General features: G+C 41.8%; 8 protein-coding genes and 1 pseudogene across 24 annotated transcripts; 7 read left to right on the top strand and 2 right to left on the bottom strand.

The window, feature by feature from the left end:
* Positions 1-72,596: 72,596 nt before the first annotated feature.
* DYNLL2 (dynein light chain LC8-type 2) lies at positions 72,597-81,854 on the bottom strand. Of its 2 annotated transcripts, none has more exons than XM_020991896.2 (3): positions 81,505-81,854; positions 77,289-77,427; positions 72,597-74,659 (listed from the first exon to the last, which is right to left on the bottom strand). In XM_020991896.2, exons 2-3 carry the CDS (start codon positions 77,418-77,420, stop codon positions 74,522-74,524), a joined length of 270 nt encoding a protein of 89 aa, XP_020847555.1. In that variant the 5' UTR covers positions 77,421-77,427; positions 81,505-81,854; the 3' UTR covers positions 72,597-74,521. The 2 variants fall into 2 exon arrangements, with proteins under 2 accessions (XP_020847555.1, XP_078012216.1); XM_078156090.1 differs by lacking the exon at positions 81,505-81,854 and adding an exon at positions 80,281-80,303.
* Positions 81,855-147,906: 66,052 nt separating this feature from the next.
* SRSF1 (serine and arginine rich splicing factor 1) lies at positions 147,907-152,356 on the top strand. 2 transcript variants are annotated; one of them, XR_002325559.2, is made up of 5 exons: positions 147,907-148,564; positions 149,118-149,305; positions 149,830-150,002; positions 150,221-150,907; positions 151,840-152,356. XR_002325559.2 is itself a non-coding variant. In XM_020991897.2 (4 exons), exons 1-4 carry the CDS (start codon positions 148,371-148,373, stop codon positions 150,413-150,415), a joined length of 750 nt encoding a protein of 249 aa, XP_020847556.1. In that variant the 5' UTR covers positions 147,907-148,370; the 3' UTR covers positions 150,416-152,356. The 2 variants fall into 2 exon arrangements, 1 of the variants encoding a protein (XP_020847556.1); XM_020991897.2 differs by having other exon boundaries at positions 150,221-152,356.
* A 23,778-nt stretch (positions 152,357-176,134) lies between these two features.
* On the top strand, positions 176,135-191,597 carry VEZF1 (vascular endothelial zinc finger 1). Of its 5 annotated transcripts, none has more exons than XR_013487243.1 (7): positions 176,135-176,362; positions 181,320-182,014; positions 182,805-182,868; positions 183,756-183,957; positions 185,666-185,791; positions 188,129-188,441; positions 188,741-188,827. XR_013487243.1 is itself a non-coding variant. In XM_020991898.2 (7 exons), exons 1-7 carry the CDS (start codon positions 176,330-176,332, stop codon positions 189,166-189,168), a joined length of 1,593 nt encoding a protein of 530 aa, XP_020847557.1. In that variant the 5' UTR covers positions 176,149-176,329; the 3' UTR covers positions 189,169-191,597. The 5 variants fall into 5 exon arrangements, 4 of the variants coding, with proteins under 4 accessions (XP_020847557.1, XP_020847558.1, XP_020847559.1 ...); XM_020991898.2 differs by having other exon boundaries at positions 176,149-176,362; positions 188,129-188,173; positions 188,741-191,597; XM_020991899.2 differs by having other exon boundaries at positions 176,152-176,362; positions 183,774-183,957; positions 188,129-188,173; positions 188,741-191,597.
* Positions 191,598-204,692: 13,095 nt separating this feature from the next.
* On the top strand, positions 204,693-205,018 carry LOC110212077 (small ribosomal subunit protein eS27 pseudogene; annotated as a pseudogene).
* A 4,052-nt stretch (positions 205,019-209,070) lies between these two features.
* On the top strand, positions 209,071-295,323 carry LOC110211875 (uncharacterized). Its single transcript, XM_020991437.2, has 5 exons — positions 209,071-209,139; positions 209,391-209,582; positions 209,708-209,959; positions 242,450-242,501; positions 295,039-295,323. Exons 1-5 carry the CDS (start codon positions 209,071-209,073, stop codon positions 295,194-295,196), a joined length of 723 nt encoding a protein of 240 aa, XP_020847096.1. The 3' UTR covers positions 295,197-295,323.
* A 16-nt stretch (positions 295,324-295,339) lies between these two features.
* Positions 295,340-329,353, top strand: CUEDC1 (CUE domain containing 1). 3 transcript variants are annotated; one of them, XM_020991904.2, is made up of 10 exons: positions 295,340-295,689; positions 302,324-302,451; positions 311,410-311,536; positions 312,573-312,759; positions 313,149-313,232; positions 316,631-316,717; positions 318,289-318,382; positions 319,313-319,371; positions 320,850-320,920; positions 326,199-329,353. In XM_020991904.2, the coding sequence occupies exons 1-9, from the start codon at positions 295,393-295,395 to the stop codon at positions 320,915-320,917; spliced, it is 1,131 nt and encodes a 376-aa protein (XP_020847563.1). In that variant the 5' UTR covers positions 295,340-295,392; the 3' UTR covers positions 320,918-320,920; positions 326,199-329,353. The 3 variants fall into 3 exon arrangements, with proteins under 3 accessions (XP_020847563.1, XP_020847564.1, XP_020847565.1); XM_020991905.2 differs by lacking the exon at positions 326,199-329,353 and adding an exon at positions 321,319-322,177; XM_020991906.2 differs by lacking the exon at positions 326,199-329,353 and adding an exon at positions 321,226-321,249.
* A 21,395-nt stretch (positions 329,354-350,748) lies between these two features.
* Positions 350,749-355,107, top strand: MRPS23 (mitochondrial ribosomal protein S23). The gene is made up of 5 exons (XM_020991969.2): positions 350,749-351,030; positions 352,203-352,373; positions 353,788-353,865; positions 354,098-354,224; positions 354,608-355,107. The coding sequence occupies exons 1-5, from the start codon at positions 350,987-350,989 to the stop codon at positions 354,629-354,631; spliced, it is 444 nt and encodes a 147-aa protein (XP_020847628.1). The 5' UTR covers positions 350,749-350,986; the 3' UTR covers positions 354,632-355,107.
* A 109,795-nt stretch (positions 355,108-464,902) lies between these two features.
* Positions 464,903-466,547, top strand: CCDC182 (coiled-coil domain containing 182). Its single transcript, XM_020991966.1, has one exon. The coding sequence runs from the start codon at positions 465,766-465,768 to the stop codon at positions 466,228-466,230; it is 465 nt and encodes a 154-aa protein (XP_020847625.1). The 5' UTR covers positions 464,903-465,765; the 3' UTR covers positions 466,231-466,547.
* Positions 466,548-541,950: 75,403 nt separating this feature from the next.
* MSI2 (musashi RNA binding protein 2) lies at positions 541,951-1,081,600 on the bottom strand. Of its 9 annotated transcripts, none has more exons than XM_020991907.2 (15): positions 1,081,504-1,081,599; positions 1,081,176-1,081,216; positions 1,080,763-1,080,844; positions 1,079,909-1,079,993; positions 1,075,849-1,075,890; positions 902,549-902,641; positions 742,104-742,152; positions 651,692-651,774; positions 622,976-623,090; positions 612,632-612,706; positions 589,715-589,738; positions 587,031-587,150; positions 552,775-552,983; positions 551,088-551,160; positions 541,951-547,378 (listed from the first exon to the last, which is right to left on the bottom strand). In XM_020991907.2, exons 1-14 carry the CDS (start codon positions 1,081,563-1,081,565, stop codon positions 551,119-551,121), a joined length of 1,122 nt encoding a protein of 373 aa, XP_020847566.1. In that variant the 5' UTR covers positions 1,081,566-1,081,599; the 3' UTR covers positions 541,951-547,378; positions 551,088-551,118. The 9 variants fall into 9 exon arrangements, with proteins under 9 accessions (XP_020847566.1, XP_020847570.1, XP_020847571.1 ...); XM_020991911.2 differs by having other exon boundaries at positions 552,775-552,929; XM_020991912.2 differs by having other exon boundaries at positions 587,088-587,150.
* Positions 1,081,601-1,153,433: the final 71,833 nt, after the last annotated feature.

Here is a 1,153,433-nt window from a genome sequence, read left to right as displayed (position 1 = left end):
ATGTATTGCCTGAGGGAAGACAGGGAATTTTGAAGTATCACCTTTATCTATTGATTCAGTTTTACCTTTGGATTCAACCCAAAGCCTTTGTCTCCGTCCTTACTTGGCATACATTAAGAATTTTATGCTTATCAAGTCCAAAAGATATTTTGATATCATTAGAGAAAAATTCCATGATATATAGAAATTGTTTAATACATTTTGGTGGGACTATGTAACTTGATGTTATCTATGTGGTTAATGAGATGCTTTGAAATAGTTTCCTCTGTAACTTTGAAGCCATGTTCAGTTATACCTAGCAAAGACTATAATGGATTTAAGGCTGGACAAAATCATAAGGGACACATAAAACAAGTCCCTGAAAGATTCCACACTTCATATCAACTCTTCTCAACGTTGTTTTGGGGCATATTTTAAAGAAAAAAGTTGTCCATATAGACTTCAAATATTCAAATGTCCTCACTATACTCGGGTCTGTTTTACATATTTTCAGGCTATGAGTATGGAGCTGAGTCATGGTTTTGCCTAAATCAATAAAAATGATATAAATATCTTGGTGCTTTCAGGTAGCTATTTAATAATTACTAGATCAATGATAAGTTGCTCTTTACAGAGCTGGGACTTTTTGGTCCACTCTTTTACTTCCCAGCCAATATATTTCTTTTTTGTAGTTGTAAGGGGTGAATGTATATATTGTCCATGTAGGTAATGTGTGTCCACATTGGTCCATCTAGTGTGGCTCACAGAGAAGCATGAATAGATATCTCTAAGTTCTCTTCCATTCACTCTTCTCCAAGGGAGACTTTAATTCCTGCCAGAAAAGCAAACAGGAGGTTAGAGCCAGAAGCTGGAGCACTTTTCTCCTCAGAGAAACTGTAATTGGCTAGAACTATATCTATCTGCCCCTATAAATATTGTTGGTCTAGGGAAAATGTTTTGGTTCAAGCTGAGCTCCTGATCAGTATCTCTCAACAGGGAAGGAGTGGACCAAGGTATATAGCCAAGACTTGATTCACTTCCCACCAAAGGCCAATTCCACAATGAACATACATAGCAAATAGCAAATAAACTCATTTATCTAAGCCAATAACAAACAGAAATCAGAGAAGGTATACAAATGAAAATATAAACAAGAAAATACACAAAGTAAATGAGAATAAGATGTCTCAGCTCCACTATGAGAGAGAGTCCCAGATCTCACCCAAAGAGAAACTTCCTGATGTTGTGTCACTTCCTGTACATGTCAGATTTTCTGCAAAGCCTTTCTCTCCTTGCAGAGACCCGAGGGAAGTCAGGAGCTGCACAGCTTCTCTCTCAAGCTGAAAGCCAGAAGACCAGGATCTCTCTTCCCTCGAGCTCTCATCAACTCCACTCCTTGCTGTGCTAAAGGACCATTTAATATTCAGTATTAAAGTAGTAGTTAAAGTAAAGTTGCCACCAATAAGAAGAATCCTATGCAAATGAAATTTGAGGCATAGATTACATAGTTATTTGTAGATGTTTTGAAGCTATGCAGACTGTGACTGCTTTGTATAAATTACATAAACACACAATTGGACTTTATTTAGAGGTGTCTCTGGTGTTATCATCTCTTAGTAGTTAGCATTTGATGCCTTCTGTTGAGAAAGGTGGGTTTAGGCATCTAAAAGAAAACCGGCAATATGATTTGCTAACAATTTGTGAGCCACTGGGAAACGTTTGAGTGAACAGTTATAAATTTTATCTAATCTTAATGCTTTCTCGTTTTACAGAAAAGCTAGAGCTTCAGTCACCTCCCTTGCCATAACCATTCTGTTTTTCATTATGTTGATGGTATGCAAGCTTTCTGTTTCACGTTGGATCCAACTTGCATTTTTGTGGGATTGGACTTTTTGTGACCACATAGGTGACTAGAAATGTTCCATGTCCTACTTCTTTGGAATTTCTTCATCTCCTTTGATTTCTTTGCTTCTCAAGCCTCTGTGGTAAAGGTTTTTTTAAGCAATATTGAATTTTTCATTTTGTTTTTTTTTTCACTGCTCTAATTCCTTGTATCTCCTTAACCTTTTGACTTTTGCTTTCAATTGCCAATTAAGGGAATCTGAAAATTTTAATATATTCTTTTTTCCCCAGTTCCATTCTATGTATTTCTTTTTTATTGTTGTTGCTTTTGTTTTGTTTTGTTTGGGGAAGATCTGGAATTCAGGTTTTCTACTTCACATTCCATCTAGACATTGACATAATCTACAATGCCTTTTGACAGGTCTTCTATAGCTTTCTGGAGTTGCTTTTGTCATAGCCAAGTCAACAAGTCTACTAGCATTTATTAAGCACTTTTAGTGTTCCAGGCATTGTGATAAGTGCTGGGAATACAAAAATAAGCATAAAGCAGTCCCTCACCTCAAGGAGCTTACATTCAAATTGGAGAAGACAAAACACAAAAGGGATCTGAAAGAGGAGAGGGTGGTATTTGATACTTACCTGTTCTTCAGAGTATTCTTAGTATTATCTTTCCTCTTATGGTTATTACCATGGAAATGGCTACCAATTATTATTATGTGTAGCTCCTAAAGTTTTTTACACTTTCTATCAAATATCATGGGAGAATTTGTTCATGACGCTCTTAGCAAATGCCAGTTTTTTTAAAATCACTTTTTGGGGGGCTGTTCTTGGTCTGCTAGTTGCATTTATGCTATTAAATTCAATTAAACTGGATTCCATTGTAGAAGAGATTTACAAAGCAGGGAGTCTGCTACTTAGACAAAAACTGATGAAAATCTTCCAGGTTATATGGCAAAAAGAGGTTATCACCCAGGAGATCAAGGATATCTATCACTATAAAGACAAAGGAAATAGGCTGTTCTATTACAATCACGGGGTGGTCTCTCTCTTAGTCATTGCTGGCAAGATTCTTGCCAGAGTCCTCCTTAATCAGCTGATCTTTTATCTAGAAGATGTTCACCTACCCGAGAGCCAGTGTGGTTTCAGAAAGGGCCAAGGAATGTTCAATATGGTTTTGTTTACTGCCCAACTCCAGGAAGAATGCCAAGTGTAGAACAGAGATCTATAAACAATGCTTGTCAGTCTGAACCCAAAGCCTTTGATACTGTCAGTTGTAAAAGCTTGTGTAAGATCATGGGAAAATTTGGTTGCCCAGAGAAGCTCATCAGTATTGTATGCCAGTTTCATGATGGCATGTTTGCATGGGTTCTGGAAAATGAATGATGTTCTCACACTTTCCCAGTCCCCATGGAGTGAAGGAGGGCTATGTGCTTGTTCCCATGCTTTTCAGCATGATGTTTTCAGTGATGTTGTCAGATGCCTTCAACAAGGAAAAAATAGCATCAAGGTCAACTACCGCAGTGATCGTAAATTATTTAACTTGAAAGGCTATAAGCCAAGACCAAAGTGTAGGGAGAATTGGTGTGCAAGTTTTTTGTTCACAGATGATTATGCACTCAATGCAACCTTTAAGGCTGAGATGCAACAAAGTATGGATTGGTTCTCTGTCACTTGTGCTAATTTTGGCCTAACAATTAACACAAAGAAAACACCAAAACAGACAGTTTCTCCACCAGCCAGCAACACACTAGTCACATGTGGGACTATCAGTTACAGCAAATGGAGAAATTTTGAATGCGGTGGATAAGTTCACTCACCTTGGCAGTATACTTTCCATGGATGTACACATAGATGATGAGACTGATGCATGCATTGCCAGAGCTAGCTCAGTGTTTGGGAGGTTCCAAAGGAAAGCATGGGAGAGAAGAGGTATTGGGCTGCCTACCAAACTGAAGGTCTACAGAGCCACTCTGCTGACTTCATTGTCATATGCCTGTGAAACCTGGACAGTCTAACAGCACCATGCCAGAAAACTGAACCTTTCATTTGAATTGTCTTAGGAAGCTTCTAAAGGTCACCTATCAAGATAAGGTACCCAACACAAAGGTACTTTCTCAAGCTAAACTGCTACCCATTAAAATTCTACTGCAGAGAGCTCATTCTCCTCCTCATTTACTTTATTTTTCTTTTTTTTGATGCCTAGACATGACCAAGTATAATGTCTTGGGTGGGGTCACAAGCCATAGTGTATTATTATTATTGATAGTACTCAAAATTTGAAATTGATCCAAATAAGCCCAGGTAATGGCTCATGAGTTACCATCAGCTGAATTTACCCTGAACTAAATTCTGCATCCCTGAAATATCTACCCGTTGCTCCTAATTCTTCCTTTGAGGTCAAACAGAGCAAGTCTAATGCTCTTTCACATAATTATCCTTCAAATGCCAGAAGACAGTTATCTTAACCCCCAATGTATCCAAAGTCTTCTCTTTTTTAAAATAAACATTCACTGTTCCTTCAACAAATCTTTATATGGAATGGTTTCAAATCCCCTAACAATCCTTGTTACTTTGGATGTGCTCCAGATTGTCAATATCCTTTTGAAAATGTGACATTCAGAGCTGAACATAAAATTCTAGGTGTGATCTGACCAAGTTAGAGTACAATGAGGCTATGTAACCTCTCTCATTCTGGATACTTTACTTCAATTAAAACATCCTGATGCTGTTTTTGCCTTTTTTTATATTTTGGCTGCCATATCACATTGATGGTCTTACAGCTTAATAACACTCCTCGCCTTTTTCATATGAGCTAATGTTTTCCTTCTGTTGATTATCTCCATTTTATCTTGTCTATAAGTTGTTTGTGTAAGGTTGTTTGCATTTTGTCTCTGCTATTATACTTCAAGCTCTTTATAGGTAGGTATGTCTTTGGCCTTTGGTATCTCAGTGCTTAGCACAGTGCCTGGTACATAGTAGGTGCTTAATAAGTGTTTATTGAGTGACCTACAGAACTTCTGTTTAGCCATTTTCCCCCCATTTTATACTCTGTGATTGATTTTTCTGAACATAAGTGTTAACTTACATTTAAACTCTATATGAGCCAACAATGCCATATGGCTGTCAGATAAGATCCTTATGCTACAGAGAGAGTAATAATGTAGTAGTGTACCAGGAAGTGGTATTCCTTCTGTACCCTATTTGTAGTAAAACCACTTCAGATGTATTGTGTTCAGTTCTGAGAGTCACATTTTAGGCAGGACATTGATAACCTGGAGAGTATCAAGAAAGGGGCAACCAGGATAATGAAGGACCTCAAGACCATGCCATCTAAAGATTAAAGGACTAGGACTGTTTATCCTGAATAATAGAAGATTTAGGGAAGTATGACAGTTGTCTTCAAATATTTGAAGGGCTGCTATTAGGAAAAGAGTATGATATTTGTTCTTCTTGGCCAGATGTTGCAACCAGTCTGTCAAGGAAGCCCTGAAAAGCTCTTCTTTTCCTCCCTGCCTCCCCAATCTGGATTTAGAACTTGGTGGGACTAATGCTATGTAGGAATTGAACTAAATTGTAGACCAGATTCCCTCTCATTCCCAGAGACCAAAGCAGAGTAGGAAGAGTTATGTTCTCAAGGTGTTGGAGTGAAATGTTTGTATGTTTTTTCTTGCTATACCTCTGAAGCAAATATTCCTGTATAAAAGTCAATCTGACTGTCAATTGTTTAAATGGAATTGGGATGCTTGGACACCTCAAACTAGGAGAACATAGCCCATGGGGACTTAAGCCTATGGAAGAGGCAAGGGAACCACTTCCAACTCCCTAAGTTTACCAGAGCATGTGGGAGGAGAGATGACATGTAACACATCTGGCCTTCAGGCCAATGGTGGGGCCAAAGGATCACTGTTAGACATTTTTGTTCTCTACTTTCCAAACATATGATTATTGACTTTGGAATCCTGACATCATTCTTAGAGGTCAACTTTTTCATTCTTCTTCCTTTACCTAACCTTGATTCTAATTTCTGCACATGTCTTTTAAAAATTTAGTTGTTTGATAAGCTTTATCTACAACCACAATCTCCTTAGACAATTCCCCTTTTTATTTCTCATTGAAAATGATTTATGTTTGTATCTGAATAGTTTCCCAATCCTCTGAGTCCCATTTCCCTTGCAGAATCTTAAGCCATGGGATTCCAACCCCCCCCCAGTTCCTCCTCCTCCCCTCTCCTGTCACCTACTGAGACCTGGGACTTAGAAGAGAATTTCCCCAAGACAGCCAGCTCCTTAGTAAGGCACCAAGCATCTGTTCAAAATGCCTTCATCCTAGGGAGAAAAAAGGGAAGGGATAAGAAGAAAGGAATTGCTTGAGAATAGAAAAATCAGGCTACAGAACCAGGAGAGAAATGCTCCAGGGTAAACAACCTGTGAGCATGTGTGTGCAAGTACATGGTGTGTATAGTATGTGTAAAAGACAAAGAGACAGAGAAAAATTGTGTAAGAAAGACAATTATTTGTATTATGATGAACATGTACTGACAGACAAAATGCTATCTGAGAAAAATACAGAGAACTATGTGGCTTTGTGTGAGAAAAAAAGGGCCATTTGAATGAGAGTGAAGTGTGTGAGGGAGACAAAGAAATGCAGAAAGTTTCTGTGTGTCTTGTGTATGTAAGTATGAAATAGAGACAGAGAGAGAGAGACAGAGACAGAGACAGAGACAGAGAGACCAAAAGAAAGAGAGGGAGACACGTATGAGAGAGGTCATTAGAAAATACTGCTTATGAGAGATAGAAAAAGAGAGTTTTCTGTATTGCATATGAGACGCAGGGTCTGATTAGCAATGTATAAAACCTAGCATGAAAGGTCTGGTACTCAACCCTGATCATCACTGATCTTGATTCACAGCTACTGCCACCATAGTTAGTTGAGGTGAGGCAAAAACTAACAAATATGGAGGACCATAGCACCTCAGTGAAGAAGGATTCAACCTCGGTTGGTCCAGGCATATCTCCTCCTATGTAAACCATGCTAGCAATGCAAGGGACCCATACTGAAATGCAGATTCAAAGGCAGAAGTTGGCAGAGGTTTGTTAGAGATATACAGGAAGAGATGAACCGGTAGGCAAAACCCTTCTCCTTTGAGAGGTAAAGGACTAATGGGGTAGAGGCCTGATGTAACACTTCCATTAGAAGATAAATGAGATAATATTTGTAAAGTGTTTAGCGTAGTGCTTGGCACATAGTAGGCCCTATATAAATGATTATTCCCTTCTCCTTTCCTATAACCAGAGAGGCAGACCCACTTTCTGCAGTGAATTCAATGGCTATACACATGTTGGATACATTAGTGAAGAGAATGTAGCCTTGATTCTATGGAAGTCAAAATCTCTTGAAATACCATGAAGAAAAGGAGACAGGGCCAAGGAAGGAAGTCACCCACCTTGAAAATAATAACAATGACCTCATCATTGATTCCTTATGGATTTGTAACACCTGGGTTCATAGAAACCCATTTGCAGGTGGTGGTGATTAAAGATGATTGGTGGTGGATTGAGGATGTGGACTACATTGTCATCCTGGACACTGGATGTCAAGTTACCATCATATTTCAGTTGTTCAATCACCTTTACAGTGTTTGAAAGGGCTAAGACTTGAAAGACTAAGTGACAAAGACTACCTAAATCTGGAACATATTAATGTGTGCCTGAAGTTACCCCAAGGAAGTTGTTGGCATCAACAGGAAGGTAGATACTGTGGTTCTGGTAAATCCAGATCTGACAGCTCTCAATGAAATGTACTATTGATTAAAACCAATTCCAGCCTGTTGAAAATTCTAGCAGGATGTTGCAAGAAATGAGTTGGGACACAAGACCTGCACACTTTGACCATTGATTAAGCCTTTCTAGAAGCCTACTGGAAAATAGAGGTAAATGGTGGCAATATACATCATGAGAACACTTTTTTCCAAACTTGAGAGTGGATCCTAAAGTGTTTGACTTTGGTGATGCCCCAGTACCTAAAGAATGGATGGCTCAGTTGAGGCAAAAGAACACATACAATCTTACTACATGTGTGGGAAGTAGGATATATCCAAGGAACAACCCACAGAATTCATCCCATTGAGTTCCAACAATTCCAGAAACAATCTTTATCTGTTATGGAAGACTTCAGAAACCATCTCAAACACAATTGGTCAATGGAAGCATCAGAGGGCCCAGCCATCAGTATGTATCATCTATAGGAGAAGTACTGAAGAACAGAAAGATATGAATGTGTTTAGTTTAGTGGACTTTGAACAGAAGAACTAAAGTGGGCCAGTGCACTATGCCATGGGTTCAAGATGCCCTGGACCAGCTAGATAGACAGCCAGTGGTTCTCAGCCTTGGGTTCAGGCAGTGGATAGTAACATATCCCTACGGCTGAGGAAGACAAAGAGAAGACAGCTTTCCACATGCCCAGCTGGATTTTTAACAATTTGTATATACGTCCAGGTTTTTTTCAGGAGTGTCTGCCACTTTTCAATAGCTGATGAAAAAGGAGGCAGATATAAATTATATGGATGACCTCACTGGGTTGTCAAAAACATTGGAAGAACCTGAAGAAAGACTGATGAAAGTGTTGGATCAGCTAGAGAAAGCTGGTCTGAAGTTTCCCATTGACAAATGCCACTTCTGCAGTTTGTACCATGTAAGCTGTGTGTATGTGTGTTGCCCATGTGTTATATTATGTTCATATAGAACTGTCAAAATGCAGCTCACAAGGAGGCACATCTAAGGGATCTCACCTGTCCATCTCCAAAGAGACTTTCATTCTTGCCTGGATGAAAGCAGAAGATTGGAGCCATGAAACTGGCCTGCTCTTCTCTTCTCAGAGAGGGGATAGTGGACTAGAACTATATCTATCTGTGTCCCCTTAAATATTGCTAGTGTAGGGGAAATCAATTTTAGGTTCAAACTACTTTCTTGATTGCTATCACTTGATGGGAAAGAAGTGCCCCAAGCTATATTTAAAGGTTTGATTCCCTTCCCACTAACTGCTAGTTGCATAAACACTATCACAAGCATAGAATAGTGAATAAACCCATTAATCCAAGCCAACACAAACAGAAATCAGAGGAGATATACATATTAGAATATGCCAGATAATATACAGAGTGAATGAATTCTTCTATTAGGACCATCTCAACTCACATGAGAGTTCCCTGTCCCACCCAAGGGGAAATTCCCCTAAGTCCCAGTTCAACAAGCTGGAAATAGGTGTATGCTCAAGGGACCAGCTCCTCTAGGTATTGGTTTCTTCCCAAAGTATTTTTCCCTTTAGGCGCCTCCCACTGAAGAGATCCCAAAACCACATGTTTTCTTGAAGCCAGAAGACCAAATCTCCTCTCCTAAGCCCTTTACCAACTTTACCCCTCACATAGGCACAGAGCCTCAAGTAATAATTCTTTCCACCAGTGAGAAAGATGCTATACAAATCTCAGGCTTGAATCTTGGGATGCAACTATAACAACATTGTAAAAATAAACAACTCTAAAAGGCTTAAGAACTATGATCATCACAATGACCAGCCATGATTCCAGAGGACTTATGATGAAGAATGCTAGAACATGTTCTCATGCCACCTGACAGAGAGATGATGGGTTACATATACAGAATGAGACACACGTTTTTGAATATGTCCAAAATTTGTTTTCTTTGACTATGGACATTTGGTAACAAGAGTTATGTTTTTCTTTCTTTCTTTTTTTCAGGGAGTAAGGAAAGTGGGAGTAAACAAAATTATTAGTTATTAATTGAAAACATTTTAGTCTTTAAAAAAAGCACTAAAAATTATTTTATGGCTCTCCATTGCTTCAAGGAAGAGGCAAGACAAAATAAACATGCACACAAATGGCTTAAAATACGGTTTTCAATTCTTTTTAAGAGAGAGAGAAACGATTGACATTTATCTCAGAGGACTTTGGGAAAAGAAATTATCCACCAGTTATACAAAGGCTGTTTGAATCAGATACTGGCTCTGAAAGTGGCGTTCCCAATAAAGGAGTCATTGTGTACTAATACCCAGCAAACCTTGCTTCAAATAATGGGGAACCTCAGTTCAAACAAGGACTGAACCCACAGGCAAGTTCTTTCTTGCTTAGAACTGCAGCTAACGGGACTGTAAAAATACAGAAATAATCCATAAACATGGAAGTACTGACAAGGGTGCAGAAATAATCTATAGGCATGGAAATACTAACATCCAAGCTGGCCTTCCTATAAAACCAGGTTCACAGAAGCAGACCTATAGCTATAATGACAAACCTATACCATCTACTAGCTTAGGCATAAAGGCAGAGAAGTCATCAGAACACAAAATAGCCAGACCTTTTCAACCTGTAGCCAGATTAGCTTATGATGTTACATGTGAATCAGAAGTAGCTACACATATAGCCAGGTGGCAATACTAGAGATTGTTCATGTAAAAGTTCCTTACATATCATTGTTAATTTTATTAACGTGCATGTTAATTGCTGCATGTTTGATTTATGCTTCTGCTTTATTATTTTTCTGTTATTTTTATTTGCTTATGTATTTATAGTAGCTCCTTTCTCCAAAACCCTGCGAGTTTTTGTTGTGTACAGTGGGAAGAAGAAATCAAGGAATGACCCTTCTCTCTAAGCCAAGAACCAGTGGAACATACTGGTAAGATTATAGAGTGGTCAGAGGTAGCTTCCCCACAACCTTTTCTGGTAAGGGTACTTAACTCCAAGCTCACTTATCCATTAAGCTGGTGCACAATCTTTTTCAACCTCTGGCCTCTAAGATAGAGCAGTTTGGAAGCAGGGGGAGGGGAGAAGCTGACCAACTTCCCCATCAAAGGCAACTCAGGCAGCTGTTTCCTTACAAACAAGCTATTTTTCCATTGCTCACTACTGTTACCTTTATGAACCTATTTAGCTTACTTTTCATAAAAGAAAATCAGGAAGCCTCCAAATCCTTGACAATAGTGGGTAGAGATTCAGGAAGAGATTTTGATCCTTTGTAGAGAGATAGAAGACTTAATACCAATTCAAGGAGACTGAGGCATGAGGGGAAAGAGTGGGCACTGATCCAACACAGAAGTCCCACAATCAAGAGAGGCATATTGATTTCACACCACCTGTGCAAGCACAAATTTCTGTTAACAGGAAAGCCAAAAGCAAAGAGAATAACATAGACACAGACATAGACACAGATATAGACATAGACATAAACATAGACACAGATACACCCCTAGACCTAACTGAGGTAAAATCAAGCCAGGCCCTGACAGGACCAGCCTCATAAAAGGATGATCATGTTACACATGGTGCACCTATCCCTAGAAGCTCCTACAAGAGAAGCAAAACCCTACAAGCAGCAACTGTTGCAGCAAAATCCCTTACATGTGGGGGCAAAACACAACGTTACAACTGTATTGAGAAAGACAGAACTATATGTGAGAGGTGAAAAAAAAAACAACTTAGTTGAGACACAGAAAGAACCTCGTATGTGAAAAATACAAGGAAACAAGCAGAGAGGAAACTTAATATGTGTTTAAGTGTAAGTTGTATGAAAGACAGAAATACTTGGACACAAAGAATGAACTGTGTAAGACACAAAGAAACATAGGCAGAGAGAAGAGAAATAGAAGGAAGGAAGAAAAGGGAAAGGAGAGAGGAAAGAGAAAAAGAGAGAAGAGAGAAAGGAACAGGAGGAGAGAAGAGGAAGAGAGAACGAAAGAGAGAGAGAGAGAGAGAGAGAGAGAGAGAGAGAGAGAGAGAGAGAGAGAGAGAGAGAACTTTTTGTTTGAAATTGTAAGTTATTGTATTGTTGTGTCTTTGCAAAGCAGATAGATCTGGGTCTCTTCCTCCAGCACTGTCATCTTCCTTTAGACACAACCACGATTATCATCCCTCTGCATCTATTCAGGCTTATTCCTACCAAAGCCATGTAAATGCCACCCCTGCCCCTTCAATATCACTCCTCCCTACTCTTCTCCCCACTCCAGCCAACCTTCTCAGCTTCTTTGTTGAGAAAATTAAAAGTCACCCAAAGGAAAAGGGTCTCTGGATCCATTAGGCTCCAGCCTAGGATGGAATCCAGGATTTAATAATAATAATTGACACTTTGGATAAGGCTTTGAATTTATCAAAACACTTTACATATACAATAGAAATAAAGACCTGAGTAATCAGAAAAGGTAGGAAAATGAAAAATACTCATTTCCACATGATGCCATGAGCCTACGGTATATGCCCTCAGTGGAGGAGAGAGAGTGCTTGGAGCATAAAGGCAGCATTCGGGAAGAAGATCATCCTGAACTACAGAGCAGTCCTAAGTCAGAGCCAAGAGCTGCAAGACCAGACAGCAGGACTCTAAAATTAAAGGTAGTAGCAAAGACAGAGGTGGCAGATGCTAGGGATGAGGGCTGAAGAGGTCCTAAGTGAGGGAGGACCAGGAACAAAGGCTCGGACAACAAGACCCTTGAGGGAAACAGGTGACGGAAGAGATACAAAGCCTGCCTTCACCAAAGTGACCAGCTCCATTCATGACTGGAACTTTCAATGTTGGTTTTATAAGTTTGCTTATAAGCGGACAGAAACTAATCCTCTGCAAAGAGAGAGGTTCTAGATGCAGCCATTTCTTTGCTAATTAGGCTCAAATATGAATCTAATCTCTGTCTTTATCTGATTTGTCACAAGTATGCTTTAGGTTCAAATGTTTGTTGGTGACCTTGGTTTCTTGCTGGTGAACTAAATACACTAGGGCTAAAAATAAGTCAAATTTAGGTGTCCCCTTGGGAAACCATGGATGAGGACAGGAATCAAAAAGTTAATTATTGAGAATCCTGATATTAGAATAACAGTAGCTAGCATGTATGTTTTGTTTTAAGGTTTGCAAAGCATTTTATAATTCATTTACTCAATGAGGAATTTAAGCACCTTTTGTGTGCAAAGCATTGTGTCAGCTACTGGAAATACAAAAATTAATCATTCAATTTAAAAAATGTATTGTCTACTATAAACCAAAAAAGAAGCATTGTGGTATAATGAATGGATAGATAATTACATCTAGCATTTATAAAGTGCCCTAAGGTTTGCAAAGCTCTTTACATAAGTTCTCTCAATTGATCCTCACAACCACTCCGTGAGGTAGGGGATATTATGAACCCCATTTTACAGATGGGGAAACTGAGGCTGAGAGAGATTAATTGACTTGCCTACAGTCACACAGCTAGTAATCGTTTGAGGCAGGATTTTAACTCAGATCTCCCGACTCTGTTAGGCACTCTATCCATTGACACTTTATTATTAGAGAACAGTGTCTGTGGTTTGAATCCAGTCAGATTATCAAGAGTAGAGACAACCAGAAACTCCACTTGACACTTGTGTGAAATATTCACTATCTCGTTTGACCCCCACAATAACCCTGGGAGGCAATGCAGATAGTATTATCCTCTTTCATCAGATGAGGAAACTGAGGCTCAGACGAAGTAAGTAGATGGTCTATAGTCACACAACTATTAAATGTCAGAAGCAAGATTCACATTTAGGGTGCTCCTGACACCAAGCTTAGCAGGTATGAGGAGCAAATAGTACATCAATGTTGGTTCTATAAGTGTTATATAAATGTTAGCTACTATTTGTCTACCCCATATTGCTACACTTTCCCAGGCTTCCTTCCTATACCAGCAGCCTCCCTGGCTCCCTGGATCTCTTAATCACACAGGCTTTGTTCTAAGAGAGACTCCAGGGGAAATGGTCCTGTACTAAATTGGAGGCACCGAAGTGAGATTGTCTCCTAAGAGCAAAGGTGCATTGGGAGTTATTAGAACAAAGTTTCTACCTGGAAGCAACAACAGAGAAATTGCAAAATTCCCACTTTGAGACTTATGACCCAAGGAAAATGCTTAGAAATTCACTTCAGATATTGGAAGAAAAGAGCCCCATAAGCTTTGTGGATAGAATGTTCGACTTGGAGTCAGGACCATACAAATCCTGCCTCGGACACTTACTAGCTGTGTGACCCTGGGCAAGTTACTTAACCTCTTTCAAACCTACTTTCTTTATTTATAAAATGGGGATAATAGTAGCACCTACTTCACAGGGTCATTGTAAGAATCAAATGAGAAAACACATGTATAGTACTTTGCAAACCTTAAAGTGCTACATAAATGGTAGCTGTTGTTATTTAGTTGTGACTGACTGTGACCTCATTTGGGATTTTCTTGGCAAAGGTACTGGAGTAGCTTGCCATCTCTTTCTCCAGTTCATTTTACAGATGAAGAAGCTAAGGCAAACGAGATTAAGTGACTTGCCTAGGGCCACACAGCTATTAAGTGTGTGAGGGCAGTTTTGAACTCAGAAAGATGAGTCTTCCTGACTCCAGGCTCACCACTCCATCCACAATGCCACCTAGCTGACCCAGTACTACTACTACTGCTACTGCTGCTGCTACTGCTACTGCTGCTGCTACTGCTACTACTGCTGCTGCTGCTGCTGCTACTTCTGCTACTGCTGCTGCTTCTTGCTGCTGCTACTACTACTACTACTACTACTACTACTACTACTACTACTACTACTACTATCATTACTACCACTACTACTTTATTGGAAGTGAAATGATAAATAAACAAATATTCTGAGACTCCATCCATTCTGTAAACAAGGGAATCCTGACACCTGCAGCAGCTTTCTTGAACTACTCATTCATTCAACAAGCACCTACTATGTATGAATCACTGTGCTAAACGCTGAGAACTATATAGCAGGCCTGTGCTCCTGTGTGGACACAGGAATTTATACTGTCTCTCTTGTTCTTACTCCCAGAGGAGGGGGGGCTTTTAGGGAAATCAGGCATTAGAAGAGTAAGCTGGGATCTAGTCCAGCCCTATCCCAAGCCCTAGTAACTCCAGGGCCTGGAAAAAGGTCTAGGGAACATTGTATATAGTAGTAGCAATATTGTTTTAAGAATGACATTGAGGGGCAGCTAGGCGGTGCAGTAGATAGGGCACTGGCCCTGAAGTCAGGAGGACCTGAGTTCAAATCTGGCCTAAGACCAAGCACTTGACACTTACTAGCTGTGTGACCCTGGGCAAGTCACTTAACCTCAATTGCCTTAAAAAAAAAAGTTTAAAAAATGACATTGAGAAAATAGGTTATTTTGTCTATTATAAATACCAAAATTAACTATAAAGGACATGTAAAGAAAGATGCTATCTAAATCCAGACAAAGAACTGATCAATAGAAGCATGTATAGAATAATTTTACATATATATCTATTTGTGTCTAATGGTAGTCATCTTTAAGGTTGGGAAGGAGGGAAGAAAAAAATAGTTTTACATGATAATTTTGTTATATATTTGAAAGGAATAGCAAGTTGTGCATAGTAGATTTGCACACGTACAATCATCTTTTTATTGTACTGTGTTATGGAAATGCTTGTTTTATTCCATAAATTAAAAATAAAAAATTTTGAAAGTTAATTCAAGGGTCCAGCCAATGAATGCGGGTTTTGTTCCCAAGGAAGCAGTGGTTACATTCTGCAGATCCTGCAGATACAACAGAGGCTGTATGAGAGGGGAACGGAAATGAAGATTTGGCTCACCCCTAAAAAGGCCTGCTCCTTTCCATTCATAGGGCAGAGAAATGCTGTCCAGGGTTCTAGCCAGTAGACATCTTAAATACAAGTAAATACCAGTGGCTTCCACAGTAGGAACAACAGCCAAGAGACATGTAAAATCAGTATCATCAACTAAGACTTAGGTCGACCATGTACCCTGTACCATATAACAACAAAATATCTTCAGAAGTCCTGACTTTTATCACATTGGTAAGAGCAAGAGGTGTCATGTCTAGACCCCTACCCTCAAGCATCAAGAAGCCCTGGGTTCCAAGAAACTCACCATCTGACAGATACTGGATGTGTAACCCTGGATACCCTGAACGCAGATTCTTAGTACAATTTGGTCTTCAAAGCTATTCACACTTCCTACTTAAGTCAAACCACAGAATCCCCATGAAGTCTGGGGATTGGCATAACTCTTCTTCAACTTCAAACAAAAAGCCCTACTCCAATGACTCATCACAGCATAGAGGAGAGCCTGGCTTGTCGAAAACTCTTATGAGCAGAGGACAAGCTTTGACATTTTCTCCCAAGCTGATAAGACTTTGAGGAAAGGACCAGTGAGGAACTATCATCTAAAGACCAGATTGGCAAATTTTGGAGAGATTCATCACAAATCATTGGTTGGTCAACAGGATGACTTTTTGGTCATCTCAATTCATTAATATTTCTACCAATGTGTGAACGGGTGTTACCTCATCTGTCACTCCTGTGCCTCTCTGGTTACTGTCCTTCCAAAACAGGAAATGCCACAATTCTGGACAGAATTTAGTCTTACCACTTTCTGGTCATAGCTTATTCTGTACTGGTATATATTGTTGGGCAGTGGCTTAACTCAGTATATCCCTTACTTAATGCATGACATTACTATTTTTAGTTTATGTCAAAATAATCCACCCACAGTGAACTAATTTAATTTTTAACTTCTCTGGGGCAATATATTTTATTTCACAGGCTAATCCAGTAGAATGTGAGATTCTTCATTTCAGGAACTGTTTCATTTGTGTCTTTGGGTTTCAGCAACTAGGGGCAGGTCCAGCACCTAGTATGTACTTGAGAAATGTGTGATAAATTGAATTTTAACTACTGTAGTCTATGGCCAAAGAGACAATTGGACATACTATATTCTGAAAAGAGGCAGTGGCATGGTATAGTAAGAGGAGACGGGGTTTGGAATGAAGGGGAAGGCTCAACATTTAGTGGGTACTTAAGAAATGTGTGATGAATTATTTTTTATCTATTATGTCCTGTATCCAAAGAGAAAACTGGACAGACCCTACTCTCAGAAGAGGCAGGATAGCATAGTGGAAAGGAGAGGGGATTTGGAATAAAGAAAAGCTTGGGTGACTCAAAAAAAATTAATTCAAAAAGAAAAAAGGAAAAAAGTCCTTGTCCCTTGCAAACAGGGGAAGGAGAGAATAATAAAATGTTTTGCTATCCAGAGTTTTTTCATCCATAGTAGCCAATGTGAGTGTAAAACTAACGGGCTTGATATCCAATCCAATCCAACAAGCATTAAGTATCTACTGTGTACATAACATTGTGGTAGGCAGTAGGAGATACAAAGACAAAGTGTTAATAACACTCTGCCCTCAAAGAGCTTATGTTCTACAGGAGGGATAGAACATATAAACATATGATCATATACATGATTACTTGAGAAGGGAGAGAGCACCAACAACTGAGAATCGAGAAAAGCTTCCCAAAGGAGGCAACACATGTTATGAGCCTTGAGAGAAGCATGGGATTTTGAAAGGAAGAGATGAGGAGAGATTACATTTCAGGCATGAAGAATAGCCTACATAAAAGCCCACAGTTGGGAGATGTAATTGCCAACATCAGGAACAGCAAGACTTGTTTGGCTACAGCACAGAGTATGGGAAAAGCAACAAATAAGCCTGGGAAAGTAAGTTAGAACCAGATTGCGAAGGGCTTTAAATGCTAAACTGAGAAGTTTATATTTTATCTTAGATGTAATTGGGAGGTACTAAAGATTCCTGAGCAGGATAGCAGAGTAGAGAGATGATGTTTTAGAAACATAGACTTGTTGAAGAACTATATATAAGGAATTAAGGTCTTCAGAATTCTAAGGGAAACCACCTGGGCAAGCAAAGGCCATTTCATGTTAAATGTGAATTTCTAACATTTAAAAACATTCTCAAACACTCCAAGAAAGAAAATGTTACCTCAAATACAATCTAAAAAAAAAAATGGAGAGGCAGTGGTGCCTAGCAGACCTGGCCTCTAACCCAGAAAGACATATTCAAGTCCCACCTATAATACATGCTGGGTGTGTGACTCTGGGCAAGTCATTTACCCTCTCTCAGATCGAAGAGGTTACCCATCTGTATCAGTAGAGGGAGTTTCCTTGAAAGGAGTTCCCTATGGCCAAGAAAACATAGATTCACAGCAAAAAGAAAAATGGCAATCAAACATTTCCTCAGATCAAAAGTTCAGAAATTTTAAGAAGAATGGATTTCACTACAACTCCTTGATGTGCTGATCAAAAGGGAATTCAAATTGTTAGAGCTGGAAGAATCCCAATCTATGGAGAAGTTAGTCCAAACATCTCATTTGAGAGAAGATGAACATAAAAATGGGAGAAGGTAAGTAATTGTATATCTAGGTGTGATGAGATTCACTCTTTATTTCCCCAAGCAAAGGTAACCTCATCAGCAGGAATATTGATGCTGAGTGTTGGACTGCTCTGAATGGGTACCAGATGGCACTGACTTCAAAGTGTCCTGGGTGTTCTGGGAAATCTATAGGCAAATTGTAAATTGAAGAAGTCTGGCAAAGTGTTCTAGAACAGTAATTCATAAAATGCAGCCCAGGCACTGGTCTCACGACTGATTAATGTTGACAGTGTGACAGCATCTACACTTTTGTTTCTGGAACAAATTAATTTACTGATGGCATTGAATTAAAACTAGATGTCATCTCTTTACTATTATATCCAAAGCGTTGCCAGTTTCCCTATTCATTTTGGTCAGGGTTTTGTGCAGTGAGAAGGGGAAATAGGTGAGTTAAATTATCTGCAATGTCATAGAATGTTAGAACTGGAAATGACCTCAGTGGTCACCTAGTCCAACCTTCCCCAACCAAGAATACCTTCGTAGCACCAACCTGACAACAGGGGCAATATCTCCCACAGGTATGGTGTCCAACATAGGCCATACCCCCCCCCTTCACTCAGTATGTTCTGATTCACTCAATCTGCCCTCCAATATGTTTGGGAGTTTTCCTATAATGGAGAGACTAGCCACAGCTACAATCACTCTCTGTTCCTCTCTCTCTCTCTCCTTCTTCCCCTGGGGGGTATATACTCTTACCACTTACCATTGCAGCTCCTGAGCCCCCACTGGTGTGCTTACCATTTATACAAAATTGGTCACAATAACACCATTGACTCTTCAGCTTGAAATATTTACTTAACAATAAGGTAGAAGCAAAAATAATCATTACTTTTACTCATTAGAAGGCAAGTATAGGAATAATCTGAACATTTATACTCAGTAGAAGTCAAAAGCAGAAATAATAGTAATATTTACTCAGTACTAAGCAAGAACAGGGCAATTAAAATATATCAATCTATCCATAAACTGTCCCAACAATGCACACATTGTCCTTGGAAAACAAATAACAACTGAGAAATTATAAATAAAATAATTTTGTGGGGACTAGGAAGGGGTCATATCAGGAGAATTGGGATCAAACCTCACAGAAAGGTGGATTTTTTGAGTTTTACATCATAAGGTAGAGTTGAGTCCCTGCAATCAATCAATATTTATTAAGTGCTTACTTTGTGTTCAAATGCTGTGCCAAGCAGTGAAGATACAAAGACAAAAGGGAAACTTCCCTCTCTGAAGGTACTAACATTCTATTAGAGAAAACAATATGTACAAATATAAGGATATACAAAATGTATGCAAATTGAATATGAGGTAATTTGGGTAGCAGTCAATGGCAGCTAGGGAGATCATAAAGACCTCATGTAGAAGGTGGCATTTGAGCTGAGCTTGGAAGAAACTAGATTCTAAGATGCATAAAGGAGGAAAAAATGCAACATTATAATGAGGGAAAGCCAGTACAAAAACATAGAGATAGGATATGGAACATCACATAGAAATAACAGCATGACCATACATCTAGTATGTGTCAGCGGCAGGACTTCCTCACTCCAAGACTGGCCTTCTGTCCACTACCCATGCTACTTCTGTCCACTATATCTCACTATATCTCACAGATGTAGCTTACACAGAGTATGCACTTAATAAATGTTTGTTGAATTGAATTAACAATCATTTCATGAATGCATGAAGGCAGCATATTATAATGGAATGAAAGCTGAATGCAGAATCAGAAGACCTGTGAATGCTAAGCCTGCCATTTCCAATGTCATAGAGTTTGAGCAAGTCTCTTAACTCCTCTGAGCCTCTGATTTCTCATCATGTGTAAAGCACTGTACAAATTTAACCTATTATTTCTCATTTCTCCACCTAAACTATAAACACCTTAAGTGGAAGGACCATATCTCATACTTCCTTATTCCCGACCTCCACCATCCCCCCTCCTCAGTGGCTAGCACAGCACTGGGTACATGGTGCATACTCAGTACATATGAAAATCATAGAAGCTCCGGCTTGGTAAAGACACTTAAAGTCATCTAGTCCTACTCCAATCTGAAGTATGAATTCCTTCTGCAACATTTTTAGAAGTAAATGGGTTTTTTCCCAAGTAAACTGCAGTACCAGAAAGGCAATAGAACAATGATAGTACCCTGAAAAAAAGATCTGACAGCAAGCATTTGATAAAGACTGATAAAATAAATCAAAAGTACAAAAAAAACCCATATAGTACCATTCTTAATACCAAAACTCCCACGTAGAGATGTCCTAAAATGTAGAAATCCCACCTCTTTCCTTGTTTAACAGGTAGTACTATGGGTGATTTACTTTAAATTTTTCTGGGTTTGCATTCTAAATAATAAATACTGGTTATTGTGCATAGTTATAAGAACCAGACTAACTCTGACATGAAGGTCACCAACTTTAATCCTTCACAAAAATATTATACATAAGAAGTCAGATTGCAATATTACAGCAAGTGAGACTGCTAATATAAGATACATAGGGCAATGATCTACCTCTATCCAGATGGGCTTGTCATCACAGGGCATTCCAAAACCAGTTGATTCCTAAAAGTGTTTGCCATCAACAAAAGCTTGAAAGTATCTGTCCTAATAGATGGGGTCAGGGGAATATACTGTATTACTACCAGTCTTTTTTTTTTTCAGGTTAAATATTTTATTTACTTACAAATGAGCATCTAGTGAATCAAAAGGTATGAGGAAGGTTGGTTTCATATGAACCCCCAAATTATTTTTTGGGCATTTCCTTCTACTTGGTCATTAAATCAACAGGTTTAAACATTAAGTCAGTATAAATACAAAATAAACACAATTTATGTTAGCAAAGCATAAATGTCCGCTTAATTTTTTATAAAAGAGATAATGTAAGTGAAGAACTGATTAAAGATTTAATCATTACCACCAAAAGCAGAAATATATTATTGTGTGGTACTAATTTATCTCTGTGAAGTCACAGATACAACCCCTGCCTTCAGGCTATCCACTTGAGCAAAAATAAAGAGACAATAGAGAAAAGTTTTGCCCGTCTTGTTAAACATCTTGAGGTTTGTCTGCTCAAAAAAATAAAGCATTTCCAATATACAGTTTACTTATCATTTATCACATTAAAACAGAAGAGTTTTAATGTGTTATATACAAAAGCCACATTACAAAACGCCAGTTGATTGCAGTTTTCCACAAGTTATCAGTAGTAGTCTTACCTTCCATTTGGCACACGTTTTTATGAAACTGTCCATCGAAGCCCTCCTTGTGATGAACACCAGAAGCCAACTGTTTTTCCATTTTTTCCTTCCTCTTCTTCTTCTCTTCTACAGAATGCAGATTTAAAATTCCTTGAGATGAAGACTCTCTGTCTTCTTTCTGCAGCTTCTACAAGTTTTAATCTTCCATCTTCTACATCTAGCAGGTCCTGGGGCCCATCTCCCATGAAGGGCAGGCACAGCCCCACGTCCACTCTGTGTGGTGCCCACCCCACCCGCCCTCCACTTAGAAGGATGGGGTGGGTTACTACAAGTCTTAAATGGAGCTGTTTGCAACAACTCAATGAGGAACAGGGCAGCCACCAAGTGCAGTAAACATGATTTGTGAAACATAATTAGCAACCTCCATTTGAAAATCTCCAGTGATCAGGAATCTCTAGCAGCCCACCCCATTTCTCTACAACTCTATTCATCATAAAGTTCTTGCTTAAACTCCATTCTTTCGGTAGACATGTGTAGGTATGCCCTCCAATGATATTGGAAAACATCTATGCTTGTGGATCTTGTATGATTCTTGTGCACATCCTCCCATAAATCCTCCACAGAGGAGCCATCCTAACATTCTAGAGGCCTTCCTCTCATTTTCCAATGGAGCAACATGAGCCATTGATCCATTATCCTTACTTTCAACATGTGACCAACCTACCTTTTTTTTTTCAGTCCTACATCTTTCTAATGGCATCCTTTGCACCACTTCTGCACAATTCTGCATTTGTAGTGTGTTGCAGGTGACTCGTTCCCATCATGGCCCTCTTTCCACTGCACTTTGGTTGACCCTTAACTTTGATTCTCTGGAGATTATGGTATTCTGTATCTTAAACACCAGAAGAATAGCACTAAAAAAAGATGAGCTTTCATTTCCAGGAGAAGCTTGGAGTTATTAAAAGTACAGAACTAATTTGCAAAAATCATCCAGCCTATTTATCTTCCAGTTCTGAATTCCATTCACCATCTTTCTGCAACATCTTTCAAGATGTATGTACTTGATAGACTGGTTCTATGGGTTAGATAGACAACTGTATTTCATAGCCTGGGCAATAGACATTCTTCATCCATTTTATCTTTTTTCTTCACTATGGATAGTTAGAATTCATTTTTGAGTGATTACATATCTCATTTAGGAAACTGTCCTATAGACAATAGCAAGCCACTGAAGATTTTTGAGCAGGGAGATGACATGCTCAGATGTGTGCTTTACGAAGAGTATTTTGAGGGGCAGCTAGGTGGCACAGTGCATACAGCTCCAGCCTTGGAGTCAGGAGGACCTGAGTTCAAATTTGACCTCAGACACTTGACATTTAACTAGCTGTGTGACCCCAGGAAAGTCACTTAACCACACTTGACTCAGCAAAAAGCAAAAAAAAAAAAGAGTATTTTGAAAGCTATGCAGGGAATAAGAGCCTAGAAGCAGGAAAACCAAATAGAAGGCATTGCAGCAGTATATATGAAAGGTAGTAAAGGATTGAATTAGTGAGATAGCTTGTGAGTAGATAGGAAATGACAGAAACAAGAAATGCTATAGAGGTAGAATTAACAGGATTTAAATATTAATTAGATATGGGAGGTGAGAGAGAATGAAATCAATAACAACTCTGGGGCTGTGAACCTTAATGACTGAGAAGATGGTGGTGTCATCAATGGTGTAAGGGAAGTTTGGAAGAGGACAAAATTTAGGAGGAAAGATGATTTTTATTTGAACATGTTGAACTTAAGATGCTTCTAGGACATCAAGGGGTAGAATGTCCAGTTGGCAGTTAGTGATGCAGGGCTGGAACTCAAGATGGAGAGATAAGCTCAATATGTACATTTGGAAACCACCTACAGAAAAAGTATAACTGAAACCATGGGAGCTGATGAGATCACCAAGAGATAGGGTGTAGAGAGAGATAAAAGGGGGGAAAGCATTGATAGTATTCATACAAAGGAAAGGTAACAAAAAATATATCAGTTAACTATTAACCCATATACCTACTCACTCATCCACATAAGAGCTACTAGAATGCTTCACATATGAGATTAGTTTTACAAATCAAGGGTATCTTTGATGAAAAATGGAGAATGGAGAAGGCAGACTTTTATAGTTTATTCAGCAATAGAGCACATCTTTATAATCATACAACTGACCAACAGTTTTGGAAAACACAAAATCCCACTGTTTATTATTTGTTGATTATACCCCTTCAAAAAAAAGCATTTACAAACTGCAGTTCTTATAAGGATCTCCTCCTAAAGTCAAGAATATTACAGGAATAAACATTCATGCTGATAATCCTATTGTTTGAAGAAACCAGCATTTTCCACTTTTAAGAGAGACAGTATCACCTAGCAGAAAGAACATGGGATTTGGAATTAGAGGTGAGGAATTTGAATCTTGGCTCTACTACTTAACTATGTGACCTTGGACAAATCACTTAACTTCTCTGGGTCTGAGTTCCCTCATTTGTGAAATAAGAGGTTGGACTAAATGAACTAAACTAAGTTCCCATTCAATTCAAAATCCTGCGATTCTGTGAAACTGAAAGAATATTTGCCTTTCTCCAATTGCTTGGCTTGTCTCCTGATCTCCATAATTCCTCATGATCACTTAATAGCAGTTCATCAATAACATGTCCAAGTTCGTTCAGTACCTGAGAAAGTAGTTTATAGGACTGGTTGAAAAAGTCAGATCCTGGTCCTGCTCTTTATTATCTGTATGTTCTCCACCAAATTAAACCCTCTCAGTGTACCTGTATCCTCATCTGTAAAATAAGGGGTTGCCAAGAAAGTTGTTCCTAGAGGAAAAAAGACATACATACATACCTACATACACATATATATATTACTCCTCAAACATTACTTGTGATAGCAAAGACTAGGTGACTTCCCAATGATCGGGAAACAATCAAACAAATTATGGTATATGAATGAAATGGAATATAATTGGGTGACAAGAAATGAAGACTATGATTTGAAAGTAATGTCAGAAATTTTCTATGACATCATTTGGAGTGAAAAAAAAAACAGAACCAAAATAATATTATACACATTTACGACAATTATATAATTAAGGACAACAACACCAAATCCTTCAAGTTTAGTTCACAAAAAGTAGAGTCAAAAACATTATGAAAAAAACAATAGATAAAATGTATTGCTGTATTTAAGTTAATACAGAAATCTTTGGTGTAAGGATTAATAATTGGCAAATGGCAGAAGTGGATAGACTCGTGTACAATCATTTACAGTTTCTTTTTTGTTTAATTTGGTTCATTTTTTAACTTTTTTTTCTTATCTCTTATTTCTATATCTGAATACCTATACTTGTTGATGAAAAAATAAAATAAAATTTATCTTAGAAATAAATAAAATGAGGTTAAAAGGCTTGGACCAATTGTTCTCTAAGGTCCCTTCTAGTTCTCAAAACCCTAGTTGTTGTTGTTTAGTCATTTTTCAGTTGTGTCTGACTCTTCATGGCTCCATTTGGGGTTTTCTTGACAAAGATACTGGAGTTATTTGCCATTTCCTTCTCCAGTTCATTTAACAGATGAGGAAACTGAGACAAACAGAGTTGAGTGACTTGCTTAGGGTCATAAGGCTAGTAAGTGACTGATGCAAGATTTGAACTCAGGAAGAAGAGCCTTCCTAATTCCAAGCCTGGCACTCTACCCACTGTGCCACCTAGCTGCCCAAAACCCTAGTTAGAAAACCAATTAACTAATGCTGATTATGCCACTAACTCATATGATGACCTTGAACAAGTTATTCCTGGGACTCATTTTCTCCTCTGAAAATAAAGAGGTTGATCTAGATGATTTTGTAAAGTCCTTTCCAGCACTAATATTCTACTATCATTCCAGGGAAGATGATCTATTTTATTTGTTGAGGTTGAGCTCCATGTCAACACCATGGATAGAGAGAGCTCCATATGATGAATATGATAAAGATGGAAGGATGAAAGAAAAGAGGAGTCCCATGGAGTGGAAACACAAAAAATCAGATGCTCCTACCAGGCAGAAGCTGGCATACTAAGGAAAAAGTGATAAAGCACAGACAACGGATCCCCAAAGGACAAAGCTGACCCAAAGAAAATTGAGAACTCTCCAGGAAAGATCTTGGTGACCTAGAAAGGGAGTAGCAGAGGAAAATACAGGCAAAATTATAGAAGCAGTTAAAGGAAAAAATGAAGAAAGCACTAAGAAGTTCTGCTATTGTGGCAATATGGAAGATCCCTAGGCTGGAAACCAGGAAACCTGGGATGTAACCTCAGTTCTTCCACTAACTGAGGGCATAACCTTGGAAGAGTCACATTAGACCTCAGTTTCCTCGTGTTTGAAATGGATAGAACTATTGCTGTCCTATATGATGGGGATATCATGAGGATATAATTAGAAAATAGCTAAGAAAGAACTTTAAAATTATATGAAAGTATAGGTTCCCTTATTATTATGTTGAAAGTTGGGAACAAGATGGTGGTTAGATATTAGGAAAGGAGAGGTAGAGAGGGACTGAAGGAATTTGATAGGGCTTTTAGAGAAAATAAATGAGAAATCAGTAAATAGGTTCTTTAGTAAGAGTTTTAACAAAGCACAGTAAGTAAGTTAGTGTGGAAAATGAAGAAGGAGAGGATAAAAGATACTAAGAATAATTCAGTCCTGGAAGAATTAGCAGAAATTGGATCACAATATGTGGACAAAGGGATGAAAATCAATTCCATGCATCAAGGTTAATGGGATGAGACTTTTTCTTCTAGAGAAAGAAAGACTGAGGTGTGACAATCTCTATGTTCAATATGATTTCTGTCTCTATTGGGCTTGTATGAAAAGGAAAGAGATAAAAAACAATGGATCTAAATCAATTCACTTATTCAACAAAGATTTTAAATACCTATTGTGTGTAAGACTCTATGTCAGGTAGTCCATACAAAGATGAATAATTCAATTTTCAAAAAAAATTGTCTATTACATACAAAAGCTGAGGCAGCATGGCATGGTAGATAAAGGGTTGGCCTTGATATCAGGAAGATGTGGGACCAAGTTCTGCCCTCAAAACATGGTAGTGTGTGACTGTGGGCAAATCATGTAACTTCTCAGTGCCCCCAAGCAATTCTCTAAGACTATAAGTTACAGATGGGATGCAAATCTTCATCAGAACAGGTAGCAGCCATGTTAGCATCTCCCCATAATAATGAAATCACAGGTAGGTCTGGACTATAATCAAAAGTATAAATAATTGTACTGGGTACTGGAGATATAAAGATAAAAAATAAGAGATAATTACTGGTCTCATTGAGCTTACAATATACGAGGGAAGGTAAGGCAAGGTAGTACAATGGAAACACTCCTGAATTTGGAGTCTGAAAAATGTGGGGTCAAATCCCAGCTCCGCCACTTAACATCCATGTAACCTGGGGCAAATAATTCATTTCTCTGGGACTTAGTTTGACTATCTGAAAGATGGGTGGGTTGAACTAGATAATCTCCAAGATCCCTTCTATTGCTAAGTCTATAATCCTATGAACTACAATATGAAGCAGCACTTGAAGGGGGCACGTGTGTATCCGTGTTCACCTCACTCTGCTTAGACTTTAAGTTTGCGTCCACTCTTCCCATGTACTCTGTATATTTCTGGAAAAATTCATCCCATGTTGGGGGGAAAGGAGGAGGAATGTTTTATAACTACTATCTTTGTTATGCTGTCTGAGTAAATGCCTTTGCAAAATATTAATTGAGGGGGCAGCTAGGTGGCACAGTGAATACAGCACTGACCGTGAAGTCAGGAGAACCTGAGTTCAAATCTAGCCTCAGACCAAACACTTGATATTTATTAGCTGTGTGATCCTGGGCAAGACACTTAACACCAATTGCCAAAAAATTTTTTTAAAAAATTTAAATATGAATTGAATCTATAGGGTGATTGTTAATGAGAACAAGACTAGTGAGGGCTCATGAACATAGGAGCGAAGACTTATAGAGTTATCCCCTAGAACCTGAGGTAACGGAACCCTCTAGGGACCTAATGGGTGAATGTGAGTGACAAGCAGAAGGAAGCCTTCTTATGGCCTATTGTATATTACATTTATCTGTTTGTATCTTGGGTTCTTTGAGGGGACAGACTATTTTTGCCTTGCTGTTGTATCCCCAGCACAGCACCTGGCACATAGTAAGCATTTAATAAATGCTTGGTAATTTGTTGACTTTTGCTTCAAAAGCATCTTTGCTTCCACCGCTATGTCAAATAGTTAGTACAGGCATCATCCTTATTTTTCAGATAGGGAAACTAACCCTGAGATGAGATGATACTTGCCCAGAATCATACAGCTAAGAAGTGTGAGAGTAAGGAATAAAGATACTCTGAGTAGGTAAGACCTAAGGAAAAGTCAGAAATTACCCTTCCCATATTTGAAAAACATTTTAAGGTTGAATTAGAACAGATATTAGCTTTTCTGTTTTCAAGTTCCCCTAGTTCCTCACCTTTACCCCCAAGTCCCCAAGACAGTTTACAAATGTGTCTGTCACTTCTATTATCTCTGCTACCACCGGGTACCTGGCCAGCTGTTTGACTTCTCAGGGTGAGAATCGGGTTCCTCCAATTCCTTACCCTGGCCCCCATTCCCCTAAGATGGGTTCCAAGTATGTTTGCTATTTCTACTATTCCAACTACAGTCTGGGCATCTGGCCAGCTGTCTAATTTCTCGAGATGAGTTTGTCCAGGGACATTAAATCAATTGCCTTTTTCTCCACATCTATTTTGGCTTCTCTAAATGGTCTGCTTACTAGGTCCCTGACATTCACCTTAGGAAGAGGAAGTCTGGTCCTCTGGTTTACAGAGGGTACTATGTTTATTTCTTCCAGCCCTATAACATTATAACCCAAATTTAAAATGAGTGAAAACTGCTTTCTTGGGAACTAATTATGGTAGATCCCAAAGAGATCAAAGACATGAAAAAACTGCAGCACTTTTCGTTGGAGCAAAGAAGCAGAGACAAAACAGGTGTCCAATAGGTGGGGGAGTGGTGGGGAAAACTGTGATATTTGAACATAATGGAATGTTATTGTGCCATGAGGGGTGACAAAGAAGAATTCTGAAAATTTCACAAAGACTACTATGAACTGATTAAGAGTGAAATGAGCAGAACCAGGAGAACAATTTACGTGATGAGAACAGAAGGAAAATAAATTTGAATGACTTTGGAACATTGGTCAGCCCACTAACCAATCATGACTTTAGAAAACTGATGAATAAGGCTTCCTGCCTCTTGTCAGCAGAGATGATGGACTTGAACTGCAGAATGAAACATTTTCAGACACGGCCAAAAAATTGCTATGTTTTGCTTGAGCACTTAACACAGTGCCTGGCATGTAGTAGGTGCTTAATTACTTGTTAAAGAGGAAGGTTTCTATTTGGGGGGAGCAGTGAGTTAGTGTGTGATGATGGAGAAATGAAAAAAAATAAGGAAAAGAGCATTCATAAAACATTTTAAAATGTATAGAAGAAAAGAAAAAGAAGTTTAGAGGGAGATGTTAAAAAAAACAATTTTGTTACTACCCTTTTCACTTTGAAAACAGAAATTCATGGTTTCATATACAATCCTTTTCATTGTTTGTATATTGAAATATTTGTTGATGATTAAGTTCATAATAAAAAATTTTAATTAAAAACATTTTTTAAGAAATCTAATTACACTATCTTTCTACTCCCTACCAGGAGTTCTCAGGCTTCAGCTTTGACAATAAATTTACCATGTCTTTCTCCTGGAAAGATAGTCCATACTGGTTCAATTAGCTCAAAGCAGGAGAGAAGGGCAAATGAATTCCCATTCCGCGTTAAGTGGAGAGATATTTATACGTTAAGTCTAATGGGACTCCACTGCCTCTCTTAGTGTCTCCCCTGTTTTTGTTTCTATAAGCTTTTCTTGCCCCGTATGTCATTGAGAAGAAGCTGCTGTAATGGTGAAAGAGTTGGCCTTAGAGACAGGAAGACCTGGGTTCAAGTTCTGTCCCAGACACATAGTAGCCAAGTAACTACAGGCAAATTACTTAATCTCCAAGAGCCCCAGGCAACTTTCCCTATAGGATTATAGATTTTTCAATTCAATTCAATAAACATTTTTTAAGTGCCTACTATGTGTGAAGCACTATGCTAAGCCCTGGGGATACAAAAAGAGGTAAAAGAGATTTAAAGCTGGGAGGAACCTCAGAGGAGATCTAATCCAACCCCCTCATTTTACAGATATGGAAACTGAGGCACAGAGAAGCTAAGTGACCTAGGATAGTAGGATTATATATTTTTTATTTATTTTGCTTTTTAGTGAGGCAATCTGGGTTAAGTGACTTGCCTAGGGTCACACAGCTAGTAAGTGTCAAGTGTCTGAAGCTGGATTTGAACTCAGGTCCTCCTGACTCCAAGGCCAGAGCTCTATCAAAACAGGCCACTTAGCTGCCCCAAGATTACATATTTAGAGCTGAGAGGGGCCTCAGAAGTCATCTGGTCTAACCCCCTAATTTTACAAATGAGGAAAGTGAGGCTCAGAAAAGTTAAGTGACTTTCCCAAGGTGGAACAGATAATAAGGAGCAGATTTATCTAAGATTATAAATTTTGGCTTAGTCACCAATCTGTATCAGTGGAGAGAGTTTTCATACCAGAAGATTCCCTTAGAAGGATGAAATCATAGATCCCAACAGAAGAAAAAAATTATGTAATAGAGCCTTCTGCAAAACCAATTTCCCACCCCTCATAGCCAGGCCTGTTTATCTTATTTTTACCAATATTTTTTCTTTTACATCACCTTCCTTCCCAAACATATCGTTTTCCCCTCCACCACCTAGTAAACCATACCTTGTCATAAAGATTTTTTAAAAAACAGGGGAAACAAACACAATTCAGCAAAACAAATTGAACATATTAACCAGGCATGTTTTAGGCAAAGATTCTCCACTAAACTCCTCCATGCTTCTCCACTGAAACTTAGCACTTGCCCCTTTGTGCTGACTCCTGCACACTGAATAACTCTTGTGTCCTCACCAGTTTTATGGGACTCTGCCTGTCACCCAGACAACGGTCCCACTTCCAATTCAGATATTCTATCCTAGGCTGTGTGGGCCTCTGACCTGTCTTAATCTGATCTCAAGTTCAGACTGGCCTCCTGCTCTGGGCCACATCCCTTATCTTTCTCATGATTTGAAGGCATTTCTCCCCTTCTAGCTGAAGAAGCCATTCTCCAATCTTGTTTTCTAGGATATCATTGGAGATGAGCAAAGAGGTGCTTGATCAGCTTCTGATTTGACGTTCCCATTCAGCCACATTTATTTTCTTTACTCCTTCACTCTGTCAGCCAGATGGAGCTCCAACTCAGCTCTCCCAGCTGGCTAGTGATTCTTTTAACTGGGCTTGATCGAGTGGATCAGGTCCCAGATACGGTTGTGAGAATATACAGAGCCTGTTGGAGGAGGGTCAGTGTCCTACGTATGTATCTCTCTGTACTAGGCAGGCTCATGCCCACTTCTATCCTGATATGCCCCAGGTGAAACAACAGGCACTAAATTGGTCCTCAAAGAATTCAGAAAAAAATGCAGGAAGGCTAGCAGGAACTGATGCAGGATGAAGTAAGCAAAACAAAGACAACAGCATACACAATGATTATAATAATAGAAACCAAAAAAGCACACAATAAAATGATGAAAAACATTGATTTCAGTGTAATGAATAATCTTGGCTTCAGGAGGTGAGGAAGTATCTCCCTCTTTTACCAGATAGGTGGGGGGACTATGGGTGTTGCACATGCTGTCTGACAATCACTTCATTGGTTAATGTTCACTGGTTAGCCTTGTTTAATTGTTTTTCTCTCCTACAAGGAAGGGTTTATTTGGCTTACAAGAGAAGAGGGGGAATATGGTATAGCCAGAAACAACTATAATATGAAAAAAGGCATCAGCAAAACTTTTTTTCAATTGGCTTTTGAAAGCTAAAGGGGAAAAAAAGTGTTTATATGTAAAAGGAAAGAAAATTACCATGCTTCACACAGAAAACTCATCTTATCCAACTTATTCAAACCAACAGACATTTATTAAGCACCAGCTGTATGCAAAACCCTGTGCTAGACATGAGAGATACAAAGACAAAAGAGAAAACAGTCCTTACCCTCAAGAAGCTTGTTTCCTACTGGAGTGATATTTTGTTATTGTTGTTATTGTTGTTGAGTTGTTTCAGTCATGTATGACTCTTTGTGACACCACTTGGGTTTTGGTTTTTGCTTTTGGCAGAGATACTAGAGAGTGGTTTTGTTGTGCACAACTAATTCAGCTCGCCACTACAGCCAGGATCCCATACTAACTTTGAAGGGATAAGACCAGCTTAACCTTCTATCTTGAATACGCATTGATGAGGCGGGAGACAAGATGGAAGCAACTCCGTTTATTTTTAGCAAAGCACTTACTTAGATAGTAAAATAACAGGAACTCTTTCTCAAGTGACAATGACGTATAGCCCATGCTGCGCTCAAGGACAGTGCATGCACGTCCTGTGCACTTATCTGACTCCAATCCCAGAATAGACTGCTAATGACCATACGATAACTAGGGGAGTTAAAGATTGTTACAGATCCATACAATGGAGCACCGAACCAGGCGACCTTTGCTGAAAGATCAGCACCCGAGACGGGCCTTCACTCATCAGTGAGACTCTTGAACAGCCTGTGGCCCTCTACATCCTTATAGATCCCTAACAGTTCCCCCTTTTTTGTTTTTGTTGGAGATGTAGCATATGAAGCTCAGTCCCAAAGGCCTTTATCTGATTAGCTATGCACCTGAGCAAACACAGTCCAAAACACAGCATGGCCAGCAATAGCGAACACAGTGGCAACAAAGACTATAGAGACATAATCCAATGTCCAAGGTTATCAAAAGGGTTATGGAGTTTATCTAGCCAATCAAGTATATGTTGGGCAGTTTTATCTGGCATCAAATCTTCATCAGCTGCCCTTGCAATATCTTTAGCAATTTCATATAAGTCATCAATATCCACTGCAATAGTAGAATTTCCAAACAGCCCATTTAGATGCCTACGTATTCTTTGCCAATCCCATTGGGATTTATTGTATTTAACATTGGTAACGCAAATGAATTTATACCTATAATCACATTTCAAATGTGTTCTATATTCTAAAATATCCAATTCATCATCTATTGCGATAATGGTTTCCTTCATTCCCTCACTTATATGGTAAAATTCATCATCTATCCTTTTGTGTTTGAAAACCCTTTGATACATTGTGAGCTAAATGATTCATAAAATCAGCTTGAACCATTTCATTTCTTGAGATAGATATAGGTTGAGATAAAGATACAGAAGCAGTTATGATAGCTATAAGTGAAACAATTCCTAATGCTACACATGAAATACATCTCTTTTTCCTAGCAGCCGCTAATTGATTACTTTGGTCTATCATTCCAAAAATACGATTAGAACGTGACTCATACCAATCTTTGCTTTTCACAGGCACCAAGGCAAACTTTTGTTGTGTAATAACAAAAATAATTTGGTCTCTAATCTTGGTTCCTATACACTCAGATAGCCTGCAATTAATACAAGTGACATTATATCCCCCTGAATCCACAGCAGTTATATTAACATTCTGTGCTCTTCCCCACATAAATGCATGATTACCAGTCAAACAAGCTCGCATTGTCATTTATCATGGAGGTCCCTTGCAAATTGTGATGTTTATGGGCCTAAGGCTGCCCACGCCTTCCACAACTGATTTTCAACCCCTCTGTCATGAAGGGAAACCCACTGAGGACATGGAAACCCACCAAAAGTCCAAGTATGGTTGTTTTTCTCCCTAGTATAATTGTGCCAGGATTGTAACGTAAAATTCTTTTGTAACACAACACAATGACATTCTGAAGTATGATAAGATAACCAAGGAGGATACCCTAAGCTCTTGCTAATCGGTGTCACATGATAGCATGGCTTTGAATTACTTGGACGTCTGATAGGTATGTCATTAACACACTGTGACCCCAAGATGCCCGTGTAAGTAACCTTATAAAATTGAGAAACAACAACAGTATAAGGAGGGGGTGCTGTGTTATTAAACACATACCCATCAAAACGGGTGGTGACATTAAATAATTGTAAACACGTGGAGTCTTTGGTGTCATTGCCTTTTGTAACACAAATAGGTGGCACCAAAGCCACACCAGTAAAGTTCATTTTTACAGTGTGTTGAGACCGGTTCTTAGGTGATATGAAATGAAATTCCTTGCCAAAACCTGTGGAGGCATTTCCTTGCAGAATGACCTCAGGTATTGTCTCTCCCCATGTAACTAGTCTGGGCCATGGTGGTTTTGTCACAAAGGCCCATCGTGTTGTATTTCCTGTCTCTGCTGCTGCTGTATTCTGTATCCCTGCTGACGATAACGACAAGAGGCACAGCTTGGTTAAAAGTTCTTGTAGTGCCTTCTTCTTTTCTTTCGGCTCCTTCAATTTCCTGGCCGGCCTGTGTTTTCTCTTCTGCTTGCCTTGTCCCTTCTGAATGGATAATGCGGACATCCTTCGTTCTGACCCAGAGTTCTCCATCACCTGTGAAAATAAGAACAAACCCTTGCCCCCAGGTTAGCACTTGCCCTGGACCCTGCCAGACACGTCAACGTCTCTCCACATAACTTTCATATTATGTTTAGGAGAAAGGAATCTGTTTGATTTAGTGGTGTCACTAGTACTGTTGTCATTTCCTGCCAGATATTTCATTGCAGGAGAGAGGTTACAACTATCGAATTTTAAATAATTTATAGTGTAGAGTGCAGTGTTCAATTGATGCCAAGGGGATCCCTTAGCTCCCCTTTTTTGTTTTTGGAGCACCATTTTCAAGGTACGATTGGCACGTTCAACTATGGCCTGACCACGAGGATTATAGGGAAGGCCAGTAGTGTGACTAATAGAGAACTCAGTACAAAACTTTTTAAAACCTTGCGAAATATATGCAGGACCATTATCAGTCTTTAAGCATTGAGGTGGGCCAGTGAAGGAAAAACAATGAAGCAAATGATTAACAACATTGCAAACAGCCTCACCGCTTGAGCAGTAGCAAAAATAAAGCCTGAATAAGTATCAATAGAAACATGAACATATTTTTGTCTTCCAAAAGGAGAATAATGAGTAACATCCATTTGCCATAAGGTGTTAGGTGTAAGTCCCTTGGGGTTATGGACATCAACATGGAAAGGGGGTTGAAAAGGCACACAAGTAGCACAGCGCTTAACAATTTCACATGCTTGTGATTTTGCTATGCCATATAAAGTTCTTAAAGACCTAGCAGATAAATGTAACTTATTATGACTATTCCTTGCTATTTCCACATTCATTGTTAAAGACCTATCAACAATATCATTACCTTCAAAAATTGGTTCTGGGGCAAGAGTGTGGGAACGAACACGCAAAACATAAAATTTTCTGTCCTATTCTGTATAAGTTGTATATCATTAAGCTGCTGACATATATTGTTACCAGTATTTTTTATTACAGCAGTCTCTAGATGTTTTAGAATTCCTTCAACATATTTACTATCTGTGATAATATTCATTGGCTCCTCATATTTTTGAAATGCACAATAGACAGCATATAATTCATTCTGTTGTGTGGATATAAAGGGTGTTTCAATCACATGTAACTCCTTTCTTTTAGGGCATCAGATAGAGGCCTTATTCATCTTTGTGGCATTAGTAAAAACATTAATCCCGTGTACGGGTTTACCTGCTGTAAGCGTGGGTTGTATTCAAGGCCAATTCTCAAAGATTACATGATACTTAAAGGGTTTTCCACACACGTTTCAAATTGATATTCACTTGCCAGTTAGGCATTGTTTGTATTGCTGTTTCAATCATTTGTTGAGAAAATGAAAGGTGTATAACTTCCGGATGTGTACCACATAATGTTAAACACATGTTGTCAATTTTATGTATTAAGTCCCCTATTAGGACCATATAATTACTTAAAGTATTTTTTGGCTGAGATGGTAAATATACCCATTCTAAAAGCCTTTGTTTCTGATGTATCACTGCTGTTGGAGAATTTGGGGTGTTAAATATAGAAGCCTCCACACTTTCATGCCTATCAATCCTGTTTGTGTGTGCTCCAACTACTTGTTCCTGAATATACAGCAATGTGTGTTTCACCTCAGGGGTCAGTATTTGGGGTGAATCTAATTGAGGATCACCTCTAAGGCAATCATATAAAGGTATCAATTCATAATTTGGAATGCCTATCTGTGACTGAAGCCACTGTATATCTCCTATAAGTTTCTGAAAATCATTAAGTGTTTTCAACTTTTGTAGGTTTTTGGAGGATGTAGACTATTTTTTCTTGAAGAATCTGGTGACCTAAATATTGATATGGAGGATGTTTTTGAATTTTTTCTGGGGCTATTTGAAGCCCATGACTTTGCAACAAATTTTGTATTTTTAACAAGATTTCTTCCAACACTTCAGGATTGGGATGAGCACATAAAATGTCATCCATGTAATGTATCATTTTTAGCTTTTTGTAATGGAATAGTAAAAAAGCAATCTTTTAAATCAATAACTATCAAAGGCTAGGAAGTCATAAAGCATCGTTAATTTTCCTGACTTCTTTGCAATAATAAAAACAGGTGAATTTTAAGGAACCCAAACAAGTTCATTGGATTTCATTTTGTATTTTGTCAGTTTTATGGATAGAAAAAGCACAAACAGTGGGCGGGAGAAAATAACAGCTCTCAGTAAATGTAAAATATCGCGCCCACAAATTAAGGGGAAATGAATTGAGTTTTAGCTATCTGTTATCCTAGTAGTTTAACTTCATCTTAAAATAATTGATTAGTGGTGATTTATTAGGCAAGCTAAAAGTAATTAATATCCATAAAAGTCATGTGGAAATTATTAAAAATTATCAAGGAATCTTGATTAATTTGTAACATTTTGGTGGTATACCTGCAGACTGCAGAACAATACACCCAAAGTAAGCAAAGGGTGACACCCTCTGTACCCTTTCAGGGGTAATTATAAATCTATGAGACTGAAAGGCTTGTTGACTGAAAAGCTTGTTAAAACTTGGGCATTAATAAGGAAAGTTTGGTAGTAGTAGGACAACTGCAAAGTTTATCATCCATACAATAAATTATTTTTGTCTGGGAATATTTCTAACAAGTTTAATAGTGTTATGAACAAAATTTTGGCACATGGTAAGAAACATTCCTCCTTAAAGGATCATAATAGGGAAAATGGGAAATACTGATTTAATGAGAACCATACCCAAATTCAACTCAAAACAAAGTTAATTATAGTTCTAAGAGTCTTTTACCTCAAGCAGTAAGTTTCACTGATTATGGCTTAAAGCCAGATACAGTTAATTATTTTCATAGAAGTGTAATAATCAATAAAGATTTACTAGGACTCACATATATAAGAAATTTTACTTAACATCCTTTCTTTCCCACATTTAAACTTGTCTTGGTGAAAAAGCCAATTATTAGAAATCATTTATATAAAGTTGCAATTTCTCAGTAAGCTAAATGAATTGTTTAGGAACTCAATAACATAAACAAATTCTTCTCTCAGAGCAGACGACCTTGACACAGTTGGTAGGAGCTTTTGGCAAGCTTACAAAGTTAAGGGAATTGCCTTGTGCCCCTCCTTTTCACTCAGAAGTAATTAAGAATTCTAGGTCTTAGCTTTAAAACAGTGACTTCAAATAACTTAGTTAACAATTTTGGTAATTTTCATGAGTGATAGTTAAATTATTTTAGCTCTAAGCTGTTCTTTTAATCATAGGTAAAGATAGAAATACCTGATTTTCTAAATGATAGTTATAAAATATCATAGAACAAGATTAATCGGACTTGATAAAATAATTTAGCTGAATTTACACAGTTATCTCACTACCTTTCAGTTTCTTTTAGTTCACATTTTAATAACATCTAAATTATTAAAAATTGCTTGATATAACACATAAAAGTGTACCAATTTGTAATGAGACTAGATTTTTAAAACTTGAAACATGCATATTACTAATGTGAATGAACTAAATTATCTTTAGATTGTGTTCCAATACTTAAAAACTTTTCTTTTTGATTTGAAGAGGAAAACTCCTCCTTCTCCTTCTTTTCTCCCCGACCCCAACCTGGCCAGGGTTGGAATTCGAGAGAAAGGAAGAGAATATTTTCAACATAATCTTTCAATCTTACACCCAAAGCTTTGGCCAGAGCTTTAGAATGCAAAAAAGAAAGAGAATTTTTTCTCCAAAAGTTTCCAAATCTTTTACTCTCAAATCATCTATTCCTGCTATTCATGCAAACAGATTATATTATTCTTTCTATCCATACTTTTCTTATTCCTGTATGCTTAAACTTTCTTGCCTTTTATCAAATTATATAACCTATATAATGAAGTACTTTTTCTCCCATTCTCTCCCCCATCCACCGGTTCCCAGGAAATGCAGCTGGTATTAGGGAGGGGGAAGGGAAGAAAGTCACTAACAGCATTTCAGCACAGACCATCATTCACACAGACACAGACAAACATAGAACAAAATGACAGGGAGAATCCAAAAGCGAGAAACTTGTCAGAAATTCCCTACACAAATGAAATGATACTATTTTTATTTTATTTTATCTTTTCTTTTCATGGTATTCTAAAACCAGGCAAAATCTTTCTTAAGGTTTTGGTTTTTATAAAAGGAAACTTTTTCACTTTGTAATGCATCACAATGTCCACAATATAGAGCTGTGACTACACGTTTCTTTTCTACTTCCCCTTGGGGATTTTTGAAATTCCTCACGGCGGAATTTTTAAAATTCCTCATGGCACATGGCAGGGGCTTCCTTTGTTCTCACAGCTCCTACAAGCCCATTTTTATAAGATTATAGTTAGTGAAAGTACCCAGAGGAACTGATTTTGGGCCTTTGGTGTTATAAAATTCTGTCAATTATTCTCCCACTATTTTCCATTGTTCTAAATCTAAGTTCCCTTCTCTGGGGTGCCATGGAGATTTTATATCAATAATATCTAGAAACTCTCTTATTTTCTTAGGAGTTACCAAGCACCCCTGTTCCCTAATCACTTTATATATTACTCTAACATTCTGTTCCTTATCTGAGAGTTTACCTAGATTTTGCCTCATGATAAGACTTTACCTTACCTCTCCGTAGTTTTGTGCCACTAGAATACGATTTGGAGACCTCTCACAAGGAGGCTGCCTGGCTTCCCAAAGACCTCGGCATCCTGACCATGGGGTGATTTCTCCGCCTTTTTTCCCGCCGGCCCTTCACTTTTCAGGCTAAAAGGAGTCCCACGTTGTGGATCGTGGGTTGTTTTCTCAGCTTCCTCCGCTGCCTGCCCTTCAGTCTTCAGACTACAAAAGGGGGCCCCAGGTTGGGTGCCAGTTTGCTGTGCACAACTAATTCAGCTCTCCACTACAGCCAGGATCCTATACTAACTTTGAAGGGATAAGACCAGCTTAACCTTCTATCTTGAATACGCATTGATGAGGCGGGAGACAAGATGGAAGCAACTCCGTTTATTTTTAGCAAAGCACTTACTTAGATAGTAAAATAACAGGAACTCTTTCTCAAGTGACAATGACGTATAGCCCATGCTGTGCTCAAGGACAGTGCATGCACGTCCTGTGCACTTATCTGACTCCAATCCCAGAATAGACTGCTAATGACCATACCATAACTAGGGGAGTTAAAAGATTGTTACAGATCCATACAATGGAGCACCGAACCCAGGCGACCTTTGCTCAAAGATCAGCACCTGAGAGGGGCCTTCACCCATCAGTGAGACCTCTTGAACAGCCTGTGGCCCTCTACATCCTCATAGATCCCTAACATGGTTTGCCATTTCCTTCTCCAGTTCATTTTACAGATGAAGGAACTGAGGCAAACAGGGTAAAGTAACTTGCCCAGGGTCACACAGCTAATAAGTGTCTGAGGCCAGATTTGAACTCAGGAAGACGAGTCTTCCTGGTTCCAAGCCCAGTGCTCTATTCACTGTGCCACCTAGTGGCCTGGAGTGATGTAACAGGCATATTAAGTCTTGATTCCTAACCTCCTCTCTGGAATGTCTGCCAGGCCTATCTCTGTGCTATCTCCTCCTCTTCCACCCAACTCTTTTCTTCTCTCTTAAATTTCCATAACTGCCAGGATTCACCTCTCCTCTCTATCTGCTCTGTCCCAGAGGACCAAAACGGAGAGGCTAATTTAGGCTTGATGTTGGGGGAAAACTTCCTAACAATAGAGCTGTTCCAAAGTAGAATGGGCCTCTTCAAGAGGTGGTGGTTTCCCCCTTCTTGAAGGTCTTAAAGAGGGGCAGCTAGGTGGTGCAGTGGATAGAGTACCAGCTCTGGATTCAGGAGAACTTGAGTTCAAATCTAGCCTCAGACACATAACACTTACTAGCTGTGTGACCCTGGGCAAGTCACTTAACCCTATTGCCTAGCCAAAAAAAAAAAAGGTTGAGGGTCTTCAAGAGGAGGCTGGATGGTTACATGTTGGGTATATTATCATGGATATTCCTTTTGCATATGATTTGGACTAAATGGCTCTTAGATTCTGTGATTCTCAGGCTATGAGATATCTTCTTCTATTGATGTTGCCTAGGAGGACACTAAAGAAGGCTCTTCAGCCCATCCAGACAAAACAGAATGGAAGTAAATGGAGACTTCAGTGGGAGGGCTTGGCCCTAGACATAAAGGAAGAATTTCCTTACAGGATGGGGTAGGTATGAAACACTAGAGAAGGAGACTGAGGGAGGATTTGGAGTGTTTGGGTTGGGGGGGGTGGACTTTAAAACCAAAACCAGGAATGACCAGCCTATGTGCAATCAATCAACATTTATTAAGCGCCTACTATGTGCCAGGCACCTACTAAGTGCTGGGGATTAAAAAAGAGGCAAAAGGGGCAGCTAGGTGGTGCAGTGGATAGAGCACCAGCCCTAAAGTCAGAAGGACCTGAATTTAAATCTGGCATTAGAAACATAACACTCACTAGCTGTGTTACTCTGGGCAAGTCACTTAACCCCAATTGCCTCACCAAAAAAAAAAATAAAATAAAAAATACAAAAGAGGCAAAAGACAGTTCCTGTCTTCAAGGAGCTTACAATTTAAGGGGGGAGACAATATGCAAACAAATATATACACAGCAAGCTATGTGCAGCTTAAATATGAAATAATTAACATAGGAAAGGCTCTAGAGCAGGGGTGGGGAAGTTGAGGCCTCGAAGCCGCATATGGTCCTCTAGGTCCTCAAGTGCAGCCCTTAGACTGAATCCAAACTTCACAGAACATTTGAAGTTTGGATTCAGTCAAAGGGCTGCACTTGAGGACCTAGAGGGCCACAGGTGGCTTTAAGGCCTCAGGTTCCCCACCCCTTCACTAGAGTTAAGAGAGGTTGGGAAGGCTTCCAGTAAAAGATAGGATTTTAATTGGGACTTAAAGGAAGTGGGAGGGGGGGACAGGTCAGTAGGTAGAGCTGAGAAGGGAGAGTATTCTAGGCATGGGGGACAGCCAGAGAAAATGCCTAGAGCCAAGAGACTGAGTATAAGTTGACTCTGGTATAGTCCTACCTGGAGGCTAGAAGGAAGCCATTCTAAGATAATGGCTTTCTATCTAATGCAGCCCCTAAGATGAAGCATCATCCTACCCTTCTAGTGACCATACCTCACATACCTCACCAGGACTCTCTGTCCTTGCTCTCAAAGCAAATGGGGGGGGAGGGGGAACAACCTTACTTCTGGAGCCAGGAGATCTGAGTTTAGATCCTAGTTCTAATACTTATTAGTTGCATGATTTGAGAGTCAGGTAAAGGCTAAATTTCCACAGAGAAAGAGAATAATGCAGAGATTTAAAGAACAGCAGCTCCAGGAAGTAGTACACTGCAGGTGGGCTTGGGCTTAGCCAATGAAAAAGCAAGCTGATGGTTCCAAAAAGACCCCAAAATCAGGATAAGGGTCGAGCCAGCTCAGACCAGTTAGGGTCAACCTGAGGACACCTGAAAAATGTTAGTGCACCTGCTTAATGAACTTCATTACTATTATCTGACACACCCCTAATAAAATTAGAGCCTCATTAACGAGTCGTGGACGTATAACCAAGGGAGGGGGAACGTACTTGAGCATATCAATGAGAAACTTGTAAGGAAAGGTGTAACCTGGGAAGGGATGGACCAATCCACGCCTGGGAGGTTTCAAATTTGACTGTATAAAAGTATTTGCACTTTAACACTCAGGGCTCTTTCCTTCTGAAGAGGGGTGGAGCCCGCTTCTGGCCAGAAACGTCTAAATCCTCTGGACTTTCTCTGTAATAAACTTTCTTGATACTAAATTTTTGGGGTCAAGCACATTTCTAACACATGACCTTGACTGAGTCATTAAGCCTCGGTTTCCTCATATGTAAATGGGAAATACTAATGCTTATACTACCTAAATCACAGATTTGTGTTGAGGAAATCATTTTGAAAACCTTAAAGTTGCTATAGAAATCAGGCACAGTAGTTCAGGCCTATAGTCCCTCTATGGGAACATATGGAAGCTGGTAGACATCTTGAGCTTAGGAGTCCTGAGTCACAGTAGACTAACCCCATCATGTGTCTGAACTAAGTCTGGCACCAATATGGTCAGCCTGAGCCTGCAGAAGCAAAGGGCCACTAGATTACCTAAGGAGGGGGGAAATGGCCCAGATCCAAAACAGAGCAGGTCAAAGCTTCCAATGTATTTCCAGCCTGAGCAAGATAGGGAAACTCAGATTCTGTGTGTGTATATAGTATATAGTATATGGTATATGGTATATATTACATATTATATCTGTATATATGTAAACATATACACAATATATATATGTACATATGCATATATGAAGGGAATGTATATTTACATAACATAAATATGTAATACAGAACAGTATTTTGCCATTTCGGTAGTAGGGCCCTTTAAGCCATGGAAAGCAAAAGTTGGTGCTTAATCTTGCCCCAGACCTCTTTCCTCCTAAATCTAAACAATAGTGAAATGTACTCTTGCATAGCTCAGCATAGCCCGTACTTCCAACGCAAATGGATAAGAAAGCCTGCAATATAATTGCTTTAGATAATTATGTTTATACCAGAGACCAGGACACCTGGTCTGGTTTGTGTGATCTCTGATCCGTAATAATGGGGTGCTTGGGCGCTTGTGCTTGTACTTGTGCCCCAATTTCTCCCTAGTCTCAGAAACACCGTCTCTAACAACCATTCCCCAGCCCAAGGACACTGTGCCTAGCAGTTATTCATGCATGGGTCTCAGCATGACCCTTATCTCTCTCCCTGGTACAGCTACACAGAGCTTGGCTGCTCAGGCTTCAGCCCTCAGATCATGTCTCTGGAAGCCTCCCAATTCCTCAGTAAGTTCCTGTGTTGTGAGAAAGCTTTCCCTTGTTGCAGAGCATTCTCTCATCAAGACAGAGGGAGAGGGGTGTCCTTGACCAGCCCAAGAACTCTTCCTCTTGCCAGACTTCAAAGATCCATTCCCCCTCCCTGTCCTGTATACTCCCTGTACTTTCCCATCCATAGCCCCCAAAGACACCTGCATCTTTGGATTACCTCATCAGTGTTCCTCACATTTCTTTCCCATGCTCTTTTCTATACAAACCCTAGCTCGACCCCTGATGGGTGCTGCTTGATTTGGATGTGCATACCCCTGGCAGCCACGCGCTAATAAATCCACATCTTAAATTACATCTGGATCTCACTCGCTGATTTCTCGGCACCACAAATATAAAATAAGTGCATGCATATATTTGTATATACATATCTATATAGAGATATACATATGTTTATGGATGCTTGTGTACATGTACTATGTATATATGTGATTTATACATACACATGTATACATGCACACAGAATGCTACATAAATGTGAATATTAGTTATCCTTTCCTTCTGTTTACACTCAACTCACTTTCACCCACGTACCCAGCAAATCTTAATCCAAATCCACCCTCTTTTTCTGAAGCTAAAATCTCCATCCTCATCTCCCTCTCAGGGGTCCCTTCTTTCCTTGCCTATGCTCCTCTTCCTTTAGGTACAGGCCTTTCCAAAGACTCACGGACCTCTTGGTATAATGTTTCCCTTACTCTCTATGTCTCCAGCAATTTCTAGAGCCTTTCTCTTCCTTCCTACAACTCTTCTAAACTTTTTTCTTTCCTCCTCATCCCCACACCCCATCCCTCCTCTGGCAAGTGCCTCCTTCACACTGGAGCCCTCCTTTCCTCCCTAGAGACTCCCTTCTCTCCAGATTGCTATCCCACAAATCAGTGTACCATCCCACCACACTTTCTTTGCTTCCTACTCCCCTCCCCTTCTTTCCATTGACTACCTACCCCACCTATATCCCTCAAATAAATTGGGCCCATTAGCCAAATAAAGTCTTAGCCTCTTCTTGAGGAAAGGGATTACCCAGGAAGACCAAAGATTCCTTTTTTTTTTTTTAGCTAGGCAATAGGGTTAAGTGACTTGCCCAGGGTCACACTAGCTAGTAAGTGCCAAGTGTCTGAGGTCGGATTTGAACTCAGGTCCTCCTGACTCCAGGGCTGGTGCCCTCTAGAGCAGGAGTGGGGAACCTAAGGCCTCGAAGCCACATGTAGCCCTCTAGGTACTCAAGCGCAACCCTTTGATTGAATCCAAACTTCCACTTCGCCGCCTAGCTGACCCCAGGGATTCTTAACCTTATAGCCTTTGATGTATTTGAGAGGGTTTATAAACTTGAGGGTGAGGGAATTAGGAGGTTTTTTTTCAATTTTATCAATATAAATTATTTTATTCTAAATATAAATTTATTTTATTTCAATATAATTGGTTTCCTTTGTAATCCTCTATTTTATTTTGTGAATTTAAAACCATTATTCTTAGAAGATGTCCACAGGTTTCACCAGACTAACAAAGGAGTGCATAATTCAGATTAAGAAACTTTGCCATAGAGGTATTTCTGGTAAATTTTTTTTTAAACCCTGAACTGGAAACCAAGAGGTCTGAATTCTAGCCTTGACTCTGATGCTGACTTGCTAAGGCACCTTTAGTAAGTAATTTATATAGAGCCTCTTGATTTTAAAAATGGGGGTGATAATAATACCTGTCCTAATTACCACACAAGACTATTCTGAGAATAGAGACAATGCATGTGAAAGTATTTCAAAAGTATATAATGCTATGCAAATGGAGGGTTATTATAACATCTAGCATAAATCCCCACTGAACCAACCCTAACACTGTCCCCAAGGGGGTGAAGGATATGAGTAGGGAAGAAGCCGGGAAGCTTAATAAGAGCCAATGCTCCCCGAGGGCATGCACACTTTTAATGACAGCCCTGGGTAGAGCACTGTAACAATCTCCCATAACAAGGCTCAGAGGAACCACTTGACAAGTTTTCTTCCTCTTGGCCCTAGGGAACAGAAAGGGACATCACTGGGGGACAGTGTCTGGATGCAGCCAGAAGGAGCAGATGAGGTGCCATTAGGAAAAATATTAGTCTGTTGAGTATCCAATCTCAAAGCAACCTAAAAAGCCCACCCCCATCCCTGCCTTTGTTCTCCAAACAAGAGAATTCTGAACGGTCTCTCTTTACTTTTATAGTGGGAAAGTACAGCTTCTTTTGATCTAACCCAAATCTCTTTTTGTGCTACTACAGCATCTCTGTCCTTGTTATTCCCATGGGCTGTTAGAGCTAGAAAGCACCTTGACAATATCTCAGTTAATCAACAAACATTTGTTAGCATTTACTATCTATAAAATGAGGAGAATAAAAGCGCCTACCTCACAAGGTTATTGTGAGAAGCAAATGAGATGGCATATGTAAAGCATTTTGTGTCTTAATGAATTATATGTTAGATATACTACTGTTGCTGCTGCTGTTACTACTACTACTACTACTACCACTATTACTACTTCTACTACTATTACTACTTCTACTACTACTTCTGCTACTATTACTACTTCTAGGGGTGGCTAGGTGGCACAGTGGATAGAGCACCGGCCCTGAAGTCAGGAGGACCTGAGTTCAAATTTGCCCTCAGACCAAACACTTGGCACTTACTAGCTGTGTGGCACTTAGTAAGTGACAACAAGCAAGTCACTTAACCCCAATTGCCTAAAAATTTTTTTAAAAATTAAAAAAAATACTATTACTACTTCTACTACTACTACTACTACTACTACTACTATATACAAGGTGGTAGAAATATAGATACAAAGAATGAAAAAAATTCCTACCTTCACAGAGCTTACATTCTAATGGAGGAGACAAAAGTACACATATAATTATACACAGAATACATATAAGGAAAATAAATATATGGCAGTTTGGGAGAGAGGATACTAGCAGCTGAGGGTCAGGAAAGATTTCAGAATGCTTGAAATGTGTATCTTGAAGGAAGAGAGGGATTCTATGAGATGGAGGAGGAGAAGTGAGTGCATTTCAGGAACGGGGAAAGCTACTCCAGAGGCATAGAGATGGGAAATGGAGTATTATGGGTGAGGAACAGATACGTAGCCAGTTTGGCAAGATCACAGAGTTCAGGAGGGGAAGAAATATTTGAAGCTAGAAAGACTGAGACCAGGTTGTATAGGACTTTAAAAGCTATAAACAAAGGTGTTTCTATTTTAACCTAAAGGCAACAGCTTTCACCAAAGGAAGAAAAAAATAGTAAGATTATAATGTTTTTTCTCATGTCACCTTTTTCAGCTATGTGGCTCTTCATTAAATCTTTCCCAAACTTCCTTCTCAGTTCATATTATTCTTCTACCCTGCCTTGACAGACCTTGACAACCTCTTAACTGGTGAGGCTACCTCCTTGTCCTTATTCAAATCTTTTTGATTATTCCTCCTTTCTTAAAGCCTTCCCAGAACCACTGTTTCTGATGGAGGAACTACTCTGGACTAGAGAAAGCTTATGAGAAAGTCAAGCCAGGACAAACCTGCCTTCATCCATACTCAATTCTTTCTTACTCTTCTTCCTATGAATGTGATATATAACCCACCGATCTAGGCAACTTCTCAACATCCTGGCTAATCATCTAAAAGATGATGAAGATGATGAGGATGAGGATGAGGATGAAGATGATGATGATGACTAGTACTATATAGCATTTTAAGGTCTGCAAAGCACTTTTATTAATCTCTCATTTTATCCTCACAGCAACCCTGGGAGGTAGGTCCCCATTTTATAAATGAGCAAACAGACAGGCAGAGGTTAGGTGACTTGCCCAGAGTCATAGGGTTAGTGTCTGAGGCAGGATTTAAACTCAAGCCTTCCAGACTCCGGGGGAGATTACTCTATCATCTCCACCACCCAGCTGCCAAACGCCAGTCTTGTCTGTAACCCTTTTCAGTTTCCAAAGTACTTTGTCCTCGGTTTCCACTACTATCCCTCATACCTGACAAATTCCCTTTATAAGAAATTCCAAGAAGGGCCCAAGTTGTTCGGTTTTGGAAGAATTTTATTCTAGTAAGCCCATTGTTAGAAACCCTTTTGCTAGTGTTCAAGATGTGGAGATGAAACAGAGATGCTGCCCCACCTGTCTTCAGGGGAAAAACAAATGAAAAGTGCACTGAGAACAGTAGGGAAGAGGGAGGGGTGTCGAATATACATCCTCTTATCTCCTTTAATCCTTCAAATGCCTACCTCTTCTGTGTGTGTGTGTGTGTGTGTGTGTGTGTGTGTGTGTGTGTGTGTGCACTTGGTAGTTAGTGCAGTGATTTAGTTTAGGTGATTGGAATGTTTCAAGTGAGAAAGGGAGGGGGGAGCTGATGGCTAATTGCTCCTTGATGGTAGGACAAAAAACCCGAAAGCTCAGCTAGAGTACAGCACTCCTCTCCCAGCTGACAATGCAAATATCACCAAGAGTAATTATTACCTTGTCAAGGAGCTGAGGAAGCATCTGCTTGAGAACTCTAATAGTCCTCTAATTGGTCTTCTGGGCACCAGTTTTTCCTTTCTCCAATCCATCCTCCACACTGCTGTCCAGGTAATCTTCCAAATGGCCCCTAGGATGATGGCACTCTTCTACTCAAAAACGCTCAATCACTCACCACTGCCTACCAAATCAAGTTCAAACACCTGATGTTGGCATTTTATTCACTCCTGAATCAGACTCCTAGCTGCCCAGAATTATCCCTTTTATCTTCTCTCTGTGCTAGCCAAACTTTTCATCCCCTATTCTCAAGCAGTCCTTAAGCATCTCCCTGTCCTCCCTGCCTGTAATAGCCTCTCCCTCACCCCATCGCCCTCTCCATTTGTGGAAGCCCCTCTCTTTCACTAAAACCCGGCTTGAATTGGAATTCCCCAAATGAAAAGTGATCAAAGAATATGAACAGGAAGTTTTCAGAAAAAGAAATCAAAGCTATCAATAGTCATGTGAAAAAAATACTGTAAATCTACTAACAACTTTAGCAAAGTTGCAGGATACAAAATAAACCCACTTAAATCATCAGCAGTTCCATGTATTACCAACAAAGTCCAACAGCAAGAGATGGAAAGAGAAATTCCATTTAAAATAACTGTAGACATTATAAAATACTTGGGAATCTACCTGCCAAGACAAACCCAGGAACTATGCGAACACAACTATAAAACACTTTTCACACAAATAAAGTCAAATCTAAGCAACTGGAAAAAATATTAATTGCTCATGGGTAGGCTGAGCCAGTATATTTAAAATGACCTTTCTACCTAAATTAATCTATTTATTCAGTGCCATACCAAACTATCAAAAAAATATTTTATAGAGCTAGAAAAAATAATAACAAAATTCATCTGGAAGAACAAAAGCTCAAGGATATCAAGGGAATCAATGGAAAAAAATGGACAAAGGTCGCCTAGCCATACCAGATCTCAAACTGTATTACAAAATGGTAATTAACAAAACAATCTGCTACTGACTAAAAAATAGAGTCAGTGGAATCGATTAGGTACACATCACATTACACTAAATGACCGTAGTAGTCTAGTATATGATGAACCCAAAGATCCAAGCTTTTGGAACAAAATTTTATTATTTGACAAAAACTGCTAGGAAAACTGGGAAATGGCATGGCAGAAACTAGGTAAAGATCAACATCTCACACCATATACCAAGATGAGGTCAAAATGGGTAGATGATTTACACATAAAGGGTGATAACATAAGCAAATTAAGAGAGCATCGAATAGTTTATCTGTCAGATTTATGGATAAGTGAAGAATTTAAGACCCAATGAAGATATAGAGAGCATTACAAAATGTAAAATAGATAATTTTAATTATATAAAATCAAAAAGTTTTTGCATACTATTTTTCACTTTCATTCTAGTCTTCTTGTACAAAATGACAGAAATGTTTTTAGATAATTGCACATGTATAACCTATATCTGATTGCTTGCTATCTCAGAGAGGTGGGGAGGGAAGAAGGGAGAGAAGAAGGAAGGGATAGAATTTGGAACTCAAAACTTTAAGTAAAAAATGTTAAAAAAAAATTAAAGCCCAAAAAACCCTTCTAAATCACTAATAATTAGAGAAATTAACATCAAAACAGCTCTGAGGTATCACTTCACAGCCATCAGAGTGGCTAACAGAACAGAAAAGGAAAATGACAAATGCTAGAGGAGATATAAGAAAATAGGTACAGTAATGTCTTGTTGGTAAAGCTATGAACTAGTACAGCTATTCTAGAGATCAATTTGGAGCTATGCCCAAATTGTGCATATTTGACCCAGCAATACCTCTACTAGGTCTATATCCCAAGGAGATCAAAGGAAAAGGGATATATACATACAAAAATATTTATAGCAATATATATATATATATGTATATATATATATATATATAGTAGAAATTGAGGGGATGCCCATCAATTGGGAATGGCTAACCAAGTTATGGCATATCAATGTGATGGAATACCATTGTGCTCTAAGAAATGATGAAAGGTGGGGCAGCTAGGTGGTGAAGTGTATAGAGCACTGGCCCTGAAGTGAGGAGGACCTGAGTTCAAATCTGACCTCAGACCAAACACTTGACACTTACTAGCTATGTGACCTTGGGCAAGTCACTTACCCCAATTGCCTTAAAAAAAGAAAAGAAAAGAAAAGAAAAGAAAAGAAAAGAAAAGAAAAGAAAAGAAAAGAAAAGAAAAGAAAAGAAAAGAAAAGAAAAGAAAAGAAAAGAAATGATGAAAGGGATGGTTTCAGAAAAACCTGGGAAGACTTGTATGAACTGATGTAAAGGGAGCAGAATCAGGAGAACAATCTATACAGTTAACAGCAATATTATAAAGATCATCAATTGTGAAAGATTTGCTGACACTGATCAATACTGTGATCCATCACAGCTCCCAAGCACTCATGAAACAAAACATTCTCCACTTCCAGAAAGAGAACTGGTGGTCTCAGAATGAAGGTGGAAGAATATTTTTTTATTTCCTTTATTTTCTTTACCACTTTAAAAAAAAATATGGCTGCTGGGGAAATGCTTTGCATGGCTTCATATGTACAATGGATCATATTTCTTGCCTTCTCAATGTGTGGGAGAGAGGTGGAAGAAGGGAGAGAATTTGGAAGGGGAAAAAAAAGACCTAACTTTGATGCCAATGCTTCCATGAATCCTTTTCTGACCCAACTACCTCCAGGTGAGAGGAATTACCCCCTTCTCAATTTTCTCCTAGCTTTTTGTTAGACTTTCTTTAGCCCCTGTTATATTCTTTTTCTGTATCATGCTTTTGTAGATGTCAATCCCATTTGGTATAATATAAGCTACCTGAAGACAGAAGCTGAGTTATTTTTCTTTTTTATATCCTTAGCACCTAATATGGTAGTTGCACATGGAAGGTACTTGTTAATTGAATTAAATCAATTCCCTTTAGAAAATGTGTTAGTAGGGACATAATTTGCAATTTTGAACCCACAGCTGAGACACTTTCCTTGCCCCCTACCTCCTACCTAATCTCAAGCATTTTCTTCTTGGGGATCAGCTCACTTAATTCTGACAGGTGCCTGAATCTCCACTTCAAACTAGCTCTATGGTTTTATACAAGCCCCAGAGGGTGTGACCAAGTCCCTAGACCAATTCAAAAAGATTTCGTGATATGCCTAGAGACAGCATAGGCCTTATTCTCACCTAGTACCCAATCTAAATTTGTTCTCACCTAATAAAGGTATCAGGGAATAGTAAATTATCACTTTCTTTAATCACTAGGGGGAGTTTGATTGATTTATCTAATCTGACACTTCCTCCCCACCATAATCCTATGATCCTATTAATCTAGATTCATCTGGAGTAGAACCAGGGGTGTCCTGCAGCCAGCTCCAATCCACTTGTGAGAGCTGATAGTTAAATTTTCAGCATGAGCTTTTATACCTTGAAAATTGGCAAAGCTCCAAATCAGGACTTAACCAATGGTTTTGTTGATTGTCTAGCCAGAAGAAAGTAATGGAGAAAAGCGTTAATAATAGATTAAATTTAGAGAGCCAGTTGTTAACTTTTACCTGCATGTGCCTGGGTAGAATCAGCCTTACCAATTGACAAAGGCCAAATTGACCCTGAGGTACTTACAGCTCAGTGACAAAGGTAGACTTTCTAGGGGCAGGAGCTATATATAGATGCCTACAAGAAAGGCATAAGAGATGTCCATAAAATGATGATGATTATGATAAAAATAGCTAGCATTTATATAGTGCTTTAAGGTTTACAAAGCGTAAAATTTTATCTCATTTTATCTTCATAATCTTGAGAGATAGATTGCTATTGTTATTCCCATTTAGCAGATGAGGAAATTCAAAAAGACAGAGGTTATGTGGCTTGCCCAGAGTCACACAGCTGGTAAGTGTTATGTGTCTGAGGCTGAATTTGAACTCAGGTCCTCCTGACTCCAGGCCCAGTGCTCTATCCACTGTGCAACTTAGCTTAAGAGCAATAGTGGGGGGCAGCTAGGTGGTGCAGTGGATAGAGCACAGGCCCTGGATTCACTGCAAGCTAGAAGGAGGCCACGGCATGGAGATAAGAGAAAGCACAGGAAGAATGGGAAATGGATTTGTCTCGAGGGACAGCTCTCTGGGTAGGGGTGCAATTTGTTTGGAAACAAAAGTGATATAAAAACAAAATAGATCAATAAAATTGAAATTCAAAAATTTTTAAAAGAAAATGGGGATGGAGAACAATCCTGTTCGACAAGAATGTAGAACAGATGAAAGTATATGAAATAAGGTTGGATAGGGCAGCTAGGTGGTGCAGTGGGTGGAGTAGTCAGGAGGACCTTCATTCAAATCTGCCCTTTGGACACTTGCTAGCTGTGTGACCTTAGGCAAGTTGCGTAACCACATTGCCTCCAATAAATAAACCAACAAATGGTGGCCTTTAATGCAAGATCAGAACCTTGTTCTTTCTTTATCAGGCAACAGGAAGCCTCCAAATAGAATTTTTGAGTAGAGGATTGATGTGATCAGATACTAAGAAAGCTACCTTGTCCCCCTTTAGCAGAGGGTGGGGGAAACATAACTCACATAACTCATCTAACCACATTTGCTCATTCGGCTTTTCAATAAACATTGCATCAAAGAAAGGCCCAGTCCACTGAGAACCACTCACACAGACGATGCAATCTAGGTGCTCTGATTTAGGAGAGGGGAAATCACATGGCAGTGGTTAGCAGCTTTAAATAACTTATAGTTGACAGTTTATGAATAGCTTCCCTTCCTGAGCATTGATGTCATGTGAATACATGGACCGATATTATTCATAGCATCATAGTATCACAGATATAGAACTAGAAGTGACCCCAGAAGCCAATTATATTGCTCATCAACATTTCCAATTATTCAAAAGACACATTACATGCCTTACTATGCTTCAGATGCTGTGCTTCCCCTTTAGGGAAAAGATCTACTTTTTTTTTTTAAGATTCACAAAAGCTTTTAATGCTTCCACCCTCAGCCTTCTCCTAGAGGAAGAATAGAATCTATATCATCATTTGGCCATTTCTATCCACCTGCTACTGTTGCACTGCTTGTGTATGAGATATTTATTATGCTGGCTACAATACACTACTGGAGTATGGCTCAGCTTGGCCCTCTAACCTACTACAGTAATGAATATGGGGAATGCTGGCTCACTTGCTCCCTCCATGCCCCTCCCCCAACAAGTGTGCACCGGTACTGGTTGATGTGTTTACAGCCTGACCACCTGATACCTTCAAGGACTATTGACATCCAGTCATGACAGTAGAGCAGGGCTGTTTATCTCCTCTCTCCGTTACCGGTTCTCTTTTCTGCCTTCTATTGCAGCCTCATCACTGCCTCTAATCACTGTGGCTGCTTCTGATCCTTTTGTTCTCTTACCTCTTTTCATTGCTTTTCTTCCCCCCTCCTGTTGTCATTTCTCAATACAAAAAGACTGGCCTTTTGTAATCCTCACAGCCAATAAGAGCACGCCCTTTCTCCCTCTTACCAAAAAGAACCAATCACAATCCCTTGAACGTAATCTCTAGGTCTTCAGTTCTTCTCAGCTGTGTTCACTGGTTGCTGGGGGACTTAAGAGCTGCAGCCTTGTCACCAAAACAGTGATATGTTTGCCAGCTACATCTGGGCTAGATTTATTCCATTAGCTATAAGCTGAATAACAAGGTGGTGGTTGTTTTTTTACTGTGATGCTAATTAGAATCATTTACGTAAACTCCGTTCCATCTATGATAAAATGCCATGAAGCACAATGATAATTATGTTTGTCATTAAATAGGAGCCAAATTGACTTATTCATAAACTCCATTTGGCCTCATATGTAGATATACTCAATCTGCACAGATCACTGTATATACATACATACATGTGTGTGTGTCATTGACATCTACCTACTCCTGCAAAGAATTGTCTGCCCATAAAGCAATATCCTGGACTATGTCCAGAATGTTGAAATAACTGGAAACTGTGCTATTTGTTGAAGAAACAGATAAACAGAATAAAACAGAATAAGAAAAAAAACTATCTGTCTTTAGCCTGGAAAAAATAAGACAGTGTGTGTCAAGAATGTCTGTACTCCAGAATTATGCAGGATCTCATCTGAGGAAGGGACTGATCAGGGCTGTTCTTCTCAGACCCTGGCAGCTGGGAGCAAAGAGTGGTTGTTACAGAAAGGTGATTTAGGTCTGAGGTAAAAGAAAACTTGCTAACTGTTAGAGCCGTCCAAAAATGCAATGAGTTGTCTGAGAACCTAGTAGCTTCCCTATCAATGGAAGCCTTCAACAAAATGCTACACGGCAATTCGCTGGGCATGTTACAGAGATTGGGATGTTTTCTGTACAGGTATAGGTATAGATGGCATCTGAGATTCTTTCCAACTCTGTAATTGACTTGGTTTTATCTTGTTTTTATCTTAGTTTTATCTTAGTTTTTATCTCTTTGAAAAATCCCAACTTTGGGTTGAACTAAATGGGACCATCAGTTAAGGAGGGAAAAGCAGAGAGAACCAAGGGGATCATTTTTCCCCCTTGAGGACGGATGAGGTGGCAGCAACAACTATCCCAATTTTCCGGAGTCACCTGAATCTGGGCTATTGGGAAGACATTTTCTAGATCTGTTGAAAAGATGAAAACTCAAGATTAAAAAAACCAAAGATCAGCAGGGATTGCTAACTCAATCTCATATAGGACATTCCCTCATAACTCATCCTCGGGGGCAGCTAGATGGCACCATAGATAAAGCACCGGCCCTGAAGTCAGGATCCGGCCTCTGACCAAACATTTGACACTTACTAGCTGTATGACCCTGGGCAAGTCACTTAACCCCAATTGCCTTAAAAAAAAAAACTCAACCTCAATAACATCCTTATAAATCAAGTAGTTAGAAAAAGTCACTATCCCTATTATACAGATGTGGAAAATAAGGCTCAGAGTGATTCAATGACTTGCTCAAGGTAACAGTGGTTTATTAGCCTAAAACCCAAGCCTTCTGATAGTATTCAGTTCCCTGAGCCTCATTGCCTACTAGACTGAAAGTTCCTCGAGGAAAGGCGTCATATCTTGGTCAGATTTGTACACACACACACAAACATACACATACATACATACACATAGTTTCTAGCAAACACTGGATCCTCCATAAATGTTTGTTGAGTGAAAGAAAGGTGAATAAATGAATGAATATCTTCCATTTCCCTTGCTAATAGTCCCCGCATAAAGGTTAGCATGACTAGTTCCCAGGAATCTGGACTCAGGAAACAACTCCATACAGACAGCCAACAGAGAAGAAAATTAAAAACTAACCCTGACCACAGTAATGTGTAATGGTTACACTTTACCACAGCCAAATTCAATGAAGAATGTACCCTGAGAGTTATTTGCCAGTGTTTGTCTTTTTTTTCCAAAGTGTGTACAACCAGTAATGGCCTGAGTCCCAGGTCATTCTGCCCTAGTCACTCTTAAGAATGGGCCCAGTCAACTTGGAGCAGGATTTCCCACTCTGCCCTCAGCTCCGAGTCACAATTCTCTCTATCTTCACTCCCCACCCCACCCCACCCCAGGTAGGTGGGGAGACCAGAATAAGGGTCACTAACCTCCAGACAGTTGGCTGAAAAAACAAAAGACATTTCATTCCACCTCTTGCCTTCCAGAAGGACCACCATCAAAGATGGCAGGCTAGTTACCACATTACTAAGGCTCCCAAACCTTCCAGTGAATTACATTTCAAAGATGAATCATTCCCCCTGCCAGTTCCACCTTAGCCTCCTCTACTGAAGGTGAGCACATCTGCTCTTCTTCAGGCTTCATTAGATGCTAAAAACAACTATTTTTCATCCAATCCAAAGATATTCCCTCATAATCAGATTTGGGGAATAATCAGATGTGTTTCTTTTCACTCCTCAGGGACTGGAATTCTGCATATGGATAAACAGGTATGAAGAACAGTGACTCATATTTATACTGTGTTTCAAGATGTTCCAAGTGCTTTACTCACAACAACCTTGTGACGGCATCAATGCAAATAATATTATCTCAGTCTTAAGGACAAACAATCGGAGTCTCTAAGAAGCTGCTGGCCCACAATTACACGACCAGTCAATGTCCGAGACAAGATTTGAAACCAGGTCTCCTCTGTCTCAAAATAACTTTGTTGTTTCCTCCTGAGTCTGTTCAGGAATGTGATGTGTATTCATTTTCCTCTGGAGGGTTTGTGACAAATCTGTTCAAATGAATTCCCTTTGATCTGTGAAACAACTATTTGGAAGAGGATTTGAAAGAAGTCCTTAGCCTTTAATGACCCATTGTTCTTCTGTACCAGACTGGTAAAGGTGATTTCACTATTCTTTACTCATGAGAATTTAGGGAACTGATCGAAAGAAAAAGCAACTGATTGGGGGGGGCGGATTTTTGAGATAAATATATCAAAGGTTGACACCCAGAAATTCCAAAGAACTGATTCAAATTCAAAAGGACAATGCCTTATTTCTAGTGGATAAAAGATAAAGAGATGTGAATAGACAATTGACAAAGAAAGAAACAAACTTCAAATGATCGTTTTTAACAAAGGTCTACCTCAGTAATAATCAAAGAAATGCAAATTAAAACAACTTTGAGGTACTACCACCTCAAATCCATCAAACTTGCAAACTATAAAAATTTTAAAACTCAGTGCTGATGGAATGATAGCAAAGCAGGTGCATTGATACGCTGCTGATGGTAATGCAAATTAGCCAGCTCTTTTTGCAAATCAACCTGGTAATACATAACAAGTCATAAAACTGATCATGCCTTTGACTCAATAATACCATTGCCAGAATGCTACCCAAAGGAAATCTTTTAAAATCTACATGTGCAAACACATTTACAATAGCATTGCAATATGGAAAAAAATTTAAAACAATCTAAATGTCCAGAGTTTGGGAAATGGCCTCTCCAATTGCAGTATACTAATATAATGGAATATAATACCACCACTAACAAATGTAAAGAATATAAAGAAATACGAAATGACTCATAGGAAATGCAAAACAAAAAGACAGAACCAGTCAGTGAACAAGCATTTACTAAGTACCTATTCTGGGGGCAGCTAGGTGGCACAGTGAGTATAGCACCAGCCCTAGAGTCAGAGGACTTGAGTTCAGATCCAACCTCAAACACTTACTGGCCATGTGACCCTGGGCAAGTCACTTAACCCCAATTGCCTCAAAAAACAAACAGTACCTATTTTGTGCTAAGCATTGAGAATGCAAAGAAAAGTGAAAAATAGTTCTTGCTCTCAAGGAGCCAGTTGAATGGGAGAGATAACATGAAAAACAACTATGCACAAGCAAGTTATATGCAGGATAAATTTGAGATAATCAACAAAGGAAAGGCACTGAGATTAAGAAAGAATGGGAGAAGCTTCTTGTAGAAGGTAGGACTTTACTTTGACCCAGCAGTAGCACTTCTAGGGCTGTATCCCAAAGAGATCATACAAATGGGAAAAGGACCCACATGTACAAAAATATTTATAGCAGCTCTTTTTTGTGGTGGCAAAGAATTGGAAATTGAGGGGATGTCTATCAATTGCAGAATGGCTGAGCAAGTTCTGGTATATGAAAGTAATGGAATACTATTGTGCTATAAGAAATGATGAACAGGCTGACTTCAGTAAAACCTGGAAAAACTCGTATGGTCTGATGCTGAGTGAAGTGAGCAGAACCAAGAGAATGTTGCACACAATAACAGCCACGTTGTGTGACGACTAATATTGATAAACTTAACTCTTCCCAGCAATACAAGGATCTAAGACATCTCTAAAGGCCTCGTGATGGAAAATGCTATCCACATCCAAAGAAAGAACTATGGAATTTGAATGCAGATGGAAGCATACTATTTGCTATTTTTTTTCTCTTCTGTTGAGTTTTGTTTCCTCTTTCTGGTGGTCCCTCCTATTGGTTCTAATTCTTACTTATGATATCACTAATGTGAAAATATGTTTAAAAAGAATGTATATGTACAGCCTATAGCAGATTAGGAGCCATCTTGGGGAGGGTGGTGTGGAAGAAGGGGGAGAAAAATTTTAAACTCAAAAGCATATGGAAGTGATTGTTGATAAATCAAAATAAATTAATAAAAAATAAAAAAAGAAGGTAGGACTTTATCTGAGACTTGACCAGTCAGTCAACAAAGAGGAAGGAGAACTGCATAAATATGACCACATATACATGTAGAAGAAGGATATAAGTGCACAGAAAGGAAATAAAGGAATAAACAGAAAGGAAACCCAAAGAGAAGGAGGGGCACATAAAGAGGGACAGTGAAGAAGTGATCACTGACTATCAAAAAGGTAGCTTATGGATGCAAACAATTTATGGAACAAAAAAAAGTATTGTATTTTGAAAATGATGAGTGTAAGTTTTTCATATCAATTTATTTATTGGGTTCTGTTTTTTAATAAAATTAAAAATTACATAGGCTCTAAACCAGGCCTGCATGACATATGGCCTGCGGGGTGCTTGCGACCCACAAAAAGATTTCAGGCAGCCTATGAAAAATGTAGAGGATGTAAAAGAAAGCAAAGATGTAACAAGTGCTTTGTCCATGCCTGGCTTAACCCATCTTCCACTAGTCACTTTTGTGATGGTCATATAACTTAGCAAGTAGGTTGCCACTGCGCACACTCTCCTGTTTGTCATATGACCCACGGCAACCAACCATCATCAGTTTAGTGGAAAGAGCTCTGGATATGGAGTCCGAGAGCCTGGATTCAAAGTCTGACTCAGCTACCTTTGCCACCTTGAACAAGTCATATTACCTTCCTAGGTAATTTCATTTTTCCGTATCTGCAGCATGAGGGCATTTCTTTACAGGCAAAGTTCAGCCTTGGTCTTTGGCCTCAGCAGCTCTGTCCTCTCTCCCTTGCTTTGGGGGATGACCGTAAACAAGTCACGTTTCTCCTCTGAAAAAGGAGGAAACTGGACTAGATTATCTCTAAGGTCAGCTACAACAAAAACTTCAAAGAACAAATCCTTTTTCTGTGAAGTTTGGATTCAGTCAAAGGGCCACACTTCAGAACCTAGAGGGCCACATGTGGCCTCGAGGACACAGGTTCTCCACCCCTGGCTGAGGAATGATTTGAACTCAGATCTTCCTGACTCCAGGCCCAGCACTCTGTCCACTGTGCCACCTAGCTGACCTAAATCCAAATTAACTTTGGTCAAGGTGGGATTGACTAGTTGACTTGCACTCTATGCAGAGCTCGGTTCTAGGAGTGGGGGAGATGCCAGAGAAATAGAAGACATAATTTCCACTCCTTTGGAATTTACATTGACAGTGGGAAGAGCTCACAGGCATGAAATAATTAAGAATAATTCAAAGTATAGTGCAGGTATGTTCCCTTTTAAGTAAATTCAACATATAGAACTGCAAATTTTACAAAACTAATACATTAAGGTGAGTTAATCATGTTACAAATTACTTCCTTTCAGGAATTTTCCTGGTGTATTCAAGTATTTATAGAGACAATAAGAGTGGCAGTGGAGCAAATACTGAGACAGAAAGAGAAACTCAAAGTGTCTGAGGCTGGAGCCCATCAAAGATCAATCAAGAAAGAAAAAAAAACAATCTGGAAAAGAAAAATGGAAGCCGACAAGAAAGTATGATTTGAATTGTGAAAATCCACTCCGTGCACAACTTTTCAGGAAAAATTGGTTTGATGCAGCCCTGAAGTAATAAGGGCAAATTAAATTATAGCATGATACAAATGACCACCTAAGTAATCAGAATTAAACAAAGCAAGACTTCTTGGAAGAGAATGTGTCTTGTAGAAAGTTATAGATATAGTTTAGCTCACACCTGTTGATCAGGACATGCTCCAAAACCAAGCTAAAACCCATTTCATGATCCCAAGTCAGTGAATGTCAGGAGGATGGGCAACCCATTATGTTGGGCCCAGGGCCAGGGAAACAGGGCCACTGAGGGCTACTTAAAATCACAGAATCTCAGAATTAAAAGAACCTCATCTATTCCAACCCATTTCTGACCAAGAATTCCTTCTGCAACATTCCCAACAAGTAGTCATTTGGCCTTTACTTGAAGACTTCTATCACCCATTCTACTTTCAGATACCTCCAGTTATTCACAAGTTTTTCCTCATATCCAGCCAAAATCTATCTGCAACTTTCACTCATTACTCTTAATTCTTCCCTCTGAGAAGTACAGAATATACCTAATTCATCATCCACAGAGCAATCCTTCAAATACTCAAGGAGAGTTATCACTTTTCCTCTAAGCCTTCTCTTTTCAAGACTAGTCATGAATGGTTTTTTTTCTGCAAATAGTATTTTTTTCCCAATTACACGTAAAGAGGGGCAGCTAGGTGGCGCAGTGGATAGAGCACCAGCCCTGAAGTCAAGAGGACCTGAGTTCAAATCCGGCCTCAGACCAAACACTTGGCATTTCCTAGCTGTGTGACCCTGGGCAAGTCACTTAACCCCAATTGCCTAAAAGTAATAATAATATAATAATAATAATAATAATATAATAATAATAATAATAAATAATAATAACTTTTCAGGGGCAGCTAGGTGGCACAGCGAATAGAGCTCTGGCCTTGGAGTCAGGAGGCCCTGAGTTCAAATCCAGCCTCAGACATCTAACACTTACTAGCTGTGTGACCCTGGGCAAGTCACTTAACCCCAATTGCCTAAGCAAAAAAAAAAAAAGAGTTACTAACAATTACACGTAAAGAAAATTTTCAACATTCTTTTTTTTTTAAATAAGATTTTGAGTTCCAAATTTGTCTCCCTCTTTCCCTCTTCTCCCCTCTCCTTAAGACAGCAAACAATCTGATATAGGTTATACATGTGCAACATGATCAATACTTTTTGACAGATCTGAATCTGGCATGATCCTGGGGCTCTTCAACATCCTGGTCACTTTTCTTCCTCTAAATCCCCTCCAATTTGTGAATGTCCTTCCTAAAATTCAACACCCACAACAAAACACAAAGTTCCATGTAGTCTGACACAGGCCTCCTTCATTCTGGACACTATCCTTCTCTTAACACAAACTAAAATGAACTGTTTTATCTACTATATCACATTGTTGATTAATATTGAGCTTGTTACCCATTAAAACACTCTGATTCCAAATACGTTGTTCTTTCTATCACACAGCATTGTCTCCTGATTAAGGGTATCCCAAAGTCTTAGTGCCATATTAAGCTAATAAAACTTAAAACAGTGCAAGACCTTTGGAATACCCTGTACTTACATAATCTACCTCACAGGCATGTGAGGGAAGGACCTTTTAAACTTAAAGTAATAACTAGCATTAGTGTATTAGCTGTTTGCTGGCATTAGCCATGTCTTCCCGATTCTGAACTTGTGAAATTTATTTTTTGGAACCAACTGTAAGACATTACTTTCATCCCAGAATCTCTTAGTCATCTGCTCATTCTATTCTTACCAAGGAGCCTCCAAGATGGCAAGGCTGAAAAAGTACTACATTTGGAATCAGGAGATCTGGGTTTGAATCCTAGTTCTGATACTTATTAGCCATCTGACCCTGAGCCAGTCACTTAACGTCTTCTACTTCAGTTAATTCATCTGTGTACTGAGGATTTAGAGTTGGCAGAGATCATCTTGTCCAACCCCATAATTTCATAGATGAGGCCCAAAGAGATTAAGCAACTGATCTAGGGTTGAAGAGCTAGTGACTAGGAAAGTTAAGATTAAACCCAGGCCTTCTGACTACAAATTCAATGTTACTTCTATCATACAACACTGTCTCATAACATCCCAAAGCTGCTTTAAGTGATTAAAGCTTAGAAGAGCACTAGGCCTTTTGGGATAGCCTATGTTAATGAAATTTATATCACAGGCTTGTGAGGTAAGCATTTTTTAAAGTTAAAGTGATAGCTGGCATTTAAGCAAAAAACAATACCCTCACAAAGTAAAATGAAACATTGGGCAGCTAGGTGGTGAAGTAGATAAAGCATGGAGCCTTGGAGTCAGGAAGACTTGAATTCAAATCCAGCCTCAAACACTTACTAGCTATGTGACCCTGGGAAAGTCACTTAACCCTGTTTGCCTCAGTTTCATCATCTGTAAAAATGACCTGAAGAAGTAAATGACAAACCATTCCAGTATCTCTGCCAAGAAAACCCCCAAAGGGATCACAAAGAGTCAGACATAGCTGAACAACAAAAATATATTATTATTCTCCAGAGCAGCATCACCCGACCCTTCAAACTGCTCCCCCTAACCCCCAGTCACCTCTTGAGTATCCTTTAAACAATTCCTGTAGTTCACTCCCCCCTCTATGAAATAGAGAAGAACTTCAAGATCACCCTCACCCTGATCAGTCTGGACAAGAAACCCCCTTGGCTCCTCTCTCTATCCGTTCAGCATCACTTCCCATAGTGCCATAGTTCTGACATTCACATAGCACTTCAAGGTTTGCAGAGTAATTCATTTACATTACCGCTTTTTTGTCTTCAAAACAACACTCTGAAATACAATCACTACAATGATCATCATTCCCATTTTACAGATAAAGAAACTCAGTTCTGAAGTGAAATGATTTGCCCATGGTCACGAAGCTAGGATTTGTGTTTGGGTCTCTTCTGACTACAAGTCCAACACTATTTCTACCATATCATGCTGCCTCTCGTCTATCCTTGTCCTATGTTGTGAAGTCAACTTAAATCCTGGTTTCATTTTTCTGCTCAGGTAACTGTGCCTTGTCAACATTTGGCTGAGTCCGTGGGTCCGTCTGAAGCTGTAAGCTCCCAAAGGACAGGGGGCTTTGTCCAGCATGATACCAAGTACAAATAAGTAGTTTATTAATTCTTTCCCATGGCAACAATAGAGGGCTCCCTCAAAAAGTGACTGGCCAGGAGCCAGGGATGGGTTGAGGCAGCACAGGGTAATGGAAAGATGCAGTTTCTTTATCTGTAACTCAGTTTCTTTATCTGTAAAATGGGCATAATGAAAATTGTAGTGATTGTATTTTAGAGTGTTGTTTTGAAGACAAAAAGAGGTAATGTAAATGAATTACTCTGTAAACCTTAAAGTGCTATATGAATGTCAGCACCACGGCACTGTGGGAGGTGATGCTGAATGGATAGCGAGAGAAGCCAAGGGGGTTTCTTATCCAGGCTGGTCAGAGTGAGGGTGATCTTGAAGTCTGTCTTTCTTTCATAGAGGGGGGAGTGAATTACAGGAATTGTTTAAAGGATACCCAAGAGGTGACTGGGATTTGGGTGTAGGGGTTCGAAGGGTCAGATGACACTGCTCTGGAGAATAGTAATATATTTTTGTTGTTGTTGTTCAGTCAGACTAGGAGGTAAGAGATCACATTTGAGTCCTGGTTCTAAATTTACAAGCTATTTGTGTGCTAACATGTCACAGTTTTTCTGAGCTTCATTTTCACCTGAAGACTAGGGATGGAAAGGCAACGTGGCAGCTGGCCTCCGAGTAAAGAAAACCTGGGTTCGAGTCCCATTTCTGACATAGACTGGCTGTGGGACCCTGGACAAGTCATTCAATCTCCCAGTGGCCCAGGAAACTAACACCCAAAGATTTTAAGTTGCAAAGACATGCCCATTTGCATTGGTAAAGCGGGTTTCCTCACTGGAAGTTGCTGACACCAATGAAATCATAGATCTAGTAGCACCCCCACCAGTGCCCAGATAATTACACTTTAGAAGGTGGTTGCAAGAAAAGTGTTTTGTAAACCTTGAAACATAAAAATGTGAGCTGTTATTCCCTTGCTTGCTCCTTGTCTATGATTCTGTCTCACCATTCTCCCCCTTGTGGACATTAGAGGATATTTCCCCATTGCTAGGCTCAACATACAGAGTTTGTCACTAAAGCAGCCCCAAATTCAAATTCAAGGGAAAGGAAACTCCAAACTTACGCACACGTGCACGCACACACACACACACACACACACACACACACGTGTGTGTGCATATATATGTGTGTTTATAAATGCATGTATGTATATGTGTGTATATATGTATATATGTGTGTATGTGTGTGTATATATGTATATATGTGTATGTGTGTGTATGTGTGTGTATAAAATCTCCCAGCTCCACTACCTAAATTAAAGTACTCTCTTCTTGCTGCTACAGTCCCAGTTCTCCGAGTCAGGGAAATCCCCAAATGCAACAAGGAAGGGCTAAGTTTCTAACCATGATACTGGGGTGAACAGACTGTCTTGGAGGTAAGGCCACACAGGTCAAGTATCTGTGTGCATAAGGGCATGTTGACAAATTGTGCTCTTTTTCCATGACCATTCCTTAGAAGTTTTGTCCATTTACTGTAATAATGAATGTGGCTTAACTCATCATTTATCCAATCTTCTCAATTCTGTCTCCATATCTCTTGACTGTTTCCTTTTCTCCATTTCTAGGGCCACAAACCTCAGGCCCTCATCGCCTCTTTCCTATATATATTGAATTAGCCTCTTAAATCAGTCTCGCTGTTTCTAGTTTCTCTCTGCTTCAACCTGTTCTCCACAGAGATATCAGAAGACTCCTTCAAGGCCAAAAGATTCCTCCTAAGGTACAGGTCTGACTGTGACTCTCTATTGCCCTCTACGATATAATTCCAAATTCCCTTTCTGTCTTATTTCACCTTCCTACTTTTTAAGAATTCTAAGGTCCAGCCACCTTGGACTATTTATTCCCCAAACTCTGTCTTTCAATAATTGCCTCCCCATATTTACACAAGCAATTCCCCATCCCTCAAATATACTCCTTCATCTTAGCTTCTTAGAATCCTTATGGCCCTTCAAGGCTAAACCTAAGTGCCACTTCCTCTGTGAAGTCTTCCCTGATCCTTCCAGTTTTTAGAGTTTTCTCTCTCCTAATTTTCTTGGGCTCTACTTTCATGTATCTCCTAGCAGAACATAAACTTATTGAAGACAGGTACTGCTTAGTTTTTGTCTAAAACTCTCTCTCTCTCCATATAGATAGATAGATAGATAGATAGATAGATAGATAGATAGATAGATAGATAGATAGATATAGATATATAATGTCTGAGAGAGGATTTGAACCCAGGTCTTCCTGACTCCAAACCCAGTTCCATATCCACTAGGCTTCCCTGCTTCCTCACATTGTCACATGGAAAGAAGAATAAAGGGTCTAGAGCTTCTACCATTAATACCCTTGTGTTGGGCAGAGTAGAGTGGAGAGGGTATCCATGAATGTGCACTAAATGCTTCCACAACGGTTCCTCTTCTCTTTTGCACACACACCTCATCGCCAGTCTTCTCTCTCTTCTCCCTCCTCCACCTGGTCCTTCTTACACTGCATTACTCATGTTGGCTACTAGGTGGCACTGCTATTCTATAAGGATTGAACATCTGGCCCTCCTGTGTTGCATAACTGGCTCCGTGGTACTCAGCAGATATGCTTTCCTGTACTTTCTCCCCACTTGCCCACCTGCCTCCTGTACACATACCTGTCTTCCTTTTCTCCCACCTACTTTACTGACCTTTCAGACCTTTCTGTCTTAACTCTGTGTCCAACCTTTTCCCCAATCCAATCCACCCCACATATCATTAGCAGACTCCTTTACTTGAACATCTATAGATCACTTCCCTCTCAAGAACAGATCTAGCTCCCTATTGCTTGCCCATGGTATAAACTGTTTTGATCCTACTTGCTTGATCTAAATTCCTACAGTATTTCAAGCCTTTCCATACACTAGCCTGGCATTTTGTCACATACTATTGATTAATGCTAATTGTTTCCTGTGTTGCTTATCTCCCCGACTACTCTGTAAACTCCTTGAACACAAGGGTTGTACTTAAACAGCATCTGCCGTTGGTGATTTGATGTGGAAAGAACACCAAACAAAGGGTCAGGAGACCTGCGTTGCCACTTATTGGCTTACCCCCTAGTCCTGACAAGTCACTTAACCTTTGCTTCTCAATTTCCTTCACTATAAAATGGTAATAACTTATATTAGCTACATTGCAAGATTGTTGTGAAATCAAATGAAATCACTGATACATACATATTTAATATATATAAACATTTTATAACCAAAAACATCATATAAGGATGAGTTGTTATTGTTACTATTAGGGTAGGGGTTTGATGATTACTTCAACTAAAATATTTTTAAGTACTTGTTTCAAGAAGGCACATTGGTGGGATAATACGAAAATCAAAATGGCATGGCCCCTGCCCTCAAGGACCTTGCTGTCTTACTAGTGGGGGAGGGGGGAGCAGAATTTTACACATGCAAAGGCAAGTGTAATTCAAGATAGAGTGTGATGACATGACTAATGTGGAAATGTTTTACATGATTGCACATGTATAACCTGTATCAGATTGCTTGCCATCTGGGGGAGGGGGGGAATTGGTACTCAAAATCTTACCCAAAAAAATGAATGTTGAAAAATTGTCTTTACATATAATTGGGAAAAATAAAATACTATTTATATTAGGGGGAAATGATTGTGATAGCAAAGGAAAGATCTAGCCAAAGGACTTGGGAAAATTTGAAGATGGAGGTTCACTTTCAGCTGGATTGGGGAGAAGTGCCAAGGCAGGCTTCTTGGAGCATGTGGCACCTGAACAGGATCTTTAAAAAAGTCAATTTCAAGGAGTAGAAATGAGGAAGGAGCAGATTCCAAACATGTGGTATGGCACGCACCAATACATGAAGGCAGGAGAAGGATGTGATCACAAAAAGCTAATAGACTGATTTTTCTAGAACATAGAGTGCTAGAAAAGGAGTCTCGTAAAATAAAAGTAGGAAGATATAGTGGGTAGGGCATTGCACCCATTGGAGACTTGGGTTCAAATCATAACTCAGAAACTTTAAGTTGTGTGACTCCGGACAAGTAAGTCACTTAACTTCTCAATGCCTCAGTTTCCTTATCAGTCCAATGACGGTGTTATGAATAACACAGAAATATATCTTGCATAACTTCACATGTATAATTGTGTATCATATTGCCTGCCTTCTCAATGGTTGGGGGAGAGACTGAAGGAGGGAGAGAATTTGGAACTCAAAATAAAAAATATTTTAAAAAGGAAAGTTGAAAAAAAATGAAGGTGTTAGATTTGTTAACCTCTAAGGTCCCTTTCAATTCTAAGTCTATGATGGAGCCAGACTGTAGAGATCTTTAAATGCCAGCCTGAGGAGCTTGCAGTTTATCCCACAGTCGACAGGGAGCCACCAAAGAATATTAAGCAGATTAATTATTTTGTCAGCTATGTAGAAGGTAGATTAGAGAAGAGAGACTAAAGGCTCTAGGGGAATTGAATGACTTTTAGCTACAGGTGGGGAGAAAAGGGTATGAGGGAGCAAACTCAACCACTGTAATCCACCTGATCAGGAACAGTCCCCCCCTACATAGAGAGCTCATCAACTAGTCCCTTTCTCCCCAAAAGGACCACATTTTGGCCCTCTATATTTGACTGTTTGGGACTGCAATTGTATCCCCTGTGAGTTTCAGATAGCAGACCGCTGAAGTCGCATAACAATATTCAGTGATGAATCTTGCTTATTACTATCATTCCTGTTCCTTTTTTAGATCACATTAAAATTGTATTTCAAATATGGAGGAGCCTCAGTTTCCTTATCTGTAAAGTGGGAATAACAATAACAACAAGAACAACAAAAACAATAATAATAATACCTAGTTCACAGGGTGGTTGTGAGACTCAAGTGAGATCATGTATGTAAAGTAGCACTATATAAGAATACGGATAGGACCTGTGGTTTTTTTTGTTTGTTTGTTTGGTTGGTTTTTTAGGGTTTTTTTGTATAGGGAGCTACTAGATAAGGGAATTCCTTCTATTAATGCAATTCAGCACCTTCCCTACAACTTGTAGGCTTACAAAATTGTCTGGGGCAGAGAAGGTAAAGGATTTGTCCAGGGTCACACAGCGAATATATGTCAGAGATAGAATATGAACCCAAGGTCTTCCTGACTGTGAGTTCAGCCCCCACGTAAAAGTCAGATTTTTTTAAAATTGCCATTATCCTCACAAAATGCACAATACAATCATAACACAACTTAAAGCTTTTTTGTTGTTGTTGATATATTGTTGGCTGAGCTCAGGTGGATGTCTCCCAAGTAGGGTCTTTTGATTCCATTCCTGCATCTTAGCCATTTTATGGCTTCATCCAGAGGTGAAGCACTTTGTTACATTTGACAAATCCAATGATGTGTATCTATTAGCAGTCTTTATTATAGCTCAGTGATGTCTGCTTGTTCCAAAAGTACCTTTGAAGGTTTGGTTTTTTGTTTTTTTAACAGTTTGTCTTGTGTTCTACAAGTGTCTATCAATCCTTTTCACCCTGTCCCTGATACACACTGTCTGTATGACCCTGGAAAAGTTCCTTAACTTCTCAGTACCCCAGGAAATCCTTGTGTGTGTATATGTACATGTGTGTGTGTATGTATATATATATATATGTATATGTATATGTATATATATATGTATATATATATATGTATATATGTATATGTGTGTGTATATATATATATATATATATATATATATATATATATATATATATATATATTATATATATATAATATATATATATACCAATGACAATATGTTATCTGATGCCAGGGCCCTGGACCCTAATGGAAGGAGGATGTGATCCAGAACAAAGCCAGAGGCAGGAGGAAGAACAGTACAAATGGCCCACAGTTCAAGTCCAATTCCCAAGATCCAATCATCTTAGCCATTCTCCACTCAGGCCTGACAACATGACAGCCCTAGGAGTTAAAGGATTATATGATTTAGAGTTGAAAGTTACCTTAGATGGTTTTAGTACATTTCCCTCATTTTATGGGTAATTAAGCTGACAACCAGAGAGGTGAAATTATTTGCCGAAGGTCACACAGGTAATAAATGACTGAATCAGAATTCAAACTCAGAACCTCTGCTTCCCAAACCAGTGTTTTTCCTACTTTATAATAGGAAGGGCAGCATGGACTAGTGGTTAGCAGTCTGGGGCCTAGAGTCAGAAAGGAGGTAGGCTCAAATTCTCTCTACCCTTCTCATCTCATAGAATGGTTTGGGTCTTGGGGGTTGGACTTAAGTGTGGGCTATTTATATACTTCTTCCTTCTGCCTCCATGGGCTAGCTTTGCTCTGGACCACATTCTCCTTCCATTAGGGTCCAGGGCCCTGGCGTCAGATAACATATTACCATTGATCTACATATATACAAGGATTTCCTGGGCACTGAGAAGTTAAGGGAGTTATCCAGAGGCACACAGCTACTATACATCAGGGAGAGGAAAAAAAGGATTGATGGACACTCTTAGAACATGGGACAAAAGAGTCCTTGGAAGTCATCTACTCTAGCCCCATCATTTTACAGACAAGGAAACTATTAGTTCTGCGACCATGGGCATGTTACATAACTTTTCTAAGCCTTAGGCAATTCGCTAAGACCTATCTATTAACTTATGGACCGTAACTTTGGAAATCACAGAACTTTGACATACATCAGGATAAGGGCCCCAGGGAAGGCAAGGTGCCTATTGCCCGTCCTCTAGATAGCATTTTAAACAACCCTGTCTAAATCTACCTGTGAAGGGCAGCTAGGTGGCGCAGTGGATAGAGTACCAGCCCTGGATTCAGAAGGACCTAAGTTCAAATTTGACCTCAGACACATAACACTTACTACCTGTATGACCCTGGGCAAGTCACTTAACCCCATTGCCTAGGAAAAAAACAAAAACAAAAATGAACAAACAAGTAAATAAATAAATCTACCTGTGCTGGGCAGGTTTCCAAAGGAGTCAGTCCAGTACAACTGCAAGGTGCCTCTCTTGACATGGCTAATAAGAGATTTTCGTGGTTAGGAGACAGAAGCTCTAGGCCTGGCTTCTTTTTTCACTGTTGTTTTGTTGATTAGTTGTGCCTGACTCTTCGTGACCCTATTAGGGGTTTTCTTGGCAAAGATACTGAAGTGGTTTGCCATTTCCTTTTCCAGAGAATTTTACAGATGGGGAAACTGAGGCAAACAGGGGTAAGTGACTTGCCCAGGGACACACAGCTAGCAAGTATCTGAGATAGGATTTGAACTCAGGTCCTCCTGATTCGAGGGCCAGGACTCTATCTACTATACCTCCTAGTTTACCGTTCCTTTAAGTTGGAACTAAAATTTCATCTTCTACAGGAAGCCTTTTCTAACCCTTCTTAATCCTAGTGCCTTCCCTCTCTTCTTTCCTACTTATCCTACATATAGCTTGTTTCAATAAACTTGTTTGATTGTGAGCCCCTTGAGGACAGGGATTGTTTTTTGCTTCTTTTTGTATCCCCAACCCTTAGCACAGTGCCTAGCACACAGTAGGCTCTTGATAGATGTTGATTGATTGACTCTGCTACTAACTATGTAGCCATATGATACCAAGTCAGGGCCACTGGATTATTTGATCTTCATTTCCCTCATTAGCCTACTTTGTGGCTGCTATGAACATCAAAGAGATAATAGAATTAAAAGAGTCTTGAAGTTAAATGCACTATACCAACCTCAGGTACTGTTGTTTTGCAACTAGGGCCCAAGGAGACTGAGGTTAGAAAGTATTTAAGGATCTTATACATACAACCATCCCCAAGCAAGAGGGGAAAAAAGTCTTGGGGACAGGAATGGGCAGGTAGAAAGACTAGCATGGCCTTTAAGTGCAGTCAGGAGACCATTCTGACCTAAGAAAGAACAAAGAATCAGAGGATGCGGGTTTCCAGTCCCAGCTCTGCCATTTATTCCCTTGGACAAGTCACTTCACAGTTTCCTCATCCTCATTTGCAAGACAAGGAGGTAGAACTAGCTGATTTCTTAGATGCCATTGAGCTCTAAATCTGGACCTTTTCTAATGATGGTTCTTAGATAGTGGGTCAAGATACCCAGGGGGAGAAGTCAGAGGATCACGAGATCTTAGATTTAGAGTTCAAGGGACCTCAAAAGCCTTCTAGCCCAACCCCTTCATTTTACAAATGTGGAAACTGAGACCCAGGGAAATTAAGTGACTTACCTAAAGTCACCAGGGTAATAAGAATCCAAGGTGGGGTTTGAATCACTTTCCCCAGAGGCTGATAAAAGCAAGGGATGAACCCCCTAGATCTGGGAGGGAGGACCTTTCCTGTTAAGCTGTGGAATACAGTGGGTGGGGCCAGTGCCCCTCTCTAACACTAAAGAGCAGAAAGAGGCCATGATGCTAACCATTTATTGTGCTGCTTCCATCAAGTTATAAGCTACAATACTTCCTTCCTTGGGAAATGGGGAGAAATAATTAACTCCAACAGACACAGAGAAAGAAGATACCAGGATTACGGAACCTGCCTGGGCAAAATCTGCATTGTGACTTCCCACTCACCCCCAATTCCAAAAGAGAAAAGTCATTAAGCCAGAAAAATCAATGCTTCCCCTCCCCTCCCCATGGCCAGATGTCTCCCCACAACTGCCACCTTAAATGACTCCCCCACCTCTGAGGTCCTAGTTAAAGACAAGCATAGAGAGCACACAGAAAAAAGCTGCAGGGTAGAAAAATAACAGAAGAAACATGGTACAACTGAGTGGCCCCAAGGAGAAAGAACACAAAAGTGCACATGACAGCATGTTACCTACTTTTTTTTCCCAGGTTAAGGCCACTTCCTCCAGAAAGTCCTCCAAGGTTAGCCTGTCATTCTTCAGTCTCTACCTACTGAGGTTCTTGCCTCTTCTCAACCAAGTAGAATAGAGGGATTCATACAGTAAGAATTTCCAAGCTGTCCAGTTTCCTCTCTAAAACTACACACACACACACACACACACACACACACCCCTTTCCCAGGGTAGGAGATAGAGATGTGTACTGTCCACCTCACTAAAAAAGAATGAGAAACCTCCTTGGGTCTGAGTCTGTTTCTTCTCCAAGATCCCACTCCAAAGGACTTCTTTCCTTCCCCCAATCCACGCTTCCCACCCCCACCCCCCACTGGATATGTAACAACCTCCTTGCCATTGCTAGAAAGGATGCTATGTCTCCATAGTGGGTGTGGAAAGAAAAGTCCCTCCAGAATTATCTTTAATAGAGAGCAGGTTCAGGTAGCTACAGCCATTCCCAGAAAACCTGAAGAGGTCTAAATTACACATACACACACGCACACACACAAACCCACGTAGCAAGCAAAACCAAGCTACAGATACAACTGGCCAGAAAGAGCAGTCTAGGGACAAGTCTTCATATACCATGTAGCACTCCTGACCCTTTTCCTTTTTTTTTTTCTTTTGAGGGAAAGCACAAGAGAGCAGGAAGCCTATCTCCTCTCCCCAACTTCGTCTCTTAAGAATGGTCTCTACAAAGCAGGGAAAGGTGCACTGGACTGCAGTGAGGATTATTAAACAGAAGGGAAGCTTGGGTAGAAGTACTGGAGCCAATTAGGATGGATATGGATTATAATCTCACCCACAAGCAAACGAAAAAGAGCATTCAGGTGGGGGGTGGGGAGAGATGAAGAGATCATAGAGAAGAGTAAAAGTCATTTTATGTAGGAAATGGAAGCTGGGTGTTCCCCAAAGTCCCTGGCTTTTATTCCACCCGTTTTTGATCCCTAGAAGTCATAAAAGTCACTTCCAAATCAGGACTCCCATTCCCTTCATAGGGATGCTTTGAGTACCCCTCAGAGGGGTCCTTCTCAGAGCCAAAACTGCAGTGCAGGGTAGTCAGATGCTAAGGGAACCAGACCCTCTTGACTAAAGAAAACACCTAGTGGAATGGCAAGAAGGATGGTTGGATAAGAAAAAGTACCTTTAATCCAAAGGGTGGCTGAGAGCAAGCTTTGCCTCTTCTTCCCTTCTTTACCTCCACCTCCCTTATACCTGGCATAATCAAACCAAAGGCCAGTAGGACAGGAATTCCTAATTTCCACTGAGAACCCACTTTCTTTAACTTCCCCACTCACCCACTGGGCCTTTAGAAACCACCATAGATAGAGCTTCCAGTCTCAACTTGCAATTTGCATTTTACAGCAGATTGGACCTTAGACACAGGTGGGGCACTGGAAATGCATCCCAAAACTCACCTCCCTAACACCAAGCATCTAAGCTTAAGAATGAATCTACTGTCCAGACGACCACCCCCACCCCCAACAACTAAACCCATTGCTAGGCACTGCATCTGTAACCTAGTAACCAGACTGATCCATCAACTGGTTATCCTACCTCCCCTTCCTCAAAGAATAGTGGGAACAAATCCTTCAACTGGAATCTGGCCAACTCCCTCACCCACTCCATCCCCCAAAGAACACAAAACAAGTTTGAAGTGCATCAATCAACTTTTAATGTCCAAGAGAGGAATGGAGGCAGAGCAAGGGGGATGAGGAGGGGGGGGGCAGCCACCCCTGCTCCAGGAGAATAAAGACAAAAAAAAGAGATAAACACAAATCCAGACACTTTCAATTGGCCTTACAAGTCAAGGCAGTAGGGAGAGAGAGACAACACAAACTCAAACATTTATTTTAAAAAAAATCTAATATCCAAGCAACTTATCACAGACAGCACATCCTTCACTGCCCAGTTTATAATACAAAGAACATCCTATCACTGCCCAGCTCCCCCTCCCCCCAATTTCAGGTTTCTTCTAGTATTGTAAAGAAAGGTGGAAAGCACAGAACACTGGGGGAAGGATAGCCCATTCTGCCAGGACTTAAGCTTGAAAAAAGGAGCTTCACTCATCCCTAATTCCCCAACATCTACCCCACCCCCATAACGGTATTTTGGACGAGACACAGGAAAATCAGCAGTTCAAGGTATTAGCTTTCCCACTCACCTCAATTTCACAATATTGCCCTCTTTAAGCCTCTATCCCCTAAGCTGAAGCCCTCTCTCCCATCAGGATTCCCCTGCTTCCTTCATGACTTTCTCCCCCCTTCATTGATGCTGCAAGATGAGTTCCCATAGGAGCTCCCCAAAAATCACTTAACACATCCACCAAAGTCACCAGCTCTGCTCCCCCAGCCCGGAAACACTGTCACGCACTCTACCAGAGGCTCCATATTCCACCAAGTCATACCTTCTCTAGCCTACAACTGAGAACCTGCTCCAAGGATGACAGAGGCTAAGATTTCTCTGGTCACACAATAGTTCCTGGGCATCCTTTTGTCTCCACCAGAGAGCAGCTGTGTCTCCTGCACTAGGTAGTTGAAGAACTAAAGTGATACTGCGGCCAGATCACTCAGCTGCCCCACAATCACCTTTACCTGTGCCCCTCTACAAATAACAGCACATACACACTCATTCTTAGTCTCTCTCTCAGACTCCTTCTCAAATACAGAAAGGAGGAAGGTTCAGACCCAATGTCACTGGAAATTCCCTGGCCCATCAGCTAAGAGGGAGGCTAACCTAAGGGGACTCTTCCAAGGACGTGGAGAAAGAGTTAATGAGTTGGATGTGGCCAGGTTGGGGATATGGAATGAGAGAAAATGGAATAATCTTGCCCCTAGCATCCTCCCAATCTGAGCACCAGCAGGAAAAAAAATAACCTAATGCACCAAATCCACAAAGACACACACACACATACACACCTCTTAGACACTCCCTTAAGCACTAATGAAGACAGCAAGACAAGTCTCTGCCCCCCACCCCCACCCCACCCCACAACAAATAGTTTCCAGGGCCTCTCTAGAGGATTCTCATCCCCTGCCCAACTCACAATCCAAAAACACTTGGATTCACATCATGGGGGAACAAATCTCCCCTTTACTTGAGCCCTCCCCCCCATCCCAACCCTAACACATTATCCCCATCCCCCTAGCTTTCCTCAAGCCTTCCAAAGAAGGCATCCACCACTGGGAAGGATTAAGTTGAGCACTCCAAAATTCTGGGGGTTCTCTGCTTCTCCTTTTAAGCTTTTTGTAGGGGGATGGGAGAATTTGTTTTGTGATATTTCCTAGTGCAATACAACCAAAGGGGAGGGGGTGTTTTTTTTTTTAAATTAAACAACAGAAAGCAGCCTTCTTCCCCAGGCAACTAAACAGAAGTAGGGGTTTTTTTTGTGGTTTTTTTTGTTTTTTTTTTTACTGCAACATATACACATGAAGTCGAGTATACAATCCATGCAGTAGCACAGCCATTGGAGAGGAAATCCTGGTGCCAGCCTTCAGTGCGTATAACAGTCCCAGCTCTGCCTGCTACCACCGCTGCCTGCCTCCACCACCGCAGCCACCGCCACCACTGCACCACCTAGCCGGACTTGAAGAGGAGGATTGCAACTTGACCCAAGTAAAAATAGATGAAGTGCTTTGTCTCATGTGTGACGTAGCTGCCAAAATTTCGGCCCACAATACAATGCCACGTGGGGTTATATTTCTTGTCGAATTCCTAAAAGGAAATAAGAGTTAGGGTGAAGGTTAGGGAGGGTCTAAGGGGTGAGATCAGGGAAATCTCTCATCAACAGTGGGGATATTTAGCTGGTACCTTACATGACTCCCTATCTACCACCACCTTCCTCACCCCACCCCCACACAATGACTTCAGCTCTAGAAGCTATGAGAGCTCAGGTTCTAAGGCTAACTAGGTTCTTCCTCCACCCTTCATTAATAATGAATCACACCACAGGCTAATTATTCCAGCCCCTTGGGCCTCAGCCACTTTAGAGGTAAGCACTGGTCATCTTTCTCTTTCTCTACCCCAAACCCTAGTTCCCCATAGCTCACATTTGGGGAATCTGGGAGGCCAAATAATCTCCCCAAATCATAAAGCACTACAGAGAATACTTGGGCCTTTACTGCCTTCCAGACCACTAAGTCATCATGGCCTCAAGTGAGATGGAAGGGAGGAAAGTATTCCACCAACACCTGGAGACTTGGCTCTCTCTAGGTTGTTTGGTTAAAGTGAACCCCTATGAATCAACTTAAATTCTGCAGAATATAAATATTCTATTCTAAGAAAATGTAATCTCCCTGACCGTAGTCACTTTTGTTTTTGTCCTCGTATCCTTAGTATCTAACTCAATTATCTTGTACTTGGTGCAAATTCTTTTGAATTTATTCTTCTTTCAGGTCCAGAATCATGTATAAGAGCCTAGGAAGTCACAAAAATTTAATGATGAAATTCGAATTCATCTCTTCCATGGACTAAATTAAGGAGATGTCAGCAAGGTACACAATCTTCTATCTCCTCACCCCAGTAAGCTGTTTCAATTCTATCAATGTCCTACAGAAGCAGCTTTAGGACCCATGGGAACAAGGTGTGTGCAGGTGTGTGAGGTCTTTACACCACAACTTGAAATTCTGCTCAAGTGACCCAACTGAGGTGGGCAAATTTCCCCACTGACTATATAGTTCAATCAACTACATTTAAGAGGCAGTGGTATAAAAGAGGCATGTAATTAGGTGGTACAGTGGATAGTGCTATATGTGGAGTGAGGAAGATCAGAGTTCAAATGTGGCTTTAGACAATTTACTAGTGGTGTGACCCTAAGCAAGTCAACTTAACCTCACTCAGCCTGTTTCCTCATCATGAACAGCACCTATTTGACAGGGTTCTTTTGAGAATCAAAGATAATATTTGTAAAGAGTTTTGTGACCAGCTATGTAAATATCAGGTATTCTCCTTGTTATCATATAAAGAATACTAGAATGAGGACCTCTAGAGACCTGGATTCTGCCACTAACAAGCTCTGGCAGCTTTGACGGAAATTACTTCTCTGGGTCTCGGTTTCCTCACCCATGAAATTCAGAGGCTGGATGGATGATTACCATGTCCATGCTGGAAGAAATTTTAGGGATCATCTGGTTCAACCTTCTCATTTTACAAGAGGAAGAAACTGAGCCTTAGAGGTCAAACCCCATGCCCAAAGTCACACTGCAAGTTAGTGGCTAAGCCATGAGATCAGAGCCCAAGTCTCCCTACCTCCAAGCCTATAGCTCTAGCAGATCCAGAATTGGTCTCTAATGTTCCTTCCAGTTCTGAAATACTATAATTCTAAGAGATGGCCCATTCCCATATCACACTGGGCCACTTCCCAACTGAGATGTGATATTCTGATCAGAACCTCCACAAAGCATTTTCCCCCACTGGCTTCTGTCATGATTTTAGAGGTTATGTTTTCACTTTAGACTGTTCAGTAATTGACCTTAAGATTCCAATACTGACTGCCTCTCAAATCAAGCACTTAATGATCTCCAAAACACACTTACAGAGCCACTTTAAAGGAATCCTATGATTTGTATTCCAAATACAAAACAAAAAGTAGTAAGGAATAATATAACTTCTCAGACTCTGGAGAACAAGAGGTAACTGAGTGTAGGAGAAGATCAAAGGATTTAGAGCCAGAAGTGGGTTCTAGTCACTTTCCCCCTTTGTCAAAGGGGGGAATCTCTCCTTTGTTTATCTGCAATGTAAACTCTCATGCAGAGGAAGTGTGAGAGGAGAAGACGCCTTTGAAGTCAGGAACAGTCCCGTCTCTGATACATACTGGCTGTGTGACCCTGGGCGAGGTTATGTTGGTAGTTACCAATCTGCATTGATTTGATGTTTTGTTTTTCAGTCATGTCTGACGCTTCATGACCTCATTTGAGGTTTTCTTGGCAGAGATACTGGAGTGGTTTGCCATTTCTTCTCCAGCTCATTTTACAGATGAGGAAACTGAGGCAAAAAGGGTTAAGTGACTTGCCTAGGGTCACAAATCTAGGAAGTGTCAAGATGCCAGATTTGAACTCAGAGAGATGAGTCTTCCTGACTCCAGGCCCAGCATTCTATCCACTTTGCAACTAGCTGTACCACTCATTTTTGCATTAGTAGAGGCATTTCCTTATACAAGTGAAAATACAGATTTGGTGTTTTCCTGCCCTCTGTCCCCCTCCCCCTTCCCAAATCCTATATATGATTCTCTAAACAGGCAAGATATATACACAAATTAATGTGGCTGAGCTCTCTAGTGCTCTTCTCCTCAAGTTGCTGGGTCAGCCACCCCATTCCTCAGCTCACCCCTCTTCCCATGCTGTACCTTCTTGATATAGGCAGCAATGTCTTTCTCTATGTTGTACTTCTCCATAGCCTGTGTTGCACAGTCAACCGCATCCTGCTGCATGTCCTCAGACATGTCTGCGTTCTTGATCACTGCTTTCCGGTCAGACATGGCGGCACTACAGCAAAAAACACATGTGGCAGTCAGTACGGCTCCTCACTCCACAGCTCTGGGGTCTGAGGGCCCACTGGGTGAAGAACCTACACGTTCTGGGGACAGGAGAAAATGGCAGCCCACATTGATGAAGGGCTATAAAGTTCTCCCAAACTCAGGTACCGATTAGAGACTGACCAATTCAAAGGAGGAAAGGTATGAGAAACACAATCAACTTTGTAAGTCTGGTAATCAGAAAATACAAAACAAACAGAAGTCATGAATATAAACTCCCCTGACATGGGAGAGCAAGAGGCAACGGGTGTATGGGAGGAGACTAAAGGATTAAGAAGCAGAAATGGGTGTTCTAGTTCTGGCTCTGTCACTGCCTAACTGACAATGGACAACTGACCTGATCACCTCTCTGGGACTCAGTTTCCTCATCTGTAAAATGAAGGTGTTGGACTGGATTCTAAGATCTTTTTCCAACTCTAAATGTTATCGTTCATATTTTAGAGCGTAAGGGACTTGGAGAACTCAGACTCAGGACCGCATGTCAGCCTCCCACTCAGACCTTGTACTTTGAATTCTTCTTTGACCCTCCTCCACCCTCCTCTGCAAAGTATGTGTCTCGCTCCAGTATGGTCCAGTGGTTTAGTGCCTTAGTCTCAACTCCACCACTTATTGCCCATATGACTTTGGGCAAGTTGGTGTCTCTTGAGTCTCAGTTTCTACATCCACCAAGGGATCTAATGTGACAATCCTCTTCTCCTCCCCAGAAGGCATACTAAATACTTGAAATATTTTGTCTCAATAAAAACCTAAGAAAACAATGTGGTACATATGTGGATGATCCATGATACCTCTGATGTAGATAGTACCTTCATAGGTGGCATATCAATAGGAAAAACTATTTTAATGTTCCTTGTTTCCCATCCCTGTCAAAAAACCTCTGGTACCATCCTAGTGCAGTCACAGATCCAGAGTTTACCCCTGACTCAGACATAAAAGAAAAACCACCAAAAGAGAGCATTCAGGTTTGTCTGCTTATGGAATAACAGTACAAGGAGAAGGAAGGATATTCAGGTAAACTCCACCCCCCACGTTTCCCCACCTCCAAAAATATTACACCTAACATCAAGCCATGGAGATCCCACTCCTGGAGCTTCCCCCTTGGCCTGATATCCAAACTGCTGGATATGGGTAGTTTCTCATCCTATCCTCATTCTACCTTGGGCATGCAGGGATGACCTAGACAGTAAGAACTATATTAATCTCCTCAAAATCAGAAGACAGAAAGTTCAATGACTTCTGGGCATATCTTGTCTATCCCCTTCCCACACCTTATCTCACAGAATGCCAGGATTTGCCTATAGCAAATAATCCTTCACTTGGTATTGTAAAAAAGGATACAATTGCTACAACTTCATATGTAGTGAATGATACTAAAGCACATGAAGTAGAGCACTTCTACCTGGAAGTGAGGTGACTCAGGAAATAGGAGTTAAAAAAAATAGGAGTGCCCCCACTCCCAAGAAGTTGGCATTGTTTGGAAGGCACAACACAGTTGTAAGAAAGGGCCAGGAGGGGAAGCTAGGTGGTGCAGTGGATAGAGCACCAGCCCTGGAGTCAGGAGGAGCTAAGTTCAAATCTGGCTGCAGACACATGATATTCACTAGCTTTATGACCCTGGGCAAGTCATTTAACCCTGAGTGTTTCACCAAAAAAAAAGAAACGGCCAGGAGACAAGGCTTCCATTCTGAATCTGGCTGTCTCAGAACATTCTTTCCTTCCTCCCATACAAGCCCAGCCAGGCCTGCCTCCTCCATCCCATCCTCATCATGACCTTGAGTAAATTGCTGGGACTCCCTTTATTTTATTTGAACCTTCCCATTTCCCAGATCAGCTAGATACACAGAATACTGTAACCATAACTATTCTAAAGAAAGTTAAGTTCCCATTGTCCTCATTCCTGATTCATAGGAAAGATGCACAGCAGGCAGATAAAGACAGCACTTGGGAATAAGATTTGGTTTTAAACTTCACTGGTATTGCCTGGTAGTCTTTCTGCTGCTCATTTTAATTTATTTATTCAGAGTTACTATAAGGAGTGACTGTTTACAAAGCCTAAAAGGGGAGGGTGAAGGAAAAGGGTTGGGGGTGGCCCCAGGAAACACAAGTGCAAATTTAGCTGTTTTATCTAGCAATTTGACTTGCTCCTCGGCCTCATCCCCAAAGTCCAAAGGAACAACTTTGTTACATTAATTAAAACCCAGCCTATTCTCCAGAAAAGAGCCAGCCAGTTGCATAATGTCAGTCTTGTGACCACAATGCTACAATTATTCCCCCTCCCCACTCTCCCCTCCCCTTGCCCATGCCCCCTATACCCAAGCCAGTTCAGTCCAACACGCCCAGGAAAGGAGAGAAAAGCCCTCAAGGATTACCTCTCCCAATGGGAGAAAGACCCTGTCTTCAAAATGGAAAAGGGACTAGAGGACTCAAGAGTAAACTAGGAAGAGTTGAGTCACTAGATACTTTTTAACAGAACAGATAGGAGCAAGGGCTGCAGGCCCGCTCTATTTAACTCTCACCCTCCATTTTGCATCAGGTAGAGATGGAATTTGAAGAGACTGTCAGAGCTTCCCAGATCCCTCAATAATACCTACTTCTCCCTAACCTCTAGGGCCTCCCTCTCCCACCGCCCTGCTGGCTAGGGATCTTGTCCCTTTTCCCTACTGTTTCTTTCTTCCCCAAGGGTTTGATCTCCAAAAGGGGATCGCTGAAGGGCAAGTGAGGTTCACAAGTAAAAACGAAAATCCTCTTTTCTTTTCAGTCTGCCTGCCTGCCTCTGTCTCTCCTCCTTCCCCCTTATACAAACCCTGCCAGGTCTGCAGGGCCTGGTCCACTGAGCCTCTCACCCCACCCCCATAGGCCTGGAGCTGGGCCGGGAGTGACTGGTCGTCCTCTCCGCAGGAAGGACACCCCGGAGGGGGGCAGCATCGGAAGCCGCGTCACGCCTGGTGCCCTCTCCACCCCATCCCCCTCCTCCCTCCTTCCTAGGGCCCCCAAACATCAGAGAACAAGAATCCTACTGGAGTAGGCGGGGAAACACCTCTGCAGTCTGGTCCCCCCCACGGGACATATCTAAAGGGGCATACTAACTCCGAGAGTTCAGCCTCCCCCAGGGCATAGGCTGGGACTGCCTACAAGTAGTCCAAGACTAAGGGAGGGTTTAAATCGGGTCCAAACCCAGGGAGGTCAAAATCACAACCCACCTCCCACCAGAAGAGGCTGGGGCTGCCTTGGAGCAATCCAAGGCGGGGGGGGGGGGGGGGAAGAAAGGGGGGAAACCCGAGGACATCGGAATCCCACCCTCCCTTCCCCACCAGACAGACCCTGGAGGCTAAGGGCGAGTCTAAAGGGGGTCCAAACCCAAGAAAGTGGGAATTCCCCCCTCCACCGCAGGGCAGAGACTGGGGCAGCCTCGGTGTAGGTCAAGGCTAAGGAAGGAGCACAGAGTTGCAAGCTGCACTCAACTGATCCTTCCCCTCCAGGGGGGAGGCGAGCAATATAGGGTTGAAGTCCAAACTTGCTCCATATCCTGAGAGAGGCAATCAAGGCCTCGGACTCCTTCTTCCAGCCCCAGCCCCTTTTCATCCTCCCCCCACCCCCCTCCTTTGCTGGATAATAAAGGTGGGGCTAGGAGGCATTGTGGGAAGCAGCAGCAGGAGCCGCAGAGGGCAGAGCAGCTAGGCAGCCTCCAAACTGGCCCAAGAAGCCATCTCCGGGCCCTGGAGATGGAGGAGGTGGAGGAGGTGGGGGAGGTGGAAAAGGAGCGCGGAGAAGACTAAGGCCAGAGGAGCCCAGGGCCTCATCCCCTACCCTGAGGCCACCACTGTCCTTCCCCTCTCCTCCTACCTCCTCCCACCTCCACCCGGCGCCCCAGGCAGCCAGCTTCAAGTCCCCACCCACCAGGCCGCCAAAGTGGATGGGTTCCCTCCCCCAGATCTTCCTCGGGGTCCCCTCCCCCATGCACGCAAAATGCCGAGCACACACTTACCCTCCCCCTCTCCCGGGCACAACCCCTGCCCCAGCCGCTCACCTTCACGGTGACAAGTCCTCGAACGCAGTCCCCTCGAGGGAGCAAAAATCAAAGGTGGTTGGCAAGGGAGACGATGCGGGGGAGGGGATGGGGGCGGGGGGAGGGGGATGGGGGCGGTGTCCCCTTTGCTGCTCCTGCAGCTGCAGCCGCCGCAGGTCGCTCAGCTCCACTGCCCCGCGGCCCCGGCCCCGGCCCCGTGCGCGTAGCCTTACTTCCTAGCTCGCTTCCTTCTTTCCCTCCCGCGCCCGCTCTCGCTCCCTCTTTCTCTCCCAGTGGGTAGGCTGCTCCCACGCGAGCACAGCTCCCCTCAGCTCTTCTCTGCTCTGCTGCTGAGCCCCGTCTGGCGCGCGGCCCCCCCTGAAATACAGCCCCGCCCCTGCCCCGCGCCCCTCCCCACGCGCCGTCGCCGGGCCTCCCCATTGGCTGCGCCAGCCCGGCCCCGCACTGCGGGCTTCTCCCCCGCGCCGCTCTCGCCCCACATCTTGTTTCCTCCCACAATGCCCCTGGGCAGAAGGAGGGATTGGGATGGGGAGGGCTGGTTTAAGGAGGGGCTGGGGGTGGGGAGGGAGAGATACCTTATAGAGGGGGAAGGTGGAAAGAGATCTTTGGTCATTTAGAAAGAAGGGCAGACAACATATGGAGAGGATGGATGGAGGTGCCAGCCCTGTTAAGAAATAAGCCCTAGCCTAACCCTAGAGAGGAATGGATTGGAGACCCCAACTGCGGGGGGGGGGGGGCACAGAGACACACCACACCTGTGGAAAAGGAGAGTCGAGTACAGCCCCACTGAGAGGGATAGAGGCATAAACAATCAAGAGTCTCCTTTTCCCCTCCACATCATTGGAAGGCCCATTCTGGCCCCCCACTCCTGCCTTTTTTTTCTTTGAGCCTAAGGTAGGGACAGGGAACTTGATAACCCGTTGTCCCCTAAGCTGCACAATGTCCGCTGGTCATCCGGGAGAAACTGCTCACAGCTATTATTTGTCTGGGCTATGTAAGTTTGGTTTCGGGGATCCCAAGCTCTTCTTCCCGGACCATTTTATTCTTTCAGCAACGATGCCTCTTCCCAGAAGCAAAGTAAGCTGTTTTGAGCCAATGAATCAAACACACCAGGAAGAAAATGGTCAAAGCTTTTGGCTGTGAAGTTAGCTGAGGAGGTTGAGTGGGAGGGATGACAAGGCTGAATAGTGTGGCTGCCTAGAGCTGAAGCAACTCTAGTGGCAAAGATAGGGTGTGTACCCAGGGTGCTCAAAGGGAAGAGCTAGAAATGTCTTTTTTCTTTTCTTAGGTCTGTTTCATCCAGTGAGTATGCCCCTAGAGTGATGGGTAGGGGAGGTTTCTTTCCAAGCATGAGATCATGTCCATTCCTGTCTGCCAGCTAATTTCCAAACTAGGAGAATGAGATTCAACCCTTGAGTATAAGATGTATATAAGAATAATGTATTTGATTTGATAATTTCCCAATCCTATATATGTCTTTTAAAATACATCATATGAGTATATGTATGTATGTATATATGTGTATATTTTTGTTTCCCTCATTAGATTGTGAGCTCCTTGAGGGCAAGGCCTGTTTTTGCCTTTCTTTATATTCCAGCACTTAATATTAATTCCTGGCACATAGTAGGAGCTTAATAAATGCTTCTTCTTGACTTGTTCTTTACAGAACATGGGTTTTTGTTGGAGATTTCTGTGGAGGTACCTCCACGTGGCATGCCCACTGGCACCAAAAAAAAAAGGATAAAAAAAACAAAGGGGAATGGGGGAGGGGGGCAATCCATACCACCAGGACCACTTTCCTTCTGCCAGGAGCAATTGATGGTGTCTAGAGGCAGAAGCACATGGCAGAGGTACAGAGGTGCTTGCACAAGGCTTGGAAAAAGAGAAATCCTGAGAGTAGACTTCCCCAGCTCAATAAACAGAAGCAACCAGGGCACTTATGGATTTCCTGTAGAAGGATATAACTAAGACAGTCAAGTGCATGCCTAATTAGACTAAGAGGTTAAATGTTCATGAACCCCAAACTCCCATGTGGAAGAAGGAGCAATCTGAATTCCCTGGGCAGCATGACTCGAGAATCTAGACTTCTAGCCAGAGAAGAGAGATTTCCTGGGCAGCATTGTGGGTGATGGAGTTCTGTTCTAGAGCAAAGGTTCCTAACTTTTTGGGTGTCATTTTTGGTTTGGCATATTCTAGTGAAACCTATAGATGCCTTCTCAGAGTAATATTTTTATTTTAAAAATTTTATGTAAATAATATTTTTTCCAATTACATATATAGTTTTCAATATTCATCTTTAATAAGATTTTGAGCTCCATATTTTTCTCCCTCCCTTCTTTCCTCCCTCCCCAAGATGGCAAGCAATTTGATATAGGAGAATAATATTTTTAAATACAAACTAAAATACATAGGATTATAAAGGAAACCAATTATATTGAAATATAGTTATGAGCTAAAAAAAAAAAAGTTCATGGACTCCAGGTTAAGAACTTCTATTCTAGAGAGAAAAGGGGATTTCCTGAGGCAGCATGCTACTTGGAGAGAAAAGAGGAGCATTTGCGTAGGTCCTACACAACATCCTACTTGAAGAGCAAAGCCTGTGCGTCATTTGGACAATGTAGTTACAGTGGTGAGAAGGTTGCTTGCAGCAGAGCCCAAAATGTGATGAACCACAGGTAGATGCTTCAGATCTAGGGGAAAACCATGTAGGATTCTGTGAGAAGGAGGAATGCACCAAAATGTCAAAGGGTTGCCCTGATAGCAACCCCAAATTCCATTCCTTTCTATGGTATGTTCATATACTATATGAATGCCCCCATTAGAACTTGAGCTCCTTGAGAGAAGAGACTATCTTGCTTTTCTATTTGAATCCCCAGCACTTAACATACAGTACTTTGCAAACAGTAAGCATTTAATAAATGCTTTTTCATTCCTTCAGTATTTTTTTATAGGCCTCTCGGAGTCTTTTAAATCTTCTGTATTTTGTGTGAGCTGTTCTCTAACCTCAAAGTATATGGGGGAGGGGAGACAAGACAGGGGGACTGGAAAGGTGGAAAGGATGTTTTATCAATCAATCTGACAGTGGGAAAATCCATAAGTGGAATCCCACCCTGGATGCAATAGCCAGTCATGCAGGTTGTCTGCAACACAACCATGCCTATTCTTATCCTCCTACATTCCCCTCAGTATGCCCTCTTCCTCTACTGGGCAAGCCCCCACTTCTGAACTACTCATCAGTCCCTCAGGGCTCCCAAGTTTCCACGACAGCAGCTTCATAGGTGCCACCACCTGTAATTCTGCTACCCCCTCCCACCCTTCCCACCTCATGGCTGTAAAAAGTGTCCCCTTGAGGGTAGACTCTGAGTTGGGGGCAAAAACTGATGACTAAGAGCTCTACCTCTTCCCTTACCATTTTTGGTGGGACACAGTGAGTTACACAGGATAAGCAGGAATGGCTGGGTTGTGATCTGCATCAAAGATAATTATATTCTCTTTAAAAAACAAACCACCCCTTTTCCAAACTTCCTTATCACCATGGAAGGCACCCACCATCCTTCCAGTCGCCCAGGCACCCAAGCATCTAGATCATAGACTGCTAGGTGGCATAGTGGATAGAGTGTTGGACTTGGAGTCGAGAGGACCTGAGTTCAAATTTGACCTCAGACTCTTACTAGGTGTGTGCCCCAGAGGAAGTCACTTTACTGCTTTCAGCCTCAGTTTCTTTATCTATAAAATGGGTTATAAGGATCAAATAAGGTGAGAAAACACATAAAGTACCTTACAAACTTTGAAAGGGCTATTATACATAAATAAATGTTAGCTATCATCATTATCATAATAATTGTATCTAATTAGTTGAGAAATCTTATTCTATCTCTACATCTTTCACATCTACTCCTTTTACTCTACTTATAAAGCTGTCGCCCAAGTTCAGGCTTTCATCATCTTTTGTCTGGGCTACTGTGCTTGATTAGCCTCTCTCTTCAAGTCTTTCTCCTCTCCAATTCATCCTCCATACCTTGCCAAAGTGATTTTCCCAATATTTAGGTATAACCATGTCACTCCCCTACTAAATAAATTCCATTAACTCCCTGTTGACTCTAGGATCAAAAATTATTTCATCTCTATCTCATCTTTTTCAATTTCTTTGTGTGTGTTTTAATGTACATAATTATTAATATAGTCATAATGCATACGTGTTATAAAGAAGTCAAGAAAAACATTGGGATCACATCTTCAAAAAAAATGTTATATAGCTACTCCGAGTGCCTAAATGGGAGCTAGGGACCCCTTTTGGCCGTGTATGGGAAAACCTAGACATGAGTTATATTTATTTGTATCTGAGTATTTATTATCATTGTTCTATCATTTTTGGTGTCTGACTCTTTGTGACCTCATTTGAGATTTTCTTGGCAAGGATACTAAAATAGTTTGCCATTGCCTTTTCCAGCTCATTTTACAGGAGGAAACTGAGGCAAATAAAGTTAAGTGACTTGCCCAGGGTCACACAGCTAGTATCTGAGGTCAGATTTGAACTTGTGTTCCTGACTTCAGGTGTGGTGCTCTATCTACTGTGCCACCTGGTACATTAGGTTATTTTCTTACAATTCCCAAAAGGTCAGCAAGTAAAAAAAAAAAAGAAAAAAAAAAGAAAAAGAAAGTAACTTTCATTTGATCAAGCCCCCAGGATCTGGCCCAGTCTGTGTGAAGCCGGAATCTTTGGGAAGCCCTGGACTATAAATTACAGGGATTATTAGTCAGCTGATTCTTTGAGAAAAGCAAGGGTTGGCGGGGAGGGGGCGAAGTGGAGGAAGCAAAGGACAGCAGAGAAGGGTGCAGAAAACTTGATGGAAAAAGGCCTTAATATATCTCCTATACCATCTCTCTATTGCTACCCCTCCGGAACCTCAATTGAGAAAGCAAGCATGATCCAGTCTTAACAAGCTTGGCTCTGAGAAATAAAAACAAATCAACAAATACTATTGAGTATAAAGTGCTATGTTGTCCAAGATAGAGTCACTTCTCTTCCACTCAAAGACCCCAGGATGCATAATACCACACTGTATCCCTAGCCTCAATCCAAGAGCCTATAATGGGGGAAACATGGGGGAGGGGGGGGACGGGACTCAGAGAGAGAAAGAGAGAGAGGGAGCCTAGTAACCTAGTGCTGTCTTCCCCCCTCCACTCTTATCAGATCCTATATTAATCTTAATCGTACATTGAAGTATGAATGTATTTGTCTGGGGACTGTTCTGGGGTTGGTGAAGAACCATTCCCCAGGAACTCCTAGAGACGGAGAAACAAGTGTCTGGTGTGCCTGAGGGTCACCAGAGCAGCACAGTATAAGGGACAGAGGATTTGGCAATCAGAGTACCTGGGCTGAACTCTTAACTCTCTGTGAACAGGAGCAAGTTACTTCTGCCTCTCTGGGTTTCGATTTCCTCATCAGGACTAAATGATCTCCAGGATTCTTTTCCAGCGTAAATAGTATGATATTATCACAAGCCCAGTATCTGAAGACAACGCTGTCAGAAAAAAAGACCTCCATTCCAGCTGATTCCTTTTATTACCTTTCTTTACTACTCCTTTTCTCTTCCTCTTCTTTCTTCCTACAAACTCCTAAATGGTAAAGAGCTAGTGTCCCTCTCTAACCCTTGAAAACAAGCATAGGGAAAAAAAACTGTAAAAATTCAGTTTGGCTATGTGTGAAAATATTATTACAGTCATTTATATGACATATTCCTTATTTGTTCTGGCTAGGGAAGCCAGGTGGTACAGCAGATAGAGTGCCAGGCCTGAAGTTAAGAAGAGTCATTTTCCTGAGTGCAAATCTGGCCTCAGACACTTACTAGCTGTGTGGCCCTAGGCAAGTCACTTAACTCTGCCTCAATTTTTCATCTGTAAAATGAGCTGGAGAAGAAAATGGCAAACCATTCCAGTATCTTTGCCAAAAAAACAAACAAACCCAAATTGGGTCAGGAAAAGTCAGACACAACTGAAAAACGACTCAACCGCAGCAAAAACCAAGCATCACAAAAGCAATCATGCATCTTGTTAATATGAATCCAGTGTTACTTCTTTGTAAATTTATGTTTGATTATAATTATGCTTAGTTTTCTGTTGCTTATATGGTATCATCATCATCTATGCACAACTTGGGAAAAAAATTAGAGAAATATTTGTGATAGTCTTTGGCCAGTAGGAAGCAGAAAGTGAAGACTGGGAAGAGCTTGGCCTTTCCCTTCATGGCCTTCCCCAATAACTTCTTCACTTAGCTCTGAGCTCTCCCAGAGCTGTATCCAGATGCCTCCGATGGCAGCCAACAAAATGAGCTATTTAACATAACCCTTCTCACCCAGATAAATCATTGCCCATCTTGAGGAAAGTCCAATCCCGATTTCTTAGTGATTTTTCCTCACCCTGCATGCTTTACTGCCATTCCACCCACCTAACTAGAGGTATCCTTATCTCTAGCCTTTCCTGGAATTGCTTGCTCATCCAGAAAACTTTGCTGTGCTGTAAGCCGTATCCTTAATTCTATTGGCTCTTGCTTTGTTTCCAGGGCACCAGTGGCAGGTGAAGGGGATGAAGAAAATGGTGGAATGTCTAAATGTACAGTTATTCCTTCTACATCAAGGGGGCTGGAGCATGGCACCCCCATGATCTGGAAAAACTGCATAAAAATTTTTGGCCCTTCATATCAGAGAAGAAATCTGAATTTTTTCTTTTTCTTTTGTGGGGTGTTTACAATACCTTACTGTAAAATTTGGGCTAAGTATTTGGTCATAGACCATATGTAAATCAATGTTAAAGAAAAATACTGTATGAAAAAGAACTTTTTCTACGTTGTCTGCTGAGAAATCCATTTTCCTTTTTAAAGATCTTAGCTACTAGGTGGCACCATGGATAAAGTGCTGGTCTTGGAATCCAGAAAAACTGAGTCCAAATCCCAATTCAGACACATTATCTCTATGAGGCTGGACAGTTCACTTGACTGCTCTGTGACTCAGTTTCCTTATTTGTAAAATGAAGGGGAATTGGACTAGATGTAAAGCAAGGTTTTTACAGCTCAAAATTTATGATTCTATGATCCCTGACCAAGTTACCATTAATACATACATGATACAGTGAAAAGAATACTGAATTTGGAAGTGGAGAACCTGAATTTGAAACTTGACTCTGAAACTTATTACTTATATGACCCTGGGCAAAGCATTTAATTTCTCTGGGCTTCAGTTTCTTTCTCTACAATAAGGCAGTAAGACTAAGTGGCTCCTAAAGTCCCTTTTAGGTTTCAAAACCTATGATCTTCAATGCTTTCCACAATTTTTGGTATTTTGGGGAGATGACAAAATATGGGAAAAAATGGTGGGCCATCTGGTAATCCTTTGGGATTATGAGATTTAAAGTCAGAAGACCTAGATTTGAATCATTACTTTGCAACCAACTAGCAATAGAAATTTCTCTAGGTTTCAGTTTCTTACATGTACAATGAGGAAATTATGGTCTCTTTCGGTTCCATGCTCAAGATTGGACAGGAGCAATGAAGATAGTACAGCCCTCTACTCAAAGTAGCTCATCCTTTCTCCATTGTGCAGAGAGGGTGATAGTATGAATATTTGTGGTTTGCTGTGACAATGTGAAATAGGAGTAGAATCATATAATAATCTTAGAGCTAGAAGGAATGACAGAGGCCCTCTAGCCCAGCCTTGCCTGAAGACTGAATTCTCCAGATCTCACCAACAGTTCTGTCTTAGAAGCAGGCCATCTTGGGCCAAGCAAGAATGAATCTTGAGGCCTTGTCCTGATGAGTTGGCTTTGCTCTGCCTAGTGGCCACAGATTGTATCCCTATGACCTTGGCTAGAAATCTCTCTTATACTTCAGTGGTGTCATATTGACACAAAAACAGATCCCTGGGCTGCATATTGACTTAAAACCCCACAAATTAACATTATCTGTGTTGTGTTGTATTTTATTTTTGTTAAACATTTCCCAATTACATTTTAATTTTGCATGCTGACCATATGCAGTGAGTTTGATGCTTCTGTTATAGATCACAAGGATATTAGCCAAGTGGGAGAACTGGGATAGGAGAGGAGATATGAGACACGTTGATCAAAAAGCATGATGGTTTTGATTTTGCTTTGTTTTCTAAGAATCTCTTGTGTGACCATCCAAGGGTACATCCTAATTCATAGCTAATGAAAAAAAAAATAGGCAGAGCAGTATGATATGAAAATGGTGGCCCTCCTACGGTAAGGAAAATAAAAGATTAACAAATATCAATAACATTTTTTCCCCATAGGATCATAGGTTTAGAAACAGAAAGAACCTCAGAGGTCATCTAGTCCAATTCCCTCATTTTATAGTTACAAAAAGTGAAGTTCAAAGAAGTTAAATGACTTTCCTAAGGTTAACAGGTAAGGGAGGCAGCATGGTACAGTAGGCAGCTCACTGGATTAAGAATCAGACAGCCTGGGTTCATGTCTCTGCTCTGTCATTTACTCTGTGTGCCTTGGATGAGCAGCTCCTTGTGCCTCAGTTTCCTTATCTGTAAAAGTGGTTGTGGGGTTGGGAATGGACTTACTGTCCTCTAAGGTCTTTTGCAGCTCTTATTCTATGAGTTTGTGATCCTATTAGGGATAGTATTCAAACCTGTCTTCAGACTCCAAATCCAGGACACTTTCTGCCATATTGCCCATTTCCTTCCCAAAACACCAAGATGATGACCACCCACCTCAGAACCAGAGAAGTAAACAGTGTCTCTGATAGATGCAGTGACTGCAGGCTGGTTTGCCGTGGAGTAGGGGTAGTTTTGACTAGGGCTATTCTCTTAGAATTGTCCTTTCTCCTAGGCTTCCCTCTCAGGTGCACAGACAGGTCACTGCCCTCTGGGTAATCTCTTCAGAATAAGAAGCAATGATCTCACTATGAAAGAATAGCAAGGCCCAGTAAGTAAAGCCAAACTTCATACAGAGACAGGGCAGAAAGAATCCTTTGGGAGTTGAGATGTTGCTCTCATCTGTCCTTTGAAGGACAATCTGGGCAAGTTCCCAGCCCCCAGCCATATGCCACATGGCCTGGGAGAGCCACACCTTGCTCCCACTAATAGCTCATATTCATCTACCTTTGGGTTCCAGGGTGAATGGACAAAGAGGTAGATGCAAAGCTATTGTAAAATTAGCATAGCAATTTGCAAGGCAGCCACACTGCACTCAGGAGCTTCTTCACGTGACTTCTTTAGTTTTTGGTCATTCTCCAGATCTTCTTTTTGGGAATCCATCCCCAGTTCAAGCCATTGAGCAAAATTTTGTGTAATCCCGGGCCACTCCTCTGTCTTCTTTCCATCATAGCCAATTACTCCTAAGAAAAGGCAAAAGAGCTAGTCCTCCTCCAGACACTCCAGGCACAGGCCCCATTATTCAAACGGGAAGATATCTATCTAAAGGCCTTGAAAGACATAAGAACTCTGATCAATGTAATGACCAACAATGATTCCAGAGAACTACAGATAGAGAATTTTACCTATCTCCTGACAGAAGGGTGAGAGGCTAAATATGCAGAATAAGACATATATTTTTTGGATATGGGCAATGTAGGGATTTGTTTTGCTTGACTATGACTTTGTAACAAGGATTTTCTTTTTTTTTTCTAGGTGAGGGAGAAGGTGAGAGGAAGAGAAAATAAATGCTTGCTAATTTAAAAAATATAATTTAATTTAAAAGAGACTATTTTGAAGAAAGACAAAAAAAACCTTGCATCTTTGGAGAAAAGGATCAGAATTCGAAGAGGAAAAGGGCCTATTGGAGGTGATGACTGTTTGTTTAGTCAATGTTTATACAATACCAAGAGATTTGATGTAAAAACTGCTAATAAAGTGTCATCTTCTTTTCAGACTTACTGTCACACAGACCAAGAAGCTAGGAATAAGGGAACTATAAAGAGTAGAATTAGAATTAGATCTAGGAGAGAGCTAAAGCCAGAGGAAAAAATACTGTTATGGACTCAGGGAAAGGATTTGCGATTAGAAGTCCACAAATCGAGAGTTTTACTACCTGCTAGACTGCTAACTGACTCTGTGATCCTGGGCCATTCACCTAATGTGAACTTCACTTTCTATATCTGTAAATGAAGATAATAAGCCTTATAGTCTCTAGCTAAGGAAGTCATTGTGAGGATTAAATCAGTTTTGAAGGAAACACATAATTTTACATGATTGCTCATATATAATGTATATCAAATTGCTTACCTTCTTAGGGAGGGAAGAAGAAAGGGAGGGAGGAAGAAAATTTGGAACTCAAAATTTTATGAAAAATGAATGTTTAAAATTGTCTTTACACGTAATTGGAAAAAATAAAAATATTATTAAAAAAGAAGCACATCAATGTAAGGGGTCTTTTAAAATTATTACTATATTGAACAGAAGGCAAAATAAAAAAGAGGCTGAAGGTGGTATTAAGTTAGCAGAGAAATGGCAAAAATCCAAAGAATCTTGCCTTCCTCTTCCAATTTGAGTTCACCATCCATGTCAGAATATCTTTTGGGGTAGATCTCGTGGCATAATAGATTAAGGAGTCGTCTTGTTTAATCTCTTTTTAAAAAATTTTTTTAATCTCTTTTTTTGTTAATTTTTGTACGGCATTTAAAAAAAATTCTGAACGTAACAAACATCAACTAAAACAAGTACTTCCACATGTACAATTGAGCAGAAAGAGGGGGTTATACATGAAACTGTGAATATCCATTATGTACAGCTTGCTTTTCAAGTATATAATAAATTCAATATGTTACTTTCAAAGCTGTCCTACTTGTCTGTTATTGCCTCTGGCTTGCTTCTCTCCCTTCTGTGCATTTCAAAAGCATGTGTCTATGACCCTCTTTTATTTCCTTTTCTTCCTCTTTTTTTGGGGCCGGCCTATCTCTAGCTATCTCTTCCCTCCCTATCAACCCTGAAAAGAGAAAAAAGACAAATAAAACATTTGCAACAAAAATGAATGGTCAAACAAAACAAATCCCGCCATGGGTAGTGTCTGAAAATGTATGTCTTATTTTGCAATTTAAATCCATGATCTCTCTGTCAGGTAGTGGGCAGCAAGTCTCAATCATTGGTTTTCTATGACAGTTGTTGGTCACTGAACTGAGTTCTTAAGTCTTTCAAAGTTATTTGTCTTTACAGCATTGTTGTTAGTATATAAATTGTTTTCCTGGTTCTGCTCACCTCACTCTACAATTCATCTCTTTCATCATTTATTATGACACAATAATATTACATTACATTCACATACCATAATTTTTTCAGTTCTCTAATTTATGAAATTCCCTCATTTTAAATATGACTTGCCTGAAGCCACAATGGTAAGAATAGAAGAGATGAGATGAGAACCCAGGTCCCTCTGATTCTAAATTATTCCATTCATACTTTAAACTTTATAATCAACCAACAGTTAAGTGGCTATTATGTGAGACTATGGAGAAAGAAGGGTCAACAATGGAGTTCTGAGCAGAAAGAAGTATATTTTCATAGGATCTCTCCTCAAACTCCTTTACACCCCCACACACACACCCCTTAAAAGTGAAAGTTGGGGCAGCTAGGTGGTGCTAAGTAGATAGAGCACTGGCCCTGGAGTCAGGAGGACCTGGGTTCAAATACAGTCTCAGACCAAACACTTGACACTTACTAGCTGTGTGACCCTGGACAAGTCACTTAACCCCAATTGCCTCACCAAACAAAAAAAAAGTGAAAGTTGACATTTATCAACACCTTTACCTCTAAAATTAATCCCTCTAGACAAACAAGGCTGAATCTTGGGGGTCTGGTGAGTTAACTTTCTTCTGTTCTACAGCCAAAAATCTGTGCCCCTATGGCACTGGCCAGCCATCTGACAAGTGTGTTGCTAATCATAAGTATGATCAAATGTAGATAGCTCAGGGTCAGCCCACTAGTGACCAGGGCTGGAAATAGATCTTAGAGAGTAGAGCTCATGTCCTAGCTAAGAGTGAGCATATGGGGAACAGTAATTTCAAGACTTTGTTGGCATTGAGTCATCCAGCTGAAGCCTGTCAGGTCCTTTAAGCTCTTACAGATTTCCACAATATCCTATCCTGTTTCTGGGGTCATATCATGTTTCTAAATAGAGAAACCAAGATGAATGATCTGTTTGGTATCTGAATTGACCAAAGTGGGTAAGAATGGTTACTGAGAGTTCTACAAGAATAGAGAGCCCCAGAAAAGGATCTCCAAATCAGGAGCATCCCCTGCCTAGCAGTACATGGAAAAAGTCCTATAGGATTTTACAGTGGGGGGGAGAGACATGAGTGGCACCCTGATGTAAAGACATGGAGTCAAGAGACCTAGCTCTGCCTTTGTGACCTTGGGCAAATCATTCCCCTCTTGGGGCCTCAGTTTTTTTATCTGGAAAATGGGGAAGTTGATCTATGATCTCTAAAGTCCCATCTACCTCAAAAACGGCCTCTCCATCAGAATTAAAACTCAGAATTGAATGCGTTGGAGAGCTCCTGAAATTGAGTGGAGGAAAGGAAAGGAGAAGCTGCTTTTAAAAGCCTGAGATAACTTGGAGGCGTTCCCTGAGCTCTACCCCTGCGGTTCTGTGCAGCGGGGAGAAAGGCTGAAGAGAGCCAGGCAGATAAACAGCCTGGTCGAACCTCAGGCAATGTTTCCTTGGCTAGAAAAGCAGACGGAGTTAATGTGCAAGAGATTTCTCCACCCAGTTCTTTCCATCTAAGGATCCTCTGGAAAAGCTGCATTATAATCGATAGCCTCATAAATAAATAAGGATTCAATGCACCCTGTCTCCAGTCTAAAACTTCCTCAGGAAAACTGAGCCTCGACCTACTATTACTCATCCATGTCTTGAGTCATCTTGAATTCTAAGGCCATAGAACTCAGGTGGGCAGGAATCATCTGAGATTATTTTGTTCATTCCTCATCTGGTGCGGGATAGTACAAAAACTACTCCTGAAGAGTGGCTTGAAGTGGAGATATATGTTAGGTTCTTGCCTTTCTTACCTGACTTCCTTCTCCCAGACCATTGCCATTGATGTAACAAGCTATAGTCAGCGATTTTGTTTTGGCCTATTTTACAACTTCCACTTACAATCCCTCCCCTTACTACCATCACCATTAAGCTTTCCTGCCCAGTTCAGTCAACTGAGATTGAGCGCTGTCTTGAAGGAGACTAACTAGCTTTAAGGTCTGACCCTAAACTTCCAATCTGTTCTATTCTGCCTATTTTACTCTCAGCCACTTTTCAATTATTTGTTGATGAGTATACAGCAACAACTACAGTACAAAGATGCAGCAGAAAACTAGGGTTCTGTTAGTAGAACCCTAGTAACAGTTCCATAATTTCCTTGTCTAAAGACTTATCTAATTATATTGAGCCAGTTATTTCATCATTCAGCCTCAGTTTTCTTATCTTATGACAGATTTCCACAATATCCTATCCTGTTTCTGGGGTCATATCATGTTTCTAAATAGAGAAACCAAGATAAATAATCTGTTTGGTATCTGAATTGATCAAGGTGGGTAAGAATGGTTACTGAGAGTTCTACAAGGGTAGAGAGCCCCAGAAAAGGATCTCCAAATCAGGAACATCCCCTGCCTAGCAGTACATGGAAAAAGCCCTATAGGATTTTACAGTGGGGGGGGGGACAGGAGTGGCCCCCTGATGTAAAGACAAGGAGTCAGGAGACCTAGCTCTGCCTTTGTGACCTTGGGCAAATCATTTCCCCTCTTGGGGCTTTAGTTTTTTTCATCTGGAAAATGAGGAAGTTGGTCTATGTTAAATGAGGGAAATATTTAATTTTGCTCATTTCATGAGACTTTTGTGAAGATCAAATGTGCTCTTGGTGGGAAAACACTTAGAAAACCTTTAAATATTATAGAACTGTAAGTTATTATTGTTACTGTTCCAAGAGGCTTCCTTCTCCCTTATGTACAATCTTGGTCCTTCTGCCACCACCAGTCTGTGCCTAGACAAAATGTAATTACAAAGATAAATCTGTTGTCAAAATATTTACTATACCTCTCAAAGCCACATAGAAACAATATTTGTCTTACCTAATATTTCCGATTATCCACAACAGTGTTCACTTCCTCTAACTCAGATCATTGCAAAGTAATGTTTTCTTTTTTATTTGTTTCTCATTTTAATTTTTTTCTCAAATACATGTAAAAACATTAACATTCATTTTTCTTTTTTCTTTAATATTTTATTTCCCCCAATTACATGTAAAAACAATTTTTAATATTCATTTTTAGAATTTTGAGTTCCAAATTCTCTCCTTCCCTCTGTGCCCCCCTCATTGAGAAGGCAAGCAATTTGATATGGATTATACATGTGTAGTCACACAAAACATACCTTCATATTAGTCATGTTTTAAGAGAAAACAGACCAAAAAAAAAAGATCCAAGAAAAATAAAGAAAGTAACTCTGTATTCAAACTCCAACAATTCTTTGTCTGGGCATGGATAGCATTATTCATCATAAGTCCTTCAGAGCTGTCTTGGCTCATTGTATTGCTGAGAATAAGTCATTCACAGTTGATCTTCATACGACGTTGCTATTATTATGTACAATGTTCTCCTGGTTCTGCTCATTTCATTTTGCATCAGTTAATGTAAGTAGAAATAATGTTTCCAAGGGGGATCTTGAGCACAGTGATATAGTCCTACAAGCCATGCACTTTTTCAGAAAGCTGTCCGATAGCCAGAGAAACTAACTCTGGCAAAGGCTTCATGGAGACAGCATGCAAGCTGTTGGGGCTCTCAAAAAGGAAGGCTTGGGAGGTAGAACAAAAGCCTCCTACGATCTTCAGGAAGAAACCTAATTTGGAATCTTCCAGCGTTTTCCCTTGCGGCAGGCATCCCTTCCAGCCCCACCCCCACATGACACATAGTTACAGGGGACTTCTCTGACCAGAGCCCCTTGACCAGGTTGGGGAAAAACAGAGGTATAGTCAAAACAGTCAGACAGTGAGCTTTCAAAGAGACTATGTCACATTTTTGTGTTCTCTCAGCCCAATCCTAGGGCTAGATATCTGTTATTCAATCATTTCAGTCAAGGCTGACTCTTCATGATCCCATTTGAGGCTATTTTGGTAAAGACACTAGAGTGATTTGCCATTTCCTTCTCCAGCTCATTTTATAGATGAGGAAACTAAGGCAAACAGGGTTGTGACTTGTCCAGAGTCACCTAGCTAGGAAGTATCTGAGGCCATATTTGAACCCAGGTCTTCCTGACTCCAGCCCCAGAGTTCTATCCATAGTGCCACCTAACTACCATCTGTGTTACCTAGTTGCCTTCTAGACTCTAACATCTTTAGATCCTGCCTATAGGGCAACCGGGCTGCAGAAGTATTTCTGAAACCCTGGTGTACTGCTCCATGTGGATAGGAGTTCCACAAGAATATTTTTATACCAGTGATATTTTCTCCTTCAAACAATTAAATATGGAAAGAAAAAAGAAAGTGAGCCTTGCTACTAGGAAAGTGGTTTAAAAAAGCAAAAAGTAACCTGATTTCTGAGTCCTTATTTAGGATAGGTGGGTTGGCAGCACATTTTCATGGATTAGCAAAAGTTTGATACTCTCCAGTTTGCATTTACTGCATGTGGTGTAACTGAAAGAAGTCTGGATTAGCAGTTAAGAGACTTTGGTTTTGTCACTAGCTGAGTAATAGTGGGTAAGTCACAGGCAACGCAGTATAGTGCTAGAGTTACAAGTTGTTGTTCGGTTGTTTTTCAATTGTGTCCGACTCTTTATGACCCCTTCTGGGGTTTTCTTGGCAAAGATAGAGTAGTTTGCAATTTCCTTCTCCAGCTCATTTTACAAATGAGAAAACTGAGGCAAATAAGGTTAAGTGACTTGCCCAGGGTTACACAGCCAAGAAGTGCTTGAGGCTGGATTTGAACTCAGAAAGATGAATCTTCCTGACTCCAAGCCACCTAGGTTTAAATCTCACCTCTGATACTGACTACCTCTGTAACTTTGTATAAGACACTTAATCCCTCCTCCTCCCTCAGTTCCCTCATTTACAAAATCTACAGATTGGCCTAAATGACCACTGAGTTTTCTTCCATCTCTGTATATTGTTAGAGATAACTATATTTTGTATGCTGTATTATAATATTATATACCTTATATATAATATTATGACACAGTAAATATATAATAAATTATATTATATTATATTATATAGCTATTATGGCTGTATTATTTGCTATAAAAATGCTAGTTGCTATTATTTATTATTATATCTGATACTTTTACTAGGTGATATCTGAGGCCCCTAATAGCTCCAAATCTGTGATTCTAGATGGACTCTGAGATCCCTTTCAGCTCTGGAGTCATGATTCTATGATCTTTTGGTATCTTACTTTCCTCATCTATAAAATGATGGGGGGGGGGGAAGGTGGAGAGGCATTCTGTATAATCTTTCAGTTCTTTTCCAACTCTAAAAACCTTATGACTCCATCTACATCTCTGTTTCTAAGAGAACCCAGAGGTCATGAAAAGTGCAAAGAAATTTGGACCCCAGAAAAAGGACCTCAAGGACCTGTAAGATGTTAGTACCCCCAATTTTTTTTTGCTTTTTGGTGAGGCAATGGGGTTAAGTGACTTTCCCAAGGTCACACAGCTAGTAAGTGTTAGGTTGTCTGAGGCTGGATTTGAACTCAGGTCCTTCTGACTCCAAGGCCAGAGCTCTATTCACTGCACCACCTAGCTGCCCCTAGTACCCCCATTTTAAAGGCTGGGTCGCTGAAGCCCAGTATGATGAAGTATAGTAGGCCAGGCATCATAAACTAAAGATGTCTATAAGCAGGGGCTGGTATTTCCTGTTCTCCCCTCAACATAGCGACAAGGCTGGCTATGAGCAAACAGGTTGTATCTGCCACTGCAGGAAAGCCCACAGCATGTACAGCAGACGGTGTTTCCTTGGCAGGCGGAGGGCAGCCAAAAGAAACTGAGACTCCCCACCTTCTGCCTTGAACACTGGGGATACTGAGAAGAGAAGTAGGAGGGGGATATGACAATTTCATTACTAAGGAAAAGCTCAGTAAGCTTCCCAGAATGGGATATGCGTTAGGTACCAGCACCAGGGGGCAGAGTGAATCCAGCCATCTCATAGATGAAGAGGCAGATGTGAATGCAGTAGAGAGATTGCTGAACTAGGAGTCAGGATGCCTGAGTGCCTGCCCTAGCTCTGCCACAGACTTGATATCAAATCAACAGGAAACAGCATGAGACAGGAGAAAGAATGCTGGATTTAGAATCAAAAGACTTTGATTGAAGTCCCAGCTCTGCTGTTTGTATATTACCTGTGTGTGACCTTGAATAATGAATCAATCAAGAAGCATTTAGTTAAGTGCTTACTATGTGCCAAACTAGAGGCAGCCTAATGGAGAGAATGCCAGGCCTGGAGTCAGGAAGATTCATCTTCGTGAGCTCACATCTGGCCTCAGACACTTACTAGCTGTATGACCCTGAACAAGTCACTTAACACTGTTTGCCTCAGTTTCCTCATCTGTAAAATGAGCTGGAGAAGGAAATAACAAACTGCTCCAAGTAAATCCCAAATGGGGGTCACAATTAGTCTGACACAACAGAAAACTACAGCTGAACATGTAAGGCTTGAGGTAAGGATGAGGGATAAGAAGAGAAAGAAAAACCAGCCCCTGCCCTCAAAGACATACATCACTTAACCTTAGTTTTCTCTTCTGTAAAATAAGGGCATCGGACCAGATGAGATGGATGCATCTTGATATAATTAGTCAATAAAGATTTAGCAAACACCTACCACGTTCCAGGCACTGGGCTGCATAAACAGTGGCAAAAGACAAACCTCTGTGTGCCTCAATTTCCTTATCTGTAAAATCAAGGGTTTGAAGGAGATAGTCTCTGAGGTCCTTTTCGGCCCTACTCTCAGATTCTATGATTTTAGTTCTAAGGGGCTTTCTAGTTCTAAATCCCACAATTCACTAGAGGATCTACTTCTCCCATACCTGGACCTTAGTTTCCTCTTCTGTAAAAGGAAGGGGTTGGACTAGAATAGGGATTCTTAATTTTTACATGTGTCATGGACCCCTCTGGCAGTCTGGTGAAGCCTTTGGGGCCCTTCTCAGAATAATGTTTTTGTTTTTAAAAATTTTTTAATAGAAGGAAATACTAAATATCTATTAAGAGGTTAGTGAAAATAAAGATGCATTTTTTTAAATCCAAATTCACAGATCCCTTGAGACCTACCCATGGATCCTTTGGAGGTCCATCCACACCAGGTTAAAAATCCCTGAACTAAAAGATCTCTGAAATCTTTTTTTTCTTTTTAGGTAATTGGGGTTAAGTGACTTGCCCAGGGTCACATAGCTAGTAAATGTCAAGTGTCTGGTCTGAGACCATATTTGAACTCAGGTCCTCCTGACTCCAGGGCCGGTGCTCTATCCACTGGGTCACCTAGCTGCTCCTGGAGCTTACTTTACAATGGCAAAAGACAACACATAAAAGAGAACTGAAAAGGGCAAGGGACAGAAAGTATTTTGAAGAAAATGGACAAAACCTATGTGCTATGGAGTTTGGGAGAAACATCTTCCCAGAAAAAGTGATTGCAGAAGTCAAAGAAATTGGGCTACATTGCGGTCTTATAAGTTATTCTTAGCGGTCTCTTGGTGACCCCGTGTAGGGTTTTCTTAGCAAAGATACTGGAACGGTTTGCCACTTTCTTCTCCAGTTCACTTTATAGATGAGGAAACTGAGGCAAAACTGGGTTAAGTGATTTGCCCAGGGTCACACAGCTGTCTGAGTGTCTGAGGCCAGATTTGAACTCATGTCTTCCTGATTCCAGGCCAGGCACTCTATCCATTGTGCCCACTTGGCTGCCCCAAAAGGGAGCTATAGGGCTGTGTAAATGAACCCTCAATCTGCATTTAATTCAACTGGATAAACCCATAGATTCTCTTTAGGAGGTCCTCTTGCTCCACAGGGATATTCTGATAGGATTAACTACAAAGAAACACCTCAGGCAAGGTGAGTTTATCTCTTGATTTATTGACCTTCAGCCAAAGAGACCAAGATGGGGAGGAATAATGCTCCAGGGGGATTTTAGAATCTCAGGATAGAGGAATTCCCCAAGGATACCACAGCAGAGAAAGTCTAAAGATAGTGGCCTCAGGTGAGTCAGCAGTAGCGCCTGTAGAGAGATGAAGACATCTTTGGCTTGGCCATCCTCCTTAAACTGGAGGTTCAGAGAGGGACCAGCTGAACAGAAGGTAAGGCCTCAGAGGAGAGAGTACTTCCAATGTGAAAAGTAGTCCAGAGTAAGCTTTTTTTGGGGGGTGGGGTAGAGAACGTCCCAAGAATATGTCAGTATTAAAGCCTGACGGGGGAGGAGGGGAATGAAGCCTTTGCATAGGTTGTGCCCAGAGCCTTGAATGCTCTCCCTCCACCTGTTAGAATCCTGGGCCTGTTAGAATCCTGGGCTTCTTTGCAACCACACTCCCATCTTGAGGAATTTCTTCCCCCTTCCCCACTCCAGCATTAGTATTCCTCTCCGGAATCTTTCCCCTGAAACCTTCCCCCCTAATCTTTCTGATTACTGTAGAGGGCAACACCCCCTTTCCCATCCCTCAGGCTCACAACCTAGTAGTCATCCTCACTATTTGTCACTCTCCCTCCACCACCACCACATCTAATCCATTGTCAAGGCCTATTTCACCTGTGCAAATACTCCTCTTTCTCTCTTCTGAAACTGCCACCACTCTGGTGCTTACCCTCATCACCTCACTCCTAGAGTACTGCAACAAGTCTGCTAGTGGGCCTGCCTGCTCCAAGTCTGTCCTCACTCCAGTCTATCCTCCATTCAGCCACCAAAGTGACCTTCTTAAATCACAAGTGCAACCACATCAGTCCCCACCCCTCTACCCCCCAACTCCAGTGGGCTTCCAATCGCTTCCAGGATCAAAAACAAAAGAATTTGCAAGTGTATAGAAATCTCTAATGATTGGCTTTTTACACCAGGCCAAATTTAAGTTTGAGATGTAAATCCTGGAAAAGTTTTCCCTAAACTGTGATTAGCAGAACTTGCTGTTTGAGCTAAAAGCTCATAGGAATTTATTTTGAGTTATCTGATGGATCATAATCCATCAATAATCAGTAATCCACCATCTGAGAGAAATGCCAAAGCTACTCAGAAAAGGTGATATGGGTGGGAAGTCAACATTGGGAAAAGCTGAGAGGACAATTTTAGCCTCAGTCTAAGATGGGATCCTCTTGGCTCAATTTCCCCATTATGTTCCTTTGAAAAGGAATGTTACCCATCAGGCTATTCCTGAGTCTGGCTATGAGGTAGATTTGATAGAGCATGGTTGGAAAACTGAATTATCTCAATCCAAGTAGAGCTAAAGATGTTTTATCCTCTCATATTTGGGCCCTAAATCTCTAGTCCCTGTTTTATATCTGGGCCCTGCAGTCTTTTCTGTCAGATTTGTGTCTTCCAGACTATGGACCATTCACCTACAGTTAGTTGGTAGGAAACAGCAAGTACCAGCCAACGTCCCCACATGGTTCCCTGGATGCATCCTGTGCTCAGTTCCAGTCAACCTCCTCTTTGGGACCCCCTCGAGGCAGGGACAGCTCTATGCCTCTTGCCAGCAGGAAGCAGTTTCAGAATCTGAGAACTTCGCCCCTCACTCCAAAAGAATTTGGGTCCCATTTGTTTGAGGGGGGAATGATGGGGTTGGAATCTGGGCTCCAGAAAGGAAAAACCCTGGACTTTCCCACAAGGCCAAATCTCTGGCATTCGCCTGAGGCTATAATCCTTCCCTCCAGGTCTTGCCTCCCTATGGCCCCAGGCCACTTCCCACCCTTGGTAATTCTATTACCTCATAGACTACTTTGCCACTCCTAGATCCCTCCCACAGTCTTTCTGTGTATAAGGTCCATCTCGTCTCCATTAAGATGCTTAGATTCTTATAATCTAGCCAATAGCCCACAGATGCTCAGATTCCTTAAGAGTCTAGCTAATATGGTGAATCTTCAATATACCTTGTTTTTGGCTAAAAGAAGGCTTAGGTCAAATTCTTTCAGGCAGGACCTGTGTGCTGTGATTTTGGGGTCCCAGCACCCCTAAACCTCTAAACCACATCATCTCCACTGAGATACTTCCCAACCTTTTTTCTTTCTCTTTAAACCTGTGCCCTTCCCTCCTAGCCTTCACCTTGAGCTGACCTCCCCTCCTCCTTTACAGAATGATAGAGGCCATCAGGTTCCAATTCTTCATCTTCTCTCTCCCCAAATCAAACCCAGAGAGGCAATGTATTATAAAGGAAAGGGTGCTGCTTTTAGGGTCAGAGGACTGAGTCTGAATATTTTGTTGCTGTTGTTCAGTCATTTCAGATTCTTCATGACCCTATTTGGGGTTTTTCTTGGCAAAGATTCCTTCTCCTGCTCATTTTACAGATGAGGAAACTGAGGCAAACAGGGTTAAGGTAGTCACACAGACAGTAAGTCTCTGAAGCCAGATTTGAACTCAAGTCTTCTTGACTCATGCCTGGTGCTCTATCCACTGAGCCACCTATCTGCCTGAGTCCAAATATAGACTGCCATTTATAACCTCTGTGACTTTAGGCAAGGTCTCAGTTTCCTCATCTGTAAAATGAAGGAGGTGGTTTCATTGCAAATGTTCATGCAAACTATTTATGCCTGACCTGTGATAGAATAGGGCCCATATTGGTCTAATTAGCCACAGTGGACACAACATACATTGACTATGACATAGTGATGTCATTTTTAGTCCTTTTCGACCATAAAGGACAACAACCAAGGTCCAGTCAAAATCTTTGATCCTACTTATGCCCTTCTACTTCCCTCCTGGCTCAAAGGCAGAAGTTCTTTCCTTGTCTGAGGAAACAACTCCATCTCTTCCAGGACTTTGCTCCCTCATTTACTTCCTCCTCTCTTTTCCTCCAGACTTCTGTCTCTTACATTGGGCCCTTTTTTAAATGCAAATAGTTCTCCTTCATATTGAAAATACTTTCATTTTGCTGCTGTCCATTTTCTAAGCCTTGAGATTCACTAAATCTCAGGGCCCAGAAAGAAAGGTTTAGAAATATTTTGACTCTCACAGCAAACCATAAACCAGAAATCTAATACTTCAAGATTTCTGATGCCCTGAGATAGGTGCTCAGAGATAGCTTTGTACAGAGCCCTTATTACAGGAAGATAGTCTCAATCCCTAGGTTTTCTAGTCTTACATAAACTTGCATTACATGGTTCAAATTTAAGTTATATTTCAAATGAGCAGGTATCTCTCCATTTGGTTCCTGTTCCACAAAGGAGCTAAAATATTAGCAGCCTTGACATTCTTACTATTAGTGAAACAAGAAAGAAAGTAGCCAAGTAGAAAGATAATTCTCAAGTATGCCTATCACCCAGATTTCAATACGTATCTGAATGAATAGCCTGAAGAGCTTGTCTGATAGTATTTATGTTTGGGACAAATGGGACAATAGACAATAAACTCAGCCTCCTTTTCATAGGAAGATTACTTTTAAGAAATTGCAATTGCAAAATTACTTTTACTGACCCATAAGAGCACATGTTTTCTTGCCTTTTTTTCTTAGCTCACAACTTAGTCAAATAAAATTAAGAATTAATTTTTAGAACACAGAGTCCCTTCAAACAGGCAAAAAAATCATGTAGATATTTATTTATTGGCAAAATCCTCAACAGTCTTCATATTTGTAACATAAAAATAACCACAATACTAGTATTATAAATGTGATAAATGAACTTGCTTTTCCGAAGTTTCTGAAAATAGTGTCATTGATGATATTGCTATGAAGTTCTTCCATTTTTTCAATAGAAACATGTTACTATATGGCAGCAAACCTTGGAATATCATTGTCTTAGAAGTCCTGAGCTCCCCTGGAAACTTTTGAAAACTCTAGGGATATGGTGACTCAGTACTTGGGTCTTTTGGGGATGACAAGCTTCCTGGTGGCCTAGCACTCAAAGTTTTTGTTACCTTGCTATGCCACAGAAAATTCAGTGTTTTCCTTGTCACCTTGTGACAATGTGGGGGGGCACATAAGGGGCAAGGTACTACATCAATCAATTAAAAGTAGAAACAACCTCCAAGTGACACTGTGTAACCTTAAGACTTATGGGGAATGGTAGGAGATGGGTTGGCCTCTTCCAACATGAGCATCATGAAGACCACTTTCATGTGGCAGATAGAGCCTGAGGGGACTCCATTAGGCAGGCTTACTCATGGGCCTCTGGTTGCCATTTCAACTTTGTTTCCTTTCCTGGGGAGGTGACTGAGCATCAGCCTTGAGGAGCATATATTTATTCTTGGAAAAGGCCCAGTGAGTCCCAGATGTCCAGAAGTTCTGGGTCCCATAAGTGGAACTCTCTGGTGCCAAAGGAAGCTTCTGATTTGGAGAAGACAGCCATCAAGACCAAAACTGACCCAAGCTGCTGGCCCCTATTACCAGCAGACATCCACTAATTGTTTTCTGCAAGACTCATGAAATGTAGCCATGATTATTGAGTGGTCTCCACAGATTGTTTTATGTTCTGATGAAGTTTATTAGCTTCCCAGGAGAGACTGTAACAGCAGTTATAAGTTACTGGATCCTGTTTTTAAAAGTCTTTCTGTCAATATATACTTTAAGTCTTTTGTGTTTTAACATCTCCTTTGTATATAGTAAATAAATAGCTGCCCCATACCTGATTTATATTATTCTGCTTATATGTGATATCTATTGAATATCTTTCTATTCCACTTTTTGGGGAGGCCCCAGACATGAGCCAAAACCTAAACTTTAAATAATTTATCCTTGGGGCACTGGGCTTGGGGTTTAACAAGCTGAAGAGTGTGAGAAAAGGGAGTCTAGTCCCACCTCTCCTTAGAGAGGAAGTTCCCCTGGCCTAAATTCTGCTGGACCATTTAATGCCAGGTCCAGGGCAGAGGATCACCTTAGGAAGAGGGAGTGAACAGAGTGCCTGAGCCACTGTGGCCCCAGCATCTTTAGCTGGGGGAAAGGGATAAATAGGAGGCAGTTGTTACCCTCTCAAACACCAAAGGATTCTGCACAAGTAAATAAGTAAAAGCATGGATTTGAAAAGCTTTCCTAACAGTACATGACCCCATTGCTCCCTGGTACTACTGTTCACTTTTATCTTTTTCTTCCAGATTGAGCAAACTGTACTTACTGCTTTCATTTCCTTAGTGTCCACTTTCTCCTTAGCTCCTTGCCATCTGGCTTCCATCTTGTCCCTTTGCCTGAAACTGTTCTCTCCAAGGTCACAAGTGCCTTTCTAACGGCAAATTCAATTTCCTTTTCTTAAAAGAGGAAATGGAAAGAACATAGAACCTGGAATTGAAAGCACTTAGGTTCAAATCCTGCCTCAGACATTTACTAGCAAGTCATTTACAAGGAAGGAAGGAAGGAAAAAAGGAGGGGAAAAGGGAGGGAGGGAGAAAGAAGGAAGGAAGGAAAGAAGAGAGTAAAAATAAAAGGAGGGGGAAGGAGGGGAGGAAGGAAGGAAGGAAGGAAGGAAGAAAGAAAGAAAGAAAGAAAGAAAGAAAGAAAGAAAGAAAGAAAGAAAGAAAGAAAGAAAGAAGGGAGGGAGGGAGGAAAGAAGGGAGGGAGGGAGGAAAGAAGAAGAGGAAGGAAGGAAGGGAGAGATGGGGGATGGGAGGAGGGAGGAAGGAAAGAAAAAAGGAAGGGAGAAAGGAAGGAAACTGCTGAACTAAGAGCTGGTAGCTACTGTCTTCTTGCTGAGTAGAAGCTCTAATGAAAACCCTTGGCAGACCTTTAACAAAACTAATCTACCAGCAGGGTTGTAATTACTCCAGTTGTGTTTTGTTATAATTAGCAGCCAATTCTGCAATGGCAAATTTGCCAACAACAGGAGCAGAGAAAAAGAGAGTTGAGCTGGCAGCTCTTAGAACGAGAGTGAAGGGCTATTCCATTCCCAGCCACTGTCTCTTTTCTCATCATGCCTTTGCATTGGGCTCAGTGAAAGCATGAGAATTGTGTACAAATTCCACTTTTCTCCCCTACTTCTGAAAGTGCTGTCTGCACAGTCATCTCAAAGCTGAGCACAACTTGATGGAGATGGTGGACTTTGGAGTCCAGAGCACCTAGCTTCAAATCCACATGTTTACTAGCTATGTGATCTTGCGCAAGTCACTACTTCTGTGCATCTCACTTTTTTTCAACTATAAAATGGAGATGCCAATAACATCTCCTTCAAAGGATTATTGCAAAAATCAAATGAGATGATGTATGTAAAGTATTTTGCAATTCATATCCTTATGAATGTGAGTTATTGCTAGCCTTTGATTAGGCTCCTTTAAGGGGTGGGGAATTTGTGCTTATGCATTTGGTCCTTTTAGAAACCCCATATTTCTATGGACCAGACAAGGCATTCTCATAAAATAATAGATTTGTAGTGGGAGGACCAGGTTCAACTCCCATTTCTGCTACTTGCTACCTATGTGATCTTGGTCAAGTTTCATCATCTCTCTGGACTCAATTCCTTATCTGTAAAAATGAATTTTTGAACCTCTTGGAATAGAAAGCCTCTAAGGTTCCTTCCAGCTCTAAATCCCATGTTCCCAAGTGTCTCACCAATATGAACCTTGCAGGGGAAGATTAAGATCTTTCGAAACCCCTATATATCAAGACTTTAGAGGGCCCTCCTGGATAGTTCATAATAAAAAAGAAAACTAAGGAATCCACATCCAGCAAATTGGCAAAGATATCAAAGGATGGAAATAGTAATTGTTGGAAGGGCTGCAGGAAAACAAGCACAATACACTGTTGGTGGAGCTGTGAATTGGTCCAACCATAGAAAAACAATATGGAATCATCTTTTTTTTAAAAGTGACTAAAATACTACTTTTTGTCCCAGAGATTTTACTGAAAGGAATATATTTCAAGGAGGTCAAAGACAGACAACAAGTTTACATATATGCCAAAAATATTCATTACAGTACTGCTTGTCAACAGAACTGAAAGCAAAATAGATGACCATTAATTGAGTGAGGTCTGAAACTGTGGCATGAATGTCAGGGAATATTACCAGGAGAAGTGGAAGAATTCAGAGAGGAATGTGAAAATTCATATACACTTAAACAGAGTGAAGTTAGCAAAACCAGTAAAAAATTGACACAGTGACTATGAAGTAAATGGAAAGAACAATGCAAGGAAACTGAACTTTGTGTGATTAGAATTGTAATGGGGATGATAAAGGGAACCCTGATCCATTTTGATCTGTTCCCCCAATCAACCTGATGACATTACAGGTTGTGAACTTTTGTTGGAATGGCACCTTACCAGGGAAGTAGATATCCACACTAGACATTTGCTGAGAAGATAAAGGGAACTTCTTTAATTGGTCCTCATTGATTGGGCTGATTCCAAAATAACTGAAGACAGGAGAGAAGGGCTCTTGCTGGAGGAACCTTCCCCATAGCCTTTAAGAGTGAGCTATGAAACAACCTGTTCCTTTCTCCTGCTCTTTTTCTGTGCTTTCTCTTCCTTGGACTTTTTTGGACTTGGAGGGCAGCAAAGAGTGAGGCAAAGATTTCTCCTTCCCTTTCTCCCCCAGGAGCTGAAAATAATGATTCTCAGGAGAAACACGGCTAGATTCCATATTTACCTAGGCACTCTGAAAGGGAAGTTCCTGGATTTCCAATTCCTGACTCCCTTCTTCTGCCCTTCTGTTTCCTGATTCATAGGACTGAATCCTGAGAATGTAAATTTCCAACCAGTAAGTAGCTTTCAGAGCTATTCAGCTTGTCTGTGATTATTTCTGATCTCTCTTCTGTTCTTCTCTGTGCATTTTTTAAAATAATGTTCAAATGAACTTCTTTTCTTTCAATATAGGTTCATTATGAATGGAAAATATTTGTTCAAGAGTCCCACAAAATGTTTTTACTTTTAGGGAGGAGTTAAATTAGTCTAATGGGTTATTTGAGAATTTTGTGTCCTCATATTTGCTCTTGTACTCCTATGGGTCCATTATGCTTATACATTTTTCTTTTGATGTGGTGCATGAAACTGAGGTCGTCACATACCAGATACCTTTATTGTACACTGAGTGCCTATGCAGGAGTTGAGGACTGTTTTACTCACCTAAACATGAACCATAATTTTGCTTTGTTCTGATTTCCCCAGCGTTCTACTCTGAGGTGGGGACAATGAGCTAGAGAAAAAATTGATTCCTTGGTAGGTCAGGCCTTCAGTACTGGACCCGGGTCAATGAGAACTCAGAGTCCTTCTGGGCCGCAAGTGAAAGGCTGACTAAGCTTGGCCCTGGAGAAGAGTTGAGAAAATGAAGAGTGTAAGCAAATCATGATACAATAATGTAATAGAATATTATCTACCATAAGAAATTATGAAAGGGAGAGTTTCAGAGAAACCTGAGAAGAATTATGTGAACTGATACAGAGTGAAGTAAAGAGAATGAGGAGAATACTTTATACAATTACAACAATACTGTATAGAAAAACAAACTTGGAAGACTTGATAACTTTGATCAATATAGTGACCAATTATATTGAAACATGTTACTCACCACTTGACAAGATAGACTCAAGATGCAGAATAATGCATACATTTTGGGACACATATGGTGTCCCACATACATTTCCACATACATACATTTCCACATATGGCGGAAATTTGTTTTGACTATGCATATTTGCTACAAGCCTTTTTCCTTTTCACAATGGGGTGGTAAAGAAGGAAGGAATAGGGATAGAGTAACAAAAAAATAAGAAACAAAATAAAGGTGTCAAAAAAATTTACAAAAGAGAACAAAAAGAATCATAGATAAGCAGAAGAGCTTTGAAAGCTATAGACTGAATTTATTATATAATTAAAAGGAAAAGCAAGCAGCACATAGTAGAGATCTGCAGTTTCATGTACAATACTATTTTTCTGTTCTTCTATGCACATGGGAATCCCCATTTTATTTAGTCTTTATTAAGTTCAGAATTCATATAACTAAAAAAAATGAAGAGGTAGAGGACTATGGGTATGGAAGACTGCATTTGCTGCCAGATTTGACTAATGCGATGGTTATTTTTGCTGAACTATTTTTTCTTCTTTTTTTAATCATTGCTATAAGGGAAGGTTAACTGAGGGGAGAGAGGGAAGGGGCATAGCTGGAAATAAATGTCCTGTAAAAAAACAAAAGTCATCAATAAAAAATTATTATGCTACAATTTTTAAAATAAAACATTAAAATTTTGTTATAATATAATGATATTAAATATTATTCTATTTTGTATCATATATAATAACACAAAATATCATTATAACATTGAAAGGTCATAAGAGATAGAACTGGAAAGGGCCTTCAAGAGAGTCTTGACCAACGTCCTCATTCTGCTAATGAAGAAACTGAAATTTAGAAAGAGGGGAAGGGAGCAAGTATTTAACAAGTATCTGCTAGGTAGCTAGAGTACCAGACCTGGAGTCTGGAAGACTCATCTTCCTGAGTTCAAATCTGGCCTCAAAACACTTATTAGCTGTGTGACCCTAGGCAAGTCACTTAACCCTCTTTGCCTCAGTTTCCTCCTCTGTAAAATAAGCTAGAAAAGGAAATAGCAAACCACTGCAGTAACTTTGCCAAGAAAATCCCAAATGGAGTCACAGAGAGTCAGGCGCAACTGAGATGATCAGACAACAACAACGACAAAAGTGCCAAGCTCTGTGCTGAGCCCTCTGTAGATGCTACATCATCTGATCCTCACAACAAACCATAGTAAGTGCTATTATGACCCCCATTTTACAATTGGGACAATTGAGGCGGGCAGAGATGAAGGAACGTTTCCAGTGTCACACAGATATTAATGTCTTCCTGACTCCAGATCCAGAGCTCTATCTAGGTCACAGACATAGTTCGTAGCAGAACCTAAGTTCAAAACTGGGTCTTTGAGTGGCTAGGTGGCGTGATGGATAGAGCACCGGCCCTGAAGTCAGGAGGACCTGAGTTTCAAATCCGGCCTCAGACCAAACACTTGACACTTACTAGCTGTGTGACCCTGGGCAAGTCACTTAACCCCAACTGCCTAAAAAAACAACCGGGTCTTCTCATTACACTGTGCCATTGCTAATAAGAAGTCAGTTTATTTTTCTATATTTATAAATTATCTACTTTTTTCTATTTTAAGACTGAAACATCGAAATGAGTCATTAACATTGTTCTTTTTAAATTTTTCTATATTCTTTTTTTTTTTGTATTTTGCTAGGCGATGGGGTTAAGTGACGTGCCCAGGGTCACACAGCTAGTGAGTGTTAAGTGTCTGAGGATGGATTTGAACTCAGGTCCTCCTGACTCCAGGGCTGGTGCTCTATCCACTGCGCCACCTAGCTGCCCCTTTTTTAAATTTTTCTATCATAACATGGCCTTGTAAGGTTGTAAAATATTACTACTGGATTTCTACTGTATTTAGAAAAAAAATGAAAACTATTGATTATAAATGGATCGAAATGACAAATATAAAATCAAAGGACTTTGAGAAAAACTTACAATCACTAAACAACATAAAAAATTCTGCCAAAAATAATTCATTTCCCCAAATAATGAAAAAATTCTATTAATAATAATGAGAGGAGACTCAATCAGTCAATAATCATTCATTTCAAATTCATGTTGTATATACCTCGGTTGTACATAGTGGTTTGTATGTTGTCTCCACTGATAGACTCTGAGTTCATTGACAGCAGGGCCGGGCTTCTGCCTTCCTGTGTTTCCCCATAGCTCTTAGCACAAAGCCTGGGGCAGAGTCCGTACTATTGACTGACTGAGAGTTCATTAAAGAATGAGCATTTATTAAGCTCTTACTATTTGCAAAACACTGGGGAGACAAATAGAAAATCAAGATAATCCTTGGGACTTGTGGCCAGAAGCAAAATATGTGATTGAAGAAAATAAGGACTACAGATCCAAATAGGCTATTTAGGTGATCAAATCCCCTAGAAAATTGCCCAGTTCTCCTCTTATGGAGCACAGGAATGGACAAAGCCTAAGAATGCTTGCCATAATGCCAAAGTCCATTTCTTACATGTGCGTCTCCCAACAAGTCTTATAAGACCTTACAAAACCACTGGTAAGATATGATTTTAGGGAACATTGGGAGGACTCACAAGATCAAAAATTTTGAATTGTTAATTTATATCTTCCCCTGCCAACCTGCCAAAATCTTACATTCCACCCTTTGACACTCATTTCCTTGGGTTCTGAAGGAATCCCCAATAATAGTGAAAATATCCCTGGGTCAACAGCCAGCTAAGTAAGAGAAGAATGGCTTCATTCTTCCCTCCCTTCAGGCTTCCCTCCTTAAACCACCCTTCCAGAGGGTGAGAGGGAAGGGGAAGGCCTAAAATTTACTACCTGACCCTTCCTGGTCCTTCTCTGTTACCTCCCAGTCACCCCAGACTATTTGGCCACTCCTAGATCTCATCCAGATCTTCCCAGAGGCTTTCTGTACAAAAGGTCCATCTTGCCTCCATTAAAATGCTCATATTCCTTAAGAGTCTGGCCCACTCATCAATACAAGTGTTACAATAGCTCAGATTCTTAAAATTTTGCCCACCTCAATCAGTGTTTTAATAAACCTTGTCTCTGGCCGAAAGAAGGCTTGAATCAGATTCATTGGAGGCAGGACTTGTGTAATTTGCCCTTCAGTTTTGGGTTCCTAGAACCTCTAAGACCTCAACAGCACAGGACCACCCAGCGTGGCATGCCCGAATCAAAGAAAGGTCTGTGCTCTATGAGCAAAGTAGAATCTTGGTAGCACCAACAAAATGTGAGATGTACAAATCTAGAGACATCTCCAAATGTTTCCAAATGTTCAAAAGGACTATTAGTGCCTAACCTGTGATAGTGCTTTCTGAGCTCTTATTGGACTGATCAGCCACAGTTAAACACATTGTACCTTGACCCTAACATCATAATGTCATATGTTTTTTTTGTTTTGTTTTGGTGAGGCAGTTGGAGTCACACAGCTAGTAAGTGTCACGTGTCTGAAAAGCAGATTCAGAATTTTTTTTTTTGGCTAGGCAATGGAGTTAAGTGACTTACCCATGGTCACACAGCTAGTAAGTGTCAAGTGTCTGAGGCTAGATTTGAACTCAGGTCCTCCTGACTCCAGGGTCAGTGCTCTATCCCCTGTGTCACCTAGCTGCCCTTTAATGTTCACATTGAAAATTTAAGAATCAGCCAGCAGGCTAGAGCTGGCTCCAGCACACCCTTGTGGTAAGCTTTGCAGAATTCCCTAAATGTCACTCCTTTTGCCCCTGTCTTCTTCACATGGCCTTGCTTTTCCTGGGGTTAGGGTAGCAACCACAAAATGGGTTTTATAATATATTTATGAGGGACTCAGTTGAGCTTCTAGGGCTGGGATATTCAAAGGGTGTTCTGAGAATTGTATAGCATTTACCCTTGCAATCCCATGTCTGTGTCTTTTGATTCTTCCCAGGCCAGGATTCTTCCAAGTAAAGAATAGTAGTGTGCCATCAAGTAATCAACAAGGATTTGTTGTTGTTGTTCAGTCCTTTAGTTAGTGTCTGACTCTTTGTGACCCCTTTGGGGTTTTCTTGGCAAAGATACTGGAGTGGTTGTTTACAAGAAACACATCTGAAGCAGAAGGATCCACATAGAGTAAAGGTAAAAGGCTGGAGTAGAATATATTACATGCTTCAGCTGAAGTAAAAAAATCAGGGTTAGCAATCCTGATCTCAGACAAAGCAAAAGCAAAAATAGATCTAATTACAAGAGATAAGGAAGGAAATTACATCCTGCTAAAAGTTATCATAGGCAATAAGGTAATATCATTACTAGACGTATATATGCACCAAGTGGTATAGCATCCACATTCTTAGAGGAGACGTTAAGGGAGTTACAGAGAGAAATAAATAACAAAACTATACTAATGGGACCTCAACCTCCCCCTCTTAGAACTAGATAAATCTAAGCATAAAATAAACAAGAAAGAAATTAAGGAAATGAATACAATTTTAGAAAAGTTGGATATGGTTGACTTCTGGAGAAAATTGAATGGGATAGAAAGGAATATATCTATTTCGTGGTGGTATATTGCACCTACACAAAAATTGACCACGTATTAGGGCACAAAACCTCACAATCCAATGCAGAAAGACAGATATATTAAATACACCCTTTTCAGATCATGATGCAATAAAAATTACATATAATACAGGGCCATGGAAAGATAGACTAAAAATTAATTGGAAATATCTGAGGTCAGATTTGAATTCAAGAAGAAGAGTCTTCATGACTCTAGACCCACCTAGCTGTTCTTATTATGTATCAGGCACTGTGCTAAAAGCATGAGCAAAACCATTGCTTTAAGGGAAAAATGTAATGAAGCAAACTAAAAAGGGCAAGAAAAATGTAGAGTAATACTCAAAAAATCTCCCATTTGAAATTATTTATCAGTATGATTTTCTACTCTTAATTTAAATCCTTCCTAACTTCCTGCCCAAAGCTGTCCGGGCCTGAAAGCAGGAAGATGGAACCATGATTTGGCAAGGCCCTTTAGAATCCCCAAATTCAGTGATTCTATGAGACGAAACAAGACAGACCAATCAAACCAGGGTCACTCAAGTTTTCCTTTCTCATTCACCTTGGGCCCTCTCCTGCCTTCTGAGAACAACACTGCATGGTGCCTTTATTAAAAGCATGAATTTTCTCTTTGCCTTTTGTCTCTGGACTCCTTTGTCCACTTGCTTCATTCATTCAACTAACATTTACAGAGAGCCTACTATGTGCAAGGCAAGTGGGCTAAGACACCCACTTGTTTCCTTTGCTTCTGTTTCTAGGAGTCTAATTGTAATTAAACTGCAGGGTAAAGTTAATAAGGGGATGAGAAGCCAGCTAGCAGTTTTCTGTCTCACTAGGCAATGATTGTAGTAATTTTCTAGGATGAAGGCTCCAATGCATTAGCCCAGGCTGACTGGGTGTTACTAACCTATGCTCTCTCCACACCCTGTCTGAGCAATAATGAGAAGAGGCTTTTCACAAGGCAAGTGAGCATGAAAAAAGACATTATAGAAAAGAAGGGGGGGGGAGCCAAGAAAACTCCCTTGGGGTGAAGAATTAGACAGCAATTAGACGCAGAAATTAAGAGGAAAAGGAAAAAATGTTTTCAAATGAAGCTGGTCAATCACCTATGGCTTGACAGGGACCTTAGAGCTGTGTTTTCTACCAATGGAGATAAGACTGTGATTAATTACGCAGGGATTCTTTTTTTTATTTTTGGAAAATTTTTATATTTTATTTTCCAATTAAAATGTAAAAAACAATTTTTAACATTCATTTTAAAAAAAATTTTGACTTCCAAATAATCTCTCTCCTTCCCTTTTCCTCTGCTTGAGAAGGTAAGCAATTTGATATGGATTATACAAGTATACTCATGCAAAGCATTTCCATATTATTTCCAAAACATATTCCATGTTGCAAAAGAAAACACAGACCCCCCCCAAAAAAAAACAAAACAAGAAAAATAAAGACAGTTTTTTAAAAAAGTCTGCATTCAGACTCCATCAGTTCTTTCTTTGGAAATGGATATAATTTTCATAATTATAAATTATATAGTCCTACGGAATTGTCTTGGATAATTGTGTTGCTGAGAATAGCTAAGTCATTCAGATCATCGTGCAATACAATATTGCTGTTACCTTATACAGTGTTCTTCTGGTTCTGCTCACTCACTTTGTATTAGTTCATATACTCCTCAGGTTTTTCTGAAAGCACCCTGCTTATAGTACAGTAGTATTCCATCACAATCATATACCACAACTTGCTCAGCCATTCCCCAATTGATGGGTATCCCTTCAATTTCCAATTCTTTGCCACCATAAAAAGAGCTGCTAGAAATATTTTTATATGTAAAGGTCCTTTTTCTTTTTCTTCGATCTCTTTGGAATACAGACCTAGTAGAGGTATTGCTGGGTCAGAGGGTATGCACAGTTTTTAGTCCTTTGAGTATAGTTGAAAATTAAGCACAGATTCTTTACCTTTTTTGTAAATACAATTTTGTAAATACTTTTTTTTGTAAATACCTTTTTTAAAATACAATTTTGAGAGGGGGTCCACAGGCTTCACTAAACTGCCCACTGGTCTCCCACTATATCTCTCTGCCATATACCCCTCCCCAGGTGCCTCTTATTGGTTCTTTTTCTCCCAGTTTCCCTCCCCTCTCTGGGGGATTAGGAGGGGGAAATAGGCACTGAGATCTTTAAAGGCTTGAAATAAATGATCCTATGAGCCATCTCCTTTTCTGGGGGGTCCTTGGCTGCCTTGACTCCACTGTCCATTATACTGTACTGAGGAGCAAAGCAAGCTACTTGGCACCAATCCCAAGAGCCATAGGGAGGTGAGGTGAGACTGAGACTGGAGTTAGCCTAGCTAGGGGTCAGTTTGTTTTTAACTCCACCTCTCCCGCATCCCCTGAAGCTGTTCTGTCCTCAGTTATTTATTGCTCAGGTGCCCAGTGGGGCACAGCAGGATAGCCCTGGTTTGTAAAAATTCAGTATTGTGTGTTTTTAAAAAAAAAAAGCCTTTTTTTGTGAAGCCTGTGGACCCCCTTTCAAAATTGTGTTTTAAAGTGAATAAAATAAAATACTTAGAATTACAAAGAAAACCAATTCTAAGGGGCAGCTAGGTAAGTGCAGTGGATAGAGAGCCGACTCTGAATTAGGAGGACCTGAGTTCAAATATGGCCTCAGACACTTAGCAGCAGTGTGACACTGGGCAAGTCACTTAACCCCAATTGCCTCCCCCCAAAAAATGCTTTTAAAAAAGAAAATAAAACAAATTATAGTAAAATAACAGAAATCAAAATACTAAAAAAAAAGTTCAAAAACCCCAGATTAATAACTCCTTAAACCATCTACATTCTGCTCTCACATTCTCCCTTTAATCAACAATATCTTCTTGTATACCCACTCTGCCCCCCTCCACACCTACCCTGCTTTCTGCTACACCATGAGTTCTTAACCTTGGGTTCCTAGATCCTTTGGGGCTCAGATTTCAAGAGATAAGTTTAAAGGGGTCTGTGATGGTTGATGGGAAAAAAATTATATTTTTTTTTCACTTTAGTTCCTTTAGTAATTCTATATATTTTATTTTATATCTTTAAAAACATTATTCTGAAAAGGGTGCCATAGGCTTGACCAGACTGCCAAAGGGGTCTATCACACACACACACACACACACACACACACACACACACACACACACACACACACAAAGATAAAAGATTAAGAATCCTTCCTTATTTACTAGCTGTGTGACCCTGGGCAAGTCACTTAACCCCAACTGCCTAAAACAAAAAAAAAAATCCCTCCTTACACCATGTAACTAAGGCACGTGGAATTGTCTAACGGAGCAAGGAGTAAGAGGTAAAGGCCTCCCTTAGCTAGCTCCCAGTGTCATGGGTACAGAATTCTTCTTTTCTGGGGAAAAAAACAAAGGTTCTCAGCCCTTTGCAATTTTCTATCCGCATTTTCTCTCTCTTTCCTTGAGAAATTCCTACTTTAATCACTGTCTCTTAGGGATAGAGGCCTTCAACTGCCCATTGGTCATTTCTATCTGGATTTTGCAGTGTGAGCTAAGCATTCCTTACAGGAAACTCATCATCCTGTCCTCCAAAATCTTCTCATCCTCCTGACTCCTCTATTTTCGTGAATGGCACCAGGTTCCTCAGAGCCATTTTTAAAAACTCCTTCTCTCCCACAGCTTATATCCAATCTGTCACCAAGTCCTGTCTAATCCTGGTGACATTGCCTACTACCTAATTCCCAAATTACTCCCTTACTCTCATCTCTCCCCCTTGTGATACCTTTCCCCCAGACTAATCTCTTTTAGCTGACATTTCTTTTTTTGTTTGTTTGTTTTTGGTTAGGCAATGGGGTTAAGTGACTTGCCCAGGGTCACACAGCTAGTAAGTGTTATGTGTCTGAGGCCAGATTTGAACCTAGGTCCTCCTGACTCCAGGACTGGTGCTCTATCCACTGTGCCACCTCGCCGCTTCTCCCCCAGACTAATTTCAAAATGGACAGCTAGGTGGCACAGTTGTGGCACGGTGCTGGGCCTGGAGTCAGGAAGACTCCTCTTCAAATCTAGCCTCAGATACTTCCTAGTAGTGTGACCTTAGACAAGTCAATTTTATACTATTTTTTACTTTTTTAAAAAATATTTTTTATTTTCTACTATTAAATCCCTTCCCTTCTACTCTTGTCCTATTTCTGCTTGTTTGCCCTTCATTTTTAAAGAGGACAAATGATATCATAAGGATGAAGGATGGTATCTTGATTTGTGTGTGAATTGGATTTAAGTAAGGCAGAGTTGCATAAAATCCTCAGCTTTACTCTCTCTTCCAAAGTCATCAAAGTCCAATGACAAGACAAAAAATCAAGAGAACTGCTGAAGGCCAAGGACCTGTTGCTTCTCTTGCCAAACCCCATTTCTTGATTACTCCTACGCACATACTCCTAAATGGAGCTGGAAAAAGTCACACAACCGAACAGAATGAATATATTACAAATTTGTTACCTAACCTCCCTGGGCCCTCACTAGAACAAGGTTATCTTTTTACTTCTTTCTAATTGATTTTCCCACTCCCCATAGAGGCTATTCCAAACCTAGCCTCTCATTCAAGGCCTTTTGCAGGCTGGCTCCTACCTACCTTTCTAGCCCTTTTTCTTTTTTTTAGACAATTGGGGTTAAGTGACTTGCCCAGGGTCACACAGCTAGTAAGTGTCAAGTGTTTGGTCTCAGGCCGGATTTGAACTCAGCTCCTCCTGACTTCAGGGCTAGTGCTCTATCCACTGCACCACCTAGCCCTTTTTCTTTACCACAGATCTTCCACTCCAGTTGTACTAGTCTGCTCTGTGTCCCCAGATCTGCTTCAGTCACTCTCACCTTCCTGCTCCTGGTTGCCCATTTGCCTACCTATGAAGCTCTCCTTTAAAAAATAACAGGTGCCTTAATTATATGTTGTATATAGGCAACAACAGGGATCTGAAGTGCAGTATTAACCCTTGCCTTCAGCAAATTCTTCAAATTCCTTCTAAAACAACTTAAGGGTAATTTTGTTCCTTTGTTTGCCAGCAAAGATTATGTGCTGATTCTCAAGGTAAATAATAATGCCTCCTATTTCTATAGTGCTTTAAGATTGACAAAGTACTTTGTATAGCAGAGGGGAGTATATTTTTAATATTTTTTTGTACATAATACTTGTTTTTCATCAAAACACGTGGACCTGAAGTCCCACTGAGCATTACAAAAGCACTTTGTTCCAGCCTACATTTGCCCACATCACAGACAACTCCATTCTGGGTCACTGGAAACTGGAATTTTAAACAGAGTAAAAACTGAATTTGAGCAGCAAAGATATTAACCCTAGAAACCTTCAAAACCAAACTGAACCCACCCCATAGCACCATGGTTTTGGGGAAAATATATGTATGTGTGTTCATATATGCTGTAATATATATATATATATATATATATATATATATATATATATATATATATATATATATATATATATATATATATATATATATACTTCAATATGTGTGACATTACAAATGTAATATTTGTGTATATATATCTACTGAATAAAATATATTATATGCATAATATAAAATTTTGTTAAAGAATACCTTGTCTTCTCTCTTGGCACTCTTTGATGCTGCCAATGAGATTTTTCTGATCCTCCCTTTGCCAGCAAGAGGACCACTACTGGACTGATTCTTTGTTCCTGAATTCCTCTAAAAGTATGTGTAAGTGACGCTCTCTCATGCTCAAAATATAAGCATATGAAAGGATCCTGATAAGGAAGAGTCTAGGATCAATAAAATGTCAATCAAGCTTTGGAAATACATGGGGAAAGGATGGATTCAACCTGGTTTTATATAAAGGGGCATAATTAGACAAGTCACAGCAGACTCAGATGGGTGACTCTGGGAAAAGATGATAGAGGATAAAGGAAAATAAAGATGCTTTAGAAAAATGGAAGAGGCAATGTGCACTGGATTAATGGAGGGCAAAATCAGATCAGAAAGGGCATAAAGTTTTATTTCATTTGATCCTTACAACTGAAACCAGTGTCAAAGGGCCCCGCAGACTCTGGACTCGGCCAGACAGGGTTCAATCCTGGGGTTATGCTAAAAAGCCTGTCTCTTTTGGCTCGTTGTCCCCACCCAGAGTTTACTCTGGGAAAATCTCCTAATACAGTTTATGTTTTGCTCACATCTTGCTAGGTTTCCACAAATGTGGGTAACAGGTAGTATAAGCACTCAAGGTGACAAATGATAATCAGTCATAGATCAGTCTGAATTTCAACCTGAAGACAATGCAGAAGGTACACCGCACTCACAGAAGCCTACAAACAGATACAGAGCCAATGAATAAATAAATGAATGGAAAAGCATTTATTATTTACTTCCTATGTTCTGAACACTGTCTTAAGCAGTGGGGATACAGATAGAAAAGTTAATCAATCTCTGCTCTTAAGAGGTTCATATACTAATTGCAGGAGACAACATTAATTGGAGGTTTCACCTGCATGTGAAATGGAAAAACCCACTGTTCCTGTTTCTTTTTTTTCTTTTTTTTTTTATTTTGAGAGAGTCGGGGTTAAGTGACTTGCCCAGGGTCACACAGCTAGTAAGTGTCTGAGGCCAGATTTGAACTCAGGAAGAGGAGTCTTCCTGATTCCAGGCCCAGCACTATCCACTGTGTCACCTAGCTGTTATTATGTGATTCCATCCTTATATTATATCCTGATTCCAGGGCTGGTGCTCTATCTGCTGTGCTGCCTAAATGCTCCCTGTTCCTGATATTGAACCTGTAAAAGGCCTTAACTTTAAAAGGCTAAGGTCTCCCACTGCATCCTGGGCTATCTCCAGTCATCCTGATCTATATCTGGCCACTGGACCCAGATGGCTCCAGAGGAGAAAGTGAGGCTGGTGACCTTGCATAGCTCTGCCTCACTTAAATCCAATTCACTTGCATGTCTTGGCATCACCTCCCTGATGTCATGATGCTCTTCGAGAATGCAGGGCAAACGGCAGCAGCAAGCAATTGAACTATTTGACAGTGTCCAAAACTTGGTTAATCAGAACTTTCTTTCCCAGGTTTTCAGTAGCTGAAGCTGCAAAGCTTGCCCAAGCAGTGGCCAGATTGCATCTCCACAAAGATTGTTTCCCTGAATGATGGCTGTAGGAACCACGCTAGAAGCAGGACCACTGGAGGAGCGGGGAGTTCTACTGATCCTAGGGCTCTTGGGCGCACCTGATCATTAGCGACAATTTGCCAGCAATTGCAATTGAATGACAGAGCCCCTTTCTGCTTGGGGTCTGCTCTCCAGAAAAATGACTTTAGGGGCTAAGCTGGAAGCAATGGATACAGTTCTCCTTCCTCTCTGATGGGCCTTATTTTTCTACTAGGGTTCTAGCATCATTATGACTCAGTGTCACTCCCTGGTTAGGAATCCTCTTGGAATGAATTAAACTTGGGTTTGCCAGCTGTATGACACTGACATCCCTATGAATCCCTAGCTCTCCTGCAGTATCTTACATAGTCCCTCCCAATTCATGATGCTCCCTGGTGGTTTGGACTGACCCAAGAAGTCAAATGAACTTCAAGGCTGCTAAGTAGGTAACTCTCTCTCCATTAATCTTGCACAATAACCTTGAGAAGGAGATGCTAATATTATCCCCATTTTACAGACGAAAAAACTATGAAGTTCAGATTTAGAGAGGTTAAACAATTTGCTCAGGATTGTCTAACTAGTATCTGGGTAGCATTTGAACCCAGCTCAAAGGATTTGATATCTATCCACTGTGCCATGCCTTTTAATATCTCTGGGCCATAGTCTCTTTGTCTGTAAAATGGAGTGGTTGGACAATATGATCGCTTTCAGCTCCAACCTTCTATATCTTAAAAAAAAAAAGTCTGAAGAGACCAAAATAAAGTGTGTATGAGGAGCCCCATATAGCAGTTATTAGAAAAAGCTTAAAAATTGAAAGAAAGGGGGCAGCTAGGTGGCACAGTGGATACAGTGAGGGCCCTGGAGTCAGGAGGACCTGAGTTCAAATGTGGTCTCAGACCAGATACTTGATACTTGATAGCTGTGTAACCCTGGGCAAGTCACTTAACCCTAATTGCCTTGCCAAAAAAAAAAAGTTGAAAGAAAGAAAAAAACAAGAAGGGAAGGGATGGTACTAAAGGTAACAGACCTTCCCAGTGAACAAAAAGACAAGCTTAGTCACAGGAAGGGTGTCAAATGAGTTATGAGAAGGGAAATTTTTACCTGAAACAGAGGAGGGGAACTGGGACGCAGAGAAGAAAGGCCAGTGACTTCTCAATGATCTCAAAAATAGCCATGAAATAATTATGAGTTGGATTGGGAGATAAATTAACAGGATTATCCAGCAAAGAAAATCTGAATAAGGTAAGAATCAGGCTAAAGCTTTGGCTGACCTAGGAGTAAAACCTAGAGTAATAGCTTTAAAGTAGGGGTTCTTAACTTTTTTTCTGTACCATGGACCCCTTTGGCAGACTAGTGAAGCCTGTGGGCCCCTTCTTAAGAATGAAGTTGGAAAATAATTTAAGGCAGTACTCAATTTCATTCTTTTTCTTTTTTGAAGGCAATTAGGATTAAGTGACTTGCCCAGGGTCACACAGCTAGTAAGTATCAAGTGTCTGGTCTGAGGTCAGATTTGAATATTTGAACATTTGGAATGCTCTCCATCCTCAACTCCACCTGCTGACTTCCCTGGCTTCCCTTAAGTCCCATTTAAAACCCCATCTTTTACTAGAAGCCTTTTCCAACTGCTCTTAATTCTACTGCCTTCCCTCTGTCAATTATTTCTTGTTTATTATATATAGGGCTTGCTTTACAAATATATTTGTTTGCATTTTCTCTCCCCCATTAGATTGTAAGTTCCTTGGGGGCTTGAGAGGGAGGAGAATCAGTCAGTCAATAAACATTCTTTCCAATTTATCTTGTATATATATCCTTTTCTGTACATAGTTGTTTGCATGTTGTTTCCTGAATTAGAGCTCCTTGAGAGCAGGGGCTATTTTTTGCCTTTCTTTAGATCCCCAGCGCTTAGCTCAGCACCTGGTACATAGTAGGTTTTTAATAAATATTGATTGATTGATTGGTTAAGTTCCATCAAACTACTCTGTGTACCCTGAAGTATAGGAAAATAGATTTGCAACCCAAATTACCCTCAAAATTCAATTTGTAGAAACAGAGAGAAGTGAGAGAGGGAGGGCTTTGGTTCCAAGGATTCAAGTCTTTAGAGGCGAAAAGCCTGACGCCCAGGCTCTTTTGAATATAACATATCAACAAGCAGAGGTCTTAACTGTTTTCTCAGAATTTGTCAGTAAAACCTGATACAGTTTTAAAAAAAAAAACAGAAGAAAACATGACCCTCATGGAAAGGTTTTGTCATCTTGTCAGTTTTTCCCCCGGTTAAATCAAGTCTCTCACTTTAGAAAAAAAATAGAACCAAGGGGCAGACAAGATCCAATCATCAATTCAGTTCAAAAGAAAGCTTTTTTACTGAGCAAGGGTGTGTCTGTTTCCATGCTGTTGACAAATTGAGGGGAAACATTCTTGTCATGCAAGCAATGCAAAAAGCTGTATATAGACAACAGCCTTGTTTCAGCCTTTTCCTCACTGTCACATTTATTACAATTGTCAAGTAAGTAATAAAACTGACTGTGATTTTATTTCTTTTCTTTTCCCTGGACAACCCCTGGGGATCCTGATGTGACTACTGACCAAAAGGTTAGAAACAAAAGAAAGAAAAACCAAAGACAAGGGTGAAAATGGGAATAGAGATCACACTGAACCTGTGGTTTTTTTTTTAATTATATCATTTTGGAAATATTTTATTTTTCCTCAATTACATGTAAAAACATTTTTAACATTAATTTTTAAAATTTTTGAGTTCTAAATTCTCTTTTTCCCTCTTTCCCCTTCCTCCTCCCTGAGACAGCAAGCAATTTGATATAGGGAACTTATTATTTCAGTGACATGAGGAAGCAAGAATTCGTAAAGTGCCTAATATGTGCCAGGCAATGTATTAAGCACTCTACAAATATTATCTCATTTGATCCTCACAACAACCCTGGGAGGTAGATATTAATATTATTCTCATTTTACAGTTGAGGAACCTAAGGCAGACAAAAGCCAAGTGACTTACCCAGGTCATACAGCTAGTAAATGTCTGAGGCTGGATTTCAACTTCCTGACTTCCACCCCAGAACCTGATCCACTATGCTGCCTAGCTACTTAGGGAACTCTATAATGAGAAAATATCCTCTAATAATGAAAATTAACCTCCTTCTCCATGATTTATAATCTTAGACAGAAGCCTAGAAGACAGAGTAAGTAACTTGCCTTGGGTCACACAAAAGAATTTGAACCCAGGTCTTCCTGAGTCCAAGGCTGGACCTCTACACATTCTGCCAAAGGAAAGTCATAGATAATTCAGGAAAAGAAAAAGTTGTCTTTTAGGAAGAATTTATGACCAAAGAAGAGGTAGAGAACATTATGAAATGCAAAATGGATGATTTTGATTACATTAAATTGAAAAATTTTTGCATGAACAAAGCCAATAAAACCAAGATTAGAAGGGAAGCAGAAAGCTGGGAAACAATTTTTATAGCCAATGTCTCTGATAAAGGTCTCATTTCTAAAACATATAGAGAACTGAGTCAAATTTATAAGATATAAATAATTGCCCAATTGATAAATGGTGAAAGGATATGAACAGGCAGTTTTCAGATGAAGAAATTAAAGCTATCTATAGTCATATAAAAAATGCTCTAAATCACTATTGATTAGAGAAATACAAATTGAAACGACTTTGAGGTACCACATCACACATTTCAGATTGACTAACATGACAAAACAGGAAAATGATAAATGTTGGAGAAGATGTGGGAAAACTGGAACACTAATGCCTTGTTGGTGGAGTTGTGAATGGATCCAACCATTTGGAGAGCAATTTGGAACTATGCCCAAAGGGCTATAAAACTGCGCATACCTTTTGACCCAGCAATACCACTTCTAGGTCTATGTCCCAAAAAGATCATAAAAACAGGAAAAGGACGTACATGTACAAAAATAGTTATAGCAGCTCTTTTTGTGGTGGCCAAGAATTGGAAATTGAGGGGATGCCCATCAATTGGAGAATGGCTGAACAAGTTGTGGTATATGAATGTAATGGAATACTATTGTGCTATGAGAAATGATGAGCAGGCAGACTTCAGAAAAACCTGGAAAGACATATATAAACTCATGCAGAGTGAAATGGCAGAACCAGGAGAACATCGTACACAGTAACACCCACATTGTGCGATGACTGACTTTGATAGACTTAGCTCTTCTCAGCAATGCAAGGATTTAAGACAACTCTAAAAGACTCATGATGGAAAATGCTATCCACATCCAGAGAAAGAACTTTGGAGTCTAAATGCAGATAGAAGCATGCTATTTGCTGTCCTTTTCTTTTTTCTTTTTCTTTTGCGAGGCAATCAGGGTTAAGTGACTTGCCCAGGGTCACACAGCTAGTGAATATCAGCTCCTCCTGACTCCCGGGCCGGTGCTTTATCCACTGTATCATCCAGTTGTCCCTCTCTTTTTCTTTTGTTATTTTATTTTGTTTCTTCGTTCTTGTGGTTCCTCCCATTAGCTCTAATTCTTCTTCACAACATGACTAATGTGAAAATATATTTAATATGGATGTATAAGTAGAACCTGTATCAATTTGCATGCCATCTTGGGGAGGAGGGAGAAAAGGGAAGGGAGAAATTTAAAACTCAAAATCTTATGGAAGTGAATGTTGAAAACCAAAAATAAATAAATTAATTATAAAAAGTTGCCCCTTGGGATTTATGTCTATAAAGTAATGATTCCTAAAAACAGTAACACCACCATAGCAAGAATTAGGCACCCAACTGAGTGCTATCTTTCCAATGTTTCCTGATTACACAATCAAGATATCTTGTCAAAGAAATTCTGTTTCCTGATTTGTTCATTTATTTTCAAAAGTATAAAAATTCAGCCATATAGAAGTTCTACAGTTAACTGACCACCTGTATTTTTAAAAAAATCATGGTCATATGGGGCAGCTAGGTGGCACAGTGGATAGAGCACCGGCCCTGGATTCAGGAGGACCTGAGTTCAAATTCGGCCTCAGACACATAACATTTACTAGCTGTGTGACCCTGGGCAAGTCACTTAACTCCATTGCCTAGCCAAAAAACAAAAACAAACAAACAAAAAAATCATGGTCATAGTAATGAAAAGTTCAGCAGAACATTTGAAATCCTAGAAAATCTGGGATATGTGGTTGTCACACTTTGGGCAGGAGGTACAAAACACTTACTCGAATAATAACTTTTCTGTAATTCTTTGGAAATTGCCTTCAGAGTCCATTTATGAGCTAGAGGGGAAAAAATCAGGCTCACTATTTTAGAGTCTTATCTTGCCTAAGCAGCTTTCATGAAGGCAAAATGGGACAATTTGCACATGGTTATTTTGGAAAACCATTACATCATAAGTCTTCAGTTATTTTTAAAAAAGCACTCTCCAAAAAGTTTTTTAAAATTTAAGAAAAATAACATATGGCATCACTTCCCAAAAGATAGCTACCAAGGTCAGAAGAGCAGACATAGGGGCAGGTAGGATAGAGCACTGGCCCTGAAGTCAGGAGGACCTGAGTTCAAATTCGGCCTCAGACCAAACACTTGACACTTACTAGCTGTGTGACTGGGCAAGTCACTTAACCTCAATTGCCTAAAAAAAAAAAAAAGCAGACACAGGGCTAGAATTGGAGTCAGAAAGACCTTAGTTCAAATTTTACCTTTGACAGTAGCTGGGTGACCACAGGTAAATAACATTAACCCACTCAAACTTATTTTCTCTTACCTCTAAAATGGGGGAAATAAAGCCTGCAGTGGCTAACTCATAGGTTCATTTTAAGGTCCAAATTACATTAAGGTACATAGACTGTTTCTCTCTCTCTCTCTCTTCTCTCTCTCTCTCTCTCTCTCTCTCTCTCTCTCTCTCTCTCTCTCTCTCTCTCTCTCTCTCTCTTTTTAGCAAAGGGGATTAAATGACTTGCCCAGAGTCACACAGCTGGAAAGTGGCAGAGGTCAAATTTGAACTCAGATCCTCCTGACTCTGGGGCCATTGCTCTAGCCACTGCACCACTTACCTGCCCCCTTAGTGCAGTTCTTATACCTGCACTGAGATATAAATGCACTAAGATTTTGGGGACATCCTGTCTCCAACTAAGAGATTAAGTGACTTGCCTTGGCGCACACAGCCAGTATGTGTCAGGGGAAGAATCTGAACCCAGGTCTTCCTGAGTCCAAGGCTGGACCTCTACACATTCTGCCAAAGGAAGAGTGTAGATCATTCCATAAAATGAAAAGTTGGCCCTTAGGAGTTATGACTATAAAGTAGTGATTCCTAAAAATACTACCAAAAAGGTCTTAATGCCATTTGAAGCTTCAATAGTTTGCAACTACAGGATGTCTCAAAAGTACAGTTCTTAACCCTTCATTAAGACTTAAATGAAGGGACAACGAGGTGGCACAGTGGATAGAGTGCTGCTACTGGCATCAGGAAGACTCCTCTTCCTTAATTCACATGCAGCCTCAGGCACTTATTGGCTGTGTAACCCTGGGCAAGGCACTTGACCCTGTTTGCCGCAGTTTCCTCATCTGTAAAATGAACTGGAGAAAGAAATTGCAAACCACTCCAGTATCTTTGCCAAGAAAACCCCAAAAGGGTCACAAAGAATAGAACATGACTGGAAACCAAACAACAACCTACAGATTGATCAGCAAGCATTTTTTTTTTGGCAAGGCAATCAAGGTTAAGTGACTTGCCCAAGGTCACACAGCTAGTGAGTATCATGTGTCTGAGGCTGGATTTGAACTCAGGTCCTCCTGACTCCAAGGGTGGTGCTCTATCCACTGCACCATCTAGCTGCCCCATCAGCAAGCATTTATTATGCACCTACTACAGGCCAGTTATCATGATAGGCACTGGCAGACCTTTCTTTCAAGGAGTTCACATGCCATCAGAGTGATACAACATAATTCAAGCATAGATTTGAAATAGATACACAGTGATTTAGGGAAAGAAAACACTAACAACTAGTAGAATCAGGGAAGACCCTTGAAATTTGTGCCAAGCCTTGAATAGAGATGGGGATTCCAAGGAGCAACAGCAATGCTTTAGGAACATGACTTTGGAAGCTGTGTGAAAGATGGGATCAGAAAGGCATGGAACAGGAGAGAGGAAGACCACTAAAGAGGATAATACATTAGTCCAGGCCAGAGGTGATAAGGGACTGGACTAGGGTGGTAGCCATGTGAGTGAAGTGTTATAGGGTCTCTTAAACTGTGGAGGGGTTCATTTCAGGTGCCTCACTTGTGGTTTCCTCTGTTCTAAGAGGTAGCATGGCATGGTGGATAGAAAGCTGACCTTGAAGTCAGAAGGGCCTGGGTTCGAATCCCGTCTCTGATACATACTGGTTGAATAGTCCTAAAGATGTGAAGCACTTCTCAGTGTTACGGGCAACTCTCTAAGACTATAAGGGGCAGTGAAAGGACCAACCTGCATTAAATTAGAAGGTATTTCTTCATGTTCCTTATGTGTACTAAAAAATCCTAGGTCCAGCCCCTAACTCTATGACCCTTCTTATGAAGCCTGCCTCTTAGGACAGATAGATGGTAGTGCAGTGGACAGAGGTTCGAATCTAGATTCTGATACTTACTACCTGTGTGATCCTGGATAAGATACTTAACCTCTATCTGCCTAAATTTACTCATATGTAAAATGGGGATAAGGGTAGCTAGGTGGCAGTGGATAGAGCACCAGCCCTGAAGGCAGGAGGAGCTGAGTTCAAATTTGGCCTCAGACCAAACACTTGACACTTACTAGCTATGTGACCCTGGGCAAGTCACTTAACCTCAATTGCCTAAAAAAGAAATTAAAATAAAATGGGGATAATAATAGCACCTGCCTCCCAGGGTGGTTTTGAGGATAATCTTTCTAAAGCACTTTGTAAACCTTAAAGAGCTACATGAAAGCTAATTAACACTATATTGACTGGGCTTGACCCTGTTTCACTTATGCTTAGGTAACTGAGTTCTTCATTCAAACCTCAACTTGTTTCTTCTTTTTCTCTTCAGTTTGATAAATATGCAGTTCTGACCACTGATTCCACCATATGAAATAGTCCTGGCTTCCCACTAATTTGGGATTGAGTCACATCTTCATTTGACAGTAAGTACATCCTTTGAGATCTTCTTTTGCCCAGCCCTTGACTAATTTGATTTCTGTGTTAATGTGAAATTAACATTCACATCCCAAAGCAAAGGTTTGGAATCCTTGGAGAGTATTCAGGCCCTGGAGTAACCCAGTGTTCAGGGAGGAAACAACTTTTTGCTATACTTCAATGAGGACAAGAAAAGCCACATCCTTAACTCCTGGAAACTACTCCAGAGGCTTGGCACTGTGAACTCTTCCTGGAGGCCTTTTAACTTTCCTAAAACATTAATTTACCATAACAAAGACATACTCATAAAAGTGATAAAGATTCTATTAAAAAAAAACACAGTGATGTCACTGGAGCATAGCACTGGCAGTAATTATGTATATAATGTACAACATATCCATTATGCATGTATATATTATACAATTTACCAGACAGGTGTGGTTTCCAGAAGAAATAAATTTTGGGGGGAGGTAGATGAATTGCATGATAGGATAGATAGGCAGGACTTTAGAGGTTCACTTGCCTAGGCAAACCAATTAACTAAGGACTTTCTGCAAATTCTATTTACTGTTGCAACAAGTGAGACAAGATCTTTTCAAATGAAGAAGCTTAAAAGTAAATTCATCAGAGTAATGCTGATAATATTTAACTTTCTTGCTCCTAGATATTCTTAAATGTACAAAGAGAAAAAACAATATTTGCCTTTTCAACCTCCTTTGAAAAGATACAGGCAATGGGATATAGAAATCTATCCTCCCTACAGGAAAATAGAAGGGGAAGGGCATAAGAGAAGGGGGCAGGGGAGATAGAAGGGAGGGAAGATTAGGGGAAGGGGTATTCCGAATGCATGCAGTCTTGGGGTGGGGGGAGGGATGAGATGGGGAGAAAATTTGAAACTCAAAATCTTGGGGAAGTGAATGTTAAAAATCTAAAATTAAATTAATTAATAAATAAAAAAACCAAATACAATCTCATTCAATCTTCACAGAGAAAAAAAAGAAAAGATAAACTTCACACAACACTATAGCAGTCTTTAGCATACTTTTTCAGCATAAATGCATTAAAAAAGATAACAGAATCAGATGGCAATTTAGCAAATAAAGAAAATATACAATTCCTTTGATCAATCAACATTTATTAAGCACCTACTAAGTGGTAGGCACTGTTGAAAATGCTAAACTCTTTAAAAAGTACTTTCACATGAACATTATAAAACACTTTTTATACAAATAAAGGTAGATTTAGATAACTGGAGAAATATTAATTGTTCATGGGTTAGCAGAGACAATATAATAAAAATGACAATTCTACCTAAACTAATATGCTTGTTCAATGCCATCTCGATGTATGCATAGCATGGTTTTATATATATTTATATATCTGTGTCAATTTGTGACCTTCTCTAGTGTAGAGTAGGGAAGGAGACAGTTTGGAACTTAAAATGTAACAAAAATTAAATTAAATGAAAGAGAAGTGCTTCCTTAAATTAGGAAATATTAAACATTAATTCAACCCCTGATTTTGAAGGAAAGAAAGTTTTTAAAAAAAGGAAAGAAAGAAAGAACAAAGAAAGGGAATTGAGATAAAGGTTAGTAGTAACTAGGAATATAAAAACCTGATATTGAAAATCTTTTTTTTTTGTAATAAATCATTGCAGTACAGTTTTCTGGCAGAAACACATGCTGTTGTTAATAAGACAACAGATATAAATAGAAAAGAGAGAGAAGAACCAGACAGTGCAGAAGATATTTCTAATAGAAGATTGCAAAGAAGTATGTGAGATAATTTATTTAGGACTGAATTTTGAAATTAAAAAAAAATCCTCATTCTAATCATTGCATCTACCTAATAGTAGCAGTGTGACTAATGTTTCCATAGAAACATCCTGTCCATTTAACCTCCCACATCTTCCAAATAATAGTCAGTTGGAGAATACTAAGTAATATTTATTTGAATATTTGCTTTCTCCAAAGCCCTATACCAGGTGCTGAGGGAAGCTGGAAGAAATAAAAGCAAGTCCCCATTTCCATGAATGTTTCAATCCCTTTGAGGAGAGAGGACAAATATTAAAGGGAATGAAAAGATAAACGATATTTACATATATGAGTTGTGGCTCAGGATATCAGGCCTAAACTCAATCCCTGTTCAATCCCTGTAGTCCTTCAATATTTACTCAATAATGTTTTGACTCCTACTCCTGGTCGAGTGATTGGAAATATCTGAAATCCAGGTCACATCTCTCTAAGGGTCTTGCTTCCTGCTCCCCATATAAGCAGGAAGGTTTATGAAACTATGTAATAATGGTAGCAATAATAATGGCTAGTATTTATATAGTGCTTTACAAATATTATTTTATCCTCACAAAAACCCTGGGAGGTAGGTGCGATTATTATCCCCGTTTTACAGATGAGAGAACTGAGGTAAACAGAGGCTAAGTGGTTTGCCCAGGGTAATTAAGATATAGCTATATAAGTATCTGAGGCTAGATTTGAACTCAGCTGTTCTTGACTCCAGGAACTCTATCTATAGTCCCAGGGCTCTATCCTCTACACACCTAGCTGCCTCAACTGAAAAAAACAAAACAAAACAAAAAACAAAACCCAAAACAAACAGGTTTGTTCAAAACAGAAATAAAATAGCAGGCCCTTCATTCAGGGTTCAACACCACTGGCCTGGAGACCACAGACCAGGCACTTCTTCACAGTTCGACACTTCATGAATGGACTCAGTGAAGAGGCGATGTCATTCTGTAGCTCAACTCTGCTTAATTTTGGAATTTACTTGCCTCCTTCTGCAGGCCCTACTTCAGCTGTATCAGCAAAGAGAAGAAAGTCACCATAGAGAAACAAAGGTGAGCTCCAAAGAGAGTCCATTCACCAAGTGCTTGACCAAGTACCTAAACTAACAATTTGGAGAAAAGCATCCAACTGCCTAGACTGGCCTAGATTGCATTCTGCAATTAAAAACCAAGCCCATACTCCCATGAGATGCTGAGCTTCGCTTAAATCTGATGAGTGTAACTCCTGGGAATTTTGAGCCTGACTGAACTCCCTTCACCCTCTCCTTGCTTTTTTGGGAGGATGGCTTGCTGTGTGCACAGGGGAGAACAGCATTTCCAACTTGAGAAGAATGGGTCATTTTGCCCTTGTCGCAATCCTTACCTGGTACCACTTCCTCCTGCCCCCATCTCCTTGATGATGGCTGGGCATTACCTTAGGGAGAGTTACTCCTTCCCCTGAAGAAAGAAAAGGAGAAGCTGAGGTCAACTGCTACAGCTGCTCCTGAGGACAGATGATGTGGCATGTTACCCACCTCCTGACAAAGCAATATGGTGGATAATTGATAATAACTGAGAAAACAATCGAAGCTATATGATTTATTGGCAAAACAGGCATGATAAAGGAATGAATGGACTCCCCAGTCAGTTCAATGACCCTAAATACAAAGTGAGAGATTTTTATGTATTAAAAACAATTAATCAAATAAGACCAATTAATTAAAAGAAAACAATAAACCAGAATACAAAATTAGGTAATCTGATTTCTAATTGGAGGGCAGATTAAAGACTCTCCAAATTGGAAGGGGGACAGTGAACAAGTACAATTCCCTGAAATCAGAAAAAGAGGTATCCTCCTTCCCCCCCAAATGTCTGAATTCAATTAAAGGAACACAGAAACAATAACTGATTGACCAGTACAAGGCTGGGTTTCAGAGAAGACATATGACTTAAGTTATGTAATTGTGAGAACACTCCTTGCGTCAATCCTTGGATCTAACTGGATTTCTGGTCAGCATAACTTACCCAGGTCCTTAGTTAAAGGTCTCTAAGCAACAAGTGGAAGTGGTCTAGCTGTCCAGCTATGACAAGCTGGGCATAGCAATTTAGCTATTATATAGCTATTACATAGCTATTATACAGCATATTACATGTATATAGCTATTATATAGTATGTTGTATAGCAAATAGCAATAACATCTTCTCACAATTCCTATAATTGAATAAAGTTTTCTCACAAGACAAAAATTGGACTAGACCTGTAATTAAATAGAAACGGAACTGAGTTAGAGCTAGAACTGAGTCACAAGATGAAGTCAATGTGGTTCATTTAATTCTTACAAAGGTGATAGACTCAAGGTGAAAAAGAGACACAGATTTTTGGTCATGGCCAACTGTAGATTCGCTTTGCTTCATTTTTTAAAAATTCCATTATAAAATATTTTTCTACATTTCATTGAAAAAAACACTTAATATATAAATATAGTCAAACAAAACAATTTCCCATACTGGCCATATCCAAAAGTGTGTGTCTCATTCTGCATATTAGTCCATCACCCCTCGGTCAGGAGGTGAGTAGCATGCATCATCATCAGTTCTCTGAAATCATGGTTGCTCACTGCATTGATTAGAGTTCTTAAATCTATCAAATTTCTTTCTTTTAAAATGATGCTGTTAAGATTCTCTGATAAAGGTCTCATTTCTCAAATACATAGGAAAATGAATCAAATTTATAAAAATAAGAGCCGATTCTCAACTGATAAATGGTCAAAGGATATGAATAGGCAGTGTTCAGAAGAAGGAATCAAAACTACCTATGGTCATATGAAAATGTTTGAAATTACTGATAATTAGAAAAATGCAAGCTAATATAACTCTGAGGTACCATTTCACACTTATCAGATTGACTAACATGACAGAAAAGGAAAAAGACAAATGCTAGAGAGGGTGGGAAAAAACAAGGACACTAATGTACAGTTGATGGAGTTTGAACTGGTTCAACTATTCCGGAGAATAATTTGGAACTTTGCCCAAAGGTTTATAAAATGTGCATACGCTTTGATCCAGCAATACCATTGCTAGGTCTGTATCTCAAAGAGATTAAAGGTAAAGGAAAAAGACCCACATGTAAAAAAAATTTATAACAGCTCTTTTTGTAGTAGCAAAGAATTGGAAATTGAGGGGATGTCCATCAATTGGAGAATGGCTGAACAAGTTGTGGCATAGGATTATGACAGAATACTATTGTGCTGTAAGAAATTATGAAAGGAATGGCTTCAGAAAAACCTGGGAAGACTTATAGGAATGATGCAAAGTGAAATGGTCAGAACCAGGAGAACATTTTACAAGATAACAGCAATATTGTAATAATAATCAACTATGACAGACTTAGCTACTCTGATCAATACAATGATCCATAACAATTCTGAAAGACTCATGATGAAAAATGCTATCCACCTCCAGAGAGAGAACTAACAAACTCTGAGTGCAGATTTGTTTTTCATTTAAGGTAGTTGGTGTTAAATGACTTTCCAGAGTCACATAGCTAGTAAATGTCTAAGGCCAGATTTGAACTCAGATCCTCCTGACTCCAGGGCCAGGGTTCCACCTATTATGCCACCTAGCTGACTCTTGAGTGCAGACTGAAGCATTTTTTCACTTTTTTTCTTGCTTTTTTTTTTTGTAATATGGCTAATATGGCAATATGTTTTTCATGACTTCACATGTATAATGGGTATCATATTACTTGCCTTCTAATTGCATGGGGCTAGAGAAAGAAAAAGAATTTAGAACTGAAAATAAAAAAAATTTAAAAACAAATAAAAGATTTCTGTTGTAGAGATTGTTCTGGTTCTCCTCAATGCATTCTGTATCAGTTCATACAAGTCTTCCTAGGTTTCTCTGCAACCATCTCTTTTGTCTTTTCTTATAGCACAATACTATTCCATCACATTGAAATACTGTAACTTGTTCAGCCATTCCCTAGCGGATGGGTGCCTCTTTAGTTTCCAGTTCTTTGTTGCTACAAAGAGCTACTAAAAATATCATTGTACATATAGGACCTTTTCCTGTTTGATCTCTTTGAGGCAGAAGCTTAGTAATAGTATTACTGGGTTAAAAGTTATACACAGTTTAGTAATTTGGGGGCTATAGCCTCAAACTGCTTTCCAGAATGGCTGGACTGATATACAGCTGATTTGTATCCATCAATGTGCCTGTATTCACTAAGCCCCTCCAACACTTATCATCTTTCCTTTTTGGTCAACTTTGTCAATCTGATGAGTGTGAAGTGGAACCTCAGATGGTTTTAATTTGTATTTCCCTAATTATTGATGATTTAGAGCATTTTTTCCCCCATATAGCCACAGCAGCTTGATTTTGTCTTTTGAAAACTGTCTATTCATATCCCTTGTTCTATGTTTATTTGTTACAAGGGCTTCTTCTGTTTTGTTTTATTTTGGTTTGGTTTTTTTGTTGGGGATGAGGAGAATTTAAGAGGGAGAAGAGTCAGCTATAGTGTTGCTGAAAAAGAAAAAAGAAAAATAGGGCCATTGAAGCATTTAAAAGCAAATGCACAAAAGAAAATAGAAGGAAGTTTAGAAAGAAACATGTATATGCAGGACAACTTTGAAAGTAATGTGTCGTATATACATTTTTAAAAGAAACGCAAATTCTCAGTAATACAGTGATCTAAGATAATTCTGAAGTTATGATGAAAAATGCTATCCATCTCCAGAGAAAGTACTGATAGTGTCTGAATACAGATTGAAGCATACTTTTTTTTAAACTTTCATTATTTTTCTTGAGGGTTTTTTTTTTGGTCTATGTTTTCTTTCACAACACGACTATTATGGAAATGCTTTGCATGACTACACATGTATAACCTATATCAAATTGCTTGCCTCCTCCATGGGGGAGGGGGGTGGAAAGGGAGGAAGGGAGAGAATTTGGAACTCAAAGTTTAAAAAAAAACAAATGTTAAAAATTGTTTTTACATGTAACCAGGGAAAAACAAAATACTAAATAAAATTTTTAAAAAAGAAAAAGCAAGCTGTATGTCATAGAGATTCGTGATTTCATATACAATCATCTTTTTCTGTTCTGCTTTGCATATGAAAAATATTCTCTTTGGTGCCATTCGGTGCAGAAGTTTAAAGTATTAAAAATGAAAAGCTGCTGGGTTTTAGCAGAGGCAAGGTTTATCGAGTCATTCTGTTTAAATGACCAGTCTGGAGCTGGCCTGAGTCTTGACCAAGGTGGAGGCCAACAGAGTAGTACAGAGACCACCTATGATTAGCTAAAGGAAGAAAAAGCCTCTATTCAGCACTAGAAGACTACAGCTGCAGCAGGATACAAGCAAGGGAACCCTAGAGTAAAACAGAGGTGAAATCCAGGAGGACTCTCACCCATTATGGTCTAGGCACTACACAGTGCCTGGTAGACAAATTGTTCTGAAACTCAATGAGTGGAAAAGGGAAATGCTTCTATTTTTTTTTCCTGTTCATTTTATTCTTGTCATTAACAAACTTGTTCTCTGTTAAATGGTTTTATAAGCCTCAGTGCTGGCAGGAGAAACAAGGAAGTGGAAAAAAGGGAGGTGGAGCAATTAAGTCTCAACAACAGTTCTTTAGCATTTTAGGAAAAAAACGAGTGTAAGCCTATGTGTCAGGGACCTTGGGCTGAGTTGTTCCCCTCACAACCCCACAGAACATACTACAATGCCTTACATTCTGTGGTAGCTTAACAAATGTTTGTTGATTAAATGTGCTGCTGTGAAATTGTCCCATGTTCACCCAGTGTGTATTACCCTTACTTACTACAGCTTTACTGGCTGGTTGTCAATTTGTTAATTGAATTTGATTTAATTCCACAGAAAACTAACAGGTTTTGTCTTTTTTTTTTTTCCTAGCCCTAACTTGTGATTTCATCCATCTGGAGAAAAAGTGGAAATGTTTTTCACTGATGCTATTGCCACTCCACAGAGTAACTTACAGTCTTAAGAGGGTTGTTTGAGGGCACTGGGATATGAAGTGACTTGTCTAAAATCACCTAGCATGCATCAGAGGAAGGACTTGAACCCAGCTCTTTCTGACTCCAAAGGCTGGCGTTTTATCTACTGTAGCACAGCCTCTCTTCTAACAAAGCTCATATTTCAGAATCTAGATATTTTTGTGTTCTAATAAGCATTTCAAGTTTAACCATTTCCCACTTAGCTGCTGCACTCCTTTGGATGTCTCCAATATGCCTCTGAAAAAGGTGCCCCCTCGAATGAGTGAATCTTATTCTCGTAGGATTTGGCTTAAGGAGGGAATAACATACCCATTCAACTGGGTATGGAAATCTGTCTTACCCTACAGGAAAATAGGGGAGGAAGGGGACAAGAGAGAAGGGGAATGATAGAGAGGAGGGCAGATTGGGGAAAGGGGTTAATCAGAAGTAAATACTTCTAGGAGGGACAGGGTCAAAAGAAAGAACAGAATAAATGGGAGGGCAGGATAGGATTAAGGGAAACAGAGTTAGTCTTTCACAACATGTCTACTATGGACGTGTTTTGCACAACTGCACATGTACAACTTATATTGAGTTGCTTGCCTTTTCAATGAGGGTGGGTGGAGAGGGAGGAAGAGAGAAAATTTGAAACCTAAAGTTTTAAAAACATATGTTTAAAAAAAATGTGTTTTCACATGCTATTGGGAAATAAATATGGGAAATGGGGTACAGAAGTCTACCCTGCCCTATAGGAAAATAGAAGGGGAAGGGGATAAGAGAAGGGGAGAGAGATAGAAGAGAGGACAGAGTAGGGGAAGGGATATTCAGAATGCATGACATCTTGGGGTGGGGGGAGAGGGGAGAGGTGAAAATTTGGAACTCAAAAACTTGTGGAAGTGAATGTTGAAAACTAAAAATAAATAAATTTATTTATAAAAAAAGGTGCCCCCTCAACCCTGTCTCATTAAAGCTTCTTTCTGTGTGTTGTCTTCCAAGCATTATGTTCTAAGCACCTTGAAGGCAAAACCTGTCTTTTCCCCCTCCCTTTGTGTTGCCAGAACTTAGCACAGTGCCTGGCACATAGTAGGGACTTAAAAAAAATATTTATTGACTGACTATAATTGACACATCACAAATATGGGCTTCTTCCTTGCCTCTCTTAAAATTTCGACTAAAATCTCATCTTCTACAGGAAGCTTTTCCTAATTCTAGTGCCTTTTCTCTGTTATTTCCTATTTATCCTGTATATAACTTGCTTTGTATATATTTATTTGCATGTTGTCTCTCCTATGAAATTGTTAGTTCTTCTAGGACAGGGACTGTCTTTTGCCTCTTTTTGTATCTCTAACATTTAGCACAGTGCCTGACACATAGTAGGTGCTTAATATGTGTTTACTGATTGATTGGCTAAATTGAAATAAAAGTGTCTAGAAAGTTTCTTCTTCTGAATGAAACTTTTCCATAAGGGATATCAATTTCTTTATAACATAGTTACCTAACTACTTGAATTTAAAGACAAAAGTAAATCTAACTGATAATGGTTTATTCACTCCAAAAAACCTACCTTGCTTTCCTCTGAATAGCAATAAAATCAAAAAATAAATTGTGATTACATTAAATTACACTGCCATGAATAAATCCAGATTGTTTTATTGGTCTTAAATGAAAATTCACTGAAATTAAAATTATTTATGCTTAAATTACCTTAATGATCCTTGATGCAATCAACACAAATTGTACCAGAATGGGAAAATAACTTTTAAAATAGTAAAGGATGAAGGTTGTGACTTAGGAAAATGATCAGAATAGGAAGAAAAAAGGCATTTTCTAGGTGTTTAGGAATTATATGTTATATGATTTAAATTTGTTAGTGAATTTAAAATAATATATGGGCAATATTGGGCCTTGTTAAGCATATAGTTGTTCAGTACATATGAGTTTAAAGAAATGAAGCATTTGACAAATATTTGTTAAGCTTTTACTATGTGCTATACATGTGCTATAGGCAGGTAGGTGGTACAGTAGACAGGGCACAGGGCTTGGAATCAGGAAGTCTCATCCTCCTGACTTCAAATTCAGCCTCAGACACTTACTAGCAGCATGACCCTGGACAAGTCGCTTAACCCTGTTTGTCTCAGTTCCTTATCTGTAAAATGAGCTGGAGAAGGAAATGGCAAACCGTTCCAGTACTTTTACCAAGAAAACCTTGATAGGGTCTCACTGAAGAGTCTGAAACCACTCAACAACAACAACATACACATACTACACATGTACACAGAGAATATAAAGAAAAGGGGGGAAAAAAAGGCTCCTGCCCTCAAGGAGCTTACAGTCTAATGGAGGAGACAACATGCATATTTATAGGTACCTAAAAGCTACATCCAGAGTAGATGGAAGGTAGTCTCAAAGGGGGAAGGCCCTTGAGAGGGAGTATGGTACAAGACATAAATGGCCAGCCTTGAAGTCAGGAAAATCTGAGTTAATGTCCTGGCTCTGACGCAGGCAAGCCTTAAATAACTCACTTAACCTATCGGTGTCCCTAGGCAAATGATTAGCACAGTGCCTAACACACAGTAGGTGCTTAATAAATGCTGACTATGAGTTTTGTGTGTATTTCATTTTCATTGGTGATTCCTTTTCCTCCTACAGATTCATAATTCAACTTCACCCCCACCCCAATCATCTCTCTAATGGTGCACACAGCTGTGCCACCTTCCTCATTTTTCCCCATTTTCCACACCTCCCCCACTTCCACTGGAACCTTGGATGCTGTCCGTAGTTGCTGGGCTCTTTTGGGTGAACCTTCACCCTCCCTCGCCTGGATTCAGGCCTACACTTCACTTCAAGGCATCTCTACACCACACTATCTGTTGTTGCTCCTTCACAGAACCTTGGACTCCTCAGGAAACTAGACATCATTGTTACTTATAGAGCTGACATTCCCAGCTCTGCTCTGTTCCAGCTCCCTTTTATGTACAGTCTTCCTTCCACTCATTAGAATGTAAAATCCTGAAGTGCTTATCATCTATGCCAATGATTCTTAAATCTACCTCTTCTACCCCAATCTCTCTGCAGGCCTCCAATCCTCCATCTCCAACTGCCTTTTAGACATCAAAAGCTGGATGTCCAATAGACATCTTAAACTCAATATGTCCAGAACACAACTCATTTATCTCTCCCACTGAACCCTCCCTGCCTCCTACCTTCCCTATTGCTGTAGAGGTCAGCACCATGCTCCCAGTCCCTCAGGCTCACAAACTAGAAGTCATCCTAGGAGGTGGGGCCAAAGATGGTAAAGGCAGGGATTCACCTGAACTCTCCCCCAAACCTCGCTAAATACTTTAAAAAATGCCTCTAGGGGCAGTTAGGTGGTACAGTGGATAGAGCACCGGCCCTGAAGTCAGGAGGACCTGAGTTCAAATCTGGCCTCAGACCAAACACTTGACACTTACTAGCTGTGTGACCTGGGCAAGTCACTTAACCCCAACTGCCTAAAAAAAAAATAATTAAATTTTTAAAATGACTCTAAACAGATTCTGGAGCAGTAGAATGTACAAAAACAATTTTCCACCCCAAAACAACTTGGAAGTTCAGCAGGAAAGGTCTGTTGCACTAGGATGAGGGAGAAGTATAGTTCAGTGCAGACCCAGCCCTAGAAAACCAGGAGCAGGCCTTGGGAGTGACTGGATCAGCAGCGCCAGTGCCAGTGGCTGCTTCTGCAGCTCTCAGTCCACAGAAGGTAAGGGGGTAATGTAGATTTAATGTAGATTAAAGGATCAGAGGGCTTGGAATATGATGTTTGGTAGGGCAAAGGAACCAGATTTATAACCAAGAATCATCTACCCAGCAAAATTGAATATAAGCCCTTAAGGAAAAAAAATGGATATTTAGTGAGATAGAGGACTTTCAAGCATTCTTGATGAAAAGATCAGAAATTGGACTTTCAAATACAAGGCTCAAGAGACGCATAAAAAGGTAAAACAGGAAAGGGAAATCATAAGGGACTTAAGGTTAAACTGTTTACATTTCTACATGGGAAGATGATATTTGTTACTCATAAGACCTTTCTCATTATTAGGGTAGTTACAAGGAGTATGTATAGATAGAGGGCACAGGTGTGAGTTGAGTATGAAGGGATGATATCTAAAAAATAAAATTAAGGGGTAGAGAGGAATGTACTGGAAGAAAGAGAGAGGGAGAAGTAGAATGTGGTAAATTATCTCACATAAAACAGGCAAGAAAAAGCTTTTATAGTGGAGGGGAAGAGTAAGAAGGTGAGAGGAAGTAGGTGAAGCTTACTCTCATCAGAATCAGCTCAAAGAGGGAATAACATGCACACTCAATTGGGTATAGAACTGTATCTTAACCTACAGGAAAACAGGACAGGAAGGAGATAAGAGAAGGGGGAGGGTGTGATAGAAGGGAGGGCAGATTGGGGAAGAGCAGACGCAAAACACTTTTGAGGAGGGACAAGGTAAAAGGAGAGAGAGAAAATAGAATAATCAGGGGTAGGGGGATAGAATGGAGGAAAATATAGTTAGCAATAGTAATAGCAACTGTAAAAGCAAGTTTTGTGCGAAGCAAGTTTCTCTGATAAAGGCTTCAGTTCTCAAACATATAGAGAACCAAGTCAAATTTATAAAAATAAGAGCCATTCCTAATTGATAAGTGATCAAAAGATAGGATCAGTTTTCAGGTGAAGTAATCAAAGCTATCTATAGTCACATGAAAAAATACTATAACTCACATTGATTAGAGGAATGCAAATGAAAACAATTCTGAAGTACTATCTCATACCTATTAGATAAGTTAATAGGACAGAAAAGGTAAATGACACATGTTGGAGGGGATATGGGAAAAATGAGACTTTAATGCACTGTTTGTGGAGTTGTGAACTGATTCAACCTTTTGTAGAGCAATTTGGAACTATGCCCAAAGGGATACAAAACCATACATACCTTTTGATTTAGCAATACCACTACTAGCTCTGTATCCCAAAAGAGATAAAAAACAAAAAGGAAAAGGACCTACATGTATAAAAATTTTTATAATAGCTCTTTTCTGGGGGCAAAGAATTAGAAATTGAGGAAATGCCTAATAACTGAGAAATGGTGAACAAATTGTGGTATGTGATTATGATGGAATATTATTGTACTATAAGAAATGATGAGTAGGATGCTCTCAGAAAAACCTTAGACTTACATGAGCTGATGCAAAATGAAAGGTACTGTGTACCAAGTAACAGCAATATTATAAGATGATCAGCTGTGAATAACAGCTATTCTCAGCAATATGACTCTGAAGGACTTATGATGAAGGATGCTATCCATCCCCAGAGAAAGGACTGATGGTGTTTGAATACAGATTGAAGTATACTTTTAAAAAAATGCTTTGCATTACAGCACATGTATAACCTACATTCAATTGCTTGCCTTCTCGATGAGTGGGTGGGTGGGTGGGAGGAGGGAGAGAATTTGGAACTCAAAGTTTTAAAAATGAATGTTTAGAGTTGTTTTCACACGTAACTGGGGAAAAACAAAACATGAATAAAAATTTTTTTAAAAAGTCATCCTAGAATACCTCACTATCTCTAACTTCCCCCCACCCCCAACCCCACACCCCATATCAATCTGTTACCAAAGCTTGTCGATTTCAACTTTGCAACATCTCTTGAATACGTCCCCTTCTCTCCTCAGACACTGCCACTACTCTAGTACTCTAGGACACTATCACTTCACACCTGGATATCGCAACAGCCTGCTTGTGGGTCGGCTTGCCTCAAATCTCTCCCCACTGCATTTATTCTCCATTCAGCAAGTAACATGAATTGCCTAAAACACAGGTCTAACCACATCATCCCTCTAATCCATAAACTCCAGCGGCTCCCTATCACTTCCAGGATCAAATACAAAATCCTCCGGTTGGTGTTCCAAGTCCTTCATAACCTAGCCCCCTCCTACCCTTCCAGTCTTCTTATACCTTACTGACAAGTACACCTGCTCTTAGATCCGGTGACGCAGGCTTCCTAGCTATTTCTGGAAAACGACCCTCCACCTCAGCTCCAGGCATTCTTTCTGGCTGTCCCCCACGACTGGAATGCTCGCCCTCCTCCACTCAGACTGCTGATCTCCCCAGCTGCCTTTAAGTTCCTATTAAATTCTTAATTCCAGGGCCTTCCCTCTGTTCATTACTTCCCATTTATCCTGCATATAGCTTGCTTTGTATATATTTGTCTGCATGCTGTTTCCCCAATTAGATTACAAGCTTCTTGAGAGCAGGGTCTGTCTTTTGCCTCTTTTTGTATCCTCAGCACTTAGCACAGAGCCTGTACAATAAATAATGGTTTTTGATTGTCAAGTTATCTGCCCATCTCTACTCCCTTTCACAGGCAAATACAGAAGAAGCTGTCTACACTCATGGCCTCCACTTCTCTCACTCCTTTCTCACAGCCCTTAAGTTTGGCTTCCAAATTTATAATTCAACTGAAACTTTGTTCTCCAGTCGCCAGTCCTCTCCTAGTTGCCCCCTCAAAGGACCTTTTCTCAGTACTCGTCATTTTTGATTTTTCCATTTATCATCCCATTCTTTCCTCTTGGGCATTGTTTTCTCTTTGGGCTTTCATCATACTGCTGTATCTCCATTTTCCTCTAATCTGTTAGATCCTTCCTCAGTCTCCTTTGCTTGATCATCATCCATGTCATAGGATTATAGACATAAACGGGGCTGGAAGAGACCTGGGAGGCCATTGATTTCACTCCCCTCATACTACAGGTGAGAAGGCTGAGTCTGACAAACATAATAATAATAACAAATAGCATTTACATGGTGTTTCAATGTTTGCAAAGCATTTTACAAATAGAACATGCTTATCCTCACAACAATCCTGGAAGGTAAGTGTTATTATTATTCCTATTTTTCAGATGAAGAAACTGAGGCAAACAGAGGTTAAGTGTATTGCCCAGGTCACAGAACTAGTAAGGCCACATGTGAACTCAAGACTTCCACATTCCAGATCCCATGCTCTATCCACTGTGCTTTTTTTTTTAGTTGCCCAAGGTTAAAAAATTTACCCAATGTCACACAGCTAGTAAGTATCTGGTGGCAAAATTTGAATTCAGGTCTTACTGATGAGGATGGGATCTGAACCCCTAAAACGAAAATCCTTGGATTTTCCCAAATCCCTGGTATTTGTCTGAGGCTGTAATCCACTCAACTAGCCTTTCATTGTGGCTGCAAACAACCTCCCAATTCTGTTATCTCCTGATTGCCCCTGGCTACTTCCCACCTTTCATCCCATCTAGACTCCATTCTCCCTTGGTCTGGTGGTCCAGGTCTCTGCCCGTTCTAATCACCACAGCTTACTGGCCACTCCCACCCAGATCCTCCTTAGACCCCTCCTCCAGTCACCCCAAACAATTTGGCCACTCCTAGATCTCTCCCACAATCTTTCTGTATATAAGGTCCATCTTGTCTTCATTAAAGTGCTCAGATTCTTCAGGAAGACCTGAGTTCAAGTCTGGCCTCAGACATATAACACTTAACAGCTATGTGACCCTGGGCAAGTCACTTAACCCCCGTTGCCCAATCAAAAAAAAAAAACAACAACTAAAGTGCTCAGATTCTTAAAATCTAGCCACTGCTCAGGTTCTTAAGATCTGGCCTGCTTGCATTAGTGACACAAATGCTTAGATTCCTTGAGAGTCTGGCCAATATGATGGATGTTCTAATAAACCTTGTCTTTGGCTGAAAGAAGGCTTGGGTTGAATTCCTTCAGGCAGAAGCTGAGTGTTGTAATTTCAGGGTCTAAACCTTAACATTACTAACTCCAAACCCAATTCTCTATCCACTGAGTTAACTGTGGGTATACCTCAAGGCTTTGTACGGGGTCCTTACCTTTTCTCTTGCCATACACTCTCTTGGTTACCTCCTTAGCTTCCACAAGTTTAATTAAGATAATACTTTTGAAGATAACCATGGGCCAAGCCTTACTGAACCAGATCTGGTCTTTCATTCCCAACTGCTTGCTCCACATCTCCAGCAGATGTTTTGTAGACTTCTCAAATGCAACATGTCTAAAACAAAATCCATCTTTCTTTCCAAACCTACCCCTCTTCCTTGATAGCAGACTACCATCTTTGTAGTCACCCAGATACCTGACCTCAGTTGTCCTTCAAGCCTCACTTCCCTCTCACCTGGATTATTAAAACAGTTGTCAAATCTTCTTGTCTCTAAAACATCCTTCTTATCAATCTTTTTTCTTCATTCCCACAGCCACCATCCCTTGCCTGGGCTACTGCAGTAGCTTCCTAACTGTTCTCTCTATATTAAATCTCTAAATGACCCATCTTCCATACAGCAGCCCAACTGATATTCCTAATGCATGAGTCCGACCACATAACCCCTATCCCTGCTATAAAAAGCTCTGGTGTCTTCAGGATAAAATACAAACCCCCTTTACTTGGTATTTAAAACCCTTCAGGCAGCTAGGTGGATAGAGCATTGGGCTTAGAATAAGGAAGTTTCATCTTTGAGTTCAAATCTGGCCTCAGAAATTTACTAGCTATGTGACCCTGTGCAAGTCACTTAATCTTGTTTGCCTCAGTTTCCTCATCTGTAAAATGAGCTGGAGAAGAAATGGCAAACCCTTCCAGTATTTTTGCCAAGAAAACCCCAAATTGTCTGAAATGACTCAACAACAAAACCACGTAGCTCCAGGTAACCTTTCCAAATTTATGAAATCACCCAATCTGTGCTCCTGCCAGTCTACTTGCTCTTTCTTATCCATGATAATCCATTTTCCATCCCTGTGGTGTTGTGCTGGTTTTTCTCTGTGCCTGGAATGCTCTCCTTCCTCATTTCTACCTCTGAGAATCCCTCCTTTTCTTCAAAGCTCAGTTCAAGTATACCCTCCTAAAGGAGGGTTTTTCTGAAGCTGTCATCTCACCTTGCTGCTACTTACTGGGGCTTTTCTGAAATTATTTTGTAGCTACTATATACACACGCACACACATTATATCTACACACATAGATGTATGTATAATATATATGTATGGTCACATATACATATACTTTGTGGTTACTAATGTGGGTATATGCTTTTTCTCCTTAGTAGAAACAAAGGTCCTTGACGTTAAGAACTGTTTCTTTTTTGTCTTTATATCTCCTTGTTCAGTTGTTTCTGACTTTTTGTGATGCTATTTCATGATTTTTTGGGGGCAGAGAAAATGGTATGGTTTGCCATTTCCTTCTCCAGCATTTTACAGATGAGGAAACTGAGGCACACAGGGTTAAATGACTTGGCCAGAGTCACATAGCTAGTAGGCATCTGAGGCCAGATTTGAACTCAGGAAGATGACCTTTCTTGACTTCTGGCCTAGCACTCTATCTCCTGAACAACCTAGTTGACCTCCTTACATCCCCAGCACCCAGAAAAGTGGCTGGCACATTAATTAGTGCTTAATAAATACCTGCATGATTGATGAGTTGACAAAAAGCTGTAGGGTGTTTCCTCACTAGTGGTTACCTACAGGAATTATGTTACAGGAAAAAAAAACTTCCCTCCCTACATCATTCACCACGTCCGGACAGGGTAGTAATTTTTTCCATATAGAAATAACTTTAAGGGGAAGGGGTAGCACTGTAATGCTAGTGTCTTCCCTCCAGGTTAATTCCAGTTTGAACTACATATATCAGTTTGTACATAGTTATTTACCTGTTGTTTCTGGCTCCACTCACATTAGATTGTAAACTCCCTAAGGGCAAGAACTATTTTTTACCTTTCTTTGTATCACAGCACCTAGTACTTACTACTTAACCAGTTGACTTACTGATACTTAGGCTGTTGGTTAATTACCCTCTCTGTGGAAGTTTCAGCATCTGTAATTAGGGGACTAGTCTCAACCCATAGTTCAAGAAGCAATGAAGGGATCACAAATGGAGAAAGTTTAAGAAGTCTTGAACTAGATGACATCTAAGGCCCCTTCCAAGCGTCATATCTTTTGTTCTAAATTTGGGGAGAGCGATTGAAAAGCTACAAAAGTAAGGTCAGGCACCAGGGTGGGAAAGATGGCTAGCATTTCAAAAAAGTAAAGTCAGTCAAACCCAGTTTAAGATGGAGAGGTCTGTGTTCTAGGACTGACAAACGAGTCTCCTGAAATTTTGGACTCTTACCAATCCAGGCACTGGAGACACAGAGATGAAAAACTTAACTCCACCTACAACTCTCTATATACTGAAATAGGGTTTTTTTGGTACAGCTTATTTTTTATTTCTTAATTATAAAATTTTCTAGTCACAGGTGACTTGTCATGAACATAAAAAAATAACTAAATAGCAACCTGTTGTCAAACTAAAGATTACTGTGATAGCAACACATTTTCCATTAGAAAGTCTCTCATTATATACTTAACACCTAGTCAGATGTAAACCATTTTTTACTTTTCCTGCCCAATTATTTAAGATATTTTTACCGAAGGGCTTTGCTAGTAAATCTACCTGAGTTTTTATTCTCAATGACATGTAAAAACAATTAACATTCTTTTTTTTACACGTTGAGTTCCAAAATTCTCTCCCTCCCTTCTTTTTTTTTTTTTTTTTTGGCTAGTCACTGGGGTTAAGTGACTTGTCCAGGATCACACATAGTGTTATGTGTCTGAGGCCAGATTTGAACTGAGGATCTCGTGAATCCACAGCCCGGGTTCTATCCACTGTGTCACCTAGCTGCCCCCTTCCCTCTTTTAAGAAGGCAAGGGTTATATACATGCAGTCAAGCAAATGTGTTTTCTTGATTTAGTTCACAGCAAATGGCCGGCGGGGGCGGAGTGCGGAGTTGATTAGCGTTCTGCCCTCAAGAAGCTTATGTTCGCCACCCCTTTGTCCACTAGGCAATCAACCCATTTGCGCACGTCGGCGGGCGGTGCAGTGCTGTGCCCGGTGGGCTAGTTCAAGACCTCTTGCTGCGTAATGATGTCACGCGAACTACGCAGAGAGACGGCGGCAAAGCCCCCTTACTAGCTAGGGAACTGCCACGCGGCCCCCATTAAGGGTTCCGCACGCAGCTTTGCGCGCGCAGCATCACCGCCTCCGCCTCCAGACAGCGGCGCCGACCTTCAAAGCTCCAATCCCCGCCCACCCCCACCCCTCATCGCTTTACTCTACTCTTGTCCCCGCCCCTCGGCGTTTTCCCGCCAAGGGCCGTTACTGCCCCGCGGAATTGTGGGCCGGAGCTGCCAGCTCCCGGGCCTATTTTAGCTCTCCCTGAGGCGCCAAACCGCCCATAAGACGCAGCCTCCCCAGTCCCAAGATCTACGACTTGGCCCGACGGAAACTAGTAGTCCCCACTGCAGATAACTCCTGTGTTTTCATCCTGCCACTGGGTTTTATCACGCGGAAGTTCGACGAGTCGATCATACGGGAGCGGGACTCTTTTTTGAGTTGTCCTGTCGCCGCGGAGGGTGACACCAGACGCGCGTGCGCAACGAAACGCATAGAGGCTCCCGTTACGTTCCTGCGCGTGCGCAGCGTTTTCGCGAGGCTGCCTTCTGTCTCCCCTCCCCCGTATCCGTGCGCGGGGCAGGCAGATAAGGGCGCCATTTTGGAGCAGCCGCGGGAGACGTGGTGTAGCTTGCAGGTTTCCTCCGCTGTGTGTTTGGAGGGTGGGGGAGGGAAATCCGGCTCTCCAGTCCGCGCCTTTCTTCGTCGTCGCTACCGCCATGTCGGGAGGAGGAGTGATCCGAGGCCCGGCCGGGAACAACGATTGCCGCATCTATGTGGGCAACCTACCCCCGGACATCCGCACCAAGGACATAGAGGACGTATTCTACAAGTACGGCGCCATCCGCGACATAGATCTAAAGAACCGCCGCGGAGGGCCCCCCTTCGCTTTTGTGGAGTTCGAGGATCCGCGGTGAGGAGGAGGCCCGGGACGGAGCTGGCTGGGGAGGGGAGATGGAAGGCGGAGGAGGGCGCAGGGCCCGCCTTGCAGACTGTGAAGAAGGGAGAGCCGCGGCCTACGCTGAGGAAACAAACGCATGGTTTCAGACAGGCCGAGGGGAGCAGTCGGAAAGCCCTGGGGAGAGCGAGGAGCGCCTGCCTATTCTTGGCCGGCTTCCCTGTGCCCCCCCAGGTGGGGCCACGTGGACGCCGGTGGGGGAGCCCGGGCTCGCAGCCCTGGGGGCGGGAAGCCGGGACCACGACGGGGGCAAGACTCGTGGGGCAGCTTGGAGAGACGCGCCCGCGCGCGGCGTGCCCGGGTGGGGGAGAGGGGCCGCCGTCGCGGCCGGTCTTTTTATGCGGAGCCTGTGGGTTGCTTCTCCCGAATCCCTCCTCCTGAACTCCCCCCTCGCGGATTTTATGCGCATGTGCGAAGCCTGTGCCGCAGCTTCTTTCCCAGTTACCCTGATTTGGACTCCCGGGATTTGCTCAAGTTGCGTGTGTGCTCTTTATTTTCTTCAATTCAGGGACGCGGAAGATGCAGTGTACGGGCGTGACGGTTACGATTACGATGGATATCGGCTCCGTGTGGAGTTTCCGCGAAGTGGCCGGGGTACTGGCCGAGGGGGTGGTGGCGGCGGTGGTGGCGGTGGAGCCCCTCGAGGCCGCTATGGCCCCCCGTCCAGGCGATCTGAATACAGAGTGGTCGTATCTGGTGAGTTTTCGTTTTGTTTTGCAGTCTAAGGGGAGGAGAAAAATAACAACAATAAGATGTTTATTCGGGGCTGTATTAATTGCTGTAATTTCTTGCGTGTATTTTTGTGGTGGATTAATTTAGCTCCTAAATTAAGCATTGTCCCCATATCAAGAAAAGCTAGGTCCAAAAGCCCAGATCAACACGTGCTGGTTTTGTTACCCTAGTTAAATCACTTCAGTGTCCAACTTTTCTAAGGCTGTGAGTTGGTTACGGTACTGTCATTGCTAGACGAGTATCTAAATAAGGAGTGCCTAATATCAATGAAATCAGTCTTAGTAGCCAGATCTAAATTGTTAATAGGAAGGTATTTTACTTGAAATAGGCTTCATTAGTGCAGTGTGATATAAACATGCTTAAGATTTTGCAAGTAACCTGGTATTTTTTACTCCTGATACTTAGTTACTTTTAATTGTGTGAGTGCTTTTGTTTAAAAGAGAAAACTGCAATATTTGGTATTAACAATTTTAATTATTTTGATTCAGGGCTGCCTCCAAGTGGAAGTTGGCAGGATTTAAAGGATCACATGCGTGAAGCAGGTGATGTATGTTATGCTGATGTTTACCGAGATGGAACTGGTGTCGTGGAGTTTGTTCGGAAGGAAGATATGACCTACGCAGTTCGAAAACTGGATAACACTAAGTTTAGATCTCATGAGGTAGGTTATACACTTACTCTATTTTTGGGCCTGAGTTGGATACAAGGGGCTTAACAATGGGACTTGAAAGGTAAGGACCCAGGCAAAAATGTTCTGTGCTTTTTATGGACCGAGACAAATAACATTCCTGGTTCTGTCTGATATTTTATGGCACTGTATTCAGTCAGCATGCCTTGAAGACATAGATCTTTCAATCGAAAGTTCTGTCTATTCAATAGGGAGAAACTGCCTACATCCGTGTTAAAGTTGATGGGCCAAGAAGTCCAAGTTATGGAAGATCTCGATCTCGAAGCCGTAGTCGTAGCAGAAGCCGTAGTCGAAGCAACAGCAGGAGTCGAAGTTATTCCCCAAGAAGAAGCAGAGGATCTCCACGCTACTCCCCCCGTCATAGTAGATCTCGCTCTCGCACATAAAGATCATTGGTGACACTTTTTGTAGAACCCCATGTTGTATACAGTTTTCCTTTACTCAGTACAATCTTTCATTTTTTTAATTCAAACTGTTTTATTCAAAATGGGCTGGTGTTGAATTGCATTCTTGTGTAATATCCTTTTGCTCCTAACATCAACATTCCCCTCATGTCTTTGGTAAATTGTATTTTAAGTGATGTTGTAGGCAGGATTGTTTAACTTTAATTGCCCATGCTCTTCAGACTGTGATATTGCTGTGTAAATGTCTGTGTTCCTATGGTGTGTATGAACTGGGATGTTGGGAATGTTTGGTTATCTTGTCTTATCTGGGGGAATTCTTATGTTTTATCTTGCCTTTTCATGTGTCTTTCTGTAGACATATCTGAAGAGATGGATTAAGAATGCTTTGGATTAAGGATTGTGGAGCACATTTCAATCATTTTAGGATTGTCAAAAGGAGGATTGAGGAGGATCAGATCAATAATGGAGGCAATGGTATGACTCCAAGTGCTATTGTCACAGATGAAATTGGCAGTATTGACCTTATACTAGAAGGCAGTGGTTAAAACTTGAGTATTTACTTCTATCATAAGACACCTGCAATGTTTTATATTGTAGTTACCTTGAGCTACAATTGCTCTGCTCCTTAAAACCTTGGCAATTGTGGCAAAGATTACATTGCCCATTTATAGCAATTTTGACCCATTTTGCTCCCCCTCCCCTTTTTTTGTTTGTTTTAGTAGGGACTAATGTGGGAAGGACCGACTAATTTGTCACTATGCTTAGTTACAACTGTTAATGTAACCTGCTGTTGGTGTACATGTGGGTACAGGGTATCTTAATTCCAAACAGATAGAGTATAATATCAATACTGCTAAATCTGCATGTCCTCTGTGTGACTGATATAGCGTTGCTATTTCATTTTTAAGCATCGAGATGAAAGCAAAAATATAGAACTCCGAAATGTTGGTGTAGATAACCTAGTTGGGAATAATATCTTAAGTCTCACCTCACCCTTCCCCAGATATGTTTTAAAAAAGAGAATTTATTTTAATTTACAAATTAAATTGCAGATGGGAGCACTAGCTTTAGTTTAGAACTAGGTGGGTAGCTATAGCAGTAAACTTTTTCAACTACATAACTTTTTGCAACCACAAAACCTGTAATACACTGTACAGTAACAAATGTTGGCATTATCAGTTGACCTGTAAATATACAATGCTTCTTCCTATTAGTCTCTATGATAATTAAGTTTCTAAAATTTATCTGAACTTCACCATTCAAAAGCTTGTTTTGGGGAATTGATAGTTATTGATGTACATCTATTAAATTGATGACAGACATAACTCATCATTCCCCAGAAACCTTTTTTTGATTACAGTATCTAACATTTTGCCTCCTCTTTTTTGGTTTTGCTGGTTATAAAGGTTTGGATTGGAGAGGGCTCACTGGATCCCAATCCTTGGAGCTGGATCATTGGATTCAAATCATAATGTGGATAGGATAGGGAGGATGAATTACAAGGATTCATGGAGCGGGATCAGATTACCAGGAACATAGGAGTGGATTCCTGCCCCAACCAAACCGCATTCGTGTGGATTTTTTTTATTCAACTTAATTGGCTATTCCAAAGATTTTTTTTCCTATTTTTGACGATTGGAGCCCTTAAGATGCACGATGGAATTGTGTTTTGCATTTTTTGGTAAAAGGAGCAAAGCGAGGACCTGGAGAGGTACGCTGGAGCAATCTCCTTGGAAGGATTCAGCACGAGTAGATGGTAAACATATAAAGGGGAAAAGGGGGGGTTTGTTTAAAGTAAAATAGTAAATCAGTAAGTCACTTCTAAATTTAAAAAAAAAACAAATTCGGAGTTGAAGAATAAGTAGGTTTCCAATTGGCTATTGCCATTTTTCTTTGAAAAATAAAACATTTTTTAAAAAACTGCATGGTTGTCCTTTTTCATCTTGACGTGAGACAGCAATTTTTTTCAGTAAACTGGTGAGAAGTCTAATTTCTTAATTTTAAATTGACCAGATATCATGGGTTTCTATATTTTTTCGTTCCCAATTCAGTAATTTCAGACCACTCCAAAAAATTAGGCTTGCATTTTCTGTGCCTACTTTAGTAACACTGAAAGAGCTATGTAGAAGCCTACCAAATGGTGGAAAATTATAGGATATGAGTAATGAGAAGCCCTAGTGAGATAATCTCATATTAGTTTTAAAGTGATAATTAAGTAGGTTAAGGTAATGTAGTATTGAATGGTGATTGTAAATTGAATTAAATGTTTGTTTACCTGGGCCTGCAGGCATAAGAGTTTACTGGGAAGATGCTATATAAAATGTTGATTTCATTATATTATCTATCTTGGTCTTCTAAAACAACACTAAGTATTGGTTTCATTTGAAAAATCAAAGAGTTGAAAATAAAAGGCTGAATTTTGTTGGAAGTTGTACTTTTCATAAATTAAACTATGATCAGCCATGGTAGGCAGAGTTTTAACATTGGCTACCAGCTTTTTTTTTTTTTGTAGGATCATTAGAACTGTTTTTGAACTTTACTTAGTTGTTCCCAGCAAATTCCAGCATCTGTTAATAGTTAACACTAAAAGCCATAGAGATAGCCTGGAGGGCTTTGGAATTGGGAAGACCTGGGTTCGACAAGTAATTAAAATTACTATTAGCTCCATGTCCCAGGCAATTCTCAAAAAACTTAAGTTACATAAAATTTACTGTCTCTTCCTACCCCACAAAAAAGAGCTAAATGTGTTGACTAGTTAAGTTTTCACTTAGGGAGTTCTATCTCAAGGGTTCACAAATCCCTGTCAAACCCCTTATTCCTTTTATTATGACTTCATTATCAAAGATTAGTTTATTGCCACAAGGAATAATAGCTGTCATCATCAATAACCTAATATTTATCATTTGAAATGAACTCTTAAAGTAAATGGCTAGAAGTAGGCTTTAAAGGAGTCCAGTCATAACCTGCTTGATGACACAAGTAGTAAGTGGCAGAGCCCAAGATTCCATCCCAAGATCTGGCTCCAAATCTTTAGCTTTATGTGTTGTGCCACCATGCTACCTTCTGCTAAGTTTGAAATAGCGTGTTTGGAAAGAAATTGTTGAAGTACAGTGTACAATTGAACAAGGATTGGTTATCATCTATTAACTTCTTACCAAGTTGAACAGGAGTAGAAAGCATTATCAAGTTATTTGGAGAGAAAGTTGGTGGAACTTTGTCTAACTGATAATGTAGACAAAAAATCCTACTTTCAAATTGGTGATCTTTATTCTAAATCCTTTTGATACCGTGACTGGTTGAGGTCAGTTCAAGGCAGGCACTTGAGGTAAAAATTAAGTGTTTAGTAGTTACATGTAATCCGAGTAGTCAGAAATAGAAAGTTAAACTGAAAAATTCAAGGTGCTGTTTTGCCTGCTTTTGGAAATGGAGTAAACAGTACAAAGAATTGTGAAAACACTATTCTAGCAAACTAGATTAATAAAAGCTTATTATTCTTGGCCTCTGAATGAACTGTACCTGGGTTGTTGGGGGGAGGCTATAATTAGTCCCAACATTTCTAACCTAGGAGAAATTTCTTTTAAGAAGCATTTTATTTTTCACATCTGATTGAGAGCAGCCTACCCTGTTACAGCCCATCAGGAAATTGAAAGGTAAGTTTAATTTGATTATGGTCCACATTTTATTTTGTACTTGTATATATTGTTAATTCCAAATGAGTTAAATCTCTTGGTAAAAAACCATGCTTGAGCCATATTAAGAGACAAGCTATATGAAAGGTCATGTATACTGAAGAGCCAAAGCCCTTCAGTGTGTTCCGTTTTCTTTTTATTCCTATTGATAATCTCCATTTTTGATACTTAACGTAAATTGTGTGAGCATTGATTGCTTGTGACATTTGCCATATACTTTTCCTCTGAGTTAATGTTGCATATGGCACTAGTTGCAAAGTTCTTCTCAATTTGAAAATAGAATATTTAATCCTCTTATTTTGCCATTTTTACTGTTATAAGTTAGCTAAAAAGTTTTTACCCCAGGCAAATACCAATCTATACTCTTGGGTCAGCTGGGGTTCTATCATGTCAACCAAATCTCAAGCTTAGCAGAGTTCTAATCTTAGATGTGAATACAAACTTAAGGGGTCAGGTAACAACCTATGTTTTGGGATCCTGAGTTCTTAAAAAATAAAGTCCTTGAGAGAGGAGGGAAAAAAAGCTTGTTTTCATGTAACAAATTCCGACTTCACATCCTGTCAAGTTTTTTCCATGTGGCAATGCTGAGATCTCAACTATTATAGAAAAATGAGCAATGTTATTGGTTGTTGCTGGTATTTGTTTTCCACTTGTGAAATTGACACACACTTCAGATTTTGTGGAATTGGACAATAGTGCTATCTATAGGAAAAGTCTTATTGTCCTTATGGTGCTTTTTAAGTTACTTAAGTAGATAATAGCATAAAGTAACTTATGTTTTGCTTTAGGCCCAAGAAGTTTCAACATACTGAAGCCAGCATTTGTTCCCATGAAACCAAGCACTTTGTAGGTCTTCTTGCCAGCTATCAAATCTGCCTTTCAGAATACTTAGATAAAGCAGGTTGTGACTTTTTGGGGAGGAAGTGTTTTTGTTTACCTGTTGACAAAACATAAATAACCTATTTGCCCATAATGAGATGGTAGTTATTTTTGTCTTTTGTTTTTAGGCAATTGGGGTTAAGTGACTTGCCCAGGGTCACACAGCCAGCACGTGTCAAGTGTTTGGCCTGAGGTCACATGTGAACTCAGGTCCTCCTGACTTCAGGGCCGGTGCTCTATCAGCTGCTACATCTAGCTGCCCCTGAGATGGTAGTTATTATGAAACAAACAAGTTTCGTTAAGTAAAGCTTGCCTCTTTAGGCTTAGCTCTTTTATAGCTTGAGAGAGAAGGTGTGACTTCTTAACTACAGCCTTGTTTGTACCTTCTACTTACTTGGTCCTAGGGAAAGTAATAAAAAATGACTGCTGGTTAGGTAAGAGTGAAACTCAGTTTCGTGTACTTCTAGTACCATGGTTTTAAAGTACAAAGAACTCAGTTATGATCTAGAATACAGAAGCTAATTTTGATTCTGAGAGTAAAGATTTCTCAAATAAGGTCTTGTACTTTGCATCTCTGCAGTTAGATAAGATGTGTTCATCATGTTTCCATCATATCTGTCATCTTATGCAAAGCATGAAATCTAAATGTGTTACCCTATAGTGTGCCCTTATGTTACTATATTAATATTCTCTATTCCAAACTAGGATTGTAGCCATAGTTTTAAGTCAGAATTTGTCTGAACCACAGACATAGTAGGACTTTTAGAATCTGATTTTCTGTTACTCAGTAATTTTCACTTATATCAAAGAGTGGTGTGAAATGCTCTTTAACTTGAAATGATAGGTTTAAAAACAGCTTGGAATTACTTTCAGAACAATTTATATGGAGATCACTCCAAACCACAAGGGGGAGCCAATATTTTATGTAAAAGCTCCTATCTTCTACAAAGAGGTAAAAATTCGTTTCTGTTGCAGTTTTGCTTATTGAATAGAAGCAGAGGGAATATATACCACCATACCTTGTTCTTTTTTCATCCCATATTTTATTTGCATTTGAACTAGTGCTAATTCTAAGTCAACTCTTCTACTTCAATTTAGGTTTGAATGGGTAGCTTTCATAGAAACTTCTAGTGGCATGTCATTTGAGGACCCAAATGCAAACAACTTGTTGCAATGAGTGACTACATTTGGAGGGATGGGTACAAGAATAACAGTGCCTTGAAGGAATTTAGGAGTGAATTAGTCTCTCTCTGACAATTAAAATTGTTTTTGAAGACCTTTTTGTAAATTTCTGTGATTTGAAGTTGGGGACAGGAGCCTCTTCTGGACCGTTAGGATACCTGGTTAGTGACTAGCCTTCAGGTGAGTACTATAGCTTCTTCACCAGATTCAGAGGCTGAGGCATGAAGACCAATATACACAGGTCCTTTGTGACAAATTTATGTGCCCTTTGATCCTAGAATTAGGTCTCCTATTGAGTATCGTTGAACATTCCTGAAATATTCTTAAGATTATCTTTTCAGAACAAAGCCCAAATCACACACTTGAACAGTCCTTGAATTATGCTTAGTTTTAGATAATGCCATCTAAAAATGTTATAAGGGAATGAAAAGAAGGGGCATCTACAAACAAAAAGGGCAAACTTGAGGGTTGAAAAAGCTGCTCAGCAACTTCAGTTGCAAGGGAATTTAACAGTGTTGAGTTAATTGTTGGGTTGGGAACAAATCGCTTCTAAAAAAACCCTTTGAATTAGGATGGTTAGAAATGAACCAATGAGTTGTGCACCAGTTCTTTGCTAAGTGTGTGCCTTTTGTCACAAAAGTTAAACCCAGATGTTTAGCCCAAGATTCATCATGAATTTCATTTCTCCAAAGAATAGAAATAACTAAATTTTGTCAGGTAACATGCTGGGTACCACACAATTTAAAACAGGAGCATACAGAAGAAATGAGAAGATGGGATAAACTTATGGTTTACATATAAATATACCTTTTCCACTCTTGTACCCGGTACTCACAGGTTACTACTTCCATGTTAAACAACAGACATGTAGCCTTGGGAATGTAATAGTGTTGGCAGGAAGAGTCCATCTAGGCTGATTTTAGAGGTGATCTAAACTATGTTCAAGGCCTGCTATTTGCCTAGTTTGTGGTGTTGGGGCAAGTTGATTTACTAATGAGCATCCATATTGTTTTAAAGCACTTTCTTTGACAAACACTCAAAAGTTGAAATGCTTACTGCTTCACCATTCTTAGGTTGTCCTGTGGTAGACTTGGGTTGTGACTTCATTTCTTAATTGATAGGGTTTAAGGATCCAAAGATCAACACTGATGTTTCTAATTTTTATATCCATATCTCTAGTGCTTTGCACTTCAGCAGTGGGAATTTAATAAACATTTTTCTAAAGTTGAGATTAAGGCAAAATATTTTGAGAAAAATTAGTGGGGAGAAGGAAGATTATGAATGAAAAGTCAAGGAAATGTGGAAATAACATTTCAGACAATTGCAGGAAAGGTAAGACTTAAAAACCAAGATGGGTAGGGGAATAATGAGATGGCAGTTGAAGTAAGAACAATATCAAGAATATGTGGACCAGGACAGTCTTAAAAAGACATCCCACTTTTAAGTGGTAGAAGGCGGAAGACCCTTTGAACTCACTGAAACTATGGGAGAAAGGTATTCAGAAAGCATACAGTTTGGCATCTACAAAATGATAAATTATCAGGAGATCATTGTTGACCTTGGAAAAACAAGATGGGAACCAGATTACATCTTTTAGGAGTGAATGGGGGGCAGCTAGGTGGCACAGTGGTTAGAGCACTGGCCATGGAGTCAGGAGGATCTGAGTTCAAATCCAGCCTCACACTATTCAGTAGCTGTGTGACTCTGGGCAAGTCACTTAACCCTAATTGACTTACCAAAAAAACCCAATGAAGAGTGAATAGGAAGTTATAGAATAAATTTTTGTTGATAGCTTTGTTCTTACTTCACATTTTTGTCCTACTTAGCTTATTGCTCTCAGCCATCCCTTCTAACAATTTTTAAGAAAAGGAAGAGAAAGCAAAGCTCAACACATGGGGGAAAAATTCAACCTATTCACTGTGCCACACCTGTGGAACCTGACTTGTAAGAGTGTGGAAGGAGGTGTCTCATCTCTTTATAATTTCGCCATGTTTGGCTTTGGGGGTTTTAATTTTTTTTTTTAATTTTCCCCCCCGTTTACTAGTTATATATAGTGCCTGGCTTTGCCTACTTTTTTTTTTTTTCACGTAAGAATCTCTGCATCTATTTAGCATGTTTCTTATAACAGTGTTTTCTTGCCTTTGTGTATCACTTTTTTTTTTTGCCATTTTCCAGTTGATAGGTACCTAGTACCAATTCTTGGGAATTCCAATGTTGGGACTTAACGCCTGCCAGTTCATTCTGAGTCAAAGAATGTTGACGTTTTGTTTGCATGACTGATTGCTTTCCAGAATAGTTCTACAGATTTGCATTTTCTCGTCAAGTCCTTTAATTTAAAAAACATTTCTGAAATCAGCTGTTCTGTGTTCCATACCTTTCTATATCCTTTTTGTCCTCACCCCCACAAATCTCTGTAAAATCTCAAAAAATAATTTCCTACACAATTAACCACTTTTAAAAACCCATTTTTTCTCCCTGCTTAAGTACTACAAAAGGCCCCATAAGCTTTTGAGTTTTAAATTTTTCTCCCCATTCCTACCTCCCTCCCCCAAAATGGGCACATAGTCTGATAACAGGCTATACATGTACATTCCTATTAAACATTTTCACATTAGCGATGTTGTGAGAATTAGGACTAATAGGAGGAACCACCAGAAAGAGGAAACAAAACACAACAGAAGGGAAAAAACAAAATTGTATGCTTCAGTCTTCATTCGAACTCCATAGTTCTCTCTTTGGGTGTGGATATCATTTTCCATCATGTGGCCTTTGGAGATGTCTTAGGTCCTGTATTGCTGAGAAGAGTTAAGTCTATGTTAGTCATCACACAACATAGCTGTTGCTATGTATAACATTCTAGTTCTGCTCACTTCACTCAGCATCAGACCATACAAGTCTGTCCAGGTTTTTCTGAAGTCAGCTTGTTCATCATAATTTATTTGCTTTTTTGGTGAGCAATTGGGGTTAAGTGACTTGCTTAGGGTCACACAAGTGTCAGAGGCTGAATTTGAACCCGGGTCCTCCTGACTCCAAGGCCAGAGATCCATCCACTGTGCCACCTGGCTGCCCCATTACTGAATCTTCCTAAAGGAATGTGTCCTTATTGACCATTTCTTCCAAACTCTTTTCCAGCTTCAAAGGACTACCAAAATATTTTTCTCACTCTATCTTAATTACTTTTGCTCCTTCACAGCTTCATTTGCAATCAGATTGGACCCATTAACTTTTACTTAGGATTCTCTCATTTAAGTTGCCTTTCTGTCTCTTCAAATCATCTGAGACCAGATTCACCCTTGCTTTCTGCAGCTATTCAGATTTCCTGTTTCTTTATCCTTTTCTGAAATTCTGTTGTACGTGTTGTCAGTACTAGCGCAGTAATAGTTATTCTGTTATTCTGTTGGTTTTTTTTTAATACATGAGCCACTAAAAATCTTAAGCTCCTGGAAGTCAAGAAATCACATTTTAACCTCTTGTAATCTACAGAATACCCAAGCATGTTGCCTAGGTATATAATAAATATGATAGTAATTGCTTAATAAATTTATTAGAAAATGTTTAAATTTTGTTTTCAATTTGGAATCTTGGCCACCATTCAGTCAGTACCCTTATTCCCTATGAAACAAGTTTCTGCTTCCCTCTTTAAACATTTTTCAAATTTTCTTAAATTTATTTTGTTTCCAAATATACCCTTTCCCCTCCTTTACCTTAAAAGCCATCCCATGTAAGCAAAAATAAAACCTCTTGAAAACCAATCACATCCAAGTCTTGAAAGGTTATATGACATTAAAACTCCCAACCTCTGCAAAGAAGAGAAAGTTTCTTTTTTGGAGCCAGGTTTCATAAACTGCATGGCGTTCAATTTCTCTCGTTCCCATTTTTCTTTAAATGTTTTTTTTTAATTAAAACTCACCTTTGTATTATTGCAGTTCCATTATATTCATATAGTATTTTTATCTACTTTAGTAATAAATTTTTTTTGGGCTGTGAACATTTTGATATATATGGGACCTCTCTTTAATGGTCTTTTGTCTGATACCCATGTTGTGTAGAAGCCACCTACTTGAAGAGAATTACATTCTAGCTTTTTCTGCAGGTGTTTTCAGTATGTCCTTAAAGTCCATAGCCTTTCTTGGACTGAATGAGATTCCTCTGTGAAGTAGAAAAGACTAGATGCAAGTTGCTAGGGATCAAGGGAAAAAGATCTTGGCAGAACTTTTTAGAGTCATCCTTCTGCCCTTTTCCCTTGACCCTGCCATTTATCCTGATAGAGAGCATCAGCTTAGTTTAGCAAATCCTCCAAAAGCCAAGAGACCCAATTCTATCACGCTCCACTTTTAATAAGTAGGATGTTTTGTCTTAAGGCTTTTGAAAAGCCTTTCTTGCATAACCTCACGATACTGCCCTTAGTTTGCTATATTAAATAGATAACCACATTATGCTTATTCAAGTAGAAAAAACACACCTGCGTTTAAATCTGGATTCTGACAGTACAAGCCTGGATAAACATTTCTTTGAAACATTTTTTTTCTCCTGCAAAAAAATAGGAGTAGCATAGCTACCTACCTTACTAGGTTGTAAGGAGAAAAGTACTTTGTAAACCACTACAGAAATATATATAAATGCCTTGAAGAGATGCAGTGAAATCATACTTCTAAAATATTTTGCAAACTTTAAAATGTCAGGTGTTTCTTTTCCTCTGTAATTTCATCCATTTGGAGAACTGATATGAAATTTTTTTATTGTTATGTAGTAGCAACTAGTATTTATAGTCTTAGTTGCCTGGGGCATCAAGAGTTAAAATGACATGTCCATGGTGATGCATCATGGTGAGTATGTATCTGGTAGAGCTAGATCTCTTGTCTTCATGACTCCCAAGGACTGCACTACAGTTGTGTCATCTGCTTATATGTTGATTTATACTTTTTATTTGTTTCCTCCAGAGATGATGTCTTGCTTCCCTGTTTTCTTGTGTTGTAGGCAAGAATCACATCTTTGCTTTTTGTGTATTTCTCCATTCTGTTGGGTGCAGTGCAGTCTAAAATTTTCAGGAAATTCTTGTTGATTGAGATGCCAGGCAGCAAAGTGCAGACCTGGGATGTAATTTCAGCTAACAATCTGATAAAGAGCTTTTGGTATCCTAATTGCCCCCAAAATATGAAAAAGTGGCTTATTGACTTCTGTTCAGTAGCAAGTGATAGGGATACCCCATTTCTTTCCCATGCTTTACTAAGCCTGTCTCCCCTTCTCTCATACAGAACAGTCAGAGGAGAGGGAAATGCAGTGCAGGTCAGGGAACCCTAGGGGCAGAAGCCTGAGGGACCCAACCAGTATGCCTCTTGGATCTGTCTCCTACACAGTGCAGGCTTCTGAGTTGCTTTTAAAATACTGGCAATACGTACGTGGTGCCACCAGGGTGTCCCATGGTGCTATTTCTGATCTGCTTGTCAGAAGTAGAAATTATACTTTGTAGGCAGGAGGGAATTTAGTCTGGGTAGGGTGGGGATGGCACAGCCTATCAGGCAAGAGAAGAAATGTCTAGCTCTGGATATCCTCAGAGCAATGCATAGCCAGTTCTCTGTTCTTAATAGAGCCCTTTCATGACCCCTCTGCTTAAACTAACTCCAGGGAAGACTCAGGCATATACCCAGGCCTGCCCGGCCACTCACACACACTGATCCTAGGTAACAACCCCAGCAGGTGGCAGCAGTAAGGTGACCTGGCTACACGTCTGTGTATATGTAAGGTCCACATGGCAAATCGACACTGATTTCTCTGATCCAGTTGAGACCTTGAGTCCAAATGTGAATGTCATAGCCCTTTCCAATGTGATGTGAAAAACACTTGTCACTCAATCTTTTTTGTTTGCAATTTATTTGTTCCGTTTAACAACTGAAGTGCGAATCTCCTTGTGTCTCAATCTATATCTCGATGAAAATGGACCTTTTTTGCAATTCAGATACACATACAATGTTCTGACATTTTTATTTCTTTTGACATTTTTCAAATGAACTATTTGATGAAAAGATTAAGACTTCATCCTGTTTTCTCTTTGGCTGAGATTCTTTGTAATCTCCCTTTGCCTGCTTGAAGTCTGTGCCTCACTTGTCTGTCTACCTTTATAACCATGTTTAGAGTCATTTCAATCTGGAATTATTTTTTATTGATTTTTTCAAGTAATATTTCTCTCCTACCTTCTCTCCCCCTGAAAAAGAAAAGAAAAAAAAATCCATTTTAACAGATAGGCTGTTAAGCAAAACAATTTCACACAATAGCTACATTTTTAAAAAAATCTCATTCTGGATATATAGCCCACCTCTTAAAAATTAAGTAGCATTCTTCATCAGTGGTCTTCTGGAATCATGCATGGTTAATCACAGTTCTTAAGTCCAAGCTCATTTTTACAATCTTTTTGTTATGGTAAAAAATTGTTTTGGTTCTGCTTACCTCGTTCTGCCTCAGTTCATGTAAGTCTTCTAGGTTTTATCTGAAATTGCCCATTTCATAATTTCTTATAGCATAAGAGTTCTGTTTCGTTCATATACCATACTTTGTTCAGCCATTACTCAATTGGTGAACAACCTTTCTCCTTCCGGTTTGTTGTCACTACAAAAAGATGCTGTAAATATTTTTATGCCCATTCTTATTTTTTGTTGATCTCTTTGGAAAAGAGGCCCCAGTTGAATTACTGATGAACCAGGCTGGAATTCTTAACACAGGGAACTAGATAACTTGGAGTGTGATCTATAATTTACCACCAGGTTTTGGATTTTTCCCCAGGGATCATGCCTCAAGTCTTTTTTTTTTTTTTTGCTTTTAGGCAATTGGGGTTAAGTGACTTGCCCAGGGTCACACAGCTAGTAAGTTGTCAAGTGTTTGGTCTGAGGCTGGATTTGAACTCAGGTCCTCCTGACTTCAGGGCCAGTGCTCTATCCACTGTACCACCTAGCTGCCCCATGCATGCCCCAAGTCTTGAGGAGAATAAGTACACTAAGGCAGGATCAAGAGAAAATATTCCTGTCTGTGGATACCAGGGGAGTTTCCTAAAGGTCCCAAGCCATGATCTTGAAGGAATTTCCCCATGAGGCAAATTATAACAAAATTATAGACTTAGGCTGCTCTGTATCTCTTGTACATCTTTTTATGCTGAACTGGGTTGATCTCGTTTTCACAGAAAACCCAACCGTCTAAAGCAGTAACAAAGGAATGTCTCAAAATTGCACATATTAATATGTTGCTCTGTAAAGTAAGATAGTTCATATTTATATAGCTGTGGAGTTTTACACATGTATTTTACACATATTGTATAATTTTATCTTCAGAAAGCTGGAATGTAGGTAGCACAAATAGGTTTTTAACAGCTGAAGAAACTGAGGCTTTGAGTGGTAAAGTGATAGTCACACAGCTATGAAATGTTCAGAGCCGATACGCAAACCCAGGTGTCTTGCCTCTGAGAACAGTGCATTTTCCACTACACTTCTGTGCCTTTCTGAGAAGTTATGTTGTGTTCTGGGTGTGTTATCTTCCCAACTAGTGTGTAAATCTTACAAAGGCAAAGTTTCTAGGTTTATCCCTGCCTCCATAGTGGCTGGGTAAAATGCACAATGCTGCATTCAGTAGGTGCTCAAATGTTTGGCTAACTGGATTGGCTCTTTACCATCTGTTCTAAACATTCAGCACCTGGTTCCTGACAGAAGATATGTGTTGGAACAAGAATTTATAAGGTTGGTTTCTGACTATTCCCATAGAGATGATTGGGCTTGGCAATAAAGGAATGCATTACTATCTCTGCCTACCTGGATGGAAAAAGAGGAAAAGATTGAGGAGGAAAGTTATTTATTCTCTCTCAAAGAGGACCAATGACATCAGGAGGGTGATGTCTTGACTTGCAAGTGAAATTAATTGGATTTAAGTGAGGCAGAGCTGTGCAAAGTCATCAGCTCCACTCTCCTCCAGAGTCATTTGGAGTCCCACTGTCAAGACAAGTCAGACTGACTGGTGGTGGCCCAAGATGCAAGGAGGGAAGGAGAGGGAGAAGGAAGAAAAGATGTGTAAAATGAAAAGTAAAGTATGAGGATGAGTGGAGAGAGAAGATAAAGAAAAACCCCAGCTGGGAGCAGCGAGTGTGAGACAAACCCTGGCCTTCACTCCTATTACCTGGCAGAGGTGAATTTGATTTATGTTAGAAAGTCAAGAAGCCTCAGATAGTAAAATCCCCACTGACCTCCAATTCTGGCCCTCTCTTCCTCCCCAAACCTACTTCAAAGTATTTGGGGTTTACCAGCTCAAAATCCATCACAAGCCTAAGAATTCCTCTCTCTCTGTCTGTCTCTCTCTGTCTGACTCTGTCTCTCTCTCTGTCTTCCACCACCTATACAGGGTGTTCTGCACAGTGGAGATATTGCCTCTGAAAATGGTTGACGTGGGTGTGCTCAGCCAATCTATCCCATCCCCTATCAAATGTTCTGCTTGGCTGAAGATATTTAGATACTTTCCACTATGAAGACCCCGTTTCTGTGGCCTACTCAGCTCCAATACCTCTCCACTCACATTTCATGACCCGCTCTAAATGAAAGTGCTATGGCCACTGCATTTCACTAGTCTTACTATTGATATAAACCTGTGGAGACTCAGAGAACACTCTTCTGACTCACACTTTTTTGAGAGGACTCTCTGGCCTCACTTTCCCAGAGGGTGGCCTGCCATGGCTCTCCCTGAAGGCTCAAAGAGTACCCTGAAGGGTTTAGCATGTCTCTACTGCCATAAGCTGAAGTCTCCACTGGCTCTTTCCACCCTGTTAGGTGCCAGTGATAAGCATCCCAGTTCCCTTTAACCACTAAATATCAATTAGCTTTTACAAAGGAATGTTTAAAATTATAACAACAAAAATACAATGTAAACATTTCCCTTCAACACCTCAGGCATGTATGCTCCCCGTCCCACTTGGTTCTCTGGAGAATAGGCTTAAACTTGGCTCTTTTTTTATGTTGCGTTGATTCCTCCGATTTTACAACCAGATGACTGCCAAATGAGTCCTAATCTTAGCCACAACTGGCCCTAATCCTGAAGGTCATTTCTTGCCCCTCTGGGCACTAATGCTGAGTTTTCTGTAAAACCCAAACACTTAAGTAGTCAGACACTGAATGTTGGGCTACTCACTCTCTAATACCTTCATCTAAAATGGGGAAGTAAAAAAAAACCTGAAGCAAAGGACCAAGGCCTGTTTCATAAGGCCACATGACCTCATAGGAGAGAAAGCCCATGGCCTCTTACAGCATTGTCTCACTAGGTGCCACTGGCAAAGGTGTGGAACCACTAGAGTACAGCTCAAGAGAATGACTTGGGCCAACTAAGACGTTGTTGAAGCCAACCTCAGTTCAGGCTACACAGTTAATAATAATTAAAAAAAAGGCTCCTAATCATGTGATTTGCAGGATAGAGCCAGATATAGAAAATCTACCCATGCCCTGATGTCACTTCAAGGTACTTCTATCACATGTAATGTTAGCTTTTCTGGGAGTAGGCTCCCTAGTCTCCCTTTAAAGAAATACGGTCAGAGACAATCTGTGCATATATCAGACTTGGTGAAACACTTAAGACAACTGTAATAGATATTAGCAAGTAACAGTTCTGCTGTTTGTATATGTAGTGCATTATGCACCTTAAAACTTCTACTTATGGTAGTAAGTGGCAGCCATCTACTTTTGCTCTTGGGTATAGTCTGTGGTTTTAGAGCAATCAACAAGCATTTATTAAGTACCTACTATATGTCAGATACTGCTAAGTTACAGGGATGCAAAGACAAGTGAGAAAATCTCTCTTGAGCTTACATTCTAACGGGGAGACAATATATATGTTTAAGTATTCATAGAATATATGCCAAATGAATACAAGGTAGTATGGAAAGGGCAGTCACTAACAACTATGGAGATAAGGAAAGGCCTCATTTGGAAGGTAATTCAAGTTGAGTCTTGAAGGAAACCAAGGATTCCAAGAGGAGGTAGAGGTATGGTATTCCAAGTACAGGCTAACAATCTCTGAAAAGGTAAGCAATATGAGACAATTTGAATCTCCTACATGAAGAACAGCAAGTAGATCAGTATAACTGAACCCCATGGAGTTATGTGAAAGGGAATAATGTGTAAGAAGACTGGAAAGGTGGGAAGAGACTAGGTTGTAAAGGGCTTGAAGTGCATGACAGGAATTCATATTTGATATGAGAAGTAATAAAGAGCCATTAAAGTTTTTTAATAGGGGAAGTGGGAAAGTGACAAGATCATACTGATGCTTTGGTATAATCACTTTGGCAGCTAGGTGAATAGATTAGCATGGGAAGACACTTGAAGCAGGGATACCACTGTTAAAATAATCCAAGTGAGCGGTGATGAGAGCCTGAACTAGGTTGGTAGCTTTGAGTGGAGGGAAGGGGATTGGAAAGAGATGTTTAGCCTATCTATATATGACAAGATAAGGCAACTAATTGGATATGTGTAGTGAAAGTGAAGTGTCTAGGATGACATAGATTGTAAACCTGGATGACTGGAAGAATGGTGATATTCTTGGCAATAATAAATTCAGGAGAAAGATGATCATGTGGGAAAATACAGTAAATTCTGACTTGGACAGTCCTACCTGCAAGACATCTACTTTGAAATGTTTAATAGACAGTTGGTGACGTGGGACTAGAGTTCATTAGAGAAACAGGCTAAAATATATAGGTCTGGGAGTCATCTACATAGGCATGATAAACCCATGGTAGCTGATTAGTCACCAAGCAAAAGTATAGAGGGAGGAGAGCCCTCGGAACAGAGCTCTGGCCCAGACCCATACTCGGTGGATATGGCATGATTCTCCAGCACAGGAAGATTGAAGAGTGGTCAGAAACGTAGGAGAAGAACTTGCAGAAAGTAATGTCACAGATACCCAAAGGAGAATATTCAGAAGGAGGATGATCAATTGTCAAATATATAGAAGGCAAGAGGGAAAACTAAGAGGAGGCCGTTAGACTTGACAAATTGGTAACTCAGGAGAGAGAGCAATTTCAGTTGAATGATGAGTTTGGAAGCCAGATTATAGAGGATTTAAAAGGAAAAAGAAGTAGAAATACAGAGTGCAGACAAGTTTACCTGAGAAGGGGCAGAGAGACATATTGGATGATAGCTGGTGGGGATGTTAGGAGCTATTGATTGTGCAGATTGAGTTTACAACCTTGACCCCCATTAGTAGTGCTCTAACCAAACTTCCTCCTCTGCCCACTAGGCAACATTATTTCCCAAGTCTTCTGCCCTAGGCTTTGGATATTTGCAGTAGTGGGAAGTAGGTATACAAAGGATGAAATTCTGCCTTTAGGGCATGTTTTCTAGTCATGTTGAATTTCTTGGCACTTTTCTTTTTTTAAACCCGTTTTAGTTTCTTCCAGCTAGAAGCCTGGGTTTAATTTTGCCTACACGCTGGATTTCCCTCCCCAGTTATCCACCCAGAAGTCATAAAATTGGGGTAATGATCTCACCAATGCCCTTCATAGGGTTAGCATTGATTCTTTTAACTCCTTCCAAGAAGAGATGATCTGAGCCTATTCTGTTCCCATAGGTTGTGGCAGGTCTATCTTGCTGGAAAGGACAGGACTAGAAAGAAGAAATGGTGTTTGAACTGTTTCAGAAATTAAATTGATGTTTTCTTTAAAACCCTATTTACCAACCACTATCACCATATCTAGTAGGGAAATAATTTTAATATTGCTAAGAAGTACTGATGCCACATTTCAGCACAACACACATAGTAGGCACTCAAACATCAATAATATGATAATGTCCTGGAAGTTTGGCAGTTCCTTTTGGTCCTCTGTAGACAAGGAACACTTATTTATCTATTTTCTAATTTGATGTTGTAAATAAGGCTCCTCTCTACCTTTTGAATGTGATATGGAAATGTCTAGTTAGATTTCAGTGGAGTTCATCATCACGGGTTGAAATAGTACTTTGTCACCACTTAATGGCTGACTCCATGGTATCAGTGGCCAGAAGCAGGGTTGACTGGAGAGAGTCAAATTAGTCTCCTTAGGTAAATTGATTAGGACATTAAACTTCCTAAGAATTGCCCATGGGAGGGGCGGGGTGATGCTTCTAGTCATGACATGTAATGAGTATTTTTGTACAGTACTTTGTACTAACTGCTAAGGAGAATACCAAAACAGGACTGTGAAATCCTAGTTGGAAGTGGAGGGTAGGGAAGTCATGATTTCTATCGTAGATTTTTAAAATAGATTTTTAATGGGCTTTTTTGGTTTGTTTTTTGGAAAAGCCATGTTTCCCTCTATATCCTTTCCCCTTTATTCTCTTAGAGAACCATCCCTTATAACAAAGGGGTTTTTTTTTGTTGTTTTTGGTGTTTTTTTTTAGTGATAAAGAGGAAGAAAAGGAAAAATACGAGCAAAACCTATTAATACATTGAAAAAATACTCACTTTTTTTTGTTGTTGTTGCAATGTTCTACACCCGGGGTGGTCAGCCCTCTCCATTATACACACCTCTGCAAAGGAACAGAGGGGATGTGTCTTCTCATAACTTTTTTTTTTGGGGGGGGCCAATGCTTATTCTTTGTGATTTTGCAACATTCATCTTCTATTGATTTATATTGGTTCTTTCCATTTTCATTGCTGTAGTTATTATGTATGTTATTTTCCTGGTTCTACTAATACCGCTTTGCATCCTTCTGTATTCATAAAATTCAGTATTTCTTTGTTTATTTTTTGTTTTTTTGTTTTTGCTTTTTGGTGAGGCAGTTGGGGTTAAGTGACTTGCCCATGGTCACACAGCCAGTAACTGTCAAGTGTTTGAGGCCAGATTTGAAGTCAGGTCCTCCTGACTCCAAGGCCAGAGCTCTATCCGCTGTGCCACATAGTTTCCCCTAAATTCATTATTTCTTACAGAACAATAATTACTTTGGATACTGCCCATCAAGCAAGTATCTACTTTGTTTCCACTTACTTTGCTATGACAAAAATAAATAAATAAAAGGTAGTGTTATAAATATTTTGGTATATGTGCAACCTTCTTTTTGGTCATTGATCTCCTAGGAGTGGGATCTCTGAGTCAAATGGTTTGGACATTTTAGCCACTTTGTTTAAATAATTCCAAATTTCTTCCAAGAATGGCAATACCAAATCATGTTTCCATCAGTAATACATTAGTATGCCTGTCTTTCCACAACTCCTTCAACATTGGCCATTCCCATCTTTTGTCGTCTTTGCTAATTTGCTGGAAGTCAGGAAAAACCTCTGTGTCATTGTGATGTACCTTTTTCTTGTTAGCAATTTGGAGCATTCTTTCATGTGATTGTTAATAGTTTGATTCTTCTTCTGAGAACTGTTTGTTCATATCCTTTGACCACTTATCTGTTGGGGAGGAGTAATAGTGTCCTAATGGGAAAACATGGTCCCTGTTCTTAGGGAGCCTCGAGTCTCACCTTTTGAAAGCACTAGGTTACAAGGGGATAGGGAAAGGGTAGAAAAGTTTTTAGCTGCTGAAAAGTCTAGTCTGATGAATGATACAGATAGTTGCTGCTCTTAAGGAGTTTACAGTCTGAATCTGCTCAGGAAAAATTAATCTGACTTCCTTCCAGAGATATAGAAGATTTGATAACTGTTTCCCCATCTTTACCTTACCTGTTGAAATAGAAGTAGCTAGTGATGACACCCCAAGCAATAGAATTGAAACACAAGCAGGACTTCTGCCCATGATGACTAGAGGCAAGCAGTCCTAGGATTCACTGTGATGACTGTATCCATAGTGGGGTTTGCTTCTGCTTTTCCCACTGGGTGAGGTGTTTCTTGGTCTAGTGAGACCATGAAAAGCTAGCTTCCTTTTCATTCCTATTCTGGTGTAATTTAGGCAGAAGTTGAAGGGTCACATTTCTTGTTGACTGATCCTTTTTGGTCTTGTCATTCAACATTGCAGACTTCTTCTTAACAGTGGCTCTGTCACAGTTCCAGGTTTTCTGCATGAAGAATTAGTCCGAATTAGATTTTTCAGCTAAATCCTCAGTATACATTGCTTATCTGGTTGGAACCTAGCTGAAATAAGATAATCTCATCTGTCTAGGATAGTGGGGTATTTTTTTGTTTTTTTGTTTTGTTTTTGGGTTGTTTTTTTTTTTTGAGATGTCCCAGATGGAACTAAGTTATTCTTTCCACTCCTTAGAATTCTGAGTCTGTAATCCAAATCATTAGTGCTCAGTACCTTAAAAATCCTTTCCAGAAACACTAATACATTGTTGGTGGAGTTGTGAAATGATCCAACCATTTTGGAGAACAATTTGGAACTATGCCCAAAGGGCTACAAAAATGTGCATACCCTTTGATCCAGCAATAGCACTTCTAGGGCTATATCCCAAAGAGATCAAACAAATGGGAAAAGGACCCACATGTACAAAAATATTCATAGCAGCTCTTTTTGTGGTGGCAAAGAATTGGAAATTGAGAGGATGCCCATCAATTGGGGAATGGCTGAGTAAGTTGTGGTATATGAATGTAATGGAATACTATTGTGCTATAAGAAATGATGAACAGGCTGACTTCAGAAAAACCTGGAAAGACTTATATGGTCTGATGCTGAGTGAAGTGAGCAGAACCAAGAGGACTTTGTACACAATAACAGCCACGTTATGCGATGACTAATATTGTTAAACTGAACCCTTCTCAGCATTACAAGGATCTAAGACATCTCCAGAGGCCTCGGGATGGAAAATGCTATCCACATCCAAAGAAAGAACTATGGAAGTCAAATCACTATCACTTATTTTTACCTTCTGTTGAGTTTTGTTTCATCTTTCTAATGGTTCCTCCTATTGGTTTTAATTTTTACTTACAACTTCACTAATATGAAAATATGTTTAATGGGAATGTAAATGTAAAGCCTATATCAGATTGTGCACCATCTTGGGGGGAGATTGGGGGGGAGGAAGGGGGAGAAAAATTTTTGACTCAAAAGCATATGGAAGTGATTGTTGATAAATCAAAATAAATTTAAAAAAATATCCTTTCCAGAATAGAAAGAAAACTTCCTATAACTTATTTTACGATGTTTCTTAATATTAGTGTGTTTAGAAAATCTAGTTTGAATGTAGACCTACCTTTGGTAATGTATCATTAGCCATTAATCTCTAGGATATGCCTAGAGTTTTAGAAAGGGAGATACCTGCCATTTAGTCAGATTAAGTGAGAATATTATTGTATGATTTGTTTGTTTGTTTTTTTGGCAAGGCAATTGGGGTTAAGTGACTTGCCCCAAGTCACACAGCTGGGGTTATGTGTCTGAGTCTGGATTTGAACTCAGGTCCTCTTGACTCCAGGGCCAGTACTCTATCAACAGCACCACCTAGCTGCCCCTTGAGAATATTATTGTACTAATAATAAATGATTAAATGGAAATTTTCAAAGGAAACTAGGAAGACCTCTATGAACTGATGCAGAATGAAGTGATCAACATAGATAAAATACAGCTTGAAATATTTGAGAGCACTGATCAATACAATAATAAATCTTTAGTCTAAAGGACTAAAGATGAAGCACCCCACCTATGAAAATTAAAATGCAAAATGGGGTATGTATGTATACACATATATATGTATATATACACATACATGACCAATATGTATGTTATGAGGATTTTATTTATTTTTTAATTGTCCTGTGGGTGGAGGGGCAGCAGGAAGGAGAGAGAATAGATGCAAAATTAAATAAAATGTGACTAGTCCCAAATTCACCAAGAACTGGGATTAACTAACCTCAAGTGATTGCATGCCCCCCTCCCCTTTTTAACTATAGGTCAAGATCACAGATCAAAGATCATAGGTAAATAGATTTATAAGTGTAAGGAGCCTTAAAGCTAATAAATATCAGTTCCATTGCAATTAAGTGCCTGATGAGCATTAAGGCTGGGGAGGAAGGGGTTTCATATACAGTTTTGATAAGACATAGTCCTTGCCTTAAGGAGATTACAGTCTTATTTAAGGATAAGACATCAACACAGAGATCATACACAATCTTATATTCACTAGGGTTACAAAACAAAAGGTCTGAGGAGGTAATTAACTGGGGGGTTAAGAGAATGCTTCATGAGAAAGGGGGGCATTTGCAATAAGCTTTAACTTACTGGTAGAATCTCAACAGGTAAAGAGAGGTAGAGGGCATTTCAGATGTAGGGAACAGTATGAACAAAGGCATGGGGTCATGAAAGTGTGATGTCTTTGTTAGAAAGTTGTTTAATGGGGCATCGAGATGGCGCAGTGGATAGAGCTCCAGCCTTGGAGTCAGGAGGCCCTGAGTTCAAATTTGGCCTCAGACACTTGACACTTGCTAGGCTGTGTGACCCTGGGCAAGCCACTCAACCCAATTGCCTAACAAAAGAAAAAAAAAGTTGTTTAGTTTCAGTGAAACATAGAGTGTATATAGTTTTATGAAATAAACTTTAAAAGGTAAAGTGATTCCAGGTTCATGAATTTTTTTTGGATACCGAGAGGAAGAATTTAAACTTGAAATGCAAGAAGATGATACTGAAGATTTAAATGGAAGATCTGTGGATAAGAAAGATGATTTTGACAATAATATGAAGGATGACATACAGGGGGAAAGAGAAGAGAAACTTGGATCAATGGGGGAGGGTGGGTAATGAAGATCTGTACCAGGATTATGGCAATGGGAATAGGAAGGGATAGATGCAAGAAATATGTTGGAGATGGAAGAGACAGCACCCACTGCGACTGGTGAGAGATGAGGAAGAGGGCCAAATGAACAACAGTCCAAAGCTATGAACAAAGAAGATGGAAACTGATTCCCACAGCTCTGGGGAGATGGGCTTCATTGTCCTAGCCAAAGAGCATCTGTATCACCAAGACATCCTTTTCTGTTGAAGCCCTCTACATAGATCTCTTCCATAGAAAGTTCAACAGTGGGTTAAGTGGTCTTGACGGTACTGGTTGGAACAGAGTGGACATGGAAAAGCCTTACCAAGCTCATCTTGGCAGGAGAGTAGACTAGGACCTGGGCTCCTCACCGTAGGTAGTGAATAGGGCCGAATTGAGGTTTAGGGAGGGAAAAACAGGATTTCAAGGATTTTTACTTAGATACTCAACATTTCTAACTTAACTACTTGCCGCATATGAAAGATGCCACTAAGAGGGCATGGTACGTCAAAGTTATGTTTTCATTAGTGGGGTTGGATTTGTTGTGCTAAGCCATTCATACTTTTGCCTGGAACTGCTGGCTGGGTATGCCGTGTGCAGTTATGGAAAAGAGCAAAGCTAGCTGACTCTTCTGGGAATGGAGCTCATGACCTGGTTTCAGTATATATTTCTAGTGGCAGCTGTAGCTGCGGGGGTTGGTTGCTTTTGGCTCTTGTTTGCAAGGCTGACGTTTTTTGGAATTTCTCCTTTCTCTTTCTGGAATCATGATTTCTAAAGCACCACCTGATTATGGAAAGTGGTTTGGTTTCTTCTTTGGAGGTAGAGTAAACGCGGATTTCACGAGTAAGGGATTCCTTGGCTCTACTTTGTTTGAAGGGTAGAACTAGGCGCTTTTTATCAGAGGATAAGTCAAAAGTTCTTGCTTCTGAATCCCAGCTCTGAGGTAATGAGAACTCGGCTGTTTTCACTTAATCTCTGTTTCCTGCTTGTGGGGAAACCCCTCCCCAGAGGTGCTTTGAGAATGATTGTTGAGGAAGGTTTAGAGATCCTAGGATAAGAAATTCTGGAGAGCCTGAATGGATTCAGGAGACTCTGCGTTATCATTACGATAATGGCCATCATTAAGTGCTAATTTTCATATCTTGAAGGTTCAATTTCACCCCTGGCTGAAGGGATATAGGAAGGGAAGTAGAACAGAAGACAGGACTTTAGGAGGTAGAGGGAACTTGGTGAGGTGGAAAGGAGGAGCCTTGCAGCACAAGAATGAAAAAAAGACTTGAGGATCGCCTTAACTTTCACGATTTGATCAAGAATTTCAAATGTCTTTACATAGGAGCTATTTTAATTCCTTTTGTTTCTACCCTAGTTCTCCCCTAGTCCTTGCGTACAAGAACCTCTGTTTCCTGAACAAGTTGGGAGATAGAGATGGGGGGCGGGGTGAGGAGTCATTCTCAAAATGTGAGACCCTTGGGATGGTGAGTGCGCAGGGGCCATGGGGGTCAGTTAGGTAATTCAATTGAGGGAACTGTTGGAATCTCTGATTACCCCATAGCTCATTGTTCTCTGTCCGCTCTTGTCTCAGGCGGGCCTGCCCTTGTGTTACCTGCAGCGTCCAGTGAACCTTGCCGCGATCTATTTTTCTCAGCCCAAACTACTCATCTATCCCCCAAGGGCTGCAGGCAGTGCCTAATGGGAAAACTCCTCCAAGAGAAACTAGATCAGCATTTTCCTGCCCCTTTCTTCTGGTGATTGAGAGAAGGAAGGAGAGGGAAGGTTGTACATGTGTGGTAGATGGAGAGGAAGCATGGGCTGTCAAATTGTTACTATCCCTCTTAATTTCTCGGCATGTCTAAAAGCAATATTCTGCTACTGTATTTAATCCTCCAACAGCGAGTGCATGGGTGGGGGGAAAGGATGGACTTGGAGCCTGGGGTAATGAGAGTGTCCAGAAGTAATAGATGTGAAGTAAAAAGGCAATTAGTAATGAACGATGTAGGTTTTGTAATAATGTGGCCATTTGAAAATTGAGGTATTTTTAATTAGTTTATTAAAATATCACTGAAACACGCTTCCCCTTCATTACCCTCCCCAGGAGCTTCGAGACACTGCAATAGTAGCTTGTCTCTAATATTCTCAGTTCTGTCGCCAGCTAACTGAAGAAAGAAAAGAGAAAGTTCTGGGAATGATCCTCAAGAATAGGGAAGAAAGGACAGAGGCGAATCTTAATTTAAGAAGTCCAAGCCCCAACTTGGGCCTCTTTACGTGCGGGCTCGGGATTGCGCAAAGCCTGGGGTATCCTCACACCTGGTTCTGAACAGGGTCCTTGCAATGGCATGGGGGGAAGTGGGGCCGAGCTAGTCGAGGCTATGGCGCAGGGCAGTCTGAGGCTTACTTCCTCTTCTCTCTTCCATCTTCTCGCCCTTTTATTTTTATTTTCTTTTTATTTTTGGAGGGGGGTGGTGGTGGTGGTGGTGGTGGAATGTCACACCTCCAAGATGGGGTGAGTAGACGGAAAAGTTCAGGAACGACTTCAGCGCAAACTCGGGGGTGACATCCCGAGGTGGTGGAAGAGTGGAGGGCCCTGACCCTGCACCTATGCTCCCAAAGTGGAGGGAAGCAGCGGACAAGGGAAGCCGAGCATCCTTCCCCGAATCGGAGAGGCTCCGCAAGGGGTGGCGCGCGGCTCAGCTTCTCCCACCCAGGCCTCGGGCGTCTCAGGCTGCGACTGCAGCCTCGGGCGCGCTGGCGTGTCTGCGCGTGTCAGCGCGCGCGGGCGGCGGGGGCACCGGGCGCCCCCAGGGCCAGGGGGTTTCCTCAGTTTGGGGCGGGGGGGTGGGCGGGAGCGCCTCTGGGCTAAGCCGCAGCCGGCGCCGGGGGCCCGGGCTCCGCTTCCGCCGAGGGTCAGGGCGGAGCGGGGCGCGGCGCGGCGCGGGGAGGGAGAGGGCTGCGCGCCGCGTCTGCGGCTGGGAGCGGGCGGCCGTCTGGCCTGCGCCCCGCGGGGCAGCGCCAGATCCTGGCGTCCTCCATCTTCTCTCCTGAGCCTCCCCCTGCTCCCGCTGCCTGAGCCGCGGACCGCAGCATCCCACACCCCCGCGGGGGGGGACTCCGCGCCGCCTCCCCGCCCCCGGCCCCACCCCAGCCCCCCCGCCGGGGGCCCGACCCCCCAACGGGCAGCCCTCGAGGGCGCCCCGCTCGGGAGGGCGGGCGGCGGGGGGGCGCGGGCAGGGCGGCGGGGTCCGGGGGCGGCGGCGGCCCCGCCGGGGCTCCCCTCCCGCCCGCGCTCGCCGCCGCGGTGGTGCGTCCCGGAGGTTACCGGAAGTGGCCGCGCTCGGCGCTGCCATGTTGAGGAGCCGCCGCCGCTGCCGCCGCCGCCGCCGCCGCCGCTTTGTTGTCGCCTCCTCCGGCTGAGGAGGCTCCCCGAGCGGGGGGAGCGGGGAGGAGGGGGCTCGGCCGCCGCCGCCGCTGCCGCCATGGAGGCCAACTGGACCGCGTTCCTGTTCCAGGTACTGGGGGCCCCCCCGGGGGGCGGGGGGGGCTCAGGGGGGCCGGGCCCCGGGCGGGCGGCGGGCGGGCGCTCCTCCTCCCCTCCTCCCGGCCCGCCCGCTTGCTTGCCTGCCTGCCTGCCGGCTCCGCGCCCGGGCCCCAGCCGGGCCGGGCCCGGGCCTCCCTAATCCCCCTTTGTTTTTCCGCCAGCCCGCCCCAGAGCCGCGGGGCGACCGAGGTGTGAAGAGGCGGCCTCCCGGGGCGCGAGGGTGTGTGTGCGTGTGCCCGGGCGGGGAGGGGCTCCCAGCGGCCTGGGGGTGACCCCCGGGCCTCCCGCGGGCACTCACCCCCTTCCCCTCCTGCTCTGAAGGGGAAGGGAGGAGGTCGGCCCGCTGTCACCCGTCCGCCAGCCCGGCGGTTGCCCTAGGGAAGGGAAGCGGCGCGCGGCTGTAGCTCCCCAGGACCCCGGGGGGGAGTGCGGCTCAGTGCCCCCCCAGTCCTTTATCCCGCCCAAGTTTCCCGGCCCCTCTTTTCTCTTCCCCCCCTCTTTTGCCTGCTTTCCTTTCTCTTTCTCTCCTCTCTGTGCTCCCTCTTTTTTGTTGCTACCCCCCTCCGCGCAGTCCATCCCCGAGTGTGCAAGGGGTGTTCTCGGGCCCCCTGTCCTCTCCCCTCCCGAGACTTGCCCAGTTGGAGGGGTTCGCTCTGGTCAGTGTCTGTGTCTCTGAACTTATAGACGGGATTTGAAATTGTCCTTTTACAAAAGCCCCTGCGCCGGGACTTGACCGAAGCTGACACCCCCTTCCTCTCCCGCATCCTTCTCAGCCCCCCTCCCATTCAGTCTGGGGAATCCCCCCCCCCCCGGCCAGGGAGGCGAGGGATGGGGCGCCAGGGTCCTGGATGGAGCGAGCCCTCCACTCCTACTGGAGCCCTTGTCTCTGACCGCGCACATTTCCTCTGACCCGGGGGAGCGCCAGAGAAAGAAAGAGAAGGAGACTGGGAAAGATCCCGCTTGCAAAGCCCCCAGATGAGTCACCCCTTGGGGTGTTTTTCTTCTCTTTCTTTCCCGAAGCCACCCGCTTTCCGCAAGAAATCGTGGAAGTCATTTGTATGGTCGATTTATTAACTGGCTTTACTTTGCTGGAGGGGGGGTGCGAGAAAGGGGGGAGTGATGCAGTTCGTTGGGGAACCGAGATGATAACCCTGTTTGGATGCCCTGGGTGGATTTTTATTTATTTACTTTTCTGTTTCATTCCAATTTACTAACGAAGCGTTTAGTGGGCAGTTCTGATGAGCTCACTGGGAAACTTCGGAACAGAAAGAGGGCAGGAAACTCATCACTTTAAAGTGCGTTCCTCCCACTTCTCTGTTATTTTCCTTCTTTGAATAACTTCGTGAAACCCCAGACTCCTGGAGCCCTTGAGCCCTTTTACTCAGCCAGGAACGGATGTAGAATTTTTAATAAATTTGTTCTCTAAACCACTTTACTCACCCCAGTGGTCTTGATCTGAGAGCTGGAGAATCCAACACATTACCCGTAGTTTTTTTTTTTTAATTTCAAAAAAGTGTTTGATACCTACCAAGCTGTATTTTGTGGGTAGTTTGGGGTTGGGTTGTTTGTTTGTTTTTAGCCTTTATAAACACAGTCTTCTTGAAATTGAAGTTTTCAGAATTAGGGACTCCTGAAATTCTTTGTCTCCCCAGTCTGATCTGTTTTTATTTTATCACGTTTTGAAGAGTTTGTTGGTCAGTATGTGCAATATACATTTTTAATAATATAGTGAATGTTTGTTAGAGAAGAAATAATGTATAACTATTGAATGTATAGGTGGTATTTAAAGTGACAAGTATACTTTCTAGAAAAACTTTTCAGACATTCATTAAAAATGTGTCCTCTGGAGCAGTTTTGATATGACAAATGATTTAGATTACTACATAAACTTAATTGGAGATTGTGAAAATAAGAGGTACCTTGTATTAGGGGAAACTTTGTAATTATTAATATTTATAACGCTGATTACTACTTAAAATATATTATAACATTTTAAAATTTACTGTCCTTGGACAAGTTTCCTGTAAGATATCATTGATTAACTGTTTATTGAAAGATTTTATGTGATTTCACATGTAAAATTATTTCAGGCTTTTTTTTTTAAGCAGATGGTTCCACCTACCTCATAGACAGGTGTGAGAAATAAAATTTTGGTCCAGAATTTGGCTGTTCATATAGTTTTCATTAAATTTTGAGAAAACGGATTTAATATAGATTTGAAGAGAGATAATTGACTGGATATGGAAAATATTCCAGGAATTCCTATTGAAAGGTATTGAATAAGTCTACCCTGTTTAGATTTTAAATGATTTCCATTGAGGAAATGAAGGAGTAAATTACATTGTTTCCATCAGCATCTTATCGCGTTTATATTTTAAAACAATTTAACACCTGCTTACTTTCCAGATACAGAGTAGAAAGTGAAAGCCATAGCTGTTAAAATGTTTGATGGATGATTCTTCTAACAGGACATTCAAGATATGACTCACTGATGCTAATTTGTTTCAGTACAAAATCTTTTACCCTCTGGCACTGGAGATTTCACGGTGCCATATCCTACCACCCTGAGTGATGAAATAACATTTTTGTTTTGTTTCTCACCAACTGGAGACAAGGAAAGCTCAGGCAGGGGTTAAAAGCACTACAGTTGAAGGGGATAGGGAAAAAAAATTAGAACTTTGATTTGATGATGATCCTAATCAAATAAAAGCCTGCCCTGCAGATGGATTTTCTTTTTCAAGTGTACCTTACCATAGTCAGGCAGCAGTTGTTGCTTTAGTCTGTCCCTACCTCTGATGTGGAGGTGGGTGGGGAGGAGCCAGTTCTTTCATTAAGAAGATTTCATATAGAGGATCTTGGGAATGGAGGAGTGATTCGTTCAAAAGTAGGGATATTCTTGATAATTTCATTTAAGAAATGATCAAGGGAACTCTTAGAACTCTTTTGAAAGTGAGCTTCAGCAGTTCTGTGAAAGTATTTACATGGATGTCTATATTGATAAAATAGTGCTAAGTGCTTTTAGTGCTCAGCCATCCTAATGGTTCTTTAGTATTGAAAAATGCCTCTAAACTATCTGAACCTTGTCCAAAAGATTTGCATTCTCTGCTATCTGATCTGTCAGATGGCTTTGAAATTCTGTATCATGACCAGTCTTCAAATGTTAACTATTTGTATACTATATGTAAATTTGGGAATCTTAGAATCTGATTGGGAAAAGGGTAGGATTAGACTACAGATCTCTTTAGGCTTCTTTCAATGTCACCCAATGAGATTCTTAAATCTCGTATAGAGACCAAGAGAAACTCCATAAAAAAGTATGCTGTAATTCAGTACGAACACTAAGTCCAGAGATGCCCTGAACTGAAGTACATAACAAAGTTTCTGAGAGCTTCCCAGGACTCAGAGGGAGGTGAAGTCAAAGGTACTAAACCTGCTAATTGAAATTAAGTCTGTGGATAATCACACTGTGTGGTCATGTGGGACACTGATTTTAAGTTTAGCTTTGGCATTCTCATCAAATAAACTGGGAGTAATAGTGGGTATTCTTCTTATCCTTTGGGGAGAAATTGTATGCATGCATATGAATGTGTGATTACATGTCTTTGTTTTTCTGTCCTTAAGGAGGCTAGCTAAATGACTGTAGAATTTGTTATTGTAGGTTGAGAGAAGGATAAATAAGCTTCTAAAGTCAGGCTGTGGGAAAAAGGCCTAGTACACTGTGCTTAAACTGTTTAGGGTCTTTAACTCTGGTTGCTTCAGTCCTCCTGGGATTATGGAAACTTAAACTTTGGAGTTTGGGACCATTGTCTCAGTCTCAGATAATTTTTGATAAAGGGGAAGATATTAGAAAAACTGTTTCAGGAATTAACCTATCATATCTTAAAGTATTTGTTAGCATGGAGATACTATGAATCTTGCTAGAATCAAAACCAGAATAGTAACACAAATACCAACAAGCTGATCCACAGGGGGAAATTGGGTTTTATAGCTGATGGAAATTTCTAGGCAGCCTATTAATTTCTCAGTTTTTATGGAAGGTTGTTTTTTGGGATAGGGGAATGAGGAGGAATGCATATTAGAACAAAGCACTTGTCTAATATTTTAACAAAAACAAGAACTTCTGGGGAAATATAAGACTAAAAGGGGGAATTTAAGTTTTTTATGGTTTTTTCTTTAACCTGTCTTTGACAATTCAGTGGCTTGGACAACCAGTTTAGTACAGCTTTAGGAAGTGGACTTATCTAGCATCAGGTGAATTACATAATGGTTAGAACTACTTTGCTGTGGAATCTCCTGACATATACCCCACAGGTTGTACTAAAACAGGTTTAATTTCAACCCGATCTCTGGTAGGATTAAAGGAAAAATTTTAAAGTAAACTTACAGCTAATGTACATGCTTAGAACACTAGATTCCATTCAGCACTTAGCAATAACAGCCCTTTTGCTTAAATCACCAAGGGTTTTCTGATGAGAAAGGAGGAGACACAGAGCCTTTCCTCTCCTATTTAATTCACAAGGGGATGCTTTTGTTGTATTTTATATTTCACTGAGGGGCTAAGTATATATCTGTAGTATAATTTTTTGGATAAGTTATTTAAACTTGGCTTTAGCACTGACAGAGTAATGCAAAGGGACTTTATCAGCTAGTGCATTCCTTGTGAACTAAGGTTGTCTGGTAGTTGAGTCAGCTGTTTAAAAGTGAGAGTAACTTTAGCGCAGGAATGGCAAAAGTCTGTGTACTGTATGGTTACTTAAATGCTATGTCCTGGGGTTTCTGAGTTACTGTGGGTTTGCTTAACCCATTACAGAGAATATGTTTTCAAGGTCTTCCATTTTTTTCCTTGGGTTTGTGTTGTCCGGAGCATGTTGAATTTTGAAGGCTGTTGTGAGTGGTTGTGTTTCTTAAGTGTAAATATTTGGTTTTAGGCCCATGAAGCCTCCCATCACCAACAGCAGGCAGCACAGAACAGCTTGCTGCCCCTCCTGAGCTCTGCTGTGGAGCCCCCTGATCAGAAGCCGTTGCTTCCATTACCAATAACTCAGAAACCTCAGGCACCACCAGAAACATTAAAGGATGCCATTGGGATTAAAAAAGAAAAACCTAAAACCTCCTTTGTGTGCAATTACTGCAGTAAAGCTTTCAGGGACAGCTACCACCTGAGACGTCATCAGTCCTGCCACACTGGGATAAAGTTAGTGTCACGGCAAAAGAAAACCCCTACCACAGTGGTACCCCTTATCTCCACTATCGCCGGAGACAACAGCCGAACTTCGTTGGTCTCAACCATTGCAGGCATCTTGTCAACAGTTACTACATCTTCCTCTGGCACTAACCCTAGCAGCAGTGCCAGTTCCACTGTTATGCCAGTGACACAGACAGTCAAGAAGCCCAGTAAGCCAGTCAAGAAGAACCATGCTTGTGAGATGTGTGGGAAGGCCTTCCGAGATGTCTACCACCTTAACCGGCACAAGCTCTCTCATTCAGATGAGAAGCCCTTTGAATGTCCTATTTGCAATCAGCGCTTCAAGAGGAAGGATCGGATGACTTACCATGTGAGGTCTCATGAAGGAGGCATCACCAAACCATATACTTGCAGTGTTTGTGGGAAAGGCTTCTCGAGGTACTGGGTTTTTTTTCTTTTTAAACCTATATTCTCAGTGAACTTCATTTTTGTCTCCATGGAGATGGGGGAGGGGGTGGTTATTTTAATAATGGGCGTGGGGAAACTTGGATTACCACAGGATAGGTACTGAGATCTTATATCTATAGGTCACTGATTCCAATTTGGTTTAGTTGAAATGTGGTCAACATCGTATTTTGTTTAGGAAGTGCTCTGGTAGATTCAGCCCTGAATTTAGTATAAAGACATATATTGCCATGACAATTGTATGTCTGGGTATAGGAGCTACAGAATGTACAAACCAAGGAAGTATTCCTATGGAGGAGGGGGAGCTTTTCTAACTTTTGGTAAGGTACTTGGGAAAATACTTCTTTCCTCCTGTCTGAGTGCTGAGACTTTCACTATTTTTTCTTGGATGAGATGAACTGTAAGGCTCCTTCCAAATCTAAAATCCTATGGTCCTTTTTTAAAAAAAAAACTTTTAAAATTAATATACTTGTATCCTTCCATTCACATATTAGGGCTATAATTTTGGCTATATTTTAACTGTGTAGGGTAAAGGTTTAGTGTAATTTGGTGTTAGAGAAGAGACAATCTTCACAGGTAAATTGGGAGAATTGTTATTTTATTTGTGAAAGGGAAACGGTAATTAATGCTGTCAATGTTCTTTAAACTACAGATACCACTTCTCTTCTCCTCTCCCCTCTCCAAAGGCAAAAGGCATAATATAAGCATCACAGTTGATGCCATCTCTATGTTCCATTACATGTTGTACCTTTCTCTTTCACAGGCCTGACCACTTAAGCTGTCATGTAAAACATGTCCATTCAACAGAGAGACCCTTCAAATGCCAAGTAAGAGTTAAAATGACTTATCCTTAATATGTCAGTTACTGCACATGATCCAGAAAGTATAAGCTGATCACATCTCTCAGATGCTGAATGGTCTAGAAATTACCAGCTTGAATAATGTGATCCATTTAAATGCTAGTTTAACAATAATAATAATAATAATAATAATAATAATAATAATAATAATAATAATAATAATGAAAGACAGTTTCTATTTTTGTGATATAAGACCTTTTCAAAATTGAAATATCTTACCTTTGTCAAGCAGTTGTCCCTTTACTTTGGAAATACCATTTTTGTTTGTAGAAAAATACCTTACCCTTACAAAGGTCGGTTTGTATTTGGATAAGAAGGATGTAAAGAAGGTTTAAAATAAGTTTCTGGGTTGATAACTGAGATTTGTGAAGAAAAAAACCTGAATTTTCTCCAAATTTTTATCACTGGCTCTTCTTACCAGGTTTAAAAAATATTCTTTTGTGCTATTATGAAAGGTTGATTGATAGCTAGTTAATGATTTTGTGCAACATAAAGTTGTAACAGTTAAAGAAAATTAAATACTGAAAGCTAAAACAAAAGACTTTTTAGGCATTAGTTATTCCAGTTTGTTGCTGAAAGTCTTTGACTTAATGTGATTGATTAGTCACTACGAACAGGTTGGAATAAGTACAGATGACTTGATTTCAAAGAAAAATCCAAAAGAGAATTTTTTTTCCTTTCCCTGAAATGGAAGGGGCTGACATCCATGAAAGATTTAAAATCACCATTTATAAGACACAAATAGGCAAAATTTTAATAGCTCTCTCCATCTGAGTAATGTGGGCATAGTGACACATAGATAGTACAGCGTGCTTCGAAATGTGTAGAACAGGATAGTCTATATTTAAAAAAAGTTTTCCTCCCTCATGCAGACATGCACTGCTGCCTTTGCCACCAAAGACAGACTGCGGACACATATGGTTCGCCATGAAGGAAAGGTATCTTGTAATATCTGTGGTAAACTTCTGAGTGCAGCGTATATCACCAGCCACTTAAAGACACATGGGCAGAGCCAAAGTATCAACTGTAATACATGTAAACAAGGCATCAATAAAAGTAGGTGAAACTTTTTTATGCTATATGTATTTTAAATTGCTTTTTTAAATAATGTACCAAAGATGTTCAAATCATGCTTTGAGTTCCATTTATTCTTGATCAATTTTAGTATTTTTGCTTTTTACTGAAACCCCCCAGGGTGCCTCAGAAGAAGAGTATGATAGTGTTAGACATTTCCAACCTATAAACAAGAACCACTGGCTCAGGAGCTCCATTACTTTCAAATCTTATGTTTGTCCACATTGATTTGCAAGCCTCATTTGTTATGTATGCCCATGTTAGAAATAGCATAATTGTCTGACCACTCTTTTCCAGTGAATCATTTTTCCCAGGAACTGGAATGAAAAGTCTTAATGTATTAATACTCAGAGAGCAGAAAGCGACTGTATCTTGCTGCCTATCCTCATTAATGATAACTATTTTAAAGTAAAAGAAATTCCAGTATACTATTGATCACTACCTGATTGTGTTAAGGTCACAGCCTTAAAAATAACCTTAAAAGTAAACTAAGGCTACTGAAGGTGTACTTTTTTCTTTCTTTTTAAAATTGTTTTCTCAGTGAACTTAAAAATTTCATCTCCCTAAAGAGGTAAGAGTCTCTCTCTCTCTCTCTCTCTCTCTCTCTCTCTCTCTCTCTCTCTCTCTCTCTCTCTCTCTCTCTCTCTCTCTCTCTCTGTTTGTCTTGAATGGACATAGGCTGGCAAGCAGAGCTGGATTACCAGAGGAGATTATAATAGGAACTGAGCTCTCATACCTCTAGATCAGTTTGGCTCAATTGAAAAGTTATGAGAAAACCATTTCCATCCTCCAACCAGTAAAGAAATGAAATTTCTTACTCAGTTGAAAAAAAATGAAACTAATTTATTTGTCAAAATCTAAATTTGGTGATTTAGTGTTTCACATGCACCATGCTAAATAATTTTGCATTTATACAGGCTTTTTTTCCTTAAGATCTCTGTAGTCATTTGAAATAGAACTTGGCTTTATATTTGTGATACTTAGCGGAACAACAAATCCTTAAAAGATAGATGATTAAAAATGAATGAAACTTCATATGTATGTTAAATTTGACTAATTTAACTTCTTTTAAAACCTATACAGAGTGAATAAATCAATTTATCTAAGTGTTTTTAATTTTATTAGGAGCTTTTTTTTTCTTTTTGATAAGGCAATCGAGGTTCAGTGACTTGCGCAGGGTCACAGAGCTCGTAAGTATCAAGTGTCTGAGGCCAAATTTGAACTCAGGTCCTCCTGACTCCAAGGCTGGAGTGATGTCCACTGCACCACCCAGCTGCCCCCTATTAGGAGTATTTTAAAGTTTAATTTTTAATGTGCTTCCTTACAGTCAAGAAAAAGCATAAACATTTTGATAAACATATTGATTACTCCTAACAGTTATTCATTGAATTCCCTTTAAAAGATATTATCAACATTTTGAAATAGTAGAGAGCTTTTTTGGATTGCTTTCTCTGGGTTTCTCCAGTGTCCCTGCTCTCCTGTTTTGTGTTCATTTCTTATCTTTTGACTGATGTGGTCATTAGCCATAGAAGAGATGAGCTTTGGAGGAAGCTATCTGAACAAACTGCAAAGATCATGAAGAGTAATATATGGGCAGTAGTATCCAAGAGTGTCTCTTTAGGAATTTTGAAATAAAACAAAACTTTTCAAGTTGAATTTTATGTTTTGTGTTTGTATTTGATTGGAGTAGCATGTATGAATGAAGAGACCAGCAACCAGAAGCAGCAGCAGCAGCAGCAGCATGTGACCAGCTGGCCAGGGAAGCAGGTAGAGACACTGAGATTGTGGGAAGAAGCTGTCAAGGCAAGAAAAAAAGGTAAGAGGTTTATGGCATCTTCTGTGTAGGTAGAGAAGTGTTCTAATTTAGTATGTCAAGTAATCAAAGTAAGAAACTATATAATGAAGGGTGTTAAGTTTGTGGATTGTAAACCATCATGTGCAGAAAAAATCTGGTAAAGTTTTATTTTTAACAGTAAAGTATCTGAATAACATTATTCCTTATTGGAAAACTAGAATCTCTGTATATCTTTCTGGGTTTCTTTGGTTTGCATTTGTTATAAATTTGGAGGCAAATTTGTTTCTTGGATAGATAATAGCTTTCCTTCTTTGTTATCTAAGAACCAAATTTGGCCATCAACATCCTTGCTTATTTGTCTACTTTTTTCTTTCATAAACATTTTCATTTTTAGTGTTGGATGACACATCACTTTTGTGCCTGTATCAGTCATTGGATAATTCATTTCCTTTGTGTCCCATCTTTTTACTATATCCTTTCCTGTTCTTGCCTCTCTGCATCTCTTCCCCTCTTTCCTGTATCAACCATAGTGCTGATTTCTTTCCTCTTCGTGATTTTGATGTTAGTATTGTTATTCAGTGGGGCTCTAGGATCAGCATAAAATATCCCTCAGTTCAAAAGTTAATTGTAATAGATGAAAAATTGAGAATTATTTGCTTTTTCTCTTGTGTATATCATGTTAAAGAATCAGTTAAAGTACTAATAGCCCAATATAGCTGTTCGGCTTACTGGTCACAGCTTTGACTTCTGATCTGTCATGGGGCTACTTCAGATAAGCGTATTTGTCAGCATATCTCCAATATCTGATATATTTCCCCTCACCCTGTGGCAGGTATAAACTCCTGTTACTGCCTTTTTTCCAGTCCCCATTACTTTTAATTTGTTAAGAATCTCCTGCATATGTTGCTCCGCTCTAATGTCCTATGTCCTGTAGTTTCTTCATCCTTTGCTTTTGTGTGAGGTGGCTGCTCTCCCTTCCCTCAGATCCCTTCTAAATATCTAATGATTTCATTAAAGATAGTGGGAATAGCATCCTTTTTCATACATCCAGTGGCAATGGAGAAAAAGAATGCAACATTCCAGGCAGGCCTTCCTCAAGTGCTGTTTGTTCCTGTCTTCCAAATGTAGTTATTTGTCATTGTTTTAACAAATTGCTAGCGATGGGAATAGATGAGTTGGGGGTGGGGGAGGAATATTGTACTATGATAATTAATACAAGTATTATAAAGTGGCTGTTTCTTATCAGTTGAAAAATTATATTCAGAGAGCATTTTATTTAGAGATCAGAGAGTCATAAATGTTAATCAAATTATATTAAAGGGACACTGTCAGGCTTGAGAAATAAAGACCCTAAAAAGTACTTTTTGGAAGATAATATTGGAGTGAATACGTCCTAATTAGCTATGTTACCACCACCTCTTCTGTTAGATATTGTATTTCACTTTGCTTATATAATAACTCAACTGTTTAGGCTCATCCTTTGACCCCCATGAAACAAAATGCTATTGTGTTCCCATTTGTTGCACACTGCCTGTAGATGTCAGAAAGTTCTGTATCCATGTTCAGCTTTGTAACATTTCAGAGAGTGAGAGAACCTTGATAAGTTTAGGGCTTCAACTAAATTGACTGTGTATCTTGAAGTACTGGGGCTGATGTTAGAGGAAAGAACATAATAAAGTGTATAGAGAATTTGTATAGCCTGTATTGAATTAACCAGGGAATGGCTGCTTATTAACTCTTTCATGGACAAAGCATCCACACTCTGAGTGACATGGCTCACTTGTAGAACAAGTGTACAAACACCAAAATTAGCCTCAAATTCATTTTAGCTTCAGTCTGCCTCTTTTCATTTTGTTAGCCACATCAATGGTAGCCCACCCATATCCCTCTTAGGAGTTCTGTACTCTGGCTAACCAGCAGGTGGTGCTGATTTTTGTGGGTGTGGGGGTTGGGTTATCTTCCAAGGGAAATTTTCTCTAAGAAGTATCCAGCCACAGTTGGATGAGGGAAGGACCAGGAGCCCTCCAGCTCACTGGAGTGTCTCCTTGTCTGGGCTACTGGTTAACCCCTTTCTCTATGCTTGGTGGTATGTGTAATGTGTGCAGGTACATTGTGTTATGATTAAACTAGCCTATTAAGTTAATATATAAATAAGATAGGAAATGGGAGTGGGGCGGGAGAGGGGGTGGGGCATAGATCTAAGGGTGAAGTGTTGTTTTTTTTAACATACTTAAACTTAATTGTAATCAGGTTTATTTAGAAGAAATGATTTTTCTAAGACTGAAATAAGCAGATAATTAATTACTGAAACAGCTTTGCTTATCAGTCCCTAATAACGGCTTTTTAAAACCTTCACAGAATGTCAGTTCACCTTTGAGAAGGCTATAGAGTACGTACCATTCGGTATGTACACACTCTCTCCACTACTTACAATGTGCCTCATGAGAGGATTTTTCTGATTGTACGATACGATACTGTGTAACCAACGGCCCAGCTCTGTGTAAACCAGCCCCTCTCGCCTGCTGGTGGTTGGCTCTTCCCAGGAAAGCGTTTAGAATTCAGACGAACTGCATGAAGTGATAGTGAGAATACTTAGTCCTACTGCGGTGCCTCTGCCCCCCAGAGTGCCATGCAGAAGTTAACTCATCCTCACACCACCACTGTGAGGTAGGTAAGTAAGTTTGACTCCCCCCTTGTGGGGGGAAACCTAGACTGAGAGGCTGAGCAACTTGCCTAAGTCCTAAAGGGAGTTAGTATCCGAGACAAGATTAGTACTCTGGAGTTCCTGCCTCCCCAGCCCAGTGCTCAGAAGGCACCTCTGTCATGTTTTCTTCTTGGTTGAAAAAATGTTATTATTTAACTTATTAAATACTTGTGACTTTTGATTTTTTAAAAATTGATTTAGAAGATTTTTTGAAATTTCATTTATGGTTTTGGGAGTCTAAAGGTCTTTTTGTCTTCTCATTTTAGAAGCTGCTAACCTGTGCCAAACCTCCACGGCTGCTACGACACCTGTGACTCTTACTACTCCATTCAATATAACTTCCTCTGTGTCGTCTGGGACAATGTCAAACCCAGTCACAGTGGCAGCTGCAATGAGCATGAGAAGTCCAGTAAATGTTTCAAGTGCAGTTAATATAACCAGCCCAATGAATATAGGGCACCCTGTAACTATAACCAGTCCACTATCCATGACCTCTCCATTAACACTCACCACCCCAGTCAACCTCCCCACCCCAGTCACTGCCCCCGTGAATATAGCACACCCAGTCACTATTACATCTCCAATGAACCTACCCACACCAATGACATTAGCTGCCCCACTAAATATAGCAATGAGACCTGTAGAGAGCATGCCTTTCTTACCCCAAGCTTTGCCCACATCACCACCTTGGTAAACAGTGTTATTAAAAAAAAAGTTAAAGTAAATATTTACCAGCAACATTTTTTAGTTTATTAAAGCAAAAGTCAAACCAAGAAATTGGAAGATCTTATTACACTAGTTAATGAAAGACTAAATAGCATTTTTCTCCAATTTGGGATTTTTCAAAGTAGGGTGTGCAAAGTGATCACTGGACCACTTCTGTTTAAGCAGGCTTTTTCCTTTAGCTCACAGCAATGTTGAAATGGGATAGTAGTTGATGAGATGAAATACCACAAATAAAATCAGACGTATGAAGTGAAACACACATGTGCAAAAAAGTAGCATTATTGTTTTTATCCCAGAAATTATCCTGACTAGGAAATCATTTTGCTTTAAACACTAGCAGAACTCTTCCTCTCCCAAATAGGGTGGATGGCTGATTTTTAACCTGCCATTTATGAGGGCTAGTGTAGAATTATCTACATTTAATGTTTTTATGAGTAAATGCATTACATTGTCATAATAAAATGCATTTCAGAGAATATGCATTTTACCTTTGGGAATATGTTAATTTCAGGCAGCATTCCCTATGGGAAAGGTGATACCAGCTCTGATATGCAAAGCATATGATAATTTATCATTCTAACTTCAACATATAATAGGGATTGTGACCTGATATTTGGAGATGTAAATATTGCTCAGCTTATTAATCCTGATGGAATATAGCATTGTAGTTGACTTTTTAAAAAAAGAAAAAAAGACAAAAACAAAAATTGTGTTTGGTAAGGAAAGGCTGCTCCTGACAGAGGAGGAGACAAAAGTATGTGGGCAGGGAGGCTCCTGGCCTACCTGGACCTCTGGGACTCTTATTCAAGAGCCAAGGAGTACTTTGGAATACTTAAGAAATATTGCTTTAAAATTGGAAGACGCTGGAGGCACTTAGATGTGATGTATATGCCCCTCTCTCTCCCAATCAAAACCTGTTGATATTGCAACAGGGACAGATGTGTTAGTTGCTCACTAGAAGTTTTGTCTTATATTAAATTGTATACAGTTTTTATTCTAACCACTAACTAGGTAGTATGCCCCTTCAGGACAAGCAGAGTGTGTGTTTTTTTTTAATTTCTCTTTCCCTATTTTCTTAATCAAGTGTTGTGCAGATCTGTTGACTTTTGTAAATATTTACATCATCACTTTTTTTCCTTAATTTTTTTTTTAATTAAAGAAAACACTTCTATCAACTTTGTGGTGTTTTCAGGGAGGCAGCTGTCTGAGCTCCCTGCAGAAACCCTGCAATAATCACACACGTTGAGACATGTGCTTTTTGTTTCTTAGCAGAATGTTTTTTCTGTACATAACGTAGAAACCAAAAGCTAGGAAAACAGATACTCTTTAGACCATCATGCCACACATTAATGTTTTAGAAACATTGTTTAAAAGAAAATCCAAAATCAAGACTCTACACGATCTTTTTTTTAAGTTGCAATTTGTGTGTGTTTTGTTTTTTGTTTTTAATCTTGCAGTTGAGAGAAATGGAAATTAGTTGTGTTAATCTTGCAGAATGTTTGCAGGACTATCAAACTGGACGACTTCCGTTTGTACCCTCTGTGTCAGTCCAAACATCAAAATACCTTGCTTTCTGAGGCAGACTTCCTACATCAGGGACAGGTATCTGTGTCATTATACAAAACAGTTCTAGGGGGTTGAACTACATAGTAAAAAAAAATAAAATAAAATAATAGAACTTAGTGTAAAATAATTTTATAAATGATCTTTTGTACTTTAGGACATTAAATTGTACAACTTTTGTATATATAAAAGCTTAGGAACTTTCTGTTTAGCAGGAAGGCAACACATTCCTACACTTTTAATGTATATGTTTGTTATAATGTCCATGTAAACATATGCCCTATGTTTGTGCCTTTTTAATTAGTTTGTCTCAATAAACAAAATGTAGAGAAAAATATGTAGCTATGACTTTGTTACAGTTGTTCTTATCCACAGTTCAAAGATCTGTTTGTTTTTAATATGTAGAGCATTATGTGTGGACTACTGGAAGGACTAGAGCAGGGAAGGCCCATGTCCAGCCCTGCTGAGGTCTGGAATGGGCTGCCCAATGGCCACACCTGGGGAGCAAGCTCAAGTCCCAGCATGCAGTCCTGCAGCTAGGATCTGGCTCTGCCTGCTGGTGTCTGCCAACTTTATGGGCAGGCCTCCCCCAGGAAAAGAGGGTTGGGGAGGGAAGCAGAAGAGGCCTCTGAAAATTCGCGAAGCCTCAGGCTTCCTTGAGAGTGGCCTCCAGGTAGCAGTCCTCAGTTGGGAAAGGGTTGGGCTCCCCTTGGGGTAGAATGTGGTCATTTGAACCCTGAGAGTATTAGTTCTTTTTTTTAAAAAAAGTGGAGATATTTACTAGAAATGATTGTTTTATCAACTCATTGTATAATAAACAGGAGTGAGACTTCATTGTATGACTTCAGTTAAAATGCTATTTCGTATGCACTCTTTATTCACTTAAGAAGCTTGTTGGCAATAATAAAACCACATTGTGTCTTTTTGGAGGAGTGGGAGAGGCCAAGGTGGGGTAGGGTGGAAAGCATGGAGAAGGGGGATGGATGCACAGAGAAGGGAGCCAGGCTGTGTGATAGAATTTGCCTGTGTGTTGGTCGAGTTTCTACTGCTGATGAACTGACTCAACTGAGTAATGAAGGCCTGACCGACAGTATTCTATGAGAAGGCAGTGTGTGTTCTTTCTTTGGGTTGTAACCTGGTTGAGCTCCCCTTTATCAGATTGGCAGCTAAACAGTTGTATTAGATAATCCTCATATCTGACATCCAGCCTGTTGTTACACTCTGGGACTCGCTGCTTGGCCTGGGATCTCTTTTTATTGTGTATCCATTTCCCTCATAAGGTGTGCTCCTAAATGAAGGTTTCTATGTACACAGATGATTTTACCTGTCAATACCAGCACTGTATTACTAACATGCAAAATACTGCAAATTTATTTTGACAAATTAAAGTTAACCAGTCACAAATGTCACGGATTGCTTAATACCTCAGAAGCTTCATTGATTTACTATGATGGAGAGAGACTTTGAAGCATGACTTCTGGAGACGTGAATGTATTCAAATTGGGAGGAGGGAATAAAAGGGGTTTGTGTGGCCTAGCTACTCAGAATTGTCGTGGTGTCCCAAGAGAAGGAGCATTGGTTTACAGACTGGAGAGAGGACCTCTCCAAAATAGCCCCAGGCAAGGCTTCAAACCAGCAGTTTTAGGGGTTCAGGCCAATGCCCATCCACAGAACAAATGGCAAATAATCTGCTCCTATATCCGTGCTTTACTTCTTAGCTGTCCTCCCCCCAGTTTTCTTTTACCTGAAGATGGATTAAATCTGGGTTTACATGTTCCAAAAATCCATTCCATAAAAAAAGGTTTGAAATACAGATGGTCTATTTTCTCCAGAATTAACTATAGAATGGGCAAACTTTTTTTTAAACAAGGTTTTCAACCTTTAAATGTACTTGCTTCCTCATCAAATCAGAAAAACTGGACTATGAAGTTTTCTTTGTGGGTTTTTTGCTTTTGTTAGCAATTATTATTGCATAATAATCATCAGTGTGGTTTAGAAGTGTTTAGTGTCAGTGGAGTCCCAGCTATCCTTGGAGAGATGTTTCCTGACTGGGACTACCTGCTCTTTTCAGGGTGCCCTAGGTACGTGGAGTTCTGCAGTGATGTCTGGCTGTGGGATTTTGCTGTGGAACCTTCAGAAGTCATTGTGGAAAAAGCCAGGGAAAAATATTTTGGTTGGGCTCTTCATTCTTCTGAAAGTAAATGGGAAGATGATTTTAAATTATTCTGCCTGGCCACTTTTCTTTCTCACTTCCCCAATTTTTGTGTCATCAGTCTGGTACATTTGCTGAGTCTTCTAGATTCTCAATCCCTTTTGGGTTTCGCTTTGGAAGAAGGCTCCTCAAGAGTACCGGCAGACCTAAGGTCAGATCTGCCACTTCCTAGCCGTGTAGTCTTGGTCAAGTCACTCTCTGGACCTCACTTTTCATCTGAAAGATGAGGGAGTTGGACTAGATGACTTCTAAGATCCCATCTAGTTCTTATTCTTTGATCCTGTGACTCCCCATTTGCCTCTGTAATCTCCCCTACGGTTGTCTAAATCCTGGTAGATTACTGGAGGATTATTACCCATTCCTTGCAAAAGCAGAGAACCCATAGATCTCTGAGACTACAGTCAGGTCTTAGTTCTCTAGTTTGTGGATTGGCATGGTTTGTGGCACCCGGGTTTCTAGGTCCTCTTGGTCACACACTTTGGGGCTTATCTCCTTTTCATCCATTTCTGGGAAGGGTTTTGTGGTGGAACAGGTTGGAAAGGAAGTTTGGGATTTCATTCTTCACATTTCAGAGACCCATCCCTTAGGTCCTACTGCCTCCAATCAAGAGCCATTTGGATTAGCTTCACCTAGAAGAATATTAAGAATAGGTCTTAATTAACTGCATGGTTTAGGAGTCCTTTTATGTGATAATCATTCTAGAAAGGTGGTGCGGAAATCAAAGTTTGAATTTTTTTATACAAATTTGATTTTTCTCATTGGTCTACATTATTCCAGACATTATATCCATTCCTTTTTCAGCAAACCTTTTGTACTGTGAATAATTGCCCTGTTGGTAGGTTTAACAGAACCTGGTTTTCAAATCCACAATTTTCTTAGTGGGGTTCACTATATATTAGATATATGCTCTCCATCCCCATTTTTCTGGTTGGTCCATATCTATGATTTCACTGGTGTTGGCAATTCCCAGTGAACACATACACACACCATACACCAATGCAGAGCAACAACTACTCTGCATTTTATGATTTTAGAGCCTTGCTGGGGGCACCAAGAAGTTAAATAAATTGCCTAGGTCACAGAGCTAATATAAGTCAGGCAGGCCTTGAACCCAGGTCTTCCTTAACTCTAGCCTTATCCCCACTTGACAAGAGTTAAATGTAAATATTAGAACTTCAGAAACTTTTCTTTTTCTGACATTGAGCTCCCCAGGTAGGGCTGTAGCAATGCCACAGGCATGAGGAGAATCCGAGTAATGCTGACTTTTTAATCAAATGTACTTCTTAAGGGTTCCCACAACATGTCTTATGGTAGAATAAACTGAAACTAGAGGCCACAGAGGCCTGAAAGTGACACACCGACAGCTGGGGTTTATATTTTTTCCAATCCTAGAGCAGAATGGAGACAGTGAAGCTTTAGACTGACCCTAAAGGATTGCCTAAGATCCTGCTGAAGTGCCAAATTTGTGTGTTGGATTCCCAGCACCTTTGATGGGAAACAGGATAACTTTCCAATGGGAAATAATGAGGAAGGGAAGAAAGAAAACCTGAAGAATATACCCCGGTGCTTCCTGTGTTATAGGACAACCAGGACATCTCTCCCTGACATTCTGGATATGATAGCTGAAGCCCCTGAAAGCTGAGAGAGCTTGTTAGTTCACAGTGGCTCTGATCATTTCAGCCTGTCAATATTTAGAGCAGAAAAACCACTTCTCCCAAATGGAAAGAGGATAAAATCAGTAGCAAAGCAGACAGGCTAGCTTCAGGTAATTAAGAGGGTATTCCCAACGGCAGGGATCATTAGAGGGACCCTCTTCCCCCCTTGAAGTCACCAGAGGTGCTCTCTCCCTCCTACTCCTACTCCCATTAAATCACTGTACTGTAGACAGGCATTTATCTATGCCAATCCAGTATCATACAACAGGAGAGATATTGTCATTTCTCAGATAAACTAAAATGTTCCAGTGTTGGTCATAATCTCCTGCTAGGGGAGAGAGAATGATGGTGACTGAGGACAGGAAATTCTGAGATTTGCTCTGAGGTCCCCCTTTTTCTTCACAATTTAAGACATTCGTTATTATGTGCCAGGCACTAGGGACACAAAGACAGAATAGGAGTGAGTCCCTACCATCAACGAGCTTACATTCTTTGGATTGATACAGCTTGTACATACAAGGTAATTTAAGAGGGAAGAGAACACTAATACCTACCAGGGGTAGGGATTGGGTTGGAGTGAATGAATGATGGTAAGATCCACCAAGGAAGTGGTCCCTGGACTGAGTCTTGAGGGAAAATAAAGCAAAGATTCTAAGAATGGAGAAAATCATGGGATCACTACAGAAATTATCACAGCCATAACCCATTTAATGAATAATATTTTTAGAGACAAGAAAAGAAGAGGAAAAATCAGCAAAATTGATCAATATATTGAAAAGGCTTGAAAACATGCTGACTTCCTAGGATTTTCCAAATTAACCATCCTATCATCAGCAAATGGGGATAGTTTTATCTCCTCTTCACTTACCCTAACACCTTTAATTTCTTTCTCATTTTATTTCTATTGCCAGCATTTCCAGAACTATATCAAATAATAGTGAGGAGAGTGGGCATCCTTGAACATATGACTTATTATTTCCAAGTGTAGCTCATGATGTCAAGGGATGTTGTTCTGATCTTCACTAGACCTGAGGTAACCAGGCTGAGGGAGGTTGTGGCACTTCGCTTCCTAGGGGATCTTTTAACAACCTATCTTTAACAACCTGGGACAGGTTGGGGGTCATCTTTGCCTAGAGTAGAATAGACAAGATAACCTCTTAAAAATTTCTTTCCAGCACTAGGGACTTTTAAATTTCATGATACAAGACTTGGCTCTTTTAGAGCTGGCTACTCCCTTTCCTCAAGGAAGTCCGGGCCTGTAGGGCAGGTCTGTGTTGAGTGGTTGCACCCTAAACATTATCATATGGAAAGTTTAAAAAAACACACCACCACTAAAAGCTCAGATTTAAATAGTCTTTGCATACATCATCTCATTCCATCCTTCCATTTTACTGAAGTGCAGAGAAGTTAAATAATTTGTTTAGATTCACACAGCTAGTAAATGTCGGAGATAGGATTCAAACCTATGTCTGCCTAATTGACAAAACCAGTACGCTATTGGCTGCATCCATGGGGCCTCATGGCTTAGCTCTATCCAGGTGCTGAGAGTCCCACTAGCTTATGCATTTTGCTTCCTTTTCCTCATTGAGAATTCTGGGTCCCCTGAAATCATTGAACTTCTAGTCTGGCCCTGGGTGAAAGGAGCCTCCCCAGTGAGTGTTCTGTTTCTATTCGGGGATGGGAGAGGAAGAGTGTTGAAAAATGAAAGAGCAGAGTGGTCTGAGCCCCTGGGCATTATTCTCCATTTCTTACACTCCATGGATGGGCTCACTCTCCTTTGGAGATGTTGTTTCATTTGAGGCTTTCTTCCTCTGCACTGCTGAACTGTTTCCACAGGAGATTTTATAGTTCTCTTGGACTTTCATAATCTCGAGTCGAGAAGTCCTTCCTTGCATCTAGCTGAAATTCATCTTGATGCAATGGAAACACAGTCATACATACTTTGAAGTCATCTTCTGTACATCTTCCTAGCAGGGCCATTCTCTCCTCAGAGGAAAGAAAAGTGAGGCTGATAGCAAAGTTGGCCACCCAAAAGTCAGGAAATCCTTCTATACTCCCTACTGAGCAGGCCCATTAGTTCTGCCAAATCCGATCCCCAGCACTGTTTCCTAACTTCCTCTGTTCCCCTCACCAACTCCTCAGAGATGAGAGTAAGCACAGGGTGTTGTCAGTGTGGTTACTGCCACAGGATAGCCAGTCAATTAAAAAACCTGGTTGTTTTTTCTTTTTTTCTTTTTTTAAGTATATGGATTTTAAGAAGTAAAAGCCTTATGTGCCAGTATAAGTTTGTCACATACTGAGTAGTCCTCAGATAGATGTTTGGGAAACATGAAATTAACTTACCAAATTATTTTCTTCCATGACAAGGCAGGCTGACTCAGCATGAAGAGCATACAATAGATGAAGGAAATAGGTCTACAAAAAGGTAGTGGGGGATGGGAAATGGGAGTAGGAGACAAGCATTTTATTTTATCAGCTTTGCCATTTTGCCAAGGGATAGCCCGGTTATTAAGTGGTACCCAGTGATCTCTGAGGGTCAGGATGAAAGTTGGGAGGTTAACAGATCTTGTCTCTGGCTCAGGAATAACATTAGACTCAGCTCTATTTGGAGGAGTGCCATTTTTTTTTTTTTAAGGAGAGGCAGAAGGAGGAAGAAAGCTGCATTCCTGGGTTTTCCCACCGGCCTTGTAGGAAATAGGAGAGCTCAAGGAAAACAAACTGTGAGCACATGGGCCTGCATACTCTCCACTTTCTTCCAGGACAACAATATGCTGCCTTGGTAACTGGCCGTTGTGTAACTCAAGTGAAGACTTTCCATGAAAGAACATGATGTTTCAACATTTCCAATGGGTAGAGAGGGAGCTGGGGGCCCTGGCAAGAAGCCCCCATTTGCTAGTAGACAGGGGCAGAGCCCTGGCTCTTTCTCTTTCTCTCTCCTCTTTTGGGCACAGTATTTTTGCCTCAGGATGTTTTCTTCTCGAAGTCTGTAGGACTGGAACAATCTTCCTCTCCTCCTCCTCCTTTTCCTCTTTTCTTCTTCTTCTTCTTCTTCTTCTTCTTCTTCTTCTTCTTCTTCTTCTTCTTCTTCTTCTTCTTCTTCTCCTCCTCCTCCTGCTCCTTCTTCCTTTTCCTCCTCCTCTTCCTCCTCATTATTTGCCGCCTCCTCCTCCTTCTCCCTACTCCTTCTTTTCCTCCTCCTCCTCCTCCTTCTTCTTCCTCTTCCTTCTTTTCCTCCTCCTGCTCCTTCTTCTTCCTCCTCCTTCTTCCTCCCTCTCCTTCTCATCTCTCCTCCTCGTATTTCTCAATGGAGTTCAGATGGAAGTGGTCCTGGGGCAAATCACTGTCCTTCTATTTAAAAAATATTTGATATGCTGCAAATTATTTCCTAGGTGGGTAAAACCAACTGCTTTTTGTAATTGAATATAAGTATTGTGTTGAAAGCTTATCCTCTGTAGGTTCCACTCTTTAGGAAGACCCCATCCTGTTCCTATGTGACTTGGGTTTCTTCCGCTATCTTATGTTTTGAAAGCTTTTTACTCCATGTACCTTGGATATTGAGTATTTGATATGGAAACATCTATTTAAAACACTATTCTTAAAATTTTTATTGATCAGTATTTGTCAGGGTGATAGTGGACAGCACTTCTGTAATAAAGGTCTCATTCTAGTACAGTTTATTAGTTGAATTTCCCAGGATATTTTAAGGCTGTGTCAGTAGCACTGGGATTTGTCCTCTTAGTTTATGTAGCAGAGCTATTGCAATTCTTGCCACGAGGTCATATGTTGCCAGGTATTCAGTGGGAGCTAAATTTTTTCAACCTACAGTGACATGTTACACAATTTTTGTCACTTCTTTACTAACTAAATCTTCATTGATCAGTAAGTCCAGGCTGACTGCTGTATTTGGGGTCATCTGTGACATGGCTCCCCACCATTATCAGAGATAATTGAGAGAGATCAGGGCACTATATGTGTCACATGGTTAGCAGGACACTGGACATTTGTCTGCAGAACTTCTGGGGCTCTCCAACCTAGGTCAATAGTTAGATATCTGTGAAAGAAAAGATTAGGGGCCAGAGATTTAACTCCAAACTGGCCACCATAACAAAATCTCTTCCTGCATTGAATCCTAAAATACATGGAATAGGATGCAAGCAGAAATGCAGAGAACTTTCCTTACGTACACACCCACACACACACTTTTATACATACATAATCACATATACACACTACACACACATCCACATGCTCACATATATCCACATGCTCACACATGTACGCTCATATAATATACATATACACATACAAACCCACATGTATACACACAGATTGATATACATATATCCATACATATACATGCATGCACACACTCAATGCACATACATCTATGTACATTCATACGCACGGATTCACACACAGAAACACACATGCATACACAAACACATACATACATTTACATATATACATATACAATATAACTCATACACACATGCATACTCACATACACATACTCAAATATACACACACATGTACTCATGGACATATATAAATATATTCACACACATGCACCCACACTATATACATACACAGTAATCCATAAATAGATGTACATACACACACATTCACTGACACAATCCATGTGCACATATACCTACGCACTCGCAACACACATGCACAATACTCATGTACATGCATACATCTACAGACATATATTCATGCACATACACACAGTGATTCACACAAAGAAACTCACATATACATAAACATTCATACTCATACAATACACATGCACACACAAGCACATATACATACCCACCTATACACATACCCACATACTTATATACAAATACATGTATTCACATGATATGCATAACATAATACCTACACATATAAATACCTACATATACACACTTACATATGTATACATATGCATACATCTCTTTTCTGAGTTATCAAATAATTCAGACAAATATAAATTATCAATCCTGGTTTACATCACCTTGGGAATCTCCAAAGGCCTTCAAGGATAAAATTGTGGAAATGTTAGTCAAAATATAAAATTCATCCTTAAAAAGCCAAAGACCCATTGGATTGTTAGTGTGATCTGTACCTCTAATGCTACCCTTACATTTGTATTGCCTTTACCATTTCCGAAGCCCACATATATACATACATATAAAAACAAATGCTCACACACTTACATGCACATTTACATACATATAGACACACTCAAATACATATACATATACAAATAATCACATTCACACACTCACACATGCATATACACATATATGTGCACAAATATACAATGCATATACAAATGTGCACCTGCATATACATATACACATATGCACATACATACACACACATATATGGAGTTCTTAACTTGGGGTCCATGAATTTAGTTTAAAAATATTTTGAGACCTATTTTTCAGTAAAACTGGTCTCCTTTGTTATCCTGTACATTTTATGCATTTAAAAACATGATTCTGAGAAGGGCTCCATAGGTTCCAGCAGACTGCTGAAGGTGTCCATGACACAAGAAAGGGGAAGAACTCCTGATACACACACACACACACACACACACACACACACGTATATATAATCATATCATTTTCTCCCCTCAAAAGCCCTGTGAGGTTAAGTAAGTTAGGTCTTAGTATGTAAATCTTACAGAGAAAGGAACTGAGGTTCAGAGAATTTGAAGAGATTTACTAACACCTTGTGGTCCTTAAGTAGCAGAGTTGAAATTTAAACCCACATCATCACAACCATAGAATAAACTCAAGGGGCATGTGGGGAGACCTGGATTCAAATCCTACCTCTGAACCATCCTGGGTGTGTGACTCCAGAAAGTTCCTTAAACTCTCAATGTTCAGGCAACTCTCTAAGACAGGGGAGAGAGAAGGTGCTGACCTGTATGGGAGTTCCCTATGTCAATAAAATGACAGGTCTATTCCCTAGTCTCATATATTGTAAATAATGATTTACATATCATTTTCCAGTACCATAAAGCTTTTTATGTATTATTATCACATTTATTGAGCCCTTTAAGGTTTACAAAGTGATTTCCCCCACATCAAGCCCGTAGGAAGGCCATGTGAGTATCATTACACCCATTTTACAGTTGAAGAGATAGGCTCAGAGAGATCATGTCCTACAGCCAGTTAGTGTCAAAGTCAAGATTTGAACCCACATCTCTGCTGACTTCAAGTCTAACCCTCTTTCTGCTACCCCACACTGCCTTTACTGATTTGATTCTCACAGCAGATGGTCCCGTGTCATCCCCATATGACAGATGAAGAAACAGAAATTTGAAGAGGTCAAAGGTCTCCCAAAGTCACAAACAAGAATGCAGGCCTTTGAACTCCACTAGGGTCAGTCTCCCAACACCATTCAGTGTCTCATCCATTAGAAGGGCTCCAGAGGGAACCCTAGAAATGATAACCCAAGGAGTTTCATTTCCATGTAGGCTAAGTGGTTGTATCTCTTTTTTGAAAAAGCTTCGAGTACTTAAACAAACATAATGAACTGGGGAAAAGAAAATATGGTTTCTATAAAGGGAAAAAACTGCCTAAGAGTCTGTGAGAGCTCTCTGAGAGGACAAACAATGAGAGTGAGGTACAATATTTTTTCACCTTCAGAAAGTCAGTGGAATGATTCCAGTCCAAAGAAAATTAAATAAATTTATTCACTATGGTATTATAGGGAATATTTGATCATCACTAGGCAGATCTGGGTTCACATCTAGAATTAGATATGTACTAGCTGTGTGACCTCGGGAAAGTCACTTAATCTCTATCAGCCTCAGTTCCCTCATCTGTAAAATGGGGTAATAATAATACTCTAACTCCCAAGGTAGTTGTGAGGCTCAAATGAGGTAATATTTGTAAAGTACTTTACAAACCTTAAAGCATTATTTAAATGCTGGCTATTTTTATTATTACTACTAAAATAGGAAATTAGTTTAAAGATAAGATACAGAGTTGGAATAAATGGGCATTTCTGTATACAGTATAGAGAAATGTAAGCAACTGAGATCTTCCAGGCACCAGTGCTGAGTCAGGTCTGTCTTGATGAGGATATTAATACTTTCTTTTTCTTCTAATTTTTAAAAAATAACATAGAAGAGGCTGTGCAAATAAAAATCCCCAGGTCTCCAGTTTCCACTAAACTCTCCCAGACCAGCAAATGCCACACTCACAGGGCCAAGCTACAGAAAAACCTTATAAGTGGGCAGAGAGGTGGTAGGTGAATTTTAATGTGGACAAGTATAAAGGAAAGCCTTCAGGGAAAACTAGGCCAAACTATACTTCCAGGATGACACGTTCTGAATTATCAGTTAGGATTTTGGAAAGAGACCGACTTTAGAAACAACATAGACTCTTACCCTGAGGCAACTATCAGTTCAATGTACAAGAAAAAAATAAAGGGCCAGGCATTATCAGAAAGGATATTGGGAACAGGCCAGAAAACATTGTCCTTTCTTTGAATAAAACCTGGCTGCTTTCTTCTCCGCTGGTATGTGCCAGCACCAACTACCCAAGGAGTTGATGCATTCTGGTAAACTTGTCACAACTCTGGAAGAAGCTGGGGTGGAGCTGAGTTGAAGATTTGGAAGCAGAAATGCTGGGGTATGTGTTTTTTATTCAAGAGCAGGCAAACAGACAAAAAATGATGGCATCTGGAACATAATTCTCTTCATCCCAAGAATGACACAAGAAGGAGTGAATGTAATGCAAAGAAGAAATGCTAGATTTGGAGTCATGGGACCTGGGTTCGAATGATGACTCTACCATTTATTTTCTGGAGATCTGAGGCAAGTCATTTAACTTTTGGGGCCTCAGTTTTCCTTAACAAGAGGTGGTGGATTATATGACCTGTAAGGCCCCATCCAGCTCTAAATTTAGGGTCCACTAATACGAAGGTCAGTGAAGGGTAAGGGAAGGGATGTTAAAATTATCTAGGTCAGGAATTCTTAACATAAAATGCATGAACACTTTTTCTTTAATATTCTGACAACTATATCAATATAGTTGGTTTTCTTGATAATCCTTTGTATTTTATTTTATGTATTTAAGAACATCCTAAGAAGGGTCTATAGGTTTTATCTGACTGGTTAAAGGGTCAATGCCACAAAACACTTGATCTAGGGGATTGAGGAGTGAGGGAATATGATGGACATTTTGTCTCTTAGGCTTGTGACATCTTTGGTTCTACATTTGGGCATATGGGGAAACTAACTCTGAAAAGGAATAGAAAAACTTTCTGGGTTTATTTTCTCTGGTCCCAAACTATAGATCATAGATTATAGGCAGTAGTCCAAATTCCTCTCTCCCTACATCCCGATATTTTTCTAATATGTTGGCTATATGTGCTCTACACATCTCTCTATATCAACGGGTTCAAGAGACCATAAGCCCTTAAAAGGTGTATGGGGTACGGTGGTGAGGCGAAAGGGAAAGAGGAGGGCAGGTCTTCATATGTGTCAGGACTGCAAATTATATATATATATATATATATATATATATATATATATATATATATATAGAGAGAGAGAGAGAGAGAGAGAGAGAGAGAGAGAGAGAGAGAGAGAGAGAGAGAGAGAGAATGAGAATGTAAACCAACTGAGTGTCTGTTATCGACAAGGGAATGTGCTTAAGGCTGAGGGTAAAAGATGAAAGTTAGTCCCTTTGAGGAGCTTACTTCTTATTGGGGGAGAGGTATATAATATTTTAATTATCAAGTCTATACAGGATATAGTTTCCCTATCTGTCAAATGAGAGGATTGGAGTATGAGGTAGGTCCCTTCCAGCCACTATTTGATACTTGCCACTATTTGACATGGCGTTCTGACTGAGCTCTTATCCGTACCCATGGTCTTTTGAGTTTTCTCTCAGATTGCTCTACTCTGCTCACAAAACTTAGCTGGGCATTTATAACAGCAGGGCAAAACTGAAATCAAGGTGGTCCCAAGGGACTCTGTATTATAAAGTAGGATCACAGTCATGCAAGCTCTACTTGGAGTATAAAACTAGACTGTATGGCTTTTTGCATAGTCCAGGAAAAATTGCTCATCAAACCAATTATAGCTCTGGAAAATCTTCTCCAAGCCTCCTATATAGAGATTGATGTAGATGGCAAGGCTGGCTGGTGATGTTTGGGACCCTGAGGGTAGAGCCGGCATGGAGTCAAAAGAAGGCTCTTGGTAAAATGCTCCTACCTCCCCTTTTCTTCTGCTCTTCTGCTTTTCTCCAATTGATTTTTTAATTTCCAGCAATTGTTCCTCTAAGCCTGAGTGAAGGTCCCACCTGGACAGGATCTAAAGCTTAGCTAATGACCAAAAGGGTCACTGAGAGATGCCTGGTAGGTCTACATAGGCTGTAACAGATCATTATTAATAATAGCTAACATTTCTATGTAGCGGCATGGCATAGTAGATAGAGCTCTAACTTAGCCAGACCTGGGTTCAAAATACAACTTTTGACATCTATTTACTTGGTACCCAAGGTAAGTCACTTAAGCCCATAGTGTCCCAAGAAAGTCTTAAAGATCTTGAGCTGCAGAGAATCATTTCAAGAGAGAATTAGCCATGACAGTGGAGTTGAACTACAAAGAGGGGCAGACCAGGGAGCCCAGCTGAGCAACCAAACCACCCAAAGATGCCAGGCCCAGGGGACAGCACAGTGAGCTCTCCATGAGAAAAAAAAGTGTGAGGGGAGGGCATTCGGTCCTGGAGACATGAGTTGTCTTGACCGTATATGTTTTCTATATGTGTGAGTCACTACTATTGTACTCTTCATACTCTGTACCCACTTTTCCCATGGGCACCATGCATATCTGTGGGAGAGTATACCTCGAGTTTATGGAGGAATTTAAGACTACACTGGTAACTATTACTAGGTCTACACCCCAAGGAAATAAAAGGAAATGGAAAAAGACCTATATGTGCAACAATATTTATAGCAGCTCTTTTTGTGGTAGCAAAGAATTGGAAACTGAGGGGATACCTATCAATTGGGGAATGCTGTAAGAAAAGACGAAAGGGTTTCCAGTGGTGAAGATCTCCCCATGCCACCATGCCTCTCACCAAAGACCTCCTGCACCCCTCTCCTGAGGAGGAGAAGTGGAAACACAAGAAGAAGCACCTGGTGCAGAGTCCGAACTCATATTTCATGGACATAAAGGGCCGGGAGTGCTATAAAATCACCTCTCTCTTCAGCCATGCACAAACAGTGGTTCTCTGTGTGGGATGCTCCACTGTGCTCTGTCAGCCTACTGGAGGAAAGGCAAGACTTACAGAAGGATGCTCCTTCAGAAGGAAGCAGCACTAATGACTGAATCAAGATGATTGAGAAACTGTAAAGAATAAAACAAATTTGATGCAAAAAAAAGAAAAAAAAGAAAAGATGAAGGGAATAGTTTCACAAAAATCTAGGAAGACCTATATGAACTGATGCAAAGTGAAGTAAGCAGAACCAGGAGGACAATCTACACAGTAACAGCAATATTGTAAAGATAATCAACCAGGAAAGACTCTGATCAATACCATGACCCACCACAATTCCAAGGGACTCATGATATAAAATGCTAACCACCTCCAGGTAAAGGACAGATGGTTTCAGAGTGAAGACTGAAGCACATTTTTATTTTCTTTCTTTATTTTCCTTGCTTTTCTTTTTCCCCATTGGGAGTTCCTTACACCAAAGAAATCACAGATCCAATAAACAAAACAAAACAAGAAAATGACCTCAAAATATTTAAAGGTAAAGTCAGTCTGGAAGAGTGAATTGAATTCTAGCCTTGAAGTCAGGAAGACTTATATCCAAATCTTGCTTCTGATAAGTCCTCATAGTCTTCAAATCACTTAACCTCTCAGTGTCTCAGGCAACCCTTAAAGCTATAAGTTGTGCACCTGCATTGGTAGAGGGTTTTCTCACTGGGATGAAACACCATTAAAATCACAGGTCCAAACCAAACATTTATATAGGGTTTTAAGGTTTGCTCTGTTTTGCATATATATATATGTATATATATATATATATATATATATATATTTTCCTTTTTTGATGAGGTAATCAGGGTTAAGTGACTTGCCCAGGGTCACACAGCTAGTAAGTGTCATGTGTCTGGATTTGAACTCATGTCCTCCTGACTCCAAGGTCAGAGCTCTATCCATTGCACTACTTTAGCTGCCTCCTCATATGTAATATTTTGATCCTCACAGCAATCCAGTGAAGTAAGGATGAGGGTGCTATTATCCCAGTTTTACAGATGAAGAAACTGAGGCTGAGAGAGATTAAGTAAGGGCAGGAGCTGTTTCATTTTCACTTTTGTATTCCCAGGACCTGGCACATAGTAGCCACTTAATAATTGCTTGTTGATTGATTGTGTAGGGTCACAAAGCTGATAAGTATCAGGATGTTTAGCCAGAAATTCTTCTGCCTCCAAGTCAAACATACTTTAATAATAATTATGGATACCATTTATATAATGCTTTGTGTTTTATAAAATACTTTGTATATATTATCTCATTTGATCTCTATGTAGCACCATCTCTGGGCTGTTCTCCCCAAATGAGCACTCCAAGTGGGTTGAGTTGGTTTCTTGGTGTAGGGTGACTCTACTTTCATACCAAGATTTTAGGGCAGCAGTTCTCAAAGTGTGGTCAGAAACTTCTGGGGGTCCCCAAGACCCTTTCAGGGTATCTGTGAGGTTAAAGCTATTTTTGTAATAATACTAAAACATTTTAATTTCTAATAAATACCAATAGATATATCCTACACAAACAAAAACTCTTAGGGGGGTCCTCAATAATTTTTTTAAGAGTGTAAAGGGGTCCTAAGGTCAAAAAGCTTGAGAATCAGTGTTGTGGAGTGCTCTGTAGGCCATGACCTCCCAAAACTATAACTGAAAAGCCCCTTGCCTCCTAGTGAACTTACCTGTAATAGGTCAGCCAGTTGATACCATTGGTTCAAAGCAAAAGCATTAACCAAGATGTCATAGAAGGTGGAGTAAAGGGAATAAACACTTAACAAGTGCCTACTATGTGCCAAGCAGTGTGCTATACTGATATTCTCTCATTGATCCTCGCAAGAAGTGTGTGATGTAGGTGCTATTTTATCCCCATTTTACAATTTGAAGAAATTGAGGAAGACAGAGCTTAACTGATTTGGCCAGGGTCACACAGCTAGTAAATGTCTGAGGCCAGGTTTGAACTCAAGTTATCCTGAGTCCAAGCCCAGCACCTACCCATAAGAACTTCGAAATGTTTTGCCCTTAAACCTTAGGTGCACTCTCCTAGAGACACACATAGTACCCATGGGAAGAATGGGCATAAATTTAGTGTGTAGTAGTGAGGCATACATAGAGGGAACACAAGGCACTAGTACTGAGGGGCTCATTATTTGTTTGATAAGCAATTTTTCCTGGACTGCAAAAAGCCTTTCTTTTCTCATGGGGAGCTCACACTGCTCTATCCTTTACACTACCTTTATTTGAGTGAGCTGCTCAGTTAGACTCCCTGGCTCTGCCTCTTTCTGTAGCTCCACTCTCAACTGCTTAGCTCTCTTCTCAGCTGCCATAAGTCTCATTCCTTGAATGCTACTTCTCTGTGTCTCTCCAGAGCGTTTATGCTTCTTGTTAGGAACTGCTTGATTCTCTGAATTGCTCCCTGCTGGTTGCAGCGTCTCCGACTGAGAAAGTACCTCCAAAGCTAGCCTACATGGCTGACTTTCACTACAAGTGAAAATCCCCTCCCTCCTTGCTGTTTTCTGATAGAGGTGCAAGGGGGTCACACTGACCCAAATGCGGAAATTGCTGTGTAGGGATGGCAGGCTTGTCTTTTTTTCCCCTATAAGTGTATTATAAATCTTTTATTTTTATATCACCTGTATTTCCTGCTGCATCCTTCCTCCATCCCCTCCCAGAGAGCTATCCTTTATAATAAAGAATTTAAAAAAGAGGAAGAAAGAAAAAAAGTTCTGCAAAACTAACTTTTAAAAGTCTAATATTTGCAGTATTCCACACCTTTGGCCCCTCTATCCCTGCAAAGAAGTAGAGGGATTTGTTATCTCATATCTCTTCTTGAGGGTCAAGCTTGGTCATTGTAATTTTGCTCTTTAAGTTATGATAGTTACACTGTGTGTTTTTTTAGTTTACATTGTTATAGTTACTATGCATATTTTTCTTGGTTCTGCTTGTTTTTTTTGCATCGGTTCACATAAAGCTTCCCCACGCTTCTCTCTATTCATCATGCTTATCATTTCATGTAGCACAGTAATATTCCATTCCACTCATGCTCAATTCGTTTAGCCTTTCCCTAATCGATGGGCATCTACTTTATTTCCAGTTCTTTATTACCGCAAAAAGTGCTGCTATTTTGGTGGCCAAGGAGCTTTTCTTTTTGTCATTGATTTTCTTGGGGGTACATGGCAGGCTTGTATTTGAAAGGCTGCCCCAAACATCGCCAATTTTTGTTCTGCTTTTTCAGTCAGAAAACTTTTCATACCACAAGGAGATGACAGGGTGTCTTTGTATTTCTTTAACATATTTAATACTTCATTACCTCTGTTGTCTACCCCTTACTTTCTGTAATTACATCAACTAGCTGATGTGAGGGGAGAGAAGTTCCCAAATCCCTCACTCCCACTACACCTAAAACAAGCCTGTGATGTAGGAGCTATTATTATCTCCATTTTACAGATGAGGAAACTGAGGCTGATAGAGGTGGTGACTTGCCCTAGTGTCTAGTAAGCATTTAGTCTAAATTTTTTTTGGGGGGCTAGGTAATGGGGTTAAGTGACTTGCCCAGGGTCACACAGCTAGTAAATGTTTTGTGTCTGAGGCTGGATTTAAACTCAGGTCCTTCTGAATCCAGGGCCAGTGCTCTATCCACTGCGCCATCTCGCTGCCCCCTTGGTCTAATGATCTCAGGTCTTCCTCACTACAAGTGCAGTGATTTAATATCTCTATCACCTACATTCCTTCATCTTTTCTACTAGGTCAGGGTGCTTCTCAAATATTATCAAAATTACTAAAAGAAATAGTGTAAAATATATCATTCAGGCTGCAAGAGACCTTAGAGATCACCTAGTCAACAACCTCATTTTACAAATGAAGAAACTGAGGCCCAGAGAGATGACTAGACTTGCCCAAAGTCATCCAGCTAATAAGTGGCAGAATCTGAATTCCAACCCAGGTCACATGACTTCAAGACCTCTTTCTTGGGTACCTCTCAGCCTCCCTATTATTCAGGAAATATGTAATATGAAAAGGTGAGTGAGGGACAGTAGATATGTCTTGAGTGTCCCATTGCTACCTGGTATACCAGAATATTTTAAAAACAAAACAAAACCCAAAACTTGAGAAAGGCCTTCAGCTCATATTTCATGGAAGATTTATGGGAGGAAACTGTCAGAATTATACAGGATAAGAAAGTATGGGTCAGATGCAGTCTGCACTCCTGGGAGTCAGCACCCAGTTCTGTGAGTGTCACAGATCCATGGGGGTTGGGTAGGGAGAGGGGGTGAAACACACACACACACACACACACACACACACGCACACACACCCCAAGTTTATTCTCCCCTCAGGCCTTGCAGCTGGCTCCTTCCTACTCTCTAGGGCCTTGGTCCCTCTTCCTCCAATTTCCCTTTCCTTTCTCAGTTCTCCTCCCTCCCAGGGAATGGGGGAGGGGTATGATGCTTGGCTCTATGCTCCCTCCCATTCCAACCCCCAGCATCCTCAGTTGAGGCTTAGATCCTAATCCTCCCAACCTCGGGCCAAAAAGAACTGGGCGGGGGGTGGGGGATAAAAAGGTGGGGTTACCTAAGAGGAGAGACTCGCTGTGTGCCCCCTCCCACTGAAGGCGCCCCCTCCCTCTCTGGTTGTGGAGGTCTTCGGGTTATTCCCCGAAATTCTATCTTATCCGAAGGGCCCTGGGAGGCTAGGGTGAGCAGAGCCTGGGGGCGGGGGATCCCCTTTGCCCTGGCTGGCTCTCTCACCCTTCCCCCCCCCGCCCCCCGCCCCCCGCCCCGCTCCTCCCGCTCACTTCCACTTGTGGTCTCCGCCGGCAGGGCAGGGACAGCTGCATTTCTCGCAGCGGGCCACTAGGAAGCTTGCCGGCGCCTCGCATTCTCCTCCTTCTCCCGCCCCAGTCGGAGCCAGAGCCGGAGCAGGAGCCCGGGATTGCACCGCGTTCCCCAGCGCCGCGTCCCAGCACCGCCACCCCATCCCGCCCGTGGCTTTCCAGTGCCACGAGAGGAGGGACTCTCACTCCATGTAGGAGACAGGAAGGAGAGTGGAGGAGCGCCCCTCGCCTGTCTTGGGTAAGCGCCCCCTCCTCCCCTCTTTCCTTTCCTCTTCCCCTCCCCGGTCTCGGCCCCTTCGCTGTCCTGCCACCCCCCCGTCCCTTTCAGTGCCCAACGTGGGGCCCTGCCCCAGCCTGGGAGCTGTGGGGCGCGGATGGAACGTGGAGGCGGTGCGGGGATGAACGTAGCGTCGCGGATTGACTGCCAGTTCCTGTGGCCGTGGAACGTTCCCGGGAGCTCGCGACGCTGGGAGCCGCGTGCTGGCAGCCCCCTCCCAGCAGCCCCATGCCCTTTCGCCTCGATCCCCTGTTGCCCGGTTCCAGCCCCAAATACCCAGGGGTGTGTGTGTGTGTGTGTGTGTGTGTGTGTGTGTGTGTGTGTGTGTGTGTGTGTGTGTGTGTGAGTGTGTGTGTGTTTGCATGGCCGGGTGGACGGACATAAGGGCGGGAGGGTGGTCGCGCGCGGGCAGCGCCGGGAAGGGAATAGAGGCCTCGATGGGGCCAGGGCCTTCTCCCCGCCCCCCTCTCCCTGTGCTCTTTTCTGGTCGCTCCCCGCTTTGTAGGGGCGCCCCGCACACACCCTCCTCCCTGCTTTCTTTAGGCCGGGGTGCAGAGTCGGGGCACAGGTTCGGAGGACCTGTAGAAAGGAGGGGCGCGCGTTGGGGACTGAGTCTCCCCCATAAGGGAGGAGAGGGAAGGCTTCCTCTCTCCCCTGCTATAGGTCAGTTGAGCCCCTTCCCCCCACCCTCTCCCCAGGGAGGCAAATCTCTCCTCTGCCTGAGAAGGGAAAGTTCAGAGCTTCTGCCTCCTCCATGCTCGCTCTCTCTCTCTCTCTCTCTCTCTCCTCTCTCTCTCTCTCTCTCTCTCTCTCTCCTGTCTCATCAGCCTCTCATTCATCTTTCTGTCTTTCTGCTCCAGCTCTTTGGTGATTTGCTTTTATTCAGGGTCCCCCCCCCCTTCTCATTTTTCTCTCTTCTGCATTGTTGTTTTAAAAACTCTCCCCTACCTCCCAACATTCTCCCCATTTCTTTTCCTTTTTATTAAAAAAAAAGCCACAGGAAACAAGTACCCCAAATGGAAGGAGGTGTAAAGGAATGTGAGGGTTCTTTTCTTTTTCTGGAGACGGGGAGAGTTTCCTGAGTGATGTTTCAAGAGAGAAAGTAAGGTAAGATCCTGGAAAAAACGTGGGTCCTCAGGTTCAGGATGAGAAGTAACCGATATGGAATTCGAATCCAGGGCCCTCTCTGAGATGTTGGTGTCTAGCTGAGCCACTGAAATTCATTGGCTGCTACCTGCTTTGGCTCTTCAAGCTCCGGGAGCCAACAAAAGCAGAATCGTGGTGCTTGAATGAACAGTGTGTGAGGTTCATTGCCTAGCTGCTTTCCCTGGAGATAGGGGCAATGCACACCAGATTGGGTGGCCAGTTCCTCTCCTTTCCAGACAAACGATATGCTTTCTTCCCAGGATGGAGTTTGTCAGGAGGCTGGGGAGTTATTTCACCCACTTAAGTAGTCATCTTGGTCTTCTCCCCTCATGGAAGGAGCAGACCAATATTTGGTCTACCATGTTGCCATGGGGTTTTCCTAAGGGAAATCCTGGCCTGTTTTTGTTTTGTCTGGGCAACAGGTCCAAGATGAAGGTACTTCTGGAAGAACCCAGGTCCCTTTGCCTTTCTAGCAGAGAATAGAGTAGGGGTGGGGAGGGTTCTGCCTTTTGCTGGGCAGGATTGTATGAGTGTATAAGGCTAGCAGCTGGAAATATGGAGATGAGACTAGAGGAACTTACTGGCCATTTAGCTGGTGGATTGTGAAAGGTTGAAGGTGAATACTCAAAGGAAGTTGTGTAAATATTAGCGCCTAGGCTGTCAGGGATGGTTAAGATATGGCTACTCGGAGGCAAGGGGAATGGCAAAATTACCATTGGATTGCCTTCTAGATTTTGTGTTTCAGCTCAGTCCCTTGAAGGCAAACCTATCAGAGAGTTTGCTTAATTGTGACACCTGAGCTAATGACCCCATGGAAAGAGCTGGCATATTGTCTCACACAGGGGAACTTTGTGTGTTATGTGTTTTGTGTGTGTGTGTGTGTGTGTGTGTGTGTGTGTGTGTGTGTGTGTTTTCTCTGGAACATCTTTCTACTCAACCCTGGGCTTCTGATAGTGGACTGAAGAGAACTAGGTAGACAAGGGAATGTTGAACAAATTCCCTGCCCTGGAAATGGCTTGTATAGCCACGACAGATGTCACCCCTCTCTGTATACCATGACTTTCCTGTCTGTTCAGTGGGGTGGCTATGGGCACTCAGAAGGCTGCTAAATTATTGGAAGGGGGTGGTTGGGGAGAGACTTTTCCATCTGCCAATGACTGTCCAAGGGAGCCAGCTCTGTCCCCTTTCAGACTTTCATTTTCCTCATGTGGGAAATTGTGGTGAGGTCATTTCAGGGAGGAGGGTAGGTGATGACATCGAAAAATGTGTGTAAATGATTGGCAGGAAGCTTGTGAGAAAGAAGGAGGTTGTGAAGAGGGTTTGCCTGGAGGCAGGGGCTACTTGGGGTAGCGAGACTCTGGAGCAAAAGAAGTTCCACATGGTGATCTAGTGGCTTCTGGGGGTGAACGGTCTAGGAGATAAAGGCCCTTCAGCATCCTGACCAGCCTGAAGAGTGAGTGAGCTGTCCTCTTCAGTTCTTATCTGTACCTCATGTACTCAGAGGCACACTAGTGGACAGCTGAACCTGTGTCTGGCTAAATTGCTGTTCTGGAATTTGACTTCCTGGAAGCAACACGTATTTCCATAAGAGCCTTTGTTCAAGGCATCTGTCTATGAGTTTCTACCCAGGTACTGAGCAGAATCACAGGGTGATTCTGGGTCACTTGGTCTTTGTAGTTAGTTCAGTACTGTGCTCATAGGAGAAGTTTCTATTTATTCATTCAGAGTGCTTAGTAATCTTCCATTTTTGGTCCTTTAAATTTTTATTTTTATTTTTTGGACAGTGGCAAAAGTATGGAAAGATATAGAATGGGGCTTTGGAGGGAGGAAATTGAGGGATAAGTTTGCACTTCTGCCAGTGACTTGAAGATGATTGAAGTTCCCTAAATCTCTTCTCTTCTTCTCATACCTCAACTTCAATGAGGAAATCAGAATCTTTTTGCTTCTCCTTCTAGCTAGCTATTACATGAGGATCATGGGTCAATGTGTGGGCAAGGAAACCTGAAGGAGATATACAAAAGTTGAACACTGCTCTCAGTCTGCGTACAGAAGGGAAAAGTTTAACTGAGGGTTCCCCAAGGTGAATCTGTACTTTGAACATAGAAACTGCTTTTTTTTTTAAATCTTTGCATCCTTAGCACCCAATACTTCGCCTTGCACATAATAGGCAAGTAATGTGTTCATCGAATTGAGTTCTGCTTTTTTCCTCAACTTAATTAAAACTTCAATTTCTCTTCCCCTAGGGACCATGCCCCTCTCTCATTCTTTCTACAGATGGGAAGCTACACCACAGGGGGAGGGGGGGGGAAGAACAAAAACCACTGCTGCTACTTTGTCACCAAACCCTATTCACACTTGCTAGGGGATTTCTCCCTTGGTCATGTTGCAACTGGAACTTAAAAGTCCTTTCAAACTCCCAGTTCTCCTTTTCCCAGAAGGGTTTGGTAGTGGTCTTCTCATCTTTCACAGTGCTATTTTCTTGCTGGTCTTTTTGCTCTTCCAAAGCATCCCATTCCATGCCCTTTCCTCACCCTCTTCAGTGAATTACACACCACTGACCTTTCAACTAGATGCCCAGTTCACTGAAAGCATATATGTCCTTAAGTGCTGGCTCCAATGATGTAGTGCCCCTTCTCAATTCTCATGGTCCCAGGCACAGACTCCCTGGGGATACTGCTACCTCTACCCCAAGTATGATTCTACCAAATTATATCTCTTTGTAGGAATCAGCCCCCTTTTTCTGCCACAAAATCAGTATCTGACTGACTGGTCCCTACCCTCACCTTCCCCTTTTCAGACCCTCCTCTTCTATTTTTCTCTATAGACATTTCTCTATAGACATTTCTCGATGTTGACAGAAAAAAGGGAAAGTCCTCCCTCGTACCATCCCCCACATCACCACTTCCCATCACCAGCTTCCAGAACAATCTCCTAGAGAAGGAAGAGGTCTAGCCACACTAAATCACTGCTAGTGACTTCCAGTCTCTTTTTGGATACCTCTACCCACAACTCCATATATTCTAAGATATATAGCCAGTTTCTCAGATAGTCTGGACACTTATCCCCACAAGTTAGATTTTCTGTTTCAATCACAAGACCCTCAGTTAAACTGAGCCCAGATAATTAAAGAAATAGCATATACAGAGTAAATATAAGGTAATTTCAGGAGGCAGAGCACTGACAAGCTAGAGAGATCAAGAAAGGCCTTATGTAGGAGCTGGCACCTTGAAGAGCTCTTTGGGTAAGGATGAAATCTATACCAGTTCTTGGGGACCAGTTGGGCAGAGATATGGGGACTGCTGTGAACTTGCAGAGCAACTAGTAGGTAGGCCAGTTTGGTTGGAATATAGCGTGCATAAAGGGGAGTAATTAGAAGTAAGATTGGAAAGATTGGATTCATTCATTTATTCATGGAAAGATGGGTGGGAGCCAGATTGTAGAGGGCTTTAAATACTGGGCTGAGAATTCTGCATTTTATCCCAGAAGCAACAGTCAGCAAACATTTATTAAGATACTGCTTTGTGCCAGGAACTGTGCTAAGAGGAATACAGAGAAAGGCAAAAAATAATCCCTGCTCTCAAGGGCTGTGTAAGGGTGGAGAGAGAGAGAGAGAGAAAGAGAGAGAGAGAGAGAGAGAGAGAGGGGGGGGAGGGAAGGGGAGGGGAGGGGAGAGGAGAGGAGAAGAGAGGAGAGGAGAGGAGAGGAGGGAGAGAAAGAGAGCAAGAGACAGCAAGGGAGAGAATGAAAGAGAGAGGGAGGGAGAGAGAGAAGGGAGGGGAGGGAAGGACAAATTTGAGTATTAGGAATTACAATTTGGCCTCTATAGGAGATGAATTAGAGAGGACTTTGGAGGCAGGGGGAGCCAATTAGGAGGCTGGTGTAAGAGTGAAAGAAAGAGCAAGAAGGGAGGGGTTTGCTTGATTTTCTCAGTGCTGTGACGGTCTTGCTGGGCTGGGGTGTGAAGTGGAAGTGCGGTTACTTGCTTGATATACTTTGTGGTTTTTGGTAGATCTAGAAACATTGTAGCCTCATATAGCTTAGTCTGTATTGTGAAAGGGTGAAGAAGTAATAGAAGGAATGGATTTACTTGCTGTTCACTTTCCCTCCCAAGGAATGTATCAAGTTGCAGGGGAGGGAGTTTAGATTTAGGTTAGCTACAATGAAGAACTTCTAAGGGAAGGTGTGAGGCTATCACAACAGGTGATTTATGTGAGATTATGGGAAATGCCTATGAAGGGCTTTGGAAAGGAGGGGATTTGGTAGGAGAGATTTTCCTCTGCTTTAGGACAGGTGATTTCTTCTGGAGGCAGTCATGGATCAGATCTCTTTCATTTACAGGACCCTAAGAGAGGATTCGGAGAATTTGAAAGCTGAGAGGGGTCTCATCTAGTTCAACTCCCTCATTTGACTGGAGGAAAAAGGAAAGGGAAGTGACTTGACCACACTTAATGAGTGGACATTTTTCGGACCAGAACACGAGTCTTCAGAATCCAGTTCAGTGCTTGTGCCTCCAGAGCAGAGTAGTTAGACATGAGTCCATGGGCCCTTGACATATTTAGCAAGACTTATGCTATTGATAGAAGAAGGACAAGAATGTCCTGTCAGCATCTTAAATTTCCTAGTGAGGAGAGCCATAAGAAAACTGCAAAGTAGTTACTGAGAATGTGCTGTGAGTGGAGAAGTAGTTTACCCAGTTTTAATGGAGAAGAAATAACAGGGAACCTGCTGATTCTTTCTTCTTGAGATTATTGTTATTGTATACATTGGGGGGGGAGAAAATTGGCATCCCTGATAACTTCTTGCTTAGGTTAATAATAATACCAATTTACTCTGCCTGAGCAGCTGAAGAACTGAAGGAATGAGAAGGAACCCCAAAGCCTGTTGAAGGATCTTAGGAAAGCAGCTCAGTACTTAACAAATGAGCCCTGAATAATCCACAGTTTATAATTCGTTCATGGATCTTTGGGAGTGTCGATTGTATGTTCATCCATCCCAATTCTTGGTTCCATTATTTGCCTTTTGGTCCCTAGAAGAAACATAAAGGATGCTTTTTTCAGACTCGTGGAAAATATGCAGAAATAACTAGCTCTACACTGAGCCTGCTAAGATGGCCATGAAGAGCAAAGAAAGAAGAAACACATCCTATTCTCAGATGGAGAAGCTGATTAAAATTGAGCCAGATATGAACTGATGTTGATAATGAGTTGAAAACACAGGGCTGTGAACTTGGAGACCCAGGGTGAAACTAAATTGACTGGTGGAGAAATATGGAGAAACGGCATCAGTGTTAAGCAAAAGGGCAACTGGAGGACAAGACGTCCTCCTTTCCTTTCTCTTCTCCAGCTCTGTCATCCCCAGTTCATTTGAAAATCATCTTATTGTCACAGGATACTTAGTAAGACACTCCCTCATCCCCTTTTGGGGTTCATTTGCTTTCATCTATGGCCAGCAAGCTGGGTTGGAACTCACAGGGTTGAGAGGAAGCCTCTCCTTCAACAAAGACAGCTGTGGAGAGGTGACAAACTCTGAAATGAGTTTACTTTTTCTCCTTTATGAAATGGACATTGATTTCAGTTCAGGTTGTACCAGGAGAGGAGAGAGGAGGCAGGCGAGGGGAGGGGAGAAGGGAGAATTTTCTTTAACCACTGGCTTCTTCTTCGGAAAGGGGAGGAGAAAGTGGAAGGGGGTAAAGTTCTGTGATATAGAGGGACGGAGTAAGGATGAATAGAGAGAACAGGTGTTTGGAAAGAAGTGATTGATTGGGTAGAATCCTGGATTATTGAGTCAGGAACATATAAATTCCAATCCTATCTCAGACATTTAGCTCTGTGACCCTGAACAGATCATCCAGCCTGCCTGGGCTTCAGGTACCTCATCTCTAAAATGGAGGTAATAATATCACTTACCTCCCAGGGTTGTTGTGAGAATCAAATGATATAAGCAAGTGTAAAGCATTTTGTAAACCTTTAAGTGACATATAAATGCTAATTGTTGTTGTTGTTATTATCCTTATTACTATACTTTAAAGATGAGGATGGAAGTTTTATATGGGAAAGGTAAGCAGTAAATGTGTGCATATACCTAGAGGACTGCAAAAAAAAATAGACTGCCTGTTATCCCTTTCTTAAACAAAACTCATTTGCAATGAGCCAGTGGAGGTCACATGGAATTTAAAAAAAAAACATTAGGTTACCTAGGTGATAGGGGCTTTTCAGCACAGGAAATTTGCTTGTATGGGAGAGTGAGGACTAGAGTGAGGTAAAATGATATCATCTATGTTATCAGTTTTCTTTTCATCATTAGGCTTTGTAGGGCTTTTGATTTACAATTAACTACTTGCAGAAACAGTTTGGAGGAAACTAGCTGATGATTGGCCTGTGAAATATTATCTGCTAGTTAAGAAAATCTTTGGTACAGGGGGAAAGCAGTCTGGCCTGGACATCATGAGGCCTGGGTTATGACCCCAGTCCATTTGCTAACATTGTCTATCATTCTGTAGCTTGTAGCATTCTTATTTGGGTTGATATTATTGGTCGGGGTGGGGGTGGGGTGGGGGACAAGGGGGGTGGAGGAAACTGGGTTAAATGACCTGCTCAGTCACACCGTGGATTAAGATTAAATGTGAGATTTGAACCCAGGTCTTCCTGACTCCAGTCTAGCACTCTATCCACTATACCATGCTGCTGTTTGCTTTGAGTGATGTGAGTGAATATTTAGTTTACAACATCATAGGTTTAGAGGTGAAAGAGGCCTATATTTATATTTACATGGTAATTTTGTTATATATTTGAAAGGAATAGCAAGTTATATATGGTAGATTTGCAGTTTCATGTAAACTCATCTTTTTATTGTACTGTGTTATGGAAATGCTTGTTTTATTCCATAAATTAAAAAATAAGTTAAGAAAAAAAAAGAAAGAGACCTTAAGAGGCTATCTATCTTTTCACAGATGAAGAAACTAAAGTGACTCGACCTGCATTACAAAGTACCAGAATCTGAATCCCTCACTCTTGACTGACTCCACAATCAGCACTTTCCCTATTACTCTCTGATAAATATTTAGTGAGCTGAATTGGAGCAAAATTAAGAGATAGGTCAGGATTTTGCAGTCTAATTGAAGAAACAAGCCAGATGTGACAGGGCCAAAAAGAGTCACAAGACCACATGCTACAATTTCTGGTAACTAATTTTTAAAAGATCAAGACAATATGAGTCACATCCTTAAGCAATACAATGTTAAAGTCATCTAAGAAAAACATGCTAAGAAGTTCATGAAAATCACTCAGTTTTAGGTTTCACGAAGTTGCCTCCTCTATAAAATAAAGGGGTGGTGCCAGGTCAGGAGTTGTTAACATCAAGTCCACAGATAGGTCTCAGAGTGTCCATGAACTTAGATGGGGAAATTTACATCTTTATTTCAACATTATTGGTTTCCATGGTAATCCTGTGTATTTTATGAATTCAAATACACTATTCTTTGAAGGAGTCCATAGGCTTCACCAGATGTCTCAAAAAAAGTTAAGAACTTTATACACTAGGAGATCTCTGAGGTCCTTTCCAACTCTAATGTTATATAATTTTGTAATATACATTCACTGTAACCTTTGCTGGATAAGTCACAGGCTAATCTACAGAATCCCAGAGTCAGACATAACTATCTATCTAGTACAACTTTTTAAAAAATCATCTCTAGTATATCCAACCATCAGCCTTGATGAGAGTTTACTGCTTCCCAGCTCATTCCACATTTGGGTAGCTATAATTGACCCTGGGCAAATCATTTAACTGCTATTTGCCTCAGTTTCCTCAACTGTAAAATGAAAATAATAATAGCACCCACCTCCCAGCATTGTCATGAGGATAAAATGAGGTATTTATAAAATACTTAGCACATTGTCTGGGCACACAGTAGGTGCTTAATAAATGCTTCTTTCCTTCCTTTCTATAATTGTTAAGAAGTTTTTCCTCCTATCAAGCCTAAATTTGACTCTTTATACTTTGACTTATTTCTTCTAGTTCTGCCCATTGGGGCCAACTGACATCCTTCAATCCCCTTTCCATGTGACAGACAGCCCTTCAGGAACTTGAAGATAGCTCTTGTATTTTCCCCAGATTGTGAGCTCCTTGAGAGCAGGGACTGTCTTTGGACTTTTTTGTATACTTAGAGGTTAACACAGTGCTTAGCATCCAGTAGCCACCTAAGAAACACTTGCCGACTTCACTAAGTTCTCTGTCCTCCAGTTAAACATCTGTGGTTCCTTCAGCCAATCTTTACATGACTTGAACTTAACCTTCACCATCCTCTTTTCCTTCTTCTGGACAGTTGCCAATTTATGATTGTCCTTGTTAAGATGTGGCACTTAAAAGTTGCCCTGGTGTTACAGTTGTGGTTTGACCAAGTTCTGGTAGAGTGGAATGCACCCCCAGATCACTGAAGGTTAGTTGGAAGCTTCATCCCATTCTTGGCCCATATTGAAGTTTTAGTCCTATAAAACTCCCCAGATCTTCTCTTCAGCAGTGCCTTCCCTATCTTCCTTACTTTTACAGATGAAGAAACTGATGTACAGGATGGTTAGGTGAATACTTGAGATATATAGCTCACCTAGATTTTAGAAAGCATGTGATAGAGTCTCTCATGCTATTCATTTGGGAAAGATGAAGAGATGTGGGCTAGACAAATTACAATTAGATGGGACTTGGTTGAATGATGAAACCTGGAAAGTAGTCATAGTTTTATGTTGGAAGAAAGTCTCTGGTGAAGAGTGTTAGGGATCTGTGTTTTGTCCCTGTGCCAGTCAGCTTTCTTGTCAGTGTCTCCAATGAAGGCATAGATGGTAGACATAGCAAATTTGCAGATAACGCAAAGCTGAGAGGGATAGCAAAACACTAGATGATGGGGTCAGGATTCAAAAGTGTCTTGGCAAGCTAGAATATTAGGTCAAATCACTTAAGATGAATTGTAATAAGAATAAATATAAGTTCTTATATTTAGATTAAAAAAAGTTTTGCAATCTTGAGATAAAATGGAGATAATAATAGCATCTATCTCCCCAGGTTGTTGTGAGGATCAAACGGGATAATATGTGTAAAGTGCTCAGTACAGTGCCTGGCACATAATATATGCCTAATAAAAGCTTGTTTCCATCCTGTCGTCTTTGTCTGACTTAAAAAACAAGCCATGTGACAGTTTGGGAGCTATTGTTAATGAAACCTCAAGTTAGCAGCATTCTCTCAGTTCCTACAAGTCAGCAAGGGTAGTCAGTCTGGAGGTAGTTTAGGTGTTTTACAAGGCAACAGAAGATGTTGGGAAATGAGAAGTTGACATGACATTTAATATGACAGCTGGTCATGGCTTATTTTTAGGCAGAACATCTAGGGTGAATATTTTATAAATGTTTTCTTTCATCTCCACAAAACAAATGATACAGGCATATCTTATATTGTTTTAGTTGTGTCCAACTCTTTGGGACCCCATTTGAGGTTTTCTTGGCAAAGATGCTGGAGCGGTTTGCCACATCTTTCTCTAGCTCATTTTACAGATGAGGAAACTGAGGCAAACAGGGTTAAGTGACTTATGCAGCATCATGCAGCTAGTAAATGTCTGAGGCCATATTTGAACTCATGAAGATGAGTCTTTCTAACCCTAAATAAATTATGTAGAATATAGTAAATACATGCACAGAATATAATATTAAATATATAGTCACCTTCTTACATGAGGAATTTCCTAATTCACTCCCCCACTGTCTTGTATTTATGTATTTATTTTGTTTATGCTTATATGGGTATATCTCTCCTAAAAGAGTATAACCTCTTGGAAGGCAAGGATTGTTTCAGTTTTTGTTCTTGTAATTCTAGCACCTAAGCTAATTCCTGGAGTATGGTAGGTGCTTGATTAATATTTCCTGATTGATTGCTTCATATAGACATATGACATAGGCATGGACTAGTAAAGCTGAAGAGGAACTTAGGGGTCATCTATTTCAAACTTTTCACTTTACAGAAGAGGAAACTAAGTGATTTACCTAAGGTCTCCAGCTAGTTAGTGACATACTAGGGACCAGAATTTAGATTTCCCCCATGTCTAATTAGTTGTTCTTCATATTACACTATAAGAAGAGAATAGCTGAAATTAACATAGCACTGTAAGATGTTCAAAGTGCTTTACATATGTTATCTGATTGGACCCTTGTAACCACCTTGGGAGGCAGGCTTATTATTATCTCCATTTGACAGATGAGGAAACTGAGGCCAGGATCATACTACTAGTAAATGTCTGAGTCAGGATTTGAACTCAGATTTTCCTGGTTCCAAGTTCAGCACTTTTTCTACTGTGTACTACCTAGCTGATGTCACCATACTTCCAGGATTCTCAAATTCATCACCTAGTGGCCTATCAACCAATCATTGAAGTGCCTACTTTATGCCAATCACTGTGCCAGGGCCATCTATCTGGTGATGAGCTTCTCTGAACTTACTTGGTTCAGATGGATTCCATTGCTGAAGGCTTACCAGAAGACACACTTTCAGGAGACACCTGCCAGGGTTTACACTGGGCTGTCATCATTTTCCAGAACTCAGGCTTACTCCTATCTCATGATTAGGCATTGGAGCAGGACTTTAGTGGGGGATGGGGGTGATGTTTCTTCAAATCATCTTCTTAAAATATGTGAAAGATGTTCATATAGCAATTCTCCATCTCTACCCAAGACAGAACAGGAATAAATGGCCTTTGCCTACAATCAAATCAGTCAAAATCATTAAGCATACCCTTTATGTGCCAGGCACTGTACTAAATGATGAATATACAAAAAAGAGGCAAAGGACAGTCCCTGCCCTCAAGGGGCTTACCATCTAATGGGGGAGACAACATGCAAACAAATATATACAAGGTAAGCTATGTACAGGATAGATAGGAAATAATAGGGGAAAAGCCCTGGATTTAAGGGGAGTTGGAGAAGGCTTCCTGTAAAAGGCAGGGTTTTATTTGGGACTTAAAGGAAGCCAGGGAAGTCAGTACTAAGAATGGAGGAGGGAAAGCATTCCAGGCAAGGGAGACAGCCAGAAAGAATGGCCAGAGCTGAAAGACAGATCTACTTGTCTATGGAACCAAAAGGAGGCCAGAGTCACTGGATCAAAGAGTACATGTCAGAGAGTAAGGTGTGAAAAGACTGGAAAAGTAAAAGGGGGGTAGGTTATGAAGGGCCTGGAACACCTAGTAGAGCATTTTGTATTTGCTTCTGGAGGCAATAGGAAGCCACTGAGTGGGCAGGTGACGTGATCAGACCTGAGCTTTAGGCAAATCACTTTAGTGGCTGAATGAAGGATGGATTGGAATGGGAAGAGACTTGAGACAGGCAGACCCATCGGCAAGCCATAACAGGAATCTGGGTACAGTTGGACCATCTTCGCAAATTTGGTACTTATTGGCCAAATAATTTGTCTCCATGAGCAATTATTTTATTGTCTCTGGATGTCCCCTAACAGCCTAAACATTCACATTTGCTGAAAATTTTGACTTTGTCAATGAGTGTTTGAAACAAGGAGCATTCTGCTTTAATCTTTTTCAGATTGAAAGTATCTTTTTCAGAGAGTCACAGTGGCAAAAACAAACATTTGGGTATAATGGAAACATTTTTACCAATGTTTCCACAGGCTGGCTACTGATTATCAAGGCTGAAGGTAGGGCAGACATTTACAAAAAAAATTCTTGGCTGAATTCCACATGTAGTCAGTTAGGACTTGCTTGTGGAAACATATTTCAGAACATTTGCACTGACTGACCCTCTTCAAATGTGTGACAGCAGAGGCAGAGCCACGAAAAACAGCTTTTAAGTCTACAAGCATTTTGCTGTTCAGTCATGTCCAACTCTTCATGACCCTGTTTGGGGTTTTCTTGGCAAAGATACTGGAGTAGTTTCCTTCTCCAGCTCATTTTACAGATGAGGAAACTGAGGCAAAGAGGGTTAAGTGACTTGCCCAGGATCACACAGCTAGCAAGTTTCTAAGGTCAGATTTGAATTCATGAAGATAAGTCTTCCTGACTCCAGGCCCAGCACTCTATCCACTGTGCCGCCTAGCTGCCCCCATAAGCATTTACTTAACGCTTATTACGTTATCTACATGATCCTATGTTTAAGTGTTTAGGATATAGAAGGAAAAAATGGAACAGTCCAAGTTGCTTAGGCCATGTTATTTGAGGAGAGAGAACTAGCGGCTGGGTAGATGAGGAAAGATGGAGGATTCTGAACACAGTGCTGAGGTAGGATGGCATTTCAGGTCTAGGTTTTTGCAAATGAAATGGGGAGTCCATGGAGCAGTTTCTAATTGGTTTTTCTGGAAAGCAGAGTGTGTAAATGAGGATAATGGGAAATCAGGCTACTGAGGTAGGTTTGAGATAGATCGTGAAAGGCTATAAATGGCAGGCTGAGGAGTGTGCACTTTATTCTTGAAGCAATAGGGAGCCTCTGCAGGTTTTTGTGTCTAAATGAGATTCTTTTTAGCATGTGTGTGGAGGAAGAATTGATAAAGGGAGAGACTAGAAACAAGGAGAACAATGATTATAATGTTCCAGGTGAGAGGGTGTGAAGGGGGAAATAGAAAGAAAGAGATGTAAGAGTTAGAATCAACTTAAAATTTTTAGGGGACATTAGGGGATTTTGCTAGCCTATCCTTGTTTGTTTGATTTTGTGACTTCCCCAAGTCTCAGAATTATTTTAGATCTATTTGACAAGGTATAGTGAAATAAAATTAATTTTGAAAATTCCATGCTATTTGCTTGAGACAAATGAAAGATTCCCTAGGATATTCTAAAATTAGAATTAGGAGTGGTGGTGGTAGTGGTGGTGGTGGTGGTGGTGGTGGTGGGGTGTGTGTGTGTGTGTGTGTGTGTGTGTGTGTGTGTGTGTGTTTCCTAGAGACTATCCATACTATCGAGCTGAGCTGCTTTCATAGATGTTGTCTTTCCCAGAGGCTGGGGGAGGGAGAATATGAATGCTGGAGGTACTTTAATAGTGAATACCACTTAAAGGGTTGGGAGACATTGAGGGTGGTGATGGGGACGTAGATAAGATTAATTCATGGAACTGTGTTGGGAGAAATAGCCATTTTCCAACTGATGCTGAGTGAAGTGAGCAGAAGCAGGAGTATGTTGTACACAGTAACAGCCATGTTGTGTGATGACTAACTTTGATAGACTTTGTTCATCTGAGTACACAAAGGTCTAAGTCAACTCCAAAAAACTCATGATGGAAAATGCTGTCCACATTCAGAGAAAGAACTATGGAGTCTGAATGCAGATTGAGGAACACTGTTTGTTCTCTCTCTCTCTCTCTCTCTCTCTCTCTCTCTCTCTCTCTCTCTCTTTGTTCTTTCTCATGGCTCCTCCCATTGGTTCTAATTCTTCTTTACAACATGACTAATGTGAAAATATATTTAATATGAATGTATATATAGAGCCTATATCAAACTGCTTGCCATCTTGTGGTAGGGGAGGTGAAGGAGGGGGAGAAAATTTAGAACTGAGTCTTATGGAAGTGAATGTTGACAGCTAAAAATAAATAAATTAATTTAAAATGTAATTGGGAGATATTTAACAAAATAAATAAAAATACAATAAAACACAGACAACATCATGTTTTAGAACTAAGTAAAAATGCAGCCTACAGGGATCCTTATTTATGGTTTAATGGCTCCCTTTTCTATTTGTTTTTGACACCATTGGCCAAGTGACAGAATATCCTCCATGGTCATTCTCTCTCTAAGCTCTCTCCTTGACCTCACTGCACATAGACTCCACAACATTTGCATTTCTCTGTACTTTCTGTTTGCCAGTCACCTCTACACAATTGCCATCATAGCCATGGGACTTGAAGCTGGATAAGACTTTAGAAAACATTTAGTCTAGTTTCCTCATTTTACTCAAGACGAAACACAGAGGCTAAGTTTCTTGTCTAAGATTTGGATCCATATCCTCTGACTTCAAACGCAGTGCTTTTTCTCTGATACTATACTGCTTCCCCATATATTCTGCCCCTCCCAAGACCCTTCCTGTTTGGAGAAGCCTTGGGGATATCTTCCCCCTCCCAGTCAATTAACAATATATTTTATTGATGTCTTTGGTTTTACATCAAGTCATTTATGAACATAGTGCTACCCTCCCTCCAACAGAATTTTCTTTTTTTTTTTAACAAAGAATGAACAGTTAAGAAAAAAAAGCAACTGATACTATGACAAAATCTGACAATGTAGGCAATGTTTTATCCTTGTAGTCTCACATCTCTCTGCTAAGAGGAAGGAGATTTATTTAATTCTCTGTCCTAGAGGACCAAGACTGGTTATTATAATCACTCAGTTTGATTTTCTTTACATAATTATAATTATGTGTATTTTTTTCTAGTTCAGCCTCATTTCCTTTATCCTGCAACAGTTCACACAAGTCTTTTTGCATTTCTCTTAATTCCATATAGTCATCATTTCCTAGGGCCAGCATATGTAGTAATTTGAAGTAGATGTCAGAGGTGGGATTTGAACCTAGGTCTCTGACTCTAGCTAGAGCCCATAGCTTTTTCCACTGTCCCATAGTGCCTCTCTCATTTCTGTGTTGAATGAAGGTCACTAGGTACTTCCTCCTGGCTTCAGTTGTTGTTTGGGATGTAGTAGATAAAGAACTGGCCTTAAAGGCAGTAAGACCTGAGTTCAAGTTTCAACCTGGCCCATACTGGCAAGTCACTTAACCTGTGAGTGCTCTGGGCAACTCTCCAGGCAACAGAGATTCGTAACCTTTTTTTGTGTATTGTGGATCCCTTCAGCAGTCTGGAGAAACCTACAGACAGACTCCTTATAGTAAAAGTGAAAGTATCCATCATGGTAGGGATCAGAGGAGGGAATTGGAAGGGCAGAAGGGAGCCTTAGTGGTTTGAGGATTTTCAGGCAGGAACAAGCCCAAGTGAAAGGCCATCTGTTACAGGGAGAAGGAAGTTAGTTCTGTTTGAGGAGATGAACAGTTGAGCTGTGTCATTCCTTGACTTCCCTGACCTCAGTTTCCTCATCTATGAAAGGAGGAGGTTGGGCTAGGTGGTGTCTTGAGATGGTGCCTTCAGCTCAGTGTCTGCAATCCTTTTATCTGCTGCTGTTCTGGTTTGGTTTTTTGTTTGTTTGCCATCCTGACTTCTTAGTACGGTAATGTTCTTTACTCCTCTTTCCTCGGAGACTGCTTGAAGCTTGCTTTCTCCCCCTTGTTCTCTGCCAAGGAAAGCACTCTCCTGTGGCTGGGGGGCCACTGCCAAGCCCAGGGCTTACTTGCCCTGACACCAGGACACATTGAGTTGCTAAAATGTCATTATCCTTGCTTCCTCCTATTTTCACTTTGCCAAGTACTCTTTGTCCAGCCCAGGGTTGCTAGGGTTTTTTGTTTGTTTGCTTTGTTTTGTTTTGTTTTTTTTTTTTTGCCACTGTTTCATACAGAATATTTTAGTCAGAGATAGGGTCTGTGAGCAACAATGTAGCATATGAGGGCCCTTGTATTACAGAGAGCTAAGGAACTTCCTTTGCCAATTTAGCTCTGAGTTGAATGGGCTTGGGTCTCCAGAGAAAGATCGTTTTGGTTCTCTCCTGAGACTCACTCAGTTTTAAGAAAGGAGACTTCTGGCTACATCAGGTCATCTTTCCTCCTGGGGTGTGTGTGTGTGTGTGTGTGTGTGTGTCTGTGTGTGTGTGTGTCTGTGTGTGTGTGTTTTGAATGCTTCTAGTGGGCATATATGAAGGGGGTGTTTAGGAGGACTAGCTGAGCCATTTCCAGTACTACTTTCTACCTTTGGTATCCACCTGATCACCCAACCCTTACCTGTGATTCCAAGAAGCTCTAGCACAGTGACCACATCCTGGTAAACTGTCTCAGCAGATGGGCTAAACCAGGTTGAGGGTAACCAACAGGCCTCTCAGACCTGTCGGTTATTTGGGGGATGTCAACCCCAAACATGTGAAGATTTCTCCTGGCAGAATGGGTGGATAAGAACAATGTCTTCTTATGGCCATGAAGGCAGCTGAAGCTGATGCTGTGGAGTGCTTAGAATTTAGTCAGTCACTGAATATGCCAAGGTCATCTGCTGAATCCTGGTCCATCTTTTTTTTTTTTTTGGTTTTGTTTTGCAAGGCAATTGGGATTAAGTGACTTGCCCAGGGTCGCATAGATAGAAAGTGTCAAGTATCTGGTCTGAGACCAGATTTGAACTCAGGTCCTCCTGACTCCAGGGCCTGAGCTCTATCCACTGTGCCACCTATCTGCCCCTGATCCTGGGCCATCTTGCCAGTCCTTCTGACTTTTGTCTTGCCACTGGACTTTGATGACTCTGGGAGAGAGAATGAGGCTGATGACTTTGCACGGCTCTGCCTCACTTAAGTCCAATTCATGCATGAGTCATGATATCACCTCTGATGTCATTGGTCTTCGTCGAAAACAGGGATGAACAGCAACAATTGTGTTAAGATCATGGGCCTGGGAGTTGGTAGACCTGAGTTTTTGTTCAGACTCTGTATGTGACATAAAACAAGTAAGTGTCTCACCTTTGGGCCTCATCTTATTCTGCTACCTCCTGAGTTCAAGGTGGGGATTATGGAACAGCAGAATTTGGAGTCTGAAAGACTGATTTCCAATCTCAGCTTATTTTATGATCTGTGTAACCTTGGACAAGTCACTTTAAGGTTCTTGCCTCAGTTTCCTAATCTGTAAAATGAAGGAGTTATTCTAGATGATCTCTCAGGTCCCTTTGAGCTCTAAATTAATGATCCCCAAATAAGGGATTGGTAATAAATATTTTCTCTAAAGGACCCTTTCAGCCCGAATAGTCTATGATACTATGCTTATTCTTATATGAAAGTCATTCCTGTGTATGTGGATATTAGGGGCCTATCTAGGGCCATAGCTACAGGATGAGTGGAAGTATGTGTGTATGGAGGGAGAGGGTGACAAAAGAAAATTCATGATGTGGCAATCCTAGCCCCACTAACATGCCTATAGAGGTAACATTCAGTTGAAGTTAACCTCAAGGGTAGCTTTGAAGGTGGAAAATGAGTCACAAAAGGATTAGCTATTGACTGAGGGCTATGAATCTCCAAGATTTTAGGGGACTGATGTTGGGTAGACAGCCCTAGTCTCTTACATGAATGCATGAGTATATGTGTGTATATATACATGGCCTCCCAAAAGTCTTAACTGTACTAAGGCTTTTGGAAGACCCTATGTATCTATGCAATACACATACACAAGTACACATACATATATATATGTATATGTGTATTATGTATACACACATACACATGCTTGGTCAAGCTGCTGACCCCCAGCCTCCAGGGCATTGTTCCTCCTTTTCACCAAGATAGAGGGAAGCACTCCCCCTCCCCCACATTTATACACAAAACAAAGGGCTGAAGTAATTGATCTGACCGGCCAGATCAGTGAGAAAAATCAGGCATGGAATCCCAGAATTTTAGAGATTCACCCCAGAATCGAGTGTAAAGGGCACCAGGCCCTTTCTTGGAAGGTATTTACAATGCTGATTCTACAGCAGCCCTCAAGGCTTAGGGTAATGAAAGTGCTTCCTGTTGAAGAAACATGGAGAGGAGATGGGCGGATGAAAAATAAATAAATAAGCCCCTTCTGACCACAGAGCAATTTGTGGACTGAATTATTTAGAGAATGTGCTCGTTATCAGTTCTCTAGGGGGAGAGTGCAAGGGGGGAACATGCAGTTAGGAAGGCCTTTGAGTCTGTGTCTGAACATTTCCCCTAAAGTCTGGCTTGGCAAAGAATCCTCTCCAGGCCTTCACTATGCCTGGGGAGGGAGAGAGGAAGCTCTTAGCAGAGATGAGCTTGTGTACAGAAGAGCTCCCTTCTGCAAGGGAGCTGAACATTAGGGAGTTGTTCTCCCCTCTTGAGTTATTAGTGTTGAATTTGTGGCAGCAGGTTTCCTGCTGTTATTCTCCCCAGACTTGTCTGGCCTGGCCTGGCCTGAGAGGTTAAGGCAGAGGTGGTGGGTGTGAATAGCCGGTCAGATGAAAAGCCCTCTTTCCTCACTCCCTCCCTCCCTGGCTCAGGATCTGTGCTTGATGGCTCACTGCTGGACTCTCCCATAATGAATTACATAAATAAATAAATCCCATTAACAGCTGGCTCTGTGTTCTGCTCAGATTGTGCTACTGCATGGCTGGGGTGGTGGGGTGGGGAGCAGAGGGCTGCAATTTGGGTAGAGGGGAGCTGGGCTGCTCCTGAAAGGAAGCTAGAGCACTCCTTCAGTGGGGGAAGCAATGGGATATTTGCTTTGCAGACCCTTTCCCTGCTCTAGCCCCAGCTCTGGGACCTGCTCAGAGACCTTTCTCCTTAGTAGCCTTGGCACAGTTCATGACCTCACAAACTGAGGGACAGCTTGGACTGAACTTGGGGGGAATGCTGATCCAATTCAGGCCCTGGATACTGGCTAGCATTCTAACCACAGGATGCTAAAAAGCTCCCTGTTCCACCCCAGCTTCAAGAGTTTGGGGGGGGGCATGGGAGGCTTCTATTTGGGGGGCATGGATAGATTTGTTTAGGGGAAGGGCTCAACCTGGGGTACATGAACTACCTAATGGATTGATTTCAGGGCCTTGTGAACTTGGGGAAAAATTTCACTTTCTTTTCAATGTAATTGATTCCCTTCATAAGTCCTGTGTATTTTATTTTGTACACTTAAAAATGTCATATCTGAGAAGGTGTCCATAAGTTTCACCAGACTGCCAAAGAGGGTCCATGACACAAAAAAAGGTTACCATCCCTCGATTTAGGGGATGGAAACTGTTGGGACCTTTTCCCTAACTGACCCTGGCCAGGCCTGCCAGAGCCAAGCTTGATCTGGGAGAGACTGGTGGTGGGGGAGGGTGGGGAGAGGAAAAGAAGCTTGTTGCCATGGCAATCCCTTCTCTTCCCTTCCCTTCTATAGGGGTAAACACTTTACTCTCAAAGGGGGCCTTGTCTCCCTGTGAGGACCTTTCAGTTCAAGCTTGTTGGGCCTTTTCAAACCTGGATTTTGGTGGGGTGGTGGGAGGAGAAGGAGAGTTAGGAAGGGGCCTGGCTAGGACTGGGAAAAGTGTTCTGAATTTGGGGGTAATTCCCTCTAAGGATGGGCCTCCTAGTCCAGCTCCAGCTAAAGGAGAAAAGAAGCTTAAGGATCAGGAATGTTTCATCTCCAAGCAACAGGGTTGGTTTTTTTTTTTGTCAGGAGGGTAGGGCAGGAAGGAGGAGGGAAAGAAACAGCTTCCTCCCCATGCCCCATAAAGACATAAGCTACTTGACAAATCTCAGTATGGAAAACTCTGGCTTCTGACAATTTCAGGACTGAAATCTAGAGAGAAACAGTGAAGTGTCTAAAACTGGGACTAGCTAAAATGACCTTTCTGGGGAGGAGGAGGGGGAATTGCTTCTTCAGTTGGTCATGAATTGCAAATAAGTCTCAATTTAAAAGGTAAATCTGCATCAAATTTGATGTTAACAAAGAGGGCAAAATCTTCCTTTTAATACGTCCAGCATTACCACTATAAGGATAACCAGGAAGGAGAAGGCCCCCATTTTCCTGTATCTTAAGCCCTGCTTTTTGTAGGTTTTCCATTCCTCATTTTGGCCTGAAGCTAGCCTTGGCATAAAAATATGGAAGACAGTATGACCAAGTTCTTTTCCTCTATATTATTGGAATCATAATGTGTCCTGTTCTCTTGATGCAGCTTACTTCATTCTGGATCAGTTCAAGTCAGTCTTCCCTTGTTTTTCTGAATTCCCCATGTTTATCATGTTTTAGATGTAGCATGGTGTAAGTTCCCAAACTGTATGATTGGGCACCCCAATGAACTCACTGGATCCTGTGGGATATTTTTAAAACTCATTATAAGTATTTAATAAAAGGAAAATTTAGGTATTTCTTTTGGCCTAGGGGTACTCTCAGAAAAATTTACTGAGACACTAAGGATACCCCATATGGAGAAGTCTGGGAACTTCTGGAGAGTTGACCTTGAAGCCAGGAAGACCTGAATTCAAGAACCTTCTCCAAAACATGCTGGCTTTGTGACCCTGGGCAGGTCACTTACCTCTCAGTGCCCTAGGGCTATGCAACTCTCTAAGATGATAATTTATTAAAAAGGTGCCATCTTGTACTGGTGGACAGTTTCCTCACCTGAACTTTCCCTATACCAGAAATCATAGGTTCAAGCCCTATGCCCTACTTGGCTTAAGTAAGCCCTCACTGGGAGTTCCCTATATCAATGAAATCATAGGTCTGGTTTCTATCCCATCATTTCTTACTAAACAACAATATTCCCTTAAATTCCAGTTCTATAGCTTGTTCCCATTAAATTTCAATATTATGGCTTGTTCCCTTTCAACTTTTGAAGTAGAAGCCACATTCTGATAGTCTAGTTCCTACCCTAGTCCCTATTCTTTCTAGACTGGGGGGGAAGGGGAGGGATATTAACTCCTTATCCTTCAGACGGTTACTTCTCACAGGGTACTCATCCACTGTTAATCTTTTATTAAACCTATGTTTATTGAGAACGGAGAAATCAACTGAGAGAGGAATCTTGTCTACAGGAGAGCTCCGTGCAGACTTGGGTAGCCCTGACTCACATCTGTTAATGTTGGCCAGGCCTCTCCACCAGGTTGCCAGATGCTCCTTGGGATCCCTGGGGGTTGGAGGTAGGTGGGTGGGCTAGGAAAGGATCGCAGAGAAAGAGGAGTACTTAAAGGAACAGATTTCTGGGGATGGGTTTATTTATTCTGTCATTATAAGTCTGAAGGAACTGGTAGACACAGCTGATTAGACTGGAGGTTCCAGAGATGACACCATCCCCTTCTCTGTCCTATCCTCTCTGGGAACCAGGAGGTGTGAGGCCCAAATAAGTGTATGTATAAATAGGCTAGGTCTCTGTCCACTCATTGGAAAGTTTCCTTGCACCAGAAGCAGGGTGTGAAGGCTTGAGGATCCATTCAGAGTTAAAACATTGGCACCAAAATCAGGTGGCTGGTGTACCCCTGGGCCTTCCTAATTGAAATTAGAAGGGAATAAATTCTTCTCTATCTTATGGTGCTCAGTTTTCTGTGAAGAGACGGTTTCTCTGGCTCCCAAAGCTATTTAAAGTGATGCCATAGCATATTCTGGCTGTATTCTGTGAGAGCAGGGAGCTTCATTAACTTTCAAATTTTGTGGTTTTGTTGGTCATGAAATATTAATTGTGTGTCCACTGTGCCACAAAGTGCGATAATTAGGCACCACGGGGAGAGGGAAGATACCAAAGAAAGAAAAGCTACAGTCCCTTCCTTTAGAAGCATACCGTCTAACTGGGGGGAGGAGAAGGGGAATGGAGCAAGTATACATATATAGATAAAATATATTAAAAGCCTATGCAAAAGTCCAAAAGCACATTTCTCTATACCCTAGTAACTCTAGGCTGCAAGGAGTTTCAGTACCTACATGTTGAAAGGGAGCTGGGATAACTGAATCAGGAAGACTTTAATTTAATAAACATTTATTAAGTGCCTACTATGTTCAAGGTACAATGCTGAAGATACAGACAGAAAAGTCAAACAGTCCTTGCCCTGATATTATATGGGTGCATCCTCAAAATTAATTTTGAGTAGTTTTGGGAGAAGGGAGGGACACGATTTGGTAAAGAGAAGTAGGAAAGGGTGGCACAAATATAAGGAATGGAGTGCACAAAGCAGGCTTCGGGCAGTCAGAGGTTGTGACTTGGCTTTGCCATGGGGATCAGAAGCATTTTTGGAGTTCTGTGAGAATTCCTTGAGATACAGACTCATCTTTTTGGTCTAGGCCCCTGGTTGGGCCACCTGGAGCAGACAGAGCATCTTTCCTTAGGCCGACTGTTATCCTGCCCCATCTTTGTACCCTTTCTCCCAAATACTTCTCTTCTCTCCTTCTCCACCCCCCACCCAGAACTGACTCTTCTCTCCATCTCCATCTGTTGAAATTTTTCTCTTTGTTGCAGGCCCAAATCAAGGGCCAGCTCCTCCACGAAGTCCTCTCTGACTGCACCCCACCCCCCCACCCCCAGCCTCATCTCTCACTGGAAATATTCTCTTGCAGGTCTCCCATTTCCTTACCTCCTACTCATTCCACATTCAATAATCAATTATTAAGTGCCATCTTTATATTCAAGACAGCTTACATTTTACTAAGGTATATAGTCCTCCTAAATCTTAATGCTGTCCCTCTGAGACTACCCTCAATTTATCCTGTATATGTCTAGCGTGTAAATAGTTATTTCCATGATGTTCCTTCTTTGAGAGCAGGGACTGTTCTGTTTTTTGGTTTTTATTTTCTTTGCATCCCCAGCACCTAGCACAATGCTTGGAACACATAGTTAGTGCTTAATAAATGCTTGTTAACTGACTTACTGGCTCTAAGTCAACAATCCTATGTTTGTGCTCTTCCTGCTCTCCCCTACTCCAATAGATCATGACTTCTTTTATTCCTAGGGTGCTTTAAGATTTACAAAGAACTTATTCATGTCTGCTGTATGATGTAGGTAGTACAGATATTACTATCCACATTTTATGCATGAAGTATCTAAGGCGCAGATATGTTAAACAACATACCCAAGATCACACAGCTAATAAGGGTCATCAGAACTCAAACTCGGGTCTTGTGAGTTCCAGTCTGTTATTTTTGTCACATATCCAGAGGGCAGGGACTGCTTCCCTCTTGTCTTTGTATCCCTACCATATAGCACAGTGCCAAGTGCATAGTAGGCTCTCGGTAAATACTTATTGGATGATTGATTAAGAGCAGGGTTTGTGTCCTATCTCTTTGTATCTCCAGTGCCCAACACAGTGCCTTTGCCCTCCAAAGTCACTTAATAAATGTTTGTTGAATTATTGAAGCAGGGGGTCTAGTGGCAAGAGTCACCACCTAACTTAATCAATTCTGCTCCTCCCTTGGGTTTTCTCCTCATTTGTCTTGTCCAGACAAATCTCCCAACATCTCTGAATATGTGAAAAACACTGCGAATGAACAAACTTTCCCATTTATCTTCTGGCTCTAGAGATAGACAGGAAAGGAGAACTAGGTAGCTCTTTGCCTTGATGGAATTTACAGCTTCCCAGCTCCCTTATCCTATTATATTCCTTTTATATTGAGGAAAACAAGAAAAAAGACCTTCCCAAAGTTATCCCTGTAATTAATGGGAGAGCCAGGGTCTCTAGCTCATTTGGTCATAGGGAGATCATAGGATCATAGATCCAGAAATAAAAGGGATCTCAGAGATCCCCTCATTTTACAGATGAGGAAACTGAAGCCCAGAGAGGTTAAGGGACTTGCCCAAGATTGTGATTACACAGGTAATAAGTCTTGGAGGCTGTATTTAAACCCAGGTCCTCTGATCACAGAGCCCTTAGTTCCTTTCACAAGTCAATGCTATCTCTGAGATTAGAAGGAAGGAAGAATGTTCTGATCATTAAGACAAGAGAACCAGTCGCCTAATGGAGACTGGAATCTCCACTTCAGGAATCAGGAGGACTGCAATCCTTTTCAGAGGCAAAGGGATATATAGAATGACCTGTGTAGTGTATAGAATGTTGTACTTTGAAGTCAGGAAGCCAGTGTTTCAAATCTAGTGGACCTGGATAGGTCACTTAACCTCTCTGTGTCTCAGTTTCCTTATCTCTAAGGTGAGGAGTTTGGACTTTATCTCTAAGATCACTTCCAGCTCTAAATCTAGGGTTCCAACTCTGACTTTTGTGGGGCAGCCAGGTGGTGCAGTGGATAGAGCACTGGGCCCAGAGTCAGGAAGACTTGAGTTCAAATGTGACCTCAGATACCTACTAGCTGTGTGATCCTGGGCAAGTCACTTAACCCTACTTGATTCAGTTTCCTCATCTGTAACATGAGTCAGAGAAGGAAACTGCAAGGCACTCCAGTAGCTTTGCCAAGAACACCCCAAAAGTTGCCACAAAGAGTCAGACATGACTGAAAAATGACTGAACAAATATGACCTCTGAAGGATCCTTTGTAAACCTGGGATTGTAGGGTTTATCCCATAGAATGCTTTTCCTTCTGAGACCTTTGTGGGGAATTAAAAAAAATGTATTGCTAATACAAGAGCATTATGGATATAAAGGATTAGTATCTAGAGAGATCACTCCTTGCCTAGCAGATGTTGGGCCCTAGAAAGTAAACACAGGTTCTTGAAAATACTCCCTCGAGCCAGGCATATTCTGGTGGGCACAGAGCTCTTTATTTTCCTGTTGGACATCTGCAAACCATTCTGAAATACTTTCCTCTTCTTGAGCTTTGCCAGGACACTGGTACCGGAGGGACAAACTGAATTCACAGCCAATTCTGTTCTTTGGAGAGATGCTACTCCTGGGGGCCTTAGCTTGTGGTTGGAGACCAGCCCCTTTCAGGTGCATCCTACAAGTTGAATCCAGCTCTTGGCTTGCCTCACAGCTAGCCCTGAGTAAGATGAAACTGTCCTTAGATCTATCTTTCTTAATTTTTTGCCCTCTTTCAGGGGGTGGGACTTGCATTCAGGAAGACTTGTGTTTGAATCCTGGCTCAAATTTTTATTGTGAGCCTTGAACAAATCACTTAATATTAGGGTCTATTTCTTTCCCTGTAAAATGAGGATCATACAGCATTGACCTCCAGAGGTTGTTGTCAGGGGCTGCTAAGGAGCACTTTGCTACCCTTAAAACATGTCGGCTATCACGATAAATAATTATAAGGCCAAGATAATTTCAGAGGTCTCACTTGTCTGGGTTTGTTTTGATACAGTTAGGTTACTACATGGTTGGGACTGGGTGGAGCAGAGTGGAGTAGGATGGAGAGAGAATGCTTCAGAACGTTAATCGAATGTCCTTATCCCTTATGTTCATTGCCATCAGCTTTTGAAAATAATAGCTAGATGTATGTAGATCCTTGTTATTGGATCAACATTGACCTTAAAAATCCATTTGAATTGGTCTGTGGCAGCTGCCTTTATTTCCTGTTATGTTTTTGGTAGTTTAATCTGACTTCTAGTCTACATAGATCCATTGATTGTTAGAATGAGAAGGGACCTTAGTGAATACTTTCATTTCGCAGAGAGAGAAATGGAAGTGAAAGGACAGGAAGTCAAGTCAATGTGCCAATTACTGTGCTAAGTGATGGATACAAATACAAGCAAAAAACTTTCAAAAGATAAGTGACATGGCTAAGGTCACACAAGTAATTATTGGTAGAGCTGGAATCCTAATACAGGTCCCCAGATTACAGGTCTAGCATTTTGCTATTCAACATTTAACAAGCATTTATTAGGCACCTACTAGACTGTACCATTATTAAGTGCCTACAACATTCAGGCACTATATTAGGTACTGAATTTATTTAAAAAAAAATAAACCCTTTGACACCCATCCCTTGGAAGGTCCACTGAGGAGAGAAACCCTATATGTGCAGTGATTGTGTGAGAGACAGTCCTCACATTTTAATAGACCTCAGATAATAAACATGGAAGAAATCATATAAATGCAGTCTTTGTGACCAAGGCATCTAGGAGAGAATAGACCTCTCTGTTCAATAGAAAATTTGCACTAGAGAAATTCTGAGAAATTCGGGAAAAGCTTTAGTGTTTAGATATTTGTGAAGAGTGAACACAGTGGAGAAACTGGTTAAATATAGCATTTGTGGGAAAAGTTTTATCCTGAGCTCACACCTTTAATGCTCATAATAAAGTATACTCAGGAATAACGTCCTACATGATGCATGAAAAAAGAAGAAGTCTATGCCATCAAGGTGCTTACAGTCTACTGTGAGGTGGGGTGGAGAAATGGAGAAGGAACAACATGTACAATAAGTAAAATGGTTTAACATAGTAAAATACAGAAAATCTATACAAAGCAATTTTGGGAAGAGGGAGGTACTAGCCACTAGGAAGATTAGATTTTGCTTCCTGTGCCTAGTGACATTTGAGCTGCACTTTGAATATTTCTGTAAGGCAGAGGTGAGGAAAGGATACATTCTAGGCATGGGAAACAGCTGGTACAAAGGTATGGAGTGAGCAGGTGGAAAGTTACATATGGAGACTGGTTTGGGTGGATCATAGAATGTATGCAGGAGAACAGTGAGTTATAAACCAGGAAATCTAGACTGGAGCTAGAGTGTGAAGGTGTTTAAAACCTAGTAGAGGAGGTTTTTTCTTTTTTTCTTTTTCACTTCTTTTCTTTTTTTAAATCCTGGAAGCTATAGAAAGCCACTGGAGCATCTTTTTCTTTCTTTCTTTTTTTTTTTTGGCTAGGCAATGGGGTTAAGTGACTTGCTCAAGGTCACACAGCTAGTAAGTGTTATGTGTCTGAGGCCAGATTTGAACTCAGGTCCTCCTGACTTCAGGGCTGGTGCTCTATTCACTGTGCCATCTAACTGCCCCTGGAGCTTCTTAAACAAAGGAGCGACATGATCGTGTTTTAGGAATGTCAATCTGGTATCTACACAGATTGGAAATGGGGAGAGACTTGAGGCAGTGAGATCAATTAAGAGGCTATTGAAATAATCTAGAAGAGTTGATGAGGGACTGCAGTAGTGTAGTTGTAGAATGAGCGAAAAGAAAGGATTGATGTGAGAGAACAAAATAGGCAACTGATCAGACGTGGGACCGTGATCAAAAATGAAGAGTTGGGGCAACTAAGTGGTGCAGTGGATAGAGCTCCGGCTTTGGAGTCAGGAGGACCTGAGTTCAAATCCAGCCTCAGACACTTGACACTTACTAGCTGTGTGACCTTGAGCAAGTCACTTAACCCCATTGCCTCACCCCCCCCCAAAAAAAAGGAATGAATGGTTGAGGATGATGACTGAATTTAGGAAGCTGGGTTACAGGAAGACTCTTGGTAGAAATAGAAAAGTTAAGAAGAGAAGTGGATTTGAGGGAAAATAGAATGAGTTTTGTTTAGATGTTCTGAATTTGAGATAACTATGGATATCCATCTGAGCAGATATATTCAGCAGTTAATTGTAACACAGGACTGGAGCTCTGGAGAGAGATGAGGGCTAAATATGTGGATGTGGGAATCATCTGCATAGAAGTGATCATTGAACTTGTGGGAGCTGATGAGATCACTGAGAGAGCCCCAAAACAGTACTCTTGCAGTATGCTGAGGCATAGGGGCAGGACAGAGACGATAATCCAGCTAAGAAGACTAAGAAGCAGTGGTCATGTAAGGAAACCAGGAGAGATCAGCGTCATTAAAACACAGGGAACAGAGAGGATCTAAAAGGAGGGGCAACTTTCTGTGCCAAATATTGAAGAGAGGTCAGAAGGACTTTTAAGACTAGGCCATTTGGATTTAGTAATTAACAGGTTGTTCATGACCTTAGAGAATACAATTTCATTTGGATGGTGGAATCAGAAGCTGATCAGGAAGCAACAGATACAGACTTTTATAATCTTGTTGAACTTTGTTTTTTAATATTTTATTTTTTCCAATTACATGTAAAGACATTTTTAAACATTCATTTTGAGTTCCAAATTTTTTCCCACTTTCCCTCACTCCCCCCCCAAGACAGTAAGCAATTTGATATAGGTTATGTATGTGCAATCATGTAAAACATATTTCCGTGTTAGTCATGTTGTGAAAGAAGATACAGACCATAAGAAAAAAAAACCATGAAAAAACAAAGTGAAAATAGTATGCTTTGATCTACATTCAGGCTCCATCAGTTCTTTCTCTGGATGATAGAGATTTTGTTTTTTTCCTTAAGTAAAAGTGGTTATGAAAGAAAGGGAGGAGAGATATAAGATGATAGTCTGAGGGGACAGTACGGTCAAGTAAAAGGGTGGTGTTTTTTTTTTAAAGATGTGGAAGATCTGGACATGTTTATAGGTAGAAGGGGAAAAGCCAGCAGATAAACTGAAATTAAACAATATTTGCTAGGATTTACATAGAGCTTTAGGATTCAGTTCTTTTTTTTATTTGGCTAGGCAATGAGGTTAAATGACTTGTCCAGAGTCACACAGCTAGTGAGTGTCAAGTGTCTGAGGCTGGATTTGAACTCAGGTCCTTCTGACTCCAGGGCCGGTACTCTACCTACTGTGCCATCTGGCTGCCCTGAGGATTGAGTTCTTTACACATATTATCTCATTTGATCTTCCCAACATCCCTGTAAGGGAGTAGCTGCATTTATAGAGAGCTTTGAGGTTTGCAAAGTGCTTTATGAGATATGTTTATTTCATTTGATCCTCACAACAACCTGTGAGGTAGGTGCTGTTATGATCTCCATTTTATAAATGAAGAAACTGGGGTACACAGCTGGTACTATTGTTATCATTCCCATTTCACAGATGAAGAAACTGAGGCTTGGAGAGGGAAAGTGATTTGCCCATCATCACATATCGAGGCACTGTCAGAGGGAGAATATCAACTCAGGTTGTCTTGATTCTAAGCCCATAACTCTATCCATTATGCTGCCTAGTCACCTTAAAGATTAGAGGAATCAGTTTATGATTAAAGGAGCAACTTTAGGGGCAGTTTATGGTTGGAAGGGCAAGCTTGGCAGGGGGAGGCGGATTAAGGGCATAAGTAGATGGGTTGGTCTTGGCAAGGACAAGGTGCACTTCTTCCTTAAAGACTAGAACAGGTGTTCTTAACTTGGCATCCATGAACTTGTTTTTAAAATATATTTTGATCACTATATTTATTTCAATAGAATTGTTTTCCTTTGTAATACTATGTGTTTTATTTCATGCATTTAAAATAATCATTCTGAGAAGGGATCATAACCTTCTTCAGACTGCCAAAGGAACAAAAGAATTTTAAGTCCCCCCTGTGCTAGAACAAAGGAGGAGTGGGGAATGATTCTAGACTGAGAGAACGAAGATCTGAATGAAAATCTTGGACAGTATTTAAAGCAAAATGCCTTTAAGGTGGACAAAAAGGGATGCAATATTACCTTATCAAATAGCTGCAAGAAACCCTTGCCCAGGGCTTTAGGTATTGACCCACATTGAATCTTCCTCCCAGGGAGAGAGAACAGGGCTGGCCACCCTCTCAAAAGCAAAAACAGGTCAGGCTGATCTCCACAGTGGCATGGTGCCAAGGACTGAGACTGCTGTTGCTCCCTTCTGTCCTGGCAAAACTTGGACCACCTATCTTCTCCATTCCTCACTGCAACACCCCTTTCCAGTTACTATCCATGTCACCTTAAGCAAGTCGATTTTCTTCTGGACCTCCATGTTCTCATCTAACATTGAGAGGGGGTTGGACATCCCTCTGATTTTAGACTCCTATATTACAGGAAGAGGTGTATGGCTTTAGAATTGCAGGTGCTCATCAGACTAATTCCTTTTGAATGGCTAAGAACAGACCCCCTGAAGAGCCTTTGGCTGCTGGTGGGGGAACATTCAGTGGCCCTCGGGAGTCCGAGTTGCACTTGTTAATTATAATTCTCCATGCTTCCTTGTTGCTTTTGGCTTAAGGGGCGAGGAAGTGAGGGACACTGTAGCGCTACTGAACATGGGAGCACAAACCTAGAGGGCTATGAGGAGGGAGGGAGGGAGGGAGAAAGGGAGAATGGGAGGCTGAGGAGGAATGAGGGAGCAGCATTTTTCCCTCCCTAATTAACTATGGCTCTCTTGCTCCACATCCCTGCTGCCTCAGAAACCCTTCTCCTTGACAGTTAGCAGGAGTGTTATAGAAGGTCACAGGGCACCTGGCAGGGCATCAGGGAAATGCTTCCTTGGGGAGAAGGGGTGTTTCCCTTTCCCATCAACCTCCCTCAGAAGGAGGGCATTCTTTCTTGCCAGTTCCCTCTACCTTTTAGGGCAGGATAAGCTGCTCCCAAACCCCCTTCACAGGCCTAAGTTAAAGCTCGGAGCTTCTCTGCTGTAATGCTCAGTCCTAACAACATGGAGTTAAAGGATTCCAAACAGTTTGCCCCTCACTGGGCCCTTAATTACATTAAAACACAAAAGCCGCACTGCCGGCTGGGTTCTCCTGGTGGATTGCAGAGCCTGTCCTAGGGAACAATCGGGGCTCTGTTCTCATGGCCTGTTTTCCCCCAGCTGCGCCTCCCTTTCATCTCCATCTCTTTCCCAGGGACTCAGGGCTCATTCCCAGGAGGGTGGAATCTCAGTGTTCCAACCTTCCGACTTCTTGCCTGGTTTTTGTTAGTTTTGTCCTTTCTTCTCCTCCCCCCCATTCCTCCCCCCTCCTTTTTTCATTCATTTCTTTTCCTCTGTGGTACAAGGGGTCTCAGTACACTCTAGAACAAGGCTTATTAACCTGGGGTCTGTGAACTTGCTTTTTTTTTAATTTTGATAACTGTATCTCAATATAATTATTTTCTTTTGTAATCCTATGCATTTTATTTTTATGTATTTAACTACATTCTGAGAAGAGGTCTACAGACTACACCCAATTAATACCAAAGAGGCCCATGGCATAAAAAAAGATCAAGAGTGTTGATCTAGAACCCAAGGCTCAAATTCATTGCCTCTTTCCTAAATCAACTCTATCATTTATTTATTCATTGTGGGCAGGGTTATGATCCAAAAACAAAGTGTATGTTGAAAGGATGAATAAAAATAATCCATGCTAATCTGCTACTTTGTTTTTACTTCTAATTTCCATGTTATTCACTTATAATCAAAATGTCAGCCTCTCTTGACAGCCGCCTTCCCCTCTCCTCCAATCTTACATCCTTTTCTCTTTCTCTCTTTCTGCCCCATCACAGCCCCTGCTATGTCAGGTGGAGTTGGTTAAAGCCTGGAAGAATAATTGGCTGTATTCTAGATGAAGTGCTAGGTCAGTGACAAAATAGATTTCCTCCTTTCATAGCATATCTCTCCTTTCCAAGTCAAGAACCCTTTGTCCAGGGAGAAAGGATGATATGTCAAGAAAGGGCATTTCTTGAATTTGAACATTTGCTTGATGAAAATGGCATCTGACCCAGTAGGGGTGACTGAAGCCTTTTCTTGGCAGTCACAAAGAACGCCTCACTTTCAGTGAGAGCATACTTAAGCTCGTGTCCGTAAACAAGCAGGTGGCCTGTTCAGATTGTGAGGAGGGGGGTCACTGTGTGGGCTTCTGTTTTTACCACATCCCCTTTATACTGTACCATCCACAGGAGGGTGCTGAGCATTAAGCTAAAGGGGACTGAGGTGCAATTTTTTTTTTCCATCTTGATGCTGACATAATACCTGAGTGCTTCTAGGTAGCTGACTGCCATTGTGCAGTCCTCCTTCTTTCCTCCCTGTTCATCTCATTGCTTGGAATCCACTCCTTTTTCTTCTTTGCTTCCTTCAGGGCTCAGCTCAGGTGTCACCTGCTCCAGGAAACCTTCACGGATTCTCTCTGGGTAAGAGTGTTCTCTCTTTCCTCAGATTTTCCAAAAGCATTTTGTCTTTTCACTTTCTTTGCCCTATCATATTCTACCTTGAACTGTAACACTTCCTTGTGGACAATGTATATTCTTCCCAGGAGCCTGTAAGCTCTCTGAGGGCAGGGATAGTGTATTTTTTGTCTTTGTATTTTCAGTGATTACCACAGTGCTTTGTACAGAGTAGGTGTTTAATAAGTGAATTTCCAGAGAAGAACATTCTAGGACCTCTTGGGATAGTGCTTTCTTTCCAATGTCTCCCAACCCTTGTAATATAAGTCACAATAATGATAGCTGCTGTGTAGGATATTAAGGTTTGTAAATCACTTTGCTTACATTATGTCATTTGATTCTCAGGTAGATACTATTATTAATCCCCATTTTATAGGTGGAAAAATATGGAGAGAGTGTGCCAAGGAGGGGCCTGATCAAGGTTAACAAGGTTAAAGGACGAGGCTTTGTTCTGACCTGGAAAATGTCTTCCTGTACAAGGTATAAACATAGGATCATCAGTTAAGAGCTGGAAGGGACCTTAGAGATCAGGTAGAGATCATTATTATTTTATGGCTGAGGAAACTGAGTTCCAGAGGGGCTAAATCACTCCATAGGGAAGAAGTGGCAGAACTAAGATTTGAACCCTAATCTTATATACCATCCTGCTGGCAATATCACTTTTTTTTTTTTTGGCTAGGCAATGGGGTTAAGTTAGTCTCTGAGTTGCCCGGGGTCACACAGCTAGTAAGTGTTATGTGTCTGATTTGAACTCAGGTCCTCCTGAATCGAGGGCCAGTGCTCTATCCACTGCATCACCTAGCTGCCCTGGCAGAAATGAACTTAATTTAATTTTTTGGTTACATTTTAAATTCTGAACTATCTCCCTTCCTCTCTGTCCTGCATTACAGAAGGCCACCATCTCTCTCTCTCTCTGTCTCTCTCTCTCTCTCTGTCTCTCTCTCTCTCTCTCTCACACACACACACACACACACACGCTTATACACAAATGTAAAACCATACTATACATCCTTTTATTTATCAGTTCTTTCTCTGGAGGTGGATAGCATCTCTTCCTTCATAGATCCTTTATAGTTGATTTGAATATTTATAATACTCAAAATAGCTGGGTTGTTCACAGTTATTCTTCAGACAATATTGCTGTTACTATATACAATGTTCTCTTGGTTTTGCTCATTTCACTGCATTATTTCATGCAAACCTTTCCATGTTTTTCTAAAATCAACCAATCACTTTTGAGAAGATTGATTGCTGTGGCCAGTCATACACTTGTGCTTGATTCCTGGACTTGGGCTTTCCAAAAGAGAACAGAAAAACTGATGGAAGAACTCAGGGCTATGGCAGCTACAGAGAAGCCAATTCTCTGAAGAAGTCTCCATGGCTCTGTAGTCCCTCCAGGGAAACACATGTATCCAATAACCATGTAGCCCCAGGAGAGGAGAGAACCAGATGGCCCTAGAGATGGCAGGCAACAGATAGAAGGAGCAGGAGAGGAGCATCTCAGAGCTACTGGGCCAAGCTGGGAACCTCTAGGAATTTGAGCCAGGCAGCTGTGGAGGGGAGGTAGGAGAGACAGAGGGCAATGAGAAAGAGGAGGAACTTTTGGATCAGGGCTCCTGCAGGGAAGATGAGGAAGGAGTTCCTGGACCAAGCTGGAGCCAGAGATAAAGGGCAGTGAAGATCAGCTCCATCATGCAGAAGAACTTGACTGGTGACAGATCTCATTAGCACATAAGGATAGCACTAGGGCTACTTTGCCTAGATTTTAACAAAGCTTTTGATGAAGTACCATTCTTGTGGAGCAAATGGAGAGGTATGAATTATATGATAATGCATTCAGGTAAACAAGAACCATTTGGAAGGCTGGACTCAAAGAGAAGTTGTTAATGGTCTCTAGTGGAGTACCCCAGGGATTTGTGCTTGACTCTATATTGTTTAATATTTTTGTCAATGACTTAGATAAAGGAATAGGTGATAAACTCATCAGATCTGAAAATGACACAAAGCTGGAAGAGACAGCTAATACAGTGGATTACAGTCAGGATCCAAAAGGCTCTCAACAGGCCAGTTCATTGGATGAAATCCACTAAGATGAAATTCGATAGAGATAAATGTAAAGTCTTACACTTGGGTACAAAAAATCAGTTTTACAAGTATCAAATGGTGAGGAATTCAGCAGTTGTTCTGAGAAAGGTCTGGTGTTTTTTTGTTTGTGTGTGTGTGTGTGTGTGACATGGCAGTGAATAAAAGCTAATTCATATTGGGCTATATTAAGAGGAGTGTTACTTCCAGGAATAGCCCCACTGTTCTCTGCCTTAGTCAGAATTCACCTGGAGTATTGTGTTCAGTTCTGAACTCCACATTTTAAGAAGGTCATTACACAGCTGGAGAGTGTTCAGAGGAGGGCAACGAGGTTGGGGAAAGTCCTTGAGCCCATGTTATGAGCAGATCAGTTACAGGAACTGAGCATGTTAAGTCTGGCAAATAGGAGACTCAAGGGAAATATGAAAGCTGCCTTCAAGTGTTTGAAGGGCTATCATATGGAGCAGGGATTAGTTTTGTTCTTTTTGGCTCTCTGAGGGCCAAACTGGAGTAATGGGTAGAAGCTGCAAAGATGCCAGTTTAGTCTTGATATTGGGGGGAAAAATAAAACAACAACTTAATTAGGAATATCCAAAAGTAGAATAACCTGCCATGACAGGGAGTAAGTTCTCCTCTCTTGGTGGTCTTCAAGAAGAGGCTGGACAACTTATTTTTGGTGTATTGGGCATGTGTATGTATGTGTGTGTGTGTGTGTGTGTGTGTGTGTGTATGTGTATTTGTGCATGTATGGGTTGGACTGGGTGTCTGCTGTGATTCCCAAAGTCCCAAATTCTTTGATTCTGGTGTAGATGAAAGGGAAGGGATTTGAGTTTGGGCCTCAATCAGGGTAGAAAGTCTCTGTGAAGGTGGGCCTCCCTTGAAGGGGTTTTTTGATTCTAGCAACCCTGAGTACTTTCTCTTATTGGGTGAGGGAACCTTAGTCAGTCTAGTACTGTAAGTCTGCAGGTGACTATATAGGAACCCAAAAGCAGGTAGGTAGCTCGGTGGATAGAATGCTGGAGTAAGGAAGACCTGAGTTCAAATCCAGCCTCAGATACTTACTTGCTGTGTGACCCTGAGCAAGTTACTTAACCTCTGTCTTCTATCAGTTTCCTTATAGCACCTACTCCCAGGATTGTTGTGAGGACCTGGTGAGATAATATTCACAAAATGTAGTGAGAAGAGAGGCCTAGTAAGAAGAGAGCTGGGCTCTGAGTCAAGAAGAACTAGGTTTCAAGCTGAGCCTTGGACATATACTGGTTGTATGATTTGGACACATGCCTAGTACCAAGTAGCTACTTAATACTTGTTTCTTTCTTTGGATGGTAGAAGCTTACTAGAGAGGGAAGGAGAATTGTTTTGACTGTTAATGGGCTTGGGTATGAGTCCTTTCTCATAGAAAGTTTTTTGCCCAGTTAAATAATGGGCAATTTTACTATTTTACTATCCTATGCTATTTACTATCCTTTACTTGTTGTATTGTTAGCCTGAGTGCTTGCATGGGAGCTGAAAATTCTTTTACTCTGTAGAGACCTAGACATAAACTACATTCTGATAGTGGTCCCCCTCTGACCTCCATCTAAAATGTCTGCTTTATATAATCCCTAGCTTGCTTCGAAACATAGCTTAAGTGTTAACTCCTACCTTGGGTCTTTCCTGATGAATTATTAGTGTTCTTTCCTTCTTGACACTTTTTTTTTCTTCAGTAGTTTCAGTCATGTTAGACTCTTCATGACCCCATTTGGGGTTTTCTTGGCAAAGATACCAGAGTGGTTTGCCATTTCCTTCTCCAGCTCATTTTACAGATGAGGAAACTGAGGCAAATAGAGTGGTTAAATGACTTGCTCAGAGTCACAGAGTTAGTATATGTCTGAGGTTAGATATGAACTCAGGAAGACAAATCTTCCTGACTCCAGGACCAGCACTATGGCCACTGTGCTACCTAGGAGCCCTTCGTTCTTTCCTTCTTGAAATTACTTAACATATAGTTAATTATTACTTGTTTACATGTATTTACCCTCCCTCCCCTCAGAAGAGGGTACAAGAAGGTCCTTGAGATCAAAGAGTGCTTAGTTTTGGGGTTGGTATTCCCAATGTCTTCCACATAGTAGGTTCTTTATGTATATTTTATTCAATTGAAAGATCTCCCAAGGAAACCCTGTTTTGGAGCAAAAACTAACCAAAATTCTGATGTTCCCAGGTTATACCCTGGATGAGGAAATTAGCTAAAGAGTAATTCTTGAGAGGCCTTTAAGACTGAACTTTTATAGAAACTCAGAGCTGTCAATTCTATGCCCCAGGTTAAATTTAGAACTGGGAAAGTTTTACCTAAATCCAGCAGTGTAGGCTCTGTTGAAATAGAACCTTCCTTCCCTGAACTTTGTTCTTCCTCAGCTCCTCAGGTAGGAAAGGGCTCAGGCAGGAGACCTAAAGCCAATAAGGCAGGCGGTTCAGTGGTTAGAATGATGGAGTCAGGAAGATGAGTTCAAATCCAGCCTCAGACACTTACTAGCTATGTGACCTGGGGCAAGTCATTTGACCTCTGCCTGCCTTAGTTTCCTCATCTGTAAAATGGGGCTAACAATAGCACAGGCTCATTGTGAGGATCAGATGAGACAATATTTGCAAAGCTGTCTGTAAACCTTGACATGCTATGTAAATGGAAGCCATTCCTTCCTCGTTGCTTCCCTGAGCCAGTCCATAGGGCAACTGGAAAAAAAGGCTGCTGGGTGAGTGTTTGGGCTCTTTGGAGAATATTTACTTGCTAGGCAAATGATCAAGCTCAGCCCCCTTAATTAATGTTCCTTTGGAGACAGCTGGTGCAGTTCCTTCCCTGTTAACCCCCACCTTCCTTTCCCCTCATTTGCACATGGCTTAGTGACTGACCTGCCTTTTTTGCTCTTTCCGGTGGTCCCAAGAGGTTCCCAGGGCCCCATATGGGGAAGCTGGTCTCTTTTATGTTCTCCCTGTCAGAGGGTAAGTGATATGGAAAAAGGAGTCTGTGTGCTCTGGGCTCTCTTAGGGATGGAAGCCCCCTGAGCCCCAGCTGCCTCCTCGCTTGAGGCCAAGCACTGGACTCAATTGTGATTCGGCTTGTCATCTATTGGCTTCCTTGTCTTTGGAGACTATTAAAGGGTTAATGGGCTTTCCAGGCTGCACCAGTGGAAATCAGGCCCTGTGGGAAAGGTATCCTGGTGGTTAGCCAGATTTGAGGATGACAGGACTCTCCTGAATGACCCCACCACAGGCAGTGAGGGCCACTGGCTGCTTTTCATCTCTCCAGATGGCATGGAGTGAGCTTTAGTACCTGGGCTCAGGTGGATTTCCTTCATTCTGTAGGTAAAAAATGTGATTCTTTGCCCCCATAGAGTTAAGGAGGGATTTGTGTCCCACGAAACTATTCTAAGTTTAATGTTTCAATTTCTTATTGTTGGGATGAATAGAATGTATGTTCTCTCATTCCCCCTTTTTATTGAAAGCTTCAAAACTTTGTAAGTGATCATGGGATCATATGTGCAGGGCTGAAGGAGACCTCAAAGGCCATCTTTCTGGCCCTGTCATTTTACAGATGAGGAAACCGAGGTGCAGGGAGATCTAGTGACTTGCTCAACGTTACTTGAGCAGTAAGTGTCTGGTGGGAGGAAAGGTACAGGAGGCATCGTTTTGTTGGATTTTATTTGGTCTAATGCTGCCAATAACAGACTAAGTCTGTATTAAGGCAGAAAGGGAAAGGGGTAAAGTAGACTGCTTAGCATTCTGGCTTGTCCTGATTGAAAAGCACAGGTTTCTATAGACTCTGATCTACGCCCTCCTCCTCCCCCCTGCCCCAAGCGCTTTGGTCTTGAAGATGGAGAAACCATTTGAAGCATTTGAGCAGTACTCTTGCTCATCAACTGCAGACTGTTAATGCTGCTTTGGGTAACCTCTTATGGGCTATTCCTTTCCATTCAACAATCATTAAGTACCTACTGCATACTAAGCATTGTGGATACAAAGAAAAATGAAACCGTTCTTGCCCTCAGAGAGTTTACATTCTACTGGGGAGAAATAATTTGCAGAGATAAGTAAATATAAAACATACACAAAGTAAGTAAATATAAAGTAGAAGGATAGTGTGGCCTAGTGAGAAGAGTCAAGAAGTCCTGGGTTCAATCCCATGTCTGCCATAGAATAGGTATTGATGTGTAGTGGGAAGTTTCTCATTTTGAATTACTTACACTCAGGTACAGGGCAGCATGGTGGTAAAGTGGATAGAGCTCTGGGCTGGGAGTCAGGAAGAACTGAGTTCAAATCTGGCCATAAGTACTTACTAGCTGTGTGACCCTGGGCTAGTCGCTTAACTGTGTTCGCCTCAGTTTCCTTGTCCATAAAATGATCTGGAGAAGAAAATGGCAAATCATTCTGGTATCTTTGCCAAGAAAACCCCAAACAGGGTCACAAAGAGTCAGACACAACTGAACAGCACCACTCCCCATGTAAGTAAAGGTCCTACTAAAAACATATATATCACACATATAATGGGCACCAGACCATTTTGTTGGCAGTGTTAATAATAATAAGTTTTATTTATATAGTGCTTTAAGCTTTACAAAGCACTTTTATAAACATTTCATTGGGTATATCTAGATATATAGATATATATATCTATATATCTATATATCTATATCTATATCTATATCTAGATATACACGTTTGGTACATATTGTATATATACATAGCATAATTGGAAGAAGGAACACTAATAACTGAGGGGATCAATTAGTCAGTCAACAAGACTTCATTAAATGCTTACTGTGTTTCTGGAGATACAAAGAACACAGTCCCAGCTTTCCTTGTGTAGGAAGTAGTCCTGGAGGGTGGACCTGGCCTGTGGTAACCTGAGGGCATCAGTGGCACTCCTTGTCTGAATTGTTTCTAGCCTTCCACTTGGCATTGTGGTTGTTTCCCTGACCCAGCCCCTCTTGCTTTTCACCTACTCCCTTCCCTCCTATTTGCTTCCCAACCTTAGCTAGGAACTTCCCCATAAAAGGGAGTGGGGTGGGGTGGGATGGGATGAGGCAGGGGAACCAGTGCTGTTCATACTTTCCTTGGGTCAGAGAGGCCAGCAGTGGCCTTCATTCCTGGCACCTCCAGCCAGGCCTGGCACTAGGAAGATGGGTCTAGTGTGCTGGGGGAGGGGGTTGGTTATTTATGCAACCTATGCTCACTGGGCTGTAATGATGAGAACAACTAGTGTTTATGTTTCCTTTACTTCACAACAACTCTGTGTGGTGGGTGGCACAAGTGTTATCACCCCGCATTTTACAGAGGAAGAAACTCAACTTTGGAAAGATCGGTCAGGTAGTTTAGTGAGTTCTTCTCCTGTCTCCAAATCCAGTACTCTTTCTGTTATGCCCATGATGCCTCTTAATCAGCTCTAATCGCAAGGAAGGAAAGGCAGCCTTTGCCCCTGCATATGCATGTTAATACCCCTTAATCCCACTTCTGATGATGATTAATAATACTGCACAGAATAACATTGTCCCTTGTTTCTCTAGAGAAAAAATGCTTTACTTATACCTCCCCTTTCCTTGTTTAGGAGATTTCAGCAGCTCCCTTCCGCCTTTAGGGAAAAATGCAGACTTCCTTTTGATATTTAAAGACCTTCATGGCTCCAATCTATCAGTCCAGATTGATTTCATTCTCTTCTCCTAACTCCTACTTCCCCCCCCCCAATCCAAATAAAAGTCTTTACATTCTTATCAAACTGTCCTACTTGTCCTGTCCATTTGGCATGGGACCTCTGTTTTTTGCACAGACTGTCTGTCCCATGTCAGAAATGCCCTCCCTCCTGTGCTCCACATCTTTGGAATACCGAACTCCCTTCAAGGGCACCAAGATGCCTTCTGTTCAGATTTTTGAGTCTTGAGGTCTCAATTTTAGGTCACATAATATATCCCCCTGCTTCTATGTACCACTAAACTCAATCTAGTCTGCAGAAATAATATCCATGCAGTGGCTTACACAGCAATTTCCTCATAAGTGTTCTTTAACTTAGGAAATTACAAATGTTTCAATTCAGTAACAGCACCAGAGTGCTGTTCTGGATACTTGAAGAGTTACACATAAGAAACCATCCCTATCTTCAAGAATTTGCAACTTAATTGGCATCTAGGTGGTACAGCGGAGCCTGGAAATCCTGAGTTTGAATCCAGCTTCAGATGCTTACTAGCCATGTGACCCTGGCCAAGTCACTTAGCCTCAGTTTCTTCATAGGTAAAATGGAGATAATAATAGAACTTGCCTCCCAGGGATGCTGTGATGATCAAATGAGATATTTGTGAACTGCTTTGCAAACCTTAAAGAACCAAGTAAATGTTAGCTATTACAATTATTATCAATAGCATGTCAGAAAGTCCTCTGTCTCTTCCACTGCAATTTAAACTCACTTCCTCATTATTGATGCCCAGTCATGTTCCAGATTTAGTGGTAATTGAAACCTGTAATGGTTTGAACTGATTCACCTTGGAAAACCTGGCTGAGAATCATTTTCCAACTCAGACTGCATTAATTTTTCAGGATGAAAGTGGTTTTATGCCAGACTAACTGTATGACCTTGGGTAAGTCACTTCCCCTATCACATCAAAGGGTCAAATCAAGGATACCTCTCTAAGGTATCTTCGACCTCCAATAGCCAGTGGTCTAGGATAGTGGTTCCCAACCTCTTCAAGTATGAGGACCCTGTAGCTGATGTAAAAAAAAAAATTCAGAGACCCCACACACAACAGTAATTAGCACTATTAGTATTGTTATTATGAAACTCATAATATCAGTACTGTTTGTACTAGTGTTAATTAGTCATACTAACATCTGTTGTTTGAGAATGTAAAAGATACAAAAAGCTTGAGTTTAGTAGTGCTAGATGATGAATGAGTATTAGATTAATCACAATAGCTTCTCTAGATAATTGAACAACACATGTAGGTGAGATAGAATAATCTGATATGGAGTCAGTGGACATGTATTTCTGATCTGAGGCTCTTTACCCATGTGGCTTTGGACAAGTCATTTAATCCCCTTGGGTCTCAGTTTCCTGAGGAGGTTGGAGTGGGTCAAAGGTTCTTAACCTTCTTTGTGTCATGAACCTGTGGACCCCTTCAGAACTGTGTTTTTAAATGCATTAAAGATAGGATGGCAAAGGACATCAGTTATATTGAAATAAAAATGTATTTTTCCCTCATCCAAGTTCATGGACTCCTGAAATCTATTGGAAGACTCTAAGTTAAGAAATCCTGGTCTAGATAATCACTAAGATCTCTTCCAGATCTTTGATCTTATAATTCTGTTTTTCTTAGTCCATCCCTTCTCTAGCTCTTCAGCTATCAGGGTGGAAAACACTGATTTAGGAGAAAAAAGCTGGGGACACCGACTCAGGTTGGAAAGGCAGAGACAGGAGAATAAGGAGATAGATGGCACTGGGGGACAAGGGGAGGACAGCTTCTAGGTGGGGAATTATACATGTGGAGGAGGGTGCTGTTTCTGAAACCAAATCCAGAATAACATCAGGAGCTTTAGAGAAGGAAGGGACCTTGCAAATCATCTAGCCTAACCCCCTCATTTTATTTTTTTCCCTCTAGTTTTAAATTCATTTTTACTTTATTTTCAGTTCCAAATTCTCTTCCTTCTCCCCCACTCACCTATTGTGAAGGCAAAGAAAACAAACCCATCACAAATATGTGTGTGTGTGTGTGTATGTAATATACACATATATAATATATATAATTGACACATACATACATACATATATACATATACATACACATACATATGTAGATAGATAGATAGATAGATAGATAGATAGATAGATAGATAGTAGATAGATAGATAGATGGTCATGGAAAACATTTCCCCCGTTAGCTATGTTTCCATGCCTTGCCCCCCAAAAGCAAAAAAAAAAGATGGAAAAACATGCTTCAGTCTGCAGTGAGTCTATCAGCTCTCTATCTGGAGGTGGCTGGCACGTTTCATTGTGAGTCCTTTAGAATTATGGAGGGTCATTGTGTTGATCAGAGTTCCAAAGTCTTTCAAAGTTGATATTCTTTACAATGTTGCTGTCACTGTGTAAATTCCAATCCCCTTGTCTTAGAGTTAAGGAAACAGAGCTCCTCTCTTCTCCTGGCCCCCAAGAAAATAAACAGAATTCTGAACCAAAATGTCCTGCCGCTAGAAAGGAGACAGGAGACTGCTGGAAAGATTAGGAGAGGCGTGGAAAGGGAAAATCACCCTGACATTGAGAAATAGGCTTTTCTTTTTCCTTTTTTTCTTTTGAACAACATCCAAACTGAACTCTGAAGCTGGAAAGAGATTCAAAGTTGGCTCTGGGCTCCCACAGAGCCTAAATCCAGGTTATGCCGCCTGTGTATCTTCCTTATAAAGTCATGAACAAACCACTGTGTTTAGGGAGTAGAAGGCTGGGAGAAGGGTGAATTTCATACCACTTTCCTTCCTTTATTTTAAATTAAAAGAAAGAAAAACTGCCTTCTCCATGCTCTGTGCTCTCTTCTTCCTTTCTCAGGGGACCTTGGAGGGTGGTGGTTGGTGTATTCTTGGATGGCCACATGTAACAGAATACAGGCAGCTCTAGGTCATCTCTCTATGTGTTATCCACACTTTATTTTTAGTCCCAGACCATCTAGCCCAATTCCACTGTCAGTTGTGGGTTTTCAAGGAATGAAAACATTTCAGATGTTACCCTCAGTAAAAATATAAGCAGGATGGGAAGTTGAGTGGGAAAAAAATATGACCCAAAGCATTCCAAAAACCAAATATAAATCCTCTTCCCTGCCCCCAGTTCCCACCTGTTGTTTTGGGTTATCCATGGTAGCTGACCTCTGCATTAGCTCAGATAACAAATCTTTTGAGGGTAGCCCTAGGGAGGACCCAGGCAAGTGAAAGAGAAAGGGGAAAGGCTTTGGAGAAGACCCCAGAGTTTGCCTTTTAACTGCTGTACAATCCTAGGCTAAGTGTCTGAATTCCCTGGGACAGCTGCTATGGAGTCAGGGCTGAGTCAGTTCTTCCATTTAGTCTGCCAGTCATTTCATTCACTTACTGACCACTTGGGCTTAATTGTGCCAACTTAGGTTGGCACCTTTCATGGGAGGGGTCCAAATTCCTTAGCAAAAGGGATTCCTCACATTCACAGTACTCTTGATGATGTGGGTGGGGGGGGAGTTAAGGTGTACAGGTGATGCTGTCTTCCTTTTACTGCAAGGGGAAACTGAGGCACTGAGTGACTTCCTTGGAGCAACTCAGTCCAGCCTAGTACTTTGCTTGGGATCCAATGCCCATGTTCTTTGTCATCCCTCCTTGTTCTGATCCTGTAATTTAGAGAAATTCATCCTTCCCGAGAAAGGGCCTTTTCCCTGAGTCAGCTATGGTAGCACAGCAGGTGGTACATACCCCAGGCTGGGTATCAGGAGAGCTGAGCAGGATTTTCCAAGATACTTCCTGTTATAACTATTCTGCCTTCATGCCCATTGCTATGTTATCCTGAAACTTAGAACGTTTTGGCAAAAAGTAACAACTGGTCCCTAAGCAGTAAGATAAAATTGTACAAATTGCAAATTGCAAAAGACTGAGAATGACAGGCATGAGAAACTTTGTAGTTCATTGTGAAAGCTTGTGTATACTGGCCCATGTTATTCATACGTCTAGCAATGTAAGCTAGTATCTGTTCAGGGTGGTGGTGTACTGGGCATGATTTGCCCACCGTTGTGGCAACAACACAAAAATGATGGATGATATGTCCAATAGTTGGTTCAGAAATATGGCCACCTTCATTAGAGGCCTCTTTCTGACCCCTCAGTTACTGTGTGATTTAGGGCAGGTCACATAAGCTCTTTGTGCCCCAGTATTTCCAGTTAACAAAGTGGGAATACTCATTCCTGGCCCTCTGACAGCATCTGCTGAGGACTGGTCATAATAATAATATAATTGCTAGCATCTATATGGTTCATTAGCCATATATGATCTCTCGATCCTTACAGCAGTTCTATGAGGTAGGTGCTGTTATTATCTCATTTAATCCTTGCAACAACCCTGTGAGTTAAGTGCAATTGTTATTCCTATTTTACAGATGAGGAATCAGACCCAGAGAAGTTAAATGACTTGCTCAAGGTGACATAACGAGTAAGCAGGGATTGAACTTAGGTCTTCCTGATTAGAACTCCAATACCCTATGCCACTTAGCTGCCCCAGAAGACAAAGTAAATGAGAAAGAGAAAAGCTCTAGCTTAGGTTGTAAACTCCTCAAGGTCAAGGACTCTGTCCATCCCATTTACAAGGGACTAGACACCCAGAGCAACACTCCGCACAAATGGCTATTTAATAAATTTCTCTTGATGAATGATAATGATAAAAATCTAAGGGACTGTTATTATCATTCCCCAACTGCTGAGTTTGCCTCTGGCATCTTCTCCTGGATGTGGCCCTGGAAAATTTCAAACCCTTTTCTTGTTGCTTTGGGGGACAAAACTCAGGTTTCTTCCCATCGTCCTTTCCCACCATACAGACTAGGTTATTGGCTTAAATCTTGGTCAGTTTTACAGCTTAGTCATGACTGGGGATCCCCATGTCTCTCCGCTGCACCCATTCTCCCACCCCTTCCCTTGGTGGGGATGGGGGGAGTCTCTGTCTGTGGACTTGCTTTAGATTGCCTTAAGTTCTGCATCCATTTATTTTTTGCAAATCAAATCTCACTGGATCACTAGCTTCCTTTATAATTTCCCTGATGCTCTAGGTTCCTATTGATTGTCCCTTGGCCAAAGCTCAGGGCCTTTAGTCCTATTTGCACATCTCTTCCAACATTCCCCCCCCCCCCCAGTAACTGGTGATTTATAAACAAACCCTCGAAGCCACTGGGAGGTTTTGCTACTTAAAGGAATCCTTTGGTTAACCAGATAGGATTCCCTCTCCACTCCCCTGTGGCTTTTCTTAAACTAGGGTTCACCTGTAATCTGTCCACATATGAAGGGAGCTGCTTCCTTTCTCCTTCATGGCTCTGTAGAAGGGCCCTGGGGGAGTCCAGGCTGTTCACTTTTTATTCCCTCTTCCATCTTAGTGGTCAGGGTTGGCCCTTTCCAACATCCTGGGCCTGAGGGTAGTGGTATTGGGGTTTGTTTTGTGTGTTCTGTGTGTTTTTCCTCTGCTCCACCAATCTGGTCTCCATGGAAACAGGTGCAGCCTTTGTGTTTCCTTTTGCTTTGGGCAAATCAATGGTGATTTTTCTTTGTGTCCCCCCCCACTTTTTATACTTAAGCAACAAGCCTTGGGCTTTGCGGATCTGTGTGCATTCTGGAATTGATAGGGAGAGACACCCCTCTCCCTGTGCAGAAGAAACAGGTGAAGTTAGGGAGGAATGAAAATTGTTTTGTTTTTCTCCCCTTTTGACTCTTTGTAAACTCTGAAGGACAGCATTCCTTCTAGTGGGTTTTCACACTTGCTGGTAGGCAGCTAGGGGAAGTGGGTAAAGGGGTAGAGAGGGAGTCAAAGGACTGAGGTTTGAATCCCAGCCCATCACGTATACCTCTTTGACCTTGAGCACTTCTCTGAACTCTAGTTTCTTCCTCAGTAAAATGAAGGGGGTGAGATGGTCTCTAACAGTACCTTCCAGCTCTAAATCTATGGTTCCACCTCCCTAGTCTCAGCGCTTTGTGGTTTATACTCTTTGTGTCTCGAGCTTGTCACATTTACAAGATTCTTTTAGAATGGCGGATATGAGAAGAGTGGAGCCTGTAATTGTTGGGTACCTTGGAGGGGCTGAGGAACCTAGGGTCCTGGTCTCTGCTTGGGAATCTGCTGGTGACCTTGGGCCAAACCCCCCCCCCTTTTTTTTGGTTAGGCAATGGGGTTAAGTGACTTGCCCAGGGTCACACAGCTAGTGTTATGTGTCTGAGGCTGGATTTGAACTCAAGTGCTCCTGACTGCAGGGCTGGTGCTCTGTCCACTGTGCCACCTAGCTGCTCCCTGTCTACTGGGGTTGGACCTTCCAGAATCTACCCTCTGCTGAGGTAGCCTTCTTGGCTACAGAAGAAGACTGATGTAATGGGTAACATACAGCTTTTGTGTCTCATGATTATTATATGGCTGATCTAAGTAGTAATAGTAGATTTCATGAATTTTCTTTACGCTAAAAGAGCTTCCTTACCAGGAATGAAACAGTAGTGAGTAATAGGAACCACTACTTCAGGGAACCTTGGCCACAATCCCACACCCATCACCCTATGCCCTCCCCATGTGTCATGTAACCCATGGCAAAAAATAGCCTGGGGGATCTGGGTTCTGGGAGCCCTCTACTCCTGGTCAGAACGCACCATGCCTTGGCCCTGAATAGCCTTGAGCAGCAGCTGTGCCCTGTCTTGTCCTCAAAGCGGTTCAGCTTTCTCTTTAGAGAGAGAAGGGTGGGGGTGGTGAAAGGAGGGAGGTGAACTGAGGTGACACCGAAAACAGCACCATTGGAGCTTTTAAAGGATAGGCCCTAGTTTTATGGGCGAGCCCTACTTCTCCGCAGTCATCACTATGACTATTTGCTTGATTAACCAAATGATCTGGTGAGCAAAAATCATAATACATTAGTCACTTAGTGATAATGCATGAATACATTAAAAACCAAAGTGATTATAATTAATCTTCTTGAGTTTTGTCAGGAGTTGAATCCCAAGCCCTGCAGTTTTTTTCATTTAAAAAAATATGACCTCTTTATAAAAGGCCTGATCTACCCACCTTTCTTGGCCAAGGCTATATTTAATTTCAAGTTTGCCCCTATGGTCCAAAAGCGCCTGGTCTGGGACAGGAATACAGAGTCTCTGATGAGACCTCATGAAACTGACAGACTCTCTGATTGGCTGAGCCTACTTAAGGTCAACTCGTGAGTCTCTTTTTTCCCCACACAGACAGAAGCAATCTAACCTATATGGAGAGAGTTCAGTGCCTAATGCTAGTGTTCACCCTATGTGATTCTCATCTCCAATTTGTCCTGTACAGATCTGGTTTATATATAATTGTTTGCATGTCATCTCTCCTGGTTAGATTGTGAGTTCCTTGAGGGCAGGGTCTATTTTTGCCTTTCTTTGTATTCTCAGGGCTCAGCACAGTGTCCAGCACATAGTAGGCACTTAATACATGCTTCTTGATGATTTGAATTAAAAAATCAATTAAGCAACCATCATCAAGGGTCTTACCTATTTAAGGGTGAGTACAAAAATACACACAAATATGGTAGAATGCAGTAAGAGTAGAGGAGAGATCCAAATAATTCCAATTCCCAGCAGCTCTTAAAATACTAAAGTACTTTCACATCTGTAACAAATTCCTCCTGGTACTTAATCACTAGGTAGCAACAGCTTTGTTACTACAGAACTCAGTCGAGAATACCCAATTCAAGTACTACCTTAGTACATTTGTCTAGGCAAATCATTTAACTCCTCAGTTCTCTTACACCTCTCTAAGACCTTAAGTTTCAGAGAAGGTGCCAACCTAAGGTGGTAGAGGGAGTTTTCTCCCCTGGGGCGTTCCTTCCACCAATGAAATCACAGGCCGGGTCCCTGTGCCCTACTTGACTTAAGCCTATTCATTACTTCTTGCTCAGTCTTTTAGGGAGCTGGAAAATAAAGGATTAACCTTTTACTCGAAGGCTTTAAATCATATGTCCGTCCTGTCCTTCTCTAGGCTGAATGGTGGGTTTGGCTTTATTTAAATGGTCCCCTCTTAACCTTTTCTTTTCCAGGCTAAAGAATGCCTATTCTATTAACTTTTCTTTGTGGGCCTTATTGTCCAGTCCACTTTTGCTCTTTCTCTGCTTTTCTCTGCCAGCTTTCCCGAAGAGGTCTCTGAACTATTGAAAAAAATCCTCCTTTGGGATATGGGGAAATCGAGGTGATGAAAAAATGAAATATATCAATAAAATCTATTTTAAAAAGAAAGAAAATTTCCTTCTTCATCATTTCCCTCAAGGACAGAGAGATTCCAATCCTTCTAGCTTCAGGATTCCACAGTTAATAGGATTTTTAGGAGTGAGTGGTGGCTCCCAGGCATTGCCTGATTCTGGCTCCTGTCCCTTATGCCATGCCTTAATTCTCCCTCCACCCCCCCCTCCCCCATGTCTTGTATAGGAACTGGGGAAAAACTAACTTCTCTGTGCCTCCGGCATGGCAAAGGAAGTTCATTTTACTCAAAGGCTGAGACTGGGGTTACTTCTGTCCCCTCTTTTAAAACAATACCCTTTAATAGCCGGCAGGCAGACCAGCTGGTTCTCCCAACCTTTCCCAACATTTTATGGAGGAATCTGGCCCCAGAGCTGAGCTGCTGAAGGAAGATCAAGACTGAATGCGGTGGAGTTGAGAAGAAAGTACATTCCAGGCTTGGTGGGAGATCAATCCATCAATCAATAAGTATTGATTAAGTCCTTACTATTTTAAGACACTGTGCTAGGTGGTAGGGATACAAAGAAAAACATGGAACAATCCTTGCTGTCAGGGAGCTCATATTCTATTGGAGAAAACAAAAACGTGAACAAAAATGTGCCCTTGTAAGTCTATTCAAAATATGTACAAAGTTAATGAAAGGTAATTGGGGGTAGAGTGGAAAGCACTACCTGCTTTGTCAGCAGAGGGGAAATGTAGGTAAAGACCTCATGGAGGAAGCAGAACTTGACTTTTGCTCTGAAGCAAGCTAGGGATTCCAAGAAGCAGAGGTGAGGAAGGAGACCATTGCAGGCATGGGATGCAGAGCCTAGGCAAGCACAAAGAGATGGGGAATGGAAGGCTAGGGGAAGGGCTAGTAATCCAGTTTGACTGGAATGTAGAGTATAGGAAGGGGAGTCAAGTGAAATAAAGCTGGAAACGTAGGTCCTTGAATAGTGGAGAGGGGATGGGAATGCGAAAGGAATGTGTTTTTTTCCCAAAGTCAGATCACTTAGAAGGTGAATCAAGGATGAGAGGACCCTTTTACATCAGCTGGATTTTTTGCTGCAATCTACAATGTAGATAGTCCCTGGTGTTGTTGATCAATGGCCTTCTGAGCATCTCTAGACCTCCAGGCCATCTTCCAAGACCTCTCAGCGCCCCGCCCCCCCCATTTCTCCCCGTCTTTCTGATAGTTTGCTTTAACTCAGGTAACTAGCTAGACAAAGCAATTTAAAGAGACCTGCCCTCTAGGGGTCTTTCAGACTCAAATGGTCTGTGTCCTGCTTATAATGCTGTAAGGATTCTTAGATAGTACCTTTCTTCTGTTTTGATGAACTCTTGTTTGCTATGAACAAAGGAAGGACTGATGTCAGCAGGCCAGGGATGATTGGCAAGTGAAGAGTAGAGTAGGAAACACCACCAAGGACATTCAGCCAGAAAAGGCGGTGGATCTGTTGTGTAGTGAGAGCAAGGGATAACAGATGCAGATGCTCAGCCGTAGTGTTGCACCAGTCCTCATAGAATAATAACTAATGTTTATGCAGCCCTTTAAGGTTGGCAAAATACTTTACAGATATCATCTTATTTGATTCTCACAATGACCGTGGGAAGTAGCTTCTCTTATCCCCATTTTACAGACAAAGAAATGAGACAGATGCAGGTGAAGTGACTTGCCCAGGTTCCACCCAGTTGGTGAGGCTGCATTTGAACTCAGGTCTTCTTGACTCCAAATCCAGTGCTCTATCACACTGCGCCACCTAGCTGCTAATATTTAAAGAACCTCAGGAAGGTCTCCAGTAACCTGGCTATCACTTGACAGTCTTTCAGAGCTCTGGGCATCCGTCTAAGACTGTAAGGTGCTGATGAAGGTGCTGACCAGCATTGTTAGAAGGAGTTTCCTTGCCAGGAGTTCCTTATAACAAAAACAAAGCAAACTAAACCAATCAACCAACACCCCTTTCCCCCGCCCCCACCAGCTACAGATCTAGGCCCTATGCCCTTCTTAGCTTAAATTTATTTCTTGGTTGCTCAGTCTGTAAGGGAGTTGGAAAATAAAGGGGCACCATGCTTAACCTTTTCCTTGATGGTCCTTTTAAATCAGCAGCCTGAATTTACAGAAGGACCACCCAGGATGAGAAGGCATGGGCTACAATCTGGACATCCCTATTTGGATGTTCCAAAGGCTTCTTCATCATCACATTCAAAACAGACCCCATTTCCTTTCTTCCTGTCTCCTCACTGATCCTCCTGGCTTCCCGGATATTTCTGCTGAGGGCTGGCAACATTGTCCTTCCAGTCACCTAGGCCTGAAATGTAGGTGTCATCCTCACCTCTTCCCTCTCCCTTTGCTTCCCCTTCTCTCATCTCTGATCAGTCACCAAGTCTTGTCAATTCTGCCTCTTCCCTCTCTCTTCAGTATATCCCCTTCTTTTGATTCCTATCACAACCATGCTCATTCAGGCCTTCATTATCTCTCTCCTGGACTATTACAACAGCCTCCTGACTCAGATTCCTGCTTTCAGTCTCTCCCCTCTCCATTTCTTCTTCCATAGAATTGCCATTTGATATTCCTAAAGCACAGATCTGCCCGAGTCCCTCCCATACTCTAGAAGCTTTTAGTATAAAATTGCCTTTAGCATAAAATGAAAACCCCTCTGGCATTTAAAGCCCTTTAAAATCTGGCTTCAGCCTATCTTTCCAGGCTGATTACACATTATTCTCCTTCACTAGCTCTAAGAAATGTTATTCACCATACTTGACATTCCATTTCCTATCACCATGGGCTGTCTGTTACTCATGCCTGGGATGCTTTTACTCCTTATGTTTTGTAACCTCTATATCTCTACTTAAAAAAATTAATTAAACTTTTTTTTTCTGTCACCAAGCATTTATTTATTCTCTCTCCTTCCCAGCTCCCTCCACAGGGGGGAAAAAAAAGAGAAACACCAAACTCTTGTACTGGATATACATAGTAAAGCAAACACATTCCCATATCAACGATGTCCATAATTCTATGTCTCATTCTGCCATCTGAGTCTATCCCCTCTGGCCAGAAGCATGTAGCATGTTTCATCATTGATCCGCTGGAATCCCGGTTGGTCATTGGGTTGATCAGAGTTCCTAAGTCTTTCCCATATCCCTTTAAGGCTCAGTTCAAGTATGGTCTCCTTCAGGAAGCCTTTCTTGATTCTTCCAGTTGTCAATGTCTTCATCCTCCACCTAATTATATAAGATTGTATAACAATAGATAACATAACATAACATATAGTATAATACAGTATTGTATTGTATTATGTTATATTATATTATATTATATTATATTATATTATATTATATTATATTATATTATATTATATTATATTATATTATATTATATTATATTATATTATATTATATTATATTATATTATATTATATTATATTATATTATATTATATTATATATCATCTTATCTCATATCACATAAGACAGCATAATATAACAATATAATATAATATAACATAGTATAATGTAACATAGTATAGCATAACATAACATAATATACTATAACATAACAATATAATATAATAAGGGTTGGGGGCTAGAAAGGAGGAATTGCGCATGTATTTTGCATATATCCAGTATTCACTTATTGCTGTATAGGTAGCATCCTCCAATAGAATGTTAGTTCCTTGAGGGCAGGCACCATTTCTTTGTTGTCATATCACTAGTGCCTGGCACATAGGAGGTGATTAATGAGTTCTTATTAATAGGTGATTACTGATGATGGTAGAAGTGAGTATCCACATTGATAGTATGATGAGCCTATCATAGTATCAAAGTATTTGTATGATGCCTTTTAATTTTTTGAATAATAATAGCTAATATTTCTATAGCACTTAATACATATTCTTCTCAACTGATTCTCATAGAACACTGTAAGGAGGTGTTATGATTATCTCCATTTTGAGGAGGACTATCCCTGTGTATCTTCTCCTCATGATATTTCTGTAAGACAAGTAGGTTGGGTAGTAGTATTCCCATTTTACAGATAACAGAGCTGGGATACAGAGAAGTGAAGTTATTTGCTCAAGGGAGTGTAGCAGCCAGCATTTATCCCAGAGGATCTGGGTCTCAGTCTTGCCCAGGATGCCCTGCCGAACACAAAGGACCTGGGCACCAGAGGCCTTACTGTTGCAGGGCAAAGTGGGGGGCACAAAGATCTGATTGGCCAGAGGTGCCTGCCTTTGGGGCTGGGCCTTTGCATGTCATCTCTTGGTGGGCTCTAGGACTGTACTGGCCCAGTGGAGGTTGCCTGGATGCTTTTCCAGCCTCACATCTGTTCATGAAATAATTGCTGCCCATAAATCCCATCCCTGAGCACAGAGGAGCAGCTTAACTGGGAAACAACAAGGATATCTCCAACAGTGACAGACAGCTAAGCCTAAGCTCCCTTTCTTGAAGGTGTGTGAGTGTGTGTGTGTGTGTGTGTGTGTGTGCGCTCATGTGTGCGCATAGACACATGCATGCCAGAGTCATGGTGCAGGAGATACAGTGCTGGGTCTGGAGTCAGAAAGACCCAAATTCCAATCTTGCCTGAGACATTGGCTGGGTGACTCCCTGGGCAAGTTACTTAACCTCTCTCTGCCTCAGTTTCCTCATCTCTAAAATGAGGATTATAGCATCTACCTCCTCCCAGAGTTGTGAGGATCAAATGAAATAACATTTGTAAAGTGCTTAGCACAATGCCTGGGACATAGTAGGTGCTTAATAAATGGCTGTTGATTCATAACACACAGCTTTGTCATAAGAGGACCTTAAGAGAACTAGTCCACCTAGTTATTTTCCACAGAAAGAAACTGAGGGCAGAGAGGGATTCATTAATACAGGGGATAGTTGTTTTTTCTTACTGTCAGTATGAGTATGACAGTAATTGTAGGTGTCTGGATGTCTGTGCATTTATGTCTGGGTTTACATGTCAGTCCATGTAGATATAGATGAGATTCAACTTGACAAATACTTATGGAATGAATACCATAATCCTGTTGGTAGATAAGACTGACTCATTTGAAAAAGAGCATCATCTAAGATTATACATTTTATTTTATTTTTTAAACATTATTTATTTTATTCTAAACTTAAGAAATAAAACAAGCATTTCTATAACATAAGACTATATGTTATATAGTCCCTTCCCAGGGCCTATCTTCTTTTTTCTCTACACTCTTTTTCTGGGTGATCCCATCAGCTCTGTGGGTTCAACAATCAGCCCTATGCAGAATGACCCCCTGATCTCTAGATCCAGCCCTGTTTTCTTTCCTGAGCTTCAGCCCTGGGTCACCTATTGGACGTTTTCAACTGAATGTGCAATAGACATTTCATAGTTAGCTTGTCCAAAGCAGAACTCATTTTTCAAGTCCCATGCCTTTGCTTCACTTTACTTTTTTTTTATAGCTATCTTGTTTTTACATCAGCTTCATGTCCAAATGTAACCCTTTCCCCTCCCCTATCCCCTGTACCATCCCTTTATAACAAATAATTTTAAAAAAAGAGGGAAAAATGCATTTCAGCAAAACTAATCATTGCTTTGGAAGAGACTGACAGGAGATGCAATTACACGCTATAGTCTCCCACCTCTACAAAGAAGGGAGAGAGGTGCATTTTCTCTACTTTTCTCCTGGGCTAAGCTTGGACATGGAACTGGGTGGCTCAGAGTGTAGAGTGCCAGGCCTGGAGCTGGGAAGACTTGAGTTCAATCATATCCTGCCTCAAGCACTTACTGACTGTGTGATCTTGGGCAAGTCACTTGACCCTGTTTGCCTTAATCCTCTAGAGAAGGAAATGGCAAACCACTCCAATATCTTTGCCAAGAAAATTTCATAGACGGTACTCGAATTGTATGGTCCCTGTGAGGTAGGTATTATTATTATTATTATTCCCATTTTGCAGATGCAGAAACTTGAGATTGAGAAGTGAAAGGATTTCCCCAAAGTCATATACATAGCAGGTATTTGAAGGAAAATTTGGAGACAGGTGTTCCTGCCTCCAAATCCAACACTAATTTGTCATATTCATTTTTTCTTTTAGCACAATAATATTCATTATATTCATGTACCACAATTTGTTTACATATTCTTTGGAGAAACTGATGGCTTAGGAGGGAAAGTGATACCACTGACATGAACACAGCTTTCTCTATGTAAGGGGTAGCTATACCTCAGTCTGTCATTTTGGGTGGTTCAATGGTACAAAGAGAGAGAGATACCACCACCTTCTGTGTCGTAGAGTCACTTTTCAATTGGTTTTCTTATACAGAAATGTTGAAAATGCTGTTTAAGCTGAAGCTAGGGTCTCACCCACTTATCCCATAGCCATCTTCTCCGTGGGGGCTTATCCCAAGGAGACCAAGCTTTCTATACTCCAGAGAATTTCATAAGAGAATTTGCCTAAGAAGGATTGGGGTGGTGGTCATGATGGCAATGACTGAGGGAGGTAAACAGCTGTTATAAATACTGATCTTTTCTAGGTAGACTAGGAAAGGTGTTTCTCCTTCTTTCCCCCTCCCTCTCCTATGTGTTTTATTAAAAGTGCTATGTTAAATGCTTTTATTTTTCCTTTCCCAGGCTAGTATAATGGTCTTCCTTTCTAGTCTTCATTTCATCCTTTCATTCTTTAATATAACTGCCATGTAGTATTCCTTTTTTTTTTTCCTTTTGGTGAGGCAGTTGGGATTAAGTGACATGCCCAGGGTCACACAGCTAGTAAGTGTCAAGTTAAGTGTCAAGTCTCTGAAGTCAAATTTGAACTCAGGTCCTCCTAACTCCAAGGCTGGAGTTCTATTCACTGCACTACCTAGCTGCCCCATGTAGTATTCTTAATGCACACATCTGAGAATCTTTTATCTCTTGCTCAAAAACCTGTAGTGACTCCCTATTTCTTCTAGGACAAAAATACAAGCTTCTTACCTTGGGATTTATGGCTCTCCATAATCTGGTTAACCTACTTTCCCAGACTGACTTCACATTGTCACTCTTTATGAATTGTATAATCCAGCACATTGAACTACTCTGCTTTCCATTTTTTAAAAGAATTTTTAAAATATTTTTTTATTTTCACATCTCCTACATTTCTCACTGCATTCCTCCCCCATCCCCTCCCAGAGAACCATCCCTTATAATAAGGAACATTTTTAAAAACAAGAAACAAGGGGGAAAGCTCCAAAATCAACCAATATATTTTAAAAGTCTGATATATATGTAGTGTTCCACACCCATGATTCTCCACTTTGGCAAAGAGAAGTGGGGATGGGCGGTATCTTCTTCTGTCTCTTTGGGGACCGGACTAAGTGGCATAGTACAGAAAGAGCTGGACCTGAAATCAGGAAGACCCCTGGCCTCAGATAATTATTAGCTGTATGACTTTGGGCAAGTCAGTTAGCCCTCTGTCTGCCTCAGTTTCCTCTTCTGTAAAATGGGATAATAATAACACCTACCTCTCAGGGTTTTTGTGAGGATCAAGTGAGATGATATTTTTCTAAATTCAATTTTATTTTCAGTTCTTAATCCTTTAACTCCCTTTGTGCTCCCTCCCCCCACCCATTGAGAAGGCACAAAAAATAAAATCCACTGTGGACCGTGTAGTCATTCAAAACAAATCCCCAAATTAGCTGTGCCCAAAAGAAAAAAGAAAGAAAAGAAAATATACTTTAATATGCAGTCTGAGTCAATCAACCCATATCTGGAAGGGGGATAGCAGGTTTTGTAAGATAATATTTGTAAAAGACTTTGCAAACCTTAAAGCACTATGCTAGCTATCATCATCACCACCATTAATTTCAAAATGCTCAGTTTTGATTTTTTTTTTGTTCTTTCCTTTAAAGACAGGGGTTCTTGCCATTTTCTTTTCTTTCTAAATAATTAATTTATTTATTTTTAGTTTTCAACATTCACTTTCAGAAGCTTTTCAGTTTTAGATTTTTTCCCCCCTCTCTCCCCACTTCCCTCCCCAAGACGATGTACAATCTAATATAGGCTCTACATGTACATTCCCATAAAACATATTTTCACATTAGTCATGTTGTAAAGAAGAATTAGAACCAATAAGAGGAACCAGAAGAAAGAAGAAACAAAACAAAACAGAAGGAAAAAAAGAGAGAAAATAGTATGCTTCAATCTGCATTCAAACTCCATAGTTCTTTCTTTGGATGTGGATGGCATTTTCCATCTTGAGTCTTTTGGAGCTATCTTAGAGCCTTGCATTGCTGAGAAGAGCTAAGTCTGTCAAAGTCAGTCATCACACAATGGGGTTGTTACTGTGTACAATGTTCTCCTGGTTCTGCTCACTTCACTTAGCATCAGTTCATATAAATCTTTCCAGGTTTTTCTGAAGTCTGCTTGCTCATCATTTCTTATAGCACAATAGTATTCCATTACATGCATATATCCCAACTTATTCAGCCATTCCCCAATTGATGGGCATTCCCTCAGTTTCCAATTCTTGGCCACCACAGAAAGAGCTGCTATAAATATTTTTGTACATGTGGGTCCTTTTGCCCCTTTCTGTATCATGGTCCCCTTGGGCAGTCTGGTGAAGTCTATGGACCCCTCCCCTGAATACTGTTTTTAAATACAAAAGCTAAAATACATAGGATCACAAATGAAGCTAATTATATTGAAATAAAGATATAATCATTTCCCAACCAAATTCACAACCCTTCTACCCCCTGAAATCTGTCTACATGGGTCCATGGGCTCCAGATGAAGAACTTCTGGTTTACAGTGTTCTGGTTGTTACGTCTATTGTTTTCCTGGATCTCCTTATCTTACTTAACATCAACTCATAGGAAGACTTCCCATGCTTCTCTTTATAGCACAGTAATATTCCATGACATTTCACATACCACTATTTGTTTACCTCTTCCCCAAGTCAACGGGCATCTATTTTGTTCCCAGATGTTTGCTACTACAAAAAGTGCTGGGTAAATATTTTGGTGGATATGGATCCTTCCTGTCAGTCACTGCTCTTCTTGCTAGCCGAGGAATCTTTGGGTCAAAGAGTATGGGCGTTTTAGTCTCTTTCCTGCCCTCCATCCTAATCCCCCTTCTATATCTGTCAACCTCTGCTCACTCCATCCCCCATTCTTAGAATATTCTTTCCTCAACTTCAGCTATTGAAATCCTCTCTTCTATCAGGAACTAGCACAGGTGCTATTTCCTCCACACACAAAAAAAATCTTCCATGATCCCCCTTTAAAAATATCCCACTCTTCTCTCTTCCTGGACTAAGAATCCTCTCTCCCTTCTCATATTTTCTTAGAGCATTTATGAGATCATAGGATCATAAATTTAGAGCTGGAAGAGACCTTCGAGGCCATAAAGGTTTTTTTTATAGATGAGGAAACTGAGGCACAGAGTACCACAAGTAGAATTTTAACCCATCTTCTTAAATCTAAAAATCCCATGACTTAACATTGCATCAGGCTGTCTCTCCACTTTATTTGATGTCTCCTTTGCCTTTAATTTCTTCCGCTTTAAGTTGTATCATACTTTTGTACTAACTTGTATACTTGCCAGAGGCCCTCCTCCGTTGGATTGAAAGTTCCTTGAGGGTAGTGATTGTGTCTTTTACATTTTTGCATTGCCAGTCTCAAAAGAAGTGTCCTGTACATTGTAGACATTATTTGTTAAGTTTTCTTTTCAATTTTTCTTTCCTTAAGCTGTAATTAGAAGTGTTTTCATCTGGGGCAAAAACTCTGTGTGTGTGTATGTGTATGTGTGTATGTGTGTACAACCACTGTTGTTTACCTGCTGGGAAGGAGAGTGGTTTAGTTCTCACCCCTACAGGGTTTGGGGAAGGCAGGCTTTAAAGAGAGGTGCCAAGGTGATGGGACCTTATGGGTAGTGGCTCTGTCTCAAGTCAGTAAAGGACCAACAGGTTGAACATGGAGCCAGTGGTTACCTTGGGGAGAAAGTGAACCAGATGAATTGATGGGTGACCTGTACACTACTTTTGATGGCCAATTCTGAGCCTCAGTTTCCCCCTTTGCAAAATGAAGAGATCGTACTTTTCTTTTTGCTCTCTGGTTCAAACTGTCCATGAACAGAAATGTCCTTTGTAGCATTCTCCAAAAGCAATCATACAACTTCTTCTTGGACTCCAGTCATGGGAAACTCACTCTTTTTTTGCAGGAGGAACTGGCCTGGAGAATCCAAAAACTGGCTAATCAGCCTGAGATATCTTTATTCCCATCCTGTGTTTATTGCTTCCAGTCCCTGGAAGTCTTTTATCTACAAACCCGTGGGGGGGGGCGTAGTGAGAGTTGGACCTGGCCTGGGGGAGGAAAAAACCACTTGTGGATTTCCTCTGCATTGCAGAAAGTTGCTTCCAGGTGCCCTGAACAGAAAATCTTCCTTCCCACTCCTCACACCTCTCTTCCCTCCCCCCATCTCCTCCCCTCCCCTTACCCCCGAGGGGTAAGAATTGTAGCCTAGATCTCCTGGCAGTGAATTGGAGAGATAAGACAAGAGAAGGGATGATAATAGGCTCACTCCTTACATTTATCAAAAGTTCTTTCAAGATATACTAAGTGCATTCCTCAAAACAAACCTGTAAGGTTGGCTGTACAATGATTCTTACCCCCATTTTACAGATGAGGAAACTGAGGCTGAGAGCAGTTAAGTGACTTACCCGGGATCACATAACTTGTAAATGTCTATGTCAGGATTCAAACTCAAGATTGAGAAGTAGATGCTTTTATTATCTTCATTTTACAGTTGAGGAAACTGAGGCAGACAGCAGCTATTAAATGATTTACCCAGGGTCATATAACTTGTGTCTGAGACAGGATTTGAATTTAGGTCTTATCCATTGGCTCCCACCTAGCTTCCTAGGGAATTTAGCCTGAAAGACTTGGCTGGGCGGGGGTGGGGGGATGGAGGGGGCATGTTAAATGTCTTCAAGTATTTAAATGGTTGTCATGATGATTAGACTCATCCTTCCTGGCCATAGAAGGTAGAATTAGGAGAAGGTGGAAATGTGAGAAAAGCCAGTTTCTGCCTGAAGCTTCAGGAAAAGCTTCTTAGCAGTTAGAGTTACATCAAAGTGGAATGGGCTGCACTAGTGACAGGGACATTGCTATTCAGTGACTCAGTCGTGTCTGACTCTGTGACCCCTGTGGACCATACATACTGTCCATGAAGTTTTCTTGGCAAAGAATCTAGAGTGGTTTGCCCTTCCCTTCTCCAGCAGATTAAGGCAAACAGGGTTTAAGTGATTTACCCAGCTCACCTAACTAATAAGTGTCTGAGACTGGATTTGAACTCAGGTCTTGACTCCAGGACCAGCTCTCTATCTGCTGAGCCAAATAGCTGTTCTGAAGACAGGTACAGGTTTTTGGCCATTGGAAGCCTACTGGAAGATGACTGATCCCTTGTCAGGGACTTTAAAGAGGGGACTCCAAGGGTCTCTTCCAACTCCATAACTCTTCAAGGATCAATGATCAACATAGCAGAAATGCAGGAAGTCAGCTGCCCCGTCAGCTTACTGCCTAACTGCTCTTCTTTTTCCTGGGAAGTGGCATATATACATGTTGCTTCACTTATAGATCCTTTTGTTTACATACCTTATAATAACAATCATGGATAGCAAAGCACTTTACATAGGTTGTCTCATGTGATCCTTCCAACAGCCCTGAAAGGTATTATTCTCATTTCACAGATGAGGAAACCAAGTCAAAGAGAGATGATGTGACTTTCCCAGAACCAGACAACTCATAAGTGGCAGAGCTGGGATTTGAATCCTGGCTCTCTGGGTCTCATATTCTTCTTTCATTTTTCCTAAGTTGCCTCTTGCTGACCAATGTATGTCTCTTCCCCTTCCTCACAATCCTTCTTCCTCCCTCTCCCCCAGAAAATGCCCCTTTTCTTTGGGCTAAGTTCAAAGTATCAAAGTATCAAAGAGAATGGATTCTCAGGTGTCATTGTATGTGTATGTGTTACATGTATCTAGATATGCTTCTTTCTGGGCAGCCCAGTGTATACCCTGCCCCACCCACCAGGTTTCTCTGCACAGATCTGTGGGTGTGCTTTTCTTTTCTTTTTTTCCTTTGGTAAGGCAATTGGGGTTAAGTGACTTGCCCAGGGTCATACAGCTAAGAAATATGTGTCTGAGGTCGGATTTGAACTCAGGTCCTCCTGACTCCAAGGCCTGAGCTCTATCTACTATACTACCTAGCTGCCCTTACTGCGCCACCTAGCTGCCCCGTGGGTGTGCTTCTGATTGAGCAATCCCAGGGTCTTCCTCCCCTCTTCCTATCCTTCCCTGAAAGCTCAGTGATAGGGTGCTTTCTTAGGAATAAAGGCTTCAAATCTGTCTCTGAATGTCAGTGATTTCCAAGGGTTGGCCACTTTCTGTTCCTGCCAGATTCACTTGGAGCTACCACCCAGCTGGGGATAGAAACACTGAGGGCAGGCTTCATACTGTTGATGGAAGGTGTCTGGAAGGTGGGGGACCCTGGGAAATTATGTTCAGTGCATTTTAGCTGTGCACCTGCCTTTGGAGGTGCCCGGGAGGCACAGTATTCTGGCCCTCTGGGAACAACCTTCCCCAGGAGAGAGTCTGGAGGCTTCCTCTCACATTGGCTGGTTTTGATGACACTTGGAAAGGCTTCTGTTTGTCTTCTGTCTCACAATTAAGTTTTTCCCAATGTGCACACGTGTGTGAGGGCATCAGAAACAGAACCACATGCAGACCCTAATTCACTATAACCTCCTTCCCTCACACCCCCATGTTCTGGTGACTCTAACAGGAAACCGGGAACCAGCTTTTTTGTACAACCACAGCCTCAACAGCCCTAAATATGCTCAGTCTTTATCAGGATTTTAGGATTTAGAACTGGAAGGGACTTTAAAGTTAATCTCATCCAGGGGTTCTTACCCTCTTTTGCATCATAGACCCCCTTGGCAGTCTGGGGAAGCCCCTAGACCCCCTCTCAGAATCATGCATGGTCCTGACAAACCAGGTATGGTTCATCATGTTCAGTAAGTGAACTACATTTCAGGTCGAGGTTAGTGAAAACAAACAGGAAATTTTTTTTCTCATCAAAGTCATGGATCCCCTGAAATCTATCTATGGACCTCTTGGGGGCCCAGGTTTAGAATCTCTGATCTAGTTCAACTCTTTTCATTTTACAGATTAGAAGTAAGGCCTAGATTTAAGTAATATAGCTAAGGTCAGAAAGGAAACAGTTAAGTAGCGTAGTTGAGATTTAAATCCACATTCTCATTGACTCCAATCTAATATTCTTTACTTCCCTTCTGCCTCAGTTTTCCTTATTGCCCTAATGCTTATTTACTCTCTGATCCAGAGAAATATCACTTTTGTTCCATAGAGAAGGGTTCTTTTCCCTCTGGCCCCCACTTTTTGACCTGGCAGAGAGATGATTGCTTGGCCTTCTCTGGGAGGTGTGTTTGTGTTAAACACAGGCATAGGCAGACGCAAGCCCCTGTATAAAGATGGGAACACATTAGCACAAACACAGTGTTGGACAGTGAGCAATTCCTCATGGGAGAAGATGATTCCCCCCCAACCCCACCCCGTGATCTATTTATGTGTTCTTAAATGACTAATGAAGCTAGTCTGGGATCAGCAGGGTTTTTTTGCTACAGTTCCGACAGATGTTTCCAAATGTGGAAGTTGGGTTTTGGTGGTTGAGTTTCTGTTTCTCTCATTCCCTTTTTCTTTATCTCCTTCAAGCATGACAGGTAAAAAGAGATACCAGACAAAGCAAGGGCTCCACATACATACACGGGATCATGGGCTCCAGCAAACACCACGTGGCATGGGTCAGATGGGCTGTTGCCAGCCCCTCCTCCTTCCACATACTCTGATCCACTTGCTGAGATGTGGCAGTGGGAGTGTTGCCAGCAGCATCTGGATGTCCCTGTCCCTGTAATCCTGCTGGGGTTTTTGTTGTTATTGTTTTTCAGACTTCTCTCTTAAGGGTTCAGACCCTTAAGTTTAGCATCTTTGGTGGGAATGTCCCCTGGGAAAAATGAGTCACATCATCTCATTCCTGTGTTTGCAAAAAACTACTTTCCTGAGCACCTCTGCTTGTAGCACTGTGATAGGGGATTCTAGTCATCCAGCCTGGGAGGGCATAGAGAGGGGAAGCAGAAAGGGTGAGGAGCTAGTCACAGCTATGACTCCAAGAAATTGGGGCCTGACTTGTAGGAGGTCTCTGCTTTCTCCTCTTGGCAGGAAACAGCAAAAACAAAAACCAAAAAACCACCTTCACATGATGCCTCTTTTTAGGCAGCTTTCTTTCTTTCTTTCTTTCTTTCCTTCCTTCCTTCCTTCCTTCCTTCCTTCCTTCCTTCCTTCCTTCCTTCCTTCCTTCTTTCTTTCTTTCTTTCTTTCTTTCTTTCTTTCTTTCTTTCTTTCTTTCTTTCTTTCTTTCTTTCTTTCTTTCTTTCTTTCCTTCTTTCTTTCCTTTCCTTCTTTCCTTCTTTCTTTCCTTCCTTCTTTCTTTCTTTCTTCTTCTTTCTTTCTTTCTTTCTTTCTTTCTTCTTTCTTTCTTTCTTTCCTTTCTTTCTTTCCTTCTTTCTTTCTTTCCTTCTTTCCTCTTCTTTCTTCCTTCTTTCTCTCTTTCTTCTCTTCTCTCTCTTTTCTTTCTCTCTTTCTTTCTTTCTTTCTTTCTTCTTTCTTCTTTCTTTCTTCTTCTCTTTCTCTTTTCTCTTTCTCTCTTTCTTTCTTTCTTCTTTCTTTCTTTCTTTCTTCTTTCTTTCTTTCTTTCTTTCTTTCTTTCTTCTTTCTTTCTTCTTTCTTTATTCTTAAACTACCTCTATTTAAGCATCCCGGTAGGTGGTTATGTTGGTCTGTTCTTCCAACCCTGCTGTTCTTGGTACTTTGTGTGTCCCTTCTCATACCAGTCTGTGTCCCTTCTCAGCCTCCAATGAGGCTGTGGCCATCCTTGATATGGAGACGATCAGGGGACTGGGAGCTGGGAGAGTCTTTAGAGAGACCTCTTATTTTATATGGGACAGAATGTAAGCTCTTTCATTTTTTCTTTGTATCCCCACGTGGCTGGCTCATAGTATATGCTTAATAAGTTCTTGCAGATTGATGGATGGATTGAAGGAACTGAGACCCAAAGAGGTCTTGTCTCTTGTCCAGGATTACACAGGTCTCAAAGCCAAGATTTAAACTCAGATCTTCTAACTCCAAATACATTGCATTTCCCACCACACCATTGTTTCTATTCAAAGCCCAGCTCACCCTAACTCTGTGGAAGGAGTTAACCTTAATGTGATCCAAGTACTGCCTTCCAAGCAAGAAGAGGAACCATAATGGGCCCTTAGTGCATTTGGGCTAATCTCTTCTGCTAGACATTAACATCCAGGCCAATTTAGCAGGCTCTTTGTCTGGTGATTATTTATTGAACACCTTCTGGAGATCAGAGCCTACAGTGGGGGATGGGAGGTGGAGGACAACACTCCAGGAGTTTATAATGTAGTCTGTGGTCCTAACTAATCTAGCCTTAAAAATGGGTTGCTGGTATTTCATAGATGGATGATTGATTGAGAGTTGATTATAACAAGAATGGTCCCTCCCTTCAAGGATGTTGTGGTCTAATAGGGGAAACAAGCCAAGAGATGGAAAATTGTAGGAGCACTGATACTATTTATCCCATATTTGGTTCAATTGTTGCATTTATTAGTAACAGTTTTAAAGAAAACATATGGAAGAGGGATATACAGTTGTAGTGAATTATACATGTAATACAGAGCTATGACTAGGAATGCTTTCCCTGCTCACCTCCACCTGATGGTTGTCTTGACTTCCTTCAAGACTCAGTTCAAATCCCACCACCTGCAGGAGGACTTCCCCAGTCCCTTCAGCTGCTAATACCTTCCTTCTGAGGTCATCTTCCATCACTCTGCAAGTATCTTGTAGATAACCTAGTTATTTACAAGTTGTTTCTCCCATTATAATGTGAGCTTCTTGAGGGCAATGCCTGTTTTCCCTTTTCTTTTTTTCTGTTTTTGAAGGCAATTGGGGTTAAGTGACTTGCCCAGGGTTACACAGCTAGTAAGTGTCAAGTGTTTGGTCTGAGGCAGGATTTGAACTCAGGTCCTCCTGTATTCAGGGCTGGTGCTCTGTCCACTGTGCCAACTAGCTGCCCCCTACCCTTTTCTTTGTATCTTTAGCACTTAGCACAGTGTCTGGCTCGTAGTAAGTGCTTAATAAATGCTCACTGACTGGCTAACTAGGTTGGTATAACTGGGGTTTTGTTTAGAGGGCACTGAAAGTGCTTACAACCTCTCTGCAGTATAACTCTTAGCTACTGTAGCTATATAAAGTAGCTCTTACTTTATAGCTTAACCTTTTCTTGGTTGAAACGAATTCATCCCTGGCTCTCTCCAACACCTCCCCCACCCCCAACTTTCTTCATCCTTCCTGGAGCCATTGTCCAGAATAATCACACACACACACACACACACACACACACACACACACATGACAAAAAAATGCCATGCACATAAGTAGTGTCCATGCTGAGGTACATGGATATTGGCAGCACTCTGGGGTCTCAGGGCTGGTGCTATGATCACTTTTTCCCCCTTTAGAATGTAGGTCCCCAGGCATCCATCTCTCAGCTCTGATGTTGGTTAAAGCTCTGCTTCAGGCAGTGAGTGACCAAGACCTAAAAATGAAAAATGAAGGAGTCTGGAGCAGATGCAGATAGAGGCACCTCTGACCAAAGTGAGTGGTTGCCTTCCCCTCTAGACATTGATGGGCCTCACATATGTAAGAGAGAAGGAACCACAATGCTCTCATGTGATCTAGCACACCCTACCTTGCGTGTGTGTGTGTGTGTGTGTGTGTGTGTGTGTGTGTAAAGGGGGGAAACAGAAGGAGATTACCCTGACACTTATCAAGGTGATTTATAGGTAAGTTGCATAGCACCAGGTATGGTTTGTTAATTGCTAATTATGGCTTTGATAGTAGATAGAAGCTGATTCTATAAGCCAGGCATGTACAGATATCAGAGAGGACTAGTACTTCTGGTATGAGGGCTACTGAGCCCTTTTCAGGGCTATTCATCTACCTTTGGTGTCCGCCTGCTACTTAACTCTCACCTGTGGCTCCAAGAAACTGTAGCATGTGTAGTGGCCACACCCCAGTAATCCATTTTGACAGACAGGATAAACTAGGTTGAGGGTAACCAATGGGCCTCCAACCTGTCGGTGAGTTAGATGGGTGTCTACCCCAAGCGTGTGAAGACTTCCCCGTTGGAATGGGCAGATGAGAACAATTTGTTCCAATGGGCCATGAAGGAGGCTGAACAGGTGCTGTGGAGCATTTAGAGCTTCGTCAGATATCGAAGACACCAAGGTCACTCACTGCATCCCAAGCCATCACCAGTTGTTTTGACTTTTGTCTTGCCACCAGACTTTGATGACTCTGTAAGAGAGAGTAAGGCTCATGACTTTGCAAACTTGTGCCTCATTTAAATCCACTTTATGCACGAGTCAAAATTGGAGAGGCAGCTAGGTAGCACAGTGGATAGAGCGCCAGGCCTGGAGTCAGGAAGGCCTGAGTTCAAATCTGGCTTCAGAGACTTACCAGCTGTGTGATATCCTAGGCAAGTCACTTAACCCTTTTTGCCTTAGCCTCCTCTTCTGTAAAATGAACTGGAGAAGGAAATGGCAAACCACTCTGGTATCTTTGCCAAGAAAACCCCAAATGGGGTCATGAAGATTTACATGCAACTGAAATGACTGAACAACAGCAACACAAGTAAGTAGTGTAGTGGGAAGCTTGGTAGGCTTAGAGTCAGGAGAGACCTGGGTTTGAATCCTGTGTCTGATAGTTACTAGCTGCATGAATCTTTTTTTTCCTCTCTTTTTCTTTATTTATTTTTAGTTTTCAACATTTACTTTTATAAGATTTTGAGTTCTAAATTTTCCCCCTTCCTCCTTTCTCTCCTCCCCAAGATGGCATGCAATCTGATATAGGTTGTATGTGTACAATCATAATAAACATATGTCTGCCTTAGTCATGTTGTAAAGAAGAATCAGAACAAAAGGGAAAAACCATGAGGAAGAAAAAACAAAAAAAAAAAAAAGAGAGAAAATAGTATGCTTCCATCTGCATTCAGACTCCATAGTTCTTTCTCTGGAGATGGATAGCGTTTTCCATCACGAGTCTTTTGGAACTGTCTTAGATCCTTGCATTGCTGAGAAGAGCTAAGTCTATCAAAGTTGGTCATTGCACAATGTGGCTGTTACTGTGTACAATGTTTTCTGGTTCTGCTCACTTCACTCTACCTGTGTGAATCTTAGCAAGTCACTTTAACTTCCCCGTACCTCAGTTTCCTCATCTGTAAAATGGGGACAATCATACCTGTAGCATCCACTTCACAAGTTTGCTGTTAGTATCAAAAGTTAGTCTAGGAAGAGGGCTATATAAACCTTCAAATACAATAAAAATAAAAACTAATATCATTGTTACTTCTATGCAACACCAGAAACATAAATAAGGGATTGAGTGGTTCCATTGAATGGAGTAGCTACAGTTGTGTGGAGTTCATTGTTGGATCATGGGGGCACAGATTAGAGCAGGGCCTTGAGGGTAAATTTATCTTTCTTAATTACTTTCCTACTGAGCTGAGAAAAGAAGGAGGTAGCATGGTGCTGTGGATATGGTTTGGAGGCCCAAGGTTCAAATCCTGTCTCTGCGATTTACTGTGTAACCTTGGGCAAGTCACAAGTCACTCTCTGGGCCTCAGTTTCCTCATCTGCAAAATGAAGGGGCTAGACTGAATGACTTCTAAGGTCACTTCCAGCTCTAAACCTAGGATTCAATACTCCATGACCCTCCTTCCTAGCTCCCTGTCCCCCTACTCCACCACACACATTAAGATTTATGCCCCAAAGGAAGATCCTTATTTCTGTGATTTTGATTCAATCTCTACCTCCCCCTTTGTTGCCATCCCTGGAAGATGGAGGACAGGTCAGGGGAATGCTTCTACCCATTTTACAGAAGGGTAAACTGAGGCCTCAGGCAGTGGAGGCATATATAAGTTTGGAGCTTGAGTGACCTCTTCCAAACTGCCTTCTCCCTCCTTGTTCAGATAAGACCAGTGTGCTTTCCTCTTGGCTATCCTGATACTGTTCTCCTGCTAGTCAAAGACAGTGGGGTTCCCACTTCTCCGGTGCAGGGGTCCTCAAAGGCTTTTGGATGCCACGTACTGAGCTCCTGGAGCACTGAGCCCTTGAGTGTGTATGCTTTGGAACCAGGAAGCCCTTGAGGTCCCAATGCCCTACTTCCTGGCTCTGGTTATTATTGTCAGGTCAGTCTGACTTTATGAGCACAAGTCATAAAAAGCCTTTTGTGCACAGATGGGAAAAGATAAACGAGATTATTGGGCCTTGCCCAGCTTTGCCACAAACCTAGGTTTAGGACAGTAGCCAATAGGATGGCTTATTCAATACCCATCCAGAGAGCATTATGAACAACCTACTAGGTGCAAGGCACATGCTAGGTGCCTAGGGAATACCAAGACAAAATAAACAGTATTTTCCAGCCAAGCTGCTTACCTTCTATTCAAGGTATGGGGCAAGGGACAAAGAATGTGTGTGTGTGTGTGTGTGTGTGTGTGTGTGTGTGTGTGTGTGTGTGTATGAGTGAGATGGGTCCTGTGCTCTAAGAAGGTGTGATATAAACAGATACAACTGACTTCAGTATGAGGGAGGCAGAATGGAGAGGGTAGAGTTGGGTGGGGTTTGTCTGGAAGGAAACAAATTCACAGCAGCGTCTCATAGGGCAGTGGGGCAGCTAGGGGTCCTCCTGCCTTCTACTCTGCTGAAGACCCCTCTCCCTAGAAAGTGCTATTTTCCCCTCATTAAGGCTTGTGCCTTGATGCCTTGGTGTGTACGAAAGACTGCCTTTTGTGAGAATGAGTTTGAGTGTGTGAGCATGTGTGGGATGGATAGATGTGAGTGAGAGTTAGCGAGCAGCCAAGTGGCACAGCCAATACAGTACTGGACGTGGAGGCAGGAAGACCTGAGCTCAAATCATGCTTCAGACACTTACTAGTTGTGAGCAAGACACAACTTCAGTCTCTCAGTCTCAGTTTTTTCATCTGGAAAGTGGGTGGTAGCAATAGCACCTGTCTGGCAGGGTTGTTGTGAAGGACAAATGTGATAAAGTATCTAAACTCTTGGCGAATGTTAAAGCCTTGTATAAATGCTAATTATTATTTTTATAGAATACAAATATATGTGATGAATGTGCCCATAAAATACTTGTTGATTGATTGATAACAGGAAGAATATTTGTATGTGTACCAGTGTGAGTATGTACATGTCAAGTGGGCACCTTGGTAGGCTGCCTCCACACATACCCGGCTGTGAGCTGTTTTTCAGACACAATCTCCAGGGAGGGTGAGTGTTGGTGGGAATCGCTGAGACTTCTGCTCTAAGGGACACTTAAACAGTCCCATCTGTTGTTCGAGCTGGGGCAGACATTTGCAAGTGGAATTTCTGATGGTATATACTGGCTCATCCAAGCGAGGGGAGGAGGAGAAGGAAGGTATTGTTCCCTCTCCCCTCTGTAGATATTTTCTTCTTCACTTAACTGGTCAGGGACTATAAGCCAGGCAGAAGGACAGACAGGCTTCATTCCCGTTCCTTGCTCCCATCCCAAGTGACTGATTCCTTAGCAGCTGAAATCATCTTTTCAGAAGGGGCTGATTTTGAAAACAGAGGGGCTCTGTGGTAATGCTCTTCCTACCATCTGAGGCCTCTGTTAGAGAAACTATTGGTGTTGTGGTTTGATGCAATGAACACCAAACAAGTCAAAACACCTGAATTCTTGCCCTCCTGTGTCACCATTAACTTCCTGTGTGTCCTTGGGCAAAAGTTTCCTCATCTTTCTGGTCCTCAGTTTCCTTATCTGTTCACTAGACTAGATGATCTTTTAATTCCCTTGTAACTTGGAGTTCTGTCATTCTGTGTGTTCTTGCTAAATCAGACTGGGCAAGTCTCCAGCAGTAGGTCATGGGGCAAAGTATGGAGGAACTTAAAGGCCATGGCTGTATAACAATGACAAGCAGAAAAAGGCAGATAGGGTAGAGCCTTCCTTGCTCCATTTCCCTCAAGGATTACAGGTGTCTCTTCCTTCTACCTTTATCACCAGTCTAAAAGTAAACCCCTCATTTCTCACCCCCAAGAGAGCTCCCCTTCAGAGCTTCCCTGCCCTTATTGACCTTTGTTTTCCCCTTGCCTTCATGCCAGGTCAGTTAAAAATATTTCCTACTTTTGCTTATTTATGTCGTTCCCATCTTCTGTAGATCCCTGTAGAACATTGATTCTGAAGTCTGAAATCTCACCTTTGCTATTGACTCTTTGAACAAGTCACTCCTTGGGCAAGTCATCTCAGTTTCTTCATCTGTAAAAATGAGGGGGTTGGGTCGGACAGTCCTCTGAAGTTCCTTGTAATCCTGCATCTATGATCTAACCACTGATATGCTCAGCCCCTTCCCACCTGGGTGACCTGGGGAAAACCTCTCAGGGCCTCACACCTGTCAGGTGCTTTGCAGACCTTTAAGAGCTATCCTTATCACTTCACCGCTGAATTGGGGCCATAGCTTCCTTTGCTAATCTCCCTGCCTCTAATATCTCTCCACCACCCTTCGGTCCATATTGCAATTTTCACCAGAGTAATTTTCACAGGATAGGAGGATCTACAGAGAGCTGGAAATGAGATCAGCTCATTTAGTACCTACCACTGAGCTGAAAGATCAGCTCATTTTTAGTAACTGGCCGATGGAGGCCAATCGACTTGCCCAAAGTCATGAAGTTAGCATGAGGCAGGACCAGGGGTCAAACTTAAGTTCTCCAGGACCACCCCCCTCAGACCCAGCTCTTCTTCTGCCATACCATAAGACCTGTGCTCACAGCATGTGCAGCAGAAAGGCCGGTGGAGGTGGGGGTGAGGCTGGGAGGCTTCTGGATTGCTTCTTCTCAAGCAGCAGGAGTTGTTCAGCATGGCCCAGGCACGATGAGATCATGGTTGGAGCCCAACCAACTCTATGTCTGTGTAACTTGAGCTGTTTGCTGGTTGCTCCTTGCTCTTGGACAGAATAGCTGAGTGAGAGTTGAGTTCGCTCCCACAGTCTGGGTGATTCCCCTTCTAACTCATGCACCCGCTCCAGCTCCCTCCCAGAAATTGCCAGCCAGCTGGGAGGAGGGGGTGAGAAGATGGAGGAAGAGGAGGAAGAGGAAGAAGAGAAAAAGAGAAGGGTGGGGGTGATGATTACTGGTTCTTTCTGGCTTCAGTTGATGTCTTTGATCTTTACTCTCCCAGGTGCCTGGATTAAATGTCTGCGCTAAGCCTGGTGTGTTTGGGTGTGTGCACTGTGAGACGGAAGGAGGGAGCGTTGTGGAGATGATCCCACATTAGCTCACCGCCTCCAGAGAGACAACCTGGAGCAGAAGGAAGGGTGTTAAATCTGGAGTCAGAGGACTTGGGTTGGAATGCCAGCTCTGCACCAACCTGAGCCTCAGTTTCCTTCTCTGGGAAGTGAAGGGATAGGATCAGATAGATGCTCTCCTAGATCTCTTTCAGTTACAAATCTTGTGATCTGATGAAAAGGGAAACATCTAGCAGTCCAGGACTAGGCAGGTAGTGACTAGGGCCCAATATGCAGAGAGGTTAAAAAAAACCTTTAAATATTAATTTTTACAAATGTAAACCTTTTTTAATATCAGAAAATCTATTTTCCCTTGTAAGTAGTTATGTATTTTACATAAAAAAGATTAATAATAGCTAACATTTATACATCACTTTAAGGTTTGTAAAACGATTCACATGCTATCTCATTTGATTATAAGTTGGGTGTGTCATATCGAGGCTCAAAACCACCAGGGGACAATAGCTTATAGAAGGTGAAATGTTCAGACTTGGAGTGAAGGGACAAAGTTTAAACCTTGCCTAGTATATACATGTATCTCTCCTATGTGAAGATGTAAAGTGTTGTGGGAAGACCCTGGGACAGAAGGGTTTTCTATTCTCTCCCCTGCCCTTGCAGATTCTTCATCTCTGCACCTGGTTTCCAACCTCAGATTCTCCTGGGAACATTAGTGTACCTTAAGGCAGATAGATATGGTAGCAATATAATGAGAAAAGTGCTGGATTTGGAGTGAAGTACCTGGCTTTGAATCCTAGCCCTGCCACTTAGTGTCTTTGTGGCCTGAGCAAGCCACTCAGTTTCCTCATCTTTAAAATGTGGGGTTTGTCCTATATGATGTCTACTGCCTCCTACTGCTCTAAATCTGTGATCTCAACCGGAAGGCAAGGACAGCTACATTTTTGTCTTTCTATTTCCAGTGCCCAGTGCAGTTCTCAGGACATGTTGTTCAGTCCTGTCTGACTGTTTGTGATCCCATTTGGGGTTTTCTTGGTAGAGATGCTGGAGTGATTTTCCATTTCCTTCTCCAGCTCATTTTACAGATAAGGAAACTGAAGCATACAGGGTTAAGTGACATGTCCAGGGTCACACAGCTAGTAAGTATCTGAGACCAGATATGAACTCGGGTCTTCCTGACTCCAGGCCTGGCTCTCTATCCTAGCGCCATCTAGCTGCTCCATCTCGATGTATAATAGATGCTTAATAAGTGCCTGTTGATTGAGTTTGATTAATTGAGCTATTGCTTTTAAAATCCCAGCCTAGAAAAGCAGAACAGCAAAAGCAGGTAGGGGGACAGCTAGGTGGTGCAGTGGAAAGAGCACCAGCCTTGGAGTCAGGAGAACCTGAGTTCAAATCCGGTCTCAGACACATAACACTTATTAGCTGTGTGACTCTGGGCAAGTCACTTAACCCCAATTGCCTCGGTAGGGAGAGAGCTGTCTGCAGAGTCAGGAAGACCTGAGTTCAAGTCTAGCCTCTGAAGCATTCCATGACCCTGAGCAAGTCACTTAACGTCTTGATGTCTCTAAGACTATAAAGTGCAGAACTGTTACTTGCACATATTAGTAGAGGAGGTTTTCAAAGGTAGTACACCCTAAACCAATGAGAGCACAAGTCTGAACTCAGGTGTAATAATAAGCAAATGTTTATTGAATTTAAATTGAGCTAGTCTTTGTTCAGGTGCCAAGAGCAGGAGGTAAACATTTCTCTCCAGCTGAATTGGTTTCCTCTTACTTCAACTTTGAGGGTTTGGAGGGAGGTTCATTATCAATCGCCTTCCTGGGGTGGGTGGGGGCATGGAGAGAAATCGACCAACCCCATGACAGCTTCTGAACCTCATCTCTTCTGTCCCCATGACTTCACTGCATTAGGGATGGGGCAAGTTGGGCAAGGGGATAGACCAGAAGCTTTTGCGTGGATCCCTCCCAGGTCAGTATCAATGGGGCTGATTCTATTTCCCCTGTCTACACAACTGACAAGAGAGAGGATATCCCCATGTCAGCCCAGTAAAGTTGGAATTAAAACCTCGCCTCAGGAGTCTCTGGAACTGAGGTGAATTAGAGATGGATTTTCTACTATGAAGAGTGGGGAAGATTTCTACTCCTTCCACAGAAAACTCCTCCTCTCCAACCAGCTGAAGTCTTCTTCCATCTAGACTTTTAGGGGCTCACTCTCTCTCACTGTCTTGTTGTCTGTCTGTCTGTCTCCTCCTCCACCCTTTGGGTTCTTTGTTAGTTCCTCTGTTTATATCAGTTTCTCTCAAATTCCTTTTCCCTCTTTGTCTCTGTGTTTTCCTTTAAGTGTGTCTTTCTTTGGCAATTTCTCCATCTCCTGTTTCCCTCTGTGTCTGTCTGTCCATGGTTATTTTTTTTCTGTCCTTTTCTCCCTGTTTCTCTTTCTTTGTTCCTCTCTTCCTCTCCATCCCTATCTCTCCTTGTCCACCTCTCGGTGTCCCTCTCATCCCTGCCCCCTCCCGGCGGCAGCAGTCAAGGGCACAGGTGTGGCAGCTGAGCAGCTGGGGGGGGGGAGGGCATGAGGCCGGCTTTGTTGCAGCCCAGACAGCTGCGGACGTTTGAGCCCAGTTGATAATTTATGAGTCGAGTTTCCATTAAGCTGTTTCCGTGCCTTCGGCAGGAGAGGGAGGCTGGGCATTTAAAGGTCAGCCGGCTTTTGAAGCTTGCAACGACATTAATAGCTTGGGAAGAAAACAAGCTGGCCCCGGAGCCGGAGGACAAGGCTTCTCTGTTGGGGCTGCTCCCACCCTCCCCTCCTCTTTCTCCAGGGACACACATACACTCATGCACACTGACAGACACACATATTCCTCCCAGTTCCCTTCTCCAGCACCCCAGCCGCCCCTGCCCTCCCTCCTGGGCTGTGTGTATTGTTGGGCAGGAACTTGGGCTGCCCAGAGCCCATTTGGGGATTCCCTTACACGCACTGTCCACTGGCGAGTGGACTGTGTAGGAGTAATTTACACTCTGCCCTGGGGCCCAGCAGTACCATAATTCAGAAGGCTCTGCCCCAAGTGCTCAGCCCAGCCTATGATTCTCGGTCTTGTCAGAATGCTTCAGCTCCTGATGGAAATAAGCTAGTTCTCCCTTTTGGAGGGCAGCCTCACTTGGGTCTAGCTCAGGGATGGGGGCACTATCCGAGAGGGCAGTAGGACAGAAATCAGAACCGTTTGGCCCTTTGGAACCTCAGACACCATCAAGTCCAGGCCCTTTATTTTATAAAGGAAGAAATTGAGACCCAGATAGGAGAAGTGATGGGGTTTGCCTAGGGCTCTACAGAAGTAACTAACAGATCCTTGAGATTCAGCTCCAGGTGGTCTGATTCCAAAGCCATGGATCCATTGCTCCACCAAAAATGTCACTTTAATCCATATAGGTTTGAACTGATAAAAGAGGCAGTAGAAAATTATTGAGCAATCATTTTTACAGATGATGAGACTGAAACAAATAGGGTTAAGTGACTTACCCAGGTGAATTTGAACTCATGTTGATGAGTCTTCCTGACTCCAGGCCCAGCGCTCTATCCACTGTGCCACCTAGCTGCCCATTAGAATCAGTGGACTCTATGGGACTCAGATGGGTTCAAATCCCATCTCCACCACTTAAAACCTGTGTGTGTGACCTTGTGTAAGTCACTTCCCTGGGCCTCAGTTTCCTTATCTGAAAAGTGAGAGAATCAAACCAGATGGCTTCTAAGGTTGCTTCCAGCTCTAAAATCTATAATTCTATAATCACTTCAGAGAAAGAAAAATTTATTAACTACCCACTATGTTAATAATGGCCACAGGCCAAATGCCAGGTCTAAGCCTCTGAATGTTCAATTTGGCATTGAGAGAATGGTACCCACTTGCTTTAGGCAAATTGTGCAGCCATGGTTCCAGATTAGTTGAGAATTGGAAACTGATGATGAACAAGCATTTATTAAAAGTTTTTTTTTAACATACCAAGCATCGTGCTAGGCCCTGGGGTTACAAAGAAAGGCAAAAATTGTCCCTGATCTCAAGGAGCTCACAGACTAGTGTGGAAGACAATATGTATGAATGTAACCTGTTTTGAGCCCTAACCCACTTTGCAGTGGATTTGTTGGCTAGAAAGATGAGCCAAAACTACAAACCCCAGAATGCTTAGCTTGGGTCTTAGCTGTTTTCCCTTCCCTTCTGAGATCTACAACAATCCCACTCACCTGCAAGGATTCCCTCAAAACAGGTGTTAAATTCAGATAGGTAGATAGATGATGATGATGATGATGATGTGTGTGTATAGATATAGATATAAAATATATATATATATATATACATACATACAGAGAGAGAGAGAGAGAGAGAGAGAGAGAGACAGAGAGAGACAGAGAGAGACAGAGAGAAGAGACAGAGAGAAGAGAGACAGAGAAGAGACAGAGAGGAGAGACAGAGAGAGAGAGAGGGAAAGAGAGAGAGAGATGGAGAGAGAGTGAGAGAGAGAGATGGAGAGAACAGTGAACTGATAATCAGAAAAGAGAAATAGTTAAGTACTTATGCTGAGACAGTGTGGTACAGTAGAAAGGATCCTAAGTGGAGTCAGAAGACCTGAGTTCAAATCCTACCTCTGACCCTCTGACACTACCTGTGGAACTGGGCCAGTTACTTAACATTCCTGAATCTTGATGTCCTCACCTGAAAAATGAGGTGACTGGATTAGAGAACCTTTAAGATCTTTTCCAACTTGTGATGAGTCTCCCTGATTCCAGGCCCCCAGATCTAGGTGGATGATATTTTGCAAGCTGTTGAGGGAGATGGGTTCAGTGAGAGATACCCTCATGAAGGTGTTTACATTGTAGTCACGTGGTATGGATGAAGATAATCACAGCCCACAATAAACCATCACAGGTGTTGAGTTCCCTGGGAAAGTCCACCCTTTCCCAATCTTTCCATTGTAGAAAGGGGAGAGTAGGCCTAGTCTTATCTTTGCAGATTTTGTGAGATTAGGATCTTTGTTCTTCCACTTTTCCCCACTTTTCTTTTCTTTTTTTTTTTTTAAGATAGCTCTTCCCCTCACCCCAGGGTGGAAGTGAAGTGGCCACTCATGGGCCCAATCCCACCATTAATTGAATGGAAGGTATGATCTGCACCACTTTCCTGACCTGACCTGACCTGGTTTGCCCCTATTTGGGCAGCCTGGTGGTTCCTCCCGCCAGAGTGTGGGTGGGGTAGCTCACCATGCCAGTGCCAGACTTAGACACCCCATCAACTTCCACTGTCACGGCTCAGCCCTTTCAACCTCAAACCATGCACTGGCCTCGGCCTTGCCAGGAATGCCACGTTGCCTAGTCTCCTGCCTCTCGCTGAGGGGACCAAGGGCCTCTTGTAAGATAAACTGAAATGTTTCAGCTTAGAGGGTCTGCAGATGTTTCTCCAAGTCCTGGTGTGCCTTCACTCGGCAACCCTGACTTCTCTTGGGATGGAGGGATCAGATTTGTTTGGGGAGGAGGGTCCAGTGCCCAGTTACATTGGCTAAAGACCAGGGTTCTAGTCCTAGTCATACCACTTATGAAGGTCTCTGGGTCTCTTTTCTTTTGCAGCTGGTGGTTCAGTGGATAGAGCTTTGGGCCTGGAGTGAGGAACCCCTGAGTTGAAATCTAGCCTCAGATACTTACTATATGTGTGACCCTAGGCAAGTCATTTAACTTCTGCCTTAGCTTCCTCAACTGTAAAATAGGGATAATAGCACCTATATCTCAGAGTTGTTGAGAGGATCAAATGAGATAATATTTGTGAACAGTGCTTAGCATGGTGCCTGGCAAATAGTAGCTCTTGTTCAGTTCTGTCCAACTCTTCGTGACCCCATTTGGAGTTTTCTTGGCAAAAATACTGGAGTGGTTTGCCATTTCCTTCTCCAGCTCATTTTGCAGATGAGGAAACTGAAGCAAACAAAGTTAAATGACTTGCCCAAGGTCACACAGTTTATAAGTTTCAGATTTGAATTTAGGAAGAAAAGTCTTCCTGATTCCAGGCCCAGGCTCTAACCATTGTACCACCTAGCTGCCCTTGGCAAATACAAATCATAATCTCTTCCATCTTCTTATGCTAGTGAAGGTAGTAATGCCTGCCAACAGTGTCATTTCCTTTTTTTCTTTTTTTCTTTTTAGGCAATTGGGGTTGAGTGACTTGCCCAGGGTCACATAGCTAGTAAGTGTCAAGTGCTTGGTCTGAGGCAGGATTTGAACTCAGGTCCTCCTGACTTCAGGGCCAGTGCTCTATCCACTGCGCCACCTAGCTGCCCCAAGCAGTGTCATTTTCTGGAGGGGGTTGTTGTGAGGACAGGAGAGAGGCTGGTTGGATGTTTTGAAAAGCGGAAAGCCCCTTTCCAAAGGTTCATTATTATGGTTAGTCCTTGGAAACTGTCTCTCATCCTTAGATCCAAACCCTTATCCCAGGCATGGTGGGGATACTCTACACCCCAGGGATGGATAACCAGTTGGGAGACAGAGCTGATCTCCAAAGATTCCCAGGTCTGACTTCCTCTTTAGAAGTACAGTGGCTCTAGCAAACTGTTAAGGCATACAGAAGCAAAAGTTATCTCCTTCATCTCCCTGCTTTGGGACTAAGCCATTGGCCTCTTCCAAGATTATTGGCTGGCTCTGTGTTTTGTCTGCTAGAATGTCAACAGAGCTGTACCCAGGGATCCTTGAGTGTGTAACCCGGGGGGCTCATCTCAAATCTCTGCTTCTCAGTTCTCTATTTTCAGCATCCTTGGTCTTTATTCTTCTCAACCAAGGACTTTGAGGGATCCTAGCACTCTTGTTTATGTAATAATAATAATTATAATGATGTTGATGACTGACGCTGGACCTAGCATGTTTATGTCCATTACTTCATGTGAGCCTCACAACCACCCAGACGTAGAGACTCTGCATTTTTGCCTCCATTTTGCAGATGAGGAAAATTGAGATTAAGATGATTAAGTGGCTCAAAGGCCCAGCTGGTGGTTATTTCTATGTCACCACCTTTTCAGCTGAGCTGGGAAGACCTGAGGAAAAGAGTCTTGTGACCTTCTCTATCTTCTCCCTTTCTCCTCGGCCTGGCCTTCTCCTTTAGCCCTGTAGCCACACCTCGGGCACAGGCCTCGGGTCCTGCTTTCGAGGTGTTATTAAAGGTCTTAAGGTTCTTTAAAGGGACCAGTCAAAAAACAAAACCCAAACCCCAATGTCCTTATGGGTAGCAATTAGTAGCTAATCACAAGCATGCTGATTTTATTGCGATAGATGAATTATTGAAAAGGTATATGGAAACTGAATTTTTGTAAATCAAGTCCTAGGTTTTTTTTTTTGATTTAGCAAATATTTATTAAATACGTAGGGCAGGGGTGGGGAACCTGAGGTCTTAAGGCCACCTTTAAGTCCTTAGGTGTGACCCTTTGACTGAATCCAAATTTCACAGAACAAATCAGCGGCCACAGGTTCCCCACCCCTGACCTAAGGTATGCTGGTGGTGGTGGTCAGGGTAAGGTAAAGAGCTTAGATAAGCCCTGGTCCTTGCCCTAAGCTATAATTCACACTATTATGTAAGGAGTGTTTTAGAGTCTTGCAAAAAGTCCAGTTCTTAGGATACTGCCTGGCACGTAATGAGTGCTTAATAAATGCTTATTGACTGACTTTTAAAATAAAAAAAAGAATATTATTTTATTTCATGACAACTGCCTTCTCTCTATTCTGCCTTCCCTTCCCTTCCCCTCCCCACCTTGCAGAAAGCAACAAAAAGAAAACCTCTGGTTTAAACATGTATAGTCAAGCAAAACAAATTCCTGAATTCACCATATTAAAAAAAAAAGTCTCAGTCTGTGCTCTGAGTCCATTACCTGTCTATCAGGAGGTGCGTAGCCCGTTTTTTTTTTTTTCATGAATCCCCTGTAATTGTGGTTGGTCATTGTATTTTCAGAGTTCCTCAATCTTGAAAGTTGTTTGTCTTTATATTATTGTTGTATATGTTGTTCTCTTGGTTCTGCTTACTTCATTCTGCATCAGTTCATTCAAGTCTTCCCAGGTTTCTCTGAAACCATCCCCTTCATTATTTCTTCTAGAGCAACAGTATTGTACCACATTCATATATCACAACTTGTTCAGCTGTTTCCCAATTGGTGGGCACCTCCTGAGTTTCCAATTCTTTGCCACCACAATAAGAGGTGCTATAACTGCTTTTGTCCATAAGGGCTCTTTTCTTCTTTCCTTGATCTCTTTGGGGTATAGATCTAGTAAGTGGTATGGCAGAGTCAAAGGGTATATGTACAGTTTAGCGACTTTTTGGCCATAGTTTCAAATTGCTTTCCATAATGACTGAACCAGTTCATAGTTCTACCAACAATGCATTAATGTGCCAGTTTTCCCACAGCCTGCCATCATCTGTCATTTTCCTTTTTTTTGGGGGGGGGGTCAGCTTTGTCTATCTATAGGATACAAGGCAGAACCTCTGAATTGTTTTAATTTGCATTTCTCTTATTATGTTGATTGATTTTTTTAAAAAGTGCTCTGCAGATAAGCAATAGTTTGAAAATAATTTATTATTTATTATATACTTTTAGTATTCATGTTTTCATAAACAGTTCTCTTTTGTGTTCTGTATGTACATGTGGAAATGCTCTTTTTCTGGTATTTAAGTTCAAAATTTAAAATTAAATTTAAAACAAACAAACAAATCAAAACCAAAATGCTATGGGACCAGGAACAAGTCGCTTTACTATGCTGACACCTCTTCTAGGTATTGTGTCCCTTTATTAAATTGTGAACTTTGTGAGAGTAGGGACTGTCTTGCTGTGCTATTTGTATCCCTTGTGCTTAACAAAACATCCTTTGAGCCTCAGTTTCCACATTTCTACAATGGTGATAATGATCCTTTCATCAGAGAATGACTGTGAAGAAAGTACTTTGCAATTTTAGAGCACTATAAATTTGGAGCTGTCATGGTTTACGGGAGGGGCTTAATAAATACTTGTTGGGTGATTGCTGCCTGGAGCATCTCCAAGGCTATTTATTCCTGGCTTCAATATTGTAGAATTCTTTGAAGTGACTCCCTAAAGTTTCTTGAGTCCCAAGTGTCCCAGCTTGTCCTTTAACCCTACTTTGTTCATGATCATTGACTGCAGTGGATGCTGGGTGCTCCTGAAAGGCCCTGGGATGTTTGGTTTGGCAGGGGAACCAAAGGACGCAGGCTGGGTAATATCTGCATCCAGGGTGGGAAGGGAATTCAGGCTCCTGGGCCAAGACTGTTGCTCAGACATCTAGATCTGTTAGCCCCTTTGGGAGAGGCTAGACCCTGCTAAAGGTGGCCCCTTTGCATAGTGAAGGTGTCCTACACAAGCCTCCCCAGTCTCCTATGTTGAAGCTCCCTGGATCTTTATTAGAATGGTCCAAGTGGCAGGGTTTGGTAGACCCACCAGAGGAAAGGGCTCAGGGAGGGCTCCACAGATGTGTACAGCTGATGTTTTCCCTCCCGGATGGGGAAGGAAGGGGAGAGAGTCTTGGCTCTTCACTCTAGGGGGACTGTGTGGGGCACTGAAAGCTGCTCCATCTCTTTTATTAAATTACCTGGGGCGAGAAGGCGACAGACAGCTTTACTGCCTGCCTAAGTCCATTAGTATAAGGACCATGACTCTCAAGCATGATTTATACGCATGCATAGTGGCAGAGTTGAGCCACAGGGTTGGCCTTAGCAAGGCTCCTTCTCTGATGGAAGAGGCTGAGTAAGAGCCCAGAATTTGAGCCCTCTCTGAGCCTGACCTGAACATGGCTACTCTGACCATGGTTTCCGGACAAAGACATTATCTTTTGGAGCCTGAACAGAATCTAAAGCTGTCCTGATGTTGGTTGTGGCAATTTCCTGGTGAGGGAGGCAGGAGGGAGGGGTGTGTGTGTGTGTGTGTGTGTGTGTGTGTGTGTGTGTGTGTGTGTGTGTGTGTGTCTGTAAGGAGGGCGTTAAAGTCATCTATAGGCAAACCTTCAGTAAGAGATTAGTTTTGTGTTTTAAGATAACAAATCTTATACCCAACTTGGTATCCTCACCAAAGCACTTAGCACAGTGCCTTTATGTGCTTAGTAAATATTTGTGTATTAGGGCTGCCCAAGGCAGAATATAACAAATATATATTAAGCACCTACTATAAACATCACAAAAATAGCTTTATTTAGCTATTTTTATTATCGTTGGTCCTAGGAGCAAGATCCTTAACTGGGGTCCCAGTCTCTAGTGCCAATTCTTCAGACATTCAGTGCTGTGGTGGGGGAGGACACATGACAGTCAATCAACGAGCATTTATTAAGCACGCACTGCATGCCAGATACTGTTATTAGGTACTGGGGATAGATAGAAAAACCCAATGACAGCCCCTGCCCTCAAAGAGCTTACATTATATAAGAGGAAAAAACAAATACATATAAATGTATATACGTGTCTAGGCACACACACACGGATGTTTACACAAAGGTACATGTATACACAAATATATGTGTTAACACGCCCACGTACGTGTATATACACATATACACACATGTATATTTTAGGGAGAAGGGCACTAGAGCTAGAGGAAATCACACTAATGCTGAAGTGTTTGGATAGGGAAAAGTCATCATCTTTTTAAGTTTTTTTTTTCAATTTCTTATCTACATTATAATGACCAAGAGTTGGGCAATACAACTGTCTACTCACTTCTTTGCAGAGGTGGGTGACTGTACTGTCAGCCACAGCTGTTGCATTGGTTGGTTTTTGATGAACTGCTTCCCCCACTCCTTTTTAAATCTTATTGACAAGGGATGGCTTGCTGAGCAGGAGAGCAGGGAAAGCTACATTGGGAAATGAAGGTGTTACAAAAACAAAATATTGCTAACAATAAGATTTTGAAAAACATTCACCTATATATCCTTTTAGACCAATGACGAGGTTGTTAAATTTGATTTTATGATGGCACCCCTCCCTGCTTTGGCAAGTCTGGTGAAGTCTAGGGATCCTTCCTCAAAATGTTTTAAAGTACATAAAATAAAATAAATAGGATTATAAAGGAAACCAAAAGTTAGTGAAAATAAAGATATAATTTTCCCTGTCCAATTTCATGGAGCCCCTGAAATTTTGGGGTCCATGGACCCCAGGTTAAGAACCCCTGTCTTAGACCCAGTCAAATGTACATGAAAACATGAATCGATGATGATATAATGACCCTCTTGGAATAGAACCACAGAAGATGAGAAGTGGAAGGGAACTTCCTTTACTAGGAATCCTCTAATCCAGGGGTGGGGACCCTGTGTCCACAGAGCAATGTTCTGTGAAGTTTGGATTCAGTCAAAGCGCCAAACTTGAGGACCTAGAGGGCTACATGTGGTCTCTAGGCTACAGCTTCCCCACCCCTGCTCTAATCCAACCTCCTCTTTTTACAGAGGAGCAAACTGAGGTACAGTGGATAGAGCTGGTGGCACAGTGGCTAGGGTACTGGGTCTGGGGTCAGGAAGACCTGAGTTCAAATCCAGCCTCAGACACTTACTAGCTGTGTGACCTTGGGCAAGTCACTTAGCCTCTGTTTGGCTTAGTTTCCTCATCTATAAATTGGGGATAAAAACAGCACCTACCTCCCAGGGTGGTTGTGAGGATCAAATGAGATATTTGTGAAGTGCTTGGCATATAGTAGGTGCTATATAAATGTTAGCTATTATTATTATTATTATTATTATTTAAAGTTACCACAGCTAGGTAATAGCAGAGCTGGAGCTAGAACCCAGCTTTCCTGACTCCCAGTCATCTCTCTTTCCATTATCCTTTCCAGCTCATTTGGGGGCGGTTTCAGCCATCATCCTTCTTCTTTTTTAACTCCCTTGTACAGGTACAGGCCAGATCAGATCGTAGCCTAGTATCATCCTCTCTACTTATATCAAAGCTTCTGTATCCATTCCAGAAGGCTTGTAGATGGTTGAGCCCGTTATACATTTTTGTCATGTTCATTCATTCATTCAGCAAATATTTACTGAGATTCATCCATGTGCTGACTGAGAGAGGTGAAGGGAGCGTGTGATGTGTGTATATGTGTATGGGGGAGGGAGGATACCAAGATGTGTATTTACTATCTTACAGCTTGTAACTAAACCCTTACTGAAGGTACTCAGGTCATTGCCTGGGGATATCATTTTACACTGACCCTTACAGCCTCAGGCTTCATCAAAGTTCATCAGCAAACCTAGGTAAAGGTTTATATTTAACCTTCAAAATATGGGGGTGGGAGTGGGAAAGAAGAAGCCAGGCCATTATATCGATTTGCTCCCACTGCAAACACTTCCGTATAAAATAAATGCTTAGATGATTAACCTACCTCCTGTGAAAGTGAAACAGGTTTCCACTTGTCTCCTAATGTTTAGGACATTATTTGAGAGAAAGAACAACTCCCAAGTTCCTTAGAGTCAAGGAATCACTATTTATTCCAAGGGCAACACAATTAATGTTAAGTCTTGTAACTCGTTTTTTTAATTAGATTTTTGAAATTCTAGTTGCAACCAAATCTCTGTTACTTGCACTTGAGGAAGAGAGTTGGGGCAGGGAGACTCCAGAAATCATAGCTCTAGAGCCAGAGAGGAACTCAGAAATCTTCCGATCCAATGCTCTCATTTTACAAATGAGGAAACTGAGGCTCAGAGAGGTTGTCCACAATCATAAAAGTAGTGTGCTTCTGAGATGGGATTTTGAACCCCAGAGTCAATGCTTTTCCCCCTTTACCGTGTTAGAACATGCCAACCAATGAACAGGCACTGTTGGGCACCTACTATGTATTGGGCACTGTGCCTTCTTGTTGAAGATTTGCATTCCTAATCATGTTTTGCTTTAACTGCTGTTAGTGTGAGTTCTGGGCACTCACCAACTGACATTTGGGTCACAGAGGCCTACAGTGGAGCCGGATGGCAGGGAAGAAACCATCCAAGATACCCAAAATGGTTATGGCTAATCTAGAGCACAGAAAATACACAGGTTATAACAGATCAGACCTTCACAGAAGGGTGGGCCATATCAGGGGCAGTGTGTTGTAGGGCAAAGAATATTGAACTTAGGAGCCAGAGGAACTGGAATCAGATCCTAGCTCTGCCACTTCTATTTAGATCTGTGACCTTGGCCAAATGACTTATTTCTCAGGGCCTCTGTTTGCTCAACTGGAAAATAAGGGGGTTGGACTAATTACTTTCAAAGTACTCTTCTAGCTTTTAAGTCTGTAATTTAGTTGAAAATTCAGTTTAGTCTGACTTCATCAGCTTAATTTTCAAAATGAGATATATAGATTATTTTTAGTATTCCATAGAAACTCTTTGATATTGAAGAGTAGCTCTTCATCTTATATCAATTCCATATATATCTTGGAAATGAGACCTTTACCAGAGAAACTTATTGCACAGATTTCCCTCGGTACCTGTTTTCCTTCTAATTTTTAGTAATTAGATTTATTTCTGCAAAAACTTTAAAATTTTACAGAAACAAAATTTTTCATTTTATCTTCAGTAATTCTGTCTGTTGTTTGTCCATTTACCTAAATGAGCTCAGAGTTTTTTTTGAGAGTGAGGACTTTCTCTTTATCATCAGGCTGAGAACTCCCAAGTTATAGTAAGCAATTCCATCTTCAAGCTATAGTTAGTGATTCTATCACTTGTTTACTCATTAACTCTTTCCCTATCCATAGATCTGAAAGGTAATTTCTTTCTTGCTCCTCTAATGTCTTTATTATGTGACTGCATATGTTTCGTCATATTTCCATTTGGAACTTATACTGGTGTAGGGTGTGAGGTGCTGGTCTAAATCTAATTTCTGCCAGACTTTTGCCTGGTTTTCCTACTAGTTTTTGTCAGTGAATCCCTCCCCCAATATTTCTTAGAAACAAATCTCCTTCTTAGATATGAAAATGACAGGTCTAATCTGACATCTTTGGAGGAAAAAATGAATTCCAATGGGCTGATCATGTTGTATTATTATTAACATCAATATTATTGCCTATTCTCCACCCTTGACTTATATTCTCTTTCTGTTCTAGGTGGAAAACATTATCAGGTTCGGGTTAAACATGTCACAACATTCAGGCTGACAGTCAAGGCATCACTGGATAATCCTACCTCTCCCATCACCTCATCCTCAGAACTGGATGACGCCAAACACCCAGGACAACTCCCTGAGGGCCACTTCACAGCATGACCACTTAGCCTCCTGACTGGGAGGCCCCGCCACCCCCCCCTGCCCTGTTCCCACCTCCCCACCCCAGGTGGTGAGGGAGTGAAATTTCAGAGCAGTGGGGGGTGGCAGCAGTGGAGGTGGGGGGAAGGGGTGGGTGGGCTGGGGGAAATCGATTTTGGTGCCAGGTTGAAACATTTTCCCAAAACAGTTCTGCAAAATGACAAGCCTGTTCCGCAGGAGCAGCAGCAATGGTGGGTCCCGGGGTGGGGGGAGCGCCTCAGCACAGGAACTCAACAACAGCCGGCCTGCCCGGCAAGTCCGGCGCCTGGAGTTCAACCAGGCCATGGAGGACTTCAAGACCATGTTCCCCAACATGGACTATGACATCATTGAGTGTGTGCTGCGTGCCAACAATGGCGCCGTCGATGCCACCATTGACCAGTTGCTGCAGATGAATCTGGATGGGAGCAGCTATGATGATAGCTCGGACTCAGATGACAGCATCCCTCCTGAGGTGAGGGGGTTATCTGTGCACCTTAGTTGGCCGTACTAGCTCTGTTCAAACAAAAAAAAAGAAGAAAACATACCTAAATCAGTGTAGTGTGTAGATGTCAAGAAACCTGGGTTCAGATCTTGACTCTGAAACTTATTAACTGTGCGACCATGAACAAGCCAAGCTTCCCTGAGCCTCTGTTTCCTTATCCAAAAATGGGGCTAATACTTGTGCGCCTGCATGTCTCACAAGGTTGCTGCGAAGAAAGATGCTTATTATTATTATATATATTAATTAATTTGTTTTAAGCTTAAATACAGAATTATTATCTTTTTAAAATACATGAAGCAAAAGTCATATACCTCTCCATCAGGGCCCCACCTTTTCACACTGTATGTCAGCCAAGTGGTCAGTAACACATACAATGCACCCACTGTAGACAGAGACCCCTACTTGAAAAATGCATAGTATAAAGGATTAAGATAAGACACATAGATGTGGGAAACGATTCCACAATACAAAGAATGCCTAAATGAGTAAAAATGATTGTAGTATGAGCTAGTCAGTTCAATGAAACAAACATTGTTACTGGCTGGGCACTGTGTTAGGCACGGGGGACATGAAGGCAAAAATAATGATACCTGAGCTCACAAAACTTACATTCTATTCAGCAAGATAACTTGAGCACAAAGATAGCAAAACAGAATATGTGCACAATAAATCTAATGTTAACTTCAGAGAGGTGGGAAAGGGCCCTAACAGCTGTAATAATAGTAGCTAACATATATAGAGCATGTTAAGGCTCGCAAAGGGTTTTCCATGATTAGCTGCTTTGTTCCAGGTGTGAGTGAAATGGCTGGCACTAGGTAGGTTTAATTAGGGAAGACTCCCTGGTGGAGGTGACTTTTGACCATAATAGCTAGAGTTTAGTATTTCTGCTCTTAACCTCTCTTCCAGTGCTCCTCAGGGCTTTTCTGGAGGTGCCAGGCTTCCTGCCCTTTGAGAAAGGTTCTGGGTTCCCTTTATTTTCCCCTCAGTTCCAGGTGCTCGATGATATTTTGCCCTTCCTTGTTCTCCGTCTTGTCCTTCTCCCTAACCCTTTTCACTCAATTGTCTAGTCCTGACAATTCTTCCTTCACAGTGTCTCTATCCCCTGATCTATGCCCGTCTCTCCCATTCCTCCTGTCACCACTCAAATTCAGGCCCTCATTAGCTTGTGTCTGGACTGTTATGATCACCTTTTAGCTGGCACCACCTCCAAAATCTCTCTTCCTCTTCCTATCTTCTCTAGATTTTCCTGAAAACACTTCAATCTCTGCTCCAAAGTTTCCACAGCTCCCTCTAGCTTATAGAATAAAGTCTGAACCCCATTGGTTTGACATTCAAGGCCTGCCACAATCAATTCCCAGCTTATTTTTTTCTGTCTTGTCTCTCACTGTTTCCCTGTTTAATCCATCTTCTCCAGCCAAATTGGTTCACCTACTATCCCCTTTCAGCTTTTCTCCCTTAATCATTCATTCCTCTTTCCCTTAAACACATATAGCCACAATCTAGAATTATTAAAATCCTTCTAATTCCTCCAGGGTTAGCTCAAAGGTCACCTCCTTGACGATCCTTCTAGCCCATGGTACTGCCTCCTTCTGAATTCCCATAGCTCCTACTGGCTAGACTGCTCCTATGCTACCTACTTTCTGTCTATTGCCCTCTGCAATGGTTATTTATCTGGAGTCTTATCTCTTCAATTAGATTATAAACTAAACTTTGCCCATTGGTGTAGTGGAGAGAGGGCTAGGTTGGGAGGCAGAGGACTGCGTTCAGTTTCTGTTTTAGGCACCTATTTCTTGTCCCTCTAACTTTGGATTAGTCACTTCCCTTCTCTGAAACTCAGTTTCCTCCACTGTTTAAGATGAGGTTGATCGGATTAGGTGATCCCTAAAGGCCCTTCCAGTGCCAGGTCTATGACCCTAAGCTTCTGATGAACAAGAACTAGGTCTTACCATTTTTGGAGGTCTTTTTTTGCATTGCTCTGCCCAGAGTAAATAAAAGCTTCCTAGAGTCCCTTTCCCTGCATCCCTAGGACAGCCTTGCTTGCTATCAAAAATGCCCCCCAGCTTAGGGGGCCACATCAAAGACTTACAGATCTAGAGCAGGGAGAGACCCAAGATGTTATATAGTCCTACACCTTCATTTTTTTAAAATTTATTTTTATTTTTTAACATTTTTTTTAGGCATTTAGGGTTAAGTGACTTGCCCAGGGTCACACAGCTAGTAAGTGTCAAGTGTTTGGTCTGAGGCAGGATTTGAACTCAGGTCCTCCTGACTTCAGGGCCAGTGCTCTATCCACTGTACCACCTACCTGCCCCTTAACATGTGTTTTTAAAACTTTGGGTTACAAATTTTCTCCCTTCCTCCCTCCCCATCCACCCTCATTGAAAAGGCAAGCATCTCGATACAGGTTATAGATGTATAGTCATGCAAAACACTTCCATAGTAGTCCTGTTGTGAAAAACTAAGTATATTTCCCTTCATCCTATCTTGCCCCCCATTTATTCTATTCTCTCTTTCAACCCTGTCCCTCCTCAGAAGTGTTTGCTTCTGATTATTCCCTCCCCCAATCTGCCCTCCCCTTTATCAACCCCCTGCTCTCTTGTCCCCTTCCCCCCTTATTTTCTGTAGGGTAAGATAGATTTCCATACCCCATTGTGTGTGTTATTCCCTCCTTAAGCCAAATCCTATGAGAATAAGATTCACCCAACACCTTCATTTTAAAGATGAGGAGGTGGAGGCCCCAGCATGCTGCATAACTTGTTCAGGGTCACACAAGTAGTAAGCATTATAGGTGGGATTTAAACCCCATGTTCTTTCCACTGTCATACTGGCTCCAAGTCAGAAGCACACTACTCTTTGTGGAGAGGGGTGTGTGTGTGTGTGTGTGTGTGTGTGTGTGTGTGTGTGTGTGTGTGTGTGAGAGAGAGAGAGAGAGAGAGAGAGAGAGAGAGAGAGAGAGAGAGAGAATTTGACTTAATTCAATAAACACATCAGATGTTGACTATGTGCAAAGAGAAAGGCTAGGTATCATTTACCATGTTGATTTTGAAAGGTGCTTCTCACTCTAATCTCTGACAATTTCCGCAATATTGATTTATTTTAACTTAGCTGTGTAGATAGGGTCTTATTTCTTTCTTTTTTTCCCCCATCCCATAAAATATCTTCCAGACCTTCCCACGGTGACCTTTGTCCTATTAATGATGCATAGAATAACCTGGCATGATGAGAAAGTGGGAGAGGCTAGGCCTGGCTATGTTTTCTACTTCTCCTAAGATTTTTTGCTTTACTTGAATGAATGGGCTCTGTGCCCCACCTTCTCTGCAAAGCTCCCCCCCGCTCCCATCCTTCAATGCTCTCCCCCCACCCCATCACTTCCCAGCTCTCCTCTGTGTCCATCAGTTGGCCTGAATCTACTGAGCCAGCTCAGAGTCCTCCAGTAAATTTATTAGCAGCAGCTGGAATGACAATAACTGCTGACTGTAAGCCTCCCTCCCTTCCCCCAGGGGCTGATGGATGGTGTACTGGGCTGTGGGGTATCCTTGCCATTGAAAAATATCACCTGTCAGGCAAACGACAGAAAAACAAGCCATCCTAGAGCATCTGGCATCCATTTATCACTCATGCTGAGTTAAACAAGAAGGCTGCAAAGCCAAAAGCTTCAGCACATTTTTTGAACCAGAAGAATAAACATATTGCTCCAGGGAGGGAGACAGGGGGATTCCAGAGATGGGAGCAGGATTAGCATTGGCCGTAGGAGCGCTGCTGGAGCTGTTGTGGTTTCTTGTTCGCTTCTCCTCCAAATCGGGGCCAGGGCTTAGGCCCCTCTGGTAGGAGCATCTGTTTTCTGCTGCTCTGGGAATGAGTGATACTAATAAGCTCAGGAGCCCTCAGGCTGGAGGCCCTGGGAGAGAGAATCTGATTGCAGCTTCAAAGCTACCAGGCCTTTAGGGAACACAATCTGATCCTGGCAAGGTTCCTCTAGGAGGAGAAGTCTAGTTCATCAGCCTTTCTCAGTTTTCTGGGGGTGGTGATGATGGGGGTGGGGAGGGGAATAAGCAGCTTCCTGACCCCCTGATCCCCACGGCAAACAAAAGCAAGCCGGCCCCCAAAAGGAGCTGTCCCAGGTAGTTCATTTACAAAGGAGGAAAGGGGCGGGGGTGGTCTCCTGTGAGTGGACTCCTGGCTCTGTTTATCATCCTGACCTATCCTGCTGACTCTGAGACCAAAGAGGGCAAGATGTGTGGGAAGCCAGCAGCTACTGATGGTCCAACCTCTTTACTTCTTGAAATATTGGCATGGAGCAGACCTGGCCAGCTAAGCGGTCAAGTTCATTCTTGCTTGTGAAAACAGCTGTGCAAATAGTTTCTGTCTCAAAGGAAAAATGTTGGTGCATTCCACAGAACAACCACTGGTGTATATCCATAGGCGCCATCGTGTATGTGAGAGAGAGAGAGAGAGAGTGTGAGAGAGTGTATGTGTGTGTTCTCGAATGCTGTGGACCTTTGTGTATGTTTCACAGCAGGACCCAGCACTGTGTTTAGGAAATCCTGTCCCTATCCACACTGCCCCCCCACCAAAGAAAATCCAGTCTGTCCTGCCCCCATTCTCAGGCTTCCACAACCCATGGTCAGATTGATTTTGCAAAGGCAGAAGCTGAGAGGGCCAGTAGGTAAGGTAGCTTTAGGGAGCAAACCCAGTAAAAACAGCATTAGAAGGGGCAGCTAGGTGGCGTAGTGGATAGAGCATCAGCCCTGGATTCAGGAGGACCTGAATTCAAATCCGATCTCAGACACATAATACTAGCTGTATGACCCTAGGCAAGTCACTTAACCCTATTGCCTAGCCCCCACCCACCCAAAAGAAAAAAAAACATAGAAAAGGAAAAAAAGCAGCATTAGAACTTGACCTTAATACTTAAGATTCATTCAGTGTCTTTCAGTCTGCAATGTACATACTTTCTTTCCAGTGATCCTGTACAGGAGGGTGGGTAATACAATGATTATCACACACACGTACAATGATACAGATGAGGGAAACCAGTTGAGAAGCTGAGTGTCTTAGCCATGATTGCACACCTACTAAATGGCAAAGCAAAGACTAGAAACCAGAACTTTACAGAGTGCTTACTGTGTGTCAGCAACTGCTAAAAACAAAGGGAAAGAACCCTTGCCTTTCAAGAACTTATATTCTGTGGCAGCTAGGTGGCGCAGTGGATAGAGCACCGGCTCTGAAGTCAGGAGGACGTGAGTTCAAATCTGACCTCAGACCAAACACTTGACACTTTTACTGTGTCACTTAACCCCAACTGCCTAAAAAAAAAAAAAAGAAGAAGAAGAAGCTATATTCTAATGGGGGAGACCGAAGTGGCACAGTGGATAGAATTTTGGACATGGAGTCAGGAAGCCCTGAGTTTGAAAATTCTGCCTCAGATACTTACTAGCTGTGTGACCTTGCGCAAGAACGTTTAACCTCTTTCAGCCTCCATTTCCCCATCTGTAAAATGAAGATAATAATAACAACACTTACCTCCCAGGATTGTTGTGAGGATAAAATGAGATAGAAACACTTCACAAACCTAAAGCACGAGCTATTATAATGATGTATAAAGATTGGTATTACAAAATGACACATGGTACCCATAATTGGAGAGGAGAAGGCCGTACCAAGGTGCCCCTCAACAAAGGGCTTCAGAAATCCCTTTAGGAGATGATATGTTGGGTGATCCCTTTGCCCCATTTCCTCATTTCCTGGGGATACCTGGGAGGATCCCTGGCCATTTTCTCCAGCAAAGAGGGGCCAGAATTACTGAGAAAAATCCAAACCAGGGATGGGAACAGAGAATGAAGCTAATTGTTCATGCTGTGGCTGGAGTATCTACATAGAGATTTTTTTCAATCACAAATTCCCTCCCATGGGACTAGATAATGCTTGCCAATACTTGGAAACTATCTTTTCTGTCACCCATCCCTACAGATTCTTTTCACTTTGGAAGGTCAAGAAAGCTTGACCCTCCCTTCCTATAGGTTCCAGCCATTGGGCTCTCTCCTCATCTTCTCTTCCCAGTTCTCAGAAGTTGACATGGCCTCCATTGGAGGAATCAGTGCCCTCTGCCCTCTGCCCAGCCCAGCCTTTGCCAACCTAGTAAAATGGGGTGTCATGGATCAGTGGGACAGGGAGTTAGATACTATATTTGTAGCCTGAGACCTTGTTTTGGTGACTTGTTAATTGACTTTGAGCAAGTCCTTCCCCACCCCACTTCCTAGGCCTTGAGTTTCTTCATTGCTAAGGGTGAAGGGCTGATAATCCTTGGTGCTCCTGTCTCATTGGGGTTGTTGTCAGGATAAGACAAAATAGTTAGATCTTTGATAGAGCCTGAAGAGGTCATTTAGTCCAACCCTCTTATTGTATATGAAAAAACAGGTCCAGGAGGTTAAATGAATTGCCCACATCACGCACGTGGCAAGTATCAGAGGCAGCACCTGAACCCAGGGCTTCTGACCCTTTTCACTGGAACACACTGACACATGTGGAACCGCTTCAAGTGTTATTTTAATGCACAAATTGATCATATGATTACTGTATCATCTCATTTTGCTCACTGGTTTAGATTTTGGAACGGACTTTGGAACCAGATAGCTCTGATGAAGAGCCACCACCAGTGTATTCACCTCCTGCCTACCACATGCACATGTTTGACAGGCCTTATCCCCTGGCTCCCCCAACCCCACCTCCCAGGTAAGAATTTTTGTCTTCTTACATTGGCTGTAGGTGGGATGAACCAATGTGTCAGGGAACAAAGAGCAATTCTCTGGTGGTATCATAGTGGCTTGTTCTAACAAGAATGAGAAAGGATGGATTTCAGCTCTGGCAGAGGGAATTCAAGTTGGGAATCAAGGAAGACTTGGTGAGATGCTGGAGCATGTGTGTGATGAAGGCCACAAGGACTATTTCCCTGCCACACCCCCTCACTGCTGTTCTGCCTTCTCCTGACAGACTGCAGTCCTACTGGGCTCTGGGTTGGCAGCCAGCGTGGCTGGAATGTAGTGTGTGTGAAGGAGAGTGATAGACAGTAAGCCTGGAAATGTAGGCTGGGGCCAGACTGTAGAGAACTTGGAATGCCAAATAGGACTTTATATTTTAGGCTAGAGGCAAAAAGTCACAGGTGTGTTTTCAGCAAGAAGGTGATGTGGTTAGACCTGTATTTTAGGAATACTGACTTAGTAGATCTGTGAAGAATAGAATGGAAAGGGGAATTGGGTGGCAGCTGGGTGGTACAGTGGATAGAGAGCAGGAAGATCTGAGTTCAAAGCTGGCCTCAGACACTTACTAAGTAAGTTGTGTGGCCCTGGGCAAGTCACTTCATTGCTGTCTGCCTCAGTTTGCTCATCTATAAAATGGATATAATAATAGCACCTACCTCCCAGGGTTGTTGTGAGGATTTATAAAGCACTTAGCATAGTGCCTGGTACATAGTAAGTACTATATAAATCTTAGCTACTATTACTACTATTATTATTAATTATTATTATTATTATTACTATAGAGGCAAGGATAGATTGGGAAGAAGCCTTTAAAACCTGAATGTTGGCAGTCTAAGCTGTGAAAGGGAGAAATAGGTCATGGGGAAATAGGGGAATAGAGGTGGGCACTGCGGGACAGTTTAGTGTGAAGGGGCTCCTTTAGAGTCACAAGACCTGGGCTAGGTTTCTGGTTCTGACACATATGAGATCTTAGGCAAGTCATTTCACTGGGCCTCAGTTTCCTTCTCCGTCAAATGAAACAATTGCAGAATATAGTCTCTACAGTCCAGTCCAACCCTAAAAGCCCATGACTGCCATGACTTTTTTTTTTAAAGGCAATTGGGGTTAAGTGACTTGCCCAGGGTCACATAGCTAGTGTCAGGTATTTGGTCTGAGACCGGATTTGAACTCAGGTCCTCCTGATTTCAGGGCCAGTGCTCTATCCACTCTGCCACCTAGCTGCCCCTTTGCCATGACTTTTAAAGAAAGGAGAGGTAGCTCTCTATCCCTCCATTGAGTTACTGGAAGGCAGTGAGATGAACTTAGAAGGTCTCTCAAGGCCTTTTCCAGACAAAAACTCTTCCACAGTTTGGGAATATGGAACTAATCAACTTGTTGACAGAGTTCGGTGGGGAGGTCAGACACCACAAATGACTATATTTTCCAGGCCACAGCATTCTATTATAGAATTACTAGGGAACAGGAGTAAATTTTTGTCTCAAAGTAGCTGAAGCCTTTTTAATGGTCACCAGAGGTAGGGGTATTAATGGAGGATGGTCTTATCCTTGCCAAATGATTCTTTGTAAAGTCCTAGGGAATCCCAGAATAGCCAGCGTGTGTGTGTATGTGTGTGTGTGTGTGTGTGTGTGTGTGTGTGTGTGTGTGTGTGTGTGTGTGTATGTGAGCTCACTGGAGTTCGGGCTTGGGGGGAGATCATAGATCTAGAGTTGGAAGGGATCTCAGAGGTCACATAAGTCTATTCTTTCTTACAGATGAAGAAACTGAGGCACTAGGAGGTTAAGTTATTTACCCAAGGTTACATAAATAGTTAAGATCAGAGGTAGGCTAGAAAGAGCATTTTGAAGTTCCTGTGGGAGTAGCAAGGATTCTTCTATGGGTCCCTAGAAGAGACAAATGGGAGTCTGAGCCCTCATCTAGCTTTCTGGCCTTCAAGCTGGGCCTACAATCTCTGCACTTGAGCTCAGGGTAAGCGACATGCTTCTGCTCCTCAGGGGCTCTTTGTGCTTTGTAGAAACTGAAGCTGTTATTCACAAAGCCAGGGTATATTGTCCATCTTTTCTGTTCTTTATTTTTTTGGGGGGGCACTGGAAGAAATTCAACTAAATCCTGCTGTTTATAGAGAAAGAAAAAAAATTAAACTTTATTATTAATACCAAAGAACTTGAAAGTAAGTATACTTAATTGGCTTAATTAATACCAAAGAACTTGAAAGTGGATACATTCATTCTTGTAACTGTTGAAAGAACTACCTGCAATTTCAGTCAGTATAATAAACCATCCTAGATAAATATAATGGCAGGTAATTATTAAGCTCAGGTAGAGAGATAGGCACCTGTGATTTCACTGGTTTAGAGAACTCCCAGGTGATGAAATGCGCTCCATTAATGCAGACACCTTCTTTTCAACTTAAAATCTTAAGGAGTTGCTTGGGGCACTGAGAAGTTGAGTAATCTGCCCCAAGTCACGCAGCCTATTGAGCTGTCAGAGCAGGGGAGGGTCTCAAATTTTTTGTTCTTGGGACCCCTTTACAGCTAAAAATGAATGAGGACTGCAAAGAGCTTTTTTTGTTTATGTGGGTTACATGTCAAAAAAGGGCAGCTAGGTGTTGCAATGGATCGAGCACTGGACTTGGAAGCAGGAAGACTCATCTTCATGAGTTCAAATCTGGCCTCAGACACTTATTAGCTGTGTGACCCTAGGTGAGTCACTTAACCTCGTTTGCCTCTGTTTCCTCATCTGTCAAATGAGCTGGAGAAGGAAATGGCAAACCTTTGCCAAGAAAACCCCACGAAGAGTCAGACATAACTCAACAACAACATATCTATCAGTATTTGCTGCAATAGAAATTAAAATGATACATTTAAAATTTTATTAATTCATTTAAAAACAATAAATCCACTACATGTTAATATAAGTAGCATTTTAATGAAAAATAACCATTTTCCAAAACACAAGCAACGAGAAGAGTGGCACTGCTTTACATACTTTCGCAAATCTCTTTAATGTCTGGCTTAATGGAAGACAGCTGGATCCTCATCTGCTGCTGCATTCCATCTGTTAAGATAATGTTGTTTTGGTTAAACGTATATGAAGAAAATCTGGCCTCACACAGATATGTAGTTGGAAAAGGGGGAAGTATTTTAATAGGCAAATAACATCTGAGTATTATTATGAAAATAGTTTTGACCTCTAGGACCTCCTAAAAAGGTCTCAGAGACCTCCAGAGGTCAAAAGACCACACATTGAGAACCTCAGTGTTAGAGGGAAGACGGGAACCGAGTCTTTTTAACTTTAAGGACAGCTCTCTCCCAAGCTGCCTCTCCTAGGTATCAACATGTAAATGTGTTTGTTTAGAACCTCAGCAAAGACTTGATGTTGACTTTAGTGAAGGGTGGCAGTATGTTTACAGTATGGGTGCTTTCTTCAAAGAGGCCTGACTGGACTTTTGAGCAGTTGTTATTCCTTGCTTCTGGATCTTTTGAACCATTTCTTTGGGGATCTCATGGCCATTTCCCCCCTAAATCTATTTAGTGCTTCTGTAAGCCACCACTGGGGGACTCCTCTCCAAGCCTCTCACTCTAGCTAACTTTTCTTTCTGTCCCCAACATTCCGATATTCCTGCTGCCACTACTGAAAAGACCTCGGAGGTGCCTCCCAGCGCCACAGCCATGAGTCCATGAACCTTGAAGTTAAGGCTGCAACTGCTAAGAGTGCTTCTGGTTGAGTTTCTTGCCTCTGTTTAGGTTGTGTTTACACCCCCCCCCCCAAATGAATGGAGGTTGTTGTTGCTTGAAATGCTGTGGCTGCTTCAACCTCTTCTTGCTCGTTTTTTGTTAGTGATATACAGGAGCACTGATGACTTTTTTTTGTGACTTTTATATCCAGCTGCTTTGCTGAAACAGTTATCTCTTGAGTTTTCTTCAGAGGGGGTGGTCAAGTAAAACTGGTTTTCATCTTTTTGTGTGTTGTAGTCACAAAATCTATGGAAACCTACAGACTCTTTCTCCAAATAATGTTTTTAAATGCATAAAATAAATTAAATAGGATTATATAGGAAACTTGGGCAGCTAGAAGGCTCAGTGAATAAATAGAGTGCTGGGCCTGGTATCAGGAAGACCTGAGTTCAAATCCAGCCTCAGATACTAACTATGTGACTCTGGGAAAGTCACTTTACCCTGTTTGCCTCACTTTTCTCATCTGTAAAATGATCTGGAAAAGGCAATGACAAACCATACTAGTATCTTTGCCAAGAAAATCCCTAATGGGGTCACAAAGAGTGGGACATGACTGAAAAATGATTCAACAACAAATAACAGGAGACTAATTATTACTGATTCCCACAACTGCTAGAGCCTTCTTCAAAATTGCCTTCTACTGGGGCAGCTAGGTGGTAGGTAGAGTCAGGAGGACCTGAATTCAAATCCAGCCTCAGACCAAACACTTGACACCTACTAGCTGTTTGGCCCTGGACAAGTCACTTAACCCCAACTGCCTAAAAAGAAGTTAAAAAAAATTTTTTTTAAATTAAAAATTTGGGGCAGCTAGGTGGCACAGTGGATATGAGCACTGGGCCTAGATTCAGGAGGACCTGAGTTCAAATCCAGCCTCAGACACATAACAATAAATAGCTGTGTGACCCTGGGCAGGTCACTTAACCCCATTGCCTAACCAAAAAAAAAAAAAAGACAAAATTACCTTCTACTGACTTTGCATATACTTATATGTGTACATATCATTTCCCAGAAAGAATGTAAATTCCCTGAAGGCAGGGACTATTTCAATTTTGTCTTTGTATTTCCAGTGCCTGGCATAGTGCTTGGCACATAGCAGGAGCCTAATAAGTGTTTGTTGACTAGTAATAGCTAACATTTATATAGTGCTTACTATGAGAGGCACTATGCTAAGCACTTTACAATTATTATTTCATTTGATCCTCACAACTACCCTTGGAGGCAGGTGGTGTTATTTTATCCCCATTTTACAGTTGAGGAAACTGAGGCAGACAGCAGTTAAGTGACTTGCCCAGGGTGACACAGCTAATAAGTGGTTGAGGCAGGATTTGAACTCAAAGTATTCATGACTCCTGGCCCAGCATTCCTCTCTACCACACCACCTAGCTGCCTTCATTGATTAAATGGCACTGGACAGGAAGTCTGGGGACAGGGGTTCTAGTCCTACGTTTGCCACTAATTTTCTATGTGATTCTGGGCAAGTTGGTTTCCTTCTCTGGGTCTGTTTGTTGATTCAATTAGACTAGATCTCTAAAGTCCCTTCCTGTTTCATTATTTTAAGTGTGACTCATTCTAGAACATAGGTGGGAGGGTTTGGCTTTACTTTATTAAATGATCTCAAGTCAGTCAGTCAGTCACTATAAGCTTATTAAAGACCTACTATGTACCAGGCAGTGAGCAAAGCCACTTGGTGGTATGAAAAAAGGCCAAGGATAGCCCCTGGTTCTCAAGGGGCTCACAGTCTGCTATGGACTCATAAGCTAAATGCAAGATAGATCAGAAATAACCACCAGAGGCAAGGCACTAGAATCAAGGAGGACTGGGAAAGGCTTCCTGTAGGAGGTGGCATTTTGGCTGGGACTGGAAGGAAGCCAGGAGGCAGAGAAAAGGAGGGAGAACCTCCCGGGCATGGGGGACGGGAAGAGTAAATGCTTCAACTCAAGAGATGGAGTGTCTTGTTCAAGGAGCAGCCAGGAGGTTGGTGTCAGTGCATCCAAGAGTATGTGGGAGTGGGGAGGGAGAAGAGGGGGGGAGCAAGAGGGTGTAAGAAGACAGGAAAGGTGGTGGTGGGCTAGGTAGTGAAGGGTTCTGAATGCCAAACAGAGATGATGAAGTACCAGGAGCTGGGGATATAAGGATGTATCCGACATAGGCCCTGTCCCCAAATAGCTTACAGTTTAACTTGGGAGGGGGATGAGGGAGAAATATTAAGTGCATAAATACAGGTTTACTGACAGCCCTTATCTCGAAGTAATGCTGCAAATGACAGATCTATGGAGTCAAGCATTGTTATAAAGGGAAAAAATGTTTTGTCTTGGCTGCCTGGAGTTTTCCTGGTGAAATTACAGTCTCGGCATTCCCCCTCCACCCCCTTCTTAGCTCATTTTTGACATTCCATTTAGACCAGAGCTGATTTTTAAGACTCTAGTTACTCCAGGGCCCCAGCTTGCTGGCTTATGAGGTGAACTTGGCTCCTCAAGGTGCCAGTCAGCTAGGGTAGGGCTTCCTGACTGTCCCCCCACCCCCAAGAACTCAAAGGAAACAGTGGGTGGAGCTTGCGGCTGAGGCCTGAGCCTCATCTGACCTCTAGTAGATAGGTCTCTGCCCTTCCCTGTGACCCTCTTGTCAGCCTCCAGTGGGGGGACTGCTCACTGTCGTGCATAAACAACTCTGGGACATTTGGCTCTGATTCTTGGCTGGATCAGATGTGGGATCGGGCTGGGCTGCAGACGCATTTAACAGATGAGAACACTGAAGTGAAGGAAATGGAAGGCATGTGTGGCAGAGAGGGATAGGTGGATAATTCCTTCTGCCTCTCCTATCCTGAACCCAAAGGACATCAGCATGTCGCACAGAGGACTTGACTCCCAGCAGGGGAGTGGACAGGGGATTTCAGAAGAGACCAATCCATCAAAATGTAGTAATAATTTTTATAATAATAATAATTATTATTATAGTGGGTGTTCATATAGCTTTAAGGTGTACAGATTATTTTACATATATTATTTCATTTGACTCTTACAAAAACCCCATGAATACATGCTAATTATCCTCATTTTACAGATGAAGAAACTGAGGTATAAGTGACTTGACCAGATTCATACACAAAGTAAGTGCCTAAATTAGGATTTGCACATAGATCAACAATCTGTCTACCTGGCCGCTGGTCTCTAATGTTGTAGAGAGGAAAGCCTTGGACTGAGATAACCAGCTTCTAGTCTCAGTTTTTTCACTAACTACCTGGGAGAAGTTGGTGCCTCCAGCTCTTGGTCGCCTTCTCTGTGAAATTAAGGATTTGGATTTAATGGTCAATAAAACCCTCTGCTAGGTGGTACAACGGATGGAGCGCTGGAAGGAAGACCTGAGTTCAAATTTGGTCTTAGGCACTTACTAGTAGTGTGACCTTGGGCAGGTCACTTAACCCTGTCTACCTCAATTTCCTCATCTGTAAAATGATTTGGAGAAGGAATTGACAAACCACTCCAGTATCTTTGCCAAAAAAACCTCAAATGGGGTCACAGAGAGTCAGGCACGCCTGAAAATGACTCAACAACAACACCAAAGTCCTCTCCAGCTCTAACATTTCCTAGTCGTTAAGCGTTTGTTCAGTGTGCCTAGCATCAAGTGAACCAGATGATTCTCCTATGTTCCCTCTGCAGTATGTAGAAAGAACTTTGGTTCTCAGTTCAAGTCCTACCTCTGAGGCTAACTACCTTATCACCTTGGGCAAGTCACTTAACTTCCCTGGGCCTTAGTTTCCCCATCTGTAAAATGAGGGGTTGGATTACATAGTCTCTCATATCTCTGTCAGCTCTAAATCTCTGACCTTGTGAAAGGGAGAAGAAGCTCCTTCCAAGATGAGAGATACCCAGGGAAAACTTTTTTCCAATGGAAAAGTCACTCTGCAAGGGAGGAGGTAGGGGAAATCAAAACCAGGCCGAGGAAATGAACACTCTTTTTCCCCCCTGCCCCCAGCATCGAGGCTGGTTTGTCTATGTGTCATTTCCCTTATTCAGCAAACCATATGTCTTGTGGGAGCCGTGAGGGCCTGTCCTTCAGGCCACAAAGGAAGTATAGAAAGGAATGTCTCCTAGTCCACAGATTAGAATGGGTTAGTTCCCACCCTCGGCAGAGCCCCCTGGCTTCCCTGTACCCCAAGGGAAGGACCTGTGTCTGTACTGGACCTGGAAGTACCAGTAGTACCTGCTGCTCCTGGGCATCAGCAACGGGCAAGGGCAGCACTGTTTCCTGCCTATTTTCAGGGGTGGGACATAAAACCACTCCATTCAAACAGCTTTGCCTCTTTAACCTCTGTCTCTGGGTAAACTAACCCACTTCCTTATTTTTCCAGATTAATATGTCATAGAATCTCTCTCCATTCCTTTTTGGCATGAAGAGTAATAATAATTCCTTGCAATCTTAAAGTACTTTCATGTTTCAATAAATAAGCATTTATTAAGCACTTGCTATGTGCCAAGCACTGTGTTAAAGTCCTGGGGAAATAATGTATGTGTGTGTATATATCTATATCTATATCTATATCTATATCTATATCTATATCTATATCTATATCTATATCTATATCTATATCTATATCTATCTACATGCATATATATGTATATACACACAGGTACACACACACACACACACACACACACACACACACAAAAGATGGTCCCTGCTCTCAAGGAGCTTACAATCTAACCCGGAAAAGAGAAGTCAAAAAAGGAAGCTGGAAAAGCAGAGGAGGAAAGGGAAGGTGTCTGGCACATTGACATGGTGGAGAAATCTGAAGGAATGCAGCTGGTTGGGAAATGTGCATTATCCCATTAGAGCCTTTCAGGAACCTGGAGAGGTGGGTAGGAGGGAGTAGCAGACCTCTCTTATAGAGGAGGAAATTGAGGTCTACAGAAGTAAATGAGGTTGTACAGGGAATTTGAGGCAGGCTAGGACTAATACCCAGCTCTCTTGATCCCCAGGCCAGGATTCTTTCTGGGACAACCCTCTGGCTTCTATGACCTGTGGCTTAGTTTGGCATGCACTTCTAAAGTCAGGGCATGGGGAGGGATGGCATCCAATGGCACTGCCCTTCACCTCCCAAATTCCATCTCACTGGCAATACTCACTCTAGTCAGGCGTTCATTGATTCCTCCAGCCTTTGGCCTCACTGCTTTGGCCCCCTTCTCCTTGTTCTCCTACAGGATAGACGTGCCTAGCGCTGGGGTCCCCCCAACCCAGAGGCGCTATCGCAACTGGAACCCCCCACTTCTGGGCAACCTTCCTGATGATTTCCTTCGAATCCTGCCCCAGCAGCTGGATAGTTTGCGGGTAAGAGGGGAAGGAGCCTGGGCAGAGTGCAGGTAGCTGGGGGCAAAGTGGGTACTAAAAGAAGAAATCAGAGATGGCCTGTCCTTTCCCGTCTACTTCTGCCCCCAGGCCACCAGACCAGAGGTTCTGTTTTGTTGACAGGGAAGCAAGAGATCTGGCATCTTGCCTGTTTCACTTCCCAGTTTTCTGGGCTCAGACTGTTAGACGATGGGGTTCAGAGGGAAGCAACCCCAAACAGGAAACCTCTTCTCAGTTTCCTGCCTTGGTCTAGATTTCCTGGCAGGCCAGGTAGAGATAAAAATACTTAAGGCACATACTAGAAAAGCAGGGGTTTGGGAGCCTGGGAGCCACTCCATTGGAAGGCCTTCCATCCTAGACAGGGCTTAGGCAAGGGGATGTGGCTAGGGGCCAGTGAGGTTATCTGCCCACAGAACATGTGCCTGAGGACTTGGGGTGGCGGTGGGGAGGGTAGAACCATGCCAAATCCTCAGGCACCTGCTTGTGACCCTCCTTGCCTGCCCTGGAGACAACTGAGTCCTCCTGATTTGGGGGAAGAGTGTTAGAACCCATTTCATTTAGGACCATTCTGTGAAAAACCATGTGTAAAGGCAGTCTGGGGAAAAGCTCTGGGTCTGGGTTGAGAAGATCTGAGTTTGAATCCTAATTCTATTCCTTTCTACCTTTGTGACCTTCAGCAAGTTACTTTGCCCCTGTGGACCTCAGTCTCCTCATCTGTAAAATGAAGACTTTGGATTAAATAGCCTTTAATTTCCCTTCCAGTTCTAAATTTATTTTCCTACACTTTTCTAACTACAGAGCAGCTTCCCAGCCCAGGGCCAGTGTGCATGTGTACCAGTATTCTGAGGCACATTCCCTTGGTACAGATCTAAGGACCTGACTACTTCTTTCCTCCTAATGTAACTGGACTGGAAACATGCACTTGAGTGTCTCATTGGCTCCTGGGGAAAGAGCTGGTTGGGTCTCTGTGTGTGGCTATGTACACACACCCATGCCGGTGCCTGTATCTCCCCTGCAGAACACGCAGAGTGGCCCCCCAAAGCTAGGGCTTGGGGAGGTCAGCCAACCCATGGCAGGAAACCTGGAGGAGGAATGCCGCTGGAAGCAGTACCTGGAGGATGAGCGGATTGCCCTCTTCCTGCAGAATGAAGAATTCATGAAAGAGCTTCAACGGAACCGAGACTTCCTCCTTGCCCTAGAGAGGGGTAGGAGGCTGGGAATGGAGGGAGGAAAGGACTTTGTGATTTTCATGAATTTTGTCACAGAGTGTACGATAGTTAGAGCAGTTTGCATGTGTGTATGTAGCCCAGAGGATCTTCACTTGGGGTCCAACTTATTTTTGTTTTAAAAAAATTTTTTTTGATAACTATATTTCAATACATTTTGTTTCCTTTATAATCTGATGTATTTTATTTTGCGCATTTAAAAACATTATTCTGAGGAGAGGTCCATAGGTTTCTTCAGATTGCCAAAGAAGTCTATAACACTGAAAAGGTGAAGACCCCTTTCTCTAGCCAGACCTTCAGTCTATCTACTTACGCTTTTGGGCAATCAGCCTGGGAAGTCACCTGATGGGATTTCTTTCTTTTTCCAGATCGATTGAAATATGAGTCCCAGAAATCCAAATCCAGCAGCATGGCCGTCAGTAATGACTTTGGTATTCCATCCACTATCACAGGTAACCCCATGGGCCCTAGCAGCCTCTGCTGCCTAAGACCCAGATTGTATAAAGGCCTTCCAAATGACTGCCCCACCCCTCTACCTATCTCCCCTCTGCCCCCAGCCTGGAGCAAAGGGAGGACAGAGAATAAGAAGCTCCTTCCTTAAAGATGGGGAAAAGCTTTCCCTCATCTTAATGAACTAGGTCTACGAGAGGGAAAATTTGTTCTTATTTGGTCATTTCAGTAGTGTCTGACTCTCTGTAACCACATCTGGGGTTTTCCTGGCATAGGATACTGGAGTGGTTTGCCATTTCCTTCTCTAGATCATTTTACAGATGAGGAACTGAGGCAAATAGGGTTAAGTGACTTACCCAGTGTCAACTGCTAGTAGGTGTCTCAGACTGGATTTGAACTCATGAAGCTGAGTCTTCCTGATTCCAAGCTCCAGTGCTCTATTTACTTCCCCACCTAGCTGCCTAGTGGGGAAAAGATGGACTTAAATTATTCTCCTAATTCCAGGTGGGGTGGTTTGGGGTAATAAGGGTAGAGAAGAGAGCAGAGGTGGAGGGACAAGTTCAACATGAGAGCCACCAAACATATCACCCTCTACAGAGAAAAGAGGTCACAAGGTATAATCTTTGTGCTACATTGTTGTAGCTACTATTTTATTCAGGATTTTTGCATCCATATTCTTTAATGAAATTGGTTTTTCATTTTCTTTCTCTGTTTTTATTCTTCCTAATGAGGAGTGAGTAGTGGGGGAGAAATGTGAAAGGTCATTGGAGGGGGGGATCATTTCCAAGCTCAGCTGCTTCTACACAAAGGAGTGTGTCTTTCCTGGGAAACACATTTACTTTTCTCCTAGTGCTCCATCCCAGTCAGCTATTAATCTAAGGACCTGGCCCCAGGACTGTCTAGATCAAGGATTCGTAACCTAGGGTCCATGAATTTGCTTTTTTAAAAAAATGTATTTTGATAACTATATTTTCTATTTTCCTATGTATTTAAAAACATCATTCTAAGAAGGGTTCCATTGGCTTTACCTGCTTGCCAAAAGGGTCCATGACACACTAGAAGAGTTAAGAATCCTTGGTCAAGGAAGCAAAGGATTCACTTAGTAGTTGGCCAAGGCCCTTTTAAACAGTGTGACACTTGGGCAGGTCACTTTCATGTCTCTGAACCTTGGTTTGCTCATCTGTAAAATGGGGATAATGATACATACTTACCTTACAGAGTTGTTGGGAGGAAAGTACTTTGTGAGCTGTTTTTAATCCCTGGGCTAAATGGGGGGAGATGGCCTCAGTAGCCGATAGAGCGGCAAGCTTGGAGTCAGAAAAGGCCCATTCCTTTCAAGGAATTCCATTCATTTCAAGCCCCTTCCGACATACAGTAACTATGTGATTTGGAGCAAGGGCCTTCAGCTCTCAATGTCTTAGGCAACTCTCTAAAATTTGGAGTTGTAGACTAGTTGCTGATCTTCCTTGATGGAAGGAGTTGCCTTGCTGAGAGTTCCCCAATACCAGGGAAATCACACTCTACTTTCCCCCTCTTCTCCAGTTACAAGCTCTCTCCTTTTAGTACCTATCTCGGATCCTGCATTCTCCACACAGTCTGCCCTCTGAGTGGTGCCTATCTGCCCTGACAGAGGGAATAAATTACTGAATAAAGCATTTATTAAGTACTTACTAGTTGCAAAGCACCAGGAATATGAATAGAAAAATAAGGGGCAACTAGGTGGTGCAGTAGATAGAGCACTGGCTCTGAAGTCAGGAGGGCGTAAGTTCAAATCCAGCTTTAGAAGCTTACAAGCTGTGTGACCCTTCGTTACTTAACTCTGATTGCCTTTAAAAAAAAAGATAAAAATAAAAAACCCCCTAAAAGTAAGGCATTTAAGAAGTTTTCTCTACCAATAAGATCCCAAGTCTGCTCCAAAAAGTAAATGTGAGCTCTTATTTATTACATTATTAATAAGTATACTACAAGACAGGATTTGTCTTCTTTGGGCCCTGTGGTCTGGGAGCCCTTAGTTAACATTGAATCTCAGCACCCAGTAGCTGTCCTGTCTCAGAGAAAGAAAGCTTCTCTGAAACGGAAGCTCTAAGCAGCTTCTGCCAGGGACTTCCCCTACACAGGATCTAATACTAGGGAGAGTGGGGGAGGGGAGGAAGTTTCCCTCTGACTGAAGGGAGGGCAGAAGGATTGTGCTCTAAACCAATCCCAGCTTGGAGAGAGAAAATCCAGGAGAACTGATTAGTAAGCAGAAGGTTGAGGAGCTTAGATGTAGCCAGAGATACATCAGGGTGTCTTAATGACCCTTCTGTCCTTGATCCTGAATTAACCAAAGGCAATGGGGCTGCTGAGAACTTGGTAATGACCTCAGGGTGGGATTTAGGGGGCATGGTGACCTTGGGATTAATGAGGCACTGAGACAGGGTTTAGGACAGGAAAGGACAGGAAAAGGACTGTGGCTAGTTTCTGGATGGGCAGGAGAGACAGAAGTGCACGTGGCACAGCTGACTCTCCCCCTTCCCCTTTATTTTCCTTCCCACTCTTGTCTCTGACCCTGTAGTTCTTTTTTCCCCAGAGGAAACTGCTCTTTCCCATCTCCCCATTCCCCCTTGCATAGTATGGAATAATATATGGTAGTAGCAGTTTATCCCTCCTGGGAAGGAAGACTGTGAATCAGGGTGGGCTTATGCCTTCACATCCCAGGTCATTAGTTAGCCTAAGACATGGGTATAGGAGAAGGAGGGGATGGACAGAATTTGAGGTTTGGAAGGCACTTATCTGGAAAGTACCATGTCCTGGAAGCCTTCCTTGGAGGAGGATCATTCCCACCACTTCCCACTGTAGCCTACTCTGGTTTTGGATGGCTCTAATTTTTAAGGATGTTTCCTCTAACTTTGTGTCTAAATTGGCCTCTTTGCTCCTGGTTTTACCAAACAGGACAAGTCTAATCCCTTCTACAAATGAGATGGCCTTTCACATACTTGAAGGCAGGTTTCGTGTTCCCCCTGAGTCTTCTCCTCAGCCTAAACATCCCAAATCCCTTCAACCAATTTGACAAGAAAAGGGAGTTCCTGAATACAGGAAGGAGAGGGCAGCAGTACCTGTGTTACCCTGTCTTCTTCCTGCTTTCAACTCCCTAAAGGTAGAAAATATTTCCTCTTTTATCCTGTATCCTGCATTGACCTGCGATTCTGAACTCTTCCAGTCTACAGCCAAGACTTGGTGACCAATCGTCTGAGGATAGATGCTGTCACAGCCTGAGTGTCAGGCCTACGCTCTCCACTTACGGGACCTCAGAATACAGCAGCCCCTCCTCAGCTGGGCTTAGGAGGGCCTGGCCCTCCCCTAGTGTCTGAGGGATCATGAGCCCTTGGCTATCGACATTAACTCCTGCGCCTCCTTTTAGGTGATGCTGCCTCGGCAGCCGGTGAAGCCAGCCCTGCCGTGTCTGAAGATGCCTTATTCAGGGACAAGCTGAAGCACATGGGGAAATGTGAGTGTCCTACTTGGGGCAGCAGGGTTGGAGTGCCCAGGATTCAGGGCTCAGGTACTCCCCTCTGTTGAAGGCCCTCCCTGCCTATGGTAGGCATATAGGGGAGGAGGGAAGGGAGAGGGAGAGAAAGAGGGGGAGGAGGACCACCCAAGATTTTGCCCCATAGCCAGCTCATGATTGTTTGTAGTAAGGTCTTAATGCCAGGCTGGCTTCCCCTAGTGGTTTCCCTCTTTTCCCACTCTGCCTCCCTCCCAACCCCCGCCCTCCCAGTATTTCCTGCACACCAGCTAATCAGCATGTGCTTAGGGAATGCAAACTCATGTTCACATCATCTTGAGCCAAACAGCCAGACATGCTTAGGAAAGTAAATCTGTTGCAGTTGCCAAGCCCCTCCCCCATCCCTTAATACCCCCGCCCTGCCCCACCCCACTTTCAGCCTGGTCCCCTGCAGAAAGTCAAACTTGCATTTCATAGTCCGAACGGAATTTTTTTTAAAAAAAGGATCCATGGTTCCCAGTTATCTGCCCCACACCTCCCTTCCTTCCTGTGTGCAGTTTCTAAAAGTCCTTCTTGACCCTGTACCCGTCTGCCTGAGTGCCCCTCCTTCCCCTGTTCTTTTCAGCCTTTTTCCATGGTAGGCTGTGCCAACCTCCCATCAGTGCTCAGAGGCACCCAATCCCTCCTGTCCTGCTCTCCCTCCTATGTCCCCAGTGTACCAAAGATTGGGTGATTCAGGCTCCATTTCAGGGAAGATCAGGGATTAGTCATGGAAATCCTAGAACCAACCCTGCTTGCTAGGGAGGGAGGGGGAGGGAGCCGAGGAAGGAGGGGGAAGACACTTGGTTTGTTCTGGAGGAGTTAGGAAGAGGAATGCCCGGATCTTTGGCTTGCTGTTTGCCATGGCCTTTGGGGTGTCCTATGCTGCCCCTGCTGGCCAAGTTTCAGATAGCACCCCTTCTTTAGCAGCAGCTGTCCTTATATCCTCTTTGACCCCTTTTACCTTCTGGCAGTCTCTCCCAACAGCTCCTGGCACTACCCAGTGCCCTCTCCTTGCCCCAGCCCTATATCCTCCCCATAGCCCTAGCCCTGTGCCCCTATCCTCTCATAGCTTGGCGCCTTTGTCTTCCTCTCTCTAGACTTACCCTCCCTTTCTTCACCCTTCTCTCTCCTAACCCTGTGTCTTCCTCTTTTAGCCCCATGCTCCCTCCTCTCCCCCAGCCCTGTGCATTCCTCCTCTCTTAGACCCATTCCCCCTTTCCTCTCCCCCAGCCCTGCCCTTCCTCCTCTCTCCCAGCCCTGTGCCTTCTCTTCCCCACCACTGTGCTCTCCTCCTCTCTTAGGCCTGTTCCTCCCTTTCCTTTCCCCCAGCCCTGTGTGTTCCTCTCAGCCCCAGCCCTGTACCCTTTTTCCATGTCCCTTCTGCAGTTAAACTCCAAAGAAGGGGAAGCAAGAAGAAAAATTGGACTAGACTTCTCCTCTGCCCCTCTGGTTCATAGAGGGTTAAGTCCCTGGGCCCCTCCGTGCCAGCAAAAGCCGTTTACACTTCCCTGTCCCTCCTGTTTTGCTCACAGCAACCCGGAGGAAGTTGTTTGAACTTGCCAGGGCCTTCTCTGAGAAGACCAAGATGAGGAAGACAAAGAAAAAACAGTTGTTGAAGCACCAGTCGTATCCTTCCCAGCTCCTCCCTGGCCAGGAGTGTGTGTGTGTGTGTGTGTGTGTGTGTGTGTGTGTGTGTGTGTGTGTGTGTGCGTGTGCGCGCTTAAAATAGAGGATGTGAATGTGGTTTTTAAACAAGGTGAGGCACCTAACTGGATTCTCTGTGGCTGGCTACTTCCCCAAGTCATTCTGGGCTTCTGAGCCCTGTTTCTCAGTCAGTTCAGTTCAGCCTTTGGTTTCTGATTGGCCCTCATTACCAGTAGTTCCTCTTTTAATACTGCCCAGCCCCAGTGTTTGAATGGTGGGGAGGTGAGATGAGGACAGGATTTGGGAATGGAGAGGAATGAAGATAAGCCAAGGGACCATCTCACATCTTCTAAGGGAGACTTGAAGCCATCCTACAACCTTTGTACGAACGATCTCATTTTCTTGTTTCACCAGTTGGGGTGATTCATAAACCTCTCCACCTCCTTACTTCAAATACATCAAGCATAAGCCCCATCTTTTGTCTCATATGCATTAATAAGAGGGTTTTCTTTTATTCCTATCAAGTCCTTGCCTGGGCACAGTCCAGAGTAGGGACTCTGGAATTAAAGGCTGTCCTGGGGATAGATGAGCATGCTGAATAAGGAGTAAAGGTCCTTGAGAGTGTTATGAGAAATAGGAGTCATAGATTATAATATGGCAAGAGGGGACATCACAGCTACCTCATACCAACCATCATGCTCTGTAGTCAATCTCTCCTTCAAGGGGGAGGAGTCAAAGGGGACAGAGGATAGGATAACTTCAGTAGAGGAACTCTGGGATCTAGACTGGGAGCCTGGTGGCTGGAGAGGGCATGAATAGGCAACTAGTAGGTGGTGACTGGAGGGAGCAGAGTGGAATGTTGACAGCAGCATGGGCCAGACAACTGAGTGGTTTTCCTGAATGCAAGGGCAGGCTGGGGACTGCAGCATCTACAGCTAATCTCCTGGATGACGTGGAAGGCCATGCCTGTGGTGAGGACTTAACCTGCTGGGACTGAGACAGGAGGAGGGGCAAAATTTCCAGGAGTAGAGAGCTGACATTTGGGTTCTTGTCCAAAATGGTCAACTCCTTGAAACTGGTGCTTGTCAGCCAGGATGCTGGGAGGCTTCTATGCCCATTGCAAGGTTGGGGATGCACAGAGAGACTGGAGAAGGAGCTCGAGGGGAGTAATTAGTAGAAGTTTGCCAGCTGGAACCCAGAAGCACTGGATAAGCTACCCTGCTCTCCAAAGCTCCAGCCACTAATAAAGCCTCATTCATGATGCTTCCACACATCTTCCGTTGAAGCGCACAATGACAAAACAACTAGTAAACTTGAGCTAAGATCAAAGGGTCATAGGCACCTCAGAGGCCATCCTTCATTTTACAGTTGAGGAAATTGAGGCCCAGGGGAATTATAAGCATCACAGGCAGGATTTGAACCCAGATGCTTTGAATAGTGTTCTTCCCACAGCCATTTTGTATCCAGGGTAGGATAGGTAGGCCATGGACTCTCTCATCTCATCCCAGTAATCTGCAGACTAAGTTAACATGAAAACCTTTGCTGGCACCCTTGGCTCCAAAACAAACATGATAGTTCTCTCAGCTTGAGTTATCCTATACTTCTGAGGCTTGGATGGGTTAAAAGGTGCTGCTTCCTCCAAGCCCACAACCTTATCCCAACCTCATGCTTTGGCTACAAAGGGAGAGACATCTTATTTGATGCCCATCCTGGGTGACTGAGAAGTTTAGTCAGTGAATACCTCTAGGTGGCTGCCGTAAGAGAGAATTGGATGGATGGGTTTTTTTGTTTTGTGGGGTTTTAGGGGGGAGGATAGAGGCCAGGGCTCAGATTTAGGATATAGAAGAGATGTCCTTCATGGAATCACAGAATTTAAAGAGTTGGGAGAAACTCTAGTGGCCATCTGGTTCAAACCCTACATGAATGGAACCCCCACTAGAACATACCCAACAAGCAGTTGTCCAGATACTACTTGAAGACCTTTAAAGACCCGTCACATTTTAGTTTGGTCAACTCTTAATTGTTAGCTTTTATGGAAAGGGGTAGTGGTATAGATTGTGGCCATCTATGGATACTAGAGGAATCTTATGTGATGTGGAAGGATTTGAATGCTGGAAGAGTTCTTAAGATCCTCCAGTTCAGTTTCTCCAGTTTTTAGTTGAGAAAACTGAGGCCCAGAAAAGTAGAAATTATGGCTCTCAGGTCACATATCTACTTAGGGGCAGAGCTATGACTAGATTCTAGGTCACTACAAGGTCACAGGACACAGATGATGTCATGGTGTGAGGTTAAGTAATAAGGTCAATACATGTGAAAAGCATGTGAGGGTTGGGTGGGGGGAATGGAGGCATTTCTCTTTCCTAATCTGGGAAGACTCCTTATTGTGGTGGGTCTGTGCCTGGGCTACAAATGATAGGGGAGGGTGAGACCTACCTTTTTTGCCTTTCAGATGAAGACTTCCGGGCAAGGAAGCAGGAGACACTTAAGGAGGAGGAAGCACCCAGAGAAGGGCAGTAAGAGGTGAGCCAGGATGTTGCTGACACAGTTTTGAGACCAGAGGGTCTACTGTGTCCTCCACAGGGCATCCTTGTAAATCATCCCATGAGAGTGCTGAATTTGGAGGCAAACTCCAGCTGATGTGATGGGTCTGTACTTGGGCAAATGATAGGTTTAAATCCCAGCTCTGTTTCCTACTACATATTGTGACTTTGGGCAAATCTCTTAACCTTTCTGGGTCTCAGTTTCCTCATATGCAAAATAGGGGGTTAGACTAGATGGACTCAAAGGTCTATTTTAGCATCTGCCATCCTCCTCTTCCCAAATAGGTATAACCTTTCTGGGGTCCTACACTCTGCTTTGGGACCACTTTTGGTCAGCAGCTCACTGATGATTCATTCTCACACCAAATATTTATTTAGCACTCACTCTGCACAAGACTAGTTGCTATGAGAGATAAAAAGATGAAAAAGACATGAGACCACTGAGTGAAGTGAGCAGAACCAAACCACACTGTACACAGTGACAGCAACATCATGCAATGACCAACATTGATAGACCTGGCTCTTCTCAGCAATGCAAGGCTCTAAGACAACTCCAAAAGACTCATGATGGAGAATGCTATCCACATCCAGAGAAAGAACTATGGAGTCTGAATGCAGATCGAAGCTTACTAGTCTCCCTTTTTTCTGTTGTTTTTTGTTTTTTTTTCTTTCTCTTGTGGTTTTCCCTTTTGTTCTGATTCTTTTTTTTACAATATGACTAATGTGGGAATGTGTTTAATATGATTGTACATGTATATTTAATTATATACATTATATACGTGTACATGTATATCAGATTGCATGCTATCTTGGGGAGGGAGCAGGGGAGGGAAGGAGAAAAAAAATTTGGAATTCAAAATCTTATAAAACTGAATGTTGAAAACTATCTTTACATGTAATTGGAAAATATAAAATACTATTAAATGGGGAAAAAATAAAAAATCTTTCAAAAAGGCATGGGACCTACTCCCACGCATCTCACAGTTCAGACCAGATATGTACACAAATAACCACAGCACAGAATAGAATGTCAAAGGGCATCTTCGCAGGCACAAAATGCCAGGTGAATCCAAAAGAAGGAGAGATCACTTCCAAGAAGAACCAAAGAAGACTTGATGGAGAAAGAGGCGTCGGAGCTGGGCCCTGAAGGGTGGGTAGGCAGGGATTCCAGGCAAAGAGCCCAATGTAGACAGAGATACAGAAATAAAAACCAGCACCACCTGAAGACTTTCTTGAAGACTTTGGTGTCCCAGGCCATTCTTTCTCTTTCTCTTACTGTGGCTTTTCCTTTTCTCCTCAATGGAGCTAGCCTCTTCCCTTAAGCTAGATTTAAGCACTAGAGACAGAGACAACAGCAATAGAAGACCAAGCGCTGGGGAGGTTTAAACTCACCAAGTTACAGAATTTCAGAGTTAGAAGGGATTTTAGTTGCCATCTCATCTGACTCATAATTGAACAAAAATCTCTTCTACGACACACCAAGCCAATGGTCATCTAGTCTTTGCTTAAAGACCTTCAGTGTGGAGGAACCCACTCTCTCAAGCAGCCCGTTCCATTTTTGAACAGCTCTCTTTGGTAGGAAGTTTATCCTGACATCAAGTCTACATGTTGCTGCTTTGCAATTCCCACACATTGCTCCTGGAGCCAAACAGTCTAATCTAATCTGAGAGTCTGTTCTGTCCTTAATATGACAGCCCTTCAAATACTTGAAGACAGCATTCTTTTCCCTTAAGCCTTCTCTTTTTCCAGGCTAAACATCCACAATTCCTTTAACCAGTCTCAGTCTACTCAAGAAGAAAAATTATCCAAACTTGAAACATTTAGAGCAGAGGTTCTTCACCTGAGGTCTTGGGACCTATTTAAAAATATTTTTATAAGTATTTCAATATAATCAGTTTCCTTTGTAATTCTATTGTTTTTATTTTTATGCATTTAAAAACATTTATTCTGAGAAAGGCTCCATAGGCTTCACCAGAGTGCTGAAGAGCTCCATGAACAGAGAAAGTTTAGGAACCCCTGGTCTAGAGAACCAATTGAAGGTAGCAATTTGGAGACATCTGTTCCCCTTGGGGCTCTGCTTAGATAAAGTGGGCCTGATCAACCATCCAAGAGAGCCACCTTCCCCTGCTCTGTCACAGCCGCTCCTCATTCAGAGCTCTCCCTCTCCATGCCCTAAGATTGGTCTAGTTTCTGGATTGTTGTCACCTTCAGCAAATGGATAGCATAAGTAGATTATGTAATATTTAAGCATGTACAGTAGTGTTCTATATGGACATTATGAAGGATGTGCTATCCCTTAACTCAGCTTATAGGTGAAGAGATGATAAAATAAACACGCAGAGTACTCGGCAAAGACCAGAGATACCTATAATCTATCTGTGTGAGCACTGCTCCTTCAGCTGGACCCTCACTGTAGCCCAACAGTCCTTTTAGATGTCTCTTCTTGACTCCCTGTCATACTCCCTGCTCTTCAGTCTCCTTCCCCCAGCAGATAATGTGACCTCCTATTTGTGTGAGATGGATTCATCTAGTGTGAGCTTCCTCTACAATCCTTTTCTATATTTCACAATACCTCTTATCTTCACCCATCCTCTCCTGCTTTCCTCTGTTCTCACAGGAGAAGAATCTCTTCTCTTTGCCAAGGTTAACCCTGCCCATTGTATTCTGATCCTGTTCTTTGGACATCTCCTCCAGGATCTCTCCCCCTCTCTCTCTCTCTCTCTCTCTCTCTCTCTCTCTCTCTCTCTCTCTCTCTCTCTCTCTCCCTCTCCCTCTCTCTCTCTCCCTCTCCCTCTCTCTCTCTCCCTCCCTCCCTCCCTCTCTCTCCCTCCCTCCCTCTCTCTCTCTCTCTCTCTCTCTCTCTCTCTCTCTCTCTCTCTCTCTCTCTCTCTCTCTCTCTCTCTGTCTCTCTCATCTCTGTTTCCCTCTGTCTCTGTCTTGGATTTTCACTTTCTCAGTCTCAATCGTTTCCTTCCTTCTGACCCACAAACAGTGCTCAGATCTCACCAGTCCTAAAAAAGCCTTTCTTCATCCTTGCTACTCCTTTTAATTGCTATATTTTATCTTCTAACTTCAGTGCTAAAATTCTCAATAGTCATCAACATTCACTCTTCTTTATGAATTTATTCTATTTATTTATTCCTTTGTTCTATTTGATCCAATTTCTTCCAATTTCCACCTTGATCCAAGTCACTTATGACCTTCTAATATTTAAATCCAATTGGTTTTCTTAGTCCTTATCCTCCGTGACTTCTCTATAACATTTTACACTACTTGATAACCTTCTTTTCTTGGCTTCACTATATGCACCTGTTTCTTCTTCTGCCTCTTAATGCATTCTTTCTTTTTATTTCTAGTAGCTCTTCTTCTCCCCCTAAAATATGAGTGTTGACAAAGGTTCCATCTTTGGTACTCTTCTCTTCTCTTTCTATACTCTCCCATTGCAATTTCATCTACTTCCATGACCTCAATTAACATTTTCATGCAATTACTCTTCAAACTTGTATTCCAGTCTTTCTTTTCTCCCTCCTAAATGTCTCATTTCCAGCAGCCAATTAGACTCATCATGCTTAAAAATGAACTTACCATTGCCTTCTCCAAACCATTTCCTCCTCCTAATGGCCCCATCCATATCTGTTAGTGGAACCACCATTCTACTAGTCACTCATGCTTGAAACCTCAAAATTATCCTTGTTTTTTTCCCTCTTTTCCCCCACATCCATAAGTCCTGTGGCATTTATTGCCTTTACATGTGCACTTCCATCCTCATCAAAGCCTACATTGCCTTTAACAATTAATTTTATTATTTTGAGATATTTTTATGCATTATTGCTGCCTTTTGTTTTTATATCACTGTTATTTCTAGCTATTCCCCTCTTCTACTCAGTGAGTCTCCCTTTGTAACAAAGAAAAACCAGCCATCTGACTGCATATACAATATTCTGCATTCACAGTCTCCTATCTCTCAGGAAAGGAAGGAGGTGCATTTCTTGGGGCCAAGATTAGTCATTACAATTACTCAGCATTCAGCTCTTTTAATGTCTTTTTTTTCTTTCCCATTTATATTATTGTAGTCATTGTGTTGATTGTTTTCCTGGTTTTGCTTACTTCACCTTGTGTTAGTTTATACAAGTTTTCTCTTGTTCCTCTGAATTCCACATATTCATCGCTTCTTATTGTCTGATGTAATTGGACAATTATATTCCTAATATTCCATTACATTCATTAACCACAGTTTGTTCAGCTATTCCATAATTGATGGACACCCACTTAGTTTCTAGTATTTTGCTACCACAAAAGCTGGAACAAACATTTTGGTAAATAATGGGGCCTTTTCCCACCTATCTTTGACCTTCTTGGGGTAGGTGCCCAGCAATAGAATCTGGGTCAATAGATACGGATTTTTTTTTTTATCATTTTTCCCTTCATATAATTTCAAATTGTTTTCCAGAATAGTCGGACCCTTTATTACCCTTTGCTCAAACTATCAAAATGACCTCATAACCATTCTCCAAACTAGTTTCTTTTCCCTTTCAGTCTATTCTACTCATGGCTGCTAGAAGGATCCTCCTAAAGAAGCTCTACTTATGGTTTTCAGTCACGTCCAACTCTTTGTGACCCCATTTTGAGCTTTTCTTTGAGCTACTGGAGTGGTTTGCCATTTCCTTCTCCGGGTCATTTTACAGATAAGGAAACTGAGGCAAATAGGGTTAAGTGACTTGCCCAGGGTCACACATTTAGTAAGTATCTGAGGCCAGATTTGAACTCATGAAAATCGGTCTTCCTGACTCTAGGCCCAGCACTCTATCCACTGTTTAAGTTATTCCCCCAACTCAAAAACTTTCAATAGCTCCCTGTTATCTACTGAATGAAGTTCAGTGTTTTACTCTTGTCCCCACATACTTGGACTCCAGCCAAGTTAGACTATTCACATGTGTCTAATCCACTTTTTCCCTCTACCTAAAAATCCCTCCCTACCACTGTCATCGTCACCTGTCAAAACAAAAGCCTAGATCAAATACCACTAGCTGCACATGAAACTCAATAGATGGAAGAACCCTGGGAGCTGGGAGACCATCGAGAACTCTGACGATCCCCAAAGAAGGGCACTCGAAATCCTTTCCTTGTTGAGTTCTGTCTATGAGTTCTGGGTCTCCTGCAAGTCTAGTGCTCAGGGATACTCACTTAGTAGTAGAAGCCATTTGGAAATCCCTCTCTTTCACCTACTCCAACAAAACCCTTTTAATTTTTTTCCCCAGGTGCTGGAGTTCACTGGAAATGAAACGTCCTAATGGGGCAGCCCAGATAGTGAAGGCCTGTCCTTAGCTGCCCAGACCTGCTGCAGTGAGACGGAGGGTGTTTGAGCATTGAGGCACCAAGTTTCTCTGTTCCTCAGAAGCCTTGCTTCTAGCTGCCTCTTGTCCTTCCCCTCTTGTGCAGGGTGTTGGAACTTTGGTATTGCCATATTGTGATTGGAGGAAGCACCTGGGGCCCCACCAAGGGCAGCAACCAATCACAGTCTTCTCTTGTAGCTGTGTTATTTTAGGGGCAATGAGCGGAGGGGAACCTTCCCCTCCGTTTTTGTTTTCTTTTTTAATGTCTCTCTGTAGCCTCTTGGCTTCCCTTTCTTCCTTCCCACCATTCCTCTCCGAAAGGAGCAGGTCCAATCAGTGGGAGGGCTGGACACATAAAGCACAGGCCCAGGTTAATGTATGGGCAAGAACAAAATGTAGCCTCTTCTTCCCTCCTCAACTCCCCATCTCTCTCTCAGATTAGTCCAAACTCCACTGAAGAGTCGGAGACATGATCTAATCCTCCCTGCTCCACTCCTGGTACTCTGCTCTCTTCCTTTTCTGGTCCCCTGGCTTCTGTTTTTCAGGATGAGACCTATCTTCCATCCTTGTCCCCTCCCCAGAGATCCCTTGGCCAAGATGAAGGAACAGTATCAGATGGGAAAAACCACACTTGGACTGGGGTAGCAGAAGGGGATGATGACCTGACCCCAAGACATGGACCCTAGAGCCTACCTGGGAGTAGTTTCCTGAGGGTCTACTCTAAGGTTGTCATTTCTCAGAGGAAAGGGCATAGAGGGATAGCTCTAGAACTGGAAAGGACCTTAGAGTCATCCAGTCCAACCCATTCATTTTCCAGATGAGGAAGGGGCCCATAGAAATTCATTGATTCACCCAAGGTTACACAAGTATTTTTTTTTTTGGCAGAAATGGTATTTGAACTTAGGTTCTGAGTCTAAGCTCAGAGCTCTGTGTTCAGTATTCTTCCCACTGTGCCATAAGCAGAGAAACAGTGTCACGGGAAGAGCAATCTGCTGTCACATTGGAGGGTGGTGGTAGTGGTGGCGGCAGGGGTGGTGGTAGGGGGCCCTCTATAATAGTCTGGAGTTAGGACAAGGGCAGGTTGGAGCACTGGCTTCCCTTACTTCTGCTGGGAAATAGAATGGAGGCAAGTTGTCCAATTTGGAATCAGTGGAAACAGAGAGCTTTTGGGCATGGTGACAGTGCTCTGCTTTGGGATGACTTCTGGGCTACGCTCCTAAGTTCGGGATCCCCTGCCAGGCCAGCTGGTGTGGGAAAAACGAAAGGAAGGGAGAGGGGCTCTAGGATAGAATCCTAGAGGCTAGTTGGCAGTGGAGGGGGTGGGTTTCCCCTGTCCTCAGGGGAGCACTGGTGTTAAGCTGACTCCCAGGTCCTGAGGGAGGAGCTCAATGCCCATAAGCAGAAAATGTTAAACTGTGAGACCTTCAGAGCTAGAAAGAACAGTGGGGGAACAGCTGTTTTTTTTATGCAGTGTGCAGCAGCAAGGGGTGGAGTTGCCCTGAATATTACCCGCTTATCCCTGAAAGCTGGCCTCAGAGCAGAAGTGCAGGCTGAGTCCTGTTTGGGGTGGGGAGGAAACCTGTTCTCAGGAGAAAGCTCTCCAGGGGGCCTGTCTACCCACCCACTCGCTTACCTCCTCATTGTCCCAGGGAGTTCACTGTCTTTGCCTCTTCACATTAGTGGGTTGGCACCGGGATGGGGAGAAGCTGATCTGAGGAATCTAGAAGCTTGGAAAAGAGAGAGCTTTGAGGGGAGGGGCTTCCAGCTTCACTAAAGCATTAAATCTCTACTGCCCAGTATGGAGCTTGGGCTTTGTTGTTAATGGTGGGGTAGTAGGAGGAAGCCTACAGCTGATTTGGGGGGACCTCTGTTAGCACTAAGCCAAGATAAAATGATGAGATTATTCTTATAGTATTCTTTCCCCTAGTGAGGAGAGAGAGAGAGAGAGAGACAGAGAGAGAGACTGACTGACTATGTGACTATGGGGGGGGGGGCAGGGTTTACAGGCTCATGATTTATCCCGCTTCCAAGTTGCAGTGCTTTCTTCCCCAAACCCTGGGGGGCCCAAAGAAGGAAGGATTCCATAGTGAGTGGTCCCCCGGCCAGTGGTTGGGCCTGGAATGTGCTCAGGTCTGCTAGCTGGCAAGCTCAGGCCCTGGAATGTGCCTGCAGCTACCAGGGGGAGAGGAACCGCTTATGAAATGTAACCAAGTTTGGAAGTGTGTGCAGAGGTTGCTAAGGGTGAAGTTGGAGTGGGGCCACAGGTAACAGAAGGCGTCTTGGCAAAGGAATGAATAATTCACAGCTGAGGAGGGGAAGGCCACCTTTTTTTCCTCCTTTTTCTCCTCCCTCCCTTTTGCTCTTCTCCTCCCTTTCCCTCGTAGCTGCCAAGCTCTCTTCCTCACCCAGGTCCCACCAGTAAAAGGATCTGTTTGGTTTTGAGGTTTCCCCCAAGGCATCCCTATTCCTTTGTGCCTTCCTTCTAGCTCTGCATGGTCAAGAAGAGGGCAAGGCTCCAAAGTTGCCAGACCCTTCCATCTAGAGGTCAATGCCCCCACCCCCAGTCAGCCAGAGGGACAGCTCTTTCCCCTTCCACAATAACAATTTGGAATAGGCTAAAGGCCCAAGAGAAATCTGAGGGTCCCCACCCTGGGGCTCCTAGAATCTATTATTCTCCATCGGAAAGGGAAAGGACCTGCTTTGGCAATCACATTATCCAAAACTAAATGGAAAACAAAACACCCACCCTGCCCCAGTTTCTTTTGAATCTTACGAGAGAGGGGAGAGAAGGATGCTGAGATAGAAGTAGCCAAAGCAAGCTACATTCAGAGACTCATTTCTCCTGCAAATGAAAAGTTGTTCACTTCTAGCAAAGTCTGTGCAGTGAGGAATATATGACAATTCTTTTCAACAAACAAACCCCCAAGCACTTGGGGAATTCCTAAGGTGGAAACCCAATCTTGAGCTTTGTGAGTGTTGGTTGCTATGTTAGGTTTTGTTTCCACATGTGCTGTTGTTGTTGTTTTTTCTTAAAGATGTTTAATAGGAATTCATATAATAAAGTCATGGTGTACTCTTAACTTCCAGTCTTGAGTTGAGTGGGCCCAGCAGGACAGCAGGAGAAAGCCTGGGGACAAGACTGACCTCAAGGGACTGGAAGCCCAGGACATCCACTTCCTTTCTTCCTCGTTTCCTGCTTCTTTCCCATTTTCTTGCCCCGGCTTTTTCTCCAGGAAGGTGCATTTGTAAGGGGTTAAGAGACTCCTTTCACAAGGACGGTGATACCTGTTTCCAGGTCGGTGGACTCTTAATTATCTGCTTGGCTTCTCCCATCACCAAGCACCTTTCCCCAGGCTGTCCTCTTCCTGTCACCCAGCCTGTGTTTGCTTAGGGAAAGTAAACTACTTTTGCTATTAGCTTAAGCAAAACACAACTGGGAAGGCTGGTCTCTTACAAAAGCATTATATAATTTTATTCCCAAGTCAAACAGGAATTTTTTTTTTAGATTGGGGTCTTTTGGAACAAAGTCACTGACTCCACACAAGTGCTGGATCACCTAGTACCTGAGTCCACTCAAACACAGGTGTTTGGGACTAAAGCAAGGAAAGGCAACAAGCATGTATTGGTTGCTTACTGTGTGCCAGGCACTGTATCAAGTGCTGGAGATACAAATAGAAGCAAAAGAGAAGCACAGCCCCTGCCCTCAAGGAGCTTACATACTATGGGGGGAAGAAAACACAGAAAACGAAGCTAAGAAGCAGTACAGGGTGGAAGGTATTGGTGTGGGGGCTAAAGTCAGAAGTAGAGCTGGGAGGGGGGATGGCTGGCTGCCTGGGGTCTCTCCCCAAAATAGAGGGGGGCCCCCTTACAAGGAATTCACTAATAGGAAGAGGGGGCAGGCATGCCTCAGGGATGAACTAGGGTGAGACAGCAGCTGAGTCATGGAAGTGAAGTTCAGGAGGAGTATAGGCTTTGGAATTAGGTTCTGGGATGAGGTGATTTCTAAGATTTCCTCTGTTCCAAGGATTTTTTGACTCCAGAAATCCTTGGCCTTTTCTACTTCTGGGAATGGGGCAATTGGTCCAGTTGTCCCCACTATGGATGACTAGAGCAGCTTCATCTTCCTGAGGGGAAGGTCTCTCGCTAGCCAGGACAGACGACCAAGTAGGAAAGGGACAGAGGAAAGGGACAGGGGCTGCTTTGGAGATGAAGAAGAGTGCCTCAGGCAAAGGAGGCAAAGTGGGAGAAGGCAGCTGGGATGGAGCAGCACTGAACCTAGGTGTCATGCAGAGAAGAAATAGGCAGGTGTCCACAAGGTCATGCTGTGAAATGCGGGACACCCACTCAAAAGCATCTCCCTAGTGGCTGCCTTAGTCTGCCTTTGTCACCATTTGAATTGTTTGGGTCAAGAAACAGGTTCCAAGAGTGGGCCATTAAAATGCAAATGTTAACTGGGATAGTAACATATTAACTGGGCTAATATCTATTATCAGAGGATAGATTAGTTCTTGTTTTCCAAACTGCTCTGTGGAATTTTGATTCTCTGTGAACCAGAAATAGGGGTTCCACGAGAATATTTCAGTTCATTATTATTAAGCAACTCCCATGTGTAAGAAGGGAGAGATACAAAGATAAAAGCAGCATTCCTGTCTTCAAAGAGCTTACCTTCTTGGGGAAAGGGAGGGGCGAATAAAAAGCATATACGAGTAAATACAGAGCATATGTGAAGTAATTTAAAGAGGGGTAGTTGTAATCATAATTTGGATTGGGGAGGGGAGCTGGGACCAGGAAAGACCTCATGTTAGAAGGCAGTACCTGAGGGATTGGAGTCTGGGTAGAGGAGGTGAGGAGAGAGTGTATTCTAGACTCCAGAGAAGGTCATGTACCAGCACCAGCTAATAGACCATTTTGACAGTGGCCAAGAACGGGGAATAATATGAAATAAGACCGGAAAAGTAGGTCAGAGTCAGATCGCGAAGAATTTTAAATGTCAAACTGAGGATTTTTCATTTTATTATAATGGTAATGGGGAGGTTTTTGAGTAAAGATTTTTTCCCTGCTAAAGTATAACATGTACACATCAGCATTACTCATGTGCAGTATTTTTTGGTATAAAATAGCTTTAATTTCCTCAATTTTGCTTTAACATTTTCCCCACTTCCTCTTCTCTCAGTCATTCTACCTGTGGTCTGCCCTCTCCCCCTACCCCCCAACCCAGCATTTATGGGTTCCCTAATATTTAAAGCCCATAATTATATTAGGGCTAAATTCATTTGGGAAATGCTGGGTTAGTTTTTTGACTTATCTGAAAATGGGTTAATTTTGATGGGAAGGGAAGGGAATAGAAAAGTGAGTTTGGTGTTTTCTGGGTGGAGGGGGCAAGTGCTGCCCAGGGTCAAAAGGGACCAAAGGAAGGTGCTAAAGACTAAGAGAACTCCCACCAACCACACCTTTGCCTAGGGATGGTTCTGCAGCTAAAACTGAGCCTGTTCCTACCTTCTGTCCTCTGTGCTCCCCATAAACACGGAATGTGTGGGAGGACTGTGGACATAGTATGGGTGTGTGTGTGGGGGGGGAGGATAGAGCATGGGAAGGAAGAAGGGGACATCTCAGTTTTCATTTCCGATGGCCACAGGTAGTACAGAGGCCCTGAAGTCCAGCTGGCAGTCAAGATGGCCTTAGGTGGAGGGTGGGAGGGGAGGAAAGTGGTGAACAGAGTCAGTGAGGCTGGGGAGGGGAACCCAAGAGTCTAGAAATGCCTCTTTCAGAACAACAGCCGTTCTTGGAATGTCTCAGAAGTCAAATTCCTGGAAATGCTTTCTCTTGTGAAAAGCCTATTCACTCCCGGGGCAATAACCTTGGCATTAGCTGCTCTATCCATAAAGAGTTCCTGGGACAGGCCAGCTGCAGAAGAAAGTAAGAAAGTCAAGAGCAGGGGGGATTGACTGCCACCTGGTGGCTGCTGGTAGAAGCAACGACGCCTGGATGTTCCAAAGGCTCAATTACCCATTTTCCCTACAGTAAGATAAAGGCATCATCTAGATTCTAATCTCTTTTCCCTCCCTATGGATCAAAGGCACATAGATTTGGAAGCAGAAGGGACTTCATAGGTTATCTAGTTCAAGCCTCTCATTTTACAGATAATGAAACTCAGGTCCAGAGAGTATCTTGCCCAAGGCCACACAGGTAGGGTCAAAACTTAGAATTCTCTTACAGGTCTAGACTTAGAATTTTGGTACTAGACAAGATCTTAGACACCATTTAGTCACAGAATTTAAATCAGAAGGTATCTCAGAGGCCAGTTGGTCCAATACACGTTTGACTGAAGATATCCTATTGCCACATACCCAACAGCCTTTCCTGAAGACTCCTGATGATGGGGAATTTTCACTACCTACTAAGGCAACCCATTCCACTTTGGGAGAGCTCTAATTGTTAGAAAGTTGTTTTTTTGTTACACCAAATCTAAATATTTATTTTTGAAGCTTCCAACTCACTCCTAGTTCTGCCTCTGGGGCCAAGTGGAACAATTTTAATCCCTCTTTCATGTGACAGTCTTTCAAATGCTTGAATAAAGCTATCATAGCCTCCTTAACTCTTCTCTTTTCCAGACTAAATATTCTCACTTCCTTAAACTTAAACCATGTATGGTATGATCTCAAGGACTTTCCCCAGACAGCCAGGTGACAAAGTGATGGACCTGGAGTTAGGAAGAGCTGAGTTCAAATCTTACTTCAGTTACTTATTGGTCATGTGACCTCAGACAAGTTACTTAACCTGTCTGCCTCAGTTTCCTCATCTGTAAAATGAGGAATAATAATAACACCTTACCACCCAAGCTTGTGAGGGCAAAATAAGATATTTGGAAAATGCTTTGCAAGCCTTAAAGTGCTTATACAAATGTTAGTTATTATTGTGGTTATTATTATTCGCCATCTTGGCCACACGCTCTAATTTCCTCTAGATAACATAATGAAAGCCATTGGTCTTTTCTAAAATATGGCACCAAGATCCCAATAGGATACTCCAGATAATGGGGTCTGACATGAATAGAATATAGTGGGCTATTCCCCTCTTAATGTAACCAAAGGTCTCTCTTTTTTTAAGTTGCCAAACCAATGCTGTTGGCTTGTATTGACCTTTGCTGTATATGAAAACTCCCAAATCTTTTTCAAATGAACAATCTAGTCCAACTACCTCATTTGTACAGAAAGAAACTGAAATGATTTACTCAAGAACACAGAGCCCATTAATGGCCAAGCTAGAACACAGGCACAGGTCTCTTGGCTCCTGGTACAGTGTTTTGTTTTGTTTTGTTTTGTTTTGCTAAGCAATGGGGTTAAGTGACTTGCCCAGGGTCACACAGCTAGTAAGTGTCATGTTTGTGAGGCCGGATTTGAACTCAGGTCCTCATGAATCCAGGGCCAGTGCTCTATCCACTGCACCACTTAGCTGCCCCCTGGTACAGTGTTTTTTGAGTCATTGCAGTGTAGTGGGAAGAGTATAGGATACGGAATTAGAATTGGGTCTAAATTTCGACACCGACTGATGCTTAGTCACTTAACTTTTTGGAATCTGTGTTTTGGGGAATTAGGGCCACTCACGGTGACTAAAAGCTTTTGGTGTGAATTCTTCTGTTTGGTGTCCCGAAGTTATATCCAAGATCTTTGGATCCTTTGACAGTTAAAGTCTCTCTGGGAATGATAATGTGGTAACTCTGAACACACAATGGAGAAGAGAAAAAGGAGGAAGCCTGTACAGCAGCGAGCAGCTAGGTGGCTCAGTGGATAGAGTGCTGGGGTCTGGAGTCAGGAAGACCTGAGTTCAAGTCTGGCCTCAGGCACTTACCAGCTGTGTGACACTGGGCAAGTCACTTAACTGTTTGTCTCAGTTGCATCATCTGTAAAATGAACTACAGAGGGAAATAGAAAAACTCCAGGATTTGCCAAGAAAATCCCAAATGGGATCACAAAGAACCAGACATGACTGAAACAACTGAAGAACAACTGTACATGAGACTTCTATATCCCAACAAACTTTATTATGGGATGTTCTCTACTGATGACTGAAGATGGCACTGGGACGCTGTGGTCCCCCAATTTGGATCCAGATTAGGTGGTGGTGTGGACGCTCCAAAGACAGTTTCCTGCCTTTCTCTTTTTGTACAGTCAAGGTTCTATCTCTGAAATGTTTTAGAAATGCTCTCTTCTTTGGTGGGAAGGGTTTCAGGATAGTGATTGGTGGGGAGTTAGGTATTCTGTTACCTCAGTTTCCATACGTATGCTTTGAGATCTTTGAGAACACTAATTAGCCAAGGGGAAGAAGATGAGGAATTCGAATGTTTCCCAATTTACTTAAGGTTAGCTAACCAGAGGGATGGGGAGGAAAGGGTTATCTAGCCCCAGGTGGACTCTAGGCTACAAGCTTATGCTTAGGGAAACAAGGAGGGACTTCTCAACTAGTTTTAGAGATGAGAACAAAAGGAAGGGAGAAACAATTAAAATGATAGATAGTAGCCAATTTGCATGGGCATAAATCTTCCCTGGGAGGCCAGCCTCAAAACTGCCAGACCAGTGCTGAAGGGTGGTCTTGGGTTGTTCCTCTAGTAAAGCTCAAAGTGCTTATAACTCCCACCACACCCCTTGGGATTCTACCTATGAATGCTAACTCATATTCTCTAGGGCAAGAGTTCTTATCGTTTTGTGCATCATGGACCCCTCTGGCAGTCTGGTGAAGCCTATGGACCCCTTCTTAGAATAATATTTTTTAAATTAACAAAATTTTAAATTAACAAAAGTTAATATTAAATTTCACTTAGAATTTAGTGAAAATAAAGATAGTTTTTTCCATCCAAGTTAATGGACACCCCCTGAAAGTGATTCATGTACCCCTAGAGGGGGTTTGTGGACACCTGATTTCTTTGGGAAGAGGGGAACAGACTTCTAAAACACAAGGATCCTAACCAGGAGGGGCATAATATAATCTATCTTTAAATGTGTGTATGTATATATATTTTCTGGCAAGCAATATCAATTCATTGGCATTCCCCAGAGGAAGGATGGCATTTGTGGTTACAAATTTCCGAGAAGCAAACCTAGCCTCATACACAACATAATAACGGTCATGGAAAACATAAACCAGGAGCTCTGTAAAGAATCGTGGCTGTGATCATTTAACAGGCCTGGCAACAAACAGGAATGGTGATATTTGCATCCCTTCCTTTACAGGACTGCTCGGAAAATGCTTTGCAAAACTGTCGCCTCCTTTACAGGCCCCTGGGGAAGATACAAGGGGATACAGAAGGAAGCAACAGTAACTACTGGCTGAGCTTAGGAGACTGTCTCCAGCCTCAATTAAGTTCAGTACACATTTGTTGTCTGTCAGCCAGGGAAGACAAAATCTCTGCCCTCAAGGAGCTTACCTTCTAAATGGTGTATACACAGATAAGCAGAAGGCAAAGTAACTTATAAAGCCCTTTCTGACCCCATCTATCTGTTAGTGTTCTCTCTCTCCTAAAATTACTTTATATTTACTAATCTTGGTACATAGACCCAATGGAAGGAGTGCTGGATTTGAACTCAGAGGACCTGGGTTCTTCTACATACTACCTGTGTGATCTTTGGCAAGTCATAGATCCTCTCAGCCTCAGTTTCCCCATCTGTAAAATGTGATGTTTGGATTAGATGATCTCAAAGTCCCTTCAAATTCAAGCTGTATGATTCGATGACCCTATGGTGTATCCCTTAAGCAGAATGCAAATTGAAGACAGGAATGATTTCATTTTTGTCTTTTTATCCTGAGCACCTAGTAAATAATTTTGCTAAACTGAACTGAATGTTGAGTTTGAAATACCTTATGAGACATTCAGGTACAGGATGTCCATCAGACAGCTGGCAGTTCAAGACTGGGGTTCAAGGGAGAGAGAAAGTACAAGGCTAAGTCTACAGATTTGGAAGTCATTGGCATGGATCTAATATTTGAACCCAAAGGAACCAATGAGGTCACCGAGGGAGCATAAAGAGAACAAAGAAGAGGAACTAGGACACAGCCCTGGAGGGATACCCATGTTAAGGGTGTGGGATGTGAAAAATTACTCAGCAAAGAAAAATGAGGAACAAGGAGGCAGACTGGAGGAGAATGAGGAGATAGCAATGTCAAAGGGGAAGGCTTCAGGAATGGGGCATGGTCAACAGTGTCCAAAGCTGCAGAGAAGGTGAAGGATTAAGACTGAGAAAAGGCCATAAGAACCCAGCAACCTTGGAGAGAGCAGCTGCAATAGAATGTTGGGTTGGGGCTCAGGCACCAGAAGTCAGATTGCAGTGGGTTTGAGGAAGTGGAGGCACTGAATGCTGACTGTTCTTTCTAGGAGTTTGGCAGTAAAAGGAAGGGAAGACATAGGAAGATTGCTTGATATAGATTTGGCAAGATCAAGTGAAGGATTAAAAAAATTATTTTTCAATGAATAAAAATCTATTTTTCTCTCTCTGGCCCACCCCCATTTTTATTTTATTTTGTTCCACCTCCATTAAAAAAAAAAAAGAAAACCTTTGTAACAAATATACATAGTCAAGCAAAACAAATTCTTGTGTTGGTCCCATCCAAAATCGTATGTCTCAATCTGTACCCTGAGTCCCTCAATTCTCTGGCAGCAAAGCTACATCATTGGTTATTTAGCCTTTCCATTAATCAGAGTTCTTAAGCCTTTCAAAACTGTTTGCCTCTATAATGTTTTTATTGCAGAAATTGTTTTATTTGTTCAAATGAAGGATTTTTTTAAGGCTAGGGTAGAACTGAGAAAATTTGTGGGCAACAAGAAGAAAGCCAGTAGATAGAGAAAGACAGAAGATGAAAGCGGAGAGAAGGGGAAGGATTCATGGTCAAACTACTGGAGGCATTGGGGGGAGGTGGAACTGAGAGCAATAGCAGAGGAGGTGGCCTTGGAAAGAAGAGGACATCTTTAGGAATAAGAACAAAAGAAAGGGACACAGGTATATAGAACAGTAGCTAATTTTATATGAGCTTAAATCTTCCCTGGGAGGCCAGCCTCAAGATTACCTAGCCAGTGCCAAAGAGTGGCCTCGGATCATTCACTCCTGTGAAGATCAAAGGCTAATGGAGGTGCTGTTTCTTCCTCAGAGGCAGTAATAGAAGAGGAGAAGAGGGGTGAAGGTGTCGGGGGGATTTGAGTGTGGAATAGAGAAAATGAGGAAAACTTACCATAGATAGTCTAGATTTTCTCAGTAGAGGACACCCACTGGACATCTACTGAGAGAGAGGAAGATGGTGTTGGAGGCTTGAGGAGAGAAGAAAAGGTTTGCAATAGCTGCTAAGGTGAACAAGAAAGCACCAAATCATTGTTGTACAAGTGTAAGGGCCCAGTTGAGATGGGATAACCTGAATTTCTAGTGGAACTACTCAGCACAATGAGATGAAGACCTGATTTTGAATCCTACCTCAGATACTTAGTAGCTATGTGACCCTGGGGAAGTCACTTAACTGGATCCCAGTTTCCTCATCTGAAAAATAAAAGGTTTAGACTCTAAGATCCCTCCCTACTCTAAAACTGTTGTCCTGTGACTTCCTCCAGCACTGTTCAGCAGTTTCTGAAGATGAGCAAAAGATCTGAAGATGTGTGTGTGTGTGTGTGGTGTGTGTGTGTGTGTGTGTGTGTTGGAGGGGGGGAGGTGAGAGGGGAGGATGATCCAGGACTGAGGATGAAAAAAATGAATGGCACTAGGAAAAGGGGGCAAGAAGTTAAAAGTGGAGGACAATGTATAATTGAATTGGTTAACTTTGGGCCACATTAAGGGAGGAAAATGAAGCCAGAGCAAGGATGGCGGACTGGGTGAACAAGAGTGGATGAGGGGCTGAAGATTGCGCTACAGATAAAGAATAGTTTGGAAGGAATGAGGCCGAGGTGGAAAATCAGGAGATTTTTATCTGAAAGGAATATTTCAAAATAATGGGAATGGTAGTTATGGGTGATTGTGAGATCTAGGCTATGGCCATCCCATGGGAGTGACTGAGCTAGAGGAAGTGTGTGGGTATCGAGGACATAGATGAACTGGGAGTCTAGGGCTCTGGAAGACACATCAACACATATATATATTGAAGTTTTAGTATGAGGGAAGAGATTGTGGGGTAGAGAGGAAGATTGTGAGCCGGGTGCTGACTTCCTAGAGAAAGAGGGGATAATAGCCTCAGAGCTGGTAGCTCACTACAGGAAGAATCTGGATGGCGTGATGGAGCTATGTGGAGTGAACCTCAGATGAGAGAGTAGCTGAGTAAGGATAGCAGAAGGAGGTTCCAGAAGGGGCAGTGGGCGGTAAGGAGGATGGTAACTATTCCTCCTGGCCTTGTGGGTGCATAGGGGGTTAGGGAGGAGTAATCAGCCTTCAACATTTTCCCTTTCTGTCTCATAGACTCAGAGCTGGAAGGGACCTTAATAGTTATCTAGTCATCACCCAGTTTTACAATTGAGGGAACCAAGGCCCAGATAGTAGAAGTGATTTGCCCAAGGTTACATAAGTAATAAATGTCAAAGTCAGGATCAGAATTCAGGTCCTCTGACTCCAGGCTCCAGGGGTCCTTCCATTGCTCAACCATGCCTTCCTTCTTAGGAGCCTTCTTCCTTTGTCTCCTCATCTGGCTCACTGCCTCATATTCTCTTCCCCTTTCTACTTGGTCCTGTCTTCTGACTTCCTGCTTCTCTCCCTCAATTCTTTTACACAGTCAGTACACAAATATGCAGTGTTTACTGGGCACTAGTGCTTGTATTATGGAGATGTTGAAGTGGCCTGATTTCTGCCCTCAAGGAAACCACCAGGAGGAGGGTGAGAGGGCCAAGGGAACACGTTCATTCAACAAATATCTACTAAGTAGTGTGTGTTAGGCTCTGAGGGAGGAACAGGAATAGCCAAAACCAGGACAAGGATCGTAATGGTAGCACAGAGACAGTAATGAACCACAACTAAGTATCAAAGCATGTTCCTGAGGCCACAGAAGTTGAGAAGAAGGAAAGATCCATATAGAGTGATACCTCTACTAAAGAAAAGGATACATATACCCTAGACCTTCTACTTTGTTATCAGTTTCATTATCCCAGGATCCCATGATTTAGAGCCTTCTAGAAGAACTCTAATTTAGGGATCATGAAAGTCCATTTTAGAGATGAGAAAACTGAGGCCCAGAAAGGATAAATGACTTGCCCAAAGTCATATAAGTAGTAAGTCTGGCTTAAATGCAGGGCACATCAACTCCATAGGTAATGTTTTTTTCACTATATTATACTGCCTCTCTAATCCGATCACTTCACTTAAAAAAAAAAAAAGGTTTACTGAAGCCTTTTGCACAAGTCACTTCCCAATACACTCCCTGACAGAACCCTTATTTGTCATAAAGGAAAAGTTAAATCAAGCCAGTCCACTCAGAAGCTAGGTCTAACGGTACATGCATGTGACACTCTGCACCCTTGGTCCCCCACGTCTTTGCCAAGAGGAAAGAAGCCCTCTAGAAGCAAGACTGGTCATTCGATTGACTCTGAATTCATACTTCCTTTGTTTTCATTTACATTCTTGAAGTCATTGTGTATACTGTTGTTCTGTGTCTGCTCATTTCTTTCCACACAGGTTCATACAAGTCTAGCCACATTTCTCTGAATTCCTCCTATCCCTTGTTTCTCAGGTCTCAATAATAGTCCATTACATCCATATACAGGCAGCTAGGTGGTGCCGTAGTGCACAGAGTACCAGCCCTGGAGTTGGAAAGACTCATCTTCATGAGTTTAACCTCAGATACTTACTAGCTGTGTGACCCTGGGCAAGTCACTTAACCTTGTTTGCTTCCTAAAATAAGCTGAAGAAGGAAATGGCAAACCACTCCAGTATCTTTGCCAAGAAAACCCCAAATGGGGTCATAAAGAATTGGACATGACTGAAATGACACCACTACCACTACCACCACCACAATGAATAGCCATATATAATGGTTCGTTCAGCCATTCTGTAATTGAGGGGCACCCATGACACTCCCAGCTGCTGTTGTTGTTTTGCTAATACAAAAACTGCTGCCATGAACCCACCCATTTTACAGAGGAGGAAACTGAGGTCCAATGAAGGGAACAAGATTATAAAAGTAGTAAGAGCCGGGGAAAGCTGGAGATTAAAAAAAAAATAGGCCAAGAAGGCTTTGTAACTTTGCAGAGGGTCAGACAAACAGGGGGAAGGGGAAGCTGTCCCTGGAAATACTGAGCTACGTGTTTATCACTGAGCTGCTGAAGTTCTTCACTCTCCTAGAATGATGACTAGCATTTATTTTGCAAAGCACTTTACAAAAACTCATTTGATCCTCACAACTCTGGGAGGTAGGTACTATTATTATCCCCATTTTACATGTGAAGGAACTGAGGCAGACCAGTGTGCCACCGTGTGTGTGTGTGTGTGTGTGTGTGTGTGTGTGTGTGTATGTATGTATGTGTGTGTGTGTGTGTGTGTGAGAGAGAGAGAGAGAGAGAGAGAGAGAGAGAGAGAGAGAGAGAGAGAGAGAGGGAGAAATCACAGAGAAAGAGAGCTAGATAGAGTAGTAGTAGTAGCAGTAGCAGTAGCAGTAGCAGCAGCAGCAGCAACAGCAGCAGCAGGAAACTGATTATAAGTCTTGTTTGAAGTTGGAGCCTCCTCCCACTCCCCCTACCCCCTTGGTTCACCACCCAGCTTATTAAGAGAGTCCAGGAAGGAGTGAGTGAATTAGAACAATTACAAATTTACACCCCTCTCTGCTTCTCCCTTATGTCTTATTGCTGCATGCAATAGATGATATGGTTCATTACTAAGTATTTTTTTGCTATTTACAATTTTGCGTACTAATTATTTGCATTTTTAAAAATGGCTTACTAGATAAAGATAAGAGAAGTTTAGCTGTGTACTGAGTCGGTGTTTTTGCCCTAAGAGGGAAAACCTGTGGATAACTGATTAGTATAAATTCAGCTGGTTGAGGGGCTACTCTCCTGGCTTGTCAATTAGTAGGTTACCTCGGGGCTCAGAATGTTTCATGAATTTTACTTACAATCGGTATTTTTAAGCCTTCTAGGTTGCAGATAAGGGAAGCCAAGTGGAACTTGGATCCTTGCCCCAAGTCTGGGGTAGGGGGCTAGAGATAAGCATGATTAATTCTGCCCATTCCCATTGGAGGAGAGTGAAAAGTGATGTTCATCCAAATTGCCCTCCACAGTGACATCTGCTGGGGCGTTACATTCATTTATCCAAACTGCACAACTGAGGTTCTCTTTTCTGTTGCCTTTTTTTTTTTCTGCATTCTTAAGACAGAATCTGTTATCTTGGAGATTGGAGTGCCTGCAAGTTCATTGTTTTAGGATTTAACTCTGTTATTTGGAACTTCTTTCTTAACTGTACAAAAGGTCAGTTTTAACCACAAGGGCTCTTGTCCTTGTTCAATTGTCATTGAAGAATTACGTCCAGGAGGGTCCACATTTTGAGGGATGATCAATTACCAACCTGCAAAAGCTAACCAAAGATGGAAAGAAAGTTAGGGGACCTGAATGTTATTTTGGGTCAAGGCTGAGGCTGTAAGAAAAATGGCTATCCCAGATTCTCATCTGAATAGTTCCTAGAGCTACACAAAACATGTCAAAATAAACAGAAAAAAAAATCACGAGGAGTGGTTATGGTGAGATATGTTAAAGCTATCATCATAAAGTCTTCTACGCTACCTGGCACAAAGATAATGCTTTCCAAACCTAAGACACCCTCAGGTACACAGACCAACACTTCCAATCATAGGACTGCTCTTTCAATTTTAAGATTTTAACTTCAACATTCCAAATCTAGCCTCCTTAGCTCTTTCTCAGTTTACACAGGCAAATACAACAGTAAGTTGGGTCAAATCTACACAAGACTATAATTATGCCAGTATCTGGAAACTCAAAAATATATTTTTTTTAATTTCCTGAGCTATTCAGGAAAATGCATGGATGTATACTTATCTTAAACACATTCTAAGAGTTTCATGAACTTGGGCTCTTTCTGCTTTGGCAACAGTACATCTTGGCAGATTGTGTTCAAAAACTTGTATCCTCACAGGTCTTTCTTTGAAAACAGGAATGTAACTTTAGCAAGCATACATTTAATAAGATGTTAATTATGCAGATGGTTAAATTCATGCCAGAGTAACTCTTTGTAGGAGCACAGATTTAAAGCTAAAAGAGTCCTTGTTAGGAGCCTACTCCAGCTCCCTCTCCCATTTTCAAGTTGAAGAAACAGACTGAATGGGCGTGAATAACTTGTTCAAGATCATATGGGCAGGGGGCAGCTAGGTGGTGCAGTGGATAGGGCTCCAGCCTTGGAGTCAGGAGGACCTGAGTTCAAATCCGGCCTCAGATACTTGACACTTACTAGCTGTGTGACCCTAGACAAGTCTCTTAACCCCCAACTGCCTCACCAAAAAGCAAAAACAAAACAAAGAAGGATCATATAGGCAGTTGGGACTTGAATCCAGGTCTCTAGCTCAAAATCCAATGCTCCAAATACAATCTAGGTATAACATGCATTTTCTCCCTCACAGGGTTGTTGTAAAAAAAAAAAGTCCTGTATAAACCTTAAATTGTGTGTGTGTGTGTGTGTGTGTGCACATGAGCAGGTGCCTGGAGCTCTCTAAAAAAACTTCTGAGGACTTCAGGGACTTGGTGATTCAATATTTGAGTGAGTCAGAGATGACAAGTACTGAGGGTTGCTTGAACAGTGCAGAGTGCAGGTGAAATATAAAATACCTGGCTAGCAGTCTTGAACACTGCTTTCTGTTAGGATGACACCTAAGTATCAGCCTCTCAGCAGATTGTAACGTATACAGAAGTTGTTAACTGAACTGTCTTTTAAACTGTTCTGCCAATGTGCACTGTTAGTGTTTTAAGTCTACTCTTTCTTTTGTACTGCAGGAATAAAATACCTATCCCATACCTGATTTGTGTTGTACATTAAGTACCACTTTACTCTTCCTTTTTGGGGAGACCACTGACAAAAGCCTAAACCTAGATTTTAAATAATTTATATCTGAGGTGCAGGGGGTGGGGGTGGGGTGCTATTTAAGGAGCCTTTAAAAAGCCAACACTTTTAAAGAGTGTTAGAAAAGGGGACTCAGTCCACCACTTATTAGATGGAAGGCTCTCTTGGGGCTGAATTTGGTCTGAATTGTGCAGCACCTGGGTCTACACAAATAGCTCTCTTAGGGAAGTCGGCAAAATGCCCCAGTCCCTTGGGCTAAATAGTAGTTCCTTAACGTTAGACTTGAAAGAAGTGGTATGGCCTATCATCAAAGAAATATGGGAGGTAGCATGGTGCAGTAGAGAGTTTTCAGTTTTGGAGCCAGAGGATCTGGGTTTGAATCCTGCCTCTTCACTTCCTGTGTGACCTTGGGCAAGTTACTCTCTGGGCCTCAGTTTCCTCATTTGTAAATGAAAGAGTTGGTCAAAATGACCTCTAACATCTCTTCCAGTTCTAAGTTTATGATCCTGTATTCACTGATTTCATTGGGGAATTTTTAGCTCAGGACAAGCATATAAATAATTTTTCATCAGAATGGGAATTAGCCTAATGAGATAACTACTTTGCAGAAGGAACTTAACCTTCGGGACCTCTAATAGCAGTTCATGCACACCAGAGCCATGCAGAGAAGATAAATACACAGTAGGGAAATGAACAGAACTAAGGTTCTTAAGGAGAGAGACAGAGAGAGACAGAGACAGAGACACAGGGAGAGACAAAATAAACCAATATAAAACCATCCTTTCCAAAGATAAGAAGCAGCAACAATAAAGAGAAGGAAGGGAATATAGATGACCCTATCCTTAATCCTCTGACATTTCTGGTTCTAGAAAAGAGAGGAAGAGGAGTAGCACCAGCAATGAATGCTGGGTATATGTACCCAAATTATTCAGTGATTGGATTCTTAACAGTCTCTGATGAAGTACACCCACACGCTCACCAGAGAGGAAAAACAACCTATGGAATTCAGTACACATGCAATATGCCATTGATATAAATTTAAGTTACAAACTGATTAAAAAGCTCCACTCAGAATCACATAAAAGCCTAATTTCCTTACCATTATGATTTGTGCCAAATTCACAGTAAAAGAATTGTGCCTGTAATAATTTTTCCCCCAGCTATCCTTTTTACCTAGAAGCAGGATTTAGATTTTTTTCACACAGATATACTCACATACTAATACATAAAGTTATAAACATTTATGTAATAGTCTTATGCTGAATTTCATTCTTGGTTGTAAGGATGCAAGTCAGCAACTACTTTATAATTAGAAATTTTATAAACTTTTTATGTGTATGTTGGTACCAAATTCAAAGAACATTTTCTGTTGTCTGGACTTTCTAAAAAAAAATTTTTTTAAACTAAGTTGTCAACTTCTGCCCATTATCTGTAGAATCAGAAACCTGATAATTTTCTTCCCGCATTCTTCTGAACTTGGTAGCTTGTTAAAGAAAGGAGCAATGAATGCATTTGAAACCAAATTAAATTTTTTTACAGCAATGCTTCAAATCTCTATATTCTTTTTCTTATCCATCCTTTATTTCACTGATGATTATCAAGTTGCTGGGCATATCATTCTGGATTGCATCTTGAGTTCCTTTGAGTTTCAAAATATATTATTCTATTCCCTTCTGCAATTTCCAATGGATGCAGAGTAGTTTTGCATTATAAAAATTTCCTTTTCTTTCTTTCTCCTAGCTGCTTACAGAATGTGTTGTTTGTCTTGGATTTGGTAAATTTAACCACTGTCTTGTAGCTTGAAGAATAGTTTGTTGGGTTTTTTTTCTTCTGAAGGAGTTCTGTAGATTCTTTCAGTTGGTGCTTTATTTTTCAGAAGATTCAGAAGATCTGAACAGTTTTCTTGTATTATTTCCTTACATGAGTATTTCAAGGATTAGGATTCTCCAGTATTAATTCATAAGGTTATTACTTTGTTGGGCTTCTTGCTTTCTTGTCCTATGGATTCAGTGTAATTGTTTTTACCTCTGACACATAATTCTCCCTCTCCCCTCTCCCCTCCCACCCCCTTTTTTTGAGATTTAGTGAGCACTAGAGAAAACCTCTAGCCTGCTGGCTTGTTGGTCACATGACCTGGAAGCTGGTGCATACATTCTAACAGGGGTGGAAAACACATATGCAATTTAACTTTTAAAAGACTAGTGAACACATATTTAAACAGCAAATGAATCACAAATGTCATGACACAACTTGAACATATACATACATACATACATATCAGCTTCATCACTGAACCATTAATCCAGCATTAAAAGTTATTTATTTGATAAAATTAAACTTTAGCCAATTTTTAAAAAATTTGCACCAGTCTTACCCCTAATACTCTGTGACTCAAAGGCTCTGTCTGGGGATGGGGTGGGGGTAGCGGTGGGGGTATTTGTTTACCTTTCAGGCATTGCAGGGAAAGTATTGACACAGCTCAATTTTTTTCACTGGGGCTAGTGCCCAAAGAGGGGTTGGAGGGAGTGGTGGAGAAAGAGTACAGTAAAGTCTTTGCCCCAAGGTTTGTGGCTTTGTCATTGTTTCAAATGAAATGCTCCCTAGCTGGTCTGGCACAGGACATCTGCAAAGTGGGTGTGGGGCAGTAGCCTAGGAGAAACTGAACATGCTTTCTCTACCCCTAGTGGGAAAACCAGAAGCTGAAAGAGGAGAAATCTTCAGAAAAACAAATTTTAGATATGAATAATTGACTATTGCAGAGAAGGAAAATAAGAGTCAAATATGATTTAGGCCTTTCAAGTTGATTCACAGGACACTAACATAACTTGTTGCGCAACAGAGGCAAATAAATAGCCCTTTCCTTTGAACACAGAGCACAGGTTTCATATTTCTTACATACCTTTTCTGCCAGCTTAGGCCATTAAACTTTACTTTGAACCAGCTCTAGAGTTTTCTCTTGGCTCAAGTGTCCAAAATCATAGAGTGCTTGAGCTTGGGTAGCACCAACTGTCTTCTTCTACCTTCTGGTCTGGGCATACAGTTCCAACTTCTGCCATTCTTTCAACAGTAAAGTGCCCTCTTGGTAGTGAAATGTGAGTTCCTCAGTTCACATCTTATTTTCTTGGCCTGCATCACTTTTCACAGACCTTCATCTTACAGATGCTCTCACCATCAACCACCTAGGGACAAGCAAGACAAGGGGGACTGATTCAACATTAAAATATTTATACCCACTGATGACACACTCCATGGGAGAAGTCTCGAGTTCTCCACTGTACTTCCCTGGGTTAGTAGCCTGGCTAAATGCATGCCAAAGATTATCTTCATCCTCCCATACGAATTATAGGTATTATCCAAGATTTCAGTTGCTTGGGTACTGCAAGATAGGGCATCTGCATTGACATTAGTTTTTCCTGGTCATTAATACACTCTGAACTAATGGTTGGCCAGTGCTGCTAAACCACCAGGGCTGGAAGTATCCAATGTAGCACTTATAAAATAAATCTGTCAGTGGATTACTGTCCATCCATGCTTAGAATGCATGCATGCATACATACATACATACATACATACATACATACATACATACATACATACATATATAGTCTCAGAACTTTTCTGTGAGAGCCCACTTCAAAGCCAAGAACTGTAACTCATAGATGGGATAAAGAGCCTCACTTCCAGTGAGTCTACTTGCAAATGCTGTTTGTATTTCTTCTTTACTGGCTTCTGTTGTTCATCACTTTCTTTGTATGAAACTGCTCCCAAGCACCCTAGGCTCATTCACATGGCACACAGGATTTCCTCAGATCTGCAAAACCAACCCTAGAGCTTGTGTAAGACAGTTATCCCAGTTCTTTAAAGGCCCGCTCAGATTTCTCATCCCAATGATGTACAAAATGTGAGAGAGAGTTCAGCCTATGTTGCCATTTTTTACCCTTTTGTTTTGGGTTCTTTTCAACCATATAACTATTACTATCAAGATATTTCACATCAATGATACAGTTTTCACAAATTTTCAATAGTTTGAGTCTTAGAAAATTCTTCAGCTCTGATAAATTTTTGGGACTAGTTAGGTAACACATGTTTTTGTCTTCTCAGGTTTAGTATTCACTTCCTACTTAAACATTATACAACCTGCATAATTAACAAAAGTTATATGGAACTAGGCAGAACTGTCTGGTTAGGTGAGCTTTCACCATCAGTGACCTTTCCTCGTGCTCTTTCAACATCTTTCTAAATATGATGTGAGCATCTAGATATAATAAGATAAAATAACCAGATAAAATCTACAAAAAGTTCATGTCATTAACCACCATTTTCTATGAGTTATTCAAAAGAGGCTGGATCCCCAGAAATCCCTCAGCATATGTATTCAAACTGCTAAAATCCCATTAAGCAGACAAAGACCACTTTTTTTTTAAAAAATCTTCCTTTGTCACGGGGATCTTATATTTCCCATCCTGCGTGTCCAACAATGAAAACCACTGACTTGCCAAGCAGATAGGTCAGGATATTTTGAATGGGATGTACTAATCTCATTAGTTTTTTTTCTTCATAGTCCAATAGTTCACATAATCCAGATCTTCCAAATTTTCTTTAATTTTACTACTGTGGGTTAGGCACATGAACTACGGAACTCTGTGATGATGCTATTGATGAACAGTTCCTTCTGGTCCTCCCTTTTACTGACAGAAATTTTAGAAGGGCTAGACTTTGTTACTGTTACCACTGGGTCATTCAACAACTACTGAGGAGGATATTGTCACTAGTCACTAGTGGGCTGCTAAAAGTTTCTCCCCTACTAGCAGGATTTGTACATTATCTTCAGCGTGTCTTTTAATAACCATGAAGGCTTTGAACCTGCTCACAAACTCTTTCTCAGCAGTAGCAGGTATAGAAACTACCTTCCAACTTCATTCACTATTCCTTCTCCCCTCTATGTACTTTTTGGGGACTGTGGGAATGCCTCACAACTTCCACTGCAGAAGCACACTGAGCATTCATTTCCTCCCCTCAAACATCCCTCTTTTGGTAATATTAAAAAATCATATCTTCTTAGTGTCTTTTGCTAAAGTCCTTTGTCTCATATGAATATAAACCTTTTCTGTACTTAATTCTGATGAGACAATGTCCTGCAGTGAAATCTCTTTGGCTTCATTTTTATGAAAGTCTTAATCAGTTTCTGAATGGAGAGGCCTGTTTCACCCAGGAAGGATTACTTCCTGAAATTAATTTAAAAATAAAAAATAAAATTAAAATAGCTAACATTTCTATAGCACTTACCATGTGCCAGGTACATTTACAGTTATTATTTCACTTTATCCTTAAAACAACTCTGTGAGGTAGGTGCTATCATTATCCCTATTTTACAGATGAGGAAAGTGAGGTTAAGTGATTTGTCCAGGATCAGAAGCTAGTAACTATCTGAGGCCAAATCTGAACGCAGGTCTTCCTGACTCCAGGTCCAGTGCTGTATCCACTTAATTAATTAGGGTAATGATCAGACTAAGAGAAGAAGCTCTTTGATTAACTCAATCAGGAGCAATCCCCCTCTCCTCAACTGCACGATTTTAGGAAAATAATTCTCCAGGTTCTCTAAAAGTTGTCTTTTTTATTTAATTTATCAAAATTGCTACCTACACTTAGTATTCCTGTTTCATCCTGAATATGGATTTTGTCCTAGTTATTGAACCTTATAAATTATAACTAGAAAATGGCTTGGGTCAGAGAGATTTGGGTTAGAGGGTCTTTGGTCCATTTGAATTTCTCTCTTTGAACAGGGATGCTTAGAATTGTAATTTAATTAATTAATGAATTTGTCTTGACAGGCTTGTACCAAAAAATGAAGAGTACTAAAGTTTTTCTTCCACATCAGCAGCTTACACAGTAATCTAATGCTTTGCCTTCTTTCCTGTATATCTTACTTAACAGCTAAGGTATCCACAGAAGCACTTAAAGTCCTTAGTATTATTAACAGTACAGTCAATAGATGCTTCCAAATTCAACTGTCCTCAATGGGGGTCAAGTTCTAATACTAAGCACCATTTATCCAATAACTAAATAGCTATGGTGAGGCTTCAATTCCATCCCACCTCCATTCACAAGTATGAAATACACAATGACAATCTGACAATGTCACTTCAACATCTACAATTATGAAGTATACTTTAGTAAGAGACAAAAACTGTATGACACTGATATACAGTAGTATAATGGTTACTTGAATCAATTTGCCTGGTCTGTAGTAGAATTTGTACAGTAAAGTGCTGTCAAATTGCATCTTAAACATTGAGAAAGAAAACAATCCCGAAAAAAAAATCCTTTCAATGTAGCTCACCATTTACATAGGTTACTAACATAAACAATTTGCTCAATGCAGGGTTATGGGGACACTGGTCCTAGCAATTTACACCTTGAAATATCAATGTAGCCTAGACTCTTCCACTATGAAAATTCTTTAATGTTCCCTTGAAATGGAAATACTACAGCAGGTGATTCTACCTAGTGAGCTAACCGTTGCTACAGAGATTTTTTTTTAAGAGAGAGACAGTTCAAAATCAGCCCTGTCTGACATTGAATATACAGTATTGCACACTTATAGTTTCCTATCTCTGCAAGGAAGAGAAGGCATTGGTCATTATAATCACACAATACTCAGTTTCATAGCACTCAGTCTGCAGGCTAGGTATTGTGGGATCCCAGGTTAAGGGATCAAAGCTAGTCCACCCCCTCCCTTTTAAAGAGGAGGAAACCAAGACCCCTAGGAGGGTGACTTGCCCAGGGTCACAAGGTAGCAGGTGTAAGAGAAGATAACACTCATATCACACCTCTGTCATTTACTACCTAGGGACCTTAGGCAAGTCACTTGACCAAGGCCTGGAACTCAATTTCCTCATCTATTAAATGAGAGGGTTAGACTAAATAGCCTCTGAGATCCCTTCCAGGACTACCCTGATGATTCTATGAAACTGGTTCTGCAAACTTAACACTGCATCATCATAGAAGTCTTCCCATACTTCTCTTTATTCCTTAGAGAGCATCTTTCCCATTCCATTCATGTACTATAATGTGCTTCAGTTATTCTCCAATCATCGCAGGCCGGGCTTTTTAAATCTCCCGCCTCCCAGAAGCCTTTTCACCAATCAGAATCTTTAGCCACTCACTCTGTGGCCTCTTGGGAAATGGAGTCCAAGCAGTTTCTCCCAATGAGCATGCTTCATGGGCTGCCTGGGAAAGGAGGTCTTGCAGACTTTGCTTCGTCTCTACGTGAAAAACAAGAGAGCTTGGCTTAGGTCGTTCTCTAGTCCAGCGCCGACATTCTACCTTCTAAGCCTTTTTTTCCCCACGTCACACTCGGCGCTGTTCTATTACTCCTGCCTGGCCCAAGCCTTTGGTGGTTCTGGGATCGAGTGCTTCTGCCTGCGCGGGAACGCCCTCCCTCCGCCCCCGTTTCTCTGGTGGACTCGGCCATCTTTTGCTTTTGCTTGGCAACGTACCCCGCTGTGTGCTCGGCTGCGCTCTCTCCCTCTCCCCCTCCCTAGCGACGAGTCGAAGCCGCCCCTGGGATCGGCGCGCACACACCTCTGGCCCCTCTTGACCCTCCGCTTCTGTTTCCGTTTCCGGTTCCTCGCGTTAGCCGTGCTGCACTCGTGGTGGGGGCTGCAGGAGTTGGCTAGGGTGTCTATTGTGGGGGTCATCATGGCAGGAAGCCGGCTGGAGACCATCGGCACTGTCTTTACCCGGTGTGTGCGCGGAGAGTGCACGGGGCTCAGTCTGCAGGGGCCAGACCCAGGGCGGGGTTGGGGAGTGGGATGCCTAGGCTTCCAGAACACCCTCATGGAGAGGAGGGGGGCACCCCCTGGCGCTTCCTGGTCCGGAGTCGGCGGACACCCTCGTGGGATGGCAGTGCTCTTTCTCTTGGAGCCGGGGTCCATGGTGTCTGGTCCCCGTTCTGTCTCTAGCTAGTCCGTGCGCATGACCTTGGGCGAGTCACATCATCTGTTTTGGCCTCTGTTTCCCCATCTGTAAAATGAGCGAGTGGTTGAGAGGCATTATGATACCGTGGAAAGAATTAGAAGACTTGGCTCCAAATGTTGTCTGGGTCACTTAACACTTTTTTGACATTGGTCAAGTCACTTCACCTCTTGACCTCAGTTTACATTTTTCTAGAGGGTGTGGGTGTACACTAGATCGAGTTCTTAACCTTTTTTGTGTGTGTGTCATGGACTCGTTTGAAGCCTGTGGATCTTTTCTCAGAATTTTTTTGAGGCAATCGGGGTTAAGTGACTTGCCCAGGGTCACACAGCTAGTAAGTGTCAGGTGTCTGAGGCCAGATTTGAAGTCGGGTCCTCCTGACTTCAAGACCAGAGCTTTATCCACTGTGCCACCTAGCTGCCTCTCAAAATAATTTTTTTAAAAAATCAGTGAAAGGAATTGTTATATTTCAGTTACAGGTTGGTGAACATAAAGACATTTTTTTCCCGTCCAACTTCACAGACCCTTTAAGATCTCTCCAAAGACTCTAAGTTAAGAACCCTTAGGCTAGATGATCCCTGAGAGCCCTTCCAGGTCTGTGATTCCTAGGTGAACTCTTGAGGGCAGGAGCTGTTTTTTCTTTTCTTTGTATCCCAGCATTTAGCACAGTCTTGACACACACTAAATGCTTAATAAATGGTTGTTGATTGATTTCTAAAGTTCCTTTTGAAATCCTATGATCTTGGGAGATGTTTGTTGTACTTCTTACCACATAGAGAGGTAGAGGGATTAGTTCCCTGACCCATGGATCTTAGATAAGCCCATGGCTCCTCAGCTCTTGGGGCTGGGGTGTGTGGCTATTGCTTGTGACAAAAAGTAGCCCCTGGGGTCTTTTGCAAAACCCACTTTTGGGCAAGCTGGTTCATTCTTTTCCCTTAAGGACTCGGAACCTGATGCGGGCTGGGGTGATGAAGGAGAAGCCCGTGTGGTATGATGTGTATGAGGCCTTTCCACCACTGAAGGAACCTGTGTTCCGGAGGACCCGCCAGCGCTATGGCAAAGCCAAGGATCTGGTACCTGAGATCCTGTACCAGGAAGATCGGATCAGAGCGTGAGTGATTACACTGCTCACCCAGGGAAAGGAGATGGCAAAGCCCAGGAGAGAACCACTGAGTTACTACTTAATGAAACCATTCAAGTAATAGTAGATAGGAACTGGAGCTCAAAAGAGAAGAGAATTGAGATAAAAATTTGCTGATCCAATCTCAGACTAGGAAATCAGTTTCTTTCTCTATAAGAAAGACAGAAGGCCTAGAAATGAGGAGCTAGAATCAAGCAGCTGATAATTAAATGAGCTCTACCTCCCATAACACAACAATTCTAACTAAAGTGCCAAGACATGCTCAGAACCTTTCATTCCATCCTTCCAAAAAGGGCCATATGGCCATTGAGTAGACACATGGCAACTGGGATGTAAATTTAGAGGACCAGGACCAAATTTTCTTGAAGTCTGCTAGCCAACTGGGGAGCTGTCAGCAACTGCCTGAAATAACTTCTGTAGTAGTGATATGAGACATTTATTGTAACCACATTCACTCCTCTTAATCACAGCTTAGTAGATAGGAGTGTTTAATTGGCAGCTTAGTGAAAAAAACTTTCTCCCTTCAAAACTTATTGTTTTGGAAAATTCCTGGGAACCATATAGCTCCTTTTCTCAGAAGCACTGTGACCTAAGGTCTTGCTTCAGTGAAACCATTGCAGGACACCTCACTCATACTCCTTGTTTCTTTGATCTAGGAGACAATGACTAACCATTGTACTTTAATTTTATATGTCATATTTCTTTTACTGATAAGGCCTATATACATAAAATCTCATCCGTCTTCATTTCTGTAAGTCAGAAGAACAGGGATGTTCCATCCCTACTTTGAGAAAATCATAGGAAGGAACTAGAGAAATTTGGTTTTATTATTTGGGGTTTTAAATAGTTGGCTCTTCAGCATTCTACTGGGTTCCATTGCACTTAATTTTTTAATACAATAATATAAAACACGTACCTGTTAACCAGCTGTTGTGTGCCAAACACTGCTAGACACTGGAGGGAAGCAGTTTTAATTAAGAGTCTCTATGGTTCATTATACATTAAGGGATTTTTGCCTGTTGATTTTGTGGAAGACAAAGGAGCAGGTGACATTTTAGGGGAGTATTGCAGATTGTCCCTTTTAGCTCCTGATTTTTACTGAATGTCATTGTTAATAATATTAACATCATAATACCTTGCAATTATGTAGTGCCTTTATATTTTCAAAATGCTTTGTCATGTAGCTGAACACCAAGAGATGCAAACTGCCAGCATAACTTGAAATGTTTCTTTTGCTGTCTGTAGGAACTGACAGCAACATGTGGGCTGTTTTGTGTTGTTATATGCTTCTCAAAGGTTGAATGATTATTTTTCCTCATATATCAGTCATTGACATTGACATTGATTTCTAATTAGAGATATAACGCTTATTTTTATTCTCTAGGAAATACTATTCAATTTATGGATCTGGTCCGAGAACTTTTGATCTTTTCAACCCAAACTTTAAATCTTCCTGCCAAAGGTAAGAGACTTGTATGTGTACCAGTTCACATTTAATAATAAGTCGTTTGGCAGTGTGATGAGCTTATTTGTATGAGTTTCCCTTAAGGGAAGAAGAGGTTGGGATGTTTAATATTGGAATGTTTAACAAATATGCTTGGTGTTCTTTAGTAGCTGAGCAAAGAAAGTATAATTTCCTGGCACAGAAAAACTGTAAAGGTGCGTATCTGAGAGGGGACTGCTTGGACTTTCAGATTTGTGGAGAAGTATATTGAACTACAAAAAAAAGGAGAAACAGATGAAGATAAGCTCTTTGTGGAAACAGGAAAGGCTTTATTGGCAGAAGGCATTATTTTACGACAAAGAGGAGAAGGAGCGACTGTAAGTATCTCATACTGAGCTTGGGTCAGTCCACTGTCAGAGAAATCAAAGAAGATCTAGACCTCTTCTCCACCTATACTTCACTTTTTTCCCCCAATCACTGGTTTCACTTTTAAACCACAGGTCAAATCCTGTTACAATAAGTGCCAAAGAATGTATTGGAGTATTATTGTTTTGAATATTGCTTGAAAGATATGGGTCAGCAACTGGGGTTGGAATGTAATGAATGATATTTATTTTAGTGGGGTTTGACCTCAAATATCGAAGCTTTGATGTGTTGTCTGTATTTAAGGCAGCTCTTTTATAAACCTCTACCTCGTTAATGTGGGTAAAAATGTCAATATCTGTGACATACATCTGGTATTGCTGATCTGTCTTTTTAGCATTTAGGGAAGTCAGAAACCTGAAACAAGAACTTCACATCAGAACTATATTGGAGGAAAAGCAGCATAACCCTGTATGACCAGCCTTTGGAGTTCACTGAAGAGAAGCTGAAAAATCTGTTTTTTCACCACTGAATTATACTTTTGCATACCATCAATACCTGATCTCTCAATAACCATACACAGTAGATCAGTGTTGAATTTCTTTTTCGTGGTTGAACTAGGGAAATATTTCCTAACTTTTAAGTATTTACACTTGACTTTTGTATATTCACCCCTCTTTAGGGGTTTTCATTAAAGCCCATAACCTGGCAAGCTGTGAACTTTTATGTTGTAATTATTGCTTAACTATAAAACAGGTTCAATCTGAAACTATCAATAGTCTGATTAAATCCTCATATATAGGCTCATACTGTTTTTAAATGGATTTTTTTTGCCATGCTTGGTTGGATTTCAGTGTTAATTTGTAGATAGAATAAATTTTGCTCTTTGTCTTTTGATCAGTTCGTAATCTGTCAATTAATTGTTCGTATGGATTCATTGTGTTCCCATGACAGATTTATCACTCTCCTCAAATGATGCTTACTGTATTTGTTGCCCTAGCTATCTGCCTTCTTTGTGGAAGACCAGGCTGACATGCTTTATAAAGTAATAGCCAGGGAGCTGAGCTCATGGTTGATTGAGGCTGGAGGCTTTAACTATAATTCCTGTCTCACGAAAAGGGGTTTGAAGAATACCAGTCAGTCAAAGATTGAATTTAGACAGTGTCCTTGGAAGCAGTCCAGGCAGAGAGAAAGGGACAAACTTGTTTGAAGCATACACACAAACTCCCAGCTCCTAAAAAAGAAAGCATTCCACCCTAGATTTAGCTGTTTTACTGTGCTAAGGATGTAACTTTTGACCACGAAACTTTAGTCCAAGAAATATGTTTATAAATTTACTTCTTGAACCTCCTCATCAATTTCCCACACACTTACAAGCAAACAGAATGCTATTTTGAACTTACAGTGATTTCCCTTGTTATCCTGTAATGAAATTATTCAGGAACAAATGAAAATATCTCTCATCCTTTCAAAAATCCATCTTAAATTTCATCTGCATGAAACTTTTCTTGTTAGAGCTTTAAGTGAAGAGGAGTGAATTTATTTTCTTCAATAAACAATTACTGTAATAATGCCATAAAAGTACTAGTGCCAAGCTAAATATGGAAAGAAATTAATAAGAATGTAGAAAAGATAATCTTTCCCCTCAGGGAACTTGCAGTCTAAAGGAAAAATCAAAACATAGAACTAATCACTTTCTCTAGGATGCAAAGTTTCTGGCTTTCTCTCGTAAGACTTTCTGTTGGTGAGTATCTTGATAAAAACAGGCTGGTAGTCTTATGGTGAGGAATCTTCAGGCTTGGGGGAGAGGCTGACCCTGAAAGCCATTCCTGTTATCTACAACACAATTTTGGAAAGAAAAAGAAAATGAAATGTTGGCTCCTAGTTGTTTGGTTAACTCTTTGCTGCCAGGGCAAAATTGAAAGGGCAGTTTAACCTGGGAAATTCAGTACCATGCACGCATCCAATTTGGGCAAAATTAATCTGATACTGAGTGCATGTTATGGGCGTTAGCACTCCAGTGTACGCCACGGAGGACACTGAAGTGTAAAAGGTCAATTATTAAGTAGTAATCATCAGAATTACTTAGTACTGTTTAAAAATTGGGAAAGTAGATCATTGGAACAGACTCAGTATGCAAGAATCAATGACAGTTGAACTCAACATAATTAGTAAGTATGTATGAAGCACTCACTATATGCTAGGCCCTGTGCTGAACACTGGGGATACGAAGAAGAGCATGAATATGGTCCCTGCACTCAGGGAGCACCTAGTCTGTGGCGGAGTCAAGATTCAGACAGCTATATATACAAGACACTGTGTGAGGGAGAGAGAATCTCAGAGGGAGGGTAGAGAGGGGAAAGGCCTCTCGTGGAAGGGGGGATTTGAGCTGAATCTTGAAGGAAACCAGGACACATGCAGAGGGAGCACATTCTGGACATGGGGGAATACAACAGTGAGGGATTCCCTATTTGATAAGAACTAGCAAAGCTGAAAGCAATTTGCCAAAAAATGAAAGGTTTTAACCAGTGTCTTACACTGCACACAAGTTCCAAATGGATATTTGACTGAATTATAAAAAGCACTTCATTAAAAAAGGTAGAAAATAAATGGGAGTAACTGCTATGCTCAGCAGGAAAAAAAGGGAGAGAAGAGACCAAACAGTGAAGAAGTATTAAGTGTTTATTATGTGCTGGGTATTGTGACAAGCATGGGGGATACAAAGAAAAGGCAAACAATCCTTGCCCTCAGGGAGCTTATGTTTAAAAATTTATTTTTTTACAAAACCAGAATTTCTGTGAAGATTCTTCTCCCCCATCCCAGAGATCCATCCCATATAAATAAGTCTTTTTAGAAGAAAAATAAAAAATCATTAAAGCTGATCAATACGTTGAAAGAGTCTGAAAGTACAAGCGCCACTCTCAATGGACCTTCCACTTCTACAAAGAAGCAGGGTGAAGGTGTCTCCTCATATGGCTTCTTTGGAACTGAGCTTGTTCTTTGTAATTTCGCAGCATTCCTTTTCATTGCTTTGTGGTTGTTCTGTTTACGTGGTTTTGGTCATTTGTGTGTATTGTTTTCTTTCCTCTGCATCAGATTGCATAAGTATTTCTATGCTTCACATTCATAGTTATCATTTCTTGGTAGTATTCCAGTACATTTATTTACTGCAGTTTGTGTAGCTATTCCTCATGATAGGCATCTACTTTGCTTTCAATTAATTGGGGAGCTTACATTCTAATGGAAGAGACAACATGTACATGAGTAGGTACCCTACAAAGTAAATTATGTACAGAGTAGATGGAAGGTAACCTTAGAGGAGAAAGCCTTCTACAGAAAATAAAATAAATTACATGAAATTGAAATGATTTTATTGAATCAAGGATAAGAAAGAAAATTATTGAGATTTTTGTCCTCCACAAATATCTCAAGGGTCTAATGTCCAAAATAAATAGGAAATTAACAGAAATAGATATGAGACCAAAAGCCAGGCCCCCGTAGAAGATAAATGGTCAAAGTATATGAGCAGGTTTCAAGTGAATTGGAAACTATTGAAATTAGAGAACTTAATAATTAAGAGTGCTCCACATTACCAATAAGAAATGCAAATTAAAACATCTCTGATCCTTGATCTCACCCAGAAAATTTGCAAAGATGGCAGAAGAGGGTAAAGGGAATAGGTCAACGCTGGAGGAACTGTGAGAAGACAGGCACACATACACTGGGAGCTGTGAATTAGGTAAGCCATTCTGGTAAGCAATTTGAAATTATGCTTAAAAGGTGCCTAAGATATCCATATACTTTGACCTAGAGAGATTCCACTACTAGGCATATATCCCAAAGAGATTAAGAAAAACCACCCCAAAACAGAAAAGATCCCATATGTGCCAAAATATTTATAGCAGTATTTATTATTACTATTTTTTTGGGGGGTGATATAGCAAAGACGGGGGTGGGGGTGAAGTAAAGTGTCAGTTCATTTCAGTAAGCATTAAGTGCCACCTATGTGCCCAGGCACTGTGCTAAGTGCTGGGGATATAAGTAAGAAAAATGCAGTCTCTGCCCTCAAGGAGCTTACAGTCTGCTTGGGGCATCTTGTTCTGGTTTTTCCTGTGTAGTTGAAACCAAGCAGAGCTACAAATGGATAAGTGGAAGGAGCTGAAAGTCCAAATCCTACCTTCTAGAAAGAAAACTTTGGGAGGATTGTATTGCTCTACCTACAGCCCTCCAATCAGAGGGGAATAGCTAAACAAAATCATAGCACATAAATACTTCAAAAAGAAATGGCAACATTTATATAGCACTTTAAAGTTTGTAATATACCTTACAAATATTTCATTTTATCCTCACCACAACCCTGAGAGATAGGTGTTAGTCTATCCATTTTTACTGATAAGGAAACTAAGGTAGACGGGTTAAGTGACTCGCTTAGTCACAGAGTTAGGAAGTCTCTACCCACTGCGCCACCTAGCTGCCTCTGAATGAACAGCTGCATGAAGAATGAACTGAAAACAATGTAAACAATGACCACAGCAATGGAAAATGGAAAGACCAATAAGATGAAGTTGAATGTTGTGTGATTGTGAGGTGGTGAGACACTATGGGTATGGAATGTTGGCTCTGCTGGCTGATGTATTGCTTAGTTTTACTGAACTGCATTTTTTTTTCCTCTTCTAATCTTTTTGCACAAAAAACTTTCATGGGGAAGGAAGTGAGAATGGAAAAGATGTATTTGGAAATGAATGTGAAGTTTTAAAAAGGCATCAATAAAGCAAGCAAAAATGATGATCTTTTCCCTCAGGAGCCTAGTTCTAGATAGGTACATAGAATACTAACACAAATAATACGATAGAAAATAACAAGATAGAATAGGCATATGGAGGGTACTTATGATTTCATTGGCACAGGGAACCTTCAGGTGAAAACACTTCTACCAGTGCAGGTTGGCACCTTATCTACAACTCAGTGTTTTAAGGATTTGCCCAGAGCACTGAGAAATGACTTGTGCATGGTTGTATAGTCAACATTTGTTGGAGACAGGACTTATATCCATGTCCTCCTGACTTTGAGGCTGGCTTTCTAAGCAATGTGCCATGTAGGACAGACTAAAACTATAAGTTTAGAGGGGAGAAAGATCAGAGAAGACTAAGGTAATCAAGGAAGGCTTTATGGAGGGGGTTAGACTTGAACTGGGATTTGAAGAATGGAGAATAGTGGAGTACTGTACAAGGAAGGGAGAGGGGGCAGGCATGCCAGGTAAGAGGAGAATGATACTAAGCAAAGACTTGGAGTTGGAAATTTGTAAGATGTATGTGGGAATTAAATTACCCTAAGACTAGTGAAGGGTACATGTCAATAATTAGGAGTAAGTTTGGAATAGTTGTAGGCTAGGATTTAGGGTTGGAAAAGACAATAGTGGTCAATTCAAAATTCTCATTCTACAGAGAAGGAAACAGTTCTGGAGGTGAAGTGATTTAACCACATGAATTCCAGAATTCTTGACACTCCACTACCACACATTGATATCCAAGTTGGGCTGGATGATGGAGGCCTTTAGAGCCAGGTAGATTAGTTGAGACTTAGTGAAAGAAATAGAAAGCCATTGGAAGTTTTTGAAAGGAATATAACAAGATGAAGTCTTTTTTAAAAAAAGAAGATGAATCTGGCAGTGATATAGAGGATGAACTGAAGGGGGAAAGACTAATTAGAGAGGCTAAATAGGAAAGTGTTGTAGTAATCTAGGTGTGATATGGAAACATGAAGTAAAGTGCTGGTAGTGGGAATGAGGGACAGATAGAATAGCCACTTGAAGGAATAATAGGCAGGATCAGTCTGAATATGGATGAGAATAAAAGGGGATGAAGTGATTTCAAAGTTATGAGTTTGGGTTACTGGGAGCCTGAAGATGATCACTGACAACAATTTGGGAAAGGGAATAGGTCTTAACAGAAGAATGAATGGATTTAGTTTTGGACAAGTTGAGTATGAGGTAATGTCAACGCTTGCCTTTGGTACTTTGATGGATCTGTGATCTCATCAATGTGAGTATCCTTCCCGTAGTGCTGATCACAGTACATCCATGCCTCCTTATCCCGCATAACTCATCTATGCCCTCTTACAAATCCACCGTGGGGGTCTGTCCAACATATTGAGAACTCTTTCTAGTTTTCTTGACATTGAATGAATACCAGTGGAACAAGAGGATTCTTCATCCCTTGATTTCATGACATAAAACTAACCTACTTCCTTTTAGAAAGATAAAATGCTAGACTTGAGACAGGAAGACTATTTTCCTAATGTGTTGCAGGCTGTTCATGCCCACCTTGCATCTCTTCATTTGCTCTTTGTGTGACTCGTACTTTTAATTCATTGAATCAGTGAATAATCATTTATTAAGCACCTACTATGTGCTGAGCACTGTGCTAGAAGCTGGGGATACAAATAGGAAAAAAAAATTAAACAGTCCTTACTCCCTAGGTAACTTATATATGTTTGAGTTTTCTCACCCAATAGAATGTAAGCTCCTAGGGCCTAGGAGCTTACATTCTATTGGGTGAGAAAACTCAAATATACGTAAGTACATGCAGACCAAATCCAAAATAAATACAAGGTAGCTAGCTAGACCCAAGGTAGTCAGCCAACTAGGCCATTAAGAGTTGGGGGGTGGGGGAATCAGGCTTTGTTTGGAAAGTGGTATTTGAACTATGTCTTGAAGGAAGAGGGATTCTATGAGGTGGAGGTCAGGAGAGAGTGCATTCCAGGCATGAGGAACATGCAAACATGGAGATGGAATACCATGTCTGAGAAACGGAAGGCCAGCTTGGCTGGACTGTGGAGCATGGAAGAGGAGCAATAAAGAAAAAAGCTTCAAGATATAGGATGGATCCAGGTTGTGAAGGGCTTTAAAAGCCAAAGAGAGGAGTTTAGATTTTATCCTAGAGGCAATAGGGAGCTGCTGGTTTATTGAACTGGAGAGTAACAAAATCACATCAGTACTTTAGGGAAATCAAAACACTGGCTGCTATGTGGAAAATTGATTAGAGTGGAGAAAGATGAGGCACAGAAACCAATTACTAGGTTGTTGCAGTGGTCTAGACAGTAGGTGAGGGGCCCCCAAACTAGATTCGGGATCATGGGAGTAGAGAAAAGGGGTCAGAAGGGAGAGATGTTGAAGATGTGGAAATGGCAAGATTTGCCTACTGATGTCTTGAGGGGTGTGAGAGGAACTGAAGGTAATGCTGAGCTTATGAACTTGGGAGACTGATAGAATGATGATGCCTTCAACAGAAATAGGGAATTTCGGAAAAGGGCTGGGTTTTGGAGGAAAGTTAAGAGTTCTATTTTGAAACAGTTGAGTTTGAGATATGTCTAGGACATCCAGTTTGAAATATCCAATAGGTAGCCAGGGATGAAGGACTGAAGCTCAAGGGAGGACCTAGATCTGAGTGTTATTTTATGATTTTCGGCCATTCAGAGTCACCAAAAGGATTGTTATGTTGCAAAGACAGACCTTTGTTTCAGGGAGGAAGATTGAGGTCATTAAAAGTACTACTCCTAAAGTCCCAAGACTGTTCTATTAATTTCTGGATCCAGTCCAATATCTGTTTACAGTATCTGCCCAAGATAAGGACACTGATAGACCAACTCAGGGGGTCTGCAAAATGCTTAACCAAATATTAATAGATGCATAAAAAGCTTTGAAAAAATACAACACTCACTCCTATTTAAAAAAAAAAAGCACACTAGAAAGAACAATAATCAATAGAGCTTTTCTTAAAATGATAAGTAGTGTCTATCTAAAGCCAAGCATAAGCATTATCTGTTATGGGAATAAGCTGGAAGCCTTCCCAATTTGATCAGGGGTAAAGCAATAATGTCCATTATCGTCACTATTATGTAATATCGTACTAGAAATGCTAGCTGTAGCAATAAGACAAGAAAAAGAAACAGAAGGAATAAGGATAGACAATGAGGAATCAAAACTACTGCCCTTTGCATATAATAGATTTATACTTAGAGAACCCTAGAGAACTAAAAAACTAGTTGAAACAATTAACAACTTTAGTAAAGTTGTAGGATATAAAATAAACACACGTAAGTCATCACCATTTCTACATACTGCCAACAAAGCCCTGCAGGAAGACAGAGAACAAGAAATTCCATTTAAAATGTCTGCAGATAGCGTAAAATATTTGAAAGTTTATCTGCCAAGACAAACCCAGGGAATATGTAAACACAATTGCAAAACCCTTTTCACACAAATAAAAACAGATCTAAACAACTGGAGAAATAGTATTTGCTCATGGATAGACTGAGCTAATATAATAAAAATGACAGTTATACCTAAATTAATTTACTTAAGTGCCATACCAATCAAACTACCAAAGAATTATTTTATAGACCTAGAAAAAAAATAATATCTAGAACAACAAAAGGTCAAGAATATCAAATGAATCAATGGAAAGGAAAATATGAAGGAAGATGACCTAGCAGTACCAGATTTCAAACTATATTACAAAGCAGTAATCATCAAAACAATCTGGTACTGGCTAAGAAATAGAGTGGTGGATCAGTGGAATAGATTAGGTATACAACATGCAGTAGTAAATGTCCATAGTAATCTAGTATTTGCTAAATAGCTCCCAGCTATGGGGGCAAGAACTCACTAACAAAAACTGGGAAAACTGGAAAGTAGCCTGGCAGAAATTAGGCATAGACTAACATCTCTCATGGTATACCAAGATAATGTCAAAATGGGTATATGAGTTAGACATAAAGGGGTATATCAAAAGCAAATTAGGGTAGCATGGAACATTTTTCCTCTCAGTTCTATGGTTAAAGGAAGAGCTTATGACGAAATGAGATAAAGAATATCATGCAAGGTAAAATGGATAATTTTGAGGACATTAAATTTAAAAATTTTTGCACAAACAAAACCAATTAGCAAGTTTCTCTGAGAAAAGCCTCATTTCCCAAATATATAGGGAACTGAGCCAAATTGATAAAGATAAGAGCCATTCCCCTATTGATAAATGGTCAAAGGATGTGAAAAAATGGTTTTCAGAAGAAGAAATCAGGGGTAGCTAGATGGCTCAGTGGATAGAACACTGGCCCTGGATTCAGGAAGACCTGGTTTCAAATCCAGCCTCAGACACATTATACTTACTAGCTATGTGAACCTTGGCAAATCAACCCCATTGCCTAAAAAGAAGAAACAACCCCCCACAAAAACAAACAAACAAAAAAATCCAGAAGAAACCAAAGCTATCAATAGGCATGTTAAAAAATGCTCTAAATCACTAATAATTAGAGATATGCAAATTAAAACAACTCTGAGGTACCACCTTATACCTATCAGAAACAGGAAAGGAAAATAACATGCTGGAGGCGATATGGGAAAAATAGGTACACTAATTCACTATTGGTGGAGTTGTGAATTGCTCCAATCATTCTAGACAACAATTTGGAACTATGCCAGAAGGACTATAAAACTGTGCAAACCCTTTGACCCAATAACAATACTGCTACTAGGGCTATATCCCAAGTAGATCAAACAAAAAGGAAAAAGACACATGTTGACAAAAATATTTATATAAGCTCTTTTTGTGGTGGCAAAGAATAGGAAACTGAGAGGGTGCCCATCAGTGGGGGAATGGCTGAACAAGTGGTATAGGATAGTGATGGAATACTATTGTGCTATAAGAAATGTTGAAGGGAATGGCTTCAGAAAAACCTGGGAAGACTTGTATTAATTGATGTAAAGTGAAGTGAGCAGAACAAGGAGAACATTGTATACAAAAACAATATTGTAATGATGATCAACAGTGAAAGAGTTAGTCTGATCAATACAATGATCTAAGCTGGTTCCAAAGGATTCATGAAAAATACTATCTGCCTCCAGTGAGAAAAATGATGCATTCTGAATGAAAATTGAAGCATGTTGGTTTTCACTTTATTTTTCTTACCTTTTTTCTTTTTGCAACGTGGCTAATATGGAAATGTTTTTCATGACTTCACATGTATAATGGGGATCACATTTCTTGTCTTCTCAATGGTAGGGGAGGGGCTGGAAGGAGGGAAAGAATTTGGAACTCAAAATTTTAAAAAATGAATGTTAAAATTAAAATATGATTAACCCCACCCCCATGTTAAAAATAAAACCTCCCCAAAATGTTCACCCCAAAATATGGTAAACATTTAGAAACACTTCACTGAAATGAAAGAGAAGGCCAAAGATGATGATAATAATAAGTGCTTAAAGGTTTTTAAGGTGTTTTACATTCGCTCCCTCTTTTGATTAATAAATCAAAATAATAAATCACTAACCAAGAGTTAATTGTTTAGTTCTAAGAATGGTTGAGTTTTCTGACAGAGTATGAAGAGAAAGACAAGTAGAAGGCTGAGGACTGAATCTTGAGTTTCACCCACAGTTAAAGGGCAGAAGGAGGAAGGTGAGCCAATGAAGAAAATAAAAATTTAATCTCTTCTTTTCCATGTGGAAGAGAATTCTAAAATTCTTGGAAATATTGGTCCTTAATACACTAGGTCATTACACAGATTTCTCTTGTTAATCTGACTTGGCCTTTGAATGGAAGCTTCTAGAAAGTCAGGCCAAATAATTTTTTTTAAAAATGTGTTCTGAATAATGTCAAGCTCTTTAATATTGGCATTGGCAATCATGATCAATTCATGTCCCTAAAGGTTTCCTGAATTATGTAAAATAATGACCTTTTCTCCCTCCCCTCCCCCAATGACAGCTTGTCATTTAAAAAAAATGGCTCAAATCCTTCAATCCTTCATCAGTCTTCCTCCCCACAAAATTCCATTCAGATGGGGAACTAGATTTTCCTTACAGATATTGTAGTAGCCTGCCCCTGTCATCTGGAAACCAAAATACAGTGGGCTATAGTTTTCCTGTCTCATATATCCTCCTCAGCTTTCAGCTGTGGCAGACTAGATTCGGAAGTGAGCTGGCAGATTTATTGACAGCCCATAAGTTAGGTAGATGACTATGTGTGGTACTGAGAGTGAGAAAAGTTGGCACTGTGCCCCTCGTAGAGAAACAGATGAATTGCCCAAGGTGGCAATAGGGCTATTTCTTTGCCTCTATTCTTGAGTTAAATTTCATTTTTGCAGGGATATACCAGACTGATTCTGCTGGGGTCCATAAACAGTCATAAACCTATGACCAATAGTTGATGAGACCAGTAATGCCTAAGCAGGGGTGCAGGATTAGTGAGCTGCCTGGTTGAAGGTCACCTTGGCTCACCAAGAAAGGACACTTAGCCTCCTAGAGGAGAAACAGGAAGTGGCTCTTATGTCACTGTTAGAGAACTCTCTAAGTGGCAAGCCCACTCCTGATTGGTGGAGCTCAGCATTGAGGCAGTCCCTGCCCAGGGATGCTGTGGCCAGACTCCTGCAGTAGGCTCTGGGAGTGGAAAGATTTCCATATAGGAGGCTAGCAACATGCATACTCTGTCACCAAAAGACAGGAAGTCAAATATTTTGTCTGCCCTAAGAAAACAAAAACAAAAGCCCACCCACAATTCGGGGAGGATCTGTCTGTGGTGGGGGTTGGGGGTCAGATTACTCTATTTTCCAGACCAGATTTCCAATTGGGTGATGCCTCTGCTGGACTGCTACCTCAAATGTCAGTCCCCATGACCTTCTGGTTGCTCAGCTATTTTAATTAAAGGATGGTTCTAAGCCCAGCCCAGCAGTGGGCTATCTATTATTTATCCAGCATTTCCCCTCCAACAGCTAGAGAAAGGTCAGGGGCTTCAACAGCTGCTTTATTTTGGGTAAGCAGCTTAGATGAAAAAAGAGAGACAATCAATCCCTGCTTCCCTCCTGTTTGGGCACAGGCAGGACATTGTTTAATAGTCATTGTGGCATTTAGGATCCTCGGCCCCAAACCAGTGTGCCTGTATGTGAGTGTGTGTGTATCCCTTGCTGTTATACTTTCCCCCAAGCAAACATCAGGTTGTGATGATGGGTAATGAGGTATGGATTTATTTGCAAATGTCATGGCCGAAGACTGAGGGCATGGGCACCCACAAAGACCACGAGATGGCGCTGTGTCCTCACACTGGTCCACACAACCCATACAGCTGCCTTGGCACCTAGTAGAATTCCAGACCTGACGTTGGGGCGTGCCCTTATACCATCATGTTTTGGCTAAAAGTTAAGAAGCAGAGGTCCTGGGGTGGAATTGGTAGGACAAGGGACAATGAGACCTCTGTCTAGGGGCCTGTGAAGTCACTGACAGTCTTTTTTGAAGGGCAGGACAGGGAGTAGCAATGTGCCCAACCCTAGGAAACTGGTCCAGGTTACTGTTTCTTATCCTTATTATGTCTGTGACTAATGTGGACAACTTGATGGGAAGGGGCAAAGCGAGAGATCAACACTAGGATAGACTTGTTGTTTAATTGTATTTCTGTCATTGTCTGACTCCTGTGACCCCATTTAGGATTTTTTTAGTAAAGATCCTGGAGTGGTTGGCCATTTCCTTCTCCAGATTGTTTTACACATGAGGAAACTGAGGAAAACTGGGTTAAATGACTTGTGCAGGGTCACACAGCTAGTAAGTGTCTAAGACCAGATTTGAACCCAAGAAGATGAGTCTTTCTGACTCCAGGCCATACACACTCTACTGTGCCGCCTAGCTGCCCAGGGTAGACTTGGGGAAGGGTAAAGAAGGACAGAATAAGTAATAGGGATTTTCCCTTTCCAACTAATTAGCCGGCAATCTACCTATACCCTTTAGTACATTGGGCCTCAGTTTCCTCATCTGTGAAAAGGGGATAATAGTACTTGCCCTATCTACTTCCCAGGGTAGTTGTGAGGAAAGCACTTTGGAAACTCAAAATCTCTATAGAAATGTGAGTTACTATTATCATTTATGATTTCTTTTTTCCCTTTTCCACAAACCACAGATACGGCCACTGGTTAAGACCCTAGCACCAAGACATTGTTGCCTCAGATGGGGTCAACAGTTGCCCTGATCCATCTTCTTCAAGGCTGGATCCTTTCAAGAGATGATGCTTTGAATATTCTTCATATGAAATTCAGAGGGAAGCAGTCCTTTTGTCTCTAAATCTGCTGGTGGGAAGGGGAAGGAGGAAGAGAAAAAGGGAAAAGAAGAGAAGGAGGGAGGAGGAGAAGGAGGAAGGAGAGGGAGAAGAGGAAGGGGAAAAAGAGGAGAAGAAAGGCGTTTTGGTATAATGGAAAGAGAATTGTCTCTAGATTCAAGAGATCTGGGTTCAGATCCCATCCCCAATGGTTACTATTTCCATGACCCTGGACAAATCACTTAGCTTCCCTGGGTCTCAGTTTTCTCATTTGTAAAATGAGGTGTGGACTAGGTGGCCTCTGAGAACCCCTTCAGCTTTATACCTGTGATCCTAGTACTAGTGAGACAGTCCAGATGGAGCTGGGGTCGGGCTGAGGGTAGTGAAGGGCCCTGTTGGAGGCAGGGATCTGAAGTTCCAAGAGAATTCATTCTCCTTTCCTTTCCATCTCAACTCCTCTGCTTTAAGCTGCCTCTTAGTCTTCAAGTGTTCCATGTAAACTATGTGCCTTCTGGGTGGCCTCTTGTTCTTTGCCCCGGGCTGGAGGGAGTAGGAAGGTGGGCCCCTCCTAATAGTATCAAGAGCCAAGTTTGCCATGGGGCAATTGACGCCACTGCAGAATTTGGCCCAGATATCTGAGGACTATGAAATCATGGAAAGGGCAGCAGGATAAGGGTGGATGAGTGGAAAAGTTTAGTCTTCTAGTTCTGCAATTGAATCTGAGACTTTTCAAAAGGATGCACCAGTTGTTCTTCAGATCCCCTCTCAGTGCTCACAGCTTGAAAGCCGAGGATGCTTGAGGTCATCTCTTGAATATTAAAAAGGAAGCCAGGCGGCTTTTGGACTTTATCACCCAGCTTCTCTTTCCTTCCACCAGCCGAGATGCAATGGCCCTTTTCCATCACCCCAGCAGGAGTCACAGCCTCCTAGTTCCTAAAGGACCTTCTCTAAGTCATCACATTTCTCATGCCTGGCTACCCACCAAGAACCATCTTCCCATACTGCCAAATCTTTCGTTTTTGGTGTTAACAGAGACAGCTTCTGAAGGCTTCCAGCCATCTAGGGGTAAAGCCAGACACATGGTGGGGTGTCAGGTACAATATATGGAGTGCCTGTCTGGGGTCCTGTTATGTGGGAAACTCAAGCCTATTTAATAACGATGATGGTGATGATAGCACCACCACCAGGACCATTCCCCCCCTGACATTTATATAGTACTCCAACATTTGCAAAGTGTTTTATGTACTTTATCTCATTTTAGCTTCACAACAAGCGTGTGAGGTTGTTAATACTACAGATATTATTGTCCTTGAGTTACAGATAAGGGACTCGAGGTGAGGAGGTAATCTTACAGTCAACCAATGTGATTAGTGGAGTTTCCATTTTTAAAGCAGGAAAATCAAGACCCTTGATTTCTTGATATTTGATGTGAGGTCATTTAGTCGATTTGATTCAAGACCCTTGACTCCTGATTTTCTTGCTCACCCTGGGGGTTTACAGATGGATGCTTTCAGTGGAAAGAGCAGTGCACTGCTGAGGCTAGAACATGGATGCATTAATATTGTAATAAAAATCACAAGTTGGGGAAGCTGGCTTTGAATGAATGAAAAAAAAATTAAGTGCCTGCCATATACTAAGCACTGTACTAAATAATGGAGATTCAAATACAAAAGCTAGACTGTCACTGCCCTCAAGTAAGCTTAGGGCAGCACACATAGGGGTAAGATGTCCAAGGAAGACAGTTTTGGTTTAAGGAGTCATAGGGATAGTGAGTGGAGTCAAAGGGCAATAGACTGTCACATTATTTCCAAAAGCAACAGTAGTGTGAATTTCAGTACTGTTCATAGAGCATGAGGTAGAAGACTGGGATTAGGGAGTTTCTGTATGTGGTTGGCAGTGCAGATGGCAAGATGCCCATGGTGGATGGCTGGATAGGATGTGAAAAGCTTGGTCTGGGGCTGGCTAGATTTAGTGAGTTAGATGAATTTGCATTCATTTAATGGTCAGCATAGCTCAGCCCCAGGGTGGGCTTCCAAAAACCAGGTGGATTTCCTTGGTGGGATGGGAGTGGGGAATGATCTCCAATCATCTGCAAGTTACAACCAGCTCTTTACCTTTTGGCATCCTTTTTGTCCCACTAGGGCATTGGTAGCAAGAAGATAGAGCTGGCCAAAGTTTGGCATATATTGATGTTCTAGGTAAGGCATTCTTAGGAGGTCTGTAAACTTGGATGTGAAAAAAAAATACATCTTTCTTTCAATATAATGAGTTCTCTTTGTAATTCCATGTGTTTGATCGTATGCATTTAGAAACATGATTCCGAGAAGGGGTCCATGTGCTTTACCAGATTGCCAGAAGGGGTCCATGACACACAAAAAGGTAAAGAACCCTTTCTAGACAGAAAAGATGTCAAGTCTAGAGAATGGACTCATAGGATCTTAGAGGTGGAAGGGTCCTCAGAGGACCCTTCACCAGAATCATTAATCCTGTCTGTAGAATTTTGGATAAGTGGTCATTCAGCTTCCATCAGCTTCAGAGACCTTCCATGATGTGGAACCCATGACCTCCAGAGCCAGCTAACTCTACTTTTTGAGTAGCTATAATTGTTAGGAGCTTTTTTCTTTATACTGAATCAAAGTCTGCCTCTCTTTAACTTCTACCCATTGTCCCTAGTTCTATCTTCTGGAACCTTGAAGGTAGCTATCATGTCATAAGGTCATAGGATGTTAGGGGCACAGGGTTTAGAGCTAGAAGGAAGCTTACAGACTATTCCAGATTATTCATTTTACAGACTCTTTCCTAAGTCTTATCTCCTGCAGGTTGAATATTCCTGGTTCTTCAACTGGTCCATGGATGGAATCAACGTATGGTGGTTGTTGGCCTTTGTTCTTGAAGAGACCAAAATGACACCACTATGTTGAGGTTGAGGTACGGTATGTCTGACTGTGGCTGATCAGCTTACAAGGAATCAATCAATCAATCAATCAATCAACAAACATTTATCATGGTCTAAGCATTGTACCAGGCACTGGAATAGTTCTAAGTCTCTTCCTCTCCTTTGTTGCCCAGAGCATCGGCATCCTTTCAAAAATTGTTGCCTAGAACTGAACTAAACCTCAGTGTCCTGTGTAACAGCAACTGGATTTGAGAAATGAATAGATGCTAATAGGGAAATAGTTGTTAATGAGGGCATGATTTCCCACTCAGGTAACACATGTGCATTTTGCAATCACAGGACCTAAATTCACATGTGGTGAAAATCAAGTACCAGAACACGTCCAAAGAAAAGGTAATTTTGAGCAGAAGAACTTTCAGCTTGCTCTGAAAATTATGGAACATAGCTAGCCACCTACACTGTAGACAGAGCTAGCTGTGGATCTGAGAAAGAGCTTCTCAGACTTGTTATAGGAGGCCATGGAATCTCTCCCAGAGTTCTTAAAGAACAGGACAGCTAGACCTCTGTCTGGCACGGCTCAGATGAAGATAGGAAGGAGGCCATGGATTAGATGGCTTTATGAATGTCCCTTCAATTCTGAGAGTCTCTGAGGTAGCCAAGATCATGTTTTATTCATGATGGACCTAAGGATGGAGGCAGTGTGGTATAGTGGCTAGAGAGACAGCATTAGAGGGGAAGGTCTAGGTTCAAGTCCTGTCTCTGACACATATTGGCTGTGTGGCTTTAGACAAGTCACTTATCTTCTTAGTAACCCCAGGCTTTTAGACTTTAAATTACAGAATAATTGCTCATTTGCATTGTTGGAGTGAGTTTCCGTACCAAGGAGCTCCCTATGCCAATGAAATTACAGATCAGTGGGGAGAGACGGAGAGATAGAGATACGGATGGACAGACAGAGACAGAGAGAGACAGAGACAGGTGACAGAGAGAGGCTCATGAAAATAGGCACACACATTTATATAGGAGGAGAGAGCCCAGCATGTTACATGTCAGCTGACATCTACCATGTAAGGGCACTTCCTCTGTCAGTGAACCTGTCTTTTTCTCCTGGCCACCACAGACTTATTGAGTAATATATTATAAGTGCGTCTCATTCTGATGATGTGTTATGGGTAAATCATTAAGGAGGCAGCTCACTGCAGTGAAATATTGGTATAATAGATCATCAGAGTGAAGTCTTCTACAGATGTACAGTCTTGCTCAAAGGGTGGTATCATTCAGGAAAGAATTAGCCCAGCAGCTTATCTGGTTTAATTACAGGATAAAAGGTATGTGAATGATAGGTCGGGTCTTTGGCATCAGCATTTTGATTCACAATATAAGAATATAATTGGGCTTCCTGAGAGAATTTCTGATTATTTTCAAACCGCCTTCTGCCTTATCATAGTAATACAACTTGTCATGTGGTTACCATTGTACCTTTTATCCAGGCATCTCCAGCCCCTTTCTTCCACTGGAATTGTTTTCCTCTTTTCACAATTCTAGGTCCCAGAGTGAATCAAGTAGGATAAACTCCAAGAGGCCTGCCTCTCAGGCCCTCTGGATAATCTCTTTAGTGTAGAAGTATTTCCACATATTAAAGGTTTTCTGATTCCATCATTGCTCACTCTCCACTTATGGAGATCACAATCATTCTGCCCCTCAGTAGGTGGTCTTTATGAATTATTGTGGCCAAAAAATTCATTACCATGTGGCCAACTGGCTGCTGCTGAGACTCTTCAAATTTAGCTAAGTAGGTCCTTGGATGGAAGATACTGACAGTCTGTTATTGGACCTGGACTTGAAGCCTTTCCAGCTTGAACTCTGCTGGCATGGCCTTGGAGAACCTGGGAGCATGTCTATGCCAAGAATTGGAGTAGTGTATGAGTATATATAGACTAGAAAAGGTTCTAAAAATACAATTTATAAAAATTTAAGCAATAAGTCATCTGGAATTAAGCGATTTAATCCAATCAACATATAACTACTGATCCTACAAATGACAGGCCTCATTCTGACAATCCCAGAAGACTTCTTCATTGGAAAACTTACTATCTGCCATTTTGTTTCCAGTCAGAGGCCTAATGTGCAATGCAAACTTAAATTGCATCATGGTGCCTATGATTGTAGAATTAAATTCAGTCAAAATGATTCAGCTCCTTGAAAGTTATAAATAGATAGACAGTAAAATGCTGGTGTGAATTTGAGTCATTTCACACAGCCCCTGGTATTAGGGTACCAAAAATACATGCTTCCTGCCCTCAGGATGCTTATGTGTAATAGGGCTCTAGCCTGTTATAGCCTTTCTTAGCATTGGCAGTAGGGCTATGCCCCACAGGACAAGTCCCTTTGTTAGAAATTGGCAGGTTTTTCACCTCTTTTCTGTTTCAAGGAAGGAATGAAAGCTCCATGAAAGAGGTGGGGCTCAGAGCTTAAGTTATTTTATTGCTCAGTTGTAATAAACAAGTTTTCAGGGGATTGGCTCAAAGGTGTTTCAGGCCTGGGCATAGGATAATAGATTTAGAGTTGGAAAAAGCCACTAAATCCAATTCCCTCATTTTATAGATGAAGAAACTGAGGAATAGAAAGGCTTAATGATTTGCCCAGGGTTACACAGCTAAGAGGTATCTAAGGCAGAATGTGAACCCAGGTTTTCATATCCATTCTGCCATGTTGTCTTTTGGGGAGAGCTCCTTATGAAAGAATTTGCTTGACTGCCTTTGGAAACCACAGTAAAAGGTGAGCTTTAGAATAGAAGAGCCTCCCATCTGTTAAGAGGGTACAGATACTAGTAAGATTAAGTCTTCATTCCTTTTGTTGCTATTCTGTCATGCCTGACTTTTCATGACCCTAGCTGAAGTTTTTCTTGGCAAAGATACTGGAGTGGTTTGCTGTTTCCTTCTCCAGCTCATTTTACAGATGAGGAACTGAGGCAAACAGGGCTAAGTGACTTGCCCAGGGTCACACAGCTAGTAAGTGTCTGAGGTCAGATTTGAACTCAGGGAGATGAATCTTCCTCACTTCAGGCCTAGCATTCTATCCACTGTGCCACCTACCTGTCCTTCATTCCTGTGTTGATGTATTTACTAAGGATTTCCAGATTTAAAAGCTAGGTTGGATGTAAAGAAATCAGACATGTTCTCTCTATTTGTTCCTGAGCAGTACACTAGCAGTGTCTCCTCCCCTTTAAGTAATATCAGACCCCCCAGCAGAATGTAAGTATCTTGAGGGCAGATGTTGTCTTTTATTTTGTCAATCATGGAAAACATTTTTAGTTTATTAGAAGCAGTCCTATCTGTTTTTATTTTGTTAGGAGGACAAGTGGAGAACGTAGAGTCATTCTGAGCTTGAGTTTCTGGGAGCACTTGGTAGATGCTTTATAAATGTTTGTTGGATTGAATAAGACTCTCTATTGACTTATAAAATATCAAGCAGTCTGGGATAGGGGGAAATGACCATGAGTTAGGGAAAATGATCATAGGCCCTCACCTTGTCCTAATATTGATTTTCATGAAGTCATGCTTTAGGGCAGGGTGGAGAATGCAAGTTGATGACAGCATGTGGCTACCAACCAAATTTTCCTTTCTGTGGAAGTCTCCAAGAACCTAGAGCTAATCCAGGATTTTCCCCAAACCTTTTGATGCACACCTGTGGCTCCAATGGAAGAGGCATGGTGGCAGCAAACAACTAAGGTTTTGTGATTGACTGTTAGATAACCATTGACTTGTTGGGGACTCTTATTCTAGGGGAGATCAATCAACATAATTTAGTGCTTTATTATTTCATGGATTAGAGTTGAAGTCAAATACCTATGGGCAGCCCATAGGTGCTGTCCAATATCAGTAAATGTTTCTTCAGTTTGTGATTCTCTAATTTTGGTGGTCTTCAATATTTTTTGTTTTGCAATATCTGTATATTTTCTGTAATTTTTACAGAATTGATTCATTCTATTTCTATTTGCTTCAACATTGGTACTTCAAGAACATTGTGATCATTTATAGGAACAATGGGAAAAGTATTTGAAATTGGGACAGTTCTTGAATATCTGGGAAGCATTGTTGACAAAACTATGAAAGACTTTTTTTTTTTTAGTGTACTGGAAACTGCCCTACATATTTTTATTTTGCAAGGAGGGATACAGAATAGGTGAAAGAGATAGAGCTATTATGGGTCTGAGTTTTTGGGAGAGTTCTAGAGTAGAGTGTTTTCTGTAGAGAATATTTGGTGATTCATCATTTCGTTTTTTTCCCCACTTAATAGTATTTTATTTTTTCTAATTACATATAAAGATAGTTTTCAACATTCACTTTTCTAAGATTTTGAATTCCAAGCTTTTTCTCTCTCCTTCCCTCTTCTCCCCCCTCCTCAAGATGGCAAGTAATCTGATATAGATTGTACATGTACAATCATATTAAACATATTCCATATTAGTCATGTTGTGAAAGAAGAATCAGAACAAAAGGGAAAACTATGAGAAAGAAAAAAACAAAAAACAAAAAAAGAGAAAATAGTATGCTTCGATCTGCATTCAGACTCCATAGTTCTTTCTCTCGCTGTGGTTAGCATTTTTCTATCATGAGTCTTTTGGAATTGTCTTATGGGCATTGTCATTGTATTGCTGAGAAAAGTTGTCTATCAAAGTTAGTCATCGTACAATGTTGCTGTTACTATTTACAATGTTCTCCTGATTCTGCTCATTTCACTCAGCATCAGTTCATGTAAGTCTTTCCTGGTTTTTCTGAAATCTGCCTGCTCATCATTTTTTTTTATAGAACTTTGGTATTCCAGTATATTCATATACCACAACTTGTTCAGCTATTCCCCATTTGATTGGTATTCCCTTAATTTCCAGTTCTTTGCCACCACAAAAAGAGCTGCTATAAATATTTTTGTACATGTGGGTCTTTTTCCCTTTTTTTATGATTTCTTTGGGATTCAGACCTAGTAGTATTATTTCTGAATCAAAGGGTATGCATAGTTTTATAGCCCTTTGAGCATAGTTCCAAATTGCCTTCCAGAATGGTTGGATCAATGTCATTTCACTTTTAGTGGGTTTGGAGAGCAAGGAGGATTTTTAGGTGACCTTCACAGAGTATGCAGTGTTTGTATTGGTCACAGTAAAGTGACCATTGTCTATGTTAAAGTTGTAGGTTGTTTTCTCTCCTAGAAGAGGATTTAAAGGTACCAGAACCACACTTTTCTAGGGAAAATGAGTTGTTCCTTTTAAAAGAACCATCCATGACAGCAACAATAACAACAAAAAATCACAAAAGAAGAGCTTTAATGTAAAAGCAAAGGAGAAAAAGGGCCTGAAGAGGCAGGATTTTGGATGGTGGAAGAATGTGATGCTGAGGAAAAAGGGAAGAAGGACCACTGAACACTTGGAGCTAGTAACAGCCATTAGGCTCTTTCTGAAAAGGTGGGCACTGTCCTCTTTTAGGAAGAAGCAGCTGTTTATCCTCCCAGGAATGACGAAATGGATCTAATGCAGCTGCCAGATCAGAGAGCATATAGCAAGGGTCAAAAGAAATGATGTGTATTGGTTGGTCACTCTCTGCTAAAAGATATTGAGGCAGCTATTTGTTGACTTGATAAAAACAGAGAAAGGGCTGCTGCCTCCTGTAACCTTTGTCCAGGAAGTAAGAGATAACTCCCCCTCAAGCAGTATCAAACCAGATGACCGTTACCCACTTCTGGTGATTGATATATGATACTGCTAGAACAGAGGTCCTTAATCTGGAGGACTCAGTGGGCTAGATGGATACATTCAGGAGGTCTGTGAACTTGGATCGGAAAAAATGGCATCTTTATTTTCACTAACCTCTGATTGAAATTTAGTGTTTTCTTAAATCACGAATGTAGGCCACAAAATGTCATCCTGATTTCAACAAGTTGACAAAGAGGTCCATGGCAAGATGACGATGGTGAAAGATGAAGATCCTCTGTGCTAGAAGGAATCTATTTTTTTCTTATTTCATTTTAATTTATGGAATAAAACAAGCATTTCCATAACATAGCACAGGAGTGGGGAACCTGCAGCCTCAAGGCCACATATGGCTCTCTGGGTCCTCAAGTGTGGCCCTTTGACTGAATCCAAACCTCATAGAACAAATACCCTAATAAAAGGGTTTGTTCTGTAAAACTTGGACTCAGTCAGAAGGCCACACCCAAGAAATTAGAAGGCCACATGTGGCCTCAAGGCTGCAGGTTTCCCAACCCTGACATAGTACAATAAAAAAGATGGATTGTATGTGAAACTGCAAATCTGCTATGCACATCTTGCTATTCCTTTCAAATATACAACAGAATTATCATGTAAATTTCTTTTTTTCTTCTCTCCCCTCCCCCCACCCTAGAGAGGGCTACCATTAGACGCAAATAGGTATATAGGTAAAATTATTCTATACTTACTTCTATTTATCAGTTTTTTCCCCCTGGATGCAGATAATGAATCTATTTTTAAAATTTTCCTTATTATGAAAGTCATCAACAAACATGAAGATTTCAATATGCAAAGAATAGAAATGAAGATTATATAGGAAACTTTGAATTTGTTATATAGTTTTAAAAGAAATGCATTCAACATGATAGTAATAAAATGATCCTATTGTCTATTTCTCCTTCTGATCTTATTTCTGCCAGAAAGTGGTTTAGAAAGCTTTTCTAAAAATTTTGAAGTATTGGGTAAGAAACTGAAGACCTTGGAGGCATACATAGTATTTTCCTCATAGTTTCTTTTTGAAAGTATGGATATCAGAAGAGAAAAGCAAATTTGGTAAGTGAATAATTAGTTAAGAAGGTGGTGTCTGGGAATGAGATTTGGACTTATGGACCACATCTTAAAATATAGGGATGATGGGCTCCTGGTTAGGGATGGAGTATGCCTAATAAAGGCTGGTAAGGACATATTTGCCTGGAATCTTGAAAAAATAAACAAAAAGGATTAAACTAAAAAGAAGATGAAAACTGCCCACATATAGCCATCAAGCTTATTACTACACACAGTAGCTACAACACAGGAGGCAAAATAGCCTTGGAGTTGTCTAGTAAGGAGCCAATAATAAAATCCCTGCTTCAGATGTTTATACACAAATTCACAAAGCATGGTTAAAAAGTCAGATGATTGAGGGATCCCAACTCATGATTTCATAGGTGTCACTGATACCAGGTGAGATGAACCCATGAATAGAATATGGTTCCATGGAAAGATATTACTCCTAATGGCAAAGGATTATTATTCCCACTTTACAGATGAGAAATTGGAGGCTAAGAAAAGTTAAATAACTTGCCCAGGGGTCACACAGCTCATCAATGTTTGAATTCATGTCTTCCTGACTGCAAGTCAGCACCTTTTCCACTGTGCCACCTAGCTGCCTAAGTGAAAAGGAGAAGCAATTTGGCATAGATTAGATCTGTCTTGAGCAGAGTTTAAGAGGTAGAGATCTTCTCTGCTCATTAAAGGGTAGAGATGATCAGTAAAATCCCATTGGAGGGGCAGCTAGGTGGTACAATGGATAGAGCACTGGCTCTGGAGTCAGGAGGACCTGAGTTCAAATGTGGCCTCAGACACTTGACACTTGGTAGCTGTGTGACCTCGGGCAGGTCATTTAACCCTGATTGCCTCCCCCCCCCCACCAAATCCCATTGGAATAAATCTACAGGGGAAAATAATCCAGGAGAGATGGGAAGTATTTAACCATCAAATATAAGGATACAAAAGAAAAATTATGATGGGAGAAAAGGAGAACATTATCTAAAGAGACCTGTATGAATGCATAGCAAACAAACCAACCAATTTAGATTTAAAAAGACAAATGCAGGATATGGAAGCAAAGTCAGGTAAAGAAGCCAAAAGCTAGGAGCACTGATGATTAAGTACCAGAGTGATCTGATGCTGATGATGAAAATGAAGGATAACCCAAAGGTTTTTGGAAGTGCTTTTAGACATACTGGGGAAAGGAAGAGGACCAATGAAGGGACAGGTGGATCAGTGGACAGAGCCTGGAGTCAGGAGCACCTGAGTTCAAATCCAGCCTCAGACACTTACTAGCTGTGTGACCCCAGGCGAGTCATTTAACCTTGTCTGCCTCAGTTTCCTCATCTGTAAAATGAAGTGGAGAAGGAAATGGCAACCCACTGCAGTATCTTTGCCAAGAAAACCCCAAATGAGGCCATGAAGAGTTGGACACAACTGAAAAAATGACTGAACAACAACAAACAACAATGAAAGGATAAAACTGCTGTGCAGGGTAGATGGGACTATGATAATGGATAATGAAGGGAGGACAGACCTGCTCAATTCTTTTTTTTGTTGTTGTTGCTTTTCTTTTTCCTGGCAAAGAGAATGATCTTTTGTCTAGAAGAAACAGAACCAAAAGAGGTAATGGGAAACTGAAATTCAAAACAACATCTATAGTAGCTGCTCTTGCTGAGTTCAAGACACCAGCCTCCAATGAACTTCATTCCCTGGAGAGGAAAAAAACTAGCAGAAGTAAGTCAGAGCTAGTCAGTAATCCTTGAAAGACTGTGAAGAATGCGACAGGTACTGCAGGACCGGAAGAGGGCAAATGTTCACTTGATTTTTTTTTTAAAAAAGGCCCCAGAATGGAGTCTGCAGAAATGGCCAACGAGCTCAAATTCAATTCCTAGCAAATGTCTAGAATGTGTCATTGAAGGGATTGTTAATGAACAATTAGAAAAGGAAGCAGTGAAAACAGAAAACTGGCATGGCTTCATCAAGAGCAGGTCATGCCAGACTAATTTTATTTCCATTTTTTTGGGCAGCATTACTAAACTGGTAACTCAGGGGAATGCTGTAGATATAGTTTATCCAGATTTTAGCAAAGCATTTGTTGAAGTCTCTCATGCTACTCTTGTAAACAAGATGAAGAGAGCTGGCTAGTAATAGTATAATTAGACAATTTTGGGATTGGCTGAATGGCCACACTCAAAGAGTAGTAGCTATTGCTTCAATGTCAATTTGTCATCTTCAGTGGAGTGCTCCAGAGATCTGTGTCAGGCCTTGTACTATTGAATATTTTTATCAGTGACTCAGATAAAAGCACAGATGGCACCTTTAACATATTTGCTGGTGACATAAAGCTGGGAGGGAGAGCTAACACACTGGATAACAAAGTCAGGATTTGAAAATATCTCAACAGGCTAGAGCACTGAGCTGAATCTAAAAATGCCATAACAGTTACACTGCCTTTATTGATTATTTCAAAGCCTTTTACTCAGTTCCACACTCATGTGCTACAAATATATAAGACAGACCTAAATATAGGAAGAATGCTAGTATATTATATACCCACATAAAAGTGTTCTCTTAAACATGCCACCAACATAGTAACATAAAAAATAATTGAGGGGCAGCTAGGTGGCGCAGTGAATAGAGCACTGGCCCTGGAGTCAGCAGGACCTGAGCTTAAATCTGGTCTTAGACACATAACACTCACTAGCTGTGTGACTCTGGGTAAGTCACTTAACCCCAATTGCCTCACCAAAAAAAAAAATAATATAACATTGTGCACAGTAACGACATAACAACAACAATAACATTGTACTCAGTAACATTGTACATTGTAACACAGCCACGCCATGCAATGACTGACTTTGATAGACTTGGCTCTTCTCAGCAATGCAAGGATTTAAGACAACTTCAAGACTCACAATGGAAAATGCTATCCACATCCAGAGAAGGGAACTATGGAGTCTGAATGCAGATGGAAGCATACTATTTGCTCTCCTTTTCCTTTGTTGTTTTGTTTTATTGCTTCATTCTCATGGTTCCTCCTATTAGTTCTAATTGCTCTTTACATCATGACTAGTAGGAAAATATGCTTAATATGAATGTATAAGTAGAGCCTATATTAGATTGCACACTGTCTTGGGGAGTAAGGAAAGGGAGGAGAAGAAAATTTAAAAACTCAAAATCTTATGGAAGTGAATGTTGAAAACTAAAAATAAATAAATCAATTATTGAAAAAAATAATTGATATGAAAAGTAGCATTTTTTTGTAGTTAAATCTCATTATGGTTCTATCTAGCCTTAAATACATGATCATCACTCCTAAATAAAATTAAGTATATCTTCCAAGTTCTATGAGTAATAATGGTCATTAATTTAGTTGGAGTACACTGTAGTTATACTGGAAAGTCCCTGCCATATAAGCTAATTAAATCTTTTTTTCTTAAAAAGGCAAAACTCAATTGATCTAGGCCTCTAAGGCTTAAACCATTGGTTTGACTTCCCAATTGCCTCAAGGTTAAAACCCAGTGCACAAATAATTGGCGCTCTTTAGACTTGATAGATGTCTCAGTGTTGTTTTAGGCAACATACCTTTCTAACAGGGCAGGCCACCATGGCAAATGTGGGAGTAAGGGAAGCTGTGTCCAACTGAATTAACTATATATCTTTGCTAAATTCTCTTTCCCATGCTATTGTGAGGTATGTTTCTTTTGTCAAATGCTATTTAGTCTATGAACATTGTATTTTATTCCTATCCTGAACCTGAATCGCCTGACTGTCCTGAGTCAGGCCTGGCCCAGGACACAAGTTAAAAATGGAGCGATGCCAAAACATATTATTATTATATTGTATATGGATGAAATCAAACTATATGGCTCAACTCAAAAAACACACTGAACAGCTCCTTCATCTCATGGAATCTTTCTCTGATGATAGCAAAATGTCATTTAATCTCAATGAGGGTATATCTACCATTTCCTCACATAATCTACATTGATCACTAAGTCTGGGCTGTTGAAGGATAACCCTTATGTAATGTCAGGTGGCGATGACTTCCTACTGAGAAGAAAGCTTTCTGTTTACACAAACAAATCTGCCTGACTCAGACCTTTGCTTGATACTTTTTTTTTTTGGTGAGGCCATTGGGGTTAAGTTACTTGCCCCGGGTCACCTGGCTAGTAAGTGTCAAAAGTATCTGAGGCTGGGTTTGAATCAGGTTCTCCTGATTCCAAGGCCAGAGCTCTACTCACTGTGCCACCTAGCTGCCCCCTGCTTGATACTTCTTTAAAGACATCTTGTTGACAAAGTTTATGAGGATGTCACCCACAGAAGTCTTTTTGATTCTATTCTTGGATCTTCATTGTTCCAAAGGTTCCGCCTGTAACCCACTTAAGGGTATGTACATTTGGCAAACCCAGTGGCATAGACCTGTCACCAGCCTTTACTATTTCCCAGTCAGTTGATGTCTGCTTGTTCTAAAAGTATTTCTGTGGGTGTTTGATGTGTCATGTGCTCTAAGAATATTTATCAATCCTCTTCCTCTGTTATGACTTGGAAGGGTTTCTCTTTTTCAGCACCCTGAGCTGCCTTGGGGAGATGGACCCTGTGTGTGTTAATATTTTATGGGGTTTTGTTAGGATACTTTCCAAATCTGTCACAATCTACTCTACCATTCTGAGAGTGTACATTAAGAATAGCATTGTTTCCAAAAGACTCATGACGTAAAATGTTACCTACATCCAGAGAAAGATCTATGGAGTCTGAATGCAGATTGAAGCATACTATTTTCTCTCTTTTTTTTCCCTTTCTCATGGTTTTTCCCTTTTGTTCTGATTCCTCTTTCACAACATGACTAATGCGAAAATATGTTTAATATGATTCTACATGTATAGCCTATATCAGATTGCATGCAGTCTTGGGAAAATTTTGGAACTCAGAATCTTATAAAAGTAAATGTTGAAAACTAAAAATAAATTTACAAAATAAAAAAAAGAATAGTATTGCCTAAGTGTTAATTGCTTTAAATATGTTCTTCCCATTTCGCTCTGATTTCAGGATACCAATAAATCTCTTATTGTATTCAGGCACAGCCTTGTCCTTGATATCTTTATGCTGAATGTCTTGACTGGAAAAGAATAAGGTATTTTTTAAGCTAAAATGTCTATTTATTTAATAGCAATAATAACTTAAAATCATAAAAATCCTTTCTGTTGTAGAACATTCAAAAGGGAGGTTATAAAGAAAGACAAGATGATGATGGAGGGGACAGCTGAGGGGGAAGTGGACAGCTCACACATTGGGTGACAGTGGCATGCTCTACCTGGCCAAGGTGGCCTTCTCACCTGGGAGCGTTAAGACCAAGGTATTTTTAGGTATCACCCTCATATATCAATTCATTGTGACCTCCAGATTCAAGCTTGAAACATTTAGTTTCTCTATTCTAGGGATACATTAAGAATTTCTTGGCTATTAAATGCAATTGATACTTTGCTATCAGATTCATTGAGTTGTTTTGGTTTGTTTACTGGTGAAGCCCATATGCTTTGTTGTCATTCATGTGCATTGACTGATTAATTAGATGTTTTGATTTCATTCCTTCTTTAATCTGAAAGTCATATTAGCCATATATAGGAGACATGATAATGGATTTAATTAAGGCAGGGCTACTTCTTACCATGGCAATGTATGTCATATGAACTACTGTGTACAGATCCTGAAATGCTTTTATGCTTTATGTCAAATACTGTGGGAGGATGTACTTATGTTTGATGGTTATAGTAGATAAAATTTTTAAAAAATTATTCTCTTTTTGTATAATTGGTCTGATTGGTGGTTTCATGCCATAAGACTGAAAAAGGATTTTTTGGAATTCCGTTCTATGTGTGTCTGTTTCCATTTCAAAATCTTTTGAGACTTTGGTGATGTTTCTGTTATCCATTACATTATTATGTATATTTTCTGGTGTTTGCATTAAATTAAGATTTTCACTGTCCTCAGGTTCTTTAACTTTTACCTCTTCAGATTTTAATTGCTCCTTAATTTCTTTTCTTATTTTATCTACTCTAGCCTTAGTGATGAAGTTTTTTTTCTTAATTTAATATTGCCCAGCACTGATGAGCAAGGCATTGCTATGTGACTTGGAGCTGAGAGTTCTTTTGATAAAAAGCAGTATGAAACCTTTGCCTAGAGCTGGTGAGTTCTATTTCCAATTTTGTTACTATATAGTATTGATTTTTAATTAAATTATTTGGGCCTTCAGTTCATTTTATGCTTATTTGTTTTTTGCCTATTCTATTGATTGATTGATTTCTGTTTTATTTGACTATTTGAAATTGATACACACACACATACACACACATTTTATTTTTCTCCCAATTACATGTTAAAACAATTTTAAACTTTATTTTTAAAAGTTTTGAGTTCCAAATTCTATCCCTCCCTCCTCCTCCCCCTATACATGTGCAATCATGTAAAACATTTCCATATTAATCATTTTGTACAAGAAGGCTTGAACAAAAGAAAAAGAATGAAAGAAAGTGAAAAATAGCATGCTTCAGTCTCTATTTAAACAATATCAGGTCTTTCTCTGGAGGTGGATAGTATGCTTCATCATTAGTCCTTTGGGACTGTCTTGGATCATTGTATTACTAAGAATAGGTAAGTCATTCACAATTCTTCATCAAATTGTGTGCTGTATACAATGTTCTCGTGGTTCTGTTCACTTCACTTTGCATCAGTTCACATAAGTCTTTACAGGTTTTTCTGAAATCATCCTGCTTGTCATTTCTTATAGCACCATAATATTCTATCAGAATTATATACCATAGCTTGTTTAGCCATTCCCCAATTGATGGATATCCCTTCAATTTCCAATTCTTGGCCACCACAAAACAGCTGCTATAAATATTTTTGTACAAATAGGCCCTTTTCCCTTTTTTATGTCTTTGGAATATAGACCTAGCAGTGGTATTGCTGGATCAAAGGGTATGCACAGTTTTATAGCCCTTTGACCATAGTTCCAAATTGCTCTCCAGAACTGTTGGATCAATTCACAACTCCACCAACAGTGAATTGGTGTCCCAATTTTCCTACATCCTCTCCAACATCCATAATTTTCCTCTTTTTTTTTTACATATTAGCCAATGTGATAGGTGTGAGTTAGTACCTCAGAGTTGTTTTAATTTGTATTTCTCTAATAAATAGTGATTTAGAACATTTTTATGACTATAGATAGTTTTGATTTCTTTGTCTGAAAACTGCTTGTTCATATCCTTTGACCATTTATCAGTTGGGGAATGACTTGTATTTTTATAAATTTGACTCAATTTTCTATATATTTGAGAAATGAAGCCTTTATAAGAAATACTTGGTTCTTTTTGCCCATTTTAGTGGTAAGCACTATCTGCACTGAAGTATCCTCAGCAGATGGATTATTGGTATTTCTGATTTGCCTTCTTGTGAATCCTTAACATGAAGGAGTGCCATTCTTTCTGCTGTCCTTTATGTCAAGCTGTTCGTAAGTTGATGGCTTTGAATAGGGCCAGCCAGCAACCCTATGTCATGCCATCTATTTCTTTGACTCTTACTGGCAGTGCTAACTCTTGGGGTGCTAAACCGATCAGTAGTGTCTACAGAGTCCAGTTTTCCAGAATTTCAAGTTTCCTGCCAAGACTTCACAACTATCATAATGATTTTAGGGCGCATGTATCCCCTGGTAGACATTCCTCTATTTTGTAATTATCTTCCCTATCATGGCATCAATGATGGGTTGGACTTTGAGAAAGTGATTGAAGATGATGATAGTTATTTCATTTATTTGATGGAGGTCATATAAAAATGGTCCTTAGACAAGAGTTTTGTCAGAGATCATTGAACTAGAAAAGAAGGAAAAAGGGGCCTCAAAAGTCTCATTAGCACCTTTTGTAAGCATTCTTCTGGTTTAGCAGCCATTCAAAAGGCTCCTCATCTTCATCTGACCATCAGATTAGAAATTATACCTGGGAATGCCCCAAAGTCCACATAGGATCTTATCAGGCAGAGCACACAGCATCTGCTGATGAGGACTGGGATCTTGGCCAATCCCATTCCTCCTTTACTAGTAGCAGGGAGCAAAGCCAAGCAGTGATTACTGCCCCACAGACTGGGTGCCAGCAGTCTTCACAAGACTAGCCTTAACATCAGTTTTATGTAGTTTCAGAAATGTGAGTTTTTCCTCCATGCATTTGTCCTGGCCTCATATATGTCCTCTTCATAAGTGCTTCTCATGTGTGATCCATGTAGATGTCCACTCTTCTCACTGATAGTATATATGTTTTCGAGAGTATGCCCTAGGTATATGGGGAAATGTTCCAATGTGACTTTAAAAACATTGTTCTATTTCATTAAATGCATTTGTTTTGAAATAATTGTGTTCTCTGGTGGACTACAAAAAATGCAGATACACCAGAAAGGGGGTTTTTGAGCTGTGGTTTTGAGTGGATATGGACATACAGAATACCTTGCCCTTGGTTAGCTATACTAAGGGCCCTCTGTGTGAGAGGAGGATGAAGACCCTGCATAGATGAAAAGTGATTGAGAGGGGGAAATCCTTAGGTTGATATGATTAGAGACTCCTGTGAATTTTAGTCATAGAAATAATGAAGTCAGTAAGAGGAGCTTTGAGATAGGAAATATGACTACTCTGATACTACGAGGGAGCTGCCATTTTACTGATAGTATGGATTGCAGCCTAGCCACGCTTTCTCATACAGTAATGCTGTGTGGCTACAAGTCATTGAATACTATAGACACTGACGAATGAAAGTTGTGGGTCATCCAAAGGGGGTGAGTAGGTTGCTGGACATTGCTCTTATGGAATTATGCAGAAACGGAACAGAAAAGGAGGTGAGTCAGTCATGTGGCAAAGAGCAAAGGATAGCTGATATGAGTCCATTTGCTCAAATGGTATTGACACAATGTTAAGAGATCTAGGAGAATCTAGCACATTGGGTGGATCCCCTATGAAGGAGTTTTGGGAAGGCATAGATAAGAGACTCTAGGATGAAAAATACTTGGTTATTATTCAAAATTTGGTCTCTTGTTGGATAATTATATGTATGTTTAAATAAACTGGACAGGTAGAAGCTACACACAGTAGTGAACACACGTGGTTGCCTAAGTGACCCTGAGACTGAATGTCAACACCCTAGCTGCCTCTTCTGTTTTGTGTTTTCCCTGAGCAAAGGTGACTGAACAGCAATCCTGAGACGAATGTTTCTAGCCTTGGTGGCTATCCCATGAGCTTGGTAAGTTGGACATACTTGAATTGGGGCTGATTGCCCAACTGTAGGTAATTCCTGCCACTTCACCCTTCTTGGAAGAGAATACCTTTAAACAGTGAGTACTTTTCTAGAAAAGAGCCTGTTAATTCATTTTGGGGATACCCCAGACACAATCCATACCTACACCTTATTTTAAGAGATTTCCCCCCTGTAGTTTTGCTCTATGGTAAGAGTGTAATAAGCCACAGAGGATAAGAAAAGCTTGTTTTCCATCTCTTTGGAAGTCAGGCCTACCCCCAGGATGGGAATTCACAACTTGAGTCCTTTGTGGGAGAAGGGGGCCCTCTGGTAATGAGTAACCCACTGGCAATATGCTGCAGGCATATCAGGTGTCACAGTGTGTAGACTGCCTGGCCTGGAGTCAGGAAGACTCACCTCCTTGAGTTCAAATCTGGTCTCAGACACTTAATAGCTGTGTGACCTTGGGCAAGTCACTTAACCCTGTTTGCATCAGTTTCCTCATCTGTAAAATGAGCTAGAGAAGAAAATGGCAAACCACTCCAGTATCTTTGTCAAGAAAACCCCAAATAGGGTCACAAAGAGACAGATATGACCAAAACAACTGAACAACAACCATGTGCTGCAGTCTTTTTTTACCTGCCACACATTTCTCCATTGTCTTCAGAGGTTATGGTGTTCTATGATTTCCAGTTATACAGCCTTGGCAGAATATTCACAATGCTATGTAGTTTACAGTCTCCCCCATAGAATATAAGGTCTTTGATGGCAAGAATTATTTTTCATTTTGGTCTTTCATTTACAATTATTTTCTCAGCTGCTCATTGTGGCAGGGAAATAACCCCAAGTTTCCAAAGGCTGTCAGTATAGCATAAGGTCCTGTACTTCCTATTAAGGTTTTAAGTGTAGGCCTGCAGATAGACTATGTCTCTCCTTTCAAGTAGTAGCCCAGCTGAGTGCAGAGAGTCTGATCACCAAGGCACTGTCCCCAGGGAGATGGACTTTTTTTTTTTGTGTAATGGCAACTCATAAAACTTAAAAGTTTTGTGATCTTTGTCACGTGGATGAAATAGCCTACCTTTCCAACAATGGTTGTATTGTAAGCTCTTTGAAGGCAGGGACTGTCTTTTCCCTCTTTTTGTATCCCCAGCACTTAGCACAGTGCCTGGCACACAGTAGGAGCTTAATAAATGTTGATTGATAGATTGGTTCACAGATATCAGCCTGCTCTGCTGTGCTGTGGCTGCACCTGTGGCACCCTCCCAACATGACATCCAACTCCCACCCTGGGGTCCTGCTGCCCTGACTGGGGGATCTCACCATATCTAGGCTGCCCCAATCACCAACCATTTTCCCGCTATGTCACTATATAACTTGTGTGCTCCCTTTCTACCTCTTGCTCTGGGAACTCTAATAAAATCAATACTACTAGTGCTTCTGGGCAACTAGATGGTATAGTGGATAGAGCATTGAGCCTGAAATTGAGAAGACTCATCTTTCTGAGTTCAAATCCAGCCTTAGACACTTATTAGCTGGATGACCCTGGACAAGTCACTTAACCCTGTTTGCCTCAGTCTCCTCATCTGTAAAATGAGCTAGAGAAGGAAATGGCAAACCCATCCAGTGTCTTTGCCATGAAAACCTAAAAATGGGGTCCTGAAGAGTCAGACAAGACAGGAAAATGACTGAACAAAAGACAGTGCTTCTGAAAAAGGGCATGGCAATTGACTGTCCTATAGCTCTACTTACTAGCCCTGTGACTTTCCAAACCAAAATAACCCTCCTTGGTAACCACCCCCCCCAATATAGATTCCTCCCTATTTAGTAAATAAGCTCCTTAAGAGTAGGGATTGTCTTTCTTTTAAATCAGTGATTTAAATTAGTGATTGGCCTGGTAACTGGCATTTTACTATTGGAACTTCAGTGGGTGGGATACCAATCTCTTCTTGATGACAAATAGTGTGAAATGGGGTTGCTGGGTATTCTATAGAAGAGATCCTTATTTAGTCAATCAATCAACAAGCATTCACTATATTAAGCTACTACTATGTGTTAGGCACTTTTTCATTCATTCATTCAAATATCTGGTTAAAAAAATAGTGATGCTCATTTTCGGTCAAATTCATGACAAGTCAATTTCCACCATTTTATTAGATGGTTTTGCTTAGCTTTTTTTTTTTATTTAATGAAAGGTACTAAGGGTAGGGGCAGGCTCACAGCATCAAAGTTTTTGGAGCTGGAAGTGACGCGAGAGATCATCTAATCCAATTCCATCATTTTACAGGTGAAGTCACTTGTTAAAGGTCACACATGTAATAAGTGAAAGAGGGAGGATTTGAATCCAGTTCCTCTGGTTCCAAGTGCACTCTCTTTCCACTCTACCACACATGTCATGGTTACTTATTGGGAAGTGACTGACCAGTCAAAACAAAATGTATCAGGAAGACAAAAACCCCAGCAAAAATATGACAGGTGAATTGTTTTTTATATACTACTTGTACATGGCAATTCCTTGTATACTCCAAGCTTACAGTACCTTTTGGTCCATTTTATAGGCAGACGGTATAATTTTATCATTTTAAATGATGATAGGGTTTATAGTTATTGTTCCTTTGCTTTTATGACATGTCATTGGCTATATCTGTGATTTATGTCATGATGAGTTCTTGGTTAGACATACAACCACCAATTATAGCATTATTTCCATGGGAAAATATGGTCTACTTGATGACATTCTGCTTTCCAGCACTGTTCCCACGAATGCATCAGGGCATGAAGCCGGGACATTCTGGTTTACTGGTATTATCTGACAAGAACTGGGATTTGAGGTGGTAGAAGCAGAGCCCTGTTTTTGCAATGATGAAATCACATCAAAAATATTCCCTTTGTGATACAAGTAAACAGACCTTCCAGACTCTACCCTTACTCACCTCCAGCTGTAGGCCAGATCAGCATGAGCCTGCTTTTTTTCTTTTCTTTTCTTTTCTTTTCTTTTCTTTTCTTTTCTTTTCTTTTCTTTTCTTTTCTTTTCTTTTCTTTTTTTCTTTTCTTTTCTTTTCTTTTCTTTTCTTTTCTTTTCTTTTCTTTTCTTTTCTTTTCTTTTTTTTTTTTTGCATTTTTGCATTTCTCTCTCAAAACCCCAGTGGTTAGGGCCCAAGATGGATCTGCCTTATACCAAACTCTGCTGTACAATGAGTAGTGTTAGAATGGGCTTGCAGGGTATTTTATAGAGCGGATCCTTGTTCAATCAATAAATCCACCATCCACAAGCACATATGAGGGGCTAAATAGGTGCTAGACATTTTGCTAAACTCTAGGGATACAAAGAAAGGAAAAAAAACTATCTTTGTTCTCAAGATGCTTATGTTATAATGAGAGAAATAACATGTAAATAAATAGACATATACAAGACGTACAGAGTAGATGGAAGAGATCCTTAGAGGAGAAAGGTATGGGTAATTCAGTACAAGGCAATACTAATGACCTCTGAGATTCTGTGATCTGTCCACTGGCCTCTGCTGTGGGCCTCATGCACAGTACCCTAGGAAAGATTGATGGTGGGGGCAGGAAGGAGAGCTTTGCTATGCAGTGACATAAACACGGACCCCCTTTTCAGCCCTTTAGTCCTCACATGCAAACTCTGCCTTCTGCACAGGGGGACTCTGGGAGTTTGTGCTCAGAGCATGTTCTGTTCCAGAGGGCAGGCACATTCTTAACAGTTTGTGGACCACTGTCTATGGCCTCTTCTCCCGAATTTTCCTTGTGACCCTGGAATCTGGCCCTAGGGCCTTTCCTAAGAGGAAGCTTCTTTCTGATGCTTGCCCATCTCCCCCTTACCACAGGCCTCTCCAAAAACCCACTCGGATGTACACTAATGCCATTATCTTCCTGAAATTAAAATCAAGCTTCAGCCTATAATGTTTCACTGAGAGGGAATTGGGGTTATATATTCCTGCGTAGAGCAGTATTCTATTTCAGTCATAGCATTTAATTATGATTGGTATGTTAGTGCCCACCGGAGCATAACAAATTGTCATTATGTTATTCTGCTGAGTCTAATTTAATTGGCAAGTTGTCACAAAAGCAATTATCCATCATTTATTATGTTGCCATAACCACATCCAGGAGAGCACCTGCTGTCTAAGAGGAGAAACGCTCCACAGTCTCCTAGTCCTGGATCCATTCCACTCACTCCTATGGCACAAAGGCACTTCCTCCCCTTTCTTATTTCCAATTGTAAACCCTCCTTTCCTACCTCAATTTCATGAAACTAGGTGTGGAAGCTCCAGTTCTCCAAAGCAGAATGATTCATGGGCTGCCTGGGAGTCCAGCCTGTTGGGATGAGGAAGGAGTGGGGTGGAGGAGAAGGAAGGACCCCTTCTGCATTCTGTCATGACTATGGAAGCAGACGTGACTTCCTGTGAGGAAGGGAGCCTGGCAGAAACTGAGTCAGGCCCCTTCACTGTCAGTCAGTCTGGCTGCCTTTAAAAGATGGTTATGTAGTCATGAGCAACTCTTTTCCTCTGATGAAGATGCTCCCATGAAGCAAAAATGATTTGGTCCACTCTATAGTTCATTTATTCATTTATCCGACAACTATCTATTAATAATAATAATGATGATAGCTAGCATTTTTATAATACTTTTAAGTTTACAAAGCATAGTATCTCATTTGATCCTCACAACAATCTTGGAAGGTTGCAGTTATTGTTTCCATTTTATAGATGAGGAAACTTAGTCTCAGAGAGATGACACAGTTAGTAAGTGTCCCAAGGAAGACTTGGACTCAGATCTTCCTGATTATGGGTCCAGTATGCTATCCAATATATCAGCTGTCTACCTCAACCCAGTCCCTTATTAAGCATCTCCTGGGTGCAGAACACTATCCTAGTTCCTAGGGAAGTACAAAGTATACGTTAGTATACATTTCTATCCTTCCTGGCTGGAATTACAGTCTTGTAGGGGAATAAGACACAAGCACAGATAACCACTATGACACCATATCTCAGAGAGTCTAAGGGCCAGAGATTTTCCAAATCAGACTTCCTCATTCCCAGAGAAAGGCCATCTAGCATAGAAGAGAGAACACTGGCATTGGAGTCAGAAAGCCTTAGAATCACAGACATAGGGACCTTAGAAACCATCTAATTCAATCCCCTCATTTCACTGTATTTGTATGTCTAGTGCCTGGCTCATAGGAGGCACTGGTTGATTGATGAATTTATAGAGGAATCTGAGACTAAGAAAGGCTAAGTAACTTGCTCAAGGTCACACAGATAGTAAGTGACACAGGCAGGATTTAAATCCAGGACCACTGACTCCAAATTCAGTACTCTTCCATCTCAATGGTCAGCACAGTCCAAACCCTGAAAGATGCACTTACCCATTTTTCCCTGGTACAAAGCTTATACTAATAAGCATGTATTCTTTAAAATTTAATTATTTCAATTTTGCAGTAACGCCTTTGGATTATTACTGCAACAAAAATAATTGGGCACTATCAGAATATTATTTATATTCAACAACAAGTCGAATGGAAAAATCTCACACCATCATTCCTCTGACACATACTAGCTGTATGACCTTGGGTAATTATCTTCACCTTCCAACAGTGCACTGGATAATTCTCTAAGACTGTAAATTGCAGAGCAGTTGTCTATCTGCACTGGTGAGGGGAGGAAAGGGGAAAGCAGTTTTCATAATGGGAGTTTCACCATATAGATGAAATCCTAGGTCCAGATACACATACACACACACACACACACACAGAGACACACACACAAACAGCCTAAGACTTTTACATTCAGTGTTGCCTCAAGTAATACACTATCCCATTTGACCAAGAGAATTTCATCAGTACAAAGGAGATTATATTTCTATGTTCAGCATGAAGTTTCTCCTTCCTCCTTAAGGCTAGACTTTATTCCCATTTCACATAGAGCAAGGGTTCTTAATATGGAGTCCACAGACTCCCAATGATTCTGTGGGCAGATTACAGGACGTTCATGAACTTAGATGGGAAAAAAAATTTAAGTCTTTATTTTCACTTTTAGTTGAAATTTTGCATTTCCTTCAATTATTTATGAGAAGGGGTGTGTAGATTTCAGCAGATTGTATAAGGGGTCCTTGACACAGAAAAGGTTTAGAACAACCCTGACCCAGAGGAAGATAAATTTGGAGGTATGGGAATAGGAAAGGAGCATTTTTGTCAGGATTGATGGAGGAGGGAGGGGTTGAACAGATGGACCCTAAGAGGATGGAGTGGGTCTGGAATGTCCAGCTTCATTCCCCAGTTTAAGATGGGGCCCTTTTCTTCTAGAGAAAATCCTGCACAGAGCCCTTCCCCGAGAGCCATTTATTGAGAGCTAATGTGAGAGGCCCTATTAGCCCTGAATTACCGCCTGTCCCCTCTACCCCCTCCTTACTCCTAAACAGTATCCTTGTCACTCAGTGCACAATAAAGCCTCTGTGAATGAGAAAGCAGAGCCAGCTAAAGTTTTCACATTTTTTCCTGAGCTGGGATGACAGTACCCTGGACAGATTAAGCCCGGCCATCTGCTAGTCTGTCTCTGTCCTGTGGGCCTGAGCCAGGCAGACAATTCACTAATCTTTTCCCTGCCTCCTCTTGACTGTATGTATCAACACAGTCAACAAGAGAGTCATTCTGAAAAGGAGGGGAAAAAAGCCCCTAGAAACCCAGCTACAGTTGAAGGGGAAAAACACCAACAAAACCTTTAAATAAATCAGCTTCCCCTGAGTTAATCAGCCTACAATTCCCTAGCTACTGATGGTGCTGGAAAATTATCAGCTTCCTGAGCACAGGCAGATTCCCTCTTGTAACCCTAAAAGCTAAAATCTGTCATGGCAATGGCTGCTCAAAAACAAAGAAAGGACCTGTGAAGCCTTTCACATCTCCTACTTGACTGTGAGGCACAGAGAGCCTTTTATACTCTGCCCTCTCTCCTAGGCTGGGCTTGTTTCCCTGAAACACCAATATCCTAATCTAATACTGGCTGGGACTGAGGGAGAGGTGGTGTTGCTGCAAAGAAAAGTCATGATGTCAGAATGTCCAGCCTTTCTGTTCACTGGGGGAGCCCTCCTCTTGAATATTTTGGCTCTTGAAATCGTGGGGAACAAACCAGCTTTCATCTCAACAACAGACAATGTGCCAGAGGAATACTGACAGTGTTGAGGGCTTTGGTTGTTTGGAGGGCCATGGAGACCAGAGGAGTGCTTGGTACCTCTGGGACTCTGATTATCTTGTTGACAAGAGAGACTTCTCACTTTGAGTCTTTGTTGTTGTTTAGTCGTTTCTAACTCTAGTTGTCTGATTCTTTGTGACCCTTTTTAGGGGTTTTCCTGGCAGAGGTACAGGAATGGTTTGCCATTTTTTTTTCTTCAGCTCATTTTACAGAGGAGAAAATTGAGGCTAACAGGCTTAAGTGACTTGCCCAGGGTCACACAGCTAGTACGTGTCTGATGCCAGATTTGAACCCAGGGCCTCCCGATTCCAAGTTTGGCACTCTATCCATTGTGCCACCTAACTGCCCTACTTTGAGTCTACCTGAGACTAAAAGAACAAAGAAACACTAACCCATTTTAGTTTCTCATTACTCCCCTAAGCAAAATAGCTTGGCCTCATCCAACCTCTAGCCTCTTCACTGTCCCATGGTCATTCCTTGTTCCCTTTGTGAACGATAATTGGCAGGTACTCCTCTGTCTCTTTTCCCTATCCATATCCCCTCTCACCCTTCAAAGCCTATTTCCTCTGTGAAATTTATAGGAATCTTGGGATCCTGGGTTGGCTACTCTGGGCTGTCACTGAGTAATCTCCTCTCTGAAGGGACTTGAGAAGTTGGTGATTTCATTGATGTGGCTGTTTCCTCTGCTGAGGGTTTAAATCCTAACTTCGACACTCACTAGTTGTGTGACCCTGAGCAAGTCACTTAACTTTTCTGTGCCTCAGTTTCCACATTTGTGACCTGAGGGTGTTGGATTCAATGGCTTGTAAGGTTCCTTTCTGGTCTAAATCTGTGATCCTATGACATAGACCCTAACCTCTGTCTACCTTAGGACATCATAGCATCATAGATTTAGACCTAGGAGGCTCCTTTAGTGGTCATGTACTTCAACCTTCTCATTTTATGAATGAGAAAATTGACATCCAGAGAGATCATATGACTTGCTCAAAGTCACACAGCTTATAAGAGGTAGAGAGATGGTATTTATGAATAAACAAATAAATAAAAGTGAAAAAACAAACCCATTATGTATGGTCATTTTTCTGGTCATAGTCGTCTTTTTATATAGCAAAGGGTACAAAGAACTTGTCTTCGTTTATAGCTAAGGGTGCAGAGAACTTGTCTTACAGGGACCTTTTACACGGCATAATTCATGCTTAATAAATATGTATTGTATACAAGTGATATATTGTTTGCTTTCTCAGTGGGTGGGAAAGGGGGTGAGAGGGAGGGAGAGAATTTGGAACTCAAAATTTGAAAAAAAAGGATGTTAAAATAAACAACAAATTTAAGAAAATTGTAAAAAGACTATAAGGAGATATATATGTGTGTATATGTATATAGATGTATAGATGTGGATATATGTGGATAGGTGGATATATTAGGATTAATTGATTGAATTCTGACTTAGCTATTCTTTCTGTAGCAGTCAAAAGCAAACTGGGTTGTAGGAAAGAGACAAAAATCAAAAAACCCCAAGGAAGGCTGTCAGTGTGGTCAGATTATTAAGGCTGGGTGAGCAATGATAGCTGTTTGTTTTAGGAAGTTCTTTAGTTCAAAAACCTTTTTGTTAACTTAGCTTATGTTCTATAGGAATTGTCTAATTATACTGATTATAAGATCATTTTAATTTGACCGTATTAAGGCTTTGAAATCCTGGAATTAAATGCACTATTCACAGTGACACTCACTATACATACAAATGCGTTACATTAGCAGATCTCTTCAGGGGTCATCCCAATCATAATCATTCCCTTGGGGTGCTTTGTGCTTTTGGTGTAGGTATCCCTCCAAACTAGTTCCAATGCAAAACATCTAAATCCTGAATCACACTAGTATGGTGCCCCACCTCACTATGGGGTAGGGTGTATTTGTTGGTGGCCCCCTTAACATGTGGCCGTTTCTATAACAGGCCATAACATTCCAAGTATATAAGACTTAAGATGCCGTCTGTGGTGTATATAGTCAGAGCACACTATAGTTCTGGTTGGAGACATGTCATGCTAGAAGTAGAATCAGACCAGGGAAATGCAGTGAAGGGAAGGTGGACTGAGCACACAGATTTGACAGGAAGTTCAGGAATGGATCCTGGGGTACTGGTACCCAACAACAATCAGCATTTAAGTGCTTCTATGTGCCAGTCACTATCCTAGGTGCTGGAGATACAAAGACAAAACCAAACTAGCCCCTGCCCTCAAGGGACCATGCATTCTATTAAGGCAAGCAACACAGACACAACTAAATAATACAATGTGTACAAAGTAGACAAGGAATAATTTCTGGGGGATAGGGCACTAGCAACTGGAGAGGATCAAGTTAGCCTTGTTGTAGGAGGTATACTTTGAGCCAAGCCTTGAAGGGAGCTAAGGTTTCTATGAGGTGAGGAAGGAAAGCATTCCATGCATGGGAGATAGGCTGTTGAAAGGCATGGAGATGAGAGATGGAATGTTGAGTATGGAGAAGCATAAACAGACTATCAATAAGAGAGAACAGGATCCTGGAATTATTATTGTTAAGGGACTGAATTTGCATGCTGAGAGTTCTACGACTTACAGACTGTTCTCTAACCCTGTTCAACATTTACTATAATAGTCTAAATATAGGCTGTCTTTCCCTCTCCCCAGCCCCTGTGCCCCTACTCTTCCACAAATCTCACTTGTATAAAATCTATCTGTGGCCCGTAATTGGTGTTATTTTTCTGGCTATGCCTAGATATCATATTTCTTTTCAAAGAAAGCTCTTTTTAGGGATATGGTGTCTATTTCAGGGAGCTTATATTCCGACCAATATGACATATAACAGTGATTTGGAGGCAGCTGTAGAATGAATGCATGCTAATCTAATTTGTGGGTGGTACAAAACTGGAAGGAATTGCTGATATCATGACTGACAACTGAGATTGAAAATAACCTCAATAAGGTGAAGCAATGGGCTAAAACCAAGAAAATGGGCATTTAAAAGGCATAGATGTTCAATCCTTTAATTGTACAAAACCAATGATAAGGATGACCTGGATTTGACAGCAGTTCACATGAAAATAATTGGTGTTTTTACTCATAAAATCATAATGTAATGAAGGGGTCTCCTCCCTTTCCAATCCCAATCCCTTGATGAACCAGTTCAGCTCTAAACTATTTCCTATTCTCAAATCCTCTTGTCCTATCCCTGATTATGCTTTAACATAAACCCTAGATTATTCCTGTCATCCACATCTTTTGCTCCTATTCACATGCTACTGAACTAGGCTAGAGGAAATCATAAACCTATTCTGACTGAGTTCTCTATAAATTTATGTTATTTAATTTCAACTAGGATCTCACAGCAGCAAGACAATCATTCTATTCCTGTCTTATTCCCTATCATGTTCACCATAGAGACTGTTCCAAACCTTCTTATCTCTCCTCAGGCCTCCCATGACAATATTCCCTCTCACCTGAGGTCCTTGTTCTCATGCTTCACCAAAAATGTCTATCCACCAAGATCTCCCTTTTCTCCTCTTCTCCTCACACCACATCCCCTTTGACATCATTCCCCCTTCCTCCTTCCGTCTCTTCCTCCTCAGGTGAAGAGGTAGCCCTTCTTGTTGCCAAGACCAACTGCTATATTTTCCCTTGACCCCATCCCTTCCTGACTTCTCCCTGAGATTGACTCCACAGGCATCCTTCTCCCCTCTCTAATCTTCAATCTCTCCTTCTCAACTGGGCCCTCACTTGCTACCTTAAAACATGCTCATGTGTTGTCCTCTCCCCTTAAAAAACTCTCTCTTGATCTTACTATCCTTGCTAGCTGGCTAAGAAAAATGACAGCTGTCTGGGGAGGGATAGAATTGTTGTATCTTATAATCCTACTTCCCTTCTCTACTAAACCATTCATATTCAGTGTCTCTATTACCTCTTCTTTCTCTCTCATCTAAACCCTCTGAAATCTGGCTTCTGAATCTCAGCATTGCACCAACACTGCTTGCTCCTAAGTTACCAACAATTGCTTGATTGCCAAATCCAATGATTTTTTTTCGGACTCATCCTTTTAAACTTCTCTGTAGTCTTTGACATTGTTGGTCACCCTCTTTTCCTCATGGATACTCTTTTATCTCTGGGATTTTAAAAATATTGTTCTCTCCTGGTTTTCCTCTTATCTATCTGACTTTTCCTTCTCAGTCTCCTTTGCTGGATCTCCATCCTCATCACTATCCTCCACCTCCTTATTGTGGGTGTTCTCCAAGGCTCTGTCCTGGGCCTTCTCTTTTCTCTCTATACTTTCTTGCTTTGGAATCACATCAACTCACATAGGTTCGGTTATCATCTCTATGCAGATGCTTCTGAGATCTATAATTTCAGCCTCTTTTCTGAGCTCTCTCACATCTTCAACTGTCAATTTGAAAACAGGAAATAGTGTAGAGCTGAATTAGTTCACCAAGGGATTGAGATTGGGAAGGGAGAAGACCCCTTCATTACATTATGATTTTATGAGTAAAAACACCAATTATTTTTCATGTGAACTGTTGTCAATCCAGGTCATCCTTATCATTGGTTTTGTACAATTAAAGGATTGAACATCTATGCCTTTTAAATGCCCATTTTCTTGGTTTTAGCCCATTGCTTCACCTTATTGAGGTTATTTTCAATCTCAGTTGTCAGTTATGATATCAGCAATTCCTCCCAGTTTTGTACTATCCACAAATTAGATGAACATGCATTCATTCTACAGCTGCTTCCAAATCACTGATATATGTCATATTAGTCTGAATATAGGCTACCCTGAAATAAAGAGACAATTCAAATAAGATGTTCCAGAGACATCTCAAATTCAACATGTCTGAAACAGGGCTCATTATCATTCCCTCCTCTTCCTGCCACCAAACTGTCCTCCCCTAAAAAAGTTTTTATTATTATTGAGGGTACAACCATCCTCTGTCTCCCAGGTTCACAACCTGACATCTTCCTTGATTCCTCTGTTTCAGTCCCCAGACATATCCAATCAGTTGCCAGATCTTCACAACATCTCTTGTATGTGTCCTCTTCTCTCTGCTCATGCAACTACCATCCTCCTTTGGCACCTCATCACCTCTTATTGGTTCCAGTAGCTTTCTTATTTTTCTCCCTGCCTCAAGTCTCTCCCCGCTTCCATCTTTCCTTCATTCGGCTGCTAAGGAGATATTCCCAAAGCACAGGTGTGATCATGTCACTTCTGTCCCCCGTTCCTTGGCTCAACAAACTTTAGTGGGTCTCTGTTGCCTCCAGGATAAAATATAAAGCCCTGTGCCTGGCATTTAAGCTCTTAATAACCTTATTTTTCCTACCTTTCTAGTCTTCTTATGCTTTAGTCCCCTAGTCTCCTTGATTTTTGGTTAAGTAGGACCAACTTAATTGCTCTTCCTTCTACATGACACTCCTCTCCTTGTCTTTTCACTTGCTAAACTTCACACCTGAAAGACTCTGCTTCTTCACTTTTATCTCTTGACATTCCAGGATTTTTTTGCCCCTCAAGATTCAGCTCAAACACTATCCTGTAACAGCCCTTACTAGTTCTCTAGCCACTTGACCTTTTCCCTTGAAGATTTCTTTCCATCTACTCAGTATGCATCTTGTATATATCTATTTATTTAAGAGTAGTTTTTCACTAGAAAGTAAGTGCCCTGAGGGTAGGAGTTGTTTTACATTTCTTTGTATCTTCAATGCTTATCAGTGGTTTCAGTGTCCCATAGGAAGCATTTAATACTTAGTTGATGATTGATTGTGGGCAGCTAGGTGGTACAGTGGATAGAGTGCCAACCCTGGAGTCAGGAGGACCTGAGTTCAAATCTGGGCTCAGATACTAATACTTATTAGTTGTGTGATCCTGGAAAAGTCCCTTAACCCTGTTTACCTGAGTTTCCTCATCTGTAAAATGAGCTAGAGAAGGAAATGACAAACTGCTCCACTTTCTTTGCCAAGAAAACCCCAAATGGGGTAAGGAACAGTCAAACATGACTGAAATGACTGTAAACGACAACAACCTTAGCTCAGTCCCATATTACTTCTTACCTGGACTATTATGATAGTCCAATAATTAGTCTCCTGCTTTCAGTTTCTCCCTTCTAAAATCTATCCTCCACACAGTTATCAAACTGATGTTTCTAAAACATGGTTCTGATCTTGTAACCCTCCACCCACCTCTGACTCAAAAATCTTCAGTAGCTCCCTATTCCCTCTAGGATTTAAAAAGAAAAATCTTCACCTTACAATTTAGCACCATCCACTTCTTGCCTACTTTTTTAGTCTTATTTTATGTCACTCTCATATATATATGTATGTATGTATTAAATATAACTTCTTTCCAGTCAACTGGTCTGCTGTTTCCTGTACATGACAGTCCTTCTCCCACCTTGAGGTCTTTGCATACATAGATAGGCCCTTGTGTCTGGAATGCTCTCGCTCCTCAACTCCCCATCTCAGAATCCCAAGCTTGATTCAGGACCCAGCTCAGTTGCTAGTTCCTATATGAGCCTTTTTTCCCAGATGCCTTGGGTTGTTAATGCTCTTTTTCTCTTCAAAATACCTCATATCAATTTGTACCTACTTCCATATTTACTTATCGATGTACGCACTGTTTTCTTCCTGGAGAATGTAAACTCCTTGGGGGCAGAAAGCATTTGCTCCTAGGGTTTGTGATAGAGCAGAAGAACTCTGGTCAGAATCTGCCATGCGACTGAGATTTGAGGGGGAAATTAGATTTAAAGGAATTTAGAGGCTAGTATAGGATTCCAAGGACTAAAATGCTACAGAAAAAGTCAGCATGCAATCCCAATCAGTAGGAAAAAGTGGGATTTGTCTGAAGAGAACAATGTGGCTGCATAGGAAACCCACTAGTCAACTTAAATTAGGGGGCAGCTAGATAGCACAGTGGGTAAAACTCTGGCTTTGGAGTTAGGAGACCTGAGTTCAAATCCTGCCTCAGACACTTGACATTTACTAGCTCTGTGACCCTGGGCAAGTCACTTAACTCCGATTGCCTCACCAAAAAAACAAAAAACAAACAAAAAAACAACTTAATTTCAAAAAAGAAAAGAAAAATGCAGACTGTGGATGAAAATTTAGGGAACAGAAGATAAGAGTGTGGTCTAGTCCTGTAAAAATCTTGTCAAGAGTACAAAAACTTAGAACCTAAGGATGGTGACTCAAGCTAAGAAGGAGGGGAAGGAGAAGGGAACACACATTTTCAAGCACTTACTATGTACCAGGCATTGTGCTAAGTGCTTTAAAAATATTATCTCGTTTGATCCTCGCAACAACCTGTTGTTGTTGTTGAAGCTGGATGGCACAGTGCATAGAGCACTGGGCTGGGAATCAGGAAGACTCATCTTCATGCATTTAAATGTGGCCTCAGTAGCTGTGTGACCCTGGGCAAGTCACTTAACCCTGTTTGCCTCAGTTTCCTCATCTATAAAATGACCTGGAGAAGGAAATAGTGAACTACTCCAGTATCTTTGCCAAGAAAACCCCAGATGGATTTTATTTGATCCTCACAACACCTCTATGAGGTAGGGGCCATTATTGTCTCTTTTTTTACGGTTGAGGAAACTGAGTCAGAGATTTTTCTTTTTTTAGTGACTCACTCAGTGTCACATAGGTAGTAAGTATTTGAGGCTGGATTTGAATGTAGGTCTTCCTGACCATCCAGTATGCCATCTAAGAACAACAATAAAGGTTGGGGAAAAAAAGCTGTATGGGGGAAAAAAGGATCAGAGAAAGAATAGGAGCCATGGCAGGGGTAGATGGGAGGACAGCTGACAAAAGAGAGAAATTGGAGCTATTTGATTCTTGTTTTAGTTCTGTTTTATCTTTCAAGGAAGCTGGTGACCTTTGCACTGGAAATGTCAGAACAAAAATGACTAACCGGGAGTTGTTACCCAAGATAGGAAGGAGCTAAGTTGGAGAGCACCTGGCTGCCCTTGATGAACACCAGTCACCAGGCTGGGATGAAATATACTGTTATGGACTTAATGAACTGACAGATATGATCTGCTGAGCCATTGACAGTGATATTTGAAAGATCATGGAAAATGAGAGAGGCCCCACAGGTTGGAGAAGGGCAAATGTCCCTATTTTCAATAAAGGGAAGAGAACAAAGTCTGCAAACCAAAGGCCAGTGAGCTTGATTTCAATTCTGGGAAAATTCGAGAAAGGGTCATTAGAGAGTTTGTTGCTGAACTTCTAGAAAGGGAAGTGATGATCACAAAGAGCCAGCATGGCTTCAACAAGCACAGATTATGCCAGGCTAAGTTCATTTCCTTTGTTGACCAGGTTGCTATACCGGTAGATGAGGGAAATGCTATGAATGTAATTTACCTTGATTTTTGCAAAGCTTATGAAAAAGACCTTCGTACTATTCTTGTGGAAAAGGTGGGGAAAATGTAGACAATTAGATGGATTCAGAACTAGTTGCATGCCCAGATGCAGAGTAGTTGTTAATGGTTCAATGTCAATATGGCAAGAGGTCTCCAGTGGAGTACCTCAGGGATCTGCAATTAGCCCTGTGCTGTCTGTCTATTTTTATTTTTACCATTAGCTGCATAGGAAGCTAAGTGGCACAGAAGATAGAGTACTGAGCCTGAAGTTAGGAAGACCGAAGTTCAAATCCAGCCTCAGACACTTATTAGCTGTGTGACCTTGGGAAAATAATCTAACCTCTATCAGCCTCAGTTTTCTCAATTCTAAACTGGAGATAATAATAGCACCTATTTCACCGAGTTGTTGTGAGGATCAAATGAAATAATATTTATAAAGTGATTAATGAATGCTTATTTTCTTCTTTCCTTCCCTATCAGTGACTTGAATATAGGTAGAGCTGGCATGCTCATCAAATCTGCAGATGATATCAAGCTGGGAGGGACAGCTAGTATACTGGATAATAGAATAAGGACCCAAAAGGTCTTGACAGGCTAGAGCATTGGGCTGAATCCAATAAGCTGAAGTCTACTATAAATACACTAAATTATATATAGAGGGTAAATATTATGTCTTAAACTTGAGTACAAAAAACTTTACTGACACAAGATGAAGGCTGCATGATTAAACATTAGTTTTTTTGAAAAAGATTTGGAGGCTTTAGTGGACTGCAAACTCAATACAAGTCAGTGGTGTGAGGTGGCAGCAACAAAAGCTTATATGATTTTGTGCTGCATTAAGAAAAAAAATGTAGCTTCCAGCAATAGAAAGCTGATCATTCCATTGTATTCAGCCCTCTTCAGACCTTATCCAGATACTGGGTCCGGTATTGGGCACCACAGTTTAAGAAGGGTATTGATAAGGTAGAGATGTTTAGAAGAAGGCAATAAGGTGGATAAAGGGCCTTGAGTCCGTGTCATATGAGAATTAGTTGAAGAAACCGGGCATGTTTAGAATGAGGGGAGAAGACTCAGGGGGAACAGGATAGCTGTCTTCAAGTATTTGAAGGGTTCTCATGGGGAGAAGAAATTAGATTTGTTCTGTTTGGCCCTAGAAGGCAAAACTTGGAACAATGGGTAAAAAGTGACAAATTAAAATTGATGTTAAGACTTCCTAATGAGCTGCCCCATCCTTTGAAGTCTGAGCTTGGATAATCACTTATTAGATATGTTATCATGAGCATTTCTTTGGTATAAGGGTTGGATGAGGTCCAGTCTGTGATTCTGCAACTAAATCTCTTTGGTCCTTGTATTTCTAGGGCCTAGCACATAGTAGGTGCTTACTAAATCCTTGTTAAATCGATTTGCATTGGTATAAGGAGAAGGAATGACTATTTCTCTTCCTGCGGGTAAATTAGAATATAGGAGACAGCTCAATTAATAAATGTTTATTGAAATGAATTGAATCGAAACCACTATATTGCTCTCTGAGGGAATTTAAATAGACTAAATTATGGGGGGGAAATCTGTGGCATTCCTCTGGCTGTTCTGTTTCATTATTCCTTTATAAGTCTTTAAAAGTCTCTTTCAGTTAAATAAACAATAGCAAAAAAAGTAACAAAAAACCATCACAGGAACATCTCAGATTACGCATGGGAACAAGGGCTTCTTGTGGTACATACATAAATCTGCAGCCAATTATTGACTCCGAGGATTCTTGTTTGACCTCAGTTTTCTCATCTGCCAAATGGAGATAATAATCCTTATCTCATTCAGACTTCTACCTTTATTAATGTTGACCTAGATCTCATTAACTCTTTTGATTGCTATGTCACACTCTGGGATCAAACTGAGTTTGCAGTTCACTAAAGCCTTCAAAACTTTTTCATGGAAACAAACCATTGTCTCACTCTGACCTGCATTTATGGAGTTGTTTGGTTGTTGTTGTTTTTTTTTTAATCTAAGGATTTGGACTTTATGTTTTCCTGTTAAACATAAATAAAACATATTTATATTTTCCTATTAAACTTAATTAAATTCAGCCATCATTTTAGCATGTCAAATCTTTTGTGATCCTTTTCTGCTGTCCAGCATATTAACCATCCTTCCCAGTTTTGTGTCCCTGAAAATTTGATAAGCATGCCATCTTTGTCTTCTTCCTAGCCATTGATTTTTTTTCAAATGGAATAGAACAGTCACCTGGCATACTCTATGAGAGTATATGAAAGAGCTTCTAAGTGGATTTTACTCTTTGAGTCATTCAAACTAGTCCCAAATCTACCTGACTTTATGATCATCTAGCCTACATCTCTTCACAAAAATATGACACTTTGTTAAATACAGTGCCAAAATCCTGATATGCTTTGTCTATGGCATTCCCCTTAGCCTGGCATGACTGTTCTTGATGGACCTGTGTTGGGGATTAGTGATTATTCTTACCTTACTGATTGCTCAAGAAATTCCTGTTAAAATACATTTGAGAATTTTGGAAGAAATTGAATTCAGGTTAATTAGCCTATAACTTAAAGAATTGACTTTTTTCTGCCCATCCTCCTCACTACCTTAAAAAAAATTAAGATGGCATTTTCCCAGCTCCAGTCCTTCAGCACTGCTTCCATTTCCTCCTTCCTTCCTTCCTCACTCCATTCTTCCTTCCTTCTTTCCTTCCTTTTCTTTCTCTACTGGCATCTGATACTAATACTTATTGATACAGAAGCTTTAACCTGCTCTGTTTTTCCTACCTGGGCCATTTACTCCTCCTTGTACCTGGCATAAGGAACCTAGTGGTCCTCTGCTCTTGGGGCTCACTATATTTGTGCCAGACTTAGTGAAGACACCCAATGAACTTTAACCCACAGTAGCTCAGAACCCCCAGACTACAAGTGATCTACCACCCTCATCCTTCCCCAGTAGCAGGAATTACAAGTGTAGGCCAGCACATTCAGCAGAATAATAGAGACTCAATATTTTCCATACATTGAGTAAAGCTCTCTGTGTGTGTTTTTGCCATCTCTCTGTTAATTTGAGGTTTCAAAATCCCATTTTAGCCATTTTTGTTTTATCCTTTCAAGTCTGAATATTGTTCTCCTTGGTAGAGAGGACAGAAATAAAATGTGAGTTAAGTAGTTCTACATTTTTTCTTCCATCTGTTATCATCATCCCATCCACCCCAAGCAGTGATCTTATTTCTTCTTGAGTCTTCTTCTTATTGTTTTTTTTTAAAGCCAGCCTCCCCCCCTTTTTTTGTTGTCCTTAGTGATCAGAACAAGCCTCAGCTTTTGCTAAACTTTGGCCCTCTTGACACTATTCTCACAGAACGCTCATGCACACTTAACTGTTGTTTGTAACTAACAGAAGCAACACAGTGTATTTTCTTTGGTGGTGTTGTCGTTGAGTCATTTCAGTCGTGTCTGACTCTTTGTGACCCCATTTGGGGTTTTCTTGGCAAAGATACTGCAGTGGTTTGATATTTCCTTCTCTAGCTCACTTTACAGATGAGGAAACTGAGGCCAACAGGATTAAGTGCCCAGGGTCGCACAGCTCGGAAATGTCTGGGGCTGGATTTGAACTTGGGGAGATGAGTCTTTTTTTAACTCCAAGCTTGGCACTCTATCCATTGTGCCACCTAGCTGCTGCCATTATTCTCTTTAGGTCACTGAACAATTTCCTTCACCCTTCATATTTTCTTCAACCAATATCTTCTTTTTTTTTTTTTTGCTAGCTCTTATGGTAAGCTACTATGGCCAGCTACCTGTTCATTGTGCCTAGGATTCAGTTACCTGGGGTCTCCTGAGTGAGATGTGTTTTGTAGTGGTCTTTCTAGCATTGGAGGAGGGGAGGTCCTTATGTATCTGTTCTTGTGATAGGAGGCAATTTGCTCATGTGTCTTGGGTCCTCTGTGATCTGGTTCTTGCCAAGGCCCTATTACAAATAATACCAGCAAGGTAGTGCAGTGGATAGAGTGTTTCTGGGGCTGGAGTCAGGAAGATCTGAGTTCAAATTTGGCCTCAGACATTTACCAGCTAGGTGACCCTGGCCAAGTTACTCACTTTTCTTAACTGTAAAAGGGAGATAATAATAGCATCTAACTCCCAGCATAGTTGAAAAGATCAAGTAGAATAATATTTTTATGTGCATGGCACATAGTAGGCACTTGATAAATGCTTGTCCCTTCCCCAATGAATATTTCCCCCATCATTTTCTTAAATCTAGACAAGCAACAAAATAAGAAATCAACCTCTTATTTGTAACCAGTACAGATTTCTTTGGTTTTTTATATATTTTTTTAATTTTTAGGCAATTGGGGTTAAGTGACTTGCCCAGGGTCACACAGCTAGTCAGTGTCAAGTGTTTGGTCTGAGGCCGAATTTGAACTCAGGTCTTCCTGACTTCAGGGCCAGTGCTCTATCCACTGTGCCACCTAGCTGCCCCCAGTGCAGATTTCTGAGGTGTAAATGCTCACACCAAAAATGTAACAATCTACTGTCCAGAGCCAGCACACTACTGCCCATTTTCCTCCTGAGGATAGAAGGGGAGAAAAAGTTGGAGTTTAGAGGAGGTATGGTAGAGGCACATCTGCCTTTACTCATTCTGAAGAGCTTTCCACACAGTGGAATGAAAAACAAAAACTTTCTTATGAGATGTTAGAGCCCAAGGTCAGTTAGCTGAGAACAGAAAGCCGAGAATTCCTCCTTGACCAATGACAATGACCCAATATGGCGATTTTCAATTAGGCCTTTAATGTGAGTCTCTGGGCTTTAAACATTTAAGGGAATTTTTCTTATGACAGCGTCTCTTGTTTTATGTCCCCACTCAGATTTAAATTTTAGAAGTCTAGACCCATAAAACAACGGTACTCCCTTTTAATAGCCTTCTGGTTCTCCTTGGAAAATATTATAAAACAATCTATTCCCTTAGGGTCAAAGACTTAACAGAACCTTGGAAGCTATCTTGTCCAAGCTCCTTCTTTTACAAATGAGGAAACTGAGGCCCAGGGAGGTTAAATTATTTGCCTAAGGTCACACAGCTAGTAAATGGCAGTACCGGCATTTGAATCCAGGTCCTCTAACTACAAATCCACTATTCCATGCTGTAGTTCCTTTTGCTTCCTTACTCTTTATCTCTGTCTATTTGATCTAACACAAAGTTCGTTAAGTAAGCTCAAGGTATGTATTTAATTATGTCAACGTACAGAGGATAAAGCATTAAACTTGGAGTTAGGAAGACCTGAGTTCAAATACAGTCTTAAACACTTACCATCTGTGTGACCCTGGGCTAGTCACTTAATCTCTGCTTCAGTTTTCCCATCTGTAAAATGGGAATAATAATATCATCTACCTCCCGTAGGATCAAAGGAGATCATGTTTGTGAATTGCTTTGTAAACCTTAAACTGCTATATAAATGCCAGCTATTACCATTGTTGTTATTATAAGATACTATGCTAGGCAGGGGTATTGCAGAATGAAATAAGATGCAGCTGTTGCCCTTGAGGAGTTTATAATCTAGTAGGAGAGGCAAAGCATGTGCACAAATAGGTATGATACAAGCCAGAGGGTGATAGGGACAAGGGGAAAAGTCAGACAAAATACTATGAGAAAATTTGTAAATGGGGAGATCCTTCTGAGCTGGAGGTACCAGGGAAGACTCCATGGAGAAGGTGGTACCACAATTAGGTCTTAAAGGAAGAGAGGATTCTAAAAGACTGAGTGAGATATGAGTGTTGAAGGAACCCATTCTAGGGAGGATGGAAGACATAATAAAGGTCCAGATAGAGAAAAGAGATGGGATAGGCCAGGATAATACAGAATGGTTGAGTTTTACTACTATATAGAGCCATAACTTGGGTGGGGCAGGAACCTGACATCTTTGGGGAGCACATTTCCTCCCCAAGGGCAGCTAGGTGGTGCAGTGGATAGAGTGCCAGGCCTGAAGTAAGGAAGAACTCATCTTCCTGAGTTCAAATTCAGCCACCGGCTATGTGACCCTGGGCAAGTCACTCAACCCTATTTGCCTCAGTTTCCTAATCTGTAAAATGAGCTGGAGAAGGAAATCACAGACCACTCCAGTGTCTTTGCCAAGAAAACCCCAAATGGAGTCACAAAGAGTCAGGCATGACTGAAATGGCTGAACAATAACAACAACAACAACAACTCTCCACAAGGAAAATCTCTCCAGGATGGATAGGGCATTCTTTCTTCCTGAGGCAGTGCCGAGCCTAATGGGTGGCCATCGCATCTGGTGTGCTGCTGACCTGAACTAGACCATATGACCCTGTTCCCTGCCCACCTGCCCCAGCCCCAGGGTTCCATCACTATGATTCCCTTCTCCTGACCCATATTCGGTACCTGAGGAGGACAAAGGCCAAACTCTGGTGGATGGGCTGTCATCTTCGGGAGGAACCAGCACCAACATTAGGCCATCCTTTACTCAAAAGCTGCCCTCACAGCTTTCCTTTCCTCCTTTCCCCGGTCATTCTAAATTCTAAGTTCTAGTTCTGCTGGAACATAAATCAGTGAGGCTTCGTAATAGTTTGAGGAATGAGAGAATGGCATTTGCATCACTTTCCCTAAGACCAGCATTGGAAACCTCCCACCTCCTTAAAGCCTCATTGATTTTGAGGGGCAGTCTCCACAACCAAACTTCTAAGGGAAGGAGAGAGAACCCAGGGCATCGTATGCAAAGTGGGGCAGGCACCAAGTCTTACCTGCCTTTTGTGTAGCTTGCCCTGAGTAGAGCTGGTATAGAGTGAGAGGAGAAAGCCCAGTCTTACTCCTGTGGTCCAGGTGGGGCTGGAGGGCACCAGTCCATGATGTGGTTGACCTTTATAGAGACAAGAGTATGTAAGTTTCTGGAGGTATTAGGATTGTGGCTGAAAGGGAGGGGGGTGATGGGCACTACACCTGATCTTTGCAACCAGTCAGTTGGCCAGCTCGGCATTGTGCCCAGTGAAGGGGATGCCAAGAAAGGCAAAAAGTAGTTCCAGCACCCAAGGAAGTCGTGGTCTAATAGGGTACTTCCCTTCTCCTGTGTGTCTCCTGGCTAAAGATATATGGGGAGGTTCTTTTGTCTAGAAATGAGGACAAGATCTGGAGTACAGAAACCCACTGAGAATCACAAGATTGTGACTTAGTACTCATAGAGCTACAATCTCAGCACCAGGATCGAAGTTGGCAACATGGTATAACGGAAAAGAAAAAAAAAATAATTTCTATGAGCTTAAGGATTCAAGTCCCACAGATTCAAGTCCCAGCCCAATGTCACTAACTGTATGACCTTGGGCAAATCGCTTCTCTCTGGATCTCAATTTCCCCTTCAGTGATATTAGAGGGTTGGACCAGAGGACCTTGATGGTCTAACATGCCACATCCTGGAGGTGTGTGACTTTGGGCAAGTTACTTCCTCTTCCTGGGCCTCAGTTTCCTCCTCTGTAAAATGAAGAGTGTGGGCTAGGAAATCTCTGAGTTTCCTTCAGCCTGACAATATGTGAAAAGTATAACACAATCCCAGTATCTTCAAAGAGACCATGCATGACCAGATCTTCAGGGTTTCACATCAAACAGTAAATCCTCTTTGTAAAGGTATTATTTTTGCAGATTTGTTTTTTGGATTTTTGAGCCATTCTCTTAAAATATACTATGATATGAAGTAGACCATTACATTTGGTGCTAATAGACTTTGTTTTTCAAGGAGACCTGTGTGTAATTTATTGAGACAGAGCTGGAGGCAATGAGGAAGAAGCTTACTGAGAATAATAGGTAGCCAGTTAGTGAGAACGGTGGTTGGAAGCCTGGTTCCAAGCAGGGATTTTGTGAAGGGTCCCTCACCCCTGGCTGAATCCTGAGGCAAAATCACCCCAGTGCTTTAGCAATCCAGAAGCCTTGGTCCCAAGCTAGAAATTGTCCTTTCCCCATCTCAACCTGATGATTTGTATTATCTTTATTCCAGGTTGTGGTCCCTTTAAATTCTATTGAGAGTTGGAAGGTTAGCACACTTATAGGGAGGGCCTAATTTGCCATTGAAATCCTGTGGCAGAATAAGTGTATGACCCTGGGAGTCACTCTTGGAGTCTCAGTTTTTTCATCTGAAAAATGGGAATAATACTGGAACCAATCTTATGGGTGGGCCAGGATCAAGTGTGATAACCTATATGAAGCACTTTGTAAACTTTAAAGCATTACATAAATGCTAGTTATCGTTGTTGTTATTATTATTATCCTCTTTAAAAAAAAATTTCTATGAAGCTGTTCTCAGGATTTTCCCACTGAAGCTCCAACAGGAAGAAAGGAAAATCACTTCCAGAAACCTCCTCTTAATTCTTGTGATTTAAAGGGAAGAAATAAAGAGATAGATTAAAATATTTACATGAGTCTGATTGTTTGCCTTCCTATGTTGGAAGACACATAGTAGCAGAAAGCAGACAAACATCTGTAAGTGTTTAGAGGGGTGGAAAAGAAACAATTATGTTTCAACTAGAGTCTGTCCTAGGATTGGTGGGACTAAGAACAATCGGGCTTCCGTCCCATTGATACTAACTATACTCTGCTGTGGCTGTGAGAGGAAGTGAGCAGCCGGTTGGTTCCTTGATGTTAATCCAACTCTCTTTGATACTGAGTGAAAGGTATGTGGGGATAGAGAAAAGCCTTTGGGGGATTCTTGGCCTGTCTTGCGCCAGGGTGAATGAGCAGTAATTATGCTGTAGATACGTGAATGGGTAGCCGATGCTTAAGAAGAAATGTTGGCCCAGATATAAGGTCCAACAGATGGGAAGCAGGGTGGGGTGGGTGGTGATCTGTTAGGAAAAGAGATTGAGAGCTGTATGATGGTGGTGCTGGTGCAATTGGGTTGTGAAATCAACTGGGGGAAAAAAACTTTGAGGTTGATAAAAGCGGTGAGGAAGGAGCCATCAGGGTGGGCTGGCTGACTTACCGCCCAACTGAGTTCTGAACTGTTGTTTGTCCTTTGTTTTAAAATAGGACCAATGCTATCACAGGATGATGTCTTGACTCATGGGTGAATTGGATTTAAGTGAGGCAGAGTTGCATGGAGTCATCAGCCTTACTCTCTCTTCCAGAGTTATTGAATTCCAGTGGAAAGAAAAAGTCAAATAACTGGTGATGGTCTTCCATGTTTGACCAAGCTCTAAGTGCTCCATAGTGATTGTTCCAACTGCCTTTATGGCCATTGGAACAAATTGTTCTTATCTGCCCATTCTACTGGAGGAAGTCTTTATTTGCTTGGGGTAGACATTCCCCCTAACTCACCAATGGGTTTGAGGCCTGTCGGTTACCCTCAACCTGGTTTAGCCTGTCCGCTGAGACAGTTTATCAGGGTGTGGCCACTGTACATTCTACAGCCACAGGTGAGAGCTGGGTGGTAGGTGGACACCAAATATGGATGAGCAGCCCCAAAAAGGGCTCAGTAAGCCCTCACACTGGAGAGGCTAGTCCTCCATGAACACCCCATGTGTATATACTACTGGAAGGACCTAGATTTCCCAAATTGCTGGTGTCTTTTTCTGCCTTTCCATTTACTTTTCTGAGCACAGGTCAGTGATTAGCAATCCCAAGAAATGGTCATTTCCAGTTTTTGGCAGCCCCCTTATAGTTCAAGAGGTTCTGAGTTCCAGAGTCAAGCACCTGCTGACTAGTAGGAGAAACCCTCTTTAATAACACACTTATTGGGAGACAAGAATACCACCAACAGGCTCTTCTTGTACCTGAAGGACAAAAAGAAGCCATGCCCTGGCTGAGCAGTAAAGCTGCATCTTGTTCGCCCTCCATGATAATTGCTGTGAGTTGATCAGACAGCGTAAGTTGCAGGAGAATGAAAAATATCTGTTGAGCATTCACACAAAGGGTTTTTACCTTCATAAGCTGGGTAATATAATGCATGTCATGCGATATAGGAGCATTTTGTGTTTTCTGTATTTGTTCAAAGTATGCCTTTTTCATACTTTAAATCTTATGCATTTTTGGTGAGTTGAAATGAAGGCTGTCCCACATTCCCCCTACAACAAACAAAAGAGTGAATAGAATAGCTGGAGACTGTGCCTTGTTATCAAAAGACACTCCTGATGAATCTGGAGTCTGAGAACCTGGGTTTGAATGTAGACTCTGTTACTGACTACTTGTATGACCTCCTGGGCCTCACTTTCCTCACTCTTAAAATGAAGCAAAACGGATCCTAGTGGCCACTCTGTTACCAGTCTTGCTGTGTGATATTAGGCATGCTGTTTCCTTTCTCTGGGCCTCAGTTTCATTCTCTGTCAAATAAGGTGGTTGGACTTTTTGATTATTTAAGTTCTCATCCAGGTCTAACTGGGGCAGCTAGGTGGCACAGTGGATAGAGCACCAGGACTAGGGTCAGGAAAACCTGAGTGAAATCCAGCCTCCGACACTTCCTAGTTATATAATCCAGGATAACTCTGTTTGCCTCTGTTTCCTCATCTGTAAAATGAGCTGGAGAAGGATATTGCAAAACCACTCCAGTATTTTTGCCAAGAAAACCTCAAATAGGGTCACAAAGAATTGGGCACAACTGAACAAAAAACCCAGTTGTAACATTCTAGGATTTGAGTTGTCTGCTTTCAAATGGGTACCTGCTGTGTGTGTGTGTGTGTGTGTGTGTGTGTGTGTGCTGTCGTGCATGCACATGTGTGAGCATATGAACTGCAGTGGACAGGGTTGGGGAGGGGGTCATAGAAATGTCAATCCTAGCGGTGGGGTCTTTGGGAAACAATCCCTCATCCTGCCATGCCCCCTGCTATTTTTCCTAGATAGCGCCAGTTCAGGTTACTCAAAGAAGTGTGGGACAGAGACAGCCGGAAGGGGATACTTTTGTTTGGGGGGTGGGGCTGGTACCTGGTGTCTCAGAAGGTATAATGGATGGAGGAATGAAGTGTGCCAATACCTTGTGTTTGGCAAACTGACAAACACTCAGGGAGGGAATATTTTATTGAGAGAAGGATTTCCGACTCATTCCCTCTTCCGTTCCTAATCATTGGGTTTGTTTATGGGCTTCCTAGCAGTAATTTACAATTCTGCAATTAAACCATTGAAGGAGATTGAGGGTAGCTACTACCCCCAAGCTATGAAACTCATAAAAAACAGGGTTCCCTGTTAGTTTTCCCTGTATGTTTCCATGAATCTTTCAGATATCTTTTAGCGAGTTATTCACAGTCCTTGAGCCCTGCTCCATCTTTTATTTTGCTTTCATTTTGTTTTGTTTACTAAAAAGAGCCCAGGACTCCATCTCAGCCCCAGCTGGTATTAGCCTAAACATTCATTTTTCTCAATTGGTTACTGCTCCTTGGTATAAGAATGAGACAGATGACTAGTTATCTTGACTATGGCTTGGAATGGATGGCTTTACAGACTTCCCCTCACTCCAGCAATCGGCTAAAGTGAAATGGAGAGAGTCAATACCTGATCTGTACTCCCAAATGGAAGAATATGTTTTCCTAGAAACTTAGAGTCTTTCATAAACTTATCACATTTAATATCTCCCCAAGGTAGAGAAAGGGGTGTGACCAACAGACTCTAGTGGAAATCTAATTGTTTCTCTGTCCCCTCGCTAAACTCTTAGAGCTATTTGTCTTGTTCCTGCTAGTATGTGTCTTTCAGATTATGGGATCATAGCATTTAAAGCTGGAAGAAACCTTAGAGATAACCTCATCATACAGAATCAGAGATTTGGAGCTGGAAGGGACTTTAGAGATAATCTAGTCCAGCCCTCTCTTTTTTATGGATGAATAAACAGAGGCACAGAGAGGTTTCTGATTGGCCCAAGATCATAGAGTTCATAAGTAGCAGAATCAAGATTTGAATTTCAATGTCCTGACTCCAAGGACAGGGCTCCTTCTGCTGATTCTCCCTGTTATCACACCCTCCTTTCTGTGGAAGAAAGGTAGAATTAGGAAGAGTTGAGTTCAAATCCTTTCCCTGGCACTGGTTAGGATGACCCAGGGCAAATTCTTTCAATCTCAGTTTCTTCAACTGTAAAATGGAGATAATTGTGACATTTCAAAGACATAGTTTCTGGATAGTTAAAATTTTTTATTAATGGTGCTACATTTTATGAATAAAAGGAATGGTTATTTAGCCATCTCTCTCTCGGACCAAAGATGAATCATGGCAGTGGGCTCATAGTTTATATACCCTTGGAAGAGTGGGTGGAACACAGAAACTGTGGATAGCAATCAGCTCTGATTGGTTAACAATTAATGAGAAGAATGAATGTTACGATAAGAAGTGGAACCATTCTCATGAAGGGCTGGGGGATGTACATCTAAATTGTCCAGCCTTGGGCAGTCAAATCAAAGAATTTATCCCCACTCAAGCCTGTGTAGAGCACAGTGGGCTTCCCCACCTTACATTAAATTCCTTGTAAGGTTGAGTGGGGTCCGACCGAGATCGAGGAAAGAGTTAGTTCAATCTCATTGCCAGTAATGTCCTTCAGAGACTGAACTTTGCAATGAGGACTTTAGAAAAAGGGAGACCTCTGGATCTCTCCAAATTATTGTTATTAATAATAATTTCTCTTGCTTCACTGGCTTGTTGTGAGGGTCAAAAGATAATGCCAGTGTGTTTTGCAAACCTCAAATATAATGAACTATATAAATGTATTAAATAAATATTGTAACCCTAGTACCAAAGCCCATTGGTATGGGATTCTCTCCTCATTGATAGATGCCCTGCTCCTTTGTTAGGTGAGGCAGAGAGGTGGTGTGGGAGAGAGGAGAGAGTCTCTTCAAGTCTTTGAACTTGCCTCGTTTCTTTCCGGCTTTAGGAGCTTTGGGAAGCCAGAAGATTCAGAGATCTAGAGGGGTAGCAGCATCTTTCTGTCCTTCTCAGTAGCCAAACAGATCTCCAGCCTCTCCCCTCCCAAATTATTTCATTGCAGAAGGCAGATCTTCCAAGTGCTCTCTATCTCCTTAATTGAATAACTCAGCACTGGATTATACAATCCTTACTTTGCTAAGCATGTATGTATGCACGCAAAACCTTCCCATGTCAGCAGGGGGTGCTGTGTCACCAGATACTGGCTGCAAAGGCAGGTAGAACCATACCACCTCTGAAATGAAAATAAGGAAAGACTTTATTTCAAATAGGCCTTCTTTCCCTCACTCCCACCCCTTTTCCCTCAATCTATCCCCCCCCCCACCCCAATCAGATCTTGTTGATGTGGCTACGGGTATTATCACAGCTGCTTCACGGGCTCAGACCGAGCCTTTCTAAAAGAACAGAGACATTCAAGCATCTGTGCCCCAGTGAGGGAGGGTGGGGAAGCTTTCTCCGCTTGACCTTGGGGCTGAACGGGAGAGGGAAAGCAGGAGGGGCAAACTGGTGGGGAGGACAAATGGGTCGCAGGCTTCCTCCTAAGATTAAGGCAAATCACTTTCGCCTTGATGAGTTGTTTTTTTTTTCTTGCATACAAACGAAACTGTACCAGCTCTGTCAGAGGATTTGTATTTGAATACCAGGTGTGCATACTTATCACCATAGATGGCCTTGAGCAAGTCACAATCTCTGGGCCTCAGTTTCCTTATTGCTGAGTTTCTGCTACCTCCATGGAATGAGGATTGGGGCCCTTCTAGTCTTATTTGGAGTGAATGAATAAATGGAATGAAAGAAGGAAGGATGGGAGGAAGAGAGAGGGAGGAAAAGATGGAGGGTGGGAAGAGGAAGGAATAAAGAAAAAGAAAGAAAGAGAAAAAGAAAGACAATAGAGAAGGAAAGAGGAAGGAGGGAAGAAAGGAGAAAAGGAAAAAAGAAAAGAAAAAAGAAAGGAAAGAAAGAAAAGGAAAGAAGGAAGAAAGAAAGAGAAAGGAAGGGAGAAAGGAAAGAAGAAATAGAGAAAGGAGAGAAATGAAAGAAAAAGAAAGAAAGAAGAAGGAAGAAAGAAAAAGAGAAAGGAAGAAAGAAAGAGAGAAAAAAAGGAAAGAAAGAAAAGAGAAAAAAAGAAGTGTTTATTAAGTGATACTATATGCCAAATGCTAGGGATACCAGGAGAAAAAGCAAGGCAATCTTTAATTGGGGGAGGCAGGTAGGTGTTGCATTGGTTAGGAAGAACTGAGTTCAAATCTTGTCTCAAGACACTTCCCAGCTGTGTGACCTGGGGTAAGTCATTTAATATTTCTTAAGCTCAGTTTCCTCATTTGTAAAATGGGGCTAATAATAATAATACCTCCCTCTCAGGGTTGTTGGACAGCATATGGAAAGCCAAGCACAGTATAAATGCTAGCCAGCTGAAGCATAGATAAGATGGAAGAACAGAATGCTGGGCCTGGAGTCAGGAAGACCTGAATTCAAATCTGGCCTTAGACACTCACTAGCTGTGTGACCCTGGGCAAGTCACTTAACCTCTGTTTGTCTAATCCAGTGGAGAAGGAAATGGCAAACCACTCCAGCATGTTTGCCAAGAAAACCCCATGCAGGGTCACAAAGAGTGGAATACCACTGAACAATTGAACAGCCACAGCAAAGTTTGGCCACTAGGCAGATGGAAAGGCCCAGAAGCCCTAAGGGTGAAGCAGTAGAGAAGAGGGGAGGGCCTAGACCAGGGGTGGGGACCAGCAGCCTCGAGGCCACATGTTGTCCTCTAGGTCCTCAAGTGCAGCCATCTGACTGAATCCAAACTTCACAGAACAAATCCTTTCATTAAGAAAGTCTAGGACCTAGATTTCCTTAAGTTAAAGAAACAAGAAGTGTCTATTATTCCTCTTGGGGGTCCCCAGCCATTAGCCCTTCCTTCCTCAGGAACATGGAGAGACCTTTTCTATTGTAGGGAGATCAAGAGTCTAGAAGGTAGGATTCTCCATGTAGTGAGGGGGTGACAGGGAGGTTAGGATGCCCTAGTACAGGGCCCTGGAACGAAATCTTTGTGCCAGAATAAAAATAAAGCCATGTGGTTGGGAAGGTTCCTGGAGAGCTGTCTGCTACATGTGACTGCCATTAGAGAAATGCCATGTGCCACAGGGAGAGCACTCAGGAGGCTAACCTCACAGCACCTTAAGAGAAGGATTGGACGGGATCTAAGAGGTCATTGAATTCCCTCTATGACATCCTCCCTCCCACAGCCCAGTGGTTATCTGGCATGTGGTTTGTACCTGAGAAAACCATTTGGTTTCCCACACCCTCAGCACCCTCAGCTTCTCACTGAATCTGTAACCTAGGAATGTTCAGAACTGGGGGAGCAATAGACCACTGTGGTTCCCACATGGATCCCCAAAATGCTACTTAACATTTTCTCTCTCAGCTTCTGAAGAACCCAAGTGGCTGGGCCCAGCCCTCTTCATTCTAGGGCCTTCTCTTTCTTGGTTATTCTCTATTTATCTGGTATAGATAGGGCTTGTTTGTACCTAGGTGTTTGCATATGTCTCCTCCATTAGACTGTGAACTCCACCAAGAACAAGGATTTTCTTTTGCCTTTCTTTGTATCTTTGGTGCTCAGCACAGTGCCTGGAAAATAGTAGGCACTTAAAAGATATCTGTTGACTGACTGGTAGACATTGATTTTGAAGTCACATGTTTTCTTCCATGTCAGCCAAGCCAGTTAGATGAGAGGAAGGGGGAGAGGGAGAGAGAGAGGGGGGGGGAGGGAAGGAGGGAGAGAGAGGGAGAGGGAGAGAGGAGAGGAGAGGAGAAAATAGAAGGGAAGGGAGAGAGAAGGGGGAAAGAGAGAAAGGAAAAGAAAAGAGAAGAAGAGAGAGAGAGGGAGGGAGGAAGAGAGAAGGGGGAAAGAGAGAGAAAAAGAATAGAAAAGAGAAGAAGAGAGAAAGAGAGGAAGAGAAAAGGAGAAAGAGGGAGGGAGAGAGGGAGAGAGGGAGGGAGAGAGAGAGAGAGAGAGAGAGAGAGAGAGAGAGAGAGAGAGAGAGAGAGAGAGAGGAGGGAGATCACAAGGTCATGGTTCCAGAGTGGGAAGACACCTCCAGAGCACGTCTAATCCAATCTTTTCGTTTTATAAGCCTGAAGGCCAGGGAGGACAGGTGACTGATCCAAGATTATACTGATAGTAAGGATTGGAACCCAGATCTGCTGACAGCAGAATCAGTGGGGGGGTTTTCCTCTCTGCCTCCATTCAATTCTATATCTCCTGTGACACTCAGCACTGTTCTATGCACTTGGTGGGGTAGAGGGGGAACTGGGAGGTAGGAGATGAGCTCTTCTTCCTAGTAGGCTGAGAGACAAACATATGAAAAGTTAAATAGGGAAATATTTAAATAACAGTTCAAAGGACAATAGAAGAGATGTCACAAGGTGGCACATGATTAATTGCTAAATGAATCAGGCAGACAGTAATTGTACTCAGCAAAGGGAGAGATCACTGCAGGCTGGGGTGGTCAGGGAAGAGTGTGGAGAAAGCTGGATGTGTGCTGGGTCCTGAGGGAAGGAGAGGATTTTCATGGGGGAAGGGCAGGTTTCTCTGCACTAGAGCTATGATTTCTCTGGGACAGAGAACTCAGGACTCCTACCAGTGCAGATCAACAGCTATTCTACAATCCACAGCCTTAGAGAGGTCCCTGGGGTGCTGAAAGGGGCCCTGAGGGCCAGGTTCCTTACCTAGAATCACTGTGGGTGTGAGTCAGAGCTGCTACTTGAACCTAGGCCTTCCTGACTCAGAGGTCAGTGCTCTATCTATTATGCCAGGACTTCCTCTCAGTGGGTGAGCATACTAAAATCGTGCCAATCCTCTCCCTGTCTGCATATGTACACATATACAACATGTGTATTATATATATGTATGTATGACCACCTGTATATACACCCAAACGGATACACATAGGCCTATACTATATATGGATGTAAACGCATGGGCAGCTAGGTGGCTCAGCGGATAGAGCACCAGGTCAGGTAGTCCTGAGTTCAAATTCGTCCGTAGACACTTACTAGGGTATGACCCTGGACAAGTCACTTAACCCTGTTTGACTCAATTTCCTCATCTGTAAAATGAGCTAGAGAAGGAAATGGCAAACCACTCAGTGTCTTTGCTGAGAAAACCTCAAATGGGGTCACAGAGAGTCAGGCATGACTGAAATGATACCATCGCAACAACAGCAATGTAAATGCATCCATATATAGGGTGTTCCCAAAGTCTTAGTGTAGGCATCCTATATTTGTGTATGTACTCATGAGTGTATGTGTATATATAATATTGTCATATAATGTGTGTATGTTTTATATAATATATGTAGTATATATAATAATATATGTATGTATATAATATATATGTATATAATATGTAGATAGAATATATAATGTATCTAAATATAATAATATAGTTATGATTTTATATATAGATGATAATATAATATTTATTGATTACCTTAAGGTTTGCAAAGTACTTTACACATATTATCCTATTTGATCCTCACAACAACCCTGGGGGGTAGATGCTATTATTTTTTCCCTCATTTTTACAGGTAAGGAGATTGAGGCTAATGGGATTAAGTGACTTGTTCATACAACTTGCAAGTATGTGAAACAAGAGCTGAACTCAGGTCTTTTGTTGATTCCAAGTCCAGCACTATACCACTGTACTCACTCTACATACAAACACACATGCATACTTACACACTTACATGCATGTGTGGCTGTGAGTTTTGTACACAGATATCTAAGGCTTTGGGACTGCAAACCTCTGGAGGTGCTCGTCTGATTGGAGCCCTAATTCTTGCTTCATCAACGTGACTGCTGCCTCATTTAGTGCTTGCAGAAGGGGCCCAATTGATGTATCCTAATAAAGAAAGCTTTTTATTTTTATTTTTGTCCCAAAAAGAGCTTTTTAGCATGTGGGTTTCAACATGTGTTCCCTCCACCCCCCACCTCCATCTCCCTGCCCAAACTTTTAAGTAAGACTAAGCCATTTGGTTCCCTCTTCCCATGCAAAAGAACCCACTGTAGTACTGAACCACAGTTAAGAGATTTTTTTTTTCAGGGAAAAGACAAACAAATATTTGTTGCTAGCAAGATAGGGGGAAAAAGCAATGAGTGGGTCTGAAGGATTTAAGAAAGGGCACAGGGCCTGAGTCAGAGGAAAATATTCAGGCAAAAATTTGTCTGACTCACAGTCACTCTCAAGAGAAAGCCATTCCCCCAGAAGACTCTGGCTGTGATAATGAGGCCAGTCCCCTTCCCTGTATCTCATCCCCTCCCCCATCTCCTCCCACTGCTGACATGGACAGTGGTGACTGTGGATGAGTGTCCCATGAGCTTCCCAAGGCTAGAGGCTTAAGATGACAAAATGGGAGAGACTGCCTTCTCTAGGCCTTCTTCCCTGTCGACCCCCCTTCCCCAAACTCCACTTGTCAGCTGGAGTGCTGTGTGCAGGGTGAAGGTGGCACCTGGCAGAGGCTGCTGAATATTCCCTCTCTGCATTGCTGGCACATTGGCTCCCTAGGTGGGTTTCTCCTCTCCTTATACCTTTAGCTGCTGAGAGTACAGAAATCAAGTGATTAACCCCACCCACTCTGAAGTCTCCTAGCACAATTTCTGATTCACTCCAACCCCCTCAGTGAATTCTCTAATTGTTGTACGTGCGAATATATTTTTACTCATGACATTTACCCATATTACGTCTCTTGCAGTCAATAGCTCCTTCAGGGATTAAAGAGCTGGAAGGGAAATTAGAGGTCATTGGGTACAACCTCCTGATTTTACAGAAGAAGAAACTGAGGCTAGGGAGGGGATCGACTGGCTCAAGATCATGTAAATCGTCAGTGGCAGGGGTGGAATTCAAACCCAGATCCTTTAAATCCTGTGAGTTTTTTTTTCCTACTACACTGCACAAATCAAATATATCCTTTGCTATTTCCCCAAACTATCTGCTATTAGGTAATGTATTCCATGGGTTCTTACTGAGTTGGGGCTGACTAGATACTAGCAAGAGAAGACTGGGCTGGGGGTTGGGAGACCTGGATTCTCATCTCAGTTTTCCCACTAACTTGCTGTGTGACATTGGGAGGGTCAGATCCTCTAGGCCACATGTGTGAATGAGAAGGTTGGACTAGAAATTAAACTGGACTAGATATTAAACTGTGGGTCATGACCCCATATGGAGTTGGGAAAAATTTGGCAACAGTAAAATGTTTCTGAATGCACAGCGATCAAAAATTAATTAAAAATCAAACAAGTAATGAATCCAAGGTGTTTCTGGCAGCTCTTGCCTGTGTTGCATCGGGCAACGTCACTACAGCCTTGGTTCTGAACACACAGCATGTGCACTTTGCATTGCACATGCCCTTATACCACACAACACCAACAAATGCAGGGCAGCTAGGTGGCGCAGAGGATACAGCACCGGCCCTGAAGTCAGGAGGACCTGAGTTCAAATCCAGCCTCAGACCAAACACTTGACACTTACTAGCTGTGTGACCCTGGGTAAGTCACTTAACCCCAATTGCCTAAAAGCAAAAAACAAACAAACAAACAAACAAACAAAACCCAACAAATGCTACCAAAAGGCAGAAAGGGAACGCAAGTGGAAAAAACTTAGGAAACCCTGGACGAGACGACCTCCAGATTTAACAGGCTATAATTTCACTGGATGAAAAAAGTAGCTGGGACTGTGCTCAGGGCATGAGATGCAGGATCTCAGTAACAGCAATGGTTTCTCCAAGCTCTTGCCCAGACTATAAGAACAAGTGGAAAGGGGAAAGAAAGCTGGAAGAACATTTTCTAGTGGTATTCATCAATCTGGGTTAAAAGAAAAGGAAGAAAAATAAAGAGAGAAAAAAATAAAAGAGCACTGGTCCTGGAGTCAGGAGGACCTGAGTTCAAATCCAGCCTCAGACACTTAACATTTACTAGCTGTGTGACCCTGGGCAAATCACTTAAACCCATTGCTGGGGAGGGGGCGGGGAAGGGAAGGAAGACTGAGATTTTGAGAAGAGCTGTTCCAAGCTCATCTCTCTCTCTTTGTTTTCTTTTTAGGCAATTGGGGGTAAGTGACTTGCCCAGGGTCACACAGTTAGTAAGTGTCAAGTGTTTGGTCTGAGGCCAGATTTGAACTCAGGTCCTCCTGACTTCAGAGCCAGTGCTCTATTCACTGCACCACCTAGCTGCCCCCTATGTTCATCTTTTTTGATCACTGAAACCTTAGTGAATAGAGAGCCATATTTCTGGGTTCAAATTCCTCTTACGACATTTAATTGCTTTTTGATTTATGGACTTAACCTCTGAGCCTCAGTTCCTCATCTGTAAAATGGAAATAACACCCATAGCATTTAACTTGCAAGGCTCCTGTGAGGATCCCATGAAATAATATTTTTTAAGTGCTTTGCAAGCCTAAAAAGGGTTCTTATAAATGGCAGTTATTATTGTTGGCACTACTACTGTTATCCCATTCCTCTCATATTAGATGAAGTTCAGAGAAAAATAGTTCTGGGAAAATTTGTTATTTTATTATTGTTGTTTTATATTTCATATTCTGTAGACTATCAGATGGGAAAAGTGACTGCTTTTGCAATTTTGTAAAATGTGTTGAGATGTAAATTCATCTTCTATAGGCTTACTTTGGGATAATGCCAGCAGCATTTCTACCCACTGATATCACCCCCTAACCAATCTGAGCTCTAGACTTTTCATTAATTATACTGATGAAATATTTTAAGATTACTAATAGGTACATATGGGCCAAAGATATGGCAAAACCAATGTTTGAAAATTAAATCACGTCCCTGGTTCTTGGTGCCCTGTGTGACCTCAAATTGAAACCCCTTCCCTCTCTTCTTACTGCTCTTCTCCTTCTCTTCCCTGTCCCTTTCTTCTTTCTCTTCACTCTCCCTCTTTTCTTTCTCCCCCTCTCTCTATTTTCCTTTTTTCTTTCTCCTCCCCTCTTTTCTCCTCTTCTTCTTTATCCCTTTCTCTTCCTCTCCCTCCCTCTGTTTCTCTCTTCCTCTTCCCTCTCTCTTTTATCCTTTTCTTCCCTCCCCCCGTCTCCCTTTCCCTGTCCCTCTACTACTTCTTTTCCCTCTTGTCCTTCTCTTTCTCGCTCTTTTCCTTTTCTTCCCTCTCTCTCTCCTCCTCCTCCTCCGAATTAGTGTTCTCATCTTTTTTCTTCATCCTTCCCCTTCTTCTCCTTTTCCCTTCTCTCTCCTCCTTCTTTTTACTTAGTTAAGTTGCACATCCAAATAGAGCCTAACCAATAAGTCTTTAAAGAGGAGCCAATTCACCTTGATGAGGTGAGGGATTTCCATGAATTTTAACATTCAGTGGATCATGTATAGAATGGCATGTGTTATCTAGAGTCAATGGTGGTAGTGCTCTTCTCGGGTTACTCAGCAACTGTACTCTCATTTCAGTACTTCAATAACCCATCATCAAAGTGTTGTGGGCACTTCCTCCACCAATCCAGACTGCAACTTTTAACACCATATTGTTACTATAGCTGAAAAAAATATCCTCCCTTGAAGGTCAACCTTCTGGTGAAGCTCTTTGAGTTTAGAGAGGCTAGTTCTTGGATAACATACATTTAGGCCACTGCTGGTCCCATGTTTGGAGCCTTTTCAGCTTGCCACAGGGCCATGGAAGGACTTTTGCTCCTGTAGTATAGGCTTTGAAAATGGAGGGTCACGTCTCTGTCATGATAAGACAGGATTTTAGTGTCAAATCACCATTATGAAGTTCTAAGTTAACCATAAGGTCGTTCCTGCCATCTGTGTGTATATGAGTCAGAATTCTAAGAGGACAAAGTTAGGCATAGTGGGTAGAACTTGTAGGAGCAAATTGGGGCTTGATATAAGGAAAAACTTTTTTTTTTAAACAGTGACAGCTGGCTGAAAGTAGAATAGGACAATTTAGCAGTTGTAGGTTTTCTTTCACTGGAGGTCTTCAAGCAGTACCCGATTATTTTGATGATTACCTCTATGTAATTCAGTTGGAGATCTGGTACTGTTGGGCCACCATCCTTCACATTTTTTTTCATTGATCCCCTTGATATTCCTGACCTTTTGTTTTTCCAGTTAAATTTTCTTATTTTTTCTAGCTCTATAAAATACTTTTTGGTAGTTTGACTGGTATGGCACTGAATAAGTAAATCAATTCAGGTAGAATTGTCATTTTTGTTATGTTGACTTAGCCTACCCATGAGCAATTAATATTTCTTCATTCGTCTATATTTGACTTTATTTGTATGGCAGGTAGGGTAGGTGCTATTATTATCCCTGTTTTATAGTTGAGGAAAATAAGGCAGAGAAATTAAATGATGTGCTCAAGGACACACAGCTGGAAAGTGTCAAAGGCTAGGTTTCAACCAGGTCTTCACAACTCCAGGAACTTCTCAGCACTCTATCCACTGTACTATATAGCTTCCAAACAAAACAAATCTCCACATTGATTATATCCAAAAATGGATGTCTTATTCTGCATCCTGAGTCCATCACCTCTCTTTCAGGAGGTAGGTAGCAAACCTCATGATTGGTCATTGCATTGATCTGAGTTCTTAAATCTTGCAAAGTTGTTTGTGGATGACCTCTTGTTGGATATGTTTTAGAGAGGATCCTTGTTTGGGATTGAGTTGGACTGGATGGCCTTCCCTTCAACTCTGCCATTTTTTGTTGTTGTTCAGTCATTTTTCAATCATGTCTGACTCTTCATGACCCCTTTTGGGGTTTTATTAGCAAAGATAATGGAGCAGTTTGTCATTTCCTTCTGCAGCTCATTTTATAGGAGAAGAAACTGAGGCGAGCAGTGTAAAATGACTTGTCCAGGATCACACAGCTAGTAAGTGCAATTCTATGATCCTAATATCCTAGTAGGCAAGATAGATGATGCTCAAAACCGTGTTAGCTACATTGAAATCTATGATTGTAGAGTGGAAAGAGGTTTTAAATGGAGGTCATAACAGGGCATCGGACAAAAGATGTGGTTTCATTCTCAAACATTGGTTTTTACTGTGCTTTTGGGATATATATTTACCAGCAATCCACTAATGTTGCATTGGCAGGATCTATTAAAAGTCTGGAGCTCAGATTTACTTCAGTTTGGGGGAGAGGTAAATGGATGGAGTGTAGTTAGTGGTTAGCTCAAGCCTCAGTTTATGAGAAATGAGCAGAAAGTCTGGCTCCTAACTTGATCATAAGGGAAGAATCCTGAAAAGCTCATTTGGAAGAGGACTGCACTGTATGTTTTAACCTTGAAGCAAAGTAGGAAGTTGGTTTTAATATCTTTCCCTTGTCCTCCAACAAGCCCAGCGCTTCCAAGTTTTCCCTCAGACGTCATTCTATCAAGACAATCTGCAGATTTACCACCAGTTGGCATGTTGGCTGGAAAGATAATGTAGGTATTTTCAATTAAGCAGGATAAAAAAAGATAAGGGGAAGAGCTGGGAGAGAACCTGATTGAATGACCAAGATAAATTTACTGTACTACAGGAAATCGAAATGTAAAAAATAAAAGTCTTGAGCAACTGAAATATTTAAAAAGACAGAGAAGACCAGGCAGGCAAGGAGCAGGAGAGGCTTTGCCCATTCATAACCCAGAGAGCCTGAATATTGCAAAAGATAATAGGTGGAGAAAGGACAGGAATAGAAACTAGCCATTAAGTGAAACAGGATGACAGAGCTTTACTTCCAAATGGGATTATAATTAAGAGAGGAAGAGAACTAAGTGGCCCTTTTTGGTCTGTCTTGTTGGCCTCTGGTCTCTCTTCGGGTTGCGGTTCAGAGAAATTCTTTGGTCATGTGGCTTCCCCTATGCGTTGGCATCTACCTCCGAGGAACTTTTCCCCTTATTTTCTCTTTCCAAAGAGAGGCACACAAGGAGATGAGGATAGCATTCCTGGTCATGGTGGCTGGCGAACACTAAGGAAGAGGAGGGCTTGTGAATGGGCCAGGAAAAGGGACATGGTAGTTGGGCAGCAGACATCAGACAGGGCATGGAGTTGGGTGCCCTCTCAATCTTGGCACTAGGCTCCTTCCCTACTGGCCATGACATTGAAGCTGACCATTTTACTCCTCTCTCATTATATAATGCTTCTTAACCCAGGGTCCGTGGATAGATTTTATAACTTATGAACTTGTCTGGAAAATAAAAATACATCTTTATTTTCACTAGCTTCTAACTGAAAATGAGCATTTCCTTCAATTATGAGTCTAGGCAACAAAACATTATCTGGAGAAGGGATCAATACGTAGACTGTCCAAGGAATCCAAGGCACAAAAAAGGCTTAGAACCACTCCGTTACAATCATGAGACTCGAAACAGGAGCCATCTCCAAGGTGCAAGGACCCTTTTCCTCCTCCCTCTCCCTCAAAAGTAACAAGCTAGAGCTTGAAGCAGAAAGCACAACCACCACCCCCAGCCTGGCATCCACACAGGCAAGGTGTGACATGATGATCCTTTTTTCCGCTGACTGTGAGTAAAAAAGCCCTCTTGTCGGAAAGCATCTACTTTACCCTCCCAAGCCCAGGCTGGTTAAAAATCAGGGTGGGAGGAGGCCAAATGAATCATTCTTTACATACCAACAGCAATTATTTCTCATGAATTGTTTGTTAAGGCCCAGGAAAGGGAAAGCGAGTTCTAGACATCATGGATTAAGCCCCTGTCACTAGGCAGCAGAGAGGTGCCTCTGTCACGTGTGGGTAAATTCCATCTCCTAAGCTCTAATCAAGTTGGACAAGGCATGATCTATTCCTCAGGGCCATCTGCTACTGCATAGATCAGTCTGCGTTTCATACTGTGCTAATTGCCAGACGTTTGCAAACTCTTCCTCGCCAGTGGTTTTTGTTAGGGCTCTCCGATATTCTTTTCCTAGTGCCATCCACTGAATAATCAATACAGTGCACAGCATTCAGAGCTGGCCGCTGGGCAATCCAGATTCTTTCTCAACCTCCCCCAGACCCCAAACGTAACCTAATTTTTTCCCTGTTCTTTGTTGCTTTAAAGAGATATCATCTATGCATAGCATATTTGTTTTTCTTTTGCTTGTCTCTTCTCTTTTTTCCCTCTCTGTGTCTTTCTAGTTTTTCCCCTCTCTGTCTTTCTTCCCACTCTCTGTTTCTATCTTTTTCATCTTCTTTGTCTTTCTCTGTCTCCATCTGTGTCTGTTTATCTCTGTCTCTATCTCTCTTACGGATCTCTGTTTCTGTCTGCCTGTCTCTCTTTCCCATCAAAATAGCTTCGCCATTTATTCTTAGATCAAGGGCAGCTGAATTTCTAGGGTCAATCTGGATGGCTAGATTCTGAACATGTGTGTCCCAGCCTCATGACTGATTGTAGGAATTACAGTATTACAGAGTAGAAAGGGCCCTCATCCCAAGCAGTGCTTCATTCCCAGGTATGTCTTAACTGTCCTTTAGTTAACATAATTATCCTGTCATGTCGAGGCTGCACGGTGTAGTGGTGAAGTAGTACTTAATTTGTAGTTTGGAAGACCCAGGATCAAATTCTGCATTGTATAACTTGTTAGGTAGGTCCATGGACAAGTCACTGCCCTTTCTGAGCCTCAGGCAATCCTCTAAGACTTACCCACTAAGGTATGGATGGGTATAAGTGAAAGGAGTTCCCATATTAATGAAATCCCAGATGTTTGACATGTTGGTATATCTTTAAGACAGTGGGGGCTTGGTTATTGCCTCCCACCCCTACCCACCCCTCCTTTGGAGAAACATAGGTTCAGACACTTAAGATGTAGGGTGATGACCTGGGCAAGTCACTTAACCCCATTGCCTCCATAAATAAATAGACAAGTAAATAAAATACATAGAGGGGAGTAAAATGGTGTTTGGAAAGGGTTGAGAACTTTTGGGCAAGATGAGGTGAAAGGTCTCCTTGTCAAAGCCCAGGGTCCCAGGACAGAATCAGAGCTCCAGTCATAGGGGGGACGAAAGGTTAGCTATTCCACCAGAGATTCCTCTCATGTGGCTCAAAGGGAATATTGGCATGTATTTGTGTTGTGAGAATGAACCTGTTTTTGTTTAATAGAATGTTTTAGAAGGGTTAGCATTGCTCCTTGATAGTTCTGGAATCACTGAATATTAGAAGCAGAATGGATTTTTAGAGATTCTCTGGTCTAATCCCATCATTTTACAGATGAGGAAACAGAGAACCAGAGAAACTAAGTGGACATACTCAAGATCACACAGCTAGTTAGTAGCAAAGCCAGGACCAGATCCCTGTATCATAGCATACACAAGTGACCTTAGAAACCACATAGTCCAACCTGCTTATTTTACCACAGAGAAAACTGAGGCCCAGAGAGTGGGCCTGCTCAAGTGACATGCCCAAGGTCACATAGCTAGTTAGTGTCAGAATTAGAACAGGACCCTGTGTCACAAAATCATAGTGTGTCAGAGTAAGAGGGAAGCTTAGCAATTATCCAGTCCAATCCTCTCCATTTACAATGGAGGAAGTGAAGGTAAAAACTGTTCTTTCTTTTTGCTGAAACCAGCACCTTGTAAGAAGAAGCCTTATGAGAATAATAATATAGCACTCACGATGTGCCAGGCACTGTGCTAAGTAAGCACTTTACAATTATTATCTCATTTGATCCTCATAACAACCTTGGGAAGTAGGTACTATTATTATCCCTGTGTTACAGATAAGGAAACTGAGGCAGAGAGAGGTTAAGTGACTTGCCCAGCGTCACACAGGTGATAACTCAGTATGTAAGCTAGTAATCATTACAAAAATGATCACTGCACACATGTATGCTTGTAGCAAAACCAACTTGAGCGTAACCCACCTGGTCTGTTTGGGTTGTAAGTCCGCTGGATGCTGAAAGTGAAAATGGCAGCTCGAAGCTCTGCTTCTAGCCTAGGCAACAGTGCAGGTGCTTTTTTGTTCTTTAAATTTCACTTCACTCTCCCTCCACCTCCTTTTTTTTTTTTCTGGTTCTCCATAAAGGTATGGGTGGTGAAGGAACAAGTCGTCTTTTTAAATGTGGCGAGAAACTTATTCTGTAGAAAGGTGAGCCCAGTCTGCTCAGCCATAGTGAAAACACCTTCATTAGTTTAGAATCCTAGGGTGATAGATTCAGAGCTAAAAGGGCATTGAGGAATTGTGTTCCAGCTCCCCCTCATGTCAAAGATGGAGAACCTGAGACCTAGAACAATTAAGGGATTTGCTCAAGGTTACACAAGTAGTAAGAAATAAAGTTGTGACTTGAACCCAGTGCCTGAACTTGAACTTGAACCCAGGGTCAATGCCCAGGCCATCATGTGGCTATGATGTCAATAATCCTCGTGCATAAGGCGAATGGAAGAATTCTTGGTTGGAGATGATCATAAAATCTCAGAGCAGTAAGGGACCTCATGGATCATCTAGTCCAATCCCCTGCCTAAAACATGGAACTCTCTACAACAGAGAAACTTATTCTGTAGTCAGACTCACTGACAGCTGCAAGACTCTTGGCCAGAACTAGGTTAAAATGCAATTGGGTAATATTTAACAAAAATAACTAAAAATACAGTAAAACAGAGATAAAGTTAATCTGTGGTTTTCTAAGTCAATATGCTATGGCAGGGTGATTTCTAGTTTATGCTCCTCAATTGTAGATCATCCAGCCTCAATGACAGGGGACCCAGTCTTTCTTCAGGCCATCTGCTTCATTTTTCAGACTGTTCTGATAGTAGCAAGTTTCCCCCTGTATTCAGCTGAAAGCTGTTTTCCTATAACTTCCAACTATCCTTCTATTTGGGGTCAGGGGTCCAAGCAGAGCAAATTTAATCTCTGGTCACCTGATTTCTTCTCCCTAGGTACTCGTCCACACATGTAGAAATTACTGGCAGCAGAGTCATCTTCAGACAGTAAAGTCAGGGAGCTAGGTGATGGTATTAGAAGACCCTTGGGGTGCAAAGGATTGCTTTGAACTCTTGTTGGTAATTGAATGGCTCCATCCTCTTCCACTAGAAAGGAGGGAAACATTTCCTGTCATGAAACTCTATTGTAATGGCTCTTCCCCAAGACTGGAGTGATGGGGGGGTTCTTGGAAGATGGAAAGGAGGAAGGAAAGAAGGAAGGAAGAAAAGAAAAATGAAGGGAAGGAAAGAAAGATGGAAGGAAAGGAAAAGTTCCAGAATTCTTCTACTTGCCCCATTTTAATCTGCACATTTTGCCAATAAGCCATTGTCCATTTGCTATTAAAAATCATAGGCATTCCTCCAGCTGATGTTTTTTTCCTTATAGATCCTGGTGCCATCATGGCCCCCAAAGTCGTGTGATCTAACTGCACCAAGCAATGGAAACTGGATTTTATTTTAAGACAGTTCATGCCCCCAATTCAGGTTTTTCCTCTTTATCATCCAAATTATCCAGAGGCCAGGGTGGAGAAGGGGGGGGAGTTAGGAAAAGGAAGGAGGGGATATAAATAGAGTGAGACAACTGATGGATGATGGCCTTTAGAATCCAGAGATTGGGTAAACAGAGTCAGCACACTGATTCAACAGATTAATTGTTTGTTAACCTTTGCATAACCTTTAGGAAGCCTATGCATGTGTGAATTCAAGACCCAGAGTACACTGGAGGTATTCCCAAGATACAACCCACTTTCAACTAGGTGTTAAAACTCATTCATTTTCCACCAGAGCCCAGGCAGGAAGGGGGAGAACAAAGCATACAAGAGGGGAGAGCTAATCAAGCAGATTAATGTATGCAGGAGGCACTCCTAAGCCTTGAAAAAAAAAGATCCATTTGTTACCTGTATAAACTATAATTGCCTCAAATTCCAGGGACCCTGAGACTCAGTGCAATTGGAGAGTTGAAAGTGCACAAATAACAACAGTGGAGAGGTCCTAATAACCATCTTCTTGGGCTAATGATGCTGGCCCTTTGTTAACACCTGTACTTGTGGAAGCCTAAGCCTGTCGGCTTCCTTAATTAATCCTCCTGGTTATAGCTGAAAAGGTTGATCTGTAGCATTATTCTCTCTTACCCCAATCGGAGGGTCCAGTGAGCCAGAGAGGCAAATCAACTTGACTTGAAGATGACCAGACAAGTGTCAAGTGAAGATTGGACCACCCAGCTCAGAGGTCAAGCAGACAGAGTGGGCTGTGAGCACTGGAGAAGGAAGAATCATCAGTCAACCAGCCAGCTGGCCAATCCATCAACAAGCCAACTATATTTGCCCTCCTCAGACCTCATTTGGAGTATTGTGTTCAGCTCTAGGAGACATGGTTTAAGAAGAACATTGATCATTTAAGAAGGAGAGTAGGGCAGCCAGGCTGGACAATGGATAGAGTCCTGGGCCTGGAGTCAGGAAGCCCTGAGTTCCAATGTGGCCTCAGACATTTACTAGCTGTGTGACCCTAGACAAATCACTTAACCCTGTTTGCCTCTGTTTCTTCATCTGTAAAATGAGCTGGAGAAGGAAGTGGTAAACCATTCCAGTATCTTTGCCAAGAAAACCCCAAATAGGGTCCCTGAGAGTCAGACACAACTAAAAAACTGAACAACAAACATGTCCTGTAAATTGTGTTGGATGCTAGGGATACAAAAAAGAAATCAGCCAATCAGTCAACAAGTATTTATTAAGTACCTACAGTGTGCCAAGCACTGCCATAAGCTGTAATCTGATTCTTGTTCTTGGCTCAAAAGCAAGAACATACATTTCAAAACCCCAGGTTATTGCATTAGAAGGAACCCTAAGAGGTCATCTGCTTGTTGATCATTAGCTTTAGAATTGGAAAGAAACCTCGAAGGCCATTTTGCCCAACTCCTTCAAGCCATGTCAGGGAGATACTTGCTTTTCCCAGTCTTAAATCTATGGAGAAAAAGATTCCATGATTTCCTTTGGCCATATGATCTGCATTTCTCAACCATTCTGCAAAGAAGTTTCTACAAAGTCTGGGAAAAAGTGAGCTCGAGCTTAGCGAGGACATGTAGCAAAGGAGTACCCCAAAGGGTCTGGAAGTCCTTTTCTTTCTTTCATGGGCTACACAAGCTGTTCCCCTTAGAATGGTGTGATTTCTTTGCTGGGTCCTTTATAAACCCCTGAATCTATATCTTCTCTGCGTCCTTGTCTCTCAATGAAGCCCCTGCCATCAGCTGACGTGGGGATATTGGTAGGACACTAACCAAAATCCTTCCTATTGCCTATTTCCTCTTCACTGATTAATCCTCACTATAGGTGCCTAGAGGTTGTATAAACCACCTGGAAAGGAAGGGGAGAGAGTCCATTGTTATACTATATATAACAGCTAGGGTCCTGTTGTCAATAAAATGTGTACTTTGTAATAATAATAACAACAATAACAACTAGAATTTGTAAGGCACTTTAAGGTTTGCAAAGTGCTTTGTGGATAGTATCTCATTTTAACCCTTACAACAACCCTGGGAGGTTGGTGCTATTGTTATCCTCATTTTACCGATAAGGAAACTGAGGCAGACAGAGGTTTAAGTGACCTGCCCAGTGTCATACCACTAGTAAGTGCCTGAGATATTTGAGCTAAGACCTTCCTGATTCTATCCACTGTCTAAATGAATAAATATTATATTAATAATAACAATGTTGTTGGTGATATAACATTATATCTTTGTGTTTTACCTTGAGTGATTCAGTTTGTTTTTCTACCTTTTGTAGGTGATCTTTGAAACAACAAATTCTCTTGATAAATTTCTACTTTAGGAGGCCGATAGAGTGCTGGACTTGGAGTCATAAAGGCCTGAGTTCAAATCTTGCCTCAGATACTTGTGACCCTGAGAAAGTCATTTAACCTTTCCTAGCCTCAGTTTCCTCATCTGTAAAATTAGGCAGTTGGACTTCGTGGTCTCCAAAGTCCCTTATAGATGTAAATCTATGATCCCAAAACATCCTTCTTCCCCAGGAAGTTCTATTTTATAATTCATAGTCAAAGGGTTCTTTCTGAAATTCTGACAAGGGGGCCTTGATCCTATGAGTCTTGGACTGTGAGCAGGTAGACCTGGGATCTCTAGTCTTGGCTCTGCTCCTAACTTGATCCATGACCTTGTGGAACCTGTCTCATTTCTGTGGGCCTCGGTTCCATCCTCTGTGAAATGAGGGGTTTGGATCTTCCTTCCTCCAAGTCCAGAATTCTCTTCCCTGTGCCACCTGGAGAGCTTCCCAAGTTGCTCACTTTCCATAAGTGAGGCCTCAGCTGGACACCCCTAGGAGACTTGAAGTAAAGCTATATTGGCAAAAGGAAGACTAGCTTCCTAAGTTTGGGGAAGATGGCAGAGTGAGAGGACAAAGGGAGTGTATCACCTCAAAAATAGCAACACAGTACCCCAGTGGAACACAAATGCAAGGAAACCTTGCAAGAAAATTAAAATTACCCCCAATTTTAAGCAAACTGAAGAAGAGCCTTGACCTCCTCACTTGTAGTTAATAATCTTCTTTGTGCCTCAGTTTCCTCCTTAGAGAATAGGTAGAATGATGCAGAGGTGATAAGAGGGATTCAATTTGTTTCACTTTGCCCCAACAGGTAGAACCAGGGCCAGCAGGTAAACTATAAACTTCTCGAGGGAAGGGAACATTTTTTTTTCTATTTTGTCTTTGCATCCTCAGCACCTAGTAAAGTACCTTGAACACAGTAGATGTACAATAAATAAGTGCTTATTGAATTGAATTGAAGCAAAGGGGAAACACATTTATTTTATTTCTTAAGTTTAATAGTATTTTATTTTTCCCCAATTATATGTCAAGAAAATTTTTAGCATTCATTTTTACAAGATTTTGAGTTCCAAATTTTTCTTCCTCCCTTCCCTCCCCTCCCTTCTTCTGAAAATGGTAGGCAGTTTGATAGTTTATATATGTACTATCAGGTAAAAATATTTCATATTAGTCACAGTTGTGAAAGAAGAAACAGATCAAAAGAAAAAAAACCCACGAGAAAGAATAAAGTGAAAAAACATGCTTTGATCTGCATTCAGAGTCCATGAGTTCTTTATCTGGATGTGGATAGCATTTTCCTTTGTGAGTCCTTTGTACTTTTCTTGGATCATTGTGTTGCTGAGAAGAGCTGTGTCCTTCATAGCTGATCATCACACAATGTTGCTGATACTGTGCACAGTGTTTTCCTGGTTCTGCTCATTTCACTTTGCATCAGTTTGTACAAGTCTTTCCAGGATTTTCTGAAATTTGACTGTTCATCATTTCTTATTACATAATAGTATCTCATCACATTAATACACCACAGCTTGTTTAGCCATTCCCCAATTGATGGGCATCCCTCAATTTCCAGTATTTTGTCACCATGAAAAGAGCTGCTATAAATATTTTTGCACATATAGGTCCTTTCCCTTTTTTTATGATCTCTTTGCAATATAGACCTAGTAAGTAGTAGTATTGCTAGATCAAAAGGTATGCATAATTTGGTGGCCCTTTGGGCATAGTTCCACATTGCTCTTCAGAATGGTTGGATCAGTTCACAACTCCACAAGCAATGCATGACTGTCCCAATTTTCCCATCCTCTCCAGTATTTACCATTTTCCTTTTTTGTTATATTAGCCAATCTGATAGGTGTGAGGTACTATCTCAGACTTGTTTTAATTTGCATTTCTCTAATCAAAAGTGATTTAGAGCACTTCTTTGTATGCCTATAAATAGCTTTGATTTCTTCATCTGAAAACTGCTTGTTCATATTCTTTGACCATTTATCAATTGGGGAATGGTTTGTGTTCTTATAGATTTGAATCAGTTCTCTATGTATTTGAGAAATGAGGACTTCATCAGAGACAACTTACTGTAAAGATTGTTTCCCAGGTTTCCGCTTTCCTCCTGGTCTTGGTTGCTTTGATTCTGTTTGTACAAAAGCTTTCTAATTTAATGCAATCAAAATTATCTATGTACATTTTGTAATGCTTTCTACCTCGTTTGGTCATGATTTGTTCCCCTCCCCCTAGATCTGATAGGTAGGCTTTTTTAATTTTAATTTGCTCTTTTAATTTGCTTATGGCTTTTTTTTTATGTCTTTATGTCTTACCATGTGTCTATATCATATCATTTATATCTAAATCATGCACTCATTTTGACCTTATCTTGGTACAAGGTTTGAGATGTTTATGTCCTATTGTTTTCCAGTTTCTCCAGTAGTTTTTGTCAAATAATGAGTTCTTATACCAACAGCTGGGGTCTTTGGGTTTATTAAACACTAGGTTACTATGATCATTGTCTATTGTGTCTTGTGTACCTAATCTATTCCACTGATCCCCTACTCTATTTCTTAGCCAGTACCAGATAGTTTTGATGATTACTATTTTATAATATAGTTTGATTACTACTTTATAATAGAATTACTACTTTGTAATATAGTAATACTATAATATAGTATTGCTAGGCCACCTCCCTTTGTATTTTTTTTTCATTAATTTCCTTGATATTTTTGACCTTTTGTTCTTCCAGATGAATTTTGTTGCTATTTTTTCTAGCTCTATAAATTTTTTTTTTGGTAGTTTGATTGGTAAGGCACTGAAGAGGTAAATTAGTTTAGGTAGAATTGTTATTTTTATTCTATTAGCTCGGCCTACCCATGAGCAACTGATATTTTCCCAGTTGTTTAGATCTGACTTTATTTGTGTGAGAAGTGTTTTGTAGTTATGTTCATATAGTTTTTGGCTTTGTCTTGGCAGGTAGATTCCTAAGGATTTTATATTGTTTATAGTTATTTTAAATGGAATTTCTCTTTTTATCTCGCTGCTGGGCTTTATTGGTCATATAAAGAAATGCTGATGATTTCTGTGGGTTTATCTTATGTAAAAGGGGAATAGATTTAAACTAAATGGTAAAGACAAACTTCCTAACATTTAGAGCTGTCCAAGTATGGAATGGTGGGTTACCTTGGGCAACAGGGAGGGAGTTCTCCCTCACTGGAAAGTTTCCAGAACAGACTGGATGACTGCTGATGAGGAATGTTATAGAGGGGATGGCTTTATGCAAATGGTGCAGTGATAAAGGGCTGGAAGACCTGAGTTCAAATCCTGATATAGACAGTAATTAGCTTTGAGACCATGGGCAAGTCATTTAATTTGTGCCTGCCTCAGTTTCCTCATTGGCAAAATGGGGATAATAATAGCACCTACCTCACACAGCTAGATTGTCAGGAGGATTAAATCAAATAATACATGTAAAGCCCTTTGCATACCTTCAAGTGCTATATAGTTGTTAGCTATCATAGAGGGTTGGACTTACTGATGTCTGAGGGCCCTTCCAGCTCTAAAATGTTTTGAGTCTATGATCTATGGCCCTTCCTACAAATAGTACAACAGCTTGGTCATAGGTAAGGTCACAAGTTAAGGTAAAAGCCTTAGACTCTTTCTTCCTCAGGTTCTAGGCCAATAGACTGTCCACAATGCAAATGGTCCTTTTTTGTCAGATTACACATAATCCTCTTGGAAAAGCAACACTATAATTGTGTTGCTTGTCCAAAATCATGCCCTTTCTGGAAAAAGAGAGCTGCTATTTGAATGTGCACCTCATTGATGGTACTGCTAGGATAGACTAACAATATAAACTGTTAATAGGTAAAAATATTCCCTAAGGAGCCCCTGCATTAAAGGGGGCCCCAAAGGAAGAGTAGTATACCCCTTTCCCCCAACAGAAGTCTATTTTATAATTTTATATATTTTTTTATTTTATGTTTTATAATTCATAGCCAAAGCAGGGGTGGGGAACCTATGGCCTTGGGGTCACATGTGAAGTTTGGATTCAGGCAAAGGGCCACACCTGAGGACCTGGAGGGCCACATGTGGCCCTGAGGCCACAAGTTCCCCACCCCTGGTCAAAGGGCTCTTTCTGAAATTTTGACATGGGGGCCTTGAACAGATTGCTCCCTTGGTTCAAAAGACAGGTTGGCAACAAGAGAAGTAGCTCCCTCATTGGCAGCCTTTGGAGACAGATTAGAAACCTGGGCTGGTAAATAATACCCTTTTGGTTTTCTGGGACTACAATTCTACCCACCATTTCAGTATTTCTTCTGCCCACAGGGCTCTTTGGACTTTCCTATCACCTTTTTTCCCCCTCCCTAAAAAGATCAGGCTGCCCACACCTCAGTCGCAGCAAGAGACAAGCCAAAGCAGCGTCCAGGCAGCCTGGGACCAACCCAGACACCATGCAGCCCAAAAATCAAAACAGGAATCTGGGCCAGACCAGCACCTAGGCAGATCACAGCACAAGGTGCAGCAGGAAGAAGGGTCAAGGTAACACCTGGGAAGCAAAGCACTGGGGGTCTGGCAGGAATGAAGCTGCAAGTGCAATTGACAACATCTGGTTTGGGCCTGTCATCCTCACAGCAAGGGATGGAGCCATCTCTTGGTTTATGACTTTGCAAGGAGAAAGAGAAAACAGACAGAGAAAGGACCCAAGTCAAGAGTTTATTCAAGCCACGAGGAAATTGCAAAAAGCCCAGGAAATCGTGGCCTAATCTTAGCCACCACCGCATCTAGGACCAAGCAGGGAAGGGGAGGGAGCAGAATTTCACCCAAGAACAAAGCTCCAGTACGGAAACTGAGGCTGGAGATAGCAGTAAACAGAAGAAAATGCCAAACATGATGAAATACCATGGACTGAGAGAAGCCCAAGAGAGCAGATTCCACAAATTCCACAAATGCAAGCAGAGAAAAGAATGTCCTGGCCTCAAGCGCTGTGAAAGCACCTGGAAGAAATGAAGGAAGAGTTACAAAGCGAATGTTAAATGAAATGATAGCTAGGGAAGAAAGACCAGCAAGAAGAAATAATGACTTAGATGAGAAGATGGTAAAGTTTCCCCAAGACCTGGACTCCCTGAAAATCAGAAGGGGCCAGATAGAAAGTAATGCGTCTCTGAGACAAGAAGAAATAGGAAAACAAAATCCACTCCACAAAAGTCCTCGAATGGTGCTTTCTAGACTATTGGTTCATTTCCCTGGTTCAACTGCGAACCCTAGAAACCTGTGACCTTCACAACCTAAGCCTCCCATTGGCCCTCCAGCTGTGGTGAGCATCCCCAGAGCAGGGGTCACCTGGGGGCAAGTTTTCTTGCCTTTCAGTGAAATATGGAGGCCCTGCCAGCATCTGATGATGAATATTTATGGACAGCCTGCAGTGTTGGAGGCATACATGGCAACTGGGACCTTTGGAAAGGAAGCATGCAGTGATTTGAAAACCCCAAATTACTTAATAAAAAGCGACAGACCCATCAAATGCCACAGGGGTGCCACGGTTTCCCTGGGTGTCTGTATTTTTCCATCAGAGCAGGTGGGGGTGTCTCCTCCTCTGAGAAGCCAGCATTAATAAGGCAGCTGGAATCCTACAGGATGTCTGCATGGCATAACTGAGCTCATCATTTTTCGATGTATGAACAATTAGGCTGCACTGGGAGGCCCTGTATCTTTATATCATTCCCTAATGATTGTGAAAGCTTTGGGGGAAGGGGGGATTCGAGTAGGGGGGAGAATGGGATGCAAAATGTCCACATCTACAGTTAATTGGCAAAGTTATCACCTCCTATTCTGAGCCCTACCTTATAGCATTCTGGCAAATTTCCAATGCCTATCTCCTCTCCCAGACTGGAAAACAAACAGAGTCACTACCTCTGGAATTAAATGTCACTTGCAAAGCCCATAAATTTTCCTGCCATTGTAAAAAGAGACAGAGTATGTGTATATATTTGCAGCCACTGATACCTTTGACCCTCCCCATTCCCACTCCCTCCTCCTGCCCCCTGGTCTCTTTATTTTCAAATTCCAGCCTCAGGCCTGTCAGATTACATTTTTTATTGCTTCGAAACAAAAAGCCATCTGGAGATGCCAGTCCCTGCTGTCCCTGTTGGGGGGCAGCCACTCTTGCCTTCTCCAAAGCCCAGTTCCCAAGGTCTTCTGCCAGGCACCGGATTAAGATCCTGCCCCTCCCGTTCCCACCTCCCCTCTCCACCGCTGCTGGCCCCTCCCCCTTTGCCCCCATTGTTTTGTCCCAGTTCCTTTGCTCTCTTCTTCAGCTCTTTGTCCCCCTGCCCCATCACCCCATCTCCAGGCAGCAGAGGCCCTAGCTGGGATCTGAACAATACTGGCTGTCAACTCTTATTAAGCATGAGCCAGAGCGCTGTATGATTTCAGGTGGCTGTGTGTGTTCAACCCAACACCTCATTTACTAAATTCTCCATTTGATTCCATGAGCCCTGTGATCTCTCCCCAGGCTGCCAAGATTTTTCTTAGGCCAAAGCAATCCAGTTGGCTATCCCCCAAGTAACAGTTTTGAGCAATGGTCTCCCAAGTGGATGCGGGGACTTCTGGGACTGTGGTCTGGTCCCAAGAGGGTATGTTATCAATCAGTTGGAGGGTAGGAATATGGGTCACGTCCTAACCTTCCTGTGACGGCCACCATTTACCCTTATCTTCATAAACTCCCCCACTTTGCTCCTTCCCTTCACTCTGGAGACCTGAATGTTCCCCTTTTTGTTCAAGGTAGTTCATTGGCTCCTCAGGGAAGTTCTAACCTAACAATTATGCTGTGGGGCACCATGGCAGCAGGCATACAGGTGCCACTGGGAAAATTCCCTCCCCACCCCTCTTCCTTTCCCCAGATTACTTGGTAGTTATGGCAAATACCTCTGTGAGGTTTCTCTAGAGAAGTAAGGTCCTTGACCAGGGTGAGGAATCTGTGGCTTTGAGGCTACCATGTGTGGCCCTCTAGGTCCTCAAGTGCGGCCTTTTGACAGAATCCAAACTTCGAGATTACTGCTGCTGCTACTACTACTTCTAGCTAGGATTTAAATGGTGCCTATTATGTGCTGGGGACTGTTACAAATAGAATCTCATTTGACCCTCATAACCACCCTGAGATAAGTACTAGTGTGATCCCCATTTTACCGTTGAGGAAACAGAGGTAAATAGAGGTTAAGTGACTATGCAAGGTCACCCAGATAGTGTCATGTCAGGTTTGACCTCAGGTCTTCCTGACTTGAGTTCCAACATTCTCTCTATTCTATCATTTGTTTTTTGTTTTGTTTTATTTTTTTTTTAGGCAATTGGGGTTAAGTGACTTGCCCAGGGTCACAAAGCTAGTGTCAAGTATTTGGTCTGAGGGTGGATTTGAACTCAGGTCCTTCTGACTTCAGGGCTGTGTTGCCCCTCCACTCTATCATTTGGCTGCTGCTCCTCATTCTCCCTTACCCTACAAATCCAATCAGGTGTCAAATCTTGTCTTTTTTACCTCCACCTCTTTTTATTTATTTATTTATTTTTGCTTAGGCAATGGGATTAAGTGACTTGCCCAGGGTCACACAGCTAGTAAGTGTTAAGTGTCTGAGGTTGGATTTGACTCCAAGGTCAGAGCTCTATTTACTGCGCCACCTAGCTGCCCTACCTCTACCTCTTATATCTGTCCCTTCTCTCTACTCACAACAGCCCCCACCCTCCATCATTATTACTATTATTATTGCCATTCTGGGTTCTTCAGGGCCATCTGCCAACCCATCTCTGAAACAGTTTTCTAGCTTGTAATGATTAGAAAGCCTTCCCATGAATAGGGCAGGCTGATGGAATTTTCTTTGTGGGTGGAGGCCGTGTGTATCACTCTAAGCTAACTAATATCTGACAGGGTGTCTTTAGGCTAAGATAATGTCTTTTATTTTACCCCAGTGTATGGGACTGAGATCATAGTCCCAAGCAACTCTCTAACTTAGATTTAGGATTCTCAAATCTTTTCTGAATTGATATGCAAATGAATTTAACCAGATCAAATGGTAAATGAAGGAGGCAATGACTTTATTCTTGACCCACCTGCCTCCCTTCTGGTCTTTATCATGCATATCAGTCAGTAACAAAGCCTTCCTAGTTTTTGGTGCTCTGTTTGGACCAGAGAAAGAACTCATTGGTCTAACAATGCTAGAAAGCAATTCTTCTGGGAGCTCCTTAGCTTGGCATTCATATTACAGAAGGAAGTGCTGAGGACTTTCTTAGAGTGCCTTTAACAGTTGATCCAAAGCTGAAGAATGAATGGTAGACCCTGGTACAAAGTAAACCTTCTCCAAGGGCCATGATCCAAATATGTGAATTTGTGGAGGATCTGTGATTTCATCACTGTAGGCACTTCCCTTGGTGAGAACTCCCTCCACCCAAGCAATTAAGTATTTTAAGTCATTCTTTGATTTAGTAATTAAGTTCTAAGTTGCTGTTTGAGTTGAAGATTAAGTGACTTGCTCAGGGTCAAATCACTCATAAGTGTTGGGGGTGAGGTCTGACTGCCCAGCTCAGGACTTTATCCACTGTCCTGTGCAATCTCAAGGACCATGGCATTGGGGGAATGAATATTCACTGTGAGACCTAATATAACTGTGATTTTAGGAACTTCTAATAGTTTTCCTATTACTCAAACTTCTCTTTGTGCATGGCCAGTATGCTTGCCAGCTTAGGAATTGGCTTCAAACTACTGACCTTTCTTGTTAAGATGTTTTCTCCAGTTTCTGGCAGCTTAGGGGAAGCAAGATGGTACCGTGGACAGATCCCTGGGCCTGAAGTCAGGAAGACCTGAATTCAAGTGTGGCCTCAGAAACTTAAGTAGCTGTGTGACCCTAGGCAAGTCACTTGACCTCAATTTCCTCAATTGTAAAATGAAGAATAATGAAAATACCTTTGTTATGAATATAAAATGAAGAAATATTTGTAAAGTGCTTAGCACTGGGCCTGGCACATAGTAGTGTTGAGGTTTAGAGGTTTAGGGGTGCTGGGATCCTGAAATCACAACATGCAGGTCCTGTCCGAATGAATTCAACCCAAGCCTTCTTCCAGCCAAAGACAAGGTTTATTAGAACATCCGTCAAATTGGCCAGACTCTTAAGGAATCTGAACCTCAGTTAGATTACAAGAATCTGAGCACTTTAATGGAGACAGGATGAATCTTATATACAGAAAGACTGTGAGAGGAATCTAGGAGTGGGCAAGTAGTTTGGAGTGAGGGGTCTCAGGAAGATCTGGATAGGAGTGGCCAGTAAGCTGGGGTGAACAGAACACCAGGGACCTGGATCATGTGGCCAAGGGAGAATGGAGTCTGGATAGGATTAGGGGTAGGAAGTGGCAGGGGCCGTCTGAAGGTAATAGACAATGAGGGGCTAGGTAACAGAATGGAAAGATTGGGCATAGGTGATAATGAAAAGCCAGTTGATAGGATTATAGCCTCAGGTGAATGCCAGAGATTTGGCCAAGTGGGAAAGTCCAGGGTTTTTCCTTTTTGGGGTCCAGATCCCATTCTCATCAGTAGGTATTTAAGAATTGTTAGTTTCCTTCCTCTTTCCTTTTGTATAGAGGCTTAAACCAGTATAATTGAGAGTAAGCCAAGGGGCAGCTAGGTGGTGCAGTGGATAGAACACTGGCCCCGGAGTCAGGAGGACCCGAGTTCAAATCTGGCCTCAGACACATAATACTTCCTAGGTGTGTAACTCTGGGCAAGTCACTTAACCCCAAATGCTTCACTTAAAAAAAAAAAGAGAGAGAGAGAGAGTAATCCAGACCCTTTATACCACTGTGACACTGTGTGCTCACACATACACACTTAAACACCCTAGTGGAGCACTGATCTCAGTGATCAGAGTTTTCTCTCTGATGAAGCAGATCAAGCAAATCAAACTCCACTAAATCTCCCATTCCATTCCTAATTCCAATTAACTGAATTCAACTCAACAAGCATTTTTAAAAGAGCCAAAATTATACTAAACTTGGGGATACAAAGACAAAAAAACCCCCCTAAATCCCAAAACAATGAAAATAACACCTGCCCTCAAGGAGTTTACATTCTACTTAAGGGAAAGCAATACTACCCAGACAATAAATAGCCTCCAGCTTCATGTCTCTCCTCTCTCTAATCTATCCTCCACACAACTGTTGTTCTTCTTTCATGAAGGTGACCAATAACATCATGAGGGTGATGTCTTGATTTGTGCAAGATTGGATTTCAGTAAGGCAGGGCAGTCATCAACCTCCCTCAGGACTGGTGATGCCCTGGCATGCAATGCGTGACCTTGGCCTTTCTAGATTAAGGTCTTTCCCAGGTCTCAGTTTGTCTGAGGGCACACCCGTTCAATGAGAATTGAGACAAAAGATGGCCTAATACACCATCACAAAAATATCAGTTTGGAAGGGGAAGAGGTGATATTTCTGAAGCATGGGTCTGAGCATGACACAACCCCACTTGAAAAGTTCCAATAGCTTTTCCCAATAACCTCCAGAATAAAATACAAACTCCTCTGGCATTAAAAAAGAAAGAAAAATCTTCACAATCTGTCTCCATCTTATCTTTGCAAATTTATTTATTATCCAAGGCAACACTCCCAAGGGTGTGCTGATAAATGTTTAACAACTGGCTCTTAAAAAAAAAGTACTTTCCGCACACTTTTCAATTTAATTTGCATTATTAATGCCTTCTCTGTCACTTTCTTAAGTCTAGACAATCAACAAAAGAATAAATCAAGCCCTGATTGGTAGTGTTTGCTGATTTGCAACACATAAATGCTTCCACTGAAAATTTAACAATCTGCTCAATTGGAGCTGGCTTTATCGTACCCCTGATTATTCCCCTCCAAGCACTCTCTGTTCCAGCCAGACTGGCTCACATGTTACTGCTGGTATAGCACATTCCATCCCCCATCTCTGTCTTTGCCAAGCTGTCCTCTAGGCCTAGAAAGCACTCTCTCTTCAACTCAAAACTCCCTCCTGGATTCCCCAACTCCTTAGAAATCCTACCTCCCTTCAAGGGCCACCCTCTATATGAATGAGGTCTTTCCTGTTGCCCCAGGGCTAATGCACCCCTTTCCCCCAATTACTTTGTATTCATTTATGTATGTACATGTTATTTTCCGTAAGAGAATGTAAGCCCTTTGAAGGCATAGACTTTTTTTTTGTCTCCAGTAACTCCAGTTTTATATTTCTAGTGCCTATCTAGCATAGCGCCTGGTACACAGTAGGTACTTAATTAGTGCTTTTGTTGTCCTATTGGTAGGGAACCTCAAAATTTCTCATCCCGTGTAAGATATCCTAGATCTCAAATATGTTCTACATCTGGACTATAACTCCTCTTTGGCATTTCAAGTCCTTCACAGCTTGGTTCCAACCTACCTTTCCATCTTTATCTTTCTAATTATTATTATTGTCCCTCTTCTGATCTCCAATATTCCCCTCCCCTGAGTTAGTGCCCTCCTCCACACAATTACCTGGTATTTTATTTGACTTATATTTCGTATATACTTATGCAGGATATCCCCAAAGTCTCAGTGCCGTTTTAAGCTTTAATAGCTTAATAGCTATTTAATTAAGCTTCAATAGCTTAAAAACACTAAGATTTTGGGGATATTCTGTGCATACATATGTTATCTTCTTTACTAGAATGTAAATTCACTGAGGGCAGGGACTGATTCATTTTTATCTTTGTATTCTCAGTGCTTGCCGCACTTTTTTTTTAAAGCAGATCTGTGATTGCTTTGGCACAGGGAATTCTTTTTTTTTAATATATTAAAACAATTTTTAACATTAAAAATTTTTTTTTGAGTTTAAAATTCTCTCCCTCACTTCTTCCCCCCTCTCTCTTATTGAGAGGGCAAGCAATTTGATAAAGGTTATATATGGTCAGTCACAAAACATATATTTCTATATTAGTCATGTTATGAAGGGAAACACAGACCCACAAAAATTAAAGAAAGTAAAAAAATAGTGTGCTTCAATCTTCATTCAGACTCCATCAGTTCTTTTTCCTGGAGGTGGATAGCATTTTTCATCATGAGTCTTCCAGAATTGCCTTGCATCTTTGTATTGATCAGAATAGCTAAGTCATTCACAGTTGATCATCATACGAGGTCGCTGTTACTGTGTACAATGTTTTCATTCTGCTTGCTTCACTTTGCATTAGTTCATGTAAGTCTTTCCAGGTTTTTCTAAAAGCATCTGGCTCATCATTTCTTATAGCACAATATTATTCCATTGCATTCATATACCACAACTTATTTAGCCATTCCCCAATTGATGGACATTCCCTCAATTTCCAATTCTTTGTCACCACAAAACAAGTTGCCATAACTACATGTGGGTCCCCTTTTCCTTTTTGATTGATCTCTTTGGGATACAGACCTAGTAGTGGTATTGCTGAATAAAAGGGTATGAGCAGTTTGATAGCCCTTTAGGCATAGTTCCAAATTGTTCTCCAGAGTGGTTAGATCTGTTCACAATTCCACTAATGAAATGTATTAGGGTCCCAATTTTTCCACATCCCCTCCAACATTTGTCATTTTCCTGTTCTGTCATACACACTCAACCTTGACTCTGGCATAATGATGTCATTTTGGTCCTCTTCAAACATGAAGGACAACATACACACATATTAGTCAATCTGATAGGGGTGAGGTGGTGACTCAGAGTTGTTTTGATTTGCATTTCTTTAGTCAATAGTGATTTAGAACATTTTTTTGTATGACTATAGATAACTTTGCTTTCTTCTTCTGAAAACTGCCTACTCATATCCTTAGACCATTTATCAACCGAGGAATGGCTTGTATTCTTATAAATTTGACTTTGTTCTCTATACATTTGAGAAATGAGGCCTTTATCAGAGAAACTTGCTGTAAAATCCTCCACCCCCCTTTTCTACTTTCCTTCTAATCTTAGCTGCTTTTTAATTTAACGTCCTCAAAATTATCCTTTTTACATCCTGTAATGCTCCTTTCCCCTCCCCTTCCCTCCTTCCTTCCTTCCTTCCTTCCTTCCTTCCTTCCTTCCTTCCTTCCTCCCTTCCTTCCTTCCTTCCTTCCTTCCTCCCTCCCTCCCTCCCTCTCCTCTCTCTTCCTCTCTCTCTCTCTCTCTCTCTCTCTCTCTCTCTCTCTCTCTCTCTCTCTCTCTTTCTCTGTCTGTCTGTCTGTCTGTCTCTCTCTCTTTCTCCCCTCCCCCCTTCTGCATTTTGTGAGTACATGTGCAGTAGTGGGGCTGTCCATGCACCAATCCCTTTGATCTTGCTACAGGACCAGCCAGCCTCCTTTTCTGAACATCGTCCTTTGGTGAAAGTCACATCAGTGATATGCTGCAGAAGCCTGCTTAGGCACACTACAGACCTCACCATTGCCTTTTATTACCTTTGCAAATTTGGTTTTTATGTAGATAATGGTGTTCCATGATTTCCATTTATATAGATACTAATAGAGGGTTAGGCTATATACAGTAAGAGGCAGATGAATGGGCAAAGGAGGTGGGCTGATACTGGGCATTCACTCTGGCTGTTCCCCTTGCCTGCGATACTCTCCTTCCTCTGCTCTGACTACTGATCTCCCTGGCTTCCTTTTGTTGTTATTGTGCAGTCATTTTTGGTCATGTCCAACTCTTTGTGACTCCATTTGGGGTTTGCTAGGCAAAGATACTGGGGTGGTTTGCCATTTCCTTCTCCAGCTCATTTTACCGATGAGGAAACTGAGGCAAACAGGGTTAAATGAGTTGCCCAGGGTCACACAGCTAGTAAGGTCTGAGGCCAGATTTGAACTCAGGAAGATGAGCCTTCCTGATCTTAGGCCTGGTACTCTATCCACTGCACCACCTACCTGCCCTTTAAGTCCTAACTAAAATCCCACCTCCTACAGGAAACCTTCCCCAAATCCTCTTAACTCCTGTGCCTTATCTCTGTTATTTCCTATTTATCCTGTATATAGAGTGCTTTGTAAATATTTATTTGCATGCTGTCTACCTCATTAGATTGTAAGCTCCTTGAGATCAGGGACTTCTTTTGTCTCTTTTTTTAATCACCAGTATTTAATGCCTGGTACATACCAGGTACTTAATAAATGTTTATTGAATTGAATTGAGGTTTGTTCAGTTCAGTTGAAATATTAACTGGAAAGGGAGAATGTATATAACACAGACAGCTAGGTGGCACAGTGCATAGAGCACAGGGCCTGGAGTCAGGTAGACCTTCATTCAAATCCTACCTAAGACATTTTCCAGACTTTGGGCAAATCATACAACCTCAGACTGCCTCAATTTCCTTATCTGTAAAAGGAGGATAATAATAGCACCTACCTCCCAGGGTTATTGTAAGAAAAAAATGAAATAATATTGGTTGAGCACTTTGCAAACCTTAAAGTGCTATATAATCGCTAGCTGTAATTATTATTATTATCATTGCTATTATTAGATTAAGATAGTAGGGGCAGCTAGGTGACACAGTGGATAGAGTGCTGGGTCTGGAGTCAGGAAGACATCTCCCTCAATTGAAATTCTGCTTCAGACACTTACTAGATGTGTGATCCTGAGCAAGTCACTTAACCCTGTTTGCCTCAGTTTCCTTATCTGTAAAATGAGCTGGAGAAGGAAATGGCAAACCACTCCAGTACCTTTGCCAAGGAAACCCCAAATGGGGTCATGAAGAGTCAAACACGACTGAAAAACAACTGAACAACAACGAAACAACAAAGATAGTATAACCTTGCCAGTATGGTGTTAAATGGCATTAGATATGGAATCAGAAGAAAAGGGCTCAAGTTTTATCTCCGACACTCACATATTAGACAGACAGAATTAATTATATATGCATTTATGTGTTGCTGGATATGATCTAATCTGAGTATTCTCCATGTGGAGTAAAAGCTTCTAAATGGCAGGTAATGTGCCTCTTCCTCCTCCTCCACCTTTTCCTCCTCCTCCTCCTCCTCTTCCTCTTCCTCCTTCTCCTCTTTCTCCTCTTCCTCCTCCTCCTTCTCCTTCTCTTTCTCCTCCTCCTCCTCCTCTTCCTCCTTTCCATACAGCAGCATCACCTTCCCAGGTTCAGTAAATGTTCACTCAGATTCTCGGCCCAGCTGTCTCCTAGCAGGGTAGCTGGATAAGGGTAAGCAAAATTCTTTCTGACTTTGTTCCTTTGTTTTCCCCTCTGCAAGACAACATTCTTGCTACTTCCTGTTTGGTAGAAAATTCTTGAAAAAAAAGAGCTTTGAAAGAAGTATTCTACTTCCAAGGCAGGCACCCTTCCCAGCTTCGGAAAAGAAGGCTGAAGAATAGACCCACATCAGTTGTGTGGGTCTTCAGAAGGCCTGTCACTCCCCCTTGACACATCTCTGCCAGCCCTTCTTCACAAAGTGCCTGCTTGCCCAAAGATTAATTGATGTAAGACACTCGGCATTTTCTGATCCTTTCAGGTCCCATTTAAAAACTTCTGCTTTATTTATTTCACTTTTTTTTTTATAAAGCTGCTGAGGTTTTTCTTTTCTTTTCTTTTCTTTTTGTGAATTCTTCAACAATGGTCCGGTTTGACAAATTGGATTCTTAAATCTGATTCTTTAAAGAAAAGGAGTCAGGGTTGACAAGACAAGAAACAGCTCATCTTTAAGACAGGGGATAAATAAAATAAATAAATAAATAAATAAAAGAAACCCCATTCTCCAGTTTCACTGGGACTCAATGGGTGTCTCAGTTGTCACTGATAATCTAATCTTTCTATGATAGGTAAGGAACAGGACAATAGAGACCCAACCAAGCTGTAGGTCTGATAGGCCCCTGATTAATAGGACTGTCCAATAAGCACTCAGGCTCTGGAAGATGATTAATGACATTTGATGTGAACTTTGACCTCCCCTGGCAAGAAAGCAGTGAGAAGAGGGAGGTGCATAGATGGGAGGGTGCATTCTTTGGGATGTGATTGATTCCTGACTTCTTTTGTTGTTGGAGTGTTGTGTGTGTGTGTGTGTGTGTGTGTGTGTGTGTGTGTGTGTGTGTAGCAGGAGCTGGGAAGGGCTTTTATATGCTTCTTCCTGCAGGGACTCAAAGGCAATCCCCCACAGAGTCCTGGCTAACCTCCATCCTCCTTTAACCCCAAACACATGAGCTCATCTTGACCCTTCCTCACCCAGAGTGCCATGAATCACAAGAGAGACTTTCAAAGATTGGCACCCCTGGCCTGGCCAGAAGGGAACTTCACAGGCATTTCACCTTTTCTCTTTCTTGCTGGTCCTGCCCAGTTTCTTCCCTCTTTCTTTCCCCAGAGCCGTCAGTGGTGAACGGGATAGGGATGTGGTTGGAGTTTCTAGGTTTGCAAAACTAAGAGCATCTCTCTTGTTGAGTAAAGATGGCCACAATGAACCCCTTGGATGGAATCCTTTTAAATAACCTTGGGGAATTTATCGGCAGAAGAGAGACCCTGGCCAAAGGAAAGGAGTAATTGCACAATGTAAGCATTTACACTAATGAAGCCTGGCTGGCCACTTAACATCCAGAGTTGGAGAATTACACTGTGCTGATTGTCTCAAATTATTCCTCAGCAAGTAGTTAAGCATATCCTGTAGATCTTTCCATTTCTGAGGCCAACCCAAACAAAGGCATCTTTTGACAGCTGGTCAGGCTGACTCAATTCAGTTCAGTAATCACATATTAGGGAGCTAGTGTGTGCCAAGTGATAGATTACATGCTGGGAATTCTAAGATAGTCCAACTTAATAGAGACAACCTCCTCTCCTACCTTTCAAACTTCCATATTACCATGGAGTGAATCACCATTATCTTGGTCACCCAGACCCACAGCCTCCGGGTCATCCTTGATTCTTTACTTTCCTTCACCCCATATATCCAATCCTTTGCCAAATCTTCTTGTATCTATCTTCACTACATCTCTCACGTACCTATTCTCCATTTGTATGGCCAAGATCCTGTTTCAGATCCATGTTGCCTGTTGCTTGGATAACCGCAATAACCTTTTAACTTGTCTCCTTATCCTTAAACTTCTCCTTTCTTTAATCTATTTAAGCTATGTAGTCCTCCATTCAGCTGCCAAGGTGATTTTTCCAAAACTCCCCTTCTCAATGGTTCCCCATTCCTTCAGCATCAAATAGAAACTACTCTGTTTGGCACAAAAAACTCTCCATAACCTGTCCCCTTCCTAGCTTTCCAGCCTCCTTGCACCATCCTCCCCACCACCCCAGTTCCACCGTCAAATTTGCAGTTACTCAAACAAGACACACTATCTCTCATCTCCACACCTTTACACTGGCTGTCCCAATGCCTGTGATTCTCTACCCCCTCACCTCCACCTCTTTGGCCTCCTTCTAGGCTCAGCTCCAAACTCACCTTCCACAGGAAGCCTTTCCTGGTCCTCCCTGCTGCTAATGCCTCCCCCTTTCAGATAATCCTCCAGTCATTCTGTGTATCTCTTGCATACACTTAATAACTGACTCATTGTCTCCCCCAATTGAATGTATGTTCCTTGAGGGTAGAGGCTGTGTTTTTTTGTCCTTTTTTTTTTGTATCCCCAGTGCTTACTTAGCACAGTGACTGAAAAACCCCAAGTGCTTACTAAATGATTGTTGATTGACTTGCTGACAAATATCCGCCAGCATCTTCCATTCCGATTATTGACGTCCTGTTACACAACTGCTTCCTCCAATTTTAAGGGCTTCCAACATCAGTCAGTTGTAACTGTTCCATCCACAAGGGCCATTCCTAGTAGCTTACCAGCTGAGGTTATCTCTGTCATGAAACTCAGTCTTTACTTTGCTGTGTGCCTCAGTTTTCTCAACCACAAAATGGGGATCATAATAACATTTGCCTCCCGCAGTTGTTGTGAGGATCAAATTACATAATATTTGTAAAGCACATACTTAGCACAGTGCCTGGCACACAGTAGGACCTTGTTTCCTTTCTTCCTACCTACGCATATTTTTGTTGTTTAGTTGATTGGTGTCTAACTCTCTGTGACCTCATTTGGAGTTTTCCTGGCAAAGATACTGGAATGACATTTCCTTCTCCAGCTCGTTTTACAGATGAGAAACTAAGGCAAACAGGGTTAAATGACTTGCCCAGGGTCACATAGATAGTAAGTGTCTCCATTTGAATGAACGCCATCCGGTTCCTGCCTCCATTCTCAACTTCGAAGATCCCCTCCTGACTTTGGACCTGTACTCATTTTCCTGCTCTTCCCCTTTGTACCTTGCAGAAGTCAGGCTAATCAGTCTGTTTCTCTTTCCCTCTCCTCCTCTCCCATGGGAGACTCAGCAGCCTCAGGCTTTTGTCAAGTTGTGTCTGCCTGAACTCAGCCACTGCCACTTCTTGGTGCCATCTGAACAGTGGACTATGAGAAATGTGATTAGAATGGCCATTCCCTTGCCCAGTAGAATGTCCAGGCCTTGAGGGCAGGGGCTGACAAGAACATTTTAAGATTAAAAGCTGGGAAACAGGATGTCAGCCATTGTTGCTCTGAGGGAGTGTCTTTTCTCCATGGGCCTGCTTTTTTTGCATAATTGTCTTTGATTTCTACTCCTATCAATCAATAAAATTGCCCCAGTCTGAAAGGGGTACCACCTTACGTCTGCCTTTGGATCAGTGCAGTCTGGGCTCTAGCAGATACTTAATAAATGCTCCTTGAATTAAGGACACTAGGATTCTTCAAATAAAGGTACATTGAATCAGTTGCTAGGACCAAAGTGAATTGTTTGCAGGAGACTGGCTGAGGGCCCTTTGTGTCTTGCATTCATACCCATGGGTCACAGATGAGAAAACTGAGGTCTGGAGAGTTTAAGGATAACATACAGGTAGTCACTGTTTGGGATAGGATTCAAATACAGGATTTCTTAGCTCCAAGTCCAATACTATAACCACAGCAACACATTGCCTCTCAGTGCCCCTTTCATCCTCAAATCTAGGGGTAAGGGGTTAATGTGTTCATGCCCCCCCTCCAACCCCTGCCAAGCAGGAGTATTCCTTACCCATCTCCTCTAGCTCATGCTTTGCCCTTCTGTGAAAACACTCCAGATGGGTAACTTTCCAATGGATTTAGCTCATTACTCATCATTAGGAGCCCTGGTGTCTGGAGTTTTCCAGGTGATCAAAGCATTTCTGTCTGGAGCATCCTGGCAGCCCCCAGTGTCTGTCACCAGTAATCCGATGGTCCAGCCAGGCAGACAGTTAAGTAACCCAGGAAGGAGGTGATTTGGATTTTAAGCCCATATAATTCAGCTTGACATTCTCACAAGCCTCTAGTGGTTCTCATTGCCTTTAGAGGAAGTTTTCTTTGGTGACTGGGGTGCTGAATTATTGTGGTGCTGGCCTATTGCAGAACCACATGCTTATTTTGTTTAGGTATCTTTGGGTAGCACCTCACCTCCCACTTCACCCTGACTCCCCTCCTCCCACTTCCCATCTCCCACTCTTCACCCCCCCCACCTCTACCTCCCACTTCCCACCTCTCACCTGCACCACACACACACACACACACACACACACACACACACACACACACACACACACACACACAGAGGCACATACACATATACACATGCACCCCTTTCTCTTTCCCAAAGGCAGCAGCCTGACTCTAAGATCTTCCCACTGTGCAGCAATAAACAAGAAACAAAGTGAGTTCCCTTTTTTTTTTAGAGGTAGTGGGGCAAAGTGCAGATAGTACCGAATTTAGAATAGAAGGTTCTGGGTTCAAATCCTGTTTCTGCCACTCACCACGTGCTCTGACATTGAGTTAAATCATTAAGCCTCTCCGGGCCTCAGCTCCTTATCTCTAAAGTGAGAGGGTTGAAGTAGATGGTCTGTGTGACCCTGTGCAAGTCACTTAATTTCCTTTTGCCTCAGTTTCATCATCTGTAAAATGGGGATCATAATAGCATAATCCCAGGGTTGCTATGAAGATCAAATGAAATAATAATTACAAAGTGCTTAGCACAGAGCCTGGCACACAGTAGATGCTATATAAATATTAGCTATTGTTATTGTTATTATTAATCATCCTAGTATCAAGGAGGAAGAGGCCTTAGGGTCATTTTTATCTATTTGGACCTATATCCCCTTTTAATACCAGTACCTTCCCTCAGTTGTTTCCTATTTATCCTATATATAGCTTGCTTTGCGTATATATTTGTTTGCTGTGTTGTCTTCCTCATTAGATCGTAAGCTCCTTGAGCACTAGGACCATCTTTTGCCTCTTTTTGTATTCCCACTGCATGGCACAGTACCTGGCACATGGTAAGTGCTTAAAAAATGTTTGTTGAAAAGTCAGGTATTTGAAGGTAAAAGAGATTAGACTTGTTCTGGCTGACCTTCAAGGGCAGAATTAGAAGCATCTAAGAAGAATCAATGACAAGTTACAGAAAGGCAGAGTTAGACTTGATATCAGGAAAAGCTTCTTAACAATTAGAATTGTCCAGACGATTAGCTGTGTGACCCTGGGTAAGTCACTTAATCCTAGTTGCCTCACCAAACAAACAACCAACCAAAAAAACAATCAACAACAACAGTGACAACTAAAACCAAGAGCTGCTATAAATATTTGGAGTAATGGGTGGAGTACCAGCCCTGGAGTCAGGAGGGCCTGAGTTCAAATGTGACCTCAGACACATAACACTTACTAGCTGTGTGACTCTGGGCAAGTCACTTAACCCCAAGCGCCTCACTAAAAAACAAACAAGCAAAAAAAAAACCCAATTAGAATTGTCACAAAGTAAAAAAGAAAAAGCTGTTTCAGGAAGTGAGTGTCCCTTCTTACTGGGATACAAACATATGTTTATCTCTTTTACTGTAACATAAATATTTTAATGGTCAAGCATCTGGTGTTTTCATATGGGGCTTATACCACCTAAAGTGTGTGCATATATGTGGTGAAAACATCAGTGAAGTAGCATCAGAAGACCCGTGTTCATGCCCCAACTCTACCACCCCAGTAGCCCTGGGACTTTTGAGTAAGATTCTCTGAGCTTCAGGATTCCAATCTGTCTATGCCTAACTAGGCCGAGACCATAGTAACTGGTGACTTATACCCAGGGGTTTGCTTGTAAATGTTTAACAGCCAGGTCTTCAGAATGTATGCAAGACACAACTTCTGAGGTTTAAATGCTCACACTGAAAATGTAACAATCAGCAATCCTCTTTGGAGAGCCATCAATCCCTGTCCTTTACCTCCCCTTGAAGTTTGGCCTTTGTTCATTTCTCTAGGATCACCAGTCTTTTCAAGAGGGGAAACTATGTTCCTCAATGCCACATCCATCTCAGATTCTTGAAGAACAATTCTATTTGTAGCTCTTGTCTGAGTCCTTCCCAGAAATTATGGGGAGGAGGTTAAAAAAAAAAAGATGTGCAAACATGAATTCAAAATGATACAGGTAGTTTTATTCCCACACAGAAAAGGGAATTTAGCATTCCCAATAAAGAATTATTACAATCAGTTAAGAGGTTAATTTTGTAATTCAATAAATCCTGGGATAATTTATATGAAGTGATGCAAAGTGAAGTGAGCAGAATTAAGAGAACACTGTAGGTAGTAACAGCAAGATTGTAACCATAATCAACTGTGAATGACTTGTTTCCACCCAGATTTGAATGATTAGCTATTCTGATCAATAGAATGATCCAAGACAGTTCTGAAGAACTTAGGATGAAAAATGCTATCCACCTGCAGAGAGAGAACTGATGGAATCTGAATATAGATTGAAGCATAATTTTTTTTCACTTTATTTTTCTTGCTTTCTTTGCAACATGGCTAATATAGAAATTGTTTTGCATACTTTCACATGTATAATTGACATCACATTCTTTGCCTTCTCAATGGGTGGGGGAGGGATGGACAAGAGGCAGAGAATTTGGAACTGAAAAAAATGTTTTAGAAGAATGTTAAAAATAAATAAATGGCATATTTATTTATGAAATGAAGGGAGAATTGTCAGAATAAATATTTATTAAGTGCCTACTACGTACCAGGTGCTGTGCTAAGCATCGGGGATACAAAGAAAGGCAAAAGATAGTCCCTGCCTTTGAGGAGCTCACAGTTTACTGGAGGATACAATGTACAAGCAGCTATGTGCAAACAAGCTATGTGCAGGATAAATCAGAGATAATTAAGAGAGGGAAGGCATTAGCATTAGTGGGAGTTGGGAAAGACTTCTTGTAGGAGGTGGGACTTTATCAGAGCCTTGAAGAAAGCCGGGGAAAGTTCAAGCCTCATTGGGACATTTGCCAACATTCTTTGTGAGGACTGATAATCAGCCACTGAACAGTTCACCTCCACTGAGCTCAGCCTAACCAACACCAAGTGTTCTTTCTCTCTGATGATATCTTTTTTGGGGAGTGTGTGTGACTTTTTCCTTTTAGGCTGGTCTCCCTTTGTTTCTCTTGCCACTGCCACTGCTCCCCTGCTGCTTGGGTGCCCAGGAAGGGAAAGATGCCAGCTGCCTTTCCAGATCTTATAAGGTCCTGTACCAAAAGAAAGGAGATACAAATGATAGATGGCTCCATCCCAGCCACAGGCTTGTCTAGGAAGCCATGAACAAAGATAGATGGAAAGTACATCCTCACTCCTCACTGACCCTCCACAGCTCAGAGATACATCCCTAGACTGGAAAGATGAAGCATCTAGCCAGCAAGAAGAAGAATCCTGAGGGGTAGGAATCATGCCTTTAGTATAACCACTAGGTTCTGAATGAACAGTCAATTAAAAGACTTTTCATCACCACACAGTACGAATCCCTTAGTCATCATGGCCAACAGGAAATATTAAGAGGGTAGGGTTGAGGGAAGTGGGAGGAAGGGCTCTTTCATTACACATCTGGAAGCAGACCCACCTCATTTTTCCTTCCCCCCCCTTTTTTTTTGGTGAGGCAATTAGGGTTAAGTGACTTGCCCAGGGTCGCACAGCTAGTAAGTGTCAAGTGTCTGAGGTCAGATTTGAACTCAGGTCCTCCTGACTCCAGGGCTAGTGCTCTATCCATTGTATCATCTAGCTGCCCCATATTTTTCCTAAGAGAGCATTTTCCAAGGGGAGGGGGAGACCAAGAGGGCATGACATCCTCCCTTTTTGTCACTACTCTTTTCACCTTGCCCACCTCAGGGGGTTTCTTTGAGGATTAAATGAGATGCAGTCTGTGGAAATCGCATATTGCAATACAAATATAAATAATAACTCACATTTCCCTAGCACTGAAAAGTTTACCAAGCATTTTCTTCACCAGACCCTGAGGTGGGCAAACATTCTCTTCATTCCACACCTGAGTAAACTGAAGGCCAGAGGAGCTCTTGCCCATGGTCACCAAGCCAGCACCAAGGGTCAGAGGTAATAAATGAAAGAGTGGAGTGGTGCCACTTGGGCCTAATAAAAGGAAGGATTCCTTCACACAATTGGGAATAAATTTTGGAAACTCATTGACCCAAGGAGTAGCCAGGCTGGAAATAAAAGGAACTTTTGCAGATGCATAATTGGAGATTGGAGGGAAACCTGATTTTTTTTGGGGGGGGGCGGTTATTTCTTACCTTCTAGGTTACCATCAAGGAGGAGGAATCCCTTTCACAGCCCCACTCCTTTTTGTATACATTGAACTCCATTCCAATTCCATTAAATAAGCATTAAGTGCCTACTGTGTGTCATATGTCATACCAGGCTGCTGAGACCTTTGATCCTTGCTGGTTTGGTGACCTTGGGGAAGGCGTCTGGCTTGTCTGAGCCTCAGTTTATTTGTGTGTATAGTGATAAGAATATTTGTCCCAAACACTTTGGTAAACTTTTCAGTGCTATGGAGATGTGAATTATTATTTACATTTGTACTGCAAAGGAAACAGTCGCTTTCCTCAAGAAGCTTAAATTCTATTTAAGAATAGACATAGAGGGACATGTTCATTGATAATTAAATGCAAAATAAATACAAAGTAATTGGGGGAAGGGGGGCTGGAACCCTAACAACCAGGAAATCAAGAAAGGCCAATTGCATGAGGAGGCACTGGTGCTAAGCCTTGAAGGGAAGAGAGAGATTTTAAGGGGCAGAGATGAGGAAGGAGAGAATTCCAGACATGGAGGAACAGCCTGTCCAAGACTACAGAGATGTGAGCTGGAATATTGAACATGGCACAAGTAGGCCAGGTTCACCTATGAACATAGTGTGTCAGGGGCATGGAATCAGCCTGGAAAGATAGGTTGGAGCCATACTGTAAAGGGCTTTGTAGACAAGAGGAATTTGTATTTTATCCTAGAGTTAATAGGAAGCCAAAACTTAGACAATATCAGAAATATAATGCTGTGTTGCACTGTAGATCTGACCCAGTTTGAGAATTCTGTTGATGGAAATGTTCTGGACCCCTGACATTGGAAGGTTCTCAGGCAAAATCTCAGCCCTGGATAGGTGGATTGTGAATCACAAGCTGTCATCCCTGTCAAAGATGTAGATGGGTGACTATGAGACCCTTGGAGGGCAATCTCATTTTTCCCCGGGGATTGGAGAAAACGCTCTGCTGGAGGGTGGGGGTGGGCAGGGTAGGGAGGAAGGAGAGAGCAGCCTTGCCTTTTCTCAAAGGGATATATAGTCCATTTTACACTGAGACTTCTTGAGGATGCTTTACATATTTTAATTCAATTGCCTTCCAGGGCTGCCTTAGCATTTGATAGATGGTTTTAACCAGAATTGCAAAGTTGCCCTGGTGGGAAACAAGGCACTCTGGTGAGAGAAACCTCTGCTCCCATGAATCCTTGAGCATCCTCAATCTCTAGAGGAAATAGAGACCTGGTGCCCATGGGGCAGGGAGGGCAAAAAAGGTGGCCAAGAGGGATCTAGAACAACCACATGTTAGAGCTCTGAAGGGAAACTAGGCCAAGGAAAGGCAGCAGCTCACTACTAACTGGGATGGTGCTGGAGGCTTTGATATGGATGTATAAGGTGCCTTGTGGGAACACAGCCCTGTGGAAGCTCTTTATCAGTGTCAAATTATGACAAATGACACTGGCGGAAAGTCACAGGGCTGCACACTGCCACAGCTACAGTACCTCCAAAGCAATGCAGGTATTTTTAGCGCCAGTGCCTTGGGGGGTCCATCTCTACACTAATTAATCATGGGGAAAAGCATCAGTGGCTGGGTCTTCTATATCACCTTCTCTCCATTCATCACTCCATTTTGGAGGACTGACTTTGAAGAAGGAGTTAACAATGCCAAGGATGACCATGGTGGTCATCTCTGGGGACTCATCTCACTTGGAGGTCTATCTACACAAGAACCTGGAGATGGGCACCATTGCCAAACAGATGTTCACATTAGGATTGTCTTTAGAGGAAGAAGAACTCGCCGGGAAAAGAGGAAACAACAAGAGCTGCAGTCTCACAAGGGCCAGTGTAGCTGGCCCGGAGGGCTCCTGGAGGAAGAGGCTATGACCTGCATCCTTGCCTTGATGACTATCAAGGTCATGTGGTATAGAAACAGCACCAGATGTGGCATCATAGGACTCAGGTTTGGATCCTGGCCCTGTGACCCTGGGCAGAATTTGTCTGACTCAATTTTGTCCTTTGTAAAATATGTAGTTGGAATAAATGATCTCTAATCTAAGGTCCCAGAGGTTGCTTATTTCAGGGCAGTAATAGGCCTTGGTCAGTGGAAGAATAGATAAGTCATCTTCATGATATGATTTTGTAGACTCAATGAATGTTAGAACTGGGAAGAAACTTAGAAATAATTTAATTCTGCCCCTTCATTTTACAAGGGAGGATAGCAAGGCCCAGAGAGAAAAACAACTTGTTTAGGTTACATAGCGAACTAGGGCTAGAATCTAGATCTGACTTGTAGAACAATATTTTTCACTGTACTTTCATAGCACCGTGACACTCCAGCCTAAACCCTTTCCCCTTCCCCTTTCAGTCCTCAGTTGTTAATATTCTCTCTCTGTCTCTCTGTCTGTCTGTCTCCTCTCTTTCCTTTCCCATCTCTCTCTTCTCCCTCTCTTCTCTCCTTTCCCATCTCTCTCTTCTCTTTCTCCTCCTCCTCTCTCTTTCTACACACACACTCTCTCTTCTCTTTCTCCTCCTCCTCTCTCTTTCTACACACACAGTCTCTCTTCTCTTTCTCCTCTCTTCTCTTTCTCCTCTCCTCTTTTTCCTCTCTCCTCTCTCTCTGTTTCCTCTCTCTTCTCTTTCTCCTCTTTCTCTCCCTCTTTCTCCTCTTTCTCCTCCTTCATCTCCTTCGTCTCCTCCTCCTCCTTCTTCTTCCTTCTCCTCCTCCTCCTCTTCTTCTTCTTCTTCTTCTTCTTCTTCTTCTTCTTCTCCTCTCTCTTCCTCTTCTTCTTCTTCTTCTTCTTCTTCTCCTCTCTCTTCCTCCTTCCCTCCTTTTCTCCCTGTGTCTCTCTACTTATTGTTGTGTCTCCTTGAGAGCAGTGACTGTTTTTGATTTTGTTTCTATAGCCCTACCACCTAACACAGTGACTGGCACATAGTAGGTCCTTAGTCAATATTGGTAGAATTGTTTATTGTTGAATTCCCCCTATAGGCTTGAAATTCCACTATTATTAGTATTGCTATCTCCTTGGCCCCTTATTTAAAATGCAAATGGTAAGTAATTCCATGAGGGATAATGCATTAAGTCCCTAACATCTGAGCCAAGTTTTTCAGAAGCTTTCCTCCCTACACAGCAGACATGGGCAAGGTGAGGGAGCTGGCAGTGAAAAGAGACAAAATGGCCCAGAGGGAAAGTATTGGGGAACACTAGGTACAGAATTGCTTGTTTCATTCCGTTAAATAGAGCTAGGTAGAATATAGTGAGATTTTATCCTCCCTCATTCTGTATATTCTGCTCTAATCAATTCTTATCTAAGACTGAATTAGACTCTTTGACTGCCCACTATTGATTCATATTATAGCTCATAGCCTGACATATGCCAGTAAATGTTCAACAACCGGCTTTCCAGGAGGAAACAACTCATTACCACATTTAGTTTAATCTGCATTATTAACAATTTGTTAAGTCAAGACAATCAGCAAAATGAAAAAGCAAGGTCTGATTTGTACTAAATGCTCACAATGAAATGTTAACAATCTGCTTCTGAGCTGGTAAGACCTAACTCTGACCATTCCCCCTCCCCCCCCACCTCTCTAGGTATTTCTCATCAAAATTGTTGTGTAGTCATGCCTTCCCATATTCTTTACTTGTACAGTTGAATTTTTGAATCTATTAATAGGATTTTACATTTATCTCTATTAATTTCACCTTCTTAGATTAAGTCCACCATTCTCTCCTTTTTAGAACTTTCTGGATCCTTATTTGGTCATCCAATATAGTAGTTCCTTTCCAGTTTCATGCCATCTGCAAATTGCATAGGAATGCCATCATCTAAAGCATTGGTGAAAATGTTGACCAGAACAGGGCCAAGGATAGATTCCTGGAGAGCACCAGGAGGGTCATCCTGTCCGGGAGAGCTGTGAGTCACTGATATTTCTTTTGGAGAGACTACTTTTTCTGGAGATTTTAAAGAAAAATGTAGGTAGCCATTTTATCGATTTGGGACAGAGTAGGTGAAATTCTATTTGGAGACGAAGGTTGGGCTAGTATTGAACTTTCAAAATACAACGATTTTGTTTTGTTTTTTTGCTTCTTGCTAGGCAATTGGGGTTAAGTGACTTGCCCAGGGTCACACAGCTAGTATGTGTTGTGTGTCTGAGACCAGATTTGAACTCAGGTCCTCCCGACTTCAAGGCTGGAGCTCTATTCACTGTGCCACCTATCTGCCCCCCAAAATACATGATTTAAAAATAGCCCTGGACACAGAGGCTTTTAAGGATAGTGGACAGAGCAGCAGCTAGGCCTCAGACACTTACTAGCTGTGTGGCCCTAGGCAAATCACTGAACCCCCATTGCCTCAAAACCCGCCCCCAAAAACTAGTGGACAGAGCCTTCAAATATTGAGATTCAAGTACCAATTCTGCCACTGAAGAAATCCCTTGCTTTAACTGTGCATCGGTTTCCTCATTTGTGAAACAGAAATGCCCAAGTGGACTGGATTTGGAGACAGAGGACATGGTTTTGAATTCTGCTGTGCTCCTTATGACCTGTGTGACCTTGGGCAAGCTGTTTAAATTTTTGGGACTCAGTTTCCTCCTCTATAAAGTGTGAAGATGTTGGATTAAATTAGTTCTCAAAGTGTGGTCAGTGGACCCTGGAAGTCTCTGAGATGCTTTCAGGAGGTCCATGGGGTTGAAACTATTGTCATAATAATACTAAGATGTTTTGGTTTCTAATATGGTGAATATTGATAAAAATCATAAACAAAAGCTCTTTCGGGCTGGGGACCTTCAATAACATTGAAGAATATAAAGGAAGACCAGAAAGTTTGAGAACCAGTGGACTAGAGGATAGCTATGATACTTTTTAGCTCTAAATTTGTATTCCTGTTGGTTTTTTAACCTATTTTGAAAATTCGGGGAGTAATATCTGTTGACTCCTAAAAAGAGAAAAAGATTCTTCCTCTGAGCTCCTCCTCCCCCAAGCATTTTCCTCTTCCATTTTTTTTTAATGGCACCTAGCACATCCTACTGTGTTGGTGTATTATTGCTGTCCCTGCCGGCTTTTCCTTCCTAGACTAGAAACTCCTCGAGGGCAGGGAATGCTATCTCACCTCTAGAGTTATTCCCACTGCCTATTGTAGGTACCTTGTAAATGGCTGTTAAATGAATGAATGAACGGACAATGTGTAATACGACATTAAAATTCATTTGTGAGTTCTGCAGTGAGAGAGATAAAGAAAGCACATTAATTGAGGACACTATCAGCCCATATGCTCTATAATATGTTGTTCGACATAGGTAGCTGGACAAACCTCCCAGTCTGTAGGACTGAGAGAGCTATTTCTCCTTTTACCAGGAGGTGGCGCTGCAGTCAGCAAGAAAGCAAAGGGATACAGATAGAGTTGCTGCAGTTTACAATGAGCAGGATTGAAGTTGAGATTAGAATTTTACAGAGAGCTAGAAGGGACCTCAGAGGTCATTTAATCTAACCTTTTCATCTTACTGATGAGGAAACTGAAATGCAGAGAGCCTGAGAGAGACCAGTGACTTGCCCAAGGTCACACAGCTAGTTTGTGGCAGAGATAGGTCCTAGAACCCAAATCTGCCTCCTATGTTAGCATGCCTTTCATTAAACTGGGCCCTTACTAGCTGTGTGACCCTGGACAAGTCACTTAACCCTGTTTGCCTCAGGTTCCTCATATGCAAAATGATTGGGAGAAGAAAATGGCAAACCACTCCAGTATGTCTGCCAAGAAAATCCCAAATGGGGTTACGAAGAGTCGGACACAAGTAATTGACTAGACAAGTGGCCCTGCTTACCAAGGCTAATTCCTTTGCTTTGGCCCTTGATCCTGTCCTGTCTTTTACTCCTTTGATCAGCCCTCTTCTCTCCTTAATTTTGAAACTCTATTCAATGGCTCCTTCCGTAATACTTAAAAACATATCCATATAAAACTTACAATTGATCCTCTCACCCCATAAAGTCCTATTCTTTCCTTTCTCATGGCCAAAATACCTAGAAATACTCATTGCCTCTACTTTCTCACCTCCCACTCCCTCCTCAGCTCCTTGTACTTGCCTTCCCACTGCATCATTCAACTGAAACTCCTTCCAAAGTTACCAATGATCTCTTAATGGCCAAATCTGATGGTCTTTTCTCAATCCTCATCTTTTTTTTTTAACCTCTCTGCAGGATTTGTCCCTGTTGATCACCCTTTCCTCCTAGGACTAGACAATCTCTCCTACTGAGCTCTCATGGCCCTACTCTCTTGTGTTTTTCTTATTTCCCTGGTTCCTCTTTCTCAGTTCCTTTGCGGAGTCATCATTCACATTCTACCCTTTATAAATAAGTTCTGTCTTAGGTTCTCCTTCCTCTCTATCCTCTTTTACCTGGTGATCCTGTTAGTACCCATGGTTCCATTATTGATCTCTATGAAGATGATTCCTAGATTTATAGAGCAGGTTTAGAATCTCAACTAAGTTTCCTCACCAACTGTCTACTGGATGTTTCCAACTAGATATTCCATAGGCAACTCAAAGTCAACATGTCTGAAACAAAGCCCATGATATTTTCCCCAAAACCTTCCTTGCTTTCTAACTTCCTTATTTCTATGTAAGGTACCACCATCTTTCCATTCACCCAGGTTGCAACCTCAACTTGTCACTCTCACCCTCCTTGTGTCCAAACATTTGCTAAGAAGTATGGATTCTACTTCCAAGATATCTCTTTTCATTTGTCCACTTCTACAATATCCCTCACTTCTGACCCCCTCTTCCCATACACTTGATCACCACTTTAGTTCAGGACCTCATCACCTCTTCCCTGGACTGTTGCAATTGTCTTCTAATTGATTTCCCTGTCTTCAGTCTCTCACATCTCTAATCCATCTTCTGAAGAGCTGCCAAAGTGATTTTCCTAATGCACAGGTTTGACTATAAGTCCCCTGCTCAAGAGACTCAGGAGAGGTCCGTGTAGCTGCTATAAAATACAGTCTCCTCTGTTTGACTTCTAAAGACCTCCATAATCTGATTCCAGAGATCCTTTCAGGTTAACGGTATACTCTCCTTCACACGTTCTACACTCCAGCCACACTGGCCTACTTGCTGGCCCAGGTACAAGAGATTCCATCTTGAAACATCATGTCTTTGCACAGGCTGGCCCCCCACCCCCACCCCAATGCATTGGATCTACTCCCTACTCAGTGCAGCCTCCAAGAATCCTGGGCTTCCCTCCAGGCTTAGCTCCAGGGCTCCCTCCCAAGGCTCATTCTGATTCCAGCTACTGAAGACTCTGAAAAACAGGTTCTTGCCACTGAAGCCCTTGGCACCGTCAAATGATTCAACATCAGAAACGAAGAAGATTTTCTCAGTGGAAATGATATAAAGAAGAGGCACCACCATCTGCTTTGCTGAGGCACCCTAAGGACCATGGGACCTTTCCATTTGGCTTGCAGCAGAAAATTTTCATGTGTGTTGTCTGCCCCTTTTAGAATAGAGGCTCCTTGAGATCAGGGACTGTTTTATATTTCTATTTGTATCCTCAGTGCTTAGCACAGTGCTTAGCTTTGTACATAGCACATACTTCATAAATTTTACTTTCCTTCCTTTCTTCCTTTCTTTCTTCCTTCCTTCCTTCCTTCCTTTCTTCCTTCCTTCCTTCCTTCCTTCCTTCCTTCCCTCCTTCCTTCCTTCCTTCCTTCCCTCCTCCCTTCCTTCCCTCCTCTCTCTCTGTCTCTCTGTCTCTCTCTGTCTCTCTGTCTCTCTCTGTCTCTGTCTCTCTCTCCGTCTCTCTCTCTGTCTCTCTCTCTCTCTGTCTGTCTCTCTTTCTTTTCTTTCTTCCTCTCCTTCCTTCATCCAAATGACCATGAATTCATGGAGCTCTTGGTTAGCTGTCTCTGCTTTATTCTCTCTTAATCTTGGCTGAATGAATATTAGAGATGGAATGGATCAAATTATGGCCCTGTGAGCATCAAATTCTGAAGAACTACCAGAGATCCCCAGCTTGATTCCATAGCAAAGTCTCCCCATGACCATGGCAGTCAATTCTGCTGAGGAGCCAGCCTTAAGGAGTGACCGATTTGATCTAGCCCAGCAATGGATCAACTCAGCACCTGAGACACCATGTTCTGCGAGCAAGGAAGTGAGTGACTCATTCATCTGCTATGCCATACACAAAGTGGTGCAAATTCTTTTTAGTAACCACTTTAGTTTCTGGATCCACTCTCCCAAGACCCAAGAGGATGTTTAAAGGAGACAGTGTGCCCTGGTTGATGGGACAGGATTTGTTTCTACTTTTGTCCTTGCTATATTTATTCATTAAATATCCCTTTACAAAAGCTAATTTATGTAAATTGGTTAATTGCTACTGAGAATTCGTTCAGTCAAAAATGATATTGGGGTGATCAACATTGAGGGAATATAACAGTCAGGGCTTGCGAGCAACAGTATTAGAAAGATACCCACAACCCATCAGGGTCACCCTTAGAACCTCGAGGGGAGAATTATAGTAGCTGAGCTCTGAAGATTGACTTGCCCCTGGAAGTTGAAGTTAGGAGAGTGAGCCCAGAGATAATGTGTTATATATGAAAAATAGCTCATCTTCACTCTGCTAATGAGCCTGCCCTTTGCTATATAGCAAAGTCAACTTTTTTGTTCTGGACCTCAGTTTCCTTATCTCAAGAAGAAAAATGGAGTTTCTGTCTGCTTGGGAGGAGTAGCAAAATGACTTATCTCAAAGCCTCTGGAGATGCGGTTTTGGCCCCAGGACACAGTGGGGACTTTTTTTTTCCAGGACTTTGACCAATGAGACTGGGGTATGCAAATAACTTCAAAGTGTAGACTATATCAAGATTGGCTGGAGTACCCCTGATGTCACAATTGGCAGGCTCCTCTTATTCCTCCTGTGTTTCCTTTCATAGTATAGAGTAATGGGACTGGACTGAGGGAGCAGTTTATTCTAACAACCTCAATTTCCCTTCCCTCCTCAGTGTGTTGCCCTAGTTGTCCCCAGTCTTGGACCAGGTGGTGAAGAAAATAACATGGACTCCTTATACTAGCCAGATCCCATTTACAACTCCACATCTTTCTTGGATTGCTCCAAGTCATAGACCAGTTAGTGATGAAAACAACAGAGACCTCAGGTCCATGAAGGTGAACACTTTGCAAGGAAAGAAAATGATTCAGACCTGTTTACAGTCAGAAGACTTTGCCACACTAGAGACTCTTTCCCCTTCGCCTTCCCCTATAATCTGACTTGAAGAATCTGTTATAGAAAAGGGACCTGGAGTAGTTTAATTAGGTCTAGTTTCAGGGGCTGGAAGACTCATCTCAGTTTTGCCATTCAATGCTGCCTTCCAATGTACATTTTCTATAACGAATCCATAGGTTTTTAGTGATCATGGACTCCGCTAATAGCCATGTCTCAGTTTCTTCATCTCTACAATGGGTAGAATAGAACTTCTGGCTGCATAGGAAACTTAGTAAAATGACCTATGTGAAAGCCGCTGGAGAGGTGTCTTGGCATCCAGGGAATATGAGAAGCTTTCTCTCCCCCCTGCCCTCCAGGTTTTGACCAATGAGGCTGGGGTATGCAAATAGGATGAATGTGTAGATACATTAAGATTGGCTGGAGTGACTGTGACGTCACAATTGGCAGGTTCTTTCAATCCTCCTTTCCTATAGAGTGAAGAGAATGGAATTGCGGCCGGGATTCATTCTGACCCATTTGCCTTAATTTCTCTTCTCTCCTAAGTTTGTTTTTTGGTCCGTGTCTAACTGTGGACTGGCTGGTGAAGAAAACAACATGGATCCCTTCTACCAGACAGGCCCCATTTATGTGAAGGTGAATACCCTGCAAGGGAAGAAAATGGTTGAAAGCGGTCTGCAGTCGGGAGACTTTTCCCTGCCTGAGTCTCTGACCGCATGTCTCCCCCCGCAACCTGAAATGGAGAACCTGCTGCAAAAAGTGACTGGGGTCCAGAGGGACCTGGAGGATTTCAAACAGGAGACACTGCAGGCCATTCACCGACTCGAGAATGCCTACTGTGAGATGAGCAGGACTGTAGCCCAGCAGGAAGAGCAGGCAGCGAGGGTAAAGCAGCGATTGCGGGAGGAGGAGGACCGAGGCATCGTGCGGAATAAGGTCCTCACCTTCCTGCTCCCCAGGGAGAAGCAGCTGCGGGAGCACTGCCGATGGCTGGAACATGTGTTGCTAAAGAGTGGGAGTCAGGAGGGACAGGGATCTGCAAAGAAGATTTCAGGGAACTGACCTGATCTGGACTGAGCTATCCTGATGAGGTCCGGAGTGACAGAGCCACAATTACTAAGAACTCAAAGCTGCGCTGGGAAAAAAAACAAAGAAAAACACCAAACAACATCTTTAAATTCCTGTCCGATGTCTTCCCTGCCCCATCTGCCTGACACAGAAATAGTACCTTGTCCCCTAGAGTTTTTTTTTGGGGGGGGGCAGATGCAGAATAATATTAACAGTTAACTGTGATGTCTTGTTTATCTCATTATTAGCAGGGAAGGATGTGCCCATAGTCACAAACTTTCTAAATAATTTACTCCCCTCCCCCCTTTAAAAACACCAACACTTATATTTAACCATTTGGGAAGTTCTTTCTTCTCAGTTGTGGCACAGACCTCTCTTATGTTGACTGTTTCAGTCCTTTAGGAGGACCTGTGGGTCCCCCATCATGTCAGGTAGCAACCTGCTTTGTACCTTGGTAGGCAGTCCTAGAAAAACTGCTACAGCTAAAAAAATCATCTCCCTTCAGTCAACTTGGTGACGAACATCTCCAAACTGTCTTTGATTCATTTCCTTCAAGAACCTTTGAGTCCTCCACTGTTGCAGATAGCAACCCTCTGACACCTTGGTAGACAGTCACTGGAGAGCTAATGTGGTTGCAAAATTCATCTCGCCTTGGCCAACTTGGTGAAGAATATCTCTAAACTTATGCTTATTCTTGGACAGCAAGCATCCAGTTAGTTGCTAACCCCATACCGAAAACATTTGGAAAAATCTGCAAGTATTGGCAGAGCCTTCAGGACCCAGAGTCCCCTCCATAACACAAGGAGGCTTAGGAGGAGGGGACTCTTACTCATTGTAATTTTTTTTTTCTGTTTAGGCAATGGGGTTAAGTGACTTGCCCGGAGACACACAGCTAGTAAGTGTACTAACTGTAATTTAACCTTTTCCTGACAATCCAGGAAATCAACGCAAGGCTTCTAGGGCCCATTGACATATGTATATCTATGTTTATGGATACATACTATATACATACTCATATATATATATATAGAAGTGTGTATATAGAGAGAAGTATACATATATATCCACATATATGTATACATGGAAATACCTAGAAGTATATGTATATATGTATATGTATATATATCTAGATATATCTTGACCCTTTGTCCCTATACTGAATGGTCCTAGAATGCTGTGCTTTTTGAGTTCCTAGGTCTACTTTTATAATTTTTTTGTCTTTTTCCTGGCTGTCAATTGTTACTACACACTCTATCCCCTCTCCCTACACCCCACCTTTGTACCCTTTGTACTCTGAACTGGGAATCAGATAATCAGCTTGTTAGAACTATGTGGAAAGTAAGGGTGTTTAGGTTCAAAGCAAGGGTCTGAGGAGCACGCCCAGGAGTATAGGATGAGTTCCGTTGAGGGGATTAAAACTATGTAGGTAGCTTGAAGCAGAGAGAAATGAAGTGGGGAAGAGAATAAACATTTATTAAGTGCTTACTATGTACCAGGCACTGTACTAGGCCTTTTTTACAAATATTATCTCATTTGATCCTTACAATATCCTTGTGAGGTAGCTGATGTCATTATGCCCATTTTACAGTTGAGAAAATTGAGACAAAGAGAGGTTAAGTGACTTGTCCAGGGTTCCTCAGGCCAGATTTGAACTCAGATCTTCCTGATTTCAGACCCAGAGTTCATCTACCAGCTGCCTCTGAACTGAAGCCAGTGGTTTCAATTTAAAAACTTGGCTCTGCTACTTAGGACCTTGTGACCTTGGGTAATTCACTTAACTTCCCTGGGCCTTGGCTTCCTCTTCTGTCAAATGATGAGGTTCGACTAGATAACCTCAAAGGATCCTTCTAGAATGAGGTCCTATGAGCCTCATTTGACCCCTCTTTGGGGCAGAGGATAATTGAATTCTCTCACTCCTGCTTTGCAGCAACCATTGCATGACTTTACACTCACAGCCTATGTTTTAGTGATTCAAGGTCCTCTTTGACCTCAGCGGTAGTGGTGGGTTGGGTGGCTTGGGAGGGTAGTTTTGGCTATGTAGATTGAATTTCCAGCTTGCCTATGTGAAAGAAATGGTGTGTATCTAGTGCAGTTGTATATTTCTTTGTGCTCACAACTTTGCTGAAAAGAAGGGATTTTTCTCACATCACAGGGAGGGAGCCAATGGTCTAAAAACTAGATGTGGCATGTCCACAATCACTGAAAGTTGGGGCCAGAGAGGGGTGTTCAGATCACAGGTTTACTAGACTCCCTGGCTCATTGTAACAGACATTACTTACTGAAATTTCACCCTCATCCTGATATCTCAGGTAGTCATCATTATGTACCTGGCTTGTAATGCTTCCAGTGCTCATGGAAACACACACACACATGCATGTACACATATGTACATATGTATTTGCAAACATATGTACATATAAATATGTGTATACATACATACATACCTAAAACTTTGCAAAACCTTAAAGCCTCATGTTAGCGCAAGCTATTATTGATCGTTATTATTTAGTTGTTTCAGCTGTCTCTGACTCCTCGTGAGCCCATTTTGTAGTTTTCTTGGGCAAAGATAGTGGAGTGGTTTGCCATTTCTTTCTCCAGCTCGTTGAGGATACTGAGGCCAACAGAGTTAAGTGACTTGTCCAGCCAGGGTCACATAGCTAGTAAGCTTCTGAGGCCAGATTTGAACTCAGTAAGATGAATCTTTCTGACTGCAGGTCTATCAACCTATCTGCTGAGCCACCTAACTGCCCTATTATTATTGTTATTGATAGCTGTAATGCAGTTAATTGGAATTGGGTAGAGATTTGGTCAATTAGGACTTTAAGTCCTCGTGTCCTAAAACATTATAAGGTCTGCTTGGGCAGTAGCCATATTCCTATTTTATGTCTTAGAATTTCACGTATATGTGAGGAACATGCCAGAGAGGGTGAAACCAATAAGATGAAATTTAATGGGGTTTTATGTAAAGTCCTACAGATAATCCCAACAAATCAACTTCATAAATACAGGCGGTGTGGGGTGAAAAGAGAGGAAGGGAATTACTTGATAACAGTTCATGTGAAAAAGGTCTAGGCGTTCTATGTGATCACAAGCACCTCAATGTGAGTCAACCTGACTTTCAAAAAAGTTAAGTTTTCAAAAATCTCAGGCTTAATAGAAGTATAGTGTCCAAATCAAAGATGGACTTAATTTTATTGTACCCTATTGAGATAGGCAGCTAGCTGGCACAGTGGATAGAGAAAAGGACCTAGGGTCATGAAGACCTGAGTTCAAATCCAGCCTCAGACACTTACTAGCTGTATGATCCTGGGCAAGTCACTTAACCCTGGTTGCCTCAGTTTCCTCATCTATAAAATGAGGTGGAGAAGGAACAGGCAAACCACTCTAGTATCTTTGCCAAGAAAACCCCAAATGGGGTCATAAAGAGTCAGACATGACTAAACAAGACCCTGTTAAGAACAATTTGAGAGCATTGTGTTCAGTTCTAGGCATAACGTTTTAAGAAGAATATTAATGAACCAGAGCTTATCCAGAGGATAGCACAATGCAAAAATGAAAGGAGTGGTTTGAATGAATGATTCCACACTGTGAGAACAGTTAAGGAAACTTGATGACTGCTTACAAGGAGAGGATGAGAACAGATGACCATGGATGGTCTCAGTGTGAGGCCTCCATTGTCCTTAATCCAAGGGCAGGACACAGTGGGGGCGGCCTCAGACAAGCAGCCGTGTAACAGTGTTCACACTATGTGAAGACCTAAAGCCCTCGAGGGCCCAGACTTATACAGAGGTTTAGACAAAGAGACAGTATGGCACTAATAGAAGACTGCCCTATCATCCAGAGGAGAAGGTAATGGGATAATGTGGGCTATTGGGATGAGAGTATGTTCTGAATTGCCTAATAAGAAATGAAGAATGTTAGGTCTGGGACTCAGGAAACTTAACGCTAACTGGGCCATGCAAAAAAAAAAAGGCTGGGCTGGAGGGTAATGTCAGGTCTCTGGGTTTATTAGCCTTAATATACATGCATCCTTGGAGGCTGGGGCCTTACAAGCCAAAATGTTTTGGGTTTTTTTGTTTGTTTGTTTTTCCAGCTCATAGATAGTTACCAGAATGAGGAAATGGTCTATTTAGAAACTTTCTTATGAGCAACAGCCAAAAGAACGGTATATTTAGCCTACAGAAGATGAGCCAGGAGGGAAGTAGCAGGGTTCAGTTGTTTTCATTTGTGACCAGATTTGGGTTTTTCTTTCTTTTTAAAAATATTTTATTTTCCCTTCAATTACATGTAAAAATCGTATTTTTAACATTTTTTTAAAAAAAAGTTTTGAGGGGCAGCTAGGTGGCACAGTGGATAGTGCACTGGCCCTGAAATCAGGAGGACCTGAGTTCAAATTTGACCTCAGACCAAACACTTGACACTTACTAGCTATGTGACCTCAGGCAAGTCACTTAACCCTGATTGCCTCACCAAAAAAAAAAATTTTTAGGTTCCAAATGCTGTCCTTCTCTTCCTTTCCTTTTCCCTCCTTGAGACAGTAAATAATCTGATGTGTTATATGTGTGCAATCATATAAGACATATTTCCATATTAGTCATTTTGTGGAAGAAAACTTAAATCAAAAAAATGAAAGAAGGGAAAGAAAGGAGAAAATAGTATGCTTTGGTCTATATTCAGACACCATCAGTTCTTTCTCTGAAGGCAGTATTTTTCAGCATGAGTCCTTTGAGTTCACCTTAGATCATAGTATTGCTATTACTGATCAACATTTACTGTTGATCATTGTACAATATCGCTGTTACTGTGTACGTACAATGTTCACCTGGTTCTGTTCACTTCACCTTGCATCAGTTCGTGTAAGTTTTTCCAGGTTTTTCTGAAATCATCCTGCTTGTCATTTCTTATAGCATAATAATATTCCATTATAATCATATACCACAACTCATTTAGCCATTCCCCAATTGATGAAAATCCTCATTTGGGATTTTCTTGGCAAAGATACAGGAGTGATTTGCTATTTCCTTCTCTAGCTCATTTTACAGATGAGGAAACTGACGCCAACAGGGTTAAGTGACTTGCCCAGAGTCACACAGCTAGCAGTCTCTGAGGCTGGATTTGAACTCAGGAAAATGAGTCTTCCTGACTCCAGGTACAGCACTCTACCCACTGTGCAGCTGTCTTTAATTATTTGAAGGGCTGACATATTGAAGATGAAGTTGGTTGGTTGTTAAAAAGCACAGGAGCAGGCACATGGCCTTGTTTCACTCCATTGGTGACTAGGAAAGCGTGAGAGCATTGTCTATTATGCAGAACCTGGGCAAGCATGCCATCATGAAATTGACGTACAATGCTGATAAACTTCTCCAGGCAACCAAATTTTGACATAATTTTCCATAAGCCCTCACAATTGCTGGTATCAAAAGCTTTGGTCAGATCTACAAACATTGTGTACAGATCTCTGTTCTGCTCCTGGTATTTCTCCTGGAGTTGTCAGGCAGCAACCACCACATTAACTGTTCCTTGGCCCTTTCTGAAGCCACACTGGCTTCAGATGACCATCTTCCAGCTGAAGGATTGGCTTGTTAAGGAGGACTCTGGCAAGAATCTTGCCAGCACTGACTACGAGAGAGACCCCTTGTGATTGTCACAGGACAATCCATTTCCTTTATCTTTATAGAGATGGACAATGGGGGTGTCCTTGAACTCCTGGGGGATAATCTCCTTTTTCTATATAACCTGGAAAATTTCAGTCAGCTTTTGTATGAGCTATGGACCTCCTACCTTGTTAATTTCAGCTGGAATAGAATTAGCACCAGGTGCTTTGCCAAGTGAAAGGAGCCTAATACTATTCAAAACCTCTTCTTCAGTTGGAACTTCTGCTAGGGAGGGATTGACTTCAACCTGAGGTAAATGGTCAATGGCTTCAGCATTGGTTGATGATGGTCTGTTGAGAATGTTATGGATATAGTCAACCCATCTCTCTAGGATCATGTCCTTATCACTAATCAGTTTGGCTCCATCAGCACTGAGTAGTTGAGATGCATCATAGGTCTTTGGCCCATAAATAGCCTTCAGGGCATCATAAAAGTGCTTTGGATTGTTACTATCAGCACAAAACTGAATTTCTTCTGCCTTCTTATTGAATCCAGAATCCTGCATCTCTCTAAGCTTTGCTTGTACTTTACTTTTGAGGGAATTAAATGCTGCCTTCTTAGGGATGGATGAACTATCCCGCTGGGAAACCCTGTGGAGCTCTCTTTTTTCATTTAGCAGCTTCTGAATTTCCCCATCATTTTCATCAAACTAGTCTTGATGTTTGTGACTGTTCTGACCCAGATGAGCAAATGCAGTGCTATACACCAAATCTCTGAAAGCTGCCCACTCCTTTTCTATTCTGCTATTGCCAATTGCGTGTTGGCTCAACTTTCCCTCCAAGTTAACAACAAACTGTTCCCACTCAGAGAGGAGCTCTAATCTGTTGACATTAATTCTTCTGGTAGTCATTTTGCCTTGGAGACATAGCTTTTGTTGAATGTGAACATTTAGCTTGGAGAGGATAAGTCTATGATCAGTTCAGCACTCTGTGCCACACATTACCTTCGTCTCTCACATTCTGTCTCTTCTTATAATCACATGGCCTATTAAATGGCAATGTTTGCTTTAAGGGTGCATCCGCAAAGTTTTATTGCATTTAGGTAAATGGAAGACAGTGTTGGTGATGAGAAGATCATGAGATGTGTAAGTCTTCAGTAGTAAGTGACCATTGCTGTTGCTGTTTCCAATTCCATTCTTCCCTAGGACTCCCTGCCAAATCTGGTAGTCTGAGCCTACTCTAGCATTAAAGTCACTCAGAATTATAACCTTATCCTCTTTTGGCACATTGATAATAACGTTCTCCAGATCTTCATAAAATTTTTCTTCAACCTCATCAGGTTTTTCATGGTGGGAGTATAGGCATTGATGTTTTTCTGGAAGTGGCAATCGCATTGTCATGAGCCTCTCATTCACTCCTTTTGGGAGGCGTACAAGCTTGTTGACAAGATTAGTTTTGATTGCAAAACCTATACCAGCTTCATGGAGCTCCCCTTCACTCCAGAAAAACATGTATCTAGCTCCAACTTCAATAAGCTGACCTTCATTTGCCAGCCTTGTTTCACTTGGGCTGCTATTTGGATACGATACTGGCTGAGTTCCTTTGGAACAAGAGCTGTTTGTCTTTCAGGTCTACTGGATTTTGTGTTGCCTATAAGTGTGCACACATTCCATGTGCCAATGATGGGTAGAATCATCTTTGTAGACGTTTTTGTACATTTTTTTGTGTTTCAACCACAGAGTGGGATTCCCCGCCTACTTTAGTAATCAGGCCAAGGTTGAGTAAGCAGACTATTTTTAGGGCACCTTTTCTGGCTCCTTCCTCACACTAGGAGGTGAGCAGGGTGATCCTTAAAAGGCTGCTCAGACACCCTGGGGGCTGCTGAATCCCACTGCTGCTTCCATTGAGAAACAACTTTATGGCCTGAACCGCCTGTGGGCAGGATTGTGACTATATCTCCCACTCTATCTGCACCTGCTGCTTCATCACTTGCCTGTCACCAGAGGACTTTGAGATAGGTAAAATGGTAAAATGGTATGGGTGATGTCCTTTGATGCATGTGTAAATTGGATTTAAGTGAGGCAGAGTTGCCCGAGTCATCGGCCTCACTCTCTCTTCTAGAATCATTATAATCCAGTGAAAACTAAAAATAAATAGTTAAAAAGGAAGAAAGAGCAATGAATTTGAAAGTGGAAGTCTGTTGTTGAGTAGTTACAGTCATGTCCAGCTCTGTGACTCCATTTAGGTTTTTCTTGGCCACTGGTGGTGGCTCAAGATGCAGTGGATGACCTTGGCACCTTCAATGTCTAACCAAGCTCTAAGCGCTCCACAGCCACCTGCTTCAGCCACCTTCATGGCCATTGGAACAAGTTGTTCTCATCTGGCCATTCCACCAGAGGAAGTCTTCACATACTCGGGGTAGACACCCCCCTAACTCACCAACACATCTGAGACCGCTTACTTACCCAATGGTTACTGGGGTGTGGCCACTGTGCATGCTACAGCTCCTTGGAGCCACAGGTGAGAAATAGGTGGAACAGGTGGACATTAAAGGTGGAAAGCAGCCCTGAAAAGGGCTCAGCAGTGAAGATGAAGATGAAGTAGACCATCAACGAATGGAAATTCTACAGAGGTAGATTTTAATCATAGGATTATAGACCTAGAGATTGATGGGGTCTTGGAGGCCATCTAGCCCAATCACCTCATTTCACAGAGAAGTTGAGTGAATTGCCCAAGGTCACATAAGTAGTAAGTGACAGGGCAGAGATTTATGCCCAGTTCTTCCACCTTAGGGCAGCTAGATGGCACAGTGGATAGAACATTGAGCTTGGAATCAGGAAAACTCATCTTCCTGAGTTCAAATCAGGTCTCAGACACTTAGTAGCCATATGACCTTGGACAAATCACTTAACCCTGTTTGCCCCAGTTTCCTCCTATGTAAAATGAGCTGGAAAAGAAATTGATAAACCACTTCAGTATCTTTGCCAAGAAAAACCCAAATGGGGTCACAGAGCTGGGCATGAATGTAACTACCCAACACCAAACTTCCACTTTCAAATTCGTTGCTCACCTTTTTAAAAAAAAATAATTTATTTTTAGTTTTCAACATTCACTATAAGATTCTGAGTTCTAAATTTTTCCCTCCTCCTTCCCCTCCCACCTCCCCAAGACTATGCAATCTGATATAGGCTATACATATACGATCATATTAAACATATTTCCACATTAGTCATGCTGTGAAGGAAGAATCAGAACAAAAGGGAAAAACCATGAGAAAGAAAAAACAAAAATAAAGAGCAAACAGTATGCTTCTATTTGCATTCAGACTCCATAGTTCTTTCTGTGGATGTGTATAGCATTTTCCATCATGGGTCTTTTGGAATCGTCTTAGATCCTTGCATTGCTGAGAAAAGCTAAGTCGATAGACTTTGATAAAAGTCGGTCATCACACAATGTTGCTGTTACTGTGTACAATGTTCTGGTTCCACTCACTTCCCTCAGCTCTTTCTTCCTTTTAAAGTTTCTTTTTTATTGTGAACTTATCATCAAGAAACATGAACATTTCCCTAATAAGAACAAAGCAGAGGATTGTACATGAAACATGAATTTCATTAAGTACAGTTGTTTAAAACTGTATATTAAACTTAATGTGGTAGTAACAAACTTGCCCTGTCTGTCTGTCCCCTTTGTGGACTGGCTGGCTGCCCGGTGCTTCAGCTTAGAATTAGAATGAAATAAGCTACTAGTTCATCTAAGGGTTGACAGAAGGAGGCTTATTTAGCTATAGTATAAAAAGGATTTTTCATAAAGATACAGCTAGTTCAAAGGCCATCATCCAAGTTGGAAGGGCTCAGAGTCTACATGGGCCAACTTCTGTTAGGCCCTTGGGTGGCCAGGAAGCCAGGCCACTCCCTTGAGCTAACCAAATCATGTAAGAAAAAGCCAACAACCTTCACAGGGCAGAGTCTTGGGAAAAGCTAGTCTTAGTCCCAGTATGGGGTCTCTACCACAGTCCACTTCTGAACTCTTTTTTTTCCCCCTGGGGAATTAAAAAAATATTGTATCGACACTCCTTTAACAAAAATCTCTGTTACTACTTCTCATCACTACCCCCTGCCCCACTGTCATTCCCCCAATCAAGCGAAACAATTTGGCACATTGGCCATGTTTCATTCAGCACCTCTAGTCCATCATCTTTCTTTTTGGAGGTGTGGTCACACTTTCCTGTCAGTCTCCTTAAGTCACATTGGTAACTACATTTATCAAAATTCTGAAATATTTTCTTCCTTCCTTCTTCCTTCCTTCCTTCCTTCCTTCCTTCCTTCCTTACTTCTTTCCTTCCTTCCTTCCCTTCTTCCCTCCCTCCCTTCTTCCTTCCCTCCTTCCCTCCCTCTCTCCTTCCTTCCTTCCTTCCTTCCTTCCTTCCTTCCTTCCTTCCTTCCTTCCTTCCTTCCTTCCTTCCTTCCTTCCTTCCTTCTTTCCCTCCCTCTCTTTCTTTCCCTTCTTTCTTTTTGAGTTGCAAGGTCTACTTTTACATTTTTTCTCTCTTTCTGGATGTCAGTTGTTACTACACATTCTATCCCCTCTCCCCATTCCCTTGCTTCCTTTTTCTTTCTTTCTTCCTTCATTTTTTCACTTTTTTCAATTAACAAGTCTATTTCCTTTCCCTCCTATCCTTTTTCCCAATTGAAAAAGAAAGAAAAGCAAAAATCCTGTACTTAATAATCTTAGTCAAGCAAAACAAATTCTCCCATTGGCCATACAATTTTTTTAGTCTCAATCTGCACCCCGAGTCCCTCTGTCAGGTAGCAGACAGTATGTTCCATCAGGAATTTTCTGAAATCATGGTTGGTCATTGTGTTGATTAGAGTTCTTAAGTCTCCCCAAGTTGCTATCCTGCACATTATTATGATCATGTACATTTTTCTTCTGTGGCTGTTCGTTTCACTCTTCATCAATTGTTATAAGTTTCCCCAGATCCGAGGATAATGTGGGTGAAGAAGTACCAAGTAAGAAGATAAGTGCTCAAAAGATTGTGAATCAGGCAGTTTATTACTCCCCAGCATGCAAGCATGCAGCTTCCTCTGCCCTGCAGTCCCATGGGTGCATGATGGTGGCTTAGGCATACAACAGGACGTGTACCCTGATTAAGAGCCTAGATCTCTGGATTTCTGCCCTTGTATCTGCTTGTTGTTGCTGGGCACATTCATAGCAACTTAGTGGGAGGGGGACCTTAGGGAAAGTCAAACAGCTGGGGGCCTTGACTTCATCTCCTCCCTCTTCCCTTATTGATACTGTAATTAGGAAATTGTGATTCATGAAGTTTGCCAATCTTGCATACGTGGATTAGATGAAATTTGCTAAGCTGAGAAATTTTCATTCCTTGCCTAACTGAAGTTGACTAAACCAATACTGAGTTCATAGGAACTTCCAGGTACATAGGTGGGTCACTCAGTGGTCAAACACGGAGTCTCATCATCAGGGCCTAGCAATAAGCCAATTCTCACACCAGATTTCTCTGAATCTATCATATTTGCCATTTCCTGCTGAATAATTTTCCATCACATTCATATAGCACAATTTGTTCAGCCATTCTCCAACTGATAGACTTCTATTGTTTCCAGTTCTTTGCTATAACAAAAAATGCTGCTATAAATATTTTTGTGTGTATTGATCCTTTATGCATTTGACTTCCTTGGAATATATACCTAGTGGTATCCTTTGCTTGTGCAAGTCAAGACATCACCCCATGGTGATCCTCTTAAAATATGAAAGATGAATAGCAATGACCACCTAGTGGTAAACAAAAGGGTATGCCCCAATTAGTGACTTTTGGGGTATAATTTCAAGTTGCTTTCCAGAATGTTTGGACAAATTCATAGCTCCACTAACATCTTAACATGCCTGTCTTCTTACAAACCCTCCTACAATTGCTGTTTTCATCTTTTGTCTTTTTTTTCCAAATCTGATGGTTGTGATTGCTTTTTCCACTACACCACAACTGACAGAGTGATACTGTGGAGGGCCTTGAATTGTAAGCTAAGGTGTTTGTATTTTATACAGTAGGCTGTTAGGAGACATCTAGGGCTTTGGAGCAGGAAGTAGTATAGTCATTGGAGCTATTCATTAGGTAGATTTCTTTGACAGCTGTGTAAAGCAAGGATTAGAGAGGGAAAAAGCTATAGGCATAGGAGATAAATCAGGAGGTTATTCTAGGAGGGAATGAGTGAAGATTTGAACTAGGGGAGAATTGATGGGAATGGAAAGGAGGGCCTAGATGTGAGAGGAGTTTTGATAGTAGAATCAACAGGACTTGGCAGTATATGGGGGGTAGAAGAGAGGAAAGACTCAAAGATATAGCCAAATTAGGACAGGTGGAGATATCCAGCAGGCAACTGGAAATGTAAGACTGTAACACAGGTCCAAGAGAGGATAGGAAACCTCAGGGCTAGAGAGATAGAATTGACCTTCCAGTTACCATTGAATTTTCTAAGATTGATGACTTTTAAAACACTGAAGGATGACTGAAGAAGTTGCTGGAGAGTCTCTTGTGTAGGAGGACTTTCAAAATAGAATAGACACCTATCTGTCTAGGTTAGGTTAAATATAGTCCTGCTCTGAAATAGGGGAAAAGACAGATTGACCTCTCAAGCTACTATCCTACTAGTAGATTTCAAATTCCATCTTCCCTTTATTATTGTGATATTAGATGATTGGGAAATGCAATAGAAAAATATACTACTGTCTCAGAGAATGTTAGAGGTAGAGACACCCAAGATATCATTTAGCCAAACCCTTCATTTTATAGAGGAAGAAAATAAGCTCAGAGGGGGAAGTAACATTCCTAACATCACTCAACTATTTGATAGGAGGGCCAGGGCTAGAACCTAGTAGAATATCCTTTTCATTTGACAACACTGACTTCATTGGACCTATGGGTGATTCAGCAAATACTTACTGAGGGGATACAAGGATAAATGAGATCCTGCCCTCAAGAAGCGTATGATCTAATAGGGGAGATAATGTACACACAAATAGCTACAGTGCAAGGCAGAATATAGTAAATGCATTGTGAGGCATGAAAAAAAATACCTTGTGGGTTCAAAGGAGAGAGAGAGAGTGATCCCATCTGATTTGAGGAATCAGAGCAGGCCTCATGGAAGAGGTATTATTTGAGTTCATTCTTGAGGATGGGTAGGATTTCAATAGTGGAGATGCAGAAGGAAAGGCAAAGAGGAGGGAAGGCTGTCGTTGTTTGTCCTTAGTTTTTTTTTTTAAGGCTATTGGGGTTAAGTGACTTGCCCAGGGTCACACAGCTAGTAAGTGTCAAGTATTTGTTCTGAGGCCGGATTTGAACTCAGGTCCTCCTGACTTCAGGGCCAGTGCTCTATTCACTGCACCACCTAGCTGCCCCCTGTCCTTAGTTTTCAAAGAAGACCAAAGACATCATGGGGTGATGTCTTGACTTGAGTGTGAATTGGATTTAAGTGAGTCAGAGTTGCATAAAGTCATCAGCTTCACTCTCTTTTCCAGAGTCATTGAAGTCCAGTGGTAGGACAAAAGTCAAAGTGACTGGTGATGGCTTGGGATGCAATGGATGACTTTGGAGTCTTTGATTTCCAACCAAGCTTCAGCCTTCATGGTCATTGGAACAAATTGTTCTCATTTGCTCATTCCACTGGGGGAAGTCTTCACATGTTTGAGGTAGACATCCCCCTAATTCATCAATGGGTTCGAGGCCTGTCACTTACCCTCAATTTGGTTTAGCTTGTCTTCTGAGATGGTTTGACTGGCATATGACTGCTGTGCATACTACAGCTTCTTGGAGCCACAGGTGAGAATTAGGTAACAGGTGGCAAAGCACAGACATATTCAGGGAGCAGCAAATAATCCTGCTTGGCTGGAGCATGGAGAAGTGGGAGATGACTAGAGAGGTAAGATTAGACTATATTGTGAAGATATTTGAGTGCCAAGCCCAGAATTTTGAAGTCTATTCTCCATTCAACTTCTTATAATCTCTACACCGTAGTCCTTGTCATTGATAATTACCACTCCACTGGAAATTTGGGCTCAACCCTGCTCCGACAGATGAACTTTTTTGCCTTATCTTGCCAAGGCTCAAGGCCTCATTGCAACTTATCAGAGTCTTCCCTCCATCCTCCTGCATGGGTATTCCATGACCCCCTTTCCAGCACCCTCTTCTGTGTGGTCTTTCCCCATTAGAGTGTAAGATCCTTGAGTAGTGGCAGTCTCATTTGTTTGCATGTGTATCCCTGGCACTTAGCACAGTACACATAGTAAGCACTTATATGCTATCTATTTATCTTCCTAATTATCTATCAATTTATCTATTCATCTATCTATCATCTATCCCTAGCTAGCTTTCTACTGTGTATCTCCATCACTCTAGGTAATGGGGACCCATTGAAGGGGAGTGTTACAATCAAACTTGTACTTTAGGAAGATTAATATGGCAGTGGTAAGTAGGACAAATTAGATGGGCAGGGGACAGATAGAGATGAGGACATCATTTAGAACAATGGTATCAAACTTAAATAGGAATGGGGCAGAGAATCCTCGTATAAGGATCCTTGTGGGCCACATATTGACTTAGCTTTAATATTATCTCTGTTTCATTGTATTTTTATTTATTTTGTTGAATATTTCCCAATTAAATTTTAATCTGGTCCTGTCATACTTGGGAGTGTTGTGGACAATTGTACCCATAGGATGTTTGATATCTCTGATTTAGAAGGCTTTTGCAGGTGAAGAGGTCATGAGAGCTGCCTTGAGAGTAGAAACAAAGTGATGGATGCTAGAGATATCATGGAGGTAGAATTTACCAGACTTAGAAACTGATTGTATGTAGGGTAGGGGGTGGGTGTAGAGTGAAAATACTTGGAGTCAGGGGATCTGGGTTGGGATCCTGGCTCTTCCACTCAATCCCTATTGAACTTTCAGAGAGTAACAATTTCTTTGGGTCTCAATTTCTTCATCAAAGTAAAATGAGGGGGTTTGACTAGGAAATCTTTAGGGTCACTTCCCTATCTGAGTCTATGATCTATGCTCAGATGAGTCAAAGTTGACTCCCAAGATTCTGAGTGTGGGGTGGCTGTGAAAAAGAATGGAAGTATCGCCAACCAACATAGAAAACTCAGGAAGATAAAGAACGAAGTAGACTCCAAACAGGAGAAGACAACTCCCTTCCTTTTCAGAGATGAGGGCTCCATGGGTGTACAACATTGCATAGAGCATCATATTTTTTCATTATGTTGATTGGTCTATACAATTTTTTCTATCTTTTTCTTTAAAAAAAACCACCTTTTTTATAAGGATAGCTCTCAAGGAGGGACAGGAGAAGGGACACTAGGGGATACAAAAACAAAAGATATTTTTAAAAGAGAAAAAAGAAAAATCAGGAGAAAAAGTTGGTTGGGGGAGGGAAAGGCAGAATCTATTTTGGACCTGTTGAATTTGAATAGGGTGGGAATGGGATATTCAGATGTAGTTGTCTAGAAGGCAACTAGAAATGCAGAATTGAGACTCTAGCAAAGCACAGGGGCTGGAGATGTAGAAAAAAGATGCTGTTGATCAGGACCAACCTTAGCCCTTGTCCAGATGGCCAAATTAAGTAAATATGGACAAACATTATGTGAAATGGAATTCAGGTCTTCACGAAAGTCAGGTATCTCCTTAAGCACCACATTTGGGATCTCCACAGATGGAACTACTACAGTCTTCTGAAGTCAAAACAGTCTGACACCCAGCTCTGCAACTTACTAGTTATGTAACCTTAGCAAGTCACTTCCTTTTTTTGAGCCTTGGTTTCTTCCTTTGTAAAATGACATGGCTGGGTTCAGTGTTCTCTAAAGTCCCTTTCCAGTTCTGACCCATGAACCTGTGACCTACCAGCTGAGCTATTGCAGGGCATGGGTGATTGTGCAAGTCCCTGGATAATTTCAGGAGACCTAACTTGGTGTCAGGGGAACAGTGCTCTAAGGGAGAATTTCACGGGAATCTGAGCTGATCTGGAGAGGCTGCAAAAGATTCAGAGTCCTCTATACTGTTGAAAGGAAAATTCTTTGTCCTGACTTTTGCACTGATTAAGGAGTCAAAACTCAGGACAAAGAGAATTAAAAGAGTTTATTAAAGAATGTCAAGGTAGTAACACTCTGACAGGCTTATCCCTGGGGATCAGCAATGGCTTCAAGATGGAGCCAGCTTTTATTGATAACTTTTGTAATGAGATAAAGACAATTCAAATGGGTCCAGCCATGTCAGCAAAAGGGGAGGGACATTTGTATCTCAGTACCTCCCCAAGGTAGCAAGTACGTGATAATTTCCAGGTAATAATGGTAGTGGGGATGACTTATTCGTGACCGAATAGCAGGTAATACAAAGCTGCTGACTGAATGATGCCTCCACCCAACACTGATTGACAAGCAGGTCTGGGAACAATGGGTCACTGTGTCAGCGTAACTTTCAATAATACCTATCTCTTTTGGTGGGTGCTGGTAAGAAGTTTTGGTGCATGGAATTGGAGGGCTGGAGCTAGAAAGGAACTTAGAGACTACCTAGTCATTTTATAGGTGAAGAAACCGAGGCCCAGAGAGGTTTATGTGACTTGCCTTGAATCACATAGGTAGTAAGCATAAGAGGCAAGATTTGAACATATACCCCATGAGTCTAGAATCCGTATTCTCTCTACTCTGCCAAATTATTTTCATTCCTCCTTGTGGGAGGAAGAGTTCTCTCTCTCACTCCATCTTCTCTCTTGCAAAAACAAATAAAACCAAATAGCACAACCCCCTCAATTTCCCTCCAAGATAAATAGAGGAAATAATAATAATGATGATAATTTTCAAAAAGGAGAGAGCAGGAACATATGGTAGCTCTCCCTCCCCAGTAACCTCTGTCCTCTGAGGTTTCCTCCGAGTCTGCATGTCTCCTCTCCCCTCCTGTGCTCTCTTGGCAGTGAGCAGGCAGGCTGGTGATCTTATGGATACTGATTCCATCTCACAAAAATGTGTCACAGCAAAGGGAGCTCACCCGCTGACCTGAAGTTCTTTCTCTGCTGTGTGTCTCTGATGCACGAGTGAGCAGCAAGACAGTAGGAAAGCCAAATATTTGCTGCTTTCATTTCACAGGCAAAAATTTTGCTTCTTGATCTAAGTTGATCCATGTATCAAATCTCAGATTTCTAAGAGGATCACTGGAAATCTTCCCTGATGCTAATGAAGTACCGATTGAGAGTGATTTATTCTTGATAGTAAGTATCAAAGATGGAGGTGCTGTCAACCAACACGGAAAAGTCAGGAGGATAAAGACCGAGCTAGGCCCCAAAGAAGAGACAGGAGAAGACACCTCCTTCTGCTCCTTGGCAGCGGTGGTGGGTCCATGAGTGTGCAACATTAGCATCATAACATCCTATTTTTCCCCTCTCCTTTGTGTCATTTTTTCAGTTGTGCCTGACTCTCTGTGACCCCATTTGGAGTTTTTGGTTTGTTTGTTTTTTGGCAAAGATATTGAGTAGTTTGTCATTCATTCTCCAGTTCATTTTACAGATGAGAAAACTGAGGCACGCAGCTAGTAAGCGTCTGAGGCTGAATTTGAACTCATGAAGATGAGTCTTTCTGGTTCCAAGTCCAGTGTTCTATGCATTTGTGACACCTAACTGCCCCTCTAGTCTGTGGTAGACACCCAGAGGATTTTCTCTATTTTGAAATTTAAATATAGGGGAGGATTGTAGCAAGGAAAAGCAAAAACATTGTAAAGGTATTTTCTCCCCTTATTGATTTGAAAATAGCAGTGCAATGTATGACCTATATCAAAATGCCTACCATCTCAGACAATGGACAGGGAGGGAGACAATTTGGAACAGAAAATTTTTAAAAATGAATGTTAAAAATCATTTTTATGTGTAATTGGGAAAAAATAAAATGTTATTCATAAACTTAAAAATATATATAGTAGTGCATCTCACATGTGACAGTATCTTGTGCATGATTTGACTGTAGCCCATATAAACTTTGGAGTTCCTTTTGCCAGCTGTCACTCTCACAGGGTCCTGGAGCAAGGCTATATCTTCATCTCAGAGTTCTAGGAATATCCCAGAGAAGCCGAGTGTGTTTCTCTGATACCATTATCTCAAGCCCTTATGGGTATGTTGTCCCCAATAACATCAGCTGGTAATTGATTTAGTCAGACAACCTTAAGTGGCTTTTAGAGATGGGTATTAACTAAGGTAGTATAGTAAGAACAGCTGGTATAAAACATCTCCTCCAAAACTCTGTGGTACACTTTCCCACAAGTATATAGAGTGTCCAAGGGAAAGTGGGGTCAAGATTAGAGAACACAGAAAAGGTGTAACTCATACCTCCTGTATGTCCTTTTCTTCCATTAACTGGGGACTCAAGAGGTTGCCCTTTGGTGCAGGAAGTTTCTCTACTGGTCTCCTTGTGGAGCCATGAACCTATGCCCAGTCCTTGGCTCCCAACATAGACCTTGCTACCAGCTGATTGGGGGTACCACCAGGACATTAGTGGGAGGATGGGAACTTCTACATCCTGTGGATTCTTAAAAGCTCACAAGGTCCTTCTCTAGCTAAAAAGGGAAAAGGGAAAACTAGACCAAGACCAGAGCTGAGATCTCTTCTTCCCCCTTCCTTTCCAATTGGTCTCTTCTGAGAGGATTTAGCTTGAATGTCCCACTTGCTCCAATTTCTGGAATAACTACAGTTCTGGCTAACTTGATAGCACAACCAACCCTTGGAGGTGGAGGGTGGCTGAGGACTCTTGGATGACATCACTTCATGAAGGACTTTTTACATTTAGTTTAAAGCCTATTCTTAAAGCTCAACAGGTTAAGGAATGAAGACTTAAATGGGGTTGGGTAATTTTAACCTTTATATATGATGCTTACGAGTATCCTGCTGGGAGGTCTTTCATTACCACAGTCTTATAAGTTGGTTTCATCTCTGTGGCTTGAAATAGCAACATATCTCCTTGAGACCTTGCAGAAACCCCAGCAAGAATGTACGTGCTTTGAGATCAGGGACTATTTTGTGGTATAGAGATATAGATATAGTTACAGATATAAATAAATATAGATAGAGATAGAGATTGAGATTGGGGCATGGGTAGCTAGGTGGTGAAGCGGCTAAGCCTGGAGTCAGGAAGACTCGTCTTCCTGAGTTCAAATCTGTCCTCAGATAATAGCTGTGTGACCCTGGACAAGTCACTTAACCCTGCTTGCCTCAGTTTCCTCATCTGTAAAATGACCTGGAGAAGGAAATGGCAAACTGCTCCAATATCTTTGCCAAGAAAATCCAAAATAGGGTCACAAAAAGTCAGACATGACTGAAATGATTGAACAACAAAAATAGATAAGGGCACCTAGATTGCTCAATGCACAGAGTGCCAGGCCTGGAGTCGGGAAGACTCTTCTTTATAAGTTCAAATCTAACCTCAGACACTTACTAGCTGTGTGATCCTGGGCAAGTCACTTAACCCTGTTTGCTTCAGTTTCCTCTTCTATAAAATGAGCAGGAGAAGGAAATGGCAAACCCCAAACCTCAAATGCGATCACAAAGAGTTGGACACGACTAAAATGATTGAACAACAATGTACATATATGTGTATATATATACACATACACATACAGATATCTATCTATATATGTATATATACATACAGAAATCTATCTATATATCTGTATATATAATGTACATGCATATGTATATATGTATACACACATATGAGAGAAAAAAAGAGAGAGAAAGAGAGAGAGAAAGGAGAGGAAAGGCAGGGAAATGAAGAGGAGAGGGAAGAGGGAAATTTTTAGGGACTTCAGAGGTCATTGTTTTTAATAGGGTTTTTTAAAATGATTTCTTTTGTTTTAACATCACATTAATTTCCAAATATATCCTTCTTCCTCCTCCCCTATTCAGTTATGCTTCCCTTGCAAAAAAAAAAAGATTTAAAAACAAAAAGAAAAAACAGTTCATTTAGGTTGGTTTTTTTTTAGGCAATTGGGGTTAAGTGACTCGCTCAGGGTCACACAGCTAGTAAGTATGTCAAGTGTTTGGTCTGAGGCCAGATTTGAACTCAGGTACTCCTGACTTCAGGGCTGGTGCTCTAGCCACTGTGCCACCTAGCTGCCCCTAAGAAAAAACAGTTCAGCCAAACCAGCTGATGCAACAACAGTGTTTGACAGTATATGTAACATTTCATATCCATGATCTCCTGCCTCACCAGCAAAGGGAAGGACCCAGAGAAAGCTTTTTCAACTCTTACCTAGGGCCAAACTAAGTCATTATAACTACACAATATACAGTTTCATTTTATTTATTGTGTTTTTTTCTGTTTACATTGTTGTAGTTATACATATATTTTATTGGTTTTCCTTCAATCTGTTATCACTTCATATAAAGTTTCCTGTGTTTCTCTGAATTCCATTAAGACAGCTAGGTAATGCAGTGGGCAGAGCTCTGGGCCTGGAGTCAGGAAAACCTGAGTTCAAATCCAGCCTTAGATACTTACTAGCTGTGTGACCCTGGGCAAGTCATTTAACTCTATTTGCCTCAACTTCCTCATATATAAAATGAGGCAGAGAAGAAATTGGCAAAGCACTGAAGTATCTTTGCCAAGAAAAACCCAAAAGGGGTCACAAAGAGTCAGATACAACTGAAAATGACTAAACAACAATAAAATATTATATTGAATTAATCTACCACAACTTGTTTTTATCATTCCCCAATCAACAAACATTTACTTTGTTTCTAGTTCTGTTACCACAGAAAGTTTTGTTATGGATATTTTGTTATATATGGTATCTTCATTTCCATCTCGAGTCTCCTAGCTCATTTTATAGATGAGGAAACTGAGGCAAACAGGGTTAAGTGACTTGTCCAGGGTCACACAGCTAGTAAGTGTCTGAGGCCAGATTTGAACTCATAAAGATGAATCTTCCTGATTCCACACCTCTATCCACTGTGCCACCTAGCTGCCCTAAAGACTATGATAGGAGCTCTGAATGTATGAAATCAAGAGAGCAGGCTCCTAAGCATGACTCCAAGAATTCCCGAGGGCAAGGGGGTCAGTTCCAATGTCCTTAGTCTCGTCCACCATCATCTCCAGTGGGTACTCCTTCAGTGGGATATGGCCTGGTTTATTGGCTTAATGATTCTGGTGCGAATTGAATGCATCTATACTAAATGTATTTGGTCTCTCTGGGGCTGATCAATATTTAATGTATAGTTTAAGAAGATTGACTTGAGAAATGAGTTTAAAAGTGGAGACTTTGCCGTAGGTAGCAATTTCTGAGCTACAACAGAAGCAGAGGAAAAGAAAATCCTGAAATGAGGCCTTGAGTAAATTGAATGCAGTGAAAGAAACTTGCTCAAAGTCACAAAAGTATTAACTGACAACATAGTAGTAATTGCGTTCCAATTCTTGAATCTAGATCCTTGCACTTTAAATTTAGCACTTTCTTCATTATATTTTTTCTTCCTTGGTTTTGGGGGAGTTGCTAACATTGGCAGCTAAGTGGCACAGTAGAGTGCCAGAGCTGGAGTCAGAAAGACCTGAGTTCAAATCTGGCCTCAGATACTTACTAGCTGTGTGACCCTGGGCCAGTCACTTAACCCTACTTGCCTCAATTTCCTCATTTATAAAATGAGCTAGAGAAGGAAATGGCAAACCACTCCAGTATCTTTGCCAAGAAAACCTCAGGAGGAGTCACAAAGAGTTGGCGATGACTCAACAACTACAACAACAATAATAACAACAACAACAACCATTGGAATGTTTTAGACGTTTGAGGCTCAGACAGTGTCTTGGGCCGGTCAAGTAACAAAGGACCCATTGTTGTCATTTTCTTTAATAAAATTATCGATTGTTTCTATGATTTGTTCTTTGACCCACTTATTTTTTAGGATTAGATTATTTAGTTTCCAATTAATTTTTAATCTATCTTTCCATTGCCCATTATTGAATGTAATTTTTATTGCATTATGATCTGAAAAGGCTGCATTTGCTCTTTCTGCTTTTCTGCATTTGATTATGAAGTTTTCATGTGCTAATACATGGTCAATTTTTGTGTCGATGTGACAATACACCAAAATTTATGGGATGCAGCTAACTCGGTACTTACAGGAAAATTTGTATCTAAATGCTTACATCAACAAAACAGAGAAAGAGCGAATCAGTGAATTAGGCATGCAACTAAAAAAAAAGCTAGAAAAAGGGAAGAAAAAGAAGCACAGGACCTGGGTCCTAGAGTGGTTTGGTTAGTTCTTATTCCAACATTACTGCGCATTTTAATTCTAGGGTTATATGATTGGACCATGGACAAATCACATCGATTCTGTGTCACCAGTGAAAGGGCTATAGGATTTTAGAGTTGGGTAGGATTTGATTCCAGTTTCCTCATTTCCAACAATTGTCTCTGCCCAAAACTAAAGCTGATCTCCTAAAAGTTGGTGGGACAATATGACAGTGGATAGAGAGTCAGTCATGGAAGCAAGGGTACTAATGTTCAAATCTGACCTCTGCCATAGGCAAGGGACTGTACCCGACAGAATAGAAGCTCCTAGAGAGAAAGACTATTTTGTCTTCATGTCCACAGCACCAAACACATAGTAAGGCACTTAATAATAACTAGTATTTATATAGTCTTTTAAGATTTGCAAGGCCCTTCATATATGTGAATCATTTGATCCTCTCAACAACCGTGTGTGGTAGGTGCTATTATTATCCCCAGTTTGCAGATACAGAAACTGAGATACAGAGAGGTTCAATGATTTTTCTTTTTTTTTCTTTTTCTTTTTTGCTAGGCAATGGGGTTAAGTGACTTGCCCAGGGGTCACACAGCTAGTAAGTGTTTTGCGTCAGAGGTCAAATTTGAACTCAGGTTCTCCTGAATCCAGGGCTGGTGCTCTACCCACTGCTGCAACCAGCTGCCCCTCAATTTTTCCTGGGTCACATAGCTAAGTAAGTATCTGAAGTCAGGGATCAGCACGAGTCCTCCTGACTCCAGATCCAAAGCTCTCGCCAATATATCACCTAGCAGCCTGCACTTGCTAAATATCCATTAGACTGAGAAGAAAGGATTGTTATCTCTCTTTATATATAATTCTTATTGATTCCTGCTAATGCATAATTGGAAAGTTCTCTGTGTTAGGCTTTGGAATGCATATTTTTATTTTCAGCAGATTTACCTTCTTAATTAGATTTTTGCTTAGGCTAATACACAAATTGGTCTGAATTCTCTGACTACAAATTCCCTGACTTCCCTTACTGACAGCATGGAAACATCCTAAGTGGCAGAAGGACATCATTGTTTTTTGTTTGTTAACTTTTTATTCATTCTAAACTTAAACACAAAATGAGAAAAGAAAAAGAAAGAACATTTCCATGTGCATGGCAGAACATAAAAAAGGATTCAATATAAAACAATAAATTTCCATTTCAAGAAAACCTACAAATATAAATATGATGTATGATAATATATAATATAATTATATAAAAACTACACATGGTTTTCAAAGCTACCCAGCTTTTCTTTGCTTTCTTCCAGGTTTTCTTTTGTTCTCTGCGGGATAGTTTTTACTTCCTTTCCCCGCCCCCCAACTCTGCCCTAAAGAAGGCTAGAGTTAAATGCAGAGATATAGACATATAGATATAGATATTCAGAAACATACACATACGTACGTACACACACTCACACACACACGTATACATATACACTCATACATATCTATGTAAGACCATACTATGCATATTTCCACTTGTCATCTCTTTCTCTGGAGGTGAATAGCATCTTCCTTCATAAGTCCAAATCTTTCCATGTTTTTCTAAATCAACTACCTCATCATCTTATATGCCACAGCAGTATTCCAATACAATCACATCCTGAGAGATTGTGTATGAAAGTTTTTTCCCCCAATTTTCTGCATTCCTTCTATTCTTGGCTACATTGCTTTTGTTTTTATATGAAAAAAATAAATTTAAAATAATTGAAGTTATCCATTTTACACTTCAACAGTTCTCACCTTATCATATAATTTAAGGTCTGATATCGCTGAATCTCTTTTCTTTACATCTTTTATCCTGGTTTCTTTGAAATTCCTGACCTTATGTTCTTCCAAATGAAGTTTGTTATTATTTTTTTCTAACCCAGTAAGGATAATTTTTTAGTAATTTAATTGGGATGGCATTGAATAAATAGATTAGTTAGGGGAAATTGTCATTTTAAAAATTGTATTGGCTTTACCTACCTATGAACAATAAATATTACTTCAATTATTTAGATCTGACTTTATTTGTATATAAAGTGTTTTACATTTATGTTCATGTAGTTCATATGTCTGTTTTGGCAGGTATACTCAGGCATTTTATAGTGTCTGGTTATTTTAAATGGTCTAAAATAATATTGAATAATATTGGTGACATATAGTGTAGCTTCCCCAATTTTCTATTTTGACTAAATCTATTTTAGCTTTAACTTTGTCTGAGATCATGATTACTATCCCTACTTTTTTTACATAACAAATTCTACTCCGGCCCTTTATTTTATCTTTGTATGTATCTATCATTTTTATTGTGTTTCCTGAAAGCAAGATATTGTTGAATTCAGATTTTTAATCTGCTTTCCGTTTCTGTTTTATGAGTAAATTCATACCATTCACATTCTTAGTTATAAATACTTGTATATTTCCTTCCTTATTTTTCCTTGCTATCCTTCTCAGCCTATTCACCCTATCTTTCCTCACTCCTCTAATTAACTTCTACCCACTACCTTGCCCTCCTATTCCTCAATCTACCCATTCCTCTCTGAGTCCCTCCCTTATCCTTTCCCTCCCCCTATCCTCTTGCCCTCTAATTTCTTTCTGAATTTAAAAGATGTGTGTGTGTGTGTGTGTGTGTGTGTTTGTGTTTGTTTTAACTCATTCCTGTTGAGAACAAGTTTCCAGCACTACCTGCCTTCCCCCTTCCCCTACCCATTTGCTTCTTCCATATCAGTTGTTCCTTTCATGCCTCATTTGTAGGAGATAATTGCTCCACTTTATCTCTCCCTACACAGTTTTATTTTTTTTAAATCACCCCATCATACACAGCCTAGCCCAAGCTGTTCTTTCAAACTGCCCAAATAATGACAGTTGAAAGCATACTGATACCATTTCCACATATAAGAAGTAAACAATTTGACCTTATCGAGTCCCTTATAATTGGTCTTTGATATTACCTTATATTTCTCTTGGATCTTATATGTTGAATTTTCCACTAAGTTCTGCTGTTTTTGTCATGAATGCCTGAAAGTCTTTCCATTTGTTAAATGTCCATTTTTTTCCTATTCAGGATTATACTTAGTTTTGCCTTGGTCGTAACTCCAGCTCTTTTGCTCTACAAAATTTAGTATTTTAAGACCTAGGGTTCTTCAGTGTAGTAGCTGCTAGGTCTTGTGTACTTCTTATTGTAGCTCTATGATATTTAATTTTTTTTTTCTTGTTGCTTGCAATATTTTATCCTGAACTTGGGAGCTTTGGAACTTAGCTATGATAGTCCTGTAAGTTTTTCCTCTTAGCTCTTTCAGGTGGTTTTTTTTTTTTCTATTTCTGCTTTGTCTTCTTGTTCCAGAACTTCAGGGCAATTTTCCTTGATAATTTCTTGTAATATTGTCTCAAGATTTTCTTATCATAATTTTCAGGTAGTTTGACTATTCTTATACTATTTCTCCTTGTTCTCTTCTCCAGATCCATTTTTTAAATAAAATGTTTCACATTCTCTTCTATTTTTCATTCTTTTGATTTTACTTTGTTATTTCTTGATGTCTTATAATGTCATTAGCTTCCCTTTGCCCAATCTTAGTTTTCAAGGAATTATTTTTTTCCTTAAATTTTTGATTCTCTATTTCAAGTTGGTTAACTTTCTTTTCAAAATCTTGATTTTCTTGGATTGCTCCTTCCCCCCCCCCAATTTTTCTCTAATCTCTTTTATTTGATTTTTAAAATAATTTTTAAATTCTTCCAATAACTCTTTTTGTGCTTGGGGACCATTTAACATTTCTCATTGGAAAAGGAGTGGCTTTTTTAACTCCGTTATCTTCCTCTGAATATGAACTCAGATCTTCTCTGTCCCCATAGTATCTGTCTATGGTTGGATTCTTTCTCCTTTGCTTACTTATTTTTATTTTATTTTTTAGCAGCTATTAATATAATCAAATGTGGGGAATGAAGCCCCAAGCTTCAGATCCTTCTTCCTGTTATTTTCTGAGGTCTGTCTAAGGGCCCAACCTTGCTAGGGCTTCAAGCCATGCTATTCCACAAACGGTCTTGTTCCCTGTCCTCCCTCCAGTGATTGCAGACTACATCTGTCCTCTCCATCCAGGAACTGAAGCCAGTACTCTGCTCTCATGCAAGTGCCCAGAGCCAGCAGGGATCCTGCCCACTCACCAGGCATGTGCTAGCTCCTTCTCCCCTGAAGCTGCAGCCTCAGTTGAGGCCCAGGATACCTCTGGTCAGCACAGCTGTGCTTGGGGTTCCTCGATAGGGGAAGGTGCTTCAGTCTTCACCTTCCTACCTCTCACAGTCTACAGGTGAAAGTTCCTAAGCCTGAGGCTGTCTCCCAGCCAAGCTGCCCCCAGGGCTCATTGTTTGTTGATTCCAAAGAGTCTTCATTCAGGCTGGATAGGCCCCTTGAGGTCAGGTCTTTCCTGGGGTCTTCTCAAGCTGTCTTTCGGAGGACAACTGCTTTACTTGGACTCCAGTGTATTTCTGCTTCTCTACATTCACTGAGGTGATGTCTTTTTTTTTTCATGGAGGAAATTTGAAGAGCTGAAAGTTTTCTGACTTCTGCCATCTTCCTAGAATCCTCCTCTATATAATTTTTTTAAATTAAAAAAAATTGACTCTGAGTTAGTGTGGGATTGTAGAAAGCATATTGGATTTAGTAGGAGAGAGGACCCATGTTCAAATCTCAGCTTTTGTGTCTAACCTTGGGTCTTCCCTTCCCCGGCTGATTTTTTTTTTTTTTTGACTAAGAGGCCATTCTCTGCCTTACCTCGCCTTAGTCACTGAATGGGTGTTGCCTTGGTCAGACTGAAACCTGTTAAAGACCTTAGCTTAAACATCTCCAAAAGTCTCATGAACGAAAATGCTATCTAATCCAAAGAAAGAACTATGGAGTTTGAATGCAGATCAAAGCATACTATTTGCTGTTTTTTCCTTCTGTTTTGTTTTGTTTCTTCTTTTTTGTAGTTTCTCCTATTGGTTCTAATTCTTCCTTACATGATTAATGTGTAAAGACAAAAAAAAAAAAAAAGGAAAACGAAAAAGACCTTAGCTTAAAAAGGCCAAGGTCTTGCACTGCATTGGAACCATCTGCAGTCATCCTGATCTATCTCTTGCCACTGGACCCAGATGGCTCTGGAGGAGAAAGTGAGGCTGGTGACTTTGCATAGCCCTCCCTCACTTAGATCCAGTTCACCTGCATGCCATGGCATCACCTCCCTGATGTCATGGCCTTCTTTGAGAATAAAGGACAAACAACAACAACCTTGGGTAAGTCTAAGTAACTTTCTCTCTCTGGGTCTCAGTTTTCTTATTTGTAAAATGAAGGGGGCCCTATTACACTAGATGAACTCTAAGGTCCCTTCTAGTTCTAAATCTATGGTCTTGTCACTCTATTGTTTGTTGGAAATGAAAGTTTTCTCTGGAAGTCCCTGGTCTGCCAATATCTTGATTTATGACCTTGGGCAAGTTTCCTGGGGCTTTCTTTTCTTAATTTCCAAAATGAGAACAATACTAAGGTTAACCTCCCATAAAGATGGCAGAATGGATAGAGTAGTCAGCCTTGGAGTCACAAAGACCATTCAAATGGAAGCAATTCAGTTTCCTGGCATGACACTGGTATACTGTCCAGGTTTCACAGGCATACAGCAATGAGGTCAGCACAGCAGCTCTGCAGACCTTCAGTTTGGTAGTCAGTCTAATACCTAATTGGAGGCAAGGATTATTACTACAAGTAAGAATGATGGGAGCCAGTTAATTTTGAGGGGACTTGTCTTTGCTTGCATGGAGTATACAATTCCCCACCTAGTTCAATGCCGGGGTAACAGTTAGGGGTACAAACTAAGGTTTCCAGAGCTGAGGAACAGAGCAAAGCTAGGACCAGATGCATCAGGTGAATCATATAGAGCCAAGGGTCAGTTACTAAGAAGTGGGGCTGGACACAGAAGATGATATCTTGATCAGAAGTATGGATCAATACCAGGTGACCACAGTATTGGGACAGGCAAAAAGATGTGAGCTAGGTCAGGCAGAAGTTTCAGATGTTGGAAGAATGAGGAAGCTTTGATCTTCCCAAAGAGTCTGAGAATTTATAGCACTCAGAGGCTTGTGGGTTGTAGGCATGTTTCCATTCCTGAGAGCAAGAGGTCAGCCTAGCTTTCCAGCATCCCCTAAATTAGCTTCAGCTGGACAGCTCCACACTCCCTAGAAGCATTATCCTTGGAGAGAACAGCAGTTTCTAAGTGATGGTGGATGTGGGGCTGCCTTAGTTTTGGAATGCTATGGAAAAAAAGATTGTTATTCTTGGAACACTTGGGTTTCCCAATCTCATTGAACTGTCAAATTTAGAGAAACACCAGTTTCTGAGACTAGATACTGGAAACTTGGGGAGCAGTAGTCCTCAAGTACTTTAACCTTTAAAATGTCTCCTTACCTGGATTCCATTTGTGGGCATAGTATTTATGCCACTACTACCCTGCCTATATCATTATCTGACTTTATAATATTCATCACATTTATATAGCCTCCCCTAAGCATATATTTTTATTTTATTGCTTACTCTGTGGGTGACATTTGGTTATTGAATATCTAGAGAATTGTACCTGTTTTCTTTTTCATAAGTACTTGCACTGATATATTAATCTTTACAAAGAGAATGAGACAGGGATGCATAAGTATTCACACACATCACATTGCTATTTTATCTCACTTTGCTCCTGTGTGGCTACATTTATAAGAGCTGACAGTTCTGAAATAACCAGTCTGAACTGATTCAGGTGGGGAACACCACAATCAGCAGCATCCCCAGGGCTCCAGGTTAAGAGGGGAGAACCTTTTGTCTTCAGTTGATAAAGGATATTACCTGAGCCAGTCAAAGTACCTGGATCTGGGGGAAAGGGAGGCTGAGAGAAGGCAAGAAAATGAGAGGGAGTGGAAGCCTTGGATAGAACCCCTAGGGAGGGAGAGCCTTCATAACCTCTGTCTTTGTAATCAAGGCTAGTAAACCAGCCCACTTTTCCCCAAACAAAAATCTAGCTTTGGCACCAAGCAGCCCTGATAAGGGTTGTGATGGTAGCTCTCGTCTTCAATTTGTTTTTCAAGTCTGATTTCTGGGGCTTTCAATCTGTTCATCACAAAGTCACAAACTCGGGCAGCATGACTGCTGCAATTTAGCTCACTGTACAGAAATCAGAATAGCTTGTGCCTACATGGTTTCCTCTCTTCCAACAAGTTTCCCAGACGTTTTTGTTGGTTCTCATAATATTTGGGGGGAAGTAGAGAGAAGCTCTGGTGATGGTAGATTAGACTCAGTAAGTATTATGTGGTATAGGAGAAAGAAAATTATATTTGGAGGGGAAAAATGGCTGCAACTGGGGTTAGAATACTGGTTCTTCTATTTATTCCATATATAACCTTAGGTAAAGGCAGCCAGGCAGTGCAGTGAATAGAGCACTGGGCTGGAGTCAGGAAGACCTGAGTTCAAATTCAGCCTCAGACACTTACTAGTTACATGACCCTAGTCACGCCATGGCCACTAGTTGGACATGTCACTTAACACCTATTTACCTCAGTTTACTTACCTATAAAAAGAGGTAGAGAAGGAAAGGCAAACCAATGAAGTGTATTTGCCAAGTAAATCCCAAATGGTGTCATGAAGAGTAGGACATAACTGAAACAACTCAGCAACAATAAATGCTTTGATTGGGCTGCTATTTGATCCTGGAGGCAGTAGGAAGCCAATGGAGTTTATTGAATGTGTGTGTGTCGGGGGTGGGGGGTGGAGAACATGGTCAGACCTTCAATTTAGGAACATCACTTTGGTGGCTGAATGGAGGATGGATTGGTGCAGGGAGGCACTTGAGGCAGGCAGACCCCCCAGCAGGCTATTGCAATAATCCAGGTGTGAGGCAATGAGGGCCTGCCCTAGAGTGGTAGCCGTGTCAGAAGAGAGAACGGGGATGTATTTGAGAGATGTTGCAAAGGTGATTATCAACAAGCCTTGAGAACAGTTTGGATATGAGGGGTGAGAGAGAGTTAGGTGTCCAGGATGACTCCTAGGGTGTGAGCCTAAGGGACTGGGAGGATGGTGTTGTCCTCTATAGTAATAGAGAAGGTAGGAGGAGAAGAGGGTTTAGAGGAAAAGACAATAACTTCATTCTATCCATTGTGCCACATTGCCTCCCATGAAATTCTATATTGTCCTTATACAACTCCCCCACCCCACCCCCACTGCCCACTTTCTTTTAAAGTGATTTAACAGAAATTGTTTCTCAGTTACTTTCAGACCAGAATAAAGGAAATCGCACCAGAGGTAAGTGGATTTGGTGGTAAAGGATAGGGCTTCGTTTCACCATCTAGGAGCATTTGACTTGTGGGGCCCTGTTGCAATCACCCTGATGTCTGCTGGTCCAGACCGTGTTTCCTGTAGTCTCTGCCTCCATCAAGCTCTATTCGAACCCTGGAGCCCTTGGGGCCCTTTGGGATATATGGGGAAATGAGCCATAGCATCACAATGAGTCTATTTTCACAGCCCAGATGCTAAACACAGAAATAGATTCTGGGTACATTGTATATAAACAAACGTGCTTTTCCATTGTAATTACTCCATCAGCCCCCAAGGGTTGATTGCCCCCTCCCCCTCTCATCAACAAATGTAATTAGAGCTGGCCACTGGGTGGTGGATTTGAGCATGTAGACCACACCTTTCTGAGAGGTGGCCAAGGGAAATTAAACCTCGCCGATCATAAATCGCCAGGGTTGATTTAGCAGATAATAGAAATAATGACAATAGTAACTCATTTATATGGGTGTAGCACACATTCTGAGGTTAATCTCCCAATTCCTATTCACACTAGAGCGGCAGGGTAGTTTGTGAGTTTTTTTAAGTGGGGTGGGAGGATTGATTGCCTCATTCAGCCCCCTCCCACTCTCACTCACAACTTTCAGGTTGACACATATAACTGGAGAATTGGAGACAATATTTGCTGGTGGAAAAAGAAACCCCCAGGGTCCTGTCACGAAAGGTTTTTTCCTTTGCCTAACCTTGTGAGGAAGGTAACATAAATTCTATCACCCCATTTTGCTGGTGAGGAAAACTGAGCCGGTTTGGCTGGTAAAGATATGCATCCCTCTCCTCCTTCAGCGTACCCCACACCTATTTCCTACAATTAAAGAAGATCCCCTTTCCTACCATGTTGAGGAGAGAAAATGTGCTGATCCCTTAACTGCTAACAGCCCACACTTTTCCCTTTTGGCATCTTACCATGCCTTTCCTTGGCATCAAGTGGAGAATGTTTTCCTATTAGATTCCACCTTTTCCCCTTGATCACAGCTAGAATAACACAAACAACAGTAATGATTATGAGGCTTAATATTTGTATAGGAGTTAGTTTATGACACACTTCTGTCTTGGTTATTTCATTTGAGTTAGTAACAAATCAAACTTTGGGGGCAGTGCTGCCTTCATGGATAGCATGCTGGACTTGTTATTAGTAAAACCTGGGTTCAAATCCTGCCTCAGAAACTTCCTAACTATGTGACCATGGAGAAATCATTGGACCTTTTTGAACCTCAGTTTCCTCAATGGTGGAATGAAGGGTTTGGAATAGATGATTTTTAAGGTTCCTGTCAGACTGATCCTATGATCCTATAAACAACCCTAATGAGGTAGGTGAGGCATGTACACTCATCCCCATTTTATAGGTGAGAACTAAGGCTCAGGCAAGTTAGGTGACAGAATTGGACAAAATAATCTCTAATGTCCCTTCCTGCTCTGCGATTCTATTGGTTGCCTGATCCTATTGGTTTCCAGCTACAGCTGGGAAGTGACAGAGCAGTAATAATAGTGGATATTTGTATAGCACTTTAAACTGTTGTCTGCTACTTGATATATCCATCTCATTTGTGCTTCACAAAAATACTGTGAGATAGATGGAGCAGCTATGAGCCTTGAGCTGTGATTTCATTGGGACCCCAAGAAACTCTCAATGAAGAAACTCCTTCTACCAGTGTGGTTATTGTCCCCAAGTGCAGATAGGAAAACTAAAGCTGAGAGGGTTAAGTGATTTGCCTGTGATCACATAGCTGGAAAGAGCCAGAAGTAGAATTCTAAATGACCTTTTCTCTTCTTGACTCCAAATCCCCATGCTCTCTGCACCACTGTCTCACAAGTATTGTTCTCTAAGGTCTAGGAAGATGACAGCTTTGACCAATGCTGGTACCAAGAATGTGGCTCTGGCCCCATTGCTACACTAATACTCATTGTCAATATTAAATAGTGCTTACTATGTGCCAGGTACTGTGCTAAACACTATAAAGTTATCATCTCACCTGATCCTCACAACAACCCCATTATTATCCTCATTTTTACAGATGGGAAAACTGAGGCAAACAGAGGTTAAATGGCTTGCCCAGGGTCACACAGTTAGCACATATCTAAGACTGAATTTGAACTCAGGTCCTTCTGACTTAAGGCCTGGTGCTCTATGCACTGTATCATCTAGCTGCCTGTTGGTCATTGATGAATCTGTATCTAAGTTAGCTTTTGGAAAATCTAGGGTCAATTTTGATTCTTGGGGAGGCTACGGTTATGCCCCACTACTGGTCAGAGTGTGTTCAGAAGCTCAGGATGAGTCTGTTGCCTCTTCCACTTCCTTTAAAGGAAAGGGCAAACAGGACAGATTTCTTTCCCTTGGCACATACACTATTGTCCACTAGGGGAATTCCTCACTTTCTGTCCCAGTCTGAAACAAGCTCCTTTACCCTGGGCTAGAATATAGAAGGCTAGTTTCCTTTCCATCAACCCTGGGAGCACAGAAGTTGTTCAGCCTATTGGCTGAATCCAAAGGGAACATTCCCTAGGGTCCCTATGCTGGTCCACCTTTGACAGCTGATTATCACAGGTGTAATCATCTTTTTGAGGCACCAGGGGATAAGTTTCCTACTTCTTTCTCGTATTGTTTCCCTCTTATTCCCCATGCCCACTGCCTCTTCTTCCCTTGGGCTCAGTTCTCACTAGTTACTGGTTACCTTGGCCTTGTCATGGGAGGAAGTAAAGGCAAGTGGAAGGACTTCTCCCAAGGCCAAACAAGTCACTGGTGGTCTTTTGCTCTCGCTCTCTCTCTCTCTCTCTCTCTCTCTCTCTCTCTCTCTCTCCTTTTTTGAAAATTGGTTTCCATGAGTAACCCAACAAAAGGAGCTCGATTCATTAAAAAAACAATGTTTCACTGTCCCGATTGGTCCTCCCTCCAATTAGGCAGGCCCATTTTTAACCCCACTTATCCTGACTACAGACAGAGCCCGCCACTCCACAGTCTGTCCTGAGGGTTTTTGGGCTGTTCTCAGCAAGGGAATCAATCATCCGTTCTTGAGGCTCTGCAGACCAGCCAGGGTCCAGTGGATGAGATCTGGGATCAGGGGCGGGAAGTGGCCAAGCTGATTGGGACAGTCCCCGGAGCTAGTAGACCGAGGTTCTTGGTCTGCCTCTGCCCAGTAATTTTTACTGTATGACCTTGGCCAAGCTACTAAATAAGCTTCTCTGGGACTCAGTTTCCTTCTCTGTAAAATGTTCTCGTTATTATTGTTTGTTCAGTAGTGGCTGACCCTTTGTGACCCCTTTTGGGGTTTTCTTGGCAAAGATACTAGAATGGTTTTGTCATTTCCGTCTCCATCTCATTTTATACATAAGGAAACTGAGGCAAACAGGGTTAAGTGACTTTCACAGCTAGGTCACACAGCTAGGAAGTGTCAGGCCAGATTTGAACTCAGGAAGATAAGTCTTCCTGATTCTCAGTCCAGTGCTCTATCTACTGCACCATCTAGCTGGCCCTATAAAATATATGTGTATATAATATGTATTTTGATAACTTTTTCAGTATAATTGATTTCTTTTGTAATCCTGTGTATTTCATTTTAATGCATTTTAAAACATTCTGAGAAGGGCTCCATAGGCTTGAACAGACTGCCAGAGAGGTCAATGACACCAAAAAAAGCTTAAGAATCCCAGACTCAGAAGAGACTCCAGAAGCCACAGGGAGATTGTGTCTGGCTCAAGGTCATAGTGGTAAAAGGCATCAGAGGCAGAATTTGAACCCAGGCCCTCTGAATGTAGAAGCAGAGTTCTTCCTTCATTGCTGGAAATGAGGCAGTCTCTAAGGACCAAGAACCAATGTATCATGGTCCCTTCCTCCTTTTCTGGTTTGCCCACTTTAGCCCACACCAACAGATTCCCAAAAAAGCCACCCTTCCATCCCAGGGATTACTCATGCAAATGAGTGGTAAGAGGCAGGGGAAGAGAAGGGATGAAGATCATAATAGCCCAAAATGCAGAAGCTATTGCATTTTGGGGGTTTGGGAAGCCTCTGTGGGTTAGGTGGAGTTACCCCACAGGTTTCTGAGGACCTACTTCACTGACCTCTGGAATAGTCTCACCTTCACATTCCCTGGACCCTTCAAAGGCTAGGTTGCTCTCCAACTACCACCCACCTCCTCAAAAAAAATTTTTTTAGGTACCCCACTGGGAACTCACCTTCTGGGAAAGCAAATCTCTGGGTGGGAAAGCCAGCTTGTTTCACTGGATCAGGGCTGCTGAGCTGCTGTTCCCCACCACCCCAGAGTCAGGCCCGCTAGCAGCGTCCCCTCAGGACAGCCTCTAAATGGCAGGTCTGCCTCAAAGACCCCCCTCCTCTGCTTCCTTGGCTAGTGGGCTCCTCCAGTGGCTTGGCTTTGACCCACCCAAGGCTCAGGCGGGTGAAAGTGTCACCTGCCTCCAGGTGCACACTGGCCTCCACCTGGAGTATGTCGGAGTCACCAGAATAGGCTGTCAAAGGCTGAATGTTAAATTTCAGTGTGAACATTTGCAATTCAGAAAATTGGCAAATACTATGAAACAGGGGCTTGATTTACTGTTTCGTTGACTGTCGAGACTTAAGAAAGTGATGGAGAAAATAAGAGATTAAACTTAAAAGTACTTCTTGCATACATTCCCTCCTCCTCCCCCTCCCCCTGAAGTGAGCTGGTTGTTAAATTTTTATTACCACATCCCCTCTGGATTCTACTAGTAATAAACTGAGAAGACTCCCAACTCTCAACACACAAAAAGATCTCTCTGAATTCTCTATGGTGTAGGTAGTTAGCAAGCCTAATGGGAAGAAAGGATAATATTGACTGATTCTATCCATAGGAAATGGGGTAAGGGAAAGAACAATGGATTGGGCATCAGCAGACCTGCTCTCAAACCTTACCTCTGCTACTTGAATAGGTGGAAAGAGTAGAACCAGAAGATTTGGGTTCACATCCTCCCCCAGCTGCTTACTACCTGCATCACTCTGGGTCTCAGTTTCTTTAATTGTAAAATGGTGTTAGGTTAAGACTAGGTGATCTCTAAGGTTCTTCTCATTTAAAAATCATAATATTCTATTTGCAGACTTCTCAGCTACCAGAAAAAGAGAAGAAAGGAGTAGCCTTACTCCTCCTTCCAATTAAGCTGCGAAGTGGAGAGGCCCGTTTTTAACCACTTCAATTTGAGGTATTAGAGCTGCAGCTGAGAGGGACCCAAGAGGCCATCTTGTCTAATCCCTTCATTTTACAGATGAGAAAACTGAGGCCCACTGAGGGGAAAAGCCTCGCTCAAGGCCACATAGGTGGGAAGTGGCAGAGCCAGTTTTTGAATCTTAGTCAAAATCCTATGAAAGACTACAGTTGTCTCAGTGAGTGGCTGGATACTCCTTCCCCAGGGTCAGCTCTCCAGATGGTTAGGGGAGGTATGGAAAATGCAGCAACTGCCTGGATTATCGCTGCCTTGCTGCTGCATCTGGCAACACTGCTTGCTGCTCGACCTTGAGTCAATCGTCCCATTCCCTGTCCCGCTGTCCATCCCTTCTCCCTTTCCCCACCCTCTCTGGGTTTTTCTTTCTACAGCTGCAGCAGAGGACTGCCTGCCTGCCATGCCTGGTCCACACCCCTTCCTGGTGACCAGAGAGGCCTGGAGGAAAGGGTGGGAGGTGGGGGCTTCCAGCCCTCAGCATGACCATCCAGCAGGGATTCAAGATATTATTACTGGAGGGCTTGAAATTTCCTGACAGCAGAATGAGTCTGGTGAAGGAAGAGTTTCATTTCCTTTGCCATCCTTCCACTGCAGTCTCCAGGGAGGACGCTTGAGTGACAAGCTCTAATTAAAGCCTCGGTGTAAGTCCTTTTACCAAGAGGATGCTCCAGAGCTAAATACATTGGCCATAAACCTTCCCCTGTGATGGCTACAGAAGCCTCCTCCCCAGGTCCATCACCTCTTTGTTGAAAGAGAACTCTTGCCTTGCAGGGCCTTTGGTCTGGATCATGCTTTCTCATTCCAGGATCACCCCCTCACCCCTACCCCACACCTTTACCTCCCAGCTTGCCAATTTACTATTCCTGGTCTTTGTTAGTCAATCAATTCAATAAGCATAGTTAAATGACTGATTGACTGTTAAGGCTTCCTATGAGTCAGGAACTGAGCTAAGCACTGGTAATACTAATACAAGCAAAAAAAAAAATCCCTGCTCTCAAGGTACTTACATTCTAAAGGGAGGTAATATAAAAGGAAGCTGAAAAGTGGCTGGGGGAAACAAGAAAGTACTTGGTTCTGGGGCATGGTGGGTAAGTCCAGATGAATGAGGCCTGGTGGGAAATGAGACGGCTGGCCTGGGCACCCCCTTTAAATGGAGGTCCTACCTAGGAGAAGCTCTCTACCCTCCAATCAGAGGGAAGGGCACCAGGGGCAGAAGGCAATTCCAAGGTGTGAGTTCCAGGGCTGAAGTGATCTTTTACAATGAAGAGGTTTTTGGGGTATGATGGAAAAATCCAGAGTCATGCAACCTGTGACCCCTGCTCCCCTGATCCCACCTTCTTCAAAGCACCTTCCTAGCAAACATAATGGCAGCTAGGTGGTGCAGTGGATAGAGGACTGGGCTTGGAATCAGGAAGACTCATCTTCATGAGTTCAAATCTGGCTTCAGACACTTAATAGATGTGTGACCCTGGGAAAGTCACTTAACCTTATTTGCCTCAGTTTCCTCATCTGTAAAAATGAGCTAGAGAAGGAAATGGCAACCCATTCTGGTGTCTTTACCAAGAAAACCCCAAAATGGGGTCATAGAGAGTCAGACATGGCTGAACAACGATAAACATAATCCACCTTTCACAGATGTACATACTAAGGTTGGAAAGTGAATGACAGCTTCCCCGATTAGCTCCAACTGGTTCTGTGCACGCTGCATGATTCTTTAACACAGAGGTGCCCACAGGTTAGTTAGTTCACCAGTCACACAGTGAAACGTTCTATTTATTTTGTTTAATTTTTTGTATGTTCCATTTTCCCTTGAAATGGTAAACTCTCCAAGGACAGCGGTTGTGTCTTTCTCTTCTCTGGTGTCCTCCCTATATGCCCAGTAGAGGGCGCTGCTCAGCTGGTCCTAGCGTGCTTCTGTCCAGATGACTTTTCATCCCTATTCTCAAGATATTAGGATCATAGGACCACAGATATAGGGCTGGAAGGGACTTTTGAAGTCAAATAGTTCAACCTCCTCATTTTATAGTTGAGGAAAACTGGCGCCCACAAGGACTGAGAGACTTAGTGAGTGTCTGAGTCAGGATTAGAACCCAGGTCCTCTGACTCTAAACCTAGAACTTCTCCTGAAGCATGCAGCAGGAGCCTAAGAAGGCATGGTATAATGGAAATAGCACAGGACCTGCGTGTCTGGAGACTGAGTTTTACCTCTTGGCTCTGCTACCTACTACCTGAGTGACCCTGGATAAATCACTTGGTTTCTTCATCTGTAAAATGATGATAATATTTGCACAATTTCCCCCGTTTGCATTATTATTTGGTACATGCTATATAAGTATGAATTTTTATTATTATCTTGCTCTTTGATAAGGCACTTGACTCAGTGCTATTAGGTATCATGGCAGATGAGAAAGAGCTATATAGCTGGGTTCTAGGCCTGGCACCCACAGATAGTAAGAAGGAGAGTTGGGATTTGAACCTTGGACACCTGATACTAAGTGGAACATTCATTTCACTATGTCATCCATGCAATGATTTGTAAAATAAAGGAGAGTCAGGCCGATGGTACCCTAGGTATCCTTGAACAATGAGGTTCTTTGTCCTGTGATTCTCTATGCTAAATCTGTGGGGTTTTAGAGGCAGTGGTGGTGATGGTGATGATGAAGATGAAGGCAACTATGACAGTAGTGATGACCTTCTCAAATCCAAAAGCTGGGCTGGCTTCCATGAGGCACAATATATTTTAGATGAGTTGCTTAGGGCTTTTTTCTTCAAACTTCTGGGGACCCTAGAGCAGGGCTCCTCTACCATAAATCCTCAGAGAAGCCAGCATCCCCCAAAGCAGAGCCCTTACCTTTAGTGTGACAGCTATTTTATCTGGGCTCCTGGGAAACAGAGAGATTTTAAGATGAGTGTGTCAGCCGGGGTCAGTTTCCACTCGGCTATCACTCCAAGCTGTCAGGAGGAGAGAAGTTTCCTCTGTCCAGCGGGAGCCCATCAATCACTCCTGACAGCCCCTAATCAGACAAAAAGAGCCTATGCTGGGGTGCTGCTGAGAGGGATGAAGTGGTGGGGATTATATTATTGTGCAAGCTGGACAAATAATTTCAGATGGGAGTTCTAAATCCACAAACAAAGCCTTATGCAACTTGCTCTTAAGGTCTTGCCTCAAGCATCTCATCTCCAGGCCTCTCCTATTTCTATGTCTGTCCTTCCTTCAGCATTTAAGGCATTTTCAGAGTACTTTTCTGAGGTCCATGGCAGAGGAGGTAAGTACTAATAGGGCTTCAGTTGGTTCCAATAACAGCCATAACTAGGTCAAGGCCAATAGGTCTGTGCCTCAGGGTGAAAAATTTAGAGGGTGCCAATAGCACCACCTGGGGCAAACTTCCTCCCTTATCTGTCTCTGTTCCTGATGTGGGCTTCTACTCCTGCACTGTGACTGAATCAGGTGGCACAGTGGATCCAGTGTGACACTTGGATTCAGAATGACTTGAGTTCAAATCTGGCCTTAGACACTTTACTAGTTCTAGGATTCAACCTCTCCCAGCCTCATATTCCTGATCTGTAAAATGGAGATAATAATAGTACCTACCTCACAGGGTTGCTGGGAGGATCAAATGAGATGATTGATGTGTAAAGTGCTTTGCAAACATTAAAGCACTATGTAAATGTTACTATTGATTTCTTCCCCACAGTGGCTTAGAAACTATGGTATCTTAGGTTTGGCTTCCTTTCTGCCCTTCTTTCCCTCATGGCTACATGCTAGGTAAACCTTCCTATTCTCTCATTCTCTAACCTTTACTTTCCCAGAAGCAAAAATCCCTAGTTGTGACTTTGATTCCATGACTCACAAAAAGGTAGGAGATACATAGAAAAGAAGATGTCATCCCAGGGTTCTCCCATTATTGTATTTACTTATATAACATCTCATCTGGACTATTTCCCCAAATTGCATTCTTACTTTTTTGTCGGGTTGCTTCTACTTCAGGTTCTAGAGGTATCAGTAGGGGTCCACACTTCTAACGCTACAGCTTTGGAGCCCCCACCAGTGTGTCCCATTGACAGTTAGCCAGTGGACACAATTAGCTCTTAGTAAAGTTATTTACTAAGATGTCATAGTAAAACAAGAGCTATAAAACATTTTCTCTGTGAACCCAGGGTGCACGATTCCACCAATACACATAGCAGTCTTGTGAAAAGTGGGCTCAGACTTAGAAAATAATGATAATGAGGCCCTATGTTAAGGATGCTTGTTTGTCAAAAGTAACTTATAACTCCTGCTACTACTACACCTAGCTGTCCTTTTCTTCTTTTCATGAAGCTCCCTTTGGGTATATCATCTCTTCAGGGCAGACTACTCAGCTGAGTTCCCAGGTTTGTTCCTTTATAAAGTCCAATTTTCTCCTCCACTACCAGGGGTCATATCCCTAGGTGCTCAGCGGTTAAACTTTTGGATGCAACAGTCATTCTGACTGTTTTTGGCTGTATTTCTTCCCTTCCCCTTCTAGGGAGGAGGGGAAGGAGAAACTATCCTGGCCAGACTCTCTCAGGTGAGAAATTAAAATATAGCACATACTCTTTACCCAGATATAGCACTTTTGCAATTCCTGTGGTGCTCATCCTTCTTGGGTCACAAATTCATAGACTCATTGGACCATAGATGTAGAGCTAAGAGGGATGCCGGAGGCCATAAATCCCTTCAATTTATAGAAGAGGAAACTGAGGCTCAGAAATGGTAAGTGACTTGCCCAGGGTCACAGAAGTAATAAATCTAAGTGGTAAGGTTTCGATCCCAGATCTCTGACTCCAGGCTAAGTGATCTTCCTACTTAGACAAACTACAATCCCACAGTCCTTTTAGAAATGACAAGCTACCTTTCTTAGGTACTTGTTGGTCATTGGGTGGGAGGATGAGGTTAAGGAAGGGGTAAACTTGGTCATTCAGGAACTGTTAAAAGCTGCTTTTAAGCCTACCTGCCCATTTTCCTCTTTCTAACCTTTGCTAAATGTTAATAATTAACACTGATTTACACCACCCAGGTGTCAAATCCAGCCTCTTTCAGCAAATACAGTAAATTATTATATCTGTTACAGTAATGGGACAACTAAGTGGCACTGTGGATACAGTTCCAGGTTTGGAGTCAGGAAGACTCCTCTTCCTGAATTCAAATCTTGCCTCAGACACTAGCTGTGTCACCCTGGGCAAATCATTTAACCCTGTTTGCCTCAGTTTCCTCATCCGTAAAATGCGCTGGAAAAGGAAATGGCAAATACTTCAGTATCTTTGCCAAGAAAACCCCAAGTGAGGTCATGAAGAGTCAGACACGACTGAAAGTGACTGAATAAGAACAAATTATAGTAGTGTTTACACACACACACACACACGTGTGTGTGTTAATGCATATATGTATGTGTGTATATGTGTATGTGTATATACATACATACACACATACAGATATATAGTCTTATAGTGGGTGTGAGCAGGCTCAACACATTACCAAAAAAAAAAAAAGGATTTCATAAAGGAAATGATATAGAGGGTGTCATCAGAAGGATGGATGAATGGGGAAAAACAGTGGACCAATTAGAACCTAATAAGAACATGGAGTAATTGCTGGAAGGCCCAGGTGTTCTATTGGCATCTATGCAATGTCAGGACAATAGGAAAAAAGATCCTCTCCCATTACCGACTCCCCACATCGAGTGGCTCCATTGTGGTGAACTTATGGCTTGGCATAGATGAATGGGAGTCACATCAGATGGGAAGAAATGGATGGGTTGCAATTTGCATCACAGTAGGGAATGCTTACCTGGATAAGAAGACAGATCCACTAGTGTACCAGCTTACTGGAGTTTAGAACTCATCTTTACATAATGCTTTCAGGTTAACAAAGCACTTTTTCTACAATAAAGCAAGTCAACAAGCATTTATTAATCACCCACTATGTTCCAGGCACTGTGCGAAGTGCTGAGGATGAAAAGAATGGCTAAAATAGTCCTTACCCTCAGGGAGCTTACCATCTAATGGGGGAGAGAGCATGGAAATAACTATGTACACACAAGATGTCCAAACCACAGCCTCATTAGGGAGGTATTACAAATATTTTCACAAAATTAAGAGTTGCCAGAGATCTGTGGCCACCTAATCTAAACTATCCCTCTCTTTGCATTTGGATCCCGAGGACCGAGCCCCGCCACTTTACCACCTGTAAAGTGGTTAAATCATTTCCTATATCTGAGGCCACTGAGACCAGTGGTCACTCAGCCTTTCCTTGAGGGGAACTCACAGTCTCCTGAGGCAGCCCATTCCCCTTTGGGACAGCTCTAATTGGTAAGAAGATCTTCCTTACAAAGAGGCTAAATTTATCTCTTTATGACATCTATCCATCACCCCTGATTATGTCCTCTGGGAACAAACAGAACAAGTTTCCTCCATATGACATCCTTCTAACATGTGGAGACAACTCATATGTCCTTCTAAGCCTTGTCTCTGGTGAACATCCCAGGCTCCTTTAAGTAATCCACAAATGACACAGACGCAAGGCTCTTCACCACCCTCATTATCCTCCTCTGGACATTCCCCAGTCTGTCAAGGTCTCTTAAGCCACAGTGTCCAGAAGTGAACACAACACTCTAGATGTGGTCTGACCAGGTTAGAAGACAGAGGACAGTAGTTAAATAATGAATTTCCTTACTGGGGGTGCATTAAGGGAAAATGAAGTCATATGAATTTTCTTGGCCACTATATCATACTCTTCACATTGAGTTTGTGGACCATTAAATATTTTTTTAAAAATTGTCTGTTTGCCTTCCAAACCTTGCCCGTGTAAAGTTGATTTTTTGAACCCATATGGGACTTTACATTTATCCTTAATGAATTTCTTATTTGGTTCAGACCAATGCTTGAGCCTGTCAAGATCTTTTTGGAAGGAAGGACAGAAGGAAAGTAGCACTCACTATATACCAGATACTATGTTAGTGCTCCTTTCTTTGGAGTTTAACACTTCACTATCATGCTTCATATTATATATATATATATATATATATATATATATATATATATATATATATATATATATATAATATTTATATTTATATAGCTCTTTAAGGTTTGCAAAGCATTTTATAAATATTATTTGATCCCTATAACAACCCTGGGAGGTAGGTGCTGCTATTATCCCCATTTTGAACTTGAGGAAACTGAAGCAGAGATTAAGTGACTTGCCTAGGGTCACACATCTAGTAAATGTCCAAGGCCAGATTTGATCTCAGGTTTTTCCTGACTCTAGGTCCAATGTTCTATCCACTGTGCCTCCTAACTGCCTTTTTGGATCCTGACTTCATCATCCAGCATTTTAGCTAGATCTTCCAGCTTTGTATCATCTGCAAGTTTGACAAACGTACCATTTATTCCTTTATCCAAGCCATTGATAAAGATGTTAACACAGGACAGAGCACACAGTCCCTGTGGCACTCCATTGGAGATCTTCCATCAAGTTGGTATTGAACAATTCATTAAAACAGTTATTTTTTTTGAGCACAGCCTTTCAGCTGCTTCTGTCAGCCAAAGAGAATCCTGAATCTACCTAAATGTACTTTTGTCTAGCCCAAATCACTTCATATTTCCTTTTTTAAAAACTTACCTCAAAAAAGAGCATTTTTGTGCCCACATCTCCATACTTTCCATAATAGTAGTAAAAACTGCTTTATCAAATGCTTTGCCAAAATTTAGGTAAAGTATTCTACAGCAGTTCTCCTTATTTAACAGTATAGCAACCCTTTTAGGAGAGGAAATAAGGTTCATTTGGCAGGATCTCATCTTGATGAACCCATATTGGTTCTTTGCAAGCATCCTTATTCTTCTAGATGTCAACTATCTCTTTCTTATTACTATAAGCCCCACTTTCCAGTTGAGCAAACTGAGTCTTAGAGAAGGGAAGCAACTTGCTAGTAAGCACCAGAGTAGGATTCAAAACTAGATTTCCTGACTAATGCCTCTTTGTCAGGATTACATACCCCAAACACCCTTGGCAGCAATGTTATGAAATATTTCATTCTTTCATTCAAAAGGCTTTTTATTAAATGCATACTATGTTCTAGGCAAAGGGTATAATACATAGAGGACAATGAGATAGTCCCCACCTTCCAGGGCATTCTGTTGGCGGGGGTAGGAGGTGGGACAACTTATACCCAGAAAAGTAAATTCAAAGTACTGTATTTCACTGCATAATCAATGCAGATTTTATGCCAAATTGTTTTGCAAAAAAGGGGAGTGAGATCATTATGTAAAGCTTTTAAAACATTGTGCTGGTATTACTTAAATGATGAGCTGTACAGTTTAGCTAGCATGGGAAGATATGTCTTGCTGTATCACGTGACTTACTCATGGCAGCTTCGCCTACTCCCCTTGTACCTATGGCTCTTCATTGGGTTGAGTGACAATACCTTTAGTACTGAGACACTCTAAACAAACCATTCAAGTCGGCTTTTGGAAATATACTGACAATGTGTATGCACTGAGAATTCTAGGCTTGAAATGCACGAGAGATAAATGCATATGCATATGCCACTGGTGAATACATTGCTGCTCTGTTTACCTTTTGAGCGGAGTGAGGAACAGAATTATACCATGAGACAATTTTGTGATGAAGGGTTATAAAGCAATTTTGGGACCGGAAAACAACAACAACAAAAACAACAATAACAACCCACCTAGGGTGTGATGATTATGTGGCGAAATATGATATATTCGAAATAATTTGGAGTCTGGGAGAAAAACACTAGCAACTGGGGGACTAGGAACAGCTAACATTTATATAGAGTTTTAAGGTTCGCAAAGCACTTGACAAATATTATCTCATTTGATCCTTACTGCACAGCTAGGTGAGTACAGGGCTTTAAGTCAGGAAGACTGAGTCCAAATGTGACCTCAGACAATTACTAGTTGGGTGACCCTGGAAAAGTCACTTAACCCTATTTGCCTTAGTTTCCTCATTGGTAAAATGAGTTGGAGAAGGAAATGGCAAACCACTCCAGTATCTCTGCCAAGAAAACTTCAAATGGGGTCACAAAGAGTCAGATACAACTGAACAAAAACTATCATTATCCCCAGTTTACAGAGAAGAAACTGAAGCAGAGAGCAGTTAAATGATTTGTCAAGTTAGTATGTGTCTGAGGTCAGATTTGAAATTAGGTCTTTCCTGATTCCAGGTGCAGTGCTCTATCCAGCATGCCCCGTAGCAGATGTGAGTTTTGTAGAAGACTAGGTATTCTAGGAAGCAGAGGAGAGGAATGAATACCTTCTAGGAAAGGTGGACAGCCTATGTAAAGGAATGGAGGTGGGAGAAAGTATCTCCTGTACAGTAAACAGCAAATAGGCCAGTTTGTATGGAGCATAGAATGGTGAAGGAGAATAATATACAAAAAGTCTGGAGAGGTAGGCAAGAGCCAGATTGCAGAGGGATTTCCGTGCCAAAAAAGAGGAACTGATAATTGATCCTTGAAGCCAGAGGGAGTCCCTGGGACTTCTTGATCAGATGAATGACAGTAAGACTTGTTCTTTGGGAATATCACTAGGGTGGCTGTGCAGAGGTTGTATTGGAGTAAGGAAAGACTGGAGGCAGAGAGACCAAATATGAGACTACGGCCATAATCTAGATTATGGGGGCCTGGACTAGGGTGATGGGATGAAGAGAAGGAGACAGATGGAAAATTTATTATGGAGGTATACCATTGATGAGACTTAGCAACTGATTGGATAGGAAAGTGAATAAGAGTGATGTTTTGAGAACGGGTCTAAAGCTGTGAACTGGGAGGAACAGAATGATGGTGGCACCCTCAACTGAAAAAGGGAGATTAGGAATGGGGTAGAAGGACAATTAATTCTATTTTGGACAGGCTGAGTTTGAGATGCCTATAAGACATCTAAGTAGAGATGTCCAATAGGTAGTTGGTTTATAGGACTGGGGCTCGGGAGAGAGGTTAGGATGGATATATAGATCTGAGTTTCATCTGCATAGAGATAATAGTTGAATCCATAAGAATTAATGAGAATACCAAGAGAGGGTAAAGAAAGAAGAGAGTCCAGGATGGAGTCCTGGGTGGGATAAATGGTGGGTCATGAATGATGGTTCAGCAAAGGAGACTGAACACCAACAGCCAGACAAGGAAGAGAGGACCCAAAGGAGAGCAGTGTCATGAAAACTCAGGGAGGAAGGGGCCTTTGAAGGCTGGGTCTGTTCAACAGCATCAAATACTGAAAAGAGTTCAACAAGGATGAGGACTGAGAAAAAACCAGCAGGTTTGACAATTATTAGATCATTGGCAATCCTGAAGAAGAAAGCAGTTTCAGTTGAATGATGAGATGGGAAGCCAGACTGTAAGGCATTGGGTAAAAAAGTGGAGTTAATATCCAAAACACACCTCATGATTTTCTCTCTCAATCCCTCTCTTGAACCTCCCTAACTAATAAAAACACTCCCACGGCAACCAAAGATTTTGGACGGATTCATGAAGGTTGGAGCTACCTAGTCTTGCTCCTCTATATTTTATTATGAAAAAAGACACATCCGACATTAGTTAGATTAGGGCTTTGGTCAAGATCATTTATGTGGAAAGGCAACATGTTATAATGGAAACAGTTCTGGACTTGGATTTAGGGGACCTGGGTTCAAATCTCTTCTTGGACACTAACTCTTATGCATTGCTTTCCTTTTCTGAATCTTACTTTCCTTACCCGTAAAATGGGTATGATGAGGTGTATACTACCTATCTCACAGGTAACGTGTTCTGTGGACCTTAAAGTGCTATCAATTTGGATTTTAGACTGTCGTTCAACTGTAAAAAGTCTTTTGAGCTATATCAATCAATTAATGAACATTTTTAAGCGTAGTTCTAGGCACTGTATTAAGCACTCTGGATTCAAAGGCAAAAGTTTCTGCCCCAAGGAGTCTTTATTCTATAGGAGGAGACAACATGTATGTATGGAGGCATATACAAAATATGTAAATGCTCCAGGCAAGTTGCATTTAGACAAACCATATGGACATACATATCTTACATGGGCATACACGCCTTTTACATATACAATGTAAGCATAAGGTGATGGACATGGGATAGGGTGTTAGCATCTAGAGAGACCAAGAAAGCAAGTCTCAGATAGATGGCATTTGAATTGAGTCTTGAAAGAGATGTCAGATTCCAGAAGGTAGAGAAGAGGAGGGAGTGCATTCAGGCATGAGACACAGCATATTCAAAGGCACTGAAACTGGGGATGGAGAATCATGCATGAGGAACAGAAAGAAGGCCAGTTTGGTGGAATCCTAGGGACCATGAGGGAGTGCCGGGGTACCTTCCTTATCGCTTTTCTTCATTTCTCTAGCATCTCTGCCAAAACAAGCCAAAATTCTCAGCTGAGTTTTCAAAAGAAGGCTCTAGTTGATGGACTCTACTGGTTTTCTTATTTGAATCCTGAGGCTTGTTTTGTTTTTGTTTTTGAATCATTAACTTTATTACCTTTGATTTTATTTTATATCTTGGTTGTAATCCAAGATTTCACAATTGACGCCGCCTTAATGCCTTGTCTAACGCCTCGGACACTTTTAAGAAGGCCTCAGCCATTTTCCTATTAGGGTCCAGCATTCTCTGGGAAAGAGCCAAATTATTTACTCTTCAACCCCTGTGAATAACAAGGCTTGAGGAGGGGGTGCATGAGAATCTGTCCTCCTCAACTGCGCCCTCTCTGCCAAATCGCCATCTGAGCCAGCCTTTCATTGCTGGGTTCTCTTTTTTGAAAGATGGAAGGGAGAGGCTTCATGGAGGCCAAGCTCTAGCCACCTGCCAAGGGACTTGGGAAGAGAACAACTGCAAATTCATGAGTTCCTCTGATTAGGGTGATGACTTCCCAAGACCCTAGCACAGAGGCTGCTTGGGGGAGTAGGAAAAGGCCAGGGCATAGCTCAATGAGAGGTGGCATAGGGTGGTGGGGTTCCTTCAGCCCTGGTTTGGGTACCAGAGGGACTTAGCTGGCTGACCTGGTTTCAGCCTTCAGCCCTGGTTTGGGAACCAGAGAGACTTAGCTGGTTGACCTTGAATCTCTCCAATTCTCCAACTTTCACTTTTCTCATCCATAAAATGAGAGGTTTGGACTGAATTATCTTGAAGGTTACTCCAACTCTAAGTCCTCCAACGTGGAGGAGAAGAAGGAGGTCCATGTCCTGAATACAGTCCCGGAGTATATGGGGAGGGGGAGCCACCTCTAACTGGCCTTGCAGAACAGATTGTTAAATTTTCAGTGTGAGCATTTGCATCTCAGAAATTGGCAATCCCTACTAACAAGCACTTGACTTTGTGTTTTGTTGATTGTCTAGACTTAAGAAAGTTTTAATAACGTGGTTTAAACTTAAAAATGTTTGTGTATACATTTGTTTTTATTTTTCCGATATTAAACATTTACCAGCACATGCCTGCATCGCTCTATAAATATTGCTTGAACTCTGTAGGAAAGAAATAGAAGGCTCAGATATGAAATCATCACCAGATTGGAGGTCTGAATGATGGAGGTCTGGAAATGAATAATAACAATGCTAACAATCCTAACAATAGCAATAATAATCAATAGTAAATAATAATAACTGGCATTTCTAGATGGCATTAAGGCATCTGTCATCTTATTTGACCTCACAGCCTCCCTAGGAATATGACGGTATGTGCTTTCATGCTTGTGCTTACTGGAAAGCAAGGGTGAGATGGAACATATAGATTGGGGAGGTACCTCTTACCCTGACCAAGTCTAAATGGATACTTTTTTTTTTTTTAGAAACAGTAATAATAAAGGGCAGCTAGATGGTGCAGTAGATAGAGCACCAGCCCTGGATTCAGGAGGACCTGAGTTCAAATCTGACCACAGACACTTGACACTTACTAGCTATGTGACCTTGGGCATGTTACTTCACCCCATTGCCTTGCCAAAAAAAAAATAATGATAATAATAATAGCCAGAATTTATATAGTGCTTTAAGTTTTGCAAAGCACTTTACAAATATTCTTTCATTTGATCCTCACAGCAACCATGGGATGTAAATGTTTTTTTTAACTCCTTTTCACAGATGAGGGAACTGAGGCAAGCTGAAGTTAAGTGACTTGCCCAGGTCACTTAGATGTTTGAGGCTAGATTCTGACTCCAGGCCAGTGTTCTGTCCATTGACCCGCCTAGGATATAGACATATCAAAGTCAACTGGACACTCTTTCTGATGGCCTGGTTAAAGGTGTCATCACCAGAAATCTACCTGTCCTACACCACTTTCCCAACCTGTCTGACAGTTGATCTTAATCCAAAATATCCATCTTGCCCCTTCTATTTAATAGCTTTAATAATTATTTAATAGCAATATGAGATTTCCCTGAGTGCTAAAACTGACTGTATATTGTAGTGGGACTGACCAATGGAACTCATTGGCCAGTCCCATTACAATATTAAAAGCTCTGCATTAGGAGTGTGAGATCTGGGATTGAATCCTGATTCTTTTCTATTTACCACCTAAATATCCTTGTGCAAGATACAACTTCTTTGGAGCCCAGTTGTCTGGTCTTTAAAGGGAGGAGGTTGGATTAGGTCCCTTCCAGCTCTAAATCTGTGAAGCCCATTTGGGAAAGGAATTCTTGAGAGCGTGCATCCCCTGGGTAAGAAGGAAGTCGTGTAGTGTTTCCAGGAGATGAGGCAGTGGAAGTGGAGGCAGTTAGAAGGTGCAAGTGAATCCCTTGAGCAGAGAATTTGGCGGAGTTTGTATTTTTGGAGAAAGGATGTGTTTGTTGTTGTTGAACTGTTTCAGTTGAGTCATGTCCTGACACCCCATGACCCCATTTAGAGTTTTCTTGACAAAGATACTGGAGTGGGTTGCAATTTCTTTCTCCAGTTCATTTCACAGGTGAGAAACTGAGGCACATAGGGTTAAGTGACTTGCCCACAGTCACACAGTGCCTAAGGCCAGATTTGAGCTCATTCCAGGCCGAACACTGTGTGTACTATGGCACCACCTAGTTTCCCCAAAAGGATGTATAGTGAAGCCATAAAGAGCACTGGACTGGAAATCAGGAGATCCTGATTATAGCCAATTCTGCCTTTAACCAACAATGGGATTTCCCTTCTTTGAACTTGTTTCCTGATCTGTTCAAAGGGAGTATGAAGGAGGTTGGACTACAAGATAATCTTTAGATCCTTTTGAACTCTAATATATATGTAGTATATATAAATGGAAGCAATAGACTTTTTGGGATCGTGGATGTTGTAAGAGAATTTTTGAGTTAACTTTCTTACTGCCATTTACTTTAGATGAGCAGGTCACATAACTAGAGTCTGAAAAATCCAGCTGATACATCAGCTCTGGCCCCAGTATTATCTGGTTAGTTCCTGCTCTATCTGCAGAATTCCAGCTTGAGATATCAGCTATAGCTCCTATGTTTACTGGCTAGTATTGTGTTTTATTTGATATAGAACTTTCTCTTCTGCCATCTGTTCTTCGATGTGTAAATCATTATCTTCTCCTTCCGCTTTCTATAAAATTCCCTTGTTACTTATGCTGCCTATGTAAGCAGGACCTATTAGGCTTCTGAAACTTATGCTCTGCACTCATTGATTTTTATTTTTATTTGTGTGTGTGTATGTGTGTGTGTGTGGTGTGTGTGTGCGTGTAGCGATGCCTCATGCTTTGAGCATTTTCGTTGGTGAGTCATTTCAGTTGTGTCCGACTCTTTGTGACCCCATTTGCAGTTTTTGTGGCAAAGCTACTGGAGCGGTTTGCCATTTCCTTCTCCAGCTCATTTTACAAAAGAAGAAACTTGAGGCAAACAGGGTTAAATGACTTGCCCAGGGTTACACAGTTCGTAAGTGTCTGAGGTCAGCTTTGAACTCACAAACATGAGTCTTCCTGACTCTGGGCCTAGCATTCTATCCGCTATACCACATAGCTGCCCTATACCTTGAGCATAATAAACCATTTTTCCCTATCTCTGCATTGTTGATTGTATGACTGTCAGCAGTACCTATCAACAGATCCTTAGACAATTTTTAGCACACGAGAAAATGAGGTGGAGATCCTGATGGTTTGGTATTTCTCTGAGTGGGAGCATGAATGACCAGAGAGACATACTGGACTCTTTGCCCACTGACTTAAGGGGGAGATTGAATGTGTATGTCAAGTTTATGTGTGTAGGGAGAACCAAAATAGGGGAGCTGGGAGTCTCCTTTGATCACTATACTTGAAAATCTCAGCTGTTTACCTTGGACAAGTCATTTGCCTTCTCTATAAAATGAATGTATTAGACTAGAGGACCTGTATGACTTGGAGGACTGAATCCTTTCCAGTCTGGAACTCTTGAATCTAGAGTGTGATTCCTCAGGTCATGTTGGTAAATGTTTCAGTATTGGCACACGATATACCAAGGTTGGCTGTTCTAGTCACGCTTCACTGTGCTCTCCCACTATCTTCTCATCAGAAGGGGCCTTGATCTGCTTTACAATTCTGGAACCATAATTAAATCAGCTCTGTCATTGCTTTTTTTTTAAACATTCATTTTTAAAAAATTTTTGAGTTCTGAATTGTCTCCACCCTTCTCTACCTGCCCTCTCCCTAGATGGTAAGCAATTTGATAGGTTATATATGTGCTGTTATTGATTTTTGAAAGAACGTGTCAATCTATACCCTCCTCACCATAATACCACTCACTATCCCTGTAACTTTTCAAACCAAAATATCCTTCTCTTCCCCCTACTTCAGTCCATCCTCCACTGAGCTGTCAAAGTGATCTTCCCAAAGCACAGATCTGATCTTCTTTCTTTCTTTCTTTTTTTTTTTTTAGGCAATTGGGGTTTTTAAGTGACTTGCCCAGGGTCTCACAGTTAGTAAGTGCCAAGTGTTTGGTCTGAGGCCGGATATGAACTCAGGTCCTCCTGACTTCAGGGCCAGTGCTCTATCCACTGCACCATCTAGCTGCCGCCTCTCCTTACTTTCCGACTCAAAAAACTCCAGTGGCTCCTATCACCTCAAGGATCAAGTATAAAATCTTGTCTGGTGGTCCAAGCCTTTCCTAACCTGGCTCCCTCATTTCTGTTCTCCTCATACCTTACACCCCACCTCCTTTCATCTCACCCCCTACACAGGACAGTACATCCCTTGACTGAGCATTTCCCTGGGCTGTCTCCCATGCCTGAATGCTCTCCCTTCTCATCTCTACCTTTGGATGGCTTTGTTCAAGTCCTAGTGGAAATCTTACCTTCCATGAAAAACTTCTCCTGATCCCCCTTCTAGAAAACTCTAGACCTCTACTTGAATTCTAGAAAGTGCTAGACATTTTCTGGAATTCTAGAGAATTCTGGAAAGTTACAGTTTCTAATTAGAGTTATTGATTATTTCCAATTTATCTTGTATACAGCTTGTTTGTTCATAGTTCTTTACTTATTGTCTCTCCTATTAGATGATGAGCTCCTTGAGAGGAGGGATTGTCCTTTGTCTCTCTTTGTATCTGCAGCTCTTAGTACCACAAATTGTTCAGCTATCCCCCAATCAATTCCCCTTGGTTTCTAGGTCTTTGCCACTACAAAGAAAGCTGGGTTTTTTTGTATGTATGGGTCCCTTTCCTCTTTCTTTGCTCTTTGGGGTATAGGCCAATAGTTGTAATGCTGGGTCAAGGTATAGACCATTTGACTTTTGGGACATAGTTCCAAATTGCATTCATTATTTTTCTTGCCTTTTCTGAAAGGGCTGGAAAAAGATATAAAGGCTTCAGGCCAAGAAAACATGGTGCCTCCTATTCTTCATTGAGGAAGAGCTAGCCAAAGATTCCATCTGAACTAGAAACAGGGGGTGGCAGAGACTGAAGCCAAGCAGTATCCAGTGAAGGACATGGTGAAATAGTATCTAGCAGAGACTTTGAGACCACTGCAGAACAAAAACCAAAACCTTAGTGGGCATAGGGCTGTGCCATCACTAGAAGACTTAACTGTAGCTCTGCAGTGTTGGGGGTATGGGTTAATCCTCCATGAGGGTTCCCCAGCTAGATATGTTCCCTATAACTATGTCCCTTCACATATGTGCCCTGGTCACATCTGTTCACATCTATTCATATGCCCTTGCCATATGTTAACAAGCATGTACCCCTCCGATCATGCCTTGGACACACATATTCCTTATGAGTGTGCCTCTGTATATGTGTTCTTTACATGTGTCTACTCTTCCTGTTGATGCTGAGTGTCTTTGTGAGAATGTATGCACTCGGTTTATGGCAGAAAAATTTTGTTAGTAGTTTTCTTACTATGCCATATTATTCAACGCTTTTGCTTTAAACTAATTGTGTCTTCTGGCTAACTATTAAAGGGAACTCTGGTTTTAGGCCAAGAGTTCCTAACATTTTTGTGTTGTGGAACCCTTTGGCTGTCTTGGTAAAGCCTATGGATCACTTCTCAGAATAACGTTTTTCATTTTTTAAAATTTATTTGGTATTTTATTTTTTTTCCAGTTACATGCACAAACAAATTTTAACATTTATTTCTAAAACTTTGAGTTTCAAATTCTCTCCCTTCCTCCCTCCCTCTCACCCCATTGAGAAGGCAAGCAATTTGACGTAGGTTATACATGTGTAGTCATGCAAAACATTTCCATGTTAGTCATGTTGTAAAAAAAATAGATCAAAAGTTAAAAACAAACCTCAAGACAAAGTTTAAAAAGTATGCTTCAATCTGTATTCAGATACCATCAGTTCTTTCTCTGGGGATAAACAGCATTTTTCATCATAAGTCCTTCAGAATTGTCTTGGATCATTGCATTGCTGAGAACAGCTAAGTCTTCACAGATGATTATCCTACAATATTGTTGTTACTTTGTACACAGTACATTTCACTTTACATTTCAGCTCATGTAAGTCCAGGTTTTTCTGAGAGCATCCTGCTCATCATTTCTTATGGCATAATAGTATTCCATCATAATCATATACCATGACTTATTCAGCCATTCCCCAATTGATGGGCATCCTTTTAATTTCCAATTCTTTGCCACAAGAAAAGAGTTGCTATAAATATTTTTGTACAAATAGATCCTTTTTATAGCCCTTTGGGCATAGTTCGAAATTGCTCTACAGAAGGGTTGAATCAGTTCACAACTCTACCAACAGTGCATTAAAGTCTCATTTTTCCCATGTTCCTTCCTACATTTGTCATTTATCTTTTCTGTCCTATTAGCCAATCTTAACAGGTATGAGGTAGTACCTCAGAATTGTTTTAATTTGCATTTCTCCAAACAATAGTGAGTTAGAGTATTTTTTCATATGGCTATAGATAGCTTTGATTACTTCATCTGAAAACTGATCATATCTTTTGATCATTTATCAATTGGGAAATGGATCTTATTTTTACAAATTTGACTCAGTTCTCTATATGTTTGAGAAATGGGGCCTTTATCAGAGAAACTTGCTTCAAAAAATTTGTTTACAGTTACTATTGCTAACTGTATTTGCCTCCACCCTTCCCCCTTCCCCCTTCCACATTTATTCTATTCTCTCTCTCCTTTCACCCTGTCCCTCCTCAAAAGTGTTCTGTTTCTGACTACCCCCATCCAAATATGCCCTCCCTTCTATCACCACCCCCTCTTTTCTTGTCCGCTTCGCCTTCTACTTTCCTGTAGGGTAAGTAAGATAGATTTGTATACCCAATTTAGTGTATATGTTATTCCCTCTTTGAGCCAATTATGATAAGACTAAGGTTCACTCACTCACTCCCTATCACGCTCCCTCTCTTCCCCTCCATGGCAAAAGCTTTTTCTTGCCTCTTTTATGTGAGATAATTTACCCCATTCTACTTCTCTCACCCCTTAATTTTATTTTTTAGATATCACACCTTCATATTCAACTCACACCCATGCTCTCTGTCTATATATGTTCCTTCTAACTACCTTAATAATGAGAAAGGTCTTATGAGTTATAAATATCATCTTTTCATGTAGGAATATAAACGGTTTAAACTTATTAAATCCCTTATAATTTCCCTTTACTGTTTGCCTTTTTATGCTTCTCTTGAGTCTTGTATTTGAAAGTCATATTTTCTATTCAGCTCTGGTCTTTTAATCAAGAATGCTTGAAAGTTCTCTATCTCATTGAATATCCATCTCTTCCCCTGAAGGATTATACTAAGTTTAACTAGGTAGGTGATTCTTGGTTGTAATTCTAGCTCCTTTACCCTACCAAATACCATATTTCAAGAACCTCTAATCCTTTTATGTAGAAGCTACTAGAACCAGGAGGACATTGTACACAGTAACAGCCACATTGTGCGATGACTGACTTTGATAGACTTAGCTCTTCTCAGCAATGCAATGATCTAAGACAATTCCAAAAGACTCATGACAGAAAATGCAATCCACATCCAGAAAAAGAACCATGGAGTCTGAATGCAGATGGAAGCATACTATTTGCTCTACTTTTCTTTTGTTGTTTTCTTTTATTTCTTCTTTCTCATGGTTCTTCCCATTAGTTCTAATTCTTCTATACATCATGACTAATGAGAAAATATGCTTAACATGAATGTATAAGTAGAGCCTATATCAAATTGCATGCCATCTTGGGGAGGGGGAAGAAAATTTAAAACTCAAAATCTTATAGAAGTGAATGTTGAAAACTAAAAATAAATAAATACTTTTTAAAAAAATGTAGAAGCTGTTAAATATTGTTAGCTTGACTGTAGCTCAACACTACTTGAATTGTTTCTTTCTAGCTGCTTGCAATATTTTCTCCTTGACCTGAGAGCTCTGGAATTTGGCTGTAATATTCCCAGGAGTTTTAATTTTGGGATCTCTTTCAGAAGGTGATTGATGGATTCTTTCAATTTCTATTTTACCCTCTGGTTCTAGATTATCAGGGCAGTTTTCCTAATAGTTTCTTGAAAGATGATACCTAGGCTCTTTTTTTTTTTAATTATGGCTTTAAGGTAGTACAATAATTCTTAAATTATCTCCCCTGGATCTGTTTTCCAAGTCAGTTGTTTTTCCAGTGAGATATTTCACATTGTCTTCTATTTTTTCATTCTTTTGGCTTTGTTTTATTGTTTCTTGATTTCTCATAAAGTCATTAGTTTCCATTTTCTCAATTCTAATATTTTTTATAGATTAATAAAATTTAATTTGACCAATAGCTCCTGATGATATTTCAAACTTGTATTTTATTGTTGTCAGATGAATTACCACTAGAATATGACTTGGTAGAAGAAGTGCTGAGAATATGCACAGGCCTGGTAGGTTTGTGGCTTTCATTAGATTTCCATCTTATCTACATGGTTGGTTGCATTGAGTGGCCAGTTATTCATCTTCATAAAGTATCCTTTTCTTGTCAATTCTAATTTTTAAAGAATTATTTTCTTCAGTGACCTTTGGACCTCCTTTTCCATTTGGTCAATTCTACTATTAAATTTTTTCCTTTGGTGAACTTTTGTGCTTCTTTTTCCATTTGGCCAATTCTGCTTTTTAAGGCAGTCTTCTTCTTTCTTCTTCTTCTTCTTCTTCTTCTTCTTCTTCTTCTTCTTCTTCTTCTTCTTCTCTTCTCCTCCTCCTCCTTCTTCTTCTTCTTCTTTTTTATCTCTTTTACCATTTGGTATAGTCTGTTTTTAAAGGTGATATTTTCTTCAGCATTTATTTTGTGTGTCCTTTAGCAAGCTGTTGATTTGTTTTTCATGATTTTCTTGCATCACTCTCATTTCTCTTCCCAATTTTTCCTCTACCTCTCTTAGTTGATTTTCAAAATCCTTTTTGAGCTCTTCCATGGCCTGAGACCAATTCATATTTTTCTTGGAGGCTTTGGATGTAGGAGCTTTGACTTTGTTATAGTCTTCTGAGTGTGTGTTTTCATCTTCCTTGTCACCATAGTAACTTTCTATGGTCAGAATTTTTTTCTGTTGTTTGTCCATTTTCCCAGGCTATTTCTTGACTTTTAACTCCTTTTTAAAGTAGGGCTCTGCTTCCAGGGTGGAAGGCACACTGTTCCAAGCTTCCAACAGGTTTTGTGCAGCTGAGATACTTCTAAGTTTTCAGTTCTTCCAAGGTAGTATGATCTAAGGAGAGGTGTGTTTACTACTCTCCTGGCCTTTGTTCTGGTCTGTGAGTGACCACAAACACTCTTTTCTGCTCTGGAACTGTGATGAGGATCTCCATTCCACTGTGGCCACAAACTCTTGTGTGCTACTGCTCCTCCTCACCCTAGGACTGTGACCCAGATCCAAGTATGGGCAAAGCAACAGAGTCCTTCCTGTTGCTAGCAAAGTGCTAGCAAAGCAGACCCTCTCCTTCTGACCAGTTGTTCGACTCCCTTACTGTCTGTGAGCTGAGTGCTCAGGAAGCAGCCACTGCCCCTGCTGACTCAGTGGCTCCCAAGGTCTGCTCCTAGTTTGTTGGGGCCTGGGGCTGGTGCAGCCTGCATTGGACTGCACTCCACTCTCACTCAGGTGTGACAGACCTTTCCTACTGACCTTCTAAGTTGTCTTTGGCTGGAAAATTATTTCATCCATGCTTTTGTGGGTTCTGCTGCTTCAGGAATTATTTTATGGCATTATTTAAAGGTGTTTGGAAGGGTTTTGGGGAGAGCTCAGGTGAGTCACTGTCTTTTCTCCACCATCTTGGCTTAGCCCTCCAGGACAATGTTTTTAAATGCATAAAATAAAATACACAGGATTGCAAAAGAAATCTATTACATTAAAAGTTGTTATCAAAATATACAAAAAACAATTAGTGGTTCCCAGGTTGAGAACCTATCTTAGGGGATGTGGACCCACAGAGCACTTAGAACATGAGGTATTTGCCCCTAGGGGGCCCATTCTTTGAGTTGGGGTAGGGGATAGAGTGGGATTACATGAGAAAGGACAGAAAGGGCGCAAGTAGAATTGAAAGGAAGACCAGTAAGAAACCCTGGTAAGAAAACCTCCCTGTCTGAAATGTTCTGAAAGCATGGAGGCTTAATTCTCCTCTATACTCCATAGAGCTACCTGTGCACGTTTCAAGCCAGTCTCTGGTGACCGAAAAGTGTCTAAGCCCAGTCAGCTTTGCAGGGGGCTGGTGGGCAGCCTCACACTATTGCTCCATTTTCTGGATGGAACCATCTATGACACTGGAAGCCCTCTCTCCAAAGCAGGGGTGCTGGCGGCTTTATTATAAGTTTATTACATGCTAATTCAAGCAAATAAATTTGCCCCAGCTGTGAAGCAGAGGAGATTAATAAGCTAGAAGATTACGTTGCTGCTTTGATGAGTTTCTTGCACTGAGAAGAGTATATTTAGGGAGAGCACCTAGATTAGTCAAAACCCCCTTTAATTATTAGTGACACTGTGCAAATGGCTCTGTATGAGCAGAATACCAACTACTTAACTCCCTGACCTTCCCATTCAAATAAACACATCTTATCATAGCAACATGCTTGCCCGTCAACATACCACATCATCAGCCAGCCCAGGGGGCCTTCAGTGGCTCGAGGCTGGTCATAGAGGGCTGGCTGGTGGGCTTCATTAAGGGGCAGGATGACAGTCTTAAAGGGACAGGCCTCTCTTTCTCTACCTCAACTCCTTCACATCCTTCCACCTTCCCCTCCCACCCCTGTCCCTTGGATTTAGGGCTGCTGGCCTCTAGTGATGCCATCTGGCATCTGCTTTCTGAATTTTCAAATTAGGTTTGCTCCAAGAGGTAAGGAGAGATTATTGAATCTCAGAGTAGAAAGGAGCCTTAGAGGTCCCCAAGGGCAAGGCCTGTTGGAGGCTTGGATATACTCACTGTGTTCAAGGCCTCTTTTGGCACAGTGAGGAGATACCAAGGGTGTTACTGTGGCAGTTCTGGTCCTGGCAGTTAGTGAGGCTCTATGTAAAATAAGGTCATGAGCTCCAGCCTTCCTTAGTCCTGGCACCTAGGACACTCTTAGAGGCTTCCAGTGAAGTGTCTAGGGCATCCTGTTGTATCCCTTACCCTCCTTTGCCCACCCTCTCCTGCCCCAAGGGCCATCTAGACCAGGGGCGGGGAACCTGCAGCCTTGAAGCCACAGGCTCCCCACCCCTGGTCTAGACTCTTCCTGCTTCTTCCCTTCACCTAGCCTGAGTCACCAGGTTGTGACCTTGTAGGCTAACTAGCACTTATTTGTCCCCCAAACTAGTGATTTCCTATTCTGTGCTCTCCTATCAAGTAAACAACATGTCACCTTTTAACTGGGACCTTCAGGAGACAATGACCCAACTTGTAGGAGAGAGTAAACAGTGGGAGAAATTTAAGCTCTACAGTATAACTAATAGTGGAAAGGGTATATGGATGGATGGGTGCGAGGGGGAGATACATTGGTAGCATATAAATCTTTTGTCATCCTTTAAATCACAATCTAAACTATGGGGACCCTGGGCAAGTCATCTGCCTTCTTAGTGTCCCAGGCAACTCTCTAAACCTTTTTCATGTTATGGACCCCTCTGATAGTCTGGTGAAGCCTACGGACCCCTTTTTAGAATACCATTATTTTTTATTTTTAAATAATAGTTCATTTTTCCTCCGGTTACATATAAAAACAATTTTTAACATTCATTTAAAAAAATTTTGAGTTCCAAATTTTCTCTCTCCTTTCCTCGCCTCCCTCCTTCCTGAGACAGTAAGCAATTTGGTATAGGTTATACATATTCAATCCTGCAAAACATATTACTACATTTGTCACAAAAATACAGACAGTAAAAAATAGTATGCTTCTATCTGCATTCAGACTCTATCAGTTCTTTCTCTGGGGGTGGATAGCATTTTTCATCATGAGTCCTCCAGAAATGGCTTGGATCATTGTATTGCTGAGAATAGCTGATTCACAGCTGATCATCATATAGTATTGCTGTTACTATGTATGCTGTTCTCCTGGTTCTACTCACTTTACTTTGTATCAGCTCATATAAGTCTTTCCAAATTTTTCTGAAATCAGCCTGCTCATCATTTCTCATAGCACATAGAATACCATTTTTAAATGCATCAGATAAAATTCATAAAGTTATAAAGGAAACCAGTTATATTGAAACACAGTTATCAAAATATTTTTTAAAAAACCAACAATTTTATGGATCCCATGTTAAGAGCTCCCGCAAGCCTAAGATTCAGTTATAATTACTGGTAATAGTAACTAGCATTTGTACAGAGCTAAAAGGTTTCAAAATGCTTTACCTTTACTGTCTAAGTTGCTCCTCACAACAATCCCTCAAGATAGGTGCTATTATTATTCCCATGTTACAGATGAGGAAACAGGTTACAGAGATGAATAAGTTGCTAAAGGGTCATTTAGTTAATATCCAAGGAAGAATTTGAACCCAGGTCTTTCTGACTTAATGTCTAGCACTCTATTATATCATGCCGTGATCTGTATTGGTAGGGAGAGTTTCTGTACCAAGAGTTCCTTCCATGTACTGATGAAATTGCAGATCTAGGCCTCTGCCAAAAGGGAAAAAAAAATTCATACCACATGGCTATCTAATCCAATAACACATAGAATCAGGTTACTTGATGGGCTAGGTGGCCCTTAAAAATAGTCATCATTTATTGATTTATTCATTGGTTAATTGATTTACTCACTGATTCATTCATTCTTCATCCATCTCGCAAACATTGTTAAGACACTAATTGAGATACAAAGATTTCCCAGTGGCAGCAGAAGGAAATGCCACCAGGTTCTAGGCTGATAACTGGATGGGGCTGGTCAAGGGAGAAGCTGGTGGGCAGGGAAATACGGGTCAGATGTCCCCTTCTGAGCTTTCTATCCCATGACAAAATGCTAACTTTCATTGCCCCAGTTACAGCTGTGTTACAAGTCACCTTATACCCTTGATTTCATTTCGACCTTGCGGGCTTGTTGTTATAAGTGATGGAATGGAGGTTTAGTGAGGTTAGAAGATCCCTCCAGGGTTACATAACTTCTAAGAGGGCAGAGACAGACACTTGAATCCATATCTTAGGAGTCCCAGCTACTTGAGGTGGCCTGGGGCACCCATTTTTTGGAGTCCAGCAGTGAATTTATTTTAAGTCACATAGGCGCTTGTGATCCCTGGGCCATGGAATGCCTGTCTCAGCACCCATTACTGTTGACTACTTTGTTACCTCTCCGTCACCTCTGGTGGGAGGCTGTGTGGCGAATGGTGACGCACAGGCCAGCTTCCCCCTACCATCTGGCCCGTATTTACATCCCCGCCCCCTGCCATCTGTCCCTGTGTGCTCAGGGAATGCCAGCTGCTTTTACCATTAACCTCAGCAGAGCATCACTGGGCAGGGTGCGGGGTGGTGAACAAACTAAAAAAATACTTTGGTGTCCTGCCTGTGGCTCCCTCCTCCACCAAGAGAGGTCACTGCTTCCTTCTCCAACCCCCTATCTCACCAGACTGTCTTCATGAGTTTCTGTGGAACAGTTAATAGTCATTAATGGCAGCCTACCTTCTGGGGATAGGCCTCTACTAATAGCAAAGCTAGGCCTCAGACACAGTTCATTGCCAGCTCTGTATTTATTATCACAGGATCATAGATTTGAAGCTTGAAAGGATCTTGGAGGTCACTGAGTTAACCTCCCCTCTTCCATTTTACAGATGAGGACACTGAGGACTTAGAGGTTAAGTGACTTGCCCAGGGTCACACAGAAAGTATCTGAGGCAGGATTTGAACACAGATCTTCTTGACTTTGAATTCAGTGGTCTATTCATTGTATCATACTACCTCCAGGAGCAGCTAGGTGGTGCAGTGGATAGAGCACCAGGCCAAGAGTCAGGAAGACTCATTCTCCTGGGTTAAAATATGGCCTCAGACACTTACTAGCTATGTGACCCTGGTCAAGTCACTTAACCCTATTGGCCTCAGTTTCCTCACCTGTAAAATGAGCTGAAGAAGGAAACAGCAAACCACTCCAGCATCTTTGCCAAGAAAACTACAAATAGGGTTGTAAAGAGTCAGACGTAAAAGAAAAACAACTGAACAATAATATTGCCTCTAGAATAAAACCCCAAATCCTCAATTCCTAGCTGCCTTTTCAGACTTTTTTCATATTACGTGGAAGTATAGAAAAAGGTGTAGAAAGTGCTTTGCAGACTTTCAAGGATGATGCCCATTTAGCTATCGCCATCACCATCACTACTATTTGACTTTCCTTTATATAGTCTCCATTCCATTCAAATTGGCCTATTGACTCTCCTCTTGTGTCTTTGCATAGGTGGTACCCCTTGGCTGGATTCACTTTTCCTCTCTCTGTTTCTGGTTTTCTTCAAAACACCATTCAGATAGATATTACCACATTCTACAAGAAGTCTTTTTTAATCCTCCCTTCTTCCTCCCCCCCCCCACCCCAGCTAGTGCTTTAGCCTTGAAATTACCTTGTGTACAAATGAGGAGGATCTGGTCCCCCAGCTCACTTGATGTAATCGCAGATGACAAGATGTTAATACCAGTAACCCCCTTACTAAGTGTGAACATATTTCTCTAAATGAATAGAAAAGGCAGCCCTATTGGCTGTTGGAATATGGCCACCCCCCCCCCCCGGAAGAGCTTTAAAAGACTATTTTAAAGTTATTTCAAAATCATTCTAGGCCAGGATCCAGAAGTGGAGGAAGAACCTGGCCCCTGAGAGGGAATGTATTTACTTCTCAGTGCACATAATGAATCCTCCAAATAGAATGTAAGCTCCTTGAGGTCAGGGACCATTTTGTTTATGCCTTTGTTTTATTTCCCCAGTGCTGGCATAGCTCCTTTTATATCACAGATGCTTAATAAATGTTTGTCAAATTGATTTTGTGCCTTCCCATTTCCCCCCCCACAGAGTATCCAACACAGAGTACTTGATGGATGGATGGATAAATGGATACCCTTTGGGGGACACGGCTTAGTACTAGGGAATAGTGAGGGGATATTAAGCAAGAAGGCTCACATAGTCCATGCTCATTAGTTCCTCCATGTTACTTCTCAGGCTGACGAGATAACGTATGTAACGTGCTTTAGAAATCACTATGTAAATATGACCTATTATAATTGTTGCTATAGCCCCTGCCTGAAATGCCCTCCTCCCCACTGATCTAAATTCTTCCAAGGCCTAGCTCGTGTCTCACCTTCTCCATGCAGCTATTCCAGATCTCCCTCCACATCTCTCCCCCTCAGCCCACACAATGTCTCCTTCTCTGAATTCCTGCTGTACTCACTGTCATTCCCACACAGTTGAATTCCTAATTAATTTCTAATTGTTTCATGTCTCCCCAACTAGACCAGAAATTTACTGCTTCAAGTAGAGATTGGGTCAAATATTTTTTCTGTGTCTGCCATGGTAACTTAGCTGAGCACATGATAAATGCTCAGTATATACAGACAGTTCTTGCTTTATGTAAATAGACCACTCTGCAAACCTTTATGTAATTTGAATTTGCCCGAAGAAGTTGAGGAGGGAGGCCGGAAGGGGGCTGTGCTCCATAGAGGGAGGGGGCCCCTCATGATTGAAGGAGAAAGGAGAGCAGGAGGAGGAAAACTCGGGATGGGGGCTAGCCATGTTGGGGCTTGGCCAGAACTGAGAAGAACACATTGTGAACAGACACATGGGGGCCAGGAAGGGACACAGACAAGAGAGGATGGGCACAGAGAGGGACAGAAGCATGGCACCCAACATATGGGTAGGTATATGGGGTGAAGGTCTCCTTTCTCTAAGCCAGAGGTTTCAAGCCAAGTGTCCAATCCAGCAGAGTTGTGACCATTGGTTAACATTTTAGAGGGGGTATTTTTTAGATTTTGGTTTTTTTTTTTTTGGTGGGGATGGGTTATGAGGAGTGCCAAGCCTAGGACCAGGAGGAGAGAGAGAGAGAGAGAGAGAGAGAGAGAGAGAGAGAGAGAGAGAGAGAGAGAGAGAGAGAGAATACAATAAAGTTAGCAGGGTGTTTTTTTTTGGAATGCGGATTTCTTTCAGAATTCCTTATGTAAAGTTAAATTTCTGTAAGGCCAAAATTGTCTGTATGGAATTGGGAGAGAATAAGCATTTGTGTGTCAGGCACTATGCCAAGCATTTACAAATATTATCTAATTTGAGCCTCACAAAAACCCTGGAAGGTAGGTGCCATTATGATCTCTCTTTTATAGTTGAGGAAATTGAGGCAGACAGAAGTTAAGTGACTTGCTCAAGGTCACACAGCTAGTAATTGTTTGAGGACAAATTTGAGCTCAGGTCTTCCTGATTCTAGGCTTGGTTCCTCTATCCATTGTACCACCTTGCTTCCCAGCTGATTGGAAGAGATTTTGATCCTTGCCGTCAGGGAGCTTACAATGTAATGCAAATAGGCTAAAGGTTTGAAGTAGGGCTTATAGTCTCCCAACCGGCCCAACAGAGTAGAGAAATGAGGATACATTGGGAGAATTGGACTCATTTTGTTTTCAGGGTTGTTCCTACCTGAGCTGATCTGAGCAAGTTCCTCTTAAGAGGAATGGGGAGGCTGTGTTGCACGTTGAGCATTATTTTTTTAAGACAACCCAGATCAGCTTACCAATCAGAATGATTAGCCAGATTCTGGTTCTCAGAGGTCCCTCCCAGCCTCTAAATAAAGTGGAGACTTGACCCTCAGTCTTTCCATGCTCTATATAGTGGCATGTTTCCTTCCCCTGACCCAGACCCCCTCAGCCCATTCCTTATGCCCACTGTTCAGAGAGGAATGGGGAAGAGGAAAAGGGGAATGGCAAATGAGGTGTTAGATCCAGTCCCCACCGAAGTCAGAAATCAGACCAAATTCTTTTGTGATTTCCTGAGCTTTTGAATGTTTTGCTCTGTTGGAGAACAGATAATGGAAGAATGGAGCTGGAAGAGTGGGGCCTGTTGTTGTGCTATTGATTCCATGCTCCTTCCCCTGGATTTGCTGGCATCTGGGGTCCCACGGTGATTGTTAAGGGGAGAGCATTGTTAGCTACCCATCCAAAGGCCCTCTGTTGAAAGGCCTGCCTTTCTTTAGGGGAGGCTTGGGGAAGATGGGAGCTTAATAGAGCTGGAGCCTCAGGGAGATGCTGATGCCTGAGCTTGTCACAGAAGTCCCAGGATGACTCATTCCCTGCCTACCTTGAGGTTAGATCTGGCCACAGAGGCTCCTGCCTGTCTGCACCTCTGTGCTCCAGGACCTTGGTGGCTTGCCACGCTTAGCTGGATCTGCCTGGCACAGAAGCCCTGTCCCCTTATCTACGGACAAAGACAGGTAGATTCAGTGTCTCTGGCCCTTGTGGTCAAAGCTGCCTGTGCCAGTGGGGTTTGTTCCAGTCGAAACCATTGTCAGGGAGGGAGACCAGCTTCCCCTTTGCACAACAATGTAAGATGAGGGAGTTAGGTCTCTTCCACAGCTAGCCCTTAGGCTCTTGGGATCCTGAGATCTCTGGGAAGAGACAACACTTGATGCCTTGACCTGGGAACTGGCTGGACAAGAGACGCAGGAGAGGACCATAGGAGCTCTCATATCCAAAGCCCATACCTCCATTTTACCGATGAGGAAAATGAGACAAAGAAAGGGAAAGTTATCTGCTCGAGATCATCGAGGAGTGAATGATGGAGCCAGGATTAGGGACCTAGGTCCTCTGACTCCAACAACTCTTTCTACTTCCTTTGGGTAGTGGATATCTCCACTATTCAACTTGTCTTCAGACAGGCCATCCCAATCATTTTTGTAGGTTGATTGGTCAATCAGTCAACAAACATTTATTAATAATAGCTAGCATTTGTATATTGCTTTAAGTCTTAGAAAGCACTAATCTCATTTGATCCTCATACCAACTATGTGAGGTAGGTGCTATTATTATCCCCATTTTACAGAGGAGGAGCTGAGGCAAACAGGGTTATGTGACCTGCCCAAGGTCACACAGCTAGTAAATGTCTGAGGTCAGGTTTGAACTCAGATCTTCCTGACTCTAAGGTCAGCATTCTATCCATGGTCCCAGCTAGCTGCCTAGCTGCCTCTCATTTATCAAGGGTTTACTTTTTGCCAAGCACAGTGCTAAGTGCTGAGGATACAGAGAAAGGCAGAAACATGATCCCACCTTTCAAGGAGCTGGTACTCACATGGCACAATGGAAAGAGTGTTAGAGTTGGAGTCAGAGGACGTGGGTTCAAATTCTGACTCTGCCATTTATTACCTATATGATCTTCAGCAAATCACCTTGCCATTTTGAGCCTCAGTCTCTTCAGCAGTAAATATTTCTCTTTCACTATTATGTCCATTTTTTTTTAGGCCAACAGGGTTAAGTGACTTGCCCAGGGTCACACAGCTACTAAGTGTCTGAGACCAAATTTGAATTCAGTTCCTCTCAACTCCAGGGCCAGTGCTCTACCCACTGTGCCCCCTAGCTGTCCTTATTGTGTCCATTTTACAGAGAGGGAAACTGAGGCCCAGGATGGGTTAAGTAACTTGCCCAAGGTCACACAGCTAATGGAGCTTCTCCCCAAACCTCCCCCCATCTCCATTCAAGCAACTCCCTTGGGAGTCCATCAGAGTCAGGATAAAGAACCTTTTGGGTATGTCCATTGGGATACCACTCATATAGCTACATTTTTCAAAAGAGAGACAAGGCTTGAGCCAGGTAGTCCCATCTGCCTAATACTTGAAACATCTTCAGCAAGTAGCTGTTGAGAGGAGTGAGAGAGGAATCAATATGTAATGATGGCTTCAATTGTAATATCCATTTTCCAAACTTTACAGTACAAGGAAATAGCAGGAAATAGCAGGGGCACACATTTCCTCTTCTTTGTGGTCAGCCTGAGCACTGTCCTGCTGTGACTTACCCCTACCCAACTCCAACCAACCTCATATGACTGCTTTCAGTCTGGGGTGGCTGTGATTTCTGTCTTCTCCATCATTCTGAGGCTGCAATGGTTCCCATCTACTAGATGAATTCCCAGCGTGTGCATGGGGTCAGGGAGGTCTTTGGGTGGTGAAAATGCTTTCTGGACACTGCTATCATGAGCAGGTACAGGAATATTCTTTCGCAGGAAAGAGCCTGACCAGATTTAGGTCCAGCGTTGTCATTAGACTCAGAGGTACTTGTTGAGATTGTAAGCCATGTAAAAAGATGTCACTAATGTGGTTGACTCCATTTGGGATTTTCTTGGCAGAGATACTGGAGTGGTTTGCTATTTCCTTCTCCAGATCATTTTACAGAGGAAGAAACTGAGGCCAATAGGGTTAAGAGACTTGCCCAGGGTCACACAGCTAGTAAGTGTCTGAGGACAGATTTGAACTCAGATCTTTCTGACTCTAGGCATGAGGTGCTGTGAGTTTCAGGGCAGTGCCAGTCTGCACTGACAGTTCCCTGGTGAGTTTCCCCATTAAGATTTCACTTTGCCAATGAAATCACAGAACCAATTCAAAAACAAGCACGTTCACAACTTCAGGTACATTTCACACCTTCACATACGCAGACTTCCTCTGTTTAACAATGTTTAACAACCAGCTCTCCAGTGGGGAAATGTACATGATACAATATTAAGTTTATTAGTATTATTAACATTTTCTCCTTCACTTTCTTAAGCCTGTACCATCCACAAAACAACAAATCAGAGTCTCATTTGTCAGTTAGCCACTTTCCAATTCATAAATACAATGAAAATTTAACAATTATCAAAAGTAAGTACATGCTGGCTCCAGGACAGCCCTAGGCATGAAGCAACCTAATGGTGAGGATAATACAGGGTTGGAGTTTATCAAAACATGACCAGTAATAAAGCAAGGAGGCAGAGGATTCAAGAGTAGGTGCTAGTATAGAGTTGAATTGTGGGGCAAATAATCAAGATTAGGAATAGAGGCAGTGGTAATGGTCTGCAAAAATACAATCAAATATTTATGAAATGCCTACTATGATCCAGGCACTATGCTAGACGCTGGGAATATAAAATTAAAAGTGAAATGGTATTAGGAATATAAGAAAGCGTAAGTCAAGAAAATGGAAAGCCATCAAAATAGGAGCTCAAAGTAAATGTTCTCAAGGGATGAAAGATTTGGACACACTCCACCCCCAAAAGTCTTAGTGCAGTCTTAATACTTTTAAGCCTTAATAGATTAAATGGCATGAAGCTCTTTAGAACACCTTGTATATTACATAGGGAGAGGCAAAGGCGTGTCGTGGAATGGGGATTGGACTGAGATCTAGAAAAGCTGGGTTCTAGTCCTAGCTTTGCCATTTATAAGGCATGTACCTTTATGCAAATTGCTCTGCCTCTCTGGATATCAGCGTTCTCATCTATAAAATGGGGACAATCTCTCCCCTGCCTCCAAACCTACTGGGTTGCTCTTGTAAGAGTCAAATCAAAGAATGGATGGGAAGGCACAGAGTGCCACGCAAATGTGGCTGGCCATTATTTCATGCCATAAACCTTATGTTTCAGCATTCTGTTCTTCAGACACTTCTATGAGATGGGGCATCTGTCAAATGTTACAGTACAGAGAACATTTACATTCATACAAAGACCTTGGTCCCCCCTGCAAGATCCTTGAAGTGCCTCGTGAATCATTAAAGAAAGATTAAAGGATATTCAGTATAGTTCCAGGACTTCTTGTGTTCCAACTCTTTGAAAATTGCCAATCCATTTATGGTTTATGTGATGGAGTGGCTCTCTATGAACCAAGTATTGGATTACCCAATTCCCCAGCCACGGGGATATCTTAGAATCTAATTACAGAGATACACAGAGAGCTATGATAGCACATTCAAGCTGGACAGGACCCTCATAGATGTGTGGTGAAAAGAAACACTGGATTTAGGGCCAGAAGACCTGGGTTTAAATTCTAATCAAGACCAGACGTGTCAAACTCCCAAGTGTACCCCCGACCAGATAAAAATGTAATTGAGAAATATTTAACAAAATACAGAGAAAATACAAAATAATGTAGATAATGTTCGTTTGTGTTTTCCTAAGTCAATATGTGGTTGCAGGGATCCATTTCTATTTGAGTTTCATACCACTGGTCTTGTTCAGTAGTTTTAGTCATGTCTGACTCTTGGTGACTCCATTTGGGTTTTTTTGGGCAGAGATTTCCTTCTCCAGCTCATTTTACAGGTGAGGAAACTGAGGCAAACAGGGTTAAGTGACTTGCCCAAGGTCACAGAGCTAGGAAGTGAGTGATACCAGATTGGAACTCAGGAAGGCGAGTCTTCCTAACTCCAGGCCTGGCACTCTGTGCACTATGGCGCCACCTAGCTGCTCTGCCCTTAACAAGTGAGCACTTCACAAATACTTTTTTTTATTAGTTTATCCTATGACCTATGTGACTTTAAGAAAGTCACTTCATCTTTTGGAATTTCTTTTTCCTCATGTGCAAAATGAGGGAGTCTGATCAGATGGCCTCTAGGTCCCTTCTAGCTCTGAATCTATGATCCTGTCACCTATGTGAATTTAAGAATCACTTCATCTTTCGGGGCCTCAGTTTCCTTTTCTATAAAATAAGGGAGTTGGATTAGATCAGGAGTTCTTAACCTGCACACCTAGGTGGTAGAGCGGGCCTGGACTCAGGAAGACCTGAGTTTAAATGTGAACTCAGACACTTGCTAACTGTGCGACTTTGGGCAAATCACTTAACCTCTGTTAAGGCAGTTAGGTGGCCCAGTGGATAGAGTGTTGGGCCTGGAGTCAGGAAAACCTGAGTTCAAATTTGACCTAGACACTCACTAGTTGTGGTGACCCTGGGCAAATCACTTAACCTCTGTTTGCTTCAGTTTCCTCATCTGTAAAATGAGCTGGAGAAGGAAATGGCGAACCACCCCAGTATCTTTGCCAAGAAAATCCCATGGACAGTATGGTCCATGGGATCATGAAGAGTCAGACACAATTGAACAACAACAATCCAGGTGCCCCCTCCCAAACCACCAGCCCTGATTTCAGCCTGGCTCCTGAAGAGGGTGGAGGGGGGTCCATCAGTTTGGCCAAACTGCTAAAGGGTCCATAACACAAAGAATGTGCTAAGCCTTTTCATGGTTGTCTTCAAGTCCCTTCCACTTTCAAACCCCATGATCTGATTAGCTCAACCTCTTCCTCCGCAGAAATTCATGGATACAGATGGAGGAGAAAGGAATCAATGGACAGGCAAACCCAGCTTCACTATAAATCTTGTGGAAATTCAAACAGTCATTAATGTTTGTAGACATTTTAAGTGATGCCTTCATAATCGCTTCCATCTATCTGTGGTTGGACATAGACAAGGTCGTTTGGCTAATGTAGGTTTCCGCCTTCATTGCTGCTTATACTTGTTTTTAATCAGTGGTGATTACTGAGCTAGAATGGTGGGTGCTGGCTTGCCTGCCTTCCCTAGGAGCATGCTTGTCAATATGTCACATCAATTAGCCAGGGACCCGAGGGCCAAGGAGTAGCAGTTATAGCTGGCTGGTCAGCTTGGGGGATTAGCACTAATCCCTACACATGGCTGGGAGCAAACTGGGGGCCTCCGATGAAGTATCCTCTTGGGTCCCATACTGGGGTCAGTTCGGGCTATAGGGAGTATAGTGGCTGCCTTGGAGGGCACTGGGACAACTCAGGCCAGAGCCTGGGAAGGCCCTCTGGCCTCCTTCTAAGAAGGAAGAACCTATCCCTTTCAGCCTTTTGTAGTCAGGGCTAGGAGCAGCCAGGAGTTGTGTTTCCAAATATTCTCCTTTCAGCTTCCTAGATCTAGCCTGTCCTGCTAGAAGGAACTCCATATGCTGCCCTTCTCCCCCACCCCCATATCCCCTATTCCCTGTCAAAACGATGGATGCGAAATGGCAAGAATTATCCAGACTGTCTGTCGGGGTATGCTGCTATGGGCCTCACAGAGGAATCAGATAGGACCTAGGATGGGGAGCCGCATGTGGCCTCTAAGTCCTCAAGTGTGGCCCTTTGACTGACTCAAGTCAATCTCGAGGCCACAGGCTCCCCGCCCCTGATGACAGGCCAAAGCTAAAAGCACTAGGGAACAAGATTAGACCTTTGATTTCATTGGTACAAAGAACTCCTACTTGAGGAAGCTTCCTCTACCAATGCAGGTCAGTACCTGCTCTGCAACTTTTAGCTTTGGAGAGTTGCCTAGACTAGAGCATTGAGAAGTTAAGTGACTTGCCTAGGGTCACATAACCAGTATATATCAGACAGGTCTTCTTGGCTCTGAGGACAGCTCTCCCTCTATTCATTCCGTGCTGAAAGTAACCGGCTTGTTTATTTGGAATGTTTAAGGGAAAGCCGTTTGGCTTAACTGCAGACACACAAGGAAGCAGGAGTGGGGAGGCAAAGATAATAGCAGAATGAGCCATGGGACAGCTAGATGGCACAGTAGATAGAAAACCAGCCCTGGAGTCAGGAGGACCTGAGTTCAAATCCAGCCTCAGACACTTACTAGCTGTGTGACCCTGGGCAAGTCACTTAACCCTTATTGCCTCCCCACCAAAAATAGGGAGAAAAGGAAAAAGGAGACTAGGCCAGTGTGTTGAACTGCTTCCTCCCTGCATGTCCCCCACTACACACACACACACACACACACACACACACACACACACACACACACACACACACTGGGGCCAGGACTTCCAATCTAGGAGAGTCCATTGATTCCCCTCACACTGAGCCTGGGACTGATACCTTCAAAGCAGGCTGGAAAGGGGTGATACAACCAAGGATGTGGTCAGGGATCCTCAGGTATAAAGGTCTTTTGGGCCCTGGCTGCAGTCAATCAATCAACATTTATAAAATGCCTACTATGTATCAGTCACTGTGCTAAGTGCAAAAAGTACAAAAGACATTTCCTGCCTTCAAGGAGCTTACAATCACATGGGAGAGACAACATGTCAAAAAATATATACAAAGCAAGCTCTGTAGAGGATAAATTGGAGGAGGGAAGGCAATAGAATTAAGAGGAGTAGGGGGGGAGGGGAAGGGAGGGTGGGATTATAGTTAGGACTTAAAAAAAGCCATTGAGGTTGGTAGTTGGAGCAGAAAGTCAGAGAAAATGCCCAGAATATGTGTTGCAGAGCAAGGTTATGAAGGGCTTTGAATGCCAAACAGGATTTGTATTTGCTCCTTGAGGCCATGGGAAGCCACTGGAACTCATTGAGTAAGGGGAGGGGAGAGGGAAGTGGTGACGTGCTCTGACCTGTGCTTTAGGAAAATCACTTTAGTGGTTGAATGGAGAATGGATTGGAGCGGGGAGAGACATGAAGCAGGCAGACACGCCAGGCTACTGCAGTCATCCAGGGGGAGACAACAAGGGTGTACACTAGAGTGGTGGCAGCGTCAGAGGAGAGAGGGAGGCATATTGGAGAGATGTTGCAAAGGCCCAGCTACAGGCTAAGGGAGGGAAGCCAGGAGTCTTAGGTTGGGGGGCATCTTCACTCTATGATTCAGAACAAGTTGGAGTAGCTCCAGGTTCAGGGTTGCCTGAAGATTCTGAATATTGGTGGTTCCATAGAGAAGAGACAAAAGTAGCAAGCATATTAGGCAGGAGGGGGAAATAAGGCATTTACAATTTCTCTTTATTTTGTGATGTCAATCCCCACATATTGAAAGAAGGCTCGAAGCCTGTGGATAGTAGGTAATTCAGAGGGCACAATTCTGAAACTTTTCTCTAGTTTCAGTGACTGAACTCATTTGGGAGATATTAATTTGTTGTAATTTTATTTGTATGTTTCTCTTTTTTGATGGTTATTTCATTTATGATGATTTTAAAATTATCACCGTAATGTTATTCTCTTATTCTCATTTTTTTCTGCCAAGCCCACTTTGACAAACCTATAACCTTCCTGCTTGGTGCCCAGGCCAGGAGAGGCAGTGTGGTATAATGGAAGGAGCTCAGGAGTCTGAGATCCTGGGTTTGAATCCAGGCTCTACTCCGTAGTACTTGTAGGGGCTTTGGGCAAGTTCCTTTCCCTCTCTGGCCCTTAATGTTGTCCCTGGAAAATGAGGGCCTTGAGATAGAGCAGTCCCTCTAGTCTCCAGCCCTAAGTCCTATGATCATAAGAGACCTCCCTAAGATGGAGGGCCTTCTTTCCTTTGTTGTAAATCACTCAGGCTACATCTTTAGTTTGATGTCAGGTGAGAAAAGAGTGAGTATGACATAAGAAGAAATGTTTGGGTATTTCTGCAATGGGAAAAGTTGGGCTATAGGACAGAGGTCTCTCTCCTCCCTGATCCAGGGCCATTTTGGAAAAGGGAGCAGGCTAGGGAAGAGGTTCTCCCGGAAAGAAGAGGATTGGTATTGTGATGCCCTATTCCCAAGTCCTGGTTTCCCATGGGTGGAAATGGTGGGCACCTAGAGCAGAGAAAGCAGCACAGATGAGTAGGAAGGAAACCCTAGGAGTGCCTAAGAAGGAAGCTGTCATCTGGCTTGAAGTTCAGGTAAAAATCTTGAGATCAGGACAGGGGGCTGGATCTGTCGTCCATCACACAGCCAGTGGGGCAGGCTATGGGGTAAAAGGATAAGGTGGAGTGTACTTCCTCCATTTATCTCCTCCTACTTCCCTCTCCACACCCACTGATGAGTCCTTGAGTATCTCCTCTTTTTCTCAGGGTTCCTAGTGTTTTTCTTCTTTGCCATTTCTTTACCAGCTGCCATGCCACTTAGACTGGAAACCAAACTCTACAGGACTTAACTCTTTCATACTTGGAAATCCCACCCTGAAGACCTTGAGGTTGCCTCAGTTGCCCAATACATCTAGGCCTGGCTCCAGCCATTCTCCACTTCATGCCTTAGGATCATATTCTCCCATCCCCCTCCCCTTTCTGGTTCTGGAACAATAATCAAATGACCTTTGTCATTGTTCCTGGATAGTGTGTCAATCCATTCTTTAATGGCTCCAGTCACCAGGCTTTTAACTTTTCAAATCAAACTATTCCTCCCTGACCACCACTTTTATTTGTTATCTTTCCCATTAGAATGTAATGTGATGTATAAGTTCCTTGAGGAAACACTCTATCTTTATTTTTGCATTTGTGTCCCCAGTATTGAGCACACTATTCAGTACATGGTAAACCCTAACAAATGCCCTTCCCTCCCTTCCTCTCTCCCTTCTTTACTTCCTTCCTTCCCTTCCTCTCTCACTTCTACCTTCTCCACCCTTTTCCTCCTCTCTCCTTTTTCTCTCATTCCCATCAATGATCTCATTCTATCCTCAACCTAGGTAAGGTAAAGTGGGTACAGAATCTGTTCTGTCTTACAAATGAGGAAAATGGAGGGCCAGAGATGTTTAAGGGCCCACCTTAAAGAGTTGGTGGTAGAAGTGAGACTAGAATCCAGCTTTTCTGATCCTAAATGCCAAGCTGTGTCAGTTTCCCCTGTACCTTCTGGAGAGGCTAGAACTAGGCTGCTGCTTGGGAGTTAGATCTGAGTGACCCCCTGAGGTATTGTTGCTGAACAAAATTAGCTACCACTACAGTTGTTTGGGGCAGCCCTGTGGCACAGTGGATAGACCACTGGACTTGGATTCAGGAAAATCTGAGTCTCACTACCTGTGAGGTTGGGAAAGTCACTTAGCCCCTATATGCTTCAGTTCCTCATCTGTAAAATAGGGGCACATGGATAAGGAAATGGCAAACCACTCTAGTAACTCTGCCAAGAAAACCCCATGGACTTGTCTATGGGGTCATGTAGAATTGGACACAACTGAACAACTGAACAATGACAATAGTTACTTAATTAGTTATTTACTATTTTACGGCAGATGTTTACCTGGATTCTAAGGGCACCATGGATTCCATTCTAGAAAAAGGAAAGCACCCTAGGCTGTTGATCATGAGGTCTTTGCCATTTTAAGTATGTGGTGGTAAATCTCCAAGTATGGCTCTTTTAGCCATACTGTTGTAGGGTTCTATCCCCAGCCATCAGTCTCCAAGAAGCCTTCTAATTAACCCAGACCACTCTGTTCCCCATCAGTGATCTCTCTTGTACAATTTCCACCTGAATGTTGCCTTCTTTGTAGCAATAAATTTATGTTGAGGCATCTCTCAATAAATCATAGGATCACAGGGTTGGAAAGGACTTCAGTGGCCAATCTGGGCCAACCCATTCCCCTCAAAGGGGTCTTCTCCATATGTGACAAGTGTTTATCCATTGATCACTTGAAGATCTCCAATGAAGGAGGGTCCATTCCATTTGTGAAGTGCTCTAAAGTTTCTCATTACCTCAAGCTTAACTAAGCCTCTCTGCAACTTCCATCCAATGATTCTAGTTCTGCTTTTTTTCTTTTTAAGGCAATCAGGGTTAAGTGATTTGCCCAGGGTCATACAGCTAGTAAGCTTCTGAGGTCACATTTGAACTCAGATCCTCCTGACTCCAGGGCTAGTGCTTTATCCATTTTGCCATCTAGCTGCCCCTAGTTCTGCTCTTCATAGCCAAATAGAACAAGTTAGTTCTGTGTCTTCACAGCAGCCCTTTGAATTCTTGCTTGACAAGAGATGTTATGCCCCACTTCCCTGGGTCTTCTCTTCTTCAGGCTAAATATCCCCCTTCCCTTCCTTTAATTTCCAACTGAGCACTTCCTAAAGTGTGGTGCCCAGGACTGGGCACAATACTACATATCTGTGATCTGAACAGGACAGAGGATGGTAAAACTACCACCCAATCCCTGGAAATGTCTTTCTTAATTCAACCAGAGACTGTATTATCTTTTTCTGTGGCCACCATGTCACATCATTGGTCCTGTTGAACTTAAAGTCAACCTAAGCCCATTGGATCTTTTTCAGACATGCTGCTTTCTAACCATGCTTCTCCTCATCTCATACTTGTGAAGTCAAATTCTTTTTTTAAAAAATAAATTTATTTATTTATTTTTAGTTTCCAACATTCACTTCCATAAGATTTTGAGTTCCAAATTTCCTCCCCCTCTCTCCTCTCTCTCACGAAGTCAATTTCTTGAAAACAGGTGTAAGACCTTTATCTCCTTCATTAGAATGCAAGCTCCTGGGGCAGCTAGGTGGCACAGAGGATAGAGTTCTGGCCTTGGAGTTGGGAGGACCTGAGTTCAAATGTGACCCCAGACACATGACACTTACTAGCTTGTGTGACCCTGGGCAAGTCACTTAACCCCAATTGCCTCACCAAAAAAAAAAAAAGAATGGAAACTCCTTGAGGACAGGAATAGGCCTCCCTTACTCAGGCTCCCAATGACCTAGAACAGGTCTAGAACCTCTAGAAGGGTACAAAGGAACCTGTTGATTTAACTCACCCACTTCTCCCCCCCCCCCCCCCATCTGCTCCTCCCTCTCCCCCAAGGCCTCAGAGACAGAATGCCAGCTGATTCCCTGGAAAGAAAAAAAAAGTACCAAACGCCTCTGTTCAAAACAGTTTATTTTATTTTATTTTTTTGTCAGACAAACACATTGATTTCTGGACCACAGTAGAGGATGGAAACCTTTCACAAACTTATTTATTTGAAAATACAAATATAAAATTATACTTTCCACATCTGAGATGTGAGAGACTGCCATCCACATAGTAGTTTTTACAACAGGGCTTTAAGTAAGCCACACACAAAGACCTGAAAGATGCTTGATATATATATATATAGATACATATATATGTATATATATAAAAAAAATACTCACTACCAAAGTTCTCATCAGTTTCATACTAAAGTATAAAAGTAAGGGTGAGGTCAGCCACAGTGCTGGGGAAAGTTTTATTTAGATACATTGATGTCCACATGAAATGCTTCAACTTGCATCCTAGTACACATGGAATTTTGACTTTACAATACACCATGAATAGTGGGTTTGCTGGCCCACCATACTCAGTATGACACTCACAGATTCCACATGGGATGGGACAGTATGTACAGAATACAGTGACAGAGAGCCGCTGGGAGAGGCCTCTGATGCTTTTTTATCTGTCCAGCCCGGCCCCCCCCCCCACCCCTACCTGACTTGGCTCCCCAGATCTAAAATGAAATTCTGTCAAAGACAATCCATTTTGATTGTTTGGTAGCTTTTGGCCAGAAGGCTTTGATGAAGGGCCCTTCTGCCAATGGGGTGGTTTTGTGTGTGTGTGTGTGTGTGTGTATTTATTTGGTTAAAAAAAAAACAAACTTATTACAGTATTAAAGTATTGCTTAACTTACAGAAGATCTCCTCATGTAGTGTCTGTGCCCAAGAGATGGGCTGAGCTGAGTTCTGCGTATTTCATGCCATTAGGATGAGGACAGGAGGACCCACCAGTGTATATCTATCTCCAATGTGCCTGCTTCTCCTTCCCTTTTGCTCCCCTTGCTATCCCCTTCCTTGCGAAAATATCTTGGCCTGTGAAGCACATTCAAGAAAAATATTCTCCCCCCTCCTCAAACTCCCTCTGTCCCTGCGTGCCATTTCCAATAGACTAAAGATAAGTATGAGTTAGTGTTCTTTTTTTTTGTAAACAATTTCATATGCAATATAATACAGAAAGCATGGCTGACCATCAATAAAAATGTAGTAAACTATATTGCTTTATTCTTGATTATGCTGCAGTAAGTAAGTGAATGGCAGAATGAAACAGTGTGGTTGGTGGAGGTGGAGGCTAAGTCCCTAGCCCTCGCTTGCACTAAAGATCAAAATAGGTTGGTAATTTTTTTCCCTAGCCAGAAAACAAAAATAGAACAAAAAAAAGAAAGAAAGAAAGAAAGAAAGAAAGAAAGAAAGAAAGAAAGAAAGAAAAACAATAAACCAAAACCAAAAAAACAAAAAACAAAAAACTGAACACCTTTCAGGTCATTAGAACCAACAATTACCCAATGATTGAACTAGTCTAATAAGATGTGTGTAACATTTACTGGCTGTGGATTGCTGTAAGATGAGAAATTAAATGGACAGCAATAGAGCCATGCTACCTTAAAGTCCAAGCTACAAAGTTCAAATTAAAACGAACATTATGAAGGATAGAAATGCAAAGGCCAGGTCAGGCTTCGTTTGAATCAAGCCAATAGGCGGTGGGGTAGGGAGGGAGCCATGTGCTCTGTTTGATTTTCCAATGGGGGTTGGGTTGGGGTGGGGTGGGGTGAGGTGAGGAAGGCTGGGCTTGTCCATGTTTTCAAAATGCTCCTGGAGAAGAGCAGAGATTCTGTCCTCTCAAATACTGCCCTTTCTGGATGGGAGAGGAACAGGGGCACAGGAGCTGTCCAGCAAATGCCATGCTCCTTCCATTGGGAGACAAGGTGCTCTTGGGGGCCTGGGCAGATGGAATTAGACTGACAGAACCACAGCATGGTAGAGCTAGAAAGGCCCCGAAGGGTCATCTAGTCCAACTTCCTCATTTTACAGCTGAGGAAACTGAGGTCCAAAGTGGTGAAGTGACTTGCCCAACTGGAGGCTAGAATGTCACACAAGTGGCTATTTCCCAAATTTGGGGGAGAGAGAGAACTGATTGCCCAAATGGTATTCTCCCCCATAAAAGGTGGTTCCCAGGTCGCCATTGAGCTTAACTGAAACAAAGACGAGGCTGAACATCAGTGCTAAAATAATTTACAAAAATCTTTCAAAATGGACTTCTAGATGATTGGGGCGGGGGGGACTAACGAGAACCTTAACCTAGGTAGCCACATTGAAACATATCAGATTCCACAAGATTTGTGCTATGGGCTACTGGGTCTCTTCAAAAGGTATATAAACATCTAAAACATATTCACACAGATTATCAATTTCTTCTGAACATTCTTAAAAAAATATTTTTTCTCTTAGTAAAATCATTTTAATATACCATGCCTCCCTCTTTTAAAAAATAAATTAAAAAAATCCAGTTTTGCATATCTAGCATTAGCATTTAAGGTAGTATGGCAGACCCCTTCAAAGTTAAGGGGGGGGTGGGGAATCTACAAAATGCTGGGGAGTTTGCCAGCATTTTAACATTGTGAGACCTTTGGTTAGTTGAAACCACATCAGATCAGAAAAAAAAAGAAAAATAAGGAAAAGAAAAATAAAGGAAAAAAAGTAAAGAAAATTGACCTTAAAATTAAAAAAGACAATTAAAAAAGAAAAAAAAACTGCCCCAAAATTAGCATTTTGTTTTCTTAAATAAGAGAAAGTTCTATCCTTACTGGTCCTAAATCTGAATAACTACATCTAATTTTTTTTAACCTTAATTACAATACACCTACCAATATGTACTAGAAGAAAGAGGAGAAAAAAAGTTACTACACTAGTATCAGGACAGCACGCTTACAAGATAGCCATTTTATACATTATTAACAGACAATGGTCAACAAAGAATCATCTATGAGGTGACAGGGAATGAAGAGAAAACAAATGGTAGTACAGTACATCCTCAACATGGACAAAATATTAATAAAAAATTCCCTGGCACAGACATTGAATCACAGGGAATTGACTTCCTTTTTTAATGGTTTTTTTTGTTGGTTTTTGTTTTTTGTGTTTTTTTTTTAAAGAACCATCTACTCGTTATTACTTGATCAAGTCTCAATATTTAAAAAGTGTCCAGCATTTTATACTTAACCTGGTTGTTCCAAAATAAGAAAGAACCTCCCCTCCCCCCCCAAAAAAACCCCAAACAAAACCAAAACCCACAACAACCCTAAAACGTTATGTTGGAAAAACAAAGAGCATGATTCATTTTGTTTACTTAATCAGAACTGAGAAAGAAAAAAAAAACCCAAAGCTTTTTTTTTTCCTTCCTTTTCATTCAGCATTATGGCGCCTCTTGCTTGAAGATGCCTTTGCGCTACCCTGCCTAGTGAATGCCTACGTTAGTCTACTCATTAGTAACATTTATAAAAATAGGAGTGCAGCAGCTCTTTATAATAAATGTCGCATTCAGTGTCTCATACTGGCTGTGCCTCGAGTACCAAATTTATAAACGTAACAATTTAAAAAAATATTAATAAAACTTGTCAATATCACGTTAAAAAAAGAAAAAATATATTCACACTACAGTATGTTGTTGGTGTTGCTGTTGTTTAATGCCATCTACTGAGTTGTACTTTTCTAAGTTGCTGTTGCAGGCCTATTTACCAATATTAAAAAAATTAAATTAAAAAATATCCTTCATCATAAGTATCTTTTCCCCAACTGAGGACCATATATTATAACAGCCAAATATTAAACATGTGCAAACAGGAAATTGTCAGTTTTTCCCACCAGTCACAGTGCAGTGATGTTTATACTTTTTAAAAATGTTTTAATTCTGTTTACATCTACAATAAATTAAAAACAAAACAAAACAAAAAATCTTCCCTAGCCTCTCTGGTGATAACTCGCAGCACTGAGGTATTAAAAAAAAACATAAAGAGTTTGCTTTCCTAATTTGTTAATGGAAAGAATAATGGATAAAGGTATCAATAATGGAGGACTAGCCATTCCTGGCCCAAGGGCCCCAGACTGGGAGAGGGGGAGAGAAAGGAAGGGGAGAAAGGAGGGAAGCATCTTGGGCGACACTTGGAGGAGCTGAAATGATTGGACGATAAAAACGAATCTAATTTTTTAAATGACTAAAAAAATATGCCCTCCCCCCTCCCCCCAGCCAAACAGGTGTGCTTTGAACTTTAAATACGTTAAATATTAACATTGCTATCTTTTTCAAAGTCTTGGGAAAAGCAGTATTTCATAGTTTAAATTAAAAAATACAACTAGACTGTTCATTGGAAGCTGTGTACAAAGGAGCAGTGAGTATGCTGGTGTGACACTAGTAGAATTCTTAGGTCTAATGTACTGACAAAAGAGCTAAACTGTGTTCTTTTTGACTTCATCAAGGGCAGCCCTGGCAGCTGATTGTTCTTAGACCTTAAAACTCAAAAATTGACCTTTTTTTTAAAAAAAAAATTAGTTTCCTCTTTTGTTTCTTTCCACGGATCATCAAACTGCCTGGGACGAAGTCCCTCACAAAAATAGTTTTTTTTTTCCATTTTCTCTTTCTTAATAGTTTCTATGTAGTTAATGGAATTGTATTTACAGCACTTATTATTTTTTTCTCCAGAATTCACAATTTCAAAAAATCTTATAATATCACCTCTTTCAACAGAAAAAAGCACTTATAGAAAAGAAGGACGGCTGAAATGTTGTCGTCCTTACCTTATTGCCGAAAATAGATATACTTAGGTTAACAAAGAGACATCACAAAAATGAATCGCTAAAGAGCCTGTTAGTTAAGCTATGATCTCGCTTCTACAAATGCAGATGAGAAACTTTATGCCCAACTCCCGCTCCGGCGTTTCTCGACTTCGAATTTCAGAGTGTGCTAAAATTCCACCTGAAAAGTTATACAATTTCAGAATGGGCACCAAAAGGTTGAGAGTCACATTACCATCTCAGCATCCTTGAAGCAGGAACAGAACCAAAAATCACAACCAAAAAAACTTTTTTTTAAAAAGAAAGTAAAATCCTTAATATAACAGTTATACTATGGTTAGCTTTTAACTACATATTAAAGCGACAAGGCTACTAGACTATGTCAAAAACACTACCAAGTGTGATTCAAAGATAATTTAAAAGGAAGGGTGTGGGGGTGAGGATGGGACAAGGGGAGCTATCAAGAAAAAAACAAAAAACAAAAAACCCACAAAAATCATGGATTATATACATATTTTTAAAAGCTGTTGTCATATATAGTACAGCAGATTCATGAGATGATGAGATTGAATTCAACCCTCAGTCCGAAGTGAGCCATCTCCAGTGGGGGTGGGGGTGGGGAGTGAGGCTGAAGGTGTCCAGGTCTGAAGACATCACCTAAACAAAGGGCCACTCAGAAACTTCGCCCAGTCTTGCCTGGACATCCAGGTATGCTCTGTTGGAAAGGAGAGCACAGACACACCCAGAATGGGAACACACAGAGAGGGGTGGGGGTTGGAGGAGAGAAATGTTACTGGTAGGTGGGCTACTTTTCACACAGAACTTTCAAAAGTGGTTTATTACAATAACCCAAGAAGTGTCAGGGAAATGGGCCTTGTGTCACTATTTATGTGTGTAATTAATTAGGCATTTGGGCCAGTAGTTCTCAAACTTTTGTGTGTATGAGGACCCCTTTGTAATCTATACAAATTTTGAGGACCATCCCCTTCACACCACCATGTGGAGGCCCACTGGATAGCAGCTGGACACTATAGGACTGGATTGGACCACCCTCTGCAATCAGTCAATACCCCTCACCACCATCCTCCGGCTGCCCTAAGCTCACAAGTAAGGAACCTCTTTTCTACACTGGACCTGGACTTGAGGGCGGGGATGTGGGATACTCTTGCTGGCCTGATTCAAAGGGTGTGTTTTATACAAGTCTGGCTGTCTTCAGTGATGAAGCAAAGGAAGGTAGTTACAATCCATGAAATATGAACATGCTACATGTAAATCAGGGTCTCTCTGAATCTATATGCGATGCCTACATAAAAGGAAGAAGAAACACACCCACTAATGGTTTCTGCATCTATGTCTATTTCTAAAGCTAGATGTGTGTCTAAATAATGAAAATGTTTGCAGCCACCAGCATATTTGAATTTCATAAGAGCTATGTTTCATGTGAGGGTGCCAAGCTCACAACACCCAAAAGGAATTTCTTTGAGCTTTGTCTATAGTAGCAGAAACAGAATCATGGTTTGTAGACTTGCTAATTGTTCTTCCCTGTTTTGGGCCATTTGCTGAAATCTAGACCACCTCCCTGCCTTGTACAGATGGTGCTAAAAGCTAGCCACTGTTTTAGTCCTAAGACTTGTGACCTGCCTGTAATACCTCCTAGTCTTTTGCTGTCCAGTTCATTCTTTGGGGTTCCTCTCTTTTCCCTCCTGCCCCCACACCTTCCAGGCTCTACATTTCTCCCAGATTTCACCACTCTTCCCTGGGAGGAAAATTTGTCACCAAAAGAGGATGGGCTCTGAGAGATATTCACCAAGGATGAGATGCCCCTAAAAAGCAATAAGGTGCTATGGGCAACCTGGAGGAGGGTGAAGGAATGGCTGGATATGGAATGCTGCCTCATCCCTTTTTGGGAGAACAAACAGCGATATTGGCTGCTGCTATCTGGCCCAGCCTGATTAAGGAAGGTCTGGTCCTGCCCTCCTCTGACTCCACAAAGGCTTGAAATAATCTGAGACAACAAGGCCTCTCAGCCACATGGTTCCTCTCCTCAATCTCCTGTGACTGCCTCTCTTCCTCTGCCCCTAAATCAGTCTTAATTAGTTGCGAGCAGCTCTTCACACAGTTAATAGCCTTGGGCTCAGTCTGGCAATGAATGTGTCAGGACTCACATGGTGGGTAGGGGGAAACTCAGACATATTATTCACTTGATTAAAAGGGGGGGGCACATGGGCAGCTGGATTAGTTGACATGACTTTGTTAACCTTCCCCCCTCTCTGTCTGATACTCTTCTCAAAGAATAAGCTTGATCTGGCCACATATCTGCTACCCCCCACCCCTGAGTGCTAACATCAGAAAGCCTCAGAAATTCTCCTAAGCTCAGCTTGCCACTCTGAGGCTCTGTCCTCCAGATCTGCACAAGTCCCATAGGGTCTTCAGGGTGGATTGCTGGTGTTTCTTTTGTCGATTGTGTGTCCTTTGCCACTCTGTGCCTTAGTTTTCCCCACCTGCAAAAATGGCAATACTTTTCACAGGATCAAAGATCCAGAGCTAGAAGGGACCTCTGATACCACCTTGTCCAACCTCCTCATTCTACAGATGAGGAAACTGAGGCCCAGAGAGGTTAAGTTACTTCCCTAAGAAGAAGAGCTAAGATACAAACAACTCATCTTAACAGCAGAGTCAAAGCTCTTTTCTACTATACAATTGTCCACTTTGCCCGTCTTCCCAGTGGGACACCATGCAGGTTGCTGAAGTGATATTTGTGCCAAAACATGAGGGCAGATGTAATAAAGGGAAAGCATTTTTTCTGAGGTGGCAATCAGGGTTGAGTGACTTGCCCAGGGTCACACAACTAGTAAGTATCTGAAGCCAGATTTGCACTCAGGTCCTTCTAACTGCAGGGCCAATGCTCTATCCACTGAACCACCTAGCTGAATGAAAGGCATTTTGTCAAGTCACTTGTCTGGGCATTTAAATACCCATCTTATACCGCGGCCCCATTCAGTGGCTAGCCATGGGAGATGTTATAAAGGCAGAATGGAAGAAGCTTTTGCATCCCGCCTTAAGGAATGCAAATCTATCCTTTGGAGCTGAGAATCAGAGACTGGTTCTCCCTACAACTCATAACCCCAAAAAACATTAGACAGGGGGGCCAACTCAATGGCAAGTTCATAGAATCATAAGATTTAGAGTTGGAAGGGACTTTAGAGAATTTGTTGCCAGATAACCACATTCCTCCCTTCATGTCTACTATGGTATTCTGCCAAAATAATAGAGGGCCATTCCTCTAGCCTCCTCTCACACTCCATCAAACCCTCATACACATCACGAGCTGCAGGAAAGAGTTGCTCAGAATTGTACTCCACTATTATACTCTTCCACCCTGAAGAGGGAGGTACGTGTAATTAGCATACTTCAAATCCCTAAACTAATATGCCAGCAGAAAACACCTTTGGTGGTTTCACAGGAAGAAGCCTTAGTTCTCTTCAGTGATATCTTCCTAAGAGTGACGAATATTTACTCTCAAATGTGAAGATGGCAGGAAGTTCCCTCACTGTTCTCCCCCCACCCCAACCTTTGCACGATTCAAAAAAATGTTTAATTAACTTGAGCTCAGTTAAAAAGGTTAGGAAACTGGCAGTGATCCCAACCCATGTTAGGCAGGTGATGTCGTTAATTTAATTTGCTCAGGTTTTAGTACTCTAATCTGGATAATTGCTCACCAGTTATAGGCAAAAAGTGTTTTCTTTTCACTAAAACACTAAGTTCAGTTTTTTAACTGTAGAATTCTCATTGGTTCAATTCTCTTTGAACACTGGAAAGACTCCAGAAACTGAAGAAGGGGACTTACCCTACTCCAGGCCACAGGAGTCCCTGACCACTTGCACCCTCCTCAGGGATATCTCCCTGGGGAGAGCTGGGCAGGGCCATTTTCTTGATCTGCCTCCTGGTGTTTATAAACCAGCAAACCCTCCCATGGCACATGGCTGAGCACAAGATCTCCTTCCAGTTTCCCATAGTCTTGATTACATTTCAAGAAAGAAAAGGGTGATGAGAAAGGAAGGGTAGATGGAGACAGAAAAGGGAAGAGAGGAGGGGGACAGAGAGAGAGAGAGAGAGAGAGAGAGAGAGAGAGAGAGAGAGAGAGAGAGAGAGAGAGAGAGAGAGAGAGAGAGAGAGAGAAAGAGAGAGAGAGAGAGAGAAGGAGAAGATTGGGAGCAGGGGAAGAAAATGAGAAAGAGAAAAGGGGCATGACTGAAACTGACTGGAGAGAAAAGATTTTGGAAAGGAAGTCCAAAAAGAGAAAGGCATTGAGTGGATGGGGTTGGGGAGTGAGGAGAGGGTGTGACCTTATATGTATGTTCAGCTCCCATACATGTATGGACACTCCCAGGCAAGGCAGAGATATATGGCAGAGACTTTAATACCTCAGAGTGAGATGGCAATGGGAACACCTGCTCAATGGTATCCATTTGTAAAGGCCGTTGCAATCAAAGGTCCCTAAAATTGCATAATTGTTAAGGTCATCAGTGAGTGCACTACACATTGGAACAGATAGATTGTTCAGGGTGCTATACGTTGGAATGGATTGGGAAATTCTTGGGAAAAGGAAGTATCAACAAGACTAGCTGTGGTTGCTAGCATGAATGTGTCATTTGGAGACACCGCACCTTGAGGGACTTGGGATAAAGTCATCATTCTTATTAGAAAGAGAATGGGGGAAGGAGAAAATATGAGTACCCCTGTCCCCAAATAATAAAAGTTACAGGTACTATTGGCTCTGTTTCAGAGAGAGAAGTTGAGAGCCTAATTTGGAAGTGGGACTGTGATCAGAGATAGGGAGGCTAGAGAGGTTGGCTGGCTGTGGATTCTGGCCAGTACCTTATAAGCTACGGGTGATGGCTACCTTCTTCCGTGGCCCTAGAGGTTCTGTCTGGGGTTTAAGATGCCACAGAACTGAAAAACTGGCAAGTGGTGTGGTGATTTTTTTTTTAAAAGCAGGTCTATGAAGAAGTCCAAACACTTAAGTTTTCAAGAACAAACAGACCTCTTTTTCTTGAGGTAGAATTGGGGAGATAGGTGGCATTGAGAGCTGGTCATCTAAATTGATGATCTTATCTGATGGCACTACTGCTCCAAGTTACCTAAGTGACATTAAGATGGGAATTGAAAGTGGACCCAGAGGTAAAGGGTCAAGACTGGAAGTCTTCCTTCATGGGAAGGTGATTCTCACACTAAAAGGGAACAGGTCTACCCCAGGCTCTGGTTCCCCAAACCCTGTCTCCCTCCCACCTTCTTCAGCCCAATTTCTCCAATAATATCTGCCTACTTCACCCAGTGAGTCCCAGATTTTGTTGCAGATGTTACCTGGGGCTCCAGTCATTTCTCTATCTTGCTGAATTTTTCTTTTTTTTGGGGGGGGAACTATAAAGTTTTGTCTCTAAAAGGGACAAAAGGGGACACAGGGACAGTAATTGAGCGGGCTCAGACACATTCATGCTTACACACACGGGGAGTGCAGGGGAAGGACAATACAATCTGAAAACAGCATGCAAATTTGTTAAGCAAATTTCCATTGCTTGTATTAGTTAGATTATAGAACCACAGAGCATCATAAATAGCAAATGCATTTGGCTTCCTGGAGGCTTTTGTTTCTAAAGAACTTGAGGGGGCCCCTGGATACTGTAAAAAAAAAAACCTTTGAAAACAAGCAGGCCATGGTTTCTGTCACCACCCTCTAGCCCTCCTGCCCCAGACATCCCTCCCCTGGGCCTTTCACCAACTATAACCCCAGGGTGAAGCAGGCCAGGGGGGTGCATGGGGACTCTACAGGTCTAAGATGCTGCCCTGGAAGAGCAGGCCATAAGGGTGAGCTTCCAACTTGGATAACCAGTGGAGAGATAAGACGTGGAGGGGTGGGTTTCTTAAAGGCTCCTTGCTCCGGGGTGGGGAAAGGAAAACTCCCCCAGTTCGGTATCCCATAGGGACATCCCACTGGCTCCACCCCCTCCCTACCTTAGATCCTTTCAATACACCCTCCCTCCCAGCCAAAAGAGGTTGGGGAGGATGAGTGGAGAGAAGGAAGGGGTGGGAGAAAAAAAGCCAAATACTTACAGCTATTCCATGGCTGAAGCCCGAGCCCGGCTGTGGGCTGGCTGCACCTATATAATTCCCCACTCCGGAGTCCTGGCTTGCTGGGCCGTAGAGGTCAGCGACGGGTCCTGGGCTGTTGGCCCCAGGGAAGCCTCCTGGCCGCGCTGGGTTGGAGCCTGCCGGGGAAGCGGGCGCGCCAAAATTCGGTTGAGCACTGTAGCTATTCAGGACTGGTGTGCAGAGAATAAAGCTGGGTATGAGGCCAGAAGCCAGGCATGCACCGTTCATTACAAGCCAAACACTCGAGAAATACAGCTGAGGCCCAACTTCTAACACTCAACCAAGGCCATGCGATAACATCAGCAGGGACTCAAGAATAGTCAGCCCAGGCTACTACTAAGAAGCTCAGAGCTCCAAAAATATAAAGATAATAAAAAACAATCATTCAACACACTATTGCAACCAACTGGAGGTGCTCGCTGCCCACCGAATTATCACAATAGAGAGAAATAGATAAAGAGATATGTAGGAGAGATAAATATATAAATATATATGTATAAAGAGAGAAATATTATTCCACATCTGAGTTGATGCTCATGCATTCTTGTTCTAAATCTGGGCACGTTGAGACAGCATTCACATCCCATGCAAACTACAAAGGAACTAGTTTTAGACTACACATTGTGTTAATATTGATATTAAAACGGACAGCAAAGAAAGCAAATTGTGTCCAGAAAAAAAAAACATCTTGGGAGGGGGTGGATATTTGGGGGGGATTTTTTTGGTTGTGTTTTTTTGTTTTGGATCCATTAGATGATATACTGCATTAAAAAAAGACACACACAAAAAAAGATCTCTCACCCACCTCCTTCCCCGCCCCCACCCCCAATCCACTCCTCTCCCTCTTCCCCCCTCCCCACCATTTCCAGCACTGCATGAACGGTTTTTTGGATACTGAAACGTGGTCAGAGGATGTGGTATGTCATGGAAAGTTTGGGAGTCTTAAAATAACAGTAATGATGACAGCAAAGGAGTTCCTTCAGGTGTGGAGAGCAGGGGATGGAGGGGATGGGGAGAGGAGGCCTGGGGGCTGGGAACAAAGCAGAGGAGTCAAAGATTCTGTAAGGCACCCACACACTCACCTCCTTAGGTAGAAGGAAAAGGGGGATTGCTTTTTTTCCCTTTTGTTTTCTTTTTTTTTTTTTAAAGAAGAAGAGAGAGAAGTGTGAATACAGAGGGTACTAAGCGAAGCAGTTCAGAGCTGAAGCATGTTATATCTAAATGACTGGTTTCTCATAATCACCCCTGGATGTAGGATATGTCAACAAGGATGGGAGGAAGGGGGGGGGAGGGACAGAGAGAGAGAGAAAGAGAGAGAAGGAGAAAGGGAGAGAGGGAGGGAGGGAGAGAGAGAGAGAGAGAGAGAGAGAGAGAGAGAGAGAGAGAGAGAGAGAGAGAGAGAGAGAGAGAGAGATTGAGAGAGAGAGAGAGAGAGAGAGAGAGAGAGATTGAGAGACAGCGAGCTCAGAATATACCTTTGCTTACAGAGATGCCAGGGGGCTGAGGTCTTGCTATCCTGTGGATGACAGTGGTCAGGTAGGTGGGGTGGAAGGAAGACAACTGAAGACAATAGCTATACCCTCCTCTTTGCCTCCAGTCCCCTTCACTCCAGATACCCCACCCCACCCAGTTGTCTGGCCCCTCCCTTACCCCATATCTCCAATTCCCAATAAATAAATTTCCCACTGCTTTTTTTGGGGGGGTGGAGGGAAGGGCAAAGGAATGGGGTGAGCCTAGGGAGGGCACTGTCACACCCCCTAGCCTGCGGAAGGAAGAATAGAAGGCTCATCTCATAAAGGGTCATAGGAACACAGATCTCTGGTTCACACCTGTCTCCCTTTTGCTACTTCCTTCAACTCTAAGAAAAGAAAAAAACTTTCCAGAAATGGTTATCTTGGATTGGGGGTTCCTTGAAGGCAGGGGTTGGTTTCTCCCCCTTTCTTTGTATCCCCAGCACTTAATGCAGTTCCTGGCACAACTTGACTTGCCCCCTCTCTGGTTCACTACCTTGTTGGAAGGCATTAGCAATCAGAAAAGAAAAAGAAAACTCCAAGTGGACCACCCTTTGGGAGAATATGGTTTGGGGCCATCCCTAAATCCTGCCTCCCTCCCTTTGGCCTCTCAGGGCTGGAGGAGTCTATTGCCGATGAGACTTGAGAGGCAAACACATTTCTACTCAATCTTCGAGGTGGAGATGGGGAGGAAACGGTGATCCAGACTAGCCAAACTAGGTTTGGAGGCAGGAGCTATCAGGACAACTCAAAGTGATGGGAATAATGGAGGAAACCTGTCTGGGCTGTGGGGTGGGGGTACTGGTATATAACAGAAGACAGGAGAGCCAGAAAGAATTTTAGGGCTCACCTGGTCCAACTCCCTTGTTTTACAGAGGAGGAAACAGAGGCCCAATGGCAGGAAGTGACTTGTCCAAGGTCACAGTAAGGCAGAATGATGTGAATTATAAATTAGCTGCCTCCCCTGGTCCCTCAAATAAGAGGGTCTATAATAGGACCCCTTTGGGGAAATGAATAAATTGGCCAAAGGAAAGAATAGGTTAAATACTCAAGAAAAAGAAAGAGAAGAAAAAGAAGCAAAATCACAAAGGCCCAAAGCAAATGGAGAGATTATTTTGGAAAAAAAAAAATGTACTGGCCGACAAAGGAGCCTGGGATTTTTGAATATAAAAGATTAAACTTAGAGATAACATTTGGCTCCTCACTCAAGGGGGCAAACATAAAGCTGAGATATTCCAAAGGCTGCATTATCTTGGTCTAACATACTTTTTTCTTCTGGGCTTCAGAAAATGAAAATGGTTTTTTTGCCTCCCAATCCATCCAGGGAGATTTGTGCAATGGAACTGGCCAGTCCTGTTCCCTGCTGGGAGGGGAGGGGGAATAGAGAGAGGAGAAGTAGCTCTCCTTTTTTCTCACCACAGTAAACCCATGAAGGTTTGGGGTAGGACCAGACGGGATTGGGAGGGGATACTCAAAATAGAGAGCTCATTTCCTAAAGCACCCTATTTACCATCTCCTCCCTCTTCCCCCTCCAACCGCCATGCTTTCCTCCTTGGTAGGGGAAATGCTTGGGAAGCTTCGGAGAAAGGGTACAGCATTCCCACAAAGTCTCCCTAAAATCAGCCTTGACAGATGTCGGGAGAAAGACCGCACGGTTATGTTCCAATTACACCCATGTCGCCCCCCTGCCCCATCAATCCTCCAGGCTCCAAGCAAGCCTGCAGTGAGATGTTGCAGATTAATAGTTAGACCCGAGAGTTTAAAAACAATAACAACAAAATAAAACAAACCCAAAACAAGAAACCTGGGTTTATCCATGTAGTCTACAATCCAGTCTCACTTGTTTTCTTGCTGTTCCTTATATACTATATTCCATCACTTGCCTTATGGCTAGAATGCTCTTCCATCTCATCTCTGCCTTCTGGCTTCCCCCAAGACTCGGCTCACATCCCCTTTTCTATGGCTGGCCTTTCTCAGTTTCCCTCTTTCTTAGTGCCTCCCCTCTGACACTGCCTTCCATATATCTGTCTATATCTCATATGTAAATAGTCGTTTGTATATTGTCTCCCCGAATGGATGCTGTTCTTTGCATCCTTAGTGCTTAGCACAGTGCCTTGGTATACAGTAAGTGTTTAATAAATGCTTATTGGCTGGCTTTGGGATGACAGGCAAGTTACTTGACTTCTATGTGCCTCCGTTTAAATGGTGATAATTTTATCTCTATTATCAACTTCACAGGGCTTTTATGATTCTCAGGTAAGAGAATATGCAAACGGTATTTGCCAACTTCAAAACATTTTATTGAGGCAGCATGGAGTAGTGGATTGAGAGGAGGCTTGAAGCCTGGAAAGACCTGGGTTCAAGATCCTCAACCTGTCAGTGTTCTAGGTCAAAGGTGTCAAACATGCAGCCCACAAAGCTCTAGAATGCAGCCTAATCCATATTGAAATGTAATTGGGAAGTAAGTAACAAAATTAAGATACAACAAAACACAAATACGTTAATATGAGGTTATCTAAGTAAACATACAGTTCATAGGCATCCTTATGTATGGTTTAGTTTGCCATTTTACAGATGAGGAAACTGAGGCAGAGAGAGATTAAGTGACTTGCCCAGGGAATAACTAGTAAGTGTCAGGCTGGATTTGAAAGCATGTTTTCCTGACTCCAGGTCCAGTGCTCTATCCACTGTGCCACCTACCTGTCCTTGACCATGCTCTGTTCATTATTTTAATCACTTAGAGTATGAATTTTCAAAGGACATAAACCTGGTGGGGATAGCATGAGATGACAAAGTTGGTATCCAAGTAGAACTTGACAGTTATAATGGTGGTGGTGTTCAGTCGTATCTAACTCTCTGTGGCCCCATTTGGGGTTTTCTTGGCAAAGATACTGGAGTGCTTTGCCACTGCCTTCTCTAGCTCACTTCTACAGATGAGGAAACTGAAGTCAACAGGGTTAAGTGACTTGCCCTGGGTCACACAGCTAGTAAGTGTCTGAGGCTGGATTTGAACTCAGGAAGATGAGCCTTCTTGGTTCCCAGCCCAGTACTCTATCCACTGCATCACCTAGCTGCCCATGGTTTAGTTTAGTGGGCTCCATATCTATATGAGTTTGACACCACTGGCCTACACAACTTTCTAAGCCCCTAAGTAAAGGACTATGTAAATATGAGGTACAATTATTATTTTTACCAAGACTGCTTCAAAGGAATTTGGTCCAACTGCAGCCAGCCTGGCTCTCATATCGTTCTAACCTTTCCCCTGCTTTCCCAGGAGAAGGCAGGGAATGGAACCCTGAATTCTTCAGGCAGCTGGGAGAGGGGCTCATAACCTTTACAGAACCATAAGATGTCTGGCAGTGAATTCCTTCACTCCATCATCAAAGATTTGGAGCTGGAAGGGACAGAAGTCTTTTAATTCTACTCCCCCAATTTACAATGAAGGAAAAGGCCTAGAGAAGTTAGATCCCAGTGTAACGCAAGTAGCAAATGATGGACCTACCCTCTTTTTACTTCTCCTTGGATAGAAAATATATTTCTTCTTTCAGCTCCAAAAGCCACTACAAAGTTATTTTTGCCTTTCTTTGTATCACCAGTGCCCAGCACACAGTAGGTACTTAGTAAATGCCTGTTGACTTAACTTGCCTTGACAATGCCCCCCAGAGATACAGTTGGGGAAAACCCATGCTGCTTTAAGAAAAAAAGCCCTCTTCTAAAATGAATACAATTTACCCTGTTTAATAAAAGAGAAAAAATTGGGCACAGCCACTTTTCTCCATAAAAAACAGTGTCAGCCTCTGTTCATTCCCATGGTGGAGATGCATTAAAAACAAGGTAATTTTCTTTTCACTGAAAGTCAATTTAACACTACAGACTGAACACAGAGCTGACTACCTGAAAACTGGCTCCCTGGGGTCTCTGCACCTCCTGCCATTATTGTATAAACAGAAATGGGGAGAAAGGGAGGTCATGATGTGCCTAGACTTTCAGAAAGCAGCCAGCTGGGGAGGAACCTTTAAAAGAATGTCAATAGAGCCAAGGTCCTTGCCTTTAGGAAGCTTACAGTCTAAAGTTCCAAAGTTTCTTCAGTTATTCATGGTGGGGCTGGAGGGGGATGTGGAGGGATCAAGAAACCTGAGGTGGAAATGGTTGACTGGTGATGTAACTTAGGTCAATCACTTTCTAAATTTTAAAGAGCTGTAAAATGCTATTATTATTATTTTTCAAACTCACATTCTAGAGGCAGATGGGCCAGAATCAGGGACTGAGCAAGGTCAGGTGCAGTGGGGCACTAGCTGTGCCGAGATTTATAAACTGGATTCTGATTTTGGAGAGGGAACAGTATCCTGCAATCCCTTCTAGTTTTCACTGAGGCACTGGGAGACTGTCTGAATCTAGGGGTTCAAAGACAGCTGGGTTACTCTTCTCCTAGTGGGCAGAACGACAGTTCTCCATCATCATAGTGTAACTTTTACCCTAGCTGACTTCTGGCCAAGCCCTGCCATGCCTCTGGGTCTTCGATATTCAGCCAGTGTGGGACCAGGGAATGAACGCTGTATCGTAAGTTAAGCAAAGAATAATCAGGCTGGTAGACCTGTTACTCACTAAAGATGTGGGCAGGCTTAGTTTTAAGAAAACCTTCTATGTGAAAACCCACATTTTAGAGTCACGTCAATTAGAGGGTGATTATTTACACTGACCAGGTTCCTACCAAGCCCCCATTGCTAGTCCAGTCCAACTCTTTGTGACCCCGTCTGGGGTTTTCTTGGCAAAGATGCTGGAGCGGTTTGCCATTTCCTTCTCCAGCTCATTTTATAGATGAGGAAAGTGAGGCAAACAGGGTTAAGTGGCTTGCCCAGGGTCCCACAACTAGTGTCTAAGGCCAGATTTGAGCTCAGGTCTTCCTGACTCCAGGCCCGGTGCTCTACCCACTGCTCCACCTAGCTGCCTCTAATCAGTTACTAGCTCTTTGGAAGAATGAAAGTGGGAGAAAGCGGAGGATCTTATGTGCTCTATACCAATGTCCTATAAAGCTAAATTAGGAATAATGGGAGAGCAGCTCTGGAAAGGATTGTATTTTCAAAAATAAAAGGTCTACTAACTTCTGTAACATGAGAGGGTTAGACAAAATGATTTCTAAGGTCCCTTTTAGCTCTGACATTCTGAGAGTCTCAGGAAGGAAGGAAAAGAAAGAAAAGAAAAAGCATTTAAGTATCTTGTATGTACTGGGCAATGTGCTATGAGCTTTACAGATATTTTTGATAATCTCTATGTAAAATAAGGTACACCCAAAAAGTATTTAAAACCAAATGATAATGAGTGAGTGTGTGTGAGTGTCTCTCTGTGTGTGTGTATGTGTGTGTGTGTGTGTGTGTGCACAGTGAATAGAACACTGGGCTCAGAATCAAAAAGACATCCTCATGAGTTCAAATCCAGCCTCAGACACTTACTAGCTATGTGACCTTGGGCAAGTCACTTAACCCTGCTTGCCTCAGTTTCCTCATCTGTAAAATGAGCTAGAGAAGGAATGGCAAACCACTCCAGCATCTTTGCCAAGAAGACCCCAGATGGGGTCACCAAGAGTCGGACATGACTGGAATGACTCAGAAACAACAATCATGTGCACAAGGTTTGCAGAGCGCTTTCCATGCTGTCTCATCTGATCCTCACAACCACCTTGTGAAGTACGTGCTATTATCATCCACATTTTACAAATGAGGAAACTGAGGTAGACAGAGGTTAAGTGATGTGCCCCAGGGTCACATATGTACAAAGTGTCTGAGGGCTGGATTTGAATTCAGGTCCAACATACTGTGCATGTTACCTCGCTGTGTCAGAGAACACCTCTCCTACGGTTCATTGCCAGCAGCTGCGGAGGACTGACTGTGTACTGAATTTAACTGTGAACTTCCTGGGGGAAAGGAGCTTAGAATAGATTCAGGACTTCACAAGGAATACCAGGTGCCCCCTTAAGAATGGACTGGGGCTTCCTTCAAAGGCAAAAACAAACCAAAAAGGGAGGGACTGTCATGATTTTGTGAAGCAAAAAGTTGAAGAAATAAAGCTGATTTTTATTACAATATTATAATACATGGGGCTTTTTTTTTCCTTTTTTTTTTGGGGGGGTCTTTTATCAGTGCACAAAATCGATTACTTTTGTATAAACACGAGACTAAATTAATTGCCTGACTCTAACTACAAAGTCAGTCGTCTGTTTCTTCTGCCTCCTTCATGTCCTCATCAATGAGCCTATCTCAATGATTAGTTCCTGATCTAACTCTCCAACTCATTCCCTGTGTGACCCTGACTCTGATATGGCTCTGAAGGCCACAGCTTCCACCCCATATGAAAGAATGATCCTTTTTCTCAAGCAGTGTGAACCCAAGGTCCACCCCTCTGTCTTACTTTCCTTAAGAGAGATCTTAGAATGTAAATTCCTTGCTAGCAGGTATTGTTTTTATTCTTTGTAGTCATACCCCCATGGCCTGACACATTGTAGGCACATAATAAATACCTGTCGATTGAGCAGTCTCATCCATCAACCTCATTTTGATAAAGGTATGATAGATAATCTGTATCTTTAAGGTGAAGAATCACAGAGCTGGAAGGGACCCCAGCTTCCCCTCCTCAATGTCCCCAGCTAGTGGCCACCCAGCCTTTACCTGAAGACCTTCCATGAGAAGAAACCCATTGGTTCAGTAGGCTTTTGGAAAGTACTACTGGTTTGGAAATCTATGACAAGTTTGACTGGAGACAATGATGACCAATCATGTCCCATGTTTGCTGGGAACAAACTGAGCAGATATAGACTTAAATTTAAAATAGGAAGGTTTTACAAGGGACATAAGAATGGACTTCTTACCCATTAGGAGATAAAACATTCAAGTGGATGATCAAAGACAATGGTGGTAGAGCAGAGCCCTTGCCCCTGAAGACCTGAGAGAAGGCCATACATCTGTTCTGGGAGGTTTCACATTGATTTGTCCAACGCGGGAGTGCCAGACCAGATGGTCATCTCAAGGTCTCTTCTCACGCTAGGGTTTTAGAGGAAATCATGTGGCAACTATCTGTACTTGGCTCTGCTTGGTGCTGGGTTTTGAGAGAGTCATTAGGGAATGGGGGCAGGGCAGCAGTATAAAGGAGTCTGGAAGGACAGAGCTGCTGTAATGTTAGATTGGGGAAGGCATCCTGCCACTAAAACTGGAAACAGCTGGCATTGAGAATATTTCCATCTATTCCTTAAGCAATGCCATGGGGATCAGAATAAGCGTACCGTAAGCAAAAGCCTGAAGGCTGAGACTGTAAAGGGGAGGGAGGGAAACTCTCAGAGGGCATTGGCAATTCTGAGGTATATGCACTGGATTTTTTGATCCAGTCCTAAGGTCCTAAAGGTGGGCCCTAAGGGTGGAGAGAGCAGATGGAATGTTTACAGAGCCCTTCAAATTCCCAGAAGAGCTGGTCCCAGGGGTCTGAGTGTCTCAGGGATGATGCAGGAGCCTTAATTCTTCTCCTTTTTGGCTGGTTTCACATTTCCCCAATAGGCAAGGTCAACATTACTATCAGCTCTCAATTATCCACTTTGTAGACTATTTGTAGCCAAGGTTTAATCTCAGGCTAGATTCTCTTTGACCCTCTGGCATGTTTCTGGGCTACATCCCATTCTCTATCCAATGTGTGTGCTCAGGAACTGCAAACTAATTTGAATATCAGTCCATGCAAAACATAATTAGGAAGGCAAATCTACTGCCAAAACCATAATTAATTACACAATGCATTCTCATGCCAAATACAAAATAATTTCTGGATTCTGCCACTGTTCCCCTCCATCAGTATGAAAAATTGAGTTGACTGTATTATGGCCCTTAAATCATGACCTTCAGGAGGACAGAACTAGGTTTAAATTTTAGCAGGTATACCTCCTCTCCCTACCATCCTAATAAAGGTATAGGCATCTTCTGTGTATGTCATAAACACTCTGAGTCTGGGGACTCTGAGTCTAATTCGCTAAAGGAGAACTGGGAAGAAATCCTATGGAGGTGTGTGGGGCAAGGGCTGACTTTGACAGGAAGGCTGATGATGGAGAAAGAGAGGGATGCTGTTGAACCATTAACGCTTAGTCATGAGTTTGTGTATCATATAAAAAATGAATCTTGTGTATTTCTGATGCCATTCTCCCCTACTAGACTGGAAACTCCCTAAGGGCCAGAGCAGTCTTGTTTTAATCAACAGCTGAACAGTTTACAAAATACTGTCCATTCTATCATTTGAGCTCATGATGTAGGTAATTCAGGTATATTCCCAGTCTGTAGATAAGAAATCTGAAGCTTGGAGTGATTATGTAATTATTTCATAGTACCACAGCTAGTATTAGGGATAGGATTAGAACCCAGGTCTCTCTTGACTGAAAGTCCAGTGTTCTTTCCAATGAGCTATTTATTGGACTGGAAGCAAGGTAAGGATTGGGGTTTTTCCTACAGAACAGGGAGCTTCTTCATCAGCCTGGGATTCCTCCAGGGCAAGAATTATGTTTCCTTTCTATGTATGTATCCATACGTTTGTTGGTATAGAGAGCCCCCAGTGAGATGTCTCCTCTGATAATTCATATGCCAAAGATGCCAGATTGGTACCTTTTTTTTTTTTTTACAGCTTATAGCAAGAGTTCTTAATCTGGACATCTGTGAACCTGAAAAAATGTTTATCTATCTATCACTATTTCATTATAATTGGCTTCCTCTGTAGTCCTATGTATTTTATTTTATGCATTTAAATATATTCTTCTGAGAAAGGGTTTGTCTGTTTCACTAGACTGCCAAAGGTGTCCATATCACAAAAATAGGTTAAGCTCTCCTTCCCTGAAAGAGCTGCTGGGGCTTTGAGTGTTAAGATAACTTCAGTATGTGAGAGGTGGAACTAGAACCCTGGTCTTCCTGACTGTGGGCTGGCTCTCTATCCATTACATCATGTTTCCTCTCACTATTTTTTTTTGCTTTTACGCGAGGCAATCAGGGTTTAGTGACTTGCCCAAGGTCACACAGCTAGTAAATGTCAAGTGTCTGAGGCTGGATTTGAACTCAGATCCTCCTGACTTCAAGGCCAGAGCTCTATCCAGCCTCTCACTATTCTTGAAGCACTATTCTGAATGCTGTGGATGCTTAGTCAATGGGGCTTCCTATCACCTGTGGATTATGCCAAATTAACAGAGGAAGCTGCAGCTTCTCCTTCTCCTCTTGGGGATCTGAAGAACAAAAGCTGGAGAGGCTCTAGGCCCCAGGCAAGGGAAGGGACCGGGAAGGGCAGACAAAAAGAGGGGCTTATCTCTTCTGCCGTCCTCTGAACTTCAGCAGGAGCATGATGCCCGCTAACACATTAATCCAGAGGGCTGGATGCAAAAGGTCAGCAAAGACAAGATAAACTTGCTTCTGATAAACTGCAGAGAAACATCCAGCCGTGTCTCATTATGACTTTTGCTTTGAACTGTGTGAGCTTGGATTATACTCAGCAAATCAGCCTGGTTCCAACGGAGCTCAGAAGAACCCCTGTTTCCATGGACTTTCACTGGTCCAGGGGGTGTCCTGGGCCTAAGCCCTCTTCACACAGCTAGGCCTTTAGGCAGAATGGGTCAGCTGGTGGGGGGGAGGCGCGCAGGAGAAAGTGAGAAATACAAAAGGGTAGATGATTGTTGTCCAACCTGGGGAAATTACTGGACACGATAAATTAAAATCAAATCAGTTTTGAGACCTAGATGCAGGGACAATGAATTATTTACATGATAAACTTTTAAGCTCATGTTAAATACAGGAAGTTATAGAAGGGAGAAATTTTCCACATCTTCCCACTCCAAATTTTGGGAGGGGGGGGAATTAACAGGTAAAGTCAATTTATGGCTATTTCTCTCCTTCTATAGCTTTATTTACACACAAGTATTATGGTTAAACTGCAAACTTTGTCTAACGTCAACATCACCTGGGTAATCTCCATTTTATCTGGAGAACACATAGCTAATCTGAAATCTTGACAAGAACAAATGAGGACTATTTGAGTACTTATTCACCCATTCTGCTATCATACTTTTCCCTCCCCCCACATTCTAAGTGTGGAAAAAAATGCTAATTTTGGGTTTGTTCTTCTAACACTTAACAGCATGCAACCCTTCTCCCCTTCCCTCCTTTTTGGCTAATGCTAGGATTTGCCAGCTAATAGTGATGTTATTCAGATTTGGAAGCAAAGCCAGTATTTCACATTAGATCACTGTCTTACTTCTTCACAGGTTTAAATATATACAAATCAAATCACATCATCCCTCATGCATTGACATAGAGCCTGACATAGCAAGGGAAGACTGTGTGTTAATCCTGTCTGCAGCATCATTGTTATATGGAAGGGTACGATAATACATAAAACTTCCAGAGAAATGCTTTGGGACCAAACTCCCAGGCAGGTATGAGACCATCTACTTGAGAGGGATATAATCTCAGTAGCAAGCGGTGTCTGCATCTCAACTGTACTTCACTGATCTAAGAGGTATCCCTGCTAGCTGGCCAGGTAGGCAGGTGTGCCACATAGTCAGGGAGGGTGTATTTGTGTGTCTGGACATTTCCCCACAAAGTAAAACAAGGTCATACCAAACAGAGTTAGGAACGTGGTAGAAGAAATAGTGAGTGGCCAGGACACACCCTAGCAATATGGAAAGATTGCTGAACTGGAAGTTAGGAGACACCAGAGTTCAAATCCTGATTCTAATACTTACTGCATGTGTGACCTTGGGGAAGTCCTTTCAACAAATTGGAACCTCAGTTTCTTCATCAGAAGAATGAAGATGATATTCTACCTTACAGGGTTACTAGGAAGAAGGACCTGACCTGTAATTTTACTGGTGAAGGGAACTTCAAGTGAGCGAAACACCCTTTACCAACATAGGCTGGACCTTGTCTGCAAATTCATAGCAACTTACTTAGGGCCATATAGCTGATACGTGCTGGAGGCATGCCTTGAGTCTGGGCCTTCCTCGCTCCAAGGCTAGCTCTCTATCCAGTAAGCCACACTACCTCTCACAGAGTTGTTTTGAGTATCAAATGAGATCATGTCTGAAATCTTAAAAAAGCACTACATAAATGCCAATTATCTAAGTCCCTCTCTGGGAGCCACACTTCGGGTGGGAGCTTATCCCTTGGCTCAGAAGGCAAAAAACAGAAAACAGAATTGGTAAATCCTGGTGATGGAGGAACTTCATTTCTGCAGTCTCCTGATTCCCACCAGAACTACTATACCAATAAGTTGAAGCTCAAAGGCCAAGCAGTCAGGCTGAGACTGAAAAAAATCAGACGAAGGGCAAACGAAAACTATTTCTGGAGTACTGTCTGGGATTTTACTATTCATGGACCCCAGGCTGGGGCCCGAAGGGCAAACTACCTGCTTTGTATTTTGCTAAGTAGCCGAGGAGAACTAGGAGGCTAGACATGCTGTCCAGTGTCCAAGCATCCTAGGAACGCGCCCAATCACCTTTGCAAGATTTTTTTGGAGGAGTGAAGAAGGGCCAACTATCTCCTAGGCTTTGGCTGATAATGGAAAAACTAGGATTTAGCTTTACAAAGGAATTATTTCAAGAAGCAGCCCGACTACCAACCCAAGCAGGCTGGCCCAGGTGAGGTTTGCATTCAGGGAAGAACTCCCGCTCACCAACTCAGCCTTTTACAAAGTATGGGAAGCTTCTACCGATCCATCTGGGTATCTCCTGACAGACAAGAAAACACCAACCAAAAGAAAGGAATGTTTACCGTCCGTGAGACTGTGCCAGCAGGCAGGGTTTGTTAACACCTGAAATCTTGCCACTGCAGAGACAGGTTAGAACTGGCAAGGAGCAGCAAATGAGGAGGTACAGGAAAAAAAACCAAGCGCTGCAGACGACCAAAGTGCCACCTGACGTAGGCTGCCGCCCTCGCCAGCGTTAATAGGCAGTTACCAGGGGCAGCGGCCTCTTGGAAATATCCCTGTCTCTGGGCAGCATCAGCTGGGGAGGTGACGCACAGTGTGAGGCTGTAGCTGACGTGCAGATGCCTTTGTTTCATTATTCCTTGCTACCCTGAGAGTCAAAACATACAGGCAGATGGGGGAGAAGAGAAGGGAGAAAGGGTTGTGACTTCGGGTTGGTTTCTTTCCTCTTTGACCCCTTCATTTGCTGTAATTCTCTTTTTATTTGATGCCGAGGGTGTTTTATTCTTTATTTGGGTCTGATGCTTACCCTTCACAGGTCTGACCATGTTATGTTCCCTCCAGGGGCTCCCTATCACATCTGGGATCAAATATAAAATCCTCTATTTGGTGTTCAAAGCCCTTCCTAAGCTGGCCCTCCCTTCCCCCCCTCCCCACTTTCCAGTCTTCTTAGACCTTATGCTCTCCTCCCCTAAGTCCTCTGTGACTCAGTGATACCCTCTTCCTTACTGTTCCTCAAACAAGATGCCTTTTCCCCCAAACTCTGGACGTTTTCACTGATTATCCTCTAGGCCTAAAGTGTTCTTGCTCAGCTCTGCCTCCTGGCTTCTTGCAAGGCCCAACCAAAATCCTACTTCTTACAGGAAGCCTCTTCCAATACCCCTTAATTCTAGAGGCCTCCCTCTGTCAATCGCCCAAATTTATCTTGTATGGAGTCTATTTGTACACAGTTATTTACATATCATATCCCCCGTTAGGTTGTGAGAGCAGGAACCACCTTTTGCCTGGCCTTCAACTTCCATGCCTGGCACAGTGCTTGGCACATAATAATAGGTACCAGAATGCCTAATGACTCAAGGAGTTCTCACTTTATTGAGAGAAATAAGGACGAAGAAGATGTTTATCACCTGGGGAACAGGCACTGTCTCCATCATCGGACCAGTCTGATGTAGCAGAAAAGCTGTTTTTGGAGTGAGAAGACTTGGTTTTGACTCCCTGTTGTCCTGCTTAGCGATGTGAGCTTGGACAAATCACTAAGTCTCTCTGAGCTATAATTTTTCCTGCTGTATAATGGCCCAGATGACCTCTAGGGTTGTTTCTAGCTTTAAATCTATGATCCCATGACCAGCACCAAATCACTTTCATGAACCTGGAAATTTTCTGAGAGCAGAGGCCTGTCAAGCTGGGAGTTCTATAAGAAAGCAGGAACCACCTCTTCTTCTCTTACCCTGGGGTGTGTGAATTTATTTTTTTAATGTTTTGATAATTATTAGGTATTTATGATACATATGTATGCATGATAAATATTATGTATTCATATAAAAAACATTATTCAGAGAAGGAGTCCACAGGCCAAAGGGGTCTATGACATAGAGAAGGTGGAGAACCCCTGCTCTGTAATGTCCATCTGGGCCTCTCTCTCCAAATTTGGTGGGTTCCAACGACACCTTCAGTGAGCTGCCTGGATGTCAGATGACCAGGCTAAGGACATCCTCCATCCTTAGAAATGCCAGGGACAAGTCTGGGGAAACCATCCCCAATTCACCCAGGCCTATTGCCATTCCCTGTCAATGATGGGTATTTATTACCAATCACATTTAATGTGGTTCCCTTGGCCCAGGGCTGGTGTGAGGAGTGAGCCATCTAGCATTCTCCCCCAAATGATGGCATAGGCCAGCCCCTCACAGACTGCATAAAAGGATTCCCACTTGAACGGCTCATCTTTAATCATTATAAAAGCAGAGACATTTAATCCATTTTTGATGTAAGTGCTAATAGCTTGGTGTCCTTGAAGTTCAAAGCTGGCCCATACGTGTCACTAATTAGCCAAGCAAGGAGTCATTCAGCTCCCTCTCATGTTTCTAATTAGATCTTTAACAACAAACAAATACTGACCTTACCAAAAGGCTCAGCTACACTCTCTTCCGTTAGTAGAATACTCAGGAGACCTGCACTTTCTCTCTTTACAGCCTTTGTTTGGGGGTGTTCTGGCTCCCCTACTCCCCTCTTAGCTGGGACAGGAGGCCCTGGCCTCAGCTGGTAACCATACAGGAGTGTATTGGGATGGAAAGTGCTCAGCTGTACCTGCCCCTCATCCCCACTGCCATGTTGTTATGGACCAATGGGCAAAGCTTCCAGTCCCAAGCCTCCGCCATTCATTGACTTGACATTGTTGGGGAAAATCATCTACCCTCTCTGGGCCTCAGTTATTCCAGCTGTGCAATGGGAGTAGTAACTTCTGCCCTACTTAGCTTATAGAGAGTGTGGGGAGAACAAATGAGATGAAAAGTTCCAGTATTTTAAAAATAGGCACATTATAAAACGCATATTATAAAATTATTATTACTGTGGCAAAGTAACCACCTGAGAGCCAAAAGAGTTGGGCTTTCGTTGAGTCTTCGCAGCTAATTTGCTGGATGACCACATATAGCCACACCACTTAACCTTCCTGAAGTACAGGAAAACTAGCATCTGGGTTCATGTCAGCTGACTTAGCATCAGAGAGGGTGCTGTCAGAGACCTGAGGGGAGAGATGAGAGCACCTTTCTTCTTTCCCATAGTACCAACATTGTCTTAGATCTCTCAATGTTGGAGGGAACGGATGGGTGATAGACGGAGTCTAGAACCACGAGCCACAAGTTTAGAGATCATCTAGACCAGGGATTCTTAACCTGGCAGTCCATAACTTTTTTCCCATCTAATATTTTGAGAACTGTTTCAACAGAAATTGTTTCCTTTGTAATTCCGCATTTTGCACATTTAAACACATTATTCTGGGATAGAGTCGGTCCATAGGCTTTGTCAGCCTGTCAAAGGGGTACATGACACAAAAAAGTTTTAAGAATCCCTGCTGTAAGGCAGCCACCTTTTTGCAGCATTGGAAACTGAGGCTCAGTGAAGTGATCTACCCAAAGTCACTAAAGCTCTACTTGGCCAAGCCAGGATTTCATTGTTTCACAGGTTTAGAGCCAGAAGGGACCTTGGAGATTATTTAGAATTCAACCCCCTCCTTTTACAGAGAAGAAAACTGAGGCCCAGAGATGTTAAATAAATTGACTAAGGTCATACAGAGAGACAATGCTCTTTCCACCATATTCATTCACAAAGATAAAAATAAAGACAAAGAAAAGAACTAAGACTTCGGATGTCACTTGTCCCAAGTTAGCTTACACAACACTGTATGGGAGAACAAAGGATGCAGGGGCTCAGGTCTCCATCTTCCAACACTCATTTTATTATCATGCCTGAAAGAATGGCTAATGTGTATAAAATTCATCACCCTGTGGCCAGACTCGTGATAAGCCTTTGAACTTATCTAGTAGGCTATTCTTTGGAGGATGGACATACACTTGCACTGTCACTCCCCTCCTTAATAAACTTCTGTAGCTCTCTATTACCTCTAGGATCCAGATACTCCTCTGTTGGGCATTTTAAGTTCCTTCACAAACTGGCTCTACCTTCCTTTTGTCATATATCGCTCCCCTTCATGCACCTGACAATCCTGGTCTTCACATATGACGTTCTATCTTCTATCTTTGTGTCCCCCGTGCTTGGAATGTACTCCCGCCCTCACCTCAGTCTCTGAGAATCCCTAGATTCTTTCAAAACTCAGTTCAAATGCTGCCTCCTACACGAAGCCTCTCCTGAACCTCTAAATACCCAAGCCCCAAATTAACTTGTGTTTATTTTGCATGTACTTCTATACATGGGCAGCTAGGTGGTGCAGTGGATAGTGCTGGGTCTTCCTGAGTTTAAATCTGGCCTTAGACACTTACTTACTAGCTGTGTGACCCTGGGCAAGTCACTTAACTGTGTTTGCCTCAGTTTCCTCATCTGTAAAATGAGCTGGAGAAGGAAATGGCAAACTACTCCAGTATGTTTGCCAAGAAAACCCCAAATAGGGTCACAAAGAATTGGAAATGAGTGAAAAGATTCAACAACAACAAATTTCTATATACCATGCAGATGGTCTCTCTCTGAGAATGTAATTTCTCAAAGGGAAGAGAGTCTTTCCTTTTTTACTTTCTATTCCCAGCAACTAGTACAGTGGCACATAGTAGGCACTCGATATATAAAAATAATAGCTAATATTTATATAGTGCTTTACAAATAACATCTCATCTGAGCCTCACAACAACCCTGCGAGGTAAATGCTACTCTTAGCATCATCCCCGTTTTACAGATGAGGAAACAAAGTGAGAAGAAAGGTGAGTCAGTGACTTGCAGAGGGTCACAGAGTTAGTATATGCCTCAGTCAGTATCCAAACTCAGGTCTTCCTAACTCCAAGTCCAGGGCTCTCTGTCCACCTAGATGCTGCAATACTTATAATTGCTTGATCTAATGGACAATCAAGGGTTCATCCCTGGGCCCCCACTTAACAATTTTCCCAAATGATAGAATCCGTCAGGGATTATGTTCCATTGGCAGAAACTTTGAGCCCCTAGGGTCTTCACCTGCCCTGCCCACTTCTATGCCCAGGTGGCAGCAGAGGAGGACTCCAATGGAGAACTGCTCTGGAACCAAAACCAACAAATAAACAGACAAAACAAATACCCCCAAATCCAAGGAGCTTGGTCACTGGTGCCCTAAAGAGATCTCAGCTTTATCAGTCCCCCAATTCAGGGAACAGTGGTTGGAAGACCAGGACTCCTTTCCTAACTGAGTCCTTGAGTTACTAAGTAACTTCTCTAGGTCTTAGCTAAGACCGTACTCCAACTGTAACTTGGTCTTTTTAAAATCAGGGCTGCCATGAAGATACTTTAAAGGCTCTGGCAGTCAAGGTTCACAGTTATTCATTGACATTGGTTTAGAGATTAAGGGCCAGACAGGCTGAGAGTAGTTTTGTCTGGCAAGGGTGTTGGGGGCAGGGAGAGGGGGGAATCTGAGTTCCAATCTTGCCTCTACTACTTACTGCATGACCTCTGCCAAGTCACTTAAACTTTGTGTGCCTCAGTTTCCTCAAGTATAAAATAAGGGGATTTGGATTGGATGATCTCTAAATTCCCTGCCAGGTCTGAATCCCTGACTTACAATCCCGTCAAGGATTTTGGGTCTATGTTATTTTACTCAAAGTAAGACAGTGTAGACAGCTCTGTAGCTCCTGATGCACGAAGGAATCAGACTGGCCTTAGTCCTAGAGTGAGACCCTCCATCATCCTTGTGTGGATGTATGCAGTTTTTCTGTGGGTACTGGGTGTGTAAGAAAGGGGAACGGAATAAGCATTTATTTAGTGCCCTACTATGTGCCAGGGACTGGGCTAAGCACTTTTTATAAATATTATCTCATTTGATTTCATTTGTGTAAAAAGTCTCTCCTATTCAGGAAGGGTAAGAAAGCCAAATTTTCTTTTTAAAAATAAGAAATGACTTCCTGAGGATGGATGGCTGGGAAAGAAAATCACTAGCCCAAAGCCGGATTCCCCACTCTGGCCCCTACCACAGGCAGCCAAATTTGCATTAATTGTTTACCACAGACCTGGACAGGACCTTTTATTAATATTAATGAGTAACCGGGAACAAAAGTCTACTTTATTTTTAGCCTCCTCTAATTGAGTAGTAATTACTCATCTGCAAAACAAATGAGCCCCTGTTCTCTGTTGCCATGGTGACAGGAGGAGGGCCTCCCATCATCTAGCACCATACTCTTTCCATTCCCAAAGGGCAGCTCAGAGGAAAAGGACGGAAGGCTCATCTTGTACTTCTCTCCATGCCCTGCCCGCCCCAGCTACTAGGATGCCAATCCACCTCTTTTCCCCACCCTTTGGGTACCCACCTGTGTCCTCCCACTGATTAGCACAGTGCCTGGCACAGAGTAAGCGCTTTGTAACTGCCAGCTGACTGAGCACCAACAGCCCAGTCCAAACGCCATTCAAAGTTCAGCTTAAATGCCGCCTTCTCTCTCAGGCCTTTCCTGATCCCCACAATCATTAATGCTTTCCCCTCTTCAAACAACTCTGTATATAAGTTTGCACTTACTTAGCCGTGGTTTTCCCTCCCGCAACAGAATGTAAGCTCCTTGCAGGTAGGAACTTGTCTGATAGGTCTAGAGCTAGAGTGGACCATAAGAGGCTACAGTGTTTGCCTCCTTGCCATGACAAATGAGAATCACTGAATAATAGCTCTCGAGCTGGAATAAACATCAAAAGAAATCTAGTCCAACCCCATTGTTTTAGACATTAGGAAACTGGGACCTAGACTTGCTTAGGGTCACTTCTTGCCTTTATATTCCCAGCATCTTGCATAGGAGGCACAACTTATTTCTTTGTAATCCTGGCACACAGTAGGCACACGCTTATCCCAGTGTAAACCCGACACATAGTAGGCGCACACATTTATTCCTCTGTAATTCTGGCAGATACTTATTCCTTTGTAATCCTATGTTAAGAACCTCTGCATTAGGGAATGTGAGTGAACTAATCTGAAATATCAAATTCAATGCAAAGACATTTGCTGCAGAAAGAGGGAAAAAGGCTGAGACCTGATTTAAATTATTTTGCATTATTTACTATTTTGGATTATCTGAAGCTTCCATTGCCACAGATAACAGAGATTTGAAAGTGGCTTTTTTTTTAAAGGTGCAGACATTGTCAAATGAGGGAGTAAGGGAATGTGTAACCTGAGGAAAAGGAATAAAGGGGAAGGTGGCTGGGAAGGTTTCCCTCAGTCTCTTGCTAGATTGCTCGTCCCTCTCTACTCCGCTCCTCTCTGCAGTGCTGTCAGACACTGGACACGCAGCCCAAACAAGTGCCATGGGGTACATTTCATCTGTTCCTTTCTATCCATGAAGGTTAGTCCAATATTGATCCAACCTGTGCAGCCAAATGGATCTATTAATCCAGACAACTGGCTGAGTGTCCACTCTAGGTAGACCCTCACACCAGGGAGGAAGACAAGGTAGAAAAGATGCAAAATTGGGGGGGGGGACACAAACATTTATTAAGCACCTACTATATGCCAGGTATTGTGCTAATTTCTTTACAAATATAACTTCATTTAATCCTCATGACAACCCTGGAAGGTAGGCGCTATTACTGTCCCTATTTTACAGTTGAAATAACTGAGGCAGACAACTCACCTGGCTAGGAAGTATCTGAGGCTAGAATAAGCCAGTCTTTGCCCTTGAAGAACTTATAATGTAATTGAGGATAGGGACTACATTAATAGATGAACAAAAGAATGACTCCTTTTTCTCCCCTTTCCTCCTCCTGGATGGCCGTGGTGTTTGATTCTGTTTCATACTGTACTTGCCATGTGTTTCCATACCATTCCATTTTATAGTTATTTGTATTCTTATCTCCTTTACTAAACTAAGTTTCTAAAAGGCAGAGACTTTGCATAGTTATTTTCCAAAAGCACAGGAATAAACACATTACCCTATGATTTAATAAACTCTCATGACTCCCTATTGTCCAGAGGGTCAAATACATGCCCTTCACAACCTGACTCCAACCTACCTTTCCAGGCATATTATTTATTACTACCCTTCACACAGGGCAGCTAGGTGGTGCCATAGTGCACAGAGCACCAGGCCTGGAGTCAGGAAGACTCAACTTCCTGAGTTCAAATCTGGCCTCAGACACTTCCTAGCTGTGTGACCTTGGGCAAGTCACTGAACCCTGTTTGCCTCAGTTTCCTCATGTCTAAAATGAGCTGGAAAAGGAAATGGCAAACCATTTGGACCTTTTTGTCTACTTCTCACACGACACTCTATTTCCCAATATAATCTCTTTGCCCTGGCCATTCCCTGTGTCTAGAAGGCATTCTTTCCTCTCCTCTGCCCCTGAGAATTCCTAGTTTCCGTCAGAGTTCAGCTCATCCCAGCTACTGGTGCCCTTCTCCCTCAAACTGCCTTGCATCTACATCATATGTATTTTGCATAGACCTGTATATGCACTGTTATTTCCCTTCATAGACTAGGAGTTTCTAGAAGGCAGGGACTGTTCATGTCTGTTTTTGCATCCCTAATGCCTAGCACAGTGCTTGGCATACAGCAAGTACTTAATTAATGCTTGCTGATCGATGATAGATTATATCTCTGCCCCCAGTACACAGTAAGTATTCAATAAATACTGAATGACGAACCCAGGTGCTGGGTTTGGAGTTCAAATCCCACCTTTGACACTTAAAAGCTGGCATGACCTGGGGCAAGTCATTCCCTTGCTCTGTGCCTCAGTTTCCTCATGTGTAAGATGAGAAGGTTGGACTTAGATAAACTCTAAGATCCCTTCCTACTCTGTATTTGTGATTTAGAAGTTGGAATAAGGATGGGACCTATGATTTCATTACCTAGAGATCTACCAGTTGAGGAAACTCACTGCACCAGTACATATTGGCACCTTTTCTTCAACTTAGGAGCCTTAGAAAGTTATTCAGAAGGACAGCTAGGTGGCGCAGTGGATAGAGCACCAGCCCTAGAGTCAGGAAGATCCGAGTTCAAATCTGGCCTCAGACACTTACTAGCTGTGTGACCCTGGGCAAGTCACCTAACCCCAATTGCCTAAAAAAAAAAAAGTTATTCAGATCATTAAGTGGGTTCAGTCAATCAATTGTCAGGGTCACACAGCCAGTTGTGTTAGTGGTGGGACTTGAACCCACACCTTGCTAGATTTGAACCTGCCTCTCTCCTACAATTAGAAGGGATACAGGTGACATTAAGCACAAATATCTTTGGATGGCATTAAACAAAGGAATAAGTGGAGCCAGGTGGGGTTGGCCACCTTCCTGGCACAGGTGATCTCCTGGCATGGTTCTGGAAAGGGTTAAGAACGTCTCCTGGCAGAGGGAGGAAGGAAATGACTCACACAGAGGCAGTGGAGTGAGAACAAAGAAGTTACATGCAGGGACAACAAACAGATTTAATTAAGTGAGGGAGGGAGGAATTAAGGGAAATGAGATTGGCAAGATTTGGAGGTAAGGGAGTGAGGTTCAGGGAGAAGGGGAAGAGAGGCGTTCCCTGCACAGGAAACATCTTTCTTTTTTGTCTTCTCCTCCCCATCTCCATGACTCCCACCTTTGTCCAAGTTCTTAAAACTTTATGCTTGGATTATCATGACACCAGGTCCCCCTACTCCAGGAACTTCCTAGCCCCAGTCACAGACTGACCTTCCTACCTGGAGGACTGTTGGTAAGTCACTGAGCCTCTGTGGACCTCAGTTTTCTCATCTGTGAGCAAGAGAACTGTCTGGACCCTGTTTCCTATCACTGGTTTTCAAGGCCTCCAATGAGCAGCCTATGGAGGCATTGGAATCTTAGCAGAGGATTCCCAGAACAGGAATTTCATTCTATCTTCTCTTTTTAAAAATTGAAAAAAATTTTAATTTATGGGACAAGACAAGTATTTCCACAACACATAGTATAATAAAAAATATGATTGCACATGAAACTGCAAATCTATTGTATAATAACTTGCTTTTCCTTTTAAATATGTAATAAAGTTATCATGTAAATTTCTCTTTTTTCCCCCTTTTTAAGAGAGTGTGGCGTAGTGGAAAGAGTGCTGGAGTTGTAGTCAAGGTTTGGGTTACGATCTCTGGCCTGAAACTATTTGTGTAACCATAGATGAGTTACTTTACACCTCTGGGCCTCAGTTTCCTCACCTGCAAAATGCCTGTTGAACTGAACCTAGTCGAGCGTTTGGGCAAGTCACTAACTCTCTGTACTTCATGTTGTGCCTTATTTTCCTCATCTGTAAAATGAAGAGGTTGGACTGCTTGGCCTCTGAGGTACCCTGCCAGTTCCAGAGCTATTTTTCTATGGCTGCCTTATAGAAACGTCATGAAGAAAGCACTGTCAAATTTAAAATGCTCCACAAATCTGATCTAGGCCTCGAAGTTTGGATTTGTGACCTGGAAGCTGATTCTTGGACTGAGGTGGGGTTGAGAAATGAGCCCACGCTGGACCTTCTGGTACTCTTGGTCACACCTGAGTGGTGCTTGGAAATGGGAAGAGAGTATTTTGTAAATGAAATTTAAAAACCCTCAACAAGGTCCTGTGTGTATTTCTGGTTGCACCCATGACGATATACCATTCTCTAAACTCAGAGATGCTCAAGGTCTGGAAGATTATTCAATAGCAGCCAGGTGGTACAGTGGATCTCGAGAGCTCTGGACTGAGAGTCAGGAAGTCCTGAGTTCAAATCCTGTTTTGGATACTTAGTAGCTGTATGACCCTGGGCAAATTGCTTCATATCCCTGTGCCTTAGTTTCCTCATCTGTAAAACAGGGACAATAAGAGCACCTGCCTCGTAGGTTTGTTGCAAGCATCAAATGAGTGTTTTGCAAACCTTAAAGCACTATATAAACGCTAGCAATTAGCAGGGGATGCCAGGCTAGCCCAGGTCAAGGGGGAGAGGGATTCTGCCTATTTTGGGGCTCCAGGAGGAGAGGCAGCAACTCTCTGGCACATTAAAAGAATACTTGACCTCAGAAGAGTCCTGGTGACTGGCCTCTACAATCAGCCAGCTTCAATGACCACTTGAAGTGTTCGGGCTTCTGGGGAGACTCTGTTTGCCCAAGTCAAGAGACAACACTCCGCCAGTCAAACCAGCTTGGGAAGCCACGGATGAGCTGCCCATTGAAAATAACTCCACTGATTGAAAAGACCATTAACATTCTCCTACTCCGCTTATTTTGGGACTAACTTATACTTAAGCCTAGGCTTCGGGGCTGGTCACTAATTGCACTGGAGTTGATTTATCAAGTGCACAGTATTTCTATTACAAAATTATTGATTAAAGCTGATGTATTTTATCCACAATAGAGTTGATCTGAGAGCCCTGGAAAATGAATGAAGCCGAGGTCAGCAACTGGCAGCCAAGCAGATTATTATAAATTCACTGAGGTTACTCAGATCTGCGGAGGGCTCTGGAGGAAAGGAAGGCAGCAATCCAGATATAAAAATGGGTAATGGGGGCATCAACCCTAGACTACCTGGACAGCAGATAGAGAATGAAGTCTGTACAGGAAGAACCATTAGGATAAATCTGTTGGCTAAATGGAGCAACTGGTACTAATAGAGTCAGGGCTTGGTTGCTGCATGGAGTGGTTGGCAGGCACTCCTAATTTTAGGATCATGGATCAAAGGGACCTTACAAATGAACAAACTGATGGCCAGGGAGGTAGAGGGACTCACCCAGGATCACACAAATAGTAAGCATCAAAGGTAGGATTTGAACCCAGGTCCTTTTGTCTCCAGACTTCAGTTCTCCTTCCATTGTACCATGCTGTATCTAAAAACCATATATTACTTCTTCTAGTCTTGTTACATGCTTGTGGCCCCAACCTTGGCCATGGGCTATAGCACCAGACCCCATTGCAAAGACTTTCTGGCAAAGCTATTGGAGCAAGAGGGACCAGGTAAGGTGGCAGAGAGTTTAAAGCAACCATGTTCACTCTTTTTGGCCACATAATGAGAAGACAAGACTCCTTGGAAAAGACCCCGATGTTGGGAAAGATTGAAGGCAAAAGGAAAGGGGGAAAGCAGACGATGAGATGGATAGATGGAAACAATGAAAATGAACTTGGACAGACTTTGAGAGATAGTAGAGGATAGAAGGGTGTGCTATGTATGGTCTATGGGGTCACCAAGAGTTGGACCCGAATGAACAACAACAAAGTGTTCTCTCTTAGAAACAGACCTCTTTGGAGAGTGGGGTTCAGTAGTACATAGTACAATAATAATAGATAACATTTATGTATCACTTACTTTGTGCCAGGCACTGTGCTAAGTGCTTTACAATTACTATCTCATTTGGTCTTTATAACAGCCTTGGAAGGTAAGTACTTTTATTATCATCCTCATTTTGCAGATGAGGAAACTGAGGCAAACAGAGGTTAAGTGACTTGCCCAGAGTCACACTGCTAGTAAGTGTCTGAAAGTCACATCTGAACTCAGCTCTCTAGCCACTGTGCTCCCAGGTACATGCTAGAGTGGAAAGAGCATGGGATTTGGAGTCAGAGGAGAAAGAGTTTTAATCCTGTCCCTGCTACATATAATCTGTATGGCCTTAGACAAATCACTTCAACTTTCTTGACTTTAGTTTCCTCAATTGTCAAATAATGAAGGTGGGTAGGGCAGCTAGCTAGGTGGAACAGTGTCCTGAATCAAGAAGGTCTGAGTTCAAATCCTGCCTCAGGTGATTACTAGCTGTGTGACCCTGATAAAGTCACCTCATTTCTCTGGGCCTCACTCCCTCATCTGTAAATTGAGAGAGTCGGATTCAGTGACCTCTAAAGTGTCCTCTGGCTATAAATCTGTGCTTCTCTGACTGTATGAGATACCTTCCACTTCTAATCTCTCCAGGATCAAGTATTTAGTGAGGCTGTGCTGCTTGCCAGACTTTATTTGTGAAGGGCAGCCCAATATCATTTAAACTAAAAAATGCAACAGGCCTCTGGAAATGATGCTTCATGAGAAACTGGAGGCTTTTGGAAAAGAGGTAACTTGAGAAACTCACTCACCAGTATCTCAAGGCCTGGGACTGCAGCTGATGTAGGTAATCCCAGAGTACAATACATAGCTTGATTAATAATAGCTCACATTTCTATCACATTTTGTGGTTTGTAGAGTGCTTTTAGCTGAAGGCTATTCCCTTCTGCATCCTAGTCATAGAAACTAGGGTTGGAAGGACTTTAGGAAGAATCTCTACCAGTCCCTTCACTGTGTAGGTGAAACTGGAGTTACAGAGGGGAAGGGATTTGGTGAGTTCATGGCAAGACCAACGGATGGGAGTACTAGGTCCCTGCATTCCTGGATTGCCAGCCCTGACCAAGACTCAGAGGTTGTCAACTTGGAAGGTTTGGGTGGTCCCCGCGGCTCCGCACAGAAAAGTACTTTCTCTGTTGTTTATCTCATCGCTTTGATTTGATAATTTCATTTGTTCATTTCACCTATTGGGTCTAGACTGGTTCTATGTCAGGCATCCAAGAGACAGGGGTGGCAAAATACCTTTGGGCTCAGTCAGGAAACACTTGCTGCTATTACTGCCTTCGACTGGGGGTGATAGTTTAGCCTGTCTTCCCTTCTTCTAGTCACCACTTTGGGCTTCAGAGATGAGGCTCCACGCAGTGGAAGCCTGTCCCCTCTGAGGAGCCCTGACTGCTGGGTCCACAGAGTGAGAGGTCCTCCTGGTCCCCCACGCTAGCTTCTTGCTGGGGAAGACTCTCTTCTATGTTGTGGCAGAGTTGGTCTGGCTCCGATTCAGTCTCACAAACTCTTCCCTTCTCAGTCACTCTATTTTCTCCCTTCATTATGGCAAAGTAATCATATATTTAGCTCCTTACAACTGTATCAGTTTGCAATGCTTGCACTTACATGTACTTCAGGGCTTTTTCTTGAGGTCCTATTCCTCCACTCCCATTAACCTGAAGACTCCTCAAGAGCAGTATCTTTCACCTATTTCTTTGTCTTATTTATATCCCCAGCATTTACCACTATTAAGTAGGCATTTAATAAATATTTATCATATTGTATTTTAGTTATAAAAACTGCCACTTTGGGTGAGAGCTATCAATCACTTAGCAATGGTATTCTTTCTCTCTTTGAAAGGATTAATAAAAGAGCTAGAGTCAGGAAGATCTGAGTTCAAATACTGCCTCAAACATTTACTGGTGGTATGTCCCTGGGCAAGTCACCTACTTCTCTGGGCCTTGTACATAAAATAGATGGGACTCACCGGCCTCATCCATCTCCTTGATCACACTATCTGCCCTTATGTTAGCTATATCTGGTTCCATTCTTGTTGAGGTAGGGCAACTAGATTTATAATCAGTTTTCTTTCAGTGGCCACATCCTGGTTTTAGTCAAGGATTGCTATTGTTGCTAGCTGTGTCTGACTCTCCATTTCCCCATTTGGGGTTTTCTTGGCAAGGGCATTGGAATGGTTTTCTATTTTGTACTCCACCTCATTTTACATATGGGGAAACTGAGGCAGTGACTTGCCCAGGGTCACACAGCTAAGAAGAGCCTTGAGGCCACATTTGAACACAGGAGGATGTCTTCCTGACTCCAGGCCTGGCATTTTGTGCGCTATGGTGCCACCTAGCTGTTTAGTGCTATAAGGATAGCATAACATTTTCTGGTTTGATTCTAAAACCTGCGCTGATGTCCAGGATTAGGTTGGCTGAAGGAATAGGCTGAGCCTTTAGGCGACCACAGTTTACAGTGATTCCCAGGTTATTTTCCTGATGGCAACACTGTTCACTTAGAGCCCATCACCCTGTAAGTCTCATTTTGCCTCATTTTCTCCAGTTAAACGTATTATTTTATAGTTACCCACAATGAAACTCATTGGCCACTTTTCTGCTCACTTATACAGCATGATGAGCTCTTCCTGCAACTTATCCCTCATAGCTTAGCTTTGTGCCACCCTGAAAAGATGAGTGTCACCTGCAAGCCTGAAAATGTCACATCCTTCTTGCTTAAAAAAATCTTAAAGGAAACCAAGCCCAGTGTGGATTCCTGCGGGCTCTCAGTTTTTAACATTCTCCATTCCAGTCATTCTCTTTTATCCTGACTGTTTTCCCCCCAAGACCATTTCCTAATTCACAAAATTTAGTCCTACGGTGTCTCCACTTTTTAAATGCTGCCTCTGTCTAGCAGGGCGCTCACCACATCACACACGCTCAACCTGGTCAACGTGGCATCTGAATTCCCCCTAATGATTTAATATGGATTGCAGAATCAGGTCTAGAGCTGAAAGGAGACTCTGAGGCCATCTCCTCATCTTACAGAGACTGTGGCCAAAAGAGGTTAGGTGACTTGCCCAAGGTGACTCAGTATTACGAGTCAAGGGGCAGGCTCTTTTATCTACATGTTTATCTAAGCCCTTTTCAAAGGTAATTTGATTTTCAGCCTGGACTATCTGCTAGTCAAGGTGAAAGAATGACTCATAGCATAAATTCCCTTTAAGCTAATTACTCTGGCCTACCCTGGATCTCTTACTATGATATAGTCTGGTGCAGCCGTGGGGAACCTGTCGCCTTGAGACCACATGTGGTCCTCTAGGTCCTGGAGTGCGGCCCTCTGACTGAATCTAAACTTCACAGAACAAATCCCCTTAAAAGGATTTGTTCTGTAAAACTTGGACTCAGTCAAAAGGCAGCACCCAAGGACCTAGAAGGCCACATGTGGCCTTGAGGCCATAAGTTCCCCTCCCCTGGAGTGGTTTGTGGCATCTGCCTTCCTGGACTCAAGACAATCATAGGGCCAGTGTTTAAGAACCTAAGAGGCACTCTAATCATGAGCCAGAAGGTGCGGAGCTGCAGTGAGAAAAGGGAAGCTATTGCTCTATTATCTTTTAACTATGGTCTTCATTTACTTGGCAATGGTAACATTAAACTTCTTAGAGGATTCAAAGCTGGAATCTCTTCATCGGCTGGGTGAGCTTCCCCCACCCCAGGCCATGGGTACCCTAAGACAAGCACATAAATCCCAGATTAGTTCAGTTAATCAAAGGCCATGCTGATGGGATCAGGTTTGACTCTTGGACAGGTTAGTTGGCTTGATGAGGTTTCAGCCCACATCCTTCGCCTCAGCCAGAGGTCTAAGAACGGAGACTTGGGTGAGAACGTGGCTATCTCCCTGGGACACAGCTCCAATACCAGACACCTTGATGGATGGCCACAACTCAAGCGTTGCCCCCTAGGCCAAGGATCTGGGTGTGCAGGACAGTTCCTCTCCCACTCAGCCTATAACTATGCTCCCTAAGCTCTGGAATGCCAAAAGCAGTTATGTATGGATTGGCAGGGCACACATCTGACTGTAGGAACCGCCTAAGACCTACATCCCCTAGGAAACCACACAACCACTTATGGCACGAGGAACTTTTCTCAGCTTGTCCTTCTTGATATCAACATCTTAACTCTTTTATTTCCTCCAGCTACATTCATAGGAGTAGAGGCTGACATGTCCTGGGGCCTGATACATAAACACTGTGAACATCAGAGATATAAAACCTTTTCCTGCTGGGGGGATAGTTGAAAGGTGGTTCCTTACACTCAGTTGCTGAAGCATCGATGGGGGCTCACCTTGCTTTGTTACCACAGGGCACAGATTGCTGAAAGGAAAGGGGGAAGGAGGAGAGGGGCTTCAAGAAACCATATCCACAGATCAAATTTTTTTTAAAAGAAAAGAAAATCCATTTGGTTAATTAATAATACAAAGAAGAAAAAGAACATAGAGGAAAGTTTAAGATTCATTTCCAAATCTACTTCTGTTCCCCCCAACTTTTTTTTTTTTAGCCAGACGGATTTTAACAGAGGTCATGATGGGAAGGCCTAGAGAGCTGAGGGTGGTGGCCCAGTTTTAAACTGGGGAGCAGGGAGTGTGAAGGGAGGTGGTGGTGGCTGATGGAGAGAACATGGATCCAAGCCTTGGCAACATTGAAAACATGGAGAACCTTTCTCTTTCTGTCAACCATGGCTATGCTTTAGATGGCTGTACTAGGCCGAGCTGATGGAGACCTGTAATATCAACTCAACAATGCATGTTCTATAACTACAGCTACAGCTACCGGTACATGGACTACAGTGCATGCATTTAGTTCAGTCCCACAGATACATACAATCAATCTAAGAACAGGCAGGGGAGGTGTGAAATGTTGTACTGGACGACAGGTGTTTTGGAGTTTTAAGTAATAATTTAAAAAAAATAAAAATAAAGTGTACAAAAAAAGACATTTCTCGAGAGTTGGATATGAGTTTGTTTCTTGAACTGTTTCATCTGAACAAGCAAAAACATGCAAACCAGCTGCTACTAACAGGAAGCTGGACACTGAGAGAGGATTAATAGGTGAGGACAAACCTTCCCGCTGAGCGTGCTCAGAAGAGTGTTTGAGAGGAGGTGTGCAGATCCTAGTGTAACAGAGGCCGGGAAAGGGTGCCTCAGAGACACTCTCTCACAGCAGCCCCAACCAAGCAAGAGAAAAGACAACAAGACATAACTGCTCACACTCACCACCACTGTCAGTAACTCATGTTACGAGATTGGGTTATGGCTGGCAAGTATAAAGTACAGTAAGGTGTCCTGCTGTGGGACTGACAGGGAAGGGGGGGGTGCTGCAGGGATATGTGGGAATGGGGAGGGGGGGAGCGGCATAGGCTTTGGAAGTTTGAAGGTCGGCATTATCAGCCTACCCGTGATGTCAGCTTTGGGGGGATGGAGAGTGTCTCAAAAAATGCTTCCCTCTCCCCTGAAATCCTGAGTAGATGGTCTCTTTGTGGGTGGGTAAAGGGGAACCAAATTGGATCGGGGATAGGAGTGGGGTCAGGGTTGGTACTGTTGAGACTGAATGAATAAGCTGAAAATAAACAAATAAACTCTACACTGATCACAAGAAAAGATGACATTGTTTCGAACGGCCGGTGAAGTCAAAACAAAGGTGATACTGAGAGTGAAGTTGTCTAGGAGTCAGAGGGGGAGGCTGGTGGGGACCAGAGCTCTGCCCAGCTCAGGTCCCCAGCTGGTTCATGAACCATCCAGGTGACTGCACTGGCTTTTAGAGAGGTCAGCTAGGGTCTGGGGCAGAGCCAAACGACCCTCTAGATCCCCCACCCCAGGACTAGGGCTGGAAGATGCAAGTCACTCACTGGGCAGCCAGTCCAAGTCAGAAGGCAGCTCCTCTCCACCTTGCCTACCCCTGTGGCCAGAGGTCACCAGCTCTTGGGAAGATCCCATCGGTATTTTTTGAAGAAAAACGCCACAAACAGGGGGCTAGGGGAGGTGGAAGAGGGAAAGAAATCAAGGAAGGAAATAGAGGGGTCCAAAATGTTGACTGGTCACCAGTCCAGGTCTATTAGCTCCCCAAGGGCAGGGACCATGTTTTCTATTTCTTTTGTAGCCAGGACAGTATTAAGCACATAGAAGGTGCACACTAGATATCTGCTGAATTGAACCAAAGTTTGAAACTAGGGTATCCACTGCTGACATGTACCTCTTTGGGGCAAGGGAGATCCTCCTGCCCTTGTGAATGGGTTTTCTATTTTGTTTTGAAGACAGCTGGGAAATCAGAAGGAATGGGAGGACAGGGGACTGTCCTCACTAGAGTGTGGGGGTAGGAGGAAGGGGACCATGCAACAAACCCTCAACTAAAGGAAAGAAAGGCACAGATCTCCATCCCCGGACCACGTTTCCTGACCTCACAACTATTCTGACTTTGACTTCTACCAGGGCTGGTTACCCCAAACCAGGCACATTTTAGCAAGCACGGGGGAGATGGAAAAGTTTTCACCGTAAAGGGGTGGGGGTCCCTCAAGCCAAAGCATTTAGGTGATATTTTGGACATAGAGCCAAAACAAACACCAGCAGGGGGCATTGTGGAGGGGCTACCTCAGAACTTAGGGCTGCCATCCCCAAATCCCTAAGGGAGTCTGAGGTCAATACTCCTGAATACAACTCACTAACAGTGCAGAAATGAGAATGACTGACCCAAGATGACCCTGTTGGAGGCTTCTCTCTAGATGAAAATGGCTGCAAAGAAAACACCACTGTTTGGGAGGAAGAAGGGGAAAAAAAACGAAACATGTTTCACAGAAAATGGGTCTGTCCTCTGGGGTCAGGGACTGGACAGGGCAACTCTGTCTGAGGTCTTTGGGGATGGGGTGGGGCTGGGGATCGAGGTTGGGTGAAGGCAATGGGAATTCATCATTCTCCAACTTGCAAAGAACTCCGTGCTGCCCTTTAAACTTGCCACAAAGTCAAAGGGGTGAGGGTGGGGAGGGAGGGAAGAGGTTCATTGGGGGTTAAGGTTTAGCTTCATATTGCAAGTTAAAAAACAAAACAAACAAAGAAAGAACTAAATGGAACAGAATAAACAAACAACTAACAACACTCAAAATCTTGAGGTTTTTTTTTTTCAGGCACAGGTTTGACCAAAGCTCATTTGTCAAGGTACCAAAAAAAGCACTCAGGGTTAAAACAGAAACAAAACCAAAACAAAACAAAAAAAGAATAGAAAAAACAATATAACACAGAATCAAGGCAACAATCATCTCCCCGGAGCCTCTGGACACTTAGGGGCAACTGGCCAGAGCTGAGGGTGAGCCCCTGGAAGGATCCCCCAGGCCAAAGCTGAAGAAGGTTTCTCCCCCACCCTCCGGCCCATCACCAGGGTGGATGATCCCAGACCCAACATCCAGCTTCGGAGCAGCCACCCCCTCTGCCCTATTTCCCAGCTCTCTGGCAAATTGCCCCTCAGCAACCCCTACATTCCATAGGCCACAAAAAAGAAAACCGGGGGTCGATGATGTGGGGGAAGAGGGTCCTTTGTAGCTCTACAGGAAGTGCCAGTTTGCATGGAACGGAGTTTAAAAAAATGTCTTTTATTGATATCTTACATTGGGCCCCCACTGTACCATCTCATCACTGAGGGGTTTGGGGTTTGGGCATTTATTTTCCTTTTGAGTTTTTCTTCACTTCTCCCTAGTCCATCCCTCAAGAGCCATATTTTATCAGAGCAAGCTCCCAGCCAGATGCGCTAGAGCTCCCGTTCACAGGGCACCAGGAGACACTGCAAAGTCATGCCCCCATATTAGTTGGAGGTGGTAGAGGATGTCTCCCTGGCTAGGGCTGGGGAGAACCAGAGAAGAGAGGGAGAGAGAGGGAAGAGAGAGGGAGAGAGAGGGAGAGAGAGAGAGAGAGAGAGAGAGAGAGAGAGAGAGAGAGAGAGAGAGAGAGAGAGAGAGAGAGAGAGAGAGAGAGAGAGAGAGAATGAGAATACCATGTCCACTGAAGTGGTTTCGAGAGAGGGCCCAGGCCCTCTGGGCACCAGCGAGGACACTAAAATGCAGCCTCTTTCTGGATGTCCAGAGGGGAGCTGAGCCCCATGCTTAGGACAAGATAGGAAATTTCAAGGAGCCAAGAGGGAACCTCTCCAGTTGGCATCCCAGGCTCCCTCCAGCCCCAGCCAGTCAGACTGAACTTTTACTAGTAAAATTTTTGCACTTAACTTGAGCTGGCCCTGAACCTCCTAGTATGGCTTTGGAAAGCTTAGGACCTTGGGTAAACAGCTAATGATAGCTTGGGGTGTGTTTCCTTAAGGCCAGACAGAGCTTACTGTGCTGGCCACAGGGCTAGGCGAGGCAGTGAGGGGACATGGAGAAGCCCAGGTATTAGAAGGGTTGGGGGACTTGCAAACCCTAAGAGATGTTTGGGCCGGCCTCAGACTTAGGTCAGTGGGCATGGGAAGAGGGGCTGGTGAGCTTGAGAAAAAACAACTTCACTCCAGCCAAGGACACCATCCTGAGACTCCAGCTGTACCTGAACCCGCTGGCCAGGTAAGCACACCACTTGGTGGCAGAAGGACCAAGATCACTGCTTTGGATATCAGGAATGGATAAATAGGTTTGAATTATACTGGTTTTTTGGGGTGGGGGGGTGTGCTCTTTGGATTTCCTCTCTCACACCTTGATCACAGAGCCTCTATAGTAAGGTCAGAGAAGTGGGGCTAGGGTGAGTGTTGTTAACCTGATACAAAGTCAGGGGGCAAAATGACCACAGCTATCAAGTAAAGGAAGGATCTGAGTTCAAAAACAATTTCATTCCTTTTTTTTCTCCTCCTTAAAGATAAATGAGATAGAGAGAGAGGAAAAAAAATGACTCTCTGGTTTGCAGTTTTGGTTCCACATGCCCTACAAGATTCCCCAGGCCTCGTGGCCCCAACTCTGTAGCCTTAGCTCTTCTCTTCCCTAACCCTCCCTGGGCTCCCTGGCCAAAAGTGTGACCCAGTGGTCAGAGGAGTGCTGGACAGATGCAGCCACACAGAATACCAACAGAGCTTTTACCTTCCCCTGCACACTGGGGGTATGCCGTGTAGCCGCCTCTTCCATACACCTCCCTACCTGATCCTCTTGCTGCTGCCACTGCCGCTGCCGCCACTGGTCCATATGCTGCTGCTGGAAAACCTGGGCACAATGAAGAAGGGGAGATAGTAAGCGGAGAGGCAGGGAAGGATAGATTCTGCTCATATCCACCCCCCCCCAAATGATATTGTAGAAGAGGAGGAGGACATGGGTTAGGACTGAACACACAAGAACTTTTCAAGAAATGAACTTGTTAGAGGAACATATTAGTGATTCTCAACCTTTTGGGAAGTGGGACACCCTCTGATTTGTCTGATTTTGCAACCCTCCCCTCCATCCCACTTCAACATGGTATAGTGAGTATGATATGTTTATTTTAAAAATTAAAGTGAATGTCCTTTTTTTGGGGGGAGGCGACGGGAAAGGGGAGAGACTAGACCTGTGATTTCATTAATACAGGGAACTCCTGTCAAAGAACTTTCAACTTAAAAGTCTTAGAGAGCTGCCTAGGGAATTCAGAGGTTAAATGGCTTGCCCAGGGTAGAGCCAGTAGTTAACAGAGATGGGAATTAAACCCACGTCTTCCTAACCAAGGTTGGCAATCTGTGCCACCCTTAAATGAATTAGGATTTTATTTTAAAAATTTGAATTGATATTCACTAATGACATTGGTCTATAGTTTTCCTTCTTTGCTTTATCCTTCCCTGGTTTATGTACTAAGATTATATTTGTGTGATAAAAGAAATTGGGTAGAATATTTTATTTCTCAATTTTTGAGAATAATTTATCTAGTATTGGTATTAATTATTCTTTAAAAATTTGATAGAATTCTCCTGTGAATCTATTGGGATCAGGAGTTCTTCCCTCTCCCAACTTTTTTTTTAAACCACTAATTCTATTTCCTTTTCTGAGTTGGATTATTTACAATCTCTATTTCATTTTGTTAGGTTGCATATTTTATATTTGTGAAGATAATCTATTTCTTTTGTGTTCTCAGTTTTGTTAGCATAACTATGGACAGTAGGTTCTGTGAAATTCTTTTTTATTGCTTCTGGTTTCGTTGTTATTTTACCTTGTTTGTTGGCTATTTTGTTGATTTCATTTTCTTCCCTTTTCTTTTTAATCAGGTTGACTAAAGGCTTATCAATTTTGTTAGTCTTTTCAAGGAACCCATTTTTGGCTCTATTTATCACAAAAGTGAATTAGGATGAACTTTGTTGTTGTTGTTGTTGTTGTTGTTTATTATTATTATTATTTAGAGATAAGTGGTATGCTAGATACCAGCCTTGGAACTAGGAAGATCTGGGTTCAAGACCCTCATCTAACACATACTAAATATGGGATCCTGGGCAAGTGCCTTAAACATTCAGTGCTCTAGGCAGCTTTCTATCACAAGATACAGAGAAGGTGTCAGCCATCATTGGTAGAAGGAATTTCATCATCTGGGAGTTCCCTATATCAGTGAAATCATAGGTCTGATTCCTATCCCTAACTTGAGTGCTGGGGAGAATTTAACAACTTTGATGGAGATAAATGATGACAACTTGAGGTGTCTCCAGAGCCAGGTTGGGAATGGCTAACATGGACCCTGAGTCCACAGAAGGCAGAGGCTAGGTCTTTTTGTACCATATTCCATCATAAGGAACTAGACCCTCTGAGAACCAATGCTAAAGGAACTGTTTTAAAACCAGCTGTTCTCTGTTATAATAGGCTGCTGACTTTGTTGCCCCGGAATGGATAGGGATGGAGGGCCTTCTTCCAGTCAGAAGACATCCCAAAGACAGTGTCACTGCAGCCCTATCCAACTGGATTGCAAAATACTCAACAAGGAGTACCAGCCCAGGAGGGCAGGGGAGGCCAGCTAGAGGATTTGATGAGCATCAAGCCTTCTGGTTTAATGCATTTGCTTATAGGCTTTCACACTCAGGAATCAAAGTATCTCGATTTAGCACCTCCAGTTGATGAGGCCATGGATACCAAAAGAAGCCTTGGAAAGAACCCTTGAGTCCTTCATGATCAAGCCTGAAGTTTCTAAAGGGATAATCAGTGAGGGTGTTCCAAGGTATCTATGCTCCTTGGAGAGCACAAGGGTATTCTAGATGACAGCAAGGACCAGAGCTCCCAGATTCTGTTATTTGGCTGAAGAAAGGAAAGGGGTAAAGGAAGAGGCCTAGAAAGACCTTGCCTCTACCCTCCTGGCCATTCCATTGCCCCATCCCCCCTTAAGCTGCCACCAACATAAATTTGAGCACACAAATCCCTCTTTTGCACAGACAGACAGACAGTACAAGACCTGTCCCCAACTGCCTTTCCAATAGGTGATGTTATTTTGGATGGCATTTAAGCAGATAACAAAAGGTTTCCTGGGCAGGCCCAAAGGCATCCATCAGTCTGGCCTTAGCTGGGTCTTTGAAGGAGGGACTTCTTTGGGACAGGGGCAAGACAAGAGGGGAAGGAGAGAGTCTGTCAAGCCAGTAAGGGGAGAGAGCTGGGAGGGAGGACAGAAAAGGATAGATCCAAACACATGGCAAACTAAAAGCTTGCTAAAGTCTAAAACTACGTCTTAGCTACATGAAACTATAAGGGAGGAAAGAAACTCCACATGGAACAGGCTAGTCTAGGAGGGCACTCTAAGCTACTTAAAATGTTAATTAAAATAGACATACTTGCATTTAAATATGGTAATAGGGCTGTTGGGGGAAAAAAGAAAATCCAGGTGAATTAGTGTCAATGGGTACCCCCTCAACTGTCTGATCTCATCTTATCTATGATGATGATGAAAAGAACAATGAGAATCTTGGACATTTATATGGCAAATCCACAGTTCATGAAGTGGTTTAAATAATCTTGTTTGAGATTCACAACTCTGTGAAGCTAACCCAGGTATTATACATCAGGCAGTGAACCAGAGGATAGGCCTATGGAAGGGGCTCCTTCAACAAATCCCCCTTTCATCCCCACCCCAACCCCAAGTTCTTCAAGTCAGGAACAGACTCCCAATAGTCCATTTCTCTTCCATAGGGGGAAAAGAGTATTAGTTCTCTCCTTCACTGTCTCACTGTTTACTTTCAACAAAATGTGGGATGATTCCTCAGTGAAAGGAGGCATGAAACTGGGTTTGGTAGTTGGAGTGGGGGCCAACAAAAAGCTGCTGGAATGAAGGAGCTATTTTCTGGCATTGAGTTTGGTTGGACAAAGGTCAGAGAAGAGGAGGAAAGGGGGAAACCCGCCCCGCCCAACTCTCAGCTAACAGGAAGAAAGAAATCCATTATCCCTAATCCCAGATAAAAGTACTGAACAATTGCTGGGGATTGGAATTTAATCTGATCCATCAGAGCAGAACATAGATAACCCAGGACAGTGTGAAAGGCTAGGGGGAGGAGATGGGAAAGGAGAGAAAGAGAAGCCTGGGGAGAAAGGCAACCAATCAGATTCAGATTTAAACAACTCTCCAGCCAAGAGAGAGGTCTCTATAGACCACAGATAGGTGGAAAGAGAGGTCTGAGGGAGGAAGGTGAAAGTCATTGTGTTTTCATCTGAAGAGACAGACTTGATGCCTCAGTTACCCAAATAACCCAATAACAAGAAAGGCTCCCTTTTCTTAATGCCTATTTTGACTCAGGTGGAAGGCACAGGAGAAGGACCAAGGACAGCTCTTGCTATGGCAGGTTAATGGCACAAGCAGAACAAGAGAAGAGCTTGTGGGCTGTCAGATGGTCATACCTCTCTCCAAGCTTCAGAGGTAGGGGAGGACGGGAGCCTGGCCCACCCTATCATGGCTTAGCAAACCCCTTCATACATGGCTCAGGACTATAGTGGCTCATGGATACACACAGGGCATCATTATCTCAGTGTCATTCAGTTTCCAGGATGACCTTGCATGCTGGGTGTTGTAAGAGAGGGGAAGGGAGGGCGAGGCACAGGGGAGGAGAGAAAAGCCACACCTTTACTGCTCAGGGAGATCTAAGCCCCCTTGCTTAGAATGCCCATTATGCTCAGGTCTCAGGACAAACTCTCTCTGTGTTTGTAAAATGAAGAATGTTCTAGGGTACTCTCTAAGACTAAAAATTGTGGATTTGTATTGGTAGAGAAAGTTCCTCATTGGGAATTCTCTATCCAGGTGAAACCACAGATCCAGTCCTTAATCCCTAATTCTTTATTTTTCCCAGCTCTTACCATATAGTAAACCCTTAATAAAGGCTTGTTGACTTAAATAAAGGTTGTGAACTTTATTAGTGGAGGACGTTTTGACACCAATGAAATCACAGAGTGTTGACACGGACATATATCACCTTTAGGAGAGGGAGTGGGAGAGGAGAGTGTGTGCACATATGACTCTTTGTGACCCCATTTGGGGTTTTCTTAACAAAGACACTAGAGTGCTTTGCCATTACCTTCTCCAGCTCATTTCACAGATGAGGAAACTGAGGCAAATGGGGTCGCACAGCTAATAAGGCCAGATTTGAACACAGGAAGAAGAGTCTTTCTGACTCCAGGCCCAGCACTCTGTCCATTAGCTGCCTTTGGATAAATGGTGCAGTTTGTTTTTGAAAAGAGTAAGACAACATCCAGAAAAGGCGAAGTTAAACCCCAGACACCAAGAGGGAGTAGGAGAGACAGACGAATGGGAGGGAGAATGGGGTTCAGCGTTGGATGTGCAGAAGGCGTGTGTATTTGTGTGAATTACTTTCCAGTTCTGAGAAGTGTTAGGAAGGAAGTGGGAAGTCCTCTTGGAGGGAGCTGAGGAGCGAGCTGCATGAAGATGCCTACTGTGCCTCACTTCCCCCAAACACTTTGTGACTTCTTGTCCCCCAGTGAACAGTTCTCCAGGGCCACTATCGGCTCTCTTTTCAGAGGCCCTCAGGTAAAGCCTAAAGTCAGCTCCCTTATCTCTCCATCCTCAGCTCACTAAGTCCTGCCAAGTGAATAGAGACAATGACAATGCAGGGGGACAGAGGTGGTTGTGATGGTGTGTGAATAAAAACCAGCCTGCCCCTCTGTCTCTTTTCAAATAATGTTAGCCCCGCTTTGATCAGGCCCCGCTGGCTTTCAGAGGCTCAGAGCTGTCATTTCCCACAGATTTCCTCTTGCATTATTTCTTTCATTAAGTGGTATTATCCTTTTAGTAGCAACACTGGGCTTTGCTGGGAAAGGAGAAGGCAGAAAAACTCTGTGTGTAAACACTCTGGTTTCAGGCAACTTCTTATTTCAGAAAGGCCGCCTCTGTCACTGGGGGTGTTCACCTCCTTAAAAAGTTCTGGGGGCCCAGAACCCAGCATGTTGCGGTCCAGAAAGGAGGTGCTCAAAAGCACCAGACCCTCAAAAACTCAGGAGTTATGCCCAGTCCCTAAATGGTTAGGATCAAACACCTTAAAGCAAGAGCTAGAAAGAGCCTTGGAGATCATCTAATCTATCCTCCCATTTTACAGATGAGAAAACTGGATCCAAGGTTCTTATGGTTAGATTAACCATCAAAAGTGGCTAGCCGGTAAGGGCATGGCTGTGTGAGTGCAAGTCACGGGCAGGAGAAGAGTGGGAGGGTGTGTTTCTAAAGGGGCTGCTCATGATAAACCTTGAGTTCAGAGGACTGATGATAAATCATGCCCCCCACCTCCTACCTTAATATTTTAAAGCAGCTGGGTAGGGCAGTGGGTACAATGCTGGACTTGGAGTTAAGTTAGGAAGACCTGAATTCAAATCCTGCCCCAGACACTTACTAGCTTTTTCCAGCCTTAGTTTCCTTATTGGTAAAATGATGATAACAGCACCTACCTCATAAGAGGTGTTGTAAGGATCAAATGAAATAGCACATGTAAAGCACTTTGTAAACCTGTCAATGTTCTAATATTATTAAAATCCAGAATGAGTCATGCACATACAGCCAATGTAGAAATTTGTTCTTTTGGTCTATGTATGTTTATTGTGAGAACTGTTTTTTGTTTACTGTTTAGTGAGGGAGAAAAAGAAAATTATTGCATATAAAAATCAATTGATCACTAATTTTTTAAAGGAATGGGGCTGCTGAGGACAGCTAGGTGGCACAATGGATACAGCACCAGCCCTGGAATCAGGAGAGCCTGAGTTCAAATCTGACCTCAGGCACATGATACTCACTAGCTGTGTGACCCTGGGCAAGTCACTTAACCCCGATTACCTCATCAAACAAAAAACAAACAAACAAACAAAAGAATGGGGCTTCTCAACCCTTCTGGAGGTAGACATCCACTTAAAGAAGCTGGACCCATGGATTCCTTTGTTAAAGAGACTGCTCAGGGAGCAGCAGTCCTGCAAGCTCCAAGCCAGGTCTCCACATGGCTCAGCTCCAGGGTCCCTGGGCAGGGTAGGGAGCCACTGTACACTCAGAACCAAATGGTTGACCAAGATGCCCAACAGAAGAGCCAACCTTTGAGTTGTCAGCAAAGTCCTAAGCATCCAAAATGGAGGACAAGGTTACCCTCCCAGGAGACACTGAGGAGAGAAGAGAAGCCCCAAGACAGGGCTTCTTAGCTAGGGGCTCCAGGGGGACTGTGGGTAGATTTCAAGGGTTCTGTGAACTTGGATGGAGGAAAAAAATGGGGGCATCTTTTATTTCAATATAAATGGTTTCCTCTGTGATTCTGTACACTTTATTTTATGTATTTAAAAAAAACTCATCATTCTGAGAAGGGGTTTCTAAGTTTGACCAGACTGCCCAACATGCTGGGTTCTGGGCCCCTCGCCCTCTTTAAGGAGAACACCCCCAGTGACAGAGGCGGCCTCTCTGAAATAAGAAGTTGCCTGAACCCAGAGTGTTTTCACACCAGGCCTTTTCTGTCCTCTACTTTCTCAGCAAAGGGGTTTATGACATAAATGAGGTTAAGAACCCCTCTCCAAGAGCAAGTTTCTGGGAACATCTCCATCTCCAGGAGCTCTGATACAACCCCAAAAAGCTGTTCCTTGGATTTCTTTTTCTGTCAGTTCTAGGAAAGGGAGTGGGGGAGGGAATAAGCATTTATTAAGCATGCTACATACCAAACACTGTGCTAAATGCTTTACAATTATCTCATTTGATCCTCACAACAACCCTGGGAAGAAGGTGCTGTTCTTTTCCCCATTTTACAGTTGAGGAAACTGAGGCAAGCAAAAGTGAAGTGACTAGTGTCTGAGGTGGGATCTGAACTCAGATCTCCTTGACCCCAGGCCCACTGTGCCACCTAGCTGCCTCTAGTAGAAAGGACACTGGCTCTGGATGTCAGAGAACACCTACTGGCTATGTGACCTTGGACCAAACACTTAACCCCTCTGGGCTTTGGTTTCCTCATCTATAACATGAAGGGTTTGACTGGCTGTCCTTCTAAGTTCCTTCCAGCTCCATATCTATTATCCATGTTTCTACCTAGTCGTGGTAAGGAGGGAGGCACTGTGGTGCTCTGGAAAAAGGACTGGCTGTGAACCCGAGTTCAAATGCTGACACTTCTCCTTCTTCCTTGGTGTCACCTTGGAAAAGTCACTTGACCTCCAAGCAAACTAATTTCTTTCTCTGCAAAATAAGGTGGTGGGTTGGACTCAAGGCTTGCAATGTCCCGCGTTGCTCCAGATCTAGAGTTCTAAGATCGGTCTTGCAAGGGGATATTTCTTTGGACTTCAAGCCCAGTGGAAAACATAGAAAGTGTAACTGGAAAGTGAAAACCAATTGTGTGTGGAGAGTGGCTGGAGCAGGAGGAGAGAGCCCCTGGAAAGCTCCTGTCCTTCACGGCTCAGCCATGCAGCTCACGGGCCTCTCTTCCAATGCAGTGCTAATGAAGAACATGATTTCTCTCTTGGAATGACTGAAGCAATGATAAAGGCCAGCCCAGAGCTTATTCCGCTTTGGGGAATGCTTCCCATGTTAGTTATTAACTGAGATGTCACTCATGTCCATTGATCCAGCCAACACCTGTGGGTCTCACAAAGGTCAAAGCCTCTATTAAGATGGGTTTGTTGTTCAGTTGTTTTTCAGCTGTGCCCCAACCTCCATGATCCCATTTGGGGATTTCTTGGCAAAGATACTGGAATGGTTTGCCATTTCCATCTCCAGCTCATTTTACAGATGAGGAAACAGAGGCAAAGAAGGTTAAGTGACTTGCCCAGGGTCACACAGCTAGTAAGTGTCTAAGGCCAGATTTGAACTCAGGTCCTCCTGACTCCAGGACTAGCACTCTATCCAATACACCACTTGCATGTTATTTCCTAGGTGGCAGGTTACTTTTGAGGCAACTATGTGGGTAGAGTGCTGGATTTGCAGTCAGGAAGACCTGAATTCAAATCCTGCCTTAAACGCTTCCTAGCTATGCGGGCATGCTACTTTAACTTCTCTCAGCCTTAGTTTCATCTGTAAAATGGAGAAAACAGTGATCCAAAATGGAGGGCAAGACTACATCCCCACAGGAGATACTGAATAGAGGAAGAGAGGTCTTAGAACAAAGCTTCTTAGCTGGGGGCCCCAGGGTGCCTTGTGGATGGATTTCACAGGGTTACTGGGAAGACCCAAATGGGATATAACAAAATGCAAAATACCCTGCAAACCTTAAGTTATTATATATAGAGGCCAGCAAATATTATGATTCTGTCAACAGCCCTGGCTCTCCCTTCATGGGACCTGGAGAAAGCAGAACACAGGAGCTGTGATGGGAACCAAGGAGAACATGGAACAGATATGATCCTCCCTCTAATCCAGAAGGCCCAGTGGAGATTGGGGAAGGCTACTGGGAACAAAGGAAAGTAACAGTGATTTAGGAAAATGGCCATTGAGTCTCTTTGGATATTAGATTGCATTTCCCATCATTGTGTGAAGACTGAGCAAAGGAACTGGGGATGCTGATGTGAAAGAGAGAAATATCTGGAGGGAGGCACAGTGGGGTGTGATAGGTATGCTGAAGCTGATGAAGGAAGGACTGTTAAGGGGAAGAGGGTTCTCTATCATCGTTCTGCATAGCCCAAGAGGGTAGAAGTAGGCTCAATGAGGCAGAAGTTCCCAAGTACTGTGCCAAGAAGGCCAGGTTCCTTGAGGATGTCTAGCATTAATTCTTTTTTTTTTTTAATTATTAGTTTATTTTGATATATCAACAATTACTTCCATAAGCTTTTGAGTTTTAAATTTTTCTCCCCCTCTTTCCCTACCTCCCTCCCCAAGATGGCGTGCAATCTGATATAGGCTATACATATACATTCCTATTAAACATATTTTCACATTAATGACATTCTGGCATTAATTCTTGAAACATCCCTCCATGCCACGGAATAGCTCCTGTGATACTTCTCAGGGCTTCTGGGAACAGGCATATTCTCAGCACGCCTTTAATCTGGCCTTCCTCCTCTCTTCACCCTCTTCCTCCTCCACAGAAGAAGGCTGCCTTCAGCTAGCTTTGTGCTCGCCTTACTATTCCTGACCCAGACCCCACTAGGGAAGATGGCGGGATGGGGACAGCTTAAATACTGACCTAGTCCTGCCCTCTGGCAAACCCTAATGTGTCCTTGAAACTTTAACCCTCTTCAAGAAATCTTCCTATTCTTCTTAATGCTAGTACCTTCCCTCTGAGATTATCTCATGTTGTTTGTACAACGCTATTTGCATCTTGTCTCCCCCATTAGATTGGAAGCTATTTGAGGGCAGGGATTGTTTTTATTTGCCTTCATATCCCCAGAGTTTAGCACAGTGCCTATCGTATAGTAAGTGATGGATAAATGGTTGATGACTTGACTAGACATTTGGGGCAGCTGGATAGTACAGTGGATACAGCACCGGGCTTGGAGTCAGGAGGACTCATCTTTGAGTTCAAATCCAGCCTCAGATACTTATTAGCTGTGTGACCCCGGGCAAGTCCCTTCACCCTGTTTGCCTCAGTTTCCTCATTTGTAAAATGAACTGAAGAAGAAAATGGTAAACCACTGCAGTTATCTTTGCCAAGAAAACTCCAAATGGGGTTACAAAGATTCAGACAAGACTGAAAACAACTGAACAACAAGTGGGGGGGGGATGTTGAACTAAATGGCTTCTGAGGTCCCTTCCAGTTCTTGAAGCTTGAAATAAGACCTTATTATCTGTGGGCCTCAAACTTCCCAGTCTGTAAAATCCCGATCACATATGGGTATCTCAATGGGATATCATAAAGAGAAATGATAAAATAGCTGGAGAAGTACCATATATAAAGTATTTGTTTTTATTCTAATCATCATCATCAGTGCTTAGAAAAATATTATTCATAGAAGTTCACAAGATGATAGATCTGGAAAGAACCTCAGAGACAATTTTAGTCTAACTCCCTAATTTTACAGATGAGGAAGATAAGGTCCAAAGAGTTTGAAGGATTTGATAATGGTCACACAGGGAGTAAGCATGAGAGGTAAGTCAATGTTCTTTTCACTCTACCATAACTGGTTAAGTTGGGAGTAAGCTTAGAGATAATCTATATAATGTCAGTTTATTATTATTATTTGTAGCATTAATTCAATTAATTTAGAATTTGTATTATTTGAAGTATTAATTATTAATCTCCCCAGCAGAATATAAGTTCCTTGAGGGTAGGGGTGGTATTTAATTTTTTTTTGTATCCCCAGAACCTCGCACAGGGCTTTGCACTAATAAATGATTGTTCCATTGGATCAACCCTTCTCAATTTATTGAGGAGACTCGTTGAATGTCACACAGTTCCTGTACCCTGACTCTGAATCCAGTGCTGGTCTCCTAGTTCAGGGCTCTTCTCCAAGATAACAGATTGGCTTCATCAAAGCCGTGAGACCACTGGAAACAAGCTATCATTCCACCGACTTACACTTGCTCAGGAAAACTCGACTACTGTAACTTCCCACAAGCTTTGGATTCAAGGATACAGTATCTCTCTCAGCTCTCTTTAAGCCCCTGGAAAACCTGAGCTCAATGTCATCCAGTGGAATTGATAATCTCTGCTTATTTGTTTCCATAAACCACATACTATCCACTAACATGGTTCTTTACAGATCCTCCAGGAGGGCTTGGGGCCCGCTTAGGCCCAGAGTAAATTTATAAGGACCTGAATTGTCTCCTGCAGTCTGAAGGTAATCCTGTTTTCTCCTTCATAAGGTCGTTTTTTGTTTTGGCCTCTTCTGCTTCCCCAAACAATTATTCTTGTCGAATTTCCCAGCTGTTCCAACTGTGGCCTACTCAGAGTGGAAGGGGTTGGAGGGGTAAGCTTCTAACAGCTGCTCCTCTGCTCAGCAAAGAGCAGGGAGGAACCAGCTGGAAAGGAAGGGAAATGTCTCCAGAAGTCCTCTGACTGCCAAGGGGGATGGCGTGTTCAACAATTGGCCTTGCATCTCCTGTTCTCTGTCCATCCCATCCCCATGCCTTTTACATGCTATCTCCCCATGCCTGGAATTATTCCCTCCTCACCTTTGCTTTTGGGAATCCTCAGCTCTTGTTCAGATGCATTTCAGTGGACATTTATTAGGAGAGAGGCCTTTCTGGATCCCAATGGTCAGTAGGTTCCTTCCTTCCTTTAAATTACTTTATATTTAATACTGATGACAACAGCTGGCATTTCTATAGTGCTTTCAGGTGTGTGAAGCACTTTATGTTATCTCATTTGATGTATATATGTGCATATGATGTATATGTATGTGTGTATGTATACATGCATACACATGCATATATATTGTTTCCTTCCTATTAGAGTATAAGCTCTTTGAGGGGAGATATTCTAGTATGGTGTCTGAAACATAGCAGGGTTTGATAAAAATAGGAACTGGATCTCTGATTTCATTGATTTAGGGGACTCCCAGGTGAGGAAATTCCCTCTACCAAGGCAGGTCATCATCTTCTCTGCAACTTATTGTCACAGACAGTTGCCTGGAATACTGAGCAGTTAAGCTACTTGCCCACAGACACAGAGGCAGTACGTGTCAGAGGCGGGCCTTGAACGCAACTCTTCCTGGTTCTGAGGCCAGGTCTTTATCCATCATTGCAGACTGCCCCTCAGAGCATGAGAGGTCCCTAATAAATGTTTGTTGAAATGAATTGAATGGCTGGCGCACATATCTAAAGTTGAGGTGAAAGATGCTCCACCTACCCTTTTGGGGGGGGCAGGGCAGTGAAGGTGAGAATAGGAGACTCAGAAGATTCAGAGCTAGAAGGGACTTCAGAAGGGAGGGAAGGTTTACCTGGAGGAGTCTCACTCACCCAATAGCTATGAAGGAGAGGACAGGTTTAGGGTCTTCTGGGCACAGCCACAGGATAGACAAGAAAGGGAGAAAAGGTATCAAAGCCCAGTTGTCAAGGAGAACCTCCTGGGCATGAGCTCCTTGCCTTCTGGCTCACATCACTAGCAAATGAACCTGGCCGAGAAGTGGGAGAAATTCTGTGGTCACCGAGGTCCCCATCTTTAGTTCCAGGAGAAGGAGGAGACAGCAGCAAATGCTGTTTGTCTCTTGGCTTGAAAAGCTTCCAGCCATCCCTTGCCTTAAAGGGACCCTGGCGTTCTCACAGGCCTCACACCACTTTTCACCTTCAGTCAACAGACGTGCGCTCTGAAGAGACTTATTTATTTATTTTTAAAAGGTCTAGACGTGTCATTTGCTTTTGCTGATGGAAATTAAAAGTGAAAGCCTTGAAGAAGGGTAATTAAGTTCATGCTGGCAGACTTATTATGGATTTTGTAAATCTGTGTGAGCCAGGAAGACCCTGCTGCCATTTTAAATAGAGTACGGTGATGGTCAGTGTTGTGGAGGGCAGGACATTAAGTCAGAACTAAATCCCTTAGCAAATGGTGAGAGAAAAAGAAAAAGCCACAACAAGGTCTCTCTGATTAGACATTGTCACATGGTGGTCAGCAATTATTCTTTTTGGGGAGGGGCAAGAGATCAGTGGAGGTAACTTCCAGGGTGGAAATTCCCTCCACCAACGCATAACAGGTGTCTCATCTAAACTTATAATCTTAGATAGCTACATGAGGCACTGATAGGGTAAGTGATTTTCCTAGGGTCACACAGCTAGAACGTGTAAGAGTTGGAACTTAAACCTAGGTCTTCCTGACTCTAAGGCTGCTATTTCTTATAATAATGACAACAGTATTTAAATGTATGCATGCATGTACATATGTGTATATGCATAACACACATATATGTATGTATACATACACACATACAGCTTACAGTTTATAGAATGCTTTTCGAATGACATTAAATATATAAACAGAATGTGCACATGTATATACATATGTGTATATATGCATAACACACATGTATATACACATATAGTTTATAGTTTACAGAATGAATGCTTTCCTAATAATGAGAACAGTAAGTATATAAATGTATGTATGCATGTACAAATGTGTGTATACATATAACACACATATGTATATGCACATACCTTTATAGTTTATAGAATGCTTTCCGAGTAATGACAACAGTAAGTATATAAATGTATGCATGTATATACATATGTGTATATATGCATAACACACATATACAATAGTTTATAGTTAATATAATGCTTTCTGAATAATGAAAACAGTAAGTATATACATATAAATGTATGCATGTGTGTTCATATGTGCATATGCATAACATATACACATGTATATACATATGTATGTATGTATAACCACGCACACATACATGTATAAACACATACTTTTTTTTAGTCTACAGAATGCTTTCCTCACAGCCCTCTAAAATAGTCTATTAACATTCCCATTTTACAGATGAGAATCATCCAGAAAAACTATTAAGTCTAACCTGCTTATTTTTAATTTAATTTATTTAGTTTTATTATTTTTTTAAAAAAAGCTGAGGTTAAGTGATTTGTACAAGGTCACTCAGGTAATGAGTGGTGGAGGAAGGATTTAAACCCAGGCCCTTTGACTCTGAAGCCATTTCTTTCCATCCACTGCCCCATGATGAAATAAAGCTGAGAGAGTGCAGCAGAGGAGGACTCCAAGACAAGCCTTCTGCCTCCAAGCCCACGGTGCTCCCTAAGCCTTAATTTCCCTGTCTTTCAAGTAAGGAGGGCAGATTACATGATTGCTCAGATTCCTTCCAGACCTATTATAGTCTGTCCACAGTCACAATACGCTCAAGCAACAGTGCTGGGATGTGAATACAGGTTATTTGACTCTCCTGCACTTTTTCAGCTACACTGTGCTGTCTCTTCATCATATCCCTTTCATAGGCGTGAGATAGTTTTGGCTGGCACATAGTAGGCACTTCATGAATTGTTTTTTTTTTTAAGGAGGCAATCAAGGTTAAGTGACTTGCTCAGAGTCATAAGCTAAGTGTCTGAGGCTGGATTTGAACTCAAGTCCTGATGACTCCTGGGCCAGTGCTCTATCCACTGTGCCACCTAGCTGCCCCTATTTATTTATTCACTTACTTATTATTAATGTTTAAAGGAGGCACTCGGAGTTAAATTCATGAATGTTTACTGACTGCCTCAATCTCATCTCACTTAACCATCATGAGAAGCCCTCTGTTGTTGCTGAGTCATTTCAATTGTGTCTGACTCTTCGTGACCCCATCTTGGTAGAGATACTAGAGTGGTTTGTCATTTCCTTCTCAAGCTTATTTTACAGATGAGGAAACTGGAGGCAAACAGGGTTAAGTGACTTGCTCAGGGTCACACAGTTAGCAAGTGTCTGAGGCCGGATATGAACTCATAAAGACGAGTCTTTCCAATTCCAAGCCCAGTACTCTCTCCATGGCGCCCCCTAGCTGCCCCCAAGAGAACCCTATGAGGCATTATTTGTGAGATGGAGAGTGTCATCCCTATTGACCAGATGAGGAAACTGAGGCCCCCAGAGTGCTTCAGTCACGCAGTGAGTTGGTGGCAGAGCTGGGGTTAGAAGCTGATCTCTAACCTATCACCTCATGCTCTCTTCCCATCTTCTACTACTAACTCCCTCTATTACTACATCTACTGCTCACATCTTCCTTTATCTTCCTGGTGAACTTTCCCGAGGGAAAGTAGGTTGACCCAAAAAGCTAAGCCCATAAAATTCCTTTCCACTTGGGAAGAGTCAGCTCTCTAAGGGAGAAAACTAGGGGCAAAGAAAATCCCCAAACAGTAGATAATCCTTAAATTATTGCCATTTGGCTTTAGAAGGCAATAAATAGTTCTTTTCCTTTGCAAGAAGAGGTTTGCCATCCTTCTGACAAACCAGGGGTTCTTCACCTGGGTCTATAAACTTGTTTTTAAAAATATTTTTGATAGCTGTCTTTCAATATAATTTATTTCCTTTGTAATCCTGTGTATTTGATTTTATGCATTTTAAAACATTTTTTCTGAGGAATCCAGACTTTACCAGACTGCCCAAGAGGTACATGATACAAAAGAAGTCAACAACTCCTGTGATAAACGAATATTCAAATGAATGTGGAATCACTGAATCCATACTGTTAGATTAAAGGGGGAAGCAGTTGGCGATTAAAAAATAATAATCTGGCCAGGTAGAATTATAAAATAGAAAATGCACAAATGACTGGAGTTTTGCATACATTGATGCGTTTATCAGGGGCTGCTGCTAATTTTACAAGCGTTTATTAAACATCTACTAAATGCAAGCCATTTTGTTAGGGTGAAAAATTGTGTTCAGGAAAAAAGATGCCCTTAAGGAGATTGCTATAGTCTTATTAGGGGGATGTGACAAGTCCGTTGTTTAATTTTTAGAGGGCTGCTATCCCTTGTATTTTTAAATGGCAATATATGTAGTTCATAGAATCATATGTTCATAGATATATGGCTAGAAAGGACCTTACAGGTCACTGAGTTCAACCTTCTTACTTTAAAGATGAAGAAACTGTGTATAAGAGAAATTAAGTGATCTGTCCAAAAAGACACAGGTAGTAAGTAGAGAGCTGGGGCTGTTCTCTGAATTCAAATTCCCTGCCTTTTCCATTACACCATGCAGAGTTACAACATATTCATGTATGCACGGATATGTGCATGCGCATGTACATACACTCTGGGACCCCAATTGGGAAATCTCTAGATTTAAGATAAAGCCAGTGTCCCTATGCAAGGGAGAATTAGACCACAATTCAAAAGCTAGTGGCACTCCTGGGCCTAACTGACCCAGAAGAGGATCCAGAAGAGAACCAAGTCATCATGAGAGCCCGGAACACAGTCTGTGAATACTAAATGCTGGCTGATTGACTGATAGAAGGTTTTAAGCACAGGAGCCATGATTGCCCAGAAAATCCCTTGTTTTTTTCATGAGATGAATAGTAGAGATAGGCCTGGAGCCAATGGTCTGGAATAGATGCGGGCAAACTATGGCCCCTTATACCTGCTTTTGTATAGATCCATGGGCTAAGAATGGCTTATATATTTTTGAATACAATTTTATTTTATTTACAAATGTAAAAACCATTCTTATTTAGAGGGCTGTATGGAAATAGGCTACCCTTGTGACATAGTTTGCCAACCCTTAGGGAAGCAGGAAACCTAGAAGTTAAATGTTCACCAAAATGAGAGGTGTGGGGTGGGGTGAGGATTATTTTTAAGGTCCTTCCGGCTCTGACATTACATGATTCTAGAGTTAAAAAGAGCTGGAATGAAGTGTGCCTAGTTTTGACTTTTCTCTGTTTCCTTAGCACTTAGCCTAGTTCCTGGCACACAGTAAGTGCTTAATAAATGCCTTTTTGATTAATAGGCTTCACCTGGAGAAGGCTGAAATAGAAAAATCTTCACCTAATTTTGCAATAATTGGAGGGAGGAGTGGTGTGTGTGTGTGTGTGTGTGTGTGTGGTGTGTGTGTGTGTGTGTGTATTTTTTAGGAGGCAGCTAGGTGGCACAGTGGATAAAGCACCGGGCCTGGAGTAAGGAAGACCTATCTTCCTGAGTTCCAATCTGGTTTCAGATACTTACTAGTTGTGTGACCCTGGGAAAGTCACTTCACCCTTCTGGCCTCAGTTTCCTCATCTATAAAATGAGCTGGAGAAGGAAATAGCAAACCACTCCAGTATCTTTGCCAAGAAAACCCCAAATGGGGTTACGGAGAGTCGGACACAACTGAAAATAACTAAACACCACCAACCACCACCACACACATTTTATGACTTATAAATAACTACACACAATATATCATTTGATCTCCACAAATGCTCTTTGAGAGAGGGACTACTGTAATTCCCATTTGGTAAATAAGGAAAATGAGGCTGAGTGGTTAAATTATTTGCCCATGGTCATCACAGCTAGTAACTGAGTCAGGATCTAAGCCAGGTCTTCCTAATTACGAGTCCAGCACCTGGAGCTGTTCAGCATTCCCACTGAAAATTGGAGCTAAAGAAATGGAGGTTAAGTTGAAGAAAAAGGAAGGATTAAGGCTTAGAAATATTATTATTTTATTATTATTATCCCATATAACAAAGGATAGAAACCAGAAGATTTAGAGCTAGAAGCCGCCTTAATAATTCATCTAGTCTGATCCATTCATTTAAGAGAACTGAGAACAAGAGATGGCCTCTCGGTTAAATGACTTTCCCAAGGTCACAAAGTCAAGAGGCAGGACTCAAGGCCAGGTGCTCCACCATGTTGCCTCTCTTAGGACTGACTTTCCCAGCATCACCCAAGTAATAAGTATCAGAGTTAGGATTTGAGGCCAGGTGCTCTGGACTCTAAATCTAGGGTTCTTTCTATTCTATCACACTGGAAGGAGGTCTATATATACTTCATATCCAAGAGATATACCCCATGATGAAACAGATCCATAAGAGTTTATCTGAATAGCCAGGAAAGGCTATTCACCCCTCATCGATGAGGCACAGGGTTGAGCCGCTTTTCCACTAGTGGGAAGAGAGTTTATTGAGTCACTCCTCAGGGTCTCACTTATACTTGGAACACATGGACAAACGGACAGATATGAAGATGATGAGTGTACCCAGCATCAAAGAATGTTCATCAGGCTAGAGGGTAGCTTTGTGTAGGAACACCAACTGCAAAACCCAGGATCATATTTCAAGCCAAACCACTGTGGAAAAAATAGCTCTAGGCTTTGTGTTTGCCCCACTGCTTGCCCCCAAAGTGGCAAGGTGAGGATAATGAGGTAAGGGGGTTCTGGGCTAAACTTCTTAGAGTGACTCAGACTCATTCTTTACAACTGACCAGAGTGCTAGGACATGGGGATGAGGACCTACTCCCACTCCTTCCTTATCCCTGAGTTTTTTGGGGAGAAGGAGGATTAGTAAGCCTGGAAGAGGACAATGGAGGGCCTGAAGCTTAGGGTGAAGAAGAGAAGGAACAAAAGGAGGGGGAGGAAGAAGGTTTGGGAAGCATCGGGGGAGGGGGAAGAAAAAGGACATCTTGGTAGAAAATGGAGTCAGGAGGCAAAGAAAGAAAGAAGAAAGAGCAAAGAGTGTTTTAAGATCACAGGATTTAGAGTGAGAAGGGCCCTTAGGCACCATCTAATTCAATCCACTTATTTTACAGAGGAAAACAAGGTTGAGTTAAGCTAAATAAGTTGCTCAAGGTTCTGCAGCTGGTAAGAAAAAGAGGCAGAATTGGCATCCAGGTCTCATGACTTCAAATCTAGTGCTCTAAGAAAGGGCTGCCCATTGTTGGATTTCTCCCACAATGCTGGGTGACCTCAGAATGCTTTGCTTCTTCATCTAGCCCCACTTCTCTCCACAGTTTTAGAAAGTCACTGCAACTCTGGGGTTCAACACGCAGAAACCAGATCATCCCCAGCACTAAACCAACCCTTTAGGAACCAACTGCAGGACCCTGGCACATAACCTTGGAGAGAACCAGATGGCTCTGGCTACTCTGATGGGGGCTGTCGCCTGAGGGAGAGAGTGCCTGCAGAGGAAAGGAACAACTAAGTAGGACTGCAGCCGAGTCATCAGATGCAGATGCTTTGCAGTCTAGACACACAAGGACAGGATGCATTCCTAGCAATCCTGTGCCCCCCAAACCAAGAGAACACATGAGGCGGAGTGTGCACACAGGGTGGATTGGAACACTTCGACAATTTTTAAAATCCAGCTGTCATTGGTACTGGTTATTTGGTGCTTTCACCTTCCCCAAAGCGAGACTAGGAAACTGCAAAGCTAAGAGAGAGCAGCACACAGCATGTCCATGGTAAACAATTTATTTTTCTACCTCAGTTGCTTACAGGAAAAAAAAATGTCATTAGGGAATAGCACAGATGAGCTATTTACAAAAATGAGAAAATTCACAATGGCTAAAAACATTTGCAAAGTCATGCATCCTAGGATAAGTTCACTGAAGAAAAGCAATTCATAGCAAAACAAAATGGAGGAAGGGGGTGGGAAACAGCCATAGAAATCAAAAAAAGAATGATAAAAGTAACAATAAGGAAGCCCACTGCCTGAAGAAAAATAAAAAGAAGCCAAGCAGCTACGGCATCAAGCATCTGTAATGAAATGATTAGCAGGGCTGTCTGTGCTGGGCATCTGGGACGCCCATACCCAAACACCATGTTGATTAACAAATACCAAACATAATGCAAGCATGTAGTTCACTTCTCACAAACTTAAGTACTTTGAAAAGGGGGGCCCGGGTATGAATTGGAAATGCTTCTACCTCCTGAGCGAGCTGAGTGATTGATAAGAAGGGGAGAGACATCCAGGACTGGGAAGGGAGTAGCTTTCACCAGGTTATATGGACTGTTTGAGTTGCAGTTAGCATGGCTCTGAGGGCAGCTAGGTGGCAATGGATAGAGCACTGGGCTGGCAATCAGGAAGACTCAACTTCCTGAGTTCAAATCTGGCCTCAGACACTTACAAAGCTGTGTAACCCTGGGTAAGTCACTTAACCCTGTTTGCCTCAGTTTCTTCATCTGTAAAATGAGCTGGAGAACGAAATGGTAAACTGCTTCAGCATCTCTGCCAAGGAAACCCCAAATGGGGTCACAAAGAGTTGAACACGATTCAACAACAGCAAAATAGCATGGCTCTGAGTCATGGGCCTAGGTTTTAATCCCTGCACTTCTACTCTGTGACTTTAAGCAAATCTCTGATCCTCACCTTCTTTATATGAAATGAGAGGGTTAGACCAGCTGATTTCTTACCTCCCTTCTACCTAGCTTTATATTCTATAACTCTCTGGAGAGAACTTTATAGGCTACCTAGTCCCAGTTCCCTTATTTTACAGAGGAGGAAACTGAGGCCTTGAAAGAAGTAATTCCAAGTCATATGAAAGTGGCAGGTCAAAGTTTATAGTGACCGATTATTATCCTATATCTAGAGCTGGAAGGGATCTCAGAGGCCATCCAATCCAACCCACTCATTTTACAGATGAGAAAGCAGGCCCATGGAGTTTAAGTGATTTGCCCAAGGTTAAGAAGGTAGTATATGCCAGAGGTAGGATTTGGAGTCAAGTCTTGACCTCAGAACCAGTGACTACCCTTTCTATTGTATCATTCCTCCTTTACATAGTTATAGCCCGAGTCTATTATTTCCTAGTCTTGTCCTATTACAGGGAGTTCTGGGGCAAGTGATGAGGAACCTTTGGCCTGACTAGGCTGGTGATGGAGCATCCTAACCCCACTGTGCCTAGGGAAACCAAGAGGATAGCTGTCTTGGACCCAATGGTACTAGAGAGGGAACCATAGCCCCAAATTGGATGAGGGTAAGGTGGGTTAGGAACATCTCAACTCTGCTCATTCCCTATGTGACCCTTATTCTGAGAGCACCCAGGTGCTACTGTTTTATCCAGGCTTCCCATTTTGGGGAGAGATGTGATGGTGTCAGCCATCAAAGGATCAGACCCAAAGGGAGATTGATCAGATAATTACACACTTGCCAGATTATTTCTCATGGAATGGAATTGTGCGTCTTGGATAGGATAATTATATTCCCTCTCTGTACTGCCCAACAGTCTCAAAAAGAAGACATCAGTTCTCCCCCATATCCACTGCTAATGTGCTATGTAGCCATGAGAAGCCCCAGCACTTTAGCTGGGCTAGCTGTGAAATCAGTTCAAGTCTGGTGGGCTCAAAGAAGTTGTGAGAAGCTTCCTGGGGGGCCTGTCATAGGTCACAACGCAAGCAGACACTTACTGAGCATACAAGAAGCAAACATAATGAGAAGAGGATAACAAAATTTAAAGAAAAAAATAGAAAGAAAAAAACCAAAGACTAGAACATGTAGAGTGAAGTAATGAATCCATAGACCTATTTTTGAAATAGGAAATAAAAAAAAGTGCATTTAGAACACAGCCAGCTAGGAGAGGGAGGGTTTCATTGATTTGCAACTGTGGTCACCCAGGCCTTCTCTCTCTCTCTCTCTCTCTCTCTCTCTCTCTGTGTTTCTCTCTCCCATTAGTAATGGTAGTAAACCCCAATTTGTTATGTCTCTTTAAGAACTAGTTGATAAAAATTATGTCTTGTGATATTGGCAAATAGTATGCAAAGTGAAATAAGAACAGAAATTAATAGATTAAATGGAAAAGATAAATGCTGAGGGGGGAAGGGGAAGGAAAACAAAAGAATAAGGAAAGATTAATGATAATAACAATAAAACCAGACAAACACTGAGCTATAATGGTCTGGGGGTGGGGGTGCAAATCTTACTTCGTGGGATGACAGAACAGGTGTCCAAATGATCAAATGACATCCTTCATTCCCAGGAAAGAGCTTTGACCTACTGCCACAGATTGTGCGAATGACACACGGCACCTTTTTGTCAAAGAGCTCTGGGTGTGTTCACATAGACTGTTATATCTGTCCTCACAGGAAGTGAACTGGGATAAGTATTATTGAGCTCTGATTTTGACAGGATGAATGGTAGCCCAGAAAAGTTAGTGACATTCCTAAGATTACACAGCAGAATTGAGGGGGTGAGGTAAGAGTAAAATCCAGGTCCCCTCTGGCTTTCAGTTTCCAATGGAAATGAATAATTCTAGGTTGCCTAACTGCAGACAAGAAGACGTTCTGGTGTTTTAAACAGGCTCAGGTCACATTCTCCTTTAGAAGGGGATTTGGCATCCAAAGTATATATTCTGTGAGTAGTCCAAAAGGAAAGTGGGTTTTAGCAAACTGAGTAACAACGGACTTTATCAAAGCCTGTTCTTTTCAGAGCTATATTTCAAGAGAGCAAAAATGAATGCTGCGATGCTGACCAGGAATGACTGAGGAGCAAGTGAAAACAACCAGGGTGATGGAGACACATTAATTGTCAGAATTCTGAGAACTGTCCTGGATGACTATAGAGGAAGAGAGGAAAGATGTGGGGCTGGAGATGGGAGAAGAGATTCAGCTGCCAGATGAGTGAGAGTGAGTGAGGAAGACCTGGGACACATCATCCCTATGTCTTGTCTCTATTTTGGCTCCATGCCACCTCCCCCACCTCCAATTCCAAAAACACTTGGTAGAATATTTACTGACTCCAAGATAGGAGACAGATGTTACAAAGTCTCATAGTCCTGTGGTCACATCCCTTCCCATAGCTAAGAATTAAGTCCTAGAAAAAAAAAAAGAATTAAGTCCTAGGAAGGCCAGAGATAGAGCTTCCCCCTGGGAGAATAGGGTCTTGAAATGCCCTTTTAACATTTCAATGGCCCAAATCAAAACAGGTCCATGCTCCCATATTTTTTTCTTTCCACAGCAACAGAAAAAGAAAAAAATTGAGGCAGTGTGCTAAAAACAAAAATCAATCTGGCTTTCTGAGGAAAAGTCATCTGCATTAAACTGGCTGCACCTGTGTTCCCCATTTGGGGACTGACTCAGCCACATCTGGGTCCCAAAGAATTGAGGGTTGGGAGGAGATAAGCAAGGGTGAGAGTGGGATTGAGGGTGCAGGTGTGAAGTGGCTGTCTCTTACTCGAGGTATGGATGGTCAGGGAATGGAAATGGGAATGGCCTTCTCCCATGGGTTAGTCTTTCCCTGTCCTATGGTTTCTGAACAGTCTTTCTTGGGCAACCTTGCTGGGCCCATTCTGGGCCAGCCCCAGCCAGTAACCTAGGGCCTTCAGTGCTTAGGTAAAGACAGATGGGCTTTCAGAGATGCAACTGTTATTTGCTTACTGATTTTGTAGGGTGGGAGGCCTGAGATGGGATAAAAACTGTTTACTGCCAATGAGCAAGTGACATGAAGTTGACCAGATGGACAGCAGCTTGATAAGACCAAATACCTAAGCTGTCAAGGCCATCTAGACCCTTTGGACTACATTAGGGAATGGAGCAGTCCTGATGGTGGCAAGCATCCCAGGCATGGTACATGATCACTGCAACACCTACCCCGTGAGGCCACAGGATCCCTCTTTCATTATGGGGAGTGCAGGGCATATATGGTGCTGCCTTTTCTTCCCATGCTCCTTCTCATTGGCTCTTTCCTCCAAGGGACCAGTATCTTTGTTGGAGAGATCCTGGTACAGTTATTTGGGATTCACACTTGGCCTGTTAGAGAAGGTTCTCTAATGTGACTCATGGTGGGGATGGTGATATGTTGATTTCAGAAGGCTTATGAAGGCTGATGGGGGTGGAGAAAGAGGGAGAAAATGGGAACAGAAAAGACCCTATCTCCCCACATCCTTCAAATGGTTCAATTAAAAAAACCATTCCTTTGGGAACAATGCCCCACGAGTGGAAAGAATGAGTGATGCTGTTATCATAGGGCAGTGGGCAGGGTGCCCAAATCTACAGAACATCAGGACTAGGACAACTGGACCTTGGAACCTCATGCTCATCCTCCACCCCCCCAAAAAAAGCCTTAGGGGGACACAATGTCAAGGAGGCAAGGAGGAAGTGATATCTCCCCTAGATCCAACTATCAGCTCATAAGTTGAGAAGAATGCAAATTGTAGCGTTAACAGGTACAGATGAAGTTTGGGGGTGTGTGTGTGTGTGTGTGTGTGTGTGTGTGTGTGTGTGTGTGTGTGTGGTGATGATGATGATGATGATGGGTTTCCTGTGCTTCCCCATACCTTTTTTAAGCGTCACTACATTTATTTTTCTCCACCCCAAGATTACAGTATTTTTCCTGCCCATCCTTCCCTTGAGCCAGGGGCCAGCTGCCCCAAAGCAGGGATGCTAGGATCCTCCTCTCCCCTCTGCTCATCTATCTGAGAGAAGCTGTGGGCAAGGAGTCCTCAGTGTAATCTAGAGTAATAGATGATCCCCTGGTGGAAATTTGTCTTGGCACCAGGGGAAGCCAAAGCAGAGTGAAGCTGGAAGTGGAAGCCTCCACTCTGGACTCCAACTCTGACCTTGCTCCACCCCCCAAGTCTTAAGGGAAAAGGTCTAGCCTGCCTGTGGTAGCAAGGCAGACCACTTTTAAAATCTACCCTGACCTCCTCTCCATTCATGTGAATGTCTCCCTCCCGAGCTTAGCCAAAAGTTGAAACAAAGACACATGTTTTGTCCATAGCATAAGAGATCTAGAATCTCAAAGAACCTTAGAGACCATCCAGTCTAAACCCTACACTGGAAAGATGAGGGACTGAGGTCCAGGGAAGGTGGGTGACTTGCCCAAGGTCACACAAATGATAAAGGTGGAATTTCAATCCAGAACCTGTGACTGCAGAGCCAGTGTTATTTCCACTGTATCATACTAGTTCTCATACCTATATCTCCAGGGCCAAGAATCTGCCACATCTTCATTTTCTTTGCTTCGTAATGAAGCCCAGGAGCCAGTGCTTGTGTCCACCTGGTTCTAGGTAACTGAAGGTAGATAAAGCTCCCAATAAGGTTGGTTGCCTCCTAATCGGTCAGGTGTGAAACTATCCCAGGGCCCAGCTTTTCACAGTAACTTCCTGCCTCTGACCAACGAATATAGACACACAGAGGTCCAAGCTTTGCTTTGAAGACCTTCCTTATGACTCTTTAGGAAATACCTCTGTTCCAGGCCAATAATTTCCCCTTGCGGGGAAAGACTCTCTCTCCAACCCCACCACACTGCCTCCCAGTTCCAGGCTGCCTTTCCACCGCCCTGGGGGAAGCTTCCAATCCCAGGCTAGCCTGCCAAATCACAGCAAGAGTCTGGGATTGGAGAGCAGTCCTTGTAGTCTCTGACTGAATGGAAACCAGTACTGCAGCAAGTCTGACACCCACACAGAGGGAGAGAGGTAGGAAAACACCCTACAATGGAAAGCAAACACCAACAATAATAAAAAAAGAAACCCACCAATACACAGGAAAAGAGCATCCAATTGAGAGCTGTTAGAAATGAATCAGTCTGGGAAGGGGGAGGAGGATGGGAGGAAGACGCCAACACATGAAACTTCAGACACATGGTGGGGAGGAGGAGAGTGGCGATGGTGGGTGGAATAAATCCCAGAGCCCCCAGAGTTAAATCCCTAATGAGACATGACTTACAACACATTTCAGAAAAAATAAGAGTGATCAGAGGGAGACCTCTGTCTTCCAGGATTTCTGCTGTTTAAACTTTCCCTTTTTTCTTAAAAACTTCCATTTTCAAATAACCAGCACCAATTAACATACATTAGTTAACCAAATTAATTCATCAGAAAAATTAATCCAAATTTCTTATCTGTGTCCTGATACTGAGGATGAGTATGTCTTTTTTTAATGTGGATTTTTTTTTTTGCATGAGTCAAATCCTATTCTGGATTCTCCCCTCTCCCTCCAAATCTATCGGGTTTTCAATGTTGTGGGTGACACAAAGGTACTCACCTGGAAACTGATAGCTGTAGCTTGGAGCAAATCCAGGATAGCCTCGGCCATATGTCGCCACAAAGTTTGGGTAGCCTTGAACACATATATAAACAGGAGAAAGTCATGTTAATGAAGCTTGGCTCTTTACTCTTTTCAAATGAGATACAGGAAGCAGGTAGATGGGGATAGCAGGTGATGAGTCTGGCTTTTTTCTTTCTTTTTCTTTTTTGGAACAAGCCCCAGATCTCATGTTCAATAAGGCCCTGGACCTGAGGTATGGGTCATCTTTCTCTGGTGCCTGTGGAGAGCAGGGCTGTCAGTTTACACACAATTAACCTGCGTGTGGCCAGCTAAGGCCCCAAAGACTAGGCAGTCTTTCTGAATCGGCAGAGTAAATGCCAGGTGCTAACTGGAGACCCCAGAGCCCCTGCGTGGCTGACATTTGGGGAGCTTACAATGGCTGTACTTTACTTTAGAGTTATTGACAATGGGAGGCCTGGGTATTAGTAATGGTTACTCCCAAGGGAGAGGGGGACAGCTATGAGGGGAAAGGAAGCACCTGAACCAAGCAAAAAGTAGCTGGTTAGTTAAGGGGAAACAGTTCATTGGGGGAGAAAATTCAAGCTTGAGGTTGCCTTTGGGAAGCATATAATCCATTAGACCCCACCCGGAGTGCAGCAGGACAAGTCTATGTCCGCACCACAACTTCTACGGCCCTGGGGGTGTTTTCCCAAGAATGCACTCTGGATATATGACCCATTGGGGCAGTTAGGTGGTATGATGTATACAAGGAAAACCGGAGCTCAAATCCTGTCTCATACGCTTACTAGCTGAGTGACTCTAGACAAATCACTAGACGCATCAGTTTCCTCATCTGTAAAATGGGGGCAGTAATAGCACCTACCTTGAAGAGCTGAAGTGATGATCAAAAGAGATAATAAAATATGTAAAGTGCTTTGCAAATCTTAAAGTGCTATCTATTAAGTATTAGCTATGATTATTTTCCAGAATGGAGAATGCTCTCTATTTTGCCCTTTTCAGAGAGTAAGATGCTGTTTTCATAGGACATTTTGCTCAAGGGGCATGGAGCATTTCTTCTCAGGATGCTTGTTTTCTCCTTCGAGGTTAAGGGGGCACTTTGCTGAAAAGATTCAGGTGGGCAACAGATAAACCACTACCAGCGAAGTTGGGTCCTGCTGCATTCCTGGCTGGCTCTCTTCTCTAGCTCGTAGCAAATTATAGTGGGAATCTCTCTTTTTTCCTTCTTACTTCATCATAGGATTCTAGAAGTAGAGCTGGAAAGGGTTCTTCCCAGAATCCTCAGCTACAAGTACCATACCAGTCTCCCCCAACCACCTTTTACCTGCTTTGTATATGTTCGTGATACCTATATACTGGGTATCCCAAAAATCAAATGCAGTGTTAAGCTTTAATAAACACAAATTTATGATTAGCTAATGTGCATTTTTCAAAAAAGGGGCAGCTGGGTGGCATGCCTAGATAGAGTAGATAGAATGCCAGGACTGGAATCAGGAAGACTCATCTTTCTGAGTTTAAATCCAGCCTCACACACTTCTGAGCTGTGTGACTCTGGGCAAGTCACTTAACCTTGTTTGCCTCAGTTTCCTCATCTGTAAAATGAGCTGGAGAGGAAATGGCCAACCACTTTATCTTTAACAATCATGAATTTTACTATATTTAATAAGCAGGAATTTGGATAGCTTTAATAAGTAAATATTAATAACAATCTAATAACAGGCTGAAATTTAATAAGCTTAACACTACATTGAGGCTTTGGGGATACCCAGAATGTATAAGTTCTCTTACTCTATATAATATAGGCTCTTTAGGAACAGGGATTATTTCCCTTCTAACTTTGCATCTCCAGCACCTAGCACAGGGCCTGGCATAAAGCATGCAATGAACAAATGTTTGTTGACTGGCTGATTGTGTACACGGCCCCAAACACGTCTATAATCTTTTCTTCTTTGAATCAGTGGTTAGTGACACGATCTCTTCTTTTTCCCCAATGGAGAGTTTTAGATAGTTTTATCAAGCTAGAGACAACATGGCCTGGGAACCAGGAGATCTGGGTCCTAGTCTCAGTTATATCCCAGTCGTCAAAATTCAACCATGCACAATTCCACTTCCAAATTTATGGGTAATGCTAAAATAAAGATTAAATTGTTTGACCTTGTCTTCTTCAGGGAAGGGAACAAGCATTTACATAACACCTACTATGTGCTAGGCACTAGGCTGAGTGCTTTTACAATTATTATCTCATTTGATCCTCATGACAACTCTGGGGGTAAGTGGTATTATTATTCCCTTTTTACAGTTGAGGAAACGGAGGCTGAGAGAGGTAAAGTGACTTGCCCAGGGTCACACAGATAAGAAATGTCTGAGGCCAGATATGGACCTGGGTCTTCCTGACTCCAGGCCCAGGGTTCTATCCACTGCGCCACCAGATCACTTCCCCTTCATCTCACCTCCCCAACTGGACTAGATCAAGGGTTCTTAAGCTTTTCTGTGTCATGGTCCGCTCTGGCAGGCTAGTGAAGACTATGGACCCTTTCTCAGAATAATGTTGTAAAATTCAGGATTACAAAGGAAACCAATTATATCGAAATACAGAAATATTTTTAAAGGTTCGCAGAAACATTCAATAGTATTATTAAAAATCAAGCATTTTAAAGTATTTTTTAAAGCCCATAGACCCCAGGTTAAGAACCCTGGGCAGATGGTCTCTATGTTCCAAGGCCCCAAATGATCTATGGGACCATGGAGGCCCCACTCAAATCTGTGACTTGAGGGCTGAGACCATTTGTGCTGCTTTCTCTATCCAGGGAGAAACACTCCCGGATTTGCTGTTTGTCACAACTCATTGGCCAGTTGAAATATTTCCACCTTGGAAGGGCCTCAGTGCCAGGTCCTTCACTATTTATTTTCTAGCATAGCACTGAGTCATGAATCGGTGGATTCCTTCATGGTTCCTCTAGGCAGGCAAGACCAAATGATCCAACAGCTTGGCACCAACTTTCCTTTTGGAAGTGGAACATAGATGGTTGGGTTTTGGTGATGAGAGGGTGGAGGACAGCACTGGGGGAGTGAACCCAGGGGCGAGGGGGGTGGTAGAAGGAAAAGAAGAGAAAGAAGGAAAAAGGAGAGGGGAAAAGAGGACACTGAAGCTTTAAATAGACATGTACACACTGGTTCTTTCCTTGATATTTATTTCATGGCTGAACAGCTCAATCCTCTTTTAAATTAATCACCTCTGCTATTAAATCAGATCTTTCAGCGTTAGATTTCTCATACCATTATTTCAACAATATTGATAAACGGATTATATGCAAACAGCCGAATCACTGCTGCCTGTGGGGCTTTCCTGATGAAAAATGACGGTGCTGTATCCAGCTTCAGCACTGGGGATCTTAAATATTTTAGCATTAATCTGACAGTGAAAGCATTAGCCCATGTGTCACCTTCAAGACTCCTGTGGAGGAGGAGGATGGGGGCTGCAGATGGAACATCGAGTTCCTTCTAGCCTCCTGGTCACTAGGATAAACACATCCCCAACTTCCCGACATGCCCCAAAGCCTGTCTCCAAGAACAGGCAGGCAGGAAGGAAGTGGGGGCAGGGGACTGGGAGGGAAAAACATGGTTTACAGTTGTCCTCCCAGTATCACCTCCATCCTCCCCACTCTCCAATGGCTACCAGTATGCCTTGCAACAACAAAGATGAGAAGAATGTGGCATGTGCCAGAGAGGGGTTCCCATCCCCTGCTTCCCTCACTGAACATCCTCTAGGTCAGGCAGATGAAATCATAAATTTATAATACAACATTACTTCAATTTTCCTCTTCATTTACCACTGTGATGCCCAGCTCTGCTCTAACGAGTCACAGCCTGAGCCACACAGGGGAAATTGGCTGGCTGAATATCAATAGCACATTAACACCAGGCCCATGTGGATGCTTCATCAAGCCAAATTATGGCCAGGATGACCTATCTACCACTTCCATTAGCTGCCATTCTCCTCCTGCATTGGCCAATGCAAGATTTATTTGCTTCAGTACTCGGAGTGACTGATCAATTCTGTGGTAATTATCTCTTGTCACTGAACTAAAAAAACCCAAGGCTTTTTCTTCCACCTCCAACTTTCTAAGCAGATCTACCTTGCCATATTGGGAGAAAAAACAGAGCACAAACAAAAAACAAAAACCCTAATATCAACAGTTAAAATTAACTTGCTCCTCCTTTTTGGACAATTGAGCTAATCTTTTGTCCCCATCTCCCAAGGTGGCAGGGTTCCGAAGGCTCCAGTTCTAAATCTTTTGCTTAGTCTAGAAAATTCATGTGTTCTCATGAGAGTGAGGAGCATTATTCATCCTCTCCTGTGCTCTGTTACTCAGCTACCCAGAAGGACAGAGAACTGCCTCGACCAGGTCTGTGTCAAATGATAGTCTTCTGTAGTGTGGGATGGGGAAGGAGGAAGGGGGGCAGTCTGGAACCTAAAATGTAACAAAAATAAATAAATTAAATTTGATTTAAAAAAAAAGAAAAAAGTGAAGGCTTTCTTCATCTTCCCAGCCCTGCTCTACAGAAGGAGGACCCAGTTCTTTTCTAACACGTTTTTTAAATAAGAGGGTGCTAGAAAGGTTAACTGAGTTAAAAAAAAATTATGATAAGTTTCCTGAGAGTAGAAAAAGCTAAAGAGAATCTTAATACTGATCTTTGGATAGAGGAAGAAGTATTTTCTTTTTTCCTTTTACTAGACCTATGATTTTATCAGCATATAACTCATTGTGTAAACTCTCACCATCAACAAGGATAGACAACACTTTCATAATTTATAGTCTTGGAGTTATTCCTGGGGCAAGAAAAAGAAAAATTATTTAACTATAGTCACAAAGCTAGCACGAGTCCAAGGCAGGGCTTAAACCTAGATCTTCCTGATGTACGAGGTGCTCTCTCTTAGAGAAAGAATCACCACATGGCTTTTATGAAGATCAGAAGTTGTTCATCTTTATTTTATTTTTCTGGAGGCAACTGGAGTTGAATGACTTGCCTAGGGTCACATAGCTAGTAAATGTCTGAGGTAGGGCTTGAACTCAGGTCCTCCTGACTCCAGGACCAGTGATCTATGCACTGACCCACCTAGCTGCCCTGACTTTATTAAAGAAATAACAAAAGGGCTCAGAGAGTAGTAGGTGGGACAGAGATTAGACGGCTGTAAGCATTTTCTAGTTAACTGCAAACACTCAGATGACTAGTGGTGAAGTCAATCTTCCTTGTAGAAAAATCTAAGTCTTAGACAGCCTTAGAGAAATGGACTAAATGCTATCTTCCCCTAAAGCTTTCCTTCTTAAGGAGGTGCCTTCCAGCCCCATACTTCCAATATTTCTCCAAATTCTCCTGGAAGACTGTAGAAGCACCAAGTGCAATGATTGCTAGGGACCCTTTCTCTTTGCCATCAAGAATTAGGTTACTCTGCACTGGCTGGCCAATTTGTGATAGGATCATCGCTGCTTTAAATTTTTTTTTAAACAAAGCTAATAAATAATCTCATCTCCCCATACAAAATGTTCAATTCATCTTTCTCCAACACGCTCACAATTACTTAATGGAAGCTGTTTTTTCAAAGATTTATTTCATTGTTTTTCCAAGCCCTGAAGTAAGATTTTTGTCAAATTGCAAATGCTGCTGCTGCTGCCTTACATTTGGGCCAACAGCCTTGCTTGGACTGTAACAGAATTACATTGTGACATCCGAGGTGTGCTATGACTGATGGGAATTAGAGTCAGTCGACATTCCCAAGGGAACAGGCCCAGTCTGATGAATCTTTCCTATTTCTGCTTCATTTGGAAGAAGCTGCAATGCCATCACTTCAAAGGGAGAAGGAAAATCCTCCCCAGTGCTCCAGAAAAAAAAAGGGATTGGAATAAATGATTGATTTTACTTATAAACAAATATCCCTCTCATCTTCCAAAAGGTCCAGTGGCCAAAGAGAGGATTGGGTGAAGGTGGAGAGAATGACCAAAGGACAAACTGTAGTGGATTTCTGATTTTTCTTCTCTATGGTGGTTTAATTCTCAGACACTTCCAAGCTATGTGTGTGTCTCGGTCCACGCCACTTAACCTCTGTCTCAGTTTCCTCATCTGCAAAATGGGGACAATAACAAGACTTACCTACATACGTAAAGTACCGTACTATATAAATGCTAACTATTATTGATGCAGACATCCCCTTCCATACATAGCTCTGGAGAGGAACAGATTTTCCTGAGGGCCCAGATAAAGGTTTCCATAGAATCCCAGTACTGATTTTTTTTTGTGAGGGCAGGCAGGGAGAGGAACTTCTTATTGCACCAGGCCAAGCCAGGGCCTGGGCTCCAGGTGGAGGGCTGGGAGGTATGCCAGGTCTCAGCCTCAGCCAGAGCTCGAGTAGCCAATAAGTACAAACTTTAAAAAGCAGAGGGGGAGGCAAAGGGCTGGCCATAACTCAAGGGGTAATAGACTTTTAACTGCTACAATATTTTTTTTTACCAACGGCTAATTCTTTAATGTGACTCAAGGAAGTAGTAACTTGAGACTTGAAAGAACGGGAAAATAGCTAGAGCAGATAATTAAGCATCTGGCATTCATCACAGCTCCATCCCTCACTCAGGGCAAGCCAACGGGATCATGCTCAGAGAGCTGATGGGGGGTGGGGGAAGAATGGGGAGAGGAGCAAGGGTGGACCAAATGCATAAGCTTGAATCATTCTAGAGCACCTAGCAGCATTTCCTGCAGACCCAGTGAAACTGTGGCTGTGGGGAGAGTTGCTCTCAGGAGCAGTTCTTCCCAGGTGTTCTGTCCACCTGTCCTGGTCAGCACCATTTGTAATGCTCTGTTTTTCTCCCAGAAACACCCTCAGCTTTTGTCCACCCTTGCCTGCTCTTAGGGTTCTGTTTCCAGGCTTCAAGCTACATTCCCACATACACAGAGGTTATTTTTGTTTCCCAATTTGTGTCTCATCCCCCTTCTTTTGACTTCCTGGACATTGTGACTGTTTCCTACTCTTAATCAGTCAATCAACAATCATCTATTAAGCACCTACTATGTGCCAGGCACTGTGCTAGGGGATGGAGATATCAAAATGAAAACCAAATAAATAATCACTGTCTTCTAAAAAGCATATATTCATTCTGTCACGGGAAACCACACACACACACACACACACACACACACACACACACACAAAATATACAAAATACATACTAGGTAATTTTTACAACACAAGGTAATTGCAGGAGGGGAAGAAACCAACAGCTGTGAGGATTGGGAAAGGCTACATTAGAAAGCAGCATTTGAGCTGAGCTTTGAAGGAGATAGTGATTCCAGGTGGTGGAGGTGAGGAAGGAGGGAAGGCCAGGCACTGAGGACAGTCTGTTCAAAGGCAAGGAGATGGGAGAGGGCATGTCATGTATAGAGAACAGGAAAGCAGCCAGTTTAGCTGACCCACAGAATGTGGAAATGGCATGGGAAGTAATATATAAAGAGATGGGAGAGGTAGGCTGAGTCTAGGTTGTGAAGGGCTTAAGATGCTCCAAAGAGGAGCCTGTATTTGACCACTGAGGTAAGGGGCAGCTGTAGGAGCTTACTGAGCAGGGGAGTGGTGCAGTCAGACCTTTGCTGTAGGAATGTCACCTTGGTAACTGTGTAGAGGAAGAATCAGAGAGGGGCGAGAGTAAATACAGGGAGACCAGTTAGGAGACTACTCCAGGAGTCCAGCAGAGAGGTGGTGAGAAGCTGAAACTATGGTGGCAGCTAAGTGGGTGGAGAGAAATATCGTCCAGATAGAATCTGTAACTGGATATGGGGAGTGAGAGAGAGGGAAACAAGGCTGACTTGAAGGTGGTGAAGCCATGTGGAAGAATAGTCGTGCCTTAGGCAGAAATAGGAAATTAGGGAAAGGAATGGGTTTCTTAAGGAAAGACAATAAAGTATGTTTTTCACATGCCTTAGATCATAAACTCTTTCCGGGCAGGGACTGTCTGCACCCCCAGTGCTTGGCATACAGTAGGGGCTTAATATATGTCTGGGGTAGCTAGGTGGAGCAGTGAATAGAGTGCTGGGCCTGGAGTCAGGAAGACCTGAGTTCAAATCTTGCCTCAGATACTTAACTAGCTGTGTACCCCGGGCAAATCACTTTGCCTTTGTCTACCTCAGTTTCTTTATCTTTGAAATGGGGGTAAGAATAGCATCTCTCTCACAGGGTGGTTGTGAGGATCAAATGCCGTAATATTTGTAAAGCACTTAGTACAATACCTAGCACATAGGAGGTACTGCATAAATGCTTATTCTCTTTGCATCTAATTCAAAATGTTATTTAATAAGCAGTTGTTGATGTGGGATTGGAACTCAGGAGAGACACTATACTCATATATAAAGATCTTAAGTCATTTGCATAAAGATGATAATTAAACCGTAGGAGCTGATAAGGTCTCTGGAGAGAGGGAAAGAAGAAGGGAGGAAAGAGAGAGGGGGAAAGAGTGATGGAAGGAGGAGGAGGGTAGAGAAAGAGAGAAAGGGAAGGAGGGGGTTGTGAGTGAGAGAGAAGAAAAGAGGGCCCAGCACAGAGTTTCGGGGTGTGCTCACAAGTTAGGGACAGAACATAGATAATGAATTAGCAAATGAGAATGGTAGAGAATAATCAGACAGGTAGGACAAAACCCAGAGAGGAGAGAATACCCAGGAGGTTTAGACGGTGGTCAAATGGAAGAAGAGCCAGGGAAACAGAACTATAAGGATTAATGTATATGAAGGAACTCATTTTTGGTTCCTGGTTTCTACAGACTGAATACAGAATATGGGTCTGCTCCTCTGCACTGGGAAACATACTGACCAAAAGTCTCTTGCATTATTTTGCTTCTCTATTAAGAATTCACTTATTTATTCCACAGAAAGTAAAAACCTGGGACCCAGAGAGGTGTCTATCAAAGCTCACATGGTAGAGTTGCTGAACAATCTTGGGCCCTGGATGTGAAAGTCTTCCCATTATTCTACGACCTGGGGCCCCTTAGCCACCATCTTTAGCTGACAATCTATATGCATTGAGGTGAACATAGAGTTATTCACTCTTCTTAAGAGCCCTTTCTTTTCCTCCAGACAAGTAGTTAGTTCTAAGGGGATAATTATACTAATAACAATTCACATTCTTACAGCACTTTAAGGATTACAAAGCATTTTTCTAAAAAACAATCATGAGAAAAAACATGATGTAATGGAAAACTCATAGAGCTTGGGTCCGAGGATCTGGGTCCAAATCCTAGTTTGTGCCACTAGCTACCTTTGTGACCTTGGGCAAGGCACTTATGCCTAAAATGTGGGGGCTGCACTAAAGGACCTCTAGGGTCTACCCTTCCAGCTCTGACGTATGATTCCAAAGAGGCAGTGCAAAGATTTTTATCCCATTTTACATATGAGGAAACCAAGGCTGAGAGAGGGAGCTTGAGTGACTTTATGTAAGGTCACAAATCGAGTAAGTTTCAGTGTCAGCACCTGAACCTTTGGCTTTCTGATCCTAAGCTCAGCCTTCCTTCCATTATAAACCTTACAGTCTCTTCCAAGCAGGCTCTTCTAGAAACTAGTTGGTTAATGTCAAAAAGTTTTTAAAACTTCAAAGCAGTAGTTTAAACAGCAATCCATTTCCAATACATAAAGAGCTTATCAGACTGTAGGAGAAGGGACTCTTAGCCAAAACAAATGAAAACCCATTAAAACGAGACAGATCTTGCGCCTGAATGGAATTTTACCATTAAGTACCATTTATCCCATTTTAATTAGTATTTTCTGGACACACAATAACTGGAGCTAAAATACTGTTCTCTTGCCTTGAAATTTCTAATTATTGTTGCGACCTGCACAATTATGCGTCTTCACTGCTTTCTCCATCTTGCCTGCCATTTAAACAGCAAGATTTTCAATTATCTATGTGGACCTGTCAGAGATACCTTTAAGAGAAGTGGCATTATACCTGTCTCAATTTCTCTAAAAGCCAGAAGAGATCGCTTTTAGTCAGAACAAGCACACTTTGTCTTTCATCATTCTATTTTTTTTTGGTGTGAATAAAGAGTAAAAACAGGCTATTTAAAACATCCATTTAAATGCAAATTCTGATATCCCAAGAAAAATGTTAATCATTTAAATAGACAGGATCCTTCCCACTGTCCCTCCCTACTCCCCAACACTTTCCCTTCCTGCTTTTAGAAAGTGGAGTTGTAGCCCAGAAAAGTTAAGCCACAGACATGGCAGACAACTTCCAGCATGGGTGATCCCATCCCATTCCTAATGGGCTCTAGTATCATTCCCGGGACTTACCTAGCATTCCCATGCCTAGCATGAAAGCATCCATTGTGTAAGGGAGGCCCCTGGCCCGTCCTCTTGTCCCGGGTGGGAACATCACTTCCTTAGGCTGTGCTTTCTTACATTCTACCTATTGAGGGGAAAAAATATATACAAATGAGATGCTGATTAATTCCAGGGAAATGTCAAATGCAGACCCACATGGGTAAGAGAAAGGTTATTTTTAGCTGAGCTCCTTACACTCCAAGTAAAAAGAGTTAAGGAGAGTAAATGGCCTGCAGAATAAATATTTAAGAAAACATACCCCTTGTGTAAATCTTGCTTTGGAAGATCCTACAAAAATGAAATCAGGGAGCAGAGGGAGCTAACAAGACATACACACACTCAGCTGAAAATTGCCTAAAAAGAATCCCTGGTTTGGGAAGAATCATAGGAAGAGCACATCGAAGACAGCTGTTTGAAGTTCTAATGAAGAAATGTCCTTGAAACCTACTTCCAAGCATTCTTTATAAAGTTAAAGCATCAACTGTGTTCTTTTCATTGCATCTTCTCCATTTACCTCCAACCCCTCTCCCCCCTTGCCGACTCTTTTTAGTTGTTATATATGGGGTTACCCCAAAGTGACCCCAGTGACCCCCAACTTCTTTCTGTTCATTTTTTTCATCTTTGGAAGTTCCTGAAAATCCTGTCAATCCATTTATTCAAAATTTATATGAAAATCTTACCTAACTGGAACACAGGAGAACCCTTCCCCCCCCAAAAAAGCCCTATGAGCATCCCAAAGGGATGTTACAAGGTCACAGGAGAGGGCCCTAGTAACCAACTCAGAGCCCACATGAGTCTTACTTGCCACACAATGCTAACAAAATTCATTTTTCTGGTTTCCTAGCCCAGAGCAGCTAGGTAGCAGCCAATCAAAAGGATGGGGCTGCAATGGCTAGGTACAGGGAAAGAAACAGAAAAATTAAAGAAGGGGGAGGAGGGAAAGGACTACTGAGTATAGAGGCAGTTCTTGCTTAATTTAAGTGGACCTGTTCTGCATGCCTCCATGTAAAGCAATTTTTACATAATGCGAATTTGCCCATGACGGGGGAAAGGGAAGGAGGGCAGTAGAGAAACAGGAAGGGGGCTGGCATGTGGTTCAAGGGCATGTGGGGGTCAGGGGCAGAGAAGCAAGAACAGGAGGAGGAACAAGTTGGGGGTCCAGGCCCTGGGGGCCTGGCTAGAACTGAGAGGAAGAACATGCAGAAGAGTAGATATGTGGGGGCCAGATAGAGACACACAGAAGATGATAGGCAACACGCAGTAGTGGGTGGAGTGAGTCAAAGGTCTCCTCTCTCACTGCCACAGGTCTCAAACCAACAGCTACAGAGATCTCTCTGCCCATCTGTTCCACTTTTACTTGGAGGGGTATTTTTTAGGGCTTTTAAAAAAGTTGGGTATAGGAGGGATTTTTTTGGTGGGTGTGGGAGACCACAGAGCATGCAGCCAAGGAGTAGGAGTGGAGAGAGAACACAGCACTGTACAGTAAAGTTAATATTGGTGTTTTTTTGAAATGTGGATTTCTTTCAGAATTCTTTCTGCAAAGTCTGAATTTGTGTAGTGCAAATTTACATAAAGCAAAAAGTGTTTGTAATAGTCTGAGACCATTTAGCTTAGAGGGACATCTAATAGTCCAGGAAAGCAGGGCAGCATAATTTATGGTCAGGATGATGACCCTGAATCATCGATAAAAGGTTAAATTATATTTAATAGACACAAAGACAGGAATGTATGTAATGTATGTTCACAGTATCACAGATTTAGTGCTGGGAGGGGCGGTAGAGACAATCTTCCAGTCCAGTCCCCTCGTTTTACAGATAGAAAGCAAAAATCTCAGAGGTTAAGTGACTTTCCTCTCCAACAGCACTCTTGACTCACAGGACTTTCTCATGCATGTCACAGAGAATTTTTTTTGGCTGTGTAAACGCATTCTACACCCCCCCCCCTCAACTTCCCTGTTCCCAGATTACTCCTTCCCATTTTAAAGATCCCTTTTATGTATAGTATTCCTGGGTCAGCTAGGTGGCATGGTGAATAGAGCACCAGACCTGGAGTCCGGAAGACCTGAGTTCAAATCCAGTTCAGACATTTACTAGCCGTGTGACCCTGAGCAAGTCACTTAACCCTGTTTGCCTGTTCCCTCCTCCATAAAGTGTGCTGGAGAAGGAAATGGCAAATCACTCTAGTATCTCTGCTAAGAAAACCCCAAAGGGGGTCACGAAGAATAGGACGTGACTGAAATGACTGGACAACAACATAACAGTATTCGTCCATTAGAATGTAAGCTCTTTGAAGGAAAGAACTCTCTTTCTGCTGGTATTTTTAGTCTCAGCACTTAGCACAGAGCCAGACACAAAGTAAGGGCTTAATAAATGATTGTTGGTTTCACTTACTCAGAGTCATACCACCACTGGCATCAGAAATAGGATTTGAACAGGTCTTCATGATTCCATGCCCAGCACCCAACCACTACAACATGTTTAGAGGCCATTTAGTTTAACTCATAACTGAAGCTCTATGACACACCTAATAGATTTTTAAAAAATAACTTCTCATCAGGTACATCCCACCAAGACCTAGGACATTCATTCCACTTTTGCATCTTATTTTTTTGAGTGTTATTAATTTTTTATTATAGCTATCTCTTCCCAACATTCTACCTTCACCCCCAAATAAATCTCTACCTTATAACAAAGAAATCATTTGTTTTTGTTCAATCATTTCAATCATGTCCAACTCTTCATGACCCCATTTGGGGTTTTCTTGGCAAAGATAATAGAATGGTTTGCCATTTCCTTCTCTGGCTCATTTTCCAGTTGAGGAAACTGAGGCAAATAGGGTTAAGTGACTTGCCCAGGGTCACACAGCTAGGAAAGTGTCTGAGGTTGGATTTGAATTCAGGTCTCTCTGACTGCAGGCCTGGCACTCTATCCACTGTGCTACCTATCTGATCATCAGCTTTTCTGACTATGTAACATAACTGCGCCTCCCTCTGTACTTGTGGATTACCATCTCTCTGCCCAGACGCAGAAGCAAGTGAAGTAAGCTTCCCTATCAGTCCCCTGAAGTCACGACTGGTCACTGATCAGAGATCAATTGGTCATTGATTGGAGATCTATGTTTTTCAAAACTGTGTTAAAACATTTAGAAAGATTTCCATTCCAAATGGTTAGAGTTGAAAAGCTTTGGCATTCAGTGGGGGTGGGGTTGGGAAGGGTAGATTTCAGTTCCCCAGTGATGCCAGTTAAATGAGCCATTATGTTGGGTATTTCTGGCTGTTGTCTCCCTAAAGGCTACCCAGCCTAGAAGAGAGAGGAGCTGTACATTTTGGTATACTGAAGATAGCTCCCTCATTATTCCTCTCTCATTGTGGCTTGCTTGTGGACCCACAGTTCCTAAAGAAAATGAAACACACCTCTTCTCCTGGGTCCTGGGGTAGAGGCCCCACTGTTTATTTTCCACAGGGAACATCATTTACATGAACCCTGCCACTCTTAACAAGCTGGCGAAGGTGGGCGTGCTCTGTACATGCAAACAGATAATTACCCAACTCAGACCCCGAAATGGAGAATAATATAGCAAACCAGCTCCTTTCCTAATAGCCCTATCAGTGACAGTCTATTGCATTGTCTTATGAAAACCCTACGCTTGTTCCTAAGCAACCTGATCAACGAAAATTTCAGGTTTATACAATTTTCATTTAGGTAACATGAAGGTTAACAGCCTGTAATGGGAATATTTTAAACAAAACCACCTACTCTTCCTGCTCCTCAGCTAAATGCACTGAACTCCAGGGGAAGCTCCTTTACTCGTCTCCACCTTTCTCAGCAGCACTCAACTGTGTGAATTCTGCCAAAAACTCACTTTTGTCTCCCAAGTGTGGCCAGCAGCCTTGCCGTCAACGTGGTGCCAAGAACGGCTCGGTACTCGAGCCACATGTCACCCTGCCTCTTCTCAGAGGCTTTAAAGAAGAACAAAAATACTTATGTACAAAAGTATTATCACAAAGAGTTGGAAACAAAATATGTGCCCAATGATTGAAGAATGGTTGAGTAAATTATGATATGTGAATACAATCAAATATTACTATATCATAAAGAATGATGAATGTGAAGAACTCGGAGGCAGAAAAATACATATGAGGTGAGAGAGTGAAGGAAGAAAAGACAGAAGGACAATGGCTTCAACAATGTAAATAAAGACAATCCTAAAAAGGTGACACAGCTTCTCGAGTTCAAATCTGGCCTCAGACACTTACCTGCTGTGTGACTCTGAGCAAGTCACCAAACCCTGTTTGCCACAGTTTTGCCATCTATAAAATGGGCTGGAGAAGGAAATGGCAAACCACTCCAGCACCTTTGCCAAGAAAACCCCAAAAAGGGCCATGGAGAGTCAGACATGACCAAAAAATGACTCAATAACAAAAGGCAACAACATTCAAGTCAAATAGAACCATGGATCCTTCCTTTCTGTTACCAGGGAGCAAACTAAGGAAGTGGAAGTGATATATACCAATAGTTGCAATTATACTATTAATGAGTTTTGATGAATGTTACAGTGAGTGATGCTTTATTGCTGGGGGTGGGGTGGGGAGATATTTTTTGGGTGTTGGTTGGGAAGTGTCTATTGTGTCGAAATGAAATATAGAAAAAATAAAGTCAAAACAAAGAAAACCTATCCTCTAGAAAAGAAAGATAAAATCAAAGAAATACAGACTAAAAGAACAAAAGACGATGAAAGTGATGAAAGATTTGCTTTCTTATAATTTGGATTTTCTTATAATCACGAAGCCTTTCCTACTCAGCTGTCTTGGTTCCAACCAATACAAATCTTTTTTACCAGTAGAATGGTATAGTGTGGAATGCTACATTAGCAGGTGTTGTTGTTGAATCATTTTGTCAGTCATGTCTGACTCTTTGTGACCCCATTTGGAGTTTTCTTGGAAAAGACACTGGAGAGGTTTGACATTTCATTCTTTGGTTCATTTGACAGATGAGGAAACTGAGGCAAACAGGGTGAAGTGACTTGCCCAGGGTCACACTTAGTAAGTGTCTAAGGACAGATTTAAACTCAGGAAGATGAATCTTCCTGACTCCAGACTCAGCACTCTATCCATTATGCCACCTAGCGACCCCCACATTGGGAGAACCTAGGTTGAAATTCTGGATTTAACATTCTTCTTACCTGCATGACATTATGCAAGTCACTTAACCTTTCTTGGCTTCAGTCTACACAATTATAAAATGAGGGAGGTTGAATAATATGACCTAAGATCCTTTCCATCTTTAAATGTATGATCTTAAATTCCTCAGAAGTATGATGGAAAGAACACACAGGACTTGGATTCAGAAGACTCATGAGCCCTTTCTGACAAGTCACTCTAGATCCACAGATGAGAACCTGGGCAAATGACTTAAACTTTTTAGAGTTTCAATTTCTTCATCTGTGAAATGGGAAGTGTGTATTCTCAGAATCTTCTAGGGTTGTCAATGTGTGGACAGCACCTGGCAAAACCTTAAGGTGCTCCATAAAGCTATATTGTTATTATCTTGTCACTGCTGTCCTCATTCATCTCCTCTCATCATCCTCTCATAAGTCGTTTATATTTAACATTTGGCAGACTATCTATTGTGCAGGTGGAGAAAGTGAGCTCATGCTGTGTAGGCTCTACCCAAGAATCCTCAGGACAACCTCAGAGAAGATAAGATCAAGGGAATGACATGGACCTCATCCTACTCCCTCAGAGTTGTGATATCTTCCTCTAGGTCTCTGCATTTTGAGTTTCATCATCAATAATATATTATAGTAAATAATATATTATGATATAATTATAATATAATGTATATAGACATTAAGTTACTTAACATAGATATAATGATAATACAATGTATAAATATAATAAGATATAAATACGTTATGCTAAAATTGATAAGTTTTCAACTTTTGTTTCAGAATTCAGATAGAAAGCCCAAGGACAAGTCATTGTCTTGCCATTATTCTTTTATATTTAGATGATTACGCAGATAGACAAAGCAATTGCTCAACTATTTTGCATCTTTTTATATCTATGTGTGTGTATATTGTATAGACCAATTTACATACATGTTGTCTCCCCCAGCCAGACTGTAAGCTCCTTGAGGGCAAGGGCTATCTTCAGTTTTGTCTCTGTATCCTCAGTGCTTTGCACAGTGCCTGGGATGTAGAAGGCACTTTATGAATGTTTGTTGATGGATGGATGGATTGAACTGAATTGAATATGAATAAGGGAGTAGAAGCGTATCCTCTCTAGGCTCAATGAGACCATGCATTTTTTTGGTATCACTCCACATCATGGGGATAATATGTACCTCATCCTATTTCCACATGGCTCCCATTCTTTCTTCTAGACCTCTGTATTTTGAAAGCTGTTTTACTTTTTTACTCCACACAGCTTGAAGATTAGGGGTAATTGGGACAGCAACATCTATTAAAAAAAAGTTGTGAAATTTTTATGGACCAGTATTACATCTGGACAATTGCGAGCAGTGGTTTGGGCTTTGATAATGTCTTGGTTATTATCAGCATTATAATTGCTTTCCCTATACCGAGTCTCACATATTTTGCACCTACATTCTTCTTGCTATTGTTAGACCCTGACCAGTCACTTAATCTCCTCAGTGACTCAACGCAACTCTAAGACTCTAAGTTGCAGAGACAGTGCTGACCTGCTTTGCTAGAAGGAATTTCCTAAATCAAGTGGATCATGGTTTTAAGTCCTTATCCTAGCCCCAAAGATGGAGACTGTGGAGATGTTATAAGACTGGGGATTGATCAAAGGAGGAAAACATGTCTGCTACATTTGATTGGTTGTTTCTCCAGCATAAGAATGTTAGTCTCTATCTGTTCCCCCTTCTGCATTCTTGAGTGGGTGCTTTCTTCACAAAGTGGACTGACTGTTAAATGAATAAAGTTAGGATTCTGCTTCTCTTCTCCCTAAACTCAACAGATCTAACATGGCCTCTCTCTAGGCAGATGTGATGGATAAATGACCATGTTCATCAGGAAGAGAGCTCTCTCTATTCTAACTCAACAAACAGATCCAAGCTCCCGTCCAACAATTTCTCTGGCCCATTGCAATTAGGAGGCTGGGTTCTTGGGGCAGAGGAGCTGGGGAGCAATTGGACTGAAAGTACTTTAATAAGGGGGTACAGGGCAGGGGATCTGACTTTATTTAGTCCCACATGTGTTGCAGGAATAGCATGCCCGGCTCTCCATCGTCACTTGGTTCTAGGTGTGAATGATGGCAAACTCAGGGTAGTGAACTGAAGGGAAAGAGAACCAATATGGTGGCTGTTCCCATGGCAACCAGCCACAAGTGGAACTGCTTTCAAGCTCTTACTTACTGTACATCTCTCTCCCATCTCCCACTTCCCCTGGCCCAAGCTTCAGCAATGCTGATACTAAAACACCCATGATCAACTCCCAAACAAAATACATTCAAGGTGGGTCCTGGAGAATGCAGCATCTCTAGGTTGTGATTCCTAAGTCCCTTGCATATGAATGCAGATCTGCTTCATCTTCCACTGTAATAGTTCATAACAACAAGAGAACATAACAACAACCATCCTCTTTGATTGAAGTACTGGTAATTAACAAAAAAAATGCCATTTGGTTCAGCACAGAAAAAAACAACTTTGTAATCAACCTCATTGAATAACCAGTGGCCAACTGCTGGTATCAAGAAAGCAAGTTTTTAATTCATGACTTAGAGAAACACATGGTCCCAGAAGATAATGTTCAGAAGGAACAAATGACCATTATGAGTCCTGTTCTACCTCCCCAGATGCATGAGGGGATTGATTTCAAATTTCCACTCCCCAAATACATTCCTTGCTTAGCAAACCAGATGTGGCAATAAAAATAAGGGAGAAGGATGGAGAGTGGACCTATGATTTCATCAGTCTAGGGGACTCAGGGCCAAGGAAACGCCTCCTACAGTGGAGGTGGGGACCTTCTCTGTAACTTGTAGAATTGCCTAGAACACTGAGAATTTCTGTGGAAGACCCAGGGTCATTGAGACAATGTGTGTCAGAAGCTGGACTGGAACCCAGACCTTCCTGTCATTGAGTTTGGTTCTGTATCAGGCCACAACAGGAAATAATAATAATAGCCAACACCGATATTGTCCGTTATGGTTTCCAAAGTGTTTTACGTCAGTGGTGTCAAACTCAAATAGAAATGAGGGTCATTAAACTCTACCTAAAGATCCCTGTGAGGTGCATACTGACTTAGTTTTAAAATATGTTATCTATGTTTTATTGTATTATTATTTATTTTGTTAAATATTTCCCACTTAACGTTTGAATCTGGTTCAAGCCAAACTCAGGAGCATCAAAGGCTGCAAGCGTACACCTCTGCTTTATACACATGATCTCATTTGAGCCTTAGAATAGAGGTATAACTATCCCCATTTCATAGGTAAGGAGACTGAGGCTCAGACAGGTGAAGTGATTTGTCCATGGTATTAATAACAGTAATAGCATTTATTTAATGCTTTATAAGGCTTAAGAAGCATTTTAAATACATGATCTCATACTTTCACAAGCAACCTGTAAGGGATATGCTATTTTTATTCCCCATTTTACCGATGGGGAAACTGAGGGTAAGAAAAGTCAAATGACTAATCCTAATGCTGATATGTGCTGAGTGCAGAATAAAAACCCAGATCTTCTTTATTACAAGTTCAGCACTCATTCAGCTACACTGTAATGTACCTCAGTGATACTGGGTGTATATGTTTGGGGGGGGGATGTACGGTATAGTTTACTAACTCCCCCCAGAGGGGAGGAAATAGCTATAGATGGAGTAAAATGAATTACCCAAAGACCCATTTGATCTGGGAGCTGTAACACTTCCCTTTAAAGTATGGATCAGAGGCGAGATGCCTAATACAGACTTTTTGTCATTCTTCTTCCTTGTCTCTGCTCTCTTTTTCCCTTTTCACTAGTGACAAGTTGTTACTGAGAACCCAGCACAATACTGGATGGAGACCTGTAGGTGAGAAGTAATATCTTGCAGGCTTTGCTGCTTACACAGTATTTTCTGTCCATGATCTCATTTCATGAGATCACAGAATTTGGAGCTAGAAGAGAGCGCCTAGTAATAGTATCACAGATTTAGAGCTGGAAGGAACTGTCGAGGCTCCCTAATCCAACCCCTTGATCTTACAGATGAGGAAACTGAGGCCTGGAGAATCTGCATGATTTGTCGCATGTGGCTGAGCTTTAGGTCTGGGAGAAGGGAGAAAAAAACATTTTGAAGAAAAGAGCAGAAAACTCTTAATTTTACCAAACAAAGAATCAATTTGTGCTTTATTGCAGAACTGACCATTCTTGGGCTTTTCCTGCCAACAAAGATCTGTCCTTAAGCTATGAACAGCTCAAAGTCATCATTAATGCTGACTGTGAATGACCATGAGACCAATACTTACATTTGCTGGCGATGACTATTTTTGTGGGTATTGTGGGGGATGCTATTGTTGGATTAGAAAGTAAAAGGTGCTGAAGAGTGGCTTAACTTGATTTTTTTTGTAGACAAATGATCAGCCTAGAGAAGCAACAGCCTTTCCAGAACCAGTTAAAAGAATACCCATTTACATCTTTTACCAAACACTTCAAAAGGGACCACACAAAGCTATGAAATCCCAAGACACCAAAAAGTCTCTCCTCTGAGTAACAGTCCCTTATCACCAATGGTGTACTGAACATTTCAAATTGGATGTTCAGAGTAATCCTAAACTCAACACGTTCATGTGTTTTAGTCATTTTCAGTTGTGTCTGACTCTTTGTGATTCCTTTTTCAGGTTTTCTTGGGAAAGACACTGGAGTGGCTTGACATTTCCTTCTCTAGTTCATTTTACAGATGAGGAAACTGAGGCAAACAGAGTAAAGTGAATTACCCAGGTATCTGAAGCTGGATTGGAATTCAGGTCTTCCTAACTCTAGTCCCAGTGCTCTATCCACTGTGCCACCTAGCTGCCCTTCCCTAAGAAGAGGCTTCCCCAATTATCCCTCCATTCCACAAGCACAAAAGATTCCCTGTTGTCTTTAGTATTTAAATGTAAATTCCTCTGATGATTAAAGTTTCTCACAACCTAGATCTTTCTCATCTTTCCAATTTTCTTTGGTACCACTCTCCTCCCCACCCTCTATAGTCCAGCTATATTAACCTTACTTTCCACACTCAATGCTCCATCTCTCATCTCAGTGACTTTTCCCTGGCTGTCCTCCATGCTTGGAACCCTCTCCCTGCTCCCCTCTTTAGAACCACCAGCTTCTTTCCAGACTCAGCTTCCCCTCTAAGGATGCCTGGTACATACTCTGTCTCTATCTTGTATCTGTCTACTCCTCCTCTCCCCATTAGAATGAAAGCTACTATTTTTCCTTTTGCTTTATAACCCCAGGACTTAGCACATAGGACGTGCTTAATAAATGAGTGTGGGTTGAGTGGCTGACTGATAAATTCTAAAGGGGGAGCTGAGTAAAGACTGTTATAAACCAGTATGAGGAATTGATTACTTGTTATCAGAAATTCCTGGCTAATTCTCAGCCTCTCACAGACTTTCTGGATGAGGCCGTGCCCAATCTTCTGCAGGACATACTCAGGTCAGTGGAGCACAGACCTTGAACTGATTTCTTTACACCTGGTAAGCCTGGAAAATGAGACTTAGAAGGTGGTATATGGGAGGATGAAGGTGCTTGAAATTTTTATGAGAACCTTATTGATCCGAAAGCTTTTGTTCCAGCTGTCTTGTTGAAAGACAATGAAAACATTCATTAGAGCAAAGACTTGAGAAAGAAGACCCAAAAGTTGATGGCAGGTAGAAGAGAGATTAGAAGCTAGAGAAACTTACAGTGATGACCAAAAAGCTACTATTTCAAATCTAAATTGTTCCTGCTTTTCTGGGCCTGATTCCCAGGCTTCTATGGCTTGTCTGGAGCAAAGGGTCCATGCTGAACTCACTGGACCATAAAATGGTATTCCTAAAGCACAGGTCTGATTATGCCACTCTTTTGCTCAAGGAGCTCCCGTAACTCCCTATTTCCCCTAGGATAAAATACAAACTGCTTTGGCATTCAAAGCCCTTAACAATCTGCCTCCACCCTACCTTTCCAGGCTTACTATACATTATTGTCCTTTAAGAAACCTAAATTCTAGAACAGGGGTGTTCTAGACCAACCATCCTGTGTGCCATTTCCTACCCATAACATCCCTTATCCTGCCCATGCCTTTGCACAAGCTGTCTGTCTCTCATACCTGAAGTGCCCACCCTCCTCATCTCTGCCTCTTAGAATCCCTAGGTTCCTTTCTAAGATACCTCAAGGGCCACCTTCTATAGGAAGCACATCTTGTCCCCCCCAAGTTACTTCGTATCTCTTCTATATTTACTGTGTCCACATTATTTCCTCCCAGTAGAATATAAGCTTTTTGAGGGTAAGGATGGTTTCATTTTTGTATCCACGTCCCAAAGCCTGGCACATAACAGGAACCTAATAAATGCTTGTTGAAAATGCACATCCAAGGTCACATAGCTGGTGAGCAGAAGAGCCAAAATTGGAACCTTGGCCCTCAAATTCCAAATCCCGCTGCCCTAGCCACTATGTTGTGCGTTAGCTAAGGGGCCAGTATTGCCCCCATTTTTCAGATGAGGAAAACTGAGGCTCAGGCTGGTCAAGAGACTTTCCCTAGATCACACAATTATCAGATGACAAAAGCAGGACTCAAACCTAGATCCTCCATCTCTAAATCTGGGCTCTTTGCACCACACTGGGGAGGCAGCCCAATAAATTCATGGGCCCTGGCCCTAAGAATTTCCAATGCCATAAGACAGCAAGACAGATAAGCTAACATACCAAATAGCTATGTACAGGTAGACATCATGATGGCAAGTTTGAAATCAAGCTCAGTGATAGTATGAGGTTGTACTTTTTTTTTGGTTGTCAGATGGGGGTACCATTGCTGACTTTCAGGAGAAGGCCATGTCTGTGGTCCCAGGTGCTTGCCCACATGCAAATGGGAGGTGGGATGGAATATTGTGCCTATTGAGATGTTGCTTTCCTGATATTCTAGCTGGGGGGATGGTGGGCGAAGTACATAGCTTTGTGGTATTGGGCAGGGAAAGGCTCCGATCTGAAGGGGCCCAGGAAAGCAGGAAGTCTGAAGAAGCTTGATATCACTGAGTGGGGCTGGGGTGGAGTGGGGTGGGGTGGGGGAGTTGGGAGTGGCAGAAATAACTGCCCTGGACTCCACTCTCCAGAGTGAATTAACAAAGGAAAATAGGGGCTTTGAACTCCGCATGTGAAAGGATAGGCATCAACCAATGACTCCTTTCCCCCAGCACATAATAATAATAATAATAATAATAATAATAATAATAATAGTAATGATAATACATAAAAATAGTTAACATTTATATAGCACTTACTATGTGCCAGGCACTATGCTAAGTGCTTAATTATTATCCCATTTATTCCTCGAAACAATTCTGAGAGGCAGGTACTATTATTACTCCCATTTTACAGATAAGGAAACTGGCAAACAGAGGTTTTAGTAACTTGCCATGATCACACAATTAGTAAGTGTCTGGGGCTGGGTTTGAAGTCAGGTCTTCCTGATGAAACTCTATCTACTGTGCCAGCTAGTTTCTCCAACACAGTTGCACTAAACTGGTGTGTACATATAAATTAATTGAATTTTTTTCTGGAGGACAAAATTAAGATGTCTCTGGTATGGAGAAGTGAGGGTAGTTGTGAGCTATTGCTCCTTACTGGCAGGATAAAGGAACAAAGAACTGTCAATGTACCGACAGTAACTCTTTTCTCTTCTCCACTCACAAAGCAAAACAAAAGAGCTATTTTGCTTGTGGAGAATGACCAAGAGGTGCACCAGAGCTCAAGCAGAAACTTATACAAGAGTATACCTTACAGAGTTTACCAAAACAAAACCAACACACCCCTGTTACTTTGGACCAGCTCTGACTTATGTAAATAGCCTTGTCTTTCCTTTGCACACAGTAGGCACTTAGTAAATGTGGACTCAATTGGATTTGCCCTTGCATTGGGCAAAAACCCAAACCAGCTATAAAACAAGGGCTTCTATGTAAGCTGATCAGTAAACAAAGGAGATGTTAGCCTACTTAAAAGTAAAGGCCTTCGGTAGTAGCATTTATCTTCAGACGATGAATGTGCTAATTATAAATGATTCATATGTATTTGTTTAAGCACTGAGGTTCTCTAAGATATATAGTCCTGCATCTCTTTCACTAGCTAGCAGTATTACTCTCAGTATTTTCTAGTGACTAAACCTCATTTCTTAAATAAAAAAAAAGTTTGATTACTCTGACTTTTCCTTAATTCAGACTGACCTTCCCTTGCCCAATTAGGATGAATTATCAGGGTTCTCTTCTGCCTAGAAAAGCTGGCAGCCTGCAATGGGGAGTATAGATTCCACAGCAGAGCACTGAGGGCTGGGGAGGGAGCTAGGGAGTGGGCTATAAGGAAGCAAGGTCAGCAAAGTGAGAAAGTAACAGGAGGATGTGTGCGGTTTGTCCTTTGCTCTCAAAGAGGACCATGACATCAGGGAAATGATGACATGACTTGAAACTGACTTTGATTTGAGTGAGGGAGGGCTGTGCAAGGTCACCAGCCTCACTTTCTCCTCCAGAGCCATCTGGGTCCAGTGGCCTGATATGAAGGGAGGTACAAACCAGAAGTATGGGAGAGAAAGAAGTGGAGAGAGGAAGATGGGCAGATAGGGGGCGCAGTGGATAGAGCAGTGAACCTGGAGTCATGAAGATATAAGTTCAAATCCTGCCTTAGACACTTAATGTAGCTAGGTGATCCTGGGCAAGTTGCTTGAACCTCTCTCAGTCTCTGTTCCCTCATCTGTAAAATGGGCATAATAATAGCGTCAACTTCACAGCATTGTGTGGGGATCAGATGAGATATTTGTAAAATGCTCTGCAGTTTCTATGTAAACACTAGCTATTAAGATGGTCAGGAAACTCTACAAATAAGAGTATGAGGAGGGGTATCCCTCGAAGATAAACCTTCCCCATCACATCTTTTGACTAGAGACTGGCCCTGGTGGGCCAGGTTAGGTGTGGGGAAGTTTCCTGGGAGAAAAGAATGGGAGGCACATAGTAGATGGACAGGAGATACTTGTGTCTCTGGAACATGGGGGCAACTATGAAAGATCATGGGGTGTAGAGCTGACCTACAGCATACTTTTGTTACCATTTATTCCAACGCCTTTGTTTTACAGGCAACTGTCAATATCAGAGGATTGTAATTGGTAGAATGACCACAGATTCTGGAGGGAAGTGTCCGTAGGTCATATTTTTGGCTCCTCTCAGGGTTTTCCTTGGGCAGCTAGGTGGTGCTATAGTGCACAGAACCCCAGGCCTGGAAGACTCATCTCCCTGAGTTCAAATCCTGCCTCAGACACTTAACTAGCTGTGTGACCCTGGGCAAGTCACTTTAACACTGTCAGCCTCAGTTTCCTCATTTGTAAAATGAGCTGGAGAGAGGAATGGCAAACTACTCCAGTATCTTTGCCAAGAAAACCCCAAATGGGGTTATGAAGAATCAGACATGACTGAGAAATGACTGAACAACAACAAAGTGCCTCCTTTAATTCCTTGCCTCTGTGGTGTATTGCAAAAAGTGCTGAACTTGGGAGTCGGAAAACCTCACACTTCAAATCCTGGCTCTGCCACTTTCACGTCCCCTGATCTTTGAGTTCAAAGATTTAGGTATGAATTCTGTTCCTAACCCCTCCAAGAAGCGTGACTATACACAAGTCACTTAACATCTCAGGCTAGTTTCTTCAGTTTCTGTTTGCACTGCCTGCCTTCCAATGGGCTGTGAGGAGAGCCCTTTGAAATGTTCTCTATTGGAGTCATAACTGCCTACTCAAGGGAGTGTGAAAAGTCCTGCTTAAAGAAGGCTATCTGTAAAATATAGGTGTGGTATAGTGGAGAGAGAACCGGTGTCTTTCACAGTCACAAAGACCTGTGTTCAAACACTGCTTCTGACAGTGTTGTGCAAGCCCAGGCAGGTCACTTGATCCCTCAGTGGCCAGGTAATTCTCTAAGACTCCGAAGTGCCAATCTACATCTACAGAAGGAGTTTCTTATATCAATGAAAACATAGGTCTGGTCCATAAAGCAAACAAATTAAGAAACTAAAAACCCAAACCAGGAGCCTTTATAGGTCATTGCCACACCCTATCATTCTCTGAGTCGTGTGATGGTTCCACTTAAATTTAGAATGTGATCATTCAGCATGAGAAGGCAGAGGAGATAGAAGAAGCAGAGAGAGACGGGGGAAACTCCCAACACTGGTGGTGACTCCCCTTGCTGTTCCCATCTGTTTCTTGCTACCATTTTCGATTCTCCCATCTCCACCCACCTGGCTAGGTGAATTCATCCCAGAAGCTTTTGTTTTTCAGGTGCTTGAGGAGAGAGTGAAAGGACTTGGAGGAGGAGGCTGGGGATGGAGGCTACTACCTTTCCTATTTCACTCCTGAGCCCCAAGATGGGAAGTACATCTTCAGGACACTGTCTACGAGGTGATTTCAAGGTTAAGAGAGTTTGTACCTTTCACTGCACCCTCTGACACTGACATAAGCCTTGGAACCCTCAGCCTTGCTCAGTAAGCGGCTGTCGTAGGCAATCTGCTATTCCTTTATTCCTTCATTCCTTCCTTCTTTGCTTTTTTCCTTCCCTTCTTCTTTCATTCTCCCCTTCCCTTCCTCTCTCCTTCCTTCTTTCTTCTTGTATTCTCTTCTCTCCCTCCTTTCTTTCTTTCTTTCATTCTCCTCCCTCCTTCCTTCCTTTCTTCCATTCTCCTCCCTCCCTCCTTCCTTTCTCTTTCTTTCTTCCATTCTCCTCCATCTTTCTTTCCTTCCTTCCTTTCTGTCTTTCTTTTTTCTTTCATTCTCTTCCCTCCCTCCCTTTCTTTCTTTTTCCTTTCTCTTTCTCTTTCCTTCTTTCTTTTTCATTTCTTTTCTTTCAGACAGGAAGAAGGAAAAAGAAAAGTAAAGAAAAAAAGAGTAGCAATCTCTAGTGTTTAGCACTAAGCCTCTGGGAAAGATCATCAAGACAGATGAAAAAGGAGAAATCCCAGAAAGAACAAGGAAAGAAATGTTCTCAGAAGGGTAACTTTAGAAAGGGGGAAGAAATCTGAAGGAGACTGGGCTGGCTGCTCCCCTGTTACCCTCAGTCCCTACTTCCATGCTACCCCCTCACCCTTTTCTCTTGCAGAAAGGCCGAAGACCTCACCCAGTGTGAAAAGGGTGGGGTAACCAGGAAGGGGGCTGAGGCTGATTTGGCTACCTTAGGAAAATGATCCCTAGGGCACTCCTGCAATGAAGCTAGCTGTCAAGGACATGGGAAGGACAAATGAGCTGAGGGGGAAATACATTTCTATGTCCAGTATAGATAACTTCCCTCTGGGCCAAATAACCTTACACACACACACACACACACACACACACACACACACACACACACACCCAACCCCAGAGGCCCTAGAGCCTCTGCTCCCTGGCCTGTGTGGTTCTCCTTCTCCCTCCCCTCACGACCCAGCACTTGGAGCTTCCACATAAAGAGGGCTTCAGTATGCGTGTTTGGTGGGGTGGATCCCTCCCACATAAACACGTAGATTCATTTATTAAATGTCTCTCTGGCATTTTCTTTTTTGCCTTCTTCCTGCCTTGTTTAATACTGCATTTGACATTCTCATTTTATAAATGGCAACGGAAGCAGAATGGATAAGCTAAAATTAGCTTACAAGTGAGAAGGATGCTAGAAATAGGCTCCTGAACACGGCAGCCCACTTAATCCCTCACTCTCTCCTTCCTACTCTGCCTGCCTCACCGCCCCTCCCCCCTCACATCCCCAAACCCTCTGGGGCCTTATCTCTCAAATGAAGCAGCTTGGCCTCTTGGGCCTCAGACGGGTCCCTGGGAGGTACAGCAAGCACCTGGACAGGGGGCATTTCTCTAGAGACAACAACACTTCTAGCAATTTGGCACAAATCCAAGTCTTGGCCAGTGCCCCTCTGTACATTTTCAGCAGGATCCTGCTTGGGGCTATGGTTCCTGTGGGATGTTTTTTTTAGGATCATAGATCTAGGGACTTTAAAGGGCATCTAGAATAGCCTCTGCATTTTACAGTTGAGGAAACTGAGGCCTAGAAAGGCCAAATGACTTACTCAAGGTCATACAGATTGCAAGCTGGTAAAGCCAAGATTCAAACTCAGATATTCTGAATCCCAATCCAGAACTCTCTCAGCTTTAATAATAATAATAAAATTATAATAGTAACTAATAATAGTTACTATTAGTAATGTAGTTACTAATAGTAATAATAACTAACAAGTGCTTTAAGGATGGCAAAGTACTTTACATTTGTTATCTCATCTGATTCTCACAACAACACTGTGAGGTAGGTACTATTATTATCCCCATTTTACAGATGAAGAAACTGAGGTTGAAAGATTAAGTGACTTGCCCTGGGTGTCACAGCTAGTAAGTGTCTAAAGCAGGATTTTTTTTTAGTGGGGGAGGCAATTGGGGTTAAGTGACTTGCCCAGGGTCACACAGTTAGTAAGTGTCTGGGGCTAGATTTGAATTCAGGTCCTCCTGACTCCAGGTCAGTGATCTATCCAATGCTACCACCTCAATGCCCCTAAAGCAGGATTTGATGAAGAAAATGATGACAATATAGGTTAAGTGAGTTGGTCAAGGCCATACAGGAGGAAAACAGAAAGGCCAGGTCTTCAGACTCCAAAACAGGATTTGGTAAGAGCCAGAGCTGCTGCCTCAGCACTCTTATTCATCGGTTTTCCTCCTTCTCTCCCTGTTCCCTTGTTCCCCCAGTTCCCACAATCTCCTGAGGGCTCCTTTAAAGATCTGGTTTTTAAGTCCAGGAGATATCAACATTGGGTTGATTTACATATGGCAGGCCTTGGCCTTCACCCTACCCTACCTTTTGCTCTATGGGAGAAGGGTGGGAAGTTTGGACAAGAAATATAAAGATGATTGAGCTGAGGACCGTAACCCAAAGGTTCTCCCTAGGACATGGAGTTCCCTCCCAGGCTGACTATCCTTTCTGCCTGCGGGTTGGGAGCAGAGGTGTGTGTCAGTGGAATTTCACACTTCAATTCTCCTTGTCTGGAAGCCAGCAGAGACTATGGTCCCTGTCACAAATTATGCTGCTTCCTCCCCATCAAGGGACCCATGCTACCTAGTCTCATGGAGGTGTGTAGTTCCCACCTACTGGGGTCCCTTTTTTAGCCCAGGGGTTAGACACAGCAGCATCTTGGGGCCAAAGACATACATCCATACTTTATACTGAGTCTATTGACTTAAACAGAACTGTGCTTAGCAGCTTCTTTAGCAAGCACAAGCTCTGCAGCACCTTAGGTCCATAGCCCCCAACGTGTGTGGGGGGTGAGGAGGGGAGGGGAAAAGAGACCGTGTGGCTACCAGAGACAGGAAAGCTTCTCTGATTAGCACCCACCCAATCACGGTCATGGTCCTAGTAGAAAGGCTGATGAATTTGGAATTAGGTGACTTGGGTTCAAATCCTGACTCACATACTTAACTAGCTATGTGACCCTGGGCAAGGAAGGCCCTTAACCTCTCTCAGCCTCAGTTTCCTCATTTGCAAAATGGGAATAATAATAGCATCAACTTCACAGAGCTGCTGTGAGGATCAGATGAGTAAACATGTAAACCTCTTGGCAAACCTTATTAAGAGTTATATAAATGCTAGGGCACTGGGCAGCTAGGTGGCATGTTGGATAGAGCAATGGCCTTGGAGTCAGGAAGACCTGAGTTCAAATGCAGCCTCAAACACTTACTAGCTAGGTGACCCTGGGCAAGTCACCTCACCCTGTTTGCCTAAGTTTCCTCATCTGTCAAAACCACTCCAGTCTCTTTTCCAAGAAAAGCCCAAATGGGATCAAGAAAAGTTGAACAAGACTGAAGTGACCGAATAACAACAAAATATCAATGCTATATATCATAAACTACAGAACTTTATATAAATGAGGGATTGGGCCTGGTGAATTCATTAGGATAGGGAACTTCCAGGTAAGATAACACCACTTTGCATCAGTGCCTCCTTGGCAACTTATGATTTTAGAGGCTTGCTTAGACTAATGAGAGGTTTAAGTGATTTGCTCAGGGTCATAAGTATCTGAGGCCTGCTGTCTCTATCAACTATGTCTACACATGCAAACGCACCCACACCCACAAATAAAAACTATTACTATTATTCTATTTCTCTGTATCTTCCTCAATACTTATATAATAAAGAATGAACTAAATAAATTTGTGTTCATTTGAAGGTGGGGGTTTCTTTTGGTCTGAACATGAGATTTCATTGCTATTACTTAAGCATTTATTAACCTTACTATGAGCAAAGCACACATTTAGGCACTGGAGATACCGAGTAAGAATGAAAAATAGTCCCTGCCCTCAAGGAGCTTATATTCTCTAGGAGGATGCAACATGTAAACAGACAAGATAATGTGAGGTGGAAAAGAGCAGCAACACTAACTAAGGAACCAGGAAAGGCTTCCCATAGGAAGAAATACTTGAACTAAGTCTTGAAGAAAACTAAGGATTATAATAAAACAGGAGGTGCTGTAAGGCTGGAGAAACCATTTACATGCATTAATCTTCATAACCACACTGTGAGGTAGGTATTATGGGTATTATGATCCTCAAAAGCACAGATGAGGAAACTTGGGCTCAGAAAGGTAAATTGATCTGCCTCAGGTCACATAGCTAGTAATTGTCTAAAGGCAGAATTTGAATCCAGGTATCTGCAGGCTCTTCCCATTATACCATGGTGCCTCTAAGAGCTATAGGTAGGTGATGCAGTGGATAGAACGCCAGGCCTACAGTCAGAGACTCAACTTTGTGATTTCAAATCTGGCCTCAGATACTTACTAACTGTGTGACCCTGTTTGCCTCAGTTTCCTCATCTGTAAAATGACCTGGAGAAGGAAATGGCAAATAATTCTAGTATCTCTGCCAAGAAAACCCCAAATGGGGTCATGAGGAGTTGGACATGACTGAACAACAGTTCTTAGAGGCAGAGTTAAAGAGCAGAGAACGAATTCCAAGTGTAGATTGACAGCTTCAATTGGATTGTATGTATGTAGAGGCTACTAGTCTAACTAGTCCAACCTTCTCTCCCTTTAAACAGGATGAAACTGACAGCCTAGAGATTAGTTGGTTGGCTATTGTCCTTCATTCTTGAAGAGGACCCAAATGACATCACTATGTTAGAGTCAAGGTACAGTGCGTCTGACTGTGGCTCATCAGACCAATAGTAGCTCTGAAGGCTCTACCACAAGTCAGGCACAAATGGTCCATTTGAACATTTGGGGTGAATTCTCTAAATTTGTGCATTGCACATTTCCTAGACATTAAATGACTTGCCCAAGGCCACCTGGGTATTCAGCATCGGAGGAATAACACAAACCTAGGTATTCTGACTCCAGCCCCAGCATTCTTTCATCTGTGCTCTGCTGTTCCCCTACAGAGCCTGTACAAAGGCTTTCTGTGGAGGCAGGAGATAGCATCCCCAGTGTGGAGGACAGGAAGAAGCAGGCCAATTTGGCTGGAACCCTGAGCACATACAACAGAGAAATAGCAAATAAATCTGGAAAGGCATGCTAGATGTATGATAGATGCTGGACTGTAAAGGGCTTTAAATGCCAAGCTAAGAACTCTTATTTTATCTTGGAGACGGAGTTGAAGATTCTGGAGCAGGGAAGGGATGTGAGGAGACCTTTGCTTTAGGTCGCTGTTGCCCCAACACTAACACAGATAATTAAAAAGTCCCCTGGTGCATTTTTGCTTTTGCCAAAGAGATATATTCCTAGGAAAAACAGTGTACACATAAAATCTTTGTAAATTAAATCACTGTAATGGAGGGCTTGCTCTGTAGGGTTAAGTCTTTTTGTAAAATAAATAACCAGGATCATAGCTTTAGGGCTGGAAAGGCTGTGAGAGGTCATTTAATCCAAACCCTTCATTTACCCCCGCCCCAACTTCCTCATTTTATAAAACGGAGGCTCGTGGAGGTACCAAGGTCAAACAGAGAGTCGGTGGAAGAAATAGGATTTGAATTCAGCTTCTGTAACTCAGAGAATCAGGCATTCTTTCCATCATATAATACTGCTTTCCCAATTATTTCTAATTAATTCAACTTCTGGCATAACTCTTCATTTTTCATATATTTGGCTTGCTTAAACCAAATTTAACGTGTGTGTGTGTGTGTGTGTGTGTGTGTGTGTGTGTGAGAAACTCATTATGGGTAAATTGCAAATGGAGATCCTAGTCTCTCTCCTCTAAAAATAAATTTCACCCTTTATTCCTTTTAGGCGATTCCTCGAATCCCAGCCAGAGGAGAGCAGCTTTGACTTCTTGCTACAAATAATTGGGCCCCTAATGAAACTCCTACTCAGCTCTTTGCTAATTCCAGTCTCCCTTCTGTGTGACTGTCACTTACACTTCTATTGCTTTGAGGCTGCTATCTGGCCCCTAATCAAGCAAGTACCCTCACCGCTGAGGTTACTGCTTCAATTGGGGGGGAAGCCGTATGGGGCATTATGAGCCAGCATCCACCTACTTCAGAAAGGACAAGAGTGAGGTTTCTCTCCAAATGATTTTAAGATGGCTCTACTGACTTATGTAAGTGACATTCACATTTGACCATGATGGAAACAGTGGATTCTTTTCCTGTGAAAGAACCCAGAGGAACAGGGCTGGAATTCTGGTTTTGCTTCTTCTTTCCTAAGTGACCTTTAGCCAATTGCTTCCCCTTTCTATGCCTCAGTTTCTTCCCCTGTAAAAGGGGTTACTCTGGTTTGATTTAGTTTTCCATTAGATTGTGAGCTCCTTGAGGGCAGGGTCTGTCTTTGACCTCTCTTTGTATTGCCAGAGTTTAGCACAACATCTAGTAGTAAGTTCTTAATGAGTGTTAACTGACTTCTAAGGCGCCTTCTAGCTCTACATCAAAGGTGATGTGAAATTGTCATAGGTTTCTCGGGTTCCATCTCTGGTTCTGCCATTAAAGTATGTGGTTTAAAGTTCTTGGCATCATTTTCCCCACCCCTCAACCCTGCCTCTGTGACTTTCATTAAGGACAATGGGTGAAAAAAGGCAGGAAGTGCTTTGAGATCTGTAGCTCTCACAGTGTCAAATAGACAAGAGCTGCTATGGATACAACTCCTGGGTTCTAGTTCTAAGAGGCAGAAATAAAGAGGAGAGAATACATTCCAGGAACAGGTTTACAGTCTCAGTCACTTCCTGGTGTGGGATCCAATTTTTCATCTTTTGAGGTGAATGAAATTTACTTCATTTTGCCAAACATTAAGTGCCTGTGACACTCAAAGAATGGTGCTGGTCATTAGCGGGCACATGATGATGACAATGACACTGCTCTTACGTTAAGGAACTTACATTCTATTAGAGGAAGCCACATGGGGGACACAGTTTTGGGTTGCCACTCTGAAGACAATAATCCTAAGATGTCTCATGGCCCTACCTTAGGAAACTACACAGAACTTAAGAGGCCAGTGACTTTGTTCATTCATTACTGCCTATCACATAGAGTTTTTAGTCAACTTAAGCCTTTACTATGTGCCAGGCACTGAGCTAATGCCTAGCACTAAGTGCCAGAGATATAAAGAAAGGCAAAAATCAACCCCTGCCCTCAAGAAGCTCACAGTCTAATGGGGGAGACAATAAGTAAACAACTATGTACAAGCAAAATATATTCAGGATAAATTGAGAATAGTCTCAGAGGGAAGGCACTAAGCATAGGGACTGGGATCACCTGTGAAGGAGGGATCTTGCAGAAGGTGGGACTTTAGCTGAGGCTTGAAGGAAGCTGAGGGAAACCAGGAGGTGGAGATGAGGGGGGAAAAATTCCAGGCATGAGGGGACAGCCAGTGAATGTGCTTCAAATAGGGAAATGGAAGGTCACGTATAAGGAACAACAAGGAAGTCAGTGTTACTGGAGCACAGAGCACGTGGAAAGGGGTAAAGTAAGGTGTTGGATTATGGCATTCTGGGGCCTAGACAGCATGGTGCATTGGAAGAAAGGGCTCTAGACTTGAAGTCAGAAAACCAGATTCAAATCTTGGCTCTGATACCTGTTGCCTGCATGTTCTTGGTAAGTCAGCCTCTCTGGGCCTCAGTTCTCATCTGTGCTGTGAGGGAGTTGACTTAAATAGCCTCTAAAATTCCTTCCATCTCTAAAATCTATGATCCTATAATCCTACCTTTCCAGCTTTATCTACTACTACTAATCCCCTTCCCCCTTCATATCACTCAATGCTCCAGTCACACTGGACTCTCCTTTATTTCCCATTCTTGTCTTGCCCTCTACCATCAACATGATGGGTCAACGGGATAAAATGGAATGAGCAGGAGATGTGTGTGGTTCAATCACAGCTCTATTAGAGCAAGGGTATGTCATTTCATCTCTATTTGCTCATATATAAAATGAATGGGTTGGGCTAAGTGTCTCATAAGGGATTGCTCTAAAGTTCCTCCCAAGTGAAATCTTCCAAGGCATCCCCTTTGGTCATGCTTTGTCCCCATGCTTAGAACAGCTTCCACCTGACCTCTGGCCATAAAGCTCCTCCCCTCCTCCAAGGCCCAGCTCCACCAGACTTTGTTTAACACCCACCAGCCAACAGGGATCTCTCCAACCTCAAAGCCCTCATGGAGCTTTGCCTGGAACTCTTCTTATCTGCAATGCATAGCACAGTGCTGGGTATACAGCAGGACTTATTAAATGGTTTTTATACTCATTAAATCAACCATCTATTGAGTGGTATTATGTACAAGTCATTGTCCTGGGTGGGTAGGGGAGAACAATGCAAAAAGGGCTCCATAGTCCATGCCCTCCTGAAATTTATAACCTAGCCGATGGATGTTAAGAAGTGAACTGGAAAGGTCACGATGATAAACTCTCTGCCTCCCCCTACACCAAAGCCAATGAGACTGCAAACTCCTTGAAGGAGGATAATGCCATTTTTTAATTCTTGAGCTTATTCTGACCCTTTTCTTTCCCCTGATTCACAGATGATCCTCAGGCAAAGGGCATTCAGTACATGTTGCTATTTATCACAGACAGAAGACAACGTCCCCTCCTTGAAAATTTGCCAGAAGGGAAGACTTGTATGAACTGATGCAAAGTGAAGTGCACAGATGAGAACAATTTATACAATAACAGCAATATTGTAAAGACAAAGAATTTTGAAAGATTTAACTCTGATCAACACAACAGAACCAACCACAATTCCAGGGGATTCATGATGGGACAGGCTATCCACCTCCAGATAGAGAGCCGATAGACACAGGGTGCAGACTGAAGGAAGTGTGTGTGTATACACATATGTGTATCTCTCTCTCTCTCTCTCTCTCTCTCTCTCTCTCTCTCTCTCTCTCTCTCTCCATATATATATATATATATATATATATATATATATATATATATATATATACACACACACACATGTGTATATATATATATATATATATACACACACATGTGTATATCTCTCTATGTATAGATATACACACATATGTATATACCTATATCTCTCTCTACATATATACGTACACACACATATATGTATAGAGAGGGCGGGAGGGAGAGAAAGAGAGAGAGAAAGCGTGAGAGAGAGCGAGCGGGCCAATGCAGGAATTTGTTTTGCTTGACTATACATGTCTGTAACAGAGGTTTTGGTTTTTTTGCTTTCTCAATCATTGGTAGGAGGGAGAGAATTGGGAACTGAAAATAAAATTGAATTTAAAAAAAAGAAAATTTCCCAGGAGATTGCACAAACTCTTTCACATATGTGTTAAGTTTTCGCTTTCAGAGAACCCTTCCTTGTGTCTAACTTCAGTCATTCTCATTTCTTTTGTCTGGTTCATACTTTGAGAACTGCTGTTCTAAGTTTATGGCTTTGTTTCCCACAGGCAGGGCCTGGGTTCATTTCCTCCTCCATGCTGGGTCTCATCTAAAAGAGAAGGGACTAACTATGGCACTGAAGAAAAGAGAATCCTGTACTGCGGCACCCCAGGTGGACTATCCCAGGGATGAGAACTCCAGCAGAATGAACTCCCACTTTGGGGAGGGAGGTTAAAGCTCCTCTGGCTTCAGGTCCGCCCATGGAATGTGTAGCAGCTGGGATCTCCTACCATCATTTACTGTTGGATGGTTCACTTAAAATTAAGTACCAGTCCCGATTCGGCAACCAATAATATAGCTGGTCTTGCAGAGAGCTCAACTCTCTAGCTCTGTGACTCAAAACAACAGAGAGTCAAGAAAGATTTGGGCTCAAACCCTGACCTGACACTTACTGTGTGACCATGGGCAAAATCAATGGGGACCTCAGAGTTCCAGTAGTGTCTACCTCACTATAGGGCTGTTTGGCAGCTCATTTTATACATGAGATCATACCTCTAAGCATTCTATATAAAACCAAATAATTATTACCGCTGTGTAACTTTGGCCATACCACCTTACTGAGCCTTAGTTTCTCCACTAGGGAAAGTAAGGAGAAAAAATTCCTTGCCTTGCCTCACTAGCTTATTGTAAGAACTAAATGAGGCAAGAGATTTGAGAACAAGTTTTACAAGAGCTACACAAATGCATGAGAAATTTTGTCACTGACCAACTGAACAACCCCACTGGACTTCCAGGCAACAGGGTGAGTTAGAAAGAGCACTAGATTGAGGGTTGGGAAAAGAAGGGAATAGGCATTTATATAGAACCTAATAGGTGCTATGCATTGTGCTAAGCACTTACCAACTTTATCTCATTTCATCCTTACAACAAAAATGAGGAAACTGAGGCAGACAGAAGTTAAGCCCAGGGTCACTCAGCTAGCAAGTGTCTGAGGCTGGATCTAAACTCTGGTCTTCTTGACTCCATATACGGGAACTTCATCTACTGTGCCACCAGCTGCTTAGTGACTGTTTGGGTTTTGATGGCTCAGAGGGAGTGTAAATAGCAATTGTTTCTGTTCTGGTCAGAAATCCTTCCCCATGACTGATTGTTTTGTGAAGGCAAAGCAGGTCATTTTTTGGCCTAGATTCTTACCTAGCCTTAAATCACTGAATGGGTATTGCCTCAGATTACCCAGACCTGGGAAGGACCTTAGTTTAAAAAGGCCAAGGTTCCCCACTGCATCTGGGGCCATCACCATCGTCCTGACCTATGCTTTGCCACTGGCCTCTGATGATTCTGGAGGAGAAAGGCTGCTGACTTCGTAGAGCCCAGCCTCACTTAAATCCAGTTCCCTTGCAAGTCAAGACATCACCCTCTTGATGTCTGTGGTCCTCTTTGAGAACGAAGAACAAACAACAACAAACTGCCTAGCAGAAGACCTGGGTTCTAATCCCAGTTCTGCCTCTTTTCCTGTTTGGATATCAGGTTCCTCATCATTAGATTGTGAGTTCTTTGAGAACAGGAACTGTCTTGCCTTTCTTTGTATCCCCAGCACATTAGCACAGTGCCTGGTACATTTGTTCAGTTGCTCAGTCCAACTGTTCATGATGCCATGGACCACAGCATGCCAATACTGTCCATAAGGTTTTTCTTGGCAAGGACATTGGAGTGGTTTCCTTCTCCAGCTCACTTTACGTTGAGGAAACTGAGGCAAGCAGGGTTAAGTGACTTGTTCAGGGTCACACAACTAGTAAATGACTGAGGCTGGATTTGAACTCAGGTCTTCCTGACTCCAGGTCCAGCATTCTATCCACTGAGCCACCTTTGCGCCTGGCACATAGTAGGGGCTTAATAAATGTTTACTAACTCGCTATAGACTGAGTGACTGTAAAATGAATGGGTTAGATTAGACAACCTCTAAGAGCATTTGTAGCTCTGCATCTAAACCCTGTGTTCAATGTAAACTCCTTGAAGACAGGAGTTTACCCCCACCAGTACTCTGTGTCAGCCATCATTTATTCTCCTGATGCTTAACCTATATTTGCCAGGGACAATTTGAAGCCTGCAAAGAGTATGGTTCTTCCCTGGATGAACAAGAACATCTGTATTGGAGACCAGGCTTATTTCATCTCCCAGCCTCTCTAATAGGGTTTTAAACATCACCAGACAGAAAGGCAACCTGCTGAAAGGGGAAAGTGTGAACTTATCTGTCCCTTCACCCTGGAAGGCAATGGATTTTTTCCTTTGGGGGTTGGTTGGGGGAGAAGATGGCAGGGAGGAGAGTCAGAGAGGGGGAGTAGAAATCCTATCAGCAAAGAAGTAAGAGCTCATCTATCTCCCTGTACCACCTTAACGTCCAGGCTGACATCCCCAACATATAGTATGCAAAGAAAACTGTATTTTCATTTTAGATGCATATTATGGCAAGGAACAATATGAACAATATTATTTTAGTGCCCTGGGAAAAAATTAGCAAGTCAAATGTTGAATCAGGCCTGTAGCATATGCTAAGAAGATTGCTTTGATCTTATCCACACTAAAAGCTCTATTATTGGATTTAAAGTCGGTGAACACATATCAGACCAATATACAATGCATATCTGAATACATGTTTCAGAAGCAAGGAATGTTTTGACAAAGGGAAGGGGAATATTTTAACTGAAAATATCAAAGTTACTGCTGAGATTGAAACACACATATTTCTCTCCCTCCCCTCTCTTGGCTGGGAGTTGTGTAAGCCAACAGAGCTGTGATGGCTTGGAGGGATTTGCTGACAGCTTGGGAAACACTGGCTGAGTCGCCAGTTTGGGCCCGGCAACGGATTTTCTTCTCCCTTCCACTCCCCCAAATTTGGAGAGAGAAAGAACAAACAGAATCTTGGAGCTGTGGAATCTGGGATGTGTTACGAAGCCCCCTAGTGGTCACTGTCCTGGGAAGTCGGCTTACTCTTTCTCCTCTATGTCCCAACTCAGCCTCCCTGCAGAACTCCAAACTCCAACCTTTCCTTAGATCTTCTCTGTACTCTACACTCTCACTCAACCTCCCCTCATTTCAGCCTCTCCTCAGATCTCTCCCCTCCTCTACCCCGAAGCTCACACTCTCCTCAGATCTCCCCTCTATTCTACCCCCTCCAAACTTAGCCTCCCCTCAGACCGTCCCTCTGTTCCCCCCAGACTCAAAACTCCCTTCAGATCTTCCCTTAGGAGAAAAAACACCCAGAGAGGGGTCAGGGAGAGGACCATCAGAGGAACATGGAATTATTTAATTTTTTAGGGGGAGGGAAGAGAGGGAACACCCTTTTAATTATCCAGTACCATTCCAAGGAAAGAAATTGCCTTGGTGTACTTGCTGTGGATTTCAAACATCTCTACTTCTGAGACAGACCACAGAGGGGGCCCAAAATCCATCAGCTTCAATTCCCAGGAATCTCCAATTCCAGATTCCATAGCTCCAAGATCCTTCTGTCTGTTCTCCTTTCTCTCTCCAAATTTGGGGGACTGGAAGAGAGAAGAAAACCCCTTGCCTTTCCATCCCAGTCCTCTTCCTTTCCTCCTCCACAGAATAAGCAGTGTGGGGGACCAAAGCAAGAATGTGTGTGTGTGTGTGTGTGTGTGTGTGTGTGTGTGTCTGTGCCAACTTTCTCTCCATCAACTTACCATCTTATTATTGATTTCGTGGAAATGTATTTCACAGACTTTCTCCACAACATCTTCATTCTCAAAAGTGACAAAGCCAAACCCTAAGGAGACAAAGGGGAAGAAAAGGGAGAGAAGAGGTGAGTAAGCTTGGTTGTTTAGGGTCTTTGCTCTGTTTGACTATGTTCACAACTCCGGCTATGCCACTGAAATGTTCCATAAGCACAATCTCCCACATGTGGGATGGGGTGTACCACCTTAGGTAACAAGAAGGGGTCTTCGGGGGTGTCTCATCAGCCTGTGAGAAAAGGCTGCCTAATTTGTAACCCCAAACCTTCCAGAAAAAAAAAAGTTAATGACTTCACCAACATGCAGCCTGACAATCCATGGTTTACATTTGGCCTGAAGCAAACAAGAAATTTACTTGTCTGTTATTTATAAGGGTCAGAACCCAGCGGCTTCTCACACAGAGCTAGGCGGGCAGGATAATGAGAGCTTCGTGGATCACTGCGGGTCCACACTTGTCCTTTCGGCCTGTTCAAACGGCCAGCCCTTGGGGTCAGCCCAGAAATGGAGGGGGTTATTTGTCCTTTTCTTCCTGAATGACTTCCTCTAATGCCTCATCAGGACATCCTGAGGCCTCTAAGAAACTATTAAAGTTTAAGGCCTCTGTTCTGAGCAGGCATCCTTTTCCCACTGTGGCTTCAAAAGCACAGCAGATTTGGGGCAGTTTAAGGCTGTTTGATGCCTGCTGTCTGCCCGTCAGCTATCCACTGTATTTGCTCGGCTGGAGATGAGCTCTGTGAGACAAACCCGGGCTGAAGAATTTCGGCAGTTAACCACCAATCTGCATACCAATTTCTTTTCCCCACATCTTCCTCTACCCACCCACCTCCATCCTCCTCTCCGTTTACCGCCACCTGCCCAGCTGCCCAACCACCCTTGGCATAACAGGTTCCTGGTCTGTTATATTGTTTTATATAAAAGAAGCTGCCCCAGCTTCATTCTCAGGATCTGTTGTTGGAAGGAACCTTGGAGGCCCACCTCATCTAACCCGCTTCTTTTTTATAGATGAGGAAATTGAGGCCCAGAGATGTTCTGTGACTTTGTCCAAGGTCATACAGGTAGGACTAGACCTGGAGTCAGGAAGACCTGAGCTCAAATCCCAGCCTCAGACACTTACTTACTAGTTGTGACTCTGGGCAAATCCCTTTACCTTTCTTAGCCTAAGGTTCCTTTTCTGTAAAATGGGGATAATAATAGCACCCACCTCCCAGGGTTGTTGGGAGGATAAAATGGGATATTTGTAAAGCATTTTTCACAAACCTTATAAAGTGCCTTATAAATCTTGCCCTCTTCATATTCTACGACAAAGCCTTTCCTAACACCAAAAAGTACGTGTGGTGGGGGGGGAGATGGATGGTATACTGACAAGAAACTGAGGAACAAGACCCTGCTCCTCTTTGCTGCACTTACACAAAATAGTTACATGGCCTTGATCAAGACGAGACCGGAAGATTTAAAGCTAGACAGGGCCCTTAGAGACATCCTGTGGCCCAAATGCCTGATTTTATAAGTAAGGAAACTTGAGACCCAGGGAAGGAAGTTCCTGGAAATTCTGCCCAAGGCTACACAAGGAATAAACAGCAGAATGGGGATTGGAACCCAGTTCTTCTCAGCCCAAATCCAATTCTCTTTCCACTACAACTCTCTCTGGACTCAACTCAATGAACATTAATTAACTATCTGCTCTGTTCAAGGCAATATGCTAGGCACCAGGGAGACAAGACAACAAGCAAACAGTCCCCAGCTTCAGGAACTCATGCATATGCTATTAGAGCTCAAGCTGGTTTCCAGTCTTCAGCTGCAGTCCAAAAAAAAGGGTCACTGGTTATCTCTGGAAAGATATTCAGAAGCTCTCAGATCAGTGGAGAATGGGACACAACACGTACACAGGGAATTAAGGGGGTAGGTTTTTTTTTTGGATGGGGGGAGGATCTTATTAAATCATTGTCACTTGTGAACCGTATTGTTTCTTAAAAATAGACTTTTCCCATTGAATTTCCCTTTAAGCATCAGTCTCAATGCCTCATTAATTTTCTCTTTAAGGTCATGGGAAGGAAAGAAAGAAGGAAGGAAGGAAGGAAATGAGTATTTATTAAGCACCTACTATACGCCAGGCACTGTGCTAAGCACTTTACAAATATTATCTCATTTGATTCTCACAACAACCCTAGGAGGTGCTATTATCACCCTCATTTTACAGTTAAGGAAACTGAGGCAGGCAGAGGTTAAGTGACTTGCCCAAGGTCACATAGCTGGTAAATTTCTGAGGCTGGATTTGAACTTAGGCCTTCCTGACTCCAGGACCAGCTCTGTCTGCTTCGCCACTGAGCTGCCAAAGGTTGTGAACCACCAGGCAGGCAAGCTGCTCTCATACCTCCTTCAGATCAAATGTTCCATGCTTCTACCAGCTTCTTTGGAAGCTGCATGCCCAGGCCCAGTCTCTCTGCTGAGCTACAGTCAGGCAACTCCAATTGCCTCAGGGACACCTGGAACCGGATGTCCCATAAGCATCTAAGATTTACCACATCCAAAAGAAAATATTATACTGCCCCCAAATTCTCTCCTCCTCTTCCAAACTTTCCTGTTACTGTCATGGGCGCCACCAACCTCTGAATCACCCAAGCCCCCAACCTCACAGTCATCCAAGACTCCCCACTCTCACTTACCACACATACCCAATCTATTGCCAGATCTTTCTTTTCCCCTTCGGGGTTAAGTGACTTGCCCAGGGTCACCCGGCTAGTAAGTGTTACGCATCTGAGGTTGGATTTGAACTCAAGTCCTCCTGATTCCAGGGCCAGTGCTCTATCTACTGCATCACCTTGCTGCCCCAAATCTTTTTCAATTCTACACAACATTCCTCACTTTCATCCCTTTTTCTCTCCTCATACACCCAGAATGCTAGTTAAGACCCTCATCACCTCTTGCCTCAACTATTATAATAGCTTCCTTACTGATCTCCTGGCCTCATCTCCTCCCACTCTAATCCCATCCTCCACTTAGATACCGAGGTCATTTTCCTAAAGAGAAGATATAACTATATCAACGACCCTGATTGATGAGCTTCCATGACTCACTATTACCTCTAGGATCAAATATCAACTCTATTTTGAAAGCTCTTTATAATCTGACCCCTTACTTTCCCCTCCTCCATATACTCTATGATTCAGTGACACTGACCAGCTTCTAGTCACTGAACATGCCTCTCGTCTCCTGCCTTTTTGCCTCTGCATTGACCAGCCCCCCAGTCTGGAATGGTCTACCCTATGGCCCCTGCAATTTCCTTGGCTTCCTTCAAGACTCAGCTCAAAGCCTACTTTCTTCAGGAGAACTTTCCCAGCACCCCCATCCCCAGCTGTTAATGCCTCCCCTTTCAGATTAATGGTATCACCTCTCTATAGATCTTGTATGTGCCTAGTTATTGATGTATTCACGTTATTAGAACAGGTGCTCCCTGAAGGCAGAGACTACTCTTTGCCTTTCTTGGTATCTCAGCGCTTAGCACAATGCCTGGCACACAGTAAACACTTAATGAATACTTGCTGACTTACTGACTGATTAAATGTCTATTTCTTGGTGATTAAACATATCTATTCCAGGAGTCAACTTGGGATAAAAAAATTGGCAAGTAAAGTGAGTTGGCATGCTTTTCCTAAACTCACCTGGTACAAGCTATAAATTAGGTTACCCTTAGGGCCTGAAGCCTTGATCAGGAAAGAGTATATATCTTGTTTTAAATGGGGCTCAGCAGATGAACACTAGTTCGTCAGGTTCAAATACCAACCACAATGGGTGGCCAAGGAAAAAATCCCCAGCCTTCCCTGTAGGTATCTATCATTTCCTCAGAACTGGTTTCTTTACTTCCTAGCTTCTTTGCTTATTTCTTTATTTCCCCCAGTCAATTCTTAATGCTATCCATGACTGAGTAAAGGCAGAAATCCTTTAGGGGTGGGGAACCTATGGCCTCAGGAGGCCACATGTGGCCCTCTAGGTCCTTGGGTGTGGCCTTTTGACTGAGTCCAAGTTTTACAGAACAAATCCTTTTATTCAGGGGATTTGTTCTGTGAAGTTCGGATTCAGTCAAAGGGACACACTTGAGGACCTAGAGGGCCACATGTGGCCTCAAGGCCACAGGTTTCCCACCCCTGCCCTAGATAATCCAAAAAACTCATTGTTATTTTGCTTGCCTGCTATATGATTTTCTATTGTTTCCCACCACCACCACCTCCCCCCCGAAAAACTTTATTTTTTCTAACAATGTTCTGTGGAGCCTAGTAAAAACCTTTCCTGAACATTCATTAAATGACAGTCTATCTAGAATCACTCAATCCTAGCACTGGAAGAGAATTTAGAAGTTATTTTATCTAACTTCCCATCAAAAGAGGGATTTCTCCCACAGCACCCCTAAGAGACAGGCATCCAGTTTGGGCTTAAATCCTTTTCAATGACAACAAACTCACTTGTTCACAAGATGGGCTATTACAGCTGCCTCGAACAACACATTGGGTAATGTGACATAGAGAATACACTCCTGCCTCATCACAGAAGATGCCAGGCTGTGACCTAAAATGTCTGTGGCTCTTTGGCATGCAGGAAATCATAGGGCTTTTGGGTTGGAAGGACCTCAAGCATCAACCTTCTATACAAATATGGGAATCCTCTGCCTTACCAGAGCCATAGTTAGGATTTTTTTCAACCTGGGCAGATGCCCCAACCAGGACCAGGGATAAGTGATATGAAACATGCATGTTCTCACATGAATAGTAGGACTGAGGCCTGGGTTGCTGCTGGGGAAGTCACCATTGGATCACTGAGGAGTAGGGGAACTGGAACTTAACCCCTTCTGCCATCTGGGAGTTTCCTCCTTTAACTGTTTGCAAACTAGATGCCAGGCTCTTGTGTTTCTACTCTGCAAAAAGATGCAACTTGGTACACTCCAAATTCAGTGCCCTGGGCCAAAACCCAACCCACTCATCCTGCCTAGTTATGAATCTGTTGTTGTATCCCAAACAAAAGGCTTGTTTATCTGCGCAGCTAGGTGGTGCAATGGTTACACTACTGGATTTGGAGTCTGGATGAGCATGGTTCAAATCCTGCCTTGGATACTTCCTAGGTATATGACCCTGGGCGAGTCACTTGACCTCTCTCAGGCTCAGTTTCCTCATCTGTAAATTGGGGATAATAATAATCTTATCTCATAGAGTTACTGCACCAATTGGTTTAGCTGGCAGTTCTATCCTGGCAAGGCCAAGGTCACAGGTGTGACCTTCATACCCAGAACAAGCCTTTCCCCAAACATAGCCTTCATCCTGCAACCAGGCCAGTTGATTTCATGTACCGTATGTGCCGAGATTCAACAGGAGCTCTGGGTGATAGTACAAATGGCTCAGCATAACTCATCCCAACTACTGCGAAACAGCATACGCAGTATGTTGTGTGGTGACTCACAGGCCCGTCATCTTCCTAGCCAATGGCCAGAACATTTTAAAGGTGACACTGTGCTGAGGCATGTACTTGTCTCTACTACTGCCAGCAGCTCATCTCCCTAGCAAGGAGACAAGAGCCCCGCCCTGCCCCACAGACCATACACACTTGTTGTATAAATCACTAATTGCCTCAATGCTGGGCATTATCTCCAATAGAAACTGGTTAATGAACAGGGGGAATGGAGAAATTTGCTGCCCTCATTTTCCAGACAGTGCCACCAGTTCTGAGATAAGGAGAAGCATGTATGAGAGATGAGAATTGAAATGCAGACTATTGCCTGAGGACGGGAGGGAAGGGGTATGGGTGAGGGGAAAGGAGAGGCTGGTTTCACCAAATCATTTCAAATTCCAATTCTGATGCTCTCCTGACTGGTCCCTTCCCTAACCCCATGGAATTGAGAATGCAAGTATCACAAAAATGTTTTTTCTTGATTAAGGGAGGTAGCTTGGGTTTCAAGCCCATGCACCCAGGATGCATAACAATTCAAAAATGTCGAGCCTCATTTGCAGGATTTTAAAGATCTGCATCATTCCAACATGTCTGTCTGTTTGGCCTGAGTAGAGAAAACAAACTTGATTATGTCTAAAATATTTATTTATTCCACTTGGGAGAAAGCAAAGAAGGCGATGAAACACTTAATTATCAATAAGTGTTATTCCTTAACTGGTAATCATTTTCTCTCACGGCTACATTATCATCTACAATGAATTAGTTGTTCAGTGGTTAACAACCCCCTCCCCAAAATGAAATAAAATATGGGATGGAGGAAGAAAAGCATAAATTAGGGTGAAGGAAGCAGGGGGGTGGAGAGATCTTATTTTTTTTTTCTCCAAATGAGCTGTGTAGGACAGGAAGACAGGGTGGGAGAAGAGGAGAATGTCAAGGAGAAGTGAAACCCCAGAAATGGCTCAAAGGGTGCCTCGGAAAGAACAGGACTATTAGAAGTCTCATGTACCTGGAGCTTTCAGGGATACAAAATGCTTGCTTCCCAATCTTCGTGCTAGGGAGGTAACAAAAATAGCTTGCATTTGCGTAGTATATTATCTCATCTGATCCGCACAATGAATTCTGTGAAGTACTCTCCCTCCCAAACTGCCTCTGATTTAACTGCTTTGTATTTATTTTCTTTGCATTTGTGAGAAGCCAAGTAGATAGAGAGCCAGCCAGGAAGACCTGGGTTCAAGTTCTGCCTCTGACACACATGGACTGTGTGACCCTGGGCAAGACACTTAATCTCTCAGTGTCCCAGGCAACTAAGACTATATGTCTTATAGAGAAGGTAGTGCCTGGCGATCATAAGGGGAGCTTCCTCACCTCAGAGTTCCCTACACCAATTAAATAGCAGTTTTGATCCTTATTCTCTTTATACTTGTCTTGTGCACAGTTGTAGAGGTATTCATTATCTCCTCCCTTAGAATGCAAGCTCTTTGTGAGAAGAGATTGTTTCATCCTTTGTATCTGTATACTCAGCTGCTAGCAAAATGCCCAGCACAGAGTAGGTGCTTGATAAATGCTTGTACACTGATGCTATTATTATCCCCATTTTTCAGATGAGGAAACTGAGGCTCTGAGAGGTTCAGAGGCTTGCCCAGGGTCACCCAGCTAGTAAATGACTCCCTTAACCTTGAAAAGACATTTGGTGTGTTTGCTCTGCCAACTCTATATTCACTGCCTTCTTCCCCTTCAGGCCCATGGCTACTTTGGAGATTGGGTTTCTTCTACTCCTTAACCTCACAACCTCAATAACTTTGTTACTGTGGCAAAGGCAGCTATGAATCCTTGTCACTATTTTTAGGAAGTCTCCAGTTTTTTGAAGGTGCCTAATTCAAGCCACTGGCTGCTTTAAGTAAAAGACTAGAGAGAGCGCTTAAGAAAAAGTAGTTGATTTTTAGCTTTGGTTTGTTTGTTTTTTAAGTGCATTATTACTTTTGAGCCTTATAATGACCCTAAGAGATGGGTTTTTATTCCCATTGTACAGATGAGTAGCCTGAGTGGGGGGTGTTAAGCAATATACCCAAATTCACACAGCTGAAAAGTATCAGAGGCAGGCTCTGGGATTTGAAATCAAGTCTTCCATCTACTGCTGAAATCCCAACCCTGCTGTTAGGTTTTTTAATCAAAAGCACCATGTGTCAGCCCAAAGGTGCCAAGGAAGGTGGACACGAAGATAAATGGCAAACAAAAAAAGGGCATTGAGAATGGACACAAATAGGATAGCACTTGACAGGGAGCATTTTAAAAACTGAATTCTCCAGCATTCTTCTGAATGAAGCTATTATTAGAAATTAACAAACCCTACTTTGGAGAAAAACATTTAATAGTCAAACTTTTTTTCTTTATTCAAATGAACAGAACTGAATATTCATTTGAATAATAGTCTATTTTAAAAAAAGGGGGGGGAAGAGAAGAGAAATTCAGAAAACAAAATACCTGAAAATATAAAAGGTTAAGCCAAATGCAGCCACTGAAGAGTGAGTCCTGGACTTGGAGATATTTGTGGTGGGAATAGACTACTCTTATCCTTGAAAATCATTTTCTATTTTCATATAGGTCAATGGATACTAATAGGCAATCAGGCAGTGCCTAATGCATCTTCAATGAAAATCGATGGGAGGCATGAGTTAATCTAGCACTTGGTTTAGGGGGAGAACTGGGAAAAGAGAAAATGGTCTGATTTATTCCAACGATCACAGGGGGAACTAAAGGCATGTGTATGTATGCAAATATATGTATAACTCATTCAGAACCCCTCCCCTCAGGCTCTTAAGCCACAGGCAGTAGAGATAGACACTTCGGGAAATGAGCCCTCTCTCCTGGAGGTCATCCTTGACACACAATGGGGTCATCAAATGCAAAAGCAGCATTAGCTAGCCCCAGTCATTTCTGGGGGATGTGAGGAAGGAGGTGTGGTCTTTGGATAGAATGTAGGCCATCAAAGATATAGCATCCTCTTCATCTTTCCCATCACTAAATGTCAAGTGGTATTAGCATTAGCCACTATCACTTTTGAGACACTGTGCACTCTCAATTATCCATGCTATGGATTATCTGGGGAGGCCAAATTTCTGCCTGGTTCCTTTCTCTCTTAGCTCCTGCAACCCAGAACATTTTGGGGCTTCCTCCTCTTACTATCAAGCTGGCGTGTGCTAAAGTAATGTTATTTTTTAAAAAAGTAATGTTATGTTTTTAATACGAACGTAAATTGGGGGAGTGGAGGAATGATTCAAAACATATAAGTTAAATCTTCCCCAACAACAATAAAAACTCATTCACATTTTTTTGGCCACCTTTTTCTGCTTTGGGGTATCTCTGCCATTGTACCTTTCCATTAACATGAACTAGCAAGAGTTACCTGTATTATTTATTAAATATTTTTAGATACAAAGTATTATGGAAAGCTTGCACAACTCCAGTCCCTGCTGTCTTGGACCTTAGCATCCAAAACAGAAATACTGCATTAGATGCAGCAGCCTATGGTAGAACAGAGGATGGGCCCTTGTAATTCTAAACTAGGCTTGCCATTTCATTCAATTCACTTTCAAACCAGGGTACAGCTACAGGCAACAATGTTGTCTTTGTCTAACTCTCACTAACCTATTCCCTTTGTTACAGCATCTGGGAAATGGGCATCAGATCATGGTAAGTAACAGAAAGCAGATGAGCTTGCTGTACTGACAAAGGCTGGTCTGCAGCCACAGGGTAGGCTGATCTCCCAGGTTAGTTACATTACTCTCTCAGGTTGTTTTTCCCTTCAGGTCAACCTGTGATGGTTCCTCATCTGTATAAGGAGAACACAGCACACGGAACACACTGAGCTCACATGTTAAGAAGGTCAAAAGTAACAGTAGACATCAAGACCAAAAGGGGTTCCTCCCTGTATGTGCTTGGGTTCCCTCCAAACTGAAGTGGGGTCAGTCTGGGTCTGGGATTCTCCACCTTTTATTTGTCATGGATCCCTTGGGCAGTGAAGTTTATGGACCCCCTTCTCAGAATAACATTTTAAATACATAAAATAAAATATAGGAGATTATGAGGAAAATCAATTATAACAAAATATAGTTATCTAGATATATAAGAAAAAAGTTCACAGACTCCAGGTTGAAAATCTCCGGATTAGATGAAGCTTCCAGATAGCACTGGAATTCCATGATTCTATGCCAATTACATCAGAAAGGCAAACCCAGCTTAAGGGGGAAAAAATAAGCAAACACAGAATGATTCTCAAACACTCCCCCAATCTGTTTAACCCAGATTTTAAAGGGAATGAAGTTGCTTCTCTGTACAGTTTCTCTTTCCACTTCTGCCTCAATCTATAACATCAGCTCTCGTGCAAAGAGAGGGAGTAGCGTGACACTTGGTGACCCATTTAAAGAGTCCTGTTCTCCAGCAACCTGGCTTAAAAAAAAAATGGGCCAGCCACCCTGGAGGAATCAGCATACTCCTGTCTAGAGGCCCTCATTACTTATCTGAAAAGGGAGCAAAGAACAAGGGGAAGAAAGAGTGAACTGGGCATGCAGAGGAATCATCCTCGGGGCTAGCCATAAACAAAGACTCCTATGAGGGGACGAATATAAGAAGCAAACATTCCTGTTCTCCTGTTCTCCTCTTTCTTTTCTTCATTCCTCCACAATGTCTGGAAAACAGGACACAAAGCCTTTGCAACCCTCCATTCTCAATGCACCAATCTCTACCCCCCAACTGACACTCTGTCTTCTCACTCAAATCCAACAAGCTCCACCTGGCTCCCCCCGCCATTTCTGGCATTATTCTCTCCCTGCAAAGTAGCCTCTAGGTTGGTATCTAGGGCCCCTCCAGTGTGGCATTATTGATGCACCTGCTCTCCTGTTTACACCAATAGTTTGGCAGCTGGTTGTAAACTGTAATAAAATGCCTTTCAGAAAATGAAGGAATGTGACCAGACAAGCCAGACATCATAATATTAAAGTCTGTGTCAATTAATTTTTTCTTCCCGCTTGATAAATGAGCCTCATTCCATCCCCTAATAATGAGGGGAGAAACAAGAAAAGTTGACATTAGTTTAATTTATTTTCTCAACTTGCCCGGTCATATTTCTTTCTGCCTTGCAAAGCTTGCTGGGGCTGTGGGGAATTGGAAGCAGCTCTCACAGCCGGGCATAGATTGGTGTGAATCAACACGGATCTCCTTCATTCACACATACCACTTAATCAGGAGGGGGAAAGTTACTTAGAGCAGGCTAGCTCACACCTGCGGCTCTCCAGCCACCTCTGGAGGGAAGGCACAGCCAAGGGAGGGGGGGCTCACATATGCCAGCAGGGGGAGGGGAGATCAGAAAACATAACCATCCTTCTGAAATTTCCCATCTAGCCTGAGTCAAAGTGCAAGGCTGAATTCCTTAAATTAATATTAAGCCACACAAACCTGAACTCATTCCTCCATTGAAATGAGAAGTTTTCCTCTTGTTTTCGGCCCCAGGATGCTCTGGTTAAGGTTTCCCTTGAAATGTTGGGATAAATATTTTAAAAGCAAAAGGCAAAAGTGAGAAGACCATTTCAGGATGGGTTTCTGTTAAATAATGATTTTTCAAATGACCATAGGAAAGCCAATGTCGGCTGCTGAGATCTCTGTCCTTCCACAAATTCTGGAAGGGCAAGGTTGTTGAGAAGGCATGGGCTTCTGTCCCCCAAATTACTGAAGGAGGAGAAAGAACTAAGAGACTGTTGGCAGAAGAGGGGACTCAGTGATCGGGACAAGCGGAGAATTGCTCCTGGAATGCTTTCTGAGACTATCCTGTGGGGGTTCTCAGCCTTTTGTTATGTGGCATGGCCCCCTCTGGCGATCTGGAGAAACTTACAGACCCCTTCTCAGCCATAATGTTTTTAGATGCAAAAATAAGATGATTAGGATTGCAAAGGAAACAAGACTGAAATGTAATTATCACATGAAAACACCAAGTTCATGGATAGAGCCCAGATTAAGGACCCCTGGTTTTAAGTTCTGGGGATGTCTCACCCTGAGGGGTAGCTAAAATAGACCCCTTTCACTAGGGCTGAGGGTCATTATCCTGAGGGATGGCACTGTCCCAGGCAGGGCTGTTCTTTGGAGCACCCTCAGCCTCTCAGCTCTGCTCCTTTCTCCACATCTTAGTGGTATCAAATTTATGTTATCTGATCCCTCCTCCCTCCTCTGCCCTCCCTCAGGCACTTGCTGATCTCTAGTTCTCTGCCACCCTTCCCTGCTCCTAAAAAAATCTGCTCTCAGGAAAGGACCTGGAACTCATGCCTATTTCAACCTAGGGCCCAAGGCCATCATTATCCCCCAGCCAGATTTGAATTTTAAATCATTTTTTTCTGTAGTATTTTAAGATTTGCAAGATGCTTCCCTCACGAGAGCCTGGTGAGGTAGGTAGTGTAAATAATTTATTATTATCATCATTCCCATTGCTCAGATGAGGATACTGAAGCTTAGACCACTTATGTGATTTGCTCAAGGTCAAAGAGGTAGCAATAAATAGTTTGAGTGGGGGTATGGACCCAGGCCTCTCCTGTCTCCTGGTTTAGCTCTCCTCTTTCTCTACCTCAAGGAATTATGCTTCTGTGTTGTAATATCAGACTACAGGAAGCCAGTGGGAAGGATTTATTTGGAGGACAAGTTGAAGTGGGTATCTTTGTTACTTCCTATGCCTCTCAAATCATAGTAGGGGATAGACAGCTTCCTGATCTTAAGGCAAAGAGGGATGGGACAGCTTGGAATCTAACCCTTCTCCAAAAATGCAAAATAAAATTAAAATACTTGGAAATCTGCCTTGCATACTGATAGTGTTATCTGAAAGTGCCTGAGGCTTTAGAGTCTCAGCCTAGACTCTAGTTGAGAGAGGAGAGAGAAGAAAGGAGAGACGAGAGAGGAAGAGAGAGGGAGGGAGGGAGAGTGAGAGAAAGAGAGAGAGAGGGAGAGAGAGGGAGAGAGAGAGAGGGGGGGAGAGAGAGAGAGAGAGAGAGGAGAGAGAGAGAGAGAGAGAGAGAGAGAGAGAGAGAGAGAGAGAGAGAGAGAGAGAGAGGAGAAGGAGAGGAGAGACAGGTGAGAGAAGGAGGAAAGGGAAAGAGGGAGAGAGGTAGTGGAGGAGAAAGAAGAAAGGAGAGAAGAAAGAGGGAGGGAGGGAGAGTGAGAGAAAGAGACAGGCAGAGACAGAGGGAGAGAGAGAGAGAGAGAGAGAGAGAGAGAGAGAGAGAGAGAGAGAGAGAGAGAGAGAGAGAGAGAGAGAGAGAGAGGAGAAGGAGAGAGACAGGGAGAGGAAGAGGAAGGGAAGGAGGGGGAGGGGAAGAGGGAAAGAGGGGGAGAGGTAGGGAGGGAGAGACAGAGAGAAGAGAAAGTAAGAGAGAAAAGGGGGAGAGAAACAGAGACAAAGACAAGGAGGGAGAGAGAGTGAAAGGAGAGAGGAAGAGAGCCTGAGAGCACCTGTGATCCCATCTAGAAAATACCAACCTCATTTAATTCCAAGCCTGCTCTATAGCAGTGATTCTGTGAATGACACTTGTCAGGACAGGAGATTAGTTCACAAACCTATTTTTTTGTACGTGGTGTTCCATCTTGGTCAGGAAAATAGTCAGTTCTTGGTGAGAGAGACACATATTACCGCTGTTAAGTGCCAATATAAACTCTGGGACTCAGTGGTAAATTCACCAAATTAAATCGCTAGACAACTGGCTCAGATCAGGACCTCCGCAAAAGGGGCCAGGATTTCAATGCGGACCCAGCAGGAAGGAGGGGAGCCGAGGGCAAGCACACAGCTGGAGAAAGGGGACCAGAAAAAAGCCTCTTCAGCCTTTGTCTTTGCAAATCTGCAAAGCTTGGAGTTTTTTCGTTTTTCTCTGGGCTGGATTTGCCGAGTGTGCCCTTCAAGAGTAATAACACATGGGGAACTCGGGGACATTAAGGGAGGTGCCAGGACGAAGTCCAGTCCTTTTCCCTTTGGGGAAGGCCAAGAGCTTGGCCCAGATCAGGCTCGTGTGTCAATCAGTCATTCAACAAGCATGTATTAAGTGTTTACTATGTACCAGGTCCTTGCTACCCTTATTCTCCTATTCAGTTAAAGGCAGCTCTAAAGGCTCCTGACCACCCTTGGCAGAGGATTAAACCACCTTACTTAGGAGGGTCAGGAGAAGCATCTGGTGTAGAGGACAGTGAGCTAGTCTTAGAGTCAGAAAGACCTGGGTCCAAATCCCTGCTCTGACAAACCTGGATAAAGTCATTTAACCTCTGAGGATCACAGGCAGCCCTCAGAAGCAGAGGTTTGTAACCTGACATCTATGGATTTATTTCAGGGGGTCCATGAATTTGGATGGGGCAATTACGTATTTGTTTTTGCTAACCTCTAACTGAAATTTATCATTTCCTTCAATTATTTAAAAACACTTTTTAAGAAGGGGTTTATAGGCTTCCCCAGACTGCCAAAGGGGTACAAGACATAAAAACGGCTAAGGACGCCTGCTGGTGTGAATCTGATTTGGTACAGGAGAGCATTCCCTAAACCAATGAAATTATAGGTCCAGATGAAACAACAACAACAATAGAAGACAGACAGTTTTTGTCTCCACCTTGAAGCTTCCTTGAAGTCTCAGATCAAATCCTACTTTATGCAGCAAGCCATTTAACCTTTAATGCTGAAGGCTCTGAAGATCTTCCCTCTAAGATGACCTCTGAACTATCCTTCCTTTCTACCCCCCTCTCTCTTGTCCTTTCTCTCTCCTCCCCACCCCCATTTTACAGATAAAAGAACCGAGACCGAAGACAATCAAGTAATTTGCTCAAGGTCACACAGCTTTGTGCATCACAGACAGAAAGAAGGGTTACCTGACTACCTGTGTGCTCTTGGGCAATTCACTTAATGTCTCTGGGTGAGAAGTTACCTAAGCTGACCTCAAAGGTCCCATTGTGGCCCAGAGATTCTTATTTTCTTTTGTGTCTACTTTGCTTTGACCTGAAAGCAAGGTTCACCTGAGATGGGCCTATGACTTGGACTTTCTTGTACCATGTGAGTCCCTCACTCACCCTCAGGAAGGGTAGCACCATGGATTGATTACTGAGGCTCCATCAACATGAATGGGGGAAAAATTTACTTTGTTATTTTCACCAGTCTTTGGCTTCTTTTGTAATGCTATGTATTTTATTTTATGCATTTAAAATTGCTATTTTTAAGGACGCAGCCACAAGCTTCACCAGATTGTGCCAAAGAGGGACCACAGCATACACAAAGGTTAAAAATCTTTGCTCAAGGACAACGCCTTCTTTTTCTATGGGGTGGAAGTGGTAACAGAGTTTGCCATCAGCAGGGCCCTGTGTTTATGGTGTTGAGTGGATATGAAGGGGAAGGGGGGAGAGGTAACAGAGAGACAGAGAAAGGGGAAATCAGAGGCACAGAACAGAGGCACCATTTCCTAAATACCTTGCCTCTAGCCAACAACGTCTATATTGCCAAGAAAAAAAAAAAGGACAAAAAAGTAAACACCTGTGTATATGGAAAGAGACTCACCCATCATCTCAGAAGGCCAAGGAATGCCTGCCAACATTAGGTAGAGGATCACTGCCCACTTTACTGTGGACATGCTCACAGGGAATACTTCCTGGCATCAGATAAGGCTCCGTAAAGTTCTCGGGCATTAAGAAACCACTAAATGGAAGCAGGGACGGTTGTTGGGTTTTCAGCGCAGCCACAAATTATATGATTTTATTATGAGATATAGTCTCTGAAAATTCCCAGCTGACAACATTGTGGCTCTGTGCCTGCTATTCTTACTACCCTTACGGCACCCCCTCCCCCCTAACACCAAAGGGTCATTTTTGTTGGCTTTCATATTTCCTGAGGCCATCCCTTTGCCAGCTACCCTTTTTGGAGAGTTGAGGCGAAACCGTTGCCAGTCAGAATTCCTAAGCTGAAAAGTTTGCACAGGATGCAGTATCCAACACATTTATTTCATCATGAGGGTGGGGTTTGGGGTTAGTCTTTTTTCCCCCCTGCTATAAACAACTTACACCAAGCTGTTTTGGACATCTGGAATCCAGATCTCTCAATGAAACCAGGAGCTCAGATTCCAAGGCAGCCCGGCTCCAAAGGCAGTATTTATTTGATGGACAGAGGAGTAACTTTCAAAAAACCCAATAGTCTTGGTGGGTTTTTAAAATTTTTATTTCTTTTATTCTGATCTTATGAAAGAAAACAAGCATTTCTATAACATCCTGGTGGTTTTGATCCTTGGCACCATGGATGACCAGTGGGGGAAAGGGACTATACTGCATACCTGAAATTGAAGGTGGAAGAAAGGAAGGAAGTCACATAGCCACCAGTGCCAAGGGCCAAGGGATGGGATAGCATAGCCTATTTGGCTAGCCCAGGTGAGGTCAGAGCAAGCTACCCTGGTTGTTTAATCGCCTTCACCTCCTGACCACTGTGGGCCATTCTCACCTCCATTTGCTCATCCATCTATAGGATAAAGACCTAGGTAGCCCAAAGCCCACTTGGCTCATTTCTAGGCTATCCTAAATTCCTGGAAATTAAAGTATTGCCCGTGTCTGTATGGAGGGCTGCTATCTTAGCTCAAGAGACCAGGGCCAGCTGAAAGGAATCCACAGGACTGCTCCTTGCAATGGAGCCCCCTGCCTCCCACTCCCTGCCGTGTTAATGTAAGCAGTACCTGAACTTTTCTTGATAAATTTTTCATTGCAACATATCTTCATTAAAATTTTATTCTATTAGCATTCTGAATCCGAACCGCTGAGTACATAATTACCGAAGCATGTGTTACACGTCGACTTACGAAATGCCAGTTTCATCATGTTGTTAATTAACAGAAAGTAGAATTAATACATTTGCAGATCATTCAGGAGCACTAAGTTCAATTTAACTACCTTTCTTGTGGTTGTTACTGGCAAACCTTGGAATTTACAGTAACAGTCTTTGCATTCCCCTTTACTATAAGACACCTCAGGTTGTCCCCTAAATCACCTTTGTAACCTGCAAAACCATGGTCTGAAGACTCTGGAGACCAGAGTTTGATGGAGGAAATCAGAGGCCGATAGAGGCAGAAGTGGAAAGACTGGGCCCTGAGTCATTATCATAGTAATTTATTGAGAGGGTTAATGTAGAAAGCATGGTGGGGCACCAAATCTCCTTAAAACATACCTATAAAGGTCTGTCTAAATTCTTTGGTTGTATGGAAATTTTTATTGTGCCTAATTATGCTTGTGCTAAAATGGGTCATCAGCTGGGATTTGGAAATCATTTGCAAATCCTTCAGTGACTTTTCACTATATTAGTATTTGCTGTAATGGGGTTTGACTTGTAATGGTCAAGCCAAGTGACTTAAAAGAGTTTGAATTCCTCTGTGTAGCCAGTATGACCTATCACTCCCACCAGCCTCTTCTGCCAAAGGACAACCAATCACATGGCCCCTGGGCCAGGGAAGTTTATCTACACATATCCCAAGGCTTTCCTGGGAATTATACTAGGTCACATAGATTTCTATATGTCAGATCTTCCTAATGGGAGACCCTCCTGTATGAACCAAGTAAAAATCTGGCAACTTTCTCAGAGTAGTGCAATGTTGAAACTGACATGTAGAGGGGGAAGAATGAGTGCACTTTTATGTACAATTTTTAAAATATTTACTTACATTTAAATTTTTATTAATGTCATTTTTTAGGGGTGGGGGAGACTGAGTCTTTGTGTCTTGCCTGGGCTGGAAGTACAGCAACTATTCCCGGACCTGATAGGCTGAGAAGCTTTAACTTGCTCAGTTTTTCCAACCTGGACCAGTTCACAGCCTGGTAGTCCTCTGCTCCCATTGGTTTGAGACTTAGGTTAGACACCTGATCAGCTCAAGCCATGGTGGAGCTCTGAACTCCTAAACCCAAGCAATCCACCAGCCTCAGCCTTCCCAGTAGCAGCAACTGCCAACATGGCTCACCACCTGTGGACATGACTTTTGTGCTTATATCACCTTCACTTTCCAACATCTCTCTCCCCTTTTCCTACCAAGAAAACCAGTTTTTGTAACAAAGAATAAAAAAGAAAGAGGGGAAAACAGCAGTTTAGTAAAAATAACCAACACATCATTGACAGTAGAGATACAGAACTCCATACCCACAGTCCAGCACTTTTGCAAGGAAGAGAGAGAGGATATGTATGTTTCCGATGACAGAAAACTGCTTTCCAGGGCACACAGGTATGAACTTTGTAATAAACCAACAAAGACTGTACTGACTGTTACTTTAAACTTCAAGGTTTGCTGTTAATGACCCTAAGGAAGAGACAGTTTGATGGAAGTTCATGTTCCTAAGTGCTATTACAATAGGACTCAAAGCTGAAAGCCTCTGGTGGGTTGCGGGAGGGTGGCAGGGGGAGCAGAAGGGAGAGGAGGACATCTTCAGACCTCCCCTATGACAAACACATGTCTCCTCCTTGCTCTGCCCCTGGGGCTCTGAAGATTTTGTACTGGCTTTGTGTACAGTCTGCTTTCCTCCAGTGAGATATAAGCCCTTGACAGCAGGGACTGTTTTTAAAATTTGCTTTTGTAATCTCATCATTTACACATAGTAGGTACTTTAGAAAATGCCTATTGCATTGAGCTGAATAGACAAAGATTTACAGTGAGTCTTACATCAAAGGTGAAGGGCTATTTTCGTGCTCTGATTTTCAGTCATTTGATTAGATCTCCCCAGAAGAAGAAAAGATTTAGAGATGGACGGAAATTTCAGGATTCATCTAGTCAGAAGATCATAGAGTTAGAGCTCATTTTCCAGATGAAGCCTAGCGGATCTGTGGCTGTGCCTCACTCAAGGTCACACAGGTAGCAAGAGGCAGGATTTGAACTTCACTTCTCCGATTTCCGAATCCAATGGGTCCATTGCACCACACTCCCTCCCCCTCCCAAACAGGGCAAAGCTGATCTGTGGGCTACTCTTCAGTTCCTCTATAGCAACCAGTGACTTTGATACCAGTTACATCAATTTATTTGTGTCTAGGGCCAAGCAGAAACTCTGCTGTCAACTCATCCCTAGTTTATTACCAAATTTCTAAAATATTACATTCTTTATTATATCCAAATTCACTTTATTGCACTTGACAATACAGATAATCACATACCATATGCTCTAATGTTCTGAAACCAATGCATGTTGACAGCAGTTTTTATTCATGATGCATAATTCCATCCAGGGTGTGCAGAGAGGCGGCAGAGCACCCAGCCTGGTGTGAAGACTTTTGCTTAATAACAGATTAACAATGCAACATTTTTACTGTGCAAATTTGCTGGATGCTGGACACCCCTCTACCCCCCCTCACCCCCGCCTCAATTATTCACTCAAAATGAAAAAATGTATCTCAGTTTATTGAGGGCAGGGAGTGGAAAAGCAAACAAAACCACTCACCAGAGGGTTTATAATGACTTGTGTTATTGTAACTTGTTTAGGAAACTTGATATTGAATAGAGGGATTGGTCCTGCATGGGGAAGTTGCTAATCACATAAACACACTGCCAGCCCCAGAGAACAGCAGCCCTGAGTGCCCCCAGAGCTCCCATTAGAAGCTTCCTTTTGTGTGAGTGTCTCTGACAACAAGCAAACATTTGTCACCCCTTTACTGTTAGACTAAGCGTCTCATCCTTCCTGGCCTCCTTCTCCCCACCAACACCATCATGCTATAGTTTGCCCCCACTTTTCTGGTGTACTAACACCCCACCCCCAAAGAGAGACTCTCAGTTTTCAGCATCCCAGTGCTCTCAAGTGGAAAGGCTAGAATGTCAGGGGCCAGCCAGCTTAGCACACCAAGATCTGCTGAAATTGTTTCAGCTCCTTCCCAAATGAGCAGCCTGTGACCAAAGGGTGGATAATTTGAAGATGATCCCTTGGCTTTGTAATGCTCCCTAGAACAAGCAATGCTATTTCATGCTTCTCCTATCTAAGCTTTTTCATTTGCTTCAGAGATGCACTCCAATAACTGTGAACCTATTAGATGATGTCACATTTTGTGGGAAAGCTCTAGGGCGGTCACCAGCAGAAAATTAGCTCTGATTTAGGGATGCTTAAAGCATAACATATTATCCACCATTCTTTTTTCTTCTGAAAAAAGCATTTGTATGTATTCATTTTATTGGGGGAGGAGGTGCAGGTAGGGGTGGAGAGCAGAGGAAGGCAGCAGGGAAGCAGGACAGCCTTCAAATATGGGAGGTAACTTGGGGAAAAACTGGGCTGGGAAACAATATCTGGCTTCCAGGCTCTAGATTGGTGATCCCCAGCTTGTGGTGGTCCCCTAAACTCCTAACAGGCTAAGAAGTTATTATGTTAGGTCTGGGACTCCATATTCAAGCCAAGCACTCTCATTCTGATTCTTTATTTAGCTAAATATCTATTACTAATTTTTTCAAATGTGTGTAGATTCTGTGGTTAATAATGTACAAACTCATTTAAAAGGGGTATTGTATCAAGAGTAGCTTCTTGTCATGCATCTTCTCAATCAGTAGGTTACTAATAATACAACATTCAGGTGAAGGTTCCTCATATTTGAAAAGCCTGTGAACAATTGTTCTAGACATCACCTAGTTGAAAGACCAAAACAAGTTATTTCCTTTCTCTGGGTCTGTTTATCAGAGGGTTAGATGAGATCATCTTTAAGGCCCCTTGAGATTCTAGAATCTTATGTTCTGAGGATCTTAGGCTTTATAGAGTTAAAGTGCTTCATTTCATAGGCGAGGAAATGGGAAACCAGAGAATGAGAGGGAGCAGACCAGGGGCAGGTCAAGGTTTTATGGATAACAGAAGGGAGGGGGAAAGAGGTGCTCTACAGTCTTCTATGCTAGCCACATGTCCTTGCCCTCTCAACAGCAGTCCTTTCTGATTCCTGCTTAGCTGCTGAAGCCACAGGAACAAGGAGAAGTCAAGTTGGATGTGAGGATAGGGAAGAAATGGTCCAATGTCTGAGGGTCCTAGCTAAGAAGTTGAAAGAGAACAGAGAAAAAAGGGGAGACAGGTGGTGAGAGAAGGGAGTGAAAGAGGAGGAGAGGCAGAGAGTAGGGGAAAAGGAGGAAGGAAGAGGGAGACAGACAGAGAGACACACACACAGACAGGGAAATGGGAGGGAGGGGGAGACAGAGAGAGAGAGAGAGAGAGAGAGAGAGAGAGAGAGAGAGAGAGAGAGAGAGAGAGAGAGAGAGAGACCGACCCTCTGGAAAAATCTCCATTTGCAAATGTTTTGGGAAAAGTTCAAATTTCTCCTAGCAGCTGGCTATACAGACCTTCAAAGCTGTGACTTTCATAGGAAATCGGAGACCAGTAATGTACTCTTTATTTCCACTGAGCCACCATTCTAAGTCAAGGCAAATCTGGTTACCCTGTTACTACCAATAAAAAAAGGCATAATAAAAACTAATAGTTTGTGTTTTATGGCACCATTTACTTGAGAAGCTTGGAACCTGGCAAACTCTTTAAGAGCAATATTATTCCCCTGCCTCCCCAGATTATGCATACTCTGGTTAACACCATGATTCCAGATCAAAACCCACCCAAACTCAGCCAGGGCCGAGTTAGAACAAAAGAGCATAGCTCCCATTGAAATAGTTTTTTGTGGCTTATAAACCATTCTCCTTGAAACAACCCTGTGAGGGTGGGTGTACAAACATTATCATACTGTACACTTGAGGAAGCAGGACCAGAAGAGTTTGGTGCATTGCTGAGGTCACACAGAGTAAACGGCAGATCCTAGGCTTGAACCCTGTGATACCAGCTCTCAGTCTAATGCTCCCCGTCCTGTTCTTTGCTGCCTTCCATAGCTTGGAGTTTCTGCCCAAGCCAGGATGGGTTTTTTTTGTTTTGTTTTGTTTGTTACATCCTGTTCCCTTCCCAGTCTTCCTGGCTCACGCTGAGCAATCAGAAATGGTATGTGATAGGAAGAGGAGGGATCCTGGGACAGCTGAACCTAACAGCTCCTGACCAAGGTAGTCACCCATCAGCCCTTCTCCCAAGGCTGGGTGACCTGCAGGGACAGCTGACTTTCTCTGAATGAGAGGGATCCCAAAGACGTTCCTGATAAAAGCACTTACAGGAAGTCTTGGATATTATACCATGAACTAGAAAATACTCATTTCTGACTGCTCCAGGTGAAACATAAAGCTTCCAACCCAACACCACACACACACACACACACACACACACACACACACACACACACACACACACAGAGTAATAACAAGTGGCTTTAATGTTGGCAAAACACTTTACATGCTTAGCTAAGACAGGCATCATTATCTCCAGAGTCAAACAATTTCAAAGGAGGGACCAGAACCCAGGGCTTCTTGACTAATGGCACAGCGAAAAGAATATTAGACCTGGTGCCATAGAAAGTGAGTGGATTGGATGAGATGGCTTCTGAGGTCCCTTCCAGCTGTAGAGCTATAATCCTATGATGTGGGTTCAAATCCTGCTTCTGATGCTGTCTTTGTGGTTAGCATTAGGAAAGGCTTTCCTCCCTTAGTAAAGTGGGTTTCAATTTCCTTCTCTCTAAAATGAGGGTAGTGCATGAGATGCCTTCAAAGACTCCTTCCAATTCCAGAGCTGTGATTCTCTAATGCCCTACCTGCCTCACGGGGGCTGGCTGAAGCGAACTGCAAAGCACTATAGAGAAGTGAGTTATTATCACTATTTTAAAGCTGAGAAAACTGAGGGTAAGACTACCTGAGGATTTGCCCCAAGGGCACACGTCTAGTGGATGGCTGGGAGAATTGAGACATAAACTCAGATCTCCCGACTCTGAGGTCTCCACCACTACTGCAGGCTAGTAGGGTTCAAGTCACATCTTCTATCCCTTCCCCACTCATCTCTCCCTCTAAAATGCCCCCCAGCCCCTGTACCCCACTGCCCCCTAAGGGATTCCTACCCTGTGAATGCAAGGAGAGTCTCTGAGTTACATAGTTCATCACGCTCTGGGCTACAGGCAATTGCTGTCATTCCAGGAAGAGGATGTTATGAATGTGGCCACTTCATTTCACTGGTGTACCTACAGACACATAGTGCAAAGGGCAATGGGGAACCACTCTGGCGATGTGTGAGGAACGGAAAGATGCCACGAGTTCAGCAGTGGCCTGGCCAGCTCTCCGTCCCCAGAGTACTAAGCAGCATCACTGGGGCCAGAATCGATGATGTAAGTGTCTGTGGCTGGGGAAGCACGACAGGCCACTGCAAGCAGGCTACTCTCAAACCAGGGGCCATATGGGGCCCAGCTCTGGTGTGGTGCGGAGGAGGACGGTTGGGGAGCTACCTTTCTCCTCCCAAGAGAAGCCCTCTGGCCAGACAGCGTGGAGGGGCTGCTAGAAGGGTAGCTCGGAGATATATTCATAAATAACAGAGAGAACAACTGACTTGTGGACTCCAAAGACCCAGGCTTGGGTCGTGGCTCTGCCATTACCTTAACATGTAGCCTTGGGTAAGTCATTTCCATTCTCTGGGTCTGTATGATGAAAGAGTTGGTTTTGATGGCTTCAAAGGTCCTTTCCATCTCTGACTTTCCAAGTTCTGAGTTTATAAAGACCGTGGGTGCCCCCAAGATTTGGAGTCGGACAACCTGAGTTCCAGCCTTGGCTCACCTATTTACTACCTATGTGACTGCAGGTTAAATCACTTCCCTCCCAAGGAGCATAGTTTCCTCTTGCAAGATGAGGGGGCTGGACTAGCTGATGGGGTTTTTAACCTTTTTTGTGTCATGGATCCCTCTGGATGTTCGGAGAAGTTGCCCATCCCTTCTCAGTGTAACATTTTAAGTGCCTAAAATAAAATTCATAGGAGCGCAAAGTCAGTCAGTCAACAAACATTTATTAATTGCCTCTTATGTGCCAGGTGCAATTGAGTCCAATTATCAAAATTTCAACAAACAAGTCCACAGTCCCCCAGTTAAGAACGTGTTTTCTCTGACGAGATGTTTTCATTTTTCTGTCCCGTTATCCTATAGCACGACTCAAAGAAACATTGACTATAACCAACAGGAAGAGGGGCACTGGCTGTACTTAGCTGGTGGCACAATGGAGAAATCCACAGACTTGCAATCAGGAAGACTTGAATTCAAATCTGGTCTCAGATACTTACTAGCTCTGTGACTTTGGGCAGTCACGTAAACCTCTCTGCCTCAGTTTCCCCATTTGTAAAATAGGGGTGATAATAATAGGACCTACCTCCCAGGGTTGTTGTGACAAGCAAATGAGATATCTGTAAAATACTTTGCAAACCTTAGAGTACTATGTAAGTGTTATTATTAGTAGTGTTGTTGTTTTTGTTATTGTTATATGGCCCTGGCAACAGACCTAGTATGTTGTCTGAGGACCAGCCTAATTAAGTGTGGAGAAGCTCATCCTTATCAGTTAATTGGCCTCATTGGGGAACTAATTCTTTGGCTGTGACAACTCATTTGGTCATCAACCAATAGCAAATTACCAGTTGAGGCCAGATACAAAAATCGGGGGAAGGGGAAAAAGTATTTACTAAATGCTTACTATATGCCAGGCACTGTGGGTAGGCATCCATGTTGCAAGGGCCCAGTTCCTAGCCTACCCTTGCACACCCCACCTTGAGAAGCCTGGAGGTAAAAATTCAACCTGCATACACATCTCTATTCTGGGCTTGCATCAGGTCCCTAGAGGAAGATCATGAGACTCTCTTGGGCATGGGTTTATGGCTGTCCTAGGTCATCAATAACCACCCACACAAGGACTTTGCAATCCTTAGGTCCTGGAAGAGTCCACACTTGGGACTATGGTCATGGCTAGAAAATCCTCCAGTGGAAATGGAGGTGATGATATTGACACTTTTTGGCTCACAGGTGGGTACGAAGGGAAAGTGCTTTCCCAACTTTAAAATATCTAGAAGTATGTGAGTTACTCCCACTATCATTGCTGTTGATAAAAACCCAGGGCCACCTAAAGGCTCCAAACCAGAGGCCATTAATTTGGGGTTGGCAAAGTGCTTTTTTTTTAAATTGATGACTATTTTAATATCACTGCTTTCCTTTGTAATCTTATGTATTTCATTTTCGGAATTTAGTAATATTATTCTGAGAAGTCATCATTCAGTTCACCAGATGGCTCAAGGGGGCCTGACACACAAAAAAGTTGAGGACCTTTGTCAAGGCCATGCCTTTAGAGCTAGGTTTTCACCTGCCCCTCCCCCAAACTACACTATGGGGTGGTGGGAAGAGCAGTAGACTCGAAGTCAGAAGACCTGAGTTTGAATTCTGGCTCTGCTGTCTACTACCTGTATGACCCAAGAGATCATAGACTTAGATCTGGCCAATGTAGTCCAACCCCCTTATTTGATAGTAGAGGAAACTGAGGCTCAAAGAAGTTAAGGGATTTGACCAAGATCACATCAATAAGTAGGATCAGAAGTAATACATGAACCCCAGTCCTCTGGCCCCAGGGTAAGCACTCTTCCTCAGTAATAGTTAATATATATGTATATGTGTGTGTTGTGTGTGTGTGTGTGTGTGTGTGTGTATATATATATATATATATATATATATATATATATATATATACATATATATATATGTGCATGGCATGTATATACACATATTTATAGTACTATACAATTCTTATCTCATTTGATCTTCCCAAAAACTCTAGAAGGTAGGTACTGTTATTATCCTCATTTTACAGATGAAGAAACTGAGTCAAGTGACTTGCCCAGACTCACACAGCTAGTATGCATCTGATTTGAATTCAGGTCTTTCTGACTTCAGGCCAGGTGCCACTTCAAGAAAGTCATTTCTGTTGTTTTCTAATCTGAACAACTGGATAAGAAATCTCCTAAGGTCCCTCCCAACTCTAACTCTAAATCCTGTGTATTATCCTATGAACCAGATTAAAGACAAGGTTTTCTAGAAACGTGGGCATAGTCCTTGTCTGAACTGGGTGCTGCTCTGAGTTGGTACAATGCTCATAGCAGAGGTTGGTGGAGACCCTGGTAAGTGGACCTTCTAGAAGGTCTCAGGTCCTGTCCCCCAATCCCAAAATTTAATTCAATTCAATACAAACAAGCAAGCCAGTGGTAGAATAGGGAATGCTACCCTGATGAAAGGCAGGCATTCGGCACAGCACATCAAACAGAGCTCTATCTGTAATCCATGGCAAACCCTGGAGATGGAGGGCACAGCCCTAGGATGCCAGCCACTATCTCCCTGCAAAAGCTGCTTATCTGTCTACTAGCTTCCTCTGTGGCATCAGCTTCAGGGTCCCAAAGATGCTTCTGACTTAGAAGACGTATGGGCCTCCCACCCCCCATCTGACAAAAGTACTTTTTTCACTTTTTTCCAACATCCTAGTGCCAAAGGGCTTATTGCTCAGCTCTCCTGACATTTTCAGAACAGAGCGGGCATAAAACAACCCTATATGGTTTGCCTGAATAGGAGGATAAAGAATATTTTTTGCTGATTAAGACTCAGATCACCTCAGACTCTGTAACATTCTTTATGAGGGATACCCCTAACTTAGTGATGAGAACTCATCAAGTAACCCTCGACCTGGGTTCAAATCCAGGCTCTGTTACTTATTACTTGAACAACTTCCTGGGCCTCAGTTTCCTCATCTGTAAAATAAGGAGGTTGGACCAGGTGACCTCTGAGGTGCCTTCCCCACTCTAGATGTCTGCTGTTAGGCCTGTCTGGAGGGTGTCTCTAGTCTGTACTCCATGCTAGAGTACTTTTATCCCAGTTCTTTACAGTCCCATTGGTTTGCTCTTTGAAATCTGACATATTTCAGGTCAAAGGGGCTGGAGAGAAGAGCACAGTTCCCCAAACCTCCACTGTTTAGAGGCTGAAGGACAGGGTAGAGAATTAGATGATGTGGGGTGGGGAGGGGAGGGGAGGGGAGGGAGGGCGGGGAGAGGCAGGAAGGAGGTGAGTGCATACAAGTGGAAAAACCTGGGAAGAAGTGGCTTAGAGACAGCCAGGGTGCTCCTGTATTCCTCCCCCCATGGGATGAGGACAACACCTATGACCTCTCTGGCTGCTGCTCTCTCTGGGTTCTCTTTCCTCAATTAGCAATAAAAATAATAAGGATCACTGATGTTTACATAGCATTTAGTCTGTTTTTTTTAAACACTTGCCAGAGATCATTTCATCTTATGCTTTTAACAAAATGATGAGGTAGATAAGGCAGAGATAATTACCCCCATTTTTTTTTTAACAACTGGGGGAACAGAAGCCTGAAAAGGTTGTGCCTTGGCAGTAACACCACCACCAATGGTGAAGATGATGGTAGCCCAAAAGTCTTCAGTGTGGTTCAGCCTGTTGTCTCTAGGACAAAATACAAAATCTTAGACCTGTCATTCAAGGCCCATCTACAGCCTGGCCCCATCCAATCTTTTGAGCCTTATTTCACATCACTTCTAACAATGACAGTAACGACAACAGCATCTGCTATGTGCCAGGCTTTACAAATATGATCTCATCAGATCCTCACAACGGCTCAGGGGGCTGGGCTCTGCTATGTTCCAGACAAACTAGAGTTCTGGCCGCTTCTTAAATTCGACATTTGATTTCCTGTCTCCATGTATTAGCACATCAACTCTCAGCCCTCCTGCCCTTACTTCTCAGAATCCTCAGATCCCTCAAGGCACATCTCTCTTTCGTAGCCTTCTCTCAAGTCCAAATTTTAAAATGATCTTTCCCTCCTCCAATGACCTAATATTTACCTGGAATCATAGATTTAAAGGAAGAAAGTACCTTAGAAATTACCTTGTCCACTCCCTGCTCTCTCCCTATCCCCATTTTATAGATTAGGAGTGTAAGGCACAGAGGGATTAAGTGACTTGCCTAAAGGTCACACTGATTTAAGAAGCAGAAGATTAGCTCCAAGTCCAGTGATCTTTCAGATCAGAGACAGCTACGTAGTGCAGTGGAGAGCTGGGAAGACCCGAGTTCAAATTCAGCCTCAGATACTTACTAGCTGTGTGACTCCAGGTCACTTAACCTCTGTTTGCCTCAGTTTCCTCAACTGTAAAAAGACAATAATAATAGCACCTACCTCCAGAGGTTTTATGAGGATCAAACAAGATGATATTTATAAAGTACACCTGGCAAACAGTAGGCTCTTAATAAATGCTTACACTTGTTCCTTTCCCCTTCCCCATTTCTCCACAGTACTTCTGTGCACGTGTATCTCCCCCAGTGGAATGTAAGCTCCTTGAGGGCAGGGAATCTGTTCCCTTTTTCTTTGTATACCCAGTACCCAGCAGAGTTCCCTGGACCTGAAGGGCGCTTTATCAATGTTTGTTTCCTGAACGTGTTGTCTACCTGGCACATATTCCTCAAAACAACCTTACTGTTGTAGGAAGTACAACTATTGATATCTCCATTTTACAGATGAATAAACTGAGGCTTGGAGATGCTAAATGATTTGCCCACGATCAGACAACTAACTAGGTAAGTGTCAGAGCTTGGACTCAAACCCAAATATTTAAACTGCAAGCCTAGTACAACTTTTCCTATGTGCCACTCAGTCAAATGATCCAGTTGAGACCAGCTCCGGAATTAGGACTCTTGGCTCAGGGTCGTTTCCCCCTAGAACATGATGCATGAGAGATAAGCCAACGCAGAAATAACAGCCTGACTTCTCCATTTGAGACCAGGTCCTGAACCGCTGGAGAAGAGGAGATTTGTGTCCTAGCCTCCTCGCCTCAGTCTTTGCTCTCTCTCCTCCTGCCTCTCCTTGACTGTATCAAGCTTTCTAATCGAAAGGCTGGGCTACAAATGAAAAGTGGCTGACCCCTCCATCCAGGCAGGGCTTGGAGAAGTTAGAGGCTGGTAGTGAAGAAACTAGCTGTGTCCAGTGCCTGTGAACCAAATGCTAAAGCAATGTCAGGACTAGGCGGGGGCTCAATTTCTCGTTAAATCCTCCAGAGCCACAACTCGATGTTCAACATTCTTTGCTTCGCCTCAGAAACACTGCTCTGCTGAGCCCCAGAAGCCATGGAGTCAGCCAATTAAAATGGAACAGGCTTTCCTTCAGTCTTCACGATGGAAGATAAGAACTAGCTAGAAGAAGAACAGGTGGCAGCCCCAGACCCCGCAAAGCATATAATGCATTGACCTAATCCACTTGGGGAACCCTACTGGGGACTGTAATTGCCCTGGAGATCTCATGTAACACACGCCTTTCTTCTACCAAGACTCCCAAACAGACACAACTAAGTTCAAACCTCAAAGCACTGCCCACCTGCTTGGTGTAGTTTAAGGATTTTGCTCTGGAGGGGGCTGGATTGGAGATCAGATTATTTAAAACCCCCTTGAATCTTTAATCCCCTCCCATCTGATCACCTACACACATGGTTTTGCAGTTTCATTTGTTTTCATTGGTATAGTGCTTTATAAGTGTTCTTAAAATTGATTCCCCTTTCCCCTCCAAAAATGTGTGGGTATGTTTGCCTCTGGGATGTGCCAATTTCCTCCCTGGACACAGGGCCTCTCTCTTCCACATCCATGCCCATGTTATTCTGACACTTGGCATGGTGCCCTTGTACCCAATGGGTGCTTCATAAGTACTATCGACAGATAATGAGGCTATGAAACCCAGGGATTTGGGGTCTGACCAATATCATGGGACACTTCTTGAGCTGCCATTTTGGACCATCTTTATGAGTTGGATGACTGGTGTATGTGGACAAAAAAACTGCTGGGCAAAAGCATCCAGAAGATAAGCAGTCATTAATACAGCTAGCTCTGGGTAAAAATATCCTTCATGGTGAGACTGGGCCTCAACTCAACTGCTGTGTTGTGTTTCTCAAGGAATTCTGAAATAAAGCTCTTTGGTCCAGAATGGTCATTACTACTAGAGGCATTTTTGGACGCTTTTAACTCAAATCAGAAAATAAGGTTGGTTTTGCTCCTCTTACCTAGTTCTCTATTCATCCATAGAACTTGTTCTTTCTTTTGAATATGTGGGGAAGCAAACTAGTTACCAGGAAGGAAACCTTGGAGAACTCTAGGAAGAGAGGTCCAGTTAGGCCAAGTACTATATTTGTAACTCAACACCTATATGCAAGGCCAAATTTGCTGAGTATGCTTCAAGTTTTGGACTGTGTAATTGGGAGTTGTTTTCAGACAATTTGGAGAATTCTGACAACTCCCTTTATTCACCTGGCTAGAGGGGCACCAGGATATCGAGATGTTCACTGGATCAGCCATCAAGGGATGCAAGACAGGTAACCCTAGTGTCTGAGTGCGTGGGGCAGGGGAGTCATATTCACTGTCCTCCAGACAGATGTTCAAGAGGAGGCCAAACACCTGCAAGGGCAATGGGAATAATTGCTGAACGAGTTTAACTACTTTATAGGAACTATTTCCAACTCAAAACTACTTGTTCCCACATCAGGGAGCCACCGAGGAATAAATCCCCACCTCTTGCTCCCTCAACATCTGGCATGTGAGTGATTAAAAGCACATGTTGACCATTACTAACATGATTCTGAGTTAAGTCGGAACTTAGTCCCAGGAGCCCCTTTTTCCCTCCTCTCCTAACCTGCCCTACTCCAGCTTTCTGAGCTCCGCCGTTAAGCAGATGTTGCACCTGGCCCAAGATCTCCCAGGCAAATGGCCAAAAAGAGAGCAACGCAAAACAACCCCCATATCCTGATGCAGGGTCCACAGTACAGCAGCCAACATCACCTCCATTTCCAATCGCCACCTCCTTCCTATTGCTAGCTGGGGCCAGGTGTGCTCATTCCCATGGGCTCTCTGACCTTTACTCTCACCAATAAACACCATCTCAGCTCTTCAACTTCCATCAGGAGGCAGGCCTCAGTGCAAAATATGTCATTTCCACCCAGTGAGAGTTACAATAACCCTGTCAAATGAACTCTCACTTCAGCCATCAGACTAAGGCAAGTTTAACATGAAAGGATGTACTGAAAGGGGGAAGAGGGAAGGGAGTGTTAAAGGCTAAACATTATATAAGAGAAGTCATAAAAACCCTGTGTGGCTCTGTGGGTTCTGCTTTCCCCTGGATCATTTCACCTCCTGGGACTCATGCCATCAGGAGAGGAATCTTCCTCAGCTGGAAGGTAAAGTTTAATTCAACTCCACAAATACTTATTAATCATCTATTATCATCTAAGCAGTACAAGGCTACAGTGCTAGGGATACAAAGGCACTGTCTCTGTCTCCATGTAGTTTGCAATCTAGTGAACATGAACACACACTGAGCTCCTTAGAAGATAGATTTTAAGTCAGTTTTAACAACTGACACTTATATGGGATTGAAAAGTACATTCACTATCTTATTTTACACAGAGCTGGTTCAATTCTTCTGATCCTAGAACCAACCTCCATTCTTTTCCTTCCTTTATTCTTTCTTTCTTTCCTCTTTCTTCCTTCTTTTCTTCCTTCCCTCTTTTCCTCCCTCATCCTTCATTTCTTCCCTCCCTCCCTCCCTTCCCCCCCCCTTAAGCTCCAATTTTCTTAAGCCCTGATTTTACTAGCAGAGCAATACAGATCAGCAACTTACAGATAACTTGTAGTCTTAGAGAGCTGCCCAGGGCACTGAGAGATTAAATGCCTTTTAGCACAGTTCTGGTTCATTTGTTGTTCAGTCATGTTTTCTTGGCAAAGACACTGGAGTGGTTTGTCTTTTGCTTCTCCATTGGATTAAAGTAAACAAAGGTTAAGTGACTCGCCCAGAGTCACGAAGCTAGTATGTGTCTGAGGCTTAATTTGAAATCAGGTTTTCTTGATTTCAGGTCCAACACTCTATCCACTGAGCCATCTAGCTACCTCTGGCACATAGAAGGCAATTAATAAAACACCAGCAGACTTCCTTGTGGTTACACAAAGCCAGTGTGTGTCAGAAGTGGGATTTGAACCCAAGTCTGCCCGAGATCTACAATACCACAACGCCTCTTACAGTTTCTTTAAAAAATATTAAAAAAAAATTCTGAACTAAGCAAACACAATATAAAATGGGCATTGCCATAGACACAGCAGAATAGAAAAGCAGGGTTGCACATGAAACTGCAACACTATCATATGTAACTTACTTTTCTTTTGAAATATGTAATCAATTCAACAAGCAACTTCCAAAGCTGTCCTACTTGTCTGTGATTCTTTCTGGCCTTCCTTGTGTGCATTAAAAATGCTTTAATGGGTGGCAGCTAGGTGGCGCAGTGGATAGAGCACCGGCCTTGGAGTCAGGAGGACCATAGTTCAAATTCGGCCTCAGATACGTAACACTCATTAGTTGTGTGACTCTCTGGGCAAGTCACTTAACCCCAATTGCCTCACACACAAAAAAAAATCAAGAAAAATAATTACAATGCCAAAAAAGACTAGCTTAAAAAACAGATACTTTAATGCCTCTTTTTTTTCAATCTCAGAGCTTTCTTATCCAGTTTCAATGACATTTAATCAATAAGCAGTTACTGCTTATAACATATTATAGTATTATACTGGATATATATAAAAAAGCAAAATCAGTTGGTGTTCTCACAGAGTTTATATGCTAATGGGGGAAACAATGGATAGATCGATAGACTGGTATCAGCATATCAATCTACTGATCTATATCAGCACATACAAGAGGAACAGAATGGAGGGAATGCAGCCTTTGCAGGGTTAGCAACTGGAAGTATAGGACAAAACCTACTGAAGGATGAGGTACCTGAGCTCCTGGGTGAGGATGTGATCCAGTCACATGGATGAAGACACAACAAAAGAAAGAGAAGTAGTCATATAGGCAGAGGAGAGTCAAGAGACAGGACCATGGTCACAAAGACCCAGAGAGAAGACAGGATCTAACAGGAGAAGGTAGTCAACTTTGCCAAATGCTGCAGAGAAATCCAGAAGGATAAGGCCTGGAAAAGGATATTCGATTTGGCAAGCGAGAGATCACTGGTGACTATGGAGAGAGCAGTTTTGGTTGGATAAGGTCAGAAGTCAGATTGCAGCAGGTTTAGAAGAGAGAAAAATGGGAGACTGTAGATGTATTTTGTACCAATTGTAGATGATTTTCTCATGAAAATTAGCCAAGAAGGGAAGGAGAGATATAGGATGACAGCTGGGGGATGTGGCAGGATCTAGTGATGGCTTTTTAATAGTACATAACCATTTATGGGGGCAGCTAGGTGGTACAACAGATAGAGTGCTGGGCCTGGACTCAGGAAGACTCATCTTCCAAAGTTCAAATCCAACCTCACCAGCTGTATGACTCTGGGCCAGTCATTTAACCTAGTTTGCTTCAGTTTCCTCATCTGTAAAATGAGCTGGAGAACGAAATTGCAAATCACTCTAGTATATCTGCTGAGAAAACTCCAAATGGGGCCATGAAGAGTCAGACATGACTGAAATGACTTAACACCAGCAAATCCATTCGTGACTTCCCCCAAGTTAAGCACAAGGTCATTGGTATCTCTTTATCTCCTGACTTCCCTCGCACTTTTTGGCATGCCAAATCATAGGGCTTGCATGCCACTGTCTCCCCTCACTAAAGACAATATCCTAGCAGATCCTTCTGCTATATTATCCCATTGTCAGCTGTCCACTCCAGTGTCAAATGGCGAAGACTAAGAAACCATGTATAACCCAGGATGGAGAAGAAGCAATTCCACCATGCTCTAGTTGTGTGGTTTTGTGTGTGTATGTGTGTGTGTTTGGGGGGAGGTCAGGGAGTGGTAGGCACATGTTTACCTGGTATGGCCTGCCTTAGGCAGCACGAGAGTCTCGCAGGCAATAGAGTTAGTATCCAGAAAATGGACCAAATCTAACAACATGAGATTTAGGCTTCCATACTTAAATGGATTCATGGTGTCACTGATGTATGTAATCCCTGAAACCTTGTGATGTGTGCATGTTCGATTGGGGAAAGCTGAGTCATTTTGACATTGTAGACTCAGAGGGCCACTGGGACAGGCATATACAGCTCAAGAGTGGGAATCAGAGACTTGCTGGTTAACAACTGGTTAAGGCAGCCGTACTTTACAGTAACCCAGCATGGACAATATTATGAATGACACTCACAAGCTGCCAGCTCAGGGACTCATTACTGTCAAGGTACAACATGGCGGCCTGCCAAGCCCCCAGCTTTCACACTCGCTATGCCAGAACATCCACACACAATTTAATTGCATTATAATTTCAAAAGTGCTTTTCAAACTGGAAAAAGGCATTCACTGATTAACCAGCGAAGAGCAAAATTGTTTATGAAATTGAATACAAAAAGCTACAGAAATGTAATTGGGTCGTTCTAGCACCTAATTTTCAAGCCATTTTCCCCACTTATTTAATCACGAGACACAAAAGGAGCGACTGAATTGACTTCATACTAATTAGATTACTCCCCGCGATACTCTAGGCCCATATTCCAACTGGCTGATAGCAATGTTCTAAAATGAAACAAAAACGTAGCAACAGCTTGTCTGAGGGATATAATGCATTTATTTTTGATAGGTCCATCCTTTCCAGTGATGGTGTACATTTGCCAAAACATTACCCAGGCTCTTTACCCTAAGTGGCCATGAAGAAACACCATCGGATCAGAGACAGAGAGCTGGGAGGGGCCATAGAGACCATGTTGTTCATCCTTCTCATTTTACGGTTGAAGAAACTAAAACCAGAGAAATTAAATGACCTGCCCAAGGTAACAAGAGGTAGAGCAAAGACTCGAACCTAGGTCTTCTGACTCTTTACCTCATGCATCATATTAAATCCTGTTTGTGTCAATGACTAAGATGAAAGCATAGACGACATGATCATCAAATTTGCAAGTGATGAAAGGCTGGACTGGCAATAGATTCGGATTTCAAAAAAGTCTGGAAAATACCAGGTAATGGATCAAATCTAACCAGATGAGATTTAGACTTCTATACTTAAGTGGATTCATGGTCTCATTGATGTAGGTATCCCTACACAGCTATGAATAAACTAGATTGTATATTTCAGGGTATCTTCTCCGCCCCCCTCCCTGGCCCCATACCCAGCAGTATACTTTGAGATCTCAGGACAAAACTAACAATAACCTTAGCCAATTTGCTCCCTCATTCTGGATGTGCCTTATTCTTGGATAATTAGGTCTTCAATTGCAGAAACTGTCTGGGCATTGGTTTGGAGACTTTTAAAGCCCCTCCAAACTATACATTTGCTTAGATGGACCTGTGGTCTCACTGGTGAGGACATCCCTCATTCATTCCCATCCTGTGAAAGAATAGTTCTTCTGGATATCCTTTTTAAGATACTTCTTTCAATAACAAAATGACTCTCAATTTGTTCATCTCTTGTGCTATCTTTCACACAATTTCCCCACAAGTAATTCTCAATAACATGGTATCTCCTGCCTATGCCTAAATCTTTTCATTGTCCTGCTTATACTCTGTTCAGTCATGTTTAAGTCACGTCCATCTCTTTGTGACTCCATTTGGGGTTTTCTTGGCAAAGACACGGGAGTAATTTACCATTTCCTTCTCCCATTTACAGATGAGGAAACTGAGACAAACAGGGTAAAGTGACTTGCCCAGGGTCACACAGCTAGTAAGTAACCGAGGCTAGATTTGAATTCAGGAAGATGAGTCTTCCTGACTCCAGGCCTGACGCTCTATCCACTGTACCTCTTAGCTGCTTATACTCACATGCACATTAATTAAACACAAAATCAGTAGCATCTTTGACTGGGAGTGGACCACATTAGAAGCACACAGAGAAAGGTCCTTCATTTGACTTAGGAACAATGTTAGACCTGAAGACAGAGAAGGATCTGAGTTCCCAGCTCAGCTCTATGGCTTACTACCTGCATGAACCTAGACAAATCTCTTCTCTCCAAACCCTAGTTTCCTTGTGTATAAAGTGAAGGGGGGAGGGAGATGAGAGGCCAGATGATTTCTAAGGTTCCTTCCAGCTCTAATCCTATTACTATCTTATCTGGCTAGGCCCTCCCCCTAGTTCTCAGTGTACTCTTTCATAAGCCAACTGCTGACACTAAAGTTAATTCGTGACAGCCTCAGCTCAAGACTCCAATTATTGGGTTCTCATCTATTACTCTCACCACAGAGTTGTTTCTTAGTTTTGGAGGGGTTCAGAAAATATAATTAGCAGTTTCAATTCTACAATATTTACTCACTCAACACTTGCATTTTCACACCAACTTTTCCACCTCAAAATGCAAAGCCAAGATAAATTCCAGGGCTCAGAATTCTAAGTGACAACCCCACCCCACCCCTGCTCAAACAGGGTTAATTGGAAGTGCTGCCCCTGTAAACAGTGATACTCTGAGATCCCCTCTTTGACAGTCATGCCTGTCCAAAGCAAGGTGAAAGTTTTTTTTACTCTCTATATACCTGCAGACTCCTTTTTTTTTCTATCCACAGAGCATCCTTCTCCTTTAGCTCATTTTAAATTTTATTGGGTGCAACATAATTGATTATATAATCAAATGTAAAATGTAGATTATCAGGATAGCTTAGCACTTCACAGGCCATTTCCTCAGTCTATCTGGGGCTGTGCCAAAATGAATTAGCCTACATTAAGCTTCAAGTGCATATTACCCTGGCTGTATTTGTTTCCACATTTAAGATGGGTCTTGTTCTTGGAGAACGAGATCCTATCCTTCAATGACAGAAAGAGTCTGGGCAGTAATGTGGGAGCCCTCATCAGGAATCTTGTTCTTTTCAAATGGCAGACCTGGACGGCTCTCCCTTCCTCACACCACGTCTAGAATCCCTAAGCTTCTTTCAAGGCTCTACTCAGACACAACCTCCTGCAGGAAGCTGCTCCTGATCTAGGCTAGCTGTTAATTATCTTGTATTTACTCATCTGCGTACATGCTGCATCCCCTAGTAGAACACAAGCTGCTTGAGGGCAGCCAGCACCTAATACAGTGCCTTGCACATAGAAGGCACATAACGAATACTTATTGAATTGAACCGAGTGATGGGGAAACCTAAATGGCTGGTGTGCTCTGGATCCTATTGGTGGACAGTTATGCCATCAAGGAGCAAAATAATTTCTCCAGTCCATGAAGATCCCCCCATCCCCCACCCCATAGACTCCTCAGGAAGACACAGGAGGCCAAATGAATGAACCTGACTTTCATTACTGTCTATCCACCATAAATCATGCCTCTCTCTGGACAAGAGCAGTGGCTATTTACCGGGTAATGGGGATGCCTCACCACCTCAGTAAATATCACCAAGCACTGCAGTGCCTCGAAGAGAGGAACCAAGATAGTATTTGTCTTTCTTTTCTAAAAAGCTCAGCCCCGCATATCTGAGACTCCCTCCTCTGAGACTCTGCTTAAAAAGTAGCTACTTACTAACTGTGCGAACCTGAGCAAGTAATTTTAATTCTTTGGGACTCAGTTTCTACCTTTTGTAAAATGAGGGAGTCAACTCCCTCAACTCTAGAGCTAAGCCATCGACAAACATTTACTAAGTGCCCACCCTGCGCTACAGGCTGGCTAAGGGAGATAAATCACAAAGAAAGGCAAACAACAATCTTGCTCTCAGGAGTTCACATTCTATTGAGGGAGATAACATGTAAGTGACTAGTTAATACAAAATAAATACAGAAGAGATGCAAGGCTCAAAGGGGATGGCTCTAGCAACTGGGGAAAGGGAGGAGAGGAAACCAGCAGAGACTTCTTGCAGAAAGCAACATTTGAGCTGACTCCTGGAGGAAGCCAGGGATTCTAAAGGGCAGAGCTGAGGAAGGCATGGAGATGGAAGATGCTCCATCCCCAAATGTTCTTCCCCTTCTCTCAACTGCTAGAGAATTTACATCAACATTTTGAATGGATGGGGGAGGCAAAAGAGGGTTTTGGAGTTCTGATGTCATTAGTGTGGATGAAATCAGTATAAATAAATTTCCTGGGCCAATACTAATCAGCAACTGTTTGGCGCTAGTCTCAGAGAGCCTCTTGGGGCATTGGGCCATTAAGAGACTTGCTGAGGGGGTCACACAGTCAGTGTGTCACTTGGGCAGAACTTGAATCTAGGCCTTTCTGGCTTCCTAGGTTAGCTCTCTAATCACAACTCCACACTACCTCAATCATCGACAAATTTTATCATGGGCAAATATTTATGCCTCATCTTCTATATACACAATACTATGGGGAATGTAAAGAAACACAAGGCTATCCAGGATAAGAGAGTTGAGGAGATAAAATAAGTCTCAATGGAAAAATGAATCCAAGGTTGTATATGTATATGCTGAATAACAAATGAGTATTATTCATAATCAGTGCTATACAATTTAGCACTTAATACATTGAACGCGCTTCATATAAAGAACTGACTTCACAGGTTTATTTTAAGTATCAAGTGAGATTACAAACCCTGAAACATTATACAAGGTATTGCGAAAATCTTGAGGCAGTTTGAAGTCATTGAAGGTTAAACCTTTAATTTGGGACACCCTATATAAATGCTAGTTGTTTACTTTTACCACCACCACTACTACTACTACTACTACTACTACTACTACTACTACTACGTTGTGCACTTAGCACAATGTCTGGCAAATAGTAGGTGCTTAATAAATGTTTATTGAGTTGTATTGTTCTCAAATCCGGTGTATTTCAACCTTACCTTCCTAGTAAGATCATGAGCTCCTCGAGGTGTTTCTTTTCTATCCTCCATCATCCACTTGTATAGTGCTGGTCATATATTCAATGCTCAATAAATAATCTGACTGATTTCAATGGGATTAATGGACTTACTTATCCTGATCTCTGGTTCTCTGTTCACTGCTGACATTCTGAATCTACTGGCTATGGCCCACATCTGGGATAATGAGCTTATTACACTCTCAAGAGAAGGGGGATGGGGGACATCCACAAGCTCCATAAAGCTGGGGGACTTTTGAAGGAGCTGTGATGACATAAGACCATGGGCCATCCTTCTGCCACCATCATCACCGGGCCCCAGGTTGACAGGTCAAGAGAGATGCGCTGGGAACTTTAAGCCTACGTCCATCAACCCCAGAGCCTGGCATGACATGATGCCAGGTGAACACAAATGCAAGAGCTCATCCCAAGCATTAGCAGAAACCAGATATCCAGAAACTCAATGGTTGGGGGAAGAGAAGCAGCTTGAAAGCATTAGGGTCAAAAGGATCCAAACGAAAAGGCAAAACAAACCAATGACACCATCTAAGGGTCCTAACAATACTTAGTTTGCAAAGGTCATCTTCTCTCAAGTTCATTGCCAACATAGATAAATATCTTAGCTTCTAGGCAATTCTTAATTACTGTTGCATTCAAAACCATCCACGTGTACCCCAAGCCTATTTGCAAATCTACAAATATATCAACACACGCCCTCTCACTTTGGAAGAACAGGTATCTGATGACACAGAATCCTTTGTATCTCAGACACAACAGTATCCATTGTATGGCTAGAAACACACAGGCTGAGATATAGCCATCAAGGACACCCTCTTTATCAGCCTGTGCTTGGGAAATGAGATGTAGCTGTCGGAGGTACAGCCATGTTCTCCATTCTGATCCAGGTGCATTGGTTAGTGAAGCATGTAAGAGGAAGGACAAGGGCATCCTTGTAAAATCCTAATCACACAGCCTACTGAGAGGTGGCTGATCTTGGTGGCTGTGCTCTGAACAAAGGAGGGGAAACCCAAAAACCCATTTCTGAGCAAGCCACACTGTAGGCACACAAAGGCTTTTCTAGAGTTGGATGTTATATGCCAGCTTGGACTCTTGTTTACATCATACAATCTCCTTAATTTGGACTTCAAAACATTCAGAATTTATGATCACTTGCCTTGGATAGGGCTGGAGTCTATCTTCTCATTATCTCTGAAGAAAAGGTTTTCTCCCTTAGTAAAAAGTGTAAGCAATGCTGGAGAGGGCTGTTTAACCGACCTGTGGAGAATGTCTTGTTTTTGAGAGCAGCATCAAACCGTTTCAAGAGTAGATTGTAGCGAGGTGGGAAAAGCAATGTGGGGGGCCCATATAGTTCAGTAGCTTCCAAGCTGAAGTCCCATTTGGTGTGACTTTGGACAAGACATTTAACTGCCAATGGACTCAGTCTTCATCTGTAAAATGGGTGTAACAATACCTGGATCATCTACTTTACAGTATTATTATGAGGCTCAAAACAGATTATGAATGTTTAAAACCACCCAAAGCTAAATAGCTAGCATTTATATAGTGTGTTAAGATTTGCCAAGTGCTTTTACATGTGTTTTCTCACTTGATCCCTATGACATTCCATTTTCCAGATAAGGAATCTGAGCCTGAGAGAGGTGACATGGCTTATTCAAGGTGGTCACACAGGTAGTATGTATCTGAGGCAGGATTCAAACTCAGATCTTACTGATTCCAAGTCTGGTATTCTTTGTACTGTACCTCCTAGGTACCTCCATATAAAAAGTTAATATTAAATAAAAGAAGAAATGGGTCGACTACTTGCTAGTTGTCTGACCTCAGAAAAGTGGTTTCACCTCTCTGGGTCTCAGCATCCTAGCTCTGTAAGATCTTTAAGAGCAGGGACTGAGTTTTTCCTCTTCTCCCAGTGTACATTTTAGAGCCGGACACATAGTAGGCACTTAATGCTTGTTGACTCGATTAGACTGAACGATTTCTAAGATCTCTTCTTGCTTGGGTATATTATGATCCTATTTGTAAAATGAGTTGTACTATTCATTAGTGTAGACCTCCAAGGACCTGAGCTTGATGTTTTATTAGACATTAGCTTGCATTATTTTGTGTACAAGAAATTAAGGAAATAGCATTAAATTTTTTTTTGGCATTCAAAGTCTTTCATAATTTGGTTCCCCTAGTTTTCTTACACCTTCCCTTCCATTCACCCCCCAATGTATTTTGTAGTCCTTTGACACTGCCCTCCTTGCTTGCTGCTTAAACAAGACATTCCATCTGCCATGTCTGGGCATTTTCACCGGCATGTACCCATGCCTGGAATGCTTGTCCTCCTCATCTCTTCCTCCTGGCTTCCTTCAAGTCTTGGTCTAAATCCCACCTTTTACAAAGAGCCTTTCCCGATCACCTTAATTCTAGTGCCTCCCCTCTGTTGATCCCCCCACCCCCACCCCCACCCCTCCAATTTATCCTGTATATACACTTGTTTGCATATAGGCCCTTTCCCTCTAGACTGAGAGCTCCTTGAATAGGGACTGTCTTTTGCCTTTCTTTGTATTGCCAGTGATTAGCAAAGTGCCTGACACATAGTAGGCACTTAACAAACATTTCTCAATTAACTCTTTTAAAAATATTGTTATTTTAGACTTTGTACTGCTTCAAAATGGCCCTCTGTGTAGTTAACATAAATGTTTTCCTTTTCCTAGAAAAAAAATTCTATGTTTTTCCCCTACTGCCAGAAGGTTGCACACAAGGAGATAAATTTTTTTGGCTAAAGGAACTCACGAAGACTATCTACTAACATGTTGGGGTTGGAACCTGTTGGTGGAAGAAGGACCCAAGCTTATTAAACCACAGACTTTGGAAGTACTAAAGGAGCATATGCCTTTTGCATGTACACATATTATTGTGCAGGAAGCCTGATGTCATTTGCTGTGAGAGCCAGGAGCCAAGTGAGAGCAAATCACCAAGTCCTCTGTTTTTATCCTACCTTAAAAACAAGCTTCCCTAGCTTTCAACCACAGGCTGATACAAAGATATCCTTGCCTTTACCTTACAAATCTTATCAAAGGGAGTTATTTGGCTTAGGGTCAAGAAATGATGGGTTGAATCAAAATACTAACTTTCCCTTTATGTACACCCAGAAAACACATACTCCAAAGATTAAAAAAAAATTAACCAACACTAGCTGTGTGACTTTGAGGAAGTCATTTAAGCTCTCTGGTCCTCAGTGTCCTCTTCTGTAAAATGAGGCGGGTTGGACCACATGGCCCCTAAATCTCTTCTAGGACTAGTATTCTGGGCTTGATGTCAATCATGGGTACCAGTTTCTCTTCAGATAATTTTTAGTTAGTGCCTCAAGATGAGCTTGCTGTTAACTCATTTTTCAGTCATGCCTGACTTTGTGACCTCATTTGGGTTTTTCTTGGCAGAGACACTGGAATGCTTTGCCATTTCCTTCTCCGGCTCATTTTACCGATGAAGCCACTGAGGCAAAAAGGTTGAGTGACTTGCCTAGGAACACACAGCTAGTAAGTGTCTGAGGTCAGATTTGAACTCGAGAGATGAGTCTTCCCGACTCCAGAACTGGCACTCTATTCACTGTACCACCCAGCTGCCCTTCAAGATGAACAGATAGGAACTAATCAAAGGCATGTCTCATTCAAGAGTACATTCTCTAGAATGGATTGTCCAGGGATTTTGTTTTGTTTTGTTTTTCCTCCTTGACCTTCTTCTTGGCTTGTGTTCTGTTGTTAGGCACCATCCCTCCTCCTTGGAGAGTGGCCAGGGCAAAGGAAAGGACATGAAACTCCAAAGAGTTCATCTTGCTCCTGGTCTGAATCTTCACTGTAAAGATTAGGGGGTGGTGGGCAAGGTGGAGTTTTTTTTGGGCGGGGAGGGGGCGACAGTGCTGGCAGAGCAGACTTGTGATTTCATTCGTCTAGGGAATTTTCAGTGAGAAAACTCCCTCAACCAAAGATATTTGGCACCTGTCCTACAATTTATATAGTCTTAAAGAGTTTTCTGGGGGCAGAGAAAGGACACTGAGAACTTAAGTTACATAGCCCGTTTGGGTCAGAAGAAGGTCTTGAACCCAGATCTTACTGACTCTGAGGCTCACGACCCACTACACCACCTCTCAGAGCTAGCAGCATACTAATGTTCAGTGGAGAGGTAAAGTAAGTGAAAAGACAAGTGAGCACAGAGAGTGGCTTTTTATGAACTTTTTTGGGCTGACACTCTTTAGGGAATTGAGTAAAACACAGACACAGGAATATTGTCTTTAAGGTAGCCAGGCTTTCTCCATAACTTTGAAATGCAACTCGATAGATCAGACTTCCAAAGAATGGATGCTTCCTTTGCATGTCTTTTACAGGGAATTCTTCAAAGGACAAAGGACATAGCCCCCACCTTGACCATCAGGGAATTGTGGTTTGGTTTCTACAGATGATTTGTTCCATGTCATAGGGTGTGTTTGCCATTGTTCCTTGTTTGTTATTCAGTCATTTCAGTCCCGTCTGACTCTTCATGACCCTACTTGGGGTTTTCTTGGCAAAGACATTGGAGTGGTTTGCCGTATTCTTCTATAGCTCATTTTACAGATGAGAAAACTGAGGTAAACAAGGTGAAGTGATTTGCCCAGGCTCACACAGCTAGTGACTAAGGCTGGATTTGAACTCACAGAGATGAGTCTCCATGGCTTTAAGCCCAGCACTCTATCCACTGTACCACCTAGCTGGCCTTCTTCCTCACAAATAGGAACAAAAAGAGGTGATTCTCCCTCTCATGTCAAAAGACACAGTACCAAGCCCTAGGAGTGGAATGCAGCCTTATTGCTGATGATGCCATCCTGGTGCAGTTGAGAGAACACTGGATATGGAGTGGGAGCATCTGCCCTAGAATCTAGGAATCCATCACTCACCACCTGGATGATCTTGGATAAGTCACTGAAATCCTGTGGGCCTCAGCTTCTTCCATTAAAATGAAGGTACTGAACCTGAGAATCTTTAAGGTCTCTTGGATTTCCAGGATCCAGTTATATGGAATGGTCCAACTCTATGAAACAATCTGTACGTGTGTTTACTTATTCTGTTCCTTCAAAAGATGCCATGGCACAAGGTTGGAGGGGAATTGTGGATTTTATGACCCCTCCTCCTCCTCTTCCTTCCCTTTTCATCACCTGTCCAAGATCAACCAGGTAGTGAATAGTAGAGCACAGATTTTAAACCATTTGCTCTGACTCCAAATCCAGTGTTCTTTTTGCTGACTATTTTTGTTGCATTATGGTCTATAAAGGAGGTTTTTGTTTGCTTGCTTGTTTTTATTATTTCTGTCTTTTTACATTTATTTGCAATATCTCCATGTCCTAATAGAGTCAATTTTTGTAAAAGTTTCATGTGGTATTGAGAAATATGCATGCTCTTTAGCAGTTCTGTTTAGAAGATACCTTTTAAAGAGCTTTTTAGCTCTAATTTTTCTAGTAATGTGTTTAGTTCCATAGTTTCCTTTTTTAAAAACATATTTGTTAGATTTGCCTCAAATTGAGAGACACTAAAATCTCCTCTCACTATTATATTACTGTCTTTATCTTATTGTAATTTCATTAATTTTTCCTTTATGAATTTAGAGCCCATACTTTGTATATTGATTAGCTTATTGCCTATAGTTATGGATCCTTCCAGCACAATGCAGTTTACTTGTTCATTTCTTTTTTATATTATTATTTTTCTTTTGCTTTATCTGATAACCTGACTGCAACTTCTGCTTTTTTGGATTCACCTGAAATACAGTGAATTTTGCTCCATCCCCTCATTTTTATTCTATGCACAACTTTGCTTTTTAGCTGTGTTTCTTGTAAGCAACTCCAGTGCTCTCTGAACTACACTGTGAGAACTTTTTCGGCCATGATGAAGGGTTCAGCCTTGGACAACAGAGCCCACCTGGCTCCCCCTCACCACAGGGGTAAGGAGAATGTGGCTACCTATGCCCATTTTCTGACCAACCCCATCTTGTAAGCTTTGTTTAACTTAAAATTACATCACAATGACCCTGAGGAACCTGGCAGCACTGTGATGTAGTTCTCTTTTTGGATAAGGCCAAGGAACGTCTCCAACTCCATGTGACTCAACTGGGAAAAGACAGTAATCGCCAATCTTGGGGTTGTAAGGTACCTTTAGAGCCACGAAGGGGAGGCACAACAACATAGACAGTCAAGATGGTAGACACATCCCAAAGAGCACAGCCTTCAAAGCTCTGGGAAAACAGATGCTTCCTCCTGTTCTGCTTTGTTCTCCTACTAAAATAGCACACTTGTCAAAATGCCCAAGTCCCATGGCAATAGCATCAGGACAACTACTCAGATACATCAGTGACCAGACAGTGCATCGATTCTCCGCGTTTAGGATCTTGCACGCCTATACATACTGCAGACCTAGCCCATTTTTCTAATCTCTATGCCACCTTCCCCACCATTAATACAGTCCTTTTCCCCTCACTCCCATAAGATACAAGTAAAGGTTACGTATTGTCTGTCATGCCCACTGAAAAAAATCATGGGATTTAGAGCTAAAAAGGACCTTAGAGACATTCTAGTCCAACCTCCTTATTTTATAGGGGAAGAAACTGATCATTTGGTAGATCAGAAAGCAGAAACCATTCCACAAAAGATACCATGGAAGGAAACAGAGAGATTATTTGTCTTTCCCCCAACTCTTTCATTCCTCTGTATCCAATCATTTGCCAGGTTATATTGATCCCACTTCTCTACTATCACTCATATCTCTCCCCATTTATCCACTCATACCACAAACACCCAATTTAGGCCCTCACATCTTGACTAGTCTATTGCAACCCAATTGTAACTGGTCTCACTGCATCTAGTTTCTCTTCTCTCCAATCTATCTGCCAGCTGCCAGATTGATATCCCTAAGGCAGAGAGAGGTATGACCATGTTACTCTTCTGCTCAAGAAGGTCCTGTGGCTCCCTATTGCCAGTATGATAAATACCAACTCTTCTGTTTTGCATTTCATAAAGGCCCCCTTCACAATCTTATTTCACCCTACCATTCTGTGCTGATTACATATTATTCTCCCACTCTACCTTCCCCCTCTACATTCTAGTCAGTCTGGCTTACTTGCTGTTTCCTGAACATGAGATTACATCGCCTACATCTGTACTTCTTCACAGGCTATCTCTTCATGCCTGGAATGTTCTTCCTCTTCATCTCCCAGTTTCATGGAAACTCCAGGTCCCTTCAAGGACCTTGGGTAAGTCACTGAACTTCTGTGTGCTTTAGTTTTCCCATGTGTAAAATGAGGAGTTTGAGTTCAATTACCTCAGAGACCCCTTGTAGCCCGAAATCTGTAACTCTATGACCATAGCATTTGATCCTTCACTGCCTCAGTCTCCTCACCTGAAAAATGGGGGTAATAATACTTTCACTCCCTAAACCACAGACTTGGGATAAGGAAAGTATTCTGCAAACCTTAAAGCAGTATATCAATGGGAATTGTTCATTTTAGGGAGTTACTAGGGATGTAGGGTTTTTTTTCTTCCTGTTCTCATTCCCAGTGGAAAAAAAAAGTCTAGTTTACTGTAAAGAGAGAAAGATAGAGAGAAGCCAGCTGGCAGTCTACATTATGAAGATGTCAGTATGCAATGAACCATTTCCAGATTTGCTACTGTACCAGGAAGTATAGTACTGCAATTTTAAATTGCAAGTCTCCCATTCCTCCATCCCCTCCCCATTAGTCCCCTCTGTTCTATCCAGAAATACACATGGCTGCCTAAAAACCTGTTAACATGGTGAATCCAGAGCAGTGTTCCAGATGGCAGAGGACCTTGGGAAAGCCCTCAGGCTTTGGAAGAATTCTTGATTTTGTGACCACCCTCTCATTTCCTCCTTCCATCTTTTGTCTCCTCTGCTTTTCCACACTTTGGGGATAAAGTCTCACACAAGAGGCAGAATGCAGTTGAGAGCTAGGCTGCCTACATCCAACATGTGAACTATCACTGCCCTGGAGGGTCATCACATCACAGTGGGCTGGAGGAGCCTGGCATGACCCTCACCCAATCCTCATGTCAAATTTGGGCCCCAGCATTGTCCAGGTACTTTGTTCAGACATAGAATCTAGCCCAATCCATACACAAAAAGTATATTCACTATGACATAGCCGATAAGTGGTCGTCCAACCTCTGTGTGAAGTCCCCTAAGGAGGGGGAGTCTATTACCACCCGAGGCAACCTATGCCTCTTTAGGACAGCTCTGATTCTTAAGACAGTTTTCCCAACATCCAACCCGAATTGCCCCCCCTTGAAACATCTTCCCACTGCTTTTGATGCTGTCTTCTGGGGCCAAACAGAACAAATCTAATCACTCCTTCACATCTGACAGCCCTTCATATACTTGGAGATAGCTCCTATGTCCTCCCGGTCAAAGCTAGATTAGAAGACAAAAATTCATCCATGGAGACATTTCCCCTCCTCACACAGGAGAGCAGCGTTAGGCAACCCAGGAAATGTAGGCCAAGGAAGACAACGAGTCAAGTGACTAGCCCAGGGTAACACAGCTAGTAAGTGTCTGAGAATGCATCTAAACTCAGGTCCTCCTGACTCCAAGCTCTTTGCTCTATCCACTGTGCCACCTAGCTGCCCAAATGACCTTAATTCAAATCCTGGCTATTGCAGTCATTATCACCTGTGTGACCCTGGCAAAGGGAAGAGTTGGACTGGAGCAGGGGTTAACCTTTTTTGTGTCATGGATCCCTCTGGCAGTCCTATGAAGCCCATGGACCCCTTCTTAAATCATGTTTTTAAAAGCATAAAATACATAGAATCACATAGGAAACCAATTGTATTGATTTATAGTTATCTATCTACCTATGTATCTATTTATCATATATGTATGCATACATGCAGGTAGCTATCTGTTTATCCATGTATGTATCTATCTATCCATGTATCTTGCTATCTACGTATCTATTTATCCATGTACCCATCCATGTATTTCTCTATACAAATTCACATATCCCAGGGTAAAACTCTGGACTAGAAGCTCTCAGGTTTTTTTTGTTTTGTTTTATTTTTGCTTTTTGGTGAGGCAGTCTGGGTTAAGTGACTTGCCCAGGGTCACACAGCTAGTAAGTGTCCAGTGTCTGAGGCAAGATTTGAACTCGAGTCCTCCTGATTCCAGGGGCGGTGCTCTATCCACTGTGCCACCTAGCTGCCCCAGGACATCTCTTTTTGACCATGTGAGTAGGCATGATTTAGAAGCAGATTGCTAGAGGGGCATTGTGAGTACAGTAGGGAGAAATTGGGGTGTCTGAGAGATCTCCCTCATATGCTTTTCTGGGAGTTATGGTATCCTTGAGGTACTATGTGTGGGGTTTCTGTACTCATCATATCTAGGAACTGGTACAGAGAGGCTATGATCAAGGGATGCTACATCCTTGGGGACACTCACGAGCTACTTCTCTGCCCCAAGGGTTACCACTGGCTAGCAGAGGTTTAGGGAACTTTGACAATCACTAATTGCACAGGAATGGCAGGTCTTTGGATGAGATGTACAGTTACCCGTTTCTTCTTCTCCCCAGGACCTCTCTGACTACCAGAAGCCCATGTGGTTATAATAGTAGAACTTACAGGAGATCTGATCCTTATTTGCTGTTCTTTAAGAAAACACTATTTTTAACTGTGGATCATTAAGAACGTTTTTTAAAAGTTTCTCCTCCAAGCCTTTTTAGACTGCCGGCCTCCCTTCAGATGGCTACGTGGTGACTAGAAGTGGTAGAGCCAAATAGGTATAATTACAGGGTTGCTTCATACACGGAGGCCACAACTGGGAGGCTTCTCTCCTCCTAATGTAAGCATGTCCTTTCTCCCAAGTCCTTGTTTAAATATTATGTCAGTTCCTCAGACTGAGAGAGGGTTAGACTACATCTGACTGCTCTCACAAAACAGAAGAATTGTAAAGCCCCCCTCCCTTGTTCTTCTTACCAAAATAAATCACCAGGCATGTGGGTGTGAGCATATGTACTCACACACACCACACACACATGCACATGAGAAAAAGAAAAGAAGTCCAACATACTCCTGGAAAGCATTGAAATACCCAGGGAGACATCATTCCCCAAAATGCTGACAATCTGCTGACTTAGCTTCCTTGGCTTAAAAGTTGGAGGAAATATTCAAATAAAAGGCAACAACAGCCCTGCTGTTTCACCCCATTGGTTCTGTCCAAAAATGGGGACATTCTCCCTTCAGTCTAGAACCCTGAATTCCCAAAGGCTACCCTCTCTTTACTTTCTTGACTGCAAATGAGGTAGGCAGTGGGGTGGGGAGGAAGAATGGCTGTTCCCAACACATGCCCAAGCTAAATCAAGTCAATGCAAATGTTTATTAAGCACTTGTGACGTGTAATGTGGTAGACTGGTTAGGGCACTGAACTTGGATTCAGAACACCTGGGTTCAAATCCCACCTCAGAGACAAAATTAGCCAGGTGATCCTGAACAAGTCATTTAACTTCCTAGGCCTCAGTTTCCTTAACTGTAAAATGACAAGGCTAGACTCCATGGCTTCAAAGTACCTTTCTAGAGAGACATCTGTGATGAGATATGTGAATTCCCCTGAAACTGGCTACAAAAATATTTATGGCAGCTCTTTTTGTGGTAGCTAAGAATTGGAAATTGAGAGGAGGCCCATCATCTGGAGAATAGCTAAACAAGCTGTGATAAATTATTTTGATGGAATATTATTGTGCTATAAGATATGACAAGCAGGGTGGATAATTTCAGAAAAACCTGGAAACACTTAACATGAATTGATGCAAAGTGAAGTGAGCAGAATCAGAAGAACGTTGTACACAGTAACAGCAATACTGTACAATGAAGAACTGTGAATAACTTAGCTATTCTCAGCAATACAATGATCCAAGACAATCCCAAAGGACTCATGATGAAGCACAGTACCTGCCTCCAGAGAAATAATTGATATGGTCTAAATACAGACTGAAGCATGCTGTTTTTCTCTTTCTTTCATTCTTTTTTTTTTAATTTGAGTCTTCTTGCACAAAATGACTAATATGGAAATGTTTTACATGATTTCACATGTATAACCTATATCTGACTGCTTAGCATTTCACGGGGGCAGAAGGGGAGGGAGGGATGGAGGAAGGGATAGAATTTGGAACTCAGAACTTTAAAAAAAATTTAAAAATTATTTTTAGCATGTAATTATGGAAAAAATAAAATATTATATATGTTAAAAAAAAAACTGGGTACAAGGCCTCAGGATCACTTCCTCACCATAATGAAGCCTTTAACATTTTGCTAGCAGGTTCATGAAGGCCATGCCAATGTAGTTACAAACTCTGGCATGTCTTTGTAGGCTAGAAAAGTTTTGAGCAGATGTCCAATAAAGGCCTGTGTGCCTGTCATCTGAAGAGCAGCTTAGCTGTATTCAGAGAGGTTCATTACTAGGAGAGAGAATGATATACTACTCCTGGAAATGGGAGAGTAGGGTTTGAATCCTGTCTCCGATGCTTACCTATTCAAGATCTTTAGTTTCTTCATCTGTAAAATTAAGGTTAATCATACTTGTCTGACCCACCACATAGCACTGTTTTGACTAAATTATTTTGCAAACCTTAAAGGACTATATACATTTAAGTATTAAGACAAAGAAGTAAGTCGCTGAGCTGGAACTTGAACCTAAGTCCTTTGATTCCAAATTTAAGGAGTGTTCTTTCCTTCTCTACTATGTGGTCTCAACACTTAAGATACAGTATGGGTTAAACCAGCCTGGGACCTTAACAACCACTTATGACATTGCTGTTATGGGAAACCGGATTCCTAGTTCCCATTTGGGACCATGGGACCATGGAGGCCTCTCTCTGCAGGTCGCTTAACAGCTTGTTAACTCTGAATATGCAGAGGAGAGAGTATCTTTTTACTCATTCACTCCCCAGGTGTTTTAGACTGGAAAACAAAGGGCACTTGGTGTAGCCATTCAGGAATCTGCCAACACCATCAATTCAATCCAGGAGGCATTTACTTCATGCCTACTATTTGCAAGGCATTCTGTTGGGAACTAGAAAGTGCTTGTCTTTGGAGTTAGAAGCACTTTAGACCCACTATCTCCTAACTCATTTTATAGATGGTGATAGCTGACTTACTCATAAGCCAGGGCTCCTGACTGAGAATACTAAATGTATGTGAAAATGCCTTGAAGAGCATAGTGTTTTATAAATCCAAGATTAAAAAATGTAATAATATGTAATAATATAATATAATAAAACTACTTATGTTATATAGAGAGAATATTATATTTGGAATCAGAAGACAGTTTTGAATTTTGGCTCCAACACTTCATATCTGTGTGACCTTGGACAAGTCATGGACTTTGAGTTGGTTTATTTTCTGATGGATTATACTCTCTTCCCTGTTGCCCTTGCAGGATGGAAATAAATTTACATAGACGAGATGGCTGGTCAGGAGAGGGATATACAATGTGCCAACTGGCCCAAGTAGGAACTGAATGCATGGTCTTGGCCCAATTAGAACTGATGCTAACCATGAGTCACCATAAACTTCTAGTTCTAAGAGAGGCTTGCTCTCCTGTGATCATCAGATATGTATTTACTGGAATGGATGTGTTTTCCTTCATAGCAGTATAGTCCAGTAGAAAAAGTGATAGAACTGCTCCAGTTCAATCTGGGTCCAGTCAGGGGACCCAGATTCAAATCCTGCCATTGCCACTTTACTACCTGGGTGACTTTGGTCAAGTTATTTAAATCTCTCTGAATCCCAACTGCCTCATTTGGAAAATTTGGACTAGAAGGTTTCTAAGATCTTTTCCAGCTCTGAATAGATGATCCTTTTGTGTTCATTATAAGGCAAACAGTCTGGTATTTCTAACTGATGTCATTTGTAAATAAATATCTCTACTCCCTCAATACACAATATATTATAACATAGCATAGCATAACAAAACATAATATAATATGATTTTCTTACAGACCTAGGAGGAAGGGCAAATGAGGAGGGAGGCCAGAGAGAAATAGTTGATAATTGAAAATGTGGCCAAAGAGAGCAGGAGGGCAAAAGAAATAAATGAGGCCTAAATAGATTATCAAAGGGGTAGCTAGGTAGTATAGTAAATAGAGAGCTGGGCGTAGAGTCAGGAAGACTCGACTTCCTGAGTGCAATTCTGGCCTCAGACACTTCCTAGCTGTGTGACCCTGGGCAAGTCACTTCACCCTGTTTGCCTCAGTTTCCTCATCTGCAAAATGGACCAGAGAAGGAAATGGCAAAAAATCTTTGCCAAGAAAACCCCAAATGAGGTCACAAAGAATTGGACACGACTGAAATGACTGAACGACAACAACAAAAATATACAAAATCAAGGGTCACCGCTTGTAGGAATGCTAGAGAGCTGAGGCTGAAGAATGAAGTGGGTAGAACATTGGACATAGTGAGTGAGAGAGAGGGAGAGGTTAAGGCCTAGGTTGCAAGCCTAGGGAACTGGGAGGATGATGGTTTCCTCTCAACACCAACAGGGAAGTCAGGAAAAGGGGAAAGAAAATGAGTTTGGTTTTGCATATGATAAGCTTTCAGGATCTATGAGACACCCAGTTCTAGATGTGTGGGTTTACCAAAATCTCAAATACACAGCTGGCAGCCAGAGATCCCCTTTGCACCCTTCCAACATGCAGGAGGGTGGTGAAACAAATTTGACAGCTAACAAATAAGTGAGACTATATTCCATTTGTAGAGAGTATGAGGAGGGAGGAGAAAAAAATCCCCCTAACCTTCAGCCTCCATGTTGGCAAATACCTCAACACATGGCAGAGGACACAACAGTGGCTACAGTCTTGCTGAGTCTTAGGTTCATGTCAGGGGACTTAGCAAAAAACAAGCCACTCCAGGACTCTGCTATACAACTATAAATTGACTCTGAAAGCACGGAAGCTAATTACCTTGCCCAGTCTCTTGGCATTTTTTAAGAACCAATTTTTTTTCTTCTTAAACTCTTGATCACAAGAACTCTTGTAGTAATACTTTGCGATGCTCTTGTTCCCCCTTGTTGCCATGACTACAAAGCAGTGTTTACCCGGCTTTCCAGGCTGGTACATCTTTATTAGTACCCATATCCCAGGAGGAGCAGGAAGCTGTACAGAGGCTTAAAGAGCATTAATCCCCTTAAGCTTTGCAAACCTCTCTGGTTAGGAAACACATGGTGGGGGGGTGGAAAGAGGAAGAAGACTGAGGTCTGTGCCATTTTTAAGGGCTCACCAGTCATGAAGTCTGGTGTGCTCATGGAACCAGAATCTGAAACTCATTTCCTGACATTCTTTCCATTTTGTTTGTTTGTTTAAATGATTTCGGGAGAAAGACATTCTAGACAGCTTTAGCTTTAAAAGGAAAGTTTTAGCTCTATCCATATGCCCCTGGCTGTTTCTTTAGTAGCTTGCTCTCACCACTACACTGCTCTCTTGATAAACACCAAAACTTTCAAAAACATGTTATCTTTTGCCCAGGAGCAGAAGGCGCAGAAAACAGGCGCTGGGACCCCTCCCCTGCCAGCCCCTGATGGAAACATACAAAAGATCAGGAGTGGAGATGCTTGGCCAAGGCCCACTTCCAATCTCGTTCCAAAAGACCTCTGGGGGGAAAGGGGGGAAAAAGCCTCTTGTTGCCTTGGCTCCCCTGCACTGGGATGATTTTTCAAAGGACAATTCAGATCTAAAAAGAGGAGATGAGAGGATTAATCTGCACATTTAAACAGCCTCTCAACTTCTTTCACTCCCTAGCCCCAACTTCCCCCAGACTCTTCTCTTTTATCCGTTCACTCCAGCCAGTCTGAGAAATCAAAAACCCGTGTGGGGGTTATGAAGATCTATGTGTAAAGATTTTTTTCTTTTTCTTTTCTTTACTTTATTAATATCTTCCCCCCCTCCACATCAAATTCCTTCCTAAAGAGATCTCTCTCCTCCCCAGCTTAGCCAGCAAGGAAAAAAAAATAGTGGACCAAAACCAGCCAGCCCATCCACTGTATGCATCTGATAATGTACATTATCCCCCAGTGACACTTCTTCAAGGAAGGGAGAGAGGCTGTGGTTAAGTTTTAAACACTAAGAGGTGAACAATTATGGGGCGGGGCGTGGTCCTAGAAAATTCTTAAAAAAAAAAAAAGAGAACAAAATTTTCATTAAAGTCTGACTGTACTTTCTCTCTTCCCCAAATTCCAATACTGTAGATGCCAAGAAGACAAGATGCCTGTCCTCAGAAGACTTAGGAGTAAAGATAAATCAAATGTACAAATAAAAGACAGGTAGCATGGTACTATGGAAACAGCACTGGATTTTGACTCAGAGGACCTGGGTTCAGATCCTGATTCTGTCACTTTTTACAAGGGAACTTTGAGCAAATCCCTTAACCACTCTGAGCCACTGTATCCTCAGGGAAAAGACAAAGGAATTGGACGAGATGTGACGGCTTGTAAGGTCTGTCCCAGGTCTTTATCTGCAAACCTCTGGTCTGTGGTTCTATAAATCACTAAATAAAAGATCAGAGATCACAATAGCAGACATGAACAAGTTTGAAAAGATTTCATGTTTCCAATTTCTCCATAATCCTAAGAAATGAATATGGGGAAGAGACCCAGCAGTTGTTGCTGGGAAGGACGGAGGGAAATGGTGACCACTCCAAACGGACTGATCCTTAAGGACATCTATAATGTTCTAACCAGCACATTCAACCACCCCAAAACCAAAAATGTGTATTACAGATCCATTTGTGTACATCTTACTCAATTAAAAGCTTCATGAGGCCAAGATACATGGTCTGAATACCATACAGAACCTAGCTTGGTGCACTGGGACATTGTAAGTACTTGGCTAAACTTGTTGAATGACTGAAGGCATCAAATAAAATACACTGAGAAACTATATAATAAAATAATATTAGTGGTAGCTAATATAGCATACTTTAAGATTTGCAATGTGCTTTACAAATATTATCTCATTTTAAGAAGTGTTATTAATGCATTTTGTTTTTACAATAAATTGTCTTATTTGAGCCTCAAAACAATTCTACCAGGTTATTATCTCCATTTTACAGATGAAGAAACTGAGACTTGGGCATTCATCAGCTAGTAAATGTCTGAGTCTGTATCTGAACCTGGGCCTAACCTCACATCATGCCAAGCTACCATTTTGCCTCTTACCTAAAACCATGTACTATTATATGAAATCAAATGCTTACTTATTTACATCAAAATTCCATATTTGTTCTCTCCTTCAAAACACTATTCAGAACTCATCTCCTTCAGAAAGTATTCACTGATTAATCACACTTGACTCTGATCATTCTTCAAAGCTGCATCCTTTCTGCAATTGAGAACATGTGTATTTGTGTGAGTATATGTTCTTTTCTCTCAACTAAACCATAAGCTTCTTGAGGGGAGGTCCCAAGTATGTTTGTTCTCTCTCTCTCTCTCTCTCTCTCTCTCTCTCTCTCTCTCTCTCTCTCTCTCTCTCTCTCTCTCTCTCTCTCTCTCTCTCTCTCTCTCCCCCTCCCTCCTCCCCCAACAAAGAGCACACCTTCTGCAATATATATAATATATGTGTGTGTGTGTATATATGTGTGTGTATGTATGTATGTATATATATATATGTATGTATGTATATATCATGTATAGTTGGAAGAATATCTAGAGATCATCTAGTTGAACTTTCTCATTTTACAATAAGGAAACTGAGCCATAGGGAGAGATGGCTCAAGATCACACAGGCAGTAAATAGAAGAGTTAGGATTTGAATGCAGGTCCTCTGACTTGAAATTCAAAGCTCTTTCCACCATAAAATCTTGTTGAACATATAAAGAGAATTAGAGTCTAAGAAGAGAGGTGAAGAAATTCCCATTAGACTCAAAATTAGCTTGCATTTATTCTGTATATAGTCACATGCATAGCTGTTGTTTTCCCCATCAACATGTAAGTTCCTCGAGGGTAGGCATGGTTTCATTTTTGTCTTCAGATCTCCAAAACCTATGGTTTGGGGAGGATCTGGACTGGCCTAGCCTGGGCCTGTTATCTCACTATTATAGCGAATTTCTGAATCTAAAACTCTCTCCCAATGCAGAATGATACCTGCAGGGCAATGTATGGCCTTAGAGCACCGCCTGGGGTTCTGAGACGGTATGATATGCTTAGGATCACACATCCTGGCAAAGAGTAGGCAGTTAATAAATGCTTGTTGATCGACTGACTGATCCTCCTGCCAGAGAAGCAGGGTAAGAATTATTATCCCTACCTTAGAGATGAGGAAATTAAAGTGATTTGCCCAAGGTCACAACAGCCAGAAAGTGGTAGTGTCCAGACTTCTGATGACTAGTCTAGTGCTGTTTTTCTAGGCCAATCTAATGACAAGTCAGACTCTTCATTTGAAGAGAATAGTCATTTCTGATGCCCTAGCCTTCAGCTTGGAGCCTGGAGCCTCAGAGGCCTAGGAAAAAGAGCCATTTGACCCATCTAGGTGCATTTCCTGGGTCAATCACTTGAGAAAAAAAGGAACAATGAGTTCCCAGTGAATCTTCTCTTTGAGAACGTGGAAACAGCCCATAGATAGGGCAGCTAAGTGGTGCAGTGGCTAGAGTGCTGGGCCTGGAATCAGGAAGACCTGAATTCAAATCTGGCCTCAGACATGCCCTAGCTGTGTGACCCTGGGCAAGTCACTTAACCCTGTTTGCCTCAGTTTCCTCACCTGTAAAACAGGCCAGAGAAGGAAATGGCAAACCACTCCAGTATCACTGCCAAATAAATTCTAAATGGGGTCATGAAGAGTCAGACACAACTAAACAATGAACAGCCCATAGGATAAGGGGATGCATCATCACTGCCTTTCCTCCCCTCAAGGTGGTATTGGGTTTCTTGTCCTTGACTAACACCATCACTTTAAATTTCCTCCCTCCCACTTTCTGAGCTCAGTCAAGAGCCTCTGAAGCAAATGGCCAACTGGGAAATGGCTTCCTATTAACCTCACACCTGCACTTGACAGCTAAGTATTTGAGCAGGCATGGCTGAGCCTGCAGGGTGTGCGTACGGGTGTGTGTTTATGTACATAAATTTTAAAAGTGCTCCGTTTGCTGCATACACTTGATTCCTGACATTTGCCCAACATAAATTTCCCAATCGGCCTGCTGCTTCCTTTCCATTTGCATCAATGATGTTACGTCTACCTGGAGTCCTGGAATTAGAGCAGGACGGTACCTAAGAGGCCATCTTGTCTAAGCCAGTTATTTTACAGATAAGGAAACTGAGATCTCTAAAAGGTAAAGTGATTTACTCAAGGTCACACAGATTATAAATGGCACCAATGCCCCCAGGGCACCAACTCTGTACCTGCATCATCAAAGCTTTAGAGCTACAAGGTGTCTCCGGTGAAGAAACCAAAGCCCAAAGTGGGCCCAAAGCCCAATTGTTCAAGGTCACACAGATAGTAAGAGGTCCCAGTGTTCTCAGACCCCTCACACTACAATCCACAGATCATAAATTGAGAGTAGTAAGGAAACTCTAGTACTCTTCAATGTGGGCTCTTGGGATGGGGGTGGAGGGAAGTGATTCGCCCACAAGTGGCTGGAACAAGAGCTAGGATTTGAACTCCAAATCCAACATTCTTTGACTAAAGCTCTTCTGTAATTCCCCATTTCCTTCTTCCCAAACCCTTGTGCCCCAGCATGGCTACAGAAAGCAGGGGGCAGCAGCCCGGTATGACAGTACTCCTCCTCCCCACCCCACCTCTCATACCTACCCACTGGGAGACACACACAAAATGGAGACTGAAGATAATTGATCCTCAAGCCCAACATTAGCAGAACCTGTCTCTCAACTAATCTCTAGGCAATCAGCAGGAAGAATTCAGGCCATAGCTGTGGATGGGGAAAAGTAAACCCTTAGACAACCAATTTCAACCTCACATATAGAAGTTTTATTGTAGTCTGAGTGATAATGTGACTCCCTGCCTCCCTCCCACTTCCCCTCCTCACCCCAGCCTGCACCAGGAACGGCAACCAGCTTACTCCTGCCTGTCCCTTGTTATTCCCAGCTATCTCTTACCTGTGGCATTGTGCTATTTATCAGGGGTCCATTATTATTTGCATTTAGACACACAGATGAACAAATGGATGAACAAAAATGTTCCTTTAAGCAAATCACAGGGGTCAATTACGCCATTCTTGTGACAACTACTCTTTCTCATTTTTATTGGAATACTAAAAATGATTTAAAAATTAAGTCTCTCAGCAGCACACCCTCTTCTCCTCCCTCCCATCCTCAATCCTGTTCTACCATGATCTTCCTTCTTCCCAACACTCTCACTTGATGAAGAAACTCCTGTGGTACCATGACTCTAGAGTTAAAGGACCTGGGTTTGAACCTTACATCTCGAGCTTATTCTTTGTGCAACCTTGGACAAGTCATCTATAAAATGAAGGGGTTGGATTAACTGAGCTCTGAGGTCCTTTCCAGCTCTGGATCCACGATCCCATGATCCACTGTGTACATATGCTGGTGGGAGGAGGGCTAGTATATACATTCACAACATACTCTGTGAAAAGCAGAGATGGATCAGTCCCCTATTGGGACATGGGACAAGTACATATGACACAGTACATTGGGACAAGGGACAAATACAAGGACACATCTGGGTGTACAAGCTGTCCACTCTCACTCTAGGCTTTAAGAGGGGGGAAAAAAAACCCCCAACCTGCTGGTGTGCTTTATTTTCCTATATCCCCATTCGCAGAAATGATTCTGTGTCTATTTCTATTCTCTGCTACTACCCTCAATCTAGACCTCTTCCATACCCCAAGCCACACTCAACTTTGACACCGTGAAGATAACTGAATTTTTCAACCTTTAAAAAAAACAAACAAACCAATTTTATTGTTATCTTTGTTAGCCAAAGTCTGTTCCCTCTTACCTCTGCCTCCTGGCTTCCTTTACGTCTTAACAAAAATCCCATCTTTTGCAGGAAGCCTTTCCCAACCTCTCTTAATTCTAGTGCCTTTCCTCATTTAATTATTTCCTAATTATCATGTATATAGCTTCTCTGTACCTTTTGGTTTTCTTGTTGTCTCAGATTGCAAGCTCTTTTAGGACAGGGATTGTCTTTTTGTATCTCCAGCACTTAGTACAGTGCTTTGAACACAGTAGGTGCTTAATAAATGTTTACTATCACCCTAATTTCTGCTTACATCCCTCTTTCTTCCCCCCTCTCAGGGTCACATCTTTTTACAAGGAATAAAAAAGAAAAAAAAGTTCAGCAAAACTAACTCACAGTCTGTCTGTCTTTAACAAACATTTGTTAAGCATCTACTGTATGCCAGGCATTGTGCTAAGTGCTGAGGATACAAAGAAGGATAAAAATCTGGTTCCAGCCTTTAGGAAATTTATATCCTAATAGGAGACTCCATACATACAAGATATTTGTTATTGTTAAGTCCTTTCAGTCAAGTCCAATTCTTCATGACTCCATTTGGGGTGCTGTTCTTGGCAAAGATACTGGAGTGATTTGCCATTTCCTTCTCCAGCTTATTTTATAGATGAGGACACTAAAGTAAAAAGGTTAAGCGACTTGCCCAGGGTCACTCAGCTAGTAAGTGTCTTGAGGCCAGATGTGAACTTAGGAAGAGGAGTCTTCCTGACTCCAGGCCCAGCATCCTCTCCACTGAACCTAACTGCCGCCACATACTAGATAAATACAATAGAAATGGAAGGTAATATAAACAAGATATACACATTATAAGTGGAAGAGGGGATGTACCAGAACACATTAACTAAATATGATAGTACATACAATGTTCCATACCCATAAGTCTCCCACCTCTGCAATGAAAGAAGGTGCATTTTTTTTCATTTCTTCTCTACAAGTCAAGCCTGGTCATTATAATTACACAATATTCTGTTTTGTAACTTGCTAAACTTTTCACTCAGCCAGGGAGAAAAAGTTACAAGGGAGAGGTAGGAAGGATCCTGGGATTTTGCCTAAATTTCAGAAAAAAAAAAGTTTGTTTTTTTTTAAATCGTCCTCTAGGCAAAAAAAAAAAAGGTACCATGTGCCTTCCCTGACCCCAAAAAACTCAAGTCTTGCTATTTTGAATAATTAAAAAAAACTGTGTGGGGAACAGCTTGCTTTTGACTGAAACTGTCATCGTTTACCTCAGATTTTCTAAACTAACTCAGCTTCTACTTTTGGGGCATTTATGTGTCAAATGAAAAGGAATCCCTCCCCCCCCCCCAAAGCTGGGGGCCTCCTTCCTGACCTAAGCCCTAGAACTGGTCAGGGGCTCTATGTAGTAAAACGTTCCCTGTTTTCCTCAACACTGCTACAAAGCCACTCACTCCCAATCCCCGGCTTTCAACATTATTCATTTGTGTATCTATAGTTTTTTCCCAGGGTCGACAACATTTACAAGCTGAATCTGTCTGAGGCATCAACTCTTTCAATCCTACTGAGGTTTCTTCTAATTGGTTCTGAAATAATGTGTGCCCAGACAAAGGAGAGAGAGGGAGGAGGGGAAGGGCTGGAGCCAGCGGGAGGATGCACTATTCATTTTATCTCCCCACAGGAATGACCACAAATAATTAAGATGACTCTTCCCTCCTTGGTTTAAACAACCCTCCCCTTCTCCACCCCCAGGTCTTTGTGGTATTAGTGGTATTTACTTGGCACAGGCCCACTCTTGGAGACTGGAGTTTCTCTGTTGATGGGCCTAAACCTACTTGATGCTCCATCCTCCTTGAAACCGTGCAAACCAACAAGGGACATTGAGTCGAAAGCTAAAATGTTTCTGCCAACTGAGTTCACACAGCTGTGGCTGCTTTCACCGTGTCTGAGCAAAGACACATGAAGGACAGCCGGGTGGGCTGAGCCTCCCCAGGCATCCCGATACCTCAGGCTCATTCATGGTTGGCTCCAGATGCCACCTCTTGGGGACAGCTGTGCGAGACTCAAGCTCAGCTCTAACAGGGCGGCAGGGGAATAATGGTGGCGGTAGAGAGGTGGGAAAGGGGCTTTTGGGTATCTAAGGCCACCTAGGGGGAAGAGAGATGTGAAAATTCACTCAGTGTTTAATGAGCTCCACTCTACCCTGGAGAGGAATGAAAGGGGCGCTGTGATGGGTTCCAGGTGGGCCTTGTTGGAGGAGAATCTGATCAAGGAAGATTCCGACTTAGAAGACAAGCATGGGAGGTGGGGTTACTCACATCACCTCAAATGCTATTTTAAATGGGACTTCTATGAGTGAACAGAAAAGGTGGTTTATAGATCATTTACTGCTTGAAGGAAGAGGTGAGCAAAAAACAAAAAACAAAATAACAAACAAAATAACTTGAAGCTAACATAGGAATCATCCACTACAAATAAAAAACAGATGAACAGACAAGCACCTCTGAAATGACAACATGAGTCATTGGGAAAAGAGCATTCAACCTTCACAAACAAAACCAACAGGAATAATTTTTAAAAAAACCACTTTATATCCCCCATCTCATTTGGGCCTCATAATAACCCTCCCTATGAGTAAAGTCTAAAGGTAGTATTATCCACATTTTACAGATGAGGCTCAGTGAGGTTAAGGGCCTTGCCCAGGGTCACATAGCTAGCCAGTGTATAAGGTGGAAACTGAACCCAGTATTTCCTCACTCCAAATTCAACACTCTATTCTTGACACCGTGTTGCTTTTTCAGCAAAAGGTAATTTTCAGGAATGCATGTTCTGGGCCAAGGGAGACATGTTCACACACACACACACACACACACACACACCCCTATTCCTAGATCATAGATCCCTCTAGAGTAAGGCCCATGCATGTTTATCTGGCATGGGCACAAAGCCATACACAGTGACATGCACAATTAGGCACTTAATACATACTTCTTAATGAAGATGACATTTAGGCCTTCGGAACAGTCAGCTGGTGCAGATTGAGTGCAACGGGAAGCCTGAGCCAAGGGCGCTGAGGTATATCAATCTAAAAAGCCAGAGTAGATCTAGGAGATTAAAGGGGATGGAGTTGGGGGTCATGATTTGGAAGAAAATGAAGACACAAGCAAGAGACTGGTCTCTCACACGACAAAGGTGACCTTTAGAGATAGCTAAGTTACCCAGAGGATACAGCCCTGGGCCTGAGATCTGGAAGGTTCATGTTCAAACCCTGGCTCACACATTCACTAGCTGTGACCCTAGGCAAGTCACTTAACCTCTGTTGCCTCAGTTTCCTCACCTGTAAAATGACGATAACAGCACCTACTGACCAAAATTATTGTGAGGACAAAATGAGATATGTGTAAAGCACTTTGCAAACCTTAAAGTGCTATATAAAGGCTAGTTACATAAAATTCACCTAATTCTCCTTGGGCCTCAGTTTCTTCACCTGTAAAAAGACTTTGAATGAGCTCTAGATTTACATCCCTATGAAAGTCAGACTCCTATATCTTCCTCTTCATAATAATATTAACAATAAAAACTACATAATAGTCCACAGTCTAAACACAAAATAATAGTAATAGCAAGACAGTTAGTTACTGGTCCCAGAACTGTTTCTTTCTGAACTCCAGTGAAGAGAAGACCTGAAACGATAATTAATAATAATAATAATAGACACTTCTTTAGTACATTTGAATTTTCAAAGAGCTTTACCCACATCATTATTTTTCTTGAATCTCATTAAATACCTTGTGAATTAGGGACTAGAGGGGTTATCTCAATTTTACAACAGGAGAAAATGAATCCCAGGAACAGTGAAATGATTTGCCTGTGGTCACACACAGCTAGTGATTGAATTCAATTCAATAAACATTTATCAAGCACCTACAAGGTGCTAGGTACTAAAGAGTGAAAATATAACAGCAACAGAACCATTAAAAAATAAAAACAAAAATCCACCAGTCCTTGACTCCAAGGAGCTTACATTTTATCCTATTAGGATAGAATTCTGGGCCTGGAGTCAGGAGGATGAGTTAAAATTAGGCCTCGGATGCTTACTAACTTTGTGACCCTGGGCAAGTCACTTAGCTAATGTTTGCCTCTGTTCTTCAACTGTAAAATGGGAATAACAATAGCACCTACCTCCCAGAGTTTTTTGTGAGGATCTAATGAGATATTTGTAAAGCAGTCAGCACTGCTTTACAATGGCTCATCCCCTCCCCTCCTTTCCCTTCTATTAGAAACAGAAACAGAATTTGAACCCCGGCCTTCTTGATTGCAAGCACATGTATCCGCTTCATGAGGATGCCTTCATAAAAAAATTAAAAAACAAACGAGCCTGCAGCTCCTCTTGTTTTGAACTTTTGATAACTTCCAAATTCGAAGTTATCAAATGCTTAGCCAAGGGACCCAAGGTACTGCTCTGTGTGGCAGTGGAGAAGGAGGCCAATCTCTCTCTCTCTGTCTTCTTTTTACTCACTAGGCCCCAGTGTTTACAGCTCAGTACACCACAAATCTTTATTTCCTGTCACCCACTGGCCCAAGCTGTCCCCACTCACTGTTTCTCCTAGACAAGTTAATAAGATGGAAGGCTCCCTCGAGGCCTGGAGCCTGTGAACATTATCACTTCGAAGCAAGGCACAAATACTGACACATCGGAAATGACTTCAAGCCTATTAATTACCCTTTCTTCTTTGGCAGGTCTTTTGAAAGAAAGCTTGACAAATTGAAAGGAAGGCTAGTGCTGCCTCTCCACCCCAATTAAGCTCCCCCCATATCCCAATAACAAAAATCTGATTTCTGTTCTCCTTTACCAATTAATTTGTCAGAAACGCACCCACCCCAGCCTCTTCTTCACAAAATCTGCCTACCCCACCTCCCTTATTTTTCAGGGAAGAGAAACAAAGGGGCTCAGATAATATTTACAAATGAATACTAGCAAATTCAAAAGAAAAAAATTGAGGTTCAGAGGAGAGGAACAAAGGGGCTCAGGATCTTCCCCCTGCCACTTTCCGGATATACAAACAAAAGAATCTGCAGATTAGAACATGGTAACTAAGTGTCCTGGGAGTTCATCTCTGAGGTGCAATGGAGAAGGCAAAGGTGGACTTAGTCCCCAGTCCCTGCTAGTCTTGCTCAGACTCTATCTGCTTGCTGCTTGGGTCACTCTTCGAGGTTACACTTCAGGAAACTCTCCAGACAAACTTGTAGACAGATAGATGGAAAACAAGAGGAAGAACACTTTTCCTTACCCACTTGGTAAACCCAGTGAGCACTGGAAAGCCCATATTCAAAGAGACCCGGATGGCTGCAAAATGTAGGGCTTGGCCTAGAATCAGAGATTCATAACCTAGGTCTATGACCTTATTTTATTTTATTATTATTATTTTTTTTGGCTAGGCAATGGGGTTAAGTGACTTGCCCAGGGTCACACAGCTAGTAAGTGTTATGTGTCTGAGGCCAGATTTGAACTCAGATCCTCCTGAATCCAGGGCCGGTGCTCTATCCACTGCGATACCTAGCTGCCCCCATGACCTTATTTTAAAAAAATATTTTGATAATTACATTTCAATGAAATTGGTTTCCTTTGTAATCTTCTGTATTTTATTTTATGTATTTGAGGACATGATTCAGAAAAGGGACCCATAAGCTTCACTAGAATGTCCAAGGGGGTCCATAACACAAAAAGGTGATGAACCTTATGGACTGGATGAACTGATATAGGGACACAGGTGGTACAGCGAAAAGAATGTTGAACTTAAGAGTCATAGGACTAGAATTCAAATCCTAGCTTGGCCACTTACTGTCTGTGTGACCTTGGATGAATCCCTTTACCTCTATGGGACTCGGTTTTCTCATCTGTAAAATAAGGGATATAAAATAAAATCTATGGTCTTTTTCTTTTTTTTTTTTGCTCTAGACTGACATCCCTATAGGTCATCTAGAACACTGACATTGAAATCCACATATTAACTCCCTAAACAAGCCCCCATCGTGGGGTTTCTAAAAAACCACCTTTGGGTGAAATTTGTTTTTATTAGAATACAGCGCCAGACAGGCCCAGTTTACAAAGTCCATCTCCAAATGGTTTAGTCACCTTCATTCTGCTTTGTGTTCAGAAGCCCAGGTCAGACATTTTGTAGGTATGTTTTTGTTTTGTTTAGTGACCAGAGAGACCAAAGGAGAGAATGTGAATGGCTTACTACAGCCCCATTCCCACTCTTGGAAACAAAAATCTTGTTTTACAAACCCTGGGTCAGAAGCACTATTCTGAGACACTAAGGACAGGCCTCTGTACTGACTTCCTCTATGAGCAAATTCTAAAATTTCTTACTGGAGAATGTTGTATGTGTTGATTTGGCTACATGAGATAAGAGAGCCCACAGGCTTGATAAAACCTGGGCCACCCACCAGGGCTTTATTTTTAAGTTAATTTTCACCATATCGCATTTTAAGCTCTAACAAAAATCTTTAAGCCATTACCCAGGAAATCATCATTAAATCATTTGTTCATTTTTATTAGTGTCACTGTAATTAAAGAGAATCATATTTCAGAAATCTTCAGCTGCACTTATCAAAACCCACCCTCCAACCAATCAATTAGTATTACAATAACTGTGGTCCCTTGTCGCCTCGGCGATTAGCATTTTGATTGAATGTCTGTTGAAAAGTGACTGGTAACAGAAGATTGTGTTCAGAAAGTAATGTTTCTTTATTCGTTACCACCGAACCTTGTCTAGCTGTCTCCAGTCCTTGCTCAAAAGAGACAAGACAGTTCCAAAAGCAGTCATTTTGATGGCAGGTTAGATTTTCAGGAGGAGGGGGGACATACTGAACACAATCCCTATTGAAATCACTGGTAACTGTGATCCAGACTTCTACTGGCTTCGACCTCTGCCAATTCTCTCCAGACTTACTGTGCCTATTAGAGTGATGATGGCACAAGACCGTTTCTTCCTTCTCCCAATAACTGTGGACAAAAAAACCTTAGGTCTTCACTGTCCATCTCTCAAAAGACTCAAATGTATTAATTTAATTTAAATGAATTCAACAAGCATTTATTAAGCCCCAACAATGTACTATACCCTGTGCTGGATGCACCAGGATACAACTAGCAGAAATTAAAATCTGATGCTTTAAAGGTTCACAAAATACTTTACAGGATTTGATCCTCAGAGCAATCCTGGTGTAGGTACCACAGTTATTGTTATCCCCGTTTTACAGATGAGGAAAGGAAGGCTCAGAAAAGTCTTGTCTATATCACTTTTCCAGGGTTACACAGTTAGTGTCCGAGACAGGATTCTGACTTAGTTCTTACTGACTTAAAGTCCAACACTCAATCCACTGCTCCATCAAGCTGCCTCCAAAAGAGTTTCTGCCCCCAAAAAGCTTACATTCTGGTCCTCCTCCTCCTTCTACTGATAATGATGCCTAAATCAGAGGAGGAGGGTGGTGAGTCTCATGGAATATAATTCTTATTAGACCTACCTTCCCTCACATTGAGCTTTGGGTACCTGTTAATATAATATTCTAAGTTTATATCCAATATAATAATACAAAGAAAGAGAACTCTGACCAGGAAAGAGATCAGCTGAGAAGCCCCATCACGGAGGGAAGAATGGCTGTTTTCTCACTGTCATATCAGTTATTAAGACAAGGGTCCATTAAATCCACCATATTAAATAAATATGGCCTGCTCTTTCAGCTACTTGCGTTTGCTGATACTCCCCACCACTGATGCCTCTTCTTGGTAAACAGCCATCTCCTGACATAGAACACATCTATCCATAAAAAAGTTTTAATTACAGAATTCAGTCTAAAGCTGGCCACCATTACAACTAAGGGATTTTCTGTGTGGCCTGTCTTGGGCAGAAGATAATTGGCTGTGGAGGGCCATAAAGACATCAGTGGGCTAACCAAAAATCATTCACACCTGCATGCTCTAGCACAGGGATTCCTCACCATTTTTCTGTGTGATATCCCCTTCTCTTCCCTTCTACATTTTGGCAGTTTGATGAAGCCTATGAACAGATCCTCTCTCATAATATTGTTTATAAATGCAAAAAAAATACATTGGATTACAAAGGAAAACAATTATGATGAAATACAATTAACAAGATATTGAAAAAAAAAATTCGTGGACCCTAGGCTAAGAACCCCTTACACATCCAGAGTCATGAGACAGATGTAACTCCTTTCATTGCATCAAACCTCAGAAAGGATATATTTTGTTTAAAGAGGAAGATGATGGGCAGGAGGTAGGAGGAGCAGATTCAGTAATAGCATGGGGTGTTGATAAGGCAATATGAGGGTCGGTCACTGTCCATTTAAAACACACAACCAGAGTGCAGGAGACAGGAGCAGACAGGAAGTTCTCCCCTTACAGTTCCTTTGAATCTCTTCTTTCTCTAATTCAGCTTTGCTTTTCTAACCCTCCCCCCACCCCCCGGACATTCTTCTTTCTCCCCTGGCTTCAAGCCTAGACTTTATAATAGTGTCAGGTTGCAATTTCATTTTTAAAATGCTCTTATCAAGGATTTAAGGTGAATGATAAGAACAGCACAGCAAATCATCACAAAGGAAATGTAGTGCAAGGCATAGTATTTTCCAAATCAAAACAGTTATCAAAATGAAAATGCAGGAAAGCAAAGTGAGTTTTAGCATTGTCTGAAAGATAGAGGGTGGGGCCGAAATTAAATAGAAAGATCATCCTTGAAGACTTCCAAGTTTCCTTCACTAACATCCATAGTCTCTTCGCCGCTGCATGAACAGTCTTACTTCCATTAAAAAAAAACAACACAAAAAACCCCATATTTTTTGAGGGGGAAAGGTGGGGGGCTTAGTGATACTTTTAAAATTCATACGCACACATACACACATCTCATCTAACACACACTTAACTGGGAGTTCTTATCAGAGTCAACTGACCCCCAAGCATCTGTTGTTAATATCGATGTTTTATTATTTATCAAATCCATTTCTTCATGGAATGACTAATAGCATAACCACAGCTGCTCTCCTCTTCCCTTCCCAGCTGCTGTTCTCTTGCTAAAAGCAGGCAGGCTGGCTTTCTCAGGAGCTACCTGCAGTTTCTTACCATGCCCCCTCCCCCCCACTCCTCTTTGACTCCAGAACATTGGGGGGAAAAAAAAAGAAGAAAAAGGAAAAAGGGGATGGGGGAGAGTGGGAAGGAAGGAAGCACAGGGCAACAAAAACCCATCAACCCAGGAGGTGCCATTTAAAATACAACCCACTCTGTGGATGCCAAACAGACCACCAGGCAAAAGTTAACATCATTGTTAATGAGCAAGCTAGGGCATTCCCTCTTCCTCCCTCTAGGGAATTTTAATTGGTCTCCCAATAAATGAACTACAAAACCTTGGAAGGGGAAAAAAAAAATCAGAGCAGGTAACTGCTTTTCCATTTTGATTCTTTCTAATATCTCCAACTCAAGTTTGTTATTTTTGTTTGTTTGTTTGTTTTGATGGGCATTTTTCTCTCCTTCTCTAAACCATTTAAGGGCTACTTTCCATTCTGACACTTCTCTACATACTGTCTGGGATCAGCAATAAAAATTTTGAAAATAAAATCACTGCACTATTGTTCATTCTCATTTTTTAAAAACATAGTTTGCCATACGCTATCAAATCTCTTCCAGGGACTATCTACAAATCCACAATAAATAAAAACATGCAATTAAAATATTTCCTGTTTGCCAAGGAACAATTTGAGGGTCCATTAGGAACTAGTGTGGTTTTTTTTTTTTAAGTACATAAAGGGAAATTATCAAGTATTGTTCACAGTGCACATTTGTGTTGTAAAACAGGTATGGAATTGTGGGCAAAATACAAAGCTCCCTTTTTGAAGCTCACCCCTTTATTATTATTATTATTTTCATCATCATTTTTTCTAAAGATAAAGTGATGGGGGCGGGGCTCAGTAATTGAAACAATCATTTTCAGGCTAGGTTTTTTTTTTTTTTTTGTCGCTCAGAAAAATTGCCAGGTGTTTTCTGAGGAGTCTATACACAAATGTACCAGCTGAATCAGGAGATCTCTTTCCAGTGCAAATTAATCAACTTAATTAAAAGAAGTCTGGAGATGACAAGCACAATGGTTTAGAAAGTAGGGGCAGACAGAGTTTTCTACCCAGCAATGGGGGTAATTAGTGGACAGCCTCCAAAAAAATTGGCATTCAGACTGTAGGACCCTGGCTAAAGTGATTCCTCCAATTAGGTCACCTCCATCCTAGGAAGCTTGACACACTGAATGGGAATACAGAAATGCCCAAGGCCAGAGCACCAGTGAGGTGGAGGATGGGGACACAGAGCAGCACTGATTTAAAAATAAAAAAATCAAATCAACATTTCCATTCCTTTTTTCCCCCAATCCATTTAAAGGACAGATTCAAAGGCAGCAATGACATTTAAAAAAAATTAAAAGACAGTCTTCTTCTAAACACTGGAATAGATATATTTTGACAACTCAGTCATTATAAGATTATAGGTTTAGTACTAGAAGAGACCTTAGAGATCAACCCCTGTCATTTTATAGGTAAGGAAACTGAGGCACAGACAGATTACCCAACTTGCCCAAGGTCACTCAGTGGCTGAGCTAGGATCCAGATCTGGAGCTCTTTCCATTATGTCATAGCATGGAAGTTTTTAATTTCATAACATCCTATTACTTAGATTCAGAGGTGGCATTAGAGATCATTTAGTCCAACCAGCTCATTTTGCTGATGAGGTCACCTAGCTAGCTACTGCCCAAGGAAGCAGAGCTGGGAGATGAACCCAAGTCCCTTGAATCCCACTCCCCAGTACTCAAATAGGCCTATTCTGGTAGATCTAAGTGACAAAGAGCTCACAGGAGATACGCTGACAATGCCCCAAAAAGCACTCTCCTCAAAGGATCCCATCAGGTTGGTTGTGCAAGGATTATGATGCCCATTTTACGGAGGAGGAAACTGAGGCTCACAAAAGCTTCAGTAACTTATGCAAGGGCATCCTGGGAATTGAATTCAGGCTTCCAGACTTTCCTGTCCCAGTGCTCTTTTCCCATTACGGCACACTGGCTCCCTATGACAAGCCAGGTCAGGTCCCTATAGAATGTGGTCCATGATTAGGAGTGGTATAGGACTGAACACTTTCCCTTCACAGAGGATGCTGGATACGATACAAAGTCTCTAACTGAGAGTTCTCCTCTCTTAACAGACTAAATCAGAGAAATAAACAAAAGGTGAACAGAAGACTTCACTCTGGACTAGGAATGGCTTCATATCATACTAGATCTGTCTTAAAGATCTCCCAAAACACAGTCTTTGCCACCCTTCTCAGTAGCTGATTCCAGAGTTTTAGCCTCCTTGAATTTCAGGTTCTTCCTGGTGTCCAATAGTAATCCTTTCTGCTTTAATCTCTTCACTTCCTCTTAATTCTGCCTTGCAAAGCCATAGAGACCAAGTAGTCAGCATTCTCAACCCCAGCTTCCTCAGAGAAACTCTCTATAGGTTCCAAGACAGTTATTCGTTTACCCTTGAGTCATTCCCATGGCCAGACTCACAAGTACTTAGACAGTAGCCAGAGTGGCATTCTGGGGACCAGAGAAAAGTCCTTTTGTCCTTCCTACCTCATCTACAAGCTGACCTCTCTCACTCAATAATTAAATACAAATACTCCTGGAAGGGATGATATGTAAGCTACAGGTCGTCTACAACTTAATGTGAATGAGTTTCAGATCCTCTGAGGGTAAAATTATGTTTGAGAGGGATTACCAGAGGGAAAGCTGAGAGGCTGGGTTAGCCTCACTGCTTCCTCATTTTGCAGAGCAGCATTTCTGATCCATTCCAGAATTCTTTAAAATTTTTAACTAAATCTTTTTTTTTAAAAGCAGAATACAGGTTCTGATGGGGAAAGTAAAGAAAGGGCTAAGGTGGGTGGGCTGCAGTGAGATGGCTGAAACTGATTAAATATAGGATTGAGAAAGAGTGGCTTTAGAGACATTCAGAAGACTTATGGACTCCCTGGCTGGAATTCAGTTGGCTTCAAGTTTCAGAATTTTGAAAATTTGTCAAAAGAAACATCAACAACAGTCACTTAGCCGTAGCATCCAGGAATAGCTATTAATCAATCTTGTAGGGCTGCTGTGCCCCTAGGCCAAACCAAGCAAAGTGACATGGGCTTTGTGCTCCACAGCATCAAAGGACAGAGAGGCAAGCCTACCACCTACAGCATCTGTTCTCCACTTGCTGCCTGGCAGGCCCCGAAGGTGTAGCCATTTCAGAGAATGGAGAAAGAGAGCCTGAGTGGACAGGGACAGTAGAAGAATGGTGGGGAAGGGCAGGGAAGAGCAAAGACAGGAACGCTGGAAAAGAACAGAAAATCCACCCAACCTTGAGATTTAATCACTTTTTAAAATTCCCCCCCTTTAAAAGGAATACAATGATTCCTTCTGATGACTAAATATAGATATAGTTTTGATGAAAAACACATTTAGTCCTACACAAATGATCATGCAAATGATGTGTTAATGGGTGGGAACACTTGTAAATGACAGTGTTCTCAAACCACCCCTAACAGCCACAGAGGGCCCCATCCTTCCCTGGGAAACATTCATGAATCCCAGACTCACAGAGTAGGTAGGAACTTTGTCCCCCAGTTTCACTAGGGTGACGTTCTACGTAGCCCCTCAGAAAACATTCTAATAGGCAAGGAGCAGAATGGGAGAGAGGAAAAGAAATTTACTCCTAGCCTATGTGAGTTTACTCATGTTTAAGTCAAACCACATACTCTGGGGGAAGAATAAGGGAGAGAAGGACGTGGGAGATTCCCTTTCCAGTTGCTCAGCAACAGTGCTGGGGCTCCATCCCTAATCAGCATCATCAGACATCAGTTCATCACCACCTCCCACTCTCTACACACAACACACACAGCTGAGTATGGTATAGGACAACTGAAACAGACAGTCTTTTTATTCCTGAGGACTTCACAAATGGAACAAGAACAGCTCACGTTTACATCATCCTTCAGGGTTGCAAAGCACTTTGCATATACTATTGTACCCCTTGGATAACCTTGATGACCCTTGGGCAGCTAGGTGGTGCAGTGGATCATCTTCCTGAGTTCATATTTGGCCTCAGGCACTTACTAACTGCATGGCCCTGGACAAGTCATTTAACTCTGTTTGCCTCCATTTCCTCATCTGTCAAATAAGCTGGAGAAGGAAATGGCAAACCGCTTCAGTATCTTTGCCGAGAAAACCCCAAATAGGGTCAGGAAGAGTTGGACATGACTGAAAAACAACTGAATAGCTGGGATATTCACCAAAGTCTATCATGTAAAGATATTTCATTCCTGTAAAATGGGATAAGAGATTTGAAGTGACTTACTCAAGGTGATGCAGCTAAGTAGTAGTGATGGGACTCAAATTCAAGGCTGTGTGACCCTCAGTCTAATGATCTGTTACCACACGCTGACCCCCTCAGCAGAGATATCATCAAACCATCAGATAGCCACGTCTTTTGAGCTACAGGACAGTATCATAGAATCCTGGAACCACAGAACTTTTAAGAAGTCAAGGGATTCCTTCTAGATACTTGGCAGCCACTAAAAAGCAAAAATACAGACTTCGGATTTTAGAGCAGAAAGAGATGTTAATGATCGCCTAGTTTCAACCTCTTATTTTATACAAAGGTTATAATGCATTTTATGCATTAAGCCACAGTGCCACTCAAACTGAATGTCACAATGTTACCACTATTAACAAGAGTAAAGATGATTCATGTTTATACAGAGCTTGAAGGTTTGCAAAGCGCTTTACATACATTATCTCATTTGGTCCTTATAAAACCTTCTGAGGTAGGTGCTCTTTATTAGCCCCATTTAATAGATGAGGAAACTGAGGCTCAGAAAGGTTAAATGATTTGTCTAGCCTCACAGAGCTAGTATGTGTCTGAGGTAAGATTAGAAACCAGATCTAAGTGACTTTAAATCACCTAAACTTCACAGAATCTCTAGACCTGGGAGAGCTATTCCAGCACTTCTTAATCCCTTTTGTGCCAGAGGCCTTAGTAGCAGTCTGGTGATGCCTATGGACCGCTTCTTAGAATATTTTTTAAATGCATAAAGTAAAATGGATGACAAGGAGAACTGCTTATATTGAAATACAGTTATCAAAATATTAAAAAACCAAGTTCACAGACCCCAAGTTAAGAATCCCTAATACTAGTCCAGGAAACTGAAATTCAGGTCAAGTGACTCTTATTCAAGGACATAGAACTAATAGATGGCAGAGACTGGACCCTGGTGATTCCCAGTCCAAGTTTTCTTGTTGAGTTCACAGAAACACCCCAACTTCCTTAAGGGAAAAGTCATGATGAGAAATTAAATTTAAAAATGAAAGTTAAGCTGGTTTATGATTCAACTGTAACAGTATCATGACATATTGGTAACCTTGTAGTAAAAAAGTATTTCCTATATGCTTTCCATGAGCACACAGCAATATCTGAAGGGACATGCATACTGGTGGCAAGAGACACTGAATGCTGGAGTTATTATGGCCGTGGCATCTATTCTGTGCACAGAAAAGATGATGTCAACTTCACGGGAGGGGAAGGGAGACCCATGAGTCATTGGCATTTGACCCAGACCTTTATTTGTGACAATCAATGAGAAGGCAATGGAGACTGAGTACAGATGGGCTAGGGTGGCCCACAGTGCTGAAAAGCTAAAAATGCCCAAGAAGGAAGGAGTGAAGCCCCCTCCACTGTGAAACTCTTCAGTGGTGGGGGAGGGACAAGGGAGAAAGAAATATCCAATCACAGGAAGTGCTCAAAGGCATAACCTCCATCATTTTAACAGTCTTAGGCCAGTTATTTTGAAACACTGATGAGTTTTCCAAATGAACCAGAGTATTGTAGGGGGAAAAAAAGTGTACCTGTGGTAGTGCTGTCATTATTCATTCCTGCTGTGCTCACTAGTCTTGTTACACCTTCAGGTCTGTAGGTGTTGCCATTATGAACTCTGACTTCATTTGGTGAGCTACAAAAAACTCACTCTAGGACTGAACTTGGCAAATAGTGTCTCAACCTGAAAGGGTTTCTCCAGTAACAAAAGGGAGCTAAGAACTGCATTTGGCAGCTTTTGAGGTTCAAAGTAATCTTACCATGTTCATGTGTTCTCGTTCTCTCTCTCTCTCTCTCTCTCTCTCTCTCTCTCTCTCTCTCTCTCTCTCTCTCTCTCTCTCTCTCTCCCCGTCTCCCTCTCCCTTCTCTCTGTCTCCTTTCTTCTGTTTTCCTTCCTCATTGTGTCTCTCTGTCCATCTTCTGTCCCTGTTTTCCTTTCTCTGTCTTTGTCTCTTTCTCCCTCTTCTCTCTCTTCCATTCTCTGTCTCTGTCTCTTTCTCTCCCCCTTCCTCCCTGTCTTCCTTTCTCTGTCTCCCTTCCTCACTGTGTCTCTCTGTCCATCTTTTTCCTCTCTCTGTCTCTCCCTCTTCTCTATCTTCCATTCTCTGTCTCTCTTTTCTCCTCCTCCCATCTCTGTTTTTTTTGTCTCTGTTTCTCTTCTGTGTGTCTCTCTCTCCCTTCTCTGTCTCTGCCTTTCTACAGCAGGAGGGGAGAGGAGTACAGAGCTGTGAAGCTCTTAAAATGAGTAAGATTCTTCTTATATATTACTTGTGGAATTATCTTCCTTTTCCTTAGGTAGATCTCCTTCACCTATCCCTTAACCCTGATACTTTCTTTGCATTCATTAGGAAGCCCTGATCAAAGCTGAAGAACTACAAGGAAACTTCATGGTAATTTAGTTCAATCCTGTGATCTTACAGCAAAGGAAACCAAGGCCAAGAGAGATTAAGTGAATTGTCCAGGTTCATACAAAAAGTAGGAGCATCAAGATTTGAACCCATGGCTCTGGCCCCAAAGTCAATGTTCTTGCCACTGTACCATAAAAAGCTGTCCATCTCCAGCCTCAAAAAAGCAAAACTCATCAGACCTATGCTTCTGACTAATGCCCAATTCTCCTGTTCTAATTAAAATTGTTGCCAGATGAAAACATCCCTCCCCCAACTCAAGGTAAGTATTAGAGGTTGCTTAAGTTTGGAATTCACATTCTCCTTCCCATCCAGCAGCATCTTTAGTGTCCTAGGAGCAATGCTCCCAGGTCATTTGCAGAGTATGAATGCAAATTAAAGTTGATTACCAAACTACCCGAATAGGAGTAAAGCACTAGCCTTGGTATCAGGAAGCCCTGGGTTCAATTTCCACTTTTGATGCATACTAGGCTCTGTGAACATGGGCAAGTCATTTAACCACTTCAGCTGTTTCTCAACCCAAGGCTTCTTGGTTCGACTTCGACCAACAAAATCACAGGCCAGGTTAAACAAGAAAAAAAACCAAAACACTCTTCATAATTAGCCACATAATGATCCCATTCTCTGTACTATATGATTTAGCACTTTATTTTGTACATAAACATATTACATATGAAACTGTCTTGTTTATTACTGATTCTCTGTCTCATCTTCCCAACTAGATTGCAAAGGGCCTTGTGAACAGGAACCATTATCTCATACTTCTTCCTAAACTTCATACAATACTATACAGTGCAACACAATAAACATTTATTAAGCCCCTACTTTCTACAGAGCATCGTGCTAATGAGTGGGTAAGATACAAAGTGCTTTCCTTCCTCCCTCCTCAAGGAAGTAAAGGATAAGCAAAGGATAAGATGGGCAGTTAAATGGCACAGTGGATAGAGTACTGGGCTTGGAATCAGGAAGACTCATCTTCTTGAATTTAAATCTGATCTCAGATACTCATTAGCTGTGTGACCCTGAGCAAGTCACTTAACCCTGTTGGCCTCATTTTCATCATCTATTAAATGAGCTGCAGAAGGAAATGGCAAACCACTCCAGTATCTTTGCCAAGAAAACCCCAATTAACCCTGTTTGCCTCAGTTTCCTTATCTGTAAAATGAGCTAGAGAAGGAAATGGCAAACCACTCCAGTATCTTTGTCAAAAAAGCCCCAAACAGTTCACGAGGAGTCAAACATGACTGAAAAACAACAACAAAGCATAAGATACAATCACAGACAATAATATATGATAAGCACACTGGAGAATTGCAAAATAAAATGCCACTGGAAATAGCCATGGGAAATCATTACTAATGAGGAGGACAAAGTAGGCTTCATAATTTCATAACACATAGCACAATGCTAGGCAAAGTAGGGACGAATACATACTTGCTGATTGATTAGTCAGACTAGAGAGTGCTGAACACTGATTTAAAAAAAACTCATTTTCAATTTAAAAAAACTTTTGTGGCATTTGAATAGGCTATTTCCTTTAAGGTTCTGCTCTCTGATTTTCTCTCGCTTCTGGATTCTATTGCAGTGGAGAGTCTTGGAAGAAATGAGATCCCAAGAGCCCCCACCTCTGCCTATTTAATCTGCCTCTGCTCACCAATGAGGCAGCTGATTCAATCCATTGTTACCCTGGGAGCACATACATGCTCTCTTAGGTCCCTTCCTAGGGCTCTGATTCTGTGAATGCAAGGAGCTATGATTAAGTCACCAAACACTGAAGAACTCCTTTCTTTTCAGGAATCTGCATTCTGCCCTTGTAGAGACCCTCAAACTTAGAGGGAGCACAGAGAAGAGTGCTGGGACCACTGGGGGGAGAGGGAGGGGGAGGGGAGCTGAACAACAGCTCCATTGTTCCTCTCCTGCATAAATCCATCTTTGGTTCACTGAAGTATCTGCTTCCCCCTCCTTACCCTGCCCCGCCCCCCCCCTCCGCCCCGTTCTTCTGTTTCCTTTAGGCAAGGCCCAGAGAGATGGAGAAAGATCAATTAATTCACCACCCTTCTGGTGCCAAGGATTTTATTCAACAGGGAATGTGCTTCAGATTTACTCTTCTACTAAAGAAAATGTAGCACACCCAAGGAGCTCTAGGGTCCCCTGACTTTTCAAGTTGACTCACTTCTTTCTCCCAGTGGCCCTTCCCACTCCTCCTCCCCCAAATGCCTGTTGCCAAGGAGTTTGTCTACTTGGCATTATCCTAGTTCTAAATAGAAAGGCAGGTGAAGGAACAGAATGCAGGCAAACATGCTGATTAACCTCTCCAATGACAATGCTACCATGAATGCCTTCGGAATTTGCCTTGGAAGAATAAATTAAAGAGCAGGTCTTTGCTTTCCTGAGCTAAGGAAATGAAGTCCTTGAATCTGTGTTGCCCACGCTGGGATACAAGCATCATCTTTACCATGCTCAGCTACTGCTTTCATCTTTAACCTTTCTCTTTAACTGGCCATTTGGTAGCTCATGTTTGCACCAATTTCTCCAGAAGTCTAATGGTATTTATTTAGCTAGAAGATAAAACACGACAGACAATGCTCCATCTACAACTCTATGTTACAGAACAGGTATTGATCACTATTGGTGGAAGGAGTCTTCCCTATCCCAATGAAATCCCAAGTCTAGTCAAAAGACAAATTTAGGGGCAGCTAGGTGGCACAGTGGATAGAGCACTGGCCCTGAAGTCAGGAGGACCTGAGTTCCAATCCGGCCTCAGCCCAAACACTTGACACTTAATAGCTGTGTGACCCTGGGCAAGTCACTTAACCCTGATTGCCTTAAAAAAAATGACAAATTTAAATGAAATGGCCTGAGAGCCTCAGGACATTCGTGGTCTAAGGTGGAACTCTTTTTATATCACTTCTCTCTTGTATTATCTCAAAAGTTCTGAGAGTAGACAGGCCTGACATGTGGGAGCAATTTGTACCCATTCTTCAGGAGGGCTGTGCAGTTAGAGGCTGAAGGCTGAGAAACTATGGTAAACACCTCCCTAGAAAAAAAGATGAAAAGGTCAGAAAGACAGGTGTATACCTAATGTAATGAACAGGGGCCTTACATTCACTGCTTTAGAACACACCCACACATACTTTATACATCAGCTCCCTGAAGGGAAGGACTGTTCTTTATTTTTTTATCTTTGCATGTCCAGGGCTAGCTGAGTGTCTTGTTTATTAAATAAATAATAAAACCAGGAGTTGCATCAATTCTAGAACTGAATTGAACTGATACCACACCAGCATTGCTATGATCCCTTTTAAAATTAAAAAATTTCTTTCGCATTCAGGGATCATGTCATGAGCCTCTTCCAAAAAGTGTCTCACACATTAGATATTTGATAAAAACTTGTCAACTGAGTATTTCTGCTCTTTTTGCCTATTTTCTAAAGGTTCCTAGATCATAGATTTAGAGCAGGAATGTAGGTTAAGGTTGATTTAGGGCTAGGCCAACTCCCTCCTTGTACATGTGAAGTAATAGCTGCAGGGCTGATCTCAGGCAATCTTCTTGAGGACCTTTAGTTGCGCAGGAGTCAGAGAAAGCCAAATGGAAGAGGTGTTAACTGAGTTGGGATTTAAAGGAAAAAGGATTTGTTTCAGATTAGGCCCAATATTTTACAAGATGATTCCTAATCACATAAGCACAAGTCTTAGCAGTAGCCATTATTCTACAGTTTAATAGAAGGATTCAGACACCTGTTCTGATATAACAGTAGCAACTCTTCCTAAAATAAGCATCTCTTTTCCCAGATCTGACAGAAAGGCAATTACTATCTTTTAAAAGCATATCTCTTAGTTACTAAATTGTTCATAAACTTTGACCCAAAGGTTCCATGACGAGGACTATGTCCAAAGGACACTGACAGCAACAAATGACCTCTAGGTACAAAAAGAGTCAGAGGAACATTATGTAAAAGGATAAAAAAAAATGGAAATAAGCCATGTACTTGATATTTGGGAGATGGTCTGGTGAAGGGGTGGGGAATCTGTGGCTTCTATGCCCTCAAGTTTGGCCCTTTGACTGAATTCACACTTCACAGAACAAATTCCAAGTTTTACAGAACAAATCCTTTTACACCATAAAGAATGATAACTATGAAGCATTAAGTAAAACCTTAAAGGAAGTGATAACAAAGCAAAGACTGAATAAACAAAAGAGAGACATATACAACGGTGGTAGCTTTGTAAATAAAGTCAACCTGGTGAATCCAAGATCTCTACAACTACAGTGATCAGTGTTAGTACTCTGTCACAGGTAGTACATCTCTCTTTTTCTGTTAAAAATTATTAAGCTAAACATGACAAAACAGGAAAACAATGAATGCTAGAGAAGATGTGGGAAAATTGGAACACTGATGTATTGTTGCTGGAGTTGTGAACTGATCCAACCATTCTGGAAAGCAATTTGGAACCATGTACAAAGGGCTATAAAAATGTGCATACTCTTTGACTCAGCAATACCACTTCTAGGTCTGTAACCCAAAGATATCATACAAATGGGAAAAGGCCTCATGTGTACAAAAATATTTATAGCAGCTCTTTTTGTGGTGGCAAAGAATTAGAAATTGAGGGGATGCTCATCAGTTGAGGAATAGCTGAACAAGTTGTGGTATATGAATGTAATGGAATACTACTGTGCTGTAAGAAATGGTGAGAAGGTAGACTTCATAAAAACATGAAAAGACTTATATGAACTGATGCTGAGTGAAGTGAGCAGAACCAAGAGAATTGTACATAGTAATAGCCACAATGTGCCATGACTAACTTTCATAGCCTCATCTCTTAGCAATGCAAGAACCCAAAACAACTCCAAAGGACTCATGATGGAAAATTCTGCCTGCATCCAGAAAAAGAGCTATGGAGTCTGAATGCAGATCAAAGCATATTATTTGCTCACTTTTCCCCCTTTTTTTTGGTTTCTTCTTTCTCATTGTTTCTCTCATTGGTTCTAATTCTTCTTTACAATGTGACTAAAGTGAAAATAGGTTCAATATGAATGTATGTGTAGAGCCTATATCAAACTGCACACCGTCTTGGGGTGGGGGGAGGGAGAGATGGGGAGAAAATTTGGAATTAAAAAGTTTATGGAAGTGAATGTTGAAAACTAAAAAAAAATAAATAAAATTTTTAAAAATTATTAAGCTAACTATTGTTTTAGGGATTTTGCTTTGGTAAGGGATTTGTTGGGAAGTTACCTGTAGTGTCAAAACAAAATGTAACAATAACAAGGAAGGGAAGGAGAGACAGACGGAGAGAATGGGAGGAAGGAGAGGGCAAGGTGGAGAGAATCATGTTTCTTCCTTTATCCTATTCAGTCACATATGCAGGTGGACAGCTCTTGCCTTTTTCTACAGGTAAAGAGAGTCAATGTATAACACTTGACTGTTAAGACCATGTACATAAAATCTCTGGTAGCTCCAACCTACCAGCCTAGGCTTGTTCATTTTTATTTGGGTTTTGTTCAATTGGGGAGAGAATTTAAAAAAAACAAGCAATGCTTTTGTGGTTGCTGTTCAGCTGTGTCCATGGCAATGGCACTCTTCATGACCCCATGGACCATATTCCACCAATACTGTCCATGGGATTTTCTTGGCAAAGATACTGGAGGGATTTGCCATTTCCTTCTCCAGCAGAAGAAGGCATACAGAGGTTAAGTGACATGCCCAGGGTCACACCACCAGTATCGCGTCTGAGGCCAGATTTGAACTCAGGTCTTCTTACCTCAAGGCCCAGCACTCTATTCACTGAGCCACCTAGCTGCCTCACCAAACAACCCTATCTGTTTCATACATTTCTCTTGCTCACTGGAACCAGGCAACTATAAACAAATAATTGCAGAGAGATTCTTAATCATTTTTATATGGAGTATATAAAAATGTCAGTCTTGCCTTCAGAGGTCAGTTTCAAAAGGGAAGGCTTGGCAGGCATTCAGGACGTTATAGGCTATTTTTACTCCTTAGAAAAGCATTATCTTTGGTCATAGCTCCTGAAAAACCATCTGGGCTCCATCACTTCTGCCTTTAATAAATAAAGTGATTATGTGAATGGCTTTCTACCTCACACTTAGAACAACTGCCTTTAGGTATTGAGATGCAATCCACGTTTTCAAAGGGAATCCAAGACAATTCAGCTTTTTCAGTAACACAACACCCTACACAAACACAACTTTAGGGCCACAGCCCCCAATCCAGGCTGTTAACCTTTTGTGAGTCATGGTCTCCTTCGGCCCGTGGGATAAACAACCACCACCACCACCACCACCTTTTACAGGCCAAGTCTCAGAATAATGTTTTTAAATGCCAAAACAAAACATATAGTATTGAAAGGAAACCAATAATATGAAAATTGTCATCAGAATTTTTTTAAACAAATTCAGGGACCTCAAGTTTAGAACCCCTGCTCTAATCCCTTTCATTATGCATCCTTTCCAGACACCAAAGGGAATTCCAGAGAGCACAGTCTGTCATGAAGGGAGCTAGATTCTTTACAGGGATTTTCTGTTGATTTGCTGTGTGACCTTGAACAAGTCACTTAACTTTTTTGAACCTTGGCTTTCCATTTTTTAAAACAGGCATAACATAATCTTGATAGTTCTGAGTATAAATTTCTAAGCACAAAGCACTTTGGGCTCTTCAGGCACAAACAGCCAAAGGATTATTGTTGTTGTTGTTGGCAGAAGCTAGGTGGTGCTATGGCTAGAGTGCCAGGCCTGGAGTCAAGAAGACCTGAGTTCAAATCTGGCCTTGGACACTTACTAGCTGTGTGACCCTGGGCAAGTCACTTAATCCTGCTTGCCTCAGTTTCCTCATCTGTAAAATGAGCTGGAGAAGGAACTGGCAAACCACTCCAGTATCTTTGCCAAGAAAATCCTACAAACGGTCACGAAGAGTTGGACACCACTGAACAACAACAAAAAACCTCTCCCTGTTTTCCGAGTCTGGCATCTAAGGCCAAAGCAACAGGTCCTTAAGGAGCCCTGGGGAAATCACAATAGCCAAGCTTTCAAAAAAGGTTTCAAAATTTCCAGGATTTCACTGATTTTTCCTCCAATATCCAATCTAACCTCAAGACACTTACTAGATCTCTGACCCTAGGTAAGTTACTTCACCTCTGCCTCAGTTTCCTCATTTGTAAAATTAAAATAACAATATTAGCTCCTCCCTTCCAGGGTTGTTGGTAGGACAAAAAGAGATATTGGCGATATAAATGCTGGCAATATTATTATCGATATGATTGATGACGATGATGATGATGATAATAATATTGGTGGGAAATGAAAATCAAGAACCCCACTGGAAGAATGCATCTCGTATTAGAAGAGTAACTAGGGTAGTGAAGGGCCTTGACTTTAAGTGCCGTATAAGAATTAGCTGAAGAAACTAGGCCCATTTAACCTGGAGAAAATGTGGAGGGAAGAGGCATGAAAGCTATCTTAAAGTACTTAAAAAGCTGTCAGTTGGAAAAGGGACTAGACTTTTTCTGCTCTGCCCCAGAGGGCACAGCTAGGGAGAAAACACACACACACACACAACACACACACACACACACACACACAGAGAGAGAGAGAGAGAGAGAGAGAGAGAGAGAGAGAGAGAGAGAGAGAGAGAGAGAGAGAGAGAGAGAGAGAAAGAGAGAGTGTAAAAGTTAACAAGGCTCCAGACCTGGGCTTTGACATAAAGAAAAACTCCCTAACAATTAGAGCTATCCAAAAGGGGAACGGGATCCCCTGGGAAGCAGTGGATTGGGCCTCCTTGGAGACTGTCAAAAGATCAATGATTCAGATCAGGAAGAAAGCTCTGAGGTCAGTTAGTCTAACTCTCACATTTAACAAATGAGGAAATAGAGGCTCAGGGGCAGCTAGGTGGCACAGTGGGCCCTGAAGTCAGGAAGACCTGAGTTCAAATCTGGCCTCATACCAAACACTTAACACTTCCTAGCTGTGTGACCCTGGGCAAGTCACTTAACCCTGTTTGCCTCAGTTTCCACATCTGTCAAATGAGCTGGAGAAGGAAACAACCAACCACTCCAGTATCTCTGCCAAGACAATCCTAAATGGGGTCACAAAGAGTCAGAAAGGACCAAAGTGACTCAATAACAATAGAGATTCATAGGGGTGCGCAGGTAGGGTTGTGACATGATGAAAATAGCAGCCAATAGATGAGCTGAAGCATACAGGACTTTCTGGCACTTACATCATTACATCCCTCTCTTGGTTTAGGTCACTGTGTCCAGCAATTCCGCTGGGAATGTTTCTGGGAAGCTCTGGGCCTGTGTTAAGATTTCCCAAAGGTGTGCAATATGAGGTCCATGTGTGACTGTGACATATCAGTCTTGACCGTAAACTTCCTGAGGGCAAGGAACAGATTTTATTCATCATTTTTTATGTTTCCAACAGCAGCCTGCATTTAGTAGGCACTCAGTATTTCGTGGAACAAATCAACGATCCAGACATTGTCCCTGATGTGTATTCTCAAGAATTTTCTCAAGTAAAGACTTGTATCACTTACTGTTCCTCCTACCACCCCCATAAGACAGTCATTTTCTCTCCCATTAGTGCCTACTAAATGCTGCACACTGTGCTAGGCATTAGGAATATGAAGCCCCCTCTCCCCCAAATAAATAATCACCAGTTCCTGCCTTAATGGAAAGATAATGTACATAGATAAGTACATACTACATATAGGGGCAGGAAATCTGAACCAGACCTGGAATTTTATTAGGACAGGGAACTTTCTTTTTTTTTTCTTCTAGGCAATGGAGTTAAGTGACTTGCCCGGGGTCACACAGCTAGTAAGTGTTATGTGTCTGAGGCCGGATTTGAACTCAGGTCCTCCTGAATCCAGGGCCGGGGAACTTTCAATGAAGAAACTTTGTCTACCAATGCAAGTCAGCACCTTCTCTGCAACTTATAATTTTAAAGAGTTGCTTCCACCACAGAGATTTAAGTGACTTGCCCAGGGTCACCCAGTCAATATGTGTCAGAAGCAGGACTCCAACCTGGGTCTTCCTGGCTCTGAGGCCAGCTCTATTTCCACCATGACATGCTACTGTTCTTATATATAAAATATATACAAATACACAACAATACGGAGAGACACTAACATCTAAGAGATGGTTTTTGACTGAACTTTGAAAGAAGACAGAGGTTGTTAATTTTATATTTAAGTTTAAAAAATCAACTTTACAGAGACAAGATTGGGAAGGCATAGCTAGACGGTAATTTTTTTTAGATAAACATCTGGGATTTCTAGCTCAATGGGTTAACAGTATGTTACGGCACTCAAGAAGGCTGATGCAATCTCAGGCTGCAAAAAAGGCTGGCATAGCATACAGGACTAAGGCAATTGTCCCCCCTGCACTGTGCCCCGGCCAGAGCACATTCTGCGTGTGGTATTTTTAGGAAGGTTGTTGATGGATCTGATACTGCAGGAGTAGGCTGAACAAAGGACCTATAGAAATTCAGGGAAAGGGCAAATGCTAAAAAAGAAAGGAAGGGACCAGAGAGGGCCACTTAACAATTCATTAGGGGCAAGGAGTCACAGATGAGAGATCACAACTTGGTCTGGTTCCTTGACTGCATCAACAACCTCATCTTCCATGGCTCCGTCATGCAGTAAGAGACAAAGTGGAGTTCCTTCCGAGCAGTATCCAAGCCACCTAGGCAGCTTGTCCATGCTACTCTCTGAGATGAAATATCCCCAGTTCATGTGTGACAAACCTTCCCTTCCCCTGGCCAATGCTACCCTAGGCAGGGGGAACCATCTGTAGGGTTGTTAACTCCTCAAAAAATCACTAGCATTACATTTAATAAGTGATTGGTAACAGTTGGGAAATGAGTTGTCTATCACTTGAGTCTTTATTTTTCTCTCAGCATATACTGTTCCATTGCTCTTGGCACTGTTTTGAAGTAAACAGACCAGCTGGGTAATGGGAGATCCAGGGAGGAGAGTGAGGGCCCTGGTGATCAAAACTCCTTTTCTGTACTCAGCTAGAAACCAATCCCTCCCCAGCTGCCCTCTGCCAGCCTCCTACCCCATATACTTTAAATACACCAGCCTAGTTGTTGGTTGGGCTTCAAACCATTCAGCTTCCCTTCCCAAGAGACAGGGACCCAGCTGCTTCAGGGATCAGGGGACAGCTTCTAGTGTTAGAGGTTGGGGACATTGGCAGTACCATTTCCTTGTAACCAAGACCAATCCCATTGGGATTATTGCTCTCTTCTTTAGAAGTCATTTTTGAAAGGTAGAGGGGCTGGCACCATAAACTTCTCCAAAAAGCCTCCCCCTTTCACAAGTCAAAAGCCTACTGTCATGAAAGCTGGGGGGGGGGCACACAGCAGAGGGTGAGAAAGGCCTAACCTACCTCAGGTGGAAGAAATGCTTCCACCTTATTCTCCAAGCACTCTCCGGCTAATGCTGAGCCAGCCAGCAAATGGCTGGCCTCCTAAAACCCTCTTATATAACCCAGTCAGAAGGACAACACCTTGGAAAGTCTCCTCTCTCTTCCCCCTCCCTACTCTGGGATCAATACCTAATGCCCAAGTCAAGATTTTATCTGAAGTTTGCAAGGTAACTCAACAGACTTTTTTTTTCTCTTAATGATTAAATCCTCTGAAGATCAGCCCAATAGTTTTCCGATCGCCTCTATCAACTTTTCAAGAGTAAACTCAATGACTCCACCAAAAAAAAAAAAATTGAAAGCTGTTTTCCCTCTCTCTTAGCACAGATGATCTCTCAGAAAGCCCTGGAGTGAGGAGAGGCAAAGCCAACAAAGGCCTCAATTTCTAAATCCAGTCCTGCCACTCACTAGGCTGGGTATATGGGCACAAGGCATTCATTCTACAGTGTTGTGCCTCAGTTTTCCTATACGTAAAAAAGGGCACATATTATTATGCAGAAGAAAGTGCTGCTATTGAAAGTGGCCAGCGATGACATGAAGAAATGGGTCTATGATTTTTTTAAATGCCTGGAAACAGTCCTGTCATCCTCACCGTCACCACCATTTTCTCATAGTAACTGAATGGCTCCAAGACACAGAGGTTCCCTCACCAGATGCCGGCTTCGTTGAGAAGGCAGGTAAATGGCTGGAAGATGGGCAAGCTCAACTCAAGTCCTAAAGGATGAGAAGTCTAAGTTTTAGATCTACTAATCAACCAAGTACTTATTGGTTCATTGTGTAAGAACAAATCACTTGGCCACTAGGGTTTCAGTCTCTTCATCTGTAAGTTGAAGAGTTTGTATTATGCCTTTCCTAGGCTTTCAAATTTTATGGTTTATGTCTCCCTGATTCAGACTTTAGTCAGCAGACTCTACTCTTACCTTCAATGCTACCACAAAGACAGCCTTCTCACCATCCCTAGCTTGTCCATCTTTCTCCTATTGCTTTCCCTTGATTTCTTTTTTTAAAAAACCATAATAAGCATTCATTGAGTCCCTACCTTGTGCCAGGTAGTATCCTGGCTTCTGAGGACACCAAGCTGAATCTGAAAAGTTTCTGTCGTCAGATAGCTTACAAAAGAGGTACCCAGATGAGTAAATTTTAAAACGTATTAAGTCTATAAAAAAGTAAAAAAAAAAAAAGAGGGACCAGGGAGAAGTGCTAATGATTCCAGTGATCAGGAAAGGTTACTTAAGTAGGAGGTGGCACTTAGCTGAGCCAGGAACAGAGCTGCAGATTTTCAAGAGGAATTAATAGTTGAATGTTTAAAGACCGGAAATGTCAAACTTCATTGTATCCAAATGAATACCTTCAATTTTTCAATACCCTAATTAGTTGAAAATAGGCTAGAAAATAATCAAAGCTCAGTATTTTAATTACCCTTCCTATGACATCAAAGAACCATCTATAACGTTTGAAATATCTTTCAAGCAACATATGAAAACAACTTGTTGAAATCAATAATTGGGGCCATCTTACGAATCAGAGATTCTGAAGAATTGGACAGAACCTTAGTGGTCATTTTGTCCAACATAAATATGCCCAACCTCCATGACAAGTGATCATCCAGACTCCATTTGACCTCTACTGAGAATTAAAATCAACATCTATGAATCTATGGTCTAGGTCTAATTACCACCACTACCACCCCCCAAATCCCCACATCTCATTTCACAAATGAGTTAAATATCTTGTCTAGGTAGCAAGAGTAGTAGAGCTGGAATTTGAACCTGGGTCTTCTTACACTTCACAGTAGCTAGGTGGTGCAGTGCATTGAGCACTGGGGCTTGGAAAGACTCATCTTCATGAATTCAAATCTGGCCTCAGATATTTCCTAGCTATGTGACCCTAGGCAAGTCACTTAACCCTGTTTGCCTCAGTTTCCTCATCTGTAAAATGAGCTGGAGAAGGAAATGGCAAACTACCCCAGAATCTTTGCCAAGAGGCCCCCAAATGGGGTCACAAAGAGTAAGACACAACTGAACAACAACAACAACAACGAAGCCTCTTACACTTCCCCCTTAAAAGACAGTGGTACAGTGGACTTGGATTTAAAGCATTAAGTTCAAATCTCAATTCTGCTACTTATCACCTGACTGGGCAATTCAAGTCACAGGGTTTTGGCTTCTTTATTTATGAAGTGAAGATCTTGGGTTAGGTGGTATGGTACTACAATGGGAAGAGCATTGGCTACAGCTATGGTGTGGCAGAATCTGGCTTGAAATCCTATCTCAGTTGGTGCTCTGAGTTCTCTCTCATCTCTACATCTATGAGCCTATGACAAGGTACTTCTTAGTAACTGATAAAACCCATTCCACTGGGAAAAAAATGTCTATAAATTGATCAATAATCACAGGATCATAGACTTAGAGTCAGAAGGGAACTTAGAGGTACCTCAACCCTTATAAATGATGAAACTGGACTCAGAGAGGTTGTGACTTGCCCAAGGTCACAAGGTAGAGAGTGGCAGAGCCTGGATTTGAACTCAGGTCCTCTCATTCCAAACCCAGCATACTTTCCACTACAGTGGCTCCTTTATACATATACAATTAATGTGCTAATTACAAAGCATTTTTATCTCTCCATTATTTATTGCTTATCTATTTTTTGAAGCCACAGTCCTCTAGGGAACCAGTCTCTCATGTTGCCATATTTTGTTAGGTCTGTTCTCTGCAAATGACATAAGAAATTCAGTACTGGTTATGAGGAGTAGGGTAGGACTGGTTTCTTGATTTAATCTCCTTGTTTTCTCTTTTCTCAAGTGAAAAAAGCACTTCACCTTGGGGACTGCTCTAGCCAAGGAGGCTGTTTCCCTCTCATTTTGCTTGATAAGATAATGGAATGATGAGTCAGGGGAGCAGAGCAGGGGAAAGCAGAGAAAGAAGAAAGTCTGGAGGACAATGTTCGACTAAGTTTGTTCTCCTATGCTTCTCATCACCTGATGCCAAAAGTACCTCTGCATTAGTCTTGAATGTGTGTGGGCACCTTTCTCTAGATGGGTATGAGGGGTCTTTTACGTTGTTTTTTTAAGCCCGCAAATGCTTTGACCCATCGATAGACATACAACATGTTCATAGCAGCCAGATCAAAGACAAAATCTTCACCAGTGGTTTGGGTGGCTTGGGCTAAATGTTCTCACCCACACAGGAAGGAAACTAAAAGGGCTCTGGGAGTTACGGGGAGCCAAGGGGGCTGGAGGAAGGGGGTGGCAAGGAGGATGGGCAGAGCCTTTGGGGGTTTCTCGACACTCACTGTCCTGTTCCAATCTGCCAGTATTAGGCAAGTGGTCACTGCAAACCTCTGGAGCTATGCCATCTCACTGCATCCAGTCCCAGAACCCCAAGGCCACCTTGTATTCCCCTAAAAGAATGTAATCTCCTTGTGGATAAGAACTGTGGGTTTTGGATTTTGGATTTTTTGTTTGTTTGTTTGCTCCCTAGCACTTTGCACATGGTAGCCACTGGATGCATTCTTTGCTGAATTGAATACAGGAATATGAAACTGTGGGGACTAATGGTAGGATGAGAGTAAAAGCAGGGTTCCTCCTCAATGTCTCACAATATCAAGAAGGGGGGAGAAGGAATAAGCATTTTTATATAGCACCTGCATGTGCCAAGTACTTTGCCAAGCGCTTTATGATAGGTGTTATTATTATCCTCTTTTTATAGTTGAGGTCAGTGAGGTAAATAGCAGTTCAGTGACCTGGCCAGGTTCACATAGCTACTAAATGTGAGACTAGATTTGAACCCAGGTCTCTTTGACTCCAGGCCTAGGACTCTACTCACTATACTCCCTAGTCGCTTCATGAAGGTAACCAGCAATATGTGAAAACTTTAATTCTATGGGCCTGAGGAACCCCTAGTATAGGAATGCCTGCAACTGACATAGATCATAACCCCCTGAGCTTAGAAGTCCTAGGGAGTTGGGCAAGAACCAGAAGGGGTGATTTGCCTGTGGTTATGCAGGATTCAGATAGGGGCAGGATTCAGACCCAGGTCTTCCTGTCTCCAGGTCTTCCTGTCTCCAAGTCTAGCATTCTTCCCACTATGCCATATTGCCTCTCTAGGTGCTTTAATAAAAACCAAAACCTAGTTATATCACAACTAACATCAAAGATAGTTCAAATTTTGGCAGTACATCCTGCTAGGTGAGGTACTACCTATGCAGGACTGAAGTTAGATGCCTTCAAGCATCTTAGGGCTTCTTAACCTGGAGAACCATGGACCTTCAGGGGGTCTGTGGACAGATTTTAGGGCATCTCAAAGTTTAAATGGGAAAAAATGACAATTTTGACAAAAAGGACCATAACACAAAACAGGTTAAGAATCCTTGCCTTATCATGGGTTGGAAAGTACTGCTTGTGGGCCTAATCCAGCCTCACTATCTACTTTTAACATTGCTGCTTTTCTTTTTTAACCTAAGAATGACTTTTAATATTTTAAATACAATAAAATTTTATTGAAAAACATAAAAACCATTCTTAGCTCGAAGGACCTATGAAAATTATCAGGGGCCATAGTTTGTAGGGTGTAGTTTTACCAATCCATATGGATGATCACATTCTAAAGAAAAATGCCTGTCTCTCATTCATACTCTGACTCTTCTCCTGTGACCCCCAAATACTGCCTCCCCACACTATTTTATTATTTTATATTTTAAATCCTAGTGCTTGTTTAGAGAACCTTGTGAGATGAGGTTAAGGAGAGAGATTATCAGACACATCAAATGAGAAATTATCTTTTTCTCTTTCACACCCCTCCCCCCCATTTTGACATCGCTTTTCTGTGGTGAAGGATTGGATTGGATTTTGTTTCTGTTATTGTTTAGCTGTTTTTCAGTCCTGTCTGACACTCCATGACTCCATCTGGGGCTTTCTTGGCAGAGATACTGGGGTGGCTTGCCATTTCTTCTCTAGTTCATTTTACAGGTGAAGAAACTGAGTCCAGAGGAATTGACTTGTTCAGAGTCATACAACCTATAGGTTATAGGATCACAAATTTAGGGCTAAAAGGGATGTTATCAGCCGTCCTCAATTTAAAGAAGGGTAACTGATTCTAACTAGGGTAACAGAAGTAATATAATCAGCAAAACACAAAAACAGAAACAAACAAACCAAAAATAAAAACAAAAACAAATTAAAAAAAAACAACCCAAACACCCTGAGATGCAAACTTGGCAGTGGAAAAGAAATGCTGCTCTTTTCTCTGTTTCTCCTTGTTAACACAACCAATACGGAACGTTTTACTATTGATTCCAACCCTGTAGTTCCCCCTGCCCCAATTTATTAATAGAGCAGAAAACTGCCCCAGAAATCTTAGACTTGAGGTTGTGGGGGATGGAGGAATATTGTTAAATCAAATTTGTTCACTTGTGGGTCCTTAATCTCCACGAAGTCAGCACTGTGCCAATTTTCTTTACTCTAAATCACTTACGTTTCTTCCAGAGGAAGGGGCTGAAGGGTACAAGGGGGTAGGGGTGGAGGGGACGGGATACAAGGGAGAATGGATCCAGATAATGACATCCATGAAATGTCACTGTACATTCTGAGAATGGCAGGGGCAGGGTACAAGGTTCTGCACATGTCATCATTGTCTGTCTGTCTCTCTCCCTCCAGTAAGGCAGTATAAGCATCTGACCCACACAGGGATTACCCATAGCAATTCCAACGCTGCCCTTATTTCACAACTCAGCACATTTCCAGGGTTCAACCTCATAAATTCATGTGAACATAAGACTAAGCAAGCAGTAATAAGGAACTAAAATCCACCAGGCCAAAATCATCTTACAGCACCTTCCAAAGCCAAATAAGCAGGATTTTTGTATACACCAATGTTTGGGATCATTTATGCCTTGTTCTCACCCATTTACACAAATAACCAGGAGCTGGCTGTCCACATCACCTTGATGGAAGAATAATTAAATTACTTTTTGTTTGTGGGGCTTGATGAGGTTCTTTGGAAGCCATGACACATGAGAGAAAATTGAGTAAAGAACCTTTCAGCCTTAGGCTTCTTACCTCTGTGCCTGTTGGTGGTTTTATCAAACATCAGCATAGCATCCTCCACCTGAAAAACACAACACAGGACAGGCTCCACTTAGGACCTTTTCAAAAGAATCAAATAGTAATTTAAAAAAAAAAAGAAAGAAAGAAAAGAAAAGCACCAAATCTTTCCCATTTGCACTAGGACCCTGACCTCCCACTAGCAACAAGGATAGAGTTTCATGTTCACTTTGTGGACCCAACCCAGCTCAGCTCAGTTTTGGTTTGGTTCCAATAGGCTGGGTTTCCTTTGCTCCAGACCTAACTCTTTCTGTAACTCCAAGGTCACCATTGAAATAATCACCCACCTACACTCTGTAGGCAGACTCTCAGCCAGGTTAAGTGCACAGGGTTGCGAATTTCATCCATGTTGTTATCAGTGCCACCTCCTTGAGTGAAGGACAAATACAAGGAAGGAAGGAAAAATACAAGCTCGGCAACTTGTATGTGGACTGATAAACTGTTTCAGGTATATATGATTGGCCTAGTGCTACACTGTTGATTTTCTAATATATCTATGTCACACTTCAATGTATGAATGCATGCATACATGCATGCGGTTGTTCATTCTTTGTTTTCAAAGAGGACCAATGACATCATGGGGTGGTAGTTCAATTCATGCATAAATTGGATTTAAGTGAAGCAGAGTTGCACAAAGTCACCAGCCTCACTCTCTCTTCCAGAGTCACCGAAGTCCAGCAACATGACAAAAGTCAAGACAACTGGCAATGGCCCAGGATGCAGTGGATGACCTTGGCGTATTTAATGCCTAGCTCTAAGCACTCCACAGTGCCTACTTCAGGCACTTTCATGGTTGTTGGAACAAACTGTTCTTATCCACTCATTCTACCACGGGAAGTCTTCACATGCTTGGGGTATGAGTTTCAGGGCCCTCAGTTACCCTCAACCTGGTTTAGTACATCTACTAAGGTGGTTTACCAGAGTGTGGCTGCTGCACATGTTCTTGGAGCCCCAGGTGATAGCTGGGTGAATCAGGTGGACACCAAAGGTGGGTGAACAGCCCTGAAAAGGGCTCAGCAAGCCCTGACACTACAGATACCAGTTCTCCTGGAGCACCCCATACATATACTCATATGCCATGACACTCTAAGTGTGGAGTTTGAGATGAAGGCTTATCTCATCTTGATGTATGTGTAGAGCTATATACATGCAGATGGGCACACACACACACACACCACACACACACACACACACACATACACATATTTAGTCATAGTGAAGGGAGAACCAGCTGTGGAATCAGGAAGAGCCAGGTTCAAATCCCATTGCTGACACATATAGGCTATATGATTATGGGCAAATCACTTAACCTTTCATGCCCCCTGAAAACTCTTCTAGATAGATTCTTAACCTCTAGTCCATAGATTTTTTTTCTAAAGGTTTTTGTATTTCAATATTATTGGTTTCCTCTGTAATCATTTTATTTTATGCATTTTAAAAATACTATTCTGAAAAAGGATCCACAGTCTTCACCAGACCACCAAAGAAGGCATTGCCCCCAAGAAGGTTAAGTTAACAATCCTTGCAATAAGAATATGTTGCAGAAGAGCTATTGGCCTGCATTGGTTCCCACAGTCTTAATGCATTCATGAGAATGGAAGAGACCCTTCACCATCCCTTAGAGTATAGAAACTATCAAATGAGCTTTTCCTTTGGTGATTGGGGGGAGGGGGGAGTAGACAGTATTGGAATAGGAGTGGGCAGCCTATTAAGAGAAGTATCACATGTACCATATCTGCCATGGCTACTCTCTGATAGGGGGCAAAAAAAAGTGAGTGAATTTAGGAAAAGTGGCCAAACTGGATTTTGTCTTTGGATGTATCATATATCCATGACAGACACTTTCTAGGGACTAGACTGTTTTTAAAAAATCCTTTCTCGTGTGTGTGTGTGTGTGTGTGTGTGTGTGTGTGTGTGTGTGTGTGTGTGTGTGTGTGAAGGTCCCCTAGTTGCTAGGTAACCAAGACTGTATGTACAAACAGGTCTCCCTTTCGGGTGCCATGCTCCAACTGTTCGTTCCCAGGGAAAATGAACATAGCGTGGTTATGATGACAGCCCCCCTCTAGCAGTGCTATCTGCCTGCTCCCAGAGACAAACAGCCAACACAACAGTGCCATCTCTGGGCACAAGAACATCCCAGAGATCTAAGAGTTCCCTACCCCTTTGCCATGGAACTCTCCCACCCCATCCTTCCCTCCCAGGGATAAGCCAGTCCCACCAGTGCAGCTTCCATGAGGGTCTGGACACCACCTGGGACAATAGAAACACACTGCTCTCCTGTTTTGCCATCTTCTACTCAATCCTAACTGTAGTCAGTTCAACTATCTACACAGAACAGGGACACTCATGTTTATGTCATCACAGAACAGATCAAGTCCTTATCAAATGTCAAAACTGAAGAGAAAGGGGAAGGGTGGCAAAGGGAGGGTTGGCTGAAAGTGTGAAGCAGGTACATAGGGCACCTGTGCCACCCTTATCTCTAGACTATTCAGAAGAACAAAGCCTTTATCTCAAGCTCCAAACTTATACCAGTAAGGCAGCTAGCTGCTCTTGAGCAACTGAATTTCAGTGGCTGAAACTAAAAGCTGTCCAGGAACCACTTAGAAACTGTCTTTTAAAAAATTCATCTTTTAAAGTGTTTTTATTTAAAAACAACACTTAAAATTGTCTTTAAAATCTCATTTAAAAATATGGTCTCTTTCTGACATTGCCACTTTTAGATTATCTTTTTAAATTCTTTTTTAAAAAGTTTCCTTCTGATGCCAAACTACCAAAAATTGTCTTTTTATATTCATTTTTTAAAAAATCATGATCTTCTGATAATATCATTTAAAATTATCTTCTTAAAATTCTTTAAGTGTCCTTTTCACAGCATTTAATTGGTTACTTCTTTCCCTCTTTAAAGTTGGAACATTCTCTCTGTGCCCTTTTGATACTCTCCCCCACCCTGGTGAGTGTGTGGGGTTTAGGGATTTTCTTTCTTTTCTTCTTCTTCTTCTTCTTCTTTTTTTTTTTTTTAGGGCAGACATTGTCACACAAGAATAGGACTCTTTCCTCTATAGTCCAGTTTGCACAATGGGACTCTCAAAGGCCTGCTGAATAGATAAAGTGCCGAAGCCAAAGAAAAATTCTATTAACACTTTACAAAATAAAACATCTTGGTTAAGGAAGAGAGCAAGAAAATCAATATGGATAGGGCTCGGGTGCTTAGTAAAAAAAAAAACTTTTCAGGGATTGCAAAACACTACTTATTAATTCAGCAAAGCCATCAATGCTATGGAAATCTGGCAGAAAAGCAACAACTGAATCTAGGAGAATTTGAATATACAAAGGCTGAATAGAGGGAAAAACACAGCCTCCTCAACAAGGCCTGTTTCTCACGGTTCTACATGAATCAAACAGAAGCAGCTTGTGTGAGGTTCCATTAAGGGAAAATAAGCGAAGCTGGTCAAGGTAACTGGCACCAAACCCTGACGTGAGCAAACTGATCTCCCGTCCTGTTATCCTCTCTTTGAAACAAATGAAACCTCCAAACCAAAAGTACCCAAGCTTTGACTTGGAAACTTGATAATTTTCTAGGCATGTTTTGGGGCTGGGAGTAGGAGAGAGGTTCTCTCCACTATTATCACATACCTAAGCTTGTATCAAAGCCACATGGAAAAATATAAATACTCTTTATTTAAAAAAAAAAAGCTTTTGTAGGCAAGGTAGATGGTTGCATATAGCTATGGTCTATAGATTTGGGTCCAAGACTTGGTCAATGTATGAGAATCACCCAGAAGCTTCAGAGGGGCTATCTGGATGCATGAGATATTTTTGCTTTTTTGCTTTCTGAGTATCTTTCACTTTTATATCCCAGTCTTTTTGGATATGCTGCAACCTCCTCCCTTGCCCTCAACATATCCCTCCCTTGTAACAAAGAAAAATTATTACACAAAATTAACCAATGCAATAGCGGATGCAACATTGTGAGCCCCCAACCCCCACTTCTCTATTAAAAGCAGGGAGGCACATTTCATCAACTATTTGGAGGCCTGGACTGATTGCAATACCTGTTCAACTCTGGTTGAGTGATTTTTTTCATGCACATCAATGTAATTATTGTACATACTGTTCTCCAGGTTCTGCTCAGTTCATAGAACTTGCAACAGTTCATACTAGTATTCTTCCATTTCTCTGAATTAGTCATTATTTCTTACAACAAATTTAGTATTCCATTACATTCATGTACCAAAACATACCCACCGTTTCCAAGTGAATGGGCACGCACATTGCATTTTATTGTTTGTTTTTTGCTACCACATAAAGGGGTTGCTACGAATATCCTGACTTATATGGGACTTTTGTCTCCCTTTGACCTCCTTGGGAGTAGTTATACGCGATAGTGATCTCTCTAGGGTCAAAGGATATATGAATGTCACTAGACTTTTCTACCATAATTCCAGACTGTTTTCCTGAACAGTTGGTCCAATGAATAGCTCTACCAAAATTGGTGTGTTAGTGCAAGGCACAACTTTTGCAGGTCTCAATTGTAAGACATTTCTAAACAACACAAAGGAGGGAGATACTGATCTCATCCCGAAGATTAGTAATTTACCTAGTGTCCAAAATTACCTTTACCCACCTTGAAGATGAGTGGGTGGGGTGGGACTTTCCCAGTCTCCACTAAGAAAAGAAATATATGTACTTTGCTAACAGATTTTATCCAACAGTATCCAAGTATTGACTTGGAAACTGATAATTTTTCCAGATCTGTTTTAGGGCTGGGAGTAGGAGAGAGGTTCTCTCCACTATCATCACATACCTAAGTTTGTATCAAAACCACATGAAAAATATAACTACTCTTTATTAAAAAAAAAGCTTTTGTAGAACATAATGCAGGTGAATATAGGTAGCCCTAAGATCATTGGCTCATCAAGAATAGAAAGGAACCCCAGAGGTCATCACATCTAAGAGGAAATCGAGGTGCATAGAGGGTAAGTGAATTGCCCAGGGTCACATGATGGGCAAAAGGGTTTGAAGTGGTCTTCCTGATTCCAAGTCTGTTACTGCATCCACTACCCATCACTGTCCTTCATGAGCTGAAGTCAGACAGTTTGAAGAAACTTCTTGGGTTCCTCCATCCTCAAACAAGATCTTTCTAGACTCATTCTTGTACAGTTTGCAAGGTTCAGTCTAAGATGAAGCATTCTGTAGCTTATCCATCCCACGTACAATAAAGGATAAATTCCAGTATGACTTTCAATGGGCTAGTGCCACCAAGGGTTCACAGTCTTTTCTCCAGGGTTGAAGAATGAGAAGAAAGATAAATAAATGTTTTGGTTTGGACCCTGTCAAGTCATCTAGTCTGACACCTTTATTGGGGGAAATGGAACCTGAGAGAGCGAAACTGATTCACCAATGGTTTCATAGCCAGCAAGTGGCAGTCAGGATTCAAACCCAGGTCCTCTGACTTCAGAACTGGGGCTCCTTCTACCAAGCCTAGAAATGGATTCTTTCTCGTTTGATCTATCTATCTATCTATCTATCTATCTATCTATCTATCTATCTATCTATCTCCATATCCATATCCTTATCCATATTCCTATTTATCTATCACTCTCTATACATCTATTTGTCTTTCTGTCTCTCCTCTCTCTCTCTCTCTATATATATGTATGTGTGTGTGTGTGTATACACACACACACACGTACACACACATACATACATACATACATACACACATCAATAAATGTAACATTACCCATCACAAGTTGCCTAGTCAGTGGGCTGACTGATCTTGATCCCTTTCCCTCCGGTGGCCGCTCCTATCTCTTGGGTGAACAGTTTTTTTAAAAATTAATTTATTTTGATTTATCAACAATCACTTCCATATGCTTTTGAGTTTAAAATTTTTCTCCCCCTTCCTCCCCACCATCTTCCCCAAGACAGCGCACAATCTGATATAGGCTATACATGTACATTCCTATTAAACATATTTTCACATTAGTGATGTTGTAAGTAAGAATTAGAACCGACAGGAGGAACCACCAGAAAGAGGAAACAAAACACAACAGAAGAGAAAAAAAAAGCAAATAGTATGCTTCAATCTGCATTTAAACTCCATAGGTCTTTCTTTGGATGCGGATAGCATTTTCCATCACGAGGCCTTTGGAGATGTCTTAGATCCTTGTATTGCTGGGAAGGGTTAAGTTTATCAATATTAGTCATCGCACAACGTGGCTGTCGTTGTGTACAAGTTCTCTAGGTGGTGAACAGTTCTTCTAATCCAGGGGTGGGGAACCTTCGCCTTGAGGCCACATGTGCCCCAGCCCTGTTCTAACCTGTTTAAAAAGGTGGCCTCCTTTGTCTTTCTTTGTTGCCTCAACACTTAGCACAGCGTGGGGCTCATTATTAGCATTTAATAATAATAATGATGATGATGACAATAACAGCTAACATTTATATAGTGTTTACTATGTGTCAGGCACTGTGCTAAGCACTTTACAGTGATTATTTCATTGGATCCTCACAATAACTCTAGGAGGAAGGTAATTAATCAATGCTTGAAGACCTGATCGGATTCGATTTTCCATTCTGGGATCCTGAGAAGCTACTGTAACCGAGTCCATAACAGAGGAGAAAAAAGAAAAAGGACAGGGACATTTCTCAGTTGAACGAGCATTTATAAATTGCCTATAATGTGCTAGGCCCTATGTTACGTGCTGGGGAGATGAAGACAAAAATGTTCCCTAGAGGTTTACAAGGAGCAACTGAGGGGATACATGTGTAGATGAGAAAATGCAAAAACATTTCAAGAGGGAGCAGATAAAAATAACAGGAATCGGGGAAAGGCCTCCTGCAGGAGGGGCACCTGGGCCGTATTTTAAAAGAAGCTAGGAAATTTATGAGGAAGAGGTGAGGAAGAAGGGCATCTTAGAGAAAGGAGGAGCATCTGCCTCAATTCTTCACTGAAGATTAAGATTTACTTCCTTACTCCCCAGTAGAGAAGAATCCTAATTGGATCAGTTATGACATAAGCACATATTTGATGATTTACTACGGGTTAAAATAATTAATGGCACTAAACCCAACAATGGTAAGCTGTTCAAATGTTGATAGGATCTTAGAGTTGGAAAGGCCCTTGGCAAGTCATCTAGGCCACTACCTTTACTGGGCGAAATGTCACCTGAGAGAGACAAAGTGATTCGCCCATGGTTTCACAGCCAGCAACTGGCAGTCAGGATTCAAACCCAGGTCTTCTGACTTCAGATCCTGGGCTCCTTCCACCAAGCTAAAGGTTCAATTGCTGAACAAATATTATCTATTCTTTAGGAGATTTAAGTTAGCTGGACCACACTGTGGATGATGGCAGAAGTCCAAAAGTAGTGATGATAAATGCTGGAGTCTAGACTTTAGCCTGCACTGGCCACATTCTAACTGAAATTTTAGAATCAAAAAAGCAGGATGGGTCATATAGAGAGTCCAAGATTTCTGGGAGCCAAGTACTTGGCCATTGAGTATGAATTAACAGATGCTTGTTGAATTAGGAGTGCCCCAAATGGCCAACTTCAGACCATTACTCCTGCCAACATCTTGTCCATGGATCCCCTGATTACACCATCAGGAAATGGAGGCAAGATGTAATCAAGGTATGCCAGGGAAATCAGTTTTGGTATATAAACTGTTAGAGGCAAAATAATTGCCAGGAAGATAGTGGTAGAGATGAAAAAAAAAAAAGGTAAGGAGTACAAGGGGAAGGGGGGTTGGGGGGGCAGTTTATCTCTAACAGTACATTGACCTCCTCCCACAATACTCCCCAGCATACACAAATAAAACTCTGATTACAGCCTGTTCCTGGCACAGGGGTTCATTCTTCTGACTTGTGAAAAAATTGTCTGTTTCGCATGGTACATACATGCTGTGTGCACAAAGTAGGAAATGTCACTTCATTAAACTTTTCTGGTCAAATGCAGATTAACAAAATGAGTAGACCCATCTTTTTAAGGTTCTCTAAAACAATGCTCTTCCCCTGCCCCCAATCAGAGTCTCAAAATGTTATTTTAGTTAATGCCCAAGAACCCCAAACAATTGTCCCACAGTGCATGAGGACTCCACAGAGCTAATTAATCCCAACAAATTAGGGAGCACTGGAGGACAATAGACTGGGAATTCCTACAATCACTTGGCTGTGACTAAGGGCCAGGTGACTTCAGCCATTACTCCGGGGGATTCTTCCTATGGCAAGGGCTTATTTTTGGAAGTAGGCAGGTACATAGCTTCCAGTCTCCTCCACCACCAACCCTCCAAAGACAAAATCAGTCCCCTCTAATCAAACCTGTGTAATGGGGTTTCAGTTTATTTAACGAATCTTTTCAAGGTTTATTTTGGCCCATGCCAAGGGGGGGGGGAATGCTATCTCTTTAATCACTGCTTGAAAATGAGGAAGGGTTAGAGTGGGGAGGGGATAAGCTGGAGAAGGTGTGGGCTTTTAATCCTTATGAGATGATGATGATAGTGGCTGACATTTATGTAGTACTTACTAGATGGCAGGCACTGTGCTAAGCACATTACAAATATTATCTCATTTGATCCTCCCAACAACTCTGAGAGATAGATGCTATTATCATCCCCATTTTACAGATGAAGAAACTGAGGCAAATAGAGTGATTTTCCCAGGGTCACAGAGCTGGTAAGTGTTCGAGGTTGGATTTGAGGTCAGGTTTTCATAACTTCAAGGCCAGTGCGCTATCCACTATAATACCCAGCCACCTCTTAAGAAACCTCCAGTCATTCCAACCCTCCCTGATTTTTCTTTCTTTTCTTTTTTTTTTCATGAGGCAATTGGGGTTAAGTGACTTGCCCAGAGTCACACTGCTAGTGTTATGTGTCTGAGGCTGGATTTGAACTCAGGTCCTCCTGACTCGAGGACCGCTCTATCTACTGAACCACCTAGCTGCCCCCCTCCCTGATTTTTCAAGCCTCACTTTCCTTCCCTCAAAACCTAAACCCTGGGACAGCTAAGTGGTTCAGTGGATAGAGTATCAGCCCCGGAGTCAGGAGGACCTGAGTTCAAATCCTGTCTCAGACACTTGACAGGTACTAGCTGTGTAACCTTAGGCAAGTCACTTAACCCCAATTGCTTTGCAAACAACAACAACAACAACAACAATACCTAAACCCTTTCATTAACCAGTTCTGTTCTACACTGCCCTTGACCCTGGAGTCTCTTGCCTCCTTATTCCTATTGCCTCTTATCTCTCTTCAAACTCTGGCCCTGGATTACTCCCCTCACCTGCCTGTCCTTCTTCTCGGGTACTGCCGAAGGAAGTCACATAGTCTTGTTAACTGATTCACTACAAACTTCTTTTCGCTGTTATTCAATCTCCACTGGCCCTAACTGCTATATGCCAGTGCTTTTACCCTTTCCTGATCCATCTTACATCATTTGCCCACAGGGATTCTCCCAAACATTCTTTTCTCTCCTCAAGCCAATTATACTGCTACCTCTTCCTTCCTTTCCAAAAAGCACCTCACTGAGGACTCGATCTTCCGTGTATTCTCCCTCCCATAAGAATGTAAATTCCCTGACTGCAGGCACTATTTTTGCATGTGCATTTGCATCCCCAGTTTTTGGCATATAGTAAGTGCTCGATAAATACTGTTTTTTCCCATGCATTCATCCATCCATCACTGAAAAAAGATGAGGCTATGTGTCATGAGCTCCTTCTCTTCCCCAATTCCACCCTTCAAATCATATCAGCGTCATTTCCTAGATTTCTCCCTTGTTCTAGTCTCAGAAAATGATGAAGCAGCATTAGATTTGGGATTTGAACACAAGATCCTCTGACCCCAAAGATTACATTGCTTCACCTGCACCACAGGACAAAGACATATTCCCCTACAGTAGTTTTATTTCAGCATTTTGTTCATTGTAACGGTCACAAAGTTCCCTTCATGTTCACCTAAATCTTTTGCTGCTGTCATTTAAACCCATGTCTTTTATTTGGTCCTCTGTGACCTTGGTAAACAACTACTCAGCATCCTACTTTCAAAGTCCTGAAAACAGCATCTGAACTGCCCCTCAGCCCTTCTTCTTTCAAGCTTAAACCATCCCAGTTTCCTAGACCTTCCCTTACTAGACCTATCTTCCATCCCTTTACTTATTTGTTCTCTTCACAGACCCACTTGTGACTACACACCATTCTTGAAGCCCACAGCACTACAAGAGGAGGCACATTTCTAGGCAAAGCAATGGGCTTGCATGAAAACAGGAGATCCCAAGCCAAGCAAAAGGAAGGGCAGTTTCTTAACTCTGGGGAAAGCAAAGAAGAATTCAATCCATGGAGATTTTCCAAAAGAACAAAGGGATTAGAGCTGGATGGGACTTTAGTAGAGTCCAATCCCCTCAATATATAGAGGAGGAAACTGAGGCCGAGAGAGGTTAAGTGACTTGCCTAAGATCACAGGAGGTAGCAAACAGCGGAGCTGGGATTTGAACCTGTTACTTTTGAACTCTTTCTTTTAGACTGCATGGCCAACATTAGACAACTACCTGTCCTGGAGAGTTAGCTAGCTCACCTTCTTAAGTACAGAAGGATTTCTTCTAATCTATTGGCAGCTAGGTGGAACAGTGGACAGAGTTCTGGACCCAGAATCAGGAAAACCCGAGTTTAAATCTAGCCTCAGATACTTACTCCTAAGCAAATCAGTTAACTTCTCTCAATTTCCTCATTTACAAAATGGAAATACCAATAGCACCTATCTCCCACAGTTGCAGTGAAAATAAAATAACTGTAAAGTACTTTGCAAACCATAAAGCGTTATATAAATATCACCATCATCCTGGAATATGATAGATAAGTTTCTGACTCAAACATCTGCAATTACTGTACCTGAAATTACTGTACTGACCATGATAAGCTCAGGGAGAGAAGAGACAAAGACCCAGTCTTTAAACCCTTCAAACAAAACAATATCCTTTACTGCTAATAGGCTCAAGAAAAGATAAAGAATATCAGGAACGGTATGGGGGTAAAGAAGTTAGAGGGGAAAACAAGGTGATAAGGAGGATCAGAAATGCTTTTTTTTTTTCCATTTTACAGGTAGAGACATTAAGGCTAAAGAGATTAAATCACCTCTCCAAGCTCACGGAGCAAGATGGGGGCAAATCTGGAATCCAAATCCAGGGGTCCAGAATCCCAGCCCAATGCTCTTCCTACCAGTTGACCTTTCCAAGACTACAAATGTGTGTTGCCTATCATAACATAAATGAGCATTTGGATCCTGAGGCTGATGTCTACTCTCATAGTTTTTTGTTTTGTTTTATTTTGGGCTAGGCAATGGGGTTAAGTGACTTGCCCAGGGTCACACAGCTAGTAAGTGTTATGTGTCTGAGGCCAATTTGAACTCAGGTCCTCCTGAATCCAGGACCACTGCTCTTTCCACTGTGCCACCTAGCTGCCCCCCTCCTCTCATGGTTTGAGGAAGCTTTAAGTGATTAATATTTAAGCATCTACTACTTAGTAAGCTGTTAGTATTTATTTCAAGAATGACAATATTCTTTTCTCACTTAATCTACTGTTCATGCTACCAATGAGCCTAAATGTTGAACCAATTGTACACAGAAACCCATGCACCTACATCATAGCCACAAGCCTGACCCCACTTCCTCTGTCAGTACAAGCCAGTCACTAAGGGACAAAGAGAACAGACATGATGGAGCCACTGTGCCCCACAGAGAGGAGACGTAGGAATCACTCACAACCTGACCCAAAGAGCATACTCTTTGGGAGCAGGAAGAGTCCACGTACAGGCTTTGCATGTGTGTGTGTGTGTGTGTGTGTGCGCGCGCGTGTGTGTGTGCGCGCGCGCATGTGTGAGTGTGTGTGAGTGTGTGTGTGTGTGTGTGTGTGTGTGTACACACACAGATCTCAGAGATATATATATATACGTGTGTCCATAAAGACAGAGGAGACCAAGCTAAGGTGGAGGAAGGTCTGGCAGGACAAGGACATGTCTGAATCTGAAGAGCTGGGGGAGAGAGAAGGAGGAGATTCCATTCTGCTGTTTTGGAGCTAGAAGCCAGAAAGGTGGAAAGGGGCAAGGGAAGAAGAAGAGGAGGAGGAGGAATGCAGAAACAAGCCTGGCATTAGCTGTTTGAGGAGAAGCAGTTGGTTTCTGCAGGCATGACAGCTGTCATGCAGAAGTGGCATCTGGTGCAACGGGCCTCTTGTTCAAAGCTCCTTCAAGTGGCTGCTGCTATCTTTTGGAAATCTATGGCCCCATTTACAGCATTAGTTGCATGAGTGTGCGTTTGTGTGTGTGTGTGTGAGTGTGAACATAAGCAAGTGTCTGGGTGAAGAGGTGGGACAGCAAGCAGCCAAATAATCCAGATGCCTTATGCTCTCTTTTTTTCCATTTCCCCGCTTGTCCCCATAGTGGGCCTTTGCCTACAATGAAAAAAGCCCCAACCTCGCCAGCTCTGGAAGAGAGAGTCAAGTCATTAGCGTAGCACTGATGCACTGTAACACTCGCTTGCATTCCCATTAAACAAATACTAAACTGCTAATTGCCAAAATAGATCTCCACGACTTTGACCAAATTGGGGGGGTGGCGGGGAAAGGCTTTATAATTACTGAGTGTGAAAAAGCATAGTCTGTAAATAACCACCTCATCTGTCCTAATATGTGCTGATATTGATGGGCGTGAAATAAACATCAGGACCAAATGGAAAAATCATCCTCATCTCCTGTGGCCAATGCAATCTTGGATGGTGATAAGCGTAGCTGCAGCCTCTGGCTCGGGGAGGGAGCTCAATGGGACTGGGAATTCTTGGCCTGAATGCTAACTTCGATGCCTTGATAAAATGACCAAGCAGCTGGCTTTCCCTTCCCTGCCTTAGCTTTCTCATGTAGGAAATGGGGGACATTGCATTGCAGGGGGATGATTTCCACAAAACTGGCCCGATACGTCTCTATGATGCTGGTCCTGGGAAGGTCTTGGGGTTCAGATTGCTACTTTCTTCTTTCCCATGGGAAAGAGTAAACAGAACAGATTCTTCCCCAAAGCCCTGGATACACAGACTCACCTAATTAGAGACCTGGAAGGGATCTCTCCAAGTCCAATCCCTCATTTGACAGAGGATGCTGAGGCTCAGGGGGCAAAGTCATTTATTCAAAATCACATGGCTAGTGAGTGTCAGAACTAGACAGAACCAAGCTCTGCTGAGTCCCAAAGGAGCATTCTTTCTACCTGTGACACAACGCTGCTTCTCCACGCCCCACTTTTCCCAGGGGCAGTGCATTTATTTCCCTTATGACTTGTCACCTGGCAAACAAGGTGGGAAGCTGAGAATCTCTAAGTCCTAACTATTGAAGGAGAAGAATCCCTGGGTTGGAATGGCACCTTGTGAAGTCACACAAACACTATTCTCACAAATATCATTGTTATTTACATGAATAATAATTCACATTAGTATAACAATAGTTTCTACTCTACAATCTTGTAAGGTAGGTAGTACAAATATTATCTCCATTGTAAAGATGAGAAGACAGAGCCTCAGAGAAGTGATGTGAGTTGTCTAAAGTCACACTTTAGTAAGTGGCAGAGAATAAACCCAGGTTGTATAATTCTACTTCTATCCCACTTTTAACTCTGAGTACCCTTTTTCGCATTACCGCAACCCCAACCCTAGTTTAGGCCCCTCTCACTTCCAGCCAAGACTACTGCAACAGCCTCCTAATTGGCCCCTGCCTCAAGTCTCTCCCCATTTCAATCTATCCTCCCCTCAATGCTCCCTAAGTGAATTTCCTAAAGCATAGCTTTGACCATGACACTTTCCTACTCAAAAAAACTCAAATGATCCTCCGTTGCCTACAAATTCAAACATGAACTCTTCTGTTTGTCACTTAAAGCCTTTTAAACCTGGTCCCAACCTATCTTTCCAATCTAAATACACACTGTTCCCCTTCTCACACACATTACAGCCCAGCTAGAGAGGCTTTTAAAAACAGTTCCTTCTGTTATTGTTTACTGGGTACTCCTTCCCTGCCCACCCCCAGGTCTGGAATATTCACCCTTCTCACCCCTCTACCTCTTAGAATTACCTGGTTTCCTTCAAGGCTCATCTCAAATGCTATCTTCTACATGAAGCCTTTCCTGTTTCTTACCAAAATTATCTTGAATCTATGTGTATCAATCAATCAATCTATATATATATATATATATATATATACATACACACAACACACACACACACACACACACACACACACACACATACACACACACACACACGCATGTGTGTGTGTGTGTGTGTGTGTGTGTGTGTGTAGATATACATATCTGTCTGTCTGGCTAGCTAGCTATCTGTTGTTGTCCCTGGCAAGATTATAAGCTCCTTAAGTCAGGACTGTATGCCCTGCAAATAACAGACACTTTTTTATTAGCTTGTTGACTGGCGGATCTTGCCATTGTGCACCCAGAAGAAATTGAAAAAATGTTGTGACCATAAAAATGGCCTCCTGCCTAACAAAGTGAAACAGACTTTCTTATACCTTGGCCCTGGGTGGAAAAAGCAAAGACAGTACCAGATCTCAAAAATTCTAATAGGAGGAAATAACACATATAGGGGAATGGGGGCCGGGGAGAGGTCTTCCCCTTTGAAAAGTTACGAGGATGGTGACTGGAGCTGTCAAGGAGTGAAGTGAGGCATGGCTGGGGTTGGTCTTAGATGGATCTTGGTGAAGTGGGCAACTGAGACAATCACCAATTAGGATAATTGGGCCTCAGGGTAGGAGTGCTGGGATAAAAAGGTTATATCCTCTGCGCTGGATTTCTAGATGAGAAAACATGATGGAGAGGCAGGAGTGATCTCTGAGGTTCCATCTAACTCAACGTTCTATGATTGTAATGTGAAATTGTAATATGGAATAATATGTAATATTATTGTTAAGACTCTTTAGTTACTCAGTATAATGGCATAATAAAAAGAGCTTTTGAAATAAGTCAGGATCACATATTTAGAGAGAGTTGTGATCCTAAAGACCACCTAGCTTATTACCCTCATTTTACAGATTAGGAAACTGGGGCCCAGGAGTTGGATTACTTGTCCAAGGACCCAGACATAACAAATAGTAGATGAGGATTCAAATCTAGTCCTCTAAATTGAAATTGAGCATGCTCTTGAGTGTATCACAGTGATAGGCTCTATCACTGATTAGCTGTGCAGTCTGGGACAAGTCACTACCTTTATGAAATTTAGTTATGAATATATTAGTAGTCCCAACTTTCCAAAGAGCACTCCCTTTCTCTAAAATTCTACAAGACTGATCTCATGTACTGCTCAAGTGTCACACAGGACAACGTATGCAAACTTTTAACACAGACATCTTTATTCTCTTTCTTCTCCGCCACTCCCCATAAGGCTATAAGCTTCAGGAGGGCAGGGGTCATGTTTTATATTTCCTGTTACTAAAAGCACTTCGAAGAGCAGCTAGGTGGTACAGTGGATAGAATGTTGGGCCTGGAGACCGAAAGACCTGAGTTCAAATCTAGCCTTGAATACTTACTAGCTGTGTGACCCTAGCCAAGTCATTTAACCCTGTTTGCTTCAGTTTTCTCATCTGTAAAATGATCTGGAGAAAGAAATGGCCAACCACTCCAAGAAAACCCCACACGGGGTCACGAAGTGTTGGACACGACTGAACAGCAACAACAAACAACAACAGCACTTAGCAATTTGCCTTGCACATAGTAGGGATACAACAAATATTTCCTGTCCAAGTGATTCCTAAGGACATTTTGTAGAACTAATAAACTTAGGTATTAGAGAATATTTTCCACCTACGTGCAAACTCAAATTATTCCATGGATCTTCAACAGATTTCAAATGCATTAACAAGATCACTGAGTTAACAGTCACCTCGACTTAGGAGCAGAGAATGTCAGAGCTGGAAGGGACTTAGAACATGGAAGGTTTCAGGAAGAAGGGAATTTAGAACATAGAACATTAAGACAGAATGTCAGGACAGATCTAGAACAGACTTAGAATGTAAGAACACAACATTCCAGCAAGAAGGGAACCTAGAATGTAGAACATTAAGACAAAGAACATCAGAACATGGAATGCAAGAGTCTGGAAGGACTTAGAAAATAGAATATCAGAATACAGAATGCTCCAGCTAGCAGAAGGACATGCCTTAAGACACAGAATGTCAGAGCTGAAAAGGACCCTGGAGACAAGCTTGTCCAACTTCCTCATTTTACAGGGAAGGAAACCGAGGCCCAGGGAAGGACACTGATTTGCTGAAGGTCACACCAATATTCTAATCTAAGGTAAGCAGCTCTCTGAAGAGGGGAGGGGGAAAAAAAAGCAGGAGGTGGAGGGAACAATGAAAAAAAAGTATAGTAATCCTTACCAAAAAAAATACCAATTCAAGCTGCTTCAAGACCCAGCAAGTATGGTTTTCTTTCATTTATTTCTACATCAACACTATGAAGGATAAAGATCTTCCTCGGTTCAAGAACTGTCCATTTGCTTTAGTGCAATGTTTTTCATCTGTTTGAGGTGAGGAGGAATTAGAAAGCAGGCAAATGAAATAACGCACTGTAATCTAACGTATTTTGGCAATTCGAATTGGAACTGAGGAGAAGGGAAATTAAGCAAGCGTGACATACAACAAAATACATCTGTGTTGTATCTCACCCCCCAGCACCGCCGCTGCACCCCTCTCCCCAAATCCCACGCTCTTCTCTCTTTCTGATTGCTAACTTTATAACTCAATGAAGTTTTTAGTTCTTTGCTAAAAACCACGCTGCCTAAATCTTCCAATCATTTGTATATGTTGTACAACTCATGCGATATTTTGCTTTCTGAAGGAGAAAAAAAATCTCTTAGCTGCTAGTCAACTGTCAGGAACTGTTATTTTAAATACCCTTGTGAAATCCGAAAGCCAGCAGCTGGCTCCAGAGGATTGACTACCTTTCCCCATATAAATTAACAAAGACAAATGCCCACCGCGTGCAGGGCTGTCTGAAAATCGTTTTCGTATCAGGCCTAAGGCTTTGATTACAATGGAATTTAAAAACAAAATTAAATAAATAGAAATAAAAGGAAGTCTCGGTCTCTTGCTCTCTCTTCCTCTTCTGTCAAGGATGCCCCTGCTGAATGTTGGGGAAGGGGTAAAGGAGGGAGGAGCACTAATTTATTTATATTTCTTTTCATTTAAAAAAAGTATTAAAGCTCTCCTAGCTGTTGGAAGGCTTGTTGTGCTTACCCTCTGTGACTCAAGCATTGGGGGGAACTTCCTGGCACCATATCCCCCAGACACTTTCACCCCACCCTTACCCTCCAAAGCCTGCCAGATCGGACTCCATCAGGGAGCTGCACTTCATACTCTCACCTTAGAGCAGTTAGTGCCAAAAGGAGCTGTGAGCCCTAGAATGAGGCTTCTCTGGTTATCTGGGCCCTCTTACTTAGGAGGGAATGTGGCCAGGTGTCCTCCTCAAAGCCAAGCCTGCTTAGTAGACCAATTCAGATCAGGAAGTTTCCATGGCTTCCGTGACCCCTCAGGCACTCAACAGGGCCCGACAGAAGGCCTACATGGCTCAAAGCTGGGAGACACTTCCCACTGGCCTGTGGGACCTATCCACACTCTTTACCTTTTTCCAAAGAAAACTGCCTAGTCCTGGCATCAGAAAAGTTGTTTTGGTCTACCTTGTAAACTTGTCTACCTTAGCTGGTGAAAGAGGGTGCCTTAGCTGAGCTGAGAAGGGCTGTATATGCTTCTAGACAGAGAGAAGGACCTCTCTCCTCCTCCAGCTCCTTAAGCAGACCTCTGTCATTCGGTCTCTCAGGGCCACTGTGGCTTCTTCCTCTAGGAAAGGAGGGATTGGGTTAGATGATCTCTGGGTCCCTTCCAGCTCTGTGTCTCCAATCCAAGCGACTTCGTTTAACCTTTCTAGGCCTCAGTTTCCTCATCTATTACAAGAGAGGGCTGGGCTACATGACCTCCAAGGTCCCTTTCTAACTCTCATTCAATGATCCTAAGGTGAAGGAAAGTTCATTGTTAGCCAGAATTGCTTATCTGTGTTGGTATCTTTTCATACGATCACAGACCTCAGAGATCAGCTGGTCCAATCCTTTTCATTTTTTTACATGAAGCCCAGAAAGGTCAAGCAATTTCCCCAAGGTCACACAGGCAGGAAGGAGCAGAACAGAAATTGAACCCAGTGCTTGCTTCTGATTCCACCGATTTTCTTTCCACTGTACATACTCACATATCTCCCCAACCCTGTCACTTCTGTTGCTTTTCCTTTTTGACTTTGCTAGAGTCCAGATAAAGTTCATGACCTACATGAAAAGGTGGGGGAAGGTAGGAGGGCCAAAAGGGCAGCTGATCTTTAACACTCTTTACTTGTAAGGTAAGACTAAGTTCTAGTTTCCTAGGGCAGGGTGGGAAGAAGACACTCCCCCTTCAGGGAAGTGAGTCACCAAGGCAGCCTGGGAACGTGGGTTTTCTCAGCTTGCACGTTCATTGCTTCGGGAAAATCAGGCTTTGCTCAAAGAGTACCACGTTCTGTACTGGAGCCCTGCCTCACTGGGGGGGTCAGCACACAAACATTAGCTATGTTGCTTATGCTAGCAGGCAATCATCTTAAGACACCAAGACCAGATGCACAGGCAGCTTTCACTTGAAGATCCCCCAGCTTACTCACCTGGAGAAGGGTCAACAGTTGGCCAGAAGCTGCCACAGTCTTAGCACAGTTTAGGTCTTCATTTTAGAAAAAGCTATCACTAGGACATGGTGGCCTGAAGCTGGAGCCTCTGCTGCTCCCTCCCCTACAGAGCCCCTAGAAAGCCATAAAATAAAGGGGCTAGATTACATTACATGACCCGATCCAGGGTCCCTTCTCTATGGGGAAGTCACTGAACCTCTGGGCCTCAGTTTCCTCATCAGTAGAATGAGGTGGGTAGACTAAGTGACCTATAAAGTCCTTTTCCAAGCTCTCAAGCTACATTCCTATGATCTTAGGGTGAGGGGGCCACAAGAAGCAGCTTTCCCAAGTAAGGAGGAGGGGGCTGATTCTAGAATAAAGGGAGGAGGCATGCCCCCCAATAAGGATCTCATCCCTCATCCTGGGGCTCTCAGTTTATTCTTTGTCCCTGTGAAGCACCCTCCTCAGCATCTCCAAACCCACATCTGGGCTGGGAATCAGCTGCTGTTCTGACAGTGACTGTGTAGCTATAGTGTTTGTGCACACACATGTGAGCACAGGCATGTGCACGTGTTACCCTGCACCCTCCCCAGAAGGTTTCAGGCATAGGGAGGCCCACCAGGCTTTCAGCTGGCATTTCCTTAGCAGTTAGAGGTCCTCACTCTGCATTATAGTAATTTACACTTCCTGTTTGCTTTGTGAGTATAAAGATCCCTTAGGTAGGAATGTGCCTCCCAGAGCTATAATTAGATATTTTTGTATCTGGGCAACTATCACAAATTTCCTATGCAGGAAAAATCGCATGAAGTAGGTCTTTTTGGGGTTGGGTGTGGGGGTTGGGATGGGGAGGAGGATGAACAGGAGAGAGAGGTCCTGGGACATCAGCATGAAGGGCAGTTGTAGGCAGTGTATGAAATATCATAAGATCATAGTTATGATAGATGGGATCTGTTCCAATGCTCTCATTCCTCAGATGAGGAAACAAGGTTCAGAGAGGTCACTTACTCTACATCACACAGGTAGCAAGTGGAAGAGGTGGAATTTGAATCCATATCTTCTGATACCAGAGCCAGAGTGTGACAGGGTTGGGGAGGAGCCCACCCTAGGTAGGGTACCATCTTGTAGCTTCCTATTTGAAGGAAGTGTTCTTGCTAACCAGATGCTGTTATTTCTATGCTGATGAAAAACTGCAAGTGTTTTAATAGCCCTCCAGAGTTGACACCCATGGGCAAAGCACCAGGTACTCCACCTTAGTTAGAGTGTTCATTCTATCTTCATTGCCTAGACTGTAAAGTCATTGAAAGCAGCAACTTCTATGTCGTCTCTGTTCTTTGCTAGCTACGTGATCTTGGGCCCTGGACTTAACCTTTCTAAATATATGGTCCTAGGATCCTTCATTATCTCTCCTCAATAAGAAGCCACATTTATAAAGAGCTTTAAAGGTTTATAATCTTTTCACAATGAAAGGCAGTGTGCACAATGTAAAGCAAAATGGCTTCATCCTTCCTCTGCCATATACTGACTTTGTGAGCCCAGGCAGCTAAGGTGGTGCAATGGATAGAGTGCTGGGCCTAGAGTCAGAAGGACCTGAGTTCAAATCTGCTGTCAGACACTCACTAGCTGTGTGACCCTGGGCAAGTTACTCAACCCTGTTTGCCTCAGTTTCCTCTTCTGAAAAATGAGCTGGAGAAGAAAATGGCAAACCACTCCAGTATCTTTGTCAAGGAAGTCCGAAATGGGGTCACAAAATATCAGATGCTACTGAAAAACAACAACTAAGCCAAGGTAAGTCATTGAACTCAATGCTCTTGGCAACTATGTAAGATTATGAGTTGAAGAGAAGGTACAGTACAGATCACATTAGTAGATGGAATTTTCTCATTTGGGAATTCCCTGGATCAATGACATTGCAGATCCAGTCCCCATTCCTCTCTTTTCCTTATAATAATCCAATGAAGTGGCTAGTGAAAGTATTATCCTCATTTTACAGATAACTTTCAAATAGGTTACTTGATTTCCTTGTGTTCACAAAACCCAGCAAGGCAACAAAGATTCCCATACAGATCTCCAAATGCTACCTTTTATTTTTTCCCCACTATCTTCCATGGTCTCCTTGGGTACTTCTTTGCCACTTCACCAGGCCGCCCCTTAGGCTTAGGACTAGGCTCTGTGCCCACTGGGTGCTCTGTCTACAATATTGGCTGCTGGACTTATATAGCTGCCTATCACCCGACAGACGTACCCTGTGCCTGCTGCACCCTAGTCCTGGCACAGGGATGGAGACTGATGGAAATATACAAGCTCTCCCGTGCCCGTATGCATCCAACAACGCTGTCCTCCAAAAGGGACAGAGCCGATCAATACCCCTGGAGTTTGGGGTCATCACACAAAAAAGAATTCTGGGCCCAGACACTGGCTCACTGACTACAGCAGCATGAGACCCTTCCCTTGCTCCTTGCATTCCCCCCAATAGACATGTACAGAAAGAGGTGCTTGTAAGACGATATCTCTGAGTCAGGCAGATGAACAAATTCCAATTTTTATGCAATAAGGGCTAAAGCCAAAATGACATGAGATGTGCTGTATAGTTTTCTTTCTTTCTTTTTCTTTCTTTCTTTCTTTCTTTCTTTCTTTCTTTCTTTCTTTCTTTCTTTCTTTCTCTCTTTCTCTCTTTCTGTCTCTGTTTTTCTGTCTCTGCCTCTATCTCTGTCTTTATCTCTCTCTGTCTGTCTCTGTCTCTCTTGTTCTAAGAACTGGGCAACATCTGCAGCTTCTAGAACCTGTGGAACACCAAAGAATCTGGCAAGGGAAGGGAGAAACACAGCATTATTTATGACTTCACATCAACCAAGCCAAGTGCTCATTAATATCTCACTGTAAAATATTATGGCAGGGGAAGGCATGAGGGCTACTTCGAGACATGGGTAACACACTCTGCTTTCACTGCCTCATCAAGGCTGACATCAGTTCTGGGAGACGCCCCCTCATGTGGGAGGCCCCCGTGGCTCCTGGAGCCTCTGACGGAGAAACATCAACAGACGAGACCACAGGTCCCCTGTGACACAGAAACGAAGAGATATTTATTCTGAAGCAGGGAAAGGCCATTGGTCTCATGATGCAGGTCAAGGAGACTTCACAAAGACCTGCTTGATTCTCTGATACTCTTTCCACCCCCTTCTTTTTCATCCCCTCACCTCCATCACTCGCCTATAATCCACCTAGTTAGATATCTGAAGGTCCAAACAGTGCTAGTCTTTGTATTCTGCACGGAGGGCACAGGCTCATTTTTCCAGTGGGGAGAAGCTAAGAAACAGAGCAAGGGGAAGGAGGTTTCCGAGCTCGCTCTGTGTGTGTGTGTGTGTGTGTGTGTGTGTGTGTGTGTGTGTGTGTGTGTGTGTGTGTGTTTTGTCCTACACCTTGAACTCATTGTTTATATCCCCTGAATTCAACTGGATAAGCATTTATTAAGTACCTACTATGTGCCAGGCACTGTGCTTGATACCGGGGGAGATAAAGACAAAAGTAAATGGTTCCTATTCTCAGGGAGCTTATACTATGTTGGAGAAGGAGAGGTGGTGGTGAAAAGGAAAACACATACATACCAAAGTAATTACAAAATAGATGCACTGGGGGAGTAGGGGAGGTGCAGATCTCATACCAAGGACTATGTGTTAGCCATAGAAAGACAATGTCAGAGGAGAGAGTGGGATACGGGACAGAGGAGGGATGGGGCTGCAAGAGATGGATAGGAGACAGCAAGAAGAAAAAAGAACTTTGGTCTAGACAGCCTATAGCTCAGAATCACCTGGATTCTGAGTGGGGCCATGGGGCAGAAGATGGTCACACCAATCAAAGAAAAAAGGGTGGCACTGATATGGTTATTGATTCCTAAGCAAGAGGTGGAGAACAGGGTCAGAGTGTGCACCTGTGTGATGGTCAAGATGCCTTGTTTTTTCCAACTTATGAGCTGCCTCTGGAGCTGCATGATTTGCTCTGGGCATATCCCTCTCCATCCCAAAGCGGAGGCTTCATATGATCTTTTCATTGCCAAGGTGGCAACAGATTCTGTGTCATGAGTAAAATACTGGTCAGGCCTGCTACCACCAACCCAAAGTGGTTTCAGAAATTTCCTTTGAAATAATAGTCAACATAGAGAAATCCCTGCCAGGTAGCAATGCATTGGTCTTAACAGTTCAGTGTAACGGGGAACAGTGGTTTTAGTTATTCTGGGGACTTGAGAAATGAGGTTCTCCACACAGGCTAATAGCCTGGTTACCTAATCCCCTCACCATAGACCAGTTTTTCACAAGTTAAAATTGACAACAGCTAACACTCCCTGGAGGCTGAAGGTTTACCCACTTGCTATTTTACTAAAACCACATCTCAAATGTTAGTGCCAAGCATCTTAAGCCCCAAGGCTACTACCTCATCTAAGACCCTTACGACCTCTCACCTGCTTCCTATTATCACAATACCTCCCAAACTCTGATCACTGGCCCAGCCCACCCCACCCTTGCAATCCATCCTACATATCTTTTCCAAAAACATAGTCCTGCTCATATCATGCTCCTCCTCAAAATACTTTAATGACTCTTTAGTCCCTTCAGGATTAAAGGCCAAACTTTTCTGCCTAGTATTCAAGGTCCTCCTACAACCTCTGGGCTCTGAGCTACATTTTAAATTCATGTTCTCAATCTCCCTCTCTCTCTCTCTCTCTCTCTCCTCTCTCTCTCTCTCTCTCTCTCTCTCTCTCACACACACACACACACACACACACACACACACACACACACCCTCCAATACTGTAAATTTCAGGCAGATTGGACCACTCACCATTCTCTGTAATAAATTTCATGTTTTCTAACATTTATATGGCTAGCACTTTAAATTTTGTGAGGTGCTTTACAAACACCTTCTCACTTGAGCCTTGTAACAGCAACCCTGTGACACAGGCACTCCAATTATATATTATCCCTACTTTACAGATGAGAAGACTGAAGCTCAGAGAGGTTAGGCCCAGCAAGCATAACAGACAAGATATGAACCTGTCTTGCTGACTCAAAGTCCAGCATACTCCACCCAATACATCCCATTATCTTTCACAGATGAATGGCTGACCCAATGAAAGCAACCAGAAGCATGAACTGAGTTCCCAGTGCACTTTCATGTCAGGTATTCTTAGGCTAAAGATGGAGGCATAGTCCCTGCCCACATGCTGGGACTGTCCTATCAACTACACAGGAGCTCTTCAGACAACTGGTGGTTCCAAGCAGTCAGACTCCACACATATTTGAAATTCCCCAGGGCTTCAGATGCCACATTTGGATGAAGAATAAGTGAATGATCCAGAGCTACCCATTGTCAGGGAAGGGCCGGGCAATTAAGAATGGCCTCTAAGTAAAAGCATGGTGGTGGTTTACTTTCTATTATACAAGTACATTCAAACTTGAAAGGCTATGAACTATTGAATCATGGATCAAGGGAGATAATATATACAGGTACATGAAAACACCATGAGAAGTAGAAAGCAATACACAAATTAAAGGTATGAAAGTATCCAAAATATAAATAATCCCATTATTACAATACCCTGTCCTATAAGGAAGCCCTATAGTAAGGAGGAGGCAGCTAAGTGGTGCAGTGAATTGAGTGCCAGGCCTACAGTCAGGAAGTCGTTTCAGTCATGTCCACTCTACCTGGACCCATTTAGGGTTTTCTTGGCAAAGATACTGGAGTGATTCACCATTTCCTTCTCCAGCTCATTTTATAGATGAGGAACTGAGGCAAATAGAGTTAAGTGACTTGGCCAGTGTCTGAGGCCACATTTAAACTCAGGTCCTCCTGACTCCAGGTCAGGTGCTCTATCCACTGTATCACCTAGATGCCCTTGTACCAAAATTACAATAATTTAAATATTACTCTGAAAATATTTTTGACATTAAGGGATCTCCTGAAAGGGTCTTGGGGACCCCTAGACTACACTTTGAAAACCACTGGACTACAAGATTTCTCCAAGGTCTCTTTTGGATGTAGCTGCATGGGCAGAGGGCAGCTCTATGGCTGAGTAAAACTCAAGGGGGTGATGAAAAGAGGCAGAAGAGAACCAAAAAGAAAGCAAATAGGACAGAAGAAAAAGGTGTGGGAAGAGATAAAAATACAAAGGATGGAGAAAAGACAGAGAAAGGAAGGGATGAGGAAGAAAGAAAAGAGATGAGAGGAGAGAGAGAAAGAGAGGAAAAGGAAAGTCCTACAAAAAGGTCAAATGACAAAATTTAGGAGTTAATTAGTAATTAAATTAATCAACAAATATTTTTTGAGTACCTCCTATGTTCTAGGCACTGTGCCAGATGTAGTAGATGATACAAAGAATAAGAACGGTCTCTTCCTTTTAGTCAGTGATTCTTAACCTTTTTTTGTCTCATGGATACCATTGCCAGTCTAGTGAAACCTGTGGACCCTTTCTCAGAACAATATTTTTAACAGCATAAAAAATAAAATATGTGGCATTATAAAGGAAACCAATTATACTGAAATAAAGAGGTATTTTTCCCCATCCAAGTTCAGACACTTAGGGTTCATGGACCCAGGTTAGGAATCACTGCTGTAGGTAGCCTACAGTCTAGTTTCATCTAGAAAGATGAAAAGTACTCATGAAAAGTAGTTGATATCATCAATCCTACACTGGAGTCCTGTCCCCTGGGTCCTGGGAGACTACACTAACAGGTCCTGCCACACTGGAAGGGCTTCAGACCTGGTGACAAACTGTATATTTGTGCTCCAAGGACCAGCCTAGCTAGGTTTAGCAAGGTTTGTTACCGGGTTGGCCATAGGACGAGGAATTTTAGAAGATAATTTATTAAGGTGCAGAGAAGATAAGAAAGCATGTCAGTGGAAGGACATCACTGAAATTACAGATCCTTATAGAGGATGATACTAAAGGAGAGGTAAAGGACAAGTGACAGGAGCCAAGAAAAAGGAGCAAAGATAAAAAAAGGTCTAATGCATGGTCCCTACCTTCTATATACTTACATTCCAATTCTGGTGTTCTTAACCTGGGGGGGGAAGGGGTAGTGAACTTGTTTTAAAATACACACACACACACACACACACACACACACGTGTATGTATATATGTCTGTGTGTATTTTATAACTGGTTTCCTTTATATTCCTGTGCATTTTATTTTAAGCATTTAAAAAGATTCTGAGGAGTCCATAGTCTTTGCCAGACTGCCAGAGGGGTTCATTACACACACACACAAAAGTTAACAACCTCAGTTCTCACTGCAGGGACAAGATAGCTAACAAGAAGGTTAACAATAAGAATGAGTCTCTATGATGACTGCTATAATAAAGCTATGAGCTGGGGAGGTTTGGCAGGGGACAAGGACCTTCAGCTGGAACTTGCAGGGAAGGATAAGATTTTGATATAGTTTTGTGTTAAGGGCAGGGATGGAAGCAAGTTGGACATGAAATGGACTAGAACTGAAAAAGGAAGGCCCTCATGCATTCTCTGGGTGGGTGGGTATACAGTCACTAGAGAGAGAATGAAAGCCTGGGTGTCTCCATCAATCCAAGCATACAGTGACCAATTTGTTTATTTTTTTCCTGGTGCAATGTTGATGTAGGCCTATGATTCACCCTGCTAAAATTTCTTGTAATTCTCACTTTCTACTTGAGAGAAAAAAAATGTTTAAGGAAAAAACTCACAGAGGTGGTTGAAAATCAGACTGCTAATCAGATTTAGTTATTTATCAGGGTGGCTTGAGGGAGGCTATTTTCAGCTTTCTGTATAAAATAGTAATACTTAGCACTCCCGGTCCAATTCATCTCCAAAGCAATTTTCACAGTGTCAGCTCATTAATTCTCAGCACCCTTGAGAAGTTAGTTTTATCCCCATCACCCAGACCCGGAAGACAGAGGTAAGTCTTTTCAAGGGATCTAAGCCAACTGTAAAGATTCTGATACCAGGAAGTCAGCCTGAGGCATCCTGAGCCCCCACCCAAACTAACAATGATAAGGCTGTACCCACTCTGGCAGGGAAAGAATGCCACTCTTTCCTTCCTAACTTGACGGGCTCTGACCATCCAAACCACTGCTGGAATATTGCTCCTTCAGCATTTCAGGACTCCAGGTGCAGGCCTGGACAGAACATTAGTTGTCTCAGCAGGTATAATTCTTCTCTCCCTCTCCCTCTGCCTCCTCTCTCCTTCCCTCATCCTCTCTCCCCACCCACCTCTGTCTCCAAGGCCAAGTCCAGGCATAGTGCTAGCAGAAATCTGAGAAAGGACAGTTCCTTTTCAGCTAAAAGGGTCAAAGGAGGTCCTGGTAAGATGAAACCAAGAGGCAAAAATAGAGGTGGGGAGCACAGACCAGATGAAGGTGGAAGACTCTGCTGGTCAGTCTATATTCCTGGATGGCAGGATTGACCAAGCAGGGCTTACCACTCCACCCTAACCCCATCTATTTCCTTCCCTTTGGGAAGAGGATGTCCCCCATAACTGGAGCTTCTGATCAGAGCAAGGACAGAGAGAGGTGCAGAGCTGCACTGTCGGACTCAAACCACTTAGCAACTCTGGTCTGTTGCCAATCTAGCCATAACCTATACATGCACGTGTGTGCCCTCATTACACTACATAAGAATCACACGAGGATTTCCATCTCCCCTCCCCTTCCCTGGAACACCCTCCCTCTTCACTTCCTAGAATCCCTACTTTCCTTCAAAACTTAACTCAAAAACACTATCTCCTCCATGAGGCTTTTCCTGACTTCCTCCCCTCCCTTCTATAAGTGTTATCAGTGCCTCTCCCCTGAAACTATCTTCTATTTTCTTTGTATATATTTTATATGAAAGGCCGTTTGGCATACCAGGCAGCTTTCTTTCTCTCTCTTTCTTTCTTTCTTTCTTTCTGGTGGGGGAGGCAATCAGGGTTAAGTGACTTGGCCAGGGTCACACAACTAGTAAGTGTCTGAGGCTGGATTTGAATCCAGGTCTTCCAGACTCCAGGGCCGGTGCACCATCCACAGTTTCACCAAGTTGCCCCAGCATACTTGCTTTCAAGCTAGGAAGACCTGGGTCCAAATCCTGCCTCTGGGAAATACTGGCTGTGTGAACCTAGATAAGTCACTTAATTTCTCAGTGCTCTAGGCCACTCTCTTAAGATTACACATTTCACAGATGGTACCAATCTGCATTGGTAGAGGGAGTTTTGCCAATCAATGAAATCAGAGGTTCAGTCCTTATGCCTTGCATTTATAAGTATTATAAGAATATCTCTCTACCCCACCACCAACAGAATATAAACCCGTGAGGACAGTAAATGCTTCACTCTGTACTCAGCACTTAGCACTGTGCCTGGCACGCAGCATATTACTTAAATTCCTATAGATTGATTGCTTGGAAACAAAAGAGTCCCGAGAGAATCTAACAGCAGGCAAAATGTTGTGCATTCAACAATAAAGAGGCTTCCAAAGTCTCATTTCTCAATAAAATGTACACCTCAAAATGGGTTTGCCAAGTACCAAGAAGGGGTAAACTTTTTACTGGCTAGGCTGTAGTTTCTTCACATATCCTCTCTAGAAACTCCCCAGAACCCACCTTCCACTACCACATTGTGTGTGTATTTCACAGCTCCCTCACAACTAGTCTTCGTGAAACTTCAGAAGATGAAGCCGATCCCACCCACGGACAACCTTCCTATTTCTATAGAGTTCCAGTAAGCAAGGCTACAGGCAAGTTTTACCTCTGAAGCCCATAAGCTCCTTTTTTTTTTTTTGCATTACTCTATTCTAATCAAATGGGCTAAATAGAACCAGATGTTTAATAGGTCTTGAAAAATAAAGCCAAGTACTCATGGAAAGTGCAGCATTTGGAGGCCGGCAGATTTCCTCCTCCTCCTTTGAAAGGCCAATGGGAATCTGGAGGAAACAGCCATGTGCAGTCCCCTTTCAACAAAATGGACAGTTTTCAGAGGCGTTAAGATAACCGCCAACGCTCTGTGTGTATACGGAGGCATTACCCTAAACCAGCTATGTTACACCCGACACCAAAGAGAGCAATGATGTTTATCCACTTGTGAGACATCTGGAAAACTAAAGAGGACACAAGCCGTCTTTATCATATCTTTGTGCATACAAATACACAAAAGAAAATTACAGATTTCTCTCACCCAGCAAGTGAGCCATAATAGCCCTACAGTTTTTTCCTGGGTCTTGACGATACACCACTGCATACTGTTTCTCTCCAGGAAAAGTCTTTTTGGTTGTCCAATTTAAAGCAAAGGGAAAAAAAGGGGGGACCTCAGTGTCTTTCAAAGAGAGAGAGCTCAGGCGGAAGCAAAGCTCCCAATAGCTCTAAATGCCCTGAAAGGGCTCCAAGCCAGTCCTAGGTGGACACAGGTGAGCATATCTCAAAAGAAACAGTCCCATGCAAGAGCAACCAAATAGATTTTTTTTAAAGAGACATCCGCTGCCCCTTTGTAAATACCTGCTGGGTAAGAGGAAAGATAAGACAAGTATTACATTGTGCTGCTTCTCCATGCATGAAAGTCTCTTTTGCTGCAGGGTGCATGGTAGAAGGGAAAGGAGATGAGTTGGGGTAACAGGTAAAAAGGAACAACTGACATTCCTACAGAAGGGAATCATGCTTTATCAGCAAAGCAAAACTCACAAGCTGTTCTCCGCTCCAGGAAAAGGAAATCATATAATTTGGATGCCTTAATGGGGCCTTGGAGAAGTTTCCATTCTTTCTACCCCAGCTCATTTCAGCAAACACGCCTCAAGTGCCTAGAGTGCTCAAAGACACAGGGCCCTGCCACGCACACATTGCCGGAGCTAGCTCAGCATTTGGGAGGCTCTGAAAGGAAGTGTGGGAAATAGGAGGTATTAGGCTGCCTACTGAACTGAAGGTCCACAGAGCTGTTGTGCTGACCTCATTGTTGTATGCCTGTGAAACCTGGGAGTCCTACACCAGGAAACTGAACTGCTTCCGTTTGAATTGTCTTAGGAAGATCACCTGGCAAGATAAGGTACGGGACACTGAGGTCCTCTCTTGGGCTGAAGTGCCAAGCATTCATACTCAACTGCAGAGAGCACAACTCTGACGGGCTGGCCACAAAGCCCAAGTGCTTAGAAGACTATTTTATGGAGAACTCACAGAAGGCAGGTGCTCACTCGGAGGTCAGAAGAACACGCTCAAGGTCTCTCTGAAGAATTTTAGTATCAATTGTGAGACATGGGAGACACTGGCAGAGGATGGCCCAGCATGGTGTGACTGCATCAAAGAAGGCATTGTACTCGATGAGAAAAGCAGAACTGCAGTAGTACAAAGGAAATGTGAGCATGCAGATCCAGAGACATCTCCACCCCAAATGTTCTAATGGACTATTTGTGCCCAACCTGTGGTAGAGCTCATATGGGACTGATCAGGAGAGCTGAATATACTGTACCCTGACCCCAACATCATAATGTCATTGGTACTCTTCAAAAATGAAGGACGGACAATAACAGTCTAGCAGGGAACGTCAAGCATGCCTCTCCCAAGATACTCTAATAATGAGTGCTAGGTTAGCACTGGGACCTCACTTTCCTCCTCTGGGCCTTAGCTGCCACACTGATAAAATGAAGGGGTTGGGCTGGATGGTTCTCCCGTGTAGGTGACTTCTAGCTGTAATAGTCTTCTAGCATACTTTAGAGAAATGAATATTTATTAAGCACCTACTATGTACAGCTAGGTGGTGCAGTGGATAGATTGCCAGGCCTAGAGTCAGGAAGACCTGAGTTCAAATCCAGCCTCAGACACTTCCTAGCTGTGTGACCCTGGGCAAGTCACTTAACCTTGTTTGCCTCAGTTTCCTCATCTGTAAAATGAGCTGGAGAAGGAAATGGCAAACCACTCCAAGATCTTTGCCAAGAAAACCCCAAATGGGGTCACAAAGAGTCAGACATGACTGAAAAAATGACTGAACGATAACTATATGTAAAGAATGAAAGATAAAAAGATGAAAATGAAAATGTTATTGCCCTCAAGGAGCTTACATTCTAATTAAGTACCTTAGTCAAAAGTGCTACAGGAGTTCAAAAGGAGGCAAAGAGTAGCTTTTCCATGGAGAATCAGGGAAGGTCCAAAGAATGCAGCAACATCCATCAGTCAACAGGTGTTTATTAAACACACGTGCCAGGCACTGTGCTAAAAACTGGGAACACAGTCTCTGCTCTCAATGGGCTTCCATTCTAATAGGGGAATATAGCTTTCTGCTTGAGTATGATAGCAAACACATCATGGTAAATTGGCAGTTAAAAGTCAGCTCCCTTGTAACAGGGGAACCATGCCTTTCATGGCAACATTGGACATCACCCTTGGATCACTCAGCTCCAAAGTTTTAGCCTCATCTTGTTAGGACTGGATCTCTACTCTACTTCCCAGCTATCTCCTCATCGCAGGCATTCACGACTCGGGCCATTGTCCCCCATCGATCTACCCCCACCCCATACTCCAAAATCCATCCTTGGGTCTCCCAGCTCTGATGTATTAGCTTGCTTGTATTTGTCTCTCACAGTATAGTGCCTGACTCGTAATACCCGCTTAATAAATGCTTACCCACTTTATATCTACGTATCTACATGTGTATATGTCTGCCTATCTGCCTGCCTGTCTCTCCCTTCATCTATCCATCATCATCAACATCATCATCATCATCATCATCATCTCTCTCTCTCTCTCTCTCTCAACAGACTCAGCAAACACACTTCCCATTTGCTACGGGTCTTAATTAGGGCAGGAGCACAGTTCTCAAGCAATTGGTCCAAAGCATTAAAACTTGCTGATTTTCCCCTTCACTTCGGGCATTAGGCAGAGCTCAGGTCTGTTGTGAAGAGTTATCTCTATATGCACAGAAAAGCCTCTTTGAGTTCTTTTGTTACAGCCAGTAATTATATAGGAAATAACACAAAAAAATAGGATAGCTGAGTGATTCTTTTATTAAGCACACTCTCCCAGCCACCGTTCCAGTCTGCAAGTCTCTGAATCATGGGGTAATAAAATAGGTATGCTCTGAATATGCAAGAAGGCAACTTATTCACCTGTCAAGGTCTTCAAGTGGGAGTGCTTCTGTCTGCAGGGTGGGCTGCCCACAAAATAGCTCCTAGGGAAGAGAGCTCATAAGACCATCATAGATTTAGAGTCACTCAGTCCAACCTCCATCTTTTTATAGATTAAAAATAAATAAATAAAAACAAAAGAAATGAAGCTTTAGAGTGGTTAAGTGATTTGGTCACATAGCTAGTAAATGTCAGGTGGGATTTGAACTCAGGTCTTCCTGGTTCAAAGTTCAACATTCCATCCACTCAAGTAGGAAGGTATGAGGGGCAGGAATGATTTGAATACTATCTATCTGCCTAATGATGAGCAATAGAGGATGAGAAACTGGGCAAGAAGGTAGGATTGGACCAATTAGTACTAAAAGCCACCCATTGTTCATTTCTAGCAAACTGTCCCAGGTACACTGTCTCTCAACATTACTATTCAATCAATAATGCAATGGATAGAATGCCAGGCCTGGAGTCAACAATGCTCACCTTCCTAAGTTCAAATCCAGCCTCAGACACTTACTAGTTAACCTGTTCTAGATTTATGATCCTATGATAGTAAGATGTGAAGTGGTGGAGTCTACTTTGCAAAACCATCCTCAAGGAAAAAAAAGGGGGGGGTTAGAAATCTTCTTGGGAGACTAGCTTTGTTTTTCCTGTCTGCCCATGGAATTTTCCCCAACAAGCTCACATTAACTCTGCCTGGGGAATATAGAACTCAAAATCCTACTAGTTACTGTGACCCTGGACAAGTCACTTAACTCTGTTTGCCTCAGTTTCCTCATGTGTAAAATGAGCTGGAGAAGGAAATGACAAGCTATTTCAGTATCTTTGCAAAGAAAACTCCAAATGGGGTCATGAAGAGTTGGACACAACTGAAAAACAATTGATCAACAACATGCTGGGCATTGTGCTATGAGCTTGGGATACAAAGAAAAACATGAGCTGAAATACCATCAATAGTTCCCTAACACCTCTAAGCTAAAATACAGACCCCTCAGCCTATCATTGGAGGCCCTTCCCAATCTGTCTCTGACTAACCTCACCAGCCTTATTCCATGTTATTTCCCCCTTCAGGCCTTCTACCTTCCAGCCAAACTGATTTGGCAGTTTCCCGGGTTCAGTGTTTGCTTGCCCTTAATGTATTTGTCCAAGCTGTCCCCTATGCTGAACATGCCGGCCCACTTCACCTCCACCTCCCATAATCCTTTTCTTATCTTTTTTTTTTAAAGCTCAGCCCAGGTGCCACCTTTTCTGTGAATGAAGCCTTCCCAGCTCCATCAAGTTATTAGTGTTCTTTAGTAGAATGTAATCTCCTTGAGGGTAAGAATTATGTGTGTCTCTACAGCTTAGCAGACTGTCTTAGCACACAGTAGGTATTTAATAAATGTTTGTTAATTGCAATGAAGGCAAGGAAAGGAAAGTGAGGGAACGCAGTATTTTCTGTCCAGGCTACACATCTTCTACGGATGATGTCTAGGCACCTTCTAGGGATGGGATCTGACTGACCCAGAGAATGGTACAGTGGGAAGGAGCACCAGGTCTAAAGTCAGAGACCTGGGTTCAAATCTCACCTGTGACACATACTAGCTGTGTCATTCTGGGCGAATCATTCAGTCTTTACCTTAAGCCTCAGTACTTTATCTATAAATAAAGAAGGGGTTGGATAGATGGTCTCTGAGGTTCCTTCCTGTTCTAGATTTATGATCCTATGATATTAAGATGTGAAGCGGTAGAGTCCACTTTGCAAAATCACCCTCAAGAAAAAAAAGGGGGGGGGTTAGAAATCTCCTTGGGAGACTAGCTTTGTTTTTCCTCTCTGTTCATGGAATTTTTCCAAACAAGCTCACATTAACTCTGCCTGGGGAATATAGAACTCAAAATCCTACCTTTCTGCACCCCAGGAAACCAAATTCTCTTTTTGGAAGAAGAAACAAAGATAACTACTTCCACAAGAGACAAGGGGAACCATTATCAAATCTCAAGGTCTGAGAGTGCTTTATCCATTAGTCTTCTCTGCCCCAAAACCTTGGTACAATTTTTTTTTTTGGTGGGGAGAGGATACCCTTTCTTTCACTACATAATTTCTGTGCCTGGGGTGGCCAGGTGTCATCCCTCTCCAAATCACAGCATTTGTACACTTTTTACCATAGTGGTTACTGGAAGCAAATTGAGATTGTAAGTCCCATCAACAGCCAGAGTGCTCAACATCCTGACAGATATTTAGCTATTCATTTGAAAACAAGCAAGAGAACAAGCTTCAGCCGTATTTTTTAATTACTCCTGGATAGAACTGGGAATGCCTTGGCATAATTGGGGTATTGAGGGTTTTTTTTCTTCTTTGAAAGCCTTGTTGCAGCAAGAAAAATATTGTGCTTATTCCAATTAAAAACAAGTCTGCCTTGAAATCAGCCTCACAACACTGAGGCAGGGGGTGAAGGAGATTTGTGAAAATGGCAGGCTGTTTGGAAGAAAGAAGGCTGGGCTCCTGGCTCTGCCAGTAACTCACTGAGTCACTGCAGGCAGGTAACTCACTTCTTGTTTGGTGGCCTCAGTTTCCTCATCTGGAAAACAAGGGATTTAGACTACTGGGCTTATGTCCATAAAAGAAGTAAATGACAAAAAGAAATGTCCCTTTTCTTACAAAACATTCACGGTAGAATTTTTGGGAATAGCACAAAGCTGGAAATAAACTATATGCCCCATGTTTGAAAACTGCCTAAACAAATTTGCAGGCAGGGACGCTTCGTCTCTGTTATCTCTATGTACTGAGCACAGTTCCTTACGTACAGTAAGCAGTTAAAAAAAGGCACATGCCAAAAATACGTTTGCCTAAAAGACTATTTTACGGAGAACTCACACGAGGCAAGCACTCACATGGAGGTCAGAAGAAGCAATACAAGGACACTCTCAAGGTCTCTCTGAAGAACTTTAGTGTCGATTGTGAGACACTAGCACAGGACCATCCAGTGTGGCGTGCCTGCAGCAAAGAAGGCTCTGTGCTCTATGAGGGAAGCAGAATTGCAGTAGCTCAAAAAAAAAAAATCCCAATCGTGAGATGTGCGAGTTTAGAGATATCTCCATTCTAAATGTTCATATGAATTATTTGTGCCTGACCTGTGGTACAGCGTTCCAAGCTCGTATTGGTCTGACCAACCAGCCAGACACACTGTACCTTGACCCCAACACAGTGATGACATTTTGGTCCCCTTCAAGAACCAAAGAGAAATAACAAAAAAGTGCATCAATTGACTGAACTATGAATAATAGAATATGATTGTGCTGTAATAACCAATGCAAATACTTCTTCTACTGAACCATTTTTCTTTTAATTATATCTCCTTTGATTTTATTAATGCAAAAACTTTTTAATGTCATTCCCATATTCAATAAACTCAAATACAAAATCCTCTGTTTGGCATTCAAAACTATTTCCTACTTCTCTAATCTTCTTATACCTAACTCACCTCCACGTATTTTGCAATACAGTGACACTGGCGTCCTTACTTTTCTTTGGACAAGACATTCCATCTCTGGACTCTGGGCATTTTCAGTGATTGTTTCCCATGCCTGGAATTCTCTCCCTCCTCATCTCTGCCTGCTGGAATTCAAGTCTCAACTAAAATCCCACCTATTGCAAGAAGACTTTCTTGGTCTTCCTTAATGTTAGGGTCTTCCCTCTGAGATTATCTCCAAATTATCCTATAGTAAGTTATTAAAATTTAAAACTGCACTAAGACTTGTGGGACATCCCACATATTGTTCTTACAATATAATTGCTTGCCATTAGACTGTGCTCCTTGAAAGTAGGGATTGTTTTTTTTTCTTTCTTTTCTTTTTTCTTTCCTTTTCTTTTTTTTTTTGCCTTTCTTTGTATACCCAGTGCTTAGCACAGCGTCTACCACCCAAGAGGCACTTAATAAATGTTTGGTGATATGATTTGCTGAAGGGAACAATGAATATGAAGAATTTAAAATAATGCGAGAAGGCTTGCAAAAGTCATAACCCTTTCTCTGAGTCTCAGTTTCCTCATTTGTAAAATAAAGAACTTGGACTCAAAGATGTAGAAGGTCCCCCTTTAGCATTCAGTTTAGGACTCCATCACAAGAAATGGAATCAAAGGAAAAATTTCTACAACCACTTAAATGAGAATACTGCTAACAGGCAATGCTCAGACCAAAGAGAAGGGAAGATGTTGGTACCACATTACTGAAGCTAAAGCACACAATACCCTTCTGCTTGGTTAACAGATCAGTGACAAGTTACAAGTGCTATTGTTCACACTCTATTAAATTGTTTCCCTTACCTATTTTTTATGAGAAGTGGGTTTTGTTTATTGGGACTGATGTTAAAAAAGAAAATATTCTGATTGGACCTGGCAATTCTCAGTGATGAAGCTCCCTATACTAATGCAGATTGATATATGCTCTTCAATTTTATAGTCTCATTATAGACTGGGACACCAAAAAGTTAAACGACTTGTCCAGGGTCACACAAGCAGTAGGTGTCAGAGGTGGGACTCACATGCAGGTCTTTCTGACCCTGAGGCCAATTCTCTGGCCCCACCATCCTACATTGCCTCTTGGAAAAATAAAGGCATTCTTTCTTCCTTCCAAGGAAATGTTCAGCCCATTTCATCTCTTAGGGGTGCTACTGTAGGATGAAATAAACCACTTCACATCTTAATATCAACAAAAAAATAATGGGGTTAAATGAACTTATCTCTAAGGTTTCTTTGAGCATTTAATATCTGAGTTAGACTAGATGACCTCAGATTCTTTCTAGTTCCAACACTCTGTTAGGTAACCCATTACCCTACTTCTCTGCTAACTCCAACCCCCATAGTTTAAAGTCCTCACTCAGGGCATTAATGTTAAGTCGGTTCAATGCCCACATTCCTTCCCAGCTCCTTGCTAAGATTCCTAGGGAAAGACCAAGTTGGCGTTATAGTTAAACTTAAGTTTATTCTTCAAAGGAGGGGTATACTTGCAGTGACTTTTCAAATGATGCAGGAATCACAACCTTCTAAAAGAAAATGTTTCTTAACAAAAGAGAAACCAAACTTTAGAAAACAAGGAAGGAAGGAAGGGAGGGAAGAAGGAAGAAGCCTCCAGTGGAAGAGTGTCACCAGTTAAAACAACCACCTATCATTTCTTGGATACTAAATTCAGCCCTTACCCTCACCTTTCCTGCTAACAAACAAAGCATGCTGTAATTGTACACTGGGTGGCTGGATTTTTTGATAAAATATAAGGAAAGGAGTTTATGGTCACTTATACAGCCAGCATTTATAAAAGCTTTGCTGAGTATCACTGCTTTGTGCTTATGGAGTGACAGGTACAGAACAAAGAATTTCAAGGCAGTTAAATCCCTAAAACTTTTATTAAGTAGCTACCAAGTACCAAGGCAGTGGTGATACAAAGACATAAACAAAATAGCACTATCCTCGGGGAGCTTACGTTCTCTTGGGGAGATAGAACATCTACATTGATAAGCAAAATAAAGAAATTTCAGGAGAGAGAAAAACAGGAAAGATTTCACTTAGAGAGTCAGAGGTTCAGTGACTGAAAGCAATGGATTTGGAGCCTGGGACCTTGGGTTCAAATCTTGGCTCTGCTATTTACTACCCACTGATTCCTAGGCATAGGTTGTTTCCACTGGTATCACCAGGGCATCATGATGAACACCCTCAGCACACGGAGTAGATAGATCTCCCACCTTAAACTTTTTGCAGAGATGTGGACAAGAGTCACATGGAATGGGTAGACATAGATGGGGTGCAATTGGCAACTCCTGTAGAAAGAATACCCATTTCCGTGGCAACACAGTGAGTGTTCGGGATCCTCACACCACTTCACCTCTATAAGAGGGTTGTACTGAATGACTTCCCAAGGCGGGTCCCTTTCTAACTCTTCATCCTAACAACCAGCAAGCAAAAAACATGCATTAAGCACTTACTAGAAGCTGGGCTCTGGAGGTAGGGGAGTGGGGGTGTACAAATAGAGTAACCAAATCAGTCCTTACTTATAAGAAGCCTACATTTGACGAGAAATGATAATAGCTAACAACAACAATAATAATGATAATTATGATAGCTAGTTTTTATATAGAGCCTCAGGCTCTGCAAAATGCTTTGCATATATTTCAGTCAATCAGCAAACATTCATTAAGTGCCTACTATGTGGCAGACACTGTGCTAAGTGCTAAGGATACAAAAAGAGGCCAAAGACAGCCCCTACCCTCAAAGGGCTCAAAATCTACTGGGGGTGGGAAGGACAACATATAAATAAATATATACAAATAAGCTACATACAGGATAGATGGGAAATAATCGGTAGAGGGAAGGAACATTTGATACTTACAATTACCATTATGTGGGTGCTATTATTATTTTCATTTTACAGATGAGGAAACTGAGGCTGAAAAAAGTTAAATGACTTGGCCAGGGTCACCTAGATAGTGAGTCTTCCTCCAAGATCAGTACTCTATCCACTTTACCACCTAAGCTATCATCCATATACAGATCTATATACACACATATACATACATGTATATATAGATATATACACATACATGTATACACATATGCACACACGTGTGGATATATAAATATATACATGTGTGTATGTCTAACGAGGACATTATATGAATACATACAAAGAGAAAATTTGCAAATGAATAGATTCAAGAAATGACAATGGATTCTCTGTACAGGCAGGGAGCTGTTTTTGTTGTCTCCCATTCCCATCATTTAAAATAACAGCCCAAATTCCTAACAGAAAATTTCCCTGAGATGACCTGCCAGACCCATGGGCTGAGTAGAGTGGAAGGGGTGGCTGGGCCCACTGTGGATGCTGCTGTTTAGTTCTCTTCCCCTGGGAGTAAGTAGACTTTCATTTCTTGAACCTGAGAGCTTTCCCAGGGCACCATTTGCAGCCAAACACCTGGCCTAAACTACAGCCCAGCGTTTTAACCAAATGCCTGACAGAGCACATTATTTCGCTGCCTCTGCCTGTCAAAACAATTAGGCTCTTGAAGGTGCCAGCAGGATCGACTGCTGTGAAAATGAAATTGGGCCATAACTAGCATGCTGGGGGCCCCGTTCAGCAGAAGCTGTCCTGGTCGAGACAGTGGGGGAGCCAGATATGGAAACGGACAGCTCCCCATCATCAACTGGTGAGAAAGAAGGCTTTGGCAGGGGTGGGGTGGAGAGGGAAGCCTAATTGTAAAATATCCGATGCTTTCTTTGCCCTTTGGGGCCAGAGCTACTACACTTCTCTCCATAAGTCCTCTCTTATCCCCCAGTTTCCAGGGTTCTTTTCCTTCTCGAAGTTTACACTTCACATTTAATCATAGGGATCCCTATTCTATCCCCTCAGGAGAATGTAAATTCCTCGACACAAAGAAGACAGCTACAATACAGGAAAAAGTCATCTTCTCTGGGGCCAGTTTCAAATCCTGCCTCTGATGATTACTACCTGAGTGAGTCAGTCAAGAAGCATTGTATTAAGCACCTGCTATGCACCAGGCACTGTGCTAAGCACTGGAGATACAGGGAAAGCTAAAACACAGTCTTTGCTCTTGGCTTTTTTTTTTTTGAGGCAATTGGGGTTAAGTACTTGCCCAGGGTCACACAGCTAATAAGTGTCAAGTGTTTGGTCTGAGGCTGGATTTGAACTCAGGTCCTCCTGACTATAGGGCCAGTGCTCTTTCCACTGCGTCACCTAGCTGCCCCTCACAGTCCTTGCTCTTGAAGAACTCAGTCTGAGAGAGGAGCTCACAACACTGGGGAAGTCACTAACCAACCTGAGCCTCTGGTTCCTCACGTGTAAAATGCAAAGGCTGGACCAGGTGAGCTCTGACGTCCCCTTCTAGCTACAGATCTAAGATCCTGCTTTTGTTTTTGTGTCCCCAGTGCCCAGCAGGGTCTCATGCACACAACTGGCACCTAATCAAAATATACAGTTGAACTGAAAAAAGAACCCTAGAACTCAAAAGCACCAAGCATTTATTTGGCCTAAGCCCCTCCAGGTTTGGAGCAGGGAATGTCTGTCACTCAAATGGTTGGAGACCCACCCGGTAGAACTCGTGCAGCGATTTACTACTCTGAATGGCCACAGAGCTGGGGATATCTCCTGCACCCCAATGACACCCAAGAAAACCAAAGGAGTCAGAACAGCTGGGGCTGGCAGCAGGACAGGGAATCCCACGTCACCATTTGGAGAAAGACCACCAGTCTGGGCTTCTGGGTGCCAACCTTCTGACTCCCTAAGTCTATGAACTCCCCTTTTTAATATGATGAAATAGCGCTGAAAAAAGCATGAGCCACAATAATTAAGCTCAGATCTCTGTGGATCGTTCCCAGTGATAATTCCACCTTTGTAATTCAGCTCCAGATAAAGCCTTTTGTTCTGCCTTATAACACCGATTCTGGTATCGTTCAAGTATATTAACTGTAGCCTACTGCTGTCACACAGAAATGCTCCCTGAGCCATAGCAAAAGACTCCCCAGACAAAACTTGATGTCATGTTAATCCAAGCTTTAATAACTATGAGGATATATAACTGTATTCTAATTGTGCTTTGTGTTTCTGCATACAAAAACAGAAAGATATCAAAAATGACAGAGGCGGCTCTCTTCAAATAAAAAGCATTAACTCTTCATTCAGGATTCTGGGAAGTGGTGCTAGGGAGAGAATTCATGTTCATCTGGAAAAGGAGAGCAAAGGGGGTTTTCTTCTAATGCTACATCGTTCCTCTCACCCCTTGCTCACAACTTGGAATCATCCTTCTCTTAGAATTTTTCTTTCTCCCCCACCACCCTAAGAGAAGAAAAAAAAAATGAACAGAAAGTCCCTGGTCCATAACTTGCCTATAAATCAGAGATTTATATCTGGAAGGGACCTGAGAGGCCATTTAGTTTAAATCTCTGATTTTACAGATAAGGAAACTGAGGACCAGAGGGGTTTTGTGACTTGTCTAAGGTCACCCAGGTAGCAGGTAGAGGAGGGTTTGGAACTCAGATCCCCCGACTCCACAGCCAGTCGTCAAATCTTGTCAAGCCTACTTCTAACAAACATCACAAATCTCCTTTTTTCCAATCCCCTGGATGAATTTCAGGCCATCATCACTTCTCACCTGAACTACTGTAACAGCTTTCCAAGTGACTCTTCCTTGAGTCAATTCCCTCCAATCCATTTTCCACACAGTTTCTGAACTGATATTAGAAAAGCACATGTATGCGGGACCATGTCATCCCCTGCCTTTACCACCCCAAAACGTTCAATGGCTTTCTACTGCCTCTAGGATAAAATGTTTTTTCTCTCTCTCTCTCTCTCTCTCTCTCTCTCTCTCTCTCTCTCTCTTCTCTCTCTCTCTCTCTCTCTCTCTCTCTTTTGTGAGACAATCAGGGTTAAGTGACTTGCCCAGGGTCACACAGATAAAATGTTTACTCTTTGGGCTAGCATTTAAAATTCCCCCCTCAGTGGGGCAGCTAGGTGGCGCAGTGGATAAAACACTGGCCTTGAAGTCAGGAGGACCTGAGTTCAAATACAGCCTCAGACCAAACACTTGACATTTAACCCCCATTGACTAAAAATTTAAAAAAGGGGAGCAGCTCAGTGGCACAGTGGATACAGCTCTGGTCTTGGAGCCTCCTTGGAGTCAGGAGGACCTGAGTTCAAATCTGACCTCAGACCAAACACTTGACTCTTACTAGCTAGCTGTGTGACCCTGGGCAAGTCACTTAACCCCAATTGCCTAAAAAAAATAAAATAAAATCCTCCCCCCTTCCACAATCATAATATTTTGTATCTTGCTTTTCTTCCCTTTCACAAATGGCTTTCCAAACCTGGAAAGCCCTCCCTCCATTATCTTTGCCTCTATCCCTAGCTTCCTTCAAAGGCTAATTCAGGTACTACCTCATACAGAAGGCCTTTCCTTATCTTCCCAAGTTGTTAACGCCTTCTCTCTCTTGAAATTACTTTTTATTTGCTTGCTGGTGTACATAGGTGTAGTAATATACTCCCCCTCCCCATTTATAATGGAAATTTCTTGAGGGCAGTGACTTTTTTTCTGTCTTCCCAAAGGCAAACACCGAAACCAGTGTTCAACCAGTGTCATGGAAGACAGTGCAGTATGGGGGAAAAGAGTTCTAGATTTAGAAAGAATCGGAACACCTGGGTGTGGACCTCAGTTCTGCTCCTGCTACCTCTGAGATCTAAACAAATCATTTCCCCTCTCAGGGTTTCAGTTTCCTCACCTGTGAAATGGGGGGTTGGACAAGATGACCTCAAAGGTCCCTTCCAGGGCTAAAAGTATAATTCTAGGACCATAATATGAAAGAATTCAGATCACAGAATTTCAGAGGGAAGAGGGTCCATAGTAGCTAGTCCCACCCATATATCTGAAAGGAATTCCCCACCATAATGTGCCTCACCAGAGAATCCCAGGCACTTAAATGCTTGTCATTGTTGTTATATTAACACTGCTAAGTGGCTAATAAGAACAACTATCCAGTCCTGAATGCTTTTTTTTTTTCTGCTGGGGAGAAAACACTTATCCAGTTCAAACAGTGAATCTCCCTTTTCCTTGGTGACCTTGGTGCCGTATATGGATTGAGGCATGGAGGATTCCCTAGTACCACACCCTCTGTCATACACACCTACCATCATACAGGCAAGGAAAGTCATGGTTTATCTGAGATAGTGAGAAATTTTTTTTAAATGTTGAGACCATCATTTCAAAAGAAAAGATAGAAAATGTTGCCTTAGAAAGATGAGCTCAGGTGTATGGAACATTCTATCAAAAAACTCAGATTCAAAATAAAACAAAATTAATCCTATGTTCAATGTTGGAATTTCTTTACTAAGATCTAAATCTCAAAGGAAGACTGTCAATAACACAATGCCAGAGTGAGGATTTTTTCCCCCTGCACACAAGGGGAAAGCTGGTAAGCTCTTTTGCTGCTGTCAACCCATGAGATGGGGCTGCATATTTTTCCTCACAGGGGCTGGGTCACTAGTTGGCATAGGAATTGGAAACGCCACAAGTCAGATAAGAACACCATTTGCACAGAGAAGAGCTAAGAAACGGCAGCTATGTTCACAGTCTTATCACCCATTTTCAAGACACCAATATCTTTCAACAAATTGCCTCTGGATTTATGTGATTTTTGCATAGGTTGTCTATTTCTCTGGTGTGGCTGCAGACTTAGCACATATACAAAAAAATCACCATTCATAGAGCATTTGCTACTAGATGGAGGGGAACATGCACAGGAGAACCTGATCACCTTTCCTGCTTCCAAAGAGCCCTCACAAGGCCCAAACTAAGTGCATTACCAAATCTCTTTATTTAGGGTTCAGGACAGGATAAACATAGGGATTGGACTTGAGATTTCACACTGGTATAGGGAACTCCTAGATGAGGTAACTCCCTCTAATAATGTAGGCTGGCTTCTCTCTCCAACTCATAGTATTAGAAAATTGCCTAGAGCACTGAAAAATTGAGTAACTGGCCCAGGGTCAAAACAGCCAGTTTGTGTCAAGATTTAGACTTGAGTTAAGGTCTTCCTGGCTCCAAGGTCAGCTCTACCATATCCACTACCATGCTTCCTCTAAATTTAATAGTTTACTTTTCTTAAAAACAAAACTATGAACAGGAGACCGGATAGGAATTACATTTTTTTGACTTAAAAAAAAATCAGATAACTCAAGAGATTATAAGGACTAGAATTTTGAAGGCTAATTTACTGTAATGTGAATTTGAAATAACTCTTAAGAAGAATAATTACTTTAGCCTTACTTAAACCATTTAGAAATCACTGAAGTCTCTCCAAGAAAGAAAGTGAGACGGGACAGAAGTTTGGCCTTAGAATCAGAAAGACCTTAGTTCTCACCCAAGCTCTGATAAATGCTAGTTGTGTGAGCATGAGTAAGTCATTTAATATCTTGGTGGAATCATGCATTTGGACACTCCTTTGTCCCTTGACCTCCTCCCCCCCCCAAAAAAAGTCTGCCAAACTTCCCTCAACAAGGGAAGGACTATATTCACTTTGAGAGGTAAATTAAGCCTGAAAAAGAAGACTGTTCTCAGCATCCCATACATGCACATCGAGTCTGCTCATCCCATGGCTAGCCTTCGGAATAAGTAAGTGGCAGAATTGGGACTATGAGCCTAGAAATCCAATCTCTGATTCTCATATTCTCAATGTGAGGCAGCATTTCCTCAATATGAGCAGATCCTGAAATAGGCTTCATTTTTCACCCCATTCTGTTCTCCTTTGTCAAGTTTTAACCCATTCTCTGTTCACACACCCTGGGAAGAAGAATACCAGAAGAAGTGACACCGGTCAAACAAAGGCATTTGGATTTATAAAAATGGATCTCCAGTTTGGTTCTCAAGAATGCCACAAATAAATGTCTCCTGGCTGTTTCAGAGGTGGCCATGTGATTGATTTCTTCAATACCTATCAAAAACTAATTACATTTCTCCTCCTCCTCTCCAACATTGTCTGCCAAAGACTTTAGATATCTATCTGGGAGCCTTCAATAATGATTAGGGCAAATGCAACAAGGTTTCTATTTCCTGGTTTCTCAACCTTAAAAGGGCCCAGAAGGTCTGTCCAATGCATTCATTACCTAACAGAAATAATGGAGGGGGGAGGGAAAGGAGGAGAATAAATATAGTTTATTAAATAACTTACTTGTTCTGGATTTATAATGGTCAATCACCATAAATGCCCCCTTTCTACTTCCCCACAAGTGGTTCCCACACACATTCACATTTTTAAAAATAGGGATCTACAGAAACCCTGACAAAGAATGAATGTTCCTTTTTATTGGGGCTCTGTCTTGAAATATAAATGAAGGATTAAACAACTCTGGAACATTAGAAATCAGAAAATAGCTCTCTTTCCATCACGGTCAACATGTGAATACCAGGCAGCAAACCTGCTTTTTTTTTTTTAAATGCTTTAATCACAAAAAAGATTTACACTGTGTTACAAATTATTCTGACTAAACAGGATTTAAAATAAGAAAAATAGAATCAAAAATGGCAAAAGGAAGCCTTTCAGCACAGTCCTCTTTTTCCCAGTGAGTCACTACATCCCTCCAAGGTTGCTATTGTCAATTGCCATATTCAGAGAAGGAAACTGAGGCACAGTTGCTAAGGTGAGCCTAAGAGAGGAGGCAGATGTAGCTCCCCATTGCCAGATTTAGCTCTGTCACCATGATTGCAGATAAAGGGGCAGGAATAGTATTCATTATTACGCTAGAACTCCTAGTACTTGAGTAGCTTCAACGTTTACTATTTCTTAAATTGAGAGGGGGCCAGGCCCACATCTGTCCTGCCAGTGGTAGGAAGCAGTGACAAGGAAAAAGGACATACTCTCATCTACCCACTCACCACCCCTCACCTTTTGTGATTCATGGCTGCTGGCTCTCAGTCCTAACTCCAAGCCATGCCAAAGTGCCAAAGCAGCAGCTCATATGACAAGGGAAGGGAATTAAACATCTATTATGTGTGGGGCACTATGCTAAGCACTTTACATGTGTTATTTCATTTGATGCTGGTAGCAACCCTGGGAGGTAGATGTTATTAAGAACCCCATTTTACAGATGAAGAAACAGATCCACAGTAGTTAAGTGACTTGCCCAGTAGGTGTTCGTCAGGGTCAGGACATTAAATGTATAGACACATATGTGGATATATGCATATCCAAAATCCAAGGCCAAAGAGAAATGGCATTTGGATTATCCATGCCCCTGATTGATTCCACTGTTACTGATAATTGAAAGCTGACCATTAATCTGATCCCTAGTTCAGTTTCCCAGTTCAGAAGGCAAAGCCGTGCATACACTCTTGGTCACTGAACTGTCTTATACTTCAGAGTGACATACTGAACTAGAAATAAGGAGAATTACCAACTGCATTAATTAATTAGAAGATGCTGGCAGGATGGAATTTGGCTTCAGAAACTGACTCAGGCCATCAGCACAAACCTAAAATGTTCCACTTTGGGCTCTGTATTGTTCATACAGAAGGACTGAGATGGGGATGGGGATGGGGACTGGGGAGGAGGTCAGAAATGTCTGCTCTGGACTCAGCCTAAATCCTGGCATTACTGATATCATGCCCACTACCGGTGGAAGGGAGGGGGAGGTGTAGAAAGGGCTATAACTTCTAAGAGATGTTGCCAGGATTGAACCTATGGCTCCAGGAAGTCTGAGCCTTTCTAAGCTGATACTTCCAAGTTCTAAGCTGTTACCTGGCTCAGGAGGAAAGAGCCGGAAAGGGGGAGGAAAAGAAGCCATGACATTAATTCCAGTTAAATTTGAGGGGGGTAGATGAGCTGGGAGTGAGAAAACACTACACCTGTAGCAAAAGCAAAAAAAAAAAAAAGGGTGGGGTGGGTGGAGGCTTTTCTAGACCCTCATCACCTCTGTCTACAAGACGTCCCACCACAGTCTGTGTCAAGCCCAAGGATGATAAAGACTGCCAACTGTGCTGTGATACTGAGGGTTATTTCATTCTAAATCTATCTCCTTTGATGGAGATAATCCATCTGTTTTAGGAGACAGGATACAAACATAGACCAAGAGTTGTGTTAACACTGCCCAGCCTGCCCATCATCATCTCCCAGCTTTCCTGAAGACTTACAGCCCCATTTTGTTACTGACCCCCTCTTGTTTTAGAGTGGATTTGCAGATTTTCTAGAACTACACATTCAACCCCAAGGGAGAGCAGAAGGATCAAATACACATCTGTCTTCAGTGTCAGAAACTCAAAAACAGCTCCTTAAACTCTCTAGACTCTAATTAGAGGATTCTTCAGAACACTTCCTGGAGCTAATCCAAAATGTATAAAATATGATAGGTTCCATGGACGAGCACCTTGGTTTATGGGCAACTGAAGACACCGAGCAAACCAGTAATTTTCTAGAATCAATTTCAACACATTCGGCAGATAGGAACACAGGTTAAATTCTGCCTTGATCCTAAAAGGTTGGAAATGCTAAGGATGAGGCAGAATTAGTCTTGCAGACTGTTGCTTTCATGGAGAGGTTTGGGATTCCCCTCCACCCTGACAAATATAACTTCCTTCCAAATTTACTTCTCCACAAGAAGAAAGACAATGTGATAGCCTCTGACTCTCAGTCTGGGCACTGACACTTCTTAGCTGTGTGGTTATAGTAAAATAGGAGAAGCGAGATTTGGATGAGGATAGGAGGAGAAGGTCCTGGGGATAGTTACCACACCTTAGTAGAACAGGCCAGGCCCTGGGCAGAAGGCCACCAGCAAAAGTACCTGTGTCTCTCAGGACTGTTGGGAGAAAGCATTTTCTAAAGTTCAAAAAAGTCCCAGAAACATATAATTATCATCATCATCGTCCCCAGGACAAACTGACCTTAGAGTTGAATAATTCCTTCCAAGGCTTCAATTACCTGTCAGTCCTCACGTCCTGACTTCACTGGATTTAGAGCCAGAAGGGCCCTTATGAGACAATTGGTTCAGCCTCTTCGTTTCAGAAATGAGGAATTGATGGAGTGAGCAGAACCAGGAGAACGTTGCACACAGTAACAGCCACATTTTGATAGACAGACTTATTTGGATAGACTTATCCTTTCGCAGCAATGCAAGGACCTAAGACATCTCCAAAAGACTTACAATGGAAAATGCTGTCCACATCCAGACAAAGAACTATGGAGTCTGAATGCAGATCAAAGCATACTCTTTTTTTTCTTCTGTTTTGTTTTCTCTTTCTTGTGGTTTCTCCCATTGGTTCTAATTCTTCCTTACGACATCACTAATGGGAAAATATGTTTAATAGAAATGTATATGTATAGCCTATATCAGATTGCATGCTGTCTTGGGGAGTGGGGAGAGAAAAATTTTAAACTCAAAAGTGTATGGAAGTGATTGTTGAAAACTAAAAAGAAATTAATTTAAAAAAAAAAAGAAATGAGGAATTAAGACTGAAAGAGGATACGTAATTCATCCCAAGTAGTCAGCTACAGAAGTGGGATTCAAATCCACATGCTCTGACTTCAAATCCAATGACTTTTCCACTGCCTCCCTACCACCAAAGGCACAACATCAATGAGTATGGTCTTGGACAGCTCCATTTAGAACCTCTGGGAGCCTTAGTTTTTCTCTGGGCAAGCTGACCTCTGAAATCACTTCCAGCCCCAAACCTCTGCTCCTCTGAACCACTTTCTTGTCCTCCTGGATGTTCCACTCGCTGCTTCCTACTTTTCTTGCTAAAACTTACCATGTTGTCAGTTATCTCCCTTTCCCAGGGCTGGTTTCTCTTATTTATGGCCACTAGAGGTCAAGGAACAGTTCTGGCCCTTGTCTAAGAGATGTTGCCCACAGCCTCCCTCCCTGCCTAGGGATTCTCCTCTAGAACATGCACTCTCTGTCCCCCATATGGTATTGCAGGAGTCCACAGCCTCCTAAGCTCTGGGCAGCTCCCTAGAAGAGGAGGGCATTGTCCAGAGGTACTGCTGGCTGGCCAAATACATGGAGAGCCTGAGTCTGAAGACCAGTGTCAGGTCCTGACTCAAACATGTATTATTAGTCTAGACAGCTGGGACAGATCATTTAATCCCTAAGCCTCGGTTTACCTTGCTGAGAAACAGGCATGATAAAATTTCTACAGGGGTGGTAAGAGCAAAGTGTTTTGCAAATCTGAGCTGTTATTATTAAAAGAATGGAGCAGGGAAACAGAAAAGAAGAGAAGCAGGAGAAATGAAGAGGGGGAGAAGTGAGGAAAAGGGGACAAAGGGGGAGAGAAAGAGAGAGAGAGAGAGAGAGAGAGAGAGAGAGAGAGAGAGAGAGAGACAGAGGGGTAGAGGGGGCTACGGAAATGGAGAGAGAGCTGTGTGTATACATGCATGTGTGTATATGTTTATATGTATGTATATGTGTATATTTATGTATATATGTGTATATTTATATATATATATTTATGTATATGAATATGTATGTATATTTACATATGCATGTATATATGCATGAGTATATGCATGAGTATATTATGTGGGCATGGTTAAAGTGCTAAAATTCTTAGCTTTGATTTAGAGTCAACCCCCACATTTTACTGATAAGAAATCTGAAACCCAGAAATTTTAAATGACTTACCCAGGGTCACACGGCTAGTAGTGCCAAAGGTGGGAACTGAACCCAGGTTTTCCTGCCTCCAAGTCCAGTACTCTATCCACTATGCCAGACAGGAGGAACAGGAAGGATTTGGTTGCCATCCACCGCCATGGGGATGAGTGACAAAGGATGAGGAGATTCGAAAGAGGTGAAGCTTGGATCAGTCAGTACTGAGAAAGACACAAGGCTCATTTCTTGATAAGCGTCTGCCATGCATTGCTTCCCAACATACTCAATCAACCAACAAGTATTTATTAAAGTGACTGCTTACTACACATCAGCCACTGTGCTAAGGCCTGGGGAGTCCAAGAAGGCAAAAGAAGGAAGGCCTTTGTCATTTGAGAAGCTGAAAGGCTTTTGTAAGTCCTCCCTAACCTATCACAGATTCTCATAAAATGTCAAGAGCTAGAAGGGACCCTGGAGGTCATTTAGTCCATCCTCATTTTTGAAAAAGGGAAACTAAGTCCCCACAGGATGCTGTGAGTTGCCCAAGGGCACACAGCTAGCTTGCAGTTTAACCTGCTCATATTCTAACAGTGGTGGGAGACAGAACCCCAAAGGCTGAGGAGCTTGCTTCTGCCCTCCAGTAAATACGACTGAATTCCAGATGCTTCCTTTTTTTCTGTTTGCCCCTCCGTTTCGTTCTGTTACAGAATCAAAGTTCCCTTTACTATCATTCTCCTTCCAGCCCTTTTATCTGTCCTATGCTTCCAGACACGCCTGAGCATCCCTACTCCTTCCCAGGTCCTTTCCTTCCCTGTTTCTTCTCATCTCGGCCCTCTAAGTAGCAGCACAGTAATAACCCTCAGATGCTCCCATGATAACTGACTGCTACTGTACCACTACATCCCGAGATGATTCACAGAGAGAGAAGTCTCTACAGGTCCTGGTGGCCCTCAGGGTGGTGTTTCCCAGCTTACTGACATCATCTCACCATACCTTCTGCCTCCCTGTTGATTTTTCCACACTTTCAGCCCTGAAATCCCATGATTCTCAGAGTAAATTTCAAGCCACCTTTTTTTCTCTAAATGGATATGGTGCATACCACAGTTTCATGCAGAAGAATAAAGAAGAGAATTTAAGTAGGGCCCTGAATCTCAAAACACAGACTTTAGATGCTTCTATGATTCGTTACAATCAGGCCCCAATCTCTTTTTTTACTTTTTTTTTCACACGAATCTCCTTTACACACTTTATGCTAGAACCAAACTGTTGTATACACAGCACTCCATCTCTCACCTCTAAATTGGCCTATAATGCCTATAATTCACATCCTCCTAAGCACTCTTGGAATCTTTAATTTCTTCAAGGATAAATTCAAAGACTTTTACATGGAGCCTTTCCTGGTCCCCCAAGCTGCTAGTTCCTTCTTCTCAAAATTACCTTGTATCTATTTCATTTGTTGTTGTTACTATAACTGGGTCATTCAGTCATGTCTGACTCTTTGTCTATTTCATACCTACCTGTGAATATATTCCTCAGCTAGACTGTAAGCTCCTTGAGGGCAAGAAATGATTCACTTTTGACTTTGCATCCTCAGTACTTTACAGTGTACGTGGTATATTATATAGCAGGTGTTTAATAAATGCATGTTGACTGACTGATTGGTTGTTGTGCAGGAGAAAGAGGCAGAAAAATTAGGCCATAGCAGTGGTCCTCAAAGTATGGGCTGGAGACCCTTGGGGTCCCCAAGACCATTTCAAGGGGATCTAAAAGGCTACAACTATTTTCATATTAATATGATGTTTTAATTTTCAATATGATAAATATTGATAGACATAACCTAAATAAACAAAAGTTCTTAAGAAGCAGCCCTTAATAATTTTTAAGATTGCAAAAGGATCCAAAAAGTTTGAGAAGCACTGGGCTACAGAGTTTGCTGGAGAAGACAATGTGATTGTTTCTCATTACTCAATTATGCTTCTGTAGATCCTAAAAGGAGAGGGACCTTTCCTTTTAGGAAGGGAGAGTCCTGCTGCGCTTATATACAAAAGAGAAGGGAACTTCTCTAGTCAGTTCAGCAACTTCCCTGAGAATGAGGGCCAGGAAAGCAAATGAAAGAGTTTGTTCCAACTTAGGCTCTCCAGAAGGAGAGAGAGAGAGAGAGAGAGAGAGAGAGAGAGAGAGAGAGAGAGAGAGAGAGAGAGAGAGAGAGAGAGAGAGGAGGCAATAGGAACTGGCAATATCAGGCTAATATACAAAAAGACAGGAGGCAGTATGGCAGAGTACAGAGAGAATTGGATTTGGACCTGGGTTCAAATCCCGAGTCTTTTGCCTACTATTGTGGGACCAAGGTCCCACACATTAATCTTTATTTCCACATTGATAAAATGAGAAGATTGAACTCAAATGTCTCTGAAGCTTCCTTTCAGCTCTAAATCACTGATTTCACTTTATGAGATAGATGCAAATGTGGATGAGGAGGAAGTAAATGCATAGTCTGCACTGGGATGGCTTGGCGGGATCCAAGCTGGTTCCGGTTATGGAGGAGGCAGCCAGGAAGTCATCAATTTTCAAAACTTCCTTCCCCAAAGGATCTCTCCTTAGCAAGTCTGTATCCAAAATGCCCCACATTCCCCTATAGACTATACAAAATACAAATATTTGCAAAGGGGGATACAAAAGTAATATGTGAAATGGGTCCTGGTCATGAAGGAATCTGCAGTTTAGTCCAAGAATTCTGCCTCAGAACATCTAAAAAAAAATCTTGATTGAAACAATTGCAAAATTTCAATTAGAAGTTAGCAAAAATCAAGGTGTAGTTATTTTTTCCCCCATCCAAGTTTAGGGACCTACTGAAATCTATCTATGAACTCCACGTTAAGAACTCCTGATCCAGGTGGAGAGGCAAAATGAATGTATGTAACAGCATTTTGAAATGACCTCTGAGGTCATACGTCACCACCTATAAATATCACAGGAGTTTTGAGAAAGAAGAGAGCAGAAAAGGCCTGGATTTCACTGCTGGAACACAGGTACCCCTTTAAACCTTCATTGGTCATTAACAACCATATTGTTAAGTTAGCTTATCAGAAACCCTAGTAGTATCTCAAAGGAATGGAAAGCAAGATGAAGAAGTATCGATGTAAGGAGAAGGAGGTATGGGTATACGGGGGCCGAGCTCAAGGAAAGCAAATCTGTCCCGGGTGCTAAGGTTCTGGGCCATCAGCAGCACAGGGCATCCGCATGAGAAGAGAAAGGTAAGGTAGGAAGGTACCAAAGACAAACACATATATAGAAGTAACCATTTCTAAAGAAAGGCACAATGTAAATTCAGGACATTATCAACAAAGCATCATAATTAGAAATGAAAGGCACCCTTAGAAGTCACTGAATCTGAATTCCTCATTTTACAGATATGGAAATTGAGACCTTAGAGAGATTAGGTGACTTGCCCAGGGTCTCTGAGCTATGAGCTGTGCTCTAAGAAAACTTTATTTTGTCCCCATCCCCCTAGCTTCCCTAGAGAAAGAATATTTATCTCATTCAGATGAACTGAACTGTAAAGAAGGTAATAGCTGTGATCTAATTCTAGCTTGCTCAGAAAACCTTTTATAAATTCATTTCTCATCCTCAGACAAATAGTTGCGAACCTGTTGATTGGAGGCAGGGTACTGTCTGCATTTGCCAGGAGAAGAGATTGCTCTGATGTTTCTCCTTTCTGAACTGGGCAGGTCAGAACACTGTTCCCACCCACATGGATTTTCAAAGTCAAAAAGTAATTTGCTTCAATGGAAAAAACTCATTTCAAAGGCAGTGCAAATGAGGGGCTGACAGTGCATTCTTGGGATGTGATCAAGGGAAATAGCTCCTCAGCCCAGCAGGATGGTCGGCCAGGGAACTGAGCAACATTCATAAGGCTGAGGGGATGGACTACCCAGCTACGGGAGGCAAAGGGACAAGGGGGTTGCTCTGATATGGATTCAGGAGTCACCTCCAAGAAGCCCTGCCAGGGTCCAATGCACACAGATTGGAGACCACTGCCACAGTGATCAAACTCACAAATCTGTATCTCCTCCCCCACCCCCACCCCTGCCCCAACCTTTCTTGGTGACTAGATGAGGTTATTCACGTAGATCTGTGAGTTTCATTACAATGGAAATGATCCCCAGTCTGTGGGCCTCTGACCCTGGCAGGACTTCTTGGAGACGACCCCTGAATCCAAACACACATACTAAGCACAGTCATTTCTACTATTATTTACCCAATGTACCTTCTGCATACTGAACAAATATGATCTCACAAATATAGATGTATTACGACTTCTCAAAAATAAGTAGGTATTGCAGTGATGAATAAAACACAGATCTTTTTAAAAGCATTACTGAATTTGTAGTAGCTTTCTGTCATCACATATTTTCTCAGTTTAAGGATGGAAGCTGGCACAGTAGAAACACAGTACAAGTCAGAGACTGTTGGTTCAAATCTCACTTCTGACACATACTACCTGTGTGACTTTGGCTAAGTCACCTAATGTCCATGGGCCTCAGTTTCCCCATCTGTAAAATAAGGAGGTTGGAGTAGAAAGTCTCTAGAGGCAGCTAGGCAGCACAGGGGATAGAATACTAGGCCTGGAGTCAGGAAGGCCTGAGCTAAGTCTGGCTTCAGACACTTCCTAGCTATGTGACTCTGGGCAAGTCACTTCACTCCTGTTCGCCTCAGGTTCCACAACTATAAAATGGTGATAATAACAGAGCTGTCATGAATATAACATGAAATAATATTTGTAAAAAGTGCTTAGCACAGTGTCTGGCTCATAGCAGCCTGCAATGTAACTGTTTATTCCCTTCTTCTTCTGAGATTCTTAGCTGGTCTAATTTCCATGAAAAATCAGTAGGTACTAATGGCACACACACTTATTCTGTGAGGAAAAGGGTCCATGAATTTCTTTTTTTTTTTTAATGTTAAAAAGGAGTTCTCACGCTTCAATCAGCTAACAGGTGCTTAGCAAGTACTTACTGGCTTTCCTGGCCTCCCACCTTCTACAATTCTAGTGCTTCCCCTCTGAGAAAATCTCCAATTTACCTTGCACATGTCTTCTTGCTCATGTATCATAGTTATTTCCATGTTAATTTCCAATTAGACTGAAACTCCTTGAGGTGGTCAGAGACTGTTTCTTGCTATTTATTTATTATTGTTATTATTACTTTTGTATCCCAAGTGCTTAACTGAGTTCCTGGCACAGAATAGGCACTTAATAAATGTTTGTTGACTTGACTTGACTTACTTTGTGCCAGGCACTGTGCTAAGCACTGGGGGGGATACATAGAAAGGCAAAAAACAGTCCCTTGCTTCAAGGAGCTTACAATCTAATGATGAAGGCAATATGTGAAAAATTAGGTACAGAAGGAAGGTAAACTTAGAAGCCGTTATTTCCAACAGCTATCTAGCCCCTCTCCACCTCATCACTAAAGCTTCCTCCAAATTCAATTCCTTTTATTTGATTCCATGTGGCTAAACCTATGTATGAAGATAAAAAACTGACCCAGTGGGAGAAATTTCCTGACTTCCCAAACTTGAACCAAAAGAGACTCATTATATATTGTCTTATGATCTTAACACAGGCAGTTAGGTGGTGGTGCAGTGGATAGAACACCAAGTTTGGAGTCAGGAAGTCTTGAGTTCAAATCCAGCCTCAGACACTTACTAGCTGTGAGATCCTGGAAAAGGAACTTAATTTCCTCACCTACAAAATGAGCTGGAGAAGGAAATGGAAAACCATTCCAGCATCTTGGCAAAGAAAACCACAAATGGGGTCACGAAGAATTGGACACAACTGAAAAGTGACTGAACAACAACAAATATTCTTAATACGGAAGTCAGAGCATGAGGTCCCCTGCCATTTCCGCATTCTTGTAGGCCCAGGACATAGGTTTCCAAGAGGCCTTGGCTCATATGCAAACTGTCTATATGCAAAGCTTGGCAATGTGCCCTACTGAATTGTGGAAAACATCTATTGAAAACAAATTCACCCAACAAATATTGAAGAAATGCTTGGCAGAATACTATGGGAGGATACATGGACAAATACAAACAGTGACTGTCTGTTCCCAAGGAGCTCTGTAGACCAGTAGGTAAGACACGTCCACAAGTAGCATGTTCAACCTGGTAGGAAGGGGAAGCACCATAAGAGAAGCATAAATAAAGTGCCTGGTGGGGCTGTTGAGAGGAGGGAAAAAGATTTTCCACCTGGGAAGATCTGGAAAGGGCAGAAACAGGCCTTGAAATAAGAGTAGGATTTTTATAGGGAATGGGGAGCATTCCAAGCAAAAGAAACAATATGAGAAGGTACACAAGGGATGGAATGGTGTTGTTGACAAAAAAACTGAGGTTGGGGAGAAGAAACGGTTGGGAAGGGAGATGATGAATTTTATTTTGGACACAAAGAGTTTGACAAGACATGCAGAAAGATATAATGGTCACTTGGAAATATAGGACTAGAGAGCATTAGAGAGAACTGGGGGCTAGGGACAGGATTTCAGGAATCACCCAAGGAACCAGCCAAGGGAAGTGCATGAGGTCATCAAGTCGAGAGATTACAGTGGAAACAAAAGAAGGCAAGGGTCAGAACCTTCAGGAATACTGACATTCAGAGGACAAGAAAGGACAGAGAAACCACTGGCAGAGAAATGAGAAACAAAGGTCAGAGAGACAGTGCAGTCTCCAATTGGCCAAGGGAGGAGAGTAGTTTAGGAAGGAGATGTTCTTTAAATAGCAAAGTCAAGAAGATAAAGACTGAAGAGCAGGTACTGGACTTAGTCATGTAGGAGTACCATAATGTGATTCAGTGGGATGTATAGTAGGTTTGTAGCCAGGAATCCAAATAACCTGGGTTAAAATCCTGCTTCTGCTATTTACTAGTTGTGTGACCCTAGATAAATCATAATATCTCTGGGTCTCAGTTTCTTCATCTATAAAATGAGAGGCTTAGATAAGCTCCTAAGGTCTCTTCCAAGCCTAAACCTATCCTAAGTCACAAATCAACTTGCACAAAGCCATTTCAATTACAAAGCCGAGAAGCAAACACATATTGACACACACAACTATATCTTTTCAAAAAATGCTTCCCATTCAGTGGCTTCTGACACAGGAGGCATGCAAAACCACCCTATTAATCAAAATGACAAAAAGGACTGCTGAATCCTTCAAACACTTCTTCACGCAAAATGCCCATCTAGTCAATGCATCTCAGGAATGTGGCTAACTTTCTAAAAGCAATCAAATCCAACAGTTAGCCAGTGGTCAGACAATCGCTGCCATCAAGAAGGAGAAACCCAAAGGATCATTACAAGCCAGTGGGCATGGCTAACAGGTTTTTAGGACATCCTGTTCCTAGAGAACTCCAAGGGATCTGTTTCCTCTAGGCTAGTGAATTTAAAAGGCAGGGGGAAATCATCAAAGAAAGAAAAAAAAAAGTGAAGATGAGGCCTGTGAGGAGGTGGGGGAGAGTTTGGGAAGGAATCAAGGTCTCCCCAGGCAGCTTTCTTAGCCTATCAAAATAATAAATGAAACTAGGCTTTAACCATAGAGCGGATGCCAAAGTTAGCTTAGAAGACCACAGTGTTTCCTGTATCTTGGGAGACAGGGAAGTAACACTGAGACAATGCATGCTTAAACAGATTCTGACTCAAATATGGGGAGATGCTTGGTTCCCTTCCAAAAAACCTTAGCCACCATGAGATATCTCTTTCAGTTCTCTGCAGTGGATCTCCCTGGACGATACCAGATAAAGAGGCAATTTATCATGTGGCTGAAGGTTGTACGTAAAGCATTATCTGTCTTCCACAAGGAACCGCAGAGTCTGTGCGAGGCCCCTGGGTGGGCAGGATGACCCATACACCTCCATTTTGAGATGCCATAGCAACATGGAAATTAACAAGGAGCAAACTATTAAATGAATAATTTACTGATTTCATAAGAACCTGTCTTGCAATTTATAGTTCTATTATCTTTCCTACCCATGTCTTAACTCCTTTGTATAAAGACTGCAATCAAGCTGAATAACATTTGAGAATCTAATAAGCATAGAAAACTCCCTGCTCAAGCAGAAAGGTATAGATTGATTTTGATGGTAGTTGTGTTCCCCTGAGGTCAAATCCCATTATAGTTACCTTCTCTCCCTACCTACCCTCTCCTTTCTGTAAACAGGCAGGGGCGGGGAGCAGGGATCAAGATGAATATGGCCTCCAATAAGCTTTATGTTTTTCAAACAAAAATGTTTTTTCTTCTTGGGGAAATTCAGAGCTAATCAAGGAAGAGCTGAGTGGCATTCAGTAGTGTTATGTGGAAGAAATATCACCATCTTCAATCTACCAATTGTCACTTTAAAAATTCCCCAAAGAGACCTTGTTACTAGCAAAGGAAAGGGGGAAAAAGAGCTAAGTATAGTTTCAATGACAATTGTAGTAGAAAAATGTATCTTGAAAGACTCTTGCAATATCATCAGTGATCCCATTTCAGTGGCAGAAATACATCTTGTCACTCAGTCTCAATTTAAAGGATATTTATGAAGACAATACAAAAGCGAGTAGACTTATTTGCCAACTTATTTATTTGGGTAGAATAGGTTACACATTATCTCAATTCTGTGCTTTTCTACAGAACGGATATTTCCATTTGAGACCCATTACCAAACAGAGAAAGAAGGACGCTCCTGATACTGACAACTGCTTCTCTCTGGTTTCCTAAGAAAAGGCACCAGAGAAACAATGAATTATACATAAATACCAACTTCAATGCCTTGTTTCTTGGAACCCCAAACTCTTTGGTCCTAAGGCATAGTAAATGGCAGAAAAAGGGAGCTGCCTGGGTTAGAGACTAAGTGAACCACAGAACACAGTCACAATCTATAACTTCGAAGGTATTTGGAAGAGTTCATCATACCTTCCACGCTCCTCAAAATTCCTATTTTTACCTTCCTGCTAGCTGTGATGACTGGATGAAATCCTAGACTGGTGGTTCTTTTGCCCCTATCGATATGGTGCCTTGGCCCTCTGAGAACGAAAGGGTTTTTATTTAGCACACAGGTGTATGGATCTGTCTCCTGATAGACGCTTGTTGAGGCCACGGGCTGTCTCTTCTGTAGATGGGGCTTAGCAAAGAATACCTTGTTGGTTCTCGGCACGTGTCAACTCCTAACAGTTCTGCCAGGCACCCTCAGAATTACAGGACAGAGGGAATGGGGGGGTGCTATAAGACCCCAAACTTACATGGGTAAATTTCACCTTGTGTAAGTTTCAGGGAATTGCTATGAAGTTGGCTCAAAGGGCATAATGTATTCATTCAGAGAACATAAGATTTTTGTGTTACTTTAAAATCCTGCCTTTTCCTCCAATATAATGGCATCCTTTCTGTCACTGAGGTCTGACTCTCAGCCAGGAGCTAGGCAGATGTAGGCCTGTTAAGTCCTGCTCAACTGATACCTACCTCAAAGACCTGAATATATTACCTAAGGTCTTGGGGGGGGGGGAGGAACGGGGAGAGGAATGAAGGAAGGGGAGAAGAAGAGAGGGAGGCAGAAACTGAGAAGTTAAGTGACTTACTCAGCGTCACACAGTTGAAACTAGCATTTCAACCAAGATTCAACTATAGGTCCTTCCTAACTCTGACTAGATAATCCAACACTGTTCATTATATTGTTACTACACTTAAGATGGGCAGCTAGGTGGCACCATAGTGCACAGAGCACTAGGCCTGCAGAAAGAATTATCTTACTGAACTCAAATCTGGCCTCAGATACTTCCTAGCTGTGTGACCCCTGGCAAGTCACTTAACTCTTTTTGCCTCAGTTTCGTCATTTACAAAATAAGCAGGAGAAGGAAATGGCAAACCACTCCAGTATTTTTGCCAAGAAAACCCCAAATGGGGTCAGGAAGAGTTGGACGTGACTAAAATGAAGGAACAATGATAAACCCTTAAGATGATTGCTGCATTTAGAGTAGACAGAAGAAAGCCAACCAGCCTGTCAAATGCAAAGAGCTCCAAGGTACATTACTGACAATTTTGACTCATCTTTAGTTTATAAGCCTAAAGTAAAGGGCTGTTAATTGGGAGAACTGGAAGAGCTACGACTGCAGAATAAAGCAAGGACCAGACAAGAATAATGGAAGTTAGATGCATACAGGCACAGTTGACATGGGGAAAGTTGGGGCATTTCTGAAAGACCTGATCTGTTTGACCTTTAACTAACTCAAGAGTAAATAATCAAAAAACAAAACAGGATGGAGTGAAAGGGACACCCATGTGGAAAATGGCCCAAATACCACTGTGTGTAGCTTCCCAAGGCAAATTTATTGTTGTTCAGTCATTTTCAGTTGTGTCTGACTCTTTGCGACCTCATTTGGGGTTTTTTCAGCAAAAATACTGGAGAGGTTTGCCATTTCCTTCTCCAGCTTATTTTACAGATGAGGAAACTGAGGCAAACAGGCTAAAGTCACTTGCACAGGGTCACACAGCTAGTAAGTGTCTGAGGCCACATTTGAACCCAGGTCTTCTAGACTCCAGGCCCACCACTCTATCCACTGTGTTATCTAGCTGTCCTAAGGCACATTTTTTCTTTCCTAAAGGGACAGAAACTATTTTCAAGGGGGGTGAGAGTAGGGGAAGGTAGTAAAGAGTGAGTCTTAAAAGAAATTCATACCAATAGAAGCAGAAACACTGGGTGAGGCCAGAAGCTGGGAGGCCTCTTAGATCCCCAATGGAAAATTCTAGAATCTCTTTTTTTTCCCCCCATTAATATTCCTTTCCATTTTCACATGGTAAATTGAGTATATCATGACATTTTTTGGCTAAACGAGCACAAGTTTTTAGCAAGGTTAAAAGAAGCTGCCCTTTATTTAACAACATAGTTTAGATTTCATAGGATTTCGGAGATCATCCAATTCAACCTCCTCACTTTTCAGACATAAAAACCTAGGCTCAGAGAGGTAAGTGACTTGCCCAAGGTCAAAAATCAAATTAGCAGAAGGTCTGAAACTGGAAGCCTGGTCTCCTGTTTCTCAAAGCAGCCCCTTTTCACCTCAGTGGTTTTTAAGAACATTTGGGTGACACAGATCATGTGTCCATTATCTTTCTTCCTTTGAGGAAGGAGGCTAAGATATTCTAAACTTGTGGATTCTAGAGGGATTTATAAGTGGTCCTACAATGTGAAATGACACTTAGTGATAAGGATGGAGGAAATATATTAGTACAGCTTAAAACAACAACAATAAGAGCAGAGGCAGTATTGTTAGTAGATAACACAGCTGATCTTGGAGCCAGAAAGACCCAGGTTCAAGTCTATTTTGACACATATTGGCTAAATGACCCTGGACAAGTTGCTCTAGGCAACACTCTCTAACACTATCAGTTGCAGAGAAGGTGGCTACCTGCATCAGTGGAGGTAATTTCTTATCTGTGAGTTTCCTATTCTACTGCAATCAAAGTCCAGTCCCTATCTATATTTCTAATTGCAAGAGCCAGGAAGCATTTATACAGTGCTTTAAAATTTATTCACAAGACAGAGTAAAGGAATACCAACCATCCTGGAGTTTAGACCCCATTCAACTCTCCCAGGTCTCTAACTTATAGAACCTCATTGTCTCAAGAGTAGAATGTAAGCACCTTGAGGGTAGAACTGTTTGTTTTGTCTTTATACTCCCAGTGCCTAGTACAGTATATGCACACAGTAGGTGCTTAATAAGTGCTTATTAAATCAAAAAGAAAGACACAACTGCAGCTCCCTTCTTCTTCCCCTCCCCTTCTCCCTACCCCCTTCTAAGCAGGCTATACCTTCCTATCAAAGATGTTCTGGAAAGGTGGGAGGGAATTCTCCACAAGATTCAATCCAAATTGTGCTGGTCTAGAGATCTGCTTTGCCCATTCCTGGCTCCTTGGCCAATGGGTATACACTGCATGAATATGTATTCCCCAGCATGTACTTTCCCTTACACAAAGTAAATGACTATGGGGTTGCATCCAAAATGAGGTGGTGTTGCCTGAAATTCCCTTGGTAGACGATCACTGATGTGATAAAAAAACGGGTAGAAAAAAAGTCAAGTACTTTGCATTCCCTTCAGACATGATTCCTTGAGATATCTCAAGAGGGGCTGGGAGTGAGAAGAGCTAAAGAAGAGTCAGGTGGAGGGGTGATGGAGTGAGAGGCCTTTCTTTTGCTGTTGAAAACTGCTAAGGAGGCCAGGTTGGACATGATCATTATTTTCACTTTTGGAGGGAAGGAAGCACCACCCCTTTCTTTTAAGAAGACCTAAGTACCTTCCACACATGATTTAAGCCTGTATATATTCATCACACCTACAGTACTTCAGAGGGTCTACACTTTCTTTAGTGTGGCTGCTCCCTCCTCTGATTCAGAATAAACAAATGAATAAAAAACATTTGTTAAACGCCTACAATATACAAAATGCTGTGCTTGCATTCTAAAAGGCAGAGCGATAATATATAGGATGTTTCAGCTACAAGGCAAGTAGAAAAAGTCCCATGATTCTTAGGGTGCAGCGGCCAAGTAGACGGTATTGTAGTTTTTTAAATGTCACTTCTTCTGATAAAACCATATCCATTTCTGATGATGGACCATTTGCCAAGACTTTAGTGGATAGAACTTTTCTTTTCCAGGTCTTCCATAGCTGAAGGGACTGCCAAATCTGCAAGGCCAGTAGCCAGGATGCATCTCCACAAAGGTTGATTCCTAGATGGTAGCTGCTAAGGCTGGGTTGGAACCCTCTCTGTACCTCAGTAGGTGATCTTCTAAGTTTCTGCGGCCCAAATAATTCATTACCAGGTACCAAATTCCGGAAGAAAAGTCTCTCTTCACCATTACTTAGGCTGATCTTTCAGGGGTTAGCTCTACAATCCATCTTGGGGCCCAATTCCAAGTCTTCTAAGCCTTAGTAGGACCTGCTGGCACTTTCATTCTGCTGGCATAGGATGTGAGAAGCTGAAGTGGATCCCTTCTCTGCTAGGATAAGGCAGCAGAGTGGGGCTTATGGAGAATACTTGTAAGTACTGCACAATAAAAGTGTGTATCTTGTGTTTCTATACACTTATATCCTGATGGTACTTATAAGTCCCCATTCTTACTAGTACTTTAAAAAAAAAGTCTGATAGGAGAGGTTTATAAGTTACACTTCCAGCCTCTCCAAGAGGCAGGGCCTCCCAAGGGAGACACCACAGATTCTAATGCCCAGAGTAAAGTGAGGCAAGGTCTCCTACTCAGGCTTAATGCATTTAGGGAGGTGACTCTGACCTTCCAGGGAAGTGGGGCCTCTGAATTAGCCAGCTGGGCTTTCTTCAGAGATAGCAGTCTTGGTTAAGCCAGTTCTGTTCTTATTCTTCTCAGGACTAACACAAATAGAAGAAGTCTATTCTGGAAGTGTGTGAGAGGGCCAGGGTTAAAAAGGGGAAGGTCTGACAGTGGGGGGGGGGGATATCCCCAGTCCATTTGATCTTTTTTCCTGTAGGAGTAGATGTCAGTTCATTTTCTTACAGTGACGAAGGAGAAAAAAAAGAAAGAAAGGGAATGATGAGGGCCCTGTTTCAGTTTAATGACTTGGGTGTTTGATCAAGGCCATTTTCAGAGCACAGATGCAAAGCAGTACTGGGACGTCAAAAGGAAGACCACTTCTGATCGGCAGTGTCAAGTGCACGGGAGCAGCCTGCCTTCTTTGCAGTCAGTGTTCAGTGGAGCTGCCAGACTCTGAATGCATTAACAATCAGTTGTGTCTGGAGGAAGCTTCATCTCAGTGGTGGTTTAAAAAAAAAAAGGATGGAAAGATAAAAAGAAAAATCCCATCCTGTCGACAGAAATGCCTTGTAGCTCACATTGGTTGTGTTTATCTCTTCAGATTTCCAAATAAACAACTACCCTACAGATCTGAGACCACCTGCCACTCAGTCATAAGGAAGAGCCCCAGTAGGAAGGGTCTTCCTGATGGGAAAACGGAGGAAGAGTCACTGGACTGTTGATTCAGAGTGGGAAGGGAACCTTAGAGAGCATCTGGTTATTTTACAGTGGAGGAAACTGAGGAAAAGATAAGTAAAGTAGGCGCCAGGGGTAGTGAGTAGCAGAGATGGGTTTTCCAACATGGCACCTTTTCCATTGTGTGAAGTTTTTTCTCTTATCATGCATGTGGTTAGGTGATGAGAGACAATATGTAATCTCAGTAAGGTCCAGTAAGTTTGCTACCCACCCTCTCACCTGACAGAAGTCTTGGCCTGAACAGACATGCGGTAAGCACCCAATGAAGCGAGCTCACTCTGTTGGCTGCTAATACAGAAACGGCATTGAAATCGGTCAACAAGCATTAATTCAAGGAGCTGGGAATACAAAGACCAAAGTAAACCAGTCTTTACCCTCAAGGAGATTACATTCTACTGGGGGAACAACAGTGTATTATTAGATAGATGATAAATGGTGATTTTTGTTGGGGAGGGCAGTAGCAGCTAGGAGATCAGCAAAGAGCTCAACTTGAAGATGGGTCTTGGATTGAGCTTTGAAGGCAGTTAGGGAATCTGTGAGGTAGAAGAAACACATGCCAGGCATGGAAGAAAAAAAAGGAAAACGCTGGAATGGGGCAAACGGTAAGAGAAAGCAAGTGACCAGTCAGTTGAACAGATCTTTCTTTTACATATTTATAAATTCAGCTAGAGGTTTGTTTTTTTTTTAAATCACATCCTTCTTTCCACAGGAAGTTTCATTCAAGCTTCCTGGATCGAATAGGCACTCAATATTAGTGCCTGTACCAAGAATTACTGTATGTAGTGCTGTGAGTAGTATATAGAGAGGAAGAATGGTCCCCATCACCATAGATCTTATAACCTAGATGTAGAGACAAGACTTTGTGCATATGAAACTATCTAAGGACTAAGAAAGGCGTGTCTGAACAAGCAAAAGATGATAGAGTAAAGACATCACTGGAAATGACATGAAATACAGCCCAGAAGTAGAATGATGGCTTGGGGAAAACATTGTGAAGAGGTTATAAATGAGGAATTCAAGATTCCCTAGGGGTTTCCCCAGGGGCAGCTAGGTGGTACAGTGGATAAAGTACAGGATTGGGGAAGAGGGGAGAGACAGAGAACCGTGGGGTGGCCTGGAGTCAGGAAGACTCAACTTCCTGAGTTCAAATCTGGCCTCCAACACTTCCTAGCCGTGTGACCCTGGGCAAATCACTTAACCCTGTTGGCTCAGTTTCCTTATCTATAAAATGAGCTGCAGAAGGAAATGGCAAACTAGTCCAGTATTTTCACTAAGAAAACTCCAAATGGGGTCATGAAGAGTTGGACATGACTGAAACGACTGAACAACAACAGCAAAAGGGGTTTTATAACCCAAGAAACTTCCTGAGGAAATCACTCTAAAACAGTGGTTCTTAGCCTTTTTTTGCATCATGGACCCTTTGGAAGTCTGGTGAAGTCTACCAACCCTCTTCTCAGAGTGTTTTAAATGTATAAAATAAAATGCATATAATTCCAAGCGAAACCAATGATATTTAAATAGTTCTAATTTTTTTAAAAGATCACTAATCCTAGGTTAAGAACCTCTGTTCTAGGGGACAGGTATGGTCAGTGAATGTAACAGAATATTATCATGAAGTCATAATAAATGATGAATATAAAGAATTTGGAGAAACATGGGAAGATTTATATGAACTGAGGAAAAATGAAATAAGCAAGGCCAAGGGAATATATAACAATGACTGTAACAATGTAAAAAAAAGACTAAAAGAATTAAACTCTGAGTTATGCATTGAAAAACCAATGAAGGACCAAGAGAATAAGTTGCTGGCTGTGTGACCCTGAGTAAGTCATTTAATCTCTTTCTTGACTCAGTTTGCTCACCTGTAAAATGGTGAAAATAATAGTACCTACCTCAAAGAGCTGCTGTGAGGCTCTAATGAGACAATGTTTGTGAAGCACTTTATAAACCTTAAAGTATTAACTATATAAATACTAGCTATTATTGATATATCATTATTATTATTTAATGCCGTATATGTTGTTAGATAAGGTTTCTAGTTGGATTGTGTTTTTTTTTTCCACAAAGGAAGGTTTAGTCTAGAATGAAATGGGAAACAATTGTGATATAAAGACAAAAGCAATAAAGCATACTGAACAACATAAAGAATAACTTTATCTTCTCTTCTGCCATACTGACTAAAATGGAACCACTTGTAGGAACAGAGTAAAGATAGGGGAAAAGCTTTAACAGCTTGAAATAAATCCCAGAGACAGGTGAAAAGAAAGGCAAAGATTGGAAAATACAAGAACCTAGACAGCATCTTATTAAATCACCATGGAGAAGAACTATATCTTATGAATGGAAAGAAGTAGGTGGAGCAGGGGTAGGAATCTTTGATTAGACTGAGTGCTAATCCTATAAGGACACTCCCCTGCTCTGGCCAGAGAGCCACAATTAATCCATTTTTAAACAAGTCTTAGCAAGTAGGATAGAAGAAAGACCTAGGCTCTATCTCTTCTACAAACCATTTGGCTTCCAAGCCTTGCTGTGGGGGAGTACATGGGAAGAACAAAACAGTCCAAGGTTATCACCATACAGAAGAATGGGAAGCCAGGAACCCTTGGACTAGCCTCTTCTAACTTTGCTTTGTAAAGCAAAGAACAAGAGAGCCAGGTGTACCTCTGAAGGGTAATCCTTGCACCTTGTCCCAAACTACCCTCCTTCCCTTTCCTCTCGGAGCTCATGAGAAAGCTCTGGGCTGATGGGAGGCCCACACAGCTGCAGCCCGATGTTTAAGATACAGTATCACTGCAGAAGAGGTAACAGAGCCCTGTATTCATGAACTGATCTTTCAGTCCTGCCTAACCCTCTCCCTGCCCCCGCTCCTTAACATCCAATGGTAAAGTGGAAGAAACAGATGTATCAAGGCAGTTCCCCTTATATATGTGTCAGGTAGCTGTTTTAACAATACTCCCTCTCTCCCCTCCAAAAAGAAAAGAGATGCTGGCTAAACTCTCTTCTTATGTAAACGGAAGGTCATCATCTGGAATACAAAGATTGTGTCCTGCTCTGCAGGGCTGGTGACAAAACAGAAACAGTTCTGGTCTTGGGTTTATAGCTTGGAGTGGAGAGGGAAGGAAGGGCAAGAGAGGAGGGAATGTCTTGCCTTGGGAAATTTTGTTTGTTTAAAATACTTCTGTAAAACATTTTTACTGGTATCTTATGTTTTCACATCACCTTTGTTTCCAAATATAGCCCTCCCTTGTCCTCTATCCAGCAAGTCACCCCTTGTAATAAAGATTTTTTTTTAAAAAGCATCTCAGCAGAACCAATGAACACATTAACCATGTCTGACAGCACACACAATATTCTACAACCCCAGTCCCCCACTTTGGCAAAGAGGGGCAGCAAATGCATTATCTCAAATCATCTTTCTTGCTGAATATTCTTAAAGAAAACCGAGGGTTGGAAAGGGCAGGAGACAGAGGAGGGGTTTAGCAAGGATGAAAACCGAGAATAAACTTGAAAATGGAAAACAAACAAACAAGAACCCCAAGCCCCCCGAGGCTGGTAGGCAGCCTTTTCTGGAAAACCTGCACTACAAGTTTAGATGCATACATTTATTCATGCATACATACACACACAATGTGCCATTCACTACTCAAGAGCTCACTGGTAAAGAGCCTGCAATAGAGAAGACAGAGCTACAAGGAGATCTAGGCTTCTAGAAGCCTGACACATATAGACCTGGGACTGGGGACTACACAGAGGGAAGAAATGTAATGGTTCAACAGGCTTGGCTTACTTGCTTGTTTCAAAGACAATTTTCCAAAACAGAAATAAATTTACAAAGAAAACATACACACACATACAGAGCAAGCCTTGACTTTTCAGAAACACATGTAGCTTCTTAGGCAAGAAAAATACTTATTCTTGGCCACAAGATAAAGATGCTTGCAAGGGTCATGGTGACAAAGTACTGAGGGTGTCTAATAGAAGTCACTCAGTTTCACTTCCTTCCCTAATCATTGTTGTGTCTGCTGGGCTCATAATAAAGCCAGCCCAAAGTACTGACATCTGGTCTAAATGTCACAGCCTATAATGGGTCAAAACAATGCCTACTAGGAAAGCTTTCGCATTGGGAGCTTGAAAAGTCAAGGTCATCAGATTTTCCCCCAGCTCAGTCTTAATGACCATTTTGGTAGGATTCTCCCAGAATGCCATGGGGCACATGTGCTTAGGAGTCTGAAGACTAAGCTAGAGGGGGAAAAAAGGAACTGTGTATGACTGGTACTTTTTTTTTTTAACCTTGTTATTGGGCAACAGTGGTCAGGGCCCCAGAAAAGACTGGACCTACTTTGAGGAAGTTATCCTGTAAGCCTTGATGTAAATCACCAGAGCTTCCAAATATTCCCCACTATACCTCAAGGGGACTGCATCTAGTTGTCTGGCTCAATTGTGAATTATGATGCTCTAAAATTAATGCATTTGTAGAAGAAACCACAGAGGAAAGAAAAGAAAGAGAAAGAGAAGAGAAAAAAGGAGAGAGAAAAGAGAGGCAGAGAAGGAAGAAGTGAAAAGAGAAGAAGAGGAGAATGAAGATGAGGGAGAGAGGGAAGAAGAGATGAAGGAGAAAATGGAAGAGAGCAAAAACTCAATCTCATAAGCCACAGTTATTTCCAATCTAATGTCTTTGATCAAAACCATATTCAGAATTTGTCCGTCCAGGACTAAGCCAGAAGCTTAAGACTGTCTCAAGAATGTAGGGCTTTCAGCCTCAAGAATGTTGGGTTTTCAGCTGTCAACACTCCCTCCACCCCTACCCCTAGAGGGGCAGTTTCCCAAAAAGTAGAATGAAGATGATGCCAGAGGCAATACATTCTTTCCCTGTTGATCTAGGTGCTTCTGTCCAGAACTTAGTCCTTGAGTGTCCATTGGCCTGCAGGGGGAGCACAGACCCACCTAGGCCCTCAGAAGCCCAAACCAGGTTCTAAATCGGGGGGGGGGGGGGGAGGGGAAGAAGAGGGCCAGGGGAAGGAGAATGATTTTTCAAATGGCACATCATCTGGACCCCTCTCTCCTGAAACAATTAAAGAACTACAGGCCTCCACTGGTCCGTGGCTGCCAAGTTCCACTCCATGTAATTTGGTGGATATTTTAATAGAGGAGGAGAAATCCCAGAGGCCTCCAGACGGAAATGCCCCATGTCAGGGAACGTTTGTTTTCATTTCCTTTTGCTGTCAATGAATTTTACTCATGGCAATGATTTGGGGCTGGACCCAATCCATACAGAAGCTAACCAGAAGCATTTGTTACTTGAAATAAATCTCCCAATTGGGAATGAGTTATATAGACATCCATGAATATGTGTGTGCGCGCGTGTGTATTTTATGTATTACAGACCAAACACATATAAGAAATCCCAAGAAACCCTCAATCCTTACTGCTCAGAGGCCCCTTGCCTATGGAAGGGGAATGAGGCCTGCTGGTTGACTTCAAAGGACATTTAAAGGAAAACTGTTTGACAGGAAACTAGATGCTAAATAGTGTCCATGTGGGATTGTTAAAAAAGCTAATGAAGGAAAAAGTCCCACCGAAGCAAGACAGCATGGGCTGACAGGCAGAACAGAGGATTAGGAATCAGGAGACCGAGCTCAGCACCAACACAGTTTCAGAAAAGCCCAAGATTTAGACCTATAAGGTATTTCTTTTTTTTTTTTCTGGTAGAGTCAATATTTCAAACTTTGCTACTGCCTAAACAAATTTCAAACAGAGTGAGATGGGAGTGGTCATCAAACATAATTAACCCCTTGAAATTAGTTGAACATTTCTATGATGCCTCTTAGAGATATCTTTATACATTTAATTTTAAAGCATGTGGCTTCTTAGTGAGGAAAAAGAGGTGTAAAAACATGGAGAATTCAGTAAAAGTTATATACCTTCCTCTCTCTTTCTCTATGTAGGTACATTATATATGTGTATGTATATATTATACACACATACACAAAGAGTGAGAGATAAAGAGAGAGGGGAGAGAGAAAGAGAGAGAGAGAGAGAGAGAGAGAGAGAGAGAGAGAGAGAGAGAGAGAAAAGAGAGAGAGAGAGGAGAAAGAGAGAGAGAACAAACTACCTGGCAAGTCACATACTTCTTAAAATCATACATTTTAAATAATAATTAACATTTATATAGCATCATATTTATTGTATCTCATTTGATCTTCCCTAAATCCCTCTGAAGTAGGTGCTATTATTATCCCCATTTTGAAAAGGAGGAAACTAAGGATGAAGGAGGTTAAGTGACTTTTCCAAGGTCACACAGCTAATACGTGTCTGAGGCAGTTTTTGAACTCAGGTGTTCCTGATTCCAAGGCCAATGAGGTTGCCTATCATGCCACAAAGCAACTAGAGTAAAGGAGGGAAACTCCAAGGCCTAGCCACAGTACAGGTCAGTCTCCGACAGCTAATCTCATCATGATCCTTCAGGGCAAAGCCTCTAGCAGACAGGATCATTCCAAGGCACACACACATACACAAACAGAATCTCCACTCGTTCTCTGCAAATCCCAGTGTGCTTCAGCCAGGCACAAGAGGGACACTAGCTAGAACACAGATCCTGGAACAACAGCAGGTATCTCTCGAAGCACGAGGGGGATGTTCGGTCCAACATGTTCCAAGGACAAATCAACAATGACGCTTCGCTATTCAAAAAGTAGAAGCAATAGCAGGTTAGGTTGACATGCCGAGGGTCCAGGCAGAGTGGTGGTCTGAACAGTGTCACAGCACCACGGGGCAGAGCTGGGGAGCCTGGGGGCTGACCACAAGCAGGGCAGTGCTGCTAAGTATTTAACAACCAGCTGCCAGAAAAGCACAACACACTCTTAAGTTTAATCTGCAATATTAACATTTTCCCCATCACTTTTAAAAATCTAGACCAGAGGTGGGGAACCTGAGGCCTTGAGTCACATGTGGCCTCCCTGGGTACAGTCTTTTGACTGTGTCCAAGTTTTACCGAACAAAATCTTTTATTAAGGGGATTTGTTCTGGGAAGTTTGGATTCAGTCAAAGGACTGCACTTGAAGACCTAGAGGGTGGCCTCAAGACTGCAGGTTCCCCACCCCTGATCTAGAAAATCAATAAAACAATAAATTAAGCCTTGATTTGTAGCATTTGCAAATTTCTGAGGCATGAATGCTCATGCTGAAAATTTAACAATCGGCTTTCCTAAGCCCATATGAGCTAGATCCAGGATACCTGCCTACAAGCCACAGAATCTCAAAAGAGCCTGGCCAAGAAGCCCCTCTCTAGTATACCGGACATGCTAGCATCCACGTTCCCTTTAAAACTTCCAATGAAGAGGAACCTACCATTTCCAAAGGTGGCTCACTGCCTTTCTGGGCTGCTATAATTATTAGGAAGTTTTTTCCTTGCATCAAGCCTCAATCTGCCTATCAACAACCTCCACCCATTGCTCCTAGCTCTCCTCTCCAAACAAAGCATAATTTTTTCTATGGGAGAGCCCTTCAAATACCTGAAGACTATCCTGCCCCCCCATGAACATCCTCTTTGCCAGACTGAATAGCCCACCCTCAGTTCATTCAACCAGCCCCATGGCATTAAGTGCTTGATACTCCTTACTGCTCTGGTTACCCTCCTGGGCAGCCCATTTGGCAGTAGGGCAGAACCCACCAAGACTACAGCTAATCACTGTCTGTCTCCCACCAGGTATGTTATTGGTTTCCCTAAAAGAGATCATAAAACCATAGATCTAGAGCTGGAAGGGACCTCAGAAGTCCCATATTCCTATCTCCTCATTTTACAAGTGAGGAAACTCAGGCCCGGGGCACGCATGCTCGTGTGTGTGAGTGTGTATGTGTGTGTGTGTGTGTGTGTGTGTGAGAGAGAGAGAGAGAGAGAGAGAGAGAGAGAGAGAGAGAGAGAGACAGAGACAGAGACAGAGAGACAGAGAGACTTGTCCAAAATCACATGATAAGCATCACAGATAGGAAGGATATGACCCAGGTCCTCTAACTCTAGAGTCTAAAGTTCTTGCTCAAACACACGGATATAGGGTCACCCTAGCCTTACTCTGTCTTCTACTGGACAGCCGGTAGCTCCGTGGATAGAATGTTGGTGCTGGAGTCAGAAAGACCTGAGTTCAAATCTGGCCTCAGATACCTACTACAGGTATGACCCTGGGCAAGTCATTTAACCTCTGCTTGTCTCAATTTCCTCAACTGTAAAATGAGGATAATAATAGCATGTACTTCACAGGGTTGTTGTGAAGATCAAATGAGATAATATTTGTAGAATAAACTTAGCATAGTGCCTGGCACATAGCAGGCACTTATATAAATGCTTATTCCCTTCCCTTCTCTTTTTTCTCCATTCCTCTCATCTTGAAAAAGATCAGCCCTAGAGCAGGAAGCTGGTTTCTAGAGCTAAGCGTCCAAGGTTAATGACCCTGATGAAGACAAGCCCTTCTGAATAACTCAGAGTCTATGTATGTTTTAACCCTTTTCTCCTAGCCAGGCCCCCAGTCACATGGTCCCCATCAGCTAAAATATGCTCCTTGAGATCATCGACTCAGCACCCTCATTGTTTTTGCCTAAGTGTAATGGAAAAAATTGACTGTTTGCTTGGTGCAATAGGGCATGACACTGTTTACACAGAAATAATAGCCCAACAGTGATGGATTCTAAATCTCCATTACAGGGAGAGATTTGAAGGAGTAAAACAGTTAGAAAAATAATTGGTTTTCTTGTTTAGTTTAAAAAATCCTTGATGCTTTCAGTTCGTAGCCCTCTTGCCTCCTTTCTTAAGGGTTTTTTTTTTAAGTGAAAAGACTCAGTGTTTTCAGAGGAGGGAGAAAGTCTGGCCCTTCTTTCATTATTTTGGAAGGCCAAGGGTTGGTCTCCCGTAAGAGGTTTTCTAGTGTCACACAAACATGGCCTGTGCTTTCTCTGTCAGGAAAAAAAGCATGGAATGCTTTCCCTTTCAGGGGGCACAAAGGAGCTCTCTCCAGTAAGAGAACAGTATGCAGGCAGCTACAAGGAGGCCCTGTCCAAGGATACAAGCGAAGGGTCCTTATTCTAGAAAACCTTTAATTTCCAAAACCCAGAGGCCAGCTCATTACCCTACTGCTAACCAAAGAATCCCTATTCCAGGGCAAAGGCAATTTGAAACTCATCTCTCTTCAAAGCAGAAGCAAACTTCCAAGCATCAGTGGAAGCCAAAAGTCTCTCCTAGGCACCCACTGCGTGCATGGTCGTGCCTGAAGAGAACTTGCAAACCAGGGGAAGCAGAAATATTTTTGCCTTCAAAGGAGAAAAGTATTATTTAGAGAGGCCTCTGAACTCACCAAAGAAGTAGGGAAGAAACAGAGCTTGCCCCAAGTTTCAGCCCTTCAAGGCACGACTGGTCAGTCATCTGAGGAGACTAAGTGTTATCACACCATGTCCAATCTGAGCCCTGGAGTAAGAGGCTAGAATAACTGCTCTCTCCCATTCTCATCACCCTCACTGTAATGCAGGTGCTCTCTTCAAAAGGCGGCAAGAGCATCTTACAGCAGTCTTTCAGATTAGCCTGGAGACCCTCTTCAAATGCACAACATCTGAAAGTTCTTCATGTATAGATACCCAAGGCACAGTGTTTCCAAATCCCATAAGCTCTAAATCGATTTAATTCTCTTGGCATCCAGGGGAAAACAGCCCAGCTCCTGTCAATGGCTGGATCGACAGCGGGAGCTGGGTTTCTATTTACCTCTGTCTATAGGGAGGTGGTCATTCTCTCAGCCAGCAGGCTGGACTTTACCAGTCCCTTGAATGGGCTGGTTATCTGAGCTGATAGAACACAGGGGTGCTCCGCAGAACCGCTCAATAAACACCAGGGGCGGCTGGTTATATAGAGGATGAAGTACAAATTGCTCTTGAGGTCACATAATTCCCTTCACCACCTGGCCTTACCCTACCTTTCCAGCCTTTTTAAGCATTACTGCCTTTCCCAGAATCTGGAGTCGAATCGGATTGGCCCCTTTACCTCTCCTCACACCTCACACCCCAATTCCCATCTTCATGCCTTTGCATAGATAAGATATGCCTAGTTGGAATTCACTCTTTCCTCACTGTCCCTTCTTAGAATTTCTCATTTCATTCAAAACTTGGTTCAAAAGCCACCTCCTCCGTAAAACCTTTCTCATTCTCCCCATCTCCCTCTCTGAATATTTGATATTGGCAAATACCAGGCAACTTAGAGAATTTCCTGGAGCTCAGGACCCTGTGGGTAGGGGTGGGGAGGCACCCAAGTGACCTGCCATGGTCACACAGTCAATCATTGTCAGAGGACAAACTTGAGGCAAGGACTTCCCCACTCTAAGGCCAGCTGTCTATCCACTAAGTCACACTGCCTGTCACTTAAAAAAAATTGTTCACATGTCTAACATGTCACTTTTGGTAGAATATAAACTTGAGGTCAGAAACTTTTATTTTAGTTTTCTATTTCCAGAACATAGCATAGAGCCTGGCACACAGTAGGCACTTGTTGACAGATTCTCTATGAATCCTTTAGTTTTGCTTGCTCTGATGGCAATGGGATGCAGCCCTAAGTTTTGCCGCCACCTTAGAAAAGTGGGCTGATGCTTTCAAAATGTGTGCAGGGAGCATTAAGTGCTGGCCAACCCCATTAAATAAAATATAACATGGCAGCATGAATATCCTTCTTGGATAGAGGGTCAATAGTGGCATCTCTGTACATGAAAGACTGTTACTGATATTGTCCAGTATGTCCCCAAAGTCTTAGTGCAGTGTCTAAGCTTGAACAGCACTAAGACTTTGAGGACAACCTCTAATTCTTTGGCACCAGATTCCTGTATCATCTCTCTCCTTGTTTCAGAGGAAACCCTTGGGAAGTCGTGGGATCTCAAACAGAGCACAATACCCTTAAACAAACAAGACAGTAACTCACTGGTGGTCAGAATCTTCCCAAAAACAACAACAACAACAACAACAACAACAAAGAAATTGGGATGGGGTGTTTGGTTGCGTACTCCAAGCTGCTCTGGCTCAGCAGGGACCCTGCGTTGGACAAGCTTGCATAAGCACAGCTTAGCCCTCTGGAAGAAAGCCTTTCTGTCCACTCTAGACCCTAGAAGATACTGCCATGGGGTGCTGGGGGCTGGGCAAAGTCAGCTTGGTCTGGGAGGGTGGATGTGGTTACTTTTGTCATAGTCCTTGATAAGTCACATCCAAAGTTAGATAGGTTAAAAGCCTGAAAGGATCTTAGAGGTCATCAAGTCCAAACTTTTCATTTTCCAAATAAGGAAACTGAGACATGGAAAACCATAGGTTCATAGAGTTAAAGCTGGAAGCGACCTTGGAGGTCAGATTGCAATCCCTTCATTTTTCCAAATGAGGAGTCTAAGGTATAGAGAAGCACAGGATTCTGGATTGAAAGATGAAAAGGATCTTAGAGGTCACTGAGTCCAACTTCCTCATTTTCCAAATAAAGATGCTGATGCAGAGATCGACCTTCCCCATCCCTTCCCAGACCACCATGGAGCAGTGCTTGCCAGCAGAAAGCAGCAAGAGCAGCCCATACTTCATTTTAAACTGAAGAGATGGGGGAAGCACAGGACAGAAAGCCAAAGCTAGGACAATAACCGAGACTGAACTCTGATCTCAACAGACCCTTCCAGCTTTCAATTCCACTAAACATACCAAAGGCAGCCTAACTTCAGTCCAATATCTCAAGCATGATTTTAATTTAAAAGCTGGCCCCAAATGTTGGCAACCAGTTAACTGAAAAAAAAAATTCAATAAAAAAGGGGACTCACATAATGGGGAAAATACAGACAGTTATGAGTTCAGAATCCGCTGGGATGCTCTTGAATATTTTAGAAAATCTTGAAAAAAAAATCAACCCAAACACTGTTTCTTCTCCTCCTGCCATCCCCCCTCATTCCAAACTAGAGAAGGGCCTCTCTTTGTATTCTGAAAATCCTTTGAGGCACTTTAAAAAATTATTTACCAGCTTTTGATTATATTTTGTGGCTGGGGGGGGGAGGGAGCAGGGAAAAGAGAGAGCAGCAAGGAGTATGTGGGCAAAACCTGCTGCTGACATTTTCAATATCTGTCTGTAATATTTTAAAAGCCTGTGTGTCTGTCTGAAATCTCACCAGAGCCAGCAACAATATACCACTGACTTCCAGGCATGCTTTAGGTCATATTTGCATACAAAAGACCAACTGCTGGGCAGCTATTATGCTCCCAACTTTTCATTGGCCACCGCTTGTGGGGAGAGGGGAGAAGAGGTTAGCCTGGAGTGTAGAGAACCTATGGAGACCCCATTAATTTTTCAGGACTTCTCTGGCTCTGGCCTTTCAAACACCAGCAGGGAGAAATTCCAGGCAGAAGCCTCTCAATAATCTTCCCCTTCAATATGTGGTCGAAACTGAGAAATGAATAGTGACAGATTTGAACTCTTGTCTTTGCTCCTAATTGGGGGTGGGGCAGGAAGGGGGAGGCAGGAGTTAGACTCCTAATTGAAATCACAAGCAGTACCAAGAGTTCGGGACATGCATGCACATGCACACAAAAGTTTCCCTCCACGGTCCAATTACGAGACATTTATTCCAGTTGTTAAGCCATTAGGTGCCAATTTTTCAAATCAACCTTATGATTCAAAAGCCACAGATGTATTTGCTGCCTAATAGACTTTGGAAATCTTCTACCTGAGTGCTGAGCTGAGCAAACATTATCTCATTCCTTAAAGAATGTTCTCATTCCTTAAAGAAATCACTCTTTCCTCCAGGTTGCTGATGTACTATTAGCTTTCTGGATAGCACTAAACCTAGAACCTTAATCGAAAGACTAAGAGGGGGGAAAGTCTACTAGGAACTCAAGGGAAAATGATGGGAATGGAATCTTTTCTCCAACCTGCAATCCAAGTCAGCTGGAAAAGGCATTGGTATATATGTATGCTAAGGGACCAAAAGGGGAATCATCTGACTATACATATAGAGCAACTAAAAGGAGTATTTGTTAATGGAAAGGAGGAATTAGCTGCAAGATGAAAATAACTAGACCCTTAAGTTCAATGATCTTTGGAGTTCCTATGTCAAGTCAACTTAACTCATAATAAAGAAAAACAGCTACTCTAGGTGAATCTCACAAAGACTCATCTTTTCCCTCTATCTTCTCCCAAGGGGCCTGGATGCTGCTTGGTGGAACAGGGCCAATACTACCAACACTGAAGTCTGCTCCTTGGTGTGGGGTCTAGGGAGTTGACTCACCTCAAGGAGCAACAAACATATATATCTTCATCATCCCAAGACACTGCAACTAGATGCTGGACTGTCCCTGCTGGCCTCCAATGGAGCCTAAGAAAGCTCTTTGCTATAGAAATGGCTTGTTTGCAATATGGGTCATCGCAAGCTCTGTGCTAAAAGAACGTCACCAGTCCTCATTTGCAAAATTCCAGTAAAGTCATCTGATCATGCATGTAAAATCATTATCAGACCAAGTGTGGTAATAATACCACCTTAAAACCACCTTTGAATGCTCCTTCAAGAAAAACCATCTGTATCTATAAGCATTTGGACTCACATCAACAGAGGTGATTCCTAGAGTGAGATTCACCCCAAGAGGATAACAGGATAGTCATGAGAGGCAGAATTAGTGTAGCTGGAAATGGAGAATTCAGGTTCCAATTCCTGCTCTGCTATTTCCATGTGACCTTGGGCAATTTACTTCCAGCTTTCCAAGCCTCAGTTTCCTCATCTGTAAAATATTAGATTCCACCATATCCTTTCAGCCCTATATCTGTGATTATAGGTTAATAGATATGACATTGGCAGGGGACCTAAAAGCCATCAAGTCCAGTCTTCTCATTTGACAAATGAAGAAACTGAGGCTGAGGGAGGTGGGATGACTTAATCCTTTCATCCTAGCTTACGTGCTGATGTCACTTGTTCAACCTCATTGGTTGGAAATCTGTCCCACTGTCCACTTATAACTGTTACTTCCTGGTTATCAATTCTTCCCCCATACTAGGCTAGGAGGAAATGTATAGTTGTCTTCCTACAAAATCAGGTGAGGGCATCCATGCCCTCAACCACACAGATGTTGACAGTAAGTTGCAAATGGATGAACTTACATTTCTGTCAGTTCAAGAAAAGAAACACAAATGGAAACATGGGCTATAGTATGAAGATTCAGCGGATTATTGATTCAGAGCCAGAAGGGACCTCAGAGCTCATCCAGTCCAACCCCTCATTTTACAGATGGGGAAACTGAAGCCCAAAGCGGTGGCATGGTTTACCCAGGATCACACCTTCAAAATGACAGAAGGTTTGAAGTGCCCACGAAGAAGGGTACTGTGTAACCCCCCCCCCCAAACAGGGCTGAGATTCTTTTTTCCTAGCAATGCCCCAAGGGATTTTCCCCCTCTAGGGAAGTCCCATGAAGGAGAAAAGGGTTGGAAATGAGTCTTCTGTGCTCAGATAACTCCTGCTGGAAAAATGACCCTGTCCCTTTTCAGCTGGAACCCTGTTTTCATTTCACTACTCTTTGCCCACCTCCTGCCTCTTCCCAAGAATGAGCTGAGATTAATTCCTTCAGAGGGAAGGATTCACATTGGTAACTCTGGAGCGCAGAAGGCTTTTTTTAACCTTAGCTTTCAAGGTCTCTTTGCAGCTCTACTTTGGAGGTGCTCAGGGTAAAAGATATCATATAATAATTATAACAATAATGATAGCTAACATTTCAACAGCTAATGGAAAGTGAGTGGATTGGACTAAATGATTTAATACTTCTTTCTAACTCTAACTTTGTAGGAGTCTTAAAGAGTGTAGGGGTAAGACTGTAGCTATTATTCAATATAGTATGTAGACTAGCCAAGCTGGAGTAGAGGATAAATATTGGAGAGAAGGGGGATTGTGGTAGATTGTGGCTGTGTTGTAGGGTGCTTGAAGTCTAGGCTAAGGATTAGGGGTTAACTTCTACAAACACTAGGGAGACACTGAAGGTTTCTGAGTAGGGAAGTAGCATGATAAAATTAGAGCTTTGGGGACACTTATTTGTTAGTCATTAGAACAGAGAGAAGTCAGGTGCAGGAAGCCCAGCTAGGAGACTATCATAATGATAATACAATTGAGGCCACTAGGTGGTGCTGTGGCCAGAGCACAGGACCTAGCTGCAGAAAGACAGGATTTCAAATCCAGCCTCAGATACTTATTAGTTGTATAACCCTGGGCCAGTCACTTAACCGCTCTCAGCCTCAGTTTCCACATCTGTAAAGTGGGGATGATAATGGCACATACCTCCCAGGAGTACTGTGAGGATAAAATAAGATCATGTAAAATGCTTTGCAAACCGTAAAGGGCTATATAAATGCTAATTATTATTATTACTGTTAATGGATCATGAATAGAATGAGGTAATAATAGGTGATAAAGGCCTTAATTAGGGGTTAGTCACTGTGTATATGAGAGTGGAGCGTGAGAGATGAAAGAGAAGGTGACAATTTTACCAGACTGTTGATTTAATCCCCTGAAATCATCAAGCGTTTTCAGAACTTCTGGATATTAACCCCAGACTTCCATTATTATTCCCACCCATTCTGACCAAATCTCAACCTGGAGCGAGAGAGAGTGAGAGAGAGAGAGAGAGAAGAGAGAGAGAGAGAGAGAGAGAGAGAGAGAGAGAGACAGACAGACAGACAGACAGACAGACAGACAGACAGACAGACAGACAGACAATATTGTTTGGAGCCCATGACCCAGTCAGTTTTTCTTATGACAAGTCAATGTTTCTCAAGGGTATGAAATGGACCTGGATCCTTAATTAGAAAAGCCTTTGGTGATCATTTAGTCCAGAGGCTCTTAACCTAGGGTCTGTGCAGTTGGTTTTTCTTTCTTAAATATTTGATAACTGCATTTTAACTGTGTGTTCCTCAGCAATCCTCTGTATTTTATTTTATGCATTTAAGAACAGCATTCTGAGAAGGAAACCACAGACTTCATCAAGATTGCCAAAGGGGTTCTCCACACAAAAGGAGCTAATCCAATTGCCTCATTGTAGAGTTTGAGTCCAAGGTACCCAATGAAAGAGAGCAAAGAGGAATTTTTTTTTTAAGGCAGTGCTCTGGTACTGTTGACGGCCCCAAAGCCTGAGCATAAATACAAGTCCTAATTTTTATAAAGGGAAGAGAATGAAACTCATTTCCTAAAGTGGCAGATATGATGTATTCACTTTCTAATATGTCAGAATTAAAAGCTCTCTCCTTTTAATTCTGCTGCAGATGTAATAGGGTGATAACTTAAAGAACAGCTGGTGAGGTAAATGTCCAGTTTAAAATAAAAGGTTTGGGCAGCGGTGAGGCAAGGAAAAGGAAAGTGAATTGCCCTCCAAAAGGCTTTAATACATTACAGACAATAAAAATAGCCTCTGATGTTTTAGAGCGGCAAAATTAGACTCTCACAATTATGTTTTAATTGATTCCTATGAGTTCCTTTACCCTAAATGACTTATGTTTGGATAGAACAGGAATGGAAGAAAGGGATGGAAGCTGTGGTTCAGAACTAGGGTGGGGAGATGAGCTTTCCTGAAGGCATCTCACTTAGGGGGTTCTCAGATAGCACTTGCAGGCTTTCTCAGCAGGTAGGAGCTTGGCACTTATGAAGCATGACTTTTCCTTTCTCCATCCCTTCCTTCCTTCCTCTCTCTCTTTTCTTCCTTCATCCTTTCATCCCTTCCTTCCTTCCTTCCTTCCTTCCTTCCTTCCTTCCTTCCTTCCTTCCTCTCTTTTCTTCCTTCCTCTCTCCCTCTCTCCCTCCCTTTTCTTCCTCCCTCCCTCCTTTCCTTTCTTCCTTACCAAACCTATGACTTCATTGGCACCAGAATCCCTGATAAAAAAACTCCTTCTAGAAGAACTGCCACATGATTTGCAATTACAGCCTTAGAGAGAGTTTCCTCGGCATCAATCACACTGTCTCACTGATCAATTAGCAAGAATAGTCAAAATAGGAAGCTACCACAGAATGAGCTGAAATGAGCATCTCCCCTGCTCTTCCCTCTTCAAATTATGGTGTACTCTATACTAGGGCAGGTGGATAGAGAACAAGGCCTAGAGTTAGAAAGACCTGAGTTCAAATCCAGCCTTCAAAGTGATCCTGGGCAAGTCACTTAACCTTGTTTGCCTCAGTTTCCTCATCTGTAAAATGACCTGTAAAAGGAAATGGCACACCACTCCAGTGTCTTTGCCAAGAAAACTCCAAATGAGGTCATGAAGAACTGGACACTACTGAAATGACTAAACAACAACCAAACACTACTTCCCTTGGGCATAATTTGGGGCACTTGTCCCACTTGTAAAAATTCCTAGTTATGGCTCTGCTGTGACTTCTTTGTGTATTTTCTGACATAAAAGAAACCTTCCCACTGGCATCAGTAGGCATGCTGCCATCCTTACCTAGATATACAACTTTACCTCTAAGCTATCAAGAGTAGAAGAAGGTCCCAAACGTGGAATCTTCTTCTGAGAAGGACAATGGGAACTGAGAGGCCACCTCCACAGAGCATGCTGAGGCAAGATGGTGACACTGGCTGCTTAGCACTGCAGAACACCTGCTAAATCCAGGGGATGTGACAACTCACTTCATTAAGTGAGCAGGAGATCAGCAGGACAGCTCAGCTGTGGGCAGAAAGAAAGTAGATGCTCTCTGTGCATGGGCTCTCATCTCCTGTGCAAAGCAGGACCTTAATTAATTTAATGACCATTTAGCATTTGGTGTTTGGCTAAGGGTTATAGCCTGGGCACATAAGACCAGAGGCACCTAGATGTTGTAGAGGATACAGACCAGGCTGGCAGCCAGGAAGACTTGAGTTTGAATCCTGCCTAGTTGACTCTGAGCAAGTCACAAACTCTCAGTCTCAGTTTCTTCATTTACAAAATAGGCAAATAGTAACACCTACCTCTGAGAGTACAGAGGATCACAGATTTAAAGCTGTAAGGGACCTCACAGGCTCCTAGTCCGGCTCCCTCATTTTATAATGAATCAGAGACAGGATGCTGTCAGAACCCAGGTCCTCTGACACCTCACCAAGCAATAAACTGATTGGATCAATTGACTGTATCCACACCAAGCAATCAATCAATCAGTCAAAGTCATTTAATCCAAGTTAATCCCATCCTGGATAACTTCTCTTCCTATCTCTTTGAATTGTGAGAATCAAATGAGATAATATATGTAAAGTGTTTTGCAAACCTTAAAGTGATTATATAATGTTAGCTATTATCATTGTTATTATGGGAGAAGCTTTGCTTTTCTACTAACTCATCCTTTCCTTAGTATTTCCTGTCATCTGTCTCCCACAGTGCCTTCCTCTTTCCTACTGACCAAACAATCTCAATATGGGGTTAATTTTTTTTTTAAATCAGCACATTGTTTTTATGTATTCATTAAAATTTAAGACGATGAGTCATTGAGTCCTGTAATTTTTCTGCGGCTGAGACAGGGCAGTTATGGGGCTCGCTAATTATGACTGAACAGCTGTCAGAGATGACCTTGCCATCAGCTGGGGAAATGGACAAACCGCTGTCCATCACCCAAGACTGGAGGGAGGGTCGAGTTGTTTTTCATTGGCTTGGCCCATGTATTTAAAGGTGCCTGAGGGTCAGTTGCACTGAATTGATTAAAGGGCATTTTAGGGGCAGGGATACCTACTGAATGTCGATCTGTTCCTATCCTTCATGGAGTGGTAGGATGGAAAATTCACCTGACCTAATACTTCTGAGGAAGTGGGGCATCCCTAGGAAGTGAGATCTCCAGACCCTGCCACCAGTCAACAGGACCCAGCATTCAAGCTTAATTCCCTCAAGGAAAAGAGACACTCCCTCCAGGTCTGAGTGTGAGTATTATGCTGCTGTTTGACTGCTAGCTTTTGACATTCTGCTAGAAGAAGCTTCAAGCAATAAGCATTTATTAAGTGCCTACTATGTGCTAAGCACTGTATTCTCGGTGTCTGGAGAGATTAGTAGATTTGTGGATCTCAGACAAATTAGTAAATAAAATGTTTTTGGGTTCCAAGAAATCAAAATGTTTAAACAAACAGAGACAGTCTAAGATATCTCTCTCTAGTGGTTTAGCCAAAAAGGTGTCAAAGAGATGCATTCTGTAGGAGAAGAAGCCCTGCCTTGAGCATATACAGTTAGAGAAATAGAGATACAGAAAGGGAGGACGAGGAGACAGAGGGCCTGAGTGCTGGACCAGTCACCTACTCGCCCTCTCCCCACTCCTAGTCCCAGGATTAAAGCAGAATCATTTTTGGAAAAGTATTAAAATGATCCCAGCTTACTAAAATGGAACTCTTTAAAATGTCATGTTGATTTTCTACGAGAGGGGTTTATTCCAAGAGCTGGGAAACCATGAATGATTCTAGTTTATGTTACATAACTACACTAAAAATAAACCATAGTTTTGCCCCACACATTAAAATGGGAGGGGAAGGCATTAAGTAGTTAGAGGCACACTGCTCAAACTCTTCCAAGCTGTTAAAAATAGGTAAGAATTCTCCTAAATGGCATAGTGAAACAGCCAGCTGCAAACGTGGGGTTGAACTGAGCTGGTGACGACTGGATGCTGCTGCTATAGCTACCCAGAGCAAACAACTCCATCCAGTCGGCAGGTGCCCAGCAACAGCAGGGCAGTCACAACCGACAGGGAAGGGAATTCTTAAAATTATCTATCACAGGCCCACACCATGCTCCCTCTGCCAACTCCAAAGCCAGGCTGGAGAGCCTTGTCACAAAAGCAATTCCCAGCCCAATTACTTTCTCATGTTATATGCCTGACCTGCTTTGGGTTCTAAGAGGCACTGATTGTCACTTGCCCTTCCCAGAGTAGAGGACTCAGTGCCTGAAAATGGTGGGGTACAATGAGGCAGGGTCCCTGCTCCAATGTTAGCAGACAGAGGGATTGAGAAATGTTACAAGTAAACAGAGCAGCATGCAGAGGATTATTTCCCAGGTCTGATGTGTATTTAGGAGGTAGGAGAGGGGAAGAGAAAGAATTAGCATTAAACACACACACACACACACACACACACTCACTCATGACCTTATTTGTTTTTTATAGTTGATTTTTTTTATTATCAGTGTTTAAGTATGAATGCAAGAAAATTAAATTACAATTATTCAGTCTTCTCTATTTTTTTAAAAAGGCAATATTAACCTTTAATCATATACCTTTCTTTAAACAAAGAGAAAAATGATTAAGAATCAAGTTGCAAATACTATCCCAAAGCAGAAAGTTTACTTCTAGCCCTGTTGATTTGATAATGGAGTCAAGGCAGAAGCAAACCACAGTAGCCAGCCTGGTTTGCAATGTGGATTGTAATAAAAGAAACAGCTTAACATGAAGCTCCTGCCCAGTGGAAAAAGAACTGGATTTGGAGTCAGGGCACCTGGGTTCAAACCTTGCCTCAGTAACTTACTAGTTGTGTGATCCTGGGCAAGTCCTTAAAACTCTGTGGGCCTCAGTTTCCTCATTTGTAAAATGACAGGGTTGGATTAAAAGTCCTCTGTGGTTCCTTCCAGTTCTAAACCTATGACTCACCTCCCAATTCCCATTACCCATTTCCCCCGACCCAGTTTCAAATTCCAATGTACCCAGGGGGTGCTCATCACCTAGGGAATAGCTAAACAAATTATGGTATATGAATGGAATGGAATATGGTTGTGCCATTAAAAAAATGAGGGAAAAGATGGTTTCAGAGAAACCTAGGAAGACTTGTATGACCTGATGCAGACTGAAGTGAGCAGAATCAGAAGGACAGTTTATTCAATAATAACATTGTAAAGACAAACAACTTTGAAAGATTTAGGAACTCTGGTCAATGCAATGGCCAACCGTGATCGCAGAGACCCAAACTACGCTACCTGCTTTCTGACAGAGAGGTAAGAAGGAAGGGAATAAGCACTTACATAGCCCCTACTATGTGTCAGGCACTGTGCTAAACATTTTTTACAAAATCTTATTTGATCCTCTCAATAACCCTAGGAAGTAGGTGATTATTATTATCTTCATTTTTACAGTAGAGGAAACTGAGGTAAATAGGTTAAATCACACAACTAATAAGTGTCTCAGACTAGGTTTGAACTCAGGTCTTCCTGACTCTAGGCCCACTGTTCTACCAGCTGCCTCAGGTGAGAGATTCAGGGTGTAGGAGACAAGTATTTTGGGGGCATGGCCAGTGAAGGAATTTGTTTTGCTGGCCTATGCATATTTTTATAAAGGTTTTGTTTTGTTTCTATTTTCTTTGGGGAAGGAAGAGAAAATAGATTTCTACTCATTTAAAAAAAATAACTAATATTAAGTTATTTAAAAAGATGGGATCAAGGTCTCTTAGAGCAGTGTCCTACACAGTTATGGGGAAAGCCAGATATAGGTATTGATATCAATATTGATATACATACAGATACAGACAGACACACACACACACACACACACACACACACACAATACACACATATATATATATATATATATATATATATATATGTTAGCTGCATGATAGTGGGGGAACTCCATTTATCATGGCCAACTCTGAGATCATCTGACCCCCTCATTTTATTAATAGGAAACCAAAGTCCAGAAAAATCCCTGAGGCTGTCTTCTGTATACATTTTGCATGAATTCTATTCTAAAAGCCTGAAAAAGGACTAAAATATCCTTCATCTTAATTTAAATATTACCTCCCACCAAAAAAAAAAATCAGCCCAAAAAGATGAAACAAAGGCCAATTTCCCAGGGGCATGGCAGTTAAAACTACAAATTAAAAATCTGTATCAAGTACAAATAATGCCACAAGATTCCCAGGTCTACTAGGGAGAACGGAGGCCAGGTCAAGCTACAATGCCAATATCGTACAGCCAGAGGCTTTCTTGGAAAAGATACATGAATAGTGCACAGACTGAATGGAAAGAGAGACAGGAAAACTGCATGGTATTGCTCATCGAAAGAAAGAGCTCTGCTGGACTCGATTCATTGTCCTGCTAACACTACTTGACCTGGCTAGTCGAGAGCACCTTGGTAGGTTAGGTAGGTGTACCTAACCTGACTGGAAAGACAAGCAGCATGGGTCAAAGCAAGGAACAGCATTCTAGCTAACACCAGGACTCTCGGGAGAAACATGTGGGGCCCGGAGCACATGTGACTGGAGCAGTGAAGCCAAACATTCACTGACCTGGGGCTCTTGAGGCTCCTACTCATTATTAGTTTACTGGACACTCAGGCATTGTTCTCTAGACATTGGCTAAAGATTAACAACGGTGACTCTGAGAGGCAAGGGTGAACTTGACATATTTAAGTAGGGGCTGGTCCTGGGCACCAGGATTTTTTTCTGATTTTTCCTGGGCATTAATTCTCATATGGGATGCAATTAGCAGAAGAGAGGTAAAAGCCACTCAGCAATCCATTTGGTATCATCTCTAATGTTGGGCTCTGGCTCCTAAAACCCAATCTCTTCCATGAAGCTTTGCCAGAATGATCAGTAGAAGACTAATCATTTTCTGTTCCTTTGCTCTGTCTGGCTAGGACATTCCCACAGCCATTCCCTACCTCCCACAATTCCTAGGCAGCTAGAACACTGGGTCTGGAATCAGGAAGACCTGAGTTCAAATTTGGCTTCAGACACTTAGGATTGTGACCCTGGGCAAGTTGCTTAACCTCTGTTGACCTCAGTTTTCTCACCTTTAAAATGAGGATAATATTTCCTCCCAAGGTTGTTGTGAGGACCAAAAGAGATAATATTTGTATAGCATTTAGCACAGTGCCTGGCACGGAGTAGGCAGGGGCTTAATAAATGCTTGTTTCAGGATCACATGATTTTAGAACTCAAAGGGATATTAGCAGCCACTGAATCCAATCTCCTCTATTTTACAGATAAAAAAAAACTGGGATGCAGAGGATCTCAAGGTAACACAGGTTAAAAAACAAAACAACAACAAAAACAAAAACAAACCAACCAACAACCATGTGTTACATAAGAGGAAATTGAGGCTGAGAGAGAATGTATGTGATTTTCCCAATCACAATTGGTTAACTGCCAGAGGTAGGATCTGAATCCAGGTCTTCCTGCTCCAAATTCAACACTGCCTCTACTGTATCTATCGCACCACCAAGGTGCCTCCATATTATTTATACCTCGATTGGGTTATTTCATTCTGCTGCGTGTATGTCTTTTTCATATCTATCTTAGGGCTAGCTGTTTTAGACTCTACGTTTCCAGGGGGTAGGGATCAGGCAGACCCTTTGTAGAGAAACCTTGTCCTGCATCCAAGGCAGTCAGGCACGGAGTCAAACCTTACAGATAACATTCTTAGAGCACCTTTCCTGGGCCCCTGTCTGAAGCCCTTTTTCCAAGGAGCATGAAGAGATTTCTAGGCGTCATTTTGAGAATCATACCACCACAGGAGAGGAGGGGAAAAGCAACAATATTTTTATTTCACTATTTTGAAAGCTGGGCTGGGGGAGGAGAGGAACAGAGCCCCCCAGGCTGCCCAAGGTCAGGCACCAAACTAGGAATGAAATGCACTCCTCTGAAGCCCGTGGTCTGCCCACCTCCCCACGCAGCCCTATTTCTGAGAGAAAACAAATAGCCAGAGAACAATTCAACAACCCAAATACGCTCCTGCTAAGCTGGTTTCCATTGTCTGCTGTATTGCCCTAGATTCCCAGTTCCTGGTGTCTTTGAAGAACATCTTTGTTTGTTTTGGACCAACTGTATACGGAGACTTAAAAATGAGTGGGAGTGGGGGGGAGAGTGAGGGGTACTGGGTTTGAAGTTGATCTCCTTTCAACTGCTCCAATCTTTTATTCATAACTGCCCCACTAACTACCCAGACAAAGGACAGGGCTGCCTGTTCCCTCCTTCTGCGGTAAATTCTAATGTAAGCCTCTGCCAAGGAAGTGAGATTTCAAAAGAGAAAGAAAGGGAAGCATGCTTAATTTACTGGAGCTGATTTTAGGCTCCCTTCCTTCAAGTCTTGACTTGCGGTCCATGGCTGGTGATCCACAGCCTTCTATGTAATAAATCTTTTTCTTTCATTTTCTTTTTTTTTGGGGGGGGCCTGTTTAGGTGTCATCTACAGAACTGTCTCATAGAAGAATCTTCCTGTTGGCAGAGTTCCCTAGTTAGCCCGAGTCCTGCCCGAGGAAAGGCAATTTAACTATAGAAGAAAGGGAGTGAAAACATAGTCCCCGGACCATGAGAAAACACCAAGAAGAGAGCATGACCATCACAGAGAGGCGCTTTGTCATTCCCATTTCCCAAACTATGCCCAGGAGGCTGCTTCCTGGGTTTTGTCTGGGGCCTCGGCTGGCTTGAGGCTGTTACAAATGAGTCCAATTCCCATATGGGCCACTTAGCTTTGTCGAAACAGAGAAAAACTGTATTGTATGGCCATTGACTACAGCCCCAGCACAGTCCCAGTCAGATATCTTGTGTCAGTCACAAGAGTGAATGGGCAAGAGGGGCTGGGAGCAAGTGGGTCTGGGAAACACAGCCCAAAGCATCTGGCTGATGGAAGGCTGGGTCATCAACTGTGATGGATGGCATATTAATATAATCATCTCTTGGAGGGGGAAGGGAAGATGTTAGTCGTCATCACCATCCATTTATTAATCATTCCCCATTTGTGGTAACGGCTTATTCAGCTCAATCAAAGACATGAGGAAATTCAAACAAACTCTTGGCATGAGCCTCTGATCTAAGCACTTCATGGTACATTCATCTCTTGGTTTAATGGTTTTCTTCTCCTCAAGCCACTCCCTTTGCCTGGAATCTCCCTTTTCTCCTCCATTGAACTTGCCCTATCTTATGGAATTCACTCTCTCCTACCTAAGTCCAACCTCCCAGGCCAAATCAAGCCCATACAGTTTTTGTATGATTACATAACACAGAGCTGCACCCAATTAGGAGGAAAACTGTTACTTTTAAAAATTATTATAATGACACCAACAATGGTATTGGCCTCCCAACCACAGAAGGAGGCTAAGGTTACTCTAAAAACAACAGTTAAAACACTGCATAGCTTGGCCAGCAGGCTAAAAGAAAAGATGCTAAAACAAAGGGATGTCAGGGAATTCATTCTCACAAGTCCATCGACCAAGCCATTTTAGGTACTGATGTATAACAAAATAGAATACATTCAGAGGAGGGGGAGACCAGGCTGGTTGAAGGGACTGGAAATCATGCCATAATCAAACTGGAGTAACTGAGGATGTCTAGCCAGAGAAGGAAAGACTGGGAGGTCATGACTGAGTCTCTTCAAGACAGTGCAAAGGAAGTAAGACACTGAGTCAGAAGCATGGCTCTATGAACTTATTAACTGGCTTTGGAAAGGTGGTTCAACTGGGAACCATTGTCCTCTTATCTGCCAAGTGGAGAACCAGAAAGAATCCCTCCATCCATGACAGAAATGGAGTAGTAGAATACCTGCTTAACAGTATGGAGATGTTCCCCCCAAAACCATAGGACTTATATGTACATGAAACCAGGTAGCCCTAGATTTGGGATGTCCTAGATTGGGGATTTTTCATCTTTTTTAAGTCACAGACTTTTGGCAAGCTAGTAAAGTCTATGAATCCCTTTTCAGAGTCATGTTTGCAAAGGCATAAAATAAAATACATAAACTTACTAAGGAAATCAATTACATTGAAATACAGTTATCAAAGTATTTTTAAAAAAAAGTTCATGTGCTTCCAGTGAAGAATGTTTGAATTCTAGAACCTAAAAGAGATTAGAGTTTCTTTCATTATACTTGGGAACCTTGACAGAGAGAAAACAATGTAGTAGAATGAGGATTGGCCGGACTTCAGACCAGCTACCTGAGGTCTAGACCTGGTTCTGCTACTAACTAGTCTTGTGACCTTGGACAAATTATTTTGTTCTTCAGTGATGGTTTCTCCATCTGTGACACTAAGTAGATGGGCTAAAAGTTAACTAAGGCCCAGTAGTTCACTGGGACACTACAGTCCCCTCCATCATTACAGGACAGTGGACTTTTTTATTCCTTAGTCAAGGGACCAAAAATTCAACTACAGCTGAGAGACTGAGGTACATTCTTCAGAGGCATCTGAGCTGCCACACTCCAGTTTTCCCCATACCATCCTCTTACCTTGTTTTTCAGCCCTTGAAGCTGACATGGCATCCACACAACATGCCTGGCATTTAAAGTCTTGATTCCCACAGAGAAACCTTTAATAAACACTAAATAAGTTTCTATGACTTTAAAAATCCAAAATCCTAGGTTCTTGATTTAATGGAGAGAACAGAGGCATCCTTTGACACTATATCATTATGCTAAGTAATAGACGAGAAGAGTAGAAAGAGAAATACATCAAGAAGATTCAGGTGCTCTGAGCAACTTAGTTATCCAGATAAGAACAGATGAAGACAATTTCAGACAAAGGGTCTGGCTTCTGCTTCCCAAAGCCAACCAATCAGTACAGGAAAAGAAACTGCAATATAAGGTATATACATTAAAGGGCATCAATATATCATGTCTTCTAATTGGTGGCTGATAGATGAGGGTAGCTGACAAAGGTGTCTTTCCTTCATGTGTGATAGATCTGAGTACATGAACACACTCTTCTTTAGGATGAAGAAGAACAGAAATCATCCATGGTCAAGGTCAGAGAGGAAAAAAAGCTGAAACAAAGGTCAGGGAACCCATTCTCACAAGTTCATCGACCAAACCACACACCCCAAAGTTTGCCTAATGGTGCTGGTATATAACAAAATAGAACACATTCAGAGAAGGGAGACCGGGCTGTTGAAGGGACTGGATATCATGCCATATTTGGATTGGAGGAACTGGGAGTTTTTAGGCAGAGAAAGAAAGACTGGGAAGTCACAATCGAGTCTCTTCAAGATCTAGGAGCAAGGGGAAGTTGCAGGAAGGTAGATTTTAGCTCAAAGTAAAGAATAGTTTCATAATGACTAAAGCTATCCCAAAATGGAATGAATTGCCTTGGAAGAGAATGGTTTTTCCTTCACTGAAAGTCTTAAAGTAGAGGAAGGAGAACCATCCATCAGGAATGCTGTAGAAGGAATTACTTTTGAGACACATGTCAGACTAGATGATGTCTAAGGTCTTTTCTGATTCCGAGATTCTGGGTAAAAATAACATAACAAAATTTCTCCCTTCTCTCCCATCTTTTTCATATCCTCCATTGCATCCTCAACACTAAGGACAATTCCTGCCACACAGGAAGTTCGTGATAATTTTCTGGCCTCCTGGCTTCCTTCAAGTCCCAGTTAAAATCCAACTTTCTACAAGAAGTCTTTCCCAATCTCCCTTAATGCTAGTACCTTTCCCCTGTTTGTTACTTCCATTTTATCCTACATACAGCTTGTTTATACATAGTTGTCTGTGTATGGTCTCCCCTGTGAGTTTCTTAAGAGCAGGCATTGTCTTTTGTCTTTGTATTACCGGTATGCCAGTGCTTGGCACATAGTAGGCACTTTAAAAATGCCTGTTGCCAACTTGGTTGATTGACAGATTGACTGATCTTACTAAAAAGCTGGATTCCATTCCTTCAGAGAGTAATTTTGGGGGCAGCCTAAAAAGATCCTGCTTAGAAAGGCAGAGTGGGGAGCAATCATGCCCAGCAGGACTGTCCAGCTCTTCTCATGGCCATCCCTTGACATATGAGCCATGGTCATACCTTACTTATGTGCCTCTTTAGGTTTTCATCCTGGACTTTCCTCCTCACCTTTCACAGAATGGAAAAACACTCCAGCAATTGTCTCTGTCTGATCCTAAGCCTACACAACAGTGGTCATGAATTCAGACAAGGGGCCTTTTCTCAGGCAACCTCAGTGAGAACAAGAAACAGCCACTGGTTACAAGGGAGCCTACAATCACAGAAATAGGCAGAGGAGGAGCCTCGGCACCCAGAGACTCCAGGATCTGACCCCTGCTACTTCAAAGCCACACAGATGACAGGCAAGGCAGTAATTGCTGGAACAGAGCCCCTCACTGCCCAATGGAGATGATCCAGGCTGCCATTCCACACATAATCAACCAGATCCTTCCTGGTGCTTTCTGTCATAGAAAATTGTTCACTTCTACCTGATTCAACTTGTTGAGTATATCCTGTTGAAAAGATCTGTATGTACTTTGGTGGTACATTATCTGCCATGGAGATAATATAATAGCACAGTGATTGGCACATGGTAAGCTTTTAGTAAGTGTTTGTTGACTGTTGACTGATTATTTCTTCAAGATTCTTTTCTGCAACTCTCCTTTAAGCAATACTCAGCAGCCCTGTTGGTGGTTTTACATACTTCTATGAAACCTATCATTAAATATCATAGGATTAGATATTTGAAGCTAGGAGGGACCTTAGAGGTAATCTAGTCCAACCCTTCATTTTACAGAAGAGGAAACCAAGGCCCAGAGAACCTGCCCGAAGTCAGAGATAGTAAGTGGCAGAGTCAGGATTTAAATCCCAGTCTTTCTCTCAGGCCCTTTCTATGAATAGTCACTCTCCCAAAATGCTGAGATCCAGCTAAAAGCAAAAGAGGATGTCATCAAAAACAACGGTGAAGCCTTCATACTTAGTCCTCTGTATACACTAAACCAATATGAAATATCTCTAGTATCCAATACTTCCTTGGCATTCCCATCATTCTAGCCCTGGTCTCTTCTTGCCTAGACTATTCTAACTGGTCAGTCCCTTCCTCCAATCTTCTCCCTCCCTCCCTCCATCATTCACACTGTTGCCCACCTAATCTTGCTAATCCACCACTCGGCTCATCATTCCACTATTGGCTGCCTACCACCCACCAAATGAAGCATCAATTACTTAACCTGCTATTCAAGGTCATTCACAGTCTGACTCAACTGTACCTTTCCCCACCTTATTTCATTACACTCCTTTCCTTCTCTGCACTTTCCGTTCTGGCCCATCTGGATTAGGTCCTCCATTCATACCCCACTTTCTCCACCTGAAGCATTGCTCATGCCAAAAAACCTCCATGTCTGGAATGCCAAATTCCATGCGTCCTTTCCTCTCTCCCTCCTTTAATGCCTACTAAAAAACCTCGCTCTCCGCTCAAGGTCATCAGGCACCTGCATTCCCTGACCCTCCTAAATGAAAATCACCCCTTCCTCCTTAAATTCCTCAGAACATTTTATCTCAAACTCTACTTCGCACTTTCCATATTTTCCCTTCTACAGTAATTTTTTATACGTGTCTTTTCTTCCAGAATAGATTGTAAACTTGTCAGGAGCAGGGAATTTGCCCATCTGTATTTGTGTCTCCTCAGCCAGTGAGGGAGTGCTTCATACTGCATCTGGAACATATTATACTTTAATAAATGTTTGTAAAATTGAGTTGACTTCACCACTGTCTGCACATCTGTTCTTTGGGTGTCCACATTTCAAAACCTCAATCGAGTTCTTACAGCCTGAACCCATACAAACAAGAGGGTATGGTACTCGGGAAGGAACATTAGCCATGAAGTCAGCTCTATCTCTTTCTACATGTGTGACCATAGGCAAGTCATTTAACTTCCCAAACCTCAGAATGAGAATAAAGATTTAATGGCTGGGAGAGACAGTGAATTTTAACAGTAAGTACAGTACAGTGGATTTACATTGAGAGGTTCCAAATCCAAGCCCTGGTTCAGCTCCTTTCTACCCATATGTTAAGTGGGAAAAAGCAACACCCATGGGATCAAAGGTCCTGTATTCAAATTCCACCTCTGATGTTAACTATCCATATATATGGGCAAGTTGATTCATCTCCCTGGGTCTTAGTTTTCTCATCTGTAAAATGAGAGGGGTAGGACCCTTCTGGCTCTAATCTCTGATCTCTTGATGGATGAACTAAATCAGTTTCTATGAGTTTATCGAGTATGGAAAAGGGAAATAAAGCCAGCCTGGTGATGCTCACATAAAAGGAAACTGCACAGATGGGGAGCACATAGAAAGGGAACTTTTCTCCTTCCAGTTAAATCCTCATGGTAAGGACAGAGGAAGTATGGAATTTGATAAGCAGAGAAGTGAGAAAGGAGCGATGTCATTTCAAATTGGTCTTCCTGCCACAGAGAGGAAAAAAAACTTTTCCCATATTTATTTCTCATTCTGTTTTGAAGGCTATAAAGCCTTTCTCCTTTAATCGACAGTCAAAAACATTTCTTAAGTGCCTACTATGTGCCAGGTACTGCGCTAAGTGCCAAAAAGAGGCAAAAGACAGTCTTTACTCCCAAGGAGCTCTCAATGTAATGGGGAGAGGTCACAATCTAATGTGGAATCTTTTGGAGACCAAGCTCTTGTGAATTATAAACTAGGGTAATGTTTCTATAACTTACCATCCTCCAAAGGACTCATAGCCACAAATGGTGATGACAGGTTCAAATTCCCTTTCTCCAAAACAAAGACCATCATGTCCAAGTTGAAGCATCTTGCTCACCTTTCTACCAAGCAAGCTAAAGCCTTTGCCAAGCAGATGCAGGCAGACTGTACTGTTTCTGCAAGGGGGATCCACAAATATGGTTGTTCCTGAAATCGCCCAGGGAAAGGGAGACATGGATCAGAAATGAGCTATTTAATATTTAGCCACCTTTATTTTGAGAGGCAGTGTGGCGTAATATTGACAGAGACTGGAAGAGCTGAGTTAGGTCCAGTCTCTGAACATATTATCTGTATCCTTTTTCTGAATCCCCTTACTAAGACCCTGAGCAAATCATTCAGTGCCCCGAGGGAATTCACTGAGATTAGAAATTACAAGAGTTGATCATCTGCATTTGTGGAATTTCCCCACCAATAAAAATCAAAGGTCTGAACACTACTACTACCATCACCACCAAGATAACCCTCAAAGTTTTTACTTTCTTGAATGCACCCCTTTTTATATGAACCAATAAAATGTTCTATGTGGTTGTGAAGACAGATGAATCCCAAATGCTATTAATAGAAAATGATCAATCAAAATAACAAGCTTGTGCTATGTGCTGAGCACTGTGTTAAGAGCTGGAGATACAGTAAGAAAAATTAAAATGGGGTTTACTTTTAAAGAGCTCACTTTCTAATGAGAACAGGATCTGTACACATGGACATTAAGTATCGCACAGACAAGGGAAGATTACTAAACTATTATTATTATTATTATTATTATTATTATTTTCTTCTTCTTCACACTGCCACCACCACCACCAAGGCTGGTATTTTCAAAATGCTTTAAGATGTACAATGTGCGTAACAATATAATTTCATTTTTATCAGCCAGCAACTTTATCCAGTAAACACACTTCATAATCCCATTTCTTACAAGAGGAAACTAAGGCCCAACAAGGCAAGATGACTTGACCAAGATCACACATTCTTGTAAGTATCAGAGGCTGCATTTGAACCAAGATCTTCCTGACTCTAGTCTCAGTCCCCAGAGCAGGAGAAGAAGTGTCAAGGCCAACAGACACTATAGGGGTATATGAGGGAAGCAGAGGGGAAAGGAGGAAGGGAATAAGCATTCATATGGTGTCTACTCTGTACATGCCAGCATTCTGCTAGTCAGTTTACAAATATTATCTCACCTGATCCTCACAACAATCCTGAGAGGTAGGTGCTCTTATTATTATCATTTTTTTTTTGGCTAGGCAATGGGGTGAAGTGACTTGCCCAGGGTCACACAGCTAGTAAGTGTTATATGTCTGAGGCCAGATTTGAACTCAGGTCCTCCTGAATCCAGGGCTGGTGCTCTATCCACTGCGACACCCAGCCACCCCAAACTGAGGCAAAAAAAAAAGAGGCTAAGGGACTTGCTCAGGGTTAACACAGCTAGTAAGTGAATTTGAACTCAGATCTTCAAATTGTGGCACTGGAAAAGACTTTTGAAAGTCCTTTGGTCAGCAAGAAGATCAAATCAGTACTTAAAGAATCAAATCAATACTTAAAGAAATTAATTCAGTATATTCACTGGAAGGTTAAATAATACTGTGGCCACATAATGAGAAAATGGGATTCACTGGAAAAGACTCTGATGTTGGGAAAGATAGAAGGCAAAAGGAAAAGGAGATGGCAGAAGACGAGATGGATAGATTGTATGTATCATGAATAGTGTCGTGGAAACAACGAGCGTGAACCCAGACAGACTTTGAGAGATACTGGACAACAGAAGGACCTTGGCATGCTATGGTCCATGGAGTCACAAAGAGTCAGACACGACTGGACAAATGAACAACAAAAACAAAACTTCCCGACTCTAGGTTCCAGGCCCAGAGCTCTAACCATTAAGCCACCTAGCTACTCTCTGGTTAAGAAATAAATGGGGCTTGCCTCTGAAAAACACCTTCTGGCCATACTTTTGGTAAAGCACAGAGGCACCGTGGGCTTTGTGTGTGAACACACCCATCTGAATCAGGGAAAACGAGAGAAACAAAAGGGGTTTCATCTTGACTGTCAGGACTATGTATGGAAAGCATCCTTTTGTCTCCCAGAAAGTTCTGGACATTATCCATCAAACTGAAGCTGGTGGGTTTGCTCCAGCAGCATCCAGAATGTTGGCTTACATCTCAGGGGCTTGAAGTAACAGGAAACCAGCAAGGATTTTTTTTCTTTTGGTTACTTACAACACAGACAGCAGAAACCAATGCTCCAAGAAGGCATGCTATCCTAATAGGATGGGGGGGTAGGGAGGAAGGAGATGGGGGGGGAAGAAGGGAAGGAAATTCATACAATCCACCTACAACTGGCTGCTACTGGTGGGCTTCCTGCCAATCTACACCACACATGGGCTTCCTGTTCATTTTACCTCATGAATGGTTTTTAAAGCTTTTTAATTGTCCTTAATAAATTACCTACATGTGCATGATTGTTACAATAGTTCCATTAATTTTTTTTCCCTGCGCATCTAAGCTGTTTATCACACAAGTGTTAATGGAAAAGAAAAACATGTCAGGCAGACACTCTGTCTCACACAAGACTCAAGCCAATTAATGCTTCCGGGATTGCTTTTGCATACCGCAAACAATTACAAACATATTTATTTCATCCAGCAAAATCTTCACATTGGCCTCACTGAAAAGAACAGAAGGAAGGCAGAGAGGGGGCCTCGTTCCAATTGGAGACCCGATGGGCAATGGGAGGCAGGCCTCCTCTTCTCAAGCACTTTTTGGGGAATTGGGGAACTTCGTCTTTGTGCCCCTTCGGCTCAAATCTAAAGTGCAGGTCTTCAGTGTTGACCGTTCTCTCCGAACCAACTAGAGACAATGTTCAGGCCAAGAGAGTCACTTGAAGATGTGGTATGTGACCAGCTTTCTTGTATTGAAGGCCCTCAACTAGAAGGGGCTTAATCCAGGATTACCTAAAGTAGCTTAGCCTGGAGAAAAGAGGCAGCTAGGTGGTGTAGTAGATAGTGCCTGGACTAGAGTTGGAAGACCTGAGTTCAAATCCAGCCTCAGACACTTACTAGCTGTGTGACCCTGAGCAAGTCACTTAATCTTGCTCTACCTCAGTTTACCCAGCTATAAAATGGAGACAGTAACAGTACCTTCTTCCCAAGGCTGTTGTGTGGATTATATGATATAATATTTGTAAAGTGTTTTGACACAGTTCCTGGCACAGAGTAGGCAGCATTTAAATGCTTATTCCCTTCCCTTCCCAACTCCCCAAATCCAGCATTCTTTCTACTGCAGTGTGCTATCATACTTCTACAAGGGGGGGAGGGATGGAGTGGATAGAGCACCAGCCCTGGAATCAGGAGGACCTGAGTTCAAATCTGACTTCAGATACATAACACTTCCTAGCTGTGTGACCCTTGGCAAGTCATTTGACCCCACTGCCTAGCCAAAAATAAAAAAAAAAATTATAAATAAATAAATAATAAAAGGGGGAGGGGGTCAGTTTAGAAGCTTTACCTCCCATAGCCATCACTGGCTTCAACTAAGTAGCTCACATGGATGCTAACATATTCCCTCCCCCCGCCACCTTCTCCCTTTTCCTTTCTCTTTTCCTCTCCTCCTTCTCCCTTCCTCTCCCTCTCTCTCTTCTTCCCCTTCTCTCTCTTACTTTCCCTCTCATAAATGACTCCGATGTGTAGATCAAAGCAAACCAAGTTTTCATTAGGATTTAGGCAAACCTGCCAGAGAGCTCTTACTCAATTTATATTAGTCAGTTTGTCATGGATCCATATTGTCCCAATAGAAATTAACTCCAGATATGGATGGGCCTGAAAAACTCATCTCTGGGAGATGTCATCTCCTGAACATGGTTTCTCTGACCTTGAAACCCTACCCAAAATGCTATGCTGAGAAAGGTTCCAAAGTGAGGCGCTAGTACCTTGGGGATGGATTTACAGCTGAAAAGAAATGAAAAACAAAACAACGTAAAAACTCAAACTCACTTTGTTGTGGCCAAAAGAGGTCTCTTGATGGAAAGAACTTCGGGTCATGCAAAGGTCCCCAAGAAAGGATTTGTATTCCAAATACCTTAAACCCCAAGGGGTCTGGCCGGAGGAAAGGACAAGGTGGCATTCAGGAAACAGATTTACTTCCAAGGAAGGGAACAAGAACTCCCAGGGAGCCCTGCTAAATACTCAGCCTGAATGAACAGAAACTTGTTGCATGCTAATATATGCTGCCTCCTCCTTAAACTGCTTATGAACACTATAATTTTCTTCACTAAAACACTGTCTAATAGAATCAGCCCCCCCTTCTAATTACAGATGTTTTATATGCATTATAATCTTTATACAATTAAGCCCACTAAAAAAAATAACTGATTAAACTCTCCCCCAAAGGCACCCCCCACCTCAGCAATCACCCCCTCCCCCCATTTTTTTTAAATGCTGAGAGAACATTGAGTTTGCTTGCAGACAGACCAAATCCCAGGAAATTGGAATCCGGGCTGACACAGTCCTTTGTCTATAGCTACAGGGAGAAAGTCAACTTTTAACTTCAAATCCTTATATTTGACAGCTCACATCTGACTCTGTTGTCAAATAAAAAGCTTGCATGTGGTGTATAAAAAGTCTCATTTTGGAGCAACCATCATCCCCAGAATGTTTATACATACCTGCCTACATATACACATATATACACACACATATATATGTGTATGTCAGTACAGAGAGAGAGAGACAGAGCTCAAGAGAGTTCACATGTTTACTTAGAGGGGCTTTTCTGGGATCTTCTAAAAATTTCACAAATACATTCCTGGCCTGGGGGTATTTACCAGGAAGTCAAAAATGACTCCTCTCCAACCAGGCAGGTTTAGCATCTAAATCTCTCTTTGGGGCACTAGCTGTGCATACCAAAAAAATAAAATAAACAGAAATCTACAGTGGAATTTTTATGAAAGGCATCCCCGAAACTGTCACTTTCCCAAAGGTAATACCCCAGATTCTTTGGGCCCAGATCTGCAGCATTCAGAGGCAATTCTGACTTCACTTTATTAGCTAATTAGCTAAAATGAAGGTCGTGGGAGTGAAGGGACATCATTGTCAGCCTTGTGAATGTATGAGCTGAAAACAGTCTTCCTGGTCTGGGCATTAATGCTATAAGCATCCACTTGAAAGGGCCCTTCTGTGTAAAACTGTAGTCCCAAACACAAAGTTGTATTATCCGAACCCCTCAAAAGCAACCCTTAAAGGGGGCGCATAAGTGTAAGGCCGCTTAATTATAGCATGTGCAAAAGGGAAAGAGTTTCTTTCCAGCTCTCCTTTTGTTAACAGTGGAACTTTCAAAAAGCATTCTTTATGCCTATACAAACTGTAGTATGTGAACGAAATGGAGTATTAATTACTGTGCCATAAGAAACGACAAATATGAAGAATTCAGAGGAGCATGGGAAGACGTGTAGGAACGGATGCAGAATGAAGTAAGTGGAACTAGGGAAACAATATGCAAGTACAAAGAGAGAGAACAACAAACCTTTAGTTCTGGATCATTATAATGACCAAGTCTGGCCCCTAAGAAGAGATCATTGCTGCTGCTGAGTTGTTTCAGTTGTGTCCAACTCTCCGTGATCCCATTAGAGGTTCTATTGGCAAAGATACTGGAGTGGTTTGTCAATTCCTTCTCCAGCTCATTTTACAGATGAGGAAATTGAGCCAAACAGGGTTAAGTGACTTGCCCAGGGTCACACAGCTAGTTAAGTGACTGAAGCCAAATGTAAACTCAGGAAGATGAGTTCTCCTGACTCTATCCACTACACCACCTAGCTCTCCCCTAAGAAGAGATAGGAACTTGTATCTCTCTTCTTTGCAGAGGTAGGGTGGGGTGGGGAGGAGATAGCACTTACTATGCCTGGGCTAAGCACTTTTACAAATACTATCTCATTTGATCCTCCCAACAACCATGGGAGGTAGGTGGGTGCTATTATTATCTCCATTTCACAGTTGAGGAAACTGGGGCAAACTGAGGTTAAGTGACTTGCACAGGGTGGTAACACTGACTTTGAACTCACGTCTTCATGATCCCTGGTCCAGCACTTTTTTTCTACTGCATCAACATTGACAATGTGGGGAGATATTGCTTGTAGAATATTGTATATCCCATCAGGCTCAGTGGTTTGTTTGGTTTTTTTGTTATTGTTGTTCCATTAGTTCAGTCATATCAGACTTTTTATGACCCATTTGGATATTTTTTTTGACGGAAATACTGGAGTGGTTTGCCATTTCCTTTCCAGTTCATTTTACAGATGAGGAAATTGAGCCCAACAGGGTTAAGTGACTTGCCCAGGGTCACACAGCCAAGGGTCTAAGGCCAGACTGAATTCATGAAGGTGAGCCTTCCTGACTCCTGACCCAGTGCTCTATCCTCTGTGCTACCTCCCTACCTTTTTTGGTTGGTTTTACTGAACTGCTCTCTTCTCATTTTTTCCCCCTTTGTTACAAGGGATAACTATATTTAGGAGAAGCAGTGTACTCAAAAGGATTCCAAATCTAGGGCAGAAAGAGTCCTGAAAGGTCACACAGCCCAACCCCTTGTTTTATAGGTGCAGAGAACTGAGAGAACTATTTGGGGTCATAGGATCACACCTTCAGGGCTGGTAGGGTCTGTGGAGACCCATGACTCCAACCCCTTCATTTTACAGAGAAAGAACTGAGGGCTCAGAAGCTAAGTGATCTGTCCAAGGTCACACAGCTAGAAGAAAATGAAAGTAATTTAAAAGCAAAAGAGATCAATAAAGAAGCACTCCTAACCAAAGATACTTGGTAATGTAATCTCAGTTTGCCTTAGCACATAGCTTCCCAAAACGTAGTACAATCGATATATTATGGATCCTGGGGAAAAAAATCAGAAGCAGTGCTATTGATACTTTGAAAAACTCAAAGGGGAAGACCTCCCAGACGGGGTAAAGGTTATCTCCAAAGATGTGTCCAAGAGAAGGAGGCACTGAAATGGGGGGGATGGGCTTCTTTCACACAAGTGTGGCAGCTGGGGCCCGATATTGCTCCCCCAGGGAAAGGGGTAGAAAGGTGTGGGTATAAGAGAGAGGCAAGCAGCAAGAAGGAAGAGAAGGCAGGCCTTGAGACCCCAGTGCCTAAGGCAGGCAAGGCCACAACAGCTAGAGGTAGCTAGATGGTGTGTGGATAGAGTGATGCTGGGTGTGGAGTCTAGGAAGACCTGAGTTCAAATTTTACCTCAGATACTTCCTAGCTGTGTATCCCTGGGCAGGTCATTGAATCTCTAACTACTTTTTCTTATCCATAAAATGGGGACAATCATAGCACCTACCTCCCTGGGTTGTTGTGAGGATAAATTGAGAAAATATCGTAAAGCACTTTGTAAAACTTTGTAGTTGTTCAGTCGTTTTTCAGTTATGTCTGACTCTTTGTGACCCTGTTTGGGGTTTTCTTGGCAAAGATACTAGAGTGATTTGCCATTTCCTTCTCCAGCTCGTTTTACAGATGAGGAAACTGAGGCAAATAGAGTTAAGTGACTTACCCAAGGTCACACAGATTTGAACTCAGAAAGATGAGTCTTCCTGAGTCCAGACCCAAGGCTCTATCTACTGTACCACCTAGATGCCCCTTGTCAATCTTACAGCACTGCCTAAGAGCTAGCTGCTGCTGCTGTTGTTACACTAGATCCCAAAAGTCCTTGATGGTTGAAGCTCTGCAGATAGAACACACACTCTCTCTTTTTTTCCATTTTCCATTTCACAAACATTTATTGAGTATCTGCCATGTGCAGATCATTTTGCTAAATGTTAGGAAAGATACAAAGATACAACACGCTCTCTGGAGAACTTCTCGTTTTTCTAGGAAACTGGAGGAACCACAGCAAGGCCTTTACAGACCTTCTCCCAGTCCTTTCACTCCCTCCCTCCCACCTGCCTCAAACTTTCCTGCCTCTGGTCTCCTAGGCATGGGAAGGGATTCACCAGAGGCACACAGGAGACCCGGTGGGTCTGCAAGCTCCTCACTAGCTGCTGAAAAGCAGAGACAGCACGCCTGGCAGGAAGGTTCATTAGTCAGCCTCACCAGCTGCTCCCGCTGGGCACCCGGCAACATCTGAGACACGCCAACCTTGGGGATGCTGTGGAAGGTGAGCTAGGAGGGTAGGGCTATGTCTGGGGATTCTAGAGTCAGGGCAGAGCAGTCTGTGTTCCTCCACAGCCCCATCCTCCCTCACAGCCAGCAGTAAAGCTAGCAACTACTGTGTTGTCCTGCTCTGCCCCACCCTCAATGTGTGCATGTGTGTGTGTGTGTGTGTGTGTGTGTGTGTGTGTGTGTGTGTGTGAGTGATAATATCATATCTATCTGTGCAAAGGTCTGCAAAACTTTAAGTACAAACTAATAATAGCAAGATAGTGACTTGGCTCCAGGGAAATTTCTCTATCAAAAATGGTAAGGAGGACAGCTAGATGGTGCAGTGGATAGAGTACCAGCCCTGGAGTCAGGAGGACCTGAGTTCAAATTCGGCCTCGGACACTTGACACTTACTAGCTGTGTGACCTTAGGCAAGTCAATTAACCCCATTTCCTAGCAAAAAACAAAGGGAAAAAAATATGATAAGGAGAGGCAAATGACATTAACAACAATAACTCCTATAGGGAGTTCCTATAGGGCTTTACGTTTGCAAAACAATTTAACATGGATCTCAACAACCTTGATATGTTAACTACATTTTACAGATGAAAAAACTGAGGCAAACAGAGATTAAATGGTTTGCCAATGGCTACCCAGCGACTAAGCGTCAAGAGGTGAATCCAGGCCTTCCAGACTCCAAGGGTAGCATACTTTTATGTGACTCCACAAGGCCCTGGCCTGAGGCAAAAGTAATCAGTTACCTTGACACCACCTTGTATAAGGGGATGGGGAATGGGGAAGGGAAGAGCATGGCATAAACAGACCCAACTTCTCCCTCCACTAAGTCCTGCTTGAATGTATCTCATCACCCCATAGAGGAGAACCTTGAGTTTGGGGGGTTATTAGGCCAACAGAGCACACAACTGGGCTGGGCCTCTTAAGCTAAAAAGGTATCTAATACTGGCTCAGCAATGGGCTGTAGACTAGGCAAAGCCAAAGCTAGCTAAGTCTGTAGAAGCTCATCACCCCAATACTGGTGAGCAATCAATGATTTTTTCTGGCCTGTCTGAGGTTGGGAGATGCTGGTCTCTCAGCCTCAGCCAGCCTGAGCACCTGAAGATATCTCTCAGTACAAAGCAATAGTTTCAAAGCTCCTTCTCACACACAGGGGCTTCTTTCTGTACCTGCTCTGGGTACTTAAGGTCTGTCCCACCTGGGCTATTGTTGTTTGTCCTTCGTTCTCCAAGAGGACCATGACATCAAGGTGGTGATGCCATGACACGCAAATGAATTGGATTTAAGTGAGGGAAGGCTGTGGAAAGTCACCAGCCTCACTTTCTCCTCTGGAGTCACCTGGGTCCAGTGGCCAGATATAGACCAGAATGACTAGACATCTCCCCTCCCTCCCAATCTGGGCAGGGAAGAGTGCAAAAGAGAGGTTGTATAACATCTTCTCTGTGTTGTTGGTTGGGTTATACAAGTCCAACCTATCTCCTCCTCCATGACCTCCTTCCCCAGCACTCCTATATACACCTTGGGCCACTGTTTTTTTTTTTTCATCTTAAATGTTGTTTATTAAACATTGAAGTTTACAAATTAATGTGCACCAATTAGCGGTATCAATGCAGTTGGAGAGTATGGCACCTTCTCCCAGCAGCACAGCGAAACCCTCCAATAGCATGGTGGAATTTGTGACCTGTTCCAAGATCCCTGCTATTCTGGCCAGCTGAGGCAAGCTCGTGCATCTCTCTTGTGTTTGTGCACTGACTTGGTGATCCATTCAGTGTCGGGGTTTCGTCTGATAGCGTTATGGAATGGGTCAATAAGAATAACCTCAAAGAATTTGTAGGTTGAATCTACACCCAGTAGGAGTTCAAGACTCTTATGTGGGCCACTGGTTTTTAGAAGGGCTTCCTCTCCCCCTCTCCTTATCTGACCACCAGGAGGAAGTATATAAGCTACAGTAGGCTTCCTCACTAGAGATATCCTAGACCCCATAAATGAAGTCTGGATATGACATCCTATACACCTGTTGCGAAGAGAGGAAGAAGAATGTGGCCTCAGACCAACAAGGTTTGGGGTTTTTTCCTTCCTTTTCCCATTCCATTCTCCCTCTGATTCTCTACTCTAGAACTGGCAATTTCCACAAGTCTCAATACTCCCACTCCCATTCTCAACAAGGTTCCTTCAGATATCCCTGTGATCAAAAAGGTTGGAATTCTCATATTCTCTCTCTCTCTCTCTCTCTCTCTCTCTCTCTCTCTCTCTCTCTCTCTCTCTCTCTCTCTCTCTCTCTCTCAGTCAACCTCCCTGGTTCTGAACCTCAAAAGAAATATCCCCTTGAGGGAGTACATGTCATTCACGCTTGAAAGCAAGAAAGGTTGAATATACTAGGAAACTGAATACATTGAGTTAAGAAAGCATTAAAAACAAATATGTCCAGGAACCCTGTTAAAATATGGAAGACTTTCTAAGGAGGAAAAAAACCTGTTCAGATCACTCAAACCCAAGCTTATTCTTCCTGAACTGTCTTTTGTCATATCTGGAGATACTATTTTCCCAAATGATTAATATATGTTTTTGTTTTAAAAAGAAAGAAAGAAAGAAAAATAATCATAAAGATGAAAGTTATTTACATGTACCACTTACACAAACCACACTGAAGGCCAGGAACACCAAGAGTGCTGATAACTTTCCTAGTTTCTTCATAAAAGGATAACTCCAAATAAAAGAAACAAGTCACTGCTGATAGCTTCTGACACTGTTAATCATTACCCCCTCCTAGACACTCTGGCTCTCCTTGGCTTCAGGGACACTGTGCTCTCCTGGTTGCCCTTCTACGTCTCTAAATACTTCTCTTTTTCACCAGCTCTTCTTCGGAGCTTCCTTCAGGGGAGTGCTCCCCAAGGCTCAGTGCTTGGTCAGTCTTCCCTTCTCTAGCTATAGGCTCTCATATCTCTCTTCTCTCCCTTGGCAATCTCACTGACTCCTATGGTTTCACTCCAACTATACAACCAGACAGATAATTCCCAAACCTTTATCTCTGGTCTTGATCTGAATTTTTCAGACTCCAGACCTGGATCTCTGTCTATAAGACACCTCCATCATTTCCTTATATTCTATATGCCGACAGCTGACATTTCATCAATATATGAAACTCAGCAGGTCTAGAGCCAGGCTTCTCATAGCTTTCTCCTCATATCTGCTCCTTCCTTTGCTCACTACTTCAACCAGTGCCCTTACTGTTCACTCAGTCTCTGATGTTTGATAGTTTGAGGTTAACTCTGACTTTTTCCCTTTCCCTTACTTCAAATCCCAATAGTTACCAAGTTCATAATGCTTATAAAGCTAGACCTTAGAAGCCATCAAATTCAACAGCTTCATTTTACAGATAAGGAAACTGAGTCCCAGAGAGGTTAAGTGTTTTGCCCTAGGTCATACAGGTTACAGGCAGTCAGTCAATAAACATTTATTAAGCACCTACCATGTGCCAAGCACCTATACTAAATGCTGGAGATAAAAATATGAAAAAGAAAAACAGCTCTTGCCCTCAAGGATCTTACAATCAAGTGGGGGAAGGCAACATATAAAAAGAAGCCAAAAGGAGAGGAAGATAACTGAGGTAAGGTCACGATGGAGGAGTGCAGCCAGATAGGAAACAGAAAGATGTCTGGCCAGGTTTTGGGGAGGAGCTCTTCACTCTCCTCTCCTATCTGAGGAGCAGAGACGGTACTGATGACGTGTGAGTACCAAGGTTAATGTGCAGGATGATGACATTCCTGGGGGAATGATGGAGACGTCCAAAAGAGGGCAGACAAATGGGTAATGAAGGAAACGGATGGTAATACAATAGGCAGCAAAGACAAAATTTGAATCCAGATCCTCTGACTTCAGAGCCAGGTCTCTTTCTTCTGTACCACAATGCCTCTTGAAAAACTGACATATCCAAACCAATGAGCAAAGAGAGTGTCTGTTGATGTGACCCAAGGCAGAACATTTCCAAACATAGGCGTGGATTCGGTAGACAAAGTGTGTCAGCCGCCACGCTTTGCCATTCATTAAAACAATGTGGCAGCCTGCCAAATTATAAATAGCCCAGCTCATTTTTAAGATGACCAGCTATTCAGCAAAGCTCTCTGGCCTTTAGCAATGTTGTAAGCCTGCCTCCTCTTAACCTCTTTTAGACAGATGCTTGACAGGGGACCCTGTTCTGACCCAAACAACTAGCTAAGTAAACTCTCAACTCACATCTCTTCTCTTCTCTTCTCCTCTTCTCTTCTTTTCTCTTCTCTTCTCTCTCTTCCCAGGCCTCTCTTAAGAGTTTATGATCAACAGACTCGGGTTAGTTTTAGACCAAGGACACAGAGTCCAAAGGGATCTCCCCATCATAATGACGACAAACACAGTGCTATTAAGAAGAAGTCAAATGTGGCTTATTATTTTCCAGCAAGCAAGAAGGTAAATGGAAATGGTCAGCTAGTCAGCCTTTGGTAAAATAGCTATTACTTTATAAAACCACCTTGGCTCACAAATGACACCAGGTTGTGTCTTTCCTTCCACCCTTCCCAGTCAAAAGCGATCACTTGTAGCTTCTGGAAGGAACAGGTGTCGTCAGTAAAAGGAAGGTGCCCTCCGTCAATGTCACTGGGGAAAATTGGTCTGTCCAGATCTTGAGGAAAGACAAAATCATTGCCCATTTTGGCACCCAAACAGCTAGCTTGGTCCAGCCAAACTGAGGACTATCCCCTTCACCAAAGTGGACATTCTGGCTACAAAACAGCCTCCACCTGACCACATGGATTCTGGTAACAAGAAATGCTGAACGTAAAGAATAATCAGGTCAATTACGATAGGGTAAAGGGTAGATATTCATGAAAGGCTGCATGGGATGGAACCGCAGAGAGATGGCATGGCATGGTTTATAGAGGGCTGGACTCGGAATCAGGAAGACCTTGGTTCAAAGTTTGCTTCAGAAACGCATGAGTTGCGTGACCTTGATTGAGTCATTTAAGCTCTCTAGACCTCAATCTCCTCATTATAAAAACAAGTGGAATGGATGTGATGACCTTGAAGGCCCCTTCTGGCCATAAATGTTTGCATGATCCTATGAAGGTCAGAGCTAGATTTTGTACAATTCTAATTTCATAGATGAAAAAACTGATGGATGCCCAGGAAGGTAAGAGGATGTGCTCACTGTCCCATAGCTGGTTTAGTAAGAGAATGGAGACCAGAACCCCTGTCTCCTCCTTTCCAGTCCAGTGTATTTTCTAACTGAGCTATACTGGCAGGCCAACCCTCTCACCAAGGGTTGTGTAGATCCTCATTTGACAGAGTCCACAGCACCCACAAGGATCTCCCAAAGGGGTTTCCCAAGAGATTCTGGGAAGAAGTTCCCTTTCATAAGTGTGTGGCAATATACATAAATCTGACTGTCGTTTCCGAAATCAGCAAAACCACAGACACCATATTGTTTACACAATTTCTTTCCTTGTTGCTGGTGTTAGTTAACTTTGAGGTCTCTCTGCAACTTTTGAATGACTTCAGCAACCAGCTCACAGGCTTCTTCCTCACCCCATCCTCACTGGGAGACACCAAAGTATAACAGAAAGAGTGTTGAGTCTGCCATCAACAGACCTAGGTTTGAATCTTTTATTTTTGTTGTTAATTCATTTCAGTTGTGTCCAACTCTTTATGACCCTGTTTGGGGTTTTCTTGGCAAAGAAACTGGAGTGGTTTGCCATTTCCTTCTCCAGCTTCATTTTTACAGATGAGGAAACTGAGGCAAACAGGGTTAAGTGACTTGCCTAGTTAATAAGTATCTGAGACTGGATTTGAACTCAGGTCTTCCTGACTCCAAGCACAGAGCTCTATTTACTGAGCTACCTAGCTGCCAATAGGGGTTTGAATCTAAGCCCTGTCAATTTTGCAGTGACTTGTCTATAGTAGCAAGCACCAAATAGTCCCCTTCCTAGATTATCTTTCATTTCCACACGTGGGATATACATAGTTATTATTTGCACATTCTCTCTCTCATAAGAATGTGAGTTTCATGAGGTTAGCAACTATAACTTTATCTTTCTTTGTATCACCAATAATCAGCACAATGCCTGGCATGTAGTAAGCCTTTATTTGTTGACTGAGTAAATTTAAGCTTAAATTTACTAGCTTTGCAACCTTGAGAAAATCATATTACTTTCTTAACCTCAGCTTCCTCATCTGTAAAATGGCAATAATAATACTTGTTCTATCCTTCTATTTTTCAGGTCACAATGAACAAAAGCACCCTGTCCATCTTAATTTGGAATATAGAAGTAAGTTATTGTTCTTTAATGAATGCCCTATGCCCATTTCCTAAGACTGGCATGGAAGGCTGAGTTTATTAAAGTTTCAGAAGTTCCTACCTAGCTGAAAAGGATTCAGGTATGAACCCGGTGATGTGTTGTGTCCTTTGTCCCAAGATCTACCTACTTAAGTTCAGAAAAGTTGATGCAAGGTGATGAAGCTATCACTCAATAATTCTTGAAAGTTTTCTATCAAATAGTAGAGAGGGTTCAACCTACCAGTGACCCAAGGTTCACCTCAATGACATCAACATCTCTGAAGGATCATTATTAATATTTAAGTGGATGAGCAATCTCTCACTTTAACTTCCTCAATGCCAAGAATCTCCCATCTCCACTCTACTTTGGCCATTGGGGACAATTAATAGAACTCCTTTTTATAGATTTCTGCCACTTCTAAAATCCTGAACTCTGATATTCCATTCTCTAACCAAAACTTTTTATCCTTCCACACCTCCTATAATTATCCTGCAGTCTGGCCTAATTGTGAACTCCTATAACACTTGTGATTCTTCCCCCCCCCCTCAACTGAGGTTTCCCTTGTTTCCAGACCTAGTCTCAATACTATAGTCAACCACTTAAATAATTCACCAGCCACTACCCTCGAAACTATCATGCCTTTGACATTGTGACATTCTGGACATGCTAATCCTCTACCCTGGGTAACCAGGTCCCCAGCTGAAGAGCATGATAGGAGAAAACCTCAAAACCATGATGATTTTACCAATTAGAAATTGATAGTGTATAACCTCAGCTGGGCACTCACTGATACTTAGAAATTCAGAACATTGATTCCTTGTTCTCATTCCACATGGGGACTATTTCAAACATTTTCCTTTCCTTTTCAAGCCCTTAAATGCACTTCGACTTTATAGCAGATGATGGAGCCTTTGACTTCACTGGGAAGTTCAAGGCCATTCAATGAGGGCTCTCTCCTTTAAGTCCACCTTTCATACCTGCAGACATCTAAGAGCAGAGGTAGGGAACAGAGTGCTAGACTGGAGTTAGGAAGACCCAATTGTGAACCCTGCATCAGAAACTTACGAGCTATGTGACCCTAGACAAGTCACTTAACCTCTCTCAGTTTCAGTTTCCCCATCTGTAAAATGACTAGATCCCTCTAAGATCCCTTCTAATACTAAATCTGTGATCCTGTATGATCTTTGACCTACGTCTTTATGCATTCTCTCTTCCTTCTTCTTCTCTCCTGTCTTAGGCAAATAAGATTCCAAATTCCTTGCCGAAATGAATCCTTCTACCTTTGTCTTGGGTCTCCTACTCTCCTGTCTCCACGATTTTGCTTTGACAGTCATTCACTCTCCTATATCTTCCCTCTCTGCCTCCCCATTATCTCTCCCTATCTACCAGGAGCCCAACTGAGAAATGAGCTGAGGGAATAGCTAGTAATCCAATTTGACTGGAATAGAGAACACAAATGGGGATTCTATAAAAAAAAAAGCTAGGGGGGGAAAAAGGGTAGAAAAAGACTGTCAATGGCTTTGAAGGATAAATCAAGAAGTCTATATTTTATTCACTAGGGAATGAGCAGCCACAGACGCTTTGTTTGGAGCAGGCAAAGTGATGTGGTCAGACATACACATTAGGAAGATGACCTTAGATGCTGAGAATGATGGATTGAAGAAGGGGGTGCCTGGAGGCAGGGAGATCAGTTAGGAGGCCATTAAAATAGTCTAACAGAACAGAGAGGAGGACTGAACTACAGAGGTGGAAGTATAGAAGTGCAGAAGAAAGGAAGGGACAGAGATGAGAGACATAAAAGAGGGCCCTATGGGGGGGGGAGGGGTAGAGAGGGGAAGGGAATTAAGCACTTTAGCACAGTACATGCCAGGCACTGCGCTAACTGCTTTACAAATATTTCACTTTATCTTCACAACAATCTTATGAGGTAGGTGTGTTCTTATTATCATTTTACAGTTGAGAGACTGAGGCAAACTAGGTTAAGCTACTTGCCTGGGGTCACATAGCTAATAAGAGGACAGATTTGAACTCAGATCTTCCTGACTCCAGTTCCAGAGCTCCGTCCACTGCCCACCTAACTGCCAACGGCAAAAGACAACAAGTGTCAGGCTTGAAATGAGGAAGACCTAGCTGGGTTAAAATTCTATCCCAGTCACTTATTATCTACTACCTACATGACCCTAGGCAAGTAACTGAATGAGTCTCCCTGGGAGTCCATTTAACTCATTTTTAAAATGAGGGGGTTGTAAAATCCTTATTTATAAAATAAGGTCCCTTTAAGCTAGAAATATACCCATGTTGTATGAGCTAAACATACAACAGATTTGAACACTGGGAAATAGAAATGTCAAAGAACTGGTCAGAGATTTCAAGATGTGGTCACCTGGAGCAGAGGTGTCTAACACTCATAGGCCACAACACTCCCCAGTTAAGCAGGAACCAGATTTAAAATATAACTGGGAAATATTTAACAAAATAAAATATAACATGGAAAAATATTGAACCCTTGCTAAAGATGAGGGTTACAAATATAAACTTCAGAATCATATTCATAGAGATGATAACAGAAGCCTTGGGAGTGGAGTAGGATACAATGGGAGAGAAAAGAAGGTCAAAGACAGTTAGGGGTTGGTAGGAGTCTGAAAGGATATCTGATAGGTAAGAAATGGACAAGAAGACAGCAGTGGCATGAGCCATTTTTCTATATTACCCCATTTTTTTGTCCTTCTCACTGCCAAATCTCTTTAAAACAGTCTACACCATATTCTTTTACTCATTACCAACTCTTTTCTACTCTTTGAAATATGGCATACATCCCCTTCACTGTACAGAAACTGCTCGCTACAAAGATTACCTTTATACCTTACCACTATCCCTTTCCAGTCAACCTCTCTACAGCTTCTGAAACTGTTTGCCATTCCCTATACACAGCCAGCTCTCATCCAACCCTTTCTGGATATATGCTTCTGCCTTGCATCAAATTCCAAGCACCATTCTCTCTCCTCTTAGCTATCTGTTCCACCTTGATCAAGGTTGCTAGCATCCATTTCTTCTTACTAATTCCTTAATATTGGTGATCACCAAAGTTCAGCCCTGTGCCTTGCTCTCTTCTCTCTCCCTAATCTCTCCCTTGGCAACCTTATTCATTTTGACAGTTTAAACAATCACCTCCTCCCAGATGACTCACAATTCTATATCCCTAGCCCTGATTTTTTCTTTTTTTTCCCCCTGATCTTTTCTGCCTAAGCTCTACACCTGTATCCCTAAATGCCTCCCTAAGTCAGTTCTTAGCCTAGAGTCCACGAACTTGTGCCTAAAAATATTTTGATAACTGATATTTCAATTTCATTGGTTTCCTTATAGTCTTGTGTGCTTTATTTTATGTATTAAAAATATTATTCTGGCGCAGTACATACAGCACCGGCCCTGAAGTCGGGAGGGCCTAAGTTCAAATCCTTCCTTGGAACAAATACTTGACACTTACTAGCTGTGTAATCCTGGGCAAGTCACTTAACCTCAATTGCAAAGAGAAAAAGAGAGAAAGAGAGTAAGAGAGAGAGAAAGAGAGAAAGAAAGAAGAAAGAAGGAAGGCAGGCAGGCAGGCAGGCAATAAATGTTATTCTGAGGAGGGGTCCACAGACTTCACCAGACTGTTGCCAAAGGGGTCCATGATGCACAAGAAAGAACAATTAAGAACCTTTGTTCTAGGTGGAAACCCTCAAGGTAGAGATGTCCAAAAGTCAGATGGAGATATAAGAAATAAAGGTGCATTTTTAACATGGTAGTGTTTCTTAGATCTCCAGCTAAAACTCCACCTAAAACTAAATTCAACGTTTATTAAGGGGGAAGTATAAGCCAGGCACTGAGCTCAATGTTGGGATAGAAAGGCAGTCTCCATCTTCAAGGAATTTACAATTATATTGGGGTGGTAGGGGGAAAAGGACCACCATATATACACTGAGAGGTAAATAAAAGGTAATTTAAAGAGGGGGAGGAGTAATAACATTTGGGGAGACTTTAAAGAAAGATGGCATCTTGACTGAGCCTTGAAGGAAGATTAAGATTCTGATGTGTGGGGGTGGGGGACCCCATATTCCAAGAAAGGGGAATGGTTTATGCAAATGCAGACACAGCGAAATTCAACATGCCCAAACCTGTCTTACCTTCTAATTTCATTACTTCTGTTAGAGACACCACCCTGCTGCTGCTGTTAGTGGCCATGTGAGCAACTTTGGGACTTACTTAAGTTCTTCCAATATCCTGACCTCTCATATCCAATTAGTTTTCAAGTTGTGCTGATTTTTCTACCATAATATCGCAGGCTTATTTTCCCTCCTTTTGATTTTCACTGACATACGCCTAATATGAACCCTGGACCATAACAATAGCTGCCTAATCAGTCTCTGCTCACTATCCCCATTTTCTCCCCACTGCAATCTCTCATCCATACCGGTGACAGATTTATCTTCCTCAGGCACAGATCAGTTCATGGAATTCCTTTCCTCCAAATCTTTCAAAGGCATGAAGTCTAAATCGTTCAGCTTGACATGCGAGGTTCTCCACTGCTTGGTACTACCTTAATGCCCGTATGAAAGGGAGCTGGGGCTTTCCTTACCCTGACTGGAGGGCCAGGGTTGGAGCTCTTAACCCTCGCCCAGTGTTTCCACAGCTATCCCTACTCATTATCTTCCTTATGCTTATAATTCCTCCTAGCAAAGTACTCTGCACACAGTAGGTATTAGTATGCAGTAGGTGCTAAATAAACAAGATTTTAAAAATATATATATTTGTTGCAGGACCAATGACTTGCAACAAACAACCAGGGAAACACAGGGCAAGAAGCTGGGTTCTTGAAGCTGTTCTCCCTAAAGGGTTACGGCACATCTGGGTTAACAGTTATGAACTAAACACACTCATCCACCTCAAGAAATCCTGGGAATAACTATGAGGGAATTCATCTGAAGAATCAAGCTGCATCTTTTTTGACCTTCCAATATGGCATCACCCTACAAATGGCAAACACCCTCCCCCAAACGGTAACCCTTTTTTTTTTCCAGAATGTAAGACACCTACGGTTTGAGAGGTGTGTGTGCATGGGGGGGGGGGGGAGATGGTATTGTTGATGATGTTGGGAATTCCTCGAGGGGTAATGGATAGGTTTCTGGGTTTCTGGTGAGCTGTAGCTTTTGAAATTGCTGTGACCTTCCTTCTTCTCCCACTCCCTAGTTACAGAGCAACAGAAATTAAATTGATTCAGCTTATCAGCACCCTGCATCTAAGTGATTAAACTCAGCCACTAGAAAAGTCTGGTTTTTGCTGCATCTGAGGGAACAGAATCCCAGCTGCCAGCTCTAACCCCACAAGCCTCAGGAAGGAGGGGACGGGAGGGGGTGGCAAAAGACCCACACAACAGGTACACATTTGCAGCCCTTGTCACTTAGGATTTATTGCAAAAATATCAGCTCTTTCTGAGAAACTGGGGCCGTTGGTGAATCCACAGTGGAAGCTGGCACTTGACACCCACAGCCGTTATGGAACAGGTGGCCCAGTGAGGGCAGGGGGAAGCAACAACCTGCCCACTTCTTCCTAGGCCTATTCATCACTCGTAGCAGCTGGGGCTTCGTGCCCCTGCCTCTACCCCTGCTCCTCAACAGAAAATCCCTAACAATCCATCCTGAACCAGTCCAGTTTAGGGTGGCTGGTGGAGACCAGATGCACTTTGCTTGCACTAAGGAAAATACTTAGACTTAGAAACCGAGCTGAGCCTGAAGCAAGAGACATTTAGGTTGAAGAGCAGGAAGAAGGGGCAGCTAGGTGGCGCAGTGGATAGAGCACCAGCCCTGGAGTCAAGAGGACCTGAGTTCAAATCTGATCTCAGACATATGATACTCACTAGCTGTGTGACTCTGGGCAAGTCACTTAACCTGACTGCCTAACCAAAATAAATAAGTAAATAAATAAATAATAAAGAACAGAAAGAAATGTATGAAAGTAGCTACAAAATAAGCAGAAAAACTGAGAAATTTGTGTTTTTACCAGAGTAGGGAACTCCCAGAGTAAGAATTCATTACATCTTCAAAATCTGCTGGAACGAGCACTCCCAGTCTTTGGAATCCTACCTCTTATGATGACTGCCTGTGTGACCTTGACCATACCACTTAATTATACTCTGGGCTTCAGTCTCTTTATTAAAGTAATACTAATAATAACTAGCATTTACATAGTGCCTTAAGGTTTGCAAAATTCTTTTATCTCATTTGATCCTCACAACCACCCTGGAAAGTGGGTGCTATTATGATCCCCATTTCACAGATGAAGAAACTAGGGCAAACAGAGGTTAAATGACTTACCCAGGGTCATACAGCTAGTAAGTATCTGAGACAAGATTTGAACTCAAGGGTTAAACCAGATGACCCGAGGCCTCTTCCACCTCCAGATCTATGACATTTTGAATTAGATAATAAGTCCTAGAATGTTACCTGAGGTGCACAGATATTGGATGACTTTCCCAGCATCACAGTGATAATAACTGTGAGAGTAACTGAGGCTTCGAACTCTGACTTCAAGCCCATCACTCTACTACCCACAGAGCTGTTCAGATTGTCAAACAGGATATACAACTATCTGACTAGACTGCTTTCTAGTGAGCTTTGGATAGGATAGAAATATATGCAACAGGTGTGGGTCCAGCTATGAGATCTGATAGGGTTTCCTGGGTTTGTCTCAAAGCAACCAAAATTAATCATCAGGACAAAGATCATGGGATCACTGATTTAGAGATAAAACCAGCCTTCTAAGTTATTCACAACCCCCTCATTTTATACCTGAGGAAACTAATGCCCACTGAGGTTAACTGACTTGTCCAAGGTCACACAGGTTGTTGGCAGCAATTCTAGGATTTGTAATCTAGAATGGGGTAGAAAGCCTCCAAGCCTTAGGGCCCTAGTATATACTTCAAACTAAGGAGTGCCCTCCTGTTCAGGGCATTCTCTCTGGCTGTCTCCCAAGCCTGGAATGCTCTCTCTTCTGTATTCCAAATACTGGCTTCCTTTAAGTCCAAACTAAAATCCCACCTTCCACAGGAAGCCTTCCCCAACCCCTCTTAATTCCACTGCCTTTCCTTGATTAATTATTTCCTATTTATCCTGTATATAACTTGCATTATATACATTTGTTTGCAAGTAGTCTCTGCTATTAGATTGTAATCTCCTTGAAGGCAGGAAATGTCTTTTGCCTCTTTTTGTATTCCCAGCACTTAGCACAATACCTAGAACATTGCTGGGGTTGTTTAAGCCTTTCAGTCCTATCCAATTCTTTGTGACCTTTGTGGACCTCTGTCCATGGGATTCTCTTGTCAAAGATACTGGAGTGGTTTGCCATTTCCTTCTCCAGTGGCAAACAGAGGTTAGGTGACTTGCCCAAGGCCACACAGCTAGGAATTTTCTGAGTATAGATTTGAATTCAGTTCTTCCTGCCTCCAGACCCAGAGCTCTATCCACTATGCCACCTAGCTGCCTCACCTATAACACAGTAGGCACTTAATAAATGTGGATTGATGGAGTCTTCCTTCCTCCAGCCTCCATCAAAAAAAAAAATAATATTCATGGTGATGTCTCTCAAATACCTAGCACAGTGCCCTGACACATTTCCTTTTTTTCCCCCCTGGGCTTGTGATTTCATTATAGTTACCAATGAGGAAATACCTACAAAAACAGATCTTTAAATGTGCAGCAGTTTATAGTCTTAGAGAGTTGCCTGGGACAGTGAGAGGTTCACAGAACTGGTATGGGCCAGAGGCAGGATGTGAGCCCAGGGTGCTTCCTGAAACTGAGGCCAGCTGTCTATCCAGGATACTCCTGTACTCCATTATGGGAGTCCCCAAAATAAATGCTTTTTGAATGAATGAATGAATGAGTGAATGAGTGAATAAATGAACAAACGGAGAGGTTATTTTTTTCCCTGTCCCAGAAACTCAACCTTGCCAATGAAAATGACTGCTAAAATGGTCAGTGGAAAAGGTAAGTCACACTTGAGAAGGTTCATAAGAATTCTACATGCTAGTTTAGGAGTCTTGAGTTTCTGACAGGATGTATTCCAGTGTTGCAACCTGACCCAACCCTGTCTAGCAGCAACAATGTCCTTGGGGCATGCAAATCACCTCCTCATCTAACAGGGCATGGAGACAAAAAGAACAGACTCAAGAGTGTCTTTTTCTCCTCCAGAACAGGAAGGCCTGAAACCTTTCCCCTCCAGGAACCTGGAAGGCCCAAGAGCTTAATGCCTGCCTTAGCTCAACCTGGAGGCCCCTAGCTTCCGACTGCCCACCCAAGCTCCAGACTGGGAGAGGATTCTGCTGCTTTTGGACCTACTGTCAAATAACCTTCAGGGAAGGGAGAGCCTGGCAGAACCAAAATGGCAGAAGGGAGAGCAGCAATGGAAGGGGCTGGCCTTTTCCAAACTAGGCTTGCTACTTAACTCATGTCTTCCTATTTAATAACACTAATTTCCTCTTTGTTTAACTAGATCATAGGGTCCCAGAGTTAGAGAGCAGGAAGAGACCTCTGAAGTCATTTAACAGAATCTCCTTCATTTAAAATGTCGCTGAGTCGTTTTGATTATGTCCAACTCTCCATGACCCCATTTTGGGTTTTCTTGGCAAAGCTACTGGAGTGGTTCACCACTGCCTTCTCTAGCTCATTTTACAGATGAGGAAACTGAGACAAATAGGGTTAAGTGACTTGTCCAGGGTCACAAGCTAGTAAGTGCCCAAGGCCATATTTGAACTCAGGTCCTCTTAACTCCAGGCCAGGAACTCTACTGCCTCACTTAGTTGCTTTTTTTTTTTTTAATATAAGGCCTAAAGAGATAAGTGCCCACTATCACCCAGAGAGATTTCACAGAGTGGAACCCAGGTCCTCCAATTCCAAAGTTGGCATTTTTCTTGTCTTTCTTCTTTCTTTTTTTTTCTCTTAAGGCAATTGGGGTTAAGTGACTTGCCCAAGGTCACACAGCTAATAAGCGTCAAGTGTTTAGTCTGAGGCTAGATTTGAACTCAGGTCCCCCTGACTTCAGGGCCAGTGCTCTATCCACTCAAAGTTGGCATTTTTCCCACTATAACATGCTGACCAAATGGCCTCTAGACACCTTCTAGCTCTAAAATCCTATGCTCCAATGATTTGTTTGTTATCTTCCTAATTCCCAGGCTCTCACACTAACTACTATACCACTCATGCTGTTACTGCTAATGATAAAGGAGGGGAGGGGGAGATGATATGCAGGGGGAAGACTCAGGAAGGAGGGAATGGCATTGAATGCAATCCCTACTGCAGTAAGATGCTGCCACCTTCAACAATTAAAAACTTGTGTTGGCTCATTCCATAGATGAGGAAGGAAAAGAAAACATCCATTGGGTGTGGCTGACTTAGATGATCCATCTTAATAGAAACAGCCAAGACAGCAGGCTATGGAGGATCATAGGATTTGGAATTAGAAGGGACGACTGGAAAGCATTATTTAGCTCCTAGAAATGGGATCTCTCACTTGCAGATAAGAAAACTGATGGCCGACAGGGCAAAGTAACTTTAACCAAGAATCTCCAGGGAATGAATGACTGGTAGACCCAGGATTCTCCTCCCCCAGCTTCTCTGACTCCACACCCCAGGGCTCCTTCTGCTACCCCCAAGTTGTCTCATCAATGACTTTATTTAATGAAAACTTAATGTTTGGAATTATACATAAAAATCAGAATTCAGTTACACATATCTTAAGAAGACCTACAAATTTCTGTGATGAAACCGGCATGAATGATCTCTCCATCATAATAATAAAAACAGCCAACATTTACACAGCACTTATGTTACCTCATTTAATCCTCACAACAACCCTGAGAGATAAGTTCTATTATTATCCCCATTTTACAGATGAAGAAACTGAGGCTGAGAGAGGTTAAGTGACTTGCTCTGACACAGCCTTTAAATTTCTGTGGCAGGATATGAGCTCAGATCTAAACAGATTAGGTCCAGCCCTACTTTTACTAAACTACCTGTCTCCTACAAGAAGAGGTCACAGTACAGTGAAAAAAAGCATTAGCTCTGGAGTCAAAGGACCTGGGTTCTATGTTACACCTTGGGGCCCTCAGTTTCCTCTTCTGTAAAATGAAGGGGCTAAGCCTAGATGGCCTTTGAGATCTTTTTCTAGATCTAAAACTCAGATCCTAAAATCAGAGGAAAATATAAAGAAGAGATGTAAAGACTGAGTTTGGCCTCAGAAACCCTCAGAAACCCACCTCCCCCTCTCTAGTGATTGGGGTTATTTTCTCCAGCAACACCCAAGCTTAACATAGAGAAAATTAGGGGGGAAAAATGGCTTCCATCACAAACGGTGAGAACAGCCATGACTACTTCGTCAAAACATTCATAAACCCCATCCCAGCAGCAAGAGCACACGTATTTATACAAGAGTGTGCGTGCATATAAAGATCTCATCTCACTCGGGCCACATTAAGTGCTTGGTAATTCCATAATTCAATTAAGAAAGGCCAATTTTTATTTTTTAAATCTTAATATTTAATGGAAGAGTTATGAAGTGGGACACAACTCGGCTTGATTAACAGTTACAATTAAAGGCTGGAAACGTTAAGGGGAGAAAATATGAAGCTCAGTGCTAAAAGGTTCATGTTCCAAGCGATGGGGATGGGGAGTCGTGCTGGTCTGGAGTGTTCTGAGGCTAGGTGTGGGAGGCAAATGGATGGACTCATAAAGCATCCCAGATGCCCTCCGGCCTCTACTAATGATCCAGTACAGATAGACAACTCAGTATCCATCTAGCTCTTCCAATAAAAGGAAAAATCTTAAGAGTGTTCAATTTTGAGTGAGGGGATTAATTTTGCATCCCCTGGGACCCTGTGCCATCAATCAATCAATCAATCAATCAGCTAGGTGGTAGAGAAGATAGAGTGCTGGGCCTGGAATCAGAAAGGCCCTGAGTTCAAATCCATCCTCAGGCACTATCTATATGACCTAGGGGAAGTCACCTCACCTCAACTGGCCTTAGTTTCCTTATCTTTAAAATGGGGGCATTAACAGCACATACTTCCTAGAGCTGTTGTAAGGATCAAATAAGATAACATGTATAAAGTGTTTTGCAGACCTCATAGATGATAGCAATTATTATTAGCCATTAAGCACTTAGAATGTGCCAGACTTAGTACTAGGTACTGAGGACATAACAACAAAAATGAAACTGTCCCTGTCCTTGAGGACTTTACCATTCTATTAAGCCCATGCAAAAGTATAACAACTACATATATAATTGTCACCAAGGATACAGTGATTGGCACATAGCAAGTTCCTAACAAATGCTTAGGGACAGTTTGGTGGCTGAAGTATATACATAATATATGCAAAGGAAATATACTTTGATGTGGGCCAATGGGAGGCTTCAGCAGTTGGGAAGATCTGGAAAGGCCTCATGTAGGAGATAGCTCTTGAGCTGAACTAAGGAAACAAGTGATTTTAAAAGATGGGAATGAAGAGGAATGGCATGTTTGGCATGCATAACAGTCTGTACAAAGACATGGAGACGGGAGATGAAACATCAAGAAAGCCAGTTCAGCCAGACCACAGACTACATGTAGTCAGTCTAATAACCCTAGAAAGCTAGAGCCAGGGTTTTGAATGCCAAATAGAGGTTTTTCATCTGATCCTAAAACTAAGACCCTTGCAGTTCTAAGTCTGTGGTCTTTTCAGCATTTGGCAGGGTTTTACTGAGCACTACAATTGGAAGAGAGAGTACTCTGCTAGGTGTGGTGTCCATGCCTCCTGAGACACTTACAGTCCAATTGGGGATGGACTAGATCGAATATCACTGGCCTCGGTAGCTGAACAAAGTAACTGATGGGAGACAGCACTGCTTCCTGAGTTCAAATCCCACCTCAGACACCTACTAGCTGTGTGACTCTGGGCAAGTCATTAACTCTATTTGCCTCAGTTTCCTTATCTGTCAAATGAGCTAGAGAAGGAAATGGCAAACCACTCCAATATCTTTACCAAGAAAGCCCCAAATGAAGTCACAAAGAGTCAGACATAACTGAAATGACTGAACAGAAGCATGAATGCTCACACTGAAAATTACACATCCTAAGCATTTAATAAATGCTTTTTCCATTTATTCATTCAAGTGACTTGCCTAAGGGCACCCACACCCAGGCACATTACTCATAAGGGAGTAAGATAGTGTCTTAAGAAGAGTAACTCAAACAAGCAAAGGGATAGAGTCATTTCTGTAGGAGGAAAGTTGGGAAAGAAGAAGTCTGAGAAGGAGATACAATCAAAGGAAGAAGTTCTGTTGATATTATTATTCGCCACTGGCAAACAAGCACAAGGGACATTAGGGACAGCAGGGACAGTTCCCTGTCCCTTCCCTTCCTCCTCCCCAAACTCATCCCCCACCCCCCCACACACACATGGCATTGTACACACTGATAACCTATACACTGGCCAGATAGACCAGGAAAGAACTGCTACCAACTCCCGAACCTGGAAAGGTGAATAGGGTGGGCGTTTCATGAGTGTCACATGTTTTTTTCTTTTTTTTCTTTTTTTATGTTTTTTTTCCATATGCTTTTGAGTTGAAAATTTTTCTCCCTTTTCCTCCCCCCCCTCCTCAAGATGGCACACAATCTGACATAGGCTTTACATTTACATACCCATTAAACATATTTTCACATTAGTGAAGTTGTAAGTAAAAAAAACCATCAGAAAGACGAACCAAAACTCAACAGAAGGTAAAAATAAGTGATAGTGATTCGACTTCCATAGTTCTTTCTTTGGATGTGGACAGCATTTTCCATCCTGAGGCCTCTGGAGATGTCTTAGATTCTCGTTTAACATTCTTAGTTATTGCATAATGTGGCTGTTATATGAGTGTCACATGTTGAAAGAATACTAGATGGCTGTGGTAGGCCAAGAGACTGCCAGAGCCTCAAGCCACTATCTGAGCCCAGACAACAACTCCCCAGAAGCTACATGGCCCCTTTGGAGCCAACGTGGAGTTGCCACTAACTGGCTCCAGCGTCCAGCTTGAGCTGACATGAATCTTGAGTCAGAGGCTTGGTTGGGGTCCATATCCTGGTTCAGCTACTTACTACCTTGTCCCAAGCCCACTTCCCTGTCTGGGCCTCAGTTTCTCATTTGTAAAATATGGGTTCTTTACTAGATGACATTTTACTAGATGACCTTCTCAGTTCTAAGGATTACGTATTACCATCTGCTTTGCCAAGGCACCCTAAGGATCATTGGGCCTTTCTATCCGACCTGAAGTGAAACTTCCTAGATATGTTGTCTCACTCTATTAGAACGTGAGCTCTTTGAAATCAGGAACTGTCTTACTTTTCTATTTCTGTCTTTAGGACTTAGCATGGTACTTGAAGCATAGCAAATACTTCATAAATGCTTTTTCATTCATTCTCCATCCTTACAGCAACCTTATGATGTTGGTAAGGCCTTTTATACAGCAGGGAACTGTGGATAAGAAAGAGTGTGCAAGTTGTGCAAGGTCAAACAGACAGTGGCAAAACTCAGGCTAGGACCCAGACATCCCAGTTCCTGTTCCATTATTCTCTACCACGTCATGCTATCCCTCGTCACCTCAATTTTTCAGCCTAAGTTATTGGCCTCAAGGAACTGCCAGCTACATCAGTCATCATGGAAGGGAGGAAGTTCAAAGGTTAAGAGCAGACAGCACTTTTTTCATTTTCCCAAGGATTTCTTTTCTACGCTGCTCAAGGTAGCGTGCTTTTGCATTGTTGCTGTGGTTCTGAAATGACTTCACATGTGGATGTCTTATCTCTCTCTCTCTCTCTCTAGATAGAAACTCATGAGGACAGGAACTGTGAATTAGACCTTCCTGTTAGACTCCATGTACTTGGCCCACAGCTGAACACAAGGTCACAGTTCTATTAATGCTTACTAAAACGAATCGAGTTGAATAACAAGTGAGGTACCACCACTCAGCTCTGTCCCCACCCCTTAAAGCCCCCCTGGAATCAGTACTGAATGGTGAGCAGAGGCCTACCACTCAGCCCTGATCACCCAAATGCCCCCTGGGGAAACAGATGCTATTTTCCAGACACTTGATCTACTAATTCCACTAGTCCTATGTCTAAACAATCACCATACCAGGGCAGAAGTGGGTCTGATGAAAAGATTTGGGGGGAGCCCCTCTAAGACCTTGGTCAGAGGAAAATATAGGATGGCTCATAAAACCACTAAAAGTTTACAGAGCTGCAGACCTCTCCAAAACACGTCTGAAAGAAAACAAACCATATAATCACAGAAAGTTAGGGCTGAAAAGGACCTTTGAGGTCATTTACTCTAATAATTCGTTTTACTTATTTATTATTATTATTATTTTTTTTTGCAAAGGAAGAGACTGAGGCCCACAGAGCCTAAGTGAGACACCAATGGTCACAAGGCTAATGGCAAACCCAAGGTAAGACCCCCCCCCCCCCCCCCCCCCCGTCACAGAATCACAGAATGCTAGAGCTGAAATTAACCAGTCTAACCTTCTCATTTTACAGAAGAGGAAATTGGGGCATTAAGAAGTCACAGAGTAATGTGTTCCTTCTCTACCCCCAAATTATCTGGTACTTACTTATTTGCACAAATGTTAGATCCTTCCAGGAGAATGTAAATTCAGGCTCACTAGCTTGGCAGCCTAGGGCATTCAAAAATTCAAATGCATTTATCAAGCACCTACTAGAGGAAGGTACAGTGCTAGAGAGTCTACCATAAAACAAACGAGTCCCTGCCCAGAAGGAGATTACATTTTACAGCTGGGAAACTAGAAGAACTCCAGAAAATTAAGAATAAATATGTACAATAAGGTAAATAAAAGTAACTGACTGGGGACAGAGGGGCACTCCTACAAAGGTCTCATATAAGAGGTGGTATCAGAACTGCTTCAGTGGAAGGGAGAGTTCCCAAAGCGCTACTTTGTCTATGACAGACTCCCGTTGCAGCTTTGTTTCCTGGCCTCTAGTAACAACTGTGGTTTGATTTCTCCAGACAAGGTCAAAGTATGAACTTGTGATGGCAAGGAAATGAGGGATGCCCTCTCCTCTGAAATTCCTTCCCATCTACTTTGGACAGATCTTGTACATACCTAGTTATTAATGTTTTCTTTCCTACTTTTTTCTTTTGGAGGCAATCAGGTTTAAGTGACTTGCCCAGGCTCACACAGCTAATAAGTGTTTAAGATTGATTTTTGAACTCAGATCCTGCCTCCAGGGCCAGTGCTCTATCTACTGAGCCAGCTTAGTGCCCCATGTCTGTCCCATTTTTTTTTAATGTGAACTCCTTGAAGTCAGGGACTATGATTTTGAATGCAAAGTCCATTTTTGACGTGCCTAAATCCATTTACACTATACCTGACAGGCAGGAAGCATTCTGGGACAGAGGTTTTCCTCTTCAACTCAATGAAGAGCCTGGTCTGGCAGAAAGGGAGTACAATGGAAGAGAGAAAAAGAGAGAGCACAAGCAAACAGCCCCAAGGAGGCACAGTGAGATTTGTGATCAAGGAACATACTATGTGTCAGGCACTGTTCTAAGTGCTGGGGAGACAGAAAAAGGCAAAAGATCATCCCTGCTCTCAAGAAGTTCAGCCTAAAGGTCAGCTATTCAACATTTAAAAAAAATTTTTTTTTTAGGCAATTGGGGTTAAGTGACTTGCCCAAGGTCACACAGCTAGTAAGTGTCAGGTATTTGGTGTGATGCCAGATTTGAACTCAGGTCCTCCTGCTTTCAGGGCTGGTGCTCTACCCACTGAGCCACCTAGCTGCCCTGCTATTCAATATTTTTAAAAGACATGAGTGGGAACATCACCCTTCCCTGACAACTTTGCCCTCTAATCAAAAGGCCCCAAAAGAAAAATTCTTCGTCAGGGTTACTCGGGGGTTGTCATAAGTGGCTTTCAGTTGTGAAAATACCCAGAAGGGAAAGGTGGCAAGAATCATGTGGAGATCCAGAACAAAGATTGCTTGAGGGGGAAAATAACTTTCACAGAGGTCACGAGGCAGAAGGTGGAATGAGAAGATCTGGGTTCAAGTTTCAGCTCTCCTATTTACTAGTCACAAGAATGGGGACAAGTATATCCACCCAAGCAAGAGGGGGTGGGATGGGGGGCTCCTTGGAATCGCTGCTGAGTCAACACCACACTCCCCCACTGAGGAATCAGCTCAGCTGTTGGACAGACAAAGGCCACAGGGTCAGGTACCACTTCCGTTGAGAATTCCAGAACTCTGCGATGCAGGGGGGACACAGCTCTCACAGGGGCATTCACTGCTGAGAATTAGCTAGGCACAAGGGGGTGACTGAGCTACATCGAGATGGACTGCGGAAGAGCACAGGTTTGAGCCTTTAAAAACTAAGCAGCATGACTCAGCAAAACATAAATTGTACAGCGAGGAGGAGAAATAACCCAATCAAAAGCAAGCTCTACAGAGAAGGTCAACGTTGCCACGGCGGGGAAGAATCAAATAATGAATCACCTTAGTTCTATAAGCTCAGTAGAGGGTTAGGGAGAGAGCACTGAATTTGAAGGAAAAACATGTCAGTTCAAATCTCATCACAGACACTGGCTATGTGACCCAGGGTAAGTCACTTAACCTCTCTGGGCCTCAGTTTCTTTATCTGCAAAATGAGAGAGTTGGTTTAGATTACCTCTAAGATGTACTGCCCATGTCATCCCCTCTCCTCCACCCTGCTCCCATTCAGAAATCTCCAGTGGCTCTAGGATAGAGAAGAGAACTCTTCAGCCCAGCATTTTCAGACTTCCCACAATCTGGCTCCCACAGCTAGGAATCGATCAGTGGGCAGATAGCTGGTGCAGTGTGAATAGAGGGCTGGACCTGGAGTTAAGGAAAACCTGAGTTCAAATGCAGCCTCAGACACTTACCAGCTGTGCAACCCTAGGTAAGTCACTCTGCCTGATTCAGTTTCCTCAGCTGTAAAATGAGAATAATAATAACAACTACTCCTCAGGATTGTGGATCAAATGAAATAATACTCATAAAGTTTTTTTTTTCAGAACTTAAAGCACTATCTAAATGCTAGTTGTTGTTAGATTTTTCATTTCATTTCATATTGTTTCCTTTTACTTATTCTCCATTCCAGTCAAACTGGCCTCCCAGCTGCTCCCTATCACACTCTGCTTTCACTGTATACCTGAGTCTTTGCATGGGCCATTCCCCATGTCCTGTTGGGAATACCCAGCTTCCACCTCTGCTTCCCAGAATCCCTAGCTTCCTTCAAGACACAGCTCAAGATCCAATTTACACACGAGGTGGTTTCTGATTCCCTTTGCACCCTTCTCCCTCAGGAGATTACCGACTATCATTCTAGACAGATATTGTTTTGTTCCCATGTTTTGGTCCCAACCCCACCAGGAGCAGAATATAATCTCCTTGAGGGCAGATGCTATTAAGTTTCTGTCCTTAAATCCCAAGTGCCTAGAACGTATTAAATGCTTAATAAATACTTGTTGAGCTGAATAACAAACAGTGTGAAATGAAATGAAATACAAGATATAGCCAGGGCATAAAATCAATTAGAAATTCATGAAAACTGTCATCGTCTCAAACAGTGCTTAAAGGTCTTCAGGGTTTAAGTTGGTGCCAGAAACTGCATTAAGCTCGGGGGAGACAAAGAAGGGGGGGGAACCCAAAATAAAACTCCAACAATCCATAGTTGCTGCCCTCAAAGAGCTTACGTACTAACGGAAAAGATAACCAGGCAAAACAACTTAATACTGGGTAAAAGAAAGGTAATATCAGAGAGAAGCAAGGTAGGTGTTGGGGGGAAGGGAAGAGAGACCAGAAAATACTACAAGCAGAAGGTGGGTCCTCTGAACTGCTACAGCTAGTCACTCACCTACCCTTTCTGAGTCTTACTTTCTTATCTGTAAAATGGGGGGAAATGAGTACCTCTCCTACACAATCTCAGAGTTGTGAGAAATAGGCTTCATAGACTTTAAAAATGCTAGAGGGAAAGGTGGCCTATTACTACTATAACTGGTATTCATCTCAGCAGTGGGTCAGTCTGTTTTGTTTGGTTTTAAGGATGAAACACGGAATTTTGAGCTGTATGTATCAACCAGTTTATAAAAAATGTGTTAGCTTCCCAGAAAAAAAAAATACAGGACCAGGCTATCTCCTATTGAATCTGATAACAACGACAACAACAGCAAAAGAGCCGCAGCACTAATTGTATGCATTATATCTCATTTATTCAGTTTCTCACCTGCAGGCATATTCTATAAAAACCATGGTGTTAGATGAAACTGTGTTATGGGGAACAGCTTGCTTCCTAAGAATAAAATAAATGGGTGACCAGCCAAATGACATGACAGTGGGACTTCCTGACTCTATGTTAGTGTTTCGCTCTGATGCATTATTGATGTTATTGCAAAATGGCCCATGGAACAAGTCTCTGCCATCAGAGTTTCTTTACCTGGGGTCCATGGATCCCTGAGGGGGCTGGAAAGAGATGTCAGGAGGTCTATAAACTCTGAAGGTAGGAAATACCTATTTTAATATAATTGGCTTCCTTTATGATCCTATTTTTTATATCTTGTACATTTAAAAACATTATGAGAAAGAGGGCCATGAATTTCAGCAGGCTGCCAAAGGAGTCCATGACCCCCCCAAAAGTTATGAATCTCTGTTCTACTGCCTGATTTTACAAGATCACAAGATTGAAAGGTGACCTCTTAGATGTCACATGGTCCAACCAGCCTCTTACCAAGCCAAGACCAGTAATTTCAGTTGGTGTTTATTTTCTAGGCATAAGGGATAAAGGCCCACAGTATGCTGAAAAAATGTTTAACAACTGGCTCTCTTAAAAAAAAAAGTATATAGGACATATTTTCTGGTTTAATCTGCATTATTAATACTTTTCCCACCACTTTCTAAAGTCTAGCAAATCAAACAATTCAATCAAGCCTTGTTTCATGCAGCTCCTTTGTGAGCTGACTCTAACATAGCTCCAGGAAATGGGAGAGAAAAGATTTTCCCTCCGTTCCAGGGAGACTCCAGTGTTCTCAGGAAAGCATCAGAAATCTCAACAGGCTCCGTGTTACCTTCAAAGGAGCAGTGTGGCCCCAGTCCTGTAGTATTTTCAAATTCCTAAGACTATCACCTTTACACCTAGCCTACCTGGCAAGGACAGGTAGAAAGCACAGTGGCCTGGAAAAGGACAGCCCAACTAGAACTGGGTTCTAGCCACACCAATGTCCATAACCAACCACATGGACTCGGAGAGAACAAATAACTTAGCATCACAAGTTCTTCACCTGCCATAAGTATTAGTAGTAGTCCATTGTCATGGTGGCGGTCATAGTAATAGTAGTAGGGGTAGTGGTGGTAGTAGTGCTAGTTAATAGTAGTAGTAGTAGTAGTAGTAGTAGTAGTAGTAGTAGTAGTAGTAGTAGTAGTAGTAGTAGTAGTAGTAGTAATACAATAATAATAATAAATAGCTTTTATATACTGCTTTAAGAAAGATTTACAAAGTGTTTAAAATATAATCTCATCTGATCCTCACAAGAACGGGGGAAGTACATAGTATTATCCTCATTTTACATATAAGGAAACCATGGCAAACAGAAGTTAAGTAACTTGTCCAGGGTCATACAACTGGTAAATGTCTGAAGCCATATCTGAACTCTGTCTGGTCTTCCTGAATCCTGGTCCAGTCCTCTACCCACTGTACCACCTGACTGCCTCAATCTAAGCACCTATTCAAATTCTCCTCTATAGTCAGTTGTCTACCTGATGTTTCAAAAACAGATTCCCATACTTTCATATCTCTGCTTGTTCCTTTCCCTACTCCCAGAGGGACAGGTAGGTGGCACAGTGGATAGAGTGCCAGGTCTGGAGTCAGGAAGACTCATCTCCCTGAGTTCATATCTGGCCTCAGACACTTACTAGCTGTGTGACCCTGGGCAAGTCACTTAACGCTGTGGCCTCAGTTTCTCTTCTGTAAAATGATCTGGAGAAGGAAATGGCAAGCTACTCCATTATCTTTGCCAAGAAATCCCCAAAGAAGGTCACAAAGAGTCAGACATGACTCAACACCACCACCACCACCACCACCACCACCCAGAATGGCCTTTATTTTCCATTTGGCTGATCAGAATCCTTCAAGGCCCAGCTCAAGAACTTCTTCCTCTGTGAATTTTTCCCAACCCACAAGAATCTTTCCCCCCTTCCCTAAAACTCAATGACACATATCTTCTGTACCTTTCGTGTAGCAATTTTCATATGCTGCCATACCTCCCTGATGCTGCTGAATCAACAGAGGATGAAGTGAATTTACATAAGCAAGTTTTCCACATAATTGAAGCTTACCCCCTTTAAATGCCAACTGCTTGGTTTTATTTTATTTTAATCACTTGGAATGGAAATCTGCTGCCTTAAATGGAGGCTACTGAATGTAATTTCACCTTTCCTCGGTGACTCAGGGGCATGATTATGAACAACAATTATGCTACTAAATGACAGCCTCCGGGCCTGCGGTGGTATAGCGGGTCGTTTGCCTCTACAATAAATGGTCCCAGAGTGCTATGCTTTTCGAGTCTGCCTTTCATAGCTTTTCCCTTCTCCTGCCTCAGTGTCAGTCTGTCAACTGTTACTTCTGGCTACTACTGCTAGTGTGCCTTCTTCTAGGTTCTAGAGCCTAGAAGCCGCTTTTCCATCATGATCTCCCCTCACTTTTCTAATTTGCTCTTTATAATCGACTTTAGCTTAGAAAATTGGGTAGCCAAGGTAGTTATAACCGTATAAAAATACAAGTAAATGGGCTTTAAGAGAGGGTCTGAAGGGCTCTCTCTCCTACATGGTACTAAAGTACAAAAGGAGGGGCAGCTAGGTGATGCAGTGGATAGAGCACTGGCCCTGGATTCAGGAGGACCTGAGTTCAAATCCAGCCTCAGACACATAACATTTCTAGCTGTGTGACCCTGGGCAAGTCACTTAACCCCACTGCCCAGCTGAATGAATGAACGAACGGACGAATGAATGAATGAATGAATGAATGAATGAATGAATGAAGTAGAAAAGGATAAGTATAGATTTTGGTTGTATCTATTTTGCCACTTCTGGTGATAGTGAAGAATTGAAAACCAAGTAGATACCCATTGATTGGGGAATAGCTAAACAAATTGTAGAAGGAAATGGCAAATCACCCCAGTATCTTTGCCAAGAAAATCCCAAATGGGGTCATGTGAAGAGTCAGATAGGACTGAACAACAACAAACAATTGTGGTACATGAATATAACAGATTTTTAAAAAATTTGTATTTGTTTTATTCTGAACTTAAGAAATAAAACAAGCATTTCCATTAACACAGTAGAGCAGAAAAAAATGATTGTACGTGAAACTGCAAATCTATTATGTACAATTTGCTATTCCTTTTAAATATGTAACAAAATTATCATGTAATATTTTTTCTTTTTTTTTCTGCCCCCTCCAATGGCTACCATTAGACACACACACACAAACATACACCCCCCCCCATTCTATACATACTTCAGTTCTTTCTCTGAATGCACATAGGGTATATGTTATAATACATTATATACCCCATATAATATGTTATCACTGTGATATAAGAAACAACAAATATGATGAATACAGAGAAGCATGGAAAGATTTAAATGAATGGATGCAGATGGATATAAGCAGAGTCAAGAAATCAATACACCCAATGACTACAACAATGTTAACAGAAAGAACAACTAAAAAACAATGAAAGGAGAATGTTGCAAAATGACAAACCATGGCTTTGAAAGAAGAGACATGAATAGACAATTTCTCCTTTCTCTTCCCTCTTTTTCAATGGATTATTTTTTTCCTTTTTCTTTTTCTTTTCTTTTTTTTTTGAGGCCAGGTAACACAATGGATAGAGCACTACAACTGGAATCAGGAAGACTTCAGTTCCAACCCAGCCTCAGGTGCTTATTAGCTGTGTGATGCTGGACAAGTCACTTCATCTCTGTCTACCTCTGTTTCCTCATCTATAAAATGGGATTAAAGAAAGCACCATTTTCTCAGAGTTGTGAGGATCAAATGAAATAATGTTTATAAAGTGCTTTGCAAACTTTAAATCACTATATAAATGCCAGGTATTATTATTATTTGTTATATGAGATGACTCTCAGGGAGAAGTGAAAGAAAAGATAATGGGAAAAAAATTAGTGATATTTAAAAAAAGCAAAAGATAAAACTTGATATTGTTTTATAATTTCTATTTTGGTTCATCGTAGAATTTTGTCCTCTTGTTTTCAGGTTCTAATCTGGGATAATTTAGGTTATTACATACTGGTCTGCTAATGAAACTTTAATTATAACACGGTTATCTGTTTATATGCAATGATACATCATTTCTCCTCAACTAGATGGCAAGCTCCCTGAAGGCGGGAAGGATCCTATATGTCTTTTGATCTGCTTCACAATATACTATAGTGGGGAAAAAAAGCCACACTGGATATGGAGGCAAAAAACTTGGGTTTTAGATCTCCTGGCTCTGACATTAACTAAATGACTAAAAGATGAGAAGAAATAATGACCATTCTATTTTTGGGGGAGAGGGGGTCGCCTAGATTGTCCAAGAGGTGAAGAAGTTTAAGGACCTGTGTTCATCTAGAAAGTAGCCGAGCATGGCCTAAAATTGCTGGTTTGGGAATCAAAGGGCCTGGTTCCCTGCTTGCTATATGACCCTGTCAACTTCCATCACTTCTCTAAACCTCAGTTTCCTCATTTGTAAAATAAGGGAGGAAGATTAGATAATCTCTCACATCCCTTCTAGCTCTAGAGCTATGGATCTTGAGTGGTATTCCGTTCGGTAGAATTTTTTCAAATTGTTGCTCTGGGCTGAAAAAAGCAGAGTAATATTTTTAGATTGATAGAGATAGGGCACAGGGACTGGACCTGTGATTTCCTTGGTATAGGGAACTCAATCTACCAGTCCAGATTGGCACCTTCTCTGCAATTTATATTGCTAGATCCCATTCAATCACATACAGTCTCAGAGTCAGAAGGGACCTCACAAAAAAAAAGGGACCTTCTACAATGTCCCTAACTAGTGGAATATCCGGACTTTGGTTGAAAACTTCTAATGACAGGGAATCCACTACTTCCTAAGGAAATTCATTCCACTTTTGGTAAACTCTAATTGTCAGGAAGGTTATATTTGCTTCTTTCTAACTTCCACCCATTGTTCCTTATTCAGCCCTTTGGGATCAAATCAAGTTCCTCTTCCATATAACAGCCCTTCAAATACTTGAAAGGCAGCGATCACTCTGCTCTCTGAAATCTTTCTTTTAGTATCTGGCAAACAATCAGCACTTAATAAGTGTTTATTGACTGACTGATTGATTATAGGCTAAACATCCCCAATTGTTTCAACGGATTCTTACAAAGCATGGCCCTAGAGGTCTTCTACAGGGTACTGACCAGCTTACCAACATCCATCCTAAAATATGCCCCCAGTTGTTGAATAGATTTTATTCAGCTATCACTTATACTTTGCATAAATGTTTTAGCTAGCCAATGTGCCTGTTTTATTTTAAGATATGTGATTTTCTCAAAATACAGGAAAGATTAATCCAAGGTTTCTCCTAATCCTAAAATTATAAGAGTCAAACAAACCCACATCAAAAGTTCATAAATATTTATTGGCAACTATGTCAAAAGATAGTATGATAGGGAAGACACACACAAGATAGAGTCCCTGTCCTAGATGAGTATAGTGTCTCACCCACATCAAAAATGTGAAGTTAGATATTAACTAAAGGGTTGAAATTAATGTTTCAGAATGACAAAACATGAGAGTCATAAGGCACAGAGTGTACAGACAAAAGTTTCCATGGCTATTCAACTCAGTTCACTTCATGGTGATTTTTTTAAACTTACCACATTTTATCAAAATCCATCTTAAAATGGAATAGGCCTACTCATCTGAAAAGCTTTTACTGGCTGCCATTTTGTTTTAAGATCACTGACTGAAGAATAAATTGAACTTCAGGTTTATCTTGATACCTTGTAAGTCATGTGTCATATTTTATTAAAATCAGTCATCTTCTTAAAGAATTATAATGGGCAGATGGGCAAAGATGGAAAAGTCAATTAAGTTCAATCACTTCTTTTGGTCCAATATGTTTCAAAAATGACAAATTTCCCCTTCTGCCCAAATCTTGTATGAACCCAGTTAATTTTCATGTTGTCATCCCAAGCAGAACATGAGCTCCTTGAGGGCAGACATTGATTTAACCTTTCTTTATATTTCTAGCTCTTTGCACAGTGCCTGGTTCATCTAAGTGCCTAATAAGTGCTTTTTGAATGATTGAAATTGTAGGTATTTGGAACAATTCAGAGACTAAGAATATTTAGAGAGGAGTGAACAACATCATCATTTCCAATGGCAACCCAGAACAGTGAAAAGAACACTGGTCATAGGGTCAGACAATCTGGGTCCAAACCTTGCTCTGACACATTCCACTTTGTATGCCCTTGTCTGATTCCCTTAACCTCTCCAGGCATAAGTTTCCCATTCAGTAAAAAGAGGGTGGTTGGCCTAGAAGACCTTGTGATCTGTAAAATAATGCATAACATCTATGCCCCCTTCTAGCTCTGGAATTCTGAGCAACACAAGTCAATTCCCAACCAGAGGAAGCTCTCCACACTCTGGAGCTCAAACGTCTCCAGGGGATGGGAAGAAATTCTATAAATAAAATCTGAATTAATTTTAAAAGTTTCAAACAGCACCTGCTCCACCTCCCCTCCGCTTTCCACAACCCCATCCCAGCAATGGGAGAAAGTAGAAAGAGTGTCAATCAGTTAACTAGCATTTGTTAAGCACCTGCTATGTTCCAGGCACTATGCTAAGGACTGGGGATACAAATAAAGGCAGGAAGGCTGAACAGAGAGGAGATTGGAAAGGACAAAGAATAACAGAGTCTTCTAAAATCCAACAGTACTTGGCATCATTGACTCCAAAAGAGGTTCACTGATTTACCCAACATTCCTTTGGAGGACTTCTAAGTGCTTACTGCCTGTTACTTCCCAGAGTCAAGATGTACCAGATGACTAAAACATCTCTTGGGAGGCAAGGCAAGTCCCTCTAGAGTTACAATAACTCTCTTAGAGACCCTATGACCTTATTAAAAAAAAAAACAACAAAGGCAGTCATCAGATCCCTCTGGAAGAGAAGACTCAAATGGAGGTTTGGTCATTAGTAGCAGTAGGGAGTGTGGAAGATGGTGCAGAAGAGAAAATAGGTAAACCTATAAGAGCACACACATCAGAACCCTGGAGCTGCATCACCCCTCAAATCTGGATGATACTGCTGGCTACTGGGCAGAGGAAAGCTGTCCCTCTGAGCCTGAAGGAGCCCCATGACAATTCTTCAAGGAGTGGAACCTGAGAATAGACAGCAAGTCTATTAGGTTAAGTGACTTGCTCAGGGTCACACAGCTAGTAAGAGCAAGTTTTCTTTATCCCTCTTCTAGGAAGCATTTCAATCCACAAGGAGAAAAGAAATGGCTTTCTATAGGTCCACTACATATAAAGGATACAGGAAAAGGGGGAAGAGAAGAAGAAGGAGGGTCTCTTTGGATCATCACGTGTTGCTTGGAATATTAGGAGCAATATGAGGTGTTAGGTATTCCCCCGTGTTTTACTGAGTCTAAGAGGCAAAGGAATCTTAACCCCATTTTCCCATTTTTAGATATTAAAGTAACCCACTTCAAAGTCTCTGTCTCTGTCTCTCTGTCTCTGTCTCTCTCTCTCTCTCTCCCCCCCCCCCTCCCTCTCTCTCTCTCACACACACACACACACACACACACACTCTACTGATCTTCAGGAAGGGTGATTTGGGAGAAGAGGGTGATTATATCTTGGAGAACCTAAGGAGAGGTGAGTTTGAAGAGATGATGAATTCATCTGGTTCCTTCTTTTAACAAGCTCCGTGAAAACACAAGGCTCACATGACCAGCAGCAGTTTCTGAGGAGGTCTGGTCCGGGAAATAGCCAGCTGGAACATCATGGTGATGGCCCCTGCTGGAGATGCTGACAATAAAAATGGAGAGTTGCAATAGGAACTCCATCCATACTTGTTCTCTTGGTTTATTCATCAGAAATAATTATCTGTGCCTGCCTTCACAAAAGCACATACTTTATGGGGCACATTAAAATTTAATGGATTTTTAATAATATTGTAACCACGGCAAGAGAACTACTGGAAAACACAGCCACGTGGATTTGCTACACGGCATGGCAGACAGAATGCTGGACTTAGAATCAGAAAGGCCAGAGTTTAAATGCTGTCTCAGACCCTTACTAGCTGTGTGAGCCTCAGTTTCTTCATCTGTAAAATGGGAATGAGAAAAGCACCTACATTAGTGGATGGATACAATGAAAAAATTAGTGTATGCAAGGTCTTTGCTGATGTTAAAGTGCTTTATAAATGTTAGCTATTGTTATTATCATCATCATTACCTGTGTTGTTGGGCTCTGGCTCCATAGAGTATAAAACAAGTCAAGTTTTGAGTATCTCTATCTCCTGAATGCACTCATCTGTGTATATAGTATTTTTGCCCAGTTGAATATAAGCTCTTGGAAATCAAGAACTATCTAGATCTGGTCTTTGATGCTGTAGGTATTTAATAAATGTGTAGTGAATTGAATGATGGATGACTCAAAACAACAAATAACCCCTAAATCTTTTTCACTTGGTTTTGGATTACAACCAAACACATTTAGAAAGATACAGAGATACATCGAAACACACAGGGAAATATTCTCTGCCTGATTCCCGATCCAAATATCGGCACAACCTATTCTGAAGGTGATAGAACTATGTCATGAAATCATAGATTTAAAGATGGAAGAGACAGTAAAGACCCTCCATTCAGAAATTTTTCTCCTTTTTGGGTCATGCACCCCTTCTGAAGTCTGGTGAAGCCTATCCCTTCTGAGAAAATTGATTTTAAATACGTAAAATTAAATATGTAGGATCTACAAAGGAAATAAATTATGCTGAAAAATAGTTATCAAAATATTTTAAAAACCAAGTTCATGTATCCCACAGTAAGAATTCCAAAATTCTAGTCCAACTTCTTCATTTTAAGGATTAGAGAGCTGCTGACCTGGTTAAATGATTGGCTTGATATCACAGAAGTAATGCAAACAACAGAATTTAGGGTAAGCACTCTATAAACCTTAAAGATTATACAAATATGAGCTATTGCAATTTCATTTTCATCTTGCTATTGTTGATATTATTTATCCTCATCATTATCATCATCACCACCACCAACCATGACCCGTCACAAAACAACCAAAGTGTTATTTCTAAAGCATGGTATGAACACATCATTCCCCTGCTCAATAAACTCCAATGACGCCCTATTTGTTACCAGTGAGATGAAATGCAAACTCTGCTGTTTGGCATTTAAAGCCCTCTTCAATCTGGCTCCAATCTATCTCTCCCGTCTTATCGTATAGTACTCTCCTTGATGCACTAGATTGTCAAAATCCAACCAAAACAGGCTCCATGCTAGTCCTACTAACACATTTCATCCCTGGCTTCCATGTTTTTTTAGCTCTCCCCTGTGCTTAATAAATGCATGGTGATTATTGTTGTTATTGCTTAGCAGCAGAGTGGGCATTCAAACCCAAATTCTCAGACTACAAACAGTATGCCATCCTGTCTTTCAGGTGAAGGGTCATGAGCCATAGTTCATCTATAAAGCAAACAATAAAAAACGTAGGTCATAGATCATAGGGAGGCACAATAGTGAGTCATTGGTAAATCGTGAATTGGTGCAATCATTCTGGAAAGTGACTAAAACGTCCATGCCCTTTGACCCAGAGATTTCAGTGCTAGGTATATGACTCCAAGGAAGTCAAAGACAAAAGGAAAGGTACTATATACACCAAAATATTCACAGAAGCCCTTTCTCTGCTAGCAAAGAGCTGGGAACAAAGTGAATGGGTAAATAAATATAATGAAATATTATTGGGCCGTAAGAAATGACAAACATGATGATTCACAGAAATATGGGAAGACACAAGAACTTGAGAATTAAGTAAATAGAACCAAGAAAACAAGGGACACAATAACTACCACAATGTAAATGAAAATGAAACAAAAAAATGTGAAACTGAATGCTGTGATTATAATGATCAACACTGGCTCTGGAAAAGACAAATCTATTTTTTTTTCCTTTTCTTCTCCAGGTGAGGGTCTATTGATGTGTTCTATTGCATATGTTGTCAAAACAGGGTCAACGTGTTGCCCAGTTTTGCTAAAATTTTAATCCATCTTTTAAAATCTTTGTTACAGTGATGTGTTAATGTTATATTTATTGACAGGAAGGGAAAGACAGATCTGGAAGTGAATTTGGTGTAAAAACAAAAGAAAAAAAGAAGACACTCCTTTGGTTGGCCAGGTGGGAGGCTAAGAGTGTGGGACATCAGTCGCATATGCTGGTAACTATGTCCCAATTTATCTGCTGGTCTTGCTCACCTGTTTGTTTTTTAATCTTTGTTCCAAGAAAAGGCTAACTAGGTTAGGGAGTATAGCAAGCTACACTCAGAAACAAACATGAGGTAAAAGGCATCAATACAACTTTAAAAAAAAAGGAAATAAAATAATTAATGAAGGCCATCCTAAGTCCTTCTAGAAAAAAAAATCCTGCTATACAAATGCCTACCCTACACACCATGTTATGTCACCAGTTCTCAGATCAATATCTATTTCTAGCCCAAGAAATGAAACATGTGGAGTCCTGCCTCCAGTGACACATCTTCACCCAGGTCTGACTCACCTCCTTGGAAAAGCATTGCCAAAAATAATACTTAGCCAAAATTATGTTCCACAATCTTTGACAAAGTGATATCTAAATTAAAATACACACAAAAAATCTTAAATGTCAAACAATGATGGTGATTTATCCAATGGTGATTTAGACAATGCGCCCCCATTTTCCATTACATCAATCTGGACCCGGAAAGCAGCAAGGATGTTTAAAGATGGCAGTGACAGGCCAGGAGTATGGAGAACCATCAGGACTATCAATCATTCTCAAAAGGTCTGGTAGTTGATGATGATTTTTTTCCCCTTTGGGAAAAATCTTTCTCTTTTCCTTTTCCTCTCTGCCCTTGATGTAACAATGATATATGTCCATTGACTCCCCACCCCCCCCACCAAAACTCCATTCCACAGACACATCTGTTCCATACCCACAGCAATGGGAAACTACTGAAACGAAGGTCAAGATCATCCTAGGAAACCTTAGTGTCAACATGAGCTTAGACAGAGAGTGAGAAGGGAATGCCATGAGGCCGTTCAGTGAGAACATTACGATTGCCATAGAAGCTGAAAGACATTAACCTGTGGGGGAACATCAAGGTATCTGCTTCTGTTCCATAGACATAATAAAAGGGAATGGGGGCCTTTGGTAATGGGCCCACTATTGCCATTGTTCATATCAATTATATCCCGGGGGGAGGGGGTCAGAGAGGGGGAAGGAAAGTAAAAATGGAACACGTTCAGAATTCTTTTATTGTAATAGTCTCCAGTTGGGCATAATCACCAAAGCTATAGTGATAAGATTGCCAAAACTAGACAAACATCTGTGAGATGAATTCATCTCCGAGGGGAAGCCAACAGCTTGTTATCATTAAGGAGGCGATGCTCGCTCTACGATTGAACTGCAGGCCGCCTTGTTACTGCGTATGCGGAAGGCAACTGTACCAGATGTTGGCAACATTCTTCGGATAGATGACAAGCACCTGCTGTTGAGAAAATTAAGCTGCTCGCTGGCCTCCTTGATTTGGGGGAGCAGGGCAGGAGGGGAAGGGCAGGAATGACCCTTCCAGTTAGCCGACTGTAGGGCAAAGAGAAGGGAGGGCAAGACTGCCAAGAGGGCAGTCTGCCACCCTTCCCACCCTCAACAACTCCATCATGCCCTGTGCCTCCCTCAGATACAACCAATAGGTTTACAGAAATCCTGAATTTGAGGCAGGGAAAATGTATAGCATGAGGGCTTCCTTCAAATCCCTCAATACTTACTACCAGAGTGACCTTAGGCAAGTCACTTAACCTCTGTGGGTCTCAGTTTTTTCATCTGTAAAAGGAGGTCTAAGTTAAATGACTAAGGTTCCTTCCAGATCTAAATCTGTGAAGCAAAACAGAAGTAATAAGCGCCCCTAAAACCATTGACAGAAGGGTAAAGAAACATCTCCATCTCAAAGCCACAGGCTTCCCACTCTGTCTTTTTAAAATGTCACAGGCTCCCAGGTTAACCCAAGTACTTGGGCAATCCAGTTCAGGCCAGAGAGGTAAACAACCCAGCCAGATCAAATCACTCAGCAGGTTGCTCATAGTAACAGCCTTGGAGATCCTTCAAACCATAATTTTAAAACACGATTGTGGACATTAATCATCATTAAAAGGCAAACAGGCAATTTTCAGGCCATGTCATGCTGACTCAGATGAAAACAAAAGCTCTTGAAAGCAGGAGGAGGGGGCGCGGAGAGAGTAAGGTCTATATATTCTACTCATGCCACTACGGACAAATAACAATTCAGGCAGCCCATAACTCATTTTCTCAGAGCTTCCCCAGCATCCGTCATCCCACCCAAGTGATTCACTCCTAAGTTAGAATGTCACAGTTCTCTGCACAGACACTGCAAAGCGTAGTTTTGACGTGAACAGTCCTGTTATCGGAAAGAAGCATGTAAAATAAAATAAATACATGTCCTTGAATCTACAAGGGGAGACTGCGCCAAAACATTGCTTCCCAATCAAGGACATTTTAGGAAACCATTTTGCCCCAAAGAAAGCTAGGTAATAACCAGGCTCACTTAAAAGTCACTCACTTTCTGTATGGACAAAGTCAAGCAGAGCCATCTTCTCCTTTGTGGTTACAGAAATCTATCAGACATAACCGTGGCCACTTTTAGGGATTCCTACATGGCCAAGGGAACTTCTGGTTTGAATGAACAAGTGAAGCCTCCCCATTTCCTTAGTTGGCCTAAATGGATCACATCGGAGCTTGACTCCCCAAGGCGCATCCCAATTCCTGGAGACTTTGTACAATGCCCATGACACATCTGCCTTGTGTGCAGGGTAGCAACATGTCCCCTGCTCAGCCTTGGAATTACACTCACAATTAGCCACAAAATGTGACAAAATAGGCCTTTTCTGGTGGTTAATTAGGGGAGTTGTAGGCTTCAGGCTCTTACTAACAAGAACTTTTTTTTTCCTTTCAAGAAAACCCCGTCATTCAAAATTCCCAGAAGTGATAGGGGAAAAAAAGAGATTTACTTGCTAGAGAATATAAAAATCAAGGCTTCATTTTAATTTCACAATCTACCTGCACTGGACTTATTGCGGCAAATTTAATTTCATATTAACAACCTCAACCCCTATGACCACAAATAAGCAGCTTCCATCAAATTAAGCTTTTTGGGGGGGGGTACAAATATGTAACTTTTTTGTCTCACGTTTGACTCAGATTTCAATAAATGTTTGATATGAAAATTGAGAGAGGATCATTTCTATGTTTTCATCTACATGTTAATGGGTATGTACCAATGGGTATTTATATACATGCAAGTACTCTAGAGGCACCTGTATACAGGAGTCCCTGACTTCAAGAAAAAAAAAATTAAAAATCAGACTTTAAAACCTAAATTCCTTATGTAAAATTGTTATAATTATTTTTTCAGTTATCAAGAATTTATTTTTTTCTCCCTTCTACCTCTCCCAACAGGAAGGAAAGAAGGAAAGAAGGAAGGAAGGAAGGATGGAAGGAACTCTTGTATCATAAAAGTATAGTCAAGCAAAGCAGATTCCCATAATGGCCAAGTCCAAAAATGTATATTGGAGGAAGAGGAAGCGGAAAGGAGGGGAAGAGAAACTAAATCGTTTTCATGGGGTGGGGTTGTGGGGGGAGAGGCATGACATGAGCAAATGTGTATTTTAGGAACATTGATTTGGTAGCTGAGTGAGAAATGGATTGGAGACAGGAGACCCTAGAGAGGCAGGAAGACCAGTTGGGAGGCTAACACAACAGTCTAGGCAAAAGGTGTTAAGTTCATGAAATAACTGTAGAGGTGTACAGTCTCCATCATGTCTCCCTACTGACAAGTTGATAAAGTGGAGGAATTTCATTTAGTTATTTCATTGAGTGCAGAGAAGGACCTTTCTAAGAGGCTGAGGCCAGGGCTTTCCCTATGGAGTTCTGGAGGATGTGCCACACAATTGTCTTTGATATCTTTGCACACAGAAGGCATGTAATAAAAACCTGTTAAATCGAATTTAACCTCTCTCAGTTTCAATGTCCTCATCTATAAAATTGGGGAATGGGAGGAGACATATTTAAGCTTCCTTCTAGCTCTGAATCTGTAATCCTGCATAAGTTTCACTGCTATTCTCCTAATTTTTTTCCTTCTAAAATGAATCAAGGCAAAATAAACATCAAAGGCAGCTTTGACAGAGAAAAAGAAGTCAGGTATAGCTAATGGGTATATAGACTGGGAAATGACAGTGCAAGTATTTCCGGCTCCCATGACACCTTCCCTCCTACTCAGGCACTGGTTTGCTGGTAGGACTTCCAGGTTCTGAATCCTGAGCTCATGGGTTTTGGCCATCAAGATTCCTCCAAAAAGCTATAGATCAAAATGTAAGTGCTTTCCCGGAGCGAAGGCCAATGAGGCCAGTTGGTCCTTTTAGCCAAAGAGCATGCCTACAAGATAAACTCATCAGGTGCAAGCCTGGAATATAAAAAATGCTTAACCATGAAGCTAAGAACTGATGCTCCTTGGGGAAACAGCTTTTAATAAAACTACCACACACAGATAAGATGCCAGGAGGGGTGCTGGAAAGACAGCAGAGCCTTAGAACCTGCCTGTGTTCTAATCCCCCCGAATCCTTCCGTGGAACCCACCTTTGAAATTTCTTGCCAGTGAGTTATGGTGAACACTTCCTATGGGGAGGAAAAATTGTTTTAGGCTCCTTTCCAGTCACATGTGCTCTTTTAATCCTAGTCATATGAAAGAATTATTTATTGAGGATGAAAGTTCCCCCATAGGTATTTTTTAAAGTGCTCCGCACTCAGAAGCACTCTCGTTAAGTCTATAAAGCTGCCTTAAAAGAAAATGTTAAAGCATTTGTCTCATCTGCTTTCAGCTGATTTCTTATGGCAGACAAGGACGACTTCCACAAACAGTCCCCCTCCTAGCAGTGCTGTCTGGTGCTCTCTCCCTGTGCGCAGAAGTTCCAAGGAACTCCACCATTAGCAAGGTTGTTTTGAATAGAAAGGTGGCATTTATCACAGTGATGACATTATCTACTCAATGAAAGTGGATTATTTGTCCTATTCCTCCCTTGAGGAACTCCTTCCTATACGACCCCATTTCCTTCTCTGTACAGTGTTTCTCTTACTACAACATTTCTTTGCCTAGAAAAGAAATTTCCTTGCCATATTTATCTCATTATCATGGAGGTGGGAAACCAAATCTTTTTTATCCCTCTAAACACTGAATTAAATTGAACAGAATCTACTAATAGGGTACTTCTGGTAGGTTGGCTTTGTTAAAGGATTAGGTGCAATCCTAATTAGATGACATTTAATAATGCTTTTCAGTTTGCAAAGTGACTTACCTAACACTATCTCATTGGAACCTTGAACCAACGGTATGAGGTGAGCACTAAAGGCTGTATTTATTTCAGTTTTACAGATGAGGAAACTGAGGTCACTTCAAGGGGACCCCTGAAATCAAATCCAGGAAGGTGGCAGTGTTTTTAAATGAAAAGCACCTCTATTTTTCTCCAAACACCAGTACAATACACACAATAAAGCAAGCCTTAAAATATTTACCTCTGCATCCAATTATAAAAGCCCTGGAAACCTCAACAACCAATCTCTGATTTATAACTAATCCCCTTCCATAAATTACATCTTATGCTACAGACCACCTAAAAACTGGCTTCCTGTAAACAAATCACTCTGTTGGGGTTTTTTTTTATTTTAATTAAATCCTTATTTTGTTTTTTTAAATAGAAGAGTTTGCTTCTCACTACACCAGAGCAGAATTTATTATTGTTAAACTGCTTGGAAAAATCTCAAGGTTCCTAAGGAACCCAAAACAAAGCCCATTTCCAAACACTCACTGTCAACAAAAGTCTGGCCACTTTAACTAGAGCCTGGTAGAAAGAGTGCAGGATTTGGAATGGAAAGATCCAGGTTTGATTCTAGGGGCTCTTCTTTAATAGGGGTGGGAACACAAGTCAGTCACTTAATCTTACTGAGCCTCAGTCTTCTCACCTCTCAAACAGAGCTCATAATAAACCTAGCTCACAGGGCTGAGGCAAAAAAAAAAGCTCGGGAGTCTCTTAAGTGTGCCAGAAGGGGAAGTTCTCATTACTACCTGTCTAAGTTGGAGTAAGTTATTTAACCTGCTCTGTAAAAAGAGAGCGTTGGCCTAGAGGATGTTTAAGGCCCCTTCGAGCTCTAAATCCTAAGATCACTATCAAGAACCCTTCTGGTGTGTGATTACATTTCATTTTGCCTCTCTCCCTCCCCAAGTTCCTCTTTATTTTTCTGTCCAGCCAGGGTTTCGTCAACGACATCTGTTGAGTATGTCCAGTGTTTCCCTAGCAACCCAGCCCTGTTCTTTCTCTTATAAGACTTTCTACTCCTGCTCAAAATCCCCCATTCCTCCCCCACCCCAATTAGCAGACCTCGTGAATCGCCCCCTACTGCTGGAGATCACCTCCACTGGCTGGGGGATGGGAGGTGGGGATTCAAGCCAAAGAGTATGCCATAATTCACAATCCATAGGATCCGAGATCTAAGGGTAAACGGGGAGCCAGAGGACACAAGAGCCAAAGCCCTCACTTCCCAGATGAGGATACCAAGGCTCAGAGACATTCAGTGTGTTACCCAAGGTTTAAAGCAAGGTCCTCTAAATTGGTTGTTCTTTCCATTACCTGTAGTCAAAAATTAAATTCCATGATTCAACAAGCATTTATTAAACAGTTGTTGTATGCTAGGTCCTATGTATACTAGGTGGTAGAGAAAGAAAGGCAAAAAAAAAAAAGCAAACATTATCCACCCTTGAGGAGCTTACATTTTGCTTTGAGATTTCTGATGAGAATGCAAGTACTGAAACACAAAGTATGTGCAGTTTTTTTGTTTGTTTTTTGTCCAGCCCTGAGATGCATTGATGAAAGGAATTCTCAGAGGAAAAATCCTGGGATCTCTAAGAGCTCTGCAATTTACAGTCTCCAAGAGTTCCCCAGGGCACTGAGAAATTAAGGGATTTTATTTTTTTACTCCCTCATGGTCATGTTGTTGTTGTTAAGTCGTTTTTAGTACAGTCTGACTCTTCATGACCCCATTTGGGGTTTTCTTGGCAAAGATACTGGATAGGTATGCCACTTCCTTTCTCCAGCTTATTTTACAGATGTGGAAACTGAGGCAGACAGGGTTAAGTGATTTACCCAGGGTCACCCAGCTAGCAAGTGTCTGAGGTCGGATTTGAACTCAGGTCTTCTTGACTCTAGACCCCTCGCTCTATCTGCTGAACTACATAACTCCCTCTCAGGGTCGTACAACTAGCATATATCAGAGGTCCAAAGATTCCTAATTACCCACCAAGCCAAACCGCCTCATTTACAAATTAATTTCAGGAGGGGAAGAAGTAGCTGAGATGCATTGTGAGATCTAGGAAAAAGGAAGAGCTAGAAGTTTCCTGTTTTCCCAAAGTTTTGCTACCTTATTAATTCTGGCCCTTCTTACTCCCTCCCCTGGCATCTCAAGACCCACCTCCCCACACACACACTTTTAATCTATGCTTCCATTTCATTCTTAAGGGCCTGTGATTATTCTAATTCAGCATTCAGATGACTTCATTTCCGCTCAAGTGCACCCAGATCAACTTCAATAGAAAAAGGAGGAGGAGGAGAGGAAAAATAATCAGCTAAAAGCTATTAAGTATAAGCCAAGGCGCTCCTGATTGGTTCTAAAGGAAAGTTACTAGCTGTCTTCAAAAACACCAACACAGCCCAACCAGGCACTGTCCAGTAACTGCACTTTCAGATTTTTCTGGGGCTCTCACTGTTCCCGCTTAGAATATGAATAGAGAGCCCAGATCTGCCTTTCTGGTGTTACCAACTCACAAATATTCAATCTGGGTGTAGGAGGCTTTTTCCCCCCCCTTTAAAGTAGACACTTGTCACATCCCAGCGTGCTTGGGGTGGGACTGGGTTGAGAGAGACTACATAAAAAGCAACAAGGAGTAATAAGGGGAGTTTGGGGGGGTACAGAATGCAATCCTATTGACCCCAAAAAACGATAAAATTTCCATATCAATGTCCAATGCAGGAAACAATGGAATTCAAAATGGGTGCCAAGTCTAAATGAACTGGGCTCTCTGTCCAATGATACAACCCCTTCTCCTTGCACCCCCTGGCACTAGCCTGAACCACAATTTAATGTCCACTTTCAAACTCCCCCAGAAATGAAGCCCGAGAGAAAGACTCCCTTTCTCATGCTAACAACTCCATTGTAAGTGATGTCTTTGGAGGCCACTGCCAGGGCCTCTGGGAAAGCCAGCCCACAGGAGCTGGAGTGCTTCAGGCACCAGGGGTCTTTAACTCATTGCTGCCCAGTACGAAGCACCACTGAGGGTAGACCTTCTCATAATCTCTGAGGCCTTGAAGAACTGGACAAACCCAAACCACGAGGAGTTTTTAAGCCAGTTAGCACCAAGGAGAGGGATGATCTGGGAAACATTCAGAGCATGCCTACTTCTGTTTGACTGAAGGAAAGCTCTGACTAAAGAGGCTGCTTCCAATTAATTGAAATTCATCACATCTTAGTTGAGGCAGACAGGGTTAAGTGACTTGTCCAGGGTCACACAGCTAGGAAGTATCTGAGGCTGAATTTGAACTCAAGTTTCTCTGCCTCCAGGCCTGGCACTCTATACAGTATGGCCACCTAACTACCCACTTACTTTTTAGCATCCCAGAGCAAGGCACTTTCTACACAAAAACAAAAACAGAATGAGTCCCTGCCCTCAAGGAACTCAAATTTTCTCTGTAACCTCTGGTAGGACTTTGGCCTGGTAGACTTGAGTTCAAATCCAGGCTCAGACACTTCCTAGATATGTGACCCTGGACAAGTCACTTAACCCTGCCTCAGTTTCCTCATCTGTAAAATGAACTGGAGAAGGAAATGGCAAGCCACTCTAGTATCTTTGCCAAGAAAACCCCAAATAAAGTCATGAAGGGTCAAGACATGACTGAACGATAGCAAGTAAGTTGGATTGCTTTGGAAAGTGAGGCTCAGAGGTTAGGGAATTTGCCAAGGGCACAAAGCTAATGAGTAGTAGAGTAATCTCATTTTTGTTTTCCTTGCTTGGTACACAAAAGCATGCATGTTTTCAAAACGTGACTAGAAGGGTAATAGTGGTAAGCAAGATATTTGAGTAGCAACAGGTGGGCACACTTTTACACCAAGAGGAAAAAGACGTTTTCTTAAAAATCTATTAATAACTTCATTTAACAGAAATGGGAGTGGGGGTGGGACAGCTAGGTAGCGCAGTGGACAGAGCACCGGCCCTGAAGTCAGGTAGACCTGAGTTCAAATCTAGCCTCAGACACTTGACACTTATTAGCTGTGTGACCTTGGGCAGATCACTTAACCCCAATTGCCTAAAAATAATTTTTAAAAAATTTAAAAAAAAAGAAATGGGGGTGAGAGGAGTGGGGGTTTGGAGAAGGGCAGGATGGGGAGAGCTTACATACATTAATGCACATACTTTGAATCTTTACAACTTACTAGCTGAATGACCCCAGGGCAAGTCAATTAATCTCTCCCAAATCTCAGTTTCCTCCTCTCTAAAATGGGAATAATAAATACTTTTAGCCCCTTAGCTCACAGGGAGATTTCAAGGCTCAAATGCAGTAACTTAGGCTCTCTAAACCTCTCTAGAGTTTCTTCTGCAGAATGAGGGGGCTGGCCTCCATCACCTCTAAAGACCCCATTAGCTCTAAATCAATGATCCTATGAATAAATGTCCCCCAAACCTTAAAGCTGGGCCATATATATGTCAGGTCACAGTAGTCACAGAAGCCATTAACTTACTTTAAAATTTTGTTTTAATGTTTGCTTACTCATTTACTCATAGAGATGACTGCTGTTAATAATACTACTTATAACAACAATAATCCATCTTAAACCAATCCCCAGTGGAAACTTCACAAGAAGACAACAGAAGCATGAGGTTAAAAAACAAAAAACACCAAATCCAGGTACTTCTACTTGGCAAACCTCAAAGATTATATTACTAGGTGAGAAGAAGGATTCCTTTGTTTGTTCCCAAATGCTGCCTGTCACCCCTAGACCCACCCCCATGCCCCAAAGAAGTAGACTCTTAGCTGGCCCAACCCAAGAGGGATCCAGAATTCTCCTAATCCAAACAAGGCATGAGTCTTGGTCACACAGATCGGCCTGAGGTCAGGAGGCCCAAATAAATTCACCACCTCCTCATGATCCACTTCCGAGGGAGGGGTTGAGATAAACCAGACAGAGAATTAACAAAACATATGGACAGTATCAGCTGTCCTCTGGGCTAGTGTAGGAAAAAAAAAATTATATACACAGAAGAAAACTTCAGGGATGACAGGGGAGGTGAAAAGGAGTGCTGTCCCCCTTCTGCCTCTCCCCCACCCTTTCCACCAAATCTCCCAAGACATTTCAAGGAAAAGAGAGAACCCAACATCAAGGGTCTCTAGTAAACACACACACACACACACACACACACACACACACACACAACGTTTCTTTCTTGTTTTTGGGGGGGGAGGTGATGGGGGAGTTGAGATGTTGACAATTTTCACTCAGGTTTCTGAAACTCAGTTCAATCCACCTGTATAAACCCCTTCCGATGAAGGATGCCTTCTGGGAGCTTTGATGCCCACAAAGAACAGACAGGACTTTTGTTTTTCAGGTCTCATCTGAAATAAGCACAAAGAGCCAACTGCAGAGGGCTCAGTTTATCTAGCCCAAGCATTTGGAAGAGATAAAACTCTACCTCAGGAACACAGGCTGCTTTCAAGAATATTTAATTTATTTATTTTCCCAAAGTCCTTGTCTTTCAGATTTCAAAGGAAGTTTTAGTGTTTTCATTTTTGGTATTACTTTCCTCACACACTGAGTATCAAAATGAGAAGGTTGCCTCGGCTCTGGCAGGGAGGCCAGCTGCTATGTACCCTTCCTTCTTCCTGTCCTCTTCCTATGAGGAAAGTGTTGACAGCCTCATTACGAGGGTTATTTTTTTTTAAATTACATAAGAGGAAAAGTCACACCCTTGTTTTCAATAAAAAGATGTTCAGCCCCAGCATTCATGGGCTAAGATAAAACTTATTTATTCACTTTAATATGCCACTTACAACCCCAGGTGGCCCAGTGCCCAGTCTAGAGTCAGGAAGCCTCATCTTTCTGAGTCCAAATTTGGCCCCAGACACTTACTAGCCGTGTGACCCTGGGCAAGTCACTTAACCAGGTTTGTCTCAGTTTCCTCATTTCCAAAATGAGCTGGAGAAAGAAATGGCAAATCACTCCAGTATCTTTGCCAAGGATACAGAGAGTCAGACACCGAACAGTAATAACATATCTATAACACACAAAATTAAATGACTAAAGAGTAATAACAACATATCTCCAATATAGCAGCCAGTGGGGTCTGGGACTAGATTGTGTGCTCTTTCTGACACGGTTCCTTTCAGGAAAGTGAAGGGAAAAAAAGGAGCTTGTAATACCATTTGTTACCTGGAGACCCACCTTCAAGTCATCACAAACCACAGGGGCTGCAGGTAGAGAAAAGGGTTAAGGCCCCATGTCAAACATCAAATCCTGGCATGAAACCAGAAGGGACATGGGAACCAGGGCAGCTGAGTTACAAAAGCCTGATTGTAGCAGCCTATTGGATTGGAAATGACTTGTAGGCCTAATGAAACTGAACTCTGGCAGGAAAACAGAATGAAAGGAATGAGACAATCAAAGGCAGGAACAAAGGGAGCTGAGTAGTTTCAGCTTAGCAAAATAAGCTTGCTTTGTTGTTGGGGAAAGCCAAAGCCGATTAGGATAAACCAATGACTAAGCATAAGTCTTCCAAACTAATTACACAGTTCACCATGTGAAGTATAATTGGAAGCCTCAGAGTAAGGACTGCTTTACTTTCACAGGAGTTATAGAAAGTGAGCACTACCTAGGCAGGAGTTCATCCTGGCTTGGCCTCCACCAGCTTAAAGGTACAGAACAGCTATATGTCCTGGGAGAAGGAGAGAAGTCATCAAGTCCAAACAATCCTCTAAGAAGCCAGTGCTAGAAGGAGGGGGTCCGGAGGAGAAAAACCAAGAGGCTGGCACAGAAGGAAGTTTCTTTGATCCTGATAGGTCTTAATAGGGGGGAATCTAGGTAGCTCAGTGGATAGAGTGCCAGGCCTGGAGTCAGGAAGACTTATCTCCTTGACTTCAAATCTGGCCTCAGACACTTACTAGTTGTGTGACCCTGGGCAAGTCACTTAACGCTGTTGGCCTCTGTTTCCTCCTCTGTAAAATGAGATGGAGAAGGACGTGGCAAACCACTCTAATATCTCTGCCAAGAAAACCCCAAATGGGGTCATGAAGAGTGGGAAACAACTAAATAACATTTTAATAATAATAATCCAGAAACATTTCTTTTATGCAGTTATACAGGAAAAGTCAGTAGATTTGCATATACTTTATTTTTTCTTTATACAAGCTAGGGGACTGGGGGCATAAGATGTGATGTCACTACTATATGGAACTCCCAAATAAGGAAAATGGCTACTAATGCAGGTCAGCATCTTTTCTTCAACTCACACTCTTAAGACAGGATGATTTACCCATGCCCTCACAGCCCACGTACATCAAAAACAGAATTTAAACTTTGACCTGGGTGCAAACTAAACGGGCTTGGTGGCCAGCTGTCCATTCATTATGGCACAGTTCTCCTCTCATGAATGAAAAGTGTTTTGTAAACATTAAGGTCCAGACTTGGGCAATTAGGTGGTGCAACAGATACAGCCCCAGGCCTAGAGTCAGGAAGACCTGAGTTCAAATTCAACCTCAGATACTTGCTAGCTGTGTGACCCTGGGCAAATCACTTAACCCTATTTGCCTCAGTTTCCTCATCTGTAAGAAATGGGCTAGAGAAGGAAATGGCAAACCCCTTCAGTACCTTTACTAAGAAAACCCCAAATGGGGTCTTGAAGAGTCAGGCACAACTAAAAGCAACTGAACAACAACAAACAAAAACGTCCAGATTTAGGATTTTACCAGAGTATGGAACTCATGGGTGAGGAAATTCCCTCTACCAAGGCATATGAGCAAGGGCTCAGTAATTTACAGTATCTGACTGAGTGACTTGCACAGGGTTAAACAGTCATGTGTCAGAGTCGGGACTATAGAAAGAGCTACACAAATGTCATCTATTAGTATTATTGCTGTGTGTCTCCATATGCCAATATATTATACCAACAATAAGTCGTTCTCACAATGGTTCCATGTTGATGTATGTTGTGTAACCGCCTCGTTCTAGCCCATCATCCCATCTGGAGGCACTATGTTTGTGAATTAAATGAAATCAACATTCTTTAACCCTTTGTTAATGATTTCAGATAATATTGATGTATGTAGGTCTCTTTGCCCCAATCCTCCTGAAAGGATTTTAATTGCTTTCACTGAATCTCTCTCTTCTCTCAGTTCCTCATCCTGGCTTATCTGCTGTAGCTTAATTTAGGCAGAATTAAAGAGGAAAACAAGTAAACTTGTTGAAAATGATAATAATAATTAAAATGTACATATAATTCTCAGTCAGTAGTGTCTGGCCTAAAGTTATTAAACTGACAGAGCATAGCTTTTGTAACAGTCAAGAGGCCTGAATCTCTCCCCTAGTCTGAGTTCAAATCCAGCCTCAGACATTTACTGTGTGATCCTATGCAAAGTCATTGCATGCCTCAGTTTCCTCATCTGTAAAAAGGAGATAATAATAGCACCTGCCTCCAGGGTCATTGTGAGGATCAAATGTGATACTATCTCTAAATCACTTTATAAACCTTAAAAGTATAAAGCGCTATATAAATGCTAGCTATTACTATTTATGCAGCAAAACATATTGGTTACATTACTGTGGGCAAGGGGCTAGTTGCAAGGCTTTCTACCAGTCTCTGCACACAAAAGCTCATCTATAATCCAAGGGCATTAAGCCACAGTCAGACTTCATTACATTTACATCCTACCAATTCTGAATGTGCAATCATTCAGATTCTGCATTTGTAATTTTCCCTGAGAGAGTAGTTGGAAATAATCTCTGAATTTTAAGCTATTACTCATGAGAAAGATAAGGTTAGTCCAATTTTTTCTTGCCTTTTTTTTTTAAACGTAAACAAAGCAAGGCTTACAAACTTCAGGATTCAGTCAGTGGGTCTTAGGTATCCAGTCACTGATCCACTGATTTTATGTTTCCAACCCATTATTAGGTCTACCCCTGATGCCTCATCTGGGTTTGGAGGTGACCTTGAACCTCAAGGAATAGCAAATCCTACCTGGCAATGGGCCATGTATCTGTTATTTGAGGGCTGGTCCAACTAAACTTGAGAGGTTTGCCACCGATTCAATTCAGAACATATGAAGAGCAAGTTGGCCCGGTAGTAGTTTTCAACAAACTTCCCCACCCCAAAAAACTTTAGGAAAAGAAATTATATTCCAGGTAGGAAGCGATTAATGTTGAATCCAGGTAGCTAGGTGGTTCAATGGATAGAGCACTGAGCCTGGAGTCAGGAAGACCCAGGTTCACGTCTGGCCTCAAACACTTACTAGCCATGTGACCCAGGGCAAGTCACTTAACCTCTGGTTGCCTTAGTCCACTGGAGATGGAAATAAACCCCACAAAGTACTTGGTCCACAGGGTCCCAAAGAGTTGGATATGACTGAAAGACTGAACAACAATAACGATGAATTCAAAAAATAGACAGAAATACTGCACAAAGTAAAATTTCATGAAAGATACCAGAGAACTAAAAAACTCAGAGCCTTAAATATTCAGCTTCTTTACCGTCAGGCCTAGGAAACACAAGCAAAACTCCTTGGTTGGTTTTTCAAGGTTTAGCTGGGAGAATGGGGCATCCCTCCTCACTCCCACCAAAGCAGTAATTCAGCCCAAGACTCAATCCTCCCCTCCGTAAAAGGCTGGTAGCAGACACTGATTCTACAGAGCCACTTGAAGGCATAGGAAGGCAAGCAAAGGAGGGGAGATATAACACTGGGCAGCACAGAACCCAATGCAGGGCTAGCCAGAGGCTTTATACCAGACGGAAAGGGGACTAGAAACACAGCTGGGGCCAGACCTCTCTCCGCAGAGCATACTCTGAGCAGAGGACCTGGCTGGCTTTCTTCACCTCCCCAAATTGTCTGTGTAGCAGTGGAAGGGCAAGGAGGAAAACTGGGACAAGCATCTAGGAAACCGCAGATATGAGACCCAAAGTCTACAGTGGAAAAAGCCTCGGTAAACAACTACCACGCAAGCAGGTAAATCAACAGGGAAGAGGCTCATTAACACAGAAGGGAAAAAGAGTAAAAAATGCAAAAAAGAAACAAAAGAACAATGAACAATTATCATACAGGGAGGTGGTGCAGTGGATAGAGTTCTGGGCCTAGAGTCAGGAAGACCTACATTCAAATCCAGTCTCAGATGTATACCAGCTATGTAACCTTGGACAATGGATTGGCCTCTGACATTTACTAGCTGTGTGATCCTGGGCAGGTCACTTAATCCTGTCAGCCTCAGTTTCCTCATTTACTAGCTGTGTGATCCTGGGCAGGTAACTTAATCCTGTCAGCCTCAGTTTCCTCATCTGTAAAATGAGCTGGAGAAGGAAATGACAAACCACTCCAATATCTCTACCAAGAAAACCCCAAAGGGAATATCAAAGAGTCAGACACAACTGGAATGACAGAACAACAGCAACTTTGAACAAGTCACTTAACCTCTGTTTGCCTCAGTTTCTTCTACTATAAATGGGGGATAATATTAATACTTACCCCCCCCAGGGTTGTTGGGAGGATGAAATGAGATAACATTTACAAATGATATTTGTAAAGTGAAACAAAACTTAGCATAGTACCTGGCACATAGCAAGTGCTATATTAACGTTAGGTATTATTACAATTAGCTACTAAGGAAAAAATGGACCAAAATTACCTAATTAGAGAATCCGACAAACTCTCTGAGACCAGGAACTCTCTTTTACCTTTCTTTGTAGCTCCAGCACTTAGCACAGTGCTTGGCACATTCTTCTTGTTCATTGGTTTCAGTCTGACTCTCCATGATCCCGTTTTTAGGGGTTTTCTTGGCAAAAATACTAGAGTGGTTTACCATTTCTTCCTCCAGCTCATTTTACAGATGCAGAACTGAGGCCAACAAGGTTAAGTGACCTGCCCAGGGTCACACAGCTAGTAAGTGCCTGAAGCTAGATTTGAACACAGGAACATAAGTCTTCCTGACTCTAGGCCCAGCACTCTATCCACTAGCTGCCTGCTTGTCACTTGGTAAGTGCTTAATAAATGTTTACTGACTTCCCAGAGCTTATAGAATGATAGCAAGAAACTGCAGAATGGTTCAAAAGAGAAACAAAAATTTTAAGGCACTATAGTAGGAAGGAAATTAAGTCAGAAACCGAAACTACTGATGCAAAATTTTAAATGACAAATGAGAAGGTAGAAAAAAATGTTTTTAAAAATACAATGGAGAATCTTTCCAAAGAAGCAGTGACTCTAAAAGAGAAAATAACAGCTCTAGAACACAAAAAATACAAGAGTAGAGGAAGATTTGGCATGAGGGAAGCCAAAAGCAACAGCTATAAAACACATGAATTTGACATACAAGTGAAAATAGCTGACGTTGAAGACCAAATGTGCAGATTTAACACAGGGATCATTAGTCTACCAGAAAAAAATGACATGCTAAGAAACCTGAATATCATATGGCAGAAAAGAATACAAGTGTCTGAACTTCAGAATACAGTAAAGAGATTAAAATCAAGAATCATTACCAGAGAAATCCATTAGACTAAAACTCATAATTTCACAAATGAACAAATTTTGGAAGCAGCCAAGAAAGACCTTCACTTATGAAGAAAGGCAAATTAGAGTAGCCAAGGATTACTCTATCATGAGAAACTCAGAAGAGAAAGGAATAGTATATTCTAAAAAGTCAAGAATCTTAAGCTTCAACCTAAAATAACATATCTCTCCAAAGTTGAACCTAATCACAAATGTAAAAAAAAAAAGTTGGACCTTCAATAAAAGAGAACCACTGGAGATTTTCCCTGGAGAATGAGACTTTTTTGAGTAAAATATTCAACTTTTAAATGCTTCAAGAAAAAAAGAGGAAATAAGCATAATTACTGACTCAATGACTAAAATGAGTCAATGAAATGAGTCAAACAAGTAAAAAGAAATCAATTCAGTTCAATAATAATTTATTAAGTACTTACTTACGGGCAAAGCATGTCTTAGATAAAAAATAAAATACTCCTCAAAGAGCTTATGTTATATTGGGGGTGAAGGGGAGGAAGCAACAGATATGTAGATGAGCAAATACAAAGTATGAGAGAGGCAAAGGGAGTGAAGGAGAGAAGGAAAGAAGGAGAGAGGAAGAGGTGGAGGTGAGACAGAGAGAAAGGAAAGACAGAGATGGTAAGAGAGAGAAAGGAGAAACAGAGATGGAGAGACAAAGAGAAAGGAGAGACAGAGAGAGGAGAGGGAGAAAGACAGAGACAGAGATGGAACTAATACCTAAGTGGGAAAAGGGAAAGCCTAATGGAGGAGGTATAACTTTGAAGAAAGAAAAAAATGAGACTCTAAACCAGCTGGTTGTTTTTTTGGTGGGTTTGGGTTGTTTGTTTTTGTTTTTTTTTGAGGCGAGGGAAGAAAGCAGGGATGACTAATGAAAACTTCATTAAGGTGCGAAGGGATTGCAATCTTTATCAGTGGAGGGAGCGCACCCACAGATAAAATCATATCTTTTTTAAAGTAATGAAGTAAATATCAGACATGCTATCGTTATTTTTTTCATTAATATGTCATTTTGCTTATCAGCACCCATTCATATCTTCGTTCATGATATTTAAAAGTAACAACACAATTTTAAATATTGTGACCAAGATCTTCCCCTTACTAAGCTTACCTGTTCCCATAACACATACCCAAACTGTTATTGTAAAATAGAATTATAGCTCAGAAAATAACTGACCCAGAAGGGTCCTTTAAAACGATCTTCTCCACCTCCTCATTTTAGGGAGAAAATTACACTTCAGAGGAGATGAAATGATGTGCCCAAAGTCTCACATCCAGGCAGTGGCAACATCAGAAGGAGCTCAGAAAACTAGCCATCGTTTATGCTCCATTATTATCCAGCCACGAGGCTAGAGCAATAGCTCAAGTCTGGTTCCTCAAATTATAATCCCTTTTTGATAGTGGCCCAATTGGATGACCTCATTTAAAATATAAACAAATAGCTGTATTCCCCTCACAGGGTTTTAAACCAGAAAATCTTGTGTCAGTGAAGCTGGAGGAAGAAACCACTCATTTCCAATCGCCAGTCTCCTGACTTAAGTGAGTTCAAGTTTCTTTGGTGTGTCATTCTCTTGTCCGCTAAACTGAGAGTAGGGACATTCACAAAAGACCAGCATGCGGAGCTCAGTAGCAGCACCCTGGGCTATCTGAAACTAAAACTAACAAAGCTCCCACTTACTGTAGTGATATGAGGGAAGGAGAGGTGTCTAGGTGTGCTGAAATATAGAATGCAAAACAAGAAAGCACCCAACGCCCCTATTTTGTGGTGGGATAGGTACAGTGTCGCCAGGAACACTAAGGTGGAAATCCTGAGCCTTAGACATTTATTTGTCATTTGACCATGAGCAAATCACTTCACTCAACCAGGAAATGAGTGAGGATACCTGTTTCTACCTCACAGGGTTGTTGTAGGGCATCAGAGGTAGACCTGATAATGAGTTGGAAACATAAAATCAGTGAATCAGGGACTGGATACCTAAGACCCACTGATTGAATCCTTAAGTTTGTAATAATGTATGTAAAGAACTTTGCGAAATCATCATCATCATGAGCATTCCTTCTGGACAATATTAATTGGCACATATTCATAGGATTTTAGTAAAAGGATCCTTCAACTCTTTTATTTATTAGCGCTTCAAATCCCCCAATATGATTATATGCTCCTTGAGTCCTGGATGATTTTTTTTTCTAGTGTTTTTAACATCTCTTTTCTTCAGAGGATGGTAATCACTTTTGGAAGACATGAGAACCCAGACAAACTCAATGACCAAACATGATTCCAGAAGACCCAGACTGAAGCATTAACAGAAAGCTGATAGACTCAAGATTAAGACTAAGACATACCTTTATGAATATAGCCAATGTGGGAATTTGTCTTGCTTGATTATAGACATTTGATACAAAGGCTTGATTTCCGCCCCCCCCCCAGTGGAAGACAAGAAGGAAAGAAAAAAAATACTCCTTTCTTGAAAAAAAACACAACTGAAAAATAAAAATAGCGGGTGGATATATGTTTGCCTAAAGGAACTATGTCTTATACTTTGATATATTAGAATTCTGGTGCAATCCATATGTAGTCCTAAAAGGTAGGCAGACACTATTCACAAGGACAAAAGATGAGCCCAAATAAAACAACAGGATATTCTGGGGACAAGCCAAGGGGAGATGCAAGCACATGTATTAAAAACTATTATTATCATTGAAAATATGAGCTAAGAGAGCATTATGGTTTTGATATATCCAAAAGCCTCCTTAGTCTTTTAATAAAAGCCTTGATAAGTTTACACATCCTGCCGGATTCTGTAAATGTTACTGAAAAATTAAATGAGTGGTTTTATACACAGTAAGTACCAGTGGGGGAGGATGTATGTATGTGAAAGAACTACAGTTAACCCATTCCCTGATGAAAGTGGAGTTGTTTTAAGACATCATTTATATGTCTATTTTCCAGTGCTATGGAAAGAAAATTAAATGGGAAGAATTCAGAAAAACTTGAAAAGACTTGTATGAACTGATGCAAAGTCAAATAAGGAGAACTGGAAGAACAATACACAGTAACCACAATCCTCTAAAGGAAAATTATACCAAAAGACAGTAGGATTCAGATCAATGTTAGGGCCCATCATGCCACCAGAGGAGTGAGGTAGCAATGTGTGGTCTATAAGTTTGGGAAAAGGTACAGGAATAGTTCTTTTTCACAAGGGAAAGCTATATTGGGGAAATGATCATAGGAAATGTTAACCATGGGTAAAAAGCATCAGTAAGACTTTCCTTAAAAAAAGAACATTTAATAAGAAGCTAAGAGACATGGGTTCAAATTCTAGCTTTGCCACTTACTGTCTATATGACTGTGGTCAAATCAATTCACTTTTCTGAACCTCACTTTCCTTTTTTTTTTTCTTTTCACATTAGCCATGTTGTAAAGAAAAATGGGAGGAACCATGAGAAAGAAAAAAGAAAACAACAAAAAGAGAGCAAATAGTATGCTTCCATCTGTTTACAGACTCCATAGTTCTTTCTCTGGATGTAAATAATATTTTCCATCATGAGTCTTTTGGAGTTGTCTTAGATCCTTGCATTGCTGAGAGGAGTTAAGTCTATCAAAGTTGGTCACTGCACAATGTGGCTATTATTATGTACAATGTTGTCCTGTGAACTTCACTTTTCTCATCTGTAAAATGGGTATGATACTTATACTACCTAACAGGATTGTTGAAGCACATAAAGTACTTTATAAACTGTAAAGCGTTATGTAAGAAGCTTTTTATTAGAATTAGAAGAATTTATTTAAAGGAATTTATTCCAATAGAATTTATTTAAAATTAGAAGATTTTTAAAAGCTGATGTAAATACAAAAGTAGAGAGACTAAGGATATGGTATATTACATACACCTTCAGTCAGTTGGTGTGTTGGTTTTGCCAACTTCCTTCCCCCCCCCCTTTCTTTTTTATTCTCTGATATAAGGGTTGGATCTCTGGGTAAAGGGGATGGGAAGGACACAATCAGAAATACAGCTGATGTAAAAACAAAAATGCCAACAAAATATGTTCTAAAGCTAATTAAAAAAGAAACCCACAATCTTAAATGTGTTTTATTGTAAGTTGTTTGTTTTTTTTTAAAGAGGAAGAAGAAACTTAAAGTAGGGGGATAGAGGAGAGAGACAGCACACTGACAGGCAGGAACCTGTTTGGAGCAATGTAATAAGTGTTTCCTAAGCAAAGTCAATTTCCTTTTTTTATATCCTTCAATATATTTATAAAATTCCAAAACAGGTTAAGACTTGAAGGGAAAAAAAAAAAGGATTTTCAACTCATGAATGAGAGTATCCCTACTACCCTTTCTCCACAGTGGGCTCATTATCAGACCAATGGAAATCAGAAGGTTCACCTCCTTCCAGACTCTTCCCCTAGCAAGGTGGCATTAGGTATTAGGTGACACTTGCCTGGTATTTTAAACCAGCTTTACGGAGAAATACTCAACCAATATGTTGGTATTCCATACGACCTTCTCGGCATTAATCATCACTCACCCAAGGGAATCAGTAAGTGGTTATTTGTAAAGTTGTTTCAGAATCAACCTTGAGGGACAGCTGTGTCAATGCGCCAAATTACACAGGACAGGATAAAGAGTTTTGATTTTCTGTTACTTGGCTTCGATCCCCATGTGGGTCGATTAACTTCACGTGGAGAAAAACTTGACCCCAAAGGCCAAAGACGATAGCCTTACTCCCATCCAGTGATCTCACAAATGCATGCTCTTGGTTAGGATGGGAACTGGGTGAAAGTCATCTGAAAGGTTTAGTGTTACCCTATACCTACTCCAAGTTCATGGCCTAATGACTATCAGACACAGGACGAGAGATTTAGAGCTGGAACAGACCTTAGAAGGCAACTGAGTCCAACTCTCTTGTGTTATAAGATGAGGGAACTGAAGCACAGAGAAATTAAAAGACTTTCCCAGAGTCACACAACTAATAAGTGCTTGCAGCAGGATTCGAACACAGGTTCTTATATCCTTTACGGCCAGTTCTCTATCAACTACTGCAGGGGTTCTTAACCTGGAATCCATAGATACCCTACCACCACCAAGAGGTCTGAGGACAGATTTCAAGAGATTCATGAACAAAGATGGAGAAAAATTATGTTTTTCTTTTTACTAAGCTCTAAGTGAAATTTAGCATTTCTCTCTATTATTTTAAAACATCATTCTGAGGAAAGGACCCTAGATTTCATCAGGTTGCCAAGAGTTCAAGACACAAAATAAAGGTTAAGAATCCCTGCACTATTACATGCAGCCTCTCCATCACTCAATAAACTAAGGACTTTCTGATAATAATAGAAGAAGACTGACCATTCCTAGACAATAATATCCTCTAAACCAGAGGTCTACAAGGTGTCAGCCCTTTGGAGTCTAGAAGAGAAGAGTTAAGAATATCACAGAATTTGCACCAGAAAAAGGACACACAATAAATTAAACCATAAAGCAGAACTGGAAGAGATGGTGCAAGGGTAAGGAAAGACTGAGTCACCTGGTAGTTTGGTAACAACCCCTCCCCCCACCTCACCTGGCTCAGCCATCCTGGGTATGACTCAGGCTGTCCAAGTTCAGTAGGGAGTCAGGAAGACCCAAGGTCAAACCCCACCTCAGATAGTTAGTTACCGGCTGTGTGACACTAGGGAAAAAAAAAAATCACTCTGTGCCTCAGTTTCCTCACCTATAAAATGGGGATAATAAGATCACCTACCTCACAATGGTGTTGTGAAGGTCAATTGAGATACTCCATACAAAAAGCGTAGAAATCCCCCAAGTGCTACATAAATGTGAGCTGTTCTTATCCCAGGTCTACAATGGGGATGGCTACATAACAGCTGCCCCACTTGAAATCAATTCAACAAACATTTTAATTAAACGCATAGTGTGTACCACACAAGGCACTATGCACAAGAAAGGCAGCACTCCAAGGAAAATGCCAAACTCTGTGGGACCAGATTCCCCATAGAAACAGGGTTAAAAAAAAAAGGGGGGGGTTCCTTGAGGCAGAAGTGAATACACAGCAAAAAAGACCACACTCTTTCCTGACTGATTTATGGCTCTAAATGTTGCTCCCAGACTGTTCTAGGCAACAGAGGCCTTAGGGATACTTTTACTGCCATCTCACAGACATTCAGCCTGAGAACTCTTAACAGCTATAGGTTGGTTGCATTCACAGGCTCTCCCTTGGGTGTCTTAGCAGAGAAGGGCTCATCTGTACAGAACCCAAGAAAGCCTCCTCTATCCATGCTTGTTTTAATTTTTGTGTCTCTTTATCTCTGTCTCTATGTCTCTGTCTCCTTCCCTCTTCTCTCTCTCCTTCCTCTCTCCCTTTGTTCCCCTCTCTCTGTCTCTCTGTCTTTCTCTGTCTCTCTCTCATTCCTCTGGGTTTATTATAATTTCCACATTTTTCCCTTTCCTTCTTACAGAAGAACAAACATGATTTCAATAGCTCTGAGACTTCTCATTTGGGTACATTATAGATGCATGAAGGTGTAGATCAGAAAGTCTTAGATATTACTTACTAGACACTAGACTTAGAGGAGTAGAATAAATTTCACACTAAAATTGAATTTGCTCCTTCTGTTTTTACATTTTTGCACATATTAATGGCGCTTTTTGTTTTCATATCAGTCTTTCCCCCACTTATTCCCCCTCCAGATTCAATATTTCTAGTGACAAAGAAAACAATTCAATAAAATCATTCCATACACAAGCCACACCTGACAATGTCTACAATATTCTGTCCTGTTAGTTCTCTACCTCTGTCATGAGAGAAAGGTATGTTTCATCATCTCCTCTCTGGGCTGTTCATTGGTTTTTCCATTACTCAAGATTCAACTTCCTTTTACTGATCACTTTCATTTACAATTATTGTAGTCACTCTCCATCTTGTTCTTCTGGTTCTGCTTATCATGGTCTGTATCAGTTCATACAAATTCCCATTTTTTTTCCTGAAATCTGGTCAAAGTATTTTCCAGAAAACAACAGCGTCAGGCCGGGTGACTAATGACTAAGAGCCCTCTTCTCTAGTTTCTGTCAAAACCACTATCACCTCAGACTCACAATCCAGATTGTTTCCAGATCCTCAGCCACTAATTCTCCATTCCTACCCCTAATCTCCTAGCCTCTCTCCCCTATGTGATATCAAAATGCCAGCAAGATCAGACTAAAATGTCAGGTTCTACTCATGGAGGCCTATACAACACAGTGCATTCACTACAAGTCTGACCCTTCCTTCTTAACTCCTACTGATTTTGTCCAAATTTAGATACAAACATGAGTCATTCTAGGCCTTTCTGAAGGTAGCAAGAGAACTCCAAACACAAAGTAGACAACCTTCTGGCTCTCGCCATCCAACACACAGGGATTTACCTTGCCAAACTGCTCAAAATATTGCTTTACATCTTCTACAACTGTATTCGCAGATAATCCGCCCACAAAGATTTTCTTTGTCCTTGTGACCATCTGCAAGAGAGAAAGAGGGAGAGAGAGGTTAACCAGATTACTTGAAGTTGTGTACTATTTTTCCAAGTCACCTGCCTAATCCCATTGATTGAAACCTTTCTCCAGGAAACTCAGAATCTACTCAAAATTCAAGTGGATTCTGTAGGTAGTAACTGGTTATTTCCAACTTGGAGACTTGATATAGTACAAGGCTCAAACTGTAACATCCAGCTCCATTATGATTTACTAACTTCAACAGAAAACACAACCGTTCAAAAGCTATTTTGCTCCTAAGGGATCTAAATCAACAGGATAACTAAAAGCATAGTATAGGGGGTGGCGGCGTAGTAAACCAGTAATGACAAAACACACTCAAACAGATCATTCCTTCAGGTAAGAAGTGATGACATATCACTGTAACCTAGCACAGATTTAGCACAGAATGGTTTCAGAATCGCCTTTCTAACCAGCAAGCCTGGAAACAGGAGAAGGGACACAATCATCAGAGGAAATGAGTCTTCTGCATCTGGGCTAAGAGGACCTGGGTCTGAAACCCAGCTCTGCTATTGACTTGTGTGACCTTTGAACAAATTCCTTCACCTCTCTGGGCCTCAGTTTCAGCAACAGTAAATGAGAAGGCACTGGACTACTAAGGTGGGTGGCTTTCCAGCTGTAAAACTCTGAATCTGGGGATCCTTGGAAGGAGGCAGTTCAGTAATAGTAAGGGCTGGCAGGCTGTAATGAGGCCCCAGAAAAGGAAGTTTTGCATGAAAACTCAACAGAGTATTCTGAGCCCCTTGGCAACAGAGGGGGATTTGCAAGAAAATAAGTTGTTCTTCCTCCATATACACAAAAGAAGGACTGAAAATTTTCATGCAGCACAGGCAGGGGCTTCTAATAAAAGTTGTGGGTAACTTAGTTATGTACAATAAATGTGCAAATAAAGGCATATGTAAATCCATGTATTTTATAGGTATAAAAAAAAATTCAGTATTACAGTAATCCCTTCCACATCGAGACTTTCTCCATCACAGTTTTGGAGAAATTAAATAGGAATTTTGGGGGAGTTTTGCAGGAGCTGAAAACAACACAGAAAAAGTTTAGAAACTCAGAAATGCATAAAATATATGTATAGTATTGTATAATAGAGAGGGCCAAAGAATTTCCACGTATTTTCCAGATTTCAGGGGGCACCATACCGCTCTCCCCCCCCATCTGGAAGGGATAATTGCACTTGGGTAAAAAAAAATATGGTTGGAGTCACCAGAAAATGGCATAGTGGGAAAAGCAGAGAGGAGAAGCAAGGACACTTGGGATTTTGTGCTGCTAATTCACTGTGACATTTGTAACAAGTCATTTTACCATCTGGGTTTCACGTACCTAATAGGAAGAGGAATAATAATAATAATAATAATAATAATAATAACAACAACAACAACAACAACAATAACAAACCAGCATTTACAGAGAACTTTAAGGTTTGCCAAGCCCTTTACAAATATTAACTCATTTGAGCCTCATAACAACCTGGAGGTTGGTGTTATTATTATTCCCATTTTACAGATAAGGAAACAGAGGCAGAGGTGAAGTGATTTGCCCAGCATCACACAGCTAGTAAGTGACTGAGGTCGGATTTGAACTCAGATCTTCCTGACTCCTTGTCCAACATGCTATTGACTGCTCCACCAAGTCTATCACTTTTTAAAGTGAAGAGGTTATACTGGTTGACTCCAAGGTCCATTCTATCTTGACACTTTGTGGTCCATGAATAATTCATAGTGACTCTCAGCAAACAGGTGGGCAATTGACACTGAGAGTTGAAGTGGAGAATTCTTGTCTTCTTTCTTTCCTAGAATGCAGGGTTGTCCTCTACCTGAAATCTCCCCGTGCTCCAGCTTCTCCAAGGGTCCTTCCCCACTCTTCCTGGAGCCATTCTCCCTTAGAGTCATCAAGATTCCCCTTCTGATCCTATCCTGAGTTTACCTGAGGCCAAGGGGGAAAAAAGTATATACAGAAATTCCATAGGCTCTTTCTAGATCCCAAATTGAACCACTTTTCCCAACTATTGACTTTCACTGGCCCCCAACAAGTTGACCTGATATATTTTTCAAGCTCTGCCTATATCAGAAAAGGTGATATTTAAATACTAAACACAGAATTCAAAAGATGTCTATTAAATATACTGCAGATGAATCACAGAGGACATTAAAATATCATATTTCGAGCTGAAAGGGTCATTAGAGGTCATATTGTCTATACCCTCATCTGACATATGAAGAAAACTGTAGAGTAGAGAAAGTTGTCTTGCCTAAAGCCACACAGGTAGTAAATGTCGGAATCAGATTTAAACCCAGGTCTATTGGGACTACAAATCCAAAGCTTTTCCCAAAATCCAAAGCTTCGTCACGAGCCCAATCTCCCTTTCAACTTCACATACATTATAATTTCAGAAATGCTTTGTCTGCACTTTTAACTTAATTCCATGTTGGCAGGGGCTCCTAACACTTTAGCTTTAAATCTCCCCCAAACTGTAATTAATGGTCTGCAACCAAACACTTAAATGATCTGTAAATAAGCAGTGTGTTCCCATTCCCATTTCAAAGGGATCCTGGGGGAATCCTCTTGTCATATGAATAATGATTCTCTAATTTCTATTTTGTAAATGGGATTCCTATCTTCCTGTAGTTTTTCTGAGTGTGTTTTCAGGTAGCCCATACCTGTATTCCCACAGGGCCCAGAGGATGAAAAGACTGAAAGTTTTTTTCATTCCAGGTTGCTAAAGCAAACCATGTGTTCCAGCCCCCAGTAATAGGAAAGACCAAATGAAAACTTTCTTTTTACATCCTCCACCACTCAACAGCTGTGGCACAAACATGAAACTGGACAGAACTTTGGAAAACAGGAGCCACCAGTTAGCTGTTAGAGCCATGCAGACTGCCCAAAAGTTCTTAAAAAAAATAATAATACAACCATGAGTGTCATACAAATGTGTACACACACACACACACACACACACACACACACACACACATGCACGCACGCATGAATGCATGTACAAACACACACAAGAATCTATAGTCATGGTCAAAGGGTACAAAGGTACAGAAAGTTTCTAAAAACATCCTTTCCAAGTAGCCACTTGGACACAGTGACTGAAGCCCCACTCTTTGGGAAACACGAAAAGGAAATGATTTTAATCACAACCTTCCAGACATGAAAAGGCCAGTGGGGAGATGTGAGGCACATGGTTAGCTGCTCACCGATGTCGCCCCTGAAGGAGTCACGAGCACAGCCATGGAGGAGCTATGGAGCTCAGGGGTTGACCTCTTGTTGTTTTTCCTACCAAGGGAACAGTGGTGGGAATGGAAATGATTTACTCTGAGAATCTAGACTCTATTACAGTTGAATGGGTTGTGGGTCACTAAATGACTTGCATATGGGGGACCAGAAAGTTGGAAAGCCCAATATCCTTCTCATCTTAGCCCACTTTTATTTCTATTGCTCTTGAGGTGGAAGGGAAGGAAGGAAGAGCCTGGTTGAGCCTCATCAGTGTCATGGTGAGGCTAAACTCTAAATGTCTTCCTTTTTTTAATCACTACAATTCAAATAGGGTGTGTGTGTGTGTGTGTGTGTGTGTGTGTGTGTGTGTTTTCTCACAGAGTGAGGAGGAGGGTTAAACCTCATCCTTCTCCTCTAAACACCATAGATGCCAATCAATGAATCAGTTCAAATTTAAGCAATACCTAAAATAATTTAAAATTGTACCAAATATTACAATTAGCACATATTTAAGCACTACATTTAAGCAATATGTCAGACACTGTGCCAGATGCTATGGATGTAAAGACAAAAATGAAACAGTCCTTCCCTCAAGGAGTTTACATTCAAATCCAACCTGGGACATTTAGGACCTAGTATGACCTCAGGCAGGTCACCAAACCTTCCATAGCTTCAATTTCCTCATTTGTAAAATGGGGAGGTTGAACTAGAGGGCCTTGGAAGTCACCTAGAGCTATGAACCTGTACAGTCTATCCAAAACTTGTCCTTGAGCAGATACAGGTTTGAAAGGCAGAAAAAACACCCATAAAAGCTGGTAAAGCATCTTCTCAGGACATGAGGGCATTACTTCAGGATGCTAAATTGGCCAGATAATCCAAGGGTTTAGGCCACTGGCATTTATCCCCTGATCTGACTATGAATGAAATCGTGCTGGGTACCCTACTCCCATTCAACATCTATGAGAGTCCCATCATGCCCTATGGGAAAGAGAAAGAATCATAAAGATCCTGGGACTTTCCTGCTCCCCAAAAGCATGTACCACCTGGGACTTTTCCAGGGCAAGGTCCCCTTGGACAACTGCTCAGCCCAACATCTGCTCATTAAGATGGTGCAATCATTAACTCATGGAAGCATTCCTTGGCCTGCTTTGAGCTGGGGATGCAAGATCAGAGGAAACAGTCCCTGAAATGTCCATGGTGCCATGCAGGCCAGCCAAACACAAAGAGCCAGTCACTTCTCTCTGAGCAGACAATCCCAATAATCCATTATGCCGCTTACTTTTTTTTTCAAAGCGTGGCTTTTTTCTTTTTAATTTTTGATAGAGTGTTAGAATAAAGAAGTAGCATGGCATATTAGAGAGAGTTCTAGGATTGGGATGAGGAAGACCCAAATTCAAATCCTGCCTACAAGGTGACACTGGGCAAGTCATTTAACTTGTCTGGCCCTCAATTTCCTCATCTGTAAAATGGGATTACTAATGACACCTAGATCAAAGGATTGTTGTGAGGATTAAATGAAATAACAACTGCAAAGTGCTACATAAATCCTAGCTTTTATTTGTTTATTTATCTAGAAAATCAGGTCTCAGAACCAGGATGACCAGAACCCTACTCTTATCTCTCACCCATACAGGCTGTGGGATCCTGGACAAGTCACTTAATCTCTGAGAATTCCTGGAAACTCTCTCAAGACAAATTGGAAGGAAGGTGCTGGTCTATACCATAAAAGGGACTTTTCTCTTCAAGAGTTTCCTCTACCAAAGAAGTCACAGGTCCATGACCTATTCCTTTGGTAGAGTGTTTGCAGAGGAATTCTGAAGACAAAAATGCTTTCCACCAAAGGACCATCTCTGGGTATGGTTTCAGTAGAGCCACTAGAGCAAAGCTGTGCCCCACCCCCAGCCTCTAAAGCAATGGCATTTTCTGGGCACAGTAGGCCAGAAGGGGATCCATCCAACACAGTTCTAGGTGGGGTGGGGGTGTCTAGAATTTTAACTGAAGATGCTGTTTGCAGAAATGTAAGCATTTCTGGGTGTACCACTGAAACCCCACTACTCATTCTTCTAGCATATATATGGAAGGAAGGAAGGAAGGAAGGAAGGAAGGAAGGAAGGAAGGAAGGAAGGAAGGAAGGAAGGAAGGAAGGAAGGAAGGAAGGAAGGAAGGAAGATACCCTTGGAGAGACTGTCTTGCCATCTGATGTGTCAGATTCTAGGACTATTGGTTGGGTTTTCTGTTTTTCCAAAAAGTAGTAAAATAAAGGTAAAATATTTTTTGAAGTGAACTTGGGGATTTCCATGCCTGCTACTTCCTACAGAGACTGAGGACATGTGAGAAAACAAATGGACACTGTTAACTAAGTAGATCTGAAAACCACTAAGTGTGAAGGCAGCATGACACCATGGGAAGACCATTGAATTCGGAGTCAGAAGCCCTGGGTCTGAATCCCAGCTCTGCTGCTTATCAACAGCGTGACCTTTTCAAGTTTCTTACATTTCTGACACTTGTTTTCCTCATCTATAAAATGGGGTGGGGGGAGAGGAAGAGGGATGGGCTAGATGACCTCAGGTCACTTGCAGCTCTGATCATTGCCCCCTCCCCCAAAACGACTACCACCATCATCAAGCATAAACACCAACACTGGGGGATACACTATGGGGCATGAAATGGCCTTGGAGAGCAATGGCTGTCTACATGATGGGACACACAGAGAGAAGCCAACCCTTACCATCAATAATTCCCTGAAAAGGGCTTTCCATTTCTTGGCTATATACACTTCCCCCTGCAAGAGAACACAAGCCATTTGTTGGCTTGGCAATACTTCCCAGGCTCACACTTACAATAGCATCTTTTCTCCGTTCAATTCTGCCAGCTTTCACTGCTCAAGAACCAAGCCAAGCTAATAGACTCTCTCACACCTTGGTGAATTGCTTGAAATTGTGTTACCTCGAGTAGGGTTTCCCAACCTAAACTACATAGCAGAATGGCAAAATAGACAAAGCTCCACCCTTGTCACTGGTAACTGGGGTGGGGGCGGGGGGAGAAAGAGAAAGGGAAAAAACTGGGTGGATGGGGACTTGGACTAGGAGTCTGTCTAGAAGTGGAAGAGCAGAAAGCAGGAAGAAGGAAGAGGGTGGGGAAGGTTGGGGGAGAGCGAAACAGAGACATAGAGACAGAGAGAGACAAAGACAGAGAGATAGACAGAGACAGAGACAAGGGAAGAAGAGAAGAGAGGGAAAAGAGGGAGAGGGAGGGACAGGGACAGAGAGAAGCCATTTTTTTTAATAGGTTTTAAAAAATAAAGACCTTTGGTAGTAAAAGTTTTGTGAACCAGTAAATTTGTTACAGACCATAGTGAGGAAACGCTGATAGAACCTAGGATACAGAATATCAGCTGTAAGGAGACTTCAAGACACACCGGCCTAATCCCTTGATTGTACAGAAGAAGAAACTGAGGCCAGAGGAGGTGAAGTGATTTGCCTGAAGTCACATGGCAAGTGGCAGTGCCGGGATTTTTTGCAAGGGACAAGAGAAGAGGGGAGGATCAAGAACTTTGCAAGGGTAACTGATTCAAACCATGAAGCATGACTGGAGTCATCAAATATTAGCACTGGAAGGGACCTCCAAGATTTTCTCATCTAATTTCTTTTTTATGGATGAGGAAACAGAAGCACTGACTGGGGAAAGTGACTTACCCACAGTCACTCAGTGAGTAAGTGCTAACTGCAACTTGAACTCAGGTCCCTGGAGTCAGCAGTGCCCCTTCCACTATTCTTGGCAGCTCCTCTAACAAAATGTGCCAATGCCAAGCTCACATACAGGCATCTATCTAGAACAACTCCTTGAAAGGTGTTCACTACACTGAACTTAGAATAAGGAAAAATGGGGGATAGGGGTAGGGAAAGACACAGTGCAGCTAACAGAGGAGCTCCCTCACATGCTCTTCCCTTGACCAACTGCCTTTCTCTGATAATTAAATACTCTACCTTTAGGGATTTATCCCCCATGGTAAGCACTGGCGTCTACCTACAGTCCTCTTTCAAAACACACAAAAAGCCAGCCAGATGGTGAAAAACATCAAAGCAGACTTCTTGTCCAGGAGGTCGGCCCAGCCTAGCAACAAGAAGGGAATGGGATGGGGATAGGGTAGGGGATATGATGTGCCCAGAAATGTCAATGTGGAGGGCTACACACACACACACACACACACACACACACACACGCATGCACACGCACGCGCACACACACACTTCCCAATCTGCCCAAGTCCAATCCCCAAGGATAAACAAAATGGTAGGTGGTCTGGCCAAAGAAATTCCTAACTGAAGGACTGAAGGCAAAAAGACTTAAAATCAGTCGACTAAATGACCAACAAAACCATCTCACTGGTTGTCTGCTCCATCCCTCCCCTTCTTCCAGAGCTCCTTCTGCCAGCCTCCATTGCCCCAATTTGCCCAGCCTACAAAAGGTGCCAAAGTATTTTATTTGCATCACAAATTGCAGAAATTACATTAACTTCAGAGGAAAACTCATTACAAACATAAGCATCAATGTTTCTTCGAGGCTTTTCCCTTGCCTCCCCCCAAAAACATATTAAACAAAGCACTAGAACCTAATCTATGGCTCGACAATGCATCCTTCTTGGGCCTGGGTGCCTTTGAATTGGCTTATAATTGGGGGGAAGTCCTCCATCTATATGGGAATGAAAAATATTTTATACTCAATTATGCTACATGGTCAGATTACAACATTACCTCTGATTAAAACAACAATAACTCACCTAATGGGGAAAATGATCTTATAATGAAATTACAGGGTCTCTTCAGCAAGGCAGTAAAACCTGGGCTCTATATCTCAGCGCCAACTGCCTCCATATCACATTTGTTCATTTAAAAAATCTCTTCTGCTCCCCAGTCCCAAACAAATGTTTTAAATGCCTATCTGTCTTTCTGTCCTTTTTTTTCTGACTATCCTTTCTTCTATCCTTTTTTCCACTCTATTCTCTTTTGTCCAATAAGAGCTGTCCACAACTAGGCTGGTCTGATCTATGGACTGGGGAATGATAGGTTGCTTTGGCCCGGCACCAACTCACAAGGAGATCTGAGAGAGTAGTGGGGAAAGATGGAAGAGAGATGGCCCATAGCTGTTCAACAGAAAAATGCAAGAAGTTCAGAACCTTGCCATAAAGTCCAAAAGATGGGGTAGGATATGGCAACTGACCATCATTCAATTTATCGATGCCCTAACTTGGTATGAAGCCAATAGGCAGTTTCATCACCTCTAGCCATGAGACAAGGCAGAAGGTTATGGTCTTCTTACTCCCTGCTCATCATCTCAACATGCTTCAGTCAGCCAACTTAGCATTTATTAATCATTTACCATGCACCAAGCACTCCACTAAGCGCTGAAGTCTTGTGAGTTTTCCACACAGAATGGCCTTACAGAGCTCTTGCAGTGATTGCAATAACACAAATGCAATTAGAAAATAATACTATTTGATAGCAAAGTTATTAATATCTGGTAGTCCTTTTTCTGCATTAAAAAAAAGTCTTAAAATATATGGCAAAAGACAAGGATAAACTCCCTCTTCTATGTGTATGTGCACAAATAATGAGCTACTAAGGGGCAGCAAGAAAGGTATGTAACTTCCCATGATACCAAATGGGAACTCAGAATCCATTTTCCCATAGCAACAATGTCATGCAGTTCCCAAGCCGATTTAATTCATATTGCACCTTGGGGCAAGTAGGTGGCCCAGTGGATAGTGCTGGGTCTAGAGTCAGGAAGACTTGTCTTACTGAGTTCAAATCTGACCTCAGACACTTCCTAGCTGTATGACCCTGGGCAGCTATGAGGTTAGCTCTTTCACACGCTCCCATCTTGACCAACTGCCTTTCTCTGATGACTAAATACTCGGCCTTTAGGGATTTATCCCTCATGATAAGCACTGCCCTCAGCCTACAGTCCTCTTTCAAAACACACAAAAAGCCAGCCAGATGGTGAAAAACATCAAAGCAGACTTCCTGTCCAGGAAGTCTTAACCCCATTTGCCTCAGTTTCCTCATCAGTAAAATGAGCTGGAGATGGAAATGGCAAAGCACTCCAGTATCTTTGTCAAGAAAACTCCAAACAGAGTCATGAAGAGTTAAACACGACTGAAAAATGACTGAACAACAACCATACCCCGAGCATCAGGACATGGTAGATGACAGTGTGAACAAACACTCCCTCGAGCTGGAATGAGAAGCCTTGAGTTCAAGCTCCAGCTTTGCCTTTTAATTAGCTGTGTGACCTTGTACAACTTACTGAACTTCCCTAAGTTGTACCATCAATAAAAAGGAAATCATATTCCTTGCACTACCTAACTCAAAAAGCTATTATAAGGAAAGTGCTTTGAAAAGCTATTATCATATAAAAATGAGTTTTCTCTATTATCCGCATGACCTTGGGCAAGTCACTAAACCTCCACTGGAAAATGTTTGGCTTGGACTAGCTCATTTTCCTTTCCAAGGTAACAGTTAGCCAATGACCACTGAGCTTACCCAATGCATGCAGAACACAATCTTCTCTTGACCATATTGGAAGTTCAGTTCAGTTTGGCACTTTAGAGTGAGTTATTACAGGTCATGATACATTTTTTTGTGACTTCCTCAACACATTATAATTTAAAACAAATTATTTTTAAATGTTCAAAGCAGTTTGGGGCTCTTCTTTTTCTTTTTTCACTGTGGGGGTAGCAAACATTGGGGTGAGGAGGCAAGGGGAAGAGAATCCAACAGCACTTCCACAACGTCCTCCTGTGCTGCTTTAATGGGGCATGGATATGACCCTGAGTTCTCAAAGGCACCGGGGTTAGACTGACTATAAACTTTCACTTGGCTCCTGGCATGCTCAATGACCACACTAGTGGGCACACTACTGGAGGAACCGAATAGTGGAAACCTTTACATTCTCACTGTAAACAAAATAAAAAGAAAGAAGGGAGTTGTAGCTAAATGGAAGGATGACTCAGGCTCTCCTTGGAAAGGTACATAAAGGAATTGGCAAAATGGGTTTTATTGCATGCCTAAAGGCAGCAACAAATATCATTTCATGGGCTATTTGGTCATCTTGTATTGCAGAGCTCATGATAAGTATTTGCAAAAAGACCACCATGAAAATAACTGTAGCTTAAAGACCAACGTGTGTGGCAGAGAGTGAAGAGGGAGACAAATTCTACAAAGGATACATTAAGACTCTCCAAATTATATTGGCATATAGCGATGATAGGAGGCAGATTGATGGCTCAGAGAATAGAGCACTGGGCCTGGAGTCAGGAAGCCCCGAGTTCAAATTGACCTCAGATACTTCCTAGCTGTGTGACCCTGGGCAAGTCACTTAATCTCTGTTTGCTTTCACCCACTGGAGAAGGAAATGGCAAACCACTCCATTATCTTTGCCAAGAAAACCTCATGGATTGCATGGTCCACAGGGTCGCAAAGATTCAGACACAACCGAATGACTGAAAAACAACAACATATAGCCATGATATTCAGTGACCTCAATACAAAGGTGCAAATAGGTGAAGATAGCAAGAAATATACTGGAAAATATGGATCAGAAATAAGGAATGGGAGAAGCCAAAGAATCTTGTAGACTACACAAAGGCCTCACATTTATAACTCATGAAGACATTCTCTTTGAGAAAGGAATTGGGAGGTTCTGAATACGGCAAGCACTGAATTAACACCACAAACAACTGAAAACAAATAAATAAGTAAAAAGACACCACAAACAAAAAGAATCTGATTATATTTTTACAGACAGGAAATGACTCATTCTTGATGTGGGAGTCACTTCTGAATCAGTTGTCTGTGTACAGTCAAACCCTTGATTTGTTAGAGCAAACATCAAAATTAGTAAAAAGCTAGAAGAATAAAAATGAGAAAAAGAATTGCATTGCAATGGAAACAACTCAATTATGACCTAATACAAACAAGTTATTGATGATGAAGAATGGTTAATGGACAGGAGAAAGGGCATACACACAGAGCTTTAAAAGTACCTTAGCAAAATGGAGTGGGACAACAGATGAAAAATATCAGATAGAAGGATCCACTTATAAATTCATTTGTAATGTCTTGTGAAGAAGATTCATGGAAGATTATATGCAAGATCTCCTCACAAAACATTGAAAAGCAATGGAAGGCAAATTCAATTCAATTAACAGAAAATTTGACCAAACACCCAAGTAAGCAGAGTCAAGGTGGGAAAGAGGCGGAGGAAGGAAGGACATATTAAAGAAAGACAACAAACTGAAGAAAAATGGAAAAGATCTGCAAAGATTTTTATAATAAACATTTTTTTACCATCAGACAATAGAATCATCACAATTAAGACACAAAAATTCACCATGTTCACAGAAAAAGTGCAAATCACCTTAAAGAGAACAGAGATGGAGAAAATCACTGTATTATTATTAGCCCACACATACATCACAGAGATTTGTGTTGGAAGCGACATAATTATGAGGGCACTGAGGGATCAGTTTTAAAGGGATCTGAAGGAGGGAAAACAACAAAGGTTTGGAAAAATCTCTGGCCTTATTAATACCCCCCCAAAAAAAGGTAACTGAAAAACATCAGCTACCACCAACAGATATGTCTACTTTTCCATTTATACAAAATGTTTATGAGCTACATCTTCACACACAGAGATGGGACATCTTCAGTGTTGGTCCAAGCAAGAAACAGGTAGGCTCTTACAAGTGACATTCCACAGGAGGACACATCTTTACCATCACACAATTAGCTGAAAGAAGTACTTAATGACAGATGCTACCTACTATGCTTAATGTCTGTTGGTTATTTTGAAAGCATTTGATTTGGGTTAGCAAAATGTTACTTTAAAGGTTCTATGCCAACAAAATTTCTCTTATCCACACATCAAATTTATTCAGTATTAACTGAAAAATTAGACAAATGAGATAGCCATGTACAATAGCCTTCTGATTATAAATATCAAGTGCAGCATAAAACAGATGTATGCTGGCCAAAGGTATTCACCACTATCATGGAGGAAATCCCAGGTTTTACCCAAGTTGAAGAGGGATTCCCTACATATAGTGAGGTCCTCCAGATGCTCCTATGTGTAGATGACACTGTGCTGATTGCATCAGTACAGAGTTGTAGGATAAAGATTCAGAGCTACTCAAAAGAGTTAGGACTGTCCACACAGGAAAAACCAAGTGGATGAAAAATATCAATTGCCTATATTATAATATGAAGAATATGAAGGTGTATAATTCTAGTCGTGTGTGTGTGTGTGTGTGTGTCTCTCTCTCGGACGGATAGTACAACTGGACAATGAGCTGGACCTAGAATTAAGTAGGAGAAGCTGGAGGAGCTAAACTACCTTTAGGAAACTGCAAAGCTCCTTTAGAGATGCCAAACTTCTCCTAGAAACAAAAGACCAGCTCTTAAATAGTCTTATTCTATTGGTATAATTGTAGAGGTGAATATTGTGGAACACTAAAGAGCTAAAAATGAGTACCAGTCACAAAGAGGACAATGAAGAGGTATATGACGGGGTTGAGGAAGTTAAAAAAAATACAACAAATAAGAGATCTAGAAGAAGAATTGGAATAAAGGTCATCAGGGAAATGTACGATTTTAAAAATTAGGGCCAGTCACCTAGCAAGAGTTGGAGGAATGGCACTGGGCTAAGCAAAGTGATCCACTAATGTCCTCAGAAGTATACCAATCATCCTCAGATGTCAGGAGGAAGTGGGGAATGTACCCAGCATGGTGGGGACTGGATGCCCTGCAGTTAATTCATAAAAGGACATAGGCAAGAGCTTGAGAGCCTGAGCAGGTATGGATAGGTTGTAATTTGCCTCCTGGGAAGGAATATTCCCCCACCAATTTGATCACTTCGATAGGATCATAGCTTAAGAATCTGAACAGACCTTAGATGCCATTAAATTCATTCACTCATTTTACAGTTAGGGAAACTGAGTCTGAGAGAGATTAAGTAAGTGCAGCTAGTGACTTAGATAGGATTTGGACTCAGGTCTTCTGGAATCTAAGCCCAGCTCACTATTCAATGCACCACCTAGCTGGCTCAAGACCCACACTTAAGTATCTAAGTACTAATAGCATCATGTCAACTAGACAAGGATTTCCACCACATGTGATATTCTGGGGCAGAAAATGCATCCCAAATTCCTAACAATGAACTCACAGATGAACTTTTACAATACAGCTCCCTTGTCAACTAGGGGCAAGAGCCCCTGGGAATCAGTACCCCTGGGATCTATTCTAAACCCTGCCTTTGATTCATGGTGAGTATGGGAAAATCACTTCCCTTCTCTTTATCTCAGTTTCCTATCTATAAACCAAAGAGATCAAACCAGATGAGCTATTCAGAGCTTCGCAACTCTGACATCCTATCATTCTACTGTTAAAATAGAGCACGAGTTCCTCAAAGACAGAGACTGTCTTTTGCCTCTGTTTGTATCCCTAGTGCGTAGCACAGTGCCTGGCACATAGTCAGGGCTTAATAAATACTTTTATTGACTGACTGATTTTCATATCTAGACTGGTAAACTTTTTTTAAATTAAATTTTCATTATTTTTGATATCTTTTGTTTTTATATCACCTTCATTTTTCAATATACTTTTTCCATTTCCCCAACTAGAGAGCTGTCACTTATAACAAAAAAATTAAAAAGAAAGGGGGGAGGGGGAGGGAAAAGGCTGGGAAGCTGTTCAGCAAAAGTAACCAACACCAACAGGTCCAAAGGAGAATGCAGTGTTCCATATCCACAGGCCCCTACTTTTCAGCAAAGAAAAAAGGCATGTGCCTGCTTAAGTATCTTCTAAGTTCTCATTGTCAGTCACTCAATAAATATCATTAAGCATCTGCTACAGGCCAAGAACCACATTAAGTGAAGGGTATACAAAGAAAAAGCAAAAGACAATCCCTGTTTTCAAGGAATTCACAGTCTAATGGGGGAGACAACATGCAAATGATGAACAAATAAGCTATATAGAAAGCACCCAATAACTGGTATAGTGTTCAGCCCATTGTATATAGTGTTTCCTGGTTCCGTTAACTTCACTTTGCATCAGTTCATAAGCAGCAACCTCTTTGGTAAAAACTTAACAGGAGAAATAAAAACTGTGCAGAAGGATAAGTCTCAAAGTAGATTTCCCAGATGTACTCCCGTACACACATACACTGCCCTCCACCTCAAAAGCTCTCTAGCTGATTTCATGAAAAGAATAAATGGGAAACTTTAACCCTTAGCCTTGATTAACCTCATTTGCATATTTTAGCTGCACATGGCAATCAGCTCTTGATGAGCGAGTTACACCTAATCTATTCTGTGAGCAAAACTAATGTCTACAGAACACTGTCACCATCTCTCCCCAGGAAAAGTGTCTCCAGTCCAGCAAGAAGGCTCCCAATATGGGAGCAGCCCCCTGCAATCAAGACAGAATTTTCTGGATGTCAGTGCTGGGCTGAGGGAGGTATACAGCAGGTACCCCTTTCGCTGTGCACATGAAAAAATAGCAGCCTTTGGTGGGAGGTTAGGGACTTTCTAGCCTAATTTCCTTTGTCAAACCAAGGTTCCAAATTAGGGAAAGAGGGTGGGTGTAAGAGGGCACAGAACTGGGTAGAGACTATACATAATGTAAGAGCCTTATTTGGTTGGCTGGTTTGTGAGAGACATTTCGATAAATCAGAAGAAGCAAACTTCTCTTGTCAGCAAAGAGAAACCAAGTCCAACCTTGCAAAGTGCTGATCTGGATCCTTTTAGCCCCTAACGCTTAGTAAATTTCTTTTGAGAAAAGGGGTCAAGCAAAGCGAAAGGTCCTTACTAAATCTGTTCCTTCACATCAGAGTTGGAATGGACCTCAGAGGCCATGTGGTCCAACATATAACTGAACAAGAATCCTCTCTACACCACTCCAAACAAGTGGTCATCCAACCTTGGCGGGAAGACCTTCAGTCTCTACTGCCTGACCTTCTGGGGCCTGAGCCCATCAGCTTGCTTGGACCTGCCTGTCTGGAAGGAATCCCTAGACCCTGCCCAGACTAAAAGCACTCCCAGTCTTTCCCTAGTAAAAACTGACCTTCCTGAGTTTGGAACCTCAGCTCACTGATCCCAAAATAGCTCCCTCCTGGGGAAGTGAAATGGAAGTCTCAGCACTGGAAGGCAGTAAGAGTGTACTGACTGGTCTTAAGACTGGACAAGCCATTGAACTGCCTTCACACCTCCACTTCATTACCTACCACATCAGGCTGCTCCCACAGTAAGGAGATTATCATAAATCCGGAGCTGAAAGACAGGCAGCTAAGTGGCATAATAGATAGAGCACTGGGCTTGGAATCAGGCAGACTCATCTTCATGAGTTCAAATCCAGCCCCAGACAGCTAGTGAGTAGCTGTGTGATCCTGGGCAAGTCACTTCACCCTGTTTGCCTCAGTTTCCTCATCTGTAAAATGAGCTGGCGAAGGAAATGGCAAACCACTCCAGTATCTCTGCCATGAAAACCCCAGATGGCATCACGAAGAGTCAGACACAACTGAAATAACTCAGCAACAACAACAAAAAGCAAGGGGACTCAGAAGTCATCTCATCCAGGCTGCTCATTTTATAGATGAGGAAACTCCAGGGTACAAAGGGAACAAGTGATAAAGCCAGAATTTGACCCCAGGCTCCCTGACTCCAGATCTGGTCTCCTTTCCTTCACAGTATCAAAGATTTCAAGCTGGAAAGACCAGAGAAGTTGCTCTTCATTGTAGAGATTTAGATTTACATTTACAGATGAAGAAAATGAGGTACAGTGACTCTCTCCATGTGAAAAAGGTAAGTAGCAGAGCATGGATTTGAACAGGGGTCTTCTGGCTTCAGACTTTGTATTCTTGCCACTGCGAGTGACACACTGGAGCAACTGGGTATACCCCAATAATAAAAGTATCTCTCAAGAGATACTGTAAACAAAAAGGATTATTATTGTTTGTCCTTCCCTTGGATTTCCTGAACAGGTTGCTTCAAGACCACCATCCCAATCCAAGGATGGGTGCAGGAGGAGGGATAGAGTGGGCCTACCAGGAAAGGCCCTATATAAAAGCAAAGACATGTGATTATCCATCTTAACCCAGACAGCCTCTTCCCCTATGAAGACTAAAAGATCCTTCCAAGCTAGGAAGGTCAGACTCAATAAGAGATAAAGCATTCTGAGCCTCCAAAGCAATATTTCTCTACTATCCCAATATCCTAATATGTCTGAGACTTCCTCATACCAGTAACACAGTTCTATAAATCCTCACATAAAAGAAAGCTTTGCTTTGTGGGGGCAGGAGGCTGGAAAGATTGGGACAAGGGAATTGGTGGTAGATATAAACAACAATGCTAGCTAAAAAAAAACCCTAAAAAACCCCCCCCAGCCCTACCAATCAAAAAGAAATCAATCCATCAGAAACTTGACTAAATGTATGATGTTACAAATGTTTTATAGCCATGGTGTCTGTTCCATTTAGATCATTTGTAGCAGACCAGCAAAAAAAAATAATAATAGTAAAAATGAAAAATAAAAAATATGTTCCCCAGTGTTCTAAACCCTGCTAACAGGTCTGGGCCGACTATTTATTGAAGCAAAGATGCAGCTGGGGACCCGTAGCTGTCGGCTGTAACATGAAGGGCTCATTTTGCAGGGCTGCTCAAGAGGGCCATCAGATCAGCATAGAAGCCTGGCAAAGGGCACACACAGCTCTTGCTTCCCAGCTGGAGGACCCTTCAACCTGGAAGATGGAGGCCTTCTGATGCCCCACCAAGTGGAAAAAACAAACAAACAAACAAACAAAAAACAAAAAAATCCAAGACATCAGTAACTCAATTATCCAAGGGTTATTTAACCAATCTAGATTGTTTGAAGCCCCTGGCGTCCTCTTCCATTATTTTCCCCACTAAGTCCTTTAAGCAATTTATTTCTTGCTAGTGTAACACCGAGCAAAGGGTGAAAAAGACGCCAAAGATCATGGTTCCATTCCTGAAGCATTCTCAATTCCATAGGTGAGTTGGATTCTTAACCACACACTTCTCTCACTAGCCCTTGCCAACTACTGTATATGGGATCAAGAAGACCATCTAGAAAAAAGAACATGGATGAATCAATCAGTCAGTCAAAAAAGCATTTGTTCTCAATGCAAATATATCACTACAACTAGGGAAAGAGACAAAAGTAAAAAAAAACCAGTGGTGGATATGGGGGGTTGTTGTTCAGTCTTTTTTCAGTTGTGTCCAACTCTCCATGACCCCATTTGGGGTTTTCTTGGCAAAGACACTGGAGTGGTTTGCCATTTCCTTCTCCAGTTTTCCAGATGAGGAAACTGAGGCAAATAAGGTTAAATGACTTGCTCAGGATCACACAACTAGTAAGTGTTTGAGGCCATATTTGAACTCAGGCTGACTCCAGGCCCAACACTGTAGGTTGTAATTCTAACCACCAGGAGGCCAAGGCCAATAGATCACTTGAGCTCAAGAGTATCAAGAGTTCTACAGCACAGCTTTACAACAGCATAGTAACCCACCCTGGGAGCTAGGGGGCCTCCAGGCTGCCTAAGGAGAGGGCTCGACTGACCCAGGCTGGAAATGAAGCAGGTAAAAACTCTTATGTTGAGGCCATGAGTGGTGGATGAACTTCTAGCTTGGGCAAGATAGAGCAACCCTCTAAAAAAAAAAAAGCCAGCAACAACCGGTGATTACTAAAACTGACCTTTCCATCCTCCCTTCCTTTCCACAACTGGAGAGGATGCCTCCCTTAGGGGGCTTCTGAAGCCCCACAGCATGATGTCTCTTAGGCCCCAAATTAAATTCTGTCCTATATCGCTATCATTAGTGATTTTGTTTCACTGCTCCTTGAGGGCAACGACCATATTTTCTGTTTAATCTCCCCCCAAAGCTCAGGCAGTGCCCAGAACGTGGTATATCCTTAATAAATACATTGAATGAATGAATCAATGTGTGAATTCTCCATTGCAGGTGAGTCATTAGCATCACTTTCATCTACCAAAGGGAAGGAAGGCTTTGTCTAATTAGTCACTTTGATTCTTATCAGAATCTCAGATAAAAAGATGCCTAGGAGGCCAAAGTACAAGCCACGACCATTTCTAGTTTCTCTGGGGATTTCTATTTTGTATGCTACCTTTGTCTTCTCTGGACATTACTAAGCAATCTAGATATCAAATCTTTATTATCAAGGCAGTGTGGAACAATGAAGAACATGCTGAATTGGGAGTCACAGGAGCAGAGTTCAAATCCAGGTTCTGTTAATCATCATTAGTGTGACTTTGGGCAAATGGTCCAAGCTCTCTGCACCTGCCGTTCTTCATCTGTTCAATGTGGGGTTGGACTAGGATGACTTCTAAGGTTTCTTTCCACTCAGAACCCATGATTCTCTGATTTTACATAAAAGAGTGCTGGACTTGAAGTCAGGAAGACCTGATTTTTCAGACGCCTACTAGCTGTGCAACCCTGCGCAAGACACAGAAACCTCTCTCAGCCTCAGTTTCCCCATCAGTAAAGTGGGAATAATAAAACACCCACTTCACTGGGTCTATGTGAAGATCACAAGATAATACATGTGAAGTGCTCTGTAAACCTTAAATGGTTATGCATTATTATATTATTACTATGTGCTTTCTCCAAACTCCCAAAACAACTGATTTTAATGCCAAAATAACTTTGGAAACCACCAACGGCCAAGACACAGCCCTAGAAAGGGCTTTGGTAAGCTTTTATGTTCTTAAGTGATCAATAGGAGTAGAGCACCTAACACCCAGGGCTGTTCTGAGGGACACAACGTAAAGCTTTCTGCAAACCTTAAAGCGCTATGTTCCCAGCTAGCTGTCATTACCATCATCGTTATTGTTGCAATTGCAGCAGCCATCATCACTGACCCATGACCAACAGACTCACCAAACATCGGAATTGCTTTGTAGGCTTGGCTCCCAAGGTTTTTTTGTTTTGTTTTGGCGAGGCAATTGGGGTTAAGTAACTTGGCCAGGGTCACACAGCTAGTAAGTATTATGTGTCTGAGGTCACATTTGAACTCAGATCCTCCTGACTCCAGGGCCAGTGCTCTATCCACTGCGCCACCTAGCTGCCCCCCAGTACTGGCTTTTGCAAAGCCTTCCTTGGCAACCACCAGTCCTGAAAGGCAGATGGCTCCAGATGAGTCCTACAGGACACCATGTACACCAATGAGGATAAGCTTTGTCTCCAAAAGGGATGGTGTCTTATGAATGTTATTGGTCGGGAAAACTTACTGAAAATGTGTCACCTTTTACACATAAGCCACATCACAGCCATTTGACCCGATAAAAGAGAATGCAACAGGACAACATGGAAACGTTATTCTAGGAATCCTTCCTCTACCATCTATCTCCTTATACCTTGACCAAAAGTCTGCCCTGCTTTGTTCATCTGAATGTCTAATATTGAAAGGGATGTATTCTGAAACTCGCAACAATTATTGTCTTGCACAAATGTTCTTAGCTCGCCACCTGCAAAACAGGGTCAGCTTAGGTCCTACCTTACCTTGAGAGTCTGGCCATCAGGTCACCACTTTCGTTAATAAGTCATGCACCTTCCCTCACCTCTATCACAAGCCAACTCTACACAAGAGCAGGATCCCAAGGTTCTCTAACCTAGAGAGACTCAGGCGCCACCCAGTCAAAGCTTTTAGCTTAAAGAGGATCTCCTCTGTAGTACAATGTGTCCCAAAAGTCTCAGTGTGGTCTTAGGCTTTAACAGCTTTACTTTAAGGCTATGAATAGCTTAGTTTTAAGGCTATTAAAAGCTTAGAACTGCACTTAAACCTTTGGGACACCCCATAAAAACAAAAAGTGGTCAGCAAGCTTTTGCTTACAATCTATGGAACTTTGGGCAAGGCATTTAACCTCCAAGTCCTTCTACCCAAACCCTGAATCTTGTGTGCATGAGGCTTCTGAAGTGGAATATCAGTCACAAAGATTCATGGCATCAATGAACCCAGCAGGAGAACAGGCAAGCACTCTTAGACATTTTTTTTAAAATTACCTAAATCCTAAATAATAGAGACCCCAAGCGGACAGACTTTATCTGAATAGAAATTCTTTTTTTTTTAACTATCCAGGAGAATTCGTTCCTTCCTTTTTCTCAATCAGATAATATTACTTACTAAGACACAAAGCTTTGGGACAGGTAGGTAGATACCGTGAATAGTAAAGCACTGGGCCTGGAGTCAGAAGGACCTGAGTTCACGTCCAGTCTCAGGCAGTTATCGGCGGTTTGACCCTAGGCAAGTCACTTAACCCTGATTGCCTAAGGGAAAAAAAAATAAGAAAAGACAAAGCTCGATAGGGAAAATACATAGACAGCAAGAGATGTGGTTCTAGATACCTCAGTGAATCTATATTCTAACTGAAGAGAGAAACCTGTGCTTTCTTTGGATATTGACCATTTCTCTATTTTGTATTTTATATAATGTATAGTTTCTATGTATATGTACACATACATATTAAAGGCTTAAATAACTTTTTTTTTAACTGCACAGGGCAGCTAGGTGGCACAGTGGATAGAGTTCCTGCCTTGGAGTCAGGAGGACCTGAGTTCAAATCCAGCCTCAGACATTTAACACTTACTAGCTGCATGACCCTGGGCAAGTCACTTGACCTCAACTGCCTCACCAAAAAGCAAAAACACAAAACAAAACAAAAAAAACTGCACAGTCTTTTGAGATACCCTATACATAAAAAACATAGGCATATGCCAAGTAGCATGCAAAGAAAACATACAAGCAAAGTAATAATAAGAATAACAGCTAACGAGCAATTATAATGACTAAGCTTGGCCCAAGACAAGAGTTAAAAGCACATACTGCATTCCCTTTGATGCAGAGGTAGGGGTCTATGGAAGTGGACTGTTGCATATACATGGTCTGGTTAATTTAGTTACTTATTTTTTGCTGAGTTAAAATTTTTCCCGTCTTAAAAGATAGGGAACTGAGTCAAATTTGTTTAAAAAAAAAATTGATCACTGTTACAAGTGATGGGTCATTAGATGGGGAGAAACATATATTTGGTAAACAACTGGGATAGTAAAAAGGTATCAGTTAAAAATAACATAAAATTTTAAAATAGCTGACATGTAGATACTACTTGAAGACTGGCATAGTGTTTCATATATGCATATATGCATTTATACACATAAATACATACACATATACATAAAATCTCATTTGATCCTCACAATAATAATTGCTAATATTTATACAGCACCTACCACATGCCAGGCACTATGCTAAGCACTTTACAATTATTATCTCATTCGATCCTCATAACAACCCTGGGAGATAGGTGCTATTATTATCCCCATTTTACAGATCAGGAAACTCAGGTAGACAGAGGTTAAGTGACTTGCCCAGGATCACACAGCTAAGTACGTATCTGAAGCAGAATTTGAACTGTGATCTTCCTGCCTTCAAGTGCAACATTTTATCCACTGTGCCATGTAGCTGCCTGAAAAGTAGATACTATGGGTTGTGCTATCCCCATTTCACAGATGAGGAATACAGGCATCTCAAAAGGCTGTGACAGCACCATGGATCAGGGTGAAAGACCTCATGTTTCAAAGGGGCTCTACAAGATGACTGGGTGTGGCTGCAAGTGGGATGTGACAGGAGGCCCTAACTCAGCCTACAGCTCCTCAAGGATGAGTGGTGAAAGGCAAAGAGCCGTCACATCGCCCTTCCCATCCCAGCACTACTTAAAGAGGCAAAACGCTCCCTAAGTTAACTGAATGAGGTCATTCTAATCCCCAGCCTTGGCTGGTAGCAGTCCTCACCCTGAGCCCCTCTTAATGAGACCCTCAGAGCAGAGAGAAAAACAATCATTAAAGATGGCAGCTGCCGAGTAGATTTTGTAACATTCCCACCCTTCTTTTCCTTTCTCACTCACCCCTCCCCTTCACTCCACAGCAAAAGAATCAGTAAAGTTTTGACTTTAAAGAGTTGAACCTTCAGGTCTCCAGAGAGTGTTCCAAGACAGGTTAGCTGGCACAGCCATTCTGTGCCTCTCAGAGTTCCGTGTATTTTTCTCATTTGGGCTAGGGATCCGTCTCTGAATCCTTCACCCCACCCTACTCCAACACACACATGTACACACCCTCCTGATGAATTTGCTTAAGCACAAGGACTGAGAAAAAAATACACACATTTTCCCTTATTTTATAAATAAAATTTTTGTCGATCTACATTGTTTTTCTATTTCTTAGATTTTTCCCACATCCATATTCTCTCTCTCTCTCTCTCTCTCTCTCTCTCTCTCTCTTCTCTCTCTCTCTCTCTCCTCTCTCTCTCTCTCTCTCTCCCCCCCTTCCCTCCCTCCCCCTCCCCTCCCCAAAATTGGGGAAGGAAGAATGGGGAGAAAAAAAAATCAGCAAAACTGATTAACATATCAAAAAACAAACCTGTCATCATATGCAATGTTCCACACCTATATATCTCTACTTTCCACAGGAGGGATGGAAGGTTCTTCTGTTTTTAAAGCCTTCATTCCTAAATTAATTTCTACCCTCTTTTCTCCCACCCCAAGAAATTTTAGATTAAAGACTGATTTCAAGATGGAAGAAGCCTTAGAGATCATCTAATCCAGGGGTTATTCACCTGGGGCCTGGGAATTTATTGTTTTAATATCTTGCTAACTATATTTCAAAAGAATTAGTCTACTCTTTAATCCTATGTATTTTGTGATATACTTTTAAAAGACACAATCCCGAGAAGGGGGTCCCTAGGCTGCACAAGTCTGCCAAGAGTCCATGAAAGTAAGAAGTTTAAGGATCCCTCCTCTGATCCAAATCCCTCATTTTACAGAGGAGAACCCCAAGGCCCAGCAAAACAAAGGAACTTGCCCAAAGCCATATATAACTTTGGTTTCCTTGTGACCCTCAGAAGGCACAGTTGTTCCAGCCTTGAACATCCATGACGGCCAGTGAATTGGCTAATTTTTCTCTCACTCACACATGCCTTTCCTCCAAAAGAGACTAAGATTAGCTCTGTCAAGGCTACAGTTACCTCGGTAGGTGTAAAAATTCCCTTTGGCTGGCCCAGCCAGTTTGCTTAGCTTTCACTTAGGACGCTTGAAGCCTGGGTCAGGCCACCAATTGAACAGGAAATTTGGACGGCTCTTGTCCTGCAGTGGCCCACTTTGAAATGCTGGGCTCCATATTGAGTCCTCTCACTCTTAAAAAGTACAGGCACCACACTGGGGCTTAAAGACGTGTTCATGCAATGATTTCAGACACAACTAGCCCTTAACCAGGCGATCACGATGCAGAGCATAACCTTCCCAAAGCTATCCTGGGTGCATCAAAATGACTTGGTCCATTTTGGCAAAGAGCCAACCATCCAAGGGGTGCAGGAAGGGTGGGAGCAGACGGCCTGGTGTTCAACAGGGAGCGTTCTCTTCTTTGGTGGGCACATTTGTGACAAGTTGCTTATGCCTTCGATCAGTCTACTTTAAATGGCCAAACAACCACCATGAAAGGGTTTCTATTTCAAAAGCCATTTATCTAACTCGAACATGCTTTGCAAAAATACCTGGACTGGGGTAACGCTGTACTTGAGAACAAAGAGAGCCCATGAAAGGATCCCAGCTCTTCTTTCTATTAAGCAATCAAGACCTGTCAGGGCCCTGAATGTCACAGGCAGTAGAGCTGACGCAGACGGGTTGGAGGGGCCATACCATGGGACACTCTTCTTTCTGTAACAGAGAGCGTCCCTTATCTCCAGCCTGCAGTGAGGAGCAGCCTCTCTGCCTGTGTAAAAGGAGGGACAGTGGAGGAGAGGGAGGGAAACCCAATCTGAGAAATAACTCCTCCTGACAGGCTGACAGCTGACATTCTTAACTCAAAGCACTCAGTGCCAGGAATTATCAGGCCTGGCATTTCTCTCCCTGATAGATGACAAAGCAAAAAAAGGAAAAAAAAATCAAACCTCAAACCCAAAACTTCGGCCACACGGGCCTCATAAATCATGACTTTTATTGAACACTTAGCCACATAATAGTGCCAGACAAACTGAATAAAAACACCCTTGCAGGGAGAAATCAAGATGATCGCCCCCCATCCCGATGCCAGAGAGAAAGTGAGAAGCAGGTATCACGAGGCAAACAGGTGTTGACAGGGCAGGTGGATTAAAGGGGGGAGGAGGAAGGGCTGTTTCTCTCCCTGGCTGGACACAAGTACCAGTGAGACAGAAGGGGAAGTAGGAGCCTAGAGGAAAACCACAAAGTGTAACAAAGAGGATCAGGGGCTAGCGAGGATGTGAAGGGCACTTGGTGAGGATGCTAACACAAAGGGTCAGGTACAATGGAAGGGTCTCCAGTATAACAAGGAAAAAGAGTAGAGGAGGAGAAGTTGGAGGAGCTCCCCCCCCACCCTTCCCAATGGAGTTGTGTGCCTTAAACGAAGGGACCATGGATGAGCCTGGGGCCATTTTCCCCATCCTGCTGAAAAAGAGTGTGTGTGTGTGTGTGTGTGTGTGTGTGTGTGTGTGTGCATACACACACATACATATATGTATATATATATATATACACACACACACACACACATATATACACACACATATATATATATATACACACACACACATACACAGTGCATACAAAAAGTGATACAAGCACATTCAGAGTAATTACTGAAAGAAAAAAGAAACAAGCCCAATTGTTCAGTAGGAGTGAATTAATATTTTTGGATCATGCATTTTGAGCTAGAAGGGAGCTCAGAGACCATCTAGTTCAGCGTCCTCATTTTTACAATTATTAGTCAACTAAGAGGTTGATAAATGACCTGCCCAGGGTCACACAGCTAATCAGGATTTGGCACAGGATTTGAACTCAGGTCTTCCTGATTCCAAATCTAGCTCTCTATCCATTATGCCTCTTCGATGCCTTGGATACAAAGACAAAATAAAACAGTCTCCTCGTCTCTCTCAATTTAGCTGACTGGTCAAGAGCAGAAAAATGCAATTGTTTTCTACTGTGAATTTCTATTTGTAGGATCCAAAGGAATACGAAAATAGTCACTGATAATAAAAATAGTTAAATGAGCAGTTATTTAGTCCTCGTTATGTGTGAGACACTGTGTTAGCCATGGGAGATGAAAATAAAATAAAATGAAACAATCTCTATCTTCAAGAAGCTCACAATCTGAAGGAACTCAACAAGCAGCTAGCTAGGTGGGGCTCAGTGGATGGACTGAGGGGGGCTTGGAGTCAGGAAGACCTGAGTTCAAATCCTACTTCAGATTTGTGACCCTGGCCAAGTCAGTTAAATTCTTTCAGCCTCAGTTTTCTCACCTGTAAAACAAAGAGATTGGACTCCATGCCCCCTAAGGTCTCTCTCAGCTCTAAATCTATGACCCTATAAGCACCAAGCACATGCCAAGCAAATACAAAATGAGAGAAAGGCCACCAATAATCAGGGGAAAAGGAAAGAGCAGGGCCTTGAGTCAGAGATGGTGGCTGAGCTGAGAAGTAAAGGGAGCTTCTAAAGACCACTGCCTCAGCTTTCTACCTGAGCAGGCCTCAGGTGAATGGGCCATTTAACATGCAAGTATTTCTGATTGGCTCCTACCCTAGACTCCTGCCCTTCTTCTTGACCCAGAATTTCCAGTCCATAGCCAACACAGGCTAATAGAAATGAGAAGGGTGATGCAACCAAGAACTATTTTTAATCAAATAAGAGAAAATGACATTCTGGCCAAGTCTATAGATGCCATTGACCCTACCTGCTGATAAACCCCCAATATGTAAAGCCTGATCCCTACTTTCTAAACCTCTACTTGGCCCTGTAAGGAAGAATATGATGGGTACTAATGCTGGACTGGGTGCTTGGTTAGAGTGAGAGTGATGGAGAAAAGAGGCCAGGAGACTATTATTCTAAGTGCCTCCTCCCTGAAAAAAAAAAAAATCTCATTTTGAGTCATTTTCTTAGCAAATTTCATAAGCTGCTAATCAGAAATTCTCTCCAGTACAAAACTGTTATCATCATAAAAGAATACTATTTATAAACCTTTTGCATAGTGTATTAGGGTTTACAAAGTATTTTGCTCCCCAAAACTGGCATGACACATTCTGGGGGTGATGAAAATGGGGAGATTTGCTTGGTTACTAGGTTCTGCTCACTTGGCCGACAAACTACTAAAATGTGGGCCACAATTACAAGTGGAGAGAAATGAAAAGATGGGCAGACATCTGAAAGACGTCTTCTTATAAAGAGCCCTGGGTTTAAAGTTAATCAATCATACTGGCCCACAGTGAGAGAGAGGGTGGGATCTGAAGTCAAGAAAGACTTGATTCAAATCCAGCCTCAGATACTTATTAGCTGCGTGACCCTGGTAAAGTCATTTAACCCTCTCTCTGACTTTATTTTCTTCATTTGTAAAATGGGTGTTATAATTCTAATGTCTACCTTCCAGAGCTGTTATTAGGATAATATTAAATAATATTTGTAAAATGCTTGCAGACCTTAAAGAGGTATATAAATGCTTGTTATCCTCATCATTATTAATCAACAAGCATTTAGTAAGCACTCTGTGTGGGGCACTGGACAAAGTCCTGAGGAGATAGACAAAAAGGAAACTGGCCCTGCCTTCAAGGAGCTTATACTCTATCAGTGGGAAAAAAAAATTAAACAGGATCTGCCCTCTAGGACTTGACATCCTACTGAGGAAAACATGAAGTCTATAATATCCTGGTTCAGTTCTTGGTCAGAGCAGCATCACCCGAAGATCGCAAACCAGGGGTTTCCAACAGGAGGCAACTCTCAGCTCCCATGGTTTTTTTGGCCGTAGTGAGGAATCTCGACAGGATGCAGAGTCAGAGGCGCTGGGTTCAAAGCCCAGTCCTGCCATTTCCAGTCTCTGTGACTCTGGGCAGCTTCCTCATTTGGAAAATGAAGGGAGTGGACGAGATCAGTTATAAGGTCTCTGCCAACTCTAAATCTCTGATTGCCTATGTTCTACTTTGGGGTAGAAGACACACAGACACACACATACGCCCTACTGATGTCTTTCTCCAAATATTGGCACACATAGCCACTGACAGATCACGATCTTGGAAGGCCTGCATAATGCCTCCCTCTGCCATTTCACGTAAAAGGGATCAACAGAAAATTAGTGAGAAATGCTTTTTTAAAGAGACCAAAAATGTAAAGTTTTGGGGGGAAGAATAATAAAATTTGGCTGAAAATAGTCGGGGATACAACTATTATATGAGCCAGGTTGGCAGACAAGCAAAAAGTGATGATAAAATCCTACACAAATACACTTGAGACTCCTCTGCCTCAATGGCCCCCTGCAGCCTTTGGTGAAAAGCTGAGCTGGTTAATCCAAATCACCAGTGAGAAAGGCACATCACCTCTAATAGCTGACTGTGTCCTCACAAAGATAAGGTAAAGCCAAGTATCATATAATTATGACCCAGGCTCCCTCTCACACAAGCCGGTGAGCACAAGTTCAAAGACAAGACAGACTGACTTGGCACTTTGCTTGTATATGACTTAAAACGCATCAGCTAATAGTTGCTTGCAGGGTCACTGGTGTCACAGCCTAATGGACAGGGAGTGGAGCCTTCCGGCACTGAGTGCCACTGGCCAGGCTAAGAAAGGCTCACGAAGACTGTGGACAAGCTATACATGGCATGAAGAGAATACATAGAATACATACAAACCAAGGGAGAAAGGGACAGGAATGTACTCTGTAGAGCTTATCTCCCAGGCATTCATTTCCAACCTGAAGCCCCTTCCCGCCATTCTTGCCAATCTGGCCTATGCTTGCCTGGCCCATGGCTGACTCTACACCTTTGTTCATGGAAAGCGATTCACCTGACATGCCCTCTGCCCTCTTCTACAATCAGCCAAATGCAACTCATTTTTCTCCAGGGGCCCATCTCACCTCCCATGTCCCCCAAGGAAGCCTTGCCCAACCAGCCTCCTCATTATGTCAAGACTACAGAAGCTCAGGGTTGGAAGAGCCTTCAAAGCTCACCATATATACTTGTTTCCTAAAGAGAAAGAAATTTATCAGGTCAAAAAAAAAAGGTTTATTTATTGTCTCTCTCCAATTAAATAAAAGTCATTTGAGGGCTAGAGCTGTTTTAAATTTTCTCTTTGTATCTCTAGTGCCTAGAACAGTGTCTGACACACAAGAATAGTGACTGGATCTTTGATTTCATTTAAATAGAGAACTCCTAGATAAGAAAATTTCCTCTACCAATATGGGTTGTCAACTAGTCTTATACAGCTACCTAGAGCCCTGAGGTATGAAATGACTTTGCTCAGAGTCACACAGCTAGCACATGTCAGAGTGAGAAGCTGAACCCAGGTATGGCTGGTTTCAAAGTCCAGCCTTCTATCCACATCTCTATGGATAGTTCTCCTGCCTAGCACACAGTAGGTGCTTAATAAATGCTTGTCAGATTGGATTGGATTGGCAAGGCAAGGTTAGCCTCCAACCATCTTTCTGGCCTCAGAAGTCTTACAGCACTTATGTTCATACCACTTGTTGGACACATTCTGTCTCATCTGATTTGACTTTCATGTGCATGTCTTCTCTCCTTCCTGCTCCTGCTCCCCACTATGAGACTGTAGGCCCCTTGAGTGAGTGCAAAAGTAAGCATGTTTAGAACAGAAAGGAGGTGAAAGAAGGGAGAATTAGAAAGAGAAGGGGGTACATGGTTGAGCCATGAATGAATGGTCCCATGAACAAACCTCCCAGTGAGACAGATTCCCTATCATTAAGCCAGGATTTCAGAAACAGGGCTTTATCTTGGCAGGAGAGAGAGGAAAAAAAAGGTCCCTCCACATGCCACTCCCAGGCTTAAGAAGTGCTGGGATTAAAAAAAAAAAAAAAACAAAACCCAACAACAACAAACTTCTCATTCTGGCATTTAAAACATTCCACAATCTGGCACCATCCTGTCTTTCCAGGCCAACTTCACATTACTTCCCCTAACATACTCTGTGTTAGCTAAACAGGCTTACTTGTTGTACTCTGACCGAAACATTCCAGCTTCTTCTGCCCCCTTGTCTTTTCAAAGGCTTTTCCACCCCCACACCATACCTGGAATGTTCTCCTTCTTTACCTCCACACCTTGGATTCTTGAGCTCCCTCCAAGGCTCAGCTCAAGGCCTTCCTCTTTCATGAGGTCTTTCCTGATTCTTCCCCACCCCACTAGTGGGTAGTTATGAGTGCTTTCCCCACCTCCCAACATGACTTTGCATCTATTTCGTATTTATCTGTTTACACGGTGCTTTTCCCACTGGAGAACATAAGCTCCCTGAGGGCATGGACCCTTTCACTTTTGTCTTCATATGTCCAGCATCTAACAGTATCCGGCACAGAGTAGGCACTTCATAAAATGTTTCTTCAATTCAGTTCAATTCAATGGTACAGACAACAAAGGCAGGAGTGGGAAGAAAGAAGGAGGTAGAAGGGTAGGAAGGGGGTGTCTACAGGTCTGGTAACTAACAGATCCATCTAATGTAAGAACAAGAGGTAACTCTTACATTTAGCCAATTTTCTTTCAATAAATGCCTATTACCCCAGTGCCATCTATCAGAGACTTTCAGGACACCAAGATCAGGCTATGAAAAAGCAAGAACGGCTCATTGAGAAGAAGTGAGAGGCATCAGGGCAGATGTGGCCAGGAGATGTTAACGAAAACATAATAGTGCCAGGCAATGTTTCAGTAGATGAAGAGAATGTCCTCAGTCACCTAAAATCCCTATACAAACCCTCAATTATTCTCTTCTCAATATACACATGTATCCACAAGCCTAGGTGTGTGCATACAAATATGGGTGTATTTTGCCATGTATCAGTGTACGTAGTTAGTAAAAGTTCTGGAATGTCATGGCACTCAAGAGGGCAGAAGGTTATTGGATCTTTCATGGCATTAGACCCGATCCTTTCTATAGAGGGCTTGATTCTGCTGATAGCTGTTCTTCCTACTATCATCTTTCTAAGTCTCCAGCAGCACTGTGATATAGTACAGAGAGACCTGGCCTTCACGACAAAAGATGGTTTCAAATTACGCCCCTGACACATACTGGCTCTGTGATCTGGGCAAGTCAATGAACCCCTCAGTTGCCCTAGGGAACTTCTTAAGATCATTACTTATAAACTAGTTGCTGATTCACATTGGTGAAGGGAGTTTCCTCACCAGAAGCTTCCTACACCAATGAAATCACAGGACCAAAAGAAAACACATCTCTCCTGCTTCTGCTTCACCCTTCTTTTCTCGCTTGCTCACAGTTTTCATCAGAATGGATGCTGCCTTAGACAAACAGAGACCTAGCCTTAAAAAGGTCATGGTCTCCCCCTTCACCCAGGGCCATCGCCAGTCATCCTGACCTATGTCTTGCCACTGGGACTCCAATGATTCTGGAGGAGGGAGTGAGGCTGATGACATTGCACAGCCCTGCCTCACTTAAATCCAATTCACTTACAAGTCAAGACATCACCCTTCTGGTGCCATTGGTAGTCTTCAAGAACAAAGGACAGACAATAACAAACAAGGATTTTCATCTGGTTTATCAAGCTGGATATGCTTCTGTAAACATCAGTGTTCAGTAAGTATATTATGTAAATCCACACAATCCTAGATAAGAAAATAAAGGCTCATTTTTTTTTCTGCCTCAAACTTCATAGCCATGTAAACACTGATGGCCAAAGGCTAAGTGGCAGTGATTGCTTACACTAGAACCCTTTGTCTCTCTTTAAAAAAAAAAATTCAGAATCAAAAGACCCTAGGTTACAGCCAAGGCTGTCACTAACTACCTCTACTATCTTGGGCAAAACCTGTCACTTCTCTGACATTTATTTCCCTCTTTTGCAAACTGAGGAGGCAAGATAGACTGTATTCTAAAATCCCTTCCTGTTCTAACAGTCTAGGAATCTAAATTAAGACGTGAGTGTGTGTGTGTGTGTGTGTGTGTGTGTGTGTGTGTGTCCCTAGAAATTGTTTTCTGTCTTTATAGATTTGTAGTGTTCTATAGAATAAAGGTTTCCCGCCTACCCCTGCCCTGTGGCCATGAGGAGATCAGGACGATAATCCAGGATGATGACCAAAAAATAAAAAAAAAAATCATTACCTGATCACTGTCAAAAAACCCACACTAATTAAAACTGATGAATTTTGTTCTTAATGGGGAAGGGAGGAGTACTGTTCTCCAAAGATAACAGCCAAAGATCATCATTACTTCTGAGACCCTAACATTCCCCCCCCAAAAAATAATAAAAATTATACAAATACTTTTCCAACAGCCCTTCTAACTCTATTCCCATTCTGAGTCTCTGAGGACTCCTTTGGAATGGCTGCACCAAAATTCTAAGCTCAAAAGAAAAATGTTCAGACCTCAAACCACAAATCACGGACCTGAGAGACCCCCAAATGGTCCAACCCATACCTGAATGGGAATTCTCTACACCACATACGTGACAACCATCCAGCTAGACTTGCCTGAAGATCTCCAGGGAAGGGCAAGCCGCTATCTCTTTGAGTTAGTCCATTCTACTGGGGAATAGCTCTATACATTAGGAGATTGCTCCTTGAATCAAGCCTAAAGGTGGAGCTTTGCCAAAAGGATAGGCTTGGAGGGGGATGTGAGGAGAGGAATACAAGCTCCTTAAGGGCACAGACTATTTCTTTTTGTCTTTGCAGGCCCAGCACCTAGCGTAAAGCTTGGCACACAGTAGGAAATGTTTGCTGAATTCAGTTGAATCAAACTCTTTATAAAAGGTTTAAGGCAGGGGTAGGGAACCTGTGGCCTCAACGCCACATGTGGCCCTCTAGGTCCTCAAGGGCAGCACTCTGACTGCATCCAAACTTCATAGAATAAATCCCCTTAGTAAAAGGATTTGTTCTGTAAAACTTGGACTTAGTCAAAAGGCTGCACCCAAGAACCTAGAAGGCCACATGTGGCCTTGAGGCCATAGGTTCCCCACCCCTGGTGTAAGGGATTAACGAACCAAGCAAGAAACAGTCAACACACAGAGAAATCTGTCCTTTAAAAACCAAACTTAGATTCCCCATTCACCAAAAACAAAACAAAACAAAAACTGAGATCTGAGTCAAAGGTATTTTGCCACAAACCAGTCCTCCCATGATGTCCCCTCTACACATAGAGATTTTTAGCAATGTGGCTGGAACGTAAAATACACACAGGAAACCCCAAAACTTTAAATTGGGATAACAAGTATCCAAAAGAAGCAATGATTTGATGCAGCTGGAATCTTACCTTGACCATATCGGGCTGGCAGTATTTTCACATTTGAAACCATTGGATCATTCTAAGTGGCCTCCTCCCCCACATTCAAGCTAAGCTATAGTGAGGCATCACTGTACCTTTTTTTTTCCAAAAAAAGTATCATAGAATCTTTTTTTTCTTTTTTTAACTGATGCATAAAACAAATACATTCAATAGGATATAAGGTTTATTATTTAGTATAATAAATTTATAATGTAATATTGTTCATTATAATAAATATAACCAAAAGGTTATATTTATACACACACACACACATATATATGTATACGTATTCTTATTCTCTCCCCCCCAACAACTTATCCTGAAATATATAGCCTTTCTTTCTACAAAATTCACCTTTCATAGCTAACTGTGAGCTCCTTAAGAGCAGGGACTATCTTTTGCCAATCCCTAGCACTTTGCACAGTGCCTGGTACAGACAGAATAGGTGCTTACTAAATGCTTACAGAATGGATTCCTTCCTTGAAAACTTTTTCTCCAAAATTTCTTCTTTGTGCCCTTTAACAGTCTTTTGGAAAATTTTTACAAAAGGGCTTTTTTTCTGATGTCACTAACATTTCCCAATGATAGCCACCTCACAGACCCCTCCCTCCATGTGAAAGAAGTGCAGTCCTAAGCAAAGGCAAGCCTTAGACACAAAATCTTCATCTGTTCTCCCACTTTCTTTTCCTTCCCTCCCCCTCCTCCACCCAATCTCAACATACACACACAGAGGCCTAGAGTTTCACAAACTACTGGGATGTATGGTTTGCTGCTAGCCGTACCAGGTTAATCATTTAAACCTACAGGTTGGACAAGTTTTAATACTGAAATGTTGGTTTGTGATTAACCCAGCAAAAGGGCTCCATGGCAGGAAGCTAGCTCTTGATTTTTTTTAATTAGTCTATTGATTTACCAGGGCTCTATAACAGTAACCTATCATGAGACCCTTTCCTTATTTTTTGAAATAGTAAAAGGATGAGTTTAAGAGAGAAAAGGGAGAAAGAGGGTCTGTCTCCTTCCTCCCCTGAAGACTATGACATTCTAGTAACTACTAGCTACTCTTCCTTCTCTAGGTGCCTCCAAAAACCACCTAAATTAATTAACAGTCCAGTGGAACATCACACATCATCCTCCTTTGCACAGCCAAGTATGGGGCTGAGAAGCTGGTGTTGCCTCAAGACTACTTTCTAGGAAACCAAAGCACAATAAATTATTCACCAAAAAGCACAACAGAGAAGGAGGGCACCTTTCACTAAGACATTCTAAAGTACCTTTGAAACCAAGGGGGATCCAAATCCTTGTGTTCAGTGAAGAAGACAAGGCACAAGGAGGCCCAGCCCTTGTCAAGGTCACCTTCTCCTCTCCTGGAAGATCATCTGGAATACAACTCAAACTTGTGAACCTGCTAAAGATCTGCTAAACCAACATTCACAAGACACTGTGATCTCATTCATTCTGCCCCTGGAAGTTTCTGGGGGTAGAAGTTTTAATATTACTATGATTATTAACAACATCAAAACAATAATCATAGTGATTTCAGAGGACCAGCGATGAAGCATGCTACCCAACTCCTGACAGAGAGGTGACAGGCTCAATATACAGAATGAGGAATACATTTTTTGGCCATGAACAAGGTGGGAATGTTTTTTACTTGACTATCCATGTTTGTTACAAGGATTTTGCTTTTCTTTTTCTAATGAGAACAGATTTTTGTTCACATTAAAAATTATATTAAACCATTAATAATGGTTAATAAAATCATTTTAAAGCATTAATAAATCATTAATAATTTAAATTTAACTAATCATTAAAACCATAATGTTGTTAATAATAGAGGAAATTCAGGTAGCATTTTAAATTATATAAAGAGTATATATACAGTATCTAACGTGATACTATAAAAGTCCTATGAGGAAGATAGTACTGGTACTATTATCCTTATTTTACGGATAAGGAAACTGAGGTGAGAGGCTAAGGGACTCAATACAGGTTATACAGGGAAGAGCTCATATTGGAGTGAGGACTTCAACCAAGATTTCCATGACTCCATTCCCAGCACTCTACCCACTCTTTCTGAAGTAACCTTTATCTATTATTTTTCGGTAACTAGGCACTCTAATACCAATGTACAGAATCTCTTGGCAGGCAGCAAGGAATCTAAGAAGCCACCACCACTGAAATTATAAGACCAGCCTCATGATCTAAAAAGTGTACTGGACTGTCAGGCAGGAGAAATCTGGGTCAGGGTCTTAGTTAAGTTAGTCAGTTCATGTTGTGTGACCTAGAACACGTCACTTAACTTCTCAGAAGTTCAATTTCATCATCTGTAAAGTGGGCCAAGTCAGACCTGAACCTCCTATCTTACAGGGACTACTGTGTGGAAAGCATTCGATAAATCTTAAAGAGCTAGCATAAAGTTGGTTACAGTCTGCTTTATTAATTATAAGCTTCATGCTACAATTCAGTCGTTTCAGTCATGTCTTACTCTTCGTGACCCCATTTGGGATTTCCTTAGCAAAGATACTGGAGTGGTTTGCCATTTCCTTCTGCAGCTCATTTGACAGATGAGGAAACTGAAGCAAACAGGGTCAAGTGATTTGCTCAGGGTCACACAGCTAATGAATATCTGAAGCTGGATTTGAACTCAGGTCTTCCTGACTCCAGGCCTGGTATTCTATCCACTGCACCACCTAGCTGTTCTATTATTAAATTAAGAGCCCTCAATTACCCACACTAGGCTAGCAGGCTCTTAGATACTAGAAGAGATCTTAGAGGACATCTAGTTCAACCAACTCATTTTGCAGGAGAGAAAACTAAGGCTCAGCGAGTTTAAGAGACTTAGCCAAGGTCACACAGGTTGTGTCTGAGATGGGATCTGAACCTGAGTCTTTCTGATTTCAGAGCCAGCATACTATGCTGAATACAGATGCTGCTACATATATTTTAAACATATCTAAAAACCCATTCCTTTCCCAAGCTTTGAAATATATTAATTTGGGGAGGAAAATAGGGGAGAGGATAGATTTGCCTTCATTCTGATATTGAAGCTAAAAAGATTAAAATCTATTTGTATCACAGGGAGTGGGAGAAGGCAAACAGGGACCCTGCTGGGCAGTGGCAACCAGGGAGATCTGAGGGAATAAAGATTTATGGCAGGTAATCTGTAAAATAGGTAATCTATTGTAGCATCACAGTACCTGAGCTGGAAGGGTCTTCAGAAGCCGCCTGAGTCCAATCTTTATCTGAACACGAATGCTTTCCACAACATGCCTCACCTATGGTCATTCAGTCTTTGCTTAACTACTGCCAATGAGGCGAAAGTTACAAGATAGTGAGGAGGCAGCCCAATTACTTTGGGTCAGTTTTAATTTGCACACCTGAAGGTTTGGTTACAGAGTGCCATCTCTAATCAGAACACCTTTTTGGGGGGGGGGGGTGGAGGTGGATATGCTCGTAGGTCCTTAACACCACCATCCACTAATCCTCCTGCCTGAGGCCACAGGGGACAGGTGATGTTACTCCCATTTGAGAAGGGGTGTGGGCAGGAGGCCTGGGCCTCCCTAGGGACTAATGGAAGAGGACCAGGAGGCACCTGAAGCCACTAAGTGGTGCTGATTACTCCTCATTGCACAGTGGCCAAGACAACAGCTGTCTAGGATAACCATTTCTTTGTACCCTCCTGGTAAACATAAGTCAGGCTCATCTGTTTCCTCCTCTAGGCCCCACTACTGTCTCCCATAACCTCCTTCCCCCTTCATTTTTCACTGGGAAGGAGGCACCTCCCTCCTTTCTTCCCCTGGTAAGACTACAAAATTTTGATTAATGAGAATTCATCCACGTAGGTTGTTTCCTTAGCATACAGCCAGAATACACCAGCTCCCGTGCTGCCTCTAATCTACAAGAAGGACAGCAAGAGATAGTGGCAAGGAAATCCATTTTTCTACTAAAATGCTGTCTCATTCTTTCTCTCTCGACGAGGGCCCCTACCTGTGTGTACATCTGCAAGTCTAATTTCTCTATTGCTATTTGAATACATTTTCCAAGCTTGGAAAACAAGCCAACAGTTTAGAGGCTCCGGAACTAACTCGATCTGACAGTCACAGCACTGACGGCTGCCAGGCCTGATTGATTGGTGGGATATATTTAGATGGAGAAGGGGTGGTGGTGGAATAAAACGTTGTTGTGCTACTCAACTCCAGTGTATTGTTGGTAAAGACAGACTAGCAAATAAACAGCAAACAGCCATTGACTAGCATTAGCTGGCAGACATCATCTAGGCTTCTCTTCCCCTCCCAGCCACAAGCCAGACAAGTTTCTAAGAGACCCTCCCTCATTGAGAATGGCCCTCCCCCATTATGAAAAACGATTAGAGAGAATTCTGCTACTATTCTCTGTCTGTCTGTGTGTGTGTCTCTCTCTGTCTCTCCTCCCCCCAATCCTGCCACAATTATTCCAGAAAGGCAAACAAACATAAATATGATTTGTTCCCCTAGCTCTCTTCCTCTTCTCCAGGGCCCCTCCCTGTTTTCCAATCTCCTTATCCCTAGGAGACGTTGGCCTCATGCTCAGATGGACAAGGTCAGGGTTGCTTGGTTAGAGCTCGGAAACTGCCCTGGCACACCTGAAAAGGCTGTTTTATATTCCTTTAGTCCCATCTGCCCAGATGTTTGTAGGAACAGGAGACAAGCAGAGGTGTTCTCTCCTTTCGAGGAACTGGCCCCTCTTCTTGTCAATCTTAAGACAAGCCTACAAACAGAAGGACAAGGAGACAGCAGAGGAAAGGGAACAAAAAGAAAGTGGGGACAGGAAAAAACAGGAGACCTGGCATGTATGGGCTGTGTGCCACTTACTGGGCCACACACAAAACTTGCTATGCTACGCCTCACTTTTCCTGATCTACAAGAGGAAGATAACACTACAACCACCCACCCACTGGCCTATGTGACATAAATTCTATAGGGATGAGCGCAAAATGAATGAATGAATGAATGAATGAATGAATGAATGAATGAATGAATGTCTTATCTGCTTCTGACTCATTAAAAGATACTGTCTAACTTTAAGGAATCACTACCATAAGTCAAACTTCATTCATCTGAAACACAAGGAACCCAGAGGAGGGAAAAAATTACATGCATGAACCAATTCAGATTAGCCATAATTTATGCTAAATCGCAATAGGATGCCTGTCGGCTGGCGAAAAGAAAGCTGCTTGGAATTATGAATTTTGTAAAACAAAAAAAGAGATCAGATTAATGAGGTTTTTACTATATTCAGATGGGAGTTTTCACAGGAGCCAGCCAGAAAATGTAGGTTAAATGATTACAATAAGAGAATGGGGCAGATGCCTAGTGCGCTGGGGCAAGATATTTAAAAACAGCATCTGTGCCTCCAGTACTTTTCGTCAGAAAGATGGCAGTAAGGTAGATGTTACACAGGAAATTCAAACAGAATCAAAGAATGTTGACATTGGAAAGGACTTTAGGAAGATAGAAAACTGTCACTGAAGCAGTCTTGAATCTGGAATCAAGAAGACTTGAGTGAGAATCCCAGCTCTTTTACTTATACCTCGGGCAAGTTACTTCAACTTTCTAGACTCTGTAATATGAGAGAGTTAGAGTAGATAGATAATCTCAAAGTTTCCTTCCAGACCTATAGCCAATGAGATCATCATTTAAAAAAAAAAGTAAATTCTCCTTTTTAAAACAAAGAAACTGAGGTCTAGAGGTAAAATGACTTATCCAAGGAATCAGAGCTTAGTTTTTATTAGAAGTAGAGACTAAGGGTCATCAAGTAGCATTCACTATCCCTCCCCCCAAAAAATGGGTTTTTGGAGATATTATTTTGGGGTGAAAAAAAATCTTTATAGAAGCTTCAGTGGCCTCAAATACAGCTAGATATTTCAAGCACTACAAACTTTATAAAATCATGTCAGTCGTGTGTCAAATGTGAATACACAGGAAGTATGTTAAAAGTCTGGAAGACAGGGTCTTTACAAAATAATTATAAATGTATAAATAAATCAAGACTTCGGCTTTGTTTTTGGCAGAACTCTGCGCCACAGAGGAGAAACATGAGCAAGGCTGCTAGATGCTGAGGGGAAGATAAAAGGAGTCTCTGAGCAACATATCCTGGATAGCAGAGCAGAAAGGACACACATGCCCAAAGAAATACAACCGTTTTCCATTTGCAAGATGAGGCACTCGGACCCAGGGAGGTGTGTGAGCACATGGAAAAACAAAAAAAAAATTAAATAAAATTTAAAAAAAAGAACCCAGACCCTGAGATTGCTTTTCAGTTAAACCATTCATGGGGGGAGGGGAGAGGAAAGAGTGCCAGAAGGAGGTCGAAGCAGGGGTGCAACAAGACCTATTAGAGAACTAGAACCTTAATTTATCAATTAGATGCCATCTGCGGATAGTGTTCTTTGAAATAATTGTTGGATTTGACAATGCACGGCTGCTTTGCAAAGTTTCTGCCAGCCTTGATGCCGGTTAATTAAATTTCTGCACTTAAGTTTGATTGCATTGAAAGCACAGGGGCTCTCCATGGATTCAGTTCCTTAGCCACCTGCTGTGTCAAAACTAACCATGTTTCCATGGCAAGGGGTGGGGGAAGAATATGTATTTTCTTCTAAGTATTATCTTTCTCTCCATCTTCACAAAAATAAAGGGGGATCAAGGCTCCTATTTCACTGGAGAGCTCAAAGGCACAAAATTCAAGGACCTTAGAATAGCTGGAGAGCCCTGCCGTCTCTCTCCATGAAGGGGGCATTCTTTTATTTCATCTCACAAAAGTTAGTTAATAAGCCGGAATCCCAGACGGTCCCTATGCAGAAATTCAGTTTAAGACCAAATACAATCCCATAAACCCAACTGAGAAAACTTTTAACTTCCAGACAAGCAGTCACTCGATGTTCAGAGAATACTATCAAAAGGGAAGGATGGAAGAGGGCACAGGTACTGAGAGTCCCTTTCTTTCCCTGTCTGTGAAAATATAGCAAACACACAGAGATCCTGCTAAGGTCTAAACTTTGCCCAACGTCCTCGACACCAGTCAGCAAAGAGGGAGCCTTGCCTAATGTTAGGTTTTCCAAGTAACAACTTGTTTCTTCAGTGACTGATTCAGAAAGGCACCATCAGACACAGACACAGAGCCTGACTTAGAAGTCAGTGGAATGGGAATGGCAGGGAAAAGAATCGGTTCAATGGATCCCATCATAGCAGTGGAAGGGGTCTTAGAGACATTGAGTTCAACCTCCTTACTGATGTGGAAAACAAGATCCAGAGAGGGAAAGTGACTTTGCCCAAAGTCACATAGGCAGTAAGTGGTAGTCAGTGGTAATAGGGGCTTTGTCACCAAATCCTTTCCCCTTTCCAGTGTACCACACTGCTTCTACTCACCTATATAATTTCATCCAGTATCACTAAAACTTAGAAATATCCATTAGCCATACTCGCCTTTGAGTTAAGCATTACTCTCTCAAGGCAACCTCTTCTAAAATAAATTCTCTGGGTCTTAGAAATAATGCAGGCTCATTGGATCAGCCCATTGGCCTAAAGGCGAAAACTAGCATGATTGATGAAAATCCATCAGCACAAGCCCTGACTCCAAAAGATTTTCACGAACCTTGTATTTAGGTTTATGAAAGCAGCTCGTGTTTGAAGTATTCAAAGATTACTGGTGTTTGCTCATTCTAGATTGGAGCACATAGTTCCCTTTGTCTCTCTCGGTATAAAATCCCACTGTCCTCTAACGTCTCCGGGCCATCCAAAGCCAGTTAACTACCTGGATCACGCTGGTTTCTTGGGATTCAGCTACCTCCGTGTGTGGCTTCAACTCCCCACCCTGGACCAGTGCAGGGACCGAGGCGCACAGCACATAGCTTGTCACCTTGTTCTTGAATAGGTATATCAGTATATAAATATCTTGGACAGACACTATGAATGGATAATGAGGAAGGCCCAGAATTTGACAAGAGGATGGTTTGCCTTTGGGAAACTGCAAAGTTCTTTTAACCCCTCCAAGTTTCTCCACAAAACAAATATTCAGCTATGTCAACACCAATGTGCTTTCAGTAATCTTATATGTCCTATTGGTTAAGACCAGTATTTTTTCAATAATCGTGTTTCGTCACGCAATATGAAGGCCTCCAAAGAATGAGAGCTGAGGATCATCCATAAAGCAACAGCACATGGTGGGCATGAGCAGGCTATGGCATTGTACAGACAAGGAATCCTACAAGTGGAGTAAACAAGATCATTAGATAAATGGATGACTAGAATTGATGATGGGCCAGTCCAGTGGTTACAGTAAGGGCTAAATGATGGATAACCTTGGTGGTCCATCTATAACCTTTTGATGTCAAGGGAACTTGAGTTTTGTCTCCAGTATATCGGGCGGATGCCCTGTGGAGAACCTATGGGAAGACACAGGCGAAGGTCATACAACATAGACAGGCAGGAACAGGCTGCATCACTAAAGGGAACACCAGCAGCAGTGAGACCGCAGATTCCCTGGAGTATGTCTACCAGATCGACGGGCATACTATCCATAAACCCTGGAGTTAGATCAACTCTGTGTAAGCCAGTGTCTACTTCCCTCAAAATTTCCAATCTGTTTGGCACAATGGACACACTCAGTAACATTTTACAGTGAATTGTTTTAGGGGAAAAAAGGGAGGTGAAAGGGGAGATAGAAGGTAGGAATACCAGAACAGATAAAATCTTCACCATTTTACCAAAGGCCACAGGAAATGCTGGTGGTAACCTGCTATTCTTTGGTGATGCTAATTCATGGACAAGAAAATCCCAGATGTGACATTAGCCAGTGATCTCAAGACCAAGCTATCATCAACTGGCAGGCTAGGGACTTCCATACTAAAACTAGCTAATGTACCCTGAAGGTCTTCCCGACTTGGCCATAGACACACCAGCCTCCAAACACTCACATCATTGCCTTCCCTAAAACTGTCCCACCTATAAGCATTAACAGCTGTCCTCTTTGAGCAAGAGGAGGGATCCAGAGGTTCTGGATGGGCAATGGAAAAGCTATTGGGGAGGTAGGGGGATGGGGACAGCCAGGTGGCGCAGTGGATAGAGCACTGGCCCTGGAGTCAGGAGGACCTGAGTTCAAATCTGTCCTCAGACACATAACACTTATTAGCTGTGTGACCCTGGGCAAGTCACTTAATCCCATTGCCTAGCCAAAAAAAAAAAAAAGAGGAAAGAAAAGCTATGGGGGAGGGGGGAGAAGGGGAGTGTTGCAACTCTGTATCTCATGGTTAATCCACAATACAGATCATCAGGGAGTGACTGTATACGCAAATCCATGAAAAGCCCTTCCAGCTGATTTGGCTAAGAAGCATCACAAGGTTTTCATCACCAAGGCAAGAAAGAAAATACAAATTCTAAATATTTGGGCATTTTGTACAGAGACACAACACACTTCTGAGAAAGCTTTCAACAACAGTTCCTTACTGTAGGAGCTACAATACATACATAGATTACTTTTCCATCTTGTAATTAGCAGAGGGAATCCCCTTGGAATCTCAAATCTAAAAGAATCTCAGAGGCCATCCAGCATAACACACACCTAAAATAAGGTCCCTTCTAGAATATCCCCATCAGGTGTGATCCAGCCTCTGCTTGAAGACCTTAAGCAACAGGGCACCCCCTTCCACTTCTGAAGAGCTTAGGAAGTCTTTATTTATACAGAGCCAAAATCTGCCTCCCTGGAATTTCCAGACATTACCCTGGTTCCATCCTCTGCAACCAAGAAAAAAAAAATCCAACCCCTCCTCTTCCATATGACAGCCTTCAAGTATCTATCAAGAAACTATCATGGCCAAGCTCCTTCCCTCTTTTTTTTTCTTTTAAACTAAATATCCCTGGCTCCTTCAAGAGAATCTCACAAGACATTGTTTCTAGTCCTCTCACCATCCTAACTGAGCTATAATTTGTCCACATCTTTTTAAAAATGTAGTTCTTGGGGGGCAGCTAGGTGGCTCAGTGGATAGAGCACCAGCTCTGGATTCAGGAGGACCTGAGTTCAAATCCGGACTCAGACTCATAACACTTACTCGCTGTGTGACCCTGGGCAAGTCACTTAACCCCATTGCCTAACCAAAAAAAAAAAAAAAAAAAGAAAGCTAACACCAAAAACGTGGTTCTTGGAAATGAAGGCGACACCTAAATGTAGTTGGACTGGCAGGGTACAGTTGGACCACCACCAACTTTGTTCTGGACATTGAACTTCTAATAATGCTTCCTATGATACCATTAGCTTTTCAGATGGACAAATCGCACTATTAATTCATATTGCTCTTACAGTCCACTAAAACCCCAGAGGTCCCTTTCACATGACTTATTGTCTAACCACCATGTTTCTATTCCCCACCCCTATTCTTGTGCAATTGATTTTGAACCCAAGGACACATTTTCACATTTATCCTGATTAAATTTCATCTTACTAGATTATAGGCTATCCTTCCTATCAGAGAACAAGGATGGCCATTGAGTTCTCTGCTTCCATAAAGAACAGCCCCCTGCTGCTCTGGGTGCCTGAGTTTGCCTTTGTGAGGTACCCCCAACCTAAGTTCAGACACAACTCTGCCATTACCTACATCAGCCTCTTCCTTGTCTTCATGATCCATCCCCTCCACGGGCGCTTGAGCCAAAGAGTACTGTCCCCTCTTCAAGAGAGAGGGAGTGAGAGAGAGTGGGAGAGAGGGCGGGAAGGGGGAAGAGAGAAGGAGAGAGGGAAGGGGAAGAAAGAGGGAGAGAGGGAGAGAGAGAGAGAGAGAGAGAGAGAGAGAGAGAGAGAGAGAGAGAGAGAGAGAGAGAGAGCGCAAAAAGAGGCAAAGAGGTAAATGCCTGGGTGAAAAGGATGGCTAGAGATTAGAATTGGAGCACTGAAGGAGCCATGTTGGATTTTGAGTAGAATAACAGAGATTCATTTCTAAACCAAGGCAAAACTAGACCTTTCTCTTTCTCTATTACCCTTAACCTTGTGGCCTCATCCCCATTAGTATACTATAGCACCAGGGCCTACTGCTGCTGACCCTATTCAGGCCCCTTTTCTATTTGAGTTGGACAACGCTGTTCTATTGTGTTTTTATTAACTTTGTTAAATATTTCCCCAAATTAATAAAAATATAGTAGACCATAGAGAATGTTAATATGTGGTTTTTCTAAGTCAATATGCTGCTGCAAGAATCTTTATGTACAGTTTAACAGCCTTTTTTCTATTTGATAACACTGTCTTACACTGTATGCCTTCTATGTACCAGGCACCATGGGATACAAAGAAAGGCAAAAAACAGTGCTTGTCCTCAAGCAGCTCAAAGCAATACAACCACCCTGTTCTGGGAAAAGGTATGTAGATTTACTCCCACTTACCATTCCCAGTCATCCTTTCCATGCTTCCCCCATTAGAATATAAGCTCCTTGAGGACAGGGGCACTCTTGCTTTTGTACTTATATCCCCAGTTCTCTGCACATAGTAAACAAAGGATCTGGGTCTGAGCCCCATTTCTGCCATTTGCTATTTCTCAACCTCCAACCCCAATTCTACTACAGGGTTTAGTTAAGAATATGCTCTGTCTTGTTATAGCCCATAGCAAATTTTATGGACAAGTTATAAACCTTCAAAATTAAGCAGTTCATAGAGAAACCTGCATCTTAACCTTAACTGTGTGGCAAAGATGCACCACTGTAATTAGCCTCCACTGAACGAATATTAAGTTGTACAGAGGAATGAAGGGTCAATTATATTACAGAGGGACGAAAAGAGAGGGACACTTGTCTTGGCCTCTGGTTCTGCCCTAAATTAACTTTTAATATGAAACAGAATGTTATATTCTCTTTCCCCATAATCTAAAATTTCTCTTCTGCAGAAGCAATGAGAGATTTAAAAAATTTAATACAACTAGAAAACCATGGAAGAATCATTCTGGCATTGTAATGCCAATACTCTTCATTTCTCATAGCTTTCTCTGCCAGGTTTCTGATGAATGAGAGCACACCATAAAAACAACAAAGAAAAACACTGTTAGGTTACCAAGTGAAAGGAGGTCCTGGTCAGTTTGCAGGACCAATCTGGCATTTTAGCTGTCACCTTGTAACGTGGCATTCATTGGGATAAACCACAAGTTGGTATTGGTATTGTACTGACGGATGGAGGGAACCAAAGTCCCATGACAGGTGGTTCCAACACTAATCCCCACATCACAATCTGCTCTCCCCTTGCTAATCTACCTATTGAAGCCCAAAACCCAGCAGGTGCTGGGGCTACTCTACCCACAAATGGAATAGCCCCTTTGGATCTCAGAGAAGTCAAGAAAGGAAAGATCCATGTAGGGGTCATGGAGAAAGACAGTTGGGTAGGGAGAAGCAACCTTAGCATCAGAAAGGTCCTGCCATAAGCCCTGAAGCTATGTCTGTGAACACAGTGGCTTCTACACACCTACCGCTTGTAACCCATGCCACAGGAGCAGGATCTGAACTAAGCCTACAGTGCCCTACCTCTTTTCTCCCCAACCCTTCTCCTCCAGCTTATTTCTACAGCATCGCATCATTAACTGCCTATTAGACATCCCCACCTGGATGTCCTAGAGTCATCTCAAATTCAACATCTCCAAATGAGAGCTCAACATCTTTCCTGTAACATTCTCCTTTCCTTTTAGCTTTTCTAGTTCTGTAAAGGGTACCACCATTACTCCAATCACTCAGGTCTGCAAGCCCAGAGTTAGTTTCATCTCTTCCCTCTCCCTTACTCCTCACATCCCATAAGTTTCCATGTGTTGTCCATTCTACCTGCATGACATTTTTTTTAATCCATCTCCTTGTTTCCCCATGGACATCAGCCTAATTCAAGTACGCATCATCTCTCCCCTTATCTATTGCAATAGCCTTCTAATTTGTCATTCTGTCTCCAGTGTCTTGCCTCCCTAATCCATCCTCCACGGAGCTACCAGATGGATATCCTAAAAAAGAGGCCACTCACTTTACTCAAGAAGCTCCAGTGTCTCCTTCTTGCCTTTAAAATGAAATACTATTAAAAAAAATATATAAACTCTGGGCAGGTAAGTGGCACAGTGGATATAGTGCCTGGCCAGAGTAAGCAAGACTCACCTTTGTGAGTTCAAATCTGGCCTCAGATACTTACTAGCCCAGTGACCCTGGGCAAGTCACTTAAACTTGTTTACCTCAGTTTCCTCATCTGTAAAATGAGTTGGAGAAGGAAATGGCAAACCATTCTAGTATCTTGCCAAGAAAGCCTCAAATGGGGTCACGAAGAGTCACATACGACTCTGAAATTACTGAACAACAATATAAGCGCTTGGCTTTTAAATTACTTCAAAATCTAACTCCATTATACTTTGCCATACTGACTACACATTCTTCTCCCTGATGCACTTGACAGAACACAAGATTCCATCTCCTATCTCACTGGGCCTTTGCATGGGCTATCTCCCATGCTTGCAATGTTCTCCCTCACTTCTTGCTCCCAGGATTCCCAGCTTCCTTCAAAGTTTAGCTGCAATGCCAGCTTCTACCAGGAAGCCCCTAATTCCACCAGTAGTTAGTCACTCCTCTAGGAATGACTGTATTTTGTACTTAATTATCTATGTCTCTGTTGTTTCACCATCCACTCCCACCACCACCACAACATTGCTGTGCCCCTTAGAGAAGTGTTGAATATATAAGCACCTTGAAGGCGTGGACTCCTTTCCCTCTGCTTTTGTCTCTCTATCTCCAATGCCTGGCATACAATAGGAGCTTAATAAATGCTTGTTGAATTGAAATGACATATATGACTGCCAAGAGCCTTCCTAGAAACAGTAACAACCCACCTCCATGTGACCATAACCAGGGCTTAGAGAGCCAGCCACCATCGTGAGAGAACAAGGACGGGTTTCTCAGAATACCTTCCATCCAAGTTTAGACGAGCTAAGAGATAGAGGTGGGGTAGGAATGGAGAGATTCAGGGTACACAGGAGGAGAGAAGAAAGAAGAGAGGGGGAAGGAGAAAAGATGGAGAGAGGGAAGGGGGGGAGAGAGAGAGAGAGAGAGAGAGAGAGAGAGAGAGAGAGAGAGAGAGAGAGAGAGAGAGAGAGAGAGAAGAGAGAGTGTGCAAGTGAGCTCAAACACTGCCCATGCATAACAGCAAAGGCAAGAAGTCCCAGGAACCAGAAGAGAATAACAAGGTAAAGAGGACAGTGTTTGTTAGTAGTGCATGATTTCCTTTCTCTATCCAGCATTTAACTACTTTATCTATGCCAAGTTACTGCTTGTGGTTGAAAGGTTTGGTTTAAAAAAAAAGAAAAAAAAAGGACATTCACTTAAGGGAGTTCATTTACTAGGTGCACTGGAAAAAAGATTACTACAGAAAAGATTTAGAAGAGGCAATACTCTACTGAAAGGGGTGCTGAATGTGGATTGGTGCTAAAGCTCTGAATTCTAGATTCTTAATACCAAAGGGATCTATAGCCAATCACTTCACATCCCTAGGCCTCAGTTTCTCAATCTGTAAAATTATGGTGTTGGTCTCAGTGACCTTTAAGGTCCCCTCCAGCTCTAAATCCAGGATCTGATGATTCTATGATGTGATTTTTGCCCAAGAACCACGGGCTTTGGCAAAAAAACTCTAGAATCTGCAGAACATAGGAACATAGGTTTAGGGCTATATAAAAGCTTATGGATCACCTAGTCCAAAAGTTCTTAATCTTTTTTATATTCTTTTGTGTTTTTAACCTTAATCTTAGGCAGTATGGTGAAACCTATTGATCCCTTCTCAGAATAGTATTTTTAAATGCATAAATTAAAATACCTATGACTACAAAGGAAACTAACTACACGAAATAAAGATTAAATTTTTTTTCCCCATCCTAGGTCATAAGCCCTCTGAACTCTGTCCACAGACCCTTTTGGTGTCTGTGGACTCCAGATTAAGAACCCCTGACCAAGTATTGGTCCCTCCCCCTCCTTATTTTCTTATTGTTGTTTAGTTGTTTCAGTCACGTCTGACTCTTCATGACCTCATTTGGGGTTTTCTTGGCAAAGATACTGGAGTGGTTTGCCATTTCCTTCCGCAGCTCATTTTACAGATGAGGAAATTGAGGCAAACAGGGCTAAGTGACTAACTGAGGGTCACTCAGCTAGTAAGTATCTGAGGCGAGATTTGAACTCACTAAGGTGAGTCTTCCTGACTCCAGGTCTGGCACTCTATCCACTGCACCACCTAGCTGCCCCTCCACATCACAGGTCAGAAAACTGATGCTCAAAGAGGAGATGTGACACAAACAATTTCACATCAGTAATAAGGAACAGAGATTGGAAACCAAGTGTCCAAATTCCACATCCATGAGAGCCTGAGTTAAACACCAGTGCATGTCATTAACTCTATCCAGGAGAGTCATAGCTGCTTCTGAGGATGCTCCAAAGGAACCCGTACTGGCATAAAGTGATCACAACTTACCTCTCCAAATGTTCACAACAATGAACACACCTTTAAAAACACATTAGAATTTCCAGGACCCAAAGCCAAGCTCACCAGCCTATATAATGTGAAGAATCTATCCTTTTTAAAAATGAGGACAGTATTTGCCTGCCTCCAATTCTACCGTATTTTTCCTATTCTCCAACATTTTCCAAAAAGCACATCCACAAAATTTTTCAGTGTCCAGGTAAATGCTTAGTGTCTGGAACTCCTTGAGGGAAGGTAGGTACTTAACACTCTTGACATCTTCTTACTTGTGTTTCCATTCCCCATTAACCTTTCCTGCACTATTCCTTCCCAATCTCAAAAATCATCCTCTTTGGTCAAGAAAACAGAAGTAAGAGAGGGACTGAGTTCTGGTCTCTGTTCTCTCCACTGACCAATAACATTCTCTCATCCATCCTAAGCTGATGTTTTAGTCTTTCTTTCATCTTCCTCTTGCCCCTACATGGCTAACTATGACTTAAGGCCCCCTTGAAAGAAGGTTCTAGGTATCAAATTTTTGGAGGTCCTAGAAAGGAGAATGACACAGAATGGCCAAAGTAGAACAGCCAGAACTAGATTCTCTAGGCAAAGGGTCTCTGTGTCGAACCAGACTCCAATTGTAGATGGAGATTCTCTCAGTTTTTTCTTGGCAACAACTTTAACATTCAATAATTTTGCCGTCTTCTGGAAAAATGGCTCATGTTCAAGTTGGGGAAGGTGCCCAAGATCAGAGGCAACAAATGCTTGCCTGGGGTGGCATGCTCAAAGGAAGCATTCTGGTTTTTCAGGTACTGAGGGTTTGCCAACAAAACCACAATGGAGTTCTTCTTCCTCCTCCTGGCCCCTGGCTTTTTCCTAATGTTTTTCTTCCAGGGCAAAAAGCTACCAAAGACATAAGTCAAACCAAAAGGCCTGAAATAGGCTATTTTCAGTCCCTGCTCATTGGTCTAAGCTTCCCTCCTATAGTCTACAGAATGACTACCATACCCTACCCACTCAAATAACAGCCCAAAAGAAGAGTTGCTGGATTTGAACCTGGCAGAAGGCTAAGAGATCACATAATCCAATCTTCTCTTTTGAGGAAAAAAAGATGAAATTACTTGGTCAGGGGCATGCCCATCCAAAAGAGCAGAGCTAAGAATCTCACCCAGGTCCTCTAGCTCCAAAGACAGTGTTCTTCATTATACCACTCAAACTCTCAAAGGAATAGTTAGGAGATTTCCCTTTGGCCAGAAATCAAAACCAGGCCTCCTGTACATGTTAAGTGAAAATTCTGCCACTGAACCAAGGAGGAAAGAACACTCAGAACCAGCTAAGCATTGAACAGAAGGAGGCACAAAGGGCCTTGAAGGTGCCTGCCAAGGCACTGAATACCAAATATCCTGATCAACTGGGAATTCAATTTCAGTTAGTATTTATAAATACCTATTACATGCAAGGAAATGTACCAGCAGTTATTGACTTCAATGAGCTAACATTCAATTGTCTTTGGGGAGGGGTGTTAGAGGGAATATAATATGTCCACGGAGATGTAAGTGCAAGATAAATATAAAGTTACTGGAAGGGAGAGCTAGTAATAACTGGGGAGATCAGGAAAGGCCTTGCTTGAGTAAGGAGATGGTACTTCATCTGAGTCTTAAAGGGAGCTGGAGATGCCAAGAGGCCAAGGTGAGGAGGGAGAGCCTTCCAGGCATGGAATGAGATAAGTAGATGCAAATCACAGGGGGTTGAGGTGGGTAATAACTGTGGGAATACCAAGTAGACCAACTGGGTGGGAACTCAGAGAGGTAAGTAAGGAACAATAAATATGGATTGTGAAGGACTTTGAGGGTCAAAGAGGAGTGTCCTGAGGCAATAGGGAGCCAAAGAGCTTCCACAGCAAGAGTCAGATCTATGCTTTTGGAATACACAAAGAGGGGAAGTTTCTGTGAGAAGGAGAAGTCCTAAGGAGGGCTTTATTTTAATGATCTACAGATACTGGAGGATAGAAGAGCCTGGCATGCCATGGTCCATGGGGTCATGAAGGGTCAGACATGACTGGACAACAAAAAAAGCATTAAGCTCTGCTCCCTTGAGCATTTTGATTATGTACTAATCAAATCTTAGTTAAATACAAGCATGATCCTCCAATTACCTAAAGAAATGTACACATATGCACACCCTTTCAACTGAAAAATCAAATCAGGCAGGTTGGGCACAGTCCCCTTAAGCCAAGAGGTTATGGCAGTTCCCACCTAAGCCCGGAATGAAGGTTCCAAACCCAGCTGGCAGCACCTGGGAGTCTTCAGAGACAAGTGAGCTCCTAGCAGAAGGACGACATGCACATCTCCCCCTGCCCCCCGTTAGCTTCTTTACAAGGGCTGAACAAGTGTAACTCACCAGTGCCAAGACAGCCAAAAGATTATAGGCATGGGAGGAAACACAGCGAAGAGCCCTGGTTCTAAGCCAGAGTTGAGCTAAGGTGGTTGATTTTAAGGACCTCACAACAGAATATTTATTCCAAGGCGGCCCTTCTACCCACTTCAACTTCCTACTTTTTGCCCACCTCAAAGTTGCCACCCAACCATATTCTTAGGCGATCTTGTCTCAGTGGGTCTTTCAACAAGACAAGGTCAAAGTCTGCCAGCACATTCTACTGAAGAACCTGACACTGGCTGCTGGGACTGGTTCCCAGAATGCCACAGTCTCCATGGTTCTTCTGGAGGCCAGAGTTCTGTGTACAATGCTTAGCCAGAGCTTCTAGTACATGAACAAAAGTATCCCTTTATTACAGCAGAGTAAATTGAGGCTATAAAATACAGTGAAAAGGGCAATGACTGGAGTCAGAGAAATAGGGTTTAAATTCTGCCATAGATTGTGGCCTTCAGAAAATTACTTCTCTGTGCCTCTGTTTCCTCATCTGTAAAAGGAAGAGGTTTAACCAAAAGGCTTCTAAATCCTTTCCAGTTCTAAATCTATGATCCTATAATCCTTCTAAAATAGGGCAGGGCCTCAACCTAGGGTCCATGAGCCCCTTGGTGGCAAGATTTGGGGTGGGGGGGATGTCTGTGAACTTGGATGGAAAAAATAATTAACATTTTTATTTCAATATAATTGATTTCTTGTGTAATCCCATGTCTATTTTTACACATTTAAAAGCACTATTCAGAGAAGGTGGTCCATAGGCTTTACCAGAGGGGTCCATGACACAAAAAAAGGTTTAAGAATCCCTGCTCTAGGAGAAACAGTAATCGAGTCTACTCGTTGTTTTCAGAAAAGTGTGAAATTGGGGGGAAAGAAGGGCTCACAAGCAGTGTACTAGCTGGGGAGGAAATCAGGCAGCAGAATAAGGAAAGGGTCCAGTCAGAGAAGGGGTATCAAACTGAGGAAGTACACGAGGGCAGCTGGTTGGGGAAATGTGTGGCTGACACATGTCTCACCCCGTCCAAAATAACTACACCAATTTGCACATGAATAAGCAAACACAAAACCCCAAAGCAAAGAAATTCAAAACCTGGGGCAGCTGCTAATCACCTGTTTCATATTTTCTTCCCCTAAACTGGCTAGGCCTCAGAACTTTGAAACTCTGAAGCACAATGCACAGCTTAACATTTTTAGACACCTGTAAACCCACGAAGTGAAATCCCATCACAAAAGAATCCAACTTAAAAAGGCACAGTTCAAATGCTGTTCTTATCTAATACAAACAATGGAAAATGATTTAGGCACAGAACATCAGTCACTGTAAATTAACATTTGAAAAAACTTATTTAAAAAAAAAACCCATCTGTGTATTGAGACACCCAGTACTAACTCTGCTAAACCACAGACCTAATTAAGGAGCCGAAGAATCAAGTGATTACATAGTAATGTACCAAGTATTTAAAAAAATAAGATTTAAAAAAATCTTGCTTAAAATCTTATCAACACCCAGAAGTCTTATTCTGTCTTCTATGTAAATTTAAAATGATGTCTGTGTCCAATTTTGTAGAGCCAAGCACATTTGGCAAAGAGACAAACAGCAACTTGTCAATCTCTGATGGCTTTTATGTCAGGCCACCTACCACCCAGGAACCGTCTGCAGATACTGAAAGTATGGGCAGTACATGAAACAGAGAGGCAAATCACCAAGACACAAAGAGAAAAGTTCACACTGGGTGTGGGTTAAGTCAAAGGGAAAAGAAAGAAGGAAGTTGGCATTAATACCTTCCTTCACCATCCGGCCTCTAATCATCGTTCTAAAGGCTCTATCATCTTCTCCTCCTATCATAGCCAAAGACAGGATGGGCTAGTGAATGTTTTTAGCTGAGCTTTAGGGACAAAGGACTTTGGCTTGAGTGATGATGGTCTAGAAGCAGCAGGTGGCTTGTTCTCCTACTGTCTTGGGAATGTTTTCACTTCCTTCACCCAAACAAAGACACCAGCAAGGGAGGAAAAGGAATCGAGGGGAGACCAAAGCAGGAAGACAAAGGCTGGAGAGGTGAATGGAGGGCAGTTAAAGATATGGATCACAGAATCTGAGATACAGATCCTGACTAGAGCTCACAGAATCTCAGAGTTGGAAAGAGTTTTCAGAGGCCACATGAACTAAACCAAATATCAGCAAAAATCTTCTCTATATGACACAGTGTGACTTCACTCTAACACTATTCTTCATAGAACAGAACTTAGTATGAGGCAGGTCTATCTTGGAGCCCAACCAATGGGGTTCTGATAGTGAAGCATAAAAAGGCAGGCTTAACCATTATGACCCTAATGATGCCAAGAAAAGACCCCAAAAAACTGACATCTGAATCCAAGTTGAGTTTAGGAGACTCTCAAAAGAAATCTATCATCCTCAGCTGGCTTGAGATCAACTCAAAAATTTATTAGGTGCCTACTGTATGTGATGTACTATAATATGATATAAACATTTTTTTAAATAGTGTCTACTGCAAGGAGTTTATGTTCTAGTGGGCAATAAAGATGTATGAAGAAGTAAGCATAAGACAATGAGGAACGAGAATTATAACAGTGGGAGGGGAAGGCAGTGTTGAGGGGAAGCATCCATCACAGTAGAGGTGGTACCTTGGCTGAGCCTTATAGGAAGATAAGGCTTCTGAGCCATAGAGATGAGGAGGGAATGCACATCAGGAATGAGGAATAGCCTGGACATGGAGTGCATAGAGACAAATTCAGTGAAAAGCCAGTAATCCATGACAACTGTTGAGGGCTGTCTTTTTACCAAAGAAGTGAACATGATGACCATAAAATGTTTTCATGCTCTGCCCTTTTTCCCAAAGGTTTCTATGGTTCTACTTCAAATAATCTACTTCATCTCCATAAACTAGAAATTATTTGAGGATTGGTTTAACATTCAATTGGTTGAGCATTGATTTAACAACCAATTGGTCTAGTAAAGTGTCACATGTTACTATGAACCCCAAATATTTCAATACCCAAAAGACTTTGTTTTAGACAAACTGTGGAGAGGGGAGGTGGGATATGCATTCATATATTTTCCATTAATGTGATGAAAGCTATCAGACTGTAAACTTGTTTGGGCCAGAGGTCCCCAACACCAAGTACAGTGTGCTACATAAGGGAGCAAGGTTTGTTAACTTGAAATGTTTTATTAGATTTTATATTTTCAAATTTTTTTGATCTTTTGTTTTTACATAACCTTTATTTCACAAAATATCCCTCAATACAGGACATTCTCTCCCTCCATTGAGGCAAGTCAACTACTTGATGATTCTGATGACTGTGACTAAAACATTCCATAGTACCAATGCCAACTCATACTGAGCCACCCTTTGATCAATAAACTTTTGCAGCTTGAGTGGCACCTGTCAGAAGCTGCACTCCAAACACGATGACTATGGCAAAGTAAGAACCACATAAAAAACATTTTTTTTAAACTGAATGCTTTCAATGGCCAAACAAACCAAAGAAGAGATATGAGAATGCATCTCCCTCCCTTCTTTGCAGAAACTGGGGACTATGGATGTGGAATATTGCATATAATGTTGGGTTTGTTTGATATATTAGTTACTTTTGCTCAACTGTCTTCTTTCCTTTTTCTTCCTTTCTTTTTTATTCTTTGTCATTAGGGATAACTCTTGGCACAGAAGAGGGATATTTTGTGAAATGAAGATACGTAATAACAAAGAAGAAAAAATTTAAATATGAAATCTAACAAAACATTTTGAGTCAACAGACCTTGCTACCTTATACAATTCACTGTACTAGATGTTGGGGATCTTTGACCCAAAGAAGCTTACAGTCCAATAGCTTTTACCACATTCATAAAAAATACATACATATACATCCCACCTTTCCTCTCCACAGGTTGTCCAAAACAGAATTAAATAGTAGGTAGATGGTAGGGTCAAAATCGACTCAGAAACCTGGGCAAGGAAAGCATGTAATGGCTTTTAGAAGCCTTGTCACTTGAGTTTTTGAGAACAGAGAGGAAAGAATTTGTTCTTGTCTGATGGACAGGATCTTGCCTAGAGCCCTCTTGGGAAATATTTGCCAGCACCCTGCTGATACACAAATCATCATTAAATGACTCAACTTTCCAGAAATACCAAGGCTACAGTGGGAAGTTATCCATCTTAGTGTCATAGATTTGGAATGGGAAGGGACCTTAGAGAATAGGTTGGGTTAGATTCTCTCTAAGGTCCTGTCCAGACCTCAATTTATGACAGTAAGATGGATAATCCAACCCCTTCATTTTACAGATGAAGAAACTGAGGCCCAGAGAACTTACACAGCTAACTAAAAATCATACAGGTTAATAAGGGGCAGAGGTGAGATATGAGCCCAGGCCTTCCGATTTAAACTCTAGCACTTCTTACAGCCTCATCATCATTTGACTTTCATTTTTTCCTTTGGCATCCCAGAGCCATAGAAAGACAGCCAATTAATTTCTAAGTATTTCTATAAAAGACCAATATAACCCACCACGACAAGGTCCCTCTGGTACTCATTTCCTGTCTTCACTTACTCTTCTACCCCCACTGTCTACCCTTAGTCACACTCTTAGAAACTTCTACATGCTGGCAGAGTTGCAATGGCATGGAAGTAAGGGAGGGTAACGGAACACTCTCTTAATAAGATCATTAGCAAAAGACCAAGAAGTCTGAGCATATTAAAAAAAAAATCTCCCCTTCATGACTGGTAATGACATTTGTAATAACCCAGCAGAATTTCCATCTTTGGAAAGCCTTTGAGATGGCTTTCACCAGCAAGATGGTGGGGCCTGGATAACGTGCCTGTGACTGGTGGGGTGTAACCTGAAGAAGGGTTCTCATGGTGAGGAACAAGGCAGTTTCATGTCATGGAACAAGTAACAAGCTAGGAGTGAAAGACCTGGGTTTGAATTGCGAGCTCTGCTACTTCCTACCCTGGGCAAATCATTGAACCTCTCTAGGCCTCAGTTTGTAAAATGGGAGAGCTGGGCTAGGTGAGCACCAAAATCCCTTTCTAACTCTATGATCCTAGGATCTTACCAATCTGGAATTGAACTTTTGGGAGAGCTAAGACCTGGACATTTCTTTGAATTCCACTGTTCTCATTTCAGCCTTCCTTCCTCCATGGAAGTCTGTGTCCTCAACTGCCTTCTCACTGTCATTCCATGGAACAAACACATTTATAATCCTCTGTCCAGCATTTTTATGTGTAGGAATCAAATGAGTTAAATAAGAAGAAGTAGCCACATTACATAAATGTTTATTGAACTGAATTATTTGCCCTGGCATTAGCTGGTGAGGTCTATGATGGTTTAAATCTTTGATTAAGATGTATTCCTACCCATGCAAGATGTCCTTACCCCCTCTTCTTAGGGGAAGCCTTTTCACATATCCCCTAATTACTTGCTCTCTCTTCCTCTAAAAATTATCAGGTATATTCTTACCACTTTATATCTTAAAGAATGTAAGCTCCTTGGGGGGCCAGGATTTTCATTTTTTTGTTTTTATCCTCCAATACCCCATGCAGAGTCAGATTGAATTGAAAATTAGTCATTTCTGGGGCAGCTAGGCGGTGCAGTGGACAGAGCACTGGCCCTGGATTCAGGACGACCTGAGTTCAAATCCAGCCTCAGACACATAACACTTACTAGCTGTGTGACCCTGGGCAAGTCACTTAACCCCATTGCCTAGCCAAAAAAAAAAAAAGTTAGTCATTTCTTATGGGAAAATAAAGATGCTTCCTAATGTGACCACTCAAAAGCATTGTGTCTGCAACCTTAAGTAAATTTTTTTTTTAATTTAAAAGCTACTGAGCCATTAAATATAGCTTGAAATAACATTCCAACCTTGGAGAAGGGGGGAAGATAAAAGACAAAAAAATCCATCCCTCATACTTTACTGTTAACAACCAGTTTCAGAACATTAGTAATGTCAAGTGAAAACACACCAGTCATTAACAACAGGTCTTGAGGGGATTACAACCTAAATAACTATCATTGGAACACATAAGTTACTTAAACTAAAGTGGCTCCAGTTACCTTGTTTGTAATTTGCATGGCCTCAGTCAGATGAGAATTCATTCACGTGGTATCTACCCTAGTCACTGAATTTTCTTTTTCTTGAAAGACAGCAAGGTAGCACAATAAAGCGGTTGGTGCCAAATCTGGAGTCAGGAGTCGGGCTTCACATCCTTGCCTCAGACACTTAGCTATGTGACCCTAGATGAATCATTTAACTTCTCTGAACCTCAGTTTCCTCATCTGTAAAATGAGGATTGTAACAGTATCTATCTCCCAAGGTTGTTGTGGGGATCAAATGAGATAAGATATATAGTGCCTTTGCAAATCTTAAATCATTCTATAAATGCTAACTATTGTTGTCATTGTCATCATTAACAAGAACAATCCTCTCTCAGACAATTATTAACTTTATAACTCTGATCAAGACCTTTGTATCTCCCTGAGTCTCAGTCTCTGAAAGTATTGAAAGTGGTGTGCCAATTTTATGGTGATCAGTGATAATGATGATCGCTCTGTGGGGGGTGGGGGGTGGTAAGAGGACTTACATATAGAACTTCCAAGTATCGCAGTGATTTCCTTCTCATAATCTATAAATCTATCTCTTCCTCATACCACAGCTGAAGAAACGTCAAGACAGAGCTGTAAGCACAGTCTTGCCATCTTAACCGCTATATTAGGACTAGTGTTCTCCTAATTCTTTTTAAGTTTTGAGCAGAGACCTACACTACTGTAACAACTAACTATGAAGATTAAGCTTACATATTTTATCTTTGAGATTATAATCAGACAAAACATATAACAAAGTTAATGGCACCTATTTAACAAGATGAATCACTGTTATTGTGCTGGATGGTAATTAGGTCATTTACTGTATAAATGGTAAGCAATTCATAAAAATTAAGATAATTAGTATTCCTTCTACACAGCCAAGACAAACTTGGTTTTTCTCTTCTCACATTTATTTTTTCCAGTATCTATTACCAACTTTAGAGGCTTAAGATATCACAGTTCTCAGAGACTCAATCTACTCACATACATTAAAAGAGCTCTTTCCCCCTAACAACTGGTTCATGTATCTTTGATGTGTACAGGTATACACACACAAATGCATACCATGCCCCTGGAATGAGTTTTCCTCTATTCTGTTTATATGCTGTTCATATTATTCTGTCACTGTCATCTCATTACCACCCCTCACCCAAGGAGCATATGAACTGCTAGTTCCCTGTTCCTCCTTTCCTATCTAATATCCTAAATAAGGAGGGCTTAAGACTGAAGTAACTGTGAGTGTAAAGTCTGTGAAGTACTTATTTCAGGATTATATCATGGTCACCAAAGTAGAGAGTAGAAGGAAGTCGAGAAGGTACACAGGGGAAAACAAGAATGGCCTCTGGCTCCCATGGCATCTGGGTGTCTTTGGAAGTAGGGCTTTTGCTCGGACACTCTGTTGTTCCTTCTGAGCCAAGCTTCCTGGCCATCCTAAAATGACTAAAGTAAATTTAACCGTAGGGTGATTTCAGAGGCATAAACCTAAAAAAACTCTTCCTTATTGATGGGAATTCCTTCAACAGGAGACAAAAGTCCATAAAAATATGAGCCATTATAATATTACATATTATCGTTATTGGGATTACATGTAATCTATACAAATATGAACTATTATAATAAAATAAAGGGAACTTTGTAAAGAAACCTCAGTAAACAACTTATTTACAACTGCAAGGATAGCACAATTCAAGAAAGGGAGCCATTGTGGAATGGGTACTTTGTGTTACTAGGAAGCTTAGTTAATAAATGTAGTGGCTAGTGGAAAAGTATAGAAAATGCATAGAATATAAGCTTCTTGAGGGCAAGAACTGCTATGCCCTTTGACTTCATATTCCTAGGGTAAATGGCCATGATACAGTAGATGTTCAATAAATGCTTGTGGCATAGGCAGTCTGGCTGGGGGTGTTCACTGAATCCCTGCTTCCTTTAGTTATGTTCTACTCATATATCACCATGAATCTTTAACATCTCAAGAATAAAAAAACATAAAAAAACAAAATCAGGAAGATGAAAAATCCTTCTCTCTTCTTGGAAGACAAGTGGGGAGGGGGGCGACGGCTATAGGAAGATAGTGCTGAATTTGCTGCCGGATATATTCAGCTTGACTGAAATTTTGTTTTAGTTACATAGGAGGACTCGGTAAGAGAAGCCATATCAAGAAATACCTGCTGTATGAAAAAAAAAAAAAGGATCACTAAAACTTGGTTAAAAAAAAAAACAGAACAAAAAGGATGAGTCCAACAACAGGTTTTCAGAAACAATAGAGAAGAATATTGACTAGCGGCAGCCTAATTAAGAAATCTGTTTCTGGTGTTAATAATGCTGGCACATTTTCCATCCAGATCAACACTTCTCAAGACATAAGCATAACTGGTGTTTATTCAGTGATACGAAGATATGTCAGAGAATGTTTGAGGGGATATCTGATTACTACAGCAAACAAAGTCAAGTACCCAGGAAAACGTGTTCTGCACTCCTGTGGATGTTCTCAGAGGGATCATTTCTAATGGAAATCAGTGTGGAATGTGCAGCTGATGGCCTGAACCAGGCCCACTCAATGAATCTGTCTCTTCTCATTCAAAGGCACGGGTGACCCTGATTCCTATGTTTGAAATCTTGTCATGGAAAATGACAGAAAAGGTCCCTTTGCCAGCCACAGAGCTGTTAGCATTTTAAAAATGTAACTTCTTTTAAAAGAGCACCTGTGGAATAGATATATAACACGATGGGCTCAAAGAATAGGTAGGGCCAGAGTACAGGGTCAAGAGATCTCCAAGGTGTTCTCAGGAGAGCCTTAATTTCATAGGCCAGTCAAGAACTCAATGCCAAAGAAATTAATGTTAGGCAAAAGGTCAAATCCTGTGGCAGTCATTACCAGAACAAAGAAAAAACTCTGCATAACAGACATTTCCAAACCCCAGCCAGTCGCCTACTTGTTGCACAGCATCATTAATACTAGTTAGGACAAAACCACAAAACAAAGAATCAAGAACGCCTCTTGGAATTTGTTTTGATGGGGTTTTATTTGATCTTGATTTTATTTGACAGGATTGTATTTGATTTCTGATCCCCCTTACTGTAGGACACTCTATCTTCCTACATGGTGCTTTGCACCTGCTGAATCTATGTCTGGGACATTCTTCCTCCTCCCCTTAGCCTTGGTTTTCCTGGATTTCTTCCAGACTCAGTTTAAATTGGACCCTTTGTAGGCTTTCTTGATCCTCACCCCACCCTTGCTTGAAGGATCTTCCTCAGAGGTTATATGGTCTAGTTAAACTGTATAGGTATACACACACAGAGGTATATATGTGTGTGTCTATATGTATGAATATAAATGTGTATATACACATATCTATAGCTGTATAATTTATGTAAATTGTGTATATATATATATGGGGGGGAGAGACAGAAAGGGACAGGGAGAGGGGAGAGAGGGAGAGAAAAAGGGGGAGAGAGAGAGAGAGAGAGAGAGAGAGAGAGAGAGAGAGAGAGAGAGAGAGAGAGAGAGAGAAAGAATCTGGTTATTTACATATCTCCCTATTAGAATGTGAGCTCCTTGAAGGAAGGGGAGAGTGTTTTGCTCTTTTTTCTATCCCCAGCACTTAGCATGGTGCCTGGCACTCAACCTGCTGACTAACTGCTCTCTCCCTCCTCAGATCATCATCTGTATATTTTTAGCTGTTTCTTGTCCTATTCCCTCACCATCACCCCCCACTAGAGAATATTTTCTTTTCTTTTTTTTTAAATGCAGAGATGAAAACATTAGGAAGGTCAGAAAGAAGCTCAGACAAATGGGACAACTTTGGGATCTCCAGGTTGAATTCATTATATATTTAAAAAGAAAAATGAGCTGTACTGAACAGAGCTATAGTTTCATGTGCAATCCTCTTCTGTTCTACTTTGTATATAGAAATGCCCATTTTATTTCATGTTTTTAAAGTTCAGGACAAAAATAAATAATTTTCTTTTCAAAAGTAAGTGTTTGCTAGAGCAGACTGGACCCAACCTAGTGCTGTGTAGAGAACTAAGATGCCTTTATGCCACTGATTCTAATGCCTATGTTACTAAGCTAAAAAAAAAAAAACTTTAGTCATTTTCAGAGCTAAAAGGGGTCACAGAGGCCATCTAGTCCAATCCCATTTTCATTCTACAGAGAAAGAAATTGAGACCTAGAGGATATTAAGTGGCTTGCCTCCAACTCACACAGGGTTGCCAAAGCATAAAAGGGAAGATTTGAACCCACATCTTCTGACTCCCGAACCAGTCCTCTTTCCACTGTACCTCCTGCCTTATTAGTTTCCTGGATCACATAGCAGAAATGTAGCATCTCTTAAAATCAAGTGAGATTTGACTGAAGATTATATATACATTATCTTGAACAAACAGGGAGACTCTGCTTTGGTACAAAATCATCCCTGCTGCTTCTGCTAACATTCTTTTGCTGGGTTTTCTATTAGACTGGGAGCTTCTTGAGAAGTTTTAATGATTTAAAAAAAAAATCTGTCACTTTGCAATGACTTCTCCTGATTTGTCCTTCCAACAAAAAAAGCTTTGTTCACCACAGAGATAGCTAAGCAGATCAACACCACTAGCCTGTCTAGAGAAGGATCTGTCTACTTCTCTGGACTAAAAACATTCACATACTTTTTCCAGTACAAACTGACCTTCGTGGATATGATCTCTTGCTGTCCTTCAATTGATCTTTGAAATCTATCCAATTCCATTGATCTAATTAGATATTCAGTCCTGAACTCTCGTGGTTTACCTTATCCCCAATACTTCCATATGTCTCATCTCCCTACTAGACTGCAAGCCCTGGGAAAGTGGGAGCTATGTGGTATTGCCCACAGCATCTAAGAAATCTCTGTACAGAATCACTACTTAGGAAATACATGATGGATGAAGAAGATATATGGAGCCCCTCAATTTTCCTTTCTCTTACCTTATCTTTATTGTCACTAATCTCATATGCCTACAGAGTTACATAAAGTAACCCAGATGAGATAATCAGAAATTGAAACGTCTAATCCACAGCTATACTATCAGATGAGTTAGCTGAAATCAACCAGTTAAACTGATCCACTCCTCCACTTCCTCATGTTTAAGATGGGGTCAATATTATCCAGTCCCTGGACCTATCTCACAACGTTAATAGGAAGGAAGAAGAAGAAAAACCAGTGAATTCAATTGAATAACTGAAACCATATTTTCAGTCCTAGATATAATGGAAAGCATTAACTTGAAACTAGAATTCATGAGATAAGAATGATCTTTTGCTCAAAGGTATGAAACTTAGAAAAGGGATAAAGGTCAGAGAACTTTCATACCTTCCTGAGCCAGAATTATTTATATATATTTTTGTATTTACTTATCTGTGAGAGGCAGCCCTGGCACAGCGAACAGAGAGCTGGCCTCAAAGCTAGAAAGACCTGGGTTCAAGTCCTATCTCTGACACATACAGGTGATCTGAGCTTGGGAAAGTCTCATTTAATCTCTCAGTACTCTAGGCAACTAAAACTATAAGATGAACGGGGAAAATGTGCCAACTAACCTGCATTGGTAGAGGGAGTTTCCTTATCAAGGAATTCACTATGTCCATGTAATCACCATCTATCCCCACTCTCCAGAAGGCCCAGAGGGAGCTGATCACACTGGGTCAGGGCTTTTCCTGGGCCAAGTTCCAGAACCCGGTACCTAGGTGCCTCTCCTTGGGGACCCATGAGTATTGAAGGGACCCATTTGGGTCCACACAGCAGCCCACACTACTTGTCAAGTTATTGTGAAGAAAAGAATGCAAGAAATACACTTTTCAGGTGAGAATACACCAACAATAACAAATACCATGACAACACTGACTCTTTTTTTGGCTAGGCAATAGGGTTAAGTGATTTGCCTAGGGTCACACAGCTCATAAGTGTCAAGTGTCTGAGGCCACATTTGAACTCAGGTCCTCTTGACTCCAGGGCTGGTGCTCTACACACTGTGCCACCTAGTTGCCCCGACAACACTGACTTTTTAATCCAGCCCAACCAACAAGGTCTGTCAAAATCCTAAAATGATTCTGGACACTTAATGCTTGAGCATCTGTTTAAAAATGCCCCATTAAGAACCCTGGACATATAAGGCTCAAGAGACGTGGGCACTAATCCAGCTCAGTCACCTCAGACAAGTCCCTTCATTCCTCAGAACCTTATGATCCTCCTCTGTAAAATGAGGAAGCTGAACCGGACGTCCTCTAAGGGCCTTCCCCACAGCTAACATTCTCTGAATCTTGAATTGGAATTCTACGAATGAAGTCTGAACAGTTCCTCTGGGGCTGTGTCTGTTGCCTAGCCCAGAGTTAGGGCATCCCCACCTTAGCTTCTCATGTGAAACAGGGAGGTGTTTGCATCTCAGAGCCTTTCCAAAGAGACACCTCTAATTAATGACTTAGGTGTTTCTCTGCTAGAGCATCAAGGTGTTTATAATGAGCCTTGTCCTGCCCAATTCCTGAAAGGACAATATCCCTAAAGCTTTATTTTGCCATTCTACAAGCTGAGACCACTAATCTGTATACTGGAGCAGGGAGAAAGAACCTCTAATATCACAAGGATCCAAGATGTAGGGCTGCAAAAGCCCTTTTGCAATCATTTTAGGCCAACAGCCTTCTTTTGTATATGAGAAAACTGAGGCTTACCTAGGTTCCTTGAATTGCCAAAGTCACATAGGTCAGTTGCAGGGTCAGGAAAACCCTCATTCTCTCTACTACATTACTTCCTGCCCTATTCAACTAGGGAGGTAAACAGTTTCAAAACTGTCTCCCAGGGCTTATTTCTCCTGACACAGTGAGGACGGGATGTCCACATCCCAACGAGGTGTTTGCCAACATCCCTCAGATCCACATTAAATATAATTTTCAAACCAATTAGCTCAAAAAGCACCCAAACCAAAGCAGAGCCTTCCACATTCTAATTACCAGGCCATCCCATTCAATTCCTAATGAGAGGAGAGACAAAGGCAGTATGGGCGTTAGGGTCTACTTCAAGAATTCTTTTTTTCCCTTAGAAAACAGACCCTGCTTTGTTCTGCTTAAAACACCAATTACTCTGCTCCCTCTAACATGCAGATAAGCAGAGGAGAGGGCAGGCAATGGAGGCTCCCCCCATGATCCACAGCAAGTTTGAATGAAGGGGGGAAAAACAGAGAGGGAGAAAGAGAGAGAGGGAAAGGGAGAGAAGGGGGGAGAGAAAAGAGAAGAAGCAACCCTCGTGGGGCTTTCAATTCCAAGTACTTTGTACTCTGATAAGGCTCTTTTCAAAGGGCTTTTTGTATTATCTATAGCAGTTCTCATAAGCAGCAATTTTGCTATTATCCCCTCTCCCCCCACCCTAGCCAAAACAGCACATTTAAGGGACACAATATAAGCAAAGGAGAGTGAAAGTAGCCAACAATGGTGTTTACACACAGCTCCTACTTGTCACAAACACCCTACCAACACTGTAACACAGGGAAATGAGAATGACGTTACTGTACCATGGGGAAATGGAGCAGGAACGGGAGAAAGATGAAGGCACAGCGTGGTGATGATGGGAGAAAAGAATGCTTGCTGGATTTGGAGGAGTCCTTCCTTTCCTCCCTGTGCCTTTGTTTCTTCAGGTGTAGAATGAAGGAGTGAAATGACCTCTCAAGTCCCTTCCAACTCAAAATCTAAGAGTCTATGAATTCTACCACATAACCCAGTTCTACAAGCAACACAGTACCTTAGGGATGGAGGCTGCGGCCCAGAACGAAGAAAAGTACCCACAGGAGGAAGAGTAACTAGTATGAAGCCTCTGACTTCTTTGGATGGGTTCTGTGAGAGTTTCTGCTTTTATTTTAGGCAGCAAAGAATTGAACTTGGCATCAGGAAGACATTAAGTCCGAATCCTACTTCAGAAACTTATTAATTTTGTAACTCTGACTCTCTGGGCCTCAGTTTCCCCATCTTGAGGAAATGACGGTGTCGTACTCGATGTAAATTGTGTTGCGTGTCGGACTCTTTAACCTGTAAGATTCCATCCTAAATTTTTGGATGATATACTTTAAGACCTCTGCCTCTAACCTAAGAGAAATTTTACGTGAATATGCTGTGAATTTTTCTGAAATGCTCCCCTTCTATCATCTCCTTCCACCAGGGGCACTCACTCCTTGGCTCAGGAGTTCACTGGAGGACCCAGGGTTCTATACAAGAAACACAAAGTCTGGTCCATAGCTTTTACTCAGTTCACAAGCTCTTCTCACGTGAGGAGCTAAGTGGAAACACACATTGGCCACGGCACCAAGTATGTCATTAATTCATTCATGCACTCACAGATATTAAGTGGGCAAGGATTATTAGCCAAGGCACTGTGTCAGGCTCTGGGAGGGTGTAAATCTGAATAAAACATTCTCTGCCATCAGGTAGCTAACAGTCTACTAGGAATGATAATAAAGGCACAAAAATAATTCTAGTAAAAAAGCAGTATGTGACCAAAATGTCATTAACAGAGGGGAACGAGTGTGGTAGCAATAAAAAAAAAGAGGTACTTGGGGCAGCTAGGTGGTGCACTGGATAGAGCACTGGTCCTGGAGTTAGGAGGACCTGAGTTCAAATCTGGCCTCAGACACATAACTCTCACTAGCTGTGTGACTCTGGGAAAGTCACTTAACCCCAACTGCCTCACCAAAAAAAAAAAAAAAGGAGGTACTGCTTGACTCTGGATGATCAAGAAGGCTTGGTTAAAAAAAAAGGTAAGGTTTAAATTGGAATAGTGGCTAGCTTTTCTTTAGTACTTTAAAGTATACACACACACACACACACACACACACACACACACACACACACACAAATAAAACGTACTCCTCTCAACAGCAACCCTGTAATGTTGGTGCTGTTATTATCCCCATTTTACATACACATGAAGAAATGGAGTCAGAGAGAGATTTCAAATGACTCACCCAGGGTCACAAAGCCAATAAGGGTCTGAGGCTAGATTTGAACTTGGGTGCTTCTGAGTGCTCTATCTACTGTTCCACTTAGATATGCCCAGACTACAGGGGTGAGAACCATTTCCCCACTTGCCTTTTTCAGCCAAAGTTTTAATAAACATTTGTTGAACTAAATTTACTCTGAAAACCAGGCAGGATTGAGATCCATTGAGATTGAGGGTAGGGAGAGATAGGGCTTGAGCCAAGGCAAGAAGGCTAGGCAGTACAAGGAATGATTAGGGTTGTCCAAGGGCAAAGGCCTTCCCTTATGACCTGTGGAGCCTTGGGCAAGCCGCCTGACGGAGGAGATAATCTCTGTGGTAGTAAAAACAAGACAAAACCACAAAAACAAACCTTGTTTTTCCTGCCCTGGTCTTTTCCATAGTCACACTCATACCTCCTACATAGCCCTCCTCCCTTTTACTGGGACCTGTTCCCCCCACCACCACTCCTTCATCCCTATACCTGGAAACTTCTATATCTGGCACCTTCCAGGCTAGCAAAGGGGCAGGTCCCTAGCTGATTGGCAGCTCCCCAACTGTATCATCCTCAGGTGTGGCAACAAATCAGACCCTCTTGAGCCAGACCTCATCCCTTCTAACAAAACATCTGGAACAACTCTCATGGTGGAGCAGCCCTGACTTCTGAAACACTCTGAGCTTATCTGATGGACTGACCAAGAAGGGTTAAGAAACTATTGTGGATTCCTCCCAGTCATGGTGTTGGGACAGCCCCAGTTGTATTCCTTGAAGGGTTTGTTTTAGTGTGTTCATCCTAACCCTTAGGTGAGAAACGTTGGCAGCCTACTCTGCTTTGGAGATGTTTGTCCCAGTCACATTAAGAGGCTATCACCATTTGGAGCTGTGTCCATCCTGGCCCCAGGGCAAAGATGCAAAGTCAGAGGATCTGGGTTAGAGACCTAACTCAGCTACTGACCCTGTGTGGAACCTTGGAAAAGTCATTACCCTTCTCCGGGCCTCAGGGTCCTCACAAGGAATGGATGAATGAGCATGTCCTATGAGCCAGGAACCATGCTAAGCACAGGGGGTACAAGTAAAAGCAAGTAAGACAGTCCCTGCCCTCAAGAAGTTGATATTCTAATGGAGGAAGACAACCCACAAGGGGAGCTATGGTTTGGAAATGACCAAGAAGTTGTGTGAAGGCCTGATTCTGGATAAGAAAAGACAAAAAAACATGGCAAGCGGATGACGAAGGAAGATGGTAGCATGGCTTGAAAATGGCAGAGAAGCATCGTGGAGACCTGGTTCTGCACCAGATAAAGCTTCTTATGGTGGGACTACAGACTTAGACCTCAATGGTCAGTGAGGCCAACCCACTCTAATAATCCCATTATAAGAAACAGCTCATTCCAATTTTTTTTTGTACTGCATTAATCCTTCCTTATTTTGGGCTGCTTCCCTATGACTTCCATCCACCCACTGGCACTAGCTCTGCTCTCTGGAGCCACACAATCTTAATGAAGAGGTAATGTGCCACTGTGGAGAGGGCACTGGCCTTGGAATCATAAGGCCTGGGTTCAAGCCCATATAGCTTAGTGCAAGACCAATTCTGTTCCTGGAAAACAGAAGATGAAACATAATTCTCTCCTCTTGGTAAAGTTGGTGGAGAACTCTTGGTGTTGGACACTGCATACATTTTCACGCCTATGTGGCTGAAGCTTTTTTTCTTTATTACAGTGGGGAAGTGGTCTATTTGGAAATGTCTGTGGCATAAAAACAGAAGGCACCAGCAAAAATTTACAAAATAAACACAGCCTGAGATGATAAAGAAAGAGTGCTAAACCTCAAGTTCAAAACAGATAGGTTAGAGCTTGACACTTACTAGTCTTACCACCCCAAGCGAATCACTTCACCTTTCTGGGCCTCCCTTTCTTAAGCTATAAAATGGGGATAAGAATATTCACACTACTTGCCTCATTGTATTGCTTCAAGGAAAGTTGTATGTAGATCTCAAAAGTGCTACATAAATGGGAGTCGCTCTTGGTAAGTAAGAAATCTGAGGCTGCTTCAAATAAAAAAGGGACAGAGAGAATGGCTGCTTACACGAAACTCTTGGAATGCTGGTTGGCCATCCAGGATAATCCTGAATCAACTGGAAGGATAATGACCTAGATCTGCTGACAGCCTAGAAGCTGCCTGATGCCTGATGTGAATGAATGGCTCAGTTCAATTCAGGCTGGGGAGGAGCCTGTCCCATATCCAGACACACACTCTGCCTGATCGACAGCTCTAAGGAATACCCTATAATCTGCATTTATGCCATTTGTCTATTTGATATCTAAAATACAGATATTTGCATCATTTATTTAAACATTCATGAATTTTCCTAAAAGCCACAAAGAGAAATATCTGATCTCCTTCCCCTCCTCCCCCCTCCTTTAAAAGCTTCAAAACCTAAGCCTGGCACCAGTGACATGCCAAATTGATCTGTACAGTCTCTTTAGAGCTCTGTTGTTTCAAGCACAAATAAAAACCTTCCAAGGTCAAAGGGAGAACCTGGCAGCTGGGTCTCCCTTTTCATATCTTTAGATCTTCTGGAGGTGACAGACAGCAGGGAGTTGGGGTAGGCTGGGTGAGGGGGTTGGAATGTCAGGGAAGCAGAGCAGAAAGTTGTAGCTTCACAACATACTCCACATTATCTGCTTTGTGGTATAACTCAGTTCCCCAAACAAAAACTACAGTGTGGGATGAGGTGGGGAAAGGGAAGCTATGTCAAACAATGTATGGAACAGAAGTTTAGGTAATAGCTGAAATCATGAGGCTTCAGAGATGAACAGGGTCCCCTGGGATCAGGAAAACATCTTGAGGCAAGTTCTAGGGAACGATATTCCTCAAACCTAGAGTACCTGTTCTTCTTTAGTCAACTAGTCGTATCTGACTCTTCATGACCCCATTTGAGGTTTTCTTGGCAAAGTGGTTTGCCATTTCCTTCTCCAGCTCATTTTACAGATAAGGAAACTGAGGCAAACAGTGTTAAGTGACTTGCCCAGGCTCACACAGCCAGTTAGCATCTGAGGTCTGCTTTGAACTCGGTTCATCTTAACTCCAGGCCTGGAACTCTATTCTCTGTACCAACCAGCTGTCCCTTGAGTACCAAGAGGAAGACCATCTGCTTCCTAGAGCTGCACCATCATGGGCTATGACTGGCCAACTTATGTCAGTACTGGATTTAGACCCAGAGGACTTGGGCTCAAATCCTGACTCTACAATGTTACAGCCTGTGAGAAATTGGTCAAACGACTAACCCTCCTTGGGTTTTAGTTTCTCTCATCTGTAAAATGGGAGTGAAAGGAAATGAGTCTGAACTAGATGGCCTCTAAAGTCCCTTTATACTCTAAGCCCTACAAGTCTTTAATTTCATTTACAGTCACCAGTACCTAATAAGGAAGATCAGTCATGCCATGTACACTGAGCGCACAGTAAACTGGAGAGGCCCTGGCCTTTTATTGTAGAGAGGGAGGCAGCAAACGTAAATGGAAATCAAAGCTCTCCTTAGATGCCGTATGACTATGGGCAAGTCACTTTCCCTCCCCAAACCTCAGTTTCTTCATCTGCAAAATGGAGATAGACATACTGCATCACCCCGCCTCCAGACACATGTCCCTTCTGTGACTGCTTTCTCACCACCACCACCACCAACCAAAGCAAAAAAACTACACTAAAGTTTGGACCTCAAGCGAGTTTGCTCTTTACTCTCCCCACCATCATGGTAATGCAAATTTAGAAGGTTCATTTCCTGGTCCTTTCTCTCCAAAGATGCAGAAACAACTGGTGTGATCTGGAGTAGCCAAGGCCTCAAATCATGTCCCTGAGGTGAAGTTGGCACTTCCAGATCAAAACGTGTACTTTCAGGAAACAGTGTCTTTTAAGAGACTTAAGTAAGCTCAAGCGGACAGGAAATAAGGGGCAGAGGGATCAGCTGGGAGGGTAATAGAGAGAAGGGGAAAGAGATTCTGCAAGCTATGATCCTGTGATGGCCAAACCGCTCTGCTGAGAAATTAAGGGGTGCAGGTTAAAAGTGGGAAGCTAGGTGGCCCAATGGATAGAGCACTGGGTTTGGAATCAGGAAGACTCATCTTCTAGAGTTCAAATCTGGCCTCAGACACTTACTTCCTAACTGTGTGACCCTAGGCAAGTCATTTCACCCTGTTTGCCTCCATTTCCTCATCTGTAAAATGAGCTGGAGAAGGAAATAGCAAACCACTCCAGTATCTTCACCAAGAAAACCCCAAATGGGATCAGGGATCATAGAGAGTCAGACCCGATTGAAATGACCAAATAACTACAAAATGGTTTAAAAATCATTCCCAAATGACAATTTTGTCCACAAGGACTTATAAATGCACATGCATGCGCACATACACACACACACACACACACACACACACACACACACATGCACGCACACACACAGAGTTTTTTCTGAAAATTTGTTTTTGGGGATTTCTGAGTACTCAAGATGGCACATGGTAACAAAGGATGATGCCATCTATCTTTTATCCCAGTCAGAAAGAAGACGTTGGAAAAACAATTTCTTCTACCTACCACCCTCCACAGTCATCATAGAGTCAGGTCACAGGATTCAGATTTGCATTCCATACTTTCATTAGACTGGAGGCAGTTACCATATTCCACATAATTACAACTTCAAAAAAGTACAAATCAGAATACATGTGACCACTTCAGGGGATTCATTATCTGTACTAATTGAGACTGCCTTTCAATGACAGACAGAATAGTGGAGAGGAAACAACACTAGATTTGAAGTCTATTCAAAATCCACTTCTACTATATACTTGGGAAGGGGAGGACGATTGGCAGGTCACCTGACCTCTCTATGCCTCAGTTTCTTCACCTGAGAAATGAGCACAGTGACATGTCACAGGGTTGTTGTGGGAAACAAAGTAGACTATATGTAAAGTACTTTGCAAATCTTACAATGCCATCAAAATGAGTCAATTAGTATGATTATGCTAGCCCTGCTACCAAGTACTTTCCTGAAAACATTCCTGTGAGGTAGGTAATTACCACCTAAGACTGGTATTAGTTGAAACAAGGAAATTCTGTTTCTAGGCTCTGGGCACTCTCTGGCTATCCCCCATTCCTGGCACACTCTCCCTCCTCCATTCCAACTACTGACCTCCCTGGCTTTCTTTAAATCCCAACTAAAATCCTACCTTCTACAGGAAGCCTTCCCCAACCCTTCTGAATTACACTCTCTTTCCTCTGTTAATGATTTCCTACTTATCCTGTATATAGCTTGCTTTGTATATATTTGTTTGCCATGTTATCTCCCTCATCAGATAGTAAGCTCCTTGAGGGCAATCAATGTCTTTTGCCTCTTTTGCCTAGAGCTAAGCCCAGTGGCTGGCACATAGGAGATGTTTAGTAAATGTTGACTGACTGATTAAATTAGCTTCAGAGTCCCTGCTGCAACTTCTGCTGCTCCCAGGGGCCTGGGGCCCTCTTGTAACCCCCACCATGGACTGTCTTCTCCCCCAGGAACAGTCTTTTCTTCTTCATCTTTTTTTAGCAACAGGTACCCAGTTTATGGCAAATTCTCTCAGGGCCCTACTAAGAAGATGTCAGCTAACTAATCCAAAGAACTAATGTGGAACAATGTGTTAATGAGTATCAATGTATTCATGAGTATCAATGTATTCATGAGGGAGCTAACCAATCCCACCCCAAATATCACCACCCCTCCCGTGTTTTAACAAACACTGAATTTAAAGTCAGAGGATCTGGGTCCAAGCCCCATTTCTTCCATTTGCTTACCTGTGTAATCTTGGGTAAGTCATTTCTCATCTCTGAGCCTTAGTTTCCTCCCCTGTAGAATTAATGGTTTGCACTAGATGGCCTCTGAGGTCCCATCCAACTCTAAATCTAAGGTCCCAGTTAACATGATCATCTCAACAAGACCTTTCTAAAGACAAGGTCAAGACTGTGCCTTCAATGTGTAGCAGATGAAACACCACAACAGGTCAGGTGAGGAGATGTTTTGAGTGACCAGAGGCTTTCAGCATCTCGCACATCCCAACCTATAGGGCTGGCCCCAAAGGCACTATCATGTTTCAGAATCAGCTCTTATTTGATATTTTGCTCTGATTAATTTCTAACCCGATCTGAAAAGGGAACCAAATGAGCAATTTATCAAGAAACAAAGGCTGTGATACACTGATGCACCATTCTTAAAAACTGGATGCAGGTGGGGCTGGGAGTACATGATACACCCAGACTCCCAGGCTCTGGCACTGACAGCTCTTGTTGGTTGCCAAGTTAGCAAACATAACCAGAATGCTCGCCAGGGAATCTCAATTCTCCCGAGCATCGGCTGCTGAGCAACTGCAGCAAAGTATCCTGGGGACTGAGCTAGCCCAGCTCTTGGGAATATCAAGCCACATGCAGCAGTCAGAAGAAGTGAAACAGACCAAAGAGATGAAAGAATGAGAAAAAGGACTCATATGCACAAAATTATTTAGAGCAGGTTTTTTTTTGTTATATCAAAGAATCGGGGCAAGAGGGTGGGGTGGCGGTATCCCCTCCATCAAGTGGGGAATAACTGAATGAATGATGGCATGTGAAATGGAATACTAGGGTGCTGTGAGAAAGATGAAGATTCCAGAGAAATCTGGGAAGACTTGTATGAACAGATACAGAGTGAAATAAAAAGACCAGAGGAACAGTTTATACCAGATGTAGGAAACCTGTGACTTCAACGCCACACGTACCCTTCTAGATCCTTGGGTGTGCCCTTTTGACTGAGTCCAAGTTTTACAGAACAAATGTTTTCATTAAAGGATTTGTTCCTTGAAGTTTGGATTCAGTCAAAGGGCTGTACTCGAGGGCCTAGAGGCCGCTGGTTCCCCACCCCTGGTTTATACAATAACATTATAAAGACAAATTGAAAAGACTTAGAACACTAATCAATGAAATAACCAGCCACAATTCTGGAGGACCTATAATGAACCATGCTACCCACCTCCTGACAAAGAGGTGATGGGCTCGAAATTCAGGATGAGATATATTTTCAGATGTAGGCAATTTGTTTTGCTTAATTATGCATAACAGCTACAAGTGTTTTGCTTTTCTTGCTTTTCCCACCCAGTGGGGGAAAGGTACAATTTTTTTTAATTGAAAAATGTAAAATTTTTAAAAATGTTTTTAAAAAGAAGTGAGGGAAGGACATAAGAGATTAGTAGAGTATGTAGCTAGGAAGAATCAAGTGCCAGCACCTCTCTGAAGAAAGTATTATTATTATCAGCTTTAACAGGTTGGAGGAATGGTCACCAACATTGGCAGGGGCCGTGCCACTAAAAAGACCATGAAATGAAAGGTTAGAGGGGAGGGAGAGGTGATTTCAAATGGCTCTACTCCTAGAAGAGTCTCTGGGGTCCATTCTAGATATTAGCCCTAGAAAAAGTATGAGATCTCTTTGTAGGCAGCAGAGTCCATTGAAAGCCTTCAATTCTTAGCAGAGCATTTAAACCATCTCAAACTGGAGTTATTCAGGTTAGAGAAGATAAGACATCAGAGATAAGATTTAATCATAGGATCTCCAAGTTGAAAGGGACTTTAGAAGTCACCTAGCTCAGTCCACATCTAAAGAAGAAACCTTTTTTAACTTGAATTCCATCCAACACTTATTAAATGCCTACAACATGCTTGCACCTAAACTGAGCGCAGAGGATACAAAATCACAAAATGAAAAGCCCTGCAAGAAAGCTTGCATCCTATCTTCTCAAACATAAGGCTGTTTTCCATCTATCGTGAAGATCATCTGAGCACAGATTTGGAGCTGGAAGGGATCTTGGAGGTGATTGTCTATACCAACACCCTCACTCTACTGATGAGGAAAATGAGGTCCAAAGAGGCTAAACAGTTTGCCCAAGATCACACAGGAATCAAGTAGAAGAGCTGGGAATTCGAACCCAGGTCCTTTGACCCCAAATTCAGTGGTTTTTCTGCCGTACCTCACAGGATGGAAAAAAAAAACTGAAATGGCAACATGAAAAATTTCAACATGATTTAACAAAGAACTTATTTACAGAGATATGTCTGATAAACAATGAATCAGATGACTGAGGCAGGATGCAAGAGTTCCCTTGGAGGTATTGAAACTCAGGCCACATTCTCCTCTCTCTGGGACAATTTAAATTCCAATCCTACCAGAAGGCAGAGGGATGCAAACCTCTCTAGGTTATCCTGGAAGATGACCTCTCCAAACCTCTTTCAAAAATTTCATGGTCATAATACTTGTGTGCTGGGTCATCGTGATAGTGACCTCTGCCAGTGATTACAAAAGTGATGTTAGTGGAAGATTTCATCTGCCTTAAACTCTGGGTGGCAAGTAGGGTAGGGCACCTCAGGAGCAATACTGACTAAAACAAAACCATGTTCAAAGATAAGCCCCAGGGCACAAGGAAGCATGGATAAAGTTAACATGCGACTCAGGATAGCAACAACAAAAATAAATCTAAGCCGTTCTGGCAGTGAAGCTAATAGACAAAAATTATGCTTATTACAAATCAACCACAGGAAAAAGGGATAACTACAGGGCATAGTTTAAGATATATACATATATATATATATTCCCAGGCTCAAGGCTTCCTGCATTAATTGCCATTAGATTCATAGCTCTGTGTCTCCGACCAGCCGGCTGCTTGTTTTTATTCTCAGCCCAGAGGAATTTTAATGGATTCTTGGGAACATAGCTTGGAAAACAGTTGCCAGCTGCCTGGACCGTCTTCAACCAGGCAACCAATGGGCCCCACCTCTTCCCATTCACCTTCAGTCTCCTCCACTGCCAGGCCTTCACAGATGAAGCTGGGAGGCAGGCAATTTGTAATCTCAACCTGCTTCAGCACCAACAGACCCCCCCCCCCAAGGGTTCTTCCAATTTACAGGGCTGCTCTCTTTCATTTGACCACTGTCAAAAGGGAGCAAAGATACAAGAAAACAATTGCTGCCCTCCATGAGTGGACATGGATGCATACCTGTGCTCTACAATCCTTCCTCCTTTTTCAAAGTGTTCTGGATTCCATGGGACTAAAAAGGGGATGCTTACTCTCTCCCCATAGTTACTCTCTGTTGCTCTTGTTCAATTGTTTCAGTCATGTACAACTCTTTGTGACCCCATTTAGGGTTTTCTTGGCAAAAATACTGGAGTGGTTCACCATTTTCTTCTCCAGCTCATTTTACAGAGGAGGAAACTGAGGCAAACAGGGTGAAGTGACTTTCCAGAGTCACACAGCTAGGAAGTGTCAGAGGACAGATTTGAACTCAGGAAGATGAGTCTTCCTGACTTCAGGTCCAGCACTCTATCCACTGTTCCACCTAGCTACCACTTTCTCCCCATATTACCGTTGAGGAAATTGAGAAATGGTATTGAGAATGATCTGTTCAAGACAATACAGACTAGTGGGCATGGAACTAATACCAGATCTCCAATTCCCAGCCCCTAAACCTTGTACTCACTCTCTCTGGGCCCTCTGACATACAACCTCCACTGAAATACTTAAGTGGAGAAGCTTCGTAAATTATTCATGTGATAATCTGTGCCTGTAAGATAAAGCATACAATCACAAGAAGTAGGACTAAGGAATTCTAGATCCAGAGGCCGTTGGCTCACTTATCTACCCATCTCCATTGCACAGAGTCTAAGACACATTTTTAGCATCTCACTCAAGTCTGGTATAGCTCCCTCGATTCTCCTGGGACCCCACAATTAGGTACTCCAATTTCTATGTATTTTATGGGTCAGAATCCTCTCCAAACCATAGCTCACAAGTCCCCATTAATGTCTTTTTCACTTTTACCAGTCAGTCATAGGAAACAGTTTATAACAAAGATATTTAATTAAATGGCAATGTAAACAGTAAAACTATAACAGCTTCACTACAGACCTTGAATTTGCCCAACAACATATAAACATATAGTGGGAAACAGTGGACCTTTACAAGGATTGCACATGTGGTGTGATCTTGGGTCTCTCCCAGGCCTTCTAACAACAGCAAGGGAGTGAGGTGGGGTGTAGTGGAAAGACCAGGATGGGTCAGGAGACCCAGGTTCTAGTTCCAGTTAGAACTCTCAATGCCACTGACCAGCAGCTATATGGTATGGAATTAGTTAATCAGGCCCCTAGGCCTCCCTCTTAACTCATCAGTAAAACAGAAGTACTGAACAACATGATTTCTGAAGACCCCTTCAAAATAGTTTAATATTGGGGCAGCTAGGTGGCGCAGTGGATACAGCATCGGCCCAGATTCAAATGCGGCCTCAGACACATAACACCTACTAGCTGTATGACCCTGGGCAAGTCACTTAATCCCGTTGCCTAGCCCCCCCCCCAAAAAAAGATAGGGGCAGCTAGTTGGCACAGTGGATAGAGTACTGGCCCTGGATTCAGGAGGACCTGAGTTCAAACCCAGCCTCAGACACATAACACTTACTAGCTGTGTGACCCTGGGCAACTTAACCCCATTGCCTAGACAAAAAAAAAAAAAAGTTCAATATTTTTTATGAGCACAGGCATGAGAAGGATTATGTCAATGATGGAAAAACCTTAAATACTGAATCTTTGGGAGTATCACAGTTATCAAAGCAAATTCCAAGATCTTTACTTCCCCCACATCCTTCTAAATCCCATATATATATATTTTTCCCCCCACTTGTGTGTCCAACTATTAGAAACAGCACTATGCAGTGAAATATGCCCTGGACTTGAATGGAGAGGAAGAGGAGAGAGGATTAACATTGGCTGTGACACTTCATCTGAAAAAGCAGTATGCATCTAGTGTTGCAACGACCTCACAGGCCATCTCTCTGCTACGGCACACTGTGTCAGAAAAAAAAAAACTTCAAACTTCCTATGGCTTTTAAAATTTCAATCAAAAAAGGCATTGACATCTGATATATATGTATATATGTGTGTATATATACACATATACACACATACGTGTATGTGTAAACACACATGCATAGTTGGGAGTACAGAGGTATTTTTTTTAATGTACCTCATAATTAGTAGGATTGAAGCCTATGGATTTCTAGTCCACTGCCTTAATCACTTGATCATTTCACAGCAGAGGAAGCTAAGGTCCTGGGAGGCTGGAGTGACAGGCTCAAAGTTACATAGTCGCACAGGTAAGCTTCAAAGGAATATGAGCCTAGGTCTTCTGTCCCCCAGTGCTCTAACTCCAGAGCCAGTGCTCTGTTTAATTGTACCATGATGCCACCTCAACCTAAAAGATGTGTGATGTGTAGCACATCCCAAACTGGCTGAGCATCAACTTATTTATCTACAAAATGGGGACACTAACCTATATCACCTTGTTGTAGGGAAAGCATTTTTGTAAACCATTAGATTTAATAACAATAACAATAGCAATAATGATAATAATATCCAGCACTTATATAGTGCTTTAAGGTTTGCAAAGAACTTAACAAATATTTAATCCTCACAGCAGCCCTAGGAGGCAGGTGCTATCATTATCTCCATTTTACAGATGAGGAAACTGAGGCAGGATGGAGGTTAGTGACTAGTCCATAGTCACACTGCTAGTGTCTGAGTCAAGATTTATAGAAATGAGAATTATTACTAGTATGTGTGAAAACTCTTCTTAGGATTTTAAGCATGGAAGAACCTACACAAAGCTTTCTGGCAATTTTTTAAAAATGCATGTTTTTATAGCACCTGATACGACATCATAGTCCAATGACAAGGTTGCCTGATTTGGAAATTAATACAGTAGTACCATGTGCGTTTGAAATTAATCCTTAAATCACAGAAAGAAAGACTCCATGTACGCTCAGAGGTGCTGGATTCATTTGTCTATCCTGATCATACAGTGCTGGTCTCCAGAAGGTTCATCAAAGCCTTGCCAATTCCATTCTCATTTATCCAGTTTGTGGCTTATCCACAGCAAGGCCATTACAATCTGCTCTTCTGCCGTCCTTGCTCTGACAAGTCAACTCCCTCTGGTTACTCTGAATGAACATCCTTTGAAACCTCAATTCTTAACCAGACATGTAGACTCCAGGGAAGACGAGAGACAAGTCATCAGTCAGAGGACAAGTTCTGCTCCCAGCCCAGAGATGCCGAGTTGGGAAGCAGGAGGGCACAAACCAGACAGCAGGTCTTCCTATGGTGGCTTTAGTATTCAGCTAGAAGGGAATCCAGACACACTTTAAGACTTTATTAGAAGTCTTCAAGCAGAGGATAAATTATCATTTATTGGGGAAAGGGTACGGTGTACTCTTGGTTAGGTAGGGACGGGACAAAATGGCAGCGAAGGTCCCTTCTGACTCCTAGTTACAAGCCTATTTATGTAAAACACACATTCTCCAAGGCCAATTATAATTTTTTAGAAATTATCCACAAATACTTCTATTTGGGCAGGTAAGTGGCACAATGGATAGAGAGCCAGACCTGGAGTCAGGAAGACATGCGTTCAAATCTATCCTCAGATACTGAGTAGCTGTGAGACCCTAAACAAGTCACTTGACCTTGTTTGCCTCAATTCCTCATCTGTAAAATAAGCTGGAGAAGGAAACGTCAAACCACTCCAGTCTCTTTGCCAAGAAAACCCCAGCTAGGGTCATGAAGAGTTGGACGTGACCGAAATGACTGAACAGCAACATACCTCTATTTCTCTAATTAATAACTGAGGAGAAAACTCAGTATTTCCAAACCAAGGACTCTGGCTCTTCAATTTGTACCCTGTGCCCTTCCTCCACCTTGCCAGTCTTCTCACTCCTTACGTATACACACTAAAAAGTCGCCAGTCCAGTGCCCATGGCCCCCTTGCTGACGATCCTTAAACCAGACACTCCATCTCCTGACACCATGCACGTTCTCTGGCCGTTCCCCATGCCTGCAACATTCACCCTTCTTCTCTCTTCCTTCTGGCTTCCCTGGCTTCCATCAAGTCCCCACTAAAATCTCACCTTCTATAGGAAGCCTTTCCCAATATCCCTTCATCCTAGTGCCTTCCCTCTATTGATTATTTCCTATCTGTCTATACTTCCTAGATGTATCCCCAATTAGACTATAAGTTCCTTGAGGACAGGGCCTATCTTTTGCCTCTTTTTGCAGTCCCGGCACTTAGTACTGTGTCTGGCACATAGTAGGCTCTCAACAAATGTTTACTAAGTGGCTGCAACTTACCTTTCTAGACTGATTCCATATGATTTGCCCCTATTTAGTTTTTAATTTATTATTTTTATATTTTATATCATACATTTATTTTATATATTACATTTATTTATATATTTATTATATGTTTTATTTATATGTTTGTTATATTTATTATTTACATTATATATTTAATATTTTATATGTATTATTTGCCCCTTACTCCTATGTATCTTTTGCCTCCCTGTCTTTGAACAGGCTGCTCCCCTAGCTTTGAATTCTCACCCTCCTCACCTTGGCCTCTTGGAATCCCTAGTTTGGTTGTTTTGCTTTGTTTTTTGTTTTTGGGGGGGTTTGGGGGGGGTTTTTTGGTGAAGCAATCAGGGTTAAGTGATTTGCCCAGGGTCACACAGCTAGTAAGTGTCAAGTGTCTGAGGGCAAATTTCAACTCAGCTCTTCCTGACTCCAAGGCCAAAGCTCTATCTACAGCATCACCTAGCTGCCCCTCCTACTTCCCTTCGACACTCAATTCAGGGACCACCTTCTCCAGGAGGACTTTCCTAAGCCTTACAATTTTGCATGAAATTATTTTCATTTATTGAATGTACATCTTGTACTTACTTCTCTGTGCTTCCCTCCATTACTGGGAAGTTATTTGTAAACCTCGAAGAGACACAGAAAATTGAGTTGTTGTTACAAGGGCAAGGAATACAGACTCATTTTATTTAGCCCAAGGAAAGTCTTTCAGGACATGAAGCTGTCTTTCTCTCCCAGGTACCTAGGCAGAATACCTGGCCCATGGTTGATGTTGAATAAATAAATGTCTGTTGCACTGCATTTGCCCCATCTTAGTGATGCCTCCTGCCCCTTTATTTGCTTCATTTCAGAATGCCACAGCAGGGGGAGGAGGGTGGAGACCTACACTACTGTAACACGTCCCTAAACCAGCACCTACAGTAAAGAGCAGCAATTTCGACTATGCAAGTGTGATGCTCCTCTCTAGAGGATGTGCTGCCTGTCCAGCTCAGTGCCTGGAGGGAGCTGGAAACTCTATTGTCCACACTTTGAAGTTATTATTCAACCACAAACAGGAACTATATTTAGGACTTTTTCCATGGAGGCACCATATCCGAAAGGCCACCAAGCTCAGTGACACACAAAGGTTAAATGAGGCTGCTTGACCAAAGGGATGTCGCACATGCCACTCGCAGTCCAACTCTGCCTGGTGAAGCGCTGCTTCTAATTTTGTAGATGGACTTTAAAATTAATGGAAGGGCAGGCAAGTGATCCTAGCTCAGATCCCGGCTCGGATCCCAGCTCCCGCCCCCCCTCCTGCCTCCACGTCCTCTCTGCAAAATGATGTAATATGGCCAAAGAGGGGCTTAATTTGATTTTATTTTAAACCCAAGTGGCTGGCTTCATTTTTCACAGATGAGCTCAGGGTAAGGAGCTGTGTAGCTAGGCAGAAGAGAAGGCATGGGGGTGAGCAGGAGGAGAGCATCTGAGGGAGTAAGGATAGCAGGACAAACCATTTTTCATCAACTTATGTAAATAGAAGTCTTGGAGGAAATCTGCTGAAGCCCTCAAGCCTGCCCCACATCAGTGAAAACCCCACCCAACTGTGAAGCCCACCCACCCAGATAGGGAAGCAGTGACATATTTCCTGATTTCCATTTACCTTGCCTTTCCCCCTTAATGGGAATTTATATATACCTCCCACACAGGGGTACTGTTAGGAAGAATCAAATAATTTACTGTTGAGTGCTTGGAGCTTAGAGAGGCAGGACCATGCCTCTGAGAATATAAAATATTGGCATTCACTTTTGGAAGGGTGGGGTGACGTATGTATTTATTAAGATAAAGTCAAGGAGATTCTAAACCATACTGGTGATTCTAAATGGAGCTGAAGGTGCAAAAACTAACAGAAAATAAAATAAAACAAAACAAATCCCTTCTAAGTTCATTGGGCAGGTCTTGGAATTGTTCCCTGAGAGAATCAAGTACTCTAAGGCCTCAAGCAACTCAGTTGAGCTCTCTGGGCCTCAGTTTCCTCATCTGTAAAATAAGGAAGTTGAACTACATGATCTCAAGGATCCCTTTCCACTCTAAAGCCTAGGAAATCTATGAGCAGTCTCACTATATTAAGTAACTCCAATTCCCCAAGGCTCTCCAGCTGTCTCCTCATCCCTTATAAATAGAAAGTACCTACAGCCAAATCTTGATCATCTGCACTAATGGAAGGGAACCCTGATGCAGGAAATCCAAGATTCATTTCTATACAACTAAAATAAGTCGATTGGCCGTGCATAAAGGAGACTCAGAGTTCAGAAGACTTGAGTTCAATTCCTACCTAAGTCACTTATTAGCTGTTTGTCCATGTGCATGTCACTTAATCTCTCTCAGCCTCAGTTACTATATCTGTAAAATGGGCCTAATAACAACACCCACCTCACAAGGCTGTTGCAAAGATTTTATGAAATGTCTACAAAGCACTCTGTGGTTGTGTGCTTTGTCCTTCGTTCTCGAAGAGGGCCATGACATCAGGAAGATGATGCCATGAGTTGCAACTGAACTGAATTTGAGGGAGGGAGGGCAAACCTTAAATGGCTATATAAATCATTATGGAAGCAGCTAGGCAGTCCAGTGGATAGAGTGCTAGACCAGGAGTGAGGAAGATATGAGTTCAAATCTGGCCTCAGACATTTCTAAGTTGTATGAGGCTGGGCAAGTCACTTAACTTCAGTCTGTCTCAGTTTCTTCATCTGTAAAATAGGATATAATAATTGCACTTACTTCCTAGGATTGTTGTGAGGAACAAACGAGACAATATTTGTAACATGTTTTGCAAACCTTAAAGTGCTATTTAAGTGTTAGCTAATCCGTCCCTTCCCCACCCCACCCCCCCACGACAAATTTGCCCTCTTACTTCATTATGCTTTTCAAGGTGGTGTCACTCAGAAGAAAGACCATAGGGCTTGGAGTCAAGAGGACCTTAGCCAAAATCTCAATCCTACAAACTGTTTACAGGTATGACCTTAAGAAAGTCCCTTAATCTCTAGAGGGTCTCAATTTCCTCATTTTTTAAATGGGGAGGTAGGAATCTGTGGCTTCTTGGGTCCCTTCTAATTCACAATCTATGCTCTCATAACCTTCCTTAGGCTAAATAAAATGAGTCTGTATTCCTTGCCCTTGTAACAACAACTCAATTTTCTATGTCTTTTCCAGGCTTGCAAATAACTTCCCAGTCATTGACAGCCCCAGTGTCTGGTAGGCAGGGAGCCAAGCCGGGATTAAAAATCTGATATAGATAACTAAAGGCCAGCTTGACCCCTGCTGGATTCCACACCATCTCCTGGAGTAGTTTGTTTCTGAACCAATAAAAACTGCATTTGGGAGAAATACGAGCATATCAAAGATTGAAAGCCCCAGAATTTTAGGAGCTGAGAAAGGGCCTCACCTAGTGCTGGGAAAAGACCCTGAATCACTTACACAAAGCAAGGAAGAGAAGGATTCATAAATGTACCATATTGTACCATAGGAAATGATGAGGCAGAGTGGGGTTGAGGATCACGAGCCAGCCTAGGAGTCAGGAAGGACCTAGGCTCAAATGCCACCTCGGACACATACTGGCTAGGTGGCCCTGGGCAGGTCACAAGCTCCCACTGTCCACATGCAACTTCTTATCCATCGCAAAACAGGTATCTATTTGCACCGGTAGAGGGATTTACCAGATTAGTAATTCTCTATATCAGGGTCTGGCTGCTAAAAATATTTTTTTCTTTTATATTTTAAAATATAATAAAAACTATTTTTAAAATGTAATAATCATTCTCAGCTCATGGGTTGGACCAGTTTGCCAATTCCATGCTATATCAATGAAACCACAAGTCTAGTCTAAAAAGCAAAAAGAAGAAACAATGAATATGAAAAATTCATAAAAGGATGGGAAGACACACAATTGTGCAGCATGAATAAGTAGAACCAAGAAAACACTATATAGAATGGCTAGACAATAGGAATAGAAGAAAACAAACAAACCCAGGAAACAGAATGCTTTGCAGAGGTGGGTAAATCCAGGTATGAAATGTTGCATATACTTGTCAGACGTGCTGGTATATTGGATAGTTTTACTAAACTTTGTTTTCCCTCTTTCTTTTCTACTCTTTGTCACAAGACACAGTTCTTTGCGTAGCAGAGGATTTATTTGGAAATTAAGGTGATGGAAAAACAAAAGATATCCCAGATATTTTTAAAGGCAATGAAACAGAGGAGGTGTCCATCAACTTGCCAATAGGACAGCACTGAGCAGAGGCTCTTCTAAGCCTGACTCAGAAACAGGCTTACCTGTTTCTGAGGTTACCAACCCCAACTGTACAGGTGGCTCGACAGGCCAGTGATGATTGGGTCCACATTTCCTTTCCCAAATGTTTCCTCTCAAATTCTCAGTGGCTTTTCTCTACTGTTATTCAAACATCCCCAACAATAGCTCCTACACAGACAGCTCCCTTTACAGGTGAGGAAACTGAGTAACAGAGAAGGGAGGTAATTTGCTCAGGTTGCCTAAGTCAGAATGGACAAAAGGCAGGGATTCAAATCCAGGGCTTCTGACTTCAAATCCAAAGCTTCTTCCATTCAACCACCCACCACTCTGCTTCATTCACTAATGTACCTTCCTCTGCAGGTAAGGGAAGTTCCTCACTACACCTCCCTGGCTGACACAGACAAGTCATATTTTGAGATCAAAGATACATTTGTTTTCTCAAATCTTTTCTGGCATCAATTCCATTACTTCCAGACTAACCCACAGAGATGACATTGTATAGGATGATGTGGTAGGAATGCAAACAGTGGAAGTGTCTCATCCTGGCTCTATGATGTCTGAGTGACCAGCAAATCACTGATTTTCCTGGGTTGGCCTCAGTTTCCCAGTATGTGAAATGAGGCAGATGGGCTAAATGAGAAGCACTTAATTATTTTTGTGTCATGGATCCTTTTGGAAGATTGGAGAAGCCTATGGACCACTCCTCACAATAAGGTTATTAAATGCATAAGATAAACCTATTACATTGAAATACAAGTGATTAAAATATCTTTTTGAAAAATGCTTGGACCCCTGGTTAAGAACGTCTGAGGTAGATGATGCCTAATGACCCTTTCACCTCACACAGAAAACATGTTCCATGGTTCTTGGCTGGGCTAGAAACAGGACAGCAAAAATTCCCAATTCCTGCCCCACCCCCATCAGCAATACATGCACATGTGATTTTTGTTGTTGTTGTTGAGTTGTTTCAGTCCTGTCTCACTCTTTGTGACCTCATTTAGGATTTTCTTGGCAAATACACTGGAGTGGGTTTGCCATTTCCTTCTTCAGCTCATTTGACAGATGAGGAAACTGAGGCAAACAGCATTAAACTGACTTGCCCAGAGTCACACAGCTAGTAAGTGTCTGAGGTCAGATTTAAACTCAGTAGGATGAGTCTTCCTGACTCCTGGACTGGTGTTCTATCCACTGCACCACCTAGCTGCCCTGCTTATCCAACAGCTCTAAATAAATGAAGGCTGAATTTGTGTTCAGTCCCTACCCAGACTGATATTCAATTAAACATTGCTCATAAAGATTTTGCCACTCCATCCCCCTACACACACACACACACACACACACACACACACACACACCCTCTCCCCAGATCACATTACTGGGCCCACTTGTTTGAACTGTACTTCACTCCTCACCTCCACCTCACTGTCTCCCTAGATCCCTTCAAAGCCCAGCTCAAGCTCTATATCCTCGGAGGCCTTTCCTAGTCTCACTAGCTCTCAATGTCCTCTCTCAAAATTACTCTGTATTATACTTTGTATTTAATCACTTCTTTCCGACTTGTGTCACCAAAAGAGAATGGAAATTTTTCATCTTTTATCCCTCATGCCGAGCAGAATGTTTTGTACAGATAAGGAACTCAATAAACGTTTGTTGAATGACTAGACCAGAAAGTCCCTTTTGATGAGAGAATATTGAGCAAGATCAGGAAATGGGAGAAGCACAGTAATGGGAAGAACAGAGGTAATTCTCTAAGACTCTCCATTACCAAGAAAGTGCTGACCATCACTGGTAGCTCACCCAATAAAATCGCAGGTTTAGTCCCAATGTCCATACCTTACGGGATGTACGTCTTGTTGTTTCCCCTGAGCCAAGTGGAAGCACCCTAAATCAATCAGGTCATAACATCATGTACAAGTAATAATTTAATTATCTTTTGAAAGTTTAAACACCACATCATGGTCCAACTGTAACAGCATTTTACTGCCTGTGAGATGGGCTAGGTCCTCAAGCGCTACTTCTTAGAATCTTTCATTTCTTTCAAATCTCCAACACGGAAATCTTTCTGTATCCTCCAGCTCATTAGTTCACCCTACTTCCTCAAATTAGCTAACATTTCTATAGCACTTTAAGGCTTGCAGAGATCTATTTTACAAATAGCTCTTTAGATTCTCATAACAATCCTGGGAGGCATTATCATCTCCATTTCACAGATGAGGAAGCTGAGTCAGACAAAAGTTTAATGACTTACTTGCCCAGGGTCACACAGCTAGTAAGTGTCTGAGGCAGGATTGGAACTTGGATCTTCCTCACTCCAGGACCTGCACTCTATTTTGCCACTTAGCTGCTTAAGCAGAATGTAAGTTCTTTGAGGACAGGGGCACTTTCCTCTCTGTAACATCAACACTAACATAGTTAAGAGTTGCTTGACAGATGTCTATTGAATTCTGTGCCTAATTGTGGACAAGAGTCCTAAATGTTAGATCCTCCATCCTGTCTGTCACCCACCACCTCTCCTGAGGCCATAGGAGTAACCATAGCAACTGTGCTTTTCTTCCCCCACCACCTCCTGTAAGAAAAAAAACCCAGATGCCACCACTCCCTTTGGACCCTATTAGTGCTGCCATATTAGTGGCTCCTGGTACAACACTGCCACTTGGCCAGGCATGACCTTGCTGAAAGCAGAACACTGTTCACCTCTGGTGGGGCTTCTTGAGCAATAGCAAAAGACTCAAATGAAGCTGGACACCTGCCTGAATCTCCTGGGGGTGGCACAATGTGTTGAAGCCTTCAAATTTCCCGTATGATTCAGCCAGCCTTAGCTAGCAAGGCAGAAACAAGACAGCCCAAGATCTCTGTGAGTGGTCCACGGGAATGAGGACACAAAGCCAGAGCCTACTGAAGGGAACACACAGTCTCTCATTCTACCTTCTTCTTCCTTACCTTGACTGCCCCTCTCTCTCCCAGAACCAACTTCCAGGATGAATCCCTGGGCCTTGAAACCACCCAGGAGCTCTGATCTTCTTATTAATAAAGCCCTTAGCACAACGGGATGGCGTTACAGAGGGGATAGCTACGTGGATGGAGTGCTAGCCTGGGAGTCAGAAAGACTTGGCTTTACATCCAGCCTCAGACACTCCCTCGCTCCGTGACCCTGGGCAAGTCACTCAACCTGTCTTGGCCTCAGTTTCTTCATCTGTAAAATGGGGATAATGATAATAGCACCTATCCTGCAGGGTTGTTATGAGGATCAAATGAGAAAATACTTGTAAATAACAGTACCCACCTCCAAGGACAACAGCAAGGATCAAATGAGAAAACAAAGGTAAAAGTCCTTTGTCAACTGCTCAAGTGCTATGTAAGTGACAGACATTTTAATGATTGTTATTATTATTAGACTAGCTTAGAGGGGTCTTTTTTTTTAAATGAGGCAATCAGGGTTAAGTGACTTGCCCAGGGTCACACAGCTAGCAAGTGACAAGTATCTGAGGCTGGATTTGAACTTAGGTCCTCCTGACTCCAAATCCAGAGCTCTATCCACTGCGCCACCTTGCTCCACATCCACACAGACAATAAACTAATACCTGGTTACAAGAGCACATACCTAGCATTTAAGGCTAGCGTTTAAGCAGGCTCAGGCATAGAGAGGAAGGTATGGAGCGTTCCTCTGTCCAGCAGAATGCTTTCATGCGCATTCTCTCACTGAGCCTTCCAGACAACTCTACCAGGTGAGTGCCACAGTTATAACTTTCTCCATGTTTACAGATAAGGAAACTTAAGCAAGGAGGGGTTATAACATGAGTTGGCCTGAGATCACAAAGCTATTAAGTGCCTGAGTGGGATCTGAACCCACGTCTTTCCTAGGAAGAACTCTCAGTCCAACACTATCCACTAGGCCACACTACCTCTTCCAGTCTGGCTCCTTCCAGAATGTAGGGTCATTGGTGTTTTCACTAGATGTCTTATCAAGTAGCCCAGAGATCTCTGAGCATTACGATGCTATCCCTTGACTTGACAGAGGAAGCTGGGAGGATGGGAGTTGAAGAGAAAACAAGGAAAAGCAGCTACCGCTCATCCAGATGTCTAGACAGCTCTGTTCACTACCAACTTCTGATTTTTGGCAGGGAAGAAAGAAGGCCCAAAGTTTTGACTTTTTTATCCCAAAGGCTGGTGGGCAAAAGCTTTAGCCACTAAAACTTTTTAATGGTTCAGCTCCAGCACCTTACATAACAAGTGAACACTCATTCACCAATGATGGTGCAGGCCATGTGCCTTCATTCATTACAGAGAACAGAAAGAGACAGCTTAACTTTTGCTTTATTACAGCCTGGACTCCATGTTTTCTTGCTGGGCTTTTTGTTCTTGTTTTATTTTCATTTACAGTATATAAATCCTCTCCACCCTCCTTAAACCAGCTCCCTCCCTCTTCTTTCCAGGCTCAAAACTGGCCAGGAACAATTTCCATTGTCACTGACTTAAAATTTCCCACATTGAAGATGGAAATAAACATTCTCTTGTCCTTTCCTGAAAAAAGGATAAATTTTTCCATTCAATCATCCTAGCAGACCCTGAAGCCTCATTACTGGCAAACAAGGGCCTGGCCTGAGAAACCCAAAGAGATAAAAGCAAGCCCCTCTCTGACCCTGACCTGCTGGCAAATATATATATTTAAGCCGTGGAATCGTCCCAGCAAGTCCTCTGAGTCCAAGTGAATTTTACAGCTGAGGAAACTGAGGCTAGGGAAGGCACAGCACACATGAAACAAGCGGCAGAGCCAGTATGTAATAACTGTCCTTTATAAAGCACTTCCTATACATCCTCTCATTTGAGATTCAAAACCACTGTTTTGGGTTTTTGTTTTTGGTTTTGGTTTTTTTTGTCTTTTTATGCCCAGTGCCTAGCATGGAACAGGTGTTTAACAAATGCTTGTTGGACTGATTACAGCTATGACTATGTTCATTTGACAGACAAGGAAACCAAGGTTCGGAAAAGTTAAGTGACTTGCTCAACATCACACAACTAGCAAGCCCTGGAGACTGGATTTGAACTGTGCTATTCCGACCACACAGCACCACCCTGTCCCAAAGGAGTTAGGATCAGTTTACAGCTGATCCACAGCTGGTACTTAACCACACCATGTTCTTACGGACTTAACCAGGAAACACTGCACAGAACCTGGACATAAGCTACCTCATATAAAGAGGCTTTACAAGATGAAAAAAATAACATAAGGGAATATTAATTAGACACCCTTCCCCCTTCCTCTTATAGACATGTTCTCTGCCCCGGAGCAGTGCATTCTCCTAAGGCGCTGTTCATCATAAGACAGTGTCTCCGCAAGTGAACAGGGGATAAGAATAAAAGGCAGACTTGTCCACTCCTCCCCCTATTTCCAAGACATTAAAATTTCCTTCTTCCAGTCCAAGGGGAAAGATCAGACAGGCAATCGGTTTTAATGCCTCTCTCCTCCCACCTGTAACCCACAGATATTTCCATAACCAGTATTTTGGACGGAATGTCAGTGTACTGTGATATTACATGGTCTGCCTCCTTTTTTGATCATTTTTCTACTTTTTTTTTTCTGATCAAATGTTCTGAGTCACCTTGCCAAGCGAGGTGAATGGAAGCTCTCAGTGTTTATAATTACCATCCCTATCTGTTTGGTGGTGTGCTGTAATAACTCAGAGATTAGGCCTGGAAGCTACAGGAGAGGGCCAAATGCATGCAAGGCTGTCAGTTTGGGAGTTTGGGGGAGGGGAGAGGGAGAGAACAGTGGTTCTTGGCCAGGTTTCACAGCCCAACCCTTTAAGCCATGCTGCTGGGTTAAATCTTGAAGCCTCAAGGACACCTTGGCCTTGAAGGACATAGCCAGAGCTCCAAATCAATAGCCACACAACTGCTGATTAAAACCCAAAGCAGGAGATAATGGGTTTTCCTTCCGCTTCAACCTGAGTCAGGAGGGTAAGTTTAGAGGTACTGAAGTAGATGGAGGCCTAGATCTCCTGTTCCTAGCCTTGGACAATGCTACAGACGATTAAGAAACAGCCTCAATTGCCACATTGGTTTTCAGCACCGTGCTGCCCAGCTACAAAGGTCTGGTTAAAATTTCTCTCCAACTACAAAACTCAGATGTTTTAGCAAGAGGCAAGCCTCGGAGGTGAAAAATTAGAATGCTGAAGAAATCCTTCTTCTCTTTTGTTCAGCAGTCAGCTCTTTGAAGAGGGGCTAAGGTGAAAGACCTCTGCCCTTCTGCTATCTTCAGGAAGCATTACCTCCAAAGCACTTTGCCAACAGGTGAAGGGGCCATTCACTGGTTTGTCACACACAGTCCTGCTCCCTTGTGGAGCCTCCCTGTCTTCAAAAGAGGCACGGAATACCTATCAACTCCCTCTGTAAATTGGCCTACGTCAGGAAAAAAAAAAGTGGAATATTAAATCCACATCTAAGTCCTATATAAATGCAAAAATGAAAACCGCATTTCCCTATCCCTTCCCCCAAAAGACTGACTTAAAAAACTAGATTGCTCCATCCCAGCTGCCAATAAAGTGAAATGCCATATGGATCATTTTCTGCCCAATGACTACTAACTCTCTCATAAGCTACTCTAAGCAATTGCTGGATATAGAATGCAGAGTGCAAAAGAAGCATTGAAAGTGTTCTCGTCTCATAGTGTAATTGGGTTTCTTTCGATCGGTGAGCCCCATTCGGTAGCAGCTAGCGTGCGACAAGTTTTCAAAAGGCAGCCTAGACATCTGATGACTACTTCAGGGAAGAGACCATTCTCCACTATGAGAGGCTGTAAGCGAAGGAATCACATAGTCAAGTCATCTGAAACTGTCATCCAGGAAGAATAAGTGATGAGAACTGGCCTGGAGTGACCACTGTTGAAAGTTCTTGCTAAGTCTTTGTCCGTCTCTAGGGAGGCAAGTCAGGTGGTATGGGAGAGGAACATGAATTGGCCCTATCCTTGTTCTTTCTTTTTTTTTCTTTTTTTTTTTTCCAGCCAAAGACAAGGTTTGTTAGAATATCTGTCATATTGGGTAGACTCTTAAGGACTCTGAATGTTAGTGAGCTATTGGCTAGATTGTAAGAATCTGAGCAATGGCTAGATTTTAAGAATCAAAGCCCCTATGCTTGTTCTTCAGCTGTCTCAGAGCATGTCACTTTCCTACTCTAGGCCTCAGTTTCCTTTTCTGAAAAATGAGGGGGAAAGGCTAGGGGATGTCTAAGATCTGCTCTGGCTTTAACATTCTGTGAGTCTGTGAATCTAATAAGTACTCCCACCATAGCAGCCACCAATACAGGCCATTTCTGATTTTATTTTTATCCTATTTAGAGAGGCATTGTGGCCTAGTGGAAAAAGGGCAGCTTCAAAACCAGAAAAATTCCTATGTGGTACATTCACCCCTAGAGCCTCCCTGCTCTAGGTCCCTAGTCCTGATGGCAATTTCACAAAGGGCCCCAGCCATGCTCACTTCACCCCCTGTTCAATCTACCTTTGTATGTCCTCTTCCCTTATTAGAATATAAACTCTTCAATGGTAGGAACTGTCTTGTTTGCTTGTTTGTGTATACTTGGCTCTTATCATGTAGGAAGCATTTAATAAATGTTCTCTATATCTATCTAATCCCACCTCTGACACACACTGACGGAGACATCTTGCAGTTCTCTTCAGACAACTCTGAAGGCTATAAACTGTGGAAGTTTGCTCGCTTAGTTGCATTGGTTAAGGAAGTTTGCTCAGCCAGGGAATTCCCTATAGCGATGAAATCAGAAGTCCAGTCCATAAGCCCTTTATCGCTCACAACAGATGAATCAAGAAATCACCACTTCCCAGTTCCTAGATGCTCCCTCCTCTTCTGATTGGAGGAAGGCAAACCTAAAGACACGAGTCCCCCCAATCCGCCCTGGCCATCAGCACTTGGGCCAAGTCCACGGCATCAAGAAGTGCTGCCACACTTCCCTACTTGGGAGTAGGATGCCAGCCATAGCATGGCATGCAACACTATGAAATCAAGTAGAACAGACATCTCACTAGACTGCCTGCCCCCTTTCTGAGACTCTGCTGTAATCAAAATTAGAAAATTTATAATTGAACAAATCAGTCACAGAATCTAAAAGGGTGAAGATGTTCAGGGGCATTGACACCTATGCTTTACTTACTATTTTAATCAATGAGTCGAGGCTCTCTAATTTTATCACCCTGGGGACTTACTTGACCAAGAAAGACTAAAAGAACCTACATGTCTTAGAATACAGAATCACAAAATTTCAGGTTGGAAGAGACCTCAGCAGCCATGCAATATAAATCATACCTACAAAAGAACCTCTACTATAACACACCCAGCAAGTAGCCATCCAGCTTATGCCTGAAGATCTCCAATGAAGAGGAATCCATCACCCTCCCAGGGCTACACATTCTACTTGAGGGCAGTTCTAACAATTAGGAAGTATGTCCTGATTGGCATAGGGTTCCAGACTTAGAAAGACCTGACTCCAAATCTCACACGCAGACATCTACAATCTAGATGGCCCTGCTCAAGTCTCTTAATCTCTCTGCGCCTCAGTTTCTTCATCTTTAAAATGAAAGGGCTACATTCCATGGCCTCTAAAATTCCCTTTCAGGGATGATTAATCCTAAGACTAAATTTAGTCTTTACTGAAACACTCTCCCTGTATATATAATCATCTGCACACTACCAGGGCCCTCCTCTCTTTAATCACCAGCTGAAAATCAACAGGTCAATCTAGAACGACAAGGTTTCAAGGCATGCTGTATTCCAAGACCAAAACCAGAAATGATCTGTGACTCAGTTCCAAATCTTTTAAAGTAAACTTGTCGTTCAATCATTTCAGTCATGTCCAACTCTTCCTGACACCATTTGTAGTCTTCTTGGTAAAGATACAGAGTGGTCAGCCATTTCCTTCTCCAGTTCATTTTACAGATGAGGAAACTGAGGCAAACAGGGTGAAGTGATTTGCTCAGGGTCACACAGCTTCTAAATGAAGATCATAGGACTGAAGATAGATAGCTATAAGAGGACTGCAAAGCCATGTAGTCTAATACCCTCACTTTACAATTGAGGAAACTGAGATTCAGGGAGGTTAAGTGCTGGGCCTAAGGTCATACAAAGTAGGTAGCGTTTGGACTAAAGGATCCCTTCCAATTCTAGCACCCTATGATTTTATACTTATCATGTCAGAATAACCTTTCTATTTTATTTTATTCAAGCATCTTCTCTTTCCCATTGGGGTTGTTCATTTAAAGCTAAAAGCATAATAGGACAAAGGGTAGGACCCTGGAAGACCTAAAATAACATCATTTTTGATTTACAGAATACCTTTCCCCTAGAGAATATCTATTTCTCTGCAGAACCCAAATATTTAACACTAATGAGTTCAAAACACTTCTACAGGTATTAACTCATTTGCCTCAACATTTGTTCATGACTCCATAGCCACATAGCTAACGTCCATCCTTCACCATAGCAAAGACCCAATTTAGAAAGAGGTAAATTAGCTCTGTGGGGTGAGGTACATTAACCAAGTCTCCCAAACAGCACGAATCTAATTAGCTGGAAATCAAAATTATAAAGCTGCCAAAAAAAGGTTTCCAACAAAGAGGTCTCCCAAGGATTGAGGTAAAGTTAACTGCCATGTGACCTATTTAATCCAAGTCTCAGAGTGAAATTCAGATGAATGAGGTGTGAGGTTTGTTTTGTTTCATTTCATGTTTGTTTGTTCATTTGCATCACCAATGGGCTTATCTAGCATCCACAACTGCTATGAAAAGCTTTTCATTTGGTGGACTGGGCATTAATAAGAAGAAATCACTGGAACTATCAGATGACCACGTGATCTCACTATAAGGTGGGCCCCTGGAAATCAAGAGTAACTCACTCCTTTTTTACCCTGCTACCTCCTTCCTGTCTCCATGCTCCCCATTCCTCCTAATCAATGGCCTGGCAGATGTAAACAGCAGCAGTGAGCTGCCTCCTCTCACAAGCACTTACGATCACAGGATCCACAGTTGGTCAGGCCTTGTAGACATCATTATCAGCTCTGCTGCTTACTGTGCAACATTGGCCAAGTCACTTCACGTGAATAGTCCTCAGTTTCCTCAACTATAAAATGAGGAGACTGTAATGGAATACTACTATACTATAAAAAATGATGAAGCTGATAGTTTGAAAAAAAACCTGGAAAGACTTAAATGAACTGATGCAAAGTGAAGCAAGTAGAACCAGGTGAACAATGCATGTGGTAACAGCAATATTGTAGTGATAACCAACTGTAAAAAACTTAGCTACTCTGATTGATACAATGATTCAAGATGATTCCAAAGGATTCATGATGAAAAATGTCATCCACCTCCAGGGAGAGAACAGGTGAACTCTGAGTGAAGATTGAAGCATGCTTTTTTCACTTTATTTTTCTTGCCTTTTCTTTTTTGTGTGTATGCAACATGGCTAATGTGGAAATATGTTTTTCATGATTTCACATGAATAAATGGGCATATTGTTTGCCTTCTCAATGAGTGGGAGAAGGACTGGAGGGAAGGAGAGAATTTGGAACTCAAAAATTTTTTAAAGGAATGATAAAAGTAAACAATTTTGGTGTGCTTTAGAAATGAATGAAGTGAGAAACTTTACAGATGACCTTTAAGATCTCTTTCAGCTCTGAATCTACGATCCAATGATGTACCCTCATTTTACAAATGAAGAAACAGATGTCCAGTAGAGTTGAAAGTCTTGCTCAAGGTCATATAAACAGCAAGTAGTAGAAGTGGCATTTGAACCCTAGTCTTCTAACATTTCTCCACTTAAAAGAAAGTGGCACAGTGAAAAGAACAAGGAATTTGGAATTAGAAGACCCAGTTCAAATCCCAACTCTGCCACTTATCACATGTGTGACTATAGGCAATTCATTTAATCTCTCTGGGTCTCAGTTTCCTCATCTATAAAATGAGGAGATTAGGGTATAAGACATGGAAAGAGCATTGCATCTGGAGTCAGAGAACCTTGGTTCAAATCTCACTTCTGATGTTTACTACTTGTGTGAGTAAATTACTTTATCTCTTCAAGTGTTAGTCTCTTCAAACATAAAATAAAGGTGGTGGATTCAATGGCCTCTGGGGTCCTCTCCAGCTCTAAGGCTATGATCTTATGAACTCTGTATCTAGTGAGTTAATTAGCAATACTTATTTTAGGAATTAATAGTATTTCTTTTGGCCCTGGGATCACTTGCCATTCTGAGCTACCTCAAGGAAAAGATACAGCAGGGCTGATCTCTGGGTAAGAAGGGTTCCATTTTTAGCTGTAAATTCCACAACAGCCATATTCCCCAGTTAAGAGTCAAGGTGATTTCCACAATCTCCCCCTCACTCCTTCCAACAGAAGTAACTTCCCTCCCAAGCTCTCTTTGTCAGCTGTGGGGATTCCCATTGCTGTGAATAGCTCTTCTCTTACTTCCAAGAAGGATCACTGCTTTTATTTGGCTCCTTTTTAAAACTAGAATACTGAGAAGCCCCCCCAAAAAATGTTGCCCCTTCCTATAGGGGACAGTTGATTTTCATAGAAGAGTTTCTATCTACACATTGACATAAAAACACCAAAAGGTCTGGGGCAGCTAGATGGAGCAGTGGATAGAGCACTGGCCCTGAAGTCAGGAGGACCTGAGTTCAAATCCAGCCTGAGACCAAACACTTGACACTTACTAGCTGTGTGACCCTGGGCAAGTCGCTTAACCCCAATTACCTAAAAAAAAAAAAAACCAAAAACCACCAAAAGGTCTTTATCAAAACCAGGAAAGAAAAGTAATTCCTTTGCCAAAATTCAGTGTACTCTGTGCAGTAGCAGACCTTACTTAGCTGAGAATAAGGATAGCCTAGTGGACTCACTGGCTTGCAATATGATCCTAGAAGAGGAGAGAAGAAAAGAAAGGAGAGGGAGGGGGCTTTCCTTTTTGTATCTCTGTTTCTATCTCGACAACACCAGCCCAAAACCCCTATGCCTCAATACGATCATGTAGGTCTGAATGAAATAATGACTGTAAAACACTTGTGCTCTTGGGAGGAATAAACACAAGACAGGACTCTGATTTTGTACCGAACATAAAATAATGAAATATCTTCATGGCCACTTTTTTAAAAGTAGAAAGTTATGATATGTCAAGCCTATAGAGAACAGCTTAGACATGTTCCCAGAATTTCCCTCCCCACTCTCTACCACTTTGTTTCAAACAGAACCTGAAAATGAAAGGGTCATTTTCTATCTAGGGTCGATTTATACTTTTGAGGACTGCAGGGCTTGCTATTTTGAAGGTTATGAGGCTGGCCAGCCTTGAAACTCAAGCACAGCATTTTATCCCCTGGTAAGGCAACCTCCCTCAAAGATCCTCTACCATCTGTGCCACCAGAGAAGGTTCAACCTTAGAACTTAGCAGTCAGCATCAGCCCACATGCCTCCCAATCCCCGACAGATTTCCTGGACTCTGTGGCTTGAGGTTAAAAAAAAAAAAAGGCAAAAACAAAAACCAGCCCTGACTGAATGGAGACACAGAAGAAATACATGATCCAGATATGGTGGGTGGGAGCTAACAGGAGCTTTTTTTTTCCTGTCCAATTGCAAGAGGACATCAAGAGGCTACAGACCAGAATGGAAAGGCTGCCACCCAAGCAGCTCTCAACAGCTAACAGCAAAAACCACTGGACCACAATAGCTGTAAAGAGGCTGATGAGCTCCTGGTTTATTTTTGTTGTTGTTGTTTTGGTTTTAAATTTTTAAAATTTTAAGTTTGAACAAGCTCCTCCAAAAAGTTTTTATCTCTCCTTTCACCTCTTCAGTAATAACCATTCTCAAGGAATAGGAGTCATTATAGTCTTCAAGGGGAAGATATCAAAGACCTTGAACATATTCCCATTTACCTCTGTTCCCAGATGGACCCTGTCCCCACTCCCTCCCCACTCGCACTCCACTACAAAGGGGGCTGTTCTGTATTCGTATGTTTCCTATGTTTATATGAAACTCCCCAGAAAGAACACTTGCTATTTCTTGTTATCAAGTTCCTTCTTGATTGTAGGGGTACTGTGATCTCTCTCTCTCTCTCTCTCTCTCTCTCTCTCTCTCCTCTCTCTCTCTCTCTCTTCTCTCATGTTGAGAGTGGATTCCAAATTTGGGTGAACTCTTATTTTGACAAAGGAGTAATTTCCTTGAGCTGTTCTTGAGAATGTAACTCTTTCTCTTAACAGCTGAGATGCTGTTCTAGAGAGCACTCTTTATGCCAATCACACTAAAGCAAAACAAAAACAAAAAACCACACATTTGTTCTCGATAGCAAAATCCCACTTACCAACAGAGTGATGGTCCAAATCATGTGAGAAGGACCACCTGGTGACACTGAGTGATGGGGCAGAAAGCAGCAACAAAGCATCAGGTTTCCTGCAGACCCTTTCCTTTCCAGGGCTTCAAAACCATCCATGTCTTTTCTTCAGTGCTGATGGCATTGTGAGTTGGGAAATGAAGGGCACACCAGACTGTTACCCCCATTTCACAGGTGGCAAAGCTGAGGCCCAGAAAATAGCAGGCTCAACAGAGCAAGACTAACAAGAGAAGAAACTCTGTGTGTCCATCCTGTGCTCCCCAACAATGACCCGAGTCAACCTGGAAGGCTCCCTAGAAGGCAGTCGCTCCGGAGTCACTTAGCTCTTGCTGCCCCTTTGGAAAATGGGTAATGCACTTTAGGGCCCTGCCCCTCTCACCTGTTCATGACCATAAATTCCAAGAAGGCAGAACACCCCAACAGCCCATTTCCCCAAAACACAGTGTTTTCCACACCAAGGGGGAAAGGAACTTCATAAATGCCTGGCCAGACTACAAACAATGGAGTAATTATCCAAACAGGAGGTGCTGAAAAAGGAAAGAGGAAGGAAACAATACAATGAAGTGTTTCGTGTCTACTTCCCCCCGACTCTGCTCCTGTTCCAGCTTCATTTGAAATGGCATGTTCACTAAAAGCTTATCCTTAATTGTAAGCCCACGTCGGGAGTGAACTGTGAAGCACAAGTGACAAGGACTGGCTCCAAATACATCTTGCTACAAACTGAGGCAGCATGACAGTGGTAGGAGGACTTAATATTTAAGGAGATGACTTGGGTTCTAGTCTTGGCTTCCACACTACCTATGGGACCCTGGGCAAATCCCAACCTCTCGGCACCTCAGCATCCTCATCTGTAAAATGGGTGTGATAGGTTTATTCTTGGAAGGCACTGGAATGGCACAGTGAATAGAACACTACAGACTTGAGAGTCCAAAGACCTCAGTTCAAATCCTTCCTCAGTTCAATCATTTCAGTCATGTCTGACTCCTCATTTCTTTCAAGATACTGGAGTGGTTTTCCATTTCCTTCTCTAATTCATTTTGAAGATGATGACAATGAGGCAAGCAGGATTAAATAACTTACCCAGGGTCACTCAGACATTAAATGCCTCAGACACTTTCTAGTGAGCAAATCACTTAAGAGATCAGCATCAATTACCCATTTGTAAAATGGGGATAATAATGGCACCTACCTCAGTGTAGTTGGGAAGATGAAATGAAATAACAAAGTGCTTTGCAAACTTAAAAAAAAAAGATATTGTTATTCTTATTATCCCTGCTGCTTTATCAGGGCTATTTCAGTATCAAGTGAGATAAAGCATACAGAAGTACTTTGTAACCATAAAACCCAATACAAATATACAAGAGGGAAGGCATTTGAATTAAAAGGAGTTGGGAAAGGCAGCCTAGAGAAGACGGGATTTTTGTTGGGACTTAAGGGAAGTCAAGTGGAGTTGAGGAGGGAGAGCATTCCAGGCAACTGGGAAAGCCAAAGAAAATGTCCCAAGTGGTTTCCTCAGCTAAGATGTCAAATGATAATGTGACTATCTAATTCACCATCTTGGGAAGAAATCATAAAATGTAGTCAAGGGTAGAGGAGAGGGCTAATTGTTTATTTTCAGCAGGGGGAAGAATAAGGGGATGAATTCAATTTTATTTGTACAATTTCCTAAGTGCAGAATTATTTATCATTCTTACAATTAATCATTATTAAAAGTATGGTTAAGAGGAAAGTGATTCAGCCTACCCCTACAAAAGGCAAATTCTCTCTCTCTCTCTCTCTTTCTCTCTCTCTCTCTCTCTCTCTCTCTCTCTCTCTCTCTCTCTCTCTCTCTCTCTCTCTCTCTCTCTCTCCCCCTCCCTCCTTCTCTCTCTCTCCCTCTCTCATATCCCTCTCTGCGCATGCGCGCGCGCGCACACACACACACACACACACACGCACACACACTCCATCCTTAGCAAAACTAAAGCTACATTTAACTCAATTACAAATAACATGAAGGTGAAAGGGAAGATCCATGGTAAGCCTGGGTAAGCTGCAGCAAGGGACCAGCAATGACTTGTATTGGCATGAAAGGGATCACTAAGAATACATCTAACCTGGAAATCAATGAATGAGCACTTACTAGCCTCTTACTAATGTGCCAGGCACTGTGCTATGCACTGCGGATACAAAGAAAAAGCAAAGGTGGTGCCTCAAGCATCGTACATTCTAATAGTGGAAACAATACATATATATATGGGCCCATGCATGAGGCGGAAGGTAATCTCAGAGTGGGAAGGGCTAGCTTTTAGGGGAATCAAGAAAGGCCTCCAGAAGGAAGCCTCTGAACTGGCTTGAAGAAAGTCAAGGACTGCAAGAGGGGGAGGTGGGAGAGAGAGCACTCATGTATAAAAGGCAGATGGTGCAAAGGCTCTGAGAGGGGAGAGGAATCATCCTATGTGAGCAACAGCAAGCAGTTCAGTTCAACTGGACTGAAAAGTGCTTGGAGACAGTAGTACCTAAGAAAGTAGGACAGCTCAAGTTGTGAAGAACTTTCAATGGCAAACAGAGCAACTTATATTTTATCTCAATGATAACAGAAAGGAGGTAGGCCATTCACATATAGAGATGGGGAGGCTTCAGATCAGCAATGGGGCTCCCTAAATAAAAAACCACAGAAAGACTTCAAACCTGTTGGGTGGATTTTCTATGGAAGACTTACGGAAAGAGGACGTGGCATGGTGGAAGGAACACTGAGCTTGCGCTCACAGGAGTAGAGTTCACACCCCAACATCACCACTTATTATCTTGTTAAACTTGGCAGATTGTGTAACCTCTCCTTGCCTTGGTTTCCTCATTTGTGAAATGAGAAGATGGGAGTAAATGCTTCTTAAAGTCCCTTTCCAACTCTAGTTCTGTGATCCTATCATCTTATGACATGTACATTAATCACAGAAGATAAGAAGGCATGGGAGGGTTGCAATCTTTTGAGGATAGAGTTTCAATAAGCTCATAAATCTATCAAAATATTAAAAATGATAATAGTAACAACATGTGCTAGGTGGTTCAATGGACAGAGTGTTGGGCCCATAGTCAAGAAGACTCATCTTTCTAAGGTCAAAAATCAGCCTCAGAAACTTCCCAGCTATGTGACCCTGGGCAAGTCACTTAACCCTGTTTGCCTCAGTTTCTTCATCTATAAAATGAGCTGGAGAAAGAAATGGCAAACCACTTACTCCAGTATCTTTGCCAGGAAAACCCCAAATGGGGTCACAAAGAGTTGGACATGAGTGAAAAATGACTCAACAACAACAACAATAATATAGGACCCAGCTCGGGGTGAAGAAAAGCCTCGTTTCATATTTCATCTCTATACTTACTAGCTATATGTGATGATGGGCAAGTTGCTTAATCTCTGTCGACCCCAAAAATAGAGTTTGCTCTAGAAAGAGACAAATGGATTAGGTCATGTGTCCACATTTTATTTCCCTCAAGCTGTCTTGACATGCATTGCATGGCAGTTACAGTCCAGAACTGGCTCAGTTTGGGGGGGGGGGGTACAGAGGTATATACCCTTTGAAAAGTAGGTGCTCCCAAGGGGTGTGGTCAACACACTGGGAGGTGGGCTATATTAAAATGACAGTCTTGGTAAGTGACCTAGGTCACTTAATCCTCGTCAAAGAGCAGCAGGGGCTGATATCACCCCACCTCCCAACAGAGGAAATACCTCTTCTATCAGATCACCCCCCAACCATCTGTCTCCACCCAAGCCTGAGCAGAGCACAATGGAGCTTTCATATCTTGGATTAAATAATCTCATCAGTTAATGTCTTCCTGAAGGACTTTGGAAGAAGGGGGCTGATGGGGGAAGCTCTGAATCTAAAAATAATTTTTCACATCTCATTGGGCCTCAGTTTCTCAGGCTTATCTGTAAAATGGGTATATAGCAGGACCTACCTCATAGGTTTGTTATGAGGAACAAATGAGATAGTGTATATAAAGCACTTTGCCATTATTAAGGCCCCATATCAATGTTGGCTATCATTATTACTTTGCAAAGCTGTACAGAAGTTGCAAGAATCTTAGCTGTCAGAAGGCCCAGAGCAATTACAAAACAAAAGAGGCTCCTGGGGCACAATCAAAGTGACAAGAGGAGCTGGTTCAGAACACACCTTTGAGCAGCCAGGTAACTAAGCTGGAGGCCCGCTGGGGAGCAGCTCCTTAGCCTCCAACTATTGGCTAAGGTTTTCTTTGATGATTAAGCTCAGCAGAACAGAGAAGCTCTGAAATTATTTATGTTGAAAGAACCTCTGGGCAGAACATCTTGACTTATTAAAAAGAAAGTTAACATTTCTTTCCAGGGCTCAAACCCTTCCCTGTTCACGAAGGGGAACCTAGGCTAACAATCTCAAAAAGACAATAGTACTTGCCCACAAGGACCATATAGTTTATTGGAGAAGTTGGGTACATCTATACATATATACACATATATACATATACATACACACGTGTGTGTGTGTGTGTGTGTGTGTGTGTGTGTGTGTGTGTAAGCACACATTTATATGTGCAAATACAATACAGGCAATCTGAAGAATAGTAAGAGCTTAGTAAATGCTTTTTGACTGAATGATTAAACTAACAATGCTTGGCTTGCAAATCACTCAGAAATGTCTGCTATTTTTTCAGCCAACAAGAATCTAGTTTCTCTTCTTCCCATCCTCCTCCCCTATATAAAAAAAGGAAAAAAAAACTTTTATGATAAATATGATTGAAAAAATAAAGTCCCACATTGGCCATGTTCAAAAAATATGTCTACATCTGCACCTTCTACTATTTTCCAGAGGCCTCCTCTCTCATTAATGCTTCCCATAGCCAGAGACTACCACTGAGATTATAGTAGGTGCCCCATGGCCAACAATGCAGATACAGAAGAGGAAATGTAACATAATGAATGGATCCGGAGCTGGACTTAGAGTTAAGAAACTATGGTTTGAGTCCTGCCTCAATACACTCATTACATTATATTAATATATATTATATTATCTTTGGTCCTAGCCAAGTCAATTTCTCTCTCTTAGCCTTGGCTCTCTCATCTGTAAAATGGGAATAATAATAGTAGCATCTACATCATCAAGGAGTACAAATCAAGTGAGAATGTATGTAAAATACTTTTATGCAAACCTACAGTGCTATATAAATGCTGGCATCATCACCATCATCATTATATAGTGCTTGGCAAACCTTAAAGCTCTATTAATGTGCACTATTATTGCTGTTATTATAGAAACCCCCTTCTCTTGGGGCTCAAGGTTCTGAGCAAGCCTAGGGTTGCTGCTGGTATTCCAAGGTCAATTACATTATGGATTAAATAAAGCTCCATGGGCTAGCCTGGGAACCCAATCATCATTTATAGTGCTGTTTCTCTAAATGCAACCCTTCCCCAAACTGACTTCCAAATGAACTTTTGGAATACAGCCCATTACTAAGTTAGGGACTGCCCACAAGACAATCGTACAGCTCTACGGAAACACACACAGACATGTGGAGGAAATGCTGGAATGAATGAGATGACTAGAGGCTGGAGAAGGGGGGAGGAGGTAAGGAAAATCAAGAGCTGAAAACTCCAAAGAACATTCAGAAGGCAGGAGATATATATGGCAACCATATGTCCCAGATTTTCCAGAACAGTAGCAACTTCAAATATTATGTCCCAGTGTCCCTATAAACCATCTAAATGTGCTGGAAATTCCAATATTTCAGTAACCCAATGACTCCAGGCAGTGAGCATTTCGATGGAAATGCTCGTAAGTCACAAAAGATTGAGAGCCATGAACACAGAGGCTAAAGAAACATTACAATTATGTCCCAAGGATGGCTGTAAGTGGGGTAAATGGCATGGTAATGGAAGCAGGGGCAGTGATGACTGCCAAATATCTTATCCACATCCTTTAAGGCCCAATTTCAAGGCCACTTCCTCCATGAAAACTTAACCCAACTGACCCTGGTTAATAACCATGCACGCACACACACACACACACAGAGCTCTGTTTTGCAGCTCTCTCATGCACTTATCATATCAGATTGGATATTATAGTTTTTGGCACCCTGTCCTTATTCTCTCCCACAAAGATCTGTGTTCCATGAGGGTTGGACTGTGTCTTGTCTAAATTCTCTATCTCCCCCAGCTCCTAACACACAATGCTCTGCAAACAGCAAGTGCTTAAAGAAACATCTGTCACATTGGACTACACTGTTTCAGCCCACAGTGCTAACAATATAAGCCACTACAGTAAAGAGATATAAAGGTCAATGTCACTGTCCCCATTTGGGGGACTCACAGGAAAAGATCAGAGACTCGGTCCCAAATTAGAGGTTCAAAAATATGGTCACCTGAGGTATGAGTTACAGGCCATAATAAACTTATATGGTTATTGCCCCTGCCCAAAGAATAGTGAGAGTATTCTCAATTACAAGCAATCTCCAAAAAAAGACCCATGGCCAAGAGCAGCCCTGAACGAAACATAGCCATCGGCTCTGAGTTATCAACTTTAAAAGCAGTGATGGCTGCCAATCCCAGGGTTTGCTGAGCTGTTCTGTTCCTCCTCAGAACAACTGTTGCTGTGCGTAGTTTTGTTTAGGGTTGTTTCTTTTTGGGTACACAGGCGGCGAGGGGCCATGTGGCAGCAGGCTGTAGCTCCCTCCAAATGATAAAGTTAACTGCTGCTCTTACCAACTGGGTGTCTTTCACATAAGGTGTTGAGAAGTGAAAACAATTATGCCAGTCCAAGTGTCTGTTGCGGGTTGATGTGGCTCCAGCAAGTGAAGCCCCAGTTAGTGAAGAAGGAAACAGGTTTCATCCATAGACTGAGACACATACCCCAACTTGCCAAAATAACTATGCTCTTGAAAAGGAGTGCATACATCAAGTTTCTGTGACTCAAATCCTGTTTTAATTGCATCAGGGACATTCACCATTGACCTAACAAGGATCAAAAGTCTAGAGCCAGAATTGAACTCAGGGGAATCATCAATCAGCAGATGGACAGAAGTTGGAGGCTATTCAGTCTAATTCCCTTTTACAGACAAGAAAACTGAGACTCAGAGAGGTTTAAATGACTCAGTCACAAAGCTGAGGCAGGATTTGATCCCAGGCCTCCCTGACTGCAAGTCCCAGACTCTATCCACTATCCCATGCTGCTTTTTACAAACGTGGCGCTAATAATTGCCATATCTTTTCCATTGTCTTTAGTAGACAAAGTTTTTCCATACCAGATTCCCTTAAATGGGGGCATATCCTTCCTAGGAGAGAGAAAACAATGGAAGGGCCAAAAAAGGGCCAAGGTACAATGAATATCTTCTCCCTCTACGTGGGAAAGCACCATTTAATCCAGTAAGCATAAGCAATACACTTGGGATACAAAAATGAAAACCAGCCCCTGTCCTCTCAGAGCTTCAACTCTACCACTCCCAAACTGCCTTGGGGTCTAACCAGAAGAAAGTCACCAACATCATCTGAGCCTTAGTATTCTCTTCCGTAAGACAGGAATAATGGAAGGAAGGAAACAAACACTTGGTAAGGATCTACTTGGTACCTGGCACTGCATGGCAGTAGCTGCTTCAAAACTATCTCATTTAATCCTTACAACAACCCTGGCAGGGAGGTGGTTGTTATTATCCCCATTTGATAGTTGAGGAAACAGAGGCAGACAGAGGTTAAGTGACTTGCCCAGGGTCACAGAGCTTCTGAGTAAGTGTCTGAGGCTGGATTTGAACTTTGTTCTTCCTGACTCGAAGCCTGGTACTCTCTGCATCTAACTCTCATGGTCCTTTAAATTCTTTGCTTACCAGGCTACTTTGAGGAAAGCGCCTCATAACCTCTAAAGCATTCTATAATAAGAGGAACGTGTTGATGTTCAGACATGTCTGACTCTGTGGGATTTCACGGATTTATCCACGAGGTTTTCTTGGAAAAGTAACTGGAGTGTTTGTCGTTTCCTTCTCCAGTGTTTCTCCATTTTACAGATGAGGAACTGAGACAGATAAGGAGTTAAGTGATTTGCCCAGGGTCACATAGCTAGTAAGATTCTGAGGCCAGATTTGAACCCAGGTCTTCCTGATTCCAAGTCCAGTGCTCTACCCACTGTATCATGTAGGGGAGCTACTGGGGGGGGAAATAGCAGCTGGGAGAACAGACTTTGTCTACCCCCCCACCACCACCACTCCTAAAGGGTCAGTCAGTTGAGAAGGGAAGTTCCAGGTATATAAGATCTAGACTTGGTAAAGACCTACTTGGTACCTGGTACTGCATGGCAGTACCTGCTTCAAAACTATCTCATTTAATCCTTACAACAACCCTGGCAGGGAGGTGGTTGTTATTATCCCCATTTGACAGTTGAGGAAACAGCTGCCTCTTGGAACTCCTAGATCTTTTCAAGGCCTCAGTCAAATGTCATCTCCCCCAAGAAATGTTTCCTGATTTCCCCCAGTCAATGCTCCTGGGCTGGGCCTCTCTACCCCTCAACCATGACTTATTTTTTAAAAATATATTTTGTACTTATTTATCTGTACATGTTGCATCCCCCAGTAAAACAGAAACTTCTTGAGGGCAGATACTTGGTTTTGTATCACCAGGGCCTGGCACACAGTAAGAGCTTAATAAATGCTTGGTGAATTTAATTTGTCAGCCTCCTATTTCAGACAGGGACCTTCGCTCCATTTCCTGCTCTATTGCCTTCCCTACCACAAGGCAAGATGAAGACAGCATGGCCAACTTGGTCCCAGCTCCATAATCTACTGCGGACGGGGGAGCGCACGCAACTTTCCCCAAAAATGTAGGTGACAAGTAGAGTCAGCTCAATTTTGTACTTCCATGAAGTAATTGCTTTGATGAAAACCCAGCTGAGTCTTATATTAAATAAAACTCCAGAGATTGCTTCAGTGGGAATGGCTCTGAAACTCTCATTACCAGGCCCTTCTCTCTACTGGCTGAGATAGTATCTGGGCTGGCAGCTGACCACAACTCCCAGAAATCAGGGCAAGGTGGAAAGAGCCCTGGACTAAGAGTCAGGAGACCTGAGTCCTTGTACCAGTATTGTTTCAAATTTAAAAACAAAAAACTCTCTCCTTGTGACCTTGGGCAAAGGCATTTCAACTCTCTGGAGCTCAGTTTCTTGTAAAAGGAGGAGTGTCCAGCTTTAAGATAATATGACTAAGGCCAGTTAACAATAAAAGAGAGACTGTATGAAAGTACTCCTAGATGTCTAAGGCCCATCTTATGCTAGGGGTATGGATCAGAGGGATTTCAAGTTGGAAAATCAGAAATCATTTAGTCCAATCTTTATTTTAGAGAGACTCAGGAAGGCAAAATGTGGTGCCCAGGATCACACAGGTTACCACCTAGATCTCCCCACGAAAGCAACCCCACATTATCAGTGTGAGGTATTACATCATTACCAACAAGCAGCACAATGTACAAGGGGAAGAACCCTGAACAGGGCTTGAAAAGCTGAACTTCTACAATAGAGTTTCTTAATCTGGGCCCCCGGGGCTTTAAATATATATATATATATACACACACACACACACACACAAATGCATTTTAATATAATCAAGTTCTTTTGTAATTTTATGTGTTTTACTGTATGTATTTAAATATATTACTCTGAGAAGGGGTCTCTAGGCTTTGCCAGATGGCCAGAGGTGTCCATGACACAAAAATGATTAAAAACTCCTATTCTAGGCATCTGTCTCATTTCACAAAAGGGGAAACCAAGGCTGACCCAGAAAGGTAAAAAGGTTTGTTCAAGGTCACTCAGCCACATGACAGCAGAGCCAGAATGAGACAAAGTCTTTAAGGAGTCCAGGGGCTTCTCCAGATGCCAATGAAGTCCATGATGAAGGGGGGAAAAAAAGGTTAAGAATTCCAGTTCTAGAACCATTTTCACTATTTATTAGCTGCATGACCTTGAGTGATTCATTATCTCTCCAGATCTTCAGTTTCCTTATCTGTAAAATGAAAATATTGGACTGACTCTCTAAAGTTTCTTTCCAACTCCAAAATCCTGATTTCCTTTGGCATTTCAATTCACTCCTGAAAGACAGTAGATATAGCTCTTCCATAGGCTTCAGACACATATCGTGCCAGGCTCATGTTGTCCTTCATTGACAGAAGGGAGGTTACTGAACCACCATCATTTATAGAACATGCCTGGTGACATTTTTCCAGTTTCAGGGGAAATAGATGGGACAGTTCCATCCACGCCTTCTTAGCAAAGTTCCCTAATAAAGCATGACTTTATAAGGGAGCTCTCTGAGGTCAGGAATGCCACCTGTGCCCATGGAAAGTGACAAAGCTAGCTAGCTAGCCCACAAAGAGACTGTGTTTGTGACCCTGGTGTGCTGTACTACTGAAAAAGTGCTTCAATCATTAACCCAGTTCTTCAATCAACAGCAAACCAGCAGCCATGCACAGGGTGTAGCAGGTACTCAAGCATTCATTGAGTCCTAATGCATAGATATCTGGGGCTTGAAGGACTTCAGGGGCAATCTGGTTTATACTTTCCAGATAAGGACACTGAGGCCCAGGAAGGAGAAGAGGTAGTAAGGTCACAGAGGTAGTAAGCCAGGTGGGATCTGAACAGGTCCCTTCAATTCTCTGACTCCAAAGGCAAAGTTCTTTCTATATTGTGCTCCTTCCCATTCATTACTGAGGACTGACATATGAGAGGCTATGTAATGTTGAGAGCACTGTACCTATTGAACCCAGGAAAGATATCTGGGTTCAAGTTCCAGCTCTGTGACCTTGAGATAGTAACTGCTTCTTAAAGCATCCATTTCCCATTGGAAATGACAATAGAGTACTTATCTTACCTGACTCACTTTACCTTTACTCCTACTAAAGCTATCTCCAGTGCCTCACTATGGTATAACGTGATCTTGCATTCTCGAAGGCTGGGCCAACAAAGCAAATACCCCAGATTGGAAAGGCTTCAAGATGGACCCAGCGATGGCCTACATGTTGGTTTTAAGACTAGCTTAATTATGGAGAAGCACAACACCCAATGCCATTTTGGGCAACAGTGACTTCTGTAGAACTCCTGCCAAGCTATAGAGGAGTTAGGAGACCTGTTAGTGCTAGAGTCAGGGAGTATCCATAATAGAAGTATATATACCAGCATACTAAAGTCCCTACCTCACAGTACAGAATGAAGCCCTTTGTATACCTTAAAATAACATGTAAATACAAATTCTTATTATTTGGAATCATCAAATCTTCAATTCCTCCAACCAAAGCCTCCCTACCAAAAGAAAACCAACTGCCTACCTTTACTCAATTCTTTATAAAATCTGATGCCCAATTATCGGCATTTGTTCTGATTTCATTAGCAAAAGCTTTGGTCTGGCCTACTGAAAGACTCTCTGAGGACACAGCAAATTCTTTCCTCGGGAGATTAATTTATTAACTCTTCCTGAAAGCTGTTTGTTTAAGAGAGGAATGCCCAATGGCCTCCAGGTGCGCATGTTGCTATGGAAAAAGGCAAACAGAAACAGCTGGCTCTCACCCTCTCCCACCTCCCTTGTCCTTTAAAACCTCTGATGAAACTCCTACACTCTCTGTGCTGCAATATCCATGCCGGTGCTGGGGAAACGACCTCTACGTGAAGGGTTTACTGCAGAGAATTTAGTATGAGGTGTTGGGTTTAGGGATGTGTCTTGGTGGTCATTCGAGGCTCATCATAATCAATAGTTAACCAGCATACTCTTCCTTCAATACCCCTTCAAGAACCTTGTAGAACAGTCAAACCTGTCCACCATTCCTCCTCCTTCCTAGTGGTGATCTAACCTCCTGCAATCTCCTCTCTTCCTGGCCGCTTCTACGAATAATAGTCCTTCAAGCCCCAGCACAAATTCCACCTCCTCTGTAAAGACATCCCCAACCAATTACGCAGGAGAGAAAGAAACACTGGATTTAAAAGACAAATGAGTGGTGGATGTGGAGTTACAGAACCTGGCTTTGACTCCTGGTTCTTCTACTTACAAATACATTTGTGTGATCATGAGCAAATCATTTAACCATTCTGCTCTCAGTTTTGTCATCCTTAAAATGACCTCTTAAGAATGATGAATTATGGGAAATGGGAAGACATATGAACTGATGTCAGATGAAGTAAGCAGAATTAAGAAAATAATCTACACAATGGCTACAACAATGTAAATATATAGAACTAACAACCAGGAAAGAATCCAAACTCAATGCTCTGAAGCTGTCATGAGCAAGCCTAGCTCAACCCAAAAGACAGGAGAATGAACCTCAATCCTTTCTTTGTAGGGGTCGGGATTAGGGGTTACATTGCTCATAATGTCAGGCTTTTTCAACATGATGGCTAGTTTTGTTAAGCCCCTCTGTTTTCTCCTCTTTTCTATGCTTTGTGATGAAGAATGATTCTCTGGAGGGGGAGGGAGTAGAAACTGATACACAGAGGTGTGTATGAAGGTATCCATAAGATGCAATTTAAATAAATATTTCTAATGCCCCTAAAGTCCCTTTCAGATCTAAAGTTATGACTTGCATTCAAATCCTAGCAACAAGCTCACTACCTTAGGCAAGTCACTTTGACCTTCCATAAATCACTTAATCTAAGTTTGACTATTTGACAAGTCACTTGGCCTCAGTTTCCTCATTTGTAAAATGAAGGGTTTGGATAAGTTGACCTCTAAGATCCCTCACAACCTTAAATCCTACAAACTTATGAATAGATATGTGATCTTCCCCGCCTCTGAACTCCCACAGTAATTTTTGTCATTTGTTCTGCGATATTTTCAAAGATTTCTTGAGCTATCATTTAAATCTCTGAATGCTCATTTTTTATCCATTTATTTTGTGTCCCCAGTGAGAGAGAGTACAAGCTTGATGAGGGCAGGGCCTTTTCCATACACTTGCTAAGAGTGCCTGCCATACAGTAGGCTCTCAACAAACACTTGTGAATTCACTCAGATTGGTGTACAAATCACTACCATACATCATACTTGCTCATTTTAGGAAAAAGAAGTATTTGTTTTAAAGCAATCAAAAGCCTTGATTTTGTCCTCTATTTCACCTCATGGAGCTCCTAAAATAACAAGGCCAGCACAGTGGGACCTTGTCATTCCACTCTTCAAAAAATAAAATTGGACATTTATCTGTGAGCAGTGTTTATTTCCCCTAGAAGCTCAGGCTACTATTCTTCCATTTCTCCCAAACATTAAGAGATCTATCCTCTGAGGGCTCATCTAGATGGCTACTGATGCCCTGAAATCTACCAGACACCCCATGAAGCCCTACACCTACCCCTAAAAGCAGGAGCGGGGAACCTGTGGCCTTCTAGGTCCTCATTCGAGGCTCTTTGACTAAATCCAAACATCACAGAATGGGGGATTTATTCTGTGAAGTTTGGATTCAGTCAGAGAGCACACTCGAGGACTTAGGGGGCCACATGTGGCCTCAAATCCACAGATTCCCTACCTCTAACCTAAAGTCACTCCCATATATGTATTATATCACCCCCTCCAGTTAACAGTACTCTGTGCCAACTTAGGTAACTCAGTGCTCAGGAAAGCTTGTCATCCCTGTTGTATGTCCCAGCAATACAATCACATCCCTCTGCTATTCCAGTTCCGTTGTCCAATCTATGCTTCTCCTTTCTATCTCTTCCCTTCCACACCTCAGGCCCTCTCTCTTCCAGCTAGAGAGAAAATCCAGCCAGGCTAACTTAATGGTAGACTGGCTGAAGTGAGGATGTCTGAAAAGGATTGCTGATGTCTGCCTAAGGGAGGGTGCCAACGTTCCCAAAGGTGGCATGCCTGCTAATGTGCCCATGCCCTGTTGGCCACACAACACCCAAAGGCATGTTGCCAGGGTTCTTATTTATTTACTAATATTAAAAGGGAATGCCTGTATCTAGCACAAGACAGGCCTGTTCTCCATCAAGTGAGGAAGGATCCTGGTGGAAGCCACCCAGGTACTTTTAATAAAGTCAGGATCCAGCAGGATCATTTTAGCAAGTGACCAGCCAATTTCTTCAGGCAATCAATCCAATCCAGTGCTTACTGCATTCACTATTAAGCACACGGCATGGAACTAAGGCCAGGGTTTCTTAACTCAGGGTCCTTGAAGCTGGTTTGGCTTTTTTTCTTTTTACAGCTGCATTTTACTATAATTGGTTTCCTTTATAATCCTATATATTTTATTTTATGCATTTAAAAACACGTTTCTGAGGAAGGGTCCACAGGCTTCTCCAGACTAGCCAAAGGGTCACAAAAGTTAACAACCCCTGGACTAGGTGGGCATACAAACAAAAATGTAATAGTCCTGGCCCATGAGAAGCTTGTTGAGGGATACCACATGTGCCCAGATAGATAAATAGATAAATGAATAAATATGCATTATAATTATGTTAACTATATAAATAAATGTATACTTTCATTTCTATATACATATATTACTTTGTGTGCAATATATGTATATATTATGCACATGTATGCATGTAGTTATACAAATATACTGTTACATATCCATACATACATGTGTGTGCACACACGTGCTTGCGTGTGCATGTGCACGTAAACATACAAAGTAATATGGAGGCAGGAGGCAGCAATGTCAACTGGGGTGAACAGCAAAGGCTTCAAAAGTAGAGGGTAGAACTTAAGCTAGGCCATGTCAGTAGAATTTGAAGACACAAGAGGTGAGGAGGAAGAACATTGTGGACAAGAGGGAGGAATAGCCAATGCAAAGGTAAAGAGGCAACAGACAGTATGTTTTGTAAAGGGCACAAGCAGCCCAGTTTGGCAAGAACAGAGGGAGCATAGCACAGAATTGGTCTTGGAAGATGGGCCAGAGCCAGACAGTGAAGGCCTTTCAATGTGAAATGGAGGCATTTGCATTTTGTCCTAGAGGCAAGAGGGAGCCATGAAAGCTTCTAGATGAGGGGAGTGATTTGATCAAGCTTGTGCTTCAGGAAAGACTGGAGAGGAGATAGATGGAAGACAGGGAGACTGAGGAGCCAGCCACTGTAATCTTCCGGGTGAGAGGTAATGAAGAGCTAAAGAAAGATTTCTAAAGGGCAAGGTTCTCATTCTATCATCCACAATTAGATGCTGTCCATAGCTTCTTATCCTAGAGAAAAAATAATCTTTTATCTTGAAATAGACCCCTTCTGACTGGGTCCCAAAATAAGGTGGAAAGAGGAAGAAAAGCAGAAATGCTCACAATTCTGAAGCACTTCAAGATTTACAAAGTACTTTACTCATAAAAATCCCAACTAGGAAAACAATGTAAGCCTCACCACCTCCATTTTACAGGCAAGAGAATTAAGGCTTGGGGAAGTTGAGTGATTGGCTCTTGAACACACAGTCAGCCAGTCCTGGGGTCAGAACATGTGTGTGACCTCAGGTCTCTCAAGCCCAACTGTACTGCCACACGGATCACCTCATTGGGCTAGGCATACTGTAGTATCACTTGATGACAGAAATTCCTGAGCTTGGCCCACACATTTCTTAACTTCAGAAATAAAAGTGAGGGCCAGCTAGGTGATGCAGTGGATAGAGCACTGGCCCTGTAGTCAGGAGGACCTGAGTTCAAATCTGTCCTCAGACACTTACTAGTTGTATGACTCTGGGCAAGTTACTTAACCCTGATTGCCTAAAAAAAAAAAAAAGGAAATATGAGAAACAGAAGAGCATAGGAGCTACAGGGTAAGCCTTGGAATCAGGAAAACCTGGATTGGAGCTAGTGTACACACTAGTGTACACACTAGTGTAAACCACTGGCAAGCAACAATCTCTCAGTCCCACCTCCAACCCCAGATAATTAATTTTCTAAGATAAGCATTATTAACCTTGGGTCTATAGACTTAGAATGGAAAGAAAAAGAAACCAAACTATTGCATCATTATTTCAATACCATTGATTTCCTTTGTAATCCTACATATTTTATTTTATGCATTTAAAAACATTCTTCTGATCAGGGGTCTACAGGCTTCACCAGAATGCCTAAGGGACATAACAGAAGTTCTTCATGGAGATGAAAGCATGGGTGACAGGATCAGAGTCTTCCAGGGGGAAGCAACCTCAGAGACCATCAAGACCTGAGAGGGAGCTAGGTGGCATTGCAGGTGGAACAGTGGGCCTGGAAATCAGGAAGCTATTCAGTCATTCTTCAGTCTTGTCCGACTCTTTGTGACCCCATTTGGAGTTTTCTTGGAAAAGAGACTGGAGTGGTTTGCCATTTCCTTCTCTAGCTCATTTTACAGATGAGGAAACTGAGGCAAGGAGGGTTAAGTGACTTGCCAGGGTCACACAGCTAGTAAGTGTCTGAGGCCAGATTTGAATTCAGGAAGATGAGTCTTCCTGACTTCAGATCTAAGGTGAGAATAATAGCACCTACCTCCCAGGGTTGTTATCAGGATCAAATGAGATAATATTTATAAAGCACTTGGCCCAGGGCCTGGCACACAATAGGAATGCTAGCTATGATTATTATATCCAACCCCTTCATTTTATAGGTGAGAAAACTTTGGGCCAAGGAGGTAGAGTGTCCCTGGTCACAAAGGTAATAAGTGTCAGAGGTAGGATTTGAAACTAGGTCCTTGGACTCCAGTCTAGACTAACTAATCAACAAAGGACATTTGACCGAAATGAACTCCACCTGCTCATTGAAGATAACTTCTTCCCCTCTCATCCTTTCCAGGTAAGAGCTCCTCTGGCCTCCCTGCAACTCCTCGAACCCAACACTTCATCTCCCACTTCCTCTCCTATGCACTAGCTCTCCCCCACACCTCAAATGCTGTCCTCTTCTTGCCTCTACCTCTTGGTTTCTCTGGCTTCCTTTAAGATTCAGCTCCAGTTCTACTTTTTGCAGAAATCCTCTCCCAGTTGCCATCCCCACCCACCCTCCAGTTTGGCAGGAACATGAGCAGCACTCAGTCGCTAATGTTCCCCCCCCCCACCTTGAGAATGCCAGCCATCTACTGCACATGTATGTACATGTATGCATGTGTATGCATGTGTGGAGTATCTAGTCATTTTACATGTTCCCTCCACACACACTAGAACAATACACTTGAGGACAAGGACTGTTTGCATTTCTTTGTGTGCCCAGAGCTTAGTGGCACATAGTAAATGGTTAATACATGCTCATTAACTAAGGGCCATTCTGATTTTGAGTCTGTGTAACTTGCTCCTGGTGAGGGGAGGGGTGTGTGTGAAGAAAGGAAACGGGTCATTCAACGCCCTCAAAAAACAGGCTTCCTGCACCAAACGGTCAGGGCCTAGACAATCCTGGGCTAAGAACAGCTAAGATAAATGTCTAGGTTGTTGACCTCTCCCCCCACTCCCCATAAGAATGTCACCAGGAACCTAGAAGCTTTACAATAATTACCACATCCCAAGACATTAGAGATCCCCTGCTGCACACAAGAGGCAAAGGAGGCTGAGGCATTCCCCAGAGATCGCCAACCAATCAGAGGCTGGAATGCAATTCCCAATTCCCCTCAGCCAACTCTCACCACCCACCCTTTTCATCATCCTCCACTCTCCAGATGGCATCTAGTAAAACCTACCTTCCTCAAGTCCACATGCTTTCTCCTAGGGAGGATTAGCTCAGGAAATGGGTTCCCTGCCTCAAAATGAAGCGTTTTAGGTCTCAATAAATGGCACTTAGGGAAAACCCTAGGGTGGCTGAGACTCCTGGGGTGAGGCTCCAGCACTTAGCTTTGATGAAGAAAAGTGCCTGAAGTTTTTCAAGTTTGTTTTTAATTATTTAGAGTCCAGAAGCCCCCTTATTTCCTTTGACAGACCAAAAAGGAAAAGAAAAAAATCCTCCCATGACCACCTCCTCAAAGCCAAACCAAAGCTTTGAGGGTAAATGAAACCCTCTCATCTTCCCCTAGACTTCTCTGATGCCCATAAACGCCCCCCTCCCACCCACCTTCTGCCACAAAAGCTTTAGCCCTTGGGTCACAGAATCATAGACTTCAAGGAAGAAGGGATATTAGAGATGATCTAAGCCAACCTTATTTTACAGGTGAGCAGACTGAGGCCAAGAGAGGGGAAATGACTTGACCACAAGGTCACACAAATAGGAAGCAAAAAAGCCAGAACTAGAAGTCCAAAAATCTGCCTTCCAATCCAGTAGCTTTCCCCACTCTACTTGGTCCTCTTATCATCAACTTATTATGATCTTTCCTTTCCCTTACACATCTTCCCTTTCTCTCCCAAGCAATACTGAATGCTACTAAGTTAGAACTGGTAACCACATGTTATGATTCTCCTTCCCAACTCTCTAATGATATTCCATCACTCTAATTCATCTGGTTGAACTTATTCACACTCAGTTCCAAGGCACTTCCTTAGAATTCAATAGATTTATATGGGTTTCTCTAACACTCACTTTTTCATATCCCATTCCTTTCACCCATATTGTGACCCTAGACTGAGTCCCTTTGCAGTCTCACTTCTTTTTTTTTTTGGGGGGGGGAGTCTCACTTCTAACTCGTACTTTTATCTACATCATTCCACCAGTGTGAAACACCCTCCTATCTCTAAGTATCAGCACAGTCATCATGCAAAATTCTAAAAATCTCATCACTTCTGGAAGGCTAGCCTCAGGCTAAGGAAGCTACGATCCCATCACGAAACACAAAAGCAAACAAGTACCTTTCTTCTACCTTCCCATATCTATTTGTTCTAATCTCATACTAGCTATGTACAGTATTTGCTGTTTGATCTGAAACAAATTACCTAAATGAAGAAGTTAGATCGTAAGATTCAGAGCTCTGATAGACCCTTGGGGAAAGTCCAATACCTTCATTTTACAGATGAGGAAACTGAGGTTTCCCAAAATCACACTGGAAGTGGCAGAGATGGGATTCAAACACTTCTGACTGTTGATTTACTGAGTGTATTCAATATGATGTGTTGGCCAATATGATGATACAAAAGAAGGAGGAAGCAAAGGCCCTGTCCTCAACAAGTTTCCAGTCCAGCTTTGTGTGTCTCATCTCTCCCAACAATCCCAACAAGAAAGCATAACCAAGAAACAAGAAAGCTAAACTAAGTAAGCAACTGGAAGATAGAAAAATATTTAAAATAATGTGCAATAGTCTAAATAATAAGTGAAAGAGTGAGAAAAGGGAGATTTCAGAATATATTAAAGGCACTGAATGGCAGTGTTAGACAGATCTCAGAGATCATTTAATCCACCCCACATCTGAAAAAGAATTCCCTCTCTGCCATACCTGACAAGAGGCCCTCTCTCTTTCCTTTGCTTAAAAAGCTCCAATTTGGGGCAGATAGTGGATAGAACACTGGCCCTGGAGTCAGGAGGACCTGAGTTCAAATGCGTCCTCAGACACCTGATACTTACTAGCTGTACGATCCTGGGCAAGTCACTTAATCTCTGACTGCCTTGCAAAAAAAAAAAAAAGAAAGAAAAGAGATTGCAAGACACTTCAAAGAATACCTACCTAATCTCACCCCCACACATGAGGAAACAGGCTAAGGAAAGTTAAGTGACTTGCCCAAGGTCAATCACAGGGGTGGAATTTGAAACCAGGCCTTTGGGCTTGGGAAAAAGATGATATTAGAGTCACACCAAGGATGCTAGTAAATTATGGATAGTAAAAAGAGATGGAGAGGACATTCCAGGTAAGGTGAAAATGAACGAAATCACAGAGGCAGGAGCAAATAAGTGAGCATAGATCCTTGTCCTAATGTTCCAACTGGCAACACTCCTTTCTCAAATATCTATGACAAAAGTCAACAGGATAAAATAGACAGGCTTGATATATTATTATCACTTCCAGAAGGGGTTCCAGAGGAGCCAGCTTCTCAACAAGGAAACATTTTATGATGACAGACTAATCCCTGCAGGGGGATGGGATGAGTCTTGGGGCCCAGGGCAAGGGCTTCTTCTTCCTCTCTCCCCATCAAAGTAAGCAATCTTCCATATCTTCTGTCCGCAGCCAAAGGGAAACAAATGTGGATCTCAAGTGAGATAAAAGCCCAGACAAAGCCCAAATTTCTCACTTAACCCTCAACTCCCAGGAACAGCCCTGGCCTTTCACAGCAGCAGCAGCTCCCCAATATTTAAAATTAATTTATGTTAATTGCAATCGGGCATAATTGAAAATTACAAAGCATGCTGCTTTCACACAAAACAAAACAACAACAAAAAAGACTCAAGAAAGGAGTAGAAACAAAAAAGGTATAATTTTTTAGAAGCTGTATTTCTATTCCTACTTGTTTTTAAATATATGTTCTCAGTCACACACCATTAACTTTCCCAATCATTAATAATCTCAGGGCAACCAACCAGCTCAGATCAAGCAATGATGAAATCTTGCAAAAAAAAAAATGAAAATGAAATACCCACAGAGAAACATTAGGCAAGTAATCAGCTGTGATAACCAAAACAGAATTTATTTTTAAAAAACCAGCAAATGTTGCAGAGAAAGAACGCGGTGGGGTGAGCAATCCAAAACTCTTTAAGACTTCATAAAGACAGTTTTGTCCCTTCTCTCCCCCCTCCACCAAAAAACAAAAATGTAGTCCCCTAATTTCCAAGAAAAAAAATCACCAGCTTAGACTCTGAACTAAGGAGAGACAGAATGTTCCCCAAAGTGTGTGTGCAAGGCAGGGGGACGTTCACAAAATCTTAAGAGCCTCAGGGTGAGAAGCAACTGGTAGGGAAGACATTTAGGCATTGTAAAAGAAAGGCAAATGCCACAATAAAATCCACTTTGTAGACTGGATCAGCCAGGCCAGCTGTTTACATGGAATCACTTTCCTCTCTCCCTCCAGGCCCCCTTCATGATTTATATCTGTAATAAAATAAAATTTAAAACTTTGGCTAAAATTAGAAAGGAAAAGAAAATGAAGACAACACAGCACATCCCCAACCTACACGTTAGCTTGCACAGGGCCTAATGGGATTCATTTGAAGTCTAAGAAGGGCAAATTTCAACTACCCCTCCCCCATACAAATGGATATATGAATGAATGAATGAATGAATGAATGAATGAATGAATGAATGAATGAATGAATGAATGAACAAATAAATAGAAGCACTTCCCTAGAGCTCACTGCCAAAAGAAAGGGATAGCCTTTTGTTTCACAGCCAATACTGGTGTAAGTATTTGTTTAAATGCTCAATGAGTGTGAAGATTCTATCCATCTTTGCCATACTCTCTCTGGCTTTGAAGTCAGGCTTTCTTTATAGTCTGCAGGGACCTCAGTGACTCAGGAAGGCCCTCCTTCCTCTCTCACTATGCTTCCCCACCCACCCACCCCACAACCATCCCCTAACTTCTTCTTCAGAGGATGGCACAAATCCAGAACAAGGACAGGAAGATGACCACCAGATGCTGAGCAGAATCACCAGCAATTCTCCTCAGGCCACATATATTACTGGGGGAAAGGAGCCATGACTGACTACCATGCTACAACAACAACAAAAATCTTGGAGAACTATAGCAGTCCTGACTACTTAATCCCCTACAAATATTCAGAAGATAAAATCTTCTCAATAGGGTTGTAGAAAAACAGGCACTCCCCTACATGATTGATGGAGCTGTGAATCAGTCCAACCATTCTGGGGAGCAATTTAGAATGATGGTAAGAAAGTGACTTAAAAGTCCATACCCTTTGACTCTGATTCCAGTGCTAGGCATATATCCCTAAAGAGGTCAATGACCTCCCTCCAAAAAAGTCCCAAAATACTTGTGGCAGAACTTTTCTAACAGCAAAGAACCAGACACAAAGCAGATGCCCATTGATTGGAGAAGGGCTAAACAAGTTGTGGTACAGGAATATAAAGGAGTACTACTGGGCTGAAAGAAACAATGAATATGGGGCAGCTAGGTGGCACAGTGGATAGAGCACCGGCCCTGAAGTCAGGAGGACCTGAGTTCAAATCCAGCCTCAGACACATAACACTTACTAGCTGTGTGACCCTGGGCAAGTCACTTAACCCCAACTGCCAAAAAAAAAACCCAATGAATTTGATGAATAAAGAGGAGCATGGGAACACATATATGAACTGATGCAAAGTGAAGTAAGCAGATGCAAAAAATAAATATGCATACACACACACACACACACACAATGACTTCAACAATGTTAATGGAAAGAACCACAACAACAAAGTTCAAAACTGAACACTATGTAACTATAATGACTATGTTTGACCCCAAAGGAGAGCTGTAAGAATGAACCCCATCCCTCTTCTTTGCAGAGGGGAGGGGACTATGGATGTGGAATACTACCTAAAATGACAATTTGCTTCACGTGTTGTGAAGGAGGGATATATTGGGAAATGTAGGTGACATAAAAACAAAAATTTTAAAAAGTTTTAATCTTACACAAACATACATTCACACACACTAAATAGACATAGATATAGTATATCTATATCTATATATACACACATATATAGATATATAGAGTATGTATATATGCATGTATGTATGTATATGTATTGTGTGTGTGTATATATATATATATATATACATATGAGAAAGAGAGAGACTCTGTGTGTGTGTGTGTGTGTGTGTGTGTGTGTGTGTATTCCTCTACCTCTCTGGCTCCTCAACAAGTCTGCATTCCTCTTCACCCACCCCAATCCCAGAAAGCACACAAATTCAAATCCCAGTCAGTTTTTCTCCTTGCTCTCTCTACCTAAAAAGTGGAAAGCATAAAACATTGACATGACATGAAATATCATACGTACATGTACCTTCCCTCTCCCAGTGCTGCCTGAAGACTAGGGCCTGGACTCACAACAGTTTAACAAATACTGATATGATATTTGCCTCTGATATTTCTTCATGCAAAAGCTTAAAGTTTTTATGTTGATCTTTTCAGTATGCAATGGCAGAGGAAGGTGGAATGGACAGCAATCCTAGTATGGATCAATATCTCTGATTACTCATTTCAATCAATCAACAGCCACTTAGTAAGCTGAAGGAGCAAACAAGGTATTATCAGAGCCATAACTAGGGTAAGGTATTTGGTCCTTCTTCTCAGGGCACAAAATTTAGAGGATGTTAACAGCACTTAGACTCCTTCAAAAACCCAAGAATGGGGCAGCTAGGTGGCGCAGTGGATAGAGCACTGGCCCTGGATTCAGGAGGACAAGTTCAAATCCTGCCTCAGACACATAACACTTACTAGCTGTGTGACCCTGGGCAAGTTACTTAACCCCCATTGCCTAGACTGAAAAAACCAAAACCAAAATCTGAGAACTGAGCTACTGCCTAGTTAGTCGCAATGGCTAAATTAGGAAATAACCAGTAGATGGATATAATACAGGAGATTTCACTGGTATAAGCAATTGCCAGATGAGGAAACTCCCTCTACCAATTCAGGTTGGCACCTTCTCTGCAACTTACAGCCTTGAGAGAGTTTAAAAGGTGGTTCAAGGCACCTTTCAGGCGGCTTGCCCCAAGCAGGTTTTGTACTAGCTGTTCTAGGAACCCGAATTGCTAGCTATAGATCTGGACATCATGCAGAACTAAGAAAAGGTCAAAAACTTCTCCTGAGACTCAGAAGGAACCCCGAGTCATTTCCCAAAAGGAACCCAACCTATTCAACACTAGGTTCTTCCTCAGAACACCTGGCCAGATCAATCAAGATTTTATATCTAGAAAAACATGCTTGGTCAAGTAATCTCCTTGTTGCCACCTTTAATAGTAGCAGAAATACAAGGAATAGGCTATAAAAATAATCTTAAACTAAAGAGTAAGAGAAAACAAAGTACACTACATCACAGTAAAGCCACAGGCCTTTCAAGCTATGGATTGTTTTAAAGTAATTATCAAAGGAGTCCATGTAGGAAATGGGCACCACATCTGGTATTGCCCCCAGCCTACATCACCTGAGTTGTACAAACCAGCCACATAAAATCTAGACAAATTGATCTTGGAACAAACAACCCAGACTCCTTTCAATCAAAACCATCTGCATTCCCTGGAAGACCAATCATCATCTCACACGACCTTGTATTTCTTTGCACCAGGGGAAGCGTAAGTGGTCATAAGGCCCAAGAGGTTCTATTTCATTTGATCATGTTGTTGGCTGGTTTTCCCTTTTAAAATCTGCTTGATATAAAGTCTGTTTCATAAGCTTCTTTGAGTTTTTGTAAAGAGATTTAAAACCAACCCCTCATGCCATCTTGATGCCATCATTCTGAGGTAGATGAGCCTGCAGGTGGTATTCACTCCATTTTGCTGATAGGGTCTCTGAGGCCCAGAGAAATTAAGAAGAGTCCCCAAGGTCACACAGCAAATTAACAGCAAAGTGTTAATATCTTAACATACCACAGCTATAAAGAGGTATTTGTTCTATCAGACCAGATATGCACTAATATTTAATGCCTTGAGCATTCATAGACTGAAAAATTACCCTGCCCCCTTTGGGGACATGAAAATTAGCAAGCAAGTGGAATAGCCATGTGCATTTAGGGTCAAAGGATCACAGGCTTAGAGCTGGAAAGAGCCTCAGAGGTTATCCAGTCCAACCCATTTTTCAGATGAGGAACCCGAGCCCCAGAAAGGTGTTTCAATTCAACAATCCAATTCAACCTTCATTAAGAACCCACTATGGGCAAGGCCCTGTTCTAGGCACCAAGGATAAAAGGACAAACCTCTGTCTTCAAGGAGGTTTCATTCTATTGCAGGGATGCAACATTTACACTTAAAAAACAAAATGGCCCTGGGATTTCATCAGTGAGGACTTCCTCTCTCAATACACTTTCTTTGAAATTTATGGTCTGAAAGAGTTTCTAGGGGGAATTGAAAAGTTAAATGCTTTGCCCAGGGTCGCGCAACCAGTATGTACTAGAGACAGGCTTTAAACCCAAGTCTTCTGGGCTCCAAAGCCAACCCTCCAACTACCAGGCTACAGTGCCTCTGTAAGGAGACAAATAAATGAATACAAAATAATACAAGGTATACAAAATATTTTTTAAAGGTAGCTTTAAGAAGGAGAGCATGTTAACAGCCTGGGGGAGGGGAGGGGAGGCAGGTCAGGAAGGGCCTCAAGGAAGTGAGGGCCACCTGAGCTGCGTCTTGAAGGAAGCCAAGGATCCCAAGAGGAAGAGATGAGGAGTGAGTGTATTCCAGACATTTGCAAGAGAATAAAGGTGCGAGATAGAAGGTTGCCAAAGGAGTACAGGGAGTAGGACACATTGGAAAAAGACTGGAAAACAGGAAAGATTTAGACTGGGGAAGGTGTTCAAGGCCAGGCTGAGGACTTTGGATTTTATCCTAGAAGTAAGAGGAAGTCATGCAAAAAAAAAAAAAAGATGGTCACAGCAGAGATCAGTGGCAGAGCCCTGGGTCTCCCGACTTCAAATCCCGCCTTCTTTTCACAATGTGTCCCATTGCCTTCACTGTGGAGAAGATGCCTCCCTCAAGTCATCAGGGCAATCAATGGTCCTTCTATTAAGTTTGGGGAAAGCCAGACATAGTAAAAGCTAGCATCGAAATAACTCTGGGAAACTCATCCCCTTCCCACCCAAAAGCACATAATTGGGGAAATCGATTTATAGCTGGCTTTTACAAAAAAGTCACCTCCCTTTCACACTCGCGCGCACACACACACACACACATACACACAGAGTCTGCTTTTCTCTCCTTCAGCCTCCTTTGTAGACACTGGCCCCCACATAAGCACCTGCCAACAGATAACTATTTAAATGTCTAAACCAGAAGCTTTAACTGTGACTAACTTAAGTGTGGGACCAAAGCAAACAATGAGGCAAGATTTATGACAAAGAAAGCCCTGGATTCATTCCCATTCACAAGAATAAAAAGGTCAAAAAGATATTCGATTTGCTGCTGCTGGTTGGAGCCATAGTGTACCCACAGTCAGGATTCACTGCATCCATCAAAAATAAACAAGGCCAGGGGCAGCTAGGTGGCGCAGTAGATAGAGCACTGGCCCTGAAGTCAGGAGGACCTGAGTTCAAATTCGGCTTCAGACCAAACACTTGACACTTACTAGCTGTGTGGCCCTAGGCAAGTCACTTAACCTCAACTGACTAAAATAAAATAAAATAAAATAAAGTAAAGTAAAATAAAATAAAATAAAAGTCCCACTCAGTAAGCCTTAATTAGCGATCCTTAAGGCCAGATATCATTCCATTCAATGGGAAAGAGACAAAATCAGAAGAACTATGTTCAAATCTCAGCTCAGATTCTGACTTGCTGTGTGACTCTGAATGTAACTTGTCTTTTCAGAGTCTCAGCTTCTTGATCTGTACAACAGTGATAATAATATCTGTAGCACCTGCCACATGGGGCCGTGGCAATACTCCAACGAGATAGAATTATTCCATTCACATCACGACTTTCCCCAGTGTGGCTGTGATATATCAAGGGTTGGCCTAAGAGATTAAATGGGAATTTTGAGGGAGTTTTTCGGAAGCCAAATACGACACACAAAGGCCAGCAGACAACAGAGAAATATACTTAACCCAGATTTTACAGTAAGGTACTGTATACCCCATAAAAGAAAAAGAAAAAAATTCAGACTTCTCTAGAAGGTCAAAAACATTTTACATGGATTTTCTGAATCACTGGGGGGCAGGGGTGGCTCCACACTCCTAACCCCTGCTATGTGGAAGAGATAGCTGTAGTTTATGGTTGTGGGGTAAGCACTTTGTCAACTGTAAAACCTCAACAAATGTGAGTCACTTTTCGGAATGAAAAGAACTTCTTTAGCACCAAGGACCTGTGTCCCCAAACCGGCTCCAGAAAAATGAAGTATTCACAGGCCCAACCATCTACTTTGACTGTCTCTCCCCCTCATCCCCTTGGGTGCACTGATTACATATGCAAAGAAAAGGAAATGGAGGGAGGAGAGGGAATGGGCTGGAAGACACTGCAATCCATCTAGGGGGCAGAGGAGGAGCAGGAGGGACAAATGGGAATATTATAATCAGATACTTGAGTCACTTACCATTTTACAAATAATCATGAAATGCCAAGGCACAGCTCCGCCTCGTCTCTGTCTTGAAGAGGGAGGGAACTGAAAACAGTATATTAATGAGCCCAGAGGGTCTGTGGGGCATGAGCCTGATGATCCATGAGCTCACAGGCAACCTCAGCCCAAAAGCCACCCTGGAAACCAGGAGACTCTGGCCCCTTTCAACAGCATTTAACCGGTCAAGCCCCTGAGCAGGACAGGTTGCACGAAGGTCTCGAGAAGAAGGGCATTTCCTGTGTTAACTCAGCCTGGGAGAGCAGTGACAAGTCACTCCGGGGTCCAGGAAGACCATCCATATTGCCATCTAGGGATACAAATACACAGCACACCAAAGAGACTCAAACATCATTTGAGTCACTTAGTGGAACTGAGTCTTCAGGGGAAAGAAAGAGTTGTGAGCTGGCAGATTCGTTTTCCTACGGCACCACTGAAGGCACCATGAAATCTGTGCGGTGTTAAATACTATTATAGGTGCACCTCAGTTTATAAAATAGGACTCGTATAACAAAAATATTTACATGATCATTTATATCATATTATTATATCATAATTATCATATAGAATAGATATTACGGTATAATAATATTATTATATTATTTCTATTACATTACATAGCACTTACTATGTGCCGGACACTGTCTAAGCACTTTATAATTTTTATGTCATTTGAGCCTCACCACAATCCTGAGAGGAAGTGCCTCATTTTATAGATGAGGAAACTGAGGCAAACACAGGTTAACTGACTAGTCCAGGCTCACAGAGCTAGTAAGTGTCTGAGTTGGGATTTGAACTCAGGTTTTCCTGACTGCAGGCCCAGCACTCATATAAGTAAAAGATATTCATAAATGACATGGAAAGACCAGACTATATAGGTTCAAGCACCAGTTACAATACCCACCGGATGTGAAACCCTGGGCAAACCATTTAACCCCTCTGTGTCCCTAAGTACCTCTGTGAAGACTCTGGGTTTCTGAGAAGATGCCAGTCGACATTGGTAAAGGAAGTTCCTCACAAGGAGACTCCTATACTGATATAACCACAAATCACATAAAACAAAAAACCTCTGAGCTTCAATTTTCTCATCTGTACAATGGGGTCAATAATACTTGCATTAGCACCCACACTGTTGTGAGGCAACTACAACGTCCTCTGGAAATGCAAATTATAATGATATAGTTTAATGATACCTCATTTATTAGACATTAAATAGCAGTGAACTTGGAAAACATAATTTGAAAGGTAATTATTCTAATTAGCAAAAACATTCCACGTGAAAGACACCATGGCATAGTGGAAAAGGGACTGAATTTGGACTCAGGGGACCTAGGTTTGAACCCCACTTCAGCTGCTTACTTCCTATGACTTTGGGCAAGTCACTTCCTCCTCACCTGATACCTCAGTTTCTTCACTTTCCATAAGATTATGAGTTCCTTGAGGGCAGAGACTATCTTTTGCCTCTTTCAGTATTCCCAGAGCTTAGCACAGTGCTGGCACACAGTAGGTGCTTAATAAATATTTATTAACTGATTGACTGCATAATAATGGGGCTGGGCTAGACTATATGTTCTCTCAGGTGCTTTCTAGTTTCAAATCCCATGATCCCACTAGGTAGGTTTCCATTAAGAACGAAGATCCCCCAGTGCAGTTAAAAATGTAATTATGTGTGGGTGTGTACTGATGGAGATAGCAATAGATAGACAGACATATGCCTACAGAAAGCATGGGTTCAGTCCCAATAAAGATCATTTCACTTTGCCCTGACAAAGACTGCTCATTAGTGAAGGCCGTCTCACCAGCAGGTGCCACAGGTCAACAGGGATGAAGCAGGAAGGTCTAGACCAAACAACATAACCCACCCCAATGACTGGGGAAATAGCTCAAGGCTGTAGCTAACCAGCCAGGGATTAGGAGCATCGCCTTAAAGAAAAAGCAGCAGTCACACCACCTCAAACCTGGTTCTAATTTTGCCTCTGTCTACCTTAATTTTGCTATTCTGTCTCCGCTTCCCTCCTTCCTCCCTCATATCCAATCAGTTACCAAGTCTTGTCGTTTCTATCTTCATGACATCTCTCATGGACATCCCCTTCTCTCCTCTGATGCAGCCACCATGCTGGTGAAAGCCCTCAGTACCTCATACCTGGCCCACGGCAATAGCCTGCTGGTGAGTCTGCCTGTCTCGAGTCTCTCCTCACTCCCTTCCATTCTCTACTCAGCTATCAAGTTGCTGTTCCTAAATCACAGATGTGACCATGACCATCCCTCATTCAATCAACCCCAGTGGCTCCTTATTACCTCCAGGATCAGACACAAAATACTCTAGCTTTTAAAGCTTTTCATAATCTAGCTCCTTCCTATCTTCCAGTCTGCTTAACCATTACTCCCCTCCATGGAAGCTGCAATCTAGTGATACCAGCCTCCTTGCTGTTCTTCAAACACAAGCCTCCATATCCAACTCTGGGCATTTTCATAGGCTGTCCCCCTCCCTGGAATGTTCTCCCCCATTATCTCCAAATCCTGGCTTCCCCAGCTTCCTTCAAGTTTCAACTGAAATCTAACCTTCCTAAACATGTTCCTTCTGTCTGAGAGTATCCCCCATTTATCCTCCATCTATCTTGTTCACACAGAGTTGTTTGATGTTATCCCCCTCATTAAAACATGAGCTCCTTAACAGCCGGGAATGTTTTTGCCCTTTTTTGTATCCCCAACACTAAGTGTGCCTAACACATAATAGGCATTTTAAAATGCCAGTTGATTCATTACCTATGCAAATTACCCAGGACAAGTCACTTAACTCCAAAGAGACTCAATTTCTTCATCTGCAAAATGAGGAATAATAGTAGCATTTACTTCATAAGGTTATTGTGAGATCAAATGAGGTAGTGTCATAAGACAGAGGAAAGAGTGCTGAATTTGGAGGCCTAAAGAGAGTCTCCACAATTTGCCGTCTGTGTGACCCTGAGTGAGTCACTTAATCTCTCAGTGCCCAAGTTTCATCATCTAAGATGAGCAGTAGAACCTCGGTGGTCTTTTCCAGCATTCCATCTATGATCCTATATGGAGAGCCCTGGGCAGACCTTCAATCACAACATAGATTCACAATTACTACAATTCACTATTACTACAGCATGTCCTAATAGTACCAAGCAACATGTTTAGCTGTTATTTCAATAAGCCTTATTAAGACCCAATTTTCTTGGGTCTTCCTTTGGATTCTGTAGCACTAAACTCTCACTGCTTAATTGCATTAGGAGTACCTGTATATATTATGTGCAATAAATCAACTTTAATTTACCACCGCACAAGGCTATTAATCTTCTCTGGGTTATTCATTGCTTGGTATTATTGGTACTGAATTGTATTCACTCTGTGGTAAGAATGAACAGTCGGGGAAAACTAAAAGCTGCATCTCCAAATTCTCAGTGACATCGAAGGCACATGTATACGGCAAAGACAGGGAACATATAACTGAATCTGGCATTCTGCTTCCCACTACTTTCCTAAAGTGATCATAATACTATCTGATATTTTGTTCAGCACACATGCCTGAGTGCAAACACACACACACACACACACACACACACACACACACACACACACAATTGCTTTGATTTACTACTGAAAAAATCACAATCAAATTGCAGAATGAGATACACATTTCTTGGCAAATAATCCAGGCCTTCCTGATCCTAACCAGCTTGATAGTAGTGGACTTTTGGCCCAAGGCACTCATATGGCCCAGGGCGCCTTCTCACTAGAAGCCTGTGCAGGTTCAGTTACCAACCTTGCGCTGACTCCCAAACCTATGTTCCCCACACTCTGACATCCGTGTGGTGACACCTTCTCCCCAGACCTCTGCAGTGGTGAAGGTTGAACCCCAATTCTACAGTGACTGAACAGGCTGACAGACTATCCCTGCTGCCTCTTCTCTCACCCCTACCTCCAGCCTAGGCCTCTTGTTGTTGGGCTCATTTCTCTTAGCCTTCTTTTAAAGCCCCTGTTCTGTTTATCATCATCTTCATCATCATCATCATCATCATCATCATCACCACCATCATCATCATCACTACACTTATATATGCTTTAATGTTTACAAAGCACTTCATAAATTTTATCTTCAGTCTAAATTTTATGTCCAGTCGTTCTTATGACCTTGGGAAGAGGCAGGTACTATTATCATCACCCTTTTCTTTTTCATTGAAGTCCTCTTCTCATCCCTTCTCATGGTGTTACTAGAGAAGCTCAGAGATGGAAGGAAAAGTCAGAGGCCACTCAGTCCAGGAGTTCTTAGCCTGGCATCCATGAACTTTTTGTGTAAAGAAATACTTTCATAATTTTAGTTCAATACACTTGGTGTCCTTTGTTATCCTATGTCTTTTATTTTATGCATTTAAAAGCATTCTCATTCTGGGAGCAGGTGTGTATGCTTCACCAGACTGCCAAAAGAAGGTTCACAGAACCAAGATGGTGACAAGCCTCTGCCCAAGCCAAACTAGCCTTGTGTCCCTGTGGAAGTCACTTGACCTTACTTAGCCTAGGTTTTCACATCTATCAAATAGGGGAATGGGGTATATCGGAAAAGGCATTGAATTTGGGATCAAAATACCCTAGCTGCATAAATCGGTCTCATCCCCATAACACATCCCATAAATGTTTTGGTTCTGAGTGAAAAAACCTCCTTCCTCTGGCTCTGGAACAGGGAGGATGATATGGTTCCTTTGTAGACTTCACCCAGGTATTCCTATGAATCCAAGGTGACCCCAATTTCCTTATCCTGAGTTGCTCCTACCATTATGTCTAATCATCCTGTTACTACTGTGTTATTCCCTTATCAAGGCAGAGAATCTTCTGGACCTACCTTCATTAAAGCATGAACATCACATTTCCAAGGGCGGGGGGGGGATCACTCTTAACTCCAGCCCTTCTGTGACCAATAGCAGACATTTGTGACACAACAGACGAGGGTCAGGGGACATTATGCATGGTCATGGAATGGAGCAAAATCTGAGCCTTCTTTTGGGCAAACGCATCATTTTCACAATGCTCATCACGGATGGATATGTTCTTTTACCCCAAGGAATAGAAACTCCCTGAAGGCAGGGCAATTTCCTGTTCATCTTTGTAATCCCAGAGCCTACCAAAGTGTTTAGCAGAAAGTCAGTGCATAATGAATGCTCACTGATTGATTACCCTACAGGGCACCATCAATTCTCTGTGTACATATGGATGACAATGATAAGGGCTTTCTTGGGTTTTGAGCAATTGTCAAAGCACAGGGTTTACACTCCCCCCTCCCCATTCCAGGAACCCAGATTTGCCTAAGGCTAAATGCTAACTTCTGAACATATCCCATCTGGACTAAAGTATTTTAATAAAAGATGGGCAGGTCACCAGTGAAATACTCTACACTCCATTATGCACCCACAAAGCAGTCCAGTCCAGAGATGCCCCACCTAAAGCCAGGATACATAGCTACCTGGATGGCAAAAGCCAAGTTGCATTTCTAAGTAGCCTGATGTTCAGACTGAATAAGCCCTGGGCTCACTTTATTACCACTGGCTACAAAATGAATATGATCATAGTGTACTGGGTGACGGGCAAGCAGCATAGCTCTGGTTATGGGAGCCAAGTGATTTAAAACTAAAACAACATTTACTAGCTAGCCCTCTGTTTAAAGTATAAAGCAGATGGGTTGGGTTTCACAGAAGTGCTTTCACTGAAAGTACTTTCAACTTTCATTTGATAATATACCTGTAAGCAAGGTAAGGACAACTACATGGTACAGTGGATAGAGTGCTGGGCCTGAAGTCAGAAAGACTCATCTTCCTGAATTCAAATCTGACCTCAGATATTGCTAGTTATGTGACCCTGGGCAAATCTCTTGACCCTGCTTGCCTCAGTTTCCTTATCTGTAAAATGAGCTGGTGAAGGAAATGGCAAACCCCTCCAGTATCTCTTCCAAGAAAATCCCAAGTGGGGTCACAAAGAGTCAGAGAGGAGTGAAAATGATTGAAAGCAAGGTGAAGAGAAGAACCCGGGCAAGTGGAACCCACAAACCTCTTCCTGACCCCTGACATCTACACAGTGTTTTAAGGTCTATACAGTGTCTTCTCTTGTTTGATTCTCCCAATAGGCCTGGGATACAGGTATTACAGATGTCATGATGTTCTTTGTACCAGTGAGGAAACTGAGGCTCAGAGAGCTTCCACTGAGCTCCGACTCACAAAGCAAGTAAAGTGTCAGAGGTAGAATTCAAACCCAAGTCTTTTCTAAATCTTGGTCCAACGCTCTTTCCACTATACCATGTGGCCTCTTAATAAGACCTTCTTCTAGTAAGAGAGAAGAATGCAATGGTGTAATGTAGTGACTCTCAAAGTATGGTCTGGGGATTCTTTCGGGGATCCATAAGGTCAAAATTATTTTCTTAATGATTCTAAACCATTTTGATTTCTAATACGGTAAATATTGATAGATATAACCCATATAAATAAAAGCACTTTGGGGAGGAGGAGATCCTCAATAATGTTTAAGAGTAAAAAGGCATCCTGAGGGGCAGCTAGGTGGCACAGTGGATAGAGCACCAGCCCTGAATTCAGGAGGACCTGAGTTCAAATCTGGCCTCAGACACATAACACTTACTAGCTGTGTGACCCTGGGCAAGTCACTTAACCCCATTTCCTAGTCCCCCCCCCAAAAAAAAAGGTGTTGTGAGACCAAAAAGGATGACAACTACTGCATAATGGATACAGCACTGGATTTATTTATATAAAAGGTGCCACCTTTTATATAAGCCCTTCCCTGAACCACCCTGCAGATGTTAATCTTCTCTCTCTTTTGAAATTACTTTCTATTTTCTCATTACGTGTATGTATGTAGGCTGTGAGCCCCCTGAGGACAGGAGATGGGTTGTGTTTTCTTCCCCCTGTTTTCTTTTTAATGTCTGTATCACCAGGGCCACGCACAGAGCCTGGCACACAGTTGGTGTTTGATAAACACACGGTGAATTGATCTTAACTAAATGGTGAAATGGGGATGGAAGAAACCCAAGTGTAAGCAAACAATCTTTAGTTAATGAATTCATCATTTTAAATAAAAGTCAATTTGATAAAGGCAGAAAAATGCCATTCATCTGAGTACAAATTTCACCAACACTAAGATCTGAAGAGCCAGGACAGAGGGTGGGAACCACAAAACGAGATCAAAGACTTGTACTCTCCCTAACAAAAATTCCTGGAAGTATTTTTTTGTTTTAAAAAACAGTACTTAGTGGAGTCCCATCTGTAGGGTCACCACTACTAGAAAAAAAAAGTTCACATTTGTGAACAGACTGGAGGAGAATTGGCAAGGAACAGACCCACTGCCTTCTCCCACTGCCCTGCCCTTTCACTTAGCCATGGAAGTGACTTATTTGCTAGGGAAATAGTCTGTATATCCTAGGTGGTTGAGACGTTCACCTGCCTGAAGACAGAAGGCTAGATCAGATGATTTCTCAAAGTACTTCTGCCCAATCTAGGAAGCCATTAAAATTCTTTGAGCATCCAGGGTCCTCAGCACTCCCTTCCACGTTCCAGGCCCCATACAACCAAAGTGTGAGCAAAAAAGAAAAAAATAATAATTCTCTACCTTCTAACCTATCAGAAGAATCGACCTGGGGTGGGGGTAGGGAGCACACCAGCAATTAAATATGAAAAACATACACCCACACCCTCTGTTTGTTACATGCCAAGTTCAAGTTTTCAAAGGCATATTTCTCCCTCCCACCTCCCTGCTAAATCAAGGAAAGGAAAACCAAAATATGGAAGGCACAGCCTATAAACAGAACACTCCGATTCATTATAAGCTGAATGAAGAAAATCTGGCAGGAGATGGTGCAAACCTCCCTCTATGTGCCTCTAGTTTGGGCAGCTCCAGTGGTAAAACTGAACAAGACTACCAGGCCTAAGCTGGGCAGTGGTCATCGGTGTTTGAGACAATAAAAAGAGGAATCCAATTTAGGCAGGCTCTGGAGGGTAAGTCCTGCTGTCTGGTCTAGAGAGCACAAAGGGACCTCTCAAGCCTGGGAGGATAGCAAGAACCAGGTGGGGTGGTACAGGAGCAGGGCTAGAGTCAGAAGTTTGTTGTTATTAAGTAGTTTCAGTCATAACCAATTCTTCAAGACCCCATTTGGGGTTTTCTTGGCAAAGATACTAGAGTGGTTTGCCTTTTCCTTCTCCAGCTCATTTGACAAATGAGGAAAATGAGGCAAACAGTGACTTGTCCATGACCACACAGCTAGTAAGTGTCTGTGCCCAAATTTGAACTCAGGTCTTCCTGACTCTGGGTCCAGTGCTATCCACTGCACCACCTAGCTGTCAGAAGAGATGCGTTCAAATCCCAGCTCTGCCACTTAATGCCAATGTGACCAAGTTATTTCATATATCTCTCAGTCTGTTTCCTTCTCTGTAAAAGAAAGAGGTTGGATTCAACAACCACTCCATAACAATAGCTAGTATTTACATAGCACTTTAATGTTTGCAAAATGCTTTACACATATTATCTCATTTGAACATCCAAATGACACTAGCAGGTAGGTATATTATCATTTCCATTTTACAGATGAAACAACTGAGGCTGCAGAAGGTTCAATGGTTTGCCCAAGATCACACAGCTACATTGCCAGTATCTGAGGCAGAATTTGAACTGAGGTCTTGCTGACTCTGAGTCCAGCATTCTAGCCACTGCACCACCTACATTCTCTCTAATATAATCCATAAAGTCCCTTCTAGCCCTAAACCAAGTAGCCTATAATCCAAATGGCAGTTTAACATGTTGGTACCTCCCCTCTCTAAACTTTCAAAACAGATTGACCAAGTTAAGGTATGGTTATTGACATGGTGACAGTGACGATGATGATGATGATAGCAGCATTCATACATATAGTGCTTACTATGTGCCAGCCATACATATTTGTAATGCGCTAAGCACTTTACAAATATTATTTCATTTCAGCCTCATAACCACCCTGGGAGGCAGGTGCTATTATTATCCCCACTTTCTGGGTGAGGAAACTGAGGTGAACAGATTAAGTGACAACTTAGAAAGGTTCAAGCCACTAAGTCCATCCCCCTTCATTTTAAAGAGGAGGAAATGATGAAAGGACATGTCCAAGTAAGTGACAAACACAAGATTATCTACCCCAACCCCTTCATTTTGCAACAGACAAAACTAAATCGCAGAGAAGGGAAGTTCTAGCGAGCATGAGATGCAGGAGTCAAAACCAGGCCCTGAATCCAAAGTCAGTGCTCTTTTAACTACCCCATTCTGTTTCACCTTGGCCCTCTTCCCTTTTCCCAACATGAAGGGACAGAGGAAGAGAAGGTTCCCAATCTTCTGAACGATTTTCATAATCTGCTCAGCGTTAGAACTCTTGCCTCAGGGCTGAGCCTACTTGACTGAGGGCAAACTTGCCTAGCTCACTGTATCTAGTTGGTTCTACAATGTATTCATTAGCTTTCTTTTTTGTAAAGTAAGCTTCTTGAGGGCAGGGACTGTCACAATTTTTGTATTCATATGTCCAGCACTTAGCACAGTGCCTAGAACATAATAAGTGCTGGATAAATGTGTTGGTTTTTTTTTTAATTCATTCACAGCCCAAAAAAAAAAAGGAGGAAGTGAATTGACAAATGTTCTCAGAGAAGATAAACAAATTAAAAACTTAAAGAAATGCTTTTGAAACAAATGGACATTTACTGATCAACAGAAAAGTAAGAACACACCATTGGCTCTGCAAACATAACCAAAAGAGGTTTATCTCAGGGAGGAGTCTATGTATGGAACACCAAAATTCCAGGGGAGGAATCAAAAGGCCCTCTATGGGTGATATGCATGCTGACTCGACCAATAATACACCAACAAAAAAGTGCCAAACAAATAGCCAAGTCCTACAGATTTCTTTCTAAGAAACAAAGAGGTTTGTTATGGCAATTTGAGATCAAATCATCACCACCAGAAATTACACAAGGGTTATATCCTTAAGGAACCCACGCTTATTATCAACCAATGCTGATTATATGAGGAAATGGAAGAAACTGTGCAACATATGACTGCAGGCTGCAAGAATTTAGTACTTACCTAATACTTAGCAAGACATGACCTGGACATTTGAATCACACATCAGAAGTCTATCTTTCATGAACAGATGACAAATACTTATACTATAAATACAGACTTCAAAATATCTTTAAGAATTCAACACATAAATTGGGTTAAAAGTGGAGCAAGATGACAGATAAACTCTGGCCCACAATTTCCTGGACAAAACATTGATCCACAGAAGTGTAAGCAACAAAGGTTAGTTGTTTTGTTTTTTAACAGATGTTGCCATATCAAATACTCATAATCTCCAAGCTATGTGGAATGAAAAACTTTGAAAATATAGAGATTTAGCAAAACAAAAAAACAAAAAAAAAAACCAAAACCATATGGGAAGAGGATAAAATACAAATTATTCCCATCTCCCTATCTGCTCTTGGAGTAGCCCCAAGAATGTTTTCAGTGAACTTAAAGATGATGAGCTTATATCACAATACTTCTATTCAATTACCAAAAAAAAGCTGTTCTTTTGCCCACATAGGCAATGGGACACATAACATTAAACGTAGAAGAATAATGGCAAGATGAAGACCTAGGTGGCATGGTAGACAGAGCATTAGGTCTAGAATCAGGAATACCTCAGTTCAAATCCAGCCTCAGACATTTATTAACTATGTGACCCTGGACAAGTTTTAACTCTGTTTACCTCAGTTTCCTCATCTGTAAAATAAGCTAGAGGAGGAAATGGCAAGCCACTCCAGTAACTTTGCCAAGAAAACTCCAAATGGGGTCATGAGGAGTTGAACATGACTGAAACAACTGAACCACAAGGGCAAAAACTTGTCCAATGACCATTTCAATTCGAGCTCCATCAAAAACATGAGAATAATGTGAAAAATAACAACAACAATAGTGAGAATAATAATGATAATGATAAGAGGCTTTATCAAATAATGAATAGAGAACAGGCTTCAGAGTGCGAAAGAGCTAGGTTGAAGCCTTATCACTGACACAACACTGGCCATGTGACCCTGAGCAAATCACTTAACTTCTAATGCCTCCACACAAGTCTTTCATAAGCTGCAGAAAAGGTTCCAATCTGCACGGGTAGAGGGAGTTCCCCCACTGGGAATTCCTGCCCCAGTGAAATCAAATAAATTTTTTTTAAAAACAGATAAATAAATAAATAAATGATGGTAGACGTTTGTGTTCTATAGAGTTCTAAGGTATGTAATGCACTTTACATTACAAGGACATCCATAGTTTAGTTTCTCTTCTAATCCCCTACAATTCACCATCCTAGAGTTGCCAACAGAAAAATTCAACACCTGTCAGTCTACAGCTCAGATTCTCTCCATGGCAACACCACCACCAGAGGCCCTTTAGGGGATCTGGACCTGAGAGCATCTTTCCTGACACACCTTAGCTCAGCATGTCCCATCATTAGAGATGGCTGCATCTGAGGCGGTGGCAGCTCATACCTTAGAAATATGTTCATCTTACTTCTTGAAATTTACACACACACCCACTCACTCACTTTCTCTCTGAACTGAACCAGTTTAACTCCTTTTGAATCATAAAGCAACAACAAGAGCTAACTGGAGTGAGGGAGCTGCAAAGGCTTTAAAAAAGTCACAACCCTGGAGGTCCAGGCAACTTCAGTGTGAGGAGGGCTTTGGACCACTCCGGTTAACAAGCAGAGAGCCAAGCTGCTGCCTCTGCTAAAATGACTGCCTGCAATCCTTCTGTGCCCAGAAAGAATTCAAAATAAAAAAGGAAAATTATATTTGAAAACGGCACTCATGTTGCATTAAGGTAGAGGGGGAATAAATATCCCAGACTCCAGGATCCAGATAGAAATTTCTGATAGAGAGCTCGGGCTCTTCCACACTGCAAAGGCCTCCCCTTCCTCCCTTTTGTTATTCTTTGCTGAATTTGCAGCTTATAGATGGAAAATGATGCAATGTGATGGTAATGATATCTGGCAGTTACAAAGGGCTTTAGAGTTTGCAAAGGGTTTTCCATACATTATCCCATTGAAGCCTCACAAAAATGTTGTAAAGTAGATACTACAGGCATTATTATGCTCATTGCACAGATGAGGAAACTGAGGTTTGGAAAAGTTAAGCCACTTGCCCATGATCATCCCAAGTCAGCAAATGTCCAAGGCAGGAAGTGAGGTCTCCCAGAAGCGGGTCAGGACACACAGCTGTTCCAAATGAGCTCTTCTCTTGGCTCCTCTTTTCACACCTTGTGAAAGTCTTTTGCACCCTGAGGTACTACAACTAAGGTCCCCAATTTGCAGATTGGGAACTGTGATTCTCAAAGTCCTCTTAAGTGATTCAAAGAATTTGGCTAAGGATGCAACCACAGACCTCATCTAGTTCATCCTTCTTATTTTACAAAAGAGGAAAATAAGGCTCAGAGTGGGAAAATGGACCTGCCCAAGGTCACAACAGTACTAAGCATTAGAGGCAGAATCTACTCAGGTCCTTTGATCTAAACCCAGGACAAACCACACTGTCTTTCTTTCCAGGTTGCTTCCTGTGGCTATTCTCCCGACCAGATCTCTTTAGTTCCCCAGCTGGGGAAGAGTCCAACCAGTGGTGATACTCCTCTCCCCAACCCACTTGGTGATCTCCCAACACTCCCCTCCTTATACTACCCTCATACTTCCCACCCCATTATCTCAAGTCTTCAGATCTACACTGGGATTTCTACTAAGGAAAATTCTGCTAACATGCCCAATCATTCCCCCTGCCTCCCACCCCCTACTAGGTCATTAAGGACTTGTTTATGGAAGGTGCTGATACACACATATGAAAAGCTTATATGCAGTGCAAACATCTGTATAGACAACTCAAGCCCCCCTCTCAGGCTCTCCCAGTCCTTGGAACACAGGGAACAGACAGGGAACAGAAAACACAGCTGAGCAGCCCCAGAGTAGGCAGAAGTTTTCTAATGCCTTGCCAGTGGTGTGAAAAACGTTCCAATATGATATCTCAAGGCAGTTCCGGCTTCCTCATTTTTTTCCTTTAGGAAGAAAACTCTTTTTTTTTTTGAGATTACAAATTGCCAAGGACGGTATAGAAGGTGAGCAGTGTCTCTTTTTCCCTCCAAAACTGCCAAGAGAAACTTTGCATTAAAAACTTCTGCATGAAAAACAAAAAAATACCTCACAATCGTGTGACTTCTCTGTCTGCCTTTTTTCTCTCTCAGGGCTGAAGTCTAAAGCTGTACAGTGTCTGTCTGCCATGGACATTCTTCGCCCTCTTGTGCTGCTCCCCTGGTTAAGGTCTATATCGGCAGCATTTGGCTAGCAATCTGTTAGGTTTCTGGGAGTATTGTCTTTCTCCAGGAAGGAGGCTGCATATCACCACTTAATAAGTCTACTCCATTTCACCACAATCATTAGCAGTGGATGGGGCCTATAAGGACACATCCTTATTTCTTTTTTTTCTTCTCTCTCTGTCTCTCTCTCCAAGACAAGTTCGAGCTGGGAGAGATTTTCCTGGGTTTTTGTTGTTGTTGTTGTTATTGTTGTTGTTGTTGGTTTGGTTTTTTTGGTTTTTTGGGGTTTTTTTTCTTGGTGGGGAAGGGAGTGAGGTTGGTTGATATATTTCTAAATTTTAGCAAAGCAGCCTATCCCAACTCCATGCTAACCTGGGGTGCTATACACAGAGCTATGGAATTTGTGAACCACTGTGGCCAGCCATTCATTTACACTCAGGCAGGTGAGTCTTCTCTTCCCTCTAGGAGTTGGGAGTGACTCTGGTGCCTTAGGCTAGGCTGGAAGGGTCATTGGCAAGCCAGCCCTTTGTTGATTGAGTCTCCTCTAGGGAGCCCCAGACAATTAACAATACCAGCACTCCAAATTCCCTTCACTGGTTACTCTTAAACACCCCAGAAGTCTGCTCCATTCCTTAAACAATGACAGAAAACAAAAATGCTCTCAGCAGGAGGAGGAAACCAGGACTTGATCATAAGCAATTAATGAATCAATGATTCCCAGAGACGTAGATGTAGGCCAGCAAGTTCTTACTGACAACCCTCAAGGAAACATAAGAACACAGAGCAGAGATGGAGTCTAGAAAAACTATGTACCCTTTCGGAGTATGCTGCCATCCAAACCCGGCAACTCTGGCACAATCCACCACCTCATTACTAGCTAATACCAGTGCTCATGAAGAGATGAAGAAATTGTGCCCCAGAAACGTGAAGTGACTTCTCCTGTGACTGAACTCTGGGAGTGATGGATCCAGGATTCAAACTGAGATCTCTCCATCCTAAATTCACTCAGGGCTTTTTGCACCACAAATTTGCCCAATGAAAAGAGCATGGAATCTGGGGTTGAGACACCAGCTCTACCACTTAGTACTACCTATGTGTCCTTGGGTAGGTCACTTAAACTCTGTGGACTTCAGGTTGTCTATCACATAAAGGGGCTCTCCACGGTGGCTTCTCCTATAAGGTCCTTTTCAGCTCTAAATCTATGATTCTACTATGTGCAGGGCACCATGCTGGCCACTGGAGATTGAAATAGCTACTAGGCCTGTAAGCACGAACCGAACTGTGTTACTGGCATAAATATCTCTTCAAAAATGCTTTGTTCACAGCTTGACCCTCTCTGTACTGTTGAGACAAGTGTGAATATGGCTCTCTAAAGAGAAACAGAGGAAGAAGAATTCACACTTATAATTTAGGGGATGGTTATATATGTCCCCTAGTACAGCAAGATTTCAGGCATTTACTATCAGTGTGACTCTGGGCAAGTCACTTAACCTCTGCAGGCCTCCTCAGGCAATCCCTAGCCATTTAGCTTCTAAGTCAAAGATATGCATAGGTGGAGAGATCCAAGCAAATTTGTTTATTGGGCTCACAAGAGAGCTTCTCAATTGCACTGAAGTGTTTGTTTACAGATCACTAACTCTTTGGCAAAAAGCTAGGAGGTAAATAAACCAAGATAACATGCCTAAGCAAAGGCTGACTGAAGAGCAATCAAATGAGGTTGGTGCAAAATAAAGAGAGCTGGAAAATAAGGTATCCCCCCCCAAAAAACATACACATTTCTTAGAAACATCTCTCTTGCAAGAGCCAGATACACCAGTACCCACTAAAATTATTATTAGAGATAGGGACTGGACCTGTAATCTCACTGGCATGGGGAACTGCCAGATGGAGAAACCCCCTCTATTACTTAAAGTGGGCATAGCATCTGTAACTTATATTCTTATGGAGCTGTCCTGGAGGCACTGAGAGACTAAACAATTTGCCCAGTCACAGTCACTGTGTGGTTTAGAAGGGGAGGAGGAGCTCAGGGCTGACTTCAAATAGATAGTTACAGAACCAGAATTCAAACCCAGGTCTCTTAAACTCCAAATCCACTCAAAAAAATATAGTGGGAGGGGGAGAGAGAGAAAAAGAGAGACAGAGAGAAACACTTTCCCCCAACCTTAATGCTAACCTCCTTTGCCCCTCCAAAATCACTCTCTTCCCAACACACAGCATTCCTGGATGGAGTGCTTCAAAGTGAAACATAAACTTACCTCAAACTTCAAAGCTAGAGATAATCCTTTTGCAAAGTTTTCCACAAATTTAGGATTACTGGAGCTAAAGATCAGCTAAATGGTCCCCAAAGTGCCCAATCATTCTCCAAATAGGCCAAAGGTTAGGAATAAACGGTTCTCAAAGGAACTGCAAACTATTAGCAACCATATGAAAGAATGCTCCAAAACACTAATAAGAGAAGTACATATGAAACAACTCTGAAGTCTCATCTCACATTCAGTATATTGGCAAAGATGACCAAAAGTGGGGACAGTCCATGTTGGGGTATAGAAGGGCATACTAATGCACTGTTATTGGAAATGTGAAAATGGTCTAACCATTCTCGAAGGCAATTTAGAGATACACTAAGAAAATGACTAAAAAGTTATTAACATTTTATCCAGAGATTCTACTTTTAGATGGACACCCTAAGGAGGTCAATGACAAAAAAACAAAGGCTCCACACACACCAAAATATTTATAGCAGCACTTCTTTTTATTAAGAAATAACAGAAACAAAGTAGGTGCCCATCAACTGGGGGAATAGCTACATAAACCATGGTACAGGAATGTAATACAATTTATATGTTAGAAGAAACGTATGATATGATGAATACAGAGAAGCATGGAAAGACTTACATGAGCTGATACAATGTAAAGCTAAGCAGAACCAGGAAAACAATATATGCAGCTACAACAATGTAAATAAAAAGAACAAGAACAAAACAATAAAACAGAATGCTATGACACTATAATGGAGAGAGATAAGAAAGAATCTCCCCACCTTCTTTGCTGAGGAGGAGTCTATGGATATAGTACACTGCATATGTTGTTAGGCTTTTTTGATACATTAATTAGTTTTGATTAATCCTTTCCCCCCCTCTTTCTTATTCTTTGTGATAAGTGTAGATGATATACAAAAGATCAATAAAAATTTATTTAAAAGAAAATTAAGCAGATTACCCAAGGGAAGCTAAGTGGGGCAGAAGTAGAAGAATTGGGATTAAAATTCAGACTTTTATTCAAAATATAGTATTCTCAACTTTAATACTTTTTAAAAATTGTTTAGTCTGTCTTTCTAGTAGGGTTATAGTGGGAAAAGGCAGCTATGTTGAGGGAAAGGCAGGATTAACAATTTTTTAGTCAGATTTCTCAGGAAGATAAAAAAGGAAAACCCTGATACCAAAGAATTAACTTGATACACTTTGTTACATTGATATTTCCTATCACTATCTAACCTTGAATTTATAGTTTGTGTAAATCTCGGTAGAGTTCAATTAGTGCAACAATGTTTATCCACTTCTATCTGGAAAGGCAAGTCGGAGCTGAGAGATATAGCCCCTCCCCTCCCTTTTTTTCCTGGTCTTGAGTGTAGAGGAACTAGACCAGCCACTCTTCGGGGAACTTAAGATCTTAAAAAGGGCCACTGATAGGTTAAATCACTTGTCCAGGGTAACACAGAGAGTCAGTTTCAAAAGCCAGGGTGTAACCCCAGGTTTTCCTTGATTTTCAGCTGGTCCTCTATTCACTATGCATCTCTTTTTGTTCATTTTAAGATGTAAAGAAGAAACATCGGAAGGGGGAAAAAAACCCATAGCCATTCCTTGATCCCCAAAAATGTGCTATTATGAGGAAGTTGGGGTTTTCCCTGACCTCTGAGAAAGGGAGAAAGGACGAATGAAAACTCAGGAATACATTGTATTTTCTCTTGCTTCACTGACTCTAACCAACTCCAGGCACAAGAAGTGAAGAAACCCTTCCCCAAGGCAAAAATGGGGATTTTTCTGTAACCTAAAGACAAGCTATGAATAAACAGCTGGTTAAGCCAATCAGAAAAGGCCACCTAAATCTCCTCCTCCAAGGTTGTGGGAGATGGAGGGCAATTCAGCTTCCACTACTTGGACCCCTGGCCCCTCTCCCCAGTCCTCCTATCCACAACGGTAACAGGCTGGTATGCAACTGTAGTCCCTCTCTGTTTCATCTCTATGGTGACAAAAATCTCTGCTGGGAGGAACAGGGATTCGTTCCTTCAATCCCACAGGTTTCTCCTTTTCAATGGCTTTCTTTCACAATATTTTAATTAAATTGGGAGGGAAAGGAGAGGCTTTTAAAAAAAAATTGGACCAGGCCATGTTTTACTTGTGATTACAGCTAAACCACACCACCTCACTACTCCCCACCCCCCAACTCTCCCCTTCCAAGGAGACACTTAAAAATAGATTTATTTTCCAGATTTCAAAGCAGTCACTGGCTGCACAGCTGTAAGGAGCAAACTTGTCAGGAGGAAAAATACACATACACACCTCTAAGATACATACATAGAGCAACTAGGGTTATTTTTTGTTGAGGGTGAGAGACACATTAGAATAAGTTATGGGGCTAGCAGCCCAAGCAGCCACATTTTCCCCAGGAGCAGTTGAATGAGCTGGAGGAAGGTGAGCATCAAAAGAAGAAACTGGTAATATGTCTTCAAGCTTTCCCTACTCAAGAAATCCTAGGACAACCAACTGGAGTGCCTGGGTACCACAAAGTCAACTGGCAGGGTCAAGGAGTGAAGAAACACGTAGAGAGTAGGAGAGCAGATTAGACGCCTGGCATGGAGAATGTCAGTCTATAGTCTTTGTTTGTTTGTCTTTATCAGTCTATATTCTAAAGCAAGCATCTCTGAACTGGTTTCTTTGCTACTAACTATACTTTGGGATAATTGGTTTCCTATGTGAGCCTGCGTATGTTTGTCTATGCACTTAGAAACATTATTCTGAGAAGGGGTCCACAGGCTTCTCCAGATTGCCAAATGGGTCCATGACACAGAAAGAGTTAAGCACCTCTGGTCTATACATTGTCACATGAGGTCACAGTATGGGGAATTTTATCTTAGCTTTTTTTTCTTTACTGCAGTTGAACAGAAGCTACTTAAGGACAGGAGGGAAAGGCTGTTTCTTTTTTTGCCTTCCTGTACAAAAATTCCCAATACTCAGCACTGTGTACAAGTACTTCATAAATGCCTGTTGACTTCACTTGACAAGGGGAGGGCTCATAAGTGGAGAAGAAAAGGATTTCCAGAAATGACTGATAGAAAAATAAAAGCAAATTAAACTTCTTCTTCTTCTTCTTCTTCTTCTTCTTCTTCTTCTTATTATTATTATTATTATTATTATTATTATTATTTTAAAGAGCAAATGATTTGAGGTTTTAAATCCCAGCTCTGTTACTTACTACCTGGACAGCCTTGGGCAAATAAGGGAATTTCTCTGGGCCTCAGTTTCCTCATCTGTAAAAAGGGTGGTGGTCCCTTTCAACTATAAATGCATGAACCTCAGAGACCTTAAAGAGCTAGAGCAAGAACACTGGCTCTGGAGTTAAAGCCCCTGGGTGGAAATCATGCTTATTGCCTCCACCTCCTAGGAACCCAGTTTCCTTATCTATAAAAGAAGTGGGCTGGACTCGGTGGTTTCTAAGCCTCTTTCCAACTAGAAATTCTATGATCTCAAAGACACATTTGAGGATGAAGCTAAATTCTAACCACTGCCTGAGCCAAAAAAAAAAATCTCTTTTAAAATGAAAACAAAAAGGGAAACAAATTCTGCTGATAGTGAAAATCAGTGACCCTATTGAGTGATGGCCTCCATCATTTTCTATTGCCTTAAACTGAATTATTTCTAGTGGTAATCGTGGAGCCTATTTAAAGAGTGTTTACAAATATAAAACCATCAATATGTCCTCCCACAAAGATAGACAGGATAGAAAAACAGCCTTGCTGAGGCCAAACAAGTGCTTTCCCTCCAAAACCTATCCCTTCCTTCTTTCATCCATTAGGTTTTCAGTGATATGTGCACACACATACACAAAGTATCTGCCTTGCTATGAGAGGCGCATGCCTCCAGCAGCCTTTACTAAGAGAGCTCCTTTCGGGAGCTATTATTTAGCACCACCTTTCCTGAACCTAGAGTCAAACTTTCTCTCCTCTCACTCCTGCACCCCTCCATTACCTGTGTTGCTGCCCTCTGCCTCTCCTTCCCCCCCCACACCATCCATTCATTTTTTTTCTTCCAATGTCTTAATTTGTATCTATGTGCCCTTTAAATGCCTCAGGGTTGAGCATATATACCAAATACATTGACAATAATGGATGGAGTGCCAAAATCTGTTTCTGATTAGGAAAGATGAACCAAGGCCCACTGCAAAAAATGGCAGAAAGAGAAAAAACAGGGGCTCTTTAGAGAGGTCAGAAATATAACCCCCACTCTCTACATGGCTTCCTTCAACAAAAGAAGCCTTTCAGTCTCTCATTGATCAACCTCATGAGGCATCTGGGTGTAAACTTCTCAGCCTAGAGACTGGTTTTGGAGACTGCTAGTGTGGATGTTACAACTAGTGAAATATCTTCCTTGTTAAAAGTTGGAAAATGGGTGGGTGGGTGAGTGGGTGGGAAGACCATAAAAAAGTCAATTGTAGGTAGTTTTGGAAAAAAACAGCAGTAGTGATATTGTAACTAGTGAAATATATTTTAGGGCAGGGGGGAAACAGAGGTGACACACATACAAACAGGAAAAATAGCTGCAGGAGGGACAAAAAAGTCATTTCACTGCTTAAAAGCAACATGGACCATTGGACATGGAGTGACTCCAAAACTGCTCATAAATATAACCCCTATCAGAAACATTTGCCATTTAAAAAATGAATGTGCTATTTTCAATGAAATCCTCCTCCCCAAAAGGAAGGGGTATCTAATTTTTAAAAAGGTGCTCAGACTCCATGTAAATTATTAAAGAACTCACTGTTTTCAGTCTAGACACACAAAAACATAAATGCTTCCTCTGTATTCATATTTTCCTGAAGAAAGGAGCAGGGAGAAAACGAAAAACTTGCCCCCCCTCTAAGGAGCATGAAGTAAATTGCTTTAGTGAAGGTTAATAATATCTTGTCACAGAGGTAAAAGACTCAATTATAAAAATCTTCAGAAGGGCTCCCAAGGAGCTCATCTGTGCCCAAGGTGACAGAGAGGGACCAACAAAACCAGCAGAAATGCCAAAATGTTTGCCTTTCTGCCAATCACTTCTCCTTTCTGCTACAGAAACTCTTCTCTTCCACAAGACTTGGAGGTGGGGGGCACTCGGGAGAAGAGGAGAGGAGGAGGAAGAGCTAAAGGGATAAAGAAAGGGAAATTCACCTCACCAAAACAAAAATAATCATCATTGAGATCTGGTCACACTAGTGACAATGTGGCCAAATCTGAAAGGCAGAGACAGAAATGTGTGCACGCCCACATGGACAGCACCATGCTTCTTTAATATCTCAGCAAGAAATATAGCTCAAGGAGACCAGCACTAATTTTAGTATCAGATTTATTAGGCAGTAGAGAGCAGAAATTCTTCAGGCCTGTCCCTTGTCTCTACTGTGCAGAACCAGACAGCTTTCGGGAAGGTTCCAACAAGAGAAGAAACAAGGCCTAACAAGTAGAAATGCTCTAGTTTTGTGCAGCAATAATGCATGATTTTTTTTTGGTTGAGTTTTCACTCACGTTCAGCTTTTTATGACCCCATTTGGGGTTTTCTTGGCATAGATACTGGAGGGGTTTCCCATTCCTTCTCTAGCTCATTTGACAGATGAGGAAACTGAGGCAAACAGGGTTAAGTGACTTGCCCAAGGTCACACACTAGGAAGTGTCTGAGGCCAGCTTTGAACTCAGGGAAGAGAATTCTTCTCGACTGCAGGCCCAGCACTCTACATTGTGCCACCTAACTGACCCATTTCACGAAATGCCCAACACCACCACCATCACCACCACTACCAAATCATGGTAAAAGTGTTTAATGTCAGGCTGATAAAAAGCTTCTTTCAACTAGTAAGCTACTAGTCCTTGTTGAGCATTTTTGAAGTTACACTAACACACACCAAAACGTGTTTTGATGGACCAAAAAGCATGGGACCTGAAGCCAGAGAGCCTGGGCTCCAATCCGAGCCCTGCTCCTGAGGAACTATTTGACCTCAGGCAAGTTAGCTCTTGTCTCTGGATCCTGATTTCCTCAATGAAATAAGGAGACTGGACAAGACGATCTCTGAGTCCCTCCCATTTTTATATTTCATGATCTCTTTATCTGAATGAAACCATCCCCACCCCCTGACAAGCAGGGGCCCTTAGAGTAAGAAATAAAAACTAAACAGCAAAATCATAAAGCAAATTATCCACAGGGGCATATACAAATCCTAGGGGGTAGGATCACAGTACCACAGATCTGGAGTTAGAAAGGGAATGTAGTGGCCCAACTCTCTCATTTTACAGATGGAGAAACTAAGGCATGAGGAGTAAAAATACCAAGCTGGTTGCTCTGATCTTAAGAACCATAAGCAGTTAAATAGTCTGAATGTAAAGGACAAATATAAAAGTATTAAAGTATTAACAGGCAGCTTCAACAGTCCTCTCTTCCAAGCACAGAAAGAGAGACTTGCATGTTATTACCTTATGCAGGATTCCCGGCTGGCCCCAGTCCCCAAGCTGCAGTTTATTCTTTTATTTTTACTCTTCTTGGTGCTATCAGACAAAGCCGAACCCATCATTGGATAACTTTAATGGCTGGCAGTCAAAGTGATTGCTTCACTTTTAGAAAGCCAATTTAGAGAAAAGATTTCTCCCCAACATAACAGGATCACTTTTGATTTGCTGGCCTCATGTATGTTTGGAATTTTAAAAATAAATAAATAAAAAACAGCAACACAAGCCATCCTGCTTGCCTCCCTTTTCTGAGCACTTCAGCATTCCAGCAAGTGAAACACATGGTATGTTGCAAAGGATGGGCTTTTAAAGCGCCGGATGGTTATTCTTTAACGGATACTCTTTTGAGTTCAGCAGTAAATAACCCCCAAATTGGAAGGGAATTAACCTGGTACATCCCAACTATGCTGTAACTGCTAAAGAGAAACCTATTAAAAAAAATTCAGTCCTGGAAGATGAAGCACACGACCCACCTACTGCCAGAGGTGATGGACTAGAAATTCAGAAGGGGACAGACATTTTTGGATGCGGCCAAAGCAGGAATTTCTTTTGTTTAACTCCGTTTATTCACTTGTTCAGTTGTTTTTCAGTCAGATCCAACTGTTCATGACCCCATTTGGGGTTTTCTTGACAAGAGATACTGGAGTGGTTTGCCATTTCCTTCTCCAGTCATTTTACAGATGAGGAAACCGAAATGGAGTTAAAAGACTTGCTCAAGGTCACAAAGTTAGTGTCTGAGGCCGGATCTGAATTCAGGAAGATCAGTCTTCCAGATTTCAAGCCCAGTGAACTTTTATTTTCATTTTTAAAAATTGTTCAATGGGGAAAGAGTGTGACAGAGACAATAAATGTGTTAAAATACTTTTTTTAAAAGAAAAATTTAGTTCTCCATGCTGTTAATGATTTGTAAATAACAAACTATATTTCAAAACTTAGACTTTGTTAATTGTGCCTATTGATTTAGGTAGATAGGGGTGTGTGTGTGTGTGTGTGTGTGTGTGTGTGTGTGTGTCTGTGTCTCCCTCCTCTGGTAGAAGATAAATTCCTTGAACTCAGGTCCTTCTGGGTCCAGGCTTGGCACTTGAAGTCAGAAGCCCTGAGTTCAAATTCTAGCTTTTTGACTTCTGAGCTATGTGGTCTTTTTGACTTCTCAGCTATGTGCCCTTAAGGGCAGGGATTGTTCCAGTTTTATCTTTTTTTTTTTCAGTTTTATCTTTATACTCTCCAGTGCCTAGCACATAGTAGGTGCTTAATAGATACTTGTTGCTTAATGGATATAAGTTATTATTATGAAAAATGTTAACTCATTTCAGAATATGGACACATTCATTTTCTGAATGTGGAAATAATGTTTCACGTAAGGTAAAGGCCTAAATAAGGGGGAAAGTGTGGTAAAGAGGAAAGAGCTTTGGATTTTGGAGTTAGAGGACCTGGATTCCCAGTTACGCGCTGTGGACCTCAGTTGAAACATTCCACATCCCTGAGAATGGTTAGTTTTATAGCTAAAAGAGAACTGAAAAGTCATTGAGTCTAACCCTTTCTTTGACAGATGAGGAAAATGAGGCCCTAAGAGACCAAGTGACTTGTCCAAGATCACACAGGTATATTATTTCTAAGGCTTCTTCTATTTCTAAACCTCTGCTCCTCTGACTGCCACTATTTTACTCTCTTCTTGTGGTTGTTGAGTCATTCATTTGTGTCCAACTCTTTGGGATTCCATGGACAATAGCACACTAGGTCCTTCTACCCTCCACTATCTCTCAAAGTCTGTCCAAGTTCATGTTCATCACTTCCATGACACTACATATTCATCTCATCCTCTGCTGTCCCCTTTTCTTTTTGCTTTCGATGCTTCCCAACATTAGTATCTTTTCCAATGAGTCCTATCTTCTCATTATGTGGCCAAAATATTTAAGTTACAGCTTCAGTATCTCACCTTCCAGTGAGTAGCATGAATTAATTTCTTTAAGTACTGACTGATTTGATCTCCTTGCTGTCCAAGGGAGTCTCAAAAGTTTTGTCCAGCACCATAATTCAAAAGCATCAATTCTGTGGTGCTCAGCTTTCTGCTTTCCCTATAGTTCCAAAATAAAATACAGCCCCCCATCAATAAAGTATTTTCTGTCTATCCTCCCTCCCCCCATATATCCCTGTAGGACAGGTAAGGAAAATATAATTTCTCATTTTACAAAAGTGAGGCCCAGAAGACTAAGTTACTTGCCAGATATCACACAGTAGTTAATGGAACATCTGGGCCTAGAACCCTACAATCCATAGGCCAAGGCTCTGAATACAATGTCACTCATCATTCCAGAGAAGCTTCACCTTTGGCTTGCCACATGAGCATGTCTGAACCCTCATGGAGCTCTCTGGCAATCAAACATAACTGACTTTCATGGTTCATGTGTGATTGGTGCCTGAGTAGATCTCAGGGAAGCATGCCTATCCATAGTAATGAGTTACAAAATTATTTACAGGCAGAAAACATCACTGCAGCTGTCACTGTACTCCTGACATATTCTATATCCCCCAAAAAGGCATACTTTGTAGGTCACATCACACAAATGCTCCTTGATGTGTATATGGGTCCCATACCTCAGAAAGGTTGGTTCAGCCAGAAAATGCCAATAGCTCATATTTACAAAGTGCTTTGCATTCTTTTCAAAAAACCAAGTTCTTTTCTCTTAATGAGAGGAAGAGGGGCAAAGAATAGCCCCATTCTCTTGATGAAGAATCTGAGGTTCAGGAAAATTAAAAGAATTACTTGAGACCACATAGCTGAGAAGTCAAAAAGCTAGAATTTGAACCCAAGGCTTCTGACTTCAAGTCTAATAATCTTCCCACTACACCACAGCTGACTCCCCCTTCTTAGTTTTCCATGGTTGTTTCCACCCTGACTAGAAGTAGAGTCTCTTAAAATAGTTCAACCCTACAAAGCTCAGGGAAACTAGGTAGATAGAGTGCCAGGCCTGGACTCAGGAAGATCTGAGTTCAAATCCAGCCTCAGACACTAGATGTGAGACCTGGGGCAAGTCACTTAACCCTGTTTGCCTCAGTTTCCTCATCTGTAAAATGAGCTGGAGAAGGAAATGGCAAACCACTCCAGTATCATTGCCAAGAAAACCCCAAATGGGTTTTCAGGAAGAGTCGGATACTCCTGAAATGATTGAACAACAATATAAGCAGCAGCAGCAAAAAGTAAGCTTGGACTCTGCACCTATCCAGAACACAGTTGAGAAAGAGAAGCAGTCTCAGCCTCAAAAGTAATATCACTCACCCTCCCCACACCCCGCAAAACACAACCATTAGCCAGGTATCCCCATAAAAAAAGGAAACAGAAACATCTCTGCTGTCAACCATTACCAACTTATCCCCCACAAACCTCCTGTCCCCCATCCCCACACTGGATCCACACGAGCAGATGGGGCTGCAGACTACATTTACCTGCCCTTAGTTAAAATAATTTGTGCTGCACATACTGTAGGACAAACAGGTGCCAGCAGCCTGCCTCTCTGCTCTAGCTGACCTAAAATCATTTCATGGTAACTGGGGGTGAAGGAGGGGTAGGGAGGTGAGGAATGGGAAAAGGAAGAAGTGGCGGGTGGGTGAGGATAGGAGGGGAAGTGGACCTGCATCTGCCAGACACACCGAAGAACATGATGAAATAGCAAATAACCTTTGATAGCTCTGCACAAGATGCTGGTGCTGTCAAGCAAGTCCCTTGAATTACAGACAGTACCTGACACAGTTTGCTAAAGAATTATCCTAGCCTTCACAACACTAATTGTTAGCCCTTCTCTACCTTCTCTCCTTTTCTGTCATCTACAGGAGGCTCCCTATAATTACTGGGCTTGGTTTCATGCAACAAGATTGTATTATGGCCAAGACAACCCCCCCCACCGCCATATACATACATAGACCTCATAATAAATGAATGAAACTCTTCTGTTACTTCAATAACTGCACCCCTTTGGAGGGAATTCAAGATTGATTCTCTTTGCACCAAATTCCTCTTGGGAGTAAGCAGCAGAACCTCAAGGATCACAGATTTAGAATTGAGAGAAACCTCAGGTAGACAGGTAGGTAGATAGACAGATAGATAGACAGACAGACAGACAGACAGAATAAATGGATGGATGGATGGATGGATGGATGGATGGATGGATGGATGGATGGATGGATAGATATAGATAGATATAGTCCAACCTCCTCATTTTATACATAAAGGAAGCTGGGGACCACAGATGCAAACTGATTTGCCCCAGGTTATATTGGTCATACAAACAGCAGAGACAGGATTCAAATCCAGGTCTTTAGACTCCAAATCCCACGTTCTTTCTCTTGAGTTATACTGGTTCAATTGTTGGGTCATGTGAGACTCTTCATGACACCATGGTCCATACTGTCCATGGGGTTTTCTTGGCAAAAATACTGGCGTGGTTTGCCATTTCCTTCTCCAGTGGATTAAGATAAACAGAGGTTAAGTGACTTGCCCAGGATCACACAGTTAGTAAGTGTCTAAGGTCACATTTGAATCTGGTCTTCCTGACCCCAGGCCCAGTCCTCTATCCATTGAGCAATCTAGCTGCCCCATACTGTCTCATACTGTAGGACACTAAATCATTTTTTCAGTTCTTCTTAGTCAACAATGTCCCTTCAACTTTTCTAAACATCTGGAGTCCTCCTAAGGTAAGTTTTCTTACCTGGGGACCACCAACTTTCTAGATAGATAGACAGATAGACTGACAGATGGATAGCTAGCATATGTATATATAAATTAACATATTTATATATATGAATTCATGTTTTTATAATTCTAAATTGTTGGTTTCCTTTAAAAGTCTACGTATTTTATTTTATGCATCTAAAAACATTATTTGGAGAAAGAACCCATAGATTTCACTGGACTGCCAAAGGAGTCCCTGAAATAAAAAAGGTTAATAAACCTATCCTAGGAGGTTGCAGGTATTTAAACACCCAATTTCCAGACAAAAAAATGAAAGAAAGACTCCTTGACCATCCTTCCTCCTTAATTAAGCCTGTGCTTAAGAAGTTCAAGCCAGCCCAGAATAAAATGTGCAGTGCTCAGACATGCCTAACTCTTCTCTTTCCTGTTTCCACAACAAGTCTTGATGCCTGTAAAACAGACACAAACTCCCATACAGCTCTTCTCCCAGTTCTGCCAGCCCTAAACCCTATTGAGCATATGGGGAAAGGGAAGCAGAGAGAAATTGAGTGGCCTGAGATCAGATGCAACAAATAAAGAGAGAATGCAGGAAACTAGAACCCCAGTCTGCTGACGTGACTTATAGCCTCACTATAAGATACTGCTTGGGTCTACAGAATGCATGCCCCAAAAACTTTTCATGAAAATCCCTGTGACTTCTCCCCCCCCAAGCCACCCAGTCAAAAAAGAAAACCAACCTAAACCCACCAACCACAGAACAAAGATCCAACCTGATCACTGGCAAGCCACTTCCTCACTCATGGCATCCCTTTCCCCTAGCTGTCAAAATGGGCCTCTGACCCTTCCTCACAAAGAGGGCTAATCACTATGTATATAGTTCTGCTGGCTCAGATAGCATATCTTAGCCCCAGATGAAGAGTGATACATTAATTATGAACGTCACAATGTCCACTGCTTCTGAAATGGGCTAAATGTTATATTGTTTGAGAAACAAAGAAAAATGACCTCAGTCAACCCTAAAATAGGAAAGAGAAAAGATTATCTTCAAGGCAATGAGCATTTATTAAGCACAAACAATGTGCAAGGCACCATGCTGGGGGCTAAGGATAGAAAGATACAAACAAAAACAGGAGGTGACCTCAGGAAGCTAAGATTCTAGTGAGGGGAAATGATACATTTGTAATAAAGGTAAGTACCTTGGAGGGGTAGAGGGGAATGTTAACAACCAAGTAGATCAAGAAAGGTCTCATGCCCGACTTTATTAACCTTGTAGGGGACCAGGAATTCCAAGAGGAAGAGGTGATGAGTCAGAATCGAGAGGCAGAAAATCACAGGTGGAAAAGAAGTAAAGGGGTTTGGCTGTAATAGAGGAGGCAAGAGGGGAGTACTAGCAAATCAGTCTGGAAAGATAAAGTTGAAGCCAGATTGTGAGCCACTGAAGTTTCTTGAGCATGAGAGTGACATGGTCAGACCTGTGCTTGAGGAATATCCATTTGGCAGATGGATTGGAAAGGAGGAAAGATTGGAGGCAAGGAGGCCAATTAGGAGGCCATCAAAATATTCCAAGGTGCTGAGAATCTGAACTAGGCTGGTGATGGGATGAATGGAGATAAGGAGATAGGTGTGGGAGCTACTGGGACTCAAGGGAGCCACTATATTTGGCAATTGATTGGACAGAAGCGTGAAGGAAGTGAAGAGTGCAGAGTGGTTTGAGACTGTGAACCTGAAGAAGGAAATGAGCAAAAGAGGGAGCAACTGAGCTCATTGTTTGTTCATATTTAAATTTAACATTCCTTAATCTACTATTTTGTACAAGAAACTATGCTAGGTACAACAACAAAAACAAAACAGTCTTTATGCTTATATTCTACTTTTTGGGTATAGGTTTGGAAAGAGGGACAGGAGAGGAACAGGATGACGAGAGTGTGAACCCAACTCACAGAACCATAACTATACTAGGCTCTTTTTTTCCCTACACTCAAGTTTCAGATGCACTTACCCAATTAGTGCTGAAAATCTTCACCCCTATAGCTGCCAACTTCTTTAGCTTTTCATACCCTTGAAATTTTACATAAGGAAAGCGAATACAAAAATACAAATATTCACCACACAGCTGCTGGGGCTCTTTCATCAAGACACAGGTCTAACCTGCCTTTTAATTAATATTAACTCAAAATCAGAGTTGCGTTCAAAAAACTTTGCAGAGAGAGCTAGCAAAGAAGGCAGGCAGAGGTGGGAGGAGAGCCTCCAATTTTCAATTTATTTCATCTGGAAAATTAACAGCACTCCTGATTTGAACAAGAAATCATCAAGAAACATAATCACAACTACTCTCAGCCTGCAAGCTGATGGACTTTAACTGACATGGAACCTGCCACTTTCACATACGGAAATTAAAATAAATTTTGTGTGTCTGGAATAGCAACTGAGGCATGAGAAGAATACTTTAAAAAATTTTTTTGGTCTTAAAAAAGAAAAATCTATACAGGATTTTGAAAGAGAGTAGGCAAGACCCAAACTCACACTCCAGTCAACAAATGCTAATTAAAGCTGAGCTGTTCAGAGTACCACAGAAGGGGGTACTTTCCTCTTGCTCCATGGGGGCAAACTGGCAGACTCCCTGATCTATCTCAGCCTTTGGAGAACCTGCCTCCTCTGAGTGGAAACACAAAGGGCCTGGAGCATCCACCCCCTTACATATGAGGACCTTGGAGGTAGATGGAAAAAGTAAGGGAGAATGGGGGAGGACTCCAAAACTAGAAAAACAAAACTTATTTGCTTCTCCTGCATTAATTACAATGAACTACTTTATACCCTAGTGATCATTTAATGGAGCAGCAAATATGATTTTTTCCCCTGTAATTAGTCAATTTAAATCTATTGCAATTTCTCTCCTCCCAGCCACCCCTTCTTCTCCTTCCTTTTCCCCACCCCCATGGTCCCACCATTTATGAAATTTGTTCCATGTGCCTGGACATGGCTGGGGAATGACACCTGTCAGTCAGGAAGTAACAATAATAACAACAAAAACTTAAATTGATGATTATCTGAAAACTCCAAAATTTGCAAAGCATCTTCCACGATACTGTCTCATTTAAGCTTCACAGCATCATCATTAAGTGGGTACCATGAGCCTATTATTAACCCCATTTTACAGAAAAGGAAATGGAGGCTCAGAGAAATTAAGACTTGACCATGATCTCATAGAATCAGAGGCAGGATCTCAACCCAGGTCAACTTCTTAACTACTACATTCCATTGTCTCTTTCAGTGGACCAAGGAATCAGGGACTTCCATGGCAAGGGATAGCTGAGACACACACCCTCCCCCTCTCCCCATGGTGCCTTTTCTCTGTTCTATATTTAAGCCCATTTACTCCCCACTCAGCATTTGAAGGGCTGTACCATGAGAGAGGTATCAGGCTTATTTTGCTTAGATCCTGAGGGGAAAGGGGAACAAAGCCCAAAGAGGGCTTGTCCAGGCCTAATGGAAGAAAAACTTGTGTCGCTCTAGAACACAGTATCACCGAAGGTAGTAAGGCAAAGACCAGAGGACCACATGTCAGGAATGTTGCACCATCGATTCCTAATCAGGGTTAGACTAAACAGGTTTTGAGGTTCCCTCTAACTCTGAACTTTTGTGTCTCTGACTCTGTAGCCCATCTCCAATCTTCCCAAATGCTCCAACCTCATTATAAAAGGCCACTGTGGTTGGCCTTCCACTCCATTTTTACCATCCCTGAAACTCTGCATTCTTGACTTCTGTATAATGGCACTATCTATAATCCTAAGAATCTGGTTTTACCTCTCTACCTCCATGAACCCCATTTCACCAATGGACAAACAGCCACTTTGATATCATAGGAAATTATTTCACTGCTTAAATGAAATAACTTCCATACTCTTTGAAAACAGGTTTCATTTAATATAGCCTACAAAAAAAGCTAATCTATTACATACACATACACTCATTTTTAAAAGACTCATGTAAAAATACATATACCTTTTAAAATAAAACCTTAAAGTGCCCTACTTTCTTTGTCTCCTCCAAGGATCTTCAAAGTCTTCAGTCATTTTTATTCTCATCACCACTAAAACTCAATACTTCAAAGTATTTTATCATTAGTATGGAAATTCCCTCCATTGGCACAAATGGCAACTTATCTATCCCTCCTCATCCTGTGACATTCTGGTACAAGTTCTGCCATAGATCCTCCAAGGAACAATCAAACACACCAAAGGTCTTCCTCAAAGGTAAGTAGGTGACTCACTGAGCAGAGCACTGGACTTAGAGTCAAGAAGACCTGAGTTCAAATCCAGTCTTAGACACCCACTATCTGTGGAAAGTCACTTAACTTTCATCTGCCTCAGCTTCCTCCTCAGTAAAATGAAGATAATAATAGCATCTACCTCTCAGGGTTTTTATAAGGACAAGAGATAATATTTTTGAACCACTTTGTAAGTCTTATAAGGCTTGGTATATAAATTCTAGTTATTATTACTGTATCATTACAGTTATTATTATTCATTACATTTTATGGACACCAGTGTAATAGCACTTGGACTGTCCATCTACCATCACTGGCTGTCACTATGTAACAGACTCACCACCTTTTCCCACATACATCTCTTGAATAACATCTTCTGAGACATGTCACCTTTGGAAATACTCTGTTGCCTACTAGTGCCCATGATACACTTTTCCACTGATGTCTGGGTCATCTCAAGATTAGAGAAGGGCATGTGTTGTGACTAACAAAGTAGGGAAGGGAAGAGGAACTATACCCTGCCAACTATAAGCCAGCGAGCTGGACTTTGATTCCTGGAGTGATTTTAGAATGACTCATTAAAGAGGTAATTATTAAATGTCTAAAAAGAGAAGTGATGGGAGGGAGGAAGAGGAGAAGGTAGAGGATGGAAAGATTTGCTAAGTTCCTACCATATGCCAAGCACTACACTAAGCACTTTATGACTATTATCTCATTCGAACCTCACAACAACCCTGGGAGAGAGGTGTTATTCTTATGCTCATTTTTCAGTTGAGGAAACTAAGGCAGACATTGGTTAAGTGTCTGAAGCTGGATGTGAACTCACATCTTACTGATTCCAGGCCTAGTGCTCTCTCTTTCTATTAGCTGAACAGAACCGAAAAGGAAGTACTGGCTAAGAATAGGACATGTGATTACCCACCTCCTTTGTGCTTTCTGCTGGACCACGATTCCTGTGAGGATTTCCAAGATTCTCACGTTATGCAGTACAAGGTCAGAATCTAGTCGGCTCTCCTGATATTGTAATATGGCCTAAGTCTAAGAAAGGTGTAGGAAGGGCACAGGATTCTGAAGCCCAAACCAATAAGGTCTTACCACAGAGGACAAAGAGCTTTTTATACACACAACTTAAATCAGCCAGTATGGGCTACAAAGGTTTCAAGTGTGGACCCAGTGATGAACTATGTGTCTATTGTCCTAAGACTGGCTTAGTCAAGTTCAGAAAGGCTCATCACCAGACTGGTCACAGGGAATGAATTTTCCAAACATAGCAATTCTGAGCAAAGGCCTAGACACTGGTAGAAGCATCAGCTTTGTAAAGTGGGAAAGGGAGCCCCTTTCTCCATCCTAGTCTCTCCCCTCCGAGTGCCCCTGTCAGTGCCAGGGGTGACCATCTCCTCCAACCTTCCAGTGTATGCCTCCTACCCCTTCCACATTACTGGTTAGACACAAACCCCACTCCTGTCTCTGAACCTATAGAAAGGAACCCAGAATCCCTCCTCTTCTTCAACCATCAGGCCTACTCCCCCTGGCCAGGTCCTTCCAAGGTCCCCACTCCATCACTTGGATGAGCAGGGAGTTACCAACTGCAATCCTTCCAATGACATGGGGGTCCACAAGACCTTTGTATCTGCCCCATTACTATGTCCTTAAAGTCCTTTGGGCCTTGCCATGTTCCCCACTGCTATGTCATCCAGACCCTCAGGTACTACTATCTGACCTGCCAATGCCCCCTAAGGACTTCTGGGCCTTGCCACCTGCCTTGCAGAGGAACCGTCTCTCTCTCTCTCTCTCTCTCTCTCTCTCTCTCAATTTATGTATGAGGTTTTTAAAAGCCGGGACTGTGCCATTTTTCTATCCGTATCCTAAGCGCTTAACAGCGCTTGGCACAAAGTTAGCAATTAATAAATGCTTTTTCATTCATTCCTTCAGTCATTCATAAAGGGGTTGATATCTGCACAGATGGACAGACTATCATTGTGATGTCAACTGAAGAACAGAAGTTGAAGAAGCATAGGAGACGAAGGTTGGTCAAGAGCTGGTACGACTACTTGGTACCAGACTAACTGTTCAAGCAGCCTGGAACATAGCTAGAGATCAAAATAGTGGAAGCCAAAGGCTAACCAACAGTACCTGATCGTCACAGGGGCTAGTCAGCCCAAGAATTGCAACTGCAAATAATTTGTGACCATTCCAAATGCTGGCTCAACCAGCATCAATAATGACCAGCCAAGGTGATCCTGAGGTCAACCTGAGGCCCAGTTATCTTAACAGATAAGCAAACAAATTCATGCCTGTGCTTCAACAACAGGGCCTAGGTCCCAAAGCCAAAGGGCAGGGACCACCCAAAGGCATTTACTATTGTGGACCACAAGTCATGACTAGTATTTCCTGCTGCCTTATCCAATGCGGGTCTGGAATACCTTTGGCTACCCTTCCCTATTTCCAGCCCATTAATTGACTTAACTCAGCAACCCCTTCCATAAAGAGGATATTAAATACTTACTAGTCATTCAGTCTTCGTGTCATTTTCCCTCTACTATTTGTTCAATGACGTGAGTCAATCAGTCAATAAACATTTATTAAGCACCTACTATTGCCAGGCACTGTATTAAGCACTAGGAATACAAAATGAGGCAAAGAGGGCAGCCTCACCTCAAAGAGCTCACATTCTAATAGAGGAGACAACATAAAAATAAACACATACAAAACAAGCTATATTCGGGATAAATAGGAAATAATTAAAAGAATTAAGAGAGGTTGGGAAAGGTGGGAACTTAAAGGAAGCCAGAAGGAGAAACTGAGGAGCAAGAGCATTCTAGGCATGGGGGATAGCCAGAGAAAATGCCCAGAGCCAAGAAATGGGAGCATCTTGTCTGCAGACTAGCTAGGAGGCCCCTGTCACTGAATTGAAGAATCCTCAATGTGGAGGAAGGTATAAGAAGATTGGAAAGGTGTAGGAGACTAGGTTATGAAGGGCTCTGAATGTCAAACAGAGCATTTTTAATTCGATCCTAGAGGTGATAGGGAGCCATTGCAGTTTATTGAGTGGGGAGGTGGGGTGTGTGTGTGACATGGTCAGACCTGCGTTTTAGGAAAATCTCTTTGGTGGCTGAACAGAGGATGAATTAGAGTGGGGAGACTTGAGGCAGGCAGACCCACCCGCAGGCTATTGAAATAGTCCAGGTATGAAGTAATGAGCATCTAACAGACAGCATTGGGCTGAGAGTCAGGAAAATCTGACATTAAATCCTGACTCTGAAACTTAACCAGAGTTGAATGATCTTGCGCAAGTCACATAATCTGCATTGCCTCAGGCAACACAGGAATTATATACTAAGTCACAGACAGACTAAGATTTATATTGGTAGAAGTTTCCACACTGGGAGTTTCCTACATCAATATGTCTTCAGGTCATTAAATGTACCCTAGGTGGGATAGCTTCACCTGAATCTACTAAGTGGAAGAGTGATGTAGTAAAATGGAGTGCTAGATCTGGAATCAGGTGGGAAACAGGTTCAAATTCTGCCTCTGACACTTTCTAGTTATGGAATGATGAGCAATTCATTTAACTTCTCTGATCTCCAACTTCTTCATCTTTAAAATGGGGACAATGATAGGGCAGTACCTACTGCACAGAACTGTTGCAAGAATCAAACAGGATAATACTTTGCAAACTTTATCATCCTACAGAAAGGTCAGCTATTCTGGCATATTGGCTAAACAGTTGGCCTTAAGAGTCAGAAAGAACTGAGTCCAAATCCTACCTTTGAAACTGTATAATGCTAGGCAAGTCACTTAATCTCTCAGTTAAGTGCCAGAGTGCTCTAAGTAACTCTGCAAGACAATAAGTTGTAGAGAAAGTGAAAATCCGCATTGAGAGGAGTTTCCCTATTCTAGTGGAATTACAGGTCCAGTTCCTAACCCTATTATTATTAGACTACAGACCCTCACCTCAATTCCCAACTTCCCAAGGACACAGGCCATCTGCCTCCCTCTGTCTCTCTCTGTCTCTCTTTCTGTACGATTCTTAGCACAGGTCTCGAACCTCACAACAACCCTGGGAGAGAGGTGTTATTCTTATGCTCATTTTTCAGTTGAGGAAACTAAGGCAGACATTGGTTAAGTGTCTGAAGCTGGATGTGAACTCACATCTTACTGATTCCAGGCCTAGTGCTCTCTCTTTCTATTAGCTGAACAGAACCGAAAAGGAAGTACTGGCTAAGAATAGACATGTGATTACCCACCTCCTTTGTGCTTTCTGCTGGACCACGATTCCTGTGAGGATTTCCAAGATTCTCACGTTATGCAGTACAAGGTCAGAATCTAGTCGGCTCTCCTGATATTGTAACATGGCCTAAGTCTAAGAAAGGTGTAGGAAGGGCACAGATTCTGAGATGCTGATAATGAGAGGTTCCATTAGTGTTAATATTCTTGGGGATATATAAGTAAAAGTTCTCAGAGCATTTCCCCTAACACTGAAGTGGTCTCACCTGGACAACAATGATAAATAATCATTTGCCATTTTAACAATTTCTTTGATCCCTGTCCTGTGATTTAATAGAATGTAAAAGGATGGCATCAGAGAAATATACAACTGGTATGGTGGTGAGGGTGGGTTGCTGGCCAAGGGATGGCAACTGAGAGATAGCTCTCATGCTCCACTGATATCCATACAATGTCAAGAGAAGGCAAAGAGGCTCCCACTGTATTGGGTGTCCTTTCACTCCCCTACGTGGATTTCCAGGACATAGACAAGAGATGTACTGGAAAGGTTGCAATCTACATCCCCAAAGTAGCATCCATACAGCAGATCCACTACTGCAACCCTTCTGACATCATCCTTTCCTCTAAGGCTCCAAAGCTGCTGCAACTTTTCACTTCGGACAGGAAAGCTTTGGGTAGGCTCCCATGCACCTCTTTCATCTAGTTGGTTGGGGTCTTGCTGAAGAGGAGTGGCTATCTAAACAAGACACCTTCCAATTAGGAAAGCTGATGCTGCAAAATCACAGACTCTAGGCAAAGAAGGACAAGTTAAAGATAAATGCAATCACAACATGCCCACGTGGCAGCCTGCCAAATATACCATGCCCAAGCAGGACTTAAGCTCAGAAGAACTTTAATTGAATTCTTTCAGCAAGTACAGCAGAAAAATTGATAATGAGATCCACCCCACCAAGCCAGTCCAATCTTCAGGTGTGTGGACCCAAAAGAAAAAATCTGGGAGTGAATAAAGATATGATTGATGCCCATAGTAGGGAAAAAAAATAAGCAAAACCACAAGTTTGCTTCTGTCTACCCTTTTATTCTCAAGGCTATTTAGCAAAAATCTTCTTCCTTAATGAGGTATGTTAGCACATGAAAAAGTTTGCTAAGCTTGGATCTCTCATGGGAAACATAAGATTTGTATGATCATATCTGAAAAATGCAAACACACTTAAATTTGCTGAAGGCCCCTCCATCAAGTCAGAAGCTCTTGAAGCCAATGATTAGCTTTGGGAACAGACATAGAGAGAAAAGAACATATACATCAGCCCCATGGAAAATCACTTTCCAATTGTTCCTAGAGTCCAGGCTAGATTCACATTCACATTCACATTCACACACACACACACACACACATATACACACATACATAGCTCAAAAGGAGAGAACAGGCCTGATTGGTGCCTCCTCATATTTCGTTGTTGTTGTTGTTGTTTTATTATGTATAGGCTAAAAAGATTTTTGCCTTAACCTGCAAAGGTGATACCTAAATCACAAAGGGGACATGAAAAGAGGCAGCAATAGACAACACCTGCACCCTTTTTCTGGTCTGAAGGTGTCAAACTACTCTTTGAAGCCTTGTTAATTTCCTGGGCCCTACTCATCTTCACTCCTGCAAAGCTACCATGAGGATGTCACATGGAAGCTCTCACCCACAGTTGGGTGACAGAGCTGGCAAGCACTGAGTGGAAAGGAATGATCCAAGTTCCCACAATGAATCAAATTAGGGGATGAGAGGGAAATATCCAGCACCTTCCCATTAGACATCATAGGTTCATAACACTTGGAGGTGGAGAGCACCTTTTGAGGTTACCAATCACTTTATTTAATAGATTGCAAAACTGAAGTGACTTGCCAAGATTCACAGAGCAGGGCTGGAACTCAAACCCATGACCAGTGACTCTCTTTTCAGTCTTCTTACCACCACTCCATGATTGTCTCTCATCTTATCAGAGCAGTTGTAGTTTTCCCTTAAAATCTGGGAATTCCTTCTATCCCTTGCAGAATTACATAAATGTGAATACAGAGGGTGGTTTCCAAGGGACTAAATATTTATAAAGCGATTGTCAAGATGACCCATTTGAACATTCCACTTAACCATGGATATTAATAGGGTTCTGAGTTTGGGACTTTAAAAAAAAAAGCAACAACCAAAAAGCTGGCAGGAACTCACCTTCCGTGTCCCTGGTATCTATTTCAGACAGAGATACTGAACTCTCTTGGCAGACACTTTTGCTATCCCAATTGTGCCTAGCTCCATGATGTCAGCCTCACGTGTCAATGACCAGCTTTGCACCAGGTAGCCAGAAGAAGAAACAAAATACTTCTTGGCTTAAAGCTTTCACTTCTGAGCAGAACCAGGTGAATAATGTATACAATTATAACAATAGCTAACACTTAGCATTTACTGTGCCAGGCACTGTGCTAAGCACTTTACAATAAAACTGTAAAGACAAACAACTTCGAAAGACTTAAGAACTCTTGATGCAATGGCCAACCATGATTTCAGAGGAACCATGATAAATGCTAATAATCTCCTGGCAGAAATAATGGATTCAAGATGTAGAGTAAGACTTATACTTCTAGATACTGCCAATGTGTGGATCTGTTTTGCTTGACTATGTATATTGGTTTCAAGAACTCCCCCCCCTCCCAAATTTGGTGGGGAGGTGGGAAAGAGATAGTATAGGAAAGGGGTAGGAAAAGAAAAAGAAAAAGAAAAGAGAGTCATGAAGTATTTCTTTTTTAATGCACAGAAAAGAACAGGAGGCCAGAAAGAATCACAGGGTAACAGGACAGCTTTGAAAGTTACATGCTGAATTTATTATATGTTTAAGAAAAGCAAGATCTACAGAAAAAAGACCTGCAATTTCATGTACATATTTCTTCTTCTGTCCTACACTCTGTGAAAATGCTCATTTTATTTGGTGTTTAAGTTCAGACTAAAAAGTATTCTTTTAAAAAATCTTTCACTCTTATCAGGCAGAGAGAAAAATGGGAAACCAGGGGGGATGAAGCCAGAATCTCTAGGGAAGACACATTTGAAGTATCCTGAATCAAGGTTCTCACCATTCAACTTTCAGCCAGAAAGCACAAGAAATGACACTGAAATATGCCTGCAAAACACACACACACACACACACACACACACACACACACACACACACACACACACACCCCTCTCTCTCTCTCACCTCAATAGCACAGACGAATAGAAATTCGACCTAAATTAAAAGTCATGGGAACTGCTTTTTCACTAGCTCCTACCTAGTCTCCTCCACCCCTCCCCCTCCCCACCAGCCTGGTACCCTCATTAACGTCACTCAACATCACTTTTTGTTACACTACTTCTTTCAGTTCTTTGCTCCTGTAGTCAGTCTAAAGTTCTTTTCTATTGTTCCCCTCTGCTCAGGGTTCTTTGGGACCCGATCAAAAGACCTGATTGGAAGAAAAGAAGCTGTTTTTTGAGTGGTTTCTCTCCGCTCCTGCTCCCCCCCCCCTTAAGCATTGTATTCTTCAACACTACACACACACACACACACACACACACACACACACACACACAACACACACACACACACAGCTTTGAAATTAGTTTACAATGTGGCAGCATTGACAAGAAGAAAAACAGCGACCAGATTGCAGTCTGCCTAGTTGCAAGGACCCAGAAAGAATAAAGTCATTTTGGTGAAGGCTAGGGTCTTGAATTTTTTTTTCTGTCCTTAAAACAATAAAAATGCAAAAAAACAAGAGGAAAGAGGGCCCAGGGAAGAAGGAAAGTGAATCCCTTGACCCTTAGGAATTTTCTTTTGCACCTTTTCAAGGGCTCTCTCCCCAGACTGCATCATCAAGCCCATTTTATTACATATTTCTAAACCCTTGAAATTGTCACATAATTGAAACCGAAACAGCCATTTGCAGTGCTGAATGGATTTCTAAAGGGAAAAAAAATGAATCTGTTCACTGGCTGGCCCTCTTTCTCACCCCAAACTAAATTTAAACGTCTCTTGAACACACAGATGTACATATGCCCCTTCCCCCTTTATTTTTTTTTACATCCTCCCCCTGCCATAAAAGTTACATGCTTCTTTACTGCCTTGGATTTGGGGACATCTGGGAGAAACTCTTCCCAGACAAAAGGCTAAAAAAAGAATCCATTAGGATTAACTTGCCTGTCATGGCCAGTGACAAATAAATGAATTTGATGGTTTTAGATCACTCATTAGTGGACCTACCCCCAGGCAGATAAAGACCAACTATTCAGGAGAGAAGCAACTCCAGCCTGGGAGCCTCACAAACACAGAGATCCTGCTTCCCACTTTAGCTCCCAATCTCCAGAGAAAGGGAGGGAAGGAATGTGGTACAGTGGAAAGGGCCAGATCTGAAATCAATGAACCCAGGTTTGATTCCTGGTTTTGCCACTTCCTTCCCATATGACCTCAGAAAAGTCATTCATCTCTCTAGACCTCGGTTTCCTCATTTGTAAAATGGGGGAGCTGAACTAGATAACTGCTGGGGCCCCTTATAGCTCTAGCTATGATCTATGACCACTTGTCTCTAGGCAAGTCAAACAGATCCTCAAGGTAGGAGAGAGAAAAGGTTACCAAGTTATTCATCAATGAAAAAGCATTTATTAAGCACTTAGTAAGCACCAGGCCCCGAGTTAAGTGCTAGGGATGTAAAGAAAAAGTGGAAACAGTCCCTGGCCTGGTCAGGGGCTTGTATCTTAATGGAAGACAATATGTGCATGAATAAACATATACACATAATAGAAAGATCCCAGAGATGGAATACACTGAAGACTCTGTCTCCTCTTCCTTACTATTCTACCTCAAAGTAAAGACAAGAAAAGTCAGCTCCCCTTCAGGCCACCGGCAAATGGCCCAGCCTATCTAAGGAGTCTCCCCCAGGGGAAGGGGAGATAGGGCATCAGCCATGCACCATTCTGACCCAGGATATGGCCTCAGCAATCAACTGAGAATAGAAGATAATTCAAAACACTGTAATGTACCAAGCCGAGACTTTGTTAAAATTAGTTTCACTTGGGAGGTGGGGAAGGTTTCAGCCACTTCTACCCCCAACCTCCAAAAAGAAGCCGGACAGCTTAGGGTATTGGCCCTACTTTCATGCCCTTAGTGCTTCCCCACCCCCTGGTGGGGAGAGGGGGGAGAGAAGAGGCAGGATGGGATACTTCGTTTTGCATATTTCCCATCCAAATCAGATAGAGGACTAAGGAAAGGACCCAGAATTTAGAGTCAGAAGAAGTGGGTTCCCGGGCTCTGTTACTACCCCATAGGTCCTTTCTCTTCACTGGATCTGAGTTTCATCATCTACAGAATAGACGACTTAAACAAGTTTTAGTCGTAGTACCTACCCCAGAGTGCAGAGGTACAAAAGACCTGAGAGTTGACCTGCTCCAGTACTCTCATAGGAGAGCTCTCTCAAGGTCTGTCCAGAGATCCATCACATGATTCTCTGAACTTTCCCAAGCCAGGACATGTCATCTGGGACTGTTTCCCTGACTCATCATATTCATTTCACCCTCACACTTGCATGTGCTTGGCTCTTAGCGCCAGCAATAGTGACTCGGGTGGAGAGCAGGAATTGGGGATTATACACTTGTCTGCCTGACCATTGCTCACATACCCCAGATGACCATTGGTGGAAATCACTAAGGAGACCCTGCCCAGTGAAACCTGAGCCCAGAGCTCACTCTGAGATGGTATGTTCAGATGAAATGATTACCAGCTAACAACTGATACAGAGGCAATGCAAAATCTGCATCCCAAGCTACGGGCAAGACCATTATTCAGCCAGCTCAGAGATTGGGGTACAACACTGAGGAAGGAGGAGAAGACAGAAAAATGTTTCAGAATTATTTCTGGATCATAATCATTTGTGGACGGGAAAGAGAGGGGAAGCAAAGTGGGAGGAGGACAAATATTTAGGAGAAAAGAACTCTGAGGTTGCCTTGCACGTGGGCCACAGGCCAAAGGTCAGAATGGTACATGGAAACCATGAGAGTCACCTGAAAAATACAAGTCTGTGGCTGGTGAGTAAATGGGATTTTTTTTTTATAAAGACCAAGGTCACAGGCACCATCTGTGAACCCACGTGAGCCAGTCAGCTTTGCTCTGTTTCACGCCACAGACTGGGACTCGAAATGCTAGCCAGCTGTCTCAAAACTGTGTACCACTGGCTAGAAGCATGGCCGCCTGACAATACAGATGCGGCCAAGAAAACCAATTCCTGCTCCTAGGGGGAGAAAAACAAACTAAAGCATGTACCCCAGCAACACTGTCACCTTTGCATGCAAGTGGATCAAAGGAATATCAGTAGATGACTTAGGATTGGGTGTATCCCTATCAAGTTGGCTTAGATAGTCACATATTTGATTCTAGAATCTCCCACTCATGGCACAACAGAGCTCAGAGAATCATCAATTGAGAGCTAGAAGGAGTCTTATAGGTTAAATCTAACCTCCTCATTTTGCAAATGAGGAAACTGAAGCCCAGAGAGGACAGCTCAGAATGAAGGCTCAACTTCCCAGGCATTCCCATGATGCATTAATGGCGACCTCAAAAAGTTCAACTCCATTCATGGCTGCTGCAAATATACACAATGGCTCCCCCATGGCCTACTTAATAAAATCCCAACTACTAATTTTTAGTCTGATATTTAATACCCTCTACCATTTGGTCCCAGGCTACTTTTCTAGTTCTATCTGTGACTGTTCTCTTACAAATACCCTTAAGTTTATCCAAAGCAAACTATTACCCTGTCCCTAAATATGTTCCAATACTCTCCTGCCTCCTTGTGCCCACTGCCTGGTATGCCTTCCATCTCCAGTGTTCAAAATCCTATCTATCCTTCCAAGTCTGTTTCTAACAAAACCTCCCCTACAAGGCCTTCCTCAAACCCCAATCACTACCACCACCACCAATAAACAGTAAGCCCTCCTTCCTCTAAAATCCTACAGCTTTCTCTTTACAGCCCTTTTATGGCACTAACAGTCTAATTGTAAAAAGAAAAAGAAAGAAAGGAAAAAAAAAGCCTTGTTGTGGAGGTCTCATCTCTCTACTGGATATAACCTCCAGAAGGGAGCTTATAGATTTAAGCATCTTTATATCTCCCAGGGCTTTGTACACAGCAGGAGCTCAAAACTGATAGCTAGTCAACAAACATAATATATCAAGCACTTATCATGTGCCATGGCATTATTTGCTGAATGAATGGATCAATAATAAGTCACATTTGCAAAGTTCCTTGAGGTTTACAAAGTGCTTTCCCTATAACAAGTCTGTTAAGTAGGTAGGCTAATTATTCTTGCTCTCATTTTACAGATAAGGAAACTGAGGCTCCAGGAAGTTAAGTAGCTGACCTACATTCACACAGCTAGTAAATATCACCATCTAGTAGGTAGCCCAATGGATCAAACACTGGACCTGGAATTGGGGAAGGCCTAAGACATTTACTATCTGTGTGACCCTGGGAAAGTCATTTCATCTCAGTCTGCTATGACAACATCTACCTCCCAGGTTGTTGTGAGGATGAAATGAGATAATATTTACAAAATGCTTTGCAAATATATAAATGCTACTATTATTGTCAGAGGCTAGATTTGAACCCAAGTCTCCTGGTTCCAAGTCCAGTGCCCTCTATCTCTTACACCATGTTGTCCCTCATGGATGGATCGAGGGCTAAATATACCAGATCCAGTTGCACGGGGAAATCACAGATTCAGAGATAGAAGGAATGGAAAAAGGCACCTAGCCCTATCCCCTCATTTTACAACTGAGGAAACTGAAGCCAAGTGAGTTATCCAAGGTCACAAAGGTAGCAAGAGGCAAAGGTGAGATTTGAACCCAGATACTCCATCTCTAAAGTCACTGCTCTTTCCATTGTACCAATCTGCCTCTCAGGATGTAAACTTTGTTTGTTTCTCAGGCATTAAATGGCTTCTAGCCCAGCAAGGTTGTTGGGTTTAATAATGCAGAATTAAGAATGATAAATGAATACCAAGGTAGTCACCCAAGGTGGGAATTGTGCCCCAGTAGAGGTTTCTTCCTTCCAGCTCTCTCTGACCACAGGGCTCTTCCTTTTCTGCTACAAAGAATTTCAGAGTAAACTAATTTTGCTTCTCTAGAGGGGGCTCATGACCTTCATGTTAAAATCAAAGAATCCCATTTAGATAGAGAAACTCTACAGTACGCTCCTAGGAATGGCCTTTCCCCTACTAAGGCAATTGCTTATAACATGTAGCACTTGTATGGTGATCCCCTTATATTTGTATTGCACTTCACTATATGTAATCCTATCCTGGCAACAATCCTGCAAGGACATTTTCAATTTTTCAAATGGAAAAAGTGAGGCACAGAGGGGTTAGGTGATTTTCCTAAGGACACACAGCTATTTAATGGTAGAAATGGGACTAGAACCAACTGTCCTGACATTGACTCCTGTCATTCTTCATTGTGCCTCCTTGATTATTTACCTCAGGGCTTAGGTACAAATCCACCAGATTTCTAACGTGTCCGAAGGCCCCAAATACGTGCCACCAAATTCTTTCTGAGAATTAAAAACTTGGGAGCAAATCAACTAATTCTGACTCTGGAAATTCCAGCTGCAGATCAGGCACCACTTAAAGCAGAGTAAGTTTACCCATGGAACCTCTGGAAGACTCCACTGAGTCACAAAGGAAGTATCTTCCCTGCATTCAGTGGAAGAAGGACCCAACTCCAGTGAGATCCTAACTCCTCTAGGACCTGAAACAAGAGAGAAGCGAGAGACTTCAAATCCCGCATCTGCTGCCAACTCCCTGTGCAACCTTAGACAAGGCATTTCAGTTCTCTGGGTCCCAGTTTCCTCCTCTGTAAAACAAAGGAGTTGGAATAATTGATCTCTAAGGTTCCTTTCCAGTCCCAAACTCTATGATGCTTTAAGTCACATAGAATATACTAAAAACAGAGTGAACCCAAGGGAGGGAGTAGGAGGACCAAGGGTAGAAGCCAATCAAAAGGAGTCGTTTATAGTAGACCATTCAATAAAGATCACTGTGTAGTAATAATGATAATAATGATGATGGGGATAATTATAATAATAATTACAGCTAACATTTGAATAGCACATAAAGGTTTGCAAAATGCTTTAACAGTACTATCTCATTTGATCCTTACAACAATCCTGGGAGGTGAATGCTATTATATTATCCCCATTTTTACAGATGAAGAAACCAAGACAGAGGTTAAGTGACTAGCCTAGGGTCACACAGCTAATAGGTATTTGAAGTCAAATTTGAACTCAGTCCTTCCTGACTTTGGGTCCACTACTTTATGCAGTATACCACTGTGAGTCACAGAACACCTGTCTCTGAAAAATTAAAAATGATTTTCACATAGAACGCAAGAAGAAACAAGACAGCAGGCTATGACATTTAACAAAATAAGGAACCTAAAAAAAACCTGAAGTTAAAGCATCATAGGATCATAAATTTGGAGCTGGAAGAACTCTCAGAGGTCATTTTACAGAAGAGAAAACTGAGGCCTAGGGAAGTAAAGTGACTTGCCCAAAGTCATCCATGTAGTGAATGGCAGAGTTGGATTCAAATGTGGGTCCTCCAACTCCAAATGTAACATTTGTCCCACTGTACCACACTGGACGGCGAGCAGGAGATGACTGCTTCGGCAGCCCAAATGTGCCCCTGATAATGAAGAAGGCCTCACTGTCCACATTGGATGAACCTCCTGTAGTGAACTTATAAGAGGACCCAGACAAGAGGCCCATGGTGGGGAAGAGGCATGAATGAGTCGCATTCTGCATCACTGGAGGGAACAATGACAGCAGGGAGAGAGCATAGGTCCAACAGAGAGATCTCAGAACCACCTGAGTTTTCTGATCCAGTATCCCATAAGAACACTTGCTTGAAAACCTGAGTTCTGGTCTCAGTTCTTTCACTAACTCCCTGAATGATCTCTCAGAGTAGCAAGTCTCTCCACTTGAAAAATGAAGAGGATGACCCAAGCTCCCTTCTCTGACGAATAACCTGGCTCTAAGATTGATGAGTTACAGAGAAGAGAGAGAATTCAATTTAAAACAAGCACCTAAACTGCTGAGCACCATACTATGCACTGGGTGACCAAGACAAAAATGAAACATTCCCTGTCCTCAAGCACCTTACATTTCTGAGAGCCATACATACATGCGTGCATACATAAATTTTAAAAAGACACAATTAAACAAGCCCTATCTCCTTTTACACTTTGTACAGCCAGAACTCAGCCAGGAAAAGCTAGCAAAAATCCTATCTTTGCCTTCAAAAAGTTTACATTCCATCTTGAAGCATAACCAGTTCCAACACTGAGGTTCCTTCCTTCCAAAATAAGGAAAAGGTAAAGAATCTTCTACGACCCAGGGCTCTGGCACACAGAGAAATAAGGGAGACGTATGTGAAGATTCAATGAGAGGCTGGAGAAATACAGACTGCAGCACTCAGAGCTCACATTACTCAAATCCAGAGACCCCTCTCAAGTTCTCAGGTCTAGAGGCCACATGTGCAAGCTGAAGAGAAGGCCACATAACTACTATTTACAATCAAAAAGGAGGAAAAGGAAGCAATTGTACCCCTCAAACCCAGTTTCACAAGAGAGCTTCAATTCAGAAGGAGAGAGAGAGACAGAGACAGAGAAAGAGAGAATACTTCCAAACAAGAATGAAAGCATCCTCAAGAGATAGATGAGGCTGTGGAGCAGACATACATCCTCATCAAAATGGACTGAGGTAATTAGTGTCCAGCAGCCTCTGAAGACTCGACCCTCATAATTAGTTAATAAAATCCAACTGTACTTTTCCGCTGTAGACACTGATCATTTCCTACACTGCAGGGATAAATGAACAGTTGAATTCAAAATCCTTAATTCAGCAACTCATTAAAAAGCAGATCAAAACAGATTTTTATTTATAAAATGCATTAAAGAATATTATGACAGGACGAATATTAAATCTGTTCTTGGCTGCCACTAATTCTCTTCAGCATTAAGTTACACTTTCTCTCTGCCATCTTGCCTGAACCCCTCTACAGAGCAATCCGCTGCCCAGTATCGGTTGGGCAAATCACCCAGAGAGTCCTGGAATTGATGGCTCATATTTCAACAGCATTTTCCTCATAACTACCAGGGAGGAGGCCATGAAAGTATAATTTTCCCCATTTCACAAATGAGGAAATCAAGGTCTGGAAAAGTGACTTGACCCATTCAGAAGTATAGACCAAGGAAATTCCAGACTGGAACTTCCAGGGCCTGGAACACAAGTCTTTTGGCTCTAAATACAGGCCCCTCTGTCACAGCGAACTGAAATACATTGGCATGTCACTGACAGCCATTCCATCCCATGAAGACCAGTGAGCAGAGACTATCTCTCTAACTCTATAATTCTCAAATCAGCAAAGGCCTTATTAAGATAAACAAAAGAGTATGTTTGAAATTCTATATTCCCACTAAAAATCACTCTGTCAATGGAATATTATTAACTTATGTTGCAGAGAAGGAATTCTTGGTCAAATATGGATTGAACTAGATGTTCTCTGAAGTTCTTTCCAGCTGGGATTCTGGTACAACATCTTAGTGACCAGGGCCCCAGATTTTCAGCCTGGTATTTCAAGCCCTTCATAATCTGTCTCCCAACAATGTTCCTAGTCTTCCTACATACTACTTCCCATTACACACTCTGTTTCAATCAGTTGGCCCACTATATGACATTCTATCTTTGGCCTTGGTATCTTTGTACAGGTATCCCATTCTCCCCCCATATATCAGGAATGTACTCCCCTCCTTTCCTCCACCTCCTGCAATGCTAGCTTCCTTCAAGGCACAGATCAGATAATACATGAGGCCCTTCTCATTCCCTCCGGTTGTAAACTCTCTCTCCTTGAAATTGTTGTGTATACTCTTGTACATTCTTTGTATTTACTTAGCTGTACATGTTCTGTGTCCTCACCATCCATCCCTCCCACTCACCCCCCCCGCCCCCAGTGGGATGCAAGCACAGGCAAGGAATGTTTTTCATGTTATATTTGTGTACGCAGAGGGTAGCACAGAACCTTAAGTGCAGTATGTGTTTAATAAATATTTCTTGAACTGAACGAATGACCTCAATGCTGTGTTAGGTGAAAGAAGAAATAACTGAGGAAACAAAGGGAATTGTGGGAATTGAGTGCACCACAATATAAGTCAAATCCTTTCTGCTTTACCTTTTACACTCTCACTCTAGAGAAAAAGGATGCTCGCAGATCCCTGTCACTTGTTCACTCATCTCACTGGGGTTTTGTAAAGATGGACACATTTGTACAAAGTATTTTGAGGAGGTCTAGCAGAAAGAAACTGGCAAAGTAAGACACAGTGAGATAACATCACATGATGAGGGGATTTGTGAAGTTTCCCTTTAAATGAATGGCATCCCAAGAAGAACTGTCAATTTCAGATAGAGGCTTTTAGGGTCCAAAGATTCAATTATAAACATACTACATACATGGAGAACATTTGTACAGATATTTCAGAAGCCTGAAAAAACACTATCTCTCATCTAGGTTCAGAAGTGGGTCATTGAAAAACCAAGCAACCTATCGTATTTTTATAAAAGTAAATGACTATATCCCATTTCTCTCTCTCTTTCTCTCTTTTTCTCTCTCTCTCTCTCTCTCTCTCACACACACACACACACACACACACACACACACACACACAAACACACACACACATACACATACACAAAAGAATAGAGAGCGTAGGGGGAGGGGAGTGCAGAGGCCACCCAGGGTTAGTCAGAGATTTTTTTTCCCCCCAGCTTCCTTCTGGAGTAATCTGACCCTGGCTCTCGGCAATCAAATGGGTAACCTGGAAATTTGAAGATCCACATTTATGGAGGAAAAGCAATTCAACTAAAGGCAGGAAATACTGCTAATTCTATTCGGACTCCTGAAATTCTGGGCCACACAGTCTAGAGTGCAACTCTAATCCAACGGCCTAATCCCCAAACCATAAAACCTTAGAGTACAAACCTTTTGATGAGGACAGAAATAACCTTGCCCCTTTGGTTCACTAATTAGTATTCACTCAAACTGAAAAGACTGCCCTGAGGCAGGGAGAAAAATATTTCACTACTTTTGCTTAGGTTTAATTCCTTTGTGATACAAATAACATTTAAAAAAAAAGTCCCAGCATCTTTCTTACTTCATATGTGCAGTCCTTAAGCCATCATACCACAGTCCAACCAACTATTTTTCCTGGGTGGGTTTTTAAATGTGCAAAACCATGCCTCTCCACACACTAGTAAAATGTTCCCCAGCTCCAGAGAGACTGTGCCTAAGGAAACAAATTGAGTTTGTCTGCCTGCTGCTCCTCTGTCCCTTCCCTTCTGGCTCACAATCAGAAGTCTCAGCTTTTCTCTTTCCACCAATGGAGCCCCAGGAACACAATGCATGTGTACACACACACACACACACACACACACATACACACACACACACACCTTTTGAATCACATAGAGAGAAAAAGTTACTAGAAACTTTTCAGTTCAACACGTAACTCTTGAATTCCTGATCACATGAGACATAGCTGCTTTCTCCTTCTAACTTGGCAATCTAAAAGCTCCTTTTAAACAGAAGGGGGAAAAAGCGCCCTACATACTCATGGAAAAGTCAAGCCTTGTCTCAGTCCTTCAAGCAGCTACTCTAGCACTACTTGTACAAGGTTACATTTCAAAAGTTCTCTGCCCAGGGACTGGCATGCACTCAAGAGCATGAGCACACTTGTGTACGTGTACACACACACACACACACACACACACACACACACACACACACATTCACACACACACTCTGTTAGTTTCCAAGGATGGCCTATAAGCAGGGTGTAACGTTATCCAATCAGATTGAAACTAATACATTCATCATCACTTTTCTAAGGTCCAGAGAGGCCCATGAAGCTCTTAACATTTACTTTTTGAGGAAGACACAGGTGACTAACTAAAGGTCTTCATGATAAACCAGGAGTAGCCCAGGAACTCTCCAAGGAGTGCTCCAAAAGAAAACACTCCCCATCTAAAAAGGTACCACTAGTCAGTTCGCAACACCATCTGAACTACACTTGAACATGATGCCAGAATAACTACTACGCTGGATCAAGCCATACGCCCCAGACGAAGACACTCACTCTCCCCTACCTCCTGTCTCTCTCCGAGAGTCCAGCACTGGGGAGTCTACTTCATGCTGGTTAAATCAGCCACACAATGCTGCTCTCCTGTACTTCCACAGTCATATGCTGATATCCTTTAAGACGCCATAGGCTTGGACTTTGAAAAGCTTTCATTACCAATAATTCCCCATTTGAAACTTGAACTGCCTAGCACCAACCCTCTATCTGCCAAAAATCCTACTGTTGACCCTCCTGACTTACCTTGGGCTGCGCTCGACGAGGAAATGCAACTTTGGGGTCGATCTGAGGGGGAAAAAGTAGGGGGGAAAGAAGTTAATGTTGCACTTTAAAAGAAAGAACAGAAAAGAAAAATACCAAGAAAGCACCTAATTATGAATCACTCATTTCTCAGGCTTCCAAATCAGCATTTTAGAATCTTCCTAGGCAACTCACAAGTACCCTGAACTTTGACCCACCTTAACTATGGAGAAAAGTAAGAAACACATTGATCTTTTCCATAAATCAAGCAGGTATTCCAAACTGTAATTCTCTTAATAAACAAGATACTATTTACTATTAATTATTTAGGCAAAGGCTTTTCCCCAAGTCAACACTGACTACTAAATGCTGTCTTGCTTTCTCATCTGTGGCACACTGCTGGGAGAAAAGATGTGAATGTTATCTGGGGTTTAAAAAAAAATTATAACCTGCAAATTAAATTTAAAGCTTCTTCCAGCTTTGGGTGCTTTCTCATACCCTGCCCCTCCTCCACCTAAATAAATAAAACAGGAAGGGAAGGAAGGGGTTCCTAAAAGAAAGAGCCAATCCACAAGGAAATGTGAATAAAATAATTCATTTTTTTAAATTGGAGAACTGCATTTTTAAAAAATGAGTCTTGTCTGTTGATGAAGCTGTCCAAAAACAACTTCAAAGCCTGACGTGGGAAAACAAAACAAACATTTAAAACAGCACACCAGGTAAACACACCTGGCATTTAAAAACCAGGGATCCTTTCATGAGGGTGGGGTGGAAAGAAGTTACCTTTCTTTAATCAGGAAGGTAAATTCAGGAAGAAAGCCAGTAATAGGGATAGCAAAAACTAGGCCTCATTCTGTTACCTGAAACTGAACTTGGGTGGGGGGGGGAAAGGAGGTATCAAATTCAAAAGTTTTTTTCTACTCAGTTAAGGAAAAATTATCCAAATTTTGCAGACCAGACACTTACAGAATAATGGAATCTAACGCAATAGGGATGTTTTTTTCAATTATAGAAAGTTCCCACGAAACCATTTGGGTCATTTTTTTTTGACGGATGGATTTTGAACTGATAGACTAAAGATGAGGGAAGAAGGAAAGGGGGAAAAAGTATTTCCACTGTTAGTTTTCCTTCTGCTTTTAAATATCATAAATCTCTAGGTATACTTCTCATAAGAGGGTACAATGAATACTGCTACAAGTTACTTATTCTGAAGCTTTGGCTCTCTTATGAAAACTGTTGCCTTTTTAAAATCTAAGTCTGAATCTGATTCAGTTCTGCCAAAAAAGAAAAAAAAAGGCAAAACTTTAGCAAGGAATTTTTGCCCTGCCCCCAAAGAAAAAGCAATTCAGTTTCTTTTTTCACTGACTCACCTCACCTTGGTAGTGATATAACATGATGCTCACCTAGTACTAGTTTACATGTCACAAAACCCTACTTACCTAAACTACTCTATTAAAATGTTTTAAAAACTCTACTAAAAGTAAGCCAGGCTCTAGTTTATATTTCCTACACAGCATATACCTGAGAAATGAGAGATTATGGGTGGGTTTTTTTTTAAGCAAAAAAAAATATTTTTCTAAAAAACTATCCTTTCATAAAGATTAAATGACAAATCTATCTACCAACAGATCCATAATGACTAGATATTTGTCTACAAGAGAAATACAACAGGTGTGGATTTTCCATTCTGCTGAACAAAATGTAAGACACATACGTACTTATTCAAAAGAAAGAACCAGTTAAAAAAAAACTGGTTTCAGAATGTCACATCAAAATGTAAAAATTAAAGTTATACTCTCAAAAAAACCCAACTAAAATGAAGAGACAATGAAAGGCATGGAGTTGGGGGGGGTAGGGATGGGGGGGTGATTACGTGAGCAGAAAAGGGGGAAAGACCATCCCCCCCCACCAAAAAAAATTATATGGCAACATTAATTTCCAAAAAGTCAATTCTCAGAATTCAAGCCAAAGGGACTGTAGGCCATAATAAGATCAGTTTGGTTTAACACAATTTCCCCCCCTTCACTGGGGAAACTTTACACAGGCCGCAGGCATTTCTGACGGCTATCTGAGGTGAACATGGCAAATCCGTACCTTTTGCACATCCCCGTCAACTATTTTTTAAACTACCAAAAAATTAAAAACGTGAGTTAGTTAGGTACAGTTCTACTTACTGTATCTACAAGTCCTCTAGGAAATGACTAGGATACTATTTTTGAAACGAATAGCCATTACCTAAATAAAACTTTAAACGTAACTGTAAACAAGATCCTCCTTTCCATGTCAATAAACCAACCGCCTCCTGCGCTGAGTTGAAACAAAGTCAAATGCTATGTTATACTAAATAACAGTGACTGAAACACGGCTACAAATAACTGAATGAGTGGAAAAAGTAATTGATTTGTATCTTACTCCAGATAGGTTTGACTCTCACCCACAGTAGCTCTAACCTACGCTATGCCAGAGCATATTCCCAAAATAAATAGGATTTTTGTTTTGGGAAGGGGGGTATTGATGAGAAGAGAGGAAGGGGAAAGGGCTAAAATAAATTCCTGAAATCTGTTTCAAAACATTTTTCTTCTTTTTTTTACAGTTTTTAAAATAGGCAGCCCAAATATTATTAGGGGAATGGAAGAAATGGCGTGGGGGATTGGGGCAAAGAACGATATTCTTTGGACATATAAACCCATGATCATACCACCAATAATTATCCCTAGAATGGATGGACTGCATGTATGTTCAGCAAAATTAGTAGAGAAATTAAAAGGGGGAAGATGAGGCACACACTACAGTGATTTCTCTGTAATCTGGATTAAGGGTCAAAACTGGACAGTGAAGTTGAGGATCCCAGAAATTTTTCCCAGGTTTGATTTTGCCTTAGGACTATTTACACCGGGGAGAAATGATCTTACCCCAACCTCTCTTTTTACAGATGAGGTTAAGGGACTTACAGAAGGTCACAGAACCAGTTAGTGGCTGTGCCAGGGCCCCTAACCCCAGACTGAATGCTCTTTCCATCACCCTAGATAAATAAAATCTCTCACATCCACGCCCCAATATCAAATCTCAATGTCACCTTCATGCTCCTGGTTGATGCATCAATATTAAAATTATCAGAAGCTTTCCTGGTTGGTGGGCAGTGAAGTAACCTGCATCATTTGCTATACATAAAACAGTTTAAAAGGCACTTCTCTTTCCTTTCCACCTCCCCCCATTTTCGTACTAAAAAACAAATGAACAAACCACCGAAAGTAACTTATTTTCCACCAAGGAATTATAACCTAACCATCTTTTTCCTTCTCCCTTCAGACAACGGGCCAATTTCATGCCTGACCTCTACTTGTCTTGTTTTACCCACTCCGGGTTTAGAAGGCTTTAAATTCATACATAAGTATCCAGACCCACACTGAAAGGCTTTGATGTGACAAGAAAAAAAAATCCATTCAAAATCCAAGGCTTTATCACACCATCTGGAGGTGAAGCTTTAAAGGACTATTCTAGTTTCTGCATTCTCTTCCCCCTCCAAAACTGAATTCAAGCACAGAGTCAACTCACTCTTGGGCCTGGACCCTTCAAGGGGAAATGTTAGCATGGAGGAAAAGAAGAATCCCCAGGAAATAAGATTTCCTCTCATCCCCATGGAGTGACCACTGAATGGAGAAGTGGGCTCTGCCTTCCAGAAATCCGCCCCAAAAAGAATCTCTCCCTTCAGCCGGTGGCACCATGTGCCTTGCTAGTTGACAAAGAAAAGTTGCTTGCTCCAGCTTGAAGTTTCAATAGGTCTTTTTTTTTTTTTTTAGCAACTCCTCGGTATAGATAAGCTCCCCGATAAGGACCCCCCCATGCTGCCCCCAAGCCCCCAGGACTGCACCTGAGAAACTTAGAAACCACAGCCTAAAAGTTGGTCCCTCCCCAAAGTGAACTTCTGTGCCCAGTTTGCCAGCTCTCCCTGCAACCTACACAGAACTCCAAGCACATCCTGCAAAAGGACGCTGTCTCTTTAAATGAGCCTGTCATAGTCGGAAACGTAGCAGAAAGAGAGCGAACAGCAACAAAAACATACCGTCTTCGAATCTAACTCATGATGGGGCTGAGCTAATACTTTATCTACACTTGCTGGGTCGGCAAACGTGACGAAACCGAAGCCTCTGCAATAAAACAAAGAGGAAGGGGTGGGGGGTGGGGGAGAAAAAGAAAAGGCTATTTTAAAGAAAAAGACAAGAATGAATGAACCCCAGCCTGGAAATGGGCGCAAAAGTCTCCCTCCCTCCCACCCCGCCCCGTTTGTTCCCCTCCCCCAGCCCATTCGCTTACTCTCCCCAGCCATCCAGAAAGGGGGGGGGGGGAGAGGGATGAGGGTCAAAGGAGGAACGGGGCGGGAGCAGGGGGGGGGAGCGCAGAGGTAACTTAGAAATTGCTCTGGCTCTCCAATCATTTGCCACCTTCGTTTCCTCTCCTCCTCCTCCTCCCCTTAATGCTTTGTTTTATACCAAAGCATGCACGGCAATTGAGATTCACCTTCCTAGGAAGAAGCTTAAGACTTGGGGAACAGGGAGCACGGGAGAAGTAGAAATGTGTGTGTGTGTATGTGTGTGTATATATATGTGCGTGTGTAGACGTTTAAACTATTTGCAAAGTGGATGCTGCAAAACGTCATTCTAGAGGCGAAAAGGGGGGTGAGGAAAATATAACATTAAGCAAATATATCTCCCGGAGTTAAGTCCATATGATCGAACACCAATAATTTGGGAGGGGGTGGGGGGAGGCCGGAGAGGGAATGTAGGGGCATTCATCGAAAAGCAAAACAAAACAAAACACCACCACCCATTCTATCCCATTGATACTTCCACAACCACCCCCAAAATAAAACTTTAACTTTGTTCTAAATAAAAACAAATTCAAAGGGGATGATTTTACCTGGAGCGTTTGGTGGTGGGATCTCTCATGACCATACATTCTCTAATTTCTCCAAATTTGCTAAAATAGTCTCTAAGGCTATCTGTGGAGAGAGAGACGGGGGGGGGGGGGAGGGTAGGGAAGGTGTGGAAAAAGAAAGAAAAAGCAATGCAAATTTTGATCACTGACAAAAACCAAAAGTAGTGTTTTCTTTCTTTCTTTCTTTGCATTTCTTGCACACACAGGGAAAAATACAGCAATAGAGGTCGAATAGAGGGCTCGGAAAGGATTTGCTATTTAAAAAAATAACCTTGCACAGGAGAAGTGGGGAGCCAATGGCGGGGGGTAGGGGGGGTCTGCACTGGGATAACAAAGAGCAATAAAGAAGCCAAGACGGGAGGGGTCCTAGTCTCCCCCCTCCCCTCCTCCCTTACCTGGTGAGGTTTGCCAGCTCAGGCCACCGATAAACATTTTACTAGAGGAAGAAAACATAACAGAAGTGAGCACAGATGTCAGATCGGCCATTTTGACGTGTAACTTACAAAAGCTAAAAGGAAGAGGGGGGAGGAGAGAACTGGGAGGTGGGGTGGGGGGGAAGGTTACAGCGAAATGCAATCAAACAAAGGTGTGGAACTTCCACGGGGGTGGAGGTGGAGGAGAAGGAGGGGAGGGGGGAGAAGACGTCCTACAAAATGCATGGTCGTCCCTGTTGCAAGGGGAACAATCCGAGAGGTGGTGGTGGGAAGGGGGTGGGAAACTTACCCAGGGTCGTGTTGTGAGTCGTTAGGGCTTCCAGAGGTGGCTTGGCTCCCATCTGCCTCCATATCTGAGGCCCCCCCGCCCCCCACCCCAAAAAATTAAGCCCCACAGTGATCTGAGCAGAGCAGCGGCCAGCTACAAGCCCAAAGATCTCCCTCCTCCTCCTCCTCCTTTTCCTCCTCCCCCCCCTCCCGAGCTACACCGAATCTCACAGAGAGACAGAGCCGGGGAAGCAGCGAGATCCGTCACACGTGGGATCAGCTTAGCTCAGCTCAGCTCCTTCTCACCCCCCCACTCCTCTCCTGCCTCCCCCCCCATCCCCACCTCACCCCCTCCCTCTCCCCACCCCCATCTCCTCCTCCTCCTCCTCCCCCGGCGCACGTGGGGCGGAGTTCTAGAACGTCGTGTAACCAATCCCGGTGACGTCACGCAGCCTGGTGCGGCCCCCTTCCCGCCCTCCTCCCACCACCCCCAACAATCCCAGCGCGCGCGCACATACACACGCGCACACACACACACACACACACACACACACACACACACACACACACACACACTCGCGCGCGCGCACACATATACACATACACCGACAGGCGGGACAGATGTGCACACGCAGACATAAATACAGACACACACACACACACACACACACATACATATGCACGCACAGAGACACACGCGCGCGCGCGGATCGCACTAACACACCTAACGACCCATCCTGCCCCGGATCCTGCGGACTGGAGCGTTGGCGAGTGGAGCCGGAGAAAAGCTCCCCGAGTTCTCAGGATCTCAAGGACAGGGATAGCTGCGGAGGAGCGGAAGGGGGGTGGGCGCCCGAAGGTGTGTGTGGGGTGGGGTGTGGGTGAGAATTAGAAAAATGATCCAGACCTAACCTTAATAGCGAAGGGGCGAGGGCAGACCGGGAGAGCTAGCTGGCTTCTCCCTCCCTCCTGGGGAGGTGTTCAGGGCACCACCGCCCTTCCATCCCTCCTCCAGTTCGGTCCACTCCATTCAAGTTTGCTAGCTCATCCCTGCCAGCCAGCCCTTAACCTGGAGCTGTCACCCGCCTCCGGGCTTCTCCTCGCTTTCCAGTCCGATCGAAGAAAATTTAGGTCAAGGACATCAGGAGAGAACTTAGGCTGGCCACGGAGAACAGGCAGGGTGGGGTTTTATTTTTCTGGGGTCCCTTCGATCTTCTACCCTCCCACCCCCCAAAAAAGAAACCACTACCCTCTACAACTTTAATTATCTCTTTCCCCTTGGAAGTCGTCCCTTGCCCCTACATTCTGGGACGTGCCACGCTGTTCCCCGGCTTTTCCTGAAAAACATTGCCCTGGGAAAGGTCTTCTTGGAACTTTCAGAAAGATAGGCGGGTTCAGTATCCAGGACCAGGTGCCTGGGGGAAGGCTTTTAAGTTAGTAATGCAGCTTTTAATATAAATGCATATGCATATATACATATGTCTGTCTGTGGAGGTCAAGGCCAAGTGAAGTCGGTACTAAGTAAACGTACTACGGGAGAAATAGTTCATGTAAATTGGAAGAAATGGGGGAGGGGTCATTCCAAAGGACTCTCCTGAGCTCATTTAATTGGTATATTAAATATTTTATTATTTCCCAAGTTACCCATGCTAACGACCCTTCAGCCAAGGCACTAAAACCTATTAGGTATTAAAATATCATAAGACCTCAAAGATTTTGAGGGCTAGCCGCTCCAAAAAGTGGACTCCGAGAAAAAAAAAAGACTGTGTAGTTCCAAACGTGCTACAGCATTCTCTGCTTACTGTGCTGCCCAACTCAACAAAAGCTTCAGTTAGTTTTTCAGTTAGATAGCACCTACTATCCGAGGAGCTGATAGACCTTTACACATATTGTATTTATTATTGCTAGTAGTGGTAGTAGTAGTAGTGGTGGTAGTAGTAGTAGCAGTAGTAGTAATAGTAGTAACTTTAGTCATCATTCTGGTAAATTCTCAGTGATTTAGCACTCATTGTTCTGGTTAACTAAATAATAGTTCCTATATAAACCTTACCCAATTCTGTTCCATTCTGTAAGTCCAGTGCAACTGAAATAAATCCAATACCATTAATTAAGTAGCTGATCAGTGCCAGACAAATAAAAAACAGTCCCTGCCCTCAAGGTGCTTCCATTTCAAAGGGGTAATCTATTATTGCCTGATTATCCAGTTGTACAGAAAAAGAGCAAGCCAAGAAGTGAAGTGTCATCAAAAGTCAGAGTTCACCCAAAGACTAGAACATGAATCTCCTGCCTTCTGAGCTGGTATGTTTCCCCACATGCAAAACCTTCTACTTTTAGAATATCTCAGAAAACCTAAGGAAGCAAATTTTGGGTGATTTGTGTATAGTGCTTTCAGGCTCTTGGGTAATTTTGTTTTGTTTTCTTTGTGGGGAGATTTAATGAAAAGAAATGTGGACCAAACAGCAGAATGGGAGGAAGTAGCCCTGCCTTCTATTCCAGGCCTTGCCAATAAGGCTTGACCTTATGGGAATTAGCCACGTGAAAACCTCAGTCTCCCTATCTGCAAACAGGTTTTAAAAAAAAAGAAAGAAAAAGAGCTGCATGGAGTTATGATTCAAATGAGATCTTTCAAAAAGTATTTTCAAAGTGCTCCCTCCAAATGAGCTATATATTAGCTATAACATGGGATTCATGTATTATTAATATCATCACACTGCATCACATTTCATATACAATTACCTGAAATGCTCCTTTGGAATATCCCTGGGCTTGTCCCTATTGTACACTTATAAAAGGTCACTGTCAAAATAAAAATATATATAGGACTTAAATGCCTTCATTCAGTTACTAACAGTCATGTTCGTGGTTTAAATTGGAAAAGAAAGATTCATTTCAACTTCTTTGCCACTTAACATGCTTTATGCAGTCTGGTATCCCGTTTCACCTCCAAGCTACTCTAAGAGTGTTTCACGCAGCCATGTCCTATGGGTAGTAACACAAGACTTGCATTTAGGTTACTGACTCTACCCAAGAATTTTCCCTTCAGTCTTCAAAAAGAAAAAAAATGTTTTTCCGGGGGGGGGGAAGGAGGAGGAGGAAGGGTAGAATTAATCAAGCCATTTTTATTCATGAAAAGTTTCAGCAAACCTAAATTCCGGTTCTGAGTTTCTGTGGCTGGCTATGTCTCCTTAAGCAAACTTTAGTTGCTTTTTACACGAGAGAGGTTTCTGAACATATTTACAAATTTGGGGCTTTTCACAGAAGTAGTGAACAAACCCCTGGGTTCAAGACTTCCAACTGTACATATGATGTCGTAGCCCATGAAACCCAGAATGGTATCTTCCCAGCAGAGCCATAACTGAAGATGTAATGTTGTTAAAACTTTTGAAACTGGGGAGAAAAGTTTCAAAGGACTTTTTAGAGAGAAAAATGGAAATGTGGGGAAAGGATTAAATAATATGTTAGATGGCATGGTATATTACATATTTAGTATTGTTTCTCACTTTTTCTTTGTATCTCTCGGGCTCAGCATAAAGTAAGCACTTGATAAATGCTTATTGGTTCTGATTGAATTATATGCAACAAGTTTTTTTTTCAATTCTGTACTTACTTAAAGTCACTCTGCTGGCTTGGGTTTATAAAACCATACTATATATAAGTTGGTTAACTCCTAAAAACCTAAATGATCATATTTAGAATATTTTGAAATGTGGAGTCCTCCAAAGTCAGGAGGCTAGGGGAATAGAAAAATTGGAGTGATTTTTTTTTCTGATTTGGGAGGAAAATATAACAAGTCCTCCAAAATAGAATTCCAACTCCAAAAAAAAATAGTCTTCTAGGTTTTTTCCCCCAGAAACATAACTAAAGATGTATAACTGGAGTGTTTACTCCCTATGTTTCTTCATGAGCTATATGGAGCCTCTTGGCCACCTCGTCTCCCTACCCAAGGTTATAGAACACCATTATGGGAAATGCCCCAAGATCAAATAAATTAAAGAGACCAAACCCTCAGTCAGTACACAGCCTTTAATTGAGTACAGAGCACTGTGCTAGGTTCTGTGAGAAGACACAAAAGAAATCTTTCTTCTCCAGGAGCAGGAGGGTTGTAGCCAGAGTGGCTTGGAGGGACCGAGGTGAAATTGCAGCAAAGCCAAGGAAACCTTTGTGCTCATTCTATTACTGCCCTGGTTGCTTTTGCATCACGTGCACTCATTTTACAGTTACGATGCAACTGCTTTCCAGTCTCTCGACAGTGTCTGAATGTGTTTATGGGGTGTAGAGGTGAGCACTGGGGCCCCCCACATTTTAGGGAAGACATTCATAAACCAAAGAATTCCCACAGGAGCACAACTAGGAGAGTGGAGGACTTTGAGACTACTCATAACAGTGGGTTGAAGGAACTGGGGATATTTATGTAGTCTAGATAATAGACCTAGGCCAAATGTGATAACTGATTGCAAGTACTGAATAAAAATAACTACAATTGTTTTACATACATTAGCTTATTTGTTCCTCAACAACCCCATGAGGGAAATGCTGTTGTTATTATAATTTTACAAATGAGGAAACTGAGGCTTCAAGATGTTAAGTGACTTCCTCAGGGTCACACTTAGGCTGTATATGAGGCAGAATTCAAACTCAGGTCTTCCTGACCCCAGCACTATATCAACCACACCACCTAGTGGCCTGTATTTGAAGGGCTGTCCCTTGGAAAAAAGAATTACACTTGTTCCATTCTGTGGCAAGGGGCAAAATTAAAAGCAATGGATGGATTCAGGGAGATTGATTTTTTGAAATTCTGTGTTATTCCTTTATTCCTCTTATACCTATGGAGCACCCCTCCTTGCTCTTCAATCCACCCCCCCCCCACTTCTTGCCAAGATAGAGTCATAGGGTCATAGAGCTAGAAGTGATCTTAGAAGCCATCTAGTCCAACTGCTATTATGGTATCATATTAGAAATGAGGAAACTGAAGCCCAGAGAGGTTAAGTGATTTTTCCTAGGGTCACACAGGTAATAAGTGGCAGAGGTAGGGCTTGATACTCTGATTCCATTGCTCTTTCTACTAAACTAGCAGTTCTCACACTTTTTAGCCACAGAATCCCTTTGTACTCTTAAAAAATATTGAGGACCTCCTACCTCCAAAAGCTTTAGTTTATGTGGGTTATATCTATTGATATTTACTATATTAGTAGGTAATAATTAATTGGATGTTAGAGAGGGGAATGAGCCCTATCAGCAACTCAGCAAGGATTATGATTAAAGCATCTTCCTATTATTACAAAATAATTTTTTTCTTGTGAACCCCCTAAAAGGGGGTTGAGAAATCTCTCCACTACATCATGATACCTCTATCTTAACTCACCTTCTGTCACTATCCTTCAGAGTATTATAGACACAGCTAGAAAGGACCTTAGAAACCATCAAGTACAAACTTCTCCTTTTATTTATTTATTTTTTTTGGGGGTGAGGCATTTGGGGTTAAGTGACTTGCCCAGGGTCACACAGCTAGTAAGTGTTATGTGTCTCAGGCTGGATTTGAACTCAGGTCCTCTTGACTTCAGGGCCGGTACTCTATCCACTACGCCACCTAGCTGCCCTGAACTTCTCCTTTTAGTGATGAGAAAATAGACTTATCCAGGGTCACACAGCTCATACATGTTTGACACAGGATTTGAATCCAGGTTTTCCTAACTCCAAGTCCCTACCTACTCGTTACTTAATTATTTCTTAATATGCTTGTAAATAATAGTAACAGGGAGTACGCTGGCTTGTTGATTAGGGAGTATTATCCATACTTTCACCAGAGTGGTCTGGGTGGGAGAACAGTAGGCTGCTTTAAAGACCAAACTGGAGTTAATGCAACCAAGGTAACAATAATATTCTTCCCATGTTGTTTCTTTCCACCTGGAATCCATTTGTCCTTCTTGTCCCCTAGGCGTTATCTTCCATTTTCTCCTTCCTAATCAGTTACCAGTTTCATGTTGATGAAAGATTCCTAGGCCCCGGCAGAGAATGGGGAGTACTTTCAAATCCACCTGGAAATTGTTGACATGGTGCCAGAGAACTTCTTTCTTTGTACTTTCCACATGTGCTCTGGGAGCTCACCCCGCTATGACCTGGTCACAAGCTTTTCTGGAAATGTTACAGCTGAAACGCAGGCAGGGTTCTCGTTCTCACGTGCAGTCAATGCTACATCTGGGGCATCCGAACCTTTCCAAATTTATCCCTGTGACAGACCCTTAACCAACCTAACCTGCCGGCAACATACCTAATATGTAGTTTATACCAAAACAAAAAAGAGCGCCCATTGGGTTTGGCAACATCTAGTTAGTGTTTTTCCCTTTGTCTTCTTAAACAATACCACCTGTAGCTCAGGAAAGTAGTAAGCAGAGACACCATAAATGTAAATTGTGAAATTCCTAGGAAAATATTAGTGAATTCAGGAAATTAAATTTAAGGGAGTTAGAGGAATGGAGAATTGGCCCCTTTTACAAGGGATTTTTTGATTGTTTGACAATGGGAATCACCGCCCTCTTCTGGACAATTCTGGGAGTTACCTGCTCCCATGCATGTTGGCTCCCTCCACTGGCCGAGTAAGGGAAGCTGATGTCTCCCCAGCAGAAACTCAGAATTCTAAGTTCAAGGCCTGGAAGTCTCTAGTCAATGTTGTGACAGGTTCTCATGTCTCATTTATCTGAAGTCAAGGACCCTTACAACAGTCCTAAATGCCATTTCCACAATTCCTAAGCAATGACTTTTAAAAGACTGAAAAAAAAACTAATTAAAAAATATAAAAAGGGAGAAACAACATTGTAATCTGCCCTGAGAATGGGACGAACTGAGGCCTAAATTGAACATGGAAGAAAGGGGGAAAAAAAGAAAGACAGGAAGTAGGGAGAGAGGAAGGGAAGAAGGAAAAAAGAAATGAAGAAAAGAAAAAAATGAAAGAGAATAGAGAAAATAAAGGAAAAGAATGAGAAAAAAAGGAAGAAGGGGAAAGGAAGAAAGAAAGAAAACAGAGTGGAAAGAGGACTAGAAGGAAGAAAAAAGGAAAGAAGGAAGGAAGAAGAGAAAATGAAGGAAAAAATAAATGAGAGAGAAAATAAAGAGGACTGAGAAAAATATGGAAAGGGAAAAGAATGAGAAAAAAGGAAGAAAAGGACAGAAAGAGGGGAGAGGAAGAGAGACAGAAGGAAAGATAGAAAGAAAGAAAAGAAGGAAGTAAGGAAAAGAAAGGAAGGAAAAGATGTAAGAAAGAAAAGAAGGGAAAAAAGGAAAGAAAAGGCAGAGAAAGGGAAAAGTAGATATGAGAACAATTGGGAATAGACTCTAAAGCAATTTGCCAAGCAAGACATTCATACTAAAAATACTAATACTTGGAAAGAACATCATAAATAAAAGTGCGGATGTGACCATGGGTGGGAGGAACAAGAGGCTCTTGGTATATACACCCAGAATTAGAACAAAATGAAGCAGCAACAGTCCCAAGAGGAATAGGAATGAGCCCACGAATAATTTGTAGCTAATTATGGCTCTTTCTTTCCTTGCCAGCCCAGCTAAAGAATTCTCCATCTTACAAATCCAATAATGGCAGTGCCACCCCCACCCACATTTCCATTCCTCCCACCCCAAGTGATTGGTTATGCTCCATGTTTTGTAAGGGTGCTGAACTCACTTTTGCACTTGATAAATTATCCATAATGGAGAAGAGAACTAATCCAGGCTTTGTACCCACTCAGCTAGGTCACAGAAAATCTTGAGCCTTCAAAACCTAAATGCAGAAATCCCAAATGGTAGAAAGCAGGATTGCCAACAATTTGTATGAAAAATACTTGGTAGTTTCAGTTTAGTGCTCAGCAGGGACCAATATTGTACCACACTGCATAGAAATCTATCATACCAATAGGTTCTATCAATAGACATGTAGATGGATTACTAAGGTGGAATGATAGATACATTGACAGGCAAGGTCACTGTATTATGTATTTTTACTGGACTATTTTTCTTTGTTCCATGGAAAATTTCAATTTGGGGATAAGGATCCAGAAACTACTAATAAAAAATCAAAATGCATCAATAAAATTTATTTTTAAAAAAAGAAATATGGGGTCTAGATGAAATAATAGTGCCATTTTACTCTGTACTAGTTGGACTACATTTGGGGTATTGCCTGCAATTCCAGGCAACACTTTTTGAGAGGGAGGTATAGAAGTTAATCATACCTAGAGGAAATGACTTGATTCCTAGGCCAAGTGGTGAGGAGGAGAAGAGGCAGAGAGCATGATATTCAAATGTTTGAAGGACTATCTTCTGAAAGTAGGAATAGATTTATTCTGGGTTACTCCAATGAATAAGACTAAAGCAAACGGATAGAAATTACAGAGACACAGATTTTGGCTTAATGTAATGAACTAGAGCTATCTGAAAGGAACTAGAGCTTGAGTAGGAGTGAGGAGGAAGTGCGTTCCAGGCATGGGAGAAAGCTAATCAAAAACTTGCACACAGAGATGGAATGTCATATACAGTGAACACCAAGAAGGCCTTGTAGGGGAGTGATGTGTAATAAGCCTGCAAAGGTAAAAAATCTGGTGGTAGCCAGAGTATGAAGAAAGTTGGTGAAATAGGAGTCTACAATGTCAAAAGGCACAGAATTCTGGTCAAGGAGGATCAGGACTTGAGATAAGCCATAGGATTTGGTCATTAAGAGATTAGAAAGAAAAGTTTCAATAGGGTAGTTGAGGTGGAAGACATTACAAGAGGTTAAAAGATGGGTGGGTGATGAGGAAGTGGAGGTAGTGGACATACTTTTTCCTTTCTAGAACTTTGGCAATAACACAGGAGGGAAGGAGGGGAGAGAGAGAGAGAGAGAGAGAGAGAGAGAGAGAGAGAGAGAGAGAGAGAGAGAGAGAGAGAGAGAGAGAGACTGATAGCTTGGAGGGATAAAAGGGTCAAGGGAAAGTATTTGATTATGGTTGTTCTTGGTTTAGGACTGGGAACACCTAATCATTTTTATAGACATGGGAAACAGTGAGGAAAAATGGACAGAATGCAGATACAAAAGAGGAAGGAGGATCATTGGAGAGACTTCCTAAAGCAAATAAAAAGGAGGCTTACCACTTTATCTTCTGAAACCAGAGGGAAGGGAGAAGAATGGATCCATATGGAAAAATATTTTTGAGATGTAGAGGAAAGGAATTGAAGGAATTCAATGAGGATGCCTTCATTTAAGTCTAAGGCAAAGTTCTCTGCTGAGAGGGGGTGTTAAGCATGGGGCTGGGGACCTAAGGAAAGATGAGCCGGTTGGGAGCAGCTTCTGTTATTAGTATAATATGGGAGTCAATCTATGATTAATAAAAAGATTGTCATGTGATAGAGAACAATTTATATTGGACTTAGTCAGAGACTGAGAGTGAGTATAGGCTCTGGACTTATTCTCCCAGTCCTCAAGGAATGCGCAGTCGAAGTCCTCAAGAGCTTAGCTATATCTTCTTGTCAGGGTTAAGTGTTTGTGGGATTTTAATTCCATTGCTTTCCCTCTATTAATTATTTCCTATTTATCTTGCATATAGCTTACTTTGTATATATTTGTTTGCATATTGTTTCCCCCATTAGATTTAAGCTCCTTGAAGGCAGGGACTGTCTTTTGCCTCTTTTTTTATCCCTAGTACTTAGCATAGTGTGTGGTACATGATAGGTATTAATAAATGTTTGTTGATTGATTTATTGCTATCCACTGAAGCCCCCATTTTCCTGTGATCCCTTCAGTGTCAGTAGTCATTTAATACTTCTTCCATACAATCTAGCTATTGCTTGGTACCCCAATATAATTTTGATCATCTGCTTTCTCCTCAATATCAAGTAACCAATTAATATTGGTTAGCTGTTACAAAGGGAAATTCACTTAAAAACCATAGTAGACCAAAAATATAAACACATCACCCTGAATCTGGGCATTTTCTCCTCTCTACTACTTTGGTCTGTGGAGGGAGTGGACTGAAACCTAAAGCAGTTGCTAGAAATATTTCTACCACCAAGTGTACTTCCATAGCCAATGAATGAGTCACACTCCCTTGCTTGTAGGGCAGTGTCTGGGTTAGGTCAAGTGGGTAGATCCTCTGGGCTAATTACTTCCTGAGCTTAGCTATTGGACCTCTGGTGTTTCTTTTGATCTTTTAGAGCTCACAAAGTCCTAGTCCCTTACATCTCCAAGAATGACAACAAGAACAGAAAGCTATTTTGCTGTGCACTCTTGGCTTCATCTCGGCCCTGAGTAGGGAAAGCAGTCTGCTAGCATTCTCTCCTTCCTCACACAGGCTTATGATCACAGTCCTGGCCTCAATCATCACCATTGAGCAATCTGACCATTTAGTGTCTCTTGCATGTACCCTCAATTCTGGCTCAGAATCTAATTAAAAGGCTTTTCTTCCCCATACAAGTAAGGAAGGAAACAGGAAATAGTCACAGAATACTTTGTTCATGCTCTGGATCAGAAGCAGAGCTCATCCACTCTACATCTTCATGTAGTTCTAGAAGCAGATTCCTCAACATCCGTGGGATCTGACCTCAGGCAGAGTCCTCTGGACAGGTTCACAAGATTGGGAGAGAAAAGGAGGTGGATAATGCAGGTTACCTAGGATTAGAATTCAGTAGGATGGGACCACCGAATGGTCAGAAAGACCATAGATTTAAGGGTGAAGGAGAGGGCATCATTGAAATGGATGTCCAGCAGAGCTTGTCTCTACCATGAAGAGAAGGAAGAGAAACAAGAACAGAAGTGATTGGCAGGAATAATGACATCAAAGACTCCTTTCAACTCTAAGATCCTAGGAATCTATAATGAACATTGAAAATCTGATCCATGGTTCAGATGCTGTCCTTGAGGCTGCTGCTATTCACTGCATTATCATGATACTAATTGAAAAAGGACTGCTAAGAATGTGGTTGATGTTTTTTGGAAACCAAATGTAAGGTTCAATTACTCTAGAGGGCAAAAGGACTGGCTCTGGGGTTAGAGAACTTAAATCCAAATCTTGCCTCTGACAGTTACTGCCTATGTGACATTAGTTAAGTCTCTTAATGTTCCTGGGCCTCAGTTTCCATGTTTGTCAAATGAGGGGATAGATTACAAAGCCTTTGAGGTTTCTTCTAGCTATAAAATGATATGTATGATAAAATGGGGTCAGGGAGGACAATCTGCACCCTTTGTGCTGTTATGGGAAGGTAAAGGGAGCATCTGTAGGTAAGAGCCCCTGAAAATCCTGCCTGGTAGGCTGAAAGCATGGAAGTTTTCTCAGCTTGTTTTGTGGAGATGTCCAATTCAATTTGTGAGGATTGGTCAGGTTATTTTTCCCCCAAAAGTGATTTATATGAGGTTGTAACTTTGTAGATTAAACCTTTAAAAAAAACCAAATTCCCAAAACTGCTCCTACTCTGGCCAGCCCTCCCAAGTAACAAAGTCAAACATTAAAACAACTGAGCAAAACCAAGATTAAACAAATTCTATAGCTAAAAAACATGCGTCCAAATAACATTTCAAGTTATAAAAGCCAATATTTTCATTTTGGTCTAGAACTGTGATTTCTATCATGTAGAACTCTCTCCACCAGTGCAGATTTGCAATTCATCTATAATGTATGCTTTTTATTTTATTTTGTTTTGGGGGGAGGCAATCAGGGTTAGGTAATTTGCCTAGGGTTACAGAGCTAGTGTCTAAGGCCAGATTTGAACTCAGCTCCTCCTGACTCCAGGGCTGGGGCTGTATCCACTGTGCCACCTAGCTGCCTCTATAATATATACTCTTAAAGAGATATGTAAGGCAACAAGAAATTAGGTGACTTACTCCAGGTTAAACAACTAGTAGGACGCAGGACAGGAACCCAGATCTTCCTGACCCCACCCCCTCCTTCTATCCATCATTCCACCCTATCCCTTGGCTGACATTTATATAGTGGTTTAGAGTTTGCAAAATGCTTTAACTGCATTTTCTTATTTGAGCCTCATGAGAAGCCTATGAAGTAATATTATCCCTATTTTACAGATGAGAAAACTGAGACATAGGAAGAGTAAATTTTTGCCCAGCTCATAAGCCTCAGAGTCAGGATATGAACCTAAGTCTTCCTGAGTCAAAGTTCATCAGTCTTACTTCTGTACCATGCTATGCCCAGTGAATATATCTAGACAAGAAAAGACTAGAATTGAATAGAATGAGTAGAAATATACCTGAATACTTCCATATGCAAAGGCTAGAGCCTTCCTTATTCTAAAACAAACAAACACAACACAACACAAAACAAATCGAAAAACCTAGATCATAAATCTTGCTAACACAAAGTGGATAAAGTGTTGGTCTTGGAGTTAGGAAGATCTGAGATCAAATCCAGCCTCCTACACTTATTAACTGTGTGAACCCTGCAACTCTGGGAAATCGTTTAATCTCCCTCAACTTCAGTTTACCCATCTGTAAAATAGATATCATAATAGTACCTACCTCTCAGAGTTATTGAGAGGATAAAATGTAATAATATTTGTCAAGTACTTTTCAAACTTGAAAATGTTATATAAATGCTAGTGATAAGGAGGAGGAGGAGGAAGAAGAGGAGAAAGCACATTGGAAATGTATAATTTAAAGATCAAGTGAGAAAATAGTAGCTTTGCTGTAGTCTTAACAGATTAGGAGCTCAGCTTGGTCTCCCAACTAATGGTTTCATCACTTTGATATTTTTTAACTAAATAGAAATATGAAAATAATAACTTTTAGAGTTTTAATCCAAACTGTTTCAAGAAGGAGTGGGAAAAATTCACAGGTGTATATTTATAGCTTATCATGAAAGGGAAGTAAAATGTTGTGGTATACTTCTGATTTTTTTTATAAATAGTTGTAACATGTAAACAAGAAAAAGAACCCAATGAAAGTGAACCTCGAACTTTGTAGTGCCCCTCTGACTTCTAATCTTTGTTAAGTAGGTACATACATACACTGTTGTCCCTAGTATGTCCATAATTTAATCAATGAAAGAACCCACCTTTTTCCATCATAGTTACTACTATAGTTATTTCTATGTAACTAGATATAGAGCACTTAGATCTTAGGCATCAGAGACCCCAAGGTCATCCACTACATCCTGGACCATTGCCAGTCATCTTGACTTTTGCCTTGCCACTTGACTTCTGTGATTCTGCAGGAGAAAGTTAGGCTGATGACTTTGCTCAGCTCTGCCTCACTTATATCCAATTCTTACCATGTCAATAAATCCCCTGTGATGTCACTGATCCTCTCTGAAAACAAAGGACAAACAACAACCACAATGTCCATGCCATTTGATGTTGTGCTATGTTCACCTAATGTTTTGTATGAATCTCTCTAGGTCACTGTCTACCTCCCCATCTTCTTCACAGGAATCTTGAATTGCACATGCTCTGCAGTTTCCTTTGGCATATTGGCAAGAGAGCTGGCTGCCTGAATTTCTGCCTCTGACATGTACTGACTGTGTGCCCTTGGGCGAATCACCCCCTCCCCATGTCAGTGCTCTGAGAAATTCTCTAAGACTATAGGTTGCAGAGTAAACACTAATTTACAGAGGCAGCTAGGTGACACAGCAGATAGAGTGCCTGGATAGGTTGAACTCAGGAAGACCTCAGTCCAAATTTGGGCTCAAATACTTAGTAGCTGTGTGACCCTAGGCAAGTCATTTAACCCTGTTTGCCTCAGTTTCCCCCTCTGTAAAATGAGGATAATAATAGCACCTAACTCTTAAGGTTGTTGTGAGGATCAAATGATGTAATAATAGTGGAAGCCATGGGAAGAGATGAGTTATCAGTGGAAAGTATATCAAGAAAAAAGAACAGAGGACTTGAGGAGAGAACCCTGGGGAATGAGGGTAGGTGCATATGCGCGTGCGCACGTGCACACACACACACACGCACACACACACACACACAGAAGGAAGAAGAGCCAGGGAAACGAACTGAGAAGAAATATCCAGAGAGGTAGGAGAAAAACCAGACATTTTAGTGTAATGGAAACAAAGAGGATGTTTTGAGAAGAAGGGTGTGGTCAACAGTGTTAAATTGTGCAGAGAGGCCAAGAAGAATGAAAATTGAAAAAAAGACTATTGGATATCACAGTTAGGAAGTCTGTGGACACTTTAATAGAGAATCATATTAGCAGAGTGATGATAATGAAGGCCAAGACCAGAAAGAATAATGATGAAATGAAGACAGCAGTTAAATCCCACTCTTTTGAGAAGTTTTGCTGTGAAAGTATGTGAATATGGCACTGTGGTACTGTGGATAGAATATTGGGTTTGGAGTCAAAAATACCTACATTGATATCCTGCCTCTAACACTTAATAGCTGCATTACTATGGTCAAGTCACTTAAACTCTCTCTGTGACTCAGTTTTCCTCATCTATAAAATATGCATAATAAAACTGGAAGTACCTACATTGCAGAGTCATTGTGGGATTTTTACTAGATGATTATATAAAGTGATTTAAAACCCTTAAAAGGTATTTTCTAAATATCACCTATTATTTTTCCAGTGCCTTATACATAGTAGGTATTTGATAAATGCTCATTGAATTGGATCACCTGTTATGTACCTTGCCAGAAACTCTCTCTTCTGTGTTATAGGTGGTAAAGAAGAAACAACACATGACTCCTGCCCTCCAGGAGCTCACATTCAGATTAGGAATACAAGACTCATGAATGTGAAACAATTAGAAAACATTAGAGGCTGTGGTAAAAAAAAAAAAAGGCAACAGACAACAAGCTGGGCCAGAGATCCTTGGTCTGATAAATGTCTATATTTTGCTCTGTTCCATGAATTCCTTTGGCAGGAAAAAAGACATGGCTTTGGAGAATTGTAGAGGCAGTCAAGAGAAAGAAAGAAAGAAAGAAAGAAAGAAAGAAAGAAAGAAAGAAAGAAAGAAAGAAAGAAAGAAAGAAAGAAAGAAAGAAAGAAAGAAAGAAAGAAAGAAAGAAAGAAAGAAAGAAAGAAAGAAAGAAAGAGAAAAGAAAGAAAGAAAAATTTATAGTATCACAGAATTATTGAGTAGCAGAGTTGGAAGTCAACTCCAGGGCTATCTTGTCCAAGATATCCCCGAAAAAGAATCCCTTCTCCATCACACCCAGTAAGTAGTCAGCAAGGGTTTATTTCTTCCAGTGAGAGAGAAATGATCACTTCTTTGTGTGAGCCTTTTGGATAGCTCTGTTAGGAAGTTTTCCTTGCATAGATCCTAAATCCACATTATGGAAATTTCTATCCATGGCCTTCTAGAGCCAAGCAGAACAAATCTGATCTCTCTTGGGACTGATAAACCTGCCAGTACTTGAAGACAAAGTTGTTTACTTCCACCAGCACCCCTTCGGTGCCAGGGCAGTGTACCTCTCATATACGTCAGCTCCCTTCACCGAATCTTGAGGCTCAGAGAGGGTACTTCTGCTCTTTCATAGTGTAGCTTTCTATCCTGAGCAGCTTCCAGGATATACAAATTAACACAGGCTGATTATGAAAAGCTTTTCAGAAGTGGGCAGGATGGAACTGGCTGTTTCTAGCAAGGCCCCAAAACCAAGAGGAAGGGGCCGTTTGGACCTGCCTAGAGAGTGAATATTCTACTTCCTAGTTGAAAAGGGGGCAGTATCAAATACAGCTGAGAAGGCTATAAAAGGATTAAGGAGAATTTAGGAGTAGAACTTAAAGAAGTAGACTCAAGAAGCAGGAGAAGGTAGTTGGCAAGACAAGGCAAAGTAAATAAGAAAAGGTAAGTAGCAATTAGAGGGTAAAAAAGTAAAAGGTAAGTAACAATTAGAGGGTAAAACAGATTGGTAGGGTGGCTTGGTGAGTGGGACAATTTGGTGAAACTAGATTGGTGTAAGGCTGAAAGAGGAGGTGGCTGTAGCTGTGAAGTTATTGTTGAGCCTAAGGAAAGAAAGTTGTGGTTATCAAATTATTTAAGAGCTGATAAGTTATTGTAAATGTTTTAACCAAGTCTTTAGGATTTAACTTAACAAGTGGTTAAATTTTTTTTTAAAAGGCTAAAAATGTCAACTAGTATGGAGGGTAGGGGAAATCATACAATGATTTTCATCGTGTGTGATGTTTTTATTTTTGCCTCAGCTGAGTGACTATTATTTTTGTTCCAAGTGTAGGCTGAACTCCCTCCTGAAGGAGAAGGGGAAGGGATTCTACCCTCCAAATTGTTGGGGAGAAATGTGTTTCTAAAGGAAATAGAAGCAAATTTTCAATGGGGGAAAAAGAAGGAATTTGAGATGGAAGAGGAGAGATGCGATCCTCCTTAGGATGTTGGAGAGTAGAAAAGTATTACACAGAGGAGGAGAGGAGAGGGAAAGACAGCTGCACAATTAGAGATTAAAAACAGATTTGAGGTTCTTCATGGAGATGAGGCTACTGGATGCTTGTAGGAGAAAGATGCTGATTATGCTCCAAAGAATGATCTAGTAGAGCCCCAGAGGAGTTCAGGTGAAAGATCCTCGAGAAAAGATCAGAGGAAGAAAAGAAGACAAGTAGTAGTTGGGAATTCCTTGCTCAGGGGGACTGAGGCAGCTAACATCAACTAGATAACAATAGCTTGTTGTCTTCCCAGGGCACATATCCAAGACATAAAAGAGAAACTCCCAACACTTATCAAAACAGATGACAACTACCCACTACTAGTGATTCATGTGGGCGCAAATATCACTGCCAGAAGGAACCAAAGAAGTATTGCCAACAATTAAGTCTCAGACAAAAAACTGAAGAGCACAGGGACCCAGGCTGTGTTTTCTTCACACTTGCCCGTTGAAGACAAGGGATGCCGAAGAGAAAAAATAATGTGGGAAGTGAACAGCTGGCTGAGAATGGGATTTAGATTTCTGGACCATGCCTTAAAAAGAGGGGTGATGGATTCCTTGCCAGAAATGGAGTACATCAATGAAAAGCTGAATGCATTTGCTGAATGTCTTACATCTAGAATCAAAAGGTAATTAAGGAGAGAGAGAGAGAGAGAGAGAGAGAGAGAGAGAGAGAGAGAGAGAGAGAGAGAGAGAGAGAGGAACAGAGAAGACTACTCGTGCATATCACCCAAGTTAGAAACCATATAAAACACCCAAAAAGAAGAAATTGGAATTGAGGCACAGTTCACAAAAGGCAAAATTCAAGAAAGGAACCAGGAGGAAAACCCATGGCCTCAAATATCTATAAACAAATATCAAAAGTTTAGGCAACAAACAAGGGGAAATAGAGGTAAATTTGAGATATCATTGAGATTTGGTGAAATGAAACCTATGACTGGACCGTTACTCTGGGTGGGTGTCCAATGTCTTTTGACTTTATTCAAAAGACACAGAACAATTTTTTTGTTTCTGTTTTAGAAAAAAAAGAGGATGGATTAGCCCTTTATATTTAGAAAATATACTCCGGGAGCAGCTAGGTGGTGTAGTAGATATCCGGCCCTGGATTCAGGAGGATCTGAGTTCAAATCCGGCCTCAGACATATAACGCTTGCTAGCTACATGACCCTGGGCAAGTCACTTAACCTCATTACCTAGCCAAAAAGAAAAAAAGAGAAAAGAAAATATACTCGGGTGAGAAAAGACAGAAACTAGAGGGGAGAAGCATGATAGACAACATTTGGGTGAAGTTTGATGGAAGGAGAAATAGAAGTGATTTTGTCTTTGGAGCATAATACAGACTACCTGGCAGAAAGAGAAAACAGATGAAGAATTTGGAAAATATCACAAGTCTGTCACAGAGGAAAGACATACAAGTGATGAGAAATTTGAATTATCTAGATAACTGCTATAGTTCTCATTCTCTCTCTCTCTCTCTCTCTCTCTCTCTCTCTCTCTCTCTCTCTCTCTCTCTCTCTCTCTCTCTCTCTCTCTCTCTCTTCTCTCTCTCGCTCTCTCTCCCTCCTTCCCTCCCTCTCCCAAAAGTAAAGCAGCTAATGGTTTCTTTGTCTACCTTGGCATTAATTCCATCCTTTAAGAAAAATGGAAGAACCAAGTAGAGGAAATTCTATTCTAGATTGGATTCTCCTAATAGGAAAGAACCAGTTTGTAAAATGGAAATGACAGGATCCCTGGATAGATGTGACCGCTCCTTCATGGACTTTGTTCTAGAAAAGGATGGGAAATCTGAGCATAATCTGACATGCATTCTAGACTTCGGGGAAAGCAGATTTCAAAGGATTCAGAGGTGCTAGATACAGGATTTCATGGGATTAAAATGCTACAGAGAAAATCATCCCAGAAAGCATAGGAGACACTCAATACTGAAATGCAAAATGCAAAAAGGAAACAATTCCACTGAGGAGGAGAAATGTGATTTTTCTAAAGAGACTAATGTAGGTGCACAGGGAATACACCAACCAACTTAGACTTAAGAAAAAAATGTACAAAAGATGGAAGCAAGGCCAGGTAATAGAGGGTGAATACAGGTGCTTGGCACAGTCCTGTAAAATCAGTGCCAGTCAAGAATATTTAAAGTTCAGAATGAGCTGAGGCTGGTAAGAAAAGCTAAAGACAACCAAAAGGAGATTTTGGAAGGTTTTTATTTTATTTTATTTTAATTTATTTATTTGGGCAATTGGGGTTAAGTGATTTGCCCAGGGTCACACAGCTAGTAAGTGTCAAGTGTTTGGTCTGAGGCCAGATTTGAATTCAGGTCCCCTGACTTTAGGACAGGTGCTCTTCCCACCGCGTCAGCTAGCTGCCCCTCTAAATATATCTTAAAAAAAAAACTTCCAGGGCAGCTAGGTGGTGCAGTGGATAGAACACTGGCCCTGAAGTCAGGAGGACCTGAGTTCAAATCTGGCCTCAGACCAAACACTTGACACTTACTAGCTGTGTGACCCTGGGCAAGTCACTTAACCCCAATTGCCTAAAAAAAAAAAAAAGAGGATATATTCAAAGGGGGGAAAAGAGGCTCAAAGAAGACATAAGACCTTTCTTTGAAGTGAGTAGAATGACAACTATGGGGCTAGATGGTTCAGTGGATAGAGCACTGGGCTTGGAATCAGGAAGACTTCATGAGTTCAAATCTGGCCTCAGAGGCTTAGTAGCTGTGTGATCCTGCACAAGTCACTTAACCCTATTTGCCTCAGTTTCCTCATCTGTAAAATGTACTGTAAAATGAAGGAAATGGCAAACCACACCAGTATTTTTGCCAAGAAAACCCCAAGAGTTGGATGCAACTGAAACAACTCAAAGACAACAACAACAACAACAAAGAATGATAACTGACACAGAGAGAAGGTAGAGCTGCTTCTGTTTCTGTCACCAAGGAGAATGACCTTTTCACTATAAATGACAGAATAAAACTGACTAGCACAGACTTGATACTCAAGTAAGGAGATAGATGAGAGAGCCTAGAGGGAGCACTTAGCCACCTTTGATGAATCTGTATCACCTGGTCCAGATGACCAACGTCCTTGGGTCCTGAAAGAACTTATAGATGGGATTGTTTATGGTGACATTTGAAAGGTCATGGAAAATAGGAGTACTCTCACAGGACGGGAGAGGAATAAATGTCCCAATTTTTTTTTTTAAGGAAGAGAACAGAGTCTTCAACCATAGGCCAGTGAGCTTGGGAAAATTCTAGAAGGGATCATTACTTGAACATCCAGAAGGGGAAGTGGTAACTGCAAAGAGCCAGCATGACTTCAGCAAGCACAGGTCCTGTCTTGCTAGCCTAATTTTCCTTGTTTGACAGGATTACTAAATTAGTAGATGAGGGGAATGCAGTAGATACAGTTTACCTGGATTTTAGCGAAGCTTTTGATAAACTGTTGGATAATCTTCTTGTAGAGAAGATGGAGAGACAGGGAGTAGATGATAAAAACAATTAAAGGAATTTGGCATGGGTTGAATGGCCAGACTCAAAGATTAGTTATTAATGGCTCAATATCAACATGGCAGAAGATCTCCAAGAGAGTACCCCAGTCACCTGTGCTTGGCCCTAGGATGTATACCATTTTTACCAATGATTTGAATAAAGGCATAAATGGCATGCGCATCAAATGTGCAGATGACACAAAGCTAGGAGGAGAGATTGTTGTTATTGTTGTTGTGTTTGTCCTTCATTCTGGAAGAGGCCCATGACATCAGGGAAGTGATGACATGACTTGCAATTGACTTTGATTTGAGGGAGGGAGGGAGATATTCATCAGGATGACAGGAGATGGCACAGGATGCAATGGGAGACCCTGGCCCTTTTAGGTTAAGGTCTTTTCGGGTTCTCACTTTGAGTGAGGCAACACCATTCAGTGAATAGGCCTCTTTAAGCAGTGAGTCAAGGGATGACCCCATTAATAAAAAAAAAAAATCAAACTGGGAAGGGAAGACCCTCTGGGTTGTCGGCCAAAAGAGAAACAGTTACTATTTACATTCAGTCTGAGCCAGGAGGGCCCCAAAATAACCATTAAGTGGTGCCTTGGTGAATTGGGTTTAAGGCACGGTCTTGGAGAAAGAAATCTAGTCAGTAAACCCCAAGTTAACTAGGTAGGTTTCAGCCATCAAAATTTACCTTCCTTTGGGCAGAATACCCTCAGGCAAGGGCATGACACCCCATGGGAGAGGGAGAGGGATGACAAGCTAAGTTACCCAACTGGAACTGGCCAATTGGATCCCTATACAGGCAGTTCGGAAAGATAATACATTGGGTCGATAGTCAGGATCCAAAAGGATCTTGCCTGGCTAGAACATTGGGCTGAATCTCCATTTATCATGATTGAATTCCATCTTATTAAAGATTTATACTGGGTGGAAAAGGATCAACTTCACAAGTTCAAGATGGGGAAGACATAGTTAGCAGTTTGTCTGAAAAAGATCTGGTGGTTGTAGAGGACCTCAAGCTCAACATGAGTCAGTGGTGTGATATGATGGCAAAGACAAAACAAACAAAACAAAGCATGCTAATGCAATCATGGACAGTAGTAAAAGTCACCTTTTCCAGCAATAGGAAAATGATAGCCCCACCACACTAAGCCCTCATCAGATGCCATTTGGAACACCATGTTCAGTTTGGGGTACCACAGTTTAAAGACATGCAAGACTTGGGATTCATGAAGATCTGAGTTTGAATCCTGCCTGAGACACTTACTGGCTCTGTGTCCCTAAGGAACTTAACCTTTCTCAAAATTTGTTTACTCTTTTGTAATAATAGTACCTACTTCACAAGGTTGTTGTGAATGTCAAATGAAATAATATATAGAGAATGCATTGGAAACCTTAAGCCAACACATAAATGCTAGTTATTATTATTATACATTCAAGAAAATAGGGTCACCCATCACAATAAGGCATATGAGCAGAACTTTATTTAGTCCAGATAATGTTATACTCCCCTCACCTTTTTTCTGGTGGGGGGAAGGAACGCACTGATCAACTTTTTTCTGTGGAGACACCCTCAATGTCTTCACATTCCGTAGGTTTCTCTGGGATCTCATTTTGCTGCTTACCAATGAAATTAATATTACTTTTTTATCCCACTCACGTTCCAGATTCAATCTGTGTTTTTTCATCAGTAGATTTATGTTTAGTTGATTAGTTATTCATGTATAATGCAAGATGACAAGAGTAGCAATACAGAGGAATGATTATGAGGAACACAGGTTTTACAGTATTCAGAATTTTTTGGCAGATGGGTTAGTATGCTGTAAATGGGACAAAGTTTTCTCCTTATCCATCTTGGGGCTAAAGCTAAATGAGAGGCGTCAGAAGAAAGGATTCCCATAACTGCTCAGTGGCTCCCAATCCTTCTCCTTTGTTCTATATCAGGGGTGCTCAGTCCTGGGTGCATCAGACCTGTACAATATTTCACTCACATCATTCAACTTCTCAATACTTCAATGTCCCCCCCGCCCCTTCAAGCAGAGCCAAGGTGAGTCCTGAGAGAAGAACATTTTTTAAAAATGTAAAAGTAAATACAAAGAAGACATCTTTTAGGGGGGTATTGTGCAAATTACAAGACAATTAGAATTCTGAAATTTTTCCATGTTTCCTTTATATTTTGAAGTCATTGTAGAAATTATTCTTCACTCATGATTTATCTTTTCTTTTTCTTTCTTTTTTTTTGTGAAGCAATCAGGGTTAAGTGATTTACTTAGGGTCATACAGCTAGTGTCAAGTGTCTGAGGCTGAACTTGAACTCAGGTCTTCCTGACTCTAGGGCCATTGCTCTATCCACTGCACTACCTAGCTGCCCCCACAAGACGATTCTTGCATTTAACAAAGTTTCTCTTAAGTTTGATCACCACCTCCCCTCCCCCCAATCCAGCTGTGTTTAAGGACCTGATAATAAAATCGTAGGATCACAGAATACTAGAGTTGCAAAGGTCCTAGGGAGGCAACTTGGCACATGGAATGTAGAATACTGGATAGGAAGTCAGAGGGCCTGGGCTCAAATCCTGACTCAATCTCTTACTAGCAGAGTAGGCCAGATAGCCTTTGTGGTCTCTTCCAGTTCTTAGTCAGTGATCCCGTGGTCTCAGAGGTTATCTGGTCTGCTAGCCTCAATTTTACAGTCGAAAAACCTCAGGCTTATAGAGGTTAAGTGACCTACCCAAAGTTACACAACTAGTAAGTATTAAAGCCAGGGCTAGAACACTTATGATTTCAAGTCCAATGCATTTTGCAAACAAAGAAATTTCAAGCTAATATGTTAGAAGTTAATCAAAGACGATGAGAAATAACAGTTCTGAAGTTACAATAGGAAACAATGGGGAAACAGAATAGATTTGTAAATTATCAGTTTACAGGTTCCTTTTCAGGAGCACTTTCATTGTCTAAAAGCAGTGATTTGAAAAGTGAGGGGCCAATTTGGGCGTGATGTCAGGAAAACTTTCTAATCACTAGAGCTATTTGAAAGGGGAATGGGCCAAGGGAAAAATACCCTTCACTATCCTGGTTGCCTTTCTCAGGATCTTCCAGCTTATCCGTGTCCTTCTTAAATTGCAGTGCCTAGAACTGAACACAGTACTCCCTATGAGATCTGATGAGGATAGCAGACAGTGGCACCATCACTTCCCTCTTGCTGGAAGCTTGGCATCTCTTAATGCTGTCCAAGACTTCGTTTAGTTTTTTGACTTCCGTATCATACTGCTAACTCATATTGAGCTTGTCGGAAATGTATAGTATAAAGAGTGAGTGAGAAAATAGCAGCTTTGCTGTAGTTTTAACAGATTAGGAGCTCAACCTGTTGATCTCCTAACTAATGGTTTCATCACTTTGGTATTCTTTAACTAAAGGGAAATATTAAAATAATAAGTTTTAGAGTTTTAATCCAAACTGGTTCAAGAGGGAGTGATGAATTCACAGGTGATAGATTTATAGCTGATTATGAAAGGCAAGTAAAATGTTGTGGCATACTTTTGATTTTTTTTTGTAACTAGTTTTAACATGTAAATAAGAAAAAAGAACCCAATGAAAGTGAACTTCATAAAAAAAAAAGAAAGTGAACTTCTAATTTTGTAACATTCTCCAATAGGTAAATGGCCAAAGTTTTAGAAAAGGAAGTTTTTAAAGGCAGAAATTCAAGCCATCAATAACCACATAAAAATGTTCCAATTTACTTATAATTAAAGAAATGAAAATTAAAGTAACTTTGTACTTCCATCTCACATGCATCAGAATGGTTAGTTGACAAAAGAGGAAAGTGACAAAGTTGGAAGGGCTAGGGGAAAAAAAGGGAAATATTAATGCATTGTTGGTAGAGTTGTGAATTAGTCCAGCCATTGTGGAAAGCAATTTGGAATTATGCTCTCAAAGTCATCAAACTATGTATACCCTTTGGCCTAACTGTATCACTGCTATTAGGCCTATACTTCAAATAGATCAAGGTAAGAGGGAAAAGACTCACATTTATAAAAAACATTTATAGCAAATCTTATATTTATAGTCCTGAAATGGAAACTAAGGGGATGCCTACCTACTGGGGAATGGCTAAACAAATTATGATATATTAATATAATGGAATATTATTGTACTGCAAGAATACAAAAATGGACAATTTCACAGGAAACTGGGAACGACCTCCATGAACCGATGTACAATAAAGTGAGCAGAAAGAGAACAATTTATTCAATGACATTATACAGAAAAATAACTTTGAAAGACTTTAGGACTCTGACAAATTCAATAATAAACTATGATTCCAAAGGACTTTAGATGAAGCATGTTGTCTTCTTCCTGTAAAGAGGTGATAAACTTAAAATACAGAGAAGTAACACACATTTCTGGACACTGTCAATATGGGAATTTTTTTTTTGCTGGATTATGCATATTTGTTATGAAGATTGTCTTTCTTCTTTTAAAATTGTTGAGTGATGGAATTAAGAAGGAGAGAAGCTTGCATAGATCAGATGGATGGACGGATAGATGAATAAAAAAATAAATTAATAACTTAACAAAACAGACAAAATATTCAGATAAACTATGTCTACATTTCCTTCATCTGCTATTTTAGTAATACTAGGTGATGCAATGCATAGAGTACTAGACTTGGAATGAGGAAGACCTGAGTTTAAATCTGGCCTCAGACCTTTACTAGCTGATTGACCTGTGAAATAATATTTCTAAAGTGCTAAGCACAGCGCCTGGCACATATACAAATGTTAGTTGTTGTTGTTGTTGTTATTATCATTATTATTATTATTATTATTATTAACTACTGTCCCAAAAGGAAATGAAGTTAGCCTGGCATAACCTGTTCTGGATGAAGCCATGTTGGCTCTTTGCAATCATCACTTCTCTCTCTAGAAGTTCAATAGCCATCTCTTTAATGATCTGATCTAGAATCCTAAGAATTGAAGTCAAACTCACTGTCTGTAGTTTGCAGACTCTGTTTTCTTCCCTTTTTTGAAAAGTGGGACAACAGTTGCCCTTTTCCAGCCTCATAGTACCTTTCTTGTTCCCCATGATCTTTCAAATTGACATTGACATTGATGGTGTCTCAGCAATCACTCTGAAAATCTGAGGATATAATTCATCTGCACCAGATGACATGAATTCATCAAGGGTAGTTATGTGGCCTCTTAATATCTCCTTACTTTTCTTTTATCAACTTCTGGTACTTATCTAAGTTGGCAGTCTCTGGAAAAATCCAATTTCTTCTCCTCACTGGAACTGTTTCCCTTTGTGTATTCAGAATTTCTTTCTCACATATCTCCCATTTGGTGGTGTGTAGTGAATAGAACACTGGGCCCAGAGATAGGAAAACTTGAGTTCAAATCCTGAGTTGATTGATTAGCTAGCTCTGTAACTCTGGGAGAGTCATTTAACCTCTATTTGCTTTGATGTCCTCTCTGTGAAATGGGGACAATAGGAGTACCTTCCTCCTAGTGCAGTTATGAGGGCCAAATGAGGTATCTGTAAAGTGCTTAGCACAGTGCCTGATAGATTTGTTGTTGTTGTTGTTCGGTCATGCCCAATTCTTCCTGACCCCGTTTGGGGTTTTCTTGGCAAACACATTGGAGCAGTTTGCCATTTCCTTCTCCAGCTCATTTTACAGATAAGGAAATTGAAGGCAAACAGGGTTAAGTGACTTGCCCAGAGTCACATAGCTGGTAAGTGTCTGAGGCCAGAGTTGAACTCAGGTCTTCCTGACTCCAGGCCAGGGTGCTCTCTATCCACTGTGCTGATACACATAGTGAGTGCTTAATAAATGTTTATTCTCATTCTTCCTGGGCTGATTTCCCCTGAAGCACTTTGATTAATGAGATTCCCCCTTATCTTTCCTCCAAACTCCTTGAAATCTGCTTTGCCACAATCTGGGATGCATGTCAGACTATGCCCAGCTTACCTCTTCTTCTCCGTCACAAACTCTAGAGTGCAGTGGCTAATGAGTATGTATGCTGCCTATCTCTTTTCATTTTGGATAGAACAGAGAATGAGTAGCTGCAGATGGCTCAACATAGGTCCAAAAACATCTTCTCATATTATCTTTTCCTCCAAACCCCACTCCTCTTCTAAATTTCTCTATTTCTGTGGAAGGCACTCCCATCCTTTCATCACCTAGGCTCGCAACCCAGAAATCATCTTTACCTCATCCATCTAATCGCTTGGGAAATTTTATGATTTCTACTTCCAGGTCTCTCCCTTCTGCCCCTTCTCGCTACTCACACAGCCATCACCTGAATTCAGGACTTCATAACCTCTCAACTGGACTAGTTTTAAAAAGCCTATTAATTTGTCTTTCTAGCTCAAATTTATCCCCTCTCCATTTCATCTCCCACAAAGCTTCCAAAGTGATTTTCCTAAAGAGCTGTTCTGACCATGGCACTCCCCTACTCACTATATATATTTCAATGTACCTCTACTGACTCCAGGATCAAATATTATTTCATCTTTACATCACCTTTTAGAAATTTATATTTGGGCAAGTTTCATAATGTACACAATTATTAATGAAGTAATATATCAATTATATTCATTTGCATACCAACATAATAAATAATTGAATGAAAGAATGGATGAATAAATAAATAAATGCATATTGGGAATGTGTGCTCAATTTTTTTTGATAATACAAGTTTATGATTCAAAAAGTTTAGAGGTCACTGGTCTTTAAAATCCTGCAGTACTCAGTTTATGTGTGTGTGTGTGTGTGTGTGTGTGTGTGTGTGTGTGTGTGTGTGGGCACACATGGGTTGCAAATGGGGAGTGAGGGAGTTGGAATGAGGAAGGATGCCAATTTGACCCTTTTTTAGGTCTGCTGTGGAGACAGCCGGACCAAAGACTTTCTTTCCATTCTTGGCCTCTTCTTAAGGCCCAATCTCCCTGTCAAAGTGAATTTTGCCTTAACTGAAAGCCCAAACAATACACAGAACAATTTTGCCTGTTTTTTCTTTAAGGAGTTAACATAGAGTTTGACAAGGAGAGTCACAATTCAGCCTCAAGGAATTAGGACAAATGAGGCTAGACAGATTACCAGCATCACATGACAAAGCTAGTCTGCAAACTGAAGAAAAGTCTTTGTGCCACAGCTGTGAAAGAAGTCAATAGGAAAAGCCTAGAGTCATTGGGAAAGTTGGACCATGGAGGGTGCAGCTCTTTCTGTGGCCTGATCTCTTTAGATCTTTTAATTTAGCCAGAGCCAGAGGCTGAATTTAACCTTGGGTGTCGCAGATGCCGAATTTACATCTGAATCTTAAAGAGGAGCTCAGGGGAGACTCTTTCCCAAGGGCTGAGTTTATCGCAGCTACCCTAGTCACCCATCATCCCTTAATCTCTATAGGGCTGTACGGTCTGAAAAGCACTTTTACATACAGAGTGCCATTTTGTTAAGAAATACCATGATATAGCAGACGAAATTCTAAACCTGTCATCAGGAAGGCCTGATTCAAATATGGCCACCGAAACTGGTGTGTCACGTTGGGCAAGTCACTTGACCTTTAGGTACCTTGAGCAGCCCCTTGGGACTAAAGTTTAGATGGGTCATCATGGAAAGAGATCCTTCAAATGATCATGCATCTTGTTGGAGCCACACAATAACCCTGTGAGGTAAACTGGGCAAGTAGTAGAACCATAGAATCGTGAAATCTCAGGACTTAAAAAAAAACACCTTAACAACCAGCTAGTCCAACTCCTATCCAAATCATCAGTGGCATATACAATAATCCCATATGGGACTGACTCTGCTTGAAAGCTTCCAGGGATGGGGAATGCACTCTCCCTCTCCTTCCATTTCCCTTCCCTCCCAGGCAGCCCATTCCATTTGTAGGTAGCTCTAATTGTTAGGATGTTGAATTCTTCCTGCCTGCAAGTGTTAGGATGTTGAATTCTTCCTGTGTACAATTTCCATCCATTCATCATCATTCTGCTCTCTGGGCCTAGGCAGAACAAGACTAATCTTTGAAATCAAATCTTTGGTAGCCCCTCAGCTACTTGAAGACTTCTATCATGCATCATCTCCAAATCTTCTCTAAGTTAAACTACCCCAATTCCGCTAACCATTTTTGTATGGCAAGATTTCAAGTTGTCACAGACTTTGGGTGCCATGCTCTGGCTCTGCTCATCAATGCCCATTCTAAAATGCAATGCTCCAAATCAGATAAAATATTCCAGTTGTGATGCAACTAGTATGATGTAACAAGTATGCAACTATAGTATGATGAGACTATACCCTTCACTTTGAACATTATCATTTTTACTAAATGCAGCCTGAGATTGCTTTAAGTTTTTCTGTCTGCCATATCATACCATTGACTAATGTTTAGCTTTCAATTCTCTAATACCCATACGTCTCACTCATTCATTTTTTATATGTTATATTTTGACACACCAGAAGCTTGACAACCAATACCTCGTCAACTCCTCTCCCTATTCACATACCTCACAAAGTACCTTCCCCTCAAATGGTCAGGTCCAACCACCTAATAGAATGACTACAACACATATTATGTGTCTGTTTCCCCTTGTAGTTTACCAATTGTTAGCAGAGGGGAATGATGTGTACTTTCACTTTGATAGTATGGCACCAAAATTCTCCCTTGTATTTGAGTTGTTTTGTAGTCTTTTAGTATTGACTTAGAGCAGCTAAGTGGTTCTGTGGATAGAGTGCTGGACCTGGAATCTAGAAGACTCCTTAGTTCAAATCCTGCCTCTCAGACACTTACTAGCTGTGTGATCCTGGGCAAATCACTTAACCCTGTTGACCACAGTTTCTTCGTTTGTAAAATGAGCTGGAGAAGGAAATGGCAAATCACTCCAGTATCTTTGCCAAGAAAACCCCAAATAGGATCACAAAAATTTGGACACAACTGAAAAATGACTCAATAGTATTGACTTCATTTATAGAGTTGTAGTCATTGTGACTATTATATTTTTGACTCTATTTCTATTTCTATTTACTCCTCATCAATGCATACAAGTGTTTCCATGTGTTCCTCAAGTTATCATATTAATTTACTACTAATGGCACAATAATATTCTATCACATTATCACAATTTGTTTAGACATTCCTCCATTATTTGGCATGTGGTTTCTTTTCCAGATTCCAAATAATGCTATTAGTATTTTTGAATATGAAGACCTTCACTTGACATCTTAATCTCATTGGAGTACAAACCCAGGAATAGTTAAAAAAAAACCCAAACCAGGAATGATTTAATAACTCTTCTTGTATAATATGTACAAATTGCTTTCCAGTTGTTTGGACCAATCTGCGCAGTAAAAAATGTGCTATATTTGAAGTCAGAGGATGTGGATTCCAATCCCACAACTGCTATTTACTACCTGTGTTGGATAAATCACTTCACCTTTTTGAGACTGATTTTCTCATCTATAAAAGGAGAGGATTGAATTAGATGACCTCTCAGGTCCCATCTAGACCTAAATCTGTGATCCAGATTCATAGCTTCAACAGCAATTGATTATCCTGCCTGTCTTCCCACATCATCTTCAGTATTCTAGTTTTTCTTATCTTTGCCAACTTGATAGTTGTCAGCCAATACTTCAGAATTTATTTAATTTGCATTTCTCTAATTAGTGATTTTGAACCATTTTAGATGGTTCTTGATAGCTTGCATTTTTCTTCTAAAAAGTGTGTGTTCATAACCTCTGACTATTTGTCTAAAGTAATGGAGCATAGGATCATAGACACAGAGCTGGAAGTGATCTTGAAGGTTGTCTGGTCCGAATTCCTCATTTTATAGTTGAGAAAACTGAAATCAAGACAGGTTAGTAATCTGTCCATCATCACAAATATAGGTTCATACTCTTAGAGATTTTGTCACTAGTATTTATACAGAACTTTAAGGTTGTATGTAGGCTATATATATTATTTATGGTCGTATATGTACATATATATATGGTCATATATAAAGTTGTATATATATATATATATATATATATGTATATATCTATATCTCATTTGATCTTTCCAACCACCCTGGGAAGTAGGTGCTATTATTATCATCCCCATCTTACAGATGAAGAAACTGAGGCAGACAGATTAAAGAACTCGCCTAGGGTTATAGCTAGTAAGTGTCTGCGGCCACATTTGAACTCAGATTGTCCTGACTTCAGGTCCAGTGCTCTGATCACTGTGCCACCCAAATGATTGATGGTGTAGTATTCCCCGTACTAAGTCCATGCCTTTCCTACCTCACCATGTCAAATGACAGAATTTCCTTGGGGTAGAAAAGAGGAGAGACACAGTTGAGACAGGAGGGAGTGTTACTCAAGTCTAGAAAAAGAGAAATCAGGAAAGATGATGGAGTCACCACTTCTTACTGGAGCTGCCTGCTGAGTGCCTTCACTCTGGTGTATGATGAGGTAGCTAAAGCTAAGGAAAGCAATCGTGGGACCCCTGCACTGAGTAAGCCCTCTAGACAGCTAAGACTGGGGGAACACCAACCTTCCTATGGTTCATTTTGCCCTTGATGCCAGGTTCTATGATTCCATATCCTAAGTGCTAGGACCAGAATTTTCTACCTCTGCTACTGATAACAAGTCCTACTGGAAGTTTAAATCGAATATTCTGTGGAAACTTTATTTTTTGCACTTCTTTACCCACTCAGAGGTGGCACAGTCATGGGCAACTAAAGAAAAAAACCCTAAAATTGTGTATGTCTTAGAGCCCATAAGGGCAGCAAGGTGGCACCATAATGCACAGAGAACCAGGCCTGGAGTCAGGAAGACTCATCTTCCTGAGTTCAAATCTGGCCTCAGAGACTTACTAGCTGTGTGACCCTGGGCAAGTCACTTAACCCTGTTTGCCTCAGTTTCCTCATCTGTAAAATGAGCTGGAGAAGGAAATGGCAAACCACTCCAGTATTGTTTGCCAACAAAATCCTAAATGGGGTCATGAAGGGTTGGACATGACTGAGCAATAAAAAACAACACAGAGCTTCCAAATTTAGATTGATCCAATGTCTGGAGGGACTTTTGGAATTCAGAAGCAATAGCCTTGTGGCCACTTGATAAATGTTTTGATTGTTTTGCTGTGCATTATGTGCTTGGTGTCATGTCCTGTTTATTTACCTATCAGTTCTATGCTGAGAATAAAAAAGAGCTGTATGCAGTATCCAAGGAAAGCTGACTTCATCATATCAAGGTGACCTGATTAGCACTTGCTAAAATCCATCAAGTTTACAAAAATATGTAGGGTTCACTGGTGGGTAGGAGCTCAGAGCTAAGTTCTAATCGGGTAGATCCACAAATCCTAATCCCCCCTAACAACAAGTTAGCACTGCCTCATAGAAGCACGTGGAGCTCAGTCATAGAAGGTCTCTGACTCTTTGAGAATCAAAGAGAGCACAAACTTTACTTGCCACTTCTGCCCCAGAAAGTCATGTGCAAACCGATATGGTGAGTGTGAGTTTCCCTAGTGAATGGCTATCAGCACCCCTCGGTAATTTGCTTTTCTCATCATCAAATTCCATTGTATTACTCTTTAAAACATATCAGTATGAGAACACAGGTTTCATCACTTAGCCCCAATTGCCTCACCAAAAAGCAAAAACAAACAAAAAAAAGAATGTAGGTTTTTTGAAATAACCCAGTTCCAATGTCCTCCCTTCATCTCCTTTCTCAGCCCAGATTTCAGTATGTTGGATATTGCCTCCGGGGAATCAATTTTAGGGATCTACAACTTGTTTTACTTGAAGCAATCCACCCTCAGACACAGATCATACATCCTTCTCCTTCCCCTCCCTTGCCTAGGCAAGCCCCAAATCCCTTGATTCTACTTTAACTGATATAATCTTTTTTTTTTATACTTCCTTTGCCCAATTCAGGTAAGAGTGTGTTTCCTTTTTCCTCATTCCCTTTACCTCTTTGTTTAAATTACCTTTACCTGTAGTGCCCTGATTTCAAGAACTACTAAGTCACTTCATTCTCTTTCCCTTTCCTTCTTTCCTCCAGGACAGTGATCTCTAAACATTTTTAATCAAACACTCCTATCAGTAAATCCTTTCTTTTTTCCTGGTGGGTATGCTAGAGGATAGGGAGACTGGGGGAGGTTTCCCCAGTGTCATCTGTGTAGCTATTGTTGTGAATGCCCAGCAAGAATTAGGTTCTGACTGCCTTAAGGGGCTGATACAGGGTCGGTAAGGGAAAGGTTGTGAGGTTGCATGGCAGAGAGAGGGTACAATATGGAAGTGTGGAGCCATAATAGGTGAAAAAGGTAGTTCTGATTGTGTTGAAAATAGGTCCCATGCTGAGATATCAGGGATTCTTCCCATCCATCTTCCTATCCTTTGATTAGCTGATCACATATCTCTTGGGATCTGGCTAAAGCCGCAGGTCTAACACTGGAGACTACTGCTCTCATTTCTTCTGCTTGATGCCCTTCATGGGATTAGCCCATGGCTATTCTGTTTTGTTTCCTCCATGACTCATCTAAGGGACATTATTCTTGTATCTCATTTGTGCAATGTAAATAATGAGTCATCACCTGACCTTTTTATACTATATGGACTTGTTTACCTTCCATTTACTGCGTTTTGATTTCAAATAGTCTGCTCACCTTTTGGTCCTCTTGAGTTGTTATTGTTCAGTCATTTCAGTTGTATCCCACTCCTCATGACCCCATTTGGAGTTTTCTTGGCAAAGATACTGGAGTGGTTTGTCATTTTCTTCTCCAGCTCATTTTATAGGTGGAGAAACTGAGGCAAGGAGGGTTAAGTGACTTGCACAGGGTCACACAGCTAGGAACATCTGAGGCCAGATTTGAACTCAGGAAAATGAGTCTTCTGGCTCCAGTCCTGGCACTCTATGCATTGTGCCATCTAGCTGCCCATCCCTCTCGAGTAGTAAAAGAGATAATACAGTGTAATGGAAAGAGCATTAACCTTGTAGTCCGAGGACCTGAGTTCAAATCCACTTCATGTTTACTGTTGTTACGACTTATTTACTTATTTTTTTGCTTTTTAGGGAGGCAATCAGGGTTAAGTGACTTGCCCAGGGTCACACAGCTAGTAAGTGTTAAGTGTCTGAGGCTGATTTGAACTCATGTCCTCCTGACTCCAAGGCCAGAGCTCTATTCACTTAGCCACCTAGCTGCCCCTAGTGTTATGACTTTAGACAAGGACTTAACCTCTGTGGAGAGTTTCCTTATATGTAAAATGAAGAGGTTAGATTCTATGGTTCTCAGAGGTTATTTCTGGCTTTATACCTTGGATCAATGACATCATTAATTTTATTGAAAATCCATCCTTTACATATAAGAAATGATCATCATTTAAGGATAAATTAACCCTCAGTGTGAATCATTTTTATTTACTTTTTAGTATATCATATTCTATCATTTAAAAAAAATTTCTCTGATCACTGATGAGTAGTCCTAGACAATTCAAACTGGGACTCTCTAACATGTGAATTGTCTCCTCCTTGCAAGTTGTAAGATTCTCTCTTTGACCACAAACTCTAGAGTTGGGCAATTACATTTTTTGGTGGACTTAACTTGGGGCTTTTTCCTGATGGCATCCTATGTATTTTATTGGTCTGTCTTTCAGTTTGAATATTTCTGGATAAATTTCTTAAATGTTTCCTGCAATATGGTATTCAGGCTGTTTGTTTCATCATGTTTTTCTTGGAAGCCAACGATTCCAGATTGTTTCAATAAGCTCTGTCTTCAAGGTTATTTGCTTTGGTTTACAAAGATCTCAAGAGGTTTTTTTTCTTCCAATTTTGCTATCTTTGGACTTTCCTCTAATACTTTTTTCTTGTTGTTGCATCATTGCATTTTGTGTTTTATCTGTCATTTTTCTTTTCAGAGCATATTGTTTCACCAATAGTTTCCATTTTCTTTTCTATACAATTGATTTTCTTATTTGTCATATCAAATTCTACTTTAAGAGCTCTAATTTCTCTTCTTATATCTGCCTTTCATTTAAAAAAATTTTTTTGGGGGGGTGCATTTTAAGTCCTAAATTGTCTCCCTTTCTTCCTCCCTCCCCACCCCACACTGGAGAAGGCCACCATTTCATACATATAGACACACATATGTATGTACCTGTAAAACCATACTATACATATTTCTATTTATCAGTTCTTTCTCTGGAGGTGGATAGCATTTTCCTTCATGGGTCCGTTGTAGTTGATTTGAATATTTATAATACTCAGAATACCTTAAACTTTCATAGTTATTCTTCAAATAATATTGCTATTATTGTATACAACATTCTCTTGGTTCTGCTCATTTCATTCTTCATTATTTCATGCAAGTTTTCCCCATGTTTTTCTAAAATCAACCTGTTCATTATTTCTTACAGCACAGTAGTATTTCATCACAATCCTATGCCATGACTTGTTTAGCCATTTTCCAATTGATGGGCATCCTCTCCATTTCTAGTTCTTTGCTGTCACAAAGAGAGCTGTTATAAATATTTTAGAACATCTAAATTCTTTTCCTTTTTCCCTGATTACTTTGGGAAACAGACCTCATAGTGGTATTGCTGGGTCAAAGGGTATACACAGTTTTATAACTCTGGGCATAATTCCAGTTTGCTCTCCAAAACAGTTGGATGAGTTCATAGTTTCACCAACAGTGTATTAGTGTCCCAATTTTTCCATATCCCCTCCAATATTTGTCATTTTCCCCTTCTATCATTTTAGCCTGTCTGAGAGGTGTGAGATGACATCTCAAAGTTGTTTTAATTTACATTTCTGTAATCAATAATAATTTAGAACATTTTTCATATAACTATATGTAGTTTTTGAACATTTATCAGTTGGAAAATGACTCATATTCTTATAAATTTGATGATACTCTTTATATATTTGAGATATGAGACCTTTATCTGAGAAACTGTCTAAAAAATTTCCCTCAGTTTTCTGCTTGCCTTCTACTCTTGGCTACATTGGTTTTATTTGTACAAAACCTTTTTAATTTAATGTAATCAAAATTATCCATTTTATACCTCACAATGCTCTCTATCTCTTGTTTATTCATAAATTCTCCTATCCATAAGTCTGATCGGTATGTTCCATGTTCTTCTAATTTATTCATGATCCCTCCCTTTGTATGAGGGTCATGTATCCATTTTGATCTTATTTTGGTAAATGGTGTAAGATACTGGTCTATACCTAGTTTCTGCCAGGCTGTTTTCCAGTTTTCCCAACATGTTTTTTTTTTCTACCAAATAATGAATTCTTATCTCAAAACTTAAGTCTTTACATCTGTCACACACAAGATTACTATAATCACTTACTACTGTGTCTTGTGTGTCTACTCGGTTCCACAGATCCATTTTTCTATTTCTTAGCCTGTACCATACAGTTTTGATAATTACTGCCTTTTATTTAATAAAAGGTAAACATTACCTTTTATTTTTTAAGGTTTTTTTCCCCTTAAACTTCTCAATTACTCTGGGTATTTTTGAAGTAGTTATGTTGTCATTTCTGGGGAGATTTAGCTATTGTGCCATGTCTTTGACAGATACTGGCTGTGTGACCCTGGGCAAGTCACTTAACCTTTCAGTTATCAGGCAACTTTCAAAGATTATAAATTGCAGAAGAAGTAATAATCTGCATTAGCAGGGTGAGTTTCCTCATTTTACACTTAAGCAGTTGATTTGTTTAACCCAAACCAAGAATTTAACCCTTATTCCCATTAATTTCATCTTATTAGCTTCCACTCACCATTACAACCTGTTAAGATCTACTTGGATACCAACTTTGTCATCCAATGCTAGCCTGTACCAGGTTTATGTCCTCTGAAAATTCATATTGTAAGTAATAGATTAAAATATTGAACAGAACATGGTCAAGAGCAGGTAGGTAGCACAGTGGATAGAGTATTGGACCTGAAGTCAGGAAGACTTGCTTTCAAATACAGCCTGACACTTAACTAATTATTCCCTGGGCAAGTCATTTAACCTCTGTCTCAGTTTTCTCATCTGTAAAATGGGGATTATAATAGCACCTATCTCCCAAGTTGTTATATGGATAAAATGAGAAAATATTTATAAAGCATTTTGCAAACTTGAAAATGTTATACAAATACTATTATTATTAGTCATGAGAGTTATGGACCACTATAGACTGCTCCCCTGCTTGACATCATTTGGTTAACACTCAACAGACTTATTCAATCAATTCCAAACCTAATTGTACCATTACTCACACCACGTTCCTCTATCTAGTATATTTACAAGGACATTGTGCAAGACTGTCCTGAAATCCCAACATACCATATCTACACTATTTTACTTAATCTACCAGCTTAGGAATCCTGTCCCTGTTCAGATACCTATTTTCCTATTTCTGTCAAGGACACCACCATTTTGCAGTCACCCAGCCTTCTAAATGGTCCGCTTGACTCATTTCTCCACACTTCAATCCAATCTACACACAGCTGCCAGAGTGGCTTTTCTAAAGTGAAGGTCTGCCATGTTACCTCTCCTACTCAAGAAACTCCAGTGGCTCCCTATTACCTCTAAGATTAAAACAAACCGACAAAAAAAAAAGCCAAGAAACAAAAACCAAAACCACTGTTCTGACATTTAGAGTTCTTTACAACCTGATCCCAAACCATATTCCAGCCTTTTATTCCTTTTTTTTTTTTACCAGCAACATTTGCTTTTGTAGTACCCTGACTTTCTTCATTCTGTTCTTGCATTCCTTTCACTTCTTTCTTGATGTCTTTTTCTTCTGATGTCTTGCCGGTCTGTACTTTGGTTAATTTATCTTTATATAGTCAAGGGAATCATAAATCATGCCAAGTCTTGCCACCACCAAAATGGGTTATGAATCCAAAGATAGAAATGACATCTGGAGTTGTCTTGTACATCTTGGCCAGTTTTTTTTCCTCAAATTCAGGCTTAGGCACCATGGCCTTCCCAGAATGAAGGACATCTAGAACCATCTGTTCATGTTTAAGAAATCTGTTTATCATGAACTTCCTGCTTCTGATGGTCACAGTGTCATTTACTCTTGGGACTCAATTCCCAATTAGTTCCAATATCTAAGCAGGCAGGAGGCCTCCAGGATAATCATGTGCCGGGCTGATGGATGGCATGGATGCTAGGCAGATGATGTCTAGACCCCTGGAAGACTCTGTAAATGCATTTCAAATAGGTACACTCAGACTGCCAAAGCCTGTGGTTAGCACTTTTCATAAAAACAAAGCAATCATCTAAAACAAAGAAAATTCAAGAGACTTTCTTGAGCCCAGAGGGAAAGGTTTCAGACTTCCTTGAGAGAGGACAAGTCACCCCACTGGTGACTGTAATCTTGGGGAGTTACAGCAACAAAACATCCCTTGTGAGGCTCAAACACTCTGTTCTTGGGTCCTGGCTCCATTCTTTGTAGCAGCCACCTCTGCCATTCTTTCATTCTCCTACATACTTAGCCTCTTGTTTCCTTTCCTTGGACTCTTAGAAGCTCTAATTTCCATCAGAGCTCAGTTCCAGCACCACTTCCTATATGAAGCCTGTCTTGCTTCCTCTAAATGCTGGGGCTCCCACCAATTGCCATGCATCTACTTATGTGTGTGTTAGTTTCTCCAATTTGTATCTTCTGGTCCCCTGACCCTGTTTCAACTCCATGGAGTAAACTGTCCCAGTGCCAGGGTACCCCCCACTCTTGCTTTTCTGCTTCTTTTTATGTGTCTTCCTCTTCAGATTGTAAGCTTCTTGAAGGTAGGAACTTTCCTTTTTCTTTTTCTTTTCTTTTCCTTCCTTCCTTCCTTCCTTCCTTCCTTCCTTCCTTCCTTCCTTCCTTCCTTCCTTCCTTCCTTTTCCTTCCTTTCTTATTATTTGTATCCCCAGCACTTAGCACGGCGCCAGATGCATAATAGAAACTTAATAATCATTTATTGGATTGGATTTCTTCCCCCATAGAAGGAATTAGGGCACTAGGTGGCTCAGTGGATAGAGCACTGGGCTAGGAATCAGGTAGACTCCTCTTCATGAGTTCAAATCCAACTTCAGACACATACTAGCTTGTGTGACCCTGGGCAAGTCACTTAACTCTGTTTGCCTTAATTGCTCATCTGTAAAATGAGCTGGAGAAGGAAATGGCAAACCACTCCAGTATCTTTGCCAAGAAAACCCCAAATGGGGTCACAAAGAGTTGGACATGACTCAACAACAACAACATAGAAGGAAAGCTCTCTGAATTCATCTTAATCATTTTTTCTTCTGACATAGAACTCACATACCCCGATATGTTTAGCTTTTCCCAATTGTTGTGCAATTACTTTATTTCCAGTTCTTTGCTACCGAAAAAAGTGGTGCTATGAATATTTTGAGCTATATGGACCAGGAAGATCTTTGATCTCCTTGGGTTAGTTATTTGCTGTGCAGTATGATCTCTGAGTCAAAAGGTAGGGCCATCTTAATCACTTTCTTGGCTTACTTCTAATTTGCTTTCCTCAATGGTTAGATCGATTCCCAATTCCATCTATGTAAGGTCAGATTTTTCAAAAGTGAAGTAGGTTCACCAGACTAACCTGAAGTTCCCTTTCCTCAGATATTTCTTGAAGTCCTTTCCCCTGTGCATTAAGTGCCCTGCAAAGAACCAATGAGTCTCTAGAAGTCCCTAAGGAGAAATGCAGTCCCTCTGGGAAAATGGCTCCAACCTTATCACTTATACAGTATCGTCATTAAAACTAACCAATCCCATTTACTTATCTGCCTTCTTTCCCCACTTTTCCTTCCAGAAATAACTTTTCCATCCACCTCTCTTGTTAAGGTCAGGCTTCAGAAGTGGCCAATGCATTGATTAGATCACTAACATTTTTTTTTTTGCAGGCTGTAACAGCTGACATTAAGATCATCACAAAAGGTTGAATATTTTATTCTTCTTCTGAAGGGGATAGTTTGCTAGTTTCTGAGGCAGCAGAGGTACAAGTTCATTAGTATTCATGACAGATGTGAAAGGCATATGGATAAATGACAGTGTTTGCTGTGGAAGGCAGTGGTCCCTTCCCTATTTACACCATCCAACAGGGGACCTTTTCCAGTGGGACAGTGGGACAGGAGGATGAGATGCTTTCTCTGTGGTGCATGAGTGAACAGAAAAAAGAACAAGAATTGAAAAAGACCCAACCCAATCCTACTTCCATAAATTTAAGGCTGCAATAAAAATGGATTTAGCTCTTTATTGAATAATTCATGTCCTTGTAAAAGGGAGAAGTAATGACTTATACTTTACTCTACCTCCCGTTATTAAGTGCTAAAGGCTGACTGACTAATTGACTGACCAGAGGAGGGGGGAGGGCTTTTCTCAAATTCCCACCCAACCTCTGCCTCACAGCTGTGGATGAGTTAAGTATAATTTGATGTCAGTTTCAAGTGATAAATACAGCCTACAAAATAATAAATGAACACACTGAACAGAAATACTAGCAGTGTGATGTTTTACTGTGGAACACTACCAGGATGCTTCTCAACAGCTAGTTTTTAGTTTGGTCATTAGTCCCTCTGGCCAGTAGGACAGTGGAAAAAGTTCAAGACCACAAGTCAGAAGACCTGAGTTAGTTGGTGGTTGTCCGTTCTTGAAGAAGACCAAAATGACACCACTAGGGGCAGCTAGGTGGTGCAGTGGATAGAGCCCTGGCCCTGGAGTCAGTAGGACATGAGTTCAAATCCAGCTTCAGACACTTGACACTTACTAGCTGTGTGACTCTGGGCAAGTCACTTAACCCCATTGCCTAGTGAAAAACAAAACAAACAAAATGACGCCACTATATTGGGGTCAAGGTATAGTGTGTCCAACTGTGGTTGATCAGATCAGAACAAGCTCTGAAGGTCTATTACAGGTCAGGCACAAATAGTCCGCATGAACATTTGGAATGGAGATGTCTCTAAATTCACGCATCTCAATTCCTTTTTAGCTACTGCAATTCTGCTTCTCTCAAACAGCATAGTATCTTCTTTGATGTGGGCACTCCATGCTGGGTGGTCCTTTGCCAGTGTTTCCCATGTCACACAATTGTCTCCAAGGTTCTTCAGGCCTGATTATGAGTCCTCTCTTCAACATGCATTAGCTGTGTGACTTAAGTAAGTCACTCCCTCTCTGAACCTTAGTTCCCTCCTACAAAAAAAATAATGAGGGGTCAGAATAAATGATTCCTAAGATTTCTTCCAGTTCCAACATTCTATCATCTAGCCAAACTTTGGTTTACTCACTGTTCACCATATATGACTGTAACCTACTATTTGGAGCTTTGCCAAAAGTCTTAGGCTCAAAGGAGGAGTAGGAGTGGGGCAACAATGCTGGTGGATAGTTTTTTTTTCATTGTTGTCTAAACTCCAAAGGGTTTTCAGACTTGACTTGAGGCAGTCTACACAGAGTACCCCCAACTCGACCTTGTGAAGGGGCTTTCAAGAACATTTATGAGGAGTCCTGATCCAGAGTGGTGAGTATGTTAAGAACATCAACTGCATCTTAGTTGAATCCCATGCTGTTGTTGCCACGAAGAGACCAGTGATCTCCCTTCCCCCTTCCATTTCCCTCTCTCTAGAGCAGGCGATTATATGGTGGGTCAGTAATTCACTTAGAACTTGATGGTTTCCTCTGGGCTTGGGACTTTTATTTTTAAAGGTTTATTTTGCTTCTTAAGCCAGCAAAAGTGATAAAGTTGTTGGTCAACAGAAAGATTAAGTTGTGTATGTGTTTTATTTAAAATTTATAGAGGGGAGACCTAGAGAGCATTTCTCATTCTAGAAAGAACAAAAGTTTGGTCAGGACTGAACTGTGTAGAGGGAAGGAGTGAGGGGTGGGTAGGATCTGATTTAGGAGAGCTAGACAAAATGAGTCAGTGGTGTTGACCTCTTAAGAGTTTGGCATATGAATTAGGTATTCTGAGACTTTCAGAACTCAAGTTAGTAAATGGTGAAGGAAGCAGACCACAAGCATTTTCACTATCCTTTTCTTGGTTGTGTCCACTTGCTACACTCATTGTGTGACCATGAGCAGGTTCCCCAACTTCTTGGTGTCCCAGGAAGTATTTAAGGCTATAAGTTACACAAGAATAGTCCAACCATATAAATGGAAGGAGTTTTCTTGACCACTCCCCAGTGGAATATTACTGTGCCATAAAAACCAAGAAATCAATCAATCAATCAGCAAACATTTATTAAGTGCCTACTCTGTGCTAAGCTCTGTACGAAGTACTGGAGATACAAAATGAGGCAAAAGACAATCCTTGCTCTCAGGGAACTCACAGTCTAATGGAGGAGCTCATAATCTAATAAAGTATACAAGGGGAAATTGAAAGACATAAAAGTCTTTGAATCTGCCACACAAGCATAACCCAGGTTGCCCAAGGAAGTTTCACCCAGGCATGATTCTGAATTAGTAGAGAGAATGGTCCCTCTCTGTGAACCTGCTTAAAGGACAGAGTTGGTGCAAAAGTTTTGAAGGAGAGAGAACTTCATTCCTCTAGCAAGAAAGGACACATAAAGCTCCAGATTCTCTTCAGGGGGAGTGTTATGGAGACAGAGAACAGACTTTGAAAAAGTCTGGAAAAGCCAGTTCCTCAACATGCCCCTGATTTCTAGTTTGACTCCTTTGAGACTGTGGAATTTCCTCTTGGGTGAAATCAGAGACTCTTTGTTGAACTAAGATATCTTGCCCCCAGTGGGAAAGCTCATTTACTCTGTGTATATTCTAATCTATATAACTTCTCTGTGTCTCCTCCGCACTACCCCCCTGCCCCGACTCCACTATATGTTGAAATGAATGTATTTACTGCTATTCACTCTTTGTGATTCCAGCTGTCCACTGGGCATCTCAAAATGGATGCATCTTACATGCTACATGTCTGAAACTGAACTCATTAACTTTCCTCCCAAATCCTTCCCTCTTCTTAGATTTCCTGTTACTGTTGAGAGCACCACCATCCTCTCAGCTACTCAGGCTTTCGATCTAAACGCCATCTTCAACTCCTCAGCTCTTCAACTCCTTATTGCCATTTGGTAAAATCAGTGGCCAAATCTTGCTGAATCCACTTTTGTAACACCTTTCATATCTGTGCCCTTCTTTTATCTCTTATTTGCATCTTATCTTATCTTATCTAACATCACCCTGGTATAAGCCCTCATCAACTCACAACTAGATGATGATTGCAATAGCTTGTTGGTAGGTCTTTCTGTCTCAATATAATCCAGCTTCCATTCAACCATCAAAGTGATCTTCCTAAAGTACAGGTGTGACCATGTCACACACATACCCACAATCAATAAAAAATCCTCTGTTTGGCATTCAAAGCCCTTTATAATCTAGTCCCTTCCCCCACTTCCAATCCTTTTGTAACTCACCCCTCTTCAATTTAGTGACACTGGTCTTCTTGCTGTTCCTTCAAAAACACATTCTATCTCCAGGTATGTCACAGACTGTCCTCCATGTCTGAAATTTTCTCCTTCCTCATCTCCATCTCCTGGATTCCCAGACTTCCCCCAAATCTTAGCTAAAATCTCTCCTTCTGAAAGAAGCCTTTCCTGATTCCCATTAATGCTAGGGCCTTTCCTCTGAAATTACCTCCCACTTAATAAAGTATATATCAGGAGGGGCAGCTAGGTGGCACAGTGGATAGAGCACCAGCCCTGAAGTCAGGAGGACCTGAGTTCAAATCTGACCTTGGACCAAACACTTGACACTTACCAGCTGTGTGACCCTGGGCAAGTCATTTAACCCCAACTGCCTAACAAAATCAAACAAAAAATTTTTTTTAAAAGTATATATCATCTTTGTCCATAGCTGTTTGCATGTTGTCTTCCCCCATTAGGTGAACTCCCTGAAAACAGAAATATTTTTGCCTTTTTAAAATTCCTAGTACTTTGCACAGTGATTAGCACATAGTAAACACTTAATCAATGTTTATTAACTTGAATTGATTTGTGATGGTCTTTTGTGTAACTATCATTTGGTAGTATGGAGTCAAACTAGAGTACCTAAGCTTGAAATATGTTTTCCCCTTTAAGGAATAGAGAAATATATATAGGACATTTGTGTGTATGTATATACACATGTGTGTGTATATACATATATATGTGTGTATGTATATATATACATGCACATATATACATATATACATATATATATTCACACACACACACACATATATATATATACATGAAAATGGCTAGAATATTTTAAAATCCTGTTTTTTAAGATCAATAGTATTTAGGGGACAGATAGACATAATTCTATTCCAGCACCCTTGTTTCTCAAAGGAAAACAAAGTGGCCAACCTCATAACCCCTTCTCCTTTTTCTCTGTAGGCAGGAACTAAAACTATCCCTTGGGGAGATATGGGCAAGATTCCAGAACTATCTATTGATGCTTCTCTACAAGCCACATCTAGACAACCAAAGTGAACATATACATAACCTACATAGGCAACACACATACCCTACACAAGATTGGGAGAACAAGAACAGTGGACACATTGCTACAACTTCATGTATATAAAAGGAAACTTGGGAAGAGACACAGAGCAAATATGTTTTTCAAAAATAAAGGTATAAACTTCAACAAAGAAGAGACAAATGGTTTACTTGGAAAATCCTAGAGCAGTGGTCTCCAAAGTTAGGGCCAGGACCCACTGGGATGATGTGGCCTGACCTAAAGAGTGTGATCAACAAATTGGAAGGTGGGAAGATAGGTTATATCCCATCCTCCTCATGAGAACCAACTCCAGGGTTTGTCTGTAACATAACCATGCCTACTTTTATCCTCCAACATTCCTCTAATCCATTCTCTCTCCTACTATGCAAGTTGCCATTTTCTCCATATTCTCTCCAACTCCTTACTCTCTCTAACTCTATATGTTCAATCAGTGACCAAATCATGTGACATCTCTCTCCCCATAACTGTTGCATCTCTTTCCTACTCTTTCACTCATATGGCCACCACTCCAGTTCAGTGCTTTATTACTTTTTACCTAGACTATTGCAGTAAGTTCCCAATTGATCTTCTTGCTTCAACTATCTCCCCACTCTGATCCATTCTTCACATAGCTACCCTAGTGATTTTCCTGAATCACAATCTGATCATGTCACCCCCACCTCACTCAATAGACTCCAGTAACTTCCCATTATCTCCAAAAATGAATATTATTTCATCTTTATGTAATATGGAGGGGGAAAGACAGTCCATCATATGTATATCATTATTTTAAAATTTCTATTTTATGTAAGTTTTATAATGTATATTAGCTTAGTAAGACATGTATATGACATAAATAAATAAATAAATTGTGTACTGGAAATGCAAGGTCAAAAATTTTTTAATATAGTGACATATAATTTTAAAATGTGGAGACCACTCACTGCCTTAGAAAATCACCAAAGTTTATTAAAGAAAATCACTAAATTGTCAAAGATTAAGGGCTCTGGCAAAGTAGCAGGGTAGAAAATAAAATGTTCAAATCAGCATTTCTACACAGCACTAACAAAAACCAGAAGGAAAAGATATTAAGAAAAATCTCATTCAAAATAACCACAAAATATATATCTGGTAGGTAATCTACCAAGACATACACAGGATTGGTATAAATACAATTACAAACACTTAGAATAGAAATAATGAAAAATAAATAACTAGGTAGAATACAAATTACTGGAGTAAAAAACTTCTTATTTTATAAGATCTGATGGGAAATCTAGGAAAGAGTTTGGCAGGTTAAAATTAGATTTAGACCAGCATCTAATACTGCATAGGGCAATTAAATCAAAAATTGACACAATACCTGAATATAAAAGGTCACATTATTTTTTAAAGAAAAGTGAAAGAAGATACCATTTTCAACTATGGCCAGAAGATAATCCTTAATGAAATAAGAGCTAGGGATGATAATAAAACACAAAATTGGCAATTGGAATTACATAAAATTAAAAAGTTTTTGTATTAACACAAGCAATGCAGTTAGAATAAGAAAAGAAGACATAGAGTGGGGAAAATGCATCAATATCACTGATGAAAGTCTGATATCCAAGATATCTAGAGAATTAATGCAAATATGTAAGACTAAGACATTTTCCTTAATAGATAAGTAGTTAGTCTTTAAAAGAAGAATTGCAAACTCTCAAGCACCACATGAAAATATGCTCTAAATCACTAATAATAAGAGAATACACATGAAATAACTCTGATGTTTAATTCACATCCAAAAAAATTGGCAAAGAGGATAGAAAGAAACATTCAATGTCAGAAGGGTGTTAGAAGAGTATAGGAAGACAAATATGTTAATAGACTGTTGGTGAGACTGTTATTTGGTCTAACCATTCTGGATACCAAAAGGGAATAAACTATTCATACTCTTAGATCCAATAGTCACACTACCAGGTATACACTCCAGTGAGGTCAAAGACAGAAAGAAAGGTCCAACGTCTAGTGAAATAGCACATGTTATGATATTAAAAAAAAAAAAAAACAACAGGAAAAAAGTAGATATTCACTGATTGGGAAATGGCTAAATAAACTATGGTATATTAAATATATTGGAATGTTATTATATAGTAAGAAATTACAAACATGAAGAATTCAGAGAAACATGGGAAGATTTGTATGAACTGGTGCAGAATAAAATAAGCCAAACTAGAAGAATCTACTCTATGATTATAATAATGCAAATGAAAAGAGAAATAAAAGGAAATTGACCTCTCAGTCATTATAATAACAAATTTTGATCCAAGGAAACAGATAATAAAATGTATCTCTCTGTTTTCTCAGCAGAGAGGAGAGGGGCCAATGGGGTACAATGTTGTATCTGTTGTCAGAAACGGTCACTATTTCAGATATTTTTGCTTGCTCATTTTCTTTGTTGCAAAGGAGGATATAATTCCTACAGATAGAGTGGAGGTATCATCACAATTTGCTATGATTTCCTAAAAATGTATTTTTGCATGATTTTTATTTACTTATTTATTCACTTCTGGAGAGGTATTGATTTAGTGGAAAGAGGAAGGAATTTGAAATTACAGGGCCTGGGTTCAAAATGAGTTCTATCACATTACCTATTTGAACCTGGGCAATTGCATCACTCCTACAGACCTTGATTTCCTCATCAGCAAAATGGGGGAGGGGGATGGAAAATTAGATGGTCTATAAGGGCCCCTCCAGCTCTGAATCCTTTGACTCTTCATTGTTCAATACTAAATGTTGACTGGAGATTTTATTCATTATTTTGTGGGCTTATTTAATTTGCCAATGGTTACTGCTGTGTTATTTAAAATTACTTAAAAAAAATAATTTGGTCAGATGTCACTAATCCAAAGAGATTTGAGCCATTTAAAGCTTCATAAACATCAGGCCCAGTCAGAAGGTCATTTCCTGCCAGAGAGGAGGATGCAAGCCTCAGGCACTTCCACTAGTCACAAAGTGACAGGAAAACAGTCACATTCCTTGGGCAGACAGCATAATACAGGAAGGTGAAGAAAAACCTTTGAAATGAGTAATCTTCCTCTGAGCTGAAAAGTTAATAAAGTCATAAAGGGGAGGATGTTGCCAAGGAGACTGGGTGTGGCTTGCTTGGTTTGGTCCCTTCTTGGTACTTGAAGGCACAACAAAGCTAATGGAAAACTCACAGAACGCTAGAACTGGTAAGAGATCTTAGAGATTATCTAGTCCAATCTAACTCCAACATTTACAGTTAAGAAAACTGAGTCCTAAAAAGCCTAAGCAAATTATCCAATCAAGTCCCATACATAGGATCACAAGGTCATAGACTTAAAGCAGGAAGGGGTCTCAGGGATCTAGTCCAGAACCTGGCCATTGCCTACACTTCCTAGGCCCTTACACATTATTTTCCTCCACAAATGCTACAATCCAACTAGACTGGCCTATGACTTATTCTTTGCACACAATGTTTCTTCTTCCTTCTCCATGATTATGCACTGGCTATCCCCAATACCCGGAATGCTTTCCATCTTCACCTTTACTTCTTGGTTTCTCTGGCTTCCTTCATGTCTCAGTTCAAACTGCATGTTCAGCAGGTGGCCTATCCTGGTCCCCTGCCCAGATGCTAGTGTCTTTTCCTTCTAAGATTATCTTCCGCCTATTCTGCACATATCTGGTCAGCCAGCTGTCACCTGTGGCTCCAGGAAGCTGTAGCATGTGTAGCAGCCACACCCTATCTCAGGCTGAGGGTAACTGACAGGCTTCAAACCCATCAGTGAGTTATGGGGATGTGTATCCCAAGCATGTGAAGACTTTCCCTGGCCGAATAAAAAAATGAGAACAATTTGTTCCAATAGCTATGAAGGCAGCTGAAGCAGACACTGGAGAGTTTGTTGATCTTGGTCAGATATTGAAGATGCCAAGGTCATCTGCTGCATCCCAGGCAATCGCCAGTCATCCTGACTTTTGTCTTCCCATTAAACTTTGATGACTCTGGAAAAGAGAGTGAGGCTGACGACTTTGAGTAACTCTGCCTCACTTAAATCCAATTCATACTCAAGTCAAAACATCACCCATACCCCAATGTTGTGATGTCATTAGTCCTCTTTGAAAACAAAAGATGAACAATAACATATGTTGTGTGTACCTAGTTATTTACATGCTGTATCTCCCATGAGAATATGAGTTCCCTGAGGACAGAGTCTGTTTTTGTCTTTCTTTATGCCTTCAGCACACAGCAAAATGTATAGAACACAGTAAGCACTTAGATGATTTTTTAGGGGGAAAGAGGTAATGAATTCTGTTTTGGACATGCTGAGTTCAAGATTTCTATAGGATATCTAGATCAAGACATCCGAAGGGCAGTTGGTGACACAAGACTGTAGCTCAGGAGAGAGACTAGCACTGGATATATACATCTGAGAATCATCTGCACAGAGATGATCATTGAACCCACGGGAGTGAATGAAGTCAGCAAAGGAGCTTTGAAAATTATTTGTGTAGAGATAATAATTAAACCCATGAGAGCTGATGAGGTCTTCAAGTGAGTATAGAAAGAAAGAAAAATGGCCTTGGGAAACATTCACAGTTAGAGGATATGACATAGATAAGGAACTAGTGAAATAGATTGAGGAACAGTCAGACACATAGGCAAACCAGGAGAGAGCAGAGTTATGAAAACTTAGAGATGACAGCATATACAAGAGGAGACTGAGTAGAGTCAAAAAACCAAATCAATACATTGGCCATGTCTGAAAATATAGGTCTCATTCTGTCCTTCTATTACCTCTCTAAGTATTTAATATCACCTTATGGAGAATCTGGCCAAAATGCTGCTAAGGCAGAACACAAAAGGTTGGAGAAGAATTGTTTAGTATGGGAATGTTGGGTATATAACAAAACAAGTATAAGGGAAACTACCCAGTGCTTAAACTAGTCTCCTTGAAGAAATGGTAAAAATCCAGGCTGCACACAACAATGGGCATTCTGGTGACTTAACAAAATTAAAATATCGTTTCTATATTTCTTCCTTCTAAGTTAATTTCCCCTACTTTAAAGGTTAGAAGGAAAAAGTTCAAGAAGCAAAAGTATATAACCATGCATGTGTTCCTTCTCTCTAAGATTATCTCCAATTTATCCTGTCTATATTTGGTTTGTACATAGCTGTTTGAAAGTTGTCTTCCCCCAAGCAGACTATGAGCTTCTCACAAGTAGAGCACATTTTCTGTACCTTTCTCTATATCCCCACTGTTAAGCACAGTGCCTTAATAGTAGATGTTTAATAAATGATTGCTGACTTTACTGGACCTCTCATTCATTACCTCTCTCCTAAAGTCATAATTAGTCACTTTATTGATCAGAGTTCTGAGGTCTTTTAAAATTGTTTTCCTTTACTTTATTGTAGCCATTGTGAAAATTGTCCTGGTTTTGCTCATTTCATTCTGTATCAATTCATACGAATCTTCTCAAGTTTGTCTGAATCCACTGTTTGTCACTTCTTACGTTATTCAGTCATTGCAGTCATGTCCGACTCTTTGTGACCGCATTTGGGGTTTTTTTTTGAGAAAGATACTAGACTTGTCTGCCATTTTTTTCTCCAGCTCATTTTACAGGTAAGGAAACTGAGGCAAACAGGGTTAAGTGACTTGCCCAGAGTCACACAGCTAGTAAGTGTCTTAGGCCAATTTGAACTGAGGAAAATGAGTCTTCCTGACTCCAGACCCAGTGCTTTAGCCACTGTACTACCCAGTTACCCCTTAACTAGCTTTTGGGGATTCTGAGGTAAAACATGGTAGAATAATATTCATAAATATGTGTATGTATATACACCCCAATTGTTGGGCAATCAGTTTGTTTCTATTTCTTTGATAAAACAAAAAGTCTGACTATAAATAGCTTGGTACATATGGGTGTCTGACCTCTTGTATGTATGACTAGTCATATAATTGAATCAGAGTATCATGATTTGGAAAGGGGGAGTGGTATAGTTCCAAATCACTTCCCGGTATGGTTGGACCAAGTAACAATTCCAACAATTGCCATTTCTCAACTTTTGTCATTTTTGTCAATCAGATGGATGTGAGGTGACACCTCAAGTTCTTTTAATTTGTATTTCTTCTAATGATGTGGAACATTTTTATATGGTGGTTAATAACTTACATTTCTTTGTTTGAAAATTACCTGCTTACAGCTTTTAATGGATTATCTAGTTGGAAAGCTTTTGTTCATATGTATTTGTACTGATTCCCTATATATCTTAAATATCAGACCTTCATTAGAGAAACTGGCTATAAAGATATTACCCAGGTAACTGCTTCCTTTCTAATTATAAGTGCATTAATTCTAATAATGCAAAATGTTACACATTTTATGATCCAGATTTTCCATTTTATATTCTGTGATTGCCTTTATCTCTTGCTTAGTTAAAAAATTTCCCCCCTACTCAAGGTTTTAAAAATGAATGTTAAAAATTGTTTTTACATGCAACTGGGAAATAAGATATACAGGCAATGGTGTATAGAAATTGATCCTGCCTTATAGGAAAATAAAAGGGGAAGGGAATAAGATGGGGGGAGTGGGATAAAAGGGAGAACAGATTGGGGGAAGGGGTATTCAGAATGCGCACTATTAAGAGGAAGAGAGGGGGAGAGATGGGGAGAAAATTTGGAACTAAAAATCTCGTGGAAGTGAATGTTGAAAACTAAGAATAAATAAATTAATAAAAAATTTAAAAATTTAAATTAAAAATATTTTAAAAATTTCTCCCTCTAATTATAATTTTTAACAGCACTGCCTACTCTGTTCCTCTAATTTTTAAATATGATATGACAGTTACTTTTAGGTCATGTATCCATTTGAAGCTTATTGAGGTAAATATGTAGATTATATAAATGGTATATATATATATTGTATGTATATATATGCATATATATACACACATATATATGTATATATAGAGATAGAAGTTTTTCTCCAAAATTACCAATTATCTTTAAAAAATGAATTATATTGATGGGCTTTGTTTATATCTTCCCCTTTCTCTCTTACAGGGCCATTCTTTGCAACAAAGAATTAAAAAAAAGAGTGTAAAAAGCCATTCAGTAAATAACCCATACCTGGAAAGATCTGATAAATTTATGCAGCAATCTGCACCTGTAGTCCTCAAACTCTTGTAAAGAAGGCACAAGAGTGATTCCCATCTCTTTTTGGGAATTAAGCTTACCATCATAATTTTGCAGCATTCGATTTGGATTGTTTTATTTTTGTTCTTTCCATTTATCTTGTTGTAGTTGTATATGTTGTTTTCCTGGTGCTGCTTATTTAATTTTGCATCAGTTCAAATAAATTTTCTCCTGTTTCTTTTTATTCATCATATTCCTCTTTTTTTAAACAGCATAGTCATATTCCATTACATTCATGTTCCATGACTTATTTGACCATTCTCCAAACAATGGACATTGGATTTGTTTCTAGTTGTTTATAGTATGTGCTGCTATAACTATTTTGATATATAAAGGACCTCTCTTTTTGACATTGACCCTCCCTAGGAGATATATGTGTATGTGTGTGTGTTTGTATGCCTTGTGTGCACTTAGCAGCTGATTTCAGATCTAAAGGATATGGATATTTTAGTCACTTTTTTCACATAATTACAAAGTGCTTTCCAGAATGATTGAACCAATTCACCACTCCACCAGCAGTGCATTAGTATGACCAATTATCTCTTAATTGCTAAACCTGATGTCTTCTCCAACCTCATCCTTCTTGACTTCTCTGCAGAACTTTATTCTGTTGACCACCCTTTCCTCCTGAATACTTTCTCCTCCCTGGGTTTTTATTTTACTCTTCTCTTACCTATTATACTAACCTACTTCGGTGACATTTGCTGAATCTTCATTCATATTTTACCCCTTAATTGTGGGTGTTCCCTAGGGATCTGCATTGGGCCTTCATCTTCTCTCTCCCTCAATTCTCTCATTTGGTGCCCTTATCAGCTCCTATGACTTTAATTATCATCTCTATATAGATGACTCCAAAATCTATATATGAATAAAGAAATGAACAAAAAAGTATTTATTAAGTACTTACTATGTGTCAGGTGCCATAATAAATGTTGGGAATACAAATACAAAAGTATAGCTTTCCCTGCCTTCAAAGAGCTTACACTATAATAGGTGGAGACAATGCACATAAGTGAATGTGTCCCAGAAAGGGAGTTTTGGTCCCATAAGTCACAGGGATGGTGAATGGAATAGTAGAATAGTCAGCTGATAAACCCTTTCCAGAAGCAATGGAAGTATTAATTTGATTATAGTTTCCAGAGTGAGAAGTGGAAAAGGAAGCGAGGTACAGATATAGGTCATAGAATATCTTGTGATAGAAGGAACAACAATTCATCCTCCACTCAGCTGCCAAAGTGTATATAATGGGGTAGACTGGCCTGTGGAGGATGGGGGGGTAGTCCTGTCCGTGGAGCATGTGCAGATATTCCCTGCCTTGTTCCAGCCCAAGTGACCATGTGAAAGCTTGGGGTGAACTTGTTTCTGGCCATGTTGTCTCAGGGGTTTACAAAGAGTGATGACGAAGAATCTTCCAATTAGCTGCTGAGCTGGAAATATTGAGAACTTGAGTGGCTGAGCTGTAACTTAATGTTGTGTACAAAAAGGGAGGCCTACATAACTCTTTTTCTTTCTTTTTCTTCCTTTTATTTTTTGGAGGCAATTGGGGGTAAGCGTCTTGCCCAGGGTCATACAACTAGTAAGTGTCTGAGGCCAGATTTGAAGTTGGGTCTTCCTGATTCCAGGACCAGTGTGCTTTCTACTGTGTCATCTAGCTGCCCCCATTCTTTTTCCTTGTTGGCAGCAAATGAGGCAGGACTGCTTAGAACTGGTCCTGCGAATCAAGTGAGGGACAAGTGGCTTCCTTGTTACCCATCTGGCCACATGTGGCTAAGAACATATGGCCACTCTTGTCTCTTTGTATTTGTTCTTTTCTGTTCTTGGTTGAATGCATATTCAAGGTAGAAGTGTCCAGATGACCTTATGAGTTCAGAAGATCCAGAAGTACAATCAGAAGTTCCACCAGTGATTGGAATTGAATGGAAGTAGTAACTATGGCTTTCACCAACGTGACTATCGATAATGGCAGGAGAAGTGTATGCAGTAGTAACAGAGAGATATACCAAGGACAGACAGGGAGTGATAGTCACCCCAGGAATAGCCAATCCAAGAAGTATGATCCCTTGTGGTAGAAAGAGTGCTGCCTGCAGACTCTAGAAAGACATTGATTCTCAGAGCCCTCAAAAGAGCTACATTTAAGGGGGACTTCCAAAACAGGAATTATGCATTGCCTTTTTGCCACGTGTACACTATGTACATATGTCTATCATTGTACTCAAAGTTTAAATCCACTTTTTCTATAGATATTGTGTGTATTTGTGATAGAGGGTAACCCATATGTTGGAGGGAATATCTTTTTGTCAACAGTTCTTACCATATTTGAGTAAATATTTTTCCAAAAGCTAATTGAGGCTACCAGCTAATGGTTGATTGGTTGCATACTGGTAGGGGCTCAGGAGTTAGAGAGAGAGATGGAGACAGAGAATCACTTGCACTTGTCACAAGTACAACAGTTGGGTAAATAAACTATATCACTCCCTTAACTCAATAAATTTTAGTGGTTCCTTATTACCTTTAGTATCTAATACAAATTCCCGTTTGGCATTTAAACGCATGCACAACCTAGCCCCAACCTATCTTTCCAACCTTCTCACACATTACTGACCCAGTCGCACCAGGAGTTCTTTCCAGTAAAATCTCCAAATATTCTCGTGTAGATTCCACAAGTGTGAATAATAGGTTCTCCAGCTCTCATTAAAACACTGAAGGTAACAAATATATATCAGTAGAGGCCAGACTATTTCTAGTGTCCTAGGGGTTGCCTTGTGGGTGACTATCTTCCCAAACACTAGTTCACAAGCCCACACTGCTGACCTTCTCCTTAAACAGCCAGTAGACTCAGTTACTTCTTTAGTAGGGACATTTACTCAGATTGCACAGTCTTTTCAGGTTTTTCTGAAATCTGCCTGCTCAACATTTCTTATAGCACAGGAATATTATATTACAATCACATACCACAACTTGTTCAGCCATTCCCCAGTTGATGAGCAATGAGATATTTGTTTTTTAAAAAGGCACTTAGCACAGTGCCTGGCACACAGTAGGTACTATGTAAATGCTGATTCCTTTGATCTTGCCCCTCTAGTTTCAGTCCAGACATTTTCACCCTTTTGGAAATCTTGTATAGATGAATGGCTAGAGACACAGGGATGAATTTGGTCTTGTTTGTCATGCTGGACTCCTCAAATGAAACTAAGGCACTCATATCTGCTGTCCTTTCGAGGATAAAATTATCTGTTTTACCTATGAAGGCTTCTCTCTTTTACCTCTGCTACACCTTCACATTTGACTGAAGTCTCATTGGAGCATGCCCCACCCCCCTCACAAATTAATGAATTGATACTTCAGGAAGGAAAGGAGTTAGAAAGACATTTAACTTTCAGTCAGAATAATATTTCTAGGGATATTGTTTCCAATATTTTTATACATTGTCTATCTCTAAGTAACCTCAACTGTGTTGCTTCCTAACTGTTCACAGATTGGTCATGAACTGCCATTCCGCACCCCCCCCCAACCCTCCTAGGAAGTCAGATCCATGATTATTCTCTCCCTCTGGAAATTAGAGCTGTGGCTTGTTCTTTGCCTGTGGATATATCACAGACATTGGAGATCATGGTGACAGCTTGTGGCCACCATTGGATGGCAGAAGTTAAATTTAAAGCAAGATGGATTTCCTGATGTGAGACAGCAAGGTAGCTCCCATGGAAAAATAAAGAGGAGATTTTCCTACTTAGTTCTTTCTGGGGAAGTTGTTGGCTTATCCTCAAGGGAAAAGAAACACTACCTGCATTTCTGATATCTATGAATGAGCTGCTTTCTGTGTGATAGTAATAGTTCCCACATGGCCCTTGAAATGGTGCCAAACGATCTGAAGATGAAAGAAGACTGGTAAGAGCAAGACCAGCCTACATGCTGTTAGCCTGTGATGAAATCAGCTCCCACAATCTCTCCCACCTCCATCATATTCTTATTGGACAGATGAGCCTCTCCCCTACAGACAAAGGGTATGATCTAGAGGTGATACAGAGACAGGTGGTGGATGAATGAATAGAGTGAATAGAGTGCTGGACTTGGATTGAGGAAGACCCAACTTCAAATCCCACTTCAGATGTTTACTACCTGCGTGATGCTGGGCAAATAAGTCACTTAACCAATCTTAGCCTCAGTTTTCTCATCCATAAAGGAGATAATATATGTAAAGGGCTTTGTAAAATTTTAAGTTCTATGTGAATGTTGGGTATTATTATGATATGTGGGGGAGGGAGGATATTAGATTAAATGACTCCAAGTGGCAGAACAATAGTGGGAAGCCTTGTTGCCAGGACCTAAAAGCAATGCGCATTTATTAAGTGCTTACTGTGTACCTGGTACTCTGTTAAGCACTGAGGATACCAGGAAAGGCAAAAACACTATCTCTGCCTTCAAGGAATTCACATTCTAATTGGGAATATGATAGGTAAGTAACAAAATACAAATAAGATTTATTCAGAGTAGAGGAAAGATCTGGGGTGGGGGAAGGCACTAGCAGCTACAGGAACAGGAAAAGGGGAAAGTCCTCCTCCTGCAGAAGCTAAGATTTGGGTAGAGAGTGTAACCCATAGAGACTGGGGTAAAAGAAAGTATTTTTTAAAAATTTATTTTATTTTCAATTCAAGGAACAAAACAAGCATTTCCATAGCAGAGTATGATAAAAAAAAGATGATTGAACATCAAAATGCAAATCTACTATGTACAACTTGCTATTCTCTCCAAATATACAACAAACTTATCGTATAAATTTCTCTTTTTTTCCTTTTCCCTTCCCCACTCACCCTAGAGATGGCTACCATGTATAATACTAGGGAAAGTATCGAAAGAGGATGCTAGAAGGGGATGGGTATAAACTCTTTCTAAGACTGTACCTTATACTGTATGACCTAATGGAAAGAAGAATTCAAGAATTTCTAGGAGCAACATCCTCGGAGGATAGGGTCAGAGATGTAAGGAGCTGCCTATAGAATGTAAGCTGCTTGAGGGGAGGAATTACATCATTTTTGTCTCTGTCTCCAGTCAGAGACAAGCAGAACCTGGGACATAATGGGAGCTTCTTAAATGTTTGTGGATTGATTGATAGGGCAAACAGGGCTTTGCCTTAAGCAAGTGGGAGAGGGGGTACACTTCCTAGGAAGGAGTATATTTTCTCCTTACAGCAACTTTTACCACTAGACCTTAACCTATGGTCCTCTGGAGCAACCACTCTCCACCACTTCTGCCAGAGCCTGACTGCCATGGTGCCTCTCTCTACCCCCACCAATCCTACCCCTACCCCCAACTGCCACCGACAGCTATACCCACAAACATATCTGCCCTCTATAAGCATGGGACTAATCTGAAAAACCCTAAGAAGACCTTATAGTAGAGAAGAAAAAGATGGAGTCCGAGGACTGGGTAGAATCCTGACTCTGCTGCTTATTGTCTCTTGGGCAAATCAATTCCTTCTGCATATCAATTTCCAAAAGGGTTGATCTAAATGACCTCTAAGGTCCCAGTTTTTGTAATTCACTTATCAGTGTATATTTTGTGAGATGTGAACTTGTGTAGTGTTGTGGATAGAGTTTTGGTCTTGGAGTCAGAAAGACCTGGGTTCAAATCCCTTCCACTGCTTATTAGCTGTGTGACTCTGGACAAGAAGCTTCATCTCTCTGAGACTCAGGGAGCTCTCTGAGACTTGCCTACTAAGTTACAGTGTAAGTGGAAGGAGATTCCACTTCTAGATTCTGGTGGAAGCTGTCTCCCATGCCTAGAATGTACTCTTTCCTCACCTTTGACTTTTAGAATCCCGAGTTTGTTTCAAAGCTCAGCTCTAACACTACCTACTGTGTGATGCCTTCCTAATCTATCTAGCTACCAGTACCTCCTCTCCCCTCTTCACCCCACCCCATTATCTTTTATTTATTCTGTTTTTTGTTTTGGGCTAGGCAATAGGGGTTAAGTGACTTGCCCAGGGTCACACAGCTAGTAAGTGTTATGTGTCTGAGGCCGGATTTGAACTCAGGTTCTCCTGAATCCAGGGCCGGTGCTTTATCCACTGTGCCACCTAGCTGCCCCTATTTATTCTGTATATACTCATATGTGTACATATAGAATGTGTCCTCCTATATAGTTTCCTTAAGAATAGGGACTGTCATCACTGGCCCTGAAGTCAGGAGGACCCGAGTTCAAATCCGGCCTCAGACCAAACACTTGACACTTACTAGCTGTGTGACCCTGGGCAAGTCACTTAAATCCAATTGCCTAAAAGAAAAAAGAAAAAAAGAAAATCTTTGCTTTTGAAAATGTTGTGTTCTATATTCCTTTGCATTAATTTATGCATCTAGTACTTTCTAGCTCTATGAAACATTATAGGATAGGGGAAAGAGTGCAGAACCTGAAGTCAGGAGAGACCTGGGTTGGACTCCCTGACTCTAATGATTACTCATTTCATAAGGCAAAGTAAGTCATGTAATTTCTCTGATCCTCAGTTTCTTTATCTATAAAATAGATATAATACCACTGTTGGACTTCTTTCCAATTAACACTTGAAGGCTGGGGCTCCAAAGGGGCAACCAGCTCAGGTTCAATTCAGTGGGTCTGTATTACATGAGCCCCCATTGATACACTTACCATTAATAGTCAGGGAATAGACACGGTTAGCTCAAAACAAAGGCATTTATTGAGATGGCATACCATGAATAGTAACAAAACTATTGCTTTGTTGACTCTTAAGTCCCTAGACACACTCTCTCTCGACTGTCCACAGCAGGAAGTGTATATCTGTATATCAGCAGGAAGAATAAATACTAGGAGACACTAGCACACAGGTAGGGAATATATGTGACCCAAACAACTCACACTTTTAGCACTACATAGTCCAAATGTCTTCCCTTCTCATGGTAGCACTTGCTATTCTCCACAGATGCAATGTCCTGACTTCCAATCTCAACTGTGTATTGGACATCTCCAATTGGATGTCTCATAAATATCTTAAACTCATCATAATCATGAAATTCCTTCCTTGAAACCTCATTAAACTTATTATCTTTCACCACAAAACCCTCCCCTTGTTCTGACTTCCCTGTTACTGTGGAGGGCACCAGGCTTGCAACCTACCATCATCCACAATGAATGAGATTCTTTTTCACCTCCTACATCCAATCAGTTATCAAATCCTGGTGATTTGCCTTCTAACATTTCTCACAATATGTCCTCTTCTGTCCTGTGACACTGCCACTATCCTGGTACAGACCCTCTTCACTTCACACCTGAACTATTGTAATAACCTGCTAGAGTTCTCCCTGCTTCAAGCATCTCCCCAGTCTGGCCCATCCTCTATTCCATTCTCAAAGTGATCTTCCTAAAGCACAGATCTGACCATGTCACTCTCCCTATTTGAGAAGCTCTCGTGTCTCCCTATTAACTCCAAGATCAAAGCTAAAATCCTCTCTTTAGCTTTTAAAACCTGTCCCCTTTCCAGACTTCTTACACCTTCCTTCCCTTCATGTATTCTGCAATCCAGTGACACTGGCCTCCTTGATGTTCTTTATATGTGACACTCCATCTCTCAGCTCCATGCATTTTCATTAGCTGTCCCTGATGCCTAGAATATTCTCCTTCCTTATCTCTGCCTCTGGCTTCCTTCAAGACTTAGCTAAAATCCTACCTTGTGCAAGAAGCTTTTTGTGATCCCCTCTTCCCAATGCTAGTGATTTCTCTCTGAGATGATATACAATTTGTCTTGTATATATCTTGTTTCTACACAGTTCTTTGCATATTGTCTCGACAATTGTATTGTGAGCTTCTTGGAGCAATACCATTTTTGCTTTTCTTTGTATCCCCTGAACTCAGCACAGTTCCTGGCACATAGTAGGCCCTTTAGCATTTATCAATTTGACTATGCTGTTGGGCAAGTTACTCAGCTGAGCTCCCTGTATTTGTTCCTCTCCACAGGTCAGCAGCCAAAGCTAACTCTCTTCCTGACTGCCATAACTTATATTCCTCAGAGCTATCAAATGCTTGATTGATTCCTTAGAGAAAGTGATTTACCTTATAGTCCACCAAATACTTCCTAGTTGTGTGATCCTGGGCAAGTCACTTAACCCTGTTTTCCTCAGTTTCTCATCTGTAAAATGAGCTAGAGAAGGAAATGACAAATCATTCCAGTATCTTTGCCAAGAAAATCCCAAATGAGATCACAAAGAGTCCAAGATGACTGAAAATGGCTTAAAACCAACAACAGATCATGCGATGATGATGTGCAAATTAGAAGTGACAAAGTAATGCTGCTGAGTAGTGGGAAGGTGAGTTGATAAGCAAACTCATGTTTTCTCCATTTCCAGAAGTATATCTAATTGGCCACCGCCCTTTGAGCAAGATGGAGATCGGGCCTGATGGAGTTTTTTTCTTTAAAATGTAAAGCACTTCATCAAAGATTCACAGTCTCAAAGTTGGAAGGGACATCGGAGGCCTCTTAGCCGAACCTGTAACTAATGAACAATACCCTTTACAACATCCCTGCAAGGTCATCCAGCCTCTGCTTGAAGGAGGAACTCAAAGAGAGAGAGAACTCATTATGGTTCCATTTTCGGAGAGCTCTAATTGTTAGGAAGTTTTTACTCATACCAGGTCAAAATCTGCCTCCAGTACACAAAATGTAATACAGAGCAACTGGTCTATGTACAGAAGGTGTTGGGGAAAAGAGAAGTGAAAAACCAGCCTCTCTCCTGTGCTGAGCTGACCCAAGCTTCTAGATCAGAGGTGGGAAGCCTGCAGCCTCAGGGTCCTTGGGGATGTGGTCTTTTGACTGAGTCCAAGGGTTTTTGTTGTTTTTTTTTTGGTGAGGCAATTGGGGGTTAAATGACTTGTCCAGGGTCACACAGCTAGTAAGTGTCAAGTGCCTGGCCTGAGACCGGATTTGAACTCAGGTCCTCCTGACTCTAGGACTGGTGCTCTATCCACTGTGCCACCCAGCTCCCCCTTGAGACCAAGTTTTACAGAACAAATCCTTTTATTAAGGGGAGTTGTTCTGTGAAGTTTGGATTCAGTCAAAGGGCAGTCCTTGAGGACCTAGAGGGTCATATATGGCCTCGAGGTCACAGGCTCCCCACTTCTGTTCTACACTCGTGTTCCTGTACCTGCCCTTATATGGGAGAGTTGTCAAGGTTGACAGGAGAGAGATTGAGAGAACCAGGTGATATTGTGGAAGAGTGATGCAGCCTAGCCCTGGGGAAGCTGGTTACCTGGGTGACTTGGGCTGTGCCTTTGGTTACATTTTCCTGTGCTTGTATCCCTGGGGAGAGTCTTCTGCAGTGGTCTGTATCCAAAATGCTAGAAATCTGAAAGCATAAAATATGCCAAGGGCCTGGGCAATGGTGACATTTCGTTATAAGGTCAACAACAGTGGCCAAGCTCTTAAGAGAACCTTCTGAGCTCTTCCTTATTCTCTCAAACACTTGTGCTAAGGAACCCTGACTGTCAGAAGTCACATTGCTGAGGATCTGCAAGTTAGTATCACAGATCTCGATCTGGAAGGAATGTCAGAAGCCATTTAGTCTAACATCCTTCATTTTACAGATGAGGAAACTGAGAGCACATTAAGTGATTTGCCCCATATCACACAGGAAACATCAGAGATGGGATATGAATCCAGGCGCTCTGATTCCAAAGCCAGTGATTTTTTTCCACTGCAAAATGATAATTCCACCCATTATTATTAATTTTTCCCTTGAGGGTCATGAAAAGCACGTGCGCACCCTCCCATGAAATCCTTTCGAGTAGTGGAAAGCAGCTATATTATTCACACACCAAGTCTTTTTTCCAAGGGAAACATCCCCAGTTCCTTTAGACTTTTGCTTTTGTGGAGTCGTTTTAGTCATGGCCTATTCTTCATGACCCCATTCAGAGTTTCCTTAGCAAAGATACTGGAGTGGGTTGCCATTTCCTTCTCCAAGCCATTGTACAGATGAGGTAACTGAGGCAAACAGGGTGAATTGACTTGCGCAGGGTCACACAGCTAAGAAGTGTCTGGGGCCAAATTTGAACTCAAGAAGATAAGTCTTCCTTAATCCAGGCCCAGTACTCTGTGCAGTATGGTGCCACCTGCTTCCTCACTCATACACTAAGCTTCTGTTAATTCAGCCCAAGATGGCATTGGCTTGTATGGCTCCTATGTGTGACAAAGCCCAGTAAAATTCTCCAAGGTCGTTTTCACCATAATTATTGTTTGGCCTCATCTAGCCTTTTCACTATTCGGGCAGTTGATTTTTTTGAACCTAAATATAAGACTTTATAATTATTTCTATTGAGTTTTAACTTCTTGGCTTTTCCCCATCATTCCAGCCGGGATCCTCATTCTATCATCAAATTTGTTAGCTGTCCTGCCCAGCTTCATGTCACAGCAGATTCACTAACCATGACAGTTGTACTTTCATCCAAATCAGTAATAAAAAAAATGTTGAATAGAACTGAGCCTGAGATAGATCTATGGGGCACATTATAGACCTCCCTCCAGGTCAATCTGTGTATTGAAGGCATAAGATCCTAGAGTTGGAATTGGAAGAGGGACTAGAGATCATCTAGTAAAAATCTTTCATTTTAAAGGTGAGGAAACAGCAGCTATCAAGTCAGAAGACTCTGGTTGAAATCCTGCTTCTAATGTTTATCACCTATGTGACCTTGGAAAAGTCACTTAACTTCCTTCAGTTTCCTCACTTATAAAATTTTTTAAAAAATGGATTAAATAACTTCTGAGTTTATCTATGATCCCAGGCATTCAGTTAGTCTCAAATACTATTAAATATACCACCATCAAGTATAAATTTTCTACTTTATTTCCACAAGGCTGTTATGAGAGATATCATATTTCTTGATAAAAAAATTAAAGTTTACTATGGCTATGGCAGTCCCCTAATAACTTTGTTTAATAATTTATCTAATAACTTTGTCTAATTCCCCTAACTAATCTAATAACTTTGTGAAAAAATAGGACAAAAAAAATTTTTTTAAAGTACATTGGCCTGACATTATTTTTATCTAGTAAACCCTTGTTTTGTGTCAGCGATCAATGCTTTCCTTTCTCAGTGCTCACAAATGATTCCTTAAATAATGTGGTAGAATTTTGCCAGGAATTGAAGCTACGGTCTCCAATTTTATGGCTTGAAGAATCTCCATTGTCTTCCCTTTTTTGAAAACTTTCTTCTTGCAAAAATGCAAAGATGCTCATAATACTAGGCAGTTAATATAGACTGCCAGTCCTGGAGTCAGGAAGATTCATCTTCCTGAGTTCAAATCTGGCCTCAGACACTTACTACCTGTGTGACCCTGGCCAAGTTACTTAATCCTCCTTGCCTCAGTTTCCTCTTCTGTAAAATGAGCTAGAGAAGGAAATGGCAAACTGCTCCAGTATATTTGCCAAGAAAATTCCGAATGGAGTCATGGAGAGACAGATACAACTAAAATGACTGAATACCAAAGATGATTGATTATACCATTGCTCCAGTAACTGCCCTCAGCAGCAAGTATAGCCTAAGTGCCAGATGCTAAGATACATGATAAAAAGTTTATGTATTAGAATTATATCCATAAGAACTAGTAGTGAAGCTTGTTTAGGATTTAGTAACAATTGTTTTGAGATATTTGGAAGTGTTGGGATTTTTAAATATGGTTAAAGTATATTGGCATAGTGGATAGAGGACTAGCCTTGGATACAAGACCTGGGATCGAGTCTTTTCTCTGAGAAACAGCTGGTGTGGAACCACAGGCAAGTCACTTAACCTGTCATATCTCCAGGCAACTCTCTGTGACTGTAAGTGACTAAGGGTGGAAGGGGATTACATACCAGGAGTTCTTCATACCCCAATAAAATAATAGATCTGAATTCTTCCTTTCTTCAATGATACTCTGTGCATAGGAATGGAAGTCCAACACATTATCAGGTGCAAATGGAGTCAGAGGACCTGGGTTTGACCCTGGCTCTGTTGTTTACTGCCTATGTGATCTTTAATGAGTCAAATCCCGTTTTCATTCCTCAGTTTCCTCAACTGTAAAATGGGGCTAATAATAACACCTACCTCCCAGGGTTGTTGTGAGGATCAAATGAGATAATAATTGTAAAGCACTTAGCATAGTGCCTGGTACATATTAAGCACTGTATAAATATTAGCTGTTATTATTATTACCTTCTCTCTCACCTAATCCAGTTCCATTCTTGACCCCTGTCCTCTCCCAAAAGAGAATTTTCCAGCCTGTGGGGGTAAGGATGTGCTCCCTCTCAGATGACCATTTGAAGCAATAACCAAAATTATGTGGTATTTTTAGTACAATTCCCACATAAATATAATCACTATTTTCAATGAAAACAAAGTTCAAATCAAAGTCCGCGAAAGCAAGACTAACATGCCAACTGACAATGAATACAAGCACAGTGATTATTTGTTATTTGGCATGAGCAAACAAAGTCAAATTTGAGTTGGCACATGTTGAAACTCAACATCTCAATTTGGGTATGATTTGCCACATGCCCATCACTGAGCATGGGTTGCTGCCACAGCTGAGTTGAGTCAAGTGAAATAGTCTTTGTGTGGAAGTTAAAAGAACAATTGTAGCAAGAGCTGTCCCCTTGCACGTAGCATGGCAGTGTCATTGCGTGGCTCAGAGGGCCCCTAGCCTCTTCTCTCTCCACCCTTCTCCAAGAGAGAATTTGGGAAGGGAAGCATGAGGTTGGGACCAGAAACTTGACCACTCTACTGTCCTGAGAGGGAGAGGGTACCAGGCTAGAATTAGCTCCCTTAAATATTATTCATCTGTGGATATAGTTATCAGGCTGAAGGCAAATTTCTGATCATTGTTTCATGTTGGGGAAAGGAGGACCCAAGCTTTATATCCAAGGTTTGACTCCTTTCCCACCAAATACCAGTTCCACAATGAACACATATAGTAGGTAGCAAAGAAACCCATTTATCCAGTCATTAGCAAAACAGAAATAAGAGAAAGTATACATAAGAGAATATATCCCAGACCATATAGAGCAAAGGAACTCTCCCACTTGGAGTAAGGTAACTCGGCTTAACCAAAAGAGTTCCAAATCTCACCTATGGAGAAATTCCCCCCAAGTCTCTACTGTAGCGAGCTAGGGTAGGGGCATGATGGAGTCTGCCAGCACCTCTCCTGTTGGCTTCTTCCCTGAGTCTTATTCTCCCTTAAAGCAAGCTAGAATAGAGTTTTGGATCATTTGCTTTCTTGAAATTGAAAGCCTAAAGCTCCTGAAAAGACTTGAAGAGAGACTCAAAGAGAGTAGAATGCTACTCTCGGTTCTCACTAATTCCATGTGTAACTCTAAAGCCCTCACCCAAGTTTAAGGTATTGAATTCCAGCAATGAGGAGAGAGTCCCATACCAATTGGCTTTGGGACTAGAGTTACAATATGATATCTGTTATAGTTCTCAATGTCAATTATTCAGGTAAATACAAAATGATAAGTTGGTTACACACACACACACACACACACACACACACACACACACACAACACACACACCCCTAAAACAACAACAAACTAGCTTGCAACTTTTTAAAAATGGAAAAAACTCAATACCTTTCATAAGCATTTGAAATTTTCAACAACTTAGTTTAAATGTAATTTTCTTAACATTATGTTGTCTCCAATTTTTAATAGGCAGAATTATATCCTTTTGTGATGGGTAAATATATTGTTTTCTTGTGAAGAGAAAATACACTTGAGTAACTGAAACTGATACGAGAGAAACCAGTTAGATGGTTTAAGTAGTGAAAATATAGAAATACAAAATAAAAAAAATTCAAATCCAGAAAATAAAAGCCATTGTATTTATCATTGGAATTCACAAGTACTATTACTATTACTAAAGGAAAGAAAAGACTGATATGTTTGCTTTTTATAAATGCTTAAGTTGTAGATAGCATCAAAATCTTAAAAATGTAAATATCATGAAAGCATACTAGCAGAAACAAAACCAACTCAGTTAAAATTAGAAGAGAAGCATGACATTGGGGAAAAAAATCTTTGCAGCAAGACTCTCTGATAAAGGTCTCATTTATGAAATATATAGGGAACAAATTCAAATTTATAAGAATAAGAGCCATTTTCCAATTGATAAATGGTCAAAGGATATGAATAGGTAGTTTTCAGAAGAAGAAGTCTAAGGCATCAATAGCCATATAAAATCCTCTAAATTACCAATAATTAAAGAAATGAAAATTTAAAAAAACACTGAAGTACCACTTCTTGCATGTAAGATTAGCAAAGTGTACCAAAAAAGGAAAATTACAAATGCTGCAGGGGCTATGGGAAATCAAGCATCTTAATGCACTGTTGGTGAATCTGTGAATTGGTCCAGCCATTCTGGAAAGCAATTTGGAATTGTCTCACAAAAGTAACTAAACTGTGCGTACCCTTTGGCCCAGTGGTGCTGCTATTAGGTTTATAGTCCAAAGAGATCATTAAAATAGGAAAAGACCCACATGTACAAAAATATTTATAGCAGTGCTTTTTGTGGTGGCAAAGAATTGGAAACTGAGGTGGGACATCAATTGGGGAATGGCTGAACAAGTTATGGCATATTAATGGAATAGAACACCATTGTGCTATAAGAAATGATGAAAGGGATGGCTTTAGAGAAACCTAGAAAGATTTGTATGAACTGAAAGTGAAGCGAGCAGAACTGAGAGGACAATTGTAACAACATTGTAAATACGAACAACTTGGAAAGACAGGAACTGTGACCAGCACAGCAACCAACCAAAAATCCAGAGGACTTGTGATGACGTATGCTTCGCGCTCCAGATAAAGAGGTGCTGGAATTATTGTGCAGATTGAGACATTTTTTTTTTACATGGCCAATGTAGGAATTTGTTTTTGGAAGGCAGAGAATGTAGACCTGAAGAAAAAATAAATTGAAAAAAATAAAGAAAAATTGATAGGGCCTAAAAAAATTGAATTTTCTTTTAGAAAAAGGCATACATGCAGAATATGTTGGTTAAACAATAACATTTTTCCAGAAAAAATTAAATGTTCTCGATAATTATATTTTTTCTTTAAAAAAAATCTTTGTTGACATCTTTGGATATCTTCATTTCCCAATTTATTCTCCTTGCTCCCCTACCCAGAAAGCAATTCTTTATTTTAAAAGAATAAAAAATAGGGGCAGCTAGGTGGTGCAGTGGATAGAGCACCGGCCCTGGATTCAGGAGGACCTGAGTTCAAATCCGGCCTCAGACACATAATACTTACTAGCTATGTGAACCTGGGCAAATCACTTAACCCCATTGCCTAACCCCCCCCCAAAAAAAAAAACTAAAAAAAAAAAAAAGAATAAAAAATAAAGAGGAAAAAAAAGTTCAGAAAAACTAACCAATGCAGAAACCAAGTCTAATAGTACATATAGTGCTCCATACCCATAGCCCTCCACCTTCTCAAAAAAAGGGAGGGAGGTGTATTCTTATATTTCTTCTTTAGGACCCAGTTTGGTTGTTAATTACACAGCATTCTGTTTCCTTCCCCCCCCCTTTTTCATTGTTGTAGTTATTGTGTATATTGTTTTCATGGTACTTCTCATTAGTTCATATAAGCCTTCCCATATTTCACCATATTCTTCATTTTCATAAAAAAAACCAAGCTTTAAAAAAACCATAACTGTTACATTAAAAGGATTTCTTGCATCATATAAGATTGTTTATAGAATTGCTAAGTGTAAATAGCTTAATTTGGTCTGAAAGATGTTATTGCTACCTGCATCTATTGGTATTATAGAATGATGCTTTGCAAATTAAATGCAAAGCAATTTCAAATGGTTTCATTTGCAGAAGATATGATGGGAAAGAGAACTGCTCATATGTTGGAAGACAATTTGAGGTCAATTAATTTAAAAGGTAAACTCTTTTTATTTTGCCTTGCACATGGATGAAGCAATAAATGTAGTTAGTCATGCTCATTTACTTACGTACGATATGTTGTTCTCTAATTTAGAGAACAAACCTATTAATGACAGTTATGTTAAGATAAATTTTCAAAATAATTAATGAATTTTTAAATGAAAATATGCCTCCTTGTACAATTTGGACACATAGCATACTTTACCAAATAAAAATCACTTTTATCAAAAAATATCAGTGAGAAGGGACATATGGTTTTTAAGTCATTACAAAAATAATCTACTTGGTTTAAAAAAAACACACAACTGTCCATTAACAGGAAGGCCTTTTCCAAAATTATATAGCAGTATAAGGGCACATTAACACTGACTTTCCTGCAGCAAAGTACTTCAAGGAAGTTGCTATTTTTCTTAGTAGTTATTATAAAGTAGATGAAAATACTCATTTTATAACAAGAATTTCCTCCTGAAACTTATAGTTTGGTAGATATTTTTTGAAAAACTAATACTCCAAATAAATCAACACAAGGTCCTCATATTCATTCTTTGAAGCAGAAAGTTTAAGTGAGTGTATTTACAAAAAAAATGGAGCTATGAATTATAAATGTACTCAGGCTGATATTTGGATATATTTTCTAATTTCTGGAATACCTCTCCTAAAAATGAAATAGAAAAAAGTAGAGACTTGCTTATTAATCCTCATATGTTTGGAATTTAATGTCCTTCACCATCCTGGTTTGTACATTCCTTTGTACATTCTTGAACCTCTCAATGTCCTTTTTAAATGTGATGCCAAAAATTGTTCCAAATCACTGTTAAATTAGAGAAATGCAAATGAAAGCAAACTCTCAGGTTCCACCTCAAACCCATCAGATTGGCAAAGATTACAAAAAAGGAAAATGACAAATGTTGGACAGGCTACAGGAAAAGAGACACATCTGTTGATGGAGTTGTGAACAGATCCAGCCATTCTGGAGAGCTATTGGGAACTATACAGCAAAAGTCATTAAACTGTATCTAACCTTGGATACTGTGATTCTTACTAGACCTACACCTCAAAAAATCCAAAGAAAGAAAAAAGTACCCCTACATACAAAAATATTTGTAGCAGCTCTTTTTGTAGTGGCAAAAAAGATGAAAAACCGAAGGGGTGCCCATCAATTGAAGAAAGGCTTTAAAAAGTATGATATATGAAGGCAATGCACACCAGCCAGCTAGGTGGTACAGTGGCTAGAGTGCTGGACTTAGATTCAGGAAGATCTGAATTCAAAGTCAGCCTCATACACTTGCTAGCTCTATGACCCTGAACAAGTCACTAAATCTCTTTCTGCCTCAGTTTCCTCATCTGTGAAATGGAGGTAACAACCCCTCAAGGGTTGTCATGGTGATCAAATGAGATGATATTTGTGATGCTTTGCATCTTTTGCAAAACTTAAAGTGCTACATAACTGCTAGCTATTATGTAATGGAGTATAATGCCATAAGAAATGACCAAAGAGACTCAGAGAAACCTGGGAAGATTTACATGAACTGATACAAAGCAAAGAATTTGCGCAACTAAAAAAAAAAACCATTGTAAAGACAAATAACTTTGAAAGACAAGATCTTTGATCAATGCAATGACCACCTATAATTCCAGGGACCATGATAATGCATGTTATGGAACTCCAGGAAGAAGTGATAGAGTCAATACACAGAATGATACAGTATATATTTTTGGACATGGTTAATGTGTGAACTTGTTTTGCTCAGCTATTCATATGTTATATAAGGATTTTGTTTTTATTTTTCACTTAGGGGTACACGGTAAGGAAATAAATGCTTGTTAATTAAAAAAAGTATAGTCAAAATATGGTCTGAGTATTGTTGTTCAGTTGTTTCATTCATGTCCAACTCTTTGTGACTCCATTTAGGGTTTTCCTGGCAAAGACTCTGTAGTGGTTTGCCATTTCCATCTCCAGCTCATGTTTACAGATGAGGAAACTCAGGCAAACAAGGTTAAGCGACTTGCCTAAGGTCATACAGTTGCTGTCTGTGGCCAGATTTGAACTCAGGAAGATGAGTCTAGGAAGGTCTGACTTTAGGCATGTCACTTTATCCATCGTGCCACCTACCTGCACTGGTCCAATGAATACATTGGACTTTTCTTAATGGAGCCCAAGGTGACCTCAGCGTTTGTGTTAGCCACCACATCACATTGCTGACTGTTGATTATCTCCAATTTATCCTGTCTTCATATTGTTTGTACATAACTGTTTGCATGTTATCTCCCCCATTAGACTGTCAGCTCCTTGTGGACAATGACCGTTTTTAAACTTTCTTTGTTGTTTCATCTTTCTTTGTCCCTAGTTCTTAGTGCTGGCCAACAGTAGGCACTTAATAAATGCTTGTTGACTAAATGACTGGCTAACATTTAGCTTGTTGATCACTATAACCCCAGATCTTCTAAGTCACAAACTACTGTCTGAGGATGCCTCCCTCATCTTGTATTTGTGAAAGAGATTTTGTGAACCCAGATTTATTCCAACTGAATTTCATCCCATTAGAATTAGCTGGATATACAGGGGCAGTTAGGCATCCTAGAGCAATGATACTGAAATAGAAACTATGACCACTAAACTGTACCTAAGGATCCTTGCAAGCCACATACCAAGTTAGAAAACTATATATTAACATTATCTATGTTTTATTGTATTTTTGTTTATTTCAATCTTTCCCAATTATATATATTTTGGCTAGGCAATGGGGTTAAGTGACTTGCGCAGGGTCACACAGCTAGTAAGTGTCAAGTGTCTAAGGCTGGATTTGAACTCAGGTCCTCCTGACTCCAGGGCCAGTGCTTTATTCTCCATGCCACCTAGCTGCCCCGTCACGATTATATTTTAATCTAATTTGGGCTGCATTCAGGAGTGCTGGAGAATGCTATGTGTATTTGATACCGCTGGTCTGGAGCATAGAATGCTAGTCTTGGAGTCAGGAATTTGACGTTGTTGTTCAGTTGTTTAGCTGTGTCCAACTCTATAGATGCCCATGAACTTTGGGGTTTTCTTGGCAAAGATACTAGAGTGGTTTACCATTTCCTTCTCCAGTAGATTAAGAGAAGCAGAAGTTCATTGACTTGCCACACAGTTAGTGTCTGAAGCCAGATTTGAACTCAGATCTTCCTGACTCCAGGCCCAGCACTCTATCTACTGAGCCACCCAGCTGCCTCCTTGGAGTCAAGAAGACCTAAATTCAAATTCTGCCTCAGACATATATACTAGCTGTGTTACCCTGGGCAAGTCACTCAATTCTGTCAGCCTTAGTTTCCTTATCTGTGTTGGGACAATGATAATATCCACTTCACAAACCTGTGAGATAATAGATATGAAGCACTATATAAACACTAGCCTTTATTATTATCATAAAACTTGTTAAGTTCTCTCTAGATTGAGAGCTTTTACTTATCCCCACCAGCTTGGTGTCACCCACAGGTCTAACACAGTAACCTTCTCTTTTGTGTCTTCTACTTAGAAATGGGCAGCTAGATGGCACAGTGGATAGAGCACCGGCCCTGTAGCCAAAGGACCTGAGTTCAAATTGAGCCTTAGACACTTGACACTAAGTGTGTGACCCTGGGCAACTCACTTTAACCCTCTTTGCCTCAGTTTCCTCATCTGTAAAAATTAGCTGGAGAAGGGAATAGCAAACTACTTCAGTATCTTTGCCAAGAAAACCTCCAATGAAGAAACAACTGAACAACATCTAGAAATAGAATGAAGGGCAGGATAGTGGAAAGAATGAGAGTGAAGGGTTTGAATCTTACTTCTGAAATTGGCCATGGGATCATGGGCAAGTCACTTCTTTTCTGAGCCTCAATGTCTTCCTCTGTAAAATGGGGATAATTATTAATAATACTAAGGATGATACCTCATAAACTTGTCAAGAGACAATGTGTGTAAAGGGTCCTTTGAAATATGTAATGCACCATACAAAAGATTGCTATTAATATTAGAAACAGCACTTTAAGGAGGACAGAGAAGAGTCACCCTCTCCTTCATCCTCAATTCCTCACTTGTTTTTCCATCCATGGCTGGTGCACTCTAGATTGTTTTGCTAGGGCTCAGACGCCTATGTTGTAATAAAGTGAGGCAAACTGCATTAACACAGGCAATTTCCCACCCGACACATTATTGCTATTGAGAGCACAGAAATATGGAAATGACTGGTGCGTCCTTGGGATCCCAGAAAGCCTGGACCGCAGTGGAGGAGAGAAAGGTTTGTGCAATCCAGCAATCGCCTGCGGGAGCAGTGGGGGCCCCCCTCTCACCTAGGAAGAACATGTTTCTCTGGGGCTAGGTAGAGTTTGTTTTCCCTGGGAAATCTAATGGAAGCCGAGTCATGCCCGTGTAGTTCTGAGCCTCCCTCTGGCCCTGTTACTTCCCTGTCTCTGCCTGGTACTTAGCCACACCTCACCCTGCATGCAGGCCTAGAGACATTTTGAAATGTTCTCCATCGAGGATTCTGAATGAGCCCCCAGATTTGAGAAGCTGTAAGTCACACCCTCCCACAGCCGCGTGGGCTGTTCCCTGGGCATATCTGAATCAGGTGTGCTGGCTTCCCTAGCTCTGGCTGGTTCATCAGCCCTTAGACACTTGAGTTAATAGTCCCTCCTTCTCCCTGCACCCTAGTGAGCTTCCTAATCAGCAAGATGCTTCCTAAGCATTGTGGGAAAAGCCAGGCTGTACCCTTGGCTAACCGAGTGATTTTGATGGATATGCATCTCCCTGTAACAGGGAAAACGGCAGCACAGCCACATTTTTTTTTTAATCTTGTAAAATTCTTGTCCATGTTGCCCTATTCCACAAGGAGTTCCCATAATCTGATGAAGACCCAGTTAGATTTTTCTTTTTTGATCTGGTCCCATGATTTGAGGTAGCAACTTGATACAATGAAAAAAAAACATATACTGACCCTAGAATGAAAGGATCTGGGTTGGAATCCTGCCACTTATGGAGGGAGTACTCTAGCCTCTCTTTTCTTTTTTTTTTAAATTAATTTATTTTAATGTATCAACAATCACTTCCATATGCTTTTGAGTTTAAAATTTTTCTCCCCCTCCCTCCCTACCACCCTCCCCAAGGCGGTGCACAATCTGATATAGGCTATAAATACACATTCCTATTAAACATATTTTCACATTAGTGATGTTGTAAGGAAGAATTAGAACCAATAGGAGGAACCACCAGAAAGAGGAAACAAAACTCAACAGAAGGAAAAAAAGAGCAAATAGTATGCTTCGATCTGCATTCATACTCCATAGTTCTTTCTTTGGATGTGGATAGCATCTTCCATCATGATAGCCTCTCTTTTCCAGAGCCAAGCTGGCCATATTTGTCCTTCAGCGTACCCCTGAGGAATTGAGGCATCCTTATCGCCACAAACTCAAGCTCCCGTTCAAATCCCCTCTCTGTCAGCCACCGTGGCTAGCACCCCGCTTCAATTCAACTTCAGTTAGCTTTTTACAAACAAAGGAAATAAACATTTATATAGCACCTACTATGTGCCAGGCACTGTGCTAAATG

This window comes from Phascolarctos cinereus, unplaced genomic scaffold (assembly GCF_003287225.1).
Source record: "Phascolarctos cinereus isolate Bilbo 61053 unplaced genomic scaffold, phaCin_HiC Scaffold_5;HRSCAF=322, whole genome shotgun sequence".
Lineage (NCBI taxonomy): Eukaryota > Metazoa > Chordata > Mammalia > Diprotodontia > Phascolarctidae > Phascolarctos > Phascolarctos cinereus.
This window is presented reverse-complemented; position numbering and strand designations above follow the sequence as displayed.

What these genes read in the sequence shown, in the direction of transcription:
- DYNLL2 (XM_020991896.2), bottom strand. Translation starts at nt 77,420, where the DNA reads ATGTCTGACCGGAAAGCAGTGATCAAGAACGCAGACATGTCTGAGGAC. An exon ending in TTGCTGCCTATATCAAGAAG is followed by an intron (nt 74,660 to 77,288) that starts GTACAGCATGGG and finishes ATTTCCTTTTAG; the next exon opens with GAATTCGACAAGAAATATAA.
- SRSF1 (XM_020991897.2), top strand. Translation starts at nt 148,371, where the DNA reads ATGTCGGGAGGAGGAGTGATCCGAGGCCCGGCCGGGAACAACGATTGC. An exon ending in ATACAGAGTGGTCGTATCTG is followed by an intron (nt 149,306 to 149,829) that starts GTGAGTTTTCGT and finishes ATTTTGATTCAG; the next exon opens with GGCTGCCTCCAAGTGGAAGT. An exon ending in CTAAGTTTAGATCTCATGAG is followed by an intron (nt 150,003 to 150,220) that starts GTAGGTTATACA and finishes TCTATTCAATAG; the next exon opens with GGAGAAACTGCCTACATCCG.
- VEZF1 (XM_020991898.2), top strand. Translation starts at nt 176,330, where the DNA reads ATGGAGGCCAACTGGACCGCGTTCCTGTTCCAG. An exon ending in GGACCGCGTTCCTGTTCCAG is followed by an intron (nt 176,363 to 181,319) that starts GTACTGGGGGCC and finishes ATTTGGTTTTAG; the next exon opens with GCCCATGAAGCCTCCCATCA. An exon ending in TATAGAGTACGTACCATTCG is followed by an intron (nt 188,174 to 188,740) that starts GTATGTACACAC and finishes TTCTCATTTTAG; the next exon opens with AAGCTGCTAACCTGTGCCAA.
- LOC110211875 (XM_020991437.2), top strand. Translation starts at nt 209,071, where the DNA reads ATGGGTCAGATGCAGTCTGCACTCCTGGGAGTCAGCACCCAGTTCTGT. An exon ending in GCGCCCCTCGCCTGTCTTGG is followed by an intron (nt 209,960 to 242,449) that starts GTAAGCGCCCCC and finishes TGCTTCCTTCAG; the next exon opens with GGCTCAGCTCAGGTGTCACC. An exon ending in CCTTCACGGATTCTCTCTGG is followed by an intron (nt 242,502 to 295,038) that starts GTAAGAGTGTTC and finishes TTTCTGTTCTAG; the next exon opens with GTGGAAAACATTATCAGGTT.
- CUEDC1 (XM_020991904.2), top strand. Translation starts at nt 295,393, where the DNA reads ATGACAAGCCTGTTCCGCAGGAGCAGCAGCAATGGTGGGTCCCGGGGT. An exon ending in CAGTTGTTGAAGCACCAGTC is followed by an intron (nt 318,383 to 319,312) that starts GTATCCTTCCCA and finishes ATGCAAGGGCAG; the next exon opens with GCTGGGGACTGCAGCATCTA. An exon ending in CGTGGAAGGCCATGCCTGTG is followed by an intron (nt 319,372 to 320,849) that starts GTGAGGACTTAA and finishes TTTGCCTTTCAG; the next exon opens with ATGAAGACTTCCGGGCAAGG.
- MRPS23 (XM_020991969.2), top strand. Translation starts at nt 350,987, where the DNA reads ATGGCAGGAAGCCGGCTGGAGACCATCGGCACTGTCTTTACCCG. An exon ending in ATCGGCACTGTCTTTACCCG is followed by an intron (nt 351,031 to 352,202) that starts GTGTGTGCGCGG and finishes TTTTCCCTTAAG; the next exon opens with GACTCGGAACCTGATGCGGG. An exon ending in TTTAAATCTTCCTGCCAAAG is followed by an intron (nt 353,866 to 354,097) that starts GTAAGAGACTTG and finishes TTGGACTTTCAG; the next exon opens with ATTTGTGGAGAAGTATATTG.
- CCDC182 (XM_020991966.1), top strand. Translation starts at nt 465,766, where the DNA reads ATGGATCCCTTCTACCAGACAGGCCCCATTTATGTGAAGGTGAATACC.
- MSI2 (XM_020991908.2), bottom strand. Translation starts at nt 1,081,565, where the DNA reads ATGGAGGCAGATGGGAGCCAAGCCACCTCTGGAAGCCCTAACGACTCA. An exon ending in ATGAGTTAGATTCGAAGACG is followed by an intron (nt 1,075,891 to 1,079,908) that starts GTATGTTTTTGT and finishes TTTCCCCCTCAG; the next exon opens with ATCGACCCCAAAGTTGCATT. An exon ending in CTCGTCGAGCGCAGCCCAAG is followed by an intron (nt 902,642 to 1,075,848) that starts GTAAGTCAGGAG and finishes TCTCTCTTGCAG; the next exon opens with ATGGTCACAAGGACAAAGAA.